This window comes from Dermochelys coriacea, chromosome 8, assembly GCF_009764565.3.
Source record: "Dermochelys coriacea isolate rDerCor1 chromosome 8, rDerCor1.pri.v4, whole genome shotgun sequence".
Lineage (NCBI taxonomy): Eukaryota > Metazoa > Chordata > Testudines > Dermochelyidae > Dermochelys > Dermochelys coriacea.
This window is the reverse complement of record NC_050075.1, coordinates 86,352,366-87,453,061: the sequence shown is the minus strand read 5'-3', so window position 1 is coordinate 87,453,061 and position 1,100,696 is coordinate 86,352,366. Positions and strand designations below refer to the sequence as shown.

Below are 1,100,696 nucleotides of genomic sequence, written 5' to 3'. Positions count from 1 at the left end.
GTTCAAGCTAAGCAAGTCCTTGAAACAAATAACTTGTATATAAAACCAACATATCACTGAGACATGAGCTTTTATCTTCTGTTGGAAACATAAGGTCCTTTCCGAGAGATGACTTTGAATAAAGATTATCTTTCATGCCTCCACTCTGTCTGTCTGCAGCGGGGTTATGTATTGAGTTAATGAGAGAATATAGAGCTTGTTATGGTATGGAGTTAACCTGAAACTGCTTGGCTCATCACTGCTGCATATACACTTTCTTCAAGACCGTTGTGTTCTGTCTCATATTGTTACACAGCAGAGCTTTATAGAGTCTGCAGATAATTTTAATAAGTATGTAAAAGAGCCATCAGATAAAATCCAAACATTGGTGATTTGGGGGAAAGCAGAACTACAGGGGGATTATTTCAATTACATCCTCCATTGTAAGGGCTCAGTTCTGACTCTCACAAGAAGTTGTTAGGTTATGGAGAGGACAATGTGCACCAGCCAAACATCTTTGGAAGGTGTCAAGGAAAAGAACTTGGAAAGAAGCTCCCATGGATGCACATGTAGAACAGATGTTGCCAGTGCCCTTTGCAGCACAACCAACCTGGTGTGCAAGAGGGAAGGAAGCCATGGTCTCATAATCAAGATAATCTGAAAATGATTTTTTCCTCAAAAAAGTTTTGATGAAAATGAAGATTTTTTTTGTTGTTTTTGTCAATTTTTTTTTTTAGGTTTTTGTCAAAAAGAAGAAGAAAAGAGTTTGGTTTTGTTGCTAAAAATATAATATTTACAGTTTCCTGTTTTTCAGTGAAAACGTGTATTTTCACAAAAATGGATATTTTCTCAGACTTCCATTTTTGTCCAAATGCCATTTTTGGTTCCTCCTTTTGTCCCCCCCCCCACAAAAAAGGTTTTTCTAAAAAGTTCTCATGTTCCTGCTTATGCGGTTTCTCTCTAAATTAAACAGTCCTGTTCTTTTCAGTCTCTCCTCATGGGCAGTATCACTATTCTGTTAATCCTTTGCATGCCATCTGTGGACCCATCCGTTTCTGTGATCTTGTGAAGGTAGGGTGACTAGAACTGAATGACTAGTGACTAACCGTGAGCACTCAGGAAAAGACTAGAACCCAGGAAAATGTATGAATAGTTTGTATTATTCCTTCCAATATGTATTATTTTGGTTTTATTGATTTCAGCTGCTAGAGTGTTGACTATTCATCTGACTTTACTATGTCCTTCTGACGTCCTTCACATTCTAATGCTTACTAACAAATAATCTTGTGTCATTTGCAAGCATGGTGTCTCATATCCTCAGAACTATGTAACTTTCTTATCTCTTTTGTATAAACCCTTCTCTAGTCTGGATCTGGAGAAAATTCTTCTTAAACCTGCAGCAACTGTTTGAAGCTTTAAATAATCTTTCTTTACTGCATTGCAGTCATGAGTTTAGTCAATACTCAGTAATCCCACATCCTGACTCCTGCTGACTCTCTACTTTTCCTTTGAAAAGCATATATAAGCCCTGCAAGGGCACAATGACATTAATTACATGAGTTTCTAATTTTTTATTATTGAATCCATTGTTGTATAATTATAAAATATTCAATTCCATTTTATTAGTCTTTTCACCACATGAGGCCATATTGAGCCACTGATCATTATTCATTACTCCAAGGGAGAGAAACTGATGATACAATATGACCCATATTACTTATGACACCGATAACCACACAAGTTCTAAGAGATGACTGAACTCCATGATTTTCTCATTCATATTTTCTGAGTCCAACTAAACAAAAAACCCAACCAAAACCTATCTCAGTAACAAAGGGATAATATTCATATTTTATTGTGTAAGCAGATCTACTGTATATTAGAGGCCAGTACAATCCAATTCATTTAGAAAATTGGCTGTCTGCCATGCCATTAGAAGTGCTACTGCTATTTTTCAAAGTGCATTATGTTTGTCATTAGGCTTATTCACAAGAGAGGAAAACAAATTACATTATAAAATGAAGCATTACTGAATATAATTGTTCTGTCTCATGATGGCTCAATAGAAGTACAGTATTTCATACATTTATAATCATCATAATACAGAAGGACATCAAGTGTTAGGCCATTGGCATACCATTGCATGCATTTCCTTTGCCTTAATTACCTGAGGGCTTGATTCTAATTTACACTGTATATTACAGTTACCCCACTTTAAAGTTCCATCTATCTACTCTGCTAGAACAATGTAAAGGGGCCTCAGGGTAAAAGAGACTCAGACCCGCACTCTTTAAAAATCAAACTCAGAAAATAATAAATATACATTGTGTGTGTGTGCACACAATATGGAGGAGTCATCAAATGATGCAGGTTTCAGAGTAGCAGCCGTGTTAGTCTGTATTCGCAAAAAGAAAAGGAGTACTTGTGGCACCTTAGAGACTAACCAATTTATTAGAGCATAAGCTTTCATGAGCTACAGCTCACTTCATCGGATGCATTTGGTGGAAAAAACAAAGGAGAGATTTATATACACAGAGAACATGAAACAATGGGTTTATCATACACACTGTAAGGAGAGTGATCACTTAAGATACGCCATCACTAGCAGCAGGGGGGGGGAAGGAGGAAAACCTTTCATGGTGACAAGCAAGGTAGGCTAATTCCAGCAGTTAACAAGAATATCAGAGGAACAGTGGGGGTTGGGGTGGGGGGGGAGAAATACCATGGAGAAATAGTTTTACTTTGTGTAATGACTCATCCATTCCCAGTCTCTATTCAAGCCTAAGTTAATTGTATCCAGTTTGCAAATTAATTCCAATTCAGCAGTCTCTCCTTGGAATCTGTTTTTGAAGCTTTTTTGTTGAAGGATAGCCACTCTTAGGTCTGTAATCGAGTGACCAGAGAGATTGAAGTGTTCTCCAACTGGTTTTTGAATGTTATAATTCTTGACATCTGATTTGTGTCCATTCATTCTTTTACGTAGAGACTGTCCAGTTTGGCCAATGTACATGGCAGAGGGGCATTGCTGGCACATGATGGCATATATATCACATTGGTAGATGCGCAGGTGAAGGAGCCTCTGATAGTGTGGCTGATGTGATTAGGCCCTATGATGGTATCCCCTGAATAGATATGTGGACAGAGTTGGCAACGGGCTTTGTTGCAAGGATAGGTTCCTGGGTTAGTGGTTCTGTTGTGTGGTGTGTGGTTGCTGGTGAGTATTTGCTTCAGATTGGGGGGCTGTCTGTAAGCAAGGACTGGCCTGTCTCCCAAGATCTGTGAGAGTGATGGGTCGTCCTTCAGGATAGGTTGTAGATCCTTGATGATGCGTTGTCAGAGGTTTTAGTTGGGGGCTGAAGGTGATGGCTAGTGGCGTTCTGTTATTTTCTTTGTTGTTGGGCCTGTCCTGTAGTAGGTGACTTCTGGGTACTCTTCTGGCTCTGTCAATCTGTTTCTTCACTTCAGCAGGTGGGTATTGTAGTTGTAGGAATGCATGATAGAGATCTTGTAGGTGTTTGTCTCTGTCTGAGGGGTTGGAGCAAATGCAGTTATATCGTAGAGCTTGGCTGTAGACAATGGATCGAGTGGTATGATCTGGATGAAAGCTAGAGGCATGTAGGTAGGAATAGCGGTCAGTAGGTTTCCGATATAGGGTGGTGTTTATGTGACCATCCCTTATTAGCACCGTAGTGTCCAGGAAGTGGATCTCTTGTGTGGACTGGTCCAGGCTGAGGTTGATGGTGGGATGGAAATTGTTGAAATCATGGTGGAATTCCTCAAGAGCTTCTTTTCCTTGGGTCCAGATGATGAAGATGTCATCAATGTAGCACAAGTAGAGTAGGGGCATTAGGGGACGAGAGCTGAGGAAGCGTTGTTCTAAGTCAGCCATAAAAATGTTGGCATACTGTGGGGCCATGCGGGTACCCATCGCAGTGCCGCTGATTTGAAGGTATACATTGTCCCCAAATGTGCTCACCCATAACTATTTCACAAAGTCACAAAGTTCAGCCACCAGGTTAGCCGTGACAGCATTGGGGATACTGTTCCTGACGGCTTGTAGCCCATCTTTGTGTGGAATGTTGGTGCAGAGGGCTTCTACATCCATAGTGGCTAGGATAGTGTTTTTAGGAAGATCACCAATGGACTGTAGTTTCCTCAGGAAGTCAGTGGTATCTCGAAGATAGCTGGGAGTGCTGGTAACGAAGGGCCTGAGGAGGGAGTCTACATAGCCAGACAGGCCAGTCCTTGCTTACAGACAGCCCCCCAATCTGAAGCAAATACTCACCAGCAACCACACACCACACAACAGAACCACTAACCCAGGAACCTATCCTTGCAGCAAAGCCCGTTGCCAACTCTGTCCACATATCTATTCAGGGGATACCATCATAGGGCCTAATCACTTCAGCCACACTATCAGAGGCTCCTTCACCTGCGCATCTATCATTGTGATATATGCCATCATGTGCCAGCAATGCCCCTCTGCCATGTACATTGGCCCAACTGGACAGTCTCTACGTAAAAGAATGAATGGACACAAATCAGATGTCAAGAATTATAACATTCAAAAACCAGTTGGAGAACACTTCAATCTTTCTGGTCACTCGATTACAGACCTAAGAGTGGCTATCCTTCAACAAAAAAGCTTCAAAAACAGACTCTCCAATGAGAGACTGCTGAATTTGGAATTAATTTGCAAACTGGATACAATTAACTTAGGCTTGAATAGAGACTGGGAATGGATGAGTCATTACACAAAGTAAAACCATTTCCCCATGGTATTTCTCCCTCCCACCCCCCCCCCCACTGTTCCTCTGATATTCTTGTTAACTGCTGGAATTAGCCTACCTTGCTTGTCACCATGAAAGGTTTTCCTCCTTTCCCCCTCCCCTGCTGCTGGTGATGGCTTATCTTAAGTGATCACTCTCCTTACAGTGTGTATGATAAACCCATTGTTTCATGTTCTCTGTGTGTGTATATAAATCTCTCCTCTGTTTTTTCCACCAAATGCATCCAATGAAGTGAGCTGTAGCTCACGAAAGCTTATGCTCTAATAAATTGGTTAGTCTCTAAGGTGCCACAAGTACTCCTTTTCTTTTTGCAAATGATGCAGTTACACACAGTCTGACAAGCTGTTTTCCTTAATATGTGAACAAGTTTTAGTTTTGAAACAAATCATGTATTGTTGTTTTTTTCTGTTGAGGTTTCTTTGGGGGAACTGTGACCAGCAGCAAGAGAGTTTGATCTGCCTTAATCTTTCTGACTAGAATCAATTCTTGAAGTCCAGTTGCACCCTCAGAGCCAGCTATTAGTGTTTGGACTGAGATCCCTGAATGAAGGGATTGTTTTTGTGCCATTTGTGAGCACCTCTGTTCTAGGATTAAAACAAGTTACACAAATAATATTTTCAGGCGCTCTCACTGATTTCTCTTCTAACAGCAAACCTACCTGCAAGTACCTGACAACTTCTATTTGTTGGCAGAGGGGTAACAATATTAAAGGAACACCACTCGCAGTTCCATATTTTAAGGTTGCGATGAATTTTGCATGTAAGGCAGGAATTCAATGACTATATTGGAAGTACATATGTAAGCACTTCCTCTGAGCAATTAACTGAAATTTACAAGTAAATTTACAAGTTTACAAGTTTATTAGTTTCAGTTATAATTAGGGTAACAATAGATGGTTTGAGAAATGTAGTACCTGGTGTCATACTATTTGTTGTGCTGAATGATCTCATGAACAAAATAACACACAGACTTTCAAATTTCCCATATAGTAAAAAGAAAAGGAGTACTTGTGGCACCTTAGAGACTAACAAATTTATTTGAGCATAAGCTTTCGTTAGCTACAGCTCACTTCATCGGATGCATTTGGTGGAAAATACAGTGGGGAGATTTATATACACACACACAGAGAACATGAAACAATGGGTTTATCATACACACTGTAAGGAGAGTGATCACTTAAGATGAGCCATCACCAGCAGCAGGGGGGGAAAAGGAGGAAAACCTTTCATGGTGACAAGCAAGGTAGGCCATTTCCAGCAGTTAACAAGAACATCTGAGGAACAGTGGGGGGTGGGGTGGGGTGGGGGGGAGAAATACCATGGGGAAATAGTTTTACTTTGTGTAATGACCCATCCACTCCCAGTCTCTATTCAAGCCTAAGTTAATTGTATCCAGTTTGCAAATTAATTCCAATTCAGCAGTCTCTCGTTGGAGTCTGTTTTTGAAGCTTTTTTGTTGAAGGATAGCCACCCTCAGGTCCGTAATAGAGGTCTCTCAGGTGCCACAAGTACTCCTTTTCTTTTTGCGAATACAGACTAACACGGCTGCTACTTTGAAACCCATATAGTAACTAATTGAAAATCTATCTGTATGCTACGTGTTTTGTGTATTTTTAAGAACTAATGTTTCATTTTTTGACATTTGATTAGTAATTCTTTTCAATAGCGAATATAATATAAAATCTGCCATCTTTCAAAATGGCTGCATTCTCCCATTGTTTTGAACACGACTGAAGCCACAACAGCTTTCAGCAAAGGTGCCCTCTTTCAAAATGGCTGCTGCAGCCAATTGTTCAAATAGGAGTGAAGCCAAACCGTTAGTTCCCTGTGTTGTTAGGATCTACTATCAACTCAGCTAGGGGGAGTTTGACTTAATTCCTAGCGTGCTGTTGACGTAGGCCCTAAAAATTAAAATAACACAATAGTCTAAAGTTTGCTACTATGTATCTTCAAATCAGAAATATCACATAGTGACATTCTCTTTAAGTTTCTTGTCAAGTGTTCATCTGTGAAATTTTTAATATGTAGAAAAACAAGGAAACTCCCAGATAAAAACAACATAAAACTGCCATTAATGTTGAGAGTAACTGAAGAGGTAAAAATATTATACAGAGGTTCAGAAGGGTAGCCGTGTTAGTCTGGAAATTGAAAAGCGGCAAAGTGTCCTGTGGCACCTTATAGACTAACAGACATATTGGAGCATAAGCTTTCGTGGGTAAATACCCACTTCATTGCATGCATGTAGTGGAAATTTCCAGAGGCAGGTATAAATATGGAAGCAAGAATCAGGCTAGGGATAATGAGGTTAGTTCAATCAGGGAGGATGAGGCCCTCTTCTAGCAGTTGAACACCAAGGAAGGAGAAACTGCTTTTCATCCTCCCTGACTGAAATAACCTATGCTCCAATATGTCTGTTAGTCTATAAGGTTCCACAGGACTCTCTGCTGCTTATAGGGAGGTTGTAATTATCCCTAAACAAGCATTACTATCAGAAAATTCAGAACTAAGGTTAAGCTTAAAAGAAATTCAAACATGTTAAGTTATGGAAATGCAATTAGGGCACACAAACCAACTTAACTCATCCTGTAGTGATGCCAGGAAGAAAAAAAACAACTGAAAAAACCCCTTAATGTGTCTTGAAAAATCCATTTAATTTATAACTGCAAACACCATTATGTACTTATCAAAATTGTACGTTTATTACATGTTGTCATTATAGGCAGGATTGTTAAGGTTGTTCATTTGGGTGTTTTCACTGTTCATTTCCATTCTTTAACATGTTTGGATTTCTTTTAGTGAAGTAAGCCTCCCAAGACCCCTATAAAGCAGGTATCCTCATTTTTACAATTAGGAAAACTGAGGCACAGAGCTGTTAAGTAGAGCTCAGTGGAAAACTGTTTTCCTGTCCTGCAAAAATTTGAGATTTTGAAATTATCCCTGTTCCACATTGGACTGAAATGGAGGCCTGTCAACATTTTTCATGAAAAATGAGAGCCAGCACAAGACAGAGCAGCCACATGATTAGGGCACTCTTGTGGGAAGTGGGAGATCCAGGTTCAACTCTTTGGGTCTGCTATATCCCAGGTAAGTGCCCAACCACCAGGATATAGAATCTTTCCCCCCATCCTAATGAGTATTTAATTATATATAGAAAGGACAGAAATTGAGAGATCCCCACCCCAGAATAATCAGATGGCTAGGGCACTTTGCTGGGATGTAGGAGGCACAGGTTCAGGTACCTAATTCAACTTGGGCAGAGCAGAGATTTGAACCTGGGTTTCTCACTTCTCCAATGAGTGCCCTACTAGTGACTGGGCTAGTGACTTTCTGGATTCTTTTTTTCATGAAAAGTGTTGAAAGGGTTCAGTTTCATCCCAATGTGAAACGGGACTATTCCCTGTTCTGGGGTGAGGGTCTTTTTCTTTCACTGTCTGACCAGAAATGCCATCCTGGACCTGAAAAAAACCCTTTCCCAACTGAAGTTTTGCTGAAACTCGTATGTTCTCATTCCAACAACAAAACTTCATCCAAAAATTTGCAAGCACCTGTACTGTTAAGTGATGTACGGCTCCAAAAACACTGCGTACAAGGTCACATAGGAAGCCTGTGGAAGGGTTAGGAATACAGTTTGGCTCTCCTATCTACCTGTCTGTGAGACCATCCTTTCTCACCTACCTGTGTGTGCATACACAGTGAATTGAAAAAGAGATGGCTGCTTGAGATGGATATAATGTACCCATTGTCAAACAGTCCCCAGTAATACCCGTTACTTGCTGAGTGCTCCCTGTAAGGTGATGAGCAACAGATTTCAGAGGGGCGCCTGTGTTAGTCTGTATTCACAAAAAGAATGAGGAGTGCTTGTGGCACCTTAGAGTCTCTAAGTTAGTCTCTAAGGTGCCACAAGTACTCTTCATTCTTTCAGCAACAGAGAGCATCATGTGAGATCATTCTGCCCTTAATAAGGGAACAGAGCAGCACATCACCTTTTGCTGTAAAAACTAAAAGTACATTAATATTTTTCCCTGCATCCACTGCTGAATATTCTGTAAATTAAGACAAACAAAAGACAATGAAGTTTTAAGGAAAGGTAGTAGGGGAAACAGCCAAAATGAGAGAGACTCAGGAAAAGCATAGAGTACTGATTCTAGTCAGCTTATCTCTAACATCTTACAGTTATTGGCATGGTTCTCTACCAGCAATTTAGTGCAGTGTTGAGTCCATTTAGTATATTAGTTCAATATTTCATTGACTTCTCTCCATCCCTGCTTCCCTTACATTGATAAGAACATTCCTTTCCGCACTATGCAATAAATGAATGAATGCACTTAAATAAAGTGGAGAGAAGTACATTTTGTAAGGATACTACTTGCTTTATTGCCATGCTTGAAATGAGGTATTTAAAACATTTCATCGTCTTATTCCTTGTCTTCAACAGTGGTTTCTTGCTTCCTAGAATCTTGATTTATATGCATGTTTATTTAATGAACATATGCAACAAAACAAACAGTCTATTTTGGAGTTTTTTTTCTTTGGTCTTGTTAGTGGTTTTGCCTTGGTAAATGTGCCAGTCTCATTCTTTAAGCAGTAGAAAGAATTTCTTATAGGACTGACTTGATGGCCTCAATTCAATAGTTTAAAATAGAGCAAATAACTAATTTTTTTTTGGTTTGGTGGCTGAACTGAAATAAATTTAGTTTTGGATTGAACTGAAATTGAAACTTTTTGGTATTTCTTGCTGAAACGAAAAACGGAGAAATTTAAGCTAAACCAAATGTTTGTTCGATCTGAAACTTTTTTTTCTTTTGTTTCATTACATTTTTTTTTACCCTTAACATATGTAGTTACATTTCTAAATGAAATGTTCTTTTTTTAACGAAAAGGAGAAATATCTCAGTAGAAAAATGTCAAAATAAATAAATTGTTTTGATTCATTTTTTTATTTGGACAAAACTGTTCAAACTCGCATCCATTAATTTGGGTTGAATAGCTTCATGCAGAAATATATTTTTTCTGTGAATCAATGCTTTGCCAAAAAATAAAAAAAATGCCCAGCTGTAGTTTCATGGTTTGCTCCATCCCCTATGTATACTGCTCTTTGACCATATTAGATTAGCCTCAAGGCTTTTTTGTGTATGAGAAGTTCTATAGTTTACATTATTAAAGGTTTCAGAGTAGTAGCCGTGTTAGTCTGTATTCGCAAAAAGAAAAGGAGTACTTGTGGCACCTTAGAGACTAACAAATTTATTAGAGCATAAGCTTTCGTGAACTACAGCTCACTTCATCGGATGCATTTGGTGGAAAAAACAGAGGAGAGATTTATATACACACACACAGAGAACATGAAACAATGGGTTTATCATACACACTGTAAGGAGAGTGATCACTTAAGATAAGCCATCACCAGCAGCAGGGGGGGGGAAGGAGGAAAACCTTTCATGGTGACAAGCAAGGTAGGCTAATTCCAGCAGTTAACAAGAATATCAGAGGAACAGTGGGGGGTGGGGAGAAATACCATGGGGAAATAGTCTTACTTTGTGTAATGACTCATCCATTCCCAGTCTCTATTCAAGCCTAAGTTAATTGTATCCAGTTTGCAAATTAATTCCAATTCAGCAGTCTCTCATTGGAGTCTGTTTTTGAAGCTTTTTTGTTGAAGGATAGCCACTCTTAGGTCTGTGATCAAGTGACCAGAGAGATTGAAGTGTTCTCCAACTGGTTTTTGAATGTTATAATTCTTGACGTCTGATTTGTGCCCATTCATTCTTTTACATAGAGACTGTCCAGTCTGGCCAATGTACATGGCAGAGGGGCATTGCTGGCACATGATGGCGTATATCACATTGGTAGATGCGCAGGTGAAGGAGCCTCTGATAGTGTGGCCCTATGATGGTATCCCCTGAATAGATATGTGGACAGAGTTGGCAACGGGCTTTGTTGCAAGGATAGGTTCCTGGGTTAGTGGTTCTGTTGTGTGGTGTGTGGTTGCTGGTGAGTATGTGCTTCAGATTGGGGGGCTGTCTGTAAGCAAGGACTGGCCTGTCGATGAAGCGAGCTGTAGCTCACGAAAGCTTATGCTCAAATAAATTTGTTAGTCTCTATGGTGCCACAAGTACTCCTTTTCTTTATTGTTAATTAAATCAATTGGAACCTCTTTGCCCACCCTCGGCCTATTGGGCACTGTGGGTGTTAGAAGCAACAGGAAGGGCAGGATTTCAGAAATCCCTGCAAAGGGAACACAGCATGGGTTTCACCTCCACAGGAGGTGTCTGCACCACTGCACACAGTGTCTTTTTGGCTATGGGGAGAAAGTGGGACTGGGGGCTCAGCAGCTACACCAATTCTCCCTGCAGAGCATGCATACCTGGACTAGGAGAGCTTACTTCTTTCCTTAGGCTGAAATAGTGACTTCAGGGTATATTTGTTGTTGCTCTGGGGCCTAGGATTCCTTCCTCTTGGACCACTCCTGCCCAGTTACTGGCACCAGGTGCTGAGTACAGGATTTGGTGACTGTTCAGAATTGTGAAATACTCTGCATTTTTGCAGCATAGATGGTCATTCTGGTATGACTGTGGATTTAATACCATTGGTCCCATCCTTCACTATTTTAAAGCACCTATTGCTCCATTGACTCTGAAGAAACTATGTTGGTGTACACCTGCTGAAGATCCAGCCCGATCCATGTATCTAATACCATGTCTGAAAGAAAACTTTATCCTAAACCTGAAGCTACTTTCCCCTCTTCCATTAGTTGTATAGGTTTGGTTCTTTAAGGTGGAACAGCTGCAGAATTTTCATGAATGAAGGTTTGTTTTTCTTATATTGATGCAGTTTATATTAAAAAAGCTAGAATTAAAAAAAGTAGTACCAGGCTGGAACATCCGCTGGACATCCTAAATTGTCAGACTATCTGCTGATTTAAAATTGAATTTGCCCAGATACCAAATGGAATGATTGGCTCACTATTTTGACAGGTTTCAGAGTAGCAGCCGTGTTAGTCTGTATTCGCAAAAAGAAAAGGAGTACTTGTGGCACCTTAGAGACTAACAAATTTGTTAGAGCATAAGCTTTCGTGAGCTACAGCTCACTTCATCAGATGCATTTGTTGGAAAATACAGAGGGGAGTTTGATATATACACACACAGAGAACATGAAACAATGGGTTTTTATCATACACACTGTAAGGAGAGTGATCACTTAAGATAAAGCATCACAGCAGTGGGGGCGGGAAAGGAGGAAAACCTTTCATGGTGACAAGCAAGGTAGGCTATTTCCAGCAGTTAACAAGAATATCTGAGGAATGGTGGGGGGTGGGGTGGGAGGGAGAAATAACATGGGGAAATAGTTTTACTTTGTGTAATGACCCATCCACTCCCAGTCTCTATTCAAGCCTAAGTTAATTGTATCCAGTTTGCAAATTAATTCCAATTCAGCAGTCTCTCGTTGGAGTCTGTTTCTGAAGTTTTTTTGTTGAGGGATAGCCACCCTCAGGTCTGTAATCGAGTGACCGGAGAGATTGAACATTCAATTATAACATTCAAAAACCAGTTGGAGAACACTTCAATCTCTCCGGTCACTCGGAGAGATGCTCCACAATGGGATGTAAGGGGTTAATAGAGCCCTAGGGAGGCTGCGTGGGGGGTGGCCAATGGGGGGGGGCTGTGGGAAGCAGCCAATCAGGGCTCAGCAGGCTCCTATAAGAAGAGCTTCAGGGTAAAGCAGGGTCAGTTACTCCCAGAAGCTCAAGAAGGGAGAACTCGGTGCCTTGCAGGTGGAGGGAAGATAGCACCCTGGACAGAGCAGTGCTGGGCAGGAACAGGGGAGTGAGAGGGAGCTCCTGGCTGGTTGGTAGGACTGACATCCTGAGGCCCTTAAGTAAGGGTGAAGAAGGTGCTGGGGCCTTGGGGAAGTGGCCCAGAGAAATATACTGAGGACTTGGAGGGGATGCAGCACATGGCTGCCATCTACAGGGTCCTTGGTCTGGGACCCAGAGTAGTGGGTGATCCAGGTTCCCCCTCGCCCCCCTAATTTAGAAGTCTTTCACTGGCTATGCTTTGGTATACTCAGGACACAGAGTGTGTAGGCAGGGGAGAGTCCCTAAGTGGTGGTGGTTGGACAAACTGCATCCAGACTGCTCCCTCAATGTCAGACTCCCACTGCTGACACCAAAAGGCAACAAGACACTCCCTGCAGATGTTCATAATGTGATCGTTTCTCTTACTTATGTTTTTTTCATTGGGTGATATTGGCAGATTGTCAATATCCATCTCAAGCAATTATAGGAGATATTTTCCTGGGTCAGCCTGCTTAATGCCCAGCAAGGTTCACAAGCTTCATTTAGTAATCATCAAAAGCCTAGAATGACCAGCATGCATAATAGTGCTCATTGTACTCATTACCCATATTTACTTGTGGAAATGGGAATCACTGCCAATGCAGTTCTCATTCTTATGAGGTGCACGGGCAATTCAGTGCCTTCACAATCCTCTAATTCCTCATAATGATTCCATTTCAATTACATTAAATTTCCTTCTTGCTGTTCCCTTAGATTACACCTATGTTGCTAAGCCAGTTATCCAGGAGTGGGTATCTCACAGGTATACACAAAAAGAAAAGGAGTACTTGTGGCACCTTAGAGACTAACAAATTTATTAGAGCATAAGCTTTCGTGAGCTACAGCTCACTTCATCGGATGCATCCAATGAAGTGAGCTGTAGCTCACGAAAGCTTATGCTCTAATAAATTTGTTAGTCTCTAAGGTGCCACAAGTACTCCTTTTCTTTTTGCAAATACAGACTAACACAGCTGCTACTCTGAAACCTGTCACAGGTATACAGTGAATAGTGTGCTGCATAGCCTCTTCTTGTGCCTACATTGTAAAATCTTTGAAGCAAGGATTTTGTTTGGTATCTTTTACCTACTCAACCATGCCCTGCACAATTAAGGTGCTATGTAAATTATCATTATTTTGATAATTCTACAACATCTTCCTTTGCTCATTTGTTGGTCTGTTGCTGCTTTAGACAGGCATGTATGTGCTCCATAGGGCAGCCACTGATATTTTCAAAAAGTGAAGTTTGTACTTAAATAAGCAGAATATGGACGCATTTGTAATGTCATTAGGTAATGAGTTCCATAATGTTTAACCCTTAAAAAAACTGGCTAATCATTGAGGGTGTTCTGGGTCCACTGGGCAAAAGTCTACTTTTTGGTTACTTGTATGCAACCCTCCCATTGGCCTCAGTGGGAGAGTAGAATTTGGCCCCTTTAATTTTGAAGTGAGAGTGAGACATTCAAAGGGAGATGAGAGTGGATATAGGATGAAAAATTGAGGTTAAAGAGGTAGATATGGAAGTCTAAGAACAGCAGTGAAATGGTTAAAACATCTATCCTTTCAGGGGTTCTAAATGATAAGAATTATTAATTGAACAGAATGGGTGACCATTTAATTTTAGTGGAACTCTGCAACATCTTAAAATCCCTCAGCATAAGGTGCTATTGAAATAATTTGTATTGCTTTGATTTACTGAACTGAAATGACATCCATGCTCAGTGTCCCTAGACTGTACAGACAATGCCAGTATGCTCTACAAGTGTGGCTAGTGACCCTTGGGAAACACACAGGCAGAACAAGTCAGAACAGCTAAAACATCTGCTTTATTTGGACATATATATTTTTTTACTGTGTGAAGCAGATATGTGACTTTGGTGTCAGCACAGTTTATGATATGGCAGTGTAATGAAATCAGTACTTAATGTACCAAGGTACCACAGAACCTTCAGGTAATAAAACAGAAAACAGCACTACATATTTCTTCTTTTCTTTATTTTCCATCTGTGCAAGGCAATGAAAATAAAATGCAGGCCCAGAGCACTTGAACCAGACCTTGCAAAACTTTTCAATAAAAGCACTACAATGTATAATATATTTGTATTAGTGAACCAATAAATTTTGGAAAAGTTTGATTGTTTCTGAACATAGAGGTGTTCAGAGATTCAAATATATTATTTGCTTGTTTTTATACCAATGGCTATGTGTAGACACCTTCAGTTCTACCATTCCTGAAGTACCACTCATAAAAGTGGCAAATGTTCCTGTGAATGAATTCACATTATTGGTTAAAGCAGATTGTCATGTTGGGAGTGAGAGCTCACCAATAAACAATACTGGTTCTTAAGCAGCCACACTGCCTTTTGTTGTGATCCTGAAGTTCTTAGTAACTAAACAGAATCACGTTGGTTCAGTAGGTGGATGAGAGACCTTCCCGGTGTTTGTGAAAGTGCTGTCAGTGGGTAGTACTTTTCCTCTGAGTCACTACTGAAACCAAAAGCCTGGCATGATGATAAGACATGGCCAGTCAGTCGAAAGGGCTGCCTTTCAGATGAAATGTATTTTGGAGTCCATGCATTGACAAGGAACATGAGGCCCAGACACAGAATTTTTGAAATTAGGGGTGACAAAGGGGCATCACTTTTGCAAAGAGAATGCATCAGTCAGATCTTTTGAAAGGAGTGGGAGTTTGGGGGGTGGCAATGCTCCAATTAACTTTTTGGCTTTCTATTTTTCTGATGGTCAGAGAACTTCCCCTGATTTCCCCTCCCCCCAACTCCTGCCTTTTATAGCTCTGATAAATCTTGCAGTGAGGGCCGACCCATGGAAAGTGTGGCTTCCTTCAAAAATTCCCTTTATAAAAAGCAAATAAAAATATTTTCCACAAAATACTGCCTTCATATCACAGGTTTCAGAGTAGCAGCCGTGTTAGTCTGTATTCGCAAAAAGAAAAGGAGTACTTGTGGCACCTTAGAGACTAACAAATTTATTAGAGCATAAGCTTTCGTGAGCTACAGCTCACTTCATCGGATGCATTTGGTGGAAAAAACAGAGGAGAGATTTATATACACACACACAGAGAACATGAAACAATGGGTTTATCATACACACTGTAAGGAGAGTGATCACTTAAGATAAGCCATCACCAACAGCAGGGGGGGGGAAGGAGGAAAACCTTTCATGGTGACAAGCAGGTAGGCTAATTCCAGCAGTTAACAAGAACACCATACAAAGCAAAGCTGCAGCGATTAGCAAAAGATCTTCTAAAGCAGTTCCAAGTAAAGAATATCAGAGGAACAGTGGGGGGTGGGGTGGGAGGGAGAAATACCATGGGGAAATAGTTTTACTTTGTGTAATGACTCATCCATTCCCAGTCTCTATTCAAGCCTAAGTTAATTGTATCCAGTTTGCAAATTAATTCCAATTCAGCAGTCTCTCGTTGGAGTCTGTTTTTGAAGCTTTTTTGTTGAAGGATAGCCACTCTTAGGTCTGTGATCGAGTGACCAGAGAGATTGAAGTGTTCTCCAACTGGTTTTTGAATGTTATAATTCTTGACGTCTGATTTGTGTCCATTCATTCTTTTACGTAGAGACTGTCCAGTTTGGCCAATGTACATGGCAGAGGGGCATTGCTGGCACATGATGGCATATATCACATTGGTAGATGCGCAGGTGAACGAGCCTCTGATAGCGTGGCTGATGTGATTAGGTCCTATGATGGTATCCCCTGAATAGATATGTGGACAGAGTTGGCAACGGGCTTTGTTGCAAGGATAGGTTCCTGGGTTAGTGGTTCTGTTGTGTGGTGTGTGGTTGCTGGTGAGTATTTGCTTCAGATTGGGGGGCTGTCTGTAAGCAAGGACTGGTCTGTCTCCCAAGATCTGAGAGAGCGATGGCTCGTCCTTCAGGATAGGTTGTAGATCCTTCACTTCAATCTCTCTGGTCACTCGATCACAGACCTAAGAGTGGCTATCCTTCAACAAAAAAGCTTCAAAAACAGACTCCAACGAGAGACTGCTGAATTGAAATTAATTTGCAAACTGGATACAATTAACTTAGGCTTGAATAGAGACTGGGAATGGATGAGTCATTACACAAAGTAAAACTATTTCCCCATGGTATTTCTCCCTCCCACCCCACCCCCCACTGTTCCTCTGATATTCTTTACTTGGAACTGCTTTAGAAGATCTTTTGCTAATCGCTGCAGCTTTGCTTTGTATGGTGTTCTTGTTAACTGCTGGAATTAGCCTACCTGCTTGTCACCATGAAAGGTTTTCCTCCTTCCCCCCCCCTGCTGTTGGTGATGGCTTATCTTAAGTGATCACTCTCCTTACAGTGTGTATGATAAACCCATTGTTTCATGTTCTCTGTGTGTGTGTATATAAATCTCTCCTCTGTTTTTTCCACCAAATGCATCCGATGAAGTGAGCTGTAGCTCACGAAAGCTTATGCTCTAATAAATTTGTTAGTCTCTAAGGTGCCACAAGTACTCCTTTTCTTTTTGCCTTCATATCAGAAAACTTCAAACTTATACATATGATTCACTGACTAGAAAGAAATTGATGGTCTTTTAATACTGGCTATAGTCCTGGTTGTGGTCTCTTAGAGCTACAGTAATAGAAATGTTAATAATACATCTTTTTGTCCTGCTGTTGTTGGAGGCTGAGATGCAGTTCTGTTGTTCAAGCACCACAACTGTTCTGAAATCTTCAGGGACAAGAGGCATTAATTACTGATTTCCTATTTAGCACTAGGGGTTGGACAAATTAAATGTATATTAATGTTGCGAGTTCATTTTATTCCCTCACGGCCCATTCTGTGTGTGATGCCAAGACAAAGAATCTAAACACGTGCTCTAACGCTAGGTATATTTAGATGCTTTCTTCCAAGACACAGATCTTTAAGTATATCAGGTACAATTCCCCTATTTGTTAAACTTCTGAAAGCCACTTATAACAAAGCTCTTGCAATAATATTGATGGAGAAGACCTGGTGACTTGGAATTGTGAGTCATTGTTTTTTATAGCTTGTAGTATGTTCCTGGCTGTGATGTCTGGGTGCATCATATGTAGGAATAAAAACATCAACATATTATTGAAAAGTGAAAGAAGAAAAAAGGCAATAACTTAAGTTAGCCAAAGGTCACAAAGAACCTTGCATTGTTCTCTGAAGATTAACAAGCTTGAGCTTTGTACCAAGAGAAGGAGCAAATTCCTCACTTGGGAACTTCACAGTGAGTACTTATTACCTGCATTAGGAGCTGAAAACTATCTTTGGTTTGAGGGAGAGGAGTTACACAACTGTCAGTCTGTAGGACCTTGACATAGTTTTGAGAATCGTATGTTTTGTTACAATAGTTTATAACTTTGGTTAAAGACATGATGGTAAAACAGAGCCTGCTGTATTGGGTAGCATGCGATTTTGGATTGTGAGCCCTTCTGTGAAAGACTTAGATTCATAGATACTAAGGACAGAAGGGACCATTCTGATCATCTAGTCCGACCTCCTGCACAGTGCAGGCCACAGAATCTCACCCACCCACTCCTACGAAAAACCTCACCTATGTCTGAGCTATTGAAGTCCTCAAATCATGGTTTAAAGACTTCAAGGAGCAGAGAAGCCTCCCTCAAGTCACCTATGCCCCATGCTACAGAGGAAGACGAAAAACCTCCAGGGCCTCTCCAATCTGCCCTGGAGGAAAATTCCTTCCCGACCCCAAATATGGCAATCAGCTAAACCCTGAGCATATGGGCAAGATTCACCAGCCAGATACTACAGAAAATTCTTTCCTGGCTAACTCAGATCCCATCCATCTAATATCCCATCTCAGGCGATTAGTCCTATTTACCCTGAATATTTAAAGATCAATTACTTACCAAAATCACATTATCCCATCATACCATCTTCTCCATAAACTTATCGAGTAGAATCTTAAAACCAGATAGCTCTTTTGCCCCCACTGCTTCCCTTGGAAGGCTATTCCAAAACTTCACTCTTCTGATGGTTAGAAACCTTCGTCTGATTTCAAGTCTAAACTTCCTGGTGGCCAGTTTATACCCATTTGTTCTTGTGTCCACATTGGTGCTGAGCTTAAATAATTCCTCTCCCTCTCCTGTATTTATCCCTCTGATATATTTATAGACAGCAATAATATCTCCCCTCAACCTTCTTTTAGTTAGGCTAAACAAGCCAAGCTCCTTAAGTCTCCTTTCAAAAGACAAGTTTTCCATTCCTCGGATCATCCTAGTAGCCCTTCTCTGTACCTGCTCCAGTTTGAATTCATCCTTTTTAAACATGGGAGACCAGAACTGCACACGGTATTCTAGGTGAGGTCTCACCAGTGCCTTGTATAATGGTACTAAAACCTCCTTATCCCTACTGGAAATGCCTCTCCTGATGCATCCCAAAACCGCATTAGCTTTTTTCACAGCCATATCACATTGGCAGCTCATAGTCATCCTATGATCAACCAATACTCCAAGGTCCTTCTCCTCTTCCGTTACTTCGAATTGATGCGTCCCCAACTTATAACTAAAATTCTTGTTATTAATCCCTAAATGCATAACCCTACACTTCTCACTATTAAATTTCATCCTATTACTATTACTCCAGTTTACAAGGTCATCCAGATCTTCCTGTATAATATCCCGATCCTTCTCCGAATTGGCAATACCTCCCAGCTTTGTATCATCTGCAAACTTTATTAGCACACTCCCACTTTTTGTGCCAAGGTCAGTAATAAAAAAATTAAATAAGATTGGTCCCAAAACTGATCTCTGAGGAACTCCACTGGTAACCTCCCTCCAGCCTGACAGTTCGCCTATCAGTAGGACCCGTTGCAGTCTCCCCTTTAACCAATTCCTTATCCACCTTTTGATGTTCATATTGATCCCCATCTTTTCCAATTTAACTAATAATTCCTCATGTGGCACGGTATCAAATGCCTTTTGAAATCAAAAACTCTAGTTGCAGATTTATTTTTGTTAATCCTTCCATTTAGTTTGAACTGAATTAGCTCATGATCACTTGAGCCAAGATTGTCCATACAACCATTTCTTCTGTAAGGTCCTCGCTACTTACCAAAATTAAATCTAAAATGGCATCCCCTCTAGTCGGTTCAGCAACTACTTGATGAAGGAATCCATCAGCTATCACATCTAGGAAAATCTGAGCCCTATTATTATTGCTAGCACTGGTCCTCCAGTCTATATCTGGGAAGTTAGTCTCCCATGATCACGCAGTTTCCATTAGTATTTACTTGATTAAAAACATTAAAAAGGGCTCTATCCATATCCAAATTAGATCCCGGAGGTCTATAGCACACCCCAAGCACTATCGTAGGAGAGGCTCTACTAGTTATCTTCCCCAATGTAATTTTTGCCCAGACGGACTCTGTCTTATCCATTGCATCGCTTCTTATTTCTTTACATTCTACCTTCTCATTGATATACAATGCTACTCCACCACCTTTACCTTTATTTCTGTCTTTCCTAAACAGCACATACCCTTCAATACTTGTAGTCCAGTCATGACTACTATTCCACCATGTTTCTCTTATCCCTACAATATCTGGTTTCACTTCCTGCACCAGTAGCTCTAGTTCCTCCATTTTGTTACTTAGGCTCCTCGCATTGGTGTACAAGCATCTTAATTTTTGCTGTTTGGCCTCGCTCACATTTTGTACCCTATTAGGCACAGTCATTCTACAGCCAGTATAACCTATTAGACTAGTATCCACACCACCCTCGCTCCTTATATACATTCTCCTACCCACGGCTGTATCCTTTCTTACTTCGTCTTCTTCCCTCTCAATGCTAAAATCTGGCATGGAGATTACCTGGACATCTCCCAACCATCTCCCTCTAATTCCTAGTTTAAAGCTCTCTTTATCAGTTGTGCCAGCCTTGATCCTAGAAGTCTCTTTCCTTCCCTACTCAGATGAAGTCCATCCTGAGAGAACTGTCCTCTGTCTGTGAACGCCTCCCAGTGGCCATACATCCCAAAGCCCTCCTTATAGCACCACTGCCTAAGCCATCTGTTGACAGTCATAATCTTGTCACAAGATTTAACTCTTCACTCTGCACCTCAATATCTTATCCCACTAAATGTTCCACTACTGGAGGAAGAGTTAGAGATGTAAGAGACCAAGATCTTAAAAACATTCATGCTGTAAGGGCAGAATGTGTAGTCGGAGAAAACAATAGCTGCAATTTAAGTTACCATGAAGAAATAGATGTTAAAAACAATTCCAGAAAGATTTTTATATAATAAGTACTTATAAAGCAGCTGAATTCGTTTCAAGTAGCCTGACTGAAAGGAATGCAATTATAACTTTGCTAGTGTCAGACACAATAAACAGGAGATAGTTGAATTATTCCAGGCCAGTGGCTTACTGTTAATTACAAACATCCCACCATCAATTCCTTCTGCACCAAAGGTAAAGGCAATCTACTCCCAAGCTTCTGCTTGAGTTCCAGAGACAGTGTACTAAAGGCAAGAGAGTGATTCATAGCAAATACTTTACTCATTGAATTTAGCCTAGCTTTCTGCTCACGGAATATCTGCTATCAGTTTGCTATTTCCTTACCTGCAATTTGAATTTACTCTACCTTTTCCCCCCTCTGTTGAAAAGCCATTTTGCTGTAAGTATTTAATTATCTATATTTAACATTTGAATTGTTTTGGCTAGATGTGATTGGTCACATAAGTCATGATATTGTTTTTGCTTCCTGATTGGCTTAATGTAACTGTTACAATCAGGAGGAGAGCTGGAAGGATGTATAGTTTATGGGATGTAGTAGATAAGGATTAAAGAATTTTACAAAAATGTCAATATTGTCCTTTGTGGGTCTCACAGTCCTTGCCGGAAGCATCCTTGCTAGAGAAATCAGGCTACAATACAATTTATTGCTGGGTTTCCAAAATGAAATCAATTGTTTGCTGATTCCTTTTATTGCATTGTCTGCAATACAAATCAGGGAGCTTAGCAACCAGCATGTAGGAAAGGTTGTTACTTTAAGACTAAAAGAATTGTGGGAAAGGAGTGAACTTGTTTTAACTTTTAATTTTAAGAAGTGAATTTAGATTTAATTTTCTGTTATCACTTTCACAAAAATAACCGCATGATCATGGGCACTATCGGTTGTGAAAGATCTCATCTCATTTGATCATTGCCTGGCTTGTTTAATTGGGAAACCTCTTATATTAAGCAATGCCTGAGGAGCCATGCTGTGCAATCTCGGGACAATCACAAAGTGTTAGAAGGCTACAGATTATTTTGATACTATAATAACAATAAGAAAATATTAAAATCTTGATTTAGTTCACATGAATTGTTGAAAGCAGATTCCCCTTTGCACTGTGATTCCCAACCTGCAGTATATTCTTTTACTTAAAGGTGAACATCTGAGCTTTTTTTTTCTTGCAGGTTTAAAGCTTATTTGTAAGATTCCAATGGAGGAAAGGAGTCGGGGGCTGCTGACAAATTGCCTTTCAGAGATCTTAAGAAAACTGTGCTGCAAATTGTGGCTTCTCTGTAGCAACCCAGCTACCCAGAAGGTGTAGAAAGATGATGTTTAGAATGGACTAATACTTTCAAATGTATGTTAATAATCATGCGATGCCACTTATTTTGGCAGGGAAATAGTGTTTACATGAGAGAGTGCCTTCAATACAGATAGATAAGAAGTCAAGAATACTGATCCAAGTCCTGCTCACTAAAGGAGTCCTTTGGATATTTAGTTTTCCTGAGGCCTGAAAAATCTAAAGCCGAATGGAATTGCTCAGAAAAGTTCTCGGAACTTTTTAAAGAAAAAATTGGAATTCACCTTTTAAGAAAGTTTTGAAAAAAAAAAATTAGAAAAGACTACTTCAACATCAAGAACAAAAGTCTTGACCCTAATAGAGAGCTCTTGAAAGAAGCTGCAAGTTTCTTCTCCACAGATAAGATTATAAAACAAATCACACCCAGACAATGTTATAAAACCCAGGTATTAACTGGTAGCAAACACTGCAATTCCCTGGGTTCAGCCCTTTCCAACTCCTCTGCTAATCTTAAAGTGACAAGTTTTTTGAAGTGTTAGTTGCTAGTTCTCTGACTTCTCTTGTAGATAATACAATATAATAAAAATCAGCAAAAGATGTATCTTGTCTCTGTCTAAAATGCGAAGAGATATAAAAGCGGTTGACAAAAGGCCATCTGCTAAAGACTGAGGAAACTTTAGGAACAACTAGTTAAATTAAATGAGCTTGGGGGATTCACTGATAAGAAGATAAATAAATTCTGAACATTTGGGTACTTTGGCATGTTGCCAAGCCCTATGGATAAACAAATTCAAATGCTTTTACGCTTCTGATTCAATGAGAACCATTTTAATATACTATAAAGGTTGCAGTGGTGTGTTCAGAATGGCTATCCAGCTAACAAATCTGAATGCTGAATTAAATATATTTAACAGTATCTTCAAATGTGTCCATAGAAGCACCTCATGAATGGGCATGATGCCCTCTGAATAGCAATGTATGTGTGGTGATTGTAAGCTCTTTAGGGAAGGGGCCATTTTTTAATTCTGTTTGTGAGGTACCTAGTGCAATGGGTCCATGTCTAGAGCTCTTGGCACTAGGATAATACAAATAATAAACTAATAATAATAAAACCAAACAGATAATACAGAAGTGGTGAATTATCTACTAAAGTGTTAAGGCCAGAATTTCCAGCTGGTAACATCAGAACAGATGACCTTTCAGAATCTGATCATATTGTTAATCAAATGCACTCTTATTAATCCAGCAATTAAATCACTCTGTAAATTGCTTTGGGATCCTTTTGGATGAAAGCTGCTATATAATGTAAGCCATTATCATTATAATATCTGATGCATTAATGTTAAAAATGCATAAGGAGTTTCCATGGCTACTTAAAACCGATTGAGATGTGCAAAAGAAAGAAATTAGCCTTAGGCCATGGGCATGAAGATTTATCCAGGAGCTTTCAGATTAGAGAGAGAAAAGATATCCTAGAGGGAGACTGCAAAAGGACTCTAAAATTAGGATGGGGTTGGGGAAAGAAAGAGAAGCTGGGTCCCTGGAACACTTGGCAGAGGAGAGGGATGTGGATTTGGAATTGAAAAATAGAAGTTAGAGTCACACAAAGCCAAAGAATATTATTGAAGAAAACCTCTAAAAGACCTTGCTAAGCAAACCTGAGTTTCTGTGTATTTTTTTTAATGAATTCATTTTTTCATCATATAAGGTGAAAAATAATCTGCACTAGAACATTTGTATTGCCTTCTGGAAATAAATAAAAATGTGGGACTTTACAGAGGAGGAAATGTAGCTCTTCTAACCCACACCTCTTTCATTTTACTTCATCCTTTTTTATTTCTTCTTTGTTGATTATAGAGACCGTTCCTTGTAGTATATTATCTGGTCTCATTAAAGGGATGGGGCTATCACCACTCTTCTTGGGAGCTTTACTGTAAGGAATCTTCTCTTAGATTCAGCTTAAATTTTCTCAAGCTCACATGCCTCCCATTATTCCTAGTTGTTCTCCATTTTCCAGACCCTAATTAACACCTCCCTTCCTGGGCCCGCACTGTGGTATTTAGTCACTAGCCATTAGACAGTGCTGTAGAGCCTCATCACCACAGGTGGAACTCAAGGGTTATTGTTAAAAAAAAAAAAAAAATCTCGTGGCACTCTGTGCCAGTATTCCTGTTTCTGCTCCACTGCCCCATGTTTTGCAAGCAAATATGGCACAATCCATGCATCCCATATAAAATAGAATTTCAGTCCCAGGTAGTAGAAAGCAAACAACTCTGACCATGTGTATTTAGTGTAATGGGAACTGGTAAGACTGTTTTTATTATACACTTTGAAATAGTGGAATTATGTACCTTACAGAGAGCCAGCTGGTCTGTTTGTCTCAGTAAACTTGAAGACAGTAGTAATAAAAAATCCCTACCATACATATACCCCCCTCCACTCTTAGCAGTCTAAATTGATTCAGCCAGAGGTATGGGAAGAAATAAAAAAGAGGGACTCTTAACATAGGGATCAGTTTTTCATTAAAAAAAACAAGGAGTACTTGTGGCACCTTATAGACTAACAAATTAAACAAACCAACAGTCAGCTGCGAACCAGCTGAGCAGTGAACAGCAGAGAGGCTAACAGAGGGCGTTTGCCTGGGAGTTCGCCTGGGGAGAGCCCACTGAGGCTTACATCTTGCCGGCTTCTCTGAGTATTTACTACAACTCCTGAGGAAGCTCATAGAAGGAAGGTAATATGGATGGGGAGTGTTCATCTGTTGTGACCTGCAGTGGTTGTGCCATGTTTGTCTTTCTTCCACAGGACAGAAGAAACTTTGTCTGTACAAAGTGCAAGCTGGTCTCCATATTGGAAGAGAAGGTTCAAGGTCTGGAGCAACAGGTATCGACCCTGTGTTGCATAAGAGAAACTGAAGATTTCCTGGATAGATGTCAGGATATGCTTCTATAGACACAACATTGTGAAGATTCAAAGCAGGCTGCACTGCGGGGACAGGAGGATGGTGAAGAAATTTGGCAGCATGTGACCTCCAGAAGAAGAAAGGGGAGCATCCATGTACCAGCAACGCAGATACAGGTAAGTAATCGTTTTGATGTTCTTTCCACAGGTACTAATGCAGAGAGTGAACTAGATGACACATCTGAGGGAAGAGAACAGAAGGAGACTCTGCTGATTGGAAGGCATGAGATGCACTGTCCTAGGGTTGGGGGTTCCATGACCACCGCTCCCAAGAGAAGGAGGCGGGGGGTGGTGGTCGGGGACTCTCTCCTCAGGGGGACTTAGTCATCCATCTGCCACCCTGACTGGGAAAACCAAGAAGTCTGCTGCTTGCCAGGAGCTAGGATTCACGATGTGATGGAGAGACTGCCGAGACTCATCAAGCCCTCAGATTGCTACCCCTTCCTGTTTCTCCACGTGTGCACCAATGATACTGCCAAGAATGACCTTGAGTGGATCACTGCAGACTACGTGACTCTGGGAAGAAGGATAAAGGAGTTTGAGGTGCAAGTGGTCGTCTCGTCTATCCTCCCCGTGGAAGGAAAAGGCCTGGGTATAGACTGTTGAATCGTGGAAGTCAACGAATGGCTACGCAGGTGGTGTCGGAGAGAAGGCTTTGGATTCTTTGACTATGGGATGGTGTTCCAAGAAGGAGGAGTTCTAGGCAGAGACAGGCTCCACCTAATGAAGAGAGAGAAGAGCATCTTCGCAAGCAGGCTGGCTAACCTAGCGAGGAGGTTAGGTTCACTAGGTTCACCGAGGGGGAAGGAGACCAAAGCCCTGAGGTAAGTGGGACACCGGGAGGAAGCACGAGCAGGAGTGTGCGAGAGGGCAGGGCTCCTGCCTCATACTGAGAAAGAGGGACGATCAGCAAGTTATCTCAAGTGCCTATACACAAATGCAAGGAGCCTGGGAAACAAGCAGGGAGAACTGGAAGTCCTGGCACAGTCAAGGAATTATGATGTGATTGGAATAACAGAGACTTGGTGGGATAACTGGAGTACTGTCATGGATGGATATAAACTACCAGCAACACAGATACAGGTAAATAATCGTTTTGATGTTCTTTCCACAGGTAGGAGGGCAGGCAGGGCAGAAAAGGTGGGGGAGTTGCATTGTATATAAGGGAGCAGTATGACTGCTCAGAGCTCAAGTATGAAACTGCAGAAAAACTTGAGAGTCTCTGGATTAAGTTTAGAAGTGTGAGCAACAAGGGTGATGTCGTGGTGGGAGTCTGCTATAGACCACCGGACCAGGGGGATGAGGTGGACGAGGCTTTCTTCCAGCAACTCACGGAAGTTACTAGATCGCAGGCCCTTGTTCTCATGGGAGACTTCAATCACCCTGATATCTGCTGGGAGAGCAATACAGAGGTGCACAGACAATCCAGGAAGTTTTTGGAAAGTGTAGGGGACAATTTCCTGGTGCAAATGATGGAGGAACCAACTAGGAGCAGAGCTCTTCTTAACCTGCTGCTCACAAACCAGGAAGAATTAGTAGGGGAAACAAAAGTGGATGGGAACCTGGGAGGCAGTGACCATGAGATGGTCGAGGTCAGGATCCTGACACAGGGAAGAAAGGAGAGCAGCAGAATACGGACCCTGGTCTTTGGAAAAGCAGACTTTGACTCCGTCAGGGAACTGATGGGCAGGATTCCCTGGGAGAATAACATGAGGGGGAAAGGAGTCCAGAAGAGTTGGCTGTATTTTAATGAATCCTTATTGAGGTTACAGGGACAAACCATCCCAATGTGTAGAAAGAATAGCAAATATGGCAGGCGACCAGCTTGGCTTAACAGTGAAATCCTTGTTCATCTTAAACACAAAAAAGAAGCTTACAAGAAGTGGAAGACTGGACAAATGACCAGGGAAAAGTATAAAAATATTGCTCGGGCATGCAGGAGTGAAATCAGGAAGGCCAAATCTCACCTGCAGCTAGCAAGAGATGTTAAGAGTAACAAGAAGGGTTTCTTTAGATATGTTAGCAACAAGAACAAAGTCGAGGAAAGCATGGGCCCCTTACTGAATGAGGGAGGCAACATAGTGACAGAGGATGTGGAAAAAGCTAATGTACTCAATGCTTTTTTTAAAAAAAGAAAAGGAGTACTTGTGGCACCTTAGAGACTAACAAATTTATTTGAGCATAAGCTTTCGTGAGCTACAGCTCACTTCATCAGATGCATTTGGTGTAAAATACAGAGGGGAGTTTGATATACACACACAGAGAACGTGAAACAATGGGTTTTATCATACACACTGTAAAGAGTGATCACTTAAGATAAGCCATCACCAGCAGCGGGGGTGGGGGGGAACGGAGGAAAGCCTTTCATGGTGAGAAGCAAGGTAGGCTATTTCCAGCAGTTAACAAGAACATCTGAGGAACAGTGGGGGGTGGGGTGGGGGGAGAAATAACATGGAGAAATAGTTTTACTTTGTGTAATGACTCATCCATTCCCAGTCTCTATTCAAGAATAAGTTAATTGTATCCAGTTTGCAAATTAATTCCAATTCAGCAGTCTCTCGTTGGAGTCTGTTTTTGAAGTTTTTTTGTTGAAGGATAGCCACCCTCAGGTCTGTAATTGAGTGACCGGAGAGATTGAAGTGTTCTCCAACTGGTTTTTGAATGTTATAATTCTTGACGTCTGATGTGTCCATTTATTCTTCAAAAACTTTAATTTCAAAAAAATTTAACTTCAAAAACAGATTCCAATGAGAGACTGCTGCCATATACCAGCAGCAGGTGGATGTGCAGCTGGTATATGGCAAACAGGGAAAAGATGGGGAAGTATTTTGTTTGTTTTTGGATTTAACTCTGATTTTTATAAACTGCTTTGGAGGGATTATTTTACCAAATTTTTTTTTAAAACTGTAATGGACATACTGCACTTGATCTTAGCTGGGAGAATGAATCCTGAAAACACCCATGGTAGGAGAGGATGGACCAATTTTGGATGCTCATTGGAGGACAGGAATTGTTTTGTTTTAATGTTTGGATAATTACGTCTTTTATTACCTCTTCCTTCACCTCATTAAAAACACATCATTGACAGTCCTGCTCTGCTGTGTGAGAGCTGTTATGAGAGCACTGAGGCATTGCGATATATTTCACACAGAGCCTGTGGAAATTGCTTAGATGTTAGCCAGCCAATTACAGGAAGTAATTGTGTAAATGCTTACAGACAACATGCATGTTGCTGCTAATATAGGTGAATGTGGCCACTGTTGTTTGTCATAATTTTTGGAGGGGCATCTTTCAGGAAGTACCTGAGAATTTATTTCATACAAGCAAGATGAGCAATGAAGAAAAAGTACCTAGTGATTTATGAGAGAGATTTTCAAAGGTACAGGAAAGGAGTTAGGCATTGAGTTTCCATAAGTGCTGGGCACCAGTTTGGCCACCAGTTTGCCTTTGGAGAAACTCTCCCTGTCACTAGAGCTCCTCATTACAAATATAAGTTTGGGTAAACCTCTTTGAAATTGGTGGGTGTAACAGCCACCTTTCATTAGGGATAAATGTAAGAAACAATTAAGTCCCTTTAATGGAACCAGATAGCTGGAACAATAGGAAGCTCCATTCAAAACACAGGCATATGTCACTGCTCAAAACAAAGGCATGTGTTTTGCTGTACAGAAAGCTGAAGTATGTGTATGGAGGGGTTTCACTGGATATTGTTTGATGTGGTGGTGTGTGTCTGTGTGAGTAAGAGAAGGAGGAGAAACAGCAAAGAAACAAAGAAGGCAGCAGAAAGTCAAGGCCACAGCCAGAACAAGCACTGGAAATGTGACCCTGGGAAAAGTCTGGAAACAAAGCTTTAGGTCTGTGTGCTGGCTGCAGAGGGGTATAGAACTATGAGCAAAGCAACTATCTTCTGCTGTTTGATTCCTGCTGTGTTCAGGGAAACAGGACTTTACACATTTTTTGTAAATAAATAGGATTGCACCAAAGAAATACCTGAGTCAATCATCAATTTTTTCTCCTAACCAAAACAACCCAATGCACCCTGAATTCTGGCTAATCGCTGAACTCAAAAAGTGGTAACAATCTATCCCATGCAACGACTCATTTCAGAGCAGCACTGTCTCAAAGAAGCCAATGCTACATTTTCATATTGACAAGTCCCTGTGTAAGAAATGTTATAGGTGAGAAAAGATTTGTGGGAGTCTGGAATCACTCATAAAAGAAAAAAGAATTTCTGTTACCCAAAGTATATGAATACCCTCATGCTCTATGTAGTGCCTGGGGCAAGATGTGGTAGATGGTGTACATATTATACCCAGGTAACAGTGATTCATGATAGTACATATGAAATGCGGACAAAGGCTAGTCCTCAAGACACCAAATAACGGCAGCAGATTTTGCCAGTTGGTGTTTCACTCAGATATGTGCATCCTTTCACACAGTGGCTGAACAAATGAAATGATCAGTAGGGGTCTTAATGGTTCAGAAATTGTGAAAAAATTAAAAATCCTCTGGTTGCATGAAATAGAGGCAATTTTCGTGCGTCTTTTGGCTCCATATGTCACTAAGCTGCTCTTATGGCACTAGAAGGAGCTTTTTCTAGATGCGGAACAGGACTCTGATAATTTATCAAAGTAGTAGGGAAATGTTTCCAGACAGGGTTGTGAGACTTTAAAGCAAATCTGGCAAGAAAGGGATCATTCATTAGTATGTTCTTCTGTCAGGCATGAAGTGGTCTTGTTGTGCAGATAATTCCTAGGGGAGTGATAGAAAAATCATTCTGTTAACAGGTTTCTCAGAAGTGCAACAAACATCTTATTCCTATAAACAACCTACCCACACATACCTCATGCCAGTGCCAAGTCTCCGTACCACAGTTTGATTTATTATGATGCGGAAGGGTAGGTTTTATGACATTACCAGTTTTTGATGGCTGCCAACCTCACTGCTGTGTTAAAAAACTGCTCTGAATGTTCTTCTGGTTGAGTAGACGGATCTGCTTTGTCATGTGCCAATGCATGTCATGTGCCAATGCATCCCCTTTGTCAGTCCCTTCTGCCAGTGATTCTGCTGAGATGTGAGCCAGCTCAAAAATGTTTCACTCCATCCATTGGCATAGCTGAATATTGCTACAATACTCTGATGTGGAACTCTGAGAAAAATAATGTGGACAATGAGGAACACTCTTTGATAACTTCTGGAAGTTCATCTTCCAGATCTTTTACCAGCCAACTAAATAAAGGGAAAGAATAAAGTACTGTAATAGGGTTTTCCAGTGATGACTAAAATCCACATTTTTTACTATGGAAAGTAAATCTGACCTTTCAAAGGTTTCAAAGGATGCAAAGATAAAGTCAACTGCAAGGCAAAGGGATGTTCTTGGTTTCGTAGAGAAGCTTTGGACAGGCACAAAAGGAATGCATTTAATGATCTCTTAGTTTCCACCTTTTATAGGACTCTCTTTTTGCGTTTCCGATCATTGAAGATCTCCTGGTTAAGCCATGGTGGTCTCTTGCCATACGTCTCATTTTTCCTATGCAGTGAGATGGTTTACTCTTGTGCCCTTAATAATGTCTATATCTGGATTTTAGTAAGGCTTTTGAGACTCTCGCATGACCTTCTCATAAACAAACTAGGGAAATGTAACCTAGATGGAGCTACTATAAGGTGGGTGCATAACTGGTTGGAAAACTGTTCCCAGAGAGGTTTCAGAGTAGCAGCCGTGTTAGTCTGTATTCGCAAAAAGAAAAGGAGTACTTGTGGCACCTTAGAGACTAACAAATTTATTAGAGCATAAGCTTTCGTGAGCTACAGCTCACTTCATCGGGTTCACAGTCAAGCTGGAAGGGTCTATCAAGTGGGATCCCCATCAATTTTGTGTCCGGTTCAATTCAATATCTTCAATGATTTAGATAATGGCATAGAGAGTACACTTATACAATTTGTGAATAATACCAAGCTGGGAGGGGTTGCAAGTGTTTTTGAGGATAGGATTAAAATTCAAAATGATCTGGACAAATTGGAGAAATGGTCTGAAGAAAACAGGAGGAAATTCAATAAGGACAAATGCAAAGTACTCCACTTAGGAAGGAACAATCAGTTGCCCACATACAGCTTTGTTTAGTCTGGAGAAGAGAAGATGGAGGGAGGACATAACAGTTTTCAAGTACATAAAAAGTTGTTGCAGGAAAAGGGAGAAAAATTCTTCTCTTTAACCTCTCAGGATAGGACAAGAAGCAATGGGCTTAAATAGCAGCAAGGACAGGTTAGGTTGGACATCAGGAAAAACTTCCTGTCAGGGTGCTTAAGCACTGCAGTAAATTGCCTAGTGAGGTTGTGGAATCTCTGTCATTGGAGATTTTTAAGAGCAGGATAGACAAACACCTGTCAGGGATGGTCTAGATAATACTGAGTCCTATCTTGAGTGCAGAGGATGGACAAGAATACCTCTTGAGGTCCCTTCCAGTCCTACAATACTAGGATTCTATCTCTGAGGTTTGTTTCCATCTTTAATTTTCATGGGACTTTGACTATGGAAATGATTTAACTTCTCAATCACAAATTACTATACTTCATATCACTTCAGAGTTGTTATTCAGTGGCATCCGGTGGCATGTGAAACTGCACATTAGAGCAGACATGGATTAGCTGTAAACTGAATATGATAGACAAATTTGTGCCAATCAACACAATATCTAAATGCTAAGGTTTGTCAATTAGCTGAAGTTAGTTCATCTAATTAACTGAGTTGGATGACTAACCATATATTTACAGAATGGAAGATTTGTGCTGCCCACCAAAGACATTTTAATACACAACCTAGCTCTTACAATAAAGTTGTAATGAAAAGTGATGATAGATTTTTTTTTTCTCTCTGGCATTTTAAATTAAGCTTAATCTTCAGTGTGTCTCCTAGTACATCATGGGCCAGTGTGTCTCCTAGTACATCATTAATTTCCACATTAATTGTGGACAATAGAAAAGCAGCTTAGTAACATCTCTTTAAACTATGGCAACATGTAAGTAGAACAAATTAATAATTTCTGATTCCCTTTTTTGAAAGCTCTTCTTGGTTTCCAGTGGGTTTAGGAAATGGAGTCAAAATTGGAGAAGGCACAGCTTCATCTTGTAATTCACGTTGAAATGGTTTAGCTAAAAGAAGTAATGGAGAGTAGCAATAAGTAAGTTAAAAAAAATAACAAGCAATGATTGAGTGAGTAAAATATTAACAAAATTATTACATTACATTAGTACATTACCATAATCCAACCAATACACTGACATAAATGCAATACTTTTTTTTTAAATTTATGATGAATTACATTGATATTGGCAAAGCAGGTTACCTGAGAGTAAAGATCCAAAATACTACATTTAATTATTTGTTTAGTCTTCATGTGAAAGCATCAGAGACAAAGGGGAAGAAAGATCCAGCATAGCACTTTGGTTTTAAGTGATGTGTTTCTTCTTCAAATATATCCCAGAGAATAAGGAAGAGAGAGAGAGAGAGAGAGAGAGAGAGAGAGAGAGAGAGAGAGTGTGTGTGTGTGTGTGTGTGTGTGTGTGTAAGAAAAAAAAAGCAGGAGACAGAGATCAACCCAAAATAGCAGTTTAAAGTGGTGGTTTAGTTAGTACACTAGTCTTAACATAAAACATGTTAGAAAACTGGCTGGCTCAAGATCTGCTAAACTGTTTACAGCACAGTCTACATTTCCTCATTTAGCATTTCTTTGTTTTGGGAATACAGAACATACCAGGTAAGAGCCCCATGCTTTTCTCCAAGTCTGTGCATGGCAAGGTGCCTGCACTTTTGGAAGTGGGGATTCCACCTTTGTGGGATTGCTGAGGAAGCAGTTCTTCAAGGGCAGTTTGGAGTTGGGTTCAGCAAGGTTGGAGAGGGCAGACTCCTTGCTCATTCCCACCAGAAACTGGCAAGGATCTTATGAATACTCTCCTTATCCCTAAATCTAAACCAGTACCTCTTAATACAACCTGATGCTGTATTAACTTGAACTGCTTTTCTCTCCATATTATGGGCCCCTCTCCCCATTTTACACACACACTTGGCAGTTTTCAGTGGCAGCTGTGAAGAAAAAAATCCCTCAAAGCTCCTGTAGTTCTCTTTGGGAACAGGGGAGCTGTACAGGCCCTAAAAGAAAGCAGGGTGTTCTCTCTTGTGTGGTGTTGGGGTGGGGCTGAGGGAACTGAATACAGATTCAGAACAGGATGTTTGCCAATTTCAGACATCTCTCATGAACGTCATAGTTGCAGAAAGTTTGCCCCCCCCCCGCCCACACACAATGATGTTGGTGAATTGTCGTGCACTCAAAAATCCTAGCTTAATCTATATATACACTTACAAATCTCCTAATAAAAAATTAGGCCATGATCTTATGAAGGCCTGAGAACCCTCAGTCCCCATTGACTTCAGTGGGAGTTGGCACCTCACTGGAAGCCTTCAGCACCTTGTAGGATAAGGCATGAAAAGCATTTGTGCTTCTATTTTCCTTGATATTTGGAAAATAGATTGTGGCAGTGCAGACCACCAAACCCAGGCTATTACAGAGCAGTTAGAGAAGAATAGCAGTCTTGAGTTCTGGCTTGCTAGAATAATTAGTCTCCAAGGGCCTTAGAAAAATGGAGACTGGCTGTTGACAGGGCTAAAGGCAGCATCTGGCCAAGCTGCGCTTTGGGATCCGTGTGTTATATGCCTGATATATGCCGGTATAGAGCCTACTTGGATGAGTAACCATTACAGTGTTACTTCCTTGAGGTACTTTTAAAGCTTTATTGTGTTGTCCTGGAAAATTCAAACTGTTTCACTGTGTGGGTGCCATGGTATGTGTGTGTGTATGTAATTTTGTGTTTGTATTACATAAACACAATAACTGACGAGAAATTCAGTTTTTGAAAACATTTTCAAACACCACATTTCCTGGGCATTCAGCCATCATAACAAAAATAAAAGCTCCTCCAATAATTGACTATATTTATTACAAACCCGAAAGTCTGCTGTCTAATTGATTATTTCTCCACAGTGACCTCCTCTAAACTTATTTAGAGGGAACTCTTTTGCTCGAGGAGTCGATTGTGTAAAAAGTACCTTCCCAAGACCACACGAGTCACCATATATGAAATGTTTCATTTTATTTTTTAGTTTCTTATATCTTAAAAGATGATTTCCAGATGAAAATTGGACATATTTATGTCCCTCTAACTGAAGATAAGAAACAGAGGCTGTATTCATATTCCCTATCAAAAATGCACATGAGGGTGCCATGTAAATAATAAAAATAAACCAAACAAGGTCATTCATATTTAAGGCTGAGTCTCTTTCCTGGCCAAAAAGGTTTGTATTAAAGGAGAAAGCTAAACGCACTGTGTATTTGGAGATTAGTTTTATCTATTTATTGGTTTTATAAATTTCTCTTTCAGCCCAAATATTCTTTTCACGTATTTGGTGGCCAGTTTGTTTTCAGTTTCTTGTATGTTTATATATTTTTAAAAGGAATATGAAAACTAAATGATTTACAGTAAAATAGTCTCTAGGAGTCTGGACAATTTCCTAAACAGGTGTAATCACTGATTTCAATGGCTGATTTAGATCAGCTGAGTATCTAGTCCTGTATCTGAGGGACCGCATGGCTCAGAGATTGGTGAGGAATAGGCTATGAAGCATTTCACCTCTGCTGCAAGATATTGTTTCAATTCTGGTCCTGACTGCTAGCGAAGAAAGTTTTACCTAAAGGATTGTAGGTTTCCTATGGGAAGTGAGATGATGGTCTCAATCCAGATCCTAGTGGGCAAATTTTCATACATAAAAAATTCTATTAACTGACTCTCTTCCTGGCACTCTCAGAAAATAGTCTAATGCTTGAATAATCAAAGAGACAAAGCTATGATCTGATTCCTGGAAGGGTTTCCTCCTAAACACTCTTGTCCCTTTCTGATAAGTCAAAGGTGTTGGAAGAGTATTGATGAACTACTGATTTAATGCATCCTGGGATACACATATCGAGGATGCCTGACAAGTGAAGGGCTTCCCAAGTTATACAGAGAGCAAACTGCTTTCCTAGTTCATTAGCTTAGGGCCAGATTGTTCCTAGAGCTAGTATGGGGGCACAGAGGGGAAGGAGAATGCAAGGTGTCTTCCCCCTGACTCCTCTCTGTCCTATGCAAAAAGATCAAGGACAATCAGTCCTTGCAGTCGGGTAGTACAGGAACAATTCTCTTTATGCGTCTGCAAGTAGACAAATTTTCTCAAATGAAGGAAGGAGTAGGAACTAACTAGGGCTGACACCCCCCACCAAAGCCAACACTGGCTATCTGCAGAGAGGGGTGCATGCTGCACCATCCCAAGATACAATGCAGTGTGTATACTCCTCCTGTATTCCTTGGGCAGAATCCCTCCTGCTTGGCTCTGGGGCTAAGAGCTACAATCTAGTCCTTAAAATGTAAGGCATGCCATTTTCCCGGCAGAGCTGGTATTCGTAGTAATAATGACCGATACCTTCAAGGTGAAAGGTAGATTTGTCAAATTTCAGAGCCGTAAAGCAGGGTATTCTGTACCACCCAGCAATGACATTAGTGATGCAATTTTTGAATGAACGGAGGGTAGCTTTTGTCTTTAGCCTTTTAGGTACTTTCTGAGAATATTCCATTCTTCTTTGCTTTATACTACCTGTGCATGAATCATTGGTCTTTTGAACAAATGATGCTTTTTCCTGCACTTTAAACAATCTTGGTCCCTTTACCTTTATACCAAGGCTACCTCACCTGTCAGACAGTATGCTGTGTTAAAGGACATAGTCTAAAGTCCATGGGAGCGTCTGGTTCTTCAGCACTTTTGAAAATTAGGCCATTTATTTGGACAGCTAAACACAGAACCTTAACTTTAGGGACCCATTTTACCAAAATCTCAACCACAGATCACTTTTCTCTATTCCATAGGTGACATCAGAGTTGCTTTGCCTATTGGCTGCTGGTAACAAGATGTCATCTCACCAGATACATCAACATTATACATCATGTCACCACTGGCTAATGGGCTAGGATGTTCTAAAGTCCATTAAGCAGTAGAATAGCTAGCAGTGAACAAATGATGGTGAAATAAGGTGGTTCTGACAAGGGTGTTGTAGATTGTATGGTATGTGTTTCGGCAGTTAATGACAGAAATTCAGATGAGTGGTAAACTAGCTCAGTCAGCTGATCATCTAAACATCCATTTTTAATAAACACTTTTTACTTGAATAAAAACTGCAAGCTCACAAATAAAGTTCAGTAGCAAGTCTAAAATAATGACAAGATTTGAATCAGTCACAAAAGGAAGTATTAGTCAATAGCAAATCATTAAATACATTATAATCCTATAAATCAGTGGTTCTCAGACTTTTGTACTGGTGACCCCTTTCATACAGCAAGCTTCTGAGTGTGACCCCCCGCCCCTTATAAATTAACACTTTTAAATATATTTTAACACCATTGTAAATGCTGGATGCAAAGCAGGGGTTGGGGTGGAGGCAGACAGCTTGCAACCCCCATATAATAACCTTGTGATCCCCTGAGGGGTCCCGGCCCCCAGTTTGAGAACTCCTGTATAAATGATAATGATACTTGATACTTGTATAGTGCTTTCATTTTCAAAGCACGTTACAAAAAGCAAGTCAATGCCTGCACTGTTAAGCCCTGATATGTTGAAAATGGCCATTCATTTTCAGATTTTGAATAGTAAGGCCCAGTTTTTTAAAGGCATTTGTGTTGCTGCACTTGGTGTGGCAAAGCACTTGGTGTTGCAAAGCCTAGATTTAGGAGCCTACAATCTCATTTTCAGTAGGGATTTAGGCACTTAGTTTAAATCCCATTGACTGTTGTTGGAATTTAGACTCAAGTGCCTAAATTCCTTTGGAAAATGAGATTTAGGCTCCTAAATCAGTTTGCTGTGCTCAGCATCACAACATCTATGTCTAAATACCTTTTAAAAATCTGGGCCTAAATACTTAATGAGGCTCATCCGGAAAGGCATGATTTAGTTCACACGCATTATCCAATGCATCTGTAATATGTTCATCACCATAGTATCTAAGCACCATTACAGCAATTAAAAAAAAGATTGCTTGTGAACAGACCATTTTCTCTCCTGTGTGTGTGTGTGTGTGTGTGTGTGTGTAAGTAACATGAATTCCAGAGTTCAGATACGTTGCATGCTTGTGTTACTGTGGACGTGCTGCAAGAAGTCACTACTCCTTTGAGTCGCAGTGATTACAATAAAATGACTTGCTTAAGGATTCATAGGATTGGGCTCTTAATTATATGAGTCAAAGCAATTCATTAGATCACATCAAGAATTTGAAATAACTCTGGTGTGTTTTGCTCCTTCACAAGTAGATCCAGACAGCAGATATTCTTGCCCATCCAATCATGTTTTCTACATATTACTTTTGGGAGGTTTTCCTTTGCTGCACAGACCAGTCTCACATTTACTCTAACTGAAATTACAGATCTATTGCTAAAGGAGAAAATATCCTGAGACATCTACTGAACTGAGTTCTGGGTGATTCTTTTAACAGAAAACAACTGAAGGACAGCTATAACCTCAATGGATGTGATGGGAGAGGATTGTGTGTGCAGTATGAGGATATTGGGAATGGATGTTGCACAAGCGTGGTCTCAGAATCAAAGTTAAGGCTGTGCTTTGGAAAGAAGGGAAGGACGCTTTTTGGACAGAAAGAAATATTGTTTAGCGAGTGTAAGGTATTAACAAAGAAGCTTATCTGCACATGTGTTTTCTGATACAGTGAATGCGATACAGAACTGATTGTGAAAAATTCCATCGTGCTTTCCGGTATTTAGAAACAGAATGTGTCAGGCTTAGTTATTTATTTAACCAGAAAAAATTCTTCCTTAAAGCCATCGGTCATATGAAGGTGAACCAGAATCCCTGAGCTACTTGGAAAGTCACAGTAGATTTGAATGCAGCTTTAAAGAAAAGGGTATGGAATGAAAGAATATCATTAGGAGGTAGAGAGGATAGATACCCCATTTCTGATACTTATAATTTCTTAGGGAAAGTGTTGGTTCTCAGTTACTCTGGTATAAATCTAGGGTAATTTCTTGGTCTTCATTGGCATTCATGTGGGTTTATGCTGCTGTAAATGAGATCTAAATTTGGACCATAGCTTCCTTTGTTTTACCTTGAGCCATACCCACAGAGATTGAGGGAAATATTCTCTCTAGATAAATATTGAGTCAGTCACATTCAATATGATTAGACTATATTGATATAAAACTAAATACATATTTTAGTTTTACAGTAGTAGCTAAATATATTTCACAGAAACCGTTCCTGTATATATTCAGTAAGAAAAATAATGAAACAATAAACCTGAATTTGGGAAAACATCTTTGATGCCTGTAGTTTAAATTCCTTGATTAAACTTCTGAAAAGGTAAAGGGTCACTCTTGTAAAATGAATAACATTTATTCTGAGAAACAAAGATCTGTGATGCTTTTAACATGGTCATCACTGAGAGGTTGCTGCTGGCTGGAAGAAAAAAGGCAGAAGTAGCTTGTCTTGTTCTAGATCTCAGAGATTGGCATTACCTTTTGAATGTTAAGGTTGAGGTTTGTGGACTCTTTTTTTTTTTTTATCCTGTCTACGTCAAAAGCAAGCTGTTTTAAGATGCCTTAAAAAGGTATCTATAAGATTCTTTTGTAATATCCTTAGGGCTAGATCGTCAGATGGTGTAAATTGTCATAGCTCCAGTGACTTCAATGCAACTATAACAGTTTACACCCAGGGAGGTTTTGCCCCATTCTGGCTACAAAGAATTTCCTTGTACTGGAATTTAATTTCACTAAAATTCTTGTTTACAGCTGAGCTGTAAGATAATTTTTAATAACGTAGTTTATTTATTTGAAGAATTCCATTCTATGTGAAATGATAGGGGGTTGGGCTTGCCCCTTAGTCTTGTATTCCCATCATCCTGCATTTACAAAAGCTTCTCCTGGAAAAACCCTTTAAGTCCAGTAACTTGAAAGAACATCTGTTGCTTTCTGAGAGAATTCTGAGCCTGCTGTGATCAGGAATCAAGGCTCATCTTATGTACTGAGAGGAGATTTCCCACAGAGTTGAGGTCTAGTGTGATGCTGCAGAAAGAAACAGTCCCTCTTGCCCCGACTTACAGTGCTTGAACCTCACGATGGCCTTCTGCATAGGATAGCATGACTTAGAGGGGGAACACGGCACTCACCCCATTCTGGTGTCTACCAGATTTGGTTAATCTTATTCAAATTAGCTAATATATGTATTTTAGGGAAGAACCTCTGTCCAACAGGCCGTTTTGGAAAGGAGGAGTTCAGAAGAGTTGTAAAAGGAAACCTGTCACTGCCCAAAGCTTGAGTTTCAGCTATCATTATTTTTAATTTCTGAAATTGAGCAAAATCAACATTTTAAGCGTGTTTTTTTTCTATTTGACAATGGTAAGTAGACCCTCTTTGGTCCCATCCCTCACTACTGCAGGACCAGCTTGGAGAGTTACCACAGCCATAGGGCTGCAAATTCTACAGCTCGAGCACAGGGGAGAGAAGGGCGGGACTGATGTATTGTTGCTCAGAGGCAGCTTGTTTTAACAAGCGTACCTCCCCTTCTCCTCTCCAGACAGCACATCCAAACCACTGACTCATGTCTGCTGAACATTAGCACCAGATCTGACCCCCTCAGTGCTGGGCAGCACAGGGTGGATACAGCATGGAACTAGGCTCAGAATATGGCCCTTGGTTTTCAGTGGAAATTCCCAACGTACCTAATGCAATGAGTTAGCAAGACACCATATATGTTTTCAGTAATTCACAGAACAGTTTGTCCAGTATAGGATTCAGTATTTTTGACAAAGGACAAAAGGAAATGAGAGGACTATGCCTTACAAAATGAATTTTTTTAGGTGATAGGATCCACAGGACTATTTTATCAGCCATCCTGTTGTTATCACAATGTCCGATTACATTCCAAATGCATCTGAAGAAGTGAGGTTTTTACCCACAAAAGCTACCAGTTGGAGAACACTTCAATCTCTCTGGTCACTCGATTACAGACCTAAGAGTGGCTATCCTTCAACAAAAAAGCTTCAAAAACAGACTCCAATGAGAGACTGCTGAATTGGAATTAATTTGCAAACTGGATACAATTAACTTAGGCTTGAATAGAGACTGGAAGTGGATGAGTCATTACACAAAGTAAATCTATTTTCCCATGTTATTTCTTCCCCCCACCCCACCCCACTCCCCACTGTTCCTCAGATATTCTTGTTAACTGCTGGAAATAGCCTACCTTGCTTGTCACCATGAAAGGTTTTCCTCCTTTCCGCCCCCTGCTGCTGGTGATGGCTTATCTTAAGTGATCACTCTCCTTACAGTGTGTATGATAAACCCATTGTTTCATGTTCTCTGTGTGTGTGTATATCAATCTCTCCTCTGTTTTTTCCATCAAATGTATCCGATGAAGTGAGTTGTAGCTACGAAAGCTTATGCTCTAATAAATTTGTTAGTCTCTAAGGTGCCACAAGTCCTCCTTTTTTTTTTGCGAATACAGACTAACACGGCTGCTACTCTGAAACCTTAAATAAAACTGTTAGTCTTTAAGGTGCCACCAGACTTCTTGTTGTTTTTATTCCAAATGATACTGACTGTTGGTACAATCAGCAGTGAAAGAATACAAAGGACATACCTAAATGAAGCAGGGATTTTTACTCTGAATAAAACTTTCATTAAAGCCCTTTGCTCAGGCTGAGATTTGTTACTCTCTGGTTTGAAGTAACCAGGTATTCCCCCTCCCCCCTTATTCAATAGATCAATTTTAGGAATATTAAATAATGACGTATTCCACTTCCACTGCAGAATGCAGGCATTTAAAGTGGCTCTAGTCCAATGCCTTTATCAAGTAACCTTGGGGGAAGGGAACAAAAACAGATGCTGTGAGAAAGGAGAGACTTCATTTTAAGGAGTCTGGTAAAGTCATGTATTTCTGTAGCGAGTATTACAACACATACGAGTCCCTGTAAATTGCAGGCTCTCTTATTGTTAAATAGATGCAAACTAATCAAATTTATGACAGGTTTCAGAGTAACAGCCATGTTAGTCTGTATTCGCAAAAAGAAAAGGAGTACTTGTGGCACCTTAGAGATTAACAAATTTATTTGAGCATAAGCTTTCGTGAGCTACAGCTCACTGCATCCGATGAAGTGAGCTGTAGCTCACGAAAGCTTATGCTTAAATAAATTTGTTAGTCTCTAAGGTGCCACAAGTACTCCTTTTCTTTTTAATCAAATTTATGAATCTGTTTCTTTTATCTCTGTTAAGGCCAGAAGAGACCACTGGATCATCTAGTCTTACCTGCATAAAGCAGGCCATAGCATTTCACCCAGTTAACCCTGCACTGAACCCAAAAACTTGTTTGACTAAAGCATATCTTCCAGAAAGGCATCCGGTCACGATTTGAAGAGAGATGGGGAATATACCACTTTCCTTGGTAGTTTGTTCCATCCTCATTGCTAAACATTTGTGCCTTATTTCTAATTTAAAATAATTTGGCTTCAGCTTCCAGACATTGGTTCTTGTCATGCGTTTCTCCACTAGGTTAAAGAGCCCTCATGTGACCAGTATTTCCTCCAGCAAACCAGCCTTACATGTTTATGATTCTATAATCAATGCAAAATGATCAAAATTAGAATTAACCTGAAACTTTGCTGAAAAGATCTGGTTTTTCCCTCCAAAACAAAAGAATTTTTAAATTTTAATGACATGCTTTAGTGAAAAGTGAATTATAATGGCTCATTATTCTTACAGTAGCTCCTAGAGGTCCTAACTAAGTTTTGTGCACAGTTGTGCCAGGCACTGTACAACTCTGTAATCCCTGCATTGAAGAGCTTCTAAATAGACAAGACAGTGAAAGAATGGGAGGGGAAGCAGTCAAGTAATGAAATGAAACATGAGGAACGGTACTAATAGCCTGCTGGGGGGAAAGGGAATGTACTTAACTGAGCATGGCACATTAAATAAGAAAACTGTGGAAAGGTCTGTGAGATTGCACCTGCACTACTGTGAGACTAACACACTGTGGGACCCCTGCAGTCTTTACTAAGACCTTGCAAGGTAACAGTCCCATTAAACTATGTGGGAATTTTGCCTGAATAACACCTGTTCCTTCAATCCCGTGCAACAGGAGTTGTGAGGTGCTCAGCTCCTCTTGACAGAGCCCTTAAGATTGTGGTCCCATCTAATTTGGCACTGCAAATGATGGCAGCCTTGAAGTCATTATGGCTCCATTGATGCTACATCCTATGTGTGGAAGGCCTCCCTGCTTTGGTCCACCAAGCAACCACCCTCTTCTCATTTGAAATCCTCCTGAAAACTCAGCTCTTCTGTGATACTTTATAAGTGAGTAAACTATATTCAGTCTTTGAGCTTTTATCTTCATGTTTACAGACATTTTAAAGACAAGCCCAAACCTTAACCACCACGATGTGTTACACTTGCACAAGTTGAGTAACCTTGTGATCATATTGCAGTAAGCATTGCCCTTTCTTACCCCTTCTCTTCCCTTCGAACTCATGTTTAGATAGGGGCTTGGACCTGTATCTGCTGTGAAACATCTAGCACATGTCTAGGTTCTATAAAATAATAACATGCAACAGTTTGGTGTATACCACCTGAAGTCAATGGGAGTTTTCACTCTGTAATGGTTGCAGGATTGGGGTCCTTAATTTGTCAAGAAATGGTGATGTTGGAAAAAGGGAAAAGATTGGGACTTCAGAAGAAGAGTTATCAGGAGGGGTAGGAAAAACTGTTGCCAGAACCTGGACAAAGGGACTCTAGGGATATTTCATGTCAGCTGTTTTTAAGTGTTATTCATACACATAGTCATTGAACTGTAAATGCAAAAGACACAATCAGCTCCAATTTTATGTGTTCTTACATGAACTCCAGTATTCTGAAAGTTGTAGTTCACTGTACTATAAAGCAAATAATCTATATATATTTTTCAGTCACAGGCTTAAAAGCCTTTTAACCCATGAATTTATTTTCTTCAATGGATACACCTAGGCCTTGTCTATGCTCCTGAAGTACATCGACCTAAGTTACACTACTCCAGCTACATGAATAACTTAGCTGGAGTTCATGTAGATTAGGTAGACTTAATGCGTGTCTACACCACGTTGCATCAACGGGAGACTCCTCTCATTTTGGTGGAGTACAGGAGTTGACCGGAGAGCACTCTGCAGTTGATTTAGCAGGTCAGACCCACTAAATCGACCCCCGCTGCATCGATAGCAGCAGCATCGATCCCCAGTAAGAGTAGCCATGGCCCTAGTAACTGTGATTCCTTCCCTTGGAAACAACCTATATAGAGGAGGGTTGGGTGAAGATATAGTAAATTTAGTCAATATCTTTACAAAAAAGTCACAATAACTTATATTTCCTTCATTGATTTCCTCTATTAAAACAAAAATTCCCAAAATGTAAATACATTGTCATTAATAAAATGTTTATTAATAAAAATACTACTCAACATTTATATACTGTTTTATATTTTTCAAAGCACCTTCACTAATTAGGGCTGAATTTTGCATGGTTCTGAGCACTCTCAAATAGCACTGACTTCAGTGGAAATTGAGAGCACTCAACACCTAGTAATTTTGCCTTACAACACCTTATTCCTTCATATCCTGTCAAGTAGAGATAGAGAACAGAAAAGAGCCTACTTGTGGGTACATTGAAATCAGTAGCAAAACTACTCTTGCCTTCAACAGGGCAGGACTTAAGCCCTAAGGGCATGACCCAAAGCCTACTGAAATAAATCATGCAATGAGCTCTGGATCAGACCCTGAATGACTTTCCCAATTCTACACAATGAATCAATAATATAGTTTGGACTCTGACATTTCTGGTTCAGCCCTACCAATCCAAGCCATGTTGCCTGTCAATATGCTAGCTAACATTGCCATTTTTGTCATGATGTGCCCTGTGTTGGACTTTTATAGCTTGCTATAATATATGCTTGATGTGAGTCCCTTCTAAGAAAAGGGAGTAAATGTATAATGCTCATGCAAGTGAGGGATATAGTGCAGACAAGAACCAGATGTAGCATGAATAGGCTCTTGCAACTTTGCCAATGCATTTTATTTATGACCTACACTTCCCTATGCTATTTCACTGTGGGACCCCTTTGGTGCAGAAACTAGCAATCATGCCAAATCATTTATTAAACTTAGTAACTTGTAATGCTCCCATGGGTGCATCCATTCATAATTGCCCACAGTAGGATGCAATTCTAACAAGGAAATGCTCTCCTTTCCACCAGGAAGGAAACTGGAAACATAGGGAAAGAAGGCTCAGCTGATACTGTCTTGGCCAAAAAGTGCAGAGCAGTGGTTTTGTGAGGTGCACAGATATAGACTGTTCATTTTGTGCATTTTCACTTTTGACCTGAGATGAAGTCTGAGCCAATGGGCCAAATGCTGCCATCACAAATGGTCACAAATCTGACTGCCTCCAAATGGGAGTTGTGTGCACCCATGTGCAGGACAAATTTACCCCAAAGTGAGAGACTGTTTTTGCCTAGTACTCTGGAGCAATGGCTGTTGCAATAAGTAAATCAATCTTGCGTGCTGCAGTTTTAAAAATTAATGATCCGTTATAACCTCAGAGCAAACTTTCCAGTAAATAAAAATGTGGTAGAAAATAGCTGGTTAGCCTGCGTAGCTCCCACACTTCAAGATAGAAAATCATGGTAAAAAATAAAAATAATATTATGCATCTCATTAACTTTTAACCCTTCTACACTCAAAACAAATCAAATGGCAGCAGATTAATAATGCACAAAGCATGCTTTATATGGGACTCAGCAGCCTCACAATAAATATTAATAAGGACATTAGTTCCAACTAGCTGAATCTTGAATTGCAAGGTCTTAGACTAGTTATGATCTGCAAATTTTATCTTGTAAATACTTTTCCTGCCCCTGAGCTGTTGCCAGCACTTCCCAGAGAAGATCCAACAGACCCAAAATAGCTGGCCAAAGGCATCTGATCCCTATGGGTTACCTATGAGTTGCAAATAGCCAATTCAAGGGTAAATTGTGATCTGGTTACTGCTGACAGGCAAGTTGCCAAGGAATGTTTTTAGGCCAACAGGCACAACAAAGGTGAATCCTTTTTCTCTTTGCATTTTTGGTGTAGGATATTCTTTGCTCACCTCCTAATGAATGGTGGATGGAAGCTAATGGAGTTTTTGCTTTGTCAAAGCTCCTTGTTTGTGCAGCTGTTTCAGGTGTTGGTTTTGTAAAATTCATATATTCCATTGTCACAGGAAATCCTTGCTGGACATAGAGGGGCTAATTCACTGATACCTGATGTAATGGGCAATTTAACCTTTGAAATCTGGCTGGACATAGGGTTAGGATTTAGTGAGGACAAGTATAATCCACTGAGCAATAGATAAATTTGAGTATTAAGCACAGATGGCCAGCTTTCTAGGTACACCTAAATGTACATTGAGGGTGCTCAACACTATCCAGGATCAGACCCAGTGTTTATTGATATCTAACTGTGTTAAATGAGTAAAAGATTTTCAGTAAAATTTTCAAAAGTGTCTAATTGATTAGGAGCCTAAGTCCTATTTTTAAAAGTGATGTAGGCATTTAAGAGCCTGACTGTCATTGAAAATCTGTGGGGCTTAACTCCTAAGGGTATATCTACACAGCATTTTGGAGCATGTGGCAGCTTTGGGCTACCAGGGCTCATGCTAGCACTCTAAAAATAGCTGTATCGACAGCACTCTGAAGTTGCAGCTTGGGCTCTGAAGCCCACCCCCTTCCCTAGGCTTCAGAGCTTGAGTTGTACCCTGAGGCCAAATTTCAGAGCACCGTCTATACAGCTATTTGTAGAGTGCTAGTGAGAGCCCCACTAGGCCGAGTCTGTTGACCTGGTTTGGGAAGAGTGGGATGTTATATAGACATGCCTAAGTTGCATTTGAAAATAGGACTTAGGTTCCTAAGTAACTTAGGAGCTTTTGAAAATTGTACCCCTTGACAAAATTTCTTTGTTGTCAGAGTATTAATCTTCAATAGCACTGCAGTTCTACTGCAGTTCAAAGTTACTGGGCCTATTCAATGGTAAGTGATGCCAATAAGTGGAAGTTAGGAATATAATGAGTGAATGCTCAACATATATAAAGTCTATCTGCTCTATTTACCACAGCTACTTGTGTACTGTACTTTGAAGTGACTCTCCCTTCAGCAGCATGCAAAGTACTCTCTCTTCAGCAGAGATGTTATTAAATGGCTTAACTTCCCTTTTATTTATAGGCAATTTCTCTTTCTCCTTTGCATACAAACAATATGTGTGGAAGATCCATCCTGATACCAAAATGATAAACTAAAGCTGTTTAGAATTGGTACCAAGAAGATGTGAATCTATATTTTCAGATTTTTATAATGACAGAATTTTCTATGTAAAAATAAAATTTCCAACAGTTTGCTTTGAAAGGCAAGACAGTGATTCAATTATAGTTGTACACATGACCGTGTAAGAGCCAAATTGCGCATTGTCTTATGCGGGCAAAACTCCCATTGCCTTCAACAAAAACTTTGCCTGACTAAAAAATGCAGGATTTGGCTGTAAATAAGGCCAAATTGTGCAAAATGCTGGTTTGCACCTTTAGGGTACTAATGTCTTTAATGTCTATTGCCTTACTTGGGTTATATAACAAATATCCTGCAACAAAAGTTGACCCTCTTCTGTGCCTCCAGCTATAGATTGCTGCCAGATCCATTATTCCCATCCAATCGTGGAAGTCTATCAACTCTCTTTTGGGTTTGGCAAAGTGTGAGAGATTGTTGTCATAGAAAAAAAACTTACTAATGTAAATACAGAAAAAATATTTTATCTTTTGGTCTTCTTAAATATGATGGTTCTAATATATAAGCAGCCAAATGACCTAGTTTATTGCATATAGAAAACTAGAATTATAGGACAGGAAGGGACCATTAGAGGTCATCTAGTCCAGTCCCCTGTACTCATGGCAGGATGAAATATTATCTAGAACCTTCCTGGCAGGTGTTTGTCTTAACCTGCTCTTAAAAATCTCCAATGATGGAGATTCCACAATCTTCCTAGGCAATTTATTCTAGTGCTTAACCATCCGGACAGTTAGGAAGTTTTTCCTAATGTCCAACCTAAACCTCCCTTTGCTTCAATTTAAGCCCATTGCTTCTTGTCCTAGCCTCAGAGGTTAAGCAGAACAATGTTTCTCCCTCCTCCTTATAACAACCTTTTATGTACTTGAAAACTATTATCATGTCCCTGTAGTGGGGTGAGCACCCGCTCCAGCCCTGAAGGGGTTGGAAAAGCCCTGCAGAGGACTATGGCTGGGGAAGGGAGTGAAACCCTGACTGATTGGGAGAAGTGGCGGCAGCTGAGGGCCGTGCCCCAATCAGGGCCCAGCTGGCTCTATAAAGGCTTTGAGCCAGAAGTTCCAGGACAGTCTCCTCTGCTTGTAGAGGGAGAAGGGCCTGGCTGCAAGGTGCTGAGCAGGACACCTAGATTGGAGCAGGGCTGGGGGAGGGCCAGAGAAGCTGGGTCTCCGGCCTGGAAAGGCCTATTAGGTATGGGGGTTGTAGGGGCAGCCACAGATAGGCAAAGGCAGCAGGTCCAAACCCCCTCACCTGTGATTAGTGGCTTATACTGCAGTCTGCCCCAGGGAGTGGGGGCTAGTTGGTGACTGACAGTAGCCTAAGACTGAGGTGAGGTGGGGATAGTGGGTGGGGGTTCCCTGGGAGCAGGAGACCCAGAACTATGCGGGTACTGGTAGGGGGCAGCACCCAAGACAAGGGCACCAGGGTCTGGGAGGGACATGGGGACCAGGGGTGGTGAGACACCTGCCTGAAGGAGGCGCTCCAGAGGCTGGATGCTAATTCCCCGATGGCAACCAGCAGGAGGCGCTGCTGGGTGATTCTGTGCCCCATGACAGTCCCCCCTCAGTCGTCTCTTCTCCAGACTAAACAAACCCAATTTTTTCCATCTTCCCTCAGCAGTCATGTTTTCTAGACCTATAATAATTTTTGTTGCTCTTCTCTGGATTTTCTCCAATTTGTCCACATATTTCCTGAAATGTCAAGGAGTCTGGTGGCACCTTAAAGACTAACAGATTTATTTGGGCATAAGCTTTCGTGGGTTAGAACCCACTTAATCGGATGCATGGAGTGAAAATTAAAGATGCAGACATAAATATACTGACACATGAAGAGAAGGTAGTTACCTCACAAGTGGAGAACCAGTGTTGACAGGGCCAATTTGATCAGGGTGGATGTAGTCCACTCCCAATAATAGAGGAGGAGGTGTCAATTCCAGGAGAGGCAAAGCTGCTTTTGTAATGAGCCAGCCACTCTCAGTCCCTATTCAGGCCCAAATTAATGGTATTAAATTTGCAAATGAATTTTAGTTCTGCTGTTTCTCTCTGAAGTCTGTTTCTGAAGTGTTTTTTTGTTCAAAGTTTTTTGTTAGCTACTTTTAAATCTGTTATAGAATGTCCAGGAAGATTGAAGGGTTCTCCTACTGGCTTTTGTATGTTACCGTTCCTGATGTCCAATTTGTGGTCATTTATTCTTTTACATAGGGACTGTCCAATTTGGCCAATGTACATGGCAGAGGGGCATTGCTGGCACATGATGGCATATATAACATTAGTAGACATGCAGGTGAATGAGCCTCTGCTGGTGTGGCTGTTGTGGTTGGGTCCTCTGATGGTGTCGCTAGAGTAGATATGGGGACAGAATAGGCAACAAGGTTTGCTACAGGGATTGGTTCCTGGGTTAGTGTTTCTGTGGTGTGGTGTGTAGTTGCTGGTGAGTATTTGCTTCGGGTTGGGGGGCTGTCTGTGAGTGAGGACTGGCCTGCCTCCCAAGGGTGGTGATAGTGAGGGATTGTTTTCCGGGATAGGTTGTAGATCATTGATGATATGCTGGAGAGGTTTTAGCTGGGGGCTGTATGTGATGACCACCGGTGTTCTGTTATTTTCCTTGTTGGGCCTGTCCTGTAGTAGGTGATTTCTGGGTACCTGTCTTGCTCTGTCCATCATGAAAGCTTATGCCCAAATAAATCTGTTAGTCTTTAAGGTGCCACCTGACTCCTTGTTGTTTTTGTGGATACAGACTTACACAGCTACCCCCGATACTTTCCTGAAATGTGGCACTCGGAACTGGAAATAATACTCCAATTGAACTCTTATAGTATGAAGTAGAGCGGAAGAATTACTTCTTGAGTCTTGCTTACAACACTCCTGCTAATGCTGCTAATCCCACAATGCTGTTTGCTTTTTTTGCAACAGTGTTACACTGTTGACTCATTTTTAGCTTTAGCTCATTTTTAGTGATCCACTATGACCCCCAGATCCCTTTCTGCAGTACTCCCTCTTAGACAGTCATTTCCCATTTTGTAATTGTGTCACTGATTGTTCCTTCCTAAATGGAGTACTTTGCATTTGTCCTTGTTGAATTTCATCCTATTTACTTCAGACCATTTCTCTAGTTTATCCAGATCATTTTGAATTTTAATCCTATACTCCAAGGCCTTTGCAATCCCTCCCAGCTTGGTATCATCTGCCAATTTTGTAAGTGTACTCTCTGTCTTTATCTAAATCACTGAAGATATTGAACAGAACCAGACAAAAAATTGATCCCGACTTAATATGCCCTTCCAGCTTGACTGTGACCACTGATTACTCTCTGAGACCAGTTTTCCAACCAATTATGCTCCTACCTTATAGCAGCTCCATTTAGGTTGTTTATACCCATTTACCTTATGCTTCTTGCAATCAATGCTCCCACTGAGTTCTCTGATTGTAACTGCAAATGTTTATTATTTGTTACTTTGCATCAAAAATATTTTAAAAAATAAAATTAAATACTGCTAATTTGTTATCCACATTAATATAAAAACATAGATACTCTCTGCATGATCTCTGTGTGTTCATCTTGTGTCAGGGAACTTCACAGATATCAGTCAAATATTAACCCATTTATTTACTGGAGTTAATTTATGCCCAAATCCAGCTAATTTTGAGTTGAAGTGAATGGCATTTATTTGCTTGGGCAAGGTGAGCAGAATCCAGTCTATTCACAGTTTATAATATCTGCACCGATTACTAGATTTGTGTAAAGTTTATTGTAACAAAACCTGAAACCACATAAAAATCTTGCTTCGTTTCATATTTTGTTGCAAACTCTGCTCAGGTTCAGTGAAAGCTTTGCAAACCTTTCTAGCAAACTTGACCCCAATTTAAATCCAGAGCCAGGTGAAATTTAGGGATTTCTATTCAGGTTTCAATTAATGTTTTCAAAAACCCTGCATCTGCTAAACTTTGAGTATAAACTGACATGAGCCCCAGCTGAGAAACAAGTTCATCCAAGCCCCTGGAAATTGTCTGTGCTACTTTTGCACAGCCTGCTGGGACTGATTCACGAAGCACTTAAGTACTTGTCTAATTTTAAGCGCAGAAGTAGTTTCATTGATGTCAGTGGGATTACACTTATGCTTATGTATCTTGCTGAATCAGGACTTCACCAGGGGCTAAAACCTGCTTACTTACTTCACGTGATTAATCCCACTGGAGTAAATGAAGCAGGATTTTTCCCAATAATAAACTTTTTCATTCTCGCTTTAGTTTTGACAAAGATATATAAATGTAATAAAATATTATGTTCTCGTACCCCACATTTCCTCTGAATTTCTTGCTCCTCCTGGCCTCTAAATCCATCAGCTCTTGCTTTTCCTGCAGTTTCCTCCAAATTCCATTAGACAGCTTTTGTTAGTTGGGTCCTTCTTACTTTCCTCACTTCAGCACCCTGATTTTGTTCATTTATCAAACCAGCTTTTTAAAACTGAGGTTAAATCTAATTTTTTCTAATTTGTGTTAGTTTTGGGTTAGACATTTGGGATGGGATTTTCATGAGTACTCAGTTGTTTCCACTGAAATCAGTGGAAGTTTTGACATTTATCAGAGGGAGCAGAGTTGGGTCAGTGCTAAGAGCTTTAGCAAATCCCACCCTTGAGCTCTGTTTAATTTCTATGTGTGTAGAATGCTTTAGAACATTTACATGAAAGATGCTTTATCTACATGTCATTATGAGAAACTGAACTGTGGTCAGGTTTCTTGGTAGGAAGTTTAAAAATAAACACACACCTCCTAGGTTAAAAGGTTTTTAAAATTCTGTTATGTGGTGGAGAGTCTCTCTAAAAATGTTTTGCCAAATTCTGATATCCACTATACTAGTGCAAACCCTTGAATAACTCCATTAGAATCAATTCTCATCCTACACCAGTACAAATTCACTCTATTGACTTCTATTGACTTACTTTGAATGTGTACTGAAGTAAGTAAATCCATTTATTCATGTCTGAGCATCAGTGACATCATAGCACCAGATGATGAGGTCACTGAATGTGTACTAGTGTAAGTGTAAAGTCTATGTCTGCAGCCGATCAAGGACTCAAGGTCTGCAAGATTTGAATTTTTATAGGGGTTTTCTACCACATCAGAGAGAGAGATGGAAGTCAGGACTTGTCCCAAAGTATGCATTTTCCACAGCATCTGCATTTTCACTTTAAAAAAGAATCAGAAGGTCTGATTCTGTTTTCCTACCGTTTTTATACCAATGTAACTTCATGGATTTCAAACAAGTTACTCCTGGTTTATTGTGCTTTGAAATCAGAATCAAGCGCTAAGTTTTAGCCTTTCTATTGCAACCAATACTTATGCAGATAGTCTTTATTCACATAAATATTCCCATTCATGTAAATGGGGCTATCTGCATGAATAAAGGTTGTAAGGTTGGAATTATATCCTGCATCAACTAGGTAAACTGCTGCTTTGTTAAGCTTGTAGAAATCTGTCTTCAATTAAGTATAGTGGGAGCAAAGATGTAAATTGATCCCCACCTCCATTCACCACAAGGCCTGAGGGTAACATCTCTTGGCATAGGTAACCAAGGAAGCAAATACTCAACTTCACTCACTTTATGCAAATAGTGTATTTTTAGAAGGGACGAACAGACCGAACAGACCGTTACCTGTCATGTGTGTTCCTGTCATATCATTGTTTCCTTGTATTCCCTCATCTGTCTCTCTGTATCCACTGATTATCTTTTGTCTTATATTTAGATTGTAAGCTGTTTGAGGCAGTGACCCCATTTTTTTTCCTGTCTGTCACAATGGTGTCCTGCCCCATGATTAGGGGGTCCTAGGTGTACAGTACTAATAATAAAGCAAACACAGACACTGAATATATCAAACCCTAATGTTAGCTGATGTAATACATAAGGCTTTACAATCATAACTAATTCCAAAATAACCACAGAACAATACATTTTAAAAAATTACAACCACCCACCTTCCCCAGAACAGGATGATGTGTGGAAAGACAGGACAGTCCTCAGGAAACTAGCATTAGTACATGCAGTGATTGAATCTCACTGCTTCCAGAGGGTCTGAGCTGTATGTAAGGGGCATCATCGAAATGGATGATATTGGGGAAATAATCTGAATAATATAATCTGGAGGAGAAGGTATTTGTACTTGGTTTTGTATTTTTAGTATTTGTGTGTGTGTAGAGGCTTGTAGGGGCTTTGTGCTGGGAGAGAAGCTGAGCCCTGATTAGGGGGCGGGGCCTTTCTGACTAGGGGTCCTATAAAGGTAGCCAGCCAATCAGGCAGCGGCACAGGAGCTGTAAACAGGGGAGTTTGAGTGGGAGTTTGTATTGTGGAGATTGTTTGGGGTTTGTTTTTGCTGGGGGAGGGTGTCTTTTTTGGTGTGGCTTGTGTTTCCCGGATTAACATGACTTAGGTGGGAAAGCGATGACGGATACGGAAGCAGCTGTGGGAGTGACTCCTGTAGTGGAAGACACAATGAGGATGACTGGATGTGGAAGCTGTGGTATGTACATGATCCTGCAGGGGGAACCTGGTAAGAGTTTTTTCTGCATGAAATGCCGTCTGATAGAGCTGATGGAGGAAAAGATCTGAGGTCTGGAGATGCAAATGGAAAGTCTGGTTGAGTTTAGGAAGGGGTTTGAGCAGATGATGGAGCAAAGACATGAGGTATCTGAAGGGAAAAGCTCAGACTTACAGATGGAAGCAGGGCTGGGGAATTTTGAGGGGAGACTGGGTGAGGAAAGTGGTCAGTGGAAGCATGTGACTAAAAGAACCAGGCAGAGGAAAAGATGGGCTAGTGAAGGAGAAATAGAGCTTAGGAACAGGTTTGCAGAGTTGGAAAATGAAGAAGTGGCTCAGCAGGTAGTCGCTGAAGGTGGAAGGGCAAGGAGGAAGAGAAGAGAGGCTAGTCCTATAGGAAAAGGGGAAGAGTCAAGGGAGACTACACCAAATATGAGCCCCAGGAGGATACAGGATGGGTTGAAGAGGATTATAAGGGAAAATAGGAATGGAAAGAACTTGCAGCCAGAGGGAACAGGGGAGAGACTGGAGAATAGCACTGTCACCAGGAAAAGGCAGGTCTATGTGATTGGGGACTCTTTATTGAGAAGAATAGACAGGCCTGTAACTAGAGCTGATCCAGAGAATAGAAGGGTGTGCTGTCTTCCGGGTGCTAAGATACGGGATGTAGACCTGAGGTTGAAAAGGATCCTAAAGGGAGCAGGAAAGAATCCCCTAATTATCCTTCATGTGGGAACAAATGATACAGCTAGATTCTCGCTGGAAAGTACTAATGGAGACTATGCTAGGCTGGGGAAGACGCTTAAGGAAATTGAGGCTCAGGTGATCTTTAGCGGGATCCTTCCTGTTCCTAGAGAAGGGCAACAAAGGTCTGACAAGATTATGACTGTCAACAGATGGCTTAGGCAGTGGTGCTATAAGGAGGGCTTTGGGATGTATGGCCACTGGGAGGCATTCATGGACAGAGGACAGTTCTCTCGGGATGGACTTCATCTGAGTAGGGAAGGAAATAGACTTCTAGGATGGAGTCTGGCACAACTGATAAAGAGAGCTTTAAACTAGGAATTTGGGGGAGATGGCTGGGAGATGTCCAGGTAATCTCCACACCAGATTTTAGCATTGAGAGGGAAGAAGATGAAGTAAGAAAGGATACAGCCGTGGGTAGGAGAATGTATATAAGGAGCGAGGGCAGTGTGTATACCAGTCTAATGGGTTATACTGGCTGTAGAATGACTGTGCCTAATACGGTACAAAATGTGAGCGAGGTCAAACAGCAAAAATTAAGATGCTTGTACACCAATGCGAGGAGCCTAGGTAACAAAATGGAGGAACTAGAGCTACTGGTGCAGGAAGTGAAACCAGATATTATAGGGATAACAGAAACATGGTGGAATAGTAGTCATGAATGGACTACAGGTATTGAAGGGTATGTGCTGTTTAGGAAAGACAGAAATAAAGGTAAAGGTGGTGGAGTAGCATTGTATATCAATGAGGAGGTAGAATGTAAAGAAATAAGAAACTATGCAATGGATAAGACAGAGTCCGTCTGGGCAAAAATTACATTGGGGAAGATAACTAGTAGAGCCTCTCCTACGATAGTGCTTGGGGTGTGCTATAGACCTCTGGGATCTAATTTGGATATGGATAGAGCCCTTTTTAATGTTTTTAATCAAGTAAATACTAATGGAAACTGCGTGATCATGGGAGACTGTAACTTCCCAGATATAGACTGGAGGACCAGTGCTAGTAATAATAATAGGGCTCAGTTTTTCCTAGATGCGATAGCTGATGGATTCCTTCATCAAGTAGTTGCTGAACTGACTAGAGGGGATGCCATTTTAGATTTAATTTTGGTGAGTAGCGAGGACCTCTTAGAAGAAGTGGTTGTACAGGATAATCTTGGTTCAAGTGATCATGAGCTAATTCAGTTCAAACTGAACGGAAGGATTAACAAAAATAAACTAGAATTTTTTATTTCAAAAGGGCTGACTTTCAAAAATTAAGGAAATTAGTTAGGGAAGTGGATTGGACTGAAGAATTTATGGATCTAAAGGTAGAGGAGGCCTGGGATTACTTTAAATCAAAGCTGCAGAAGCTATCGGAAGCCTGTATACCAAGAAAGGGGAAAAAATTCATAGGCAGGAGTTGTAGACCAAGCTGGATGAGCAAGCATCTTAGAGAGGTGATTAAGAAGAAGCAGAAAGCATACAGGGAGTGGAAGATGGGAGGGATCAGCAAGGAAAGCTACCTTATTGAGGTCAGAACATGTAGGGATAGAGTGAGACAGGCTAAAAGTCGAGTAGAGTTGGACCTTGCAAAGGGAATTAAAACCAATAGTAAAAGATTCTATAGCCATATATATAAGAAGAAAACTAAGAAAGAAGAAGTGGGGCCGCTAAACACTGAGGATGGAGTGGAGATTAAAGATAATCTAGGCATGGCCCAATATCTAAACAAATACTTTGCCTCAGTCTTTAATAAGGCTAAAGAGGATTTTGGGGATAATGGTAGCATGACAAATGGGAATGAGGATATGGAGGTAGATATTACCATATCTGAGGTAGAAGCGAAACTGAAACAGCTTAATGGGACTAAATCGGGGGGCCCAGATAATCTTCATCCAAGAATATTAAAGGAATTGGCACCTGAAATTGCAAGCCCATTAGCAAGAATTTTTAATGAATCTGTAAACTCAGGAGTTGTACCTAATGATTGGAGAATTGCTAATATAGTTCCTATTTTTAAGAAAGGAAAAAAAAGTGATCCGGGTAACTACAGGCCAGTTAGTTTGACATCTGTAGTATGCAAGGTCCTGGAAAAAATTTTGAAGGAGAAATTAGTTAAGGACATTGAAGTCAATGGTAAATGGGACAAAATACAACATGGTTTTACAAAAGGTAAATCGTGCCAAACCAACCTGATCTCCTTCTTTGAGAAAGTAACAGATTTTTTTAGATAAAGGAAATGCAGTGGATCTAATTTACCTAGATTTCAGTAAGGCATTTGAAACCGTGTCACATGGGGAATTATTAGTTAAATTGGAAAAGATGAGGATCAATATGAACATCAAAAGGTGGATAAGGAATTGATTAAAGGGGAGACTACAACGGGTCCTACTAATAGGCGAACTGTCAGGCTGGAGGGAGGTTACCAGTGGAGTTCCTCAGAGATCAGTTTTGGGACCAATCTTATTTAATCTTTTTATTACTGACCTTGGCACAAAAAGTGGGAGTGTGCTAATAAAGTTTGCAGATGATACAAAGCTGGGAGGTATTGCCAATTCAGAGAAGGATCGGGATATTATACAGGAGGATCTGGATGACCTTGTAAACTGGAGTAATAGTAATAGGATGAAATTTAATAGTGAGAAGTGAAAGGGATGCATTTAGGGATTAATAAGAATTTTAATTATAAGCTGGGGACGCATCAATTAGAAGTAATGGAAGAGGAGAAGGACCTTGGAGTATTGATTGATCATAGGATGACTATGAGCTGCCAATGTGATATGGCTGTGAAAAAAGCTAATGCGGTTTTGGGATGCATCAGGAGAGGCATTTCCAGTAGGGATAAGGAGCTTTTAATACCATTATACAAGGCACTGGTGAGACCTCACCTGGAATACTGTGTGCAGTTCTGGTCTCCCATGTTTAAAAAGGATGAATTCAAACTGGAGCAGGTACAGAGCAGGGCTACTAGGATGATCCGAGGAATGGAAAACTTGTCTTATGAAAGGAGACTTAAGGAGCTTGGCTTGTTTAGCCTAACTAAAAGAAGGTTGAGGGAAGATATGATTGCTCTCTATAAATATATCAGAGGGATAAATACAGGAGAGGGAGAGGAATTATTTAAGCTCAGCACCAATGTGGACACAAGAACAAGTGGGTATAAACTGGCCACCAGGAAGTTTAGACTTGAAATTAGACGAAGGTTTCTAACCATCAGAGGAGTGAAGTTTTGGAATAGCCTTCCAAGGGAAGCAGTGGGGGCAAAAGATCTATCTGGCTTTAAGATTCTACTCGACAAGTTTATGGAGATCGTATGATGGGATAATGTGATTTTGGTAATTAATTGATCTTTAAATATTCAGGGTAAATAGGGTCGAATCCCCTGAGATGGGATATTAGATGGATGGGATCTGAGTTAGCCAGGAAAGAATTTTCTGTAGCATCTGGCTGGTGAATCTTGCCCATATGCTCAGGGTTTAGCTGATTGCCATATTTGGGGTCGGGAAGGAATTTTCTTCCAGGGCAGATTGGAAGAGGCCCTGGAGGTTTTTTGCCTTCCTCTGTAGCATGGGGCATGGGTCACTTGATGGAGGATTCTCTGCTCCTTGAAGTCTTTGAACCATGATTTGAGGACTTCAGTAGCTCAGACATAGGTGATGAGTGGGTGGATGAGATTCTGTGTCCTGCGTTGTGCAGGAGGTCGGACTAGATGATCAGAATGGTCCCTTCTGACCTTAGTATCTATGAATCTATGAATAAAATGTAAAGCAGTAGTAATCCTAAGAGAGTAGTGAGGATTCCTGTCTGATTTCTCCCCAGGGAGTTCACCAAATGGTAGCATGCTCTCTTGATCCAGGCTCTGATCCTGCAGGTCCCTGCATGGTGAGGAGCAGGTTGTGCAAAGCTGCTGTGCTCCCATAGAAGAGTGAGGGGAAGTGGCAGGCTGGCATGCTCCTGCCTGCTGATGGCAAGTCTCAAACTGGCTACATGTCATGCCCCTCTTAATGCAGTTTACCAAAAGGTTAAAATGGAGAAATATGGATAGAAATGGCCGTCTGAGGAGATGTGGGTGAAGTGCAGACCTCTGCATGCTAATGAGACACTTAGCTATCATGACTCCATAACAGTGCTCTTATTAATACAGGATTGAGTTCCCCTGTACTCCTTGGCCAGCTCACCACTTTTTTACCTTGTGTTCGTAAGCAGGACACTTTACACCAACCTTGAGCACTGTCATGCTTTTAACATACTTGGCTGTTTCCAATGATCGACCTATCGCCCAGTCACCATAGTATCTGGTCACTGTTACCCCAGTGATGCACATATGAAAAAGAGAGAGCTCCAGTCCATTAAAATTATTTAAGTACCAGATTAGTTCCTAGAAACCCTTAACCCTGTGCCAAAACTTACATATCTGGATGCCTAAAGTTAGGCTCCTACCTCCATAGTTATGCACTAAAACAACAGTAGTCTCATTTGCAGAGATGCTAATTGCTCTCAAATTCCACTGCAATCAATGGGAGCTGCATGTGGTCTGGTTTTCAGAGGTGCTGAGCACATGTTTTGGTTCCTATATGTGGATTTAGAAGCCTAAGTACAGGCTCACCTAGGTTTGAACTTTTCATCCTAGGTTATTGTACTGATTTGTCAGAATAAATTCAGAGGTATTATGTAGAATGGTCAATAGTTGAATTTCTTTTAGATATCCTTAATTAAAACCAAATCAATTGCAAACAGAATATCTGACCAAACTGACTGAACTCTTGGGCAATGTTGAAATATGAGTTTGCATAGTTATTACACTATTGTAGTGTATCAAGGACTGTGTTGGAATTGCAAGTTATCATTTTAATGGTGAGGGTGTTTCCTGGTCCTGCTTGTTTTTTAGAGGGCTCTCAGTGAAGTGTGTGATCTGGGGTCAGCAGACAGCCATCCTAGAGTAAGATAAGGTTGGTCGTCCCTCTCTGCTTTAAGCAACAGCCTGTCTCTCTCTGTTTTGGGGTTCTTGTGTATTATTGCTCAGAATTCTAAAAAATAAAATAGTGTTATGTTTCAACCTTTCAGTAAGAATATTCTTTTTGTTTGTATCATGTGAAACATAACTGTCAGTAGTTATCTGAAGTTATAAACTTTTTGGTCAAATATATCCTGCATGTTTCCTTAAATAGGATTCCCTAGGTCTTTAGAATCATAAAACCATTTAAAATATTGCTTTGAATGGTATTCCTGTCAATCTTCAAAACTAATTTTCAACCTATCTTTGGGCTCACAGTTTTAACTTAGGCTGGTATCATTTTTAGAGATTTTTCTCTCTAGCCTAATCTCTATTAGGTCCTGAACTAAAGTAATTGGGAATCTTTCCAATGGCTTTGGATCAGGGCCTTAGAAAAATGCAGTTAAAACTCACAGTAGTTCATACATACCTAATGGATACTCCTCAGAAGTACATTTTACAATAGAATCTCTGTTGTACACTCCTTTGGAGAGGAGTAATTCTTATTCTTGTTGGTTGTTCCATTTATGACCTCAAGTGTTCAGGAGGTATTTTAAACTTTCAGAAGCTCTTTTTGGAAGATGTTCCATGACCTACTGTGGCGTTTAGATGTTGCTTGTAATTATTAGAATTGGGAGCACTGACTCTCTTGGGAGTCTGAAAGGACAGGAAACAGGAAGGAGGGGGAGGCACTGAGAGTCTGAAAGAAAGCTACAGAGGGTGCAGCAGCAGCTTGGTATAGAGGTTTCCACTCTGAAAATAAAGTCCTGTTGAAGCTTGTTAGTACCTTGCCTGGTTGATACAACACCTACTTCTTTCCTTGAGCATTGGAGTCATGTAATCACATTAAAAATATTTTACCTATATTCAGTGATGAGCTGCCAAAATCTTAACAACTGGTTCCCTCCTCACCCCACGAGGGGGTCATTGCCCACACCTGCCCCCCGGGACTCCTGCCCCATCCAACCCCCCATGTTCCTTGATGCCCCCCCAAGACCCCTGCCCCATCCACCGCCCCCTCCCCTGACTGCCCCCAGAACTGGGCAGGAGGGTCTCGTGGGCCACCGTAGTGGATGCCACCCCACCCCTTACAGCCAGAGGGACCTGCCCGGGGGGGTGAGGTGGAGAGTCCTGGCGGTGCTTACCTGGGGCAGCTCCCAGGAAGCATCCGGCAGGTCCCTTTGGCTCCTAGGGGCAGGGGAGCGTAGCTAGAGGGGGAGCAGGGGGAGCGGCCGCTCCCAACACTGATGACCTCAAAAGTGGTGCCTTAGACGCCGACTCCGTGGATGCTCTAGGCCTGGAGCACCTGCTTCTCAGCCCACCCCGGCTTCCTGCACAAACAGCTGATTTGTGGGAAGCCTGCAGGGCCAGAAAAGCAGAGTGGGGTGGCACGTTCTGGGGAGGAGGCGGAGCGGAGGTGAGCTAGGGCCGGGGGCGGGGCGGGGAGCTGCCGGTGGGTGCTCTGCACACACCAAATTTTCCCCGTTGGTGCTCTAGCCCCAGAGCACCCATGGAGTCGGCGCGTAAGATGCCACTTTGGGCTGGTTAAATTTAGAAGCCCTTTTAGAACCGGTTGTCCCTCATGGAACAACCAGTTCTAAAAGGGCTTCTAAATTTAACAACCGGCTCCAGCTCACCACTGCCTATATTTAAATCTAACTCTGTGTGTGTGTGTGTGTGTGTGTGTGTGTGTGTGTGTGTGTGTGTGTGTGTGTGTGTGTGTGTGTGTGTGTGTGTGTGTGTGGGGATAGCAGTGTAGAAAAACCATACTAAGCAGCCACAGCTCTTAAGGAAGTGAAGGAGTTGTGAATGCTCAACACCTTTATTATCATGTGATTCATGGTGTATAAATAATACAGAACATCTCTCTAATCCTTTAGAGCTACAGTCAGATTAGTTTCTTTTCTCTTATGATGATTTCATCTCCCAGGATGGATTACCTGCCAATTTTTCTCTTTCTTGGTGTTCATTCAAAATACTCTCTGCTCTTGGGTGATATCATCAAGATTTGAAAGCAAGAATTAATGAAAAAACCCCTTTCTCTATCCTAGGAGTTCTGCTGTTGTCATCTATCTCTGTAGTGAAATACCAGAGGTGACAGCCAGTGTACGTTTCTACAGAAATACCATGGTCATTTGATGTTTTCCTTTTACTGCTTATCTGATTCTCTGGTAGGATGTTCTGATTACAAAGAAATATTTACATTTTCAGCACTGTTTAGTTCTGGTCCTGCTATATTTTCATATTTTGATGCTTAGAATTTTCCTAACTTGAATTTTCCTAATTTGTAATTCTTATACCAAAAATGGCAGTTTCTCATTTTCCTTTTCAACAAATGCTACAGTTCAAGTCTCCTCCTCAAAGTAATTATGATTAACCCTCCAATTTTGGGGGGAGACCCTCAAAACACACTGGCCCCATTGAAGAGAATGAGAGTTTTGCCATTGACTTCACTGGGGCCAGGATTTCACTCCAAATCTTACTGTTGTGCGATCTCATCTTCCTTTCTTCTAACACTTGGTTGTCCATCTAAGGATTGCAAAAAGGTGTCTGGTGGTCTTTATTACCCTACTCTTCCCATATTATTAAATGGGGTCCTGGCTAGATGGAAGATAAGTCCTTGGAAGGAAAAGGTTGGTAAAAAGATGGTGCTTTTTACCATCTTTCATTAAATCAGTCTTAACAGTAGACCCAGTTCTGCTTTCACCTGAAGCCAATGGCAAAGTCCCTTTAATTTCAATGGTTATGCACAGTTATAATCACTAAGAGAATGCAGGATCAGAACTTCAAATTGTAAAATCATTGGGTCAGACTCATCCCTGGCGTAACACCGTTGAAGCAATGTCTTGTGTCTAAAATGTCATGCTGTAGTGATGAGCAACACAGAGAAACCTATAAATTAATAATAAATATGTAAATAAAATGGTGTATATAATATGATTGCTAATATCAGAAAGCTCTATGAGGCAGGTCTGAGGCTATTCAGAAAGCAAGTATATAACATTTACCAATGTACTAGGAAGTATTTTTCTAACTAATTAAAACTAAACTATAACAGTCGAGTGAACAAAGTACCTTTTTAGTATGCATTATCCTTGCTTTTTAAATTCTTTCTTTTGCATTAATTCACAAAATTCAGCAGTTAGTCACCTAGTCATTTGTTTGAGGTTCTTTCCTAATGAATGCATCAGGATCAGTCTAAGCGAGTAACACACAGTCTGATTTCATTTTCCTCACTAATGCAGATTGGCCTCCACACTTCCCCACTCATTGTGCTCCAGTTTCCATAGTCTTAAACTGATTTCTCATCCTTTTTATATTCCTGCCAAAAGCATATTCAGTGAAGAGTAAACACTGTGCACAGCAGACTGAGAGTCCAGAAACACATTCTCCATGGCTGTGATTCTGATTGCAAGCATGATGAAAACCCTCAAATCCTAGCCGAGCAGCAGAATCTATCTGAACAGGCCCCCATGCATGATTAAACCTCTACAAACAATATAGCCTGGATATTATAGGCAAATTATCCTCATGTAGCTAAAGAGGCCAAAGGTATTTGTTTCTGATAAAACATTGCTGAGTGGCAAACACATCCCTCCACTGGAACTACTTTATCATATAGAGATTTTAAAATAAAGCATATTGGGCTGTGATATGCTCCACATGTACACCCTTAGCCTGTGTTCAAGTCTGTGTCCTATTAGTGCGTGTGCTGACAAAGAGAAGGGATCAGAGACTGGGCAATCTATTGATTTATTTTCCCATTTCAACAAAAATTCTTTCCCATGTGTCTAAGGAAAGAAGCAGCATTACTGGGTAAATAACTCTTCTATACAGAAAAGGAGTACTTGTGGCACCTTAGAGACTAACAAATTTATTAGAGCATAAGCTTTCGTGAGCTACAGCTCACTTCATCGGATGCATTTGGTGGAAAAAACAGAGGAGAGATTTATATACACACACACAGAGAACATGAAACAATGGGTTTATCATACACACTGTAAGGAGAGTGATCACTTAAGATAAGCCATCACCAACAGCAGGGGGGGGAAAGGAGGAAAACCTTTCATGGTGACAAGCAGGTAGGCTAATTCCAGCAGTTAACAAGAATATCAGAGGAACAGTGGGGGGTGGGGTGGGAGGGAAAAATACCATGGGGAAATAGTTTTACTTTGTGTAATGACTCATCCATTCCCAGTCTCTATTCAAGCCTAAGTTAATTGTATCCAGTTTGCAAATTAATTCCAATTCAGCAGTCTCTCATTGGAGTCTGTTTTTGAAGCTTTTTTGTTGAAGTATAGCCACTCTTAGGTCTGTGATCGAGTGACCAGAGAGATTGAAGAAAAAGGACACTAAGCTATCTAAACTACTATATGCCACAAGGGGCCACAACAATGGTTCCCGTAACCCACCCAGCAATATTGTTAATCTATCCAACTATACTCTTAGCCCAGCAGAAGAATCTGTCCTATCTCGGGGCCTCTCCTTTTGCCCCTCCACCCCCACGAACATGATACAGTTCTGTGGTGACCTAGAATCCTATTTTCGACGTCTCAGACTCAAGGAATATTTCCAACACACCTCTGACCAACATATTAACCCACAGAGACCTTCCTGCCAACACTACAAAAAGAAGGATTCTGGGTGGACTCCTCCTGAAGGTCGAAACAGCAGCCTGGATTTCTACATAGACTGCTTCCGCCGACGTGCACGAGCTGAAATTGTGGAAAAGCAGCATCGCTTACCCCATAACCTCAGCCATGCAGAACACAGTGCCATCCACAGCCTCAGAAACAACTCTGACATCATAATCAAAAAGGCTGACAAAGGAGGTGCTGTCGTCATCATGAATAGGTCGGAGTATGAACAAGAGGCTACTAGGCAGCTCTCCAACACCACTTTCTACAAGCCATTACCCTCTGATCCCACTGAGAGTTACCAAAAGAAACTACAGCATTTGCTCAAGAAACTCCCTGAAAAAGCACAAGAACAAATCCGCACAGACACACCCCTGGAGCCCCGACCTGGGGTATTCTATCTGCTACCCAAGATCCATAAACCTGGAAATCCTGGACGCCCCATCATCTCAGGCATTGGCACCCTGACAGCAGGATTGTCTGGCTATGTAGACTCCCTCCTCAGGCCCTTCGTTACCAGCACTCCCAGCTATCTTCGAGACACCACCGATTTCCTGAGGAACTACAGTCCATTGGTGATCTTCCTAAAAACACCATCCTAGCCACTATGGATGTAGAAGCCCTCTACACCAACATTCCACACAAAGATGGACTACAAGCCGTCAGGAACAGTATCCCCGATACTGTCACGGCTAACCTGGTGGCAGAACTTTGTGACTTTGTCCTGACCCATAACTATTTCACAATTGGTGACAATGTATACCTTCAAATCAGCGGCACTGCGATGGGTACCCGCATGGCCCCACAGTATGCCAACATTTTTATGGCTGACTTAGAACAACGCTTCCTCAGCTCTCATCCCCTAATGCCCCTACTCTACTTGCGCTACATTGATGACATCTTCATCATCTGGACCCATGGAAAAGAAGCTCTTGAGGAATTCCACCATGCTTTCAACAATTTCCATCCCACCATCAACCTCAGCCTAGACCAGTCCACACAAGAGATCCAGTTCCTGGACACTACGGTGCTAATAAGCGATGGTCACATAAACACCACCCTATATCGGAAACCTACTGACCGCTATTCCTACCTACATGCCTCTAACTTTCATCCAGATCATACCACTCGATCCATTGTCTACAGTCAAGTGCTACGATATAACCGCATTTGCTCCAACCCCTCAGACAGAGACAAACACCTACAAGATCTCTATCATGCATTCCTACAACTACAATACCCACCTGCTGAAGTGAAGAAACAGATTGACAGAGCCAGAAGAGTACCCAGAAGTCACCTACTACAGGACAGGCCCAACAAAGAAAACAACAGAACGCCACTAGCCATCACCTTCAGCCCCCAACTAAAACCTCTCCAACGCATCATCAAGGATCTACAACCTATCCTGAAGGACGAGCCATCACTCTCTCAGATCTTGGGAGACAGACCAGTCCTTGCTTACAGACAGCCCCCCAATCTGAAGCAAATACTCACCAGCAACCACACACCACACAACAGAGCCACTAACCCAGGAACCTATCCTTGCAACAAAGCCCGTTGCCAACTCTGTCCACATATCTATTCAGGGGATACCATCATAGGGCCTAATCACATCAGCCACACTATCAGAGGCTCGTTCACCTGCGCATCTACCAATGTGATATATGCCATCATGTGCCAGCAATGCCCCTCTGCCATGTACATTGGCCAAACTGGACAGTCTCTACGTAAAAGAATGAATGGACACAAATCAGACGTCAAGAATTATAACATTCAAAAACCAGTTGGAGAACACTTCAATCTTTCTGGTCACTCGATCACAGACCTAAGAGTGGCTATACTTCAACAAAAAAGCTTCAAAAACAGATTCCAACGAGAGACTGCTGAATTGGAATTAATTTGCAAACTGGATACAATTAACTTAGGCTTGAATAGAGACTGGGAATGGATGAGTCATTACACAAAGTAAAACTATTTCCCCATGGTATTTCTCCCTCCCACCCCACCCCCCACTGTTCCTCTGATATTCTTGTTAACTGCTGGAATTAGCCTACCTGCTTGTCACCATGAAAGGTTTTCCTCCTTTCCCCCCCCTGCTGTTGGTGATGGCTTATCTTAAGTGATCACTCTCCTTACAGTGTGTATGATAAACCCATTGTTTCATGTTCTCTGTGTGTGTGTATATAAATCTCTCCTCTGTTTTTTCCACCAAATGCATCCGATGAAGTGAGCTGTAGCTCACGAAAGCTTATGCTCTAATAAATTTGTTAGTCTCTAAGGTGCCACAAGTACTCCTTTTCTTTTTGCGAATACAGACTAACACGGCTGCTACTCTGAAATCTTCTATATAGGTTCTTATACTACGCTCATCACTGTAGTATCTGAGTGCTTTCCTGTAGTGTGGTAAGCAATGTGACTAACATCTGTCATGTGTTACTTCTCTCATCCTCTCCTCAGGGGAAGAAGTTTGTGCAATGGAGTGTCTTGTTTTGAATTTTTTTTAAAATATATCTATATGCACACCTGTTGGTAAATGTTAGAGAAGGCAAGGTCAAAGAAATATTCCTTGCACTTAAAGCAGAAAGTGCTGAGATTTGTGATGGTCCTTAGTTCCTGTGAGAGTTCATTCTATAGTCTTAAGCTGGCCTCCGAGAAAGCCCCGTCTCCTACATAAACAATTTGATGAGGTTCAATAAGGAAATCTGAAGTGCAGAGTCCTGTACTTAGGAAGGAAGAATCCCATGCACTGCAACAGACTAGGGACCGAGTGGCTAGGCAGCAGTTCTGCAGAAAAGGACCTAGGAGTTACAGTGGACGAGAAGCTGGATATGAGTCAGTGTGCCCTTGTTGCCAAGAAGGCTAACGGCATTTGGGGCTGTATATATAGGGGCACTGCCAGCAGATCATGAGACATGATCATTCCCCTCTATTTGGCATTGGTGAGGCCTCATCTAGAGTACTGTGTCCAGTTTTGGGCCCCACACTACAAGAACGATGTGGAAAAAATGGAAAGAGTCCAGCAGAGGGCAACAAATGATTAGGGGGCTGGAGCACATGACTTATGAGGAGAGGCTGAGGGAAATGAGATTATTTAGTCTGAAGAAGAGAAGAATGAGAGGGGATTTGATAGCTATTTTCAACTGCCTGAAAGGGGGTTCCAAAGAAGATGGATCTAGACTATTCTCAGTGGTAGCAGATGACAGAACAAGGAGTAATGGTCTCAAGTTGCAGTGGGGGAGGTTTAGGTTGGATATTAGGAAAAAACTTTTTCACTAGGAGGGTGGTGAAGCACTAGAATGGGTTATCTAGGGAGGTGGTGGAATCTTCTTCTTCCTTAGAGGTTTTTAAGGCCCAGCTTGACATCCCTGGCTGGGATAATTTAGTTGGGATTGCTCCTGCTTTGAGCAAGGGGTTGGACTCGATGACTCCTAAGGTCCCTTCCAACCCTGATATTCTATGATTCTAAGCTTTACTTTTATTGATGAATGTTCCACTGAGCCATGGGAGCAAAGTTGTCAACCATGGTCTTCATCCTGGGGCTTTAGTCAATCTGGGTCAGGCTGTGGAGCTCCAGGAAGAGAACTTGAACTAGATTTGATAGTTTATGGGAAGATAGCATAGGGAGCAGACGACAGGTTTGATGTGCTCATGGTATCCTGTGTTGCTGAGGAGATGTGCTGCAGCATTCTGATCTAGTTGGAGTTTCCTAAGTGCTGAAAGCTTAATGCTCAGGTATATTGTATTGCTGTAGTCTAGCCAAGACGTGATGAAGGCATTTTATAACTGATGCCAGGTCAAAGTCTGACAGCTGGGACTGAGCCTTCTAGCCAGCCATAGATGGTAGAAAGCATTACTTATGGATAGTGCTGTATGGGACCTTAGGATCAGCGAAGAATCCAGAAGCCCTCCTACACATAGACTTAACTGACCAGTTGTGGAAATGTATCTTTAATGAAAGGAGACTGCTCTGTGGTTGCAAACTCCTTAAAATGCTTTCTTCCTTCCACCAGCATTACCTCGATCTTGCTTGGGCTCAGCTTCAACTAGCCATTCTTCATCCATAATCTGATCACATCCAAGCACTGGGCCATCTTGGTGCAGGGTGTCAGAAAACCAAGAGATCTATGTGAGTGATAGGGAGGAAGTGGTCTGCTTCAGGGCCTGTGTGTCAATGACTGAGTGTACAATGCTGATTCACCAGCTCCTCAATTCCTCATCCTGTGGATGTCCTTTAGCAAACTTTGGAAATTGGTGGACTTAAATATTTTTGCTGGAAATGTGTGTTTGTTCCTAAAGATTATGACAAAGTTCCTGCTCTACGTTGGTGGGTCTTGCACTTATTGGCAAATTTGCTGGCCTTGGAGCTTCACGACAGTCCTCAGCTTGGCCGTTTTTCTGAACCCATAGTCCAGGTCAACTCCTCCTGTGTCTTACCAGGAGTTTGGAGGATTTGGGGGGAACCCGGGCCTGCCCTCTACTCCAGGTTCCAGCCCAGGGCCCTGTGGAATGCAGCTGTCTAGAGTGCCTCCTGGAACAGCTGTGCAATAGCTACAATTCCCTGGGCTACCTCCCCATGGCCTCCTCCCAAAACCTTATTTATCCTCACCATAGGGCCTTCCTCCTGGTGTCTGATGATGCTTGTACACCTCAGTCCTCCAACAGTCCACGTTCTCACTCTCAGCTCCTAATGCCTCTTGCTCCCAGCTCCTCACATGCACACCACACACTGAAGTGAGCTCCTTTTTAAAACCCAGGTGCCCTGATTAGCCTTCCTTAATTGATTCTAGCAGCTTCTTGGTTGGCTGCAGGTGTTCTAATCAGCCTGTCTTAATTGTCTCCAGAAGGTTCCTGATTGTTCTGGAACCTTCCCTGTTACCTTACCCAGGGAAACAGGACCTACTTAGTCTGGGGCTAATATATCTCCCTTCTCTTACTCTCCTATAGCCATCTGGCCCAACCCTGTCACAAGATCTATAAAGTGTAATGGGAGTACAGCAGAGTATTCATCTAATTTAATTTGAAATGGACAGGAAGTGATAAGAATATTTTCAGGAAGTCAGTGGAGGTTTACATCTTCAGAACATTTTTTTTTTTTTGAAAATATCTGCAATTCAAGCCCTGAGACAGATAACCCAACTAGGCTGGGTTACAGTAACAACAATGATGTGTTTACTGTAGTCCTTGTGTTTCGTTGTTCATTAAGTAAATAAGTTATTCTGAGACCAGCCTCAGTCAGAATTGAAACAGTACATTATTGCGCTGGTTAATGAGATCTGTCTGACTGGTCCCAATAGTGCAAGAAAAGAAAGGAACATTGCAACTTCGATAGTTTTAACTTGCCTGCTGTACCTTGTGCACTGGCTGCTGCTTGAGAAAAGTGTCTCAGTGGTGTGCTGTTGGGAGAAAATCCGCCAATGAGCGCAGAACCCACCAAGGTAGAGGAGGAACTTTGTCACACCCATACAGAGACGATAGTATCAAATTTAGAGCAATATCCTGTTTTCTGTATGTAAAACTCCCACTGATATTCATGAGTGTTTTGGATGCTGATCAGTGATGAGATAAAACCCTAATACTGTGCACAATAAAGGACAGATTTCAGAGTAGCAGCCATGTTAGTCTGTATTCGCAAAAAGAAAAGGAGGACTTGTGGCACATTAGAGACTAACAAATGTATTGGAGCATAAGCTTTCGTGAGCTAAAGGATGACTCACTGGCTACTTTGCACCCTGCTGAAATTTTCTTAGAAGCAACTTTGTTGGCAAAAATGTAAAATATGGAAATAATAGATGAGGGAGACATAAAATATTTGCTTAATTTAGTCTTTGACAAACAGACCTCTCAGTTGTTGAAAGCTCCAGTTTTTACCACTGATGAAGCTGTTATTAGAAGAACTGTTCATGTAGGAAAATCAAATATATGAAGTACCTCTGTAACAGGCCTTTTGGGGAAACAGTGTTGGTTTTGTGCTGACACTAAATTAGGTCACGGGCGATATCTTCCTGAAACAAAGGACACACACTGCTCTAATAACATTGGCCTGGCTCACACTGGACAGAAAATTGCCATCAGACTTCTATAGAGTTAGTTTTATGATGAAGCTGATTCCTTTTCTCCTGCGGTACTAGTGATTGTTGCAAGGTGTTTTCGAATGGAAGTAACATTGGCTAATGTGCCCATTTGACATAGCAGGCTGCAATTTGAGAATGGCAGATAGGACCCTCCCTGATCAACAAGAAGAAGATTATCACGTGCAAAAAGTCTGCATTCTGCTACCAGTAGCTACAGATCTGTTTTTACGGCACTCCGTACCCTCCTGGTAAAGCTGGTGTTGTCAGAAACATAGGTAAAATGATTTTGTTTGCCTCCCTAATGAAGGAAAAATCACAGTGAAATTGTAAGGAGCTTTTTCTGTTTTTTAAATATCAAAACAATATAAAGGTGAAAAACAGAAAGATGTGAAACCAGGTGAACAGAAAGAAAAGGAGTACTTGTGGCACCTTAGAGACTAACAAATTTATTAGAGCATAAGCTTTCGTGAGCTACAGCTCACTTCATCGGATGCATTACTGTATCTCACGAAAGCTTATGCTCTAATAAATTTGTTAGTCTCTAAGGTGCCACAAGTACTCCTTTTCTTTTTGCGAATACAGACTAACACGGCTGCTACTCTGAAACCAGGTGAACAGAGGATCTAGCAAATGACATAATTGTCAAAATTCTGCTCTCATACCAATGTGACTCGGGGGTAATATTCTGGCATGGCTCACTTCTCATTTATGGTTGGTTTGAATGAGATCAGAAACTGGCCCATTGTGGCTGCAGTCTACAGTCCCTCACAATCTTCAGACACAATGTGTATGTGTGTGTGTGTATATATATATATATATATATATGTATATATATTTATATAGTGGCATCCTGAGCATTTCTGGAAGGGATCAGTCTGCAATCTCTCACTGATTGATGGAGATCAGAGAGATTCTAACTATTAGCCCGATTACTAATTATGTTCATACCAGTTACATTGATTAAAATGCCAATTGCATACTTAATTTCCAGTCATCCCATAATAACCTACATAGATAAAAGAGATTACTTTGTCCTGATCAAACTCTCTATTGGCATTAGTGCTTGTGGAAAAATCTGATGTGCTAAGCCACTTTCATTAAAAATGAACTAATATGGTATCACTAAATAGCTGAACTTCCTATGAGATTCCAAATAAATCAAAAACTTAATTTTTCTAAATAACTCCCTCCATCAGCTGGTGAGTTTCAGAACCCCTCCCCCATTCCAAATCAAGAGGTTCTATTTAACTATCAAGCTTCAAGGCTATTATTTAGTATCTTCAGAGGAGGCTGCTCTGCTATAGCAATCAGATTAGAGCATGGTTTCAATGTTACTGTCTTAAATATTAGCTGAACAGAAACTGTCATCTAGTCATGTTTCTCAAGGCCTGTCTAAACACAGTTTTTGCATGGATTTAAACTAAATCTGTGGAAGAATTGATTGAGTTAAATCAGGGCAACCTGCTAGTGTGGGCACAACTTGGTGTGGAGGTAGAAGTTTTATTACAGGTGTGGTTTTCTTCAATAACATTCTGTAACAAGAAAAGGAGTACTGGTGGCACCTTAGAGACTAACAAATTTATTAGAGCATAAGCTTTCGTGAGCTACAGCTCACTTCATCGGATGAAGTGAGCTGTAGCTCACGAAAGCTTATGCTCTAATAAATTTGTTAGTCTCTAAGGTGCCACCAGTACTCCTTTTCTTTTTGCGAATACAGACTAACACGGCTGCTACTCTGAATTCTGTAACACTGTCAGTAACTCAAGCAAGCTGGTAGAACTGTGTCCACCCTAGGTAGGCACTTATTTTAACTAATAGTTTTTTTCTGTTGAATTAATTACATTGGTTCAAAACTGTGTGTAGACAAGTCCTCAGATATCTCTAAGGTCATGTTTACGGGGGGTGATTGCATCAGGAAAAATCTTTTGTTAGTGTCCTTTCTAATGTACTTTTGTCAAATGAGATGCCAGGATGCATGGTCAGCTGGGCTGGCAGACTCCTCTACCTGCTCTTGTCTCATTCATGGTGCTCATTGTCTGGTCAGGCATGTCACCACACACCACTTCTTGTCTGTGGCAGGGAAGCCATCTCAGGAATCAGGGAACACTCTGATCACCAAGTTCAAGGGGAGCTTCCCTGAAACTCCAGAGCTGCTCACTAGTACCCATGTAGACTCTGCAATGACCCCCAAAAACCTACGCACACGCACCTCTGTTCTTCTTCTCCACTTCTCTCCATCACTGGAAACAATCTATTCTGTTCTATTCTATCCTCCGTTACCACTCTCATCACTAAAGTATCTGAGCACTTTCCAGTGGGATTCATCAACTGGTGTGATTAACACCTGTCATATGTGGTTCAGTCTGTTATCATCATCATCATCATTATTTTATCAGCTGTATTACCGTAGCACCTAGGAGCCCTAGTCATGGACCATTATAATAGATGCTGTACAAGCAAGAACAAATCCTTTCCCCATCATTTTTAACCAGGTTGGCTGAGATCCCCCCACTTTGTAAGATAAAGACAGCTGGTGCTTATCCTCAGATTGAAGCATGCCAAGGTGTCTTATGCATCCCCCAAAATATACCAGAACAGACTTTTGATGCTCACCTGAAAATAGTTCCCCCTCCACGCTGTTTACCTCTTCCTGTTAATTTCCTTCTAAAGTCTCTGCCAGCTTTTCATTAGTGTTTGACTTAGACAATACAGAATGGTCCTCCTGGGAGTTAAGTTTCTCCAACCCCCTGTTTGGAGAAGTTTGTCTCAAAACAAACTAAGGCTTCTACTTTAACTTTTTTTTTAAGCTGGAGAGAGTTTTAGAAGGCAGACTTTCCTTGTTTGTCAGTTTTTAGATGGTATTAAAGATGGTAACTGCTTTTTGAGGGAAAGAGAAGAGGCTAATTGAGAGAAGCTGGAGCTGTTGCTGCTGCTGTTAAAGTTCACTTTTGTTTTATTTTAGGTGGTGTTTGGGATTTAGCTGGAGCTGGAAGGAGTAGCAATGTAATTTGGATTTCTTTTTTGTCTGATTTGGTTAGGACTTTTTTTTTTTTTTAAAGGATTAAGATACAGAAGGTCCAGGGTCCCAGGAGATGGGGGTGAGGGTGGCAGCATTTTGGTGAAGCTTGCTTCAGTCCCTCTGTCTGTGGTTTTTCCCCCAAAATCTTTTTTTTTAAAGGACCCAAAAAGACAGTGATGGGTAGAATAGTCCATCCCCTTATTATTGTCTACCAATTAGGCTGAATATTTGACACACACCAATTTTGGTTTATTAATTTCTGATTTTACATCTGTTTTTAACATAGTCCTTGAATCATACCAGTTTGGCCTTTTTGTCTGGACTAATTTTTCAGAGGTCCATTCCTCAGAGGTCCAGTTTTCTAAATCTTCTTTATCATATTCATTGCTGTCCTCTGGACTCTCTCCAATTTGTCCACATCTTTCAAAAAGTGTGGCACCCAGAACTGGACACAATACTCTGCTGAAACCTCACCAGTGCTGAGTAGAGCATGACAATTGACTCCCATGTCTTACATATGACATTCCTGTTAATATTCCCCAAAATTATAACCTTTTTCGAACTGCATCACATTTTATCCCAGAGCCTTAGTTGATCTTTTAACTATGCTTGAGCCTTGAAGATAAGTATTGAGACCTCGAACCTGACTCCTTATTCTATGGGAAACCAATGTAGAGAGTGGAGGACAGGTTTGATGTACTTGCGGCAGCCTGTGCGGCTGAGAAGTATCCCGCACTGCCCTGCATGTCACATGCCCTGCATCCCCCACTGCCCTGCATGTCACAAGGAAGCATACAACAACCTATCCAAACCCTTATTTAATATTTAAACATTTACTATTATAGCAATCAGGGAATCTCTACAAATGACTAACTGCTGTTAGTACATGTTCCTCCAGAGACTTTCCCCTTTCACTTTGGACTAAAAATCACTCCAGATGATCCAATCCTTTTAAGAAGAACATGTTTTTAAGAAAGGACTGAATCCAATGTTTGAACCACAATTATATTTTGTTCCAGTCTACATTTTACTCTGTCTCCAGGATAAGTAAAGGGAAGTAAAAATTTAGTCGCCAACAATGCAGTCATTTGTGACCTGCAGTACAAATATGTCAATATAATAAACAAACTTATTTAAGTACTATAATGTTTCTTTGCTAACAAGGTATGTTATTCCTGGCTTAGATAATAATAAGGCATAGAGCTGTCAAGTTAGTATACAGATCAATCCTCTGCATTACCTAACAGCTTTAGGGAAGAAAATACATTTTAAAAATAACTCCCCTCGTTGGGTAGCACTTGCTTGCATAATACATTCAAATAAATCAATAAAACATATTTGAGCTAACTGGGTATCTATTCCATCAAAACTGATCAAAATATATCCTGTTCAGTTCCGAATACAGTCTACATAGTAGCAGTCCAACAGCAGCCTAATCTATTTTAGTATAACATGAAATGCCAAAGGCAGCTCAGACCTAGAATTTGGAAGATAATCGTGTTTCTGATAGTTCATGTAATGAGTCCTGGCTGTTGTATGCTTCATTATGACATGCAGCTTATTCCAGAGCTTCATAGGAAAACCTTGTAGAATTGAATGGGTACACAGTTCTGTGGAAATTACTCCAAGAACTCATCAAACTGTTGACTGTAGCATGTAGGACAAACCTTCCCTCTCCAGAAATTAGTCCAGGAAAACTTCACAATGGGATCCTCACAGAATTCTTCTTCCTCCTGACCAAAACCTCTTCCTGCAGGTATTTCTGTGCCATGACTAATCTATGCCTTTTGTAGCAGGCAAAATAGGAAAAAATAGATTTTATAGCTAGTGGGCCATATCCTCAGCTGTTGCTGGGGAGGGTACAAAGATGCCCTTTGCCATATCCCAGTCCTGTTTTGTGCTAGGCCAGTTGCATAGCACACATTAGAGTAGCCCAGGGATCAGCAACCTTTGGCATGCAGCCTGTCGGGGAAAGCCCCTGGCGGGCCGGGCCAGTTTGTTGACCTGCAGCGTCCGCAGGTTCAGCCGATCACAGCTCCTGCTGGCCGTTCCAGGCCAATGGGGGCTGCGGGAAGGGCAGCCAGCACATCCCTCGGCCCACGCCGCTTCCCGCAGCCCCCATTGGCCTGGAACGGCCAGCAGGAGCTGTGATCGGCCGAACCTGTGGAGGAGGATTAAAAGGGCTCCACTTTAAAAAAGGGTTAGTTAGTTACTTTTTCTATTAAAAGACACAACATTCCCCCACCCCCGTTAATTTGTCCTTTGTTACATTCATCAGGTTCATGTTGTTTCTAGTGAAGTTAGTTCTGCTTCTCTGTGCCTTCACTGGGAACTGCACCTTGACACTGTGGGGAGGCTTGTGTTTTCGAGTCAGAAATGGTCTATTCTGGGTCAAAAAAAGGTCAAAACGTTTCATGTAGACCCCAACTGTTTCAAAATGAGTGAAACTTTTTGTTTTGACATTTTCAACTTAAACATGTCAAAGTCATCAAAACAGAACATTCTGATGTTTTAGAAATGGAAGGGTTTTTTTGGGCATTTTGTTCCAAAGAATTTGAAGAATTTTGAAAATTTGCCTTTTCAGGCTAATTTGGAAGAAAAAAAATTGCACAACTTTTCATTGCATTTCCTAGCCAACTCTAACTACAAGCACAAGCTGAAGCATTCTAGGCCACTCTTAAACCAAAATCAGAATGTCTATAAAGGATTTTGCACCAGTTTAACTAAATCAGTTTAAAGATTAATTTAAACATGTGCAACTTCTGGGCTTCTCAGTGCCAAGTCCCTCCCACCCCAATGAACACCTCCAGCTCTGCATCTGGGCCATCCCTTCTCTCTTGGCCGTCTCTGGGGCTTTTATAGCCCTTGTATGGTACCAGAGTAGTGTACAGGGGCCACAGCAGAGGGAAGGATCCCTCTCTTTATATTTGTTCTTTGCCTATTTGCTGTTTTCCTTAATCTGATATAAAAGTCCTCTTGCCAGAAAAACAAAAGTTTTGCTCATTATGTCTGTGTATTTGTGTGTACAGTGCCTAGTTTGATGAGGCCCCAGTCCTAATTGGTGTTGGATGCTGCCACAAAATAAATAAATAAGACTGTGGATAAGGATAAGGGAACAGGCAGGACCTTTGAAATAGGCAGACCACATGTCTCTATCTGCTATTTCTGTTCTGAAAATCTTTTAATTTAAACCCAAAGGAATTCATGCTGATTTCTCTGAACCATCAATAAAGCATATTAATATTGACTCTGGCGGAAGTTTGGGATTTGCTTTTGTCTGACAATTTTTTCATACATTGTAGTGGATTCCTTTTGCCACAATTCATCAACACAAATTTAATGTAATTCAGAAGCTATGCTAAAGACAAGAAATGTAACCCATTTGTGGAACAGATATTTGAGTGAACAAATAACATTTTTCATATTGGTCTGGAAGGACAAAAGTTCCCAAACAAAGGAGTCATTAAATCTCACTGGATCAGAATCTGATCTCCCATTTGCTGGCTTGACACCAATGTATATTTATGGACTTCAGTGGAGTTACTCCTGATTTACACTGTGTAGGTGAGATCAGAATCAAACCCATTGATTTTAGTCAAGCTAGTACTACCTATGTGTCTGATTATGACTGAATTCATAAGTGAAGAGAACATAATTGCTAGAGCTGCCAAATGCCACACGTACTCATAATGTTTGTGTCCATCCTAATCTTCTGATCTTAGCAAAAACGATAGATCTGGCATTCCCTATGACCAAGTCCTGCTCTTGTATGCTGCACTATACATGACATCACTATAGTTTCTGAATTAACTAATATTTTGGGGAAAAAATCCTTTGTGATTAAAACATTCCAGTCTGCAATTCTGTTTGTAATTAGCTCTGTATTTTGAGATTCCTTGTTCTGTTCTCCCTATAATAACTCCCTAAACTATTTTTGAAATATTTGTCTCTATAATTGTACCAGTAGGTAAAAGTAGAGACAGTCTAGAAAAATGTCTACTAGACAGTCAGCAGAATTTCTAGCAGATCCCTGTAAGTTTTTGATTTGTTTTCACATTCTTCTGTATTTCATACAGGGTATCAGATGCTGTAATAACAATCAGGGAATGGCTGATGCTTGCCACTTCTTGTCTCTTGTTAGTAAAATTATGACTCTATCTATTTTCTGAAATAAAGATTCCTTCGCTGACAGAGTGGAAAAAGGCATTTTAAATTTGTAATGTTCCAAATGAAACTAAGTATCTAGGGTTTTTTAAAAATGGAACTGAAGCCAATACTGACAAGTAGAAATGGAATAGAGGCAGGATTCAAATGCTGTGATATGTTATCTAGTTCTGAAAAATGCTCCTTTTGCCTGGTAGTGCCAAAATACTGAAGCATTTTTTAAGACTGATCCACCCTCCCTGGTTACACTTTACTGAGCCATATGAGGCCCTAACCTCAGGTTCAATGCTTCACTCCTTTACTTATATGACTGGTCTTGCTTGAATAGGATTACATGCCTGAGGTAGGGTTTGCCAAATTAGACCCTTATTTATCAAATCTCACCTCAAGAATCCTCTAGCTGAACTATGTGAGTGTACATGAAATCACTTCGAGGCTCAGACTGTGTTTGGGGTTTTATGAGCAGAGGAGGAGTGGGGGAAGTCAGTTACATTCTCTACAGCATTCCCTCCTTTTCCCAGATCTCTCAGGGTGCTCCAAGGGGTTGAGATTTGCTGGGAGAGAGGGTGAGGCATGGGTAGGATGGGGGTCACAGAGTGGGTGGTCCCACGCTGGTTGGTGTTTGGGCTGGGGACACCACCCCTTGTGCCATGAAGAGATTACCTGGGAAAAATCCAATGTTCTGTTTTGAAAAATGTTGAAATGAAACATTTTGATTGGGTGGGGAGAGGTATTTTTGTTATATATATTTTTATATATATTGTATATATGAAAGAAGTTGGTGAATTTGATATGAATTTGTAGAATATTGTGGTTGACCTTAATCTGCATATTTCCCCTCAAAAATGTTTCATCCAAAAAAGTTTGCCTAGCTCAAATCAGGGGCATAAGAGCCAGTGCAGAAGTGCAGGGATTCTGCTTGGATGGTTCTGCCTTCCTGCAGATAAACTGGGATCCCATGGGTTTGTGGGATGGTTCTGCAGTGCATTCCATGGGGAGTCTGGCAGGAAGAAAGGGGAAACGCTCCCCTTTCCCTCAGGGAGAAACTAGGCTAACCTGCTCTTTAGTTGCCTGGCAGGGAGCCTACTGAAAGAGGGGGTAAATGTTAATCAGGAACTGCTGATTTGCTTCCAAAGGTTGGACACAAATTTTGGCTCTGATATTCTTGTTAACTGCTGAAATTAGCCTACCTTGCTTGTCACCATGGAAGGTTTTCCTCCTTTCCCCCCCCCTGCTGTGGGTGATGGCTTATCTTAAGTGATCACTCTCCTTACAGTGTGTATGATAAACCCATTGTTTCATGTTCTCTGTGTGTGTGTATATAAATCTCTCCTCTGTTTTTTCCACCAAATGCATCCGATGAAGTGAGCTGTAGCTCACGAAAGCTTATGCTCTAATAAATTTGTTAGTCTCTAAGGTGCCACAAGTACTCCTTTTCTTTTTGCGAATACAGACTAACACGGCTGCTACTCTGAAACCGGAGTTTTTAAACATGTTTTTCAGTTTATTTTTTCTGTGATGTGTGATGTTTATGGATTATCTAACATTCTTACAGTTCCATGGACTATAGCTAAAGCCAGAGTGATTCTTCTACTACACAGCTTCCTGTTTGTGAAGTTTGTTTGGGTTTTTCCTCCTCCAATTCCATGTGCTCCTTCAACAAAACATGCAGTTAGTTGGATTCTCAGATTCTGTATTTGTTGAGTAACATTTTCCACAAGGTCTGGACATTGCTGTATAAATCAGACCTGGAGAAAGTGCTGGTCCAAGGGTATTACTGTATGTTGAGGGGAAGCTGATGGATAGATAAATGTCAGATGTGCTCTACGCTAGTTTTCCCTAGAAACAGAAACAGGTGCTCTGGAGCTGCAGCCAGGGAACTCCTCCCTCTTGCTTTAAGAATGCTGCAGTAGTGTGAACTTGGATCCTGTCTTGCAATGCTCATCTGTAACAAACTTCAGAAATTAGGTTGTCTGTGGCTGGACAAGAAGAAAAAAACCCAGTGATTATTTTTTTTAGTGTTAACAGGACACATGCTCCCATCTAGCTATTTGTATAATACTCTGGTGGAACAGTAGGAAAAGCTCTCATTGTTAGCTTTTCACATCAGAATTGCTCATTTACTTCTGCAGGTGTGAGGGAAAGTATGAAAACCTCTGAGAACTGGAAGAAATGTCTTTACATAGTGGTAATGGTAATCTCAGGCTTGGCAAGCTCCATCTGCAATCACAGATGGCCCTATGTGTGGCTCTCAGAGCTGGTCCCAGGCACTTATTAGGATTCTGCCGTATGTAAATCCAGGACCATTTACATTATCAGCGAGAAGGCAATACATACAAATATTGCAGTTCTGCTTAGAATCTCCTGGCTCAGCAGCCAAAGGGCTGGGCAAGGAGTGGCCACCTGTAATAAAGTATTCTTTTCTTTATGTAGGAAGGGTGAAGGTGGCAAATGTTCATAGTGTCAAAGAGGAATCCTGGGACCCTCGTTAAGGCTGTATGGGAGGGTAGAAGTTTTATTGTGGGTGGGATGAAAAGAAATAGGTGCTATCTCCTGCCATGCATGATTCTTCCTCTCCTTCTGAGAACATCTAAAACTGGCAATGGTGGGCATGGGGATAATGCTGTCTGCAGCAGTTATAGATAAACAGCATGTAAAAATTCTATGCTACTAGTCTACTAATGGCTGGGAATAAAACTAGGCTAAGTTACCATATCTATATCTCTGTAGCTGTGAACAAAATATTGTGTACACCTTTCTCTGTTATGCAACTCAGACAGGGACTCTGGTCCAGAGGACTGTTAGACTGATGGTGCAAGCATGTGATGCTTAAAATGTGCTAAAAATGCAAAGTATTTATCCCAGGTTCTCATCTTCAGAAATGGAGGCTTTCATCTCTCCTTCATTCTTTCTCATGTTCCATGCAAATGAGTGATAACAAAAGATGCTGCTAGGATAAATGCTTTGATCTGCCATAGGACCACGTTTATTGTTAGGGAATTACACCAAATTGCCCCGGAGCCCCACTAAACATGACAACAAGACTATCATTGTTGTGACCTTATTTTAAAAGTGTTTAAAGTTCACTCTAAAGAGGAGTGCATAGGGTACTATATACATTGCTTGCTGTACAGTATTTGGTTTCAACCACTATAAAATCATTGGGTTTGGAAGGATCCCCTAGGAATTCATTTAGGCGCTGATCCTGCAGTCTTTACTGATGTGAGTAGTTCCCACCCTACTAAATGAGGATTTCTCATGTGAATAAGAGTTGCAGGACTAAGTCTTTAGTCAGTCCCTCTATGTGACGCCATGACCATTTAAATCTATTAGTACTTCTCTGAGTAATGAGAAGAATTGCCTTCTCGCTGATAATGTAAATGGTCCTGGATTTACATATGGCAGAATCCTAATAAGTGCCGTAACACAGATACTAACCAACTCCATTAGGAGTGTAGTACAAACCATTAGATAATTTTTTTTCCACCAAATGCATCTGATGAAGTAAGCTGTAGCTCACGAAAGCTTATGCTTTAATAAATTTGTTAGTCTTTAAGGTGCCACAAGTACTCCTTTTCTTTTTGTGAATACAGACTAACATGGCTGCTACTCTGAAATCTGTCATTAGATAATGTTTTCTATCTGCCAGAAAAAGACCATTCATATTAAGTCTTATCTAGACTCAATCAATAAAAGCTAAACAAGCTTATAATTTACTCTAATAGTTCTTTTCTTAAACTGATGTTGGTAAATGAGTACACAGTGGTGATAATTATAATGATTAAAGGGATACACACACTAGAATCTAAAATATAATATGTATGCTAAATTAGCAGATCTAAGACTGATTATGTATGTATACAAGTGTTAGCCATATGTGTTTTCATTTACCAATATCTTTTTAAATGGAAAAATACATAACTATAACATGTATACAATACTGTGGTATTGTAAAGTAATTTCCCCTAGTAAAATGTAGGGATTTAACACCATTTCTGTAAATTACTATTACACACACACACACACACACACACACACACAGAAGATAGGCCACATAAATTTGTAAAAAATCTTCACCACATGTGCAGCAATGGTTGTTTCAGCCCTGACTGACTTTTCATTGTAGATGGTCACCAGTCTGTTGTAACAGGACCCAATCTTTGGATCCCACATGCTTCCAAGCCAACTGGGTCTGGTAGTGACTGATCACTGTTCCAACTCTCTGGGTCTCTCCAATACACTCCCAGATGAAGACTCTGTGTCTGCACCCTTCTTAGGCAGTGAGACCATGAAGTCTAACCTTCTAGACCTGGGAGCCAGTGTCTCAGTCCTTCCAAGCCCCCTGTGCATGTCCCCCCCCACCCACAGTCCACCCCTGCACATACTCCAGATTAACTATTTGGGGACCATGTGACAGTTAAAGCAAGGAACGCAGCCTCTGCAAAGGAACTTAACCTCACTCACACTTTACTCTTAGTGCATTAAAGATCTAGGGAAAACAACAAACTCCTCAATGCAATCCCTCCCCTTAGTCTGGTCTCACCCCATTTTGTCAATCTTGGGATTTGGCCCAAGTCCTTCAGGGAGTCCAGATCCCTCCTGCCTCCACTGCTCCTGCTAAGTGGTCTGGTTCTGGTGTTGAAATGGCTTCTCTTGTCAGAGAGCATGTCACTTTTTTAAAAGCAGCCGGTGAGATCTTTTCTGTATTCCTTTTCCTTCCACTAGGAGTTTCCACACTACAGCCTCCAAGTAGGATTGCTGGCAGAGTGTTGCTAAACGTCAGTGGCTCTGCCTGTAGCAACCCCATAGGTCTAGCTGGGTAGAGTTGTTCAATGTTGATGGCCCATTGATGGCTCTGTTTCAGTTCCTCAGGCCCAGCTACGGATTAGTCACATAGTCCATGCCTTCCAGAGTGCATTACCTCCAGTTAGGGGGTCCTAATTCATGCCCTACATCTGGTACAAGGCTATGTGCCTGCTGAAGGTTCACACATGTCTTTCCTTTGTCACTGGACTGAAGTCCTGGGATCTGACAAGCGAAACCATGGGGGGTTGAAATTGGTTCCCTGCTTCTATTTAAACCAAGGAGAGGACCAGGAAGCTGTCAGTAAAGCTGGGTTTTTCCTTGCTTTGGACTGCTTCTCTGGATTGCCTGATCCTGCTGCCTGACTCTGACCTCCCAATACGTGCCCTACTTCTTGACCCGACTCCCAGTCTGCCATCTGGCCTGTCTCAGACTCTGATTGCCTGGTAACCTGACTCAGCTTAGTTGTGGCTCCCAGAGCTACCAGCCTCCCTGCTGCTGGAGTTAGCTGCATGGTAGCTTTGGACGCATTACAGCTGTGGAATCATTAATAATTAATTTCACTTAGCAGTTGCCAGGAATCCAGGGAGCATATTTCATTTGTGTTTTTGAAACACAAATTTTCAGAATCCCTGGGCCACAGGAAACTTTTGAAAAATTTGGTCTCAGTCCATATTTATTGCAACCAAATTTCAAAATGTGGCACTTCCCTGCTAACCAGAAATTCTGAATGTCAGCTAGGTCTAATCACACAGTGCATGCTACAGTATGTATATTGCAGATATATGTGAGAGGTTTATGTAGAGAGCCTGATCATGTATTCTTTGCATATCCAGTGATCTGAGTGAGTTTAGGATGTGAACAAAATCAGGATCAGGGCCCAAAATAGCAGCATATAATGATGCAGTAAAATCCACAAATTAATTTCCTGTAACAATGCAGCAACAGCGCTATAGAAACACCAGTATCATAATGGGCAGGTGGGTGGAACATCTGCTTATGAAAATAGAATGAAGTTGTCAACATAAAAGTTTGCTTTCTGGAATCAGTAGGTATTATCTTCAAGTGTCACTAATTTTGTTTATTGAAAAGGTTTTTTTTTCATTTTTAAGGGTTTAACTTAATAGGATCACTCTTTGCTCTGCATACTAAAAAAGTGCTGTAGAGAACTATTTTAACTCTCTGAATATGAAGGGGTAAATAAAAACCTTGTAAATATCCCACTTGGATTAGTAATATTCTGGCAAGTTAAGGTGTAAAAGAAAATGAAGAGAGTGGAAATTTTCATTATCTAAGTACTTACTCTTCACCAGGATATTTTGTCACCTTACCATGGTTAGAAGTCACTTTAGCCAAGTTAATTTTTCCTGTGACCACTTAAATTTCACTCTATCTTCTCTAGCAGTTTGTTCAGGTTCCTACAGCAATCTTTCTTTTAAAAATTGCCATTTTCTTCTCCAGTATATTTATTCAAACTTTGCTGTATAACTGAATGTATTTATTCTTGGTAAAATTAATAAAAAGCCTTGTCAAAGATTTAAGTCCAGAATAAGAATGGACCTAAATCTTTAAATCCCCCTTAAGATATGAGTGAAGTTATTGCTCATGCGCCTCAACCAAAGCCCACTGAAATCAAGGGGATTTTTTCCACTGACGTTCGAACTGGCTCCTATGAAAGGTTCCAGAATGACAACACAGGAACCTGAAGTCCTGAAGCCAAAGGTAAGTTACAGCACTTTGTTCCTCCAATGTGCCTCAGACCTGCTTTGGGGATCCCAACTAGTAGGTGGATGAACAAATCAGCACGAAGATGTATTTCTATTAATAAAGGCTTACTTATGCTTTTTCTATCCCACCATCATCCTCAGCCTGGACCAGTCCACACAAGAGATCCACTTTCTGGATACTACGGTGCTAATAAGCGATGGTCACATAAACACCCCTATACCGGAAACCTACTGACCGCTATTCCTACCTACATGCCTCCAGCTTTCATCCAGACCACACCACACGATCCATTGTCTACAGCCAAGCTCTATGATAGAACCGCATTTGCTCCAATCCCTCACAGAGACAAACACCTACAAGATCTCTATCATGCATTCTTACAACTACAATACCCACCAGCTGAAGTGAAGTAACACACTGACAGAGCCAGAAGAGTACCCAGAAGTCACCTAATATAGAACAGGCCCAACAAAGAAAATAACAGAACGCCACTAGCCATCACCTTCAGCCCCCAACTAAAACCTCTCCAATGCATCATCAAGGATCTACAACCTATCCTGAAGAACGACCCATCACTCTCACAGATCTTGGGAGACAAGCCAGTCCTTGCTTACAGACAGCCCCCCCAACCTGAAGCAAATACTCACCAGCAACCACACACCACACAACAGAACCACTAACTCAGGAACCTATCCTTGCAACAAAGCCCGTTGCCAACTGTGTCCACATATCTATTCAGGGGACATCATCATAGGGCCTAATCACATCAGCCACACTATCAGAGGCTCGTTCACCTGCACATCTACCAATGTGATATATGCCATCATGTGCCAGCAATGCCCCTCTGCCATGTACATTGGCCAAACTGGACAGTCTCTACGTAAAAGAATCAATGGACACAAATCAGACGTCAAAAATTATAACATTCAAAAACCAGTCGGAGAACACTTCAATCTCTTTGGTCACTCGATTATAGACCTATATAAAATATAAAATATATTATATAAAAGTTGCAATTCTTCAACAAAAAAACTTCAAAAACAGACTCCAACGAGAGACTGCTGAATTGGAATTAATTTGCAAACTGGATACAATTAACTAAGGCATGAATAAAGACTGGGAGTGATGGGTCATTACACAAAGTAAAACTATTTCCCCATGTTTATTCTCCCCCACCCCAACTGTTCCTCAGATGTTCTTGTCAACTGCTGGGTATGGCCCACCTTGATTATCACTACAAAAGGCTTTTTCCCCCCCGCTCTCATGCTGGTAATAGGAGAGTGATCACTTACGTGATCACTCTCGTTACAGTGTGTATAGTAACACCCATTGTTTCATGTTCTCTATGTATATAAATCTCCCCATTGTATTTTCCACTGAATGCATCTGATGAAGTGAGCTGAAGCTCACGAAAGCTTATGCTCAAATAAATTTGTTAATCTCTAAGGTGCCACAAGTACTCCTTTTCTTTTCACCTTCAAAGTAAGGCTTACACAGGATTTAAATAGATCTAGTCGGAAAATTTTTATTGAAACGGTTTTTCACTGACAAGTGTCAAACTGATTTATTACAACACAAACCGGAGACACTTTGAGCTGAAAGATGATGTTTCAATCAGGATTAAATAGCAGCTGCCCTTAATGATTTTAAAAATAAAATTAAAAAAATAAAAGAATAGAATACTTCACTTATTTTAAGTCATATTACAGTAGATCAGTAGTAATAGTGCATAATCATGAACTCATTTAAAAATAATTAACATAACATTCAAAATTCCCAGAAGAAACATTTCTGAAATGAAAATTTTTTGGCATTTCCATTTCACAGGAAACTCTGAAAAATATGTGTTGACATAAGAACAGCTATACTGCTTCAGATCAATTGTCCATCTAGCCCAATATCCTGTCTTCCAACAGTGGCCCATGCTTCAGAGGGAATGAACAGAACAGGGCAATTATCTAGTGACCCATCCCGTTGTCTGGACCCAGTATTCCATTCAATCTGAAACAAAAACAAATGTCAAAATATCAAGAAGTCCCTGAAATGGAAATTCCAACATCCAACCAGCTCTTGATGGAATTGGTGCATCAGCCTTAGGCTGGTCTTCTGTACCAAGGAGAAATCCCCATCAAAGCACAACCCTGAATGATGGGCAATGCACCACCGTGAGATCTCTGAGGGCATTATGACTCAGACAGGCACAGAGAACAGGAACAGCATAGCTGCTCTTGCATCTTCTTATAGATTGCAACCTCATTCCTCCTGTAACCAGTCAGCTCGGCTCCACTGTCGGAGCTCTGCACCAGCTTACTACTGCCCCTCAGAAAAATGGTGCACAAGGACTGCACTTGTGCCCAACCCTTGCACAGGAGTATGAGCAGGAAGGGTGGTTCCTTGGGCCCTTTCCCTGCATCTGAATAGGGCTGGGCCAAAGAGAGTGAGAATGACTCTGTAGCCCAGTGATTAGGGCAGTCACCTGGGAGATGGCAGACCTAAGTTTCAGTCCCTGCTCCATTGCCAAGTTTTTATATAAAGTAGAAGAGCTTCATCAGGAGAGACTGAGATACCCACCCCCAAAATATCACACAGTCTAGTGGTGAGGTCCCTCTCTTGCTTGATAGTGGAGGAAGATGAAGAATGGGCCTATTACATACATATTACATACATATCTTGGGTTTTACAAAATTCAGCCCATTTTGGTCAATTTCATGGTCATTGGATTTTAAAAATCGTAAATTTCATGAGTTCAGCTATTTAAATCGGAAATTTCACAGCCTTCAGAGCCGAGGAGCCGCTGCTGGCTGGGAGCCCAACTCTGAAGGCAGTGCTGCCACCAGCAGCAGCGCAGAAGTAAGGATGGCATGGTATGGTATTGCCGCCCTTACTTCTGCACTGCTGCCTTCAGAGTTTGATGCTCTGGCCAGCAGCCACTGCTCTTCAGTCACCCAACTCTGAAGGCAGTGCAGAAGTAAGGGTGGCAATACCGCAACCCCCCTACAATAACCTTGTGCCCCCCCCACCTCCTCCTTTTTGGTCGGGACCCCAAGTTTTAGAAATGTTGGTCTCCCCCATGAAATCTATACAGTATAGGGGAAAAGTACACAAAAGACCAGATTTCACTGTCCGGGACATGTTTTTCACAGCCATGAATTGGGTAGGGCCTTCCACATATCCAGTCATACTAGCATTAATCAAGGGGTGTAAGATCTGAAGGCAGACAGCTGCTCAGACATGTCCATCTGGGACTCTTGCCCATTGCTACCCATTGGAAACTCCTACCTGACATTGAGAAGACAGGGAACGCTTTATGTGAGACAGAGAGGGAATTTTTTCTACCTGCCAGCTGCTCAAATTGTTAATCACAAAGTTTAAAGATTGCTCTTCTGTACAAATGGGTGTCTTAGATACACTATTCATCTGTTATTCAGACTCTGTGGGCTATAGACTCTGATCTGTTGGTGCTCCTCTTACCTTTAACAAGGAAGTGCAGGTGCAGAGTCATACCAATATCATCAGCTGTTCTTAGCCCACAGCAGGGTGAAAGCCTCTTCGGGACTGCTAATAAAAATACATATGATGAGCCGTTCTGCATGCAATTATCAATGTCACCATAGCTGTCTAAATATGCTACAGTGATCCGCAAAAGTGGTAAGGTGAACAACCCAGATAGTTATGTACAACAGCAAACACAAATGCTATAAATCAGGTATCTTGTTTTATCAAGATATACAAATGTGCTGCTAACCTGGTGATAGAGTGTTAGATTCTGCCACCCTTACTCATACAGTAATACCTTATTCTGCAAATGGTTTCAGAGTAGCAGCCGTGTTAGTCTGTATTCGCAAAAAAGAAAAGGAGGACTTGTGGCACCTTAGAGACTAAAATTTATTTGAGCAAATAAATATATGCTCAAATAAATTTGTTAGTCTCAAAGGTGCCATAAGTCCTCCTTTTCTATTCTGCAAATGGTGATACTGATTTCAGAGGGCATGAAGTACTACTTGGTGTGCATAAGGATGGCAGAATCTGGCCCACAAAAAAAGGCCAGATTCTGTACTTAGACCCTCTGCAGTCAGTCCTAATGAAATCAGTACAGAATTTGGCTCAAGATGTTTACCAGCAGATAGTGCTCACATTGAAGCCAATTCCAGAAGGTTATTTGAAATTATTGTAGCAAAACATTGCAGGCAAAAGCTGGCATCAAGAAATAAAGACCAGTTATTCTGCTGAACTTTTAAATGTTTATTTTGCATTGACAAATACAACACACACACATTCAATACACCAACAGCCTGTGTATTGAATGCCAACAAAATTATAGCAAAAGAATTCTACCGAACACCACAGTTTCTACAATGTCTCTGACAGAAGTACATCATTTTATCAAAATAGATCTTTGAAATACTACTGTAGTGAAATTTACATATATTTAGAATAATATGGAAGGCATCTGCAAAAAGGTATAGCAAAAATATCTTTTTTTCCCCTCAGAACCAGATAAATGTGAAAACAAAACAAATCCTTACATTTCTGATAAAGATCTTTGAATTCATTTAAGAAAGTGCTTCAGTTGCCAGCCATGTCACATCGCCATGCCTGCAAATAGTGCTTAAATTATTTTGCTATAAACAAATAAGATGCAAATAATCTATCCCATTTTCTTGTTTTATAAAATGGTCTTCTTCATATTTCTGCACCCAAAGACAGATATGATCCCCTTTTCTCTACATTAAAAAAAAATAAAGTAACTGTTTTAATAACAGGAGTTCAAGACAGATGAGATTATTCTGAGCATTATAATGCCCATATCTGGATATCTGGTTCCCTTCAACAATTAGTTTAAACTATCTTTACATTTCAGCAGTTCTTATATTGCCATTGCATAGCTCATTGTTAGTCTATATGAAAAACTAATGTTTTCCCAGTGGCCCCTTCAGCAGAAGTGGTGATATTAGGACAAAAATTACTCAATTTCATAGACTTTTTGTACCCTTGCTACACTACACTAGAGAAAATTGAATCCTATTGTACCATGCTGCTGTTCAGCTATTGACAGAAAAGTCCAGCAGAGCACAATTCACTCAAATAATTGAGGTCACTCTGATTCATTGTACAAGGGACAGATTTCTGAAAAACGGCTAATGTGCATAAACTGAATGAGGCTAAGCTCTTGAACAGAAAAACAGGCTTTTAACATACCATTCTTTTGGCACGAAATGGCACATGGCACTTTTTCAAAGAGAGTAAGGGATAATTTGGTTTTATACAGCATCTTTCTCACTCAGTATTTCCCAAAGCACTTACCATTAATGAGCTCGACACTAGTAGGACAGATGCTGTGTAGGCACGTGGTCATTTTACTCAACGTTATCTCCTTGTTAGACAGTAGACCTTGTTTTTTTCAGATTGAAAATGTTGGCCAGGACATTGTATTTCTAGTTTATTGTATTCTGTTCCATTACCTAGAAGGCACTGAATGCAAAATTCTGATCTCAGTTACACTAGTGTAAACCTACTGTAGCTGAAGGGTATGTTTCAGATTTTCAGAATATCAGCCAAATTCCGCTCCTTTTTGCACCAGTGCAAACCTACTGAGCTGTGCCTGTCCAAGCAGAATTAAGCTCTATGTCTTCTTAGACATATTGTATGGATGTGCATAACTAACTATCCTAATATGCCTTGAAGAATAATGGATCTGCTTTTAAAAGGTGTGTCCGTCTTAGGTATGACACTAAATTATTAAGATAGTGCTCTGATTGGATCACATTAGTCTAAGTAGTGTCCTAAGAGCAGCTTTCATTTATAAATGATCTATTTATATAACTATTCCTGAATCAGCCTTCTTTTTAATGATAGGCACATTAATATGAATATAACACATAACTTTCGCAAGAGGGACATCACAGAAATGGGCTAAGACAGAAATACCCAGACAAAAAGCATGCAAACCAGAAGGGAGACTTGCTAACTGGAAAAAAAAATGCTTTCGATGTCACAACATGCTGCCTTCCTCACTTAGACTGCTGTTAGATGTGTCCTCTGCCCTGTTACTGGAGAACATCATAGATCTTGGGTTAATTAGTCTCATTGGATGGGTTTTGTACATCTGTTACATATTCAGGAGTTGTTTTATTTTTCCGAGTAGCTATCTAGCTTTAGAGATACATGAGTTGGTGAACAGCTGTTCCTAAGAGACTATGAATGAAAACAAGAAAATCACAGTGAGCCACAGAAGGCCACAAAACATTTGATGGAGTTGCACTTTCTACAGGTGTATGTGATGAGGATTTAGGAACTATACAGGAGTTTTTCTAAATGATATTTTAATAGCTGAAAGCCTTTTTAAATGTTAGCAAGGCATTTCCCTTTTTTCACTAGCCCCAATTGTTATTACCATTCATTTCAAGGGAAGTTATAAGTGTGTAAAGTAGTTTGAATTAACCTCCTGGTCAGGTACCTAAACCTCAAAGGAACTAGAACCTGTCTAAACCTGTTTGGCCCAGCTCTAATGTAACTCTTTGAAGTACAAGATGAACACAAAGAAACAACTCTACCAATAACCAAGTCTACACTTAACTAAAAAATAAGTTTAAAACAGGCACATTAATTCAGGGCAAAAATTACAAAACAAAAACAGCAGAAGACTGTAAAAGGTGACTTCACAAGGTGGCAAACTAGAGCCAAACTATTAAGACTGATTACCATGAACGTAGGCTAATCAAAATCTTATTTACAGACTGCTGCTCTCCTACCTTTTACATTCAAAGTGGGAATCTATTTGTTGTGATTATTTCTCTCTGGTGTCCTTGCAGGCTGACTGGTTTGTTTTCCATTGACGCAAGCAATATGCTGCTTAAATTGGGTTTACATCTTGCTTTATTATCATAAAGTCATTATCCTCTCTCCTACCACTACACTATGTAGAAGAAACATTACTTTTAGGAGTCTCAATGTCCTGTTTCCAAGCTAATGGCAAATTTCCCATTGATCTCAATAAGAGGAGGATCAGACCCTTAGCATTAGATTCATAAGGAGGCCATAGGCATTGTAATGCTGAGTGTTACCACACCTAACTTTTTGGTGCCCCGCCGCCTAGTGGAATTCACAAACCCACGTTAAGCACAATGCAGGGAGAGAGTAAGGTGCCTAAAAGGGATTCTCAGAAGCCAGTACCCTGATTAGCAGGGAGTTGCATAAACAAGCCAATAGGAAATGCTGAGGACAGGGGTGCGGCCTAAGTCCCACCCTTCAAAGGGATTTAAGCACTGGCCAGAGAGAGATGCCTTCCTCCACACAGGGCTCAAGCCATGAACTCCTCTCCTGGAGTTAGGCACCCAAGTCAGCTCAGCCCTTTCTTGCACAAAAAAAAAAAAAAAAATTTTTTTTTTTTTGAGGAAGGTGGAAGAAAAGGTGGTGGTGCCCACATTATACCCAATAGCCCAGCAGGTTGAGCAGTCCCCCAGCTCCCCTATAGGCCTTCACTTGACCTGCTAACCGGAGCTAAAAGATGAGTTGCCTTGTGTTGACTGCTAGTTTAACCCGAGTTAATAGCATATCTCTTTTTTTTGCAGTGTAGACCTACCCTTAGTGATTGATCCAAAGGCCATTGGCTTCAATGGGCTTTGGATGCAGTCCTTGATTTCTTCCTTATTCAGTCAGATATGGGCTGAATAAGCATGTTTATTTTGTGTCACTGTGAAACTGAACAAGAAGGCAAGTAGATTTAAAGTAAAACCAGTGGATTACAAAATGTCAAAGTACCTGAGTGTAATTTACACTATTTCTTGAATTATCGTTGAGATGTCGGAGTCCTGATGTCACACTAAAAGTAATCACCTCTGAGGCTTTGATATACAATAGTAACTGCCAGTCTAACTCCAGTTAGTTTTCTTTCTTGTCTGTCATGATGGTGAAGATTAGACACAAGGACATGAAAAGTGATTAGCCAAATGCTTTCTGGCTGCCACCTCAGATTTTCATATTTCATGCTATTTCAATGTGTACCTACAGACACGGGAAGATTAGTTGTCATGAATGTTATCCTTACCTACAAGAATATTTATAGTAGCACATTCCTAATATTGCCCATTACCAAACCACAGACTAGTGTGATACCAAAAAATATATTTGAATTTGATTTTAATTTAATTTGAATCTAATTTTTCCAGTAGATTATACAGTGCTGTTAAGTACAATTATGACATTTTAAAGGCCTTATCTGCCCAATGGTTTTTCATACTCTAACATATGAATGCAGTTATTGTACCAATCCCATGTACAAACCTCCTTTAACTCCAATAGAAATTCCATGGCTGAATTTAGACATGGTATAAGAAAATGTATCTCCACTAATCTCAGCAAGCTTGCATTTATGTGTAACAGACCAGAATTTGGCATGTATATTCTTGCAAACAATTTCATAGAGATCTAATCCAGCAAGGAGGCCATTAAATGGGACAGGTTAGAGGTTATGGGACCATGAAAAACTGGAGGAAAAAAGGGGAGTTAGTAAAAGATGGTCAGACAATTCAGCAGAAACGTGAGTCCTTATAATCCAACCTGAAAATTATTCCAGGAAAGATCTGACTAATGAGATCCTCCAGTTGAAATCTGACAATGGGGCTTGATTTAAAAAAAGAAAAAAATTCCAAGGTTGTCATGTTTCTGAAAGCTGTATTTTAGGAAAAAGCTATTGTTTCTTGGCTGACATTTCATATTGTGAGTGACCCACCCTTTGGGAGCTTAAGTAAATAAGTGGTGCTGTGTATGTGGTGTGCCCACCACCAGAGGGTAGCTGAAAGGTCTTTCTGTTCCCAGAATCATGACCTTCACAAATAAAACTGCTCTTTGAAGGTGTTGGGTGAGTTTTTTGCTATGTGAAAGGGGTATCTACTGTGAATAGTTAAGGTAGACTACATCACCATAGTGATGGGTGCTTGCTGGGTGTTCCACAGGTATTACTTGTAAAAAAAAAAAAAAAAAAAAAGTGCTAAGTTTATCTTTTTTTTTTTAAAGCAGATTGTACATTTCTGCTGTTCCCCAAAGCCCCCTCTCCTTTGCAGCAGGTGAGTTTATTCTTGCATTCACTAAAAATCAGTAACTACCATGTTAAACCCATGTAGCACATAAGACTCTTGCTGCCTTTCCGCACTTGAAAGAGAACACTATTATTCTACACAAAGGCATTGGCAATTCTTCTAACAAATCACTGAAATCTAAAGACAGGGAAGGACTCCTATTATTTTCCCCCTCAAGTCTCTTGCATTTTCCCCAGAAAAGGAGGTAGGAATGATATCTGGATCTAGCCGATAATCTTAGAGTCAAAATTAAGTACAGGAATGAGTCTTTTCAATAACTTAAGCTGTTGAATCTGTGCCTCAAATGTTACCTGACATAAAAATTATTGATTCTTCTCCTTCAAAGAAAGAAAAATCCCCAGAAAACATGATGTATACAGCGGAAAAAAAGTCATATTCTTTAGCTTGAATGGTTTTAGCTGTGGATCAAAAAGCGACCAGAATTTTAGGTAACTGTTAATAATAGACCATATTCCTTTGTTTATATTTATGTATTGTTGGCACACCGGATACATAATTATCTGGCATTCTAAGTCCATTCAAAAGTACTACTATGCTGTAGTTAGTTATGCAGAGACCGGTATGCCACAGATGCCCAAATTCACAGTAAGGCTTAAAGAAAAGGAGTACTTGTGGCACCTTAGAGACTAACAAATTTATTAGAGCATAAGCTTTCGTGAGCTACAGCTCACTTCATTGGATGCTTAAGACTACTTGTCAAAAGTAGTTTGCATGCAAGGTGTATCAATATTCTTTCACGCTGCTGTCTGTCTGATTTCATCTGTTAACGTACTAGGTCGCCCTGTCCATCCATTATTAGAACAACTGGAGATAGCATTTGCTACCTGACAAAACTTTCGGAGGAGAATTTTTCTTAATAGCAGATAAACCCAGGGGTCCAAGATCTGGTTTAGTGAGGCCAAGCGGACAGCCGTCAAGAAGAAATTACATTCTTTCTGCAGTTCTATGCTTTGAACTGTGTTGTCAGATGGCTTGCAGTGTTCAACCGATGTGTGACTGAAGATCATTTTCAACATCATAATCTAAGAAAAGGTGAGATAAATGTGTATCATTAAAAATAAACCACATCCATACTTCTTCAGGCAGGTATGTCTTATGAGAGAGGGGCCCATCAGATTAGAATCTTCTGATCCCCTCGTGCTACTTCCCTCAAATCAAACCATGATCATGGAAAATAAAGAATGTCCCCAGCGAACTTCATTCAAAGAGGCCTTACATTCAGTACTCTCTCTCTCTCTGTGTGTGTGTATTTACGTTGAGGATGTGCTTCAGGTCACAGCAGTAATGGGGGGAGCGAAAGATCTTACCCTCCACCTTGTCCACTGGTTTGATCTAATATATCTGGCACTGATATCAGCCAGGAGCCTGTTATCTCCCATCTTTAGGACATGGCAGAAGGCTAGATGAAGTTGTACTGGTGGGAGATGTACTGATCTAGATTAGGAAGTTGCAGATCTTGGGAAATCAATTAAAAGAGCTCATTCTGCCACCTCCACCCTTACCCATGTTGCTAAATCTAGCTGGATAATTCATATTGAGAGAAGAAACTTCAATATAATACGAGTTAATAAGGTACAAAGAATGATAAGAGTGGCCATTTGACCCCTAAGTATTTTAGATGGTGTGGTTGAGAAAAGGTAGGCAAATTGTAAAATCATGGGCATTTAAACATACTTTATGCAAGCGTTTCCATGACCAACATATCCCATATGTTACAGTACCTACCACCCAAAATGGGGCCAGAGTGGCCATGCCTCTGGCTACTATAACATGTCTGGCAGCTGTCAAAAGAAATTTCAGCAGTAGACTGGCTTTTCTTGATGTGTTACCACTAACTACCCTAGGTAAAACAATAGCTATTAATTTGTAGAAAGCAGCCTAGGAGCTGAAGATCTTCAATCACACTATCTCCCAGAAAATCTGTACTCCAGGGCAGTCCTAACACTTGTATTTCAAACTGCCAGCTGCTAAACTAATAGCACCATCATAGAGAAGTGTCAGTGATCCCCTTAGACCTTGGGGGTGTTAGATAAGATCTGTGCATTACTTGGTATTGCTTATTGAGATGGTTGGCACAGATAGACATTTGCCCTCGGCAGATCAATTTTCCCTGTTGGTTTATCAATTGCCACAAGGCTTGTGGCTTTTAAAGACTTATCAATCGAAGGCTGTAATATAATAATTCAATCAATCAAAATAATGCTTAGCACTTCAAGAGCCCTTTGCATCTCAGAGTGCTTTATAGACATTAATGAAATAAATCTTGTGACACAGAAGCATCATTAGCCCCATGTTACTGAGAGGGAAATGAAGGTGAATAAGAGTTTAGTTCATTTGCCCAAGGTTATACAGGAAAGAGGTAGAGCTAGACATAGACTCCAGCTTCCCAGTCCTTTGATTAATCCACAAGACCACAGTTTCTCTCTCTCTATTGTTTTCCCAGGATATATATATTAATTACCAGAAAAAAGATGATGAGAGGCTCTCTATATGGTGATATATCATCCCTCGGCCCACGTCACTTCCTGCAGCCCCCAGGCCTGGAACGACAAACTGCGGCTAGTGGGAGCTGTGATCGGCCGAACCTGCGGACACTGCAGGTGAATAAACTGTCCCAGCCTGCCAGCAGATTTTCCTGATGGGCCACATGCCAAAGGTTGCCGATTCCTGCTTTATATAATTCTGAGAACTAGTAGGCACATTTTGAAGGATGTCAAATATGTATTTATTTTTCCATGGTTTAGTTGGTATCTACTTTCTGATTTTTTTTCCACTGAGATTAGCTGCTTTTATATTTAGTACCATTTCAGAGACACTTATTATAGCTCCATTATAGCTAAGGTCCAACATATTACGAACTGTTTTCTAGGGGCTATAAATACAAGACAAAAATTCTTTGAGTATAAATTTGGCATATAAGTTTCTGCAAGGGCGTTTGGATTACATTTGCATAATGGAGCAATGCCTACACTCCAGTACTTGTTTGTAATTAAAAACTAAGATACTCAACCCTTTAAAGCAGACACATAATGAAAGACAATCTTTTCCCTGAAGAAAGTGCATTCTAAATAGGTCACACTGGCAGAGGGAGAAGGGGAGACAGAGACAGAGATGATGCAAGCTCCTTGGGGCAGGGATTGTCTTTTTGTTATGTAGTTTCACAGCACCTAGCTCAGAGGGGGCCTAATCCATAATTATGTCCCCTAGGCACTTCTGCACATCAGATAATAAGTGTAGCAACTTGCCAAAATCACACAGAAGGTAGGGGTGAAGCAAGGAATCGAATACAGGTTTCCTGACACCCAGGCTGTTTCCCAAATACTCAAATACATATTTCAATTCTAAATGGAAATCTGTACTTTATGCATGGCTATCCCTGTGCAAAAGACAGAATCAGCTTCTTCCATGGCATCATCTGTCCCAGTCCTGGAATTTACAGAGGATCAACTGTGTATCTAGGGAACAAAGTGGAGGCAGGAGAAGAGACCAGAGAGGGGGCACAATTCGCCCCCTGAGAAGTCCTGCAGGGAAACTTCCAAAACTTAAAGAAGCTTGAGGCTACATTGCAGTTTGTATGCCTCATTCCCTATTCTTGCACTATGGAGCTCCCCATTAGAAGAGTCCCAGTCTAGAGCTGTGGAGTTCAGAACAGCACTGTTCCATTGGAGCCATGCTGCCTGTGAGCTGGAGCTGGTGCAGAGGCATGATGCCAACACATGGATGGGTCAAGAACCAACTCCAACATCCCAGAATTTCACAATTGGCCCCCCATCACTATAATGGGCCAAACCCCTGCCCTGGACATTCCTTAACTTTGGGGAACTTTGGACCTCAATATAGCAAGTCACGCTCAAGGGTGTCAGATGAGAAATATTTCACAAATTACTGCATATCTCAAATCTCCCCAGACTCAAAGTCCAGTGTCTTTCACAAGGAGAAGCAGACATAGCTTGACTTCAAGGACAGCAGCATCAGGTCCAGCATAGTAAGGAAAAATATGCAAACCAGTATCAGCAAGATAACTATAATTCTTGAGTTTTCCAGTCTCAAAATGATTGAATCAAGTTAGATTTAATAACAGAAAACTTTAATACAGCCTAATTTAATAACTGAAAACTAGGGTCCAATCCTACAAACTCTCCAGTGGGACATCCCAATTTCTACCTATCCCCTTGATTTATGTTGTATGTATAGGAAGAGGACTGCATTCCTGATGAAAAACATCAGTTCTCCCTTGTATTTATTTTACTGTCTGGCTATTGAATTGTAGTAATCAAGATAAATTAACAACAGAATGAAAGCTCTATTTCAGGACAAGAGATAAAAGAGAGGAAGTCATTCTCCAGTTGTACAGAAACACAGGTGTAATTGGAGTTAAAATTTCCATAATAATTTTATCAAAACACCGCTCTGTATTAACATGGTGGTTTCAAGTCTGTTTGAATTAGTCAGGAACGATTTTGTATTATGTTGCTTGGCCTATTAAAAAATATACCCATCTTCCCCAATCAGACTGAAATCAAATACATTCAAAATATGATAGTGTGTAACACTTTAGGTTTGTGAAATACCCTCATTGTAACACTAGCACCATATTCAGCTTCAGACACGAGGCTTCTGCTTACAGAAAATAACAATGTACTAAATGAACTGTAAGAAAAGCTCGTAAATTCTTTGCTGTGAATCAGTGGGTCATATCCTATTTAGGCCTCACTCCCCTGCCAGCTTGGAACAGCAGCATGCATCTCCAAGTTCCCAGAACTGCCCCAGTATGTGCCTGATATTGTATGGTACGGGTACTGTGGCCATCTAAATCTGGCCAAGTTTGACACTCAGCACCACAGAGAAGGTCTGCTAATTTTCAGCAGCTGGGGGGAGGGAGTGTTGCAGGGATATATCTGTGGCCAAGTAAGGGAGGAACCAGATAGGGGACAGAAGACTGACTTCAGCTACACCTTGGAAAAACAATTAAAGAAATGACTGAGCAGGTAGAGGCATCTCTTGCCTTCTTGTACCAGTATACTGCACTCCTGCTCAGGTGCTGGCATTTTAGAGACATAGACGGTAGACAAAGTGGGGCAGAGGGACAACCGCTTGTATTATGTCAACACATTGCAGTGTTCAGTGCTTTTGGGACTGATGTACAACTGGCTTTAAGAAGCTGCTATTACCAGGACAAAGTGCCCTTGTTAGAGTTTTAAGCCACACACACTTTTGTATTTCCAGGGGCCAGTGAATTGTTGTGCTGCCATGAGAAGTTTATACACCACAGAAAGCGTTGCCAGCTGCCCTAGAAACTGCATTTCTGAAGGTCCAGTATTAAACTGAGACCACAGGGTCCAACCAGGCTAAAGCTAGGAGGTAGATCTTCATACTGGCCCTTGACAGCCCAAGTGGCATGGGTGGCCATCCCCAGGCCAACCACCTTGGGGTCCTTTCAAGTATAGCTATTGCCCAAGAGCAAAGCAAATAGGGTACTGTCTTGGGATCCGATAAGCTGAGAGAGTTTGCAATGATAATTAGCATAATATAATTATCAGGCTTAATTCTGCCTCAGTTACACAGGTGCAGTTCCTGTGGGGCTTGATGGGAGTAGCATCTATGTAACTGGGTGCAGAAATGAGCCCAAAGGATTTACTGGTAGGTTATGATCCTTGTTTTAAGGTGATAAGGTGAGAGGTAGCTATGTATGTTAGTCATAGGATACTGCTGGACATTATAGGGCAAATCCAACCCCCCATCTTCATGTTGTAGAGGGACACATGGAAGCAGACCTGATTCCCCTGCAAAAGGGTTGGTGGCAATGGACACTCGGGGCTGGTAGGGGGAAGTGTGCATGAGAGCATGGATGGAGCAACTCCCTTGTTCCTCACAGAGCTCTTCTTCCATCTCTGTGAAGGCTGCCTGAACATGAGGAGACAGGACAGAGGAGTGGGAAGGGCTGGAGGATATGCTGCTACATCCTGCAAGGAAGCCATGTATGGGTTCGCAGAGGCTACTCCATGGAGACAGGACTCCCCTCCCTCTGCTCTCTTCCCAGCTACTCCTGCCTAAAGACTGATCCCTCTATGCACAGATGCCATCAGCTTCTCCCCATGCCCCAATATGGCTCCTAAGAGCAAGGGCATGGTTTTGTCTAAAGAATCCTCGCAAATAATTAAAAATTACAATTCTGGAGGATGGCTGGATAAAACTAGTTAAGTGGAGCCTCCAGAAGTCAAGAAAGGTCGCCAGTAGTTTTGTCCTCAATGATCACCAATCACATAGGTTTCCAGAAGCTGAGTTCTCAAGCTGAAACATTAGACTTAGCACAAGTTTGAATTTGTCTGTTTTTAAATAGAATGAATGCTCTTTTAAATTGCTTTATTTTATAAAGTTGTTGGGAGTCTTTGAGCTTTCATATATACAACATGTTGTGAGTACATATTTAAAATTAGACTGGACAGATCATTAGTAAATGTATAATACACAATATGTAATCTTGTGCTACCAGGAAGATGTACTTGATGACGTAATAGCTTTTCATTATCTCTAGTGTCCATGATTCTATGTGAATTGCCCCGTCGCTTTATATAGTTTATAAAACCGGGTGATTAATTTACATTATTATACAAAGTGTGGGCTAGATCCCCTGTTGATATAAATCTCCGTGGCTCCAGTGACTTCAGTGATTTACACCAGTTGAGGATTTAGCCCTGTAACTTTTACAGACTTCAGTTAAAATTATTTTAATAGGCCAACACAGAATTCATGGAATTATAACCTTATATGTTGTTTAAAGTGAAATTTCCAGCAAAGCAATTTAACATTCCATGGAACAGTGGAGTATTATGTAATATAAACAAAACAGATAGCAACTGGCACATGAAAGCAGATTCTTTATAAATACAGTATTTTATCTGCCAATTTATATTGCAATTTCATGAATTCTGAGATCACAGAACAAGATTAAAAGATCAAATACTGATCCTGAAGAAAATAACCTGAATGCTGGGAATGTTAATTAATTACCGTTTGGTTTCCATTTGCTGTAATGTATGCACAGAGACATATTTAAATCTCATAATTATTATTTGTGTTATGGTGCAGTGTACCCGTTGTGTGTACACATTTGCTGTAATGTACACAGAGACATATTTACATCTCATAATTATTATTTGTATTATGCAATGCCTAATGACCCAATCAGAACAAGGCCCCATTGTGCTAGACTCTGAAGATGCTCAATCTAAACTGTAGACAACTAATGATAAGCGGCTTTAAATAAAGAGTTGGAGAAAGTAGATGGGCGGGAAGAAGAGGGTCACAGTGGTAAGGTCATGTGGTCATACAGTGTAACCCATGTGCTTAATAGGGAGATATCTCTTTAGGACGGGGAGGGCAAACCATGCCCTTGCGACCCCTTAGGAAGGGGGAGGGGAGAGGGCTCCATGTGCTGCCCTTGCCTGCAGGCACTGCCCCCCTGCAGCTCCTATTGGCTGGGAATGGGGAACCATGGCCAATGGGAGCTTTGGGGGTGGTACCCTCAGGCAAGGACAGAGTGAGGCGGAGCTACTGGCCCCACCCCAGCCCCTAGAGCCACTGCCGGACATGCTGGCCACTTCTGGGAGTGGCATGGGGCAAGGGCAGGCAGAGAGCCTGCCTTAGGCCTGCTGCAGCCACTTGAGGTAAGTGGCGCCAGGCTGGAGCCAGCACCCAGGCCCCCTAACCGTCTGCCTTGAGCCCCCTTATTAGGATATAGATATTCAGGCCTGTCTGTAAAGGCCTATACTTTAAGAATTTAGGTGGATTCTTATCACTTAACTAGTTATAGAAGTATAAAAGAAAGAATCAAAATCACTGTCTGCCGTGTAAGGTCCTTCTCTCACTGTGACAGTCTGAGGCCCTGTTCTAAGGCTAAGGCCTTTTGCTAAACAACAGAGGCAGCCATAAGCTGGGATGTGAGCGGTCAGCTCCTCACATTCCAACCTAGTCGCATTGAAATAAGGTGCTATTGGGCTGTTAGGAATACAATCCTCTCCTGATAGTGCCTATCGCCTCCAGAGACAGGGAAGTGCCTAGAAGATGTAAAAGGAAACTTAGTTTGATAGCATCCTGTCTGGCAAGAACTCACCTATCAATAGCTGGGATGTGAAATCCTCACTTCTGTATTGTTTTGTCATTATAGTTCCCACTTTGCCATTGTTTGTCTGTATAATCTCTGTCTGCTTCGGTGATTGTTACTGTCTGCTGTATAATTAATTTTGCTGGGTGTAAACTAATTAAGGTGGTGGGATATAATTGGTTACATAATCATGTGACAATATGTTAGGATTGGGTAGATACATTTCAGGAAAATGATTGGTTAAGGTATAGCTAAGCAGAACTCAAGTTTTACTAAATAGTCTGCAGTCAATCAGGAAGGGAGTGGGAAATGGGAACAGGGAATGGGGGTGGGGAAATTGGAATCATGTTTAGCTAAATGGGAACAGGGACACAGGTAAGGCTCTGTGGTGTCAGAGCTGGGAAGGGGGATGCTAAGGAAGGAAACTGGAATCATTGCTTGCTGGAAGTTCACCCGAATAAACGTTGAATTGTTTGCACCTTTGGACTTTGGGTATTGTTGCTCTCTGTTCATGCGAGAAGGACTAGGGAAGTAAGTGGGTGAAGGAATAAGCCCCCTAACACCCCTCCCACACGCCGCATCCCAACCCCTTGCCCTAAGCCCCTTCTTGCACCCAACCCCTTGCCCTGAGCCCCTTCCTGCACACCACACCCCCTCCCACACCCATGCTCCCTCCTGCACCCCAACCTCCTGCCCCAGCCCTACATTCATGGCCCTGCATACAATTTCCTCACCCACATGTGGCGCTCGGGCCAAAAAGTTTGCCCACCCCTGCTTTAGGAAATCTACTGGGTGGGGTAGGAACGAGTTGTGTGTGGTTCACTGTTGCTAGGCAGATGCACAATTAGCCTTCCACACTCAGAAGTTTCTGGAATTGGGTTTGGTAGTTTTGGGTATGCTCTGTTGCTGGGCAAGTAGTCAGGGCAGTGGCTTTGCAAAAGGCTATCTGTGGGTTGGGAGAAGCTAAGCCACAGGAGCAGAAAGCAGGCTGTTTTCCCCTAACCCTGAAGCATTTTGCAGCAGGTTAGTGATAATGTTAAGCCTCCAACAGGGAAGCCCTGGCCGTGTTAATTATAGAAAGGGAAACCTTTTTTTTATTTTAATTGTATACTTGGAATGTTGTTTGATTTTAACCAAATTATTTTAAATTGTCTCAACTAGAATGATTCACCAACTTTTATCTTATTTAAATGTGATGATGGGGAAAGAGTCACTTATTTTGCTATTTTCAGTTTTTTAAAAACTTTTTTTTTAAAATCTAGATACTTAACTGAGGGGTTGGTTAATTGGTTAACTGACTAGCTAACTGAGTGATTGTAGCACAGGTAGATGATTCCAGCTGGAGATTTCTATAAGCAGGTGAAGGGAAGATGTTGTTGCAATGCTTTTGACTCAGCAGATTGTATAGATTTTGGTGAGCAAAGACTGTAACTGAGATTCAGGTGAACTCAATCTTAGCTTTTGGGAACTCCAAGTTACATCTCACTGTTTTTCTGTGTTTATATTTAATTTGTTTTCTTTCAGTTTATGTATAACTGAAGATAATGTATGTGGATTATAAAGTGGCCATGTTATGTTGTAGAAATTGTAATGTTTCTTTCTTTATAAAGTTGGTTCTTAAGAATTACATTTCATTCCTTTTTGTTCTCTTTGGATTTGAATGTGGGAAGGTTGACCCTGTGCAATCCTTAGTGACTGAATTCTGGGTGTCCAGGTGCTTTTCCATGGAAGCTGGGGGGTTTTAGGCAGTGGAGAAGGACAATGAAGTAAACTTCTAGCCCACCCAAAGGTTACAATAGCCTGTTTCATGGACAACTTACTGACTGCAGCTTCCATTAATTTAGTTTTATTTTTTTAAAGACTTCTGCCCATGATTATTTCCAGTTTTATTTAAAATTATATAAAATAGACTTAAGCCTCTACTGCTGTCTAATTTTAAGCGATAACAATACAACAACACTTCCCCTATATCCTCCTTTTTTAACTAAGCCTTCCCCGGGGTCTAGGCACTGTCATCTACCTGACAATTCCTCTACATTTCCCATCATAAAGGACTGATGTCCAGGGCTTCTGAGGACCTTGCTGTTCCTTGCCTGTCCCTCACCATAGTAACCTCTGACTAACCCCATTTAGGGTTGCCAGGCATCTGGTTTTCGACTGGAACACTGTCAAAAAGGGACCCTGGCGGCTCTGGTCAGCACAACTGATTGCGCTGCTAAAATTCCGGTTGGCTGCAGCGGCCAGCTCTGCACGGCTACCAGAAGCGGCCAGCATGTCCTTCTGGTTCCTAGGTGCAGGGATGGCCAGGAGCACTCCACTCCCTAACCATGCCTGCGATGCAGGTGCTGCCCTGAGTGCCGGCTTCGCAGCTCCCATTAGCCGGGAACTGCAGCCAATGAGAGTTGTGGGGGCAGCACCTGTGGATAGGGGTAGCGTGCAGAGCCTCCTGGCCACACTTTCGCCTACGAGCCAGAGGGACATGTCGTCGCTTCCCAGGAGCTGCCTGAGGTAAGCGCCGCCTGGAGCCCACACCCCTCACCCCCTTTCAAATCCCAACCCCCTGCCCCAGCCCTGAGCCCCCTCCCACACCCAAACTCCCTCCCAGAGCCTGCACCCCCTCCCACATTCCAACCCCTTGCCCTAGCCATGAGCCCCCTCCCACACTCTGAACCCTTCAGCCCCAACCTGGAGCCCCTGCCTGTATCCCAAACCCCTCAGACCCAGTCTCACCCCAGAGCTCGCACCCCCCAGCTGAAGCCCTCGTCCCCCCATGCCCCAGCCCAGAGCTCCCTCTTGCACCCTGAACCACTCATTTCTGACCCCATCCTGGAGCCCGCACCCAGTCCATACCCCCTCCCACAGCCCAACACCCTGCTCCAGCCTGAACCCCCTCCCACACTCCAAACCCCTCATCCCTTGCCTCACTCCAGAGCCTGCACCCCCAACCAGAGCCCGCACCCCATCTTGCAGCTCAACCGCCTGCCCCAGCCCAGTGAAAATGAGGGAGTGAGTGCAGGTGGGGAGAGCAAGCGACAGAGGGGAGGAGGATGGAGTGAGCAGGGGGCAGGGTCTCGGAGAAGGGGCAGGGCCTTGGGGCACGGGTGTTCAGTTTTCTGCAATCAGAAAGTTGGCAACCCTAACCCTGTTTCCAAGAGAGAGGCCTAAAATATAGCAGTGTGCATGTAAGGGTTTTCATTTTATAAATATAATGAGTTGTTAATAAGGGTTTTCAAAACTCATTAACAACTGCGGTTTACTCAAAAAACCCCAAAACAACAATAACAAAAAACCATTAAGCCACAGACTACAAATATTTTGCCAAAGTCTCTACAGCATAAACACATGATTCTGGGAGAAACTGACTTTTTAAGCTGGAAAGTACTCACAAAATGTTCAGAATAGTTGTTTCAATGCAATTATAGATAAAAACGAGTAATGTAACTGGGGTTTCAATGAAAGCCACTCCTTTGGGCCTATGTTTATGCAGGATGTCAGACTAGATGATCATAACAATCCCTTCTGGCCTGAAAAAAAATCTTTTTTTGAGTTAACCCTTTAAGGCTAATTGCTTTGTATTCCAAAGTATTGTATGCACTAATTAAAAGTGTAATCATGACAAATATATTCCAGCAGATAATTTTTTTAAAAATTAAGAATTGTTCTTTAATGATTACTCATAATGTTAAAACTATTTATGCACCAAATTTAAGTCTATCTATGCTAGGAAAAGAGGGACAAGGCAATTAAAAGGCAATTCTCCTTTTAGTGCACATAGAAGAAATTCCATGGGAGTTAAACACAAACATCAAGGGAAAAAATGTTCTTTTGATTTCCTATCTATGGGCTATGTTGGGCCTGATTCTGATCTTCTTTATGATGGTTTTACTCTGACATGCTACTGACTACATAGAGTTACTCACAATTCATTCTGAGAGACGTGAGATCAGAATCAGGCCCACTGGCTCACACTAGGAACAATCTTTTTAATTATTTATTACAAAAAACCCACAAATTGTTCTGTAATGCCTGCTCTGAACTTTGGGACTATGAATCCAAGAGGGATACATGTTGGCATAGAGGCTAAACACTGGAGAGAAGATTTATGGAACCGGGCCCCTGGAAAATTCATGAAAAGTTTTGAAGTGAAAAACCAATACAACTCATTAATTCACTCTGCGTATCAGCAGAGTCCCAAGCAGACACGCAGAAGAAATAAGATAAAACAAATTCAAAGGTCTGCTGGCCAGTATGTTTTTAATTGGCCCTGCCTTTGATTTGTAAAGGTTGGGTTGGCTGCCAGTTCAGCATTCAGTGCTGACCATTTTATAGCAAAATGTTAGAGGATCTCTTTGCCTTCTCTCTACAGCTCCCTGAATATTTTCTCATAATATCAATGATGTTTAAAAGCCTTAGATGGTCTGTCCAACTTCTGCTGTGATTGTCCCATTTTTCTCCTCGCTGCATGTGTGTCTTTTGCTCTTGACATAGATGCATTAAGTAAAGTGGAGGGCACCCTTACAGTATAAGTCAAGTAGTTTTGTCTTTCTGCTTTTAATTTGCAAAAATGTTATTTAAAATAAATCAGCAGGAAGCATAGAGGAGGGGATATTTTTTGTTGTGTGTGTAAGAAAGAGAAAAGGCCATTTTGCTTAAAAACGTATGGCTTGGTGAAATAGACTTGCGAGATCTTCTACCTTTTAAAGAGAGGATTGTGTGTTCCTCTGCATTTGGAAAACACCTATCACATTTTAGGCACTAGCTACATAATAAGAGTAAAAGAAAAATATGACAAATAAAATGGAAGTAATTTGAAATTGCTTTAGCTCTGTATTCAATATACGGTACTAGTGAACAAGGAAGAAGTAATTAAATGTAGTCTTTGGCTTACTTAGTTTCACAGTCTTTAATGACAGAAAACTCCCATGTTTCAAAAGATGGATCTGTTCTTGTCTCTTATAGCTTTAATATTACACTAGAAAAGGTAATAAAGCGGCAAGAAAAATAAGCTATCAAGATACACACAATAGGGCTTTAATAGTATTGATAGTGGAAGGAGACATCTGGTATCTGGGTGAGCATAGAGATTCTGGCTGTATAAACACTCATTAGTGGCCAGATACCAGAAACACTTATGCACATGACTAAATTTTCAGTTTATGGCCCTATATTAACTGGTCAGGTTAAGAATCAACTAGTTTATTGACCCTCAAATAATTAAGGGTAAGGACAAATATTATTTTACATACTGGGAGTGAAATCCTGGCCTATTGAAGTCAGCTGCAAAATTCCCCTTAACTTCAAAAGGCCAGGAATTCAAGCTTGTTAATGCGGGTGTTGGGGCAGAGTTAAGACTCCACAGAGTTTTGTAGCCTGCTGTATATCCTAGTCTGTTTCATGGCAGCAAAAAATGACAGCCACCTTGAATGTCCTTAAGGGAGAAGTTTCTGTGGCTGTTTCTAAAGCATTTAAATCTTAAATTTTAACTAGAAAAAGCCTATTCAAATCGGCTTTGAGAACAGCTGCATGAACTCCGGCTACTGAAAGAACAATAGTGAGTATGGATGGCCCTATGGGAAAATGCATGAAGCCAAAGTGCGGAGTATCCTGCATAGCTCTCCTGCCTTCAGGCCCCATACACCTTGTGCAGTGGAACCACATCCACAATCCACATTCTACAAGGCTGAATAGGCTTCTGAATGGAAATATTCAACAAGGAAGCAGTGACAGCGGGTGATAGTGCACCTCTTCGGTCAATTCTAGCAACTATCATTCGGCTCTAATTCACTATCATGTACTAATGTGCTGCATTAAATCCCGTGAATGTAAAGATACCTTACTGCTTTGAGGGCTCACTACAGCATTTGTTCTTAAATTGCTGCTGAGATGTGAGGTAAGATAGTTGGTTTTGGTATGAATTAGAAAAGGTGCAGATTTGTAGAGAGCAGGATAATCAGGATGCTCTGCAAATACTGGGTTTAATCTTTAAATATAACATTTACTGTTCTGTGAAGTGACTTGAGATCCTATTTTATTATTCATATTAGGACAAAGCCTGCTTTCCTTATTGAGGCCATGATTCAAGAAAGCATTCAACTTTAAGCACACGCTTTCTCATTGACTTCAATTTAGGATTTAGGTACCTGCTTAATTTAAACATGTACTTCAGTGCTTTCCTGAATAAGGATCCTTTCCTGAATCAGGACCTAAGAGTTTGAATCCAAAGCCCAATGACATCAATGTGGATTTTTCCATGAGCTTCAGTGAGTTTTGGATAAGGCCATAAGTTTCTACTTAGTTTCCCAGGCAAACTCTTGATGATGCAATTGTTTTTGAGCAAAGGCTTAGTAAGGATATTGGGGTTTGTTCCATCATGTATATAAACTCACACTATGCCTCTGAGATATGATATTGTAAGAAAGCAATAGTTTAGTCTGCAGAAGAGAAGAGTGAGGGGGATTTGATAACAGCCTTCGACTACCTGAAGGGGGGTTCCAAAGAGGATGGAGCTGGGCTGTTCTCAGTGGTAGCAGATGACAGAAAAAGGAGTAATGGTCTCAAGTTGCAGTGGGGGAGGTCTATGTTGGATATTAGGAAACACTATTTCACTAGGAGGATGGTGAAGCACTGGAAGGGGTTACCTAGGGAGGTGGTGGAATCTCTATCCTTAGAGGTTTTTAAGGCCTGGCTTGACAAAGCCTTGGCTGGGATGATTTAGTTGATGATGTTTCTGATTAGAGCAAGGGGTTGGACTAGATGACCTCCTGAGGTCTCTTCCAACCCTAATATTCTATGATAGCCAGCTCAATGCTGAATACTGAAGTATGAGACTCTCTGAGGCTATCATGCACTTAGACGGAATCTTTCATCCCAGGATCCCAAAGCACTTTGCAGACATTAAGTAATGAAGCTTATGTGTATTGTTTATCAATGTCCTTCACAAACCCATTCCAAACATTATGTAAAAAGAGGATGGCCAATCAAATAAGGAGGAGACATTGGGCTTGACTGGCACCTTTCTCTCTTCGGTGAGAAAGGGAAAGCAGATAGTTGTGCTGTCCCAGGACCAAAGCAGAGATGAAACGGTGAGAGTCCCACTCTGATCCCTGGATACCCCTTGGAAGGTGCAAGTTACATCCGCCCTTTCCCGGGCAGTGTATGGTCTCTTTGGTGCCAGCTCAGCTGTGCTGGCCTACATGTTGGGGGGTAGAGCCAAGGCTCTGTCCCCTCCGAGCCCCTGCCTGCCTACTCCTTGTCCACCTGCGGTGGGAAGGGGAAGTAATTCATCATCAGCCATGATGCAGGGAATCAACTGAGAGGGAGTATCTTATGCCCCCTTATTCTCCTGCATGACCATATAGGCTAACTTCTGAATGAGTCCACTGGGAGTACTGGGGGCAATACACAGCATAACATATCTATTTTAGCTTGCCAAGAGGTGCATTTACATTAGAGGCAGAGCTGTCCACCAGCAGTTCTTTTCTGGGGTCAATTGGCTTATTCAGCTCCTCTGGCGTGGCAGCAGGAGGCTATGTAGCTTTTAGAGGAGCTGATTCAATATAGTGGAAAAGACAGTTAATCACTAACTGCTGATATCAGACACTGAACACATGATGGGGGGAGGGGCAATGTTAAAAAAAGCAATCATATCTAAATTGGGCATCCTGCATGCCTGTATGGTCAAATCCAGGCTACCCTGGTGCTGTTAAGAGTAAAACATTGTCCTGTCTGTCATTTAGAAAACAATTTCTAGGTTTGCAATATGTTTACTGATTTCACAAGCCATTAATGATCTCTGTACAGCTAACATGCAGAAGTTGCAGGGGGAAGCAGGGTTGTTTTAAAATTTTCCTGGAATGTTATTAATTTACAAAAAATAAAGTCATTGGGCAGAACTAGCTCATTTCTAATGCTAGCTTATTTACACTGAATATTCCAGTAGCACTACTAGCTATTCTTCCCATGGTAGCTGCACTAGTCAATGGTAAGGGCCAAATCCTCAACATTAGTACATGAGCCATGTACTAGCATGTGGAGATCTGCAGGGCTCTCTGTGGGGTAGGAATTCTCCCTACCAGACCATGGAACAGCAAAGGAGTCAGTGAGGCCCACAGGTTCTGGAACTAGCTGCACCGCCTGGCTCCAAGTGGTTTCCATTATATACAGGGTTTACAGTTTGATTCAATGGCTCTCAGCATCCCCACTATAAAAATTGTTCCTGGACCCCTGCTGTAGGCAGCCCAAGGTGGTAGTAGGTCCCATAGCTAGTTACACCTCTTCCCTTCAGAGACGCGTGCATGCATACACATCGGAACATGTCTGGTGGGTCTAGGTGCTGGATGCTCTAGCACCATTCACAATTCTATCCTGTGGGGGCAAAGTCCCCGCCATTCTTCATAGTGTACAGTGCTACAGATATCATCCCCTCCCCCATCCCTTGGACAAGTGCAGCAGAAACACACACATTCTACATTCAGGGCCCTCTGCTTCTCAAAAGGGGTTTGTACCAGATCAGCAAGGAAGGACTGAGCAAGAAAAGAACAGAAGAAGAAGAATGGGTAAAAGTTGTGTGATTAGCCTCTTTAAAAAAAAGAATGCTAAAATGTTGCAGTGGTTACTGTCATCACTACTTCTCTGAAAACAGCCAAAAATATGGAACAGCAAACAACCCTTGAATGAAATAACTAGTGTAACAAGTGAGAGGTAGCTAACGGCCCAGTTCAGATCATCTTTCTCAAAGCAGTGGAGTATGTGTGCCTACAAGGTTGGTGCAGAAAAAAGACATTTTTCCCCCTTCAACATGAAGCCCCCATCACAATAAGGCTTCCAGCAGTACACACTTCCTCCCAAGATCCTGAAGATAATTGATAGCCTCAGTACTTAGTGCTAGGTGCCTATTTCACCATCTCTAGGCTTCTCAGTGCTCCAGGAGCTAGATCCCTTGCTGTGGTTGGATGAGCAAAAACATCCCTGCCACATTTCATAGTGCAGAGAATACAGAACTGCTCAACCTGCTCTCTGCTATCCAGGCAGCAGAACCACACCAGTCCTGGTGTGTGTTGACTCTGCTAACACCAGTCTTTGGACGATGTTTTGAATTTTCAAATCCCCCATCAATCTCCCTCTTCTTTCCTTTCACTCACTCATTACCTGCCTGCCAAATACATTAGTGTCTCTAATCTTTTCCAAGACCCACATTCTTCCTTCATGTTCCCAGTTTCTTTTCTTCCTTCTTTGCAAAGCCCTCATCTCCCTAAACATCCCCACCTATCTTGTCCCAAACCTTCATTCTGCCATCCCCCCGGAATGTTTCGCAAATGGCCACAGCCTATGACAGCCCCCATTCTACACAATCACAGAAGTATGATAGGTTTCAGAGTAGCAGCCATGTTAGTCTGTATTCACAAAAAGAAAAGGAATACTTGTGGCACCTTAGAGACTATAAATTTGCTAGTCTCTAAGGTGCCACAAGTACTCCTTTTCTTTTTGAGAAATATGATAGCTCATCTAGTCCAGTCCCCTGCACTGAAGCAGGACTATGTAAACCAGGGTTCTCAAACTGGGGGGCAGGACCTCTCAGAGGTCGCGAGATTATTACATGGGGGGTTGTGAGTTGTCAGCCTCCACTCCAAACCCCGCTTTGCCTCCTGCATTTATAATGGTGTTTGTTTTTAATTTATAAAGAGGGGAGGTCGTACTCAGAGGCTTGCTATGTGAAAGGGGTCACCAGTACAAAAGTTTGAGAACCACTGATGTAGACCATCCCTGACATGCATTTGTCTAAACTGTTCTTAAAAACCTCCCATGACCAAGACTCCATAACCATCCTGAGTAATTTAGTTCAGTGCTTAACTACTCAAGAAAGTTTTTGCTAACATCTAAGCTAAATCTCCCTTGCTGTAATTTAAGCCTATAACTTCTTGTGCTGTACTCAGTGGGTAAGGAGAACAATTTATCTCCCTCTGCCTTATAACAACCTTTTATGTACTTGAAGACGGTTATCAAGTCCCCTTTGGTCTTCTCTTTTCCAGACTAAAAACCCCAATTTTTTTTTCTTTCCTTGTAGGTCATGTTTTCTAGGCCTTGAATCATTTTTGCTGTTCTCCTCTGGACTTTCTCCAATTTCTGCATATCTTTCCTGAATTGTGGTGCCCAGAACTGGACACAATACTCCAATGGAGGCCTTATCAGCTTCTCATCAAGATTTTTCTGAACCTCCATTCCCCCCTTAGCCTTCTCTTGGGGAGGGGGGAGGACTGTCCCATATATCACACTCACCCCTGCTCAGTTCCTCAAGAGGACCCTCACACAGGTCACCCCAGCTCTACTAGCTCTCCACAGTGAGTTCCCTTGTATGTCTACCTCCCATCCTCAGCTCCCCTTCCCAAGGGGTCCTCCCATACTTACTGTGCCCTGCACCTGCTCCTATCCCCAGTACGTCTCACCAAGGGATCCCCTTATATCTGTATCCTCCTACTCAATTCCCTTCAACAGGGTGCACCACCCTCCACTTGTTTATCTCCCCTACAAAGCAGGCTGAAAGTTGGGGGACACAATGACAATGTTTTAGGGAGTTGGATGTAACAGGTTTGCCCTCACCCCCGCCCTCACTGTACTGTAACCATCACCCCCCATTCTCTGTGAAAGAATGCTGTGGGGTTAGCAATATCACACAGCAAATTAAAAGATAACCTACCAACAGCGGTGACCAACAAGCAAAGAGAACACACATGATCCCCAACAGCTGGACCAGTGTTTCCATGGTGATTCTCCCCCACTGCCTGCTGGACTGAGATGCTGAGGGTTTGGTCCTGCACCGAGCCACTAAAGCTTTGATCGTGGCCAAGTTACACGCCATGGTGACGATCAGAGAGCAAAGTCCCAGAAAGGCAAAGGCTGAAGCGAAGAAGGTGTTGCCCGCAACGGGGTTGTCCCCGGCCTGGATGAAACACCAGGTGCCCGGCCACTGCAGGGAGTACTGCCCTAAGCCAGCTATGGGCAGGAGGGCAAAGACGAACGCTGCCAGCCAGATGCAGAGCAAGACAGTCTTGGTCACCCGGGTCCGCATGTGGCTGGCGTACCAGTGAGGCGCTCTGATGGCCAGGGTCCTTTCCACGGCCATGGCACTGGCGATGAAGAGGGGGCAGAGGCCGAAGACGGTCATGCAGAACCCGAAGAAAGCGCACAGGTTGCCCGAGGGGTCCAACTCCTGCCAGTTCCTGTTGGCCTGATACACGGCGATGACCACGGGGCTGGTGAGCAGCTGGCCGGTGAGGTCGGTCAGCGCCAGGGAGCCGATGCACAGCAGGAAGGACTTCTTCCGCGTGTTCTCCGTCTTCTGGCAGGCGCGGTACACCAGCAGCATGGCCAGGGCATTGCCCACCGTGCCCGTCAGCATCATGCTCAAGGGGAACGCCACCGAGACCGAGCCGCACCCTTCCGCGGGGCGCGCCGTGCCGTTGCCGGCCCCCCGCGTGGCGCCGCCCCACAGGCTGGGCGCGGTGTGGTTGGAGCGGCCCCCCCCACACAGCTGGGGGCGCGTCATGCCGCCGGCTTAGCGCGGGAGCGGAGCCGCCGCCGCCGCCGCCGCCCAGCCCCGGCCGCGCTGCCCCAGCCCATGGCGGGGAGCTCCGGCTCAGTGGGCAGGAGGGACCAGCCGCCGAGCTATAAGGCAGAGGAGGCGGGGCCCCGGGGCTTCATTCATCCAGTTCTGCTGGGGGGGGGGGGCGCCCCTCCCCTGAGAGGCTGGCAATCGGGGCGGCTTGAGTCCGGCAAACCGGCGCGACGGGGGACTGCTGCTGGCCGCGTCCTGCGCGCGAGCCGCCGCGCCCCGCGCGGCCCGAGGAGACTGAGCGAGGCGCCCGGTTTCCAGGTAACAGCGGTACCCGAGCCCCCGGGGCAGGGCGGGCGGTGCCTGGGGCTGCGGTACCGCTCCGTGCAAGGCGGGGCGAAGTTGCCACAGACCGTTCTGCTGCTGGTCACATTTTTCCGCCTACAGGGAGCGCGTGTGCGTGTGGCCCGGGCAGACTCGGCACCGTTATGGCGCAGCGCGAGGGTTCCCTTTTAGGTATTTGTAACTTGGGACGAGAGGAAAAGGAACAACCGAGTACTTAGAAGCGTACAGAGCTATTGGCGCCATCTCGCTAGACATTACAAAAGGAAAGGGGGACTTGTGGCACCTTAGAGACTAACAAATTTATTTGAGCATCAGCTTTCCTGAGCTACAGCTCGCTTCACTGGATGCAGTCAGTGGAAAATACAGGGAGCCCACTACAGACTAACGCGGCTGCTACTCCGAAACTAGCTAGCCATTAACACGCACACAAAAAGCCATTCGGACAGCTGCTCTGTTACCTTAAACAGGCGCTAGCTCCGCGGTTTGAAAAGGTTTTCTGTTTCTATGCCTTCTTACTTCTGTGCCAACAAAGCGAGAACCCAACCGTTTCCTTTGGTAAACCCTAAACACTTGTAAATAACGTCAAACTTTATTTGCAAGTGCCTGTACAGACCTGGCACTATGGCTGGTGATTATAAGAATAAAAGGAAGTATAAAAGGGGCTTTATCCTTCCCTGGTTTTCCACTGTTTTCTCGATTTAAAAATCAGCTACACTGGAATGGAATTTACACCGTCACCATTGGCTTCAGGAGAGGAAATCGCTTTTTAAAAATGTAATTATTAATTAAAATTTTAGGTGCTTTTTATTCTCTTCTTGCCGCTTATCTTCAACTTAAATTCACACCACAGCTGTTTTCGCTTCTTCCCGTGGAGCTTTATCCTTGGATCCTTACTTATGTATAAATTGCACTGAGTCCAGCCCTTAATTTCTTTTATCCAGTACAATAGCATCATTGCTAGTGAAACCCAAGTTGTTATCCTGACATAAACATCACCTCTCTGGGTATCTATGAATATTACTGGATCATAAACACCAATTGTTGTCATTAACATCAAGCATCAGCATATAACAGACCTGGGTGGCCAACCTGAGTCTAAGAAGGAGCCAGAATTTATCAATGTACGTTGCCAAAGAGCCACAGTAACAAGTCAGCAACCCCCAATCAGCTCCTCCCCTGCTCCTAGCACCTTCTGCCCACAGGCAGCTCCACCACTTAATACCTCCCCCTCCCCCCGTGGAGTGCAGTAGGCTGGGGGAGGGGCAAGGAGCAAGGGCATGGCAGGCTCAGGGGAGGGCATAGGAAGGGTTGGAGTGGGGGCAGGCGTGTAGCAGAGCCAGAGGTTGAGCAGCGAGCACCCCCCCCCTCCCCGGCACATTGGAAAGTTGGCACCTGTAGCTCCAGCCCCAGAGTTAGAGCCTATACAAGTAGCAGCATATTAACTTCTGAGGAGCCACAGGCTGGCCCCCCCTGTAATAGACTAGTGAAGTTGTTTTGGCACAGGACAAACAAAATGAGCCATCATCTTTCTCTTTAGAAATCAAAATTTGCCAGATATTAATTCATAATAGTCATGCTGCTCCTTTCATACCAGGTTAAGGAGGAATAGAGCAAACCTAAAAACAGGGTGTGGCACAGTTTTTAAAATGTGTGGTAGAAGAGGAAAAAACATTTTGGTGGGGGAACTTCATCCCCCTCCCCAGCCTTTGCGGCCACGCTATCGTTTCTTCAGGTAAAAATCCATTTTAGTCAAGTCTTAGTTATAAGTAACTAACATTGCAGGATATTGTTTTGTTACTGGAGTTATTTTATTCAGGTGTGGCACTTTTGAATAGACGAATAATAAATCTGGGGGAAAAGTAGTCATACAGAGTGAGTATAAGGTAGCTATTCTGCCATCTTAGGGAAGTTTTTCACTTTTGTATAAATGAAAACCTGCCATCAGGATCCAGCTTACAGATTTAGTGCACCATCTTAGGGGACATAATTGCTAAGTTCAGGTATCCTCACTGGCAGATAATACAAATACCAATAACCACAGTATCTGAGTCTCACCATTTTTGATGTACATTCCCCACATCATCTGTGTGAGGTAGGGTAGAGCTATTCTTCTCATGTAGAGATAGGGTATTGTGGCTCAGAGAGATTAAGGCCAAGACCCAAATCCTCAAAGGTATTTAGGGGCCTTACTCCCATGACTTTCAATGGAAATTAGGAGCCTAACTACCTTTGAGGAGCTAGGCCTATGTGACTGGCCCAAGGTCACAGAGGAAAGTCTGTGGTAGAGCTGGGACTTGAACTAAGTAAGTGTCCTAAGGCTTAGCTTGTGTCCTAACCACTGGACCATCTGTCCTCTCTTGTATTAGCTCCCTTTTACAAGTGAAAACAACGAGGAGTACTTGTGGCACTTTAGAGACTAACAAATTTATTTGAGCATAAAAATTTATTTGGCTAAAACCCACTTCATCAGATGCATGGAATGGAAAATGCAGTAGGCAAGTATACATACCCAGTACATGAAAAGATGGGAGTTGCCTTACCTAGCTGGGGGGGTCAGTGCTAATGAGATAATTCAATTAAAGTGGAAGTGGGCTATGCTCAACTGAGTTCAGAGAGGTCAGGGAACTTGCCCATGGTCGCAGACACGTCTGTTACAGCAACAGGATTACTGCACAACATGTGTCTCCTGTTTCCCAGTCCTCTTCTTGATCTAAGTTGTGAGAAAGAGGCTGAAATCAACTTGATTATTTTCATTGTTGTAGCTGATAAGTACAAAAGATAGAAAACAGCCTAAATGGAGGTTTCAGAGTAGCAGCCGTGTTAGTCTGTATTCGCAAAAAGAAAAGGAGTACTTGTGGCACCTTAGAGACTAACAAATTTATTAGAGCATAAGCTTTCGTGAGCTACAGCTCACTTCATCGGATGCATTTGGTGGAAAAAACAGAGGAGAGATTTATATACACACACACAGAGAACATGAAACAATGGGTTTATCATACACACTGTAAGGAGAGTGATCACTTAAGATAAGCCATCACCCACAGCAGGGGGGGGAAAGGAGGAAAACCTTCCATGGTGACAAGCAAGGTAGGCTAATTTCAGCAGTTAACAAGAATATCAGAGGTTTCAGAGTAGCAGCCGTGTTAGTCTGTATTCGCAAAAAGAAAAGGAGTACCTGCGGCACCCCAGAGACCAACAAATCCGATGAAGTGAGCTGTAGCTCACGAAAGCTTATGCTCTAATAAATTTGTTAGTCTCTAAGGTGCCACAAGTACTCCCCTTCTCCCTAAGAATATCAGAGGAACAGTGGGGGGTGGGGTGGGGGGGAGAAATACCATGGGGAAATAGTTTTACTTTGTGTAATGACTCATCCATTCCCAGTCTCTATTCAAGCCTAAGTTAATTGTATCCAGTTTGCAAATTAATTCCAATTCAGCAGTCTCTCGTTGGAGTCTGTTTTTGAAGATTTTTTGTTGAAGTATAGCCACTCTTAGGTCTGTGATCGAGTGACCAGAGAGATTGAAGTGTTCTCCAACTGGTTTTTGAATGTTCTAATTCTTGACGTCTGATTTGTGTCCATTCATTCTTTTACGTAGAGACTGTCCAGTTTGGCCAATGTACATGGCAGAGGGGCATTGCTGGCACATGATGGCATATATCACATTGGTAGATGCGCAGGTGAACGAGCCTCTGATAGTGTGGCTGATGTGATTAGGCCCTATGATGGTATCCCCTGAATAGATATGTGGACAGAGTTGGCAACGGGCTTTGTTGCAAGGATAGGTTCCTGGGTTAGTGGTTCTGTTGTGTGGTGTGTGGTTGCTGGTGAGTATTTGCTTCAGATTGGGGGTCTGTCTGTAAGCAAGGACTGGTCTATCTCCCAAGATCTGAGAGAGCGATGGCTCGTCCTTCAGGATAGGTTGTAGATCCTTGATGATGCGTTGGAGAGGTTTTAGTTGGGGGCTGAAGGTGATGGCTAGTGGCGTTCTGTTGTTTTCTTTGTTGGGCCTGTCCTGTACTAGGTGACTTCTGGGTACTCTTCTGGCTCTGTCAATCTGTTTCTTCACTTCAGCAGGTGGGTATTGTAGTTGTAGGAATGCATGATAGAGATCTTGTAGGTGTTTGTCTCTGTCTGAGGGGTTGGAGCAAATGCGGTTATATAGCCATCACCTTCAGCCCCCAACTAAAACCTCTCCAACGCATCATCAAGGATCTACAACCTATCCTGAAGGACGAGCCATCGCTTTCTCAGATCTTGGGAGATAGACCAGTCCTTGCTTACAGACTCCAACGAGAGACTGCTGAATTGGAATTAATTTGCAAACTGGATACAATTAACTTAGGCTTGAATAGAGACTGGGAATGGATGAGTCATTACACAAAGTAAAACTATTTCCCCATGGTATTTCTCCCCCCCACCCCACCCCCCACTGTTCCTCTGATATTCTTAGGGAGAAGGGGAGTACTTGTGGCACCTTAGAGACTAACAAATTTATTAGAGCATAAGCTTTCGTGAGCTACAGCTCACTTCATCGGATTTGTTGGTCTCTGGGGTGCCGCAGGTACTCCTTTTCTTTTTGCGAATACAGACTAACACGGCTGCTACTCTGAAACCTCTGATATTCTTGTTAACTGCTGAAATTAGCCTACCTTGCTTGTCACCATGGAAGGTTTTCCTCCTTTCCCCCCCTCCTGTGGGTGATGGCTTATCTTAAGTGATCACTCTCCTTACAGTGTGTATGATAAACCCATTGTTTCATGTTCTCTGTGTGTGTGTATATAAATCTCTCCTCTGTTTTTTCCACCAAATGCATCCGATGAAGTGAGCTGTAGCTCACGAAAGCTTATGCTCTAATAAATTTGTTAGTCTCTAAGGTGCCACAAGTACTCCTTTTCTTTTAGCCTAAATGGAGAACACTAAATTAGCTCAACTCAGCCACTTGCAGCACAATCCCTGTGGAAGGGGTGGGGGTGGTCATCAGCACTGAGTGCTGCTATTTGGCCAAACATTTTGGTATAGAGAATTCCATGGTGTATGCGATTGTGTTAGATGTCTGCACAGTAATACAGCAACTCCTACTGCCCTGCATAAATATTGCAGCAAATGTGCATGAGCTCATGGAAGCCTAAGGTGGGAAAGGGTGCATGACTGCACCATAATTCAGATTCTAAGACCAGGAGTGACAGTTCTGCTCATCTTAGTGACAAGTCTGATCTCCTACATGACACAGGTCATAATAATGAATCCCCCATTTCCTTTCCCAAGCCCTCACCGCCCTGCAATCTCATTTCTGCTGAGTTCAAATGCTGACTGCTTTTTTATTTTACTTTGTTGCCAAAGTACAGGGAATTGCATTTGTCCGAAACAACAGCACCATCCAGTGATTTGTCGTGTTAATAACTTGGTATTTTTCACTCATACAGTATTTCAGACATTATTTAAATCAGCTTCCTTCATGAAAGGTGCCAGCTGATATTTGGCTGTCCTCTCTTCCCCGGGGGCTGCAGGGACGTGATGCCAGCCGCTTCTGGGAGCAGCTCGGGGCCAGAGAGCCTACCTTAGCCCCGCTGCGCCACATGGCTGGATTGAAAGCCCTGATGGGCTGGATCCAGCCTGTGGGCCGTAGTTTGCCCTCCCCTGCCTTAGATTTTATTCTAATGGACCTCTACTGACCATTTCTCTGAGTTTGGGGTGGTTGGTTGTTTTTTTTTTTTTTTTTAAACAAAGTCTTGTGTCAAAGGCTGACTTTCAATAGCTCGCAGCCAGGTAGTTGCTCTGCTACGCACAAAACCCTGACCCAGAATCAAGTCGTCTACGAATGATTTAGCACCAGGTTCTACAGGAACATGCGGTACGCAACGGGTAAGAGGCAGCTCCCTTCTGTCCGCACTCTGGTCCCGACACGAATGGCTCTCCTCACTGAGAGGAGGGGGGGGGCAGCTATCCGGGGCCAACCGAGGGTCCATGGTGCTGCCGTATCATTACGTTTAAGGGGGAATTGTGATTTAGAGGCGTTCAGTCATCCCACAGAAGGTAGCTTCACCCCACTGGCTCCTCAGCCAAGCACATACACCAAAAGTCTGACCTTGCGGTTCCTCTCCTACTGAGCAAGATTACTAGTGCAACACTGAAGTCTGTTTATTCCAATTCCATTATCCTTATTTTACTGCTCTCATTCCTTCCTTTCTTCTACTTGTGGCACCTTAGAGACTAACAAATTTATTTGAGCATAAGCTTTCGTGAGCTACAGCTCACTTCGAGCACTTCAATCTCTCCGGTCACTCGATTACAGACCTGAGGGTGGCTATCCTTCAACAAAAAAACCTTCAAAAACAGACTCCAACGAGAGACTGCTGAACTGGAATTAATTTGCAAACTGGATACAATTAAGTTTATGGAGGAGATGATATGATGGGATAATGTGATTTTGGTAATTAATTGATCTTTAAATATTCAGGGTAAATAGGCCTAATCCCCTGAGATGGGATATTAGATGGATGGGGTTTTTTGTAGGAGTGGGTGGGTGAGATTCTGTGGCCTGTGTTGTGCAAGAGGTCGGACTAGATGATCAGAATGGTCCCTTCTGACCTTAGTATCTATGAATGTATTTGCATAAGAAATGTACTAAATGCTAATTTTTGGCACTACATGCTATTTGTGCTTCACAGATTTATCTGTACATGGGTATTCAGCTCTGCCTTTATTTTTAGTGGAATGACTATTTTATGCACATTAATCAATCTTAATGGTGTTGGAGATTTGACTCAACAGTTCTAGTCATGAGAGTGTAAGCAAGATTTCTGTATTTATTGAACCCTGGCACAGGTGGTTAATTACATAATGCAGTAGATAGAAATTGTCTTGGGCTTTTCTTGTTTTTTTCTTGGGTGACTTAAAGGCTCACAAAAAAGGTGGGTACCGGCACCAAAGAGATTACAGCCCTCTTTGTAAATTTCTCCATGGGTTGTATTTAGCCTCCTTGCACATTTAGTCCCTTGGCACTGTACTGAGAGCACCAGCAAGCCTGGTTACTAACATGGTAGTTTTCAGATGGGGATGCTTACCCCTTAGCAATTGAACCCTCATCTAACTCATTTCTCATAGGTCAACCAACCATCAGATGTCAATTACTTCAACTTTCTCCTGACCTAGACTAGATTCATTCTGTTATTGACAGGCACAAAGATCTGTGCCTGTTGCCAGTTCCTGAGATACTCTGCTGCCACCATCGGTTGCAAGGCTCTTTTCTCCCAGACTGCTACATGGTTAGGTCAGATCTCCTCTACTATGCCAACACTCCTAAATGCCTGCAATCTCCCTCACCTCACACCAGCTACTTTGCTGTTCTCAGTTACTTTCCTTTGGCTAATCCTAGCACCCTTAATGTAGCAGTTTCCAATAAATAAATGGAACATACAGGGTGATATGTCAAAGCCTGTCCTCTTTAGTTTAGCAACAAGACATTAGAGATGCCCTGGGTCGGACCTCCTATTTCATGTTAATATGAATGGGTGTTTCACAACCAAATTAACATATATACATTATATCTGAGAACGTTCTCTCTGCTTTCTCAAGCCCTAGCACACTGCTGCTAGAAGAGCAATGTTGAGTCCACTCTTTTGTTCTCAAGAATAAGGCCCTGCACTAATTCTGAAGACCCAAATCAAATCAATGATTACATATTGCATGTGTTACGGGACTGCTAGGCAGGGCTTAGAAAAATCTTTAGAAAATTATACCAAGCTAGGATTTTTGCCCAAATTCAGCTAGGAATCTACAAGAATCCTCTGTCGGCTATTGTTTAAGGTAATCTAAAAGGGGAGGGAGGGATGGGCTCGTATCTTGTAAATGTGGTTTTGGTTTTTTTAAATTCTTCATTTTGTACATTATCAAGAGTCTCAAGTATTTTTTTTTTTCTTATTTTGCTGGAGATTTCTGGTGAAGGAACTAGAGATGAGGATTTGAAGCTCCCTTGTCTCTTAAATGAAGGGGCAGAGGTGTTCAATCTTTACAGCTCGTGTTCTCACTGTTTAGAAGGTATTTGAATTAAATGGTTTTTAATACCCAATAGCTGAAAATGCTTCAGATAACAGCCACTTCTTTCCTCAATCAGCCTCGGTGATATCACAAGTTCTCCAAAATAGTTCAAAAAGTGTACCAAAGACATTAAAATTCTCTTCTTTTACAATGCTATCACTGACAGTAAAAAGATAATAGATACAAACAATTCACTTCAGGGATTCCAAAGCTCTTAAGTGACAGAGCACTGTAGACCAATTTTATGAAAATAGTTTTTTTTTTTAAATTAAAAGTTTTAGATCAATAAAAAAAAATGTCCTGCTCTCAACCTCCCTCCCTCTGTTGCTTTCTTTTAAAACCAGAAACTCAGATTTCGGACAGACTAATATTTTAAAATCTCTAGGAGAGAAGAAGGGGATCAAGATTGTGACAAATGGTAGAGACGCTGATGTACTGTCATTATCCACTGTTGACACTGAAGTGGATGACAGACAGGCCCAAGATGGCTAACTGAGCAACATACCAAACAGATGGCCTAGTCTGTAACTGCTGATGAGGCACAGATTGAACTTTTGCTGTGGGGATGACAACTGAGCTCTTCAATCAATCATATTGTGTGGCAGGATATAGGTCTATTCATTCTGTAGAAAAGGGGAGAGGAATGATAGTAGAACTATGAGAAGACACTCCACTTCCTAGATCAACAGGAAATTGAAGTGTTTTACAAAATGTAACATGTACCATTTCATAAGTTTGCATTCAGAGCTTTCCCTTCACATGGTAGAATTTCCCTACAGCAGTAGGTGCAATATGGATTTAAAAACCTTTTCAGTAGTTTTGCATATGTTGTGATTACACATTTCACATATTCCTCCCATGACATAAACATGCACGTGGTCAGTGTATATTACATGGCATCCTCTGTGCCTGATCCACAGAGGATATGTCTGTAATAGCCTGGCTATTTACCTCAAAATGTAAAAAATCATGTTTATTTGGTGTAAGTTTCACACACAATGCAGGGATGGAAATGTGTCCCAAATTATTAGACACACTAATGCTAATCCTGCCTGCTCCAAGTTAGTACAATGCTAATTATTTAAGTTGAATGACTTAAGTTGTTTTTCCTAAAAGATAAAGACAAATACCTAACATAAGCAATTCCTTGATCTTTTGTCACCCTCACCTCTTTCAGAAGAAACAAATCACTGAATTTAGGTCTGGGGCAAGTAAATCTATTTACTTTTAAAATGTACTACTTTGCAATTTGAAGGCTACATATGTATTCTATTAATGATTTAGGATTTCAACCCATCCTCCTCTCTCCCAACTATTTATTTAAAAGGAAATTCAGCTGATCTTAAAACAAAACAAAAAAATCAGTTACTCTTCATCTTTTACATTCATGGTTTGCATTTTTCATTTTCACTCAGTTTGGATAATGAAACTAGACTGGTCTGTTTTTATTCAGTTTTACTTTACGGTTTTGAAAGACAGCTTCATGTATTTCCATGAAGACATTTCTTTTATTCCTAACCAGACCAATTTCCCTTCATCTGGGCTAATATAAGGGCTTGGCTACACTTGCAAGTTAGAGCGCATTAAAGCATCCCCAAGTGCCCTAACTCACGACCTGTCCACACTGGCAAGGCACTTAAAGTGCCTGGACTCTGCAGCAGGAGCACTCCTGGTAATCCACCTCTATGCTGTGCCTCGGCTGAAACACCCCAGCGGCAGTGTGAACCAGGTGTTGCATTACTGCGCAATGATGGGCCTCCGGAAACGTCCATAATCCCCTTAAGTCAAGCGGCCACTCTTGTCATTGTTTTGGAATCGGCTGTAGAATGCGGCTATGTCCTTTCAGAGCTCCGTTTTTGACAGCCAGCATGCTTATCTGCTCCAGGACAAAGCAACCATTAGTGTGGAATGTTGCTTGCTTGTGAGAGAGAGACGGGTCTGTCTGAACTTACAAGACAGCATGCTGACACACTCTCAGTTCTCCAAAACCCCACTCTCTCTCCCCCCACATACACTCAACACACTCCATCACACTCCACCCCAACCCCCCATTTGAAAAGCACATTGCAACCACTTGCACGTTGGGATAGCTACCACAATGCACTGCTCTTTGTGGCGTTGCAAGAGCTGCTAATGTGACCACACCAGTGTGTTTGCAGCTGACAGAGTAAACACATGGCATTTTCCCTGCTGCGGTATACAAAGGCTGATTTAACTCCCAGCGCTCTACATCTGCAAGTGTAGCCATGCCCTAAGTTTTTCAGTTTTAAAAGAGGCCTGTAGGAACTCCAACATTTACTCTATAGCTGTTATTTATAATCCAATTATAAAGGTCTTTTCTTAGGAAGTGTGCAAGGCAAGCAGAAGGCCATGGAACAATATTTTACTGTAGTCAAATTACAACATTAGGTTATGGAAGTTGATTTCTTTTTCCTGAAACAAGCCCTAAGATTAATCTATATTTTACACAAAGCGGGCCTGATTCTGATCTACAGCCAAGGTTGTTGTTTTTTTATTTAATAAGAATGGATACTGCTTGTAATTTATGAGACATGCTGGGATTGGATTAACTGCTTTTGTCTTTAAGTTGCTAGTTCTTATTAGATCACAGATATTTTAAACAGAGTAAAAAGGCTTAGAGTTGTGGAAAGTTTAAAGAGAGCCAACAGATAGAAAGATTTTCTACCAGTCTAAACAGAAACACTCATTGTATAATTGACTCACAGGCTTTATTTACATTTGTCCTCAGAATCATTTCTTCATGAAATGACCTAGTACATTTTATCTAAGCCAAATGAAACCATAATTTTCCTCAGAGTTGTCTGTAGCTTACCATTTGCTAAATTTAAAAACTTTTATCTAAGTACAGCAACAATTTTAATACACAGCACAAGAATAAACCAAAAGGTAACATATAGCTTCTAATAGATCTGATTTTTACAATTTAGTAGGTAGACTTTCCTGAAGTCAGAGGCACAGTTAAAAGAGACTAACTGTTCTTGTGCAATCTAAACTACATTTAGCAAGGAAATATAAAAGAAAACAATAAAGTAGTAGTTGCAGGGAAATTTTTTCTGCAAAAAGATCATCAAAATATTTCTACAACAAAAACATTTTGCTCTGTCAAATCAGTCCAAAAGAAACTTAAAAAGTCATTTTTTAAAAAAGGAAAGCAGAATGTAATTTTGCTCCGTTTGTCTTTGTGAAGTTCATTTTACAAAAGCAACTGTCAAAGATGTTGAAAGTTTTACTACTCAAATAATTACAGATATATTGCTTTTTTGTTTAAAAAAAACACATTATTTTCCCTTAACATACTTACCTTGTGATGCCACTGAAGATAACTGTTAACAAAAATCTTTCTTAACCAAACGGAGCTCAAGAGTGACCAGGCTTTAATGTGATATTGCTAGTAAAACAAATTTCATAAAGCATTTTAAGCCATAAATTTTATAAAGTTTAGGGGGACAGTGATGATCTTTGATCACATTTATTTAGAAGCACAGATTTATCTCTATTTCAGGAGAACATCTTATGCAGTTTATCTACCAAAGTAAAATTTAGTGTGGAAAAATATAGCTCTCTCTAGCCCAAATTCATCTTTGACTGGTGGCTTGCAGAGGCTACAACCTTGTACTGTAATTCCAAAGAAACTAGTTTCATAAAGTCCCCCATCACTTCAAAAGTAGCTAAATAATGTTGATTTCAGCATTATAAGTCCATACAAGACTGTCCCCTTTCTAAGAGAGGATCATAGATTTCATACACATGGAAATTAAATTGCACCCAGCAACCTACTGCAGAAAGCAAGCTTTTCCTTGGCTGAGACAGGATCAAGAAGGCTGAATCTCCACAGAGACTTACAGTTTTGAGACAGACCTCAGCTATGGAGAAGAGAGTGCTTAATGATCCAAAAAGCCTTCAAGCTGGGAGAGGGAAGTCTCACGCACCCATTACAGAACCTAGTACTGGGTGTGGGAATCGGGCGTCTGCACTAAATGTGAGTGAGAGAACTGCCACTCATCACAACTTTTGTTTAAATACAGAAAAATTGGAAGCCTGGCCTAAAACTTCCCCCTATGGGATACTTTAGCCTTAGAACTGTAGTAATTTCCTCTGGTCCTATCAAAAGTGCATCAAAGAAGCTCAGGAGCTGTTATATGCAGGGAACTCTCTTTTGTAGGGTGGGACTACACAGATCAATTCACAGCGGTAAATAATGTAATGGATTGGAACCATAAAAATGAAAAAAAGCCATTTGGTAGCACTAAAGTAAGTGGGCACAATTATACATTGTTTAACAATACAAATATGCAACATCTGAGGAGATAAATGGAATAATGAAAAGTACACACCTACCCTGGAGAATTTATGGCTTAAAATGCTACCTTACTTTTTGTTTAATGAATGAACAAAGCTGCAGTTTCCCAGAAAGCAAGGACGAACATGCACTTCTACTAGCAGATTTAGCACTTCTGACCAAATAAGACACCAAGTTCTTAAAAATGCGCCTCATGCACTGGACTGGATTTTTTTTTTTTAAAATGTGAACTTTAATACATTATTTCTTTTTAGAACTTGTACGGGAACCGGAATGGGAAGATCCAGATGACGACCTGCGGCGTCTGTAAGATACAAACAGAGAAAGCATGCAAAGAAATAAGTGCAAATTACTTTTATCACTCACACCCACAGTAGTAAGAAGACTAATTTATTTGATGGGGTAGTATATAAACTGAACATGTAAATAATCTGAAACATTCTGTTTAGGCTCACTAACATATTACACTTTTTAGTATTAAATTTGCCACACTTCATATTAAATTTACAATTCCTTGATGTCACAGTATTCATTTATGAAAGTTAATCAAGCAACAGAGTACATTAGCCCTTTCAAACACTGAAAGAATGGTAATCTAGGTCTTTTTCTATGGAACATGGTCCTAACAGGAGATTTTGCAAAAAAATTTTTTTTGATGGTTTTAAAACATTACGTTTTACAAAGCAGCATGGTAATTGGGAGAGGGAGGGCAGAAAACCTATTTTTAAATACCAAAATGAGTAACTGATAAAATTCAATCCTTTCCCAGTTCATTTTATTTCTTCAGAAAGTGTATTACACACACATTTTAAATGCACCCATTCTTATTCTACATAAACCCAAACCTTTCGGGTGACCGTGATCTCGATCGTCTTTTTTTGCGATCACCGGGCGAAGAAGATCTAGAGCGACTCCGCTTCTTGCCTCTCTCAGGGGAAGATGATGAACGAGAGCTTGAGTAAGATCTTTTTCTTGGGGTTGAAGACCCCCTGTGGGACCTGGAGCTGGATCTTTATTGATTAAGAAATAAATTTGATTTAATTTGTGCATAATACAAAGAAGTCAGCAAAAGTCTACTACAGAGTTCAGATCCAAGAACATTCAATACAAGATTTGCCACAACATTTTACAAAATGTATTTGTAGGTATTTTAATACTTACTTCTTAGTTAATAGCCAATAAGAACTTCTATCTTAACAATGAAAATACTTATTTTTAAAGTAATGCTTTTGAAATAGTATTGTGGACCAGTGTGTTGGGAGCCTTTTCCCAGTGTTCTCCAGAATTAAGCTTTTTGTTAAACATACTGCAGGAGTCTGGGATGAGAGATAGCCTACAAGAAGACTATACTCGTGCTAAGTAGTACAGTCCATAAAGTGAGAGGCTGGAGAACTACAGATTTAACAAGCTATTTAAAATCATGTTTCATTTTACCATTAGTACACATATTCCATTATGAATCATTAAACCAAGGCTACTTCAAAAATAAACTGCCTAAAAAAAATTACTAAAATTGGAAAAAAAATCTCAAAAAATGGCCATTCCCCCCACCCAAATTCACCTATTTGAGTTTGCAAGACTTTTGCTAAACTGAAGCAATTTTAATAAACTAAAAATGTTAGCAAAATATCTTGCATGGCATATTGTCATCTATGTTTACAAAAATCAGCTGCTTTCTCATGAAAAAAAATCATATTTGTGGATTTGAAAAAGCTGCCAGACAAGGTGATGGAAATAGGATTTAGTACCTTCTGACTTCAAGCCCAATGCTAAATCCACCAGACAAAGAGGACTTGGTGACAGTACTTTTTCAGATATCAAACACGCATATTTTTCTGCAGAAATGTTTCACAATCTTTTGTAAATAATACTCACAAATGCTACTCTGAAACCTGTCACAAATGTTAAGCAATTTAATAGACAGGAAGGTCTGAAATCCAGTTTTTAAACCAATTTTGTATCCTAAAAATAACGTGTTCTGAACTTGTTGCTTCAGTATCAATGGGGTGTCAAATAATAATTTGCTTTGTCTTTTATTACTTAACTTTATAGCAGTTGCAATTCTTACTACGCTAAAATTCAGACCAAGTCCCAGGACAAATATAGCCAATATGGACAATGGGCAAATGCAGGATGAATGAGGGAGTAATCCTTCCCTCAGAGCAGCGAAACAACCATTTCATAAGATGCATCCACACTGCACATCACTGGCATGTAGGGTAAGTGTAGCTCCATGCCACAGTGAAAAGCAGGATGCGTGCACACTTCAGTATGTAGCAAATGCGGCAATGAAAGGCTTTGGCAGGGGGGAGGGAGTGGGACCCTTTTCCCACTGCCTCTCCCCTGCCAGAGCCTTCCCCTCCTCCCAAAGTCTTTCACTGTGGTGGGGCAAGGCTCCAGGAAGTTGCTGGAGCCTCTCTGTCCACTATTGGAGTCTTCCCCAGCAGGGGAGGAAACCTACAGCAGCAGAGCCTTTCCCCACTGCCAAAGTCTTTCCCTACACTACACTGCTAAAAGCAACAGTGTGGACAGAGAGGCACTACTTGGGTGTGTACAGAGCCGTGCAGAGTATATACCGTAAGTGTCAGGTGTATCTTTATTTATCCAAACATTCACTATCTACACCATTTATACTGTGGTCAGAGAGGTGGGAAGGGGAGTTCACATGCTGCCATGAGGAGTGTGCAATGTAGACATACCCATAGTGGCTGTATGGAGCACTTCCACAGTTTTCTCTTTAGGAGATAATGGAATCCCTGCTTATACTCCACCCCTTAAATGAGGACACTCAAGAAGTCAGTGCCATACAAGGGATGCAAGATTATTTTTAGATGCCCTGCCCCACTTGTTTCACACCATAGGGGACATCTCCAGGAATGGAAAAAAGAGGTGGATTTGCATTCTACTGCAAAAACTTCTGTCAACAGGAAGCCTCAGTGAACTCATCACGAAGACTAATTGCTAGCTTTGGCTGCCATGCACAGTTCAATAATTGCTATACAAAAAGACCAGCTAAATCACACTCTAATGAGTATATCCAGAAAATCTGGACCAAGTTTTGCTTGCCTTGACCACATGTGAGTAATCTCACTGACTTCAGTGGGTTACCTACATGAGTAATTGATCAGTGATTTAGCATATTTCCCTCACATTCACAATAATGTTTCAACAGTTTTCTCTAATGGGGGGTTCATATACATTACCAACATATACAAAATAAGAATAACACATCTTCTAATATTTCACACTTAATCGCCAGAGGAAACAGTAAATAAAGTTGCAAGAATTATTTTAAGCAAAAATATGCATTCAGATTCTCTTGCTTTGATGTATTGCAGACATTGGGTTATTCACTTGCCTAGCTTTAGACCAGACTTTTAAAAATATTCTCATAAAAAAAAACAAACTTGCATTTTCAAGAATAATTATTTCATTTAATACTGGTAACTCCTTGGACTGGACCTGGGAGCAACTGATTTCCATGCTGAAAATGAGTTAAGTCAAAATAGTTTTTTAGAGAAACAAGCAATCAGTTCTGCTACCCTTTTAATTTCTCTCTGCAAAGCAGAGAGAAAGCTACCTCATTCACCTTGATTTCGACCCACGAGATCTAGAATGTTCTCTGGAAGTGGAACGAGATCTTGATCTGGAACTGGAAGAGCTTCTTGAATGGGACCTGAAACAACATGGAGGATTTTTTCCAATACTTAAACAGCCTTATGAGACATGATTATTGTAAAATTACTTCTAGAATTTTGCTCAATGCATACGAGCATCTGAAATACTAGTTCTTAATATCTGAAACTTTTCAAAAATGAATATTCATTTTCTTTCATAAATTGTTTTTAACAATATGCAGATGCAGCTATTTATCATACATTAAAGTACTTGAGCCCAGATTCATGAAAGAGATAAAAATATTTGCTCTTTAAAGTTTTGCCAGATTGTACATTGGAGTTATTTATCTACTTTCAACTGTTAATGGATAATTCTAGGCAGTAGTTCGACTATATAAGGAATGGCATAAAGAAGTTAAGCAAAAAGAAAAGGAGTACTTGTGGCACCTTAGAGACTAACAAATTTATTTGAGCATAAGCTTTCGTGAGCTACAGCTCACTTCATCGGATGCATTTGGTGGAAAATACAGTGGAGAGATTTATATACACACACAGAGAACATGAAACAATGGGTTTTATCATACACACTGTAAGGAGAGTGATCACTTAAGATGAGCCATCACCAGCAGCAGTGGGGGGGGGAAAGGAGGAAAACCTTTCATGGTGACAAGCAAGATAGGCCATTTCCAGCAGGTAACAAGAACATCTGAGGAACTGGGTGGGGTGGGGTGGGGTCGGGGGGAGAAATAACATGGTGAAAACAGTGTGTGGGGGGGTTATTTCTCCCCCCCACTGTTCCTCAGATGTTCTTGTTAACTGGAAGATGGAAATGGCCTACCTTGCTTGTCACCATGAAAGGTTTTCCTCCTTTCCCCCCACTGCTGCTGGTGATGGCTCATCTTAAGTGATCACTCTCCTTACAGTGTGTATGATAAAAACCCATTGTTTCATGTTCTCTGTGTGTGTATATAAATCTCCCCACTGTATTTTCCACCAAATGCATCCGATGAAGTGAGCTGTAGCTCACGAAAGCTTATGCTCAAATAAATTTGTTAGTCTCTAAGGTGCCACAAGTACTCCTTTTCTTTTTTGTGAATACAGACTAACACGGCTGCTACTCTGAAAGAAGTTAAGGTTTTTATTAATGGCTTCCTATTAAGATATTGAAAGTTGTCATTAGAACTATTAGTTAAATTGTGAAAGCAGACAAAGTAAGAAGGGTAGCAGTTATTTGGTAAAGTTAATAAAATGATTGCTTCCCATTAACTATTTCATGAATCCAACCCAAATCTTGAATTTGCACCTTAATGGGACACTGTCACCTTGGATTTTTAGAAGTGTATTAAATTAGGAGTCCTAGTATCTTAAATAGTACTCCAAATACACTATCATGAACATTTCTTAAACAAATTATTTAAAAAGTGTCAAGATTTGTTATTCATTTGTTGATATTTAGAAGGCTCTTTTCAGCAAGTGTGAAACTGCCTATAATCAGTCTCATTGTTTTCTCTGTATAAAAAAGCAAAATGCATACACAAGAGTAAATTTTTTTTTGCATTAAAAACATTGTAAAGTTACAAGTAAACTAATTTTGGAGTAGCAGCCGTGTTAGTCTGTATCCGCAAACAGAACAGAAGTACTTGTGGCACCTTAAAGACTAACAAATTTATTTGAGCATAAACTTTCGTGGGCTACAGCCCACTTCATCAGATGCATGCAGTGGAAAATACAGCAGGATGATTTTATATACACAAAGAACATGAAACAATGGGTGTTACCATACACACTATAACGAGAGTGATCAATTAAGGTGAGCTATTACCAGCAGGAGAGGCTACAAAACCTTTTGTAGTGATAATCAAGATGGGCCATTTTCCTACTGTATTTTCCACTGCCTGCATCTGATGAAGTGGGCTGTAGCTCACGAAAGCTTATGCTCAAATAAATTTGTTAGTCTTTAAGGTGCCATAAGTACTCCTGTTCTTTTAAAGCAAACTAATGCAATTTTCAAATTGATGGTGTCTCCTTAAAATGCAAGCCGCAAGAGTACAGTACTATAAGTCTGGTATAATTGTAATTATTTTGAAGAGAAGACATGTCAAATCAAATTTTAATAATCTTTTCAGGCACTATTTGGTCAATTAATTCCATAACTCCCAATAAATATTGTTACCATTGTCTCTATTTCATCATATTATGCAGAACAAGAATAGCCTGCACTTTTATTTCTAGCACAATAAGATTTATGTTTCTAAAAAACAAAAAAAATCCTTCAAGGAGAACTCAAAATCCTTTGAACACACATTTATGTTTGATTAAATGAAGACAATGTTGCGAATATGTATTGAAGTACCCAGGACACGATTACACCCAACACTGGGAGATCCCAGGAGAAACAAAATAAATTAAACTACTTTTGGTTGACTTTGAGGGTTGTGAATTTATGTTTGATCCTTCATCTGAGCTGATAGTAGCTTATACTTTAAAAAAAAAAAAAAAAAAAAAGACAATCTTATTTGCATTCCAATAGTTCCCATGCAGTAGGTGTAGTTCACACAGGATGACACAGTCCATGCGTCACGGAGCTCAGACTCTAAGATGAAGGGTGGAAGAGGAGAAATGAAACGTACTATCAAAATGTGTTTTTTGATAAACAAATTGGCAAGTGTCAATCAGCTCTGCCAATAATATTTGGTTAGCTTCTTGTAGGCACTATAGCCTATGTGGGCCTTATGGAGGCATTTCAAGGAAAGGATAGTGATCTATGGATCTGTTCATGGACAGCATTCTGTATAGAAGAAACTTTATGCAGTGAAAAAGGGGAATTCAGTAGAGGGTTCAAAAAAGTCAGGCAAGGATGGTGCACTTAGCAAATGAGTTTTGAATGGACAGTGCAGGGGCAATGTGCTGTCACGTAGGCCAAGTAAAACATTTAATATACACATTCTGACAAAAATGAAAAAGGAAAGCTGATTTTCACATATTTGAAATCCTGGCCACTTCAGAGACAAAAGCAAAGTGTACCTCACTTACCTTAAAGTCTGGCAAAACAATAGCTGATATTTTAGAGAGAGAAGCAGTTTAAGTGTTGAGACCATCCTAATGGATTTTTCTGCAGGTGCAAATTCTCCTAAACCAAGAGGCTATTCACCAAGTTTCAACTTGGGCAATTTATTATGGTTAAATTATAAGCTCTCTCCTACAATAACTAATTCTTAGCTATACTACTACTAGTTAGATATCTGTGGGTTAATCTTGCATGCGTTAGTATTAAGGAGCTTAAGAAATAAAGATATTTTGCAACCAATTAGTAAAATGATGTGTTTATTAAATGGTTGGTTCACTACTGATTTGAGAATAAGCTTTTCTGTGTTCTCTTTAAATGTGCAAATTAGAGCTTTTTCTGGCTTCACTGAGACCCATGTAGACCCTGCAAACTCAGTTAAGATCATCTTCCTTGCCTGATGCTCTAACCCAGTGGTTCCCAAACTTGTTCCACCACTTGTGCAGGGAAAGCCCCTGGCAGGCCGCGCTGGTTTGTTTACCTGCCGCATCCGCAGGTTTGGCCGATCACGGCTCCCAGTATGTCCCTCGGCCTGCGCCACTTCCAGCAGTTCCCGTTGACCTGGAGCAGCGAACCGCAGCCACTGGGAGCCTCGATCGGCCAAACCTGCGGACGCAGCAGGTAAACAAACCGGCCCGCCAGGGGCTTTCCCCGCACAAGTGGAGGAACAAGTTTGAGAACCACTGCTCTAACTATATCATAATCATCTTAATCAATCATTCCACTGACTTCCCCTTTTCTACCACATGAAACTCAAGTTTCTTATCTTCACCTTCAAGGCATTTTCCAACAGTGGCCTTCTACTTTATCTGCTCTGATTGCATTACCTCCTACTTTACCATCCCCGCCTCCCAGTTTGTCTACTTTTCTCCCAACATCCTCAGTACTTCCAAAAAAGCATCTATGTAACATTAAATGTGACTACTCAATAGCAAGGCAAAAGGACTACAATTAGTTTTGAAAACATGCTAGCTTTCCTGTTTTTAAAAGCCATATTTGTTACAGATACAGCTGAAATATTAACTCACTGAAAGCAAAGTGACAAACTAAAAGAAGTCCTCACTTTTAAAACTGTGGAGCTACAAAAGGCCATTATAAAAATGTAATCTACCTGCGTAAACTGAATATATAAAACTGTCACATTAACAACTGAAACTACAAGTCAATCAAGAAAAAAAGATGTAAATAAAGAAGTTAGATACTGACATTTTGCCTGGCGTTACCCTTGACCTGTACCCGTTTACCTTGACCTAGACCTTGAGCTTGAGTGGGAGGATGAGCGCGATGAAGATTGTGAGTGGGAAGAGCGAGACTTAGAGCGACTGCGCCTGTTGGATTTCTTTTTCTTATTAGCATCTTCTTCCTCACTGGCATCAAGATTATATTTTGAGAGATCAGCCTCATCTTCATCCTCATCCTGAAAAAATGCAGACTGTTAGTTAGGTTTGGAGACTTAAATACGAAGAAAATATGCAGAAAGCAGGATTACATTTTAGACTATTTTCATTTGGAGTAGTAGTTTTTACTTGCTCTTGTCCGTAGTTTATTTGGAGCATACTGCCAATCTTTTCAAATCCGTTTTTTTAGTTCTCTTTTGTTAAGATAACAAAAAACCCTCAAGCATTGAGTGCAGCTTATTAAAAATCAAATAGCTACATAAAAACAATTTCAGAAACAGTAATAAAATAGGACTGAAAAAAGTGATCCTCAAAAACCTGCATAACGACTAAATAATTAAAAAGTTAGGAAGTGAATTATAATGCCAGCATTTGTATTACAGTTCAGTGACTGTCTTAAAAAAATGAGACAAAGCTTTATTTTGGGAAGATGTCTAGCAGAAGTCTCAGGCTCAGAGGAAGTCTATCCCATTACCAAACTTAGGTTCCAATTCTGCAAATTGCTCACTGATTTTGGTCAGTGTGTAAAAGTAAACATGTGCACAAGTCTTTTCATGATCATGGCCTAAAAGGAACAACTAATATTTACTAATTACTAATACTAATTTAACAATCACTATGTATTAAAAACAAAACTGAAGATCAGTAGGATATTTCTTTCAATTGTATAGCTAAAAATTAAGCCAGCGTTATTTAACAGAAGATATCTGGAACATGTCTAGTCCATGTTGACATTTATTTTAGATATTTTGAAAACATCAGAAATAGTGCAGCAGTCAAGATTTTAGTGTGCATTTTCACCATACTGTACTGGATCTACCTATTAAGACATCCTATATAAACATATATTTCTCACAATGATTAATTCTGTTCCCAAAGTTAAAATATAAAATGTAAGTTTAAGTGATAAGATTCTGACAGCAGTCATTCAAAGCAACTCTTCAGAGTTCAGGCTGACAAACTCTCCTCAGCTCATGCATTCTTCCAATACACACATATCCCACTCCAATATGTATACAGAGGTTAGGAAAGCTTATCATCCTTACTTATAACTTATGTATTGTATAACAATACTGATTTACAAGCAGCTAAGAATTAAGGCCAATCTCACTTAGTAAGAACACAGTATGTTAGCAGAAATAAAGAACAAGGATTATTTTACCTCATCCAGTTTATACTTGGAAAGATCTTCATCCTCATCCTCTTCTTCTTCCCCTTCAGATTCCTTATCTTCTACTTCCTTCAGGATAGATGCAGGCCCAACTGGCTTTCCTCTGTATTTTTTCTTTTTACGACCAAACTAATTGCAAATAAATAATGTGAGTGACACACGCTTTGTTTCTGCCCACTCCGTAAGTAATTACCGTAAGTAATACTAACTACAGTATATTAAACAAGCAGCCTCCTACGAGCCAATATGAAAAGACTATAATGAACTAAAAGAAAAGGAGTACTTGTGGCACCTTAGAGACTAACAAATTTATTTGAGCATAAGCTTTCATGAGCTACAGCTCACTTCATTGGATGCATTATTACATTGGAGGAACATAAGTTAAAATGAAGAGATTTGTGTATCCGATGAATGCATCCGATGAAGTGAGCTGTAGCTCACGAAAGCTTATGCTCAAATAAATTTGTTAGTCTCTAAGGCGCCACAAGTACTCCTTTTCTTTTTGCGAATACAGACTAACACGGCTGCTACTCTGAAACCTATAATGAACTAAGACTTTTGTAAGACTCGTGGGAAAAAGTGAAAAATAGTAAAGACAACTTTAATTACAAATAAAAAAAAAAATATTGCTGTGTGGAGACGGAGAAGGCAAATTTCGACCATGAAATCTTAGTTGAATGACCCAAAAGTACTCAGCAAAAACCTACTGTAGATCTAAAATAAAGACACATCACAATGTCTATATTCTGATAAATTCATCAATAATCTGGATGTAATCAAACAGCATGTGCTTTACAAGACTGCTTTATAACAGACTTCAGTATATTTGGGAAGCAGTATGAGCACCTTAAAGTAAACAGCATTGGAAATCTAAAGCAGATCTTGCAAGCAGTTAAACTAATGAAACATGAACCATAGTTAAACTTAATTTTTAACTGATTTTTAGACGTTTACCCCCCATGCTTTTCCAGATTCAACATGAATTCTGCTTCACATATGAATCGGCAAGAGACGTAATTCAAAAGATTTGTACAGCTAGCTTCTCTCACCCTGAGCCAGGATGGCTGAGGCTTGGTCTACGCCTAAAACTTAGGTCAACGTAGCTGTATCACTCAGGCTGTGAAAAATTTCATGCACAGAGGGATGTGGTTAGGTCAACCTAAGGTAGCTGCAGCTAGGTCAAAGCTTGAACCCCACTATTGACGGCAGCTAGATCAATGGAACAATTCTTCTGTTGCCCTTGCATATCAAGGGGGTGGATTTACTACAGCAACAGAAAACCTCCTTCCATCGCTGCAAGAGGTGTCTACACTACAATGCCATAACTGCAGCTGCGTCCATTGCAGTGCTTGCTGTGTAGACATACCATGAGTTAGTTTCACAAGCCAGGCTTCCCTGCCAGATATGTGCTCATAAACACAAATCTCTTCATTTTAACTTATGTTCCTCCAATGTAATAATTATACATAATCTTACCTCATCATATTCCCCATCTGATTCTTCACGTTCTATATACTCAACATTCTCTCTTTCATTAAAACCTCCTCCATATCCTGCAAATTAGAAATGTAAAATAAGAATGCACTACATAATCTCTTATAGTGTGTAAATTCAAAGTCTTTGGTAAATACTTTTATTATGCCACATAATTTTGATTAAAATTGATTAAAATCCAATAGAAGATGTTTCTAGATGTATAAATTATCATGAAATCTATACCAAGAATGTTATGCAATCTGAAAAGAAGCAGACATTGAACTGTTCTCACACAAGTGTATCAAAAATAGTTTTTACATATTTAATTGAGAAGCTGACGTAACCTTTGAGGTAAATGAAAGAAATTCATTTCACTGCAACTGTTTAGGTAATTAAGGGCCAAGTGCCACAAAGGAGCCATAATCAGGCTGCAAATGCCCAGCAAAGAATCACTCTTGTGTAGGAGAACACCCTGCTGAAGCATCTGTGCTGTAGCCAGACCCTGCCTCTCCTTCTAACCCACAGGGCATGTCAGGGCAGATTGGGCTCTGCTCTACCACTGCCATGCTTCCATGATGTAGGGTCCATTATAGCCCATAACTCAGAAGTGGAATTTAATACTTCTTGCTAGCAGTTTTAAGTTGAATACAATCAAGAGTGGGCCTGAGAATCAAGAAAGCTGAAACACACTCCCTGACATCCTATAGATTTGCCAGGCAAATTTGGCTCAGGAGATAATGTAGTCCCCCCAAAATATTTTTTGCACGTTTTGTTTAACCCTACATTTATAGGGCGATTTCAGAAGGAAAGCAGAGGAAAAGGGAATATCACTGAGTTGACATTTCTGCTTAAAGCACAATTTCTGCTACAAGCACATTTCTGCTTAAAGAACAATCAGTTCCAGTTACAACATGGTTGCAACCCTGACCTAGTTATAATATGGTTCCATTTTGTAATGCAGATGGGACTTTATTATATCCAAAACATGACCAAGGCTATCACTTGATTATGAAATAGTTATGGTCCATTCTGCATTACAAACTGGAAATGTGTTGTAACCTACTACTGACTTACAAGTCTAGTGTAGTTAGTCTCTATGGCTTCATATCAGAAATTCAAAATTAATATCTCCTGGGCTTAAAAATAATCTGTTGGAAATTTATTTAAGAATTTGTTTTAATACTGTATCCTCATGAAAACTGAGAATGTGGTTTAAACTGTATGACCTTATGGGATCTCTTGAGGTGAACCATCCATCACACTTGTATTTTACATACTAGTAATACTTAGCACGTATATAGACTTACAAGAATGGGATATGCAAGAGGAAGACTAGTTAGCATTGCTATGCCTATTAAAAATGACCACTTGATTTAGGTTATATTATGATTTCTAAAGTTATAAAGTTTATGAAGAGAACTGAATATTTAAAAATGCAAATTCATCTTACCTGTCCTTTCCTCCAGTTTTGCATACTTTGGAGTATTACACATATTACATTCTGATCTCCTGGCCCAGTTCACATTGCCACAACTTTATGGGGGCGGGAGGGGGGAGGGAAAAGAAAGTAAGTGTAAAAATGCAACATTTTATTTCAAGTTAAAGAGCTTGGGAATAAGGCAACATGCTCCAGAAAATAATGAAATCAATTTATATTGATTAGCTGCAATTTAAGTTCACTACTAAACAAACAGGCAATTGTAACATCACCAGGGCCTACTCTTGCAATAGTTATGTACGCGCAACTCCCAGTGAAGTTTATAGGAATTTAGCCAGCATAAGGATCACAGGCATGAGTCAAGTAGTCAACCCAAACAGCCCCAAGAGAGGCACAGCTATGATCAAGCTTAAAATGCATATACATGCACATATCTAGACCAAATCACATTATAGTAATAAAATGGCATATATTCGAGCATAAAAGGAATTTTCACATCATAACTGCACAGAAGTCATTTTTACCTGTAACATTTTTTCAAGGATTATTTTTCAAGGAAAGGTGCTTGAATTATTACAAAAAGGCAGCAGAGGTGGAAGAAAACAGAGCAAGAATGGAAAATAGTAGAAAAAAGGACAAGAATTGGGAGGGGGGAAGGGACAGGAAAGCATGGATGCAATGTGTAGGAACACAGGTGCAAGTGCAAGTTGTAAAGTTGAAATTTGACATAAACGTCAACTAGAATTCAATTAGCATTTTCTAGAGATGGAAAAATATTCTAATAAGTACAGGTTTCAGAGATTGGAAATTTTATGTAGAATTAACAAAGACGGAATAGATAAATCAAAACTCAGAGGGTCTCAGGAAATATGAAGCTCTTCGTAAAATCAGGATATCAGAAAAAAATCTGTTTCCATAAAAGTTTCAAACAATACAAGTATTCATATGTACGAAGTTTGTGAAAAAACAATTTCTCTGTACTTTTCCCTTCTTTCGCACCTTCCGAAACTTCACAAAGTCACTACGAAGTAAGTTTTATTTTCCCACTCGCATCTCTTTTTAAAAAAAATCCACACACACAGTAGCCTCTGAAGTGAAGTAACTTGTCTATAGTCACACAGGAAGTTTTTCAGTCAGATCAGGAACAGAACACATACTTCCAATCCTGTGCTATAATCAAAAGACCATCCTGTCTGTCCAAAGTTACATTGATTAAATATTTGTTGTCCAGAAAAAACTAATCTAATGTGAAACCATACAAAACTTATTTTAAAAAGCACTTAAAAAAAAAAAGGAGGTCCCAATTTCTCTTGCCTACTCACTGAAAGCTACATTGATTTTGACTGAGTTAAGTATCCAAGATACATGACCTTTTAGTCAATTAAAAATGTTTGCGGCAAGGATAATATTTAAGTTTCAAAACCAACATACGTTTTACATTGCCAATCATTAGCACTGAACAGGCCACGGCTCTTTTCAGCAAGCGTCTTCCCTATTTCAGTCCCTCCAGCTTTCATCATTTTGGCTTCAGTTGTTTTTTCTGAAAATAGATTCAACAAAATAATTTTCAAGACATTTCTTATAGATTGAACATTTCATTCTTTTTGGGGGATGAGAAAGAAGGGAAATCTTAACAGGAAAGATAGTCACCTCGACCACATCTGTTACAGCTGGTTCTTCTAGCAAAATTAACATTTCCACACCTGAAAAAAGAAATATATTCTTATGAAGGGCAATTAACAGTTTTTTTAAAAAGGGGAGAGGATAAAGATGATAGCAATTAGTATTTGGAAAATATTTTAAAGATGAAAATTCCTATAAAGTTTTCTTTGTTTTGCATAATGAATCATGACATTTTCCCACCTTAAATGATTTTAATGTTGGCAACTTAATTTTTGTAGCTAAAATAAAACTACTACAGAAACTCAAAGGACCTTTTAAAAATGACTTTTTGTTTTCTAATCTCTGAAATAAATAAGCTGTTCGTAACAGGGTGGCTAGTTTTCCTTTTGTTGTACGAATGCACATTTCAGACCAGCAAAAAACAAACAAAAAAGGCCGCTGGCAATTTTTATTTTATTTATCTACTGCTTCACAATAACAGCAGTAGGATCTTCATTAACTGTAAACATCTGGCAAAAGTTGGCAAATATTTTGCATTTAAAAAAAAAAAAAGCACTCTGGGTAAATACCTAACTTTCTTTACTAAATGTTTTCTCAACGATACGGGAACCCAACTGAAGAATTATAAAGACGACGGGAAGGACTGTTGGGTTTCACTGCAGATTTTGAAGTACCCGGTACTCCTGTAGCCATGACGTTTTCCAGTTTATGGTCCCGATTCTGCAATGTGTCTGCTCAGACACAGCCCTGCACCTACAGACCCCAACGACTGCGATCGGGCTCTGGGGAGGCACACGGGATCAGGGCCCGTTCACTTTCCGTGCGGCGTGTGGTGCAGAGACGCTGAGTTGCAGGGCGCTGATCTAAAAGGCGTTACTCAGATCTCGGGCCCCACTGAGCCAGCCTGAGGCAGCAGAGATGCCCGAGGCAGCAGGGGGAGAAGGGGCTAAGGGGCAGGGGCGCGTCTGAGCAGCAGCCCCCCCCACCCCCCGTCCGTTCAACAGCCCCGCAAACGGCGCCTCCTGTGCCCCGTAGGAAGAAGACTCGAGGACGTGGAGCTCCCCTGAGCCCCGCTTCCCTCCCCACACCGGGAGCCCTGGGACCCCGCCCCTGGCGCCCCCGGGCCCCCCTCACTTCTTGTCCGGGCAGATCCAGTCCCCGTCGCTGACTCGGAAATTCTTCGTCGACATCTTGGCCCACCGCGTCCGGAGCCGAGCGTCGCGGCAGGGCCGGGGTCCTGCGTCTGACGGGGCTGCCTCGTAGCGCCTGTTTCCCAAGATCAGCCGCCAGGTGTCGGAGCGCCCGGCCCTGCCCGAGGAAACACGCCGAAGGGCAGCCGTGCGGCGCGGGTTGTAATCAGGCATTGGGGTAGACACCCTGCCCGGCCGGGAAGGGGAGGTGGCGCGGAGAGTTCCCCCTAGGGGCCGGAGGACCCCATGGGTGGGAGCGCGGGCGGGGCTGAGGGGGAGAAGGAGAAGTGGCGGAGGGGGGGGGGGGGGAGAGTGGGGTGGGAGCGGGAGAGGTAGGGGCGACCATATTTCCCAAAGAGAAAATGGGACATCCCAGGTGCCCCCGTCCCCCACACGTGAGGCTGTTGCTGGAACCCATCCCGCCCTGCTGGCACGCTGCCTCCCCTGCCCAGCTCGGCCTTCCCCCCCTGCGGGAGGGGGCTGGCAGCTCTGACTGCTCGTGCCCTCCACCCCCAGCCCACCGCACATTCCTGGGCACCACACCCCGCTGTTTTGACAAAAATGAGCATTTGTCCCATTTGCTCTGTGTTTTCCCCGGGAATTGAAATGGGCGAGGGGGGGGTGTGAAACTGTGACGGTGAAGGTGGGCTGTATGGCACCATAGTAAAAACTACAAAATGTTTCATGAACATTTTATTAGGTTTTAAAATCATCACACAAATTAAAGTTGGCTACTCGAGTCTTCTGTGAAGCACTACAACTACATCCCTCTTGGTTTCTTGTTATAATTTTGTTAATGAACTTCTTGAATGCAGTGCGTTCCTCTTGGGTGGCTTCCCATGTGTCCGGTACTTCCATTCCTTCAACTGATATGCTCATTAGTTCATTCACAGGATCAGGCAGAAGGTGACTTCTTTCAAAACACAAAATTCTATTTAGTGATGAAAAAGAACACTCAACTGTAGCTGTTGTGACTGGGAGTAGCAAGAGATGAATTCCTACTTCTTTCAGCCCCGGAAACATAGCACAAAGATCAGGTCAAGCCACTAGTGATGATAAAAAAGAAGTTGAAGTCAAATCTTCATTCATTCATCATATGATGTTCCACTCTGTCTTCAAATTCTCTATTCTGTCCTGAGCACATGGCAGCCCCATTGCTGGTAGTGCCTCACTCCACTCAACTGTCGGTGTTTTATAAGACAGGGATCTGTAAAAGCTACGTAGAGGTTGAGTAGAATCTAGAAGTCGCTGTTGTAGATTTTTAAGAATCAAATCTGTGTACTTTTTCTGTTGTCTTAACAAACATTCTTGTCCTCTTCACTTAAGGATTCAATATAAATGCCTTCTGGACTGAAGTCTTTGCTTCTTCCAGTACTTTTTCAATGGATAGCTCTATGATTGATCCAAATGTAGCTTCTATTTTGGGACAAAGATCTACTACTGTTGTAGCAGATGCCTGGATGGCATTGTTTAACAACCCAAGTGGTTTCAACAGTAAATGAGAATGGCAATAGTCTTCTCTGAACATAGTAGCAAAAGAAATCCACCAGCCTCACTACTTAGATCCATCCCATCTTGGTAGATACTTTACAAAGCCTGTAATAATGGCTGGAGTAATTTTAAGACAACAGCCAAGGATCGCTCATGAGAAAGCCAGAGGGTTTTCCCAGGTTGGACTAATTTGAACTTCAGTCGCAGTGTATCTTCTATATTTTTCAAGTTTCAGAGTAGCAGCTGTGTTAGTCTGTGTTAGTCGCAAAAAGAAAAGGAGTACTTGTGGCACCTTAGAGACTAACAAATTTATTAGAGCATAAGCTTTCGTGAGCCACAGCTCACTTCATCGGATGCATTTGGTGGAAAAAACAGAGGGGAGATTTAATCTTGTCTTACCATGTCTTACCTTGTCTTACCATGATTTAACCATGTCTTCCAGAGAAGTTTGCAGCTCCATCAAATGCACAAGCAGCCATCTGTCTGCCATTGACAAGCATTTAACTCTTCTAAGATGTGGGTTGTCACAGATGCAGCCTTCTATAACTTGAACATCTAGAAATGCATGTACTCGCCTATCAAGATAACGTACACAGTGACTTAATACTTGATGACCATTTGCATTGGTGCATTCATCAGCCATGTATGCAAATTTTTTGAATGTGGTGAGAGAGTTCTTCACTTTTTCAACTGTTGAGTCTTTCACTGTTGTACCACATGAGTCCAGCCCGTCAGTTGAGTTTCTTGCAGAAAGGTTGTGAGCATTTGCTGGTCTTGTTCGGAACCAGTGTTCAACTTCAGGACGAACAAGTGACGATGCACTTAACATTGGCATCCAGTTTGTAGTGTGTGATATCTCTTGCCTAAATAGAAAGTATGACGCCACAGCCATGTTTCTTCGCATGAACTGTGTTGTGTAAAAGCCTCATTAACACTCATCGGTGTTGTCCTTGGTCAGTGGAGACTCAGAGTTCAGAGGTGCTTTCACATGATTTCACCTCCCAGGTGGGGGACAAGAAGGCACCTTGCTTGTTCCTCCAGCTGCTCACTGTTCGCTCTGGCCACTGTTGTTCGTTGTGCCACCATTCACTCCATCGCTCTGTTGCCAATGGCCCTGCACCGTCACCTTTTGCTGCCACCGTGACCTCCGTGAGTTGGTCTCTTGAGGTTCCACCCAGCTCTCAGTGATTTCAGCTGAGCTCTCAGTGTGGGAACCTCGCTGCTAGTGCAGACTGGGCCGTCTCTTCCACTGAAACACTGTCCCCAGCAGATCTAAGCACTTAGACCTGATTATCAGTGGTTTCAGCTGTAGTGGTCACCTAACAGAACAAAAGACTATCTATGGAGCCTAATCAGCTCCGTCTTTAAACAGTGGAAAGGGGCAGGTCAAATAGTACTTGTGACTCAGGCAGACCATCAAGCAAAACACCTGTCCCCACCCTCTCTCTTCATGTCTGCAATCAGCACAGGCTAAGTACAGTTCTACTGCCCGTTACTCCTACAATAAGAACAATAACATTTCATTTCCCCCCTCCCCCCATGATTTGTAACCCAACCCCAGCCAAAATCTATCACTTGGGCAACGCAGCTCTGTTTGCTGGATACCTAGCTAGATTAGGCGTGAATGTAAATACAATCTGGTCCTGAAGCCTTTCCCCCAAACCCCCAGCTCATCACTAGCTGTCAGGGAGAGCTCATTTAGACTTTGCTTACAAATCATAATTTGAAATTATTAGGTTGGCCAACACCATCGAAATGAATGCACTGACATGGTCATAAAAGCAACAGTTGTATAAGGAAGCTAGTCTATGTTCATACTTTTCAAATCTATTATACTTTTTCAGATACATGTATTTTATGATAGACTTTATATGCTTTTAAAGTGTGTATTAATGTTTCAATTTCAATTCACATTTCCAAACAATAACTAAATTGGCAACACTGCATGTAACTAGTTCACAAAACTGGGGGGGTGTTGGGGAAATTCAGGGGGTGTAAACACCCCCATGGGGGGTTAGGGAAATCCCTGCTCTTGCCAACTGTCAGCAAGAGCAAACTGGACAAATGCCTCCTTTTGAAAAAAAAAAAAAAAGTCAAGAGAGCTGGGACGAGGCTTAAAAAAAGGAACTGTCCTGGCCAAAACTGGATATATGGTCACCCTAGTGAGAGGAAGAGAAAGGGGCTGGGCGGAGATCAGACACGCTGGCTGGAATAGGGAGCAGTGCTACATGGTATGGAGATGCGTATAGCAACCATGGCCACAGCCAGCCTAGCCCAGGGATCCCAGCACTGCTAACAGTGCTGTAACTGGACTGGGGTGACAGCAACAGTAGACATTTTTATGAAAGTTTCTGTAGTGTGACCAGAACCAAAGTTTCTGGGCCAGATCCTCAGGTAGCACAAACTGGTGTCATTGGAGCTTCGCTGCTGCTTGGCTGATTTACACAAGCTGACGATCCTGCTCTCTGATTTTTTCCGTCGCTGTCCTGTTCCCTACACAGAACCAAGTCAAAACAGCCTATCCCAGGCTTGCTAGCTCCTTCCCTGTCTGTATCCGCTCTACCTCTTTGTTCATGATGCAGTGTGAGAAAGTTTCACTGTCCACCCTCAACTTACAGGAATTTGTTGCAGCCCATCAACACGTCCTGCGAAGCCATCTTTTGGGTCCCAGCAACTGAAGCCAGCAACACAGAGAAGTCACCACCATTTGAAGAACTCTTGGGCTTTCACTCCTGTCTCAAAAAACTTGCAGAGCATCCAGGAGACACTGGTGGACGGTTCAACTGTGTTTTCTCACCTACTGAAGGCACCTATCAGAAGAGGAGGATGATACAGGAATCTCAGACTCATGCTTCTCTTTATAGACTCAAAGACTCAGACTTTAATTCCAGAAGGGACCATCGTGATCATCTAGTCTAATCTCCTGCACAAAACTTCACCCATTCACTGTTGTAAGAGACCCATAATCTTAGTCTGAAGTCCTCAGATCATGATTTAAAAACTCCAAGTTACAGAGAATCCACCATTTACTCTAGTTTAAACCAGCAGGTGAGCCAGGCCCCATCCTGCAGGGGCAGCAAATTATACGGGCCCGTGGTGCCCATGCTGCAGGAATATTCAGGGCCCAGGGGCCCAGCTCCACCAATGTTTGGGGCCGGATCTCTTCCCCCAGCCCCACCTGCCACCCCCGTGTGTCTCCCCCGAAGTGTCCGCTGGCCCCACCTGCTGCCTCTGGGCAATTTAAAAGGGCACAGGAGCCCCCGGTCACCGCTGCCACTACCAGCAGCGCAGTGGGGCTAAGGTGGCTTCCTGCCTATCCTGGCTCTGCGCCACTCCTGGAAGCGGCCAGCACATCCCTGCGGCTCTGGGGTTTGGGGGGTGGGTTGTGTCTCTGTGCGCTGCCTGAGCCCCGAGCACTGACTCCGCAGCTCCCATTGGCCAGGAAATGCGGTGAATGGGAGCTGTGGGGACGGTGCCTGCGTACAGCGGCATGTGGAGGCCCTTGTCCCCCTGCCTAGGAGCTGCTGCCACAGGGATGTGCGGGTCGCTTTTGGGAGCCGCCCGAGGTAAGCGCCACACCCCTCACCCTCTCCCAATCCCCTGCCCCAGCCCAGAGCCCGAACCCCACACCCAAACTCCTTCCCAGAGCCCACACCCCCTCCTGCACCCCAACCCCCGCCCCAGCCCAGAGCCTGCACCCAGTACCCAAACTCCCTCCCAGATCCTGCACCCGTCCTGCACCCAAACTCCCTCCCAAAGCCTTACGCAGATGGGGCAGGGGTGGGACTTGGACCCGTTTTGGGCACCACCAAAAATTATATAAACCTGCTGCCCCTGCCGTGCTGCAGAGGAAGGCAGACCGCCCCCCTCCCCCCCACAGGGTCTCTGCTAATCTGACCTTGGGGAAAATTCCCTCCTGACCCTAAATATGGGATCAGTTAGACTGTGAGCATTCGGCAAGACCCACCAGAAGACATCTGGGAAAGAATTCATTGTAGTAACTCAGAGCGCTCCCCATCTAGTGTCTCATCTTCAGCCATTGGGGATATTTCCTACTAGCAGTTGCCGATGGTCCACAAGCCATTGTGGGCAATCACATCATACCACTCTCTATAAATTTATCAAGCTCAGTCTGGAAACCAGTTAGGTTTTTTTGCCCACACTGCTCCCCTTGAAATGCTGTTCCAGAATTTCAGTCCTCTGATGGTTAGAAATCTTCATCCAATTTCAAGCCTAAACTTGCAGATGGCACTTCTGAAGTAGGACCACAAGCACAGACGGGGGGGGGGGGGTCACATTGTTATCCAGACCTGGGATGACTAGCAGTGGGTCCAGAACTTTCCAATGGAGAAACCTACATTTCTAGAGCTTTGTGAGCAGCTTGCCCTAACCTCCAGCATTACAACACATGCATGAGGGTGGCCTTGCCGATCCAGAAGTGGGTTGCTCTAACCATCTGGAAGCTGGCTATTCCAGAGGACTCCAGGTCTATTGCTAACCAGTTTGGTGTTGGAAAGCCAACTGTGGGTAAAGTGGTGCCAGAGGTTTCTGAGGCAATCAGGTGTGTGATTTACCCAAAGGTAGTGGGCATAAACAATATTCCTGAAGTAACTGCTGGTTTTGAGAGAACAAGGTTTGCAAACTATGGTGGGACTCATGTGGCCTCAGTGTCCCCCCCTCAAGGAACATATGAGTACATAAACCACAAAGGGTACCACTCCATTGTTATGCAGGCCCTTGTGGACTTCAGAGGCCGATTTATGGATGCCAGCATGGGCAGTACTAGAAAAGTTCATGATGGTAGGGTTTTCTGTCAGTCAGGAGTCAATTTTTATAATCATTCTGAGACATTATTCCCACCAAATGATATTGTCATAAATAGAGTTACTGTCCCCACTGTTAGTCTAGGGACCCCACATAACCCCCTTTGCCTTTGTTTATGAAGCTGTATCCTGATCTTGGAGGGCCTGGCAAAAGGTTTCTTTATATTTGTGATGACAGTTCTGGGTGCAGTCCAGTCCAGTGACGGGTTGTGTCACCACCTGCCCTGTAACTCTTGAGTGCCTCACAATGTCTTGCTGCTGTAGCTCACAGCCTACGATGCTCCCAGCCAGCCTAAAATCATGTAGTCACACCCTGAGTGTCTATGTGCTTAGATTGCTCTGATTCAACAGCTCTGACCCGAGCAGCCTGTGTACAGTCCTGCTCTGGCTTCCACCAGTGTTGATTACAACAAGCAAGGTGACCCCAACACACTCCCAGTCCCTAATTTTTCCAAAATTGTGTGCTTTGAAATGTGCAGCCTCTCATGGAGTGTTCAGAGAAATAAAAAGGTTCGTTTGTTCCTCTAAAGACCCAAAAACAAATCAAAGCTTATTAAATGGGGGTAAATACACCTTTCATTTAAACACAGCACTGAGCTGGTTTATAGTAATAGTAAAACAAGTTTATTAACAAAAACAAATAGGTTAAGAGATGCCAAGTAAAAGGAATAAAGTTAGAAAGGGTTACAAGCAAATACAAATGAAAATATGTATCTAAAAGTCTAAAAATGTATATAGGAAGATACAGGCTTTGTTCAAGATGATTTGTTACCTATATTCAGTTTCCAGAAGCTTCAACCTCCATTGGTTGAAGAACCCATCTTTCTCAACTTGCAAGAGCTCTGTTCCCTTGTGTCTGTCTAGTGATGGATACCAAAGATGGCTTCTGTCTTTGCTTATATTGTCCAAAGTTCAATTATTTCGTTTCAAGAGGCAGGATGACCTCATGCTGTTCTTACCTTCCTGGGGCCTTCCCAGTCCTTTGCATAAGGCTTCCATATTTTTGGTTCCCCCAGGCTTAATTTACATAGGAGACAGATGAATAGCTGCCTTCCCCCCTGTCTGGGAGGGAACCTGCATTTTAAAACATAATATAATTAAGTACCCATATTTTCTCATATAATGTTTGTTCATACATTTCACAAAGATATTAATCACCAGCGCGTCATTAGCTTCCAGAAAAGACCTCACATATGTTGCAGGCACAGAGTGCCCGAGGCAAGCAACAGCTGGATTCGTTGCCCGGTGTGCGTCACCCAATAATCACAACGAGGTGGAGAAGTAGAAAAGTTTATTTGAAGCTTCAAGCAGTACAGGGAGACAACAACCTCAAATCCTGCACACCAGTGCAAGCAGTTACACATATTTTATACATTCATTCTTTAACATACTTATCCAATAGCAAGCTGCCCTGAGTATCCATATAGCCAATCCGGTATACCAGCCAGTTCCCCTTTTTCCTCTTATCATCTATTCCCCCATATATGGAGTTGTTTGTTCAGCATTATCTAACATTCCTGTCCTGCTTGACCTAATCTTGCTTCAGCCAGTCTGCGCCTGCAATACACTTTGCAAACTTCTCAGCGTGACTGCTGTGAGTATCTCCGGGCAGAAAAGGGAAGGGGGGCCATCTGGGCCTAGAGCGAGGGGGCTTCATCGACACTCTTGGTCTTCCATCCCCTTGAGTTACCTAGTGGCCATGCCTGGTGTCCCCAACACACTCTTATAATACAGTAATATTGTATATAATCAGTTGATTCAATTGCTTATCACTTGAAGTTCAGCCACCCCCAAATCTTTATAGGTCATAAAAACCTTTGCAATGAATTCTTTGAAAAGTAAAACCCAGACCAAGCTTCTCTGTCCTGTTGGGTGTAGATGCCATGCTGTCTTCTCCCTAACTTATTCCTGTGAGATTTGCCTTTGCTTCTTGATGGCTTTGTTTCCACAATATGTAAATACACTCTCATTGTCTTTCAAAGTACTTTGGAAGTACCTCTGAGATGGGGAAAATACATTCCTTTGTCTAGTACAGACCTTTTTAACAACTGCTGCGGACATCCCTGGGTTAAGCACACTTTAGTCGTAATTCTAGCATATATCCATAACTCTTAATGCCCACTGCATACATACATCACACAAGTATATTAATGATCAGTGGTGATACTTCACAAGGCATATTTTGTACGAAAATCATTACAATAGTGTATAGGTTATGAATATAAGGATGCTAAGTGTCATAACACGCTCAGTAGGTGTAGGTTTCAGAGTAGCAGCCGTGTTAGTCTGTATTCGCAAAAAGAAAAGGAGTACTTGTGGCACCTTAGAGACTAACAAATTTATTAGAGCATAAGCTTTCGTGAGCTACAGCTCACTTCATCGGATGCATTTGGTGGAAAAAACAGAGGAGAGATTTATATACACACACACAGAGAACATGAAACAATGGGTTTATCATACACACTGTAAGGAGAGTGATCACTTAAGATAAGCCATCACCAGCAGCAGGGGGGGGGAAGGAGGAAAACCTTTCATGGTGACAAGCAAGGTAGGCTAATTCCAGCAGTTAACAAGAATATCAGAGGAACAGTGGGGGGTGGGGTGGGAGGGAGAAATACCATGGGGAAATAGAAAAGGAGTACTGGTGGCACCTTAGAGACTAACAAATTTATTAGAGCATAAGCTTTCGTGAGCATCCGATGAAGTGAGCTGTAGCTCACGAAAGCTTATGCTCTAATAAATTTGTTAGTCTCTAAGGTGCCACCAGTACTCCTTTTCTTTTTGCGAATACAGACTAACATGGCTGCTACTCTGAAACATGGGGAAATAGTTTTACTTTGTGTAATGACTCATCCATTCCCAGTCTCTATTCAAGCCTAAGTTAATTGTATCCAGTTTGCAAATTAATTCCAATTCAGCAGTCTCTCGTTGGAGTCTGTTTTTGAAGCTTTTTTGTTGAAGTATAGCCACTCTTAGGTCTGTGATCGAGTGACCAGAGAGATTGAAGTGCTCTCCAACTGGTTTTTGAATGTTCTAATTCTTGACGTCTGATTTGTGTCCATTCATTCTTTTACGTAGAGACTGTCCAGTTTGGCCAATGTACATGGCAGAGGGGCATTGCTGGCACATGATGGCATATATCACATTGGTAGATGCGCAGGTGAAGGAGCCTCTGATAGTGTGGCTGATGTGATTAGGCCCTATGATGGTATCCCCTGAATAGATATGTGGACAGAGTTGGCAACGGGCTTTGTTGCAAGTATAGGTTCCTGGGTTAGTGGTTCTGTTGTGTGGTGTGTGGTTGCTGGTGAGTATTTGCTTCAGACTGGGGGGCTGTCTGTAAGCAAGGACTGGTCTGTCTCCCAAGATCTGTGAGAGTGATGGGTCGTCCTTCAGGATAGGTTGTAGATCCTTGATGATGCGTTGGAAAGGTTTTAGTTGGGGGCTGAAGGTGATGGCTAGTGGCGTTCTGTTGTTTTCTTTGTTGGGCCTGTCCTGTAGTAGGTGACTTCTGGGTACTCTTCTGGCTCTGTCAATCTGTTTCTTCACTTCAGCAGGTGGGTATTGTAGTTGTAGGAATGCATGATAGAGATCTTGTAGGTGTTTGTCTCTGTCTGAGGGGTTGGAGCAGGTGTAGAATGTGCATTTGTCACACTGAAATCCCACCAGCACAATTTACAGAACTCTTTGGATTCCAGTGTCATCAATGCTGCCTGTAATACTGTGGCTTGCTGTGCTCTTCAGAGTCTTTGTGAAGGCAAAGGTGAACCATTTGCCCCTGGATGGAACTATGGCAGCAATGGATTGCTGAACTCTACAATCAGCCAGAAAGTGCCCCTGTCACAGCTGGAGCAGGATGCAATAGAAATCAGGGATGCTCTGTGCTCCCACAGTATACACCTGCGTGGACCAGAGAGGAACTAGGGAGAATAGTATGTTTATGAATGTGTTTGTACAGCAGTGCTAACAATAAATGAGGTACTGTCACTGTATGCAATGAATAGGGCTGTGTGATGATTGGCGCTTGAGGTAAGTGTCACCTACTGGTTATAAGGTCAGTTCCTTCTTAGTGCAGGGGGGGTTGGCAGAAGAGCCCAGGCACTCCCATTACCCTAGGCCAGCCCAGGACCCTGAGAGAGTAGCCAAAGGCCAGGCACTCCTGAGCACCTTGCAACTGCCCTCCCTGGGACACTTTCTACCCCATAGTCCAAGCTTTGCAGTCTGTAGCAAAAGTCACTGAAGAAAATGTATCAAATGCACCTTTAGTCTATCTGGGTCTAGCAGGTAAGTTCCTCATTTCCCAGAGGAGCTGCTGCAGCATCCCTTTTCAGGACCTCCCAGGGCAGCTCCTTTTCCCTGCCTTCTCAGCGCCCTTCTGAACTCTCTGGCTTCCTTTTAAAGCCTGCCTCTATCCCGGGCATGCTCTTTAGGTGTGGCTGTGCAAGGTTGTCTGGGCCCAAAGTTGTTCTTTAACTCCTTCAGTCCTAGTGTGGGGTCTATACATCCTGTCACAGGGGGATTGATTGTCATGATTTTAATTATGGATGAGAGATTACTAATGAAATGGGTAGGTGGTGCACTGTGTAGCAAGAAATGTGGATTTTCATTATGTATTGAGGTATATAGATCCATTGAGAAATTGTGTTTGCCATATCATGGTTTATCTTTATTATTTGAAATACACATTATATGATGTGATGCAGTGATGATAATGAACTTAATAATATAAAAACCTTTATTTATGAACATGGCTGTCTTACAAAAACACAGTATTAAAGCATTGCCAGGCAGGTCAGCAGCAAAATACCAATAATAAACTATAACAAAACCAATAGTAAAAGAAAGTTCATAAAACAAAAATTGAACAGTGCAAACAGTGACTAGTGCCAACAAATAAATCCTCTGTTTTTGTGTGTCCCTTGCAACACCATTCTTCTTTTCCTTTCTTGTATGTGGAGGATGCACTTGGTGCTGCTCCATGGTCCGGGGAGGCCTGCATGGAGTATATTTACCCTGTGTTAAGGAGTGCATTGGCCACCTAACCATGGAATCGTCCAATGCGTTCCTGGTCTGTAGCACTTGGTACCATGGAGGGGATTCAGGACGTGAGAAGCCTGCACTCTTATGGCCCATACCACAAGCAGCCTCTCAAATAGGTCTTTCCACTGTACTCTTACTCCTTCCACCAATGTTCCTGCCATAGAAACCGTACTGCCAGTCTCTCCTCATGTGCTGCAGTTCTGTCATCACATTCTGCAGCCTGTCTGTGCCTTTCCACTTGCTGCGAGTTCTCTTCTCTTTGGTAGTGCACCTGCTTGTTGGCCCTGTCCAGAAAGTCCAACTGGAAATGCTTCCACTTGGACTGGTCTGCGACAGTTCAAAATCCCAGGCTCCTATTGGAGTGTGGCTGAGCTGCCAAAGTACGGAGGCCTACAGAGGTAGAAGGACCTGAAAGCAGTTATCAAACATTGTCTCAGTATTTCAAAAAAGGTACAGAGCACCCACAGAGAAAAGTGCCTGCCGAGTCTTAAGGCCAAAAAAAAAAAAAGATACAAGATATTAAAACACAGTTTTACAAAGTAAGAGAATGCTTCAGTTCCCAGGAGCTCTGTGGACAATATTAAGTTAATCAGAGTGAAAAGAAACACAAATAATGGTCACTTAAAATATGCACGTGCTTGATTTTTTAAAATTGTTGACTGCTTTACTAGAGGGGTGAAGTGTGTGTGGGTTTGCAGGGCCGGCTCCAGGCACCAGCAAACCAAGCACAGACAGTGATGAGCTGCCAAAATCTTAACAACTGGTTCCCTATAAAAAGTTCTGATTTAAGGGATGTGCCCCAGTATGTATTTTTTGTACCAACAGGGTTACCATAAGTCCATATTTTCCCGGGAGGAATTTTTAAATTTTAAAATTCCTCCCAAACAGCGATTTCAGAACCAAAAAGCCTGACCTGTCTGGGAAAATACCGATGTATGTTAACCCTGCCTAAAGTTCTTTTTTAAAAAGATGGGCCTCAACTAGAAATGAGCTCCATTTCACATGTGTGGGTCCCCGCCACTCCCTGGGGTGTGCTAGGGTGACCAGATATCCCAATTTTATAGGGACAGTCCCAATTTCGGGGTCTTTGTCTTATATAGGCTCCTATTACCCCCCACCCCCTGTCCTGATTTTTCACACTTGCTGTCTGGTCACCCTAGGGTGTGCACATGTGTGGGTCCCAGCTGCTCCCTGCCCCCCTCATTGAAGCAGGTGTGCAGGGTTACTGCCCTGGGTACTGCAGGGCACCAGTGGACATGGGGCCAGCTGCAGACAGGGGCATGGGGCAGGGCTAGCTGGAGGCAGGGGCTGCAGGGCTGGCTGCGGACAGGGCAGGGGGTGGAGCTGGCTGGAGACAGGAAGGTATGGGGTTGGCTGGAGGCAAGGGGGTGCGGGGCTGGCTACAGGCAGGGCAGGGGGTGTGGAGCTGGCTGGAGACAGGAAGGTATGGGGTTGGCTGGAGGCAAGGGGGTGCGGGGCTGGCTACAGGCAGGGCATAGAATCATAGAATCATAGAATATCAGGGTTGGAAGGGACCCCAGAAGGTCATCTAGTCCAACCCCCTGCTCAAAGCAGGACCAAGTCCCAGTTAAATCATCCCAGCTAGGGCTTTGTCAAGCCTGACCTTAAAAACCTCTAAGGAAGGAGATTCTACCACCTCCCTAGGTAACGCATTCCAGTGTTTCACCACCCTCTTAGTGAAAAAGTTTTTCCTAATATCCAATCTAAACCTCCCCCATTGCAACTTGAGACCATTACTCCTCGTTCTGTCATCTGCTACCATTGAGAACAGTCTAGAGCCATCCTCTTTGAAACCCCCTTTCAGGTAGTTGAAAGCAGCTATCAAATCCCCCCTCATTCTTCTCTTCTGCAGACTAAACAATCCCAGCTCCCTCAGCCTCTCCTCATAAGTCATGTGCTCTAGACCCCTAATCATTTTCGTTGCCCTTCGTTGTACTCTTTCCAATTTATCCACATCCTTCCTGTAGTGTGGGGCCCAAAACTGGACACAGTACTCCAGATGAGGCCTCACCAGTGTCGAATAGAGGGGAACGATCACGTCCCTCGATCTGCTCGCTATGCCCCTACTTATACAACCCAAAATGCCATTGGCCTTCTTGGCAACAAGGGCACACTGCTGACTCATATCCAGCTTCTCGTCCACTGTCACCCCTAGGTCCTTTTCCGCAGAACTGCTGCCGAGCCATTCGGTCCCTAGTCTGTAGCGGTGCATTGGATTCTTCCATCCTAAGTGCAGGACCCTGCATTTATCCTTATTGAACCTCATTAGATTTCTTTTGGCCCAATCCTCCAATTTGTCTAGGTCCTTCTGTATCCTATCCCTCCCCTCCAGCGTATCTACCACTCCTCCCAGTTTAGTATCATCTGCAAATTTGCTGAGAGTGCAATCCACACCATCCTCCAGATCATTTATGAAGATATTGAACAAAACGGGCCCCAGGACCGACCCCTGGGGCACTCCACTTGACACCGGCTGCCAACTAGACATGGAGCCATTGATCACTACCCGTTGAGCCCGACAATCTAGCCAGCTTTCTACCCACCTTATAGTGCATTCATCCAGCCCATACTTCCTTAACTTGCTGACAAGAATGCTGTGGGAGACCGTGTCAAAAGCTTTGCTAAAGTCAAGAAACAATACATCCACTGCTTTCCCTTCATCCACAGAACCAGTAATCTCATCATAAAAGGCGATTAGATTAGTCAGGCATGACCTTCCCTTGGTGAATCCATGCTGACTGTTCCTGATCACTTTCCTCTCCTCTAAGTGCTTCAGGATTGATTCTTTGAGGACCTGCTCCATGATTTTTCCAGGCAGGGGGTGTGGAGCTGGCTGGAGACAGGAGGGTGTGGGGCTGGCTGGAGGCAAAGGGGTGTGGGGCTAGCTGGAAGTAGGGGCTGGCTGCAGGCAGGACAGGAGGGTGCGGGGGTGGCTGGAGACAGGGGCTGGCTGCAGGCAGGGGGTGCAGGGGTGGCTGGAGACAGGGGCTGGCTGCGGACAGGGGGTGGCTGGAGATGGGGGCTGGCCGAAGGCACGGGGTGCGGGGGATGGCTGGAGGCAGGGCAGGGGGTGCGACAGGGCTGGCTGCCAGTACGGGGTTCTGGGGTGGCTGGAGGCAGGGCAGGGGGTGCGGCAGGGGCTGGATGCAGGCAGGGGCTGCGGGGGTAGCTGGAGGCAGGGCAGGGGGTGGCTGAAAACGGGGCTGGCTGCAGGCAGGGAATGCGGGGGTGGCTGGAGGCAGGGCAGGGGGTGGCTGGAGACGGGGCTGGCTGCGGGCAGGGGGTGCGGCTGGGGCTGGAGGCAGGGCGGGGGTGGCTGCAGGCAAGGGGTGTGGGGGTGGCTGGAGGGAGGGCAGGGGGTGCTGCAGGGGCTGGCTGCAGGCAGGGGTGGCTGTGGGCAGGGTGGTGGGTACTCACGGGGAGAGCAGCAGGACGCAGCCCAGACCCAGCAGAGCAGCAGCAGGAGCCCCAGGGCCAGGGGAGCAGCAGTAGCAATAGGGCTCGTGCCCAGGGCCAGGTGGCAGCCCACATGGCTCCCACAGCACAGTGCCCCCGGCGGCTGGAGGAGGAATTACATCTCTTCCCGGCTGGAGCCCATCAAAGCCTCAGCGCCCCCTGCAGGGAAGCGGGTTAACAACTGGTTCTAAAACTGCTTCAAAATTTAACAACCAGTTCGAGCGAACTGGCTCCAGCTCACCACTGGGCACATGCTTGGGGCAGCACTTTTCAAGGGGCGGCATTCTGGCCTTTTTTTTTTTTTTTGTGCGTGGGGCGGCAAAAAACCTAGAGCCGGCCCCGCAGGGGTGGGGGGCAACGAGCTTACTACCTAAGCCTTCTCTTTCCTTTCATGCATTCCATGTTTTGGAGGGCATAACAATTCTGCAGGTTCCTAAATGGCAAAGGGACATTTTATAATTTATACAGAGCGACATACTAAATGGGACAACAATATAAGGGTCTTACTTATAACACCTCTGCACATCTGTGTAATAATGTGCAACTATCAAGTGTACATTTACATTTAAATGCTTGTTTAACTGTTGTTTGCGCTTCCTGGGATCTATTTTGAATTTCACATGGTGGGGTGGAGACGCTCATGTGCTAGCATACATTCCACCATTAGTGGATAAATGCTGCTACCCACGGCTTGTACTAAAAATTGCATTGGTTCAAAAACCAGAAATTCCTCCATATTCATATATTAATAGAAAGAAATATGGACCCAAACACTAGGTTCCAGGCCTACTTCCACCTCTTCTGCTTTTGCTGCTGGTTCTGAAGCTGGCTGCTCCTCGCTGGGGTGGTATGTGTCATCAAATAGCTTCTTTGAGTACAGACCCAGGACATGCTGGAGCTGATCCTGCAGTAATGTCTCCTTGAGGACTGGTGTGAACACCAGAGTCACCTTGCTAGCCTGATCTGGCATCTGCTGGCTCCCATCTGGTCTGAAACTAAATTCTGGGGTCAGAAGGCCACCATCACAGCTGACCAACTCTGCCAGCTTCTTCACCATTTTCTGATACAAAAGGTCATTTCTGGTACTCTCACTGAAGTTGAACATTTTGCTTGTCTTGCTCCAGACATTTACCAAAATCTAGCAGTGATTCCCATGACCACGTATCAGCACGTTTGGCAAAGGTCTTGTGGTTGGAGGCCATTACAAATGCACGAGAAGGTCCACTGTGTTTGCAGTTCAGTGGTCAGAATAAAATGGAAGGGTTAAATACTGAGCAGCTGTACTTGCACCAGGAGGATTGCTTCTGTTTTCTGGGAGTCAATTGGCTAGTCTTGGGATTGACAGGACAAGGAACACCAGCCCATGGGATTGTGGGTTAGAGTTGTTGGACTCTCAGGACCTGAGTCTGAGGAACCCTGGCCCGAGATTTGTCCACACTGTGAAATGATAGAGTTTCGACCCAAGTCCCAGTGTGACTCGGGCTTGAACCCACCCCTTTTGCCAGCTCTTGGTACCTGGGCCTGGAGGGCTTGCTGGCCTGAGTTGGACAGAATTGTGTGTTGGCAAAAGCAGGGTTTGGTCTCAAGCTAGGATTGCCCCAGGTGTTCGCTTTTTGAACAGAACACCCAGTTGGAAAGGACCCTGGCGGTTCCGGACGGCACCACCGACCGGGTTGTTAAAAGTTTTGTTGGCGGTGCTGCAGGGCTAAAGCAGGCTAGTCCCTACCCGTCCTGCACCGCCCTGTGCCCCGGATGTGGCCAATAGGTCCGGCTGCTAGGTGGGGGGCGGGCCTTGGGGCTCGGCGCACTGCCCCCACCCTGAGCACTGGCTCCGCACTCTCATTGTCTGGGAACCATGTCCAATGGGAGCTGGAAGGATGGTGCCTGCGGGCGAGAGCAGCACACGGAGCGTCCTGGCCCCGCTGGCTGCCTCCAGGGTGCAGTGTGGAGCCAGGACAGTCAGGGAGCCTGCCTTAGCTCTTCTGCGCCACTGACCAGGAGCTGCCTGAGGTAAGCCCATGCCCCAACCCCCAGCCCCAGCCCTCAACCCCCCCAAAAAAATCCAGAGCTCCCTTCTGCACCCCAAATCTCTCATCCCCCCCAGAGCCTGCACCCACACCCAACCCTCTGCCTCAACCAGCAGCCCTGTCCCACACTCTGAATCCCTCAGACCCACCCCTCCGCCTGGAGCCCCCAAATGCACTCCAAACCCCTCATCCCCAGCCCCACCCCAGAGCCTGCACCCCCCCCAGTTAGAGCCCTCACCCTCTCCTACACCCCAACCTGCTTCCCCAGCCCAATGAAAGTGAGTGAGGGTGGGAGAGAGCGAGCCACCGAGAGAGGGGGAATATAGTGAGCAGGGGCGGGGCTCATGGGAAGGGGCGGGGCTCATGGGAAGGGGCGGGGCTAGGTTGTTTGATTTTGTACGATTAGAAAGTTGTCAACCTTAGCTCAAGCCTGAGTCTGAGGCCAGGCTTACACTGCAGTGCAGACATACCCAGTGTCTTCCCAACATGTAAAATCTTGTGATATGAAAGATATCACAAAACCCAGCTGGCACACAAAACCAAACTAATGGGAGTATGAATGAAGACGTGCATCAAGAAAGGGTTGCCACTTATCTTCCAATGAAATAAAAGAGAACTATCTGACATACTAAACATTGTTGAGTGTAAGGAACACCATTCTACAGGGTTTTATTTATTGCTAATTGTTATTGCTATGTTATACCACTCATAGGCGCTGGCTTTCTTCAGGCCTGGGGAGTGCTCAACCCCCTGCTCTGCCCCCCTGCCCTTCCCTCACCCATCCCCTTCCTCCAAGCCCCCACCTCCATCCCACTTCTTCCTGCCCCACTCTGCCCCAGGCCCTGCCCCCACCTCCCTCTTCTCCCAAGTCCCCATCCCTGCCCCACGTCTTCCTGCCCAGTTCCATCCCCTCCCCTGAGTGTGCTCTCTCCTGGCTTCACCCCCTTCCTCCCAGAGTCTCCTGGACACTGATTGCGGTGAACAGGAGACACTGGGAAAGAGGAGGAGGAGTTGATCAGTGGGGCTGCTGGCAGGCGGGAGGCGCTGTGGGGGGGAGGAGCTTGGCTGCCATTGTGTGCTATGCACCCACGGAGTTGGTGCCTATGACACCACCTTCAATCCTTTGAGCATTTCAAATGAAACACATTAAAGACTGGTAGGATAGTACAGTAATTTGGGGCCTTCAACCAATTCCTACCCAAGTTAGTACTTACTATCGTGAATAGGAGTACTGCATAGGAAGTGTTTAGTAGGATTGGGCCCTTGATGCTGAATTTATAGACAAATGAGGATAAAATGTGCAGAAGGGCACTTTTACAGAAATATGATTAAGGGGTCACTCAGTTATGGCATATACATTTCTAAGTAGTTCCATTTTGTTATTTTTAATTAAAGTGCAAATTCTTATTTTTGCAGGCAATACTGCTGTATATTTCTTGTATAATTGTTTCAAAACGTATTTTTTAATCTGTTTGGAAGCTTCTTGGTGGGTTTTATAGTACTAGTATAGTAGATTCTTAGTAGACTGAAATCCTGCTATTTGCAATGCATAGCCAGACACATGTACCCATATGAAGCAAGTCAGTGGGGCTCCATGCAGGCACTCAGATCTGTTCACATGTAAATTATAGGATTGGAGTCTTAGGCTTTGTCTACACTGGCAACTGAACAACAAAACATTTGTCGTTCAGAGGTGTTAACGCCCCTCGCCCGCAAAAGAGAAAAGTTTTGTAGACAAAAAGCTCTGGTGTGAACAGTGCTTTGTTGGCAGGAGCACTCTCCTGCTGACAAAGCTACCACCTCTTGTTGGGAGTGGAAGTTTTTTGTTGGCAGGAGAGCTCTCTGTTGGTGGCAGGGGGCAGTCAGGGGACAGGGAGAAGGGATGGTTGGATGAGGCAAGGGTCCCGGGGGGGCAGTCAGGAATGAGAGGAGGGGTGGCGGGGGGCAGTTAGGGGCGGGAGTCTGGGGGCGGTCAGGGGACAGACAGCGAGGGTGTGTGGATGTGTCCGGAGTCCGTGTGTGTGTGGGGGGGGTGGATAGGAGGTGGGGGCTGGGCCATGACCCGCTCCCCTAACTGGCCCTCCGTACAATTTCCAAAACCTGATGTGGCCCTCAGGCCAAAAAGTTTGTCCGCCTCAGTCTACTTTGTGCACACACTGTCGGACATGAATGTGTAAATCAAGTATTTATGCATGTCTGGGTAGAGAAGTACCTGGCTAGCAATGTACATGGGCAAACTACTCAATTTGCCTTTGCCCAGCTGATAGTATGCATACGCATCCCACTGCATGTGCGTAAAACATATGCTGGCATGCATTTTGAAAAATCTGCTTCTGTGTAGTAAAGGCTGGAACATGGTCACTTGGTCCTGAAAGGCTTGTAATACAGTAAAACCTTCCTTAGAGACCACCTCTGAAGAGAGACCACCTGTCATGAGATACTAGCTTGTAGAGGTCGTGGAACACCATTGCTCTCTGGTGTGCAAACCTTTGAAGAGAGGTGGCCTTACAGGAGACCACTTTTGCTAACTCCCATGAGTGGTTGCTCTTGGCAGGTTTTACTGTATATAGTTCAGTGGGGCATGGGAAGCACTCATTCTAGTGTCTTTCCTCAGTCTTGCATACAGTGGAAGAGAATGCGAATGGAGAGCAGAAAACAGATTTGCTGAACCTCCCTAATGAAAGAGACAAGGTGGATGAGGTAATATCTTTTACGGGACCAACTTCTGTTGGAGCAAGAGACAAGTTTTCGAGCTGCCAACTCTTGCAAATTGATTGTGAAAGTTGCGATTTCTGAGCAAAATTAACCCGCATGCATGATCTCATGATAGAACTCTTAAATATCAGGATTTTTTTCTTCAACTGCAGCACATTCTTAAAATGTGTTTCCAGTCAAACAGAAGTTACTCACCTTAAAGAACGAGGAGTACTTGTGGCACCTTAGAGACTAACAAATTTATTTGGGCATAAGCTTTTGTGGGTTAAAACCACACTTCATCAGATGCATGGAGTGGAAAATACAGTAGGAATCTATCTATCTATCTATACACACACACACACACACACACACACACACACACACACACACACCATGAAAAGATGGGGGTTGCCATACCCACTCTAACGAGACAAATAAATTAAAGTGGGCTATTTTCAGCAGGAGGGAAAAAAAACTTTTGTAGTGGTAATCAGGATGGTCCATTTCAAACAGTTGACAAGAAGGTATGAGTAACAGTAGGGGGAAAAATTAGCATGGGGAAATAGTTTTTAGTTTGTGTAATGACTCATCCACTCCCAGTCTTTATTCAGGCCTAATAGCCCACTTTAATTGATTTATCTTATTAGAGTTGGTATGGCAACCCCCATCTTTTCATGTTCTCATATCTATCTATATATCTTCCCACTGTATTTTCTACTCTATGCATCTGATGAAGTGGGTTTTAGCCCACGAAAGCTTATGCCCAAATACATTTGTTAGTCTCTCAGGTGCCACAAGTACTCCTCGTTCTTTTTGCTGATACAGACTAAAACAACTACCACTCTGAAACCTGCCACCTTAAAGAAGTACTTCCAAAGTACTTTGAAAGACAATGAGCATTCATTTCCATATCAGATAAAGTTATCAAGCTAACAAGTTTGTGTGGGGGGTGAGGGTGGGAAGGGTATGGGTGTGGGGAAGACAGCATGGCTGCGCCCCAGCAGGGAAGAGAAACTTCATCTGAGATATAAAGAAGGGGGAAGCCCAAACTTCAAATACGCAGTTGAATCAACTGGAAACAATTGAGTGTTCTAAAAGTGAGGCTTAATTTTACTTAGAAATCCTGTCAGCCACCTGACATGAGCAGGGGCCCCAGCTGTCAGTCCTGGGTGTCTGCTCCCCTACCAGCTTAGGAAGTGGGAGAGGGCACCCCACTTCAGCCCTCCCAGGCCTGGGGTAGGTAAAGAATGCTAAGGAGCAGAGGTGAGGCTGGAGGCTGCAGAGGGACTGAAGTGAGGAGGGTGAGGGATGATTGGGTCAGGGGCCTGTACTGATCATGCGTTCTGAGCAGATGGGGTGTACTGGGAGCGTGAACTGAGGGTGGTGGGAGTTCATGGGGTAAGGGGGCTGAACTGCAGAGGGCTGAATTGAGAGGGGTTGAGTGGGGACAGAACTGATGGGGACCTGGGGGACAGGATTCATTGTTGGGCAGGAGACAGGCAGATGTGGCGGTGAGAGCTCCTGCAGCAGGAGCTAAAATCCCCGTATCCAGTACATGTGGGAGAGTGGGCAGCACTATTTGTCACATGCACACACGCTGGGGATGGGTAGCAGCAGTTCAAACATCAAGAGATTGACCTAAAACTACAATATAATCTTTTTAAAAAATGTCATGGGCCAGTCTCATGACTTTTGATCTCTTGAAGTTGACAATACTGTGAGCCACACAGAACTCTTCTTCTGATCTGGGAAAGGAAAGCCCAGCTTCACAGCAAAATGCAAGATGGAACAGATTGTTTAGCATAAGTACTTAGCACGTATTCTAAGGGACCATTCAAGGTAGATTTCAGAGTAGCAGCCGTGTTAGTCTGTATCTGCAAAAAGAAAAGGAGTACTTGTGGCACCTTAGAGACTAACAAATTTATTTCAGCATAAGCTTTCATGAGCTACAGCTCACTTCTTGAGCTGTAGCTCACGATAAGGTGCCACAAGTACTCCCATTCAAGGTAGAGTGACCTGTTAACTCCTCTGCAGTCCTGGGGGTTAGTGGGTTACAGATTATTATACTAAGCCATAAATCCCTCTCTGGTCAGTCCATGATTTTTAGTGTCTAGCAGAAAAATGAATTTAAGCTCCCAGGCTCATCTTTTGAAAGTGTTGTGCAGGATCCCTTTGGGGATGAGGGCTGATAGGTCAGATGTAGAATGATCACTTTGTGAAAAGTGTTCACCTGCAGGTGATGGAATATTTTTGTCTTTTATCATTATCCTGTGTGAGTTCATTTGAGAGCACAGTAATTGTCTTCTCCTTTGAATGGTTCCTTACAATACTTGCTAACTATTTATACTAAACATTCTGTTCCATCTTGCATTTTGCTGTCATACTGGGAGTAATTTTCCCAGACCTGAAGAAGAGCTCTGTGTGGCTTGAAAGTTTGTCTCTTTCAGCAACAGACATTGGTCCAATAAAAGATATTACCTCACCAATCTTGTCTCTCTAATATCCTGGGACTGACATGGCTACAACTCCACTGCATATCCCTAATGAATCCAAGATAAAATATATTTTTGAAAACTAATATGGTTTAAAGCAAATGTAAACAATCTGGATAAATTCTGTGCTACAGCTGAGGTGCACATGGCCCAGCTCAGAGGTGAAGTAGTATTGTGCTCCAAAATCTTGGGACTACCTAATCTCTGATGTAAATTAGAGCAGCTTCAGGGCTGCTCTATTTTATGCTGACTGCCAATGGTCCCCAAGAATTGCCCCATTGGCCATGGAACACTGGGGCATAGGGATTTTACAGCCATTTTCCCAGCATGGACCCCTGCATCAGGGACTGTGACTGGTGGCAATTGGTGATATGAGAGCTGCAACATCCAACCAGGGTTTCTTTTAGTCAGGGGTAATCCTCCACTGACCTTTATGGATGCTTTGCATAGTTGAAGCAGTAAAGCCAAATAATTCATAATGATCTTGGCAGTTCTCAACAGAAACGGTGTGAGGCAGAGCTACAAATCCAGACTCAGACAACAGTCTTCTTGAAGTCTGGGAGTTTTGACTGCATCATGACTTCAGGATTGAACCTGTAGATGATAGAACAAAGGGAAAATGAATTCCAGGCAATAAAAGTTGCTCTTGAACCTTAAAAAAAAAAAAGAGCTAGGAAGTGTTCAGAAATGATCTTTCTCCCAGATTCCAAGCACAAACTTTCTAGAGCAGCAGTACTCAGCCTGATTGATCTCTGGAGTTGTGTGTGACTATTCATGGCCCTTATGTGCCTCTCTTTCCCAATTTGAGTAAAGCGGGGCAGGGCATCCTTCAAACAAAATGGCAGTTACAAGGGGTAAAATGGCCCACTGGGGAAATTATGAGAATACCGAAACAAATGTTCGCACAGGGAGGTACACAGATATGTGGGTGGAGATGAGAAGATACTGTTCTTTTCTCATTTGTGACTGGGCGGGCACAACAGGAGATGCACCATATGCCATCTTTCTTCTAACTCTTTCTGTTTTTTCTTCCTTCTTTATATACATCTTTCTCTTTCCACCCATCCTCTTCTTTCTTTCCGTCCCTCCCTCCCTCCTTTCAAATGAAGTAGTGAACTGAAGAAACCCAGACCGCTCTCCTTAGTCAAAGCCAATTTGCTTGTATATATTTCATGTGCTTATTTATAACCTTTTTGACTGCCCTAGTAATGTTTATTCACTTTCACTAGCATGCTGTAACTACATTTTGTAATAAAAATCACACAAACACTCTGTTTTGGAGTCTGGCTACAGGATTGTTATTTACCACCGTCCACTACCCAGTACACAAGGCAATGTGACAGCGTTATTATTAATAAAAGAGATAAAATAGTAAGAGATTGCTGGAGAAGGTGTGTTATGAATGGACCGTCTGGATTTGTCTGCCACAAGAAATTCTATTCAGTTATTAAAATGGCCTGAGTAATCAGGAAAAGGGCTAATCCTGCCTTCTATCAGTGCAGTCCACTGTGCTGGGCACTGGGGCAGGATTTGTGGCAGCTTCCCTGTTTTCCCATGCAGATAGATTTTAAGGGCAAGGGGTAGACATGGGGGACCACAGTTACCTGAATCTGCCATTGCCCCCTGTAAAACAGCAAGAGCTACTGGACTGCAGCAGTGGCTATGGAGCAGCTCCACTGCTACCTTGTGGTCTGGGCAGGGGTGCGGGAGTATGGGGGGAGCAGTCCCTAGAAAAACAAACAAACAATCTCCTCTGTCTAGGCTTGGTGCAGAGTGGAGGATTTAGGACAAACTAAACAGCCAAAAGACTATGATGCTATTTGGTGTACAGCCAGTTTTAATGAGCTGCACTTCAGAGACAGGCAGCATAATCTGGAAAGTTTAAAACCTCTATTAACAAACACTTGTTTCCAACTGACACGCTTTCATGGCACTGAATAATCAATCTAAACTTAAAAAGATGTCAGAGACTTTGATAGCACTATAATGGATAGAAACAAATTGTCTTTGGTCAACTTTGTCAGCATAGATCTTTAGAACAAGGTAAATAAAAATAAGGCATGAGAACAAGCAAGAGGTCATAGTTGTTCACCAAAATGTTTAGAAAGATTTGCTTCTGCAGTGACATTATGCACTACTTTATTCAGTACACTAGGTGGCACTTTAACATACACTTCCAGTGTATTATTCTGGGAAATTAATTTTAGCTGTTATCTTTTATTAAATATGGGAGAAATATTTTAAAAATATACTTTATCTAAAAATCTATTTGCAAAAAGACAAAATTATTTGTCCCCATGTGCGACCCTACTGGGTTTTGAAAGGCAAAAGTACTTAAAACATATACCTGCTATAAAACATAAGATTGGCAAGATGTATCAGAACCATGCAGTGTGTCCCTCCTTTACATTGTTTACATCTAAACAACATGCGTTTTGCTCCATATACCATTGCTTTGATTTCAGTTACAGGTAAAGAACTTGGGAAGGTCTCCCCAAAATAACATGAGTAGAGCAATGGTAAACAATTAATGTCTCAGCAGAATATTTAAATATAAAATGTTTATTCAGATTTGTTTTCTACAGCAGGCAGGATATTTAAACACTGGAGTGAGAGAGAGGCCAAATCAGGCCTTTCACTGGTAGAGTATACCAACAAAACCAAAAGATAGCCTTGTTGCCACTGGTCAAACTTTAAGGGACCTACCCTGTGAGGTCTCCCCCTGAGAGACAATGTAAAGTCAATCAAAGCCACTCCAGGAGTGATCAGCACCTTCCAGGATTGGGCTCTAAATCCCTGATGTCTTGCACTATCAATTGCACTTCCCTTTGTGAAATGGGCATTTTGTGTACTATGATTCAGTTATGTATGTGACACTAATTTATAAAGGGCATTTGTTCTTAATTACACTGATGCAACCCCGTTAATGTCAGTGGTGTTGCATCGTGTAATCAAGAACAGAATTTGGCCCCCGAGGCTTAATTCATGCCTGTGTACCCTCAAAGGGATATTTGTGTCCAAATTGCAGTAGCACTCAGTAGAATATAAAAAAGTTACTTTCAGGGATTAAAACAATAGGACAAAAATTCATTGTTATTGAAGCTTTCCCTCCAATCTGGTATTCTGTCACTTACTACAGGGCATTGATTTATTGTCTGGAGACCAGTCCAGATCTCACTGAAGACATGGGTGCTTTCCATGTACTTTAACAAGAACTAGATTGGACTCCCAGGTCATCAGGAAAGGCAGCGCTATGGAATCTCTGATTAATATTGAAATGATTATTGATGTTATTGTAGCCTCAAGAGGCCTCAGGATTTAGAGCCCCATTGTGCTAGTTGATGTATGAACATACAGAAAGGGACAGTCCCTGCCTTTATTCCATATCTGGCTCCACGCAGGTGCAGTGGTCCATCTACACAGAGCCATCTGCAGAATTAGGGCAGAAGAGTCCTCTCTGTATCATATAGGATAAAATCCTGATCCCATTAAAGTCAATGGCAAAACTCTGATTGACTTTAATGGGTCCAGGATTTGATCCATAATCTCTAGACTGCCCTTCAGGAAATGTTCATAATACAATTAACAAACTGCCCTCACCCCTCGCTAACATTTTGGAACCAATAAGATGTGTACCATTTTTGATTGCTCTTTCATGCTTTTACTATTGCCTTCTTTACTTATAGTATTTATATGCCATCCACTTATACTAAGGTCTTTGAGGCAGGATCCATTTTTTTATCATGTCTTTAAAACACTTTGTTGGTCCTCTACAAATGCATTATACTAACAATTTAAAATTGATGAATTATCAATTCAGAGTGGAATGTGCTTCCATTAGATGACATCAGATTATCACAACATTGTATTGTTGTAACTGAGCATACATTAATCTTTCTTTTCTTTTCTTTTTTTTTTTTAAAAGAGCACCAGGGCTTGACCGATTTCTTGTTGAAACAAGAAATAGAGAGTATAGCAGTACCAATGTGAAAATAGGCAAATTCCTTAAACCATTAAAATAAGACTTATTTGTTTACAATTTGCTAAAAAAATGTCTTCTGTGACTGTAATGGAAATGGAAGTTTTAAAAATGCTTCATAACATTTTAATTGCATTGGTCTTGCAATGTTTTTTCCAATTTTCAAGTGTGCCAGACATTCAGTAATAGAATTTCTCTAGCAGATGCTTAGTGAGGAGTACTCACATGTCACTCAATCTGACATGGTTTTGGAGAAAAAATATGTTCTTCAGCATGTGATCATTATAAAAGATCATCAATTGCATGAGAGTTTATAATTATATTAGAAGAATGGTTCAAGCCTTCTGAGAGCACATAAAACACAATTAAAAATAGATATACTATAGTTAAGAGTGTAAACATCTGTTTATTTTAACAGTTTAGTGTGCAAATAATCTATGCACAGATTGGGTATTTTCACATAAAATATCTTTATTTTTTGGAGTCAGATATTTTCATTGCTCAAAAATGTATTTGATTTTGTCCCATTGATGACACATTTCTTTATTTTCTAAAATGTTGACTGGGAGCCTTTTTGTCTAAACAGTGTGTGAAATTGTGTTATCCATTGAAGGAAAAAATTGCATCCATTTCACAGACACCCGTGCATACACCATTTACACATTACACCCAAAGTACATAGAACTTCAGCAGAAAATGCACGTCACATGAAAATGGTCTGCTTTTTGTCGTTATATTTCGTGTTTCTCTAGGACAATAACTTCATATTCTCTAATTGAGCTCTCTGCTGCTTTGACTGACAGCCTCTCACCCAGTCTGTATGGTGATACACATGCATCATTTTCTCCAGCAAATTTCACCTGTCAAACTACTGTCTTAGCTGTACTATTCCTGCTCAAAAATAAATAAGAACTCATGATGCACTTGAGCCTACCATTCTGCCAGCAAAATCTAGATATTTATTTGCCCACTATTTAGCTGACATTTACAATACAGATTAGGATTTGCTTTTACAGCCACTAGAGACCTAGCCTAGCTTGGCTTTTAAAATTATTCCCCCAAAAAGATGCAAGGCAAAATAACATCATGATACAAGAGAAATATCATATCCAACAAACAAATAGCCCCCAAATATCCCGGAGAACAGTTAAGACATGGACCATCACCAAGAATTGTATTAATCGTACACCTTCAAAACATTAAGCCAAATCTCCTTAAAATGTATGAGTTATTTAATATTTAAATATTTAAAAATATTTGTGGTTACTTAAATCACACAAGTGTGTGTGCCAGCCAACCATATTCAGGGATGCAGAGGTTTACAATTTTTAAAAATTGGGGGGATTTCACATTAAAAATGGTTATACATTTTATTATTATTTTAAATAAAGAAGAGCTAGTTTGGAAAATCACCATCTATACCAGTTATATAGGTCCTAACCCTGAATAGTGTCCACAAACTTATGAACTACAGCAAGGATACCTAGTTAATGTTACTAGATACTGGTACAGTAAGGTGCATCTTCTAGACCTGACTTCTAGTTCATTTTCTATTGCGTTTGTCACAGACATATTTGCTTGTTCATTTTGGGCAGTATAGCTATTCTGCAGAATTTGATGGTTTCCATGCTATTTTTGTATCAAAAACATGCAAAAATTCAAACTCTTAATTTCAAAGTTGCCTTTTCCTTATAATGGGCTCATCTCCATTGGAAAAGTGGCCCATCTTCAGACAACATTCACAAACCTTGCAAATTTCTCAGCAAAACAGTTTCATTTTTGTGTGTGTAATCAAATGCAAACACTCTCACATTTTCAGTAACCTAGACGTTCCTCAAATATTCTGCACATCTCTAGTCTAAAAGAATTAAGAGAACTGTGGTCTAGGCATCCCAGGTTCTACCACAAAATGCACACTGTGACTTTTCCTTTCTGTTTATACAGCACATTTATTGTGTAAAGGTCCTGGCTGTTGTTATGTGACTAAGTTACACCAGTCCCATTAAACTGTTCTACAGATATTCATTGTTTGCTTTCTCTTATTATTACTCTTATTTTCTAACCCCCACATCTCTCAAGGAATGGACTGAAGAATTTTTCAGAAGTGTAGTGGATTTCTCAGGAAAAAAAAAAAGACTTGCCATTAGGAATGAACCATGAACTCTGCAAATTATATGGGGATACTTAGTCCTCTTTCCTCTTGGTAACTTGGTGTCTCTAGCAAACACAAAAGGCTTTTCTAGAATTCAGATCTGACAGTTTAGGTGAGCAGGTGGCAGCAGTTCTAACGATGACATGTCTGAGATTTCAGAGAAATATAAGACTGAAGAGGTTGTACGGAAGTAGCTGTTCTGTGCTTTCATGTCACTGAAAGAATAATAAAACTCACAATAGGGAAAGCAGAAGACATACTTTAACCTCTGAAAGGCGTTATGATGAAGAGTAGCTGGGCGTTCTTTAAAAGTGCAAATAATGGTTTTTCAAACTGTAATATTCAAACAACTTCTAATTTCAAGATCTGTGTAATGTAAAAAAGTTCTTTATCTAACACAATGGATATAATCACAAAGATTCATGAAACAGTTACTTCAGGAATAAATTTGTCTGATCAGAAATATTTAATGTGCCAGTTCAGCTAACCTAGAAAAAGAAACTGTGAGACTTAGAGAGATCTTATATCTCATTTTAAAAAGCCTGGTTGGAAAAGGAATTACCATTTAAATGGCCAACTTAAACAAGACACAATTAGCCCTTTCCATGCTAACCCTCCACTGCACTTGTTATGCTACATGGTATCTTCATCAATTAACATACCGTAGAAACCAGTGGAATGCTAGGTCATGTTATATTCTATCTAATCTCTCTCTCTAGGTATGTTTGTCACCCTGGTATCAGACCACCTAGATCCTGGAAAAGCTTAGATATCCAACAGCACAGCTGTGGCATTCTACTTGGCTACATCAGGAATGTTTAAGAAGCATTTAAACATTTATGGTTACATTTCTGTTCTCAGTCAAGATCTCTCATTTGTCAATTCATCAGAACAAATTCTGCCCTGAAAATAATGGTGTTACCTGGGACGTACAGAAGAATTCAGCCTGTTAATCCTAGAAAGGGGAAAATCAAGTTAGTACTAACTGTGTCAATTTGTAACTTGCTCATTGAAATAGCTCACCCTTCTCTAACTAATCTATTTCAATCGGTGATTTCTTTTTTTTTACTATGTCTGCTTGCATATAAATTAAAATGTCTTTGACTAAATATTTATTTTTTTGCATTCCATCTAGAAACATAAATGAGGACAATGTATTCACCCACATTACAGTAGGAAAAATACATTAATAGATTTCAAAGAAATGAAAACAATTCCAAAAGGGTTTGAGCCTAAAACTTTCTATACTGACCTTAACTACAAGGCTACAAATTCAGACCATAGTTTTGCCCATATGCAAAACTAAGGAAACATATACCAGACCTAGGCCTGATTCTGATTTCACTCACACTGGCATAAAATTAGGAGTAATTCCACTGAAGTGAATTGAGCTATGCCACTGTAAAACTGGTGTGCTGTGAAAAATCAGACCTCACTGCATTTTCAGTGCTGTTCTGGCACCGCACCCAGGAGGCACTTGGGGCACCTTCAAAACTAAAACCATGAGCTGGTATAGCTTGAGCTAAAGCTGGGGGCTGTAACAGAAAGGGACCTGTACCATACATTCAGCAGAGGGTTATTAAAGCACTCTATATGCCTCAAATGCTCACCACCAGTGCCTCACCAAATAGCTACACTGAGGCAATGCATGAGGAGAAGGAGAATCCTGTTTCATACCTATTACCTCAGCCCTAAGATTAAAATAGCCTTCTCAGCCTGGAGATGTCTCCACTGCAAGGGGAGTCCAGGAGGACCAAGGGGGCAAGTGCATCCACACCCTGCAAGCTGGTGCACCTGAACAACTCCCAAATCCTACACCCCCAAAAGCAAAACTGTGCAGTGTCGCTGCCAGTCTTTGGAAGTGTAGGCTCAATTTGTCCTTAAGCGTATCTCATATTATTCATTATGGTTTTTATTAATGATGGAAGCTTTGTAGATCCATCCTGCACCACAGCCTTTCCTATATTTTTCTTCAGGGACCCAGAAACCAAAAAAACTTCAAACAATTATGTATTATTCAATCAGTTAATTGCAACATTTTACAGTGCTGTTGGGGTTTAAAACAAAGGTAGTCTGAAATGAGATTATTTTTCAATTTTCTACGATATCAGGGAAGTGCAGAGTGGTGGAGGTGGGAGTTTGTCTTGGATATGATTTTTTTTTTAAAGGCCCAATTTTCCTGGCAAACTGGGTTAGTGTCAATCATATTAAGCCTAAATAATTTAGGATTCACTTACAGCTGATATCCCTTCAACTGAAGTGATACCCAAGAGCCACTCTAGCCTAAAGATTCAGGGCTAATTTATGCAAATGTCAGTGCAATTAGAAAGATTTCTTTTATACAACTGCCCACCTACTCTCTGACCTCCCCCTGCACCTCTCCCACCATTTCCTTCACTTTTTTTTAAAACCTGCATGTACATGGCCTTATCTGGCACTTCCCCTGCTATTTCTAGCAACAGCTATTTCTAGAGTCATTATTTTACTGACAAATCTTTAAAGAATCTTTCTGCATGGGGCTAAGTTACTCCCTTGCTCCCCAAGACTAAGTATCCGTAGCCTGACTCTGCATGTCTACAGGGCCTAGGAACCTGGATCTCTTGGCCCAGCACTGCAGGCCACCAGAAGATAATTGCTTATGCAAGGTAATGGTGACTGACAATTTCATCTTTAAGCTATTTATCAGTTTGCTCTCTGCATGGCAGGTGTCACAAGAACATGACAACTCTTGTCAGTGAAACAAAAGAATCTTGTGACAGCATTTCAATTGAATTTTTTCACCCAGCACTCACCACATTAACACTATGCTAAAGCAACTTCATTCATTAGTCAGAAAAATCCCAATGAAATCCTGATAAATTATATGACATTTTTGTTTTTACACCCTAAAATGCACCTGATCCCCCTTCTTCAGCACCTTCAGAATAACCTGACTTGGTTAATTAAGAATCCTTTTATTTGTTGCAGACAAATAAGCTAACCATGGGTCATTCTGTTAACACAGGTGAGTCATTCTCATGCTACAAATGATTCATAACGCAGAAGGTTTTTTAATACAATGCCAAAGTTAAAATGACACATGCCAAAATGAAGAAGTCACAAGTCCTCTCTATATTTTCATTATTTATAATCAGTGACAAACCACATACATGCACGCACTTACATGTACAGTCTGCACTGCTCATGCACCTTGCCTACCCATGGTGACTTCATTCTCCTGCCCTACAACCTTAAGAGTGCTCTACTTATATTGTTTCTGTATAAAGAACACCCATAGATGTCCAGTTACTTTTGGCCTTTATTTTATGTTAAGAAAAAAATACAACAAGGAACAAACGTAAGGACTCTAGGAGGGAGCATAGTGTGTATGCTTCCTGTCTCTGAACACAAAATGGCCTCTGTAGCATGAAGTGTGACATAGCTCCATCTAAAATTGCATAGAAAACATGACATAACAGATAGAAGCTGCATACCCTGCAACTTGTAGCATATTTTTAATAGCTTCAGAACATGGCATAATGTCATGGCTCTAGTGGTTGAGTCGGGGAGAAAAAAAACCCACAAAAACAAAAAAAAACAAAAAAAAACCCACGCAGTTGTGCTCTTATAAATTCCTTTTACAAACCAAGATAGTCCACTCTTGATGCTGCTGCATGTGGAGAAAGCTTCTCTCAGGATTTGCAGCCTTGTGAGGCTGCCCTTGTCCCCTAAAATCCTCAATGGGCCCACTTTCCGCAAGCAAATGATTTGGGGGAAACAATAAGTCAACTTCTTGGACTTTCCTGCATTTCCTTTGCCTCTCCTATAGGCATCTCCACAAGGGGAGGTCGTTTGGCCCTCAAAAAACATAAATTTAGAGCCTTTTAAAGAAGAGAATCTTTCGTCAAAATTGCTAATTAACGGAACACTGGAGATATATGGTGTAAGATAGGCAGATTGTATAAAATTATGTTATTAAAGAGCAGAAACTGAATATAAAAGCCTTTTAAAGAGCAGGCATTTTCTCTCTATTAGCAGGGTTTTCTACATTCTGTTTTCAGGTAGGCATGTTCATCATCCACTGAAGTCAAGCATATGTATCTGAGAGCGAAGTCTGGTCAATTTGTGTTTTATATCACTAGACTAGTGTGTCTGTTGCTCCTATTGATTCCTTTGTCCTTTGCCTCAGTACTGTTCTCTCTTGAGTTTTACTCTTTCCCCCTCTTTCCCTTCTACTTCAATGCTTCCCTCTTTCTCAATCTGTACCTTTTCTTTTTTGTTTCTCTCTTCTTTTTCAAACTATTGGCATACCGAGCACATTGACTTCCGTCTAGTCAGATTTGCCCTGCAGCACTTACTGCCGTGGTAGTTTGCCTGTACAGGTCATGTACTTCTGTAAGATTGAAGGAATGCAACGAAAGTCACATTAGAAAAATTGGATGGGGACACACATTGCTCTTTAGAGTCCACTATGTATCCTTAGGCACATTAATTCTCTATACCATGCTCTGGTCATTCTGTTTTCTGATAACATGTATCTTCACAGTGTGATAATACTAGACATTTTCACAGAAGTCTTCCTTCTGAAATGGCAAAATTAGGAATTAGTGTTTAGTAGCTTTTTCCTGTACTCTTTGAACACCCCCTAAGCCTCTCATTGAAGTCAATGCAATTCCTATGCCCTTTTAGCATTCCTTATATTTTTGCATACAAGAGTGAGATCTAGCTTTTTTAAGGTAGCAATGTTACCATTTAACATATTGTGCTTAGTCAAGCTCTATGACTATTTTCCATTTTATTATTATGCATCATCTCTTACACATGCACTCCTGCCAGGCAGTTAACAGCTGCAAAAAGGGTTGGGTTTAATATATCTAGGTTCCTTCTTGACAATTAACTAAACTATCTCTAGTCCCACCCAGAAGACTGGGTGCCCTGAACAGCAGAATTTCCCCACTCACAAGCACTCAGAATATGTGTGCAAATGAGGGAATCCTTATTATGAGAAAGGAATCACAGTCATAAATTTGGAAAACAAAGCAACAGACCGTACATGCAAATAAAGAGTAAAGTATGCCCCTTTCTAATAACTTTGATAGTAATCTGTAACTCTCTTCCCATCCACTGGTAAGAATGTCCCATACAGCCCCTTGACTGTACCACTTCACTTACCCATCAAACCTCACTCTTGGTTGGGATCAGCAAGTAGCAATAATCCAAGTGTTTTTTTGCAGGTCTGTCTCCAGGCCTTTGGGAGCTGCTTGCCCATCTAAGTCATCTTAGTGATTCAGCTTTATTAAAGCACTGGATAGACAGGCTCTCACCACAATTCGTCCATCTCTGCTGCTGTCCTCTGTGTTGTCTCTCACTGTGAAGTCCTCAGTCTGTGTCAACTCTCACAGCAAAGTCCTTAATCTGCATTGTCTTTTGCAGCAAAGACCCCATATGAGGAGAGACAAGAGAATTTAGAAAAATGAGAAGTCCGGTGGCATTTTAAAAACTACCAGATTTGGGCATAAGCTTTTTTGGGTAAAAACCCCACTTCAGATGCATTGAGTGAAATTTACAGATGCAGGCATAAATATATTGGCACATGAAGAGAAGGGAGTTAACTCACAAGTGGAGAGCTAGTGTTGACAGGGCCAATTTGATCAGGGTGGATTCAGTCCACTTTATAAGTGGAGAACCAGTGTCAATAATTTAGGACCTTTGAGCAGAGTCCTGGCTGCTTGGAAATAAACTTTTTATCACAGGGTCAGAACCCTTTCCCCTCTCTGAACTTCTCTGGGAGCCCGCTAACTCATGTATGGTTATGGTTACTACCCAAGTGCCATTAGAGAAATTATGGATGGATAGTCTATAGAAATTAAGTGCTCTATGGTAGCACTATTCCCTTGTCGCCAATAGAGGAAGTAAATACCTCTTTCCTCAGTGGCTTCTTGTCAAGACCAGAGTTTGGGTAGTCAGGACAAATAGTTGAAGAAGTGGTGGTGAGAAGCCAGGAACCAAAGCCAAGGGTTAGAGCCAGGTTCAAGAATCCCTGTTGAAGTGGTAGAGATTAAATGTACTACATAACAGGAGTGTACATCAGCTACAGTGGTGAGGTTAATGCACTGCAGTTTGCCCCTTGAGCAACAAGGTTTACCAATAATTATTTCTCCCCCTTCTTCCCTACCCCCACTTTTTTAACCTTTAAGAAAAATATTTCCCTGCGGTTAATATTTTGTTCGTGGAAACTTTAATATTATCTATTAAAGACTATTTTTGGCCACTTAATATGATTTGATATTATCAGAGATGGGTCATGGGCCAGTCCCCTGGATCTGACCCCTCTCCTCCCCAAGCTTGGGAGCATAGATTTAATAGATTAAGGCCAGACGAGACCACTATGCTCATTCAGTCTGAGCCCCTGTGTAACACATGCCATAGAATTTCCCTGTGATTCGTATATCAAATCCAACAATTTTGTGGTTGAGTGAGCATATCTTTTAGAATGACTAAGTCTTGATTTAAAGATCCCCAAGTGACAGAAAAATATACCACAACCCCTGGTAATCTGGTCCAATGGTTAATTGCCATCACTGTTAGAACAGTGCACCTTTTTTCAAACTTGAATTTTGCTGACTTCAACTTCCAAGCTATTGGATTTTGTTGTACCTTTGTTCTTCACTGGATTCAAATGTGCCTTCAAACTGATACTCTGGATTGAAAGATCCTTGATCTTTGGATCTGATTCAGACTTTGCAGCTGTGCTGTTTCTGTTTTACGTGGGTGTTTCCATGGAGGAAAGGCAATGTTTTATAGTTAAAGTAAAACTAAAGAGTACTCCTAAGGATTAATATCTACCCTTAATACCAGTCCCAGTCCATACCCACTGACTTCAATGAGTTTGCTCAGGTGTCAGTGAGAACAGAATCTGGCAACAACTGAAATCACAAGGTATTATGGTTTGGTTGTCTAGCATGGACAGAGACCGAAGAATAAAACAGAAACTAGAAGGGCACTAAAGCTGTTGGATCAGAAAACCATCTAGTGAATTCAGATTTTGGTGGCAGTCATTACAGGAGAATTGATGCCTTTTTAAGTTGCCTGGTAACACACCCAAGCATGAAAAGAACCTCCACACATATGGGGAAAGATTCTTATTGACTCACCATGTATGGAGCCCTTTTCAGGCCACGGCATCATGGAAAATGAGCTGGGTACCACTGGTAGCAGTGGAGAGAGGGCTAGTAGAGAAAACACTGGTTTAAGGAAGCTGGAATGGAGAAACAGCTGATATTGAATTTAAAAAAAAATTGAAGAAAAAAGGTAACAGAGATTGTAGTGCTCACATTCTTCCATCCCATCTGTTCCTTTCTTAGCTGTTCTGCATCAGCTTGCTCACTTTCCCCCTCCTGTCTCTGTCTGCCCTTGCTCCTTTCCTTTTTTCAGCTACTCTTCCCATTCCTAGTTTCTTGTCTCCATTTTTCCTCCCAATTGCTTTAAATTATGAAAATTAGGTCCTCAAATCATTCCTCATTGGAATGGAATCTCTGGGCATTGAACTTTCCCAATAAAACAGAACACTGATTGCAGCTGTGCCAATCACTTATGGCACCGAAATATTTGTGTTACTGCGTATTTTGCTGCTCAGTCTTGGAAGAGGGAAGGCAATATGAGAAGCCAGAAATGGCCCCTCTCAGACTTGCATGGAGCTTTGTTAGAGCTGATGACCAGGGATCCTAGTTTTCTGGGATGAAAAAAACCCAAAATTCTCTGATTAAGAATAATAAAAATCTGCATTTTCTGTAATTAAAATAAAATTAAAATGTCCCTAGCCACAAAATATATATGGGTATCACTTGAACACAATGTGTTATTGATAGATTTACAATTTAAGCAAGTTTGAAGCTTACCACAGCCATCAATCATTATAATAAAATAAAATCATAGAATCATAGAATATCAGGGTTGGAAGGGACCCCAGAAGGTCATCTAGTCCAACCCCCTGCTCAAAGCAGGACCAAGTCCCAGTTAAATCATCCTAGCCAGGGCTTTGTCAAGCCTGACCTTAAAAACCTCTAAGGAAGGAGATTCTACCACCTCCCTAGGTAACGCATTCCAGTGTTTCACCACCCTCTTAGTGAAAAAGTTTTTCCTAATATCCAATCTAAACCTCCCCCATTGCAACTTGAGACCATTACTCCTCGTTCTGTCATCTGCTACCATTGAGAACAGTCTAGAGCCATCCTCTTTGAAACCCCCTTTCAGGTAGTTGAAAGCAGCTATCAAATCCCCCCTCATTCTTCTCTTCTGCAGACTAAACAATCCCAGCTCCCTCAGCCTCTCTTCATAAGTCATGTGCTCTAGACCCCTAATCATTTTTGTTGCCCTTCGCTGTACTCTTTCCAATTTATCCACATCCTTCTTGTAGTGTGGGGCCCAAAACTGGACACAGTACTCCAGATGAGGCCTCACCGGTGTCGAATAGAGGGGAACGATCACGTCCCTCGATCTGCTCGCTATGCCCCTACTTATACATCCCAAAATGCCATTGGCCTTCTTGGCAACAAGGGCACACTGCTGACTCATATCCAGCTTCTCGTCCACTGTCACCCCTAGGTCCTTTTCCGCAGAACTGCTGCCGAGCCATTCGGTCCCTAGTCTGTAGCGGTGCATTGGATTCTTCCATCCTAAGTGCAGGACCCTGCACTTATCCTTATTGAACCTCATTAGATTTCTTTTGGCCCAATCTTCCAATTTGTCTAGGTCCTTCTGTATCCTATCCCTCCCCTCCAGCATATCTACCACTCCTCCCAGTTTAGTATCATCCGCAAATTTGCTGAGAGTGCAATCCACACCATCCTCCAGATCATTTATGAAGATATTGAACAAAACGGGCCCCAGGACCGACCCCTGGGGCACTCCACTTGACACCGGCTGCCAACTAGACATGGAGCCATTGATCACTACCCGTTGAGCCCGACAATCTAGCCAGCTTTCTACCCACCTTATAGTGCATTCATCCAGCCCATACTTCCTTAACTTGCTGACAAGAATGCTGTGGGAGACCGTGTCAAAAGCTTTGCTAAAGTCAAGAAACAATACATCCACTGCTTTCCCTTCATCCACAGAACCAGTAATCTCATCATAAAAGGCGATTAGATTAGTCAGGCATGACCTTCCCTTGGTGAATCCATGCTGACTGTTCCTGATCACTTTCCTCTCCTCTAAGTGCTTCAGGATTGATTCTTTGAGGACCTGCTCCATGATTTTTCCAGGGACTGAGGTGAGGCTGACCGGCCTGTAGTTCCCAGGATCCTCCTTCTTCCCTTTTTTAAAGATGGGCACTACATTAGCCTTTTTCCAGTCATCCGGGACTTCCCCCGTTCGCCACGAGTTTTCAAAGATAATGGCCAAGGGCTCTGCAATCACAGCCGCCAATTCCCTCAGCACTCTCGGATGCAATTCGTCCGGCCCCATGGACTTGTGCACGTCCAGCTTTTCTAAATAGTCCCTAACCACCTCTATCTCTACAGAGGGCTGGCCATCTCTTCCCCATTTTGTGATGCCCAGCACAGCAGTCTGGGAGCTGACCTTGTTAGTGAAAACAGAGGCAAAAAAAGCATTGAGTACATTAGCTTTTTCCACATCCTCTGTCACTAGCTTGCCTCCCTCATTCAGTAAGGGGCCCACACTTTCCTTGGCTTTCTTCTTGTTGCCAACATACCTGAAGAAACCCTTCTTGTTACTCTTGACATCTCTTGCTAGCTGCAGCTCCAGGTGCGATTTGGCCCTCCTGATATCTTTCCTACATGCCCGAGCAATATTTTTATACTCTTCCCTGGTCATATGTCCAACCTTCCACTTCTTGTAAGCTTCTTTTTTATGTTTAAGATCCGCTAGGATTTCACCATTAAGCCAAGCTGGTCGCCTGCCATATTTACTATTCTTTCGACTCAGATCAATAGAATGATCCAGTCACAGTGCATTGTTTCTTTACTGTTGTTGATGGCTTGGCTGTTTCGGCCTCTTGTTTTCATTTCTTTTCATTCAGTTTACATTTAGTTCTTTCCATGTGTTCTACAATCGTCTGCCATCGAATGTAATCTATGGCCTTACTCCATACGGTACACAACAGCATATTACCATCAACATGAAATGTGTCTTTGCCAAACTCAGCGACACGGTCTTTGGGGGGATTTTAAAGTTTTCGGCAGCTTTTCATACTTCAATTACTCACGTCTGGAGGCTGAAGTGAAATCTGAGAGGTGTTAAAAAATGAATCCCTATATGCCGTTTAGTAACCTGTATACACTGGAATCAGTTTATCGGAGTATGTTTAGCTATGTAACTTTAAAGCGCATTCAAAAATCAACCACAAGAGGGGGAAGTTGTGCATGTTAAATAAGTGACAATGGTATTTTCAGTAAAATGTAGTTAGTTAATACATGTTTTTCTTTTTTCATAAAAAGTAAAAACTAAAGATTCTCTGTAAAAACACAAATTCCGCATTTTTATGTGCAAATGGATTTCTAGGCTCCCTGCTGGTGATTCATGCAGCCTTTGGCATTATGTATTCCTGGCATGACCCCAGGCATTATTAACTTCCTTTATCACTGCACACACTGATAGAATCCTGGGGAATATTACCTCTGGCAACACTATTCTGTCCATCTCTAACACAATTCAGCTAGACCCATTCATGGCAAAAAAGAGGCACTGTCTAGATCAAAGCAAGGAAGAGAAAAAGTGGTGGGGCAATGGGAGGGGTCGGGAGGTCAAATCAAGTCACTGGGACTAGGATTTAGCCCACTCTATTGGTGTGCTCATGTTTTGTCCATTGGTGCACACAAACACTTTATCATGAATATAGTTGGCCAATTTTAAGTCAAGATTGGATGTTTTTCTAAAAGATCTGCTCTAGGAATTATTTGGGGAAGTATTCTGGCCTATATTATACAGGAGTTCAGCCTACATGATCACAATGCTCCTTATGACCTTGGAATCTATGAAACTGGAGTGTGATTCAGCAGGTCCAAGAGGGAGAAGTCTTGTCCTGTGTAATGCCAGCTAATGTCTATGAGGGAATTAGCAGTCTTATTGGATGCTAATTCCAAATAGGGACTGCTGAACTCTCCATGCTCAGAGAACTGGTATATCAGATATCCAGTGTATTATGCAGGCCAGAGTAGTGCTTTTTGTGGACTGCATGGCACAGTACCATTCATTGCTATTTATCTACACAACTGCATTTTTATTGTTCACGGGGAAACCTTAAAAGATTTTGAGATTTGTGGCAGCTCCTGAACTCAGGTGTGGCTGTAAAGCCGCTTCAAAAATGGACTTAGTTTGATACACGAGGAGTGGAATCTGGGTAGTGTAAGGCTGACCTTTTTATGGGGACTGCACTGGTCAGGTGTGAATCCCACTGTGGGGCAAGGATTGAAAGCAATTTAGGATGTTGCAACTCCTATCAGGGCAGATTTTTCTACCACCTACTGTCCTTTGCATGGACTTTGGTGACAGAAGGCAGCATAACCTAGGTCTATAGAGCCCTTTGGCCATCAGAGCACTTTTCCAAGTTCTGCAGGAGGATTTTGTGTAGCCTTAGTAACAAAACAAAGTGATTATTTAGTAAGTGAATAAAGAAAGGCCTATTAAAAGAGTTATAAAATGCCTGCAATACGTCTTGTTTTATGTCCATTATCCCTTACACATGTTAAAGTTGTATGAACTTCTTTGTTTTGTATAATTTGATAGTGCAAAGCCGTGAATGCAGATAACTCTGACCAGTAGATGTCACCGTTGTGCTATTTAAAGCTATTTACAGAGACTCTCTACATTTCATTTTGAATGGACCATAAATAAATAGTCACTATGAAATATACTGAGATGTAAAATAGCAGGTGCAGCAAATCTGTGGTGAGGATACATTTAATGGGTGAAGGATTCAGTATTCCATCTACTGAGAAAACTGTATTGAAAACTCCATCTGTAGCTTTTTTGTGTATTACAGGCTTTTTTATATTTAAAAACAGAAGAATTTATTTAAAAATACCAATATCCTTGTGGAAGATGGTTTTATACAATTAAGTGGCAAAATGGATTAAAGACATTGACAAATAAAGTAAATATTTGAGTAATTTTAGGTTCCATCTGCATACATTCAGATTGGGGTAACAAGCGCTTTATAGTTCTCCTAGTTCCAGTCCCTATTATAAAATTCCAACCAATAATGACATGTTTTTTTAAATTATGCTTCTATTTCCCCCTTTTTTCTTCCCCAGGTGCCCCTACATTTCTTCCATTCAAGATCTCCCCTGGAGCTCATCAGTCAAGTGGCATGATACTGACACCCATCACTGCCGAATCTGAGCACCTGTTCAGCATCCATCAATACAGCTCTCTGCGTTGGCCACAATGGTTTGCACAAGAACAATGCAATGCACTCCATTTCCTTCAGTGGATAATCAGTCTGCTTTACAATGTTCCTGTCTTTTCTTAACTATGAAAGCTGGGACTGGGTTCTGCCTCAGTTGTATACTATGGATTTGCAAAAATTAGATTAATCTATGAATTGAAGATCTGATCCAACTCCCACTGAAGTCAACGGGCATCCCAGCAGCTTTCATACTAAAGTTTTGATCTGCTCAGATTATCCCATATCCCAGAAGCACAGATCTCCATATTCCATTCATGTTTTTTGATAGCAGTACTCCATAAAAGAATGTGATTTGAGCATAAATAGGTGGATATAGCCAAATTCATATTCTACCATTTGAAATAAGTGGATCTCAAGCCAATATTTTGGCCAAATTCGCAGCTAGCATAAGTAGGCACAACTCTGTTGAACTCAATGGTGAATTTACCCCATTTATCTTAAATTCAGCATAATGCGATAGGAAATGAATTGGGCACTGAAGGCTGCTTAGATGTGAAGCCAACAGGGAGCTGTTTGGCTATAATGACTGGTAAATCCTTAGGCCTTCACTTGTCTAAAATGGTAAGTGTCTGCATCAGTTTATATGGTAATTACTATAAAATTTGTAAAAAGAAAAGGAGTACTTGTGGCACCTTAGAGACTAACAAATTTATTAGAGCATAAGCTTTCGTGAGCTACAGCTCACTTCATCGGATATACTCTAATAAATTTGTTAGTCTCTAAGGTGCCACAAGTACTCCTTTTCTTTTTGCGAATACAGACTAACACGACTGCTACTCTGAAACCTATAAAATTTGTAGCTCGCTTTTCTCATCTCTTTGTGACTGCTGGAAAAGAGATCAGATAATGGCTCATTTCTGTTGCAGAATCCTGATGATGAGCCTCAGTTGTTCAAAACTCCTATCAAAATGCCATGTGCAATCACAGCTTGTGAAGTAGAAAATAATATTTCAGTTCTCTGTACAGCACAAGAAAACGTATCCTGTAGTTAACCCCATGTGTCATCTAAGGACTGGCTAATGGCCATTAGGGAGTATTACTATGTGGACACTGGAAGGTCTGTTGCTGCTCGATTATACTCCTGTTCTATTCTGTTGGGAATCTCCATACCCTCCTTGGCTCACCTTCTCCCTGAAACTGATCCAGCTCCACTGAAGTCAACAGGGAATAGTGTTAGATTAGACCTACTGTGAGCTGCCTCCCTCTGCTGCCAGATTCTGCACTTTCCTTTGTCCAGAAAACAAAATAGAGACTATGTATGGAGCTCAAAGCAGCTCCATGCCAAGGAGCAGGGTGGCTGGAGAATATAGCACTCTGTTCACTCAAAAGAGCATCGTGTGGTAGAGGGGAATCTTTTGGAAGCCACAGGGGAATTTAGGGAGGACTAGGGAGATCATGATGGGATCTCATTTCAGAGACAGGAGAGAAGTTGGAGATGGGCCATGGGTTTGAGTGTGTGTGTGTAGGGTGGGTGGGGAGAGCAGTGAAATACCCAGAATGAGCATACTCGTTCTCCACACAACTTACAGAGGCACCATTCTTGAACTAAAGGATAACCAAATTGGTGCCGAGATAAGTATGAGAAGAATGAATTAACTTCAGATACTATAATTCCATGTCCATGTCTTGGTCTGTTATGTCAAGTAAAGAATTAACTAGTGTGGTGCTATCTGGTGCCTAGCAGTCAAAATGAGGCACATTGCAGGAAACTTTCATACAGAAGTATACACTTCTTCACGGGGGAATTTATGATTTAAGCACTGCACATATGTCTGGCAGAAGTGTGGACCTAATAACCCCTCTCACACAGCCAGACATGCATGTAGCAATCTTTGAAAATCAAAAGGCAAAATCTGAGATGAGCTTTGGTGTTCTGACCACAAAAAGCGATCTGCCAACATTTGGAGGTTACACATGTAGCTCTTCAGAAGGCCAGTGTTGCCACTGTACGGACAAGTATGCATCTGAACACATCTCCCCCTACTTAGCAATCAGTTTTGGGCTCTGATTACCCATCATAAAAGGGTTTACGGAGCTTAACTTCAGATGATCCCAACCTAAATATTTGGGGTTTCACATGTTACTGTAAGTCAAGCTCCTCTCGCCATTTGGCCAATTTTTGATGATGGCCATTTGGACAGGGGAACTAATGTTTAGAAAGTATACTCTAAAGCTGGAACAATACCAACTGGACAACATGGTTGGTTCCTGGAAGTATGAATCCTTCCATCTTGCCACTCTGCAATATAGTTTGTTACTTTAGCAAGACACCTAACCGCAGCCAATCTAAGAAGTGACAGACCCAAAGTACTTCCATACCTGGGTATTCCTCCTGTCAGGGATTTCTGCAAAGCTGATGGACTGCTCCAGAATATTTATTATATTTTCTCTTATTTACTGAGGTGGTCAGGGTGTGGGTGGGGAGCGGGTTGGGTGTAGTTTTAGTTTTATTCATCATTAAAATGAGAGTAATCTGCATACCTTTTAATCCAGGATTAGCCCTTTTTACTTTATTTTCTCTGGAAACTGACTGTCAGTACTTCAAAAACCATCAACTGCTGATGGATTTCTATACAGCTGCCCAGGCATCTGTGGTGATAAAATGTGAATGTGCTTTAAACAATATCTGAAGACTTCTGCTTGGGGTTTTAAGCAAAAAGAACAGCTTTTTCAGAAAACATTTGCATAGTCTTCAAATGTAGCTTCAAAAATTATGAAATTTAAAATCATTAATCTCTGGGAGACTATTTTAGATATGGTGAAGCTTTTGAATCTGATTATGACAAAATCCTCCCATTAAATTTTCTTTTTCCCCCCACAAGTTTCATTATCACTGAAGTCAGAAGATTCAAATGCTCAAAAATGGCACAGTAATAAGCAACAAGTGGTTATTTTCAAAGGAAGGAGATTTCAGTACAGTCTGTGCAAGAATGTGAGCTGGGAGGAAAGAAAAGAAAAGATATTTTGGTGTGTGTTTTGAGCATAGAAGGGTATGATCCATTCTGGAGTATGTTTGATGTAGATACACAGAGGTCATAGAGTCTGCATGGGTATTGCAAGAGATTAATTTTCACATCAGGCTAATATGGGCATGAGAAGCCATTTCTTTTTACATAGAAGAGATAGAAGCTGCAATCCTAGGTGAGTCAAGTGACAAACAATGTCTAGAGGTACAAAATCAACATTCTGACCCTGTAGTGAGGCAGGAGGCAGCTCTGTACCTGTAGAACTATCACAGCTTGGCCAAGAAACAAATCAGAAACCCAAATGTCATTGCTGTAAAAGCACAATATATTCCAAAGTCAGTCTTCAGGGTGCTGCAGCTGCCAAGAACTTTCCATGAGTGACTGTCTGTTGGCTCTCACAACACTAAAGCATAGATGAGGTGAAGGGAAGCACAGCTCAGCACCACAGGCTACAGAAGGAGAGAATTAGTATTGAAATTTTATACAGGTTTGAGTCACTATTACTGTGAAGTCCACTTAAACAGCTATCAATTAAAGAGCTAGGCCTGTTAAGGATGAATTCCTCCTCCCACAGGAAAAAATACAGTGGGGTCTTTTTAAGAGAACACCACATAATAGGAAAATAATAAACTCCCAATGCATTTAAATGTAAAGTACAATTGAAAATTGACGATAGATGAACAAGTCAGATGGATGAATACATTCCTTGTACATCAAACCAAGATGTAGCTCATGCTGCCTCTCCCACATCCTTGGGCAGAGGGAAACTTCTGCCTGTAGATCCACCCCGTTGTGTGGAACCAGGGTTAAAGTTGCCTACCTGGTAGCTGTACTGGTCCAGTGTGTGAGGGTGGAGGAGCTGGGTGCAGTGCAAGGCTGGAGAGCTCATACATCTACCAGCCCAGCAGAGTTTGCAAGGAAAAGTTAATCCTCCCATTAAGCACCATGGTTGTATTTCCTTTTCTGGGGAAATTTTTCCACAGTGAGGAACTCCTCTTAAAGGGGTGGGAAAGTAGCTCCTAGAGCAGCAGTGGCCAAGGGAAGTGACTGGTAGCTGCAGTGAAACTATGCTGCCAGGAATCTGGGGAGAGAGGGACAGCATGAGGTACACAGAACCAGCATGGAGTCATATGGTCTCCATGTAGATGGTCCTGACCTATCACTGATCTCCCAGGAACTGTGCAGATCCCAAGGATCCCAAGGTTGGAGGGCAGATCCCTAGCCTATTCAACATGGAAGGCAAACCCTGACTCCAAAGGACCAATGAGGCGGACCCAGTCTTATAGCAATTTCCTTCCTTTGAATGAATCCTGTGGGTTTTAGCATGGGAGAGATAATGTAATTCCAAAATGGGAAGGAGCATATTTAGTAGTTAGAGCAGGAGAATGAAAGTCAGGAGACCTGAATTCTATTTCAGACTGGGTCATTTAATCACTCTGTGCCTCAGTTTCCACATCTGTAAAATGGGGATAAGAAGGCTGACTCATCTTTGCCAAAGATCTTTGACAGCTTTGACATAAGGACATTATATAAATACAAGACATGATTAGTAATGAAATTGTTTCATTAAACAGAAGAGCCCCTTTCAATGAGGAGGTGTTAAAAGAATACAACTATGGTGCAACAAAGATTTTGTCCCATATTGTTAATTGCAGCTATAATCACTAGATTTGTATTCAAGATGTTGTGAACTAACCCAGGTCTTTTATGTCATTATTGTACAAGGTCAGACAGTGGTATGGCTGATGGGGAGTTCGGGCTTTTCAGCTGTGCACTGAAATTTCACCTGTAGACATAATGTTTCTTTATCTTTAACTTGCTTTTCTCATCAGGTGCAATGATGATGAATTATGTTGCCATGTAAGGTAACCAGACAAGATGCAATACACAAAGCTCACACAGCATTTTCCCAGGGATAATAATACTTAGCATGTTGCATTTTCAGCAGGAGATCTCAGAGTGATTTGCAGAGGAGGGTTAATTTGAGCAGCTCCGTTTTTACAGCAGGGGAAACTGGGGCTCACTGCACACTAAGCCTGAGCTCTGAGTCAGGTTTGAAGTCCCCTTCCATCCACACACAGATCACTCTGACTTAAGTCAGCAAGCACTCAGGACCCAGTTCCTGTGACCCTGCTAGGAGGAGTAGATGAAAGCCCAAGTCCCACTGTGAGTGGGAGACGCAGGTCAAGCTGCAGACCCAGGTCAGATGGTCTGTGTAGCACAGTACAGACATGTTAGCAAAGCTGTGAGTCCTGGGTCCGGCAATTATAAATCCAGCTTTACAATGCAGTGTTTGAATGCTCAGGCCCGGGCTTGGAAACACTGAGTCCACAGACTCTGGCTTAGTGTGCTGTGCAGACAGACCCAGAACCATTTGTTCAGTGTTGAATGGAAAATTAGTGCATAGCTGAGAATAGACACTAGGGAAGGGATTCTTCATCCCATTGGCAGTTCCCGTACACTGGTGTACCAGTAAAAGCCCTAGGCCAGCTATGGCATAAGGCAGACCTATACTGTCCAATGAGTCCTCTTCCCTTCCTCCCCTCCCCCACAAGGACCAGAGTAGAGGGTATGCTATGAGTAGTAGGAAGTGGACTTATAGCACATAGTGCTATGGGGATTTTCTGTGGTATTACTTCCTATAGGGCAACCTGGGGATGCTGCTATGACTGGGAATGACCTCCTGAGCTGCCTAAATTATGCTAAGGCTGCACCTACCCTTGCAGGAGCCCAGAATAGGAGGACAAGATGACTTAACATCATCTTTGCCCTCCGTGCCGCAAGGCAGTGAGTTCTGCACTGTGCCTCCCTTCGGCACAGCACAGGATCTCAGCCCACATCTCTTGACTCCCAGTCACATGCTGTAAGATAGCTACTAAAATACCCTCCATGCTCTGCTGTCATGCGCTCTGATTTACAGGCACAGTGATTTCAGCAGGGCTACGTGGGTGTAAGTTAAGAGAGAACTGGGACTCAAGTTTTTACAGTTACCCATATGTGCTCAGAGGCACTATGGTGCAATGCCATTTTGAAGGACCCCATCCATCCAGAGCTCTGAAATTCTGTTGGAAGAGGCCTGGAATCCCCCTGGGGGACTGAGTCGACCTGTCAGTTGACACCTGGTTAGCTGCAAACCACTTGTAAATTCATCATCCAACTCATTTTACAAGAATGCTATCAGAGAGCAGCTGTTTTTAATGTTTAATGAAAGATATTTATAAATTGCTGTAATAACATTGTTTACAGTTTGAATTACCTCTCTCAGTCTGGTTCATTAGCTGTCATTAGAAGCTTCTCACAACATGTATTCTGCATATAGAAATAGTGTAATAATTCAGGGTCAATCCCAAATGAACTTTTTCCCCCGTAGAAGGGTTCACAATGTATAATGGGAATGGAAGAAGTAATTAAAGAGTACTTGCTATTCTTAATGTAATTGTCTCTCCAGCATGCCAACATTCTCCAACTTCCCTTATGGAAGTCTTAAAGATTTTACTAGGGATATAATTCTTTACTATTTCTAAAGCACTGTGGTTCTCAACCATATCCGTATTGTGACCAACCTAGGATACTTGTCCTGTCTAGTCAGGATCTAGTTGACACCCCTGCCCTTTTAACAATACCCTCCAGGCTGAGAAACCCAGCGAGAGGATGGCTCAAATAAATCTGCCAACACCCACTGAGTCTTTAACATTTGCTTTTTTGCCCCCTTGAAATTAGGAAAAGGTGACATTTTTGGCATGGTGTGATTGAGGTGGAGGGGTTATTTCATGATGACTGAGTAAGTAACTGAGCTTAGCCCCATTAGAATGGCCTAGAAGGAAAGGATTGGGCAACAGGGCACTCTGGGAGGCAGCAGGGGATCCTGCTCAACATCTAGCCAACAGAGAGCTCTGTGTTGCCTAGAATGACCAGGAAAAGCAAGGGGCATCAAAGGATCAGGCACAAGGAGAGAGCATGTGGGCCAGTGCATGTGCAGCAGGCTAAAGGTAGAAGCCTGGGTGCTGGCTGCAGAGGGACGGTCAGATTAAGAGATCTGATTGGAAAGAACCCAGGGAAACTGAGGCAGGAGGCTATGGAAAGAGGTCATCTTAGAGCTGGGATGAAAGATGGAGACCAGCTTACTATCTGTGTAGTCACGTGATGGACCTGGGAGAGGCGGGGCAGCTGCTGAGGAGCAGGCCAGGGGCTGTGACCAGCTCAACTAGTGTTGTGGGAAAGAACAACCTGAGCAGAAGACTAGCAGTAGAAAAACCTCAAACAGCAGTGAGGTGGGTTGTGGTGTAGTCTGTCACTCTTGGGAGAAAAATCCGGTTCAGTAACAGAAGAATGGACAAACAGTGCAGCAGGGAGACAACTTGGAGCGATGTCTCCAACATGACCACTAGGTGTCTGTGAGAGCACCAGAGACTGCAAGACCAGGCTTATGAGATCAAAGGTCTAAATCTGTCAGAAAGAGGTAGACTTAAAGATTTAACTTGGGTGGAGGCCCAAGGAACCCTGAAAGGCTAGCCTTGTACCTTTGTGACCTTAAGTACCCTGTATTCAAACCCTATGCACTACTGTAATAATAGTTGCTGGGGGTGGGGGGGACATTAGGGGGGATGGGGGCTCCCAGGGCCAGCAGCATCAGCTGCCAGGGTCCACAGATCAGGGCTGCTCCGGCCAGCCATCCAGGGACCACTGCCAGAAGCCGCCGGAGCAGCAGCTGGTGTGGCTGTGCCTGGAGCTACCTGAGCAGCTGGCCCTAGAGCCAGCTGCTTGGGCAGCCCTGGGGTCAGTCACACTGGCCTCTGTAGAAGTCACAAAAGTCACGGAATCCATGACTTCCACAACCTCTGTGACAGACATGGAGCCCTACCTATTAAGAAATTTGTTCTATTTTTACTATAAACTGACTCAGTGTTGTGTTTAAATGAAAGAGTATTTACCCAGTTAATAAGTTGTCATGTGTTTTTGGGCCTTTAGAAGAACAAACAAATGTTATTTCTCTTAACCGCCCAGGAGAAAGTAAATAAGGAAGTGTTATTTACTCCTTCTCACATCACAAGAACTAGGGATCACCAAATGAAATTAATAGGCACCAGATTTAAAACAAACAAAATGAAGTATTTCTTCACACAACGCACAGTCAACCGGTGGAAGGCCAAGACTATAACAGGGTTCAAAAAAAGAACTAAATAAATTCATGGAGGATAGGTCCATCAATGGCTATTAGCCAGGATGGACAGGGATGGTGTCCTAGCCTCTCTTTGCCAGAAGCTGGGAATGGGTGATAGGGGATGGAGCTCTTGATAATCATGTTTTCTGTTCAGTCCCCCTGAAGCACCTGGCATTGACCACTGTTGGAAGACAGGATACTAGGCTAGATGGACCATTGATCTGACTCAGTATGGCCATTCTTACATTCTTTCTTTGACACAATATGCCCTAATACAGTAAATCTAAAACATATACTTGAGCTGCATTCCTGATCTGTTCCCGGCAAAAGCATCTCACACACATCACACACTCTACGTGTGATGGCCGGTCACATATAGGATGCTAGCAACAAACTACTTATTTAAAACATTAAAACTATATACATAATAACAAATATACACAGACATCCATCTTTGTTATTCCAAACTTACTCAATTTATTTCTTATCATTGAAATCACTAAGCTTAGTTTTCCTGTAGTCTTCCTTCCCTCTGAATGGTCCTTCTGTTCTGTCTATTCAGCTGTTGTCTGCTGCTCTGCTACTACTACTTCAGCCGCAACTGTCTTCTTCTATGATATTAGCTCTTAACTCTTCTATCATGCTTTCTACTCAGGCTGACTAAAGCCAGCCAGCTCTCTGCCTTATAAAGATCCTAGCTTTCTCTGATTGGTCCTTCCCTTCTTATGGACCAATCATGGTTGCTAACCTATCTGTCAATCAAAGCCAGACCTGTTTGAAGACATGTACTATTAAAGCTGGACCTTTTTGAGACCTTGTGCTATGCCTAGCTGACCCCTCCCTTCAGGTTTTGCAGTGACTTTTGACTCACCTCGGTCTGATTGCTTGCTAATTGCTCCAAGACAGCCATTTTGTTTTCTCAGGCTATGATTGCTTGCAACTACCACCTTGTTTTCCCTAGCTGTAATCACTTAAAACCATCCTTCTTAACTTTGAAATCCTTATAACTGTAAAGCAAATTATGCACTTATGTAGATCTTAACTTTATGATTCACTGTCACCAATCTATTTTGTTTGTTTGATTAGGCCTAAATTTTGGTCTTTTCCTCTGTTTCATCTAATGGTGGCAGGACAGAGCTTTTAATGCTATATTCCTCTCATAGAATAGAGCAGCCAGAAAATCTCTTGTTTCAGCTGTGAGCATTCCAGGTTAGGAGCTACGGCAACAAAGCATTGTGAGGCACTCTGTGACAGGGTAAGTGATAACAAAACCCCTTTCTAGTCTGGATTGCCCCCTGAATCCCTTTCAGACTGATCTCCAGGGGGCGCTGCTTGGAAAGCTCTGCTTTTCTTTTTAAACTAATTTCTGATATTTGCATCATTTCTTGACCATCAACCCTAGTAAAGAATCTTCTTATACTTAAGAAGTGTGAGCTTGTTTACTGAGAACATTAAGTATTAAGGGCTGAGCCTGTAAAAATCTAGTGTTCAGAGAATCTTCAGCACTTGCCTCTGAGGTCAACATAAGGCATTGCCAAATATCTAAAAGGGACTAGTGTGCTACATTCCTTACAGAGCAATGGGGTGAGTTCTGATGTTTTATTTCCGTACCCCACCTGTCACTCAAAGGGACCCTAAAGCACTTCACTAAGTCTATATATACACAACACCACAAAACTTCAGCCACCTTGGGGGCAGGACCCTAAGCCGCAAATGCATATGGTAGATTATGCAAGGATCAGGGATTAACACAATGACCATGTGTCAAGGTTCCTTCCCCACTCTGAACTCTAGGGTACAGATGTGGGGACTGCATGAAAGACCCCCTAAGCTTATTCTTACCAGCTTAGATTAAAAATTTCCTCAAGGTACAAACTTTGCCTTGTCCTTTAACCCTATGCTGCCACCACCAAGCGTGTTAAACAAAGAACAGGGAAAGAGCCCACTTGGAGATGTCTTCCCCCCAAAATATCCCCCCAAGCCCTACACCCCCTTTCCTGGGGAAGGCTTGATAAAAATCATCACCAATTTGTACAGGTGAACACAGACCCAAACCCTTGGATCTTAAGAACAATGAAAAAACAATCAGGTTCTTAAAAGAAGAATTTTAATTAAAGAAAAGGTAAAAGAATCACCTCTGTAAAATCAGGATGGTAAATACCTTACAGGGTAATCAGATTCAAAACATAGAGAATCCCTCTAGGCAAAACCTTAAGTTACAAAAAGTCACAAAAACAGGAATATACATTCCATTCAGCACAGCCTATTTTACCAGCCATTAAACAAAAGAAAATCTAACGCATTTCTAGCTAGATTGCTTACTAACTTTTTACAGGAGTTCTGAGCTGCATTCCTGATCTGTTCCCAGCAAAAGCATCACACACACAAACAGGCCCTTTGTTCCCCCCCACCCCCTCCAGCTTTGAAAGTATCTTGTCTCCTCATTAGTCATTTTGGTCAGGTGCCAGCTAGGTTACTGTAGCTTCTTAACCCTTTACAGGTGAAAGGATTTTGCCTCTGGCCAGGAGGGATTTAAAGGTGGTTACCCTTCCCTTTATATTTATGACACCATGCAACATCATGCCTAGCCAAGGACACCCTTGCATGATCTTTGCATCAAGTATTTGTGATCCATGATTTTTTATCAGTATGGGAGGGCAGCAACCAATGGGAGCACAACACACAGAAAGCTGCTTGGTTAGGAATTGGTTTATGTTTTAAAAGTGTGTATGTAAATGGTGTTAAACAACCTGGGGTTCCCCGGTAAGGCTCAAAATCCATAGTGCTGAGTAACACAAGGATAAAATACTCCAAGAAATGCAGCTCATTTCTCAAAGAGACATTATGAAACTTTTCACAGCTGAGCGATTAAACTGAGGCTATGTCTATGCTACATACCACTGGCCGTGAAAGCAGGCTGTGTCCACAATGTGGTGAGTAGCTAAAAGTTATGAATGGAAACGGCTTCAACAGCTCCGCACTGCCCTTCAAGTGTGTCTTTACTCCACTCGCCTAAGCCATGGCTCATGGTCTACACCATTATTTATACCCGTGTTAGGGGGCTACACGGGCATGCACTCTAGACGCTGCTGAAAGAAGTGTGCAGTGTAAACATTCCCTCATATTCCTTGTCTCTGCTCCAAATGGCCAGAGACAAACATGACAACTTAATACCCACTCCACCAATTTTCAAGAAAGCCAATTTGTATCTCCCGGTTAGTCCAGCTGTGTGAGAAACTGCTTCCTGTTCTACTACAAGAATGTTAATAATTCAGATCAGCATTTTCATTGTTCCTTTGTGCCGGTTGCTGGTGCTGCCAGCCAATGCCTGATCTGCAGGGTAGGACTTTGGATTTCAAACCAAACCAAACAGGCCATTCTCTTTACTTCCTTCCCCTCACCTCATTTATCCACATAGTGATTCTAATGATGCTCCTGAGCCTGGTTTGCATTAGGCAAATATGATACAACTTGGTCAGATGCCAAGGTGATGGGCACAATATAAATACTTAGAAACTACATCTACCTCATGTCACATACCGCAGAAAAAAGCATTTTACGGATCTGTTTTTCCTAAGGTAGTTGTCAGCTCCTACCTACTCTTTCTTCCCCATAATACATATACCATTAGAACAAGACCTCATTTGCAGGGTATCAGGATAGCTCAATTAATAATGCTAACTCTGTCCTCTAAGGCAGAATGACATGGAGTCAAGTCCCACACCAGGACTTAGGCTGGGTCTGTGCTGATACGTCAATGCACTTTAATCCAGTTGCTAAAGGTGATGGGCCAGATTTAGATCAACAATCCCAAGAGCATAACTGAGATCAGAATCTGTCCTCTTTCCTTCACAGGAGTCACTGAACTGACTGAGGGGTATTGAAAGCTATGTTAAAATTACAAGCTATCACTGTCATTTGTAAGATGTGTGTCAGAATTGTGCCTCTCTGCCTTAGGAAGCAGTCTGCTTTATCTCTCTGGGTATGTCTACACTGCAATTAAAAATCCACAGCTGGTCTATTCCAGCTGATTTGGGCTTGCAGGGCTCGGGCTGTGGGGCGATTTAATAACAGTGTAGACATCCAGGCTCAGTCTGGAGCATGGCTCTAGGACCCTGCAGGGTGGGAGAGTCCCAGCTCTCAGGCTGCAGCCTGAGCTGGAACATCTACATTGCAATTAAAGAGCCCCACAGCCCAAGCCCTGTGATTCCATGTCAGCTGGCTTGGCCTAGATGTCTAATTGCAATGTAGACATACCCTTTCTGGTTTTGGTTCTTATGTATTAGGGTTCTGGATTCTAAGAAATAAAACTCTTATGTTCCAGTCTTCCAGAAAAAGTATTTTTTCTATCTGACTCTTCTGTGTTTCTATCTAACTCTTCTATCTAACTCTTCAATATAACACTGAAGTCAGCCTCTCAATGGCAGTCTTAGGGTTTGACCCTGGAATCCCTTGCTCACATTGGTAAAAGCAACTTGTGGGAGTTAATGTTTGCAGGATTGATCTTGGAACATTTAAAGTGATAACTCTGATGTCCTCACTAGCATTTTCTCTCTCCCTCTCTCTCAGAAAAGTGCTTTAATGTTTATTTTTTGATTTTTTAAAAAAGATTTCCAAGCCTATGCATGAGGTGTAGCTGAGTGCATAATAATTCTGACTGTCACTGTTTGCCTACACTACTGCATTACCAGTTTCTGACATAACTAAAGCACTGAACTTGGGAACAACTTGAGTATGAAAGGCACTATATAAATCCAAATTCTATTAGCCATTTCATGCTGTACATGTACATTGTACAGTACACCTTAGCTCTTTATCTTGAAAAAAGAACAGAACACAAGACTTATAAAAATGGTTTGCTTACAATCAGCAAAGAATTATTATTCCAGGGCAGCACTAATATATTGTCATATAAATGCCAAGGCAGCCAGATAAGACTTCCACTGTTTAAGCTGAATAGTTCCGCTCTGTTTTTATATGTTCAAGCTAAACTAGTACTCTTCATACTTTTTATTTATAAATCCAGTGAGTGAAATTGTACAGAAGACGATGCTGGGCTATATATTTTTTTCCTATTCAGTCTTAACTACTCAAAGCCATTCTCCATTATTTAATTAATTTATTTATTCTGAATGCCTGGCATTTTGCAGAATCCAAATCCAATATTGCAGTGGATTCCAGTAAATCATCCCTGAAAGCTCTGCCTTTCTTATAAACCGTTCTGTGCAGAGCATCAATCATTTTACTGTTTCACAGGAATAAAAAAAAAATGTTTTCTAAATCTGTCTTGCTTTATCGTCCACCATTACAGAAACAAGATGATTTATGGAACATGAAAATGAAACAAAGGAGGAGGAGGAGATGTCTGATCTTTTTAGATTTTTTTTTCTTTATCCTGGGATTTACACAATCTGTTTTATTTTTCTAGAAGTGCTCTTGTACTGAGTCAGCCTTTTTACCTTTTTTGGTGGCCTCTGCTCCTTATCTTCCATGCTGTGCCCCTAAGATGGATAAAATGCCTGAATACTGCTTTGTGCTGGGCTAAATAGTGCAGGGGATCTAAATGACTCTCATCAGCCTGACTGGTAGTGTGCTGATTTATCTGCCTTGGAACCCTGGAGTCCACTTACCTCAGCGCAGCTGAGTGGATGAACAGCACCATGGTGTGGCACTTTCCATTGCTCTAACATGCTGTGACTTCGCCATGGAAACCAGAATACCGAACATACACACACGCGCAAATCAAAATGATTTGGTTGCCATGGTGATGCAAGACAAGTGATCTTTTTCACAGGTTCATTGGTGGCACAAAGTCAGGTAATCAAGTATCATGGGGCTACAGGAACTCCTTAATAGGTTCCACTTCCAGGAGTGTGTAGTTATAAGTGAGCCAAGGACAGCAAGACAAAAATCACTTTGGTCTAAATTGTGGCTTTAAGTTACTGCCGACAGGAGGAGAGTGTGAGCGTACAGCATCCTGGCTATAGCTCTTGCAGATGTTGCTTTTCAGGCAGGCACATTACTTTCAAGTTAGCTGAAGGAAGCTGCTGCTACAACTTTTAATGGATTGTAAATTGTGTTATTCCTGCGCTGGCCCAGCTCTGCTGGCTGGTGTTGAAATGGGGTTGGGGTGGGGGTGTGCGGGAGGGAGATGAGGCCTTGCCCTTGCTGAATGTCTCCTTCCATAGGGTTTCTGCTACCATAGGGAGCAGACTGAGATTGAGCCTGAATCCAACACTGGGGCAGAAGGAGAGGGAAGGGGTTCTGGTATCTTCTAATCGCCATCCTATGCACAAGGCTAGGTACAGTCTAGCCACTAAATCTTGAACCGGTTTACCCAGTCATAACCGGCATTATGGGCCACCTTCTGTTCTCAGGTACAGCAACCCAACCTCATGGACTCAAAGCACAAAGACAGACAGGATTTTAACCCTTTCCCTGCATAGACTGGTCTTCAACTTGTTTGAGTTGAGAAACATGCGCACCATTTTGCAAGGTTATACTCCTCTAGTTATGCTATTAAATAATACGGGTTGAAGATATTTCCTAATGAATGTGGGCATCATACAATACTGCAGCCTGGCACATATGAAATACTAATTCCACAGTGCAGCTGTGGACAGACTTGGGCCCCATCTAACAGAAAGTGTCTCTCTCTTCCTTTTCAAAATTTTTTTGTTATTGATACATTTTGAATTAACATGCAATTGAAAAACCATCATACCAAAGTCCCTGTGTCTTTGCAAAGAACAGAATAGAGAGAGAAACATTCCAAGCCACTAGCAGCACCTTCCAGCAAAATGCATTTAGAAAATAGCCTTGGCTGAACAAAAGCCTTGGCACTATCATAATTGGCCTTGGTACATCATTCTTCCGGAGCAAACAGGGCTAGGGAAGAACAATTTGTCAAAGATACACATTTGTAATGTTCAAAGAAACAACTTTCCAGCACTGTGTTATCTCTTGCCTCCCCCTTTATACATCTATTGTTTACTGTAAGTTTTTGTTCAAGAGAAAAATTAGGTATACTCCTGAGTGTCTGGCTGCCTCAGTAATTTAGACGTGCCAGGCTCCAATAATTTTATTATGCCCCTGCATGTTAGGGAGTATCTTCAAACAATATTATCTTGTAGGCTTACTAGAATATAATGAATCCACTATCATCAGGCATAAGTACATGCATGTGATTTAACACAAGGAGGTAGAATCCAGAATAAATGTGGATAGGCTAGAAGGCTGAACTATTGTATAACAGAAAGTCTGATGAGAGGTGTTGAATATTTTGACCTTTATGTCATAATGGTTTTGAAATAAAGTCCAATATTTAGCAGCAAATATAGTCAAAGGAACTTTTTATTCAAGCTCTGTCTATTGTTTAATCCGATTCTATATGAGAGTTCCTGGGGTAGAAGATTCAAGAATTCCTCTTTGGAGTGTAGGCAAGGGTAAATAAAGGATGGAACCCAAACCTCTTTGTTTAATAGATAGGCAGCTGGCCCAGTGGACAGTACTTCAGATTAGGACTCAGAAGACCTGGGTTCTATTTCCCAGCTCTGCTACTGACCGGCTGGTGTGACCCTAAGCAAGTCATTTACTTTACCTTGCTGTGCTTCTGTTTCCCTTCCACCCCTTGTCTATCATGTCTGTTTAGACTGCAATCTCTTTATGTATATATAGAGACTAACATAAGGAGGCCCCTCCCTTGGTTGGGGCTTATGACAAAGGATCTGGGATCTGTTGATAATTTATATCAAGGAAAAATTGATAAGAAGGTTTAAAAGGAGGCCTGATAACGGGATATAGCGAGAGAAAAAGGTCTGTGATAGGCTGTACTTGACCTAGGTAGTTAAGCATTTGAAAGGTGGCCATTAATAATTCTTGCTAAAGGATCTCCTTCTCCTCCCTTGGCAGTCTCCCGGAGGCTGAGGGAATGCAAAGATTCACCAGTTCTATTTATCTTCAGAAAACTGTTTGGGAAAATGTGAGGAGGAATCTTTGTTGCCTTGGATCAAGGGGCAGGTCTCGAGGGGGAGAAAGAAGTCTCTGGACATAGCAGTGAGAGGCTATCAGGAGAAGGATCAGAGAAGGAATTTACTTTCTTAGTATGGCAGGTTGGGAATTTTCTGTCACAATGATTTTCCAACAGAAAATGCAGCTTTAGCAAAACTCAAAATTTTCCGTGGAAACCTCTTGATTTTGTAGAAAATGTTTGATTTGCGGTTGGGAAAAATTGAAATGAATTATTTCATTTCAGGTTTGTTTGACTTGAATCAGAACATTTCATTTTGTTGAACTGACTGGAAACATTTTGTTTCAATTTAGTTCAATAAAACAAGAAACTGCACATTCCTATCATTCCTGATCCATAAAGGAGAACAAGAAGCATATGGCGCTCAAACTACAGTGCCCATGAGGCAATACACCACAATGAGAAAATGAAGTTAATATTGAACTGACTTGAAAGAAAGCATTTTGGGTCATTTCAATAAAGCCAAATGAACCATTTACATTTGAGAATGTCAAAATGTTTCATTTCACTCAACAATGTTTAAATGAAACTTTTTAAAATGTCCAAAATTAAAATGTTTGGAACTGTTCTTCTCTGAAAGTTTGTGAAATTTCAGCATTTTGCCCAATTTGGAATGAAAAAAATGCTGAATGACTAGAATTTCCTGCAGGACAGAAATTCTAAATTTTGCTCAGCTCTGCTTTCTAGAGAGTATTATGAGGATAAAACCATTAAAGATTGAGATACACTTAGATATTCTGGTAATGGGAGCTGTATAAGTAACTAAGTTAGATAGACATGTCCGTTGTTTTAAACTATCTGACCTACCTGGGCCTGATTCTGCTCTCATTTAAACTAATATGAGTCAGGAGCAAAGCTGGATGGAACTGTTTAATAAAATACATAAAAGGAAAACATTGTCCTACACTTTTTTGTGTCATTTTCCTACCACGCCCCTGTCTCTTTCCCCTGAGCTCTAGTCAGGAGAAAGTCAGTGGAGTTGCACTGGTATAAAAAAAATAAGGGAGATCACTATCAGTGTCCTTGTTTCTCCAAAATGAGGATGGAAATATTACAAGGACAGGATTTCTAATAAGATTCCTGGAACTTACATCTTCTGGTCATTCCAGAACAGTCTCCCTTATGGTATATCAGGACACAGCTTCTGGACTTGGGCTGAACTACAAAGCACAGAGGTGTGCAGAAATGAAAATGAAGGAGAGCTACACACACATTTTCAAACCTCCACAAATGTATCATTCCATTTCAGTTTGAGTCTTTTTGTGAAAGTTCTCATTTTGTATGAGCCAACTGATCCAGTCTTAGTAACAGTACCTTGTAAATCATTATGTTGTAAGCTTCCTCCCTTCAGGTTGTTTTATTGCTGGTTCATTTCTAGCAGCCTCCCGCCAACAATGCTCTCTTCGCCTATCTTCTGCTTCATGAAACTCTTGAGGGGTTTCTTGAGTCCTAGAAAAGGTCATGTTGAAGTGGCTTGTTTTTACTAGGAGGCATCATGTTGGCCCATCCTCCACTTAATGTGCAGACACGAGTCAGGGATTCGATAAGAAAAACTGTAGAAAAACAAAGAACCTATTGGGACAATGTAAAAAGCATATGTTTTTGATGGAACTGCTCTGGAATATGCCCTGCCTGGTCACAGTCAAGCCCTCTCTGTAATGGTGATGTAGGTCAATGTAGCTGACTGTAGCCAAATACTTAATACTAACTTCTGCACTTCCTGTCTAGCTGTCTACCTAAAGCAATCTATAAAGCTCTTGTCACCATGGCTTTAAATATATAACAGTTATTATATACAAAGAAAAAACATTTATTTAGGACCTAGTTTTGCCTCTCTGACTCCCACTGAAGAGTGGCTTACTTAGCAAGTAGCCCCCTTGGGTTAGATTGTGACGAGCCCTCATGTGAATGTACTGTGTGTGAAGCAGTAAGAAGAATTTTGCCCTTGTTGTTCCCAGTTCAGGGCCAAGCAGAATTTCAGTCTCTGGACTCAGGGGAGCCCAGAGACTACTTCCCTGGCCCTTGAAGGAAATAGGGGATTATTCCCAGTGTTTCTCTACAGGGCTCCTGTCTCAGGAACACAAACCAAGTTAAAATTTATTTTATTGACTCTAAAGTCTTCATTTTTGTTTGAATCCAGGAACTTAATGGTTGTATATCAATTAATCTCCAGCCTGTTATTCCATGATAATACTGTGAATCAACTCAAATCACATAAAACAGCACAGAGGACATACTATGGGCTGAACAATAACCTACCAACCCAGTCTGATAAAGAGGCAGTGTATTGCTGTTCTGCCCCAGGACGGAGCAGGGTAGGGTCCAGATTGTGACTCTGCAAATCACAATCTGGTCTCTGCTTCCCCTTTGATCCAGGGGAGGAGGGGTGGGAGAGATCTTTGCTACAGAGCCCTTCTGCTGGTGTAGTGTGCTGGCTGGCATTTTGTGTGGGGTGGCACCAAGGCTCCACCCAGTTCCCACCCACCTACATGGGAAGTGGAATAACAGCATGTTGGTGGCCACCCTCTAACACCCCACCACCCTGTTCATGCTCTGGTGATACAGATAGCTCACAAGAGGGAGTTAAGAACCTTACACCTCCTTAATCCCCTGGACAGGTGCACAGCTAGGCTCACGATTGAGACTTACGACTTTATAAGCTTGTGTTCTTACTGATCTTACAGAACTTCTCAAATCCTGTGTCACACTGAGTTCTTAATAAAGAGAGTACACAAACATGCAGCATCACTAAAGAAAGAAAAGTAGCTCTTTAGCTTCACTGTGCTGCAACTTCTCAAGCCAGTCCTTGCTAACTAGCACACAAAACCAAAATCTGCATTGGAAAAATATTTGCTGGCCCACCTGAAGTAGGAGAAAGTATTTCCTGGTGAATGATGCACTCTCCTGTGATTTTGTTGGGGAATAAGTAACCTGCACTCCAGGCGTTCCTGTCTGAAAAAAAAAATCCATCTCTTGTCTTTGTGAGGGTGAGAAGAAAACCCTTGATGGATAGAAAGAACAGCAAAATTCACAGTAACAACTAAACACAATACACACACACACACACAAAGCTCAATACTCATCAAGCAGCCATTCAACTACAGCAACAAGATCAAAACAATTGTCCCTGACCCAATTCTATTAGCATTCTAGAAGTGCAGAGCTTATACTATATATGTACTTGGAGGAAGAAAGGACAAGAGGACCTTTAGGTCAATATAAAACATGCAAGAAAGAAGACAAAAGCTAAGCTTAAGTACACTGTCAGGATTGTTGCTCTTAATCTGATATTTAGGAACACAACCTAAAAACAATTGCTCAGTGACCTAGGCAGGTCACCCACTGGAGCAGGGGTGGCCAATCTGTGGCTCCAGAGCCACATGTGGCTCTTCAGAAGTTAATATGCCGCTCCTTGTACAGGTGCTGACTCCGGGGCTGGAACTATAGGTGCCAACTTTCCACTATTCAACCCCAGGCCCCACCCCCACTCCACGCCTTACCCCAAGGCTCCCGCTCCTTCCCCCGCCCTCCCCTGAGCCTGCTGCACCCTTGCTCCTTCCCCCTCCATTCCAGAGCCTCCTGTACACTGCAAAACAGCTGATCGTGGTGGGCAGGAGGCACAGGGAGAGAGGGAGAGGTGCTGATCGGCAAGGCTGCCAGCGGGCAGGAGGTGCTGGGGGTGGCGGGGGAGGGGGAGCTGATAGGGGCTGCTGATGTATTACTGTGGCTTTTAGGCAATGTACATTGGTAAATTCTGGTTCCTTCTCAGGCTCAGGTTGGCCACCCCTGCACTGGAGCATTGGTTGCAGCATGGTTGTCTGCAATGCAGGCCATGGTGAGTGCTGCAGCCACCAAGCCATACAAGGTCTGCATGTTGGTGGTTTGCTTTCCCAGGATATTTTTATAAACAATAGATGAGGCCTTTTCTATTTAATGGCACCAAACTTTTCATGGAACATTATAAAAAGTTCAGGCCACACTCTCCAGGCTAAGTAGGCAGCTTTGTGTCAGTCTGCTGTCACAAAGCTGCCCTAAAGTCAGCGGGAGTGGCCAGAGGATGAATTCCTCCAGTGCAGGGTGATCCATGGGTGGCACAGAGCACTCCATGTACGGCAGTGCAGTAGCATGACCGGAGAAAATGGGGCATGGCTGGAGTGTCCCTGGGCCTGGGGATGCCTGGCTCCTGGAATGGACCATTTAGATCAAGGGCAAACAGGGCAGGCCTCAGCATGGGTCTGAGCCAGTAGAGGATTGGGGTGGGGACCACTAAAGAGGCATAAAACCACCTTTGGCTCCCCATGCCCCCCGCTATCCCTACATACCAATTGCTCAGTGAGACTGGAGGTTGTGGCCCTTTATTTTATTTCTATTTCAAATCTAAAAATATAGCACCAGCTTCTCCTCTCACTTACATGGTGTAAAACTGGTAACACTGGGAGGAGACCCAAGATCACCATGTAGAATCTACACTGACTTCACCCCTCCTCGTGCTGGGAGGTTCTTATGTGGATGAGGAACTGATCATGTGAGGGAAGATTCACTTCGGGGTGTAGGTCAGGCAGTCCTGGAGTTCTCTTGTTTGGGGACAGGTTTAAATTCTAACCAGGTAAAACAGCAGTAGATATACACTGAGTTAGCTCATCCAACTGTCTCCATTACCACCCCACCACCTTCATAGAATCATAGAATATCAGGGTTGGAAGGGACCTCAGGAGGTCATCTAGTCCAACCCCCTGCTCAAAGCAGGACCAATCCCCAACTAAATCATCCCAGCCAGAGGCACTCATCCTTGGTCAGAGGCACTCACTTTTTTGGTACTGCTGGCCACCTGTGGTCCCTCTAACAGAGGGATGAGTGCATCTTGTCTCTGGTGCTATAGCCTCCTTCTGGTCAACTTTCTACTGTTAGGACTTCCCTCTGAAGATGGTGCAGGCCCTGTGGGGTTCTACCCCACAATGATCCCTGATCAAATGCAAGATTGTCAGGTTCTTGTAGTCTTAAGAAGTGAATGAGTGTGAGGAGATGTAACAAGACTTTCATTTTTCTTTCCTGAGTTTGTCCTTTGTTAAAGGTTTTGAGAGTGAAATGCTTCAGAGTCCAAAATACTGCTGTAACCCTCCACAATGTTATTCCCTTGTTGACTGTATTGGAGGTTTCTCTGTGTTTTTGGAATATTTTCTTTAGCTCAGCAGTTTTCTGCAGTCCCATCTCTTCCCTGTATTGCACCAAAATTAAACAGTACGCAGGACTCAAAGAGGGATAAAGTAGCTTGAAACATCTCTGATTTTGAAAGAGAATGACTTCCTGACAATAGGAGCAGCCTGTCATGAAAGAGGTACAAGGTGGATGAGGTAATATCTTTTATTGGACCCACTTCTGTGGATGAGAGAGACAAGTTTTCAAGCCACAAAGACCTCTTCTTCAGGTCTGGTGGATTGTTCTCAACACCTTTTTTGACACCTTCACTCCCACCTTGTCTTTTTAATATCCAGGGATCGACATGGCTGAAACTATACTGCATACAACAAGGAAAGAGATAAATAGGTAGGAAGACAGGGCCAAATAAAATGGAATCTGTTCTGCCACTTGTGAGCCAGTGAGTCTATCTTGAAAAAAAAATAAGTGATTTCTTTCACTTGATCTTTAATCCTTAGGAAGTTGGAATCTTTAGAGTAATTGCTGATGGAATTTTCCACAGACTGGTGTCTGAAAAACATTGCTAGGCATAAATATGAAAACAATTTGGAATTTATTAATGCTGCATATTAAAATAATTCATGGGAGAAAGTGCTGGTTAGAAGCTGGACTCTTTAGATAAATGTCACATACTGAACATTTGCATTAATTTGCTGCACAGATTGTTTTGACATGTCACATCCTGAATAAAATGTAAGAACAGTGTCTCCTGTGGCATTTCAGAGCTATAGACACATGGGCTGAACCTGGAATCCTTACCGCCTTGTTTTGCACTTATGAGATTTCTTACTGGAAACCGCATGAGTTTATCTTTAAACACTACACTGTGCAGATTCCCATAATTTACATTTTTAACTTGGCAGAGAAAGAAGGAACAAAAAAATATCTCAGAAGAATTCTAACAGTATATCTGAATTTCTTGGAGTTTATGAAGTTCAATAAGAATCCAACATTATTTTATTATGTTTTTCTTTTTTTTAATTGCCAAACCATAGAAATTGGAATTTCAGGTCTCTTAACTTAAAACAAAATTAAGCTGTATAGAATAAAATAGAATAGAATAGAAGAGGATTGCAAATAAAAGCATGCACTCAGGCATTACAGTGAAAGCAGCACTAGGCAGGCATAAAGCCTGCATTCCCAAATATGGAAATATCCCTTACAACAAGAAATAACCACATTTCTCAATGTCAGCTTAACAGACTGCCTCTTGTAGCTGTCTCATTTTGGGGCATTCAAGTTAATCTTGGTCTAGATTGTACAAATCTTGACCCCTATGAGTAGTCCTTCCTAATGGCACTGGGCCAACTGTTGTGTATAGATTTGAATATCATATCCCAATTTCTCTCCTTCTTCACTCTCTCTAGTATCAGTGACATAGGGCCCAATCCTGCAATCCCTTAAGCATGTGCTTAACTCTACTTCTGTGGCACTGCTACTGTTTGCAGGGTTGGTGCCATTGTTATCTTTCCCTTTGGAGATGTGGTGAAGCAGTTACTGGAGCTGGTTTAGAATATTTGAATTTTCAAAATGTCTATGAAATTTGTTTGTAAAAAACTTTCAAAACTATACACAAAATAGTGTTGCTGTTTTTCAGCTGGTTTTCAGAGTGAGCTAAATTTTTTTGAAAACTTGAGAAAAATGTAACAATGTTTAAAAACTTTGTCTGGATAATTTCCTCTATATTTTTTGATCAGCTCGAGTGGTTATCCATCTCCACACACCATTACTTGAAACAAAGCATAGGGTTCCGTGGGTCCTCCAGTCAGCTTCCCCCCGATACCCCACCAGTGCCTCCCGCCTGCTGGCATCCCCACCAATCAGCACCTCCCCCTCCCTCCCAGTGCACAGATCAGCTGTTCCACATTATGCAGGAGGCACTGGGGGGGGGGAGGAGCAAGGGTGGGGCACACTCGGAGGAGGGGGCAGAATGGGGCAGGAAGAGACAGGGTGAGGGTGGACCAGAGGCAGAAAGAGACAGGGTCGGAGCTTAGGGGAAGGGGTGGAGTGGGAGCAGGAAAAGGTGGGGGTAGGGGTGGGAGTGGGGGCTTGGGGAAGGGGTGGAGTGAGGGCAGGGCCTGGGACAGAGTTGGGGGATTGAGCCCCCCCTGGCACATTAGATGATTTTAGGGGTCTTAATTTTGGGGTGCCCAATGTGAGCTACCCTAAAAGAGTCTGATTTTCAGAGCAGCTCTTGGGCATCCATTGGATACATTCATCTCTGAAAGTCAGGCTCCTTTGGAGTGTCTCAAACTGGAAATTTAGACCTGCATTTCTTGATGCATAAGCAAGGTTCCTAAACCTGCAAACACTTATACTTTGCCTCAGTTTTTAGAAGGCTAATGAAGAGCTCAGGGATAGTGGCAAGGTGGCCAATGGGAACAAGGATATGAAGGTAGAAATTACCACATCCAAGGTGGAGGTCAAACTCAAACAGCTTAATGGGACTAAAACTGGGAGGGGGGGGCAGGATAATCTACATCCAAGAATATTAAAGGAATTGGCACATGAAATTAGAAGTCCAATAGTAAGGATTTCTAATAAATCTGTAAACTTGGGGGTTGTACTCTCTGACTGCAGAATTGCAAATATAGTCCCTATTTTTATAAAAGGGGAAAAAAGTGATCTGGGAAACTACAGGCCTGTTAGTTTGACCTCAACTGTATGCAAGGTCTTGGAACAAATTGTGAAAGAGAAAGTAGTTAAGGACATAGAGGTTAGGGTAATTGGGATAAAATACAACATGGTTTTACAAAAGGGAGATCATGCCAGACCAACCTGACCGCCTTTGAGAACATAACAGATTATTTGGACAAAGGAAATGCAACAGATCTAATCTACCTGGATTTCAGTAAAGCATTTGATGCAGTTCCACATGGGAAATTATTAGTTAAATTGGAGAAAATAGAGATGAATATGAGTATTGAAAGGTGGTTAAGGAACTGGTTAAAGGGGAGACTACAATGGGTCATACTGAAAGCTGAACTGTCAGGCTGGAGGGAGGTTACTAGTGGAGTTCCTCAGGGATTGGTCTTGAGACCAATCTTATTTAACATTTTTAATTACTGACCTTGGCACAAAAAATGGGAGTGTGCTAATAAAATTTGTAGATGGCACAAAGTTGGGAGGTATTGCCAATATGGAGAAGGACTGGAATATCATACAAGAAGATCTGGATGACCTTGTGAACAGGAGTAATAGAAATGAGATGACATTTAATAGTACAAAGTGTAAGAGCATACATTTAGGAACTAACTAAGCTGGGGACTTGGAAATGACAGAGGAGGAGAAAAATCGGGGTGTGTTGGTTGATCACAGGATGACTATGAGCCGCCAATGTGATGTGGCCATGAAAAAGACTAATGCAGTCCTAGGATGCATCAGGCAAGGTATTTCCAGTAGAAACAGGGAAGTGTTAGTACCATTATACAAGGCACTGGAGAGACTTCATCTGGAATACTAGGATTTTGGTGTCCCATGTTTAAGAAAGATGAATTCAAATTGGAACTGGTGCAGGGAAGGTCTATTGGGATAATCCGAGGAATGGAAAACCTACCTATGAGAGGAGACTCAAAGAGCTTGGCTTGTTTAGACAAACCAAAAGAAGGCTGAGGAGAGATATGATGACTGTCTATAAATACATCAGAGGGATAAATACCAGGGAGGGAGAGGAGTTATTTAAGTTAAGCATGAATGTTGACACAAGAACAAATAGATATAAACTGGCTATCAACAAGTTTAGGTCTGAAATTGGACAAAGGTTTCTAACCATCAGGACTGAAGTTCTGGAACAGCCTTTCAAGGGGAGCAATGGAGGCAAAAAACCTAACTGATTTCAAGACTGAGCTTGATAAATTTATAGAGGGGATGGTCTGATGAGATTGCCCACAATGGCAGGTGGCTCATCTGCAACTGCTAGGAGGAAAAATCCACAATGGCTGGAGATGGGACACTAGATGGGGAGGGCTCCGAGTTACTACAGAGAATTCTTTCCCAGGTGTCTGCTGGTGAGGTTTACCAATGTGCTCAGAGTCTAACTGATCACTATATTGGGGTCAAGAGACCCTGAGGGATGGGGGGAGGGATTGCCTTTTTCTGCAGCATGGGGCGCAGGTCACTTGCAGGTTTAAACTAGTGTAAATGGTGGATTCTCTGTAACTTGAAGTCTTTAAATCACGATTTGAGAACTTCAATAACTCAGTGACAGTTTAGGGGTCTATTACAGGAATGGGTGGGTGAGATTCTGTGGCCTGTAATGTGCAGAAGGTCAGACTAGATGATCATGATGGTCCCTATTAACCTTAAAGTATATGAGCACTAAAGGTAAGCATGTGCCTAAGTGTTTGCAGCACCAGGGCCAAATAGAGTCAATCATACAAGAGGGGTGCTCCTCTCACATTGCCTTAGATTAGCTTTTTGTTTCTTTTCCTGTGTCAGAGCTACTTTCTGCTGTCATTTATACTAGTTTAAATTAAGAGTAACTCCACTAAAGTCAGGTATAAATCCGGAGTAAGTGAGAGTAGAATTTGGCACTCTATTTACAAGAATTCACATTTAATAAAAGTTTCTTTCCCCAATTCCATTGACTAAAAAGGATGAGATCTGTAAGTTTAGGTAGTTCCCATAAAGCATTAGAAGCCCTGGATTGTCCTCCACACCTTTTTGGACACATTCATTTCTAAACAATGAGAAATAATTCTTGTTCCTATGCTGCCTAATTCCTATATAAATTTATAGAACACAAAATTAAATTCATATTAGGCAGGGAAAGAACCAAATGTTAGTGTTATCTAGTCTCTCCCCCTGCAACTCAAGATTTTTCCTAAGTTTTCTCTCCAGCAGGACCGGCTCTAGGAACCACCAAAGCAAGCACGTGCTTGGGGCGGCACAATTGCAGGGGCGGCATTCCGGCCATTTTTTTTTTGGTTTGGGTAGTTGCGCTCTTGGAGCTTGGGGTGGCAAAAAATCTAGAGCCGGCCCTGCTCTCCAGTCCACTTCTAAATGATTCAGGTGACAGAGGTGGGGAAAGGGAGATAGTTTCCCTGAACTGCTTCTGTAGCATGGAGTGATACTCCATACTAGAACCTAGGTACCCCAGCTAAGGAAGTACAACATTCAACATGCCGCTCTGTAGGTGCATTGAAAGGAATGTAATCATTCAAGGGGAGGCTTAAAACCATCTAAGAGACAAGCAGCAGGGTAGATTGCAAAGGGTTAATTAAGTGCATAGTGGGAGAGCTCTTTACCCTCTCTCTTTTTGTAGCTAATGGCAATTTCACACTCTAATTGGACAAGTTAGAAGTTCCAGGGAGTTACAAGTGGAACAGGTGAAAATGTAACTAATGGTAATTGAAAGTTAATTATATTCATCCTAGAAGTAGCCATCAGGTATTCTGAAACACATAAAAGGAGAACCCGGACAGCAACATGCATCTTAATGAGACTCTTGGCAAGAGTCTGATCATTTTGGCTACCCTTTAAAATCTCGGCAAACACTCTCAGTTTGTTGGGTTATATTTTTTCACTTCACCTACAAGCTTTCCAACTTCACCTAAGGAAAGCCAAATGCTCATGATTTGATTGCGAGAAATCCTTTTGATTTGGGTTTGCTGTGAGTTTTTCCTCATGATGGCTAACTGGAAATTCTGTACGTGGAGTAGCTACTGATTCAGGCCCTCAGAGTGAAAACAAAAGCACTGTGATTTACTGTTCCAAACTGTACGTTTGATGAAAGCCATCATTAGATGAGCTAATGTGCATCCTTATTGCTTAAATAGGAAATATAAACACCTCCAAATGGGAACGGAGCACTTTGTTCTCCTGCATTACAAATGTTAAGTGATTCAATAAAACAGAGCACCGTAGCTGCATACATCTGTGTAAAATGGGTGGCTTTGTTTATACATCCTGTTTAATATCTACATTGCATTTGCACTGAGGCATTAAAAAGAAATAATGTAAGCAGCACAACTGAAAGCATCAATCTCTTCCTTCTGTTCTTTGCTTCCATAAGGGCAACTTTAAGGCCAGGCTCAGAGAGTGAATTAGACGAAAAGGAGGCAATGTGGGAGTTAGTTACTCTTCCCTCCACCGACTCATTGCTGTCAAACCCTGGCTCCTCCCCATATACTTTCCTCTCTGATTTCACAGTGTGGCTCTCCCTTTTCCTCTCTTCTCAGTCTCATCCTTGAGGACTTCAGTTTCCATGTCAGGTCCCCCTCCAACCATTAGCTGCCCAAATCCTTGGCCTCATCTCCTATGATCTTCAAGGTTAGCTCTATCCTCTCACTTACAAACATGGTCACTCAACCTTGTTTTCACTAAAAACTATCCATTCTGTTTTCTCTCTGAATTCCTTCTCTCCTGCACCACCTAGTCTTATTCAGCATCTTATCAGTGAGGTTTCTACCCCAGGAACCTCTGGGCTAGGCCCCAGTAGTCACCTGGGCCTCTGTTCTGCGGCATTCAGGTGTGCCATCACACCAGTCTAGTCATAAGAAACTCAGCCCTCCAGCTGAGCCACGGATAGACGCAGAATGGGGTGGACAGTCAATAAACACAAACACCAATGAAATGTCCCACAGGTGTGGTAAAGCTCTCTTACCACTTTCCTCTCTCTTCAGAGGAACTTCTGGTAAGCTGTGGCTCCAGCGAGGCTCACTGACTAATGTAAAATAATAGTGCCCTCTCAAGTGGATGAGCATCAGGCCCTCCCTTCCTTCGGGGAGGGCCCTTAGGCAGCAGTCATCTGAGGAGTTCTTGCCTTTAGCCAGCCTTGCTCCAAGAACTGAGGACTGGAAACCTATTCTCTTCTCTGATCTTCCACCAACTGTGCTGGGATTATTCCATTTAAGATCCTCTGACCAAGTCCGATGTCTCTCACAGGTGTGGTACATTATCTTATTAACCCTGTGTTGCCCTGTGTGGGGTTTCCCATCACGTGCACACTAACTCTATCCCATTCTGCAACCTCCAGTCTGTCAATGTACATGAGATCTCTTCCACCTCAGCTCTCTCATTCATCCTCTCAGCTCTCTCATTCCTCACTTCAGTAGTTTACTTCCTCCATTCCATGCTTTTCTCTGTACCCTTGACTCTCTCTCACCATTAAGTCTGTCCTATTAACCCCAGCTCTGACTTACTCTCCGTGTCTGCTTCCTCCACTCCTGTCCTGTTGCTGCTTCCAATAACCTTGAAACATTGCAGGTGTGTTCTGTCCTACTTCAGCTCTGCCATTGCTCTGGCCAAACTGCAATACCATTCTCCTCTCACTGAGTGCAATGCCCACAGTCCCTGTCACTTATTTTTAACCATTGACTCTTCCTAAATCTCTCTCCCCTTACTTTCTCTTGGCACACCAGCATCTTGAAGATGTTTTCAGAGAGGAAATCAAATGAAAAGCCAGTGTCAGGGGCTGGATACCACAGGGAAACGATTCAAAGAGACTCAGGGATTCAGGATATGTGCATTGATAATTGATATTGATAATCTGCAAGGTGAAGTTAGGGCTGGCATAGCCCAAAGGAAAGTGCTTGAGTGGCTGAAAGGTTGGTGTTGTTAGGGAGCTGACACCCAGCTACCACAAGAAAGACTCCCACTTAATGGAGGCAGAGGATAAGATGGTGACTCACAGTCCTGTGTGCCTTGAGAACTGTTATATCCACCAAGGTCTTCCGTGTCTCACATCCTCACCCATCTCCTTATCCCCCCACCTGCCAAACACCATGTCCTCCTTTTTTCCTGTTACTTTGAGCTCTATTGTCTTCTCTCCATCTCTAACCCCTCACAACCATTCCTTCCTGCTTTCTTATTTCCATTGCCCTGGTGTTTGCCCTTCCCTCACCACCTCTCATTGGCCTCATTCCTCCCTCACCTTATGTAAGCAAATCCTGGTTTCTCCTATGTTTTATACCACTTGTTTTTCCAATCACATTTCCATTTCTATTTCCCTTAATCTCAAAAATTACTGAATGCACAGTTTACAACTGATTCATTGATCTTCCCTCCTCCACCTCTGTCTTGGAATCATTCAAATGTGACTTTCAACATTTCCACTAAACTGAAACCACTCTGCCTAGGGTCTGCCTAGGATCTCTTCATGGATAAATCTCAGGGCTTCTATCCATCCTCATCTTCCTTGGCCTCTCTGTTGCTTTTGTTATTGTTGATCATTTTCTCCTTCTTGATCTCTTATATTCACTGGGATTTTGAGATACTGTTCTCTCCTGCTTCCCCTCCTACTTCTCCCACTTTTCTCTTACCTCTCTGACCATTCTTTCAGCATCTCTTTCAGTGGATTCTCCTCCTCTCCTCTCCCACTCTCTGTGGGGCTTCCTCAAAGCTCTGTCCTTGACCTTTTGCTCTTTTCACTGTGCATCCTGTTTTTAGGTGATCTCATCAACTCACCTTGCGTCAGCGATCATCTGTGTGCTTATGACTCACATATCTCTTTCTCCACCACTGAATTGTCTCATTCCAGCTACTGTTGCTTCTCACCTTCTCTCTCTGTCAGCTCCTCCTGGATGTCTTGTCATCATCATAAACTAAACATGGCCCAAACTCAGCTCCTCATCATTCCTGCCAAAACTCCTCCGCTTCTCTCCCTTTCTAGCACTGTTGACAGCATCACCATCTTCCCATCACTGAGGCCAGCAGTCTCTGAGTTATTTTGACTCCTTTTCCGTTACTCCACACTTTTCCAAATTCTGACACTTTTCTCTCCTCAGAAGGCAATCTCATGACTATCTCCCACAGTGCCTGTGCAAAGGGAATTCTCCTTCAGCTGAAACTGGGGCTTTTATGGTTCCCTTCATGCCACTCTGGTCCTTTTATCTGGTGTAAAGGATCTGGAAGTGGAGATAAAGCTCTCAGCCCATGTCTTTGGTGAATTGTGTATGAACAATGGTTTAAGATTACTAGATGAGTAAAGGTAGTATATGAAAAGCAGAGCATAATACATCACTGGCCTCAGTATGTGCAGGAAAGCTGCTGCCAGAGTTTTATTTAATATTCACTACACTGATTCCTAAAACTTCCACAAATATTTTTAACATGTCTATGCATTGTGGGAGGATTTGGCAGGGCCTAATATCAAGCTCCAGATAGTGCTTGACTCTAGCCCAGCTGCACTGAGTCAGAAGGGAAGAATGCAAGGAGCCATCACTCCTTGGTGATCTAAATACAAGAACTAGGTGAATGCTGCTCTGGGCTAGTACCTCAATGTGCACGGGCCAGCTCAAAAGGGGCAAGGACATGAGCCTACCATCCATGCCAGTCAGGGAAGGAAGAAGCATGCAGCATCCTGGTATGAGGTAGTTCAGTGGGTGTGCTTCACCCGCACACCAGGGAGCTTCCAGAGGCTTTGAGCACAATGTGGTCCACAGGACTATCAAATTGGTCTGGGCATCTGTGGTATGATCTAGCCCTAAATAATGGATTACGAATCACCAGGCGCTGTGTTTGGGTTCCACGGGAGCATTTCATCCCTCTCACTCAGCAGAGACAGAGGTTATGCTGAAGATCTGGAGGTAACATTAATAAATATGTGGTTGAGATTTGTTTCTCTCTTATTAAGGGCAATAGCTGTAGTTTCAGTGGAAATTAACCTGTAAGAGCAATGAAAGATTTTTATTTTTCTTATTGCACCAGTTGCGGTTTTGTTACTCCCAATTGCTGATGAAGTTATGTAGAATAATAACGTAAAGGAAAGCTGCAGATTTTGATTTCCAAGTAATGCTGTGAAAGTGGTTTAATAGAATTCAGACAGAGAGGGTGTGGCAGCTTGCCAATGTTAAACCTAAGTAAACGGCAATAGAAATTGAAATGATTGTTACTGGCTGAACTTGTGCCCCTGGATTAAACTGAAATCTTGCTGGCACCATGCTGGGAATATTGAAGGAAATTGTAATTCTGTTGGCTTGAACTAGCAGTAGAACTAGCGTTCCATTCATATAATAAGGAGCAGAACGGGATGTCCTCAAAAAATTATTAACAAATGAGTAGAAACTGCCTAACACCTCAATAGTAAATAATACGAACAGTGAAATTGCTTGATATCGTGAAGGCTGCCATTATGAAATTACTGAACCAGAATAATAGCAACATTGTTCCAATTCCCTTCACTGCTCCTGTGGATTAACTGACTTTACATTATTTCCCAGTGATACATTCTGTATTATTTATTGCTGTAATCAGTAAGATTCCAATGCCATAAATAACTTTTCTCACACTATGTGACTTTGTTTTATGGATCCACATTAATGTATGAAATTAGATTTCATAGGAGATAGCTATTGCTACAGTCCTTTCAGAGAGCACATTTATAAAAGGACAGCTGCTTGGCTGACCTTGTGTCTGAACTTTGGTCCTCCACCTAGAAAAATACTTTTATATGGAAGCTGGAAATGGACAAGAAAAGTAGATAAATTGAGGATACGCCACAAGTGGACCTTACTTTAGCATGCATTTTATTTCCAAATGCTTCTTCCGTTAAGGACCTGTTTGTTATTGCACTTATTCCTGCAAGTAGTTCCACTGACTTCAGCTGAACAGTTTGCATGAGTGCTCACTAAAGTTGCACAGTTGGGGACACCTTCAGGAAAGCAGATATGAGTGAACAATGTGGAGAGGACCATTCTTCTGAGGAACTCAGGCAGACTTCTCACACAGGTGTGATTCCTTAAAGGTCAAATCTGCTTTGAATCCTGATCTACCAGAGAAGACATTTTCCAAACTTTAGTGCCTCAAGTTAGCTGCATACATGGTCTGGGAGACTGGAGGTCTTTGTTCTGTTCCCAGCTGTGCCACAGATTTACTTTATGGGTATGAGCAGGTCATGCCACTTCTCAGCATCTCAGTTGCTCCATTTTGAAAGTGGAAATAAAACTTACGCATTGTGCCTCCTGGGGTGTTGGGAAGCTTAATTCATTAGTGCTTGCAAGTAGTTTTGAGATCCTAGGACAGAAGGAACTATAACAATGCAGAGTTGTTATTGTGGATTATTTACCAAAAATAATGTAATTTTCAAATGTGTTTTGTACGATCACGTTCAGTATGAGGTATGGCGTACAAGCACCCCTGAGGGGGCTACCTTGTTCTCTGGAAGTTCAGCTTTCATTTTATTAAGAAATGTAAATCTCTAGTTGTTATGGTTTGGGCTCCATACAGGGGTAACTGTGAAATTTAATGCCTGTGTTGTACAGAAGTCAAACTAGATGATCTAATGGTCTTTTTTTTACCTTAAACTATATGAATCTATGAATGGTTGCAAGAAAAGTCTCAAAAATGTGAGCTAAATGTAATTTATGGGGAAATGTCTATGGACTTGTCTTCACTAACTTTTGTGAATTGATTGCCAGTTAACACATTTGTATGGGCTAATGTGGTCAGTCCCTACACATTTCATGCAGGCTACAAACTTTTATTCTTCACCCTTGGTTGAGCCATAGAGCAAAGAACAAACACATGTAGTCAGTGTGAAATCTGTGGGGAAGGTCCACACCAACCCTTGAAAACACGTTAACTACCTGGAATTAATTGGCAATTAACTCAAGGTGTAAATGTCTACTGAAGACATATCCTTTGTCTTCACTGCAAAGGTAACATGAGCTGTTGACTTGGGTTCAGAGGTGTGTTAAGCCTGTTTACCCATTCGGGGGTGTGGGTTTACAACCCTGGCTCCGGTTTAACTTGGGCTGGAATCTGTCCATTTTGGATGATGATATTGGCTAAATCACTTGAGTGCTAATAATCCTCCAATACTTTCCCACAATTTTCCCTGAGGACAGAGATATTTTCCTGCAATTGACACAGCTGTTTGGGAAAGAATCCTAGAGCATCTGTCAGCACACAGAGTCATGGGATGTGTCCCCAAACACATGGGTGACTGCTGTAACTTTGCTGTGGGGAAACTCACACCCAGGACAGGCTATCCTGGGTGCCAGTCACTCATGAAACAATAGCTCTGGGAGGTATGAACTGCCCCATTTAATCTCACTGAGGTGAGGCTAATCTAAAAGTCAACATCAGAAACTGTTTCATTCCTAATGTAAGAGGGCAGAGGGAGGGCCCAGATCTGCTCAATTTACTGAGGGTGATGTCTCATTTTGGTGCCACCAAGTGGGCACCATTTGGGAGACATCATCACTTCCCCTCCAATCAAGGAGTCACGTCAAAGTTTCCTCACCCACTTTCCAATTCCACCACAATTTACTATCTTCTGTTTGGGGGGAGGATGAAAATGAATGACGTGTATAACATATACGTATTCATATTCAACAAAAACTATCACCCCTAACCCCCTTTCTTTTTTCCCCTGGAAATCTGAGTTGTGTGAACATTTTTAAATGGCTGTTCTAAAGCCCTTCTGCAGTGTGAGGGGAAAAGGCATTTTTTCATCCCGGTGTGAAGCTGTATAATATTGTGGTAGGCCTGCTTGCCCTCTAGTACTCTCCCAGTGTGTATCAGTCTACGAAAATATAGAGCACTTCAGAAAAAAGAACTTGCCTGGAAATGACAATGTCAGGCATTAGATGGTAGATGGGAATCATCAGTATCTTCAACCCTGCAGCATCTAAAAAGATATAATGATCCACGGACACTGCAAGCTTGCACTTTATGCCTATTGTGTTGATAGTAGGTTTCTGGGCTACACCAGAATTACAGAAAGTTACTGCCATTACAATGTCCTAGGAAACCCAGTTGTCTAATAAAGACAAAAGAATTTTTTTAAGTGTAGGCAGTGACGTCTGCTTCAAGTTCAGATTCCAGAGAAAAATGAGCCCTTTCAGATAGGCAAGGGAAGCATAAGACATTCGCAGATATTTCTTTTCAGGGAATAAAAAGGAAGCTCCTGTACCAGTAAGCTCTGTCAGCACCAGTGCTGAAGGCAGCATTCACCACAGATAGTCACAAAAGTCCAGTGTGGGATTTATCACTGGAGAAAAGCATTAGCTAACCAAGCCTGCATTTGTTCAAACAAGTCAAATACCCTTAAATGCCCCCTAACTGGCCTCCCCAGGTAGAGAGAGCAGGAAAAGACCTGTTCAATAGGCTGTCCCTTAGAAAGCCCTGCAGGGGAATCTTGTGGTCAGTAATAGTGCCTAATTGCTTTGGCCTGCCCAGACCTGCCACTGGCCAGTCCCAATTAGCCGCTGCCTGACTGATAGTCATGGGTCCAGCCAGGGGATGTGACCTGGCCCAGAACCACCCCCACACTCTGAAGGCATTGACAGTGGGACCCAGCCCCCATCGGGACCCTGCAATTCTTCCCAGTTAGCAAATCATATTTTTCTGCAGTTGTGGCAAAAATAACAGAGCTTCTCCAAGACAGCTTTGGTCAGGACCCACAGCTAGGAAGCCATAGAGAGTATTTCTGCACTGCAGCTAGGAACAAGCCTCCCAGCCCAGACAGACAGACTTGTTTGAGTAGGCTTGAGCTAGCATGCTAAAGAGCGCAGCGTGGAGAGTGTGGCACTGGCAGGGGCTCAGGCTAGCCACCCAATCTCAGACCCAGTGGATCAGGTGGGTCCCAGCTCGGGTTACTAGCCTGAGCTTCCATTGGTGCCTCAACGTGTTTGTGTGCTCTTGAGAGTATGTGCCAGGCAGGGAAGCTCGCTCCCAGCTGCAGCATAGACATACCCTGGTATCTGACTGAGCCAGCATCAGCATGCCTGGGATCATGTTACATTGCTGAGGGGTCCACAAACCACAGTTAGCTCTGTGGGGCAGGCCCATGAAGAGCTGGCCTGGCAAAGCTTGGCTACCATTTGGGGCATCAGGCCCCACTGACTCACTTGGAGGTCAAAGAATACTATGGCCTGGATTTTGTATTTACACCTCCTGAAGTCTGTCTCCCTCCCTGGCCAGCATCCTTTAGGCACCTGTAGCTGGGAGGATGCTGTTTTGTTTCTGAATGCACCTAACCAAAACTCCAAGTGGAGAAGTGGCAGGAAAAGCTTCAGGTCAAATGCCCATTTGAATCACTATCTTCCAGAAGCAAAAGGCAAGTGATGGCATCTGGCAGCTAAACTCTCCATTATATTTTGGAGGCATATAATCATCAATTAACTTCTACTTATTATGAACCAAAATCTGCCATATGTATTCGAACTATTATCTTTCAGTTAGTAGCCCACTAACCTCCCCAGATCATCTGAACACATCATCACAGCATATTTCCCCCCCTTTGTAAGTATCCCTGGAGAGAGAATGAATGAAATATTTTACATGCATTAGTGGAGACTGTTATCAGAAAGGAATATTTAGTAAAGGAAAATATGATTTTAAAAGGTTTTTTTTGTCCATTTTTATTGCCACAGGAATTAGCCATAAACAAATTCCTTGTCTCTTTTTTAACAAACACAATCCTCACGCTCAAAGTTAAGGTTTCTATGAGGAGCACAAACGTCTAAACGTGGAGAAAAAAGGATGTGTATATTAAGCTATTCTTTAATCTGATGGAAATTTCCATTTTGTAAAGCAGCAGTCTGTGCTTCATATGCATTAATTAAGAAAAACTGACTCCTAAGCTTATCTTTACAAAGTTAGGACTATAAAAGTTCTCCATTTTAATGTTTCTTTTAATTGGTTGTTCATTGAAAGCACAGAAACACCAGCCGAATCAATTAGCTATCTCAGATATAAAACTTATTACTGACACTGTAAAAACTGGAATTTTTTCACATACAGCAATGAGGCACCTTAAAAATGCAAGCGAGTGGGCAGGTACAAACAACCAAAATCAGTTCAGCAGTGACACACTGTTTAGCATTTTATTGATAACTACAAAGTCTGGTTAGAGCAACAGTGATCAGAATAGAAACCCTGTGATTAAAATTCAATTTGTTTTTCCTTACTGTTATGGAGATGACTCTATTCAGCAGATAAGAGTCAATACTCTCTGGGAACAACAAACAAAGGTTAAATAAAGACATTATCTGAGTCAGATCCAGAAATACAGACCTTGTACTTCGTCCTGAAATCAGAAAGCCCAACATCACAAATTGGCATAGTTAAAAGAGTAAAATAAATCTAGCAATTGGAAAGCTGGTATGTTTCAGCTAAGTAGTTTTGTCATTGTTGCCTGAGACCATACATTTTTGTTCTTGATTCATTAATTTGAAGACAGAATGGAATTAATTCTTGGGAATCCTATAATATTATTGCTTGAGATATTCTAAGGTTTGGTACTCAGTGCAATTCATTTCCCCAACATTTAAGAGTAATGTACAGTTTAATTGTATAACATACAAATACAAATTGTACTATAGAAATAAGCATAATGGTGCTTTTATACTTTTAGGCATCTTTGTTATCTTTTCAGATTGCAAATCATTAAATACTAGAGGGTCTCGTGCTTTTGAGGCAAGGTGAGTTGAATCACTGTAGGCACAAGTCAACAGGAGAGCTAAGCGAGTATGTTTTCAAAAGTGATGTGTCAAGTTATAACTATAGAATTCCCGTTAAAATCAATGGAAATGAAATGACTAACACTCTGTGCACTGCTTTGAAAAATTTATCCCTGCCATTTTTTCCACCTACATATAAAGGCAGATAGCTGTTGGGGCTTGGCTCATGCAAGGTACTGAGCACACTAAATGGACTCAACTTTCATTGCCTTCAGTTGTGGGTCCGATTCAACAAGGCAACTAAACATGTTCCAAACTTTAAGCTGCGTAGTCCTGTTAAAGACTGGTTAAGGCTAAAGTTAGGCACGTGCTTAAATACCTTGCTGAACTGGGGCCTTAGTGCCTTCCAGGGTAGGATCCGTGGAGGCCTGGAATTAGGCATCTAAGGAAGTGGCCTAATTTTTAAAGGTGCTGAGTGCCTACTGCTCCCATTAACTTCATTGGTAGTTGTGGGGTTTGCTTGGGATTGCTGAACATCAGGCCACTTCCATCTAGAGGCTTAAATGTGGATTTGGAAGGCTAACATTAGGCACCCAAGTTTGAACATTTTTGGCCTCCACCTCCCATTCCCACCCTCACTCCCTGTTCTCCGGCACTCAGGAAGCCCTGGTCCACCATTGCCCTTACGGCCTGATGACCCAGGTGTGATGGGAAAACCCTTTCCACAAAACTCACAGCCAATCAGATACCAAAGGATCCAACATTGCCCCCCTTAGTCCATAGCTTGTATAGTGTCTCCTCCTGTGGCTTGAGGGTGTTCTTTCTTTGCCTGGGGCAGGGCTTGTGCTCAGAGGCCCACATGGCGTCATTTGTCCAGTAGAGCTTTGGATCCCTGGGCACCCCTGTGCTCACCCCCTACACACACTACTGCAATGATATTGGCACAAAATATGCCTTGTGTGGCACCCTTTGAAAACTAAGTACACATTGGTCAGTAATCAGAGTAGCAGCCGTGTTAGTCTGTATTCGCAAAAAGAAAAGGAGTACTTGTGGCACCTTAGAGACTAACAAATTTATTTGAGCATAAGCTTTCGGAAAGCTTATGCTCAAATAAATTTGTTAGTCTCTAAGGTGCCATAAGTACTCCTTTTCTTATTGGTCAGTAATATCATTGTCAAATGTATGACAACGCTGTGTGTGTAATTGCTGATATTCTACTTTACAGTCTGTGTCTAAAAGATGTTTAAACCAGGCACATTTGGGTATGGGGTTAGGGGGAGGGGACATATGTTGATAAACAGCTTATCTCCAGACAAGTGAAAGAGACCAACTCTTAAATCAGGTGTGGGCAAATTCAGTGGGCTATTCACTGGTATCGGAGGTTGCAGGAAGAGAACATTTATAGTGTAAAATTGCAGAAGGAAGCATCACATAGTTGCTCATCAGGGAACACTTAAAGCAAGATGAAGTCACCTCACCCCCCCCTCTGGAGGAGAAACAACCCCAGGGGATCAGTTTGAGCCTGGAAACAAAGGTAGACTTTCAGAAGGACACACAAAAAGCTATCCTTCTCCTGAGGAGACAAGGAAAACCAGCGTCTTGGACTCCGGGGATTTTTACTATTTCTACATTAATTCCTGGTATTTGGCATCACTTAACTTATGCCTTGTGTTAATCAACTTGTTTTATTTTTTTTTACACTATAAACCAACTCTGTGCTGTGTTTACAGAGAAATGTGTGTTTACCTCAGTTAAATTAGTAAGCTGCAATGTATTGACTCTTTAAAAGAGCAGCAAAGTTAGTATCTTCTATGTGTGTAATGTGCATTGCACAGAGACATCTCTGAGGCACTTGGAATTCACTGGTTGTTGCCTGCTAGGCAAGACTAAACACTGGTAGAGTCTTGAGGAGTTTGCTGGTGAGGAAGACAGACTGGTGTGGAAGGGAGCTGACACACAGTTTAATCTCCAGCAATGCTCACTCTTGCTGAGACAGCAAGGTAACATAGTGATTCAGAGCTCTGGGTTTCCCCAGCAGTGTATTACAAGCTCCCAGCCACTTGTCTCCCATATTATCAGTTCCCATCTATAGGCTTTAGGCTATAGATGTGTGCCTGGTATGAATTCTGTGGCTGAAAACATCCACAAATTAAAGACACATGACTGCATCATGGGATGCTCATGTTACAGAATGGCAGTTTTAGGCTAGTGTGGTCACCTTGGGTTCCACTGTGCCAGGAACCCTGTATTATATACACCCTGACCTGCCGGTCAGAGCACGATCTCTGGGCTCTATTGGTTCTCACAGATTCTGTCCAACTCCAGTGGTAGCCAGCAGGAATGGCTCCTCCTATCTTTCACTCTACAAATGGGGTAAGGACACTAGAGGCCACAGAGCCCATGGTATGAGGGTCAGCATAGCCAGAGGGCAATTACATGTAGGCAGGAGTTGGGCAGTTTGTGTGCGGATGCAGAAGTGGTGGAGGACACTACCATAGGTGAGAAGGCAGCGAGGTGGATCTACTCACAGGTTTGTTCACATGGGGCCCTGCAAAACCTACAGCTGGCTTTATACATACCCAACCAGCACTACACCTCTGTCAGTCATATGTGTTTAGTCTTTCACATGGCTTGCACCTGGGAGTTGCTTGCAACAAAGATGGACCAGGAGAGAACTACCTGGAATTTATTGTTCTTAGAAGGTGTTCACAAAACATCCAACCTACCTGCTGGCAGGTCAAACTGATGAGGATCTCCAGGCTTGGTTCAATTCTCCTCCCCTAAACTGGAGGCCTGGGAATGATTTCAAAGATTCGGCACATCATTTCCCTGTGCTTTGATCTCACTGTCTGAACCACTTTGCTTCTAAGGATGACATAACCAGCAGCTATCAAAGACTTTAGAAGAGGGAGGGGATGGTATAGGTTTCCAGCTGTGACATCCCCATGCCAGTATATCCACTGTGGCAACATTGCTACCGCATATGTTAGAGTACACCTGTCCTATCTCTAAATCTGTAGTAGGAAGGCAGACAGGATGGCACGGTGGAAGTTCTAAGCAGACCGTCTCCAGTTAGCACTAAGGAGTGGGAGAAGGAAAGAGCTTTAGGGCTAAGGTGGGTCTTTCTTATTATAATACATTGCCTTCTTTGATGTTAAGAGAAAATGACTCTGGTTCTTTACTAGTCACATGACAGCTGTAGTGTGTTTTCCAGACAGTAGTACTCCTGGTAGTTACATTTGAGTGAACAGCAGTGAGTTGCTATTGTTGGGAACCATGTCAAGTTGAATGAATCTGGTGGTCCAATCTTTATTTATGGACTCTGCTTTTTAGTATCCACATATTGCATTTTAGGTCTCTCTTCATCCCTATTGGCTGAGTCTTCACTTAGTTCATTTTTAGATGATGCAAAGGTCTGTCTGCCCTGTGTGTTGACAGCTAAGAGCAGCCCACATTCAGTTAGGTATAGCGCTGAGACAGGCAGTGTGGGATTTTAAAGGTGTTGCTCATTGTTGGCCTAACTCTACTTCCCTTGAAGTCAATCAGAGTTAGGCCAATGTTGAGTATTTTTGAATTTCCCACCCTCAGCCTTGGATGAAAGCACGGAAATGTGATCAAATTAAACACTAATACACATAAGGTCTAGCCCATTGAATAGTCCTGGTTTAACTATTTCAAGTGCTAACACTCTTGGTGTAAAATGGAACCTTATTCACTTCTTGGCAGATATTTCTGTTCAGTACCCAAGATAACAGAGCAACCATACAATCCAAAGCTGTAATCTTGTCATACTTGATACACAAACATGGGTGTGCCAAGCTACTGCTTACATGGGCACCAGCATCAAAAGGAAAACCGAAAATTTTGCAGGAAATAATATTGATCTTCTTGGGACTTTGCTAAAGTGTTTTTGGATCCTTTGGGATGAAAAGCACCATACAAAGAAGAGCTCTGTGTAAGCTTGAAAGCTTGTCTCTCTCACCAACAGCAGTTGGTCCAATAAAACATATTACCTCATCCATATTGTCTCTCTATTTAAATATAAGGCATTATTATTACTATTATCATTCGACCAGCATAGGAATATTTAAAGGATAAGTTCATTTCTTGGCAGGAAAGACTAGGAAATATTAGCTGATGCTTTTTTTTTAAAAAAAAATATTTCCATTAGACAATTGTAATTCATTATTTGCTGGGTTACTGGAGGGTACACTTCATCAGCTCCGTTTCATTTAGAATACAGCTGCTCCAAGTCTCATGGGGTCTCGTCTGTCTCAGCATGCTACCCCTTCATTCCTAAATCTCCCCACTGGCTCCCAGCATTGGCATGATATTATGATTTGACTGATAAACCAGTAACCTAAGTGTATCCTATTTTTCTGAACTTCTATCAACTTACCTTTGTCTGCTCACTCATAGCTGTCATTGACGGCAATCTGGTTTGCCTCCTAGTAAAACTCTAATGCAATTTAGTTCTCAAGAAATTGAGGAATGGATAGCACTGGTTGGAATCAAATAGAATACAGGCGCAAAGTACTGTGCACGATTCTCCACACAGCCCTGCCCATGCATCTTGATCCTCTTCAGCAATAGCTCTGCTGTTCCAGTTCACAGCCTGTCTGTCCAGGATGCCAAAACTGTATAGCAGCATTAGGATGTGTCCAAAAATCCATCACTCGCTTTTAAAAGGTCTAGTTTATTTCACTTTTTTCTCCAATCAAGTTTGCAGGCAGATGAGCAGACAAGATACCGCAGTGCCTAAATACTCCCCCCCCCAGGCACTTTGGATAGACAATGCATCACACTTTTGTTTACTTGCTAACATTTAGTATATATGAAAAAGTGACTTGGCTGTCATAGATCCCATGAAATAATGTGAACATCAATCTCCTTTTGCCTGCCATCGGAGCTTTGCGTATTTTAGGTTCAGGTACTGCTGGCTCCAGATTAAGAGAACGCAACTTGAACTCTTTTATTCAAGGAACCCTTTTTCCCACTGAAAAACTTCCGTAGAAGCAGAGAGTTATGAGGGGGCAGAGTCTGCCACCTTTACTTATGCTGCATATTGCCTTAAATTCTGATCCTGTCTGGGTCCTTCCACAGAGCTCACTGGAGGAACAGGACCTCCAGAGTAGTTCTACTGAAATCAACAGGACTTCTTACAGAAGAAGATTTTAGTCAGTGTAGCAGAATCTGACCCTAGATTTGGAAATTCAATTTGCACGCTGCAATACATTGAAACAACATGGGGCTTTCACTCACCTCCACTGTACAGTACTTCTAGCTTATCTCTCTTCTGAACATTTGCTTTCTGAGGAGCATGAAAAATACGTGTGGAACAAAATTGCATGAATGGGTTATAAATGCATTTTTTTCTTTTCTGTTTTTTCAAAAAAGCAAGAGTTAGGAACAATACAGCCAAAATGTTTTATTTGGGCAATACAAATACAATCAAATCAAAAATATCACAGATTTTCATACATTAGTAAGAAGTTACTGTACACTTGAACAGTTGCCATTTTTACAGCTAACGAAGCTTTACCTTTATTAAAATGTATTTTCCTCTCACATAAAATATACACTTTTCACTGACGTATTTTACATCATACACCTCTCTGGGATAAGAAACATTTCACAAACAATGCACAACAGAGGCCATCTTCTCTAAACCCATACAAAATATTACATAGAAGCGAGAAACACTGTAATATCCTACTAGGCTGAAGCCCTCAAATGTCATAGTCTGTTGCTACTAAAAATACTACATGCATCATAAAATGCTGTACATTGTTTAGAGTTTGGACTTGTAAGATTTGTTCATAGTTCCACACGGTACTTTATAGTAAGTGTTAAACATCACTTTGTACTAATGGCACACTGACTCCTCCTTTAAGTCCCTATGTGCAATTAAAAATAATGGCCCAAATATTAGAATAAATACAGTACTTTTGGCCATATAACGCCAAGGTTGATCATTTGATACTTTGTGTGTCTTGCAGACATGCGGTTTGCTGTAACCTAATGGCATGTTAAAGCTCTTGGATGAAATTCTAGTTGCATCAAAGTCAATGGGAGTCTTCCCATTGATTTCAATGGGGCCAGGACTTCATCCTTGCAGTAGTGTTATATTTTCCTTACAATTAGTACAATATAAAAGGAGGAAAAAGGTTCCTTGGGGATTCCAACCGTGCTGTAATACAAAGATCACTAGCAGCAAGCATGTCTGTAATGTAAGGTTTCTATAAGAACGTCCCTGGGGACTATCAAGACATCATTTTTATAAACAGTTTCTTATTTAATTTAGAGAGCAGATGAAGGAAATAAATACAGTGATCCCTACAGGGTGTTGCTAGGATTTGGAAAGAATTAGTGACTCAATCAACTTAAGGTCAAACTATTGAAATAAAGCATTTCACAATCTTCTAATCCTGGGAGAGATTCTTCTGTTAACCAAAGTAATTTGTCTGGCAAGTTATAAAAAAGTGATTTTCTTCCTATCCATTGTACAGTAGTAAGGTTACATGGAAAATTACCGAGTGGCTTTAGAAACATTTTTCTGAACATATCAAGTACCATTAATTCTTTTTTCAGAGGCTTTAATTTTTTTTAAATAGCAATGTCTGTCTGATTAATGAGCCAGATGCAATATGTACTGTAGCATTGTCTATACACTATCCTTTCTATGCTTGTAACCCTCCTGAAAGGAACCAGCTGTTTCCTACAGCAATCCTGTGGGGTGCTGAGCACCACAACTCCCACAGGGAGATGAAGATGCAAAGTAACTCACAGGGCCAGAACCAGTGTTTGTGTGTCTGATGTTTACCATGAGTCTAGCTAGCCCTAGGTTCCCATAAAAGTTAACCCTGGCTTGAAATTTCAAGGCTCCTTTCAGACCTCAGCTTCTCATTTTGCACAGGTTGTTACTATCTTGCTGTCAGACTGGCTTTACATAAAAATGTCCTACACACCTCTCACTCTTCTCTAGGGAGAATATCCCGAGTTAAGATTTCTGCAGTTACCTTTGGAATAGGGGATTGTCTCCATTCAGAAAATCCTTCAATCCTCATAAATAAGGCATCCGTTTAATGTATTTACTGTAAACCACGTTTTGAAACTAAAATTCCCAACCATTTCTCTATCATCTTGAGATGATTTATTTAGAATTGAATAAAAAAGAGAAACATATATATATATATATATTTATAAAAAGCATTGTTTTCTAATTGTGACACAATGTACAATGCATGAGCTGATTCTGGAATACAATGCAGTCCCTGCAGGAAGGAATATGAACATAATGTAAAGAATTTAATCGTCTTCCTTTATACAAGTGATGTGTTTACTGTGTAATAATGGCTTTATCATCTCAGTGACTAATGGCTGCTCAGACAGAGGAAATGCAGTCTGCAGTGGTTTCATTTTACTTATAGCTTCACATTGTAATGCTGCTATGCTGCTTTGAAATTAAATCCCTATTTTACCCTAAGATCAACATAGTGACTTTGACAAAGTCACTATGTTGATATTAGGGTAAAATATATGTGCAATAGAAATGAGTCACTAGTGTAGGTATGCTGCCTGAAAATGCACTGACCTAGTCACTGCTTTAGCCAGTATATACAATTTGGTTCCATTCAATCCTATCCCTCCATGAGCTTTGGGGCAATGCTTTCCACACTGCTGATTGATTAAATTTAAGTAATATTTCATGCAATTGGGTTCATATTAGTCATGGGAATATTTTTTTTTTTGCAACTGTGTTAGGGGGACCAGTGTATTGTGATGAATTATTTTCCTTGGATTCACTTGGCCCACACTGTTATCAGCTAAAAGCAAGCTAGAAAACAAACAAATACAATATCTGATCTTTTGACAGATACTGTACATTAGATTCAAAGCAGAAATTCCATCAGCTGAAGAGAGAAAGGTGTGATAGGTCTCATCTATGACAGGAAATCTGCTTCTGAAACTAGGTGAGAGGCACATTATATTGGAACACTATCAAGAATTCTGCTCCTTGAGTACAAGTTAGATTTTTTTTGTATACAACCATCTATTTGCAAGAAAGATACATGTAGAATGTAGGGTAGAATCTGGCCTAGAGTCTATGAACCAGGCATTTACTTAGTCTGGAACAAAATAAATTATTCTACTCATTACCTGAAATTGGTTAATCTCTCAAATGGATGTTCTAGAGTTCTGAAATTCATTACAAAAATGGATAGCATCATGATTAATCTTTCTTCTCTCTCATCTTGAATTTCAACTGACCAAATGTATCTCATTTTAATTAAACTACATTCAATTAAAATACACTTTTGGGCACCCTCTAAAGAGAACATCTCTTTCTTACAATCCTAGTTAAAACTAATTTGCTATCATTTGTGTCCCACATATCATATAGCATATGATATCATATGTATCATTTTTTATACTTGGCTCTACCAAATATATTTCATTTTTTAATATCTGATGTTTGATATCTGATCTTATTCTGATAATGTAGACATGAAATGTGTGTTTCCTGTAACACATTTCATTGGAGAAAAAGGAACAGGAGTACCTGTTGCACCTTAGAGACTAACAAATTTATTAGAGCATTACTTTTGTGGGCTACAGCCCACTTCATTGGATGCAAAGAATGGAACATATAGTAAGAAGATATATATACATACACATACAAAGAAGGTGGAAGTTGCCATACAAACTGTAAGAGGCTAATTAATTAAGATAAGCTATTATCAGCAAGAGAAAAAATCTTAATTAATTAGCCTCTTACAGTTTGTATGGCAACTTCCACCATCTCTGTATGTATATATATATCTTCTTACTATATGTTCCATTCTATGCATCCGATGAAGTGGGCTGTAGCCCACGAAAGCTGATGCTCTAATAAATTTGTTAGTCTCTAAGGTGCCATGAGTACTCCAGTTCTTTTTGCGGATACAGACTAACACGGCTGCTACTCTGAAACCTTTCATTGGAGTAGTAAAAGTAGTTCATTCAGTAAGGCCAGTTCTAGCAAATCCAAACTGTAGACCTAATTTGATGATCTTGTATATTTCAACCATATAATTGCATCAAAACCCTCTGTTCATCATTTGGTTTTCTTACTGTTCTGTGATATTTTAATGTAAACACTAACACAATGCCTATGCTTTTCTTCCTTCTGCACAGAAATGAAAAAAAAATCAATATTTACCATGGCTGTATCATGGGGATACTTAAGTAAATATATAGGGACTGATTCTGCTTTCACTTACATCATTGTCCACTAGATTTATTCCACTTAAATCAATGGAGTTACACCAGTGTAAAACTGGGGTGATAGCAGGATCAGGGACATAGTGTTAATCTGCAGCAAATATAATCTTCGGTACATGTAAATCTGTCTATACAGAAGCCCTGCAGAATTACCCAGCTGGGTATCAGGAAAGGACTACTAGCAAAAAACTGCTGCACAGAGATACATAGCTAGTCTCCAAATCAAAGATGAAGACATGATTTTTCATCATAAAAGTCTACAATGATACAAAGCTAACAAAACCTGCTTCCTCACTGAAAGTCCAGAATCTATGTACACTATATACAGATCTATAGAACAAGAACTCTGCTAGTGACTAGAATGGCAGCACTTTCCAGCATGCCTCTGTTATGTGCTCCATAATATCAAAAAGTAAATTAGCAACTGTCTGCTCTTCTGCCCCTTTCAGTCTCAGGAGAAAGGATATTAGACTTTCATTAAATCCTGCTCCCTTTTCTTATTCTATTTGCTGTAATAAAATAAAGGTTGTTTTTCATTATGGGTCATTACTCGTTATACATGTCAAATCTGGCAAGTTTCAAGAAAAAGAACAAAGTTCCTTGTGGAAGGAATGGTGTTCTATCTGGGGAATAGCACTGGGGCTATATGATTTTTTTTGTAATAACAGAAATACTGGCTTTTTGCAAAAGGAAAGTGTTTGAAGATGTACAGTACTACGAGTGGAAAAGCATTTTTTCTATCACATGTCCACATTATTTAAAAAGAGAAAAAATAACACCAGTTTCAAAGGTAGTTTTATGTAAGCCCCCTTTTTGCAAAGCAAAAGGCTCAGTCAGACCCAAGCTATCCTGGTATTTATTGATTTTTTTAGGCTCATTTAATAAAATACTGAGAAACAGAAATTTTCTCTGATTCTTTCCCATGGGATTCTCAAGGTGGATGCTGCACAACTACAAAATTTAAAAAACTTATTCCTATACAGTATACCTATAAATGTCACTAAAAATGTGACTCAGTTAAATCTGAGCCCTGGGAAACACTGTTGTGGTGTTTTGGTAAAGGATGTAATGCACAATCTGTGCATCTTTTAGGAAATGAAATAACAGTAACCACTTGTTTTTCTGCATCTCCGCCCCCCCCCCACATGAAAGCAATATAACAGTGCTGCACATGAGAGTCGAAGCCTTACACACCACCTCTCCTTACATCTTTCATTGTTCACAGAGATATCATCACACTACAGCACAGAAATGATTCTCAAGCATTGATTTGATTTACGTAAACGAACTGTTATGCAAATGTTTACTTTAACTGTTAGCAGTTAGCACAGACGCTTTATGTTCTGAACTGATGAATAATACTAGGCTTTCCCTTCATTCTCCTTTATGCTTTTTTGACCTTAGTTGCTCTTAAGTTGCTTTGCCATCAAAAGCTGTAATTCTGCTGAATGATTTCCCAAATGCGAGAGGAGTCCTACTGTGTAATACTTGCCAAATCTAATGGTCTGCGTTGCATGCAGATTTTACTGCGATGTGATTCCATTTTGCAGTCCAGCTAGTACCATCCTATAATTAAATAGCAAACTCATGCAGTTTAAAGGTCAAATGATTTAAGTGACCGACACAAATGCGGGCACTCAGACTGGAGACCAAAGTCAGCACATATAATAAACACTTCTGTTCAGTTAAAATGATGACTTGTATCAATTATTAAAAATAATTTGCTTCTACATATATTGCATGAAAATGTACTCAAATGATGGAATTGGCACACATGGCTTAGAAATATATAAAAGGATAATGGCAGATTGATGTTTACTTTAGCTTTATAATCAGGCAAGAAGTAATGTTGATTTTCATATCAATTGTCTTCGGTTTTGATGAGGGCCCCTACAATAGAAAGCATGACAATGCAGCAGAAATGAAACAGTTTCATTGGTCCCGTACAGATTTTTTTTAAGTCAGTGAGTCAGATCTTTGAAGGGTGTAAATCAGCATACTTCCATTGCCTTCTACTGAAATCAATGGAGTGACACCAATGTATTTCATTTGAGCATCTGGCCTGATATTTAACAAAAGAAATTTATGATGCTTAAATGGATTTTATATAGCTAATGTATGTTTTAGCTCTCTTCCAATGTAACAGGCAGGGATCAGCCCAAAATAAGGATCAAGAACAATGGAATTTTATTTTGTCAACTGTTGTGTAAAACTCATACATTTAATGTAATAGGTACTATTAATTTACCATCTCATTCATCAGTGAAGTGCTCCAAGCCTAAAATGCCAGGATATTTCCATTCTGGGCCAGTGGAATGGCCCCTAGGGTTCCATTCTAGCTGACGTGAGCTGGAGCAGCCCTAAGGCAGGCCCATGATTGAGGATGGAAAGAGGACCTGTCCTGAGATTCCACCAGATTTGTAACACAAGATTTACTGAATCTTTTTTTTTTTAACAGAAAAATGCAAACCCCACTCCTGTTTATAGCTGTATTGTGCCTGATGTGTGTTCGCAGGATCAGTCTCTACTTCTTGCTTTTTCTTACATCTTTATCCCAAATAAATATTACAGATTCAAGATACAAAAATCTGCATAAAATTAGACCTAGATCCTGCAATACTTTGTGTATTTAATACAACTAGATACAATTTTAGAACTGAATATTGCTATACCAAGATCGTTTTACTTACTGCTAAGTTTCCCTGTTCATGGCTCAAAATAGTTTCTAAACACATCCCCTTAAACACTCACCTGCGTTAAAAATTGTTTAAAAATTGCTTCAGTTTCCTAACCTATTATTAGCTCAAATATCATTCAGATCATATTGTCACATTGCCTTCTTAATTCTAAGCTTCATGGCACAGGTATTATTTATTGTTTTAATAGGTCTTATTATCATCTGATAATGTACTAAGCCTTCTGCTGAGGATCACTAATGAAAATATATTTCTGGAATGAGGAACAGAAGGCTCAGAACCAAGATTTTTTTCAGGGCAATGCTGTTTACTGCTCTTTAAAATCCCCAATATATGACTAGTAATATATAGTAATTAAAATATAAGCTAGCAGGATTAACACAGCAAGCACTTTACAGGCGCTCTTTTCAGGAGACTGTATTTCCGTCTCATCCTTCCCAATTACTTCCTAATTACTTCAGTCTTAGAAAAAGGAAAAAGGTTTTTTAAAGTCAAGCTTATATTAGACAAGAGGAATAATCACTAGTGATAAGATACTAAAGATCAATGTCAATGCAATACAAGTTAGAATCAAGGGGCCAATTCAATATAAAAAACCTCCCTGTTATGCAGTGCAGCAACCTGCACAAAGCTATTCACATTTGCATCCTTGCAAGGGATTTTACAGAAACTAATCTAAACTGTTGGCTGAACCAAGCTCAAAGCACTAATGTTTTGTTTCAAACGGAAGAGAATTTGACAGCATGGAACTGGTATATTCCCAAATTGCCATGTTAATACAAGTTGGGTTTTGTGTGCAGGTGCGGTGGTGGCCTGTGATACACAGGAGGTCAAACTAGATGATCTAGTGGTCCCTTCTGGCTTTAAACTCTACGACTCTCTGAATTTAATTGAACATGCTGCATGTGTAATGAGAAGCAATCCATCTCACTCCTGTTGATCTAATAGTACTGTATAAACATTCAAGACAATCAGTCCACTGAGTGCGTAATATGAATGTCAATCCTAAGAATCTACATTCATTTGGCTGGCTAGAAAATGACAGTGCTGGAAGAAATATCATTAGCGCAGCTGAATTTTTTCTTTTTCCCTAGGAGACACAATAAAACCTTACTTCTGCCCTGGCTGAGGAAAGCAGGCATAGTGCAGATGCCGCATACTGTCGCTGCCCATCCAGCACAAAGAGCTTTTTACCATCGCAGTGTGAGATAGCATACCATGGGCCACTGCAATGGGCTGCAAGGCAGAGGTTGCGGATTCTCTGGGCAGAAACAAAGTGCATGTCGTGTCTGATCTGCTCCTGGTCAGCACTGGTCCAGGGCTTAGCCATACTCCTTTTCCTCCAAACCAGGGCTCAGACCGTCAAGACATACATCCTATTATATTATAGCACCAGAGCTGTCATGCAGCCTTTTGTGTTACAGGGACAGAGCTGGCAGTCTGTCCCTTGTGCAGTGTGCAAGGGTGCCATATGTCCCTTACATTTAACACAACGGGGCTCTCCTGTTTTACTGGCTATCTATCAGAGCCATTACTATGCCTTTTAGTGCCTGGAGTGAGTAAGCATATTTGCACCCCCTACCATTTTTCCCCCCATCATTTTTCTGCCCTGTTTTCCCACCTCTGCAGCTTTGCCCTGGTTACGGCCCTGCTAGCTGTAAATTGGCCTAAATTTCAGAGGTGATGAGTAGCCTCAACTCCAAGAAAAGTCAATGTGATCCGTGCATACTCAGTTCCACTGAAATCAAGCCCACAGGGTGTGAACTTACAAAATACCTTCCAACCTCAGAGAGATGACTGGTTCCACCATTATCCCCCAATTTTCATACCACGAATCACTCTCAAGGTGGTAAAATCTTTCAAAACAGAAGACACTTTTTATTAAGGCAATCAATGTATATTGTTTGTAGAGACACAGTGTATACCTATCTCATCATTTTGGGCAACCAGAATTTTATGTTTCCATAAAAAAGAAACATGCTCTTTAATTTAGTATTTGGCAGGACCGATTCAATGGCAGTTTTCCAGTAAAGAGTCATTCTGTTTATGGCAACAAATGTACAAATGGTGCTTCTCTTACTACACAGATTAAATTATTTTTGTGTTTTGGTTTCACAAATCATCCATTGCTAACTTAAAATCACTCACACTTAGGTGGCTGGGATTTTTATTTTGAAATATGTTCTCATTTTAGGTACTATAATAGCAAACCATTGTGTATTTTGCACAGCAAATTTTTAATTTTCACTAGGATTATCTGCTAGGATAACACAGAATTCATGAAAAGTAATGTTTTACTTTAAATACTCTGGTATGTTTACTCACAGTGATTAGAATCCAGCTATGGGAGGGTCAGAGCATTCCCTCTAGAGGGGACCTTTTATAGACACAATTTTCTCTATCTGATCAAAAGGAAGGAAAACCTCCTCTTCTTTCCTTGATCACAGAGCAAGTCTCTTTGTTGGGTACCCCTGAGTTTATGGGATGGGTGAGGGAGGATCAGAGCATGGCCACTCCCATTCAGCCTGCAGATATCCAAGTCTATATACTAACTCAGCTGGAGATAAAGCTGTTTGAAGCAGCCTTCACCCAGCAAAGCTTCCTTTGATGAAAATAGATACATAATGAGGCACTCTGCTGCTGAAATATGTTGTTGTTCAGATTCTAAGTATCTTCCAAGTAGCTGCAGGGGGATTCAGCCATTTGTGGTCAGCCATTATTGCCAGGGTGAGGGAGGACCAGCCTGTCATTTGAGACAGCTCCAGCTGTTGCAGAGCTTAGGGTATCACTCCCTGTAGGTTCCTAGAATCTATGGGGTTAGGAATTCTCATTCCCTGCCAGTTCTCTCAGTCCCCAATCCTCTCCTACTTTAGAGGCTGTCTACTAGTAATTTCCATGAGATGAATCTTGTGAAGTTCTTTCAGCTCCCTGATCTGTGCATGTTGGGCTTTACACTACTGTGGCTTGATGCTGTAAAGTGCTGGGTGCTCCCACTGGAAGTTAAGAGCAGCTTTGCTCAATAGAGGACTGCAGAACTCTACCCTTAGTTATGACTGGCAAGGCTAACAAATGCTCAAATCAGGTACCTCTGCTTTTTCTTCCATCGGTGATATGTAGGCGACTATAATAACTACAAGAAGGATGTGGAAAAATTGGAAAGAGTCCAGCGGAGGGCAACAAAAATGATTAGGGGACTGGAACACATGATTTATGAGGAGAGGGAACTGGGATTGTTTAGTCTGCAGAAGAGAAGAATGAGGGGGGATTTGATAGCTGCTTTCAACTTCCTGAAAGGAGGTTCCAAAGAGGATGGCTCTAGACTGTTCTCAGTGGTAGCAGATGACAGAACAAGGAGTAATGTTTCAAGTTGCAGTGGGGGAGGTTTAGGTTGGATATCAGGAAAAACTTTTTCACTAGGAGGATGGTGAAAATCTGGAATGCGTTATGTAGGGAGGTGGTAGAAGTTTTTAAGGTCAGGCTTGACAAAGCCCTGGCTGGGATGATTTAGTTGGAGATTGGTCCTGCTTTGAGCAGGGGGTTGGACTAGATGACCTCCTGAGGTCCCTTCCAACCCTGATATTCTATGATTCTACCATGTTATTGCAAGCACTGATCTTGTCATGTGGTCTAATGACAGAAGAAAGCCAGCAAATTTAAAAAAATATGCCCTGGCAACTAACTGGGTTAATTATTACACCCACAGCTCTCTACAGCTCTAGTTTGGTTCATCAGCATTTTTAAGGTAATCCTTGAAAGAGAAGTGCTGCGGCTGAAATATATGGTAGTTGAAAGTGTAAGTACATCTGCTGGAATTTTTATTTAAGCTGTTTTGTTCCATGTGTAATTTTTCATAAAAAATCTTCAAAATGGAATATTTATATAAATTTTTGGTAGCAGCAGCGCAGCCAGCTGTAGCAAAGTTCATTTTAAAAAGAATAAATCAGTTACAATTGAGATTTCATGCCACTTGTGTCCTAACTGGTGTACCACATTTAAGGTGAAAGTGATATTACTATCATGAAGGTATTTTCATGCAAATCAATTTTTTTGTGCCAATGAGTAAGCAACATGGCTACATAAAAACACTGGTTCTTAAACTTGCATATATAAGATGATAGTCATTATATTATTCAGATCACCTTTTCATTATGCTGTGTTTTATAAATGTGTTTATGGAAAAGTGCTCACAGAATGTATTGGCATTTGACCAGAATAGGGTCTTTAATTCAGCATGCATGCATTGACAATAGAGCATATATTATCCCTCCCACACAGCATTTACTGTCATTATAGTCGCCTACATATATTAAGTTATTTTGTTGATGATTATGGATGAACACTAGTGAGAGAACTTTGTGAAAAATAAAGCTACAATGCCAACAATCTGAAAATGAAGAAAATATGAGGCATAAACAAATGGCTTGACTTGCACATGATAGTCTCAAGACAATGAGTTTATCATAGGAAAATTAAAAATTATATCCCGTCAGCTTTAACTTGCAGCACAGTGACATCAAATCTTATGCCTTCAAGATTTTCTCCACTCTGATTCCTGACTGTAACTCCTTTGAGTGTAAATGGAAGCAACACACTCACAAAGCAAGGGAAATGCAGCTATGTTTGTGTGTGGTATGGCTTTATATCTGCCAATTGATGTCTCTTCTGGGAGAGCCAACATGCCAGGGGTTCATGTAATTTTCCATTACCATCGCCTCTATCAGTGGAATGATTATTATCATGAGGCAAAAACTGTGTGTAAATGATAAAGTAATTCACTGCAATTTGTAAACAACACATCAAGTATTATAATAATACTCACTCCTTATGCAGTGCTTTGCACCTTCAAAGTTCTGTTCAAACTTTAACAGTTTAGTTAACATTAGTAGAATTCATATTATACCAGTTAAGTCAATTTCTCTAGTGTCAATTAGCTGGTGTTGATAGTGGTGGCAATGAGGAACAGAAAATTGGTCCAGATGATTGCAACAATCACCTGTCAGATCATTAGTTTAACTTGTTCTGCTAGGGTACCATACTTGGGTGGCCGTTTGACTTTCAGGCTTGTAAACCACAGTATGTGATGATGTAGCAAAGCTTTCTGTATAATACAGAGTGCCAGGTATTTTCTAATGTTGTTGTGCAGCAATTAGGTGTTATCAGATGGCTCTTTCTCTTATATGGTTATAGCTCCATCATATGTCTCTGTCTTATGTTGGGATTCGACAACAGGGGATGGATCACTTGATAGTTGCCCTGTTCTGTTCATTCTCTTTGAGGTATCTGGTATTGGCCACTATTGAAGACAGGATACTGGGCTAAGTGGACCACTGGTCTCACTCAGTATGGCCATTCTTATGATACCTGACTCTGTGATCCTTTAGGAGCCTCTCCTCTTTGAGAGCCTCCTATGTGAGGCTTATACTTGTCTCCCATGAGTGTGTCTGACTTTGGTTTTCAGTGGCTGACGACACAAAACCTGGATTGATTGAGCACAGATGGCATATAATAAAAAGGCATATGGAGAGGTTTAATAACCTTGGCTAATGTTTCCTGGCAGGTGCCACTGGCCAGTCTCTCTGGACTAGGAGGTTGTGGCTGAGGAGAAACACAAATTGTGGAGGGATGCAAGGGCTTTACTAAAACTCACCCGTGCACTCCTGCAATCCTGGGGCTGCAGGACTGCTTCCCTACCACTGCTGTAAACTGCAGCAAATCTAAGCAGCTCTAATTTACACTTGCTGTTAACAGCCCTAAGGCATTAAAATGGCTGGTGGGCATTGGCACATCGTTCCATGTCCCTTTTTCTCTATCCACAACCTCTGTGCCAGCAGCAAGGGATGGTTTGGGTTCAGGAACCTGCCAAAAGCTCTGTGCAACACTAGGATACCCTGACATTGCAGTGACCCTCCTGGGGCTGGATGTTCTAATTGTATGGTCAGAATCTTTGTGGTGCAGGTGTGAAGCTCAATGGAGGATCTGATCTTTTATTGCTAACCTTTATTGAGAGTTACCTTCAAATTCTGTGCTTTCATATTTTTCTGTTGGCCTTGATGTTGGTGGTTGAGAGGGAGGGGAAGTGTGGAATGGGACCTAAGGATCCTGTTTCAGTGTCAGATAGAGGGAGGAGGGGGCCTGGAGCAAAGGACACACATTCATCTACAATCTTGATATGGGACAATCTATTGGCTGAACACAGCCATGTTCAGGGAGAGTGTAAAGCCTTCACACAGTTCAATCTGTAACATTCAGATCCAAGGGGCAGGCAGAACACTCAAAGAAAGGTTCACAGACTTGGTAGTGTGCCAGAATCCACAGGTAGTGTCTTCCTGAGCGGGGTTTCATCCTAAGAGACCATTTTTAAAGCAGCAAGTGTTAGGAACTTTGCTGAAATATGTAATTGTACTAATTTCTTTATTCATCCTACTTTTACCTCATCATTAGGAAAATAAACCTGCCACAGTACTGTCATAGCTCCCTACGGTAAGATGTAGAAATGTACAGTAGTTGGTATTCTAACTCACCTGATTTCATTTATAAATGATTCAGACTAAGATATAAGTGAAAGGACAAGCCAAATGCTTTCTTAGTTGATAAAATATAATCCTTAATGGGCTATTCCCTATGTTGGAAGCAGACCAAAAGAAAAACAGCATTTCAAACTTATTGTGTTCCTTATTCAGTGAAAAAGTCCAAAATCATGTCCCGTTAATAAAATGCAATTATGCTTTATGCTTTCTCTAGGCCTGTCAATTATGCTGAGTCAAACTAACAGCTGAGGTTTACTAGTTTACAAAAGCTTGTTTTGTAATTATCACAAAGGAGGATTTTCCTAAAGTCTAATTTCAGTAGATATTGGCTTAATTCATCAGAATTTCCCATTACTGTATTTCAGATAAAGCATTAAGTTATAACATACACCACACAATATTGTCTGAATTCTTATATATTAGAAACAAAGTGAACAGAGTGAAACAAAATTATATTTCATTCTAATAAAAATGACAAACATTTTTTCTCTAAAAGCATCCTATGGGAAGCAGAAACTGATTTGCACTCTCATCTCTGCTTGTGTATTTAATCACCCTGAAGGATGCATTTATTAACTTTAATTCCTTAAAACACTGTCTGTACTCGATCTATTTAATATGGTTTGTGCAGTGAAACATGAAAATTGAACATTGGAACCAATCATATACCTATTTAATGTATAATTGTACACAGATCACATCTGTGGTGGCAAGCTTCATGTTATAAATTGGAGAATCATGTGATAAACTGCATTTATCATGCATATTTGACCACCTCAATTGAACTCTGCTCACTAATTCATGTCCACTGGGGCTATTTCTAACATTCCAAACCTCTGGAGAACATCAAACAGTTGAACTTTAAAAAAAACAACAAAGATGTGCAAGAGAGCATTTTTTCTTTTCCTCCCAAATCCCGAATTCTCCCTCACCCAAAGTTACACCAGCCTAAAGCCCTACACCTACACTATTCACTCCTGCACCATGGTTAAGCTCTGACAACTTGCAACACTGTAGAGATAGAAATGGGAGTATTATACCACTGGAGAAAAGAGACTTTCAGATCTCCAGTGACACGCACAAAGAAATTGCTTCTAGTCCTGAAAGATCCTGAGATATCAGGCCTTAAAATTGCAACATCACTAAACTCAAAAACGCTGTTTTAGGTAATCTTTTCAGGTTTCTAAAATGTATTATTTACAATTTTCTTTTTTTCCCATGTCCTGCATTGTTTGGCTCATCGAGATGGATTCTGCTCTCATTTAAATCAGTGGAAATAAATAAAAAACGCAGTAGAGGTCAGTAGAGTTTCACTGGTGTTACACCTCCATGGAGCTCCTCTTGATTTACAGGTGTAAGATTGATTGGTATGGGTTCTGTAGTTATTAAAAATATTGGCTTTATAGGTTGTGGATTATAGAAGTAATACCAATAATATTTCAAAAAATTTCTCTAAAACATTTCTGTAACATTTTTCTATAGCATGTGTGGCATATTCAGAATACACAACAGTGCTGTACAAACATTTTATCACATTTTTGTAATGACCCACATAACTTGCTTATGGACTCACCCCTTTCGTGCACTACAGTCATCCCAAACTCAGGTCGATAAAACCTTTACATCATACAATTATAGCTTCTTTCAATGGACTGGTATATCTACAAGATTAGGTTTACCCATCATAAACTTATGTGAACCACTTTTACTGAGTCTCAACTCTTTGGCATCTTAATTAGGATTTGCCAACTCTTCCAGCACTGTGTAACGTGTAAAGGCAGACTGATATGACTCTTCTAGAGCTTGAGCCAATGCCCATTAAAGGCAACAGAAAGACTCCCATTGACTTCAATGGACATTGGATCAGGCCCTTAGGGAGCTCTCACTTTTAGATTTGTGGCTCAAAGAGTACAGGATATGGGAATATACTGATCTGTACATTGGCTATATTCAGTATTTTCCAGAAAAGTAGTGTTTTGTATCTGAATTTTCAGCATATGGACATGTCCAATTATATGCTCTAGTCCCACTTTTGGTCACCTCTATTTTCTCGTTGTTATCTAAATGGATCCTTAGCTGGTAAGTCAGGATTTCTAAGTGCTTAACTTACAAAGTTCTCTTTCTATAATGGGAGCTGCAAAGCTTGTTTTGCTGGTAATGAGGGAAACTAAGCTTGTCCATCTCAGGTGGCAATTTTTTAAAATCTACAAATAAACAAACTTACTTAGACACTTATAATGTTTCTTCCCTACTGGTATGACAATTTTTTTCATTATGGAAATTTGGCTGGCTTTTGAAAAAGTAGAGCATTCTTTAAAATCAAGTGATTTACAGCAGCATTAAGAATTCTAAAGGTGATCTATTGTTAGAGATAGCTCTTAGAGAGGCTTCTTCCAGAGTTCCTTTCAATTAAAAACCCATGTAAAGACTATGAAATCTAGTCTCCACTAACACATACACCCCTCTCTCATTAGCTTCCTGGCAGTTAGACACACATACTGCACAGAAGAGAGGAAACAATTATGGGCCTAATTTTCCCTCATCTGGCACATATATGCAAAGATCATGAAGCAAAGGACATTCATTTGAGGGCAGAATTGGATGGTCCAATATGCATGTAAGAACAGCTCTAGTGCCTCAGAGCCTGCAATACTCTAGAAATTCTCTAACTAGAAGTATATTAATTAGTTTCAAAGTAGCAGCCGTGTTAGTCTGTATTCGTAAAAAGAAAAGGAGTACTTGTGGCATCTTAGAGACTAACAAATTTATTTGAGCTCACGAAAGCTTATGCTCAAACAAATTTGTTAGTCTCTCAGGTGCCACAAGTACTCCTTATATTAATTAGTGTTAGGAAAAAACAACATCCTATTAGTCTCATTGAATTCACAAGAATTTGCAGCCAGCCAAAAGTATATCATTTGTGACAGTGAATGTTGTGTGAAATGCCTTGCTCAGATTCATTCCAGTGGAAGGAGTATGAGCTCACAGGGTTAAATGGGTGATAAGGAAGTTGAAAAGGATTTAGTGGAAAAGAGGGTTAGGTACAGAGCATTAATATCATAACAAAAATATACAGCTAGCGATTCACCAGATATTGTTGAAAACACATCTATTTCTAAACTGTAAAACCTGATTCTTTGAAAATTGAATGTGAACAAAAACACTGGACATCTAGTTATTATGTGAAGATAATTACATAACAGTTTATAAGTTTCTAAAGAATTGACATTCCCTTTTTACACTTCATAGACAACTTAATGTTAGCTACAGTGCTCTGAGAAGAAACTTCTGAATATAGATCTGACTTCTTGTGTAACAGTAAGGTCTTTTGTAACTACTGGGCCAACGTTTTAAAGAGGATATCTTCCTTTTGTGGGGCAAATTTGCACCCTACTTGATTTGTGAATGCAAATCACAGGTACAATAATCTACACCCCAAATGTCACTTGGGAGCAAAATGACTTTTAGAAAACTTGTTTTGCAACTTAATATTATTACTGTTAGATGTAATGCTGTAGAGCACAAAGTCGCTAGTCAAGCTCAGGGCCCCATTGTATTAATTCTGTACATATTGATATACTTGCCCGGAGGAGTTTACAGTCTGCTTTAGTTTTACTTTCCACTACTTTTTTTTCCATTCATGACAATATTTATTTTCTTAAACTTTTTTAGAAAGAGCCTCCACAATGTTTTGGAAACAGTGGAGGGTCAATCCCACCTGCACCCAGGGGCATGGGTTGGCCCACTGTCTTCATTAGAGGGGAATGAAGCCATTTACTTCAGAAATAGCATGTTAGAAAATGGCAGATTTAGTTGGGTTAAATGAAAACCCAGGGTATGTCAGGTCCCAAAGAGGTTCTGCAAACTTCTGAAAGGCAGGGCTGATGAATAAGTATTAAGACTATGGACTATCCTTGATCTTTGTGTAACATTCCTGTTAATATCAATAGTAGTTCAGGTCACAGAAAATGGCCTCTAATCTTGATCCTAAAGACATCTATTAGCTTCATATGATATTAGCTCAGAATATAATTAGGTGAAATGCTATTCTGGAAAAGATTGTATCATGATGTGGTATTGTTGGAGAATGATGATTATTAAGGCCCTAACATTAAGACATCTCTCAAAATGCAACACAAGGAAAATTATCAACAAGGGGTTTTTTTGTAATGATTCGCAAATGTAAGGCTGGACTTGACTGAAAAAATCTCTGAAAACCCATGTTAAAAAAGATAAAGAAAATATTGATATTTTGAGATTGTGGCAGTGTTTAGCCCTCCAAATAGGTTAAAGGTGTAATAATGTACATGTACTGAATTATGATATTGAAACATAAAAACAAAGAATTGCTAAATGGTAAGATTAACGGCTTTTTTAGTTACACTTCAATAATCTATAATTATGGATGAATAAGTTAGATGAGGTAACCTCTAGGCTAAGGCCTTGCTGGCATGAGTGTTGTTTTGCCAATTCTCTTTTTAAATAGAATTTCTGATTTGGTTAACCTGATGTTATTGTTGATAGGACAAAGGTAACAGGCTATGCTGGAAGATTTTTTTAAAAAGCACACAAACCTATAATGACAAAAAGGTCCCTTTACTGGGAAAGCCCAGGAGCAGGTTGACCCAGAAACAAAATAACAAACTGCCAAAATTGTGTAAATGGAATCTTGCACATGCATATTGTATAGGTTACCCAGAATAAATGCTTAATGGGTTTCATGCTGATTGGAGAAAGGTTAATAAACGTGTGATGAGGAAATATATAAAAAGACAAACCTGTGTTGCAGAAACACCGGAACAGGGAAACTGAATGAATGGGATGGAAGGACAAGACCAGACATCAAAGGCAGCAATGACCATCATGAAGTATAGGAGAACTTCCAGTGCCCCGGAATGCAGTAAATTTGGTTCCCTACCAATTTCATCTTACCTGTTTATCTTCTAGCATAAATATATGTTCAGACACTATACGTGACAATAATTCTGTCTGAAGTAGTATAAATAAAGGCAAAAATTGATTAAGCCTAAATTCGATTGACTTGTGACTCAGTTTCCTACCTTATACTCCCAACAGTATGGAAAACTATTTATTGCTATTTCAGTGCTAACGTCAAAAGTTTTCAATTACTCATAGAAATAACAATGCAGCCAAATAATAACAACATCATCATGCTCAGTTTTATCAAAACTATTGGGTAAGTAAGAGTTCCACACAAATAACAGCTTCCCATTCTGACTCAGGGAAAAGATCTAAAACTGTATCTCAAGCTATCATCACCAAACTGCCCTCTTAGAATATCTGATTCTTAATGACAGATGACTGCCCTTTCAGCTATATTTGTGCAGGATAACATTAACATCCATTTTCCAGTCAGAGAAGGTATACCTAATGAAACTCTCGCTATTGCAAATGTACAGTATATAAATGTATCTGAGCCCTCTGTACCCATCTAACAGTTTGAGTCTGAAAGAGAGATCACCTAAAGCACTGACCTGCCACACACCTATTTAGAGCTAGACAAAACATATGAATGCCATAAATAAAGACATTTTACTATACATTGCATGACATAGTGAGAATAATAACTTTGTTTTACTGAGTCATGATTTTCTATTGATGGACTGATTGGCCTGTCTGCCTTCACCAAATGTCTACCACAAAAGCTAGCAGTGGAATCTCCTACGAGATAGAGAAGCATCCTTACAGGAAGTCAGCGAAGGTTCTGAGGTGAAATCCTGGCTGTATTAATGGGAATTTGGGGCCAGGATTTCTGCAGTGAAATGGATTGTCACTATTACAGAAGCTGCATTTTCATAATTGAGGTTTGAAAAAATGATCAGACACATACTAGGCAGATGACCAAACATACTAGCTAAAGGTAGATACAGAAGATATGAGTGGAATGGTTTAAACTGTGAATTCTCTGGGCAAGTCCTGGTAGGAAACCCAGCCTTTCTGCTGTTCTAGCTGCTGGAAAAGGGAACAAGATAGCTGCTCTTTGGATCTTGTTTGCAGGCTCTGTCTTTAATAGCAGCTTCTAACCCCACCCCCCACTGGTCCTCAGATATTCTTGTTAACTGCTGGAAATAGCCTACCTTGCTTGTCACCATGAAAGGTTTTCCTCCTTTCCTCCCCTGCTGCTGGTGATGGCTTATCTTAAGTGATCACTCTCCTTACAAATGTACAGTATATAAATGTATCTGAGCCCTCTGTACCCATCTAACAGTTTGAGTCTGAAAGAGAGATCACCTAAAGCATTGACCTGCCACACACCTATTTAGAGCTAGACAAAACATATGAATGCCATAAATAAAGACATTTTACTATACATTGCATGACATAGTGAGACTAATACCTTTGTTTTATTGAGTCATGATTTTCTATTGATGGACTGATTGGCCTTTCTGCCTTCACCAAATGTCTACCACAAAAGCTAGCAGTGCAATCTCCTTCGAGATAGAGAAGCATCCTTACAGGAAGTCAGCGAAGGTGTGTGTATGATAAACTCATTGTTTCATGTTCTCTGTGTGTGTATATCAATCTCCCCTCTGTTTTTTCCACCAAATGCATCCGATGAAGTGAGCTGTAAAACCTAAAGCTCATGAAAGCTTATGCTCTAATAAATTTGTTCGTCTCTAAGGTGCCACAAGTACTCCTTTTCTTTCTAACCAGAAGGTGTCTGTTAAATTTGAAGCTCCACTCACCTCTAGCTCATGGACAAAGAGGAAACTTTACGGCTAAAATCCTGGCAAAGCTTCATTGACTTCAGTGGGGCCAGCATTTCAACCAACCTAATGGTTGCTGTGAGGGAGGAGGGACTTCACCCTCCAAGGTAGGATCTCTCTTGCAGGAGAGGAGAGATTTTAAAAAGAAGTGGGTGGTTCCTCCACGAGCATAAAATGGCAATTTATACCAGCTGAGGATCTGGCCCCAGGACTCTAACTTGTGCAGATTAGAAGTCCCAAAGCAATTTAAAGAGGGTTTAGCTTTGTTGTTTTAAAGTATAAATTAAAATATAGAAGCTATTAAACTAAAGGAGCAGTCTTTTTAAATTCTAATTGACTAATCATTTTGCTTGCATATAAGGCATACCGTAAAGCTGAGCAAAATTAATAGGGCCAATAATTTAATTTCCAGAAGCTCATTTTTAGAGCAGATCAGCTCTTCATTTTTATTCTGACTGCAGGTCTAAATACCTAAGAGCACAGAAGCAGAAGAATGTAACATATTGCATCTTTCACTGGGGCTGCCCTTTATCTTGAACAATTTGCCAAGTGCGTGTTCTGTGCCAACTGATCGCATCAAAAAAGCATAAGGCTTGAGGAGTTCAGAAGCTCAGTGAAAGGAGACCTGCGCCAATACAGATTCAGAACTAAGATGTGTGCACTTCAGCCATGCACTTCAACAGAATGAGCTGAAAGATTTGTTCAGAAATAAGGAAACAGATCATGCTCATGTGATTGTGTTCCCATCTATGGAATAATGTTGCCTAGATACCACTCCCTACAACCTATGAATCTCTTTGTGTCTTTCTGATTACACTGTAAATCTCACTCTCTCATCTGTCATAAAGATTGATTTTTCTTTTATTGTTTTGTCAGTATATGGTTTTATCTCTTCAAGCCCCCTCCCCATAATGTGACATTTTGTTGAAAGTAAATGTTATTAGCTCTACTGCGTGTTATTGAGTGAAGAGCTAAAAACAAGTCCGGCAAATTAACAAACACAGTCACAAGATAATAACCCATAAAGAGAGTGGAACACAGTGTACATGTGGGAGGTCTGCCCAGTGTTTATTACTTTTAGCACTCCAAAGCCATACTGTGCCACACTTCAAACTCTGGCTGAGTCTAATACATAGGAATCACTAATGATTTTGTGAAACTCAGACAGGAAGAAAGGGAAAATCTCTGGGACAGAAGCTACAATATTGTGCTTATTGATATTAAAGCCTTTCTACCAAAGTGGCAGTAGGCTAGATAAAGAGGAGATATGAGTTTATTACTGTCTCCTCTGGAGATCTCGCATGGTTCTCTGTGAGGTTTCCCAATGGGCTGCAGTAGCACAAGTCATTATTTCCTTTGGAAATTATTTGAAGCTATAGCAATTCGCAGTGTTAAAGTCATGTTATCTTATCTTCTGAAGGATGGTACTGTAATTACTTTTTGTCACCATTGACTATAGGCTGATGACTTTCTTTTTGTCTCCCACATTATTGCAATGAGTTTTTATGTGCACAGAAAGGAAATGTTTACTTTTATTGGACAGAAATTTGTGAATGTTTATATAAATATTTGTACTGTTGGGTCATAGCAGTTTCCCGCCCTCTGTCCATTATCAGGGCCTGCTGCTCTATTGCTTTGCATCTTGTGCAAAGTGAGTGTAAGCTGCTAGCAAATCAGAATGCCACATTCATTACATTCTGTTTACACTGACCTTGCACTCATTTTACCTGGGTGTAAATGACTTCACAAAGTGTAAGACCGCACTTCAATGCAGTGGTTCAAAATGTACCAGGTTGTAGGTTTGTAATATGACTAAATACAGAGCATTGTTTCCATTGAAGAGGAAGAAGCAGCCCAGAACAGTATTGTTCATAATATTGTGTTAGTTATACAGGTGAAAATGCACATACAGTAGCTTAGTTTTATTAGTCTGATAGCAGTCTTGTTACAGCTAGCTTATAAACAGGCTATTGGATATGATACTGTGTGAAGGATTCCTGGTTATGTATAAAGAACTGGAGTACTTGTGGCACCGTAGGGACTAGCAAATTTATTTGAGCATAAGCTTTCGTGGGCTACAGCTCACTTCATCGGATGCATGCAGTGGCATCTGATGAAGTGGGCTGTAGCCCACAAAAGCTTATGCTCAAATAAATTTGTTAGTCTCTAAGGTGCCTCAAGTACTCCTGTTCTTTTTGTGGATACAGACAAACACAGCTACTATTCTGAAACCTGGTTATGTACAGTAAATGCTGTAAGTCACTGGCTTTGTTTGCTCTCTTTAGCTTGATGCTAAATTTTTTTGGAAAGTATTTGAATCCCAACTGTAGCTCCTCCTATTTGTTGACTGCATCCTGGAGTAAATAATGGTAATAATAGTTCTTATATTGCACTTTTCATCTCTACCTCTCAAACAGCTTCACAAAGGAGATGAGTATCATTTGCCCCATTTTATTGATCACAACCTGGAGGCTCAGGGACGTGAAGTGACTTGCCCAAGGTCACAGAGAAGCAGAGATGAAAATAGATCATAGGTCTTATGACTCCTAGTCCTTTATCTAACTACTGGATTAAACTAACCCACAATATCACTGCATTGCACAAAATGAGGCAGAAATATACTTTAGGTGCCTGCCAGGTTTTAATATTGTTAAAAAAAAGAGACATGCTGTAAAAATAACATATTTTGGCACATAGGCACCTCAGTGTTAGGCCACTTCTACAAATGAAGATAGATAATATTTTACTGTCATATGTATTCTTCAAATAAATCAAGATATTCTGCTACCAGGTAGCATGAGTTATACAGCACCATTTCATATCTTACTTAAAATGGAATTATGTTATACATCTCAGAAAGCTAGATAAAAATCAAGGGAAGCAGATGTACACAACCAACATGTTCTCTTTTTCATCTATCCAAAGGTGAACAAATTCCTTCACATCTCACATGTCTGTGGGAGCTGTCTCAAAGCAGCACATTGCAGGAAATTAATAACCTTGAAACTTAAAAATTTGGGACTTTTATAATATTTTACTTTGATTGTATTAATGAATGATAACTGGGTACTAAAAACCTTCAGTAGGTACTTCAGGGAGGGACAGTGATCTCTTGTGTTTGTACAGCAATCAGCACAATGATCCTGATTAGTTTTTGGGTGCAATTGGAATACAAATAATAAATAAATACTACTAACAATACACTATCCAAAAATATGTGCCAGATTCTCAGGTGGTGTAAACAGGAATTGATTCAGTGACTTCAATGGAAATTATGTTGCTTTACACCGGCTGAGGATCTCGCCTTTGATCCATAATGGAAATGAGGCGTCCAATGACTACATAATAGTGACGATTCTTCAAAGTGTACCAGTTTTACCTTGGATACATAGATCAGGTTACTGCAGTATACACAGTGCTCCCTTGCACTTCCCATTATTCTATTTACGATATGAAATACTTTGAATACTACAAAGGCTGACTGTATACAATACTGACAAATACTTAATTGGCTATCTAAGGCGACTGGCAAGTGTTTCGGCGCCAGTATACGATACTGTGCCAGATTCTGATCTCATTTGCTCTGGTATTAAATCTAGAGTAACTATTCCAACTTCCTTAGCATTTCTCTGGAGTTACACCAGTGTAACTAAGATCAGAATTTTTCACACCCTCAGTGATGTAGTTATATCAAAATAAGTGTGTTTTTGCAGAAATATACATACCTACTCAGGTACTGAAGTCTGGGTATTATATTATGGCATATGCTTAATTATACCTCTTTTAGAGACCAATCCTGTAAACAGTTATAACCAAATGTATCTTTAATCCTGTACATAATCCTATTGATTTCAAATGTAGGAGGGAGTATTATCACTCTATATAGCATTAGTGAGACCACTACTGGAATATTGTGTCCAATTCTGCTGTTCTGACGTGAAAAAAGCTGTGAGAAATTGGAAAGGATTCCAAAGATAGCTACAAAAATGATTTGAAGTCTGGAAAACTCCCTTACAGTGAGAGACTAAAGAAACTCAATCTGTTTAGTTTATCCAAGAGAAGGTTAAGAGGTGACTTTGTTACAGTCTTTAAGTAATTACATGAGAGAAAAATTTCTGACAGCTGAGGGCTCTTTAATTTAACAGACAAAGGAATAACAGGAACCAATTGAAGGAAACTGAAGATAGATGAAAACTAGAAATAAGGCACACATTTTTAACTGTCAGGGTAGTTAGCGAATGGAACAACTTACCTAGGGACGTGGATGATTCTCCATCACTTGAAATCTTCAAATGAACAATGGCTATCTTCTAAAAGCCCAACCATAACCATGCGCATGATGCAGGACTCGGAGAAATTCTACGATGTGGGTTATGCAGGAAGTCAGACTAACTGATCATAATGATCCCTTTTGGCCCTAACATCTATTAATTACTCAGCAAAGATATACATAATAGCAATTATTTGTAGAATATCATTAAGTTGACTCCCTCATTGGACAAATAAAGAGAAGGACAACAAGCAGAGAAGGTGCACTTCTCAGTGGTTTAGCACACATGCCACATCAATGCAAAGATCATGATTGTGACCAGTATTTAAAAAAATCCCTCTTTTTTTAGCTTGAGAGTTTTCTGGAACTAATTATGAAATCCTTAATATTAAATATTCAGGAATACTTATTTTTGAATACTTTTGGTTTAATTCAGTTTCTTTGAAATTTTAATATCTTGTTTTAATATTTAATGTCAGCCTTGACATGCATATGGAAATGCAAAATCTATTCTTTGAACAAAACAAATCACAGAGGTAGGTTCCTATAAAGAAGAGACTTCTTCCCCCCCCACTATCTTGAAATTATTAGTAGACATGTGCAGGTCTTTTGATGTTTTTTTTCCCCTAAGGATGTTTAAAGGTATAGGTCATAACAATAATTTCAAGTAACCCCATTCTGTCTGCTCTGTAATGTATCTATGCTGCAGTTCCAGGAATATATTGTAGTCTCATATCCTCAGGTATGCCAAATGATTTTCTCTCTATAAGCTAATCTCTTTTCCCCCTAATTAACAAAGAATATGATCTTTTAAAAATTAGCTGATTCTATTTTGGAACTTGTGAATCATTCTCATCTATCAAGTTGTACCTGAACTGCATTTTTCAATTAGGTCTGATACTTCAGGAGACACGGTTTTTTCTTAAGGGCTACACAGAATACAAAAGACAGATAGATCCAGACAGTAAATTAAATGGAAAGGTAAATTATCCAGTGTCTTTGTGGAGAAAGAGCAAACACATTACCTTGTGCCTTTTGTTTACTGATCTGATGCCAAACAGGTTACTATTGTGAAACATTACCTAGTTAGCAAGCTGCAGTGAGAATGCATAGGGAACCTACTGAGAATAAAGTCTGCATTAGTATTCACTTGGCACCAAAAAGATGCCATTCATATCTGTTCATTTATAACATTAATTACACATAATAATTCTAGGTTTTACTTAAAACAACCCTTCATATATATAATTTGTTGGGGACGCATCAATTAGAAGTAACGGAAGAGGAGAAGGACCTTGGAGTATTGGTTGATCATAGGATGACTATGAGCTGCCAATGTGATATGGCTGTGAAAAAAGCTAATGCGGTTTTGGGATGCATCAGGAGAGGCATTTCCAGTAGGGATAAGGAGGTTTTAGTACCGTTATACAAGGCACTGGTGAGACCTCACCTAGAATACTGTGTGCAGTTCTGGTCTCCCATGTTTAAAAAGGATGAATTCAAACTGGAGCAGGTACAGAGAAGGGCTACTAGGATGATCCGAGGAATGGAAAACTTGTCTTATGAAAGGAGACTTAAGGAGCTGGGCTTGTTTAGCCTAACTAAAAGAAGGTTGAGGGGAGATATGATTGCTCTCTATAAATATATCAGAGGGATAAATATAGGAGAGGGAGAGGAATTATTTAAGCTCAGCACCAATGTGGACACAAGAACAAATGGGTATAAACTGGCCACCAGGAAGTTTAGACTTGAAATCAGACGAAGGTTTTTAACCATCAGAGGAGTGAAGTTTTGGAATAACCTTCCAAGGGAAGCAGTGGGGGCAAAAGATCTATCTGGTTTTAAGATTCTACTCGATAAGTTTATGGAGAAGATGGTATGATGGGATAATGGGATTTTGGTAAGTAATTGATCTTTAAATATTCAGGGTAAATAGGCCAAATCCCCTGAGATGGGATATTAGATGGATGGGATCTGATTTACTATAGAAAACTCTTTCCTGGGTATCTGGCTGGTGAATCTTGCCCGTGTGCTCAGGGTTTGGCTGATTGCCATGTTTGGGGTCGGGAGGGAGTTTTCCTCCAGGGCAGATTGGAGAGGCCCTGGAGGTTTTTTTGCCTTCCTCTGTAGCATGGGGCATGGTTGACTGGAGGGAGGCTTCTCTGCTCCTTGAAGTTTTGAACCATGATTTGAGGACTTCAATAGCTCAGACATGGGTGAGGTTTTTCATAGGAGTGGGTGGGAGACATTATGTGGCCTGCGCTGTGCAGGAGGTCGGACTAGATGATCAGAGTGGTCCCTTCTGACCTTAGTATCTATGAATCTATGAATCTATATATATAATGTACTGTAAGATTGCTCAGTTCATGTGTCAGCCCTAATTAAAACCTCTCTTAGCATTTGTTAAAATCTGGCTCAACTGTTTAACATCTTTTAGAGCATGGTACCTTCAAATGAAAAACACCATGCACTCTTTTTTTTTTCCTTTTTGCAGTTTCAGTTGTCTAATTAATAGGACCATTAATTTGTGAGTAGCATTCAAACTGAAATGAGTAATACAAGCTTTGTTTAATTTTCTAAGAATCTACATTAGAGTCAAGATCCATAAGAAGTACTTAGAAAAAATTCACAAATTGACTTTGCCTTGTACTTAACAGGTATAGGCAATACTGTAGTTACATGAAAACTGAATGTACGTTGGGAAAAAGGGTTCTTTTTAAGGATACAGTGTGAAACTGACATAGATCCTCTAGAGGATTTTTCATACTGTCTTATTCAGAAAGCTAAAGGTGAATGAGCCAAATCGCTAGATGTTAAGTGTGAAAAGGGAAGAAAATGTGTGTGAAAATGCAAATTAGCAGGAAGATTATTAATACTAAGGCTCTCTGGCTAGGACATCATGATTTGGAAAAATGACCTCTAGTTTTGCATCTGCAATTTCGCATGTACACGTAACATTAGTGCATCTTTACAGACACATTTTATGCACTTAGATGAATGGCTGCTTAGCTTTCACTGCCAATCAAGTGTTTACATTTTGAAAGAGCAGACACTGCAACCCTTATTCACAGTGAGTAGTAATTTACACACATATTCTCATTGGGTTCTGCTGGACTCCCTTTGTGAGTAAGTATAACTTGGCATGAATAAAGATTGCAGAATTAGGATGCAAGCGGCATATAGTTTATGCCAGCAGCAGAGGATGAGGCGTGTATGGGTTTTTATACACACCTCCACACAACTCAGTAGCAATTATATATATATTGTAGTTCAGCAAGAGCTACTGCCACTACTGAGAACCAATGATGAGGAGCCATTGCAGAATATCTGCTATCTGGCTCAGCGAGGCGAGCCCTTCAGGAGGTGAGCCCTTTTGGTCTTTTGAGGGGAAGCTACAATTGGTGTTGCACTGGAACTATAAATGAACCTGAGCAGTGGCATTCAGATCCTGAATCAAGCTTTCCCACAGTGCAGGGGTGTTCAGATTCTGTATTCTGATTTGAGCCTATTATAAAGACTGGCCGGACCCATCAAGTTTGGAGTTGGAAGACTTGGTGGTTTGATATCCACTCTCTCAGTTCAGCCACAACTCTAACTGCAATATGCTCTAGCAACTTGCACCACAGCTTTCAGAGATAGAAGAGATTTTGGACCCCTAGTAATAAAATGTATACTATAAACCAACCTGGATACTGGGACATATTCCATAAGGAATATCCTTATGGTGGAAGGGGTGTCCCCCTGTGGAGAGCTGCAAAGAACTAGCTGGGGGCCCAGACAGACTCCTCAATAGTTCTACAGAGTCTGAGCTTTGATTTTCAAAAAAAATGTAAGTCTCTAGGTGTTACATTCTCAAAGAAAATCTTTGAAACTAAAACATAAAGAAAGTGCAACCTATGTGCAGAAGTCTGCCTAAGCTTGAAACAACAGTTTTGAGGATTGGACTATCATATTCATTTTAATGGATACTATCTAAGACACCAGTGATGTTACTTGCAATGTCAACATAGTTAGCTATTTCACTGCTGATCAAAGCATTTAAGAAAGAAGAGGAAGCATCAGATTCTAAATAACTGCACCATTGTTTCCCAAATAAAGAACATATTTGTGTAGATGAGACACAAATGACTAGCCAGGTTGTGTGTGTGTAAGTTAAGAGGTGTTGTAACAAACACATGGTGGGGTTGCAGTGGAGCAAGGGAAGGAGGGGATCAGTTGGGTTTATAGGATAAGACAACCATCAGATCTTACTGTCTTGGGCCAAATTCCACCCTTATTTAAGCATGAGCAATTTGCCCTGAGACCAATCTGAGAGCAGATTTTGTCTCTTGGGGAGGTTAAATCTATCTGAAAGTGGGTCCAGGTGGGTGTGGAATAATTCAGGGCTTCAAGTGATCTCAAAAATATCAAGATTGTCATGACCTGATGATGGAAATTCATTAGCTCCTAACTTGGAAGTGCATAGCCATGATTCTCTTTTCCTGTAAAACCTCTGTCTGTCTGCAAAGGAACAGGAGAATATGTAGGATGGACATTATGGATGATACACTCTGCTTGCTTGCTTTCCTGTTTTCCCTAATCTAAAGCAATCTCACTAAATTATACATAGTTTGGAAAACAAAATCATATTTAAGGGCTGAGAGAGCTTATTTAAATATATTTAGGGATGGAACAGCTAATTTACCCTTATTATATAGATATTGCAGCATTCTACAGTAATGATTCAAAACCACTACAGTTTACAGTAGTGATACTGTTTGTGGCTATTTTTATTTTTAATATTATTAAATATTATTATTTTTAACAGTAAATAAATGTAGACTGCAATTTCTTGTTTAAGTATATTTGCATGTATTATTTATATACGTGTCATCAAATCCTGGAAAGGGAAGCACTTTTTTAATACCAGAGAGCAGTCGCAAAGTGGATAAAAAGTGAAATAAATTTGCAAGTGACAGCGGTGAACGACTAGAGGAGCCCCAGGAGGGGCCGCCCAGGATGGGCCCAGAGCCATCGTGTGGTAGTCTGATGTGCAAATGGAACAAGTATTGCCAGAGTGAAGAGTTCAAAAATCAGGAGACAAACCAAAGAAAGCCCCTGAGACTTACTTCCAGCCTGCAATGCCACACAAAATGTGTTTTCAGCATGTACACCTCGGTGTCTCACATCACTGCAAGTGGCATAATGTCCTGGAAAGAGCAGGAAACACACAGGAAAAACCTGGCATTGGGATGAACGATGCTGCATCGGAGCTGCCTTAGCAGCCCCTCTCACTAGCAGGCAACAGCCTTTCCCCCTCAGAGCTCTCTTAATTGGAGAAGATGTGGGGTCGCTAAGTTTGTGTCACTGGCTAGCCTAGCCTAGTTTGAGGCTTGGTATTTTCCAGTCTCATTATTTGGTCCCCAGTCAGAGACCAAAATGAATTAGTTTAAATCCAAACAAGTGTTGCAAAAAAGATTTTTTTGTGCAGAAAAATTCTGCGTGCCACCCTTACAGTGAGTGGATCTTACTTGAGTAGCCTCATTGAAAACAATGGGGCTTCTCATGGAGCTAGGTACAACTCATATGAAGTAAGGAGATCAGAATTGAGCCCTTAGACCCACTAACAGCAATCTCAGTAAGACTTTTCTCAACATCAAAAAGAAAATAATGCTCATTTTACTAATCACAAATAGAATGTAAAACAGATTAAATAAACATGCTTTATATTTGTCATCATATTAAATCAAGTGTGAATTCCAGACAGTAAGCTGAGTCTGGAATTATTTTGATAATTTGCAGAGTAGTAAAATGATAATTACACACAAATTCCATTTGTCACCAACACAAGGTTTGTTTTTTGCATTAGTCTGTATATTCCCCCCTCCCCCGCCAACTAGGGTGACAAGATAGCAAGTGTGAAAAATTGGGATGGGAATGGGGGGTAATAGATGCCTATTTAAGAAAAAACCCCAAAATATAGGGACTATCCCTATAAAATTGGGACATCTGGTCACCCTACCCCTGTTTATTCCTTCTAGACATTCTGCCCTTAGAATCTGTTTCAAGGATTGTGAAGACCAGAGACTGCTAACTCTGTATGACAGAAATGGGCCTGAAACCGTGCAAGGGCCCAATCCTGAGCCCTTGTTTAAACTGGCTTTAAGCAGAGGAGTCTCTCCTTGGGTTGGGAGCTAAGATGGAATTCTCCACCCCTTGTGCCAGGAGCCAGGAGTTCTAGTGCAGCTGCTAACAGAGCCTCTGGGTTATAGTAGCTGCTGCTGTGCCCCCCTTCAGTGCGTGATCCTCTGGCTACAGCCAGTGCTCTGTGTAGTGCAAAGGATAAAGCATTTTCTTGGCCTATTTGCTGCCTGCTCTGTGCAATAGAATTGTGGTCATGCGTTTCAGTTTAGGGCCTTCTGCATTTGTGGAATGTGGAAAGGCGTTTTGCCCCCAAAATAGTACATTTAAGTTGTTAGAACATTCAAAACTTTTCATTAGTCATATGGTCTGTTAACAGTGGGAATATTAAATATAAGCAAGTGTCTTTAAGTTAAGACAAGTGAATTATTAAACTGTTGATTACATGGCCTATAGTAATAGCCTAGACAACTAACTTTTGCAATGCTATTTTGGAATTGGTCCAGTAGCACATAATGGTGGTCTGATTTGTGTGTGTGAGGATGAAAGAAGGAAAGGAAAAGAGAAGCTTTTCTCTTTTTAAATACAATGATGTAGTTTCCTCTTCTCACTGATTATGACAGAGGTTATGCCATTGCAGTGGGTATTTTCCCAGAAATGGCTTGGGGATAACAGTGATACATTTCACAGCAGTGCTGAAGTAGTTTCTTTCACTCTCAGCTAGATAAGGAAACAAAAGAACAATTGCAATTTTTAATTGCAAACCACCTGAAAAATAAATACAGGATTAAAGAGTTCAAAGGAAAATCCTGTATACCTCTTTCCTTGGTCTTAGTTTGGGAGGAAAATAAAGAAAATGGCAGGGAAAGCTTGCACGAGGACTTGCACTGGCTTGGATGATTTAGTTGGGGATTGGTCCTGCTTTGATCAGGGGATTGGACTAGATGACCTCCTGAGGTCCCTTCCAACCCTGATATTCTATGATTCTATGATTAGACAGTTTCTGTTAAACTGCTAATAATCCAAAACTAGGTGGCACAATGGATGAATACACCCGTCTTTCATCTTTGGTGTTCTGGGTGTAAATTCCTTTTCAATCACATATACAAGTGAGTTTGGTCATTTCACCCTAGTTCCTCTATAGTGTAGTACGGTCCATGAAATTTAGTATAACTGTTTTGAGAGAACAGGACCAAATAAATAAGAGTAAGGTCTGGGGACCAGACCAAGACTGAAGTGTATTAGCAGTGCTATGTAGGGAAGGTTGTACAATGCCTGCCTATGCTATGCCTGAAATCTAGTTGGTGCCATTAGTCACTTTTATGGGATCCATATTCAACTACAAAAGAAAAAAAAAGTGTATTTGTCTAATGGAAAATCATCTCTGTGCTTTCCTATACCACATGCTTCTAGGGCCTAATCCTCCTTTCACAAATGTCAATGTAAATCTTCTCATTAAATCTAGTCCCTATAGATGACAGCATAGGAACAGGTACCTTTTGCAAAAAATATATGATCAGTGATCTTTACATTTTAAAATTATTTCTTTAAATAATTTATTTTGGGGTATAATTCTCAACTCTCTCAATCTGTGCATTAACCTTTCCCAGAGTGTTTAATTCTGTACTCAGATATAAGGTCAAAGCCCTTAGCTGAACTTTTTATTTCAGAAGAACTGAGTATCTTGTCTGCAAACTTACTGAGAGAAATATCTTGAAGGGAGAAGTGCTCATCAGTGCCTCTTGACTAACATTATTAACAATCTCAATTTAAAAGGAGCGGATGTTAAATCTGATGTAGCTCACAACTGTTCTAGGAAGCTGAGTTACTAAGGGTAATTAACTTTTGAAATTAATTTTTAATATGTACCCTTTTACATTATATTCACATGCAAGATGGTGTTTAACACATTGAAATAAGGAGCTCAAAACACAATGAAATGAAAACTGCAATGTCAAAAATAACTATACTGTAAATGCTCTGGAACTGGTCCACTAAGTAAATCATCTACAGGGAAGGCAAACCTGTAATCAACTATCTCCTCCATGTTGTATGAATATAAATAACATAAAAGATAGTATTTTAACTCCACACCTCTTGCTGAAAGCACAGACTACATAAGAATAATATGCACTTATAGCATCTTTCATCCCAGGACCTCAAAGGACTATCCAGACATTAAGGACTTGAGACTGAAAGGTATTGAGTACACACAGCTCTCACTGAATTTCACTGGCAATTGTGGGTCCACAGCATATCTTAGGAGGAGCTCCTATTTAATTAAGTCTCACAACATATGTGGGAGGGAAGTATTATTATAGCTTAGAATGGAACCCAGGAGGGTCCGTGCTCCCAACCTTCTGCTCTTGTCAGGAGAGATTATCTTGTACCCCACTGTACTATCTCTTAACAACAACAATTCAGAACATAGAAGCTTAGCTTAGCAGCTTTGTAATGAAATTAATGTGTAACCCCCCCCCCATGATTTGAATAAAGAACTGCACCAGAGCAGCTTGCTACTTGTTGATTAAAAATATTCTGGGTGCAACTTGCAAACTTGGGTGCCTAATGTTAAAAAGTTAAGTCCATATGTAAGTCTCTGAACACACTGCCTGATGATTAGCGATGCTAAGCACTCAAAATTCTTGCTGTTTTCAAAATCAATTGAGAGCACACATAGTACCTAAGGAAAAAAAATCAGAATATTTTTATTCAGGTGCATAATTTTTGATACCCAATTTTGGAAATGGTGACACATTTTTCACCTATAATAGTGGCACCTGATGGATATTAACATTGTAGGCCAAACCCTCCTCCCATGAATGGAACCTGATTCATTGAGGTCAGTCAGGACCTAATCTCGCTCCCATTAAAATCAATGCCAAACTTGCATTGACTTCAATGGGAGCCGGGGCAGGCCATGAGTGAGTCAGGTGCACTGGATTTGGCTCTCTATGTATGTTATCACCACTAGAATTGGTCAGAAAACAAAGGGGGGAAGAACCGTGAAAAAATTCAGTTCTAATTTTTTGCCAAAATTGTGCCTTCATTAACATTTTCCGACCTGCTTTATCACCACAAAGACCTGAATACTTGAAATACACCACAACGCTGATTTATAGCTAAACAACGCCTTATGGATAAAAAAGCTTCTCTGGGATTCTCCTGTTTTCATGCCGACAGGATGGGTTCATTAAATCTTAAAAATAATAATCAAGCTTTTTGCTCACCTGTGGTTTAAGCATGTCTGCTTGATTAACTGTGGCATAAGATACTATTTATGGAAATGTCTCAGAATAAAACTTCAGAAGAATGTGTCAACTATGCCGTGTGATTTTTTTTATTATTTTAAATTATCCTAAACTCCACATGGCTGGCTTTCAAGCTTATTTGCCAGATCACCGAAACCAATGAGAGAATTTTTGACAGACACCAGCTAAAGCAGCTTAAAATCAAAGGTATCGCTTTCTAAAGGAGTATCTATAGAAGAGCCATTGACCACATTTTCCTTAGGTCACTGCTCAAGTGTGTTTTAGGCAGGATGTCAGGTCATAGAACTAGCATAATCCAGTTTGTTTTTCTACTCCCTGAGCAAAAGGGTAAAAAGACCCAACAGATTTATACAGCGTGGTTAAAGGTAATTTAAACATGTTCAAATGCAATTTACATTCTTTAATTTTTAGCACATTATCTTCATTTATAGGCAGAATATATTGGAAAACAAGTCCTGTTGCTTTACTATATTAAACTCATAGTCTCTTCAGTTTTAAAGACATTTCCAGTCATTGGGGGAAGGGAATTTACAGTGGCTTACCGTAAAGTTAACTTTTTTCTAAATGTAAAAAGATCAAAATTAATGAAGGGAAGAGTGAATTCAAAGTTCCATAGTGGAACATCCCAGTGCTTTTAGCAAATCACTTGAAATGAGGGAGGAAAACCAGTCCTTTTAACATTTTAAAGCTTTTGTAGCCTAATGAACCATGCTACCTCCTGTAGTTTCTATCAAGTTGGAATTTTTACAAGAAACTGTCTCATTAGCATTAAGTGGAAGCAGACTGGCCAACTTTTACTGTAGCTTCCCGGAATGTTTTACCTATCTCATTTATATTTAGTTGATAAAGTATCACTACCTCAAAGTGATACCTCAAAAATGTTAAACACATCTAAATGACTAGTATCTTGGAAATTAAATTAATCTTCCAGAAGATGAGAAAAGGGTGCTTTTTATACTGGGGGGTGGAGGGGCAAGACATAATCACAAAATTGGAAAAGGGATGGGTCCCTCCCTTTCCACAATTGGAAATATACAAAAAAGCAAGATCAGTGTTATCTAAAGTCCCTACAGTTTATTCTCACTTCAGAGTCGCATTTAAGTAGATGCCTTTAAGGTTAATGGGAGCTGTGCACTTATGACTGTAATGGGTTTGTTAAGTGGAAAGCTTATGTTATTGTACATATTTCACATCTTGTAATGTGTAAATTGTGTTTTGCTTTTGGTTGGAAAGTAATAAAGAGGATAGATGTTCATTGGGGAAAACAGACTGCTTAGCCCTCCGGACGCTGAATATAATGTATACATCATTACAGGCATTTATTTAGCTGGCGGTCTGCAAAAAGCAGTGACAGGATAATGAATATTCACATATTTAAAACATTTCGGGGGAGAGTCATGTGGTCTTATTGGCATTAACTTTACAATATTGTCTTCTTTCCTGTCTTTAAATTCTGTGTTTTGCTGCAGAAATGTAATCTATTTGACTTCGGGTGGTTTCAGTTTTACCAGGTTTCATAGTTCCCAAAGAAGGTGAATAAAAAAAAAGTGAATAAATGAACATTGATTGCAAGTAGAATTACAGTCTCTACATTATTTTTCATTTTTGTTTACATTTCTATTTAAAGTTCTTCAAGATTAAGGGCCAAATTCTCTGGTTGGGCAGAGCAGTGCTCAGAGCAAGATCAAAGTGAAAAGCGACCTTATGTCACCTTTACATTTACCCAATCATGGTGATGGTTCCTGGCATACATTAGAGCAGTCCCTAATAGGCCATTCCAGCAGCCAAGGACTGCTGGGGTATCAGAATGCTCCTGTACCAGGGAGGTGATAGTGGATGCTGCAGAGCCGCTCAAAAGTATACTACGTCACCCTTCCAATGGGAATCCTCAAAGGGCTGGAGCCAACAGCTTTATGGTTTCTTTGTGCCATTGGAGAGGTATAAAATAGTCATAGGAGGGCTGAGAATTTGGCCTCAAATCCTGTTTTAAAATACAGGTTTATATGTGGTCAGACCAAAACATGGAAGAGCTGAGCTTCTAATATATTTTTAAATTTAATTTATGGCATCTTGAGTTTAGTTGTGATTCATCTCTGGTTTATCAGAAGTGTAAAATGAATATGTTGATATATAAATTTTAGAGCAGAAGTTCACAAAGTGGAGAAGCCTTCAAACTCTAGAAATTAGGCATATGGTTAACAGAAAATCGACGTGTTAGGATAAGAACAAATATGCATATAGTAATTAGTGCTCAGCAGTGATGGTGACCTGGGGAAATCTCATACACCCAAACTTATATTAATTTTGAGAACAGAGTCAGGTATTGGACAGAACATGGATCTCATTTGGAATCCCTTCAGCATTTTCCTGCTATTCTTATGACGGTTGTTTTTTACTTGGCTATTTTCAATTATAATGTAAGAGTCCATTCTGAAGGTAGACTAAAATTGCTCCCCTTCCTCTAAATATATAATAGATAAAAGCAAGATATGATTGAATTGTTAGCAGATCCAACCCATTTTAAGTGCATTTAATGTTTCAGTTCATGTGTAATGAACATAGTTAAGTTGACTCAAACTGAAACTGAAGTCTTCACTTCATAACTTCTGCCCTCCCTAGCTGAACAAAAAATGTGACATAAATTTTGGCACAGCCAGAAAAGTTAAGGTTATACTGGCTCTGGATCAGCAGATCTCAAATATACTTATTCAGAAGATAAGTTGTGCTGTGCAAAGGCCAAAACCTGCATAAACTAAAAAGCTCAGGGATAGTTATGTAGCTTGGAGGAGGGAACAATTGCACAATTCTCCACCAGCAATAATCCATCTATCCACTTCCAGCTAAGGCACACTGTCTGAGAAATTACAACCATCCTAGAGCATTGTACAGCCTCACAAAAGACTAAGAGAAGCCAGCTCTGTCCTAAGAACCATTTTTTTGAATAATTAAAAATATTTCTCTTTGTAAAATGAGCCATATCTCCCCCCACCCCAGATGCTGGTGAGGTATAGTTTGGGATGTCCTGTCATCCCTCCCTCCCAGGCACTGTTTTATTATGGGGGAAAGGAGTAATCTTTAGGCAATGTGCTCACTCTTGTTGTCAGAATTCAGTCATGTTGATCTACTGTCATCAGACCACACTTCCTCTCTACGGATCTTCCCAGCAGGCTCAATGTCCATCAACAAAGGGAATGTCTCTCTGATATAAGGTCATCTGAGGGTGCACTGAGCGTGCGCAGTACATTTTCAACACCTCTGAATGCCACATGAATGGAGATAGAAGGGCTAAGTTAGCTGCTTGCATATTATCTCACTTAGCATCATGAGGCTGTAACCTGGGAGGGAGTTCTCCCTCAGAACAGAAAGCAGCTTTAATGAGGTCTTTAGAGCGTCTTTAGGTCAGCAGCCAAGCCGGTGCTTTTGCTGCATAGGCCTTTAGGAAATGTAGTGCTGTATTTAACACTGTGCCCTGTTCTGAGACCGTTATAATAGCTTCAGTAGGCTCAGTACTAGGTACAACAATATGATGAGTTAATTAATCAGTTCTCTAAGGGCTTCAGGACAAAGTGTTTTCTCAAGTTTAAATTCTGCTCTCACATATTCATGCATTTAGGCCAATGTCAGCTGCATGTGGCCCTAAGGATTTTGGAAAGCCATTGTCAATGGTGGTACGATGCTGTGAATGAGTGAAGGCTTCCAGATGCTGGGAAATAGGGCCAGCTAGGACTTCTGCATACAGTATGTATAGTCCTGCCTTATCTCCCTAAAGCCAGACACCTTCCTTCTGCCTGGCTGCACTCCTGATATGACTGTCTTTCCTCACAACTGTCAGAAACTCCTGGAATAATTTGTGTTCCCAGCTATTTTTTCTTGACCCAACTCTCAGGCCAGCAATCAGAAGGAAGTGATCAGTGTGTATCTGAGAGAATAGGGAATGGAGCTGAGCAAGAAGGCAGGAAGAGAATAGGAGGTACTCTATCCCAGAAGGCTCGGGAGGTGGAAGAAATGTTATTGTGTTGTGTTAAAGACAGGGAAATAGGGCCAGTGGAGGGGGCTCCTGTGAGAGGGAGAGAGAGAAGAAAAATTCAAAATGAGCATTCAGTGATACCTATAAAAATCTTTACATATGTCCTTGCATTAATGTACCCTACCACCTATTCACAGCATTTCCTTTAGTAAGTACAGGGAATTCTGTAATATCTACTTGCAAATGTACAAGTTTCAGTGGCAACCACCAAACTCCTTGTAATTTTCTCAGGGCAAAAATTGTTGAGAACAAGTTGATTTGTCTGCAATTCAGAAGATCAGAGTGTCAGGATAGAGTTTCATCCTAACTTTTCCTTTCCTCACATATGTTAGTTTGTACAAGAACTTTAAAATTATTTCATACTTTAAAAAAAAGAACTGATCATGTTTGTTTTTTAAGAAACAAAATCTTCCATGGCAGATTGTGAAATATGGATTATTTACCTCCAAACTGGAAGAGCAAGATCCAGTCTCAGAAGTAAATGCATATTTAGGCTTTAAGGCATATTGTTTTTCCAGGTAAATACATATTTTGGTATACACATTCTTTAATACACAGATATGTGGGGTAAGCAGATATTTTGGTAGGCATAACATTTATCATTATTTTGCTAGAGTGCTAACTCTGAAAATGTGCAAAAGAGCAGCTTTCACTGGTAATGTCTTCAATACTCCTGTCTCTTAGAAACAGCATATTTTTTTAAATATATATAGAAAAGTTAAAAAAGCTGTCTAGTTATGAAGAATATATTTTCCTGCCAAGTTATAAACCCTTGAGAAACTGCGTATGTATTAGAAATTCAGAGACGTCCTTAAATTCAATATTAGTAAAGAATCATGGTCAAGAACACTATAATTACAGCACCATTGCCCATATATGTCATCAGTGCAATGGTAGTTAATAGACCTGAGTTATTGCACATTCAGGAACTTATGGAATTACAAACTTTAGTAATTAAAGTGCGGGACAACAGTTTTAGCATAAGAAATGTTGTACTGCTTGGAGCAAATCCATTTATCTTCTATATCTTTTCATGGTTGGGATAAATATAATAATAATTGATTAAAAATCTGAACAGTAAGGGGTATCCACTGGATGAACATAGACTATATCATGAAAGTATCAGCTAGAAAGTAAATATGCCAGAAATTAAATATCAATTTTGTAAAATGCTACTGTATTTAATTTTCAACAGTCCGCACAGTCCATGTTGAAAGAATGTCCCAATAAGTCCCAAACTGTACAATTATCAGGTTATTATATGGAACAGATTAACGTAAGATGCAAGTAACTTCATTTGACCAAAATTGAGTTGGGCCCCAACCCTGCAAAAACTTAGGAATTTGCTTAACTTTATGTACCGTGAGGAGTTTCTTTAGGACTACTCAGTGCATGAAGTTACGCATATGCATAATCCTTTGCACAATTGGAGCCTTAGATAGTCAGGTGTTCATAAACACCTTGTGAGAGACCAATCCTACAAACACTTAATGACCGACATAGTGTTAATGTGAGTGGCCCCAATAATTATGTGCAGAATTGGTCTCTTAAATTTGCACACACAAACTATCACTTTTGAACAGAGTTGCAGAGTTGATAGATGTTTAGGTATCTAGTTTGCAGAAGCAAATGTTGTGCCTAGAAACATGGATTTTTGCATGCTACAAACTGTCTCACAAAAATTGCAAGTGCAAATTCAAAGGCTGGGTTGAAAATTTGGCCTATGGCAACAGTGGCTTTATTGGCAAGAATATTCTCATGATGCAAAAAAGTAAATACTTCATTTTTTCATATCTAATAAAAATGTTTCCATACTCTAGTCTGCTGCCAGAATCCTCACATTCCATGTGTCAGTAATCATGACAAAAAACAATTAGCCTAAATATAGAATTTGGTCCAGCTACAGTATAGAAACAATTCTTAATTCATGTGAGAAGAGGCATATGAGTTATACATCTTTTCGTTCTGTTTCTTTCTTCATGAAATTGTACTGACGTAATACTTTCTGCAGCACTATTTTTTTCTATTGAATGGATTCTAGAGCTTAGCACTTTAAAGCTGCAATACAAGAGTGATCAGAATGTCAGGACAGTGTATAATATGGTTTGTATTGTTATATACACTGCTTCCTCAACTAATAAAATTTCATCATGTTATTCAAGGTTTTTAAAAAAACGCCATATTTATGAAAATAGAACCTGCTTAGCGCACAAGCTTAAGAGAATAATAGAAATATTCTAATCTATTACTGAATACAAACAGCATGATTCAATACATTTTATTGCCCTGTTATGGAGTCAGTGTATTCTTTTTATGCTCCTTATCTAAACGTCATTTAATAATTACAACATATTTGCTGCATATTTTGTTTATATATTAGTAATGGGGCAGTTGATCAAGGAAGAAAGAAATTCATAATTTGAGTTTTAAAAAATAGGATATTTGCAAAATGAACTTGAAAGTACTGAATATGTACAGTACCCAGCTAGCTAGTTACAGAGCTTAACACAGTAGCAAAAAATGACTGAGTAGGAGCAGGTCTCAGTGAAATTTCTGTGGCAGTGATACTAAAAAAGTCGCTAAATTAGCAATATGGTGTTCAGTGACAATCTTCTTTTGATATAAAGAACTCCAACTTTCACATGGCAACAGGCTTTTTATTATTTACTGTGGTTTTATATACTGAACAAGTGACCGGATAATTTTATATCGTAATTAATGTTTTAATCAGAAATTCTAATCACCAGTAGCTCTTTCTGTATGGGCCCAATCCAATTCCATTGAAATTGGTGGTATCTTTGTACTGACTACAATGGGTGAGGGACTGGACCATCTATGGTCAACTTTCATAATGAGTCAAATTTTTAAAGGGTCATTGCTTCAGCCTCTAGCTTTTTTACAAATGCAACTGAGTGTTCACAATTAATTTACAGCATGATTGTTCAATAAATTGGGAGCAAAATTAGAGGCTGTTTTAAAAAACAACAACTCTGTTATATTCATAGAAATAAAATTTGCTATTTTAGGATCTAATCTGTTACTCACGCAAAACTTCTCTTGAACTCAATGCAATATGTGGGGATTGCAAGGGTCATTTATGAAAGGTGAAATTAATTGTTATGGTAAGATATTCATACAATCTTAGCAGTGCATTAATGAAATTCTGGCAATTAAGATGCAATGTGTCAGCTTTTGTTAGGTGGACCAAAATATAGTTATTGGAGCCACTTGTTTTAAAATATATCTATATTAAGTTTATGTTCAATGCTTCCTATGTTCTCAGCTATCTGAGATTTAAAAACATTTGCAATGAAAGTATCATTGCTAAGTTAGCTGATCAGTACAACTCCAGTACAAGAATATCAATTCATGTAGTATTGGCCAATAATAAAAAAGGGACTGTCACAATGTCACATATACAACCTTTTAAGAGTTCTGACTTAGAGCAATGAAAGGGATAAGTGCTACATTCACAGGAAGTCTCTTAAGAGAGTTGTGCTGTATTTTATACTGGGAAAACTTGTTTTACAAACAAAATCTACAGATTAACTACACTAGAGGGAAAAATAAGGGAAATATACCTGTGCTATTCTTGATTGACTGGTTAAAAAAAAAGTAGTCTAGTTGTGGGCAGAGTTTGGAACAGTTCCATTACCCCACTGCAGGTGGAAGAGAAGGTATTCTTTTTAGCCAATAGCATCATTGTCCTCAACTGGAGATTAGGTACGCTTGAATTTACGTGTTGTCATTTACCAATACACATTCCAGAATTGTTGGAGAGGAAGAGAAAAGTAATATTTTATGAAAGCACACCCATGCTGAATTTACAGGGGGTGGGGAAGCAGAACTGCTTTATGCAGTCTTATTACAAGGCTCATTCTTGAAACCTGAATATCATGCTAGAAGAAAATCTAGATATCTGTTATATTTTGAAGAAATGTTTTGAAGGCAATATTATTTGATTTCTTAAAATAAAAATGCTTCTGAATAAATGTGGATAGAATCGTATTTAAAGAGGGAACTGAATACTTGTATTGCAGCCTTAAAGAATCACATTTTCACTGCAATATTTTTTTTTGTAAACTAGAGTCTGCAACCCAGCAGACCATGACTGAATGCTTTTGAAAACTTGTAGATTACAAACATGAAATCACAATTAATATCCTCTAAAAGTAATTTCAGAGCTTTCACATCTTAAAAAAGGACAATGTGTACTGCTTCACAAGGTAATGCAGCTAATCAAAAAAAAAAGGAGTAGAATTAAAGTATTTACATAATGAGCAATTCTACAGAAGGCGATCATCCCCATGTAAGCACTGCTGATTATATCCCACGCTGCTTTTAACAAACTCTACCAGATTGGCTCCAGTCATCAGCGCTTTCAGAGAATCCTTAAAAGCCTTTCATGGTTCTTTATATTTATTGTAGAATGATGTTCTTCAGGTAGAATATGCTGGTGCAAGAGGATAGTGTCAACACAAGGTACCAGCAGGAGAACAGAACTTCAGCACCACCGGTAATCCCATATTGGGCTGTACTTGGAGCTGGAAAGAAAAGAATAAATATTAAGTAAATATTTCTATTCCTCATCTCCAATTCTTTTATTTTACAGCAATCTGGAAATCTTTACATTTTTCTTTCTTTCTTTCTCAGGAGTGCTCAATATGAAACTAGAAGATAACTGGAAAATGCAGCAGAAAGATAGAAAGACACACTACAAAATAAGACTGATAATGTCTATTCTTTCATCTTACCTAGAACAATAAATAATTATTATCATTAACATTTTCAAATGTGGATGCCTAAAATTAGGCAATTACATCCCTGTTTAGACATCTGAATCAATGACCTAATGTTCTGATGCGCTAAGCATCAGTTTCCCATTGAAGTCAATGGAAATTGTGGGAGCTCAGCACTGCTGAAGATCAGATCATTGACTCAGACGCCTAAATATGGATTTAGGTACCTGACTTTAGACACCAAAGTTTGACAATTTTGTCTGGCTAGGAGGTCCATGCTTATTTTCATTCTCTTTAAAAAGGGATTTGCTTTATCTTTTCTTAATGCAAATATATATTGCAATCTTCCATTTTAACGTCTCAGTGAATATTATAGTTATAATTAATACATATAAATAGAATAAAGAAATACAACAGTATATTAAAAGGAACAACAACTGAAATAAAAACCAAATTTTGACACAGCAGTGTTCAGATTGCTTGCTGGCTATTTTGATTGGAACTTTAACAGATGACTAACAGAAAGACAAAAGCGGAAAGTGTTAATTTTGTTTTCACAAAATCATAGATATTAGAAATGAAAAAGAACAATTAAGTCATCCTGGACATCCTCTGAGAATGCACAATTATTTCCACTGTTCATTCATATTTTCTGTACAGTTCTAAATGATACAAAGAGGTGGGGCTTTTATTTTTCAGATAACACAATATCAAAATTAATCACCGAATATTATTATTTTAATCTTAATACAGCAAAAAGAAAAACAACCCCTAAGGAACAAATAAGATGAAAATTGTGTTGAGAACCACTGGAAGGTCTGATTTAATAATCAATATGGGCTGAATTCTGCCCTCAGATTTGCACCTACATCTGTTACTGAAAATAACTGAAAATGCACGTGTGAATCTCAATGCAGAATCTGGGCCTTTCAATAGGTTCCCCTTTTTAAGACTGTGCAAACACTGACAACTTGATTTCTCATAGCTTCAACAGTGCCAAAGTGCAGACCAGAATTTTATGAAATGGGCTTTTACTAGCTTCTAACACAATACTGACTATGATCTTGATTCTGCATTCTGAATGTAACCAAAACTCCCAGTCCAGTCAAAGGCAGTTTATATGCACAAGAAGTGAAGGACTGAGCCTTTGGACATATCTGTAACATGCAAAGCTGAAAAGGAAATTACAGTTTACTAAAAGACTTGTGTTATCTTATATCACATCTTAGTACAGTCTCTCATACAGGAAAAAGAAAAGGAGTACTTGTGGCAACTAAGAGACTAACAAATTTATTTGAGCATAAGCTTTCGTGAGCTACAACTAGCCATACAGTTACCATACAGCCACTGTATCTTATTTTTAATCAAAGCAATGCTAAATTATCCCTTGTTTCAATCAGATGGTATTTCTTTTAAAGGAGAGTAGCAATCTAAGTATGAAATCTTGCAAATTGTTATGTCTACCACTAATTATTCTCTTAGATAAAACCCAAGAAACTCAAAATTTGAACTAAAATTAAAAAAAAAAGCAGTGATACAACGTTCCTACAGCTGTGCTTGGAGCACTGAAGTGAATTTTCCTCCAGATGTCCACATACTCAGATTTGTTTTCTGATTTTAAAAGTACAGTTTATTTTAAACTGAATACAATAAAGTGAAACAAACAAACAAAAAGAATATGGAACTGTATTAAAACTGAGAAAAGATCAGGTTATTAGGAAATACAAGAGAGTTTTTTTTTCTGAAGAATATTTGGAGGTAAGGGCCTGATCCTACATTATTAGACACTAGATGGTCTTACAAATTACTATTATACAAATCAAGGCTCTCTGAGTCCCCCGAGCCTGAAACTTCATGTTGTCATTTAATTTTTTTTTTGCTTTTTTTCAAGGTGTGCCCACTTTCACTGACTCAATCTCTCTTTTAACTTATTTACTCCTTATTTATAAAAAAGAGCAAGTCATTTTCATATAGGGGAAAGTAAATAATTACTAGTTTACTCAAACATTTCCAGTGCTTTATGTGGGGCAGACAGAAAATCTACATTTTTGGCTTTATGGTCTTAACTATGGATCATGCCACTCCAACCAAGAAATGCCAAGAATTATTGGGAAGAATGGAGAGTGGATTGCAACAAAAATCTATTATTTCTTGTTGTTCTTCCACTATGGTCACTGGTACTGACAATAGGAGCAACCCATCAATTGTTTGTACTGGGTCTGCTGTGGGTTTTGGTCAGAGAGGGATCTGGAGGGTTTGGATTGCCTTAGCATCTATAAAGTTTTTCTATTTATATATAAATATTTTTTCTATTTATCTACCAGCTTACATTTTAGACCATTTAGTTTCTGCTACATTTGTTTTTAATGGAGTGTCTTGGAAATGCAGACTTAGCAGAAAACTGATTTGGCTCTTGACACTACTATTGCTTCAGATATTATTCTTCAGGACTATATCTTGCCAATTTTACTGAACAGTATGTCCTTGGATATCCTGGACCTACTCTTGCAATCTGTTGCAGGCATTTTTGCAACATTCCCAGTAAAAGTACTCCCTCATCACGGTACTATCTGAATGTCAGCGTTAGTATTAGCATATGGTGTCTAATATCACTTGGTAAACTGTACAAAAGTATTTACTGGTAACTGGGAATACAAATTGCTAATGGAAACGTGAGTACCAAAACAGTATAATCTTTTCAACAGGAAGAGAAAGAATGCACACACACACACACACAAAAACAAACAACCCCAAAGCCCAGGGTTGATTAAAGGCTTTGAAAAAAAAATGCAGTAAATGACTTAATCTCTATATTTTCTAGCTTCATCTGCATGATTTCAAAATTAACAAAATTTCTAATTCCAAATCTAAGAATGAACTCTGAATTTTGATCTGTGTGCTGTTATATTGATTGTATTAGAACATCCTAGATGTTCTGTAAGAATGTGTTCCTCTACCTTTAATTTTACTTCTTCCCATATAGATTACATGGAAAGATTCTGTGCTTTCACTACTGTGGTTTGGCCTCAGTTTCCAGTCATGGCAGTGCTTTGTTTATTAGAATAAATTTTCTGATGTTAAGAATAGCCAGATAGTGGAACAATGGCTCTTATAGCTATGACAAACATATACAAAGTGTTTAAATTTTCGATTAGGTAAGTAAATTGAGAGTACCGTATAGTGTGCAGTAGGGATTGAATTAAAAAAGAATCCCACTGAACTTTCTCCCATTGCAGGACTGAACTTATTCAACTCTTTTCTTTATTTTATATAGAATATTTTATTAATTTTTATGACCTTTTAATGACAATGATGAACCGAATGGCATTGCTATACTATTCCAAATGTAGGAGGTTCAAACTTTTTCAAACTGGAGCTTCTGAAATGTTTAGTAAGTGTTCATTTCCCTTCTTACCATTCAGGTTCTTGTCAACACCTATTTTTGTCATATGTCTAGCCTATTTTGAAGACACAAGAGCTTAACAATAAATGCCAACTTTTTGGATGCTTCCCTGAACAGTGCCTTAAACATTTGAATTTACATGTATATCTAGTAAAGGGTTCTACCTGCTCGAAGCACAGAATTACATAAAACCCCCCCATAATTCTAAGATCTCTACTATTCAAATATCAGGAAAAGAATCTTTGAATAAAAAGGAGATGACATAAGGCACTACTGTACTTCTCTGCACCTTAATCAGAAGTTACTTTCCATAATATTTTAACTTTCAGTTGTGTTGTAGCATTGATAAATAACAATATTAATGAACACCTAGGGCTAGATTATGCTGCTTCATGCTGGTGTAAACCTTCACATAGGGCTCCAGCTACAGAAATTCTACCAAGAGAGGAGGCTGCAACAGAGAAATGGCTACAACTCCTTCTCTGCTGGGGTGGGGTGTGCTTTATGTGACAGAACAGCCTAAAATCACACGCAGCAATGGCTGACAAGAGGCATAGCTGAGATAGCTAAGGAATGCCATTTTTATCCGTGCATCTTCTTAGCAGCTTTCACCTGCAGAGCACCTTGTGGCAAATGAAGGTTGTCTCATTGCTTGCATGTCCCTGGGATGTAATTTGCACATTCCTGCACCACCTTCAGTGAATCTGGCCCATAATCCTAAATGATGTTCAGTCACATTTCAAGATTTTTCTTGGTATATCTGACAGGTTTCACAGTGGTTGAATGCCAAAAGCACACACTGAAAATAAACTACACAACACTTAATATTCAATGGTCTTCACTGAAAGATTCTATTTAAAAATATCACTCCAATATATGAAACGATACATTCCCAGTCCCCTATGATTACATATGGACCTGGTGCTCTTTGATTTATTTGATTTTTCTGCATTTATTAACAGTTATTCTAAAATGTAGAACCAGATCGTGTAACCATTTTGTTGATTAGCACTTATTCATGTGAGCAATCCCTGCTCATGTGAGTGCTATTTTAGCTAATGGTTGCAGAATTAGGCTCTTAAATTGTAGATCTTAATTAGTGTGCATTTCTTCAGAAACCTGCTGTCAAGCAAAGAGGGTACTATCTAGAATAGCCCTATAAAGGGGTTCAGGGGAATGAATACAGGGATACCCCCAAACAGTCATGGGAAACTACACCTCCATCACTAGACCTAATTTGAGGAGTTCTATCACCAATCCTATTCAACATCTACATGCAACCACTAGGACAACTAATAAGAAGACATGGCTCATGTGGCAACAACACACTGATAACGAGCAGCTAGTTCAAGCTGAACCCAAGCAAGATGAAGGTTACACTAGTTGGTAAAGGGAAATGCTTGGTGGAGTTTCTGGCCATGGTGCACTCTCCTTTGGTTGAAGATACATATTCACTACTGGTTAAGTTAGTCCATAGTTTAGGAGTACTCCTGCATTCCTCATTGACACTGAGCTCTCACACAAAGTCTGTGAGTTACACTTTCTATCATCTCTGGTTGGCTAGGAGACTCCATCCCATCTGACAAATGATGACCTGGCCTCAATAATTTAAGCCTTCACCATCTCCTGGCTGGATTACAGCAGCACTGCAATATAAGTAGGCATGAAGTCATAAGTCCTTAGGAAACTCCAGCTAGTACAGTCTAGGCAGCAGCACATCTCTTCAGCAACACAGTCTAACACAAGCACATTAAACCTTGTCCTCCTCTCTGTATACTGGCTACCACAAAAAAAGAATCATATTCAAAGTTTTGATCCTTATCTTCAAAGCACTCAGTGATCTGTGCCCAGAATACCTAAAAGATCTCCTGTAGCTCTGGGGTGAAGACTATGATCAACAACTCTGCTTTTGAGACACAACAGAGCTGTACACAGCAAGGGTAAATTTCATTTGTACAGGAGACAGAAATTTCTTGGGGCCACTCCAAAGCTATAGAAGAAACTCTATGTGATCTAAGAACTGCCTTAAACACTAACACTTTCCATTACAAGTGTGAGAAGCACTGCTTTGGCCTTGCTTTCAATAACAAAGGCACATAGCACAGCAGACATCAACTAAGAAAATAAAAAATATATTTAAAAATCCTTATGTAATTTTGGAGAGAAAAAAGGGAGAAAAAGAATTACATGACAAATGCTAGTCCTATTGCTTAACAGATTTCTAGAAGATACTTAGCGTATGGACAACATATCACAGGTAGCACATGACCAGGATTCATCACCGGATTTGGTCCACTGGTTGGATCATTAGCTTCCCCGGCCCAGGCTGGGTAATGATGGGGAGCGCAAATCAGATGATATAGTATGAGACCCTGAACAGACAAGAACAGAATGGAATGGGACCATTCATGAGAGTGAGCACTGCACTTGATAGTAAGTGTTTGCAGGAACAGATTCACAGATTGAAAACTCACTGGGGGTTGGATCTGTCATTTATTTGTCTGTAAAGCACCATTATTACTAATCATGTTTAATACAATAGTGCCTAAGAACCAGTGAAGAAGGTTTTAGGCCCTGTACAAACACAGGGTTTCAAAGAGCTTTCAATCTAAATAGACAAGACAAACACGGAGTAGGGGAAAGGGTTAGGGTGACCATAACTCCCATTTTGGCTGGGATAGTCCCTATTTTAAGACCTGTCTTGGCCGTCCTGACTTTTTGGGCAAAAGTGGGTATTTGTTCCATTTGCTCTTGCCAACTTGATCAGGTGGTAAGAGCAAACGGAACAAATGCCCACTTTTGTCAAAAAATGGGGTGCAAAGGAACATGGGGGGGTCAGTGGCGATGCCAGCCCCACATGGGAATGGGGCAGAGGTGGTGGGAGGAGGAAGGGCTCCAGCAGAGGGCAGGCAGGGCTCGGGTGAGCAGCGATGCCAGCCCCAGCCTTTGGTATATATGGTCACCCTAGAAAGGGTAGAACACACCAGCAGAGTGAACAATGTGATGGCAGCAAATGGCATGTTAGTGCCAAGATTTTGTTTTGGTTTTGAAGTGAGGTCAATTAGGAGGGGATATGACAAATGGAAAGAACAGTGAAGGGAGAGGTGACTTTGAAGTGAAGGTTATTGAGGAGGACAGGGCAAGGAAGAAGGTAAGCGCAAGAGGGGCAGGTGTGGGTGTTGTTAGGGTAGGAGAGGGAGATGGTTAGAACAAACTGCCAATTAACATAGGGCAGAAAAAGTCCAGTCAAATCTGTAAAAAGTTTTCTGAATGTCCTGAGGTCCCTGCTTTGGCTACTTCTAGGGTTGCCAACTGTCTAATAGCACAAACCCAAACACCCTTGTCTCACTCTCTACTCTGCCCCTTCCCCAAGGCCCTGCCCCTTCACTGAGGCCCCAACCCTGTTCACTCCAGCCCCCATTCCTCCGTCACTTGCTTTCCCCCACCCTACCTCACTTTCACTAGGCTGGGGCAGAGGGTTGAGGTGCAGGATGTGCTGCAAGTTCTGGGGTGGAGGGTGGGGCCGAAGGGCTCGGGGGTAGGAGGTGGCTCCAGGCTGAGTCTGGGGCAGGGGGTTGGGGTGTAGGAGGGGGTGCGGGCTCTGGGAGGGAGTTTGGGTGCTGGAGGGGGTGTGGACTCAGGGCTGGGTCAGAGATTTGGGGTGCAGGAAGGAGAGAGGGGGGTGGCACTTACCTTGGGTAGCTCCTGAACATGACGAGCACATCCCTCTGGCAGCCACTCCTATGTGCAGGGGCCAGGGAGCTCCATGCGCTGCCCGTGCCCACAGGCACCACCCCTGCTGTTCCCATTGGCCACAATTCCCAGCCAATGGGAGCTATGGAGTCGGCGCTCTGGGCGGGGACAGTGAGTGGAGACTCTCTGCTCCCCACCTAGGAGCCTCAGGGATGGTGCCGACTGCTTCTGGGAGCAGTGCGGAGAGAGGGCAGGCAGGAAGCTGCCATAGTCCCGCTACACTGCTGGACTGTTAGAACCCAAAATCTCCCGGTTTGGCTGCAGTAGCCTCTGGGAGATAGGGCCTGATTCCAGGAGTCTCCTAGCAAAACTGGGAGGGTTAGCAACCCTAGCTACTTCTGTAGCTGCTCTTATCAGCTGGAGTCTCTGGCTGGTTTCTCCCTGCAGTGCCACATGTAGGGAGGGATAGGGGAAAGGTTGCATAACCTATGTCCTAGTCTCCCAGACTGTGTGTGAATAGGGTCTTCCCCAAATAGTTCTGGGCCCAGAGAGGATGCTGGGGGGAGCGGTGGCCCCAGCTGGCCCCTTTCACGTCCTCCGTCCAGTGCATCAGTCCCTGCTCTGGCCGCTGCTGGAGTTGATCCTACCATATACACCTATGGTACTAAATAATAATAACAATTTATAGTAACATTCATTCTTTCACTAAAAATCACTAAAAACGACAAGAGTAAGGAATATCTGAGACCAGAGGAGAAGAAATAAAATAAATGAAGAAATAAAGAAAGACTGAAGGGTTCACCACATTTAGTTTGCTTTCTACTCCAGTCCCAAGAGTTTGGAATTTACGTGAGTTTTGAATAGCAATAACTAAAAATTTCACTAGTTTCCTTGTAAAGAAATCTGAGCTACAGTTGCCATGTTCTTGCCAATTTTCAACATAGGTCAATCTTATTATGTGGAGAACAAGAGACATGAACAAAACAACACTTTTATTTCTCAAGCATAAGTTTCAGCTAATAAAATAAATACATAAAAAGACAACATTAGGTCCCGATTCAGAAACCTTTACTTGCTCAAGAAGTCCTTTTGTGGCTAGTAGTTTATTCGCATGAGTAAGAACTGCAAGATTGGGCCCTCTCTAGAGGAATCTGAATTATTTCTCAGCCAGAAGTGAAAGGGGTTTCTCTTTTACTTTAGCTTCCTTTGATTACAATGGCAGTTTATATTAAAAGTCAGTATGACAAACCAACCTTTAATTTATTACAAAAGTCAAGCTAGCAGGATCAAGCATACTGTAGGTGGTATTTTATCTTATCATATTAAAACCATCTCCCCAATGTAAAAGACAATCTGAACTGCTGTGGCTCTATAAGCAAGTGGAAAATTATGTAAATCTGATTTCCTTGGTATGAACCAGCACTATCTTTTTAAAGCTTATTAAATCATATTCAGATTGTATAAATACAAAGACACTAGAATATTTGGAATTAAAAAAAGATGATATATCCAGGTAAGTAACTGAAAAAGTAATGTTTTCTGAAGTTGACAAATCAGACCAATTCAATACTGAAAAACAAAACAAAAAACAAACTAACCCCCCGGCCCCTTTAGCTGCTAATTAGCAGCTCACTAATGATTAAATTGCTTGTTCGTATTAGACTAAAACAAGATATGGTTTCTATAACTCCTTTCATATCGAGGATATTCCCAAAGCACTTTACAGATCAATGAGTTAGGAACTGGTAGTGCAGTGACGGTGTAGCCAAACATAGAAGCAATAATATGCCCAGAAATAATCGCTCATACAAAGCTTTGGAAACTAAGACGTGTTCTACTGAGGGAGAGAAAAGCTGTGCAAGTTTAGGATCTTGAATTAATTTAGGTTCAGTTGTAGTTTTGAGTTCACATCTGGTAAAATGAGAATCTGAAAGAGAGTTGAATGAAGGGAAATGAAGACTCAAAAGTAACATACAGGATACAGAACCAATGAATTTTTTATGGATATAATGGATTTTTTATGGATATAACATCTCAATTTCTGTTATTTGCAACAACTGCTGAAAATCCAACAGAAGGAGCAAAACCAAAGTGGACCCAGTTCACGCTCAGGATTGCTTTTGCAGACCCAACCCATGCCGCTGACTAGGACGCAGTAGCTCAAACTGTCTGGCAACCTCTATTTTGTCATAGGCCCGCAGCCTCCTGTTATGGTCCCAAGTGAGAAGTCAAGCCAGCCAGGAGAAGCAATGATTCAGTGCCTCTCCAGGGCAGTTTTTGTAGGCAGGGCTCCTATGAAACTCCAGACAGAACTTAAAGCTGCTCCCCATCCCGAAACATGTCAAATACCTTCTCTAGCACCTCAGCTTCCTTACAGACAGGGGACTGGGATGAATCTTTTATCTTTAAGATCTACAGACTAATAATTACTGGGTATGTTTGACAGTGTCACATTCCGGGTGGAACAACAAGATAAAACAAAACACATAACTATTCAGAATCAAATAACCTGCAATCCGATTCTTCCTGGGCAAAGAAGTTGCTTTTATTGCAGAAAAGAAAATGTTGACAATTTTCAATGTAATAAAACTACTTTCCTAATTTTGCAGAAAGTTGAAAATATCTTTTCTTCATCTATGAATGTTCATTTCCCAAACATCATAGTATATTAATAAGCAAGTTTTCAGAAAACTGGCTGTGTAGTTTAAAATGAAAACTAGGTCATCTGGGCAATTTTGAAGAAAATTGCCATTTTTCTTCACAAATCACTCTGATTAGAACTGGAATTGGAAATATTATTAAAATATAATTTTTTTAAAGGATAAAAAATTAGAGAAGACATACACATTATCATATTATTCTTCAAATACATAATGGATCTCTCCGTAAATGCGTCTATTTCACTAAAACAACCTTATTGCCATATGATATGCTGGATAAATCTCCTGCTTGTGTTTTCAGTCTGGGTATAACCTTCAGGATAAAGTATCCTCAGTAATGTCTGGCTAGTAGAAACAGGAATGGAAATAACCAGGTGCCCAGCTGCTGGATCATCTTGGAACAAGCAAGATCTCTTGAGGCATAATGTATACTAAGTTATCTACTTGAATGTGCTACCATCTGGTAAGTCTATTCTGCATCAGTGCATCCTCTCGTCGCCTTGAAACTTATGGAAATCTCCAGGTGTTCTGAGATCATCTGTAATCTTCAAAGCACACTTATAAGCAGTGGCACATCCCTTAGTCTTAGTACCAAATAAATAGCACCAATTATAGTGATGCGGCAGTGACATTCTTCTGCAGTGATTATTTTGGAGGCACTTTCATTCTAGGCACATTGTAAAACACTCACAATTTTTTGAAAATTTTTTGAAGTTTCTCAGACTTGTGCTAACCCCAAGATGAATTTTTTGGTAAAATTCTTTTTGGCTGTTTGAGTTCTTTGAGTATGGAAAAAATACTTTTTTCTGTGAATTAATATAATATTTTAGAGGTTTTTTTGGGGGGGGGGAGTTGTCCTTTGCTAACTTAGTTTTAAAATTCAAATGTGCTATGAACTTAATATATCCTCAGTACTACTAGGCCACTAATTGGGTACGAGAAACTGTTTTGAAAGAATAACTGAAATATCTGTCACCTCCACCATTATTGTCTTGGTAAGCATGGGAAAGCAGGGTTTTGTGCCCAAGTTATTAAATTTTTCATTACAATTTTTAAGGCTGCCTTTGACATGTGAGGCAATTTAGTTTAGAAATAACATGCTAAATGTTTGAAAATATCGTGGAATTAACAATACTTAAGAGAGTGTCCACCAAATGTTTAACAATGAACTAAGTTGCTACATACAGATACACATATACGTACGCACCTCTGCACAGTGAAATAATCATAGGTGCATATAGCATCAGACATTCAAATAGATGCATGAATCTATCTATCTATTAGGGCTGTCAATTAATTGCAGTTAATTCATGTGATTAACTTAAAAAATTAATCGCCATTAATCATAGTTTTAATTGCACTGTTAAACAGTAGAATACCAATTGAAATGTATTTAATATTTTGGATTTTTTTTACATTTTCATATATATTGTATTCTGTGTTGTAACTGAAATCAAAGCATATATTATTTTTTATTACAAATATTTGCACTGTAAAAATGATAAACAAAAGAAATAGTAGTTTTCAATTCACCTCAAGTACTGTAGTTCAATCTCTTGTCATGAAAGTGCAACTTACAAATGTAGATTTTTTTTGTTACACAAAAACAAAACAATGTAAAACTTCAGAGCCTACAAGTCCACTCAGTCCTACTTTTTAATCAGCCAATCGCTAAGACAAACAAATTTGTTTACATTTACAGGAGATAATGCTGCCCTCTTCTTATTAACAATGTCAACTGAAAGTGAGAACAGGCATTCACATGGCACTTTTGTAGCTGGCAATGCAAGGTTTTTACATGCCAGACATGTAAATGTGTTTACATGGTAAACATTCGTATGCCTCTTTATGCTTCGGCAACCATTCCAGAGGACATACTTCCATGCTGATGATACTCGTTAAAAAATAATACGTTCATTAAATTTGTGACTGAACTCCTTAGGGGGAGAATTGTATGCCCCCTCTTCTGTTTTACCCACATTCTCCCATATATTTCATGTTATAGCAGTCTCAGACGATGACCCAGCGCATGCTGTTCCTTTTAAGAACACTTTCACTACAGAATTGACAAAATGCAAAGAAGATACCAATGTCAGATTTCTAAGGGTAGATATAGCACTCCAACCAAGGTTTAAGAATCTGAAGTGCCTTCCAACATCTGAGAGGGACGGGGTGTTGAACATGCTTTCAGAAGTCTTAAAAGAGCAACACTCCGATGCAGAAACTATATAACCCAAACCACCAAAAAAGAAAATCACCCTGCTGCTGGTGGCATCTGACTCAGAGGATGAAAATGAACATGCGTTGGTCTGCATTACTTTGGATTGATATTGAGCAGAACCTGCCATCAGCATGGATGCATCAGCACAGACGCATCAGCCCTGCCCACACTCTGCCTCTTCCCATCCCTGCTCCGCCCATATGGGGGCCTTGGGGAGGGAGCAAAGAGACATAAGTGGCAGGCAGATGAGGACCTCAGCAGAGGGAACAAAGAGGTCCAACAGGTGGGGAGGCCTTGGGGAAAGAGGCCTGAGAGGTTGGTGGGGAGGCCTCAGGGGCAGGGGATCTCAGGGGAGGGGGCAGAGCAGGGCCGGAGTGTGGGCAGGGTTTCAGAGGGAGGAGGCCGAGTGGGAGTGGGTCTCGGGGTGGGGCTATGCTCCAGGAACACCCAGGTTCCCCAGATGGAGGAGTCACATGCCGCTCCTGAGGGTGTGTACAGCATTGGCCTTAAAAGCATTATTTCTGTCTATCTGCAGATTCAGCACTGAATTGTGTCACATGCAGAATGGTATCTTTGGAATAGAAACTCAGGGCCAGATAATCTGGTCTATTCTGCTGTGTGTGCTGTGTGCTTGCTCTCCAGGGACTCCAGTGGCTATCAAGTTGCAGCTGGCTTCCCTGACTGCACTCACAGACTCCTCCGCTGACACACCCTCGACCCCCTCTGCTCCATGGGAATCTGGCTCTCAATTCTTTAAAATAAAGCTTAGATTCTACAAAACTGGCTTAACCCACCAGAGAAGTGCTAGAAAACCACTAGAAATTGGCTCAGTCAACCTCTACACAGAGACAAGCTCTAAATCAAATACATTTTAATTTCCTGACTTTAGGGCATATTATGTTGAATTCAAAGGTTTGGGTTTTTTTGGTCTACTTTTAATATGTTGATAATTTCTCTGCCTCTATGGACTATGTTTTTCAGAATCAATTGTCATCCATGAAAGGAAAGATTATTATTCCTTGTAGTAATAATAAAAATATGATAACACATTACTCTTATAAGAATTCTCAGGTTTGGGTGTAACAGGGTACTGAGAAAGCCACCTATCAGTTATTATCTGCAGCTTTTACCATAATATTAGTGAATAGAGAAACATCAAAGTCAAACTGCTACAGAAGTACAGTAAAGCAAGCCAGCTCCTCCTCCTCTGCTTTGGAGAAGAGTCGTAAGAAATAACTATCCTATCCATCAAATAAAATGGTGCCATTTACAGTTACTCTTACTATTTCTTTAAGCTGAAGAGTTTTCCCTGTTTGTGTGTTAAAACTGGAGTTCTATAATACAATATAAGCTCTTTGAGGCAGGGACTGTCTTTTGTTATATTTCTCTAGCATGTCCAGCATGTGTGATGCCTTTGGGTGCTAATGTAAGACAAATAATAAATTATATTAATAAGCATGTAGACATGTTTTGCTGATAAAAGTGGCACCCAAAAATCTTAAAGGTGACTCAGACAGTTGTAGAACTGTAATGCCAAGTGACAATGTTGAAGTAGTGCTCATATGATCAGTCCACCAAAACTGTTAGAATTATTTAGCAGAAATATAAAGATGGCATAAAAGTTCTACTGTACAAAATCTGTCCAGAGTGTTAATGATTTCAGTAATGGAACAATTAAAAGACTGAAGAAAATACTGATCTTCATAAATGTATCATTTCCCTTCCTACCCCCACCTCTGAATGGGCTCCCTGTTATTGTGAATTCAGTTATCAGATGTATGGAGGTAGATGCTGTTACCATAAATGAAGATGAATCATTAACTGGCAGAAAATGAAGATAGCTTTTAGACTGAAATTAAGAGATTTGGTAGTATAGTATGTTGTTAGAAGAATGTGATGATGTTTTTCCACAGTCAGTGGAATCGCCTACCAAATACCAATGGATGTAACTCGGTCATATTCAGGAAAATGTATCAATTTTAGTCATTGGGGATACTGTCTTTTATTATAGAATTAAGATAAAATTAGCTTTCATGGTTCCTGGCAAGTGCAGTTATTATTGTCCAGGGACTTAATTGTTGATGAGCATATTTAACCATATCTGGCATGTAGGCTCCTCTTTATTCAACAAGCAAATAAGAACATTTTGTTTCCTGCATGGAATGACCTACCTTGAGCTCTATACTATGTTTGATATTTGTGTAGCTGGGAGGGGCACAATTCATAGTGAATACACTTTAGATTAAGAAAGATTTACTGGCCCATATATTTGCATGCATTGTCAATTTCCCATCGCCTTGATAAGTCAATAAGCACTAACATCTGCAAGGTTGTGGGTCCTTTGTGTGGTATGCTGGGCACCTTCAACTGTTGTTAGTTTCAATGGAAATTGAGGATGCTCACCATCTCACAGGCCCAACTCAGTTACTCGTTTATGCACAACATTTTAATTTTATAGATGCTACAATGTCTACTTCATTGACTCTATCAAATTTCACTCCTAAAGTATTGTGGCTGGAGTCCAGCCTTAAAATGGAAATAGTAAATGATGCAATATCTGAAACATTCCAGCAGTTCTATTTCTGTGAGTCTTTATTTGATTGGAATATGTAGGCTGTGGTAGATCTTCCTATAGAACTCTGACTAAAAATATTCTGTAATTTGTTAAGTGTAATTTGTTAAGGTGAAACCTAGAGGTAAAAACTGGGGATCTATTATGTATCTGATCAGCAAAGAGGAAATCTTGCCATTTTACTGGTGACTATTACAAACTAGTCTGTAAAAGCTTTCTTTGCTTGACTTTCTCAGTTCAGAAAGGTTCCTGACTAGTTCATACCATTATGGTATGCAACAAAGCCACCAGTCCCACTTTTGTTAACAATTCAGATCAGAGTCCCTTTCCCTGATTTCTTCCTGTACCCCTTTTCTCTATTTTAATTTGTTCCCAAAGCAGACAAAGTTAGGTTATATGTGCCATTTTCTTAAAAGCCGCACTCTTACTAAGTAATCAATACAAGCAACTTATAGAAGAACTAAAAAATAACCAGTACCCAGGAAAACATCAGAAATAATAGATAGAGTAAAAGTAATCATAATCAGAACATGAAATATCTGGTTGTAGAAGAGTTAAATATTTGCCTTTCACTGGTGCTGACAGACTGATGGATCATCAGTAACTTGGATGCCATCAGTTATTGACTAATGAGCCTCCAAACTGAGTTTTCTTCAGCAGATTCACACTAATGAGACTCTTACAGTACCTTCCAATCTTCATCTAAGTTGAAGGTAAATACTTACCCACTGCCTATCTCAACAAATCTTCTTCACTCATTCTCCCCATACTAGAATACTAGAAATCCCAAATGTACATAGAATATTCCCTTGAAATCCTTATGCTACCTTCTCTACGTCAGGCTGCTTTAAAGTGCAGCTCTTTCACAAGCCATAGTTTAAACCATTGAGTTGTAGTTATTAAGGAAGCCAGTGGACATTTAGGCTTTCTACAATTCTAAATAATTAATAAACCTATATAGGATAATTTCCACAGAATAGTTTTATTTCAAGGCTCTCATTTTAAAACTAGGTCCCATGCAAATGCCTTTGTAAGAATAGTGATTTTAACACATGGGTGCTCTTCAATCTTAGAGAACCGTTTTGTTAATAGGTGCTATATTGTTAGTAAAATGCTAGTTATAGCTATCATCACTCGTGAGGAAAAGTAATTATTTTACTTGGACCTCTCTATAGATCACCACATCTAGGCTATGGCTTGGGAGGAGCTCCCAATAAACATCGGCAAAGTTACCTCATTATCTTCTTTTAGATTGTTCTTTAAAACTTTTCTGTGATGCCTACAACCAATTTGACAATGATTAGGCTGTTGAAACTCCTGCCGGTCAGGATGACCAAAACTGTGTCAAGCTCTTTGCCTTACAATCTAAGTATCTTTTGTTCTGTGCTTGTACAAAACATAGCATAGGGGAGTCCTGGTCCATGGCTAGGGCTTCTAAGCACTCTGGTAATACAAATAATAAATAATAATATATGGGTGTCAGTATATATAACTCATGCACCGATGATAATATGGCAAAAAGTTATGAAGCTTTTGGATTTCTAAAAGTTGAAAAGTTCTTATTTGGAAAGTAACCAAAGCAGGTGGTAACAGAGACATAGCAGACAAAGTGGCATTTTTTATCCATATGAAATCACACAGCAGTTTTTTTATATCTTTGTCACAGCTCTCTTATCCCAGAAGGCATTTCTCTCTCCTTTGCTTCACAACACATAGCTAATGCTCATTGATTCTTGCATCCAGCAGCCTTGCAACATGAGAAAACTATTTAAATTTACACTCAGCAATGCGAGTTAGAAATTGGTTTTGTGTGCATGCATTACACTGTGCCTTTATTATACATTATCAGGCTTGAGTAATCTCCCATAGTACATTAAAATAATATCACAGATTTGTATGAGAAGTTCCTTTTAGTTACAGTAGAAGCAGATATGAATAAATTGAAGAATGGAAAGAACTTTGGTGCACTTGGTCCACCCACTTACAAGGAAAGCTTTGAAATTCAGTGGGTCTACCCAATATTATTGGACACCAAGTAAAAGTCTGTCCTTTTCTTACTTTTGTCCATTATATCTGCTCCTTGCATCTTTTCCAGGAGTCATTTATAAAATGTAATGATCCCCTTGGAGAAGAAAGTCCCTCTTGTATCAGTACTAAAACTGTTCTATATCACCTTCAAATCATCTGACCATACCTCTGCAAGCTAAGCTCACCTTTCCCAAAGTCCCAGTGTGAACCTTTTAAGCATATGTACATGTATCAAGCTATCCTTTCACTCTTCTTTAGTAGTTTTTCTAAATCATCTTAACATTTTATAAATCTATGTAGTTGTGAAAATATTTAAGTGTGCACTCAGCACAGATGGGATTACATTCAATCCTCTCTCTTGGTAGTAAACAAAGGGGAACAAAGTCATATTATATCACTGTCCCTAATTAATACAAGAGATTAGGAAAACTACAATACTGTCTCTGCTAACAAACATTTTAAAACTCCAACTACTGCATTAGCCATTTGTTGAAAATAATTATAAATTATAATACTGACACCCTACAGATAAAAACATTGACTTCTTCAGGGTGCCTGAATAAGCACGAATGAATCTGTTAAATGGATTATGTATGGAATATGGTAATAGGCATCACATTTTATTATATTTAGGTTAATGATTTATTGGGGGGGAGCCTTAAGAAATAGTTTATATGCAGAAAGTAAAACAAACTAAGGAGGAAGGGAGAAACCAACTCAAGGTCAGGCTTAGTGGTAAAAGAAAGATGATGAAAAAGTCTAGCTCTTAAAAAATTTTTTTTAAAGAAAAGATTGTAGGATAATGGGACTCTGAAGTCTCGATAGAGTCCTACAGATAAAAATCTCTAAATATCGTTATACTTGAAGTTAGTTGAGGATTTATGACTTTAGAGGAGCAGTTTGACAGTCTATAAAAAGACTGAATTAGAAAGCGATGACTTGAGACAGGAGAGGTAATCAGCTTTGAGGGCACTACAATACATTTATGAGTGTTTTGACCAGAGAAAAGTTTGTCAAAAAGAGAAACTGCAATCCCTGTCTTGAAGGCCAGAGTAGGATTGTTCAAACAACAACCTTGAAAAACTTACACAAATCTGAATCAATGAAACCACCAATTTGTTTAGTCTTATGGAAATACAGTCATTCTCCAGGCTAAGCACTGAAGATATGAATCTCACAATAATGAAAATTCACGATTCAATTTAAATACAGAGAGACAAGATAGATAACGAGTCCTTTCAAATGGGAAAGCTGAATGGAGATTTTGATTAAACAGAGACAAGCCTCTTGGACCACGACAACATTTGACCAAGTGATACTCTGGATATTTTAAGTATGCCAAGAACCATTTAAAGCTGACCACACCACTGTTATTCCCATGTTTCTCCACTGTGAATCATTCCTATAAAAAAAATTAAATACAAAGAAAGAGGTCCATGTCACACAGTATGATCATGTCATTATGCTTAATCACAGTGTAGGAAGAAGTCAACAGTGAAGTGATACTTGGTCTCATCTTACAGGACAGTCAAAACTCTTAAGTAAATATTGAATCAAACGATGTGGACATGATTGTGGCGTTCAGCCATGACACAAGGTATTGGAAGGAATTGGACCAGAGAGGCTCTGCACTAGTGGCCTATACTGGAATTATTGTGCCTAAGGTAGACACAATGGCCCATAGGGTACTGTGGAAAACTAGGCCTGAATAACATTTGCATCCCCACCCTTTTATAGAGTGTAATGTTCACTCTTAGTCATGCCAGCCCAGCTCCAATGGGCCCTTCCTTGCTTACCTACTGTGGGGAGTCTAAAACTAGCTTTTTGTGCTAGTCTTTCCATTCTCTCCCACTCTCTGGGAGTGCAAGGATCAGGATTGCACCCAACACAAGGCAGGAGGGAAGGCTATTTGTGCTCTCCTCTCCATTTGTGCTCCATGCAGGGCCAGGCAAAATCCATACCCACATAGTTTAATCTAAATCACTCACTATAATCTGCCTGCATTTTAGAGCACCCCGACTCTAATATCTAGTTGCTGGATTCATTCTATCCTAGGTTACATCCCAGAAGTCCCATTTTCTACTGTGGGCCAAATTCTGCTCTCACTTATGCCCATGTAACCACACTGAAGTTAATATGGTTGCATGGGTATAACTAGCTAAAACTTGGCCCTGTATGTTTTCCAACCAGGAAGCACTTTGCTCTGTTGAGGCAAATGCATTGGAAATCATTTCAAGACAAAAGATGAGAGGTACAGAAAATAAAAATGATTACAAAAGTGGTCCATCTACTATTCTACTTTGGTAAAATGAGATAAATGCTACTTTCGTATATTCTGAGATAACAGTCTGAGGAAATATAGCTGAAAAGCTTTGGTGGCTTAAAAAATGGGTTTGGTCACTCTCCAAAAGTGAGCAGTTGCAGAGGAAGTCAGAAGGTGAACCACTAAAGGAGCAACAGCATTTATAGTAAAAAGGAAGCGAGGTGGACATCAGCAAGTCTTACTCATCTCTATTTCACGCAAAACCACCGTTTTTGAGATTCAACACTAATGTATTTACACTGATTAAGTTCCTATTTTCAATATAAGCAAATTAAGGCTTGTCATGGCATGTTTTGGGTTTCAATCTATCATGAGTGCTTAGAATAGCATCCGAGTATGACTGGACAGGAGTAATTGCTAAGATTCCAGAACAGGAAATGGCTATTCTTTGTACTCAGTGTTAGCACAATCATTAACATTAGCATAAATTTGCAGTATAGCCATTAGTCCAATCTGCTGCACTAATAAATTCTGAAGAAATCTTTAATTTGAAGGAAAACAGGTAACCTTAGCTAAATTCTACTATTCTACTACTGCCCAGAATGAGTTTGCCACTGAACAATACACAAAAATAAAAACAGCCCCTGCTTTAGAACTTTTAGTCAGGTATCATTACTGAGATGATTACACTAGTATTCAGAGTTTTGGAGGAGAATCACTAGACACATAAGCTCATTGCTAATTCTCATTACAGTATTCTGCATTCTTCAGATCATTTTGCAACCAGTAACTAGCATTATATATGTATAAACATTTCTACTACATATTGTAATAGCTAAGTCTCATATTGATTTTAAGGTATCCTAAAATGTCTGTGTAAAAAAGTTGTCACTGAGTTCAGATTTAAAACATAATGAAATACCTGAGGGATTTGGGGAGGGGTAATAAAAACACTTGAGACAATCGAAATATGACAGCTATTAGTTGCACCAGAACAGAGTATAGATTTGGGAGTCTTTTGTCCTTTAGCTGTGTGTAGAGAGGCCTGAGAGTTCAGAAAGACAATAGAGATTGTCCATACTAATTCAAAATGTCAAGTACCTCCGAAGATAGAGTTTTCAAATAGCGTGTGGGTGGGATGCGCAACATTCTTTCCATTCACCACTATTCACTGCACATTGCTAGCTTTGTCTATCTTCTAGATTTAATCATCCCCACCATTTCACTCCACACACACTTCAAATGTCTACCCATGAGGTCCTGAATCTATTCCTATTCTCTTGACTGGAGTCAGACCATTACCAAAGATAAATTCTGAATGTAACCTTTAAGCCTAAGTTTTTCTGTTATGTCCACACTCCAAGTGAAGAGGCTGTGTGGTGGCCACATCTGGACCCCTTAGGGAGACACCTGTCATTGAGAGTGAGAAGTGAGAACCTGATGGGTTGGCTGGATTGCTAGTGTGGTGCTTCTTGCTGCAAGAGCACATATTTTATACTGCCATTTCAAGCTGTCTAGAACAAATAATACTGCAGTCAGGTAAACAGAGACTAATATTTAAAGAAATAGGAATAAATACATACAACCTGACACTACGAATGTCAGACTTGCTGATTTTACTTCATTCTCTGGCTCTCATTAAGTTTGACCTTGAAATAACATCAAATGATTTAATCATTAAGTATTCACTAAAGACTTTCTTCTATTTTGCGCCTATGTGGACCAAGTTCCACAGTTCTTACACAGGTAAACTTAGGTCAGTGTTCACAAGTTATGGGCAAAGAGTCTATTGTCCCTTTACCATTTCAGTCATCTCCAGAACAAAAAATGTGTTAAAGATGTACTGAGTATAAAATCGCAAAACCAAACACTGGAAAGCATGAAAACACAAAATTAAGCTATCTTTAAAAATGCCATTGTATTCACATCCACTTATACATTCTCCAAGCTACAAAAATTATGATTATTTAAAAATACAGTATTTGATTTCTACTGATATTCTACAGTTATTTTTTAAACATACAAGCAATTATTCTTTATAGCAAGCCCAGCACTCTAATTTCCTTATGGCAGACACAAATTCAGCATGGGATGATTACACAATTATCATGCCCACATTCAACTACATACAGGGCTTCTGAGGTTCATATTAATCTAATCTAATATCTCCCAAAATCTAACTAACTTTCCAAAACTGTCCAGCATACTAGTCCTTGACAAGGCCAACAAAGTAAAGCCAATTTGAGTGTGTACAATAAAACACTGAGGACTATTTTGGATAAGTCAAAATCCTTCATTTTTCAAATTTACAAACGATGAACTATTTGTCCAACATACCACACACTTAGGAAAAAAATAGTACTGAGTCAAATGACCATGTGTGAAACCTCAAGCAGACTGGTTACATTTTGGTAAATTAGTTGGGAAACCTTCATAATGAAGAGGATGATGTGCATGTTGTGGAAGAGTAGATGTTGTCACTTGTCTGACATGAATGATCCTTGCTAAGCAGTGGGTATGTGGAAAATATTCTAACAACTAATCACAATAGCTTGAGAATGAGAACCCTTATTTTGGCTTTCTTTGCTTCTGAAGAGTTAAATCAGAACCTTCACATTCTTTTAATGTTATTTTTATGCTCAATTTACTTAGTTTATAAAAAAAAACCCAAGTGTTTAATTGAGATGGTATATGACACAATGTGACAGAAACCTCATCAGGTCTACATATAATGGAATCATTACAGCTCTTTCATTGAAATTCCAATGAGTTCTTTAGAAATATTACAAACTGCATGTAAGTTTGTGAGACATAGAACTCGAGGGTGGTTTGATGATGCTTTGAAGTGCATCTAATTGCACTGAACCTTTATATACCTTGATGCATTTTCCAGGCATTGCAGCATAGTAGATTAAAAGCAACAGTTCAAAGAGCTCCTAGTGACCCATTAGCCATGGATCCTGAAAAAGAAATTGTTATGGTCTTCAGTGTCAGTCTGTATACTATTTAAGATGTTCAAAATCTGCAGCTCATTGACACAATAGTTAGTAATGGCTCCAAAGGAGATGTCAATGCATACTATTAAGGACCCTTATTCAGTGGATTATTGACTCATTGAACCCATATGATAGACCATGGTAGCTTTGAAGGAATCATGTCAACGTGTATTTGCGTATAAATATATGATATGCTTCTGCTTTCACAGTGAAAAAGTATAGTACAAGTTTTATTTAATAGCAGTTACTTGTTTATGAACTTTAGTTACATTTTAAATCTTAACACAGTGGCTTCCATTAAAAAGTCAACATTTACCAACAATTACCACATTGTGATTTCTAAGGTACTCCAGTCATTGTTTAGTCCAAATCTAGGGACTTACTGTAATGTCTCAGATACAACAGTTGGTGAATGTTGACTTTTTGATGGAGACCACAATGTGTGTACACATTTTTAATTATTCTTTTTATAACTGTCAGAAACCTCATGAAAAATTAAAATAATGATGATTTAGATAGACTTTTAACAGCCCTAGCAGGAACTGATGCAATTTAGATAATCACTATAAATAATGGATTCCTCACCTGTTGCTGTCTATCATGTATTCCTACTCAAGCAAATGGCTTTAGATATCATAAAATCTTCGTAGAGAGGTGTTAAAACAATGTAGTGTCCTCTAACTTTTCAGATGTTACAGATACCTTTTGTTAAAACAAAAAGTATTTAAAATATCTCTCCTATACTATCTGTCATGGGGCATACCTATAAAGCAACTTGGAAATGCAGAGCATCATTGAGGCACAGATAAATTTGATCATATTGAACATGAACATTTTTATTGAACAATAAAAAATGAATCATGATTATGCATTTAATAGGATAAATGAAGCAGTACTAGAAGACAGATGCTCTTGATGTCTAACAGGATAAAATAGTGCAGTCCTAACATCACTTGAGTTTAATTTCTACCGCTAAACAATATTTCATAATCACGGGAAGTATTTATGAGGCAAATTACTGAGAAAGAATAGAATAAAATTGGGTTTTAGATAGCATCTTTCATATTCAAGGGATCTCAGAACTCCTTGCACAGATAGCAGTGCAGTGATCATAGGAATATGAAACAGCCATCATGCACTTCAGAATAGCTGACATAAAATTGCCTTTGATATTAGAACCTGTTTTTATGAAAAGAGGCAATATTGGCCATAGCCCTCTGAATAACCCCATATTATACTGATAAGCACCATGTAATCCTTTTTAACGATGATAACTGTCAAGGAACCACAGATAAGTAGCTTGTCCAAAGGAAGGTTCCTTTAACAATGTAGCAGCCTTATAATATTCAACTGCACTGTCAGTACTGAGTGTTGGAGTGGGACTTGAACTCATGAACTTAGATATATAAGTGCTACTATGTGTGACATGTTGACATAATGTACACAATTTTCAATTAGAGTTGGTCAGAACATTTCATTTTAACGAAATATGCTATTTCATTAAAGCTGAAATGTACCATTTTCCACAAAACTTTCATCAGGAAGTGGATGGAAAGAGACAATAGCTGGGTGGCTATGGTATTAGGCTGCAAAGTGGGAATGACCTAGAATGAAAAACTCTGCTCTACTCAGGCAGAGTAGCAGGGACTTGAACCTGATTCTCATTCACTGCACTAGCCTATAGACTGTGATGTACATTCACTCTCTCTCGCTAGTTGCCTGCATGTGACATGTTTATGATAAACATTTATTTAGGCAGAAACAGAGAACTGTCCAAATGCAGATTCTTTGGGAGTCAATAGGAATTATTTCTATGGGGTCAGGATTTCACCCCTACAATTTACAGTCTTAACCAGTTTTAGAACGGGCCACCAAGGTATCATCTGCTTAGGGTTCCTATAGCACATGGCCCTAGTGGCTCACTTTTGGCTCTGGGAGCACAATCTGTTTCTCCCAGGATTGAGGACAAAACCCGAGAGGCAGGGCAGGACAGGATGTCAGTCTGGTTGCGGCTGAAGCTGCTGTAGTGGTGCAGGCAGGGGAAGAACAGAGTTTGCACTTTCAGAGATCTTTGATTTTGACTAGGAAAGAGGGCTATGTCTCTAGGTAAAAGAGGTTTGGATCAGCAGTTGAGGTGCAGGTGGACTGGGGCATGTGTTTAGAAGGAAGAAGGAGTGAGGGTAGGGCAATAGATTGGGGGGAAAGTAGCAAACAAAAAATTAATAACTACCATATTTTGTATCTTCCATCACTGTTTCCTGTACTGTTTATTTAGAATATAAGCCAATCAGGGCAGGGACTGTCCCTTACCCTGTAGATGCAGAATGCCTAGCACAACACGGAACCAATCTCTTATTATTATCCCTAATAATAATAATAATATAGGGCTTGCGGCCTAATACGGACCTGGAGGTGTGCTACCCTCATCTGCACTCTGTCACAGGGCTCCTCAAAAACTCCACCCAGTCCTCAGCACTTTAAAACACTCCCCTTCTGCATTAGGATTCACTTTATTTAGTTCATACACACATTGACCCTCCAGACCCCAACCCCAGTTCACTGTCTCCCTCTCCTTGAATCTGGAAACCCCAGCCCTCCTTCCTGGACCTGAGTTCAATTCAGTCCCTTTATTCCTTGCAGGAACCAGTCTTGTTCCCTGCAGCTTACTAGGCAGGGGTGTGTCCTGCCTGACACTCCCAGCCCTACATAGCTGGAGTGCTACTGGCTATATCCTTCCCCCTTCTGTCTGGTTCCCCAGGGCCTGCCTCAGCCTCTTCCTTCTCTCCAGCTGCCCTTTCTCTTCTGAGTCAGTCACAAAAGACACCCTCTCTCTGGCCGCTCTCCTGAGCTCTCTTCAGCCTTTTAAAGAAATCACCCAGATGATCAGGATGAGGTGTGGGTGAGCCCAACCACCCTGAACGGGCCAGCTATTACACTCATCTAGATGACAATCAAGTTTGAGCACAATACTCAAAGGGTGAAGAAACCAAGACTAGAGAGGAATTATTAAGAGTTTTACAAGGAAGTTTAAAATGATGGTATGAAATTAAGCAAAAATGTAGGATTAATATGAAAACAGTTATTCAAAATGAAGGCATTAGAAAAAACACTAGAAAATACATTCTTGCAAACAATCCTGAATTTGGCATGGGAATGGACATCATGCCCTTACAGTTTTTTCCCCCATATCTGATTTCTATGGCTCTAGAGTACAAGTCTACAGGAACTGAATTCTCATCATTGGCCCAACAGTACCTAAAGTTTAGCAAGTCTCTTCAATAAAGTCCAGTAACAGTGCCATTGCTCTATTCAACATTCAACAACAGGAAAAATAATCCATGATCAATATCCCCATTCACATATTTTCATTAGGAATTGTGTGACTTTGAGCCATCTACTAGAGTTCTTTCCTCATAGATTTGCCTAATGCAAAAGTGTCAGGTTGCAAAGATAGCTATTAGGTGTATTTCAAGTATCATATGCATTGCACATGCAATTAGATATTTATGCATATGCTTATGACAGAATACAGTAGTGCTTCTACCACCGTACTTTAATGACAATGATTCCTTCATTTGTTAGTGTCATGTTGGAGAAAAGAAAAAGCATTTTAATGTGAGATTAAATTTAAATTTGGGAACTAATCATTCCAATTTGATAGAATTTTTGTTTCGTGTGCATCCCTGACAATTATTTATGACATTACTATAGATAATTAGGGGTTGAGTGTTACTCTATAATATTGTAAATAGCTTTACAGACATTAGCTGAACTGCTAATTTTTACAAGAGATGAATTTATTAGTAGTTAAAATGTAAAATGTTTGTGCTTTTGACCTTTAAAAACATTCTTTCTATATTTTAAAAGATTGGTTTGAATCAGTTCTCAAAATGAAGTGTGACATTGTAAAACAGCTCTTGAATTAAACAGCATATTAAATCTATGTATTCAGTGGCAACCTTTGATAGTTCTCCCATATATCAAGAACATTTTGTTAATTCTACAGCATTCAAGCAGAGTGATATAGTATACTGTGAATGATAATCTTTTACATTAAACTTTGCAGTTCCTGGACTGTTCAAACATTACTCTTCTGATTTCAACAAAGGATACTAAGTTAAACAGATTTCTTGTTTTTTTGGCGATTCTGCATATAAAAGCAACTTTCATACAGAATTTTGCTAATGCAGAATACAATCTTAAAACAATTCTTCCAATATGACAGCAGACAGGTGCTTTCTATAGATCTAAGTTTCATTCATCTTGTTCAAGGATAAATTTAGCTGATGTTCTTAAATATTTGATTACTCACTTTTTCTATGTTACTTTCAAATACAACATAAGTTGCTAAAAATGTTTTCAGATACAACTATTAAAATGCTGTAATTTGTGAAAGTACTGTGGGCACTGCTGGTGAATCACATTTATATTAAATAAATTCATCATTGTTAGTGCTCACATTACAAAAAAAGCAGTGAATGAAATAAATAGCAAAATCAAAATGATGGGACATTTAAAGCATAGTGCAGCCTTGAAATGTAACTGACTAGATCTGCATTACTTCACCAGCTTGTTTTGTATGTCAATACTGTTTAATCATGCAATTGTTATGGAGAACAACTAAAATAGAAGGACATTGGATAAGTCACACACATAAAACAGATCTACAGCTTGCTGGCATGTGAAATTCCTCTAATATATATTTTTATGAAACTACCAGCACATTATGTGCTTGGCAGCATAAATAATAAAGCATGTTACCCTGGCAATTTTACATTTACTATATTAGTTAGTTAATGCAATGGCTACCCTTATTCTCCTATAATAAAAACTACCCAGCCTTTTCATGAAAGATGATTTTAATTTCCACTGGCCTGTATATGCAATAAAAACATAGCTCATCAAAATTTGAGCTATCTGCTCTTAAGATACAAGAGCATTTTTCTTGAACACTCTACATGACATTAAATATTCATGAAACTAGAGAGAGTTCAAACACTGCCTAAGTAGAATTGTTACTACTTTTCAACTTGATTGAAATCATTTCTAAATTAGACTATACTACAAACAGCTGAGGACTCTTAAAAAAATAGACTGTGAAATATGCAGAGTGTGTCCAGGTACTGTAGCTACTAGCGATCGATTTTTCTGAAAAGCGTTGTTCCTCCTCTGAAATTGATTCATGATAACTGCCTCCATTTGGGTCAAACAGTTATTAACCGCTTGTAAATTTTAATTAAATGATTTGTCACTTTGAACATATAGTTTGTCATCTTGCAGCTAAGCGATGTCTCTTTATCAGAAAATGACTCAGGGGGAAGGCATTCATCTTGTCTGTCATTTAAACACTCATTAAGATAATTTGGTTGTTGCATAGAAGCAAAGTTGAGGTGTTGTAAAATATACTGCACCACTTTACATGAGCAGGACCACAATGTAAACTGTAAACATATAATTTGGCTTTAATTACACCCTAATAATTTTAGTCTGGTCATTTTTCATTTACAGACATCCAACTTTCTGAGTACAGCAAACCTTCCTCCAGCTGCATTTAGCAGGCAAGAGTTTCCCTTTTCAGTTCCCCTTTCCTTATTTTATTTGAAGGTACAAACTGCACCTGTGATTATTGGTCTGTTAAGTACCTGATTTACACCTACAGTTGTTAGTCCACACAATTTTGCTAGTGCAAAAAGCAAGGCCCAGTGAAGACTGGGTTAAAAACTAGGCTAGTGTATTTGTTTGACTGAATATAGAAAAAATAATCTTTTCAATGATGTGATAGGGTGCTCAAAGGGCTGGGTGGCCTAGCTTAGTGGAGATGGATCAGCTGCTAAAATGGACGGCTGAACACAACATGCAAAATGAGCAGCAGCAACTCTTTCAACAAATGGCCAAGCAGCCACAGCAGTTGATTCACGATTTAGCAGCAGGTACAGTAGGTGTTTGCAATACTACAGCTATCTGCCACAGTAAAGACAGCGACCAGCAGTGGCCCCCACCCCTATCAGACTTACTAAGCTGGGGCCTTACAATGATCCTGAGGCCTTCCTTGAAACCTTTGAGTGAGTTGCCACAGTAGCTCACTGGCCCCTAGACTAGTGGGCTATTTTGCTGGCCCCATACCTAACCGGGGTGGTGCAACTTTAGATCCTACTGTGGTCCAAAAGTATATGCCGGTCAAGGCAGCCATTCTCAACGCCTTACAGATCTCAAAAGAGACATTCTGGCAATGCTTCCCCATTGCCCAGAAGCTATAAGACTCATGCTGGATATGACTCAGACTAGAGATGAGGACAGGAGTTCAGGTGGCTGAGTGTGTCCTATTTGAAAAGTTCACCCTGATACTGCTCCCAGGGGGGAAGACTGGGTATTACGGACCATCCTGAAACCATGACTGATGCCATGGCTGCCAACACGCTCGTGATGACACCCCACGAGGGACCTTCTGTGACCAAGGGCCCCACATCACTGAATAAGAAAGTGGGCTGTGGAAGCCAACATCTTGAGGGCTTCAACCCAGACTCAGGGGGGCCCGAGGATTGAGAGGCCCATGGATACCCTGAACCAAAAGTCCAGAGCCATTGACCCACAGCCCAGTCTGAGAGACTGCCAGCCCACTGGAGTTTAAAAGGGAATATCACCAGTTCCCAAACTAGAGGGATGCCATGCAGAAGGGACCTTCTGAGTACCGAGGGACTGGTGGCAACCGTAAAGACCAAGATGCATATTTTGCATGTGGACGCCCTGGGCACTAGTCCTGAGACTGCTCTTATATGGAGAGCAGCTTTGAGAAAATCTGGACCCGAGGGGCCAAGCTCAATAAAGAAAATCTGAAATGCTAGACATCTCCCTAAGGGTGCATGGGACGGAAGTGGCTATGTCTACACAGGGATAAAAACCCTGCAGCTGACTTAGGCTTGTGGGACTCAGGCTCTGGGGCTGAAAAATTGCTGCAATTTCTACACAGACAGACCCTACCTATTTAAGTCAATGAACCTTTTGCTTGTATAGGGATTGCAGGATTAGACCCTTAGTACTTTATTCAAATTATTTGGTTATGCTGTTCAACAATTTGTGAAGACATCACAAACTTTATTTAAATCTAATCTGCAAAATATGTAGAAGAATTCAGTGTTTTTACAAGCTAATCAAACATTCTCCAACACTAAATTGTGACTTTTTATTGTACTGGTATCTGTAAATAGAAAATTGTGCCTTTGCTACAAAACAACTTGTTTAATAATAAATGGTCTTTCGCTGAAAAAAACAAACATATGTACTACAAGGGAATAAGGATTAAATCTCATGCAATCAAGACAAGTGCATTTGCTTATTTTTCCTATTTTCTGAGTATCACAATATGATGCTGGAAACAAGTGAGTAATATTTACTGTCATATATATAAAGTAAAGTGTAAAAGCAATTAGTTGGATCTGCACTTGATTCATAAATTATAAACATGCTGAATTCTTCTGAATCATTAACTTCACTATCTAAGTTGTGTGAGGGAGTGCCTCACTTGTGCCTGCGAACATCCAGAGGTGAAAGAAAGTGAGTTTACCTCAGAAATCAGAGCTGCATGCCCTACAAGCATGACTACTAATTTAGTTGGGGGTTTGGAGATCATTGTGATAAAGCATACAGTTTCAACTAAATGAAGATGGATGAGTGAAGAGAACCTTGGATTTGAGAGGAAGCTGTGGAAGGAGGTTGAATTTCTTAGTTTCAGTAATCCTTTATGACAGTGGCTCTCAACCTCTCCAGACTTCTGTACTTCTTTTAGGACTCTGATTTGTTTGTGTACCCCAAGTTTCACCTCACTTAAAAACTACTTGCTTACAAAATCAGACATAAAAATACAAAAGTGACACAGGACACTATTACTGAAAAATTGCTTATTTTCTCATTTTTACCATATAATTATAAAAATAAATCAATTGGAATGTCAATATTATACTTACATTTCATACTATACTGTATATAGTACACAGAGCACTGCTTTATGAGACTACAGCAAGGAACAGTGTCCTAATTTACAGGATAATTTGGAAAACAGTAAAACTGTGAGAAAAAAGATTTTCTGAGTACACCCTTTTAAAGAGGACACAAGTGTGGGCTGCTGGAATAAAGTCTATCTATTATCATTCCATTTAATAATTTGGCTAGAGTTTTTACTTGTATAATTTCCTAAGGGTGATTCCTTGAATAATACACTAGGTAATGTTCCTGCTTATTTTCATACAAAATTTTAATTGTTTTAATAGTTTAAACCAGAAATGCAGGCATAGCATCTCCAATACTGAGGCATTTAGAGTGACACATATCCAGATATCTGTTGGAAAAGTAATACGGCAAACCCCACAAAATATCCAATAATGGAATAAGTAGAGGGCAACTTCTTGTTTCAGAAGATGGAGAAAGTATATACGCGGAAGCCATTTTACATATCATTTTGACCATCAGGGAAGAATTGGTTGTGAATCTGAAAGTGGCAGGCAACTTGGGTGAAAGGAAGTGGACACGTGGAAAAATGGCTAAGGATGAGTAAAAAGAATAGCATTAGCATGAAGGGACAAAATCAGAAAGGCTAAGATACAAAATATAAGTTACACCTAGTAAGGAAACAAAAGGTAATAAGAAGAGATTCTGTAAATACATTAGGAGAAAGAGAAAGATGAAGGAAAATGTAGGTACACTACTTAGTGTGGAATGAGAGCTAATAATGGCTGATGTAAAGAAGGCTGAGGTGTTAAATACCTATTTTGTCTCAGACTTCACTAAAATATTTAATTTTGACAGATACTTAACTCAGTATTAATGACAAGGAGAAAGAACAGAAGCCAGCATAGGAATAGAATGGGTAAAAAATATGTATACAAGTTAGATGTAGTCAAGACAGTAGGACCTGACAAAATTCTCCCTAGGGTACTAAAGGAACTACCTGAAGCAACCTTGGAATCATTAGCAACTGTCACCAAGAATTCATGAAGGACAGGTGAGGTCCCAGAGGACTGAAGAAAGGGCAAACATAGTACCTATCTTTAACACAAGGAGCAAAGAGGACCCTGAAAAATAATAGATCAATCAGTCTAACTTAACCCCTAGAAAGTGTGACAGGGTCGGGCCAGATGGCTATAGGAGAGTAATAGAAGGCAGATATATTATCCCCATGCTAAGTAGGGTCTCTTTTCCCTGGGTAAGGTAACAGGAAAGGTTCCAGAACAATCAGGAACGTTCTGGAGACAATTAAGACAGACAAGCTGATTAGAACACCTGCAGCCAATCACTATTTCACCCATAACTATTTCACATTTGGTGACAATGTATACCTTCAAATCAGCGGCACTGCGATGGGTACCCGCATGGCCCCACAGTATGCCAACATTTTTATGGCTGACTTAGAACAACGCTTCCTCAGCTCTCGTCCCCCAATGCCCCTACTCTACTTGCGCTACATTGATGACAGCTTCATCATCTGGACCCATGGAAAAGAAGCTCTTGAGGAATTCCACCATGATTTCAACAATTTCCATCCCACCATCAACCTCAGCCTGGACCAGTCCACACAAGAGATCCACTTCCTGGACACTACGGTGCTAATAAGCGATGGTCACATAAACACCACCCTATATCGGAAACCTACTAACCGCTATTCCTACCTACATGCCTTTAGCTTTCATCCAGATCATACCACTCGATCCATTGTCTACAGCCAAGCTCTACGATATAACCGCATTTGCTCCAACCCCTCAGACAGAGACAACCACCTACAAGATCTCTATCATGCATTCCTACAACTACAATACCCACCTGCTGAAGTGAAGAAACAGATTGACAGAGCCAGAAGAGTACCTAGAAGTCACCTACTACAGGACAGGCCCAACAAAGAAAATAACAGAACGCCACTAGCCATCACCTTCAGCCCCCAACTAAAACCTCTCCAACGCATCATCAAGGATCTACAACCTATCCTGAAGGACGACCCATCACTCTCACAGATCTTGGGAGACAGGCCAGTCCTTGCTTACAGACAGCCCCCCAATCTGAAGCAAATACTCACCAGCAACCACACACCACACAACAGAACCACTAACCCAGGAACCTATCCTTGCAACAAAGCCCGTTGCCAACTCTGTCCACATATCTATTCAGGGGATACCATCATAGGGCCTAATCACATCAGCCACACTATCAGAGGCTCCTTCACCTGCGCATCTACCAATGTGATATATGCCATCATGTGCCAGCAATGCCCCTCTGCCATGTACATTGGCCAAACTGGACAGTCTCTATGTAAAAGAATGAATGGACACAAATCAGACGTCAAAAATTAGAACATTCAAAAACCAGTTGGAGAACACTTCAATCTCTCTGGTCACTCGATTACAGACCTAAGAGTGGCTATCCTTCAACAAAAAAGCTTCAAAAACAGACTCCAACGAGAGACTGCTGAATTGGAATTAATTTGCAAACTGGATACAATTAACTTAGGTTTGAATAGAGACTGGGAATGGATGAGTCATTACACAAAGTAAAACTATTTCCCCATGGTATTTCTCCCCCCCACCCCACGCCCCACTGTTCCTCTGATATTCTTGTTAACTGCTGGAATTAGCCTACCTTGCTTGTCACCATGAAAGGTTTTCCTCCTTTCCCCCCCCCCTGCTGCTGGTGATGGCTTATCTTAAGTGATCACTCTCCTTACAGTGTGTATGATAAACCCATTGTTTCATGTTCTCTGTGTGTGTATATAAATCTCTCCTCTGGTTTTTCCACCAAATGCATCCGATGAAGTGAGCTGTAGCTCACGAAAGCTTATGCTCTAATAAATTTGTTAGTCTCTAAGGTGCCACAAGTACTCCTTTTCTTTTTGCGAATACAGACTAACACGGCTGCTACTCTGAAACCTGCAGCCAATCAAGAAGCTGCTAGAATCAATTAAGGAAGGCTAATCAGGGCACCTGGGTTTTGAAAAGGAGCTCACTTCAGTTTGTGGTGTGCATGTGAGGAGCTGGGAGCAAGAGGCACTAGGAGTGAGAGTGAGAACGCGGACTGTTGGAGGACTGAGGTGTACAAGCATTATCAGACACCAGGAGGAAGGTCCTGTGGTGAGGATAAAGAAGGTGTTGGGAGGAGGCCATGGGAAAGTAGTCCAGGGAGTTGTAGCTGTCGCACAGCTGTTCCAGGAGGCACTCTAGACAGCTGCATTCCACAGGGCCCTGGGCTGGAACCCGGAGTAGAGGGCGGGCCCGGGTTCCCCCCAAATCTTCCCAACTCCTGGTCAGACACAGGAGGAGTTGACCTGGACTGTGGGTTCAGAAAAACGACCAAGCTGAAGGCTGCCGTGAAACTCCAAGGTGAGCAAATCTGCCAATAAGCGCAAGACCCACCAAGGTAGAGCAGAAACTTTGTCACAAAAGATATTGGAACAAATTAAACAATCAGTTGTAGGTGCCTACAAGATAATAGGGTTATAAGGAATATCCAGCATGGATTTGTCAAGACCATATCATTCGAAACCAACCTAATTTCCTTCTTTGACATGGCTACTGGCCTAGTGGATAGGGGAGAATCAGCAGATGTGATTTATCTTGATTTTAGTAAAGTTTCTGACACAGTCCAGCATAACATTCTCATGCACAAACTAGGGAAATGTTGTCTAGATTAAATTACTATAAAGTGCATAAACAAATGATTGAAAAATCATACTCAAAGAGTAGTTATCAATGGTTCCCTATCAAAGCGGGAGGAGGTATCTAGTGAGGTTCCACAGAGGTCTGTCCTGGGTCCGGTCAATATTTTCATTAATGAGTTACATAATGGAATGACAAGTATGCTTATAAAATTTGCACATGACACCAAGCTTAAAGGGGTTTGGTAGAACTTTGGAGGACAGAATTAGTATTCAAAATGACCTTGACATACTGGAGAACTGTTCTGAAATCAACAAGATGAAATTCAGTAAAGACAAGCATAAAGTGCTACACTTAGGAAAGTAAAAATCAAATAGGGCCTGGGGGTTACAGTGGATCACAAACTGGATATGAGCCAACAAAAGGCTAACACCATTCTGGGATATACTAATTGGAGTGTCATATACAAGACATGGGAGATAATTGTTTAGCCTCTGCTGGAGTATTATGTCCTGATTTGAGTGCCATGTATAAAGAAAGATGTACACAAGTTAGAGAGGGTCCAGAGGAGAGCAACAAAAATGATAAAAGGTTTAGAAAACTGGGCATGTTTAGTCTTGAGAAAAAATGAGTGAGGGGGGATCTGATAACAGTCTGCAAATATGTTAAGGACTAGTGTTAGCATATAAGCCTGTTTGTCACCCTGAGATAGAATTTTGGGTTTGACCTTTTGATACTCTTATATCTTATACTAAGATGTTTGAACAAAGAACAAAAGACTCTGTGTGTGTTTTTCTCCCTAGCCAGATGGGTTTGTTAGTACAATGCGAACCTATAAGAGCAGTTAAAGTGTTTCAGGGCATCATGGGAGTGTAATATATGAGCACACTTTAAGATTGGTTTCAGAGTAGCAGTCGTGTTAGTCTGTATTAGCAAAAAGAAAAGGATACTTTTCATCTAGTCTCTAAGGTGCCACAAGTACTCCTTTTCTTTTTTCACTTTAAGATTGCCTCGATAAGGTCAAGCAACCAGTTGGGAGGGGCAAAGAGGGATTAGGAGGGAAGGTATAAAACACTAAAAGACCAAAGAAATGCCTGTCCCTGACCATAGCAGGACCTCATTCCTCACCCCTCCCATGGGATACAAAAGGGGTGGGACTGTGGGCATGCATTGCAGGTATATTTGGGCCTGCTAAGAAGGAGGAGGTGAGAATAGGGAATGGCGACACAGGCAAGACTCTGAGGCATCAGAGCTGGGAAGGGGGGAAGGGTTAAATGCCCTGCAGAATCAGAGCTGGGAAAGGAACACTGGGAAACAGACTCTGCTGGCGTGTAGAGCTATGGATATGCTTGTTTGGAACTAACCCCAAGTCTGCACTTCAGACTTCTGGTCTTCTGCTTTTTGTTTGTGTGACAAGAACCAGGGGAGGAGGTGAAGGGAAAGCCCTCTAACAACCGTTATAAAGAGGGTTGTTACCAATTGTTCTCCATGTCTACTGAAGTTAGGTCAAGAATCAATTGGCTTAATATGCAGCAAGGGACAATTAGGTTAGATATTAGGAAAAACTTTCTAATTATAAAGATAGTTAAGTACTGGAATAGATTTTCAAGGGAGGTTGTGAAATTGCATCATTGGAGGTTTTTAAGACCAGGTTAGACAAACATCTGTCAATGATGCCCTACATACACTTGGACCTGCCTAAGCACAGGGGTGGGGGTGTGAATTAGATGACCTCTTGAGATCCCTTTCATCCCTACATTTCTATGATTCAATACCCCAGGAATAAAGAAAAGGAGTATGCATCCGAATGCATCCGATGAAGTGAGCTGTAGCTCACGAAAGCTTATGCTCAAATAAATTTGTTAGTCTCTAAAGTGCCACAAATACTCCTTTTCTTTTTTGCGAATACAGACTAACTCGGCTGCTACTCTGATACCCCAGGAATGATGGCCAAGCACATGTTCTTAGAAAAGGTTTTAATGTGTTTGACAAGGGGTTAAACACACAGGGTCAAATTCACACCTGGTGTAAGCAGCTGTAACTCTCATGTCGCTCGTTGGCCATTTTCAACAGTGATAGAAAGGTGCTGGCTCATATGCTTTTCTTATTTGTTCTGTTTTAGAGTTTCAGTACATTTTTTCTCTATATGGCCAAGTTTTAGGTTATGGAATTGCAAGATCATTTTTCTGAAAGAATGTTCTTTTCTTTTTGCTGGTGATATTTTCTTCCTGTAAACTGCTCTATATTTCTTTAGGGTAATGAACTAAGGTGGTAAGGTATATTTTGTTCAGCAGGTTTCTTGACATGTATGCATGAAAAGCTTTTTTCACCCTTAACAACAAACACTAAAAAGATCAGGTCTGCTTTCTGCAACATTGTACTAATTGCCTCCCCAGTGGCAGCTACAGTTCTGCAAGTGTACTCCTCGGTTCTGTCTTTTCACCTCCAGCCTGTGCTGCTTGAGTTCTAATAGTTCTATTTCTGCCTCCAGCTGTGCTATATGCTGCAGTTTCTGCTCTGCAGCCACTTAATATTACCTCATCCTCTTCACCTTTTCCCAAGGAATGGCTATTGATATTGTTGGAAGGAGGTGCAAAGTACCTTCTGGTGTCTGTTCAGCTGCAGGATATATGCCATGTACAGTGAGTTGAAGGGGTAAGTAATGTTATTGGACCCCTAGATTCCAGGCACTAGCTGTGCCTCTCTTTCAGTCCTCTGATGTATTTGTTTTGTTTATTTATTTCAGCAATGATATATTGCTTTTTTTGTTTTACCCTTATTGGTTTATTCTTTAATTGTTTGATTGTCAATAGGGAATCAATGACTGATAGCATCTTTTCTGTATCTGTGATCTTTAATAGGAAAGATTGCTTTCTCCCTAAAGAGAAACTGCTGATAGAGGTACTCAGGGCAGGTGTTGCAGATGTTGCTGAAACCAGAGCCCCGTGCATCCAAATATTGGCAGGTTGTGTGGCTGCTCTTGTGGCCTGTGTGTGTGCACACGCATATGCAATGATCTCGATCTCTGCTTCTCCTTTATGATGAAGAGGTCAGGCATCTGGCTATGTAAAGAAAAATAATTCCTACTTCTTTTCAATAACCTTTGCCTCCAGCCTCCGAAGACCAGGAGTCATGTTCAGTTCCTCGAGCATAGGGTGCTGTACTTTGCTGTCCCAGCTTGTGCCTCAAGGGGAATTCATCCAAGGGAGGATTGGCAATGGTACTACAGCCTGTGCTCATGCATGGGAACTTTAATCTCCCCCAAAGTCTCCACATGTATTAAGCCAGCTCCAAACACTACCATTAATGCTGTCCACTTTTGAGTAGCGCTGAGTGGCTGTTAGCCCCTGGTGGAGGTGAGGTTGTGTGTTCCAGTGTGTACGCCTGAAGAATTTGGCTCCAAGATTAGTCCTACACACTTATCAATTTAGGCAAAAAGGTAAGTGTAAATGTATGCTACATATAGGATCAGATCCTTTTTCATACTATGGTTATGTGGGGAAATGCCCAGGAGTCAGATAGCTAGCAAAGTTGACTCTGTGCTACCCCTGTCTGCCCCTGGTGTGTTGAAAGTGGGACAATAACATCTGGAACATGCTGTGTTTCTCCAGTGTCTGCAGGTGTAATGGCTCCAAGAAGGCAATTACAAACCAGTAGCCATGAAGCTGCTCCTAGGATTGGGATTAGAAGGGTGGCATAAAGTCAATTTTGCATACAGCCCTGCCCTCCTTAGGTGCACTGAGCACTGTCCCGGCCCTTGCAAATCCAGCCCTTGCAGTACAAATACACTTTAATAGAAAGGAGATTTCCCTCCTTCTGGAAAGTTACATTTGAAAAGGATTTTGTCATTCAGACCAGCTCTAGTCTAGGTGAATTATAGCTCAACTCTCTTTAGTGTTGTGTTATATTTATATGTTCCAGTCAGATCAACTTTAAATCATTCATATTCCCTAGTTCATGAGAGAACAGCAGACTTCAGCTGATAGACAATTTTCTTAGGCTTCTAATACTCAATTATTTTTTGCCTTTGATTTTGCCATCTATTTGGCACTCACAATTTTCTCAGTGCCCTGGACTGTTCAGTGCATTTTTTTCATGTAAATGAAGAGTAACCGTTGTGCTGATGTGTCCATGGCTCATGAGAAAATATGTAGGTATCCTCATATAAAGGATTTGCATTTTGTGCAGACTACATATTTATCTTGCAGTCAGTCTATTGCACCAGAGGAGGTAAAATCAACTCTAATTCACCACAACTTAATCTAGGCCAGCAGATCATGGCTGTTAAGCTTTGGCCCTCTGTTGCCTGACTTCTTTAACTGATTACACTGACTCTGTCTGCTGTTTGCTCTCTCCAATATGTTTTAGTTTAGAAAAACTACTCTAACCTTGTCACCCCCTCCTTGACTCTTCTTGGAATCCCTGTTGCTCTGTGCTTCAAGTTCAAACTCCACATCTGCAGCCTCAATTTTAAGGCACTGCATAAGTCTCACCCTGTCAGCGCCTCACTCCTTGTTTCTCTCCACTCAGCAAATAGCTGCCACTCTCCTTGCTCCCTTTTAGCCTTAAACCTGCAAAGTGCCCTTAAATCCTTCCTGGTTCATTTTATTAATTCAGTGCTAAGGCTACAACAACTCTATATTGTTTACGATGGGTACATCACATGTATGTATGTACATCCTGAAATTTGGCACCTGGAATCAAGTTAGGATATAGGAAGATAAGGCAAGAGACTGTTAAAGTAGATTTAATTAGTTGTCGGAAACTTTAGAAATATTTAGGGTTGTCACACTCTACCCAAAACTATCACAAAAGAAGAAATACTATATAATCCTGCTTAGGTAATACAGAAAGGGCACAATTCTGCAAGGTGCTGGGTGCCTTCAACTTTCTCTCCCATTAACCTCAGTTGGAGCTGATGGTACTCAACACCTTGTAGGTTTGGGTTCTAAGTCATGCTCAATACCTATTAAAGAGGGGTATACTCTATATTTTTTGCACAAGTGGAAAAAGGCATATTTTGCTATATGGGCAAATGGTTTTTGCTAATTTCTATTGCATATAACCTTTGACCTGCTAAAACCTTCATGTATCTTTATACAAAAGAAGGTTTCTTTCTAATTCTAGAATATGTGAATAGTGACCATTTGAATTTAGCTGGCTGAGGATTTCTTCCCCTTTGTAAAAGGCTGCTGCTTCTTCATTTAAAATGAACCATTCTAAATAAGATTCCTCGGGGGTGGGCGGGGGGAAGCATTAGAAGATTCTAGATACAGACATCTTACATATAGCATTGCAGGCATTAGTTATTACTGGAATGCGTGTATAACTGAAGTGCTTTGCTTTGACAATTTACCACTAACTATTCAAATTACTTGCTGTTTTCCTATTATAAAATCCATACTCTGTTAAATCAAATAATTCTTGTTTTTTCAAAGTGAGTTGTTCTCTGAATCAGCTTAGTATGGCAGAGAACTCTTTCAATGTGGCTCCATATACTGTCAGTTGAATGAGACCTTTATTCTCAATGGTAGGTTATAATTTTTTCACCATCAGAAATATTAAGAAGAGTGAGTCTCATAATACATTTTAAAAAGTTAGTTAATTAAAAGGATAAGTCCCTGCCATTGTGGGCATTACTGAGAGATAATTGACTGCAACTTGAGTGTGTATTCTGAAAGGTGAAAGCAAGGGCACAGAAAAGAAGTCAAGGTCAATTATCTAGCTCTAGTGCCTACAACAAAAGGCATTGTTGCAAACATAATATCATAGATATTATTCATTACAAATAATACATAAATAAACTACTGGGACTTTGCCCTGGGTACTGGCATGAGTCCAACACTGACTGCTTCTATGTCCTAGATGGTTACTAAATTTGAAAGTGCTGAGAGGCACATTTACAAGCTATCTTCTCTGAATTGAAAACTAGTTAACGAACAATCTATTTCACATGCCATATCCCTATAATATTACTCTGCGGAAATTTTAGTAATATATTCTATTTCTTAGACTGTAAGATGTTCAGGTTCAGGACTTGCATTACCACCCCCCACATGGTTGTGTCACACCTAACACAATGGGTTCTTTGCAATAACAGTATAAATATTAAATAATAAATTGAGAACTCACATTTATTTCAGTGGGCTTTGGATCAGACCCAAAGTGCTTAACATTGAAAGCTTCTACTTTAAGTTGTTACCTTACTCTGTTACATATGAATAATAGTAATAGACAAAAATGTCTGACTTGATGCAGTAGGCAAAATATTTTGCTCATAAAACAAAAACCTTTGATGTGAAAGAACACTTTCTTTAACAAAGGTTTCAGTGTAGTCCCATAGTTTGTAGGGATCCCTAATATCCAGTGGGATAATTATGGGTAGCAGAAAATGAACAGGAATCAGAGCAAAAGAATCTATGAGAACATTTTCCATGCTACTCTTACTGGACCACTGGGACAGTTTTTGGCAAACTGGGGCCAGGCACTTAAGATTTTTCATCATGATTACATGTTCTGAATCATAGCTGACTGATCTGAATAGCATTTGTACAGGATTTTTAAAAAGTCCTCAAACTCAAGAGTGTAATATTCTAATCCTGTTGCAGACACACAGAGGTGCACCATACCCCAAAAAGAGTTTGCATTTTTTTTAATATTAATAAGATTCTATAGTTTTCAGCCATCTGAGTAGCTGGGTCTAGGAGGAGGAAAATTCTTAGGAGTTTCAAACCACTGTGCCTGAGGTTTTAGAGTGTAATGTATAATAAATTACCTTGAATATCTGGCCCACATTTTGCTTGATCTAAGTCATCACACTGAATTCTATGAGTAAATTACCTCTAAGTCTCTTCAAGCCATTTGGAGTATTCATAGCCTATTCCACTTTCTTTGCCGGCATACTTGGGACATTTGCAAAATTTACTACTCTGAACAAATTCACTTGCATATATGGTATACTATTGTGCAAAACGAGGCCAAATATAATGAGCCAGCACTCTCATGAGCAGCAAAGAGTTCTGATAAATGAATAAACATTTCTGAACTGAGAACATTTTAAGCTCTCTTGGGTAACTTATATGACCAGCAGCTGTGAAGCTCATACAGTAGATAACCTTTATGCACATTGACCTTGGTTTCAGGTAATAGGACCTTGGCCTACTCTCACTCACAGGATTTTTACCTCCATTGGTGTGCTGCCATTGACTTCAACTGAATTACTTCTGAGTTACACCACTATGGGAGGGGAATCAAGCCCACTATTGTGTTTTAATGTATGGAAACACACACTCCTATAAAATCAGCGATACATATAATATATTTTATATTAAACAGACTATTATAGGGAGAAAAAAATCACATTCACTTGTGAACTCCCTTGTGGCATATCCATTTTACATTATCCCTAATGAAATACAGGATCCTATAATCATTTGCATCTTTTATGTCTGATGCTGTCCTTAAGATATCAGAAGTGTAGAAGAAAAGGGTACTGAACTCTTTATGAAACAGTTCAGTCATTTGAACGTTGTAATACTTATTTAACTGGAACAAAAAAGGATATGAAGGCAGTAAGGTTTTAAACATTAGGCACAACAGAAGTAAATAGTTGACCCCATACTACATAACCAAACATTTCCTGGGCCCTATATGTGTAATAGGTAGACAGGTTGTTGCTAATTATATCCAAATGTTCATACTGTAAGGAGGTTAAAAGTAAAGCAGGCTGGAAACTGGAATCCCCATTTTGCAGGAAATTAAGAAATTAAAAAAAATATTCTGAGGAATTGGATGGCCAAGCTGGCAGGAAACCAGACAGGTTTGTATCAGAAACCTGCCTGGATTCCAGCTTAATTTTGTCAAAATCCACACGTTCCCAGGGAAGTTTTGTTTTCAACAAATCAGCATTTTCCAATGAAAATTTCTGACCATTTCTAGTTCTAAGTTCTTTTGTATGGTAAAAGGAAGAGGAACCTTCCATTTTCTGTCCATATATTTGAGTTTGGCACATGTACAACTTAGTCAAAATACCTATTGGCCATGTAGAACACTCACATAAAATATGTTCATAATACAATAAATATTAAATACTGCTCTGGTCTTCTCAAACACAACTTTGATGCAGATGCAGGCTCCTTCAAGATAGTTTTTCTATCTTTTGTCCTGTCAAAGTTACAAATTGGAAAGTTTATCTTTAACATTTTTCTTATTTTAATGCTTTCGAAGGACTGCAGATTGGCAGCACTGAAAACCTAGAACAGCACATTCTTTGGGCTAAATTTACAGCCTAACCTCAATGTGGGACATGGTCACTTCAGTCTAAGAGCAATTAGATGTGTAAGAATCTGATTCACCAGCACAACCCAGGTACACAGTCATCTAAATGACCTAGACTACACCCACAAATAGAGTCATATTTAAAAATCTGGGTCACTACTCCAGAACAGTTACAGAGCAGGCATTTTCAGTCTTTGTGCCTTAGAGTTCATCTGGATGAATCATCTCTAAGGGGTGGGGTTCTGTAGTTAACTCTCCATATCTATTCAGCCCTTAACTCTGTATTGAGACTGTCAACATATATTAATTGAGATGGGGACACCTGCCACTAGGAAATGGATGGAGACCATCACACATTTTATCTGCATTAATATTTAATAAAAAGTTGTTGGAACTATAAGGAAAAATATCTATCTGTAAAACTTTTCCAAAAATACATTACATCTGCAACCTTAGCTTTTCGCTTTACTGCTTTTCATCTGCAGTTCTAATATATCCAATCTTATTTGCTATGTGCTTACATTGGTAAACAATGGCACCGAATACAAACACATAATCACCTAAACATATCAGGTTTCAGAATAGCAGCCGTGTTAGTCTGTATTCGCAAAAAAGAAAAGGAGTACTTGTGGCACCTTAGAGACTAACAAATTTATTTGAGCATAAGCTTTCGTGAGCTACTGAATGCATCTGATAAAGTGAGCTGTAGCTCACGAAAGCTTATGCTCAAATAAATTTGTTAGTCTCTAAGGTGCCACAAGTACTCCTTTTCTTTTTTTTAAACATATCAGGTTACCTTTTATACTGATTCCAGAACTATCATATTTGCCAGTATTAAAATACTTGTCCATGGACAATTCTTCAAATCAGACGATGTTTTAAAGGCTTCTGGGCCCAAAGCTGATAAGAGAATTGTGTGCATATTCCATTGAATTTTAGGATGTTTTTAAATATGAATATCTTAATTATAGGACAGCAAAACTGATATAGTTATCAAGCTGTTCTTGAAAATCTGCTCACAAAACACAACATGCAAAAAATCGATAAGATTCTGCGTGGTCTGTTCCATATAATTTCATTCACTTATGGCATTAATGCTGATTTTTTGTTTTGTATTTTGTTACAACAATAAAACATGCACGAGGGAGTTCAGAGGAGAGCAACAAAACCCCTGCACAGTGACCAGTGCAAAATACATAGACAGGCAATATTAGAGAATTTTCCACACTACAAGTGTGGTACTGGTTTTGAATCCTTATCTGAACCAATACTGCCCCCACCCCCGCGACCTTCTGAACCTCACGCCCTTCCTGATTACATATTCTGGCTCCTCTTGCCACTTGGTGTTGTTTGGATGGAAGTCTACTGGTCTGCTACCTCTATCTGTTATGATTTGAGGTGGCTCATAGGCCACCCATCTTCTTCAAGGAAGTGGAAGAAAGAACTACTTTTCCAATATTTTTATGGACTCCATTCTCCCCTCCTTGATCTGGGAGGGTGTGATGTGTTCCTTGTCAAGGCATAAAGAATTTGTATTTAACACATACATTATTTTTATTAAACTATTACACAGTTTAAGCATAACAGTACTCAGCGCCTGGCACGGTCTGCAGCCAGCAGCTCCCTTCAGTCCAGAGCCAGTCCTTCCAAAATGGAAGATGAACTTTGATCTCTGCAGCATTCTTACATAACAATAAGCTTTTAACAGAGGTGTAGTGTTTTCCCTGGGGTATGTTACAATAAGCATCGAGTTATTGATGTGGAAATGACTTATTGCAATGAGATGTACTGTTACTATGGGAGTGACTACATTAATCCCGGTGCTAAGTCTTTGAGCCTTCCCAGTGGGTTCTAAAGTCTCCAAAAGACTAAGCCTTGGCTTTGTTCAGGAATTTCAAGTGTGGTGCCTTCTCTCCAACTAATTTGCCTCTTACTTGCTTCAATGTTAACAGGTGCTCTCCCCCAGATTGTCTCCCCCCTTGGCATCCTCACTCCTGTCACTGCATTGTGAGCAGTGGGTACCCCCCTCTATTTCTCTCTCATCCCTGCGCTAGTATAGGTCTATGTGCATATTTTGTCCTGTCTTGTGCCCAGCTTCTCACTTGCGCAGTACTTCCCCTCTCTTCCTCCTTCTCTATGGGTTTTGAAACTGCTCTTACTGGTTAGGGCCAGTAGAGGTCCAAGTGTTGATGAGGGCCGTGTTTCTCTCTCTCTACTCATCCTCCAGTTGCAGAAGCAGAGCCAAGGCTAGGAGCATGCATCCTCATGAAGGTAGGAGGAACAGAAGCAACATCTGCAGGCACCACAGTAGCCAATAGCAGCTGGTATGATGAGCTACTGGGAAAAAAAATGGTTTGTGCTAACTGCTCCAGACTTAAATGCCATCATACAAAGTCCATCTCCCTCTTGTGTAATGCAGATTAGAAACATATTGGCCCTCAATTTATCGCTATTCTGTTTAGCTGTCCCTTGAAACTGCTTGACAGATATTGGGCACTACCCTGCAATGCATTACTGAGGTGAGTGATTCCACTGACCTCACTGAAATTACTCACACAAGTAAGGAATTCTCACAAATAAGGAAGCTTTGCAGAATTAGACCACTGATTTTGTGAGCAACCACTGTGTCAGCTTCAATGGAAACTTGAACAGTGGAAAGGTATTCTATAGTAGCAGCTACAACTACCAGTTTAATACTGATCTCGCTCTCGCTGCTTCTCCCATCCTCTATCCTTGCCTGTCACACACAAAAAAAGAATTTCAAAGATGGCCACTGTACCATTCTGCCTGGCATTTCTTGAGTGTAATTTTTTGCTGAAATATGATTTCAGAGACACACAATCACCACAACCAAAATAGTGAGACATTTCAAGCAAAATTTCACACACATACAGATTCACCTCTTTCCATATGTCTAGTTAGAACAGAGGTCCCCAAACTGTGGGATGCGCCCGGCCCTCCCGGGGGGAATGCGGACAGGAGTAAGGGAAGGCATGACCCTGAAAAGTTTGGGGACCACTGAGTTGGAACTTTCCAAAATTTTGGATTACCTTAGCGTAAAGATCTTCTACCTTTTACTAACAACACTATGGAACTATACAGATCAAGAAAATATATTCTAGACTAAATAAAGGCCAGCATTCATTTTTAGCATGCTATATTCTGATAACTCTTTAAATAAAAAAAAATACAAATCTCCACCCTGTTATAGACATAAGAGTTGCCATACTGGGTCAAGATCATGGTGCATTTTGCCCAGTATCCTGTGTCTTACTGGTCCATACCAGAGTTTCTGGAGTGTACAGAACAGATTAATTATGGAGGATCCACCCATTTTCCACTCCTGGCTTCTGGTAGTCAGAGGTTAAGGGTGTGCCAAGCATGGAGTTGCATCCCTGACCATCTTGGCCAATAGCCATTGATGGACCTATCCTTCATGAATTTATCCAATTTTTGTGAATGCAGTTATATGTTTGGCCATCAAAACATCCCATGGCAATGAGTTCTACATGTTAGTTGTGTGAAAAAGTACTTTCTCTTGTTTGCATTAAACCTGCTGCCTATTAATTTAATTGGGTGACCCTGGGTTTTTATATTGTGTAAATAACACTTCTCTAGTCACTTTTTCCATACTAGTCATGATTTTATAGACTTCTATCATATTCCCTCTTAGTTGTCTCTTTTCTAAGCTGGACAGCCCAGATTTTCTCTCTTCATATGGAAACTGTTCCACTCTCTTGATCTTGTTTGTTGCCATTTTCTGAACCGTTTCAAGTTCCACTGTATTTTTTTTTGAGATGGGGCAACCAGAATAGGACACAGTATCCAAGAGGTGGGTTCACCATGGATATATACAGTTGTATTATGATATTTTGACAGACTCCAAATTCCATTGGAACCTTTTGCATCATGAAAAAACACTTGCATCTTTACCAAAATCAACAGTCAAAGAGAGTAAACTGATTAATCAAAATAATGCATTAGGTTTTGAAAAACTTGGAAATTCTCATTTCTATTTGAAACAGTGGCTAAGCAAAGTACAGGTAGAGTCTCAGAGCAGCTATTTGACTCAGAAAGGCTACTCATATTTGTTGGAAAGCTTATTAATATTTAAATTCCCAATGAAGAGCATGTCTGTAGTCAATATTATATCAGCAGAAAGTATTCTTACATTTTGCATACAGATCTACAGAGTATGGATCAATGGACTGAAGATGACCTACTTCTGTCCTGTTTTTTAGCTGACAGACAATAGTTTTTCTTGTTGTATGTGATGCATTTATTCAGCAAGCAATGAATAATATCCTTATGATTTGCTGTGATCAAGAGTCTTCTGAAATAATATAGTCTTTAAATATTAGAGACTGTCACTGAGTTCACACAGTGAGTTTTTTGAAACATGTACTTCTTTTAAACAAACATTTACCTAATTCCACAGTTTTTATTTTCAAAATGTACTTTTTCTCAGGACGATTTAGGAACATCTCTGAAACAAAGTTTCCATTTATTTTGTAAGTGCAGATGAATACCTTACTTCAAAGGCAGTTCATTTTCTAGAGTTCTACTAGTTTATCATTCGTCTAAATGTCACAGGTTTGAGAACTGATATTGCTTTAATATTCCACAGTTCTTATAATAGCAACTGCTACACTAAATAATCTAAAGATGAATAGCCATATTAGTTGAATTTATAACCAAACCTTCACACCCCCACAATGTGGTGCAACAATTCACATTAATATAGCATTCTAAAATACAATAAAAATAATAAACCTACCCGCATAAATGTACAAAAAGGAAAAATATAAGGCATCCAACATAGGAAAAGTGGTAAGGTTTTAGATAAATATTGGGCCAACTGTAGCCAAAACACTTTAGAAAAAAAAGACTTTAGATTTAGTTTCCATCTACCTAAAAATTACATATCTGTCTGAAAACATTATACCTACCTGTAATTACAAAAATACTTAAGATTAGCATAACTGAAAAAAGTTATTGAAAAAAGTATTTCTCTTTGTGCAGTTTGTTTACTTACTTCACTAGACGGCAAGTTCTGTAGAGGCAGACTCTATTGCCCTCATATAAACTATTACACATATCAATGGGGGCATAGAAAGAAACCTCTATAGTGTTCTGAAATTTTTTTTTTTAAATCAGGGCATATTATATTGTATCATATTATGTGTGCAAAGGATACTTTAACAAGAAAATTGATTTTTTTAAATTAGCCAATTAAAAAAAATTAAGGTCCCTAGATGATTGCAAAGGTATGATGTTATGAAGAAGCAGAAAGCAGAAGCAGAACCAGATCCATCAAAATTTCAGAACAACCCAACCCAGTACTGAAAACATTTGTTTTATATTTACTGTTATTATTTTCAATGTGCCTACTTACTCTAACACATACTATAACAGGGAGAGGGCTTAGTGGCCCTTGCTTCTGAGAAAGCAGGGGAAGAACCCAGAGATGCAAAGACATTTAAAAATCCTGAGGGGAAACTTTGATTTAATTTGCTATAGTAATTCTTCTAACAACAGTGAATACAACATTCCCAACACAAAAGCAATACCAGTCAGATGATTTATTTTACTACAAACTGGCATTGACCGGAAGGCTCAATAATGTTGTAAAGTCTAAGGTTCATAGGGTCCAATCCTACAGTTCTTATTCAAGCAAAATGGCCTCTGATTAAAAAGGAACATTGACTTTGTAGGATCTGAAAGATAGGGCTTAATGGATTTTCCCTGTGACTAATAGGGCCTGCTTGAAAATTTAGATTGTTTTAGTATCTATGTATATTAAAATATACTAGATAAGTTACAATGGCAGGATAGAGGGAAATAATTGGGGACTCAATGAATTGTCCAAACTACCCACAGTATTAAAACAGATACAGTATGCACTTTTCCTCTGAATTATATAAAGTAAGTGCCCTCATCACTGCATGTCTTTAATTTTCATAAGTCCTTTAATAATGTGTGAGATCATGAGTTAAGAAGGGTCCCCAATTATTTCCCTATGTCCTGTCATTATTACTTATTTAGTCATCTTCAAGAATTCAGTAGCCTCATAAAAGATTCTTCAATACATTGTCTTCAGAATAATTATTATTATGGTAAGGGACTAAAGAATTGCATGAGACTATAGTTCAAGAAAATGACTGACCAAGTAAATATCAACAATGCACCTGATTTTCAAATGCGAGCAACTAACTTGTCATCCATGTGCTAGGATCAGCATAGAGGAACTTAAAATTGGTTTCAGTGCTTGACTGCTAATTTGAACTTTCCAAATGTGAATATGGGCACCCAAAGCTAAGCACAAAAATTTGTAACTAGGCTCCCTGTTTGTAATCTTTTTTCTTTAATTAACCAAGCATTTTTTAAAGTGCTCTCCAGATCATTGCTGCAGAAGAGACAAAAAGCAGTTTAGTAGTGGTTTAATATATTCAAATGAGAAGTTCTGTGTTAAAGAATATGATCATTTAAAATCCATTTGGATTCAGTAAAAATGCTAAAAATATTTGAAACCTCTGTTTACTAATATGGATGATAATCTTTTTGAGTGAATATAGAATTTTGGGACTACTTTGTTAATGAAATGTTTCACCTATTCATATTCTTCTTGAATTACAATTGCTTGGTTTTGGCATCTCAAAGATAGAAAGTAGAATTTTACGACTAGGACTCTATTAAAATTAGTCTTTGTAGATTTGTAGTACATTTTCTGCTTGGAATCACAAATGAAAACACATTTCATCTGAGCTTGTTGGAATAAAACTTTACAAAGCATACCAGCAGAGTAACCATATGTGTTTTATAGACAATTTTTAACATTGAAAATTCAAAGTAGCAGATTAGCATAGCTTGACTGAACTTGATCATGGCAAATTGGTGAAATGAATGTTCTTTTGTGTTATGGTATTTGTCTAGCAGATTCAATGTTATGGTGTCTTGATAGTGTTTACACAGTATGGAAGCGTTAAAAGTCAATGGAGCCTCATCAGTTCAGAATTTCACCTATTGAGATAGAGACTATTAATGATATTTCCCAGCTAAATAGTTCTAAGGGAAAGCTAGAAAAATACTGATAAGGAAAAAAGAAAAAAAACCTATAGTAATGAGATCCAGCAGAGTTTGAGTATTTATTTTAGCACCTTAGCATGTAATTGACTTTTTTCTTTGCCAGCATGTAGATCAAGTAATGAAAATGAGTCATATTTTCCAAAGATGCTTGGATACATATAGAGGGGAATTTACTAGACTTTATATTCCATGCTGGACTCTGGGACCCACAAATCTTGTGGTTGCAACCTCCCACCAACACCATATACTCAGGAGTTGGCACACCTGAAAAAGGTATAGGAGAACTTCAGCTTTTTACTTAAAAAGTAAAGTGTTTTTTTCATTAAAAAAGTGTTAATTGCCCACTTCATATTGACACCTTATGCTTAACAGTTTACCTGTGACACTCTCATTACCTTTCCCAGATCTGAAGAAGAGCTCTGTTGAGCTCAAAAGCTTGTCTCTTTCACCAATGGATGTTGGTCCAATAAGCTATTACCTCACCCATCCTGTGTCTTTCTTTAGAAAAGTAACTTTCCCCCTTTTATTAAGATATAGCCTGAAAATCAAAACCAGTGATAATGATTGATAGAGTTAAAATTGTACCACTCTGATTTTTTTTAAAAAGTCCAACTCCCTATAGTTGCCAATAGCTGGCTTTTGACACCTGTAAAACTCATAGGCCCTGTGATATTTTTTGGGGGGTGGGGGAGGAGACAAATTGGTCCAGACCAGTTTGTGGTTATGAAGGCAGTACTACCTTGGGTGCTGCTGCTGAGTGGCTACCAAAGCCACACTCTCCATTTTAGTTATTTCTTGCTGGACTGACTTCTCGGCAGAGCACTAATGTAGTTGTGGCCACAAAAATAAGTGGCCTAGCATGAGATGTAGCATGATCTAGTGGACTAACCACAGGAAAGAGAGCACTTTAATTCTAATCCAGTCTCTGATATTCAGTCCTTCTGTGGCCTTATGCAAGTTACAGAGAATTTTGCTGTAGGTGTGTGTGTGTTCCATGTGCACAAACTTAGAATATTTTAGCCAACAGTGACACTGGGGCTGCACTTGTACCCTTCCCACCTCTACATTGCCTACAATGACGGCATAAAGGGCAGAGCAGCTCCAACTACATTCAGTTCCTTCACTAATACAGAAATTCAGACTCTATTGGTGCAGAAGGAGGGCAGGTAATGAGATCTGTGTGGACAAAAGCACTCCACACAGACTCGAGAAGAACACCAGTTACCGTAAGGTAAGTAACCTCTTTCTTCTTTGAGCATTTTATCCACATGGATCCCACCTTTGTTGCCTGACTAATGGCTGCCAAACTGGGCATCTGATCTAGAAGCTGGAGTAGCGATTGGTAAACACACAAACTGAACTCCAAGTAACCACCCTACAGATCTCAAAAATAGAGACTCCCTAAAAGCAGCTGTATATATCTACTGAGACCTAGTATAGTGTGCTCTAAACTAGAAAGGGAAGAATGTATTTAGAGTGTTTTGGAGAGCAAACAGCCTGCTCTTTAAAAACTGATTACCAAAAGATACAAAGATTCTGAAAGATTTACAAAATGTCTTTGTTCTGGAAAGGTAAAAGGACATAGCCCTAAGAACGTCTAGTGTGTGGAGTTCAGCCTCTGCAGGGAGTCAGGTGCTTTAGGAAAAAATACTGGTAAAAGGTATACATTGATTTATATGAAAATCCTTTTGGTAAACATTGTGGATGTGGGAATGAGGGTAACCTCTCTTTATGATAAATGGTTTATGAAGGGATTGTCATCAAACCCTGAATTTCATTCACTCTGCGAGTCGAAGTGATGGCTACCAAAAATGCTCTTTTAAGAGAGAGGTGATATAGTGAGCATGATGACATGGGTTCAATGGAGAGGACTCTCTGTTCCTGGAATACTTAATCTATAACCGAGACTTTCAGCTCCCACTTATGAGTTACAGATCTTTTCCTCCTCAGCTTATCCAACACACTGTTCCATATACTTAGAAGATGAAAGCCAATGAGGCTGATCTGATGTAGGGATGCACCAGATATGTCTCTTCTCAACATAAGGGGGATGATCTTGACCCTCCTTGTGTGTTAAAAAATGCATCAATCTTCTATTGTCTGTCAATATCTGAGTAGTAGTACCCTGAAGGAGAGGCAGAAACACCTTGTAGGCTAGCCAAACAGCTTTCAGCTCTGGAACATTTATGTGTAAAGATATTAAGCTCAGGACCACATGTCCTGTGTCTGAAGAGAGTCCAGATGAGCCCCTCAGCCTTGTCTGAATGCATCGGTCACCAGAGTCTTTGAAGAAGGTGGTGGTTGAAGCAAAATATGCTGGCAGGTCTTTCCACCAAAGGAGAGATGACAGTATTTTCAGGGGAACTTTTATACTGGTAAGTCCATGGTGTGTTTGATTGGCTGATAAATCCTCCTCAACCAGCCCTGAAGAGGCCAGAGGTATAGTCTTGCATGTAGAGTCATGTAAATACAAGCTGCCATATGATCCAGAAAACTGAGGCTGATTCTCAGTGAGGTTTTTGGATGAGACTGAATGAAAGAGATCAAGTGATCCTTTGCAGAGACTATGCTCTCATTAATCTAGTGTCCAACATTGCCCCTATACATTTTATAGATTGAGTAGGGGTGAAAGCTGGCTTGTCCCAATTGATCTTGTGGCCTGGTTTGGGAAATAAATGAAGAACGGAATGAAAATTCCTTGTGATCTACTGCTATGAATGACTTCCAATCAGCCAACAATTGAGATACACATGGAAGTCTTTTCTCCTTACATGAGCTGCCATCTCTGCCAGATATTTGGTAAAACCCTTGGAGCTATTCAGAGGCTAAAGAGTGGGACTCTGAACTGACAGTGAAATCCATTGACCATGAAATACAGAAACTTCCTGTGAGCTGAAAGGATTGACATATAGAAGCAAATATCCTGCAAGTCAGCAGTTGTGAACCAATTAATAGAATCCAAGGAAGGAATTATAGAAGAAAGGAAAATCTTTTGAAGCAACAGATGAACTAGTTGAGATGCCTGAGATCTAAAATTGAATGTTATCCTCCTTTCTTTTTTGGAATGAGTAAGTAAATTGGGGATAGAAACTCTTTGTAGCAGAGCCTGGCACGGTCCCCTTTGTTCCTGCCTCTGGTAGGTCTACAAAGTTACTCTGAGACCCTGGGGGTTAGTATCCACTGGTGCAGTTTATTCACAGGCTTGTTCCCACCACCGTTTCACCATATACAGTTGGCCCTTCACTGTCTGCAGGCAGGAGGGAGGGAGAGAAGAGCTACCTCCCTGCTTCCACTCCCTACCTTTTCCCTTTCTTTCTGCTCTTCCTGGCTTCCTTCTTCTGAGGCTTTTATACAGTCCCAGGCACCTCTTCTACTGTACTCGGTTGAAGAAGAGAGCCTGTCTCCAAAAGCAGCAGTGTGTCATGAAACAAGTCCCTGAAGATGGATAAGTTGGGGAAGGGGGATATGGAATATATTTGCTAGATAATTTCTAAGAAACACTGGTCAGTAAAAATTGCAGACTATGTATCTGCAAACAAAAAGGAAAGGTGACTTCCAAAGGGAGGAGAGAAATTGTAAAGATGCTCTACAACTGGGTTAAGGACTCTCCACCAGTGCATCAAACCTGCACCCTCATGCCCATGAAGAATTTGCTGTCACAAAAAAAGACGGCAGGCCTCTCATCTTCTAGAAGGGAACCCTCTTTATAGAAAAAATCAGGAGCCCTGTTGTACTGATACAAAGAAGATGGAGGTCTTTGCCTGAAGAAGGATTTCAATCTACTTGCTCTTTCTTCTGCGATGGGGTGTAAAGACCGAGAGACCAAACAGAGTCATTTAGAGAATGAAGTGCTTCATCAATTCTTGAATTAAAAAGGTCATGGCCCTCAAAAGGAAGGTCCTCAATTGTGGCCTGAACCACTTTTGGAATGTCCAATGTCTGGAACCATGATGTTCTTTGCATAGTGATCATAATGGCCTTTGAACTCATTGCAGTGTCAGAGGCATCCAACGAGGCTTCTAGAGTTGTCTTCGCCACCAACTGGCCTTCTTTAACCACTGACTTCAATTTGTCTCTAGTCTTCTGAGGAGAAGATTTTCAGTTTAATTAAAAACTTTCCCCATTGAATAAAATTGTACTTAGCCAAGAAAGCCTGTTAGTTCGCTACATGAATCTTCAAACTAGCATATTAGTAAACTTTTCTTCCTATAAGATGTGTCTTCTTGGGTGCCTTGTCTCTGGATGTAGAGTAGGGGACCCAGGCAGCTTAGACTTTTTGTGAGCTGTTGTAACAATCAAAGACAGAGGAATTGGGTTGGTAAAAATGTACTTGAATGTCCTTTAGGAGGAAACTGGTTCAGCAATCTGTTCTCTTAGATGTGGCACAGGTAGATGCTGGGGTCTGCAACAGATTTTTGGCAGGGTCAAGAATGTTCTCTTTAACAGTCATGGCTGAATGACCTTGGATACCAGGTGCAAAATGTCAAATAATTTATAAGACGTCTTCTGGACATTCTCTAGGGTGAGTCTCAAAGAAAGAAAAGTCTTTTTAAAAAAAAAAATAAAGCCAACCAGCTTAAATTAAGATTTATCAAAACCCACATTAATACTAATCAAACTAACCAGCTATAAACCCTAAACTATCTAAGAGCTACATGAAAGCAAGAGGACACTGTGAGCTCTGACTCACTACCATGGGCAGTGAGCAGGAACTACATGGCAGTTGGATCGGTTCTGCCCTTTATACCCTTGTTGTAGGAAGCATGAGGGTGCACAGAGCACATGTGCATATGCCCCAGTGAACATTGCTGGCTAACAGATTCTAGGTTTGCATGCATGGGATGCACACACCTACAGTGGGATCAGTGTGAAAAATGATTAAAGAAGAACCTTTCATCCTTTGGTTCCTCCATTTGTTTGCTTTTTATAATATTATTTCCCTTTCTCACAGGGACTGAGGGAATGGTTAATTATTTTAGCTTTTAAAGTACTATGTAAATACTACAACCCCCCTGAACCAAATGGCTGGTTAGCTCGCAGCCACTAAGTTATTTGTAGAATTGTCCTCCAAAACATGTTTTATAATTATAGAAGTGCACAGATTCTATCATAAGTAGATGGTTTTCCCTCCTCCTGAAGCAGAAGACTGAGTGGAGCAAGAGGACTTCCTCCAAATTTTTGTACAGTTTCAGGGTCTGTCTACAGTGGAATTGGAAATGTAATTGCCAGCTCGAGTAGACATACCCACACTTGAGCTCTGCTCAAGCTAGTGCACTAAAAACAGAAATGTAGCTGTGGCAGTGCAAGCATCAGAAGAGCGTAGTTACTTAGGGTCTTAGACCCTCCTGCCCCTTGTGCAGCGTGGCCACACTTCTATTTTTAGTGTGCTATCTTGATCAAATTACACATCCCCACTCCAGTGTAGATGTATCTTCAGTCAGCTAAATTTGGAGATGCTCTGAAGAATAATTTCATTGGCCCTACCAAAAATCCTGTGTATACTGATATGACCACGGTGGATGGGAGTTGGTTATGTTGGGGATGGAGGACCTAAAAAATAGCTTTGTAAGTCTATCCCAGCCACCTGAGTCTGGCTCTGAGATCACTGAAACGTTTCTGGAAACAGACATTTGAACCACTGTTTTCCATGAAAACATTTTGTAAAACAATATATAATCTTCTGGTTTTGTTGAATTAATTTTAGAAAGTTTCCATAAATTAAACCAGAAGCATGACTGCATAAAATAGAGCCTGACTGACTTCAACTGGGAAAAGCTAGTAAATTGAACATCAAAACTGACCCATATTTAACTCATTGTATATAAGAATCTCAACATTATGAAAGAACGACTTCAGATCATGCATATGTTAATGTAAGGACTTGATGGTAAAACATCAATAGACCTTTGGTTATTTTATGATTGATCTTTTATGTCAAGATTTACTTGAACTCATTGCACGATAGTCTCTTATGGGTATTTTAGAGCAGCATTATCACAAGAGCCCCTGTTTACTTCATTGAGACACAGATTTCAAAAGGCTTATCATACCAATGATATACTGTTGTGCTTGTGCACTCAGTCATAAGGACAAAGAGAATTGTTAAACACAGAGAAAGAACTTGGCTTAGCACTCATTTCCCATTCTAAGTTAACTTCAAATATTCCTAGAAGTTCCTTTTTACTTGGAAGTAAATTCTCAGTACAACACGAAAAAAGTATTGCATTACTCTCACTAACTTGAATGAGAGTCACATGCTTAAATCCCCATGCATTACAGTGAAAACTTACCTCTGTATTCCCTAATCTTTAGATAATATTCCATTGTTCATGATTAGTTTTTCACTAATGCAGCTTTTCCCTGAGTATCAAACCCTGTCATCATTCAAAATATTTTTATCTGAACTTTTTTAAATTTAAATTTAAAATGAAAAAGAACACAATACAACATGCAGTTGAATACCAATGACATCAAAGAGACATAAAATACCTGTAAGTCTATCTGTGCCTGTAATAATTAAATAACAAAATAAACACATAATATCTGTTCAAAATTATTGGTTATTTATAAAAATGTTAATGAACTCATGAACCATTATTACACCTGGTTGGAGCCTCTGGACAGTTGTCCATGGGGGCTGGAGAGAAGGGAAGAAAAATATTTAAGTGATGTTGAAAGGATCCCATGGATGGAAGACAGAATCCCATGCACCGCTACAGGCTGGGGACCGAATGGCTAAGCAGCAGTTCTTCAGGAAAGGATATGGGGATTATAGTGGATGAGAAGTTGATATGAGTCAATAGTGTGCCCTTGTTGCCAAGAAGGCTAACAGTTGCATTAGTAGGAGCATTGCCAGCAGATTGAGGGAAATGATTATTCCCCCTCTATTCAGCACCGGTGAGGCCACATCGGGAGTATTGTGTCCAGTTTTGGGCCCCCCACTACAGAAGGGATGTGGACAAATTGAAGAGAGTCTAGCAGAGGTCAATGAAAATGATTTAGGGGACTGGGGCAGATGACTTATGAGGAGAGGCTGAGGGAACTGGGCTTATATAGTCTTCAGAAGACAAGAGTGAGCAGGGATTTGATAACAGCCTTCAACTACCTGAAGAGGGGTTCCAAAGAGGATGGAACTAGGCTGTTCTCAGTCGTGGCACATGACAGAATAAGGAGCAATGATCTCAAGTTGCAGTGGGGAGGTCTAGGTTGGATATTAGGAAATACTATTTCACTAGGAGGGTGGTGAAGCACTGTAATGGGTTACACAGTGTGACGGGGCAAGGCCAGATGGCTATAGAAAAGTAGTGGGAGATAGATATATTAGCTCCAGGCTAAACAAATCCCTGGTACCAGGATAAGTGAAATGGCAGCTGCTCCAGGTCAATTAAGATACCTAGGGCCAATTAAGAACTTTCCAGAAGGCAGGGAGAATACTAGGTTGATTGGGACACCTGAAGCCAATCAGGGGCTGGCTGAAACTAGTTAAAAGCCTCCCAGTTAGACAGGTGGGTGTGCATATCAGGAGCTGTGGGAGGAAGTTGCGCTGTTGGAGAGGCTGAGTAGTACACACCATATCAGGCACAAGGAAGAAGGCCCTGAGGTAAGGGTGAAGTGGAGCTTGAGGAAGTGAGAGCTGTTGTGGGGGAAGTAGCCCAGGGAATTGTACATGTCATGTTTCTAAAAGGTCAACTACTATAGCTGATACTATTAGGGGGTCCCTGGGCTGGAGCCTGGAGTAGAGGATGGGCCTGGGCTCCCCCCTTGACCTTTGCCTCCTGATTAATCACTGAGACTAGGAGACAACAGAGACTGTGCAAGGAAGGATAACTTCTCCTCACCTCCCTTGCTGGATTATGATGAAAATGGCTCGGTAGACTGTGACCATTTTCTCTGGAGAAAGAAGGGTTACGTGGAGGGTCACAGTGAGCCTCTGAGGCTAGCGAAATCCGCCAGGAAACGCGGGACCCATGGAGGCAAGGACAGAGCTTTGTCACAATAGGGAAGTGGTGGAATCTCCATCCTTAGAGGATTTTAAGGCCTGGCTTGACAAAGTCCTGGCTGGGATGATTTAGTTAGGGTTGGTCCTGCTTTGAGCAGGGGGTTAGACTAGATTACCTCCTGAGGTCTCTTCCAACTCTAAACTTCTATGATACTTCTATGATTCTATGTCCTATTCTGAGAGGTAATGATGGCCCAATCCTGCCAGGTGCAGAGAAACTGCTAAGATGTGCTGGTGGCCCTGACTACATAGCACTTCATCAACTAAAAAGCCTGAAGTTGCTTTGCAAAGCAAATACTTCACATGGATTCTACACACTTTTTTCTGGAAAAACCTTATGGTTATAACAGTGAAACAACAAATAAAAGGTCCCACATTTAGGTTTCCCAAATCTTTTTGTACGGGTTTATCAAAAGACACAACAGACCAAGAGAACAAAATCAACTTGTGTTTAGCTACTTTAGATTTAAGAGTCCCCAGGTCTCTCATTGAGCATGGCCTTGCCTCACTTTCTTTCCCAAATGTTTTGCTATAAACAGTTTGCATAAATCACTCTCTCAGAACATGTCTCTTCTCATCATGAGTAACATTCATCTTTGAAAGCAACATGATAGTAGACTTCACATCCACCTTCCAAATAAACCTCCTTTATCTGCAACACTTCTTGTTGACTAACATACCCTAGCGGGACTGATGTAGGGAAGAACAAGAACTGATACCTCTCATTCTGTTTCAACTACTGTGCTGCCCAAATAATTCTCTCTGTCTCAGTGACAATCTCACTGTTCTTTTTAGGGGATCCTGGGGATCCTGTTTGCCTACGACTTAGGCTGTCTTTTAGTTTCAGTTTCAGGACTTCAGGTAATTAAGTAATTTTCTGTACTATCCATTGGCATCTCCAGAATCCTCATGTTCAGAACCTTTAGATTTTTTTAGGCGCTCACTGTCACAGTCAGCAGTAATCTACCCCTTCACAAAATGCTAAAATACTAGATTTTGTGCTGCATTGTGCCCCCAAATTATTTGCAGTCTAATTTCCAGTTCTTCCACTTTGCTGACATCGTTTCCAGATGGTTTTCAAGTATTTTTACCAGACAATCCCATGGTACTATCAACTTCATTTGGTAAAGTACTTCCTGTCTCAAATTGGTGGCAGTGTAGGAGACTGAAGAGAATTCAGACTTCAGTCTGTAGATGGCTTAAAAAAATCCCAGTAGAAACATTTGTTTCTGCTTCTTCATTTGAATAACTTTTACTATAGAAGTAAAAAACTAGACAGTGGTATAATGTTGTTAAGTTTCTTTGATCTATTATGGGTTATTCAAAGGGAAGAGAAGAAATTTTAACAGGTAGGTCCTAGAAACCTAAAAACATGTAGCTATTTCAAAGGCATCGATTAAGTTACCTAAACGTCTTTTTTTCTTCTTTGATAAGACTAAATTTAACATCTTTAATTTCCTCCTATTGCATGATGGTCAACTCAATGGAACTTTACCTTATTCCAAAAGTTTATACTCAGCCTGGCTGGAAATACTGTTATGGAACTTTGATACATGTATAAGTGCAGCCATGTTCAACGTTTATGATTTGAAACAGCATGGATTAATTGTTAACCAATGGGGTGAATCCCAGCTGAGGAATAACACATAAAAGTAAACTGTATTTAAAGAATCAAAAAATGTTTAAGAGCCCAGTAAAAACTAGGTAAGGAATGGAAGCATGGAAAAAATCAGAAAGACAATGAAAGGAAGGTTACTTTTTCTTTTAATAAAGAATGTATGATGTACCTTTCTGCTGTTAAAGCAATTCAGTAATTATGGAGAACTATCATATGAATTTGGGCCACTTGAGTGAACAGTTCCACACACACTGCTAAATTATTTCATTATGTGTGCATCTCTGTATAGTCTGACAGCCAGGTGAAAATGCTTCTCTGCCATATTTGTAAATAAATTAGAAACATATTTTTAACATATTTAAGTGAAACTGATTATAGTTTAACAAGACATCATGAATAAGTTCACAGAACTGGTTTTGGCTCAAGCAGTGATTCTATGAAAAGGTGACAATGTTGAAGAATGTATTTGCGATGAATCGTGACCCTTGTTCCTTGTAAAGAAACATTTCTTTTGAGGTTTACCTTCTCTCTCTTGATATTTCCTAGCATTTTAATGCTTTTTTAAAATACAGATGTGGAATAGAATAGTGATTTCAAACATTTTGCTGCAATAATGTTGAATTCCCTCTTGGTCTGTACAGTAGGCAGCTATTATATTTTTTGTATATTCCTGCTTCTAATTCAATAATCTTTTGCTACTACAGCTATCACTTTACTTTGTCTACACAAGTCCAAAAAAATTTCCAACTGCAGAAATTGTCACTCATTTTTATATCGCTCCTGAGCCAATTTTCTATAAAACAAGGTATTTTTATCTTCACATCATGAATTCTGCTGGCTAGTCAATAGTTTTTCACATGGAATTCCTAATGAATGCTTTGATTAAATTTCAGGATATAATCACCACTTTATTTACTTTCTCTGTAATGATGGCAATATCTCTGAAAACCAGTGACAGCCAGTTAGTTAAAAAACCCCTGCCTCTCAAAAATCTACTTTGTTAGTAGTTTTTCAAATTATGTTTATTAAATCCTTCCCAAAATTGTCTCAGATGATGCCTGAAATTATACTGTTTATTTAGCACTCTATATTTTGACTCTATGAATAAACAATCTTAATGTAGCAGCAAACTTACAGCATGAAGAAAGTTTTGCCATTGTCTTCAGTAAGAAAAAGACTGGACCTACATTTTTAAAACTTCATTTGTCATGTCTAAAGCCTGATAATCTCAGTGTACCATCTCACTAAAAAAGCTATGCATAAAACTTGGAGAAGACTGTAAACCTGCTACAATGCTAATATGATCAAAATGTAGATAGAAAAGGAATTTCTGTGTTTAATATTTATATTAAGTTTAATATTTAAAATAGTTTTTTGATCAACCAGTGGTAAAGCAGATGGAAATATGCATACAGTCTTTTTTATTTGCTTTAGCATTTATGGGGTCACATGACTGTTTTTAACAAAATGGCTACCAATAAGCTCAGAAATGCCATTTGCAATAAAAATACATTAGTTTTTTAAATGCACTGTACAATTTATCATAGTGGAAAACACCCCTTACCTTTTATACCTTCACCTTGCAGGGCTGATCACAGTATAGTTTTCTTTTAATCTTATCACTTGCTACATTTCATAGACCTTATTTTTGTGAATAATGGTGTTAATAATTCAATTTTCCAGTCCTGTTAGTTGAATCAGAAACTGATATGGCAAAGACTTTATAAAATATTAAGTAGACTTCACTACTCTCATTTTGAAAAAAAGAATGGATGTTTCTTATGTTAATCTAAGTTTCAGAATAGCAGCCGTGTTAGTTTGTATTCGCAAAAAGAAAAGGAGTATTTGGGGCACCTTAGAGACTAACAAATTTATTTCAGCATAAGCTTTCGTGAGCTACAGCTCACTTCATCTGATGCGCAAGTACTCCTTTTCTTTTTATGTTAATCTATTAATCTTTAATTTCTACCAAAATCTTTATTCTGGTCATTCCCCCCTATAAACAAAGTCCTCAGCAACAGTACTATCCTAGTCCACGTTGTTGTCCTCCTCTGTTGAGACTGAGGCATACTAAGGGCTCAGATCTTGGCTGCCATGGAAAACTTTTAATTGACTTTGAAATTACATGATATTATAGTAATAGTAACAGCATACGCTAGATATTTAACATATTCAGAATAGAGAAGTGTAAGTAATACACAGGAACACTGTCTAGTTATGCAAGGCAAATTTAGAACAATTCAACTGCTATGTTGATTTCAGTGGGACTAATTTTCATGAGGAAGGATTCTGACTGAACCCTTATTCTTTAACCAGTTTGATTTTGTTGCAACTTTTAAATCTGTACTGTTAACAGATCAACTCTCTCTTAGGTTTTTCATTTTGCAAATGTATTTTAAACTCATCTTTGAAATTATTTAAAGTTGGAATATATCATACAGTTAGCTACTCATTATCTTTTGCTTCTCTTAATTTTCTTCTCTTTGGCTTTAAAGGTGTTCCATTCCTATTTTGCAGACTGTACCTCAAACAAATGCCTTTTGTTTATTTTTAGCTCCTTTTTTACATCCCTGCTTAACCACAGTGATCTCTTGTATCCAATTTCAGTATTAAGAGAAATATATCACATTGGGATGCTGGTCTCTCAGTTCATTAGTATCTAAACTATATATTTTTGTCTGTAGTAGATTTTCCCATTTACTAAGAATTCCATAAAAAAGTCTTTGTGACCTTTTATGTTAATTCAAAGTCAGCTTTCCTAAACTAGAAATGTCTGTGATCCTTGCTGCAGTACTTACCCTCATAAGTCTCTCAAACTGAATAATATTAGATGCCATCTAACTTTAACCATATAATATTTATCATTCTTGCCTCATTTCCTTGAATTAGGTCCAGAATAGCATCAGACCATGTAGACTGTTCAACACACTGTATAACAAAGCAATTCTGCAATACATATATAAAGAATAATTCAGTGTGAAGTTTGTGCACAGTTGACATGCCATTCAATATCTGAGTTATATCAAAGTTCTGGACTCCTTAAAGGCTTCTATTATCTATAAAAACATTTCTCGATCTACCTATATTTCACTCCCTAGAGGTCTATAACAACAGTGAAAAATCGCCTGACTAGCTTGGTTTAACTTCAGTACAATCTGTGTCTGTTCTTTGCAGGTCAAGTTCATCCTTCCCTTTCACCCCTGTCTTGGCTTTATTTTGTCTTTCCTTTTTATGAGAGCCATATTCTGGTCTTAAATAAATCCATGTTACTGATCTTTCTTGGTAGTTTAGTTGAAATGCTTTGCATTGCCGGTGGAGGAGGTCCTGGGGTGGATAAAGGCAGCACAGTTTCTTGAGGGAAGGAAGATACAAATGGTAGCATGGACGTGCAGCCCCTCTGTGAAACTGGAGCCTCTGTACCTGTGGACTTTGGAAAGTACACTCCTTCACAGTCTGCCCAGCCTCTATCTTAATAGAACCTTCTCAAGGTTAACCTTGGAGCTTGATGGGAAGCTTCAATATGCTTCTTAGTTTTTCTTTTGTAACTCCTCCTTATTGCCTCTCCCTGACTTCTACATCATTAGCCAGTGAACACTTTACTTTGGGTTATATTGTACTCTCCTTTAGTAAATCCTGTGGGGGAGGGGAAGCAGAAAGCCCATGAGTCATTTTGTGGAATTACCGGTGACTATTACCCTGATGGAAAAAGGAGATAGGGCAGCGGTGGGAAAACTTTTTGGCCCAAGGGCCACATCTGGGAAAAGAAATTGTATGGCGGGCCATGAATGCTCAGAAAATTGGGTTGGAGTGCGGGAGGGAGTGAAGGCTCTGGCTGCGGCGGGTGGGCTCCAGGATGAGGAGTTTGGGGTGTAGGAAGGTGCTCTGATATGGGAGGAGGATCACAGCTTGGGCAGGGGGTTAGGTGCGGGAAGGGGTGCAGGCTCCGGTTGAGGGTGTGGGCTCTGGGATGGGGCTGGGGATGAAGGGTTTGGAGTGCAGGAAGGTTCTCCGGGCTGGGATTGAGGGGTTTTGAGGGCAGGAGGGGGATCAGGGCTGGGGCAGGGGGTTAGGGCTTGGGAAGAGGCTCAGGGGTGCAAGCTCCAGACAGCACTTGCCTCAAGCGGCTCCTGGAAGCAGCAGCATGTCCCTTCTCTGGCTCCTACGCAGAGCCACAGCCAGGCAGCTCTGCACGCTGCCCGTCCACAGGCACCTCCCCTGGAGCTCCCATTGGAGTGAATGAGGGGGCCATTGGAGCATGTAGGAGCCAGAGAGGGGCCAAGCTGCAGCTTCCGGGAGCCATATGGAGCCGTGCCCAACCCTGCTCCTCGGCTAGAGCGCCGGAGTGGGAAAAGCCCCTGACACTGCTCCCCAGTGGGAGCTCAAGGGCCAGCTTAAAATGGCTGGTGGGCCGGATTTGGCCCGTGGGCCGTAGTTTGCTCACCCCTGAGATAGGGCCACAGAGGATGCAATGGGTTTGGTCTCCAGTCCCTTTAGGGAAAGGAGCCAGACTACATTGAGTCCACCCCCCATTTCTGCTCCTGTAGAGGGTTAACTGAGGGTTAAATTTTACTTTTATTTTTTTCCTTACCATGTCTCACAGCAGAGAGAAGAACAGAGGCCCAAACCCTGCTTCTCTCAAGAGAAGTTTTGTGCCAATTCTTTCCCTTTTTCCTGCCAATTTGTGCCAATTCTTTCCCTTTACTGCATCTGACTCTCCTTCAGATACTTTTGCTAAGAAACAGTACATGTTTGTGAAACGCAGCTCAGTATATTAACTGCTTTCAGTTTCCTCCTAAAAGCCACATTTGACTACACTGCAGTTTAGTAATCTGATGACATAAAAAACTCTTAGTATATTATAATAACCATTGTCTTAAAAAATAATTGTGTGAAAGGAGTTTTCTTTTCACACATCATATGTGTGCAGTCAGTTTTTCTAACCAGTTGAGAAAATATGGTTTTATAAAAATCCTTAAATTTAACTGTGCAAAAGACAACCACTGTTATATGCAAAAATGAAACCAAAATTTGTATAACTGTTGATCCAGATTGTGCCTCCTAGGTTTCTGTTTGGAAGGACCTCTCAGGATGCAGATCTCACTCCTTGTGTGTAAAGGGAGATTTAGCCACCTTTGTGCCACCCATGGTACCATCATCAGACCCTGTGGAGAATTCTTTACATGGACTGGGGAAAGAGAGTTCAACCGGGAAGGTCTGGAAGGGGACACATAATTTCCCCCTGCCCTGTCCCTGTGGACATTAGTTAAAAAAATACAGACAGGGACTATATTATCTTTTCCACAGAGCTCCTCCCACTGCATTATGGGGACACTCATGGCTGAGGCAGTCCCTGTTAGAGTGATTCCAATGGAGACACATTGTTAGGGAACCAATAATGGGAAATCTCCCAGGGGTCAAGGCCTCTGTATGGATGATCCTCACCTCTCACAGATCATGGGGGCCAAGTATAGGGCCAGGCTCTGCAACATTTTTTACATGGAGGCAAACTCCTCCTCCTTCAACAAGATGACTTCTAGGAGGAGAACCTGACTTCCCTGAGATCCTTCTCTTGAGTTTTTCAGAAGTAGTGATGATCTGGAATGTTTCCTTCAGAAAAGCTAAATACATTCCTTCATTTTGGTAGATATTACAGAAAAAAAGTTTTACAAAAGCCAAAGCAAATGCCTTGTTTATAGTAACACACACCAACTGTCAGTTTTCTACAGCTAACACCACAAAGAGTACTAAAAGTAAAGGCAATGTACAACTAAGCCCCCTTGTATCCATTTATTGCATAATCTTTGGACAGAGAGAGAGGGGAGGCAGGAGAGATACAAACCAGAACAGTTTTCTCAAAGAAAGAAACTAATAAAAGAGCAGAGTATACAGCTCAAGGAAGGACAGACTAATGAATACACAAAGACAGGAAAGAGACAATCCAGCAGTACCAGAAACAATACTGCCCAATATCAATTCAACTTATTGATATGACAATGTAAAAGTCATGATTCCTGAAGAGAGAGAGAGAGAGAGTACCCAAACATACGTTGTGAATGTATGTGGATACTGACCTGGGCTTGAGACAGGACTAGAGGTAGTAGGCTCAATAATTTCTACAAAAAGGGAAAAGGAAAAAAAAAAGAACATTTGGATATTAATTACACATGGAACACAGATACAAAATGAGACAACAAACAGTCATGCAAGAGACACGCATAAGATCTTTTATTGAAAGATTCAACTGACCACCAGAGATTCTGTGAAAAACATGCAATAAATCAAACCTATGTCATGAGATTCACATCACTGTCTTTCTTTTTAGAACTATTTTATTCATGCATCACCAATACACAGTACACAGGATACCACATTCCAATTTGCAAATTTCCATTCTGCCAACTTTCTAAACCTACCATTAAAGTTTTCAAGCCAAAATTCACAAGGAATTCTTCTTGTGAAATACTGAAACCTGTGTACAAAAAGGCTTTCTTTCACACTAAGTATTTTTGCAAACATAAGCAGTGACAAAGACTGTGAACATAAGAAATATGATTAAGACAATTCTGGTATTTTCTTAGGTGAACTTGAGGAAATAATTGCTTATTATCCTCGTTTAAACTGTTTCTAGAAAACATACACTGAAAACACCAATATCAAACCACATTTTGAAGAAGTTTAATTTATTTGGTGCAATACAAGGAATAATAAAAAGAAGCTATATACAATTCCAAAATTCTCCACATGTAGTATAACAAATCATTAATTTTGTGATATCTCACTATCTCGCTATGGTAGTACCTTATACTCCACTTTTTCCATTTCTTTTTATTGGATTTAATAGTGCTACACAAACCAAACATACCAATCTTAATAAATATTGCACAGGTGCAAATAACTAGTAACATTTCCAAGCGGCAACTTAATGCTCTTAATTAAAAAAGATTTAACAGTAGCATTACCTAAATCCAAAGGATCCTGGGCCATACAATGAAATACCATGAAAACATAATGCAACAGCTGAAAAAATATGAAATAACTAGTAAGACAACAGTAGACATGCAAATCATAGCAAAAGAGCTTCTCTCTGTCGTCTCCATTTCAATTTTCCATATTAGCTGCCATATTCGATTTAATGCTGTGAATGTAAGATTTATTCAAAATGAAACAACACCCAACATTTGCTGAAAGAGAGACATTTAATTATAAATATGGTTTCTTTAAGAAATGTTGCTTCATTTAAAACAACAAAATGAATTTTAAAATCATGCATTATTTTGAATGCAAGTTAAGTGTTACAGGTCCTTAAAATGTATCAAGTGACAACTCAATAATCACATGAATTTATTGTGGTATTTAAAATAAATCTGTTCTGAATTGGCACTTCCATGACACTGTACATTGTATTTTATTATTATATGCTGATCCGGAAATTCACAACTGCACTGTATTAACTTTACAATTCATTTTGAAACCTAAAACCCATGCAGTGTGAAAGACTGACATTTTGTGCCATAAAGAGTGGTTTATATAAATGGATTTGAAGCTCCAGTTTCCTACATATTGATTAGAGATGGTTTACACAATTACCGACATTTATCAGTTCAGTTGGTGGAGGAAACCCACCTGATATCGAGACAGCTTTAAATCACTTCAGGGATGGGTAAACCATAACTGCTTTGTGGCATGATGGGTACAACTCACCCTAATGCAGGATCTGCAAAGATTCTCTGCACCTTTTAATTCCCATGAACCCTCAGAACTGGGGTGAATTTCACCCTCTGAGAGTGGAGCTGCCTTCGTCTCCAAGGCCCCAATCAAACAAAACATGGAAACCCATATGTGACATTATATATGTGAGTATTAGAGGTTAGTGGGACTATCACATGCATAAAGTCATACACATACATAAGTGCGCTGCTGAACCAGAGCACAAGTGAGCTCTTACCAGGGGATCTGCCTGGGAAGAGTATTCAAGAAAGATGGGAAGGCCCTTGAATGTTTGCAGTGCAGTGTTCTGCTAAGATCCATTAGGTAGTTCTGGGTTGAAAATAAGTTCCGTTATTTTGGGACATCCATAGTACAGGTATATATACCCCAAGAAACTAATCCCAAAACCTTTCTAGCCAAATGGATCAGTATGGAAGGAATGAATGAAAATCATCCTCTGTCTGTAGAACATGGACTCAGAATCTATTTAATCATTATGAGGATGGAAAGCTCAAGCCACATGCTTTAACACTTATGATCCTAGAGACTTAGAATGTCTTGCAGGAAGGGAGACTCCTTCCTTTCTCAAACTCACTGTTACTTATTCAATGAAAATTCCCTGGTGGGGTAGGAAATTTCTTGCACGACAGGTGACATTCCAAGGCTATAGCCCTATACACTCTTATTGCCTGCTCGTTTCAGTAAGTCTGATGCAAATTCAATATAGAAAAAAATAATTTCAGTGGATTCTTCTGGGACCAGAATTGGTGTTCTGCAAATGAAGGTTTCTGCTTAAATGATTGCTATACATACACACTTTCCCCCAATATATTCTATAGATACATCACTTATTGAAACCAAATTATATGACCCTAAAGAAATAATGCTCTCTCGGTGAGGTACCTGTTCTGTTAACTAAATTGACTGACCAGCAATGTCTGACCTTTAAAAAACCATGGGCTTTATTATGTTGATGTGAATTGGGAAGTTATTCAATTGTCTTAGTAATCTATTTGTAGGGCCCTACCAAATTCATGGCCATTAAAAACTCTTCACAAACTGTGAAATCTGGTTTCCCCCTGTGAAATCTGTTTGTTTGTGTGTGTGCTTTCACCTTATACTATACAGATTTCATAGGGGAGACCAGTGTTTCTCAAACTGGGGGTCCTGACCCAAAAGGGAGTTGAAGGGGGGTCACAAGGTTATTTTAGGCGGGCGTGGTATTGCCACCCTTTCTTCTGCACTACCTTCAGAGCTGGGCAACCAGAAAGTGGTGGCTGCTGACTGAAGGCCCAGCTCTGCTGGCAGCAGAGCAGAAGTAAGGGTGGCAATACCATACCACGCCGCCCTTACTTCTGTGCTGCTGCTGGCGGCGGCTCTGCCTTCAGAGCTGGGCTCCCGGACAGCAGCCACTGCTCTCCAGCTGCCCAGCTCTGAAGGCAGAGCTACCACCAACAACAGTGCAGAAGTAAAGGCAGCAGTACTGCAACCCCCCTTACAATAACCTTACAACCCTCCCACCTCCTTTTTGGGTCAGGACCCCTACAATTGCAACATCACGAAATTTCAGATCTAAAAAGCTGAAATCGTGAAATTTATGATTTTTAAAATTCTATGGCCGTGAAATTAACCAAAATGAACCAAGAATTTGGTAGGGTCCTATCTAAAACAATCTGCTTATGACACCAACTCTGCTTTCTTAGATGAGTGACAGTATATGGCCTCACTGACAAGCACTATGTGCCTCATTTTGTGGAGAATCAGTGAGAGTCTGTGAAGGTTAGAGGCTGAATATATCATAGAGCAGCATTGCATTGTTGTTAGGGACGGCCTAAGTAGAAGGAACATTTTAATAGTACATAGAACGGGGGTGAAGAAAAGTTCATTTTCTGTTGTCTGGAAGAAGTGTCTTGTGAAACAAGCTTGTATTCATATAGAGCAACTAGCAGAGGAAAAAGGAAATTAGATTAAAATTAGGTATCCCTGCAAACCAAGTATACTGTAGGCAGGAACTATTGATAAGCATACTTCAAATGCTATCTATTAATTTTTGGTTTACTATTTTTGATCATTTGATTTGGTGGATATCAGCCCTTGCCATGTCTATATGCTTTGGAAAATCATATCTGGTTTTCCAGGTGTTATTGTTATCTTCACTTCAAAAGCATTATACAGTGGTGATATGAGTCATCTTCCTGGTTGTCCTGAGATAACATGATCTTATTCTTATGCTATTGTAGGAGTTAATCCTCCTTATTGCTGTGGTTTCCTGTAGAAGTCCTGGGTTCCATTTACTGCAGACTAGTAGCAAAGTTATCTTTGCTATCGTCAGCAAGGTAACTCATGTTTTTCTGTAATTTGCCATTAAAAAGAAAACCACCATTTCCATCACATCAATATTAATAAGGATTTTATTACTATTGGGCCAAGTTCTGTAGTCGTGACTCAGGGCCAGATTCTCCCATCTTTACTGAAGTTTAGTAGTACCTCACTTTGAAAGTAGTCCCATTCAGTACAATTACTTGCTGAGCAAAGTAGTACTCAGCATCAGAAAGGAGGCAGAATCTGGCTGTAACTCCTTGGACAAAACTCCCATTGACTTTACACATTACTAGAATCATAGATCAAGCTATTTGGGGCTGGAATATCTTCCCCAGCTTCAAGTATCAAAACTCTTTTTGGACATGTTTATTCATGAAGCATCTTTAGAGAGAAATAAAAACAGCTGGTTTCCTCATGAACACACTAGGCTATTTTATTAAAAATAAAAACACATTAAAGATTCATTAGCAACATTCTGCTTTTTTTTCGTATTTATTTTCCATTTCCTTTGGGCCCAAGTCTAGAATTCTTACAATATCAAGGTCTCACACAGATCACAGATATTCAGGGACAGTTCTGCTAGCCATATTTTACACTGGCATATGATATGCAACTGAAAAATACATAAAAACATGATATTTTTTACTTCTATGACTTCAATGGGAATTTTTGCCAATGAGCATTAGGTCATAAAGAAGTAGAACAGTTGAGCTGTTCACATGTCCTTTCAGAATTTTGACATTTATAAATTTGGTCTAATGTGAACTTTTGCATCCATGAAACCTGCACCTCACTCCCACAAGAGAACACAACTGTGGTGTTTTACCTCTCAGCCCAGACTTAAAGAAAAATGAATTTTCTATGGGATCATGCTTCCTAGTGGTAGCATTCTGAGTCACATCTTGCTTCTGGGGAGACCACTAAATCTCTAGTTGACTAATAATTTATATAGTTTTAACAATAACATGTTGAGAAAGTTCATAGAATCAGAGTTTAAGGCCAGAAGTGACCACAAGATCATCGAGTCAGATGTGTGTACCCTGTGTATCACAGGCCACCAACATCACTCGCACACTAAACCCAACAAATAACATTCCTATTAAAACGTTACTAATGATGCACTAATGTGTTTTTATTTTTATTAAAATAGCCCAGTGTGTTCATGAGGAAACCAGCTGTTCTGTTTTTCTCTCTGAAGATCCAAACAGCATCATGAATAAACAACATATCCAAAATGTTTTGAAACAGGATAAGTTTTAAGACAGGGTGAAATATTCTAACCTAAACACCTCTGCTCTAGACTCTTAATTCTGAGCAAACATAACAAAAAAATCAAGCCATAAAGCACAACAAGTGAATTCCTGAGAGATTAATGAATGCGTCTTTGATATATGAGGCCAACTGTGTGACATTAACCACTAGACATATACAAAAGCACTGATTGCAGTGTCAAATTTTAAAATAAAATTTTAATTAATGCTAGGATAAAGAAGTATAGACATACGAATTTACTGGGCATATTGACATTGGCATGACATCACTGGCATCCAATCAGGTACAGAAAGCAATTCAGATGTATCCTGAATTTGACCTCTATTTCAGTAGAGTAATATCCACATAAGCAGTATATAATTATAGCCCTGTATAAATCTTCTCCCACACTGAAAAAGTGTTTGGAGAACAATGCAAGGGATTTGGACAATTTTTATCCATCCAAGCATTAAGGGAAAATCCTCATGCAGACCTGCTGCTGGTACTGGTTTCCCTCTACACATTTCCAAGATTTATTCTTCAGTAGGGCTTCAGTTCTTTCCTTCTCTCATGCCCTACTGTATTCATGGGGGCAGTTTGCTTTATTTATTTATTTATTTAAATATTTTACACAAGCACACAGAGGAATTTGTCTAGGACCTGAGCCTACAGTGCACTGCCCAGCATGCAGAGATGGTTGGAATTGCTGAACGTTGTTGCTCAGCATTCAGCAGAGTTCGGCTGCTCCCCACAGTGTGCTGCTCTAGCTGAACCGCACTGAGCTGAGTTTGCTGTATCTTATTTTCTGACAAAAATCCACATGCGTTAAGTATCAGGTTTCTTATTGTGCCTTAAGTGTGATCCCACGCATTTATTTCAGGTGTGCAGCAGCTGCCATGTGGCTCCGCAAAAGCTACTGTAAGTCCCATGTTGTCGTAATTGATTCTGGGAGTGTATGTAGAAGCAGATCTTAGGCATCCTGGAACTGAAAGAGCAAAACCCAGCACAGGCTTTTTTGGAGAGCACGGCCCAAGGCAGGTACAGCCACAGTCTAAAACACATCAGTAAAAGCCGATAAAGCAAGAAAGAGCAATTTCTTTGAAAGCATGCATATGTGTCTTTTAAGGTTCATCTTGCTTTAAATATACCTCAGCAATGACAGTATGAATGGGTGATGATCATCAAAGTGCTTCCAGGAGTCATGTGACTGTGGAAAATGGACCCATGAAGATCAGTATTTCTGAATAAGCACATCTTGAATGAGAGTTCCTATCACTTTAAAGGTTCTGCCATAAATTGCAGACCTACAGAGTTGCTGAGCAAGCTGGAATACCCTTACTGAAGTTTGTGGAAATATGTAAGTAGCAAGATCAGTGTATTGGATAGCTGTTTAATTTGTGCTGATCTATAGCCATTTTTGCATTTCTGCAGGATTGAGTCCATAGTGAAGACATTTCCCCCTAAAATAAGTTCATTATAAGCCGATGTTTACTATAGCTGGAACTGAAATTTGCACAATGTGATACAGAGACACAATCTGAGATTTTCAATCCAGTTCACTAGAAGTGGGTTTCTACTGTATGCATCTTTTTAGTTAGACCACTTGTAGCTGTTCACTCTGGACACCTGTTGCCTGTTGGTTAGGCTGCCAGAGCTGGGATATTATTATCTGCCCAATTTTCTAAGGAAGGAGGAGGACTCTATTCCAAACTATGCATTTTATTAAAACACAAAGAGCAAATTTGTTGTTGCATCCATTGGCAACATTATGATCATTTAAGTGAGTGGAACTTGACAAACGTTCTACACTGCAGAAATCTCCCCTCTGTTGTTTCAGTCTGCTCTTCTTTATCTAGTATTGTTAAAATTCCTGACAGCCATCGATTACCAGCAACTCATTTATCCTCCATACATCAGAGTTTGCTTCCACAACTTCGTTTCCTATGCATTAATGTATATACTAATCAGATTTATCAATGTAAAGACGTACGGAAAAAAACAAAAACAAAAAAAGAACCAAGCCCACCACTACCTAATATACAAGTCAGTCACACCAATCAAGAGTCCAGACATATTCTGGTGTATTACACTGAGACCACATTATCTCCCTTTTGTATTGATAATCTTTACTAACCAACCATTCAGGACATAAAGAGAATCAATAAATCAATACCTTCTGGAAACAAATATTGTTTCTGTCAATAAACTGGATTTGACACATAAATCATACATGATACTGGATATGCTTATACTGTAAGTATAAATGTGCCCTAAATGAGGTTACAGGAAAAACATTTTTTTTTTTTTTTTTTTACTAGTGTTATATCGTGAAAGGAGATGCAGGCCAACAGGTCAGAAAAATGAGTCATTTACCAACAGTACAGTGAAAAAACTTGCTTGTTTTCTCAAATATATCATTGACTACCCTAGATTAATCACACCACACTATATGAGTAAAGTTTACCAAATCAGAGGACTGAAAAAACTGTTAATCATTATGGCAATCAACTGAACCAATTGTGACATGCTGTACTCAAAGCAGCACCTGGAACCCCATATTCTACAAAGTTATATAATTATGATGTGTTTTGTACAAAGTATGCCTTGTGAGGTATCATTTTAAAATACTTGATCTGTTGAACATTAATACCCTGTTGGACTGTATGTGCTATCATTATAGGTGAGGTTATGAAGTATTGATGTATATGTTACTGATATATGTTGTGAGGTTGGAACACCCAGAACCAGCCTTTCTGGTACAACAGTGGATTAACCAGTTGTTCTGATGGTCCATTAAAGGGAATCCACTCTCCCAATGGCCAGCCATCCTAGAAGACTTCTCAGAGAGAGCACGCAGAAAATGGAGACTGCTTGACCAATCGGGGTGGACCTTCACATCACAGCATAGATCTTTCTTTCAAGCTGGAAGAAACTATAAAAGAGGGGAAGTAACATCATCACTTATCCTCTTTCGGCTCCCTGCCCCAACTCAACACCTGGAAGAAATGTCTGGAGGACAAAGACTTTGAATGGGGAGGGTGGTCCCAGGCAGGAAAAGAGTCCGAGACTGTGTATTGAGGATCTGTGACCTGTTTTTACCCTCTGTCTGGGTGAGACACTGTTTGATTCAAATCCTGTTTAGTCTGTAGAACACAAACTGAAAATGTATTTTTATTTCGTAAGTAACCAACTTTGATCTCTGTGCTTGCTACTTATAATCAATTAAATCTATCTGTAGTTAATAAATCTGTTTAATATTTTATCCAGAACAGTGTGTTTTGGTTGAAGCGCTTGGAAAATCTCAGCTTGGTTTACTAAGGCTAGTGTGTGTCCTCTCCACATTGAGGAAGGGGCAGATCGGGTAATGAACTTTCATTGGCTTCTGAACAGTGCAAGACAGTACAGTTCTGGGATGCAAGGCTGGGAAGCTAGGGGAAATTGGCTGGAGCCTCGCTCTTGATGGTGACTGGGAGATCATTCATGTAACTGAGCTGGGTGTGTCCCTGCCTATGGATGTTTGTACAACTGCTAGAGGTTTGTGGCTTGATACAGCATCACAGTATGAGAGGGATACACCAGGTTGGTGGGACAGAGGCCTCAGCCCACAGTCCAGGTTGCACCCCAAGGAACCTATCACACCAAATCTCCCCAAATGTTTTAAAACCCTATCTCTGCCATCTTGAATTCTAGCTTAGGGCACGAACATCTAGCCTCCAAAACTTTAAATACTTTTAAAATGACTTCATCTTATAAAAAAATACAAAACCTACTCTCTGGGTTGCAGAACTATAAGCTAGCTTCTTTCCCAAATGAAAGAAACAGAAATGACAGCAGAAATAAACCCTGCATTTTTCAACCTGTCACCTACTGAAAAGAGACAATTGCAGCAAAGCCCAGTATATAAGTGTAAGTGTCAGGCATTTTTTCCACAAACATTTTATTAATGAAAAATGTCTTTAGTATAGGGATGCTCAGATATTATGGTGACTGATGCAAGCATAAATATTTTGACATATGTTGTGGTATGCATTGGAATACTTATATCTTCATAATCCACTCAATATTTCATCTTTAATCAGTTAAGGCTCTTCCTCTATTCTGCACTAAGGATAAAACCAATGTTTACTGCCTACCATATAGAATTTATATATAAAGTAAAGAGATAGCTGGGAGAACCCTACTAGTGCCGTTCATAATTGGGATTTATAACTGACACATGCAGTGTAGTTTGGAAGGAAGTGAAAGCAAACCAACTCCAGCAAGGGTACATTTTAGCTGGAAGTTCTAGTGAGGTACACGGCCTCTCTCTCCTCTCACCCCTTCCTCCCTCTATCACAGCAAAAATCACAGGATCCACCAAATTTAGACCTTGTCTTTAGCAAAGGCATTTATTGTGTCTGTATTAAGGTGGAAAAGCAATAGAGGTGGACTAAGAAGAAAGATTGAAGTTTGTACACCTGGGAGACAATTTATTCAGACTTTCATGTACATGAGCTGAGGTTGACCAGCTACATATATTTTGCACAACACAATGTAATTATAATACTGTGGGACAAAGAGTGATACCAGTGTTCTTCAGGATACCATTTCGGTACTGTGTAGAATACAACTATTTCAGTAGCAGGTTATCCCAATGGTAAACAATTTGTAGAAATATGATTTTTATAAGAAATAATATTTCTTAATACAGAAAACGTCAGTTCCCAGTTACAAAAATGTTGTACTCTGTATTTCTGCAGGTAAATTTTTACCTATAGAAGAGAAAAATCCTACAATCTAAGTTTGTACTTCTAATTCTTGCAAATATTTTTGCCCAATTTATCAACAGTGGTACCAGTTTCTTAATATGGTGCATCAAAAGGGGGTGGAACTTATACAAAAAGAAGAATCTGCTTTTAAAAGCAAGATAAAGTCATTTATATTATTTAATGAACTTCTCTATTGCTGTAAGACAATTATTTATTCAGCACCAGAGATACGCATATTCATGTGTGAAATGAGACAGTCCTGGTGTGATCTAAAGGTTTTATTGCCACTCATTTAGAATGACTTCCCATACCAGACTGTGGTGGGGCAGTGCCCCCCCCATGCCAGATTGGGCTACAACAGGCCAGAGCAGCTGCACAAGGTGGCAGCCAATCCGGGAGGGCCTGTTAGAGAGCCAATGGGGCCAGTGTTACAGCCAGCCAATCAGGGCTAGGCTAGGTTCTATATAAAGGCTGCCCAGGAAGGGAGCAGGCAGTCTCTCTCAGACCTTCAGGGAAGAAGGTCTGTCTCCTGAGCGCAGCGCAGCTCTGGGCAGGCTTGGGGGAGCTGAGGAGAGCTCCAGCCCAATACCCACCAGGCTGCAGGCCCTGATAGAAGGGCCCACAAGGGGCAAGCGGGCTGAAGGGGAAGCAGCCCAGGGAGGAGAGGTGAACAAGGGGAGCGAAGGAGGGCACGGAGGCTGCCACCAGAGGTCTCCTGGGCTGGGACCCAGAGTAGAGAGTGGGCCTGCGTCCCCCCCTTTCCCCTTGTACTACACCCGGCCGTTAGGAGTGACCATAGCAGACTGCACCCGACCCCTGACAGAAGGGGTTAGACTTTGAGGATGTGGTTGGCCACTGCGGCTGGGGTGAAGCGAAAAGACTGCTATTAACCCCCGCTCCCCATAGAAGGGGGAAGAGTATGGACTTGAGGGCACTGCAGGAGGGCAGTGTCCTGAAGAGGACACCGTGAGCTGGGAGCAACATGGGTCGAGAAGCCAATCAAGGGCAAGACACCGACGGGATACCACTGGCAGAGGGCGCTCTGCATGAACTGAGCTAATTCCCAGGAGTTACCAATAGGAGGCGCTGCAGTGGTGAGTCCCAACCCCATCACACGGACACATGCTGTTGGAACATTTAACCACCATACACTATCATGTATTCCCTAAATGAGTTCTCCAGCTTTTTTCCCCATCTTCAAATGTTATTGATGAAAGAAGAGAGAGAACAATGCAGATCCAAGAAATTTAAGATTTGGGTCATGATCTACCAGGAGAAACTAGAGAAGTCTGACATACAGAGGAGGATCAGCTCAATCTTCCAGCACTAATCGGATTGCTTTCTTGTTTCTCCGTGTTCTTGAAGAGGAAGTGCTGGTTCTTTTTCAGTGTTTATTCTGGCATAAAAATAAAGCAAAACAGAAGCATAAGAAATAGTGATATAATTATGTTTTTTCTGCTTGAACTCCTTGCATATTGTGTAATAATGAACATAGAGAACTTTTAATCACACAAGGCCCCATGCATACAACTTATGCTTTCCCTCCTATCCGTGTGGTAACTTGCATTTTAGGCACAGTATTCAGCAATTTTTCTATAACAAACTGGAAATGACATAATACTTACTTTAAGGGACTGGCCTCTTTAGCTCTTGGCACTCATGGTCCATTTGCCTGTTTTTTCTTCATTGGAAAAATCACCTGTTTCTTAGAACCAGGGAAAAGATGACCAAATATCTTTGTTGAAGACTTTTCTAAATGCAGTTCTCCTCCAAATGCACCGATCATTTACAACTACATAATTTTAACTTCACATTGACAACATATGGAAAAAATATATCCTATTCACCCATGAGTATAAAGAAGTTAAGGATATCTTCTGCTAATCATGGCCTTTAAAAACACAAAACAGAAAATACCTTTTTTATATTGAACAATATTAAACAATGAAATACACTGTTCCGTATTAAGAATAAAGAATACACAGTGAAGCTTACCATAAATATCTTTCTACTTACCAATTTGCATAGTCCCAGCAGGGACAGAAAAAACTATGCATCCAAAACACATTGATGTGAAAGATTTTACTTTACTGGGCTCCATGAATGCAAAGATGGGCTTCAAAGTAATATGTTGTATGTTGTTCATCAGCTGACAATGGTGTTGATAAGGCCATTTCAAACACATTATGCAAGTATAATTGTTAAGCAATACCAAAATCATGATGTTCTCTTCTATTTTGTGGATTTTGCATTCAATATTGCTTCAGAAATAAACTAGACCATTAAAAAGGGGCTTTGCAAAAGAAGAGCCCTCAGTAATATAAACAGCTCTTTGAGCCACATGAGGCTTGTATAGCCTACCACAGGTTTGCAAGTCTCCATTATTTGCAAGGTTCATAGAACTGACTTTTGTGATTAACTCAAACCTCTGTGATAGAAAAGACAAGTTCTATGTATGGAACTGCAATTAACTGAAAGGACTGCTGGTGTCAGAAGAATCCCTCCAAAAGTGAAAACTTATTTAAAGTCCATTTTCACATAGCAGCAGCTGAAAAAGAATGTGATGTAGAGAAACTGAAGAACTTATAAATTGCTTTTTTAAGCCTTTAATTTTCAAATACTGTAACTTAAAACTCCCCATTACTGAAACAATTGCAACTACTCTGTATATAAAAGCTTGTATTTCTTGAAATGCTGGTTTTGTAATGTGTTATGTGGAAGAGTATAAAACTTAATAGCATTTTCTCAGGAGAGCCCAGGAATGAAAAGCGTACAGTGAATTAGCATTGTCAGGGAAAGATGTTCACTGCATTTGACCTAAGTATAGTTCCAGCATATCCCTGCTTTAGTCTTAACGTTTTGCATCATAGATACTAATCAATGTTCCTCCTACAACAATCTCCTCAGTTATATTAATTTTAGGTTAATATTACATGAAATAGTTTTCACTATAGTAACAGTAAGGGATTGAAACAGTTATGATTAGATATTTATATATAGCATACAGTGACACTTACATGTTCTATATATTTGTAAGGCATATTATGGAGAAATGCACTCTTTATTATAGGCCAGATTCTTATATCCTTACTCAAACTGAGTAGCTCCCTGTTCCATAAGCACTATTTACACTATTAATTGGAAGAACGGTATCTATATTGGTACTACAAGATTAATTATTCTTCATCTGCTTAGCAAAACATAATGGTCCTATCAAAACATCCATTTTACCTCAATCTGTATCAATGGTATCTGTTCTTGATCTGTAAACAATGGTTAGGTTTCTCATATTTTACGGTAATAAATTGACAGGTCCAGAATAAAATTAGCATTAGTGTATAGATACGAGTTGAAAATTAATTGCATAACTATTTTCAATTAAGATCATTGGTACTTAACTATATTAATTTCATTTAATCTCCTTCAATCTGCACCTTATGTTAATGAATAATGATTTTTTTTAAATAAAAAGGCTCGTTAAGCCAAAGTAAGCCAGGGACTATTTGAATGTGATGGTAAGTGGAAAAACTTACTCAAATATGAGCCTTCCAGATGAAAAGGTTTAAGTGGATTGGTACATGGGAGATGCCCTTAATTAATTCTGTATCCTATAATCATTAATATATTGCAATAACAAGTCAAGCTCTTTTCCAGGTATGAGTTATCACACCTTAGTTGCCAAATAATAGCTTATTTTACTCGAGTGGTTTGTTCTTTTATTACAGTAAGATAAATATTCACATTTCAATTTGTACAAGATGCTTAACAATTAATTTAATAGCTATGAGTCTGATACTGGAAAGGATCAAGTAGGTCATTCATTCCATCTTTCTGACCACGAAGAACTGTTCACTGCTGTACATTTGCTATTGTCTGTCTGCCCTTAATCACACCCTATTTTTGAAAAGCTAAGTATATTTTAAATCTTGCCAAATGGTGTTACGCATTTTAATGTATGCCTAAAATGATAATTCATTACTTTAATACTTAGGTCTTTAAGACACTACATTACACACTATGGGTGAAATTCACCCCTCTGCAGAAGTCTAGGACAAGACCTACATACCATTTAAACCCACAAGATATGGATTCAATTTTGTAGCCTTTAGGCTAAACCCTTATGTCTCATCAGGCCCTGTGGTCTGAAGGATTAGGTCCAACAGTTGTTAATGTTGCAAATTTTGCTAATCCTTCAATCTGCTATGGATATATGTTTTTTTCTGTTTTGTTTTTTGGGTTTTTTTTAATACTGGATTTCTTGATAGGGTGATTTCCAGTCTGTAACCTATTTAATGCAGGATGAATTATTTTTCACAGCTTGAAAAGGAAAAAAAGGGAGTACAAAAGTCTGTCAAGTGTTCTAAATAAGTACATTTCTGGTTAATTCAGTATCTTGTAAATGTGGGGTGTTTTTAAATGGAAAGTTATTTTTCCATTGGAACATTCAAAAGAATATTTTAAAAAATGACAGGATCACACAGTGATATTACTCTATACTACTGACAAAAAACAAACAAAAAACCCCAGCTACTTCATTTAACTATCCATACCACATTTGTTCATGTTTAGGCTTTGCCTTTTACAAGATTCTTGGTGTATTCATGGATAGTGACCAAATGAGAAAATTTTAGCACTATGCATAGGGAACTTTTCACAAGTTCACCTTCATATTACAACCTTCTTTTTGAGTGTCCTATAAAAATTTACACCACTAGTTTCTGACTCCATGGTATTTCATTGCAGTACAGATGGTATAAATCCAACAAAATTCAAGGGTGAGAAAGTGAAGCACATACAAGTTTCAAGCAATGTAAATAAATCTGAAGAGTGAAATCTTTACTCTGCTTATGTAGACTCAAAAATTTAAACTTGACACCTTCCAATTATACATAATCAGATTAAAAATGAAGATAAATATTGTATCACAAATACAGAAAATATGACTCTGCACCTTCTCTCCTCCAGTGTGTGTAATGCAGGATCCTCAGATATCCTCTTCCCGATTCATATATTGCTAGAACATAATGGCTATGGATTTCTGGACAGTCATGTAATGTAACAAAGTGGCTTCATTCAAGATAACCCTTCACATAGCCATTATGTCCTCTTCACATAGCCATTATGGAGCTCCCCATTACAAAGTCAGCGTTTACCAACAGTTACCACATAAAGAAAAGGATTATTTGTGGCACTTTAGAGACTAACACATTTATTTAAGCATAAGCTTTTGTGAGCTACAGCTCACTTCATCGGAGCTGTAGCTCACGAAAGCTTATGCTCAAATAAATTTGTTAGTCTCTAAGGTGCCACAAGTACTCCTTTTCTTTTTCTGAAACCTAAGTTACCACATAGTGGCATCTGAGATCTGTGCTCTACTCAACCACCCCTTTTTCTCCAGAACCTTCCCTCAATTCTGTTTCTCTGTTCAACTCCTTCTCCTTCCTTGCCCCAAGGCAATTTAATGGTTTGCTCCAGTCCTATTCAGGCAACCCTGACAGCCACTGGTAGGGGGTTGCCAACCCTCCCAGTTTCACTGGGAGTCTACTGGAATCACGCTCTATCTCCCAGAGGCTACTGCAGCCAAACAGGGAGATTTTAGGCACTGACAGACTGGTGGCACAGTCTATCATGCATTCCTACAACTACAATACCCACCTGCTGAAGTGAAGAAACAGATTGACAGAGCCAGAAGAGTACCCAGAAGTCACCTACTACAGGACAGGCCCAACAAAGAAAATAACAGAACGCCACTAGCCATCACCTTCAGCCCCCAACTAAAACCTCTCCAACGCATCATCAAGGATCTACAACCTATCCTGAAGGACGACCCATCACTCTCACAGATCTTGGGAAACAGGCCAGTCCTTGCTTACAGACAGTCCCCCAATCTGAAGCAAATACTCACCAGCAACCACACACCACACAACAGAACCACTAACCCAGGAACCTATCCTTGCAACAAAGCCCGTTGCCAACTCTGTCCACATATCTATTCAGGGGATACCATCATAGGGCCTAATCACATCAGCCACACTATCAGAGGCTCGTTCACCTGCGCATCTACCAATGTGATATATGCCATCATGTGCCAGCAATGCCCCTCTGCCACGTACATTGGCCAAACTGGACAGTCTCTACGTAAAACAATGAACGGACACAAATCAGACGTCAAGAATTATAACATTCAAAAACCAGTTGGAGAACACTTCAATCTCTCTGGTCACTTGATTACAGACCTAAGAGTTGCTATCCTTCAACAAAAAAGCTTCAAAAACAGACTCCAACGAGAGACTGCTGAATTGGAATTAATTTGCAAACTGGATACAATTAACTTAGGCTTGAATAGAGACTGGGAATGGATGAGTCATTACACAAAGTAAAACTATTTCCCCATGTTATTTCTCCCCCCCACCCCACCCCACCCCCCACTGTTCCTCTGATATTCTTGTTAACTGCTGGAATTAGCCTACCTTGCTTGTCACTATGAAAGGTTTTCCTCCTTTCCCCCCCCCCCCCCGCTGCTGGTGATGGCTTATCTTAAGTGATCACTCTCCTTACAGTGTGTATGATAAACCCATTGTTTCATGTTCTCTATGTGTGTATATAAATCTCCCCTCTGTTTTTTCCACCAAATGCATCCGATGAAGTGAGCTGTAGCTCACGAAAGCTTATGCTCTAATAAATTTGTTAGTCTCTAAGGTGCCACAAGTACTCCTTTTCTTTTTGGTGGCACAGTGGCTCCCTACCTGCCAAGGCTCTGTGCCACTCCTGGAGGTGGCCAGCACATCCCTCTGGCTCCTGGGGAGGAGCAAGAGGAGTCTCTATGTGCTGACATGCCTCGAGTGCCGATTCTGCAGCTCCCATTGGCAGGGAACTCTGGCCAATGGGAGCTGCAGGGACAGTGCCTGTGTGTGGGCAGGGTCAGTGGCATATGGGGACCCCCTTGGCTCCTCACCTAGGAACCGCTGCCAGAGGGGTGTGCTGGTTGCTTTCTGGAGCTGCCTGAGGTAAGCGCTGCTTCCCTTACCCCCTCCTACACCCCAACCCCCTGTTCAAGCCCAGAGCCCACACCCAAACTCTCTCCTAGAGCCCACGTAACCCACACACTTCTTGGTTGTGGTGATCTGTCCCCTTGAGTGGCACCAAAACCACTTAGAGAGAGATTAATGAGCTTGCTCTACAGCCTTAGCTAAGGGCCATATGGCTTTTGGCCAATGGGGACTGTGGGAAGCGGTGCGGCCCGAGGGACATACCGGCCACCACTTCCCGCAGCCCCCATTGGCCTGCAGCGGCAAACTGCAGCCAGTGGGAGCCGCGATCGGCCGAACCTGCGGATGCGGCAGGTAAACAAACTGGCCCGGCCCACCAGGGACTTTCCCTGAACAAGAGGCATCCCAAGTTTCGGAAACACTGCAGTAGAGGATCATGCATTTAGCACCAGAGGTCTCAGGTTTGATCCTGCCTGCCGACGGCCAGGGTTTGTTGGCATTCCTCCTGCACCCCAAATTCCCTCCCAGAACCCACACCCCATCCCACACCCAAACTTGCTCCCAGAGCCTGCACCTCACATGCACTCCAACCCTCTGTCCCAGTCCATACCCCATGCTCTCAGATTCCCTCCCAGAGCCCATGCCCAAATTTGCTTCCAGAGCCTGCAACCCCCCCCCACCGCCCATACCCCAACTCCCTGCCCCTGCCTGGTGAAAGTGAGGGTGGGGGAGAGCAAGGGAGAGCAGATGGAGTGGGGGGCGGGGTGTCAGAGAAGGGGCAGGATAGAGGCGTGGCCTCAGGGAAGGGGCAGGGCAAGCGTGTTTGGGTTTGTGCGATTAGGTAGTTGGCAACCCTAGCCACTGCTGCTGTGCCTGACATTACTCAGCCTGCTCTGTTGTCTTGGTTTGTTGAGCAAGACACTTAAATACTTATTTGCCCAGATAGCACTCCTACTTGTTCCAGGTTTCTGGACAACAGAATTTCCCCAGCCTATGAACACTGCATTCACAATCTCTAAATCTCATTCCTTTTGTTGTTGAGAGAGTGAACATCCCTGTTCTGAGGATGCAACTCTTCCATCAGCAACTAGAATTTACATAAATACCACTACAACCTCTCTAAACACCTTGTCTCCTAACCAGAAATTTGTATTATATATACACACACATACAAACTAGTTGGCATGAGGAGCTAGAGACCTGTCTGATTCCTCTTCAGCTTGTTTTCTGGTCTCTGAACTACCAGCTTATAAACATTCCAGCTCAGTGTAACTGATGTACCACAAAAGTTGCAGCCTGCCCCGGTCATCCTTCACCACAGCTGAAAGAGGCAGTAAGCCTGCAGGAAGTCAGCCAGGTCTCTCTGCAGTGCCTCCTCTCAGCTACAAGTGTTTTACTTATTTTTGCAGTTGCTGAGCAGGCAGGCAAGATTACTTTCTCTCTTCACCTCTCACAGCTCTCTCTGTCAACTCCTTCACTTCCACTGCTCAGTGGAGCAGACAGTGGTAGATGATGTCAGAAGCTAGCACCAACTGCCTTACACACATTCACCCACTCATCTCCTGGCCCTCAGGAGCAGAAGCAGTGCTAATAGTGGGAAATAAATTTAAGGAGAGGGAGACAAAGTGAGTTGGTCAAATTCTGGCTAGGGCGACAGGAGAAGTGGGGTGACAGAAATGAAAGGGAAGGAAAGAGTTAAGAGAAGACCAACCCGCTGTGGGGGAGAGGGGCAATGGGGGAGAAAGGAGCAGGTAGTGGGCAAAGAGAAAGACAGCAGTAGAGGAAAAAAAACAGAAAAGAAAAGAAAAAAACAGTAGATTCATAGATACTAAGGTCAGAAGGGACCATTCTGATCATCTAGTCCGACCTCCTGCGCACAGCGCAGGCCACAGAATCTCACCCACCCACTCCTATGAAAAACCTCACCATGTCTGAGGTATTGAAGTCCTTAAATCATGGTTCAAAGACTTCAAGGAGCAGAGAAGCCTCCCTCAAGTCAACCATGCCCCATGCTACAGAGGAAGGCGAAAAACCTCCAGGGCCTCTCCAATCTGCCCTGGAGGAAAATTCCTTCCCGACCCCAAATATGGCAATCAGCTAAACCCTGAGCATATGGGCAAGATTCACCAGCCAGATACTACAGAAAATTCTTTCCTGGCTAACTCAGATCCCATCCATCTAATATCCCATCTAAGGGGATTTGGCCTATTTACCCTGAATATTTAAAGATCAATTACTTACCAAAATCCCATTATCCCATCATACCATCTCCTCCATAAACTTATCAATTAGATCTTAAAACCAGATAGATCTTTTGCCCCCACTGCTTCCCTTGGAAGGCTATTCCAAAACTTCACTCCTCTGATGGTTAAAAACCTTCATCTGATTTCAAGTCTAAACTTCCTGGTGGCCAGTTTATACCCATTTGTTCTTGTGTCCGCATTGGTGCTGAGCTTAAATAATTCCTCTCACTCTCCTGTATTTATCTCTCTGATATATTTATAGAGAGCAATCATATTTCCCCTCAACCTTCTTTTAGTTAGGCTAAACAAGCCAAGCTCCTTAAGTCTCCTTTCATGAGACAAGTTTTCCATTCCTCGGATCATCCTAGTAGCTCTTCTCTGTACCTGCTCCAATTTGAATTCATCCTTTTTAAACATGGGAGACCAGAACTACACACAGTATTCTAGGTGAGGTCTCACCAGTGCCTTGTATAACGGTACTAAAACCTCCTTATCTCTACTGGAAATGCCTCTCCTGATGCATCCCAAAACTGCATTAGCTTTTTTCACAGCCATATCACATTGGCAGCTCATAGTCATCCTATGATCAACCAATACTCCAAGGTCCTTCTCCTCTTCAGTTACTTCTAATTGATGCGTCCCCAATTTATAACTAAAATTCTTGTTATTAATCCCTAAATGCATAACCTTACACTTTTCACTATTAAATTTTATCCTATTACTATTACTCCAGTTTACAAGGTCATCCAGATCCTCCTGTATAATATCCCGATCCTTCTCCGAATTGGCAATACCTCCCAGCTTTGTATCATCTGCAAACTTTATTAGCACACTCCCACTTTTTGTGCCAAGGTCAGTAATAAAAAGATTAAATAAGATTGGTCCCAAAACCGATCCCTGAGAAACTCCACTGGTAACCTCCCTCCAACCTGACAGTTCGCCTTTCAGTAGGACCCGTTGCAGTCTCCCCTTTAACCAATTCCTTATCCACCTTTTGATGTTCATATTGATCCCCATCTTCTCCAATTTAACTAATAATTCCCCATGTGGCACGGTATCAAATGCCTTACTGAAATCTAGGTAAATTAGATCCACTGCATTTCCTTTATCTAAAAAATCTGTTACCTTTTCAAAAAAGGAGATTAGGTTGGTTTGGCACGATCTACCTTTTGTAAAACCATGTTGTATTTTGTCCCATTTACCATTGACTTCAATGTCCTTAACTAATTTCTCCTTCAAAATTTTTTCCAGGACCTTGCATACTACAGATGTCAAACTAACTGGCCCGTAGTTACCCGGATCACTTTTTTTCCCTTTCTTAAAAATAGGAACTATATTAGCAATTCTCCAATCATTCGGTACTACTCCTGAGTTTACAGATTCATTAAAAATTCTTGCTAATGGGCTTGCAATTTCAGGTGCCAATTCCTTTAATATTCTTGGATGAAGATTATCTGGGCCCCGCAATTTAGTCCCATTAAGCTGTTTCAGTTTTGCTTCTACCTCAGATATGGTAATATCTACCTCTATATCCTCATTCCCATTTGTCATGCTACCATTATCCCCAAGATCCTCTTTAGCCTTATTAAAGACTGAGGCAAAGTATTTGTTTAGATATTGGGCCATGCCTAGATTATCTTTAACCTCCACTCCATCCTCAGTGTTAAGCGGCCCCACTTCTTCTTTCTTAGTTTTCTTCTTATTTATATGGCTATAGAACCTTTTACTATTGGTTTTAATTCCCTTTGCAAGGTCCAACTCCACTCGACTTTTAGCCTGTCTCACTTTATCCCTACATGTTCTGACCTCAATTAGGTAGCTTTCCTTGCTGATCCCTCCCGTCTTCCACTCCCTGTATGCTTTCTGCTTCTTCTTAATCACCTCTCTGAGATGATTGCTCATCCAGCTTGGTCTACAATTCCTTTCTATGAATTTTTTCCCCTTTCTTGGGATACAGGCTTCCGATAGCTTCTGCAGTTTTGATTTAAAGTAATCCCAGGCCTCCTCTACCTTTAGATCCATAAGGTCTTCAGTCCAATCCACTTCCCTAACTAATTTCCTTAATTTTTGAAAGTCAGCCCTTTTGAAATCAAAAACCCTAGTTGCAGATTTATTTTTGTTAATCCTTCCATTTAATTTGAACTGAATTAACTCATGATCACTTGAGCCAAGATTGTCCCCTACAACCATTTCTTCTATGAGATCCTCGCTACTCACCAAAATTAAATCTAAAATGGCATCCCGTCTAGTCGGTTCAGCAACTACTTGATGAAGGAATCCATCAGCTATCGCATCTAGGAAAATCTGAGCCCTATTATTATTACTAGCACTGGTCCTCCAGTCTATATCTGGGAAATTAAAATCTGCCATGATCACGCAGTTTCCATTAGTATTTACTTTATTAAAGACATTAAAAAGGGCTCTATCCATATCCAAATTAGATCCCGGAGGTCTATAGCACACCCCAAGCACTATCGTAGGAGAGGCTTTACTAGTTTTCTTCCCCAATGTAATTTTTGCCCAGACGGACTCTGTCTTATCCATTGCATCGCTTCTTATTTCTTTACATTCTACCTCATCTTTGATATACAATGCTACTCCACCACCTTTACCTTTGTTTCTGTCTTTCCTAAACAGCACATACCCTTCAATACCTGTAGTCCAGTCATGACTAGTATTCCACCATGTTTCTGTTATCCCTATAATATCTGGTTTCACTTCCTGCACCAGTAGCTCTAGTTCCTCCATTTTGTTACCTAGGCTCCTCGCATTGGTGTATAAACAGCTTAATTTTTGCTGTTTGGCCTTGCTCACATTTTGTACCCTATTAGGCACAGTCATTCTTCAGCCAGTATAACCTATTAGACTAGTATCCACACCGCCCTCGCTCCTTATATACATTCTCCTACCCACGGCTGTATCCTTTCTTACTTCGTCTTCTTCCCTCTCAATGCTAAAATCTGGCGTGGAGATTTCCTGGACATCTCCCCCTAATTCCTAGTTTAAAGCTCTCTTTATCAGTTGTGCCAGCCTCAATCCTAGAAGTCTATTTCCTTCCCTACTCAGATGAAGTCCATCCCGAGAGAACTGTCCTCTGTCCGTGAATGCCTCCCAGTGGCCATACATCCCAAAGCCCTCCTTATAGCACCACTGCCTAAGCCATCTGTTGACAGTCATAATCTTGTCACACCTTTGTTGCCCTTCTCGAGGAATAGGAAGGATCCCGCTAAAGATCACCTGAGCCTCAATTTCCTTAAGTGTCTTCCCCAGCCTAGCATAGTCTCCCTTAATACTTTCCAGCGAGAATCTAGCCGTATCATTTGTTCCCACATGAAGGATAATTAGGGGATTCTTTCCCGCTCCCTTTAGGATCCTTTTCAACCTCAGGTCTACATCCTGTATCTTAGCACCCGGAAGACAGCACGCCCTTCTATTCTCAGGATCAGCTCTAGTTACAGGCCTGTCTATTCTTCTCAATAAAGAGTCCCCGATCACATAGACCTGCCTTTTCCTGGTGACGGTGCTATTCTCCAGTCTCTCCCGTTTCCTCTGGCTGCAAGTTCTTTCCATTCCTATTTTCCCTGATAATCTTCTTCAACCCATCCTGTATCCTCCTGGGGCTCATATTTGAGCGGCAGCGAACCAGCGGAGCAGCGGGGACAGCAGAGCAGCTCACAGCAGGAGTTTGCCTGGGACTGGTAAGTATCCGAGTGTGTGTGTTTGCTTGCTGAGGAAGTATCCGAGCGTGTGTTTGCTGGGAGGGCAGGGAGAGAGCCTGAGTGAGTGTCCGATTGGCTGCTAGCCTGCAGGGGGCGGGCATTAGGGTGTCTGTGTGTTTGCGTCAGGGAAGCCTGGCTGTTTAAAAATAGCCAGAGCCTCGCGAACCCGCTGAGCAGCGGGGACAGCAGAGCAGCTCACAGCAGGAGTTTGCCTGGGAGTTCGCCTGGAGTGAGCCCAGTGAGGCTTACATCTTGCCAACGTCTCTGAGGAAGCTCATAGTAGGTAGGTGATATGGAAGGGGGGGGTTCAGCTGTTGTGACCTGCACTGGATGTGCCATGTTTGTCTTTCTTCCACAGGACAGAAGCGACTTTGTCTGTACAAAGTGCAAGCTGGTCTCCATATTGGAAGAGAAGATTGAAGGTCTGGAGCAACAGGTAACGACCCTGCGTTGTATACGAGAGACTGAGGATTTTCTGGACCAAACTCAGGATAGCCTTCTAGGGGCACAAAGCTCTAAAGATATAGAGCAGGTTGCACAGAGGAGCCAAGAGGCCAGTGAAGAAGCTTGGCAACATGTGACCTCCAGAAGAGGTAAGCGGAATGTCCGGGTTCCAGTAACACAGACACAGGTAACTAACCGCTTTCATGTTCTCTCCACAGGTACCGTTGCGGAGAGTGGACCAGATGATATGTCTGGGGGGAGAAAGCAGAAGGAGACTCCGCTGGTTGGGAGGCATGAGATGCGATGTCCTGAGGTTGGGGGTTCCACGACCACCACTCCCAAGAGGAGAAGGCGGGTGGTGGTGGTCGGGGACTCTCTCCTCCGGGGGACTGAGTCATCTATCTGCCGCCCTGACCGGGAAAACCGAGAAGTCTGCTGCTTGCCAGGGGCTAAGATTCGTGATGTGACGGAGAGACTGCCGAGACTCATCAAGCCCTCGGATCGCTACCCCTTCCTGCTTCTCCACGTGGGCACCAATGATACTGCCAAGAATGACCTTGAGCGGATCACTGCGGACTACGTGGCTCTGGGAAGAAGGATAAAGGAGTTGGAGGCGCAAGTGGTGTTCTCGTCCATCCTCCCCGTGGAAGGAAAAGGCCTGGGTAGGGACCGTCGAATCGTGGAGGTCAACGAATGGCTACGCAGGTGGTGTCGGAGAGAAGGCTTTGGATTCTTTGACCATGGGATGGTGTTCCATGAAGGAGGAGTGCTGGGCAGAGACGGGCTCCATCTTACGAAGAGAGGGAAGAACATCTTTGCCAGCAGGCTGGCTAACCTAGTGAGGAGGGCTTTAAACTAGGTTCACCGGGGGAAGGAGACCAAAGCCCTGAGGTAAGTGGGAAAGCGGGATACCGGGAGGAAGCACAGGCAGGAATGTCTGTGAGGGGAGGGCTCCTGCCTCATACTGGGAATGAGGGGCGATCAACAAGTTATCTCAAGTGCTTATATACAAATGCACAAAGCCTTGGAAACAAGCAGGGAGAACTGGAGGTCCTGGTGATGTCAAGGAATTATGACGTGATTGGAATAACAGAGACTTGGTGGGATAACTCACATGACTGGAGTACAGTCATGGATGGTTATAAACTGTTCAGGAAGGACAGGCAGGGCAGAAAAGGTGGGGGAGTAGCACTGTATGTAAGGGAGCAGTATGACTGCTCAGAGCTCCGGTACGAAACTGTGGAAAAACCTGAGTGTCTCTGGATTAAGTTTAGAAGTGTGTGCAACAAGAGTGATGTCATGGTGGGAGTCTGCTATAGACCACCGGACCAGGGGGATGAGGTGGATGAGGCTTTCTTCCGGCAACTCACGGAAGCTACTAGATCGCATGCCCTGATTCTCATGGGTGACTTTAATTTTCCTGATATCTGCTGGGAGAGCAATACAGCGGTGCATAGACAATCCAGGAAGTTTTTGGAAAGCGTAGGGGACAATTTCCTGGTGCAAGTGCTAGGGGAGCCAACTAGGGGGAGCGCTTTTCTTGACCTGCTGCTCACAAACCGGGTAGAATTAGTGGGGGAAGCAAAAGTGGATGGGAATCTGGGAGGCAGTGACCATGAGTTGGTTGAGTTCAGGATCCTGACGCAGGGAAGAAAGGTAAGCAGCAGGATACGGACCCTGGACTTCAGGAAAGCAGACTTTGACTCCCTCAGGGAACAGATGGCCAGGATCCCCTGGGGGACTAACATGAAAGGGAAGGGAGTCCAGGAGAGCTGGCTGTATTTCAAGGAATCCCTGTTGAGGTTACAGGGACAAACCATCCCGATGAGTCGAAAGAATAGTAAATATGGCAGGCGACCAGCTTGGCTTAATGGTGAAATCCTAGCGGATCTTAAACATAAAAAAGAAGCTTACAAGAAGTGGAAGGTTGGACATATGACCAGGGAAGAGTATAAAAATATTGCTCGGGCATGTAGGAAAGATATCAGGAGGGCCAAATCGCACCTGGAGCTGCAGCTAGCAAGAGATGTCAAGAGTAACAAGAAGGGTTTCTTCAGGTATGTTGGCAACAAGAAGAAAGCCAAGGAAAGTGTGGGCCCCTTACTGAATGAGGGAGGCAAGCTAGTGACAGAGGATGTGGAAAAAGCTAATGTACTCAATGCTTTTTTTGCCTCTGTTTTCACTAACAAGGTCAGCTCCCAGACTGCTGTGCTGGGCATCACAAAATGGGGAAGAGATGGCCAGCCCTCTGTAGAGATAGAGGTGGTTAGGGACTATTTAGAAAAGCTGGACGTGCACAAGTCCATGGGGCCGGACGAATTGCATCCGAGAGTGCTGAGGGAATTGGCGGCTGTGATTGCAGAGCCCTCGGCCATTATCTTTGAAAACTCGTGGCGAACGGGGGAAGTCCCGGATGACTGGAAAAAGGCTAATGTAGTGCCCATCTTTAAAAAAGGGAAGAAGGAGGATCCTGGGAACTACAGGCCGGTCAGCCTCACCTCAGTCCCTGGAAAAATCATGGAGCAGGTCCTCAAAGAATCAATCCTGAAGCACTTAGAGGAGAGGAAAGTGATCAGGAACGGTCAGCATGGATTCACCAAGGGAAGGTCATGCCTGACTAATCTAATCGCCTTTTATGATGAGATTACTGGTTCTGTGGATGAAGGGAAAGCAGTGGATGTATTGTTTCTTGACTTTAGCAAAGCTTTTGACACGGTCTCCCACAGCATTCTTGTCAGCAAGTTAAGGAAGTATGGGCTGGATGAATGCACTATAAGGTGGGTAGAAAGCTGGCTAGATTGTCGGGCTCAACGGGTAGTGATCAATGGCTCCATGTCTAGTTGGCAGCCGGTGTCAAGTGGAGTGCCCCAGGGGTCGGTCCTGGGGCCCGTTTTGTTCAATATCTTCATAAATGATCTGGAGGATGGTGTGGATTGCACTCTCAGCAAATTTGCGGATGATACTAAACTGGGAGGAGTGGTAGATACGCTGGAGGGGAGGGATAGGATACAGAAGGACCTAGACAAATTGGAAGATTGGGCCAAAAGAAATCTAATGAGGTTCAATAAGGATAAGTGCAGGGTCCTGCACTTAGGATGGAAGAATCCAATGCACCGCTACAGCCTAGGGACCGAATGGCTCGGCAGCAGTTCTGCGGAAAAGGACCTAGGGGTGACAGTGGACGAGAAGCTGGATATGAGTCAGCAATGTGCCCTTGTTGCCAAGAAGGCCAATGGCATTTTGGGATGTATAAGTAGGGGCATAGCGAGCAGATCGAGGGACGTGATCGTTCCCCTCTATTCGACACTGGTGAGGCCTCATCTGGAGTACTGTGTCCAGTTTTGGGCCCCACACTACAAGAAGGATGTGGATAAATTGGAAAGAGTACAGCGAAGGGCAACAAAAATGATTAGGGGTCTAGAGCACATGACTTATGAGGAGAGGCTGAGGGAGCTGGGATTGTTTAGTCTGCAGAAGAGAAGAATGAGGGGGGATTAGATAGCTGCTTTCAACTACCTGAAAGGGGGTTTCAAAGAGGATGGCTCTAGACTGTTCTCAATGGTAGCAGATGACAGAACAAGGAGTAATGGTCTCAAGTTGCAATGGGGGAGGTTTAGATTGGATATTAGGAAAAACTTTTTCACTAAGAGGGTGGTGAAACACTGGAATGCGTTACCTAGGGAGGTGGTAGAATCTCCTTCCTTAGAGGTTTTTAAGGTCAGGCTTGACAAAGCCCTGGCTAGGATGATTTAACTGGGACTTGGTCCTGCTTTGAGCAGGGGGTTGGACTAGATGACCTTCTGGGGTCCCTTCCAACCCTGATATTCTATGATTCTATGATTCTAGTCTCCCTTGACTCTTCCGCTCTTCCTATAGAACTAGCCTCTCTTCTCTTCTTCCTTACCCTTCCACCTTCAACAAGTACCTCCTGAGCCCCTTCTTCATTTTCCAACTCTGCAAACCTATTCCTAAGCTCTATTTCTCCTTCACTAGCCCGTCTTTTCCTCTGCCTGGTTCTTTTAGTCACATGTTTCCACTGACCACTTTCCTCACCCAGTCTCCCCTCAAAATTCCCCAGCCCTGCTTCCATCTGTGAGTCTGAGCTTTTCCCTTCAGATACCTCATATCTTTGCTCCATCATCTGCTCAAACCCCTTCCTAAACTCAACCAGACTTTCCACCTGCATCTCCAAACCTCGGATCTTTTCCTCCATCAGCTCTATCAGATGACATTTCATGCAGAAAAAACTCTTACCGGTTCCCCCCTCCAGGATCATGTACATACCACAGCTTCCACATCCAGTCATCCTCAATGTGTCTTCCACTACAGGAGTCACTTCCACAGCTGCCTCTGTATCTGTCATCGCCTTCCCACCTAAATCTGGGAAACACAAGGCACACCGAAAAGACCACCCCCCCAGCAAAAGCAAACCCCAAACAAGCACCACAATCCAAACTCCCCTTGCAAACTCCCACTCAAACTCCCCTGTTTAGAGCTCTGTTTGCTAGCTCCTGTGCCGCTGCAGCTGTCTGTGAGCGAGTAGAGCGAGAGAGAGTGATTGTAACTAGCCAGGAGGGGAGATAAGGACAAATCTTTGGAATTTGTGAATGGAAAGTTGCTCCTGACCTAGGGCCTTTATTATGACTTGTCCAAAAAAAAAAACCCAACCCCAAAACAACTCTCCCCCCCATCAAACATGCCCACAATCTCACAAATTGTTTTAGACACTCACCACAAGTGTTTATCCCAAAGTCACTTCAAAGCTAGTGTTGCAGGGTTGCCAGGTCAGTCAGCTAGTAGTGCCTAGACTGCCTGGTCTCTCTTTTCACTCTGTGTGTCCGGGATCCCCAGATGGGGTTCAGCTGGGTCAGCTTCCTTGCCATTCCAGGGGTCTCTGGGCTGAGAAGGGAAACCCAGGAACTCCCATCTCACTGGGCTCAGGGCCCTGAAAGTGTGATAGCACGGGTTGGCCTATGCTTGGCTCACTTCCTGATCATCTTCCCCTATGTCACTTACTATCCTGCCCAATGTCTCAACTTGGGGCGTGACTGCTGTTATATAGTCCTTTGCTCCAAACCCCCAAAGTTCCAGGGCTGATGCATACAATCCTCTGGTGCCCCCACATGTGGTTCTCCCTATCTCTGGGGTGATGTTTCAAAGAAGGAGGGAAAGACAAACAGCTAGACCTCCTCAGTAAGATCTCCTTCTCCTCCTATCTCAGGAATGTGATCTTCCTGGAAATGGTGTCTCTCCTCTGCCCTGTCTGGGCTGCTGGAACTCTTTTTATACTGCTGTCTTCCACAGGAGCATGCTCAGCAGTGCCTGAAGGGTAGAGTTTCCTGGCCCAGCACTGCTCCAGCCTTTCCCCTGCCTTGCCCTTGTTTTTGTAAACTCCATCACACTACAGGGTTTTGTAAACTCCATCACACTACAGACTGAAAAAAAAAATAGAGTGGTTTACTTGCCCACACCCTTCAGGAGAGGCCATCACCGTTACCAGGCTTCTCCAGATCTCACCCCATCTTGTTTATCTACTCTCCTTATGTCCTATAATGCCTTGCCAGAAGCTAGGAATAATATGGGTAAACTATGTTTTCCAGGTTTCAGAGTAGCAACCGTGTTAGTCTGTATTCACAAAAAGAAAAGGAGTACTTGTGGCACCTTAGTTAGTCTCTAAGGTGCCACAAGTACTCCTTATGTTTTCCAGTTTGTCCTGCTCTCTGATTCTCAGAAAGTTACATGATGGAACAATCAAGAGCCAGCGTCATGCCTTGTCGCTGAGGGAGTTTCAGCCTATGTTGCTCATCAAACTACAATTTCAGCTCCTAAAGCCAGGATCAGCAACATGGTCTGTTTCCCTGAGATCACTTCCTCTCACACAGAGACTGACTTATCCTCTGCACCACAGACATTTTACATGCTCACCATGCTTAGAGCTCAAAGGGCTTATCCATCATGTTAGAGGGACCAGGAGGAGAGATTTCAGAGTAGCAGCCGTGTTAGTTTGTATTCACAAAAAGAAAAGGAGTACTTGTGGCACCTTAGAGACTAATAAATTTATTTGAGCATAAGCTTTTGTGAGCTACTGAATGCATCCGATGAAGTGAGCTGTAGTTCATGAAAGCTTATGCTCAAATAAATTTGGTAGTCTCTAAGGTGCCACAAATACTCCTTTTCTTTCAGGAGGACAGAAAGTATTCAATGTAAAGACTAATGCAAGGGATTGTGAATCAGGGCTGTTAGATTAACATCCAAGATGTGCCACCAACACACTGTATGATCTTGTACAAGTCAAATCTCTTCTTTGTCTCAGTTTCCTCATCTGCAAAATGGAGATAATTATACTTTCCTACTACACTGGTAACGTGAAAGAACCTTAAAATGCTAGGACACAAGGTCATATATATGTGCCAAGTATTATCATTACAACTTCTTTATTATTACCAGAGATGCTGAATTAGAGAAAGCTTGCTCACTTCTCTCACATATTCAAAATTCCACTCAAATAGCGACCCAGAATTTCACCACTATGGGGCTCCTTATGTGCAATACATGTGTGCACTGTGCCTATTACAATGTGGCTCTGGTCTCTGTTGGGGTCCCTAGGTGCTACCATAATACAAATAATGTAATAACAAAATAAACATGACAAAGACAACCGTATGTACTGGTAGCACATGGCTTTGCACTGGATGAGCAAACGATTTTAATAATTCACCTTAATTATAGGAGGGCACCAGACTTTTTTTCCCTTACTGTGTTCTGTATAGCACAAAATCATAAAAAAAACTTTATTGCTGATCTGCAGGTATTTTGTTGTATTTATTTGAGTCTGTCTGTCTGTACCTATTATTCATGTTCAAAAGTTAACAATGGTGACAAGGGACATGTCTTGGCAATCCACTGAGAAAAGGACCACAGGACTGTTCCCACCAATATTCAGAAAAAAACAAACCTATAATGGAACCAAACATATGTTACTTAACTACATATGCTTGCAAAGCCTCCCAGAATCTGAAGTGACATAGATAAGCTCTAGAGGAAAGAAAGAAGGGGAAGGGGAAGAAATGTGCCAAACACACTTCTGTGTAATTCAAAGATAATAAATAGTAAGTGTGGCAGTTGTAAACAGGCAAAGAGAGAGCAGCTTACTAAGAAAGTAAGGTATAGCTACCAGTGACTGTAGGAAAACTCCATTTGGACATAACTTAATAGTTCATAGGAAAAACAGGAATTGTTGTACATAAGTTAGTGCTTTTGGGCACCACTGAAAATAATGATTTAAACAAAATTCATAATGGCAACCACTGTTTACAAGAGACATGAGGATTTTTGATAGTGTAGAACACAGAGAACATTTGGAAGTCACAAATAGTATAACAAAGCCCCAAACTGTACCCAGTTTTCTCTCCTGAGCATGGCAGCAGGTAAAACTTTTGGCCTGTTGCACACAGATTGTGCAAGTACTACATACACATTGTCTTCTGAAGCCACTAGTAATCACCAAGAGATTTCATTTTAACAAAAGAAAACAAGAAGAGGGGGAAAAAATTCGAGTCTTAAAAAAATTGCACTGAAGTTGAGACACACTGGATGCAACAGGGTAATAAACTGCACTATTATTTGAATGTCCTGCAACTTATTCATCTTCCTCTGCAAAGCTGGAGACAGTGACTCTGCTATGGTCTATGGATAGACTGTCACTCTTGGCAGGGAAGAGGACTTCCACAATCTATCCCAATCATAGTTTGAAAGGGTTTAGGTGAATGGGCCAGAAACTCGCATTGTGGCAAAAAATGAAAGAATTCTATCACTCCTGTTGCAGACACATACTTCATTTTCATAGGAGAACTGGGTAGTATCAATTATATCCTCTTAAAGCTAACTTATATTTTGAATTTAGAGACTAACACAAATTAAAGAAAAAAGCAGCTGCAGGGCCACAACAAAAGCTTTATTTTTCTACTGAAAAATACAGAGAAAAATGGTGCCGCCATCCCATAATATTAAGGTAGATTTAAGGTGGACTGTTCATTCTATGCGAAGCCACATAGGGCCAGATTTTCCAATGTATTTAGCTGCCTAAAGATGCAGATAGCCAGCTAGAGGGATTTTCAAAAACACCCAGGTGCTTCTGAAAAATCCCATTGCATCTTTAGGTATTTAAATACATTGGAAAATCTGGCCAATAAATACAAATACACAGGAAAAACTACAAGTCCAAATGATTATTAACCTTCTAAAAGTATTTATTCTTTTTGCACTATGCAAAAATACAAAAAGAAAACACCACATTTGATATGTAAATCAAAGAGAGAGAGAGATTGTGGGTCTGAAATTACAAAACACTGCCTGGCATTCTCAAAAATGAAAGGTAATAAAAAGCACAGCCAATTTTCAAATGAGACCCCATATTCCTCAAAGTTTTGTATGATGTTTATATCTTTTCCCTCCTGAACTGTCACCAGGAAAATCACAAAATTAACCTTTGAGTGTATAATCTTTGTAATATTATCTTTCTTTGCATGCCTGAAACAACTCAATTAGTCTTCCATGAAAAAATGTACCAGACATAAAGTGGACTGTCAGCCAAAGAGAAGAGAGCGGAATAAATAGGGATTTTAATCTCAATCAGTAAACACAAAAGGGAAATTTTCCTGAAAGACTGGAGCATTAACCTAACTTGCCCCTGACAAGCCTGGCCATTTCTGTCAACTTTTATGCTATGGTTTACTTATCAAGTCTGTAGAAGTAAGCATTTACCACGATTACCCCTGAAATACAGGATATTCTAACTTCTAAAAAGAAATTCATCACTGTGTAGCAATCGGTAATGGAGATTGTAGTAAAGACATTGCTTTAAAGCTCATCTTGTATACTTTATAATTAAAATAAAAAAAAGAGGGAAAAGTGAGTAGTTGTATTCCACCGAGAGATAAAAGCGAGCTTTCTATGCCCTCTTTTTAATGTAATCCATAAATGCTTGCTTAACCTGTCCCTGGCCTTTTGCTATTATGAAGCCCAACTGTGGAAATATTTCCTACAGAACAAGGTTGCAGAACCACCTCAGTCTAAAATGATTAAAGGAAACCACACAATGCACAATGATTTTCAGAGGTGCTGAGTATCAACTCCCACTAACATCAATGGGAACACTGGGTGATGGTGCTCATCATCACTTTTAAAAATCAGACCTCTCCTGTGTACTTTATGTTTTATGTAATGAAATCAAGGAAAAGCAAATAGAGAAAGCCTATTAGTTACCACATTTAGGCGAACATCTAATAAACTCTCCCCCCCCACAAAATTCTACCAAAATAAAATCATGTTATTCAGTTTTACAAAGTAAAAATATTTTACTATCAAAGAGGAATAATATTGGCATATAAATCTTTATTTCTAATCTTAGATTTTTCCAGAGGAAACAACTGGTTTAGGTGTAATTTTTACAGCTGTTCAGCCTACAACAAAAAGAAGAAAAAGTGACAAAATATTCTTAGTACTCTTTTTAATTTGTGCTTTCGTTAATATGTATAAATAGGAAGTTCATGAATAATGTAGAAGCAGTAAACTGTTAGAATTTTTTTGCCATTAAAAAACATATGATTAGAACTACTACCGCTCCCACTAATTATACATCATTGTCCTCAGAGGTCATTCTTTGAATCTGCACGATTGTTAACTCTCACTTCCAGCCATAAAGTAAATTTTACAAAGTAAACAATACATTAGAGATATGATAGAACTGAAGTATATACAACAGTGACACCTCTTTCCTGCTATATAATGGCATGCCTTCAACAGACAATGCTATCAACCAAAGTTCTATTCAGATTGGATTTTAGTCAATTACATACTTTCTGGTTTCTGTAAATACCACACATCTGACAAAGAGCCTGTTAATTTTCCTCCTTTTACTGACTATGCAGATCTGCAACCTGAAGAAGAATCAGGAGCCAGAGGGATCATGCAGATAATCTTTTTGCCTCCTACAAAATTCTGCACTTGAGTTAGAAGTTTGTCTCCTACAGTATCTGCTATCATGTTCTGTATTTCTCAGTCCTGTGTTAATCTTGCATAAAATTGCACTGTTATGAGCCAATCATACAACTAGGGTTGCCACTTTCTGATTGCAGAAAACTGAACACCCTTGCGCTGCCCCGCCCCTTCCCTGAGCTCCCACCCCTACCCCACCCCTTCTCCAAGCTTTGTGCGCTGTCCCTGCCTACAGACGCTGCCCCCACAGCTCCCATTGGCCAATGGGAGCTGCGGAGCTGGCGCCTGGGGTGGGGGTAGCACATCGAGCCTCCCTGGCTGTCCCTGCACCTAGGAGTTGGACATGCCATCCGCTTTCGGGAGCCCCTTGGAGCTAGGGAAGGCAGGGAGACTTCCTTAGCCACACTGTGCCGCCGACTGGACTTTTAACAGCCCGGTCAGCATCACTGACTGAAGCCGCCAGAGTCCCTTTTCAACAGGGCATTCCGGTAGAAAACCAGATGTCTGGCAACCCTAGATACAACTACCTTGAAAGATCCTTTTAAAATATCCTCCCCTTTCTGATTGACTGATCTGTTTCTATCTTTACATCCAAAAGATGTTCCTTTCCTTTTTTTCTGGTATGCTAGTTAAGGATATGCACCTCTCATCAAATATCAGGAAAAGACTTAGTATGATATGAAACAGCTTACCCCAATATTGAAGACCTTAGTGCAATATGCCCAGTACAGCTCTCTGTGTCATCAGAAATGTCATTCACCCATTACATATCCAGAGAAAGCAACAGATTTTCTGCAGGGGTTGAATGCTTTATATTTTAATGCTATTGCCTGCAGCCAATTAAAGTGATTAGATTTTACCCGTATTTTTTCAATGAACGGTGCTCAGGGTTTCTTGCCAGCATAAAGGATTTCCAAGAGCATTTTTGAGAAAGAAAGTTCTTAAAATGTTCACTAAATTAAACCAGCAGAAACTAGGCTTAGTGAAAAAGGACAGTTCAAAATCTATTCCAAAGGACTGTCTGGGAGAAGAGTAGTACGTTATCCTTTTATTATCCTAAGAAGAGGGTGGATATATAATAGGTATCCACAATCCTTTTGCTAACTCAAGCAGAAGTGGACAAACAACAAAAAATAGGGAAACAGATGAAATCATTCTTTGTGTCCTTATTAATTCTGGATTTAAGACTGTTATTGGTATCTTTAAAAGTCATTTGATCAATAGAAGTGTGTGTGTGGTTATAAGTAATATCTCATTTCACAACTATATCCAAATTATATTACATTTTCCGTGATGCTTTAGCTAATCCATAGATAGTACACTGTATTATTGTCTCCATGGATATGTCCAAAAAGCCACATTATCTGTGTAACAAATGACTTAAAGATTTACTTGCTGTAAAGTAGTTGCCTATCTTACTCCAATACTAGCTCCTACTGATATATATTCCTAATTTGTGAATAAGTTCTTTAATCATTACTGTGTAATTACAGTATTACTGATCCATAATGAATTGAAATCCACAGTCAATGTCTATCAAATGAATAGTTACAAATTTGTAGAAATTACATATTGAGATATGCTGGCTTCATGGTGAAATTCTAAACCATATAAAATTCCTGAAAAAACTTCATTAAGCTTGAATTATGGTTGTTTAAAATTTATATTAGTAGTTTACGGAAACACATTATAAAATTAGCCTCAAATTTCCCAGAAAAAAATCTATTCCTGCATAACATCACACACATGAAATTATGGACGGTTTGGTTTATATAAAGTTACAGAAGATGGAAGGATCAAAATTAGGCTTAGATATAGCAATTTTTAGGTTCAGCACAAACTATGGAAAGATTATGGTCTTTGTCAATAATAAAATGGTAAAAGAAAGGAGATAGGCAGCAGAGTAATTCTGGACATGTGTCTGGCACTGGAACCACCTTTCACATACAGAGCAGGGTAATGAGAGGAAAGACATTGCTGTTCACAAAAAGAAGTGTATACTCCAATTTGCATGTGCTACTGATCCTGGCCAGGGTCACAGGATGTGGGCTGGCACTGAAGTTATTTCTCCTTCATAGCACTCTGAAGCACTAGGGAGAGATTACTTTTGCTCACTAGTGTGGAAAAAACAAAAAATCAATGAAGATATTGTTGCCTATTACAATATATCCTTGCAGTGAAACTCCTACTGCCCCTGCTCCAAAGAGTCTAGAGTCACATAACATATGAAGATAGGAGAAGGCAATGAATGTAAAAATTATATGAATGTGGACTGCTGAAATTAGATATGAGCTATAGATAGGCAAGAGACAATAGTTAGCGGTGTAAGACTAGTCAAAGAAGTGTCTCACTATTCCATATAATAAGTGGTACTGCAAACAGCAAACACATATATGTAGAAGAAGGAAATAGATTCACTGGCTGGGGAGCTATGGAATGTTCAGAGCCAGGAAAGAAATTAAGTGTATTTCTGTAAGGTACTGGTTTGAATTCTCCTCTTACTGATAAGTCCATAGGACCAACTAAATCATAAATTCATTTCTCTTGTGTGTGGCCTCATCCCAACCACACAAAAGAATTGGTTATCCCATTTAAAGGATATGAATTGTGATTCCAAGGGGATTTTCTAGTGGTCAGAGTGATATACTGCAAAAAGATATTAGCTGCTTGTCCCTCTCCTCAAAATTAAGATCTGACTATAAACCACTAGCCATTATATCCCAAACAAAGACCAGTACAACTGAGGGACAGAGAGAGTACTTTAGGCTTCATTCTCTTTTTCTTACAGGGCAGAGATTGGACAGAGGTTCGAGTACTATACTATACACTACAGAATCATAAGTTATAAGTGCAAATAAATGTGGTGAGTATATAAGCATATATAAACTGTATGTGCTATTTTGTGTAAAATAAATGAATGATTACTTACAATATTAGGTTCTCCACCTTTTCCATACTGGGATGACACTGAGACCCCAGAACCTGCTTCTCATTTAGCAGCATGGGAAGGGCAGAGTGGTCATGACCATCAGGTTGAGAACCCCGGCCCTAAGGTAGCTCAGTTCTCCACCTTTTCCATACTGGGATAACACTGAGACCCCAGAACCTGCTTCTCATTTAGCAGCATGGGAAGGGCAGAGTGGTCATGACCATCAGGTTGAGAACCCCGGCCCTAAGGTAGCTCAGTCTTCCTTTCATTTTATTCTATGGTATGAGACAAACAGACTACACTTTTATATACACAAGAATATATAGCCCTTAGCCTACTGAAGACCAAATGCAGAACATTTATTTTTTATGTGTAGAATGGTCAGCATAAAACCAAACTAATAATTAAAAAATCCCAGGAAATTAAAGTACATAGAAACAATTTCTTCGGTACGTCAAGAACATCTTTAACTATCTTTTCATCAATGTAAAGCAAAAACAATGTTGCTGACCCCAATCTCCACTCAGTAAACAGGATAATAAAACTGAACCACCAATAAACCCCTAGGTGAGCATGGGTTTTATTTAGCTCAGCAGCAAGTTATTCATTAGAGTTTCGACTATCACAGAGTTCCTCTAAGCTCTTGTGACCTTAGTGCCTTTCATCTCTTACTCTTAATCACATGTACTGAAAGAGCCTGTTAGGCTTCCTCTGCATCATATGCTTAAACAAAGGCAAAAAACTCCACCACCGTGATGCTGGGAAATTCTAATTGCTCCCAGTGAAGAAAATAAGGGAGCTGCTGAAACTTAAGGTTACATTCAAAGCAAAAACAATCTCTCTGAAAGCAATTCTGAGTGTAAAATGAACACAGGGCTTGCTTGGTAAAAGCTTGCAAGAGGGAAAAGAGCACAGATGCAGCACTAGTCATATCACATACAAAGCTAGATCTTGTTCCCTGATTTTATTTGAGTGCTGCAGGATTTGGTCCTTAGATATAATTCTCCAATGTTGAACACAAGAAGACAAAGCTTCAAGGCGGAATGCACAGAGCACCAATATATTATTTAAGGGGTTTCCTACAGTGCCATTATTTAAAGAATGAGGCATTCCTGTGGAGTAAGCGTCTGATTTTTGTAGCAACCATAAAACCCCACCAAGCAGGGATTCCAAAATGGAGCACCATGCTAATTTGAGATTTTAAAAAGATTTTATTTTGTTAAAAAATATGTGAACCTACTGGCATGACTGTTAAAAGAGAAAATGACAGTAGGCACTCTCAAAAGGGACATTTTCAAGGGTACTGTCAATGGCAAAACTAATTAATTATTAATATAAATCCAAATGAACTTTACTCCATTTATGTAGCTCAGAAGGATGAAGGAATGAGTATACTCTCCTGAAATTTCAATCTGTGCTTCCAAGGAGTCTACAGGTTGCAGACTTAGAACACTAGAGCTTTGACTAGCCACTCCCTTTTCTTTTTTGTCTAAATCTAATAATGAAATAATAGTAATGCTTTGATTCTGTAACAGAAAATGTGCAGATGCACCGTATACCCAAGCAGAGTCCCACTGACTTCGGAGATACTCTATGCAAATAGAAAAGGAGCACTTGTGGCACCTTAGAGACTAACAAATTTATTTGAGCATAAACTTTCGTGAGCTACAGCTGAGCTGAGCTGTAGCTCACGAAAGCTTATGCTCAAATAAATTTGTTAGTCTCTAAGGTGCCACAAGTACTCCTTTTCTTTTTGCGAATACAGACTAACACGTCTGCTACTCTGAAACCTGTCTATGCAAATAGGATGTATGCAGGAGGATTCTTCTATCTGTGGACTGGGACCGAAGCCATGTCTGTCATGCAGGGAATTCTCACATGCTCAGAAGATCTGCTACACATTTTTAGGTTCAGCTATTTTGCTGTATCACAGCTCTGCATCCCCAGTTCTGTGGGCTGCCAGAAATTGATCTAGCCAATAGCATAATCAAGAGCAGCCTCGGGGTTGTTTTAAATTACACTCAGCTTCAATGGCCCCAGCCTGGCTCCAACACTGTCGGAATATCCAGCTGGCTATTTAGGGCCAGTTTAAGGTGACTTTGCAACACTGGAGTGGCCCAGATCAGCTGTGTTAGGGGCCAGGATCTGGCCCTCAGTTTGATGACAGACAGTCCATTTTGTTTTATATTATATTGTGTGATCTCTGAATAGACAGGGAAAGAATTTTGGGGAATGTGAAAGAACAGTGAGACAGATTTTTGGTACCTGTGTGGGCTATCTCCACTGGTTTTAATCTTATGCTGTTCTCAAGACTCATGAATAGGTCATCTGATTTTCTGGATTAGTTTTTTTTATGTTCGGGTTTGAAAATAGGGTAAAAAAAGGAAAAAAGCACTTTCTATTTGTTAGAAGCAATGAAAGGAAATTTTACTTGTATTATTACAATTTCCAGGGGTTTTTGGTTTATATAAAAATCAATAATTGTATGTAGAAGTAGATAATTTCTCTAAGGATCAAAAGAATTAAAAATAAATTTCTCACTCAAATGAATGGTCATGCACCAAGAATTGCATTTTCAGTTCACATTCTATCATGTTAGCTCATTCAGGTTTGAGACTAATTTTTAAATATTTACACAGAGCAGCAGCACTTTTAGTATCTAGGAGTTAGTGGTGAATGCTCAATGACCAGTAGAAGTATTCTTATTTTCAAACTGCCTGACAGATATCCTTACAAGTTAAAGTCACTAGCCTTCTGACTGACTAATGGCACATCATCATTACCAAACAACATAGGTTGGATGATGACTGGAAATGTGAGGAAGATTTAATGTTTTCCTCCTGTTTTAATCCTAATTTTAAAGCTTGGATTGACAGAAAGCAGGGTTTTGATGTATCTGAATTTTAAAACTTTAAGAAATTATATTTTGAAATTTGCTTGTTGATACTGTAGATCTTTCTGAGTTTACCAAGTCTAATTTTCAACTCATGTCTAGGAAAAGAAGAGGGTAACATTCCTTTAATGCAAAAATAAATAATGAAATAAAATTCCAAATGAACAGATTTAGCAAATATTGCCTCAGAACATAAATGCAGCAGCTGCTGGTGATGTAGAAGTCTGCAGCACCTCTATCAGCTGTAGTTTTAAAAGCCACGAAAGGCTAATAGGTCAAATATTATAAGTTCCTAACCCAAACCCAGGTTTACCATTTTGTTATTTTCTTCTTGAACTGTGTTACTTTGGAATTTTTAGTCCTTATATTCTCAAAGAGCTGTTAAAGATTTAAATGTTACAGCCCAAAGAGTTCAAAATAATGCATGATTATTTACTATATTGCATGTTTTAGCTTGTAAAGACAATAAGATTTTCTACCTCCTCTTTCCCTCTCCAGGACAATTTTGAAAATGAATACTTAAAACATTTTGTCCTAAGAAAGTATTTTAATTACAGGTGTTAATATAATTTCAATCATCAAGTTCCCAGCTTTACCTTTTATCTTAGAATAAAGTTTATGAAATTAAAATATTACAAAGATTAAAAACTTGAAAATGCAGAGTAATAATAAATTTGGGAGGGAAGTACATTTCTGAAAAATAAATTATATGCCTTTACCTCTAACTGTCTCAAATGTTACAAGCAGTACCCAGACATCAATTGCTAGCATTTTTCAGCTGCTCTGTTTTTTTTTAAACCTGAAGCTTTTATAAATCCTTAGTTTATTACAGAATACTGTCAAAAGCTTGTGAGATTCCTGTGGGTTTTAAGTTTGTTGGCTTGACATGATAAAACTGTAGGTAGATTTAAGAAAAAATCTGCTTGAATCTCCTCCTTTAAAGACTTGGTTAAACCCCTCAGCATCTTGTTTCCTAGATGATCCAATGCAGAAGTTAATGAATGTTTATACAGGGAGGTGACTGAAAAAAAGCTCTCTTACAGTTTTAAATCTGTGAATCTATTTTTGGTATTGTTGCATTAAAGTACAGAAAATTTTCCCCTCCCTAATTTTCTGTGATTTCCAATTTGCTGCTGAAATGTGTATGAATTTCACAGCACGTTTCAGCAAGATGAATGATACATTTTTTTGGGGTAGTATGCCACCCACCACAATTTCTTCTGAATCATTTTTCACATTTTAACTCATTACACTAGAAGATTGCTCACAAGGTAGAAACAAACAAGTGCCTTTCAGGAAATTATGGTTTGGAGAGAAGCTGCTGTTTTCTAAATAGCAAGAGAAAGCAACATATATTTTTGGGGGGTAATTATATCTCTGAATATGGGCCAAATCCTGTTTGGCTTACTAGTTGCTTCAATGTGATTTCTTAGTGAGTAAAGTGAAGAAAATTTGGACATCATGTACATCTAGTCAAGCACTTATTTATAAACTTCACCTACAGTTCCATTTTTTAAATAGAAGAATAGTTGGCATGACTGCACTTAGCAATAAGCAAATTCCATAGATGTCCCAATATTACACTATTTCATTGGGAATCATTCGGTATACAGACTGAGAACGAGCTCTCAGAACTGGTTATAAATATGCAATTTAAGAAAACACATAAGAAAAGGTAAATGCCCCAGGATCTTACAGCCTTTATGAAATCTAAATACAATATTTTCATACAGGTACAATCCTGGGATCTTAAAATTCCATCTGACCTAAAGGAAGAAATGGAGGAATAACCATATTGATTAGACCAATGGTCAATCTCGCCCTGTCTCTGACACTAGCCAGTGCCATATACTCCAGAATAAAGTGAAAATCCCAGTTATAGAATAAACTGGGCATAGGGGGAATTACTTCTGAACTCTCATTAGTCAGTGGCTGACTAATTACCTGAGCAATGAGGGTTCATATGCCTTCTGAAAGTTCTGAGCCAGATCCCTATAGATCTACATTATTTACGCATGCAGAAGAGATGGCCATTTGTTTTACCCTATTCAATGAAACTGCGCATGCTGCGATATGGATATAAATCCCTACATCTCTTTTGATCCTACTAGGCTGTAATATCTTGTGACAATGTATTCCACATATTATATGGGTTTTTTTAAGGAAAAAATTCCTTTTATCAGTTTAACATTTGTTGCCTTACAATTTTATTGATCATCTGCTTGTTGCTGCATCATGAGAAAGGTGAAATAGGAAACCCAATTAACTTTTCTATAACATTAGTATGCACACTAGAGCCAGTCAGAAATTTTCCAGTGCAACGTTATTCCACCAGAAAATGCAGATTCATGAAAAATTGAAATATTCCATGAAAATGTGTCAGTTCTGATGAAATGCTAACAGAAATCATCTTCCCCATCTTCTGGAGAGCTCACCCGGTGGGCTGCTGGGGACTGGGATTGCAAGCTCCCAACTCCTCGGCAGTCTGCTTGGCTGACTGAAGGGAAGCAGGGACTGGAAAGCCTGGGAGCAGTGAGAGTCCGGCTTCCCAGGGCTTCTAGCATCCTCAGATCCAGGGCATCCCTCCTGGCAGGCCGACAGGGAGTCTGGAAACCTTGGCTCCCAAGCTCGTTGCTCTTCAGCAGCCCGGGCTTCCTGAATTTGGGGCAGCCTGCCGGATGTATTGCCTCAAAGCCAAGGCTCCCAGGGTATCCAAATCTCTTGGTGGCTTTGAACATTTCAGTCACAATCTACACATTTAAGTAACCTCCTGTCCTTAGTTTTGTAACCTTTGCCTCTTCTCCCCGCTATGTTTTTTTGTTGCTCTCACCGGTTGTGCTTGTCAACTCTAAGCTCTTTGGGTACAAAAAGGATCTTATCTTTTCTATTTGTTTGTGAAGTGCCTAGCACAGTTTAGGGGGATATAATAAAATAATGAACTGCAACCATCTTCACTAACTATCTCAGAACCTGAAAGCACTAACCCTTATTCCGATAAGCAATGCTTACTCTCATGCATAGTCTACATTGTGATCAACATTAATTCATGCAGGGATAAGTGCAGGATGGGGCCTTACTTTTTGTGCAGTGCTGTACACTCTAAGGGCATGATCCAAAGCCCACTGAAATAAATGAAAATATTCCCATTCACTTCAATGGGCTCTGAAGAGGCCCTTAATCAGTTGGGACATTCAATCCCACAAATGACTGAATTTCACTGGCATCAGAAGGGATTCATGTGTAGAATTTTTAAAGCAGTCAGTTAAGTTTACAAAGTACTTTGTGTTCTTTTGAAATGAAAGGCTCTATATAAACATAAGACACAGTATTATTATTATTAGCCTCAAAGATAAAGTGCTTTGGTCAACTCTTCAGGGTTTCATGACATTCAGCATTCAACTGAATTGGACCTGCACCCAGCTTACAATATCAAGGGGTGTGCAAAGTGATGTGCTACAAGCAGTTGGCAATCAAAAGCAGAAGTGTCACAAATTATTTAAAAACATTTAGGGGTTCACAAAGTGTGTCTGCATACATCACATGCTGTGAAAGAAATTCCACACCCCATTACTAGACTTTCCACCACCTACTTCCCACAAGGAGAAGAGAAGATTCCCTGGCCTGCCTTCTCACAGGAACCAGAACAACAGGACTTGACAGGAAAATCTCTAGACGGAGTATGTGTACCCCATGGGATTTTCTTTGGAAAAAACAAGGCAGCAGCAGTAGGGGTATATTTCAAATGAAAGATTTAGCTCCATCATACTGGTTTGCAATCCAGTGCTCTGTCTCTGCAGGAGCCTATGTACCTCGTAGTTTTTTGGGCCTTACCCAAAGCCTACTGAAATCAATAGGAGTCTTTCCACTGACCTCATTGGGCTTTGCACTGAACTCCTAATGCCTGCAGGAACTTGAAAACAAATTTCACAGACCCTCCAACTCAGATCCAACATAACATAGACGAGCAGTCAGATTTCAGTCTGATTTGTTTTTAGGGTTAGTACTTTGTGAAATGAAAGAGTAAAACAAGAAGGTATAATGCCTCTGTAAGTTATTAGGCAACAGAACTGAAACTCTGAACATGAAGATTTCCCTGGAGAGCACATTTCTTTGCACAAATGACAAAATGGTTAGGGTATTGGTGATATTCAGCTAAAACTTAGTGGGAACCTGCCACAAAGCCAAACACATTAAAATACAATTTATCAGTCCATAAAGAAAAAAACTTAGAGTTTAATGATAAAACAGCCTGTAAAAATTCTCACTGCATTTCTATGCAGCCTGTGACACACTGCGCATAATTTCAAACAACAATATTTTAAATTATTGAAACCTATTAATAGTAGCTACCCATGGTATTGCTATGTTCCTGGATGGTATAGCAGTTGGCTGCATACACAATAAACTTAATAGCGAGAAATCCTAATAGGGACTCAGATTTTACTGTCAGATTAGACAGGCAAATATAGTTACCAGGTGACTTAATACAGCTTTCATTATATCAATAAAATAGTATAGTATCAAATTATTATCCTGGGCAGAAAAAAAGAGCAAAAAGCTGTCATGGATCAAACCCAAATCTCTGCACAACTAGACTAACAAAGCTTTATTCAGAGGTTGAAAGACATGATGTGATCTTCAAGAGCGCGTGCCTTTACTCATTGCTTATACATATGGAGTGTTAGCCACAGGTGAGTGGGTGGTGACAGCATCTTTTAAGCCATTAGCAGTGACAGTATTGTCAGCACCGGCATGCGTACACATCATGAAGTGAAGCTAACTTGTTCCTGCCTTTTACGTGCTGGTGGGTAGTGTCTAAGCTATGAGCATGAATAATGCATAAGGTGCTAAATGTTCAGTCTGTATATGTTTTTGTGCAGCTCAAATACACATTCAAATTAAGGAATTTCTCTCAGACTATACTCAAAATCCAATTTGCAGTCAGTCATTCCAAGGACAGTATAGAGGTAAGGGATGTGTTAAGTGGATCATTATTTGATGAATGCCACACAATCTGCTGCAGAGATTAATTATATAGCAATACAACAATTATGATTACATCTCTGTAGCACAGGTGTGTCATACTCTGTCTTTATAGATAGCTATAGCCATAAGCAGATCTAGCTATAGATTTACAGATATATAATCTCATATATAATGTATCATAACAAATTCAAGGTTACTAATGATGAATTGAAAACTAAAGTGCATATATGGCATTAGGGTAAGATTTTTGGGATTAAAACAGTATTATATCCATTATCTGTAGTAGTGTTAGGTCTTTAAAAATGGCTGGAGGTGAATATGCAATTTGCACTGTGTAAATTACAAAATGTGATGAAAATGTACCAGACCAAAGAGAAAATCTGCGCTCCTATTCTTACCATAATATTGACAATTATGGTACAAATAAAGGTATTTTACTCACGTATCAAATTACTCACTTTGGAGAGTAAAATTTTCCCAATGCTGCATAAAAAATTAAAGAATAACATAGCCCAGTATTTTCTATTTAGAAGATGTTGCATAGTGCCATAAATATCTACTGTTTAATGATGCCCACTATACACATCTATAAATGTTTGACATTCCAGTAGAGGTCAGTGATATACAAATCGTGCATAGTAAATGTGACTGAGCAATACACATATTACTACATGTTATGTGGAGATCACAAAGACTTAATTTAAAACTTAAATATATATAATATTCTTTTTTTACATTGCAGGCACGGAGCTCAATTTATTAAAAATATTGTTTGGGTGTGAATCTTTACGTGGGAATCGGGGCACAATCTAATCAACAAACATAAATTAAGGGCATGGGCTGGTGCTTAATGGCACTTAGGAAAGTTTAAGACAAGATCATAAGCATGTCGCAGTAACCGTAAGTTCACAATTGGATGCTTATTCAACAGAGTAGTTTTGCTGCAGAAATTAAATTAGCACAGAATATACTGTCACATCGCACACACATCCTGCTATCCAGTACCTCCTCTTCCAAATGTAACCACTAACATTTTTCCTGCAGCTGTTCAGGATGATTTATATTTTATAATCGTTATTACTATTACTTCAAGGATTTCTCTCTGATGCCAAAAGACCTGAAAGCAAATAAGAAGTATGCATGGATCATTTAATCCACCACTAACAGGAAGTAATATCTGGGTAGTTACGTGTAGTGTTGAGCTGCCAAAATCTTAACAACGGCTCCCTATAAAAAGTTCTGATTTAAGGGATGTGCCCCAGTATGTATTTTTTGTACCAACAGGTTTACCATAGTCCATATTTTCCCATATTTAAATTTTAAAATTTAAAAATTCCTCCTGGATGGTGATTTAAGAACCCAAAATCCTGACCTGTCTGGGAAAATACGGATGTATGTTAACCCTTCTTTTTTTAAAAGATGGGCCTCAACTAGAAATGAGCTCAATTTCACATGTGTGGATCCCCACCACTCGCTGGGGGTGTGCTAGGGTGACCAGATGTCCCGATTTGATAGGGACAGTCCCAATTGTGGAGTCTTTTTCTTATATAGGCTCCTATTACCCCCCACCCCCTGTCCTGATTTTTCACACTTGCTGTCTGGTCACCCTAGGGTGTGCACATGTGTGGGTCCCAGCTGCTCCCTCCCCCCCTCATTGAAGTAGGTGTGCAGGGTTATTTCCCTGAGAATGGCAGAGCACCAGTGGACGTGGGGCCAGCTGCAGACAGGGGCGTGGGGAGGGCTAGCTGGAGGCGGGGGTACAGGGCTGGCTGCGGGCAGGGCAGGGGGTGCGGAGTTGGCTGGAGACAGGAGGGTGCGGGGTTGGCTGGAGGCAAGGGGGTGCGGGGCTGGCTGCGGGCAGGGCAGGGGGTGCGGAGCTGGTTGGAGACAGGAGGGTGCAGGGTTGGGTGGAGGCAAGGGGGTGTGGGGCTGGATGTGGGCAGGGCAGGGGGTGCGGAGCTGGCTGGAGACAGGAGGGTGCGGGGCTGGCTGGAGGCAAAGGGGTGTGGGGCTGGCTGGAGACAGGGCAGGGGCTGACTGGAGGCAAAGGGGTGTGGGGCTGGCTGGAGACAGGGCAGGGGCTGACTGGAGGTAGAGGCTGGCTGCAGGCAGGGCAGGGGGGTGCAGGGCTGGCTGGAGACAGGGGCTGGCTGCGGGCAGGGCAGGGGGTGCGGAGCTGGCTGGAGACAGGAGGGTGCGGGGCTGGCTGGAGGCAAAGGGGTGTGGGGCTGGCTGGAGACAGGGCAGGGGCTGACTGGAGGTAGAGGCTGGCTGCGGGCAGGGCAGGGGGGTGCAGGGCTGGCTGGAGACAGGGGCTGGCTGTGGGCAGGGCAGGGGGTGCAGAGGTGGCTGGAGACAGGAGGGTGCGGGGCTGGCTGGAGGCAAAGGGGTGTGGGGCTGGCTGGAGACAGGGCAGGGGCTGACTGGAGGTAGAGGCTGGCTGCGGGCAGGGCAGGGGGGTGCAGGGCTGGCTGGAGACAGGGGCTGGCTGTGGGCAGGGCAGGGGGTGCAGAGGTGGCTGGAGACAGGGGCTGGCTGCAGGCAGTGGGTGTGGGGGTGGCTGGAGGGAGGGCAGGGGTTGGCTGGAGGCAGGGGGTGCGGGGGTGGCTGGAGGCAGGGCAGGGGTTGGCTGGAGGCAGGGGGTGCGGGGGTGGCTGGAGGCAGGGCAGGGGTTGGCTGAAGATGGGAGCTGGCTGGAGGCAGGGCAGGGTGTGTGTGCAGCAGGGGCTGGCTGCAGGCAGGGGGTGCAGGGGTGGCTGGAGATGCGGGCTGGCTGTAGGCAGGGGGTGTGGGGGAGGCTGGAGGGAGGGCAGGGGGTGCCGCTGGGGCTGGCTGCAGGCAGGGGTGGCTGTGGGCAGGGTGGTGGGTGCTCACGGGGAGAGCAGCAGGACACAGCCAGGCCCAGCAGAGCAGCCGGGGACCCACCAGGCAGCAGCGGGAGCCCCAGGGCCAGGGGAGCAGCAGCAGCAATAGGGCTCGTGCTGAGGGCCAGGCGGCAGCCCACATGGCTCCCACAGCACAGCGCCCCTGGTGGCTGGAAAAGGAATTACATCACTTCCCAGTGGGAGCCCATCAAAGCCTCAGCGCCCCCTGCAGGGAAGCGGGTTAACAACCGGTTCTAAAACTGCTTCAAAATTTAACAATCGGTTTACGTGAACTGGTGTGAACCAGCTCCAGCTCACCACTGGTTACGTGGCAGCTGTTTAATAGGGCACAGCAACAGACAGTTTCTCCTCTACAGTGAAGCTCTTAAAAAGGTACCATTTATATTTTTGCATTTGGCTAAAGTATTGGCAGTATTCCCCATTCTATGCATAGATGATACATAGAATGGGGATTACTACAAATACCTTGCACAATAGTAAACTGATACAATTATGGTTACTTAGCTCAGTAACTATGGTTCAAGATGATTGCCTGAATGAGCTGCCTGTTGCTCATTAAAAATGAAGGTGGAGGAGAGCAAATCCAAAGGCCACTTAATTCCCCCCACTAATTCAAGAATCTGTGATAAAACTCAAATAGTGGAAAAGGTGGCAGGAGGCCATACATCTCAAAGAAAATCACAATTATTGTTGTACTATCCATTTTTCCTTGAGCACTGTTTACATGGATCCATGCTGCAGGAGACTGACAAATAGTCTCAGACCTAAAGAGATGGATCTAAGGAGTTTCTTAAAGAAATGTTACAGAACTATTCTCACAAAGTGAGTGTCTGCTCTACAGGCTAAGTCCAGGGAGTAATGCTGCATGAAGATGAAGGTATGAACAGAAATCCAGAGTCTTGCTTACCTCTATCACAGAGACATTTCTGAGATATACTTGGAGGCTGCCTTAGAGCTGGTGGAACGAGCCCTTAATATAATGGAATCTATATTATATCATAACAAGAGTCTGATCTACTTTGATACCTTGAATAGAAATGGATTGACCTGTACTATACAAATAATCTGTCTGACCTGTGGAATAGCATAGTTCTATTCAGATAGCAACTCAAATCCCCCCTATCATTGTAAACTAACCTCTCTGGGTAGGCCTGAGGGGGAAAAACAGGCAAACTGACAGATTGATTTAACTGAAAATCAGAATCATTTTAGAGAGAATGTAGGGCGAGAATTAAAGATCAGTGTATCTACAGTAACAGCACATAATGTAGATCACCTGTTAGTACTGGTATCTCACTGAATCTCTGAGCCAATGTGGTCTATGCCAGGAATGCTGTTTCTCAGGAGAGAAGGCAGGGTCTTTGGCTAGAGCATGGAGGCTCCTTTGCCAGTACTGTATAAAGGGCCAATCATTTGAGGATGGTTTTATGGTCTTTTAGAGTGTGCAAATGTAATGCTGAAAAACCCTGGTCATCAACAGGTGGGATTGAACCTGGGACCTCTAAAGCTAAATGCATGAGCCTCTACTGCATAAGCTAAAAGCCACACAGCTTTTAGTCAAGCCTGTAGCAAATTCATTAACCTCTAGGTGATCTATGTGTCACTAGAGGGGGACAGAGCACCACACCCAGCAGGCATGGGTTACAGAAGGAGTTCTCTGTTCTGCTTCTAAACAAAATGGGATTTCCAAAGGACAAGTATTCTTTTGCAATCTAATCTCCCCTGCCAATCCAGAAGAGTGTAGCCACAAGGACTGGCACACAGTGATGGGTGTTGAGATGGACCAGGTTGCATTGGCACTTGAATCGTAAGTCACAAGTCATGTTTTGCTACCCAATGTCCTTCAGCAATGTGAGCAGTAGCTTCTTTTTAGTTTTCCTCAGGAAACTGGCCCAGAAGAGGGGACAAACTGTTTCTGATGAGGGAATACTTCTTATTAGTGCATTTGGTAATTAGCTATCCTCATTTGCAGCATAGCTGATACATATGAATTCTACCCTTGAACGTCTAATCTCTTGTATACTCTTTTTCTGGCTGTCAAACAAGTCAATCCAAACTATCAAGACCTCTCCAAGGCAGCTGAATTGGCTCTCAAATCTCTTCTATAAGACTTGATACCTATAGGACAGTTCTCCTGGATGCAGCTGACATGGAGGCTAGATTTAACTACAGACCCCTTCTAACTCAAAAATCCTCTTATTTTCTAAGGGGGCCATTAGGCTAGGTTGCCTCATCTGAACAATGTAGAACAAACAATAAAACTTTTCTTGGGGCAAATAAAATTTGAAGTCCAACATCTAAGCCAGCCTCTCCAAGAGTTCTTGATAACTTTTAAGGTCATCCGTATGGTGGGACTACCAGTGGTGCAAAAGAATTGTTTGCTGAAGAAGAGTATCAGTGTGCCCTTCATCCTCTCAATCCTCTGAGGAGGAGAATGGTTGAGAAGTCAGCTGCTGGCATTAAGCCTGTGAGGTTTTCTTTTGATGAATGAGATCTCAGCTTTTTCTTCTTAAGTGCCACCAAAACATTAATGGGTGGGAGGTATACTGGTATAGGCAGTAAAATGAATGTCCTGCATTACAGGCTTACTGAACGTTCTTCTGTTGGAAATACCCAAACTTTTCCATACTCTTTCTCCCATTACTAATTAAAAACAGAAAAAAATATACCTGACTATATTAACCATAAAATACATGACTCCCTTATTTGTAAAATGAACCAAGCAACCATTTTATAATCTGTATATATTATGTCACACATACAGATATCTCACCTGACATTTCCAGTCAGTGAACTGCAGAGCATAATACTGTATGAGATACATGTTTTAGCAGTAAATATTGTGACTACTTTTTTTTTTCTGGAACAGCAGAGTAAGTATTTGTGCAAAACCTGTGTTAGTGGCTAGTGTTAAAGTTAGACCCAAAGGGCAGTTTCACAAATTCCTTTTCAGGAAAATGCTTTCTGCTTTTATTTATTTAAAACTGTGTTAATTTAGAGGAAGACTCTGCATATTTAATCGAGGACTATTCCTTTCTCCACCAACTCCCTGCCTTGTTCCTCTGTAAATGGAACCTTTTTTTCTGGGTACATATCATAACAATACTTGTTCCCTTGAGAAAATGGGTTTAATGAATCATAAAATCTGTGCTTCGACTCACAGAAAAACCTGCATTCTTCCTCTTTTTAAGTGCTGCAAACTGTGGAAAATCTGCTTAAATGGTGCAAAATATTTGATGAATAGGACCCATAGATGGCAGGATGGGACCATCCAATCAGCCCACACACTAAAATGGTGCCTTGGGAGGATCATCCAGTTCATATACTCGTACAAAGAAAACACAGGAATACATCTGGAAAAGAATATCTGGAATATACCATGGATTTAGCCATGAATAATTAGCAAACTGCCATTCATTATTAATTTATGGGAACCACTGGATCTCTGTTTCTTCCTGCAAAGTTCACTTTATTGCTGATCGATTTTTAATAGCTAGATCTTACACTTTCAAAACCCATCATGTTCTTCAATTAGTGATGTGGCAAAGCTCAAAATATCCACACAAGCTGAAATGTCTGGAAGAGCCCCCAAAAATTCAGATTCACCTACAAATCTGTTCTGATTTATTTCCCAGTTTCCCATAGAAATGATCCTGACCAGTTTCTTCTGCTCACAACAGTATCTGAGGTTACTTTTCCGCTACTTTGAAAACAACTGCCTCAGGCAGGTTTCCCCTCTACTCCTCCCACCCAGCTGGCATTACTATTCCATAGTTATGTCACTCCCTTAACCCAGACAACCACTTGTGGCCTGGTCACTTTCCTCCCAAACCAGCTGCCTAGGCCACATGAAAAGATTCTGTACCTTATAATTCAGCTGTCCCCATTCCCACTTCCTGCCTCTCTGCTGGCTTAAGCCTGAATGTACACATCGCTGATACTCATGCTCCCCTTGCTAGTAATCCTATGTAAAGTATTCTTGTATTTCTTAATAGCCTTAATTTGAACCCTTTTAAAGAATACTTTTCTGTCGAGATACTACTACAAGAGAATACAGCAAAGGTGTGACCACCCCTCCCCTAACAAAGGGATAGTGGTTCTTGATAGCTGAGATGTCATGTACCTACTATATATGAACTTGCAGATGAAGAAAATGCAGGCTTTCTACTGCTATATTTAAAGAAGTTCCTTTTAAAGATGCATACATAGAAGCATCCAATTAGCAATTTCTCAGAGACATTGGGCAATTTGCCAATACCTAATAGCAGAGGTGTGTAGTCTTTTGCACTCAATATTTGCTGATTTTGTAATACAGAAGGGCTTTGTGACAGAATCCTGATAAAATCATTTGTCTTCGTACACTGATTGTGGTTCTGCAGAAGAACTCAGAAGTACACCCAACAGGGGCTCTGCAATCTCAGTAACTATTGGCAGCTTTTCTAATGACACTACTCTAACCACTCAATGGCTCATTTTGTAACATACACTCTTCATTTTTATTAATATACATTTAAATAAGACATCAAAGACCAATTTGTAAAATATTTTAGGCAATGTTACCATCAGATCATGTTTATCCCTGCAACTGATATGTTTCATCATCAAATAACTCATTATTGTTAACTGAAAAAAACCCTCCACAACAATAGTTTGTAGATTATGGTGTTATACATTGCAATATCTTTGACTTTCACCAAACTAAACCGTATCTTTTGGAGAGAAAATTCTCTCTGTCATATAAGCATAGAACCAAATACTTAATAGAATCGCTACTCAAGGAGTTTTGCATGAGAATCTCTCTTCCTGTTTCTGGGACTATGCAAATCATGTCACAGGAACAATCTCAAAAATCCTGAATTCCTTATTCTTGTGCAGTTCATTAAATCATGACAAGCCATAATTTGATTTGCGCAATGCTAATATAATAAAACAAAATATTATAAAGTACCCCATCCTGTATTACTTGCACACTCAAAACTCTCAGTGACGTTCACAGTGCTACTATGACTATCATATTCTACAACATTGAATGCAGGATCAGACCCATGTTCCATTATTTTCTGTCATTCTGTTCCACTTTAGATCTGCCACTATCTTTTATGATGCAAAATTTCTATTAACAACAATACTAATACTTTGAATTTTATATATCCTTTTCAATCCTTACATCTCTGAGTGCTTCACAAAGATGCTCAGCCTGTATCTATCATCATCATAATAGAGCCATGATAGTATTTTCCAGCTCTCAGCTCTATTCCGTTGCTGCTGGCACACAGACTTTGGCCGACCTCTGAGCTGCCTCCCAAACCAGCTGTTACTTCAAGTGAACTGGTTTTAAAGCATAGGAAGGGTGCAAACTGCATCTCCAAGAACAGGCTTCCACACATGATGTGATACAGCTCTCTTCCCTCATTACGCCTCCACCCATCTGAATTGACTTCTGCAGCACTTGAACTTGCTCCTGCACATAAACTGGGGAGTGAAGGAAACTATACAGTACTGTTTCATTCCCTGAACTGACTCTGGCTTCTCCCTGAACTAGAGGTTATCAAGAGGGCAGAATTTCTTTACAGATACAAATTTCATAAAAACTTTTAACACTTTTTCATTTGCCTATTTTCACTTTTTTGTCTTTCACTTGCCCAATTTCTGGCTCCGTACAAATTTTGAATACATCCAAACAGTATGGAATGCACTATGGATCTGATCTTTGCTGGATTCTTCTTTTGTTTGTGCTGCTCCAGCAGTGCAAATCAGGTGGAAAGATGGTTTAACAGCTGGAGATTCCTTGATGTGGTGGACATCTCCATGTGGCACAGAGCTGTTGTTGTTGGCTTTACAACACCCTCTTCCCACCAACCCAGGCTTAAGGGACATAGCCAGAGTGCGTCTGTACACTAGTAATCCTTGGCCCACAGGACAACCCTTTTGCTAATAACAGCCAATGCAACTTAGAGTAACTCAAAGGCTAAATTTCACCAGAAAGTGAGCTGGGTGTGTAAAGGTGGCCTCTAGTTATCTTTGCTACTCACTTGTACTGAGCAGAGATTAAACACATGTTAGGATTCAGCCATAAGTCTTTAATAGACACAATAACAACAGCTATACAGGTAAATGAGCTTTCTCCCTAAATTCAGGTATGTTCGTATCAATAAAAGTATGCCACATTTTATCCAATTTGTTTGGAAATTTAGGGGAAGGTCTACTACTCACATTTACTCTAAACTCTCATGTGGAATATTGTTTTGGGAGGATGGTGTGTGCTATGTCTTGTATTTTAGGTTAAAAACATTTGTAACATTTTTTCATTTGGGTAATGACATCTCAAACATTAAATACATTCTCCCTGTTGAAGCAATATAAATAGGCTTCCGACTACTCTATGATGATTCAGACTCTTTTCGTCTGCTTTAAATAATACAAGTAAAATATCAGGGCTTAAATTCTAAAGGGATTATTTCCTGGAGCCCCTGTGCCGCCCGCGCCCCCATTCGGGGCTCCAAGCTTGAGCTGCAGGCTGGGAGGTCTTGTGGCTTTAGACCTGGGGGAGTTGCCTAGTCTTGGGGCTTTAGCCCTGGGGTAGGGGGCTGGGGCTTCTACCCAGCAGGAGGCACTGGGGATCCCGTGGGTTTGGAAATATTTACCAGAGCTCTGCTCTGGATGGCTCCAGCTGAATATAAGCCCTGGAAGAGATAGGAAATAACTGGACTATTAAGAAACTTCAAGGTTATAAGTTAGGAGTCTCAGGATTTAAGTATTTATTTCCACTGAACCACTGGACTCATGGTTTCTTTAAAAATAAAAAATGTACCAAATTTTGCAAATAGTTCACATATTTTCTGAATTCTTTTTCACCATTAAATGTGTTATATTAAAATACTGTAAATTAACACACATAATTCACCTGATAGACAATACATATCTCCAGATATCACTATCACAGATGTCACGATTATCAGATCAACTACAGAAGTGCTGCAACCACAGATATGCCTTAACTCTAAAAGTAGAAGATAATTGAAATAGGATATTTGAGATTCATTCTATGCAAAAGAAATTGGGTGTTAATCACCAAGCTACTCTGCTTTGTCCATCACAACCACCCTTGGCTTTTCAGAAAGATTCAATCTTAAATTCAGACAGGTTTTCTGAGGGATTTATGAGAATTGGTCTGTAGATTGGGAAAAATGTGTTAGAATAAAATCTGTAGGGTAGAGTTATGAGAGAGTTAACCTCCATGAGTGTAATCCCTGGTTTGTACATGTTCAGGTATTACTTTCTTGAAGAGACTGGAAGGTTTTCTTGTTTTGTTTACAGTAAAATCTTAGGCATGCATTATTCAGTCATGCTAATTTCACGCTTGCAATAAGGCCTTGGATTTTTGTATCTCCAACATGTAAAGTTTTGAATCTTTCTTGGACATCTCAAGGAGAGAGCATCAGAAAACAACAGATTCTAGTTACAACTCCATCAGAATAGTGAAAAAGAGACAGAAACCAAATTCAGCATCATGTGTAGTAGCAATCCCCACTGCCAAAGATGTGGTACTTTTGGATTCACTTAAAGCTTCTCTCCATCCCCCAAATAAGGATCTTTCTAAAGGTCAATGTATTATTTTCAGGAAGTGAGTAGTTAGATTTGTGTATTTGCAGTTATTAAGGAATGTATGCTATGGTATTCATACTCCCTGTGAAAAAAACCAAAACAATCGTGCTGAATTCTTATGCTTTTCCATCTACAACTGTAGAAAAACAATTATGAACATTTTGCCATAAATTCATGTTACTTACGGTTGAGAGGGAGGCTGGCATTGGTCACCCCCAGCTTGTTGGCAGCGACACATGTGTAGTTGCCGAAATGCTCCTCTGTTACATTGGTGACAGTGAGAAGTGATCTTGTACTATAGTTTTTAATAGTAATTCCATGTTTACCATTGATCAGTCTAGAAGGCAAAAGGAAAATCTTCTGTAAACCACATGACTCAATCAATCATGTTTGCATTTTCTTTATTTGCTTATGATGCCTGACTGCAAACACAGTAGCTAACAGTGGGGAATTATCCAGTGGTATAAAGCTAATACGATGGCAGAACTGGGGAGCACTGGCAAAGCAATAACTGGATAGTATTACATTGGTACAGTTTCCTGCCAATTTGTTCTATAGTCTAAGGACAATAATTCGATGTAATGTTCACTTTCATCTAACTATCACTACCCTATATCACCGAGCATATAGTATTACAATAGTAAGATAGAAAGCCCAGATTTTAAATCTTGGCACCTTAATAGGAAGGTGAAATCCTGTATTTGGATATTCAAATTGGCACATAACTGTGTAAAACATATAGCTGAGTGTCCAAGTAAAGTAGTGTTGTGATACATTTAAGTGCCAAGTCTGAAAATTGAGCCATTAGTGCTAACAAACAAAGTATAAAGCAAAGTCATCCAATTATCATAGTGTGGGCACACTGACATCTACACAGCCTGTAGAAGCAAGCTTCCCAGATCAGATTGATGGCCTTGGCTTGTAGGGCTCACGCTACCACACTACAATAAGATGCATAGACATGGCTCAAGTTGGAGATTTGGCTCTGAAGCCTAAGAAGAGGAGCCCTCCAGTCTGAGAGGCAACTTTGAAGTGCTGAACACTGCTCTACTTTCCTTTGTCCTGCAGCACAAAGAAAACAGAAAGCAGTTTGCATCTTTCCAGGTGAGGATTCGCCTGGTTTGAGGAAGTTTCCAGCTCCTGAGATGAAGGACAAGATGCCCCCTATAATGAGCCGATATAAGACCCAAGATATTTGGCACAAAATAAGGCTCAAAATAAGGTGTACTTCTCCCGCATTTTTTTGTTTTGGCTTTGCTGGAGAGTCCCACGCTTCCATATAGTCCCTGTCATGCAAAAATGGTAAAGAGGCGCAGAAAGGGTTACTTATTCCTAATGCCAAACAAGGGACTTTATTAGGAAAAGTTTCAGAGTAGCAGCCGTGTTAGTCTGTATTCGCAAAAAGAAAAGGAGTACTTGTGGCACCTTAGAGACTAACAAATTTATTAGAGCATAAGCTTTCGTGATGAAGTGAGCTGTAGCTCACGAAAGCTTATGCTCTAATAAATTTGTTAGTCTCTAAGGTGCCACAAGTACTCCTTTTCTATTAGGAAAAGGAAAGAGTATTATTCCTAAAATTACTCTGCATCTCTCTTTGCTTTACAGGAAAGCTTTTGCATTGAACTTTTTCAATCCTCCTCATTGGTTGTGTAGTTGTTTCTCTAAACAAAAACCAGGTGTCTAGAGGAGCAACTACTCAGATTTATGGTCATTCCACAACCATGGCTACCACATTGGAGAAAGGGATAATGACCAAGTTAGAAGGGGAACAGTGTGTCCAGGCAAATGAACATCAATTTTTGAGTCCTCTCACTGTCTAGATTCACCAAAGATAAGGGATACCTAATTCATCCTATGTAAAAAGCAGGCACTGTAATGATAAGCATCTTATAAATATCTAAAAGAGATAGCAAATCTGATTTAATATCAAGGTTTTTTAAATGGCTCAGAAAAATTTGGGTAGAGGGGCAGCCATGGGACTTTACCTGAGCTGATAGGAAAATCTAAGTCTTTATAATTTGTCATGGTAGAGAAGAATGCACAAGTTGCGTCATACCAAGTCAAACACAAGAGAAATATAGTTAGATTATATGATGAAAATCACCAGCTATGCTTGATTACTCAGAGAATTGCTTATATTTCATATTAAGAGCAGAATTTTGGCTTATATAAACATGTTACTCTTTAATTTTGGTATATGGAAGCAGAGAATCATAAATCCAGGAGAGGGATGCAATCATTTAATATTCTGCCTCAAAATGCAAATTATCATTATTAATGGTACATCTGCATATTGATTATTGAATATTTTACTGCATTTCATTAATGCTTCTATTTTTCATTTAATCACTATACTTTCCTGCATATAAATTAGATTTTCATTGCAGTGTGTACTTTATATTCTCAGTGTAAGTCAACACACTAAGAGTGTACTGTACTGTTTTTATACCTGTTGGCTGAGTGTATTGGCTAAACCATACACTGAAAAAGAATACATCAAATTCCAGTGGCTACGTACTACCCAGTGGACACTTCAATTTCAGGAACAAACTAGGATAACTTACTGGAAGAAAAAACAGAGGATTGAAAATTTGGTTTTGTGGGTAAGAAGAATAGTAAGAAAATCCATGTTTTCCTCCAGACTTGTGAAAGGCAAAAAAAGTGGCCCTTCATTTTAAAAGTATATATTACTGTAAATGGCTATTTGCCTTCTGAAATAACTTTCTTTTCCTCCAACACCCACAGAAAAACTGTGAAGCTCCTGCTTTGCAGTTCTGGGCTCCTCAAAAACTTACCACTTAGCTGTTGAACAGCATACCATGTACATAATACCAAACTTACATGCAGCATTGCATCATATATCTAGCACTGAAATTTTGAAAGACATACTAAATAGTACTTTGGTGCTGCAAAGCCATTTTCACTGCTCTAATGATCAGCAGCAAAGAAGCTAATAGAAAGCTTTGCGGGAAGGGCCTTTCATTGGGTTTTACATTGCCCATTCCAGTGGTCAGACCTGCCAAATGTAAGTGTTAAAGTCTTTTATGCTTTCATATAAACCCAACAGATGCCAGTGAACATGGCAGCTACAATAGAAGGATGTGAAGACAATACTGAACATCCTACCCCCCCACAAAAACCAAAAAAGTCAAATGAGAAAATCTTTGATCCACAAAGTTTGGGTCAGAGGAGAGAAAGATCCTCCAACACAGAGCCATGAGGTTCTACTCTTATGAGGTTCCAAGCAGTACAAGTTCTTTTCTATCACACAAAGCCCACCTGCATTACAACTACTGACTTTGGTGCTGCGAGCTGATTTGGCCTCTCTCAAGCTCTCCAGATTTCTGGCCACATTGACTTTGTGCTTCCCAGGCTTTGCCACAGCATATTTTGATTAGAGCTTTTAGTCTACCTATTAAGATAGTCAAAACTTTCCCTTTATTCTGTCCTCCTTCCCCACAAAATCCCTCTTACTTTGTACTCCCACATTCTTCATTCCATCTCTGAATATCTCCTCCGTTCCTTATCCTTCCCTCTTATCTGCTTCCACCATGTTCTCTCCCTCATGCCACTAGCCCTTGTAGATGCTGGTCTTTGCCTGCGTCCACCTTCATGCTTCCTAGCTTCACTCTCCATGCTCACAGCCTTTGCAATGCCCCAGGTCTTTCTCTTTGTCCTCCTGGGTTTCTACCACCCCAGCTTTCACTCATCCTCCTCATTCTTCCTCCACATCATCATCCCTCCTCCTGCCTCTGCTTCCCCCTACTCCTCCTCATTTCTATTGCTCCATCATCCTTTCTAATGTCTTGCCTCCCATTGTTCTCCTCATCTCCCACTCCATGTTTCCTCCAGTTTGGTCCACCAGGTCCCATTTCTGTGTATTCAGCCTCTGCCACCTTCAGCTTCCCTATCACACCTAGTTTCTATTAGGTTCTTTTCCCAGCTGTTTCTCCAGCTTCTGTGCCCCAGAACTCACCCGTCCCTGTCATTTCCCCACCCCCCTGAATTTCTGTGACCTCCAACCCATCCCCCGGGCTATTCCCACCTCCAAATTCCTCTCCGTCTATCACAGCTCCCTCAGCTATCACAGCTGCCCTCAGTTCCCGTGTCCTCTAAGGGTGGTTTTTCCCATCTGTACTCTTAACTCTGTTTACCGTTCGATGCGCCTCTGTGCTCCCAAGTTCATCTTTCACTTTTCATCCCACTGTACCAGTCCCTTGGATGTGAAGCGGGAACTAGCTGCTCTTGCTATTGGGCAGAGTGTGCCTCTTTAGGCCCTGGGAGTCATTTAGGGTGCATCATGGAATTTCACCAATAATTTCTGTATCAAGCCCATAACTTCTGTATGAGATAGTGAATTTATTTTAGGATGATATCCAGCTGACTATAAGCCCAGCTCTCCTGTTCCCGGGAAAGGGATGGAGACCTGGGATTCCTACCAGAGTGCTGCCTCTAGGCTCTGTTGGGGTCTACATCATTTGTATCCAGCAAATAAAGGAGCCTGAGAATCTGAAGTTTCATTCCCCTTAAGCTGCTGGAATGAAACATGAGCTTTCTATCTCTATCTCCAAAGTCCTCCCACTCAAGAGTCTCGTCCTACTCTACTCTCATCCTCCTTTTCATGTCATTCTCTTCAACGAATAACTCCAGTGCTTGTATCTGTTGGTGGTTCATAACTTTCTCAAGCAGCAGCACATTCAACTGACAGGGACAGTTTCACTACTTTTCTCCAGATTTCTGAACAGCAACACTAAAATTGATCACTCTGCCACGGTTTGAGAAAGCTTTGAGCAGCAATAAAGGCACAGAAGCTGTCTGTCTGCAGACCAGGAAAACAGCACTGTACTGGTTAACATGGTGCAAATTTAGAAGGCTTTCTTTGCAACTATAAGACTAGAAACATTTATTTTTAAATAAATAATAATAATACTACCTAGCTTTTATATAACACTTTTCCCTTTCAAAGGGCTTGACAAGAAAAGGTCATTATCATTATATCCACTTTAAAGATGGGGAAATTGATGTATAGAGAGGTCAAAGTGACTTGCACAAGGTCATCCAGCAGGCCAGAGGTAGAGCCAGGAACAGAACCCATGTCTCCTGGGTTCAGTCCAGGACTCTACTATATCACACTGCCTCCCATGGAAATGAAAATTTATATTCTTCTGCCTTCGTTTTTAGGATCCTCACTTCTCAGTGTTGTGTGGTGTTTACAAGACCTGTTCATTGTCATTTTTGCTTACAACAATGTATCTTAGTCAATAAAATAACTCTAGCCATTTTTACCAAGTCACTTTTCAGAGAGCGACTGCACTTTAAGAGAATGCAGCTACATAATCTTTTCGTTCATCTTGCTATATTGCACTTGAGGCCTTCCAGTACAATAAGATCTCACTTTTATTCCAGATATTATACCTAGAAACAGACTACAGAAGATCATGCATTAGTATTAGCCCCAAGGAGTATTTATCTTTAATCTCAAATTTGAATCAATTAATGTTACTATAATCTATAGACCATTATAATGATTTTAGTCTTTATTAGATTATTTGAAATGTATATTTTGTTTTCTTTATCAATTTTAATGGAATTAATATTTTTAGATTAAATATTTTGGGCTAAATATTTTTAGATTTAGATTAAATATTTTGGGCTGCCTCTCTCGTAATACTGTAGGCAAAGTGAAAAATGTGTCAATGTGGATCAGTAGGATAAAATAAAATACCACTCCACATCTCTTGCTAAAAAATCTTTGTCCTGTTCCAGAGCCCAGCTCAAACCAAACCTTATTTTGAGATTTTGAAATATAGTGATAAATCCTCCATAAATCCCTTGAATCTCTATTTTTATGCAATTTTGTCATCTGGGTTTTTAGACAGGGTTTAAAGTACAAATACAGGAAATCTCATGAAAAACTCATTATCAAATAGAGCTGTGTGAATAGCTGATTTTCAGTTAGGTGGCCAAAATGAAAAATCAGAAGAATATTTAGTTTTGGGTCAACCTGAAATGAAAAAAAAAAATGGAATTTTTTGATAAATTGAAAAAGTAAAATAAATATTGTTTCTGGCGAAATGAAACATTTTGTTCAACCTAAAACACTAAATTTCATTATCAATTTTTTTAACTTACAAAAATTAAATAAAGTTGAAGTAAAATTTGTAAAATTGAAGTAAAAATTCAAAATTGTTCTGAATCTAAGTCTAAACATTTCATTTAGAAGATGTTGAGACAAAACATTTTCAACTTTTTTTGTTTTTTCCCCCAACTGAAACAATTAGCAAATTTGCAAAATATTTCAATTTGGCCACAATCTGCATTTTTCTTTAAAAAAAAAGTTTTGTCTGAAAAATTTCATCCAGCTGTATTCTCCAGGCGGTTCCAGCCCAATTAAATTAATTCATGAGTTGAATGTTACTGCAGAATGTGCTGTCCTGTATATTAAATGGAATCTCATATTTTATGATACACACATTCATCAGTGCTCTGAGATCTGCAGTAGCTGACTACTGGCTTCCAGGTGGAGTTTAAGGTATTGGTATTGACAGATGAAGCTCTAAATGGTCTAAGACCTGACTAACTGAGAGATTACTTTTCTCCTTGTCCCACATACTACAGCTGAGATTAATATGGTGCTTGAACTGGAGATCATAGAATATCAGGGTTGGAAGGGACCTCAGGAGGTCATCTAGTCAAACCCTCTGCTCAAAGCAGGACCAATCCCCAACTAAATCATCCCTGCCAGGGATTTGTCATGACCTTAAAAATCACAGGTTTCAGAATAGCAGCCGTGTTAGTCTGTATTCGCAAAAAGAAAAGGAGTACTTGTGGCACCTTAGAGACTAACAAATTTATTAGAGTGATCTAATAAATCTTAAGTGATCACTCTCCTTACAGTGTGTATGATAAACCCATTGTTTCATGTTCTCTGTGTGTGTATATAAATCTCTCCTCTGTTTTTTCCACCAAATGCATCCGATGAAGTGAGCTGTAGCTCACGAAAGCTTATGCTCTAATAAATTTGTTAGTCTCTAAGGTGCCACAAGTACTCCTTTTCTTTTTAAAAATCACAAAGGAAGGAGATTCCACCACCTCCCTAGGTAACGCATTCCAGTGCTTCACTAGCCTCCTAGTGAAAAAGAGATCCCTTAGCCTACAAAAGATGAAACTTCCCATGAAATGTTTTGTGTGAAGGTTATTTTATATTGGGATTTACTCCTCACCTTGATCCAAACTAGCTTGAATTTGTTGACCACCAGAGCAAGAAGCATCTTTCTGAAAAGACGCTTGTAAAAGGTGGATGGGTTGGGGTTTGAGTGGAACTTATTGATAGGGACTTATTGACAATTTGTTTTGCAACTTTTTAATTTTTGCTGACTAGTTGTTTTATGCAGCGGGGGTTTGTGACTATTTCCTCCCCCTTATTTTATGGACTGTATTTTGAATGGATGCCAGGGTGCCTAGTGCCTTGAAAGGCAACTTTTTATTGTGTTTAGATCCAAGTAAATGAAACAGTTTGTAAATTCAACAGTCATAGCTATTTCAGATACAGATATTCTTGGGTCTTTTTCAAACTAACTCATCACTCAATTTTATTTTTAAATTCACACAGCACTAAATTTAGGGTCCAATCCAGTTCTCATTATAGGGAATGGAAGTGTTTCCATTGACTTCAGAAGCAAGTGAATTGGGCCCTAACATTTCCTGCAAGTGACTTCAGCCACACCTATAAATAATCTGCTCACCGCTCTGCATAGTCTTTTCCTGAACTGCCTTTGAAAATTGACATTTCTCAGTTGTGCATTACAGCAGAGAATTGGCTTTACCAGCATAGTACTGTATAGATTTTTCATCTTCCGGAGATGACACTTGCAGGGGTAGTATTGGGAAACACAGCAATGTATGAGTAAAAAAAAAAAAAGTGGCTTTCTTGAAAATGGGAAGGTTCTGCAATGTTCAGAAATACTAGAATCTTTGCAAATGTTCAGTATCTGCAGTGTGTCTATAAAAATCATTTTAACAAAAATACTATTTACCATTAGACTTAACATAAGCATGTACTAAAAAATATTTAAGCAATAAGAGACAATAGAGTAGTGCATTTCTGGGTGATTAAAATAAGCCTCAGGTGATATAATAACTGAAGCAAGAGGCAGATGGCAATGACTTTATTGTCCTGAAATGCATTGCCTGTTGTGTCTTACTGCTCTCATGAAATTTGAGTTCAGACATAAAAATAAGGGAATCAGTCAGATCCATGAATTTAATGGATATTACTGACATCAAATCAGGAGTCTCCAGTTGAGTTCAGACTCTATAAAGTATGCAAACAGTACCGCAACATTGCTTGTAAAAAAACAAACAAAATACCTTCTCATACATAATGGTCGTTTTTTGGTATAATAAACGGGGAGAGACAAAGTGTGGACCTTTGGGAGCAGGATTTATGGGGTTCCCTCAAAAGAAGATAATCTTCTGCTACTATTAGTGCTAATATTGAAAAAATACTTTGCAACTCATCTGAATATAGTATTCATGACCATTCTGTGAAGTTGTGGAGCAAAGGGAGCAGGTAATACTCCTATAGGGGAACAAATCTAAAGAAGAGCAGCTGGCCAGTCAGAAATGTTCTGACTAATTGTTTTCGATGAAGAATGCCCATTAATATTCTGTGTTAAAAACTAGCATTAATGGGAAGTTAATGTTGAGAAAGCAAGCACTTAACAGGCCGGAAATTCCAAAAGCTAAGGTAAACATTCACTTTGTCCCCCTGTGCATATGCCTTAAACAAACCCTACCAATATTTAAATTTTGTAAAAATAAACTTTTATATAAACCTAAGAGCTGTAGAACAGTTTTCACATTAAAAATCTCAATGAAAGCAGTTGTTTTTAAATAAATAAAGATGTCCTGGAGGAGAGGGATACTCAAACTAGGTAGCATTAAGGATCTAAAAATGAAACTGACTAAAAACAAATATGAAAAACACTTTGATTTTCAGCATGCAAGATGAGAGAAAGTAAACCCTGGGCCAGATTCTCAGCTAGTATAAAACATCTTAGCTCCACTGAGTTCAGTGGAGTGATGGCAATTCACACAAGTTGAGGATCTGTTCCTCAGACCACAAATGGCAGAACTTGTTTCCCCCCGCCCAGTCTTTTGGTTGAACAGCCTTTTTTTCAAACGGAAGTTGTCTGTAACTACTGTTATGATAGTAAAAATTTCCCATTTTTTGTGATTTTTTTCTATCCATCTTAGTTACTTATATAGCCTCCGTTACCATAGTATCTGACAATATGGCATAATCTTTTCCTTCTGATTGCTGGATGGAATTTTGGGCTTTTTCTCATCTCATCCTAATGCTGGGAGAGGGCTCTTCCAATGTTTCACTTGATTTCTGCGAGAGAGAGAGGAGGCTTTCATCCTTTCTCCAGAGAGGTTGTGATGATGTCTCGTCCCAGTAGCACCTTCCTTCTCACCTTCTGAGTAGGGGGGAAGGATTCTCAGGGCTCCCATGCTGCTGGGATTGTTTCTTTCAGTGACTTTGATTTGCACACACAACTTGGTTCCTGCACTATGTCTGACACCCAGGCATTGGGTTTAGTAGGGAGCACTCCAATGTTCAATGCAGTGTTATTAAGATATATCAGTTATTCCTCAGATGTGCTGAAACAAATGATCTGTTTGCATGTGAGTACAGGTCCACTGGAAAAACTGAAAAGACTTTGGAGACTGGATTGGGAATCAAATATTAGGCCCACAATCTAAAATCAGGCCCATGATAACCAAAGCTATCCACAAGATACACTGACTGCATCTTTTAAATGCTTCTTTACACATTAATGGACCCAATCTTAGAAGTTAAGCCCTGTCAGTATTTTGTTTTTTCATTATAATTTTTCTACTGTAAATCAACTGAACATTAGTACTACACCAAACTCCACTGATGCCTCTCTTTGTAAGACAAGGCTTATAATACGCAGAACAGCATTAGACTGGTATCAGTGTATAACATATACAATAAATACATTCAGGCTACTTACTTTCTCTCTCCTTTGTACCACTCAAAGACTGGAGCAGGAACTCCTGCACTTTCACATCTTATCAGTCCATTACCTCCTAGCATCCCACCACTGGATTTAAGTTCCTGAATTGTGGGGGCGACTGGAAAAAAATTGAAGCGCAAATTTTAAAAGAAAAATCATTACAGATTTTTTTTGTCATTTCTTCTACAAGATGCTTGAAGTTACTTTCATGTCTGATGGATCAACATTTTCCTATTTGATTTTTGTGACAGGACTACTCACATTTAACCACATTTCTCAAATTGGATATGAAAGAAATTATCCCTGAAAGTAGAATATAATATACAGCTTTTATTTAGCTGTGTGTCTCAGGCAACAAACATATAATCCTGTGTTATGAACAAACAGTGCCCACTGCATGTTGCACTAAGAATTATTCAAAAATATTTAAATTTCTTACCAAAGACAGTATGTACCCTATAAATATACTTAATCCTTAAGGGACTTCTACAAACCCCATTGAAAACTGGAAAGACTCTGGCAGGCCCCTGAATGCCTGACAACACAATGCCCAAAGACTCTGCTAAGATTTTCACCCATCTAAGGAATTCAGGATTAAACCAAAAGAGTGTAAAATGTGGACTGTACATATTAAAGGTAGAACTCACTTTCACAACTATATAATAAGTCTGATTTTTCCCATAATTCACTATACACATAAATGTTGCATCCTAATCTAATCCTAATAGTCTGCTCTCTTTTGCAGCTATCTTTTTGTACAAAATTAATTTTAAAAAATAATATTTTAATTTACAACAGATAAAAGATAGATAAGTGATTGCCAATTTCTCCATTTTTCAGGAAAATCCAACCTTAAACACCCCAAAATTTCACAGGAAATAGTTTAACAAAGGGAAAACACGAACAGATAAGCAATTGCCGCCTTCTTAGATTTTTTTAATATTTTCATAGCATTTTATGATGAATATAAATTATATTTAAAAACAGAAAAAAACCCATACAACTTATAAATAAAACTCCATTCATGTTTTTCAAGCAATTTTCCAGTTGTCGCTTTAAACTAGTTATATATATATATATATATATAGGTGAAATGACTCCTCCCTCCATTCTTTTTCATAACAACACTAATCTTTAAGCTTGTCATTTTAAGAGGCCATAATCTTTTATGATAGCCGACTACTGCAAAAAAAGGAACATCTATATTAAACAGAAGGTTCATGAGGAAGTTCTTTACATAGGCTGGTCAGTTTCATAATGCTATTTTATGTGCCAATAGGGACATGACTCAGTACAAACAAAAATATGTGAATCTCGTTAAAAGTACATGAAGTAGAATTATGATGTACTAAAATAAAATGTTTGGAAACAAGCATTCATATGCAGTATCCACTTCTATAGACCCTTAAAATAGACTATACAGCGACTAATGCAGAAATTACCCCTAAGTATATTCACAAATATTTAAAAGGACACTTTATCTGTCAAGAATTATTGCCAGTGAAGGGCATGATCCAGCTATTATTTAATCACTGGGAGTCTGTCTCTCCATTGACTTCAATGACAATTGGACTGAGTCCCTGTCACAGGGTTGTGGGGGGGGTGCAATCAAGACCTGCAAGGGGTTGTGTCACTGCCCTGTAACCCAATGCTTTGCTGCTGTAGCATCCAGCCTGGGATGCTCTGAGCTAGTGTAGCATGCAGTTCACACCTTGAGTGTTTTTGTTCTGGACAGCCCTGGTTCATCAGCTCTGACCCCAGTAGCCTTTCTACAGCCCTACTCTGACTTCCACCAGCTTCAATTACAAACAGCAAGGTGACTCCAACACACTCCCAGCCCCACATTTCTCCCAAACCATGTGCTCTGCATTGTCCAGCCCTCTCCTGGACAGCTCAGAGAAATAATATGGTTCATTGTGCCTTTAAAGAGACAAAAGCACAATACAGTGTATTAATTTAACTGAGGTAAATACACCCTTCCTTTGAAACAGAGCACTGAGTTGGTTTATAGTAAAAATAAAACAAATGTATTAAAAATAGCACATAGCTTAAGTGATACCAAGTAAGAGGAGTAACATTAGAAAGGATTACAAGCAAACAAAAGTGAAAACATGCATCTAAAAGTCTAAAATGTAATCTAGCAAGGTACAGGCTTTGGTCAAGATAATTTCTCTCACCAGTCTACCTTCTTTCCAGCCATGGCTGACTTTCTCTCAGTCAGGAACTTCTGTGGAAGTACAAGGTGCTGGCTTCCCTTGTCTTCCTAGGTGAAATATCTTTTCCTAAGCAGGTTTCTCACCTAGACAGAGACTTCAACCGCTGCCTCCCCCCCCGCTTGGGGAGCCAGCTTTCTCAGCTTTCAAGAGCTCTGTTCCCTTGTGTCGCTCTAGTGATGGATGCTAAAATGGCTTTCTGGCTCTGCTTATATGTTCCAAAGTTCAATGACCTTATTTCAAGCAGCAGGGTGACCTCATGCTATTTTTTCCCCTTCCTGGGGGCTTCTCATCCCTCTATAAGTAAATGGAGATTCCATTGTTTTGATTTCACCATGCTTAATTTACATAGGAGACAGGTAAACACCTGTGACATTCCCTCCTCCCTGGGAAAAACTTGTTTTCCCTTGGTTTGGACACAGACTGGAAAGCCTAATGTCAATGCAATCCATAATTCCTCATATAGTGCTAATACATACATTTTACAAAGATATTAATCACCAGTGTATCATAGGCTATCATACAACATCCCACTCGATAAAACTTTGATAATACAGTAATACTGTACACAATCAGTTGAATCAATTGCATATCACTTGAGGTTCAGACCCCCCCCCCCCAGTCTTTATAGCCCCGATAAAGTTTCTCTTTGCTGCTGGAAACAGTCTCCTCCACTCTTGATAGCTTTGTTTACCTAAAATGTAAACGGGCCTTCCTTGTCTCTGCCTGAAGACCGGAATAACCAGAGAAGCAAAAGCACATTCCTTTGTCTAGGGCAAACCCACTTACTCACTCCCTTGACATATCTGGTTTAAATATGTTTACATATATCACATAAGAATATTAATGATCAGTGAGTTATTCGATTTCAAACCATATATTCCATGTCACCTTTTATATAAATATCATGACACAGTGTGTGAAGTATAGTGAGCATGTCAGGCCTGAGAGGAGCTGCTGACACAAAGCAGTGAACCAGAAATGAGCCTCTGTGTCACAATCCCATACATTGTCCCAGATCTTTGGACTTTAAAGGCAGTTAGACACTGTAGTTTGACAGAATGGTGTGTTTAAAGTACAGGACTGGGAAGACTGGGTTCTGTTAATGAGTCTGTCACTGACTTCCTGTGTGACTTTGGACACAATCTTGCTGGGCTTCCATTTAATAAAATATTAACTATTAATTAGTATTCCAGAGATGTGAGAGAGCTCATCCAATTTTATATTAATTTGGAGTCTGGGAAGAGAAAACATGGATGCTAGAAATATAAGGATGTAGCCCTGCATCTAATGAAAACACACAGGAGAGTAAAATTTTAGATGGGATTGAACAGAATGTATGATTTTCCATACCAATACATAGCTCACTGTGAACTGGTTTCAGAAGGCCACCAAAAGATCTTTTCTCTCCTTTAATTTCAGCAGCTATAACCACTCTCTCCAATTGTCTCTTCCCCGTGATAACATAAAGAGAATGGACTGATTCATTCACTCTAATTGGTAGTGACAAGATTTTCAACTGTGCAAAAAAAAGGCGTTCTCAATTTACATGCACTATTACCCTGATTTAAAATCAGCACCACATTTTTACAGAAAAGCATACTGATATGTGTAGTGAAAACTAATAACCCTCATGGGACTAGAATCTGTACTGTCTCTGCTGAGAGATGCAGCACAGAAGGTGCACTCTGAGACTGGGGGAAAATGCCACCTTTGTGCTGCCCCAATTCTGGGCTACCAGGGAAACTGAAATAGCTCCTGGCATAAGTTAAAGCAGCTTTCAGGATGACTCTATTTTTTGGAAGCTGTATCTGGTTTCTCTGGGTTGTCCTGCAGCTTAGAATTGCAGTAGCACAAAACACTATGAGCATAACCTCTCCTACCTCTAATTCACCCACTCCCACCACCACACCAAGGCATGTAAGGTGAGGCAGCATAGTGCTTACATAAGTCCGACACTGCTACTGTGCAGAGGGATTTCCCCTGGGCCTGTTGCATCCCCTGTAAGGACCATATATGCCATCACAGCAGTGCAAAAGGGCTGGAGTTGGGGTCAGAATCCAGACCAAATTCCAGATTGATGACAATAAACAAACTCCCAACTTCTTTTCCATTGTACTCAACCAAATGAAAACAGTTTAAATACGAAGTCTGTTTGTTATCCCTAGACCTCCTTGCCTAACTTCCCTCAGTTACACAAAAAGCAGACATCTGTTTCCTCAGCTGAGCACCACCAACTGCTTCTGCATATTTCTCCTTTTTAATCAGTTTGTATTTAAGTCAACTGTGGATGCCTTTCTTATAATTCTGATTCTCTGAAGATACCACCTTACAGGATTCTCACACCTCTCAATGGCACATTCAGAGTCCAACATTCATAAGTGGTCCGGGTGGCTTGTGATCGCAGGGGGTTTGATCATACTCTATGCGGCTACCACCTCTGTCAAGACTAAAAACAAAAAACCTTTAGCAACTGGGGTGTTCCACCAGGCTCATGCTGAGGAGTTAAAATCAGGAGTTAAAATCCTGCTAGTATTTTTAGAGAAATATTTCCTATCTTTCTCGTTTAACTGACTTTCCTTCTCAAGCACTTTTCCTGCTGCCTATTAACTTTTCTCAGAGAGTGATCCCTCTTTCTCTCTCTGTTAGGAAAGTCCAGTTGCCCTCAGTAACACTTTGCTGTGTTCCCTCTCTTACTAACTGCTGAAATTTTATATAGCCACAGGTTAGGAAATTGAAAATAAATAAATACATCCCAGTGGTCACTCCCAAATGGCAGGTACCCTATTGCAATATGTGCAATTATTATAAATTGTGTTAAACATCTAGTTACAATTACCTTTTTTAGTGAAGACTGAAGCAAAATAAGCATTATACATTTCAGCTTTCTTGATGTTGTCCATTAGCTCTCCTTCTTTGTTATGTAGAGGGCCTAACACTTTCCTTTGTCTTTCTCTTTGTCTTTATAGAACCTCTTCTTATTGCCTTTTACGTTTCTTGCTAGGTGAAACTCAGTTTGTGCCTTAGCCTTTCTGATTTTGTCCTTACATGTCTGTACTATTCTTTTGTACTCATCCTTAGCAATTTGTCCAGATTTTTTTTTTTTTTGATTTTCAGGTCATTAAAGAGCTCCTGATGCAGCCATATTGATTTCTTGCTATTTTTCCGATCTTTCGTTTGCATCAGGATAGTTTGCTGTTGTGCCTTTAATATTTCCTCTTTGAGAAACTGCCAGCTCTCCTGAACACATTTTCCCCTTAGATTGTCTTCCAATGGGACCTTAGCTACTAGTTCTCTGAGTTTATTAAAGTCTGAGCTTTTTGAAGTCGATAGTCCTAGACATTGCTCATTGTCCTGAAACATTCTGTTGCTGACTCCTGTGACAAGAAAAAACACTAACTGAATAGCTAAGACTTTCCTTACAGTAAATGAAAATAAAAATAGTGATATTCCACAAGAATTTTTAATCACTCATGTGTTATAATAATGAAATTAGTTTATTTCCTGCTAAAATATATATACTGTAAAATAATATGATTAACATTTAGATGAAGTAACAATATGAAGAAAAAGGAGATTCTATATCACTGGTATATGCACCAGTACTAGCATATAGCTTTTGTGCCTCAACTTACAGACTTACCCTCCCTCCCTTAGATCATGATTCAGGTACATCCTTACTCAGCAAAGCATGTGAATACATGTTCAGCTTTTACCCTGTACATAAGTGAATGGAATTTCAAAGAAACTTACATATATGATTAGTTTCCAGAAAAAAAAAATCTAGAGCCTTATTGATGAGCTTTTAAGTTTATCACTAAAGCAGAGTGGATAAGAGCAGTAAAACTATTCAGCCCTGATTGACCCTTGAGAAATCCCAACACATAGCTGCCTGACTAGAAGGAGGTAGCTGGAGACAGTCAGAACTCACTGGTACAACCATCATCAAGCATTCAAATAGTAAAACAAAAAATATATCAATGACAGTTTTACATGACTGGCCTCTTGGTAGGCTGAACTTATGAAGTGAGTAAATAAGGATGAGGGGTGCTGTAAAGTTTTTATTGCCATGAGTTTTACAACTGCATGATGAATTGTGCAGGTCTTGCTAAATAAGAGATAAAACTTTCCAGTAACCAATACCATCACATATTCTGGTGATGTCAGTTATTTTGAGGAGGGGTTTGAGGAATGTGTACTTTTTTAGTCTGCATTGGCTATTTCAATTATATTCTATAGGAATAATTATATTACTGGTAGAAATAAAATTCAGTAACTTCCACTAATTGAGAATGAAGTCATTTTTAAAACTGCATATCATATTTTGGGAAAAATGCAATGATGTGCCCATTTTTATGATCACATGTAGTGAGGCCAAATTCCGTACTGACCCCCTGCTGTGTAATCATCTTGAAAATTAATCACTGACAGTGGTAGTGCATGGGGTTGAAGGCAGGCAGAATTCGACTATGTGCCTGTCTTATCCTGTACTGCACAAGACAGATGTGGTATTGCACAAATAAGCATAAAAGTGACAAACAGGATAGGACCCTGATCCTGTATCAATGACAGTGCTGATGTATGGCTTTGAAGTTATTGCCTAGTTGCCAAATTAAGACCTGTGATGAGAATTAGTCATTTAGTGCTTGCATAAACCCATATGGTCTCCCATTCACCACTCACTTCCTACCCATTTTTTGCCATGCACTCTTGCAAGGAAGAGGGCAGGCATGCAGAGGGCCTGAGATTTACTAGTAGTCAGTGTGGAAAACTACACCTAGCACTAAACGTTACTTTGGATGATGTGTGCACCTGGGCTGGAGCACAATCAGATTGCACATTGTGCTACACAAAGACTCCCAACATCACAATCACAATTGAGCATGAACATCACATGTGCTTAGTAGTAGAGGCTCATGGATCTATTGTCTCCTTTATGTGTATGTATAACTCCTACAACACTTAAAGTTAGATATGTGCAGCATGGGCAGAGTATATCCCTTAATGAACAGTAAAGTAGAAAAAATCCTTTATGAAAAGCATGTGTCACAGACCTGTTTGGTTTCATTTTAGTAAAATGATTGGATGGATCATAATTCTCTTGACCTGGAAAGTCTCTTCTTACAATAATGCTGCCTGTTCATTGCACATTGTGGTCTTCTCTAGTGCTTAAATAACAAATAAATTAAACAAAGAGTGGAGATGAAATTTTTGCTATTTATGTTGATATTTCTTTGTTCCATAATTTGTTACTGCTCAGATTACATGCATCTGAAGTGCACTATCCCATTTTTGATAAATCAGGCCTTTATGCTGGTCTGTGGGATATCATTAGAAATGAGATTCTGCAGCTCATGTTCCAACTGGAAACCGGATAAGGTAATACTGAATCTGCTCTACCAAAGATTTTCAGTATGTTTTTTAATGCATAATTTATAAAAGAACAGGAAGAACAATGCACAAGGTACACAGGCATTCAAACAGCTACAGAAAATATGCAAAAATTCTAGATAGAACAGGTTTTGTCTTTTAACATTTTAATGAGCTCTGGGACTTTTATGCATATTAGTTATGTTGCCCTAATTACTCATTATAATTCTAATGTGCATTTTATATTTAATTACAATGCTTATAAAGATTTGGTATGGACAGTAAATTATTATAACTACCACGAGCATAACGATTATGAGCTGAATTTATTAACTTTTACACTATCATTCAATGGTAGTAAGTTTCAATTTCACCTGTGTGATTAACCACACTGTCTGATTAAACAAACATTTTTGTGAAATTGTAAATATCAAAAAAGTATCTTTTACTTTGCCAGTTTTCATTAACATTTAAGTTTTCATTTCTTTCACTTTTTCTTTTGTTAAGCAAATTGCTCTCCAATGTTTCAAAATAAACATACTTTTCTTACAAGGGACCAGGTTTTTTATAGTTCATTGAAACAGGAAGTCAAACATCAGCAGTTTTCAAATCTTTGAGATGTCTTAATATGAAAATCACCAAAGTCTTTACAGCAGTAAGAAATGTCATTTATACCCTATACTCAGCCAGACACAGTAAAAATAGGTCTCTTTATGGAGATATATAAATCTTTACAAAATATTTCAATTTGTTTAGGGAAAAATGCATGCTTTTTCATCAGTTGTAAAATGTCGTGTTTGCCAAAATATAATACATTCATCTTAATCTATATTATTAATATTAGAGAAAAATTAGTTCATGTTACCACAGCATATTTGCAATTCATAAATGTATTCTTGTAAAGATTTACTAAGTCTTAAAAGGGTCCTATTCCTGATGTTCTTGCATTGGGCCAGAAACAGCAACCCTAATTCATACTGAGTAGCACTTACATAGTCTTTTTTAATTTCCATATCAGCATGAGAAATTGTCCTTTAATCATTAAACAGATAAAGTCCCTGCAAAATCAAAAGCAGTTTGCCTGAGTAAAGAAAGAAGGAAGGACATAAAACTGAAGACCTGAGGATTTCCAAGAAATCCTCCTTCTTTTATTCCAAGAAAAAAAAGTCTTATCTTCCATGTGTGAATATTTGAGAGAGCCAAATACCATAGAAGTCAGAATGCTAAACAGCTACAAATACTTATTAGGTAGATTATCAGGAAGAAATTAAACAGCTTAAAATGGCATTAAATACCATGGGAGGTGTGCGTGTCTCAGGTCAGAATTTGCTTTCTAACCACTGCATGCATGTGATATAAACCTTTCATAATGATGGCACAAGACCTTTTCTGTCATAAATATAAAGAGAAGGGTAACCACCTTTCTGTATACAGAACTATAAAATCCCTCCTGACCTGAGGCAAAACCCTTTCACCTGTAAAGGCTTAAGAAGCTAAGATAACCTCGCTGGCACCTGACCAAAATGACCAATGAGGAGACAAGATATTTTCAAAGGTGGAAGGGGGGAGGGGGAACAAAGGTTCTGTCTGTCTGTGTAATGCTTTTGCTGGGAACAGATCAGGAATGCTCTTCAGAACTCCTGTAAAAAGTTAGGAAGCAATCTAGCTAGAAATGCATTAGATTTTCTTTTGTTTAATGGCTGGCAAAATAGCTATGCTGAATGGAATGTATATTCTTGTTTTTGTGTCTTTTTGTAATTTAAGGTTTTGCCTAAAGGGATTCTCTATGTTTTGAATCTGATTACCCTGTAAGGTATTTACCATCCTGATTTTACAGAGGTGATTCTTTTACTTTTTCTTTAATTAAAATTCTTCTTTTAAGAACCAGATTGCTTTTTTCATGTACACTTTGGGACAGGGACTATGTGCTATTCTGTGTTTGTACTGGTCCTAGCTCAATAGGCCCTCATTCTTGATTGGCCCCTAGGCATTACTGTAATAAACATGATTAGTAATAATAATGAGGCGGATGCAGCCAGGTGCTCTGCAAATTTCCTCAAACAACTTGGACAATGTACAAAACATTATGATTTGGAACATGGCCACTATTACAATCTGGAATCCCTTCAAACACATGTATAGCAAAAATGTGGGGATACATTTAGGACTTTCACTACCTGAATTGTGATAATGGTGCCATTTAACTGAAGCATACAGAGCGCAACAGTCTTTTTTGGCTCTTGTTTACAAGATTTTCTGGATAAACAGTTTCTATTTTCTCTCAGTGCTGCAGAACTTAACTGATAAAAATCCAATTGTTTGGATGCTAGGAAGCAGAGTGCGTTAAATATATTGTCTTACACCTTTATAGGCCAATGTTCAAAACAAGGATTAGATCACAACTTATTTTCTGAAAAAAAATTTTTTTTAATTCTTTATGAGAAGGATACAGCTGTAACTTTCTAGTTTGACATTTGGTATGAATATTTTGCACACCGTTAGTCAGAAACACTGAGCAATATTATTACGAGTATTCATTAGCAAGGGAATGTTCAGAGGTGGTGATGACAGCAATAATCAGGATGTTGCACATCAGGACAGGTGAATTGGCAGAACTACTTGGGAAAGCTGGAATACCTGCCCATATTTTCCTTCATTTAAGCCAATTTTACATCTAAATCCAGCAGTCTTTAGTTTAGGTGTTAATATAATATCAAGCTAAACTATTTAGATACTGAAACTATGCTACTTAGGGCTTGTCTACACAGGGAGTTAGCGTGGTGTAAATCAACAGCGTGCACTAACTTGCCATGTAGACAAGCCCTTTGACATTAGCAATATTGTCAAATATAGCACTCAGAAAGGTAGTGAGCAAATAAGTGTTTCAAGTCAACTATGTATGCATTGTGAACTGACATATGTGCCATGCAGCATGTGGTAAATTACATTTTAATAATAATTTACAATCCAGAAATGGATGTTATCTTCTTACTCACTCAGATACAGTAAGTGTTTAATATAAGCTAAAGTAGCATGGGCCAAAATGGTGTTTGTAGACTCATAGAATTTAAGGCCTGAAGGGATCATTATGATCATCTAGTTTAACCTCCTGGACACTGCAGGCCAAAGAGCCTCACCCACCCACTCCTGTAGTACACCCTAACATCTGTCAGAAGTCCTCAAATCATGATTTAAAGACTTCTTGCTCTCATCGTAAAGAAGTATCATTGTTCTGCTTTCTTATGAAGTAGTGTTAGCTGCTCCAAAGTAAGGTTACAACTGAGTTTCTATTATAAGCCTAATTTTTGCTCCACACTATAAAAAAAAAAATCACACTGGCCTCAAAATTAGCAGGTTAGATTTGAGGCAGAAAATAGAAAATATGTAGAGAATCAGTTAAGTGCTTCATGAGCAAAACCATTAATATTGATTTTCAAGAAATCTTGGAACACTGATGAAGTTCCAGAAGACTGGAAGAAAGCTAGTGTTGTGCCAATATACAGAAAGGTTAAACAGGACAACCAGAGTAATTATAGGCTTGTCAGCTGACATTGATCCCTGGAAAAATAATGGAACTGCTGATACAGGACTTGATGAATAAATAATTAAAGGAGAATAATATAATTAATGCCAATCAACATGGTTTATGAAAACTATCCCATCAAACTATCTCAATATTTTTTCAGATTACAAATTTACTGGATAAAGATAATACTGGTGATATAAAATACTTAGACTTCTGCAATGCATTTGATATGGTACCACACAACATTTTGAATAAAAGCCTAGAACAATATAAAATGAACACAGCACATGTTAAGTGGATTGAAAACTGGCTAATTGTAAATAGGGACACACCATTGAGCAGGTGTATTTCTAATGGGGTTCTGCAGGGATCAGTTCTTTCTGATGCTATTAAACATTTTATGTTTTCTTCCAGTTCATTTATAAGAATCATCACTGATAAAGTTTGCAGGAGACACAAAGATTGGGAGCATGGAACAAGAATGAAGAGGACAGGTCACTGATACAGAGTAATCTGGATCGATTTGAAAACTGAGCACAAGCAAAAAATATGATTTTTAATACAGCTAAATGTAAAGTTATGCATCTAAAACCAAGAATGTAGGACATACTTAGAGGATGAGGAACTCTATCCTCGGAAGTGATGACTCTAAAAAAGACTTGTTGGATCACGGTGGATAATCAGTTGAACATGAGCATCCAGTATGTTGTTATAGCCAAAGAACTAATGCAATCCTTATATGTATAAACAGGGGAATCTTGAGAAGGAGTAAGGAGGTTATATATCCTCTATACTGGTAGAACTGCTGCAGGAATACTGTTTCCAGTTCTGGTCCATAATTCAAGAAGGATTTAATACATTGGAGATAGTTCAGAGAAGAGCCATGAAAATGATCCAAGAATGGAAAACATGCCTTAAAATGATAGACTCAAGAAGCTCAATCTATTTAGCTAAACAAAGAGAAGGTAAGGGGTGACTTGATCACAGTCTATAAGAACCTAACATGGGGACAAAAATTTGATAACAGGCTTTTCAATCTAGCAAACAGGAGCCAATGGCTGGAAGTTGAAGCAAGACATACTCAGACTGGAAAAAAGGTGCATTTTTCCGTAAGGGTAATTAACCATTGTAACAACTTACTAAAGTTTGTGTGTGTCAAGGTTCCTTCCCCACTCTGAACTTTGAACTCTTGGACTTCCACTGCCACCACCAAACGTTTGACTGGGTTTATTTTTGAGAAAGCGTTGTTTGGAAACGTCTTTCCCCCCCAAAATCCTCACCAAAACCTTGCACCCCCCTTCCTGGGGAAGGTTTGATCTAAGCTGGTAAAAGTAAGCTTAGGAGGTTTTCATGCAGGTCGCCACATCTGTACCCTAGAGTTCAGAGTGGGGAAGGAACCTTGACATGGTGGCAGAGTAGTGGGATTAACTTGACATCATTTTGAGATCAATTTGAGATTTTTTTGAACCAGAAACACAGATTTTAAAAGGGAATTTTTTTTTCCTTTGGGCTGTTGGAAAGCAGGTTTCCAACTGGAAATAGTTGGAGTCTTTCTCTCTGCTTTGGGGCCAGGGCAGAGACAAAAGGGAATTGTCTTTTGTGAGCTGGAGTTTTCTCTACATAAAGGCAGGATAGTTAACCTCCTGCAGGGAAATTCACCAGTCTTCACAGACCTGAAGTTTTTTTTTCATAAGAAAAAAAACTAGAGGTGTTTTCTGCCTATTTGCCTGGAGCAAAAGGCATTAGGTTTTTTGTTTGTTTGTTTGTTTTTTTGGATTTTTCTGTAGGCTGACAATCACTATCAGAGAATATAGGTATCCTATTAAAGCACAGCAAAATTTTACAAGCCAAGTTTTGTTTGTTTTATTTCTAACCCTCGGGTGTAAAATTAGTTAAAAACAGAGAGGCAAAGATGACAGAAACCAAGACACTACACAAATTGGAGTTAGCCAGAATGGAGGCAGCGAAAGAGGCAGAACAACACGGAGAGGCTGCTCACAGGAGAGAAATGGAGGCAAAGGACAAAGAAAGGGAGGCAGCGAAAGAGGCAGAACAACACCAAGCGGCTGCCCACAGGAGAACAATGGAGGCCAAGGACAAAGAAATGGAGGCAAGGGCCAAAGAACTGGAGGAGAAGGAAAAAGAGAGGAAGCATGTGGAGGAGGAGAAGAAAAAGAGAGGAAGCATGCACTGGAGATGGAGAAGGCAAAGGCTCAGCAGAATATACCAACAAACCCTAGCAATCCTTCTCCAGATACCACTTCCCATCCCAGAAAGTTCCACACCTACAAGGCAAGCAATGATACCGAGGCCTTCTTAGAAAACGTCGAAAGTGCCTGCCTTGGGTACGGCATCTCTACAGACCAATACATGGTAGAGCTGAGGCCACAGCTCAGTGGACCCTTAGCTGAGGTGGCGGCTGAAATGCCTAAGGAACACATGAACAAGTATGAACTGTTTAAAACCAAGGCGAGAGTCAGAATGGGTCTAACCCCCGAGCATTCCCGTCAGCAGTTCAGAGCTCTAAGGTGGAAACCAGACATGTCATTTACCCGACATGCCTACCACATTGTGAAACATTAGGATGCCTGGATATCAGGAGCAAGTGTTAAATCTCCAGCAGATTTGCCCTTCCTAATGCAAATGGAACAGTTCTTAGAGGGTGTTCCTGAGGAAACAGAAAGATACATCCTGGATGGGAAGTTCAAAACTGTAATCGAGGCAGGGGAGATTGGAGCCAAATGGGTGGAGGTGGCAGAAAAGAAAAAAAACTGGTTGCAGTTGGACTGGATACCAGAAGGTACAACCTCAGACCACCCCCTATTACCGGGGGCTGCCCAAGGCCCCATCTATCCCCAAGAAACCCTCCAGCTACCTTATCGTCCCGCCACACCGTTCTCCAGAAACCCACCTCGCCCCAGTGACCCGTCAGCTGGACGATGTTTTAAATGAAACGAGCCGGGACATGTGAAGGCCAACTGCCCCAAGAACCCCAACCGCTTACAGTTCATTGCACCGGAATCACACCAGAGGTCCTCAGGCCCAGATACCTCCCAGATACCCTTGGAGCGGAGGGAAACTGTGAGTTTGGATGGGAAGAAGGTCATCGCATGGAGGGACACCGGAGCACAGGTGACGGCTATCCATGCTTCCTTAGTGGACCACAATTTAATCAACCCAGAGATCCAAGTGACCCTTCAAACCTTCAATTCCAACTCTTTCAATTTGCCTACAGCCAAGTTGCCTGTCCAGTACAAGGGCTGGTCAGGAACGCGGAATTTTGCAGTCTATGATGATTATCCCATCCCCATGCTGTTGGGGGAAGACTTGGCCAATCGTGTGAAGTCAGCCAACAGGGTGGGAATGGTCATCCGCAGCCAGGCTAAACAAGCCATCACTTCCAGCTCTGTTCCGGAAACTTCTACCAGGACAGGTCAGAGGTGATGGACCCAGACACCAGGCCAATGTCTGCAACAGCAGTAGTGGATCCAGTCCCAGAGATCCAGAGAGAGTCAGTCCCAAAAACGGAACCGGCGGAACAACCAGCACCAGGCCCATTGCCAGCACTGAATCCAGTACTTGCAACCCCAACACCAGAGGGCCCCACTGAACCTGAACTGGCAGCAGCCAATAATCCTACACAAGAGGCTCAGCCGGAGCCTGAACCCCAACATAGTGCACCATAGAGAGCGGTTCACAGTCAACGGAAACAGCTCCATCCCCTACATTGTTTCCAGAGGGACCAAGCATAGATCCACAATCCAATGAGGAACCGATGTCTCCAGCATCAAGGGAACAGTTCCAGACTGAACAGGAAGTAGATGAAAGCCTCCAGAGGGCTTGGACGGTGACACGGAGCAACCCACCGCCTCTCAGCTCTTCTAATCGATCCAGGTTTGTTGTAGAAAGAGGACTCTTATACAAGGAAACTCTTTCTGGTGGACACCAGGAAGACTGGCATCCTCAGAGATAGTTGGTAGTTCCAACTAAGTACTGGGTCAAGCTCTTGAGCTTAGCCCACAATCATCCTAGTGACCATGCTGGAGTGAACAGGACCAAAGACTGGTTGGGGAGGTCATTCCACTGGGAGGGAATGGGCAAGGATGTTTCTACCTATGTCCGGTCTTGTGAGGTATGCCAAAAAGTGGGAAAACCCCAAGATGAGGTCAAAGCCCCTCTCCAGCCACTCCCCATCACTGAAGTTCCATTTCAGCAAGTAGCTGCGGATATTCTGGGTCCTTTTCCGAAAAAGACACCCAGAGGAAAGCAGTACATCCTGACTTTCATGGATTTTGCCACCCGATGGCCGGAAGCAGTAGCTCTAAGCAACACCAGGGCTAAAAGTGTGTGCCAGGCACTAGCAGACATTTTTGCCAGGGTAGATTGGCCCTCTGACATCCTCACAGAGGCAGGAACTAACTTCCTGGCAGGAACTATGGAAAGCCTTTGGGAAGCTCATGGGGTAAATCACTTTGTTGCCACTCCTTACCACCATCAAACAAATGGCATGATGGAGAAGTTTAATGGAACTTTGGGGGCCATGATAAGTAAATTCGTAAATGAGCACTCCAATGATTGGGACCTAGTGTTGCAGCAGTTGCTCTTTGCCTACAGAGCTGTACCACATCCCAGTTTAGGGTTTTCACCATTTAAACTTGTATATGGCCGCGAGGTTAAGGGGCTGTTACAGTTGGTGAAGCAGCAATGGGAGGGATTTACACCTTCTACCGGAACTAACATTCTGGACTTTGTAACCAACCTACAAAACACCCTCCGAACCTCTCTAGCCCTTGCTAAAGAAAACCTATAGGATGCTCAAAAAGAGCAAACAGCCTGGCATGATAAACATGCCAGAGTGCGTTCCTTCAAATTAGGAGACCAGGTCATGATCTTAAAGGCGCTCCAGGCCCATTAAATGGAAGCATCATGGGAAGGGCCATTCATGGTCCAGGAGCGCCTGGGAGCTGTTAATTACCTCATAGCATTCCCCACCTCTAACTGAAAGCCTAAGGTATGCCATCTTAATTCTTTAAAGCCCTTTTATTCTAGAGAATTAAAAATTTGTCAGTTTACAGCCCAGGGAGGAGATAACTCTGAGTGGCCTGAAGGTGTCTACTACGAAGGGAAAAGTGCTGGTGGCATGGAAGAGGTGAACCTCTCCATGACCCTCGGGCTTATGCAGCGATAGCAGATCCAGGGGCTGTGCACTAGCTACGTGCCGACGTTCACAGCCACCCCAGGACTGACTGAACAGGCATCCCACTCCATTGACACAGGTAATGCTCACCCAATTAAAGTCCAACCTTACCTGGTGTCTCCTCAAGCTAAAACTGCTATAGAACGGGAGATCCAGGATATGTTACAGATGGGTGTAATCCGCCCCTCTGGCAGTGCATGGGCATCTCCAATGGTTCTAGTTCCCAAACCAGATGGGGAGATATGTTTTTGCGTGGACTACCATAAGCTAAATGCTGTAACTCGCCCAGACAACTATCCAATGCCACGCACAGATGAACTATTAGAGAAACTGGGATGGGCCCAGTTCATCTCTACCTTGGACTTAACCAAGGGGTACTGGCAGGTACCGCTAGATGAATCCACCAAGGAAAGGTCAGCCTTCACCACACATGTCAGGCTGTATGAATTTAATGTGCTCCCTTTCGGGCTGCGGAATGCAACCGCCACCTTCCAAAGACTTGTAGATGGTCTCCTAGTGGAATTAGGAGAATATGCAGTCGCCTACCTTGACGATGTGGCCATATTTTCGGATTCCTGGGCAGAATACCTGGAACATCTACAAAAAGTCTTCGAGCGCATAAGGGAGGCAGGACTAATTGTTAAGGCTAAGAAGTGTCAAATAGGCCTAAACAGAGTGACTTACCTTGGACACGAGGTGGGTCAAGGAACTATCAACTCCCTACAGGCCAAAGTGGATGCTATCCAAAAGTGGCCTGTCCCAAAGTCAAAGAAACAGGTTCAATCCTTCTTAGGCTTGGCAGGTTATTACAGACGATTTGTACTGCAATACAGCCAAATCGCCGCCCCACTGACAGACCTAACCAAAAAAGAAACAGCCAAATGCCGTTCAGTGGACAGAAGAGTGTCAGAAGGCCTTTAACCAGCTTAAAGCGACACTCATGTCTGACTCTGTGCTAAGGGCCCCAGACTTTGACAAACCGTTCCTTGTAACCACAGATGCGTCCGAGTGTGGTGTGGGAGCAGTTTTAATGCAGGAAGAACCGGATCAAGAATTCCACCCTGTAGTGTTTCTCAGCAAAAAACTGTCTGAGAGGGAAAGCAACTGGTCAGTCAGTGAAAAAGAATGTTACACCATTGTCTATGCTCTGGAAAATCTACGCCCATATGTTTGGGGACGGCGTTTCCACCTGCAAACCGACCATGCTGCGCTACAGTGGCTTCGTACTGCCACAGGAAATAACAAAAAACTTGTCGGTGGAGTTTAGCTCTCCAAGATTTTGATTTCGACACATCTCAGGAGCTTCTAACAAAGTGGCTGATGCACTCTCCCGTGAAAGTTTCCCAGAATCAACTGGTTAAAATCGTCCTTGAGATGTGGAAAATATTGTTAGTCTTTATATACTTGGTAGTATATTTAGAGGTGCATGTGTCTTATTAACTCTGTTTTTTCCTAGAGCTCCAGGAGGAAATCCCAGCCAGCGTTTCACCCTAGCTGTGATTTGGGGGGCGTGTCATAAAAATAAAGGGAAGGTTAAACACCTTTAAAATCCCTCCTGGCCAGAGGAAAAACCCTTTCACCTGTAAAGGGTTAAGAAGCTAAGATAATCTCGCTGGCACCTGACCACAATGACCAATGAGGAGACAAGATACTTTCAAAGCTGGAGGGAGGGAGAAAGGAAGGGTCTGTGTCTGTCTGTGTGATGCTTTTGCCGGGGACAGAACAGGAATGGAGTCTTAGAACTTAGTAGGTAATCTAGCTAGATATGCGTTAGATTATGATTTATTTAAATGGCTGAGGAAATAAGCTGTGCTGAATGGAATGGATATTCCTGTCTTTGTGTCTTTTTGTAATTTAATGTTTTGCCTAGAGGGATTCTCTATGTTTTGAATCTAATTACCCTGTAAGGTATTTACCATCCTGATTTTACAGAGGTGATTCTTTTTACTGTTTCTTCTATTAAAATTCTTCTGGTAAGAAACTGAATGCTTTTTTCATTGTTCTCAAGATCCAAGGGTTTGGGTCTGTGATCACCTATGCAAATTAGTGAGGATTTTTATCAAACCTTCCCCAGGAAGGGGGGTGCAAGGTTTTGGTGAGGATTTTGGGGGGAAAGACTTTCCAAACAACGCTTTCTCAAAAATAAACCCGGTGAGACATTTGGTGGTAGCAGTGGAAGTCCAAGGGCAAAAGGTAAAATAGTTTGTACCTTGGGGAAGTTTTAACCTAAGCTGCTAAAAGTAAGCTTAGGAAGTTTTCATGCAGGTCCCCACATCTGTACCCTAGAGTTCAGAGTGGGGAAGGAACCTTGACAATGTGGATTTTCCATCACTGGGAATTTTAAAATAACAATTGTATGTTTTTCTAAAAGATATTTTCTAGTTCAAAAAGGAAGTAATTCAGCTAAGTCCTATGGCCTATGTTATACAGGAAATTAGACTTTGATCACAGTGTGGTCCTTTCTGGCTTTATAATTTATGAATACTGAAACAGAGAATTCACCTATGTTCCAAAACCATTTTGTTGTTGTTGGCACTTTGCAGCATAAAAACAGAATGTAGGAAAGAAATAATACATAGTTTATAATGCTCTCCGAACTCAAATCTAGGCCCAAACATTTGGGTTATTCCAGTCCAATTATAGAAGTTATTAAAAATCTGATTTAATAACTTCACCAGGGAACCAGTGCTGTAATCAGCAAGCTTTAACAATATAATTGAAATCTACACCTACAATCAGAGATTGGGTGGAGTTCAAATGATTAACAGAGTCAAGGGGACAAGAGTACGGGGTCTGTGAATACATGCCACACAGGAGCATAGCTTTGCAGATAAAAGGTGCACAATACAGACTGCCATCACAAAACTAACTTGGACATTAAGGGTGAAATCCTGTCTCCACTGAAATCAATGTCAAAACTCCCACTGACTTCAATGGGGCAAGATTCCATCCACCTAGGAAGTTGATAGGCAGGCACCACATTCCTGTGTATCTCCCAGGGTCTTGCAAGAGTAAAATCTTATATCTGAGGACCTACAGAGAGTCAACGAAGACACACAGTCACACTGCATATGTGCCTGGACTCTTATTTTCACCTTCACAATTTTGTGTGTGTGTGTGTGTGTGTGTGTGTGTGTGTATATAATACTAGCATGAACTGAAAAGTGTGGGATATTTATCTGAACCATGCCTGTCCATGCCAACAGAGTAGAAAAATCTCTTCATAACTGTAGAAAAAACCCCTAAATCCTATTAAAAAAAATTTTGCACCCTCAAAATCCAGCATGGCAGTTGAACAGACTGCAATGTATTCTATATTTATGCATTAGGATTCAATTTTATGATTATTATATATACACAAGGCATTAAGTATATTTTTCTATTAATTGTGAAAAAGTGAATGTTAGTATGATATTCTGCTAATCCTCTAAAAAAGGAAAAGATTGTTGGTGACACAAAACATTGCTTGCAAAAAATATAGTTCCATAGTGTCTTTCACTTTTTCCAAACTGTTAGTGATTTATTGATTTATTAGAGCCAGGTTTAGAAGAGAGCTGAATTGATTTGGGAAAGTGTGTGCACTTGTATTTAAAACCCTGCAGGTGGATCTACTGTTTTGGTGCCTGCAATTGATGAGTCATAGATAATAGGCAAGGAAGCTCCAGGAAGGTAGTCAATGCCTTTGCAATGAGTGTCAGCATATTGTTTTTCATCATTATCAGAAGGGCTGCCTTGTGTGTTAAGATTATTCATTGTGGTCTGAATTCCTAAAATAAGATAAATTTAATCTCTAAGTGACATGCATTTCCTGGTTAGTTATATTAATTTTCTGACATTCATATAATTTTTATTTTATTTGAAGTGTTTCCTTTTTGGGGGGAACAGATTTTCTTGTTCAAAGAAAATTTTACATCACGTCAAGATTTTCCGGTTTAAAATTTTTATGGTATTGAATGCTCTGGAAGGACACAACCAACTGCAGAGGCCTTTGGACATTTCAAATGACTGCCAAATGCTACTGGCAAAAGTTTACTTGGCTCTACCACCACCTGCAGTTCCTTCATGAATTATCTGAAGAAGAAAAAGGAAACCTACAGCAATCTCCAGAGTTAGCCATCGAGGAAATGACCAGAGTGGAGAAGCCAAGAGGTACTTAATACTCAACTCTCTCTTTTATAATCATTTGATGAAGTCTTTTATTGCCTGTATCAAGATCATATTGATGTTTTCTGTCTGAAGCATAATTTTGGGGAAGGCAATGACATAAATTTATTTAAAAATATTTTAAATCTCTATTATTACACATCTTACTGCTGGTGTTGAAAAGAGTCTTATCTTCACCTGGAGGAGACAAAGCACAGTGTGTATTGCTGACATCCTGATCAACTTGTGCTGCTTGACACCTGAACTGAAAACTATCCTGTCTCAATGACAATGCTAGTGTTATGACAAACAGCTTCTCATCTTCCAGTGAAGGAGCAAAACTGCATCTTTGTCCTATTTGCATTATGCAACTGATCAACTCAATATCTCTGAGGAGCGTAACAAAGATCCTCCTCTGCCTTGGTGGGTCCTGCGCTTTTTGGCGGATTTGCTCACCTCAGAGTGCAGCTCTCAGTTTGGCCGCTTCTGCTAGAGGCTCAAACCTGCCGTTCACTCAGCTAACCTCATCACTAGCCAGCATGGGGGAAATGGAGAACAATCTCCGCAGTCTCTGTTGTCCCACCTAGTGGGTCGGGGACAGGCCAGATCCCTTTCCAAATTAGACCTTCCCTTCTGGTGTTGCTCACAAACCAGGTCAACTCCTCCTGTGTCCGATCAGAAGTTGTGGGGTTGGGAGGAACCTGGGCCGGCCCTCTACAACGGGTTCTAGCCGAGGGCCCTATGGATAGCAGCTGTCTACGTCTCCTGTTTCAGCTGCATGACAGCTACAGCTACAACTCCCTGGGCTACTTCCCCATGGCCTCCCCCCTGCACCTTCTTTATCCTCACCACAGGATCTTCCTCCTGAAGCCTGATCACACTGGTACTTCTCAGTCCTCTAGCAACAGAACTTCTCACTCCTTGCATGCCTTCTACTAACTGATGGGAAGTCCTTTTTAAACCAGGTGTCCTGATTAGGCTGTCTGCCATAATTGATTCTAGTATGTTCTTACTTGGCTCCAGGTGTCTTAATTAGCTTGCCTGTCTTAATTGGTTCTAGCAGGTTCCTGATTGCTCTAGTGCAGCCCCTGCTCTGGTCACTCAGGGAACAGAAAACAATTCATCCAGTGGCCAGTATATTTGCCTTCTACCAGACTCCTGTACCCCACTGGTCTGGGTCTGTCACAGGAGGCAGAAGATGGCTCATTTGATGGGCTGATGTCAAAATTTTAGTTACACTGTACCACTGGCATAGAACTCAGTAGGTGTAACCAAGGTAGAGGTTTTAAAAGAGATAGAGCTTTATCATCTTTTCCCTGTTCATGGATTATCTTGAATACTAATATGCTGTAACATCTTAGATATAGCACCCTGCTCTATGTGGCCAGCGTAAACTGATGCTGTGCTATGGGAGCTTAATACTATCTACATAAAGAAAACAATTTCTAATTGACTTTGTTGTGCCTTACCAGGAGCAACATCCTTTAAAAAGAAGCTGCAAATATCCAGGAGTTTGCAGAATTCAGAACAACAGAACATCAATGTAAATTTAGGACCAGGACTGATATTCAATCAGAGCCTTGTGCCACATTGTTTCCGTCTGTCTTCTCAAATTTTAAACACATATCTGAAGGACATAATTGATGAGCACTGTACTTGTAAACAAAATCTCTCTCTCATCTATGGGAATAAATATGTTTTCTCAAATCAACACATTACAACACCTGTTTATTTTTCAGATTTTAGTATACATGGATACTTAAGTCATGGATATAGGCAGTCTTTCTTAGTCTAAACTTATTCATGATGGAAAACATGTTGGACAACTATATAACTACGTGACATAACAACATCATGGTTCAAATCCTATTCACCCAGCTCACACAAGTAGTCTCATCAATGACATCACCTTTGCAAGTGAAATTATCAGGATTTGGTCCCATATCTCTGCTAACAGGGAGTTTCAAGAGGGAGTTCTCCAGGTGAAGGAGGAGCAAATATGGGACTCTTGGGGTAAGTGGCTGACTGTAGTGTGTGATTGTGTTTGGTGGTTACTGTGCTGAGCTTGTGTTTGTCTGTCTGTCTGTTTGTTTGTTCGAAGGACTGTGTGCTGTTGGAAGCTGTGAGCTTCTAAACAAGGTTTGAAATCTAGAAGCCTCTGTTCACTGGCTGAGCCTTAGTCGGGGGCGGGGCTATCAATAAGGCCAGGGCTTTATAAAGCAGTGAGCAAGCAACCAGGGATTGCTAAAAGGGAGTTTTGAGAGGGAGTGTGGGAAGGGGGCGATTGCCATTCTTTAAAACCTTTAAACTAACCTATAATCAAAACTTCTTGATTTAAACAAAAACCCTATCTTTAACCTAGGTAGCTGTCGGAGAAAATGCAGGCAGATGCCCAGCAGCAGAGTGGGGGCTATCCTGTTTATTGCACTCAGCGTACCATGATTACCTGCCCTGTGGGCAGGTGGCGTATGTGTGCATTCGGTGCAAGGAGCTCCTGGCCCTCAGAGACCGTGTACAGGCTTTGGAAGCTAGGGTTGTGGAACTGGAGGAGCTAAGGGAGGCAGAGAGGTTTGTTGATGAGACTTTCCAGGACACTAGATTTGTCCCACCTCTGGTCAGACAATCCCTACGCTGTTAAGGAGGATGAAAGGCCCAGAGAAGGAGAGCAGATGGTGGGAACAGAGGGAAACCTTCCCATAGTTGGGACCCTCCTTCCAGATGATGTTGTGGTATCCTTTCACACTGAGGTTACCTCTCTGGGGGAGGGAACTCCAGTCATTAGGAAAAAGTAGGTATTAGTAAAGGAAGATTCGATCATTGGGTTTGTGATGATTGGGAAAACCATATGGTGACTTGTCTGCCTGGTGCGAAGGTTGTGAATCTCTCGAGCATCTAGATAGACTTATGTGTAGTGCTGGGGAGGAGCCGGTGGTCGTGATACATGTAGGTACCAGTGATATAGGGAAGGGTAGGAGAGACGTCCTGGAGGCCAAATTTAGGCTGCTAGGAAAGAGACTGAAATCCAGGACCTCTATGGTGGCATTCTCAGAAATGCTACCAGTTCCACACGCAGGGCCAGGTAGGCAGGCAGAGCTTCAGAGTCTCAATGCATGGATGAGACGATAGTCTAGAGAGGAGGGGTTTAGATTTATTAGGAACTGGAGAAACTTTTGGGATGGGGGAGCCTATACAGGAAGGATGGGCTCCTCCTAACCAAGTGGATCCAGACAGCTGGCATTTAACATTAAAAAGGTTGCAGAGCAGTTTTTTAAACTAAGAGATGGGAAAAGCCGATGGCTGCAGAGGCGCACATGGATCGGAGAGAGCACTTCTCTTAGAGGAGAGTCTGTTGCTAGAGATTCTCTAGCGTTTTAGTGAGGAGGAGAGGATGCGGATGAGAGGATTAAAGTATGGGCCAGATCAGACGAGATAAAGAATCCGACACATCAGAAAAAGGCAGACAAATATAACAGTGACAAGTTTTAAAGTGCCTGCTAGAAGTCTAAATAATAAGATGGGTGAACTAGCGTGCCTCATGTTAAAGGAGGATATTGATATAATAGGCATCACAGAAACCTGGTGGATTGAGGACAATCATTCTGGGGTACAAAATATATCAGAAGGACAGAACAGGTTGTCTGGGGGGTGGGGGGGAGAGTGGCACTATATGGGAAAGAAAATGTAGAATCAAATGAAATAAAAATCTTAAATGAATCCACATGTTCCACAGAATATCTATGGAGAGTAATTCCATGCTCTAATAAGAATATAACAGTAGGGATCTATTACTGACCACCTGACCAGGACCATGAAGTGACAATGAAATGCCTAAGGGAGATTAGAGACACTATCAAATAAAAAACTCAATAATAGTGGGGGATTTCAATTATCCCCATATTGACTGGGTATATGTCATCTCAGGCACACAAATGCAGAGACGAAATTTCTTGATACTTCTAAATGACTGCTTCTTGGAGCAAGCTGTACAGGAACCCACAAGGGAGAGGCAACTCTCGATCTAGTCATGAGTGGAGCGCAGGATCTGGTCCAAGAGGAACTGTAACAGACCGCCTTGAAAATAGTGACCATAATATAATAACAGTTAACATTCCTGTGGTGGGAAGAACACCTCAACAGTTCAACACTGTGGCATTTAATTTCAGAAAGGAGAACTATGCAAAAATGAGGAAGTTAGTTAAACAGAAATTAAAAGTTACAGTACGAGTGAAATCCCTGCAAGCTGCATAGACGCTTTCCAAAGACACCATAATAGGGGCTCAACTTAAATGTATACCCCAAATTAAAAAACACAGTAAAAGAACTAAAAAAGAGTCACCCTGGCTTAACAACTATGTAAAAGAAGCAGTGAGAGATAAAAAGGCATCTTTTAAAAAGTGGAAGTCAAATCCAAGTGAGGTAAATAGAAAAGAGCATAAACACTGCCAAATTAAATGTAAAAATGTAGTAAGAAAAGCCAAAAAGGAGTTTCAAGAACAGCTAGCCAAAAACTCAAAAGGTAATAACAAAACATTTTTTTAAGTACATCAGAAGCAGGAAGCCTGCTAAACAACCAGCGGGGCCCCTGGACAATCGAGATACAAAAGGAGCACTTAAAGACGATAAAGTCATAGCAGAGAAACTAAATGAATTCTTTGCTTCAGTCTTCACGGCTGAGGATGTTAGGGAGATTCCCAAACCTGAACCGTCTTTTGTAGGTGACAAATCTGAGGAATTGTCACAGATTGAAGCGTCACTAGAGGAGGTTTTGGAATTAATTGAGAAACTTAACAGTAACAAGTCACTGGGACCAGATGGCATTCACCCAAGAATTCTGAAAGAACTCAAATGTGAAATTGCGGAACTACTAACTATGGTTTGTAACCTGTTCTTTAAATCAGCTACTGTACCCAATGTCTGGAAGATAGCTAACGTAATGCCAATATTTAAGAAGGGCTCTAGAGATGATCCTGGCAATTACAGACCGGTAAGTCTAACATCAGTACCGGGCAAATTAGTTGAAACAATAGTAAAGAATAAAATTGTCAGACACAGAAGAACATAAATTGTTGTGCAAAAGTCAACCTGGTTTCTGCAAAGGGAGATCATGTCTTACTAATCTCTTATAGTTCTTTGAGGGGGTCAACAAACATGTGAACAAGGGGGATCCAGTGGACATAGTGTACTTAGATTTCCAGAAAGCCTTTGACAAGGTCCTTCACCAAAGGCTCTTACGTAAATTAAGTTGTCATGGGATAAGAGGCAAGATCCTTTCATGGATTGAGAACTGGTTAAAAGACAGGGAACAAATGGTAGGAATAAATGGTAAATTTTCAGAATGGAGAGGGGTAACTAGTAATGTTCCCCAAGGGTCAGTCCTAGGACAATCCTATTCAACTTATTCATGAATGATCTGGAGAAAGAGGTAAACAGTGAGTTGGCAAAGTTTGCAGATGATACTAAACTGCTCTAGATAGTTAAGACCAGAGCAGACTATGAAGAACTTCAAAAAGATCTCACAAAACTAAGTGATTGGGCAACAAAATGGCAAATTAAATTTAATGGGGATAAATGTAAAGTAATGCACATTGGAAAAAATAACCCCAACTATACATACAACATGGGGGCAAATTTAGCTACAACTAATCAGGAAAAAGTTCTTGGAGTCATTGTGGATGGTTGTCTGAAGACATCCATGCAGTGTGCAGCGGCAGTCAAAAAAGCAAACAGGATGTTAGAATCATTAAAAAGGGGATAGAGAATAAGATGAAGAATATCTTATTGCCCTTATATAAATCCATGTTACGCCCACATCTTGAATACTACGTACAGATGTGGTCCCCTCATCTCAAAAAAGATATACAGGCATTAGAAAAGGTTCAGAAAAGGGAACGAAAATGATTAGGGGTTTGGAACGGATCCCATATGAGGAGAGATTAAAGAGGCTAGGACTTTTCAGCTTGGAAAAGAGGAGACCAAGGGGGGATATGATAGATGTATATAAATCATGAGTAGTGTGGAGAAAGTGAATAAGGAAAAGTTATTTACTTGTTCCCATAATATAAGAACAAATGAAATTAATGGGCAGCAGGTTTAAAACAAAATGAAGTTCTTCCTCACTCGGCACATAGTCAACCTATGGAACTCCTTGCCTGAGAAGGTTGTTAAGGCTAGGAATATAACAGGGTTTAAAAGAGAACTGGATAAATTCATGGAGGTTAAGTCCATTAATGGCTATTAGCCAGGATGGTGTCCCTAGCCTCTGTTTTGTCAGAGGGTGGAGATGGATGGCAGGAGAGAGATCACTAGATCATTACCTGTTAGATTCACTCCCGCTGGGGCACCTCGTATTGGCCACTATCGGTAGACAGGATACTGGGCTGGATGGGCCTTTAGTCTGACCCAGTATGGCCTTTCTTTTGTTCTTATCTAACACAGAGGAAACTCTTTCCTCTGATTGTAGGGTGCATAACTGAAGTACCTTCCAGCTTTAAGAACACGGGAAATTTTTAGATTAAAGCAAAGCAGGAAACCTTCCAAGACCCATCCCCTACTTTGAGATCATGGTTCTGTCCTACCTATTTTTACTGATGAGTAGTTAACTATATTCTTCTAACTGCCCTGTCTGTATTTATTAGCTTCAATGTGAAGCCAAAATTCGGTCTCAGTTGCTTTAGTGCTCTGGTCCCTTTTAGCTGAAATGTATAATATTTTTGTATATTTGACATTACAAGTTAATCAACCATTATTTCTCTGTTCCCTTCCGCAGAGTGTGTGTATGCTGCAGAAGAACTCTGTGTAATGTCCTTTTCATCCTTGCAGTACAGATCTGGCTTCCTACATCCTTCTGAACAACCAAAAATTTCTAATCCTCTTATTCTGTAAAGTATTTTCTGTATCTTTTATATCAAGGCAGTGCATGGTGGCTAATTTTCAAAATGTAGCTATATCTCTTTAATAAAAATATCAGCCATTTGTAAGTTCTACCATTACACAGATCAAAAGATTAAAAAAAAAAAAGAGGTTTCCTTGACTCCAGATGAGATTTAAACAAATAAAAGCACGTTGACAAACCATCTAAATGTATAACCGTGGATTAAATAGAAAATTTTACTCCCTGGACAAAATTGTGAATTTGCCTCAGATGTAAATTTACTGTTTGCTATTTGCTAAAGCTGCCACTGGTTCTGCCAATAAATTTAAGGTGAAGTATCCTTTCCCTACCATTCAAAATGCAAGTGCAAAAAATCTGAGCACCACATTTCAGCATGTTTCTGAAGTTAGGGAAATATACTGTTCACGCTCTGAATGATATTTTTAAACATCTTTAACTTCATTAATTCAAAATTAGATTTCTGTAAACAAAGCAAAACATATTCCTTATTCAGGAATTATCAAATATGGAGTTTTAAAACAAAATAGTTTCTAACTCATGTGCAAGACAGAATCTGCTAAATTTTTCACAACTGAAATCTGCTTTCTGTCCATGTCAAGATTACTCAGAAATGAAAAACAGACTTTTACTATGGTTTAAAAGAGCCCATACACACCACTGGACAGACCCATACACTTCATCCTGAGAAGTAAAAATCTGAGAAAGTTGTAAACAACTGAAAAGAGAAGTTTTGGATGTAGTACCAATTGAACCACAAATACAAGCTTTTAAATATTTTCTGTAGTGCAGACACCAGTTCTTAATGCTTATTTTCCCCCTTTCCTTACTAACATATTAGGTGGTAGTGCCAATCACTGCTCAACATTTTTGATTCTTTTTTCCTGCCAAGTAAGCTCTCTCTGAAATTTTTGCAAATTTTTCAAAAAACACTAACCATGAATATTTTGAAAAGTTAGTATTAAGGAATAATTGTATTAGGCTATGTAAAAAGTTTGAAAGCCAAAAGAAAATCTTAAAATTTCTACAAAAAGCAAAGGAATACTTGTGGCACCTTAGAGACTAACAAATTTATTTGAGCATAAGCTTTCGTGAGCTACAGCTCACTTCATCAAATAAATTTATTAATCTCTAAGGTGCCACAAGTCCTCCTTTTCTTTTTGCAGATACAGACTAACACGGCTGCTACTCTGAAACTTAAATTTTTTAGTACTCCTTCTCTATCCCCTGGACTGAGTGCCATGCATCTGCATCTGGGCTGTGATGTCAAAGTGTTTTAAGACTATACTTCCTTCCATTTAAATCAGGAGATTGCCCTCCCCAGATTTCAGTCTAAACCCTACTGTATGGAATTTGCATTCCTTCGCATTTATAAGAAATTAAGTTTTTGCTGAGCAGATCCTAAGTTATAGAAAGTTGGATTGCCTCTGAAGATGCAGAGCAAGTTTATAAAAAATGATGGCTGAACTTTCTGAGCATGACACTATACTACTGAGTTTATTATCTTTGTTTTTACTATCAGTGGAACGACACCAGTGGTGATTTACAGGTCCCATTTTTGCCAGAGCAGACAAGGCCTACGTTTAGACCAAAGCCCAAAATAGGGTTGCCCTGCTTTGAAATCCAATATCTCTAAATGGAGTAGGCTATTCTTAATTTAAGGCCTAGTCCCTAACTTAAATCGCCTTACCCAAGTACTTCAGAGGTACTAAGAGCATGGCCATCCTTCCAGGGGTAATGCAAATTAAGTCAACAGATATGCCATGGTAGAAATGGTGTAAGTGATGGGTGTGACTTGCTATGGAACAGTCCAGACCAGTGGGAGACTGTGTTACTCCTGCCCTGTAAGGCCTTGGGTGCCTTACAATGCCTCAGTGAAGTAGCTCCCCAAAACAGCCTTCCAAAATGTAAGCTATGATTTAATGTGTAGAAGGAGATTTTGATTGATTTCAAGGCTGAATGCAAACTGACTCAACTATGGAAAGCACTGATATTTGCAGTGTGACAACACCAGTTGAAAGTTCAGAGGCGTTGTCTGTGCTGCAAGAACACAAAGAAGCATTTTCTAATAAACCAGGGAAGACATACTTGCTAACTCATAAAATTATTATAGAAGGACCACAGCACCTCCCAGCAGACCCTACAGGGTCAATAGCAAGGTGCAGGAACAAATTCTTACAAAAATACAAAGAATGTTAGACCTAGGAGAATAAAAGTGTAACAGCTCTTGTGCATCACCTGTGGTCTTAGTCCCTAAGAAACACAACACTGTAAGGTTCTGTGTTGATTATAGAAAACTCAATGCTGTCATAGTACCTGATGTGTATTCCGTACCTAGAACTGATGAAATGCTGGATATTTTAAGCAAAGCTAAATATCTCGGCTCTTTTGATTTAACTAGAGGTTACTGGTAAATTCCTTTAAATAAGGATGCACAGAAAAAATCTGCTTTCATCACTGATATTGACTGCTATGAGTTCACAATGTTACCATTTGAGTTAATGAATGCAGGAGCCACCTTTCAGAGGCTGGTCAACCAAATGTTAAATGGTTTGCAGAGCTTTGCAAAGGCGAATGTGATGACATCCCAGCATTTAGCAACACTTGGGCTGATCACAAAAAAACACTTAAAATTGTGCTGTCAAAGCTCAAAAAAGCAAGCCTAACCATAAACCTCTCTAAGTGTAAAACTGGAGCAGCCAAAGTTCTTTATTTGGGACACTGGATAGGGGGTGTTTAAATATTCCCATATCCCTTAAAAGTAGAAGCCCTTATAAATTAGCCTGTACCCCAAACCAAAAAACAGGTCCACATCTTTCATAGGTCTGGTACACTTTTACAGAAGGTTTGTGCCTGGGTTCAGTGACATTGTATCTGCAATCACAGATCTATGGAAAAAGATAAAGCCTGACCTGTTGCCTACAGGTTAGTCGGTGGCTAACCTTACTGTAGCTTTGTAAGGGGGGGGAAGGTGTGACAGAATATATCCCTATATTCACAACCTACACATTACTGTAACAATACTTGTATTACATATATCTTGTAAGGCATCATTTGAAAACTCATTATTTGCTGGTCATTATTTCCCTGGTAAAATATGCATGGCAACATTGTATGTGAAGTTATAAGATTTTCCTGGATGATGTTATTAACACATGTTCCAAACCTCATAGTCCTGTGATTGACAGAGAGATTAGTAGGTTAAGAGATAGTGGACCTATACCGTTTACAGGTAGCCATCCAGTGGAGACATCTACCCCTGCGATGCAATGCTGGCTGTTAGGCAGGTTTTAAAATCTGTTAGTGAGATAAAGACTGTGACAGATATAAAGTTAAAAATGAAATGGTTTTTGGGCAGTTCACCCAGACCCAGTGGAGACGTTGATTATTCCACTTGGTGACCTCATGCCATATAATTATGGAAAACAGTTAAGTCTCTGACAAGGTCAAGAGAAGGAAGATCATTGAGATTATGAATGAAGGCACCCCTGTATTCACACCCTATACATCACTGTATAAAATATGCCAGGTGAGGTATCATTTGAAAACTAATAATTTACTGGTCAGTAATATCATGATGAAAAGTTGATGGGCACTCAGCTGTTAAGTGGCCAGTCTGACAACAAAAGGGGGCAGAGCAAAGTGATCAGCATTTTAGCAAACAACCACACAGAACCTCTTTCACCAGGAGACTCCATGTCTACTTCCTCACAACAGGAAGTAACTTTATCTAGGGATAACTGTCAGGAAAATGCATTTCAAAGGATGACTGGAGTATAAAAGTGAGGGGCAAAAACACCCAATCACCTCTCTTTCTCTCTGTCTCTTTTACCTAAGAAAACAAAGGACCTAGCTATGTGGTGATGTGAGAGATCCTGACCTGAAAATTTGGTCATCAATGTTGCTGGGAACCTGTGGTAAGAATTTTATCTTAAACCATGTCTAGTTTTTTTTAAGTTGCAGCTACTGGAAAGTGTTGTATCTTTATTTCTCTTGTAACCATTTCTGACTTTAATACCTTAAACCTATACTCACAATAAATAAACTTGTTTTAGTTATTTGTTTATTTATTTTTAACTCAAAACTAATCCCATGTTGTATTAAAACTGAACTGTTTGGGTAACTCCAGTTAAAGTAGTATATTGACTCCTTACAGGGACAACAAACTTTTAATATCTGAACTGCCAGGAGAGAGCTGGACAGTGCAAAACACATTTTTGAGGGGAAAATTCAGGACTGGGAATGTGTTGAGGTCACCCTGAAGGTAGTAACCAAGGCTGCTGGAAGCCAGCCTGGGGCTGGTGTGTTGCCGACAGGCTGCTGGGATAAGAGTTGCTAGACCAGAGTTGTAACTATACACAGACACTCACACTGTGACCTGCAAGCTATTTGGCTGTTTGTGAGCAGTCCATATTGGGAGCTACAACAGCAAACCATTGAGAGGCACCCAAAATTGCAGGGCAAGTGATGACACCACCTCGCACTGGTCTAGATTGCAACCTGGAATCTGAGAGTTTACTGCCCCTTGCACTACAGGTACACTTATAAGCTGGTACCAAGGCAAGTGCTAGAAACTGTTTTAGGATTCTAGAAAAGGTCCATGGGAGTTTAGTGAGTGTATCAGAGTTTAAGACTCAGTTTTCTGAAACTCATCACATATAATAGAACAACCTTCTGTGTACCTGAGCAGATTACATCCATTAGCCCACGATATTCTTGAGTTTAAGGGAGTAAAAAAATACAGAATTAGATTCACATACAAGATCAGTTTTTACGAAGTTGTTGGCAAGTAACATTGCTAATCATGCTCAAGATCAAGGATGTTAATTCAGATGGCCAACAGAGAAACATTTTCTGTACAGAATTCTTTTTGAAGTTAGCTCTATCAAGAAGGAGCATTCTAAATCAGAAAAGAAATGGGATATGTAGCAGATATGCATGGATTTGCAGGGCACTACAAATGGAAAGCCAAGAACCAGAGCTGCCTGCTGGAGTATGTGGGTGAAGAGGCCAACCAGAAAATAATCATGCAGGCCAATGGAGTACAAATTAAATTTTAGAATGATAATCCTGTAGAATAATCAGCAGCATGAGCTACAAGATTTACAAAGGTTCTGCCTTGTGATGAGGACAGCATGCTGCAAAAGTTTCAAACTCTCCAAGTCCATGGCCCAGAAAATCAAGCACCCAAGATTCTATTCCCATTGACAGAAAAGTTTTACAGTGATGTGGTAAGTATATAGCACATGTGATTCTGGCATCAGGTCATAGACCAAGTCAGGATGAGGAGATGGATGAGAAATGAGAGACCCATCTATATTTGCAAGAATGATTTCTCCTGTCAGATGGGGTTTTGTACAGGAAGGTCCAGAGGAAAAGAGAAGAGTTGGGACAGCTAGTGATTCCCTACAGTCAGAGACTGAGAATTAGAAGGAATCCATGATGAGATGTACCACATGGTAGTAGCAAGAACCTTAGAGCTGGCTAGCGATTAATTTTGTTGTCCTGTAATGCCCTGAACCATAGACGGGAAAAATGTGAAATTGTGTTTTGTGAAAATACTTTACATACACATGTTTTTGGTTTGAATATCTTTTTCTGAACAGTTATTTCAAATCATAACTGCAATTCTCTGTGGTTGGGGGAAGGAAACCATAAAAATGTTGTATATATTGATCTCATTCAAAAAAAAAAGTACAATACACTGAGAATATCAGCAACTCCTTTTCACTTCTGTCGGACTTATAGATATGTGGTTTCATGTCTATATGTGCTCATGATCAGGGTTATTTATCACACATATAACACATACTGGCTAAACTGGACTCCATTGCTTTTCCTGTAGGTTGTATTAGAAGTTACAGGAAACAGAAAAAGTTGGTACATTGTTGTGACTAATATTCTAATGTGCACCAGTGTCTAATAAAGTCCGCAGAACATCAGAGACAGATCTGTGAAGTAGCCTTTTGGAAGCTTTTATATATATTGTTCACTTTTGAGAAATTATTTTTTGTTGCATCCAAATTAAGCATTTAGTTTATGAAATCCAAGTAGGTGCTTTGTAATTCTTTAATATGAAATGTGAATAGACTTGGAAATGTGAAAGATTAGATTTTTATTGGCAAATGTTAGCAAATGTCGATTTCATTGTACACACACACACAAAATATTTTCATAGATAACAGAAACTTACAAATAGGCAAAGTAAGAAAAATGCTGCTTGAGCGTTTCATTTAAGGATATTTACTTTAGTATATTTTGACATGTGATACTGACAATTTGTGTTAATAGTTATAAAGCTTTAACTTTTTCAATCTCTGCATTTATGGGCATTAAATAATGACTGTCTAGCGTCCCTATTGCCTGCCACTTCACCCCATAATTTTGCACAAGTATGAACATTTAAATTGCTAAAAATGTTTAAAAATCAATATCGATTTTATAAAGGATAAAAATTTAATTTTGCCAAGTGTCAATATGAACAACAGTTCTAAAGTAACACACCTTCTAAAAGAGTAAGGACAGTGAGAAATGTCTAGACAGTAAGAGGAACAACAAACACTACAGTATAATTTCTTCCACAGTAGTTTTAAGGTTACAGATATAATTAGGTTTCAGAGTAGCAGCCGTGTTAGTCTGTATTCGCAAAAGGATCTTCATCGATGAAGTGAGCTGTAGCTCACGAAAGCTTATGCTCTAATAAATTTGTTAGTCTCTAAGGTGCCACAAGTACTCCTTTTCTTTTTTAGATATAATTAGGTTAGAGTGACTTGTACAGTTTGTCTGATTTCAAAGTAAAATCAGAGCATTATGGATAATATTATGCAAACTGCCATAGCAACAGTGAGGCAGACTTCTAAGACATGCTAATGAGTTAAACTGTTCTGCAAAACCTAAACTATCTAAGAAAAAACAAACATTTAAAACAAAATTCACACAAGCGATTAAGGACCCTATCCTGTTCCTATGCAAAACAATGCAAATCTCTCATTGACTTAAAAAAAGTGGCAGCAGAATCAAATCCTTAGTGAACCATTATATCAGAAATAAAACAGAAAATTAAATGACAGTGTCTACATAGTTTTGTTTTCTTTAATTAACTTCTTAGCATTAGGGAAGCAAAACATTACATTGGATTTTACTGTGGTAAGAATCACAGCAGAGATGGAAAAGATTAATAGGTTGATGAAGTCCATCCCCTGGACATAATATTGTCTATTCATTTCAATTTGCCTTTAAAAATAGTACAAAATGTACATAAGCAACAAATCAAATTGGAAATTATACATGTAGAAATCAACCAAAACAGTCACTATTACAGCAGATTGAATATTAGAATAATATTTATGTAAATTCTTGATCAAATCTCTAAATGCATTCACTTTTGTTGTGTCCCGTGTTTGTTTTTCTATGAATATTTAGCAAATCTCCTACTTGTCATGAAAAGGAAATGTTAAGCTTAAATATTCTAATATTTGGCAAGAGTGAATTCTGAATGACTTAAGTGAAAATTCCAGCTGCTGATTAGTTGTGTAAGTCATCCAATCAGAGAAGAGAAACAATACCACATTACTTATGCAACTAACAAACAGCACCAATTTGCTTAGCTTAGGCTGTGCAGGCTCCTCACATTGGAAAGCCCAACAGAGGACGAGGTTGCAGGACTGAAAAGTAGTTGCAAACTCCCCTCTCTTATTAATGGGGAACGACAATGGTAGACAGTTGCTGGCTGGGAAGGGGACATTGTCTGAAGATGTGCTAACTCAGAACATCCCCTTAAGCAATCAGTACCAGCAGAACTCCTTTGGAGCACTGGTCAAAAACTAAAGATATCTATTCTCCCCCCAACCTTTGGGCGAAAGCTAGAGGGAAAGAGTAGGTAACAGGTCCATAAGTTCCCTCCCTTATGTTAAATACCTTCCAGGGATCAGGAGGCTAAATTGGTGCAGGGAAATGTAATTTACACCACCCTGCCCCAGCACCAGTGAATCTAGCACTTGGTCTGTAGCACAAGACCAATAAGAGCTACATTTAAATTAACAATCTTATCCTTTATTTTCAGTTTAATAGCTGCATTTTCTTTTAGAAGGCTAGTGGACTCTTACTTGGTGAAATCCACATGGTCTAGCTTGAAGCAAACTGTTTATTTTACAGCTACAGAAGAACAGACCTTTAGTATAATTTACAAGAGGCAGCTAAAAACAGAAATTCTGCAATGCAAGTCCATTTAAAAGTTCAAATTTGTTAAAGTTAAATTCATTAATTTAGGGAATTGACAATTTTACATAAATTAAAATAAAAGCTTGCTTCATGGTGCATGTGTCTCATTCTTCATCTTCTCAGCATGACCTCAGTGCTTCTAGGGATTCCAGCATTTAACAACTGCTTCTATTTTTTTTTAAAGTATTTCATTTATAAAACAGACAAGAGTTAGTGAAGCTGCAGTAATGTATGTATAACTACAGACCAGCTTTCAGAATACATATTAAAATCTTGTTAATCCAAGATTCTAATTGTTCCAAAGGGGGCTCAAGATTATCATCTGTAAATCAGTATTTGCCTTATAAAACATAATGGAAAATGCTAATAAGATTTACTTGTAAAGTAAAATTGGATTATATCGTATCTATTTTAGCTCAATTTGGAAATGTATTCCTTACTTGGAAACTACCATCACCACACTACGTGATGCTAAGATTTCATTACCACTTTCTGCACTGAGCACAAGCAAAAAAGTCATGAATTCTGTGACCATCATTTCTAAAGAGAGTACGAGAGACACACATATATTAAAGAGAAAAATAATTTATGCAATACAGCACTGCAAAGAAAAAAAGGTTACAAAGTTATAATATTTACGGTACAAGGACAGACTGCAAACTGCTGTTTATGTCTGGTTGTATGTAATCCAGCCTGGAAACTTTAGAATCAAAAACTAATTGAAACCACATAATTTTCTTGTACATATTTGGAAGACTGAGCAGCTATTATATGCAGTGAATATCCATATTCAAAAATATGCCTGTTTCCTATGCAGCATCGTTGTCAGGGTTCACTGCAACCATATATTACAGGGCATAGTAAAAACCTGATTTATTCAACAACTACTGGATCTGCAGTAAATAGTGTAAACTTTTAATTAATAGGAAAATATTAACTACTTCTTTTGACTATATATTTTTTACATTAAACTGTTCATGAGAATCGTGATACTATATGGCCAAAGGTCTATATGTGTAGTGTTTTGGAAAAAACACACTAAAGTTGTGATGCAAGAGGATACACAAGGAGAATACAGAGATGGAATAAAGATCACTTGAACCTTAAATCAATCCAGTGTACATCAGCAGATCAGAAGAGCTTAGAAGGGAAAATGCAAAGCCAAACAGAGGATGCAAGAGGGTGCGTTACTTCTAAAAAGAGCATGCACCTATTACCTATTGTATACCTTGTCCCAGAGAAAGCAAGTAAAAATCTTGTGAGATATAAAGGCTAAAATTGAGTACTATTTGGTATTCTGACCACACCCACACAGTAAAAATCTGTTGAGGAGCTGAATTAGAAGGTAAATAATGCAGCCAAATTAAAAACCCATGAGAATTAGGTAGAAGATTGGCAGAACACATCATGTACCAGAAACACAGCCACAGCAAAGTATTAGGATGGGCAGATGAGCAGAATAGAAGTGGAGGTACCAGTTAGCCAACAAAGGATGAATTTTATCAATAGGGTTAACAGAACCAGACATCCTCCAATACCAAACGTAGATTAGGAAAATTATTGTGGTTTTTTCCAAACACAAACCCTTCCTTTACTGATAACTGCAGTATGCTGCCCTCTCAAATATTTCCCTCTACTCCATCCTGCCCTTCCACCCCAGCTGTGCTCTTAATGCTCATCTGGTTTTTAAAGACCTAAGCGATGCTAAACCACCTTGAGTGACACTTTCATCAGATAATCATCGCTTTGTACGGTATGGAGTTCACTATGTGTCTTGCTAGAGTCGCTGTTGGTTGCATTTTCCTGACTGAAAAATATATCCTTGCCCATCTATCCACAGTTATACCTACTTTAATTACAGTTGTAGAATCAAGGCCATTGGAACAGAGTGCATACTGTTATGCTTCTGCTAATCTGAAGTAATGCCTCTGAAGCCAATGGAGTTACTCCCAAATTACTACAGTGTAACTGACATCAGAATTCAAGTCCAAAGGCACTTGAGTGGTAAATGATAATATAATTTCCAGATCACTGAGCCAAGTGACTATGATATTTTTGCCAGTTGGTCTCTCTCCTCTTGTTAATACAGCAGTTTACTCCAAAAAATTCTTTTCATCTAGTGGAAGAGGCAATAAAGTTTATTCTCCAATATCAGACAGAACTTGGGTGCACAAGTGACACTACACTGGAATCTAAGGGGCAGGATTTGACAGACAATATATTGTACTATATGCAGCTCTCTTGCCATACTGTATATGAGAATTTTTCAATAGTAGAAAGGATACAAAGAAGAGGAAGGAAGGCTTTTATCTTCATTTGTTCACTTTTCTAACAAAAGTGAATATTTTATTCAGTGTATATTTGGAAAAAAGAAAAGAAAAAAGGAGACTGAAGTACATACCATTAAGAACAATCCTACACTGGCCTGGGGTGGGCAAGGTGATCAGAAGGCTTTTCCATCTTTAATTTCTACGATTCTTTTGTTAAAAATCTTAAACATATTTAATTTTTAATACACATTTAATGTAATTATTTTTCACATAAAAATAAGAAACAGGTCTTAATATAGTGGTATTCAATCTCTAAGAGCTGAAGAGCCATTATTACATCATTAAATGACTGCAGAAATCCAAAAACCGATTACAGAAATGAAGACCTGACATTCCACTGTTTTGACCATGCAACTGAAACTCCATTCAGGGCTAGACTATAAACCAGGCTACCCAGCTAGTACTAATGCCTAGAGAGGGAATCCATGTGGCCAGGTGTAGTAAACCTCCCTGGGCAAGCATTGCATACTCAAAGGAATTGTGATATTCTGCTTCCAGCTGCAGGCATCTCTGAGGCCAGTATGAGAGTCTAGGGAACAGTATGCAAATAAAGGCAAATAAATGTCTTGCACAGATTGTGATGCAGCTCTGAGTAGTGTGGGATGTGCAGGTCTGAGCATTCTCTATACAGCCAACCTAGCTGATGTACCTTATCCATCAGGCAGCCTTTTAAGCTGGGGTAAGGAGCAGACAGTGTTGGACATCATCTTTTTGCTATTAGCTGTATCCATTCATGTCTCAGTTCAGCATCTGATACTGCTGACAGAACTGATGGTGTCAACTAGAATGAGGTGGAATGGTGATGCCCTTGCAACAGACAGCGTGACCCAACTGGAACGCCACCAGTGGCATTATATTACAAATCATCTCAGCATGCTGTTGTGGGTGGCTATTCAGCAATGCTCTGAGAATGTAAAAACATAGTTCGAAACTCTGCACTACTTCACAGGAATGTGACTGGCCATTCCCACATTTCTTGTAGGGAATGTGCTATGAAATGTCATGTGCAAAGACTACTCTGCTCTCTGGCTGGAACCACGTGTACACTGACCTACACAGTGCAATGACAAACATGTTATTGTAATTTCACAATCTAGCCCTCAACGGTTAAGTGGCTCTTCACTTACTCCCTTCCATGACTGCTAGCAGGCATGGTGTGCAATCCCTGTGTAAACCCTCCTGGTTGCTGAGACAGTGAGAAGGCCTCTCTTTGTGAGAGGGGAAAGGGTGGTTTTTCTAGCTGCTGGTGTGTGGGGCATGGTTTTGTAACATGTTTATACAGTGTGCCTGGGCCACAGAAGATTACTATCATCAGCTTGTGGAGTTACTCTTTTCTATTCAGTACTAGAAGTCTGTGCTTTATGGTTGTAAAATATCTAAGGTTAAGTCCATATGGGGGTGTTGGACAATGCTGCCCAAGCATAGGGCTTTAAATCCTGTGGACTTCAAGAGAAGTTTCCCCAGAGAGGAGAAATATGTAATATGTTTTCACAGTATGTGTTGTGTCCCTAGCTAGTGGTTAGTTCATAGAGAGACTAACAATCTATTACCGCTACCAGGTTACTGCTTTAGTTCAAGAGGCACAGAGATCTGTGCTTTGTAGATGTACGTGCTAGATTCAAACCCCACTGTCAACCCATGCCAGGGTTGTCGCACTATCTCCCATGTATCTAGCAGTTTAGGGAATATTCTTAAACTCTGTGCTTTCCTCACTTCATGGACCTCATGCAGTGAACAGAACACAGATTAGGCCCATATAGTCAATGAGAGCCTGATGGAAGGCACCTCACTGCGAAGTATTTTTTACTCTGAGTGGTAATTAGGCTGATTACGGGCCAGATTCTCAGCCCTGGTTAAGTCAGCGCACAAAGGGAATTTAAAGCTGCTATAAATGGGCAGCTGGAGAGTCCTCTCTGTAGTGGAATCCACCAGTCGTGTAAAGCTTGCACACCACTTTCCCCTGCTGTGTATGAAGAATTCAGGAGCAGACATGGGAGCTGAGAGAAGACCAAATGGAGGAGTAAAAGGTGGGCTTAGAGGATTTTATACTCTAATGCCCTTGAGCTGCTGGAACAATCCCTTATGCTATAGCTAGCATGATCCCCAGGCAGCCCCAGGACTCAGCTCACACTGAGAACAATTGAGAATTAAGTGCTTAGTATTTCAGTACTCTCTACCCAACTGTAATTTTACATTTAAAATTCAATGTGAATGAAATATACACAGCAGTTTGATCACTACAGGGTGCTTATGCTTTTCTAATGTAAGTGAGTTTTATCTTGAAATGCTCCTGAATATAATAAGTCATTCTTCTGCCTAGTCAGACTGAATAAGTGTTTGTGGTATGGAACAGATGTTGGGAGTGTTTCTGCATTTAATTCAGCTGGCTAGTGGACAAGTTACATACTGAGACCAACAAAAATGTATAACAATTAGCTGACTTTTACAAATTTTTCATATGCACAAGCTGTTTCACCTTGTACCTGAATCTTGGTTTTGCCATTTCTTCAGAAAAAATTATCGAAGGGATAACATACTCAGCATGGGCCCTATGCAGACCTAAGAAGCCTATAGCAAATTTAAGGGGAAGCAGAGTCTGAAGATTCCCTTTCCCCTGTAATAAAAGTTGTATTTTGTTATACAGAGACTCAGGTCATGTCTACACTACAAAGTTAAGTAGACTTCATGTAAATCAACATTGAGCCTCCAATTTAAGCAAGTTGATCTTGTATGTCCACACTACACTCTTTGTGTCAGTGTAGTGCATCCTCACCAGCAGGGTTTGCATTGACACACGGAGCATTGCACTGTGGGTAGCTATCCCACAGTGCACAAACTTGAGTGGAATTTTGGGTTGGGCTTGCAATGTCTTATGGGACCAAAACATTGGTATGGTGGTTATGGGACTATGGCATTACCCTCCTATGCACTTATGTCCCTCCCTCCCTGAAATCAACGGCAAACAAATCAAGCCTTTCTCGCAAGCCTGGATTATCTGCGGAGACACCATAGCACAATAAGCCTGGACCCCGCTGTACGGTGTTGTTGTGAGCATTACAAACACCTCATGCCTTATCGTGAAGTATTTACACAGCCAATACAGGAGCCGCTGCACAGAACAATGTGATGCCATGCAAGCAGCCCTGCTGGAGGACATAGAGCAGAGTAATTCGCAATTGTTGGCGACAGTCACGCATCACCTTGACATGGTTGAGTGCTGTTTCTGGGCCCAGGAACCAAGCACTGACTGGGACTGCATTGTTATGCAGCTATGGATGATGAGCAGTGGCTGCAGAACTTTCAAATGCATAAGGACGCTTTCCAGGAACTGTGTAAAGAGCTTTCCTAAGCCCTGAAGCGCAACAATACTAAAATGAGAGCTGCTCTGACAGTTGAGAAGTGAGTGGTGATAGCTCTGTGGAAGCTTGCGACGTCAGACTGCTACCTGTCAGTGGGGCATCAATTTGGAGTGGGTAAATCTATCATGGGATCTGTTGTGATCCAAATTTGCAGGGCCATTAACAGACTTCTTCTAAGAAGGGTAGTGACTCTGGGCAACATGAAAATGTAGTAGATGGTTTTTGCCGCGATGGAGTTCCCTAACTGCGGTGGGGCGATAGACAGAATGCACATCCCTATCTTGGTACCAGACTACCTTGCCAAAGAGTACACAAAATGAAGGGGGTACCCGTCAATGGTGTTGCAAGTGCTGGTGGCTCAGAGGGGCCATTTTACCAACCATCAATGTGGGATGGTCAGGAAAGGTGCATGATGTGCACATCTTTAGGAACACAGGTCTGTTCAGAAAGTTGCAAGCAGGGACTTTCTTCCCAGACTGAAAAAAAAACACTGGTGATGTTGAAATGCCATTTATGATCCTGGGAGACCCAGCCTACCCCTTGCTCCCATGGCTCATGAAGCAGTACACAGGCAGCCTGGACAGCAATAAGGACTGGTTCAACCATAGGCTGAACAAGTGCAGAATGGTGGTGGACTGTGCCTTTGGATGTTTAAAGGGACGTTGTTTTCTTACTAGGTTAGACCTCAGTGAAAGCAATATCCCCACTGTTATTGCTGCCTGCTGTGTGCTCCATAATATCTGTGAAACAAAGGGAGAAAAGTTTCTGCTGGGGTGGGAGGCTGAAGCAAATCACCTGGCAGCCAATTTTGAGCAGCCGGACACCAGGGCAAAACGAAGAGCACATAGATAGGCTTTGCATCTCCGTGAGACTTTGAGACCCAGTTTCAGCAATGAGCCAGAGTAATGTGACACTTATCCATTGTTCCTTACCAAACTGTCCCTCCATTGCATTTTATCCCCTGTAAATTCCACCCGTACTAACCACCGGGTGTTGAATGAATAAAGAGCCTTTCTCCTCAATCCATTAAGTTTTATTATGCATACAAACACACAGAGACAGCAAAGAAAAGTAAGATAACCTGGGGCAAAAGGGCTTATAACACTGTGGGGGGAGAAACAAGGAAAGTTGGCTTACAGATGCATTCCAATAACAATCAAAGGTGTGGGAGTGGACACCTTCTAGCCCTTGTATCCTCTCCTTGTGGTGAGTAAAAGGGATATCAAACTCTCCCCGCACACACACACTTCATAGGATGTTTGGGGGAGGAAAATGTAGAACTGGGTGATGATGGAAGCAGGTTCAGCATAAGCTACAGAGGGACTCTAGCATCCAGCTGCCTTTCTTGAACCTCAACCAGATGCCTCAACATATCTGATTGCTCCTTCATAATCCGCAGCATCTCTTCCTGCCTGGCACGCTCTTGTTCCCTGCTTGCTCTCCTGTCCAAGTCCAGGTTCTCAGTCAGTGTAATCCTCCATATTCTGAGCTCCGTCTTGTCACTCTCAGAGGTGTGCATTAACACATTGACCATGTCCTCCCGAGTCTTTTTTCCCCATCTTCTTATCTGGGAAAGTCGCTGTCCTGGTGTGGAGGATGCACCAGCTGACAAGGTTTCAGCTGCAAGGAATGCAAAGCACAAGGGTAGCACTGACAGTGCATACATTGTTTCTGGTGCAAGGTTAATTTCTTTTAAATAAAAAGACACCCCTCAATACACTTCACTGCAAGTCACAATGTAATCACAACTGCTGGCTGTTGCAAGAGTCAGTTTGCTGCTCCAGCCATGATGAGTAAGGCTCCAGGGCCTGGGCAAGAGGTCTAGTGGAGGTTGGCAATCCTTGGGATCACAGGTTGGAACTTGAGAAAAGCCCCCTTACCCCTAGCAACCTGGATAGTACTTGAGGACAGGCACCAGTGTAAAGCCCCCCAAATTTTTTTTTTACAAAAGCAGCACCGGCTTGTGGAGGAAGGGAGACAAACAGGAAGTCGCCACCCTCCCACTTTTTCCCCCCAGTGCTGCTTGCAATACATGATCCCTTCCAACCACAACCATGGCACATTTGGGAAAGCGTGGTTGTGAGACCCAGATTTCATCAAACGGTGGGCAGATTACTTGTTGGTGTTTTAAGAGTGAGCATTGAAAACTTCCTCTGTTTCCCCTAGGTGACCCTATGCGATATCACTCTCCTGAGGTGGCAAAAGAGCAGATGCTACAAGCATCTGGGTACCGACCTGGTTGTTATGCTACAATGCTGTGTGCTGCAATGATGCCAGCAGAGTTAATCCATGGTGGGCAAAATAAGGCAGCCCTTCCCAGAAACCTGCTGCAAAGGATTGCAGAGTACCTACATGAAAGCTTCCTAGAGATCTCCATGGAGGATTCCTGGGCCCATTGCACATAAACAGTCTTTTACTGAGAGCACCCACTGTGTAGCTGGAGTGGCCATCAATACCCACTACACCTACTTTTTTGTTCAGATTAAACATAAAAAATAATAGCATGTAACCCCTAGAGTTTGATTGGAAATGTGTACTCTCCAGAGGTGCCTTCCCCAGCATCATGCTCCACCACCAACTGGTCCTCTGAAGGGATGGGCTGCAGGGTTAAAAACAGTTCTTGGCTGTTGGGGAGAATGGATCCTCCGCTTGCTGACTCACATTCTCCTCCTCTTCCTCATCAACAATGTCCTCCTTGTTGTTGCTTGAGGGCGCCAAGGGTTCCTGGGAGGTATCCATGGAGCTTTCAGGGGAAGTGGTAGGGTCACCACTGAGAATCACATGCAGCTCCTCATAAAAGCGGCATGTCTGTGGGGCAGAACAGAACAACTGTTTGCTTTCCTTGTCTTCTGGTATGCTTGTCTTCTGGTAGTAGCCCTTTTCCCCCATGCCCTGCGCAATCTTGGCATAGATGTCAGCATTTCTTCTGATGGATTGGAGCTCTGCCTGCACAGACTCTTTTCCCCACACACCAATAAGAGCTACCACCTCCTGCGTACACCATGCTGGAGCACATTTGCGGCCTTGAGTCTCCATGATCAGCTGTGCTGGCGAGCTCTCCACTCTGATCAAACAGGAAATGAACATTCAAAAGTTTCCAAGGCTTTAACAGGGGAGGGGCTGTTTCCTGTGTACCTGGCTGACATGCAGTGGATTTGAAAGTGCTCTCCAGAGTGGTCACAGTGGAGCACTGGAGGACACCTCCTGGAGGCAAATTCATTAAAATTACACAACGCAATGTCTACACTATCCCCATGTCGACCTGTGGATGTCGAAGCAAGAGCTATGCCTCTCACAGAGTACAGAAGTCAACTTTATAGGGCACTTAGGTCAGCAGAAGGGATGCAGTAGTGTAGACACATACATTATTAGATCAACTTAACGTGGCTTATGTCAACCTAAGTTTGTAGCACAGACAAGGCCTCAGTTCTTGCAAGGGGGAAGTATTGTCTCTTAGAAGTGCCTAGGGGTGTTGATTAGTTTTCTGAGATCACTAGGTGGGGGCGCCAGCCAGTTCTGTTTGTACTGTTAAGAGAAATCCCTAGATATTGAACCCAGCCCTTGTTGTTGCTGTCTCCATGTGGCGGAAGGGTTACATTCTGGGGCGCTCCTCCAGGTATCTGGGTGAGTGCCCTTGCAAGCACATCTTGAGCAAACCATTGATTTCGGAAAACACAATCATGATTCAAAAGAAGGTAACCGTAGGCAAACAGCCACCCCAGAGTACGTTGGGCAGTGTCCTCTGCCTCAGTTTCTGACTAGCAAATGTACCTTTAACACGACACTCTCCTTTTCCTCTGCAGCACCTCACTCATGGTTGGTTATCTTGGGTCAGCAAAGACCCAGAGTTCATTGGTGTGTTACATAGGCTCACCTCGCACCGCAAAAAGGGATGGGCACATTGAGCAATGCTTCCACTGCTATTCCTATCTCTGCTACTGGCTCACTGCTGCTGCTATCTCTGCTGCCACTTGCTGCTGCTGCCACTGGCTGCTCGCTGCCACCTCTGCTGCTTTCTCTGCCACCATTCAGCTGTGCCACTGCCATTACCGCTGCTTCCACTTTACTGACCCTGTGTTTTGAGGTTCCAGCACTTAGCACAGCTCTTAGTGATTTCAGCTCTTAGTTATGAGAACCTCTCTGCTGCTGCCTCAGTCTTTCACTGAAATACTGACCCCACCCCAGGTCTAAGGTTTAACTCCTGGACCTGCTCCCCACTGATTTCAGCTCCACTAATCCCTGAACAGAAATAAGGAATCTCTATGGAGTCCAATCAACTGTGTCTTTAAACATGGGAAAGAGGACAACCAAATACTGTCTAGGATTCTTTAGGCACAGTGCAGAGCATCAGGTAAGAACACCTGTCCCCACCCTCTGTCATTTTCACTGTGATTTGGCCTCCCCTCCCACTGTTTAGCAAGTAAGGTTCAGTTTAGGATGACCCCCTCCATCAGGGCATGCTAAGTACAGTTCTGCTGCCCTTTAGTCATACAATAAGGATAACAATATTTCATTACCCCTGTATTCAATACCAAAGTGAATTGTAACACAAAATCAGCCAAAATTGATCACTTTGGCAATGCAGTTCTATCTGCTGAACACCTAGGCAGACTAGGTGTGTCCACGCAAATACAGTCTGCTCCTGAAGTCTTTTCCCCCAGTTCGTTACTAGATGTCAGGGGCGAGCTCATTCAGACCCTGCTTACATAAGCAAACACCGTCTAAAGAAGAGAGACAAGGTCCAACTGGCATGCCAACCCAGCCCTTGTTGTTGCTGTCTCCACGTGGCAGAAGGGTTACATTCTGGGTGCTCCTCCAGGAAACTGGGTGAGTGCCCCTCTTGAGCAAACCATTGATTTCGGAAAACACAATCACGATTCAAAAGAATGTGACCTCCAGAAGAGGTAAGCGGACTGTCCGGGTTCCAGTAACACAGACACAGGTAACTAACCGCTTTCATGTTCTCTCCACAGGTACCAATGCAGAGAGTGGACCAGATGATATGTCTGGGGGGAGAAAGCAGAAGGAGACTCCGCTGGTTGGGAGGCATGAGATGCGATGTCCTGAGGTTGGGGGTTCCACGACCACCACTCCCAAGAGGAGAAGGCGGGTGGTGGTGGTCGGGGACTCTCTCCTCCGGGGGACTGAGTCATCTATCTGCCGCCCTGACCGGGAAAACCGAGAAGTCTGCTGCTTGCCAGGGGCTAAGATTCGTGATGTGACGGAGAGACTGCCGAGACTCATCAAGCCCTCGGATCGCTACCCCTTTCTGCTTCTCCACGTGGGCACCAATGATACTGCCAAGAATGACCTTGAGCGGATCACTGCGGACTACGTGGCTCTGGGAAGAAGGATAAAGGAGTTGGAGGCGCAAGTGGTGTTCTCGTCCATCCTCCCCGTGGAAGGAAAAGGCCTGGGTAGGGACCGTCGAATCGTGGAGGTCAACGAATGGCTACGCAGGTGGTGTCGGAGAGAAGGCTTTGGATTCTTTGACCATGGGATGGTGTTCCATGAAGGAGGAGTGCTGGGCAGAGACGGGCTCCATCTTACGAAGAGAGGGAAGAACATCTTTGCCAGCAGGCTGGCTAACCTAGTGAGGAGGGCTTTAAACTAGGTTCACCGGGGGAAGGAGACCAAAGCCCTGAGGTAAGTGGGAAAGCGGGATACCGGGAGGAAGCACAGGCAGGAATGTCTGTGAGGGGAGGGCTCCTGCCTCATACTGGGAATGAGGGGCGATCAACAGGTTATCTCAAGTGCTTATATACAAATGCACAAAGCCTTGGAAACAAGCAGGGAGAACTGGAGGTCCTGGTGATGTCAAGGAATTATGACGTGATTGGAATAACAGAGACTTGGTGGGATAACTCACATGACTGGAGTACAGTCATGGATGGTTATAAACTGTTCAGGAAGGACAGGCAGGGCAGAAAAGGTGGGGGAGTAGCACTGTATGTAAGGGAGCAGTATGACTGCTCAGAGCTCCGGTACGAAACTGTGGAAAAACCTGAGTGTCTCTGGATTAAGTTTAGAAGTGTGTGCAACAAGAGTGATGTCATGGTGGGAGTCTGCTATAGACCACCGGACCAGGGGGATGAGGTGGATGAGGCTTTCTTCCGGCAACTCACGGAAGCTACTAGATCGCATGCCCTGATTCTCATGGGTGACTTTAATTTTCCTGATATCTGCTGGGAGAGCAATACAGCGGTGCATAGACAATCCAGGAAGTTTTTGGAAAGCGTAGGGGACAATTTCCTGGTGCAAGTGCTAGGGGAGCCAACTAGGGGAGCGCTTTTCTTGACCTGCTGCTCACAAACCGGGTAGAATTAGTGGGGGAAGCAAAAGTGGATGGGAATCTGGGAGGCAGTGACCATGAGTTGGTTGAGTTCAGGATCCTGACGCAGGGAAGAAAGGTAAGCAGCAGGATACGGACCCTGGACTTCAGGAAAGCAGACTTTGACTCCCTCAGGGAACAGATGGCCAGGATCCCCTGGGGGACTAACATGAAAGGGAAGGGAGTCCAGGAGAGCTGGCTGTATTTCAAGGAATCCCTGTTGAGGTTACAGGGACAAACCATCCCGATGAGTCGAAAGAATAGTAAATATGGCAGGCGACCAGCTTGGCTTAATGGTGAAATCCTAGCGGATCTTAAACATAAAAAAGAAGCTTACAAGAAGTGGAAGGTTGGACATATGACCAGGGAAGAGTATAAAAATACTGCTCGGGCATGTAGGAAAGATATCAGGAGGGCCAAATCGCACCTGGAGCTGCAGCTAGCAAGAGATGTCAAGAGTAACAAGAAGGGTTTCTTCAGGTATGTTGGCAACAAGAAGAAAGCCAAGGAAAGTGTGGGCCCCTTACTGAATGAGGGAGGCAAGCTAGTGACAGAGGATGTGGAAAAAGCTAATGTACTCAATGCTTTTTTTGCCTCTGTTTTCACTAACAAGGTCAGCTCCCAGACTGCTGTGCTGGGCATCACAAAATGGGGAAGAGATGGCCAGCCCTCTGTAGAGATAGAGGTGGTTAGGGACTATTTAGAAAAGCTGGACGTGCACAAGTCCATGGGGCCGGACGAATTGCATCCGAGAGTGCTGAGGGAATTGGCGGCTGTGATTGCAGAGCCCTTGGCCATTATCTTTGAAAACTCGTGGCGAACGGGGGAAGTCCCGGATGACTGGAAAAAGGCTAATGTAGTGCCCATCTTTAAAAAAGGGAAGAAGGAGGATCCTGGGAACTACAGGCCGGTCAGCCTCACCTCAGTCCCTGGAAAAATCATGGAGCAGGTCCTCAAAGAATCAATCCTGAAGCACTTAGAGGAGAGGAAAGTGATCAGGAACAGTCAGCATGGATTCACCAAGGGAAGGTCATGCCTGACTAATCTAATCGCCTTTTATGATGAGATTACTGGTTCTGTGGATGAAGGGAAAGCAGTGGATGTATTGTTTCTTGACTTTAGCAAAGCTTTTGACACGGTCTCCCACAGCATTCTTGTCAGCAAGTTAAGGAAGTATGGGCTGGATGAATGCACTATAAGGTGGGTAGAAAGCTGGCTAGATTGTCGGGCTCAACGGGTAGTGATCAATGGCTCCATGTCTAGTTGGCAGCCGGTGTCAAGTGGAGTGCCCCAGGGGTCGGTCCTGGGGCCCGTTTTGTTCAATATCTTCATAAATGATCTGGAGGATGGTGTGGATTGCACTCTCAGCAAATTTGCGGATGATACTAAACTGGGAGGAGTGGTAGATACGCTGGAGGGGAGGGATAGGATACAGAAGGACCTAGACAAATTGGAAGATTGGGCCAAAAGAAATCTAATGAGGTTCAATAAGGATAAGTGCAGGGTCCTGCACTTAGGATGGAAGAATCCAATGCACCGCTACAGACTAGGGACCGAATGGCTCGGCAGCAGTTCTGCGGAAAAGGACCTAGGGGTGACAGTGGACGAGAAGCTGGATATGAGTCAGCAGTGTGCCCTTGTTGCCAAGAAGGCCAATGGCATTTTGGGATGTATAAGTAGGGGCATAGCGAGCAGATCGAGGGACGTGATCGTTCCCCTCTATTCGACACTGGTGAGGCCTCATCTGGAGTACTGTGTCCAGTTTTGGGCCCCACACTACAAGAAGAATGTGGATAAATTGGAAAGAGTACAGCGAAGGGCAACAAAAATGATTAGGGGTCTAGAGCACATGACTTATGAGGAGAGGCTGAGGGAGCTGGGATTGTTTAGTCTGCAGAAGAGAAGAATGAGGGGGGATTTGATAGCTGCTTTCAACTACCTGAAAGGGGGTTTCAAAGAGGATGGCTCTAGACTGTTCTCAATGGTAGCAGATGACAGAACGAGGAGTAATGGTCTCAAGTTGCAATGGGGGAGGTTTAGATTGGATATTAGGAAAAACTTTTTCACTAAGAGGGTGGTGAAACACTGGAATGCGTTACCTAGGGAGGTGGTAGAATCTCCTTCCTTAGAGGTTTTTAAGGTCAGGCTTGACAAAGCCCTGGCTAGGATGATTTAACTGGGACTTGGTCCTGCTTTGAGCAGGGGGTTGGACTAGATGACCTTCTGGGGTCCCTTCCAACCCTGATATTCTATGATTCTATGATTCTAACCATAAGCAAACAGCCACCCCAGAGTTAGTCATATGGCTAACGTTCTGTAACTGCAAAATATCTTTATACCTCAGAATCTTTCCATCACATTAAAAAACAAAAACAAAATAAATCAAAACACACACTCACAGTTCACTGGAAGCATATGTAAAAAAAATGACAAAACTTCATTAGCAAAATTAAATGACAGAGTCCCTTCTCTAACTAGCATTGTACCCTTCCAAACAAAAACTCTCATGTACACAAACATCCTACACACTCAGACAAAAAACATGAGTGATTAGATTAGTCATACACTGTGTTCTGTACATCAGCAGTCTTGGACTTGTATTAGGGCTGCCAATTTGGGTTGGACATATTCCTGGAAGTTTCATCACATGACATAATCTTTAATTAAAAATTAATCTTTAATTCCTTGGATAGCTCAGCAGGGACAGAGTTCCTGACTGAAGAATACCCTCCCTCAACCTGGGGAGCCAGATGTTTCCCTCATACCTGTCCCCATCTTCTCCAGTACAACAATAGCAGGAGGGATAGCAAAGATTCCCCTGCACTTTCCATTTCTTCATCCTAGAGAATCACAAGAGGCCAGGTAGCTCTGAAGATCACTGTCTTTCCCCTCTAACTGAGAAAGGGGGTCAGATAATAGGAGAAGAAAGGAGAAATAATAGGCTGCTAGGAGAGGAAGACATGGGGAGTCCTGAGGTAAGGGAGACAGATGTGGCTGCGTGGTTCAGAGGGAAAGGGGGAGAAAGATAGGGAGGGGGCCACAGGAGACTGAGAAATTCTGATTCCTGTGAGGAGAATAGAAAGACTGTCTTAGAACCAGGGAAGACAGGCTCACAATGTAATTTGCACTTAGTGGTCCAAAGACTCTTTTACTGGAAGGTTCCCAAAATCCTATTATCTAGCTGTGGAAGGGGGCTAAGAATGAATTTGCTGTCTCTCTTTCAAGTCCTATGTTCCAGATTTGCCTTCAGTATATGTGCCTTTGGTAATGTCAGAGGGCTGCCTTGAAGTAAAAGGCTGTTTGGAGGCATGACAAGGGCATGCCTAGTAGAACCGCAGGTCAAAATCCTCTGCAGAGGGGCACACGGGCACTCTGGATGCAACTGCAGTGTGAAGGTTGAAACAACAGACGTGGAGTGACTCTAGTGGTGCTCCGCAGCTGGGGTCAATCTAACTGTCAAACTTCTACAGAGACCACTTGTATAAAGCTGAGCACAGAGATCAGGATCTAGCCCTAAAATCTTTGCTCCTGATTATGTAAATATCCCAACTGAAGTTTGGCACATATTGCAGGTTCTCAGTGCTGAAGTTAATTTTCTTCTAAATTACTTGAAACAGGAGAAAATCAATTTGGCTGCTTTGTGGGAAAAATAAAAAGACAGATAGTTCTAGATGTTTTATTTAATTTTTCTCTAGCAGAAAAAAAGGTTCATACAGAAATAAAAATGGCCAGCACTTAATCCTGGACATAATTAGTTTGTAGCTCTAAATAAAAATTATATTTATATTTTTAAACATTTATATTTAAAAGTAGCCAAAGTGTAAAATAATATTTGAAATATTCATTATTAATGGAAGTGTATAAGTGACTAGAAATTAGACTGGAGAAGCTATTAGGGCTCTCAGTATAAGGAATGATGTACTTAACAAGGCTATAATCCCCATCAAGGGGCAAAGTCAAACTGGAGGCATTTGTGTCACTAAGATCCATGACAGAATAACAGCTTACAGGGATTAAAGTATTTATTATTGAGCACCTTGCTAAAACAACTCTTTCAGGCTCACCAATCCCCTCTTCTATACCTCAGTTCCCTCCTTCCCTCTAGGTGCAAAATTCTGTCTTTACCTGAGTGGCTCTTGAAAAGGAGGTGGAAGAAAGAAGAGCGCTGTGAGGAACCAAAGTTTATTTGGCAAAAATGCCACCCTGAAGCTGCCAGCAAGGACGGCTGAGAGGGCACTGCTACAATGCTGCCAGGTACTGTTAACAAGGAGAAAGTGTGAATGTGACTAACAGTGACAAGGGGCATAGGCACAAGGGGTCTTGGGGCTGGAGATGCCTCTTAACCAGCAGAATATGTCCCCTGGGGTACATGGGATGTAGGGCAGTGTACCTGCTGAGTATACACCTTGGTGCTCACTTAGCTCTGTAAAAGATTCTGGGACACAGGTTGCATGAAAGTCACTCCACAAAATAAGGGCCCCACTCTACAAACCTTTAGTGATGTGAAGCCAATTAGACTACTGTAATGATAAAGGACCAATATTGTAAGGATTTGCAGTTGTACTGTAATACACTATATTATAACAAAACATTGAAGAATAACAATGCTGTACACTTACATGTTGTATAAAACTATTATAGTTATCCATAAAAATAACACTAATTTTAGATTTTTAAAACAATTATTTTTACTTTCCAAACTTTGGGGGTCTATTCAGCAAAATGTTCATAGAAACAAGGGACACAGGAAATAATGAGTACAGTGTGAGAGACTCAGTGTTAGCTTCCTGAAACAGTTCTGCTCATATTATCATTTTATCAACATAAACCTGATCTATGTACCAACGTTTCTATGTATTTCAACCCTGGACCTCTCCAAGGCAGAGAGTTTGCCAATTATGGTCAATTGTACCAAACCCTCTGGTGGTTTAGGGACATGTAAAAAATAACCTACTAAGGCACTGATTCTGCTTCCCTTACTCTCTCACATCATTATAAGTACTACTCCATGTGATTAAGGGAGGTAGTATCTTGCCTGTAATGATAAGAATAAAACAATCAACTAAACCTCTATGGGTAAAAGGCAACTGCATTGATCTACTACATCCCAGCACATAATAGCCTACAGCCATACCATTTCATAAAGCAAACAAGTTCAGGCCCGGTCAGTGTTCTGATAGGATATCTCCAGGGAAAAACCAGGTAATGCAGTTAGTAGCGTAAGCAATTCTGCCAGCCATACTCCTCTCTCTGAATCATTACAGAACTAATTTCATAGCACGGTGCTAAAAAGCACTGTGCTGTTACCGACACTAACTTTTGAAGAAGACACAAACCAAAGTCCTTGCAACTTGTAATTATTTAAGATCCCAAGGCAATTTTCAAGAGAAGAGGAGTGTTAATCCTGGTGACCTGGCCAAATTACAATCTGAGTAATTGCATTTAGCCTACCTAAAATTTCCCTTATAGTTTCACCTGAAGAATTTATTCTTATTTTCTCCCCTTAAAAGTTATATAGTTTTACTAGCATATAATTAGTGTAATATTTCAAATCAAAAGGGTAGTGTAACTGTTCTAAATTGACAGGAGAGAGCTATCCTGTCGCTTAATTACTCCAGCTCCCACAAGCAGTAGTAGGTATGCCAGCAGGAAAAGCTCTCTCTCTCTGACATAGCACTATCCACACTGCTGCTCAAGGGGGTGGCTAATTCACATCCCTGAGCGACATAATTTATGTTGATTTAAACTGTAGAGTAGCCTTAATCTGAAAGCAAACCACTGACAAAAAAGCCCATGTAAGAATAGACTTGACAGACTATAAAGAAATCTAACAGCCAGTCTTATGTACTTCCATTGATATCAGTCATCTCCACTAAGATGTTAATGAAATAATTGCATTCTAGCAGAGCTTCTCATGTATTTGTACTGGGGTTATATCATAATAAAACCTGCTATTTAATATACGTCCACTGAGATAGACCAGTCTAAATGATCTCTTCTTCCCACATTACTATACAACTGCACAAAATTAAACCACAGAACACTGTGGCAAAGGAACTCTGAGAAAAGAATATAGCCTTCAATGTCCAAATAAAGGGATTCCAGTCCCATTAGTAATAATGAGAATTATACAGTTCAATCGCCAGTATGAAAAAACAACACCACCCCAGAGTCTGACTTATGTCCACAAAATCAACAAATGTGAAATGTCAACCATTACCATCCTCCATTTTGCAGAAGGGTTGGAGGACACATAGATAATTTCAACCTTTATTCCACAATGTCTCCCTTTTGTGGGATTAACTCGGACCGTGACTGTCCAGGATGTTTCACTACTTTAACAGAAAAGGGCTACTATTTCACCAGCTTGTTGCCACTTTACTACAGTAGTCTGTTTTCTTCTCAGCTGTGTTTTCCTCTCCATTGGATTTAGTGATTAAAACAGTAACAGGACTTACAGTTTACTGTGACTTTTACTTTTTTCACATCTGGGACTGAGACATCATTTTCTGCACTGCATTCATATTCCCCAGCCTGGTCTCTTGTAATTCCATAGATGTCCAGATATTGTCCATTTTCAAATGGTTTTGCTGAAATGAAAAGAGAACGAGAGAGAATAAATTAGAGAAAGTTTAACTGGAGGTGCATGAAGCATCATTCAGGTATAATAACTAACTCATGATTTTCTTCTGGATATTCCTGACAAAATTATTCCAAATGATACTGGGCAATTATTACAGCCTTTGTTCTCCCACCTACAGAAAACAATTTTAAGGAAAAGAGAGAAAGTTTAACAAGTGATACTTTAACAACTACTTCCCAGGAAGGGGTATACATATGTTCTTTATCATTTTTTCTTGTATACACATGTTCTTTATAATCTCAACATACATCAGATAAACAACTGCAAAATGGGCATATATCTATCAATCTTCTACCACTGTAGATGAAATTCACCAATATGGTTCCGTATATATTGACTTTTACAAAATAAATGTGCTGCTTTGACTGGGAAACTGACACATTTTATATATATTTTATTGGGAAAAAACATTTTGACTAAAGCTTCTGAATAAAAATATTTTATTAACATAGACATCCACTATATTCTAGCTCATCCAGAAATTTGTATACATTGTTATAGATGCCTGCTTTCAAAAATCAAGAACTAAAACAAATAAAAAGATAACTAAACAATGGAATAGCTAATCTCTCTCTACTAAGGAGTGTTTATATTGTACTAAATTCTTTATTCAATCTTCCTTCAGGCAAACTGCCAGTGAAAAATGGATTTAGTAAGAGCTAAGTCAAAACTGAGCAAAGATATCTGGGTCGGCCCATCCATAATAAGCAAAAATGGTATCATAATTAACAGTGATGGCCAGATATTTATTTGATATAAAACAACTTGAGAAAACAAATCTGGTGCGTGTATATATCACTTGTTGTGGACGCAGTTATGAATGTGTTATTTATTCTGAAGAAGGACAGTTTATGACTCAAAGGACAAACTAGCTGTCAGGATGCATGGGCCGAGCTGACAGTACTGCTGCAGACTTAAGCTGTGACCTTGAGCAAGTTGCCACAACAATTTCCCCAACGCTGCAGAGAAGTGTTGCCAGGTTAATTGTAAGCACTTTGAGATCCTTAAGGAAAGTTCATTTTTCTGTCCTTTGAGCAGTTCTCAATACATTAAAGAACAAACAAAATACCTTTAAATTCTGCACAAAGTTATAAACATTCACAACAAAATATAAAATAAATTGAAAAATATTAATTAAATCTTACTAAAATGCACAACAGTGGTTATAATAAATCACATGTTGGAATATACATGCTTAAAAAGGGGGAGGAATTGCTGGAAATTGCTATCCACACTGTGACAACATAGATAAGATTTGGTCAACTGTTAAGAACCCTGCAAACAATGTACAGAGCAATGGTAAAATTTTGAAACAGTTGTACCAGAAATTCACTCCATGCAGAGGATGAGTACAAGGCCTGTTCATTGCTTAAGTTCCTCTTAACCCTTATTTTGAGGATTTAATTGGTATATAGGCCTCCTGCAAGTTCTCTACACAGGAGTTTCTATACTTATCAAGATGTCACTCACTAACAGGTCCCAGATACTCCAGCTCATTCACAGGAAAAAAATACCACAGAAAATACCAGTTCCAAAAAAGTAGGAATGATAAAACTGCAATGGAAAAAATATGAATTGAACTTAACTGTGATAAAATCTAGTGAAATAATTTACAGGATACAGTAAATTGCACCATGATGGTTTTTCCCCATGTTGTTCATAAGAGATAAATTATGAAAAGCAATCTTCCACAAAAGAACCAGCTGTTACTTTTCATATGGTTGGCTGCTGTTATATGCCACTGTTGCCAGGTTGAATCAATTTATTGGAAAATTTTATTTAATATCACTCTGAACAGAAACATATGTTGTTGTTCTGTGCTTCATAAAACATATTTGCTTGTATGTACAATCATCTTCTTGAATGTGCTGTACAGTGTATGCTGTTGAGGCACTGTATGAGAACACTGTATCACAGACACTAATTTTGGCTTAAGAAAACTATTTCACTGCATAAACCAAGGAACACTTTGCTGATTAATCTTTCAAAGTGCATACATTTGGCATATAAGGTTGCATTTCAGAAATTGATTGTAAAATGTCATTGTGGCTTGTGGTGGAGTACGAAAACCACAGGTGATAGGGCTGCATCAGACTCTCTATGGATTCCAATACAGTTTAGTGGCTGGAGGAGCAGCCACTCTTTTACTCCCTCTCTGTGGGCTCTGGGGTAATTGGATCTAGATAATTAAGTATATATTAGTTTATCTTCCCACAAGGGATATACTGGCTCTCTGTAAAAAGGGTGATGTGAGTGTTTTATGCAGATTCTCTGTGTTTAGAAGAATTTTATTCTATATTAGAGAAATGAAAGTAGATGACATGTCATATGGGAGAACGTCAGACAACCCAAACAATCAATAATCCATATAGAAACAGCAGGATATCAATAATCAACACCACACTGTGAACAGACTCCCGCTTCAGCGCCTCCAAACCCAGGTTGATAAGCACTCTTGGTAAATCATACAGCACACAGATTTCACTGGAGTAACATATAAAAATATGTTTACTATTGTTTTTTCCTTTATTTCCAGTGCAACACAGTGTAACGGCAGCTAGATGGAGGCCCACCTCTGCTCCCTGGTCAGCTTTTTATACAGCTTTTTTTTTTTCCCCTGGGTTCTCCAGTTGGAGAGCTAATTACCTCCTGAGTTCACCGGGCTCTCTATAGATGTAAGTGATTCATTCTACCCTTCCAAACCCAATCAAGCTACCTAACTCCTTCCTACTCTAACCACACTCAGTGTTCTGGGTTATCTAAGGGTATGTCTACACAGTGTTAAAAGACCTGAGGCACAGCCGCAGTTGGCCTGGGTCAACTGACTCAGGCTCACAGGGGTTGGGCTGAGGGGCTAAAAATTACTGTGTAGACATTCAGACTCAGGCTGGAACCCAAGCTTTCGGACCCTCTACCCTTGCATGATAGCCACTTTCAGCAATTTCTCTCCACTTTTAAGCAAATTTTGAGCTCCAGAGACTGAATCAGCTGACCCAGGCCAAAAATAAATTTGTAATCCCTGTGTAGACAGGTCCTAAGTGACCGGGGTGCTGGCCTCCAACAGGTTCTATTTGTAGCTGCTTACAGCTCTCTGGCACACTCACAAAAAGAGCAGGATACACAATCCACCCTACTCCTCTCTGCGGAAAATTACATCATAAAAGATTAAAACTGTGATAGTGTATCTCCTACAGAGAATTGTTAACAAAAGTAATATAAGAATATTCTAATCCTTACCTCTAGGAGCACTTAAAACTAGAACTGAGTTACAGGGAAGAAAAAAGTTCCAATGGGATCAGAGGTGTACTTTACAAAATATTATGGAAAGCACTGGGTACAAAGTCCAAAAAGGGTTCAGTGAAAGGCTACCAAATCTCCATGAACTTATTTAGCTACACAGAGGAAACCCTATCAAATTTCACATCCCAGAGGGCAATGCTCCAGTGAATCATATATGAAATGTTAGTATTTTTTTTTATTTATCCAAAAGGATCTACTCCAGTTTGTGAAAGACTCTTTAGTTTCCCCAGTTTGTATGATAACCCTGCATCTAAAAGCACATTGTATAGAGGCCACTCGCTTTTTTGTTTAAAGATCATATTGCAACATGAAGGAAATCAACTGACAAAAACTGGGTGAGTATTATTCCAATTTTACAAAGGAAACTAAGATACAGAGAAGTTAAATGACTTGCTCACAGCTACACAGCAAGTAAGTGGTGGATATGGGAACAAAAATCGAAGCTGAAATCCTTGTCTCCCTGACATTAGTGGAGTTTTTCTAATGAAGTCAGTGGGATCAGGATTTCAGCCTAAGTGTTTTGATGGTCTACTCTACCCACTAGACCACACTGCTTCCCTGGAAAGAACTTTCCATACACTCTAACTGTGCATACTAAAAATAATCACAATACTCAGTTTGGATAAGTCAATAATTACCACTTTGTAATTATCCACACAAACGTAGGCTAAGTCTGTGATAGCTAAATTTATGAGATAACAATTACATGGGAGGCTGTCAATAGGAAAGCACACTATTTGTTTATAACACTGAAAACAATGCATAAAACACTACAAAAGTATACACTACTGTATGTTAAAAATCCTTTTAAAATTATGAGATTAAAAACTCTCCAAACTAAAATTCTTTGGGGATTGGATCAATTATGAAAATGTGGAGACAGTGTATGTCTAATCTTGGGGGTAATTAATGCCTTTTTCAATTCTGATTACCAACATGAATTTGGAAAGAAGACAATAAGTGAAGTGTAGTGTCTTGCAAATCCATAAAATAGATATTCAGGATTAGACTCACTGGCCACTAACTAACACTCCTCATTAGAAACCCAAGGTTATTTTTTTTAATGCATAAACATAAGGAAATTCCCCAACTTTCTCTCTCCTATCTCTAGCCTTCTTAACCATTCCTTGATTGTAACTGCGCTTGTGGCATTTACTTTGCAGTCTGAATGAGATAATACTCAGCCTCAGCAAAGATCAATATCACTGCCATTCCATATTGACAGAAGTGACAGGTTTATGTATTCGGCACAACTCTGCTACCACACAAATAGCATTAGTTCCCAGATCTGGTAAGCAGTCATCAGTCCTATTGAAAATTATCAACAGAAACAATATCTGCAGGGAAAGTGAATGTGTAAATAAGTATTGACAAAAGACTGCTTCTTGACACTGTTAGGGAGAAAGGGTGCTGAATAACAAATTGCTACTGCTCTAACTCATCACAACTACTACGTAGAAAACTTGGGTTAGGGTCGCATGGTACCCATGTAGAAGATGGCTGCCTAGTCCCAGACCTCCTCACTCCCACATATTAATTCATCTCTGATAATTACTTTCCTAACAAACTGGCAATACATTTCTGACATAAAAGTTTAAATTAAACCCTTGGATAAAGTTCAAACTGTTGAATATGAATTCCAATGAAAAAATGAGAGGCAACAAAAGACCTACATTTGAATCAACTAAGCAGCTTAAGGGAGAGGTTGCAAGGCTACAGTAAAACCTAGCCCAGACATTACAGCACTGAAAGAATTCCTCACAGACTGACTAGATTCAATCTCAAAAGATATTCATGGACTCTCTAAACATGTAAAATCTCGAATGTGGCACTTGGAAAATAAGCTACAAAAAACTGCCATTGAAACCAGTGAAATTAAAGAAGAAACTGCCTCCTTCACGTTTAGATTAGACAAACGGGAAGAAAAACAAGATGACTTAGAAAACAGATCTTGAAGAAAGAACCTTCATCTTTAGGGCATTGCTGAGGGGCTAAAGGAGAAGGATATTATCAGCTTTCTTCAAAAGCTGATCTCTGACAAACTTAAATTGGACTCCCAAGTTTCCCCCATTAGACATTGAAAGGGCTCATTGAATGCCTGGTAATAGAAGGCAGGAGTCTAAGCCCAGACCCATCATCTTCAAACTGCTGAAGTTCAATGTTAAAGTAATGTTAATGAATGCTGCAAGAAAAATTGAAAGCCTTATGTACAAAGGTCACAAAATTTCTCCTTTTCCTCACTTCCCAGCTGAACTTAACAAAAAGAGGGCTGCATTCAATGGCATAAAGAAAATTCTGAGGGGGACCAAAGTCAGATATAGCATCAAGTACCCATTCACCTTCACTATGAATTTAGAAGACTCCAGAGGGCATTGGGCAAAATCTCCTCTGAAGCTTGACAGATACTTCAAAGGCTGAGACTAAGGCCAGATTTGAGAATCATAAAAGCATACCTCAACAAGTTTAAAAATCAGTTTGTTTTCCTATGTTTTCTATGTAGATATGGTAATATTCACTTTATATAATCTTCTAACTCCTAGAAGATAACCAGCTAGGTTGAACTTTTCTTTGATCTCCTTTGGGACTGAGCAATAGCAACAACTGAATAGCACTGTGATGCATAAAGCAACAGTTTAACACTAAGCTGGGATTTACAGCGCCACTGCTAGACAGAATCTCTTGAAGAGCTCTGCCTCTGATAGGTCATGTTATGGTAAGCACACGTCCCTTGGAACAGTAAATATTCCTGACATGTAAAGTAGATTATAACCTAAACCTTAAATAGCATTAGTTATTCAAATTGTGCAGGGCATTTGACATACTATGAACATGATTTTTTTATATTGTTGTATTTTTCATATTTGGTACTAGTTTATATTGATTTACCAAATCAACTATAAATTTATAAGTGATGAGTCTGTGTATATATACATATGTTTATGAATGTATACATAAAAACTTCTGTAGGTAGAAGTATATTATACATGTTTTTGAATACCCAATGGTATTTACAGGGTAATATTTGATTTCAAATATATTTGCATGTAGAAATGTTTAGACTATTAGTAGATAATACAGGAAGGAGAAAAGCAGATGAAATTGAAGCCATCAGGGATCTGAACATGCCCACCCTGGCTTGTTTTAGGTCTGTTAATTTTTTGTTTTCTGTTACAAATATATTTTGGAAGACACATGATATTATTTAACTATAGATCTTTTTGTATACCTAACTCCCTTAGAGGCTCAACTGAAGGCCTCAAAACTAACCAATATCTAATATGTATAATACAGACCATATCCTAGAGATTTTACAATATCAGTGGGGAAATATGTATCTTTAGAATAAGGTTATATGTCTTAATATAGAATTTAAAACTTTGCATGAATTTTCTTGGAATATGTTCCTGGAATATGAGGGGACTTAATCAACCTTCTAAAAGAATTAAAATCCTGAGACACCTCAGGTCAAAAAAGTTCCAAGTAGCTTTATTGCAGGAAACTCATATAGCATAAATAGATGCCAAAGGAATCAAGAAGATGTGGGTAGGTATTGAGTTTCATCCATCATTAAATTCTAAGAGCAGAGACACAAACATCTTATTTCATAAAAGAATAACTTCTCAATATATACAGTCTTGGTCTGATCCTGAGGGAAGATACATTCTTTTTGAAGGCTGTTTCAACTCAAAAAAGTTAATTCTAGGAAGCATTTACAAACCAAGTGGATTCTGAATTTTTCAAAGACATTGCAGACATTCTTTCTAATAAAAAAAGACATTTCTGCATTACCGAGAGGCTACTGGAATACTATGGTAAACAGACATCTGGACAAATCCAGTCTCTCAAAGTACAAGGGGCCAACCCTCATTACAGTAGAACCTCAGAGTTACTAATGCCTTGGGAATGGAGGTTGTTCGTAACTCTGAACAAAACGTTTTGGTTATTCTTTCAAAAGCTTACAATTGAGCATAGACTGAAAACAGCTTTACTATGCAGAAGAAAATGTTGCTTTTAACCATCTTACTTTAAATGAAACAATCACAGAAACAGTTTCCTTACCATGTCAATTTGTTTTTAAACTTTCCCTTTATTTTTTTTAGTAGTTTACATTTAACACAGTACTGTAGTCTATTTGCTTTTCTTTCCCCCCTGCTGGCATCTGATTGTGTACTTCCAGTTCCAAATGAACTGTGTGGTTGACTGGTCAGTTCGTAACTCTGAGGTTCTACTATATTAATGAATGAATTGGATTTAAAATATATATCGAGACCGAAACACCCCAAGAAGCATGACTATACATATTTCTCTACAGTACTTATCTTACTCCAGAACTGACTTTTCTTGTGTCTTCAAAACAAATTCCAGCATACCCAGAAGCAGCTACTGATAATATATCAATTTCAGATCATGCTCCCATTATACTTACCTTAAACACTGTTTACACATCATTAAAATCTTCCAGGTGGAAGCGGAACACACTGCTACTAAAAGATGTAAAGTTTTGTCCCATAGTCGATTTAGTCATCTCTAACTCCACACACACAAAAAAACACTCAGTTACCTCAGATTTCTTCTTCTGGAAAGCTCTGAGAGCTACCATGGAGTTGAATGCATAAAGCATGCCTCCCAAAAGAAGAATGAAAAAGACTCAATCCTAGACTCTTTGAACAAGGAAATAGATGAGTTGCAGAGATTGCACTTAACTGACCAAAATAATGAAAAAGTTCTATGTTCTCTATTCAATGACAAATATAAATATAATGAACGCTTATCCAGCCAAGTCAAATTTGCACTCAACAGTGTCTAAGACAGATATTATGAATGGGGAGATTAAGCAGGTAAACTTCTTGCCCAGAGACTTAAGATGGAATAGGCCCATGACAGCGTTTCTTCCTTATCACAAGAAGATGGGGATTGGGGGAGGCAAGGAGCCATCCTTAAACCAGTAGCTCTAAATAATCAATTTAAACAATTCTATAAAGATTGATATAAATCAGACAACCAATTTGACTCTAATAAATTTGACCTTTTCATTGAATACCCTAACTTCAGAACAGAAGTGTTGTTTTTATACCCTAATTTCAGAAGGGGAAGTTACTCACCTTGCAGTAACTAAAGTTCTTTGAGATGTGTGTCCTTGTGGGTGTCGGTGTGTCTCAGCACCATTGATCAGAGATTTTCGGTAGCAGTGCCTGGTTGGGATGCAGGCACCCAGTTAGTATCTCCCGTCTAGTTGGAATCTTCCTGAGCACCTGAGTCCCGCACACCCTCAGTTCATTCTCTACTGTGGAGCGATTATACTAGTACTCCAAAGTAGAGAGGAGGAAGGTGGGGAGTGGAGCACCCACAGGGACATACATCTCGAAGAACTTCAGTTACTGCAAGGTGAGTAACTTCCCTTTCTTCTTCAAGAGCTGTCCCTGTGGGTGCTCCACTCTAGGTGAATGCGTAGCAGTTCCCACTATGGTTGGCAGGACTTTGGAGATGGGGCAGTCAGTACTGTAGAGAGTACTGTATGGCCTACTATGGTGTCTGCCGTGGTATACTGCGTGATAGCATAGTGTTTGGCAAACGTGTTCAGATGACCATGTAGCAGCTTTATAGGTGTCAGAAATGGGTACATTATGTAGGAAGGCAATGGATGTCAACATAGCTCGACTGGAATGAGTTCCAATGCCTTCGGGCGGTTGAATATTTTGAATACAGTATTTTGAATATTTTGAATACAGTAAGAGGATCTGATGCAGTCAGAGATCCACTTGGACAGACTTGTCTAGAGATACTGTACCTTTCGATCTTTCGGTGATGGAGACAAAGAGTCGTGGAGATTTATGAAACGGCTTAGTCCTGTCTAAGTAAAAGGCGATTGCTCGCCTGATGTCGAGAGTATACAGGGATGCCCCATGTGAAGTCTTGTGAGGTTTGGGATAAAAAGTAAGCAAGTATATCAGTTGGTTAAGGTGGAAGGTGATACCACCTTAGGGAGAAATGATGTGGTCTCAGAGTGACTTTGTCTTTGGAGAAGATTGTGTAGGGAGGATGGGCCATCAGGGTGCTTATTTCACCCTACTCTCCTTGCTGATGTTATTGCAACTAAGAAAGCTGCCTTCGTGGACATATGGAGAAGAGAGGAGGTAGCCAAAGGCTCGAATGGAGGTTTCATGAGAGCGTGAAGAACAAGGTTAAGATTCCATGTAGCTGCCACTGGGTAAATTTCAGGGTAGAAATTTTGCAGGCCCGTGAGAATTCGTTTTATGGTGGGGGGGGGGGTAAAGAGTGAAAAACCTTCTAATAGGTCATGGAAGGTGGTAAGCGCTGCCAGGTGTACTTTGATGGAGTTGAGCGAAAGTCCATCCTGTTTTAGTTTCAGGAGGTAGTCTAGAATGTTAGGGAGGGTCACCGTATTGGGCATTAAGTGATTATGTGAGCACCAGAGGGTGAAACGCTTCCACTTCTGCAGGTAAGTTTTACAAGTGGAGTCTTTTCTACTGTGCAGGAGGATGTATCGGACGTGCTCTGAACAGGCTAGTTCATGGGTTTGGAACCATGAAGGATCCAGGCTGTCAGGTGGAGTTTTTGGAGATGGGGGTGAAGAACCTGTCTGTTGTCCTGGGAAAGGAGATCTGGCCTGTTGGGGAGAGCCCGCGGATGATGGGAGGACATGCGGAGTAAGTAAGGATACTTCTGTCTCGGCCAAGCCAGGGCAATAAGGATGACCTAGGCCTTGTCATCTACGATCTTCTGAAGAACCTCATGTAGCAGAGGGATTGGTGGGAGTTGTTCCACGGGATGAGGAACGCGTCTCCTAGGGATGCAGTCCCTAGTCCTGCTCTGGAGCAAAACAGCCCACGTTTTTGATTCTGGGTTGTGGCAAAGAGGTCTATTGATGAGGTGCCCCAGAGGGAGAAGAGCTGTTGAAATCTTGCGGGATGCAGTTCCCTTTCGTATTCTGTTGAGAAGTGTCTGCTGAGTGTGTCAGCAGTAGTGTTGTGGTAGCATCAGCAGCCTGGTAAGTAGGAAGCGATGATTTGTATTTGATGTTGTATGCACCAATTCCATAGTCAGATGGCTTCCATGCAAAGGGAATGTGATCGGGCTCCCCCTTATCTGTTGATGTAGTTTGAAGGGATTGGTTTTTCTTCTTGAACACAGTGTTTGGCTGCTGTCAAATCTAAAGGAAAACAAAGTCATTTATTTAAAAAAGAGCTCTTCACAGATTCTTCTTGTGTCCTCTGGTGATGTAACACTGTGGCCTACTGTTCGGGAGTCTGTGTAGATTTCATAATCATTTCCACCTGGCATGGTCTTATCTCCAAAGAAATAGATAGTCTTGTATCCATCGTTGCCAGCAATTCCTAAGCAGTATCTCTTATTCCAATCATTTGGAAATACATCAAAGCTTATCTGCCCCCCTATAGAAAATGTGAGGCCTTTTCGTGCAAAATTCTCTTTGTAAATCAGATACAAATTTCTCTCTTATATGTTCCCTTTTATCAAATTCATAGAACTCAATTCGCTCTTCCTGGCTTTAGTACATACATGCTTTGCTGTCTGTTAAGACCCAAATAGATTTGTTCTTTATAAGGGGAAGAAAGTGAAGGCATGCTCACCTCACTGCTCTGAGCTCTAAGAGATTTATGTGTAGGTACGTCTCTGATGCAGACCACCGGCCTTGTGCCCTGTGTCCCCCTAGATGCGCTTCCCAACCGATTAGGGAATCATCCATAATGAGCACGGGTGTTGAGGATCGTTGCTGGAAGGAAACTCCCGTGCAGAGGTTTTCTGGTCTTGTCCACCAATGTAGGGAAGCTAGAACATTGGGAGGAGGAGTTAGCAGTGTCCCTAAGGTATGTCTGTTGGGTTTGAAATTGGAATTGAGCCAGCCCTGAAGACATCATGTGTAGTCTGGCATACTGGACCATAAAGGTGGTGGCTGCCATATGACCAAGGAGCTGTAGACAGATTCTTGCCTGTGTCCTGAGATGAATAGAGAGCGTGCGTAAGAGCTGCGTAATAGCGAGGAATCTGTGATATGGGAGCGAGGCTCTGCTCTGGATTGAGTCGAGATGAGCTCCGATGAACTCGATCGGTTGTGTGGGTGTCAGGGTGGATTTTTGGATGTTTATTTGGAGGCCTAGGCTGTGAAAGAGGGAGGTGGCAAAACGGGTAGCTTGAAGTGTCTTGCCATTGGAGTTGCCCTTGATGAGGCAATTATTCAGGTAGGGGAAAAGCGTGATCCCATGTTTGTGGAGGTGAGCCATGACCATGGCTAGAGTTTTGGAAAAGACTGTGCTGTGGAGAGGCCAAAAGGAAATTGGTAATGTATTGAAAATGGTCGTGACCGATTGAGAATCGTAGGAAGTGTCTGTGAGCTGGATGAATTGATATATGAAAATATGCGACCTGTAGGTTGAGGGCTGTGAACCAGTCCCCTTGATCAAGTGCAGGAATTATTGTGCCCAGTGAGACCATCTTGAATTTTTGTATCCTCACTAATTTATACAGTCAGCGTAGATCTGGTATAGGCCTCCATCCCCTGGTCTTTTTCTGGGTCAGGAAGTAATGGGAGTAGAACTCTTTCCCTTGATGTTGGGTCAGCACAGATTCCACTGCGCCTAGCTGGAGAAGGTGAGCCACTTTTACGCGAAGTAGGTGCTCGTGAGAGGGGTCCCTGAAGAGGGACAGGGAAGGGGGAAGGTAGGAGGATAGGATATGAATGGGATAGAGTAATCGGACTGAACTATTTTGAGGACCCAGTGATCCTGTGTAATACGCTGCCAGGCATCTTGAAAACTCTAGAGGCGGTGGCCAAATGAGCAAGTGGAATCAAGGAGTGCTTGCGCAGACCCTTGACCAATGTTTCAAAATTGTTGTTTATTCCCGGATAGGTGGGAGGTGGTTGCTTGAGCTTGATTTTGTCTGTGCTTAGGGGGTCTAGAGCGATTCCTATTTACGTCATATGGTTTGGGTTGGGACCGATAATATTGTTGCGTGTACAGTCTTTGGTAAGGTTGGTATCATTGTCTCCTGGGAAGAGATGGGTGAATACCCAGGATGCGCAGTGTCACTCTAAAATCTTTCATGGTGTGAAGTAGTTCATCTTTTTTTTTTTTTTTTTGGAAAACAGTGTCTTTATCAAAGGGGAGGTTCTCCACTTTGGTCTGCAGTTCTTTAGGGATGCCAGATGCAGAAAGCCATGAAGATCTGCGCATAACTACAGCAGCTGCAATAGTACAGGCTGCTGTGTCCACCGTGTCTAAAGAGGCTTGTAGGGCCATTCTGGAAATCAATTGGCCCTCGCTCAGAATTGATTTAAAGTCCGCTTTCCTATCCTCTGAAATGTAGGAGGCAAATTCAAAAAGTTTATTGTAGTTATCAAAGTCATAGCTGGCAAGAAGTGCAGAGTAGTTTGCAACCCTGAATTGTAGAGTGGAGGACGTGTAAATCTTGCGACCCAAGACATCAAGGCATTTAAGGTCCTTGTCTTGTGGGGTGGGCCGATATTGTGGCTGTTTCGTCCTTTGTGCGACTGCATCCATGACAAGAGAGTTCGGTTGTGGGTGAGAAAATAGGAAGTCAGCAGGAACATAGTATTTATGTTCAGCCTTTCTGCAGGTTGGTAATAAAGAAGCTGGAGTTTGCCAGAGAGGGTCAGCTGGTTCCAAGAGTGCTTCATTTATAGGAAGCGCGATTTTTGAGGGTGCAGAGGTTTGAAGGATTCTGAGAAGTTTGTGTTGTGTCTCCTGAACCTCTTCTAGGGGGATGTCTTAACTGAGTGCCAACTTCAGTGGCTGAGGCTTTAGAAAGAGCTGAGGCACCTGTCAGCACAGAGGGTAAGGATCTCGCGGGAGACCCTTTACCCTTGTCAGAGTCTCGCCTATGAGACTGCTGTGCCTCTTGCCTCTACTCCAAAGAGGTTGAAGCAATGCTCCCCACTGGTTCAGATCTGGTTGGGGAGCGTTTAGGAGCGGGTTTAACTTTCCCCATCTCCGAAAGCGGCTGCAGGGATTTTTCCATCAGAGGCATTTTAAGCCACAGGTCCCTGTAGCATCGAGCCCTTGACTTGAGGCTCATACAGTGGAGGCACCTTGTAGGAATGTGGGTTTTCCTGAGGCACTTCACACAATGTGAGTGCCCATCCAACCTTGGCATGGAGTCCTGACAGGAAACACACTTTTTGAATCCTGAAGCCCCTGGCATTGTGAACTAGAAATGGCAGGGGAGAGTGTCTCAGCAGGAGACAAGCCTGAAGCGAAAAGTTTTTTTTTTTTTTTTTTTAACTAAGTAACTAACTATGTAACTAAACTAAAGGAAGGGAAACAACTGGGATATAACTAATAACTATTTCTATATTCTTTGTTACTTTTTTCCCTATAGAAACCAGGGAAGAGAAGTAGCTTCTCTTCAAGAAGACCCATCTTCAGCCAGGGACGGTTGAAAAGGAACTAAAGGGGGGTCTAGGACGCAGGTGCTCAGGAAGATTCCAACGAGATGGGAGATACCAACTGAGCGCCTGCGTCCCGACCAGGCACTGCTACCGAAAATCTCCAATCAACGGCGCCGGGACGCTCTGACACCTAATGTGGAGCACCCACAGGGACAGCACTCAAAGAAAAATAAGTGTTGCTTATTGACAAAGCTATCACAACACAAGAGATCGAACAGACTATAAAAATATGAATTCTGGCAAGGTCCCTAGGATGGATGGCTTTCCAGCAGATTTCTACAGAACGTTTTATAATCAGTTATCTAATATTCTTTCAAAGGTCTTCACTGAAACATTCCAAAAAGGAACCATGTTTCATCATATGAGAACTGATTTAATTACTTTAATATTAAAGAAGAATAAAGGTTGTTGCAACTGTGGCAACTTTCATCCACTATCGATATTGAACACAGATTGCAAAAATTTTAGTGACATGACTGAACACCATTATCCCATCAATTATACACACAGATCAGGTTGGTTTTATTAAAGGAACATCGGATTCTGAAAATCACTCACTTGATCCAGCAAACTCAGATGTCAGATGTTCCCTCAATAGCTTCATCTTTAGATTCAGAGAAAGCCTTTGATAGGGTTGAATAGCCTTATCTAATGGCTGTCCTAAAAAATGGATTTGGACCAATATTCCTGAATGGGGTCAGTGTATTATACAACTCTCACATTGTTTATTATCAACTAAAACAATTATTTCTCCATTTCAGCTAGAAAGAGGGATACAACGGAGTTGTCCCCTCTTGCCCCTCCTTTTTAATGTTTCTCTTGCACCACTGGCAACGTACATTTATCAGCACTTAGCCACTGCAGGTTTGACTTTAAAAAGGAAAGAATTCAAAATCAGTTTACATGCTAATGACATTTTTATGCTATTGAAGAATCCATCCTCATGAATCACATCATTATTGAATGCAGTTGATATTTTTGGAAAGATCTCGGGGTTTCAATTTAACTGGCATAAGTCACAAGCAATAGATATATCCAAAAGACCAGATCTTTCTCAGGTTCAGCATTTTCCATTTCAAATATGCAAGGAAATAACTTATTTAGGAAATTTATCCCAATATTCTCAATATTGTTTCTATAAATATGGGTTATATATTAAAAGAAATTTCCAGGGATGTAGATAGATGACATCTCCTCTCTCTAGCCATAGTGGGGAGAATAGAAATAGCCAAAACAAATCTGCCCCAGATTGATTTATATTATTAGCCTATTGCCTTCCCAGGTGTCTTTCTTGTTTTTTGCTCTAATAAATAGGCTTATCATGCAATTCATGTGGGATAAAGAATAGCCTCGCTTGTCACACATGACTCTTAAAAAATCTGGAGCAACTAGAGGTTATATGGGGTTGCCAGATTTGCATTTATATTAATCTAGCATCCCAAATGTGTCCCCTCCAGTAGCTCTGTATACACACCAGCCTGGTTTGATATTGAAAAAATCTTAACTATGCCGTATTTGATTCTCTTTATTCTTTTAACAACTTAAAAGGCTCCCCCACCCTTATGAGAAAATTTAATATTTGCGTTTTCATGGGGCATCCTGTAAAACATTAAGATGATTACAGCATCTGATCTTACTAATTCTCTTCTTGTAGGACAATCAAATAACCCGTGCCTCACAATCAAGGCCAAATCCACATTAAAGACAATTTGGATAGAAAAAGGATTAACAAAAATAAAGATATATTACAGGATGAAAGACTGGCCTTCTTTGATTACACATTGAACAAATATCAGCTACCACGGTCTCACAGTTCCTTCTTTCAGCAGCTATGCTCAAGGATTCATCTAAGAATAGGGGACAACTGTTCTGTTTCAATGTTCTCACCTCGAGAAGAGCATGTTAAGAAATATGGAAACAAAAGTCTCTTTGTAAGAATTACTTATCAGCAGCTTTATGCTTTGTATTGCCCCCTAAATCTCAGTCTTAACCAAAAAAAAAGGCAGGGAAGGAAGACATACTTAGCCTAATTATCACAAGAGAAAGCTGGGAGGATATCTGGCTTAATGTGAAAGATACTTCAAGTTCCTTATCCTTGTGATTCTTCCAGAACAAGATACTAAACAGGTAATACTGGACTCCAGAACATTTGTTTTTAAGGCTAGATTGGCAATTCACAGGGAGATCCAAACAACCATGTGACAATCTTTCACACATCCTCATTACCTGTCAAAAATGCATATATTCTGGAACGTCATATTCAGTACCCTCTCAAAAACTTTAAGTGTTACTTTCTTTCCGTCTCCAAGCTTGTGTATTTTAGGGGTGCTGAGTAAGTTGGCACTAGGAAATGGATTGCATTAAGTATGCTGGTGGCCAAAAGAGTTATTTGAGAAAATGGAAATCTACAATTTGTCCCTCATATACAGATTGGTTTAGGAAGCTTTCTACTACTGCTTTAATGGAAAAAAATCACTCTGTGTAATAGAAATGCTTGGAAAAAATATGAGGATGCCTGGTCACATGTGAAACTATTGGCTACTTTTACAATTTAGCATACATTAGTCCCTGATGCTCAAAGGTTATATTCTCACTTATTTATCTATGTAGTCACTTTAATAATTAATGCCCTACATGATGTTTACAGATTTAGGGGTGTTTTTTTGTTTTTGTTTGTTTTGCATGTTTTATAAATGATGAATGTTGAATTTTGTTATTTATATGATATTTCCATCTTGTGCATGTATTTTATGCTTTGTTTTGTTGTGTTTATATTTACATAAAACAAAACAAGTTTTTTTTTAAAAGAAAACGTAGGAGTGCTTATATATTCTTATTAGAGGGGTGTACCAGTGGTGCCATTATTAAGTGCCTCTCAGCACTTCTTTGTAAGTCTATTCTGTACATGTGGGGATGCTATTCTGACCTATTAAAATTCACTGGTACAACTATTTTTTCAGAACATTAACAATCATGTAACAGCAGATTTTTGTAACTGAAAATAATTGGAGAAAAAGATCAGAGCTAGACAGGCTATACCACTAATCCTTAAAAAATAGATTACAGGTCCTAAATCATAGATTCTTATTATCTTTTATACAGCATAAAGGAGTTGTCTGAATGAGGATTCACTGAAAGATAGTATCTGCTTTAGGTGGACACACCATAAAAGGAAAGCTGCTTCAGTGTCTAAAGCAGAGGATTAGGGATCAGGAAATCTGCACTGTATTCCTGGTTTGGCCACAATCTTCCTGTGTGACAGACACCATCATAGGGCCTAATCACATCAACCACACTATCAGAGGCTCGTTCACCTGTGCATCTACCAATGTGATATATGCCATCATGTGCCAGCAATGCCCCTCTGCCATGTACTTTGGTCAAACTGGACAGTCTCTATGTAAAAGAATCAATGGACACAAATCGGACGTCAAGAATTATAACATTCAAAAACCAGTCAGAGAACACTTCAGTCTCTCCGTTCACTTGATTACAGACCTGAGAGTGGCTATCCTTCAACAAAAAAAACTTCAAAAACAGACTCCAAGGAGAAACTGCTGAATTGGAATTAATTTGCAAAGTGGATACAATTAACTTAGGCTTGAATAGAGACTGGGAGTGGATGGGTCATTACACAAAGTAGAACTATTTCCCCATGTTATTTCTTCCCCCACCCCACCCCCCACTGTTCCTCAGACGTTCTTGTTAAATGCTGGAAATGGCCCACCTTGATCACCATAAAAGGTTTTCCTCCTCCCCTCCCCCATCCTGCTGGTAATAGCTCATCTTAAGTGATCACTCTCCTTACAGTGTGCATGATAAAACCCATTGTTTCATGTTCTCTCTGTGTGTATATAAATCTCCCCATTGTATTTTCCACCAAACGCATCCAATGAAGTGAGCTGTAGCTCATGAAAGCTTATGCTCAAATAAATTTGTTAGTCTCTAAGGTGCCACAAGTCCTACTTTTCTTTTTGCGAATACAGACTAACACGGCTGCTACTCAAACCTGTGACAGACTAAATCACTTAATCCTAAATTTTAAAAAATCATCTCTAATTTTGTGTGCTCAATTTTGCGCATTGATGGTGTGACAAAGCTTTATCCGTGCCTCCGTGGGTCCCGCATTTCCTGGCGGATTTCGCTAGCCTCAGAGGCTCACTGTGACCCTCCACGTAACCCTTCTTTCTCTAAAGATAAGGGTCACAGTCTACTGAGCCATTTTCATCATAAGCCAGCGAGGGAGGTGAGGAGAAGTTATTCTTCCTTGCACAGTCTCTGTTGTCTCCCAGTCTCAGTGATTAATCAGGGGGCAAAGGTGGGGAGGGAGCCCGGGGCCCCCCTCTACTCCAGGCTCCAGTCCAGGGACCCTAATAGTATCAGCTATGGTAGCTGACCTTTTAGAAACATGACATGTACAATTCCCTGGGCTACTTCCCCTACAGCAGCCTCACTTCTTCAAGCTCCACTTAACCCTTACCTCAGGGCCTGCTTCCTTGTGCCTGATATGGTGTGTACTACTCAGCCTCTCCAACCGCGCAACTTCTTCCCACAGCTCCTGACATGCACACCTACCTGACTAACTGGGAGACTTTTAACTAGTTTCAGCCAGTCCCTGATTGGCTTCAGGTGTCCCAATCAACCTAGCTTTCTCCCTGCCTTCTGGAAAGTTTTTAATTGGCCCCAGGTGTCTTAATTGATCTGGAGCAGCTGCCATTTCACTTATCCTGGTACCAGGGATTTGTTTAGCCTGGATCTAATATATTTATCTCCCACTACTCTTCCATAGCATCTGGTCTTGCCACGTCACAATGGCTTTATTTTCAAATGTGATGGGTGTCTAGTGTTTGCCAACCAAAGTTAGACAGCACTTTTGAAAATATGCCTCTTAGCCTCTCTGTGCCTAGTTTAATCACCTGTAAAATGGCAATGTAATCTGAGGAGTTGCAAGGTATAATTAACGTATGCAAAATCCTCTGAACTCCTTGGATGGAAGGTGCTATAGAAGTGCAAAATATTATCACACATAATTGCAGAAAATATTAGAGGAATTACATATGCTTTGTCAAAGAGGAAAACGACAACTTTAAGCCCTAACTTCATTATGTCCCATCATTTTCTTCCAAGAATACAAGAGTCAGTTGCTACAAGGATAGAGTCCAGAAGAGGGCAACAAAATTATTAGGGGGCTGGGGCACATGACTTAGGAGGAGAGGCTGAGGGAACTGGGCTTGTTTAGTCTGCAGAAGAGAAGAGTGAGAGCAGATTAGATAGCAGCCTTCAACTACATGAAGTGGGGTTCCAAAGAGGATGGAGCTACGCTTTTCTCAGTGGTGGCAGATAACAGAACAAGGAGCAATGGTTGCAGTGGGGGAGGTCTAGGTTGGATATTAAGAAAAACTATTTCACTAGGAGTGTGGTGAAGCCTTGTAATGGGTTAGCTAGGGAAGTGGTGGAATCTCCATCCTTAGAGGTTTTTAAGGCCTGGCTTGACAAAGCCCTGGGTGGGATGATTTAGTTGGTGTTGGTCCTGATTTGAGCAGGGGGTTGGATTAAATGACCTCCTGAGGTCTCTTCCAAGCCTAATCTTTTATGATTCTATGTCACATATGAAGTTTGTGGTAATATATATCGTTATCATATATAACATTTGTGGTAATATATCATTATAACACATTTGCTTACACATTTTGAAAATAGGAAAATGAATTTCATAATTATTTTAAAAGTTAGATCTATAGGCATGTATATACAACATTTTAAATCCATGGATTTTTGTTAATTTTGTCACTAATGTCTATTACATTTTATCTTCAATATCAAAAACATCTTGTTTTACATCTGGAGAATTCCAACAACCACCCACTAGAAGAAAAGATTTTATATATATATACACACATCTACCAGTGAGCAGAGACAATGAGTTAAGATATACTGTGATTTCTGTATACCCAGTTAAATAAAGGCATAGCCATAGGAAAAAGAGAAGAAATTGAATTACTAGTCTGTGAAAAAAGAGTTTCAGAAGACAATTTAATTTTCTCACTATTAGGCTCTGTAGTGTCTCAGAGATGAACTGGAGACAGAAAGTGGGAATTAAAGTTCTGAGATGAAATCCTGGTCCTACTAAGTCAATGGCGAAACTCCGACTGACTTCAGATAGGCCCAGAATTTCACCTCTAGACTCTTACAATGAACTATTTATTATTTTCAATTAGTTCACGAATAGAACAATCAAGATAGGTCTTTACCAATGTAATGACTGTTTTTGTTCGAAAAAAAATCAAGGAAGATCGTATACATTGTATAGGCTAGCATGGATTTTCTAGCCTTTTAGTGTTTATTACTTTCTCTCAAAAATATTCCTTTTTAGCTATGTTTTTACACAGTTCATGGGATAAAATGTACAGAGCACATCTGAGTGTTCATATTAAAGGTCTGTATTTCAGAGTAGCATTATAACATATAATAGCAATACATCATTACACAAATGTAACATTAGAGCGACAAATCTTTTGAAGATATTAAATTGCTGTATTACTGTCAATCATCAAAGCAATATAGCTGTGATGACGTGAGAGCACTAAGTAACGTTAATGCCAGCATAAACCTGTCAGTTACCATGTAGCATTTTTAGACTAAACAACACTGGAGTGTTCCTTTAATATGAATATGTAATCCTCAAACATCACCTTATTGGGAAGAAAATCTTTTTTTTCCGTTTGATGCTGTGTTCAACAGAGAGAGAGAGGGAGATAAATTTACTCTTAGGAATCATTTATATTTTTCTACATGCACAACCTTCCCATTTGCTGCATCTTATTAATGGTTAGTTTTGACTCATCAAGGTACAGATTGGTTTTAAAAGTGAAGATGTCAAGTTTAATTCCCCCCCTCCACCCCACTTTCTGAAGTTACACTACACTACCTTTTAATCACTGAGCAGAACTATCTGTCATGCATTCCATTTTTGGAAGTAACTTTGAATTTCCCCTTTACACTCATTGCAACAAAGAAAACATTACTGTCTCATATGCTAAAATGCATTAGTGTATTGATTTTCCTGCCTTAGAGGTAGAATCTTGATAAAAGGACAACTATCTACATTTTAATACTTACAGTGAAGATGATATGGATCCATTGCTACCTTTTGGAGGGAAAAAAAGCATTTAAGCCAAAAGATTTGATGGATATCTATGTACTAGAAGGGCAGCATGTCTACCAGATTATGCGCTTTGACTTTTGGGGATCTGTTTCTGGAAATCTTTGTATTGCATGGAAGAGATTGGTATATTGACAGTGCAGACACAAAAACCAGTGTTCAATCGACAGATAGATTATCTGAGATAGAATTACGTTCTTCATTCAGGGTTCTTTATTCAGAATATGTTCTCACAGATTTAGTCAAAGCACTAGCTTTTAACAGGGAGACATTCTTGTTACTTTGTGAAATTCAGAATTCTGTTTGGCAGAGCTGAAATATATGAAACATTTCATTGTGGAAAACTTTCCATCTCTAGTCTTCAGGGTCAAATAGTCAAATAAGAAAATTTATACTTCTCAGCTTGGAGAAGTAAAGAATTTATAAAACAACAACAACATAATTAGGGCTAACTTCAACATAGTTCAGAGCTCTTATGTGGGGATTTATGGACTCTTAGCAGGGAGCTAATTATCTGTGACTCATGCTAATACAATTTCTTCATTTCAATGAAGAAAAGGAGTACTTGTGGCACCTTAGAGACTAACAAATTTATTAGAGCATAAGCTTTCGTGAGCTACAGCTCACTTCATCGGATGCATTTGGTGGAAAAAACAGAGGAGAGATTTATATACACACACACAGAGAACATGAAACAATGGGTTTATCATACACACTGTAAGGAGAGTGATCACTTAAGATAAGCCATCACCAGCAGCAGGGGGGGGAAGGAGGAAAACCTTTCATGGTGACAAGCAGGTAGGCTAATTCCAGCAGTTAACAAGAATATCAGAGGAACAGTGGGGGGTGGGGTGGGAGGGAGAAATACCATGGGGAAATAGTTTTACTTTGTGTAATGACTCATCCATTCCCAGTCTCTATTCAAGCCTAAGTTAATTGTATCCAGTTTGCAAATTAATTCCAATTCAGCAGTCTCTCGTTGGAGTCTGTTTTTGAAGCTTTTTTGTTGAAGTATAGCCACTCTTAGGTCTGTGATCGAGTGACCAGACAGATTGAAGTGTTCTCCAACTGGTTTTTGAATGTTATAATTCTTGACGTCTGATTTGTGTCCATTCATTCTTTTACGTAGAGACTGTCCAGTTTGGCCAATGTACATGGCAGAGGGGCTTTGCTGGCACATGATGGCATATATCACATTGGTAGATGCGCAGGTGAACGAGCCTCTGATAGTGTGGCTGATGTGATTAGGCCCTATGATGGTATCCCCTGAATAGATATGTGGACAGAGTTGGCAACGGGCTTTGTTGCAAGGATAGGTTCCTGGGTTAGTGGTTCTGTTGTGTGGTGTGTGGTTGCTGGTAAGTATTTGCTTCAGATTGGGGGGCTGTCTGTAAGCAAGGACTGGTCTGTCTCCCAAGATCTGAGAGAGCGATGGCTCGTCCTTCAGGATAGGTTGTAGATCCTTGATGATGCGTTGGAGGGGTTTTAGTTGGGGGCTGAAGGTGATGGCTAGTGGCGTTCTGTTGTTTTCCTTGTTTGGCCTGTCCTGTAGTAGGTGACTTCTGGGTACTCTTCTGGCTCTGTCAATCTGTTTCTTCACTTCAGCAGGTGGGTATTGTAGTTGTAGGAATGCATGATAGAGATCTTGTAGGTGTTTGTCTCTGTCTGAGGGGTTGGAGCAAATGCGGTTATATCGTAGCGCTTGGCTGTAGACAATGGATCGGGTGGTATGATCTGGATGAAAGCTAGAGGCATGTAGGTAGGAATAGCGGTCAGTAGGTTTCCGATATAGGGTGGTGTTTATGTGACCATCGCTTATTAGCACCGTAGTGTCCAGGAAGTGGATCTCTTGTGTGGACTGGTCCAGGCTGAGGTTGATGGTGGGATGGAAATTGTTGAAATCATGGTGGAATTCCTCAAGAGCTTCTTTTCCATGGGTCCAGATGATGAAGATGTCATCAATGTAGCGCAAGTAGAGTAGGGGCATTAGGGGACGAGAGCTGAGGAAGCGTTGTTCTAAGTCAGCCATAAAAATGTTGGCATACTGTGGGGCCATGCGGGTACCCATCGCAGTGCCGCTGATTTGAAGGTATACATTGTCACCAAATGTGAAATAGTTATGGGTCAGGACAAAGTCACAAAGTTCTGCCACCAGGTTAGCCGTGACAGTATCGGGGATACTGTTCCTGACGGCTTGTAGTCCATCTTTGTGTGGAATGTTGGTGTAGAGGGCTTCTACATCCATAGTGGCTAGGATGGTGTTTTTAGGAAGATCACCAATGGACTGTAGTTTCCTCAGGAAATCGGTGGTGTCTCGAAGATAGCTGGGAGTGCTGGTAACGAAGGGCCTGAGGAGGGAGTCTACATAGCCAGACAATCCTGCTGTCAGGGTGCCAATGCCTGAGATGATGGGGCGTCCAGGATTTCCAGGTTTATGGATCTTGGGTAGCAGATAGAATACCCCAGGTCGGGGCTCCAGGGGTGTGTCTGTGCGGATTTGTTCTTGTGCTTTTTCAGGGAGTTTCTTGAGCAAATGCTGTAGTTTTTTTTGGTAACTCTCAGTGGGATCAGAGGGTAATGGCTTGTAGAAAGTGGTGTTGGAGAGCTGCCTAGTAGCCTCTTGTTCATACTCCGACCTATTCATGATGACGACAGCACCTCCTTTGTCAGCCTTTTTGATTATGATGTCAGAGTTGTTTCTGAGGCTGTGGATGGCACTGTGTTCTGCATGGCTGAGGTTATGGGGTAAGCGATGCTGCTTTTCCACAATTTCAGCTCGTGCACGTCGGCGGAAGCAGTCTATGTAGAAATCCAGGCTGCTGTTTCGACCTTCAGGAGGAGTCCACCCAGAATCCTTCTTTTTGTAGTGTTGGCAGGAAGGTCTCTGTGGGTTAATATGTTGGTCAGAGGTGTGTTGGAAATATTCCTTGAGTCTGAGACGTCGAAAATAGGATTCTAGGTCACCACAGAACTGTATCATGTTCGTGGGGGTGGAGGGGCAAAAGGAGAGGCCCCGAGATAGGACAGATTCTTCCGCTGGGCTAAGAGTATAGTTGGATAGATTAACAATATTGCTGGGTGGGTTACGGGAACCATTGTTGTGGCCCCTTGTGGCATATAGTAGTTTAGATAGCTTAGTGTCCTTTTTCTTTTGTAGAGAATCAAAGTGTGTTTTGTAAATGGCTTGTCTAGTTTTTGTAAATACTCACCAGCAACCACACACCACACAACAGAACCACTAACCCAGGAACCTATCCTTGCAACGAAGCCCGTTGCCAACTCTGTCCACATATCTATTCAGGGGATACCATCATAGGGCCTAATCACATCAGCCACACTATCAGAGGCTCGTTCACCTGCGCATCTACCAATGTGATATATGCCATCATGTGCCAGCAATGCCCCTCTGCCATGTACATTGGCCAAACTGGACAGTCTCTACGTAAAAGAATGAATGGACACAAATCAGACGTCAAGAATTATAACATTCAAAAACCAGTTGGAGAACACTTCAATCTCTCTGGTCACTCGATCACAGACCTAAGAGTGGCTATACTTCAACAAAAAAGCTTCAAAAACAGACTCCAACGAGAGACTGCTGAATTGGAATTAATTTGCAAACTGGATACAATTAACTTAGGCTTGAATAGAGACTGGGAATGGATGAGTCATTACACAAAGTAAAACTATTTCCCCATGGTATTTCTCCCTCCCACCCCACCCCCCACTGTTCCTCTGATATTCTTGTTAACTGCTGGAATTAGCCTACCTGCTTGTCACCATGAAAGGTTTTCCTCCTTCCCCCCCCTGCTGTTGGTGATGGCTTATCTTAAGTGATCACTCTCCTTACAGTGTGTATGATAAACCCATTGTTTCATGTTCTCTGTGTGTGTGTATATAAATCTCTCCTCTGTTTTTTCCACCAAATGCATCCGATGAAGTGAGCTGTAGCTCACGAAAGCTTATGCTCTAATAAATTTGTTAGTCTCTAAGGTGCCACAAGTACTCCTTTTCTTTTTGCGAATACAGACTAACACGGCTGCTACTCTGAAACCTGTTCATTTCAATGGTTAACCCTTTGTTAACATGTGCATTTGTATCTCTTTTAAGTCTGTATAGTTTTATTTTTTTGCATTCCTGTGTGTTTGAACATTTAAATCCCGCAATTCTGATTCTGGCTACATCTGTTTACTTTTCCTCCTTTTGGGTAGCTTTTGGTATACAAAAGTGATATCCTCCTCCATCCTGCCATTCATGGCTATTGTTTTATTTTATCCACAATAAAAACATCCGACTTCAATAAACCCACTGATTCCTCCAGTTTTCTCTCCCAAGATTTTTGTATGTAGCCTATTAAGACAAGGCATTTACTGCATTCTAAAGTTGAGGATATGTTTACCAACAGAGAGTACTCAAGCACTTAACCACAATCGCATTAACTGTTTTTGCACAAAACTCACCTCATCCCTCTGTGAGAAATAAAGTCCCCCCTCAGTGTACTCATTTATTTTCCTTTTCTACACTGATATCAGGCACTTAAAATAAAAGGGGAGGAGGTTAATAGATGGCTACATTATACTCTCCAGTTCTTACTACCGGGGGAAAAAGATAAAAGAATTTAAGCAAAGAAAAAGTTGAAGCATCACATTATATTTTGGAGATCATCCACCACTACACTCCTACCCTCCAAATCAGGCACTGCTCTCCAGAAGATCACATTGCTCAGAGCTAGACATGTCAAGAACATACACAAATAAATGCAAAGCTATTTGTAGTTTGTACTTGCTTTGTGTTTGGTTATGAACTAGGCATTTCATTGAAAAATCCACCATACTTCAAAAACTTTCACTAAAATCAGGTGATAATTAGTCCATCTCTGAGGAGACAAAGCCTAATCTGAATGAAAGATGGTTTTAAAATTCTAATTTTCATGTGATTTTTATGTAAAGATAATCATTTTGCCCATTTTTGCTAAAAGGGGATACAAAATCACTTGAAACAAAAAATGAAATATTCTTATACACATTTTCTAAAAAAATGATCACCAAATTTGTACAGCTTTCCTCAGAATATCCATGTTTTACTAAGACTATCACCGTGTCCTCACTACATAACAGACCAAAGTATTTCAATATCTTAGTCCAAATCTCCCTCACTTCTCATAACAACTCCACATTAACAGGCAGAATTTTTCATTGGGTTTCAAAATTTACAGATGACATGAACATTTCCAGAATTACTGTTAATTGTTCCTAAAGGGATTCTAAAACATTTGGACAGTTCTCATAATGATGACATTTTTATAAGACCATTTAATGGGCAGCCCATTAATCACAGAGTTTAATATCAGTGACTCCATATGCAAAGGACTGTTTGATACTGAAAGTGATTTTCAGTCCTGAATCCTCAGATTTAGTCTATTTTGCAGTGGATTTCATCCATTGCAGGGTAAAGTCCATTGAATAACATTATTTTAAAACTGAAATCAAAAGACATTTCCTGTCTGCAGGATAGATGAATTTTTGAGGATTCAGTACTATACAATTTCTTTCCTTAAATCCAAAAATAAAGGGAAGGTTGAAAGACAGTAACCACTGGAAGCTATTAATTGCACTGCTGCCTTTAAATCAGGGCTCTTAAACTCAAATGACCACGAGAGCCACATGAGGACTAGTGCATTGGCCCGAGGGCCACATCACAGACATCCCACCCTTGCTGCCCCCGGCCCCCCCACTCCACCCCTTCCATAAGGCCCCGCCCCCACCCCGCCTCTTCCCACCTCTTCCCCGCCTCCACCCCAACCCCGCCCCCTCCCTGCCCCCAGGGGGAGCAGGAGGGGTGTGGTGTGGCTCAGGGCAGGGAATTGAGGTGCAGGAGGTGTGCACGGTATGGCAGGGGGCTCAGGGCAGGGAGTTGGGGTGTGGGGTGCAGGAGGGGTGCGGGCTCCGGCCCGGCGCCGCTTACCGAGAGTGGCTCCGGGGTGGCAGCGGCGCTCACCGGGGCCAGGGCAGGCTCGCTGCCTGCCTGCCTGTCCCGGCCCTGCACCCCTCTGCTCTGCTCCAGGAAGCAGCCGGAACCACATCCCGGGGGGGGGGGGGGGGCACACGGCTCCGTGTGCTGCTTTTGCTGCTCCTCCAGGTGCCTCCCCTGAAGCTCCCATTGGCCGCGGTTCCCCGTTCCCGGCCAATGGGAGCTGTGGGGGCGGTGCCTGGAAGCGAGAGTAAAGCATGGAGCCCCCGCCCCCGGGGGCCACAGGGGTATGGTTCCAGCTGCTTCAGGGAGTGGCGCGGGGTTCGCGGTGCCACGGGGTAGGCAGAGGGGCGCGTGGGAGCTTGGCGGGCTGCACGAAAGAACCCTGTGGGCCGCATCGCGCCGCGTGTTTGAGATCCCTGCTTTAAATTGATAAATAAAACTATGTGTAGGAGGAAGTCTATTTCCTTTATTAGGTTCATAGCTCCTTTTTTCTCTTGAGTTGGTGGGAAACTGCTACAGATGTGTTTCATATTAAACATTGCCACTGCTTATTAAATTAAATCACTGAACTGTTTTAAATTATTTTTCCTAAGCAAGTAAAATAAACTAGTTTATGCTACAGAATAATACAGTAAATACATTGATTCAGTGATGTGCTGACTTTACAGATTGCTAAACTTGACTCCAGAATAGTAATTTTACAATAAGATGGACTAGAGCATGAAGCCTTTGGCACTTAGGAAACTCCAATTAGTAAAGATGCCTCAGTGTGTCTCCTCAACAACCCAGGCTATTGTGATCAGATCTAACCTGTTCTCTGCTCTCTACACTAGCTTCCTATAGACTATCAAATCACACATTCTTGTCAACTGCTGGAAATGGCCCACCTTGATTATCACTACAAAAGGTTTTTTTTCTCTCCTGCTGGTAATAGCTCACCTTACCTGATCACTCTCATTACAGTGTGTATGGTAACACCCATTGTTTCACGTTCTCTGTGTATATAAAATCTCCACACTATATTTTCCACTGCATGCATCCGATGAAGTGAGCTGTAGCTCACAAAAGCTTATGCTCAAATAAATTTGTTAGTCTCTAAGGAGCCACAAGCACTCCGGTCCTTAATTTGGTGCTTCAGGGCCTGAACCCAGGGTATCTAAAAGTCTGTCTAAAGCTCTGTGATGAACACTGTAGTTGACAGATATGCTCCTCTGGCACAATGGAACTCTCTGTAATAAGGGTAAAGCACATCTGTGCATGATACAGACCTTTCTCGGTGGCCAGTCTGAGACTCTGGGATAAACTCCCCCAGGAACTAAGGACAATCACAAAACACACTGTCACAGTTGCAGGGTAACTGAATCTGTATCCCCACTCTGTATTCCACTACAGGAGTGTCCAGTCATATCTCAGGCCTCTAACCATCACCTGTCTCTGGGGAGGGGGCCATGTGCCTTCTGACACAGGGTTTTAAGGCTGCATGCAGCCCCGTGCCATACATACACTGTGATATCCCCAGCAAGCCAGTCTGCCTAACAGCCAACAGATGTGTTTGGCTTTCTCTCTAAGGACAATTAGTGTTTTACCAGTGACCACATAGCTCTTCCAAAGCAAAGTACATTTATTATGAGAGCAAAAGCATCACAGAGAAAAAACGTAAAAACAATAAATGGATCTAAACCCTCACTAAACATACCAGGAATTTCTCATCTTCTGCATGGGGAGTCTGGTAGGACAAAAGTCTTTCCAACCCTTCTGCAGAGGTTAGGGCCACCCTAGGACCTAAGGTCCTATCTGTTTGCTGAATCAGAAGAATTAGAGTCTGTTTAAACTCAGCTTTTTATACCAGAAATCTTGCTTTGTCTCCCAGGCTCTTGAAAACAGATAAACAGATAAAACCAGTCTCCCTCACTCCCCCGCAAGGTCAAGCTTGAAAGGCTGGGCTTTTACATAACTAGTGTTGGAGGATGTAGTGAGGTGGAGTGGTCTCTCACTGAGCCAGAGTGGGAGGGGCTACTCTCGGATCCCTAGTGGGCAGAGCCAGGCCAGGCCCACCCCTCCTGCCGAAAGCTAAGGGATGGGACAGGAAATTTAAGAGGTGGGGTTTCTAGCTCAGTTGAGCCTGAGCCAGGGAAGGAGATGGATGTCCTAAGCCTGCTGCAGGCCCCAGGCCCTGCTATCAAGCAACGAACACCTTGACTCCAGAGGAAACTGAGAGCGGAGAGGAGCAACCAGGATTGCCAACGGCCGAATACCCCAATGAGACCCCTGAACTACGGACCCCCTTGCCCAGCCTAGGGTAGGAAGTAGCCGAGGGAAACCAGACATTGGTCCAGTTTTGCAGTCAGAACCCAAATTAGCATGTTGCGGTGGGATGCCTGCTGACCTAGTGGTAGAGTCCTCCACTGCTGTCAGGGCCCTGGGCTGGGACCCAGTGGAGTAGGGTGGGCCCAGTTCCCCCTATCCCTGTGGCTGCCCCACCTTTGTGGTGGCTGCCTACCCACCTTAGGCCAAGAGCCCTGTGTTTGTTTGCCATCTGCCTGAATCAGGACATCAGGTGAAAGACTGCATATAGCCCTGCCCCGTCTAAGGACCCAAGCTCCCTAGACTATTTGATGCTCTGTCCTGTTCGAGAGCCTGGGCTCCCTAGACTGTTTGTTGCTCTGCTTGAGGGTCAGAGCTACCCGAGCTACCTAGGCTGCTTTGCTGCTCTGCCGTGCCTAAGGGTCAGAGCTACCTAGACTCTTTTGCTGCTCTGGCCTACCCTGCCAAAAGGGCCTCAGGCCCTGGGACTTGATTCACTAATTCCCTAATAGTTGGTGGTGCCCCAATGACATAGTGAGGCAAAGTGGCCTCCCACTGAGCCAGAAGGGGAGGGGCAACCACTAACCCATCTACAGAGGATCTGCATTAACCCTCCCCCCCGGGATTTCCCAGGAAACCCATTTAGCAAGCCAGGAACACACAAATACAAATCATCATTTGTATGGGTGCAAATATGGGCTATAAATATTCTATAGCTCATGCTGTCTGGCCCATCTGAATATAAGGGCTTTTTGAGATTTTCATGCTTTAAATATAAAGTACAATATAATCCTCAAAGATGCTGCATGTGGTTGCAATATCTGTCACACTCACCACTTCTACTTCAAGTGCAAGAAACATGTCTTTGACCTTGACTTCTCTAACATAAATACATAGTTGTTTTCAGTGTTGTTATAGCTCCTTTGGTCCAATAAACAAACAGAAGTTGGTCTAATAAATTATATTACTTCACCTACCTTGTCTCTCTTAGAAATACATAGTGACATGTATATTTAAAAAAATGAACAACTAAAACCCTATCAAAGCAAGACATTCCACTGCACATACTTCTCCCCTGGGGACAGGATGAGAGACCTAAACATGTGACAGATGTGACATGTGACTTAATGCACTACTGGAAGGCATTCAGATACCATAGTGTAATAACCTATATAGAGTGGAATAAAGTCTCTATAAAATATTAATGTCATAAATATTTAAAGTACAGTAGCATGTAGGTTTTATGTACATAAATTTGTCAAGTATAATTGTCTGCAAAAAGATCTAAGCTCTCAGCTTCCCCATTCTAACATTGACTTTCACAAAGGGGTCATGAAAGTGGTTGTCTTCCAGGAAGCCATCAATTGACCATGCAGGTCCAGCACCTTGCAGTAGATTTGAAACTGAAGATTGAGACATTTACATGCTCAAAGTGCCAGCATGATGTGCTTCCTTCAGACTACCTATTCATTGTTGATCCTTCCTGGCATGATTTGCTACTGAAACTTTTGTGGGTAGGCCTTTCCAATTTAGTTGCAAGGAACAGATGTTTCACCTGAAAGTTGAGTACAGCGCTAATGTCGCAGTCAAACAATTGCCCACAAGAAGAAAAATGATGGCATAAGGGAGGCATGTCATTGCCACTGCTTATCAAATTAAATCACTGAACTGTTTTACTATTGGCAGAGTTATTCTTGACTAGCAGTAAGGCTTTAAAAAGAAGCAAGGGAAGTGCCTTGTGATCACTTGGAGTACTAGACAGATGATTTGCAGCTCCAGGCTGGCAGTAGTCACTGGCCTCAGGAATTCAGACTGATGAACCAGGAAACAAATAATCCCAAAATCTAAGATACCTATGACAAAGCAATTCAAGTGGCACCTTAACAACTATCCAACAGAGAGGCCTTTCAGATGGGACCATTTCCAAAGTACTTGAAATATCCTTGACTTGACTTTGAATTATAAAGCTAGGAAAAGCTCGGTCTATGTCTAGATATTTTACACAGCTGAGACTAGTATTACTATTAGCTCTGTAGTGTTAATGACAGCCACTGTAGAGTAGTGTGGAAGTTATCAGCTTGTTATAGACTAAGAAATTGCTGTATTGAGTATATTCTTTGGAATTGTGATTATATTAATTGAAGTTTAGGTAAACTAACACCTATTGTATTGGTCTGTACATGCACGTGCTCTATCGACTCTTGGTATATATAATTCACTAGGTATGAGTACTACAACTGCAAAGTATAGTTTAAAAATAAAGCCACTTTTGAGTTAAAGGAAAAGAGTTGAGCATCTTAAAACATAAATTCACACATTATACAAGTCCTTGGAAATCTGATCCCCTAATTGACTTAAAGTTAAAAAAAATCCATTTTCATTTTAAAAAAATCCATCGCACATAGTTCTTACTTTTTAAACAGGATTTTTACTGTTTCTGTATTGTGCGGAAATATTCATTAAACTTTGGAAAAAAATTATTACCCTTTAATAACTAAATACATATGGAACAAGGTATTTTAACATTTTCACATAGTTAATGCTAATTTTAAGCCTTCTTGTTATTTTTTCAAGGTAGTTATTTTTAGCTGAAACTAAAAGCAAACAAGCTGACTTTTTTCCATAAAATATCAAGATTTTTGTAGTAATCTGCTCTAGTGAGATTTTTGCAGGAAACATTCTCTCTTTCTGTGTTCAGTGACTACCAAAGCCTTTTGTCCTGTAATTGAATTGAATCAACTCCTAGACTCATTCGTCCTAGACAGTTCCATCATTTGAGCGCTCTGAAGATATATTACACTAATATATCGTCAGAACGATCAGTGTTATGATGATACATTAGTGTAATACATCTTCAGAGCTTTAGCACTGTCCAGAAACAATAGGGCTAGTATTGGATTCAGTTCAATCATGGTGTGCACACCCACACACACAAGAGGAGAAGGCGGGGGCGGGGGGAGGGATGACGAGAGACTGGAGTTTGCTAATAAGGGGAGGGGAATCACAGCATGAAAATGGAAAAAAAAAACATCCAAAAACATCAAACTCCAAAACATCAGACTGCCAATATTATTGAACTGCAAATACTTAATGTATTACAGACAATGGAGAGTGAACTGGCTGTGAATATTCTGCTTTGCAGGTGTTTATTATTCTGCTGTTATCATGAGCTATACCCTAGATGGCTCAGGCAGTGGTGCCTGTTGTTAAGGATGCCCAATACTTTCCAATGTAAGACTCTGTTTTCTGGTGCTTATAACTTCGACAGACTTTAAGCCTTTGAGCATAAATTTCCCATGCTGTTTGTCTGTCAATGACTGATTTATTTTATTTTTATATTTTATTTTATTTTTTTAAACTTCAGCGAAAATGGTTCATTTGTTTCTCAGAACAAGTTATTTTGCCGACATTAACATTTTTTTACAATCATTTCTTTCTCTTTAGTGCTGCCTTGCTTTGGCACAGGGACTTGAAATTTGGCAAGGGGATCATCTTTGGTGATCAGGGATGTGCCTTTTGTTCTTTCCATGAAAATCTATCAAAATTTGGGCAAGTTATGAGCATCTGAAAAATCTCAGTTTCAGTTTGTGCACAGTTTGTGCACACTCAGCAGAGACTTGTTAAAATTTGGCAGCTAAATTCTCTGAAGATTTCATCTACACAGAGAATGTGCCATTAACTCTCAGCTCCTGTGTCTCAATGGATTGTTCATGAGCCATGCCCACACAGCAACTGAGTGAGACCACCTTGTGACAGGAGACTCAAAGAGATTGGCTTGTTTAGCCTAACCAAAAGAAGGCTGGGGGATATATGATTTCTCTCTATAAATACATAGAGGGATAAATACCGGGGGGAGAGAGGAGTTATTTAAGTTAAATGCCAATGTGGACACAAGAACAGATGGCTTGTAAACTGGCCATCAACAAGTTTAGGACTGAAATTAGATGAAGGTTTCTAACTATCAGAGCAGTGATGTTCTGGAACAGCCTTCCAAAGGGAACAATGGGGGCAAAAAACCTAAGTGGCTTCAAGACTGAGCTTGATAAGTTTATGGAGGGGATGGTGTGATGGGACTGCCTATGACGGTATATGGCCCATCGGCGAATGCCAGTAGCAAACATCCCTAACTGCTGGAGACAGGATACGGGATGGAGAGGGCTCTGAGTTACTACAGAAAATTCTTTCTAAGGTGTCTGCCTAGTGGGTCTTACCCACATGATCAAGGTCTAACTGATCACCATATTTGGGGTCAGGAAGTAATTTTCCCCTGGGTAAGATTGGCTGAGACCCTGGAGGTTTTCACCTTCCTCTAAAGCATGGGGCACAGATCACTTGCAGGTTTAAACTAATGTAAATGGTGAATTCTCTGTAACTTAAAAGTCTTTAAATCATGATTTGAGGACTTCAGTAACTCAGCCAGAGGTTAGGGGTCTATTTCAGGAGTGGGTGAGGTTGCGTGGCTTGCAATGTGCAGGATGTCAGACTAGATCAGTGGCTTTCCAGACTATTGTACTCCTTTCAGGAGTCTCATTTATCTTGCATACCCCCAAGTTTCACCTAATTTAAAAACTACCTGCTTATAAATAAATTGAACTACAAAGAGTGTACTTACATGTCAGTATATAGTATATAAAGCACTATAAACAAGACATTGTACTGACTTCACTTGTGCTTTTTATGTAGCTTGTTGTAAAACTAGGCCAATATCTAGATGTACCCCCTGGAAGACCTCTGTGTATCTCCAGGGGTACACATACCCCTGGTTGAGAACCACTGGACTAGATGATCATGGTGGTCTCTTCTGACCTTAATATCTATCAGTTTGTGAGGATTTCTCCTACAATTTCTTTCCTGTTAGACAGGAGTTGCTGTGTTTCCAGGCTTTAGGACTGGGAGGAGGGATGCTGTTTTTCCTGTTCTCTCAATGCTCACTCCTGCAGGCAGCAAGGAGAAAGAGGAAGTAGCCTGACCTGAGTGCAGAAGGCTGAGGAGCAGGGCTGAAGGGGATGGGGAGAAGAGAGACTGTGACAAGGTTCTGTTGAAACTGTGAGAAAGAGCTGGGGAACAAAGAGTCAGAGGGAAGTGGGGTGACTGAGATGAGAAGGGGCAGAAGGGAGACTGGGACTGAGACAAACACAAGCTGGAGGGGCCAGAGGCCAAAGGGTGGGTAACCACTAGAGAAAACTCAAATAGCTGTGAAACCCACTGGCAAATGTGTGCCTCATCTCCTTCTAGTGGATGGGTTACATAGAGGATGACAACCTACTACTACTAATCAGTTCAAGTGGCAGATGACTGTGCTATGCATCTAAACGTTTTAATTCTGCTGATGAACTATGAGGGTGTGAATATGTTTCCAAAATGGTCTACTCTGTTTTTTCAATTGCTTTTTAAAAACCTATGAAGTACATCCAAAAAGTACATTAAAAAACATTCCATTTGAGAAATCAAGCACTCAAAAGTTAGGAAATGCCAGAATTAAGGGTGCTTGTATAAACTTTACTAGCGTCTTTAATAACATGATCACAAACTATGTTTTCCGTAGGACCCTGATCACTCAGCGCAGCATGCATTTTTGAGTAACAGCAGGGGATCTAGACAAATTTGCAACTGCCAGCTTCATCCATCTCTTTTTGTCTCACCACCAGTCACAATCGTCTTGTTTTACTTTCTCCATCCCCCACACACCAAAAGAGTGAGAAAAGAGAAGCATATCTGAAGACCTCGTGCATGTGTAAAAGAAATAGCTGCCAAAGCAACTTTTTGAAAGAAGAGGAGGAACTGCAGGTCATCTCCTTCCCTTGCTCACTTGGGGCATGAACCTAATCAATGGAGTGGATCAGGCCCTTTCAAAGTTACTGCCTCATGGTATTTAGATAGGAGTCCACTTTCCGATTACAACTCCTCTTAGTAACATTTGTAGTGCTTGCTTTCCAAAGATGGTAATATAACAAGTATGGTGTGAAAACAAGTGTTTAAAACTAGCATTATGTTTCAGACATACCTTAATTCTTTAAGATTTTGGTTTCATTCTTAAACTATGGATGTTAAACTTTGCTCTTAAATGTCAGAACAAAATAAATATCTACAATTTAATCAAATGACATTTCAACAATATGAGAATTTCAGATTACAAACTACAGTTTCACATTCCTTTTGGCGTTACACTGTTTGTGTAGATTGTGGATTTACATAATGGGTTTGTATAATGAATATTTATATAATGAATTCATTTACATAATGACTAAGTTAAACATTCACCATAAAGATTACAGGCCAATAATTTATGTACTAAGTTAAAAAACATCTTTAAATATATTTTATTTTCATTCACATTAACATTTTATTTTATCTCTTGTTCAAAATATTGTATAAGACCTCATCTAAGTAGAGGCTGCATTGATGCAAACCATGATAACTTTTCTGAATTAGGCTACATTGAATCATTTGCATACAAAGATTTCAGTATCTTACTTTTTAGTAGTAGCTTTGACAAACAATTCCAGAATCTTTTAAATATAATTCTTTATTATCTAGTGCTGTATTCTTGTTCTGATATATGCAAGCCTCACTATTGTCAGTGGGAGTTCTAGGAGAGAACTGATGAAAAATATGAAGGGCAAATGAACCTTAGCTCTAGATAAACTCAATTTGCAGAAATTAGGATGCAAACACTGTAGAGAAAACTAGTGTTTGCAAGTATCCTATACTTTTTTTCCTAATAAATCGGGCATCTCTTTTACTTTTTAATTGATTTTTAGTGCTGTTTGTAACTGTTTATATTCCAAAATATGTGCTCCAATACAATACAGCTACATTGTTACCTCAAAAGAAAATTACTTCAACAATTTATACGACAGACTAGCAGACAGAATATAATTTGTTGGGTTTCCAGGGCTGCTTGTTTCTATATTGTCATGGAGTTATTTCACAGAGTTTCTGGGCCTTCCTCCTCTCCCACAGACCAGTCCTAAATCCTCTATCCTTATCCCAGAGAAAACAGAGCCATGACAATAGTAAATCAGCTACAATACATTCAAACTCTATTTCAGTTCTCTGCCAAGAGAGATTTATCAGTATTTGCTCCTTGTAAGAAGTGGGGTTAAATGCAGCTGGAAGTCAAAGTAAATTAGCTATATTATGATTAAGCTTCTTTCTTTATTATCCTAGACAATATTCACATAAATGCAAGTTAATTAAGATCAGTTACTTACTCTAGAGTAAGTGTGGTTTTTTTGAGATACTCTGTCCACACAGATTTCACTCTTGGTTTACATATGCCCCAGGTGCCTGAGATTAGATTCTTTTGAAAAGCAGTGTCCCGGCCATCCTCTCGCTTCCCATGGCTACAGTTATAAAGGACAGGGTGAAACCTGAAGTCAGTTTCTTCGTTAATTAGGATCCCATAAGAATAGGACTCTGGCTAACGAGGATGGAGGGTGGGTTGTGGAATCTTTGGAAAGCACATGTCAAAGAACCATACTTACTGTTGGGTAAGTAACTTTTCTTTCTCTCAGTGATTATCCACATAGAGTCCACTGCTGATGTCCAACAATCACATGCCGATTCACCTGGACATGGGCAAGAGGAGTCCTATTTGAATAGAGATTGCAGGACCATCTTACTGACACTAGCATCTGAGCTGGATGCTGGAACTAGGAAATAGAGAGCGGTAAATGTGTGTCTAGAACTCCATGTTGCTGCCTTACACATTTCTGATGTGAGGATGCTAGCCAGACGTGCTGCAGAAGCTGCTGCAGTCTTAGTGGAATGAGCCCTAATTTGTCCAGGGACAGCCTTTTTAGCAATATCATAATACAACAATCTGAGACCCACTTGGACAGCCTCTGAGATGATTGCCTCTCCAAGGGTTGTCCCTTAACCTGCTCAGCAAAAGCACAAAAAGATGTACACCTGGGCAGCTTGGTCCTCTCTAAATAAAAATACCAGGCTCTCATGGCTTCAGTGTGGGGAGTTTCATTTTGCCTGTGGCAGAATCAGTTTAGGGAGAAAAAACAGGAGCAAACTGACTGATTGATGTGAAAGTCAATGGTTACCTTAGGCAGAAACCTCAGATGACATCTAAGGGTGACTCTGTCCTTACAAAAGAACATGTAAGGGGGCCTGAATCTCCCCTATTTTCCTAGTTGATGTGATGTCTACCAGCAAGGCAGTTTTCATAGACAGGTGATAAGGAGAGCACGTAGTCATAAGCTTAAATAGGAAATCCAGCAGTCCAGTCAAAACCAGGTTAAGATTGCAAGAAGGAAGGAGTTCCCTGACCGGTGGGAAAACATGGGTGAGCCCTTTTAGAAATGTCACCAGAGCTGGATAAGTGAAGATCATATGGCCTTGAATGGGAAGGTGACTAGTAGAGATTGCTTCCAAGTGCACTCTTATAAAACTGAGAGACAATCCCAATTGTTTCAGGGAAAGTAGTTATTCCAGAATTGCAGAAAATGAAGTTGTCAATGGTGAAAATTTTTGCTGAACTATGCAGACAGAAAAATCTCTTCCATTTGGCCTTGTATGTCAGTCTGATTAAAGGTTTCCTGTTGTTAGCAAATGAACCAGACTCTCCATGATTCTTTGTATTCCCATAATTCTTTGTATATAAAACTCCATGATTCTTTGAACAAAGTGTGTTGTAGCTATAATTCTAGTTTTTGTGCTTCTAGGGACTTTGTACTTAGGTTAAATATAGGGTGTGACTAAGTGGTGGAATGTATATAATATTTTTACCCTGACCCTGTTGACCCATGGAGAATTGTCCAGATATCCAGAAAAAGACTACTTGTGTTTTATAAGGGATACGTGTTATTAAAAATGTCTTTGATGATTGATAAAAATGGCCCATTGAGGGATGTTTCAGCTTATTAGGAATTACCTGTTGCCACATATGTTTTCTACAATAAGAACAGAAAGAGGTTTAAGGTTTTCTGAAGGGAGTTGTACATGCTGAGAGGATTTTCTCCATATCATCCAATCATCAAGTTAGGGGTACACCTGTATTCCTTGTATCCTCAGTTACTCAGCAATGACTGCCAGAACTTTGGTGAAGACTTATGGGGCTAAAGTGTAGGACTTTGTACTGACAGTGAGATTTGCGAGCTAAGAATCTCTGTACTTCCTGTGAACTGGGTATACTGAAAGGTGGCAGTATGTGTTTTGTAAACTGAGAGCCACAAACTAACCACAAGATCCAAGGAAAGGATTATGGAGACTAGGGTAATTATCTGGAATTTGAAACAATGGATGAAGGCCTTGAGATATCTACGGGCCCCATTTTCTTCTTTGGGACTAGGAAATAGTGAGAACAATATCCTTTGCTCCTAAACTCTGGGGACACTTATTCCACTGCTCCCAGCTGTATAAGGGAATCTACCAGATGCTTCAAGAATGTCTCATGACAAGGATCCTTGAAAAGGGATGGAGAAGTTTGAAACTGGGGTGGGGTACCCTATGCTGACTATTTTGAGGACCTACCAGTCCGAGGTTATCCTAATCCATGTCTCCTGGAGGAGGAAAGCAGTTGCCAGTGGATGGGTTGAATGGAAGAGGATCCAAAGGTTCTCCAGTCAGGCTCCAAACATGCACTTCAAAACAGGTTCTTGCTAGAAGCCCCAGAATGTGTGGCAGCGAAGACAACAGAAAGGGCTACCACCAATGATATTGCTGTCTCCTGCTTGGGGGCTTGGAGGTCCACTGTTGCTGATAATAGGGATGTTGTCATCTCTGTCTGTAGAAAGACTCTTGTCTCTGGCATTTTCTCTTTGGGACTTAGGCATACAGGCTCAAGGATCTTAGAGTTGTCCTAGAGTCTTTGAGCATATGGAGGTATTAAATAGCTTGTTGCCTTCAACTGGAACTTGGACCTCTTTAGGGAATCCTAATGCCTGCAGCTAGAAAGATCTCTTCATAGCTACAGCAATAGCCATTGTCCTACCCAAATATCAGAGGCACCTAGTGCAGCTCATGATGCTACTTGAGCAGTCAGCCTGGCTTCAGCCATGAGAGATCTTTATTTCTTATGCTGTTGCTTCTGCTTCAGAAGCCTGACTAAAAAGTCTGTCCCAAGGAGGAAGTTGTATTTTGAGAGTAGCACTTGATAGTTCATTACTCTCATCTGGAGGCTCACTGAAGAATATATTTTCCTCCCAAAAATTCTTTGGATCTTTCTCCTAAAGGATAGATTTATGCTGACCTTGTTGCCTTGATTTTTTTCCTGAGCTGCTTGAATAATCAGGGTATCAGGTATTGATAAAAATATTCAAAACCCATAGTGGATACTTGGCATCTTCTTGGTATCTTCTGTTAGCTCTTTTAGAAATTGCTAGAATTGAGCCAGAAGTATGCCAGATCACTTTGGCAGGTTCAAGCAGTCCATAACTGAAGGCCACAGCTAGACACTAAAAGTAGAATATCTACTAGCTAGACATTAAAAGTAGGTTGCAGAATATCCTGAGCTTCTCTTGTATGGGCTCTAGTGGGATATCCAGTATCTCCACCATTCTTTTTAGCAAGTCCTGAAAGACTTTTGTTTTATCCATAAGCCCTGAAGGAGGAATGACTACAACTGGGGAGGTAGATGAGATGGTGGCAGATAGCTGATGCTGTGGATCAGAAGAGCAAACATCACCATTATATTCCTCCTCATCCTCCATTAGTAGAGGATGGGACAGGAGAGGAGCTTAAGAAAATGGGACCTCTGTATTCATTGTGTGTGGGGGGGAATCTGGCTCTGGATGCAATTGAAAATGCAGGTTTAATACCACATGGATTGATCACCCAGGGAAATCAGTATGACCATGGTGAATTAGGATAGTGAGAACAGGGACATATGGATGGGCAGCAGGTAGGGGGTTCTCTATGGCTCCTGGATGGTCTGGTATCCTTCAAGGATTCCTCTCTCAAATCTCTGCAAGACTCACACTGAGCTACCCAAGACAGTGAAAGGGCATATTTTTTTGTGAGGAATGTCTGCTTTATTCCTCATCTTCTGGGGAGACAGATAAATACACCTCTTCTAGCAGAGTCACAGTTCTATCCAGTGTTCTCTGTGTGGCATCAGTGTCAGGAATGGTTTAGAGATAACTTCCTGCAGCCTTTTAGTGAGCGATGAGTCCAGAAATGGTCAGAATGGAAGGTCTCAGGTTGCTGCGGAGTGCATTGGTGCCACTGAAGAGAACTCTCAAACTAGCTTGGGTAAGAATTTGGTCAGTACCATGGCAGTGGTGGGAGTTGAAGCAGTGGTTCTTGGTACAGGAAAACTGTGCTGGAGCTTTCGGTGCAGAGACAGACAGTGCTTGAGGCTTTGATACAGTAGTCAGCACCTATTATCGTTAATGGAGGCAGCACAGTCCTTGTTGTGTGTAGAGACCATTTTGCCAGTTTGGGTTTTGGTGCAGACACATCAGAGCAGGACTCCTTATGACCCCGGTCTGAAGTCATCACTTAGATGCCTGATGAGTGGGGCTCATGAGAGGTCTTCTGGGAACCCAGAGTCATGTCACCAGGGCACTTGATGCTTGAGGTGGACCTATAGCTGGAGCTCCTTGGAGAGTCTGCCAAGGTTTGGTATTGCTTGCATGGACTTTTCTAGGAGAAAAAGTTTCAGTTTTGCCTCCATTACTTTCTGGGTTCTTTCAGAGAAGGACTTGCAAATCTAACCATGCTCTGCAGCATGCCCCTTTCCCAGGCACAATAGGCATTGAGCACAGACATCATTCACAGGTATTGCCTCATCACAAGAGGGGCAAACTTAAACCACAGTGATTTGGTGCTGGCCATTTTGAATTACTGTATAGAGCAGATCCTTCTACAAGGTGTTCCATGCACTGGGGGTGGGGAGGGGAAGGGTTAAACAGGAAAACCTATCAATAATCTAAGTCTAAGAGGTTTTGTTTTGAATATATGCAAATGGGCAAAGAAAACTGTAGATCAGCATCAGCCATTTTATGCAGAGCAAGGAACGCAGACACTACAGGGTTCTGTCTCAGCCATCTGCTGAATGGAACAGAATGGAGGTTACAACTGATCCACCCCTTATACTCTTGACTATGGGAAGAGTAAGTTGGAAGGGCACAGGTATTGCCCTAATAGACATTATTATTCAAAAAACATCCCGTCTTGCACACATAGGGCACATGCACTTCAACATTGGAAAATCATTTGAAGAAGTATTCTAGTTTTCATTTAGCTCCAAGGGAGCTTAAGGGACATATGGTGACAGGAATATGTGGAATTCTGGCAGAACTGTTAAAATGCACTGGACCACCTATTCTTTTGTGGTAGACATTGTTCAATGTAATCTGGAGAACCTGTCCAAATGACAAAAAGGCATTACTGGCAGCACAAAGACTGATTTTACTATCACAGCACTACTCTTCTATCCATCCTAGGGAAAGTTTTTGCTTCCATCTAGTTGGCCTGAGCTACTGATCTCTTAAGGAGAAAGAGAAGATCAGTTCAAGCTGGATTCACTCCTGGTCATTCCATGATGAAGCAAATTTTCACAGTGCCACCAGCTTATCAAGAAGGTATGAGAATTCAAGTGCCCCCCCAGCTTTGAAAGTATCTTGTCTCCTCATTGGTCATTCTGGTCAGGTGCCAGCGAGGTTATCCTAGCTTCTTAACCCTTTACAGGTGAAAGGGTTTTGCCTCTGGCCAAGAGAGATTTTATAGTTCTGTATACAGAAAGGTGGTTACCCTTCCCTTTATATTTATGACACCAAGTAAATGCATTTTAGATATATACCTTGATGTTAAGAACCGTATTGACTTCAATTTTGCCAATGATGTAGTGCTGGTTGCTGAATCAATGGATGAGCTGGTTATGACACTTAAAGCTCAGGAAAGCTCAGTGGAAAAGTCAGCCCAAAATTTAGTTGATGTAAAACCAAAATTCTTCCAGGTAGCAGTTTCAAACACACTCAGGACTCTAGCATCTTTGTGGGTAATCATCCAGTCATGACTATTGGTGATTTCACCTACCTCGGCTCTGTTGTCAATAACATGAGTAGCAGCAAGTAAGAACCTGAAGCCTGCACTGCATATGTTATCAGTACCTCAATCAGGAATGTCTTTCACAAATTGAACACATTGCTAAATAGCAATATGACGCTTCGGTGCTAAAGAGCTTTAATGTTTCAGTGATAAGTATTCTAACCTATGGGACAAGCACCACACTGTCAAGATTGAAAAGAAGTTGGACACTATCTCAAAATGACTGAAATCATCAATTGGCACAAAATTGAAGCTGAAAGACAAGATACCCCTCCTAACTAAACTGGTATTGCTTTCTCAAATGATCAGTCTACGCTTCCTAAGGTTCTAAAGTCATCTGCTCCAAACATGTTCCAACTTCCCTGAGAGAATCATCTTTGACTTTGACCCAATGAAAGCAGAATGGAAAAAACCCCTTGGAAGACCTAAAACATGATGGCTTGACAGCGTTAACAGACACCTGTGCCTTACAGGTATCCTATCCCGTAACATACCAAATTTGGCTCAGGACAGAACATCATAGAGGCACATAATGCATTTGGTGTCCTCTATGCTGTCCAAGCAACAGCATGAGAACTAACCTAACCTCACAAGGGAGCAATACCTTGTGGATAATATGCAATGAACAAGAATAGTCTGGATGCTTCTCCTTCCAGAAACCATTAACACTACTTGGCTAAAAGACTTCTAGATTGTGTGGCCAAAAGGGACTATAATGATCTCTAGGATGACCTTCTGTGTCACACGAGCCATAAAATTTCATCCAGTCCATATGTTCTAGCTCATGTAGAAGTTATCTTTTAGAAAGACAAGCAAGAGTCTTTCACAAGCCATCCAATGTATTCTCTCCCTCATGGACTGAGTGCACCGGATCTGCTGCCCTCCAAGTCTCTGGCTGCACACAAGCTCATGATCCAAATTTTGATTTCAAACACAAATAAGCTATAACTTGAGGGAGGTAGCTCTAACAATAATATTTACTGATATATATTTTAGTACTATTATACTGTATATACTACATAGTTACATATTTTTTATTATTTTTTCAGAGCTTTTGTCTGTATTTGACTATTGGTAGTTTAGAAAATACATTTTATCCTGTTAAATAAATTACAGAGAGCATGCAAGTTACATTGCAGTAAGTAGTAATTAGTCAACTTCTTTATTGCCATTTGAGGCTTGGTTAATCTTGCCTATTCTGAGGAATTCTTTTTTCTGAACATTGTTCACCCCTGATTCCTCTTAAACAGGCAAGGTTAACCAAAACTCAAAAGCCAATAAAGAAGTTGACCTAGAATGTAAAATTAAAATCTATGTGACAAGTTTTAATTAAAACACAACCAAAGCACTGCTCCTCTCTTGAAAAGATAAATAGCTGAGCCAATGGGGTTGCAAGGGATTGCATCTAAAATAAAAAATACCAATTAGAAGCACTTATAAGACATTAGCAAGATGGCAGTAGGGTTCAGCTAATGTAATTCATTTTTTCTGGGAACTCTAGGGAGTTCATATTTAAAGCAACTTCATATATAAAGTCTCCCCAAGGTTTCTGATACTATTTTGATTAACATTTAGTTATAAACCATCTTTATGATGCAAATGATATTTTCTAGTTTATTAGTGGTCACTTGAAATAGTTTTCATTGTCATTGTTTTAAAGGCCAATAGTAACTTTTTCAAATCTTGTTTTGTAAAGCAAACTACTGCTGACACTCACTTTTAGGCACACTATGCTATGTTCCACCACATACAGTAATTAATTGCCATTACTCTGGTCAGTGTAGGAACACATTCATTTATCCATTCTAAATGAAAGGTATCCAAACATTTGACTAAGCAATCAGATGTAATGTCAAGTAATGTGATCTCTCCAGCAACCTTTCAAACTAAATAATTAATGTGTAAGTAAATAAAGGGAAACATAATATTTTAGTTACAGAACAATCATTACATCAGTCTTATACTCCAGTAATGACAGGTTTCAGAGTAGCAGCCGTATTAGTCTGTATCCACAAAAAGAAAAGGAGTACTTGTGTCACCTTAGAGACTAACAAATTTATTTGAGCATAAGCTTTCATGAGCTACAGTTCCGATGAAGTGAGCTATAGCTTACGAAAGCTTATGCTCAAATAAATTTGTTAGTCTCTAAGGTGCCACAAGTACTCCTTTTCTTTTTATATTCCAGTAATACGACATTCAGTGACAGCATACTCCCAAACAACTCAATGGTTTTCAGGAAAGTTCTTTGAAATGAGTGAGAGAATAGAACTGACCCTTTATGTTTAAAATAAATAAAAATATCCACATAAAAACATTCCAGATCCAGCACCAATGCTGTGTACCACTTTCATCTGGCAGTGGAGGGCAATCCTGCTAGACATAAAACAGAGGATTGTCAGAGCCAAAGCTCTGCAACACGGAAGTGAAGTTCCTTCAGCAGTCAGGAGCAGAGAGAGAGACAGGAATTGAAACAGCAGAGGAAATCCCTTATACAGCCTCAGGCACTGAAAGCATGAAGGAGTTAGTGTACTTGAGCATTCCTCAATGAACACAACTTGCAATAAGGTGCTCTTGCCATCAGTGGGAATATAGAGAGGCCCCCAAAGAATATTTTTTCTATCATACTTAAAACAGTTTAACTCTGTTAGTCACATACAAAAAATTACTTTAAAAATATAAAAAGAATTCTTTTCATAGTGGTAGCTGTGTTAGTCTGTATCAGCAAAAAGAATGAGGAGTCCTTGTGGCACCTTAGAGACTAACAAATTGATTTGCGCATAAGCTTTAGTGGGCTAAAACCCACTTCATCGGATGCATGTAGTGGAAAATACAGTAGGAAGATATATATATATACACACCAAGAACATGAAAAAATGGGTGTTGCCATACACACTATAATGAGAGTGATCAATTATGTGAGCTATTATCAGCAGGAGGAAAAAAACCTTTTGTAGTGATAATCAGGATGGCCCATTTCCAACAGTTGACAAGAAGGTGATAATAACAGTGTGTGTGTGTGTCTGTGTGTGGCGGGGGGGAAAATAAGCATGGGGAAATAGTTTTACTTTTTGTAATGACCCATCCACTCCCAGTCTTTAGTCAAGCCTAATTTAATGTTTAATGTTTTAATGAGTCTGTTTTTGAAGTTTTTTTGTTGTAATATTGCGACTTTTAGGTCTGTAATCAAGTAATCAGGGAGACTGAAGTGTTCTCCAACTGGTTTTTGAATGTTATAATTCTTGATGTCTGATTTGTGTCCATTTATTCTTTTATGTAGAGACTGTCTTGTTTGGCCAATGTACAAGAACTCTATGTGTGGAATCAGAATCACAATTATTTCTTTAGATATGATGTCTGCTTGCAATTTTTCATGTATACTTTAATTTAAAACTATTTTGATAAACTATTCTGCATAACAGCATAATCACAAGGCTCAGTGGTAGTGAAATATTAAAAAATATTAAATCAGCATGGTGTAAATTTCATCTTTCTTTTTTAGATATAGAGAACTGTGTCTGAAAGATCCCTTTGTTTTTTGAGATGTTTGATAGATTACTATGGTCAGTTGAAATGAGCATAATCTGCGAGCCAGGAACTCTTATCTTGTCTCTGACACTGACTCTCTCCTGTATCCTTAGGCAAGTCACTTAGGCCCAGATTTTAAAAAGTAAAGTTGATTTTTTGGTATCTCAAATTGTGTGTTTAATGCTATGTCTAAGGGCTGAGTTTAACAGGTGCTGAGCACCCACAACCCTCACTGACTTCAGCTAGAGCTTGTGGGTGCTCACCTTCTCTGAAAATCTGGTCCAATTGTCCTAAACTGGGCACACAAAACTAGTGGTGTGACTTCCTAATCTATAAAGGCATGAATGGCGACAGGATTCCTGAAAGAGAGAAACTCTGGGTTAAAAATGGTTTTGTGCTTACCTGATGGAGATATATGTCTCCAAGAAATGGAAGGCTCTGGTTTCCCACTGGCCAAGCAAGTAAGTGTAACATTGCTTCCTTCATTCACAACAATGTCAGTTGAAATACGAGATATCTTTGGAGAAACTGAAATGGAACAATGAGAAACTTTAAAAAAAGATTTTTGCATTAGATTGAAAAAGAGCGATTCATTTCCTCCAATGTCAGACATATATCTTGAAGTCCAAACTGTTGGGATTTTTTTAAATATAATTTTTATCTACATTGGTGTTCATGGTATTTTGCAAAGAAATGCTTGTTCAGAATTGCTTACTTCTAACCACAACGATTCCATCATTTATACAAAGGTACCGCCCATGGATCAGGATGCTCCATATTAAACATAGGACAACTGCAATCTGCTCCAATTTATGAAAATGTGGAATAGCTCTCAGGTTCCTAGCAATCTACTAGTGTAGCTCTTGTTTAGGCAAAATTTGGACATGCTCATATTAGTCCATAATGGACATTAAATTAAAATGCTATTGTTCTCTGAAAAATGATTATGCAAAAATAGTACTTTCCTATTCATTCCATCTGCTGCCTGTGTGTATCTAGAGTTATATCTCCTCACATTAGTAAGTAAAGTAAGTTTTTATTGCTTTTTACGGTTGTTGGTCCTGCAATGCCAATATAGCCAAGAGAGAGTGAGCAGGATTTCGTTTTCCTTTCTGTATATCTTAAGCAGAATTGTTCAATAAATTCCATTTATAGGACTAATTAGAATATAATAAGGCTTCTGCTGTGTAACTGAAAGCATCAGTGAGGGCATAACTTCAAGACAATGGAGTTTTGCAAGGGTAAATGGGAGGGTAACATTTGGCCTGCAGAAACTTTATTACTGGTAATGATGCACAGTAAGACAAGAACCAAAGTTGACTTTTGGAATCCAGGCTGAGCTTTCACTTGTGAAGTGCCTTTTTATGTATTAACTAAGCACTTTTAGTATGGAAATCATTGAAAGATAACAACAGGGAACAAACAACACATTGCTATTTCTGCAAACACTTTTTAGAGTACAGACATATTCTCAATGTCAAACATGCAAAAAGTGATATATTCTGTAGCTTGGTATAATGGTATCTTCCAGTAAACTTGATGAAACTCTAGTAATCGCTACATTTTTGTACCAAAAATGCAGTTTTCAAACAAAACTGTTCCATAATGCACACATATGCTTGTATTACAGGGGAAAAATATGATTATGAGATTTCAGTTTTTTGAACAAAAATATTTATGAAGAAAAACAGATTTCTTCTCTCTTGGGGACAAAATCTATTGTCTTTACTGGGCACCTCCTTTATTAAAATTGTAATAGCAACAACCTTCATAATGACAAAAAAATACTGAAAATGTTCAGAAGATCTTGAGTATTTAGTTTATTCCCTAAATATTATTAAAGTACAGAAATACTCAAAATAGTTTGATCATATTAGTCAAAAATCCCTGATATTTCAACCCTTACTTCTGAAGCAGAAGAGCAAAGGAAACCTTAAATTACATTAGAATCTCATTAATTATTACACCCTTTATTAAACAGAGCGTGAATAAACAATTGTTAAAGAGCAAGAATACACTATCCAAAAATGCTTTAAGTTCCTTTTCTGATAACTGCAGTTTAAAGTATTTCACATGGTTGTATACAGTACTGTTAAATATACCAGTAGTGTTCTATATAAGTTATTAAGTATGGAACCTCACCACATTATTTAATATTTGCTAAGAAGGGAGACTCATTCTTTTACATATGGATTATTGGGTTTGGCAACTAGTGAAGTCCAGGTTATTAACACTCTTCTATATGTATTATGGGACAGATTGTGATTGGACCTCTGTAGGTGCATAATACTTGAGGTGGATGTAAGGAGTCTTTTAAATTCAGTGTAGGTGTCAGCCACAACTGTAGTCCCTTGCATTCCCTGTGCTAGAGCAAGCAGCATCCCCAAAAGGGTTCAGGGGGTGGGTGGGCCTATGGCTCTGATCTGCACACTTGAAAGTAAGGGTTGTTGGTTCTCAAAGGTCATGATGCAGCTCACCAATCCCTCTTCCCAAATCACACACAAGGGTCTTAGTTAAAACTAAACTAAAATCTGACCTGATGTGCACAGTGGTAAAATAGCTATAAACATATGGGGTCAAACGCTGTCACCTTCACATTTCCTTCCAAAAAGGATGGAAGTAGATTAGGGGAGCAGGTATTTAGGCTAAAACAATGGACCACACCTCTGGTCTTAAACATGGCCTTTAATTTTATTCCGCTGCTCAGTACAGAGAGGACCCATATAAATTCTCTACTAGTGGGTTTCAAGAGAGCCAAACTGGAATGCCACAGTACCCCATAGTTCCCCTTCTGCTTGTGACTACATGCACCACAAATTCATGATCTGGCCCACAAATTCTTCTCAGCCATTTACCCAGTTCAACCAAGAATAGCCAATTAAAGAATAGTTTATGATTAACCCATCAAAATGGCTTGGACAGTGCCACCCCACAAACTGCATACATCAGAGACAATGAAACCAAGTTGCATTTTAGTGGGTAAGCTCTATGTTTCCTTGAGAGGAGAGGGCCACAAAAAAAACATGAAAATGAGCAGTTTTACATTTCTAGTTGTAAACAGTGGTATCCATAATAGCATCAGCTGGGGCTGTGTTGTACAATTAGATTTGGTAAACATTCTTTTATCACAATCATTTACTCACTGAAAAGTTGCTTGAATGACTCAGCATCTGCTATATACTGTGTACCATTCTTTGCAGATGTTGAATTCTGCATCAGCTAGAGACTATAAGTATTAAGAATTCAGACAGAATGTGTGTCGGGCTATCTAAGACCATAATTTACCATGAAAGAGCTAAATAAATAAGTAAAGAAATAATAAAAATAAATTACTACAGATATAGGGATTTACATTTCAAATTACTGTACAATTATTAACCATTTAATCCTAAAAGAAGCTGTATGGGAAAGGTAAGTAGAATTCCTAAAAAAGGTAATGTTCAAATCCCCAGGCATCTGCCCTCTCTGTAGTGTTTGGAGTAAGGCATGCTAAAACAATAAAAGCAACTGATTAGGGCAGGCAATCGTGAGGGAACCTGTTTCTGGGTGGAAAGAGGAAAACAAAGGCTGAAGAGAAGCAAAGGTCAGGGAAGCCATGTAACATTGCTAGCAGCAGCTCCGTAGGAAAACAGAGCCTGATAATTCTTCATAGCTGTTGCTAGGCGTAGTGTGAACTGAACATAAAAACCTGAACTACCCCATAAACAATGGAGAAAGGAAGTAATGTAATGAATCCTGGAGTATGTTACCTCAAGACAATACAATGTTTCTTTTACTCAAGACCTGGGGTCCAAATATCCTTGGTTTATAGAAACATGTGCGTAAGCTAGTTGGGCTACAAATACCCTATGAGCCTCATTTAATACAAACGTAGGGTAAGATTAACTATTACATTTTGAATAGTAACCAGCATTTGATTTTGGTGTTTTGAATTGCACCATTCAAAATTATTTTAACGATATGTACCAGGGTAAGTTTGGTCAAATAGATCTATAAAAATTGCACAGGACAAGAATCAATAAAAATAACACAGTCCAGTTTCTTTGCCACAAGAGCCTGTGTAAGGCTGCAAAAATGCAAACAAGTCAATCTTGCAGCCTTGTACAGGCTTCCAGAATAGAGAGAGTGGATGGAGCATTTATTGAATCTGGCCTTCAAATACCACATACAAAATAACATCTTTGAAAAAATACGCTTCAGCACTTTTCAAAACTGTACTGCACACAAAAAGCACTACTTCTCAGTCTATACAACTCCAGAAATAAGATAGAAGTTTAATAGACATTTCTAGTTAAGAGAGACAAGGTGGGTGAGGTAATATATTTTATTGGACCAACTTTTCCTGCTGAGAGAGACAAGCTTACACAGAGCTCTTCTTCAGGTCTGGGAAATGTCCTCAGACAATCTGTTCCACCTCATATTTAGCTATGACACTCAGAGCACATTTTCCAGACTTGAAGAAAGAGCTCTATGTAAGCTCAGAAGCTTGTCTCTATCACAAACAGAAATTGGTCCAATAGAAGATATTATCTCACCCACCTTGTCTCTCTAATATCCTGGGACCAGCACAGCTACAACAACACTGCATACATTTCTAGTTTATTAATTACTTACATCACTGGGATTATTTCAGTAGCTGATTTTATCTGTGGAGACTATGCCAATCTCACTGATGGCCCACTTTGTTTATACTCTTCCACAATCTGGAGGGCTTCACAGTAGGTCTCTCTGAGCCTAGGACCCACGTGTCCAACTTCCACCAAGCATTCTGATTGATAGCCCCAGTTATTTTGCCATGTGCATATGGACATAGTCAACAAAAAGCTGCCCCTATGTGTGCACAACATAGTACTAGTAGAATATAAAGAAATAAAACCCCACAAACAGCACAGTGCGCCCTGAGTGAATACAAATGAGTTTGGGCAGATAAAATGGTCTTAGTGGTGATGATGGGAGTGGGGAGGAATCCATGAAGTAATACAGGTTGTAACTACATTTGAAATACTTTAAATTGTTCTGCATGTATAACTTTTGTTCATTAAACAAGTTGCATGTCATCAAAATGTATTTATGCTAAATGATGTGATGGGGCTGGGGTTTATTGGTAGTATTGCCTAGTGGTTAGGTCCCTGTGTCACAACTCTTCCCTGTCCCCAGAGTTCCCTGCCATTGGTCACTCAGACATGGTGGCTGTCTCTCTTCCAATAGACAGTAACTCGGCCTCTCGCCAGGTCACCAATGAAGTCCACCCCTTTCCAGGGTAACAATGCCCAACAAAGCACAGAAGTCCAAAGTCCTCCCAAAAGGAGCTTTCTGCCCAATTCTGGGTTCCCAAAGGCCTAACACTCTTACTTCAGGATTTATAATGTCTTATCTCAAGGTGCGGGAGGTTATGCCACACTTGCGGCTGGCTGGTATGGGAGCTCAGGTCCTTTCTCTTTATCAGGCTTCAACCCAGGGCCCTATGAGTGGCAGCAATATTAAGCCCCTAGGAGTGCTCCAGAGCTGCCTCCCTCAACCGTTTCCTACCATTTACTTTCCAACTCCAGGCTGTGGTCACAGTCTCATAAACAATCAAAGAAAAGATAAAGTAAATGGTTCCTTAACCCTTAAAGACAAGCTAGTCCCTCCTCCAAATCCTAGGGGAGCTACCACTTGCAGCCCCACTCCATGCAGCAAGGACTCCTGATGTACCCTTACTCAGGAACTTCCAGGATAGGTCCATTCTTCTACCCTATCAGCTATCCCCTCCTTTCTGAGCTATCTGGTTCTCTTCTAAATTCCTCCTCCAGCTGGAGCTGGCTCTACAGGTGCGATGGGTCAGGGGCACTTGGGCCTAAAACTGCTCCTTAACTCCTTCTATCCCACTTTGGGGTTCACATACCCCATCACAAATGGAAAGAGGAAGAAATTTTCCATTCAGTTTTACGGGAACAGAATTTTATACCTGCAAATATTTTAAAAATAAATATTGTAGGTAGATTAGTTTTCGGTATTAAAAAAACCATATGTCACTGTGAATAAATGCAGATCCAAGTCGATTCAGCTTCAAGTTCTGATTTCATCATCTCTCTGACAAGCCAAGCAAAATTGCATTAGTAGGAGCATTGCCAGCAGATCAAGGGAAGTGATTATTTCCCTCTATTCAGCACTGGTGAGGCCACATGTGGAGTATTGCATCCAGTTTGGGACCCCGCACTACAGAAAGAATGTGGACAAATTGAAGATAGTCCAGCAATGAAAATGATCAGGGGGCTGGGGCACATGACTTACAAGGAGAGGCTGAGGGAACTGGGCTTGTTTCATCTGCAGAAGAGAAGAGTGAGGGGAGATTAGATCGTAGCCTTCAACTACCTGAAGTGGGGTTCCAAAAAGGATGCAGCTAAGCTGTTTTCAGTGGTGGCAAATGATAAAACAAGGATCAATGGTCTCAAATTGCGGTGGAGGAGGTCTAGGTTGGATATTAGGAAACACTATTTCACTAGGAGGGTGGTGAAGCACTGGAATGGGTTACCTAAGGAGGTGGTAGGCCCTCCATCCTTAGAGGTTTTTAAGGCCCGGCTTGACAAAGCCCTAGCTGGGATGATTTAGTCAATGTTGGTCCTGCTTTGAGCAGGGGGTTGGACTAGATGACCTCCTGAGGTCTCTTCCAACCCTAATCTTCTTTGATTCTATGGAACTGGGCACTGGCCACTGTTTGGAGAGGAGACTGCAAAGGCAAACCCTACAGTACTAAAATAAATATTAGCATAGGTGTCCAGTTTGGGAAACAGCTAGAGTAGAGATTTGTATAAGTGGCAAAATTTTGATCCTGTCTTGGATTTCAAATATTCCTAAATTCAGTGATATTTGGATTTGAATTTTTTGTTCTGTCAATTATAAAGATATGAGCAATTTGCAAAATTTAGATCTCGGATCTGGAGTTTGAACAGCCCTCAAAATTCAGGATGTATGTGTTCAGGTATGGTTGAAGCCTATCTAAACTTCCCCTGCAGTTTTAATTGGATATAGTATTACTCTTCAGTTGACATCCTAAACTACTGTGCTGAGTTGATATGCACTGTTAAGAGGCAACGAGTTTCCCACAACTAGTTGGCTGAGTTTTCATAGAGGGAGCTGTGGAATTGACTTATGAAAATTTAATGTAAAAGTCCTACACATAGGGCTGCCAACTTTCTACTCTCACAAAACTGAACACCCATGCCCCTGGCCCACCCCCCTCCAAGGCCCACCCTTGGCTCACCCCTTCTGAGGCCCCACCCCCTGCTCACTCTGTCCCCACTTCCCTCTGTTGCTCACTCTCCCCACCCTCACTCATTCACTCATTTTCACTCAGGGGATTGGGGTGGAGGAGGGGGTGAGAGCTCCGGCTGGTGGTGCAGGCTCTGGGGTGGGGCCAGAAATGAGAAGATCAGGGTGCAGGAGGGGGCTTTGGGCTGAAGCAGTGAGTTGGGATACAAGAGGGGTGAGGGTTCCAGCTGGGGGTGCAGGCTTTGTGATGGGGCCAGGGATGAGGGGTTTGAAGTGCAGGAGGGGGCTCCAGGCTGAAGGGTGGAGCTGAGGGGTTCAGAATATGGGAGGGGGTTGAGGTGTGGGAGAGGATATAGGCTCTGGGCTGGGGATGTGGGGTCTGGGGTGGGGCCAGAAATGAGGGGTTCCCAGGGTGTGGGAGGGGGCTCTGGGCTGGGACAGGGGGTTGGAGGGTGAGAGCTCCAGCTGGGGCTGTGGGGTGGGGCTGGGGATGAGAGGATTGGGATGTAGTAGCGGGGGCTGGGCTGGGATTGAGGGATTCGGAGGGCAGGAGAGGGATCAGGGCTGGGGAAGAGGGTTGGGGCTTGGGAGGGGGACAGGCAGAGGTGAAAGTAAGCTGATCCGGTCTGGAGCACTGCTGCCGGAGCCCCGGGTAGCAGTGGCAGCCGGAAGCCCCCAGGGCTCCGTTGGCAATTTAAAGGGCCCAGGGCTCCCCACCAGAGACCCCAGCCGTTGCCACTACCCCAGGTGCTCTGGCAGCATGGCTTCAGTGGTGATTTAAAGGGCCCGGGGAAGTAGCAGCGGCCAGAGCCCCGGGCCCTTTAAATCGCTGCCCGAGCCTGGGATAGTGGCGGCGGCAGTTTCCGGCCAATGGGAGCTGCAGAGCTGGGGTTAGGGGTGGGGGCAGCATGCTCCCCCACTGCCCCTATGTGGAGGAGCTGGAGGGGGGCATGCCACTGCTTCTGGGAGCTGCGCGAAGCCACAGTAGGCAGGAAGCCTGCCTTAGCCCCACTGCACTGATGACTGGACTTTTAATCAGTGCACTGATGACTAGACTTTTAACGGTGCTGACCGTAGCCACTGTGGTTCCTTTTTGACCAGGCTTTCTGGTAAAAAACTGGACACCTGGAAACCCTACCTACACAGCACCCTATGCTGAGCCTGTCTCTCTCCTTTGTCTTCCTGCTGTAGCTGACCCACCTATGGCAAACTGGCCATAAGATGGACAAGGACAGGAATTGGCCAAAGTGTGGAGGGTAACCTCATGCATCTGTGAACACCAAAGTGGGGTGGATAGGAGCCTTCTGCCCCAGATCACTACACAGTGGTAGCTGAAGTTTTCCTTTTTCTTTTCACAATTTGTTTGTAGGCCATGAGGGTGGAGTCTTCAACACAATGGATCATTTCTCTCTCTCATTAGCTGAGAAAAACGAAACTATTAGCCATTCTTCTCTGCTCCTTCAAACATTTCCCAGTCAACCAAGCGAGTACCCAATCACCAAGTTAGGTTGTCCCATAACCTTATTACTCAGCATTTATATTGGATAGAATTTGATTGTCTGATCCAAGGAAAGGATGATGAAAGGCTGCAGTGCAGTACTCATGACACACATGGTCTCTATTACAGGTGGAGGTGGCTGAGGGAGGGAAGGACTCTCTCTTTTAAATCAGAAGCTCAGTGTTTGTGGCCACATAGCAAAGAAGTGCTCTACAGTTTCTATGATTCACCCATCACAAAGGCTAATTTTGATGAGATACAGTCCTAAAAGCATTTTAAAAACTGGAATAAGTCAAGGTGCAGATGGGGAGTATTTACAGGTACCTTGTCATAGATCACCTAAACATTTATAAACCTGATCCCATTTGTAAAAAAGAGCCCTTATAAAATAATATTTTTATTCCTATTGAAATGCATAGTATATAACTTATTCCAAGACTGTGGAGATGGGTATCTTTTCCCTTGTACAATTCCAAGCAAATGCTCTCTCTTGAATTATGATATTATGCTATATCACCCAATTAACATCTTTAGTAAATTTCAAGCATCCCTCACCAAAAGTACAATTCGTACCTTCACACCTATTCATAGAGATTACTGGTGAGTCTCTATTAGCTATACAAACTTGATATTACTCAAAACTGATCAAGTTTAGACCCCAGGAAGACCATGAGCCCTCAGGACAATCTCTGAGACTTTCACAGCCATAGGTACTACAATCATAAAAGCAAGGAAAGCTAAGAAATCGTTCCAAGCCAGAGAGACTGCAAAGAAGAAAGAGCTTTTGAATTCTTGGACTTCCTCATCATCTAAATTCACTTAAAGTGAGGGATACACATTTTGTCACTAAAGCAAATTAACTATATTTGCAGTACATTATTTTGAATTGGCAGAGAGAAACACTGCCAATGTGTGGGATGGCAGGGCAGACAGGAGTCAGTTGAAAGGAAAATCTCAGGCTTTTCAATTTCCCATTACAAGTAAGTACATTACTCTTCTTTGCTGTTTGGAATAGGTTTGTACATTTCCACAGAAATAAAAACATATTTCAGAATGTGCCATAACCTAACTTTCAAAAATAATCCATGCTTTTCCCAGTTCATTTAATGACCCCCCAAAAACCACACATTCATTACCAAGCATTTTCAAGATTAGAAACATACAAAAGAATTATTTCCACATAAAAGAATAATTTTATTAATCAGATTCGCCATGTAGATTCCTGAAATTAATCCATTATTCTAATTCACTCTGCAAAAGACAGTTCTATATGAAAGAAAAACTGGACAGCTGTGACCTACATAGCCTAAAATGAGATAAAATATGCCCATTTGTCATGAAAAAAGCCCAAAGGATCATTATTAAATACAAACTCCACCAAAGTTAGATATCATTCACATTATAAAATGAATTGGCAAAAGACAAAATATTCAAAGGCATACTCTTAATTCCTGCCATGATACATATACTCTCATGTACATGGAATGTATAATAAGCCAGTTCCCAAGGCCCTAAGGTAGGGGACCATAATACCTTAAGTATATAGGTACAACTGACAGAAGAATACCATGAGTAATTTAGCAAATGTTCTGGCTTTAGTCACCCTAAAGCTATTTATGAATAGCTTTCTACATTTAAGTTCCTTGTTTCTATCTTTAAAATAAAACAGAACAAGAATATATTCATAGAAAGTTACTTGGAAGAGTGGAATAAATTCAAATGAAACAGTTATTCTCTCAAGTAAATGTATATAGCTGACTGTTGTAAATATATACTTTGCACAGTTGAATATTTTCCAGGTTAAATAACTATTACTATTTACAGTAGCCTTAACCCATGTGACTTCCTTCAAAGCTGTTCTCATTTTTCTGGTACATGCACATATAAACATTTTTTGGAGGGGAGGACTTGACTAATGGCTATTTGTGTGGCATTATTAGCTGCCACAGAATTCTCCGATGAAGTGAGCTGTAGCTCACGAAAGCTTATGCTCAAATAAATTTGTTAGTCTCTAAGGTGCCACAAGTACGCCTTTTCTTTTTGTGAATACAGACCAACACAGCTGCTACTCTGAAACAGAATTCTTGGTTGCTCCAGGGGTACTTGGATGGCATAAAGATGTCACCGACCCACTTCCCTGTAGCTATCATAGGGGACATAGCTAGAGCTTTACTTATCATAGGGGACTGTCCTCTAGCTTTTCTGTGTTGGCATAAATCAACCTGGGGCTGTTACAAACCAGTGCAATTGATAGCTTCTCTGGTGCTGTTCCAAATTACATTGAGAATCAGGGCCAGAATTAGGGACATGCAAAAATAGACCTTATAGACACCTTGTCTTACCCTCCCCAACCTTTCCTTTGTTCATTGCTGGAAAGGAAGAATGGAAAATCTGGCCCATCCACAAGATCTGCTGTTAAGTATAGTGATTCATTTTACTTTGACTGAGAGATACAAACACAAGTACAAATATGGGAGAGGGAAATATGCTAACATTGATCTCAATGGGAATTGAGGACACTAAACATCTTGGAGTATTCATCCCAGAACATACCCTTCTAAAGATATATCTGCAGATCTCCATCTGGTGAAAGATGGCACAGCTTCCATTACTTCAATGTAGTGATACTCATTTACACTAGCAAAAAATCTGGCCCATGAAACATTTTCAAAAATGGCTTCCAAAATTGCAGCAACAATTTTTCCCCTAGACATAGGAACATTGACTTTATCAAGGAAACTTTGTCTGTATAGAAAAATCAGGTAACTACCCAATCAAATAACTATTCAATTTTCAAGCAAAAGAACACAATTATGACTGAAAACAAAATTGAGCACACAGAATCGCATCTGCAATTTGAGATGCTGAGTTGAAAATTTGACCTTTGAAGGCTTAAATCACTTCACAATGTCCCTTCAATATTTTAACAAAACTATTGAAAATAATTTCTATTTGGCACCATTATATATGAATAGGAAAAACTAAATGGTAGAACTCAGCCGCTTTTTGTGCTACATAAATCACTGCATAGGAGCAATTGCAATTCAAACTTTACCTATATTTATCCAATAGGATACAAGAACTCCCTTAGTCACACAATACAACCGTATTGGGTAAACAGAATTTTCTTTATGAAGAAAATGATGTGATCTCCCACCTCCTATCTCCTTCCAACACCATCTCCTCCTGTTCTCGTCTCCCCTGCTACGGTTTTCATCCGTTCTCTTCTTGTATCGTATTCACATGATCCCATTTTCCTCACTGCTACTAAGCTACTTCACCCCCAAAATTTCACTCCCTCCATTTTACTCCCCTTAAGTTCACTCTCTTCTGGCCTGTTCCTCTCAAAATAAAATCATATCATGTTCTCTGCCATGCTCAAACACCCCACTTTTGACCCCACCTGCTCCTACAGCTATTTCCCATCTCTCTTCTTTTATCTCTAAACTCATATACATCATTTACAACTACTGCCACAAGTTCCTCTCCTCTAACTCCAACTTGCTTTTGCATGCTCTATTCCACCAAAGCTCTCACAAAGTTTTCTGATGGCCAAATCCCATACTCATCCTCCTTGACCTCTCTGCTGCTCTCACTCATCCTTGAATTCTTGTCTTTCCTTGGCTTTTGTTATTCCATCCTCTCTTGATTCTCTTTCCCCCGGTCTATTCACCCTTTCAGTTATGCTTTCCTTCTTTCCTTCCCACTGTTGGCACCTCTGCTCCCCGTCTTCCTTTATATCCTTTTTCTAGGTGATCATATCTTCTCATAGGCCTATGATACTGTCTAATATCAACAAGGGAACACAGGTGAGTAGAGATGTGGGGAGGATAGAAACACTGTTTCATGAAGAATTTGGAGATTTTGAAATTTGGTTTAGTTTAGATCCCAACATTCTGAACCTCCCTAAGAAGAAAAAATTCCCAATTTTTTTTGTTTCGGATTTAAATGATTTGTTTCAACAAAATATTTGACTTGAACTTTTTCTATTTCGTATTATATTATATTATATAATATGAAATAAAAAATTCTAAATGAAAAGTTATTTCAAAATGAAATATCAAAACTTTTTTTTCCTCCAAAACAAAATTTTGGCAAAATTTACACAATTTCATGAAGCAGTTTGATTTCAACAGAACTGCATTTTCTGATGGAAAATTATTGGTAGACGTTTTTCCAACCAATTGTATTTAAAGCCAAAACAATGAAGCATAAACTTTGAAGAAAAATACAATTTTGTACAGCAATGGTATAAAACATTACAGCTTACAATTGTGCTGTTAGAGTGTTCTATGAAATTCCTGTAGACTATTATAGGTTTTTTGATTTTTTAATATGAGAAAGCATGTCTATTTTCATCATAATGTAGAATTGTCAGTACCCGATAAGATTTCTTTTGTGAATACAGTTTCATAATTAAGCAATAATGAGTGGGTTCAGTGTAACTGGTTTAAATAGCTCAACTGACTCCCTTTAGATTGCCAAACATTTTTCTGGCAGTTTAGGTGCACAAATGTTTGTTGCACTCTTCTCTGCAAACAGCAGTGATCACGAGAGCTTGCAAACATTTGTTCACCAAAATTCAAAGCTCTGCTGCACAGCTTGATGCAACTCTACTTAATTTTTCTGTTCAAAAGATGTAAAATATTGTTTAAAATCAGAGCTGTAACAGCTGAGGTCCCTTTAGGCAGCAATAGCAGGAAGTGCACTACATACTAATAGTAAAGCAACACATCACAGAAAGACCAGGTCTCTGCTGTGATTTAGCCTTCACTTTGGTAGAAACGAGCGTAAGAATGTGTGTATTCCTAAAAAACAAGTCTGAGAGGACAGCAAGAGAATACCCGAATACTCTCAGTATTGGTGGTGTCAGTAGACCACTTTCTTCAGCTGAGGACAGAAACCAACCTCCCTTCAGGTATCTGCTTTCTACCTAAATTAGAGAGTAAGCATCACTATGGTGCAGTGAAACACTACACAAACCCTGGCACAGACCTTGTTTTATTTTCTGAGAGCTAGTCTGAGCCTGCACATAGTGTATAGCAAACAGCACAGCAACCTTACAGATTTCCTGGGATAGCTACCACAAAAAAGGGACTTATCCTGGGAAAACCTGGACAGGAGGCAAACCTAACCTGTATTATAGTTTGATTTGATAAGACTGTAAAAAGTATGAACATAGTTTTCACTTTCTATAGTAAGTTGCTGTGTACATTACAGATAGCCTGTACATTGTCCCAAATGATTTGACAATAATAAAACTAATGCATCTTTAAGATGTATGTTCATAATAAAAATTCCAGTCATTTATAAAGCAGCTTTCATTTTGGACCACTCTGCAGAGGTCATCATTAGCTAATTTATTAAGTTTTAGTATATTTCTAAAGGTTATATTTCTGCTTTCTATTCAGTTCATGAATCCATGTACTGTACCTGACATGTTAGTTCTTGGTCTCTTCTTTTTTCAACCCTTTTTTTAAACTTTGAGTATTTCAACAGCTGTTTGGCAGAATGGAAGAAATTTTGACCCTAATTGAAGTCATGGGAGTTTTGCAACTGGATTTCACCCAATTAAATGTGTTAAAAGTGTTTAAATCTGCTTGCAGATCAGATGGGTACAATATACCAAGGGAAATATTTATGCAGAAATAACAGGTCTTAAAAATCTCCTATTAGTACGTTAACTGCCCATTGTGATTAGACACAGAGAATTAGGGCCTTTAGTTATAATTAATACATTTAAGAACATAGGAACATAAGAATGGCCATACTGTGTCAGACCAAGGTCCATCCAGCCCAGTATCCTGTCTACCGACAGTGGCCAATGCCAGGTGCCCCAGAGGGAGTGAACCTAACAGGTAATGATCAAATGATCTCTCTCCTGCCATCCATCTCCACTCTCTGACAAAACAGAGGCTAGGGACAAGATTCCTTACCCATCCTGGCTAATAGCCATTAATGGACTTTACCTCCATGAATTTATCCAGTTCTCTTTTAAACCCAGTTATAGTAGTAGCCTTCACAACCTCCTCAGGCAAGGAGTTCCACAGGTTGACTGTGCGCTGAGTGAAGAAGAACTTCATTTTGTTTTAAATCTGCTGCCCATTAATTTCATTTGTTCTTATATTATGGGAACAAGTAAATAACTTTTCCTTATTCACTTTCTCCATACTACTCATGATTTTATATACGTCTATCATATCCCCCTTTGGTCTCCTCTTTTCCAAGCAGAAAAATCCTAGCCTCTTTAATCTCTCCTCATCTGGGATCCATTCCAAACCCATAATCATTTTAGTTGCCCTTTTCTGAACCTTTTCTAATGACAGTATATCTTTTTTTGAGATGAGAGGACCATCTCTGTATGCAGTATTCAAGATGTGGGCGTACCATGGATTTATATCAGGGCAATAAGATAGTCTCTGTCTTATTCTCTATCCCTTTTTTAATGATTCCTAACATCCTGTTTGCTTTTTTGTCTGCCGCTGCACATTACGTGGACGTCTTCAGAGAACTATCCACAATGACTCCAAGATCTTTCTCCTGACTAGTTGTAGCTAAATTAGCCCCCATCATATTGTATGTATAGTTGGGGTTATTTTTTCCAATGTGCATTACTTTACTGGGATAATTAAATTAAATTAAATTTCATTTGCCATTTTGTTGCCCAATCACTTAGTTTTGTGCGATCTTTTTGAAGTTCTTCATAGTCTGCTTTGGTCTTAACTATCTTGAGCAGTTTAGTATCATCTGCAAACTCTGCCACCTTACTGTTTAACCCTTTCTCCAGATCATTTATGAATAAGTTGAATAGAATTGGTCCTAGGACTGACCCATGGGGAACACCAATAGTTACTCCTCTCCATTCTAAAAATTTACCAATGACACACTTTTGACATACTTCAGTGATCTGACTAGAATGATCCTAAGACTGGATAAAAAGCAGCAAAAGTATACGTATCTAAAACTTCTAGAAATTGTTTTTGTAATTCATGTTCTGCTCCTTTCACCACTGCGGCTCCCGGGAGAGTCCCATGGTTTATATCCGCAGATATCCACATCCATGGGTAAAAATTTGTATCCACGCAGGCCTCTACTTAAATAATTAATTAAACATCTTTTTTCCTGGGGACTGTCTTATTCCATGACAAGAGCATTTTGATATCATTTATCTAATTCTAGAATTACAATAGCTAGCTTGCACTATAAGTAACATCCATCATTAATTTTTAATTATAACACCTATTTGTGCCATTTTAGTTAGTGTATTTACATTTTGTGTTGGTTTTGCAGAAATACAGAAATAGGAAACCATTTTAATTTTATGGGAATAAGGCTTGCCTACATTTTTTACTAAATTTGATTTATGTATCCTAAAGAAAGAGAAATCTAATCACAATTATAAATAAGAGTAAATCACTAAAACATTGTATCAGAGAGAGCAGTCTGAGCCATTGTAATGGATGGAGGCTGGTTGCTCACTCTGTGTATAACTGGAATATTATATCAAGTTCTGGTGTCCACATTTTAGAAAGGATGCTGACAAATTTCAAAGGGTAAAAAAAGAGAGACAAATTACTCAAAACATTGAAAACTTGTCCTGCAGTCAGAGACTGAAGAAGTTCAATCTATTTAGTTTATCTAAGAGAAGGTTAAGAGGTGGTGACATCTCCTTTGTAAATCTCTGTGGTCACTCGTGGAATCTATGGGCTAGTGTGTTCTCCTCTATAGGAGAAAAGGGCCATGGATTTTTTTAATCCAAGTTCCACGGGCATTGTTCCCACTTTGCAACCTTACTCTGCCCTGCTTCCTAGATCTCTTATGCACCTGGGACAAAAAAGCAAAACAAAAAGCCCAATTCTCTCCCTAGCTTCCCTTTCCTAACTGCCCCCAAACTCACTGATACAATCATTATTTCTCCTCAAGTTTTCATAACTCTATGTTCTCTGTTTTTCTATACTCCCTCTCCTGTTGTTCATTTAGTGGCGGTTTCAGTGGTTCCGTCTCTCCCTTTTTGCTTTCTGTTCTTCCCTCCTATTTTTCCTTTACATTTTATCCAACGATTACCTTATCTATCCTCACAGCTTCTCTACCTAGGCAACTGCCAAATCTGTCTCTTACTATGCTGAGTCTTGAATCTCCAACTGACTCTCTGATATCTCATCTTAAATGTTACCTCAGCCATCTCAAACTCAATGTAGTGAAAACTGAACTCTCATTTCCCTTATCTTCCTCCCTTCCCCAGGGCTCTTAATAATTCCATTGTCCTCTCCATCCTCCAGGCTTGAAAACTCACTTCACATTTGATACCTCTCTGCTCCCTCATATTGAGTCTGTCACCTCATCCTGATGTTTCTTTATTATGTTTATTATGTTTCTTTATCCTTCACTATTGCCAAAACCTTTGTATATTCCCTGGTTATTTCTCACTTTGTCTGCTTTAACCTCCTATTTGGCCATCTCAATTCTCTTCCATCCAAAATACAGCTGCTGAAATGATATTCCTTCCTTGCTACTTGGATCATGTCACTCCCTATTCAAATGTCTTCCCTTTCTTTCCTCCTCCTTGTTATGTTCAAGGTTCTCTTTGACAGCTGCACAGCTCCTCTCTTGCCTTTACTATGCCTTCACTCCCATTTTGTCCTATTACCCCTTCTGCTGTCTTCATTCAACCCAATCATCTGTCTTATTAACTCCCCTTGTATCTGTCCACTCTAATCTTTTTGGTTCTTCTGTGTTGGAAGATTTTTCATCTTCTACCCTGTCTTCAGTCAAATATCTCCTGAAAGTATTTGTCTTCTGCAAAATCTTTCAATGATAATCTTCCAAAAGAAACATTTAAAAACATAACTAGACTACTTTGAAATTGGACCTTCCAATACTTAGTCATCTGGTATATTCTGTGTCTGAACTGTATTCTTTGTCCCAGTTAGATTTTGTGTCCCTTGGATCAAAGACAATGTCTTCTATGTTTTGAATAACAGTTCGCACACAAATGGCATTCAGTAAATAATAACAGGGCTCATAGTCAGAGAGTTCCCCTTTTGGGATTTCTCCTTTTCATTATGTTTAAGGATCAGATGTATCTTTGACGGCTAGGGGGAAAAGAGTTCACCGAGATATAAACACAAATAACAAAATCAGACAGAAAAGTGCTGTTGGACAATATGTGATAGTAGCATTAATAATCTTTATAACGTTGTAATAAAATGAAATGCCCTTCTATTGGGCTTACTGTGCCCATGTCAGAGAGGCAAAATAGTAATAGAATGTTACATTAGACATGAGGCTTTGTTGAGCCAAAAGAGAAACCTAGCTCCTAATTAAAAATAAAAAATATATTTTAGAAATTTATCATAAATGCTCTCATACACTGAAGAAATATTATTACAAAATCTAGTATTTTGGAACATTACTTTAGCAAGTTTTGCATATATTTTTGTAATAAAGTTTGGAAAAATTGAACATTAACATCAAGGACCAGATGCACTTGTGTCTTCTAGTTCCCACATAGCTTCTTTACAGGTATAAATTATGAATTTAAATGGCAAGTGTTTGCTTTCACTCTAGTGTATAGTTATGTGACTTTTTTGGAATCACTGGGCAAGCAATAAATATTGTACGAAGCTGGAAAATCCTTGGGAATGCTGAAAGTGTTGTGATGTCACAGGTCAGTACACACTGCCAACTATCCAGTTTTTTGGACTCAGGATCATCCCAGATATTTTGGTACATAAGAGGTGGCAACCATAGTATGTGTTAGAACTGGGAGTTGACAAACCTTTAAAAATTCCCCAGCACCTTACATTTGTGTTGATTTGAACTTCAGTTAAATTCATCCCTATGCAGAGAAGCACAAATAAAGCTGAAGTTAGAATTAAGTGGTGCATAGATGTGGTCTGGCCCTCTGCAATAGGATTAATCCATATAACCCATAGAAAATATCCTTTAAACATTTTAAAAGTAACTAAAGATTATATACTGTACTATTGGTGCATTAATAAAACATTTGAAAAGATTGTGGGCTTGATTACAGAGTGGTACTTGGGTGCTGCAATGCTGTGTATTGCGGTGCCTAACTAAAATTCACAACCCCAAGTTAGGCACTCAAGCTCCCTGTACAATGCATGTGCAGAGTTAGGAGCACAAAATAGGGATTCACAAAAGCCAGCATACCGGGGGAGCTACCTAAACTAGCTAGTAGGAAATGTCAAGGAGACAGGTATGGCATAAGCCATGCTTCTCAAAGGAATTTAGGTCTAGAATCCAGGTCTCCACCTTCCCGGGGAGGGCCCTAAGCACCAGACTATAGAGTAATTCTGGCCAAATGAATACTTTATAAAAAGTGGAATACTTTCAGCAGGAGAGATGGAGTGAGGCTCACCTGTGAATACCCTATTGCCAAGCGATTATGGCACTCTACCTCAAGGTAGGAGACCTTGGTTCAAATCTCTGCTCCACATCAGCCAGAGGGGGAATTTAAACCTGAGTGCTTTGGCTATTGGGTTTTAGGGGGCACCCCTTGTCTTCTGGGGGGGGGTGGTTAGAAGTGCACAGAGAACACCTACTGGATCAGGTACCTCAGGTAAAATAGACAGGGGAACGCACCTTTGTGACTCCCACCAGGGCTAGGGAATGAATTGGGCACCAAGCTGCTCAGGGATGTCAGAACTCAGGCAGTTTTGCCAACTGGCAAAAATTTAAGCACCTAGAGGACTTTACCAGCAGAAATGTAGGCACTTGGGGCTTATCCATACAACCTGTAAGTTGTTGTAACTTACGCCATTCAGGGGTGTGAAAAAGTCACCCCCTGAGTGATGGAAGTTAGACTGACTTAAAGAGACGTCCACACCGCCATCGGCGGGAGATGCTCTCCTATGAACATAGTTTCCACCTCTCATTGAGGTGGAGTAATTATGGCAACAAGAGAGCGCTCTACTGTCATCATAGCGTGCACGACCAGATGCACGACATTGGCACAGCTGCACCAATGTAGCACGGCAGTGAAACAAGCCCTTGGAAACTTTAGGGATGTGCAGGGTTTGGAGGTGGTTGAACGGTGGTTCTGTGAATGCCAGTGGTGCCTAAATATTGGCTATATGGGCCTAAAGGGCCAGTCAGGTATCTGAGTCTCTCATATGAATCTAGCCCTGCGTATATGTCTAATCATTCAGCAATGCAAATAATTACATTACTATTATTGTAATTAAAAGGATGCTGTCAAGATTTTTAGGTCAAAAATTGATGTATTTTGATAGAATTGGTCCATATGGGAAGACTTGCCTTCTGGAATCCAATAAATTTGTTTAATTTTATAACGGATGCTCCATCTGAAAATTTTAATAAAGAAATGTCTAGTACAATTTGCTGTCAGAGTAACAGCAAACAAAGCAGCACATGCCTGGTATAACAAAAATGTATATTTAACTGCATATATTATTTTTGAACTCACATAACTTGCCTTAGTATGAATGGGAATTAATCACATTCCTTGGTGAAATAATGAAGATGAATTTCTTAGATGATGTGACTTTTAAGTCACTATAGCTATCTTACTGAAACAAGATAAACCCTAAAACAAAGCTTGACAATATCCTTTTGGGCTTTCAAAGATGGCTGACCAGTTTGCAGAAAGAATAGTCATTGAACTAAAGATCAGAAACCTGGAAGCTAATCCTTCTAAAAAACTTACCAGCATTTTCTCTGTCGTTTGGGATTACGGACTCAACATGTGGACTTTACAAAGCAGGCTGGCATTCTCTTGACCGTGATTTGGAGAGCACAACAATGAGATTTTGAAAGGTAACTGTTCAAATGATATGTTTATCTAGAAGTTTTGGATGACCCCTGAAAACTTTAGGTATCTGGGCTAACACATATAAAATATATTATTATATCAAATAATATACTACTTAAAATAAATGTTTAAATATGCTATACCATACTGATTCTGTACATTCATAGTATTTTGATATTTGGAATATATATGAGTACTCTAGTATACAGTATTTTCATTATACATGATTTTACATTTCTAATTAAAATTAATTTGCTATTAAATATGGTTAGATTATAATATTGGTAAAATTATTCTATGTATTTATATAGTCCATATTTAATACACGCTTAGTGCACATATTTAAGGAAATCCTTATTCCCTTTACTGCAAATTGATGCTCTAATAATTACTCAGAAATGAATACAAGTAACTTATATAAGGATATATCTAGCCAAGTTTAGAGTTAAGTTTATTTTCATTTAACAGAGTGATTTTGTACTATTAATATAAACTTAGTACATTGCTCTGTACTGCTTTTATGTAATTTTATTATTATTAACAGCAGAACTGTAGCACCTAGAGGCCTCAACCCAGATCAGGTGCTGCAGCTACGTGCTATAAATATAATAATAATAGAAAATCTGAGCAGGAGCATCATTTACTATGGGGCAAGGGGAGCAGTTGCCCACTCCCTCAAGATTTTCATTGATCTGTATGCTCCATTGTCTTTTCCACTTTTTTGATGCTCTGCCCCACATCTTTGCAGGGTATAAAATATCACACATGTTCTATATACTGACACAATTTAAGCTGTGCCTGCCCCTCAAATTTTTCTGAAATGACACCCCTGCTGAGGAGCTTAGAATCTAATTCAGCAATGATTTCAATTGTACCTAGCACAATAGGGCCTTGATGTCGGTTGGGACCTCCAGACTCTATCGTAGTACAAAATATTATCACTTTAATTCTACAGATGCAGAAATGAGGGACAGACACACTAAGGCTCCATCCCTGCAACTGGCTCCACATGGAGCCCCACTGACTTCACAAGCAGTAACAGGACTAAGTCACACCAGAAGTCTGCAGCAGAGATTGGAACTGAACCCAGATCTCCCAGTGCCGTAAGCACAAGACTAACTTGCTTCTCTAGAATGCACTGTGTTTATCAGATTAAGAGATATTTTAGAAAACAACTAGACTGTTAGAATTTTATTATTAAAAATCCAGTTTTTAACAACATTATTGTCCTAAAATTCTATTCCTATTCTTTTTAGATATTATTTATATGCAAGAGAAAAATTATAGGTATTTATATACAAATTCAGTAAGATGACACAAATACTATTATTGACCACTGCGTGCCCCCAGTTCCCCATGCTCTACTTAAAAATTGCAAAGTAAGGTCCTGATACTTCAAAAGGAATATTCTTGTATGGAATCCCATTGATGTCAATAGGATGACCCAATAACACAAGGGTCTGTGCAGGCAGATCTCTTGAAGGATTGGTGCTTAAATTCATGCTGCAGCAAAACAGATGCTTTCTCATTCTATACATGGTTTTGCATTTATCAATGCATTTGTTTTAACCTTTACAGATTGGATGATCTTCTGCTATATAAATTGGTCAAAAAATGGTAATGGTTGATCAGTGCCAATCACCTAGTATTTCACTTAATAAAGCTTATATAATAAATTATAGTGACTTTCCCAGTTTCAGAGTTACTGTGTATTGGGGATGATGTTAGGTGTCTGATAGGGAGCTACTAGAATTGTGCTGTGACAGTAATATCATCCTGTCTTTGCCAGTGGTTAGACATGTAACAGTTATCTGAGTGCAATAGCCATAACTTCCTTTCCAGGATGATGCTGGAGGGTATGACAAAGGGGGAATTTTTTGTAATATTTTTTATGAATTCTAGGCATGCCTCAGTTTCCCTCTGTCTGTTGCATTGCTACCTAGTGGGTGTGAAAGGATTAAAATTGCTCCTGGAACAGTGCACGAGACAGGAGGTGTGTGTGTGTGTATGTGTGCATCACCTCCCTGTCTAGGCAGATGAATAGTCTCATTAAAGGACTGGTTCAAATTGACCAAAATCAACAGAGGGTCCAGCAAGACAAAGATGCCCTAAGGACTGAACAGTCAACATCTAACTGCAGAAACCCCAGCAAGCAGGACTTGATATGATAAAACCCATTGTTTCATGTTCTCTGTGTGTGTGTATATAAATCTCCCCACTGTATTTTCCACCAAATGCATCTGATGAAGTGAGCTGTAGCTCATGAAAGCTTATGCTCAAATAAAATTGTTAGTCTTTAAGGTACCATAAGTACTCCTTTTGTTTTTAACTAAAAGAAGGGTTGCCTTTTTGGGAGGACTCAGGAGCCCAGACCAAGGGAGACAAGAAGGGGCTAGGGGAAGGGGTCCATTATGCTTGGCTGACTCATCATGGCATTGGGTTGGCCGTGATGGACTATGGCTTGACGTCTGCTTTTCTGTGCTGACCTAAGGACTTTCAGATTCTGTATGCCAGTTAACTAACAAATGGTTACCCTGTTTGGAAAAGGCTGCTTTGTGTTGCCACAAATACTCAGTGAGAGCATTGCACCTTGATCAAGCCTCCTGCAGGAGTCTGGCTTGGCTAGATTTGTTGCAGGGAGCCGTGGACAGAGACAGTTTGTTGGTTCCGAAGGGCCAGTCTCACTGTATTGGAGGCCCTGGACCTGCCCCTGCAGATCTGTGTGGGTCCTTGGAGCCCGGCGCACTAAAGGGGTCACTCCCAAAGAGACTGGTTACAGGCTGGAGCATACACCAAGCCCTGTGATCCTGTGAGAAAGGGTATTTGGAAATCTGACATTCCAGTTTATATTATTTTAAAAAGGCAGTTCCACTGGAAAATCAGGGCATTTAAATGGCATTTTCAGCATGCAGAAGTGTTTTGAATTTTCTGGAGTTAACACCAGTACCTAGGAAATTTACCAAGATAAAGACTGAAAATCTTTTCAGCCAGCTCTAGTTAATAATGCTCTCAAGAAAGACAGGATGTAGGCATGGCGGGGAGCCAATGACATGACAGCTTTTCACAACAGCTATGCTGGCAACAAGAGGCTGGCTCTATGTATAGATACCCAAGACGCTACAGGGTTGGAATATGATTTTTCACAAGGAAACAAAAGTTCGGTAAGTCTCCGCCTTCTCCTGCCCCACATGTCTGAGAGTTCGTTTCTTCCAGATTATTGGTGGTAAATCAGTGAGTAAACTTCAAAAATTTCTGACAACTATTTCCCCCTATTCGCTATACACTTTTTTTCATAGGAGAGATTGATTTGACTCAAAGTAATCAGAGAGGTTACTGTGAACTGCTATTCAGTACTCCTAAGAAACATATTAAAATTGCACAATAACTGTGTTTCAATAACTGGAACAAAGTGTGCACATTAAGAAAAATCAAGTTAATCTAAGCTTCTCTATTTAGTTTGTTTGCACTATGGTATGTTTTAAATATTTGCTAAAGCTTGCAGGCATTATATATACACCATTAAATAAATTAATACATCATTCCCAGAACTGCACATCAATATACAGTAGCACGAGGGACATTATTTTCCGCAGGGCTCTTTAATAAGGAATGGAATTTCCTTTTGTCTCCAAAAGCAATTTTTTTAAAACAGTGAAAATGAAGACCTATAGAATTCAAGCAAGTCCTGACAGTAATTTATTTTAAATGTGAGTAAACCCACAATACTAATTATAGCCCTAAATTTTGATTTCATTCTGGTGCTAGTAAGGAGTAATTCACTGCAATCATTGGAGTTACAATGAAGAGAGATCAGAGTATTTTTCACAAATAATTCACAATTCAAATAAGAGTTTGGAAGCGACAAAGCTGAGGTCATTATTATTTGTTGTTATTAAAGATCCTATGGCATTATTGCATAAACAGTTGTACAAACGTTAGAGTCTTGGCCAGATTCCAAGTTAGGTATTTACATTCTGCCTTCTGTACCTAAATTCCCCCTTACACTATTCCTTAATAGTTTCAATTGCATAAAATATTCTTTACCTATTATATTCTTAGCCTCTTGCCCTGGACTGTTATAGTATATAGCGTTACTGTGAGCTTTTGAATTGTTGCCACATTTCAGGAGTGGGTGAAATAATTATTTAAATTTACAAATCAGTTTGTAAAGTACTTGATGCTCCTTTGTGACAAAAGATGCTATCTAAATGTAATTTTTACCATCAATAGGCAGGACCCCTTGTGAATTACATTTGGAGCCAGAGTCCACCAATAGTTTTAAAGAGTAAATCTACTATAAATTTAGACTACTTACATTATATATATATATATATATATATATATATATATATATATATATATATATATACATGGTATATATACACTTGATTTTTATGCCTGGTTTGCTACAGTCCTGGCATTTGAGAAGAGACTACACTCAGATCTCAGAAATCCCATGACCACTGTCCCCCATCCATGCTATTTATTTAAAGCTGAACCAGAAATATATATGAAATATCACAACTTTTTCCTTTTTTAAAGTAGCCATTTTTCTAGCCATTTTCCTGGCAATGAAAGCATTGAATACTGATCTAAACCAACATAAAACATCCTTATAACTGAGAATTAACAAAAAAGCTGGGCACCACTTCTTCAGCAGGAAGATGGGAAAGACCTAAAGATCCTCCCATCATTGATACAAATACACCCACACTTTTAAGCAAAGCAAAATGGGTCAGTCTGATTAATTAACCTATCTTACAGTTTTCTGTAGTGCCCATCACTGTAGCTTCTAAAACCCTTTCCAGATATACTCAATCTGTGTCGAGGTACCTTCTGTACTTCCTGGATTCTTCTGCACTTCCTGGGGTTGAGGTTTTTTCTTTGTTCTTCACTTTTTATGTGTAAATCCTTTTGGTTATGCTGAGAAAGTTTTATCAAAGAGAATTGTCTTGGAGCATATCCTAAAACTGGTCAGATCCTGGATTAGGCTAATCATCCCTATAACTTTATTTTTGACTCTCACGTGTTTTATCCTGGAATTTGTAAGATGCACTGTCCCAGAGGAGTACAGCTGTCTCAATAATTCCTGGAAAGAGGTCTTGAACTGGCAACAGCACATTGGAAGACCACAGAAGAATTGTAGTACAGGGGGATGCATTCACAGTAGCCTGTCTATTGAAGAGACTAGCAGCGATATTCTAAAAAAGCTGGGACCTTCTGAATTGTTTCCATTTCAGCTTCTAATAAAGTGAGTTATAGTGAGCCTGGAAATGATTAATGTATCAGTGTGGGCAGATTCCTGGCTTAAAGGAAGGGTGAAATTTCCCAGAAAGTTAAAGATAGAATAGGGCATTATTTACTTCTGATGCTTCCATTTTATCAAGGGATAATAAGTTAAATGGGACCCCAAAGCTTTTCACCACTATGCATACGGGAGAGGATGCTTTCACTGGGAGTAAGGGGGGCACAGTGTTTCAGATAGTTCTTTGCTATCATCTTCCTTCTGACTAGCATCACTTCAGTTTTCTTCAGTCTGAACCTCACACTCCTGTATGCAACAGATGATCTATTATAGGCATTGAGACATCTTTGTGATGGCACTGTTTTGAGATTGATATGTACATCTGGGTGCTGTATATTGTTGGCAATGAAGCCCATAACATCTCATGACCTCTCCAAGAGGTCTCATGTAGTTACTGAAGAGGGTATGTGCAAGGATACTTCTTTCTTTGATTTTTCTCTGCAAAGTTTATTGTTTTGTCTTCCTAACATGCCCACTGATTGTACTAAACTTGCATAGTTTCTAGACATATTAATCACCAAAATGACAAGAAATTGCTGATTATGTTTCCTTTTATGGCTTGAACCAGTTAATTACAGCTGAGTGACCAGCATAAACAGTGATTTGTAAATATTTTTATGGGAGAGAAAAAAGTGCTCTAAATTCTGTTTGCTATTATTTGTCAATTTATAAACCATATACCTCTCAGTTTGCTATTGTTCAGACAGCATCCAGGGAGTCTTGAAAATGTTCATGTTCCTAAACATTTCACAAAATTTAGCATAGTAAGCATTTGTATGAAAATTTGTACCAGGAATGTATGATGTCCTTATTTTCCTATTTTCATAGACTCCAAGGCCTGAAGGGATGGATCACTGTGATCATCGAGTCTGACCTCCTGTATAACACAGGTCATAGAACTTCCTCAAAATAATTCCTAGAGCAGATCTAAAAGAAAAAGCATCCAATCTTGATTCAAAAATTGCCAGTGATGGAGACTCCACCACAATGCTTGGTAAATCATGCCAATCGTCATTTACTCAATGTTAAAAGTTATATGTTATTTCCAATCGGAATTTGTCTAGCATCAACTTCCTGCCATTGAGTGGTGTTACACCTTTCTCTGCTCGATTGAAGAGCCCATTATCAAATATTTGTTCCCCATGTAGGTATTTATGGACTGTAATCAAGTCTTCCCTTAACCTTTTCTTTGTTAAGCAAAATACACTGAGCTTCTTTAGTTTATTAATATAAGGCAAGTTTTCTAAGAACATAAGAATGGCCATACTGGTCAGACCAATGGTCTATTTAGCTCAGTATCCTGTCATCCAACAATGACCAATACCAGGTGCTTCAGAGGGAATGAACAGAACAGGTAATAATCAAGTGATGCATCCCCTGTTGCCAATTCCGAGCTTCTGGCAAACAGAGGCTAGGGACACCATCCCTGCCCATCCTGGCTAATAGCCATTGATGGACCTATTCTCCATGGACTTATCTAGTTCTTTTTTGAACCCTGTTTAACCTTTAATCATTCCTGTGGCTCTTCCTTGAACTGTCTCCAATTATCAACATCCTTTTTGAATTGTGGTTACCAGAACTGGACATAATATTCCAGCAGCTGTCACACCAGCACCATATATAAAATAACACCTCTACTCCTACTCAAGAATCCCGTTTATGCATGCAAGGATGGCATTAGCCCTTTTAGCCACAGTGTTGCTCTAGGAGCTCAAGTTTAGCTTATTATCCACCATGACCCCCAAATCTATTTCAGAGTCACTGCTTCTCAGGATAGAGTTCACCAACTTGAAAGTATGGCCTTCATTGTTTTTCCTAGATGTACAGATTTACATATATCCGCATGACAATGCTTATGGTCTCCTTGTGGCAAACTTACCAAGTGATCCAGATCATGCTATATCAGTGACCTGTCCTCTTTATTACTAAACACCACTCTCCCAATTTTGGGATCATTTTCATACTGTATTAGTGAGGATTTTATGTTTTCTTCCAGGTCAAGGATAAAAATATTCAACAGCATAGTGCCAAAAACTGATCCCTGCAGGACCCACTAGAAACACACCTGGTCAATGATTCCCTGTTTACAATTACACACTGAGACCTACGACTTAGCCAGCTTTTAATCCATTTAATGTGTGCCATGTACATTTTATATTGCTCTATTTTTTAATCAAAATGTCATTCGGTACCAAGTCAAATGCCTTACAGAAGACTAAGTATATTATATAAACACTATTACCTTTATCAGCCAAGCTTGTAATATCAACATGTGACAATCACACACCAAAATTTAAGGAATAATGGATAGTCCACGTGAACAGCTTGAAATGTCAACCATAGATAATCTATGGTTGGCATTTCAATTTACTTGTGAATAATGAATACATTCACAGACAAACAATTGTTGAACAGAACTAAGGGGCTAAAATTCGCAAAGAATATTATTTGTTATGGGCATTCCATCAGTGGTTAATTATTCTACATAAAATAAAGCCTAAATCCCTCTTAGCTCTGAGCATTAAATCCCCCTCCCCCCGCATTTACACATTCCCATGCCATTTTCCCCGAGGTGAACCACAGTGTATTCAGTGTCTGCTCATTGGGTACTACTGTGTACACAAGGGGCATCAGTTGGTTCCATAACATGTCCCTCCTCCCAGGCCAGCTAAGGGCTGTTTCACAACTGAGGTGCAACTGTGAACCTCCAGACAACCTGGAAGCCCATGTATGTTCATAGGAAACAATACTGTGCCTGCAGATCACCATCAGCATCACCATCATACCACCATCAGCCTGGCCTATCTGAAAGCACCTGGAATGCAAACACAGAGGAAAATAAACACTGATTCTTCACCAGTGGTCTCACAGGTATTCTGTATGCTTCAGAATGCCTGTGTCCAATTACCTGAATTGCCTCGGCCCCCAGATCCAGCTGTGTTTCTGCTGTTGCTGCACCAATCTTGAATGAGTGGGAACCTAGTTCCTGCACTGGAAGCCCCAACCTTTTCAGTCCCCATTTGTAATAGATTGGTATATTGTAAGGGGATTCCCACCACTGTGAGTAAAGAGGAGCCCATCCCTCTCTGGTCTTATTGCCATGTATGCCCTCATGGCCTTGATAAGGCAGATCCTGCACTTGTCACCCTCCCTATAAAATAATGGGATTTCACCCTGGCCTCTTTGCTCTGGTTTTGACCTCCTTAAGATTAATATCATCAATTGCCCCTTCCAATCTATATCCCTCAATTCCAAAGCCCTTCCAGAAGGATTCCCAACAGGTACTAGTCCACTGATCCTAAGAGTGTCAAAAAATGCTACCAGGAATCCAGCCCTGAACAAGGCGACCTCTTGTCCACAATGTCGTATGGACTTTGGGATCCACATCAAATCCCTAAACATATTGACAGTGATAGGACAAAGTGTATCCACCCTATGGTCAGTGCTTCCAGACAACCCTCCTAGAAACCTCCAAACTAAAAACTCACTACTAGGATCTGGGTACCACTCAGCCTACTGACAAATGTAATGCCCAACAGGCGAGTGGAGATGGTTGATGATGCCAGTTGCCAGGTGGTTAACGACCCCATGTACTGCAGCACCCAGTCCTCTGTAATAGGTCATATTGGTGACAGGCCTTCTCACTCCTGAAATTGCATAAAATCATTAAAACTTCTTTTATAGCTCCACATTATTTGCAGAGCCACTGAACTCTTTGCTACACTGACTGCCACCGTATGCCTAGGTTCCATAGAACTAGTTGCATCCATTCATGTTCCTTGCTGGCTCCTGGTGCCAGCTCTTGAAATCTGTCCATCTGAAAATAAAACAGTGCATCTGCTATGCCATTAGTAAACCCAGGCATATGTGTGGAAGGGGAACAGATGTTAGGTCTTAAACACTGTAGTACAAATGCTCTTACCAACCTCATAGCTCTGTGTGATCTGGAGGTCTGGTGAATGATAATATGTACCACCACCATCTTGCTGCACAAGAGAAAAACATCTTTTTATTAGTAAACTCTATTCCTCAAATGATCACTGCAAGTCTGCAACCAAAATGCGGGAAAAATCCAGAAATGTTACATCCTGCACGATACCATTTGTATCCAGGTATCCATTTCTGGGCACACCACTTGTCCTGGTAAAACACCCCAAAACCTGTACCTCCCAAAGCATCCAAGTGAATCTTTAAATCAGCTTCAAGTATCCATTCCTCCCTCCACTATGACACTCCATTAAAATGGCTGAGAAACTGTTCCCACATCCCAATCTCCCTTCATCTCTCTAGTAACTCTTACAAAGAGGTGATATGCCTATGCAGCTGCAATATATCTACCCAGTAGGCAAAGATGCCCAATAATAGATTGCAGCTCACAGACTGTAATTTTCTTGCTCTACCTCTCCTAATCAAGCCCAGTAGCTTCTGAAGGTTATCCTGAGGGAGGTGAGATATATGTTGCCAGTGTGTTTAGCACAATCTCCAGTTAGGTCAGGGTACTGAAAGGCCCCTCCTTTTTTTCCTGTTAGAGTTATCCCCAGTTTTTCAGACCAGGCCTCGGGCTACCACACTTGTCCAGATTCGCCCTGCCTGCAAACAAAAAGTCATCTAATACTAAATACACTGCTTTCATGTTGTAATTTACTCACTAGCTCTCTAGCCACCCTTAAATGGGCAACACATCTTCTGTTCTCCAGCCACCCCTAAAGGGGTAAGACACCTTCTCTTCCAAGCCCAGCAAAGTTCCCCACTGCCTAATGTGAAGTGAGGTCAATCTCAGAACCTGCCATGGACTGCAAAAGTTGTGTGTGAACTCCACCAGTTTTAAATAAAATCTATGTGAGTACAAGAGTTGCCACCTTTTTGGTCTCATTTTCCCTAGTTATGTATACAGAATAGAGGCTGAATTTGGCCCACGGTGTTTTATTTTTATAAAAAAGAAGAAAAAAAGAAAGTGCTACATACTGACCCTCGCTGAGATTTACAGGACTACAATGAAGCTACTTTGTTATTCATTCGTTTACCGTTTTATCCTATGTAACACTGTTTTCTTTTTTATGTGGTGGTAAGACTCCATTTTACTGAGTATAAATAAAAAATACTTTACAAAAAAAAGGGGCAACAATTTAAATTATTTTCCTTTTACAAGTATTTCTTGCTCCAGTGAAAAAAATCTATTGCATCCAAAACAAAAAGTAAATTTTACATAATTGCATCCACAACTTCCCCCCATAGCACTGTGAGAAGAAGAGAATAAGTGAAATTGAAATATTTAGCACAGTGCAAAAAAAAATAAAAATATATATCAATTTTCACAGTAAATTTTATAAAACTTTTAAATGAGTATGCACTACATTTACTTAGATAAAACTAAAACTACAATCGGCTACACTTTGTACTAATGTAGAACTGATCTTTTACTTATGTGGCAATCAGTCACCAACTTGGAAAATGTGGTTTGGGGTAGGGAGCTTGTTTTGTTTTGTTTTTTAGATTTACATTGTTAGATCCTTAACAGCATTTTGATTGAAGAGCATTGCTTTAAAGGTCCCCACCAAAGCTTATTAAATATGCTTTGCCTTGTGTGCAAAGGAAGCATCAGCACTGGGTCTGACAAAGTAAGTGATGGGTATATTGGAAAGAAAAATGGCTATGTCTTGACACATCATTTGTTTCCAATTTATTGCTGAACAAAAATATGAAAACCTCATAAAAAGTCGTACTTTTCTGAGATTTTGATTAACCGGTATCCCATACTTCTCTCAAACCATCAGAATTACATAAAGCATTTAACAAGCCTCTGTATTTTCACTGGAAATATACTGTCATGTAAATGTAGTTATCCATCACTGATGGATTTCTTTTTGACTGATTTAAACATCAGCCTCATAGTACAGCAACAATGAACTATGTTGCCATAAAAATAGATCATAATGAAAAAATGGAGAAAAAAACTCTTAAAAAAATAGTGTGCTATTAACTATTAATAGTGTGTGTGTTAACAAGGGCGTTGTTAACCAGATGGTTCTATCAACCACTGTTAGAGTCAAACTGGTATAAAGATTTATGAGAAGACAAGAACTAATGGCTAATAGCCTATCATCAATTAAAGCATTGCCATAAATTGAGTTAAATGTAAAAGACCTCTTCTGAGCTAATTGTTTCATGGACTTCTTGTTAACCATCATCAAGCACCTCCTTTATATCTACTCAAATCAGGGATGAATTGTTGCTCCTATTTAGTAAATCTTTATTATCCCAGCAAACTACATGATTACTTATTGTACATTTTGGGCTTAACTCATAATGGTCTATTGATAATTTAGATATACGATTGACCTAAAGTAAGTACTTTAGGTAGATTTTTAGATAAGCTCATCTTCCTCTTGGGGCAATGCCGCTTTCATCCCATTTTCCTTTGCATACAGGAAATAGGTCAACACCATGGCTTTCTGGAGCTATGTCCGCACATGAAAACAGTATAAGAACATAAGAATGGCCATAGCTGGTCAGACTAATGGTTCATCTAGCCTAGTATAGTATCTTTTGGGAGTTGCCAGTGCCAGATGTTTCAGACAAAATTAACAGAACGGGACAATTTATCGAGTGATCCATCCCCTGTCATCCAGTCCCACTTCTGGCAATCAGGGACACCCAGACCAAGGGTTTGCTTCCCTTGACCACCGGGGCTAATAGTAAATTTTGGACCTATCCTCCATGAACTTATCTAATTCTTTTTTTAATCCAGTTATGCTTTTGGCCTTCACGACATCTCCTGGCAACAAGTACCACAGGTTGACTGTGTGTTGTGTAAAGAATTACTTCCATGTGCTGTTGCCTATTAATTTCATTGAGTGTCCTATGATTTTTGTGTTATGTGAAGGGGTAAATAACACTTCCTTATTCACTTTCTCCACATCAGTCATGATTTTATAGACCTCTATCATATCCTCATATTAGTTGTCTCTTTTCTGAGGTGAACAGTCTCAGTCCTTTTAATCTCTCTTCATATGGAAGCTGTTCCATACCCCAGGTCATTCTTGTTGCCCTTCTCTGTACTTTTTCCAATTCTAATGTATCTTTTTGTTGTTGTAGTTGTTGCTGAGATGGGGAGACTCATGCAGCATGCAAAGTGGGGCATACAATGAATGTATATAGTGGCATTATTGATATTTTCTGTTTTATTATATATCTCTTTCCCAATGGTTCCTTGCATTCTGTCAGCTTTTTTGAATGCCACTGCACATTGAACAGATGTTTTCAGAGAACTATCCACAATGACTCTAAATCTCTCTTGAGTGGTAACAGCTAATTCAGAACCCATCATTTTGTATATATAGTTGGGATGTTTTCCAATGTGCATTACTTTGCATTTATCAACACTGAATTTCATCTTCCATTTTATTGCTTAGTCATCCAGTTTACTGAGATCCCTTTGTAACACTTCACAGTCAGCTTTGGACTTAACTATCTTGAGTAATTGTTTGCAAATTTTCCCATGTCAGTGTTTACCCATTTTTGTTTATCCAGATCATTTATGAATATGTAGAACAGCACTGGTCCTTGGGGGACCCCGTTATTTATATCGCTTCACTGTGAAAACTGACAATTTATTCCTACCTTCTGTTTCCTGTCTTTTAAGCAATTACTGATCCACAAGAGGACCTTCTCTCTTATTCCATGACTGCCTACTTTGTTTAAGAGCCTTTGTTAATAGACTTTGTCAAAGGCTTTATAAAAGTTCAAGTGCACTATATCCATTGGATCATCCTTGTCCACATGTTTGTTGCCCCCACCCCAAAGAGTTCTAATAGATTGGTGGGACCTGATTTCTTTTAATAAAAGCCATGTTGACTGTTCCCAGACATATTGTGTTCATCTAATTGTCTGACAATTCTGTGCTTTACTATAGTTTCATCTAATTTATCTGAAGTTAGGCTTACTGGCCTTTAATTGCCAGGATTGCCTCTGGAGCTTTTATTTTTTAAATTGGCATCACATTAGCTCTCTGCCAGTCATCTGGTACAGAGGCTGATTTAAGTGATAAGTCACATACCACAGTTAGCAGTTCTGCAATCTCTTATTTGAGTTCCTTCAGAACTCTTGGATGAATACCACCTGGTCTTAGTGACTAATTACAGTTTAATTTATCAATTGGTTCCAAAACCTCCTCTACTGACACCTCAATCTGGGGCAGTACCACAGGTTCATCACCTAAAAAGAATGGCTCAGTTGTGGGAATCTCCCTCACATCCTCTGCAATGTAGACCAATGCAAACAATTTATTTCATTTCTCAGCAATGACTGCACCATACCTGAAGCAGGGGGATGTTGTCCAGGCTTGCTGGAGGAAGGTAGCAGAGCTTTATGGTGGGGGGAGGAAGTAGGTCAGAAACTACTGCAAAAAGGTGGATGGTGGGCAGGGCAAGGCTGACTCATCCCCTGGAACATAAGGGCAGAAGGCTTTATAAGGTGCAAGCCCTGGCATTAGAAGCCCTTTCTCCACACAACCGGCAAGGCAGCACCCACCCTCTTTCCCCTCGAGGTGAGAATATCAGGTTGGGTTAGGACACCACCATGTTGGCTTCAGTGGAGTGTGTTTTTTTTTTTTTGGCCTTCCCCACAGGAATGTTAGGCAGGACCTATCACGGTGAGAAGGAAAAGGGGTTTGTAAGTGTGGAGCAGATGTCCAGTGCAGGTACTCCATAGGGAAGGCATACAGTGAGCAGATAAATGTCCTGATAAAGGACCTAAAAAGGAGATGCTGGTTAAAGGAATGGAATGGGGGGGGGAAGGTTGGGAGCTCCTATGATTGGTATGGCAGGGAGCTATCCCCCCTTTCTTATAGCCCACCTGAACCCTCTTATGACGGGGAGGAGAGTGAATGGCAAGGTCCAAGCCATGGGTTGGCTAGGGAACCTGGATGGAAAATGAAGGTGAGCTGATGGAAGCCATAGGTAGTTATCTGCACGAACATGGAGTTGCCTGCACAGTACACTTTTATCTGCCAAGTAGTCCTAGACATCTAAGAATAAAGTTGCAGCCTTATTAAATCCATATCAAGTGTCTCCTGACCTTCCTTTGGTATAGCTGGACAATGGCCTTATCTTCCTTGAGTGGTCCTTTGGCACCTTGATCGTCCTGTTGCCCCACTGATTGTTTGGCAAGCTTCCTGTTTCTTATCTGTTTTTTTATAAATTGCAGTTTGTTTTTGTTTCATTTGCTCTTCAAATTCTTTTTTTGGCTGGACAAATTATACTAGTGTGGGGTTTGGGAGGGGGTGCAGTGTGCAGGAAGGGGCTCAGGCAAGGGGTTGGGGTGCAGGAGGAGGCTCATGGCAGGGGGTTGGAGTGCAGGAGGGGCGTAGGGTGTGGCAGGGGGCTTAGAACAGGGGATTGGGGTGCAGGAGGGGTGTGGAGTGTGGGAGGGGGCTCAGGGCAGGGGGTTAGGGAGCTCAGGGCTGGGCACTGTGGTGCGGGGTGCAGGAGGGAGTCAGGGTGCGGGCTTTTGCCCAGCATTGCTTACCTCGAGCAGCTCTGAGGTGGCAGCAGCATGCAGCGGGGCTAAGGCAGGCTCTCTACCTGCCCTGGCCCTGCAACACTCCTGAAGTGGCCAGCATGTCCGGCGGTGGCTCCTGGGGGTGGGGTGGGGCTGGCAGCTCCACCACATGTTGCCCTTGCCTGTGGGTACCACCCCTGAAGCGCCAGTTGGCCGCGGTTCCCTGTTCCCAGCCAATGGGAGCTGTGTGGGCAGTGCCTGCAGGCAAGGGCAGCACACTGAGCCCTCTGTCCCCCCACCGCCAGGGGCCGCAGGGATGTGGTGTCGGTCGCTTTCAGGAGCGGCACGGGGCCAGGGCAGGCAGGGAGCCTGTCTTAGATCTGCTGCACCACAGGGCTGGCAATCCTGCAGGCTGGACTGAAAGCCCTGACAGGCCGGATCCAGCCCGCGGGCCGTAGTTTGCCTCCCCTGGTATAGATAATACTTAGTTCTGCCTTGAGTGCAGGGGACTAGACTAGATGACCTCTCGAGGTCCCTTCCAGTTCTATGGTTCTATGATTCTAGTACTTGTTCTTTCTGTAGCCCTTTCATCACTCTCCAAATTTTTTCATTACTGTACTCAATTTATTACTCAGAAAATACAAAAGTAGAAAAGCTAAACTATGTGGCTTGAAGATGTACTTGTTGCCACTGACTTGATGCTAGAAAAGAAGGAGAAATGGAACAAAATAAAACTGGCATATCTGTTAATTTGTTTGCAAAAATTTTGATTCAAATCAGAACATTTACTGAAACACAGATCTAGTAATATAATATTTCTAACTAAGTATACCACTTTCCATCATTCTGCTCTAAAGTAGAAAATTTAACAGCCATTAATTGTTATAGGAACATAGGGTTTTGCCATACCAGATCAGCTCATTGGTCCATCAGTTACAGTATCCTGCCTCTGATAGGATACTGTAATTGATGGACCAATGAGCTGATCTGCTTCAGAGGAAAGCCAAAACAAAACAACAAACAAACAAACAAAACCTTCCAATGGCCAATCGTTAAATGTACAGTGCTGTACTTGAGGGGGGAAATACCTTCCTGATCTGAAAATATTAGCATATTCCTGGAAGAGATATAATTTCCCCTTACCTTTGTACCCATAATCACCAATATGTAAGTCACAAAATTATCTAGAAAAAAGAAAAGGAGTACTTGTGGCACCTTAGAGACTAACAAATTTATTAGAGCATAAGCTTTCGTGAGCTACAGCTCACTTCATCGGATGCATTTGGTGGAAAAAACAGAATAGAGATTTATATACACACACACAGAGAACATGAAACAATGGGTTTATCATACACACTGTAAGGAGAGTGATCACTTAAGATAAGCCATCACCAACAGCAGGGGGGGGAAAGGAGGAAAACCTTTCATGGTGACAAGCAGGTAGGCTAATTCCAGCAGTTAACAAGAATATCAGAGGAACAGTGGGGGGTGGGGTGGGAGGGAGAAATACCATGGGGAAATAGTTTTACTTTGTGTAATGACTCATCCATTCCCAGTCTCTATTCAAGCCTAAGTTAATTGTATCCAGTTTGCAAATTAATTCCAATTCAGCAGTCTCTCGTTGGAGTCTGTTTTTTGAAGCTTTTTGTTGAAGTATAGCCACTCTTAGGTCTGTGATCGAGTGACCAGAGAGATTGAAGTGTTCTCCAACTGGTTTTTGAATGTTATAATTCTTGACGTCTGATTTGTGTCCATTCATTCTTTTACGTAGAGACTGTCCAGTTTGGCCAATGTACATGGCAGAGGGGCATTGCTGGCACATGATGGCATATATCACATTGGTAGATGCGCAGGTGAACGAGCCTCTGATAGTGTGGCTGATGTGATTAGGCCCTATGATGGTATCCCCTGAATAGATATGTGGACAGAGTTGGCAACGGGCTTTGTTGCAAGGATAGGTTCCTGGGTTAGTGGTTCTGTTGTGTGGTGTGTGGTTGCTGGTGAGTATTTGCTTCAGATTGGGGGGCTGTCTGTAAGCAAGGACTGGTCTGTCTCCCAAGATCTGAGAGAGCGATGGCTCGTCCTTCAGGATAGGTTGTAGATCCTTGATGATACGTTGGAGAGGTTTTAGTTGGGGGCTGAAGGTGATGGCTAGTGGCGTTCTGTTGTTTTCTTTGTTGGGCCTGTCCTGTAGTAGGTGACTTCTGGGTACTCTTCTGGCTCTGTCAATCTGTTTCTTCACTTCAGCAGGTGGGTAGTGTAGTTGTAGGAATGCATGATAGAGATCTTGTAGGTGTTTGTCTCTGTCTGAGGGGTTGGAGCAAATGCGGTTATATCGTAGCGCTTGGCTGTAGACAATGGATCGAGTGGTATGATCTGGATGAAAGCTAGAGGCATGTAGGTAGGAATAGCGGTCAGTAGGTTTCCGATATAGGGTGGTGTTTATGTGACCATCGCTTATTAGCACCGTAGTGTCCAGGAAGTGGATCTCTTGTGTGGACTGGTCCAGGCTGAGGTTGATGGTGGGATGGAAATTGTTGAAATCATGGTGGAATTCCTCAAGAGCTTCTTTTCCATGGGTCCAGATGATTCCACCATGATTTCAACAATAACCGCATTTGCTCCAACCCCTCAGACAGAGACAAACACCTACAAGATCTCTATCATGCATTCCTACAACTACACTACCCACCTGCTGAAGTGAAGAAACAGATTGACAGAGCCAGAAGAGTACCCAGAAGTCACCTACTACAGGACAGGCCCAACAAAGAAAACAACAGAACGCCACTAGCCATCACCTTCAGCCCCCAACTAAAACCTCTCCAACGTATCATCAAGGATCTACAACCTATCCTGAAGGACGAGCCATCGCTCTCTCAGATCTTGGGAGACAGACCAGTCCTTGCTTACAGACAGCCCCCCAATCTGAAGCAAATACTCACCAGCAACCACACACCACACAACAGAACCACTAACCCAGGAACCTATCCTTGCAACAAAGCCCGTTGCCAACTCTGTCCACATATCTATTCAGGGGATACCATCATAGGGCCTAATCACATCAGCCACACTATCAGAGGCTCGTTCACCTGCGCATCTACCAATGTGATATATGCCATCATGTGCCAGCAATGCCCCTCTGCCATGTACATTGGCCAAACTGGACAGTCTCTACGTAAAAGAATGAATGGACACAAATCAGACGTCAAGAATTATAACATTCAAAAACCAGTTGGAGAACACTTCAATCTCTCTGGTCACTCGATCACAGACCTAAGAGTGGCTATACTTCAACAAAAAAGCTTCAAAAACAGACTCCAACGAGAGACTGCTGAATTGGAATTAATTTGCAAACTGGATACAATTAACTTAGGCTTGAATAGAGACTGGGAATGGATGAGTCATTACACAAAGTAAAACTATTTCCCCATGGTATTTCTCCCTCCCACCCCACCCCCCACTGTTCCTCTGATATTCTTGTTAACTGCTGGAATTAGCCTACCTGCTTGTCACCATGAAAGGTTTTCCTCCTTTCCCCCCCCTGCTGTTGGTGATGGCTTATCTTAAGTGATCACTCTCCTTACAGTGTGTATGATAAACCCATTGTTTCATGTTCTCTGTGTGTGTGTATATAAATCTCTATTCTGTTTTTTCCACCAAATGCATCCGATGAAGTGAGCTGTAGCTCACGAAAGCTTATGCTCTAATAAATTTGTTAGTCTCTAAGGTGCCACAAGTACTCCTTTTCTTTTTGCGAATACAGACTAACACGGCTGCTACTCTGAAACCTAAAATTATCTAGCTCCTTTGAAAAATTATGGATGTTATTTATTTCTATGGTCACCTGCAATGCAGAGTGATAAAATATTTCCATTTAACTTTAGTGTATTTGATTTATTGGTACTTCTTGGTCAACTGTTTCTTTTTCTCTTAAACTTGTAGCAGCTCTGTTTTGTGGCTTACCCTCTCCTTTTATTTCTGGAAAACCTATTTCATTCTGCTTCAGCTCTGCTTAAAGAAGGTCATAGTAAGAGGGAGAGTTAACTAATTTTGTTGCTTCCTATCACAGATGCCACTGCCATGTGTTGATGAAGGCTTCTTGGGGCAATCAGATGGAGTAAGAAACACCTCCAAAAGGTATTTATGTCCCAGAGCTAGCCATACAAAAATGTGTGTGTGTGCACACTGTGCAGAGCTAGGTGTCGTCACATACTTGCTGCTCCCCACCCAACTTCTAACTAGATGGAGAGCCTGTACTAATGTAAAAACAAAACTGAGTAATGCCCGGGTGGAGTTAGGGGAAGGACTGGCTTTTTCCCTGAAAACTCATTTGAAAATAAAGATAGATGTATATCTTTTTGGAATACTTCCTTCTCCTGTCCCCTTGGAGGGAAGCCTAGGTACTGGATAGGGCAGATCTTCCTTTAGAGGGGGGATTGTAGGTAGGGGACTCCCACCTGAGACATCATCATCTTCTCCTATTCAGTTTGTTGCTGCTCCTCCCACTGACTGGAAAAGCTGTGAGCCCCAAAAATTCCTCACCTAGATACCCATTCCTTCTGCTGCTCCCACTTCAGCATCCCCCTGCTTCTGAGTCTTCAGTGCACCAAGAAGGAGAAGGGGACGGGGAGATGAGGTGGAGCTCATACTCATTTTTCAGCAGAAGGGAAGTTATGCTCCACTGCACTCCCTGTTAATCTAACCTACAGTCCTTTCATCTCAAGCTTGCATCTACAATCTCTTTATGGAGTGTGAACGTGACACATGAGTAGATTACTTTAATAGAAGTGCTAAATATTGTTTCAGAGAGATTTTTTGAAGGATTTTTTTTAAGGCCCAGCTTGATAAAGCCCTGGCTGGGATGATTTAGTTGGTGCTGGTCCTGCCTTGAGCAGGGGATTGGACTAGATAACCTCCTGAGATCTCTTCCAACCCTAATCTTCTATGATTCTATGATTATCCCTCCAAGATAATGAACACTGTGGCAGTACCTGCAATGTTTCACACTCTTAAGTACTACTGGCAGTAGTGTATGTGTGGTTAATAAGAATAAATTAGCATAATCAGACTAAGAATTCCTATTACACTGATTCACTTGAAATAATATTTATATAAAGTTTTGAATGAGGGTCCTTTCTACCTCAGTGATTCCCGAGCTTACAAGCAAAGGCTCTAACCGTGCAAGTTGTTCAGCAGGGTCCAACTCGTCTGCTCTTACAGACCCCTGTTGACTTTAATAGGGGTCCATATGGGTTCAGGAAGAACACAGAACAAATTGTAGGATCAGGACCTTAAAACAAAAAACAGACAAAGCCAAAACATGATGCACTCAGAAACTGGAGAAGGAAGCTCAGCAGGATGAAAAAAAAGTATTGTTTAAATGTATATGTTTTAAAATGTATTTTCCTTGAGTTTGCAAGTCTCGCTGAAGAATTGAGCATCGAGGAGAGGCACTGATACATATATGCTTCTCTAATATCTCCAGAAATTATTTAGAAATGGCAGAGAAAACAACTGAATTACATTCATAGATATAAAGCTAGGAAGTCTTGCAAAGGGAGAACAGAGCAAAAATACACGCAGATCCAAACAGACAGTAAAACAACAGAAATTAAGTAAAACAGACTTAATATGTTTACGAATACCATAACAAATCCATAGCCATCTACATCTTCACAGATGTTACTGGGAACTTCATGGCAAGGCAGCAGCAGGGACAGAATCTAGTCCTCCTACTACAAAAGATTGGCTCTCCCAGCAAAGCTTAAGTAGAATTTGCATTAGTTGTTATCAGAACAGGGCAACAAGAGTATTGTTACAAGACACACAATTAACTAGTTCTGATTACACCCAGTAGCTAGTTCATCACAATACGTTGGGTCAAAATAATCAAAACACAGGCATATATGAAGAAAAGATAGTTAAAAACAATAAATATGAGGAAGACCTAGAGTTGCCAGGTGTCCAGTTTTTGACTGGAACACCCAGTCAAAAAGGGACCCTGGCAGCTCCGGTTAAAAACCTGGTCAGCAGCACAGTGGGGCTAAGGCAGGCTCCCAGCTTGCCCTGGCTCCATGCAGCTCCCAGAAGCAGCAGCATGTCCCCCGTCTGTCTCCTATGCATAGGGACAGCCAGGAGGCTCCAGACACTGACCCTGCCCCAAGTGCCAGCTATGCAGCTCCCATTGGCTGGGAACCATGGCCAATGGGAGCTGCGGGGGCAGTGTGCAGAGCCACCTGGCCGTGCCTGCACGTAGGAGCTGGAGAGGGGACATGCCACTGCTTCCAGGAGCTGCCTGAGGTAAGCACTGCCCAGAGCCTGCACCCCTCACCCCTTCCCATGCCCCAACCCCTTGCCCCTGCCCTAATTACCCTCTCACTCTCTGAACCCCTGGGTCCCAGCCTGGAGCACCCTCCTACATGCTAAATCACTCATCCCAGCTCCACATCAGAGACCAAACCCCCAGCTGGAGCCCTCACACATCCCCACACCCCAACTTCCTGCCCAAGCCCTGATGCCCCCTCCTGCCCTCCGAACACCTCGGTCCCAGTGCGGAGTATGCTCCTACACCCCAAACCCCTCATTACCAGCCCCACCCCAGAGTCTGCATCCCCAGCCGGAGCCCTCACCCCCCCCGCACCCAACTCCCTATCCTAGCTTAGAGCTCCCTCCTGCACCCCAAATCCCTCATCCCGTGCCCCACACCAGAGCCCACATCCCCAGCTGGAACCCTCTCCCACCCTGCGCCGCAACTTCCTGCCCCAGCCCAGAGCCCCCTCCTGTACTCCAAACCTCTCATCCCTGGCCCTACCCCAGAGCCCGCACTCCCAGCCAGAGCCCTCACCCCCTCCTGCATACCAACCCACTGCCTCAGCCCAGAACCCCCTCCAGCACCCTGAATTCCTCATTTCTGGTCCCACCCCAGAGCCCGCACCCCAACTCTCTGCCCCAGGCCAGTGAAAATGAGCAATGGAGTGAGCAAGGGGTGGGGCCTCAGAGAAGGGGTGGTGCAGGGTGGGGCCTCGGAGGAGAAGTGGTGTAGGGGGCAGGGCCAGGGTGTTCAGTTTTGTGTGAGTAGAAAGTTGGCAACCCTAGGAAGACCTCAGCCTGATAATAAATGACATAGGGCCTAAGTATGCAGCCATTCTGTACCTGGAACTGAAATGACAGTAGAATCAGGCCCTCAGAAATTAACTGCAGTGGTGATGTGGTGGCTAAAAGGCTAATGTTATATGGAGCTGTATTCAACATATAAAAGGCATAATGTCAGGCACAGAAGTAACAAATTCTCTTTATACAGCATTAGAGAAGTCACACTGTGATGTGTGCATTTGGAGGTGTATCAGTATAGCAAACAGACACCCTGGCAATGAAGGGGGAAAATAATAAAAAGCATGCAGAAAATGACCAAAATAAGGAAACTTTAAAAGAAAAAAATACCTACAACTAGGTAACAAAAGTGACTAGAAAAGAAATATTGTAACTATCTACTGTTCCAACATTAATAATAGACAGGAAGAAAATTCCTTGCAGTGGATATGTGAGGAATAACTAGAAATAGCATCATAAAATGTTGTCAGTAAAATTAGCTGAACAATACAATTTTTTTCCAATAGCAAGTTCAATTATTTATTGTTTGAGCAATTTACTTTACAACATGAAAAAAGTTAATTCACATTTCTTGTGACTGGTTTAAGTGAACTGGCAAACACTGCAGATTGACATTCCAAAAAATACTGTTCAATCACACATCTCAGTTCAGTTCCCTGCAATTAAGGTGCTTTGATTACTTAACATGGAAGGAATAGCCAACAAGTTTTTTCCATCTTTATATTCTGCAATAAATATTCTAAACTTTCCTTTCTTCCCATGTCATTAGACATAAGACAGCAAATAATTATCTTCATATTTTCCATAGCAATTGATTGACATCCTCAAAAAGGGATCAATAGGCTGCTAATAATTATACTAGGGCATACATACATCCTCTCTCTTAAAACCCCCAAACACTACTTTCCTCTAAACCATTAACTAACACATCACTGAATTTGGTGTAAAACCAATTGGGAAAGATTCATACATTTGATGGTCAAACAAGCCACACTTTTGTACAGTATCAAACTTCTGTAATTTTATACCTGCTGTTTCAAACTACTGTAGATAAAGGAATAAAAGACGTAACAATTCTATGTTCTGTTAATTCTAAGAAAAAACGAGAGGCCAGTTCTCTAGTGTGACTAATAGAATCAACATGATTTTCTATTGCAAAAAATTAGGCTCTCCTATATATATAACATAGATAATTGACAAACATGTACAATGTAGGGTTGACAGATTTTCAAGTTGGAGTACAATAATATTAGTAGGTATGGAAGTTTTCACTGAAATCTATTATTCTTACTGCATGTGAGCTGAAATAAAATTAAAAACCAGACATTAGAGATTAATATTGTCAATTATCCCTCTTAGCAAGGTGAGAATATTAACAGGTTTTATCAGAAAAAACATAAATAGGACTGAAGTGCCATTAAATATCAGCTTTCACATAGTATGATCTGGTTGCCAGTGTGACAGCTAAGACACAATTTATATTTAGTCCTGTGATAAGTATATATTTCTTTTTTTTGAAATCTTGTGTGCTTTGATTTTGCCTAGTATTCAAAATATAGCCATTAAAATGATCTTCCTTGCCAGTGAATGGGTACTTATTCAATATTTCTTTTTATCCTTTTTATTCCATGTGTGGTCCCAGAACTTCTTAGGTTGTAAACTTTTTAGGGTACAGACTTTGTATGCATTTGGACAAAGTCTAGAACAATGGGTCCCATTTTGGCTTTGCCTATGGTTGCTACTGCAATATAAACACTAAATAATGACAAAACAATATTTTACATGTTTCAGTAATAATATTAGTAAGCATCCATCTACATGGGCTATTCCCCTGTCAACATCGGTGCATAAATTTCCACTGATGGGAACAGAAGTTATATGTACACCTGAGAAAATATATCCATTTGCCTTATTTTTCATGAGAGCTCACTATGTTAATATTTAAAGTATGTGAACTTAGATTCTACACTGATAAATGCTAGAAAACAGATAGAATGATCAGATAGGTGGAATCTTTACAGTTAAAGCATAACTACAAAAATAAGTAATAACTTATCACCTGAAGTGTTTTAATATTAAATGGTCATAAACGGTTTAGATTAAAAAATAGTGTTTTGTTAGTAGGATAGGTACTATCTTTTTTCCATCTAAGCTACAGCACATTAGCAAAACTTTTAATGCAATTTCAAGTGAGTTAATTTTTATTTGCAAGAAAGTTTGCAGAACTAGAAATGTTCTGAAAATATATGCAGAGGATTATTTCCACTGGAAATGTTAATGCAGCTGACTTTTTGTGAGGTAGAGCATTCCCCAATTTGGGATCAGAAACAATGGTATGTGATTTAGGTGACCAATCATACATGAAGTGAATCAAAAATACAATGAGCAGGTTGCAAATAATCCATAGGCAAAAATTCATTTGTATAATTAATTGAGCAACAGAAAAAAACAACAAAGCTAATAAAATAAAAATTACAGTCTATTGAAGGATAGTTTTCAAACACAAGGACATTGAATTTACTGTATACACTTTTGTTTGTGTGAAATAATTACTCGGTCCTAGTCTCTGACCACTTCCTCCATTCTATTGCATCCCTTGGTATACTCCTAAGGAACAGGTTTCTGAGGGAATACAAGATGTGGGATTTTGTTTGTTTGTTTGTTAAAATAATTTCTCTAACCCTATTAATAACAACATAATATGTGAACAGTAAATCCTGAATCTTAAATCTTATCCTATTACTGAGTCTGTTGACTTTCACTGTACTAGCCAGCAAATAGTAAGTCCAGCCAGCAAACTGATAACATTTCTTCTAAGTAAAATGAAATTATCAATATGTTCACACAAGATCATACCATCTTCTACTCTTGCCTGTTCATTAACAAAATCACCCTTTCAAGGGACTTCTGTCCTTATAATAATATTTATAAAGTTTTAAGGAAAAGCAATCATCAAGTCCCACAGTATTGCCTCAAGTAAAGGGCCAGTGACTATTTGAGAGCTGAAAGAATGCTATTAAACTCCCCATTAGAGGATTCAATTTGATTAAAGAAGGTATCCATGCCAGGCAGAGACAAATTCAGCCTCTAGTTACCTCTCTGAGAGACAGTCTCTTGAGGGCTAAGTATAACAATAGTGGATCTTCTTCAGTGGGGGTGAGACTAAAATTAGACATTGCGGTGGAACACAAACAAATAAATCAATCCTGTGATATGACTAGTGGAGGGAGAAGAAGTGAAATCCCGCTTCTGAGCGTGCACTTTCTACCAGATACTGACCCACATGTACGAGAGTAGAAGCAATATGGGAGTGTGACTAGATTAATATACTACAAGATTCAAGCTGCCAATTATTGTTGGGACCATTCCCAAATTGGGCTAGAGCTTTTATATTTCATCACCAAGGCTCCACATTCCTTTTAGTTAATTTGTTTACCACAGTAATAATTAACACCTCCACCCTCTTTCTAATGCTTTTAATCCAGTTTAAAATATTTTTCACTTGACCAGAGAAGCATGGTTCAACATGCTGCACTATGGATGGGTCCAAGTATTACTGCGGCAGGGGCCTGGTAGCAACCATGACTGTATGCGAGGGAGCATAGTGGAAACACATGGGGGAATAATGTTAAGGAGTTGCAGAGTACAGTGGAGCTCTGCTGTAACAAACCTCCTCTACTTTGCCAGCACACAGTTCTTATGTTGAGAGTCACAGGGGATGCAGCAGACGGCAACTCCACACAGACATATACTGGAAAGTTAAATACAATGGAGCTTCTCTGTAGCCTGCTTCACTCCTTCCAAAGCCATGGTAATGTGAGAGGATGGAAGTAAAGGGGAGCTCTGGGTTATGGGAAGTAAGGGAGAAGGGTTTGTGTGGCATTCACAATGAAGTGCATGGGCAGGAGGGGAGAAATGAGGAGCCTACCATGTCCTCTCTTTCATTTTTTTGATTTCTGACACATGATTAATGGATTACTGCTCTCTCTATTTTGTGGGGTTCTACTGATTTATTGTGTTTTTAATCACCTAGAGTTTGGGATATAGGCCACTTATTAGACTCAACTATTGACTGATCAATGCCTCTTGTTGCTACTTTTTAAAATCCAAATAAATAAATCTATGTTCCCCTACTCATGGCCACAAGACTCTCTAGGAAGTCCTAGCCCTCTCCAGTAGGAATTCCAGTCCAACTGACCTGTTCTGGTTCTTTACACTTGAAAACCCCTTGGCTGAGCCCCAGATGGCTCACCAGAAGGGGAAGCTGTCTCCAGAGAGGAGTTCATAGCTCTATGTGTGAGGCATCTATGGTTGCAAGACCTCCACCCCTTACCTATATCCCATCCTCCATAGTTGTTAACCCCTTAATGGAGTCCCAGTCTGATAAACTTGCCCTAGGTTTCTGTCTGCACTGCCTACACCTTCAATGGCCCACAGATAATAAGTCTCCTCCCTCTTCCAGGCATCTTTATGGTCTCTTGTTAATAAGCGAGATCAAGACAGCATGATAGGGGGCAGGTAAAAGGAAAAGTCCAACCTATCAGCAACCATGACCCTGAAGATCCACTACAGAGCCAGCTGCCTCTATATTATCAGAAAAGAAAGTAGTAGATAGATCTCAGCAGTTGAGCTGGTTTTTTCTTAGTGGAGATCAATTCAATTATGGTGAAAAAGGATAACTTTTTTGTATTTGACTTTTAAATTCTAAGAAGTCCTGTGGGGCGGGGTAGGGTGAGAAAATGAATTTTGGAGTTTGTTGAGATACAGGAACCACCGAAAGTGACACTGTTGGGGCAGAATTTGAAAAAGGGAAGATTTTAAATGTTTCCCATACAAAAATTAGTATATATTTTTTATTTTAAAATGACAGGGAAACTTGTATCATCCTCTGAAGAGTTATTGTGACAAATTTATAGATTTCATTTAATAATTAAAGTGTGAAAGAGTTTATTCTTATTTTAAGTGCAATTTTTCAACATAACCTCAACTTTGTTGTCAACTAACAATGGCCCCATAATATATGCCAAATTTTACAATATCATATATACTTGTGTTATTATGTGTGTGTGTAATTTTCATTATTATTTTGGATTTGTGTTTTCAGGAAATTCAATAAAAAATTAATTTTAAAAAGAAACTATGAAATTATACCATGAAATACAATGATAATTAAAGTCTCTTCTAATAATGAATAAATCAAATCTGTGATACTATTCAAAAGTATTACAAGGATTAAAAACATTTAAAATAGCCAGCTTACTTCAATTAATGTTGACTTCCACAGCTGAATATTCAAAATCCTTTTTAATTAGGATTTCAACATCTAGCTAATGACTTTGCTCGGATAATACAGAGGACCACTTTCCATCTTTAGTTTAAAAATTACAACAGCAGCCTCTCAATGCTGTGTGAGTTCATAGTATCTTGGCTCCATAAATAAGTGAGCAGAAACATCTAGATTAATTTATCATGTTTTAAGATTAAAAGCTGATAAAGCTATTCAATTTGGTTTGTTCAGGAACAAAAATCATTGATGGCCTCCATTTAGGGAAAGAGAGATATTGCAGAAACATCAGTAAAAGCTATCAAATCTCCTCTGATGTTCTTTGCTATTCTAATTGGCAAGAACTTCTCCCACGAGAAACTTAGCTTGGATCTATAAAAATGGAGCCAAAGTGTTGTTGGAACCAGTTAGAAATGGAAGTAACGTTTTCAGAAAGTTGCATCTCCTTACAATTATATATAGAAAGCAGTTTAACAAGAAAAGATGCATCTAAATTTGAAAACAGAGGAATCATAGATTCATAGATTCATAGATACTAAGGTCAGAAGGGACCATTCTGATCATCTAGTCTGACCTCCTGCACAGAGCAGGCCAAAGAATCTCACCCACCCACTCCTACGAAAAACCTCACCTATGTCTGAGCTATTGAAGTCCTTAAATCATGTTTTAAAGACTTCAAGGAGCAGAGAAGCATCCCTCAAGTCACCCATGCCCCATGCTACAGAGGAAGGCGAAAAACCTCCAGGGCCTCTCCAATCTGCCCTGGAGGAAAATTCCTTCCCGACCCCAAATATGGCAATCAGCTAAACCCTGAGCATATGGGCAAGATTCACCAGCCAGATACTACAGAAAATTCTTTCCTGGGTAACTCAGATCCCATCCATCTAATATCCCATCTCAGGGAATTAGTCTTATTTACCCTGAATATTTAAAGATCAATTACTTACCAAAATCACATTATCGCATCATACCATCTCCTCCATAAACTTATCGAGTAGAATCTTAAAACCAGATAGATCTTTTGCCCCCACTGCTTCCCTTGGAAGGCTATTCCAAAACTTCACTCCTCTGATGATTAGAAACCTTCGTCTGATTTCAAGTCTAAACTTCCTGGTGGCCAGTTTATACCATTTGTTCTTGTGTCCACATTGGTGCTGAGAAGAAGTTCATAGGATGCCAAAAATCTTACTGTCACAGTTCAGGGGTAGACTGGAGCTGCTCAGTCTGGCACTAAAACATCCAAGTGAAATTTGCAACACCTGCAAATGGTGATTAAGGGCAGCTGAACTATCTAGAGAATTTGACACAGATCCAGTTGTAACTGCCATTAAATCAGTCTCATTTGAATGCTACACTTCACCATTTCTTAGAAAATAACCTCCCAAGGCCTAGAATTATTGTAGCTTTGTAGATCTGAAAAAATGGAAAAGGGATTTGATACTCTGTAGGAAAATGTATCAGAGATGCAAGGAAGATCATATAGCCTACACAGATAGAGCCTTCCATCATGAAATACCTGTCTCACATAATGACAGGTTTCAGAGTAGCAGCCGTGTTAGTCTGTATTCGCAAAAAGAAAAGGAGTACTTGTGTCACCTTAGAGACTAACAAATTTATTAGAGCATAAGCTTTCGTGAGCTACAGCTCACTTCATCGGATGCATCCGATGAAGTGAGCTGTAGCTCACGAAAGCTTATGCTCTAATAAATTTGTTAGTCTCTAAGGTGCCACAAGTACTCCTTTTCTTTCTGTCTCACATAGGCTCAGAAGCACTTGGCACAGCTCAGAAGCAGGGGGATGAAAGACATCTTTAAGCCACTTTTACACAACTCCTATTCTGGGCTGATCTGCTTTGGTCCAGTTCCTCTCTCTGGACTTCTCTAAGTTGCATTGGCTGTTAACAGCTTGAAAAGACCATTACAGGTGCCCTGCTGATTCTAGCTTTTCACTGAAGGGAGGGGTGTGATAAGGAAGTCATTATGATAGCTGTGTGCTGGCAAAGAACCCACAACACTAGGGGAGCCCCATTGTCTAATAACTGAAAATGGCTAAGGTTGGATATGTCAACCTACATTGATGCTGGCCTGGAACTAAAGAATTTAATATAGTTACACAATGGCACTTTCTAACATACTCTGCCATTGGCCCCTTATGTTTCTATGCAAAGAAAAGCTTGGAGTACATTTGTATATTTCTGGAGGCCTGCCCAAGGTTGTATTGGCAGCTTTGAAAATTAGACTTGGCATTTGAACACAATGAGATATTAAAAGGAAAGCTTTCCTGCCATACTGTATGTTGACTTAGTTAATGGTAATTTTGTGATAGCGTTCATAAGTAATTTTATATTCCTACATGGAAAGATGATTTTTGGTTATTACAGTGTTAATAATTTAAATCTGCAATAATATTTCAAAGAAACAGCTCAAGATGTGGTTGGGTGGAAAGAAATACTGTACTCTTCACAAAGTGTTATAAAGAAAGATGTTTATGTTTCCAGTTACACAGCTACACAGCTTCCAAACATGAGTGTTACTTATTAGTTAAAGTTATATGACCACAACTTGGAAACTTCCACTTGCCAGTTTGAAAGACTCATATTTTGGTGCTTTGTACTAATTTTCAGATGATACTCTGGACAAAATAGCTCAGATCATATATCACATATGTATAGTCTTTTATAGGTGGAGGGTTTACAGGAAGTGAGGCATTCAAAACAAAAACAATGTAACAGGAGTAATGGATATTAAAAACACACAGGTACTGTGTAATCAGATAAACATTTGCTAACAGCATATACATCTTTGAATGTAGTGTATGGCCTACAAAGAGCAAGAAACCAAAATCTGATTATTTCCAATTGAAGTGATGCATTTGTACAAAATGAAGTCTCATAAATGTATAGCCATTCTACATTATTCAGTTTAAAAATGCTTCTTACTTTGTACTTCTTTACTATACTTGTCTCTTCCTTCAAGATGTCAGAAGGGGGAGCTGCCTACTCACATAAAATGAGGGGAGCAGATGACCTGGCTCCAGGCTTCCTCCACTCCCCTCCCATGAAAGTAACACTGGTAGTGGGGATATCTGTTGAAATACAGGGTGGGGGTGGGAAGGTTCCTATTAAGAGGGTTTCAGAATCTATTGGAGCTCCACTGGTTCAGGTTGGCATCCAAATTGTAGGGTGCTTATCCAAATTGATCTCAAACTCCAAAACTTTAGGAGTTTTGCTACCATCAATGTTTTTATAATTAATTTGCAAATAATTGACTTTCAGTGACACTTAGGCTCCTAAATGAGTTAGACATTGCAACACTGGGCAGAACATCACCTAAATACCTTTAAAAATCTGGGTGTAAATAACTTTAAAAATAATAATTTATAACAAAGGAACAATGCTGGCTCATGGTTTTTTTGACAGGTGAGGTGCAAATCACAAAATAGTTATTTCCACCTCATCCCACCCCCAATGTACAATTTAATAGATATTAAAAATTTGCCTTATTTATAGGTTTCAGAGTAGCAGCCGTGTTAGTCTGTATTCGCAAAAAGAAAAGGAGTACTTGTGGCACCGATGAAGTGGGCTGTAGCTCACAAAAGCTTATGCTCAAATAAATTTGTTAGTCTCTAAGGTGTCACAAGTACTCCTTTTCTTTTTCCTTATTTATAGCGGACCCAGGAGTTAGATCTTCTCCCCCTCTCCCCGGCCAATGCTACCCAGAAGAGTGAGGGGCAAGGGTGCAGGGTACAAGGCAGGCCTGGTGGCTCCTTGCTCACATGCACAGGGCCTCCCACGGGGGAGAAGACTGGGGAGGTAGAGGGTGCAGGCCCCATCCCCGCCCTCTGCAGCCTGGTTTTATCTGCTACAATCCTGCTGTGGCCTCACCAAGCAGTGGTTACCACAGCAATGCCTTTATAAAGTGACTGCTGGGCATGTAAATTGCCATGGTAACAAGGCAGCTTTTTTGACACATTATTAGCTATATCAAGTTTTGAGCCTCATGCAGAAGTACCTTCTTAGAACTTTCTGGCAAGCATTTCACTACTGGAGACAGTGAGTAGTGATATTTAAATCAAATCACAATTTGCCCTTAAATCTGTATATACTTATGAATTAAATAAAAAGGTATTTTGTAGCTTTTGGGAATTCTTGATTTGGCTGTGCCTCCCTAGCCTGGGCTGACAAGCTGTCCTTGCAAAGGGGAGATTTTTTCCCTTTATAAAACTATTGGCTAATGGCTTGCTTACATAAACTGATAGAGATTTCAAGCATGATATTAATTTATGTTCAGAACAGTCTGTATGTGTCTATTCTAAAGAGAATTATGAAAGAAATAATTTACTGTAGGTCACGTACCGTAGCTAGAATTGGATATTAAGGAGTTTGGAAAATTAAGCAATAAAACACTACAGGCAGTGTATTTCTGGGGGATTGTTCCAAGAGCTTTCAACTGCCAGTGAAGTGCAGTAGTCTTCCTGACACACACTTCCTGGAGTGTCTCACTGCAATTATGAAATGGAAATTATAAAAAGAAATCAGAGGGGGAATCAAACAGGTGCATTTTAGAGAGATTGTTGAAAATGGTGTGACATCAATGACAATCAAAACCTCCATTTATGTCCGAAGTTCTAGAAACATTTGAAATATGAAGTAGAGCAAGTGTGAAGATATAATACCCAACGACCCACCCTTCATTTCAAATAACATTTGAAATACACCAAAAATAGCATATTCAGAGTTGAAGCTATTGTTCCTCCCTTTTGTTTTTTGGTCTTGTAGCAATAAAGCATTGATCACTTGTTTGCTGATCCCTACAAATGAGTTTATCACAGAGTTTCTGTCTTAAAGTTGAATGCCATTTCACTTATGTTTTGAGTCAGACTTCCATAGTCAAATTTGCACAGTGCCTGCATAATTACAACCTACAAAAAAAATACTTGCATGGGCAAGTGAAGAGTTGCAATAATTAGTTCAATCACCCATTTTGCACTCGGAAATTGGATGTGCTTGCAGATTCTGCAGGTGCAAAGCTAAGGAGTTGTGGTGAAAATTTCAATCTAATGTTATCTTAAATGCACTTAAGATGCACATTTAATTTACTACTTTTAAATATTTTTTAAAAGTGAAACCACACAAAATAGAAGTGTTTTGAGAATTTACATGAATTTCCACTATACACACCCATTTTGCCTCATTTGAACCCAATTTGAACATCACACTGTAGGTTTGAAAGGGCTTTAGGCATAAACTGTCAGAAAACCCTTGATTTATCTTCTCAAGCCTGCTTCTTTTCACTGCCTGAGTACAATTTCCCTTCATTCACTGACATTTTAAATACACTCATAAGACTGAAGCCTCAGATGTGACAAGAGTTTGGCTCTGATGAGCAGAGGACTATACCACTTTTCTGTTTCCCTGATCTTAAAATGGCTGGGGGCCAAAAAAGCCCTTCACATATTTTAGAGCAACTCCAGAGCTTCAGTGACCAACCACCTGGCAGAGCACTATCCACTCCTCTATGCCCCTTTCACCCTCTTCACATCCAACAATCCTCATACTCCAATGGGTGGGTAGCATAGATTTCTCTGTAAGAATGGGAATTTTTGTTTTGACCCTTTAGGGCAACTTTCCAAACGCAGTGAGCTGCCTCAGCAGTGCCAGGACCCAGAACTGAACCTACAGATATCAGTTTGGGACCAAAGTGAATATCTTCAATGATCACACATGCCCCATATAGGCCACATATTTTGTACCAGTGGAACATTTCTGGATTTCTACTCTCCTTCATGTAGATTTAGCTAAAGGGACACCATGTTAAAGAACCCATATGGGATCCTGGCCTCACTGACATCAATGGGAGTTGTGCCAGTGACTTCAATTTGCACTTTATTTTTAACTTGAAACATCCATCAAAAAAACAAACAAACCCACCATGGGTTTAAATTGCAGAAAAATTGCACCTCCCTCCCAAAATACTATAGATGATGGCAATTTAATTAATTGATTGTATGAACCCAAACCTTAATTCTGAAGTTTGTATTCCTCACACTACACAAGGCTCACCATTCCTAATTTAGGCTACATCAAATGTGCATTTAATATACTGAAATATTCTCTGAAGTGTGTCATGCTGATAGGTATTCATACAATCTTTAAAAGTGTTTATTTGGAGTTGTTTTGACATGATCATTTGTTACATATTAGATCAATCCATTTAAATGTCAGTCAGAATATATGCTTCCATACTATCAAAAAACATGCAATTTTCCAATTATAATCTTTGATTATAATAGATATTGCTAACAAAAATTCTGAAAGGGATATTCAACTTTGTGCTTCAAATTTTAAAACAATATCTATTAGAGATTAGGATTATAATTAATCTAGGGGACAAATTATGCCACATCTGCCTACTACTTCTTACATGTACTTCTGAAGCATCAGGCAGTGGCCACTATTGGACACAGGACAGTAGACCAGGTAGACCTTGGGTTTGATCCAGTCTATCAATTCCTATGTTCATTTGCTTCTCTGAATCCAAGACATTATTGACTAATGTTCTGCAAAACTTTATTTTAATAAATGCATCCCACACGTTAGAGTTGGGAAAGATCTATTAGATAACATATTTCATTCTGCTGCTCATGCAAGATTGTTTCCTATAGTATGTAACCTAGTACTTTTTCAAGTCTCATTTTACTTTAAATGAAGTGCCTTATACCACTTGCCTTGAGAGATTATTTCACAGTCTACCAGACCCCATAACCAAGATGTGTTTCCTGATACTCAGCCTAAATTTTCCTGTACTTTATCCCATTACTCCGATTTACACCCCTTTGTGTCACCTTAAATAATTTCTTCCTTGATGAACCTTTAAAATACACCAATTTATGTCCCCACTTTTGTCATTGTTTAGTCATGTTATACAGATTGTTTCCATGTTGTCTATTTCCATAAGGAAAATCTTCCAGTCTTAAATGTGAAGGGCAACAAGATGATTAATCTAAATGATTCTGTTATGAATATGTCCAGAATTGAACACAGTATTTTGTCATATTAAATAAATGCTTTTGAGTTACAGTGACATGCAAGTACATATGAAACTATTACATTTCTAACTATTTTCAACTTAACCATGGCTAGTCCTGATTATTAAAAAAATTACAGGTGGAATGCTGGCCCCACTGAAGTCAATGATAGTTATGCCACTGATTTCAGTGGAGCCAAGATTTCCTTCTCCAACCAAAAGTTAGTCCATGAGATGAAGATATCTTGAGAATTATTTTCTTCATGTGTATTAGAGCTGTTACTATTAAATTGTCACTCTCTCTCTACCATTACCACACACTGATATCTGATATGTAGAATACATCTGTGTGGGTTTTTAATGGCAACCATGGTATGTAACTACCAATAGTTTTACTGTGTTAATGTAGCCATGTTGATCCCAGGATATGAGAGAGACAAGGTAGGTGAGGTAGTCTCTTTTATTCGATCAACTTCAACATTTAGGGTACGTCTACACTGCAGTTAGACATCCATAGCAAACCTGTGCAAGCTGATTCAGGCTTGCAGGGTTTGGGCTGCAGGGCTGTTTCATTACAGTGTAGATATTTGGACTTGGGCTGGAGCCCAGGTTCAGGACACTATGAAGGCCCTAGAGCTCGTCTACACTGCAATTAAACCGCCTCGCAATCCGAGTCCCGTGAACCCAATTCAGGTGGCACAGGCCAGCAGCGAGTGTCTAACTGCAGTGTAGACAGACGATTACTGAAAGTTACTCACTCACACTGAAAGAAGAATACACATCCTACATATAGGCTGCACAGCCTGCAGGAATTTTTATGCACAGGTTATAAAGGCTTAGAAATGTGTACAACAAATAAACTATAGTGGCACTTTCAGATGCTGCTATACATATATATGTTTTAAAACTTGTGACATGGAAAAAGGGGATTAGTATAAAAATGGGAATTATAGAAAGCTTTTTTTTCTTTTGGCTAAAATATGTCTTTCCTTATTGGAAAATACTGATTCAAACAGATTCAAACTGTCTAATCAGAATTCTGGAAGACAGAAAAGGAGTCCTTTAGGGAAATACAATTAGTGCCACACTATTTAATGTCATGATTAATGATTTACCAGATGACATTGACAGATGTATAAATTCCCCTATTTGCAGAAAATGGGATATTTTGAAAGAGAAGTTATAATCTGAGCAGTGAGACAAGACAGCTTTGGCATGTGTAAGGCGTGAATACAGGGTCAGTTATTGAGGGTGATCAGGAGTCAAGTACAGAGTAATTATTTTTAATCAAATTCTTTTAACCAAACAGTAATACAATGGTGCTTAGAGTACACAATAGCAGATATGTATGAAGAGGCTTATGTTAAATGTTTCCTTTTAAATACAAAAATTATTGGCATTTATTTTGGAATCTGAATAGTAATTTCACTCCTAATATATGCTAACATAATCTACAAACTTTCTGAAATAGTTGCAGATAATAATTTTTAACGGAACAAGGATAATAAACCAATGAACAATGCCAAATAAATTATTTGTTTTGAAACACTGCAAACACAAAAAAGGATACTAATATAAAAGAGCTGTTACCATATAATGCCTTGACTATGCTAAAAATTGATTTTTTATATGCCCATGACTCACTAAGGTCACCAAGGCCTAAATTGGATACTATACTTTCAACAGTTTAAGAAATGTATCTTTGTACCTCCTCTAGCAGGTGAGTTTAATGGTAGTAATAGAGGAAATAATGTTAAAATTAAGATGCAAACTGCAGATTATTAAAATTCAAAGCTAAATAAAATTAGTCCATCATTTGTATAGCTGGTTTTTTTTGTATTTAGTATTTAGTGTCACAAGGTCTCAAAGATGAGGTAATAATGTAACTATGCCATCTGTTGCACTGTGTAATAATGGCTTTGAGCTAGGTTTAAAATCACAGACCTATGGCTGAGACTGTATTATCTGACTCCTTAAGTCCTTTTTATCCATTCAAATTAGAGCACTTGAATTCAAATTCACATCTCTCGCATTGGATTTTTTTTAAAAAGGAACGTGTTTACCTGGAGAGAGAAATATTTGAAACAGTGCAAGGAAGAGGAACACCAAAAATGCAGGAAATGAACAGATTTTGTATGTACATCTTCTTAGGCATGATTTTCAAAAATTTACTTTCAGGGCTTGAATATTTTGTTTGTAGGATTCCCAAGTTTTTATACCGATACCCGAGAATAAAAGATCTGTGAGAAGCATGTATAATAGAAGTTAGAATCATATTGTAGCATTAAGAAGCAGTGTCTTGTCAGAGTTTTCCTTTATTATAGAGTTTTTCCACTATCATACCATTTATTATCCCTATTATTGCCTCAGGAATTACAGCATACATCTGATGAAGTGAGCTGTAGCTCACGAAAGCTTATGCTCAAATAAATTTATTAGTCTCTAAGGTGCCACAAGTACTCCCTTTCTTTTTGCGAATACAGACTAACACGGCTGCTACTCTGAAACCTAGCATACATCTAGTCACACATCCTTCATGGTTTTATTGATGCACATTTTTCTTTATATAGCTCTTTTAAGAGATATGGCCTAGAAGCTCCTTTCAGGGATGTGTCCATACAAGAGGGTAACACATCTTATGGTCAGGCAGAATTAAAAGGAAGAGGAAATTTTGTGGGCATCCCATTCTTAGCCTATACACAATGAAGGGGCAACAGAGTAAAAGACAAGAAGAAGCCCGTTAAAACTTAAGAAGTGGTTCTAAAGTTTTCATGAAGTCAATGAGAAGCACCAGATTTCAAAAGGAAATCACTGGTTGAATTATCTGTCTTACACAGCTGTTGTTATAACAGAAGTATGTCTGGAATCTTTTAAATGAATATTAGTAGATGGAAATGGGGAAGCAGAGGTTGCTACCAACACTATTTACCATCATGCTTCCGCAGCATAGTCACATTCACATTTGAATGCAGTCATTTTTTACCCAATCTACCAAATCTTTGTTTGCTTAACCTTTTTCCGCACAGTAACTCCCACCTCTCAGTGGTGTGATATAAGTATAATATAATTTTCAATTAAGAAAACTAAGGAAATTCCAAGGAAAAAAATCTATCTTAAAATAGAATTCAAGTTTGAGAGTATAAATCAGTAATTTAAGGTAAAAGAACCTTCCAGCATTGCTGTAATTATTCCTTAACCATTATTAGCCCAGGAAATTGAGTTACGGTTATACTTAAAAGAAATCGAAACATATTAAGGAACCCAAACAACCTTAGCTGTGCCCTGTAGTAACACCATGAGAGGAAAAATATATTTTAAGAAAATCTTTAAAAATCAGTTTAGTCTAATCTGGAACCACAAACACTAAAATGCTTTAATAATAAATTAATAGTTATTACATGGTATCCCTAAAGGGCAGAGTTAAAGTTGTTTGGGAGACAACACCCCTGTAATATATTTAATACTTAAATCACTAATACACACTTTCAACTTTAACTCCATTTTAATGTAGGGTTTTGGGGTTTTTTTGTCTTGGAATTAAAGAGGAAAGTGGCAACAATCTGCTCATTTATGCAAATTAGATGCCATCCTGCAGTTCTTGGTGAGTTAAAAAAGGTCCATGGTTGGGCAATGTCAGTATGCCTCCCAGAAAGGGGTCTACTCATTTTTCAATTAGCAAATACTAATGCATATGATTAAAGGCTGACACATTATTTTCTTATTTTTAGTAGACTGAAAGTAGTTCAGAGTAATGCTTAGTCCAGGTCACAAGAAAGACCTCTTTTTATTGTTTTCCTTTTATTGAATAAGAAATAAAATATTTATGTGATCGCTAATATTAAATCAATAAATTTGAAGGTATATTTAACTGTAATATAACATCATACCAATTCTCCACTAAATACATTGAAGAAGCACAACACTTTAGTTCCTTTACTATTTTAAAAGATACAAATAAAATTGCATCGTTTTCCAGTGAAATAAAAGTCTTGTAAACTTTATATTGTACAAGTAAATTCTTTAAATATGGAAAGTGGAAGTTTTCACCAAAAGTGGCAAGTGCTAGCATTTGGTTTGTTTCTGGTATTTCAAGCTCTTTGTAATAAAGTGAAATAAGACAATTATTTTCTAACAAAACTCATGATCCTTTAACATTAGTTAAAATACATATTACTAATCGGCTAGTAATGCAGTATTTAATGAATATATTTAAATCTCCTTTATGCTCCTAAAATAGGTCATTATGCTATGATGGCATGTCTCCCTTTTTTTTAAAAGAATCACAGCATGCCAGAACTTGGATCCTCAGCTGGTATAAATCAGCATAGCTGTTTGTTTTTAGTGGTTTTAAATTACACCAGCTGAAAATCTGGCCCATTATGTAGCAGCACTACATTTTGGTCAGCAGCATCAAGAGTAACAGTTATTTGTTTATTATTCAGTGTTTATATTTCTATAAAGTGAGTGTATGTTTGGAAAATTTTACTGCATATCTTTGTCTCACTGAACTGGCTATGCATGGCTCAACAAAAACATTCCATTCTTATTTTGAGAAAATTCACTTAAGTTTCAATGGAAAATAAAAAGGTAATAATTAACCTATCATATGTCAGCATGTGCTAAGCGGAGAGGGTTAAAAGTTTCAGCTAAATCTATTTTTAACCTTTTTGAAGAAAACAAATTTTCATGAAAGCTGTGTTTTATCTGAAATTTTCAGCTAAAAGAGTTGGAAAATTTAGAGGAAATTTTTTAGCAAAACACAAATATTTTTATTTTATATACATATACATATACACACATACAGAATTCTTACCTGTTTATCATTCTCATGGATCTAAAGTTCAGGAAATGTAGAGTAGTTTAAAAAAATCACTAAAAAGATGTAAAGCCTGAAAAATTTGTTTAAACACTTGAAGGTAATATTATGAAAATGAGTAAATTGTATACTGTGTAGTTCAATTATTGTTCAACTATGTTGTGCTGTTTCAAACCACTTATGGAAATAATTTTTTAGCAACTTTATAATCATTTATTTTAGGGGAAACAGCAACACAAGCTTTTTTTTTCTGGAATGGGAGCTCCTGGGTGCAATGAAGTTAAAATGCTATTAAGAGGCCCTTCCTGCATGCCTAGATTTTCGTGGGCGTCCTCTGTATACAAGGCATCCCAGATCTAGCCCCAAATGCACTGGATGTACAATAACCTGGCAGATTATCCCAGATATGTGGACATTTCTATTTATTGTCTCCCAATGAGGCACAGTCTGTAATATTTAATAATTGTTTGAAGTGTTGTTGTAGCCACATTGGTCCCAGGATATGAAAGAGACAAGGTAGGTGATGTAATATCTTTTATTGGACCAACTTCTATTGGTGGAGGAGACAAGTTTTAGAGCTTTGTAGTGCTTTTCTTCAGGTCTGGAAAGGCACTCAGATTATAAGAACTAAATTCAAGGGTGGAAAGATAAGGAATTAACAGTAGAATTAGGCAGGCCAAAAAAATAATTTGAAAAGCAACTAGCAAAGGGCTGAAAAACTAACAGAAAAAAAATGTTGAAGTACTCAGAAGCCTGCCAAACAATCAGTGGGACCACTAGACGATCAAGGTGTTAAAGGAGCACTCAAGGAAGATAAGATCATTGTAGAAAAATTAAATTAATTCTTTGCATCGGTTTTCACTGTAGAGGATGTGAAGGCGATTCCCACACTTGAGCCATTCTTTTAAGGCGGGGTTCTCAAACTTGGTTCACGGCTTGTTCAGGATAAGCCCCTGGCAGGCCGCGAAGCACTTTGTTTACCTGAGTGTCTGCAGATACGGCCGCTCGCAGCTCCCAGTGACCACGGTTCCCCATTCCCGGCCAATGGTCTCTTGCAATATGTGTTAACTCCTTCTCTGTTCCCTCTTGTATTTAGCTCTGACACTATGAGTGCCTTCCTAAAAACACCATCCTAGCCACTATGGATGTAGAAGCCCTCTACACCAACATTCCACACAAAGATGGACTACAAGCCATCAGGAACAGTATCCCCAATAATGTCACGGCTAACCTGGTGGCTGAACTTTGTGACTTTGTCCTCACCCATAACTATTTCACATTTGGGGACAATGTATACCTTCAAATCAGCGGCACTGCGATGGGTACCCGCATGGCCCCACAGTATGCCAACATTTTTAGGGCTGACTTAGAACAACGCTTCCTCAGCTCTTGTCCCCTAATGCCCCTACTCTACTTGCGCTACATTGATGACATCTTCATCATCTGGACCCATGGAAAAGAAGCCCTTGAGGAATTCCACCATGCTTTCAACAATTTCCATCCCACCATCAACCTCAGCCTGGACCAGTCCACACAAGAGATCCACTTCCTGGACATTACGGTGCTAATAACCGATGGTCACATAAACACCACCCTATATCGGAAACCTACTGACCGCTATTCCTACCTACATGACTCTAGCTTTCATCCAGATCATACCACACGATCCATTGTCTACAGCCAAGCTCTACGATATAACCACATTTGCTCCAACCCCTCAGACAGAGACAAACACCTACAAGATCTCTATCATGCATTCCTACAACTACAATACCCACCTGCTGAAGTGAAGAAACAGATTGACAGAGCCAGAAGAGTACCCAGAAGTCACCTACTACAGGACAGGCCCAACAAAGAAAATAACAGAACGCCACTAGCCATCACCTTCAGCCCCCAACTAAAACCTCTCCAACGCATCATCAAGGATCTACAACCTATCCTGAAGGACGAGCCATCGCTCTCTCAGATCTTGGGAGACAGACCAGTCCTTGCTTACAGACAGCCCCCCAATCTGAAGCAAATACTCACCAGCAACCACACACCACACAACAGAACCACTAACCCAGGAACCTATCCTTGCAACAAAGCCCGTTGCCAACTCTGTCCACATATCTATTCAGGGGATACCATCATAGTGCCTAATCACATCAGCCACACTATCAGAGGCTCCTTCACCTGCGCATCTACCAATGTGATATATGCCATTATGTGCCAGCAATGCTCCTCTGCCATGTACATTGGCCAAACTGGACAGTCTCTACGTAAAAGAATGAATGGACACAAATCAGACGTCAAGAATTATAACATTCAAAAACCAGTTGGAGAACACTTCAATCTCTCTGGTCACTTGATTACAGACCTGAGGGTGGCTATCCTTCAACAAAAAAGCTTCAAAAACAGACTCCAATGAGAGACTGCTGAATTGGAATTAATTTGCAAACTGGATACAATTAACTTAGGCTTGAATAGAAACTGGGAATGGATGAGTCATTACACAAAATAAAACTATTTCCCCATGTTATTTCTCCCCCCACCCCACCCCCCACTGTTCCTCAGATATTCTTGTTAACTGCTGGAAATGGCCTACCTTGCTTGTCACCATGAAAGGTTTTCCTCCCCCCCCCCCCCCCCGCTGCTGGTGATGGCTTATATTAAATGATCACTCTCCTTACAGTGTGTATGATAAACCCATTGTTTCATGTTCTCTGTGTGTGTATATCAATCTCCCCTCTGTTTTTTCCACCAAATGCATCCGATGAAGTGAGCTGTAGCTCACGAAAGCTTATGCTCTAATAAATTTGTTAGTCTCTAAGGTGCCACAAGTACTCCTTTTCTTTTTGCGAATACAGACTAACACGGCTGCTACTCTGAAACTTTTCCAGACCTGATGAAGAACTTTGAAAGCTCAAAAGCTTGTCTCTTACATCAACAGAAGTTGGTCCAATAAAAGATATTACTACCTCACCCACTTGTGTCTCTCATGTTTGATAACGTCTTTTTTTTGCTGGCACAGGACAAAATATTGCAGTCATAAATGTTACCTAGTTTTCAATACCATAAGAGTCTTCGACTCACTCTGTTCATATTAGATGACTTTCATATAAATTTGTGCCAGTCATGCAGATAATCAGATCAAGTATGAGTGAATTAGTAAATCATATTCTACAATAAAATATGACATTTATTAAACCAGAAGCTTTTCTTAAGGAGCAGGTAAGGGCTCCACACTCTCTCACAGTTCAAGAGTTTTAACAAATATATTTAATTTATTTTTATTAAATATATTTATATGGGGGGAAAAGGTAAATCCAACAGCAAATCCCAATCTAATTATAAAGTAATAGCCAAAAAAAAAAGCTTACATCTCATTTATTTCCCTAGATTGCCCAACCTCTCTGCAATACATCTCAGCCCTACTTAAGGTGCGACCCAAATAAATGGAGCTTGTGCACCCTGAAGATCAACAGATTTTGTTTATTTCAGACCAAGTGGGGGAGGGGGAGGGTGTTGGTTTCTCTGCACAGTTATGCATCCAGGGAGGGTGCTGAGAAGTCGATGAGGGAGAAAGAGACTGAACGACTGGGAGATGCTCCTGACTTTGCCCCCACAAGCTCTTTGGCATGATATGTACTGTTCTGCTTCCCTCCCCTTCTATGGGAGCAATTAGTCCCATATCTGAGACTGGAATTTTAACCTCCTTTTAAAAATTGGATTCTGACAACCCTCTGGACCTATTCAAAATTAGTGACTGTACTATACTCTTAAACTTTGAAAAAATAACGTGAAAAAAGTCCCTTAGTCCCTTCTACATCTCATGTTTTGACTTTTTTCTCTATCTTTTGAAAGATCAGTTAGAAACAATATTTAAAAGACTTAAAAGTTCCAAGCTTTTCTCTTGAGAATGTCCCAATAACATTTCTGAAAGACATATTATCATTCCCTCTGCTAGATCATTTCCTTTACCTGTGTGCAGGTTAACTTTATTGTACAAACCTTCAGGGGGAAAAAAAGTTGAAAATCCTCCCCTAGCTTCAGTCAATTAGAGAGTGAAAAAGCAGAAACTTCCTTTTTTGAAGGCCCAATTTAGAAACCCTAAACCTCCTGAATTAAATCTCACTATGAAGGTATTTCAAACACTAGGATCAGAAATAACAATGGCTTTAATTTCTCTGTAGAGGATGTACCCTTCCTAGATTGCTCAGGTTAGTTAAGCTCAGTATTTGCTGTCCTGAAATCTTTTGAAGATTATAAAGTCACTCTAAATCTAAAACCTGTAAACATTTTCCTTACAGGGAAATCTTTTTAAAAAATGGACAATGAAAGACTAACTTTTACAAAAGGGGATTTTATGATCAGGAAGATTTAAGCCATGCCTTTTAAAGTTTTCTCACAAATTCCTTACATTCAAATATCAGAGGGAAAGCCTGTGAGTTTTTCAACTGTTCCAAGAACTATTCAGCTTGGTGTTTTTATCTTTGGTAATAAAATAAGTTTATTTCTTGTGGGTAGTGAGTGTGCTTCTGCTTGTTATTTGGATTTGTTCCCTTTCTTTAAAGATGCATGGTATGTGTCTCCCCCCCCCCTTAAATTAGTAAAATAAATATTCAGATACCCATTTAAAAATTTTCTCAGCAGGGAATTGACCACAGTGAAAAGGATTCACACAAGGTCCTTTTACTAGTTAATCTCTGCATAATGAACTAAATATTTCCTTCTATGGAAAGCACAGAGTGCACTGGGAAGTTTTCTCTGCTTTCAGGGAAGGAATGCTCCTCCAAGAGAGAGAGCAGTAGCCGATTGGCTCCTCAGAACTGGATTAGCTTCTGAGTTACATATGCCTCTCCCCGGGAAGAGGTGGCTTTCATAGTTATACTAGCATATCCACCAACTCCACCCCTGCCCCTATTATCCTCATATGTAGCACTGTACACATAGCCCTCCACTGAAGCTAAGCTCAGTGACACAGAGAGGATGGTTTCTTTCTGAATCCTGTACTTTACCCCCGGCAAAATGGAACTACACTTGATCAGTTGCAAGAGAATTCTTCACGCCTGCTCAGAAAAAGAGGTGACATTTTCCTGAGGATTTAGATTGTTGCCTAGGGCTTTATCTAGTGTGAATTTTATCCCAAGAGAACGAAGTATGTAAGGTTCACAGTAGATCTGGGTCCTGATTTTTAAAGGTGCCTAAGGGAACTAGATGTGTAAATCCCATCAAATTTCAGCAAGATTTTGATGCCTAATTCTTTTCAATTATTATGAAAAATCCCAGCCATAGCTTCCAAGATTTTACAGACCTTCCATTGCTATATTCTTATATGATAAGAACAAAGGGGGTCTTGCACTATATTTCAGTATTACTTTGCATTTATTAATAAATACTCTGGATACCCAGTAGGTGTTTTTATACAGAACTGATTACTGTTCCAAGCTTTTTGCCCTCAGTTCCTACCTTCGTAAGTGCAAGAAATCACTATTATTACCCTTTCTGGCAAAATGTTCTGAAAAGGCTCATTGCCATTGTGAAAATGCTTACTACTCAAAACTTAGCACTGCGTGGCACTTCAGATCAGCTGTATGTGCCAAACAATGGAAACTTCCTTAAAATTGTGGAGCTGATGGCTGCTATTGATGCTGTACTCCAGAAGCATCTAAGAAGAGTCACCACCCAAGAAATCTACACACACAACTACCTTGGAAAAACAATTCAAAATGAGATCATACAGTTACTGGCAACAAAAGTCAAACAGAAGATTGTGGCAGATCTGAAGTCAGCAAGACATTACTCTGTTATTCCGGACTGCACATCTGACATCAGCCATATGGAACAAATGACTTTAATGGTGTGTTTTGTAACAACAACAGAACCTAGTGAAAATGTCCCTGCAATGATGACTGTCAGAGAGCATTTTCTAGAATTTATTGACATTGATGATACTACAGGAGCTGGTATGACAAATGTGCTTCTTAAAAAGCTGGAAGATACAGGAATTGTGATAGCTGACATGAGAGGTCAGGGCTATGATAATGGTGCCAACATGAGAGGAAAGAACCGAAGAGTGCAGACATGGATCCAACAGTTAAACCCTCAAGCTTTTTTTGTCCCATGCAGTTCTCATTCATTGAATTTGGTGGTCAGTGATGCAGCATCAGCTTCTAGTGTGGCTGCTGAATTTTTAAATGTAATTCAAAGCACCTATGCATTTTTCTCTGCATCAACTCATCAATGGCAAATTTTGAAGCAACATCTGGGAGCATCCTCTCTGACACTGAAACCACTGAGTGCCACACGATGGGAAAGTCGAGTGGCGGTGATAAAGCCTATCAAACACCAAATTGGGAAGATAGATGATGCCATAATTGCCATTATGGAGGATAATGCTATGACAGGAACTGTTTGTGGGAGAACAGTGGCAGAGGGAAATGGAATCACCAGAAACATACATAACTTCAAATTTCCATGTGGCTTAGCGTTGTGGCATGACATACTGTTTGAAATAAATGTTGTAAGCAAGAGACTCCAACGTCTTGACCCTGATATATCTGGAGCAATGGAACAACTGACAAAGCAAAGTCAAACTTACAGTCTTACGGGTCAGATGAAGGATTTCAAAACGTTCTGAAGAGTGCACTGAAGTTGGCAGAAGAACTTCACACTGAAGCTATTTTCCAACCCATTCAAGAATACAAGAGTCACTGAAGAAGAAGACATTTTGATTACGAGGCATGGGATAATTCCATAAGAGACCCCAAAGAATTCAAAGTTGAATTCTTTAACCAGGTGCTAGATTGTGCAATACAGTCAGTTGAAGAACGTTTCATGCAGCTCAAGGAACACAGCAGTATATTTGGGATGTTGTATGATATTCCAAAACTCCTCACTATACCTGAAGAAGACCTACACCAGCAATGCAGGGCACTAGAGACAGTGTTGACATATGATGACATTGATGCAAGTGATTTAGGTGAATTGAAAGCCTTTACAAGATACATTTCAGCAGGATCAACTCCAAAGGCTGTTCTGGAATATATGTGCACAAATAAGATGAGCACCCTCTTTCCAAATGCTTTTGATCCTCTGCACATACTTCTAACACTTCCTGTAACAGTTGCCAGTGGAGAACGCAGCTACTCCAAGCTGAAGTTAATAAAATCACATCTACACATCCACAATGACACAGGAGAGGCTGGTCAGCCTTGCAATCATCTCAATAGAACATGAGCTGGCCCAGACTGTTGACCTTCAGCAGGAAGCAATTCAAATCTTTGCAACCAAGAAGGCACCGAAAGCACCACTTTGATTATTCAAACAGATAAAAATGCTAGTGTTTACTATGCAGACAAGAAAAGTTACATTTGCTGTTCAGGCGTTTGAAAGTTAAATGTTACTCAAAATGTTTGAACAAGGCATTTTAAGTTATTAGTTCTCCTTTATTGGGGTAGTAGCAGAGCAGTACCATGAGAGGAGTAGAAGAGAAAGAAGGCAGAATTGAGACCTTTCAAAGTTTTGGCCCAAGTGAGGGGGCATGGGGGTGTCATAAATATAAAGGGAAGGGTAAACACCTTTAAATCCCTCCTGGCCAGAGGAAAAACCCTTTCACCTGTAAAGGGTTAAGAAGCTAAGATAACCTCACTGGCACTTGACCAAAATGACCAATGAGGAGACAAGATACTTTCAAAACTGGAGGGGGGGAAACAAGGGGTCCTCTCTGTCTGTGTGATGCTTTTGCCAGGACCAGAGCAGGAATGCAGGTCAGAACTCCTGTAAAGAGTTAGTAAGCAATCTAGTTAGATATGCGTTTGTCAAGGTTCCTTCCCCACTCTGAACTCTAGGATACAGATGTGGGGACCTGCATGAAAAACCCCCTAAGCTTATTTTTACCAGCTTAGGTTAAAACTTCCCCAAGGTACAAACTATTTTACCTTTTGTCCCTGGACTTTATTGCTGACACCACCAAGCATCTAACAAATATAGCAGGGAAAGAGCCCACTTGGAATCGTCTTTCCCTGCAAGATCTCCCCAAGCCCTACACCCCCTTTCATGGGGAAGGCTTGACAAAAATCCTCACCAATTTGCATAGGTGAACACAGACCCAAACCCTTGGATCTTAAGAACAATGACAAGCAATCAGGTTCTTAAAAGAAGAATTTTAATTGAAGAAAAAGTAAAAGAATCATCTCTGTAAAATCAGGATGGTAAATACCTTACAGGGTAATCAGATTCAAAACATAGAGAATCCCTCTAGGCAAAACCTTAAGTTACAAAAAGACACAAAAACAGGAATATACATTCCATTCAGCACAATGTATTTTATCAGCCATTTAAACAAACCAGAATCTAACATAAACTAACTAGATTGCTTATTAACCCTTTACAGGAGTTCTGTCCTGCTCTGGTCCCGGCAAAAGCAACACACAGACGGAGAGAACCCTTTGTTCATCCCCCACACCCATTCAGCTTTGAAAGTATCTTGTCTCCTCATTGGTCATTTTGGTCAGGTGCCAGCGAGGTTATCTTTAGCTTCTTAACCCTTTACAGATGAAAGGATTTTTCCTCTGGCCAGGAGGGATTTAAAGGTGGTTAGCCTTCCCTTTATATTTATGACAGCGTTAGATTCTGTTTTGTTTAAATGGCTGATAAAATAAATTGTGCTGAATGGGGTGTATATTCCTATTTTTGTGTCTTTTTGTAACTTAAGGTTTTGCCTAGAGGGATTCTCTATGTTTTGAATTTGACTACTCTGTAAGGTATTTCCCTTCCTGATTTTACAGAGGTTTTTCTTTTACTTTTTCTTTAATTAAAATTCTCTTTTAAGAACCTGATTGCTTTTTCATTGTTCTTAAGATCCAAGGGTTTGGGTCTGTGTTCACCTATGCAAATTGGTAAGGATTTTTATCAAGCCTTTCCCAGAAAAGGGGGTGTAGGGCTTGGGGGATATTTTGGGGGAAGACGTCTCCAAGTGGGCTCTTCCCTTGTTATTTTTGTTAGTCTCTTGGTGATGGCAGCAAAAAGGTTCAAGGACAAAAGGTAAAAGTTTGTACCTTGGGGAAGTTTTAACCTAAGCTGGTAAGAATAAGCTTAGGGGGTCTTTCATGCAGGTCCCCACATCTGTACCCTAGAGTTCAGAGTGGGAAAGGAACCTTGATAGGGGGCATTATTTGAGCTCCCCACCTCAGGTGCCAAAATGTTGTGGGCCGGCCCTGTACAGAAAGATGCGTGTCTGTATATCACAGTACACATGGAAATCCGTTATAGATTATTTTTTGCCTGAAATATTTTTACAAAAATTTACAACACTGCTTTTGACATGCAGCCAAAAATAAAGTAGATGTTTGGTAACAGCTAATTAATCTCTACAACTTTAAAATTTCAGATTTACACTGATGAAAGATTAACCTTTCTATTCTCACAGAATTCCTTATTTTGGCATGTTTTCTCCATATTTTAGGAAGATATATTCTTTTAGTATTGGTGTAATAATTTAGAATAAATTATATGACTAAACTGATCTCAGGTCTCAATCAAAAATCAACTGGAGCTCTTAATTGTTTGGCTAATTTAATCTCAACTAGATAACGTCACAAATGTCATCAATTATATTTACTCTTATAAAATTGTTTAAGATTAACAATTCTGTTTTATATTTTTGAACTTGCTACAGTTACAAGTAAACCTCAGGGCCTCATCCTGCAAAGATTTTACACACCTGTTTAACTTAAGCACTGCAAGAATTAAAAAAAAATCCAATTGATTCTCTCTCAAAGAGAAACTAAGAGGGACCTAATAGGTAAGGGATACCTATATCAAAATTAGAAGTGGACGCAAACAGAAAATACCATAATTGGATCGGAAAATGAACTCCCACACATTTCAGGACTGGAATCATTTCAGTCCATCGGTGCTAAAAGACTAAAATGTGGGAAATTCCATTGCTCTGCTTTCATTTAACTTTCAGTTATTCAGTTTTTAGTATTTTTTAATTTGAAATCAGTTTTCAGACATGGCATCTGGGTGGAGGAGGTGTAATGTGTATACTGAGTGGGTTTGTTTATTTATCTGTCTGGAGTATCATGGCTTTTTGTGGAGCTAGCATTGCCTGCTTTACTGTTATTTCCAGTATTTCTAGATGCCGTTGGATATAGTGGGCATCATTACAAATAGATGTTTACCATATCCCAATGTGTACCTTTCTGCTCAATTAATTAAATGGGGAACAATGTGCATACTCTACCAAATGTAAGTTTAGCAGGGGGCTAATGGTTCAGTTTTGGTACTACTCACTGTACATTCTATGTCAGTGAACCCAGTTGAATTATTTTAGAATTATGACCACCCCCTTTGTCATAGATGTTTACTCTCTCTCTCTCTCTCTCTCTGTTTTCCCTTTGGATTAGTTTTCAAGATGTTCATTTGATTTTGTTCTATTCAGTTTGACATACTATGTGGGAATAACCATTTAGCTAAAAAATATCAAATATCCAAGTCATCTTCTCTAATCCATCTCCTAAAAGAAGAAATTCAGCTGCAGGCGATCCCAAGGGAAGAAAATATACAGGGAGAAACTAATCCAAAACAAAAGATGATTTCTCCCTGCAGTTGATTCCCAGATCATGAAACATGATACGGAGATGCATCATATCTAAATTAAAAGGGTAGAATCGGGCCTTGTGCTTTGGAGGTGGAATTTAAATTAACTGATTTACATGCTTCCTCTTTTTCAGTTAATCCAATCACCTGTGCAACTGCTGATAAATTTTGCTTTAGCCCTCTGTGAGGTACATCAAGTAATTTACAGCAGAACACTGAGACAGTAGAATCATTGGCAACAGATTGTATCCTCTTTGTGAGTTTTATAGTGTCTTGGGGAATTTCTCTTTTTCCAAGGACATTCATTATTAATGAGAATTACCCATGTGCATCGAGGATAGAATAGACTTCCTCAATTAGAAGATCGTAGAGAGAAGCATATACTGTGTTTTCTTAAGTAAGAGGAAACTTCCAATAAGAACAATGAAACATTCAAGATTAAAAGGAGTACTTGTGGCACCATAGAGACTAACAAATTTATTTGAGCATAAGCTTTCATGAGCTACAGCTCACTTCATCAGATGCATTCAGTGGAAAATACAGTGGGGAGATTTATATACTTAGAGAACATGAAACAATGGTTGTTACCATACACACTGTAATGAGAGTGATCACTTAAGGTGAGCTATTACCAGCAGGAGAGCGGGGGGGGGGGAAACCTTTTGTAGTGATAATCAAGGTGGGCCATTTCCAGCAGTTGACAAGAACGTCTGAGGAACATTGGGGGGGTGGGGGGAATAAACATGGGAAAATATTTTTACTTTGTGTAGTGACCCATCCACTCCCAGTCTTTATTCAAGCCTAAGTTAATTGTATCCAGTTTGCAAATTAATTCCAATTCAGCAGTCTCTCGCTGGAGTCTGTTTTTGAAGTTTTTTTGTTGAAGGATTGCAACTTTTAGGTCTGTAATTGAGTGACCAAAGAGATTGAAGTGTTCTCCAGCTGGCTTTTGAATGTTATAATTCTTGACGTTTGATTTGTGTCCATTGATTCTTTTATGTAAAGACTGTCCAGTTTGACCAATGTACATGGCAGAGGGGCATTGCTGGCACATGATGGCATATATCACATTGGTAGATGTGCAGGTGAACGAGCCTCTGATAGTGTGGTTGATGTGATTAGGCCCTATGATGGTATCCCCTGAATAAATATGTGGACACAGTTGGCAATATGCTTTGTTGCAAGGATAGGTTCCTGGGTTAGTGGTTCTGTTGTGTGGTGTGTGGTTGCTGGTGAGTATTTGCTTCAGGTTGGGGGGCTGTCTGTAAGCAAGGACTGGCCTCTCTCCCAAGATCTGTAAGAGTGATGGGTTGTCCTTCAGGATAGGTTGTAAATCCTTGATGATGCGCTGGAGAGGTTTTATTGGGGGCTGAAGGTGATGGCTAGTGGCATTCTATAAAACCTTTACAACGCATCATCAAAGATCTACAACCTATCCTGAAGGAGGACCCATCACACTCACAGATCTTGGGAGACAGGCCAGTCCTTGCAAATTGGAATTAATTTGCAAACTGGATACAATTAATTTAGGCTTGAATAAAGACTGGGAGTGGATGGGTCATTACACAAAGTAAAACTACTTCCCCATGTTTATTCCCCCCCTTCCGCCTCCCCTGCCCATTCCTCAGAGGTTCTTGTCAACTGCTGAAAATGGCCCACCTTGATTATCACTACAAAAGGTTTTTTCTGCCCCGCTCTCCTGCTGGTAATAGCTCACCTTAAGTGATCACTCTTGTTATAGTGTATATGGTAACACCCATTGTTTCATGTTCTCTATGTATATAAATCTCCCCACTGTATTTTCCACTGAATGCATCCAATTAAGTGAGCTGTAGCTCACGAAAGCTTATGCTCAAAATTTGTTAGTCTCTAAGGTGCCACAAGTACTCCTTTTCTTTTTGTGAAAACAGACTAACAAGGCTGCTACTCTGAAACCTATCAACATTCAAGATTGATTCTCTTGCAAATACAGTGGGATACAGTCTTTGTTCCTTGAAAATTAGAGAGGCACTACACTGTGAAATAAGACTTATCTCCAGTATCTTTTTTTGTTTTTAAGATTATGAAATGAGCTCAACTGAGGGCTCTATGGAGTGCTCTATTCACCAAATGTTTGCAGCAAATCATTGCATGCTTCCCAGAATAACTCTATCGGGGCATCTGATCTGGAGGACCATCTCTACTTCAGTTTCCATGCCCAATCAATCCTTTCATAAGGCCCCCTAGGTTTAGGGGATGATTGTTGTAAATCAAGCTCAACTGAATACATTTCACTTTTTTCTTCTGTTTCCCATATTGAGATGTTTCTGTCCCTTTCTGCTTATAGATTTATATTCATGGACTGGTCACTGGAGGTGAAATATTTTTGCTTGTATATATATATCTCATTTATGAAATCATGCATCAACTTTGCTAAAGCAGAGTCAGCTAAAAAGATATAAATGACATTCTATTTGACTATCCCAGCTAAGAATGCCATCTCTCAAGGATTTATTAATTTCAAGGCAGGTATACAGGCTTATTTTACACTGTGAACCTTTCAGATCAGACTGTATGAAAGGAAACAGAACAGTGCCACACAAACAGATACTTAAATATTATGTGTCATGTAACTCCATAAAAGACAAAGAAAATTATCTGTGCAATAGGTTTCTCCACACTTAAAAATGGAACCATGGCAAGAAGCATAGAGCCTATTTTACTGAAAGTATTCTATCAAAGAAGTCCAAAGTTTACTACCCAGGTACTGTCTATAAAAGTCAACTACACTTCCACTGGTGTTTGACTTAATTCTAATTATGCAGCTGATTCTGCTTAAAAAGTATTTGAGAAGAGAAAGACAAAGGAAGATGAATATTGTATGAAGATGTATTCAAAACTTTAAAAGATGGATAATTGTATAAAAGTTTATAAGTTTAAGAATAAATAACATTTAGTTACTTTACTGCTTTGGCCATTTCTTCCTGGTGAAAGGATTATCAGGACCATTTTATTTGTATTTCCCTTCCCATTTAGCAGTTTTATTGCTTCGCTTTTTTGCTTGGTTTTACTTTGTCCCATTTCTATATATCTCCCATCTTCCTTCTCGTCAATGGACCAAATCACCAATGACAAAGCTGGATACAGCATCAGTGAAGTTGTGTCCATTGATGCCAACAGTGAAGATATCCCATCTTTTCTAGTTTATGTATTTAGAACGTTATATTGGTGCACACTACCAACTACCAGACTGAATTAAATTTATTTAAAAAATACATCAAGCCCAACAGCAGTTGAGATCCATCATGCAGATCTGAATTTTGCCCTCAGTTTTCAAAGGTCCAATATATAAAATACTGGTTCTGTGTAATATTCTTTCTCCTTAGCACTGACTAGAGACTTCCCTCTTCCTCTTAAATTCTTTGACCCAGGAATAAAGTATAGTCAACGTCAGTGTTTGGCATTAAGGTAGTAAAGACACTAGAATCATGCTGGGCTTCATCTAATTCCCACTGAAAAAAAACAAGAATCTTTCCACTGATGGGAATTGGATCATCCCTCCAGAAGCTCCTATATAGCCTCTCATCTCCCAAGCTCTCTCTCATTTCCCGGTAAGTACTGGAATGATCCCACCCTAGATTCCAAGAACTTTACATTTCCTGATCACCTCCTCTCAGCTGCTGGTTTTGCTTTCATCCATGGCATTAGTCCCTCCTTGCCCCAACACTAGATACCTTCTTGTTGGTTCTTAATGTGTGGGAAGTATCAGGAACTAGCAGTGGGGGATACAAGGCACATAATTGAGCAGCTAGCATAAAAGGAAACTTCTAGAGAGGATGGGAAGAATGATGGGCTGCAATTTGCTCCACATTTCCCCAAAATAAGAACATCCCCTTTCTCTTGGCTCAGCACTCCCTCGCAGCTTCCAAAACCATTGAAAATGTTCCCAGGTGATAGCTATCATTAGCTAGTTTCCAGTGTGCCTGCTCACCAATAAAGAGTGGGAGGGTTGGGGCATATATTGCCATTGATATTCTAATGGAACTCACATTAGTATCAGTGATCAGGGTTGTGGTAGGGACCCTGCAAATAATTAGCAACGCTGTAGCAGGGGTACCTACTTGCAAGGGTTGTTTTCCTCTGATGCATTCCAAGCTCAAGAGTTATTAAAAGCAGATAAGGAAAATCATAATCCCTCCTCCCTATGCTCCATAGGGGGTCAAGAACTGTAGGTGCAGCAAGCTGGACAGTGCAGCCTACACATTTTTCACTTCTTGTTCATGCACAGGAGCTTAGAAAGAGACTGTGCCTAGCTAAGAACAATCCCTCCCACCCCCCAGTTTCCATCTAAGGCAGGGTAGCAGCGCACTTCTCCTTACTTAGGGATGTGCTTATCATGCATAATTTAGCCCAAAGGTAGCAGTGGGAAGGAATATTTTTCTGGTGTGTTCTTGCCTAACAAACTGTGACATTTCTTGCATTTGGATTGTATGATCCATTTATTGATATGATAAGCATGATTGATATGATAACTGTAGACTAGATCAAATAAAATCTGGCACAAGTGGGCAGAATGCCAGTGTGGGTGGCTTCAAATAGCTCTTACTTACACAGCAACATTTTGCAGAATTTTCTAATCATTCTTAATTTCTAATTTAGGGTTTTTTCCTGCAATATGCAAAGTTTGCTCATTAGCTCATTTTCAACTTGTGTGCTAAAACAACAAATTAGCAATGTAAGCACTGGTAAGAGAATTTGGTTGAATATGAAACACATGTTTGCTAATTTTATCGCATCCTTCCGTTTTTGTGTGTGAAGTTTCTTGTAAATGATGTATAACTGATTAACGAATCAAGCATCCGATGAAGTGAGCTGTAGCTCACGAAAGCTTATGCTCTAATAAATTTGTTAGTCTCTAAGGTGCCACAAGTACTCCTTTTCTTTTTGCGAATCAAGCATAAAAATACATCCCTGTATACATCTGAGTCAGAAGAAAAGTGATATATTTTCCCTTGATGCTTGCAAGAAATGCACAATAAAATTAATATAGTTTGTATATGCACATCCAGGAGATAGCATACCTGCACAGGGCTCATTGCATGGCCAAGGGCTTAGTTTTGTTTATGCCTGTGTTACAGTCTTTTTAGAGTGAGGTTCTACTCTGAAATTGACTTACAAAAACAATACAGATCTTCCCCTATGTATGTTCAGAGTCATACTGACCAAGCAAAATGGGTCAGAATTCACTGACAAAGTGCGATTTTTCTAATTTTTACTCTCTTTAACCCTGCAGAGTCAACCCAGCTATGGATTCAATTCTGTCTCTTGTATCATCATCAAAATTGATAACCAAGTTCCAACAGCGAAGGTTAATTCTATCACTAATTACACCTGTGCAACCTCTCTGAAGATAATGGGGTCACACAGGTTGAACTGACATAATTTGGTATGCAGAATCTTTATTACTTTATTACTATATGATGCTGTACAAATCAGAAATAGTTCAGTCCAACTTTCCCATTTAGAGATTGTAGGTCTGCAAGTTGGAAAAAAACCAAGATGACTTTTAAACTGAGCAAAACTGAGCTTGAGTTATTGAAACACAGTGAGAAGAGAGCCCCACAATGGCTTTTTTTAAAGACTACAACAACCCTTTAAAATGCTCCATTGGGGATGAAAATCTAGCTTACAAAACATGGATGCACTGACAATGTAACCAAAACTGTATTATAGCTTCCATGAAGACCTGGTATCCTGGACATTCCAGAAAGATATAAAATGACTTGCACATAGTTTTGCACTAACACGTTGAGCTGGCAAATCCCTTCTTTCCAGGTTGTCCTGGTGATCCAAACCTTTCCAACAAATTGAAGAAGTGGATTTTCTCCTCCTACACACCCCCTACCCAGGTTTCATACAGAGCCCAGGATTTTTCTGTGAGACCTAATACTGTGTCATGTGAAGGAGAGTGGTAGTTATACAACATTGTACAAATCTTCAATGCTCAAAAACCATAACATATTTTCCTAACAATCTATGGTTTGATACAATTTATTAAAGTTAATCCACCAGTTTAAACTGACTGCTGGGGAACCCTTAGAATCTATTTATGCATTGACATGAATGAGGGAATTTGACCCTTGTCCTGTCCTTTCCAAAAGCAAATGGATACAGATTCCTACAGAAATAGAATTATACATATTCGTATTTTAGCTGGCCTTAAAACAAAGGCATGTATGTAAAATATGTAAGAGAAAATTGTGGACACAAGAATGAAATTATAGTGTGTTGGAGGTCTTGAAGGCTAATTAGCTAATGCAATATTACCAAAAGAAGACAGCTTTATAGTTTAAGTGTCATAGAAAGGAATTTTCTTTCTATGAAAGAGCCATCAACAGATTTTATGAAGAGCCCAAACCACATCCCATTTCAAGGCTTCATAGAAATTACTATCTAATTATCCAGCTAAGGATTATGCTTAAATTATGAGTTTAAAATTCCAGCCACGGATCTGAAACTTTTTGGTATTGTAAGAAATTAAAATCCATTTTTATAGTTGCTTGGGATTATGGCAGAAAAGATTTCTAAGCAAGTCAGGCTAGGTAAAGCAGCAAGGTATCCGCATAAATTCTTTAAAAAAAACCCTTAAGAATTTTAACAAACTGAACACAGATCAAGGCCATACACTTGTAATTAATGAATGGAGCTTCAATTAATAAATACATTATGGTATAGTTAGCAGTTCCAAAATGGTACTATAGATGGGGCTAAATTAATGAAATCTGGGACTCTAAGGCACAACTAATAGCGTGCCTCCAAGGCCCTGACCCCTTGCCCATGCCCCAGCGCCACACAGTGGGCTTACTCCTCTGGGTGGTAGCAGCAGGTTTCAGAGTTATGATGTATGGGTCAGATTACATCTCTTGGAATTACTGTTTCAGGCAGTTTGAAGACTGCCAGACAGGCACAAATCAGTTACATTCAGCTCACATTTCCAAGTTTTCCTTTGCATACATAAGGGCTAGAAACATTATGTAAATGAAAGCTGAAAGTCTGACCTTATGCTGTGACATGGGAGATAAGGACTAAAGCATGGGCTCAAAAATCCCTATTCCTTACTCCAGCCCAGACTACATATACCTCTAATATAATACAGCAAGACTACTTTCTTTTAATATATTCTTCTTATATTCTCCTTGAACAACACCTGTACACCTGCTACTGACGGAGTATGGTACTGGAAGGCAAGAGGTCTAGACTCTCTTCCTGTCTTTGCCACAGACTTTCTCTTTGTCCTTGGACAAGTCACTTTAAGAAAAATTGGGTACGAGTCCACTAATTTTGTGCTTCAGTTTCTGAGTGCCCAACTTGAGACACCTAAGGACTGATTTTCAGAGAGCTGAACACCCCAAACTGCAACTTAAGTCACTTGGAGCTGAAGATTTTAGCACATGTGAAAATCAAGCTCAGTGTTTCTCAGACGGGTACCCTAACATTGAAGCATCCAAAATTATTGGACATTTTTTATAAGTTTGGTTTAATTCTCTCCGTGCTTCAAGTACCCCTATCTGTAAAATGGAGATAATAATTCTCCCTACCTAACAGGGATTCTAGTAATAAATTCGTTCATGATTATAGACTGTAAAGTCCTTAGGGCATTGAGTGTATTTTGTGGTCTGTTTGTACAGCGTCTAGCACCATGGGGTCCTTGGTCCCTGACTAAGAACCCTAAGTACTACAATAATAGAAATAAATAATAAAATAATAATAATAATAATAACAATAATAATAATAAAATGCTTTGAGATCTTTGAGAAATAGAGCTATAATAGGGCAAATAATCATTATTATGTACTTAATGATGATGGACACATTGTTGCAAAATCTACTGTTGATGTAACAGTGCTCAGTGCTTAAAATACATATAATGAAACATTCCCTGTACCAAGGAGCATATAAGTTTGATACCAGCTGTAAAATAGACACAGTTTAGACAGCTACAAGCAAACTCAAAATGTCAATGTCCAGGAGACATAATCATCTGAAGATATCAGCACAGAAGTGTGATTAAAATCAGGATCTGAAGGAAAAGAGGACATTTTAATCTGTTTCACTACTAAAATCTAAATTAAAATATCTAAGAATTCACACAGTTGAGTTGTTACAATTAGAGTACCAGATATTGTTCAGCATGTTATTTACAAAATAGTCTAGTTATGTACAGTCTATCATCCTAACCCAAACAATTAATATTTACACTGGTGTGAGACACAGTATATACCAACACAATAATACAGTCCAATTGTTTCCTCATTTTGCACAGCAAAACATCACCAGAACAGAAGACACTCTGCTTCCAAGTATTGAAAGTAATACCTTCCATAAGGTGAAGTGGCAAAAAATTTCTGATACCACTACGGTCATATTTGAATGTCCTTGCAATGGACCAACAACTGTTTTCACAGCAATCTGATATAGAGCTACTGGAGAGAGAAAAAAGGATTTATTAAAAAGGGACAAAAAGCTGTCATACTTTACCACAAGTTAAATGGTTTAACCTTTAGGACACCAAAGAGTGCACATGCTTAGCACTCTCTACAGAAAGAATAAACCACAGAGAGCTCATTCAATCTCAGCCACTTTTCTTCTCTCTGGCTCAACCAATCAGAGCCTTGGATTTAATCAAATAAGACCTATTTCATCTGACTAGGCTCCACACAGAGCATCAGAAGAAAGCCCTCTGAGGGTGTGAAGAGTCTTTCACTTCCCTGCTCACTTCACTTCAGCTGCTAACTCAAGCTCCCTGCAAAATGTTGTTGCTCACTCTTTGCCAGTTCCTCCCCACCTACAGACTAAGCTCATGTTTGAAACCTTGTCTCCGTCAGCTGGTTTCCAACTTGAAATAATAATCAGGAAAGGTCAGGTCAGGTTCCAAGTGCAAACCAGGGACAGGGATGGTTCTCTGGTAGAAGGCCTCAAGGATGGCAGTCCAGAAGGAAAAATAGTTCTACCCTAGGGTCCCAATGAAGCCCTGATTTCCAGGATCCAGAAACCCAGTACTCACTAGTGGCCACTTTCAAAACTTAGAAGCTAGCCACTTCCCAAGTTGTTAAACAGCAGGGGCCACCAAATGATCTAAGAATAACACATCTTATTGCAAAGCTCCTGAAATGTATTATATCACTAGAATTTCTAATCAGCTATTTCCTTTCATCACTGGTTTACTTCACCTTATAATCAAGGATTTCAAAAGTGCCTTACATATATTAATGAATGAAGACTCAGAATATGCCCTGAGAGGTAGATAAATATTACTGTCCTCATGTTATAGATACCTGTGAGGAAACTGAATCATTGGGATGTCAGGGACTGGCCCAAGTTCACACTGTCAGAGACAAAGCCAGGAACAGAACCTAAGTCTAGTGACTACCAGTCCAGTGGTTTAATTGGGAAATAATCCTTCTTCTCCTCAATTCTGTTTTGAATTAATATTGTTTACTGCATTCATGGAATCGTCCATTTATTTACATAATAATTTCAAAATGTAAATAATATTCTAAGAATATTTATTTAGTTTTTAAAATAATAATTATAATTCTTTTCCTTTTAATTATAATCAAGTCATGCTAATTGCCTTTATTGATACATGTAATGTTCTGAATGCTTATAATTAGAATTATTTAGCTTGCAAGGTAGCCAGCTAAGTACTGTAAAATGGGAACCAGGTTCTAATTACTGTAGAAAAGGACTGAGTAACATTCAACAATAAATTAATCACATCTGAGGAAAGATGGACTAGAGTTAGAGATGGAAAAGATGTCAGCTAGATTGCTCCAACATTATAGTCTATAATACTTTGTCCAGCCTAATTTTAAGACTCACAAGCAAAGGTTATTGAAAGGTTATTCTACAATCTAACACTGCAGATATAATCTCAAAAAGCAGTTTTTTAGTATTTTTTCTTTCCTGCTGTACCATATATATTCACATTTGCCTTCTAAGTTCTGCTCTTTTCCCCCTTGAATAACCACAATCAGTAACTATTCACATATGAGCAGCTAGCTTCACTTTCACTGATTTGCCCAAGTCAGATATCACTGTCAATTTATCACACTCCAGAGAGTGAATGCATCTTAGCATATGCAGCATTTGTTAGTGCATTTTTTGAGATTCACCAGTTACCTTGTTATTCAATTAGCTCTCTTTTTAATAATTAATAGATATAAATATTTCAAATATTTTCCCAGAATATTCCATTCTACTGTAAAATCACATTTTTGTTATGGCAGAGCTATAGGAGTCACCATAGTTTGAAGAAACCTTTAATTATAAAATGTTTCATAGATGAGCATTATCACTTCTAGAGTAACAAGAACTGAACTACTCTATAGTACTTTGTTCCAAAGTAGAACACAAATCAAAGTGAACATAAATTACCATTGAGTAACTGGCAAGACTCTAGAACTTGGTTCCCCACTCGGTGGCCTAACCTTGATGATTTCTGTGCACACTGCAAAAGACTTCTGTTTGACAGGGTCGCTGGAGAAGGCTGACAGTGTGCTTTCCAGGAGCTGGAGGGGATAGGTGGCTATCCTGTTGAACATATTTTAATGTCTCTTAGATTGAAATAAGTATTTACAGTATAATTATTTATATCAGGGCACCTCTATTATTTTATATCTAAATAAATAAACTCTAAACAAGAAAAATATAATTTGATACTGGGCCAAATTCTCTTCTTTATTACAAGGCCTTAAAAGGGGATGCACGGATGTAACCCAGCACAGAATTGGTCACATACTCTATATCCTTTAATTATATACTTCAAATATATAATTATCCTTCATAATAATGGCAAAAAAAGATTTCAGACAAGAAATGGGAGACCAGCTTACTTCACTTAGGGCATTCCGTTAAAATGTCTACTGGGAATTGGTCTGGGTGTTAGGTATTGTTTTTAGTCTGTGTTGCACGATATGTTTCTTTTGGGACAATGTGTCAGTGTTATTGCTGAGTACCTCATCCCTTTAGTTCTTGGTCTTTCCATTGTAAATATGCAATGTGAATCTTTTTGCCCTCAGGTTTCAGAGTAGCAGCCGTGTTAGTCTGTATTCGCAAAAAGAAAAGGAGTACCCGTGGCACCTTAGAGACTAACAAATTTATTAGAGCATAAGCTTTCGTGAGCTACAGCTCACTTCATCGGATGCATTTAATGCATCCGATGAAGTGAGCTGTAGCTCACGAAAGCTTATGCTCTAATAAATTTGTTAGTCTCTAAGGTGCCATGGGTACTCCTTTTCTTTTTGCCCTCAGATACACTTTTGCAACTCCACTGATACCTATGGGGCTGCACAACTGTAATGAGAGGAAGAATTTTGCCCAGTGAGTTAAAAAAATTTGTATAAAAATATTTGTACAAAAATAAACATGAATAAAAATAGAATTAGAAAACAGATTTCTTAAAGGCAAATCCGTCCCTTTCATGCAGAACAACATATGGGCTACTGTATGTATATTACACTGCATATCCATCAGATACTCTTCTTAAATGATAATACTGTTCAAGTACGTTTACATGTTTCCTTGTAAAGTAGCTATTCTTACATGCACATTCAGCTTGCTAAAGCCAGTGTGATTTCTCATGTAAGGGGAGGAGAATTTGGCCCACAGTAACTGAGGGAATACCCTAACATGCCTGCAAGTGGTGCAAACTTTAACCTTTGACAATAAAGAAGTTGACCCCAGGACTAGATTTTTCTGTGTGGTAAAATGGGTTCTAGTAATACTTCTGTCTGATCTCATCTTTTGTGCTGTTACAGGATAGCTAAGATTTCCCTGAAACCTTCACAGTTTTTAGGAGAAACGATGGTAGGAATTGTACTTTCAGTGCAATTCAGACTTCACTTTTTAAACCATTAACCAAACTTGACAAAAGGTTTTTATCCGATGATAACATTTCAACTAAGGTATTTAATGTGTCAGACATTATGAGTTTTAAATCAGTCTAACAGCAAAATTCTGACCTCAATCTTTCATCTAGAAAATCTCACAGGAGCCATATACCTAACAATGTCTTCAGTCACATGACAAAGGCGATATACCCATGTCACTATTCTTTAGCTATCAGTTCAGTATGCTCTGTATTATGTTAATGTCTGTTATAGTATTGGTAAATTTTTTTACCCATGATATGCTTTCCTTATTTCAGAATGGTTAATGTCTTTTTTTATTATTTGCCTGGTTTTCTTTATTTTTTATATCATAAGCATTTTGACAAAAGTTGCATACACAGTATTTTACTACACATTTTCATTTTTGTCATTTTTGATGTTTATTCTGCTTCATTTCAAAAATGTGTTAGCCTCTTGATATATACACACACATTTTTATATATATAAAAATATATATATAAACTATATATATATACTGCAACGATTAGCACAGTATGCTGATGTACAGCATAGCATTGTGATGTATTTTACTCATTAAAGGTCTCCTGCAAAGCCCAGTGAAGTCAATGGAGATCAATATCTTCTGACTAAAATAGGATTTGAATAGGCTTTAATATAGTATATATTTTTCACAGTGCATACTCACAGTGCTAAGTAGAAAAATTTAAGAAAGAAAAAACAAAACCTCAGAAAACAGGCGAAAAAGAACAAGAGGTGAATATAGCTGAACTGCTGGTAATAGTGAGCATAATGTAATTAAATATAACATCCTTGTAGGGGAAGAAATATCAAGGAAATCTACCACAGTAGCATTTAACTTCAATAAAGGGAGTTAGTGAGGAAGTTAGTTAAATGAAAATAAAAAGGAATAGCCACAAGAGTGAAATGCCTGCAAGTTCAGGGAAACTCTTTAAAAGCACAACAGAAGTTCAAACAAAATATATACCGCAAATGCAAAAAAGAATAAGAGGACCTAAAAATGCCACCAGAGCTAAACAACACAATAAAAGAGGCAGCTAGAGACAAAAAGACATCCTTTAGAAAATGGAAGACAAATCCTACTAAGGAAAGCAGAAAGAAGCATAAACTCAGTCAAGACAAGTGTAAAAGTATAATTAGGCAGGCCAAAAAAGAGTTTGAAGAACTAGCAAAAAATACTGTTAGTTTTTGGGTCATATCCACCAGAAACAGGAAGCCTGCCAAATAATCAGCTCCTTTAGCACCTGGACAAACGAAGTGCTAAAGGAGCACTGGAAGAAGACAAGGTTGTTGCAGAGAAACTAAATGAATTCTTTGCATTGGTCTTGGCTAAAGGGGATGTGAGGGAGATTCCCACACCTGAGCTGTTCTTTTTAGGTGACAAATCTGAGGAACTGTCCCAGATTGAGGTGTCAATAGAGGAAGTTTTGAAACAAATTGATACATTAAATAGTAATAAGTCACCAGGACTATTCACCCATTCAGAACGAAGCCAAATATGAAGTTGCAAACCTAATAACTAGGGTATGTAACCTATCACTTAAAACAGCTTCTGTGCCAGATGACTAGTGCACAGGTAATGTAACAACATTTTTAAAAAGAGGCTCCACAGGTGATCCTGTCAATTACAGACTGGTAAACCTAACTTCAGTACCTGGCAAACTGGTTGAAACTATAATAAAGAACAGAATTATCAGACACATAGATGAACATACTATTTTTGGGAAGAATAAACATGGCTTTTGTAAAGGGAAATCATGCCTCACCAACCTATCAGAATTCTTGGAGGGTGTCAAGAAAGCATGTGGACAGGGGTGATCCAGTGGATACAATATACTTGAATTTTCAGAAAGCCTTTGACATAGTCTCTCACCAAAGGCTTTTAAGGAAAGTAAGCAGTCATGGGATGAGAGGGAAAATCTCTCATGGATCTGTAACTGATTAAAAGTTAGGAAACAAAGGGTAGGAATAAATGGTGATTTTTCACAGTGGAGGGAGGTAAATAGTGGGTTCCCCCAAGGATGTGTACTGGGACCAGCGTTGTTCAACATATTCATAAATGGTTTGGAAAAAAGGATAAATGATGAGGTGGCAAAGCTTGCAGACAATACAAAATTACTCAAGATAGTTAAGACTAAGTCTGACTGAGAAGTGTTACAAAGGGATCTCACTAAACTTGGTGACTAGGCAACAAAATGGCAGATGAAATTCGAAGTTGATAAATGCAAAGTAATGCACATTGGAAAATATAATCCCAACTATATGTACAAAATGACAGGGTCTATATTAGTTGTTACAACTCAAGAAAGATCTTGGAGTCATTGTGGATAGTTCTCTGAAAACATCTGCTCAATCTACAGTCAAAAAAGCTAATAGAATGTTAGAAACCATTAAGAAAGGGATAAATAAGACAGAAATATCAATGCCACTATATAAACCATGATGCACTCACACTTTGAATGCTGCGTGCAGTTCTGGTTGCCCTCATTTAAAAAAAGATATATTAGAATTGGAAAAAGTACAGAGAGGGGTAACAAAAATGATCGGACATATGGATTAGAAACAGGAGATTAAAAAGATAGACTGTTCATCTTAGAAAAGAGACAACTAAGGGAGGATAAGATAAGAGGTCTATAAAATCATGACTGGTGTGGAGAAAGTGAATAAGGAAGTATTATTTCCCCTTTCACACAACACCAGAACCAAGGGTCACCCAATGAAATTAATAGGCAGCAGATTCAAAGCAAATATAAAAATATTATTCTTCAAACAATGCACAGGAACATGTGGAACATGTTGCCAGGACATGTTGTGAAATCCAAAAGTATAACTGGGTTCCAAAAAGAATTAGATGTGGAGGATAGAGCCATCAATCACTATTAGCCAAGATTGTCAGGGATGCAGTAGCGTACTCTGGGTGTCCCTAAACTGACAGGAGCTAGGGCTGGATGATGTGATGGATCATTCAATAATTGCCCTGTTCTGTTCTTTCCCTCTGAAGCATCTGGCACCAGACATTGTTGGAAGACAGTATAGGGCTCATAGACCATTGGTCTGACCAATATGGACATTTTTATATAACATTCTTAACAGTTTGGGAGGTTTGTCTCTACATTTCCCTCTTTGGTTTTGCAAAAACAAAAGATATTGTTCTCTGAAAATGTTCAGGGTTCACTCTATAGCAAATTCAGGAAAATTCATGATTCTTTATACTCCATTAGCAAGATTTGCCATTATATATTTGGAATGAAAATCCTGTTGCAGGATGGAAGCAGAATAGTACAAATTCATCCTGGACCAAAAGGGCCAGTTTTCACCACTCTTTCTTAAGGACTACTCTTTTAGCAAGGTATACTCAGCCTAAATAAGAGTAGCAGAACCCAGCTCCATCAGAACTCTACCACTGTTCAACTTTCTAAGCCTGTTGATGTTTCCCTGAACAATATTATGTAATTTAAAATGAGGGAACACTTTTTTTCTGCTAGGTGGGCAGTCTCAAGATTCAGCAGCAGAAATAATTGGAAAGCCAGTGGAGATATCAAAAGAAATAGGTAGCGGTCATCTCATTATAATATTATACTGGACACTTATGACACTAAAATATTGATATTAATCTTGGCATAGTCAGGGTTTTAGAAATAATGAGTCAGCTACTGCCTTCAGTTAGAGTAGCTCAGCTCCATTGCCTTCATTTAAGTCAGTGGGGTTGCATGAATGTAACTGAGGGTAGAATATGGCCCAATATTCTTATACATGATATAGTAATGTACAAAAATAAATAAGTGCTTATAGTAAATCATGTACAGGTAAATCTGTATGTATTTTCATATACCAAAGGAATCACAGTCAGCCTTACAGACGTTTTGTATGTGAATATTATATTCAGAAGGTTTATGTTCACTGCAGCTGGGAGCATGCCTCCCAATCTGGGAAGAAAGACTTGTGGTAGCAGGGCTTGAGCCAGTGCACTAAAAATAGCAATGTGGACATTGCGGCATGGATGGCAGCTTGAGCTAGCTGTCCAAACCCTTCTGACCCTCTGGGGGCCAAGCTCGAGTCACTAGCTCAAGCTGCCACCCATGCCTCAATGTCCACACTACTATTTTTTGTGCGCTGGCTCGAGCCTTGCTAGCACAATTCTGTCTATCCAGATTGGGAGGCTCACTCCCAGCCACAATGTAGACATACCCAGAGTATCCTTCAAAATGAAACTCTTGCTCATTGTTTAATTACACTAATAAGGTTATGCATGATTGGAAGAGTAAATCACATACTTCATTGTTAAACTTTATTTTCTTATTACTGAACATCTGTATGAGTTGACACAGCAGGTTGAAACAATAGCCTTTCAGTTCCAGAAGCTTTAGAACAAGTCTTATCTTGGGCCTGAATCGGCTCCTGATTTGGAGTTCTGCCATTGACTTCAGTAGGATCAGCATCAGGCATAATAAGTCTCAAGTACAATCCTAAAAGAAGAATCTTTTTTCCACAATACATGATACAATCACTTGGGGGAAAATTCCCATATGTATGGAGCACTCCAATAGCGATGTCAACATGACAGCAGAATGTGGCCCAGGATTTAGCAGCGGTTGTCACTCTCCTCACTGGTATTTACTAGAATAATTTTAGTGTTGAAAAACAGGTCTGGCACACTGCAGAGCTCTGTAAAACCTTCTACAGTGCAATCTACATTGGAGTACTCCTAGTCAACAGGGTACCAAGTAATGAATTCTATCCACTTTTTAAGTCAAATCATTTTGACTGCAAATGCATTTACAAAATATCTATTTAATGTTCTCCATATATAACTTTCAGAATTTAAAGAAGGGTTGAATGGCAATTATTGAATTAATTTTAAAGAAGGAATTCTGCACTTATTAGGATTTAAATAAAAACAATTAGTTTGTCCTGAGATTTACTAAAGTATTCAAATTTTCAAAGAGATTATTTTCATGCAAAACAACACTCTGATTTTCAGATCAGGATGATGAACACTTGCTGTAGTCTTACTCACAAGTTAATAAAATATTACTATGCTTTTGGATATGCTCAATTTTTAAATATAAAACTAGAAGTTCGATTCTATTCAGCCAAAAATTTGCCACTATCTCTGATAGTTCAGCAAATTTCCTCAGTGCTTTAAATAGTTTGAGTTTCATATGGCTCCACTGACCAGCTGGTTCCTAAGGTCTGCAGGAAGGGGTTCCTAAGGTCTGCAGGAAGGGATTCCTAAGGAAGGGGGAACTTACTCCATCCAACCTTGAGAAGTCTGCAGGAGGAAGGAGAAAAGGGACATTGTGACTAGTTAGAAACCTCAGGCCACTTAGGAGCCCCTTAGGCTTGAAGGAGAGGGTGCTAAGACGACTCCTAAGAATTACTGGGAGTTGTTCACTTCTGACAGACCACAGCATCCTCATAGAAATGGAGGTTAGGTGAGAATACCTCCAATCTTCTTTTCCACAAGCCCTTCAAAGTCTCGCAACCCCTCTTTTCCCATATATGCTTATTAAAAGTCACTTTATAGACTTTTCCCATCAATAGATCTCAAAATGCTTCAAGACAGAGGTATGCAAGACAACAGAGAGCTTAGGAGAAATATGTGAGTAGCAGAACAGGGAGTCATTCCCCTCTCCCCTCCCGCTACCTTTGCCTCAGGCTCTTTCAAGAAGACCCACTGAGGGAATCCACTCCCTCCGTCCCTGCCTGCTCATGTTATTCAAGCTCATCTCTGACTCCTTTAGAAATTACTCCTCAAACTACTATCTAATTTTAAAATTAGAATTTAATCACCTTAACTCTGGTCCTTTGCATTAGATCTTAAGAAGATATGTCCACTCCCATTTTTTGTTACCAAAAAAAACATCAAAAGACATTTTGGACTCTAGTGAATACAACCATTGTAAAGGTTTTATAGGTCAGAAACAACTTGTCCAATTTACGTAAAATCAGGTAGAAAAAAAACTACTTTTGAAAAAGAGTCCAAGCTATCAATTTTGAGGTAGATATTCCTTTGTGGATTTGAGATGGAACAAAATACAGGCTTATAAAGAGAATTCAGTTGCAATCTTAACTGTGGAGTGGCTATCACCACTCCAGAGTTACTCTGGTTCCACACTAGGATTACTTCAGTGGAATTATTTCTGACTTATACCAATGCAAGTGAGATCACTATCAGGTCAGGTAAGATGAGAGTTTTCATGATTTATCAGAGGATATTAAAGAAGAAACGATTTAATAGGTACAGGACTTGTCTACATGGTAGGGTAATTACTACAGGGGTGTGATTTCTAAAGCACATTAACGTGTTGTTCATTAATTGGTTCATGTAGATCTTGCTGGTGTGGACTAAATGTTCCCTAGTATGCTTTGATAAAGTGATGTCACTATGTTAAAGTGCACTGGGGAACATTTAGTGAGCACCAGCAGGGTCTACATGGACCAAGTAGCATGTAGTATGCTAGTGCATTTTAGAAATCACACCCCCATAGTGCAAATTGCCCTACTGTACAGACAAGCCCACAGGTAGAGTCCATTTTGAATTGCCAGGAATTGTAAGAGCTTGTAAATCATTTCATCAATCCACGGAAACAAAAACAGTGGGAGAACATTCTGACTGGTCATTACTCACAGCTTTCATGGATATGGCCCATAATAATAAAGATCCTAAATAAAATTACAGAACTGGGCTGCTTTTCTATTGTTTAGTAAATCTAACCAAACTACTTTTAAATCTGGAACAAATTTGCTAATTCTTTCTCTTTTTGTTCTGAGAAGGGACAAGATGATAACAGTGGCTGGCACTAGCAAGTTAATTTTATAACTAAAACTGACATCCCACTCAAGTACCAGCAATTTAAAAAAGTAATATGTTGTCAGTTTTAACTGGAAAGTGGTGGTGATATGAGTTTAGAAGTATTTTGCATATTTATTTTGTTCCACTTTAAATAAATTTGTGCAAGGTTTATCTTGTTAGTTCCAAATGCAAGTCCTTCTTGGCCAGATTTAGAAAATAAATTAGACTTCACAAACATTTCAAAGACTGAATCAATACATTAATATTTAGGAGGCATTAAGGAGGCTTATTAAACAGAGAAAAGGACTGGAATGTTACACTGGAAATATGAAACATTTAAATCGAAAACACCGATCATCATTATGGACTGAATCTATATATACACAAAAATTATTTCCAATTCATTATATGCAAAGTGTATCAAATGTTTTAATAAACCAAAACATAGATAATTCACAGAAAAAAATATGAGAGAGAAGTAAGAAAAGGAATTTATGTAAGTCTCTCACACATGTGGACCCGATTCTGCATGCCTTATTTACACTAGTCCCAAAGGTGACCTGGGATGTGGCCCAGTATGGAATGAATCAAAATTTCCTCACAGGTTTAGTCTTTGCCTTCCAATCTGCAGCCCTCATCAGGTTCATGGGATAAGGAGCATACTAACCAAATCATTCCATGTACTCATCCTCCTTTAAAAAGCCTGAGAAACTCCATCAAGAACATGGAATTGAAAAAAATGACAGTCACATGCTAAGCACTTGATAAAACACACATGGCTATCTTAACTCTGTCCCACTGTATTTATGTAAGATAATAGTAGTTTTCAAACTGTGGTCAACAGATAGCAATAAGAACTCTAACTTACTGAACTCTTTCTTAAATATCAGTCTTAACTTTGTCCAGTAAAAGGTGAAGAATTAAGAAACCAAGCTGTTGCTCCTAAATACTACAAGGCTTAATTTCTTTCCTCTATCTTCTTTATTTTTAAGAACAGCTTCAAAATGCACCTTACTCAAACTCTTCCAGAGCCAGAGCATTAGAATATGGCTTGCATTTTCCTAGGATAGTTCAATGGTATCTTGACCCAAGGTGCTTGGGGTAGCCCTCACTGAAAATGCCAAGGTTAGGGCAGGCTGCAAAAGGGAGAACAGATATTCCCAAAACTGGGGGTTAACACTGAAGTTAAACTCACCAACCAGTCACAGACTGTACTTCTGATCTCCCACACTGGTTATCAAGAAATAATAATAAAAAAAGAAATCACACAGCCCCCTTATTGCATTCCACTTCTCTCGCTCCCAATCAGCAACTAGGTCCAGTACAGTGAGAAGTTATTTAAAAAACTCTGCTCACTATGCAAAATGATCTTCTGCACCCCAAAGGGCCAGCCACATTGCCAGGCCAGTATTAGGTTGGATCTTACCAAAAATACCATACTGCCAGCCAATCCTTTCATGTCTAAAAGGAAAGGTTTATTATAAAGAAAAAAGAAAGAACAAGAAGAGAGTTGTTAAATGGTAAAGCAGTCAGATACATATAGAGACTCCAAAGTCTATATATCAGGTTCTTAGAAGTACTGGTAAGTCTGCTGGCTTGAAAGTCCCTCAGGAACACATCCTCAGCTTGGATGGATCATTCAGTCCTTTGTTCAAAGCTTTGTTTGTAGAATACAAGATGGTAGGAGGTATTTCGGTGCTGAATTGGGGCTATGTCTGCACAGCTAATGAATTCTGATGGATATTGTGAAGATGTATTATGAAAAACTGCTGTTTTATGAGTGCCCACATGTATGTGGATCCACTATTGCAGCCAGGGCCTGTAGCATGTACACTCCAGACAGACACAATGGGAAGCACTTAAGATTAAAAATGGTACTTAAACTTCACACAGAGGTTATGCAAAAAGTAGCTGCATCCTTAGAAAAAAACAGTTTAGCTGATTCGTGTGGAGGAAAGGGGAAAGGTAGGAGTAGTTGAAAGTCACTAGGAGGAGAACAAAAACAGGACAGGTTAAAATAAACACACAGGAACAGGGGCCAGACAGGAAGAAGCAGTATGGGGCAAGAGAGAGAAAAGTCACAGAAGGTGGGATGGGGCTTGTCATAAATATAAACGAAAATATACACCTTTCTGTATACAGTGCTATAAAATCCCTCCTGTTGACCTGTAAAAGGTTAAGAAGCTCAGTTAACCTGGCTGGCACCTGACCGAAAGGACTAATAAGGGAACAAGATACTTTCAAATCTTGGGGAGAGGGAAGCTTTTGTTTGTGCTCTTTGTTTCCATGTTTGTTCTCTCTTGGGATGGAGAGAGGCCAGACAGAAATCCATCTTCTCCAACCCATCCTAATCCAAGTCTCCAATATTGTAACCAGTATAGGTAAGCCAGGCAAGGCGGATTAGTTTATCTTTTGTTTTATGGGAATTTTCCCTGTGTTAAGAGGGAGGTTTATTCCTGTTTTCTGTAACTTTAAGGTTTTGCCCAGAGGGGGATCCTCTGTGTTTTGAATCTGAATACCCTGTAAAGTATTTTCCATCCTGATTTTACAGAGGTGATTCTTTTGCCTTTTGTTTCATTAAAATTCTTCTTTTAAGAACCTGATTGATTTTTCATTGTTCTTAAGATCCAAGGATTTGGGTCTGTGTTCACCTGTACAAATTGGTGAGGAATATTATCAAGCCTTTCCCAGGAAAGGGGGTGTAGGGCTTGGAGGGATATTTTGGGGAAAGACATCTCCAAGTGGTCTCTTTCCCTGTTCTTTGTTTAAAACGCTTGGTGGTGGCAGCATACTGTTTAAGGACAAGGCAAAGTTTGTACCTTGGGGAAGTTTTTAACCTAAGCAGGTAAGAATAAGCTTAGGGGGTCTTTCATGAGGGTCCCCACATCTGTACCCTAGAGTTCAGAGTGGGGAAGGAACCCTGACAGGGCTCCAAGAGGGTAAGGACCAGCTAGCATGCAACAGCCTGCGTGAAGACAGGATATCTTGCATGTCTGCCATCCCGGACCCAGATGGTTCCAAAGGGCTCGCAGGGGATGGGTGAGATACGAAACGAGGGACATTGCAGTTTATTATTTTGTATGACCTCTACTCCCCTGTGCTTTACATGAAGAAGTATAAAAGAGCAAAAAGTTGTTAGGCTATGTTTGAGTAAAGTGTCTCTCTGTATACTGACTGCTTCAAAACTCCTGCATGCCCCTGAGTGAGCTAAACTGTAAAACGAGAAGCTTCTGAGCTCTGGGGTGGAGTTCTGGGACAAGGTGTGTTTAAGAAAAAGGTGTATCTCAGGTGTCAGCACTAGTCCGGGGGTCCAAGACAGGTGGGCCAAGGAGCTCAATTTCTGAGAAAGGGTAGCAGACTGAGAGTCAGTGCTCAGGAAATGTGCCAGAGGCCAAAGGAAGAACCAGTGCTTTAGCTTGTTGACAGTCTAGAAGCTGAACATGCTTTAGGGGCTCTGGAGCACAGAGGCTTGGATTTCCCTCACAGTAGTTCTACTGGTTGGCCAGGAAGATGCACTCGCTAGGATCTGTGACAATTTCATTTTCTGATTTTGATATCTGAAAATCTAACACTTAAATCATCAGTTCATGAGTTAGCATCTAGCTCTGATTAAGACTGAGTTGACTAAGAACTCCTTCTAAACTTGTAATTAATTACTGATAATTCTCACTTCCCTTTAATAAGGTAATTGAAATAACGTTAACTGAAGATTGCCCTCTTTATACATCCAAGGAACGCATTAGTCCTTTTTGTCCATAACATCACATTGGGAGATCGTGTTTAACTGATTATCCATCCACCATGAACCAAGTCTTTTTCAAAGTCACTACTTCCCAGGATAGAGTCCATCATTCTATAAATATGACCCGCATTCTTGGTTTCTAGATCCATATTGTGTGCATGTACCTAATTTATAAAGCAATCTGGATCGTTTGATATCAGTGACCTGTTCTACTGTCCTCTTTACTACATCCTCAACCTGTATGTCTTCTGAAAACTTTATCAATGATTATTTCATGTTTTCTTCTAGGTCACTGATATCTTGGCATAGTTATCAATGAACCGGACCTCACTAGAATCACATCCACTCAATGACATTTCCCTATTTACAATTACATTTTGAGACGTCTTGGTTAGTCAGTTTTTAATCCATTTAATGTGTATCATCTGAATTTTGTATTTCTTAATCAAAATTTTGTGCAGTACGAAGTCAAATGGTATGAGGACAACCTTATCCCATTAAAAATCTATTTTTTCCTCACTGAGACAGATCAAGAACATCAGGCAAAAATGGCACACAAAAGAAGAGTCAAAATGAGTTTGGAATGATTGTACAGAAAGATCTCAGTGCAACAGAGAGATTCACCCAGGGAACTCTTTTGGAGAGTAGGGTTTCATCATAAATGATTTTGCAATCTTGGGACCTGTTCCTGCTCCCGGTGAAGTCACTGAGAGTTTGGGATAAGGCTTGAGTCTTTATTTTCTTTCATTTGTAATGTTTAGCATATAATCCTTGGCCTTCAAATTCTTCCTGCCCTGAAGGAAGGGAAAGCCCTTTTTTTCCTATACAAGAACTCATTGTTATTCAACAGAATTCACCATGTAACAAAGGAGGCATTTTAATGGACTGGAACTTTGCTTTAAAAAATCTCCTGTTTCTAATATTTTATGTGCTGTTGTAAACTCTGCTGCCAATTATCCATATGCAACATAAAGGGAGAACTAGCACTTTGGTTAAGTGATTTTGCTTTCACTTTGTATCTCCGTTTTGCTTTTTATTTTCATTTATTTTTTTCCCAACAGCACACGTTGTTTCTAGTCTTTCAGAACAAAAGAATGAACAATACTAAAAGGGAACATAGAAGCTGCTTTTGTAGAATTTAGTTATGCCATCCCTATGAACTCCATTCAGCAGAGATGATATATAGCTCTATAGCACCAATTAGCGACTTGAGGTTCATAAGAGTCTCCATTATTTCAAACAGATCTATCCCCAGATCAAAATCATTCCTTATAAATGTATAAGTCTCATATCTTTGCCTTTTTTACCAGAGAATATGGAGGGTGAGTTTATTCTCAGTGCAAATATGAGACGTCCTTTCAAAAAACGTTTACATACTTGAAGGTAGGCACTAGCCAAACTGAACCCTGAAGCCCACACTGCTCTGAAGGGAGACTACATAGATAAAGGTTAGTCCACCTTTTATCTCTAAGTTGCTGCTTCAAAGCCAGCCCAAGCAATGATGACTACAATCTGATGACTATGCAGAGACCTGTACATAATGAGTGGTTGATCTCATTTTGAACCTGACAGTCATAGACAGCAGAAAACCACCTTTGTACAATTAATAATTGTTACTGTTTGCAAGCCTCTGCAGAGACCAAGAATTGAATTGGAATGGAGATAGAACCGATAGATAGACTCTTGCCCAAGATCAGGGCTGGGATGCTGTGGGGAAGCTTTGAGTGCTGCTGTTCCTTCTGTGCCAGTTCAGCGCATAAATAGGGGATGTTTTTTCTTTACAGAGCTGTCAGTCTGGCAGCTTTCCGCAGGGCTAAATTTACTAAAATTAAAAGGGAAACACAGAGGATAATTGGACTTTAATTGCATCTTTAAGATGGTTTTATATCCTTTTCAATATGTTTTTTAGGCTTGCCCAGACGTAGTCCCTCAAATACAACTTAAAAAAAATGAAAATAAGCCCAGATTTTACACTGAGTACAACACCCTGTAACCGCTAATACTAGTACCTGGCTGCTGTCCTTCTAGTATGCTACGAGTATGTCTACACTGCAATTGAAAACCTGCATCTGGCCTGTGCCAGCTGTCCCAGGCTAAGGAGCTGTTTAATTGTGGTGGTGATGTTCAGGTTATGGCTGGAGCCCAGACTCTAAGACCCTGAGAGGTGAGAGAGTCCCCTGCAATCTATGCACCTCAATTAAACAGCCTCTTAGCCTGAGACCCGTGAGCCTGAGCCAACTGGCTCAGGTCACCTGTGGGTGTCTAACTGCAGTATAGATATACCTAAATCAGCATTTGAGGAAGATCTTCTCTGGGAAACAGTGAGGTTTCTGGGAAATACACTCTCCCAACATAATGATATTATATATTATACATCATTATATAAAAATATTTTTTCCAAAGACCCCTGCCTTTTAAGTTCACATTTTCCAAGTGATGTGACTTAGTTAAGATTCTTTTTGGTGGAACTTTTGCTCCACATTATCCATACTACAAGCAAAAATAAAAAAGAAGTAAAGAAAGAGGAAGAAAGCACAAGGAGAACTCCATGTACAAAAGTGATTAAAAAAGTCATAAGACACCTGAAAGTGTAAATGGGTTGACTGTAACAGAGCAGAAATACATGAGGTTGGATCAAGTGCCTTGTGTAGCTAATCAGCTGGAACACACACATCTTGCAGAAGATATATTTGATCTGGTGTGCAATTTTTTAAAAAAATGTGGATTTTGCATGCTAGTATAATACACAGCATATAAGAGGGCATGCAGCTGATAGCCCAAATGAAAAAAAAATTGAAGGGGGTTAAATATTGGTTAGCATTATGAGTTCTGTACGATTAATACTGCAAAATTTGGAAAGTCTGAATATCAAGTGCTAAGCTTCAGAATGTTGATGGCCAAAACCTAGAAACTCTGATTTTGACTAAATAGAGCTCCTTGCAGCCACCTGATTGAGCAGGTCCAGATCTACCTTACTTATACTAATTACCTTATTAATTGCAATTATAAAGATTATTTGCTGTCTTCTTATATCTGTGTTGATCTCAAAATATTTGAGAGACTAGGTGGACGACATAATATCTTTTATTGGACCAAGTTCTGTTAGTGAAAGAGAGAATTTTTCGAGCTTACAGATCTTTTCTTCAGGTCTACCTTCTTCTAAGGTACTCAACTGTGAAGTCTGATATAAAGGCTGTTATTTAGGATATAAAATGCTCCTGGTTCCAATTGCTGTTGAATTTTTGTTGAGGTTACTTTAATTGACATTGAAAGTTTTCCCAATATTTCTGCAATTAGTCTGTCATTACATGGGATAAAACCCATGCAATAAAAAAAGGACAAAGAAAATAATTGCTGCTGTTACTATATGTCAGGTTTGCAGTGAGTTTGTTTAAAGTTAAAAGATTTCCAAATCTAATTTGTTCTAATGAATAGAGAGGCTGAGTGGCATGTTAATGCAGTCAGACTTGACAGGAGGTTTTTTTGGCATCACAAAATTGAAAAATGGCTTGACATGCATTTCTTTTCTTCTGGGCTGTCATAACTGAAAAGAGAACAAGTAGGGGGAAAAAGGAAAAGCAGGAAAATAATATCTATCACTAATGCCAGATATATTAAAGCTAATAAATAAACTTTCAGATATGGACTGGACTGGCCTGACTCCAGATCATGTACCAAGGCTCTTTGAGTATAGAAATTCTACTCCTTATGCTATCTGAAAAAAAATAAGGTCCTTCAACCAAAACTCACATCGTCCCTTCAAATAGTACTGTAGAGCTTTCCCATTGTGTTTACCCTGCTTCTCAGGAACTTTAACAGGATCTAATTATCTTCAGTGTCATAGACTTCACTGTGTTGAGCAGATCATTCAAAACTGTTACAAGGTGATGGCTGGGATTTCCAAAGGATCCTATGGAATGAGCCTATGGATTTCAATGGGATTTGGGGGCCTAACTACTTTTCATATAGAATAAGGTGTAGAGTCTTTGTACTGAAAAGATCTTGGGTACATATTCTGGAGTCAGGCCATCCATATCTGAAATCTATTTATTAGAGGTAACATACATATCATTAATTTAAGATATTATTTCCCTGCTTTTCCTTCTTTGAAAACTCCACGCAATTTGACCACACCTATTGTGTAGACAGTTTATCATATATATCCTTTCTATTCCGAAGTTACTGCATCTATACTGCCTCACGTTCCTCAGAAGCTTGGCCACATATGGTAAGTTAGATAAAGTGGACAGTTAACAAACATATTTACATAAAGCAAGGTCTCCTCTTACAAAGACTTCACTACTACTTTCCTTAAAGCCAAAAGAAAAACTCTCAATTTTAGATGATTGTCAAACAGCTCACCAATGCTGAATAAGAAAAACAACACAAGCTCCCAACATTCAAAAAGGAATTGTCCTGGCCACAGATGCAAGCTACTGATATGGAAAGCTGACAATTGTGGAAATGAGATAGAAGAGCAACGGCTTTTCTCCTTCAAAATGACCATTTAGATGCTCTATAAGCCTTTTAAATAAAGAAATATAATAGAGACAGCAAGTTTAAACCAGTGAGTAGTGCATTGCTGGTAAGCATGGGAAAGTTCTTGGAAAAGTCAGCAGCTATGAGAGAAGGGCATGATTTAACAAAAACTATCTTTTCATAGTAAACTCTCTTTAAAAATCTACTATGCATGTTTAATAGATTTACAGTAACATACAAATAGTTTACTCTAATAAAATTACGTGGATTATTTGAATAGGCCTTTTATTTTTTTAAGCAATTAATTCATTATTAAAGCCATCCTTTGTGCACTCTTCCATTGTTCACTGTGATTTCTAGATGCACAAACAGAGTTCTCTGAAGTTCCACTAAGATCTTCATAACTGTGGGGAAAACAAGAAGGAAATAGACCCTTCAGAAAGCCCATGAATATGGTAGATCCCTACTCATTTGGCACTTGCCTTCTGCCACACAAGTTGATGTCTGAGGAAAAAGCAGGACTGGGAAGCTGCAGGCCAAACAGGTCTAATGCGGTCTTGCCATAGTCAAGCCATCAAAGGGAGACTGAGAGTAGAATAAAAAATTCCTGGGGCAGAAAAACACCTCTCAAGATACTCCCTTGTTGCATGGCATGTCCCTGCAGGTGCATTGCCCTCTACTCCAGTGGTGGGTAACCTGCAGCCAGCTCCCAGTGGCCTCAGTTCACTGTTCCAGGCCAATAGGAGCTGCGGGAAGCGTCCCCTAGGCCCACGCTGCTTCCTGCAGCTCCCATTGGCTGGGAATGGCAAACCGCGGCCACAGAGAGATGCAGGCAGCTGTGCAAATGTAAACAAATGGTCTGGCGGCTCACCAGTGGATTACCCTGATGGTTGCCCACCACTACTCTATTCCCTGTTTGGCTTTTGTAGGAAGTCACTTCCAGCCCAGAATACTTTAAACTGAGATACTCCCTGCAAGGGGTTTCATTTATTAAGTCTCTTACAGCATATTAATTAGTCTTTAGCAATTAGTCAGGTCTGACTCTTGTTCCCTCCTTAAGCCAGGAGTCTCACACTGTCCTTCTAGGGCCTCCTTTGACAACTCAGGCCAGCTGCAGAACTCAATCAGGTTCTGGCTAATAGCTGGCCTCTATTAATTCTGTCCTTTCCATGTACACAGACTTCTTTAAAGCTATCCACTCACTATGCCCTCTTTTGGCTCACTGGAGACTTCTCTTTTATCATGCGACCTACCTATCACCTACCTCTCACGTGGCTGTGATAAAAGATGGTTACTTATCTATATTGTAACTGTTGCTTCTTGAGCTGTGGGTGCAGATCTGTAATTCACTCAGATGTTCTCATGCCCAGCACACCAAATCTGGACAATTTTGCTTAGCAATATCTATAGATGCAGAGGTATTGTTGCTGCTGATCCCCAAAGTGGCTCTTGTGGCTGAGGCATTGTGATACAGAGGCCCACTGAGGGTTCATTAACTCTGCGTCTGCAACTCTTTTCAGGCCTGATATACTCACTATGCCTAATACATGGTTGTCACGATATATATCCCAAAAGTGGTATGTAATATATAATTGGATAACTAATGACTCATTGATCATTAATATTCTTGAGTGATGTATGTATGGGGAGTGTACAAAGAGTTATGGATATGTGCTAGAATTGTGGTCTTAAAATGTGTTTGGTAAAAAATGCATAAGCCCAGTCAACACTGGACAAAGGAATGTGTATTTGTTTGTCTGACCAGCACATTTCCAGGCCAATGGGAGCTGCGGAGCTCGGGGCAGGATGGGGGCAGTATGCAGAGTTGCCTTTTGCATCTCCACCTAGGAGCTGCCAGTACAGGTTGCAGCTTGCAGAGAGCTGCCCAAGGTGAGCACTGGCCCCCCAGATACAGCACCCCGAGGCCCCTCCTGCACCCCAACCCCCTACCCCAAGCCCCCTCCTACACCCAAACTCCCTCCCAGAGCCTGCATCCTGCACCATCTCCCACACCCCAGCCCTGCACCCCCCTCCTGTACCCAAACTCCCTCCCTCTTAGTTAACTGGGATGTTTCACTTACTGGCACCCTCCATTCCCCCAACATGCTGGATAAAACAGTTTTTACTATATATTTACATACAAGATAAACACTCTACTACCTTTGTCTGCATGGTTGCTGGACTTCAGTATTAGGGTTTCCCTCTCCTAGATGCTGAGTCTTATGAAGGCAACTTGTGGTGTTTCTTCCCTGGTTCTTGGGAAGACAACTGCTGCCAGGAGTCAGCCAACATAGCAGGAGTGCACATAAACAAAGCAGCTATTCTGAGTGGGAAGACTCCAAGTGTGAACACAGAGCTGCCTCCATCAGTAGAAATGTAAGTCTGGCCACGCTGTCATTTTTGGTCACTGATTTCAAGTCCCTACAAATCCCTGTTGTACAACTCCCTGAGACACTCAAGCAACTGAAGTGCAGGTCACTTACTGCTATTGGCTTTTTGCAGGAATGATGGAGGTAAAGCCCGGTAACTGAGGCATGCTCTAGCCCCACTACCAGAACCTAACAAAAGGAACTGGAATGTGAAACACCACTGTAGAAGAAAACAATATTAAAAACTACCTAACACCAAAACTATGGCTAAATGAGTATCAACTATGTACAAAATAGATACATTTTGAAAACTGTGTGAAGGCAAGACTAGACAACATGACAGCCGTCACAGGTGGTAAGAAGGAACTGAAGGAGGCTGGGGCGGCTCGGCCTTGTATACCATCATGAGGCCACGGAGTGAGCACGTGCTGCCTCGACTAGCACTGCTGAGGAGAAATCCTCCAAGAACTGGGCACTGGGCACACAGGCACGTGAGGTGAAATGGATGTGTGCAATCGCACGAAGAAGAATTGATGCATTTGGCTGAAGAGATCCTTTGTTCTCTACTGTATTTCAATGTAGACGTTAACCCACTAGTTACCATTGCTAATCCAATTGTATGCAAATAATATGGCATGATTCCCAGTATAAAAATCCCATAAAAGTTTTAGTTGAACTCAGATGACTGCAGTTATAGGAATATTTTCATTACAACTGCATACAACAAATATTATAAAAGAACGATCTTAGCTACAAATTCAGAGGATTCAAAGGTTTTTGTCCCTACTAATAAAATAAGGTTCTTTATGTAATAAATACACTTGGTTCTTTTAAAGCTATAACATGACATTGTTGGGTTCAAAGATGCATTGGTTAAAAGTAATTAGTGTGACAAAGATTTCATATACAGTATTTGTAAAGGATTTGAGTATGCTATCTGGAGTATTAAAGATTGCCATTTTAAATTCTGTTTTATATTAGTAGCTTTATTACTCATTAAAGATTCAACTGAAAATGTTAATGATGATTACACCAAACACTAATAAATTGAAGCCTTAGGTTACACTTTGCATTTTTGAAGATATAAATGCCATTGCTTAATAATTAGGCATATTTTTCACTATTGATTCATTATTTCTGATCATTAGCTTAATTAATTTAAAGCTTTCATTTATATGTTTTATATGCAATCAGTTTTCAACTTTGTTTTTCAGTTCCTTGTTTGAGGGCATTAACTATTATAAAAATAATCAAAGCAGGGGATTCTTTACTTTGGAACAGTACAATACATATTAACTCTTGTAGCGGGGTGAGCACCTCGCTTTGGAGAAAAAGGGGTTAAAACCAGCTCTGGGAAAGGGTTACCCTGAGGAGCCAATCAGGCAAAGGCAAGTAGCAGGCAATCTGGGCCCAGTAGGGCTGGTATAAAGAGGGCTGTGAGCTAGGAGGCAGGCTGTCTCACTCCAGCCTTGAAGTGGGAAGGACCTGGCTGCCTGGGAGCACAGGGTACCTTCAAAAGAGCAGTGCTGGGGTAGGGGCAGGCTAAGCTGGGGAGCTCAGGCCTGGCAACCTCCCAGGCTGAGGCCTGACAGGAAGGCCTAAGGAGGTACTGGGGCTGCAGGGAAAGGCAGCAGGTCCAACCCCTAACAAATGATAATTGCCCATTCCAGACTGCAGTTTGCCCCTAAGTAAAGGGGCTAGATGAAGACCAGCAATGGGTCACTAAAGCGAGGTGGGCTCAGGGGACTGGGGTTCCCTGGGTGAGGGGCAGTACCCCAAGGTAAGGGGACTGTGATCCGGGAAGGATGTGGGGCCTACACATGGTGGCGATAAAGGGACTGCAGAGGGGCAGGTAACAGAGGGCGAGACACCGGCCTATAGAGGGCACACAAGGGCTGAGAGAGTTAATTCCCAGGATAGCCAGCAGGAGGCGCTGCTGTGGTGAGTCAGCGCTCTGCTACACCTCCACAGACTAACACAAATCACATCCTAGTCCTGCAGTGGTAATACAGGAAAAGGCTCCAATTGCAGGATTAGGCCAGGCCTCTTAACTATTATTTTTTGTGAGAATGCAGATTAAAGAAAACAGTGTGGATTATTATATTTAAAAAAGAAAAAGCCTTGTTTTTTGCCTTCACTGTTGGTGTGTCCTTTCAACAATGGTTCATTTCTATATTTGACAAATGTTTCTTTCAGTCTAGTTTAGTTACTTTAAGCTGGACATTTAATTCTTGTTTGTGTGGCTTTGCATTACAATGGCATACACCACAATTGAGGTGCTGTAATGAAATATTGGAATTCTTTTAAATTCACTGAGAGCATCATGGAGCCAGGTCACATATACACTTGTTGTTTAGATGAATGCCGAGAGAACAATAGAGGAAACCAGGGTCTGCTGTCTAGGCATGTAGCAACATTAGTAATTACTTCCTCTTCTCAGGTTTCAGAGTAGCAGCCGTGTTAGTCTGTATTCGCAAAAAGAAAAGGAGTACTTGTGGCACCTTAGAGACTAACAAATTTATTAGAGCATAAGCTTTCGTGAGCTACAGCTCACTTCATCGGATGCATTTGGTGGAAAAAACCACCATTTTTCCACCAAATGCATCCGATGAAGTGAGCTGTAGCTCACGAAAGCTTATGCTCTAATAAATTTGTTAGTCTCTAAGGTGCCACAAGTACTCCTTTTCTTTTCCCTCTTCTCAGTCTCATTAGGGGCTTCTGTGGGAGCAGAGATGTAAAGCAAATGAATTTCAATGAGCTGCTTGCTGTTTTACCTACCACCTCAGAAGCACTGGGGAGGGGTGTTACCTAGGGCCACACAACTTTGTTATTGTCCTCTGTCTCCTTTCCCCATACAGGCTCATTGTGAAATATTGCCACAGAGGTACAGGTAAGTCCAGTCATTTCCATAATAACGTTAAAACAAAAACCCCAAAACTAACCTACAAAAGTCTTGATTTTATACCATAGAAGTTTTAAATAAAAATCTTTTTACCTATGAATTTCAAGAGCAATATTCATTTTCATGCCCAGTTTGTGATAAAGACTATGTGGCTTCTTCTTATTCCCATACCATTTGAAGAGATTACATTTAACACTTGTGCCTTCTTGTATTGCAGAATGCACCTTGCTAGCATTAGGGAAATGAGCATATTTCCCCCCAACTATATTTGGCATCAGTGTTAAAATGCAAAGGCAATAAACCCTCCCTGAACTTAGCACATGATTATGTATTTTAAAATGATGACAAGATAGAATACTTGGAGCCACCTAGAAGATCTACAGCAAATTGACAGATATACACATATTACCTCTGCTGGAGACAATAGACATGGTCACTTCAAATATACAAAGTTTTTGGTATTTCTATTTGTGTACACACACACACACACACACACACACACTATTTTGTTGATGTTTTTATTTGTTCTATTTTCAACTGTCAACACAGTAAAGAAATTTGTCAAGTTTTTTTAATGTTGTACTGACATTGTCTGAAATTTTACCAGATATATCTCATACTAGATACATACTTTCTTCCTTTGCTTTTGCATCCTCAGAGAGAACAATACACAAATGTTAGAAATAATTTTCACTCAGGCTTCTTTTTTTTAAATCATACATAATTCCTGTGCTCTCAGACATTTGGGGCTACATTCTATGCTGCGGTAAATGGGGTAGTATATCAGAGAGCTGATTAGAGTTAGGATTCTCTGACTCATTCCACCCTAGCATAGGTTAATACAGCCTGGGAGTTCCTCTAGCCCATGCCAGCAGGCAGTAGTCTCCAAGAGACTGTCTACCAACTTGAGATGTCTGAAGTGATCTCCTGCCATGCACTCTCCCTGCCCCAATATAGCCCTATACTAGAGATGGAGGCAAGGTGACACAGGAGGCTAGTATGCCAATTCTACACTTACTGGGGAGTCAGGACTTGATCCCTCAAAGGGAATACCAAGCATAATAGATTCTTCTCTCTGTGCTGTCTGGACAGTGCAATGGGTGCAGAGCAGGGCTGGGAATCTATGTACAGGTTCTTAAAGAAGCAGAAAACCAAACTAGTAGCATACATGAGGTTAAATGACTGTGTAGCTATAGCTAATGGTTATTTAAGTTTCTTATTGTCAGAAATAACTGTTTAATTAAACCTGAAAAAGAGTAATACTGGGCCAAATTCTGTTCTCATTTGATATTCCCCATTCAAGTCAATGGGTACTGCACTAATGTAACAAAGCAGCATTTGACTTGTGGTATACAATTTCTTTCTTCTTCTTACCCTAACCCCTCAACTACCACCCTCCACTCCCATTGTTGTTTCTAACTCCAGAACAGCAGCAACCTCTGGATACTTAGCTTTCTAGCACAGAGGTAACCTTTTTTCCTTATTAAAGGAATTTAACTGTTTTGGAATTTGTGAAATGAACTGAGTTGACATTCCTGGAGACTGAGGTTCTCTATCCATGTGCTAATAAGCGAAGAGGCCATCTCCATAGCCATTTAATCCTTGCCTCTCTTTAAGACTCCCATTAAAAATGCCAGTGTTATGATTATGTTTTGTTTGTGTAGTGGGGAGCTAGCCACAAAGCACTGTACTGACATCACTAAAGTTATATCAGCTGTCTTCACATTCCACCTGAGCAACCAACATGCAAAGCAGCATCTGAAAGCCATCTTCTGCAACATAAAACTCAGGCACAAGGATTTCCTGAAATATCTTGGAATGGTTCTGGATTGCAGCATCCGATATGGCCAACATCTGATGAAGACCACTGCTATGATAAAGACTAGGAACAATATAATCCACAAATGAGCTGTGACCAGTTGGGAAACAGACATTCTCATCTTATGGATAGCCTCTTTGGCTCTCATTTTCTCACCAGCTGAATATTGTGCAACAATATGGGCAGGTAACACAAACAAAACTTGTCGATGTGCAATTGAACACTCAAATTGTTTCAGGAGTGCTGAAGTCAACATCAAGTCTGGTTTCCTTCCTTATTTATGCATATATTATCACCATCACTCTGAAGAGAAGCAGCAGGAATACAAACATAGATTTGCCCATCTATGAAGATCTCCAAACTCCCCTCCAACCCAACATGGTGCCTTAAGTTTAGGAGCTCTTTCTGGTTAATGGCCAAAGCTCTTAAAATCTTGGGAGTCTCACCAAAAGACAAATGGTGGAAGTTGTGTAAAGATAACAGAATCAAGATCTGATTATGGTCCTACAGACCAACCACCTGGCTTCACCATCCAATGTAAGATATGGATCACAGTGAACCATATCAGAACCTCATATGGGCGTTGCAATTACCTACTATAAAAATGTAAAAAGGAAGCATAGCCTGGGATGTGAATGTGGAGAACACATCCAAACCATAGACCAACTAATGAACTGCAGCCCTCTAAAATCCTTCTGTAGGAGGGATAGTTTTGATTCATTCCACCAGAAGCCATCGAGTGAATGACAAATTTGGACATTGACCTTTAAGGTTGCTTTTACAGTTGCCATATGAAAGAAAGCTAGAGTTATTTCATGCTGGCCACTGGACAACAATCAAATAGTAAAATCTTTTGATCACTGCCAGTCCAAGGGTGGATTTGAATGGTTGATCAAAAGATGAAAGGCTCAACATCTCATTGCTCATTTCTAAACCACCTGTCTCCTAGAACTTTTTAATTAGGCTATAGGAGTGTTTAAAAAATAGATGATTACTGGACTGCTTATTCAAAGAAAGCCAAACCCTTAAAAAAAGGCTTTTGGATGCCCTCAATCCTTAATCTGGAGAATTGTGTACTCTTTCAATAATTTACTTTATCTTGTCTTGAAAATTTATCATTCAAACAATATTTTTAAAATATGTATCTAAGCGTGCATTGACGGGACCTACTAAAATTTGAAGAATAAAAATGCGTGAGACATCTTGTTTTAGCATACAGATAATCATCTCTCCTTAAGGACAATTGTTTCTCTGACATTTACTTACTGCTTGAATTGACCCCCATTTGACTTATTGATGTTTGTCCCTCTTGAACTTATATTCATATAACTGAAAAACTGTTTAAATGCCAATCAATTTCAAATGAATAATTACATTTACAAACAGCATCATATGATTAAGGTTTTTACTTTACCTACTATATGCATTTCTGAGATCTGGAAAACAAAGTAACTGCAGTAATCCCACATCAGCTACTGGAGTACAAACTTTCTGTGTCTGAGTGTTATCTGTTTGGCTTGTTGATGAGGCAATTATTAACTTAAAAATATAGTATAAAGATGTTTATCATATTTTTAAAACAAACTATTTGACACTGCAAATACTGCAGACATATCCTCTCTAATAACAGAAAAAATAAAACAGTATCCAAAAATAAATGAATCCTTGCAAGTAATCAAGAATAACTACATTTTGAGGAGACTAATACCTCATTTAAAGGCCACAAAAGAATAACCACAGAGCTCACTTTTGCAGGACAATGGCTTTACATAAGTGCCACTTATGCAGGAATGAAATCAAGGTAATTTTGGCATCAATATGGTGATATTCTGTCCATAAGAATGAGTTGTGTTTGAACAACTCCAGCCTATACTGCATAAGTCTCTATCTAACACAATAGCTTCTTGAAAAGAAAGGGAGTACTTGTGGCACCTTAGAGACTAACAAATTTATTAGAGCATAAGCTTTCGTGAGCTACAGTTCACTTCTTTCGTGAACTACAGCTCATTTCATCAGATGAAGTGAGCTGTAGCTCACGAAAGCTTATGCTCTAATAAATTTGTTAGTCTCTAAGGTGCCACAAATATTCCTTTTCTTTTTGCGAGTACAGGCTAACACGGCTGCTGCTCTGAAACCTGTCAATAGCTTCTTGATCCACCTTACTTTCTAAATGCACAGGTACTGAGAAAAAAAGAGGATTGTTCAGTTAGCATTAAAATTCTTATATCTTGTACAAAAAGCTGTGCACAATAATTAATAAATGTAAAAAAAAAACTTACCACAAGTCTCTTACATGGTTGAAAAGGTCACAGAATTTTTTCCTCCCGATATACGAGGTCTACGCAATATGTCATGAGGGGCTGGCTAAAACATGCTCAGATGCCTATCATCTAGGTCACATACACTTTCATGATCATGGCTTGAATTTAAAAGGGAACTGAATAGAGAAGTAGGTAATTCACTATCTACCCATACAAGGCAATAGAGCTGAGGATTTTGCCTGAGCTGTGCTGAAAAGTTCATAGATTATAAGGCCAGAAGGGACCACTGTGATCATCCAGTCTGATCGCCTGTATAATACAGGCGATAGGATTTCCCTGAATTAACTCCTGTTATAACTACAGCATATATCTTATAGAAAAAAATTCAGTGTTGATTTTATGAACTTAGTGTAATCATTATGGTGCCAAAATCCATGGGAGAGGTTATGGAACAAAAATATAATAAAATTAGACTGACATTCTAGATGCATTCTGATCACAAGGTTACTGTGCATTAAGAAGAAAACATATTTTTTAAAAAATAATTTAATAAAGGACTGTTTTACTTTAAATGCTGATTTTTTCAATACATTCCTAATAATGCTGTGCAACTGGTTAAAACACATACCTTGTACAGTTAAGTGCACCTGCATTGTTCTCGGAGTGTGTTGGGTCTGCACAGAACAAGTGTATGGACCGTCATCTGTCACATCTACATCCTGTATCTGTAGGCTGTATTCCCTTTTATTTGCTGTTGCAATTGAAACTCGAGGATCTACTGACCACTTATCACCTCCTGCAAAAATAATACTTGACCGGTTCAGCCAGGCACCTTTTGAAGCTCCATCTTCCAAATAACACCTGTGAATTACCAAAGGGAGAAAAAGATTAATAATCAGAATGAAAATAAAGAGAGCTTTGTAAGTTTGTTAGTTATTTGTTTTCACACTAAGAGTGAATATTTCATATAACTACAACTTATTAGACATGGCTTAAAAAGCTGCAAGTAATTTAGAAATTCAGAAACCAAGTTTACTTTGGCTCCAAATACAGAGGAATTTTCCTTATAGCTTGCAATGAAAAGGTTTACACATAGGGAACTTCATTATCATCTCCTCCCTCTCTAAGTCTGCATTTTCGAATTGTTGCTGATGTGTGGCTACTGAGGACTTCAGTAATTTCTGAACTAAACCCCATGACCTTCTGATGACAATAGGCCTAGAACTCAGTTCATTCTGCTCCAGAAATCACAGTTCCCTACCACTTAACTCCCTTAACTATTAGATTATTAAGAAATTTTAGTAATTCAAATTCCATCCAGTAGTGATTGGGATAGAGGTACATGCTATCTAATATGAAAATTACTCTTCTTTTTCTTCCAAAATGAGTTTCTCCTCATTTGGTAAAATATTTGAAAAATTATTTTCCCTTAGCTATTTTTCATGCCATTTCACAAGACTGACAATTAAGTTAAATATTTAACTGTACTATTTCTTTTTATGCTCATCTTATTTATCATTTATAAGTTTTATGTTGTACAGTATTCTCCATTTATGTAAGCATAGCTCCTATTAGATTGCCATTCCTAGACAACAAGCAAATATGAAGTATATTTCAACTACATTAAAATAAATGGAAGTGGATCAGTGGTATGTTAATGATTCAAACTAGTGTAATTAGTTTATAGTACACGACTGTACTTTTGTACAATTATTGTTTATTAAAGAATCAATTACAAAAAAAATAACATGCAATAGGGCATACTAAGCGATTTAATTGGAGCTCTGCAAGTAACTCCCTGCACGTTAAGATGTAGATAATACCCCCAATGAATGTGACAAACTGCTGTCTTTCTAAACTTCATTTTGAAAGTCTTTCTCTACAAATTAAAGACTAATTATTTTAAATGAGTACAAAGCAGAGCTACAGAATGAAAATTTACATTGAAAGTGTTGGACATCATCTTTACACATTACACTAGGGATTTGAACACAGTGCTTGAGATTGCTACAAAATTGCAAGCTGAATGCAACAGGGTACGTTACTGATAACTGTATGAAATTAATCAGTTGAAAAATATTATGAACAATATATATTGCAGAATCTAATTTGCAGTCAGTTTTACCATGTGCAGAATCAGAACTAGTAAAAGCCAAAGTTCAGTGTTAACCGAAAGTCTTTTCTGTATGTATTCCAAAAAAATATAGCCCTCCATGAAGATAATTAAGCCACTGCATTGAATTACTATTGTTAATATATGGCATTACATATTAAAAAAACATTTGTAACATTTCTCTAATATAGTTTTTCATCAAAGTAAATTGCTCATTGTTGCACACTGAGCTAAGAGAAATGACCGCACCACATCTTGAGGGTATTTGGCTGGCTGGCTGAATGAAGGAAATGGCACTTTATAGCTGGGGCGGGAGGGGAGTGAAAACTGTTGCAAAAGGGTCAGTGTGGTTGGTGACTCATCCCTTGGGAATGCAGGGTTTAAAAGGGATAGCCCTGCACCTCAAGCCTCCCTTTTACATTGCGGGGGGGGGGGGAAGGGGAGGTGGTTGGGGACTCTTATGATTGGTATGGCAGGCAGCCAACCCCCACATTCTTATAGCCCATCCTAACCCTCCTATGGGGGGTGGGGGAAATAGATGGTAAGATCCTGGCAATGGATTTGCTGGAGGGACCTGGATGGAAAAAGAGGGGGAGTGGTGGAAGCCCCCCAGGTAATTATGGAATAAACATGGGGTTACCTCCACTGTACACTTTTATCTGCCAGGTAGTGCCAGACATCTAATAATAAAGTTGCGGACTGATTAATCCCATGTCAGCGGCACAGGAGCTAGCAAACAGAGCTCTAAACAGGGGAGTTTGAGTGGGAGTTCTATTGGAGGAGAAGGTAGTTGTACTTGGTTTTGTATTTTTAGTATTTGTGTGTGTGTAGGGGTTTTGTGCTGGGAGAGCAGCTGAGCCCGGCTTAGGGGGTGGGGCTTCTGACTAGGGGTCCTATAAAGTTAGCCAGCCAGTCAGGCAGTGGCACAGGAGCTAGCAAACAGAGCTCTAAACAGGGGAGTTTGACTGGGAGTTTGGATTGTGGTGCTTGTTTGGGGTTTCTTTTGCTGGGGGGGGTGGTCTTTTTGGTGTGTCTTGTGTTTCCCAGATTAACAGGACTTAGATGGGAAGGAGATGACAGATACAGAGGCAGCTGTGGGAATGACTCCTGTAGAGGAAGACACATTGAGGATGACTGGATGTGGAAGCTATGGTATGTACATGATCCTGGAGGGGGGAACCGGTAAGAGTTTTTTCTGCATGAAATGCCGTCTGATAGAGCTGATGAAGGAAAAGATCCGAGGTTTGGAGATGCAGGTGGAAAGTCTGGTTGAGTTTAGGAAGGGGTTTGAGCAGATGATGGAGCAAAGATATGAGGTATCTGAAGGGAAAAGCTCAGACTCACAGATGGAAGCAGGGCTGGGGAATTTTGAGGGGAGACTGGGTGAGGAAAGTGGTCAGTGGAAACATGTGACTAAAAGAACCAGGCAGAGGAAAAGACGGGCTAGTGAAGGAGAAATAGAGCTTAGGAATAGGTTTGCAGAGTTGGAAAATGAAGAAGGGGCTCAGCAGGTACTTGTTGAAGGTGGAAGGGTAAGGAAGAAGAGAAGAGAGGCTAGTCCTATAGGAAAAGCGGAAGAGTCAAGGGAGACTAGACCAAATATGAGCCCCAGGAGGATACAAGATGGGTTGAAGAAGATTATAAGGGAAAATAGGAATGGAAAGAACTTGCAGCCAGAGGGAACAGGGGAGAGACTGGAGAATAGCACCGTCACCAGGAAAAGGCAGGTCTATGTGATCAGGGACTCTTTATTGAGAAGAATAGACAGGCCCGTAACTAGAGCTGATCCTGAGAATAGAAGGGTGTGCTGTCTTCCGGGTGGTAAGATACGGGATGTAGACCTGAGGTTGAAAAGGATCCTAAAGGGAGCGGGAAAGAATCCCCTAATTATCCTTCATGTGGGAACAAATGATACGGCGAGATTCTCGCTGGAAAGTATTAAGGGAGATTATGCTAGGCTGGGGAAGACGCTTAAGGAAATTGAGGCTCAGGTGATCTTTAGAGGGATCCTTCCTCTTCCTAGAGAAGGGCAACAAAGGTATGACAAGATTATGACTGTCAACAGATGGCTTAGGCAGTGGTGCTATAAGGAGGGCTTTGGGATGTATGGCCACTGGGAGGCATTCACGGACAGAGGACAGTTCTCTCGGGATGGACTTCATCAGAGAAGGGAAGGAAATAGACTTCTAGGATCGAGGCTGGTACAACTGATAAAGAGAGCTTTAAACTAGGAATTAGGGGGAGATGGATGGGAGATGTCCAGGAAATCTCTACGCCAGATTTTAGCATTGAGAGGGAAGAAGACAAAGTAAGAAAGGATACAGCCGTGGGTAGGAGAATGTATATAAGGAACGAGGGCGGTGTGGATACTAGTCTAATAGGTTATACTGGCTGTAGAATGACTGTGCCTAATAGGGTACAAAATGTGAGCGAGGCCAAACAGCAAAAATTAAGATGTTTGTACAACAATGCGAGGAGCCTAGGTAACAAAATGGAGGAACTAGAGCTACTGGTGCAGGAAGTGAAACCAGATATTATAGGGATAACAGAAACATGGTGGAATAGTAGTCATGACTGTACTACAGGTTTTGAAGGGTATGTGCTCTTTAGGAAAGACAGAAACAAAGGTAAAGGGGGTGGAGTAGCATTGTATATCAATGATGAGGTAGAATGTAAAGAAATAAGAAGCGATGCAATGGATAAGACAGAATCCGTCTGGGAAAAATTACATTGGGGAAGAAAACTAGTAAAGCCTCTCCTACGATAGTGCTTGGGGTGTGCTATAGACCTCCGGGATCTAATTTTGATATGGATAGAGCCCTTTTTAATGTCTTTAATAAAGTAAATACTAATGGAAACTGCATGATCATGGGAGACTTTAACTTCCCAGATATAGACTGGAGGACCAGTGCTAGTAATAATAATAGGGCTCAGATTTTCCTAGCTGCAATAGCTGATGGATTCCTTCATCAAGTAGTTGCTGAACCGACTAGAGGGGATGCCATTTTAGATTTAATTTTGGTGAGTAGCGAGGACCTCATAGAAGAAATGGTTGTAGGGGACAATCTTGGCTCAAGTGATCATGAGCTAATTCAGTTCAAATTAAATGGAAGGATTAACAAAAATAAATCTGCAACTAGGGTTTTTGATTTCAAAAGGGCTGACTTTCAAAAATTAAGGAAATTAGTTAGGGAAGTGGATTGGACTGAAGAACTTATGGATCTAAAGTTAGAGGAGGCCTGGGATTACTTTAAATCAAAACTGCAGAAGCTATCAGAAGCCTGTATCCCAAGAAAAGGGGAAAAAATTCATAGGAAGGAGTTGTAGATCAAGCTGGATGAGCAAGCATCTTAGAGAGATGCTTAAAAAATCTTAAGAAGAAGCAGAAAGCATACAGGGAGTGGAAGATGGGAGGGATCAGCAAGGAAAGCTACCTAATTGAGGTCAGAACATGTAGGGATAAAGTGAGACAGGCTAAAAGTCGAGTAGAGTTGGACCTTGGAAAGGGAATTAAAACCAATAGTAAAAGGTTCTATAGCCATATAAATAAGAAGAAAACTAAGAAAGAAGAAGTGGGGCCGCTTAACACTGAGGATGGAGTGGAGGTTAAAGATAATCTAGGCATGGCCCAATATCTAAACAAATACTTTGCCTCAGTCTTTAATAAGGCTAAAGAGGATCTTGGGGACAATGGTAGCATGACAAATGGGAATGAGGATATGGAGGTAGATATTACCATATCTGAGGTAGAAGCGAAACTGAAACAGCTTAATGGGACTAAATCGGGGGGCCCAGATAATCTTCATCCAAGAATATTAAAGGAATTGGCACCTGAAATTGCAAGCCCATTAGCAAGAATTTTTAATGAATCTGAAACTCAGGAGTAGTACCGAATGATTGGAGAATTGCTAATATAGTTCCTATTTTTAAGAAAGGGAAAAAAAGTGATCCGGGTAACTACAGGCCAGTCAGTTTGACATCTGTAGTATGCAAGGTCCTGGAAAAAATTTTGAAGGAGAAATTAGTTAAGGACATTGAAGTCAATGGTAAATGGGACAAAATACAACATGGTTTTACAAAAGGTAGATTGTGCCAAACCAACCTAATCTCCTTTTTTGAAAAGGTAACAGATTTTTTAGATAAAGGAAATGCAGTGGATCTAATTTACCTAGATTTCAGTAAGGCATTTGATACAGTGCCACATGGGGAATTATTAGTTAAATTGGAGAAGATGGGGATCAATATGAACATAAAAAGGTGGATAAGGAATTGGTTAAAGGGGAGACTGCAACGGGTCCTACTGAAAGGCGAACTGTCAGGTTGGAGGGAGGTTACCAGTGGAGTTCCTCAGGGATCAGTTTTGGGACCAATCTTATTTAATCTTTTTATTACTGACCTTGGCACAAACAGTGGGAGTGTGCTAATAAAGTTTGCAGATGATAGAAAGCTGGGAGGTATTGCCAATTCGGAGAAGGATCGGGATATTATACAGGAGGATCTGGATTACCTTGTAAACTGGAGTAATAGTAATAGGATGAAATTTAATAGTGAGAAGTGTAAGGTTATGCATTTAGGGATTAATAACAAGAATTTTAGTTATAAGTTGGGGACGCATCAATTAGAAGTAACTGAAGAGGAGAAGGACCTTGGAGTACTGGTTGATCATAGGATGACTATGAGCTGCCAATGTGATATGGCTGTGAAAAAAGCTAATGCAGTTTTGGGATGCATCAGGAGAGGCATTTCCAGTAGGGATAAGGAGGTTTTAGTACCGTTATACAAGGCACTAGTGAGACCTCACCTAGAATACAGTGTGCAGTTCTGGTCTCCCATGTTTAAAAAGGATGAATTCAAACTGGAGCAGGTACAGAGAAGAGCTACTAGGATGATCCGAGGAATGGAAAACTTGTCTTATGAAAGGAGACTTAAGGAGCTTGGCTTGTTTAGCCTAACTAAAAGAAGGTTGAGGGGAGATCTTATTGCTCTCTATAAATATATCAGAGGGATAAATACAGGAGAGGGAGAGGAATTATTTAAACTCAGTACCAATGTGGACAAAAGAACAAATGGGTATAAACTGGCCACTAGGAAGTTTAGATTTGAAATCAGACGAAGGTTTTTAACCATCAGAGGAGTGAAGTTTTGGAATAGCCTTCCAAGGGAAGCAGTGGGGGCAAAAGATCTATCTGGTTTTAAGATTCTACTTGATAAGTTTATGGAAGAGATGGTATGATGGGATAATGGGATTTTGGTAAGTAATTTATCTTTAAATATTCAGGGTAAATAGGCCAAATCCCCTGAGATGGGATATTAGATGGATGGGATCTGAGTTACTATAGAAAATTCTTTCCTGGGTATCTGGCTGGTGAATCTTGCCCATATGCTCAGGGTTTAGCTGATTGCCATATTTGGGGTCGGGAAGGAATTTTCCTCCAGGGCAGATCGGAGAGGCCCTGGAGGTTTTTCGCCTTCCTCTGTAGCATGGGGCATGGTTGACTTGAGGGAGGCTTCTCTGCTCCTTGAAGTCTTTGAACCATGCTTTAAGGACTTCAATAGCTCAGACTGGGTGAGGTTTTTCATAGGAGTGGGTGGGTGAGATTCTGTGGCCTGCGCTGTGCAGGGGGTCGGACTAGATGATCAGAATGGTCCCTTCTGACCTTAGTATCTATGAATCTATGTCAAATGTCTCCTGTCCTTCTTTCAGTATAGCCAGACAATCTATTTAACAGTATACTGTTAAATGTTAACAAGTAATAAAAACAGATTGTTTATTTGTTAGCACAAAATCAAGAAGGGATTATTAGATTGTTGGACCAGACTATGATGTGAGGCCACAAATTTATGTGAAAATCTGCACATGGCACTTGATCAAGTGGCTATAAAATACTATTTCTAAAACAGTTTTAAAACAGAATGAAAAATACTGACTTAAGTATATACTTCTCATAGCTGAATTGAAATTAACTCTACAATATCAATGATAATAATTTTCCTAACAAGCCTTTCTTTAATCCACAAATACTAATATGCACAAAGATAGGCCAAACAAGCATCAAAACTATCTATTAGGGTCGTATTTTATTAATTGTGAACTCCTCTCAGCAGTGTTGGGCTCTGGGTTGTGAATACCATTGCTAGAATTACTACCCAGAAAAGTAATTCTGTGCTCAGGAAAAAAATCTGTAGAAATTTTGTCAGATGTCTACTGTTGTCTGATGATTCTTAGAAGTAATTCCCATCTGGAAGTTGGCAAAACCAGTCTTGTGGGGGATTCATGAAGCCCAAGATCATGGCTTGCCTGCCACTGTCCCTGACAATGGGATGCAATGAGTGTAAAAGCTAATGCCAAATTTCATTCTAAAAAAGAAATAAATAAATGAAAAATCTAGCCCTTTTTGTTGCTTAGAAAGCCTTAAAAATTTAACTTGATGATGTATTACCATGATGATTCATAAAACTCACATATTATCTACAGCCCGAAAGGCCGCTGTTTGTGGCCTGAGAACCTGATTTTTGGACAGACCAGTGTGCAGCAGTGAGGGAGTCAGGGCCTCCTGAGCTGCCACAGATTGTGTTACAGTTGACACAAGCTCCCTCCCATCTGCCAACCAGCTGAGAAACCAAGGTAGCAACTGGTTGTCATGGGAGCGAGCAACTCAATGGTGCATTGTGCACCACACCAAGCATGAGTTTGGAAGCAAATTGTTCCTGTGTTCTAATCCTTCACATACATACTCCTTTTGATGCCTAAGGCTTTGTTGCCATCTGAAAATGAGGGAAACCGTTCTTTCTCACCTACATCACACAGCAGCATTTTGACTGATCATTAATTGATGTTTGTACAATGCTATATAAAGTCTAAATATTAGACATTGATTGATAGGGAAGGGAATCTTGCTGAGACAATAGAATACAGATGGGAACAAGAGAGAGAAACCTTAATTCAGAAAAGCACTTAAGCACATGCTTAAGACCACCCATATGCAAGAGAAAACATAAGTAGGTGTTTAATTACAGCTATATGCTTAACTCTGATTTTATGGGGGCTTATAATGGGCTCTTAATTGCTACCCTAAATGGGAATGATCTCCTGAACTGTAATCAGAGAGGGGATATCTGTCGGAAGCAAAGAGAATACATGAAGGCTCGGCAAGGGAGAAGAGAAAATATAATCCAGGAGAGAGCAATGGGATGGACATTGGATCAGGTGAGGATGAAAGAGAATATGAGTGAGAAAGGAGATGTGGCTTGTCAATGAAAGAAGAGAAAATTAGATTAAAAAATACACAGAACTGAGACAAAAGGAAGAAAATGTTAGGAAGATGGATAGAGAACACCAGAAGAAGGAAGGAAGGAAAAGGGAATAAGGAAATTGGAGAAGGGAACAGGTAAGAAAAGGCATAACATTTAGACAAGTGAATGTTACTTATTTATGCTCCTTTTATTTTATTGTACTCCCCTGAAGATGTCTGGTTCTATATGTTTGGGACACCAAGACAGAGATTGAAAGCTCGTCTATGGAGAGATGTTTCAGATTTTTCTTCCTTATTCACACCAGTATGAGCGGACCTCAGTAGAAAGCTTTGGGTTCCTAAAGGAAGAGTTTGGAGGTCTGGAGAGATTTGGGGGATGTAAACAATAATCTTGAAGACCTTCCCTGAAATCCGAAAGATGAAACTGTGTATAGTGGACTGGGGAGGGGCAAGGACAAAAAACACACTTTGCGGGCACACTCCAAAATCCTTACACTGCTCTCTGGAACTTAGTATTTTTTTCTCTAATACCACTCTACAGCAGTTTGATGTGAGGTGTATCTGAGTATTTATGAAAGTAGCCTTTGGGTCCAGGTGAATATTTAGATTTTTCTTTCTCTCTAATTCTGCCCAGATACATGGGTACGTGTACACACACACACACACACACACACACACACACACACACCACTAGCAAAACTGCTTCACTCTCCCCACAAAAATAAAGGGTTTATTTAGATTGTAAGAAAATAAACCACTTTTGCTCACAAATGTTGAATAATGAAAGTAGCAATTTTAAGGGTACCATCTAAAGATAAAAGTGGATTTTTCCTCAGATTCAAAATTAAATCACATGAAAATGATGTTCAAAAGGATAGGTTAGCCATTTACTGTCACAGCTGCCTCAGCACCCTAACGGGCAGTTCTGAAGCTGTCAAAAGCCTGCAAAGAAGCCAGATGCTGTGACATGTGTTCTGAAAGTTGCAAAGTTTCCTCAATGCTCCTCATTTAAACATAGCTCTTTCAAAATCAAGGCTTTCGTGCTGAGAAAAGGTGAGATAAATCAGTTATTAAAAGGGATATTATAAACATTAGGTTGTGTCCAGCTGTTTTATTTGGTCTGGTGACAGTTTCTGACTCCTTTTGAACAATGTTCCAAAGACTAAGTTGTTCTTGCTTGGCCAATTCCCTTTACCATCCAAAGTGAACATCACAAATAGATAGGAGGAATCTGCCAAAAAACAACTTTAAAGTTGATTAACAAAGAGAATATTGTACATTGACTATAATTTACTCACTACAACAAGGGAATCAATTTTCAAGGTTGAGCAAGCAAGGTCATAGACAGGACTTTTCCTGATGTAAAACCAAAAATCATACTTCCCCAGTTTAGGTTCAGTGGCTCTCCTTGAAAACAAGAACTTTTCTGGAACACAGAGACATAACTCAAAGAAAAATGATATTCCAAATCAGGTTCCTGTTCTGCGTGTACCTTTAGAAAGTAGAATTTTAGGAGTGATGAAATATGTGTAGAAAGAAAGATTATTTTCCCTGAAGCAATCTTCTCCAAAAGAAAAAAAAAAAGGGCCATATTCTGTGTTGACTCACAATCCGTGCAAATCCACTGAGGCAATAAGATTGAAATAAATGTAAGCCAGGGCAGAATTTGGCCCAAAGATTTCATGTAGGATAGACTTAACATTAGTAAGAACACAGCACTTTGCTGCATTGTCCCAATCCAGCAACAAAAAGATGGCAAAAAAAGCAATGGAGAAAGTGCCTACAGTATTTAGTGCAGTGGTTCTCAAATTTTTGTACTGGTGACCCCCTTTCACACAGCAAGCCTCTGAGTGCGACTTCCCCTTATAAATTAAAAACACTTTTTTATATTTAACACTATTATAAATGCTGGAGATGAAGCGGGGTTTCGGGTGGAGGCTGACAGTTGGCAACCCCCCATGTAATAACCTCGTGACCCCTGAGGGGTCCTGACCACCAGTTTGAGAACCTCTGATTTAGTGTGTACTACAACCAGTCAATTTTATTTGCTGCAGATACATTGTCCTATGAATTCATATTTTTTCTGTTTGTAAATTTCTCCTGATTTTTGAATATATTAATTAATCGTATGTTCAAAAATACATTTTTGGCAGTATTGTGCTAGTTCTTCCTTGCCATTTATCCCTTAAACCACAATTTCTGCATACACTCATCTCTGTTGACTACCCCACTTTTTCAGTGAGCAAAAATACTTTAAGGTTTTAATATTTTACGCATTTCACAGTGTGTGATAATTCTGTGCTAATAAAATTAACTACCAAAGATTGTAAAGGGTTTTCCCTTTTTCTTTTGGTTTACAGCCCATTAACATTATTTAAATAATGATGAGGGTCAGACAGACAACTTAGCTTGTATCCCACCTACTGCCACACAAGAATTAAATTTGGCCTTGAAACTCACTTCTCAGATTGATAGGAACATCAGTGAACTGGTACCTTCAGTGCCTGTGTGAAGTCTACAGACTGCACAACTCTCATAGCATTATTGCAACCTCAAAGAGGTAATTTGCCCTCAGCTGTAAGGGTGAGTGAAATATTCTCAGAACATGTGCATCTTGATCTCTGAGGGGGCAGAAAAAGCCTAGATGAAGGGGGAAAGTGTCCCAGAATGAAAGTGAATGAATGTTACATGATATCCCTCTGAATAGGACCAATTTCCTTGATTTCCACTCATGATGATGAGAGCTCCCTTGGTACATGCCTTGTTTGAGGTCAGGTCGGGTTATAGATTCCCTACACTGAGGTGCCTAAGGCTGTTCTACTGTCAAAATAAAAGGACAGACACTGAAGAGAGTGCACTACTAAAATGTCTCTTTCCTTATAAGAAAGTAGCAAAGCAAATTGGATACAAACACCACGACAAAATAATGATCAGGTTTAGAATCTTGTTACAAACTTGAAACTTGGCCTAAGAAGCTGACAGGTTCCTTAAGATTTGCAACCATTTCAGGAAAATTTGGGCACAGTTTAACCTGAGAATATATTCAAGGGACCCTGATCTGAGTTATTGTTTTCATGCAGAATAATTCAGAGCTTTCTACTGAGTTTCATTTTGGGGTTAGTTTGATCCTGAAACTCAGAACCTGATTCCAATTCAATTTATACCAGTTTTAAATAGTGTGAATCTATTAGTTGAGTTACTCCTGATTGACTCCAATGTAAGTAAGATCAGGCCCAAAGCTGCAGATCAGTGCAGAAAATCTTGTGAATTGAAACTACTGACTTTTCTATGGGTCTCTGTCACAGGGTCTGATACTTGAATCACTTACAACAAGATGCAGGGTTTATGAACTACTCGTGGTAGTAAGCACAATCATAAGAGCATTTGCAGGTTTAAGCCTGTAGCCCCCTACATCCAAATTATTTGAAGCATTTATTGATCATTCATGAATGATAAAACAAAAACCAAAATTGAATTAGGCACCATAAACACCAATAACATAATCTGTCATGTTAATTAAGGCCAAATTATTTATTATAATTAATGGATACTGATTGATAATGAATGTATTATGGGCCCCATTTTTTTTCTTCTTTAGCTTCTGCTTATCTTTAAACATCATGCTAGTCACCATAAGATTTCACTTAATGCAATTAATTTTAAAACAATCTCCAAGAAGCACCAGTTATGTTTTATGAACAAAGAACAAACATATAACAAAATTAATTGAATCAAGTATTACAATAATTAAATAAATGAAATATTAATCCTTATTTATCTTATGTCTCTTGAGAAAATTTTGACTAAACCATAGTACAGTCAGGAGATTGTCTCTGTCTTAAAATGTGACTGAGTGTGCAGGAAAAAGTAATTCCTTTTTTTTTGATGGAAGGCTGTAATCAAAAATGTTTTACACAACAAGATTTAAAACATCATTTCCAGTGTTAACTGACATAACTGCATGGGGATATTTCAATATTTCTTCCAACAGTTATCAGAGAATGACTTGCTGCAATTTGCAAGTATTGGATATCATCCTGTCCAATTTCCTTAAAAATCTCTAACCACATCTTCCCTATTCCTTGCCTTCTATGCTATTCTTTTTCCAGGAATAAATCTATGTGTTTCTTGAACTCATTGCAACAGTCACCTTCCCCACAATTAAAACATAGATTTATTACTAATTATACAAAATAGTTCTGCTTGGATTTCTTAACTTGGGATTTTTTTTTTTACTTATAGGGGTTCGGAGGGTAGGAGGGAGATCAGGGCTGGGGAAGGGGTTTGGGGTGCAGGAGGGGTCTGGGGTGCAGGCTCCGGGCGGCACTTACCTCAAGCAGCTCCGGGAAGCAGCGGCATGTCTCCCCTCCAGCTCCTAGGCGGAGCTGCAGTTCCCGGCCAATGGGAGCTGTGGGAGCAGGGGGGACATGCTGCTGCTTCCAGGAGCCACGCAGAGCAGGGCAAAGCCCCCGACCCCGCTGCCCAGCTGGAGTGCAAGAGTGGGGCAAGCCCTGGATCCCGCTGCCCAGCAGGAGCTTGAGGACTAGATTAAAACGTCTGGAGGGCCGGATGCAGCCCCGGGCTGTCGTTTGCCCACCCCTGCCCCAGACACATACTCAGGGTGGCTTGCCCTTCTCACTGCTTGTGCTGCTGCATCTTTTTTATTTTTTTTAAAATGTGCTAGCTCCACGAGAAACTGTCTGGCTCCTCAGACTGGGAATTGCACCCCCATCTTGAAATGTAGGCATATGCTAAGAATGGAATCCCACAAGGTGTGCATGTGGAAAGGGATGGGAGGGTGGAAAAAGAGAAAGTGGGAATCCAGCTGTAAAGGTGTTAGTCATTTTACACAAGAGCTACAGAGTTAAAAACACAGAACATTTCCTATTTACACCTGGCTTTAATGAAAACAATGTTATATGTTATGAATTGCTTCTTTAACTGAATATGTCCTTAGAATGTGTAAGACAGAGCTGTACAGAAAATGTTTATAAAACAAATACAAGTATTGACTTTTTTCAATGAAAATTTTGATTTGTCCATGAAAAACTGAAATCCATTTTTTGGGTCATCTAAACCTCCCGCAAAATTGGTTTTGCAATTCTGTTGCTGTGCCTCATGCCCCCATTGTCTTTGGTGGGTTAGGCTCCCTAGATGTATCATGGGAGATGTAATTCACCAAAACCTCCCCTCTGGTTGAGATGCTTTGGTGCATCATAGGAGATGTAGTTCAGCCAGATTGCATAGACCATCAAGGGGAAGGAGAGTATGAAGGACCCAAACTACAACTCCCATGGGGCACTACAGTATCATTTCAGAATCACTTTTTTATTTTTAGACAAAACTATTTTGATTTCTGTGTGTTCAGTTTTTCAAATAAAAAAATCAAAATTTTCTATGGAAAGCAGACACTTTTTGCTAAATGTTTTATATAAAAACCCAATATTCTATTAAAAACAGTTTTCACGGAATATTTTTGACCATCCCCAAGGATAGAATGGATTTAAATCAAATGGTAAGTGAAGATGGAACATCAGAAGGTTCAGAGGTTAATTTTGGATAAGCATCCAAAAGTTCAGAGCCTTATCTGAGTGATCCAATCCTCAAGGGTCTGATAATTGGGCCAATTATCTATTCTATCTGGAAACAGTGAGTTGAGATGAACACCGCAAAGGAAAACAAAACATAGCTAATTGAACTTGTCTGAACCATAAAGAAGATTTACTTCCAGCTCTAAGTGAAAGTTCACTAGGTACTTTTTTTTTAAGCTAAACCAATTTGTCCATGCTTAATAATTAGAGACCAAAACCTGGCCCTGGTAATTCTGTGGCACAGAGCTGCACACCTCAGAGGCACTTGGGTATGGAGGGCAGAGAGCAAATAGCCCCCCTCACTGCCAAGTAATTCTTATCCTTACCAAGGCAAATATATCCATATATTTAGCATTCCCGCCACTCTCCCCTACTGTATATGCAGTTTACATATGTATGCTGCTTCATGGCTGCAGAAACCCCTATGGTAACAGGATGGCTCAAAAGCCTACTGGGAGTTGCTTGGGGTAGCGAGCTTATATATATATATGAGCTCTATACTTCCCAGATACAGAGATCTTCTACCCTCTAGATGCAGCAAGAGATACTGACCTCTCTACAGATGTAAGTAATTATACTGCACAATCACCATTGTGCCTGAGCAACTGGAACCGTGAAGACCCAGGAACAACCCTTTCTGCAGTGGAAAAGAGGCCGAGGATTGGGGTCTAAGTGTCTGGGGATCCTCCTGAATAAATGTCTCTCTATAAATGTCTCGGCATTTCATATCAGAGTGGAATCACACCCATATCACAGAGGAAGCCAGAATGGAGAAAAAAAAGCCTAAGCATCATTGGAATTCATAACCTTAGATAGACAATTTTCTTCAAGAAGCAACACACTTGATTTACAGTTAAGGGAATTTGTAGATGTCAAATTAGCCACCAGAGGGAGACTACATAGTTCAAAGAATGGAATTGAAATCCGCACAGCCAATTCCCAGGAAGCCAAATAAAACAGGAGCTTAAGATCTATGAACAGTATTTTTAAACTAGAGTTTAAGGTTGTAGATACAGAACTTTCTCTCTCTGGCATTTTCATTCACTTGATAGGGATGGTTTTGCACAACACATCTGCCTTTTATAATACTACGTACAGTTTACACTGTCCACAGATTAGGGAGGGATACAAAGAAACATACACAAGGAAAGCCCTGTTTTTCTCTACTTTGCATTTGGACAATGCAGTTTGGGAGAAGTTCATTTTGGTTGGAATATTGTCTGAATAGGTTTAAAAAGTGTAAGATACTATATCTTGGTTGGCATCTTCATCATACCATTTGCTGTACCCTGAAAACCTAATTTCAATTCCTGTTGATTTTTCAGTTCATCCTACATCTGATTGACTTTTGACTACCTCAAAACTACATTTTTTTAAGAAAAGCCTTCCAGCAGCACTCAACTGAAATATGATGGGTTTTTCTCACATGCAGTGCTACCTTTCCAGAGTAAAAAGGTTTACAAATATTGAATTGTCTGCCTTTCCCAGCAGGCAGAAACCACATTGTACATTTTAAACTGCGCACTCCATTTTAGGAGCAACTCAAGATGACACACTGTTAAAGAAGAGAAGTGCTTATTATCCTAATTATGAATAGATTTTAGTCCCTTCCAGAGTATGACAAATCTTGGTGGATGCTGCAGGGTGTGTCTTAGAGCAGAGGAAACAAACTAACCCTAGTAAGTTCACTTCATTGTTAGAATTCAGGTTAGGAAATCCATAGCAAGACAGTCCATCATTCCCAGCATCTTCCTCTTCTTTACAACAAGCCATCTAGCCAGTTTTACAACTCAGCATACAGTTCAGTTCCTCTTCCTATTCCAGTCATCTGCTCCAAGTGCCAAATCCTGACCCCCTCTTCTGGCTCAGCAATCTCTCACTATCCTCCTTATGCACAATCAGAAAGAGTCCAATCTCTTTGCCACCCTCACCTTAATTGAGGTTGGAGAAGGCATTGGCACCTAGGTATTTTAAACATGCTCACATGAGCTCTCTTGTCCTTTGGCTTTTTCTATGCAGAGATTCTACTTTTTAAGCCACTTAAATTCTACTCAATAATATCATACATATTATAATAAAGCTTATCATCTTTTTTTTCATTTTCAAAAGTTCCAGTCCATCTCCCTTGAATGGCATATATGTTCTCCAAAGGCCTATATATTACCCATCACTGTGTGGTATAGAAAGGAGCTAAATAGTGGATAATTGGCCAGATGGAAGGCATTTATGTGGCATACTTCATCCCTCATAGCATACAATTTATTCACAACACCAATGTGCCTTCACTATTGTGCAGGGACAGCAGGCAGTACAAAGAAGGATTTGGGGACCATGATACTATCCATGAGACGGTACTCTTATAAAACTTTACATAAAAATGGCCATTCTGGATCAGACCACTGGTCCAGCTAGTCCAGGATTTTGTCTTCTGACAGTGGCTGGTGCCAAATGCTTCAGAGGGACTGAAAAGAACAAGGCAATTGTCGAGTGCTTCAACCCCTGCCATTCAGACCCAGCTTCTGGCAGTCAGAGGTTTAGGGATACCTAAAGCATGATGGGCTGCATCCCTGGACATTGTGGCTAATAGTCATTGATGGATCTATCCTCCATCAACTAATCTAATTCTTATTTGAGATTTTTACCCAGTGTTTTCATTCAAATAACTAATTTAATATAGTAGCAATATACTTATTCATAATTAGCTCATTTTAAAAGTTTGCTTTCAAACTTATTAGTTTCTACTTTTTTGGGGTGTTGTCCAGCAATATTTTATATTCCTTCATGAAGCAATAGATTTGAACTAGAGAAATGTAAATGTTTTGGGAGAAATCAAGGAAACTGTCCAGAGATACCTGATGATCCATGGATTTTTCAAAAGAAACAGCTAATACTATGTGCTTTTTAACTGGAAAACTGCCTGAAATAAATGGATCAAGTGGCTACTTGCTACCTGAATTTTCAGGAGTAATTAGCATAATTACCATCCACATGTGTCTCATAGCTCACCTTTAGTACTTTTGAGATTTTGTGTATGGTTTATTATATGTAAGGGCTGCACAAACCACATTATTATGCTCTATGGCTGGGCTTGACAAATTTGCCAGACACCTACCAGTGAGTTGCTGATATGAAAGATGGGAAGGCCGGGGAACACAAGAAAGGTCAAATGCAAAAGTTCCAGTGCTTTATCTGCTGCTTCTTCAAGATTTCCCAAGCACCTGCAAAGGGAAAGATTCTTGACATTGTCACTGGTGCTCAAAGAGTTCTGAATAATGTTTGATGGATCCCCAAAGGGATTCCCCCAGGTTCATGGGGACCAAATAAACAAAGGGATCTAAATAACAGCAGTGAAACTGAAAAGTGTTTTATTTGGGCATAAGCTTTTGTGGGTAAAAAAACACTTCTTTGGATGCATCTGAAGAAGTGGTTTTTTACCCACGAAAGCTTATGCCCCAAAAAAATATGTTAGTCATTACGGTGCCACCAGACTCCTTGTTGTTTTTGTGGATACAGACTAACACGGCTACCCCCTGATACTTGAAAAGTGTTGTATTAGTTTCACTTGCTGTTGCAACAGACATACTGGAACTGTTTTTCTGAAGACTCAGAAAAAAGCACTGTATCATTTTACCTTATGGTCACGTTTAGAATGTAATCTTTGCGATCCCATAGGCTAGGCACTTCTTTTTTAAATTAAAGCTTAAATACTATAGCAACTGATACTTCAGCCTCCTTCATTCACTAGGGAATGTCTCTTATTCACTAGCAGCAAATGGAATTTTCCAAGCCCTGCTCTGTAGTATAAAGAAATGGCAGAACCTCATGGAATTCACCCCATCTACTACAATAATTCTACTTCCATCCACATATCCTCATTGCAGACTGCTACTCTATTATGGATCTTTATAGTCTCTTAGAATATTAACTTAAATGCCTTCTCTATCAAGAGAAACAATTCATAGGAAAAACTAAGCACAAACATTTTTTCTTTTTAGTATGACCTTTAACTGTGATTAGCCGAATTGTATTTAAGGCCATATAGTATGTTTCTCATTATCATGATTTGTATGTAAAGTTGGAATTTTAATTGTAGATCAATGGGAGTTGGGTATCTAGACAGTTTTGACCATCTGACTAGATGCCTATCTGCATCTTTAGCAATTAAATACTTTTTAAAATCTGGCCCTAAATGTACAAAAATCTCCAGTAAATTAGATTTTTTTCAACTTTTTCTATGAGAGTATCCTAATGAACTAAGATTTCAGTAGGAAAGTGGCTGAACGAAAGGGTGCCTCAGCATTTTTCTTGTCTGTTTTCATCCTGGATTGCTGCTTGCAAAGCAGAGTTTCAAAAGCTAGAGTACATACTGTGTACAGTAGTTTGTAACAACTGTACTTACACAAATAGCATTACACTAAAGGTCTTATCCAATTTTCTTGCACTGCCTCAGAACAATTTAGACACATCAGCTGCCTGACAAAAAAAATCGACAAAAAATGTAAATGGAAAGAGATTTTATTTTTATACCTCTGCAAGTTTACTAATATAATTTGTCCTGTATTCAGTGCTATCTGGATTTAAATCTGTGTGGGTTTCAACCTTAATATCTAAATCATCCAAGCCAATCAAAAGTTTGTTCTCATGAACTAGGTTTCCAGCCTCCACCATTCTGAACAGATAGCAATGAACTGAGATAACAATTACATGTATTTTTCAAATATCAAATATAGTTTCTTCATTTCATAGGCCAAATCCACCAGATGGAATAACAAGGCACAACTCTAATGAATTAGAATTATCTATAGAATTTTTATATGAAAAAACTTCTCTCTTTCTCTGCCTCCTCTCCGCCCCCGCACTCCCTCTCATATGCTGTTGATGGATTGATTTTGCAGACCTAAAGTGAACAAAATAAGCATAATAGAAAAACAACAATAATACAGTGGAGACACTTTAAAACTATAATCTGTTTGATATTATTGGTCTACTAATATTCTCCACTCTATATGTAGGGATTATCTCCCACACTAGTAGAATCATTCTAAACAGGAGGAATTTTAATTTGCAATCACTACAAAAATAAGTACCATATACTGGCTGCTACATTTTGCATCTATTTATTTAATTCCCAAAGCTTATATGATTCTACATTCTTATTAGCCTACACTGGCTTCTAAACTTTATGCAAAAATTGGTCACTATAGCAAAATAATATATAAAAATATAAACAAGGACTGCATATTTTTGGTTAACCATTCAGTGGGAAAAAGTCTTCTTGACAAACTTAAAGTCAGGTATGTTTGTATTATATAAAAACATGAGTCAACCATTTCTGCAGATGACAGCCAAACCAGATGGTACAATTATTCCCCTTGGTTTTCTGCCATGTGACACTGAAACACAAATTAAAGGAATAAAAAGCAACATAAGCTCTGAGACCACAGTAAAGCAGTTAATCAGGCCTTTGAAAATGTTGTCAGTTATATCTGAAATATTCAATAACATGGGCTTTGGTGGAAGAGTTTTAACACACATACATATATATATTTTCATTTTGTATATATAAAATGAAAATTGGTATGTTTGTGAACATACATGTGTCTGAAAGCAACCAGCTAGGTTACTGATAGAGATCAAGGAATAAATTAGCTGCTGCATTTGTTTCAGTTTAGAACACTTATGATGATCCTTATTATTTTCAAGGCTAAAAATGAAAAAAGATTTTATCACTGATATAATAAGTTCTGACAAAAACATGAGGACTGAGAACAGAAGATTATTACAGTAAGATACATTCATGAAAAAATAATGAATGTAGGTTTGCCATTATACTTGCAAAATTCAAATAAATGCCACATCTTACTAATGAATGCATTATGATGTCCATGGAACATCCATACTGGACTTTTAATTCTCACAGTGCAAACAAAAAAACAAAAACAAAAAAAGGAATACAGGTCATTTTAGTCCAGGCATATTCTGTTGGTTAGACTGACTTGTATTTTAGGGTATAATTTAAAAAATAGTCACATGAATGTTTAATATTATCTTGGGTCTCAGAGAGCAGGGATAATCTAAAAGAGTTTGATCTAAAAGAAAAATGAAAAGCTATTGAACTGTATGCAGATATAAATACATCAGTTGGCTGGAATATGTGAGCAAATACGAGTTGCACAATAAAATCATTTGTGAGGAAGAAGGAGCCATAGTTTTTGGACATAGAAGAAAGAATCAAATACTCGCAGCTGTAATTTGTGGGGGACTCCCATAACAGTATCACAGTGCTGACCTAACATGGAACTAGGGTATTCCAAGGACACTCTTCTAATTTGTCTGATGCATACTTTTTCTCATGCTCTTTTTGGAGATGTATGCCTCTTTACAGGACTAAACAAAGTCAGAGACCAAACACCCCCGCAAAAGAAATGAGAATAGACTATAAACAAAACCAAGTGCTCCTCCCCTTTATGGGGTATGAACAGAACATCATAATCTCCTAGACCAGGGATCGGCAATCTTTGGCACGCGGCCCATCAGGGAAATCCGCTGGCAGGGCCGTTTGTTTACCTGCAGCATCCACATATTCAGCCAATCGCAACTCCCACTGGCCACAGTTCACCGTTCCAGGCCAAGGGGCGTTCAGGAAGCAGCCCGGGATGTGCTGGCTGCCACTTCCCGCAGCCCCCATTGGCCTGGAACAGCGAACCAAGGCCAATGGGAGCTACATTTGGCCAAACCTGTGGATGTTGCAGGTAAACAAATCATCCTGGCCTGCCAGCAGATTTCCCTGACAGGCCACATGCCAAAGGTTGCCGATCCCTGTCCTAGACTGAGTCAGCCTTTTCCCTCCAACTAAGAGCCACTCTTTTTGACTTTCTCCTTTTATAACTATCACTAGCAGAATAACAAGGCTCAGCTGCACGTATTCTCAAAAAAAGAAAAGGATTACTTGTGGCACCTTAGAGACTAACAAATGTATTTGAGCATAAGCTTTCGTAAGCTACAGTTCACTTCATCGGATGCATTCAGTGGCTACTCTGAAACCTGCATGTATTCTGTTATCTAACTCCTCCCTGTCTGATTCCCTGCTCCTGCACAACCAGGTTAGGCTCCACCTGTATGGCTTTGGACAAAGTGCCTGGGTCTCCTGGAGCATACTGGCTTTAGTGTTACTGTTTTTCAAAAACATGTTATGTTACATAAAATAATAGAGAAAAAGCAACACAGATTTCCCCTTCTCATTCAAAGGTTCATATTACTGTCACACTTGTATGTTACTGAAAAACAAGATATTCTGCTCTCTCCAGGATAAACTGTATTGATAATCTTTCTATAACACACATTGCATATCTCTGAATCCAGCTCTGTTTCTAGTGACAGGTACACATACCACTGACATTGAATTAACTATGAAACTGAAATTTGAACTACATAGCATGATTTGCATTAAACAGAAAAAAATATGATAAAATATGCATGACAAACAGACACAAGTAAAGTTGGGACAAGCACACACACATACTATGAGCCTGATTATCTGCGGTACTAAGTGTCCCCATCTCTCAGATGCTCTCAGTGGGAGGTGAGGATGTTCATCACCTCCCAAGAGGAGCCTCACAGGATCAACCTCATAAGGTATTTAAATACGGAGGTGATAATCTCAGAAACAACACAGAATCCAAGCACAGAACTCACAAACTAGAGTATAGCTCCAGGACCTGGAGCAGCCCGTGAGTGGAAGGACTAGAGAGGCCTTACACAGCCTCCATGGGCAGTCCTATAGGTGGCAGCACTGCACAGAATCTCCACTGCTGCCCACTCATGACATATGCCTATCACCCTCAGCCTGGCTCCCAACATGGTCTCAACAGCAGGGCTTGGAAGGGGGTCCTCAAAAGGGAGCCATACAGCTGCTTTCCTCAGTTCCTGCACTAGAGGAATCATCACCCCACTAGAATCAGGGCTCTTAGAGACTCTTTGCACCACCTTCATTGGCATCAGTGGGAGTTCCACACATGAAGCAATTGTAGGACCTGGGCCTATGATGAGAATACTTAGCCCTTGCTGATTAGCTTCACACTTAGGGGCCTAATCCTGTAAGTAACAGCTCTTTGCAATGCAAAACTCCAAGTACTTCAGTTAAGTTTTGCTTCTAAGGATTGCAGGATTGGACCCCTAAAGTTTTCTGCAACAGCAGAAAGACAAACCTTTGCAATAGAAAGCTAGAGGTTCCCAATGATATCACTAATATAATTATCTCAAGTGCATACATTGTAGCATGAGGCTTAACAACCTATGGAGTATGAGAAGAAATCTGGAAAAAGTGTGGTTTAATAACATTAGCTTTTCTTTTTACTCTACCTTCTGTGATTTGACGTGGCTGATTTAGGCCCTGATCCTGTCTGTTCAAGCCCAACATGACTAAGATAAAGCTCCTACTCTCCCAGCCCCCTCCCAATCCTCCACCTACCTCCTTTCCCAATCACCGTGAACAACACCACCATCCTGCCTGCCACTCAGGCTCAGAACCGCAGAATCATCTTCAACTCTACCACTCTCTACGGTGAACGTGAGCTGTCAGCTCAAACCCAAACCCTGCTTTGCCTCCAGCATTTATAATGGTGTTAAATATATTAAAAAGTGTTTTTAAATTATAAAGGGGGGGTTTGCACTCAGAGCCTTGCTATGTGAAAGAGGTCACCAGTATAAAAGTTTGAGAACCACTGGGCTATATCTAAATCTTGCCAATTCTTGTCATAATGTCTCTAAGTGTCAGCCTTCCTTATCCACCCAAACAATTAAAACTCTTATCCAGTCTTGCATCATATTATGTATCAATTATTCCAACATCCCCCTCTCTGGCCTTGACAAATACTGTTTTTCTCCGCTCACATCCATTTAGAATGTTGCTGCAGAGATCATTCTCCTAGCTCGTTACTTTGACCAGACCTTCCCTTTCTTTCCATCCATCAAGTGGGCTCCTCCTTCTCTATCACATCAAACATAAGCTACTTGTCTTCACTTTCAAGGCCCTTCATACTCTATCCATTATCTCTCATTCACTAATGAGATACCAACTCCTTGCCTCCATTTGGCCCACAATAGCTGTTGACCACTTGTTAAATTTTCAAACAACACTTTGTGCTCTCCCCTAGGCTGTCTCTAACCCTTGGGAGGTGCACAAATCTACCTCATTATTCACTTTCCACTCCCTCCTCAAAACTCTCATTTGTTGTGATGCCTACCAAAAATCTGACAATAGTTAGGCTGCTGATGAGCTGAGACTACTGCCTGTCATGCTGAGTCCTTGTACTCTCCCTGTATCTCTATTCATCTGCTGTCTCTTGTCTTATACTTAGATTGTAAGCCCCTTGGAGCAGGAACCATCTTTTTTGTTCTGTTTGTACAGCCTCTACCACAGTGGGGTCCTCATCCATGACTATGACTCCAATGCATACAAATAAAATAAAAAAATTTGACTTACATACAAACCCACCAAATAGAGTAAAGCTTTCAGTGTCTGTTCAGAAAAAGACAAATGGTTGGGTGTCTTACAGATTAATATGGCAGAGCACTTACAGAGCTATGTGAAAAGAAAAGGAGTACTTGTGACACCTTAGAGACTAACAAATTTATTTGAGCATAAGCTTTCATGAGCTACAGCTCACTTCATCGGATGCATTTGGAGGAAGCCTGTACAGTTCCTGCTTAAATCATGCCTGGCTTGAGCCAATGTTCTTTGTCCTTCAGTTATATAAGTACTGAAATCACAGAATCAAAAAAATGAAACAAATGGTAGGCCTGATTCATCACTGTATTACTTCAGCTTAATGAGGCCCAGTAAAGAAATGTCATTTTATTTATGATATCTGAACCCTTTGTGACAGGGTCGGGCCAGATGGCTACAGGAGAGTAATAGAAGGCAGATATATTAGCTCCAGGTTAAGTAGGTCCCTTTTCCCTGGGTAAGGTAACAGGGAAGGTTCCAAAACAATCAGGAACATTCTGGAGACAATTAAGACAGACAAGCTGATTAGAACACCTGCAGCCAATCAAGAAGCTCTTAGAATCAATTAAGGCAGGCTAATCAGGGCACCTGGGTTTAAAAACGAGCTCACTTCAGTTTGTGGTGTGTGTGGCGCTGGGAGCAAGAGGCACTAGGAGCTGAGAATGAGGATGTGGACTGTTGGAGGACTGAAGTGTACAAGCATTATCAGACACCAGGAGGCAGGTCCTATGGTGAGGATAAAGAAGGTGTTGGGAGGAGACCATGGGGAAGTAGCTCAGGGAGTTGTAGCTGTCACACAGCTGTTCCAGGAGGCACTCTAGACAGCTGCATTCCACAGGGTCCTGGGCTGCAACCCCAGAGTAGAGGGCAGGCCCGGGTTCCCCCCAAACCTCTCAACTCCTGGTCAGACACAGGAGGAGTTGAGTTGGATTGTGGGTTCATGAAAATGGCCAAACTGAGGGCTGCTGTGAAGCTCCAAGGTGAGCAAATCCGCCAATAAGCGCAAGACCCACCAAGGGTAGAGGAGGAACTTTGTCACACCTTATAAAGTATCTTTCTGTCTCATGCACATACACATGTATATACACAATATGTATAATATTATGTTATCGTGTGGCTTGTCCTGTTCTTTATTGGATCAACATGGCCTGGAGTTCTTACTTTAAGCAGACACTGCTATCCTTGTAACATAATTCTCTCTAGGTTGGTTTTCAGAAAAATAATAGAGCTAAAGGAGGAATTGAAGCTACCCATAGAGGCATAATTCATTATGGAGTGTTGCATGCCATTATCTCAGAAACATACAGTGTAGTAATCACTTGAAGTACTGATAACACATAATTGTATGCTTCTCATAAATTATAGGTGAATGGGAGTTTCAGTTAATGAGTGCCAAATAGTAGCTCAGGAACTGTAGTGATTACAGAAGATGTGGTTATGAATGCATTTATTATTGAGATATTACAAAGCCTTTTTATAGTAGAGATGGTAGACATATAGATAACCAACCAACCCATGGAGGTACCTGTATACACAACTAAACTAACTAAAGGTAACCAGTTAACTTATCCTGCCTGCTACCATCCCTTCACATAAAAGCAGGACTTTAACAGAGGCTGTTTAAATATAAACATATATTTATTTTGTCCAACATTTACCAAACAAAAGCTAAAACTAAGACAACACCATTTTCATCTTTTATTTTAATGAAATAAGAGAAAGAGGAGGAAAAACCAGTTCTCATTGACATTGTAAAAATAAGGACATGCGTGTTGCCTAAAGGAAAGCCACCATCACTGGATAATGATAAGAATTATGCAGCAGTGAAAAGCCTGTGACATAACATGAAACTGGATAGGCAAGACTAGAAGGTCCCACTGTGATCCTGACACTTAAAGCAGTGGTTTAGAGTTGTATGCTATTGGATACAAAATACATCCGATAATGCCCATCCTAAATGAACTCCTCCATTGCACCCCCTTGTTGGGGATACCGGGCATGGCCATTAGGTAACTCAGGGGGATGGAAGACCACGAGCGTCGATGAAGCCCCCTTGCTCTAAACCCAAGTGGCCCCCCCTTCCCTTTTCTGCCCGGAGATACTCACAGCAGTCATGGTGAGGAGTTTGCAACAGTTTGTTGCAGGCGCAAACTGGCTGAAGCGAGATTAGGCCTAACAGGACAGGAATGTTAGATAATGCTAAACAAACAACTCCATATATGGTGAAATATATGATAAGAGGAAAAAGGGGAACTGGCTGGTATACCGGTTTGGCTATATAGATACTCAGGGCAGCTTGCTATTGGATAAGTATGCTAAAGAAAGAATGTATAAAAATATGTGTAACTGCTTGCACTTGTGTGCAAGATTTGAGATTGTTGTCTCCCTGTACCGCTTGAAGCTTCAAATAAACTTTTCTACTTCTCCATCCCGTTGTGGTTATTGGCAACGCACACTGGGCAACGAATCCAGCTGTTGCTTGCCTCGGGCACTCTGAGCCAGCAACACCCTGAAAACTCAAAAGGTTCCAATACAGAACAAAAACAAATTTAGAAACCTCAAAAGTTGCCATGAAATGGAATTGTCATCCACCAGATAGATCTCCTAGTGATACATCTATGGAATTTAATACTTTGCTGTGGTCTGTGCACATAAGGGTTCCATAGTCCCAGCCAGCCAAGAATTTCTCTAGTTGCTCAGACTACTTCCTGTTTTATATAGTACTCCTTAGCCAATCAGAGGGCTGGATGTTCCCCCCAATCAGAAGCTTTCGAGGCGGGGCCCTCTGCAAGCTAGGCCTTTTCTGGACTCTTCGATAGTTACTCAGGGGAGCTGCTGGGTGGCAGTCATAGCCTGAGCATTGCCTGGGGATATGTAGGCCTGTGAACCCTGACAGGTACGCACCAAAATGCTGGAAATGTTCATTTCAGCTGAATAACTGTAAAGCTGGTTCAGAAAATGCCAAACGTAAGTTGTGAATAGAAAGCTGCCCATTCTGAAGATCCAACTGATTTGCTCCATAATTTCCCATTTTAAATGATCATTCAAACATCTCTGAGAGTACAAAAACTGACACAGAATGTTGAACAAGGAGCACTCAGATTTTCTTTGCAAAAGCATGGAGATTGTTACTGTCAATGAATGCTCACAAATGACAATTAAATAGAACTGTCACTCCTTTGTTAGTTTTGGATGATGTTACATTATTCTAGGAATTGCTATCTGAGTAGCTCACAATGACAATATTCTTTCAAAGTTTTCTGCTAATTTCCAATAACTTCATTTATAATAAGTATAAGCAGCAATATATATATAAAGATCTAGGTTGAGCTTCTGGATTGCACCTCTTAGGTAAGAGGGTGCTGTAAATCACCTTTGTGCCTGTCAGATTCTGAACAGTTCCAGGGGCCACTGAGGCCCTCCGTACCAAGTAGAGCAGCCAGCTGGGAGCCGCTCTAATTTATGGATCATCTTTCTTTCTGGGCTGTTTGTGAGCTGGTCCACAGTCTAAACCAGCCAAAATTTCCCATAGTTGTGTATACTATGGGGATTCGCCTCCTACCCACAACACAAGTCAATCCTTCCCCAGTCCCACCCCAGCATATTCTCATGCACTGGGTTTATGAAAGAGCCAACACAGGACAGCCTAAGGCCTTGTCTACACGACAAAGTTTTGTCAGCAAAAGTTATGCTGCTTTAATTAAAGCACTTTAATTAAAACTGCTTTTGCATGTCCACACTAGCTTCTTGTGTCAGCAGAGTCCATCCACACTAACAGCTCTTGCATTGACACAAAGTAGTGCACTGTCGTAGTTATCCCACCATGCAACTGGACGCAGGGTGGTTTGGGAAGGGTTTACAATGCCTCATGGGGCAGGTTCAGCATCACATGATGGAAGTTTCTCAACCTTATCATTCCTGGGGCATCCTAGTAGATTGTCAGCTGCTTTTCAACTGAAGTGTGTGGGGAGGGAGAGGAGAGTGGTATGTCTGGGGCGGGGTAGACAGTAGGCTGACCGACCTATCCTGAGGCAGGGAGAAGGGGACACCCCTCCATGTCAGCCCCCAACTCTGGTTGGCACAGCAGTCTCTCTGGAAGTAACCCACTCTGCGTGCCTGCCTATAGTTCTGTGCCGCTCTGTGAGCTTTCTGTGCTGATGAACGTCAAAGCAGCACAGCAGTTCCCCCCACTCCTCCGCCCCGCTTCCTACAGCAGCAGTGTAGACGCCTGCTGCTGTGTTCCTAGTGCAGGGCAGAACAGGAGCATTCCAGTTAATGATTTGTTCTTCGTTCCCCAAAGGGGGCAGCACGGAGCTGTAAGATATACCAGGAGCTTTGAAATGGGAGGGGCATATGCATGCAGAGCAGCAGAGATCAAAACAGTGAGCAGAGCGGTCATGGTAGGCATTGTGGGATATTGGCGAAGGCCAGTTATGACAACAAAACAAACAACAGTGTTTACACTGACGCTCTGTCGCTTTAACTTTGCTGCAAAAGGCTTTATGCGTCTCAATGAGGTGGTTTTGTTTTGTCGGCAAAACAGCACAGTTTTGCAGCCAAAAGTAGATTTGTAGTGTGTATACCTTCCCTGTTTTGTCAGCAAAAAGCTGCTTTTGCCGACAAAACTTTGTAGTGAAGACAAGGCCTATGTATCTTCTATGCAGTGCCTGACCTGGTGGAATTCTTCTCCACCCAGTTATGGCATTTCTATGGCCACTGCATGCTGCAGAAGTAACAAGGGCTGCAGGGAGAGGAAGAATTTCTCCCTTGATCTTTTAAATAAATGTAACCTGATCATTGCATTTCTTATTTAAGTTTTGATAAATCCATGTATCTTGTGTATCACATTTATGTTTCAGTTATTTTGTAATAACAAAGTGGAATTTTTCTTAGATAGTCTACAAGTGCCTTTCACAGTTGCTAGAAGCCCACAAATCTTCAAGAGATGGAGAGAAGCCCTAGCACCACTGCTGTGATAAAATGGAGGGGATCTTAAGTAAGTAGGCCCTCCCATACCCATAGTGAAATTTCAGGGGATAGAGGGAGATGGAGTAGTGGGGACACTTCACTATAAGAGGGTTCAACTGTATTGCATATATTCTTTAGTCTTGCGTCTAATCTGGGTCCTCAGTCTATAGGAAGAAACACACCAGATACACTCCATCTGATGAAGTGAGTTGTAGCTCACGAAAGCTTATGCTCAAATAAATTTGTTAGTCTCTAAGGTGCCACAAGTACTCCTTTTCTTTTTGCGAATACAAACTAACACGGCTGCTACTCTGAAAACTCCCTTCAATATTACTCATCTACAATGTTTAAAAAGGGAGAACAAAAGATTGTGCAAGGAATTAAAAAAAGACTTGGAAAAATATTTTTTTAAATGACAAACTACAACAAAAGGGTTTGAAATCACTGGAAAATAAACAAGCAAGCTGTGATTTGAGCTATTTCATCCAGGGGTTAGTTTTGTAGCTTTGATAGAGGTAAAAAATGCTTAAAACGATATACAATGCATTCTTTCAGCTCTGGGGAACACAGACCAGGGAGGATAATAGGCATTTTAATTAGCATAGGTAAGGCAACATTTGCTATATCTTTGTGTTCAGATTGAAACCTGCTGCACTCTACACAGAATGATAAAAGATCGGGACTATTCCAGGCCTAAAACAACACGAATAGCAAAGGAAGACTAACGCAATGTGTTATTTTCTAAACTGTTGTAATAATCATAATAAAACAATAGGAAATAGCCTCTCTGCCATTATTTTGAATGGGATGGAAGGTTTAAGGTATGAATAGATATTATAAATGAAAGAGGATACATTAAAGATTTGTACAGCTTCAAATGTTGGTACCTAGCTTTGTGATTTCATGTGCCTGTACTGCTAATAGGATGAACTTTTTTTTTTTTGAGTACCTCAGAAGCCTATTCTCATTTTTCATGCTGTATTTCTATTTGATTCATTCATTGTGAAAAGAAATTTTACCAGAGGAATTTAGCTTTTTACAAGATGCAGTCAAGAAAGTAGATTACTTAGCAAAACCATCATCTCCACTCAACTGGTGCTCTTTGTCTTCTTGCAGCAGATACTCACATGGTTGCCTCAGTAATCCAGTCTAAAGAACATGGCCCATGAACATTAAACAAAGTTACCACAGGATAATCACAGCTATTGATTCTGACATGCTGATTTTCCCTGAAAAATCTCTTACTATTTTCTGCTACATTAAGGAGCTAGTCCTAGAACACATTCCCTCAATATGTGTTTAGCCATGCTGTTTTTCAATCCTAATTATTAATGTGAATTCTTATTTATATGATAGAAAGAAACAAATAGAAACTACCTTCTGTCTAACATTTAAAGAAAATGGCGCAGAAACAGGCAGGTATTAGTATGAATACAGTTCATAGCTCTAGTTTTCTATTAAAGGTGTTTATGCTATAACAGGTATACTTGATAGAAAACTACACCACATTGTGTTAATGACCATATCTGATTGTACTCAAATACTATCCATTAAATAATTATGTAATTTATATGAAAAAATTTCAATATATATGACTCTCAATTAATTTTAAATATTTCACTGCTCTCCTGATCAGCTGTAAACAAAAAAAGGAAAAAATATCAGGGCAATCCTCAACTTAAGTCATCTAATTTTAATAAGAATTCCCATTTTTACACTTCATGAAATTGAGTGAGCCTATGTAATTTATAAGAATGTACTTCATAAACTCTGACCACTGAATCCACTTTGAGAAACGTCTCTTCCACTTCAGAATATCTGTTCCAGCGGATTACATATTGTAATGCAGATCACCTGATACTTCATACTTCAATCATTTCTGCACTGAGGCATATGTTTCTCCCTCATTCTGTATGAACTAGGGATAGATTCAGGGGAGATTATGGGGGAAAAAGGCCTAGAAATAACAGGGAGCTAGCAAGTTAGTGGAAAAACTCCGATGAACTTTAATGGTGTAGTATAAAGTCCTTGGGGAGCAGGAAGTGGTGTTGCACACAGCGGAAAGTTGTCAACTCAGGACCTTTAGGAAAGGAGCTACAATGCAGATCCAGGAAACCTCTATAGCATCATGGAATTTGATACATCTGCGACCAGTGTACCATAAATGCACCCCTTTGTGGGGCTCTCACTGACAAAACTGAAGTTGACAATATCTAATTGATATCAGTGGGAGTTCTTGCACCAGGCAAAAATACAGTAGTCATTTGCTAGGGGGAACATAAGGAAAATGGCATTTTTTCTTTATGTCTTGCTAGTGAAATACTTAATTTAATGGATTCTAGCCTTTGCTTTCAGTACTTCCAGAAAATGGGGGCCTGATTCTGTGCCCTGGTCTGTTGGCATAAAGAGGCTGAAACACAGACAGATTCCTTCAGCCAAGAGTTCTCCTGATTCCTTACTCAGGGAGGTCTTTAGAAGAGGTAGGACTGATGAAATAGTCCTTTATTACACCCCACCAACCTCTCGTATAGGGACATGTAAGGGGCTGGCCACGGCTTATGAAGATCATATTTGTACTGCAAACCTTTAGTACATATCACAAAGTGCACTGCAAATAGTATTTACAAATAGTCCCACCGAAGACCACCCATGGTAATAAACACTATTCCAGTGGTTTACAACTCTGGTCCACTGCTTGTTCAGGGAAAGCCCCTGGCAGGCCGGACCTGTTTGTTTACCTGTCGCGTCTGCAGGTTAGGCCGATCGTGGCTCCCACTGGCTGCGGTTTGCCACTTTCGAGTGGTGAACTGCAGCCAGTGGGAGCCGCAATCGACCGAATCTGCAGAAGCGGCAGGTAAACAAACTGGCCCGGCATGCCAGGGGCTTTTCCTGAACGAGTGGTGGACCAGAGTTGAGAACCACTGCATTATGCCCTGTAGTAAGTGTTTGTAGAATCAGGCCCTAAGTCTGTTTCCTGTACATCTGAACCAGGGCACTGTCCAATATAATTGTGAAAATTGTTTAGCTTAACACAGTCATGCTGTAATGTAAGATAAATTATTTTTGGAAATGGTTTAAGTTTTGAGAAACTGAGTGCTTTGAAGGATTCTGAAAGGACATTTGTATTGAGAATCAATAATTTGTCTATGATAAAAGAAAAAACTCCAGTACCTGGCTATGCCTTGTAACGTGTAGGAAATCAGCATTACTAAATACATATTAATTATTGCCCATGTGGCCACCTTATTGATACACACACAGGGAGTGAGGGATGGACAATCCAGGCAAATATATAATAAATGCCAATTTGTGTATGGATAGTGCTAATAATTATTTGGAAAGTCAGTTGTGCAAGTTGAATCTGCTCACAATCAGCTCTAAGTTACCTGACTGTCTCTTATACAGTAGATAACCTAAGGTCTGAAAGATCCTGGCAACAACACACGGCTAATCTTTACATTAGGATTAGTTGTTCTTGAATAATTTCCTCAGTGCACTAGTTACAATCAGGATTTCTATTAATATCTAACACGGATGCCTTTTTCCCCCTCACATATTTCCCCACACATCCTTGGGAAAAAAATCTGCTTTTTCTCTTCACGTTCAAAGTTCTCTGTATGTTCATCTTACATCATCCCCCTGGCTTGATAATGAGACCACACCTTTTGGTAATTTACACTTTCTTATCTCCAGTGCCACAGAACAAAAACAGGTTTGTTTGTTTTTTAATCTATTTCATCTATGAGCACAAAAATTAAGAGGTGCCACTAATCACTCCTGCGTAGAGGTTCTTGTGAGCATGCCTACTACTCTGCTGCAAACACTGCACCAACCTGGAGAAATTATTTTTTAAATCATTGATGCAATGCGGTACTTATAAAATATACACATGAAGAGGGAGAGACAGAGGGAGCAATGAAGAGGTTCCTTTGACAATTCTCTGAAAGTTTGCAGTTGTATTATTTATGAGATTTATTGAGAGAGCTCTTTCTTTGAATACTTTCTGTACTATTGGATCTGGCTGGAAGCTCTTCCTTGATTATTTTCAGTGGGGGATAAGGGAATTTGATTGAGAGATGCTGGCTAGCAACTACTGCAACCTGGGGGAGTGATAAAATTAACCTAAAGCAGTGACTGACATATTCCTTTAAGTGCCTCACAATGTAAGGGAAAGCTACTTACAAAAAATTAACATTATAATTTTGTGGCATGTATATAGGGATTTTGATTCAGTAAGTAGAAGAGCTGGGCAAAAAATGTCTCCTGTCCCATGAGAAATTTTGCTATTTCAAAAAATGTTCCATTCTGCATCAGGACAAAACTGAGACCTTTCAACATATTTCATGAAAAATTGGAGAGTGAGCCACAGAACAGCCAATTGGGATGTAGGAGAGAGCCACATCCAAATCCCTGCTCTCTCTGAGTTAGTCTTCCAGATCACAGCCATGCCCCTTACCACCAAGCTACTGGCTATTCTAGTTGTGGTCTCTCAATTGGATTATTGACAGCATGGTCAGAATCATCTGCAACCAAATAGGACAGATCAGGTCACTTGTCTCATAAAGAGAGATGCACTCCTTCCTTTTAACTGGATCATGGTCCGTCTAGTACCAAGATGTAAATTCCATTTCTCCAATTTCTAATCCCAATCCAGAAAATATGATGTAGAGTGTGGCCAGCATTATACATTGAGTCAGAAACCACCTGGCATAGCTCCATGGTTGTAAGGGAAACCATGAGATCTTGAGCTGTCATAGATGGATTGTCTTCCACCTAGACAATGAAATCCCCCCAAAACATCAGACTCCAAGACTCCAAACACCATCAGAGAAGAGAACTTGTCCATCTCAACTACAGCCTTTGCAGTACTATGGGGAAACGTATACACTAGCACTAGTCTCATCTTAAATCCGTCCCAGAATTCACCCTTTATATGGACACACAGTATTAAATCTAGGTTAAAGGGGGAGACATCCTGCCATTTGAAATAGGATGCACATAGCGTAGCCATACTGCCTGTCTGACCCTTCCTCATTGTAATGCTGAACTGAGTACCTGGTATACAACATTGAGGCTAGCAAAGTAATATTTCTACCAAGCTTACGGAGTTTCAGTTTTGGAATTCATCTCCTGGTGGCAGGGTTCAGTGCAGCACCCGTCGAGCTGGCAGAGTCTGAACTTAAACAACAGTAAAAAGATTCAGACTAAATTGTCTTCATTGCTGTAAAAACAGGAGGGTTTAGTTTATCAGTATTGTCCAAATGAATGGATGCCTTCATATGAGAATCAAAAATCACAAGCAAGGAAACAAATTTTCCCTGTAAACCTTTCTGAAATTAAGCAGTCTTAGTTTTAAGTACTCTTGGCTTGGTCTGTTTGAATCACTATCTTAACATTACTTCCTGTATGTGCCAGTCTGTGTCTGCATCTGTGTTCCAAAACAACAGTGCCTGCTGCAAAAAGAAACTGTGTGTTATAATTTATCAAAGACAAAATTAAATATTCCTTATTTTAATGCAATTTCAAGTTCTGGAGATGTATTGAGTCAGAATGGGTATATCATGGAAATGTCATTTTCTTTTTAAACTCATCATCTGTATTCTTAGTGTAGCTATCTTAACTGAAGAAAATATCAAAAGATTAGCCAAGGATGGGACACGGGACAGACTCATGAGACTGTGGAACAAAGTCACCTCTGTAGTTTTGGTCCTTGGGCTTGAGGTCCCCTGAAAATCTGGCAGAGATCTTTAATAAGACTCTTGCCAAGGCACTTTAGACAGATGGAATGCAGGGTCACTTACCGGCATAGATTTCCTACAGCTGGCACAAAGCTTGAATCCTGCAGACAAAGGCATATCTTGGTACCAGGTACACCAATAATAAGAGGGACTGAAGCTCCAAAACAAACAAGAAAAACAACAAAGAAAACCTACACTCATCTAACTGTTTACAGTAAGGAAGATAATTTCTCTTTTAAGAGAGAGAGAACTTAAGTAGCAAGTCAGTGTACTCTGTCTATCAACCAGTAAAAAGGAACTGAGAGGGATCTGCCCTCTATACTATCATGCAGCAGGGTACCTGTGCTGCCCTGATGAGTACCAAAAAAGGAAAAGTCTCTGACTCTGCTGCACTGGGCCTGCACACACATGAAGTGGAGTGGATGAGGGTAATGACTCGAAGAGGAAGAGAAATACTTCACAACTGATATGTAGTAATAAAGGAACAACTATTCTTAGATACAAATAAAAGAGCAGTCCAAACACTAACATCTTTACCTAGTTATTACACAATTCTTACTACCATTGACTTCATTGTTTTCCCTGCGTAAGTCTGGTCTGAGTAAGGACTGAGGTCTTCAAGATGTAGCCTAATATTAAGCAATATTTTATAAGCAATTATTATGCAGGAATTAACTTCAAACAGATGGTTCTTCTTGACATGGTGCAGTGATAACATGACACTGAAAACAAAAATGTTCTTCCTAGTTGAGACAATTTTTTGCTTAAATTTTTGTAGGCCATTTTTTTTAACTAGAGGGTGAAAAATGTTTAGCCTATTTAACTCCAAGCAATATTCATTGGGATGTTTGTTATACAGCAAAGTACAACACTATTTAGGGTTTACTCATTTGCAACCCAAGCTGCATGTGACTGGATTGGACTAGTCTACTCTGAAAAACTTATCCTATATCTTTTTAAGTAATGAGTTTTAATATTTTAGCCATATTGTGAACAGCATGAATCACAAAAAGAATATTAATCTTTGAGAACCTTGGACAATTGAGATTAATCAGCTTGTCTCTAGCAGGCAATATCTGCAACTGCAGAACAAAAAAAGGACTAATTCATAAAAGCACACCTAGTAATTAGCCTCTTTCCTATATTTTAAAACCAAATGTGTATCAGAAATAAGCTAAAATATAGATATTTCATTAAGATATCTTGACAAATGTATCAATATTCAGTCTGATTTATAATGTAAGAAAAACAATTAACTAAAGTTTATGGTGTCATTCAGAAAGAATATATAAAAAGGAAAAGGATATAAAATTATGACTTAGTATTTTTCACTTCATCACCAAAGAGGATGATAAAATTTAATGAAAATTAATTTAAAAACATAATGATTTAATACCCTATTTGGAGGATCCATTTTTGAATGCAATAACATGAATAGAAATAGACAATTCAGATTAATTGGTTATAGAGTTAGAGCAGTATAAAGGAAGTTGTTGGAATATGTAGGCCATTTTTTTTTAACTAGAGGGTGAAAAATGTTTAGCCTATCTAACTCCAAGTAACAGTAACCCCTAGGGAAGTCCTTACACTACAGCTGTTATTTCTATTGGGAAAAAAAAAAGACATAGTTCTACTTTTGTTCCTCTCCCACTGAAATCAATGGCAAATGCGCTCATCTCTAAAGGAAACATTTGACTCAATATTTTAACATTTATTTTTGATTTTTCAATCCAGGTGTGTGTGTGTGTGTGTGATTTGACAGTTTAAGTTTGTGCATATCACTGCATTATCACTGGCATCTGATTATGCATTTGGCTACATGACGCACTTCCAGAGAATGCTGGCCATGATCACTCCAAATTACATGTTCTCTAACCTGTGTGAACTGAAACCAGATTGAAAAACAGGATTCAAGAGGACAGCAAGCAGGGAAGGGGACATCTGAGACATTCTTTCATGCTCCAATGTTAGCTGCATGTTTGACTCAATAGGAAAGGAAGATAAGCAGGAGTGAGAAGCATTAGCAGTTTGGAGGAAGGAGAACTTCTCTGGGCTGCAGTAGTATGTTGAAGGATAGAGCAGTGGACTAATAAAACAAAATAATTGTAAAGTAGTGCACTACTGAGAGAACGAAAAGAGGGTAAAGAAAGAAATCACCATTGTTGGAGCATATTTGTGTCCAGCAGTTATCAATGATACTGTTTACTTGACTGGAAAGCCACAATTTATCAGGAACAATGCAACAGACTGGAGGGATATGTTTCCACATGAATGTGATCTTTCATTGCAGTGATGAGGTTAAATACCCCTATGGTGGAGCAGGAAGAAAGGCAGTTGTAAAGGGAGTATGTGTGAGTGAGGGAGAGGGATGGCCATTTTTCCTTTACTTTATCTAAAAAAGCTGATTTCCTCAGACCTTAGCAGAGCTGTGGTGTGATCTAAGCCCTAATTAAGAAGTCTTCCCTCCTGAATTAATGAACACAAAAAAAATCTATAGGAATGCAGGATTTACTGTACCAGATCAGAGCACTGGTCACATCTAGTCTGCTAGGCTTCCTCTTGGTGATTGATACCAGATATTTCAAAAGAAGGGAAAACTTCCCATTATACAGCTAGCAGACTACCATCAACCCATCCCACCATCAACCTCAGCCTAGACCAATCCACACAAGTGGTCCATTTCCTGGACACTAGTGTGCTAATAAGCGATAGTCACATAAACACCACCCTATACCGGAAACCTACTGACCGCTATACTTACCTACATGCCTCCAGCTTCCATTCAGGACACACCACATGATCCATTGTCTACAGCCAAGCTCTAAGATACAACAGTATTTGCTCCAATCCCTCAGACAGAGACAAACACCTACAAGAGCTCTATCAAGCATTCACAGAAAAAATAATAATTCCACATCAGGACAAAAACATGAAACCTTAACATTGATGGAATTGATGTTTTTTAGACAGGCCTAATCTAGATCCTCCCAATCATAGCCATTCTATTGGGCTCCTCAGCTGCATGGCATAAGGTTCAATGTACCGCCTTCCCCCGCCATCTGCCCCAGACTACTCTAACAGTCAAGGGATTCAATTCCCTGAGAATGGAGATATGTGGGAATAGACACAATGGGAAAGTGTTGTGGAGAGATTTAGGGAACCATAGATGCAGTTTTCAATGTTAAATGGTGAAGTGGGAAACTTATGATATGCAAAGATCACAACAGATGGGGAGAAATCCTGATTTTTCAGAAGGCTTGAATTATCACCGTAGAACTAATGAAGCATAGAATAGTTTGTGCACCGCACTGCACAACAGTAGAGCATGAGCAGTAAACATCAGACTAGTGTGAGGTGGCATGGAATCCCTGTCACCTGGAGGTCTCCTGTGGCTGCAAGCTTGTCAGGACTCTGAACTGGCACAGCATAAAGCATTCTGTATAACCAAGTGAATGAGGTCCACCAGGTCAACTATATCTACTGTTTCAGTAGAACTGTCCAATATAATAATACTGTTTCACCATGGAATATGCCTAGCCATTTAATAAGCAACATGGCTTTAGTGAGACACCCATACACACAGTTTATTTTTTGGTACTGAAAGTATTGATCAGCATTTTAATATGATCACTGCAATCATATTTTTATCACCAGTCCTTTTCACTCAAGCATGCACACTTTTTTCCTGAAACAATAGTAATTTAAATTGCCTTTCAGACTCAATGGTTTTCATTACATGGTATCCTACATGATTTATAATAAACCTGATGTTCAGCGAACAACTTTGTATCATAATAATTCATAGATTATAAGGCCAGAAGAGCCAGTTGTGATTATCAAGACTGACTTTCTGAGTAACACAGGCTATAGGACTTTCCTGAATTAATTTCTATTTGAACTAAAGCATATGTTTTAGAAAAAAATCCAATCTTTATTTTAAAATTGCCAATGACAAAGAATCCACCACAATATTTGACAAGTTGTTCCAATGGTTAATTGCCATCACCATTAAAAACCTGTGCCTTATTTCCAATCTGAATTTGTCTAGCTTCAATGTCCAGCCATTGTACTATGTCTTTGTCTGCTAAATTGAAGAGCCCATTATCAATATTTGTTCCCCTTGTAGGTACTTCTAGACTGTGATCAAGTCACCCTTTAACCTTTGCTTTGTTAAGCTAAATAAACTGAGCTCCTTGAAGTGAGTTGTAGCTCACAAAAGCTTATGCTCAAATAAATTTGTTAGTCTCTAAGGTGCCACAAGTACTCCTTTTCTTTTTGCGAATACAGACTAACACGGCTGCTACTCTGAAACTTGAATCTATCAGTCGCAGGAATGTTTTCCAATTATTTAATCATTCTCATGGCTCTTTTCTGAACCCTCTCCAGTTTATCAACATCCTTCTTGAATTGGGGGCACCAGAACTGGACAGTATGCCAGCACCAGTTACACCAGTGCCAAATAAAAAAGTAATATAAACTCCTTACTCCTACTCAAGATTATCCTGTTTATAGATCGAAGGATTACATTTGTATGTTTTAGCCACAGCGTTGCATGGGGAACTCATGTTAGGTGATTATCTACCATGACCAATGTTCCCTCTAATTTTTGACAGGCCATGTGCGCAAAAAATTTCTTCTGTGCAAATTTTTGACAGACTGTGTGTGCAAAAAATTTCTTCTGTGAAAATTTGTGTGTGTGCGGTGTTTTGCCATGTGCGCGGCATTTAGGATCTGTGTGCGTGTGCACGCAGGCACAGCTTAGGGGGAACAGTGACCATGACGCCCTAATCTTTTTAAGTGTCACTGTTTCCCAAGATAGAGTCCCTCAGTCTGTAAGTATGGCCAACATCTTTTGTTCTTAAATGGATAACTTTATATTTGGCCATATTAAAACACATATTATTTGCTTGTGATTGTTTGCAAGGGATTCAGATCGCTCTCTGTCAGTGACTTGTCCTCTTCATTATTTACCACTCCCCCAGTTTCTGTGTTATCTGTAAACTTTATCAGTGATCATTTTAAGTCTTCTTCCAGGTCACTGATAAAAATATTAAATACCACAGGACCAAGAACAGATCCCTGTGGGACCCTACTAGAAATACACTCAATGATGATGTTGATGATGAAGCACTCTGTGTAAGATCAAAAGCGTGTCTCTCTCATCAACAGAAGTTGGTACAATAAAAGATATTATCTCACCCGCCTTGTCTTTTTAATATCCTGGGACAAACACAGTTACAACAACACTGCATATTTTGATATCTGTCAGTTTTTAATCCATTCAATGTGTGCCATGTATATTTTGTATCATTCTAGTTTTGTTTTGTTTTTTAAATCAAAGTGTTGTGTGGTACCAAGCCAAATAACGTACAGAAATCTACTTCAGTAACTCATACTGCTGAATATTTGGCAGAGAGTCTCAAATACTGAACAAAATCCAAACAGCAGAGGAGAGCACCAGGAAAATTAAAATGCTAAGATCATACTAAAGTTTCTATTACTTTAAAGGCCTGATTTCTAAGGGAATTCTTCCACATAAGTCAGATCTTCACATAACGTAGACTGAAAAGTGGAAAGAGCTCATTCCTTTTATTCCCTAGTGTCAACAGGTGAAAACATAACTTCTTTCAATTCTCCTTCATTATATCTTTTATATATATATATACACACACATTGTATATATTTCTTTTATTATCTGCATTTTATGGTTCCCAGAAATATGAGCTGTAACATAAGCCATAACATGATGATTTCATGGTAATCCTATTTCTTACTTAAATGTAAAGAGCTAAATAATACCAGGTCAATAACATTCTAGATATCACAAGACGAGTGACCTACATTAGCTAAGATAGAGCTATCTGCATTAAGGGACTTCTATACATGGGATAGTATTTTTATACATTAACATTTTTGTAAAATATTTTAATTTTAGTATAAGTGAATTCAGTCCTTTTAAAAGGTACCAGATTTACAGCTCCGAGCACCAAAGTTATCTGGACCCAGAATATAAATAGCTGGGTGGGGCTACAACAGCAGCAGCAATTTCCATATTCTGATACACCAGTGAGCCTCAACCCTGATCTGGTTGGACTGATCTTCCAGGTGAGAAAGCAGAGCAGTTTCCACAGCCATTCAGTTCTTTGCTTATCTGCTGAGCCTGCCAAAATGGGGGCAGTTGTAATGGTGTGTTTTATCATGTGAACACCTGTCCACTAGTAAATGGATTTATACTATGAAACTCATTTAACATTCAGCAACCATTAAGGTATAAATGAAAAAACGTCAATTTCTGATTACCTTTGAAAAATGGCCAAAATTCAGTCCTTTAAATATCTAATTAAAGTACAAATATTTGTACTATTCAGTTACAAACCTCACTTATTGTTACATTGCCCTGTAATTTACTTATCAACCATGCAATGCTTGCAGCACTTTTGAGCTAGAAAGGATCTACTGTTACCATTTAGTCTCTGAGGCCTACCTAGGGAGATAATGAATCTTACTTTTAAGTACCAAACTCAGAATTTACAGTCACTAATGCTCAAGCCATCTATTGTGTCCCTTAAAGAGATAGAAATTAATCAGACTTAAAACATTCATATTGCTTTGGGATTCCAACCTCCATTTTATTCTTCACAGAGAATAAAGAAGCACATACTGGTAAATATTTCAGGTTCTTAAAGTGCCCACAATTTACAATAAATGTCTGACTCTTCAATACAAGCATGACTGAGATTAATCCAGTGCATAATATGCCAGAAAGCCTCAAATGCTGAACAAAATCCAAACTGCAAAGGGGGGTGTGTCAAGAAAAGTAAAACGCTAAGATCAGACTGAAAGTTTCTATTACTTTAAAGGCCTGATTCCTAAGGGAAGTCCTCCACATAAGCCAGGTTTTCACATAATGTAGACTGAAAAGTGTGGAAAGAACTCTCCTGTTTAATTTTCATAAACTGTCTCGAATGAACAAGATGCACCTATCCCAGAACACAGATTTAAGAGAAAATTAAGAAAAGTTTGATGTCTCAGTTAAAGCTACCCATAGGCAACTTCAGCTGAAGCAACATACATTTATGTAGCAAATTACCTAACCTGAATTTGATCTAGGCTGCAGTGCAGATAATTGTTAGTGTTTTGCTGAGAGGCCAGTTTTCAAGTTTTTTTCCATTTGAAATTTTTAACCCCAATTTTGAAGGAAAATTATCATGTTTCACCCACAATTAATCCTTTGCCCACTTAGTTGAAAATTTAATGAGTCCTTGTACAAGTAGATTAACCTGGAAAATAAACCTTCCTAAACCTGTGAAAGTTAACTAGAAGAGCCTTACTCTTGCTGCTGTACGGTTAATGGTTTTCAGTCTCTCTACCTAGGGTTTCAGAGAGTGAGGCGAAGAAGAAAATACTTCAAAATACCTGCCATTAAGATTCAAGGTCCAGGCTCTGCCCATGAAGTGCTTGATTACAAAATACCAGGTGAAATCCTAGTAAGTGGAAGTCAATAGCAAAACTCCCATTGACTTCAATGGGGGCAGGATTTCTCCCATTGTTAATACTGGTTGCTAGAGTTAATAACTTCATCATTTAATTATGAAATATACAGTGTTGACTTTTACCCCCAAGATTTAAATTTTTCAAATAAAATACTAGTTATAAATTATAACTAGTTATAAAATATAAAGCCAAAACGATTAAAAGATCTCTTGATCAATATTATTCAACCTCATTTTCAATCTAGTCAAAATTCCCTGACTTGTTTTGACCACTTGAGGTATTCTATTATTAATTATGGCTGCCATAACATTGTTCAAACTGCAACAGCATGGTACAAAAAGTATTTTCCTCTAGCTCGCATTTCTCTTGGAAATGAAGTTGGCTATAGTTACAGTTAGTGAACATGGCATTAGTGTTTAGAAAAATAAACATGAGATATTGGCTAGAACAACAAATATAATCACAATCAAGAAGTTTCCAAAAGCTTTCAAGAAGTTCATGTATGGGGGTGGGTGGGGGTGTCTGGGTCTTTACAGTGTTAAAAAATGGCTTTAAAATAGTATTTAGGAAAAGCAAGGGTGGCAAAAATTTAAGTTTGACCTACAAAAATTTGCAATATTCTCAGTTTCATTATTAATAATAAATAGGCCACATTTCAGCAGGGTACATAAGCAGGTATTTCACTAAGCATGTGATTTATCTCAGAGACTACTCATGTGTCTAGAGCTAGGCACGTGTTTAAATACCTTGTTGAATTGAGCCATAATACTTGTAAATTTGTAAATACTTGTGAATTTCATTTGTCAAGACTAAAAAAAAATTGGACATCACAGAGTAGTCAGTAAACTTGTGCCTTTTTCTAAAATTACTACCACTAACTTTTCTAAAGTTACTTCTCCATGATTTTTGATAAAAAATGGTGTGACACATATGCAGCCCTATTTATAGCCAATGTAATTCAATTTGGAATAAAAAATCCTAAACACACTGCCAAGAGAAATTCTTAGAAATAATTCAGAAATAATGTGTCACATAAGAATTTCTAATCATGTGATATAATTGCTTATTTTAAATCACATTGCTTAACACTTATAATATCATAGGTTGCCTTAAAAGATGGAGAGGTGTTTAAAAAATGTTTGGCTATGTTTATGTACTAAAGTTGCATTAGTGTTATATTTAATACAGTGTTGTTTCAACATAATGGAATTCTGCACACTCAAGTATTCGTTATACTTTTAAATGTTAACAAGTGTTCATATTGCTAACAAATGGCCACAGATTATTAACAACTATGACTAGAATCAGTCCTCTATAGGACACCTTGGAAGTGTCACTTTGGGATGAGTCACTTAATCCCAAACTCCACAGTTGGAGTGTTTCATGCATGCCTCCTGTGGAGAGATCAAGCGGGTGAAAAATTCAGTTCACCCTCTTTGATTCAGGAGGTCAGAGAGAACATGCTTTACAAACATAGAACACAATTTCTTGAGTCAAAACTTAGTGCAACAAAAAGATAGATTAGCTGCTTTTGGTCTCCTAGGTGGTTGTCTTTCTGGTTGGCAAACCTCCTTCTCCTGCCCACGCCTGCACAAAATAAAATCAGGTTATTTTCTTACAATTTAACTAGCTGTTTTCAATTAGAAGGACCTTCCCTACACTTGAACATGTGTAGCTTGCCCTCAGTCCAGCATTTTTTAAACTTTGCTGTTATATTTTCCTCTATAATGTTCTTCAATGCTCACCTGATAGAGAGTTGAACCCAGATCTTCAGGTGTTGAATGACTATTTAATTAACACACTGTCCCACTTAATCCCCAGGAAAGAAGATGTATTTCAGATAAAATCCCTCTCTTTAATATAAATTCATGAGCCCATTTATGGATTTTGGCACTACCAGCTATGGTCCTGGTCCTGGAACAGGTCATACAGGCACTACAACATTGTGTTCGGTAGTAAGTGTTTGGAGGATATGCCCATATGGTTGAAAAAAGAAACATCTGCAGGTAAACAGGAAATAAACAAGCAATGCTTTGCACTTAAATAATGCCTTGTATCCCAATATTATAAACTACTTTACAAACTTAAATTAGTGAAATAATATGTAGTATTTGAAAGAATTGATTTATACATGAGGACAATATGAGAAGTCCACAGTTAGCTCCTATATCACTTAACAGTGGATAATCTATGTGGTAACACTGATAACTACAGATCAGTTCCAAAACAGAACAGAGCAATTCAGCAACTAGGCAACTGTTCAATTGTTGAGACTCTTGCCAGGCATGATCACCGCAACCTCTATTCAACTTTGCAGTGTTTACAGAGAAAGGTGGCAACAGCTTGTCCAGTAAAGTCAGGATGTCAGCATCAGCCAGATTCTGCAGGATCAGTTGCATTGATGGGAAGATCATTTCAAGACACTCCTCAATTGTCTATCACCTGCTGTCCCTCTTCCATTTGAATAGGGGCAGGAAGTTCAGGTAGAGATGAAGAGACCCGGATCACAGTCCATAAGGTGAAGTCTGGGAATGCATCAAAGGTTAAGTAACATTACCTGAGTTGCTGAAGACAATGGAGAGTATTGTTGTACCATGGCCGCATAGGCTCCTCCAGACGATTTGGTGTACTAATATCATCCCTGATGACTGGATGAAGGAGATTATTCTTCCGCTGTTCAAAAAGGGTGATAAAGCTCAATGTAGCAACTATAGAGGTATTAATGTTGTTGGTTCCGAGGAAAGTTTGTGCTTCAGTGATAATGGCTCGAATCAATGATACATTTCATGGCAAAGGTCAGGAGATTCAATGAGGCTTTAGACCTCTTGACTAGATCTTTACCGTGAGACAATTTTTTGAGAAGATGATTGAATTTAATAAGTCATGAGCAGCATTTTTATAGACTTCCATTAGCCCTTTGATTCAGTGTATTGGCCAAATCTGTGGGATCTGATAAGGCATCTCAGCATCACTGAGAAGACAGTGTCATTGAAGAGCTCTATAATGAAAGGGAAAATCGTAGCTGAGTCAATGGAAGATATATAGGATATGTAGGATGGTTTCCTTTCTCTATAAGAATTCAGCAACGCTGTGACTGTCACCATCATTGTTTAACATGAGCATTGACTGGTTGATGGATAAACTTGAGTAGGCAGCTGTCAGTGGTATTGAGTTGAGCACTATTCTACTTCAAGACCTTGAATACAACAAAAATATTGTCTTGGTGGTTCAGTTTGATGAATCGCTGCAGCTCATGACCTATATGAAGCAGTATGCATTGGCCTTGTTATTAATCTGTATAAAACTGAATCCAGGGCCATTACCATCAACCAGCTCCAGATTACAGCAAGCTCAATATTAACCTATCTGGACAGCACATCACACAGATGGCATCTGTCAAATATTTGAACAACATCAGAGACAATGCTGGGGGATTCTTGAAACATGTAGAGACTCATAGAAGCAGCAGCTACTACCATGTTTGGGGCCTTGAAGTGGCCTCTGTAGAGATGTTGTGACATCAGGCTGGCTACAAAGCTACAGTTCTATAGAATCTCAGTTATATCAACTCTGTTGTATGGAAATGAAACACGGGCATTGAGGAAGGCTGAAGCACTTCCCATCAAACTGACTTTTTTATTCTTGATATCTCCATCAGGAGCTCCATATCAAGTGGCAGGACAAGATCAGAAACAAGGCTATTCAAACCCAGACCCAGCAACCACCTTCAGCAACGATGGTTTGGTTTTAGTGGATTTCTTGATATGGAGACAGTATAAGAGTGGAAGACCAACAAGGTGTGTACCAAAGATTGCTGCTACATGGCCAATGGTCATGGGGGCGCCAAAAGCTTTGGTAGCATGACAAGATTGCCAGTAATGGACAGAAACTGAATATACAATCAAACCACCCTAAGCAACTTGCCACAGATTGAATTTAAAAGATGGAGAGGTTTTTGAGTGATTTGAAAGGAGGCCATCTCCCTTTGGCATTTGTCATGATGATGATGATTTGTGACTCTATTTAAAAACTTCCTTGACTACAATACAATGGCAGAGACATTTCCTGCCTAGCAAGAAAAGAATGCCCAACTGTAAAAACAGTCCAAATGAGAAATAGTTGTGTATTCAAGATTTAGTATTCTCTCATTTCTTAATAGTAAAAACGATAAAGCTGATTCTCTGAAACTGCCAAGCTACCACTACCTGGAATTGTCATTGTGTAAACTGCTTACATTCATAATATTATTCTCAAAAAGAGCTATTTCCAAGGGCAACATCCACAGTTTCCAACAAAGTATCTTAAGGAATTTTGAAAAACTGAAGGTGTTTTGGCCAAAAATGTTGTTTTGAGAATGCTTTATTCATGGCATAGTGCTTTCTTTGCCATTGTGGGCATCTATATTGATGCTTTAAGATTGAACTATATATGATAAATATAGGTTCTCTCTTGTCATGATTTCTTGAGACCTATCTGTGTTTTGGACCATCCAGGTTGTCTTTACTACATAAGAGCTTTGTTCTGCTGTGCCTAGTGCAATATTGATTTTTACAATATCAATATTTTTGTACTTGGAGCAGATTAGAAGCAACATAGTGAAATCCAGCCTGGCAACCAAACATTCAGAATAGAGAGATCCAAGACAGGCTTAATGAGAAAGTAAAACAGACAAGAGAGGAAAACAACTGTGGATAGAGATTGAGCTGCAGAAGACGAGATGAGAACTCAAGTATAAGAGGAGAAAGGTATAAGGAGAAATGAAAAACACAAGTTTACGGGATTCCAAATTTGAACCTGCTAAGGAAATAATTTAAAAAGGGAGAAGAATTTTAAAAGGGTAGACATCAGGGTTACAGATGTAGACAACATATATTGAAAATATACCCTTTTTATCTGACATTTTTAAAAGTAGCATTTTTGTCTTATTGTGACTACGTTCATATTTATGTTCATTAACAAGTTGCTTTAGTAGAAAAACTCATTACACAATTTACACTGTGTTTTATTTCATGACTGTTCGCTACCAGATAATCCAGATGATGTGGAGTTAGTGCCCTCCTAGCATCTGGCCAAGCTACAGATTTGAATGAAAGCAAACTGGCTAAGGGCTAATGGTTTAAGCTGGAGAAAAAAGTTATGCTGCTGGGTATTTAAGGACAGCAGCCAGAGCACATTGTGGGTTGGTTTTTCCCCTACAAATGAAGGGATTTGCCCACCCTTTCCTAATAGGGTTTAAGAGATCCCCAGTTGTTCCTGGAGTTGTTAATGGCCAGGAGCAGTCTTCAAATCTATACTTATCTTGAGTTTTGTCCTGTTTTTATTACATATGAACCTTGCCCACTTTAATCCATGCCTTTGTCAGATCCAGAATGGATTACTGCAATGTATTCTACACATGTCTATCCTTGGAGACCACGATGAAGCCACAGTTGGTACAGAAACAATTTTACTAGGCACATTTTTTATGAGAGAAAACAAAGTTAAATAAATACATTGTGACAACTTTGCCTATCTCTAATGGCACTAAAGAACAAGGATGGAAAAGCAGTAATTGACAAAACAGGAATGAAAGTAGTCTGTAAAGATTTCTACACCAAACTGTTCGCGTCTCAAATGAATGTCTCACTACAAACACTTCAACAGTCCAACGAGTGCGTACTCCTGGTCCTCGTTGGTGAAGTTCGACATGCAGTCTACCAAATGAAGGAAGGAAAAGCTCCAGGAAAAGACGGACTGATAACCAAAATTATAAGAGCTAGAGGCCAAGACCTCTGGAAAAACCTTGCTCAGAGGTTTAGACATTACTTGGAAATGCAGAAGATACCATCCAGCTGGAAGGAATCCAACACCATTTTGCTGTACAAGAAGGGAGATTGTGAAGATCTTAAGAACTACTGTCCAATATGCCTTCTCTCACATGTCTACAAGCTATTCACCAAAATAACAACAAACTGACTCTCACAGAGTCTAGACAAGCAATAGCTGAGAGAGAAGGCAGATTTTCAGAGGAATTTCAGCACATTGGACCATATCTTCACTATAAACCAGCTATTAGAGCACTCAAGGGAATACAAATTCCCTTTATGAATTGCATTAATTGATTATGAAAAAGCGTTCGACAGCACAGAAATCAATGCAGTGCTGAAAGCTCTTGCAGAGCAGGGCATCTACAAAAAGTACATCAAACTACTAAAGGAAGCAAATTCTGACTGCACTACAGATATAACTGTGTTCTACACTCCCCTTCACATCCCAGTCAAAAAAGGTGTGAAGTACGGAGACCCGGTTTCACCGATACTCTTCTCAGTCTGTCTCGAAATGGTAATGAGGTGGATGAACTAGAAAGGTGGAATAAGCATCAATGGAGAGCAGTTAAACCACCTCAGATTTGCAAATGATACCATGTTCATTGCTGAAAACACTATCAAACTACAGAAAATGATGCGAGAACTCGACACAAAAAGCAGTTAAGTCAGACTGAAAATGAACCACTCTAAAATGAAATTTATGTGGTCTGATGCCTTGCCACAAGCCCAAATAATAGCCAAGGGAGAACAAAGAGAAGAAGTTGAAAAATATGTCTATTTGGGCCAAGAAATTAACATGCGCCATGATTGGGAAGGTGAAATCTCGCAAAGTAAGAAAGCTGGTTGGCACGCATTCCATTGTATCAAGGATGTCCTCCAAGGAAAAATCAACAAGACAACATATGCCAACCTCTTCAACTCAACAGTAGTGCTGGCAATGTTGTACGGCAGCAAAACCTGAGTGCCGATGAAGTCAGAGGAGCAACATCTATCTGTCACAGAGAGGGCGATGAAAAGAATTCTGGGGATTTCAACCCACGACTGAGTCCTCAATGTAATGATCAGACAGCATAGAGGAGTGCAGGGCATCATTGTTGAAAGCAGATTCAGTGAAATGTGATGGGTGAGGCATATAGCTGAGCTCACTGACAATCAATGGACCACAGCTGTCACCGAGTGGTACCCACAGGAACTGAAACGACCACTCGGCCGACTTCCAAAGAAATAGGAAGACTTTATCTGAAAAGGCATGGTCGCATGTGGAGGAGGAAAGCCATGATAAGAGAATAATTGAAGACGTGTTGTAATCGGCGCAATCTATATGGGGGCTGAAGGACCGATCAATCATGGTGATCAATCTGACTAGAAAACATGTGTATGATAGGCAACCAGGTGTACCATTCCTATGTCTGTCATTTAATTATGGCATTTATTTAATTTTAACCTTCTTCTGTGTAACTCACAAAGATTTGAAATATGCAAATAAATTCTGTCTCTGGAAAAGGGTAAATTCAAGCATGAAATAGAATGGATTTCTATTCTATTAATGCACTGTGGCACTTCTCTGTGTCCAGTTATCTTAGCCTATGAAAGTATTTCCAGCTTTGTTCGCCCCCAAAAATGTGTTAAAATGACATGGTGAATTTAGAATCTGAGTAAATAAAGACCCCCAAAACCAAATACATATAATAGGAGCTCTTCATGCATTTTAAATGCCTATAACTCTATATCCAAAAGATGTAATATTTGTTCTATCAGAATAATTAATTTTTAGGTAAATATCTGGCATGATACATATTCTCATACCCTCTGAGCTGATATATAGTGCCATATATGATTTTGTGAGTGAAAAATAGTTCAAGACATTTCAGACACATTATGTATTTTGACATTAAGCAACCAGCAATTAGCCAAAGTATATAATTGCATCTTAATGCACTGAAGGTGAAAATGACAAAGGAGTCTGAAGAAAAATGTTACAAAAATGAGGCTTTGACAACAGAAAAAACACATTAAAACAATTAATACATAGATTATCAACAGAAAATAAGGGAAGGTGAATGCTATTTTAAATAACCTGCTGAAATTGCAAGTAGAGTAGACTGCCAAAACCTGCAGTCCTTATTCAGGCAAAATGGCTGTTAACTTATATGGTGATTCTCACAGGTGGCTCACTGTGTATGCACAGAGATCCAGTGCTAGCAATATGCAACTGCCATACATAAAATTACTTTCTTAAGAAACATGGCAATACCACTGGCTGTTCGTCTTTTATTATTTTGCTGTGTGTTTCTCTGTCATACTGTTGCACAGTAGTGCTTCAGAAGAAGGAGAAAGTACTTGTTGTCAGTGATGAGCTAACAAAATCTTAACAGCTGGTTCCCTCCTTACTCCACGTGGGGGTCGTTGCCCACCCCCCCCCCCCCCGGGGCCTCCTGCCTCATCCAACCCCCCCCGGGTTCCTTGATGCCCCCCCAGGACCCTTGCCCCATCCAACCCCATCCCCGTCCCCTGACTGCCCCCAGAACCGGGCAGGAGGGTCTCGTTGGCCACCGTAGTGGGTGCCCACCCCACCCCTAAGAGCCAGAGGCACTTGCCGGGGAGCGAGGTGGGGAGTCCTGGAGGTGCTTACCTGGGGCAGCTCCCAGGAAGCATTCGGCAGGTCCCTCTGGCTCCTGGGGCGGGGGAGCGTAGCTGGGAGGGAGCAGGGGGAGCGGCCACTCCCCCACTGATCACACCAAAAGTGGTGCCTTAGGTGCCGACTCCCTGGGTGCTGCGGGGCTGGAACACCCACGGGGAAAACTGGTGGGTGCAGAACCCCCACTGGTAGCTCTCCATCCCGCGCCCAGCCCCAGCTCACCTCCGTTCCGCCTCCGCCTTCTTCCCTGAATGTGCCGCCCCGCTCTGCTTCTCCGTGCCCTGCCCCCCCCAGCTTCCTGTGAATCAGCTGTTCGGCAGGAAGCCAGGGAGGGTTGAGAAGCAGGCTGCGGCTTCCCGCTGAGGCCGAGGGAGGCAGAGGTAAGCTGGGGCGGGGAGCGGTTCCTCTGCGCGCCCCCCCCAGGTTACCTGCTGCAGCGTGGGCGGCCCTCCTCGTGCCCCCCCGCCCCAGCTCACCTCCGCTCTGCCCCCCTGGGCCTGAGCGGAAAGCAGACGCTTGCTTCTCAGCCTGCCCCGGCTTCCTGCGCGAACAGCTGATTCGCAGGACGGGGGGGGGGGGCGGAGCAGAGAAGCAGAGCAGGGCAGCGCATTCAGGGGAGGAGGCTGAGTGGAGGTGAGGTGAGCTGGGGCCGGGGTGGGGAGCTGCCTGTGGGTGCTCTGCACCCACCAAATTTTCCCCTTGGGAGCTCCAGAGCTGGAGAACCCATGGAGTCAGTGCCTAAGGCGCCACTTTGGGCCGGTTAAATTTAGAAGCCCTTTTAGAACCGGTTGTTCCTCGCGGAACAACCAGTTCTAAAAGGGCTTCTAAATTTAACAACCGGTTCTAGCAAACCGGCTCCAGCTCACCACTGCTTGTTGTTTTGGGGAAGAGAATAATTTAATGACCTAAGCCTCAGTTTTGGCTTGCCTAGTCCACCTAGGACCCCAGGTTCAAATTTAGCAAGACTGACTTCATTATTACAAAATAGATCAAATAAGTACAATGAAATTTACTATCTATCTATTCATGGTTTGAGGGGAGATTTATTTACTCTTCTTGGCAATGTAGGCCTATGAAACTTTTCTATGTTCTGTTGTTCTGTACCTTGCTGCTTGTCAGTTGGCTGTTGTCCTCTTCCCCAGAGAGGGTGATACAACAAAATATATAAATATGTATATGAAATATACATTAAAAATATAATTTGTGACTATAGGATCCTATGCGATTAAGCTCTGCCCCTGGAATTACATATAGCAGTAGTAGCTAGAAGTGTCTTTTGCCATCTTCAAAAGATGATTGTGTGCCTTACTCTGACATAAAGAAAAGGAGTACTTGTGGCACCTTAGAGACTAACAAATTTATTTGAGCATAAGCTTTTGTGAGATACAGCTCACTTCATCGGATGCATTCAGTGGAAAATACGGTGGGGAGATTTATATACACAGATACACAGAGAACATGAAACAATGGGTGTTACCATATACACTGTAAGGAGAGTGATCGCTTAAGATGAGCTATTACCAGCAGGAGAGCGGGGTGTTGGGGGAGAAAACCTTTTGTGGTGATAATCAAGGTGGGCCATTTCCAGCAGTTAACAAGAATGTCTGAGGAACAGTGGGAGGTGGGGGGTGGGAATAAAGATGGGGAAATAGTTTTACTTTGTGTAATGTCCCATCCACTCCCAATCTCTATTCAAGCCTAAATTAATTGTATCCAGTTTGCAAATTAATTCCAATTCAGCAGTCTCTCATTGGAGTCTGTTTTTGAAGTTTTTTTGTTGAAGAATAGCCACTCTTAGGTCTGTAATCGAGTGACCAGAGAGATTGAAGTGTTCTCCGACTGTTTTTTGAATGTTATAATTCTTGACGTCTGATTTGTGTCCATTCATTCTTTTACGTAGAGACTGTCCAGTTTGACCAATGTACATGGCAGAGGGGCATTGCTGGCACATGATGGCATATATCACATTGGTAGATGTGCAGGTGAATGAGCCTCTGATAGTGTGGCTGATGTGATTAGGCCCTATGATGGTATCCCCTGAATAGATATGTGGACACAGTTGGCAACGGGCTTTGTTGCAAGGATAGGCTTCTGGATTAGTGGTTCTGGTGCGTGGTGTATGGTTGCTGGTGAGTATTTGCTTCAGGGTGGGGGGCTGTCTTGGCTTGTCTCCCAAGATCTGTGAGAGTGATGGGTGGTCTTTCAGGATAGGTTGTAGATCCTTGATGATGCGTTGGAGAGGTTTTAGTTGGGGGCTGAAGGTGATGGCTAGTGGTGTTCTGTTATTTTCTTTGTTGGGCCTGTACTGTAGTAGGTGACTTCTGGGTAATCTTCTGGCTCTGTCAATCTGTTTCTTCACTTCAGCAGGTGGTTGTAAGAATGCTTGATAGAGATCTTGTAGGTGTTTGTCTCTGTCTGAGGTGTTGGAGCAAATGCGGTTGTATCATAGAGCTTGGCTGTAGACAATGGATCGTGTGGTGTGATCTGGGTGAAAGCTGGAGGCATGTAGGTAGGAATAGCGTTCAGTAGGTTTCCAGTATAGGGTGGTGTTTATGTGACCATCGCTTATTAGCACCGTAGTATCTAGGAAGTGGATCTCTTGTGTGGACTGGTCCAGGCTGAGGTTGATGGTGGGATGGAAATTGTTGAAATCATGGTGGAATTAGAACGTTGTTCTAAGTCAGCCATAAAAATGTTGGCATACTGTGGGGCCATGTGGGTACCCATCGCAGTGCCGCTGATTTGAAGGTATACATTGTCCCCAAATATGAAATAGTTATGGGTGAGGACAAAGTCACAAAGTTCAGCCACCAGGTACAGGACAGGCCCAACAAAGAAGATAACAGAACACCACTAGCCATCACCTTCAGCCCCCAACTAAAACCTCTCCAATGCATCATCAAGGATCTACAACTTATCCTGAAGGATGACCCATCACTCTCACAGATCTTGGGAGACAGGCCAGTCTGTGTATATAAATCTCCCCACTGTATTTTCCACTGAATGCATTCAATGAAGTGAGCTGTAGCTCATGAAAGCTTATGCTCAAATAAATTTGTTAGTCTCTAAGGTGCCACAAGTACTCCTTTTCTTTTTGCGAATACAGACTAACACGGCTGCTACTCTGAAACCTGTTACTCTGACATGGATTTGCCCAGTCATCAATAACCTTCTCACTTTCAAGATAGACTATTGTAATGTGTTCTTCTATCCCTGAAGACCCACTAATGCAGAGTATGCCTTTCTGTCTTTTAGATAGAGTAGACAGACAAGGGAACATTACACTAATCCTTGATTGATTGCCATTTCACTTGTGGTTGAAGGGCATTTCTATGTACCTAAAAATCCTTTTATAAAGGGGCCAAGAATCGTGTTATCTCAGAGTTTACCCTTATCCCCTTCAGTATATGCCATCATGGCAGTTTTACTTGTCTGGAAACTTCCAGTATTAGTCTCCAGAAAGGCACTCACAGGTGTTGGTCCTGGGGTCTTCTCAGCAATAGGTTCTTCACTCTGGAATCTACTGGCAATGGCATTCTATCAGGGTGCAATTTGTGTCTTTTTCATCAAGTTTTTCCCTGACAATGGTTGCTTGGATCCCTTAGGGGAATATTTTCTATACTGTGAGTTATGAGAGGAAGCTGTAGTAGAGGTGGATTTGGCAAAATAAGTTTGCTTTCTAGTTTAAGAGAATAACATTACATTGTTTGTTTTAACTACATAAATGGCTTCTTGGTAGAACAAGGAAGGGTGTCTTACACATTTTGTAAGTATCAGAGTAGCAGCTGTGTTAGTCTGTATCCGCAAAAAGAAAAGGAGTATCTGTGGCACCTTAGAGACTAACAAATTTATTTGAGCTCAAATAAATTTGTTAGTCTCTAAGGTGCCACAAGTACTCCTTTTCATTTTGTAAGTAATAATATAAACTGAAAATCAATCTACAAGAGGAAAATAAAGGTTATTAAGAGACTCAATTTTTTTTATTATTTCATAAAGTCCCTTCCAGGTGATTATGGGCATCTCAATGAATATCAATCTTTGCACAGCAGGTGCTGATGAGCACTTCGACTCCACACAGAAGAAGGGGACAAGAAATAATATAAGCACTCAGGAAATATTAGTGTGCTCAGCATGTCTGAGAATATTGCTCGTGAACCCTGAATAAAATGCAAGATAGAAAGAGAGAGGAAAGTCAGTGGGTGTGCTGATATTCACTGTAAAAGCGATGGTACAAAAGTGCTGAGATTATAGAAAATATCTGTGTGTGTAGTTTGTGTGCTTCAGACAGGAATAAGGCTCACTAGGCAAAAGTGTGATGGCACTATAGTTGCAGCATTTCTTTGGAGCATCTAGGAAGATTAGCATAGAGCTAAGGAAGATAAAAAAGGAAATGTCAGAAAGATTTGAACTGAAAGCAGGAGTCCAGCAGGGAAGCATCTTTTGCATCTTGTCTTCCACTTATTTAACTATTAAATAGTGATGTGATACAAGTTGCATCTATCAAGAGAAAAATGTTGATAAGGGCCAAGATTTAATGGGTTCTGCAACTTCTCCTCTTGGATGTTCTTGTGGATGCTCTATCCTGGAAGAGGGCATTCAGTTCTGGCTACCATTTCTTAAGACATAAGTAACAAAAATGGAGGGAGAGGAGTAGAGGTTGGCAATGAAAATTATTAGAGACACTGAAAGAGGAAAGACTGAAAATACTTGGACTATTTAGCTTGCAGGGGATAGAAAAGGGGGATATGATCAAGTATGCAGAATAATCAATAGTCTAGAAAAGGTAAATTATGTTCTCCTATTTACCTTTTCTTATAATAAAGTAATAATAATAAAATTCCTAGCTCTTATCTAGCACTTTTCATCTACAGCTCTCAAAGCAGTTTATAGTGCAGGTCAGTATCATTATTTCCATTTTACAGGTGGATAAACTGAGGCACAGAGAGGGCATGTGACTTGCGCAAGGTCACCCATCGGGCCAGCAACGAAACTAGACATGGAACCCTGGTTTCGGGAGTCACAGCACAATCCACGAGGCAACATGCCTCCCAATACAAGAATAAGAAACCCATAAATTATAAAAGTATAAAGGCAAATAAATTTTGTATAGTTCTTTTCCATAGCTAGCCTGAGGCACTCACTTCCAATAGATAGCACAGGGCCAACAGCACAGTAGCATCAAAAGAAGGATTAGATTATTATATGGATAATGAAGCCATGCAAAATTACATTAAAATAAAAGAGCTATAATCTCTCAAGTTTCAGAGTGTAACCCACCTCTAACTGACAAGGGTTAAAAAGAAACTTATCTCTTATTTGGTTAGAGCATAATTGTCCATTATGGAATTTCCTGGGACTTTCAGTGAAGCACACAGTACAAATCAGTACCCGAGACATGATTCTGTATTTGAGGAATCATTGATAATTTGGTATGGCAGTTGCTATATTCCTGTATGTGATTTACCTAAATTCACACAGTGAGTCAGTAAAAGAACAGGCAATAGGGCCAGGGTTCCGATTCCTAGTTTATTCTGTATCCTTGCCTGGACCATACAGCAGAGTTGACACTAAGTAAACTGAACAACCAGATAATAGTTTAAATAGCTGGCAAACCTAAGCTCGCCACAATGTGAGTACTATAGGTTTGTACCAACTGGGTTTGCCACAGAACTACATTTTATCTCTATTGATAATAGGGTCAGAAGATGAAAATGATTTCCTTTTACTACTTTTGCTATCATATAGCCTTAAATTTCTCAGAATAAGGAATACTATAGTTACACTGTGCTGATTTACATAAATCATCAGCCAGTATTAACAGCTGCTGTACAACTCAACCTGCTCTGAAAATATGTGCGAGACTAAATATGCACAATGCTTACAACACAAATACTATGGTCATGGGTGCCTTCTCTCATAAAAAGTAACATTTAAACATGTCTGTGGTTCTTCAGAAGACAAGAAACTTAGGGAAACTATTTGCAAATCACATCATCACCTTGCTTCCATAATTTTCAACTCAAGACTCATTGGAGCTTTATTATGTATATGCTACACATATATGTGCTAGATGCTTTGCACGCATAAATAGGACAGGTTTTTGTCCCAAGAAGTGTACAATCCAATTTCAATGGAACTTTAGTTCATGCTTAAATTTAAGCATGTGCTTAAGTGCTTTCCTGTAAAGAGATGATCTAATTAATCAAGCCTCATAGAAGGTAGTAGGGTGGCTTTCAATATAACTAGTTGAATTATGAGTAATCGACAGAATATGGAACTATCACTTTCATACACAAAACTTAAACAGTGGGGGCTAAGGAGGTGTCCCATCTTCCCTTTGAAGATGCAAAGTCCTACAGGTATTATGTGCAATAATATCAACCCTCTATTTTATATTCCTAAAAATGTCTTCTTTAAAGATACACAACTGTACAGTTATATACTATAAAACTTATAAATGGACAAATGACTTCTTAAAAACATATATCACTATGCTAAATACTAAACAGACACTGAGCCTATAGGTGAGCCTATACACAATCTGAGATGCGACTGCCACTCTGGTAGACATACCTCTGCTAGCTCTACCTGCACTAGCTTGGCTAAAAATAGCAGTGTAGACACAGGCTGTACAAGCATGTTGGGGACCCTGGGGACCTACTTGCATTGCTAGTTCACACTGAAGCCTGCATCTACACTGTTTTTACATTCTATCATGGAAAAAGTTAACATGGGTATGTCTATCCAAGATGCAATAACACCTCAGATTGTAGTGTAGACTTACACTTAGTGCAGCTGAGGAGGCTGTAGGGAGAAGATAGCTCTAATCCAGCTTTCCGTTTCCCCAATTATGGGGCAGCTGAAAGTTGTAAAAGCTTTTGACACCATTTAGACCAGTCTAAGGGCTGTTATAGGTTATACAAGCTGAAGCAGTCCCACAGAGACTTCTCCCTCCCACCATGGCACATCCTTATGGTCCCTGAGCTATCTTCTGCAAAGTGTGCATAAAAATAAACAACAGTAGAGTGCTGTCATAACCATAAGAGTAGCCTAAAATTCCTCCTTACCTGGTTGGATCAAATAGATCAAATAACCTGGTTGGCACCTGACCAAAGGAACCAATGGGGACAAAAGATGCTTTCAAATCTGGGGTGGGGTTGGGGGAGAGAGGCTTTGTTTTGGGTTCTTTGTTTCTGTGTTTTTTCACTCTTGGGACTAAAATTCTTCTTTTAAGAACTGATTGATCTTTTTTTCAGTGTCCAAAGATCCAGGATTTGGGTCTGTGTTCACTTTGTAACCAGTTGGTTAGGATATTATTCTCAAGCCTCCCCAGGAAAGGGGTGTAAGGGCTTGGGGGGATATTTTGGGGGAACAGGAACTCCAAGTGGTTCTTTCCCTGATTCTTTGTCTAAATCACTTAATGGTTGCAGCATACTATTCAAGGACAAGGTGGAATTTGTGCCTTGGAAAAGTTTTTAACCTAAGCTGGTAAAAATAAGCTTAGGGAGTCTTGCATGCGGGTCCCCACATCTGTACCCCAGAGTTCAGAGTGGAGAAGGAACCCTGACAAGTGCGATAACAACACCTTGTTCTTAAATAGCACCTCCCATCTGAGGACTTCAAAGCAATTTACAAACATTAATTAAACCTTACATTCTCCCTGTGAGGAAAATATTACCCTCCTTTTACCCATGGAGAAACAGAGGTAAAGTAACTTGTCCAAGACCAGAGAGGAAATCAGTGGCATTGCCAGGAATAAAAGGCAGATCTTCTGACACACAGTCCTGAGTTTCAATCAATTAACTTATTTCAACTGTAGTCTCCCTCTCCAAACTTAATGAGCCAAAAATAATGTGGTGTGCTAATACTGATTTCTTGTTTAAACAATAGGAATCTTTCAAATTTGTAGTAAACGGATTTTTTTTCAATGTGCGATTAGGACTTTAACACATGCAAAGGACAATAAATGGATGTTGTCACATATTTTTTAAAAATAAAACTGATAAACAGCTGAAGTAATCTATTGCCCTATGCAGATTTCCAGTTGTTTACTCAATTTTAAGAACAAATCTTCATATCAAATAGATTATTGTGACATAAAATAGCATCTTCCAGTAATTTGTGCCATAAAGCTACTAGAACATTTTAAGCTGTAAAATACACACTCCAGGAAAAAAATTATGTATCTACTGGCCCATTTTATTAGGCAATGCAAACAAAATGTTTTTTATATTGAGCTCTTAATGAGCAAATTTTCAAATAATTTCCCCCAGATTGTTATGAATTCTACATTAAGATGCAAAACCTAATTTTCTGGAATGTTTCCACAGCCATGTTATACTCAATCAAGGTTATCACTATATTCAGCACTGTATTTATTGTCAAATGAAACGTTTTATCACTATTATGAAACTTATGAATGTTACTAGCTTGCTAAAGCTGACAATTACAAATCTGTCAACCTTCACTTTTTAACATGAAACCTGACGGCTTTAAGACTGGTTCTTTAAAGAGACAATATACACTTATGTTTTGGAATGGTGAGTTCAGATTTCTGAACATCATATGCATATTAGCATAATTAAATTGGTTCTGCCTTTAGGGTAGCCAATCAGATTGTGTAAATGTGACTGTTCATCGAGCTCTTGAAACAATTTGCCACTTGAGAGCTATAGTGTAACAATTCAATTGCGGTTTGCTACAAAATGAATTATAGTCCAGAAAACCTGAATTCTATTAAACTTCTAACGAATATTCTAAAGTCTAGAAACCATAAGTGATGTTACATTTTCCCTTCTGGGCATCTTGCATACTTAACATTAAATTGCATGATAAATAATTTCAAAGTAATTCAAATTAGCATAATCTAAACGATGTGAGCAAGCTTTATTTACAAGTGATCCCATAGTGTTTGGTAAGATTTACTTGAGTGAGTAAAAATTATTCAGATGAACAATACAGACATTTTAAGTGAGAGAAATGTTTCTATAGTGGAGTGATTTTGAAATTAAAAACTCTCTAGATCACACATCACATTTTTATTCTGATTTTCACACTATGGTTCTTACACAAAAATCAGAAAAATATCTTTTATAGCATTTGTATTGTCTGTATGACAAAAATATTCTGATGATATTCTGAATATATTGCAGTTTGCCTTGCACTGTCGTCACAGAACTTTGTTTTGTGATGTTTGTAAAGATATACAAAATTAGGCAGCTCAACAGCCAGCTGAACAGCAGCATAAGCCATCATGTTAAAGACTTGTGCTCATGAGTGAAATTGGGATATTCTTTCCTCAGGATGTGGATAATATGGAGTATTGTGCAGATAATGACTCTCCTAGAGTCTTGTTGCAAAATTATGCTGTGGGCCTTAATGAGTTTGTCTTCTTTCCCGCTAGCAACATAAGTATCAATTGCAGCATATAGACAAGCTGTTTCATATGGGTATTACTACTCCCTAGTCATGGCAATTTCAGACTTGCTCAGGTATTTATTGTTTTGTAAGGGTTTCATCCTCTAATTGCTAGAGGGTTTAAAAGACAATGTGTCAAATTATCTGCTGGGCTATGTCTTTTTGTGCTTGTTAAGTCCCATGGAGGACCTGTAGATAAATAAGACTCTGCTAGCTAAGGATTTTGCTAGTGTGGGGAAATCCTCAAGTGTTATAGATCCAGCTGTACTAGCTCCACATCATCCCTTCCATCCTCAAGGGGATGTGGCTGGAATATCCTTGTATGATAGCAATCCCTTGCTGCTGAAATGGATCCCAGGGACACTGGCTGGTGATGTATCTAGACCTACTTTGAAGTTTCTTTAAAGTACACTGAGAGGACTAAGCCAATGAAGAATCAGTCCCATGATTGGGGAGCCACAAATGAATTCTTCGCACCACCTCCTACCCTTTTCTCTGGTGTACCTGACACTTACTGGGTGCAGCTGAGAATCTGACCCATAACGTATAAAAAAAGAGAATATACATGGCCATGGACCATTAAAGCTACTGTGCCGAGAAAAGGAGATATTTATTATATAGGAGAAATGTTGGCACAGAATGAAAATTGATTAAAAAGCATGCTGATGTCATAATAGCAAATATTCTCAAGATTAACCATGAGAAAGAAAGGGACCTCTTTTAATGTCTTTTGTGGGTTACGTGGCAAATGCAATCTCATGCTTTGGTGGCCCAGGCCTCTTTTCTGAAGAAGAGGATTGTTGAGGGAGCACAGCAGGAGATGCTCAGCTCCTTGCAGGATTAGGCCTATAATCTGCAATCACTTAAATTATGCATAGGAGCTATTCTATGATGGAATGGGCTGTACTATTTCTGTAATCACATATTTTATTGAATAGTCCATAGGCTATTTTAATATTCAAATCAATTGAACATTTAGTACAGTAATAATGTAAGATTAATATTTGTACTGCTTGAAAGAATCTTGATCCTTTAGCAGTAGTAAAGCTAGCAGGCTGTGGGTAGATAAAGACTTGTTAAAATCTCAAATTACTTGAAATCTGAAAGGAAGTTGAATGATTTGTTCAAAAGTGGAGAGCCTTTGTGCACAGGTGCTGGGGTAGGGAGGGAGCACACACAATGAGCCTCTATGTATCATAATAGCTCACATGAGGGTTGGCACTTAGCGGAATACAGCAACTGCTTCCTTGGCATGCTCTTGGAGGTGTGAAGTGCTCCAGCGGGCAGCAGAGGTGAAGGGGGGAAGTGTCAGAGACCTGTTACACTAGGGGGCCAGCAGGTTATGCTATTGTAAAGGATGGCGCAGTCTGAGATTCCCCCAGCACACAGTAGTCTTCCTTCTTTCCACGAGTCACAATCCCTCCCCAGGGGGTAGTGTGGCTGTATGCTGCCCATATTAGAGTGAGTGGCTGACTGCCACAATTTGTCCCTTAATTTCACTCAAAAGCAGATGGAACTACTGACTTCTCTAGCTCAACCTGAACCTATGGTACTGGTGCAGGAATCATAGGTGAAGTTCTATGCCTTGCATTACTAATTATTATTATTAGTATTAGTATTACTGAAGTACCTTTGCACCCTAGTGTATAACATTTTGGCCTTAAAATATAGCCATGTATGAATAAGCATCTAGTTTTCTACATCACAGCATAGACAACTTGAAGGAATCTTCCTACCAGTTATTATTTAAGTGAACTATATTCTTTTTTGTACTGTAGCTTCCTTGATTATCACATTACATTAGGTGTATAATTGATTATTCAACTGTAACAAAACAGGGCCCAATCCTGCCAGTGTCTATGAGTAACATCTGCTCTTATTGAAGTCCTTAAGAATTGGGGATGCTCCTCACCGGACATGATGAAATGTCCTCAGAACTGTAGATGCAATTGGAGCTTTCTGTGACATGTGAATGTCGTCATGCTCAAGTCAAGACTACATTTTCCTACTTCTATTCATATGTTTCATTGCATACTATAAGTAAGACATTGCAGACAGTGCATTTTTAGGGGATTATTATACTTCTTAGAAGCAGATAAAGCCAATCAGCCTTGTGCTTCTAATACTACCCAAGCATGCTAGAATAATCCAGAAACATATGCCTATCATAACTTATTGCTTCATTTTTACTTTGAGCAATTTGTATTGTACTCTCTTCTGCCAGAGTATGAGCACTTTTCAAAAAACAATTGCAGCCACAAAACACATATGATTTATATATACACACTGAGGTAAGTGAATGTTATTTTTTTCCTAACCATTACATTTAGGTGTGGATAAATATCAGACACCAAAGTATCCACTAATCTGTATAGCTGTATTCACAGACAGACACACACAATAATGGTAGCTACTGAACACCTGAAATCTGACCGTGAATTTCAATATAAGAAACAGGTGGGGTAATATAGAAGTTTTCATTTCCTTGACTCTATAAACATTTTTTATTGTGTGATGTTTGATAAACATTTGGAATTTGGAGTATTTGCATTACATTAAAAAGCAAAACTTATTTTTGTACATACAAATATAACCATTTGCAGCAAATGTTATGGTTACTTTAACTGATCAGAGCAGGAAATATTAAGAATTATAAATGTATTTGTTCTCCTTACTGCTGAATGATGGAAAATGAGTGGTATCTGAGATCCTTAGCAAAATAAGTAAATGTGTAAGCAAAATAAGACATGATTTAAACCCCTCCTACATAGTTTTACTGGTTGAAAGACCAGAATAATTGGTACAAATAAATACCCTGAGATCTACACAGCACACACAAGACTTACTGAGATATGCATAAATATATTCGAAAATAAGCTTGATTATGGCTGTCACAAATAAATTCTACACCAAAATTTTTTTCCCTAGTTCCACACGATGGGCTCTAGCAAACCATTTGAAGAAATTTTCCCTCGGTCAAATCTTAATTTAAATAAAGTAAATTAAAAAGAATGGAATAATCTACTTAGTAGTTGTCAAAGGCCTCAACTCAAACAAAGATGTTTGTGCATCTTTTATCTCTCTTTCACATAATTTTCAACCTTTGGTAGTCAGGATTCTGGTTGTCTGAACAGATTCAGTTTAGCAGGGGGCCTATAGATGACAATTGGCAATACTTACCAGATGTTGAAATATCATATAGCTCTAATGTGAATGATAATTGTGCTAAATAGTCTCAGTTTTCCCTTTACAAAACAATTGTTAAAAATACAGGATGCTTAATACAGTTGATGCAGTATTAATTGTGCAGCTAACCAAATGCATATCCATACTAGATACAATACCATTTCTCATCACTTCTCAGAATGGTATCTAGTCAGAAATTATTATTGCTTTCAGAAAAAGCAGACATCTGAAATTATACACTAAATAAATTCCTTGCTCTGGAAAACATTAGCCTCCCACTGCAGCATGATGGCTGATGGCTTTAACCAATCTACTTCATATAGTAGTAATGAGAAGAATTAGTGAGGTCAGGGATGCTGCCTTCTATAGAGAGACTTTTGTTGAGTCACTGACAATTCCAGAAGTGCGCAATGTGGAGAGAGAAGGAAAATGTTGAGATGAGGTGAAAAAAGGACTTGGTTTTTTTAATGTCTTTTTAATTCTGCTTGGAGATTCTTGCTGGTCCTGGTGTGGATTTGCAGAGACTGTCACCTGCCTTTCCCATTGCAGAAAGCCAGACTGGTGAGACCATCCAGTGTGATAGGTGTCTACCAGTAGATTCTCTCAGGAAGCAGGTAGGAGAGCTACTACTTAACCGGGAAGAAGAGGAAGATGAGGCTTTCTTTAAATAAAGAACAAACTCGTCCAAAGCACTGGACTTGGTGATGATGGGGGACTTCAACTAGCCAGATATGTTTTGGGAAAATAATACAGCAGAGCACAGATTATTCAAGAAGTTCTTGGAATGCATGGGGGACAACTTTTTATTACAGAAGGTGGAGAAAGCAACTAGGGGGAAGGCTGTTCTAGATTTGATCCTGACAAATAGGGAAAAGCTATTTGAGAATTTGAAGGTGGAAGGCAACTGGGGAGAAAGTAATCATGAAATGATAGCATTCATTATTCTAAGATTGGTAGAAGGAAAAACAGCAGTATAAAGACAATGGACTTCAAGAGGGAAAACTTTAGCAAACTCAGAAAACTGGTACGTAAGATCCCATGGGAAGCAACTCTAAGGGAAAAAGGAGTTTAGGAGAGTTGGCACTTTTTAAAAGAGATGTTATTAAGGACACAAGAGCAAATTTTCTCAATGCATAGGAAAGATAGGAAGTATAAGAGACCACTCTGGCTTAGCAGAAGGTCTTCAATCACCTGGAACTCAAAAGAGGATCACATGAAAAGTAGAAACTAGGTCAAATTAAAAAGAATGAATATATAAGAATATTATATATATATATATATATATATATATATATATATATATATATATATATATATATATAAAACCCACAATAAGGTAGAGACAAAATTAGAAAGGCCAAGGCACAAAACAAGATTAAACTAGCTATTGACATAAAAGATAACAAGAAAACATTTTACAAACACATTAGACCCAAGAGGAAGACCAAGGATGGCGTAGGCCTATTAATCAATGAGAAGGGAAAGACAATAACAGAAAACGCAGCAATGGCTGAAGTGTTAAATGCCTTTTTTGTTTCAGTTTTCATAAAAAGTTTAGCTGTGATCTGATGACTAACAAAGTGACCATCAGTATAAATGGGGTAGGATCTGAGACTAAAATAGGGAAGAACAAGTTAAGAATTACTTAGATAAGTTAGATGTCTTCAAGTCAGTAGGGTGTGAAGAAATACATCCTAGAACACTTAAAGAACTGGCTGAAGAGATCTCTGAACCATTAATGATTATCTCTGAGAATACATGGAGGAAGGGAGAGATACCTGAGGATTGCAAAAGGGAAAAATATATTACCTCTCTGTAAAAAAGGGGAATAAGGACAACCTTGGGAATTATAGATCAGTCAACTAAATTTTGCTACCCAGAAAGATAATGAAGCAAATAAGTAATCAATTTGTAAGCACCTAGAGATAATAAAGTGATATGTAACAGTCAACATGGATTCGTCAAAAACAAATCATGTCAAACCAACCTAATATCCTTCTTTGACAGGGTAAGAAACTTTGTGAATACAAGTAAGCAGCAAATGTGATATATCTTGACTTTTGACAACATCTCACATGACCGTCTCATATGCAAACTAGGGAAATATATCCTAGATGAACCTACTATAAGGTAGGTGCACAACTGACTGGAAAACCATTCTCACAGAGTAGTTATCAAAGGTTCACAGTCAAGTGGGAAGGGCATATCAAGCAGGGTCCAAGAGGGATCTGTCCTGGGTCTGGTTCTATTCAATGGCTTCATAAATTATTTGGATAATGGCATAGAGAGTATACTCAATGTTTGTGGATGATACCAAACTGCGTGGGGTTGCAAGCACTGTGGAGGACAGGGTAAGAATTCAAAATGATCTTGACAAACTGGAGAAATGGTCTGAAATAAACAGGATGAAATTCAATAAGGATACACTCAAAGTACTAGACTTAGAATGGAAAAATCAATAGCACAAATACAAAATGGGAAAATGACTGCCTAGGAATGAGTACTGTAGAAAACGATCTGGCATTTTAGAGGATTGCAAACTAAATAGGAGTTAACAATGTAATATTGTTGCAAAAAAAGTCATTCTGGGATGTATTAGTAAGAGTGTTGTAAGACACATATATGAAGTAATTCTACTCTACTCAGCATTGATAAGGCCTCAACTGGAGTATTGTGTCCAGTTCTTGGCACCACACTTTAGGAAAGATGTGGACATATTGGAGAATGTCCATAGGAGAGTAACAAAAATGATTAAAGGTCTAGAAATATGACCTATGAAGCAAGATTGAAAAAAATGTGGTTTGTTTAGTCTGGAGAAGAGAAGACTGAGGGGGGACATAACAACAGTCTTCAAGTATGTAAAAGGCTGTTATAAAGAGAAGGATGATAAATTGTTCTCCTTGTCCACTGAGGACAGGACAACTAATGCAGCAGTAAATTGAAGCAAAGGAAATTTAGGTGAGACTTTACGAAAAACTTCCTAAACCCAAGGGTAGTTAAGCACTGGAACATATTACGTAGGAAAGTTGTGAATTCACCATCATTAGAGGGTTTAAGAACAAAGTTAGACAAAACATCTGTCAGGGATGGTCTAGATAATATTTGGTGCTGCCCCTATGCAGGGTTCCTTCCAGTCCTACATTTGTATGATTCTATGGCCATTGGAAGACAAAATATAGTAACTTTTTAACTGTACAAAGGATAAAATCAATAAATTATAAATGCTTTTTAAATGAATAAATTAATGAGTGCAGTACATTAAGTGAAATTTAATGAAAATTTTAAAGTTAAGCCTTTAAACAATGAAGTGAATTAACTGCTAAGGCTTTATAAATGAATTAATTAACACAATACATGAACTGAACTTGAATTATGTTTTTAAAGATTTTATATTTTATGTAAAAAAAGGAGCTATACATATGATTGTAACTTTTTAATCGGGTTTAATCAGTGGGATCCAAGAACACTTGCCAGCTCTGTATGTAATTTTAGTTATATGTAGTTATTCTCTTTGGTCCTTATGCTAACAGTATCATATAAATTAGACATGGAAACAAACAATTAGGTAATCTAAACCATCCCCTTACATGGAAAAGTGTTCCCTATAGCATGTGTGTACACTACAGTTTTTCAAGTCCTATTGCAAATGTCTCTGTCACTGGGGTTATCCCCGTTTCCTTTAGGAAACTAATCCATAGTCACTAGTTCTTTATAGTCACCACCCTATGTTGTCTCTTACTGTATCTCATTGCTGTTAGTTATAATCCCGTGGACTCCCTTGTTTCGAGTGCATTCTGTAAAGAGTTTAGCACAACTTTGGGAGTGGCACAAATAATAAACAACACAGATAGGAAAATCCTATTTGGTTCTCCATACCAATCAACCAGTACAAGATTATTCCCTAATGCAGTGGTCCCAAATGTGGTCCACAGCCAATTAGTAGTCTGCAGAGAGGTGGCAGGTTCAAGTTGCTAAAATACATTAAAAGAAGCTACAATGTATCATATACGGTCTAGTACTAGTTTTCCATGTAAGCAACTGCTGTAGTTATTACAGGGATGTCATTTGATCAACAGTGGGTAGGGTGGAGGTCCATGCTATTAGTATTGTGAGAAAAGATGGTGTATTAGATATTTATTCTATTATGAAAGATAAAACTTGAGAAGCCTCCTCCTTGAGTAATTCCTTCCCCTTTTTGGTGTCTTTGCCCTTCAGATACTTGTAGACAGCTATATCCTTCACCCATAGTTGTTTAGCCAAGCTATACATTTAGTTCTTTTATCCAACAGTAGCTGGTGAGCTTGGTAAATGAGTAGGTGAAACTAATGCACAGGGTGAGATTCTGTCACACTGGTGCAAATCTGGAATAATTCTTTTAAAATAATTTGAACCTTACCTGATGTAATAAACTATATATGATTCAAAACACATAAGTGAGGCCTACATTTTAGGAGGTTCCTCTGCTTTAAATCTTCTAGCCCATTAATCATTTGTGTTGCTTTATACTGTTTTTCACTAATGTATCCATGTTTCTGGGATTGATGCCCCCAGAATGGAACATGATGCACACAAATGGTATCCATTGTATCAAAGTGGAACATGAATCACTTAAATGAAGTTGTACATTTTTGATGAAATATTAATCAAAGGTTCTATCTAAAATACTACATGATCAAAATGTACTCACAAATAATTTATGCAAAATAAAAAGTATATTCTCTTCTGCCATGGTTAGAGTGATCTGATATTCCAGTTTACATGGACTGACCAATTTTAATGACTCTTGTTCAATTTTAGGGAATGGATAACATAGTAATATGTGGATTTTTGAAAAACATGCACAGCTTTTAGAAAAGGCATACAGTAAATGTTCTTTAAAGTATTTTACAAAAAGTTAGAAATATTGTGAAAAAGGCACCCAAAAGCCAGCTAGCTACTCAGGTTTAAATACAAATACTTTTCCTAGATTATGCTCCTCAATGAAGAAACAAACACTTCATTTAAAGATTCACAAGCCAATGGGAGTTGTATACACTGAGAACTTCTGACATCGGGTCATTATCCTCCAAGCACAAGGACTTGTGAGCTAAGGAATGACACCTGACTTCAAAATCCTTATGACAGGGAGAAATAACCTTAAGCAAAAGGTAGTATCTAACCACAGAAGGACAACATAGGGTCAGAAAAATGGAACCTTTAGTAAAGGCATTCAGCTCCCTATACTGTCCTGGCTGAGGATATAACCACAAGAATGTGGTCTTCTAGAATGAAAATGGACAGTATTGTAATGCCGAGGCTCAAAGGAAGGACATACAAGACCTTTAGGAAAGAAAGTGCCAAGAGGAATTATGCAGCCAGATGACAGAATTCATCATATGCAAAATGAGGGTATGAGTTAAATAAAGATTTAAGATTAAACTGAAAGGAAGATTATGGACAATCCCTAGAGGACTGGCCCAATTCAGAACAAAGAATCAAATTCTACATAGATTTAAACCCTGTGCAAGATCATTGACTTCAAAGCACTATTTTCAAAGGGATTGCACAGGATGCACACAATTTGGTAGAAACTATCTTTCCTACTTCCCCAGTATAACTTATTAGTCACCTCTTTCTGGCAGAAAGAACCTAGTGGTGAAGAAAGCAGTGCTTCAATTTGCCTCTCTCAAAAGCCAAGCAACGAGAGGGAACAGATGATACCGAGGCACTGGGGATGCTCAAACAGAGCAGATGAAAGGAAAAGGAATGACACCCTTATTCTCATCTTCAGAGGTTGATTTTGTGCTTCCAACTGTGCAGTAGGAAAGGTTGCTATGGTTTCATATGGAGCTGACTAGAAAGGATGAAATGAATAAGGAATGACATGCCAGAGTAAACTGAGATGGGTTCTTGCTGAGACAACACCCAACCCTGACCAGAGGAGGAGGAGGAGTTATTGTTTTAAGAGTCTGAAGGATGAGTACTTTACTTTCCATGAAAAATCCTGGTCCTGATCTGTATTAATATTGTTATCCAGGTACGTTAGGCTCTATATGGATTTTAAGAGAAACTTTTTTACAATGATGGCAAAAAAACAGGGATTCTAGTATTGCATAGTTTTACACCCCTTCTCTTGGGTGCCAGCTCTGGATTTCCCCATTGTCAACATTTATTTGGATGAAGGTGTCCTGAAGATATCTGGCTTATTGAAAAGGCAAACTCTACAAGATTAAAAACAAGCGATTTCAATGGAATGCTAAGCAAGACTATAACCACGGAGCTACAGTTTTGGTTAAAATGCATGGCAGTTTACAAGTAATATTTTGTCCACTAGAAGGAACACAATGTTTTGCAAAGATTATAAAAGAATTTATTTTTAAACAAAGCCCTGATGTTGTAAAGATCTCAGGGGATGCTGGAAATGTTTGTAAAATCAGTGGTTTAAATATAAATTTTGGTTTGGCTAGGAAGTACAGAAATAGGAAACAAGAATTTTGGATATCACAGAGATTTGATAGTCATTGTTTGGAACACAGGATTTACAGGTTGTTCAATCTGCAGCACATATTTTCTTCCAAGAGCTACATGAATATAAAACTGAAATCAGATATACTATTGTGCATTTTGTTTCTTCAACAAAAAAAAAATGAAGGCGAACTAGAGATAGAGATCTGTTAAAATTACTTTTCAGCATATTAAAGTGAATATGTCTAGTACAAAAATACCCCTAAATTCCAATGCTCAGTATCGTCAGCAAATTAGCCCAAACTCCTCATTGAATCTGAATGAATAAAAAGTGCCACTAGTGTTTTTTGTAACTTGACATCCATTTACAACTATGACTCACAAATGTATACATACCACTGAAATACATCCACTTCTGAGACAGAGTGATGTACCAGAACAAACAACACTAAACATTAGTACAAGAGGTGAACAATGTTAACTCACCCAATTGAAACTACAGAGGACATTTACAATAAAAGAACATCATCAGAACTAAGTGCTGGAATTTAAACCAATCAATTTATCTAACACCCCTTAATTTTAAAATGCACCATGAGATTTTAATGAGCACAGGTTACTTACCTAGTTTAGATACTATGGTGATAAGCATGCTAGAGAGATGATAGATAGATTGGGACCTTAAGTTTATATTTCATCTGAAAAATGGCATCTCTATCAGCGCAGTGCACCATAGTACTATGCTGGGACATTGGTTCAAAATTGACTTAGAGGGTAGAAGGTCACATACTCAGTTGTCAATTCCTTTTCCCTCAGTACTTTGGTGTCCTTTGGGGATCTCTCATTCCAGTGCCATTTCTTAACATTTGTTGAGATCGCAGCTCTAGATGCCACAACAAATGATTCTGTTCAGTAATCAGTTAAATTTGCTTTGATCTTTTCAAATTATAAAATATATGGTCATTTTATTGAGTTTTGCATTAGCATATTTCTTCCATTAATGGATGTATGGAGTGGATTCTAATGGCCCAATCCAATTCCCATTGAAATCAGTTGAAAAACTCGCATGCATTTCAATGGAATTTGCTCAAAGTTTGGATCAGGCCCTATCTAATGTCAGTGGATTTGAAAGCCCAAAGTCTCATGAACATTGAGGCAGACATCCAGATTTGTGTTAGAGCTCTGTAAACAACCACTGGGCAGCTATTGCCAAAGATTACTTCAATAGTCCAGGGTGTTATTTTTTGTTCAGTAAAGAGGTCTTTGGTAGCTCAGTTATAAAGTGAAACCAAATTAAATAAGCACTTGAATATTATATATAATTGTCTTTTGGGGTCTACATTTGAAATAAGCTGATTAGGATCATAGCATTCGAGAGCTGGGTTACAAAGCCCAACAGCCAGGGAGCTTTTGCTCATCTTTGTCTTTGCTGAATTGTATACAGCTGTTCAGGTCCCAACCATATTCACTTAAGACTTTGCCAACGGCACTATCTTTGTCCTTAATAAATTTAGCTAAGATTTTACAAGCACATGGCAATTTCTGCTTGTTTCACATAATCTGATCGGATGAAATTCTTTTACCTGTACTAGAAAATAATTGCTTGCCTATCTTCTGCAATGTTCTTTTATCTTTTCCCATGTGGTTAAAATTGTTTCTTCTGCTTGCTGGTCTGAACTCTAAAAGTTGACTGCGTCTCAGCCCTCCCTCTCTCTTGCCAACCAAGATAGAAATAGGATATTACATTATGTTATAAAGCTAACACATAAACATAATATCTACAAAGTAATAACAAGCATATTTTCAGTATGCCCTAATTTTAAATTTAGAATGGACAGCAATCACGCAGGTATTTTTCCCATATGTAATAGTGTCATAAAATTTTAAAAAGAAAAGGAGTACTTGTGGCACCTTAGAGACTAACAAATTTATTAGAGCATAAGCTTTCGTGAGCTACAGCTCACTTCATCGGATCTGTGCGAGTTTTTTCATGAAGTTGACAGATTTCCACTCTATACGGCTAAATTCAGTGCCTTGCATAATGACAGATTTCAGAGTAGCAGCCGTGTTAGTCTGTATTCGCAAAAAGAAAAGGAGTACTTGTGGCACCTTAGAGACTAACAAATTTATTAGAGCATAAGCTTTCGTGAGCTACAGCTCACTTCATCGTATCTGTGCGAGTTTTTTCATGAAGATGACAGATTTCCACTCTATACGGCTAAATTCAGTGCCTTGCATAATGACAGGTTTCAGAGTAGCAGCCGTGTCAGTCTGTATTCGCAAAAAGAAAAGGAGTACTTGTGGCACCTTAGAGACTAACAAATTTATTGTAGCTCACGAAAGCTTATGCTGTAATAAATTTGTTAGTCTCTAAGGTAAATCAGATTCTGGCCCTATGAGAGCTAGATCACAAATTTATTTACCTCCATTGCAAACAAAGCTTGTATTTTTCTACAATCTCAATTGCAAATTATCTATAGTCTACATGCAGACTAATGAAACCATGGTTACAGAAGATGTTAAGTATGTACTACTAAATCATTTTAAGTTTCCTCTCTTATTAGGGTTAGATAGTAGCACTGAGTCACCAGTCTAGATAGGAGTGGTGCAAATTATTTTACCCTACATTTAGCTAGATTGTGAAGTATGTTTGCAATGATTTGAAGAATTTACCTTACTAATTATTTTTCCACTGTATCTGTTCCTTTATAACCTCCTCTTTTAAGATTTTCACCTTGAAAAGTTCCCCCCCCCCCCCACGGAATAACTGGTGAACAGCTCTCTTGCTGTGTAACTATTTATTTTATAAATGTTAAGGTCATGAGTCAATTTTAAAACAAACATTCTGATATAGAACATCTGTATTATAGTTTGGAAATCATTAACCAATTAACTGAATGTCTAAGGGCCTGATTCTGATATCACTTTCAGCATATGTATAGCAGCGTACCACATTCGCTTCCTTTGAGGTAGCACTAATGTACATCAATGCAAGTGAAATCAGAAGTAGGCCCTACATTTGAAAATCTGATTCTGTAATTATGTTTTGGAAACAAGGTACAATATCTGAGCTTAACTCATTTAGGAAAAGAAAGGAAATTAATGGTTGGGGACATTTATTGTGAAACTTTAGAGGCAATACAGTCATCTCCATGGAACATAACCGTAATCCAGGTACAAAAATGTGATTTATGTAAAAAACGGAAATCCCCATTTATCTTTTCAGAATGTGGATGTGTCTGTTCTGTTCTTTTTACACAAACAAATAAGCATGTTGGTCTTATTTCATATATCCTAGGTTTAATTTATAAACTCAGATTATATCGTATCCCTTAGGTGTGGATAATTTATTCATGAAACTCAACAGGTATAAAGGTTGAGTTCCCAAATTATCATCCATTGAAGGGGGAGGGAGAAAGATGTTTGTATACTTGTAGAGGGAACAGGATGCTTGGCTCTCCATCACACAAGTTTTCTGATATCCTCACAGATGTTGGTCAATGTTTGTGTAAGTCAGAGGCATCTCCACAAAGGTTAGTCCCTCCATACTACTTTCCCGGCCTCCCCTCTCTCTATAGCATGGTTTCTGCATCCTGATCCCATGTAAGCAGGAAACAGAGAATAGATTGAGTAAACTGGGAGATGCTGACATTAATGCTGCAAGGACTTTCCCAGGGTAATCCAATTTCAGAAGGGATAATGGTGCATAGAGTGCCCATCTTTGGCTCTATCCTGCCTTCATTCATTCATGCCCTTCTAGAGCAGTGAAGCTCCATTTCTTTTCAGTTTTATATCAAAGGATGCCTACAACATAGGGAGATGAGACAGATGCTTGTCATCCTCTGTGTATATCAGAGTGGGGAGAAAGGAATGATCCTGACTTTATTTACCATTGCCTGTCTTGTATTTAATCTTTAAAACTTTGCTATGTAGGATTTAACTTGAATCGAAATAATTAACTAAGTAAAACAGACAACCAGTTTCCTAACCATTTGTTCTTGAATTTAAAAAAAAAAGACCAAATAAAAGGAGCTTTTGCATGGTGTTGGGTGAAAGAGCTCAATATTTTCTAATTTATATATATTAGTACTTAAGTAAAATACTGTTCAGCCATTTGTCATTTTCTATGGTATCTGGTTAGTAGCAAGATAAAATGCGTAGAGCTATTTATGTTACTATGGGTATCTGATGACTCAGTATGATCTATAAATATGCACAGGAGCATCTCAGTCAGGGCAGAAGGGAGATAAAGATGCATTCAAATGAATATTAATTACAACATGGATTGATTTAAAATTATTTTTTGGTTCTTAATCAGAAGCGTTGACTGTATTAAGTAACATTTAATTATGAATGCCATGTGGAAGTGTCTTTTAAAAACAACTGTTCAAAGTCAATTAACTGCTGGATCTGGATCTTCATCAAACCAGAAGCCACAATGCAGAGTAGAGATGGGTGACACCTCAGCATCATTTCCTGTGTGGATTCACTGGAAAAAGAAATGGGATTTGCTTTGGCTCTGTTTACACCTTTGTTTTGGCTTTCTCCAAACATTCTCACAAATAATTTTCCTGTAGCCCTAAAGAGTCCCTCCAGAGTGGGAGAAAGAGGAGGACAGAGGATCCACACTACAGAAAATCCTCTTGCCCCATCCCACCCTCTGCTTGACCCCGTTCTGACCCCACCCTTTTATGCAAAAACTGCTACTGCAGAACTGAGCTCTACACTGCACAAGGGATGCACACAATCTATGCACTTCCCACTTAATGAGCTGGAAGCCTTCTGCTTTTGGCCTATTATGCAATTTTTTTACAGCAGCACAGGATCACTTCACCCCAGTGAAGTGTTTTAATCCATACCCTGCCAACTGGGTGTGGGGTAAATAATTCCTGTCAGACTGTGTCTCGCATGCAGGAGAATTGCAGGACCAAATGCAGGAAAAATTTTGTCTGCATTAGGGTCCTAATCCAGTATCATTAAATGGGAATTTTGCCATTGACCCCAATGAGCATAGGATCAAGCCCTAGCACTAGAACTGAGCCATCAGCTTGCAAAAGTGGAATGGCAAGTTCTTCCAATTTTCTTAAAATATGCCTTTTTCCACCTCAAGAAATAATGACCAAACTTACTCAAACAAAAAAACACAACCCCAAGAAAAGATGGCATTCACTATAACTTCCTAAAAAAATGGGACCCTAGTTGCCTGGTATTAACTGCCATTTTCAATGAATACTAACAGTTCTGCCATACTCCCAGTTCCTGGAAGAAGTCTATGACGGTGCTCATCTACACAAAAGGTGAGCAAGATCACCCCAGCAACTGGAAATCCATCTCTCTCTGCTCCACCATGTACAAACTTTATGCTAGCTGCATCATGGCTAGGATCACAGACTGGTCGGTGAACGAAGGAGCCATCAGCTCCATCCAGAAGGGCTTCGTGTCATGCGAAGGCTGTTACAAACATAATTTTGTCCTTCAAACTGCCATCCACATGGCCAGGAGGGCTGTCATAAATATAAAGGGAAGGGTAAACACCTTTACATCCCTCTTGGCCAGAGGAAAAACCCTTTCACCTGTAAAGGGTTAAGAAGCTAGGATAACCTCGCTGGCACCTGACCAAAATGACCAATGAGGAGACAAGATACTTTCAAAGCTGAAGGGGGAGGGGGGAGGAACAAAGGTTCTCTCTGTTTGTGTGATGCTTTTGCCAGGAAAAGAAAAAGAATGGAGTCTTAGAACTTAGTAAGTAATCTAGCTAGATATGCGTTAGATTCTGTTTTGTTGAAATGTCTGATAAAATAAGTTGTGCTGAATGGAATGTATATTCCTGTTTTTGTGTCTTTTTGTAACTTAAGGTTTTGCCTAGAGGGATTCTCTATGTTTTGAATCTGATTACCCTGTAAGGTATTTACCATCCTGATTTTACAGAGGTGATTCTTTTACTTTTTCTTCAAATTAAAATTTAAAATTAAATTTCTTCAAATTAAAATTCTTCTTTTAAGAACCTGATTGCTTTTTCATTGTTCTTGGATCCAAGGGTTTGGGTCTGTGTTCACCTATGCAAATTGGTGAGGATTTTTATCAAGCCTTCCCCAGGAAAGGGGGTGTAGGGTTTGGGAGGATTGGGGGAGGGGGAAGACATTTCCAAGCAGGCTCTTTCCCTGTTATGTATTTGTTAGATGCTTGGTGGTGGCAGCAATAAAGTCCAAGGGCAAAAGGTAAAATATTTTGTACCTTGGGGAAGTTTTAACCTAAGCTGGTAAAAATAATCTTAGGGTTTTTCACGCAGGTCCCCACATCTGTACCCTAGAGTTCAGAGTGGGGAAGGAACCTTGACGAGGGCACAGAAGCAATGTGCCATAGCATGGCTTGACCTGGCTAATGCTTTCGGATCCATGTCCCACCACATTTTTACCATTCTCAAGAGTTCGGGATGCCTGAAAACTTTTTCCAACTGGTCCACGAACTTTATGATGGCTGCACCACCACCATCCACTATATGGAGGAGAGATGCCTGAAATTCCTATCTGTAATGGTGTGAAGCAAGGCTGTCCCCTTGGCCCCATTGTTTTCAACTTAGCCATGGAGCCATGGATCTCATTTGTGGGATCTCCAGTGGTTTAGGCGGTTTTGACCTATATGGCAATAGAATGAATATCCTGGCCTACTCAGACAATCTGGTCCTGATCGCAGACAATCCTGAGAGTCTCTAACAAATGCTCGATGTGACCAGCCAGGCTGCCAACAGGATGGGTCTCTGCTTCAAAGCCAGAAAGTGTGCATCCCTGCATATCGATGGCAGTAGAAGGAATTGGTCCAGACACCGCCATTCCAGATCCTGGATTAACCCATGATCTTCCTTGAAGATGGGCAAGTGCACCAACATCTCAGCATGCCCATGGGTTTCTGTGTGCATCAGACACCCAAGGATACCATCGCGGAGATCCTACGAGACATTGCCAAGATCGACTTCTTCCCTACTGGCACCATGGCAAAAGACCAATGTCTTGAACACCTTTCTGATCCCCCATATTTCATTCATCCTGAGGGGATCTGCCATGGCGAAGGTACCTCATAACAAGAAGGACAGTACCATCAGGCAACTAGTGAAGAAGTGGGTGTTTCTTCCCCAAAGAGCCAGCAATGAACTGGTGTACATCTCGCACAGGCAGGGCGGCACCAATGTCCCTTGAATGGGCGATCTCTGCGATGTTGCAGTGATCCCTCATGCCTTCTGACGCACCTGGACGTCAGAGGTGAGGAACATTGTGGAGAGTACTATGCACAATGTCATGAGGAAGTGATTTGCCAGGAGTCCCTCCCACCAAGATGTCACCGCCTACCTGAGCGTCTCCTTGCAAGGCAAATTTGGCAAAGGTGGGAAGACTTTGCTTCACTCTGGACTCGTGCCCACAATGCTACGCAACTACTGGAGAAACATATCTGCTGCTACTGGACATGGTGTGAGGAACACCAGGAGCTGGGAGTCCTGGTGCCAGAGGTGAAGAATACAGAGCACATAATCATCACTCCAAGAGCTAGAACCACGCTGGAGAAGACCCTGAAGGATGCCATCCACTGCCAGTATGTGGAAAACCTGAAATAGAAGCCGGACCAGGGCAAAGCTTTTGAGGTGACTTGCAAATAGGATGCAAGCAACCACTTCCTCCCTGGGGGAAGCTTCACCCGATTTGCTGACTGGAAGTTCATTGATAGAGCACAGCTCAACTGTGTCCCACTGAATGGAGCTGTCCACCACAAGAATCGGGAGAAGTGATGCAGGACATGTGGCTATGCCAACAAGACACTACCCCTCTTCTTCTGTAGCTGCAAACCCCATTCCAGAGCCTGGCATCTGCACCACAATGCCATCCACGATTACCTAATCAAAGCCATCCCGTCACCCATGGGAAAGGTTGCAGTGAACTCTGCCATCCCCGGAACCGACAGCCAACTGCAACCGGACATTGTCATCACCAATGAGGACCAGAAGAAGATCATCTTGGTGGATGTCAGTGTCTTTGGAGAAAGGGACCTCGGCCTTCTGTGCCGCCCAAGCTTGAAAGGTAGAAAAATATGCTCCTCTGGCCGATTGAGAGCAAGGGGTTACCAGGTTCAAACAAATGTGGTGATCGTCAGAGCCCTACTGCATGGGACCCCAGTAATGAGCAAGTGATGCTGGAATATGGAATTGGTCAGCACAATGCTTGGCTGATGTGGCAACTCATAGTATTGGATATCATCATGTGGTCGAGGGACATCTATTTAGAACACCTCACTGGACATCAGCAATACCTAGAGAAATGAGCTGGAATGATGTTGAGTCAGGAAAGTAACTGGAATAGTTCTCTGATAGACTGTATTTACTGAGGGTCCACCTATCCTACATGCTCAGTTACTGAAGGACAATCTCCACTCATTGCTATATTTGCTTTCTACAAACAACTCTTTGTATAACTTTTCATGAGTGATGTACCTGAACACTTGGATGCTAACACTTAAACTATATAGTAAAATTTATTAATCTAAATTTGGGTTATTGCGGATTATGTACTGTATGTATTTTATGATTTTAAAACAAACGTTCTACTTTTGAATAATTTAAGCACTATACCTAGATGTACCAACGCTATTCTCTTAACCTGTGATTTATATAATTTTAACATTAGCTTTAATAAAAAATTTTAGGCTGGATATGAATGGAATACGGGCACACATGCCAACTAGCATTTTTTTTTTTTTTTACTAAGCACAATCATCTCTCCCCATTCACCTTGGTGTTTAGATATGGTCCTCACAGTGCTTTGCAGCTTTCTAAGCAACCCTGATGGTACTGATGTTTCTTGTAAAGTTGCAAGCACCCACATCTATATAAAATCAGCTGCCTATGTTTCATGCAAATAGGATTTTGGCCACTCCCATCAGCACTAGTCCAACTCCGCTGCTATACTAACTTTTCCCTGACAAGAGATAAGGCTGTATGTATGATTTGGTCCTACTTCCCAATTCCTTTGTATCTGGAGTACAAATTAGGCCTCTAATCACATTTATTTATTTATTTGTGTTAGGGTGGTCAATAATGTGCTAAATTCTTTACTAAACATTTAGAAGACATTTCCCTGTCCAGAAGAACTGAAAAAGTAAATAAAATCCTAACATATGAGTAAAAGAACCAACTGTGGCAAAAGAGTTAAAAGACAGAACTGGGTTACAAGAACATGATTCTGTGGTTGCTTAGAAATTAATGTATGTTTTTTGGTTAATGTTAAGTTGTGATTGTTTTGTTTTCTTTCTTTGTAGTCATAGAATGTTTTGGGTATTAAAACATAGTTGTTATAGATATTACCAGTAAGTCATATACTCTAAATTTTGTTCTTTGCTTAATGAAAGGATCTTCAAACCCACTTTTATCCAGCAAAGAAGTGAACTGTCTTTTGTTTCATTAAGAACCTCATTATCATAATTTCAGTATTTATTGATCTTTAAATACAAATATTTCTGCACTTCTCTCCTCTTATCACTTTATTTCTATAGGGCTATATATACTGCCCCTGCATGCAGATTTAAAGCATGTATTCCACTTAAAGGGGTGCTCTCTGTACAAAAAACCTTGATAATTTTCAGTCACATGTTTTTAATTTTTTTCTGATCTCAAAAGGTTTTATTTCTTAAAACAATTGGGCTACTCATATTTACTACAAATATTTATAATAATTAAAATATATTCTTTTTTGTTGGCAAATCATCATTTTCATAATTTGTTTCCTTGTGATATCAGGTTCAATTTCCAAAACACACAAGATGAGATACTTAAAAGAGTGCATGTTTAAGAACATCATAGCCTAATGAGGAATTACATTATTATTAAACAAAGATGTCTGTTAGAATAATTCCCTTCATTTCATAAGGGGGAAAATCCAACAGTAGACACTGCCTCTGCTAAAGGACTAAACTGCAACTTTACCACAAGCCTCAGATATAGGAAAATGTGTTATTGCACTGCCCAAGGAACAGCTCAGGAAGCTAAAGGGGATATATCTTGCTCAATGCCCTGGAGGGGATGTAATTTGTGCCAACCCTATACCTGGCATATAATCTAGCATGCCAGCACAGATGTGATGCCTAGCGTGCTGTGTGTGTGTGGGGAGGGAATAAACCTCCACTCCCAGGCCCTAGTCCCACCCACCTAGATGGGACAGAGAATAGCAGCTCTCTAAAGGGTGATTCCCTCCAAGATACAGGTAGCCAGCAAAGGGGAATGAGGGGCCATACTGAGAATATTAGATGCCAACACTGATCACCAGCTTGTCTGCCTCTTTCACAGCTGTCTTTGTACCTTCTTCCACATTGTCTCTACTTATGAAACCTTCTTCCCTCAACTGATATGTAAGACTCCTAACTATTGTCTTCTCAAGAGCTGCCTCCGATACTTACAAGAAACTAGTCACCTAATAAAGCAGGGGCGAGCAAACTTTTTGGCCTAAGGGCCACATCTGGGTATGGAAATTGTAGGGTGGGCCACGAATGAGGGCTCCGGCTGGGGGTGCGGGCTCTGGGGTTGGGCTAGAAATCGGAGTTCAGGGTGTGGGAGGGGGCTCCGGGCTGGGGCAGCTAGCATATTGTGTGTGCTACAAAAATACAAATAACATGTTAATAATATTGGGATATCTTCAACTGAATAGATTTTGAAAAATTCTTAAATCCATATTATCCATTTGTTCTTTCCCTCCAGCATATAGATATACATACAACTGTCATAAAGTGAAATATTTAAACAAAGACAATTTTTTAAAAATTTATAAAATAATGATTCTGTTTCCCACTTTAAGTCCAAAACAAAGTTATATGTCGAAAGCCAAAAGTAGACATCAAAATAAACAAATTCATACGTTACAAGTTTACAACTGGGGGACATCATCTTGTGGCTTGCAAATTCACCATGAGACAATTATTTGAAAATGGCTCTCTTCTTTTTCAGAAATGCACTGTTAACTGCACTGTTAACAGTAAAATTAGTTATCTTTTCTGGTACCATTTCTGCACTTGACAGTTACAATAAAATCACTCCAAATGATGAGTAAATATACCTAACACATCTGCTAAGCCAGCCTAACAGACTATCAGCTGCTATGTTTTCTTTCAGTCTGAGTTCAGTGCTATCCATGACGTAAACTGTAGCTTAATTCAAGAAAATGATTGTAAAATAAATTATATAAGCCAAATTACTGTGGTATATTGGTTTCACTCAACTGTTGGAACTACATTCACAAAGTATGTCGAAATAACTTGTGATACTTTTAAATATTAAAAGACATTCATTTTTAGTTTACTATTGATGAGAAGTTCTCAGATCCAAAATCTTGAATTAAATGGGGGGAAAAAAGCTGTGACTGAGAGGGCCCAAAAATCAATCCAATTTACACTAGAAAAGAAAGACTCCGTTTCCTTACAGTCCTACTTTGTTTTCAAATGATCTTCCAGACTGTTTTAAATAAGAGAGCAGCAACCTTTCTAAACAAGAGCTGTGTCATTGTAAACATCTTGCATGTGTGCACACAAAAGACTCAGTACTGCAAGATGCTCAGCACCTTCAATTGCCAGTGAAGTCATGTGGATGATGTTGGCCCATACTGAAAGCGTGAGTAGTCATTCCTCTATGCTAGCAAATAATGTTTCAATATTCTTTAAATTCCAGGCAAAAAAAAAAAAGTTAAAAGAAAACTAAAGGTTGCAAAATCTAGCACTTAACAATTAAGAAACACCCATATTAAGTTTGCCTTTACAAGTACAATTTAGGCCACTTGAGTGTATGCGTTATGGCAGTCTTGTCCAACATTGCATCAGAAGTCTCTGGAAAAGCCAGAAATAGAACCCAGTACTGCTATGTCCCAGTCCAGTGCCTTAAACACAAGAGACTGCTCTTTCATGTTCATGCTCTTTCTCTTCTTGAAACTTTCTGCCTCATTCAGTGTGCATCTTATGCATTGAATGAGACAGGGATCCCATTGAACAAATAGTATGTGATCATATTCATGTATAAATAATGCCAGATGTATAATTCATATACACAAGGGGGTCAAAGAAGGTAGTGAGGTGTCAGACCAGGAGCAGATTGCCTTGGGTCAGAACGGAAATGTACCAAATTACAATTCTCTGCTCCCAGAAAGGAGAACAAGTCCAGAAAAACAAACAAACAACAAAATAGAATATAAAGGCAGCAGTGCTCATATGCTTTTAGAGCAGTAAATGAATAGGACAGTTTCACCATGTTTGAATATATGAACAAGGACACAGAGAAACGTTATTCATTATGACAAGACAAATACACAAACTAGCAGCAACACACAGTTCCATGAATGGAAGATGGCTAGTTTATATTGTAGACCAAATTAAGTGTCTTCTAGTTTAGAGAACAAAACTCTATTTTCCCTATATGCAATCTTTCATGACTGATAATGGTGGAATACACTTTATGTTAAGAATATTAAATTTCATCATGAAGACAGTTTCATAATAGCAATAGCACTTATTTAGCAGTTTCCATTTTCAGAGCACTGTGTAAAACATTAACTAGTCCTCATATCACCTGAGTTAGGTATGTATTATCAACATTTTATAGATAGGAAAACTGGCCCACATAGAGCCAGGTGGTCTTCCTTGAAAGACTTGCATGCACTATTTTTCTTGTCTATCAAAGTTTTGCTCATACCATACTATGTTTACCTTGGAAATGTCATTTACAAGCTTCCCTGATATAAAGGCAATATAGCAATTACAGTCATAGGAATCTTAAGACACTGTAGACATAACATATTGTGATAGACCCAGGCCAGTTGGGTGCAGCAGAGTAGCCTTATTGGGATCCGGGAAGTGCTGCTAAAGGATCCCCCCCAGCCTAAGGAGGGGTCCACAGGACCTGGAAAACCAAATAATTATGGGAGACAACAACAGTACAGGAGTGCGGTCAAAGGGTCAAACGAAGGGAACCGGACAGGGACACCAAGCAGAGAACCCCGGACAGCGCCCACTGCTCCTCGAAGGTGTCAAGGGAGTCAGTGGACACCGCCCAGAGAAACTGTGCCCAGATACGTGAACGGATGGAGGATCAGAAATAGGCCCCATAGCCACAGGAGACTCCATCGGCCAACCTCCTCACCCTGGTTTTATAGATGGCCACTTTAGCCAGGGCCAGGAGGAAGTTGACCAGGAGGTCCCGTGACTTGGTGGGGCCACAGACAGGGAGTCCATAGATAAGAAGGTAAGGGGAAAAGTGTAACCAAAATCTTAACAAAATATTCGTGAGGAGCCGGAATAGGGGCTGCAGCCTGGCGCACTCCAGGTAGATGTGCGCCAGGGTTTCCCTCATGCAGCAAAAGGGGCAGGTGTCCGGGATTGGGGTGAACTGCACCAAGTACACGCCCGTGCTCACGGCCCCATGAAGGAGCCGCCAACTGATATCCCCGGCGGGCCTCGGGTACAGCAGAGTAGCAGAAGGCAGATATACTAGCCACTAGATTAACAGTTTTCTGTTCCCTGACTCACCAGAGCAGGGGCTGCTCTAGGCTAATGAGAACACCTGACTCCAATTAACCTGCAGAGAGTCAGGTGAGGCCATTAAGCTAATGTGACCACCTGACTCTAATTAAGGCCCCTCTGATAATATAAAAGGGCTCACTCCAGTCAGGCAGAGAGGAGAGGAAAAGTGTGGCTGAAGGGCTGGTTAATAAAGACACCCTCAAGTCCTTGGTATGGGAGAAGCAGGAGAGAGGTGGGAAAGTGGCCCAGAGAAATGTAGCAAATCTGGCAGTAAAGGTTGGCTGTCAACAGCTGCTACCATTAGGGTCCCTGGGCCGGAACCTGGAGTAGAGGGTGGGCCTGGATTCCCCCAACCCACCACTACGAAACACCTCCTGGGAAGGGAAAACAGGCCCCTGTCAGGCCAGGAGGTGAAACTATTTTGGCATAAGGCCGTAGGAGCAACAGAGACTGTGGGAATTCTCTCACCAACCTCCATTGCTGGCTTATGATGAAAAGGGCTCAATAGACAGTATCCCTGGCCCTAGAAAGAGAAGGGCTATGTGGAGGGTTGCAGTGAGCCTCTGAAGTTAGCATAAACCGCCTGGAGGGGCAGGACCCATGGGGATAAGGTCGGAGCTCTGCCACAATATATATGAAGATAAATGAGTGTAATTGGTGTTTCTTGTTTTCTCTTGTGTTTTTGAGTTGCCACATGTAAGTTTGTGCCCTCCTTGAGCTTGGTAATATAGCAAGAGATAATATTACAAAAACACAAGTGCAATGCTATAAAACAACAAGAAGATTTGGTAATTAAAATACCATACATGTGAGATTTAAAGAGGATACCATCTGGTTTTTTCCTTTATTGTTTGCTTATGCACCAATGTAGCCAAATAAAGCATGTTTCTGGTCTGAGATGGTCTTTCTGCAACTGGAGAATCTGATACAGAGAAGACCATATCAGGAATCTGGGGCTTTGTACTTTAAGAGTGTTGATTTGATCTCTGCTAGTAGTACGTTGAGAAATGTAGTCTGGTGGCTGTGTTTATTGCTGTTTTTTGATGCAGTAATTATAAATATTGAGTGTGTTCAGTTATTAACCAGAGAATGGTATTTCTCTCATGTGTATTGCAATAATGGCACAATAGTGAGTTGTTTTATCTATGGCACTTTCTGGAGCTTAAGTTCAATTTACTTTGGTAATAAGAAATGTATCACTTGTCCTTCAAGATTGAATATTGTGGGTAATTCTTGAGAACGGAAAAGGAAGGCTGTTTTGGTTCTTCTTCATTGGAGTGCTGATTGTGCAAGGAGTGGGAATGAGACTGCCTGAGCAGTGAGCTCAAGAGGAAAGTTAATGTTCTGTCTCTTCTAGTATATAAGCAGATGTTACCTTATGATTATATTAACCCCAAAATGTAGAGTATCTTGCATCCTTTCCTGATCACACTGATGAGTTTAACCAACATTTCACACCCAGTGGAGCCGGAAAATTTTGTATTATTCTGTTTGCAATCTTTTATGAAAAATAATACATGGTATTTTTTTCAAAAAAGTCAACATGTCTTAGTTTCTTGGCTACAGCTTCATTTTACAAGATTTTTTTGTAATCTACCTCTATGCTGACTCCTTATTTTTATTTGAGTTTAAACACTACATTGATACAAGATTCTCAATAGACAGATAATGACAGCCAGAATTAGCAGTCTCAAGTTAATTTCACCTTGTATAGTGTCCAAGTTCACGTTGTATAGTATCCAAGGTTTAAAAATATTTCCTGAAAACACACTATTCTAAAAGTAAGATTTAAAATCCTAAAGGAAGAAGTAGACTAAATGCCTATAGTTACAGGATATTTCTCTCGGTTAAAGGGTAGAAGAATATTTTCCATCAAAACTATGTAAATCTTGTATCTTTGTACCTGGAATTTACAAGTTTCAGCTCTAAGCTGTGAATGTGAGATGTAAATCCCTCAAAATTACTGATTTTTATAGAGTGAAGTCAAAAACATGTACTTCACATGCAAATCTATCACTAGCAGATGCTCTACCTTTTTTGTAAATTTCAATCATAACTTTAGTTTCATAGCTTGAAAACACCTACTAGATGGAAGAAATTTTAGGCTGGTCCCATGTCCTCTCTTTTTAAAAAACACAGTATTTCAACACAAATAGGAAGAAACATGAACTCTAGAGGGGTTTTGTTTATACTAATTAAACACCTTTCTGTGCTTTTCAGTTTTCTTGTCATCGATATGGTATAGAGATTTTCAATGCAAGCTGCAGTAAACATACATTACAATGTTGCATGTATGTATTTCATAGCTCCAATGAATCTGTTCATAGATTTGGCATACAAGGATTACCCCTAGTTGCCTCTGGCCCTGATCCAATACCCATTAAAAGTCAATGAAAAGGCACCCATAAATTCAATGGGTATTGGATCATATTTGTTAATATGGTCAAATTTTAGAGTCATGATAAGCATGAGAGTATATCCATTTGATTAATTTCCTGGTCTTGAGTGAAATTGTGATGTGCTTAAACAATTGCTCCAAAATTTGACTTTCAGTACATTGTATCCCACTGAACATGTTTCTAATTATTGAAATCATCAGCCATCATTGAAATACATATGTTATTTATTATAGAAAATTAATGGAAGAGTGGCTATTACAATTAAAGTTAATGTCATATAATTTAAATTTATTTCAATTTCAGTTCTAAAAGTAACAGTCAACTAGTTTAGGACCCAGTGCTGATAACCTTAAAATTGTTATCTAGAAGAATTCATTAGTCAAATTCTTTGCCAGAAGAATTAAAATATCAGTTGTAAAACACAAACACCCCTTCTGGCCTTCTTACGGTAGTTAACAAACTATTGCCATAGTTATGCCAACATCATAATATTCAGAAAGTCCTATTTACAGAGCATTCATTTAATCTGCTCTATAGGAAGGATCATGAAAAAAGCAGTCAGAGAAAGAGGAAAAACAGTGTTCTTCATATTTCAGAACTTCTCAGAAACTCTCATACAATGCAGTTTAGCCCTCTTCAAAAATAGTTGTCTATGTCTTTTTAAAATTCAGTTAGCAACATGCTAATATGTTTGATTCAGGGCCAAAGACTGGTTCCTGTGTAAAGCTTAAGGAAAAGGATCTTGAAATTTGAGTTTAGGGGAGATACAGCCCTTACTCTTCAATCCAAAGGTAGTGCAAAGAGTGCCAGTACACCCAGGCCGTGACTATTAAGGCATTTAGTTTATAGTAACTAATAATATCACTTCCCTGACCCCCACTGCAGTTCCATGGAAAATGCTGTCATAGCTCATTGCTTAATAGAGAACTGAGGATCTTGGAATTACCTTATGTGGACTCTTTGTGGCCTTGCCACCCATAAGGGAGGGAACATGGCATAGCTATTGAAAACATATACATAAAACTACAGTGGGCAACATTAAAGAAGCACTGTTGCCATCTCCAGAAATGTTAGCAACCATATTGTTATGTTGTCAGGAATTAAAACAAATACACTCAAACCAGAATAGGACAAACAAGTCTTTTACCCTGCTCTAAACGTCATTTGATCTGATTTCTGGCAGATTGCCAAAGGGAGTGAATTCAAAGGGTGGGAGCGCTCAGATGAGAGAATCTTGCCACCAGTCCTGAAGAGTTCAACTCCAAAGCAGAGAGCAAGAAGCTTGTGGAGGATCTTAATGCTGAGGTGGGGGATGTGTGAGAAGCAGCCCCACACTATTCAAAGCTTTACAAGAGTATCATCATTGTCTTGACTTACATCTGGAGATGAACAGGAAACTAGAGTGAAGACTCTAAAAGAAATTCTTACAGGGGCTTGCAAGAGGCACATAGCTATATTCGGACCAGCTTGACCTTCCAAGTGGACTTCAGGAATAAGGGCCTAGAGTTTTTGAAGATGTGAATGACCATTATGAGAGGAACAACAAGCATTTGGCTTGTGATTGAAAATAAAAGTGTTTTTTCTGCCTTCCCTTCCAATTTGCCATAATAGAGGTTTAAGGGTCAAACCTCTGAACTAGTATCTTCCTAACACATCACAGCCGGAACAATTGGCAGTGGTGCTCCACCATCTTGTTTACATGATCAAAGCAATGTAGCTACTGAAGCTGAAGACCTGAGTAGCAGACCACAGAGCATGATAGAGGGTAATCACCAAACTACTCCACAACTTCCCCTATATGGTGGATGAGATATACTCCATGTACACAGTAATACTTTGCACTTACTATATGCATGGCATCTGTCAGTCAAACATATCAGAACATTTTATAAAGATTGATTTATTAAGCCTTTCGACATCCCTGTGAAGTAGCACTAAGGACTATTATGCCCATTTCATACAAGTGAATACTGAGGTATAAACAGATTAGAGGTCATATAGTGTGGCAATGCTTCATTACTCTAAGCACCACACAAACTCCCTTTCTGTGGTCTCACCAGTGGTTTTCCAGAATCCATGTAACCTTAAAGAAGATGTTATGTTTCCTTCTTTTTGTAATCACGAAACTCATTGCTTTTACATTTAGAAGATGAAGGTATTTTAAAATGTGCTCCTATATTTAACAAACAGAACTGCAGTTTTATTTCTGCATAAGGAGTTATTACTTATATGCAGTTTTATCACCATTATAAATGATACTTTATTATTATTGTGTTAGTTTGAAGTGTCTCAATAAGGATCAGGGTTTCAATAGAAAGTGTTATATAAATACCTAGGAAAAGTCCTACCACGAAGAACTCAAAATCTTAAGTCACTGATCCTACAGATTTACACAAGTATAAAGCTACTGACCTTCATAAATCAGTGTAAAATCAAATGTGTGTTCTTCTTTGTGTAAATATGATACAAATTCACTGGTTTGTTTTTCTTTTTTTTCCAGAAGAAGTACAGTCCCTGTGCTCCCTAAAGGCATACAGCCCAGAATTTTGTTGTTGTAACGCATATACTGTCAATGAAAATGTTTATTTCTTTGTATAGTGTTATATCACTGTTTAAAAATCATAAAAGAAACCTAAAAGTTTATACATATACTAACTATATATAAACTAGTATATATTATAACTATATTAACGAATGCCATGTAATATGAGAATCACAATGCCTCTCTTTATATCCATTTTTAATGCACCTTTCAAAACTCTTATTTTTATTAACCAAATTATCCCATGTCTATCTGAAAGTTTCCAAAGTAAGGGCAACTGGCAGAAATAACACACACTGATTGGTAATCATAGAGACAATCAACAGTAGTTTCTCCTTCCTGGCTTCAGCAGGTTGTTTTCCCCTTTTTACTAATATCCAGACTAATAAAATTTGTATAGACTCCTTTTTCCTCACACAGGAGCTATTGCATCCAATGGTCCAAACTGTTTTTCTCAGTAACACTAGAACACTGCAGAAATGAACAACAGTAGATCCCATGGTAAACTTACCTTTGGCAGGATTTTTACTCCCAAGAAGTAAAAAGGAATAGGATATGAGAAAATTTATAATTATGTTTAGCATTCACTATAAGTGAAATTCAGACCTCTGTAACCTTTGAAATACCACTGTACTGATTGCTGCTTTTCTGTTGGTGGGAGTGAAGAAATAGGTTGGACTGCATTAATTAAATTGGCTTGGAGCTTTCTGGAGGTCTCCAATAACTTTTTTAATTATAACTTAATACTTCAATCTAGAAATCTAGGCATTTGGAGAGAAATTTGAAATTTCTCTCCAAATACCTATGCTTCATACTTATTCTTTCCCTTTTCCCAAAATATTTATAAAGGCTCATCTAGGTTGTGAGGTTACTACACATCAGCAGTGCCTCAGCCAGGAAAAGTGTTTCATATATATAACATCAACATTTTTTGTACTTCATTTCTATAATGCAGACTAGTGCATTACAAAATGTATTACATCAAGGGCCAAAATTTCAGCAGCCAGCATCTGAAATCACTGTATTAAAAAGGCAGGCACATAAATTCATAGGAGAATTCTGTCTCCAGTCAATGGAAGTTTTGCCATTGATTTCAATGAAGCCAGGGTTTCACTCCAGGTATCTAGGACCAATACAAGCTTTTCTGCACCACTTAAAGCCATGTAGTTGGTTGCATGGCTGACTGAAGAGGAAGCAAAGTAGCAGCATAAGGGCCGTACACAGCAGCCTTACCTAGGCTATCATGTTAGCAGGGTTGGAACAGGGTCAAGTGATCTGTGATTGTTTGGATCCACTGGCCTAACACCCTAATGTAAAAATAGCACAATGTGACTGCAGCCACTATTCTTATAAATTAGAATAGCACAAGAGTGTAATTCATCTTATGTACTTCCTCTCACCTCATAAAACATCATACAAAAGCTTCCTTTAAACTAATGGAATTGTTGCACTTATAGAAGCAAAACAGTAATCCACAACAAGCTGGTAACTAGAAAACTGGTTTGGCATAACACAACTTCCTAGTTTCTGTAAACCTGCCACAGTATATAGTGAAATTTATAGTGAACATGCCAATGAAATTAACATTTATTTTGGAATGATGGTTATATGTAGTTCAGGCATCTCTACTTCTTGTCTCCATACTAAACAGTAATTAATTTTACATCCATACTGGAATCCTTTGCAATGTTATAAATGACTACTTTCATTTTCATAGTTGTATTTTAACATAATTGTACATTCATACATTAATAATTTAGAATTAATTCCTGTACTATTGCATAGTATTCACTCTACTGGTCAATTAACTAATCCTGATTATGATTCCTATGAACACTAAATAAAATATTGATTAGCAGACACCCTTATGAAAGTTAACTTTTTTACTTTCACTCCATAGTTTCCTGCAAGAATACAATAAAGAATGACATTTACAGAAGACAATATACAATATTCTGTGCTAAAACTTGAATTTGAGAAACTCTATCTAAAGGTTTTACTGACTGTAATATATTCTCAGAATACAAGGATTTAAGAGCTAAAAAAGAGGACATTTCATTTTTGTTCTTTGCAAATGTTTCTATTTGAATGAAATTCTTTTCTGAAGCAAATATCAAAAAGAGTTAGAATGACATTTCCTAGTACTGAACAACTTCAATTTTAAATGTACAAATTCCTGTATATGAGCTTTAATTGATGGTTTCAGCAGTCAATCTAAATCTTCATACCAAGAAGGGAGAGAGGGTGAATCATTCTTCTCTGTACAAATAACCTTTGAATAATTTCATCTTTCTTTCAACAGGTCATATAGAGCACTAACAATTTGCTATGGGGACAGTTAGTTTAAAAAGATTGACAAGTATCTTGATATGATGAAACCTGAAACAAGAAATTTGAAATATTAGCGCGCTGAAGATCTCACAACATATATTCATCTGAATCCTTGTACAAATGAAATAATTAGGAAAGCCTTTATAAATTATTTTTAATTTTATTATGGAATTGCAATAGTGGAAATGGACAATGACTTCAAAAAGTGGAATGATTTACTCTACACTTAAGATTTATATTGAAGTTTACACCCTTTTGTCTCTCTTGGAGGAAGCCTCTGTAGAATAAGTTGAAGTCAGGATTCAGCATTAGGATGGGTTTAACAAGACTTGGCAATGCATATGCAACAATTTGATTATTGACAACCCACAGGCTTCTGGACATGGGAATTCACTGAAATTTTGGAAAAAAATACAGAACTCTAGCGGCTTAAATGATATCTAGTGAGCTTTGATCTTCATAATATCCCTTGATCTTCAATCTTTAGAATAGTCAAAGTAATAGATTTTAAATATGACTAAACCATTTCAACTATGGGAATCATAACCTCACATGTTGTCTCTGAACTATTTTACCATTTGGAAGTACAATGGAATTACAAAAAGATTACTGAAAAATGAATCAACAGCCCTAGGCACTGTCTTTTTTCCCCGTGCTGCCAATTTAGAATAATTAGTATAACACCTGTGGATTTTTACAGGTATTATGTAAATAATTTACATTATTTACCTGTAAATAATTCTGATAAATAATCATAATTATTTGTGAAAATGTCCAACAATAATAAATATAATGCAGAAAAAATATACTTTGTGTTCATTGGAACTAACAATGCAATGGTTCTTGGGAGGATTATTCTGACAATTCTGTCCATTAAATCAGCTTCTCCTCACTTCTGAGATCAAACATGAAAATTAATTTATTATTCCTTGATTTAAATAAAAGAATTTTCCAAAAATCACATATTAAACAGTTGTCAAGTGAAGAGGTTTTTGGTAGACAGATACTAGAATAAGGGAAAGCAGCAATAGAATCTTACCATAGAAATAGCTTAGTCTTCTTAACAGTCTGATAACATGAGCCATTAAATTTCATGTTGAAGTATGGTCTTAAACCTCACACACACACTTTTGACATTGCACATTAAGGCAAGAGAGCCAAATTAATCCTTAATTTCATCAGGTCTGAGTTTGTCCACTATTCTGGTCACATAAAGTAACATCACTAAATGAGAAAATGAAATTATTTCACACCATAAGGTAATTAATTGCAGGCTTGCAATTCTTTGCACTGGAATAACAACTATATAATAATGTAATACAAGCATTACTGTTACATAAAACAAGAAGATGCAGATTATAAACTCTATACATTCAAACAGAATCTTTCCCTTATCAGTAAATTTTAACAAACATTTTATCTCTTTTTTTTTTGTAGAAAATATTGTACTTTTGTATTATACAGAATACCACAAGTTGAATTCATTGTTAACACTATTTCTTCAATTACTTTTAGTCTAGTCCAAACTGTGTATTACCCAAGCAGGAAAATCGTAGATTTTGTAATTTCACTGTCCCAAAATATGGGACCTATGTTCCTGTTTAGTAAATTAGCAGCAACTATAGGCAATCATGAAGAACCAGAAACAGCAACACATTTCTAACACTTCAGAATAACAAAGTGGAGTGTCTGGGTATGACAAAATGAATGCTAACAATCCTAACTGTTACTGTAAGAAATTACACTTAGGCTATGAGCTCTTTGGAGTAGGGACCATCCCTTTCTTGTCTATCTGGAAAGAAACTAGCATATACTATTATTCTCATCAGAGAAAAGGAAGAGAAACTTCCAAGCTCACAGTGAACAAACTAAAGGTTTTAATTTAATCAAAAACCTTCAAAACAGCAAAAAACTCTAAGGCTGTGAGATAACCATGTCTCGACCTATTAGAGAGAAGCAAGTCTGGTGAATGGTAGCTCTATAGAAGGACAATGATATTCCTGCAGTTTTAAGTCCTCAGCACTAGAAGGAAGGGAGATTTTCTAACCCAGACTAAAAGTAATCAAGAGAAGACACTTTTTTAAAGAACTGATGTAAAGAAGGGTCTAGTTTATTAAAGAAGACATTTTGCCCTGATTTCTGAACCTATATTGGTTCAGAATGTACTATAGTAACACTTCTCATCTGAGCGATTAGTGCTGCATATGAAAAGAATAAATGTGTACATTACACAAATTATTTTCATACTTTAAAGATTTTAAATAATTTGAATTTATGAAATTATACAACAAATATTAAAAGTGTGATCAAATAAATTTGACAATTTTTAAGCTGTACTACACTTTATGAAAATTGTTAAGAGAACTATATGTTTATTATACAAAACATGTTAATTATGTAGGTTGCAAAATCACGCACTCAGACATTAGGAAATGCCAGATTTAAGATTGCCCATGATCCTTAGTTCGGCCCAGTTTTGCATCCATTCTACGCTTGACTGAGACGGGTCCTTTGCAAACAAATAATATGTGATCATATAATTACAGAGTTTACCATAATGCATATGCACCAGCGGGACAGAATGAAGTTTGCATGTGCAACTTTAAATCTGGCATTTCCTAACTTTAGAGTGCTGGACTTCACAACTTAACTGATGTTCTTTCAATGTAGGTTTGTTTATTTTAATGTAATCTCCTACTTTTTTAAAAAAGAAAAAAATGTAAAAACTAATTTTATTACATGTAACAACACCCTTATCAGCATAGTTTGAACCCCAGATCTTCAGCTTTACATCACAGACTTCTACAATTTAAGCTACATTATGGAGAAATTACAACTTTTTGGCAGCAGGAGAAAGGAAAGTTTCTTATCTGACTTTTCTCCATGTTGTACAGTCTGTATTGCAGGGAGATGGAGCACACCCCACAGAGAAGACTGTTAGACAGGGTGTGTCTATGAGAATTCTTATCCCAGAAGGTGGAGAATGGGTTACTGCCGCTGTGTGTTGGGTTTCGGGGATGGGTTTGGCGGAGCCAGGCCCAGCTCAACTTTCTCTTTTCCTGTCTCCAGAAGGTACGGCTCCTACCCCAAATGGTGTCCTGAGATGCAGAGATCATCTGTTAGGGCCATATGTTCATGTTCATTAATTATATTTGTATGCTGCTAAAAATTTCCTGAACAATGTAAATGAAAAAAGGGAAACAACAGTTTATATCTCACCCAAACCAGAATTGTAATTTCACAGGACAAGTGAAAGACATGTCTCTCGCCCCAGGCTGAGTCCCTACTGAATTTCACAGGTTGGTTGCAAACCACAGAGATGTTAGAGCCTCTGATGAGAGGAATTTCTTTGCATGCCTCCACTTTGTGGACAGGGGAGAGCAACCAGCAAGTCTTTTGTCCTCTGATGTTCTACAGTAGTTCTTCTGGTGTCAATGGGCCTTGTGTGTTGGAACAGGACCTAAATCTTCTGTTGGAAGCCAGCATTTCACATTTTCCTGTCTGGTAATTTATACAGTTACAGAGAATTACAATGCAAACACTCAAATATTATCTTTCAATGGGGGATACAGATGTTATAAGTGAGATTAATGCAGGCAACAACTTACAAGCATTCAGTAGTCTAAACACTCACCACATTTTCATAACTCTACTAGCTATTTTAAAAATACTGTCACACAGGTAAGCCAGACTAATTTCATCATGTATTTGTCAGTATCCAAGTGAAGCATGGTAATCTTAGCATAAACTGACACCTGATTTGCCAGCATCATAGATATAATAGAAAATAAGATCATTTGTAGAGAATGATTAGCTCAGACAATATAATCTAATGGAGAACTATCTCTCTGCTATAAAATTTTATAAATTTTAGATTTTCTATAGAAAGGTTATAATCCTCTATTAAATTCTATGGAATTTGTAGAAGCACCACTCAGGAGATATAAGGTGTATATCAGATATAACATTCAGGAGTGTTCATCACATTACCAGCATGGATCCATTGTGTGTTGAAACTCCACATCATTCTCCATTAAGGTATGTAAGGGTGCTGTACTTTAAACATCGGGACCCTGATTCATTTCTGCTGGTAGAACCCAGGGATCCCAGACATGGAAAATATCCTGAGATTGGGGATAAAATGCAGTGCAGCAAGCAACAAAATCTCCGCTTGATTGGGGGCCAGTTTGTCAGTACAGCTCAGAACAGGAAAGAGAACATTTCCTAGAAAGCATCCAGTGTCAGAGCTTTTATGATGCCCCATACATAGTTTAAAATTGCCTTCTCTCCTGCAGTGAAATACAACTGGCCTCCTCCAGGGATGAATGGCTCTGCTGGCACAGTTCTCACTGAAGGAGAAGGGATTACAATAAATATTCCCCTGCAACCTTCAGGGTGAGTCAAACAGATACAAGAGAAACAAGGGGCCTAGTGAAGGAGAAGAGCCTCAGAGATGGATATGTGTAAGTGTATATACACTTTGCCATTTGCAATAATCAGAATAAACAGAATAATAACCCTGGCTTCTCTTTGTTACTATGAAAGCTAACAAAGCTTTCAGTTTTATGATAGTTCTCCATGCCTGGACTCAGTAAAAATATCAAATTTCAGAGTTAGACAGGATTAGAAACTGATTTTAAAAAACAATAATAATGTCATTTGTGTGGTTAAAAAGTTTTGGTGCTTAGTTTTTAGTGAATAGAAATCGTAGATTACACTGTGAACAGAAGAAATCACTATATGAATGTTAAGAGTTATCCAAACCCTGAACTGAAATTGGAAAGAATATCTACATGGGATTGTAGACAAAACCAAAATAATATTTCATTATTTGATTTAACAGATGTAATAAATCTGGCACAATGCATTGAAAAGCAGATGGACAGTTCTTCATAATAATGATAGGGCTTACATGTTTAATTCTTTGTACACTTCTCTGAAAGTTTCATCCAGGATAAAACGGTTACTAATCGTTTGTAACTGTTGTTCTTTGAGATGTGTTGCAGATGTATGTTCCATTCTTGGTGTACATGTGCCCTGTGCACAGTAGTTGGACATTTTTCTCTCATTGGTACCCATCATGGTGGCTTGAGTGCCCTCTGCTGCTGGGCACCATTGGCTGCCAGTATAAAGAGTCCAGCCACTCCCAACTATCTCAGTTCCTCCTTGCTGGATACCTCTGATGCAGAGGGATAGCATGACTGGTTGTGGAGCAGACATGTGTAACACATCTCAATCAACAAGTTACAAAACCTTAGTAATTGTTTTTTCTTCAAGTGAGTGCACATGCATTCTACCATGGGTGACTCACGAGCAGTAAAATAGTAAGAGGAATTAAAGTTCATCTGTACGCAGACTGGAATACAACTCATCCAAATTTAGCATAGTCTCTGGAGTATGGATTAATGGCATAATGGAATGAGAATGGTGTGAACCGAAGACTAGGTTGCCGCTCTACAAATCTCCTGGATAAGGACTTGCACAAGGAATGCCGCTGAGGCCACTTGCAGTCCTGTGGAATGTGCTGTCACTTTGCTTGACAGGGAAATGCCTGCTAGATCATAACAAACACAAATGCAGGAAGTTATCCAAGCTGAAATTCTTTGCGAAGAGAGACTGGGAAACTCTTAATTATGGCTGTGAATAGTTGGGTTAACAAACAAAACTGTTTAGTCCTGTCTATGTAGAATTCCAGTGCCCTTTTAACATTTAAGATGTGCAGACATTTCTCCTCTCTATCGTGGTTTTGGATAAAATATAGGTAAGTAAATTGACTGTGTAATCTGAAAATTGGATACAACTTTAGAGAGACATCTCAGATGAGGGTGCAAGCACACTTCATTCTTCAAAAAGATTGAAGAGGTTGGTTAGTCAGAGCACACAGTTCAGCCACTCTCCTGGCTCAAGTGATAGCTACTGGGAAAGCCACCTTCAGAGACAGGTGCAGTAAGGAGCACATTGCTAGAGACTCAAATGGTGGCCACATGAGCTTCCACAAAACCAGGTTCAAGTCCCAGAATGGGCATAGGTTACCCTATTTGAAGGTAAAACCTTTCCAGGCCCTTCACAAATCTGACTGTCATATCATATAGAATGGTTACCTACATGATGATGGAAATCTGATATTGCTACCAGATAGGCCTTGACAAAAGAAATTGAACCTGTGCTGCTTTAGGTGTAATAGATTATCCAGGATATGCTGGACACAGAGGCCTGTATTGGCTAGACCCCAGATTGACAATACCAAACAGAAAAGGGTAAGGGTAAGCAGCTCTGGTATAGCATTTTCTACTATTAAATAAGATATGGTGAACTTGCTCCAAGCAAGAATCATCCCTAGGATTTAGCCATGGAGCCTCCAGGCCCATAGGTGCAGGAACTAAGGGTGCAGGGGGTCCCGACCTCAGCTTGGGGGGGGATCGGGTAAGGGGGCTGGCTTTCAGCATCCACTCTATTAAAAATGTTCCAGCGCCACTGTCCAGGCCATTAAATGAAGGACCAGCTGGTTTGGGTGGAGCAGTTGACCATGATCTTTTAGAGGTACACCACATGTAGTGATAGGTATGTGTAGGATCCACATTGCTTCTGATGATGAGCTTGAAGAGGTCGAGGGGTTTTTTGAAGGTCAGAAGAGGGGGTTCAGGAAAGATTTGTTTCAGGATGAGGTCCCCATTGAGTATGGATTGTAGTTGTTTTATGATATTCTACAAGCTCCCTGCAGAGCAGGACATACCAACTCAAACCAGCACCAGACTCTGTCAGAACAACAGATGCAAAACCTCCACTGCTACAATGATCAACACGCTGACAACACAGCTTCCAAGATCCATAGGTCCTACATGTGACTATCACAACATGTGGTGTACCTCATCCAGTGCACTAAATGCCCGAACAAGAACTATGTGAGTGAAATCAGACAATCACTACGCTCTTGGATGAACTCACACAGGAAAATGATAAAAAAAACCAACCTGTGGGTGAACACTTTTCACAAAGCAATCACTCTGTATCTGACCTTTCGGTCCCCATTCTCAAAGGAAATCTGCACAACACTTTCAAAAGATAAGCCTGAGAACTTAAATTCATAACTTTGCTGGACACTAAAAATCATGGTCTTAATGAAGACACTGGACTTATAGCTTAATACAACAATCTGTAACTCACTAAGCCCTCCCATCCCCTTTTGTCCTATGACTACAGGAGTGTTAATGGGCCACTTAGAATGGTCCATTAAAATATGTGCTAACAACTTATACTAAACTATCTGTTCTATCTTGTATTTAGCTGTGACACTCCAAGTACCTTTCCTAGACCTGAAGAAGAGCTCTGTGTAGCTCAAAAGCCTGTCTCTCTCACCAACAAAAGCTGGTCCAATAAAAGATTTTACCTCACCCAGCTTGTCTCGCTAATATCCTGGGACCAACATGGCTACATCAACACTGCATACAATCCTGAAGACTGGCATGACATCTCCGAGTGTTCCATCAAAATGCCTGGTGACACCGCAGTCTAGATGGTGTCTAGATGGCATGAGCATTGATACAGAGGCAGAAGGAGGAGGAGCTCTACATCTATAACCCCTACTCTTTTTCTTCAGGTCCTGCCAAGGAGTAGGGGCAGAACAACAGTGGGTATGCTGTGGGCAGAAATGCTTTCTGGATGGGAAAGGAGTGTACAACCCCAAAGACTTTAGAGTTGCCCACCTCTGCCTGAGAGTCCCTCAAGCCATGCATCATAGAGTCAATTTACTTTGGAAACAGCAAAGACCCTTCAAAGGGCAGGTCCTGTGAAGGCTGTTGCAACTCTTGTGAAGGTCCCAACGATTGCAGCCAAGAGCTCATGTGCATTGCCACTGCAGAAGCCATGGACCCAGCCACTGAGTCCACTATATCCAGCACAGCCTGCAGTGAAGACATCACTACAGATTCCCAACCACTGACTTTTGGATTCAGTAAAACAAATGATTCTCAAAAAAAACACTGATAGAATCATTTATGTTGAGAGAAAGTCTAGTGGGACAGCTATCTGATATGGCTCTTCACATTCACCAGGGAAGATTTGGTTTCATGATCCTGAAACCAGTTTTACTAGATGGATATTGCATCTAACCTTGGCATATTGTTTGCTTGCACTCAGTTTGATTGATATGTATCAGTGACATGTCCTCTTCTTTAGTTACCTTTCCCCCATTTTTGTGTAGTCTGAAAACTGTCAGTGATTTTGTTTTCTTCCAGGCCATGATAAAAATGTTAAATAGCATAGGGCTGAGAACTGAACCCTGCAAGACCCCCTAGAAACATGCCCACTTGATGACCATTTCCCATTTACAATCACATTTTGAGAACTATTAGTCAGCCATCTTTTAATCCATGTAACGTGTGACGTGTTAATTGTATACAGTTATAATATTTTAATCAAAATGTCATGTGGTATCAAGTCAAATGCCTTACAGAATTTTAAGTATCTTACATCAACAATATTATCTTTATCAACCAAACCTGTAGTCTCAAAAAAGATATCAAATGTTATCATTATCATATATCGACTACATCATGTTTTTCCCCAAATACAGAACAGAAATATGTATTAATCTCTTCAGTCTTTTCTGCATTATTATTGATAATTTTATACTTAATTTTAAGCATGTGAGTAATTTCATAGATTTCAGATTACTGACATGCACACAAATGTTTGCAGAATTGGAGGTACAGTTTCTAAATACATTATGGCCAAAATGTTCAAAAATGGAAACTGAACTCAGGCTCCTAAAACAATACTTTCGCAACCAACCAAGTGGCCAGATTTTCAAATATCATTAGTAGGCAACAGCTCCCTCTGAGGTACTTTTAAAAAAGCTGACCACTTGCTTAGATGCAGGAGGAGTCTTACTTTAGGAGTCCAGATTTTGAAAAATTAGCATATATATGTGTGAATATATATTATGTATGTATTACACATGTGAATACAAATACACACATTTGTTTTCTGCTCTGGACTTCATGTGTCCTGATTTCTCGGTCTGTAGATGGCACTCTCTTTGGAAAATAAAATATCTCAAGTTTTGTATTTTACACAGAACTAAGCACATTGCCAATGATTAATAAATATTAAAAAATATTATCACTTTGCAGAGTGAGTCATTTTTGTTACAAAAGGTCCTGTTTATCTAATACTAAAAGGTCTAATCATAAAAAGCAAGTATTTTAGTGCAATAAATGCAATAGATTTATTTCTATTTTCATATTTTTTTAAAATCAGCAACACTGCATATTCCTGATACGGTTCAATTTTTACATGGGAATCTGGAGCTTTATTTGCTTAGATTTTTAGTAATACAGTTTCAGTAATCCCTTGAGACTCTGTACTCCATTTACAGACAACAGTAGAGTACCTACTCATACATTTCATACTGTGCAACTTACTATATATCTTAATTAAAATAGAAACAACAACAAAGCCCTTTGAATACTCTATTTTTAAAGACTCACAAGGGTTCGTGATGAGGTTTTTTTTATCCCTTTATATTCTGGCCTTTTCCTCTTATGAAGAATTATTTCCAATTTGAGTTTATATATATAATTAGTTGTACCTGCTAGAGGGGAAATCACATTTCTATAGGAGTTATGTATCAGCACAATTAACCTGAAATTCCTAATGCCCTCCAAAAAAAATCAAAACATTTAATTTCAGTTATTTTTGAGCCTTCAGATCTATTTAAAGAACAGAACTGCAGTAATGTACCAGATCAAGAAAAAAGCAAGCTCAGATGCATTACAGTAGTAACACTTCAGACTCTAATGCTGCTGTCATGCCTTTGCTTATGCATCCCAAGCAGTCTAACCTACACAAATCATTCATTAGAAGCCCAGGTTTGAGATCCAGCGGCAGTAACTCTAATTAGTGTTAAGATCTGCAGACTGTCAGATAGGGGCTAGTCTCCTGTCACAGTCATTGTCAAAGAAATAATAATAGTAAGGCAAGAGGCTTTGGTACCACAATGTGATGGCTTACATATTACTGATGATAGAGATGATGCTTAAAGTCCAGAACTGTAGATTGAATATAATAGAGAAAATAATTCCCAATCATATCCAGAGCATTATCAGAAGCAAGCTAAACTGACTGGTTACAGACACTAGGCGTTACAGACACGTTAGGCACAACAAGCCTCATAGATATATTAGGATATATTGGGTTATGTATATTTATTAGAACTGGGTGAATCATCTCTAACCAGCAATCTGATGAGTGACATCTATTTTTATGTTCTTGGATAATCTGTGAACAGACTGTAATTTTCTCAAATTTATTTATTATGGGTGAAATTCACCCCAGGTCAGAAGCACAGCATAAATACTATGCACCATTTAAGTATTATTTAAGCCCTATCTGGAGCTTAAGTGGGACTTAAGTGGCATGAATAGGCTTTGAGCTGACCCTCTTCATAGGGATGGATTTCATTCTATTTGACATCAGTTCCAAAAATGTGGGTACACTTTTGGCAATTAATTCTGTAGTTCATCTGCAAGCCATTTGCTCTGATCATGATATCTCCAACTTGTTTTTATTGGCACTCTGGTCATGTGGATGTTTTTGTTCCCTGGTTTGAAAACCATAACATTATAATTAGAATTCCAGTGTAATACCAATGATGAATCCCAAATATACTCTCAGTGAATTATATTTGCTGACAAGCTTGCTGTTTCAGTGAACAGATCTGCCAGTAAACTTGTCTGCTAAAATGTTCATCAAAAACTAACACTCCCACTCAGCACAACCTTGTTTTAAAGTGTGAATGAAGCTTTTGGAAAATTCAGTGCAGTATTTGCCCATCTGCAATACTTACATTAATTTTAATAAAGAAAGTTAAACAACTTAATCTGGCCTCCTAAAGATGGCCTCTTATTTTGCTTTTGAACTGGGAACTAATTCCTCACTGTAATTTATTCTGAATTCTAGATCCAGTTATGTGGATTGCTGGGCAAACAATTTGCTTCAAATAATTTTATTCAACAATTTTTTTCTGGTCCTGAATGATATGTGAAGATGTTGTGATGTCTAAAAATTTGGTTCCTGTTCATATTTGCTCAAACCTTTAGCATGAATAATTTTCAACCTTTGGATTGCATATGAACTGTTCAAGGTAAGTGTTTGTTGCACCTTATTAGAGCTGGTTGGAAATTTTCCATTGGAATGATTTTTCTGGTGGACAAAACTCTTTTTTGCAAAATCAAAATTTTCCATTGGAAAATTTCAATTTTACCAATTAAAAGAATTGATTTTCGATGAGGAAATCAAAGTGATGGCTCCCAGGCTATCTTCCTGGAAGGTGCTTGTCAGTTTCACTTTTTGCCTGCAGGAAGAAAGCAAAATAAATAAGAGCATTAAAGGTAGGAAGCCAGGTAACCACTGCCAACTGGGTAGTAAGCAGGGAGGATGAGCATCCCAGTTCTCTGCCTCCCCTCACTGGCCAGCTGCCTCTTTGGCAGCAAAGCTGTGGGGAGGTGGAGATCCAGGGTAGTGATGAACCTAGGGTAGGTGCTCTTCTTCTTGCAGCCTTTCTGGAAAGCTCTTGTTGATTTCACTTTATCTGCTGGGAGAAAGTGAAATTGGTGGGAGCCTGCCAGGCGGTCAGCCAGCAAGCTCAAAAAACATTTTGGAATTTTTCTGGCAATTTCTTCCTGAACATTTTTTTGCAGTTTTGACTTTTCATTCTGATTTGGGATTTAAAAAAATGCAAAAATGCTTTTATTTGGTGAGGAGGGGGAGAGAGATCCATTTTCTGGTCAGCTCTAGATATTATTCACTATTCATGCTGTGTATTTCTTCATCTAAGTCATATGATATTGTATCTGTCCCCAGCTGGATCACCTAACCCATAAATATCTTTCAAAATATGCAGGTGAATAAATATGTGGCTTATGAATATGCATTTGCATTAGTATTCAGAATGCTTTTACTTTCTGTGAAAGATAAAATCACACCCTTAAACATTAACAAACAGGTGGATAAAAGGGAGTCACAATTACCAGCAAAGTCAATCAGCAGATTTTATCCACAATTGGCAAATTTTGTTGTTGCTGTTTTCACCTAGTTAACTGTGTATCTTCACTAATAGCACATTATTTTTCAGTGATTCCAAAGACACAAACCTTCCTGATTTAATATCCTTGCCCACTCTAGGTTACCCCAAGTCCCATGTGAAAATATGTTTTTGTTTATTTTTCTGCCCATGTAGAGAGGAGAAAACCAAAGTTATATAAGCACGGCCTCTAGGCCTTGGCTTCTTCAGGAAGCATGACGTGCAGGAATAGCAAGGAGCTGAGGGTGCCAGGCATGCAATGCACATAAGTGGCATTCAAGCTGATGCCACCTGTCTCTGATTCTTGACATTTTTTGAAGAGGAACAGGGGGAGAAAGGGTGCAAGGGGAGAAGCAGAGGGGAGAGCCTCTTGTAGCTCCCATCATTCCCCAAATCTTGCAGTTGGATGAGGACTTATCCAGCCCCCAGAATAAGTTAGAGAAAGATGAATTTATGCCTAGCTTCCCATGATCCCAAGGGGCCATTCCAGCAGCTGTGCAGGGCTTCTCTGGCCATGCCTCCTACCCAGAGGCTCTAAGAAGCCCAGTGTGAAATCACAATGGTACCTCTTTATCGTTTGGAGATTCCACCAATGAATGGGAATCTTTTGAGGACCAAATTCTTTGGGTTTATGGCTGTTTTGCTACCCCATGCATCCCCTATTAAACACCATAAATTCTTCTCTAATCCACACCAGATTTTTATGGCTGTCTGTGAATGTAAACCCTCCCCCCCAACCCAAAACAAAACTCCCAAACAAACAAAAAACACAGAAAAAACTCAGGCAATCAGAAAAATGGCATTTTTATACTCCAAGTGTTCCTGGGGGTTGGTGGTGGGGGTCTTCTAGTGGGCAGAGGACCTATGTCTAGCATCTGTGCTACTGCTTGTCATAAGGATTGCATAACAGATCGCGGACTCAAACCTACGTTCATTAATGTCAATGGGAGTACAGGCAGCTCCATGACTCTTTCTTTGAGTATTGGCATTGCCCTTGCCCTCTTGTCTAGAATACTGAGCACAGAGTCTTTTCCCTATCAACATGATTAAACACTTAGTTTTCTTTGTGGATCCATATAATCCTGTCAGACTCGATGCTATCAGTGCTTACGCTACAAAAATGTTATTGTTAGCAGGTAGCGATGTATCCTTTTCAAATTGCTTAGTTTCTTTTATAGTTGTGGTTGCTCAAGTGGATTGGATAGTTTCTTGATTCTTGTAAACGCTCATGGTCTATTTCCAGAACTTTTCAAAATTTTACCAGAGACTTTCTATGTTAGATAAACTGCTTTTTATTATGAAAATAGTCAAATATTTAAATTGTTATTCTGTATCTTATCATTTTTCATTTCCTCTAATCTGTACCAATCACTCATCTTACAATACTGATGTTATGTTCATTTTTATTTACACATAACTTTATTCTAAAAGTACTCTTCTTTGTAATAGAGTAATTTAAAAACCATGTACAGCAATGCAAATTTCTCATTACCCATAAAGACGGGACTTGCTAAAGAAATCCAGAACTATCACACAACAGCAATCTTAACTCACTGACTACATATCGGTAACCCCATAAGCTTTTTCAAAACGTGTAGGCATTTCTTTAAAATTGATAACAGAAACCAAAGAAAAAATTCTACCATAAACCAGAGTTCAGTGAATAAATAATAATGATGATTACTAATAATTTATTCAGTTTAGCAAAGCACCTCAAAGTCTTTTACCAGCCTCTTAATGGGTTAAGGCTCACCACACCTCTGAACGACAGGAAGTATTACTTCAGTATTTCAAAGTGGCCTCTCATTTTGGGTGCTTCATTATCTAGGTGACTAACGTGAACTACTACTTGAACTCCAACTGAAGCGGTGCCTAAATGACGTGGTCAGGGTAGCACAGGATTTTTGCACCACAATGTGGAATAAAAGCCAATCTGCTGTCAGACCTATGTGTTAACCATTACCATTAATGGACACTCCCCAGATACATAAGCCAGTAAAGGCCTTTGTCCAATAAGCAACTGAATGCTATAATGGGAGTTGAGGTCACTCAGAACCCCACAGGATGAAGTCATTAGTGACTGTCTTTATTAGCACAAGAATACATTGTGCTTGTGGAAACATTTTTATTTAATGATTTGCTTTTAAATAAGCATAGTAGAAAGCAATAAACTCCATAATAGAGCAGGAAAGACTCTAAAGAAATGCAAAGGCCATTCATTGGGAAGCTAATACCAACAAACTAGAATTCACATGTATTCACTACTGAGTTAAGTCCACCATGGATGGGTGTAACAGACAGCAAGATTCAGTGCACTGAATGTATAAATATAAACTGTACAATATAATCTTGCAGTTTTGTATAATAGAAAATGTTCTCTTTTTTGGCAGGAGGAGGATAAATCATGCCTGATCTTAAAAGCAAATTTTACAGAAAAATCAGTAAACTAAATGTAGTTTATTCGAGCAAGCAACTATCCATTGTTGCTAATGCAAGATGAGACACCTTGGGTTTTTTATTATTTGTTTAAGACTTGGTAGGAAATTGGTAGTAGCATAAAACTGCAATACCTTAAAAATTATAATACTAAAGTTGGAATTAACACAAAAAATAAACAGACTTAACAGTGGCATTGCATGTTCACAGACAAGATAGCCACAAACGGCTCATATTTCTGACCTGATGGATGAAATCAGGATTTTTTCTTTTTCAATGAAAGTTTAATACCTGCTGGAAAAAAAAGTCAATAAAATGAGGGCAGCATAGTTTGGCTTAAAAGAAAAGCAGATTAGTAGGCCTGGTGTTAACACAGAAAAGCAGACAAAATACCCTCAGAATGAACTCTTAAGTGACCTTGGCTGTAATCCACCTCTCAGATAAAAAACTTTACAAATCATTAAAGAAGCACATCAATCATTTTCTGCTATGAACTGAACTATGAAAAGCCATCCTGGGTAGACCAAAAAATGACTCATGAGAATCCGTATGAGAAGGTGTATGTATCAATCCAATGACAGTGTCAAAAGGACAGTATGAAATTATTGTTTACAATCCTAGAGTCAACTAATACAACAATGGAAGATAAATCAAAGTCTGACATTCAGAGCAAAACAGCAATGACCTTTACGTGGACAGTCTCTTTGGTGGGTTGAATTACAGAATCATAGAAATTAAAGATTCGGCACTGAAATGACATCAGTTTTCACACTCACTTTCTTTCTCACAAACATCTCCACTCCTCCTTCCATGCTGATGCCTATGCCTGGAAGAAACACTCTAAACATATTGTCTATCCCACCATTCTCATTCACATCCCTTCTAGAAACCCACTTCTGATGCAAAGCCTATAAGACATGAACCAAAAAAATTCAAAGAATAAAATAAAATAGTTCAAATCAAAGTACAAGACATAATCTGTTCTTGCATAATCATGTCCACCCATAACCCCTTTGTTCTCTGTCTCTCTCTTTGGGTACAGTATAAAATTTAGATTTTTGTGACAAGGTCTTTCTCCAATTAGGAGGTGCATAGCAAACCTTTTGTGATAATACAAAAATATATAAGACTTTTATATTACAAGAGATGATGAAACTCTGGTCATCCTGTACAACTTTCACCAGTACTAAAGTTATGGTTCCCAGGATCATTACTGGTCACATAGTGCTAGCTCTTCTCCTTGTTTCCAGATGATAAACTACATTAAAAGACAGATAAAAATACAAGGGATACATCTCCATTATTAATTTTCCATACAAGTACCTGCTGAATTTGCATTAGGATGTTATATGACTATAAAACAAAGTGGCACCAATGAGCTTATAGTTAGGAGATTTCACTAAAGGATGTGTTAAGCTTTAACTACTGAATTAGCTAACACAGGGAGTGCCATGAAAAAGTCAGCCTTTCGCAAAAGTTTGCACATCATATCTAAGATTACCCAGTTTTCCCAATACTTAGAACAGAAGATATTGGTGGCAATGCTGGCAAATATTGACTTAATACGGCTCCTTTTGTAATATCACTGCATATTGGTTTAATCAAAGACTTTTAAAAATTCTAACAGAATAAATTAATGTAATTTGATGGAAACATACTACATCTCTTCTTCAAGAAGGCCCTGCTTGTTTCAAAGATGTATGACAACTCTCCCCCCTATAAATTACAGTACATCATAACTAAAACATATTACACATGGAATCCATTTGGGCAATAAGGGCCTAATCCAAAGTCAATTGAATTTAGTGAGAGTGTCTCCATGTTCTATGAGCTTTGGATCAAGCTCTAAGTCTTCTCAGAAATATACAAGCATATGGAATCAGACAGGAAAAGTATCGGAGATATAATATGCTCCACCTCTTGTGGTGTTTAGATGTTGCCTGTAATTATTAGAATTGGGAGCACTGGCTGTTGGGAGTCTGAAAGGACAGGAAACAGGAAGGAGGGGGAGGAGTTGAGAGGCTGGGAGAATGCAACAGAGGGTGCAGGAGCAGCTTAGTAAAGACTTTGAAAATAAAGTCCTGTTAGTACCTTGCCTGGCTGATATAACATCTCTATAGAGTTAATTATATTATAATGAATTTACTGAGCAGTAATATATCAGCAGAGGGCAATGTGATGAAACTGCAAAGGATAAATCTGCTGCTGCTTGCCTGGCTTCTGGCTTGAGGTTGATAGGGCAGCCAGGAGGGGATGGTCCTAATAGCAGCTGGGAACCGAGAGTGATGAAGGCATCTGTTCCTGTTGGCTCCTTGGGGCTGCTGAGGGGGGATTTTGTGACTAGCTGTTTGCAGTTGGAGCTATCATGGTTTAAAAATAACACGACTCAGGTCTAAATAAACAAATGACTCCATGACAGCCATTTTTTTTCAACAATGGATAGAGGCCTGCCACTAGGCCCTGAAGTCAGCCTCTGCTTAGCTGAGGGGTAATGATATTACACTATACATCAAAATGTAACCTCGTGCCATGGAAAAATTAGGGAGATGTAAAATTCACCAAAGAGTTGCAGAGAATACAGAAATTCTGTGGGTTTATCCCACACTAGTGCTAATGGGAATTACCTGTGAAAATCTCTTATTTCTCAATAAAATAAATATTTTTAGAGTTCTAAAACTGTACCTTTTTCACTAAATAATGCTAGGCTAAACTATTAGGCAATTTATGGAGTATTTTTTATTTTTTAATAAAAACAAGTCTATTTTAAGTACCTACATGGAGCCCATTACCATAGAATCTTTTAAAATGCATTTATCCTTACAACAAACTTGTGTTAGGAAAATACTACTGGCCCCAGTTTACATATGAGGAACTGGGTCATAGATACGAAGGAACAGATTTTTAAAGGTATTTATGTGCCTAAAGATGCAATTAGGCACCTAGCAGTGTTTTCAAAAGCACTAGGTGCCTAACTCACATTGATTTCTAGGGGAGTTAGTCACTTAGGTGCTTTTGAAAATTCCAATAGGCACGTATCTGCACCTGGCCCTCAGGGATTATCCAAGGCTATGGCAGAGCTGGAAATAGAACCCAGATCTCCAGACTCCTAGGCTAGTGTCCCCTAATCACTGGACTTTCTTTCCTCCCCAAGTGTGTTCACTGAACATGTTTCCTGAGATCACCCAGCTATAGGTGCAAACAGGTGAGTTGCACAATAAAGGTATCACAGATTCAGGGAAGAAGATGAGAGTTGTAAATATGCCCCTTAGTTGTCACTTATCTAAGATATATATTTGTAGTAGTTTGTCTTTTCTGAAAAATTAGTTCCTCCGTTTCTTTATTATTTTTAGTTGCTTTTCTCCAAATTGACTCAAATACATGCCTAGTTTTCTATAAGCAAGTTTCTCTAAATGGAATGCCACGTTGTTATTCACATCCATGTTCACATTCACCAGATATAATTGTGGTGCACCTTGGGGGAAACGATTTGGGAATGTGTAAAGGGATGGACTTAATGCTCCAAGCAAAGAGGGACCTGTAACTTTTTTGTGTAGTAAAAATTGTGTTGTCAGCCACGCTTCAACATAGGGCCCACCCCAGGGTAGATAAGGCAAGGAAGTATGTGAAAAAGGAGGTGGCCAAATGCTTTGGGGCATAGGAGGGTCGGTAATTTTGCATCCTGGCGTAGCATACAGGCAACCAGAGTTATTTTGGGAGGATGGGGTTCACGCTCACCTGTCAAACTTGGGTGCACACACATTTTTGGCTGATATTAAAGGGGGCATTTGGAGATGTCTGGGAACCTGACTTAGGTTTGGGGAGGAGACAGCCAAGCTAATTGCTGGTGCTTCCTTGTGGCAAATGTTCAGTGCAGGCACTCCATAGGGAAGGTGTACAGTAAGGACTTAAAAAGGAGTTATTGGTTAAAGGAGCAGAATGGGTAGGCATGATGTTCAGGGCTCCTATGTCTGGTATGGTGGGGAGCCAACTCCCCTTTCCATAACCCTCATTTGGGGCCGGTGGTGGTAAGGTGCCAGCAATGGGTTGGCTGGGGACCTGGATGGGAAAAGAGGGAGGCTGGTGGAAGCCCCCAGGGTAGATATTTAATGAACATGGAGTTATCTGCACTGTACACTTTTACCTACTGGGTAGTCCCAGACATCTAATAATCAAGTTGTGGCCTGATTAAAACTATATCAGGTGTCTCCTGTCCTTCTTTTGGTATACCCGAACAATGAGTGCCCCATACGTTTAAGTGCAGGGCGGGGGGGACATTCTCATTCCAATCTCAGAGCTATATGGGAAGGAACCAACTCACTGATCTGACTTATACCTCTTCATACTCAGTCCAAAATCACTTTGGCCAGCACCATGGATAGCCCTACACCTCTGTGCTGGGGAGCCTATCTGGGCTATCCTCATTCCATGACACAGCACAATGAGCTATGCACTTCCCTTGTTATTGGATGAGAGCAATCTTTCAGTCGAGGCCTTTGACTGTTTTTTGCTCCAACAGGGATAGATCCAACTTTCATTAAAGTCAGTGAAAAGCCTCCAATTGACTGATTGCTGTCCACTAATGTTCAGAAGTCTCTTTTAATAGATTTCAAGGCCAGAATAAATGATTGTGGTCATCTACTCTAACCTCTTGCATAACACAGGCCAAAACATTTCCTCTAGTAATACATACATCAAGTCCATAACTTCTGATTTAAGTTTTTTAAATGCACATCCAGTCTTCATTGAAAAAATTCAACGTTCAACATATCCATCACTAAAAATGTTGGGTGGGAAAACAGAGGCATAGAGAAGTGGAGAAAACTGCACAAGGTCACCTAACAGGTCAGAGGCAGAGCCAGAAATAAAACCCATGTCTCCTGAGTCCTAGTCCTGTGCCTTATCTACTGCATGACACTTAGCTGACTCAACTACTTCCAAATTTTCCCGTCACACTGATTATTTTATTTCAGGGTTTTTTTTCCTCCAGGAACATCAGCATACATTTTTGCCAAGTGGAACTTTTATTACTGACACACATTTCTAACTTCACTAGAATCCTTTGTCTCATATCCCTGTACCCAAAGGTGTTTGAAATACCTTACAATTTAGCATCAGCGACACATTTAATTAACTTTTTATTCTCTCTTCCACAGCATTAGTAAAGATTCTTGCCCTAATATTCATTATTGCTTCATTCCACTGTTCACTTCCTCCAACTCAGAACATTGTCATTTGTAGCAATACCCTTTGAGATGAATGCTGAAAAGTTTGTAATACACTCCTTTCTTGGAATGCTTATGAGGACAGATGTAATTCAAACAGAACCCAATTTTATGAAACTCTTTTTGCCAGACTTCAATGTTCCCAACCTAATAGTTAGGCTATAGTATGTTTCTCCCAATTTCCAATGTCTTCCAAGAATGTTGTGAAATTTAAATCCATCAAATAATTCTTGCACATTTAGTTTATTTACGTGTTGAAAAGACATTTCCTCATGTAAGAATTGCTCTTTGTTACTTTTTAGAGGAGTTGTACTGTCCTGAACTTGGGCTTTGTTTGATTTTCTATACAAATACATATACATTTTCTATTCAAGTACTTACAATACAGTACCTTTGCTCCTGCTGGAATTCTGCACCACTGCACAATGCAGAATTTGCACAGAATTAATGTTCCCCACATAATTTTATTTTTTCATGCAGAATTTGTGATTTCCACCAAAATACTTCCTTTTTCTGGTTTTGCGTGTTTCACATGTATTAGTTACATATATACATAACACCTTTGCATGCACATTAGCATTCCTGCTGTGTGAGCAGTGAGACTCAATGTAAACACCTCATGGTATACTATTAAATTAAGTTGCTCATGACATGTTTATAAAGCAGTCCATAAAATGTCAGGACAAATATCTTCCCAAAGTAGCCAGCTGGGTCCAGATGAAGTTACTAAAGGGCAAAGGGATATTCATTCTTTTATACGGGCTGGAACCATAGGCCTTCTTGATGGGTGCAGCAGTCTCACTTGTACCATACAGTAGCACTTCACCCTGAACTCTGCTCTGCGCTTGTCTGATCCTAGAGGCACCATCCTCCCTTATCTATTACCTACCTTATCTAAACCCACCCCCCTCCACTCCCACCTGTCACTGCACTCCTGCCCATGCCTGGCACATACTGAAGGAGGGTTGGCTGGTGAACCACGTACACAAACACACACACACACACCCAATACCCCCCTCCACACACACTCACCTGATACACAAACACACATACTACCTTGGTCTCCTTTCCCCATGCTAACCACCCAGTATCCTACAACTAAATTACTGCTAACTCACTAACCCCATCTTCCACTACAGTGGTATGACCCATAAGCCTTACAATACACATAGAAACTTTAACTTGGACAAGACATGACAGACAGACACAAAACATTCCTGAAGGACACCACCACTCTCTTAGGCCAGGTCATTACAATACTTTTATATAATGACTCTGTTTAAATGAAATATTTAATTTCACTGAAACAGAAAACTGTCAACAAAGATACATCAAGTTCTGTATTAATCTGCCTAGTAAGAAATCTATTTGTCAAAAAATATTTCCTGACTCTTTTTTGTTGTCTGTATTGTTACAGACATACTTGCTGACAGGTATCTTTAAATAAATTACCAAAATACTTGAAACTGGCATGATTATACTGTTTTATTTTGGCATATAAAATATGAAAAATTGTAAAATATTATATGCAAAATTTTTAATGTTTTGGCACAAAATTTCCCCAGGAGTAATCCTTATTTTATGAAAATGAGATCAGATTTTTTCTTGTGCTAATACTATGTTCAATATACTTGTTCAATATATTTCTCTCTATGTAGTCATCTACTTCTGATTCATTTTAAATTAATACATTTCAAATGATTATTAAATGATAGTTTCTGTCATTCTCTATTATTTCAATTAAATTCCCACATCTAGGAGCTTTGAAGATGCAGTTTTGGTTCATAACTTGTACTGTTTATCAGTATCTAAAATGATCACATTTATAACTTTGTATAATAGTATAGGAAATCCACCTGGAGCATGATTCTGCATCTTTACACCCCAAAACATCCATGGATGTACTGTAATAACGTTTTGCATCTTCTTCACCTACTATTAATTTTAGGTTTAATATTTAGCAATAAAAGGCCCTACAAAAACAGTAGTTGATAAACAGCTCAGAAATGGCAAAAAATGCAGTGTGCACACAAATCTTCAGCTTTACACCTCTTTTAAGGCCTGATCAAACACCAGTGAAGTCAATGGGAGTGCCAGTAATTACAGTCAGAGCAGGATCAAGCCCTTAGTTCATTTTAGATCTCCTGACTGCCAGGTTGGGAGATAGAGACCATCTCCCCACAATATATGTTCCATGTTGGTTGGCAATTTGCCCTTCTAGAACTATCCTGCAAGAACTCAACGTTTTGAACATGAATAAATAATAAAATTATCACTTGACCACAATATCTCCTGCCTGATACAGAAGGGAAAAATACACAATACATTAGTATCATTACAAGTCACACAACTAATCATAGCAACCAGTCTGCTCCAGCAAATTGGTAGGTTGATAGGAATCACACTGTGGACAGAGACAGGCAACACCTTCACCCTTCCTAAAGAAGGATGGCTGCCCTGCCCTGCCAGCCAATCTCGGGCCCTCTTAGAAGCCAGAAAACGATTGATCAAGTGGCCTAACAGAATGTGGGCACATGGATCCCTGGGGTGCTCTGCAGACAGCTCCTGAAAGGAGGATAGTGTGAGCAGTGATCATTTATAAATTAATTATAAAGTGAATGATTTTTAGTTAAAAATAATGCATCAGTGAGAGAAAGCAAAAGCAAAAGGATGAAGTTTGCTTGAGAGGTTTAGAATGAGCATTGACAGGACAAAAGACACCCTATTCGCTCTCAGGTTATGATGAAGAGTTGATATTAATGATTCCCGTCTGTCACAGAAGGTTGTGTGTGAATGTACATATCTAACGAAAGATACATAAACACACCACTGATTCCTTCCTATTATTTGATCGGCAGTATATACATATACACAAATAATAAAGAAAAAATTAAAAAACAGAAAATAAATAAAACTCATATCAGAAAACTATACTTTTGATTGTTTTCCATCTTTATATACCTGTGGCTGGGCATATAAAGCACACCTTCAGATGACAAATAGTGGTTTGGAACCAATTGGAGCAATCAAATTCCATGCTCAGGTTTAAGAAGTGCAACCATCACAGCTACTTTTCAATAATTAGATTCTTGTTTCACTGTACGAGTATTGAGCAAAAGAAAGAAATAGCTTAATGTAACTTGCAAGGAAGTCTTCTAAAGGATTTTGGGACTTGACCTCATATTACTGAAGCTGTGGCTATCTTCAACAATACCAAAAAAGCAAAAGTAGCTGAAAGACAAGAGAAGTCACTATGCCACTGCCATTATGGAAACGTGACATTTAAATAAATCCCCCAAGGAAAAGAGAGCTGCCTTTCATATCAAGATTGAAATAACCCTCAGATTAGGACAAAATTCCTGGGAGAACTGTCAAATCAATTAGCTATTTTAAAGAAATTGAAGTAACAGATAATGTATGGAGGATCATAAACTTAAGTTTTGATATGCCATCAGCAAACAAAGAAAAAATAACACCTGAGTCCAAAAAATCTCAAAGAAATAAGTTTAGATCAAGCATATTTGAATGAATTAAATGAGCAATTTTGGTATGACTGACAAAGCATTATGAAATACTACATTAGGCAGCATATTAGCTCAGTCTTTACTCATTGATTTTTATCTCTGTTTAAATTAATTAATTAAATTAACTGGAAGAACAATTTAGAAAAATACTTGCTACAAGACAAGTTAACTAATAAACAGCTTTATAGTGGAAAAGAAAAGAGGATATGCTACCCAGTGAACTGTGTACATAACTAGGGAAACAGTTGTTCACTATAACTAATGCCAAAGATGGAAAGGATATAGAACAGATAAAATGATAGCATAGAGAATAATTTTTCAGAACTGAAACCAACTAGTTATGCAAATTACTTTCACAAATTACTTGCATCCGATGAAGTGGGTATTCATCCATGAAAGCTTATGTTCCAATACGTCTGTTAGTTTATAAGGTGCCATAGGACTCTTTGCTGCTTTTACAAATCTAGACTGACACGGCTACCCCTCTGATACTTTCACAAAGTAAGGAGAATGCAAATCAAACTTGGAAGATTTCATAAATAACCTGTCATTTCCTGGAAATCCATGTGTTAAGTGGTGCTGATTAATATACAGAAACTCATACACAATTTACAATAGGACCAATATGCTAGCTCTTAAAAACTGTATTTGTATACTGAACAAATTATCGTGCTATGAAAAATGCAAGAGATATAGCTAGCATTCCTGTCCTCAACATAATCAGTCTGTGTTCTTAAAAAAATAAAAAAGATTTGCTCTGAAATGTTCTCAAGGACTTTGAAGAAGAAAATTTCAAATTTAACGTAGCAAACAGAAAAATGTACTAATTTTCAGAAATACTTCCATTTTCCTATAAAATTAGCTGCACATCAATGGTTATCATCTCTAGTTGCAACTCAGATCCTGAATGTTGTGGAAGAATGAAAAAAGGGAAAGTCAGTAAACAAACAGGGTAACTAGATACAATGAGCAAATGCACCCACTTGAGAGAAAAACAAAGCAAGAAAACAAAAACAAAAGAAAGAAAGAAAAACAAACCTGTAACTAAGCAGAAAATGGGGCTCCTCCTGCTTTCATTCAAGTCAATGGAAGTGGAACTAGTCCTTATTTGGGTCTGATCCTGCAAACATACTACATCCTGTTGGCTTTAATGGGAGTTGCATGCTTGGAGGTCTTGCAGGATCAAGTTGCTTACATGGAATAATTAATTTAGAAACATGCACATTTGTGGTGTCCAACAATTTGGGGGGGCATATATGTACTTAAATAAAGAGAATATTTTCTGTAAAATACAAATATCAACAATCTTATGTAAAAGTTCTGGCTCTAATCTTTAGCTGTGCAAGAGCAACTTTGCACTTCTCCATCTGCAAAGCAGCCATGCAGCCAGCCATGGAGGATCATCCCCATGTAGAGGGATCCTCCAGTAACACAGACCTGCATAAGGGCACTCTTCACCTTCCAAATGCTTCAGTAAGGAACATTACTGCGGAAAAGAGGCTTGATCCTTCCCTCAGCCCGGCTGATCCTCTGCTGCCATACAGCTCCTTTGGAGCATCAGCAGACAGCATAATTTAAAGCAACCACAAGAGTGATCTTCTAAATTAAACCAGAGAACTAGATAGGCACACAGGATAGTCCATATTAGAGGAACATAAATATGACTTAAAGCCAGCTTTGCAAACACACTTCTTAAGATACAGTGTGTGTTCCTCGGCTGCACCTAAGGATCAACATCTTTCTTTTGTACACAGTTATTTTAAGTATTTTCCCATTATTCTAAGAAAAATACTATTAATAAGTTTTAAACATGCTGTTTTAATTATAGAATGGAAGAAAAAGCTGGCTAGCATTGGAAGAGATGATTGTTTGATATGTAATCATTACAATCATAGACACTAAAGTATAGCAACACGGGTCTTCATGATTTTTTGCACTACATCTTTGTTTGCATTTGAATGACAGCTACCTGCTGTAATTGCACATTAAATGGAAACTACCTGCAAAATGTCATGACATATAAATTGGTTTTCTCCCATTGCCATATCTTTTTCATGAGTATAAAGTATCCAGTGAACATTCTTAAGCCATTTTTAATGAGACAAGCCTAGAAAATGTCAGATGGAGGTCATCTCTGGAGTTTCATACACAGAAAATTGTGCTTAAATGGACTGTGACTTTGCTAATGATATTCAACTCAAGGCATTATAAGGACAAACATCAGCTGAAACAATGAGTTCAACTAGCAAAATACAAGTTATAAATTAATGCAAGAAAACCCCAAAAGTAATAATAAATGGAAAGGCAATGAGTAGAGCCCTGCAAATCTGCAGATATCTTGCTTTATATCTGTGGATATCTGCATCTGTGGATGTGGATATCTGGAGACTATGTTTGTGGATAATGGATCGGAAGTGGATACAAATTTTGTATCTCCGCAGGGCCCTAGCAATGAGGAATGAAAGGTGGTCTGGCATGGGAGAAAAAAGTGAATCTTTTCACCTATTGTACCAGGTTATCATCGGCCAGTATAGGGAAAGAGAGACAGAGAAGAATTTTTATCGTGAAGATTTTTATAGTGCACTTTTTCTGCAGACACTGTTCCATATCAGAATAAAAAGCAGAGATGTGCTCAAGCACTCAGATTCAATTTCAGGAAGCAACGATCCTGACACATACAATGTGAAAATTTCACTGTCCACTTCTCCATAATGTTTTGTTTATACGTATGGCTCATAATGATGAAGAAAATTCAGGAGATATAGCCAGATATACTGGTTTAATATGCTCATGCTGACTTTTAGATCTCTTTTCTCGTGAACAACTATGAAACAATGAGTTAAGAGAAAGAAAAAGATTACTCTAAATGTTAAAGATCAGAGTTTACAGAAGGGTTGAGTATACCTTTGGAAAGAAAAATTATGATTTTTTCCCCCAACGACTTGAATGTAAAACAGAAAAAGGGACTTGGGAAGAAAGTGAAGCTGCTAGAACAAGAAGCCTATCAAGAGCTTCTGTGTGATGAAAGACTGGAATACCCTGGAGCTGAATATTGAATAAGGAAAATGAATTTACCTCTTGAGGTTGTGTGTGTGGAAAATGTGTATACATCCATTTAAGTAAAGGATATTCATGATTTTTGGTTGTCACATACTATCAGAGGCAGAAGATTCTTCAGAACATGCATGCTCAAATCTATATCCTGCCAATATGTGTTGGTTTACAACTGTATAATTAAGAGATTTTCAATGACTCAGTGACAAACACCATAAGGAAATAAGAATGCAAGACTTTCAAGTATGATTTATACAGACTATAGAAAACAGGTTTTTTATTTTATTTTTTGAGTTAAGAAGATTTTCTTTTTCATTAAGTCTGTATATGCTTACAGAATGCATTGTCATTAGGAAAGAGATGAGCAGTCAAGGTGGGGCACTATGAATCATCAGTGTGAAAAATGAATACTGCCAGTGGAAACAATCTGAAGCAAAGATATTTCAGCCAATAGGGCTGATGAGCAGCATATGGACAGAACTCTATCTCTCCATTTCGTAAACTAGATTAACAGTCTAGAGATTCATGAGAGACAGAGAAAGACCTCTAGTAGAATGACCCTGGATGTTTTTACACCCTGAACTATTTCCTGGCTGTACTTGTATGCAGAATAACATCAAATACAGCAATGAAACAAGATTTGCAAGCTACCAGGCCTCTCTATTAAGAGTGAAAACATTTTTAAAACATCTCTTTTACTAAAATTCCCTGTCCTGGCTAAGTTAAAACATAACTGTTTTTCCTTTTTCTCTCAAGTGCAAACATTTCACTAGATGTTTTAGGAGAGAGAAACAGAGAAGTCCATGTTATGAAATATAAACATATTTATTGAAGAAAATGTATTTTTAGAAATAATGCTAAATGTTTCAGATCTTTTGTATCTATTTTTCATTCTCCAGTGCAATGTAAGGTTTGTAGACTAGCTTTCATACACTTTAAAATAAAGAAACAATGTTCATAGAAACAATGCTTCTAACAGACAATAATAATAATTTATGATGATGGCTATGGGGTGAGATTTTCAGTCACTGGTCTCCATTTTTTTCAGGTATAATTTAATACTGGCACAATTTTGGTGCACAGATTAGGTCATTTGGATGGTTAAAATCCTAATTTGCAGATGCAGTTAAAGACTAAAGGGCTTGTCTACACGTCACAGCAAAGCACACCAAAGGGGCATGATTTGTAAAGCCCACTAACATGTTACGCTGTAATTGTCCGGTGTAAACACCGCTGGCATGCTCTAAAAGGAACCTACTTTGCCTTGATGTAGTCTTGTTTCAAACAGGACTACGTTAACGTGAACTAGCTATCTTTAGAACATGCCAGCAGGATCTACAAAGGACTATTACAGCGTAACATGTTAGTGGGCTTTACAAATCACACCCCTCTAGTGTGCTGTGCTGCACGGGATAGAGAAGCGCTTAGACATCATAACAATCTAAAATTTGAATACAACTAATTGTAAAACAAAACTGAACCTGAATCTATTTGCACTCATAATTGTACTACCACAAAATCAGAGGCCCAGATAAGGCTAAGTTTGAAAATACAGTCCATAAGAACTAAAAAGAAAAGGAGTACTTGTGGCACCTTAGACACTAACAAATTTATTTGAGCATAAGCTTTCGTGAGCTACAGCTCACTTCATCGGATGCATTTGGTGGAAAATACCTTATAGAGATGTTGTAGGTGTTTGTTTCTGTCTGAGGGGTTGGAGCAAATGCAGTTATATTGTAGAGCTTGGCTGTAGACAATGGATTGTGTGGTATGATCTGGATGAAAGATAGAGGCATGTAGGTAGGAATAGCGGTCAGCAAGTTTCCGATATAGGGTGGTGTTTATGTGACCATCGTGTATGAGCACCGTAGTGTCCAGGAAGTGGATCTCTTGAGTGGACTGGTCCAGGCTGAGGTTGATGGTGGGATGGAAATTGTTGAAATCCTGGTGGAATTCCTCAAGGGCTTCTTTTCCATGGGTCCAGATGATGAAGATGTCATCAATGTAGCGCAAGTAGAGTTGGGGCGTTAGGAGACGAGAGCTGAGGAAGCGTTGTTCTAAGTCAGCCATAAAAATGTTGGCATACTGTGGGGCCATGCGGGTACCCATTGCAGTGCCGCTGATTTGAAGGTATACATTGTCCCCAAACGTGAAATAGTTATGGGTGAGGACAAAGTCACAAAGTTCAGCAATCCGATGAAGTGAGCTGTAGCTCACAAAAGCTTATGCTCAAATAAATTTGTTAGTCTCTAAGGTGCCACAAGTACTCCTTTTCTTTTTGTGAATACAGACTAACACGGCTGCTACTCTGAAACCTGTCCATAAGAACTATAGTTCAAGACTAAATATCAAGTTAAAAGAGACGGTGGCGGAATTGTGATACCTGAGGTAAACCAATGAATCTTTTTTATTTTGTTGTATGAATTCTGGATTGATCAGTTTGTGTTTTATTTTTCGAGTAGGGGTTGGGTCAAGTTGTGTATACAGATCTGAACTTTTGCATGAGCAGAAATACAGTTGTGAAAAACAGAGCATTCAGAAATTTTACAGACTGGATAAAGGCATGTCTGAAAATATGGCCCTGATTTATACAGCAAAAAGTAACATACAGTCACATCTTATGCAGTTTTAATATGCTGAATTATACCTAACAAAAACGACATGTCCTTCCCCCCACCTCCCCCAAAAAAGGTGCCTCAGAAGAATTTTAGAATGGCAGAAATGGTGCACTACTGACATATCCTGGCCTCTGAGATCCTTTGTCCACAGGCAAGAATATTTTTAACTAATCAAACAATAAAATATAAAATAATTTAATCACATTGTCTGGATAGATTCTTAATATCACAGTGAAGGGTCTAGAATAACAAGCTTACATTAACGCAGAAGTGATATTAAATATTAAAATAGAATTAAATATTAAAACACAACCTCTAAAAGATAAAAGGAAGTAAAAGTCACAAGCTAGTCTATTATTTCACTCAGTTTTGTCTCCAAATTCTTTGTAAAAGAAAAGATGTGGCTACTCATGGGAAAGCAGCTAGCAGACTATTACAGTGTTAACCCTCAACTTTCTTCTGATTAAAAATTCATAACTATTTTGACTACCATGATGAAGTCATTATCCATCTTTTTCTTTTTTTCCTTATCAATAATACGTTCAAGACAAATGTTTCTTTGGTGAGTCAGACTGGCAACTTATCTACACTTCCAGAACCAATGTAGTCCATGAACAAGTGCACTGAAAAAATCTTTTTAAAAAAAAAACTCTAATCTTCAGAGTATTTCAGCTGCTCCAGGTCATGCTCACAAATTTTCCACTGTAGTGTTGCAAAACAATCAAAACAATTTCTTATTTTATGGAAACAGTGACTATAGTGATAATGTCAAAGTGGCTACACACTTGCTGAGGCCTCTCAGGGTACGTCTACACTGCAATTAGACACTCGCATGGCTGGCCTGTGTCAGCTGACTTGGGCTCAGGCTAAAGGGCTGCTTAATTGCGTTGTAGACTTTCAGGATTGAGGTGGAGCCTGGGTTCTCGGACCCTCCCATCTCACAGGGTCCTAGATCCCATACTTCAGCCTGACCCTGAACATCTACCCCTCAGTTAAACAGCTCCTTAGCCTGAGCCTTATGAGCCAAGTCAGCTGGCACAGGCCAGCTGCAGGGGTCTAATTGTAGACATGCCCTCAAAGATTAGATTGACAGCCGGTATCTGAAGTCAATTTGGTCATATTCTTCACAAGACTGAGGGCACCTAGTATCTGAAACATATAGATCTCAGGAGGTCCACATGTGGCAGCAGAGTGTATGGCCAGCATTTTAAAAGGAGAGCAAAGGCCTAGGAAGGCCTCAGACAAAATAGGACCAGCCAAATATCACCAAGGACACAAGAGTCACCTGATAGCTGATGTCCAGGAACTGCATGAAGCAAAAGAAAGCTTTTTTCCTTTATGATCTGCTTCTCTCCCAGCAGATCTCAGCATCCCATGGTTGATTCTACTCTTTATCAGAAGTAACAATTGTGTCTCAGCAGACCTGGATCTCGCTTCTTCTGACAGAGAGAGAGAGAGAGGCAGCTAGCAGGGAGAAAAAACACTAAGGTGTTGCACAAGGATCCTGAAAGGAATGAAAGGTCAGTTTATTCGAAGGAAGAGGGAGAAAGGAAGCTGCCAAGAATGAGGACTTGCAGCTGTGCCAGCCCAGTCTCCCAGCAGCCTGTGAGAACAGCCTAAGCCCAACAGCAACCACTGATCTCTGACTGCTCTGAGAGGGTTGCCAACTTTGGCTGGACGAATTCCTAGAGATTTCATCACATGATAATCTTTAATTAAAGATTAATTTTTAATTCCTAGAGACTCCAGGACAATCTTGGAGGGTTGACAACTCTATGCTCTACACCCCCACCCCCATACCCCTGTGGCTGTGATCTCTCCTCTGTTGCCCTGCTTCTAGCCTTGCTCCAGCCCTGATCCTACTTTGTTTCCAGCCTTGCTCCCCTGCTGTCCAGGTCACTCCAATCATGTTCTCGTGCTTGGTTCCTGACTCCAGCTCTGACTCGATGTTGTTCCTGGCCTGGCTGACCCTCCTCCAACCACTAGGCTTGATCGCCCACGCACCAGTTCATGACAGAAGTAGCCATGTGGTAGAGGAGAGGACGGTTGGAAGCATCAATGAGGGAGAAGAGCAGGGGTAGTAGAAGAGAAGACGGAGGCCCTGGACCTAGAACATTTTTGAAAAATTGTCCCTGGCAAAAATATGTTTGAATGTTACCAACTATTGAAGTGCCCGGCTGTGGATTTAATTATGTTCTTTATTGAGTTTAATGTTATGACCTATATCCTTCTAAACAAGATGAATATAGCTTGCTGAAATGTTTCATGTGGTTGCGTGGAATAACCTACACAAACCCTAAAAAGAATAAACACAGTTAAATATTGTCAGGATAGGACAACACTTACCCTCTTCCTCAATTTAATGCAGAGTTCAGAAAGAAAATACTATTGTAAATACCAGAAGGGTAATTTTCAGAACAGTGTGTAGGGATTTCCACATACAACTCCTGTTAAGAATAACAGGAGCTGTGAGTACAAGCTGTAAAATGTGTGGAAAATTTACCTCCTGACAGCTAAAAGATTTAATACAAGTTTCTTCTGATACTCTGTAGTCTGGAGTAATTCTTTCAATTTTAGAAGCATATTTCTCAAAATTGGTTAAACATTTTCTATTTTTTGTTTGTTTGTCTGAAGAACAACGTAAGAAAAGATACATTAGAAAAATGGTGAGAATGAAAAGCAAACAGGATCTACAGTACCTCCCAAGTAATTGTACCTTTCTTAATTTACCAATGTAACCATGGTAAATAACTACTGCATACTCAGAAAAGCAATTCACTAGCATTAGTCATTCTTGATGTTAGTTTAATTGTTCACAAACTGGTTGTGAAAAGACAATTTATCATAAAAACAGTAAATATTTTTTCTTATAAAGCTTTGAAATATGGTCTGTGAGTTATATTGTCCAAACTTCAAAAGGAGTCTTCCATTTATTGGTGCAGCAGATATTAATGTTCCAAATTACTGACACAAAATGTTCTTAAAATAATTCAGTCCAAAACCAGAAGGAAAACCATCCCTGGAATTAATGCTTACTTGGCCACTCAACCACTCTGATCTATGATTCCGCCTCATTCATAAATTATTACAATTTTCACATGTTCCTGAGACACTGAATTTTAAGCCTCATAGATAATGTTTCTTTATCATGTTAATAAAGCTGTACAACAAAAGATCAGCTATAATAGTGCTATTTACAATTGTTGGGGACAATTAAGTTTCATTTCAAATAAGAAAAAATGACTGCAGGAACTATCTGCATGGAAAAAATCTGCATTAGAAACAAACATCTTCCAGTGAGGTTGGGGATAGCACAAGTGTGTGGAATCCAACTTTGTGGCCCGTAGATCAGGAGACCAACCCAGATAAAAACTCTGTCTCAGTTTTCAGAAGAGTTTTTTATCAGTGTAGTTCTCTCAAAACTGTCTTGCTACTCTCTAGATCGCGGTGGGCAAAATATTTGGCCTAAGGGCCACATCGGGGAATAGAAGTTGTATGGTGGCCATGAATGCTCACAAAATTTGTGTTGGGGTGCGGGAGGGGGTGTGGGCTCTGGGGATGAGGAGTTTAGGGTGCAGAGGGGTGCTCTGGGCTGGGACCGAGGGGTTTGGAGGATGGGAGGAGGATCAGGACTAGGGCAGGGGTGCGGGAAGGGGTGCAGGTTCCGGCTGGGGGTGCGAGCTCTGGGGTGGGCCTGGAGATGAGAGGTTTGGGGTGCAGAAGGATGCACTAGGCTATGATCAAGGGGTTTGGAGAGCGGGAGGGGGATCAGGGCTGGGGCAGGGGGTTAGGGCATGGGGAGAGGCTCGGGGGTGCAGGCGCCAAGCGGCGGTTACCTCAAGCAGCTCCCGGAAGCAGTGTCATGTCCCTTCTCTGGGTCCTATGCGGAGGCGCGGCCAGGCAGCTCTGCACCCTGCCCCATCCGCAGGCAGCGCCCCTGCAGCTCCCACTGAAGCATGTAGGAGCCGCAGTGGGACCATGCTGCGGCTTCTGGGAACTGCGTAGTGCAGCCCCTGACCCAGCACCCCGGCCAGAGCGGGGCCGAGCTGCATAGTCTGGCCCCTGACCCAGCGCCCCAGCCAGAGTGCTGGAGGGGGCCGAGGTTAAAATGGCCTGCAGGCCGGATGCACCCCGCAGGCCGTAGTTTGCCCACCCCTTCTCTAGATGCAAAATCTCCCAGCTCTGAAGGCACATAACTTTTGGCTGCTGAACATCACACAAAGAAGCCCAACTGAATTCATGTAACAACAATACTCTCTCCCCTTCACAAAATGGCTCACAAGTCTGTTGATAACAGCCACCAGGACATATACTGTCCAGGTAAAATTAAGAGGCACGTAGTGTCCTCACCAATTAATGCTACTCATTGAATTGCATCAGTTTGTAGTAGTTTTTAAGGTGGGAAACTGGAGCCATCTGAAATGTAGCCTATTTCAACTGATCTTTGTTTTTTTAGCACTTTTGCTAGAAAGAAATGTTATATATAACCTAACATAAATGTTTTCCTTCCTCATTCAAATTAGTAGTGTCAGACTCCTAAATGCAGAGGTGGACCAGAGCTTAAAAGTTCAGATCTGAAGTGTCCCAAATTCAGGTGTGTTCAATTTTGCAATTCATATTTAGACCCATCTCTTATTAAAATTTACATTTCTTCTGCAAGCCATTAGTTGCAATGCTTAACTGAAAAAGGCACACCTCCCTTTCCTTGGTGTAAGTATTCTTTGGGATAAAACCGTTTTCTAACAGGATTTTAAATATATGTATTGAAAACAGCTTGCTGATCACGCCTGGAAGTATGTAGGAGACATTTTATTGATCAAGAGTAACAAATGTTATGAGAAGTAAACATATTATTCAGTTCCCCCCAACACACACCCAAATTGGAAAACAGTATGTATGTATGTATGCATGCATCTGACCAAGAAATCAAGTGGATGAGCATCATTCTGAGGATTATAACATTGTTTTCAAGGCATAAAATTCAGGTGTAAGTCTTACCACTTCAACACAAGTAGGAGTTTGTGTTCTATAGAAGTTATAGTTACAAATAAAACTTTTTGTATTGTTTAGGGCTTATTTCATATAGCTCAATTCCAATTGCTTCAATATCCACACAGAATCAGATACCCTGTATGTCACTTCTCTCAAAATCACCTGAGTCTTCTTGACTTTTGGTCCTAATGCAGTTTCCTTTATCATTCCACTTAAATGACTGTCACTAACTTAGCAAAACTTGCAAATCAGAAATGAAATCTGCTTTCTTCACAGTCAAACATCTAGATTGTGCAGTTTGTTGTGTAAACAAAAACCTTAATGTAAAATAATAAGTAATATTTAGGCCATTTACTACTGAGTAGTAAAATAATTATAATTAGTATTTACGTGTTCAAAGCCCTTTCCATTATGTAATTAATCCTCACAACATCTCTGTGAGGTAAGAAGGTCAGAATTATTGTTCCTGTTTAATAAATGAGGCAAACTGAGATGCAGAGATGGTAAAGCATTTATTGAAGGCCATACTGCAAGGCAATGGAAGAAGGATGACTAGAACCCTCCCCCCAGCTCCAGATTCCATACTGTAACCACACTACGATTCTGTCTGTCATTTATTAAATACATTCAGAAGTTAATTAAAGTGGCAGGCCCTGATGATATTGTACAGTAATTTATTAGCATGCAGTGTACAACCACATAAACTATGGCTGATTAACAATAGATTATGATAATCAGAATGCCCAGGTGGGACATGAAGTTCCATGATGAATTCTGTTTCCATGCACACTGTCAGATTTCTGCACAAAGCTAAATAAATTTATGTTAAAAAGGGTAAATTCTGCAGTGGGGAATGAACATTTAGACTTATCATACCTATTCTTTGTTGCTTGATTCTTCCTATTTGCCCTCGTTGTCTATCACTATTGGTTTCAAATTTCAACTTAGTATCCTTTGAACCTATATGAACTGTTTGCTTCTAATAGCCAATACTTTTTCGTTCTGTGATATATTCCATAGGATAGATTCAGAAGCTTGTCAGAAACTGTAATTTCCATTTTGCAGGAAATACTGACATTAAAAAATATGTTCCATATCAAAATTTTCCCTGGAACAAATATTCCATACAATTAAGATGTAAGATCATATTTTATTTAGATAACATGGAAATACTTCATTTTGATAAGGTAAAACCTTTCCATTTTGATGTTTCCGTTTTGATTCATTTCATTTTGACATTTATATTACATGAAAATTTTCAACTTTGATGAAACAGCATTTTTCAATGAAAAACATTCCAACTGAAATGTTTTGACTAGCTCTAATTATTTAGTCCTTTAGGGCCAAGATCCTAGTTTCAATGGAGCTAAACGAATTTACATCAGGCCATTTCTCTTACAGAGTATTGAATATTAGAGAAGAGTATCTGTGTTTTCATTACATATTATTTAAATACGTTATGGAGATGAAAATGCACATAGAGAGGGATAATTATTTTTTGCATGGTGCTACTTCTACCTGCAGTTGGAGCCATGTACAACGGTTGGTATAGTTGCAGTACACGCAACAAGTAAATAAGTATGTTCTAATTTACAATAGTCATTTGGTTGTGTTAAGATTAAATATAAATAAGTAAATAAAGCTGTACATATATATTGTACCATAAAACTCTTTAATTAAGAGATTATTTTGATATAATTTGAGTATAATGCTAATAAACCTACTAATTTTCATAACTCATAAAACAGTCATTGAGCTTGACAAATAAAATATTGATTTGATACGAGTTTTAACATATGGTACATTAACAGTTTGGCCATAAGACGTGTAATATATTTTGACCATTCATGTGTTTTTTGATGGTATAACAATGTAAACAATGTAAATGGTTCCATGTGAACTTTCAGCACTCCAAAATCTATAGCACTGTCTGTGATAAAATGTGCCCAAGTAAAATGATCTTTTTTCATGGTTTTATATTTTGCTTCTTACTTTTATCACAAACTCAGATGCAAAAGCATAAGGAAGCACTCTAGAACCATTTTAGAAGGGGTACATTCCTTAATCTACCACAGAAAACAACTCTTCTGAATCCTTGTGTGGAGTTTTCAAGAATATGTATTTTATAGTGCACTACTTATTATTTCTTTATTTTTGCATTTTTATTAGCTCAGCAAAAGTTATTAGACTAAATTTCCTTCCAACCTGTCTTGAGACAAGAGAATTAATGGTTGTTTTGCTCTTAGATAGAGTACTGTCATGGCTCCCTATATTCAGGCAGTAGATTTATATATTAAACAATCTTCTAAGGACAATACTGGTCAGATGGAGAAAGTGGAGTTCCTGATAAGCATTTTCAAAGTGGGTGCTCAAAAAAGAATATTGCAAATACAGACTAGGTCTTTTTCTTACTTCTCATGCTTACAGTGCACTTGCTTATGTCTCCTTTGCACCCTAAGAGTGTCACTATCTCTTTAAAAAGAAAAGGAGGACTTGCGGCACCTTAGAGACTAACAAATGTATTTGAGCATAAGCTTTCGTGACCGACAGCTCACTTCATCAGATGAAGTGAGCTACAGCTCACAAAAGCTTGTGCTCGAATAAATTTGTTAGTCTCTAAGGTGCCACAAGTCCTCCATTTCTTTTTGCGGATACAGACTAACATGGCTGCTACTCTAAAAACTGTCTCTTTAGGTTATTTTTCCTCGTTCATCACCATGGTATCCAAATACAGTTGTCTGGGAACCTCACATGTTGACCAGACAGGGCATGCACCAGCTATCTGTAGATATTGCCAGTGCTGATATAGCACCTAATACAAACTTAATACAAACACTGCTGACATATATGAACCCAGAGATTCAAAGGGGGTACAGGAATTTGCAGATGAGCAAGCCCGGTAGAGGGATTCCATCAGCCATGCCTAGTGAATATATGAGTGAGAGCTCTATCCACTCAATGAGGATTTATTTAGGCTGCACTGCATGCTGGCAACGAGGCCATTTATTGCCATGTTAATACTGAATGCAACAGATAAGAAACAGCACTGGGGCTATAGTGGACATGTATTCCTCATTGCAAAGTACAAAGGAAATGCCACTACTGGCATGGTTAGACATGTCACTCATAGGCAGGGCCATACACCAATCTCACATAGCAAGAGAAAAGGTCCAAGCTGGGATGGGAGAATGCATGAAAATATTCCACCCAGAGATGGTTGAAAAGTGAAAATACCACATCCTTGAAAAATCTTTGCAAGACTGTCTTCCCCTGTTACAGGTCAACATTTTAATTTTATGAAAAATGCAGCAGGACTATAGGACAAGGCAACAACTTAAATTAGGCTGGATGTTCTTGTTGAGGTAATGGACACCATACTGCTGATGGCTCTTTGCAGGACTGGTTTTGTTTGTTTTCCTACAAGACTTCCATGTTCTATTTATAGCTGACAACCTGTCACCAGTTTGTGGATATACTTGAGGTGGTCAGCCTCAAGAGAGGAAGCTTGGTAGAGAAGCACTTTCTCATACCTGATGTCTACCCAAAAAAAAAAAAAAAACTTCTGAAGAATTCAGTTCTCTCATAGCAAGGAGTCAACTGGTCAAAAAATGTAACTGCTCTCAGTGCTGTACTAGCTCTTCCACAAACTCCTCACTTAAGTACAGTGAGTTGACACAAATGGGTGGATATGACATAAATTGTTGCTACTTCAGTTACATCCAGGTAATTTTAAATTGCAGGATTCCTCAGTCAAGGACCAATTTCATTTTCATGGAGTTATTCCACTGGATAAAGGAGAGCTTTCCAAAGTTCATTTGTGAAGGTAAAGACTATAACAGAGTTCAAAATAGAATTAGATAAATTCATGGAGGATAGGTCCATCAATGACTTTTAGCCAGGATGGGCAGGGATGGTGTCCCTAGCCTCTGTTTGCCAGAAGCTGGGAATGAACGACAGGGAATGGATCACTTGATGATTACCAGTTTATTCCCTCTGGGGCACCTGGCATTGGCCACTGTCGGAAGACAGAATACTTGGCTAGATGGACCTTTGGTCTGACCCAGTATGGCCATTCTTATGTTCCTCTAATGTACCCTAGGAAACTTCCTGGAATCAAGGCCTGCAACAGAGCCAGTCTGTGGGCAACGTAATGAAGGTAGATGGCTTGTAGTAGGCTGCCTGATTAGTTGGAGATGTCAGCAGACTGGTCTTCAGCCCAGAAGCAGCAGCAGTTCAGCAACTACTCAAAGCATTTGCCCATGGTTATGATAGCTCCTGCTTATTCCTAATACTGCTCCCACCTTGTTCCCAGTCCTCCTACTGCTTTGGACCCAACTCAATCCTGCCCCTGCTTTGCCTCATTCTGGGTAAGCAAGTTCTGACCCTCAGCTACGATTCTGGACTTTTGACTTTGTCTCTGACCCTTGGCTCTGATATCTAGCCTCTGACGCCAGATCCGCTCTACTATGATTCCTGATTACTGAGTCCTGCCACCAGGTTGACCATCAGTGTCCCAGTCACTGACAATTTGAGCAGCCCCAACAAAAGCAGTAAGAGAACTAGAACTGATAAAATGAGCATGCATTCTACAAAGGCCAATATATCTCTGACAGAGATAATTGGAGCCCTACAGACTTTGCTGCCCTAGATTGCTGCCCAGCAGGTGCAGAATGAAATCCTGCCAGCTCAAGCCACACCATCTTCAACTCCCAACCCCCCTCTCCCTGCGAGCCCAAGATTCCCCTACCTAAAAAGTTTAATGGTGATCACGACAAATTTTGTGGATTCCTAAATTAGCGTTGGCCCCTATTTCTGCTACACCCACAGTTGTACCCTACCAACCAAGTCTAAGTGGGACTGAGTGTCAGCCTGTGTACCAGGGAGGCTGGCTGGAATATCTCTGCTCCTGAAAAAAATCAAGCCCGTTTCTGGAACAATTTGAGGACCTATGGTGGTGATCTTTGATGATCAAAGTCACAGGGGTATTGCAAACCTCCTGAGCCTGTACCAAGATCCCACAATCAAACCCCTAGGTCTCCTCCAACCTCTGTGCATACTTCTGCAGCATTGGTCTATGATATCAATTGACTTTATTGTAGAACTGCCACACACTACCAGGGACACTTGGTAATCCTGGTGGTTGTCAACCTCCTAACAAATATGGCACACTGTTCCACATGGGAGACCGCTTGGCTATTCCCAGAAAATATCTTCCATTACCATGGGTTACTGATGGGCCCAGCATTAGACAAGCATCTTCAGTTCATCTCCTGGTTCCGGTGGGAATCTGTGAGACTCCTTGGCTTCGAGCCCTCATCTTTTCCTTCTATCATGCACAGACTAATAGGCAAACAGAAAGGGTCCATCAAATCTTAGAGTAATATCTTTGCTGCTTTTTGAGTTACCACAAGGACAACTGGCTTCTCTTGCTGTGCTATGCTGAATTTGCATATAACAATGCAATCCACACCTCAACCCAACATAGCCCATTCTTTGGGAACTATGGCTTTCACCCCCACTGCCACTCAGACATACCCATGAGTTCCCCAGTACCAGACACCACAGATTTAGCCTCCCACCTACATCGGGTGCACCCAGAGCTCAAGGAACACTTGCAGTCCTCTGAAGAAGCCTAAAAACACCATGAAGACTGAGACTGTCAGGCTATTCCCAACTGGCAATAGAGGCCAAGATGTGTCTCTCTACCCAGAACCTTAAATAAAAGTTGCCTGCCAAACTACACTATCAATACCTGAACCCCTTCAACAGAACAGGTTTCAGAGTAGCAGCCGTGTTAGTCTGTATTCGCAAAAAGAAAAGGAGTACTTGTGGCACCTTAGAGACTAACAAATTTATTAGAGCATAAGCTTTCGTGAGCTACAGCTCACTTCATCGGATGCATTTGGTGGAAAAAACAGAGGAGAGATTTATATACACACACACAGAGAACATGAAACAATGGGTTTATCATACACACTGTAAGGAGAGTGATCACTTAAGATAAGCCATCACCAACAGCAGGGGGGGGAAGGAGGAAAACCTTTCATGGTGACAAGCAGGTAGGCTAATTCCAGCAGTTAACAAGAATATCAGAGGAACAGTGGGGGGTGGGGTGGGAGGGAGAAATTCCATGGGGAAATAGTTTTACTTTGTGTAATGACTCATCCATTCCCAGTCTCTATTCAAGCCTAAGTTAATTGTATCCAGTTTGCAAATTAATTCCAATTCAGCAGTCTCTCGTTGGAGTCTGTTTTTGAAGCTTTTTTGTTGAAGGATAGCCACTCTTAGGTCTGTGATCGAGTGACCAGAGAGATTGAAGTGTTCTCCAACTGGTTTTTGAATGTTATAATTCTTGACGTCTGATTTGTGTCCATTCATTCTTTTACGTAGAGACTGTCCAGTTTGGCCAATGTACATGGCAGAGGGGCATTGCTGGCACATGATGGCATATATCACATTGGTAGATGCGCAGGTGAAGGAGCCTCTGATAGTGTGGCTGATGTGATTAGGCCCTATGATGGTATCCCCTGAATAGATATGTGGACAGAGTTGGCAACGGGCTTTGTTGCAAGGATAGGTTCCTGGGTTAGTGGTTCTGTTGTGTGGTGTGTGGTTGCTGGTGAGTATTTGCTTCAGATTGGGGGGCTGTCTGTAAGCAAGGACTGGTCTGTCTCCCAAGATCTGAGAGAGCGATGGCTCGTCCTTCAGGATAGGTTGTAGATCCTTGATGATGCGTTGGAGGGGTTTTAGTTGGGGGCTGAAGGTGATGGCTAGTGGCGTTCTGTTGTTTTCTTTGTTTGGCCTGTCCTGTAGTAGGTGACTTCTGGGTACTCTTCTGGCTCTGTCAATCTGTTTCTTCACTTCAGCAGGTGGGTACTGTAGTTGTAGGAATGCATGATAGAGATCTTGTAGGTGATTGTCTCTGTCTGAGGGGTTGGAGCAAATGCGGTTATATCGTAGCGCTTGGCTGTAGACAATGGATCGGGTGGTATGATCTGGATGAAAGCTAGAGGCATGTAGGTAGGAATAGCGGTCAGTAGGTTTCCGATATAGGGTGGTGTTTATGTGACCATCGCTTATTAGCACCGTAGTGTCCAGGAAGTGGATCTCTTGTGTGGACTGGTCCAGGCTGAGGTTGATGGTGGGATGGAAATTGTTGAAATCCTGGTGGAATTCCTCAAGAGTTTCTTTTCCATGGGTCCAGATGATGAAGATGTCATCAATGTAGCGCAAGTAGAGTAGGGGCATTAGGGGACGAGAGCTGAGGAATCGTTGTTCTAAGTCAGCCATAAAAATGTTGGCATACTGTGGGGCCATGAGGGTACCCATCGCAGTGCCGCTGATTTGAAGGTATACATTGTCACCAAATGTGAAATAGTTATGGGTCAGGACAAAGTCACAAAGTTCTGCCACCAGGTTAGCCGTGACAGTATCGGTGACAATGTATACCTTCAAATCAGCGGCACTGCGATGGGTACCCACCTGCGCATCTACCAATGTGATATATGCCATCATGTGCCAGCAATGCCCCTCTGCCATGTACATTGGCCAAACTGGACAGTCTCTACGTAAAAGAATGAATGGACACAAATCAGACGTCAAGAATTATAACATTCAAAAACCAGTTGGAGAACACTTCAATCTCTCTGGTCACTCGATCACAGACCTAAGAGTGGCTATACTTCAACAAAAAAGCTTCAAAAACAGACTCCAACGAGAGACTGCTGAATTGGAATTAATTTGCAAACTGGATACAATTAACTTAGGCTTGAATAGAGACTGGGAATGGATGAGTCATTACACAAAGTAAAACTATTTCCCCATGGTATTTCTCCCTCCCACCCCACCCCCCACTGTTCCTCTGATATTCTTGTTAACTGCTGGAATTAGCCTACCTGCTTGTCACCATGAAAGGTTTTCCTCCTTCCCCCCCCTGCTGTTGGTGATGGCTTATCTTAAGTGATCACTCTCCTTACAGTGTGTATGATAAACCCATTGTTTCATGTTCTCTGTGTGTGTGTATATAAATCTCTCCTCTGTTTTTTCCACCAAATGCATCCGATGAAGTGAGCTGTAGCTCACGAAAGCTTATGCTCTAATAAATTTGTTAGTCTCTAAGGTGCCACAAGTACTCCTTTTCTTTTTTCAACAGAACAGAATGGGTAAATTACAACTGTCTGGATGCTTGTCATAGTTGCTATTACTTTAAGTGAGCTTTTATTAAGATCGGAATTATACTATTTTAACATTGACCTTAAAGGTACTAAACTTTTTTATAGTGTGGTACACGTTTTAATGCGAAGAATATCTTGGAGACAGCTCCTTTTACTCATGATCGTACAGCTTCTTTCTCTTCTCTCATATATTATCCCTGAGGTAACTACAGGCATTGCCTATATAAACCAGGAAAGTATTCACCGTATTTTAGCCAGCTTTTAATGCAGTTTAGCAGCTGGAAATATAGAGGAGGAAACAGCAGCCACAACTGAAAACCTCTGACCTAAATGATACAACATACTATTGTTATGCCTCTGGGTCCAAACCCTAAGGTCTTTACTCAGGCAAATTCTCATTGAAAGGAAATAAAAAAGTTTAATCATATCCAACTTAATGTTGCTTTCTGTAATTAGACAGCCTGCAGGATGGCCTGATATTTTTAATTTTTATAAAAATATCTTGGGTGGTTATCTTTTAAAATACCATCTTTTGTGCAAAACATGCATTTTTAAGATAGTCTTTTATTTAAGAGGACAGCAGCACCTTATAATAGTTTGTAAGAGTATATTGGAAAATAAAAGATATTTACAGATTTAGTGTATTTCTTTAACAGGTGACCTCTGAATATTATTTTACCTTTAAATGCATGGGTGTTTTATTCTTATCACAGTTTTATTACTTTATCATTGACAGTAAAATCCTCTTAACTTGTATCCAGATTAAAGGATGGCTGATTTAATTGATGGGACAAGGACACACCTAAACAGAATGTTTAGTGCTGTCTACACGTACCCTGGTGTTGTCATTTAAATGACATGCTTAGTGTTGTCTGAAAGCCTTTTCAGAGCAGTGAATTACAGATTCCAGTGTCCCTGATTTATTAGAGCTGAACAATTTCTCTTATCCTAGGGCTCCATGTGCCAAAATTATTCTGCTGGGGAGTGCAATGAAGGTGCATGACACCAATGTCAGTTCCCTTTGTCAGAGAACAGAAACAAGCAGAAGGCCCCTGTAAGTGTGGGGTGGGAGCAGCACATTTAGCAGCACCTCCTACTACATGTCTTTTTTTGAGGATGTAGCACACGCTTTCCCCTAATAATGGACTGCCAGTCAGTGCCCTATAGCAGCGTTTTTTTTTTTGTTTGTTTGTTTTTAGGTGCTCATATCACTGGCAGTGCTATGACTTCCCAGGGCCTGCACTAAAGGAGTGCAAAAATGCATTTTTATTTAATCCATTCAAAAGTGGTGGTTTTTTTAACTTTATAAAAATATAGAAATTGGTGTTGCTATTTGCTAAATCAACTTCCATTCCTTTAAATATTGCCCCCTCTAAATATACACAAATATACATTTTGAAATTCTGTCTAGACAGTCTATTACTTATTGCAAAGACGTTCAGAAGAATATATTTACAAATCCTTCATTTCCAAAATAATTTTTTTTCTTATGTATGGAGGAAGCAAACTGTATAATCACCAACTCTTGAATTTTGCTACAAATTTATCAGAATATGTTGTCTTCATCTCTTTCCAGACAACATTAAACCACAGCTCTCAGCAAGCTGTTCTCATTTATAATACAATGTTCTTGTAGTGTTGGCAAATAGGAAATCCCAGAGCTAGTGAATAAAGAGAAAGCTTCATCTACTGTTAACAATCCTTAGGACACTGTTTGTAAAGAAACGGCCTTAGATGCACATGCAAAAATATGCAGTTTCAATACTTGGCAGAAAGGTTATGGAGAGTAGTACCAATCCTTTTAGAAAACTTTATCCTTATTTTCACTCTCTCTCATACACTGCATATGTTTTACTGCAATGGACAAACCCTGTTCAATTACTTTCAGTTTACTAAAACAGGATCCCATTAAAGCATCTTCAGTGTTTGAACAACAACACTATTTTGAGAAACAAAGTTCTTTTTCATAATTAAAGCATAAGAAATATGCTTATAAGTCTGCTGTTATAAGTCTGCTTTTCACACCTCTCTTAAATTTAGTTAATAAACAACAAGTTTCTTGCAGTTTGGTATGTCCCAGGCTGCCTCTACATAACATTTCTTACATAATTTGAGATAAAGCAGAAACTTGGATTTTGAAATCCAGGGCCAGATCGTCAGGTGCTGTAATATATCACAGAGCCATGCCAACTTACATCAGCTAAAGATTTGGCCCCCATTGTGCCCAACACTTTAAAGAGCCCAGTAGTTTTAAAACTCTTTCCAATATTGCTTTGGATTCATACATTTCACTTATTCTTTCATCTAAAATTACAGATGATTTTATTTACTTTGTCTCCGTGAGGAGTTGTGCCTTTCACTGTAATTTTTTTTCTAGATTTATTGGTTACCTGACTAGATATTCAGAACCTTTATCATGTACATACAGAACTCTCTATACTACATGCTTACTAACTTTCTATCTATTATTTTCATATGCATATTTTCATCTTTATTCAGAACACTGTGCTATTCATTACTCCGGATATGTATATAGGCATACAAAAATATATTTTAAATGTATATTGGAAACCAAGACCAGCTCAACTATGAGTACATGTATTTGTGTATTAAAATAAAAGGTCATATATAAGTACACCAAAAATAAATATAAACAAAAATATAAAAGAAAATAAATATAAATGCCCTGCAAGCAGAGGGAGCTCTAACCCTTCTCTGAACAGTATCTACAGACATTGGATCAAGCCCTCAGCAGGTGTAAATGAGCATAAATCCATTGATTAAGACTGTACTCAATACAAAAACACCCGTTCCCTGGGGTTTGGCCTTACTGGTAACTTGAACAACAAAAGCGTGATGGTGAAAATTGGTTGTGGTAAGACAGAATGGTCAATTATTATTAAACAGCAGTGGGAGATTGACTTCACACCTTAACTGTGCATTTCCAGACCTTCTAATGGTTAGGGAAATTTTTTCTATACATGAATGATTGGGAGGTCTATAAACATTTGACTAGACGCTACCTATAGAAAGTTTTAAACCTATTCAACCTTAACAATATTTTATCAAATATTTAATAAATATTTTGGGTGGTTGACATAGGATAGGGTCATTTACATAGAATGCCTATGTTTAAATATAAAGTATATTGTATGGCACGGAGAAATGAACATGAGTTTCACTTAATGCCTAGTAGAAAATGTAACAAATTTGCATCTGACCTTATTTCCAAAAATATAAATGTAGCAATTATGCACAGCTCAAAGACAAATGTCACTAAGAAGGGCAAGGTAGTCAAGTATCAGGCTGACACAGCACTAGCCTCACAGTCAGTTTCACTACCAACTCAATAATCAGCAATGGTTTTATCTTAGGGTGACAGGCTATGGCTACACTTGGGCACACAGTATACATGAGAATGTCAAAGCTGCACAAATGACAAGAATCAGACTACCTACTGCATTTTCTTTATGCCATATTTAAAAGACTTAACGGACTGAAGCATAATCAGCACGGTTATAGTTCCCCATAACAGTCTGAAAATGAAAAGAAACATTATTTTAGAGAAGCTCCTTTCTTATCATAAGCCATTAAATACAAAAATCAACACCATTAAGAGACATTTCAGTAAACATATACCCTGAATTTTTGTAATTTTTTTTTATTTTATGAAATGTGCCTAGCATGGTCTCTAAGAGGGCTAAGCTAAAACCAACAGAATGAACCATGACTAAACTAACATAAATTTGGTACAGGAGAACTAAAAAAACCTCCCCAACCACAAATAACTAACTCCTGCTGCTCTCAAGCCAGCCCTTGAGACAAAACAGTGGCCACAGACGTAAGACTTGTTACATTATCAGGGCTGCAAACTCAAATTCTCTCAGACCATTGGGGGAAGTCAATTCCATAGCTGAGGGCTCTCAGTGAGAACACCTTGCCCCCAAGTCTTCCAGCCATGCAAGTTAAAGGGGGAACACTCCTGATGACTTCTCTGGAGCCAGGATTTCACCCAAATGAGAGCATCTGATCTGATCTTAACTCTTTGTAAATAGAATGAGGAGCGATGCAGACTCTAAGGAGGCCAGACTCATATAGAGTTATCTAAATTAAAAACAAGCATCTGGAGTTGGAATATTGGTGGTGGTGGGGGTTGGTATGTGAATCATTAACAGATTATCATCATTTATGTGAATGTGCTTGGCATTCATAACTCTTTTGGTGTACCTTTTGGATGAATAATTGCCAGACTATGACTCATTTGTGAACTGTTCACTACAGCTGTTCACGAACGAAAATCTGTGGTCACATAGTATTGTTTCTGCTCTCTAATTGGTTGACTGAACATTCTTAACAGAAAACTGAAACAACAAGTGATGTACTTCTGGTTTGAACTGTGAAATTCCAAGGAATCTCAAATATTTTCAGATACAGGTGGCTGGAAGTTATGCCCATGTACAACTTCCTTAAAATGTGTGCCAAAGTAACACCAGAAATGTTTTCATAGCAATACAGCTCTCTAAATGACTTTTGATTCTGTTGAATCTGAATTATATTTGATTTACAAATTCTCCGATCTTAAAATGATAGGGATTGGATGATTGCACAAATAAATTAGTTACAATCATTAAATGATATTTTTTTAAAAAACAACCACTGATATTATCCCTGAAACCATCATAAAATTGAGGTAACGGGAAAGAACCAGTAAATTTTTAGTATTCATATCTGAAGTTTACTCAAGTAAAACATTGCATATATTTTTGTAATTTATATTTAAAAATAAATGTAGGCAATCTCTCTCTTTGAATCCTTAAATGTCTGAGAATACCACTTGAGAGCATGCCTCCAACTCCCTTGCTTAGCTTGTGTTGTCAATAGAACTATAACTGTAACTTTATACTCACTGATATGAAATTCTATAAATCTGCTTGCATAATTCTAATGATCAGAAATTCAAATAAACAAATTGTCAAGGTTCCTTCCCCACTCTGAACTCAAGGGTACAGATGTGGGGACCTGCATGAAAACCTCTAAGCTTACTTTTACCAACTTAAGTTAAAACTTCCCCAAGGTAAAACTATTTTACCTTTTGCCCTTGGACTTTCGCTGCCACCACCAAATGTCTAACCGGTTTTATTTTATTAGTAAAGAGCCCGTTTGGAACGTCTTTCCTCCCAAAATCCTCACCAAAACCTTGCACCCCCCTTCCTGGGGAAGGTTTGATAAAAATCCTCACTAATTTGCATAGGTGATAACAGACCCAAACCCTTGGATCTTAAGAACAATGAAAAAAGCATTCAGTTTCTTACCAGAAGAATTTTAATAGAAGAAACAGTAAAAAGAATCACCTCTGTAAAATCAGGATGGTAAATACCTTACAGGGTAATCAGATTCAAACATAGAGAATCCCTCTAGGCAAAACCTTAAGTTACAAAAAGACACAAACACAGGAATCTCCATTCCCTCCAGCACAGCGTATTTTACCAGCCATTTAAACCAAACAGAATCTAACGCATCTCTAGCTAGATTACTTACTAAGTTCTAAGACTCCCTTCCTGTTCTATCCCCCGCAAAAGCATCACACAGACAGACCCAGACCCTTTGTTTCTCCCCCGCTCCATCTTTGAAAGTATCTTGTCTCCTCGTTGGTCATTGTGGTCAGGTGCCAGTGAGGTTATTCTAGCTTCTTAACCCTTTACTGGTGAAAGGGTTTTTCCTCTGGCCAGGAGGGATTTTAGAGGTGTTTACCCTTCCCTTTATATTTATGACACAAATGCTTATATGTTTTCATGTACAAACCATCAGGGAGGGGGTGAAGGTGGAGAGAGAAATCTGTGTAAAATGTTGAGAAGCGAAACAATGTTTCTGAGGAAACCATATCATTTTTCCAGAGGAAATAGGGCATTTATGAGGAAAGATATCAAAACTAGACAGAACCAAATTAGCTTTTGCATCATATTAACATGGTTTGAGGCAATTATAAATTATTTTATCAAAAGCATAAATTATGCAAAATGTGATGAGGTACAAAATAACATAAAAAGAACGGGTAAAAATTTCCCCGTGGTAGGGATGGGTAGGGGGGGACACAACCGCCCACTGTTATGGAAGAACATCTGTGAATATTTCACAGGTTTAATATAGATGTCCTGTTGAGGATACTACTCATATTTAAAAATGGTTCCCAAATAAGGTTGGTAGTGTATTATCCATTGCATTAAACATTACATTTATAATGTAAAAATAAGTTAAAATTCATTGCCTTTTTTTGAAGAATCATTTTAAGCAAACTGTATCAAGCTTTCAAAGTCACTATAAGAACTCCCAAATATACACCACAAAAGTGATATCTGCCTCAGACAAGAGAATCTAACATTCTCACAAACAGACCCAAATGCAGCCAACAAATATCCACTTATGATATTATACTGTTATAAGTACAGTTAGCAACAGGCATCATTGACAGATTTCTCTAGTCCATTTTATAAATATGTAGATCTGAAATATGGTATGTAACAGAGATCAAAAATTGCATCAAAACAAGCAAGGAACAACAAGGAAATTGTTTGCATTATCACTGGCATAACTGTTTCCCATAACTATAAGAATTATTTGTCTTGACCTCAAAATTATCTGGATTAAAATCTGAGATTCTGTTGATGTTTAAACTAACTAAGTAAAACAAGAAATAGTTCTCATTTGCTATAGGATGTAGGGTACTTAAAAGCTCAAGGAGAACAAGAAGATAAGCAGCTAAGATTACATTACATAACATAATCACACTGGATCATGGCAATACATTGCATTAAAGGGTTTTCAGTAGAGTTATATTCCTTTAAAAGGAAGACACATTTTCAAACAGCAGCTGTGGAACAGACACTCAAGACAAGTACTATTCAAGTGCAGCAATAAATCATGAAACCTGTATGTCTGACACAGGGAGTTGATCAGGAAAATGAATTGCTGTGTCTTGACTGCAAAGTATAATAAACAGAGGTGCCAAGAAATAGTCATATCTGCCAGTAATAATTTGGAGTTGAAATATAATCACACACAATATACAGGATAAATAACATGAAACTAGATCTCCAATGATACAGGTAAATTATACATTTACGTGGAAGTGAACATTTGTGCTGAAGCTATGAAAAGATTTTAAAGAGCTACTATGAATGCTGTGCATTAAGAACACAAAACTTCTAAAAATCTCCTTGTAAATTTTCAAGATCCTAAAGCTACATTTCTTCTATACATCATGCCCTCAGTTTCAAAGACGTAAACAGTTTCAGCCAACAGAATCCAAAATCCAAAATCCTCCTACATATATTTTAAAGGGACCTACAGAGTTAACACTGAAACAATGCATGGGAGTTACTTAGAAATATCTGAAATATCCCTTGGATTGCCTCCTCCCATGTTAAACCCATTGGAGAAAGCTAGGAGGATGAAATCTGCATAAGGAGTCCTTCCCTGAAAATCTCCCCCCTTCTCCCCCCCCCACAGAACAGTCTGTGGGGCTACCCAAATTCCTGGCAGGCAGATCCAGGGAGCACTGGAAGGCTTTGGCCAACTACACAAAGTATTGTGCCTCCATGAGCCCAAAAGTGTACCTCTAGCATCTCTCCCCTCCTACTCCACAGTTCCTACTGATGCCATGCTACCTCAAAATCCTTCTGAAGATGTCCCAGACCTTGCTTTAGAGAAGTAGCTTAGCATAGAAGAGACTCTGTGGAGAAGCTAATAAATCCCAGTCTATATTACCTTTTCTGCCTAACATCCATAGGCCATGTGTGGGAATGATGTCTATACCTCCAATGCTGTCCCACATGGGACCACCCCGCCTCTACCACCAGTCTTTTCCTTTTCCTAAATGGATCTCAACATCATGGAGAGCCTTCTGTGAGGACTTGGGAAGGGAGGAGGGAATCCTGTCGTTCTGGTGGTTGACTCTCTCTATCCTCATAGACAAGATACCTTCTTGCAGACAATCCTCTGTGAGCAGTGGGTTTTTTGGGGGGGAGGGAAAGGGGGAAAACACAATCCTTCAGCCCTTCAAAATTAGTTGTTCCCTCTAAAGCAAAGAATAGGAAATAAGAAGTAATTATTTCTCTATATTTACTAACATTTTGCAAAGCTGATATTGCTACCATGCAAAATAGGGCAAATTTAAATGCAATATGTTTAAAAAGCATGTTCTGCTTCATCTGAAGTCAATAGTGTCTTAAAATGAAGTCAATGGTAGTTTTGCATTGGACTTCAATGAGAACAGGCTGAAAACTAAGATCATGAAGTTTATAAAGTTTTGTCTCCAGCTGCTGCCAAACCACAGTTGCAAAGAAACAAAACAACATCATCAGTTTAATATGTCCTGCTTTTTAATCTCATTTATATATTTCCATGTGGTGATTTCCTTAGGACTCATGTTCCATTAATTTATTTCCTGATTATTGTTACTTATTCTTTTGTGTCATTACCTCGGTTATAAATACCCAAATATTGCTCTGTGACAAAACATGATTGTCTTTTCACAAAACAGGAATACATGATGCATATCTTGAATGTGCATGTAGGTGACCTTTCATTTTAATAGTCTGTTACTTAGTTGGATAATCAAGATGTTTGTTATCGTTCTTAAAGGTCAGGATAAAATTAAACATCATATGCTAAAATAAATTAAAATTACATTCAGCAAGGAAGCAGAAGAGTAAATGACATCAACCCCATGGGCCAGGGCCTGATCCAACGCCCACTCAAGTCAGTGGGAGCGTTTCTAATGGCTGCAGTGAGAGGCAGGCCAAACCACGGATGGGCAAGGCATTGCAACAGTGATTATGTGATTTTTTTTTCAACAAAGTGCAGTGGAAGGTGCAACATAAATGGGAGGGAAAAGGTGTTGGATAGGACTGATGGATGCATAACTGAGAGGAAGGAACATGAGCCACAACGGATGTGATAACAAAATGCTACTTACATGTGGAATGTTTGCAAGTTAGGACCCTGACTGGCACAGATGTGAAACATGAGAGAACTTCACATAAAAAACTCCTGTCAATTCTAATCAACAGCTGCTTCAATTTCAATATTTCAAAATTAGTCAGTGGCTCTTACTTCACCTCATGAAGGCTGCCATTTTGTGCAGAAAGTTTCCTTCATCTCTGTCCTACTTTCTGTTGACAATGAACGGGGAAATTTTCTGCATTGCCAGGGTTCTTCATCTTAACAAGAGTTTAGCTTAAGTATAATTTTTTAAAGTTTTAGTTAGCTGAAGTAATCTTGATGTGAAAATAATAGCTCTCCCTTTTTATGCTCTGGACAATACATTATCTTGGAATCTTATCTGAATATAAAATTAGAAGTTTTCTAATGATATAAATTTGTGAATAAAATATTTCATATTTCAATTTTTTTTCAGCTCTAGCCATATTTCTTTCACATTTTCTGTAAATTCCTGCTGGAAGAGGAAGTTTATTTCTATGAATTTAAAGGATATAATATGATGAGTTCAAAGCTACAGGTGCAATCAGTCACTTTCAAAGGTGGTGGCTGAGCATACACAGTGCTACAAATACCCCAGGTGAAAGAAGGGGCCACGGAGATAGGAATGCATAATTTATAGTATAGAAGCCATCCAGACTAACTATAGGTATAACCAGTGATGAGCTGCCAAAATCTTAACAACCAGTTCCCTCCTCACCCCCATGAGGTTTGCAGGGGAAACCTGGGAGGGCTGAGAAGCAAGCGGCGGCTTTGCGCTCAGGCCCAGGGAGGTGGAGGTGAGCTGGGGCGGGGAGCGGTTCCCCTGTGCGCCTCCCCCCGCCGGTTACCTGCTGTGGCACGGGCACCCCCCCTCCCCAGCTCACCTCTGCTCCGGCTCCAGCTCCCTGGGCCTGAACACGAAGCTACCGCCTGCTTCTCAGCCCTCCCCGGCTTCCCGTGCAAACAGCTGATTTGTGGGAAACCGGGGGGGGGTGGAGAAGCACAGGGGGGGCAGTGTGTTCAGGGGAGGAGGCAGAGCGGAGGTGACCTGGGGCCAGGCACGGGGTGGGGAGCTGCCGGTGGGTGCTCTGCACCCACCCACCATGTTTTCCCCTTGGGTGCTCCAGCCCCAGAACAACTGGTTCTAAAAGGGCTTCTAAATTTAACAACCTGTTCCAGACACAGGCTGTTAGAGAGCCTGTTCTGTGGAGAGTCTTCTTGTTGTTGTTGTTGTGATAACTGTACACAAAATCTAAAGTCGGTGACCCTAGCCCAGGCCTTAAAACAGATTAAATATTATTCTTCTCCAAAACTATAATTCAGTTCCTAGAACTGGTAGTTAGAAATGAGGAATCATAAGCAGGGTTACTCCTCAAGTTCCAGGAAAATCAGGAACTATTAATTTGCTCAACTGCAAAAACGGAGCTCCTGCCAAAGGGTAGCCAAGTAAACCAGATAGTTTGAGGTGCTAATTCTTTCAATATGTTAGTTATGTTGACATAATATGGAACATGATAAGGAGCAGCGATCATACTTCTTTTTCTTTTTTGAAAAAATGTCATATCTTGTTTTGAAGACACTAAGTTACAGTTTGTTTTTAAGCATAATGTTGTCATAATGTATGTCAAGATGAGAAAGTTACTTACCTGCAATTCTGCTTCTTTGGAGGAATTGATTCCTGCCTTGAGTCTCAGCATCCAATTATCAGGAACTCTTCTAGCTCTCAGATCTTTGGCACCCCGATGCCATGGCAGCTGTGTTTTTGCCTAATTGCTTCATGTTCCACCCCAACTGCCACTGCCTCAGCTCCTTCTAGAACGTTCTGAGCCAATCCCTGAATGAGCAGGAAACGAGACTCCCTTAAACACATCTATATCTGAAGGGGGGGGGTGGTTGGGTAAGGAGAAATCCTTTCAGATGTGTTCAAAGAAGCAGAATTAAAGGTAAGTACATTTCTCTTCTTTAGTTATATTGTACCCATAGGATTCCCACTGCTACAGCGTGCAAAGCTCAAGCAATGTTTCATAATACACTGGTAAAAAGTACTGCCAGCATCAGCAAGAAGAGTGGTGAGAGATACAGAAGTAAAGTAAGGCCAGTCAGGAAAGAATCATCACAAACGGAGACTCTAGAAGGGGGATACTTTGCATATTCTTCATCCAAGTTATAGGAAACCTAGCAGCTGGTGTGCTTTAGCTCTCTGTCACCTATGTGCTAAGGATGAGCCACTAGTTTGCTCTGGACACAACATCTACAACAGGGGTCTCAAACTCAATTTACCTCCAGTCTTCAAATCCTCCAAGCGGGTCAATAATGTCACTGAAGATGGTGTTCAGAAAAGAAAACATTTATATTGTATTTTTATTTTGAATTTAGAAATGATAAAACTGTCATACAACTTTATATTATTCTTCGCCTGCCAGAGAGTTTTTAGTGTTTGCCAGACATCTGGCTACGCTTCAGTTCTGTCAGTTTGTTGATGTTTGGCCTTTGTGATTGAGCAGTTGAAACCTTCAAGATTGCAGCAAGGTGGGCATCAGATAGTTGTGTTCGGTAATTTGACTTGTTTACATTCATTGTGGGAAAAAGTGATGCTACCTCCATGGCTGACGCTGCCCGGCAACTAACGATGCTGCCGCCATGGCTGACTACGCCTGGCAACTAATGATGCTGACTCTGTCCGGCAACTAGTGATGGTATGTCTGTTCCTCTCCCCCAGCCAATGGGAACTGTGAGGGGGCGGGGCCTGCAGCAGACATTACCAGCAGTGTGGCTGCATGCGTCTCTCCTCTGCCGCCGCAGTGGGGAGGTTTTCAGGCCGCAGATGGCCTGCGGGCCAGGACTTTGAGACCCCTGATCTACAGGGTGTTGATCAAGGTGCCAGAATGGCATTTAACCTCCAGGTGGAATCCCATGGAGAACAAGCATGTCTTCACCTCCAAGGTGCTCACACAAATGAGTTTGAGGTACCAGTATGTCAATATATCTTAAGCATAGATGGTTGGGGTGACTGAATGGGGCTTTCCTGTATGGCAACCCTCCAAGTATCCATGATCCTGGCCTCAAGTGCCCACACATGACAACATAATGCCCTACCCTGGCAGTCAGATAAATGAGGAGTCTAGCCTCTAGAGCCCTGCCCTGCTCTTCCCTTAATCAAGTGTATCAACAAGTATGGCTAAAAGGCCAGAATATTCTTTCCAGGAATCTGGTGTCATGGATGTCTGGGCACCTAGCAGTCTGCCAACCAGAAAGCACTGCAAGGAATGAAAACCTTGAGTACTCTGTGGTGAGGGGAAAGTAGACTTTACACAGACAAATCCCTGAAAAGGGACAAACAAAATCAAGGGAAACATTAAAAACTGGCAACACAAATCTAACCCAAGAATTAGACAAACTAGCTATTCTCAGCTATGATAGTCTGAGAGATGCAGTGAACACAAAATCATTTCCCTTAGCCATTACAGACAAACACCAAAACAAAAAAACTCTCATACAAAGCAATTATTTTGAACTTTCACAGCCAGACTAGAGAGAGCAGCTGCCTCTGTCCTCAGATTTAATGCCTTAAAAAACAGCCCAAACTTCAAAGACAGCCACTACTAAAACTTGAGACCAGAGGCTCTGCACCATGAGCTGTTGGTATGGCAACTTCCACCTTTTCATGTTTGCTGTATGTATATATATATCTTCTTACTATATGTTCCATTCTATACATCCGATGAAGTGGACTGTAACCCACAAAAGCTTATAGATTCATAGATACTAAGGTCAGAAGGGACCACTCTGATCATCTAGTCCGACCTCCTGCACAGCGCAGGCCACAGAATGTCACCCACCACTCCTATGAAAAACCTCACCCATGTCTGAGCTATTGAAGTCCTCAAATCATGGTTCAAAACTTCAAGGAGCAGAGAAGCCTCCCTCCAGTCAACCATGCCCCGTGCTACAGAGGAAGGCAAAAAAACCTCCAGGGCCTCTCCAATCTGCCCTGGAGGAAAACTCCCTCCCGACCCCAAACATGGCAATCAGCCAAACCCTGAGCACATGGGCAAGATTCACCAGCCAGATACCCAGAAAAGAGTTCTCTATAGTAAATCAGATCCCATCCATCTAATATCCCATCTCAGGGGATTTGGCCTATTTACCCTGAATATTTAAAGATCAATTACTTACCAAAATCCCATTATCCCATCATACCATCTCCTCCATAAACTTATCGAGTAGAATCTTAAAACCAGATAGATCTTTTGCCCCCACTGCTTCCCTTGGAAGGTTATTCCAAAACTTCACTCCTCTGATGGTTAAAAACCTTCGTCTGATTTCAAGTCTAAACTTCCTGGTGGCCAGTTTATACCCATTTGTTCTTGTGTCCACATTGGTGCTGAGCTTAAATAATTCCTCTCCCTCTCCTATATTTATCCCTCTGATATATTTATAGAGAGCAATCATATCTCCCCTCAACCTTCTTTTAGTTAGGCTAAACAAGCCAAGCTCCTTAAGTCTCCTTTCATAAGACAAGTTTTCCATTCCTCGGATAATCCTAGTAGCCCTTCTCTTATGCTCAAATAAATTTGTTAGTCTCTAAGGTGCCACAAGTACTCCTTTTCTTTTTGCAGATACAGACTAACATGGCTGCTACTCTGAAACCTGTTCATATTATATGGCTCTTTGCCAATTTTTGTAACATTTTACCATGATATAATATAATCTAGTGCAAAGGTACATGTGTTCCATTGTATTAAATTGTTTTTCTTTATTTATTTATTTAAGTGGTAATAATAGACTCCTCTCTGCTGTGAAACTATAGACCCTTCTGAGAGTTGGATCATGCCTGTTCCTAAAGAAACTTGATATAGTGAAGTGCTGAATGCCTGTGCTCTGAGATCCCTGGATGAAATGTTGTTTTAAGGTGTTTTCCAGTGGTTTTAAGAGGCTGTTCCAGTGCAAAAGATGCAGAAAAAACAATATCCATGAGATAAGAAGGGAAAGAACTATATGAGGGAATGATTACATCTGACAGAACCCATAATTATCTTTCAATGTTTTGCTTTTTCTACAAAGAATAAAAATTTAAACCTGTTTTGAAGGTTAAACTTGCACATAAAGGTCAATAACCTATGTTAGTTGGAAGTGTACAAACCTAGAAAATTGGTTACCACCAATATATAACTACCACATCAGAGCTTGAAGAGATGACTTTTACATCACTATGCTACTATTTATATTGCATTTTAATATGTTTAAGGGATTTATTATGTTGAAGGGATTATCTCTACTGCTTTGCACTATCCAAAACAATAAATGGCTGCCAAGTTTGATTAATGGCCGAAGCAAAGCTAAGGCATTTAATCAATCTCAAAGCTTTTTATTGCTATTATTCTACAAAGCAAGAGATTATTCCTATTATGCAACAAACGACAGCACGAAAAAGAAAATGAAATAGGAAACTACTATTTTTCCCTTTATGGGGGATTGAAATTGTTGGCTAACACATTCTTGAACTTTCAGTTGGCATTATTGCCAATTATGGCAAGGCATATATATGTATACACACAACAGGACTTTAAAATTAAAAGCTGAGTGAGTGGCATGTGTGAAAAAAGAGTAACATTAGACACCTGCGGCCTGATTTTCAGAATTACCCATGCAAAAATGTGCATGCAATTGCATACCACCAGGTAATTATCTGATTTGCACGTGTAATCAAAAATCAGGCCATCATTTCAGTAAGAGTTGCAGTGTCTTTTGGTTAGGAGATATTGTCCATTACAGGCTGGCAGTGATTCTGATTCTCATGTGTTTAAATTTGAATATGAATTTAATGCTCATGAGAGATTCCAGAATTAAAGCCATGGAGACCAATCTCCTTTACTTATCTAAAAGCTCAGCAACTAGCAATTCAAGCTTCTCAACACTTTTTACACTGCTGTGCCTTAGCTATGTGAAATGTGGACCAACTACAGGGATGAGAATTTCCATGCCAAGTCTACAAAGCTTTCAAATGTGCCTTTTGGAATTTTTTTTTGGGGGGGGAGGTAAACACCCATCTTTTTTTCTTTTTGCTTGTGCATATAGCAATACAAAAAACTAACCAAACAAATACACTGCTATCTCCTATATAACACTAATTTGGATATAACGCGGTAAAGCAGCGCTTGGGGGGGGCGAGCGCTGCGCGCTCCAGCGGATCAGCATGTCAGGCTCTGACACTGCTCTGAGCGGCGTGTTAAGGATGCCGGGCTGGGACCGAGGGGTTGGATAAGGGGTAGAGGGTCTTGGGGGCAATCAGGGGACAGGGAGAGGGGGGTTGGATGTTTTGGAGGTTCTAGGGGCGGGGTGGTCAGGGGACAGGGAACGGGGGCATTGGATAGGCATGGGAGTCCCGGGGGACCTGTCAGGGGGCGGGGGTATGGATAGGCATTAGGGCAGTCAGGGGATAGGGAGCAAGAGGGTTGGGTAGGGGGTGGGGTCCTGGGAGGGGGTGATTAGGAATGGGGGCTCTCTGGAGGGGGCAGTCAGGGGACAAGGAGCAGGGGGACTTAGATAGGAGTGGGGTCTTGGGAGGGGTGGTTGGGGCGGGGGGTCTCTGGAGGGGGTAGTCAGGGGACAAGGAGCAGGGGGGTTTGGATGGGTCGTGGTTCTGAGGAGTCAGTCAGGGAGCAGGAAGTGACTATTAATAACGGAAAGGCTCAAGGCCTAAGCAAGTTCGATATAACGCGGTAAGATTTTTTGACTCTCGAAGACCATGTTATATCGGGTTAGAGGTGTAAAGCTGTTTATAAGCAGCTACTGTTGCTATGCAAACCCACAACAGCAAGGAAATGAAATGTTAAACCACGCAGCAGTAGATACATTCTATTCCATAGATGCACACTTTACCATTACCACACCTAAAGTTCATCATGGACCCCATGCACTGCAATCTTAATGCCCTTTTGCTCTTCAGTACGCATCCCTTTCAAATATTATTTTCCCCCAACACTAGTAGTTGTATATATTTTATTGAAGAAGTTAATTGTGCAGAGAAGGATGGTTAAAGGGGGTGGTGCAAGGCTGGCATCCTTAACAGGGCAGAGTTAAAAGTGATGGTGTGTGTTTGGCAGTTGTGGTAATGGTGTTTTTAATGCTTAAGCTTGGATTTGTGCATGTGTAGGTTGGGGAAGGGGATTAAATAAATTCAAGGATTTTTTAAAATTATCCATTGCACCTAATCTACTGATAATCCACCTCTATACTAATTTCTACAGATACACAAAGTTTTTAAAAAGATATGCCAACAATGAAAAGTAGAATTCCCAAGGACAAATTTCAGCTAGAGCACAATTTCAAAGAAATCCTAATAAAAATGTGGGAAGAGAAAACAAAATCCAGAGCAAAGAAACAAAGTATACGCTGTGTGAAATTTTATACCGATTGCTCACCTATTTTCAGAGAAAACCAGGAATTAATGTCTCATTTCATACCCATTTTATTATGCACCCCTAACTCTGGTGCTACCAGGCACCTTCATAATTCTACCAGAAGTGTAATGGTCACAAGTAGTCCAGGGAGTACAAGCTAAAAAGACAAAAAGCACAATCCTTGATTCCCAAATGCTGCCTTAATGTCAAGAGCAGGAGGTGGGAGGTACTAACAGTCTGTGGAATATCAGCTTTGCATGTTTTGGGGAATTAGGACCAGGATGCAAGAGTTGTTTCTTGTCATTTCCCTTCTGACAACCCCTTTTCCTGTGAATGTGTAAGGACCAGACAGAATTTGGTCCCAGATTTTGTACACCATTTGCTTTTATCTCCTTAGTTCTAAAAGCTGAGATTTCAATTTATATGACAAGCTAATATCGTTCATGCCATTAAGTATTTAACGCCAAATTTTTCAATAGTGACTAGGAATGTGGAGTACTTGAATTCTGGGGTTCCCTACTTGAGATTCCTTACACTGGCCTGATTTTCAGAGAGAGGTATTCAGCATGCTCTGAAAACAGGTCCCTTTAAGATGTCTCAAGTTGGGTATTGAAAAACGCAGTCTCCCCTCCTGCACAAATCACTATTCACTTTTGGAAATCTTGGCCTAAACTTCTCTGATGCATATTAGATCAAGACTTATTGATACAGTAGAATATGCACAGTGTTAAAAAATTACTATGGGCTTGATCTTGTATCGCTCATTAAAAACAATCCCTGCAGGATCTAGCAAATTGATATAACATCTCTCTATTCAGGGCGATTTCTTTTTGAAATAGTATAGTAAAATTTGCACACAAGAGAATTGCACTTTAATCAATACAAAGATGGTATGTCAATAAATGTATTTTTCTAAACAACAACAGTACAGCAACAGTAATGAGAACTGAGATATTAGAGTTCCGTGGATATAAGTTATGGAAATCTCTGCTTAAATGATGAATATGGTACTTAAGAGTCCAATTCCACAAAACCTTAAACAAGCAACTTATTTGTAGCTGCTGTCATGGATATATTCCATAATTTTGAAAAACAACTAGACAGAAACTGTACTATCCTATTTTATAACATATAATATGCTGTATTTAATAACAACAGAGTACTGGAGGACTCTGACAAAGGTAAATCTCTATAACCAGTACTCAGACTATGACAGTTAATAGAAGTTTTTCCTAACGCCTTTAAGGTAATAATTAACAATTTATAGCAAAATGGGAGAATGAGATAATAAAAAAACCAGTAACAAATAAAAATGGATGAACTAACTCCAGAATTACTATATAAGAACAATCTTCATAAATAAGCATGCAGTACAGCCATCCTTTCAAGAAAGTATCATTTTATCAAAGAGTAGAACTGTTAAGTCTAGAAAGGAACCATAGTAGGTAATTAAATACAAGCCCCTCTTTTTTCCCCTTCCAGACTATTCTGATGCTTTTGTAGTGGCACATTAAAGGTTATTCACATAGACACAACTAGTAGTTTCTCATCAATATGATAAAAGCAGTGGGTGTCAGAGAGGACTGGTGAGATGAGGGAAATATCTCTTGGCTGTGTTTGCAGGAAACAAGAAGGCTGTTGAAAGAGTTGGGTTTTCTTGGGGGTCCCTGAGATGGAGAGATCCTGTCAAGGATGGTAATGGGAGCTCTCTTTACCTTTAGAGTCTTACACCCCCTTGGGGAGGGAGGCAGAAGATGTTACAGGTATCCATCCACGTCAGATCAAAGGAATTTCTTATTTAAAAATGATTTCCCAATGCCGATATACCTGATTAAATACTGTTCCAATTCTTTCTCTTCCTACTATGCTATATTCAGGGTCATATAAATGTATTAGCAGATACTTATTCAACTCCCATTGAAGTCAAATGGAGTCTTTCCATTGACTTTAATGGGAACTGGATTAGACTCTTAGGGTATGTCGACACTGCAGCTAGGAGTGTGATTCCCAGTGTGCATGGACAGACTTACACAAGCGCTACTCAAAAGTTTGCATGCTAAAAATAGCAGTGTGGCTGTTGCAGCACAGCTTGAGCTAGTCGCTGGAGTCCAAGCCTACCCAACCCACTGAATCTGAACGTGGGTTACTAGCCTGAGCTACCACTTCTTACACAACTTCTACACAGCTATTTTCAGCATGCTAGCTCAAACAGAGCTAGCGGAAGTCTGTCTACCCATCCTGGAAATCACACTTCCCTACTGCAATGCATATGGTTTACTGACTTTCTGTAAGAATTTCATAGAAACTCACACCACTGCTACGTAGCTCTCTCTCTCTCATATATATAAAGCATAATCCAGTACATTACTCTCTACTGTGCTTTTATTCTCTCTTTTTACTTCTCTTCCCTGGACCTTGTAGTCCTTGGTCTAGTGATATAATCCAAGGATAATTAATTGTACAGACATTTTAACAGTAATGATCGAGTCAGTGGATCATGATTCCGTCCATATAACAAGGGTGACACTGGGGAAGTAGGACATTTAGTGGATATGCCGCTGGATTGGGAATCAGAGACCTGTGCTCTATTCCTGGTTCTGACTATTGTGTGAGCAAGTCATTTTGCCTCTCTGTGCCTCTCTTTCCTTTCACAGTGTTTGTTTGTAAAATCATCAGTGCCGTAACTGTCTCTCTTACTATATGTTGGCTGGTACAGTGCCTACCACAATACACTCTTAATTGTAGCAGAGGCCTGTAGGCTTCAGAATAGTTGGCAGCCGATATCAATCGGAGTACCCCAAGGGTCGGTCCTGGGGCTGGTTTTGTTCAATATCTTCATTAATGATCTGGAGGATGGCATAGATTGCACCCTTAGCAAGTTTGCAGATGACACTAAACTGGGAGGAGAGGTAGATACACTGGAGGGTAGGGATAGGATACAGAGGGACCTAAACAAGGATTGGGCGAAAAGAAATCTGATGTGGTTCAACAAGGGCAAGTTGCACCACTACAGACTTGGGACAGAATGGCTAGGCAGCAGTTCTGCAGAAAAGGACGTAGGGGTTACAGTGAAGGAGAAGCTGGATATGAGTCAACAGTGTGCCCTTCTTGCCAAGAAGGCCAATGGCATTTTAGTCTGTATAAGTAGGGGCATTGCCAGCAGATTGAGGGACATGATTGTTCCCCTCTATTCGACATTGGTGAGGCCTCATCTGGAGTACTGTGTCCAGTTTTGGGCCCCACACTACAAGGAGGATGTGAAAAAAATGGAAAGTGTCCAGCAGAGGGCAACAAAAATTATTAGAGGACTAGAACACATGATTTATGAGGAGAGGCTGAGGGAACTGGGATTGTTTAGTCTGCGGAAGAGAAGAATGAGGGGGGATTTGATAGCTGTTTTCAACTTCCTGAAAGGGGGTTCCAAAGAGGATGGATCTAGACTGTTCTCAGTGGAGCAGATGACAGAATGAGGAGTAGTGGTCGCAAGTTACATAAAACCTTCAGAATGTTTTCTGCAGAGGAAATAAAGAAAAGGAGTACTTGTGGCACCTTAGAGACTAACAAATTTATTGGATGCATCTGATGAAGTGAGCTGTAGCTCACGAAAGCTTATGCTCAAATAAATTTGTTAGTCTCTAAGGTGCCACAAGTACTCCTTTTCTTTTTTGCGAATTCAGACTAACATGGCTGCTACTCTGAAACCTGCAGAGGAAATGGAAGTTTTCCTAAGTTATAAGACAGAGGAGAAGATCCTGCAAAATGAAAACAGATTTTGTTTGAGCTATTCATCAAATCAAAGAGAGCAACAAGAAAAGACCAATTGGCCAGTAAATTAAGTAGAGGAACAAGTAGATGGTGTTGACTATGTTTAATGTATGTTGAAATCAGTATTAAAGCTTCTCAGTATTACCTACAAAGCTTTGTGCATATGGAGTTTTAGAAGAGCTTTCATCTTGGGAGATATGAAATATTACATATGGGTCATATCTAAATGAATAGATTTTTTTAAGTCTACAAGAGACAATTACATCATCTAGGCTGATCTTCTGTGTAACACAGGCCACAGAACTTTAATCAGTCACCCTTGTATGGAGCGTAGTAACTTGTTTTTGACAAAAACATTTTTTCCAGAAAGTCATGCAATCTTGATCTGAAGACATCAAAAGAGAATCCGCCAAATCTCTTGGTTTTCGGTTCCAATGCTAGTTAACCTCACTGTTAAAAAGCATGTTCCTTATTTCTAATTTGAATTTGTACAGTTTTAACTTGCAGACATTGTTTCTTCTATTCCCTTCTGCTAGAGACGAGTACCTGGTATTTTTTCCCCAGGAAGGAACTTATACACTGTATTCAAGACACCTCTCAATCTTCTTTTTCATAAAGAGCTCCATCTGTTTAGTTTAAAGAAAAGGAGTACTTGTGGCACCTTAGAGACTAACAAATTTATTTGAGCATAAGCTTTCGTGAGCTACAGCTCACTTCATCGGATGCATTTGGTGGAAAATACAGTGCGGAGATTTATATACACAGACAGAGAATATGAAACAATGGGTTTTATCATACACACTGTAAGGAGAGTGATCACTTAAGATGAGCCATCACCAGCAGCGGGGGGGGGGGGGGGAAGGAGGAAAACCTTTCATGGTGACAAGCAAGATAGGCTATTTCCAGCAGTTAACAAGAACATCTGAGGAACAGTGGGGGGTGGTGTGTGGGGGAGAAATAACATAGGGAAATAGTTTTACTTGTGTAATGACTCATCCATTCCCAGTCTCTATTCAAGAATAAGTTAATTGTATCCAGTTTGCAAATTAATTCCAATTCAGCAGTCTCTCGTTGGAGTCTGTTTTTGAAGTTTTTTTTGTTGAAGGATAGCCACCCTCAGGTCTGTAATCGAGTGACCAGAGAGATTGAAGTGTTCTCCGACTGGTTTTTGAATGTTATAATTCTTGACGTCTGATTTGTGTCCATTGATTCTTTTACGTAGAGACTGTCCAGTTTGACCAATGTACATGGCAGAGGGGCATTGCTGGCACATGATGGCATATATCACATTGGTAGATGCGCAGGTGAACGAGCCTCTAATAGTATGGCTGATGTGATTAGGCCCTATGATGGTGTCCCCTGAATAGATATGTGGACACAGCTGGCAACGGGCTTTGTTGCAAGGATAGGTTCCTGGGTTAGTGGTTCTGTTGTGTGGTGTGTGGTTGCTGGTGAGTATTTGCTTCAGGTTGGGGTGCTGTCTGTAAGCAAGGACTGGCTTGTCTCCCAAGATCTGTGAGAGTGATGGTTCATCCTTCAGGATAGGTTGTAGATCCTTGATGATGCGTTGGAGAGGTTTTAGTTGGGGGCTGAAGATGATGGCTAGTGGCGTTCTGTTATTTTCTTTGTTGGGCCTGTCCTGTAGTAGGTGACTTCTGGCTCTGTCAATCTGTTTCTTCACTTCAGGAGGTAGGTATTGTAGTTGTAAGAATGCTTGATTGAGATCTTGTAGGTGGTTGTCTCTGTCTGAGGGGTTGGAGCAAATGCGGTTACATCGTAGAGCTTGGCTGTAGACAATGGATCGTGTGGTATGATCTGGATGAAAGCTAGACGCATGTAGGTAGGAATAGCGGTCAGTAGGTTTCCGATATAGGGTGGTGTTTATGTGACCATCACGTATTAGCACCGTAGTGTCCAGGAAGTGGATCTCTTGTGTGGACTGGTCCAGGCTGAGGTTGATGGTGGGATGGAAATTGTTGAAATCATGGTGGAATTCCTCAAGGGCTTCTTTTCCATGGGTCCAGATGATGAAGATGTCGTCAGTGTAGTGCAAGTAGAGTAGGGGCATTAGGGGACGAGAGCTGAGGACGCGTTGTTCTAAGTCAGCCATAAAAATGTTGGCATACTGTGGGGCCATGCGGGTACCCATCGCAGTGCCGCTGATTTGACCTGAGGGTGGCTATCCTTCAACAAAAAAACTTCAAAAACAGACTCCAACGAGAGACTGCTGAATTGGAATTAATTTGCAAACTGGATACAATTAACTTAGGCTTGAATAGAGACTGGGAATGGATGAGTCATTACACAAAGTAAAACTATTTCCCCATGTTATTTCTTCCCCCCACCCCACCACCCACTGTTCCTCAGATGTTCTTGTTAACTGCTGGAAATGGCCTACCTTGCTTGTCACCATGAAAGGTTTTCCTCCTTTCCCCCCCCCCCCGCTGCTGGTGATGGCTCATCTTAAGTGATCACTCTCCTTACAGTGTGTATGATAAAACCCATTGTTTCATGTTCTCTGTGTGTATATATAAATCTCCCCACTGTATTTTCCACCAAATGCATCCGATGAAGTGAGCTGTAGCTCACGAAAGCTTATGCTCAAATAAATTTGTTTATCTCTAAGGTGCCACAAGTATTCCTTTTCTTTTTGCGAATACAGACTAACATGGCTGCTACTCTGAAATCTGTTTAGTTTAAGTCTCTTACTGTAAGATATTTTCTCCAGTCCTCAAATAATTTGTTCCTTTTTCTGCACCCTCTCTAATTTTTCAACATCCTTTTAAAAATGTGAACACCAATAACCGTACATGGTATTCCAGTATTGGTCTCATTAGTGCTGTAAACTGAGTTAAAGTCACCTCCCTGTTCCTATTCACTGCTCCCTTTTTATACATCCAAGGATTGTGTTAGCTCTAAGGAGTTTGTCACCCCATGGGTTTACCATGAGGACAAGTGGGATTCGTATATACAGTATTTATGCAATATGCCAAGCAGCAAGGAGATTACACAGATTTTTTTTTATTTACTAAATCTGCTATTTGAAACAAGGCCATTACTGAATATTGGAAATTCCATCAATTATCCTTAACTTAGCCACATCTCCTATGCCTTTCAGATATTTGAAAATGTACCATATTAATAAACATTCCTACTAAAATTCACGTGGTTGCTTTAGTGCGGTCCCACAACCTTAAAATCTCTGCTATCCTGCATGGAAATTCCTTTCTCGACGGGAGGAATTCCATTGAATACTGCTGAATTTCTGTGAAAGAAACATTTCCTTCCTGCAAGACAATTAGGATATTATTGCTCCAAGGTGGCAATAAATATAAAGGTTGAGTCAAACTATATGTACTATGCAGATTTTGAGTGTGATGGTACAAGCTCTCCACAGTAACGGAGAGATAACATTGGGTAAAAAAGTGTTCATTATTGCCAGATACTGTCCACTTGGACTTGTCAAGCTTTTATTTGTATTTCTATTAAATGGCTTCAAAAAGCAGATTTCCAAAGTCAGAGATAAATGTAAAAAAGCAGTCTCTAATGAAACGTAACTGCAAGCTTCCTCAATTAACCCATCTTCAGCAACAGGCCTTTTCTTATAGGGTGTACAGGTTTCCTATATAGAGCCTGATCCTTTAAAGGGATCAAAAAAGGCAGAACTTGATATTGGCCATAGTATGAGAAGATTAAATAACAATACCTTGTAGTCAGTTTTACATAGTAATGTTCGTAATAACTGACGGATAATTGAACTTGTATGGCAGCTTAGACAGCAATGGCAAATTATCTTGTAAGATATTGTTGGTTATAATATTTTTAATTTTGTATGAATGCCTACAGTCAAGATAGGCATATTAAAAATTTACATAAATAAATTATAAAACTTTTGCCGTATAATACTCTTCCCAACAGCAATAAACTCATTAGAGTTTTTGGCATCCTTAGGCACTAAGGTATATAACAACATATTTAAAATGGCAAAAACAATCCATATAAAAACATATGAGGGTATACCAGAACATTGTTTAATACTTGACTATAATGCTTCATGAATAAGGTAATCAATAGAATATGGCATTTTGTACATAATTGAGTAAACTGATATTATAGTAATAGTTATTATATGGTATGACCAGATCCTTGACAAATAGTATGATAGAAATCCTCAAAAACTCAGGTATAAGTATTTCAAAAGATCACTATCGTCCAATATTTAACCTTTACCTGCAACACCCACACTCCTACCATGTTATTACTGTCCATTCAACATAACTTGCATAATTGCTTCAAAGTCCAAAAGGAACTCTCACAACCCAGTGAACCCAAAGTCCCTTTGATCATCTCATGTGCAACAGACAGTCCATCTGACCATTAACCTAAGATCAGGGAGGGTGCGATACTCATATTGGCAAGGACAAAGCAAGAAGAGACCATCTACTTCTCTGGTTTATACAGTTCCTAGTGCAATGAGGTGCTCATCTTAGTTGGCCCTTAGCACTGCCATAATAAACATGATTAATAATAATAAGAGGTCTCTTTTGTTCTTTCTTTTATGGACTGCATTCCACATCTACTCAGCAACCCGCAATGCATTGTAGAAGTACCAGGATTGATCAATAATAGATGTAAGACGACAAGGCTACCATTGGCTGGCAGATGCTGGAGTGCGCCCGCGCCCTGAGGGCTGTGGTGTGCTCTCCCAGTCCCACAATCAGTATCAGCTCAGATAGCTGGCATCCCTTATACGTTTCTTCCCTCCATCTTTGAAAAAAACCTGGGGGTAAACTGTCACAGGAGGTCTGGATTAGAAGCAGCCTTTGACTTTTTTCTTTTTGGAATATATTCCTAAATGTGTAACATCTTGACTCCACCCTGTTCCAATGATAACATTTAGTTATATGGCCAGTGAGCTGCTCATTTAGTAGATGATATTTTATGGGGCCCCAGAGTCAAATACAGTGCCATAGCACTCAAACCCTGCAGGTTCAGGGAGCCTCAGATACACTACATAGTTTCCATGCTATTTTGATTGATGTAGAGCAGATTAAATGTATTGCAATTATGGGAAACATAACATTTATATGGCCCTTTGCACACTCATAAAAACATAAGAATGTCCATATTGAGTCAGACCAAAGGTCCATCTAGCCCAGTATCCTGTCTTCTGACAGTGGCCAATGCCAGGTGCCACAAAAAGAATGAACAGAACAGATAATAAAGTGACCCATCCCTTGTCACCCATTCCCAGCTTCTGGCAAACAGAGGTTAGGGACTCCATCCTTGCCCATCCTGGCTAATAGTCATTGATGGACCTATCCTCCAGGAACTTATCTAGTTGTTGCAGAGTAGTAGATGTGTTAGTCTGTATTCACAAAAAGAAAAGGAGTACTTGTGGCACCTTAGAGACTAACAAATTTATTTGAGCATAAGCTTTCGTGAGCTACAGCTCACTTCATCGGATGCATTTGGTGGAAAAAACAGAGGAGAGATTTATATACACACAGAGAGAACATGAAACAATGGGCGTTATCATACACACTGTAAGGAGAGTGATCACTTAAGATGAGCTATTACCAGCAGGAGGGCGTGGGGTAGGAGGAAGAAAACCTTTTGTAGTGATAACCAAGGTGGGCCATTTCCAGCAGTTGACAAGAACATCTGAGGAACAGTGGGGGGGGGGGAGGGAATAACATGGGGAAATAGTTTTACTTTGTGTAATGACCCATCCACTCCCAGTCTCTATTCAAGCCTAAGTTAATTGTATCCAGTTTGCAAATTAATTCCAATTCAGCAGTCTCTCATTGGAGTCTGTTTTTGAAGTTTTTTTGTTGAAGGATAGCCACCCTCAGGTCTGTAATCGAGTGACCAGAGAGACTGAAGTGTTCTCCGACTGGTTTTTGAATGCATCCGATGAAGTGAGCTGTAGCTCACGAAAGCTTATGCTCTAATAAATTTGTTAGTCTCTAAGGTGCCACAAGTACTTCTTTTCTTTTTGCGAATACAGACTAACACGGCTGCTACTCTGAAATTTTTGAATGTTATAATTCTTGACGTCTGATTTGTGTCCATTGATTCTTTTACGTAGAGACTGTCCAGTTTGACCAATGTACACGGCAGAGGGGCATTGCTGGCACATGATGGCATATATCACATTGATAGATGTGCAGGTGAATGAGCCTCTGATAGTGTGGCTGATGTGCAGGCCCTATGATGGTGTCCCCTGAATAGATATGTAGACACAGTTAGCAACGGGCTTTGTTGCAAGGACAGGTTGCATTAGTGGTTCTGGAGTGTGGTGTGTGGTTGCTGGTGAGTATTTGATTCAGGTTGGGGAGCTGGCCTGTCTCTCAAGGACTGGCCTGTCTCCCAAGATCTGTGAGAGTGATAGGTCGTCCTTCAGGATAGGTTGTAGATCCTTGATGATGCGTTGGAGAGGTTTTAGTTGGGGGCTGAAGATGATGGCTAGTGGTGTACTGTTATTTTCTTTGTTGGGCCTGTCCTGTAGTAGGTGACTTCTGGGTACTCTTCTGGCTCTGTCAATCCGTTTCTTCACTTCAGCAGGTGGGTATTGTAGTTGTAAGAATGCTTGATAGAGATCTTGTAGGTGTTTGTCTCTGTCTGAGGGGTTGGAGCAAATGCGGTTATATTGTAGAGCTTGGTGAAAGCTGGAGGCATGTAGGTAGGAATAGCGTTCAGTAGGTTTCTGGTATAGGATGGTGTTTATATGATCATCACTTATTAGCACCGTAGTGTCCAGGAAGTGGATATCTTGTGTGGACTGGTCCAGGCTGAGGTTGATGGTGGGATGGAAATTGTTGAAATCATGGTGGAATTCCTCAAGGGCTTCTTTTCCATGGGTCCAGATGATGAAGATATCATCAATGTAGCGCAAGTAGAGTAGGGGCATTAGGAGACAAGAGCTGAGGAAGCGTTGTTCTAAGTCAGCCATGAAAACGGTGGCATACTGTGGGGCCATGCGGGTACCCATCGCAGTGCCGCTGATTTGAAGGTATACATTGTCCCCAAATGTGAAATAGTTATGGATGAGGACAAAGTCACAAAGTTCAGCCACCAAGTTAGCCATGACGTTATCGGGAATACTGTTCCTGAGAGCTTGTAGTCCATCTTTGTGTGGAATGTTGGTGTAGAGGGCTTCTACATCCATAGTGGCCAGGATGGTGTTTTCAGGAAGATCACCAATGGATTGTAGTTTCCTCAGGAAGTCAGTGGTGTCTTAAAGACAGCTGGGAGTGCTGGTAGTGTCGGGCCTGAGGAGGGAGTCTACATAGCCAGACAATCCTGCTGTCAGGGTGCCAATGCTCGAGATGATGGGGCATCCAGGATTTCCAAGTTTATGGATCTTGGGTAGCAGATAAAATACCTCAGGTTGGGGTTCCAGGGGTATGTCTGTGCGGATTTGTTTTTGTGCTTTTTCAGGGAGTTTTTTGAGCAAATGCTGTAGTTTATTTTGGTAACCCTCAGTGGGATCAGAGGGTAATGGCTTGTAGAAAATGGTGTTGGAGAGCTGCCTAGCAGCCTCTTGTTCATATTCCGACCTATTCATGATGATGACAGCACCTTCTTTGTCAGCCTTTTTGATTATGATGTCAGAGTTGTTTCTGAGGCTGTGGATGGCATTGTGTTCTGCACGGCTGAGGTTATAGGGCACGTGATGCTGCTTTTCCACAATTTCAGCCCGTGCACATTGGCGGAAGCACTCTATGTAGAAGTCCAGTCTGTTGTTTCGACCTTCAGGAGGAGTCCACCCAGAATCCTTCTTTTTGTAGTGTTGGTAGGAAGGTCTCTGTGGGTTAGTATGTTGTTCAGAGGGGCGTTGGAAATATTCCTTGAGTCGGAGACGTCGAAAATGAGATTCTAGGTCACCACAGAACTGTATCATGTTCGTGGAGGTGGAGGGGGAGAAGGAGAGGCCCCGAGATAGGACAGATTCTTCTGCTGGGCTAAGAGTATAATTGCTGGGTGGATTAAGGGAACCACTGTTGTGGCCTCTTGTGGCATGAAGTAGTTTAGATAGTTTAGTGTCCTTTTTCCTTTGTAGAGAAACAAAGTGTGTATTGTAAATGGCTTGTCTAGTTTTTGTAAAGTCCAGCCATGAGGAGGTTTGTGTGGAAGGTTGTTTTTTTATGAGAGTATCCAGTTTTGAGAGCTCATTCTTAATCTTTCCCTGTTTGCTGTAGAGGATGTTGATCAGGTGGTTCCGCAGTTTCTTTGAGAGTGTGTGGCACAAGCTGTCAGCATAGTCTGTGTGGTATGTAGATAATAGTTGTGTATAAATAGTTGTGGGGTTTTTTTAAAACACTGTTATAGTCTTGGCCTTCACAACATCCTCTGGCAAAGAGTTTCACAGGTTGACTGTGCATTGTGTGAAAATATACTTTCTTTTGTTTGTTTTAAACCTTTCATTTGGTGACCCCTAATTCTTGTGTTACGAGAAGGAGTAAATAATATTTCCTTATTTGCTTTCTCCAAACCAGTCACAATTTTATATACCTCTATCATATCCCCCCTTAGTCATCTCTTTTCCAAGTGGAAAAGTCCCAATCTTATTAATCTCTCCTCATACAGAAGCCAGTCCATACCCCAAATAATTTTTGTTGCTCTTTTCGGAACCTTTTCCAATTCCAATATATCTATTTTTGAGATGGGGAAACCACATCCACATGCAGTATTCAAGATGTGGGCATACCATGGATTTATATAGAGGCAATATGATTTCTGTCTTTTTATCTATCCCTTTCTTAATGATTCCCAACATTCTGTTTGTTTTTTGACTGCCACTGCACATGAGTGGATGTTTTTAAAGAACTATCCATGACTCCAAGATCTCTTTCTTGAGTGGTAACAGCTAATGTAGACCCCATCATTTTATATGTATAGTTGGGATAATGTTTTCCAATGTGCATTACTTTGCATTTATCAACATTGAATTTCATCTGCCATTTTGTTGCCCAGTCATCCAGTTTTGTGAGATCCTTTTGTAGGTCTTTGTAGTCTGCTTTAGACTTCGCTATCTTGAGTAATTTTTTTTAGTTCAAATTTTGCCACCTCATTGTTTACCCCTTTTTTCAGATTATTTATGACTATATTGAATAGGACTAGTCCCAGTATGGACTCCTGGGGGACACCACTATTTATCTCTCTCCATTCTGACCATTTATTGCTATCCATTGTTTCCTATCTTTTAACCAGTTAGCAATCAATGAAAGGACTTTCCCTCTTATCCCATGAGAGCTTACCTTGCTTCAGAGCCTTTGCTGAGGGGCCTTGTCAAAGGCTTTCTGAAAAGCTAACTACACTATATCCACTGGTTCCCCCTTGTCCACATGCTTGTTGATCCCCTCGGAGAACTCTAGTAGATTAGTGAGGCATGATTTCCCTTTACAAAAACCATGTTGACTCTCTCCCAACAAATTATGATCATCTACATGTCTGACAATTTTGTTCTTTATTATGGTTTTAACCAGTTTTCCCAGTACTGAAGTCAGGCTTAATGGCCTATAATTGCCAGGATCACCTCTGGAGCTTTATTTAAAAATTGGCATCACATTAGCTATCCTCCAGTCATTTGGTACAGAAGCTGATTTAAATGATAGGTTATAAACTACAATTAGTAGTTCTGCAATTTAACATTTGAGTTCCTTCATAACTCTTGGGTGAATACTATCTGATCCTTTTGACTTATTACTGTTTAGTTTATCAATTTGTTCCGAAACTGCCTCTAATGACACCTCAATCTGGGACAATTCCTCAGATTTGTCTCCTGAAAAGAATGGCTCAGGATTTGGACTCTCCCTCACATAGTCAGCTGTGAAGATGGATTCAAAGAATTCATTTAGTTTCTCCACAATGGCCTTATTGTCTTTGAATGCTCCGTTAGCATCTTGATCGTCCAGTGGCTCTACTGGTTGTTTAGCAGGCTTTCTGCTTCTGATGTACTTAAACATTGTTTTGTATTAGTTTTTGAGTCTTTAGCTAGCTATTCTCCAAAGCTGTTCTTTTTTGGCCTTCCTAATTATATTTTTATACTTCATTTGCCAGAGTTTATGCTCCTTTCTATTTTCCTAAGATTTAACTTCCACTTTTTAAAGGATGCCTTTTTGTCTCTCACTGCTTCTTTTACTTTGTTGTTTACCCAATATATTTAAGCTTCTATTATGCATCGGTGCAGCTGCGCCAATGTAGCATGATAGTGTAGACACGTGCTTAGACACACACACAGTGTTCCCTCTCCTAACTCTGTTCCTTACAGATGGTATATTCCCTACTGGTATTCTGCTATATTCTGCTTTACAGTTGCAAGTCCCAATACCTGTTGCATTGCTGTTTAAAATTAGGTGCACAATGCTTATGAATGCTCATTGATTGTGAGGACTCGCAAACTCAATAAGGATTTTCGTTATTTATGGAATGACTGCAATGCTCAGAGTCCTCAGTCAAGATCATTAGATTAGGAAAGGCAAGGGCCTCAGAGCCCTTGCTCCATGGGGGGAACATAAAAAGTTGCCTTTCAATTCGATATATGTATTGCCTTTCAATTAAGTTGAATGATCTCTTGTCATGGTAAACATGAGAAAGAACAAACAAGAGGGGAAGGGAGGGGGCTGGATGTGGCCCTCTATGCATCACCCACTCCCATTTTTGCCTTCTAGCTCTAAATGTTCCACAGCCAAGCCCTGCTCCACAAGATGTCAGGAAGTTTTAGAAAATTCACTTCAGGTACAGTAAAAAGAAAGGGAAAAAAGAAAAATAGAGGAGCAGATTACACTAGCATGTCAGAACAGCCATACTGGGTCAGACCAATGGTCCATCTAGCCCAGTATTCTGTCTCCCAACAGAAGCCAAAGCCAGGTGCTTAGGAAAGAATCAAAAGAACCGGTAATCAAGTGATCCATCCCCTGTCGTCCATTACCAGCTTTTGGCAGTCAGAAGCTAGGGATACCCAGAGCATGGGGTTACATACCTGACCATCTTGAATAATAGTCATTGGTGGACCTGTCCTCAATGAATTTATCTAATTCTTTTTTGAACCCTGTTATAGTTTTGGCCTTCACAACATCACCTGGCAATGAGTTCCACAGGTTGACTGTGCATTGTGTGAAGATTAAAAGGCAAATGCCTTGAAAGGATTTTGACTCCTGTTACCTCTTCAAACGTAGAATCAGCGCAGGAAACTGATCAAGAAAAAAAGTTTAGAGGTGCATGAAGAAACAGGGAGCAAGAAACACAGACTAACTGTTATACTATTATACCACAACAAATGGATAATAGTAGCCACAACTCAGAAGACATTCCATTAATTCTAGTATCCCTTTTTAAAGTCAGTGATTCTTCAAGATTGCCCAGATTCATCGATGACAAAACAAGAATACCCATAGTGAAACATGGGCCTTTGCAAGTTAAAGGTAAAAGTTTTCCAAGTCACAATGGAAGCAAGTTACTGAAGAAAATTAAAAAAGAAAATTGAAACATGGAGAAAATGTACGACACTGGTGCATTTAGTCCAGTAAAGTGGATGTAGTGTTCTGCTTCTGTTGTAAATTATCTGGTGTTCATAAGTAAAGGCTCATTGATGGTGATTTTCGGTAATGGCAATAATCCACAAAGTTCTCAAAATCATGGGAAAAGTCATGTTTGCATTGGAAATACAGTGAAATGGAAAGAATTGGAAATACAAATGAAAACTGCATCTGCAATTGACCACACTTCACAATAATTGCTTGAAACTCAGGCACAACACTTGCAAAGTGTATTTGAAGGAATTGTGGCTATTGTTCTTCACTTAGCTTAATGGAACCTAGCATTTTGTGGATCCATGAAGAAACTTAACCAGAGTGGAAATGAAAACTTCTTAAGCCAAGTTGAGTTAATGGATAAATTATAGCCTGTGAAGAAGAAAATATAACATAGTTCTTCGCAAAAGGAGAAAGACACCATTACTTAAACCCTACAAGACAAAATGATATCATTGTGAAGTCCTCAAAAGGCAACAGGTACAATTATTAACAACATAAACAAGATGAAATATTATTCCATTATTTTCTACTGAACATGTGATATCAGTCAGATATCAGTCTGTCATTCTGAGGCATGTTAAGATGTCAGAAACAGAAGTCAACATTGAAGAGCAGCTCCTATCATTTCTGAATGTTCAGGAAACTAACAAAAAGGCTTTGTCAGATGAGATACTTCAGGAGTTATCCATACATGATATGACATTTGATAATTACAGGGGACAGGGATATGGTAATGGAGCTAACATAAGAGGACAGCATGAATGTGTGCTAGCTCGTTTAATTCAAAAGAACAAAAATGTATTTTTTGTTCTTTGCAGATGCCATTCCAAAGCTAGTGCTGAGTGATGCAGCACCTTCCTCAAACTCATTGACATTTTTTTTGCTCTTCTTCAATTTTCTGTAGTATCTGGCTGGTGAATCTTGCCCATATGCTCAGGGTTTAGCTGATTGCCATATTTGGGGGCGGGAAGGAATTTTCCTCCAGGGCAGATTGGAGAGGCCCTGGAGGTTTTTCGCCTTCCTCTGTAGCATGGGGCATGGTTGACTTGAGGGAGGCTTCTCTGCTCCTTGAAGTCTTTAAACCATGATTTAAGGACTTCAATAGCTCAGACATAGGTGAGGTTTTTCATAGGAGTGGGTGGGTGAGATTCTGTGGCCTGCGCTGTGCAGGAGGTCGAACTAGATGATCAGAATGGTCCCTTCTGACCTTAGTATCTATGAATCTATGTACACTATATTTGCAGCTTCAAGCAGTAGGTGGACAGTTTTGAAATCCTATGTGAAAACAACATTAAAGTCTGTGTCCATCATAAGACGGAAGAGCAAAATTGAAAGTTCAAAGCTATGCGGTTTCAGACACAAAGTGTGCAATTGGTGCTGTGGAAATTGAGAAAAACAATAAAAGATACTGTGGTAGATGCAGAAGCTGGATCATTGGCGGATAAATATTCCTCATTTTGGTTCATCATCTGACTTGTGGTTTGGCACAACTTAGTGTTTAAAATTAATATTGTAAGCAAACAACTGCAGAACTCAACGACTGATCTTGATGATGTCATCAAATTTAATTGAATTAATCAGACAGAAATACAAAATTATCATGAAAATGCATTTGAAGAGTCATTGTTAATTACTATACAGACAGCAGAAGAAACGTCAGTGTCTGCGGAACAAGCTGAAGTCCGCAGAAAGAAGTTGTTCAGCTACAAAGCAAAGGGTCAAGTCATCGGTGATGAAGAAAAGAGATTTAAATTTGACTTCTTCAGTATTGCTATAGATGCTCCTCTGGTGAAGCTGGAAGAACATTTTGAATTACTGCGAGAGCGTATGAGCGTGATGTGAAAAATATTGTGAACTTTTTTTTCCCCAACAAAGTGCATTTAAAAAATGTTGCTGTCACCTGGAATCTGTTCTGATGGCAGCACTGTAGATGGATATGACCTGGTACATAAACTCCAGAGTCTTTCTGGTGTTTTGCCGAAGCCTGCACTTGAGATATTTGAATTCATTTTTAGGAGGGGTTTATCCCTGATGTATCGAAACACATCTATTGCTCTACACTGTCTCTCACAGCTCCAATCTCTGGGGCATCTGCAGAAATAAGTTTTTCAAAGCTTAAGTTAATAAAAACTTATCTGATGTCTATCATGTCTCAAGAATGTTTGGTGGGACTAGTTACTTTGTCCATAGAAAGCAATATTTGCAAGACCCTGGACTTCAAGAACACGACAGAAGAATTTGTCAATAGAGCACTTCATTACCCAGGATAAACAAGGTAAGAAAAACATTCATTATACTCTTTTTCAGTAGTTATCCACTGACAAGAGTAAAATGTGACAGACAATTTTAGGCTCTATTTACAGCCCATTACTAGTTGTAGATTTCTATAGGTCATTATTTTCATAGTTTGATTCAATTGATAATGGATTATTATTAATGGAAAGGGATCCCCTCGGTTCCCTCTCAGGGAGCCTCTAAATTGCTTGCTGTTCAAATGTCACTAGTCAAATATCCTTTTTTGTCCATACATTTTCCAACATTTGCAATGCTTGTTTTCTTTCCAGTATATTTTTAATTTCCAGCCACTGAACTTTTGTGGTCTCAAAGCCTAGCTACTGACTTCAAGCTATGTGTACAGTGATTGCAGAAATTGGCCCTCAGAGTATTGAGTATAGGGACAGATTCTCAACTGGTGTAAATTGTCTTAGCTCAGATGAGGAACTGCCCTTCGATGCATCAGTTGTGCCTATCTCACATTACAATAAATCATCAGAAGGTTGGTCTGCGCTTTATCACACCTTGAACACAGCATACTGGCAAATACAAGGAATTGATTTCTAAAGCCTCAGGACAGTGAAGGAGACTACACAGAAAGAGTAAGAAGTGAAATGAAAATGTTCAAGTTTAAAAATAATACCAAAGAACATATCTGGGCAACGGAAAGGCTCTTGAAGGGCCAGATTTTCATCATTAGTGAAATTTTCTCCTCTTTGTTTCAGTCCTTAGTATGCTGACAGGTTCTTTCTGCTAACGTATAAACTGTTGGAACATTGTTGTAAAAAGTCATATTTTCAAATTCCACTAGCACATATTTAGGAATACCTATTTGTAAAACAATACATCTGTGTATTAACAGTGAAAAATAATAAATGAAATTCTGAACAGATGCCAATAAATCTACACAAAATTTATACTAGATTCTCTAAGTACCTTTCTTGTATGGAAGCTATTTTTATGTCCAGATGGTATCTAAAATATTTGCGTCTGCATTCTAAAAGCCTGTCAGCTCTATCTTGTTGTGTTCTTCACATATCACTGCTCTGAATCCTTCAGTAATTTGCCTAGAAGCAATTCATAAAGGTCCAAAGCTGAGTGTCTTAAACTGAGAAGATTTGCAGATTTCCTCTGACATTCATTTATTGTCCTTTAATATTAATTTGAATCACCAGTGATCCTGACATCTATCATGAAGAACAAGCCTTTCAACCTGAAAGATACCATGAATTTGTAACTGACACATTTTGACTTGGGAAGAAAAAGCAATTTATCATTTTTTTAAAAATAATATATAATGAAAAAAAGAATTCTGGCTGAGCTTTCCCCATTAAAAGTGTGAGCTTTAAGTGCTAGTGCAAAGATTTTCTATCATAAATCATGGTTAAAAATAACTGGGGAGAAAGGAACTGGATCAAAAGACAGAATTTTCTGAGAATACATTTGAGAGAAATTCTAGTTCTCATTTGACTCAACTGCTTGATCACTGCAAAGCCCAAAAATCTCAGAGTTCCTTTTCTGTACTTTTTCTAATGATATAAAAATAATGTATCAGTATACAGAAGTTCATTTTTAAAGTCTTATGTGAGAAATTCAGTGGTCCTTTGCTACTATTCAGATGAAATAATGAATAGTTCTGAACTCATTTTGATTAGAGCATGTCGCAAATAGGGCATTTCTGAAATGGAACAGCATGCAGCATGAAGCTGCTATGGACTAAAAGTTGGCACTAATACAATGCTGTAGTTGTTACATTCAGACCATGTTTGCAATGTGCCTAAAGAGCAAAAGTGGCAGTAAGGCTCTTAGCACAAGACCAGTATCTGAATTTGAATTTCACTGTTGCCTCAATATTGAGATTATTATTAAAAACAAAAAATCCACCCAATATATCCTAAAATACACTCATGAAGTAGCTTTTAGAATTAGTACAGTCACGCTAGTTACTGGAAATAGCTTGAATACCCTGTTTCAGGTATTTGTAATTTATTGTAGCTTTTATATTTCTATAATGTATTACATTATAGAAATCTTTAAATATAATTTGGATTACAATATATTCCTCTATGCTTTAATCAAACAGATTCTGGGCCAGATCCTCAACATAAATAAGCACAATTCTGAAGTCAATAAAGCTGTGCCAGTTTACAGCAGCTGCAGAGCCAGCCCTGAGTGTAAAGCAGTGATGTAACATTTCATGTTGCATTATATTTTCCATCTTTTTTTAAATATAGTCACATTTCTGTACTGATGCTCATGTAGTCTCTCTCTATACTCACCTAGTAATGGTACTAGGTGTTTTTCACAAAATAAAGAAAAATACAGATATACTAGTTAATTAATATTTTACATGATCGGGAACAGTGTACCCAGGATTAAGCACATATCTGTTTACTTCCTTTGACAAGCAACAAGTAAATTTAAGATAGCCATTTGGTCTATAAACATTGTACAAAATCTGGACAGGACCCAATCCCAGTCTGTATTGGGCTCAGGACATTATAGCTCCTACTTACCTAATTTATTACCAGGTCAAGTTTCTTTTTCAGAAGGGCACAGTTAACTTCATTCACAGTTGTAGTCCCTATTGCTACCTTTAATGACCTGTTTCACAATTAAATATCCTCTATGTACTAAAATCTCTTTGAAGGAGTGGCCCGTTTGGGTCCTCATTTTAAATCCCCCTCTTTTACTTGCAGATAATCCCATGGTACCCTTGTGATCTTGTAGGGATTTTTCTTTTTTTATCTGTTTTGGTTCACTGTACAGGTTTCTGTGCTTTAAAAATGCATTTGATTAGACCTTTAAATTTAAACACTAAAATGCACAGAGACACAGAAACATGTCCAGTGTACGGCATATATACAATCATAGGCACTTGTTCTTTTGTGGTCAGTGCTATAAAAAAAATCTTATAAATCAATAAAATAAGTACCTACAACAGAAAGCCCAGCTTTAAGGTTCAGCTAAGTGAATAAAATCTTAAATTTGGAATGAGCAATTCTTGCTATTAAATATTTAAATGTTGATGAGAAATTAATCATACTTTCCAATGAGCAACCATATTTTATTGAATGTTTCCAAATAACAGTTTAAATTAAAGGACATTCTTTCAAGAGCAGCCAAATTACTCATTTCAGTAGCCCTGTCAATTATCTAAAGACAGTCAGATTTCCATTTTTTGAATAATTAACATTTGGCAAGCACTGTAGCTCTGAAGAGCCATTTGCCTTTGTTGCAATCCAAATTCCTCAAAAGTAGAAAATTATCTAGAAGGTATCAGTTTTTAAAATAATTTTCCCCTTTTACAGTTCGTCTCTTTAATATCTCATAGGGTATGTCTACACTATGAAATTAGGTCGAATTTATAGAGTCGGTTTTTTAGAAATAATTTTTATATAGTCAATTGTGTGTGTCCCCACACAAAATGCTGTAAGTGCATTAAGTGCATTAACTCGGTGGCATGCTTCCACTGTACCAAGGCTAGCGTCGACTTCCGGAGTGTGCACTGTGGGTATCTATCCCACAGTTCCCACAGACTCCGCTGCCCATTGGAAGTCCTATGCACTGTCTGCTACCAGCCAAAGATGTAAAAGATAGATGGAGTGGATCAAAACAAGAAATACACCAGATTTGTTTTGTATTCATTTGCTCCCCCATCCCTCCCTCCCTCTGTGAAATCAATGGCCAACAATCGTTTCGGTGAGGTCTATCAGGGGCACCTTGAAAAGTTTAATGGAGATTCAGTTCTGCCTGAAATACTGGGGGATAGCTCAGTGGGTTGAGCATTGGCCTGCTAAACCCAGGGTTTTGAGTTCAATCCTTGAGGGGGCCATTCTGTGTGACAGTTGTTTTTGTTTCTCCTTGATGTAAAGCCACCCCCTTTGTTGATTTTAATTCCCTATAAGTCAATCCTGTAAGCCATGTCGTCAGTCACCCCTCCCTCCATCAGAGCAACGGCAGACAATCATTCCACGCCTTTTTTCTGTGTAGATGCCATACCATGGCAAGCATGGAGCCTGCTCAGATCACTTTGGCAATTAGAAGCACATTAAACACCACGCGCATTATCCAGCAGTATATGCAACACCAGAACCTGGCAAAGCAAAACTGGGCGAGTAGGCAACATTAGCGCGGTGACGAGAGTGATGAGGACATGGACACAGACTTCTCTCAAAGCACGGGCCCTGGCAATGTGGGCATCATGGTGCTAATGGGACAGGTTCATGTTGGAAAGCGGATTCTGGGCCAGGGAAACAAACACAGACTAGTAGGACCACATAGTGTTGCAGGTCTGGGACGATTCCCAGTGGCTGCGAAACTTTCGCATGTGTAGGGGCACTTTCATGGAACTTTGTGACTTGCTTTCCCCTGCCCTGAGGTGCAAGAATACCAAGATGAGAGCAGCCCTCACAGTTGAGAAGCGAGTGGCAATAGCCCTGTGGAAGCTTGCAACGCCAGACGGCTACCAGTCAGTCGGGAATCAATTTGGAGTGGACAAATCTACTATGGGGGCTGCTGTGATGCAAGTAGCCAATGCAATCAAAGATCTGCTGATATCAAGGGTAGTGACCCTGGGAAATGTGCAGGTCATAGTGGATGGCTTTGTTGCAATGAGATTCCCTAACTTTGGTGGAGGAATCCATATATAATCCATATATAATCCATAGACGGAACCCATATCCCTATCTTGGCACTGGAGCACCAAGCCAGTGAGTACATAAACCGCAAGGGGTACTTTTCAATAGTGCTGCAAGCACTGGTGGATCACAAGGGATGTTTCACCAGCATCAACGTGGGATGGCCGGGCAAGGTACATGATGTTCACCTCTTCAGGAACTCTGGTCTATTTCAAAAGCTGCAGGAAGGGACTTTATTCCCAGACCAGAAAATAACCACTGGGGATATTGAAGTGCCTATAGTTATCCTTGGGGACCCAGCCTACCTCTTAATGCCATGGCTCATGGAGCTGTACACACGCACCCTGGACAGTAGTCAGGAGCTGTTCAACTACAGGCTGAGCAAGTGCAGAATGGTGGTAGAATGTGCATTTGGACATTTAAAAGCACGCTGGCGCAGTTTACTGACTCACTTAAACCTCAGCGAAACCAATATTCCCACAGTTATTACTGCTTGCTGTGCACTCCACAATATGAGAGAAAGGGGGAGACGTTTATGGCGGGGTGGGAGGTTGAGGCAAATCGCCTGGCTGCTGGTTATGTGCAGCCAGACACCAGGGCAGTTAGAAGAGCACAGGAGGGCGCGGTGCACATCAGAGAAGCTTTGAAAACCAGTTTCATGACTGGACAGGCTACGGTGTGAAAGTTCTGTTTGTTTCTCCTTGATGAACCCCCCGCCCCTTGGTTCACTCTACTTCCCTGTAAGCTAACCAACCTCCCCTCCCCCCTTCGATCACCGCTTGCAGAGGCAATAAAGTCATTGTTGCTTCACATTCATGCATTCTTTATTAATTCATCACACAAATAGGGGGAGAACTACCAAAGTAGCCCGGGAGGGGTGGTGGAGGAGGGAAGGACAAGGCCACACAGCACTTTAAAAGTTTAAAAGTTTAAAACTTATTGAATGCCAGCCTTAGGTTGCTTGAGCAATCCTCTGGGGTGGAGTGGCTGGAGGCCCCCCCACCATGGTCTTGGGCATCTGGGTGAGGAGGCTATGGAACTTGGGGAGGAGGGCGGTTGGTTACACAGGGGCTGTAGCGGTGGTCTGTGCTCCAGCTGCCTTTCCTGCAGCTCAACCATACGCTGGAGCATATGAGTTTGATCCTCCAGCAGCCTCAGCATTGAATCCTGCCTCCTCTCATCACGCTGCCGCCACCTATCGGCTTCAGCCCTCTCTTCAGCCCGCCACCTCTCCTGGTCATTTTGTGCTTTCCTGCACTCTGTCATTGTCTGCCTCCACACAGTCGTCTGTGCTCTGTCAGTGTGGGAGGACAACATGAGCTCAGAGAACATTTCATCGTGAGTGCGTTTTTTTCGCCTTCTAATCTTCACTAGCCTCTGGGAAGGAGAAGATCCTGTGATCCTTACAACACATGCAGCTAGTGGAGAAAAAAAGGGACAGTGGTATTTGAAAAGACACATTTTATAGAACAATGGGTACACTCTTTCACGGTAAACCTTGCTGTTAACATTACATACATAGCACATGTGCTTTCATTACAAGGTCGCATTTTGCCTCCCCACCACCACGTGGCTAACCCCTCACCCCGGCTAACAGCAGGGAACATTTCTGTTCAGCCATAGGCAAACAGCCCAGCAGGAACAGGCACCTCTGAATGTCCCCTTAAGAAAAGCACCCTATTTCAACCAGGTGACTATGAATGATATCACTCTCCTCAGGATAACAAAGAGAGATAAAGAACGGATGTTGTTTGAACGCTAGCAAACATACACTGCAATGCTTTGTTCTGCAATGATTCCTGACTACGTGCTACTGGCCTGGCGTGGTAAAGTGTCCTACCATGGTGGACGGAATAAGGCTGCCCTCCCCAGAAACCTTTTGCAAAAGCTTTGGGAGTACATGCAGGAGAGCTTTATGGAGATGTCCCTGAAAGATTTCCGCTCCATCCCCAGACACGTTAACAGACTTTTCCAGTAGCTGTACTGGCTGCGAATGCCAGGGCAAATGAATCATTAAACACGCTTGCTTTTAAACCATGTATACTATTTAAAAAGGTACACTCACCAGAGGTCCCTTCTCCACCTGGCGGGTTTGGGAGGCAGCCATGGGTGGGTTCAGGGGGTACTGGCTCCAGGTCCAGGGTAAGAAATGGTTCCTGGCTGTCGGGAAAACCTGTTTCTCTGCTTGCTTGCTGTGAGCTATCTACAACCTCATCATCATCATCTTCCTCGTTCCCCAAACCTGCTTCCATGTTGCCTCCCTCTCCATTGAAGAAGCACACAGTTGGGGTAGTGGTGGCTGAACCCCCTAAAATGGCATGCAGCTCATCAAAGTGGCGGCATGTTTGGAGCTTTGACCCGGAGTAGCCATTTGCCTCTCTGGTTTTCTGGTAAGCTTGCTTCAGCTCCTTAAGTTTCACGTGGCACTGCTTTGGGTCCCTGTTATGGTCTCTGTCCTTCATCCCCTGGGAGATTTTGACAAATGTTCTGGCATTTCGAAAACTGGAACGGAGTTCTGATAGCATGGATTCCTCTCCCCATACAGCGATCAGATTCCATTTCGGTCCACGCTGGAGCTCTTTTGTGATTCTGGGACTCCATCATGGTCACCTCTGCTGATGAGCTCTGCACTTACCTGCAGCTTGTCACGCTGGCCAAACAGGAAATGAAATTCAAAAGTTTGCAGGCCTTTTCCTATCTACCTGGCCAGTGCATCTGAGTTGAGTGTGCTGTCCAAAACGGTCACAATGGAGCACTCTGGGATAGCTCCTGGAGGCCAATACCATCTAACTGCATCCACAGTACCCCAAATTCAACCCAGCAAGGCCGAATTCAGCGCTAATCCCCTTGTTGGGGGATTGTTATAAGAGACTACATGAAATTGTATATTATGTTGTCTCAGCTATTATAAGACTAAAGTAATAGTTGCTTTACAAGTGTAGAAAAAAAATCTCTACTTTTATAATTTCTTAACAATCCTATGCATGTGCCTAACATTATGCACTTTAAGTGGTCCCATTGACTCCAACCATTCATTTTGTTGTGGGCTATTCACAGTATATAAAGTTATCCATATGCATGCATCTTTGCAGAACCCATTTCAAATAGCATCCATTCATTTCAACTTGAATTGCCATCTCTAACATATTTTGTATTTTTGGAAACAAACAGTTGTTTGAAAACAACCACTTTTCAATTTTTTGCAATGGTGAAGTGATGCTGTAACATCCTTCTTAATGTGTGTATGGTATAGTAAACTATGTTAAAATGAGGCATTATTGTTAAACATGGTAGATTTTTCATTTTTTTTAAACTCCAGATATTATTAGAGTTTTATTTGCTCAGTCTCTTACTTCAGTACTAGATAAACAAAATAGTAAATACACAAGTGAAGGAAAATCTATAAACCTATACGTAGGTTAAAGTTGTTGTCTTTGGTGGGAGGCTAATATGTCATTTCTTGAGAGGAAAACTTAGCTTATCCATGTATTACACTAGTCGAACCAGGATTCTCGGGTCTCTCATGATTGTTATATACTCTCAATCCACCTTTTTTCATCATTACCATCCATAGTCTACATATCATTTTCTGAACTTTTCAGCTGTCCCTTACAAAACACATTTGTAAAATGAAACCAAATGGTTTCACAGCATTAAGTAGAGTTTCTTAGTCAATAAAGCTTCCAAGCAACACTAAATACCTTTTCAGAGAAAATAGGTGAGAGAAAGTACAGAAGCTACATTTTTCCCAGCAACAGTCTCCGGCACCTGCTTATTTCTTTGTACATAATACATTTCTCTTTGCAACATGTTTACGATTAAGGAAATATTCTTCCTCTTTTATACAGGCAAATAGACTTGGTTTTGATAGGATTGTTCTGCTTTCTACAGCAGATGCTATCCATAGATTTTATTTCAACAATAAAACACAAAACTAATATTTTTATTGCTTCTGAGTTTCTGGTTTCTGAGCCTTTATTTTTCAAACCAATATTTTGTTAACAAATTGCTCAGATACCATTTATTTAAAAAAAAACAACCCACCACTCTTCTCAATGAAAACTATCAGAGTTAACATGCAAGAATGACTGAGAGGGAATAAGGTTTACACACTAATGAAGAAAAATGTCTATTTATTCTAAAACATGCAGACAACTTGAAAACCATCGTTTGCTAGTTTACTGTAGCAATATTTTCTGTACTTTCAAATTAGCTATAGATCTACTTCAGCAAAAGGTACAGCTAACCGTCACATGACAGTTATTGTTTCATAGCATCGATTTTAATGGTATCTAGACTAGATAATCTTAATTGGTAGAATAATCTTAGACTACTGTACACAGTTAAGAATCATATATATTATGGTACACCTAGTTTAAGAATTGGTTACTTATATATTTACATAATGAAGGGCAATCATCAAAAGCTTTGGTTTGGAAACACCAAAAAATTTATTTACATAGCTACCTACTTAATGATTCCCCTCCCCCCCATGCCTACTCTCTTCTGAAAAGTTCCTGATATCATTCTGTCCTTCCCTGCAATACTTGCTTTCCCAAACTAATGAGAATTCATGGCCTTCCTCCCTGCTCTGTCTCTACAGTCTTTCATTAATAACTGTGACTGAGCAAGTCATCGAAATAGCACAACAGTACGAAACATTCACCTCAAACCTCGAATCCTCTTGTACATAGCTTGTGTCCAAGGTACAATACATTCCAAGAACAAGAGTGAGAGATGACTGTAGCACAACAAAACATGCAAATTCCGTATGAATACCCCAATCAAAAGGAGGGGCTACCTGGGCCAGGAGGAGCATTTAGGTAGGCAAGACTAGACCACCACTCAGAAAACAACTTTAAGTATTGCAGCCATGAGTCTTGTTAGGAGGCTAAGAGTGGACGTAAGCAGAATGGGGTTCCTTTTGGGGGTTCAGTTAAATTTATCTTAAATCTCCAAGAGATGCAGATGCCAGTTCATTTCTAACTGCATCAAACCAAACTGTAGAGTTCAGTTCCTGCAACCAATCTCAAACTGATTCCTGCAGGATTCAAAATTCTAGTTAGGTATTTTTGTTCTGATTCTTGTTTAACTCTATAGCAAACTCAGTTGTAAGACAATGGAATTCATTTATACTCTTATCTCACCCAAAAAGTTCTTTGTAGTGGTATCAAAGTGCAATTAAAGTCCATTTTGAACAGTTTGCGGCTTCATTATTCCGCCTAAAGGGTATGTGCATGACATCATTTATAGAAATATGCATATGTACATTCCAGTACATGCTGAGAATATATGAATTGTTTTAGAATAATATTCAGATCCTTTAGAAAATGAGGAAAAATGAGGCAAGAAAGCTGTTTAAAGTGAACTATAATTGTACTTTGATAATACTAAATAGAACTTATTAGGTGAGATGCAAGGGTATAATCATTTCTGAACTGCATTGCTGCTAAGGGATTTATGTGCATAACATCTTACACAGCAATGAAATAATACCACTGTATGCTTTCTGCACCGTGCTCCAGATATGTGATTGGCAGAACACCTGGAGTTTATCTGTGTTTCATATGATCTCATTATATCTAACCTCTGAGCCAGCTAATCAGCTGGTGTAAACCATTATAGTTCCACTGGAATCAGTGTTGCTATGCTGATGTACACCAGCTGAGGACCTGGCCTTATATCTCTATTATAGATTGCACTCCAAATCATATATACACACTTTAGAAGGAAAAGTTAAGTTGCAAACCTGTTCCAAATGGACTTTAAGTGCATTTCAGCAGCACTAAAAAGAGCTTTGTGGTTCAGATCACAGAGTATAATGAATTTTGAACTACACTGCTGGAAGCACTAACACATACAAAGACAGCAGCAGTCACATGCAGTGATGCTTGTGTGTGCCAAACCATAAATGCATGCACATTTGATATTACACAGGCAACTGACAGTATTGCTTGCACAAACATAGGCATGCTTGTAAAATTCGCACCTAGCCCTCAGTCACTACATTTTAAGGATTCCATTACACTGACATTGAGTCAGCGTATACAACAAGAAAAGGAGTACTTGTGGCACCTTAGAGACTAAGAAATTTATTTGAGCATAAGCTTTTGTGAGCTACAGCTCACTTCATCGGATTGTGAGCTGTAGCTCACGAAAGCTTATGCTCAAATAAATTTGTTCCCTTTCTTTTTGCGAATACAGACTAACACGGCTGCTACTCTGAAGCATATACAACGTTCATCTTTTGTAAAATCATAAAAGGATTGATTTTAAAAGGTACTTGTTATAGTTTCTGAGGTAATTGCACCTCTGACTCCTTTGTGGTCTTTGAGATTATCTCACTTTTGTCTCAGGCCTCTAGCTGTCACTTTCTTGGGGCAGAATCATGCAATCCACTCCCCCCAGATTGGGGATTTAGGCTGCAGTATCCTGTAATTTACTGTGTTCATTTTAGCAGGTCTGACTTTAGTTCAGCCCTACAGGGCCTGTGCTCTCTAGGGCAATGACAAGATTAACCAATGACCAGCCAGCCTTCATAAAGCAAAGTATTATTTACTGAGAACAAATGCATTACACAGAAAATATAGCTTCAAAACACTTTAAACAGTTTTCAGTTCTTTGTTTGCCAGGCCTCTTGAACCAGGTCAAACTAGTATATGCAATTCCCCCTCCCCCCAGCCAGGAAATGAGACTTCTTCAGACTTGTTACCTGCCCAGGAATTTGCATTAATTTACCTCCCAGGCATTTTCATTCCTGCAGGAAACCTAAGGCCTCTCGATTTTGGTTTTAATTTTATTTCAAATTTCCCAGGAATTTATCAGTGTTTATAGAAAAAAAATTAAAAAAGTGTGAAAAATCAGTAAAACCCAAAAATGAAGGCCTAGGAGGTGGGTGGGGCTGTGTGTGAAGGGAGCCTTCAGCTTCCTTTGGGCCTTTCACGGCAGTGGTCAGTCTCAGCTGCCAAGACCTGGCTCCCTGCCTATTTTGCTCCTCCAGTGGGCAGGAGAAGTAGATGGGGCCATGTTGCAGGTCCGGGGTCAGAAGGCGGTTCTGTCCAGCCAGGAAAGCAGACGGGGTCTATCACAAGCTCCCTGCCCACTCATGGATAGTCAGAGAATGAGATGGGCAGGGAGCCAGGTTATAGGGCAGCAAGATGGGCAGGGCGCCCTTCTTGACTGCCAGTACTCGGCTCCCTTCATCTCACTCCCACAAAGCTCAGCAGCAGCCATCAGCCAGCAGTTAACTTCCTCTGTGCAGGCAGGGGTCGGGGGGAGAGCCAGGTCAGGGGCGTTCCAGCACTTGCAAAATTCAGGTTAAAAAAAAAATCAGTAAAACTTGAGTAGTTGCTTTTGCAAAAGGCAAGAATTTTGGGTGGTGGTGGGGGGTGGGGAAGAATTCAGTAAAAAATGTAGGGTTTTAAGAATAGCACACAACTCCCCATTGATCAGGAATACAATCACTAGCTCATGAAGATACACATAACATTTATAAAGCTGATACAATAGTCTTTGAATATTCCATGTGTTCACGGCATTCTGACATAGTGCTGAGCACCTTCTGTGAGGTGCTGAATGCCCACAACTCCTCCTGAAGCTGAAGGCTGATCATGGCACAGTCCAGAAGGTACTCAGCACTTTGCAGAACTAGACCCAAAACAGCCATTTTTCTAGAGAAGAAATTATTTTCCCTAGAATGAAACTCAGCTATTTTTAAATAGAGTACTTATTTAAGAAAATTACAATTCTCAGACACCAGATTCAGAGCGTGTCATTACTTTGTGTTGTTTTTGACATAAAATGACATTTCAAAGCTATTGCACGTGCCTTAGTTCTGGATTAACTAGCAACTGGATTTACTGCACAGTGATTCCGGCTAACATACAACTAGTACATATCAATAATTGGAGCAAATTGATTACTAACAATTCTCCATATTTACCGTGATACAGCTGTGGGCTCACCATACACATTTTATCTCTTCCAATAATACTTAGATAAATCCTGACCTGTGCACAAAATTCAATTACACTGGCTTTGTGAACGAGAAATGTGTAGTAGCTAGATGGATGAAATGCTCCCCGCCCAAACTAGCACACGACAGGTAGCACCAGTGCTATAATGCTGCAGCTTTTGTTACAGCCCACTGGCTACTCTCTCCTGACTTGGGGATTTGGTAAACCGTCATGTAATCGCAGACCCAGAGGCCATGTTCCTGCTACTCTCCCACAGTCTAACCTACTCCCAAATTCCTCTTACATCCTGCTGTGGAGGAAACCAGAATGGAGCTGTTCTTCACAGTGTACAGACAAAGTGGAGTACACTAGCATGTTCTCTCCATGGCCATGACCTTTACACAGTAGAATGATGATTCCACTACTTTTTAAGAATATTCATGCTCACAAAAGGAGGTCCAAAACTTGACTAAAATTTACTAGATTTTCCTTCGTTTAAAATAATAATAAATAATAATAATGAAATCGAGGACCAGACTTTCATCTGGAGTAAATTGGTTTACCTTCATTGAAAGCAATGGAGCTTCACTGATTTGCATCAGCTAAGGATCTGGTCCCAAATATGCAGTATAAATATTTATAACATTATGATAATTATCCTTATTTATTTATAGCTTTTGAATCAATACCATTTGAAAAAATGGTACAGAATATTCATGTAGATCATTGCTTTTTGCATTTTATGCTCTGAACACCTAACATATTTTACATTTACTCTAGTAAGATGATCACCAGCTATGCCAAGATTTAAATGATTAACCTTGCTGTAGAATGATCTAGAAGAAAGAATTATTCTGTCTGCCAAAAGCAGTTCCTGTACTTTCAAACACTAATAGACTCTGGCACTACAGTGCAAGACATAATGAATCCAGAATTGAATTTTTCATGCATTTTATTGAAATTCTATGCTGAAACCATAAGATAAAGTAGTTTTTTTGTTTGTTTTCTAAGGAAAAGGTGCCCAAAGTTCTCACAAATATATATCAGATATTTAGAAAGGCACCTAGAACTAGAAGCTTCCTCCAAGATTTGTCAGGTTTACAGTAGCTGCTTTAACTTATTATACAATAGTGTAGAGTATGAAACTATCAAGGTCTCATTCCTTTTTTTCAACTCAAACAGCTGCTACCATCGATGAAGAAGCAGGTGCTGAAGCATGAATGATATTACTGCTAAAAAGAACAGACTATTTGCTTATAACTTTCCTCAGTAGAATATTATGTCAAAATACTTTTAAATTCCCTAAAGTGTTCAGGTGGGATAGGAAATTAAATGGCAAAAAGGCTTTTAAATAAAGATTTGTTTTATTATTCACCTCAAATTCCACTATTTTCCCTAAAAATGTTAATTAATTTGGGGCACCCGAAATAACAAGAGATCTATTCGTTTAATAATAGGATGTATGACTACTGCATGGAAGCTGTGTTAGATTTTTTTTTTTTTGGCTCCACAGCTTGAAAGCCTGCTCCCAACTCAGTGGACCAAAAATGAAAGAAGCTGCAGCCTCCTAATGACAGCTTGAATCTTCTGAGCATTATTATGCACAAAATCTATCTGCTGAAATTTTCATATATTGCAGTTCAACACTGGACAATGATGCCACTGACAGTGTTTAGAGAGCTAGACCATTGCTCTGGGAAGACCTTTCTGAATAGCTGTTAAGTCTGCTGTTTGCAATACACTGTAGAGAACTGTCCTGTGCATAAAAGTTACCCCTAATGTGCAAGACATTTTAAAATCATTCCAGCATCATACTGCACTAATAGAACATTTTGGGAATAAAGCTTACAGGAAGTTACCAGTTTCATTTTGGAAGCCAAAAGGGAGTAAGGGTTGGAAGGCTTCTTGTATTTCATTGTTATTTAACTCAATAATAGAGCTGGAAGTGTTTTTACAGATAAGGCAGACCAATACTATGACCCCAGGGGGTTGTGGTTTAACTGCAAAACATAAAAGCAATTGTGTGTAATAAAAGATTCAGAAATGACTAAGTAGAAAGTAAGTGTTGTAATGCTTTGTCACTTAATGGGCCTCTTGCATATACGTGCAGAACGCAGCGTGTGTATGAAAGATAGATTTAACACTATTCCGAGGACTTGACAGAAAGAAAGAAATGTTTTCAGGACATAAGAAACACCTGGCCAAGCTTTTATATTTGGTATGGAGAGGAGAAAGAATTATGAGCCTGCTTGGGTCCCACAGTATTGTATCTTTTACAAAAAGAAAAGCAGTACTTGTGGCACCTTAGAGACTAACAAATTTATTAGAGCATAAGCTTTCGTGAGCTATAGCTCACTTCATCGGATGCATTTGGTGGAAAAAATGAAGTGAGCTGTAGCTCACGAAAGCTTATGCTCTAATAAATATATTATTCTCTAAGGTGCCACAAGTACTGCTTTTCTTTTTGCGAATACAGACTAACACGGCTGCTACTCTGAAATGTATCTTTTACTGTATCCTATAAGCAACAGGAAACTGTTACTAAAACTCAGCATCCTTCCCCACTCTGAACTCTAGTGTACAGATGTGGGGGCCTGCACAAAAGACCCCCTAAGCTTATTCTTACCAGCTTAGGTTAAAAACTTCCTCAAGGTACAAACTTTGCCTTGTCCTTGAACCTTATGCTGCCACCACCAAGCGTGTTAAACAAAGAACAGAGAAAGAGCCCACTTGGAGATGTCTTTCCCTCAAAATATCCCCCCAAGCCCCACACCCCCTTTCCTGGGGAAGGCTTGATAAAAATCCTCACCAATTTGTACAGGTGAACACAGATCCAAACCCTTGGATCTTAAGAACAATGGAAAAGGCAATCTGGTTCTTAAAAGAAGATTTTTAATTAAGAAAAAGTAAAAGAATCACCTCTGTAAAAATCAGGATGGTAAATACCTCACAAGGTAATCAGATTCAAAACATAGAGAATCCCTCTAGGCAAAACCTTAAGTTACAAAAAGACACAAAAACAGGAATATACATTGCAGTCAGCACAGCTATTTTACCAGTCATTAAACAAAAGAAATCTAATGCATTTCTAGCTAGATTACTTATTAACTTTTTACAGGAGTTCTGAGCTACATTCCTGATCTGTTCCTGGCAAAAGCATCACACAGACAGACAAACGCTTTGAGGAGCAAATGGCTGGGTTAATTGTGAAACTACAGAAAGTCAGAGGGAACCTTACAGGATCATATCAAAATCAAAATGCCAATTATGTAAGTGTGATGTGTGTGTGATGGAGTTAAATCAATAAGACTCATATAGAGAAAATAACTGCTTGCAGAAGCTTTCAAGTTTCATTTCTTAGGTAATTATGTGCTGTAATCCCACTTGCATTGACTTCAATAACAGTAGGCGTCCTTGGAACTGCAGGTACAACTAAGGGTAGATCTAAGAGTCTGTTTCCACAAGTGCCTGTAATTCTCATTGTTTTCAGTGAGAATTATAAGTGCTCAGCACTTTTCAGAATCAGGCCCAAAGAATCTCTTTGGCTTTGTTTTTTCTTCATGGAGATATCCGTTGGTTTCAATTTGCATGGTGTTCACATCATTCACAATTTTCAAACAGATACACATTCAATCAAATCCTCTAAAACACAACATGAAACTGACATTACACCATCTTTGATGAAAAAACATAAATTTGCCTTTAGTCATTGGAAACTAATGACAAGTTTCATGGATCTAGGTTTCCTAGAAGAGTTCAAAACTTTTGATGTCTGAGCTGTAAATTCGTAACTAAACCCCAAACCAGCAGAGATCTGAGAGTTTTGGGTCTAGTTAAAAACATTTTTTCTCAAAATGATAGCAACATATAATGAAAAAAGGATATATTTGGGGTATTAAGTTATGGTTGCCTCCATGGGCTGGACAGCCCACGGCTAGAGAACAAAAAAAACATCAGGAGCTGAATAGAAAGTCAGGAGAATTTCAAGAGACTGAACTTCTGAAGTTTTCTTCCAATCATCTTCTTAAGAGGGATGGGTCTTGGGGATCTAGGAAGTTCAGAGGGGATGTACAGTCTGTGGGAGGAACACTCATAGTTCAGGAAGACAACAGGAGGGGGCAGAACCTGATCTGCTAACTAAAGATAATTGAACATATCTGTCATAAACACCACAGAGCAAAGTCTGGGATATTTTTGGTTTCATGAGTCCTGTTTTTTGGAACTGATTTGATATTGAAAAATAATTTGACAAATATTACAAAGTATCAATAAAAAGAAAAGGAGTACTTGTGGCACCTTAGAGACTAACAAATTTATTAGAGCATAAGCTTTCGTGAGCTACAGCTCACTTCATCGGATGCAGTGAGCTGTAGCTCACGAAAGCTTATGCTCTAATAATTTTGTTAGTCTCTAAGGTGCCACAAGTACTCCTTTTCTTTTTGCGAATACAGACTAACACGGCTGCTACTCTGAAAAGTATCAATAGGTAGCATACTGATTATTCATGAAGTATTGAGCGATAGTGTCTCATTAATTCAGTTGCTGTGCCTAGGCTCCAACCAGACAGCCCCATTGTCCTGATACCCCATTAACCCCGTCACACAGCATTGGTCCACAGATGACGGATAGTCCAGTGTTGACGATGCTAGCTTGACACTCAGATGACCCAGATTCAATTCCTTACTTCAGCTAGACCACTGGACAAGACTGTGCCTCATTTTCCTCTCTGTAAAATAGGAATAATAAATAGCACCTCCCTGTCTCAGAGGGGTGTTATGAGTATAAATGTGTTAAAGATTGTGAAGCACTCAGAGACTATGGTAATATGGTAGAGCTAGTCAGAAATTCTCTGACTGAAAGTTTTTCTGCTCCAAAATACCAATTGATCACAAGCAAAACGTTTTGCAGAAACTGGTCACCTTTGATGAAAATTCATTTTGAAACAAATTTAAAGCAAAACATTTCAATTTTTTGGGAATGGAATTTTTTATTTTCTATTTTGAAACAACTTTCAATTTTAATTATTAAAATTTTATATCATATGAAATAAAGTTGAAATCTAAACAAAACATTTTGATTGTCAAAATTAAATGTTTTGATTGTCCTGAAATGCAATTTTTTTCAGAATTTTGGATTGTGGGAATTGTATTTATTTATTTAATTTTCTTCCATTCTGGAACAGAAGAAATTTCAAAATCACAAAACTTCACTCAAAACAAAAAAAAATCCAGTTTGTGCACAGCACTATAATGGGTGCCAGATAAGTAGCATAGAATCAGGGACCTTCACTTGCTCAGGGAGTGAGGGGACAATGGTTTTACCGTTTTAAGAGGCTTTCCATTGGAAATTCCACTCCATCCAAGCCAGGCAACAGAGAAGCTGAGTGTGCTTTCACTGCTCTTTGAAATACTTTTTTTTTTTTTTGGTGCTGTCTGGAATTGTTATGTTTCTAACATTTTTGTAAAATTTATATTTACAATGTTTTAGAAATTAATCCTATTTTCTTCTTGAAACCTCACATTAGAAGGAAACCTATATAGGAATATTCAGACCAAAAAGAAAGAGGAGACTATAATATGCCTTATGACTATAGAAATCAGTGTACAAAAAGGGAAAACCAGAAAATGTTTGTAAAATACACGGAGTGTCGTACCAATTATTTGCTAGGGATGCTGGTATCTTCTCATTATGTATATTTTTTCATGTCTCATACTGGAGACTAGAAAAACAACCTTCAGCTGCATCAATGGATAAAGATGAGGAAATGGCTTAATTTTCATCAGCCACAACAATAAACTGGGTACACATTCAAAGAAATGCAGCAGGACACTCTGGTGTAGAAATTCTCTCTCAGATCCATTTTACAGCGTGCAATGCCATCCTCACCATCTACAGAGATTCTACCTAAATAGACATGGAAAATCAAGCTAAATATCCATTAGTAAACTATGCAGATAGCATACCTTAATAGCTAAAATTAACAGTTAAATGTTGGTATAACATTGGGGAGATTCAGGATAGTTCTGAAACTGCAGTTTCTGCTATGCTTTTCTATGATGTACTATAGTTTTCTTTCTATCTACCTTAAAAAAAAAAGTAAAATAATTAAAAGTTAGACAACATGCTTAAGTACCTTGCTGAAACAGGGCTTTAGTTAATCATGCACATTTACTCTGCACTTCACTTTCCTTAATAATTAAAGCTAAAATACATCTCAAACATTCTTTCTTCTCATGAATCTTTTATGAAAATTAATTTTACTGTACTACTAAAACAAGAAACAGTTACATTTTGTATAAAACCTTCTACTTTCACTTCAGGAAAAAATGAATGAATACAATATGGAGGAAAGATAGTTTTCAATCTGTTTTTACAAAAAGAGTATCAAAAGGTATGTTGCTTTAAAAAAAATCACAGAAATCTGGACTCCACAAGCATCCTTTAATCCTGCATTTTAGTACCTTAAAATACAACAAAGCAAACACACCTTTTCAGCCAGGTGGTTGGAGACTTTCTTTCTTGGACCATTAATTTCAGAGAAAAGCTTTTTAACTGTGAGCTGAAAACAAAATGAAGCTAATATAGGAAAGCTTGAGATGTTTGGGAGCTATCGCCAAAAAACAGATTACCTGAATGTAATTATGGAAGAGGTTCCATAATATACAACTATTTGTGCTTCTTTATTATGGAAATAAGGAACATTTCTTCAATAAATACTACAACATAGCAATCATATTATGTAGGTACATACCTTATTCTACAACCAGGTTCATGATTGAGTATCTATGAAATACAGAAAGGACTCTGAAGAAATTTCGAGTCAGCTTCAAATCTTTTCAACCAAGCTAACAAACTGTAAGTGCAACCACCTTATTCTGTGTTAGAACAGCAGTGACACATGTTAATGGAGCTGTTATCACACAATAACCAAACAGCATTAATATGTCTAAGTCCAAGTTCTCAGGAGCAAAAGTCACTGTTCCCCATGGAAACAATGGCTCACAGTAACGAGACTAGTCACAGTGTCTCACAGGCAATTACAAGCAGTCCAACACCAATTTGCAAAATTTAAGTACATACTGGTGGGCTACAATTTACACCTAACCTATTCACTATCTGGGAAACTGCATTATAAGGTTATTTGTCCCTATGGAGAGCGTGTTTCTGCTGCTGCTGTCCCCACAGATTCCATCAGGGAAGGACAGCTTTAAATTGTGGCCAGGGGCCCATAGGATTCCCAGCTGCTAAATCAGCATATCCCTGACTGTTCAAGTCATGGCCCCTGCATGTCCTGTTCTGCCCTCTGGACACGAAGAGGTGGGTTACAGGTGGAGGCACTTCAACTACTACCATTCCCTCCAGGAAGACTTTCTGCCAAGAAGCACCTAGTGCCCGGTTTATAAATCAAATAAATAAATAAATATGCTTATCAAACTACAAACTTAGACACTCAGCATCATCTGTTTGAACGGAAGAGCATGGTGGTAAAAAATGAACCACAGTCATGATAGTTACTATTTCTCTAAGTATGACATCATCCCACAAAATATCCACCCACAAGTAGGTATCCCAAGCTGTATGTTATCAGAACGAAACATTCAATCCAGCATTTTCTAACCAAACTAATTACTTAAAAATGACCCATCATCTTTTGACCCATATGCATTCAGTGCCACCTTCTCATGAGGTTACCTCCTTCATTATTTTAGAGTGCTCCATAGTTTGTCAACAGATTTGTTAAGGATTGAAAGGACTCATATCAGTTTATCTGTCTATCTCAGGCTTGGGCAAACTACAGCCCGCAGGCCAAATCCAGCCCGTCAGGGCTTTGGATCCGGCCCACAGAACTGCCTCCCGTGGTGCCACAGGCCCCGCACCACTCTCAGATCGGCCAGCACCACGTCCCTGGGGCCCCCTGGGAAGGGGGTCGAGGGCTCCGTGCATTGCCCTTGCCTCCAGGCACTGTCCACTGCAGCTCCCATTGGCCGGGAACAGGGAACTGCGGCCAATGGGAGCTTCGGGGAAGGTACCTGGAGGCGCAGCAAGGGCAGCGCACAAAGCGCTGTGCCCTCCTCTCCCCCAGGGGCTGCGCAGGGACATGCTTCCGGCTGCTTCCTGGAGTGGGGCGGCGTGGGGCCAGGGCAGGCCCTGGTGTGCGCTGCTGCCACCCCAGAGCCACTCTAGGTAAGCGGCGCTGGGCTGGAGCCCGAACCCCTCCTGCACCCCGCCCCCAACTCCCTGCCTGCACCTCGCACTCCTCCTGCACCCCAATCGTCTGCCCTGAGCCTCCTCCTGCAGTCCGCACCCCTCCTGCACTCCGTACCCTCCTGCACCCCAACTCCCTGCCCTGAGCCCCCTCATACACTCTGCACTCCTCCAATCCCTTGCTCTGAGCCCGTTCCTGCACCCCACACTCCCTCCTGCACCCCAACCCCCTGCCCCGTCCCTAAATACAATTTCCCCACCCAGATGTAGCCCTCAGCCCAAAAAGTTTGCCCACCCCGGTCTATCTGGATTCTAGTCCCAGCTCTGATCTGCTGTATGGAACTTTGGCAAGTCAATTCACCCGTTTGTCTCTCTATTCCCTCTCCCACCTGTATCTGTCTTGTCTATTTAGACTGCAAACTCTTTGAGGAAGAACACCCTTGTTACATGTTTATACAATGACTTGCATGAAGGGGCCCTAATCTTGGTTGGAGCATCTCAGTGCATCTTAGTTACTTCTATAGTGTCCATCACAGCAGTATCTGAACACTGATTATTTAGTATATTTGCTCCATTAAGCAATAATGGGATTTTTCAGTTTTCTAATATTTCTCATGTAACACTAGAATATCTCCAAAAGGTATCTGTCAAGCTCCAAGTGGAAGATTTCAAGTGATTTTGATTCCATTGACTTTTGTGGAAGTGTTTATAGTCCCGAGACCTAATATAGTACTGACAGGACTTCAGGGAGAGAAGGAACTTCAGATATGAAAAGTGTTAATCTCCATAGGTTGTAAGCAAATGAATTTAATTTCCTGCCCCCTATCTCAGACCATACTGGTAGAGCAATGATCCTAAATAAAGCAGCCACATTTGGTACCACAGAGATCACCATCAATTCAGCTAGAGAAACTCATCAATCATTAAACTTGGAGTAAGTGTTGTTCACAAAATAAATCATCCAGTGTCCTAGGCCACATTTCAATACATAACTACATCTAGGTTCTGATCACAAACAACATAACACAATATCAGTGATAATTACTTCCTGTGAAGCAAACATATCCAATACAGATTTATCTTATCCACATGTCTGGAGGTAATAGTTCAATGCTAAGTAGCTTGAGTTGCTAAAGCTAAAGTACTGAAAAGCTAGCTTAACACAAAGTTTTTGATATTACTTCCTAATAGTGCAGTACTACTTACTAGACAATATGAAAACCTGGACCAAAGTGGGAGGTATGAAATAGCAACACTGACTGAATCAGAAAGGAAAGCAGATCCAAATGGTTTCAATAATCTGACAAAATACAGTACTGTCATAGCCATGTTGGTCCAGGAAATTAGAGAGACAAGGTGAGTAAGATAATATATCTTTTATTGTACCAGCTTCTCAAAAGCTTGTCTCTCTCACCAACAGAAGTTGGTCCAATCGAAGATATTGCTTCACCAACCTTGTCTCTCCAAGGCTTTGCAAGATAAATTCATTTTGCATTTGTGACTGTGGCACAAAGGAAAAATGAAACTATATAGTGAAAAAAGTTCAAAAATATTGTGCCAAACCACAAAATATATCTGAAGGGCACTGTCAATTTTACAGCCCAAAGTTCCTAAACCCTAGGCAAGCAAAAGTAGCCTAGGTGGTATCAAAAGAGTCCAACATAAATTCTCTCAACCCTTCAGGACCTAGAGAGTTTACAGAGGAGTCTATCATCCATCCACTCCTCACAGCAAATTTTCTGCACCCAATATATCACACCGACTCTTTGTTTCTCAGACCCTCTAATTAACTCTTCTCTCTATGGCTTCTTCTCACAGCAGTGGCCTTGTGCACTCATTCTCTCACCCGATATTGCTTGGCAGCTCACAATGAACAAGGCGGCTATACCAGCATGCAAGTGACTCAGACTATTTAGGCCTCTTGCTGATTTTCCTCACTATGTTGCATTTAACAACTGTTCTCTAAGTCTCATTCTCTCCCTCGTGAGAGGAGGCTCCCTCCCTCACACTAAAATGCTCTCTATTTATTAGACCTGCTGGCTGCATTCTGTTTTCTAGCTGGCAACTTTCCTTGTCTCTTCTCTCAAAGTTTCCTGGTTGGCACACTCTTCATCTCCACATTCTGTTATTCTGCCAACAGCATACAATATTTCCCAGCCAACATCCCTCTGCAACAGTGCTAACAGGCTTCCCTGGATGTCATTCAGCCACTCAAAACAGGCACAGACACAAATTCAAAAGAATCTGATGGATGCAAAATCTTCTGAAAAAAAAATTAAAAATTCAACAAGACTCCTTACACCAATAGTTCTCAAATCCAGCTGCATATTCCAACTAGCTGAAAAAGACAGAAGCTATATTACCATCTAATATAATATATTTTGCCACCTAAATGCTTCCTTTCTGAAAATAGCATGTGGGGAGTGGAAAGACAAAAATCCCAAGGATGAAGAGGAGACTAAAGTGGGGGAAGCAAGAGCAATATCTTCTAGAAGCACTGATATAGCACATTAAACAGGAGATGTTCCTATCTTTAAAATGGGCATTGGCTATGTATTGGACCCCCCAGGAGTCTGGACGAATGAGTTAATCCTTTCCTTGGAGAGACATGCTGGAAAAGCTGTAGATTCATGCCCAGGCATGGGATTGCTCTGCTCTTGTTATGGAATATGCCAGTTCCTGTTTTGTCTCAACAGAGTTCAATTACATGGCCAAAATACTGCCCTTACATTAATGCAATTTCATTGACTTCAGTACAATTTAGTGTAGAATTTGTCCTATTTTACATTTAGAGACTTTGTGCACTTGCAAGCAATTAATGGTTGAAAAGAGAAAAAGACCATAAAATACCTGGATTGAAATTCAGTACTGTCAAGTTTTCTTTTTTCCTCCCTGTCAGGAGTCATACAAAGAAATTTTATTTACTCTGACAGTCTTGCCATCAGTTAGCTCCCCCTCCCTTTTGCAGTTATGAGCATAAGACCTCTGACTGAAAAAGAACAGCTGCAAGACCACACAAGGTACCTAAAGTAAGCACTGCTACAGTTATTGTTACCAATCAGCAAATCCCTTCTAAACTAATCCAGTGATTACTAATTTATTGAGGACACTATTTTCAGAAGCAGTCACACTGCTAGGCACCCAAAAAATTGAATCACCCAAAGTAATGAACTCTGGGATTTTTTTGATCTAACCTTTGCAGAAGAGTTGGGCCAACACTGTGTTGGGAGTGTCACACCCAACATTCTTGCCATATTAGCTGGCAATGAAATATAATTGTCTGCCTGTCTATCAGTGGCCAAACTAGAGGAACTTGCAGTTCCATAGCATTGCTTCACAAGAAGGGTTTGGTGGCAGGTAAATACATTATGATTTCTAAATGTTGGGTATTAGCTGATTTTAGCAGAAACATTAAATATTATAAAGGACAATACAGCAAACAAAATTGATCTCACTAAGGAGATACAAAATGTTTTAAACAATAAGAAAAAATATCAACAACAATCCATGATTTATCACTGCCACAAGATTATTCTATATGTTCAGCAATATCTCTCTTGCAAAACAAGAATACTGGTTTTCACTTCAAAGTAATGGTATTTACATTCACAAAAACAGATCAAATTTGGGAATGTTTATGAAAGTTATAGTTTTGCTAAACTTCTCCAAAGTGGTAAGGTAATGATTTATATTAATGCAACAAAATAATTAAGATGTGGTGCTGGAAATTTAGGATATTGTAAGTTAATACAAGCTAAAAATTAGTATTGATTTATTTTCTTTAAAGTTGTGAAGGAGTCTGATAATAGAAGGATGATATATATGTTTCCAATAAAGATTTTGCAACACTAGAGCTAATTTGAAAATATTATTCAAAAATATTGACTTAAGTAAAACAAGAACACTGTCTATTCATAATCAACTCATGGATTCTGTTAATTTATGAAAAGGCCAGAATCAGATGACAACTTTAAATCTTGAAGAACCCATTCGTTCCTTTATTGGCCCGATGTCATTCTCTGAATGTCATTTTGCATCTCACTTAGGATTAATCCTGGAAATACTTTTTCATACACAGTCCCATTGATTTTAACTGTTAAAGATGATGCTGTGACCATGGCCACTAGGAGGTCTATATTGAGAATGCTCCATCAGGCAAACTGCAAAGTGATGGTTTAATCAATAATTAGATTTACCAAGTCAGTAACAAAACACAACAATTTGGTAAAAGTGGGATTGGAGGATTGTGCCACTGGAATTTAAGCTCCTTGGGAGCAGAAGCAGAGGCTAAATTCTGTATTACTTTAGTTTTCTCATACAAGCCCACCCACACATATAGTACTATATTACCATTATTAAGATCAAATACAACACTTCAGGAATAAGGCCTAATTATATCCCTCCACACATAGAGCTTGCCCCCTTCCACCACAATATCTTCCTCCCCTTCTCTGCCACTCACAGAAGGCTCAGTTTAATGCAGAAGAAACATACAAGGGAGCTGGTGACACAGAGCTAGTACAGTGACACAGGGCCTCCACATAGATGGATGTCCCTGATCTCCTACATAGCCTTAGGGGAACATGGGATGGTTGTGAACAAACAACTTGTTCCACGGGATGGGAGTGCTCAGCTCGCTCCCTTATTGGAACAATCAGAGAGAAATCTCCAATCTGCCTTTGAACATTATCCTCTTTCACCTCTTCCTTTGTGGTTTCTGGGGAAAGAGGTGACTTAGACACGATAACTCACAACCATCATCATACAGTTGTTTAAAACAAAACAAAAAAAAAGAGTTAGCTGCAAATAGACTGCAGCTATGCTGCATGCTTTTCTTTAAGTTTTAGAGAGGGTCTGTAAAAAGAAACAGCTCTGCAAAATTCAACTTGAAACAAAAAGGATTAACTCTTAAGAGATAAAGTGACAATTTATCCCCAGCTGTAAAAGAGGGAAGTTTTAAGATACTAAAAGTATGTTCTGGTATAATGTACCCTAGCCAACACATCAAAGTATACATTTCTCCAATTTTAAGAGGAAGTTAGTAAATATAGGTTGATATAGTAACAGATAAAAGCAGCCATTAATTGTAATCCACAAATATTATGGGTGTGAGTAATATTTTACTGATATGATTAGAGAAATAGATTTCCTCAAGTCAGTGGACTCAATTCTGCTCTAAGATGCACGCAGTGCTGTCAAAAGGAGGTGTGCACATATACCTGATTGCAACATCTGTCCCAAACAAATGATAATATTGAATCAAATGAATTTGAGCAAACACATAGTGCTTGTTTCTTACCCATATCTAAAATGTCTCAGACAATGATAACATATTTCTTCTTTTTCACCAAATTTGCCAACATACGAGCGTGCCCACAAAAATGTGCACATTACCATTTTAGCTTCACAATCTCTCATTTCATCATGCAAATTGGGTTCTTGCACTCAGTGGACTTGACCCTCTACAATTTCACACTTTGTCTGGGTATTTACAGTTGGGCAAAATGGTACCAGCTCAGAATGGCAGCATTTTGCACCACTTTGCAGAGGTGCAAGTGATCAGCACAGAAAACCAGGTCTGTCAAAGTAGGTCTCTAATTAGCCAAGCTGCATATACAGGTGCAGGTTTTTTGAGAGTGGAAAAGTGTGCTTGTTCGTTTTTGTGGGCACCCACCTTTAATTGTTTTATCTTTTAAACGTGTTCCTCTGTCTGCCTTCCCCGGTGCAGATCCTCAGCTGCTGCAAATTTTCATAGCTCCACCAAAGTCAATGGAGCTATGACAATTTACACCACCTGAGGGTCTGTCCCAAATATTTTTATTTCATTTATTATTTTCTCAAATGTTCCCAGCCCATTTCAGTCATGCTTACATTGATTAGTACCTTACTCTGTGAACAATCTTATCATAAAGCCATTAACCTCAATAAGTGCAGTATCAGGTTATATACTTTTAAATATTATTTTAGATATTAGCCCAGGAGTATACAAATTATTGATTAAATACAGCTACAACATACTAACAAAGTCTGCCTTTGAACTGGGATATGGTGACCAGTTGAAGCTATTTTCCCAAATTTTAACAAAAGTCAAAGCTACCATTGTCTTCTCCACAATACATCATGATTACAAGAGACACAACAATCAAAAATGAAAAATAATTCTGGATTTTAATACTGAGAAGACAAGGACTGAAAATTTGGATAAGCTACAGAGAATCTTATTTTTTTTATAAAAGAATTATCAAGAGATTGCTCATGGCCTCTCAAATTAAAACTGCGCCCCATATATAGTTATATTTTTAAATATGCCTAAGTATCAAGTGGGAGGAAAAGTTAGACAGAATATTCTCTGTTAGACTAAAAACAATTAAGTGCCTAAAGACACAGATAGGCGGCAAGTGTTATTTTCAAAAGTGCCGAGGCACCTAACTCCCATTGATTTCAATGGCAGATAGGTGTCTAAGTATTCTGCAAATTCCACTAGGTGCCTATCTTCATCTTAGGCACTTATATGTATCTTTGGAGGACCTGGCTGTTTGTAGAATCTGCGGCAATACCACATTACTGACACACTAGAAAAATACTGCTGTGTATCATCCTGAAGAGAATTGAGCCCAAGATAGGGAACTGTCTGGCTGAAGAATAAGCCAGGTTTAGACAAAAAAGAAATACAGTGGATAATTCAATCAGCATGTGCTATACGAGAAAGTGCTGGAAAACAACAGGAAAGTGCTCCATGTCTTAGTGGATTTTGCTAAGGCATTTGATAGCATATGACACAAACCTCTTTTGGGAATCCTACATCTGGTCAACTTTGGTGAAAATGTAATAAGGCTAAAATAAAATCTCCACAGAAGCGTGATAGCTTTGGTGTTTGTGGGGCATGATCAGAGTAGTGGTTTGACATGAGGACAGGTGTCAGACAGGGCTACACATTATTACCCACCCTCTTGAACAGTTGGCTTGAAGTCTTAAAAAGAGCCACTGGTAGAAACCTACAGGAGAGTGTATCTGTCGATGGATGACAAAGTAGTCATCTCTGCTTCACTGATAATACTGACCTGATTGGATCATCACAAGAAAAGGTGCGAGTTGGATGACTGGAGAAAGATTGCCTAAGCCAATGTTGCAGGGACTGATGGCGGGGGCACCCATGGTGAGGGTAGTTCAATGATGTAGTTGACTAGACAGAATGGTGCTTTGAACTATGAAAATAACAATACCACCTTTAAAAAAACCTGTCCCTAAATAACTGATGCAAAACCACTGAAAACTTATCCAACTACTGAAAGGAACACTAGTAAGAGTTAATGATTCAATGGTTCAACAGTTTAGCTAAACACCTGTCAAGATAGAAACACATAGACAAAGATGTGGGTGCACAATATATGCCATTTCTAAATTAAATGAATGAGTGGCAATGAGACCATTTATTTGTGATGCATAAATCACAGATAGCATATTGCTAATTTTAAAAAATACACAAGTCACATACCTTATAGATGAGATTACACACATCGACCTCATTGAATATAAAGCAGTATTATAGTTCATAAGCAGCAAACTGAATATGATGCTAAAGCATACCGCTCTTTAAGATATTGCAAAGTGAATCACTGTTTATAGGAGACCTGAGGTTTGCTACAGATCAAAATTCATATGGACATATTGAACAGATAGCTCACAGTAGCTCAATGAGAGTTAGGTCAAATATAACTGGTAGCGTAGCTGTTGTATCATAGGCAGCGGTGGCATGGCTTAGCCAGATCAAGTAAAAATCTGCCTGAAACTGGCAGCTAGATACTCAGCACGGCTAAGCCATGCTGTCACTGTCTGTGCTACCGTGACTAAACTGCTATTTATACTTAAGCTACCACAAGTCTGTATTTAGCACACTAGGGAATCATATCCCTCACTCTTAATGTAGACATAGCCTTAGGGGCAGATTCAACCACCTTTACTGACAATGATAGTACATTTCTCAACAAGTAGTATCTCTGAAGTCAATAGGCCTACTTTGCGGAGTAAAGTACTACTCAATGTCAGTAGGGAAGACAAAATCTGGGCCTCAGTCTATCTCAGACCCAGAGAACCATGTGATAATGCTGAAAAAAGACACTCCTAAACAATGATTTTGAAAATTAAACCAATATTTAAATTGATGTTAAAGTTTCTGCCACTTCCCTGCGTGTTTATTTTGAGCACTTTATGTTACTCCTTGCTAACCATAGCATTCATCTGAATACAGGCATGGACATGAGCTACATAGTCTCCAGTCTCTTTAGGCTTCTCTTCATTGCAATAATTAACTTCAGTTAGTACACTTGGGTTACTCCACTCAAGCTAGTCTACCTCTAGTGACAGTGGCCACACTGCAAAGTAACATTCCAGCTACACAGAGTGATTTGATTAGCAGAGTGAGTGGGTTATCAGTGGAATTGTGATAACTCAAACTATAGCCTGTAGATGCTTCTCACTGCATTATTAGCTTGAGCACCAGCAGCACTTGAGCTACAACCCAAATCTCCTGATGGGACAGCTACTTGAATTTAATGCACCACTTAACCTGCCCTGGCGATTGTTGTGTGTGCGTGAGAGTCAGGTTAGGGACAACACTAAAATTATACCTCAAACTAACACTGAAGTGAAGACAAGTCCTTTGGCTCCTCGGAAATGCATGTCACCTATGTGAGATTAAATATCAGATGGAGACAAAGACCACATATGTTTGCTCCTTAGGCCTCAGGCCTCATGGAAATTAGTTTACAAATATGGAAAAAGCTTATTAAAAATTGGGTCAGTCAGTTTTGCCATTTTTAGGGTTCATTTTTTACTTGGATTACAGAAGAACACTGCTGCAGCAGTTGTAGTTTTAAACCTCTTATTCTAGTTTCTGATGTCAGTGAAAGATATTTATAGGATCTCTCAGTCTCTAGCTTTCTTTTTCATGGCTTGAAGACCTCAGGAAATATTTTATTAACAGTATTTTCTGAACATGTACCATACCATCCCTCCTTCCAATTTCATTGGAGAGAGGGGTGATGTAAAATAGTATAAAATGGCCACCAATTAATGTAAACAAATACATTATGTTATTTATTTTTTGTGGTATTTCCTATATTTAAAATGTAAACAGCAGCCAGGCATTAATATTGCACCTCATTTAATGTTTAGCAGTAACCACTATATGCTCCTCAGGCAAGAAACAGCATGAAGTGGGCAAGGAAGTCAAAATGAAACATATTGTAAATAAACAAATGTATTTCTCTTGAACTCTGGTGTTTCAAATGATAATAGTAACCTATGCCTGGGATGAAATCTTGGCTCTACTGACATCAGTGGAAGTTGGCTACTGACGTCAGTGTAATATTTCACCAATAATATGGTACGATCCTGGAAAGAGCATAGCTAGAGATTTCTAGTACAACTACTGAATATTTTAAATACATATAGTATATTAAATCACAGCTAGTACTACAGGATGGTAAAGCAACAGAGGTAGGGGTGCATCATATTTACAATTTTACTTCAATGTAATTCCATTGATTTAAATAGAGTTACTCAGAATTACACTGGCATGAGAGAAGAATCAGAGCCTAGGCCTTTACTCTCTCTCTAAATATCTATGGCACTAAATACAAAAGTTTAATAATAAATACTTGTAATAAATAATAATAATATGCTAGTGGAGATTGAAGAAAATCATGTAGAATAAACCAAAGTACAAAGTACATATATAGCAAAGTTGGAGGTAGACGAGAGGGAAAAAAGGACAAGGAAAACTGGAAATGAGCCTTCAGACATATCTTACATATCTGGGATAAGTGTAAGAAATTAAATTGCTATAATAAGGCAGAGGTACAGCTAAGTAAGCTCAAAAACTAGTAACCAAGACAATACACACCAGACCAGATTCTGCCATCAGATACACAAGCATGTGCAACTTTAATTGAAGTCAAAATAAGTTACACACAAGTGTATTTAGCCTATGGTTAGTAAGTAAAGAAGAAGTGGGACCGCTTAACACTGAGGATGGAGTGGAAGTTAAGGATAATCTAGGCATGGCCCAATATCTAAACAAGTACTTTGCCTTGGTCTTTAATTAGGCTAATGAGGAGTTTAGGGATAATGGTAGGATGGCAAATGGGAATGAGGATATGGAGGTAGATATTACCACATCCAAGGTAGAAGCCAAACTCGAACAGCTTAATGGGACTAAATCGGGGAGCCAGGATAATCTTCATCCAGGAATATTAAAGGAACTGGCACATGAAATTGAAAGCCCGTTAGCAAGAATTTTAAATGAATCTGTAAACTTAGGGGTTGTACTGTATGACTGGAGAACTGCTAACATAGTTCCTATTTTTAAGAAAGTTAAAAAAGAGATCCGGGTAACTAAAGGCCTGTTAGTTTGACATCTGTAGTATGTAAAGACTTGGAAAAAAATTTTGCGTGCAGACTTTAGTGTCAGGATCCCAACAGAAGCAGTCAGTACCAAGAGTCAGAGCAGGGGCAAACTGGAAGCAGGGAGTAGCAGAGGAGTGCATAATCAGGTTCCAGACCAGTGTTGATACTAAGGGTCAGAATCTAAATCAGGTGGCAAAGTCCAAAGCAAGCCAAGGTCCAAAGCAAGGAGCAGTCATGGCAGTCTTGGGGGCAGTGGAAAGTTCTGCCACTGACTGGGCTGCATCTATTGTCATGGGCATACATGTATTAGTGGTCTGGAAGAGTTTGTGAGATACAGGTACCATACTTTTTTGACGATAAACCTGGCTGGGTGCCTTTGTACCTTAACGGATTTTGTGGTTTTTGGATAGTTTGCTCGAGGTTTGCTGTGCCAACTCTTTGCTCATTGATGGGACAGCACACAGGAAAAACACACACACAGAGCCGAACATCTAACCACAGTAATATTCAAACAAAAACAAGATAAGGTTTTGTGTTCTACTTCCAAAACATGTATATACTCTGGATTTTTATATTGCTGAATTTGTTAATAATGCATTATGTTTCCATTGCCATTATAATAATAAAATGGTCATTGAAATTATACTATGAATTCTATAGCTATTCTTCCTACATTACATTAAGCAAATCAACTGCTTTTTGTCTAACGAATTGGAAATGAGGATTATTGTAGCTTTGCGTAAGTGAGGTTCACCTTATACATGCTCATGATACACTGTACTGTTGCCAGGCTGTGTGTCTTTGGTGAGAAGGCACAGCATGTTACATCTAGGAAGCTGAAAATACACTTTTTTCTGCTGATAAGAATTCTGTGCATCAGCACTTGGTTTTCTAGAATACAATTTATGATATGGTTTCTTTACAAAGATGAAATGGTGAGACTTTTTGACATGACAAAAGTGCTATAATGAAGTGAAAATCTCTGTTTATAAAACAAAAATCTCTAAGAGCTTTTAATGATTAAGATTAGAAAAGTCATTTTCAATTCACTAAAGAGAAAAAATATTTTAGTGTCTCAGTCGTTAAAAGAACAACCTTGAAGAAAGCAAGAAATGTTTCCAAATGTAGAAAGAAAGACAAATTATACAGGAGTGCTTTGAAGATGTATTACATTTAGTGTGGCTTATTATAATTACTAACACCAATCATTCCTTTTAATAAAAGGTCAGTTGCTTTATTTGTCAAGAATACTGCCATAGATCATTTTAAAAGTAAACTGCAATAATCATTTTCTACTAATGATTTCTTGTCAGCATTATTTGTCATTTGTTTTTAATGGAAAGTCTTTAAATCAAACATTTGTTAAGGTATTGCAAAAATACACAATTTTTACTGTAATAGGAAGGTTCTTGCTCAGAATTAGTAGGTTGCATGCTGCGCTAATAATCAAACAGCAGATATTTGCAAGTCAATATCACCTTACTTGTCAAAAGTGAGGGAGCATATAACACTCTCATTTAGACTGTGCACCCCGCAGGGTTGCATGTTTGCATAAAAGGGCAAGACTTGGTTCAGTTTGAGTTCACTCAGTTAATTACAAAGTTTAGGCTCGATTCGGCACATTTTACAGATGCAAAATTCCTACTGATGGCAACAGGAGATGCCTGAGAAGGGAATGCAGGTTTGGGGCCTCCTTTGCTCCTTAGTTCATTTTGTAATTAACTTGTAACAGTTAGGAGCCTGATCTCGCAAACCCTCCATGCATGGAACTCCTATTGATTTCGGTGGGAGTTTGGCTCAAAGAAGGTTCTGCAAGAATACGCTCCAGTTTGAGGCATGTTGTGGGTGCACTGAATTCATTTCCAATTGCTTTTACAGGCTAGAAGTGTGGGAGGCTTTTCCTAATTTCAGCTTTCATACCTTTATTCAGTGTGAGTGACAACTACTATAAAACAGCATGAGGGATTGTTTTTTTTATATGCACCAATATGCAACCTTCCCCCCCCCACCCTTGACGTCTATGCATATTGTGAAAAAGCTAATAAATCTTGCTTCAGTTCATTTTTCTAAACCTATTAGAATGCACTATAATCTTCTTTCAATACTCTGTGGTATGAGGAACACTGAGTTATGTTTACATATGTACTTTAAAACTTGATTACTGAATAAATAGGAAATCTTGACATACTGTATACATTTTAAACATTCTTCAAAGGGAATGAATGAAGAGTTCTCATTTTCTAACTTTTACCATTTGAAATAATACTTTATTAGTAACATGCGCTGTAAATTAACAAAATGTCCTGGGTACCATTAATTCTTGCAAACCAATTTAGAACTCTAGAGCAAAATAATTGATTAAAGTTTTTTTTTTAAAAGACCCTGAAGTCTTAGGCTTCAAGGATTAATTTAAAAAGACTGTGGAATGTAGATTTAAGTTCCAGACATATGTTTATTCATTTAGCAAAGTATTGAACAAAAATATTTATATTCCTTTTATGGTACTAGTAAAATGGAGTGATGTGAACATCTTCATATTTAGATAATATGAATTAACAATAAAAAATTCCCATTAGGAGTAAGAACAGAACAAAAGGAGAATTATTTTTATTTTATGAACTGTTTAAAGCATTAGGAAGGAATACAGTATTACATAGGAAGTTGCTCTTTGACCCTCCTTCCTCAATGTAACATTGAACCTCAACATGCATAATGGTCCTAAATTGCCCAAACCCACTGTGTTCTAACAGATTCTTAATTATAGACTTTGAGTTCTTTATTTTCAATGCAACATCACATATAACACGGTGTTCTTACTCGGAAATGCTTGACATAACGGGGTTAGGGAGCCATATTATTTTTGCTCTAATGTAAATGCAATGGGAGAGGAGGATGAAGTGGTGAATGTAGGGAGCCCTTCCTCCAAAATACATCTGGAAAAAAGGGGAGCCATGATTTGGATACATGCTTGAGGGCATCTTCAGGACTTCATTTACTTTTGGCTGGCCTAGCCAAGTGCATGAAGAAGAACCCACATTCAGTTGCACAGAAAAGCATAGAGGGGAGGAGTTAGGAGAAGAAAGGAAGAAAGAGAAGTATCACCACAGAAAACAAAGATAGCAAATATACCTTGAGATTTGATTATAGTGACTTAGATATACCTGCTTCTAATGAGAGACAAATTATTGTGAGCCCTTTCTGAGCTCTATATCAAATATTAATTAACTACAGCACACATGGACAAATATATTGTTTCCCTCAATAATAATTAAAATAAAATAACAATAATAATAGACACACAAAATCTTGAATTAAAGAAGAAAAAGAAGGATTTCTAGAATGGACTATTTAACCGCATCATGAAAAACAGTCTTGTGTGTGAATTTAGATTTTCTCTTCTTTAGAGACAATAATTTGTGTAACTAAAAATGCAATTAAAACATTTTAAAAATCCAATGATTAAATAGAGGTTTGCACTGAAATCACTGAGGATTTCTGCATAATAATTGGTGGCATAAATATGGCCTGAATAATTTATAACCTACTACTACACAGAAAAGCCCCTGTTCCAAAGCTTTTACAAAAGCCTAGTAATATTTTTCAAACAGATCTTTAAAGTCCCTTTAAGAATTTCAGCATTGTAAGAAATGCAATGTCCAAGATTCTCTATACAAAGGGTTCAAATTTTAAATTTTTATTTTTAAGATCTATTCCATGCCCAGAGGGTAATTATCAGAACTTCAGAGGCAACTTGTGCTCACAGATAAGACTCTGTCCCCTTATGTGCTCATGGACAACTACATATGGAGGTTGCAAAGAGTGACACGTACAGAGCTGATGGATCTCCAGGATCAGAATAGCATTCACAGACCCGGGGATCTGAATTCTGGAAATTGCAAGGCCATAAAAAGACCAGGACAAAAACTCCTAGACAATCTGAACCTTTACCAAGCATTTAGTTGTCCGAAAAAGAATACTCTAGCTACACCAACGTAAATGTTTTCAATTTAGAAAAAATATATTCCACCAACTCAAAATCAAATAAAAATTATAATAAAAATATTACTTAAGAGAAATACACATGCTAGTCATGATATATTCTGAGGCCAGCAAGTCACTGTCTGATTGCATATACAGTTTTGGACAGTGATGATGATTTTTGTTTTTACCTAAATGTACCTGGACTTGAAGAAATATGTAACAAAATGAAAGCTGAAACAAAATCCTTGTTTTTTTAAGTCCTAGCAGACAGGATAGAGATTTTTGTGATCTTTCAACCCACTAATGAGGCAAGCACAGCCTACCACCCAGCAAAGCAGTACAATGCATTTGTGTCTTCTGTCACCAGCTTCACTCTATGTTGTCCACTGTGAAGACTGGCATCATGGCACCTCCATCAAATGCGGTTTTCTACCTTCATTCTTATAAAATTTCAAAGTGTAGCTGGAATGTTTAGAATACTTACCTGTAAATGATTTTAACGGGAGCTGCACAATTGAGGGCAGTGTTTGCCACGGATATTAGCTAACTACTAAAAAGAAAAGGAGTACTTGTGGCACCTTAGAGACTAACAAATTCTTTTTGCGAATACAGACTAACACGGCTGCTACTCTGAAACCTGTAGCTAACTACTGAAACATACTGGTAGAAAACCTTTTGCAAAGGGCTTTTTGTAGAAAATAAAGAGCTCTGATGTCTTGGCACCAACACCAAAACTTCTCTAGATTCTACAGCAAATGATAGGAGACTGAATTGATGGGGCAGAAAAAGCCCCAGGCTTGAAGTGTTAACCTTTCATGTGCCAGCACATGAGCAGCACAGACAGCTGCAGCGGCACATGAGCTAGCAAACAGAGCTCTAAACAGGGGAGTTTGAGTGGGAGTTTGCAAGGGGAGTTTGTATTGTGGTGCTTGTTTGGGTTTGCTTTTGCTGGGAGGTGGTCTTTTTGGTGTGGCTTGTGTTTCCCAGATTAACAGGATTTAGGTGGGAAGGCGATGACAGATGACAGATACAGAGGCAGCTGTGGGAGTGACTCCTGTAGTGGAAGACACATTGAGGATGACTGGATGTGGAAGCTGTGGTATGTACATGATCCTGGAGGGGGGGAACCGGTAAGAGTTTTTTTCTGCATGAAATGCCGTCTGATAGAGCTGATGGAGGAAAAGATCCGAGGTTTGGAGATGCAGGTGGAAAGTCTCGTTGAGTTTAGGAAGGGGTTTGAGCAGATGATGGAGCAAAGATATGAGGTATCTGAAGGGAAAAGCTCAGACTCACGGATGGAAGCAGGGCTGGGGAATTTTGAGGGGAGACTGGGTGAGGAAAGTGGTCAGTGGAAACATGTGACTAAAAGAACCAGGCAGAGGAAAAGACGGGCTAGTGAAGGAGAAATAGAGCTTAGGAATAGGTTTGCAGAGTTGGAAAATGAAGAAGGGGCTCAGCAGGTACTTGTTGAAGGTGGAAGGGTAAGGAAGAAGAGAAGAGAGGCTAGTCCTATAGGAAAAGCGGAAGAGTCAAGGGAGACTAGACCAAATATGAGCCCCAGGAGGATACAGGATGGGTTGAAGAGGATTATAAGGGAAAATAGGAGTGGAAAGAACTTGCAGCCAGAGGGAACAGGGGAGAGAATGGAGAATAGCACCGTCACCAGGAAAAGGCAGGTCTATGTGATCGGGGACTCTTTATTGAGAAGAATAGACAGGCCTGTAACTAGAGCTGATCCTGAGAATAGAAGGGTGTGCTGTCTTCCGGGTGCTAAGATACGGGATGTAGACCTGAGGTTGAAAAGGATCCTAAAGGAAGCGGGAAAGAATCTCCTAATTATCCTTCATGTGGGAACAAATGATATGGCTAGATTCTCGCTGGAAAGTATTAAGGGAGATTATGCTAGGCTGGGGAAGACACTTAAGGAAATTGAGGCTCAGGTGATCTTTAGCGGGATCCTTCCTGTTCCTAGAGAAGGGCAACAAAGGTGTGACAAGATTATGACTGTCAACAGATGGCTTAGGCAGTGGTGCTATAAGGAGGGCTTTGGGATGTATGGCCACTGGGAGGCATTCACGGACAGAGGACAGTTCTCTCGGGATAGACTTCATTTGAGTAGGGAAGGAAATAGACTTCTAGGATTGAGGCTGGCACAACTGATAAAGAGAGCTTTGAACTGGGAATTAGGGGGAGATGGATGGGAGATGTCCAGGAAATCTCCACGCCAGATTTTAGCATTGAGAGGGAAGAAGAAGAAGTAAGAAAGGATACAGCCGTGGGTAGGAGAATGTATATAAGGAGCGAGGGCGGTGAAAATACTAGTCTAATAGGTTATACTGGCTGTAGAATGACTGTGCCTAATAGGGTACAAAATGTGAGCAAGGCCAAACAGCAAAAATTAAGCTGTTTATACACCAATGCGAGGAGCCTAGGTAACAAAATGGAGGAACTAGAGCTACTGGTGCAGGAAGTGAAACCAGATATTATAGGGATAACAGAAACATGGTGGAATAGTAGTCATGACTGGACTACAGGTATTGAAGGGTATGTGCTGTTTAGGAAAGACAGAAACAAAGGTAAAGGTGGTTGAGTAGCATTGTATATCAATGATGAGGTAGAATGTAAAGAAATAAGAAGCGAAGCAATGGATAAGACAGAGTCCGTCTGGGCAAAAATTACATTGGGGAAGATAACTAGTAAAGCCTCTCCTACGATAGTGCTTGGGGTGTGCTATAGACCTCCGGGATCTAATTTGGATATGGTAGAGCCCTTTTTAATGTTTTTAATAAAGTAAATACTAATGGAAACTGCGTGATCATGGGAGACTGTAACTTCCCAGATATAGACTGGAGGACCAGTGGTAGTAATAATAATAGGACTCAGATTTTCCTAGATGCGATAGCTGATGGATTCCTTCATCAAGTAGTTGCTGAACCGACTAGAGGGGATGCCATTTTAGATTTAATTTTGGTAAGTAGCGAGGACCTCATAGAAGAAATGGTTGTAGGGGACAATCTTGGCTCAAGTGATCATGAGCTAATTCAGTTCAAACTAAATGGAAGGACTAACAAAAATAAATCTGCAACTAGAGTTTTTGATTTCAAAAGGGCTGACTTTCAAAAATTAAGGAAATTAGTTAGGGAAGTGGATTGGACTGAAGAATTTATGGATCTAAAGGTAGAGGAGGCCTGGGATTACTTTAAATCAAAGCTGCAGAAGCTATTGGAAGCCTGTATCCCAAGAAAGGGGAAAAAATTCATAGGCAGGAGTTGTAGACCAAGCTGGATGAGCAGGCATCTTAGAGAGGTGATTAAGAAGAAGCAGAAAGCATACAGGGAGTAGAAGATGGGAGGAATCAGCAAGGAAAGCTACCTTATTGAGGTCAGAACATGTAGGGATAAACTGAGACAGGCTAAAAGTCGAATAGAGTTGGACCTTGCAAAGGGAATTAAAACCAATAGTAAAACGTTCTATAGCCATATAAATAAGAAGAAAACTAAGAAAGAAGAAGTGGGGCCGCTAAATACTGAGGATGGAGTGGAGGTTAAAGATAATCTAGGCATGGCCCAATGTCTAAACAAATACTTTGCCTCAGTCTTTAATAAGGCTAAAGAGGATCTTAGGGATAATGGTAGCATGACAAATGGGAATAAGGATATAGAGGTAGATATTACCATATCTGAGGTAGATGCAAAACTGAAACAGCTTAATGGGACTAAATTGGGGGGCCCAGATAATCTTCATCCAAGAATATTAAAGGAATTGGCACCTGAAATTGAAAGCCCATTAGCAAGAATTTTTAATGAATCTGTAAACTCAGGAGTAGTACCGAATGATTGGAGAATTGCTAATATAGTTCCTATTTTTAAGAAAGGAAAAAAAAGTGATCCGGGTAACTACAGGCCAGTTAGTTTGACATCTGTAGTATGCAAGGTCCTGGAAAAAATTTTGAAGGAGAAATTAGTTAAGGACATTGAAGTCAATGGTAAATGGTACAAAACACAACATGGTTTTACAAAAGGTAGATCGTGCCAAACCAACCTAATCTCCTTTTTTGAAAAGGTAACAGATTTTTTAGATAAAGGAAATGCAGTGGATCTAATTTACCTAGATTTCAGTAAGGCATTTGATACCGTGCCACATGGGGAATTATTAGTTAAACTGGAGAAGATGGGGATCAATATGAACATCAAAAGGTGGATAAGGAATTGGTTAAAGGGGAGACTGCAACGGGTCCTACTGAAAGGCGAACTGTCAGGTTGGAGGGAGGTTACCAGTGGAGTTCCTCAGGGATCGGTTTAGGGACCAATCTTATTTAATCTTTTTATTACTGACCTTGGCACAAAAAGTGGGAGTGTGCTAATAAAGTTTGCAGATGATACAAAGCTGGGAGGTATTGCCAATTCGGAGAAGGATTGGGATATTATACAGGAGGATCTGGATGACCTTGTAAACTGGAGTAATAGTAATAGGATGAAATTTAATAGTGAGAAGTGTAAGGTTATGCATTTAGGGATTAATAACAAGAATTTTAGTTATAAGTTGGGAACACATCAATTAGAAGTAATGGAAGAGGAGAAGGACCTTGGAGTATTGGTTGATCATAGGATGACTATGAGCTGCCAGTGTGATATGGCTGTGAAAAAAGCTAATGCGGTTTTGGGATGCATCAGGAGAGGCATTTCCAATAGGGATAAGGAGGTTTTAGTACCGTTATACAAGGCACTGGTGAGACCTCACCTAGAATACTGTGTGCAGTTCTGGTCTCCCATGTTGAAAAAGGATGAATTCAAACTGGAGCAGGTACAGAGAAGGGCTACTAGGATGATCTGAGGAATGGAAAACTTGTCTTATGAAAGGAGACTCAAGGAGCTTGGCTTGTTTAGCCTAACTAAAAGAAGGTTGAGGGGAGATCTGATTGCTCTCTATAAATATATCAGAGGGATAAATACAGGAGAGGGAGAGAAATTATTTAAGCTCAGCAACAATGTGGACACAAGAACAAATGAGTATAAACTGGCCACCAGGAAGTTTAGACTTGAAATCAGATAAAGGTTTTTAACCATCAGAGGAGTGAAGTTTTGGAATAGCCTTCCAAGGGAAGCAGTGGGGGCAAAAGATCTATCTGGTTTTAAGATTCTACTTGATAAGTTTATGGAAGAGATGGTATGATGGGATAATGGGATTTTGGTAAGTAATTGATCTTTAAATATTCAGGGTAAATAGGCCAAATCCCCTGAGATGGGATATTAGGTGAATGGGATCTGAGTTACCCAGGAAAGAATTTTCTGTAGTATCTGGCTGGTGAATCTTGCCCATATGCTCAGGGTTTAGCTGATTGCCATATGTGGGGTCGGGAAGGAATTTTCCTCCAGGGCAGATTGGAGAGGCCCTGGAGGTTTTTCGCCTTCCTCTGTTGCATGGGGCATGGTTGACTTGAGGGAGGCTTTTCTGCTCCTTGAAGTCTTTAAACCATGCTTTAAGGACTTCAATAGCTCAGACTGGGTGAGGTTTTTCATAGGAGTGGGTGGGTGAGATTCTGTGGCCTGCGCTGTGCAGGAGGTTGGACTAGATGATCAGAATGGTCCCTTCTGACCTTAGTATCTATGAATCTATGAATCTTCAGATCACGATATACAGCTGCCCCTTGGGGAGGAGATCAGGTACCTAGGCGAGAAGCCAGTGCCTGGTATGTGCATTAATATCAGATCCATGTACCAGGCCAATCTGAGCAAGACAGAAGTAAGCATTATGGCAATGGCTTTCTTCAACCATTTTTCCAGATGACTACTTAGAGAATTGGTTTGGGGAAAATAAGTAATCATGTTTCCACAAGATTGCAAAAGACATCCCCATAAATTGCCTATAGATCACAGTATTTTCTGTATTAATGGGTCATCTTGGCACTCTAAGAGAACAAACAAGTTTGATGAGGCACCCACTACTCACCCCTCCATCCTAGACATTAGATTCAGAACACCGAAGGGAGGTTCTTTTCTCCAATAAGAACTTCACATTCAGTTTAGATACTCACTAAATCAGGGGTTCTCAAACTAGCGGTAGGGAGGTTATTAATAACGAGATTATTACATGGCGGGGTCGCAAGCCGTCAGCCTCCACCCCAAACCCCCTTTGCCTCCAGCATTTATAATAGTGTTAAATATATAAAAAAAATTAATTTATAGGGGCAGGAGTTGCACTCAGAAGCTTGCTATGTGAAAGGGATCACCAGCACAAAAGTTTGAGAACCACTGCACTAGATAAATCAGTTTCCAGCAGGTCCAGATTAATGCAGGAGCTTTAGGGGCTGCAGCCCTGGGCCTTGGGCTAAGGGGGGCCCCGCAGGCCCTTGGGCCAGATCCGTCCTACAGCAAGTCTCCGCGTCATGGGCCGGACCCCAGTCCCCGAGCCTCAGCACCTCCCACCCCGCGGGGCTGGAGCTGCGAGTGCCAGCTCACCGGCATGCCCCTGTGCCCCAGACGAGGGGCGTTCAGGGAATCTCTGCACGCTGCCCCTGCCCCCAGCGCCAACTCCATAGCTCCCACTGGCCGGGAACCATGGCCAATGGGAATTGTGAGGGCAGCACTCGCGGGCACAGGCAGTGTGCACTTTGCAGAGCTGCCTGGCCCCTCCGCCGAGGGGTTGGACATGCCACCCATCTCGGGGAGCAGAGCAGGGGATAAGGAACGGGGAGGTTGGCTGGATCAGGAGTTCTGAGGGGGGCAGTCAGGGGGCGGGAAGTGAGAGAGAGCAGATGGGGGCGGGGGCCAGGCTGTTTGGGGAGGCACAGCCTTCCCTACCCAGCCCGCCATACAGTTTCACAACCCCGATGTGGCCCTCAGGCCAAAAAGTTTGCCCAGCCCTGCCCTGCCGTACCCCCATCCTGGAGCCCTTACTGCACCCAAACTCCCTCCCAGACCCCACACCCCACCTGCACCCCAACTCCCACTCAGAGCCTGAATCCCGAACCTCCTGCCGCACCCCAATCCCCTGTCCCATCCCTGCCCCGCCCCCCCAGCCTGAGCTTCACCGCCTCCCGCATCCCAAACACCTGCCCCAGCCCTGAGCCCACTCCTGCACTCCAAACCCCCAGGGGCTCCACAAAATCTGATAGCCCTGGGTCCACAGGAGAGGTAATCCAGCCCTGGTTGCCAGGAGAGATGTAGAATCTCAGTAAAATGAGAATTTTGGAACTCTTGCTTACCCAACCACATGAACTGGCCACACCAACTCTGGCTATCAGAACCATTTTCACAGTCCTGAGTTCTAGTACTCTGAGGTAATTTTTACAGGAAAGGATAATTTTTTATTGTCCTTTGCTCCATTACCTCCCCCCTCCTTCTCCACATCCATTCATGTTCCAGTAGACTGAAATACAAGCACTGTGATTGAGGCTGGTCCCTGTGCAGGGATGCAAGGTTGGGAGAGATGAACAGATGGGAATCCCTGTGCTGTCTCCTCATTTGCTCACTTGCACATGAACAGACACTTTCTATTTAGTTTCTTACTCTCCCATATATCTCTGTGAAGCTGAAAGTGGATGATTAGAACTGGGGAGGTTAAAAGGGGTTACAGAGTTTAATTGACTAATATTTGCAAAGAACCATGAGATCTTCAGATGGAAATTGCTGTAGAAGCTCTAAGCATTATCATCATAGCCATCTTCATCATCAGGCTGGAGTTAGAAAATTTCTCATTCCCAAGTGTTGGAAGCAAGGAGAGATATACAGAGAGAATGCATGGATTTTGTTTTATATTTCATTGTGTGGGAGACTTTCAAACAAGATGCATTTAGTTCAAATGTGAATATTATGTTCCAATCATAAGTTTATCAGATTTCATAAATTTGTTAGTCTCTAAGGTGCCAGAAGTTTATCAGAGTAGCACAAGTATAATTGTGTATGCAATCAAGCTGTAACTGGCAGAAATCAGAATGTATGACTACTACGAATATTTTTCTCTAGGAATAATTTTTATTATTTTTATTCTGATTTTTATATCTAGCACTGATTTACAAAATTTTTTGCATTTTAAATTGCAAATATGCATTTTTTATTTTAGAATTCAGATATCGTACCGGTATTATAGTACAACATCGATCCAATTTTGTTGTTTCAGCAGAAAGAAAATATAGCACTAAACCTTTTCAAGGTTTCTTAGCCATGGATTTAGCATTTTACAGGAAGCTATGTATTAAACTGGAAACTTTATAATGGACATTTTAAATAATATGAAGTTGGATAAAGTAGCTTTACAGCAAATTAAGATTAATCTTAGATTATAACAGTATACCATACCGAAAAGAATCACTGAACTGAAAAATTAGATTTTTAAGAGATTTCAGTGTTTAAATAATATAAGTTCTGCAACCGAAAGGCATGGTTTAAAAGTAATAACTCCAGCATCCAAAGAAGTATGTTTCCAGCTAAAAATAGATCAAAGACTTTTTCAAGCCTTTTATAAACCAACTGCCTTCATTTCTCCCTCTTGTTTTACTATGAGTCACAAAAACATGTTGAAGCAACATTAACACTAGGCATAAAGGCATAAAATAAAATTTAAAAAGGAAAGGCATTCTGAGGTAGGCTTTCCACAGCACCCTTAGTCAACTCAGTTGTGTTTAGACATTGTGATGTCTGGCAAGACAGAATAATTTTACACACCCTGAAGAGATTCTTTACAAGTAGATTGCCATTCAGTAGTACAAATGATGCAAACACAGACATACCTAACTACATACAGTAAAAGCTGTGTTATCTGGCACTTTAACTGCCGGAAAGCTCTATAAACCAAAATTTCTGATCTTCATTAGAAGTCCAGTTTATAGTCCGGTTGGCGCGGGACCGGCAGGCTCCCTACCTGGCTCTACGTGGCTCCCTGGAAGCGGTGACATGTCCCTGACGCTTCTAGACGGAGGAATGGCCACGAAGATTCGGAGTGCGGGAGGGGTTGTGGGCTCTGGGAGGGAATTTGGGTGGGAGAGGGGTCTTGGGCAGGGGTTGGGGCATGGGAGGGGTTGGGAGGTGCCAGATCCAGATAGCGCTCACCTCAGATGGATCCCCACAAGCAGCAACATGTTCCTGCTGCTCCTAGGTGGAACTCTGTGCACTGCCTCTACTTGCAGGCGCCACCACCGCATCTCCCATTGGCCCCAGTTCCTGGTCAATGGGAGCTGTGGAGCCAGAGCTCAGGGCGGGGACAGCGCACAGACCCGCCTAGCTAGGTGCCTCCACCTAGGAACAGCAGATACAGGTTGCTGCTTGCGGGGAGCCACCTGTGGTGAGGAACCCCCAGATCAGGTACTCCCTCCCGCACCCTAACCCCCTGCCCTGAGCCCTCTCCCACAACCAAACTCCCTCCCTCTTAGTTAATTGGAATTTTTTTTTACTTACTGACACTCCACATCCCCCCAACATGCCGGATACCAAGGTTTTTACTGTATTACATTTAGCCCATATTTGACAAATAAAATAAGTTCTTTGGTGTTGACTTCATGGGTGCTCTGGAGATCAAGCACCCACAGAAAAAAATGGGGTGGGCTCAGCTGTTTGGCGGCTGGCTCTTCGGGAAGGGCAGAAAGAAGTGAGCGAGGGGCAGTTGGGAGCTTTTGAGGAGGGGGCAGAGCAGGGGCGGAGCACCCACCAGGAAAAATAAGTCAGTGCTTGTTCTTTGTAGCAACAAGCTGCACAACCCCTCTGAAGACTGAAGTTTCTGACATTTGATTAAGATGACCCTGGGTTCTGGTTAGATGACAAGACCACTCTGCCTCTTCTCAGACTGAGACAACCCCTAAACTCTCTTTGCTTTGCTCCTTCCTTTGCAGGTACTTTCCCAAACAAAGGTGGTGGTTATTCTCACTGCCTTCACTGCAGGCTCATCTCAGTCAGCTCTAGGCACAGCAACTCTCTGCCCTGGCTCCACTGAAGCCACCAAGCATCTCTGAGGCTCTCTGCTTGATCAAAGCCCCAGCAGGATCTCAGCAGCAGCTTCTGGTATGTACAGAGCTCCACGAAAGGAAGCTCAGCTTCTTTTCCAAAATGGAGCCCCTCCGCACCCTCATGCTTGCACTCTCTGGAAGAGGAAGTCTCTCTCTTCCCCCCCAAAGGCATCATGGGAGTTATGGTCTCCAAGGCTGGATTACAGCACACAGGATCTTCCCAACTGGAACACTCCCAATTAAGTTCAGAGACCCCTTTAGTAAAAGGTGCCTACATAATGTATTACTGGAAAGTGCTGTCTACTATCACACCGGAAGAGGTCACTCTAACAAGTCCTTTTCAAATTAACATGTTTTTTTTTCCTGAAGTTCAACATGCCATTCCAAGAGGTGTGATAGTTCTCTGAAAACATCCACTCAATATGCAGTGGCAGTCAAAAAAGCTAACAGAATGCTGGGAATCATTAGGAAAGGGATAGATAAGTGAGAAAATGGGAATCTTCCCACCTGGAAATCTAACACAGTGTCCCAAGTGGGAATATGTCCTATTCCCTGTGATCTCTGGCCCAAGACTGATTGATTTATTTTAATTGAGGTTTTTATCAATGCCTGCAGTGCATAAAAAGAAACCCATGCAAACTGCACTCTACATGAGCAAGAATACTGCTAAATGAAGGAATTTCAGGATCTGGCCCTTAAGGAACTAAATTGAACCTTTTGTGTAAGTAGGTGTATCTCTATCGCAACGAAATTGACTTCCATGGGACTCCATTCCTCAGTGTTAGCTTCAAATATGGCAAAATAAGTGAGGACAGACAGTGATTTACCTCATAAGAACATAAGACCAGCCATACTGGGTTAGACCAAAGGTCCATCTAGCCCAGTATCCTGTCTTCCAACAGTGGCAATGCTATGTGTTTCAGAAGGAATGAACAGAACAGGTAATCATTAAGTGATCATCCCTGTCCTAATCATCTATTTGGAAAGATTAGGGTGCCTTGTTTGCATAATGAGGATGAATCTACCATACTTCCCACAAGGGAGAGGCCTTCATCCCTCTACTTAGACATAGCAGAGAAATGAATCTGCTCCAAGAAAGGGAAGACTTGTTTTACTAGGTGCAGCATAATGTAAATACTCAGTGAAATCTTCCAAGACAAAGCCCTTTTCATTCTGCTATCGAGATGGCAATCCTTAAGGTAGTGGGGTATGTCTTGTAAATGCCAGTATATGGAGATACGGATTTGTCAGCTGTTTTAACAGTTAGAACAAATATATGAAGAATTCTCTGGCTGCTACAACTGGGATGACAGGATAATATTCGGGTAGCAAATAATCTGTGTTGATTTTACTGAAGGCTATTTTACCTAGAAAGACCAAAAAAAAAAAAAGCATCAGAAATAACTTGCAGTTCAGATACACTCTACAAACCTGAAGAGGAGGAACGTGGATGTTTGAAAGCCATGAGAGTTCAGTTAGTAAATCCCAAAGCAGAATAAGAGTTTTGATATTGGTGTCAGTAACATGAGAAACAACTCAAATAGGAAGTATTGCTACAGCATGCAAAACTCTGCAAGCACAATGACTTTAGCAGGCTTCTAGAGAATACATCTGTATTGATGTTTTTTTGGAACACAGTGTGATATAGATGAATGTACACAGGGTTGGGAATTATAGTGGGGAGGGATATTAGAGGGAAAAAGTGGTAGTGGTGGTGGGGTGGGGGTTGGGGCCACAGAGAGGGCAAGGAACGTTATGGAGAGAGAGATAAATGGGGATGGGTGCTAGAGGACGGAAGACAAGTTGGGACCTCAGGTCAGGGACACCTGGCACCCCTCAGTTCTACCAGTGTGCATCAACCCTCTCTTCATCCCCAGTTCTGCCAATGCACCCCAATCACACTGCACCCCACCTTGATACACTTCACAGTTCTGCCAGTGCAATCCAAACACCCAGCAACCCATAATTTGGCCAATCCTTCCCAATCACACTACATCCCATAACCCTGCAAGTGAACACCAACAACCCTGAACCTCAACCTTCCAGCACCCCAATGTCCCTGCAGCCCCAACTCTACCAGTATACCCAGTCACCCTACACCTCAGATGTCCTGCACCCACCAGCTCTGCCAATGCACCCCAATCCAGGAACAAACCCTGAACATATCCACTAATGGAGTAAGATTGTGGGCTTCATGGCAGGGACTGTCTCTATTATAGCAGTGGAGCACCACTACAGTTAAGGTTGTGACCTCACTTCTGTTTAAAGGTTGACCTTTCTAAATGCTCTAAAATAGAAAGGTTCAGTTGGATTTCTTTGAAGTTGGGTTTGCCTCACAGGGTAGGGTTAGTGACCCAAATCTGGAGTTTTTTTAGATCAGTATTGCAGAAATATAAGCCCTGAAAAAATAGCCATTTTCAAAAAGTTTTTAGGTTTTTGTTGGGTCTTTCCATTTATGTTTGTTTGTTTTTTACATAGAACTAGAGATCAAACTATTGATGTGATTTTGGTAGGGCACGTGCGTGCGTGCGCACACACACACACACAGAGCAGAGCAGGTTAAATTAGGTTAATTAACTTGAAAGACTGTGCCTGGGAGAGAGCCAGGGACTGACAGGCTGATGGATGATGAAGCCCAGCTGAGAAGCAATAGGTGGGGCTGGTATAAATCCAGGGAGTTGGCAGCAGAAAGGGGCTGCAAGGGGAACTAATCTGCAGTCATTCCCTAGGAGCAGGGCAGTGTGTTTGGGGCTACAGTGTTAAGAAGTCTGCAGTTAAGAAGTCTGGGAGGAGGAAGTTTGGGCTGGTATACCTAGAAAGGGAGGAGCCAGAAGATGTAGGAAGGAGTCCAGGGAAATGGCATCAGGATCTGGGAACAAGTAGACCACAGTTGCGGCCTGGCTTCCCCATGAGCCACTGGGGAAGTGGCGTAGACTAGGTAGTGAATGGAAGACTGCTATTTTGGATGAAGAGATTTTGATACCTCAGAAGGGGAAGATTATAGTGATCTATATATAGTGACCATATCTATCTATATTGGGCCAATGCATGAAGAGACAGAACCCTGAGTCACGAAGAGAGAGAGAGAGTGAGAGAGATGCAGCAGGGGTGCGAGTGAGTGACAGAAAGTGGTGTCAGGCCTGTAAAAGTTAATCCTCAGAGTAGACAGGAGGAGGCACCCCAGTGCTGAGAGGACCCCATGACAGTGATGTGGATAAAAATATTCTCAGTCTGCCAATTTTACCCAGGGTTCTGCATGGCTCCAGCTAATCTTTAGAGGACCCAAATTGAGAGGAGTGTTTCAAGAAATTTACATTTTTTTTTTTACAGCATGCATGCACCAATATGGACAAACAGCTTAGGATTTCCATTCCACTGTTTTATATGCTTTAAAGGTCAACTTTAAGTGCTCTAAAATCCAAATAGTTACCTAAATTGTTTTGAAATACGTTGTGCCTCACGGGAGTGCAGGGTAGTATTAATGATCCAAATTTGACCAATGGATTCTTGAGTTACAGTCCCCCACCACCACCAGTGGCTTCATTCTGCTATCTTATATTGTTAATCTGAGAGGTACTAATAATTGGATAAATCACAGACCTCATTGAGATTGATGGCTCACCATTCAATTAATGTTAATTGAATGACTAAGCAGAAAATTGGAGGATTTATGGCTGACCAGAAAATATGTACTGTATAGGATAGAAATATTACAGACTCTGATACCTCACTGTTTTTCAGAAATGTGATATATAGATATATATATTGGGCAGGGGGTCAAAGGATCTTTTTCTCCAACATAAAACTATCAGTACTGTAGAACAGAAACCCTGTCTGTGATTCCTCTTGCTGGTCCTGTCACAAACTCTGCCCTCCAACCATTCTGAAACACAAACACAAATACAATTTCACCATAACGTAGCTGTTCTTTGCTCCAGCCACAGCATGAGAGTCAAGTTATTGGGGTTGGGGGAGAGAATAATGGCAATAAAAACATTTGTATACCTGAGAGTGAGGACTTGAGAGAGATGTGTTCCCTGCTTGCAATGGTGGGTCCTGGTACAATAAACATGAGGGGGCCATGTTGGAGGGAAGATGCAGTGAATGGGTCAGGGGCATGGCTAGGGAGGTGTGCCAGAGCAAGGCTGATGGGACACAGCTAATGTGGGAGGTGGCGATTGGCTAGACTGGCATGCAAATTGTGGGGCAATGTGCCTCAATATCTAACTCCTGCCAACAACATGTCTTTTCCTACTTAAAAACAAAACACCACCTTGGAAATTCAATGGCAAAGTAACACATTAATGCAGAGTTAAGGTTCCATGATGGTATGTTGTCCCCATACATAACACCGAGCTGAGCAAAACTTAAACTTCTGAAAACATGATGGGCATGATTGCATGATTCAGGGTGCCCTTGCAACCTTAACTCTGCCCTCTTTCAGCAATGCCTCCATACACCCCATTAAAACCAATCTCTCAACCCCACAGTACCATAAGCTTTTCACCTCCTTTTACAACCCGTTCACAGGATGTCATCCAACTTTATTAAGGACAAAAGAAAACAGAAGAAAAGGCTGCCCAGCTTCCCATCTGTAAAATAGAGAACACTCCATCTACCTCGGGGGATGCTGTAAGGATTCATTAATTATTGTCTGTAGCATTTATTTGCTTTGGACATATAAAGTGCTATATAACAAATGCTACATACCATTATGTCATCCATTTGGGCCTGGTGGACTTGTATGGGTATAGCTCTCAAAACCACACCCTAGTCAAGCAGGCAACCACTTTACAATAGAGAAAATATGCAGATATACTGGGTATCCATTACTTTTGAAGAGGAGTAAGGAAGTAGACCTGGGCATAGGCATCATCATCCAAAGCCCAGGGAAATCTAACAGTTTCTTTCTTCACCTCCACCTGACTACTCTTTTCACTGAGAATGGATGATGAGATGGGGAATCCTTCTGAAAGTCCTTTCCATTAGCTAGCATGACGTACAGTCTTAGCTCAGTGTGCTGCATAAAATAAATCACTAATCATGGCATTTTCAATGTTTCCTTTCCTCCCTCCCATGTATCAGAGAGAGTATTTACAAAGAAAACAGCATGATTATTATTCTAAACAGCATCCTCAGTAAAGTAAGCACAGCTGCATCTATTCCTCCACAAAGGTAGAGGAAGGTGGAAGTGTGTGTGAGAGAGCACACTCCAGGACCTGTCTGGTGGCCCAAGAAAAGTATAAACTTCCTATACAAAGTCTGTACCTCAACTGAAAAATCTCAGTAACAGCAGGAATTTGAGAATCCAAGAGTTGGAGACTGATTCTGAAAAGATTAGGGAGTGATTTTATTTTTAATAATTTGGCAGGTTTGAATATGTCCCAGATTTATTTTGAAACTATAAAACCTAACGCTCTTCCTATGACTTCAGGCTTCTCTTTTTTGCAACTATCCCATCATTTAGTATAATTCCAGTGGAACGCTTCTCCTCTACCCCACCTTTTTTTTAAACCATGGACTGGATTCTTTACTGCCTAACACTTTATGTACTTATTAAAACCTATGCAAAGTGCATATAGAAGGCTTCCACATCATAATTCTCCACCGTCTCTCATGGTAGCACTTTGCACAGGTATAAATGCTTATCCAAAATACCAGCCGGTGGACACTCTGATTCCATGTCTGCAGTCTACATGTGCTCTAGTCACTTGTGTGACTGTTTAGGAAGTATTGTGTTGCATTTTAAATTTTTCTAAAAGCTTCTTATGTAGAGATATAAAAATAAACTACAGAAGATTTTTCACCAGGTATATTTCGAGCTCTGGGCATGGCCAAATCATCTGAACCTGATGAAAACCCCAAAACATCTTAAAACCTGAATTTTCTGTAGAGAGCACCAACAGTAGAGACTGTGGGCTGGTAGTGTGATTGTGTGCCATTCAGAAGCTTTATGGTAGTTTCAAAAGTTCTCCATGAAAGGGCAGAGGATGTAGGTGATTAATATCATGGCCAATACATGTGTCAGAATCTGGTGACTTTCTCTAGTCTTCCTGGCTTAGTGGCTGTAGTGTCGATGCACAGGCAGTCTGGCTAGTTGGAATGTAGAATGTTGTCCTGCACCCCACATTTTTCCCACGTGGAGTACAGCTCTGCTAAACAGGCTTAGTTCTATTCCCAAGAATAGGCCACTACCTTCCACAAGCGTGAATGCAATCTTCTCTAAATTTTAAACTTTTTCCATTGAAGGCTTAACTGCCAACTAAGCCTCTTTTTACACATTGTGCAGTTAAAGTTGAAGCATAATCTATACAATAAGATCATTCCAATCATGATTAACAATGCCATTAAATATACAAGACTTTTTGCTTCAATATATTTCGGCTCCTATACGCTTTGCTGTGTTCTATATATTCTAATTATTCATCAAAAGTGGAATGCCTAACCCCTCTTTCCTATGTAAAGCATATTTTAACATACTGAAATATCAGATATGTTTATGTTCCTAGCCAGGCAGAAGCAATACCAGTGCATAGTACATTCTCCTTTAACAGAGCATTAATTTTCAAATCTTGACCTTCGAAATCATAGCACAACCCAGAAAAAAGGAAATTCTATTATCTAAAATGTTTCCATGTGTTTAAATTCTTTGAAACCTACTAGTTAAAATTGAATGCATTCATATCAAATGATTCTATTACAGACAATGCCAATAAGGATTTTTTATTTAGTATTTACACAGATTTGTTCATTCTTTTCATTAAAGAACGGAATGTGAAGTATTCAACAGCATTTAATAAGAATAGGATGGATAATCCCTAAAGATTTCAAAATTTTCCACATATTGTTTTGACTCTAGGGATGCTGTACTGTAAGTAGAAATACTTTCACATCCCAGATCCACGTTAATGTTCATTTCCAATTTATTTATTACTACAAATTTCTCCATCCATCTGTGAAAACAAATGAACAATATCATTTTATGTATTTAAGATTACACTTGCATTGTTCAAGGATTTATCTAGTATTTCATTAGATGCTCCTCTTCATCTCACAACTTTAATTAGCAATTGCAGTCTGGGATTACCTGTGACTGTCATGGGGTGAAAAGTTCTAGCTAATGAATTATTCAAAGTAAATTAAGAGACCTAGGGAGTTCTTTACTTGTCTAGGACTAATACACACTTTATTAGTGAACACTTTCACCTGTGATAGTCATAGTTATATCATAGACTGGATGTTTATACTCCCCTGAAATGGATTGTGTGCCTGTTAGTGTCAAATTTGGAGTTTTACTGCTGTAGAGATTACATTAGCACTGACAGTTAGTAAATTAGATTCTTAACATTATAGCATATCTTTATTAAACCTCGATACTTCTAGCCACAGTTAAGCATTTTGTATTACTCATAAAATTACCAGTTTGTATTATTCATAAAATTCCACATTGTTAACTGTCACTATTCTGCAATTACAGTGTAATTCCTCTCTAATACCCACAATTTTCTTACTATATTAGTTGAAACTTTGAATAAAACTTGAGTAATAATCTTAAACACAAAACAAGGAAAGCTTCAGTTGATTTAATATTTTAGGGCTTCTTTCATCCAAATGTATCCGACATGCTGATTGTCATTGCTATAGGAAAATCTGCTCAGCATCAGCTCAGTTGGTTCACCTTCATGGCAGAAAACAGTAAGGATATGAAAGTCATTTCCTAACCAACAGTTGAAATGGAGATCAGTTTACAAAGACAAGACTTTGTACAAATCAGTTTCTCTGCATACCTAAGCCCCAAAGACACTCTTCCAAAAAAATACACTGTTTGCATCACAGAAAGAGTTTTTAATCATAGTGAATTTTACATGAGGGTGAGTTTTTCTGCAATGTAGTCCTCAGATCACTAGTTGGGTGCTTCTATACAAAAAGTGCTATTTTTACCCATTGCATAGCATGACCAACTGGAACAGGTTTGTAACAATGGACTATAGTAACATAGTAACAGATAATTCTACAGGAAGTCAGCAGAAACAAATGCCAGTTGAGCTAACTACTCATAATGAAATCAAAAACATACACTCACACAAAAGGAGGGAAGAAAGATCCATTTTTAAAAGGCAAAATATTTGTAAAACCATAAGCTCCTACATCTGGGTCCACATGAAGACTATTGGATGGAATTTTCTGTTTGCTTTCTGTTAGCTTAAATCTCTGAACCTCTGTTCATTGTTCATCCTTAACTGAACATATCTGGTTGAATCCCCTTGTATCACAAGAAGTAGCCAAACACCTTGTATTGGTATCTGGCGAAGGAATTATTTGAGCTGTGGAGAGAGAATAGTCAGCTGCATGCATTCTGAGTCTCCTGGGGTTGCTCCCATAGATTTCAGCAAACCTAAGCCATAGTGGTGCCAGACTCCAGTCTACTACAGCTTGGAGCAAAAAGGCCTGTTCCTGCTCCCACTGATATCAATGAGAGATTTCCACTGGCTTAAATGGGGGAAAGGAGAGGTCATGTCTAAAATCAGTAAGAAAAAGAATCTGAGGCATTTGTCTTCTTTGATATGTCCAGCCAAATCTATCATACCACCATACTATAACAATATGTGAACAGCCTTGCGAGCTGGTACTCCTGTCAACCAGTTTGTAAAACAGGAAGATAATTGCTTCACTTTATAACACTGCTTATCCTTAAAACTAAAAAAAACAGACATATAATCCCCTTCATTATAATTATAACACTAAACAGTAAGTGAAGCATATAATTGCTAAACATTTACAGCAGGAGAATATTATAATGCATAATCGAATTTTGAAACTATGTTAGCAGCTTATCTATCAAAATTAAGACTTGAAGCTTTAATGCAATTTATTAAATTAAATATCTTTTGATACTTGATGTATTAGGTATATAAGGTAAAGGCACCACTAAATAAATTACCAACACTAATCAAGGATACTCTAATCTCCTTGCAACATGACAGCTCTGTTATGGTGTAGACTCCCAAAGGACAAAGAACCTCTTTTCAAAGATATTGATTTACTCCACTGCTCTTTCTTCTACTTACTAATTATTACCAGTGCAGTTCCTCCAATTAATCAGCTTAACTAAACAGTAACAGTAGTCCACGGTCTTTACATTCATTATGCAGATAAGTGGCAAAGTCAATGCTTCCTGCACAATTGCTCTAATTACAAACCTTTTTTGGTCATAGATTTCAAGAGTGTAAACAGTACTTCCAGCCATTGGTTCTTGTTATACCTTTCTTCAGTAGATTAAAGAGCCCTTTAGTACCATGTATTTTCTCCTTGTGAAGGTACTTATACACTAAGAAAGTTACCTCTCAATATTTTTGATGAAGGGCTTGATTGTTTTGCTTAAGACTCTCACTGTAAGCATTTTGTCCAGCCCTTGAATAATTTTTGTTCAAACGTGAAGCCTTATTGTACAAATTTGGAGAATTGCCTTCCCAATGACACATGGCATGACCTTCAACTCCTAAGAGCTGAGGAAGAATTTGCACTCAACCATTCATACATATATTCATATATTCAGAATCCTTATATTATGTTATAAGATTGATATGGTTTTTGTGGATACTGAACGCTATCCTTCACTTATGCACATCTATCACAAATAAATATTTACTAGCACACCCATAGTATTTTCTTCAATAGTTTATTTATCTCCTGATGAAATGTAGGTGTTTTTCATCCATAACTATCATTGAAATTCAGGAGTGAAAGTGATTTAGAAACTAAATCATCTTACAGAAATGTATTTAGTGTCACATATCTGAACCCATTTAAGTGGTAAAATGCACTCCTTACTATTTATCACAGTTTTCCATTCTACAATTAGAGTATACAGTTTAAGAACATAAGAATTACCATATATACCAGTAGGCCATCTATTTCACCGTCATGTCGCAGACAGTAACCCAAGTTATATGAGCCAGAGAAAGGTATAAAAATAATATTGCACTTAACTGGCAATATTTACATTTCAGGAAAGTTTCTTTTTCCTCCCAACTTGATTAATGTATGCCTTAAAGCCAAGAAGCTAGATAGTCCTTGAAATTTTCATCCTTGCTTCTGTAAGTGAAAGTTATCATATTATTTGTTATTTATATTAGCATAGTATCTAAGAGCCCTAGTTATGGATGAGCCCTAGTCATAGCATACTCTATTGTGCTAAAAGAAAAGGAGTACTTGTGGCACCTTAGAGACTAACAAATTTATTTGAGCATAAGCCTTCGTGAGCTACAGCTCACTTCATTGGATGCATTCAGTGGAAAATACAGTGGGGAGATTTATATACATAGAGAACATGAAACAATGGGTGTTACCATACACACTGTAACAAGAGAGTGATCACTTAAGCTGAGCTATTATCAGCAGCAGAGCGGGGGGGAAGGGGACCTTTTGTAGTGATAATCAAGGTGGGCCATTTCCAGCAGTTGACAAGAACATCTGAGGAACAGTGGGAAGTGGAGGGAGGTTGCTGGTGAGGTTCCTGGGTTAGTGGTTCTGTTGTGTGGTTGCTGGTGAGTATTTGCTTCAGGTTGGAGGGCTGTCTGTAAGCAAGGACTGGCCTGTCTCTCAAGATCTGTGAGAGTGATGGGTGGTCCTTCAGGATAGGTTGTAGATCCTTGATGATGCGTTGGAGAGGTTTTAGTTGGTTTTAGTTTAGTTTAATACAAACTGGTAATTTTATGAGTAATACAAAATGCTTAACTGTGGTAATAGCTCACCTTAAGTGATCACTCTCTTGTTACAGTGTGTATGGTAACACCCATTGTTTCATGTTCTCTATGTATATAAATCTCCCCACTGTATTTTCCACTGAATGCATCCAATGAAGTGAGCTGTAGCTCACGAAAGCTTATACTCAAATAAATGTGTTAGTCTTCTAAGGTGCCACAAGTACTCCTTTTCTTTTTGCAAATACAGACTAACAAGGCTGCTACTCTGAAATCTATTGTGCTAGCTACTGTACAAACAAAGAACAAAATAACCAGTCCCTGGCCCAGAGACCTTACAATCTAAGTATAAAATAAGAGACAAAAGATGGAGACACAGACCAATGAGAGAGCATAAGGAAACAATGAGACAAAGCTGGTCAAAATGATAGGCAGTAGTCTTACACCACCAAACATCTAACTGTTATCATGATCTTATTTGCAGTTATCAAAGAAAAGGAGAGATTTAAGGAGGATTTTGAAGGAGCATAATGAGTTAGTTTTTCAGATGTTTATGGGGAGTTCCTTCCAAATCTGATGAGCAGCATAGGAGAAAGCACAGAGGTGTTTCTTTGAAAATTAAACAAGTGGGCTATGGAGGCTGCCATCATTGGCTGATGAGATGTGGGAGTTGACATCTCGATAATGAATAAGGGAAGATAGATCAGCTGAGGATAGGCCATGAAGGACCTTGAAAGTAAACATAAGCAGCTTTTGTTTGATGCGACAAAGAAATGGGAGTAGAACAGTAGAGGGATGCAAAGAGAGGGGTGATATGGTCAAAATGAGAAGCAACAAAAACAATATTTGAGCAGCAATCTGAATTAATATGAACAGGGCAAAATTACATTTGTTGTGAGATTATGAATTTTAGTGTGTGAATGGATGGGAAAGGCCATGTCTAACGGTAAGATTACACTGCAGCTGGGAGCATGCCGTATACCCACCGTAACATAGGCAGCAGTTCAAATAGTACGTCACCAGGACCAGATGGTAGTCACCCAAGAGTTCTCAAGGAACTCAAATATGAAATTGCGTAACTACTAACTGTGGTATGTAACCTATTGCTTAAATCAATCCCTGTACCAGATGACTGGAAGACAGCAAATGTAATGGCAATTTTCAAAAAAAATGCTCCAGTGGCAATCCTGGAAATTACAGTCCAGTGAGCCTAACTTCAGCACCAGGCAAATTGGTTGAAATTATAATAAGGAATAGAATTATCAGACCCACAGATTAGCACAATATGTTGGGGAAGAGCCAACACATGGTTCTGTAAAGGGAAATCATGCCTGACCAATCAATTAGAATATTTGAGGGGTGGAGGTGGGGGAGGGGTCAAACAAACATGTAGACAAAGGTAATCCAGTTGATATAGTGTACTTGGACTTTCAGAAAGCCTTTGTCAAGGACCCTCACACCAAAGGCTCCTACAAAAGTTAGCAGTCATGGAGAAGAGGAAGGTCCTCTCATGGATCAGTAACTAGTTAAAAAAATAGGAAACAAAGGGTAGGAATAAATGGTCAATTTTCACAATGGAGAGAGGTAAAGAGCAGGGCCACCCCAGGATCTGTACTAGGATCTGTACTGTTCAACATATTCATAAACAATCTGAAAAAGGGGTAAACAATGAGGTGGCAAAGTTTGCAGAAGATATAAAATTACTCGAGATAATTAAGTCCAAAGCTACAGTGAAGATACATAAAGATCTCTCACAAAACTGGGTGACTAGGCAACAAAATGGCAGATTAAATTCAATTTTGATAAATGTAAAGTAATGCATACCGGAAAACAAAATCCCAACTATACGTACAAAACAATGAGGTCAAAATTAGATGTTACTGCTCAAGAAAGAGTCACTATGGACAGTTCTCTGAAAACATGTCCTCAATGTATAGCAGCAGTCAAAAAATCTAACAGAATCTTAGTAACAGTTAGGAAAGGGATAGATAAGACAAAAAATATAATGACACTAAATTGAACCATGGTTCACCAACACCTCAAATACTGCATGTAGTTCTGGTCACCCCATCTTAAAACGATATATTAGAATTGGAAACAGTACAGAAAAGGGCAACAAAAGTGATTGGGGTGTGGAACAGCTTCCATATGAAAAACCTGAGATTGCTGAGCTTAGAAAAGTAACAACTAAGGGAGACTAGAGGTCTATAAAATCATGAATGGTGTGGAGAAAGTGAGTAAGGAAATATTATTTACCTCTACATAACAAAAGAACCAAGGGTCTCAAAGAAAATTAATAGGCAGCGGATTTAAAACAAATACAAGGAAGTAAAAAAAAAGAATTAGATAAGTTCATGGAAGATAGGTTCCATCAATGACTATTAGCCAAAATGTTCCGGGACATAACTCAATGCTCTGGGTGTCCTTAAGCCTCTGACTTCCAGAAGCTGGGACTGGATGACAGGGGATGGATCACTCAATAAATTGCCCTGTTCTTTTAATTCCCTCTGAAGCACATGGCACCAGCCACTGCTGGAAGACAGGATGCAGTGGGACCACTGGTCTGACCCAGTATGGTCATTCTTATGAGCTAGGCACCCAAGTATGTACCACGGGGGCTGGGCATGTTTGTACTCAGATAGCTAGCTTAAACTGTTACCCAGACATGCCTTTAGAGTTATTATGCATGGAGAATCTGCAAGATTTAAACTTATGAGGACTCCTGGCTATGAGGACCTAGAGAGAGGTCTGAGTGAAAGATGACCCCCCATTACGGGTTTGAATGACAAACAGGCAGGGCCGGTGTAACCACTAGGCAAACTAGGCAGCCGCCTAGAGTGCAAAGATTTGGGGGTGTCAAAAAGCAGTGCTCCCCCATATATTTTTTTACACTATTGCTTAGGGGCAGGTACCTGTCAGTCTCCATCGCTTGGGCCGCGCCAGGGCCAGCAGCATCTTCACCTCAGAGTCTCCCCTCCTTGCCGGGGGCAACTCCTCCTTTCAGGCTCCCCAGCCACTGCCGCCGTGGCAGCCTGGGAGGACGCGGGCAGGGGGCACCATCGTGGAGAAGACACAAGGGGCCGGACTCGGCTGAGGCCCCACAGCTGCCAGCCAAGAGCAGCAGAAACCGGGCACCACTCAGGAGGAGCCGGGCAGCCCGAGCCCAGGTCGCTTACACTCTGCACCTGCCCCTAAGGCTGCAGAGGCTGCCACTGGAGACTGACAAGTACCTGCCCCTGCCCCATCTCAGCACCATCTGCCTCCCAGCCCAGTGAGTGTTATCTGCTCCACCAGCCTCAGTGTCCTGCCCCATACCATCAGCCACCCCAAGCTCACTGTGACACCAGCACCCTGATCTTCACAAGAGCCCCCTGATTTTCACAAACAGCTGTCACTGCAGGCCTGACAAACTCTCTGCATCCCACACATGTTTTACAGGGCACTTACCCACAAAGAGGAACATGGAAGGGATCTATACAAGGCTGTTCATAATGCTAATTTTACTAGTTTTTGGAGGTTGTCGGGGAGAGGGGTGGGGAAGGGAGAGCGCAAGGTGGAAGTTTCATCTAGGGCGCAAAATATCCTTGCACCAGCCCTGGAAACAGGATGGTCTATCATATTGCCACAGTAATCAAAGAGGTGGGGAGGGAGGATTTGTTTGCAGCATGATTAAGAGCTTTATTTTAGCCATGTTGACTTGACTTTAGCAAAGCTTTTGACACGGTCTCCCACAGCATTCTTGTCAGCAAGTTAAGGAAGTATGGGCTGGATGAATGCACTATAAGGTGGGTAGAAAGCTGGCTAGATTGTCGGGCTCAACGGGTAGTGATCAATGGCTCCATGTCTAGTTGGCAGCCGGTGTCAAGTGGAGTGCCCCAGGGGTCGGTCCTGGGGCCCGTTTTGTTCAATATCTTCATAAATGATCTGGAGGATGGTGTGGATTGCACTCTCAGCAAATTTGCGGATGATACTAAACTGGGAGGAGTGGTAGATACGCTGGAGGGGAGGGATAGGATACAGAAGGACCTAGACAAATTGGAGGATTGGGCCAAAAGAAATCTAATGAGGTTCAATAAGGATAAATGCAGGGTCCTGCACTTAGGATGGAAGAATCCAATGCACCGCTACAGACTAGGGACCGAATGGCTCGGCAGCAGTTCTGCGGAAAAGGACCTAGGGGTGACAGTGGACGAGAAGCTGGATATGAGTCAGCAGTGTGCCCTTGTTGCCAAGAAGGCCAATGGCATTTTGGGATGTATAAGTAGGGGCATAGCGAGCAGATCGAGGGACGTGATCGTTCCCCTCTATTCGACACTGGTGAGGCCTCATCTGGAGTACTGTGTCCAGTTTTGGGCCCCACACTACAGGAAGGATGTGGATAAATTGGAAAGAGTACAGCGAAGGGCAACAAAAATGATTAGGGGTCTAGAGCACATGACTTATGAGGAGAGGCTGAGGGAGCTGGGATTGTTTAGTCTGCAGAAGAGAAGAATGAGGGGGGATTTGATAGCTGCTTTCAACTACCTGAAAGGGGGTTTCAAAGAGGATGGCTCTAGACTGTTCTCAATGGTAGCAGATGACAGAACGAGGAGTAATGGTCTCAAGTTGCAATGGGGGAGGTTTAGATTGGATATTAGGAAAAACTTTTTCACTAAGAGGGTGGTGAAACACTGGAATGCGTTACCTAGGGAGGTGGTAGAATCTCCTTCCTTTGAGGTTTTTAAGGTCAGGCTTGACAAAGCCCTGGCTGGGATGATTTAACTGGGACTTGGTCCTGCTTTGAGCAGGGGGTTGGACTAGATGACCTTCTGGGGTCCCTTCCAACCCTGATATTCTATGATTCTATGATTCTATGTTGAGCTTGAGCTGACAATTAGATATTCATGAGGAGATCTCAAAAAGGCTGAGATTTTAGTTTGGACAGAAGGAGACAGATCTGGAGCAGAGGTAGATCAGTGAGTCATTAGCACAGAGGTGGTAGTTGAATTTTTGTTTGCAGATGACATTTCCCAGATATAAGATGAAGAGAGAAGTGAAGAAGACCAAAGACAGAGCCCTGTGGACCAGCACTGAAAGCTGGAGGTAGGATGAGGAGGATCCTCTGAAGGACACATTCATGGAGTAATTAGAAAGATGGAAGGAAAACAAGTAGAGGACAGTATCATGGAAGCTAAAAGAGAATAAGATTTTAAGATGATGATCATGGTCAATGCCAAAGGCAGTTGACAGGTCAAGGAGGATAAGAATGGAGTATGGTTAGGAGCTTTTCCTAGCAAGTGGTTTAGAGACTTTGTTGAGAGCCTATATTGTTCCTACTCATATAATGCTCCAATCTCTTTGTGAATGTTAGTAATCTCTTTTCCTCAATAACATCCTGCAGCAGTGAGTTCCTCAGGTTCATCACACAGTGCTCAAGTACTGTTCCTTCCTAATATATTTTCATGAGTTCAGATTTCCTGCTTTAGGATCCTAGCCCACGGTCCAGACTTCAGGAAGAGAATTATGCTGATTTAAGTGTCATTTTTCCATTAAAGCTGCATGATTGTGTCCTTCGTATAACACAGTAACATAATTGTAAACTGAATTTCACAAAGCATTCTGTTAAATTATTCTGTTAAGCAGAGGACTGAGTCTATTTTAAATTTATTGTTGAGCAAAATACTGCCTTTAATTATACTGTGCAACTCACTGACCCACACTTTGGTAGTATAGGTATTTGAAAACAGAATTTTCCCATAGATCTCTACCTATATTACATACTACAAGGGGGAACAAATCTAAATTTACAATTTGCTAACAGCCTAAATTATTGTGACGTATACAGTACCAATCGTTAGTAAACATTTGTTTTGCTCTTACTGTGTGACAAAACTTCAGAGTTTTACACTTCATTCCAAATTATAGCTCTGTAAAACAATGCAGTGTTTATATGATGGGATAATGTATAGCATCTGAGCAGTAGGGAGACCCACCTGCCACTGCCTCTTCCCAAAGAAGGTGCAATAAAATATCCCTGTGACCCTGCTTCAGCTACTTTCATCATAGATAGAAGAATGGGAGGGAAAGCAAGCTCTGTCACTATGTGTCCCTCTTGTGCAGGTGGGCAGGAGAGGATGGAACAAGCTTGAAGCTTTCATTCCATCCCTCAACACTGAAGCTAGTGAGGCTGTGGCTGCAAAAAAGGAAATATGCGCCATGCTGGGTATAGAACCAGTGCAGTTTACCCCTTTCCTAGAGTAGCATTCAAAGCTGAGAGTGATGAGGAAGAGATGGAGAGACATAGTCCCATTCTCCTTCCCATTGGCAGCACAACAGTGTGCTTCCCCCAGAGGTGAAAGTAAGCAGGTACGGTCTAGTATGGTGTACCAGCAAGAGCCGGTACATAGCTGACTGTACTGGCAGGGGGCAGCTTCCCCAGGTCCTTTAAATCACCACCAGAGCCCTGTGGCGACTGGCTGTTGCCGGATGGGGCTCCAGCAGTTATTTAAAGGACCGGGGCTCCCAGCCGCCTCTACCGCAGCTGGATTCAAAGGGCCTGGGGATTTAAAGGCCCAGCCCCTTCCGGATGAGGCCCTGCCCCTCTGCTCAGGACTCCAGCGTACCAGTAAGTCCTTTAAGTTACTTCACCCCTGGCTTCCCCTTACTCTGGGTTTGAACCCAGAGTGATTGCAGGATTCAGTTCTATCCAGAACTCCTTGCTCAGGTGAAATTCTCATTGACTTTGGTAGGAGTTTTGCTCAGGTATCAGTAATTCAGGATTGGACTCATTGGACCAAATTCATCCTTGGCATAAACAAATTTAGCCCCAGTTTGATACTGCCTGCAAATGCACCACACCTTAGGGGAAAAAATCCTAAAACACAACCTCCTACTTTTGAAAACCTATTCACTACTTTTTACAGATGAGTCTAAAAACACCAAGATGTAAAATTCTCCAATAACCAACATTTGTCTCTCTCTCGTTCTCTATATATGTATGCCCTCTTTGTAGTTCTCAGCATTCTTCTCTACTTCTATCACTCTCCTCAATCTTCTTAATATCCTTTCACCTTCCACTGGTATCCTTCTCCAAAATCCTGAGTATTGTACTTAACGTTGCTGAGTATTATATTCCAGTTTCTTGTACTTATTCTGAGATTTTCAGATAAAGCTGTCTACAGATGTGCTTTTTCTATTGCACAGTAATTTAACAGTAGTTTGATATGTCAGTTTATTTTAACAATTCAAAAAAAATTCTTTGTTGCTTTGGACAACTGCAAAAGCCTTTCAGCTGCTTTATATAACTAAAAATCTCCAAGAACAATTTTGAAAAGAAATGCCATATGCACAAATGAATAATTGCTTTATGCATCATTTTCAGGAAATATCAAGTGCAAATCAGAAAGCAAATCTGTTGCAGTTATGGATGGGAACTAAGTGAGAATAGAATGAACGTAAGACTATAGATTTACTCCTAAAATATATATGAATATAACAGCAACTTTTCACTGAAAGAGATGCAGTGAAAAAATTGCACAACAGGAAAACAAGGAATAAGAAACTGAAAATTCCAATACAAGACAGCCAACAGAAAAAGATGTTTTGGTTACTAATAAAATAAAAGTTAAAAATAAATAAAAATCCTGCATTGCTTGAATACATGTGGTGAAATCCTGAAGTCAATGGCAAAATATCCATTTATTTAATTTGCAAAGGCTTTCACCCACGAAATTTAACAGTAAATCAAATGCTCTCAAAGCTAATCTAAATTTCTCTTGCATTATCATCACTGGTCATTGTGGCTTGCAAGAGATACAGCATAAAGGAAAAGGGTTTAAGAGCGAATGGAAGTGCCTAAGTGACTTAGGAGCCCAAGTCCCATATTTCAGAAGTGATAGGCATTTTAAATTCTCAGTGTCTTTTCAAGTCCATAGGATTTGGGCTCCTATATGCCCAGGTCATTTTTGAAATTAGGACTTAGGCTCCTAACTCACACACACACTTCTGAAAATGTTATCCAATGTTGATCCAAACCTTTTCAGTAAATAATCAGAGCAAGTGTAGGATAGGTTTACATGAAGAAAAGGGGAACATATAGGACTACAAACTCCTTAACAGACCTTATCTTTGTCTAGGTGAATTACCTAGTTATTTTTTCTAGTGCTAAGAAGCCTTTAATAATACTATTGCATTGATCAGTAATAAGAGTTTGATCAGCGATCCAGTGAAAGCAAATTTTTTTAATGTAGGCCCAACAGCTCTGCAGCTAGAAAAGTTATTTACTTTAAATTTATACTCAGCAGACATACTTTTAGAGTTGGTATAATTATCTGAAATATTGTTTCAGTTTTTGTACAGATCTGAATCTGGGAACACAGGCTCTTCTGACAAATCCAAAAGGATTGAAAAAAGAGATTACTGCCTGGAACGTTTCCTACAGAATTAGCAATTAACATAATGCTTTGTCCATGGAATGTTAAAATGCTATTGTAACTTCGAAGATCATTACAATGGATGATGTCTTTCTCCATCATTCAAAACACTGTTAACCCCTTTAATCTGAGTAGCTAGCCAGTTCGGGGGGTCTTGCTGGTTGATTCCATTAGGAGGAGAAATTGATGGAGTACTTTGATGCAATCCTGTTTACTTACAAAGAATGTGCATAAAATCCTATTTCCTTGACACCATAGGAACCAAACAGCTGGAGAGTGTTTCTCTGCTCCAAGCCTCTTTCTGGCCAACACTCTACCCAAAAGCTTTGTGTCTTGGCTTTTCTCAGAGTCATACTGCTGTTTCTCTGGCTATCGTAGCTTCCTTGCTGCCTTCTCTGTGTGATTGTCTGGGGTTTTTGCTGCTTCTCTCCAATACACATTGCATTGTTCCCTCATTTAGCCTGCAAAGAAAGTGGTTGTCATGCCCATCAGCTTTAATAAGGTGGCTTGGTTGCCCAACCCCCAACATACAGGGTTACTTATTCTCCTTGGAAAATGAAGATCACTACCCAAGGACATGATCCTGCCTTGTTTAGCATATAAATTGATGCTATAGGGCTCGGCACAGTTGCAGAAGTTCCCCCCTCCCCACACACACACACAAACTCAACACAATGCAGTTAGTAAGTAATGAATTAGTCAGCAAGATCTTACTTTTTTTGCATAAGGATATTCCATAGCATTACATTACAATGGGATTAGGGCCATTGTATAATACTTTACCACACCAACAGTCCCATTGTGCTCACTAGGATTACTCAGAAGCAAGGGGTTACTCAACATGAATAAAAAGTGACAGACTCAGGCCCTTACTGTGTATAATGTACGAAGTTTAAAAGTAATTTGGGCTGTTAGAAAATGTTTATCTGTACCATGCTAAAGATATTTTTACTGAAATAACTCATTTGGTCTCCATCAGTTGGAAAAGGGTACCTTAAGCAAGATGTTGAGAATTCCATCTACAATGCCCATTAACAGTGCTGAAGATTTAGAATATTGAGACCACCTTCATTTTTATGATTCCATAAGGTTTCAGAGGGGTCTGATAGTTTTTCTAGTCCTCCAGGGTTAGGTCTAGAAAAGGCAGCACTGAAATGAGGTCTCTCTGGCTCACTGAAGTCCTAGAAGCTCATGGGAAACTTTGACCTACAACCTGCAATTTGTATCCACATTCTTACTGACAAAAAATATAGCAAAGAGAGTAGGCCTATTATTGGAAGAAATTGTCAGCATCTCCATTCAGGATGTCTGAATATCAACATCTTTTTTAAAAAAATCATTGGTAGGCTAAAACACCTGAAACCATTTTTTTATTACCCTGTCTTTAAATTCCTTTATGGAATATTGATATACCGGGAAGGATATATTGAGAATGGAGTTCTCAGACTTCCTTGATCTCTGCTAATCTGTCTTAGAATAGATGGCCAATAAACTCTTTGGACAAAAATCAAGCATCCATGCTAATCCTTACAGATCAGCTGATTTTGACTTCAGGAAGACAAAGGATGTCTCATGGCAAAATAAATTGAATGCCACTCTGGAGAACTGGATTCAAATCGTGCCTCTTCCTATGTTTCTATGTGGTGCAGGACAAGTCACTTAAATTATTTACACACTACTAAAAATCTTATTAGTAATTGTCATTGGAATTCTTGTTCACTTGAAATATTTAAACAAAACTATTGCACTCAGATGAATCACAAGCAGTTTATCATAGAAAGTGCTCTTTAAACTTCTACAACCAAGATTCAATTTAAATCCATCATCCATTCTTTAGTCATAACTATTCTTTTTTAGTGTGATACACTGCGTAATATACTGACGCAGAAACTAAATCCAGATTGAGCATTTAGATTTAACACAAAATAAATACATAGACTAAGGCCCTGCTCCTGCGATTTGATCTACCTGGGTAGGCCCACTAACCCAAAAAGAGTCCCACTCAAGTCATTGGGTTCCACACATGTACAAGGGTGTATCCATTGTGAACATTGCTGTAAAGATAATTTCCCAAGCTGTTGCTTTAACCATGTCACCCCTCTCTTTGCATTTCTCCACTGGCTCCCCCTTCTCTATCATATCAAACATAAGCTGCTTGTTTTCACTTTTAAGGCCCTTCACATCCTGTCCCCACCCAACCCCATTCACTACTGAGCTGTCAGCTCCCATTTCCAATCTGTCGATGATGCCAGCCTCCATCATCCACCTGTTAAATTTTCAAACAAGCATCTTTGTGCTTTCTCTCATGCTGTCCCTCACGCTTGGGAGGCTCTCCTCAATAAACAACCACAAAACTACCTCATTATTCCTTTTCAAAATCCTCCTTAAAACTCTCCTTTGTAGTTTTGCCTAAAATATCTACACAATGATTAGTCCATTGGTTTGCCAAGATCACTACCTATCAGACTGACCAATAATGTCTTATTATTTCCTTGTACCCCTCAATTATAAGTAAACTACAATAAAAAACATGATAATGCATGGGAGCTAATAGACAGCAAAAATGTACCCGAATTTGACAAAGGATACATTTAACTCATTGATACACCACTGCTCGAAATATCTGAGGGGATACATTTGCTGACATTGAAGTCATGCTGCTGTTTGGTACCCTTTCAATAACTTCTGCTTCACTATAAAAAGAGACCACTGTTGTTCTGAGCAAAACCAGTCTTTAATGAAAGCTGCAGTATCTAAATCTGCCTTCATATGCAGAACATGTGTATCTTTATTGTTTCTGAGGGCAGACTTAGACCTATGCATGCTTTATTTTGTAGATAGATACATACACGTACACACACACCCCAGCAAGGGCCTAATTTTCTGCTCTGCAAACCAGTGCAATTCCATGGATTTCAATAGAACTGCCTCCATTTAAAACAGAATAGAATTTAGCCCACTACATATTTAAACTAAAGATTTAAATACAACTCATTGGGTAGTATTTATTACAAAGAATGTCAAAAAGTTTAGCTTAATGAATCATATTTCAAACCATGAGGTAGCACTAAGGTGAACAACTGGAATGAGTTGTAATAGACAAGTGGTCCCCAAACTTTTCACAGTCACGTCCACTCAACCCTGTCGGCACCCTCCCCGCAGGGAGCTGTGGGAAGGAGCTCTGGGTAGACGTGGATGGAACAAAGGGGCCGCAGCTGGGGATGTAGCCGGGGTGGAGGCTGGGGGTGGGGCTGGGAGTGGAAGCCATGGCTGGGCCGCGATCAGGGGCTAAGGCTGGAGGTGGGATTGTGCCTAGGGACAGGGCCAGAGTAGGGCTGATGGTGCTGCCTTCCTGCCCCCTGGGGGGGCTGGCCCAGGCCTTGCTATGCCCACCTGAATGTTCCTCCTTGTCCCCTTGGGAGGGCACACCCCACAGTTTGGGGACCATTGTAATAGACTATGCTCTGTTAATTTAATTTGCAGACTTTTTCTAAAAACTTTAAACATCAACACCTCTGTATGACTAGGAGAGTATCATACATAGAATTTATATAAGTGCAAAAAGTCACAGAATTAAATGTAAATAGGTTAATTTAAAATAAAATTGTGGCAATGTGTAAGACTATATTACAAAATTGTGACAAATGATATCTTTGTTTCTTCAATCCTCTGCCCATTAATGGTCTTCAGAATGAAGAGTCTAGGATAATTTTCTAGCTCAGTTTTTCCACAGAAGGGAAAAAATCTACCATAATTGGGCTATTTTCATAATTTATTTATTCATCATCAAATCTACTTTGATGTGACTAGAGCTCTGCACCTAAGAATTGATAACATACATCTTAATGTTCACTATGATTGACTCTGTCTTTCCATAATCTCTTCTCCATGCAGCCGAGTCTGACTTAACCCAGTATTGGGTCATGGCCCAGAGCAAAATCAAACAAGAGCAATATTCAGCAATAATACACAGAATATTTTTAGAAATAAAATCTTGTCTTTTTCATGTTGATTTCCTCTAGCTGAGTGTTTTATTAGAGTCCACTGGTTGTCTCTCTGATTTACTGAACCCCAAAAGGTAGGAACAAGTTTTGTTCGTTTTTACTTCCTGTTCTTAGACAGTCCAAACCTATGGGCAACATTTTTAGTCTGAGTACAGGGCAATAAATGGTTTAATCTGTCTCTGACATGACTCCTTCATATTTCTCAAAAAGAAAGCAGCCATCAAAGTTTAGAGTAAGGAAGGGATTCCACCCTCTTTCCCCCCTCCCTCCTCCTCCTCCCCCCCCCACCCCCCGTCACAATGTCTTCTTTGGCCTTTTTTTGTTTTGTTTTAAATTTCCTTCCTCTGAAGCATCAGCAACTGTCACAGCTGGAGACAGCACATTGGACAGGGAGGGCCAGAGCTCTGAGATGACACTGAGCATTCGCTCAAAAGAGAAAAAAATATTCCCTGCCATTCTCGTGGGCTTGGGCATTGATGCACCTCAGTCCGGCCTATTGTCTGCCTGTGCACATAAAATGGACTCATCTCCTTTGGGCTGTAATACTTTGTTCTAATTTTAGTTGTTGGGCTTATTATGTTGGTACTGAGTGGTATTGGTGGTCTGTGATATACAGAAGGTCAGACTAAATGATCTGGTGGTCCCTTCTGGCCTGAGGCTCTATGACTATGATTCAATTGCTTAGTATAATTAATGCTTTCAGTATTTATTGTTATTTGAAATACAATAGGGACTAAAGCCCCTAACCCAGATCTGAGACCCACCATTCTGTTATGCATTGTATGAATATATTTGTGCGTGTGTATAAAAGTACACAGATGACACTATTATATATAATTTTTGTGTGCATTTTTATACATACAAATACATATACATGAGAGATATTATTTATATAACTTATATAGATAGAAAGGGAAACATTCCCTTCCCTTGAAGAGCTTGCAGTCTAAACAGACACACAGCAAAGAAGCGACGTGCTATGAGGATAAGCCTGGGTATAAAAACTGAACCCCCAAATTGTGATATTTAAGTGGAAAAGCCTTTTTTCCCCCCGAGTTAAAATCTAACCTTTCTCACAAATTTTGTGCAACAAAAAATGTTGTTGAAAGATAAGTTGCTGAATACCAAACTAGAAAAAGGGAAGTTATTCACCTGTCCATATAAAAGGAAGAGTTCAAAAGGAATCGAAAGGAATTGTGTCTGTGTGCATGGATAAGAAAATATTTGATTATTTTTCCTAGTATTTCAATTTCAACATTTTGCAAGCTTTGTATTTTTTAAATTGTTTTTGATTGGGGACTTTTGTAGGATGATTGATCCATTAACCAAATTGTCTCTGTAACGAGGAACCCCTGCTTACTCAATGGTGAGTTGAACCAAGACACCTACACTCAGAAGGAGAGGGGTGGAACAGGAAGTTTAAAAGGCAGGCCCTGCAGTTCTGTTGGGTTTTAGATACCACTAATTCCCAAATAACCTGCCCCTGAAAGGGACCTGAGAGTGAAGGGGTGTGGCCTCCCTCGAAGATTGACTGGGAGGGATGGCCACACACTCTTACGGTCTCAGAATACCTACAGATCTGCTGACGGGATATACTTTTGGATCTGTGGGCTTTCCAACTCAAGAATTAATTAAATGGGGAAGTTCTTTGTATGCATAAAGGTAGTCTTCTCAAACATAGGGTTGCCAACTTTCTACTCACACAAAACCCAACACCCTTTCCCCGCCCCCTTGTCCTGCCCCTCTCTGAGGCCCTGCCCCTTCTCAGAGGCCCCATCCCCTCATTCCATCCCCACCCTCACTCACTCATTTTCACTGGATTGTCTCAGGGGATTGGGGTGCGGGAGGGGTGAGGGCTCCAGGGTAAGGCCAGGGATGAGGAGTTTGGGATGCAGGAGGGAGCTGCAGGCTGGGAGGTGATACAAGGGATTTGGAGTACGGGAAAGGGCTCTGGGCTGAGGCAGGGAGTTGCTCTGGGCTGGAGCAGGGGATTGAGGAATGGGGGGGGGTGAGAGCTCCTGCGTGGGGCTGATGATTAGGGGTTTGGGGTGCAGGAGGGTGCTCCAGGCTGGGACCGAGGGGCTGCAAGGGCAGGAGGAGGATCAGTAATGGGTCAGGGGGTTGGGGCATGGGAGGGGGTCAGGAGTGCAGTCTCTAGGTGGCACTTACCTCAAGCAGCTCCCAGAAGCAGCGGCATGTACCCCTCTGTTTCCTATGCACAGGTGTGGCCAGGCAGCTCTGCACACTGCTCCATCAGCAGGTGCTGCCCCCGCAGCTCCCATTGGCCACAGTTCCAGGCCAATGGGAGCTGCAGGGGGTGGTGCTTGGGATGCGGGCAGTGCTGACCCTAGGAGTTGCTGGAATCCCTTTTTGAGCTGATGTTCCAGTCTAAATCTGGATGCCAGGTCACCCTACTCAAACACCACTGGTGATGCCAGTGATTTCAGGACAGTGCCCCCTTCTGATTCACCAAATGAGTCCTCAAGAGGATTTCAATGACGTGGAACCAGATTGTCCTAAATAGGCACTTGGCCACAAAAGCTGTGAAGAACCTATGCCTTGGTCGAGTTGGCAGTTACAATAATTGGGGGTGGCACCTTCATCTGATCATAGCAGTAGCAAATGCTGGCAGTGATCCAGGAAGAAATTCTTTGAGCAGACACTGGGCGATCTTTCATTCTGTCGGCCACCACGACGAACAATTGCGTCGACTTACGGAATGGCTTGGTGACCAAAGGTGCTCCACTGCCCCATTAGGCAGTCACATGATCGGCTTGCCCTTAGATGTAGGGGTCTTAGCCGAGCCTGGCACCTGGTGCAGCGCCTGTGGTGCTAGTCGGCCTACTTGTTCTTTAGCCGCCGGGGCCACTTCGGGCAATGAGGGCCCTGGGAGAGACCTGGGTCCTCTGCTGCTCCCTGGAGTCAAAGGCAGATCCCTGGTTGGGCTGGGGGGTCCCACCTCAACCATGCCCCATGAAGCCCCGGGGCAGCCACATGGCCTGACATCAATCCTTTGCCTAAAGCCTCTTTGCCTTCTGGCACTAGGGAGCTTCTTAGGCACTGGAGAGGGGGAACGGTGCTGGGTGGAGTCCACTGCACCAAAGCCAAAGTGCTCGGTTTAGAGTCCGAGTGGGAGGGCTCTGATGCAGAACGAAGCACAGCCTCCAAGAGGAGGGCCCTCAAGCTGATATCCCACTCCTTTTGGGTTCTAGGTCAAAAGTTTTAACAGATCCTGAACTTGTCCTTTCTATGGGATTCCCCCAAACACTTCAAACAGCTGTCGGCAGGGTCACTGATAGGCATTGGCCTGCTGCATGATGAATATGGTTTGAAGCTGGGAGAGCGGGGCATGCCCCGCTTCGGGGCGAAGTCCCGGCCGGGGCACTAACTACCAACTAACCTAACACTTAACTTAATGGCTAACTAAGTACCTACAAACTATATACATACAAAGAAGATAAAACAAAAGGTGTAAAGAACCGCTAATACTCTTGCGAGCTGCAAGACAAGGCACTCCAATGTCACAGGTGGTAAGAAGGAACTGAGAGGCCTTAGGGTCAGCGGCACCTAATATACCAGTGCATGAGCTCAGCACTCAAGGAGGCACCACAGCTGAACATACGGATACCGCTAAGGCAAAAGTCTCCGACAACTGGGCTCATGGACGCGCATACAACTAGAATGGAATCAAGATGAGCAAGCAATTGAAGAAAAAACAGAGTTCTGTGTAAAAACAGAAGTGACAGTCAAGTCTTGGGTATTGTAACAGGGTAGTTTGCCCAAGCCAGACCTGATTAGAAGATGAGCCTCACCTGTGGCAAATCCAGTCATCTAATATAAAAGACAGTAGGTAGCTGCGGGGGGGTGTCTGGTCAAAAACACGTGCAAGCCAGCCAACACACACGCTGTACACTGGTGGTTCCAGATGAGCAGACTGACAGAGAAAGAGCTCCAGCTGTGGCTTAAGAACTGAAGCTAAATTTGAACTGGTGAATTATGATTTTGGACTAATATTAGGAATTCATGGAGGATTGTTTGGATTATTTTGTGATTATGGACTCTGACGGTTGTGTGGACTTTATCCGATACTAAACCAGCACCGGAAAGGGGTATTATGAGCCACAAAACAGATGTCTGGAGTGCTTAAGTGGCCCTGGCCTAGAAGGTCTGTCTACATAGGGTCAGGCTCCAGTCAGAGCCTGAACATTTACAGAGCAACTTTACAGCTCGGAGCCATAGTCCTGCAAGGCATAAGATCAAAACACTTTAGCATAAGCAGGAGTAACCCTAGATCATAAAATATCACAAGATAGAATACGGTAGTGACTCAACTGCTGACAGAAAATCACAAAATGGTCATTTATACCAGCTTGCAATATTTTAAGTTTGGAACATCAGCAGATATTGGACCACAAGAGTAACTGATATACATGGTAACTAACTGACATACATGCCAATGAGCTTGAGGTTAACAGACTAGTAAACGATGGGCACCCCAACATTAGTAGGGTAAGGAAATACAAATAAGGGGATGAAACCCCTACTGAATATGCATAAGGCATAGTGGCCTCAGCATAACACATTATACCAGTTGTATCCGAGCCTGATTGTCTTGGGGAGATGCAACTCTTGGGAGATGACAGGATGACAATCACTGATGAAGAGAATAATTTACACTTTCAGGTCTTTTTGCAAGGGATGGTGAGAGTATATGGATAATCAGACTCATGTTCTGTATCATCTTTATCTACCTGGCTGGGTTGGCGTGTTTGTAACTTTGCCAACTGTGCTAATAAAATTACAAATGCAGAAGGTTTTTCTTAAGTGTGAGTGTTGCAACTGTGCACATCAGGGTTTCCAACTGAACACTAATTTTAACACTAGGCCTGATCTTGGGACAGGAAAGCACCAAACTTAAAGAGTATTAATTGGGAATTCTTAAGAATCAATAAAACATACAATCAATAGATCAGGCAACAAATCTTGTCTCGGGGAGTATGGCTTATCTCCACAGAGAGAATGAATGGTGCAATTCATAGACAGAATTTTACTCTGGATTTGAGGCCTGATCACGCAAGTGAGGAACAGCTGCCTCCACCCAGGAATTATTTCCCAAGTGAGCGAGCATGTGATAGTCAGGAATTGTTACCCCAACATCCAAAGTGGCAATTGGAAGGTTAAGTCTCCTAGGTCCAGAAAGGGATCAGGAAAAGCAATACAAGGAACAAGACCTGAGATGAAACAGTATATTATAGTGTTAGGTCTTGTCCCTGTTTCATGAAGCCACAATTAGTGTGCTCATCAAGGTTGGGCAAGAGAGTTTTACATTACTCTCCTCTGAAACTGCCCCACCAAACAGTTGAAGAAGGAACTGTCCCTCCATGTGCATAGCTAATTGAATGTAATTAGTGTTTTCCTACAACTTGAGTTTCTTACTGTGACAGACAAATTTTCTGTGACATCCTGAACAAAACTTATGGAATTAACATAATTCAATAAAGTTTAAATTAAATCTTATTGAATTAGGTTAGTACCTTTGAGGTAGATGCTATTAAAAATGCAACTGTGTATGTGTTACTGTGGCATTGCATGTATATTCTCAGTACAAGAGGGATGGTAATGTACTTAATCCATTATCAGCTCTTTAAAGCCAAGTCCCTGGAGAGGTCTGCATATATCTAGTTCAGACTGGATTTTCCAGGGACCAACAGACAAAGAAAAAGTTTTTGGTCAAATAGCCTGGTATTAAACTGGCTCAGGGCCTTTCTCCTGTTCCAGCAAATGGACAGGATGCCTGATTCACAGAGGGTCCCAATCCTTAGGGAAGGGCTGGAAGGACTGGGCCCACTGATGTCCCATAATACTGAGTGCTATTCTAAGCTGAAGCTGTGATGAACCTGTAATCACAAGAAAGTCTGTGGGTGGGGTGTTGAAGGTCTGATTTTGCCAGAATCCATGTTAGGGTTAGGGTGATCACTGGTAAGTTTATTAGCATGTGTATAGGTTCTTTTATTGTTCTAAGATGTTTGTCTGCAGAGCTTTTACCTTAAGAGTAAAATAGGCTTTGCATAAAGAGAACTGTGTGGTAGCTTATCACTGTCAGCCAACCCCAAAGGTTGCCGACCCCTGCACAAACACCTCTCGGAATAGCCTTAAAACCATTAAGGCCTTGTCTAAACTAACGGTGTAAGACTATGTAAATTATGTTAGTTAAGTTACATAAGTTATGTAACCTAAGTCGACGTAACTTGCATCGACTTAAAGCATTGTCTACACCACGCTATGTCAGCGGGAGATGCTTTCTCATCTTCAGCAGACCCAATGTCACTGCATCGATTGCAGTGGTGCCAATTTAGCAACGTAGTGTAGACAAAGCCAAAGAAAACTATGCACTGGTGGGACCTGTATTATAGAATTTCTCAAAATATAGGCTGCTAGAGCACTGAAAAGTCTCAAAAGAAATTAAAATCTAGCTGCATGAAAGCAAACAGGCTAGTACAGTAATGAATGGATGCGAGTGGGAGGCTTTGAAGGAGTTTGCAGTGGAGGAAGTGAAATACAAAAGTTTACTTTGCAATAATACTGCAGACCATCTTAAGGAAATTTGGAATTAAGGGAGTCTGCCTACAGAAACTCACTCCATCATGCCCGACATGCAATGCCTTGATAGAAAATATTATTCTGTAAAATGAGTCCTCCTTTATACCTGGAACAAAACGTAAAAAAGTGATAACCTTAATTCTCCATTTCCTGGGTTATTTTTGTGTGGTTGGTTTTGGTATTTTTCTCGTTTATAATCAGATCTTCAACAACAGTTGAATGTGTTACCATGGATTTACTTAATTAATATCTTGAGAGAGAATTGGAAGGGTAGGGGATTTCTGAAGTGAGAGTGGGATTAGAGTTTTTTAAATTGCCCAATGAGTTCAATCTTAAATTGTACTGATGTATTTAGGATGTATTTTTAAGTTATATCAATAGCACATAGAGAATATGGATTGGTCACCTTTGTAGCATTTCCATAAATCAAATAAATAAGTGATTTGGGTATCCTGAATAATTTGATTAATCAGTCACACAATATTCAAAATAGACGTTACAGGGTGGATGAAAACTCATATCATATAGATGTTCAGGTGTGTACATACTTCTTGTAAACACTTCTATTAATAAAATTTAATTTGTATTTCTTACTACAAAGGGCATGAGAACTGTTAATTTATGGCCAATTTTTGCTCTCACTTGTACCAGATTTTGCACTAGTATATTTTGCCATGGACTCCAATGGATTTATTCCTGGTTTATAATAACATAAAAGATCAATCCTATGAGTTGCTGATCATCTCCTTAGAGAAGCTAAGTATCAACAGCTCATTACCTTATAGGATCAGGCCCTTAAATGAGACTCAGGACCAATATGTTAATAAAAATATTATAATTTAACAACCTACAGCAATGTTAAAAATAAAATACAGAAGTTGAAACAAAGCCATGTGAAATGCAAACTCCAAAATTGCTACTATTGGTGGTAAAGATAATGCAACATTTTCTTAAATTACATACCTATATTTTCATCATCAAGTTTGTTTCTGTAGCATTTTATAAAATTGAAAAAAAATCAAGTAAATAGCTAATTAATGCAATTAAGTAGCTACAAATGCACACATCTTTGTGATCATGAAACAAAGTAGTTAATCAGTTTGCCTTGGGTCTTGTCTATGCACAGAAATTGCACTGTTTTTTAAAGTGTTTTAGTTAACTGAAAACCCATGTGTGGACACTTTTATTTCAGTTTACAAGTCACTTATTTCAATTTAGTTTAAACCAGTTACTAATGGACTTAAGCTAAACTGAAAGAAACTTTGCAAGTGTCCCTTACAACCTCTTTAACGTATTTAACGAAATCTGTTTAAAATCATACCTTAAATTAAACTGGTACAATTTTTTTGTATGTAGAAAAGACCTTAGCCATTGCTGCTAAAGTGATATCGCACTGGAGAAACAGTCTTTATTTTTTTTATTTACAGAATAAAATAACTTGATGATGCCTTTAATTTTAAATATTTGAAGAATTCAGAAGAATCTACTAATCCACACAGGTTAAGATAGTGGGTCATAATTTTTCTCCAGTTAACTGGAAGGAGCAATTTTATTGAAAGTAAGTGGCACTATTGATTTGTGTAGTTTAACAAAGGTTATTTTCCACATCTGTCCTTTTTTGCCTGCACTGAAAACTTGTTCCTCACTAATTCAGTCTGAGAAATCAAATTATTTAGGGGTTTTAGTCAGAGTAGCATGCAATCCCTTAAAGACTTTAAGAGCTTGATAATGTGAAGCTGGAGCTCCCTGAATTGCAATTGATGTGAAAGAAAAAACTGAGGTGCTCATCACCTTTTAGGTTGGGCCCAATTTTTTTAAACAAAATGTTTACATTTGTTAAAATTAAATGTCTGATCTTGCAACTTTTGCTTACGTAAGTAATCTTTACTTATGGGAGGGGACCACTCAAATAAATAAGTAAGGGTTGCAGGGCTAGCTCCTAAATGAGTCAATGCAATTTCTGAAGTCAGGGGAGGGTGGGAGTGGGGGTGGGAGTGGGAGATAAGGTGACCAAATAGCAAGTGTGAAAAATTGGGAGGGAGTGTGTGTGTGGTGGGGGGTAATAGGTGCCTATATAAGACAAAGCCCCAAATATCGGGACTGTCCCTATAAAATTGGGACATCTGGTCACCCTATGGTCCCCTATCCCCTATCCCACCATATGGTCAGGGATGCCATATTCTGAAATTCAATTTCACCTAAAAGTTATATTTCCTAGTGGCTTATCTTTGGTCACGCTTTGACAAGGTCCTTCACCAAAGGCTCTTAGGCAAAGTAAGGTGCCATGGGATAAGAGGGAAGGTGCTCTCATGGATTGGTAACTGGTTAAAAGATAGGAAACAAAGGGTAGGTATAAATGGTCAGTTTTCAGAATGGAGAGAGGTAAATAGTGGTGTCCCCCGGGGGTCTGTTCTGGGACCAGTCCTATTCAACATATTTATAAATTATCTGGAAAAAAGGTAAAAAACAGTGAGGTGGCAAAATTAGCAGATAATACAAAACTACTCAAGATAGTTAAGATCCAGGCAGACTACAAAGAGCTACAAAAGGAGCTCTCAAAACTGGGTGACTGGACAACAAAATGGTAGATGAAATTTAAAGTTGATAAATGCAAAGTGATGCACATTGGAAAGCATAATCCCAACTATACATATAAAATAATGAGGTCAAAATTAGCTGTTACCACTCAAGAAAGATCTTGGAGTCATTGTGGTTAGTTCTTTGAAAACATCCACTCAACGTGCAGTCAAAAAAGCAAACAGAATGTTGGGAATCATTAAGAAAGGGACAGATAATAGGACAGAAAATATGTTGCCTCTATATAAATCCATAGTACGCCCACATCTTGAATACTGTGTGCAGATGTGGTCACCCCATCTCAAAAAAGACATATTGGAATTGGAAAAGGTTCAGAAAAGAGCAACAAAAATTATTAGGGGTATGGAATGGCTTCCGTAGGAGAGATTAATAAGACTGGGACTTTTCAGCTTGGAAAAGAGACAGCGAAGGGAAATATGATTGAGGTCTATAAAATCATGACTGGTGTAGAGAAAGTAGATAAGGAAGTGTTGTTTATTACTTCTCATAACACAAGAACTAGGGTTCACCAAGTGAAATTAATAGGCAGCAGGTATAAAACAAATAAAAGGAAGTATTTCTTCACACAGCACACAGTCAACCTGTGGAACTCCTTGCTGGAGGATATTGTGAAGGCCAAGACCATAACAGGGTTTAAAATAGAACTAGATACATTCATGGAGGATAGGTCCCTCAATGGCTATTAGCCAGGATGGGCAGGAATGGTGTCTCTCGCCTCTGTTTGCCAGAAACTGGGAATGAGCAACAGGGGATGGATCGCTTCATGAGTAAATGTTCTGTTCATTCCCTCTGTGGCACCTGGTACTGGTCACTGTCAGAAGACAGGATACTGGGCTAGATGGACCTTTGTTCTGACCCAGTAAGACCATACTTATGTTCTTATGTCAAGCTCTCTCTTTCACAGTGTTGTTATCTGTTCCATGTACCAACCATACAACAATTTAGGGCCAAACATTATTTCAAAATGGTCAGGAGATCACAATCAGTACTTGGCAGCTAGGGGTGGGGGCACATTCTATGCCCTGTTCTTCTGCCTTTACATACTGGGATTTCCCTAGACTGTAGAAATCCCCATGTTTAGAGCCAGGCTAGCTAATTCCTACTCTTCTTTCCTGCAGTCCTTAGCTGGAAACAGGAAGGTGGAGTGGCAGGAGTGCACTGTATTCCAGGTATCCTTAGCTAGCACATAGTTCCTAGGGGACTGTTGGGAGCTGCAGAAAACCAGAGCCACCCAAGTTACTCCAGACTTTGCTGGGGAAGAGATCACTGAGTTGTAGCTGGTTGTGATGATGTTTCTCAGCTTCTGCTTCTTGTCTGTCTTGGAGTGCCCAGGGAGACTTCAACAGATGCTTCCCTAGGCTCAGACAGAACCTATTGAGCTCCCATCCTGCTCTATGTGGGGCTCCCACAGCGCAGTCAGGAAGAAAGAAATTGATCAGACAAAACTATTCTCTCCTCCCTTCCCTGATGTGGCAGCCAGCCAGCTGTAGCATAGTTCAGCCTCTCAAATTGTTCCCAGCACACAGTAGCTAGTCTACTACATGGGCTGCAGGAGAAATGGTGGAAAGCCCTTGGAGAGAGAACATCTCCTACCGCCTCCCCATAGAGATGAGGCTGATTCAGACACTTTGATCTAAAATTGCAGGGCACAGCTCAGAGAGCACATATTCAATTCATAATCACATGCACATTACTTCTTAACTGGTCTCAACAGATGCTGTTCAGAGCTTCAAAATATGCAAATGACCTTCAAGCCACTAAATGGACACCACTGTATTATAGTATATCTCTAGTATCCCGTAGGACAAGTTATTTGATAGAGAAGTGATTTGCAATATTAGATTTGGTTTCAGTTGTACAGGGACTGATTTCTTATGTGAAATATCCGATTTGATAGATGATGCAGTTTATGAATGGTAATAGCCTATATTTTAGTGTGAACCATGTCACATTCAACATAAGATGTGTTTATTTCAAGAATATAATGTACAACTCATCAGGAATATAGACTTCAATGGTTAACATTTTCATTTAAATATGACAGGCATTCACAGCTATGTTTTTTTTTAAACAAATGACAATGTAATTATCCAAAGCTAAGGTTATGCTGGGAGTTCCTGTGTCAAGCTGAACATTTTAATGGGTAGCATCAGAGCCAGAGAGGAACAAATAAACATTGAGTGTTAAGCTCCCTGTCAAACTCCTTTTAGATAATTAAAAAACAGTAAATTGACATTTTGAAGTTTGAATACCAAATCGCTGCAGCTATAATTTCTCCGTACACTACATTATAACTATTTGCTCACACCTAGACTCCCAATAGTACATCTCAGTAGCTAGTAATTGCATTTAATAATTACACTGAGCATTCTCTTCACATTTTTAAAAGATTTTCACCTTTCAGGCAGAGGAGTGCCCACCAGTTGATAATTAATAACTTAAGAGCCCTTCAGGCTAGTATGATATCATCAAGAAATACCACAAAGTGTTGACACAACAGTCATCCAGCTGAATGTCTCAAACAAGACTGCATTTCCCCACACCCCTCACGTAAAGCCAATGTACTACAGTGCCAGCTGGCCAGCATGTCTCTTCTTTTGGAAACAGAAGTTGCCTTGTTTTTTTATTTCTTTGTTTGATACAGAAGGGGAAGCAGGAAAAAGAGGCAGAGGAAAAAATAGTAGTAAAATTAAAACCTTATGAATTACTGTAATATAGACAACTTCTTCAGTAAATACAGAAGGCTGATGAACATTTGGATTAATCATTTACCATTCTGGACATTAACTGTTAGAAGTAAAGGCTTTCCCACTCCCCAAATTAAACATGAAACCCCCAATATTCATGTTCCCTACATCCAATCCAAACTTCAACACTAAGACTAAATCTATGGTGAACAAAATCCACACATCATCAGAACCATTTTACCTGGGCACTTTGATGATGATGTTTCACTGACTAGCTCATACTTTTAGTGCTGTCTCCCAGCCTTCTGACAGATTAAAGACCTTCAAAATAGACATTATCAAAGGTTACTCTATGGTTTTGTCTCTGAGAAATATTGCACCAGTTTAACTCAACTGTTTTTAAATATATCTAGTTCAGTGGTTTCCAAACTTGTTCCGCCGCTTGTGCAGGGAAAGCCCCTGGCAGGCCGGGCCAGTTTATTTACCTGCCGTGTCCACAGGTTCGGCCGATCACAGCTCCCATTGGCCTGGAGCAGTGAACTGTGGCCATTGGGAGCTGCGATCAGCCGAACCTGTGGATGCGGCAGGTAAGCAAACCTGCACGCCCCACCAGGGGCTTTCCCTGCACAAGCGGCGGAACAAGTTGGGAACCACTGATCTAGTTAAATTGATTCCAACCCATTCTGCAAATGCATCCGATGAAGTGAGCTGTAGCTCACGAAAGCTTATGCTCTAATAAATTTGTTAGTCTCTAAGGTGCCACAAGTACTCCTTTTCTTTTTGCAAATACAGACTAACACGGCTGCTACTCTGAAACCCATTCTGTAGTTAAGAATATAAAAAGGCCACCGGAGCCTGGGTCAGCCAATGGTCCATCTAGTATTCTGTGTTCAGAATTCAGTATTCTGTGTTCCAACAGTGGCCAGCACCAGATGTTTCAAAGGGAATGAACAGAACGGGGCAGTTATCAAGTGATCCATCCCGTGTCATCCAGCCCCAGCTTCTGGCAGTCAGAGTTTTAGGGACACCCAGAGCATGGGGTATGTCCCTGACCATCTTGGCTAATAGCCACTGATGGACTATCTAATTCTTTTTGAACTTAGTTGTAATTTTGTCTTTCACAACATCTGCTGGCAATAAGTTCCAGAGATTGACTGTGCATTGTGTGAAAAAGTACTTCCATATGTTTGTTTTAAAACTGCTGCCTATTAATTTCATTGGGTGACCCCTAGTTCTAGTGTTATGTAAAGGGGAAAACAACACTTCCTTATTCACTTTCTCCACACAAATCATGATTTTATAGACCTCCATCATATCCCCCTTAGTTATCTCTTTTCTAAGATGAACAGTCTCAGTCTTATTAATCTCTCCTTACATAGGAGAAGTTCCTTACCCTAATCATTTTTGTTGCCCTTCTCTGTACTTTTTCCAAATTTTAATACATCATTTTTGAGATGGGGAAAAGCAGTGTGGACCTTTCCCCAACATATCATGCTAATCTATGTAACTGATAATTCTGTTCTTTATGATAGGTACCAGGCAAATGGATTGAAACTAAGTTAGGTATATTAGTCTGTAATTGCCATGATTGCCTCTGGAGCTTTTTTTTTTTTTTTTAAATGTGTTACATTAGCTCTCCTCCTGTCATCTGGTACCAAGGCTAATTTAAGTAATAGGTTACATACCACAATTAGAAGTTCTGCAATTTCAGATCTGAGTTTCTTCAGAATGGGTGAATATTATCTGGTCCTGGTGACTTATTACTGTTAATTTTATCAATTTGTTCTAAAACCTCCCTCTATTGACATAAGAGCAGCCATACTAGGTCAGACCAAGGTTCCATCTAGACCAGTATCCTGTCTTCTGACAGTGGCCAATACCAGGTACCCCAGACAGAATGCACAGAACAGGTAATCAAGTGATTCCCATTCCCAGCTTCTGAAAAACAGAAGCGAGGGACACCATCCCATTGGTTCCTCAATGTGGGATGGTTTAGTCCTTATTTGGTCAATTTACTGACAGAAGCTTAAGCAAGCGTGTGACCGGGATCCTATTGGGGAGCCAGCTGTGGTCACTCAATTAGGGTGAACTGCAAAGAATGGGGAAGACAATCCCCATAAATCTGGTGGATATTCCAATACTTAGATTCACCAGACCAGCAACAAACAGCTTCTTTTATTACCTTAATGGTTACTCAGAAGTCCAAACAACACAGTTCCCTTAAAGTGATCCAACCTCAGGTCTCCATCCAGGTACCCATGGCTAATATGATGAAAATTTCTGTAAACTTTATTTCATCGTTTAAAAGAAAAGGTTCTACCAATCCCAAAGGATCGGACACATTACCTTCCAGGTTAATAATTGTTTCAGATCTTACCCAAATACATGCCACAGCCAATTCTTATTAACTAAACAACGAGAGAGAGAGAGAATGGATAAAATATCAATATACATACAGATATGAGTTCAATTCATTGAGGTGCAGATTCAGAGCAGAGATAGTGAGCTTCGTAGTTGCAAAGAGTTCCTTTAGAATTCAGTTAGAGGTGATAGTCCAATGTCCAAATCTCATATGCAGGGCGTATCAGCATAACTGGGACCTCAGTCTTGTGACTCAAACTTCCCCTGATGAAGTCTAAGCAGATCTGAGATGACAGAATCAGGACCCAAAGATCTTTTATACAATTTCATGTCTTCATGACAAGTTGAAATTCCTCAGGCAACACAAGGTAATTAGAAAAAAGAAAAGAAGTACTTGTTGCACCTTAGAGACTAACAAATGTATTTGAGAATAAGCTTTCATGAGCTACAGCTCACTTCATCGGATGCAAGCTGTAGCTCACGAAAGCTTATGCTCAAATAAATTTGTTAGTCTTTAAGGTGCCACAAGTACTCCTTTTCTTTTTGCGAATACAGACTAACAGGGCTGCTAGTCTGAAAAAAGGTAATTAGAATGACTTTGAAGGAGGTTCATCACTGGTACTTAGCTATAGTCATAAGATGATTTGCTTGTTCCTCCACCATTCACAGTCCATTTCAAAGAGAGATGAATACTGAGATACCCCATGTTTACTATTCATTTACATTACAGGATGTTCTTTTGGCCTCTGAATTATCAGATTACAGCATAGAGAGGGGCTGTTGATTACATTGTCCACCATACTCATACATATGTAAATACAGAAAAACACAAACATTATCTCCCTACATGTCTTTTGAGGGTTACTTATTTTCCAGGATGTTTAACCCCTTCTTGCCATGCATCACAAAGTGTTACTCCAATGACAGGTTTCAGAGTAGCAGCCCTGTTAGTCTGCATTCACAAAAAGAAAAGGAGTACTTGTGGCACCTTAGAGACAAAATGCATCCGATGAAGTGAGCTTTAGCTCACGAAAACTTATGCTCAAATAAATTTGTTACTCCAATGTAAGTGTGGTTTGCACTGGTTTAACTAGGTTGATTTTAAAATAGATTTAGCTAAACCAGTGAAACTTTTCTTGTATAGATAAGGCCTAAGGGAATGTGTACCACTTCTTTAGAACAGGGTAGGAAGCCAGGCAAGTGGGAGGGAAGGTTCTAGGGAAATCGCTACAGTAAAGCGGGAAGAGAGTAGGAATAGGGAGATTATTGTTTCACTTCTTCTAATGATTTTCCATGTTCAGTATTAATAGAAAGTGACATCTTCTGTGATTCTTTCGCATTGCCATAAGCAAGCCATCACTATCACAGCTACTGCCACCAGAATTACCTTCCCCATGTAATATACAAACGCTGTTTAAAAATGACTAACAACTTTCTAGAACATGCACTGAAGATGCAACTGATGATGCGTGTCAATTGATTCAAGTATTTTAATTTACCTCTTTGCAGAAATTATCAACTTCTACATAAAATTAACAGCTTTGGCATAAAAGCCAGCACTTTAATTCTAAAAATAATTATTATGGACTTCCAAACCCTGACACGGCTTTTGTATTTCACCTAATTTAACAAATAAATATGAAAAAACAAAGTATAAAAAGAGCTCCGAGTTAGAACAGTATCTTGGTGATCTAATATTTCCTAAATGTCTCCAAATTATTCCTAGTAATGCTCATGTGTACTCATTTTTATAATATCGACCATTGTCCACCGAGGAATACTGTAAAAGTAACTAAAGTCACGTCAGACCACTAGATGAAGAACCATCAACTTAACAGTGATTGTCTAAAGTTTGTTTATATTACATTATTTGATTTTCACTGCCCTAACATGGTTTTCATTCTTCATTATTCAAGGAAGTAAAAGCATAAGTCAAGTAGGAGACCAAATATTTCGTGTAGCCAGTTGTTTCATTTAATCATTTACTAGAGGATTTATGTTTGTGGTTAAGTATAATCAATGCACGATGGATAGGTTTCAGTAGGATCGGATCATAGTAGTATAAATGTTGATGAACATTTATGAATGATGTGTGTGTATTAGGTATATACACACAAACAAAGTAAGGCTGTAATGCAAGGCCTATAGGCTGAGGTCTGCAAGATTTCAACTTATCCGTACTAGGCCTCAGGACTGTTGACATAAATGTGTGACCTAGGAATAACCCTATATCAGTAAATTACAAGATTACTGTAAAAAATATGCCAATGGATGATGTTTGGGAAAATATACCACAATGTATCTGTCTAGACCACAAGAAGCCTGATTGTACCATCATAGATGGACAGTGAGAATAAAAATTAACGAGGAGTCCTTGTGGCACCTTGCGGCTTATGCCCAAATAAATTTGTTAGTCTCTAAGGTGCCCTAAGGACTCCTCGTTATTTTTGCTGACACAGACTAACACGGCTACCACTCTAAAACCTGTCACCATGCAGGTGAGAATAAAGGGAACTAACAGGATAGCCAAAGAGAAATCGGGCACCATAAATCAGTGAGGGATGGAAGTATGGATAAGGAAAAAGGGGTTGGAGCCCTTATGCATATGTATGATACGTAGTGGGTATAAACATGACCCAGGTTAAAAGGTGTTGGCACACCTGTGTGTGGAGGAAAGAAACCCACAGAGAGATGCCAGGATGACATTTATAACAATGATTAGCGCTCCAGAGTCCCTCAGAAGGAGATGTGTGATATGCCGGTTATAGTAAAATGTTTAGTCCGATCTAGCTGTTATTACATTTTACTATTTGAGAGACTGTTTATCTGTTTAGTGATTTTTTTAATAAAGGAACTTGTAATAAACTGGAATTATTTCTCATGTGCTCCTAGAGTCTCTAAATACTACTAATATTCCTGATGCTGTAGCCGTCAGGAGACTGAATCATTAACCAGTGCAGTTTAAGATTAATCAGTAGTCAATGCACTCATCCATAAATACAGCTACATTTGAAACATTTAGATAATTCAAATGACAGAAACTGAAGAATAGCACCAATTGATATTTTTTTAAAAAGTTTAAATTCATTGTGGACAAAGTATGTTCTCCCTTGGAATTATTACTTCAAACATAAAATATTATAGAGAATAACAAACAAGGAGCATTTCAGAGTAGCAGCCGTGTTGGTCTGTATCCGTAAAAAGAAAAGCAGTACTTGTGACACCTTAGAGACTAACAAATTTATCTGAGCATAAACTTTCATGAGCTGTTCCCTGTCAGTCAAGTATCAGGTGGACAAATTGGGAGCCCAGAGAGAAGTTAAGGACACTTGTTCAATGACTGATAGAAAAAACAAAGATACATTTCGTATTGCCTTGAACATGTGGCTATATGTAGAGAGAGAGAAGGTGTATGAGGTAATATCTTTTATCCGACGAGACACACTGTGTAAGTGCAAGAAACTCGTCTTTCACCAACAGAAGTTGGTCCAATAAAAGATATTACCTCTTTATCTTTCTAATATCCTGGGACTAAAATAGCTACCATAATGCTATATTTACATGGCTATAGGAATGGTTTATGGTAAGACAAGCCCTAATATATGCTGAACTGCTTTAAACTGGCAACTGAAACAACTGCTGGGGATAGTTGCCACAGATGCTTCCCCTCCCCCCGGAATCTAGCCATCATCTCTTCCTCTGTTTAATCAGTGAGGCCCTGGCCAGCACCATTAAGGTCAAAGGGAGCTTTGCAATTAACTTTAGTGAGCTTATGTTTGAACTTTTAGCTTTTACTTGTTCATTCATATATTGACTGCCTCTTTCTTTCCAGAATGGTGAAAACTGTTTTACGTGTGCAAGTTCCAGATAACCACATTAAGTCTGCATTGGCAGAAAAGGTGTCTGGTAGATTCCCTTGACCATAGTACTGCAAGCCTGCAGACATCCCATCCCCTACAAATAAGAAACTGGAACTTTCCGCAGCTGTTCTGAAAGAACGACTCCCTCTGTTGGCCAGTCTCTCTAACAGCTCTTTCCTGTTTCTGCCTCCCACTGGCTTTCTCCAGCACCCTAAAAACAAAAACTCCTTCCAGTTCTGCACACACTGCTGCATCATCCCCATAGACACCATCAGATCATAAACTAGCTTTTTTCAGGATAGTGGGACTATCTTCTAAAGAAATGTATCCCCTGATAAGAGAACATCCAAACCAAGGCTGATGTTCAGATTGGTCTGTAAAACATGTGACATGACAAAATTATTAATCGTTCCCAAGAAGTTAAAAGCCAGAGGCCTTGTTTTCTTTTATAACAGAAGTACCTCCACTTACATTCATCTGAGAGGAAAATGAGTCCCCAGTACAGTAGCCAACTAAGAAGAAAGTCTTCATTCTCAGTATCTATTATAAATATAAAGTGCATTCTACTTTGACAATAGTTTAAACAATAAAATATGCACTTTCCACGTACATAGTGAAAGATCAGTAAAGATACAATGGTAAAATAGATTACGTATGACAAGGATGTTTTCTCAAGGGAATAAATTATTTCGCATATTATTGACTATATAATGAGATTACTTTTATGTAAATTTAACTACTACATCATAGATGTTATACTAAATCAGACAGCTCTTATTCCTATCAGTTTGTTTATTCAAATATTGAAAAATTCCCAGAATATTGTACACAAATACATTATATATTTACTTTGTATTTACATAACTACAAAACTATTGGCAATTTCTGCAAGAGATATTGTATGTTAGATTTTTCCTAGACAAAACTGTTACTACTAACAGCTGACTTATCTTAAGTGATCACTCTCCTTACAGTGTGTATGATAAACCCATTGTTTCATGTTCTCTGTGTGTGTATATAAATCTCTCCTCTGTTTTTTCCACCAAATGCATCCGATGAAGTGAGCTGTAGCTCACGAAAGCTTATGCTCTAATAAATTTGTTAGTCTCTAAGGTGCCACAAGTACTCCTTTTCTTTTTACTAACAGCTGGATACTCTTTGTTTTAATTATGCACGACTAATGATAGCTGTTTGCCTGTTTGACCATGAGATCATATGCTGTTGCCAAGGGAAAATCTTTTTTAAGAGAGATTGACTGTTTTTCCTCTTATAAAAGAATCTTATCTTTTTATTTCTAACTCAGCTTTGCAGTTTCAAAATCCAAACTGAATCCAGTCATGATGCCATACATCTGAAACATTGGCCACATATGATATGTGACGTGTCCCCAAAATTTACCTCTCCAAGCTAAATATATAGGAGATGAAAATGCAACAGCTTCATTAACAATTAAACCTTGCCTAATTGCATATCTTATTTGTTGTGGTGTATACACAGAACTTGTTAATGGGCAGCACTCACCATCACAGAAATCTCTCTCTCTACCAGTTGAACAACTGAAAATAGCCTACCACCCCAATCAGGAGTACAGGTCATGTCAAATACAGCTGCCTGCCCCACAGGTACTTTTCTCCATATGCTGTAAATAAATATGACACATGTTAAGGCAAGACCTTTTTGAGAATTTTAAAGTGATGTTTAAACATTTTATCTGAACTATTTTACATATACCTCCTCGCGTAAATCCAGGTGCCTCAATTAATTTTGCCTGTTCTGTGGACTCAGTTGTAAATTTTAGTACGAAATCAAACTTTTGCCAAGAGGATGAGGAAATATTTTTCTGCTTGATTCTTAAAAAGTGGCAGCTACCCAGGGTTCTGCACTGTTAGATTAACAGGCAGAGAGCTGGTGTGTGACTGTCTCAAGTGTTCATAAAATCAACTCATTCAGCTGGCCACATTCTTGATTTGATGTTTGGATTGGGATTGGAGGAATGGAAATTTTGCCTCTGTGATGAGTTATCTCCTGTGGTTTAAATGAGGGTTTGCCTTTCCAATCAGGACAAAGAACTTGTTTTGAGGGTCTATTCTCAAAAGCTAATAGAATCAGAGTTTTTAAGAGAACTATGAAGAACTTCTCTGTACTTTCAACAGGCTACCATTAATGGCTTAGTATAGGACTGTGTAACAATATTTTGTTCTCTATTCTCTTCTAGAGCCAAGAGCATTCTGTTTGCCAATTTTATCTTTTCAAATCTTGGTTTACAGATTAAGCAAGAAGAAATATGACTAGAGAGCCATTGGTGGAAGTCTTTATGTGAATCTGGTCAATTGCGTCATATTTTTTTTCCTAATCTTAATTATGTGATGGCTAAACAGGAGACAAATATGAAGGTTAGCAGCAAAATTTCAGTCAATGGATGGGTCTCCAATTGTGGATATCTTGATTAATCCAGGCTCTCTTCTCTTGATTGCTAAGTTAAATCCCACCAGTTGTGTGTACATCTTAAAGTATTTTTCTGAAAAAAATCATTCAGAATCAGGCCAAACTATCTCCTCCTTCAACTGTTGAAGAGCACTCTCTCAAGGGGACAAATGCAAGGTCTTCACTGTTTGAGTTATGGCATGCATTGCTCCCTGAGTCACTGGAGACTGGAAGGAGGACATGCCCCTCTTGGCTGTGACAATCAGTGGCTTTAATTATTGGTGAAGGTGGTCAGTGCACCTATTCAGGAGGGAAGAATGCCATCTTTAAAAGGAAATGGTCAACTCAAGATTAAAATATTGTAATCTACTCTACATAGTTACATCTTAAGTCTACCCCTGGGATGTACTGTAAACTGAACGGAAGGATTAACAAAAATAAATCTGCAACTAGAGTTTTTGATTTCAAAAGGGCTGATTTTCAAAAATTAAGGAAATTAGTTAGGGAAGTGGATTGGACTGAAGAATTTATGGATCTAAAAGGTAGAGGAGGCCTGGGATTACTTTAAATCAAAGCTGCAGAAGCTATTGGAAGCCTGTATCCCAAGAAAGGGGAAAAAATTCATAGGCAGGAGTTGTAGACCAAGCTGGATGAGCAGGCATCTTAGAGAGGTGATTAAGAAGAAGCAGAAAGCATACAGGGAGTAGAAGATGGGAGGAATCAGCAAGGAAAGCTACCTTATTGAGGTCAGAACATGTAGGGATAAACTGAGACAGGCTAAAAGTCGAATAGAGTTGGACCTTGCAAAGGGAATTAAAACCAATAGTAAAACGTTCTATAGCCATATAAATAAGAAGAAAACTAAGAAAGAAGAAGTGGGGCCGCTAAACACTGAGGATGGAGTGGAGGTTAAAGACAATCTGGGCATGGCCCAAATCTAAACAAATACTTTGCCTCAGTCTTTAATAAGGCTAAAGAGGATCTTAGGGATAATGGTAGCATGACAAATGGGAATGAGGATATGGAGATAGATATTACCATATCTGAGGTAGAAGCAAAACTGAAACAGCTTAATGGGACTAAATCGGGGGGCCCAGATAATCTTCATCCAAGAATATTAAAGGAATTGGCACCTGAAATTGCAAGCCCATTAGCAAGAATTTTTAATGAATCTGTAAACTCAGCAGTTGTACCGAATGATTGGAGAATTGCTAATATAGTTGCTATTTTTAAGAAAGGAAAAAAAAGTGATCCGGGTAACTACAGGCCAGTTAGTTTGACATCTGTAGTATGCAAGGTCCTGGAAAAAATTTTGAAGGAGAAATTAGTTAAGGACATTGAAGTCAATGGTAAATGGGACAAAATACAACATGATTTTACAAAAGGTAGATCGTGCCAAACCAACCTGATCTTCTTTGAAAAAGTAACAGATTTTTTAGATAAAGGAAACACAGTGGATCTAATTTACCTAGATTTCAGTAAGGTATTTGATACCGTGCCACATGGGGAATTATTAGTTTAAATTGGAGAAGATGGGGATCAATATGAACATCAAAAGGTGGATAAGAAATTGGTTAAAGGGGAGACTGCAACAGGTCCTACTGAAAGGCGAACTGTCAGGCTGGAGGGAGGTTACCAGTGGAGTTCCTCAGGGATCGGTTTTGGGACCAATCTTATTTAATCTTTTTATTACTGATCTTGGCACAAAAAGTGGGAGTGTGCTAATAAAGTTTGCAGATGATACAAAGCTGGGAGGTATTGCCAATTCAGAGAAGGATCGGGATATTATACAGGAGGATCTGGGTGACCTTGTAAACTGGAGTAATAGTAATGGGATGAAATTTAATAGTGAGAAGTATAAGGTTATGCATTTAGGGATTAATAACAAAAATTTTAGTTATAAGTTGGGGACGCATCAATTCGAAGTAACGGAAGAGGAGAAGGACCTTGGAGTATTGGTTGATCATAGGATGACCATGAGCTGCCAATGTGATATGGCTGTGAAAAAAGCTAATGCAGTTTTGGGATGCATCAGGAGAGGCATTTCCAGTAGGAATAAGGAGGTTTAAGTACCACTATACAAGCACTGGTGAGACCTCACCTGGAATACTGTGTGCAGTTCTGGTCTCCCATGTCTAAAAAGGATGAATTCAAACTGGAGCAGGTACAGAGAATGGCTACTAGGATGATCCGAGGAATTGAAAACTTGTCTTATGAAAGGAGACTTAAGGAGCTTGGCTTGTTTAACCTAACTAAAAGAAAGTTGAGGGGAGATATGATTGCTCTCTATAAATATATCAGAGGGATAAATACAGGAGAGGGAGAGGAATTATTTCAGCTCAGCACCAATGTGGACACAAGAACAAATGGGTATAAACTGGCCACTAGGAAGTTTAGACTTGAAATTAGACGAAGGTTTCTAACCATCAGAGGAGTGAAGTTTTGGAATAGCCTTCCAAGGGAAGCAGTGGGGGCAAAAGATCTATCTGGCTTTAAGATTCTACTCAATAAGTTTATGGAGGAGATGGTATGATGGGATAATGGGATTTTGGTAAGTAATTGATCTTTAAATATTCGGGGTAAATAGGCCTAATCCCCTGAGATGGGATATTAGATGGATGGGATCTGAGTTACCCAGGAAAGAATTTTCTGTAGTATCTGGCTGGTGAATCTTGCCCATATGCTCAGGGTTTAGCTGATCGCCATATTTGGGGTCGGGAAGGAATTTTCCTCCAGGGCAGATTGGAGAGGCCCTGGAGGTTTTTCACCTTCCTTGTAGCATGGGGCACGGGTCACTTGAGGGAGGATTCTCTGCTCCTTGAAGTCTTTAAACCACGATTTGAGGACTTCAATAGCTCAGACATAGGTGAGGTTTTTCGTAGGAGTGGGTGGGTGAGATTCTGTGGCCTGCGTTATGCAGGAGGTCGGACTAGATGATCAGAATGGTCCCTTCTGACCTTAGGTTTCAGAGTAGCAGCCGTGTTAGTCTGTATTCGCAAAAAGAAAAGGAGTACTTGTGGCACCTTAGAGACTAACAAATTTATTAGAGCATAAGCTTTCGTGAGCTACAGCTCACTTCATCGGATGCATTTGGTGGAAAAAACAGAGGAGAGATTTATATACACACACACAGAGAACATGAAACAATGGGTTTATCATACACACTGTAAGGAGAGTGATCACTTAAGATAAGCCATCACCAACAGCAGGGGGGGGAAGGAGGAAAACCTTTCATGGTGACAAGCAGGTAGGCTAATTCCAGCAGTTAACAAGAATATCAGAGGAACAGTGGGGGGTGGGGTGGGAGGGAGAAATACCATGGGGAAATAGTTTTACTTTGTGTAATGACTCATCCATTCCCAGTCTCTATTCAAGCCTAAGTTAATTGTATCCAGTTTGCAAATTAATTCCAATTCAGCAGTCTCTCATTGGAGTCTGTTTTTGAAGCTTTTTTGTTGAAGTATAGCCACTCTTAGGTCTGTGATCGAGTGACCAGAGAGATTGAAGTGTTCTCCAACTGGTTTTTGAATGTTATAATTCTTGACGTCTGATTTGTGTCCATTCATTCTTTTACGTAGAGACTGTCCAGTTTGGCCAATGTACATGGCAGAGGGGCATTGCTGGCACATGATGGCATATATCACATTGGTAGATGCGCAGGTGAACGAGCCTCTGATAGTGTGGCTGATGTGATTAGGCCCTATGATGGTATCCCCTGAATAGATATGTGGACAGAGTTGGCAACGGGCTTTGTTGCAAGGATAGGTTCCTGGGTTAGTGGTTCTGTTGTGTGGTGTGTGGTTGCCGGTGAGTATTTGCTTCAGATTGGGGGGCTGTCTGTAAGCAAGGACTGGTCTGTCTCCCAAGATCTGAGAGAGCGATGGCTCGTCCTTCAGGATAGGTTGTAGATCCTTGATGATGCGTTGTAGGGGTTTTAGTTGGGGGCTGAAGGTGATGGCTAGTGGCGTTCTGTTGTTTTCTTTGTTGGGCCTGTCCTGTAGTAGGTGACTTCTGGGTACTCTTCTGGCTCTGTCAATCTGTTTCTTCACTTCAGCAGGTGGGTACTGTAGTTGTAGGAATGCATGATAGAGATCTTGTAGGTGTTTGTCTCTGTCTGAGGGGTTGGAGCAAATGCGGTTATATCGTAGCGCTTGGCTGTAGACAATGGATCGAGTGGTATGATCTGGATGAAAGCTAGAGGCATGTAGGTAGGAATAGCGGTCAGTAGGTTTCCGATATAGGGTGGTGTTTATGTGACCATCGCTTATTAGCACCGTAGTGTCCAGGAAGTGGATCTCTTGTGTGGACTGGTCCAGGCTGAGGTTGATGGTGGGATGGAAATTGTTGAAATCATGGTGGAATTCCTCAAGAGCTTCTTTTCCATGGGTCCAGATGATGAAGATGTCATCAATGTAGCGCAAGTAGAGTAGGGGCATTAGGGAACGAGAGCTGAGGAAGCGTTGTTCTAAGTCAGCCATAAAAATGTTGGCATACTGTGGGGCCACAGTATCCCCGATACTGTCACGGCTAACCTGGTGGCAGAACTTTGTGACTTTGTCCTGACCCATAACTATTTCACATTTGGTGACAATGTATACCTTCAAATCAGCGGCACTGCGATGGGTACCCGCATGGCCCCACAGTATGCCAACATTTTTATGGCTGACTTAGAACAACGCTTCCTCAGCTCTCGTTCCCTAATGCCCCTACTCTACTTGCGCTACATTGATGACATCTTCATCATCTGGACCCATGGAAAAGAAGCTCTTGAGGAATTCCACCATGATTTCAACAATTTCCATCCCACCATCAACCTCAGCCTGGACCAGTCCACACAAGAGATCCACTTCCTGGACACTACGGTGCTAATAAGCGATGGTCACATAAACACCACCCTATATCGGAAACCTACTGACCGCTATTCCTACCTACATGCCTCTAGCTTTCATCCAGATCATACCACTCGATCCATTGTCTACAGCCAAGCGCTACGATATAACCGCATTTGCTCCAACCCCTCAGACAGAGACAAACACCTACAAGATCTCTATCATGCATTCCTACAACTACAGTACCCACCTGCTGAAGTGAAGAAACAGATTGACAGAGCCAGAAGAGTACCCAGAAGTCACCTACTACAGGACAGGCCCAACAAAGAAAACAACAGAACGCCACTAGCCATCACCTTCAGCCCCCAACTAAAACCCCTCCAACGCATCATCAAGGATCTACAACCTATCCTGAAGGACGAGCCATCGCTCTCTCAGATCTTGGGAGACAGACCAGTCCTTGCTTACAGACAGCCCCCCAATCTGAAGCAAATACTCACCGGCAACCACACACCACACAACAGAACCACTAACCCAGGAACCTATCCTTGCAACAAAGCCTGTTGCCAACTCTGTCCACATATCTATTCAGGGGATACCATCATAGGGCCTAATCACATCAGCCACACTATCAGAGGCTCCTTCACCTGCGCATCTACCAATGTGATATATGCCATCATGTGCCAGCAATGCCCCTCTGCCATGTACATTGGCCAAACTGGACAGTCTCTACGTAAAAGAATGAATGGACACAAATCAGACGTCAAGAATTATAACATTCAAAAACCAGTTGGAGAACACTTCAATCTCTCTGGTCACTCGATCACAGACCTAAGAGTGGCTATACTTCAACAAAAAAGCTTCAAAAACAGACTCCAATGAGAGACTGCTGAATTGGAATTAATTTGCAAACTGGATACAATTAACTTAGGCTTGAATAGAGACTGGGAATGGATGAGTCATTACACAAAGTAAAACTATTTCCCCATGGTATTTCTCCCTCCCACCCCACCCCCCACTGTTCCTCTGATATTCTTGTTAACTGCTGGAATTAGCCTACCTGCTTGTCACCATGAAAGGTTTTCCTCCTTCCCCCCCCTGCTGTTGGTGATGGCTTATCTTAAGTGATCACTCTCCTTACAGTGTGTATGATAAACCCATTGTTTCATGTTCTCTGTGTGTGTGTATATAAATCTCTCCTCTGTTTTTTCCACCAAATGCATCCGATGAAGTGAGCTGTAGCTCACGAAAGCTTAAGCTCTAATAAATTTGTTAGTCTCTAAGGTGCCACAAGTACTCCTTTTCCTTCTGACCTTAGTATCTATGAATCTATGAATTTGGCCATGTAGAGACTAACCCTGGGACATCCCTTGTACTCCATTCAAGGCTCAGAATCATGGGGCTCCAGGAGTCCCTGTGTAGGGAGATTTTGCACACTCTGCCTAGTGGCAGGTTTCCACAGCTCACTGTATATGTGAATTGTTGGTGTGCTAGAGGTGTGGCCAAGGTATCCATGTAATGTATGGATCCACTGAATCACATCCCTGTTCGGAGTGAAAGCTGCAGGCCAATCCAATACTCCTCTCCATAGCCTGTAATGGAGGCCATGGCCCAGATGGACAAATAGCCTGAATCCCTGGAATTGATTCTTCCATCTCCTATTCTCCAAGGTTTGGATTATAGTCCACTCTTGTGCACAATGACAAGAAGAAAGTAATTACAAATGTTAAAGCCCTTTCTTTTTGATATAAAACAGCACATCTTAAATGGATCAAATTCCACCATTTATGTCTTACTGATTCCTTAATCTGTGATAAAATTTAGAGGAACTATCTGAAACATTTATGATAGACACAGTAAATAATTGTGGAGCAAATTAAGAATAGTTTAACTACTTGTACAATTTTCAAGTGCCATAAGGTGCTCATCTGATAATTGGCAGAGATTTGGAATGTGAAAACTTGCTTAAGCATCCTCTTAGTTTTACAAATCTAACTATGGCAATATATTTTATATTTTCTGAAAGATCCAAGAAAACATTCAAGCAGTAGATTAATGTATGAGCCTAAAATGTAGAAGGATACCAAATAGGGGCACAGAAGTCAAACAAATTCCTTATTAATAAATGTGAAGCAACTAGGAAAGATAAAGTAGCAAAGAATTTAAATATATACAGCAGCTGTGTGGACATGCATCAAGGGGACTCTAATGATAATACATGTAATCTCATCTAAAATATGCTAGGCCAGTTATTTAGAGGCATATTCTGCTATCAAAACTCTCATTTACTTCACTAGGAATTCAGCATTTGGAATGATGGTGGAGTAATGACATTGGTGGATATGTCAGGGGCTTTCCACCTGTATGTGTATTGCTGCTCCTTTGCTGAACACTACCAGATTTATAGGCCAGTTTCTTTTTGGAAAACAAACTGGTGCCAGAGATCAAAAGTGATTAAGTGACTTGGGAACCTAGTCTCATTGACTATCAATAGGATTTAGAGTCCTATGAAGATTATATACCTTTTTAAATTTTTATCTAAAACCTTAGGATGTTTCCTAGTGAAAAATGTACATTATATACACAGTACCTTCAGAAAAGATGGTGAGAACAGCAGCAAGACTACATATATTAATGTGCCCCCAATACTTTTCTGTAGTCAGAAAAACAGCTCCCTCTTGAATAATCCTTGGTGTCTGTCATGTAACACAACTGTCCTCTGCACTATCACCTCAGCCAAAAGTTACAAGGCACAACCACTTGGAGACTATTATTGCAAACACTGAGATGAGCTAATACAGATTTGGGCTAGGTGTTAACTCTGAACTCCTCAGCCAGGTTAGACCATAACTGACATCTACTTGAGTTAGCTTTTCTACAAATCTCCATCCAGACAAAAGAATGCCTAACCCATGTGACAACCTTTAACAACTGCCTATGTGTGGTGGCTGCAGCCAGCTGTTTTGCAGTCCATTGGGCAAAGCTTACCAGATAGATCTACACCAGGATTTTTCAGACTCATAATTCCGAGGGAGGTACAACTCCTCCAGTGTTAGCACTGGTAGGAATTGCAATATAGACAAGGTTTATGCATTTTTAACCATTTTCCTGTATAACCATGGTAAAACACACACCTGAGTCCACTTAAACATCATCTGTGTTATAGCTTCCACCAATGCTCCTTCCAATTAAGATGGAATCATGCATCTAAAAATTTTTAGTTTAGACAAGAACTCTATATTTAACTCTCTGCATGGAAAGCATCAAATTATTTTATAGTACTCCAACAATTTAACGACATGAATTTTATTACAAGTTTTCCCACATTGGTATAAAGGAAAACAAACACTTCTACCTACTTTCTAAAATAGGGTGACTTGTAAATTTCAAAAAAATAAAAGGAGTACTTGTGGCACCTTACAGACTAACAAATTTATTTGAGCATAAGCTTTCATGAGCTCACGAAAGCTTATGCTCAAATACATTTTTAGTCTCTAAGGTGCCACAGGTACTCCTTTTCTTTTTGCGAATACAGACTAACACAGCTGCTACTCTGAAACTTGTAAATTTCATTCTCTCATTACATTGAAAAGGATCCACTTCTGGATTTGAAAAAAAAATGAGCAAAATTATCTTTACTTTTTCTAACCCCTGACATAAGTGTACGAAAGTAGGTCTAATATTTTTGGCTATCACAGGTTTAGATTTTAGATAATAAGAAAAGAAACACTGAATGGCACTTTAAACTTGTTTGAAAGTAAATAAGTTATTTGGAGCAAATTTTGCCCTAACTCACATTGATGTAAATCCAGGATAGTTGCCCTGAAGTAAAAATCTGGGTTTAAATTTACATCATCAAAATAGCATAATTGGACCCTATTGTTGTTTCTATTAATGAACTAATAAGAAAGATCAGGTCTGAAGAAATATATTGTCATCTAGATAAGGATGGTCACAACTAGACTTTGAGTTACATATCTGTAGGGCGTCAAACTCATACATGTAGATATTTTAAAGGGATTGTTTGCTATGTCCAGCAATGGGCAATTTAAGGACTCTTCTTTCCAAAATGTATAAGACTTTCTGCGACATGTAAAATCTAGATGGCCACATACATAATCCAGCTGCATACTAGGCTATTGTAGTCAGGTGCATATAAGAGTAAAATCCTCTCTCCATTTTTTCCCCGAAGTGATAACAGCAGGGCAGTAAGTCCAGTAGAATGGTCTTTGGCTACAATACACAACATTCACCCTCCAGTAGTTCCTAGAGCTTCACCCAGCAGTTTTATTGGCAGGAAGCAGGTACAGCAACAAGGAGACTAGTAGAGGGAGGCTCTGACAGTAACAAATACATAAGCAAGAGTCATTCGATCGTTGGAGAAAAAGAGAAAAAACATATTCAAGGCAGCTCTTCATCTTCATTGTAATCTCAGTTTAGCCTTAATTTGTCCCTTCCCAAAGTGTGTGGTTTCTAAAATTGCAGTTTCTGTTATTAAGATGTTGCAGACATATTCAAAACCTTTGCTGCTCAATTCTTTTTACAATGGCTTTAAAGGAGTCATTAGATAAATACAATTTGCATATATTTCTAAATGAATCATGATTGTTTGCAGTATTTTTAGCAATTTAAAATACTTGGATAACACTTTTCTCTCATGCAATGCTCGATCCTGGGATGCTTGTATCAAAATCTTGCCGACTTCATCAATGGAAGCAGTGCACAAATATTGCAAGGTAGAATTTGGACCTCTGGAATGAGGTGGCTTTTCTTTGTAAATGACATTATACTAAATCATTAGAAGTTATTTTGAATTATTACAGGAGGGAGTAATAGCAATACTATTTTAATCTTTTTTTAAAATCATCTTCCTTTTCAATTAGACTTGGATAAATAGTGGTCCAGTGAGTCTTTGCTTGGGTACAAGGGTCTGTCTGTGTGCTGCAGGATTACAGACAATCTTGGGGGGGAAAAAGACAGAGCCAAATTTAAAGTATGTAGATATTAGGCATCACTCCCTCCTGCTCAGACATGATACTTACTGAAGTTAAAAGGGACTTGCTCTGTGTAAGGAATTCTTAAGACTTCTGAAGCAAAAAGTCATATTAGCCAACAAACAAAACCTCTTAAATTGGAGAATTGGTCTGAAATCGAGAAGAAGAAATTCAATAAAGACAAGTGCAAGGTACTACACTTGGAAGAAAAAAAAAATGGAACGAACAATTGCAAAATGGGAAACAACTGACTAGGAAGTAATACTGCTGGAAAAGATCTGGGAGTTATAGTGGATCACAGATTGAACAAATCAACAATGTGATGCAGTTGCAAAAAGGTTAATATTCTGGCTTTTTTTTTTTTTTTTTTTTTTTTTTTAAAAACACAGCGGTGTCATATGTCAGACATGGGAGACAATTGTCCTGCTATACTCAACACTGGTCAGGCTTCAATTGGAGTACCTCTCTTCAGTTCTGGGCATCACACTTTCAGAGAGATGTGGACAAACTGGAGAGAGTCCAAAGGAGAATAACAGAAAAGATAAAAGTTTCAGAAAACTTGACTTATGAGGAGACGTTAAAAATCTGGGTATGTTTAGTCCTGAGAAAAGGTGACTGAGGGGGGACCAGAGAAGTCTTCAAATATGTTAAGGACAGTTAAAAAGAGGACAGCAATCAGTTGTTCTCCAGGCCACTGTTAAGAAGCAATAGCTTAATCTGCAGCAAGGCGGTTTAGATTAGATATTAGGAAAAGCTTTCTAGCTATAAGAAGAGTTAAGCACTAGAATAGGCTTCCAAGGGAGGTTGTGGAATGCCCGTCACTGGAGATTTTCAAGAACAGGTTAGACAAATGCCTGTCAGGGATGGTCTAGGTATTCTTGGTTATACCTTAGAGCAGGGGGTTGAACTAAATGACCTCTTGAGGTCCCTTCTAACCTTACATTAGAATAATTTAGGTTGTTTGACCTCAGATACTTTGTTTCAGGGTGTTTTTAAAGGGTATGCTCACAGAGGAGAAAGCAGTGCCTTCCTTACAACTTTTAGCCCAGTGTGGAAGACCCAGGTTCAATTCTCCCCTCTGCCTAATATCTTGAGTAAGCATTGGGCCAGAGAGGAAAAACTCCATAATCTGGTGGTAGGAGCACTCGCTTGTGATGCCAGAGTCTGAAGTTCAAGTCCCCGTTCCTATGAATATTTAGTTATTTATACAAAATAGAATAGCTTCAACAAGAGACACTGAGAGCAACTCTGCCCAGCACTCAGCTATCACAAGGTGAAGAAGAGAACCAAGTTCAAGTCCTTTCTCCCCCCCCCCCATTGAATAGTAAGACTGCATTTTCTAGCAAAAAGCCACCCATGCATAAATAAAGCTATTTATGTGAAAAAATTTCACCTAGTTCTAGATCCAGTTAGGACTGGGCCTAGCCATATTGTGCTAAGTGCTGTAGGAACAGAGGAATACATAATCCCTACCTCAAAAATCTTAAAATCAATGCAATTACAAAATGAAAGAGGCCTACCTGTGGGAGCATGTAACTCACCCCGTCAGTTCAGGATTGTTCCCCATGGTATGTTTGTCTAATGCTTCGTTTCATGGCATTCCATTAGCCATTAGAAAACATTACAAACTTGTGCTTGTTGTTCTTTAATACACATCCACACTTATAAAATGAAAGGACAAACTAGTTATTTTACTTATGATACTTAGTGGTATTCTTCATCTCTAAATCTCCATGCACTTAAAACATTTATTTTGCATTTTACATTTATTTTGCATGAGGAAACTTAGAAGCAGAGAGGTCCAGAACAAATTCATAGCAGTTCATAGAATCTGGTACCCACCTTATCTATTGAAATATGTCACCTGCTTACTACAACAGGACACCCTAAATAGCATTTTCAGCTCCTAGGGATAACTTTGTAACAACAGTGAGGGGCAAAATTCTGCCCTCAGTTACTCAGGTGCAACTCCATTTGCTTCAGTGGGAAAGCACACATATAAACTGAATGCAGAATCTATTCCTAGCTCTCATGTGCAATTAAGTTAAATGGCACAGGCAAAATCACTTAAAAATGTTATAATCTTGAAAACCTGAACAAGAATGTATTCAGAGCAAGAGTATTAAAAATGCTTTGACTCTCAGATAATCAAGACACCTGTAAATCAAATGAATTAGCATAATCTCTCTCATCACCTAGTAAAATGCTGACTCAAAAAGTGAGGAAAATGACTTGTAGAATCTAACTCCTTTAAAAGGCTTTTTATGCTTGACGCCAGCAGTCATATTGGGTGTTTTAAATACATTAAATTAGAGGCTTTCTGATTTTAACATGCAAAGTACAAAGGTAACTCCCTGGAGATCCCACTCCTGCAAAGAAAGGAATAACGAATGCAGATACAATCAGAGAGCAATATGACACTAAGTGAGGAGCCAATACACACACACACACACACACCACAACCAATGGTCAGCACTAACAGAGCTCCACTACAGAAAAAAAGATGCATAGTGCCAACTTGGAATCACACTCATACAGCTACCTTTGAGTACTGCAGTGTACATTTATCCAGAAAATCTAAATACAGTGGTCTGGGGGAGCTGGAAGAAGCTCCTTTTTCTTTGCACAAATTAATTGCTTCATTGAACAAACTGGACTATGTATACTGTTTCCAGTGCTAAGACCTAATAAAAAACAAATTCCTTATTTTCATTAATTAAAAAAGTTTGTGTATTTATGATATGAATATCCTCTGGGGAAAATTTCAGGAGGAGCAAAGGTCTACATCAAAAGTCTCATTAAATGCTCTATGCACTCCTTTAGTGATGGTGCATTGTCCCTCTAAAGTTATCTCATTAACTTGTAATATTGTAAACGTCAATCAGCAAGAAACCCTACTAAAGATATGAAAGATGTGAACATATGGGTTCCATTAATAAGTCATCTATGTCTTTAAAGGGAGGTAAGACATATATTTATATAACTTTATATTGAGATGAAGGGATTATGAATACCCCATATATTATTTCAGCACAAATTTGCTTTTGGCTTCCGAGTGCTACAGGTAAGTAGTGATGTGTACTCCATCTTTAATAGTATTCTCTTCCAAAACAGATATTCTCTCACTTATGAGATAAAAATGATTGTTTGACCTTAAAACTCCATTTATGTAATCCATCCAGCTGCATAGGTACTGAGTTGCAAACTCACAGTTTTAGGCCTCACAGAGTTTAATATACTGTAGTGCTACACTCTAGCAGTAAGCAACCAATAGATAACCCTTAGAGTCACACAAATATTTGTATTAATTTTTATTTTTTAATCTTGGAATTTTTTTTATTTTCTAGAACCAGCAATGACACTCAGTATTTGTTTGAGTTCTGTCCTGAGCTAAGAACTGCAACTCCTCAACTCTTGTTCACTGCAACCTTTAAATCTGAAACTCTGAAAATAAAGATAGGAAATGTAGCAGCAAAATATGTCTGTTGACAAAGATAGAGAAACCAAAGCAAGTGAATTTATGGTTTTAGAATGCCCTAAGAGTCTAACTACAAGTATATTCCTATAAATAAAAAAATATGTCAATTGCACTGCATAGACACTGGTTGCATTTTCAGAAGATACTACATCAGAACACTCAAGGAAATCTTATGCAATATTTTCCAAGAAAAATCTATGACAGCTGTATCTGGCTAAGTCACTTTTTAATCTGGAAGCCTAAATCAGCCACTTTGAAAGGGAAAATAAAATGGTCTATAGCCAAATAGTTTGTGGTTTAAAATTATTCAGATTAAAGTCTAGATTTACAAAACACAAGAAGATTCAGCCTATTCATATCAAATCTGAAGTACTGAGAAAATGATTTTTTAAATTACTACAAAGTAATGTGACAAAGTAAAATGTATCAAAAAGTTAAATTTGAATGTTTGTAGTTTTAAATTGAAGATTAATGAACTTGAGTCAAATAGAAGGATTCAGCTACATTAGGTAAAGTGCACTACTACTGGTAAACAAATTTTGCACTAGCCAACTGGACTGGAAAAAAATATTGTTACCATATGGAATGCAAGCTTCATTAAGGGATGCAATAACTGAGTTACCATAAGCATGCAGTCTCTTAATGGCGTAAAACTAGAACTCACAGTTGTCATTGCATGATGGCTCTTTTCATGTTAATCATTAGGAAACAAAAAAGCTAAAATCATAATGGATTTGCACTTATAATACTGTGCAAGCTTTAATGCCCCTTTACAACTGAGCAATATACTGGCAAGGAATGTTTGAATACCGGATTCTATAACAGTCATTAAAAACCATTAGGTAGAATTTTTATCCAGCACTAGCAATTTCCAAACTTCCACAGACAAACTTACTGTTCAAAAGGCAGGTATATATTATTTGCATCCATCTAATGTTTAGTGAAAAGTCTTATAAATTCTTCTGTAATAAGGTGTTTGCTGTCTATAGTTGTCTCAAAACATAAATTCACGGAGTAGGGATTCTGAATTTATAACCCAAGGGCTAATCTGTGTTCTTAGACTAGGTTTGGTTAAAATCTAAATATTTAAAGTAGGACATGATTTCCATAACAGATCAGGATTTAAGAGTTTCCTAATATAATTACATACCACACCCATAGAATTAATCTACTGATCCACTGGTCATTGATTATTAAACAAAAACACCCAATGCTAATATTTAAAGATACACATCTGCAAATGTATTTTGAGACCATACAACTCGCACATACAGACTTGCACAGTGAATGAGGATACAGCAATTGTCTGAATAATGTGTGTTCAAACATCTGAGGAGGGCAGTTATGAAGAATTGCTGAGATCTGTACACTGCCAATTTACATTTTAAAAGCAGAATACGCTTCTGCGAATATCTCCTTCTGCAATTGCTTCGGTTTAGGGAGGTAACTGGGCTATAGCTGATCTCTGATGAGGCATTACATCTTTCAGAGGCTTAGCAAGGAGTGAGAGAAACGAGCCTTAGGAAGAAGTAGCAAACTTATTCCAGAGGGAAAAAATTTAAAACAAAACTTCCCAAACTGAACAGAGTAGAAGAGTACACCGCGTAGCAAAGGGAAGCCCCGCTTGAGAACTTCGACTAGATCTAGAAATAGGGCTATCGGGGAGGAAGAATAAGAGGGACACGCCTTTTAAGTCCACGGAAATACTGGGATGGCTCTGGAAAGGGACAAATGAGAAATACACTTTCCGAGAAGCCGAGGGACTAGCCCTCCTGACTAGGAAGAGTTGGCATCAATGACTGAGCACTAGTTTCAACGTGGCACCGCCTCTCCCGGACCTCTTACTCTTACCAGGGCTGCTTGGACTTGGAGGTGGGTTTTTTATTTATTTATTTTTAAAGAAGAAGCCGCCGGCGCGCGTTACAAAACGCCCATCTTTCTAATGCTCAGAGTGAAAATAAAACCTCCTCTTCTAAGGGAAGCGAAACCAACACGCCTATTCGAAATGCCGGCGGTGGCTTGGCAATGGCTTTTGCACAACGCTCTCACTCACTTGCGCAGAGAAGTAAAGAAGACCCTCGGTTTCCTACCTAAGCACGGCCGTGTCCCCTTTTCGGACCACCAGGTTGTCCACAGCTGCCCCAGGGAAGTCCATACTCTGTCCGGCTGGGAGGCAGGAGGGCAACAAGCAGCACAGGCTGAGGAGCACAGCGGCCAGCCACTGGTTTGAGCAACAAGCACCCTGCACCAACAGCATCATGTCCATCCCTGCTCCGGGCCGCTCTCGCTCCGCTTCCAGCTCCTCTCACTCCCCAGCCCCCGGTACGCGTGACGAGCCTTCGCTCCAGCCAGGCAGCCAAGGCACTGGCGGGCTTCTGCCTCGCCTGGGTGCTTTTGGCCGAGCCCGGAACGCGTCTATCCCCGGGTGGCTCGCGCACCATCTAGCGAGGAGAGACGCGCGCTGGAGACTGAGAGCGGCCGCCGCGTCAGGCTCAGCCGCGGCAGACGGCCCCCAGGCTCCGAGCCGGTTGCCATGCAGCCGTTTCCTTAGCAACTTGTCCTGGTGACTGGTGATGGAGCTGGGGGGCGAGAAATAGCTGAAAGCAAAGCGGCAGTGGGAGGAGGCGTGCTACAGCCACCGGCATGGCACTACGGAAATAAACGGCATGCAATTAAAGGCGCTGATTGCACAGTGACCCCCGTTTGCAGGCAGGAGGGAGACAGCCGAGTTTGCTAGTCAGCGGCTTTTTAAAATCACCCGCTCACTCCTTCCAGCTGGAAGGCCCCGCACGGCGGCTCGTAGCCACGCCCGACACTGCTATCCAGGCCGGTGCCGGCCCAGCGCGGCTGGGAGCGGGGCCTCGCGCTCACGCCTCGCCGGGCCCGGGCCCGGGCCAGCCGCCGGACCGAGCGAGCAGGCTGCGGAGCTGGGCTTCTCCCGCGAAGGCTTCACGCAAGCGGGGAGAACTCTGCTCCGGCCCCCCCTGGGCTGTGCGTGAAGAGCCCCAAAGCCTCCTCAGGCAGGAGACACCCGCCGCCCCCAGTGAATCCACCCGGGAAAGGGGCCCCCAGCGCATGAGTGAAGTGGAAGGGGGGCTCGGGAACCCACCCGGGGGGTGGGAAAGGGGCCCCTAGCGCATGAGTGAAGTGGAAGGGGGCTCGGGAACCCCCCCTTAGCCTTCATCTACCGAGAAGAGCGCTGAGGCTCCCGTAAATGCCTAGCTAAATTAGATAAGGGGCTTGCTTTGCCCTAAGCTGGAGAGAATGCACACCCGCCTCTCTCCTCTGAGCTAGGGAGAGAAAGAAACCAACGCCCAGGAAACACATTGCATCCCCAAGGGACCAGCGACTCCCATCTCCCAGAGGGACAAGTCGAGAAGAAGAGAGTCCCCTTAACAACGGGGCACGTCCCCTTAGTGGAATAGCCCAGCCTCGGCCTATGGGAGAAATCCTCCAAAGAGGGTTCCCGTTCTTAGACCTATGGGCACCTACGAGCACCTATGGACCTCGGCTATCAAACAATTCTGTTGCCCAACCAGACTGCATCATAGGCCTCTCAACCCCTCAGAAAAGCATCCATTAAATTGTGAAACCTAGCAACTCTTATTCCAAAAGGAAGGGCCATAAACTGGTACACAGGTCCAGGAACTTGAAATGCAGTTTATTTCATTGACTCCTAGGATAAAGTTATTTGCCACTAACTCTTCTTTACATCAAGGGTGCACATATATTTAGCCAAAAGTATATGCTTGATTATCAGTGGCAAGTATTAGATTCAAGTCAAACTTTGATACCACATTATGTTTTCAGACGTCTATTCAGAATTGTATAATTTTAGCCCCAGAACTACTGGCCTAATCCACATCTAGCATAACCACACTTCCTGGTGTCATTCTCCTTGATAAATGGTTGTGGCACTGATACATCCTAATGGAATCTTTGAAGGTGATCGTATGATGCATCAAGGTAGTTCTCCCTGGTCTCACCCCAAATGTCAATACAAACCTTCAAGACTTTTCAATGTAGTTCTTTCTGAAATTCTGTTAAGATGCACATTTAGGAAACAAGACTCCTTTTTGTCTATCTGTTTCCATATCCTGTCTCCCAGAACTTTCTGTAGCCTCTCTGAACATATGCATGAGCAATTCCTGATATGAGGTGGTGAGATCCTATCATCACTGATCCAGCTTTCCTTAAGATTTCATAGGAGCTTTGTCATTTTGCCAAAAGCATGCAAGCAAACTTTTGCTTGAATATAAATTCTAACATTTCTGCCTTAACAGTTACATATTAGGCCTTCTGCTTTCCTTGAAAGTCTTTGAGATGTCCAAAGCAGTAAATCTCTAATTTCTGCCAACTGGCCTAATCTAGACTGTATAATTAGCCATGCCCTTCAATGTTTTGGCTTCAGTTGCCCAGCTCTTTACCAGGGTATCTAGGGGGTTTTCACTTTTGGTGAGAAAGGAGCTCAAACAGTGGAAAAACAAAACAAAACCATTTACTCCTATAGGAAAATGAAAATAGTAGCCACTACTACTAGTCTGGCCCTGTGCTATTAATAAACTTTTATAAAATCCAGCTCAACACCTGCTCAACTCTTTCTTTGAGATCATCTGGTTGTAGATGACAGATCGGTTTTGTCCTGCTGACATGTATTTTCCAATGTAGTTGTTGCATAACTGAAGATATAAAATTGGACCGCTGATCAGTTATAATCTCTTCAGAAAAGTGGTCCAGTATATTTTTGGCTATTTGAGAGGAATGGTATCTCAGTTATTGTTAACAGCATAAGAAGTGCATAGTACCTTTTCATACCATAGGTTACATTCTGGCATTTAGGACAGATTTTGAAACATTTAAGTTGCAAAAGGTAATAGAAGCTTGTATAGTAGGCAAGCTCTGTGTGTCCCTTAGGGCTAACCCAGGCTAAACACCGGGGATCTTTTGCTTATGCCTTGAAAACCTTTCCCACGAGTGTCCAAATAGCATAGAGATAGCTTTTCCTTGTTAGGAATTTTTATTCCCTTTCCCTTCATTCTGCTTCCAGTTGCAAACTTAGCAGATGGGAGGAATTCATTTGTGTGTCTACTCTTCATGTGGGTGCGGAAAGAGGTGAAGAGAAGAGCAATCCAAGTCTTTTGGCCTCTGATGATCCACAATAGTTTGTCTAGTATTGCCCAGTATTGATGGGCCTTCTCTGTTAGGCAGGAGGACCTAATACCTTCTGCTGGGAGCCAGCATTTTACATTAATCTGTCTCTTTCCTGTCTGGTGATTTATACAGTTATGGTAGCTTACAATGCAAATGCTCAAATATCTTACAATATAGGGCACAGGTGTTACAAATGACATTCATACCTGGAGCAATTTACAATAAAGTCTAAACACTAAGCATTTTTTTTATAACCAATACCTATTTGAACAATACTAACAGATGAGCCAGACTAATTCCAATTATGTATTTCTCTGCATTCAATTGAGACATGGAGGCCTTGGCATGAACTAGCACCTCGTTTGCCAGAGCCAAACAGTCCATAAACCTGTGACTTCCAACTCCCCTTCCCTTGGCAGTCTTAATCTCCTTTTCTTTTGTGCTTCACCCTCTTTTATTACATCCCACTTTTATACGTCTTTTCCAGTTACCACAAAAGATCCTGGTCTAATTCAATGAAGGGCATCCTTCCTCACAAGCCTCAAACCAAGTCATATAGAAGGCTTGGCACCAGGATATAAATGCTCACCTGTATATATTAAGTAGGGGAAATTCTCCAGTCCCTGTATACACAATTTTTTTTAGATCATCTTAGATGGTTTAGATCCTTTACAGAGAGCCAACAACTATACACAAGAGAATGTGGGAACATTCTGTACCCAAGAGTACTCTTACCAGCTGGACTTTCAGCATCACAAAGCATTTCTGGGTGAAATTCTCAAACGGTTGGTTTCAGGCTTCTCCTGGGAGCACAAAATATAAGTTTCCAAAATGTTTGATTTCCGAGTACAACAAGCCCCAGCCTCATTTGATCACAGTAAAAAGTCACATGGAGCTTTCCCTTCTCTTCCCCCCTGTATTCACACACACACACACACACACACACACACACACACACACACACTGACCACTTTTCCCTTTGGACAATTCCAATCCCATATTCTCACCACTCTTGGTGCCTTAAGTTTCAGAGGGATTCTAAACAGTCTCTGGTGACAACAAAACTTGGTATTCTAAATATGTCTCCCGCAGACTTCCCACTTCCGTGCTGTTTTTTTAATAGTCATTCTCACATTGAGGTATGAACATACCTCCCCAGTACAGTCAAGAACTGTTCTCTAATCACCATATTGAGAATTTCATCTTTCATCTTGCTAAGCTAGTAAGATACACCAGGGTCTAGGTGGGTGCTTTGCCTGTTAGTATGCTCAGACTGCCCAAAACTATTGGCACTGTTTCTTCACTAATATAATCGTCTTTACAGGATAGCTATTTTCTCCTCTGTATAATTATTCACCAAATATGTGCCCATAGGCTTTTGAAGCCTTCTCTGCCATCTGGGATACTAGATAAACAGCCCATACATCCTGCAGCCATTCACATGATAGTGCCCTGCACTCAAACCTGGTGAAGATTTGTTCATTATTCTCCTTTTCCACTTACTGAAGTAACTTTCTTTAACTTTTTTTCTACCATCCTCTCAGTAGGCTCCCTTTGCCTTTCAAACTGCTCTCCTATCTAGAGGTGTTGTCTGGAGCCTGATGCTGCTGTATCCCTGGGCCTGGAGGGGAGGAGAGTGTCTAGTATAGTTCTTTTCTTCGGGACTCTAGCAAATCTAGCCAAACCTAGGAATATTCCCCACTCCTTACCTGCAGTCCCCAAACCTCAATCCTTTCTGCTACCAATTCAAGAAATGCTGGACACCTAGAACAGGAGTGGACACCTATTCTGCCATGGAAATATTTTTCTGAGCAGTCCCCATTCCATTCCAGACACAGGAGTGGGATGAATTTGGGCATCCACCTCTACGCCAATGTTTAGAGTCTTCCTTTCCTCCTCTAGAAATAGGAGCTCTTCAATCTCTTGTACCCTCAATCATTTATGTTGTCTTGTCTCCAAGTTCCCCACAGAGACATCCCACTCTGACAATCACTTGTGACATGGCCCCAGTGGAGCATCAGGATGCCCCTGTCCACCTCAGAAGTGTAGGACAAAAGGTATTCAATACAGAAGGGTTTATTAAAGCTAATGTGTTTACCACAAAAAACAAGACACAAAAATGATAAGCGAACACATCAGTCCTCAAAATACCAGATTCCATGAGTATCTACTATTTAGCAGTTGCTTGACATCAAAGAGCTATCTTAGAAAGTGAGCCTTTCTGCCTTTAACCACTTGTCCCACGAGTTCTCCCCCTTCCCCCAGACCATATTCAAACAACTGCCTTCCTCATGTGTCTTTCATTTAACTGCAGTTCAGAGGGAGAAGAGTCTGTATATCAAGGTCCTCAGGCTCCTCTTTTCCCAGCTTGCTTTGCGATTTGCCATAGCAGTATAGCTCAGCCAACTTCAGAAGTAGTTCATTCCTTCCTCTCTGCTGCAGAAATAGCCAACTTTTCACTTCTCCCTGAATTTACCCTTCATATAAGATGGCCCTCCATCTCCACCTTCATCCCTTCCCCAAATGAAGTACTCTCATTCATTCTATCACAGGAGAAAAGGGTTGCTCTGACCCATCCTTACCTCAAAGGGCTAGTCTTGGGACCACAGTAACACACAAATGGAGAAAACAGGTCTTACCTTGTTCTTAAGCCATGATTTGCTCAACCCTAAGTCCTCTTTTTATTTCCTTCTGATTGCATGCCCTCTCAAATGATATCGAACCAAAGGTCTGTTTTCAGTTAGTTACTTTGATCAGGCTCCGGTGTAAGAGAGAGTGGAATTTAGCTGTTGTTGTCATAGGTTTGTGCAATATTGTTATTAGAGCTGGTCAGATAATATCTATAGAATCAAAAAAATATTAGGAAATGTAAATGAACAAAATATTACCACCATATGGAATGCAAGTTTCATTAAGGGAAACAATAACTGAGCTGCAGTAAGCATGTAATCCCTTAATGGCATGAAACTAAGTCATCCAGCACTAATTGTTAGACAAGTTGCCATTCATAGTGGTAAATAAAGGCATTTCTTAGCCTACTGTTGACATCAAGAGAAAGACTAGTGAACAGCTGGAAATCAACTGTTTTAATTGGGAGGGAGGCAGTTGTGTTATGTAAGAAGCCATTTAAACGTTTTGAGCTCTTTATGCAAAATAGTCAATATTGCACACTCATATTGTGGTGATGGGCATGATATAAGAGCACAGGTAGATGTAATTTTAGGAAGAGCCATTTACCATTTATTAAGTCACATAATACTGTTTTTACTTGACCTCAAGAATTCAAAATAATTTTTGCTCCTTGAATAAAGTGACATTTCCACAATAACATCCTTTTACTTTAAACATAAGATCATTTAAGATCTCAGTTAATGATAGTATGGAGGTCAATATGAAAGTTTTTATTGTATTTTCATTTTCAGATTTAAATCCCCTGGTTTCAGGCCATTTGCAGATCAATGAAAAACCAGGTCAGGAGTCAATAGAGTTTTGTTGTTCTTGAGACTAAATTCTTTCATCTGGATCAGTTTTCTGAGACTGTGCAGCACCTGCCACTAAATGTGTGCACATGCACAGTGCACTTTCATGGGAGAAAAACAGAAACTTTCACATTCACTGGTTTTCCAGGAAAACAACTCACTTGGAATGTCTTCAATGGCACGGGGAAAATGTTCACTACAGAGATCTGTAAGTGGGTTTCTCTAAAAAATTAGATAATTTATAAATAGGTCAAGGCATATGATAGAATATTTGTGCTGAATTTAACTTTTTTTGGTTAGCAAATCAGTATCCATTCAGGGACTATTATCTTGGAATGTATTTGTTATTTGTAAGTATTCATTTAATAGTCTGGACAAAGTGTTCAGACTGACAAGCTCTTCACTCATTTTTTGTGTTGTGTGTTTAACTCACCTGGAAGCCCTACTAAAAGAACGTGTGAATGAAATGATAACTAGGACATGCAGTGAGTAGGAAACTGCACTTTTGATCTCCAATAGATTAATGTACCACACAAGAAAGGATGACAAGTGATTCAAGTAGGATGTCTCTGAAATGGTGGCCACTTGAGATCCAATGTGCAGTACATAGTGACATGGATAACTGAAGCAATGAAACTAGGTCCAGCAATCCCTCCGAATATGTCCTTTTCAAATATACATGTGGAGTGTATGGTTCTTTTGCAACAGGCTCTTTTGATCGACTTAAATTCTTTGGAGATTCTTGTTTGTGTTGATTTTTTATTAATATTCTTCTTCCTATACACTTGGGACAATGATTATCAGTGGTATCAGCCCAAATTGTCCCTCAATGGGAGCTGCTATATGCTCTGTTTCTGGGCACTTTAAACATGGCCTGGGCATGCTTGGGAAATGGATATTAGACTCCAAGCTCCCAGCACTTCTGGTGTCACTGGCAGATTCAACCAACTGTTTGGGTTTAGAGCCTATAGTCTTGTTTTTAAACTTTTTAGAGAAGGAAGTCCGTTGTTGCTGTAATTCAGATATTTGTTCAACTAATTTCTCAGTTCCTTTCCAATGACTCCTTGTCACAGCACAACTTGAGGATTCCGTATCACAGTCCAAGGAAGAAATCGTTGACATGCGTTTGCCTCGGATATATTGTCAAAACTGTCCAGATGTCTCTTTGTCGAGTCTAAGTCAGCTGCATGCTTCTCTTCCTCCATTCTGAGCAACATAGCAAACTGGAGAATGGCCACGTTCATTTTCTTTTGTTCCAGTTGGAGGGTAAGAATCAGATCCTGATCCCAATGCCATCTGGAGAACTGTTTAAGTAGTAGTTCATCTCATTCTTTAGAGGGAATACTCCCTCTTGCGATAACTTTATTAAGACCTGCAAATCTCTCTACCTTTGAGCACAGGATCCTGGTAGACGTTATCCAGCTCAGCATAGTGAGAACCTAAACTAGTTAGAAGTCTTATCTCTCTGGGGTGCATCAGTGCTACAGTCCACATCTTGCACAGGATTCCAGACAACACTGTGCAGATTGCTATTAGGCTGTTTTCAGCTGGATTCTGTGTATGAAGATCCAAATTCTCAAAAGTGCCCACTCAGTGCTCAGCACTTCAAACAGATTGTTTCAAGGTGGGCTCCCAAAATTGGGAGATACTTGAAAATTTGATCCCAAATATTTTCCCAGTGTTATTTTCCCCCCCATCAAATTGTTGCACTTGCCACAGGGTTGCTAGATGATAGAATGGTTGGGAAAACTTCTTCAGAACCATTTTCCTTTAGAGAATGTAGTTCTGTCAAAATCTCAATGTGTTGTGAAATCACATCAATTTTATGAAATGTCATTTTGGAGAAAAAGAGATCCAATCATTTTGACATTTTCTGAACAAAGACTTTTAGAAAAAACCTGTTCATTTCCATTTTTAATTTTGTACTATGTATTTTAACAAAATAAAATTGCAATCCAAACAAAATGTTTTTGTCAAACTGTAGCAGCAGGAGCATCTTGAGAACCATCCCCAGCTCTATGGTTTGTGGCAGTGACCGTGAAAGGCACCATTGGAGGACAGCTTTTGTGCTGACTGTCAATTAGAACATAAGCCTGTGTTAATCATATTGTCTACTTTAATTAAAAATGTGATGTACACAAAAAAAATTATGTTGTGGGGGAGAATTTTATTTTGCAGAGAATTTCAAAAATGTTCAGATTTTGTTCATAATTAGGGCCCTACCAAATACACGGCTGTGAAAAAATGTCACGGACTGGGAAATCTGGTCTCTACCATGAAATCTGGTCTTGTGTGTGCACTTTTACCCTTTACTATACAGATTTCACAGGGGAAACCAGCATTTCTCCCACTGGGGGTCCCAACCCAAAAAGGAGTTGCAGCGGGGTTACAAAGTTATTGTGGGGGGGTCGTATTATTGCCACCCTTACTTCTGCACTGCCTTGAGAGCTGGAGTGTGGCTGGAGAGTGGTGGCTGCTGGCTGAGGGTCCATCTCTCAAGGCAGCAGCACAGAAGTAAGGGTAGCAATACCATCCCATCCCATCCTTACTTCTGTGCTGCTGCTGGCAGTGGCACTGCCTTCTGAACTGAGCTCCTGGCCAGCACCTGCCGCTCTCTGGCTGCCCAGCTCTGAAGGCAGGGTCCCCGCCAACAGCAGCACAGAAGTAAGGGTGGCAATTTCACGACCACCCTACAAAAAGTTTGCAACCCCCTGCAACTACCCCAATGCTGCAGAGTAGCCTCTTAAATCAGTTATCTTAAACCAGAAGACGTGCCAAGCTGCTATGCAGCGTCTCATCCACGATATTCTTTTGAAATCTGGGCTCTGTTCCTTGTCACTTAGAAGAGCACAGGTAAATTTAGGTTCTTGATTTTCAAGCCTACTATCTACAACAATTATGGGGTAGGTTTGCACAGCATGCTGTTATCAATAAAATGTTAGTCATGTGTGGGTGCATGAAAACATTTTCTTTACCATATGGTATACTAAGGAAATAATTGTCAAATGACAGACGCTCACTAATATTGATGCCAAATACATTTATAATACCGTCAACTTGTTAACGGCCTACATTTTCCTATTTTTAAGATACACAAATTAATATAATTTGAAAACAGGAGGCTTTTAGGAAGAAAATATATTCCAAATACAAGAATAAATTATTTTCTTCCATCACAACCAGTAGTGATTTGGATCACACTGAAAACAGGCAAAGGGCATAGGTTCATACCTGCATAAACCCATCATTTATCTATTTAAAGTTAAATGGTAACATACAGGAGTTTTCAGTTACCAATATCTCTTCTTGGGGCTGCTGTTTCCTTAGGAACTGACATCTTCAGTATCCAGAGCAGAAATGGAATTTTGGTTTTGTGGAGAAGCAATTCTAATGAGTACTACAACTCTTCAAGCTTGAAGACTAAAAAGTGAAGCCACTTCTCTTAGAAGGGATACAATATACTTTAGAAATAAACAACACTAAAAAAAAACTTAACTGCAAGAATATTTTGTCTTTCAAATTTTCTTGCTGATTGGTAGAAGGTAGCTCTATCAAAAGTTACATCTGAAGTGAAGATAGTTTCAGAATGAATACTGAAAATGATTATGGTACTTTAGAATGCCATTAACCAGATTTTACATCTGTAACTTTCATATACTTTGAGAAGCTGTGGTTTATGCTCAAGCACTATGTTAAGTATAACAGCAGCAGCAAGTAGTTGCTTCCGGATATTTTTTAGTCAGTAGATGCACAATTATTATTACTAAATAGATCAGAATTTAAAAACTCACATTTGGTGTTTGATACATTCATACTTTACAATTATTTGAATCTGAACCCAGACCCATATTATTTTATTGCAGAAGGTTTTATGAGTAACTTGGGCAAGATGGGACCTGTTATCTCACAAGCACCTCATGAGAGCTCATCCCTTCTAGATCCTTGAACGGAAAGGGCCCCCTCTATGTAAGGATCTTCCCACACAGGTGCCTGTACAGCATCATCCCAACCTCGTTGAGATCCTGTGGAGAGAGGCCCCACAGGGTGATGAAATGAAGACTGGCTGAGCTAAGCAGGAGGAACCAGAACCAAGGAGGAGAGGGCACACATCCCCGCTCCAGGCCTGATAATCGAAGCCCATGTCAAGGAGCTGGTGTCAAGGCAAGAGGCCTCCGATGGGGTTGTTCTGGTCCCCCACAAATCCCTGGAGGTCTGTGAGGTTTGGGAGTGGAGCTTATTTTCTAGGAGAGGAAGAACCACTGCCCCACAGAGGAGAACTCGGTGGTGTGACACTTTTATTGATTAAAAGGTAATAGTGGAGTTCCATTAATTATATTAGGAAAAGAAAATGTACTTGGGACCCAAGTCTCCCAAATTTAAATCAGAGAGGATATGTGGATAATTACATATTCTGGGTATTTGGGTGCCTACACATGTAATTCTAGAGATGGGACCAAATCATAGGATTTGAATGTTCAAGTTCAAGACAGTTCAGATCTGGGGTTCTAATTCAGATCCATCTCTAATGATTATTAAGGGCCCAAATTGGAAGACACGTCACCCATTGTACCACTTAATACCATGAGTAGTCTTATTGATTTGTAGCCTCAACGTAAGAGAGTGAGCTAGCCCAGAATCAGAGGATGTTGAATATTTACTTTGTGAAAAGTACATAAAATCAGTAGCAACATTATCCTTTTGTTGCCTTGGAATGAGTTGGATAGCTTAAAACATTTTGTTCACCTCAGAAAACATATAGATATATTTTTGTTTCTAAATAAATTTGGATATATAGATATATATTTGGATATATCCTGCCCATTTATGAACATATATTTTTGTACATTGTGCTATAGCTTTGTTCATACTAGTTATTTTTTCATTAAACTCGTTGCAGATTTCTTGTCTAAAATAGTTGACTTCCTGCTGAGTACTCTTTAAAAATCACATTAAAAATTATTGCAAACAATTTAAAGAAACATTCATGTTCCTGTTCAAAAAAAGAAATAATCCATCATAAAAACTGAATATCTTCCTTTTTCTACCTCACAGCTCACTTCCATACAGAGTAGTTGCCATTATAACATCAATATCTGCCAATGCCTGGCTCCTCAATCGGGGGATCCTGACACCCCCAATGGGGTTGCAAGCAGGCTTCAGGGGGTCAGAACCACCATCTATTTCTTTACGACTAGCTGGAAGGGAAGTTCCAAAACTATTTTCTGTTGTAATATGGAGTCACAGTATTGAAAGGTTGAAAAACATTGTTCTAACAGTTATCACCATTATTTCCTGTTTTAAGCATCAGAAGGAAATTAGTATTTCATATTATTTACCTACAACATTCACACTGTGTACTGATTAAAATGGTAGTCAATACAGCGTCAGCAATATGTGACCTATGTATCATAAAATATTATGGTGGGAGTCACCAGATGGTGCTGTCATACATAGTCTTACAATTATTATTATTCACATGCGAGCAGCGTAAGGTCTTGGAAGAAATACTTGTATTGTTGTTACTTTTGTAATGCTTGTTCTTTCTAAGGTAGCATTGGAAAAAAGGAGAAGTTTGTTGTGAGAATTAATGCTAATTAGAGAGATTAAGGCAAACAGCAGAATTTCTCCCTGGGAATCAGGCATTGGTATTTTGACTGAGATTCCTGAAAAAGGGGACTGCCAGTGTCCCTGTTAGAGCACTTCTACACTTCTCAAGAACTGTTGTATATAATATAAATTTAAAAAGTGACTAAGAAGATATCAGTGACACAGAATGCTGGTTTCTAGAGCTGATTATGAATTTTCTTAAACATTTTTTTTGTCAGAAAACAGATTCAGATGATGACATGACAAAACTGACCCTTCTCTCTCAAAATTGAAATTCTTTTGAAAAAAAATTGTCTAAACATCCTGTTTTGACATTTTTGCTTTTTTTTTTCTCAATTCAAAACAGGTTTTTGTTTTGAAGTTTTAGTACATTTATACTAAACAAAAAAGTTAAAATAAGAAAGTCAAAAATCAAAACGAAACATTAGGAAATTACTGAAATAAAACATTTTGACCTACCTGATCCAAATAAAATATTCAGATTGTTGGTTTGCAAAAAAATAAGATTTTGATTTTTAATCCCAGTTCAGAATGGGGAAAAAAAATCTGAACTCTCAAAAGCTCTTGTGGAATGGGAAATCCATTTTCCACCCAGCTCTACTGTTATTGCCCCAATGAGAAACCAACGTGCAAGGCCATGAAAAAGCTGCTACCTCTCAGCTGTGAGGCAACAATATATATTCTATTCAGGTAATAGAAGCTGCATAATAGATGATAAATCCCCAAGGCAGAAACCTTGGTTTAATTCATAGCAGTAAATTGCCATGCACAACTGTGCCACGTCATCTGTAATAAACAAACAAACAAGCATTAAAGCAATACATGTGTTCTTTTCTGGGTTTAAACAAGGAAAATCAGTTGTAATTTGGTCCTGAGGAAGCTGGGCAACGTTCATGGTGGGGGTCCATTTTTGTTGAACAGTGGAGGCTTGAGTCTAACTTTCTTTCTTTTGAAATGTTCAGGTGAATAATATTTTAAAATGTACATTTTAATTTAAATAGTTTAATTCAACAGAACTGGAGTTAAAACTGCAGTCACCCTTTCAAAATAGATTATGGCTGCTCTATTGCCACCCAATATTGAAAGTAAAAAAAAACCAAACAAAAAAAAATCCAGGAGTGAAATAAAAACGACTGAAATAACAGAAGCTGTGTTCTTATTGTAAACATCTCATTGTGCGTTTAAAAAATGATTTCACTTCTGACATACAAAATTGGATGCAGTTAACCAACCATAGCAGTTAAAACTTTAGAGGGAATGGATGAGAAAACTGGAGAAGGAAGAGAAAACACTTAAATATATGCAGACCTATGAAGTCAGTAAGAGACAAGAAATCAGAAAAGCTTCAATACTAAGATCTGCTGCATTCTGAAAGAATACAAGTACAGGAGATTTACAGCAGGCAGATGTGGAGACAGAGAAGGGGACAATATTCATGTTGTGATCAAAATGTTTGAGTAGTCTCGTACTCTGCAGAAAAATATGTTTGAGTGCCACACGTTCAACATTTACAAAAGGTCATGTACAGTCCTTGATCTGCACCCATAACTCCTGTTGACATAAATGGGAGTTGTACCATATATCCAAGGTACTATATGACCACAAAAGCACATAAAACATTTGACAAATTTATAAGAGATCTGATATCTTCCCAAAAAACTAATATGAAAACCCCATGGAGAGTATAATTCTGTGATGATAAAAAAAGAAAATTGATTAAAAATGCTGAGACAAGACACTGATTTTTGTAGATGCTTGAAGTCTAATTCAGCAACAGAGTTTAAACGGAAAAAAAGATTATCAAGTACACTGTGTATGATAACAGGGACAGTATAAACACCACAGAGCATGGGAGCGCTAGTCAAAGATTAAATAGTGTGCTGTGTTAAAGAGAATTCCATTTCTGACCACATAAACAAGTCTTTGAATACAGATTGTAAGGCAGATAGGCCTGCATATAAAATTTGAATCCTGTAATAGGAAGGCTTGTCCTTAAGGGCCGAGGATTGGTCAGCCCTGAGTAGAAAGGAGCCACACCTGGATTGGATCAGGTGGTTCACTATACGAGCAGCAGGAAGCTGCAGTGAAGAAGGGTTGTGAGAGTTGTCGAGACTTCCAGAGAGACAAGGCCTGGCAGTGAGTTGTGGAAAAGAGACCCCTGAGGACAGTGCCTAAGATCAGCAGGGGAATTGTTATGTTGTTTTTTTCAGTTTTGCTTTGCTGTATTGGGAAAATAAAAGAGAAAGCCTGGTCAGGAAGGCCTTTGAGACTTTTTGGTAGAAAAGTTATCATCAAGGCACTGCAGAGGCATCCCTGACCACAAGTGGGTGCACAGAAGGTGACTGATCCTACTATAAACCCCCAAAGTTGTGTGTGTTTAAAAAACAAATTCTGATCAAAGTTGAACTGCTGAATACTAAAATATAAAGGGAAAGTTAAAAGCATCTCTCTCTAAAATATGAACTGCCCCTCTATATATATATGGCTGAGTGAATATGATTTGTGGGATTTTTCCTACTTCCAGTTTCTTGCTAGAGTTGCATTTTATTGCAAAGTACATTTGAGTCAGGACTTTACCATGGTTGAGATAATGTCTATGGCCTGACTCTTGACCTCAACTATATAAAAATACCTATGGAGCTGCTGACTGACCAGATATATTTTTGAATAAATGGATTTTCTAAAAATCAAAATTACTGGAATAAGGAGGTTCTTTGTTTGCATGAAGGTGACCTATCAAGACCCTGTTGGGTGATGCCAGTGACCTCTAAAGGAGAGTACTCCATTTTAATTCACCAAAAAGCTCCTTAGAGGAGCTCAGAAGGGGAAGAACCAGTTAGGCCACCATCTTCAAAACCTGAAGCAAGGGAAGAAGCCTTGCTGCTCATTTCAGGTTTGCTTGCCTGCAATAACTGCTGCTGTGGCTGTTGGCCTCTGCATGAGCAATATCACCATGGATGACAAAGAGGCCTATTTTTCCTCTGCCCTCCTACTTGAGGAATAGGAATCCAGCAGCATGCAACATCTAAGGTTCAATATATACCAGCAAGTCCATCATTGTTAAATATCAGCATCAACAAGACCACTCACTTATCTTTACAACCACATGCCAGCTTCATGAAACCACAAGAGTTGTGACAAATATCCTGCTTAAGTATTAACCTTTTGAGTTTTGTTTTCCAATTTTTCTTATTAATGGGATAACTCTTCCTGAGCATTCTTGCATTTGTTTTAACTTCAGAAGAGGGCTGGTATTAAGAGTGTGTTGTTAGAACCCACAGAATCTATTTGAGAAATGCACCTATGGAATAGTTCCTCTAATACCCTGCTTCCTAAAAGAAAAGATGAATGTATTTCCTAGATTAGGAGTTGCATGTTTAATCTTGAGAAATCATGTTATTTTCACCTCCATTTGTCATTTGAATGTTAAATGTAACAAACTGCATCCTCCTGAATTGTATTGGAATATTTCATGGTAATCCTGTGTTTAGGATAGGGAGAAGGGATTGGGTGATAGGCAGCCTGCCCAAATTATGTTTTAAATGGCATCAGAGCTTCAGTCTCAACAGTAGCTTCAATTGTGGAGTGATTTGACTCTCCCTGTATCAGCTATTTAGCTGGGACTGAAATATATTGATTGGCATATACCCTACTACTTTTGGTCTGATGTCTAAATAGACTGCTGCATTCCCAAATTACTACATAGAATTTAAGGAGTTGTTGGTTTATTTGATAGGACAAGCAGCCTGAACCTTGTTTTATTATTTAATAGTAACCCACCTTGTTTTAATTTTAAGCTTTTTCTAAGTTATGTAGTTAATAAAAATATACAAAATTGAAAATTATGTGGCCCGTGCATTTCCTCCCCAGATGTCCAAGTCTCAGCCCTGGTCTACACTTGCGGGGGGGGGAGAGGGAGAGGGGAGGAATCAATCTACATTACGCAACTTCAGCTATGTGAATAACATAGCTGAAGTCAACGTACTTAGATGGACTTACCATGGGGTCTTCACCGTGGTGAGTCGACTGCTGCCGCTTTGCCATCGACTCCGCCTGCGCTTCTCGCGGAGCTGGAGTAAAGGAGTCGATGGAAGAGTGCTTGGGAATCGATTTATTGCATCTAGACTGCACGTGATAAATCAATCCCCACTGGATCGATTGCTGCCCGCCGATCTGGCAGGTAGCATAGACATGCCCTCAAATATGAGAATCACCAGAGTAAGTGAGAGGCAGCTGTGTGACTCATGGGGTGAGGATATATAGACCTTCACTATAGTCTTCCTGTAACTGGTGCCTGAACTGGAACACTGTTGGTTTTTGAGGGGAAGTTGACTTTTATGTAACCATTATTTCTTTTGATAAGCAACATAGGTTCCAGCACCTTTGACGGGCTGGTGTGGTGGATGCGAGTTGGTCAACCTAAAGGCTGACCAGTTCCCCATAATCAGTTTATATGCCTCAAATAAAAATGTATGTGCTCAGTTTGGACTCAGATGCAAATATTACAAGAAAAAAATCACATGAATGAATTGCTGTGGAAATGAACTCGCTTTGGATGTGCTCAATTCCATTTTGTGGTTGTGTACCACAGGCATTTGAGCAATCGAGTTTTACAAGATACACATTCCTTGGTGGAAAATGAATTAAAAAAAAGCCAGATGTTCCATGTGCGAAAACCATATCTTAATCTGGATATTGAAGTATTTGCATTAGAAATGCTTGAACATCATAATTCAGTAGGGAAAGGAAATACATATAATGTATTTAACCAATCACAACTAAGCAACATAACTCATTTTGAATATTCATACTCCATCCACAGTGTAACAATTTTTAAAAGACACTATTTGTCAAATTCAAATAATTAATAAAAAGAGGAGGAAACTGCAATCTGTGTGTGGATATTAGGCAAGTAAAATAAGTTGAATTCATCACATACATTTATGTTGCCAAAGTCATTTAACTGTAATTTCCAGTACATAAATTTGATACACACATTCATAATTCTGTTCTAGTGTAAAAGGGAGAAACACCATGAAGTTAATGTAGTTGCACCAATTTAGCACAGAGGTTGAATTTTATACAGAAACACTCCACATAAATTTGTAGATAATCATTTCTAAGTAATTCAACAAAATGCACAGATCAGTATGATAAAGCCAACCAATAAAACTTCTTAATATGCAAGAGCAAGAAACACCACATTTATATAAACAGGAAATCAGAACAAAGATTAAAAAGTTTTGGGCAAAATCCTATAATTCTATATAGTGCAAATCCCCACTGGTTCAATGGGAATTTATAGATTCCTAGATTAAGGTCAGAAAGTCAGTATGATAATCCAGTCCGGCCACAGAATCTCACCCAGCAATTTCTGCATCAAGAACATTAGTTCTATGGCCTGTGTTATACAGGAGGTCAGACTAGCTAATTACAATGGTCCTTTCTGGTCTTGGAATCTGTGAAACTTCTGTTTGAATTATAGCATTTTTAAAAATGCCCAGTCGTGGTTTTAAGTAATGGAAAATCCACTACATCTAGAGGTAAGTTGTTCCAATATGAAAATTATTCGCTGTCTAAAACTGGCAACTTTTCTAGTCTGAATTCCTCTAGCTGCAGCTTTCCACCACTAGATTTTGTTATGCCTTTGTCGGCTAGATTAAAGAGCTCTTGACTATCAGAATCTCTTTCCCCAAGTTGGTGCTCATAGACCATGATGAAGTCACCTATTAACCTATTCTTCTGTAAATCTCTAATTATAAAGCATGTTTAAGATTTCAAATCATTCTTATAGTTCACTTCTAGACCCTTTCCAACGTTTCTACTTTTTTTTTTTAAATAAAGTGGAGACACCAGGACTAAAACACAATATTTCAGTAATAGTCTCAATAATACCATATACGGAGGTAATACAACTTCCCTTCTCTTACTTCATCTTCACCTGCTAATACAGTCAAGGATTGGATTAACCCTTGTAGAGCTGCAGCATCACATGGGGCTACATTTTCAGTTGGTTATCTTCCATGATCCCTAAATCCTTTTCAGTGTCACTATATTTCCTCCAACTTGCGTGGCCAACATTCTTTGTTCCTAGATTTATGAACTTTACTGTATTAAAATGCATCTTGTACTGATGAACCCACTTTACCAAGCAATCCACATCAATCTGTACAACTGACCCTGTTTCCATCATTATTTACCACTCCACCAATTTGTGTCACCTGCAGAATTTACCAGCAGTTTAGTCTGCATAAAAAAGTGTCCCAAATCATGATGAACTGAATGCATTAGCACACATTTTTGTTAATCTGAGAATAAGTGACCCAAAGCTGGCCAAAATTAAATCAGAGACAAAAATGAAACATTTAAAGCCTGAAATGGTAATGTGAAACATTTGGCACTTTCTACAGGAATAAGCATGAACTGGATAGATTGAATGTTTGAGACTGAAAGAAGATAATAAAGCATGAAAAACTGTGTCATTTAACCATCATCAATTTTAGAATAAAGGACAAATTAAAACACTTGAATGAGAGATGATGTTATGGTCATATGCACAGAATCTGGAGAGGTAGAAATAATTATATTTAAATTTGACAAAAAGAAAAGGAGTACTTGTGGCACCTTAGAGACTAAAATTTATTTGAGCATAAGCTTTCGTGAGCTAGAGCCCACTTCATCGGATGCATTCGAATGCATCCGATGAAGTGAGCTGTAGCTCACGAAAGCTTATGCTCAAATAAATTTGTTAGTCTCTAAGGTGCCACAAGTCCTCCTTTTCTTTTTGCGAATACAGACTAACATGGCTGCTACTCTGAAACCTAAATTTGACAAGTGTCAGCTGCATTGAAGTCTTCAACAGAACTAGATACTCATAACTTATGAAATTCCACATTGCCCATGGCGAAATCTGGGGACAGACTTGCTCATTTTCATTTGTGAGCATTTACTCATAGTAGTTTGAAATAACACCTCTACACCAAAAGTAATACTGTGATCATTCACACACAGAAGAGTCATTCCCAGTAGCCATGGTGTACCTGAAATAATGAAATCAGCCAATGGATCGTAACGTATTAGTGAGGGACTCTAAAGATGCTTGTAAGTGGGAATTCAGATGTGAAGCAGTGTATTGCTAAGAAATCCACAAGCAAATAGACTGTCTGAGAATACAGTTCAAATAAATCAACGTCGGCTGGAAAAGGCAAGAGCCAAAGGAGGTGGTGATTCCTACCTAGTTTCTTAGACTATAAAATAATTCCTATAGGCATATGCATTTTACCACATTATGTGCTGATAAACAAGCAATTTAAATCTAAACTAACTCACTCTTTCTAAGCAGATGCCAAAAGACCTCCTTCCACTTAAAAAAAATCAGATCAAATGAAATCAAGAGAAAACAAAACCAAGTACAGCCTTGTAGCAAATCTGCAGAAGTTATATATAGCTGAGTCTGTTCATGAACCAAGTCAGTCAGATGACAAAAAGAAATCTATTACTCTTAATTACATAAAACATTCTGCATTAATGCGTAATTGAAACACCCAAAAGGTAAAATACTCAGCTGCAATAATCAGCTGGTAAAACAGGATACAAGACTTTTGGGACAAAGGATGTTAGATGCAAAAATATCTACAAGTAGCAACAAGTAACTACATCCAAGCTACTGAATATTGTTAACATAAAGACTACTTAACTGATCAAACCAAAGAATCAGCCACAGGTTTTGACAACATACACAGTATCCAAAGGAAGCGCTAACTATAAATCTGTGGTACGAAGGCTAAGGAAAAGAATAAATACAATAACCTCAGAGTAGGTGAAATAAAAAGCCACAATAATCCTCTCCCCTGCTAAGAGAATTTAGTAATCTAACTTGAACTCCCAAGGAAAAGAAAAAATCTGTTTGTTATAATATCTGACAGATCTATCGGTGGTACATTTATATAGCAAAGGACTTATGACTGGGATTTCTTTTCATACTACAGTTTTAATTAAAACATGCTCTGATTTTGCATTTCCAGTACTTGATTAAGAAGAAAAAATTGCTATACATATATTCTTGGGGTTTATTTATTTAAAAAAAATAAATAAAAATTGAATGTAGTGTTATGAAATGTGCTAGACTGACAGCTGAGGAATGGACCCCTCCATTTCCGTGCAAAAAAGGTCCAATACATGATCCCCATCACCATGCCTTTGCTCTGCTGGGAACAGACCACCACTCTTGGGAGTCTTCAGTCTACATACCACATACTGAATATATAATCGGAGGGAAAAAGTTTGTAATGTAGCAAAGGGTAAAATATTTCCTTCAGAAAAATTATTAGCAAAACAGGTTATTGTATGATGAACATCTTCTCTTTGTTAGAACAATGTTCCAGAATATTAATTAATAATGTACTATAGGGTCTAATCCTAAACTGGTATAAATTGGTACTGCTCATTGACGCCAGTGAAGTTCCAGTATTTTAAATGGAGCTATGCTAATTTACACCAGATGAGGAACTAGCCCATAATCTTTTAAGGTTTCCTCAGGGCTAGTATACGTATACACTATTTTTCTAAACCAGTGGTTCCCAAACTTGTCCCGCCGCTTGTGTGGGGAAAGCCCCTGGCTGGCCGGGCCGGTTTGTTTACCTGCCGCGTCCGCAGGTTTGGCCGATTGCGGCTCCCAGTGGCCGTGGTTCGCTGCTCCAGGCCAATGGGAGCTGCTGGAAGTGGCAGCCAGTACGTCCCTCAGCTTGCGCTGCTTTCAGCAGCTCCCATTGGCCTGGAGCAGTGAACTGTGGCCACTGGAAGCCATGATCGGCCGAACCTGTGGGTGCAGCAGGTCAACAAACGGGCCTGGCCTGCCAGGGGCTTTCCCTGCACAAGCAGCGAGACAAGTTTGGGAACCACTGTTCTAAACCTATTATTATTCTTTTCTGCCTTGGAAAGGCAATAAAAAAGTTAATATTTTACTTTGTAAGCCAGTAACAGAATACTTACCCTAGCAGCATTCTCTGGTAGCAGTGTCCTCCTTTAAGACAGCATGTGAAATGGAGGATAGAGGTCACACTGGATCCAGAAACTGATCTTTTACTCTTTCCTTCTTGTCTTGGGGTTGACCATTCCCTGCCATCGATTTTGAGATGCTATTTAATTTCTTAACCTCCTCAGTGTAACTTTGGCCAAGGAGGTGAGAGCTGAACAATCTGAAGAGAAGAAATGTAGGGGTGTGGAGATAACTTTATAAATCCTACCAATCTGAGTTATCTGATCTGCTCAGGCAATGGTCATCCAGCAAAAGGTTTGACATTCTTGCACACTTTGTGCAAGATAATTCCCTCCCTCCCCGCCCCCGCACAGAGATCTAGAAAGACTAGCCCATTCATTTGTTTTTCTTTTCAAGTCCTATATAATCAACATGCCCAGAAAGGGGACCACTGCTTGCTATCTTCCCCTGGACTACAAGCAGTACACAGTCCTGCTCCTCACAGTCTTGGAGTTTTCTGTCTTTCTGTTAGGTATTGTTCATTTTCTAATATCCAGAAAAACAAATGCTTCTTCCAAATTAGGTGTATGAGATAGTTGTGTGTCTGCTGGCCATAATGTTCCTCAGTCACTTGTCAGAGTATGCATCAAGTTGTGAAAAATGGCAACTGAAAGTCTTCATTCAGTGGCTCCTCTCCACTGTAGTGGTGTCTAGAAGTTGCACTCCAAGTGCTAGTGATCCAGCTATGACATTCCATATATCCAAGCTGATGGGCATGGTCTTGTGTACTCAGACTTCTGACAATAGTAGAGACTGGAAGCAACGCGGGATTGATGGGAGAAAGCCTAGGAGAGAAAGTGTGGATCAGATCCTTCCTCAGGCCAGATAGCTTAGGAAGGTTGAAAGATGGTTTGTCAGATTCACTCCCAAAGCCCTTCATACTAGGTGAAGGAATCTTCCCACAAAGGGAAGATACCATTTACAGAGTCAGCAGTACAGTACTGCCTACCCACCTGATGTAATCTCCTCCATGGCCTGGAACTGGACAACAGCACATGGAAGAAGAATTTGGTGGACTGAGTTCTATTTGGTGCTGAGATGGTTTTTGCCTCAATAAAGTACTCCAGGCCCAAACTGTAGACTTCCTCCTTATAGCCATACATTGAAAGGCATTAGGTGGATATATCTTCCATTAATTAAAAGTAGAGCGAGTACAGAATGTCATGTCAGACATCACCTGATATTATCGTAAAGGGCAAGCAGATCATATCTGGAAAACAAATGGAATCACTGTCCTGTGAATAAACTGCCAACACAACAATTCAGTCACCTAGGAAATAAAAGAAAGTTCTAATCTTCTGTATTTTCTTAATAGTAGTATAGGGCATATTTTCTTTAATCATGGTAACACTAGTATGACATTTTGTATCAGCATAATCTAATTTTTAATAAAGTAAGAAAATCATGCAAGTAGCCAAACAATTGATTTAATCAGTTTTTGGATATATTTTATTAAAAACTGAAGAATTAGTTTGGAATATCATCACAGGTTGATACAGAGTATCTTATCTATGAAGAAATAAGAGATCTTTTGTGCTTTAACAACTTCCCCCCCATCTTTTTGTCCTTTGTTTTTTTTTCCAATTTTTCCAATTTTTGAAAATACCACTATTTAGTGAGATGACCAATATTAAATATAATATAATTAGTAGGGAAATAGTTGCAATATTTCTTTTTGGAAATTAGAAAATAAGTTAATAGTCAAGTTATCTTTAAGAAATCCTTTTCTGTTAAACACTGAAATATTATTTTTTCAGAGCAATTGGTATGACGAGCACTGAATTGAAAACCTGAATTCTAATTGCTCACTTTGGTTAATCTGAATTTGTGTGGCTTAGAAACACAGCCAGTTTTTCCCTTCTGGAACTCAGTTCCAGCCTATTCTGAAATCCTTAATGAATGAATTCAGTCTGACTGAAGACAAAGTAAATTTGGAACTGCACAAACATAATGAACTGGAGTCCTTGTGGCATCTTAGAGACTCACAAATTTATTAGAGCATAAGCTTTCGTGGGCTACAGCCCACTTCATCGGCTGTATAGAATAGAACATATAGTAAGAAGATATATATTGTGATGAAGTTCCTCATCCACCTTTTTGTGATTATTGTGTCTTGTGATTATTGACAGATTTGCTCACCTTGGAGCTTCACGGCAGTCCTCAGCTTGGCCGTTTTTCTGAACCCACAGTCCAGGTCAACTCCTCCTGTGTCTGACCAGAAGTTGGGAAGATTTGGGGGGAACCCGGGCCCGCCCTCTACTCCGGGTTCCAGCCCAGGGCCCTGTGGAATGCAGCTGTCTAGAGTGCCTCCTGGAACAGTTGTGCGACAGCTACAACTCACTGGGCTACTTCCCCACGGCCTCCTCCCAACACCTTCTTTAGCCTCACCACAGGACCTTCTTCCTGGTGTCTGATAATGCTTGTACACCTCAGTCCTCCAACAGTCCGTATTCTCACTCTCAGCTCCTAGTGGCTCTTGCTCCCAACTCCTCACACTACAAACTGAAGTGAGCTCCTTTTTAAAACCCAGGTGCCCTGATTAGTCTGCCTTAATTGATTCTAGCAGTTTCTTGATTGGCTGCAGATGTTCTAATTAACCTGTCTTAATGGTCTCCAGAAGGTTCCTGATTGTTCTGGAACCTTCCCTGTTACCGTACCCAGGGAAAAGGGACCTATTTAGCCTGGGGCTAATATATCTGCCTTCTATTACTCTCCTGTAGCCATCTGGCCCGATCCTGTCAAAATATATACATACAGAGAAGTTGGATACTTAAGTATCCTCACACCTTCTTGTCAACTGTCTAAATGGGCCATCTTGATCATCACTACAAATGTTTTTTTCTCCTGCTGATAGTAGCTCATCTTAACTAATTAGCCTCTTACAGTTTGTATGGCAACTTACATACATACATACATACATACAAGTTGGATGTATGTTGTATCTATCTTCTTACTATATGTTCCATTCTATGCATCCGATGAAGTGGGCTGTAGCCCACAAAAGCTTATGCTCAAATAAATTTGTTAGTCTCTAAGGTGCCACAAGTACTCCTGTTCTTTTGGCGGTTACAGACTAGCATGGCTGCTACTCTGAAACCTATAAACAAACATTATGGTTGATTTACAATATCAGCAAGCACTAACATTCAACCTGAGCACTACATGTACCGGTAAGTGAACACTATTTAACATGTAATTCTTATATCTGGAGAAGTTTAAAATAGTTCTATTTTTGTTGTAAGACTGAGAAAAGAAAAGAGGTGGGATGGAAGGATCTATGGGCCAGCAAAGTGTTAATTAAATGGAGAAAATGTTTATGCATTGAATGAAGCAAGAGAAATATTTTACTATTACATAAGTGCAGTTATCAATAATGATGTCAAATGAACATACTTCTTCCTGAACATCTCTCCTAAGGCCTGCAAGTAGGAGTTTTGTCATTGACTTCAGGCAGAATAGGTTGAAGTCCTTGTACAACATGTTCTAATGTTGCCACATGGTTGGCAGTAGAGCTGGTCAGAATTTTTTTTTTTTTTCACATGAAAAATTTTAACTTTTCACCAGAAACACAAAATGATTTCAATTGAAAACTGAAAATGTTTGACCAAAAGTTTAAGTCGTGAGACAAAAAGTTAATTTTTTCTGAGGAAAGCAGGCACTTTCTCCAAAAAATGTTTAGTTGAAAATCCAGTATTCTCTAAAAAAAACTTCAATGGTAAATGTTAGGGGGCTTATTCCTTCACACACTTACTTCCCTGAACAGAGAGCAACAGAAAGCATGAACAGAGAGCAACAATACCCGAAGTCCAAAGGTGCAAACAATTCAATGTTTATTGGGGTGAACTTCCAGCAAGCATGATTCCAGTTTCCTTCCTTAGCGTCCCCCTTCCGAACTCCCACCACAGAGCCTTACACTTGTGTCCCTGTTCCCATTCCTGCCCTTAGACAAACATGATTCCAATTCCCCACCCCCATTCCCATTTCCCCCCACACACACCCACCCACCCACTTCCTGATTGACTGCAGACTATATAGTAAAACTTGAGTTCTGCTTAGCTATACCTTAACCAATCATTTTACTGAAATTTAACTAACCAATCCTAACATATTGTAACATGATTATTTAACTAATTATATCACATCACTTTAATTAGTTTACATCCAGCAAAATTAATTATACAGCAGACAGAAAAATCACAGAACCAGACAGAGATTATACAGACAGACAATGGGGACTACAGTGATAGAACAAAAAGAAAAGGAGTACTTGTGGCACCTTAGAGACTAACAAATTTATTAGAGCATAAGCTTTCGTGAGCTACAGCTCACTTCATCAGATGCATTTGGTGGAAAAAACAGAGGAGAGATTTATATACACACACACACACACACACACACACACAGAGAACATGAAACAATGGGTTTATCATACACACTGTAAGGAGAGTGATCACTTAAGATGAGCCATCACCAGCAGCAGTGGGGAAAGGAGGAAAACCTTTCATGGTGACAAGCAGGTAGGCTAATTCCAGCAGTTAACAAGAATATCAGAGGAACAGTGGGGGGTGGGGTGGGAGGGAGAAATACCATGGGGAAATAGTTTTACTTTGTGTAATGACTCATCCATTCCCAGTCTCTATTCAAGCCTAAGTTAATTGTATCCAGTTTGCAAATTAATTCCAATTCAGCAGTCTCTCGTTGGAGTCTGTTTTTGAAGCTTTTTTGTTGAAGTATAGACACTCGTAGGTCTGTGATCGAGTGACCAAAGAGATTGAAGTGTTCTCCAACTGGTTTTTGAATGTTATAATTCTTGACGTCTGATTTGTGTCCATTCATTCTTTTACGTAGAGACTGTCCAGTTTGGCCAATGTGTCTTAGAATCATAGAATATCAGGGTTGGAAGGGACCTCAGGAGATCATCTAGTCCAACCCCCTGCTCAAAGCAGGACCAATCCCCAATTTTTGCCCCAGATCCCTAAACGGCCCCCTCAAGGATTGAACTCACAACCCTGAGTTTAGCAGGCCAATACTCAAACCACACATGGCAGAGGGGCATTGCTGGCACATGATGGCATATATCACATTGGTAGATGCACAGGTGAACGAGCCTCTGATAGTGTGGCTGATGTGATTAGGCCCTATGATGGTATCCCCTGAATAGATATGTGGACAGAGTTGGCAACGGGCTTTGTTGCAAGGAAAGGTTCCTGGGTTAGTGGTTCTGTTGTGTGGTGTGTGGTTGCTGGTGAGTATTTGCTTCAGATTGGGGGGCTGTCTGTAAGCAAGGACTGGCCTGTCTCCCAAGATCTGAGAGAGTGATGGGTCGTCCTTCAGGATAGGTTGTAGATCCTTGATGATGCGTTGGAGAGGTTTTAGTTGGGGGCTGAAGGTGATGGCTAGTGGCGTTCTGTTGTTTTCTTTGTTGGGCCTTTCCTGTAGTAGGTGACTTCTGGGTACTCTTCTGGCTCTGTCAATCTGTTTCTTCACTTCAGCAGGTGGGTATTGTAGTTGTAGGAATGCATGATAGAGATCTTGTAGGTGTTTGTCTCTGTCTGAGGGGTTGGAGCAAATGCGGTTATATCGTAGCGCTTGGCTGTAGACAATGGATCGAGTGGTATGATCTGGATGAAAGCTAGAGGCATGTAGGTAGGAATAGCGGTCAGTAGGTTTCCGATATAGGGTGGTGTTTATGTGACCATCGCTTATTAGCACCGTAGTGTCCAGGAAGTGGATCTCTTGTGAGGACTGGTCCAGGCTGAGGTTGATGGTGGGATGGAAATTGTTGAAATCATGGTGGAATTCCTCAAGAGCTTCTTTTCCATGGGTCCAGATGATGAAGATGTCATCAATGTAGCGCAAGTAGAGTAGGGGTATTAGGGGACGAGAGCTGAGGAAGCGTTGTTCTAAGTCAGCCATAAAAATGTTAGCATACTGTGGGGCCATGCGGGTACCCATCGCAGTGCCGCTGATTTGAAGGTATACATTGTCACCAAATGTGAAATAGTTATGGGTCAGGACAAAGTCACAAAGTTCAGCCATTATGCAAGGCACTGAATTTAGCCGTATAGAGTGGAAATCTGTCAACTTCATGAAAAAACTCGCACAGATACAGACAGACATCATCTTCCTCTCCAAATGCAAACAGATGGACATCATACCGAAAGGACTGAAGGTAAAAAATCCATTACAATCTACATACCACACAGACTATGCTGACAGCTTGTGCCACACACTCTCAAAGAAACTGCGGAACCACCTGATCAACTTCCTCTACAGCAAACAGGGAAAGATTAAGAATGAGCTCTCAAAACTGGATACTCTCATAAAGAACCAACCTTCCACACAAACTTCCTCGTGGCTGGACTTTACAAAAACTAGACATGCCATTTACAAAACACACTTTGCTTCTCTACAAAAGAAAAAGGACACTAAGCTATCTAAACTACTATATGCCACAAGGGGCCACAACAATGGTTCCCGTAACCCACCCAGCAATATTGTTAATCTATCCAACTATACTCTTTGCCCAGCAGAAGAATCTGTCCCATCTTGGGGCCTCTCCTTTTGCCCCTCCACCCCCACGAACATGATACAGTTCTGTGGTGACCTAGAATCCTATTTTCGACGTCTCAGACTCAAGGAATATTTCCAAAACACCTCTGACCAACATATTAACCCACAGAGACCTTCCTGCCAACACTACAAAAAGAAGGATTCTGGGTGGACTCCTCCTGAAGGTCGAAACAGCAGCCTGGATTTCTACATAGACTGCTTCCACTGACGTGCACGAGCTGAAATTGTGGAAAAGCAGCATCACTTACCCCATAACCTCAGCCATGCAGAACACAGTGCCATCCACAGCCTCAGAAACAACTCTGACATCATAATCAAAAAGGCTGACAAAGGAGGTGCTGTCGTCATCATGAATAGGTTGGAGTATGAACAAGAGGCTACTAGGCGGCTCTCCAAGTTTCTACAAGCCATTACCCTCTGATCCCACTGAGAGTTACCAAAAGAAACTACAGCATTTGCTCAAGAAACTCCCTGAAAAAGCACAAGAACAAATCCGCACAGACACACCCCTAGAGCCCCACCTGGGGTATTCTATCTGCTACCCAAGATCCATAAACCTGGAAATCCTGGACACCCCATCATCTCAGGCATTGGCACCCTGACAGCAGGATTGTCTGGCTATGTAGACTCCCTCCTCAGGCCCTTCGTTACCAGCACTCCCAGCTATCTTCAAGACACCACTGACTTCCTGAGGAAACTACAGTCCATTGGTGATCTTCCTAAAAACACCATCCTAGCCACTATGGATGTAGAAGCCCTCTACACCAACATTCCACACAAAGATGGACTACAAGCCGTCAGGAACAGTATCCCCGATACTGTCACGGCTAACCTGGTGGCTGAACTTTGTGACTTTGTCCTGACCCATAACTATTTCACATTTGGTGACAATGTATACCTTCAAATCAGCGGCACTGCGATGGGTACCCGCATGGCCCCACAGTATGCTAACATTTTTATGGCTGACTTAGAACAACGCTTCCTCAGCTCTCGTCCCCTAATGCCCCTACTCTACTTGCGCTACATTGATGACATCTTCATCATCTGGACCCATGGAAAAGAAGCTCTTGAGGAATTCCACCATGATTTCAACAATTTCCATCCCACCATCAACCTCAGCCTGGACCAGTCCACACAAGAGATCCACTTCCTGGACACTACGGTGCTAATAAGCGATGGTCACATAAACACCACCCTATATCGGAAACCTACTGACCGCTATTCCTACCTACATGCCTCTAGCTTTCATCCAGATCATACCACTCGATCCATTGTCTACAGCCAAGCGCTACGATATAACCGCATTTGCTCCAACCCCTCAGACAGAGACAAACACCTACAAGATCTCTATCATGCATTCCTACAACTACAATACCCACCTGCTGAAGTGAAGAAACAGATTGACAGAGCCAGAAGAGTACCCAGAAGTCACCTACTACAGGAAAGGCCCAACAAAGAAAACAACAGAACGCCACTAGCCATCACCTTCAGCCCCCAACTAAAACCTCTCCAACGCATCATCAAGGATCTACAACCTATCCTGAAGGACGACCCATCACTCTCACAGATCTTGGGAGACAGACCAGTCCTTGCTTACAGACAGCCCCCCAATCTGAAGCAAATACTCACCAGCAACCACACACCACACAACAGAACCACTAACCCAGGAACCTATCCTTGTAACAAAGCCCGTTGCCAACTCTGTCCACATATCTATTCAGGGGATACCATCATAGGGGCTAATCACATCAGCCACACTATCAGAGGCTCATTCACCTGCGCATCTACCAATGTGATATATGCCATCATGTGCCAGCAATGCCCCTCTGCCATGTATATTGGCCAAACTGGACAGTCTCTACGTAAAAGAATGAATGGACACAAATCAGACGTCAAGAATTATAACATTCAAAAACCAGTTGGAGAACACTTCAATCTCTCTGGTCACTCGATCACAGACCTAAGAGTGGCTATACTTCAACAAAAAAGCTTCAAAAACAGACTCCAACGAGAGACTGCTGAATTGGAATTAATTTGCAAACTGGATACAATTAACTTAGGCTTGAATAGAGACTGGGAATGGATGAGTCATTACACAAAGTAAAACTATTTCCCCATGGTATTTCTCCCTCCCACCCCACCCCCCCACTGTTCCTCTGATATTCTTGTTAACTGCTGGAATTAGCCTACCTTGCTTGTCACCATGAAAGGTTTTCTTCCTTTCCCCCCCCCTGCTGCTGGTGATGGCTTATCTTAAGTGATCACTCTCCTTACAGTGTGTATGATAAACCCATTGTTTCATGTTCTCTTTGTGTGTATATAAATCTCTCCTCTGTTTTTTCCACCAAATGCATCTGATGAAGTGAGCTGTAGCTCACGAAAGCTTATGCTCTAATAAATTTGTTAGTCTCTAAGGTGCCACAAGTATTCCTTTTCTTTTTGCGAATACAGACTAACACGGCTGCTACTCTGAAACCAGTGATAGAACACACACAGAAATGAGGATTTAACATCCCAGCTATTGATAGGCGAGTTCTTGCCAGAGAGGATGCTATCAAACTAAGTTTCCTTTTACATCTTCTAGGCACTTCCCTTTCTCTGGAGGTGATAGGCATTATCAGGGCAGGATTGTATTCCTAATAGCCCAATAGCACCTTATTTCAGTGTTACTGGTTTGGAATGTGAGGAGGTGACCGGTCGCTTCCCAGCTTATGGTGCCTTGCCAAAGGCCTTAGCCTAAGAACAGGGCCTCAGACTGTCACAGTAAGAGAAGGACCTTACACCTGTAGACAGTGATTTTGATTTTTTCTTTTATACCTCTAGCTAGCCGAGTGATAAGAATACACTTAAATTCTTAGAGTATAGGCCTTTACAGACAAGCCTGAATATCTATATCCTAACAGTAAGTTTTCAACCAGCCCTATTTGTTAATCTTGTTGCCTTTTGTAGTAATGGACTACTTTAATACATTTGCTTCAGCCACTTGTACATAATGAATAGTCTCAAAGACTGTTGTATAGTAGCAGTGTTAGAAATGGTCATCTTCGAAGCAGAGTGAAATTCATTGAACACTTGTGTACATCAATAGCCACAAAGTGTGTTTCTAGGCTATGTTACTGGCATATGGCTGTGATGCACTTGTTACAGAGAAAGATATGTATTTCAGCCTTCAGCATGTAGTGGCTAGAAGGATGCTCATCTGGAAATATCAAGCATTTCTGTGCCTTTTACCAGATATTTATATGCACCAGACATGTAAAATGTTCAAGTCCTCCCAAATTATGAACATCCAATACATTTTCATAGTTGCTTACTTTTTTTCTTTTGCACTTACAGCTACGAATGGTGTTTTTAGCAGCTCGCTGCCAAGCTACCTCGAGAATACAAAAATTAAACCCATGTATCAATGAATACAAACTTGTGACATTAGGTGAATAAGGGCTGAACTATCTTTGCTCCTCATTGAAAGTCAATAGAACTTAGGAACCCATATGTTTAAGTCACTTCCGAAAATGACTGGGGCATCTAAATCAGTTTTGTGTTGCAATACTTGATATTTCTAAAAATCTAGACTGAAGGGATTAGACATATCATCCATTAATTTTAAATTAGAGGTAACTGATATTAAATGTGTTTAGTTGAGTATTATAAGAAAAAAAATCACAAATCTTATTGTCCAGTCTCCAAGAGTGTGTTAGACCTTTAAAGACATAGCCAGAAGAACTTCAATACAATACAAACATGTTACAAATATTATCTACAACTCTTTTCCTGTCACATCTTAGAACTGCATGTTAGAGACTTAAACAATGTCTAATTATTATTTATGTAGCACCAAAATTGTGTCAGATGTGTGACAGGCAACATAATGGGACGATCTCCATCTGTGAACTTAGTCTAAACAAAGTTTAGATTGGGGATGGGTGCAAACAAACTGCAAATGACTGAACGGTGATATTTAACACACAAGGTTCCCCCTTAGGGTGATCAGATGTCCTGATATGAGGAACTTTGTCTTATATAGGACCCTATTACCCACCCCCCCATCCCAATTTTTCACACTTGCTATCTGGTCACCCTATCCCCACTCTATCACAGGTCCCAAAGATAAGTGTCTCTGATCCCTGATGGAGCTCTGTTTTGCAGCCTTTCACTTGGCTCAATCTTAAATCTAAATTATCATTAGGCATTAAGTCATGCTCCTGAAGCCAGATCAGATCAGATCATTAATTCTGTCTGAATCCAGTTCCGATGAATTATGCTTCCCAGTATCCCTGAGATGGTAATGTCCATTCTGGAAAGTCCTCACAGACTGAGCAACAATTTGAAATACAATGCAACATACAAAAGTGAAGGTAAGCATAAACTGTTGTTCTGATTATGGACATCTATAAATATGTAAACCATATTCTCCCTTAATAGGCCCAATCAAAACATCATTAAAGTCAAATGGAAATACAAGGGAGTATAGGGACCCGAGTTAGCAGCAGACAAGGAATGAGACAACAGGAATGAGGGAGGAGTTGAGTGGGAATACTGGTGAGAGGAAAGGGGAGACTGAAAGAACAAAGAGGAAGGGATATGACAGTCAACAACAGCACTATGTAGTAGCCAATATGATCTTAAAATCTTACCACCACGTTTCCCCCCCTTCACTGAATGTTTCCACACACCCCACCCTCTCTACTGTACTACTCCCACCCCATTAAGTTGTAACAGCACACGCGCGCGCGCGCACACACACACACACACCACAAAACTGCCTGCCTGCTGATTTCATTCCTCCTTGACTTCTCCATGGACCAGCGCAAAGATCCTGGTGACTGATGGGCTGGGCACTTATGTGGTGTGTAGTATGTGCCACTTCTATAAGAAAGCAAGAAGAAAGTCTACCTGCTGTGACAGAGCTAATGCTGGTTGGGTGAATAGGAGGAGGTAATTGATGCCGATGCCACCTTACTGCTATATGAGATATTGTAAGCAATAACAACTGGAGAAGCTAACAGGTTTTACTGCCTGAACCCGCCAACTGCTCCAGTATAGTGCTGCCTAGCTTATGACAGCTGACAAATCCTAGAGGCAAGATGTGCAACTGCATAGTTTACATCAGGGGTGGCCAACCTGAGCCTGAGAAGGAACCAGAATTTACCAATGTATATTGCCAAAGAGCCACAGTAATATGTCAGCAGCTCTCCCTCCCCCCGCATCAGCTTCCCCCTCCACGCCTACTGGCGTCCGCACTGACCCTCCCCGCAACTCCCGATCAGCTGTTTCATGGTGCATGGGAGGCTGGGAGGAGCGAGGGCATGACAGGCTCAGAGAAAGGGGTAGAGTGAGGGCAGGACCTGTGGCAGAGCCAGGGGTGGGGCAGTGAGCACCCCCCAGCATATTGGAAAGTTGGCGCCTCTGCTCCAGCCCTAGAGTTGGTGCCTATACAGGGAGCTGCATATTAACTTCTGAAGAGCCACGTGTCATTGGAGACACAGGTTGGCCACCCCGGTTTACATGTTCTCTTGGCCTGGTAAAATTAAGACCTCAGACTGTACTCTTCAGCAGAATAGGGTGGGTGTAACCAGGTCCTTGCTTATGTCAAGTCATGCACTTGTGAGGGACATTTGGCAGACAGACTTAATTTGTTTATGGAAGTTAGGATCTGAATTTGTTTAACAGGACTGAATATGTTGAATTTGGGGGTGTTTTCAGCTTTTTCAGTTTGACATACCGGTCAGATTCACTCCTAACAGTGCTTTGTTAAAATGCTAAACCCACTCATGATAGCTAGGTTTGAAGCAGCAGTAAATAGCTGTCTGTGTGTGGGGAAGTAGCACCCAGTACTTACAAGGAGAATTTTGCCTTCTCTTTCCACCCAAACTTAATCCCATGGGGCTCGGAGGAAAGGGGCATTGATTTGCACCTCTGCATCTTGTCTGCACCTAGGGGGTGGGGGAGAGAATAGCAGTGATTTGACAGAAGTATTAAACAGGGACTTGTACAAGCTTGGGGGCTCTGCACTGAATGGTAAAGCTTCCAAGTAGGCCACTTCATAAATGACTTTTCTGATTCATTTTCAAGGAGGTTCTGACTAGAACTGAATAAATAATTGATTTTTCACTTTAGAAGCCAATTTTTTTTTTAAGTGTGGTTCATTTTGAACCAAAATGATTATTTTTATTCTTGCTGAAACCAAACAAAATTTGTGTTCAGGTCAATCAAACAAATTGCCTTTTCTAAATGAAATGTTGATTTAAAACCTAAAATGTTAAAATGGTTCATTTTGAAAATGTCAAAAAAATTCACATTTCTAAAAAGTCCTAGCTTCTTTTTTTTCCCCCCGAAACTATTAGCTAATAGCAATCCACATTTGTGAATGTATTTTTTGATGAATTTACTATTCTCTGAAAAAAATGCACCCAGTTCTAGTTCTGCCTTTTGTTTCTGCTCCTGGAATCCAACTGCCATTTTCTCTGAAATTCTTTACTTGTAAAGCTAGGTAAATACTAGTAAGAATAATGTTTATATTTTACAGTCTGGTAGTGGCTCACCCAAAATAAGCATATCAATCACACATAATTAAGCTGTCAGCTCTTAAATTAGGAAGAATATTGCACTATAAAAAAGCAAACAAATATCAAAAACAGTGTGACAATGAAAAAGCCATGCAGCTGTCATCCATGCCCATATTCAGAGAAAACCTAAGTTTGCCGCTTTTCTCCTCATTCCAGGTTGTTTTTTAAACTTAATTTTAAAGTTATTTATCTTTTTCTAATTAATGCAAATTTAATTGTCTAGCATTTCAGCTGAAGTAATCACAGGAGAATTTGAGACTGGATGTTTGATATTTAAACCTACCTGAAAACGGATTCAGATAATACCTATGCTTGCAAATAGGAAGCTGACCTTTAACACCATTAATCTATGCTATATTTTTATGCTGTCCCCTATTATGATGATTCAGATTCAGTTCCAACAACATAATCAGCACTAGACAGATAAAATAGCAAGTCCTGCTCTGAAAAACTTGCAAGTTAAATCAACAGAAGTGAACTAAGCAAAAGACAGACAAGTAGATACATAATGTATCAAATATACAGATGGTGAAAAATTTCTGTCAAAACATTTTTCCCCCATGTGTAAAATTGCTTTTTAATTAAATGGAAAGTTTTGTGGAAGAAAAATCTGTTTTTGTCAAATATATGGGGGTTCTCATTAAAAATCACAAAAGAATTCTAGGAAAAAAGTTGTTTGAACTAACTCATAAAATCTAGATGTTCCACTGGCTGGATAGTATAGTTTATATGCATTGCAGTCCATATGAGACCACTTGGTTTGGACACAAAAGGTCACATCTCCAGTTACTGGCAGAGTTTCAACAGCCTATTTTATGTGGTGGTTTTAGGGTGGTTAAGCAGTGGAATAAATTGCCTAGGGAGGTTGTGGAATCTCCATCATTGGAGATTTTTTAAGATCAGGTTAGACAAATACCCTGTCAGGAATGGTCTAGATAATACTTAGTCCTGCCATGAGTGCAGGGGACTGGACTAGATGACCTTTCGAGGTCCCTTCCAGTCCTATGATTCTATGTAATATGATCTGGGTTGTCCCGTTTCACCTTCTGTATGTTAATGGCTTGCACGATGAGTAATGCTTGATTTACAGCTTTCCATTCAGATCCTGATTGATGTACCAAAGCTGTGATTTAATTACCTAAGACACATTATTAACCTGTGAACAGGCCTCCCATTTCCACATCTATTATATATATATTGTGGGCAATATATATATATTATATATATATATCCAGCCAACCTGCTTTCTCACCTCCCTAGAGGCCCTTGCCGTAGAGGTTTAAATAGAAAAATGTGCTAGTGAGGAGCCACTATGGTAATGATCTGCCCACTTCCATTAATTGGGGATTCCCACTGAGGAAAAAAAAGTGTTATGATTCCACAGCAGATAGAAGAGTGGTTCTCAAAAGTATTTAATCATGCTCCCTCTTGGTGTCGTAGTAGTTTAAACCCCACACCACACAAGTACATATACAGATACAAAAAACATGCAAGTCTCACTAAACATTAAAAACAGTAAGGTATTGATTCAAGCAGAGCCAACGATCCATCGTAAGAGCAAAAACAAAACTGGGATTGTGGTTGATGCTTACAATTAAATGTGCACACTGTGTTGTAGCAAACAGATTAATGTATAGATGCATATATATATATATATATATATATATATATACACACACACACACACACACACGTACGTTTTTATATATATATATTTTTACACACACACGTTTTTATATATATATACACACACACACACACACACAGTATATTTGACCCATATATTTGACAAAACCAGATTTTACATTATGCATCTTCGTACAAGGTTATACAAGATTAATAGACACATGTCAAAATGCACATCATCGTCTGAAGACCTGATATGCCTGGAAGAATCAGCTTTGCTAGTTATTCATTGCTGTGGGTAAAGTTTTTCCCCCCCCCTAAAACATCTCATGCCCTTCCAGAATACATTCTGCACCCCCAGCTTGAGATCCTTTAAGACGCATACTTATTGTCTGATTGTTCAGCATGTGTCTTATTAATTCTTTGTAAATCACTTTGAACATCAAAATCGTGATGTGTGCGCTAAGAACTACATCTGGGATTCTCAAATGGGCCTGACTGAATTAAGGGCCCAAATCCTATTAGGATTCAGTGGAAGTTGAGCACCTAACTCCTCTAGGTAGCCTATATGATCAATAAAAGACAATCTTCAGTTGCCATGTTGGTGGTGCAAATACGGAGATGAAAAATCTTCATAATTCTACAAGCCATAAACTTTTTGGAACTAAATTTTAATGTTCATCTTTCCTTTCCTTTCCAGTTTCCAAAAAAAATATAAATCAATTCTTAAAAATAAAAACCACAACACCATGCATCTTAAAATGTCAGCAATACCCATTTGGACATCTCTAACATAAATTAATTAAGGATAAAATGATGCAATTTCTTTACAGGACCTCCAAAGGCTTATCATCTATCAAACCATGGACCTGATATTCACTCACTTATACCACTATAACTTAGAAGTAACTATTCTAATTCCATTGGCCTAAATAGAGTATGTAGCTCAGACTCCGATCCTATGACAACATTTTTTTTTGTTCAAATGTTCAGAAAGGGCCTTGAGCCACCTTTAGTAATGCAGATTACCTTATTCTGCAAGTACACAATAGAGGACTAAGGTTGTCAGACTTTGGCCCAATAATATATTCAATAAAGCACTTGTGATTGATTATATTTTCATTGCAGTGACATCCAATAAATAAAATGTGAAATCAATATAACATTGCAATTAGGGTTTTTATTTTTTGTTTAGTGCCTCTGAATATGGAGATACCCTCCGTTTCATTGTTGGAGTTAGACAGATATTTGGATGCATGCTACATTACATGCCTGCCTGATGACAACACACTGGATCAAAGTTTCTTTAAAACTTTCTTCTTTAAAAGATTAGTGTGGATAGGTAAACATGGATAATCTCAAATTAGAATGGATTAGATCCTACATCATCTTAATTGCTATGCATTTCCCTGGTTTGCCTGTCAAGAAAGGAAAACATTAATCCAACACTTTAAGGATATAGTACAGTACCCAATACAGGGAACTTAAACATGCATATGTCTCAAGGCTATACTTCTTGGAGATTCTGAGATATCCACAATGGCTGCGATAACATACAATTATTCTCTGAGAGGAAAGAAAGGTGTTCTAGTACCCTGGATTATTTTTATGCTGAGTGGAGCTGTCTCAGTCACACTGTACAGTGAACAATTCTTTGAACATTCTATCTTGCTGCATTATGAATTTATTGATAGACTTATTGCAGTAACAGTGAATGAACACTGCAATAACCAAGTACTTTTGTATCAAAAGTATGAAGAGAAGTCTTTGCATCAGTCATAGAAAGGAAACATCTTCTCGATAAATCCTCCTTCTGGAATGAAGAGTTCAGGGTGGAGAGAAGCTGCTCATCAAGACTGAAGTAATTTCAATGCAGTTAGACCAAGAAATTTGGAGTCTGAGCTGACCATATACTTAATATTAGCAGTTTAGCAATTAATTCCACCATAACGCAATTGAAGACATCTAATGTATTGTCTTTTAATTGATCAACAATTCAGTTTTAGGTTAAGTGTGGCAAAACTAACTCTTTGCTACTAACATTCTCTTTCAGGCTAGTAAGTAGAGAACAAAGATTGCCTTATCAATTCTAAATGTACAGAAAGCTGTGTGTATTGCTATCCACATAATAAAAAGGGCTCAAATTTATATTGCCCAATAGTATCTCTAAATAGTAATGACTGATAATTTAATGATCTAGCTTACACTAAATAGATCTGATATCAGAGAGGCAAGGACAAAATGATTAGTGAAATATATTTGACAATGGCACATATTTCCAACATCACTTAAACATCTAGAGACATCCTGATTGAAAGTGTTTTTTGGCAGAAAGACAGACTCATTTCACCTCTCAATTAAGTGGATGTTTTATAGTACTATGCATTTAATCTGTAAATCATATTATATTCAATCAGTAGTGCACATCAGGATGGTTGGGCATGTAATGCTAACTATTTATGTTTCGATCTATGTTCTGGGAACATCCACCCTAAAATTCTATGGGCCAGATTATGCCCCCACACACCAGCATCACAAAACATATGGAAAGCCAGTCTTAAAAGGTTACCCCTGCATGGTGCACAGCTTTATGTCACACTTCCTTCTGGTTCATGGCACAGGGGGCTTTCCTAAAGGTAAGAAAGTATGTCCTGGGGAGCCTGTGTTTCAGTCTTGTCATACCTTGCTGCCAGAACTGTCCTTTATAGCCTTTTGGCAGCTCTGCTCTATGTCAAAGATTGGACTGGACCCCAACCAGCACAAGGATCGAAGGAATGCAAAGCAAAGCATAAAGCTATCTTTGTCACTCCTCCCACCATCAGTGCACTGAGCACAGCTTGGCAAGATCAGCGTATCTGGCCGTGCATAGGGCCATTTATCATTCAGAAGAAACACACTGCACTTTGAACCTCTCATGTATGAGAGTGAGACCCATTGTACTAACTTCTAGAGTCCAGGTGTTTTCAATTAAGGTATATGCCAATGATATTCAAAATAGTAAAGTGTAATTTGAACCAGATTAAGCATACCTCCACGTTTCTACTTTGTTTCATTTCTGTGTTTTACGAAAGAGTCATAAGCCTGCCATCCCAGTTTTCCCTTTTCGATGCCAGAAATAAATTTAGGGAAGAACTTCTGCAGGATGACTTCATTGTTGTGCAGTAATACAAAGCCCATTAATAAATCTATGCATTTTATCAATAAGATAAACTATACTCTCTCTTGCAAGCGGAGTTGATTGCTAGCTTTGACACTGCTGGTATTTAAACAGAGTGCTAACAAATGAAGAAGACAGAGCATTATGAAATAGATTATATATAGGGTGTTAGTGAGGGCAAAAGCAAGAAAGCCCTTATACTTAGAATAATAAATTAAAGGTGCTTTTAACATCTACCCACCCAAACACTGAAGCCACGTCAAGTAAAATTAAAAAGTTATAGGGATGGCTTCAATGTACAGTACAATAAGTTACAGCTTAATCTATCATTCTGTATCTGTTCTGAGCATTTTAATATATATTAAAATGGACTGGCACATAGACATTTTTCATTTGCATTAATGCAATGACCCCCTTTCTTCTCCATATCGGAATCAAATGATGTAGCCAGGGCTGTTCTGAGTGTCTTTTAAAATACATTCATTACTATGGATGATATGGTGACCTTTGTTGTGCTTATTAGCTTTATTATTTTTATGCACTAGCATATGCAAAAGAAATACAGCAGTCAAAAAGAAGACAGATATAGGAAGTATAAGACCTTTGGCATAGCTTTGAAGTTATCTGTCTATACTTTCTTACTAATGCATTGAGCAATGGAGAATGTTCAACTATTGTCTTGTTCAAAGAGAATGAGAATCACAAAGGTAGACCTGTTTTTGAATACTTGAGATGAAACCCCACATAGGCTGAAAGCAGGTAGAGAAGACAAAGAAAGGTATGAGACTACAAGAAAAAAGCAGAGAAAGAGGAGGGGAGGAAATTTAAGGAATAAAAATAGTGAAATAAAATGATAAAAGGTGGGAATGAAAATTGAGAGTAGAAGGTAGCAGATCCATATCTTTAGCTCTAGATGTCCCCTTTAATACTGAACAATTGCCTCATGCTGTAACTAGGCCATTTTGCTTAGAGGTGCAGAGTCCCCATTCTTCTGCTACTTAAAGAGATTTGACTGTGTATTCCCAAATACATGATCTATGCAGAGAGATGTAGTCACATGACTTCTCTAGCTGATGCTATGAGAGCATACGTATCACAGACATACAGATGCAAACCTGGTCAGCAGCCTTATGAAAATAAGCTAACCAAGACCACATCCAGTATAATATCCCATATAACCTCTCCCTGTGGGAAGGGCATAAGGACAAATCATCTAGTATCGAGCTACTATAAAGGTCTTACTACATACTCTTAAGAAAGATCAAAAACACACTCTGCCAGATCAAGTGAGAGATGAATGCAAATTCCAGAGATGAAAACTGAAAACGCTTTGCTACTAGCCCCTTCCTATTTAATTCAGAATGGCTCAACCCGTCATCCCCAATTCAATTGCACTAGATGAGTTTTCAAGCCCCATGTAGAGTACACTGTAGTAATCTAGTCTGGAGACAATCAGTAAAGGCAGAGGCACTGGAAGTCCAGGAAAAAAAAAGGTCACATCCCTCGTATCTGTCAAGCATGTAAGGGGTGGGGGGGGGGGAAGGGAGGAAGAGAGAACACTCTTGGCCACTGCTGCTACATGAACATCTAAGGACAAAAGGATCCAACATGCTTTTCAAGACTGAACAACAAGGAGTGGAGAGGCTCCTTCCAGTGGAGATAATAATTCCCCACCATTTCTCCTAGTTGCATTCTTTAACATACACAATCACCTCACATGCCTCTGGGTTACTGCTTAGTACTAGGACTGTTAATCACTTTTAGATCACAGGCACTGAAGACAGAGGGTGCATTCTGGAATGACAGGGTTTTTGCACTGCTGTTACAGAGTGTAGCCAGATGATTCACTAAGAGGCAGTGATTAGTGACAATTGATGAAGCCTTGTTTTGCAGCTCCCAGTAAATTGTATGGCACCACAACAAGGTATGCCTATTATGTTTTTTGGTTGGCAGGAAGTGTCAGGACACAAGACCTTGCAGAAAAGATACATCCTACAATGTTTGTATGTACTTCTTATAAATGTGAAGTATTCCTTAGCACTTTGCATTTGAAGACCTCAAAGCTCTTCACAAGGGTGAGTACTTATCACTAAACCCATTTCATGGACGGGTAAACTGAGGCATAGTATTTAACTTGTCCAAAATCATACGAGGAATCTGTAGCTCAAGTGGAATTAGAAACCTAGTTTCATAAATCTCAGTTTGATGGCCAAACCCGTACTCAGTCTATGGCCAAATTTAAATCCTACCTAAGTGATAGCTTTCTTAATACAAAATGGACGTGGCCCAGAGTTTCTTAATAAACTCATTTTGATTTATTAACAGTGATGCTGTCAATGTCTCACTTTTGTAACAAAAGGAAATGTTACATATAGCTTGTGACTGACAGGTGCTTCTTTTTCAGCTTCTTGCTCTAGAAGTATGTAATGAATACTTTATTAGTTGTAGACAGATTGGCTTGTAGACTTGTTCCTGTGTTTCCTGTTTAAAACATTATGTATCCCAGAAATATATTTGCTAGCCAGAGGCAATTTGACATGTGCAGATCTCATGCTGCCTTCAATAATAAGCAGCACCAAATGTAGACAGCTAAAAAATGTGTCATCTTTTAGGAACAAGAAAAAAATCAAATAAACTGTAGTATTTGTACCTTCTAGACTCTGCTAATAAATCATGCCCAAAGCAAGCTTGATGATTTTGTTCATAGCAACAGCATACAGTGGTACAAAATATTTTTTGGAGCAAGATTGACAGGGAGAAAAATGAAAAGGAGTATTTGTGGCACCTTAGAGACTAACAAATTTATTTGAGCATAAGCTTTCGTGAGCTACAGCTCACTTCATCGGATGCATTTGGTGGAAAAAACAGAGGAGAGATTTATATACATACACACAGAGAACATGAAACAATGGGTTTATCATACACACTGTAAGGAGAGTGATCACTTAAGATAAGCCATCACCAGCAGCGGGGGGGGGGGGGGGGGGGGAGGGGGAAGGAGGAAAACCTTTCATGGTGACAAGCAAGGTAGGCTAATTCCAGCAGTTAACAAGAATATCAGAGGAACAGTGGGGGGTGGGGTGGGAGGGAGAAATACCATGGGGAAATAGTTTTACTTTGTGTAATGACTCATCCATTCCCAGTCTCTATTCAAGCCTAAGTTAATTGTATCCAGTTTGCAAATTAATTCCAATTCAGCAGTCTCTCGTTGGAGTCTGTTTTTGAAGCTTTTTTGTTGAAGTATAGCCACTCTTAGGTCTGTGATCGAGTGACCAGAGAGATTGAAGTGTTCTCCAACTGGTTTTTGAATGTTATAATTCTTGACGTCTGATTTGTGTCCATTCATTCTTTTACGCAGAGACTGTCCAGTTTGGCCAATGTACATGGCAGAGGGGCATTGCTGGCACATGATGGCATATATTACATTGGTAGATGCGCAGGTGAATGAGCCTCTGATAGTGTGGCTGATGTGATTAGGGCCTATGATGGTAACCCCTGAATAGATATGTGGACAGAGTTGGCAACGGGCTTTGTTGCAAGGATAGGTTCCTGGGTTAGTGGTTCTGTTGTGTGGTGTGTGGTTGCTGGTGAGTATTTGCTTCAGACTGGGGGGCTGTCTGTAAGCAAGGACTGGTCTGTCTCCCAAGATCTGTGAGAGTGATAGGTCGTCCTTCAGGATAGGTTGTAGATCCTTGATGATGCGTTGGAGAGGTTTTAGTTGGGGGCTGAAGGTGATGGCTAGTGGCGTTCTGTTGTTTTCTTTGTTGGGCCTTTCCTGTAGTAGGTGACTTCTGGGTGCTCTTCTGGCTCTGTCAATCTGTTTCTTCACTTCAGCAGGTGGGTATTGTAGTTGTAGGAATGCATGATAGAGATCTTGTAGGTGTTTGTCTGTGTCTGAAGGGTTGGAGCAAATGCGGTTATATCGTAGCGCTTGGCTGTAGACAATGGATCGAGTGGTATGATCTGGATGAAAGCTAGAGGCATGTAGGTAGGAATAGCGGTCAGTAGGTTTCCGATATAGGGTGGTGTTTATGTGACCATCGCTTATTAGCACTGTGAGAAAAATGTTCTGAATTAGTGGGCACAACACAGTGTCAAATTTTGACACCACTTTTTTCCCAATATGTTGATAGGAAAATATAGAAATTCAGATTTTAAAAATGATCCAATGTCATTTAACTCTCTCAGCAGCTTTTCTGTTTTTACAAACTCTGATCAAGTTAGAGATCATGACAAAAAAATCAAAACCATCTAGACATTCTGCCAGTATTCATTTGTTAACTATAGACCAAGGATTTTCAAACTGACTACTATTTCTCAGATAAAGTACAAATTATATATATTCAAGCCTCCTCTAATGTAAAATTTTGAAAGAGGATTTCAGAGCACTCTTCCTAGGAGAAGATTATACTAATAATGTACATTTTTAAAACAGATAATCAGGGACAGCCAATTATTTTTTTATTTTTTTGCTAAATCATTTCAAGTTAGAATAGAGGAGATAAATACACATTGTCTATAGAATGCATATTAAGAGAGGATTCTTCCTTTACTGAATAAGTGAAGTATAATCAAATTTCAGATATTAAGACTTTTGTAGACCACTTAGAAACATAAACATCAATGTTATGATAAATTTTGGTAACTATTACCCAGATAATCCATATTTTGGACCACAGTACTATCTTGTTTTGTTAAAAAAAGAAACCAGAAAACAAAACCCAAAAACCCCCTACGCAATGCGTAGGACAACAAAGGGATGTTGTATTCTGTAATATTCTTTGAACAGAAACGTAATTGGTTTTTCAATCTCTAAACAAAACTGAGTAAAAAGGTCTGTATTTCCACACTAACTCCCAAGTCAGGTCATCTCTAGCTAACAGGAACACTTGTGGATTTGATCCGTCTGCAGTACTTGTACAGTGACCTCTGTCTTCCTTGACTTTATCCATGTAATAAGGAAGCCCGTCTGATTAGAAGACGCACTCGGTCTACGTGGGGAACAGTAGCATAGCATTTTTTTACATCTGTAAAAAGAAAAGGAGTACTTGTAGCACCTTAGAGACTAACAAATTTATATGAGCATTAGCTTTCGTGAGCTATAGCTCACTTCATCAGATGAATTCAGTTTCCACTAAGGTGCCACAAGTACTCCTTTTCTTTTTATGAATACAGACTAACACGGCTGCTACTCTGAAACCGGTCATTTTACATCTGTGTGCTTCCAACATGGGAGTAGGAAAAAAATAGCCTCCCGCTGTACTGTCTGTGATGGTCATTAAACACAATAAGAACAAAGCTGCTTCTCATTGGAGGACACTTCAGAATATGATACTTCAAGCCTTATCCAAATCATGTATACAAAAGAGATACCCTTTTTATTTACCATAACGAGAATGACATCAGCAGAGCCACAGGATAGATCTGACTCAGACCCAATGCTGAAATAATGGCTGGGTTTCAGTCTACCTCAACACTTTGAATTTGTATTTAAATTGGCTGCATACTCAATCTAAATCAGGGAAAAAATTTCTTTGAAAGGCTGTGATTCATTCCAAACAGGGCATTTTGCCTCCAAAAACCCTAATCTCAAATGGAAGTCATCAGATCAGGAACAAGAGATAGTCCACTTCGAAAGAAGAATAAATGGTGTGTAAAGTAAAGTACAGTTAGTGTTCTGCTAATCGTAATGGAGAGGCCAAAAGCAAATTAGTTATTTTCAGTTGGACACACACGCTGGAGAATATGTCCTCATGCACCTCTCCCCCTCAAATTCAGCTTAACATGTGACAGGCATAATATGGCTCCCATATAGCTCAAACAAAACTAAAAGAAAATGTACACCACACTCCTCATTAAGTTAAATGTTTATCGAATGATCACTCACCATGAAGACATTCAGACTCTAAAGGGAAAGTATGCGGCATCATCACTTGACAAGGCACATCTGCCTGAGAGTCAAATAGGGAGAGTGATGTGTTAATCAGACCTCCTGAGGTCCCTTCCAACCCTGATATTCTAGTATTCTGGGATTATTGATAGCCATGGATAAGACTCAGATTTAAAGGCACATTCCTCCACATTCTACTCTATTTGACTGCCTGGTTAATTCAGTGAAAGTTGGAGGAACTATGGTCCTGATTTCAATGACAGCCCACCATCAGACCATCATTGTGGATCTGTGACAGCTGCTCCATAGTTTCTGCTGCAATAGAGTTTCTACTGCAAGCTTGATTTTGCACTGCCTGCCCATAAAATTCACACTGAAATATCAGCCTTACAATTGGTAACGGTCTGTGGCAGAGGTAGAATTTTTTCTACTCGATTTTATGCCTAGTGGATGAAGGATTCATTAAATAGGACATCCCTTCCTTCCCTTCCCCCTCAAGAGGTGTCTAGTGTTCACAAATTTCAGTGTTTTTATTCACTTTGCTGCAAAAGAGACCCCAAGAAGTAGAGGTAAAATGATAGAAATGTAGTGCACATAACCAAAGATTAGGTGATTAGACTCTTATTTTAAAAGTTATGAATATTTTAAGTAGTAAGCATGGGTCATGGGAAACTGATAAGCTACAGTAATTTCAGCTCATTGGCAGCTCAAGTGACAGTGCGGGGAAGCAGGAGCAGCCAGCTAGGCAGGAGGGCACTGGGGTTGGGGAGAAAAGAGTGAAACCTTCTGTTGCTACACTACACCTCTCTCAAGGCCCCTATTCTCCTAGACCCTTAGGAGAATATTTGGCTTCCCTTCATATGTCCTGAGCCTAAGGAGGCTTTTTAAAGATCCATAATTCCTCATGAGCCATTGCCAAGCACAAGGTGCACTTCTTCAGTCTTGCCTTCTCTAACACATATGTACCAGTGCGTCTATATATAAAAAAAAACCCCAAACACAAAACCCTGCCAAATCAAAACATTACATTGCACGCACACAATTCTCTTCTCTAGGAGAGAAAATGAGCCACCCATGGCAGGTATTAGTCACAGTACTTAAAGCACAACTGGTGATGAGAGCACTATAACAGAATAGAGGCTCCTGGGCTTTTGCAGTTTAAATGACTAGAGCAGACTGGAAAAATGTATCTTTTCCCCACCCCCCAAAAAAGAAAAATTTAGACTTCAATTGAAGAACTCAAAACTATAAGCTTTTGGGTACAGCCCAGAATTTTTGGTTTTCAGCCAAAAATATTTCAGTTTTTTCTTCATTTAAAAAGATTTCAACAAAAACTCATTTCCACAGAAAGCAGATACTTTTTCATGAAAAGTTTGCTGTGTCAAAACTCCCATTTTCTGTCGAAAAACACTTTTGAAAGAACCTTTTTGACCTGCACTGTAAGATCCATAGCAATCTTGTTAGTCCCAGGAAGCCCATTTTGGAGGTGATGAGCCAATTTGGGCTCTTCATAAAGCTTAATGATCTAAGAGACAAAACAAAACACGCACAGAGTTCCGGTGTAGAAAATTCACTAGTATTTATCAAATAAACTGTTTTTTAAGTCAAGATTTGAGTAAAAAGATGGAGGATGGATGTTAGAAAAAAGGGAAGACACCATTACAGCTTAGCAAACAGCATGAAACGTCAAAAAAATAAATCAACCCTATGATTCTTATGCAAAACTCCTATAAAATTTAATGTGCATGAAACCCAGAAGGTGCTATACAAATTGTTTTATAAAACCTGTAGAATGTATTCAAGAATGATGTAGGTTTTGCAAGCTTTTTGACCCATTCTGTACAATTGTAGCTAGCGGGATTCTTTCCATTGACGTCAATGGGCTCTGGATGAGGTCTCCAGAAATTAGAGTGATGGACATTTTTCATTTGTTTAAGATAAATGGGTATTTTGATCCAGTTCTTAATCTCATTTATCTCAGTTCCATAGCATTATTCTATAAGAGTAGAGTTAGAAAAAACTTCATAGGGCCAGTTCTGATTCAGGTAAAACTGCTGTTGATTTCAAATGAAATTTTGCTTAATTAAAAGGTGAAGCCCAAAGATAACAGAGGGAACAAGATAGGGACACGAAGGAAAGACTGACTAAGTGTAGTCTGGAGTATAATTATGTAAGACTTTGCAGGTGAAGGCTGATCTAAATATTTTGAAGGGGGAGAGGGTTGCAAAATATTTTGAAAATATAAATCATGATGTTTCCAGTTTGAAGTTTCTGGGGGAAGAAATTAAACCAAAAATGTTTTGGTTATTGAACTAAACTGGAAGAGGACATTCTTTGTCAGCTATCATGCCTGCACTCCTGGAGAGGAGAAGAAATGGGGCTCCAGGGGAGGGTAATATGAAGGAATAATATCTATGGGAGAAGAGGAAAGGGAATGGGGAAACTTCTGTCAGTCACAGTAAGGGAGTACAGGATGGCAGATTCTGCTCCCTGGCAGAGAGGTGTCAGGGAAACCTTCCTTCACAGGCAACCTGCCTTCTCCACATATAGGGAGGTGGTGACGAGCCAGTACCTTCTAGATCCACCTCTCACAGAGATCTTTCAGGCCATAGTAGGACAATTACAGGCACTTCTATCTTTTCGCAGGAATTCTCAGGCAGCAAGACTCAGGTAATGGGCAAGGCAAGGAGTGTGTGAAATTCTACCACCGTGCACTGCCTTCATAACATTGACCCAGTTATCTGTAACCTCAAAGCCAGGTGATAAGTCAGGGTCTTTAATCACACCACAGTGACAACTGTCAGTTTCTACACAATGTGGTGCACAGTATGTGATTCTCAAAGCTGCACAGAGGGTGGCACGTGATCAATTGAGGTTGGTACTGACAATGATGCTGCCACACTTGTGAGAAGTGATACTGCCATTGGTATTTGAAGTTCTGTGGACCCAGTGGGTGTGACTGCTCTGGAACTCAGCCACTAACAGTTCCAGTGTTCCTATTTTGTGTAGTCATTCCTGATATTCATAAGCATTTCTTGTTGCCTAGACAGACGTTGTGAGCCTACTGTTGAGTCACTGCCCTTGTACAGTCCAACTGGTCAGTTTAAAAAAAAAAAACCCTCCAAAGCCAGGAGGATGGTTTTGTTGATTTACTGGGCCTGACATCTGGGATCTAAATTGCTGTTTGCTGCTGAAAGTGACATATTGCGAGCAATGGCCTCCTACCAATGCATACAAAGCCTGTTTGTACTGCTAGTGGCTGCAGTCACATTTCATCCCAATTGAGAGCTAAGAAAAATGTCCATGCCAGTACTGAAAAAGGCTTTCAGCATTGATAGAGGGATAGTTCCCTGGCCACTAGTATGCCCTGGAGTAATCTCCGGCACAGCTTCACCCTCATGCTGGTAGGAGTATACGAAGGATGGACTAACTGGAGCTGCACTTTGAAGGAAAACCTCCTCAGCATCATTGATGTCATTACAAGTTATCAGAACCTTCAACATCAATGTTTCTCAGGGGAATATTCCTCTCCTGAAGCTTCTAGGTCACTAGTGAGTCCTCTTCCCTTCCCGGAACTGTTTAAGGAATTCAGCAATGCCCTTCCCAGTGAGCAATCCCAAACTGGAGGTGAAAGTTGTCCCTTTAATTGTATCTGAAAGGACTGCTGCTTCTTTGCAACCTCGCTTTGTGGTCTGCCATGCTCAGAGAAACTCATAGGATGGGACAATGGTCTATGCCAAAGCCTGTCACCAGACTTCTTTCAAAAACTAAGAATTAGCCATAGGCCTTTTTGAGATGTTTTTACCACACTGCCAATCCCTCTGAACCTCTCAGAAGTAGGGAAATATTTTCCCCACCACCCAACAGGTGAACAAGCAGTGCTGAAAAGCAAACACTAATGAAAACCTCACACCAAGAGGGTGACAGTAGTACTGCTTATGAAATCAAAGTACCTGACCTGCTTCAGTGACCCCAATGTGCCCACACTATCAGCCTGCTTCTCCAAGCACAAAAGGAGGCCAGAGCGAGACGCTGCTCGAGTCAGCATATCACACACATTCTCCAAGAATTTATCTGCACACTCATCCAACCAAGTCAGAAAGATACCACCTAACATGAGAGCCTGTACTCAACCTAAGGTTTCCCAGTGAGACACCAAAAATGAAAAATTACTCTAGAACAAAAATAATTCAGTACAACAAACAAAACCCATCAAGTATTTCAGAAGAACTAAAAGTTTGTGAAATTTTTTCCATTTTGAAAATGTGCCCTTTTCCATTGGAAAAAAAGGTTTGTTTGACAGATGTTGACTAGTTCTAGTGAAGAGCTTGAATATGATACAGCAGAAGACAGGATGCCTGTTAGGAAGGTGGGGAGGAGAAGAACATGGTCAGAACAGTGAGAGAGATGACACTCATAAATGATGGTGGAATTGCTAATGAATAAAATTATTTTAAACATCACTGCAGACCTGTTGGCACTTGCCAAGTGTAAGGCTCACAGCAGTGAGCATGGAACATTTCTGCAGACTTAAAACCGGCAAGCATGTTAATTCACTAAATTGTCTGGGAAGAAACATTGATAGCTCTTTCAACACTGAAGAAAAGTCCAGTCACAATATGTAAAGAAATTAAAATGTGTAAATGTAAATATTTAAGTTTTAAAACATAAGGAGGCTTGTAGAATATATTAAAGCTATTCATAGTTAAAGCAAAATGGAAGGTACAAAAAGTAATTGGCACATACATGTGGCAAATTACATAATAGCTACAGATCTCAGTTTATTATTGCGTTCACCAGCTAACTAATGTTTGCTCATCAGCTACTTGGTGTGTGGTAAACAGCTGTATAGAGCATATTAAGATTCACCAATCAAGTCAACTTCCACTATACATGATATAAACAGAAACAATATGTGATAACCCCAATGAGCCCATTAAAATGATTCAGCAAAGACCACTTAGGAAAAGTGTTTTAATTACATGCCACTTAATTATAATTAGATACTAAACTTCATCGGAAGGAAGTCACTGAATTGTCTTATTTTTGATCAATGTCTGAAACAGTGTTAAGGTTACAGTAGAAAAGAGATTAAGCTAGCCATGCAATGCTAATATTATTGTTCTGTGATTAACACTAGCCTTCAGAATTCTGAGGTTGCTTTGCTTAGCATCGTTTTGTTAAATTATATTAGCACTTAAATAATCACAAGGGCTCTCACTGACTTATGGCAGATGTGGAGTGGAATATCAAAATGCATATTTTACAAGAATTTTAAAAAATAAAGTCAAGCCAACTGACTACTGATGTAAGCTGAAAGTGTTTCATCAGATAAGGTGGCTCAGAAAACGGTCTGCACACAGACAGGCTTGGAAACAATGTGTCCACAGCTGCTGTGAAAATGAAAGTGCTATACAGAATCCAAACATTTAAATATTAAAGATCTGAACTGTCTTCCACTGCAGAAAGTCTGCTTTTCTATAATTTATATAAAATAACCCTGCTGAAACATGATTCTGCCATCTAACTTACATGAATCGGATATTCACGAGCCAGGATTATTCGTTGCCCCAAGAAATAATCTCTAGGTATATATGGAACGGGATGAGACAGGAGAGATAAAGGTGAGGAATGGAAGGTACATTTCTACAAAATGGGTGAGGAAAAATAATCAGAGCAATCTATATGAACTGAATGCAACACAGATTCAGAGCAAGGCAGGATTGTTATTTTTATTAAAGCGGAGCCTGCACAAAGCATGTAGAGGAAAGGAAAACCTCTTCCTAACTACATTATTTCTGCCTTCTAAGAAGTAGAAGATGATTAATGGTGTCCACAGTTTCTAGAGTCTCTCCTGGGATTGGGATAGTGAGGATCACTGGAAGGAATGGGGATTTGCGTTTAGTAGATATGGGTAGTAGTTATTTAGTAGATATTTTTTCTGTATTCTTTGAGAGTTGCAGGCACTGATTCTCAGCTGCAGCTGAGGAACACTCAGAGCAAGTGAGATGGGTGAAGCTTGAAGGCACTTTTACTATCCTCTAATTGTGGAGTATTTCAGGCCCAGATCTGAAGGCTGTTCTCATCTGCTCTGGTTACTAGTGACCTCCGAGGCCATGCTGCAGCCAGGGATTACTAAAGCATAGCACACTCCAGTTATGCCCTGTATACCAGCAGCTTGGAGAGGGGTTGACATAGGAGCCATTATGGCTGCCAATCTAGGATTTCTTTAGCTGGGGGAAATATCGCTATAACCAGCTATGCCAACTTTAGGGCTGCTTTAAATTTACCAGAGCGGTACAAAATAGCTACAACATGATGAAAGATTGAGGCCTCATTGTTTTAGGGGCAGCGAGGGAAGCAGTGTACAATGGCAGCCTCCACAGATGGATTTAATAGTCTTACTGTACAGAACAAGTAACTGTAGGCACATACTGTATCCCTATGTCTGAGAGTTAGTTTCACTTACTGGAGGTGAGTGTAAAACTTTGGTAAATGATCTAGGTATGGGAAAAAATTGTGTCTGCTGTTCAACTGTTCCCTTTGGCCTGCAAGAGCTCAGAGGGGAAACGTGACTGCTCTGATGGCAGGATTATATTATTTTAACTGGTCAGAATATTTGTTAAACCTGATCCTGATTTATCATGTGGAAGGCATTGATTGCATACCTGGATTCCATGATACGATTTTGTGAACAAGGTCATCTGAGAGAGGCTTGCCCAGATGAACCTCTATGTTCTGGAAGGATTATGGGATCACAGAAGAGAGGACTGGGAGCTCGAGCTCCTCAAAAGCAGCATGGGACAAAGTTAGTGTCTTTTCCACTAAGAAGTGCATCACCCCTTTGTCCTCTATGCCATTTAAAGCTATTGACAGGGTCTGAAGCTATTGATGAAGTGGAGTTACAGGCTGGTCTCATGACATGTCAGAGTCAGTGCCTGAGAACCCAGATGTTGTCTTGCCTCCTGAAAATACTCCTTTGAATTCCGAGTCTTAGAGCTGCCATGACTCTGTACTCCAAGATCAAGAATACCGCTGGCGCTATGGAAGTTCCTTCGACAGCTGTCTCCCAAGGAAGGTTGTAGAAGAATTCTGGTATCACTTTGAGTCTTTGGATTCTGAAGGTGACAGAGGATGAAGGCAGCTACTCTGACTTGCTCCTGAGTCCTCAGCTGGATGCTGCAAAAGGAGGGGTTAAGGCACTGTAGAAATTAGCAACTGTTTGACTAACACTAAAGTGATGCAGGGAGTTGAGCCTTATTTCCCAGACTTATAACATTTTACGAATTCTACAGTTTTCATTTTGAGATGGAGGCTCATGGACCGTTTTGATCCCAGAAAGCATTTTCTTTTCAAGAAGCTGGTTTGCAAGGTTAAATAATGTTAAAAGCACACAGGCACTTTAGTGGCTTGCCTGCCTTTGAACTCTCTTGCTTTCCTACATCCCCTCATTTGTTGTTCTAACTCTTGCCTTCCTTGGTCTCTCCATGTTGGCTACTTAATCAATGGGTGCAGAGATAGGCATAAAAAGGGCATAGCATATGAATTTTAGAAACAAAAGTGGTCTTTTCTTGCAAGAAGTGCAGATTCTGAAAGCTATGTAATTGGTTAAGCAGCAGCAATTTTGATCCATAGGTTCAATGTAGAAGTGGCTTTTCTAGTCTTCCTTTAGCTAAAGGGACAACTTTTTTTCCTTACAGGACATTGTTCAGGAGCTGGTGTTGTGTGTGGAAGGAAACATTAGTAATATTAACTATTTTCAATGATAAATGTTACTCTTGATTAAGCCTTAACTTAGCTATGAATTTGAGAGTACGATTATCCTAAGAGGAAACTAAAATTTCACAACTGGTCATGTTTTAGATAGAAACTATGAAAAACGACACCTACAGTGTGCCATTCTACAGACTTTACATTTGTTTGGAACTGGACCACACTATTATATCACTGTCATAATTAGTTTTGGTAGAATTAGATTTTATACAATTTCAATAGATATCAATATTTAAGCATTGTTTCCAATTTTATAAATTTAAATGTTCACAGTTACAAGAAATTAGGGGGCTCAGACAGTAATTATTGAATGCCAGCAGACATTGAAATTCAAAGACTTAAAGCTTTATAACTTTTAAAACAAACTACCAAAATCACATGTGAAAATATAGAAAGTAAGTATCCTTAAATTAAATCCCACTAAATGCTCAAGCAACATTCCTTTTACTTTGCCTATCTGTACATTTTGATTATTAATCAATGGAAGTATATTTTTTATCTGCTTGTGTGGTACAGTGACATCAACATTTACCGATCAAAATCTAATCCTTCCAAGCCTACTCATAACGTAGCATGTGTTTCAAAGGTGGTCTTAGCGAGATTTTCTTGTCAAGAGAAATTCACCAGGGATTCCCCCCTCCTCTTGTACATTACATTCTTAAAGAATTGGACCATTTCTGCATCTCTTGAGAAATCTTGCCTTGCCGGCTTGTGTCTAACTCTTACTCCTTGTACAGTGTTTGTACAGTGCCTGAGCTACCACAATACTATTACTACCACTAATAACAGCAGCCCTTTCAGTTATCAGTGTATGATGTTGTCATGGTTTTATTTCAATAGGGAGAGATGTGCAGTCTCTTGGCCTGTTGCAATAATTGTAAAGGGGCCTCTTCTGCCTATATAAGCTTGGCTTTTTAGGTGATTCTTGGTAGGACAATGACCATCCACTTCTCCCCCCTTGCAATTGTACGGGGTGCAATTAGAATTTAGATGTTGGGGTGGTTCTTTAGGTGTGATTGTTTCATGATAACATACTGAGAAGGGACACTCATTTTATTTAAATATATATAGAGAGCAAAGATTTTTGTTTCTTTTACAGCCTGGCATAAGGTTAAGGTTGCATTTTCAAAAGAGCTCAGCCTTGACCTATTCTGCTCCCATTAAAGTCAATGGTAAAACTCCCACTGAGTGTGATGGGAACAGAGTTAGGCCAGAACTTTAGAATGCTTTTAGAAAATCCCACTCCGTTTCCTGCACTTCCTTCTTGATTTGCCTCTCCTTTGCCACTCCCACACCATCATCTCTATCTCTGCCTCTTGCATCGCCGCTGCTCGTGTCAGTCAAGTCTACCTCTGCAACCCCTCCAACCAGACATAGCCACAGACCTATACCTCTCACCTCCTCCTCTGCTGAGGCCCAAGCCACCCTTAGCTCATCTGCCTGCATCACCTGCTCTTCTCCAAAATCTTCCCTTCAGTTCCCTGCTCTGCCTTCTCTACTCTTGCCTAGCATTCATGTTCTTATGCTGCAGTCATACTAAACAATAGTGGCAGCACTCCACCTACTCTTCATTCTCGCCTCCCTTCTGCTAGCTAACTTTATGTTGTGTTGATTTCTGCTGGCAGAAAAAGCTGGCTGTCACATGAAAATACATGTGGCAAATAAATATGCAGCCAGCCTTTCCATATGGAATAAAACTGATGAAGTTAACTGGTTCTGCAGAAAACATGAAAAATCATTGATACTGGAAGTGGTAAAACCTACTAAAGCAATGTACTGGGTTGCACAAGCACTATAAAATGGAGTGACGGCAAACAGAAGTACATGCTGGCAAATATAAGGCCTTGCAGTTAAACATTATCATAAGTTCTCTGAACAAACTACATCATTACAAGTTGGGGTTCAGAAATGCCGCTTACTATACATACACTCTGTTTAATGCAGCAAAATACTGGAAACACAGTACACTTTCATGCTTTGTACTTTGAATGGGGGAAGCTGTTCCAGGCATAAGGGCAGCAAGGAAGCACAGTACAGAATTGCAAGTGGGAAAAGGTGGTGAAGGGCATGTTAAGACAAGAGTTGGTAGAGCATATGGTACTGTGAGGGGGGAGGGCACAGCGGAGGCAAGTACTGAATTGTAGGGTGAGCAATGCTATACAGAACCTTGAAAGTGAGGATGAGGAGTCTGATCTATTTTATCAGCTGAAGACTAGATACAGTGTTGTGACAGCCCTACTGGATTTACTGCCCTCTTCCACTGCAAGAAACAGGCTGTTCTCCATAGCTGAGCAGATAAGAGATAGATGCTTTGACCCAATCAAACCATGAACACAGAATAGATTGAGTCTGGATCCTGGTTTAATTGTCTGCAATAGTTTCAACACTTTCTCTATCACAGACAGAGTGAAAGAAAATAAATAAATACAGCATAATTTGCCTTTTATCCGAGAACCTGAAAACAGTTTGTATACATTTAAGTAAGCCTCATAATATCTTTGTGAGGAAAACGTATTTTCCAACTGCATAACCTCAGACAGAGAAGTTTAGTGATTTGTCAAGGTCAAACAGCATGTCAGTTGCATAGAACCTGGGAATTCTGAATCCCAATCCCTATTCTATCTACTAGAATGCACATTTGAAGAAGAAGTGAGGTGAAGGGGTGGGGTAAGAGGAGAAACAGGCTGGAATTTTCAAAGAAGCCAAAGGGAGAAGGGTGCCCAATTGATTTGGGTGTCTAGTTCTCTTACATCTTTTTTAAAAAATGTCACCAATACTTTTCATACTCCATTTTCAGAGACTAGACATATTTCAGTATAAAATAAATTAAAAAAGAAGAAAAACCACTTCCTTTCTTGTATTTTCAGTTGCATAAGGCATATTGAGCAGATGCATTACAGCAAACCAGAACCCAAAAAATTTGCATTATAAACACCTTCAGTGAAATCTTAGCACCATCTAGAATTTCAAATAAGAGAAAACACTTTAAAAAAAGCATGCAATTGCCACATCTCTCTTTAAGAAACATTGATTCACAGCAAAGGATAAGATGACTAAGAGGTTTTCCCAAATGCACTTATTTTATCTCTAACAATATAAATGTATAACTTTTAATTGGTTCACTGTATGCATTTTGACATGCTCTGAAGTGCTAACTAATGTTTGTAATACTTAAGGATCTTTTCCTTCTAAAATTGATCTTATCTGCCCACTTCCAGAAACAGATCTGAAGGAGAAACACACAAATGTACAACATGCAAAGAGGGAATGCCAATTACCACTCAAGGAACCAAACAAAAATACTCCAAAACAACTAGGGTACTAGATAAAACTTGTGATTGCATTGTAGTGTAAGAATTTGAGTCTTCTTGCATTTACACATAATGATGGGGGAAAATGCAGTTAAATGACCACAACAGATGAGGCAGTCTGCACACTAAATTGATGATTATTTTTGGAAGCATTTTGATGGTCTGCTCCATTCCTCCTTTTAATGAGCCACACAAAATATTTTTATCTAAACAATGTAATGAATTGAAGGGGCCAAATTCAGCTCCAGGGATATGCACCTGCATACTCCATGACAGAATTTGGCACAAAGAATCCAGATTGAGGTCCCTATTTGGCTCACTTGCTTCTGTGAATTAATCATTGCAACAGGCATGACAGACTCCATCTGGAATGCTGTGTGGTGTAGCGGCTCTGTATTGTCCTCCTGAAGGACACCTTTGCCTTCAAGAGGGCACAATTTAAGGCATCAAATATGATATGAGGTCTGAAGGATCCAGTTTTAATACTATGGTGATGAGTGCCTCGACAGATTAGACTAGACAGCAAAGGATAAGGGAGTTAGATATATTCTGACAAGAAAGGAGAAGGCTTGACTGAGAATGTAAAAGTGGTAGGGAAGGTTGGTGCTAGGGCCCATGAGCTACTTGAATTCAATATACTGTTGCTCTGCCTTCTGACACCAGTATCCCCATTTTGATCATCTGTGTGGCCAGTCTGCTGAATAGTAGCTGAAGTATGGGGCCTTGCAATGGAGAAAAAAAAATCAGTGATTTAGGCTCAGGGTATGTTCTACAAAACTTGCTTTATTTACATATATGCAGCAGTCCTGGAACAGAGGCACTCAAGCAGCATGCACATCTCCCCTCTTCCACAAATCCCAGTCCATATACCAATGCTGGTCTCCTAGGAAGCAGTGTTGTTACAAGGATTGATTTTATTTGAGCAGAGAGATTAAGACAGAGAACACTCTTTTACTGATCAGGATTTCTCCCAAAGGCCCTTTGGTTTACCAAACGATCAACCATACAAGTATTTCTTCCAAGACTAAAAACTTGCTCACACAACTAAAAATAGAAGAAAAAAAAAGAACCCAGAAGACTATATGCAACAATGCCACTTGGTGACATTTGGCCTAGCAATACTAAGGAAAGGGTTGAAAGGCATTAGATTTTAAGAAATCTAGTGAGCATGATGCGGTTGGACAAAGTATAAACTCCATGTGCAAGATGCACTCCCTGCATTGTACACTGGCAGAAACTGTCCCACGGAAGTCTGTGGGCCTCTTACATCAGCCTGAAGCAGAACAACAATGCAAATTGACTGCAACCCCACTCCATAATTGTGTTAAGAGTCATTTGGCACAGTCCCTGAAGTAGGTGGGATTGTCCAAAAGAGGGAAGTAGATTCAACACATCTCCCTGTCAGCTTCCACCAGTGGGACTTATATAGAAGCCTGAACAAATTGTAAAGCTGCCTCTCCTCAGACTGCACTTTGGGAGAAAAGCAGCTGTAGCACCACCATCTCCTTTCCCCAAGATTAACTTCTGATGTAGCTGTCCCCACGAGTTCTAGGGGATGAAAACACCATTCACTGACAAGGGGTGAATCTAGCTGCATTGATATGAAAGGAGCCTGAAATATTTTCAGTGACATCTTAATTAAGGGGCAATAAATAATTCCTTCAGTACATAAAAATACAAGGAAAAAGCAGACATCGTGGCTTTGTGATAGACTGCTCAAATATCGGATGGTAAAAGAGGAGCCTGTACTGCAGAGAGGAGGGACAGGAGGAGATAATCAGACAAGCCACAGTGAGAAAAAGGTGAGAACAACAAATAAAATATTGAAAAAGAGTTAAGCAGATCAGTAGGGACTTTGAGGAATATGAAGTATGTTTGGGTTTGTCAGGAGAAAGAAAACTGAAGATGAAGTAGGTGCCTCAGTATACGCGGCTGGTGCTGGAAGTGACTAGATCTTTGCAAACCAGCTGCAGTGACTAATGTGATTGGGTTTGGGCTCCCCAGTTCTCATGGTCAGTCCCAGCACTGATGCAAAGTGCAGGACGGCCATAGTGGAGGGGAGCTGTGACACCCCACTCCATCCCTCACTAGACTATTAGGTCATGAAGAGGCGTTAGATGTACAGGCCAGCATTTAGCACACAAGCTCTACCAAGGACTCTGTCCCCGCCGAGGAAATTCTCTTATATATGTATATAGTTGTAGCCAGTTTCATGTCCCCTTTGCACCTTGGCCCAAAGAGGCCAGATCATATGAGAGAATGCAGCCCTATGACTTCCATGAATTCAGCATTTTTCTGCCCACAGAACGCCTCCAAGCCGACCACAATTATACTCATTATTTGAAATTACTCCATTAAAACACTAATGGTTTCCCTCTAGGGATTGATCACAAATAGTATAGCGAGTTCATTTGCTGGTTTTTGAAATTCTACCTGTGTTCTCAATGATTTTAGCACTCACTTGAGTGAGTGCAATGAAATCTGCAGGAGGCGGCGTTTGGGATGGGTGACATGTCTTCTGTTACCCCTTTGGAGAAGCACATCCTGAACCAGAGTGTGCAATCAGGTTTTTAGGGTTGAATCCTTGTAGAGGGTTTCAGGGTGCCTTCCTGAATTGAAAAAAAACAGGTGAAGCTTAGCCTAGTAAGGCTCAGAACACTAGAAAGGGTCTTGTCTGTCTGAGGTACCAGGTTGATGGGCACCATTGAAAACCTCAAGTGCTTTTTTGTGGGAAGGAAGAAGTATTGCACAGGGAGCTGGAGACATAAAAGCTGCTCTCTGAATACTGTTGGGTGTTTCTACATAGTTTATTTTTGAGCTTAAGGATTTATGCTGTATGAAGGGAATGTGAACAGACTTGGATGTCTTATGTATTTTATACAGACCTACCCATGCACATATGCAAAAATATACCTCAAATCCCAGAGAGGAGTTTTAATAGGATGGCAGACTCTAGGACCTTTCATATGGCTGCAAGACTTCTCTCAAGACACCCTGCTCTCAAGTGCTTGAGCTCTACATAAAGATTGAGCTTGGCATGTATTAACTCGAATCTGAATATTAAAAACTTTCAAGGAACTTCACACGGACAGTCAGAGAATCCTGTCATGGTTACAGGGCTAGCTGCACCCATGGCCCCTTTCTGGTCTCTGAGCTCATCCCCTCAGGTCTGAGATGTCATGCCTTGACCTGACTTGGGATGGAATTTCATAGTTCTCCCACTCGTAGGCTGGGGCCTGGGCTACAATACCCGGCGTATCAACTATTCTGGCTGAGTTTAACACCTGCCACTCTTCCATTCAGGACCAATGGCCACAGGTCTACGATGATCAGACAGTGTTCTAAAAGAAAAAAGTATTGTTTATTTTAACACTGGTATTGTTCCTTAACTCAGGTGTTTGCTGAGAAATGGGCTATCTTGAACCATTCTTTTGTTTGCTACTTGCTTTTCCAGACAGCACCCTGTTGAGCTACACCTTTATATTCATGTAGTAAACACCCTAATAACTAGTACAACATACAGAGATCATAAATCAGAGGGCAGCTCCAAATCCATCAATTATTTGATGAATAAATGTCAAATAGCAACTATATTCAAAAAAAATCAAAAGCTTCTTTTGGACAAATTGTAAAAGGGTTAAAATCTACCATGAATGTTTTTATTCATCTTTAATAAGAAAGCCAATTTGGACCTTCTGGATCAGTAGAATAAGAGAATTCCTTATTGCCAAGAGTATTTTTTCTTTCCTGTCTAAAGAGAAAAGAAATTAAACCTCTGATGAGTTGACCTTAAGCAAGAAGTTTTTCCACAGGTCTCTGAGACTACTCTAGATTTTATAATTCATTCACTGAGCTTCCTACACAGCCCCATCAGAAAAAGAAAATCAGAAGTTTAATGCAATGGCTGCATTCCTGTAAGTATTATAAGTGATTAGCTGTATTCATGAATCTATAATTGCACCTGCATACAACGAAGAAATCTATAGAAATATGAAGTGTTTTTAAAAACAGGAATATGCATGTAGTTTGGGAAGCCAAAAATATCATAATGAAAATTTGAAATTCTTGAGGACCTCATATTACTATATTTTCCAGATGTCAGAACTCAGCCAGCTATATAAAGCATAGTTACCTTGTAAAAGTTAAATATGCAATTAGGCTTGAGCAGGATTTTATATAGCATCTTTGTCTTAGAGTGGTCCCTGCCTAGAGTGCCCTCCTGCAGCAGGCCACAGCTTGATAGGCACACCTGTCTCAGTTTCCCCTTAGGAGTCCCCAGTAACTCTATGCATGCTCTCCTGACAACAGTACTCTCCTTGGTCTAAAATCGGTCCTCAAAGACATAGTTCATTTCTCATCCCTGTGCTAAGAGTTATCATCCAACACCCCATCCCACAATGCCCCACATAATCACACACCGGCACCTTTGATGAGGGCCAGATTCTCTGGCGGTCCTTCCCCTCTTGTATCAGCACAGTTCCCCCTCCCTAACCTAGGGAAAAAAACAGAGGAACAACCCTCACTCCCCGGCCATCATAATTCTTAGAGTCATAGAAGATTAGAGTTGGAAGAAACCTCAGGTAGTCATCTAGTCAAATCCCCTGCTGAAAGCAGGGCCAACCCCAACAAAATCATCCCAGGCAGGGCTTTGTCAAGCCAGGCCTTAAAAACTTCTAAGGATGGAGATTCCACCACCTCTCTAGGTAACCCATTCCAGTGCTTCACCACCCTCCTAGTGAAATAGTGTTTCCTAATATCCAACCTAGACCTCCCCCCACTGCAACTTGAGACCATTGCTCCTTGTTTGGTCATCTACCACCACTGATAATAGCCTAGCTCCATTCTCTTTGGGAATCTCCCCTCTCCTTCAGGTAGTTGAAGGCTGCTATCAAATCCCCCATCACTCTTCTGCAGACTAAATAAGCCCAGTTCCCTCAGCTTCTCCTCATAAGTAATGTGCCCCAGCCCTCTAATCATTTTCATTGCACTCTGCTGGTCTCTTTCAAATTTGTCCACATTATTTCTGTAGTGGGGGGTCCAAAACTGGATGCAATACTCCAGATGTGGCCTCACCAGTGCCAAATAGAGGGGATTAATCATTTCCCTTGATCTGCTGGCAGTGCTCCTACTAATGCAGCCCAGTATGCCATTAGCCTTCTTGGCAACAAGGGCACACTGTTGACTCATATCCAGCTTCTCATCCACTGTAATCCTCAGGTCCTTTTCTGCAGAACCCCAATTTGGGTTCAAATCTCTGGTCTTGGAGAGGTCAGCACATAAGCCCCTCCACTGCTCCCCAGCCTTCAGCCCCCTTTGACCCTTAGAGCCAGTGAGCATCTCCTCTGCAGTTCCTCCTACTTTCAGCTCCCTTCATCCCTAGCTTTTTGGCTTAGGAATGCCAACAAGCGAACCCCTTACTGATTCCCTGACTTCAGTTTTCTCCCAAGTCCCAAATATACAGTCTCTGGCAGATTTTACCTTTCCCTGACTTCCATTCAGGCAGTTCTGATGCACCAGGGATCTCTGTGTCCAATTTCCAGAGAGAATCCCAGAGTCAAAATGTATTCTAAAGAGATCTAAAAATCAGCTCATGATTGAAAAAATCAGGGTTTAAAGCAGTTCACATCAGGCCACAGGCTCATCCACAATGGAAACACAACCATGCACCTTTGCTCTACTGGATATAACCAGTTCCCCAAGTCAGCAGAGATCTTTATTTCCTTCCAACATAGAGACTCCAAAATATCCATTTTATTTCTTCTGACTCCTCAGAGGTCTTTGAGGAAGTACTGCTCACATACCATACCTGCTGTATATGCTGATAATTACTTATCTGTCCCTAGAGAGGTCCTTCTGCAGCTGTGCATAATTGCTATCTAATGATCTGAACAAGCCTTTTCCCAATAATGTCATACTGCTGTGTGCCTCTCCTCCAAACCATAGTGACCATGGTATTTCCAGAATTTCTGGCATGAAGAGTCTCACTTTCCCAACCTTTCTGGTCATAACTCCTCATCAGTAGCAGCCATAAATGCAGTCAAGGCTTAATCTGAGTGCTGAAGTCTGACATGGAAAACCTACATTAATTTCTTCTCAATTCTGTTGAGCAGTGCTTGCTTCTTTTCTTCATAGAGAACCTGAGTGCTACAGTTCTTGGAGGAGTTATATGGAGAAGTCAATTATCTGAGAAGGATGGATAGCATTCTGTATCTTCTGAAGGCAGAACAGTTGATTCTGATTTAAAAGCAAAGTGTGTTCCTAAACTGTTGGCTCCAGAAACAAAATGAGTGTCTAGTAGAGGAAGATCTTTGAAACTTGTGTTCTGATCTAGCAGAAAACCCTACTTTGTTGTTCATTGAGGCACTCTTATCTAAAATGTACACATTAAATAACTGTATTCATTAGCTTGGATCAGTATGGGGTCTGCCTGCAAAGCATTTTGTTTAACTAGAATTTGCTTGATTCTATGTAACTTAGATAAAAGTTAAACAAAACAGCAATATATGCCACATAAGATTACTGTTTGACCTTCCAGAATATGTGAGCCCCTTGGGATTTGCTTTGTGTCAGCTCTCACCTTCTACTATTTCACTCGGAAGTGAGCCTGATGCTTGTTTCATTGCTGAAATGACAAAGCACAGAGTGATTCTCCTTGAGATGCACATACCGAATGATGGACAAGAGATTGGGTCAGATGACTGGCAATGGAATAGTCAGAGCCTTTTATTGCTTGGTCACTGGCTCCAGTCTGACCCAAGTAGGATGTGAATGCAACAGAAAACCATTACCATCCAGTGGCTCTTTAGTAGATTATTTTATGAAATAGTCAGTAGTATAATTCTAATTCCTATGTAGGAAGGTGTCTACCACCATCATAGAACTACAATAGAAATACTAATTCTAAGACCCCACAGAGCCTCAGTGAATATGCTAGTGATTGTTAAATTACTTTATCACCAGTTGGGTTGGTTGCTGTAGATCAAGGTTCAGCAAACTTCATCCTAGTTCTCCTCTAAGATACAAAAACATTCAGGACTCCCACTTTTTTAATAGACAAGGAAATCTCTTTCCAAGGGAAAATAGCACGTTTTCGTAGGATATTTTGAACATATAGATGGTACAATCAATTTCTTTGTTTTCAGGTCATTCCCAATCAAGCAAAAAATAAATAAAAAGAGTGCAGAAGCAGCTATAAAACATTCAGTACACAATAAATGGTTCTTTTACCTCTTTTAATCTAGAACTAGGTAAAGAGTTTCCATTTATCATTTTTCTCATCTTGCCCGAGCCTTTGCTTAGAGCATTTGGCACCTAGCCAAAGAGACCAGCCTCACAGTTTGAGAAATACTGCCTTAGACCACAGTTCAGTCACAATGGCAAGACAACTTCAAGAAGCTTGCACTCCCTGCGGCCCATTCTCTACTTATTTGTGGACAAGCAGATGATCTTCAGTCTTGAGCTCAACAAAGGTTATAAATACTAAATTCCAGCCCTGTCTCTCTCCCCAAAATGGAGGCCCAAATAATCCCCTCCAATGGAAAACACCATGGGATGACATCTTCATGATGATCCTATCACACATGGTCCTATTCAACAGGGCCATAGGGCATATTCCTAGTCCTAGCAGCTCCTTCAGGAGATCAGGGCCTTACCTGTGAAAGCTCTGTATCTCTATACCTCGAGCCCTGGGGAGGGAGAGGGCAGTGAAGAAGAGAACGTAGCACTATCTTTCTTCGCTGATTTCTGTGGAGCTGGAAGGGGGACAGTTTACATCCCTGATCTGTCCATTTCCGTTCCTATCCCAGCCAGGTTCCACCCCCTCCCACAACTGCAGACCCCAGGCAACAAGGAAAGGCCTCTGCAAGGTCTGAGGTTCAGTGGGACACTGCTTCAGAAGCAGATGATTCTCCTCCAAATATGGAAATGAGAATATGCATGAACAGCATCCCCGCTCAGCACTCATGGAAGATGGATAGTCTGGCCCAAACTCTGATGTTTCATTTAACACCGTCAACTTGGATTGTGTTGACATTTGTCAAAGTAACTCTCAGTCAAGCTTATTTAAAAATAATGTTCACTTTGAATTTCCTTTTTTAAATGATGATACTTTAGAAGGATCGAAAATGAATATGTTTTAACTGAAATAATGGAACAATTCCCATCTCTTGGGTTAACATTCATTTGGCCTCAAGTAAATGACCGAGTACAACTATTATTTTATAGATTATCACCTGCCATACTTAATTGGTTAAATAGCACAGTGCATTTTCTATATATTCTTATGTGCCTATCATCAGTTTTGTTAGGCATATTTTTTATTATTGAACACTGAACTGCATTTGGCTAATCATGAATAAGCAGTACATGCTTCGAATAAAGTGACTTCCAAACTGCTAGTCAGACAGCTGCTGATTTCACAAGATCAAAATGGATTCATCCCTACATATCAGTTGATATAGCATGTAAAGATCTGACTAAATCTGAACACCAGATCCAAACAGTCCTGAGCTATGGAATTGCTAGGTGCTGATGCTAGAGCTTCAAAGTTCAAATGATCTTTTATTTTTGGGCTTGCTTCTGCACAGTCAGTGGATACTCAGAAGAGGAGGTGGGGGCATCTACATGAAGTCAGATCCAGGAGGGAGCAGGAAGGGAGATCACCCGCCCCCACAACAAGAGACTGGGAACAGAAAACAGAGGGATAGGAGCAGCTGGGAGGTATCAGGTAGTTTGGCAAAGTTTGATGTGAAGTGGTTCCCTTTGAAATGGCATCTAGGTAAACCTACAGAGATGATGCAGTACCAACCGCTATGAAGAGAAATGGCAGCACACAGGGTTCATCTCCCCACTTTTGTGAGGTCACAAACCATTGCTTCATTCCCCTACTCTATTTGCTAGCAATCAGTCTGGACTGGCACAGAGGGACACTGGAGAATGTAGAATTATTATAGGCGCCGACTCTGGAGCCCCCATGGAAAAAAAAAAATAGTGGGTGCTCAGCACCCACCAGCAGCCCCACAGATCAGCCCCTCCCCGGTCCCTCCCAGCACCTCCCACCTGCCGCCATGAGCTGTTGAACGCTGTGGAGGTGCGAGGGAGCAGCGGGGGTGAAATGGGGTAGAGCAGGAGTTGAACACCCCCCTGGGAACTGGGGAAGTTGCCTCTGAGAGTTGCTATGCAAACACAACAAGTAGAGGTAACTGATCTTTTTTTATTCTAGTCTTTGATTGGAATATTTTTTTGCCATAATCATGGAACAATGAATGAAACTCAAATCTATTTTAATTGCTGAAGATTTGTTTTCCCTTGATTTAGAAAATGTGCTACATCTAACATTGAATAGGGACAGCAGACCAGATCCTCAGATAATAAAACTATGCTGCTTTATACTTTAGTGGAGCTCTATCAGTTTACAGCAGCTCAGAATCAGAGCTGTGTTTCATTTGCTCTGAGGAACCTTGATACACAACACTTCAAATCATAAGACCTGATTCTCCTTACCGACACTAGTGTAAATCAGGAGTAACTCCATTTAAGTCAGTGGCATTATTCCAGTGTCAGAGTTAAGAGAATCAGGACCACATTGGTTAGCATCTAAATTTTGAAGTGTCCAACTTTCTTTCCAAATAACTACTATACATTGCCAAGGTGCTATTCGCAGAGTAGGATTTCCCGGGCCCTTTATGAAACAGTAGTATTATTTATTCACTGTGTACATCTGACTAGAGGTTATGTGGATTTGTTACTGAAGTTCTTTGCCTTGTCAGTTTTAGAATTAAAGATGGAAAATATAGTGCAGTTAAGAGTTTTTTTACACTGTACTGAATTTGGGATAACATCACAGCTAATGAACATATTTTTGGCTACATTTCTTAACAAATGTTCTGCTATGTAATCTCTCTGTTAAAACCTAACAGACTCATGGGGATATGAGGAATACTAACTGCAGTGACACCATTCACAAAGTGTTACTTTGAAACATGGTATTATTGTGAAAAATTGCTTGCATTTCTGAATAGGTAAAGTATGTTTACATTGTATTTACAATTTATAGCATAAAGTCTTGATGGTGACTTCACATAGTAGTTTTACACTGGGTAACTCCACTAACGTCAATGGAGTTTCTGCTGATTTGTGTGTGATTGTAACCCAGAAAGAAGCCCACTCAGTTTAAAAACAGCCATTCTATTCAGCATGAATTAATTATTCCTTTTAGTGACTAATATTTTCATTTTCAATAGCATGCTACTCTATAAATTCACTTTAAAGTAGCATTAAATGTAAAAAAATCCTAATTTGGCTAGTCTATTGAGTAATAGGGAAACCATGCAGTTACAAATAAACTTAAGCCATAAATGTATATGCCTGTATATTTTTTCCTAAAACTAATTGTTGTTAATGAGGCATCAGTTCAAGTCACAAGAGCAACACTCATAGACAACAATCTTTGATTAATAAAAAGTCCCCATTTATTGTGGTACTAGCAGTTGATTATATAATCATGCACAGTGCAGAATAGCTGGGTATACAAGTGCAACAAATGTTTTATTTGTTAAGAATTTTAGATGCAATTTTTTTATTATCTATTGGCAAACATACTAAACTAAATATATATATTTTTAAATCTACTATGGTAGGATACTTAAATGCAGTGCTCTCTTAGGTTAACACTTGAATTTAGAGTCTGATCTGCTTCTGTTGAATGCTTAGTCATCCTCAACTTTATCTGGATGACAGACTCCTGTCAAACATAAACCAAGTATGTGCTAGGGGAGCCAACTAGGGGGAGCGCTTTTCTTGACCTGCTGCTCACAAACCGGGTAGAATTAGTGGGGGAAGCAAAAGTGGATGGGAATCTGGGAGGCAGTGACCATGAGTTGGTTGAGTTCAGGATCCTGACGCAGGAAAGAAAGGTAAGCAGCAGGATACGGACCCTGGACTTCAGGAAAGCAGACTTTGACTCCCTCAGGGAACAGATGGCCAGGATCCCCTGGGGGACTAACATGAAAGGGAAGGGAGTCCAGGAGAGCTGGCTGTATTTCAAGGAATCCCTGTTGAGGTTACAGGGACAAACCATCCCGATGAGTCGAAAGAATAGTAAATATGGCAGGCGACCAGCTTGGCTTAATGGTGAAATCCTAGCGGATCTTAAACATAAAAAAGAAGCTTACAAGAAGTGGAAGGTTGGACATATGACCAGGGAAGAGTATAAAAATATTGCTCGGGCATGTAGGAAAGATATCAGGAGGGCCAAATCGCACCTGGAGCTGCAGCTAGCAAGAGATGTCAAGAGTAACAAGAAGGGTTTCTTCAGGTATGTTGGCAACAAGAAGAAAGCCAAGGAAAGTGTGGGCCCCTTACTGAATGAGGGAGGCAAGCTAGTGACAGAAGATGTGGAAAAAGCTAATGTACTCAATGCTTTTTTTGCCTCTGTTTTCACTAACAAGGTCAGCTCCCAGACTGCTGTGCTGGGCATCACAAAATGGGGAAGAGATGGCCAGCCCTCTGTAGAGATAGAGGTGGTTAGGGACTATTTAGAAAAGCTGGACGTGCACAAGTCCATGGGGCCGGACGAATTGCATCCGAGAGTGCTGAGGGAATTGGCGGCTGTGATTGCAGAGCCCTTGGCCATTATCTTTGAAAACTCGTGGCGAACGGGGGAAGTCCCGGATGACTGGAAAAAGGCTAATGTAGTGCCCATCTTTAAAAAAGGGAAGAAGGAGGATCCTGGGAACTACAGGCCGGTCAGCCTCACCTCAGTCCCTGGAAAAATCATGGAGCAGGTCCTCAAAGAATCAATCCTGAAGCACTTAGAGGAGAGGAAAGTGATCAGGAACAGTCAGCATGGATTCACCAAGGGAAGGTCATGCCTGACTAATCTAATCGCCTTTTATGATGAGATTACTGGTTCTGTGGATGAAGGGAAAGCAGTGGATGTATTGTTTCTTGACTTTAGCAAAGCTTTTGACACGGTCTCCCACAGCATTCTTGTCAGCAAGTTAAGGAAGTATGGGCTGGATGAATGCACTATAAGGTGGGTAGAAAGCTGGCTAGATTGTCGGGCTCAACGGGTAGTGATCAATGGCTCCATGTCTAGTTGGCAGCCGGTGTCAAGTGGAGTGCCCCAGGGGTCGGTCCTGGGGCCCGTTTTGTTCAATATCTTCATAAATGATCTGGAGGATGGTGTGGATTGCACTCTCAGCAAATTTGCGGATGATACTAAACTGGGAGGAGTGGTAGATACGCTGGAGGGGAGGGATAGGATACAGAAGGACCTAGACAAATTGGAAGATTGGGCCAAAAGAAATCTAATGAGGTTCAATAAGGATAAGTGCAGGGTCCTGCACTTAGGATGGAAGAATCCAATGCACCGCTACAGACTAGGGACCGAATGGCTCGGCAGCACTTCTGCGGAAAAGGACCTAGGGGTGACAGTGGACGAGAAGCTGGATATGAGTCAGCAGTGTGCCCTTGTTGCCAAGAAGGCCAATGGCATTTTGGGATGTATAAGTAGGGGCATAGCGAGCAGATCGAGGGACGTGATCGTTCCCCTCTATTCGACACTGGTGAGGCCTCATCTGGAGTACTGTGTCCAGTTTTGGGCCCCACACTACAAGAAGGATGTGGATAAATTGGAAAGAGTACAGCGAAGGGCAACAAAGACATTTTAAAATCAGCAGGTCCAGATAACTTGCATCCAAGTGTTTTTAAAGAGCTGGTTGAGGAATACATTGGACCATTAACATTGACTTTCGTTTCTTGGAACAATGGGGAGATTCCAGAATACTGGAAGAAAGCTAATGTTGTGCCAATATTTAAAAAGGGTAAAACAGAATTACCCAGATAGTTATAAGGCTGTCAGGCAAGATAATGGAGCAGCTGATATGGGACCTGATTAGTACAGAATTAAAGAAGTGTAATATAATTAATACCAGTCAACATGTGTTTACAGAAAGTAGATTGCGTCCAACTAACTTTTTTTAAAAATGAGATTACAAGTTTGGTTGATAATGGGTAATAATGTTGATGTAATAGACATCAGTAAGATGTTAGATATGGTACCACATGACATTTTGATGTAAAAGAAAACAAAAATGAACTATAAAGTTAATATGGCACACACTGAATGGATTAAAAACTGGCTAGCTGATAGTCCTCAAAATGTAATAGTAAATGGGGAGGTTTAAGAGTAGCAGCCGTGTTAGTCTGTATTCGCAAAAAGAAAAGGAGTACTTGTGGCACCTTAGAGACTAACAAATTTATTAGAGCATAAGCTTTCATGAGCTACAGCTCACTTCATCGGATGCTTATGATCTAATAAATTTGTTAGTCTCTAAGGTGCCACAAGTACTCCTTTTCTTTTTAGTAAATGGGGAATCACCATCATCAAGCAGGTGCGTTTCTAGTGGGGTTCCAGAGGGATCAGTTCTTGATCCTATGCTATTAACATTTTTATCAACAACCTGGAAGAAAACAGTCACTGAAAATTTTCAGAGACACAAAAATGGGAGAATGGAAAATGGTGACAAGGACAGGTCACTCATTCAGCATGATGTGGATTGCTTGGTAAGTTAGGTACAAGCAAAGTGATATTTTAATATGGCTAAATGTAAATGTATATATCTAGAAACAAAGACTTGCAAGAAGAGGAACTCTATCCTGGGAAGCAGTGAACCTGAAAAGTATCTGAGGGTTGCAGCAGATAATCAGTTGAACCTGAGCTCCCAGTGCAATGATGTTGCTAAAAGAGATAATATGGATCCCTGGATGCATAAATAAAGTGAATCTCCAGTACAAGTAGAGAGATGATTTTACCTCTGCACTGGGCAGTGGTGCCATCACTGCTTGAATACTGCGGCCAGTCCATAGTTCATGTAGGATATTGATAAACTGGAGACGGTTCAGAGGAGAGCCATGAAAATGATTAAATGATTAGAAAAAACGTTCCTTACGGTGATTGTTAAGCTAAATAGGTACACTCAAACTCTCCAATTGCCCCTCACAAGCAAAGGTGCTTAAAGCATTGCAGGAAGCTGATGTGAACCTAAATAGCATGGACCTTTGATCCCCTATTGACAGCAAAGGTTATACCTGTAGGCACTACTGCTTTCTTTTGAGAGGCATAATCCCAGAAACCCTTAAACAAGAATCGCCAGTGAATATGAACAGCCCTTCCAGTTACCACAGATCAAGAGCACCAGGAAGGTGGTAGCTAACCAGCTTCACCAAACACTCCCAGATCCTACAAAATGACCCTTGAATTTTTCTTCACACTAGGGTTAGGTTTAGAGTCAGAGATTAATCTTCTTGGAGTATGGGACCAAACATACATTCTACTGCTGTTAACTCTCGGCAGCCTTAAATCCAATCTTCACAAGGTGCTGCTGACTTGTCTGTAGGCCCCAGCAGGCATGGATGAGGTTGCGGTAAGCCGACATTGCACTTTCCCAACCTCAAAGCTCTCTCTGTTGAGGATCCTCAGCCACCATCTCACTATTATGAGAGTCAAGCAGAACCCTGATCTTACAATTTTCATATCGTTTAGCTGGCATTCCATGATGAGTGAAGGTGTGGGCCATTCCCAGCAATGTGCTCCTGGAATCTAACTGTTCATAAATAAGTACCTTCAAATTTATGGAGGAGAAAAGATGAAATGGTTCCTTCTCCTGAAGGATCAGTGACATCAATTTTCAATTTATTTAATGATCCTTGCATACTTTTGAGATTTGAGCCTTAGAAACATAACCAAAGAATAATTATCTAGCACTTTTCACTCAGTTTGCCAAGCGCGTCAATCCAAACTCCTGTGAGGTAGGCATGGATTGTTGCATCCATTTTATTCATAATATAATAGTCATGAGGGAAACTAAAAAAAAAAAAAAAAAAAAAAGACAAGTTAAATCACTTTCTCATAGTCACCCAGAATTGGGGTGACTAATCTATAACACAGGAGTCTTGGCTTCCTGATCTTCTCCCATCACTAGACTCTACTCCTCTGCAGACCCGGATACAGAATATTCTTTCAGCAGCATCTGATATGCTAACTTGACTATGACAACAACAGTGTTGGGTATAATTAACCAAAGATGCTAATAATTTTTATGCTACCAATGGTCATTCATCGCATATATAAAGTGGATATAAATGTTTTTTGCAATGCAATTAGAATGATATATTTTCAACAAAACTAGGATATGTGCTTCACCTTTTCTGTAAATGTTTCTTTAGCAAAAGAGATGAACTTCTTCATTATGACAGGTAAAGAGCTCCAATACAGAGACATTTCACCTTTTTTCACCCTCTCTGGCAGTTGTTGCAGGCTGTTAAACAGCTTTAATAGTCACTGAACCCAGCCTCCTGCTCTAAGGGCATGGAAACTTTATTTTTATTGTCCTAACTATCTTCACGGTTCATTGAATGCAACGTACAACCATTTTTCAATGGCTACTGGACCCCAGAAGGACCCAACAGTTAAATGAAAGTTGTCCATCTTCCTCATGCTCTAGCTAGATTGGGTCATAAAAGAGGAGAACCTAGAAGCAAGGCCTAAAACTTGGATCACTGGACCAAACAAATAAAGTTAAATGAGTTCTTCAAAGACAACAGGGAAGAGTAGTTTCCCCCTTCCCCTGCCCAATTTCTAGACTAATGGTGGCCAGTAGTAATACATTTATAATGAAAGGCTATTAAAAATTACCATTGTGCCTTAAAGAGTGGCTAACTAGGAAATTTGTACTCTAATATTTACAGAAAAGGATCTAACAGGTAACAGAAGCATTTGAATGCTTTGAGATGTTTTTACAATTACAGTTGGTTTAATGCAAGATAGATGAAGCTTTGGAGACACTTTCATAGAAAAAGGAGAGTACAAAACTATTTAACTGCGTTTGCATTTTAAAGATGTAAGTTACAGTGATTAATCACTCTGCTGAACATAGACATGGAAATGTCCTGGTGTTTCCAAGTGCTTTAGCTTGCTATTCAATGGGGGAAGTCACACATTTTTATTAGAATGAGATTATTGTGGGACCTCAAATTTATGTTTTAAACAGCCAGAAAGGAGGGGCAGAATTTGTTTTGTTCTAAGTAAGGGATCAGGGGATCCCCTGAATACAGGATGCATACGAAATTGCAAGGAAAACACACTCAGAGGAAGCAGCAGCGTTCATCTATAGATAGGATCGCAATACTTCATTAATCTGCACTTTATGCCAACCCTCATGCTTTACAATCCCCAGAGAAAACTCCTAGTCCTTCTCCATGTCAGAAGATTTCATAGCAGGGTGCTGCAAAAAGAACTTACATGACCAAGTCTTAACAAATTATAGCACAGTTGACAGCTGTAGTTTACTTTTATTTCCAGTACGCCCTGCAGTACATTTACAAGTAATTTATGAAGATGATCATAACAAAACTACATTACATTGTCATGACCATTTAGTACTGTGATACCTCAGATGAGCTTTCCTTGCTTTTTAAAAGTGTCTTCCGCCCGAGGCTGACCACATGTCCTGCTTTTATAGGGACAGTCCCGATATTTAGGCTTTTTTCTTTTATAGGTGCCTATTACTCTCCATCCAGATTTACCACACTTGCTACTTGGTCACCCTAACCCCACCACACAGCCACTCATTTGCAAAATGCAGAGATTCATATGTCTCCTAGTTGTTAGCATGAATTAGTGAGAGTCTACACATGGGAGGCAGGTATCATAGGCACAGGAAGGCTCTGCCTTCCCAAACAGCCTTTCATCCCACTGCCCATGCTCCACCTCCATGCCCCATCCTGCCTGCTGTTCCCTTTGTGCCAGAGGCTGGGGCCACACCACCTGCCCTGGGCCACTCTGGCCACACTGCCTTCCCAGGGCTGGGGCCGCCTTCAGGGTCCAGGGCCGCTCTGCCGGGGGGGCGACTTCAGGGGCCTAGGGGCCAGCTGGCTGTTGCGCTGGGCAGTGCTGCCCATAGAGACTGGGGCTGCATTGCTTAGCTCTCTGGGGGGGCTGGGGGCACTAGCTTGAGGCAGGGGTCAGCAGCCACATGTGGGGGGGGTTAGGGGCCCTGGGTAGGGGCCAAACCTCGGGTGGAAGGGACAGGGGAGCTACCCTCCCTAAGCCAGGGATTCACCCACCGCCATCAGTCTCCATTATTTGTGTAATTGAGACCATTTCTATACCTAGCCAGGAGTCACCACAAGGTCATCATCAACATAAAGGGAGGAGAGGAGGATTTCTCCCTCATGTGGAAAAATCCAAGAGAGTGGTACGAGACATTTCCACTGGTTAATTTCTATTTTTGCCTCTCACCACAGAGCAAGCAAAGAGCGCAGCTCCCAGAACTCAGCTTTGGCTTCCTGGTGGATTTGCTGCTGATTCCTAGAGCAGAGTGGGAGCCATTAATTTGTCTTTTCCTCTAGCCCCACCCCATCTCACATAGTGAGTCCACCATGTGGGTCTGGATGGGTGCTGTAGGCAGCCATTTTCACCCTCATGGGGGAAGGTAGATATTAAATCACGGAGAAAGTACACAGAAATCCTGGGGAAATGATCACATAAGTGATTAAACAACAGCTTCATATGTGCACTGGACATTTCAGGCATGTGATGGAAACTCCTATAAACAAATAATAGTATTCTTCACTAATGGTCCAACCACTTCATTCAGCAATACTGTGGTTTTGGCCATTATTGCAGCATTCTCTCAGAAGGACATGTTCTTGCCACCCCTCAAAAATGAACATCTCCTGTAAGATTTATAAATTTGGGGGGAAAATTCTTGAGGAGACATTCCTTCCTGAAGACTATTTTTACTGAGAATTTATAATAGCATTTCCCATTTCTCTCACTGTACCTCTTAATTATCCCTCATTATCTGGGTATGCAAGTCATTCTAGATCTCTGGTCTACCTCTGCCCCACACAGAAGTATTCTGAGTTGGGTATAATTCTCCGCTGTCCTGAAGGCCAGTACAAGACCCTCTGCGCCACACAGCCTCACTTCAGCCCTTAAGTTGCACATAGGCTTTTCGCCGGCCCTCTGCCTAGGGGTGAATTTCACCCATCACACCTTTGATTTTTGTAAGTTATTTGCATCAGAAACTCGGAGGCATGAAGCCTGAGAGATAATACATTTATTTTAGGATACTGATCCTACATTGTTTAATGTGTTCTTCAATATGTTGTTCTCTCTCACCCCTCCCCCAAACTGTCTCTCAGACTTTGCAACGTGAAAAGCAATGCTCGTCAGCTATGCTGATTAATTCCACTCTCCCCCGCTCTTCTGATATGACAGCCCTGGTCTACGCTACAGGGTTAGGTCACAGTTAGCCCCGTTAGGTCGATTTTAAAATGAATGCGTCTACACAACCAACTCCATTCCATCGATCTAAAGGGCTCTTAAAATCGACTTCTGTACTCCTCCCCGGTGAGGGGAGTAGCACTAAAATCAACCTTGCTAGGTTCAATTTGGGGTAGTGCAGACGCAATTCAACGGTATTGGCCTCTGGGAGCTATCCCAGAGTGCTCCAATGTGACTGCTCTGGACAACGCTTTGAACTCTGATGCACTAGCCAGGTACACAGGAAAAGCCCTAGAACTTTTGAATTTCATATCCTGTTTGGTCAGCGTGGTGAGCTCAGCAGCACAGGTGACCATGCAGTCCCCCCAGAATCGCAAACGAGTTCCAGCTTGGACCGAAAGGGGGACACTAGATCTGATTGCTGTATGGGAAGAAGAATCTGTGCAGGCTGAACTCCGATCAAAAAAGAAGAAATGCTAATATATATGCCAAAATCGCACGGGGCATGGTGGAGAGAGGCTACAACAGGGACACACAGCAGTGCGCATGAAACTTAAGGAGCTCAGGCAAACCTACCAAAAGACTAAGGAGGCAAACAGTCACTCCAGGTCAGAGCTCCAGACACGGCCCTTCTCTGATCAGCAGCATGGCATTCTAGGGGGAGACCCTACCACTGTCTGTGGACACCTGCAACGGGGGAGTCTCACGCAACAAAGACAAGGATTTTGTGGATGAGGAAGAGGAGGAGGAGGAGAATGCGCAGCAGGCAAGCGGTGAATCTGTTCTCCCCAGCAGCGAAGACCTTTTCATCACCCTGCAGCCAATCCCTTCCTAAGGCTGGATCCTCGACCCTGAAGCCAGAGAAGGCACCTCTGGTGAGTGCACTGTCTGCTGTGAATTGCTTGATTCACTGTGAAAGAGTCTCCCTTTTGTTCTCAGAAATATATCATCTTAAATTTTACTCTCCCTTTTTATCTCCCCCCAGGTGCAAATGTTTCTATGCTCCCCCTATCATCTCCATCCCTGAAGTTACTGCAGAATAGAAGGCGGGGAAAAAAATGCACTCGTGAGGACATGTTTTCTGAGCTTATGCAGTCCTCCTGCACAGATAGGGCACAGCTTAATGCATGGAGGCAATTAGTGACAGAGGCCAGGAAAGCATTAAGTGACCACGAAGAGCAGAGTCGATGCTGAGGGTAATGGGGGAACAAATGGAGGCGACTGGTGGAGCTGCAAGAAAGGCAACAAGAGCACAGATCGCAGCTGCATCCATTGTATAACTGCCTGCTCTCCTCCCCAGGTTCCATATCCTCCTCACCCAGATGCCCAAGAATGTGAAGGCGGGGAGGGGGAGGCTCTGGGCACCCAGCCACTCCACTCCAGAGGATGGCCCAAGCAACAGAAAGCTGTCATTCAAACAGTTTTGATTTGTAGTGTGGCTACAATAAGCAATGTGGCCTTGTCCTTCCCTCCTCCCCCCACCCCACCTGGGCTACCTTGCAGCACCATTGAGAAGTACCCCTTGAGGTGAATGTACTGGTTGGCAAGGTGGTCTGGTGCCAAGATAGGGATGTGTCTTTTCCAGGCTTTCCAGCCCCACACAATCCTCCCATACACACATTCTAGCCCCCCCTGCTTTTTTTGCCATCCTATTGTACTCCACCAATTAACTCTAGTCTCAAATACCTACCTAATAGGATTTCCTTCATTCATGTCCTTACCTTCTCAGCCTACTCCCTGATACTGCATACATGGGTCTCATTCCTGCTAGCACTATTCCACATATAATCCAGCAACACTGAAGCTATTGAAACAAGAGGGATAATGTAGCTGAGTACCTCTTTGGTTGCCCATGTCTCTAATCTGTACAGAACAGCTGGTCTTACCATGGTTTTGTATAGTCGTCCCCTAAGTAGTCTGAGCTTCTGTATATCAAATCACTTCACTTATCTTGGGCCAGACTTCCCCATGCTCAACACCCTCACTGTCAGGTCTCTGTGGACTTCTCCATTTGCCACTAATCAGTCCTCAAAGTTCTTAAAAAAACCCCAGAAACCTGATTTAGGCACTGGCCCAAACACTGATTTTCTTTGGTGTTTAGTTCTGCATGAGTCAGCCACATGATTTCAGGCTTTTCTTTACTCATTTAGAGGCCACAGTTTGTTAGGTCACTCTTCTAGGCATCAGCCACCTAGACCAAGCCTACCTTACTGTCAGCCATTAGTGCAATATGGTCTGCATAGACCAAACTTCATACCATCTTCCATTTGGATTTGCTTACTTATGAATTCCATCACAATTATGAATAATAATGGATTAAGCACTGCTCCCTGGTGGAGCCCCAACCTCAAAATACTGAAGGGTGTCCCCCATTTTTATCATAGAACTGTCACCCAAACCTGTCACCATCTGGACAAAGTCCTTCAGTAGCCTGATAGAATTCTATCGGAGGTACCAGCAGTCGCCAATGTACTTTGAAATCAAGGAAAACCCAACTGTTGTCAGCATTTCCATTCAGCTTCTTTTCCACCATCTAGCAATGAACATGCCATGTCATCCCTTTTCCCTTTCCAGAAAGGAACTGTTCCTTTCCTAAAATGGGTTCTGCTATTTGATGAATGTGACTATGGTTCTCTGACAATTTCACCCAGTTGGGCAGCAGGTCAATTCCTTGGAACTGTTGAATGTCATCTTTTTTTGGGTATATTAGTACCAGTATAGCCTCTTTCCAATCTTTTAGATTTGTCTTTTCTTTCCAAATTGCATGCAGGACTCCCATGAGTCAGCATACAATCTGTCTCAAGGGTTTGCTTATTTCATCCATGACTTCATCTAGACTTGCTGCTTTTTCAGGTGCCATCTTCAGGAGTTCAACCTTGACCTGTACCTCTGACAGGTCATTGTCATAGCACAAAGGGTTCTCATTAAGTAGACCCTCATAGTATTCTTACCATTGATTATGTACCATGTCTCCTGTCACAAGCAGTCTGCCTCCTGCACCCTTTAAGAATGGTGTGTTCACTCCATCTTTCATTTGTCTGTACAATTACATATATTTTCTTTTGGCAAATAGAGAGCAGTTGTTCAACTCATAATACAGCAGGTCTAAAGCTAGGATTTTTGCCTTTCTGATTGCTTGTTTTGCTACTTGCTTGGAGACTAGAGGCAGAAACTGCTTTTTCTAAAGAGTTAATTTTCCATAACCTTTTTGGCTTCTCTTATTTCTTAATGCTTTCTGCCCCTCTCCACTTCACCACCATTGTTCATAAGAAGATGGTGCCCCCAGCTTAGTGTGTCCCCATAGCATCTCAGATCAATATGTTCTTGAACATCCGCCACTCTTCTGCTGTTCCAATTTGCATATCTCTTGGCTCAAAACTTGTGACGGTCTCTCTAAAGTTGTCTGCAGTCACACTGCACAGTTTTCACATCCTGATGCAGTCTCATTGTCACAAAGCTCACACTGGGTACATCTGCCAGTCATGTGTTTTGCCACCAATGGTTTGTGTTGTGGTGCAACAGTTTCAATCCTCATCCATCTTCCTTTGGTTCATTCAGGTTAGCAAGAAGTCTATGTGCATCTTCACTCTGCTGCTTTGTGTTAGCAATCAGTGGGTGATTGTCAAAACACATCAAGGACTGCAGCACTCCCTGTATTCTGTGATCCCAATATCTACCATCTCAGTATGTGCTCATAGGCTGAATGACATGAGCTCATATGGAGGAGTAGTAGTTCCTCTGGTTCAGCCATATTTGCTAGGTTTGGTCTAACTTCTTCCTTCTCTTTCTCAGGACAACCTTGTTGTGGGGTGTATATGGATACTAAAAACAACCCACACTCCTTTACTTGTACTTAGCCAACCATTAGAGCACCATTTCCCAAACAGTTTTACAAAGTTCATCCGATGAAGTGAGCTGTAGCTCACGAAAGCTTATGCTCTAATAAATTTGTTAGTCTCTAAGGTGCCACAAGTACTCCTTTTCTTTTTACCTTTCTCAGCGTTTGTATATATTTTGTTGTTCTTAAAACTTAATAGTGGAAGATCTCTCTCCAGTAAGCATTTTATAGTTATAATAGAAAAGGTATAAAGCAAAGCACTGGATATTGTCAGAGGTTACTGAACAATGGAATATATTTTATCCTGAGGAGAACAAAAGCCTAATATCATCATGTTATTTTTATGCATCAGGAGTGTTTTAAAATAGCAAATCTGAAGTGAGAGACATTCCTTTTTACCAGTATATAATCAAGTGACATTTTATGACAGATATTTTCAGAGCCTGTAGTACTTTGTATTAATATTAGCCTAGTTCATATAGATCATAGACACATTTAAAAGCAGGACTGGAAGTACGTAAGATAAGATTATTTGTATTAAATTATTAGATCAGAGGCTGAAGCAGCTGTTACGGATGGCAAACTAATTTACAGAACTAGAGCCAGTATAAGAAGTTAAAGCTCAATAGAGCCACAGAAAGCTTGGCAGTGACTGTCAGTTTCTGCAGCAGTAAAGGAGGTGACTTCATGGCAGGAGTCAAAACCAGATGAAGTAGTGCTTGCTAAGGATCCCTGGACTTCAGGCAATGATTGTAAGTCTTCCCCAGGGAATGTGGGTCACTTAGCAAATATGACCTCAGCTAAAAGTAAACATCTGGCTCCCATTTTACCACAGCCTAAATAAGACCTGAAAGACAAAAAGTCAATGGATACTTTGCTTAAGGAGGCTAGTTTAGAGGCAATTTTATATATATTTAAATATTGCAACTCTTACGGTATCTTAAATTAAAAAATATATGCCCAGTTTTTAAAAAAAACAAAACAAAAACAGGTTCTAATAAAAATCAAGCTATTTTGATAAATAGGGTGTGTAAAACATTGATATGTTTCAATTAAGTTAAATTTCAATTAAGTTAAAATGATAAACAGATTGAGGAGAATGTCTAGGTTTATTAATCTAAGACCTACATATTTACCTTATGGGACAATCTCTGTTTTCGTGAAATGAAGTGCACATTCAGATATGTATTCAATGCCAGATTTTTGGAATTGTGCAAAGATCAATATGCACACATTGGTATGCCTAATTTTTGTGTACATGTATTATGATTACATTTTTATTACAAGAAATAATGGTAACTACATGCTCAAATGACTAGTTTGTTGCACTGCTGCAGGCATTGAATGCACAATTGTGATGTTTCTGTGTGAATGTAGCTGGCCTTAGTTTTAGAACTATGTACAAAAATGTAATTCCTCCTCCTTTTCACAACTAATAAAAAGTGGATAGAAATTAGTTTAACTACATCATCTCCCAGAAGGCTTTTCCTTTCAATTAATATTCTAAGTTAAGGGTCCCAAGCTAAATAATAGCTTAGATGGAACTCATGGTAACCAATTAGGATGAAGTATTTTTGATTTATTTATTAACATTGTTTTGTTTATTATTGAGCTACTCAGAGGTTAATGAGATAGTCATGTTTTTTAGTAAATATGTTTTTTCAGCCAAACCTGAACCAGGAATAAAATACATTCTAATTATCTATACAGCATATATAAAAGTATCAGTTTAGACTCTGAAGTGTCAGTCACTTGTGAAAATGGGAAATCATTTTGGCACTTTTGAAAAATACTGTCCCTAGTTTAAATTTGAACCGGACAGGGATCCAGATTTGAACACTGCCTTCTTAGCTGATCTCCATTTACAATGGGCCTGATACCAATCTGACAACAATGTAAATTGGAAGTCATTTCACTCAAGCCAATAGATCCCTGAAGTCAGTGTAAATGAGATAAGACTCAGGCCTAGCAAGTGAGTGCAATTTCAAGATGCTTTCCACTGAGTAAACCAAGTAAAACTCCATGAAAAAATACATTCAAAGTTGAGTTATTTGCCAGTAAAAAAAAAAAAAAAAAGTTAGTATACGTTCAGGCTTGCTATTATTTTGCTTTCCAATAAAAAAAAAGCCTGTCAACTCCTCTAATGTATACGTTTCTTATCTGTCATGGACCAAAAGTTTGTGGGAAATGTGTCCCTTTACAATGCTTAAAGTGACACAAAACTAATTTTTCCCCTTTACTTAATCCTCCTTTTGTGTATTTCCCCTCCAAGTTTCCTTACATCTTTCATTATAAAAGCATAAGCAGCAAAATGCAAGGAAAAAGGTCATTATATACACCTGGCTATGATGATTTCAAGTTCTGACTAAGATAACACTTGCACATAGAGTAAAAACAAAAGACAATACTTAAAAGATATTTTGCATATGGTCAGGTATTATAGAAAGCTTTTATTTTGTGCTCTAATAATTTAAAATAATATATCTGGCTGGTAGAATATGAATGGTTTTAATCACAGAGGCCTTGTAATCACATACACTCTTTGTATCCTTTTCCATTTCATTTCTGCTTACGTGAAAATGAACAACATACAAAATAGAGTGTCATTTTAACGTTGATATTAGCAAGAGAACAATGGCTAGCAGCTTTGACCTGCTTTTCCATCTGGCACTTTAACAGCTGTTTAGATTAATACTGGTAGGTACAATAGGAGCTGAAATTTTTCTAGGCCAAAGTTTAATGGTGTTCAGTGCTGCTCCTCACGGAAAGATTCCATCCACCTGTGGACAAAGCCTCCTGTCTGTTACCATGGCCCTAAATAAAGTGACTGATGAGCATGTGAATCTGTTTAAAGTAGCAAGAAGGAAGCACTTATGTTCCAGTTAACTATGCTGTCTTGATATGAATTATACAAGCTGTGATAATCAACAACATATCAGACTGCTGAGAACCCTATTAGCATGTGGTTAACATGCTAGTGGTCACAGTAGCATTCTGCTGTGTAGAAAGTGGCCTCTGGTATATCACACTTCAGTGGTTTAAGTTCAATAACAATAACTCTCCTTTAACAAGATACAAGATTGACTCTTATAAATTAGAAGATAGATCATGAAAACAATCTTAACTGCTCTATTAATAAAAATAGACCAAAGCCTTTTGGCACAATTCATTTCTCATGTCCACTTTCAAGTGGGCTCTAAATATAAGAAATCATGCCTGCCCAATTAATCACATTACTGAAGATCTTGAATAGCTGTGGAGAATGAAAAAAACATTGCTATTAGAAAGTTTTATTTTAACACTTGAGCTAAATTAAGGAGCATTTTAAATACAGTGACTGTTGTCCAGTAGCAGCTAAGAACTAATCTCTTTGGCTCATTCCCTTTTATTTTTTCCCCTTGGAATTATCTAATAAATCATTTGCTAGTTCCCTTTAGGGCTTTTTGAGTTTGCCTGATGCCATTTGTGTAAAGAAGAAAACAGCAAGAGAACAGAGTTTGACAGTAAACATTTAAATTCCAAATTATTTTAATTTACATGCTAGTGACAAAAAACAAGGTTTCACATATGGTGTCAATGTGTTACCCAACTTTATCTACTTTCTACTATTTGAACACAACATAGACACTACAGTCTTAAGACAAAACAGATAAATGCAAATTATGTACATTGTACACTTTGGGATTGTCACATTGCATCTGTGGGATTAAATGTTTTAAGGAGCTGTCAGGTTTAATTGGAGAGTTTGCACAGTTCTGGCTTATGGTTCAAAAGAAAAAACATTTTGGTAGTGTGATGTATCACTTTATGTGAATGTGTAGATCTAAATAAAATTATCTACGAACAAAACCTGTAGAATTAAGTAAATAACTATCGTAAATTGACTTAACTATTGCTTAATTTGTACATTTCATCATTTTTTGCTGGATGTTTGATTGCAATTATTTTAAAATTGTATACATTTAGTACATGAGTGACATTGATAGTGGGAGCTCAAGCCAGGCATAGCAGTGACATATGTACAAGCCTCATCACAAACACAACTCTACATAGGACATCTCAGTTTGATCTGCAGCAATCCTGTTCTCAAGGGTTTCCCAAAGTTTTTCCTGTCACAGCTCTAGGCTTCTTTGAGATTCCTGGCAGAGTGTCTTTATGTTCCTTTTTAAAAACCTTTCCCATCAAGTTCATAGCTTGACTTTTTGGGGGAGAGGCTTCCAAGGAAGCTTAGTATCACCAACCAGCAGCAAAGAAAGGAAGTGTACGCTTATCACAGCAACAGTCAAGTTTGACAAATGTCCATTAGAAACGGGTGGATAGCCCATTAATCAGCCAGAGTAAACTCTCAAATTCATATAAAATTAATTTTGGAATCAATCTTAGATATTTCAGACTTCTGGGTTGAGCAAAATGGGCACCAGTTTTAATCATATTTGAATATCAGGTGAGAAAACAGAACAAAAATTATTTATTCAGCACAGAAAAGGAGTTATAGCATTGCATCTTAATAAAGTGAGACAACACCACATTCATTTTTCAATGTCCAATGCAAACTACAGCAGCCGTAAGAAAATTAATGAAAAGCAATAAGCTTTATAGATTCATAGATACTAAGGTCAGAAGGGACCATTCTGATCATCTAGTCTGACCTCCTGCACAGAGCAGGCCACAGAATATCACCCATCCACTCCTATGAAAAACCTCACCCATGTCTGAGCTATTGAAGTCCTTAAATCATGGTTCAAAACTTCAAGAAGCAGAGAAGCCTCCCTCCAGTCAACCATGCCCCATGCTACAGAGGAAGGCAAAAAAACCTCCAGGGCCTCTCCAATCTGCCCTGGAGGAAAATTCCTTCCCGCCCCCAAATATGGCAATCAGCTAAACCCTGAGCACATGGGCAAGATTCACCAGCCAGATACCCAGGAAAGAGTTTTCTATAGTAAATCAGATCCCATCCATCTAATATCCCATCTCAGGGGATTTGGCCTATTTACCCTGAATATTTAAAGATCAATTACTTACCAAAATCCCATTATCCCATCATACCATCTCCTCCATAAACTTATCGAGTAGAATCTTAAAGCCAGATAGATCTTTTGCCCCCACTGCTTCCCTTGGAAGGTTATTCCAAAACTTCACTCCTCTGATGGTTAAAAACCTTCGTCTGATTTCAAGTCTAAACTTCCTGGTGGCCAGTTTATACCCATTTGTTCTTGTGTCCACATTGGTGCTGAGCTTAAATAATTCCTCTCCCTCTCCTATATTTGTCCCTCTGATATATTTATAGAGAGCAATCATATCTCCCCTCAACCTTCTTTTAGGTAGGCTAAACAAGCCCAGCTCCTTAAGTCTCCTTTCATAAGACAAGTTTTCCATTCCTCGGATCATCCTAGTAGCCCTTCTCTGTACCTGCTCCAGTTTGAATTCATCCTTTTTAAACATGGGAGACCAGAACTGCACACAGTATTCTAGGTGAGGTCTCACCAGTGCCTTGTATAATGGTACTAAAACCTCCTTATCCCTACTGGAAATGCCTCTCCTGATGCATCCCAAAACCGCATTAGCTTTTTTCACAGCCATATCACATTGGCAGCTCATAGTCATCCTATGATCAACCAATACTCCAAGGTCCTTCTCCTCTTCCGTTACTTCTAATTGATGCGTCCCCAACTTATAACTAAAATTCTTGTTATTAATCCCTAAATGCATAACCTTACACTTCTCACTATTAAATTTCATCCTATTACTATTACTCCAGTTTACAAGGTCATCCAGATCCTCCTGTATAATATCCCGATCCTTCTCCGAATTGGCAATACCTCCCAGCTTTGTATCATCGGCAAACTTTATTAGCACACTCCCACTTTTTGTGCCAAGGTCAGTAATAAAAAGATTAAATAAGATTGGTCCCAAAACCTATCCCTGAGGAACTCCACTGGTAACCTACCTCCAACCTGACAGTTCGCCTTTCCGTAGGACCCATTGCAGTCTCCCCTTTAACCAATTCCTTATCCACCTTTTGATGTTCATATTGATCCCCATCTTCTCCAGTTTAACTAATAATTCCCCATGTGGCACGGTATCAAATGCCTTACTGAAATCTAGGTAAATTAGATCCACTGCATTTCCTTTATCTAAAAAATCTGTTACCTTTTCAAAAAAGGAGATTAGGTTGGTTTGGCACGATCTACCTTTTGTAAAACCATGTTGTGTTTTGTCCCATTTACCATTGACTTCAATGTCCTTAACTAATTTCTCCTTCAAAATTTTTTCCAGGACCTTGCATACTACAGATGTCAAACTAACTGTCCTGTAGTTACCCGGATCACTTTTTTTTTCCTTTCTTAAAAATAGGAACTATATTAGCAATTCTCCAATCATTCGGTACTATTCCTGACTCTACAGATTCATTAAAAATTCTTGCTAATGGGCTTGCAATTTCAGGTGCCAATTCCTTTAATATTCTTGGATGAAGATTATCTGGGCCCCCCGATTTAGTCCCATTAAGCTGTTTCAGTTTCGCTTCTACCTCTGATATGGTAATATCTACCTCTATATCCTCCTTCCCATTTGTCATGCTACCATTATCCCCAAGATCCTCTTTAGCCTTATTAAAGACTGAGGCAAAGTATTTGTTTAGATATTGGGCCATGCCCAGATTATCTTTAACCTCCACTCCATCCTCAGTGTTTAGCGGCCCCACTTCTTCCTTCTTAGTTTTCTTCTTATTTATATGGCTATAGAACCTTTTACTATTGGCTTTAATTCCCTTTGCAAGGTCCAACTCTACTCGACTTTTAGCCTCTCTCACTTTATCCCTACATCTTCTGACCTCAATTAGGTAGCTTTCCTTGCTGATCCCTCCCATTTTCCACTCCCTGTATGCTTTCTGCTTCTTCATAATCACCTCTCTAAGATGCTTGCTCATCCAGCTTGGTCTACAACTCCTTCCTATGAATTTTTTCCCCTATCTTGGGATACAGGCTTCCGATATCTTCTGCAGTTTTGATTTAAAGTAATCCCAGGCTTCCTCTACCTTTAGATCCATAAGTTCTTCAGTCCAATCCACTTCCCTAACTAATTTCCTTAATTTTTGAAAGTCAGCCCTTTTGAAATCAAAAACCCTAGTTGCAGATTTATTTTTGTTAATCCTTCCATTTAGTTTGAACTGAATTAGCTCCTGATCACTTGAGCCAAGATTGTCCCCTACAACCATTTCTTCTATGAGGTCCTCGCTACTCACCAAAATTAAATCTAAAATGGCATCCCCTCTAGTCGGTTCAGCAACTACTTGATGAAGGAATCTATCAGCTATCGCATCTAGGAAAATCTGAGCCCTATTATTATTACTAGCACTGGTCCTCCAGTCTATATCTGGGAAGTTAAAGTCTCCCATGATCACGCAGTTTCCATTAGTATTTACTTGATTCAAGACATTAAAAAGGGCTCTATCCATATCCAAATTAGATCCCGGAGGTCTATAGCACACCCCAAGCACTATCGTAGGAGAGGCTTTACTAGTTTTCTTCCCCAGTGTAATTTTTGCCCAGACGGACTGTCTTATCCATTGCATCGCTTCTTATTTCTTTACATTCTACCTCATCATTGATATACAATGCTACTCCACCACCTTTACCTTTGTTTCTGTCTTTCCTAAACAGCACATACCCTTCAATACCTGTAGTCCAGTCATGACTACTATTCCACCATGTTTCTGTTATCCCTATAATATCTAGTTTTACTTCCTGCACCAGTAGCTCTAGTTCCTCCATTTTGTTACCTAGACTCCTCGCATTGGTGTACAAACATCTTAATTTTTGCTGTTTGGACTCGCTCACATTTTGTACCCTATTAGGCACAGTCATTCTACAGCCAGTATAACCTATTAGACTAGTATCCACACCGCCCTCGCTCCTTATATACATTCTCCTACCCATGGCATTAAGAAAGGATACAGCCATGGGTAGGAGAATGTATGTAAGGAGCGAGGGCGGTGTGGATACTAGTCTAATAGGTTATACTGGCTGTAGAATGACTGTGCCTAATAGGGTACAAAATGTACCCTTGCTTTCACCAAGCTAGAGGGACAATGGCAAAAAACTTAGGTGACATATCAGATCTGAAAAGCAGGTGTTACAAGTTGACTGAGTATAGTAACACACAGTCACATAATACAGCCTCTTCCTTTTTTGATTCTGGAATCTAACCTTTGATATCCATAAATATGACTCAACCAAGGGCTCAGCACAGGTGATATATGAGCAGACTTTTTTTTCTTTTTTGGGTATGGGACTATTTAAAAAACAAAACACCACCACCACACGCTGTCAGGGATAATCCATCATGTAACAGTCTTTTGACATGACCCTGGCCTTCGGGAGCAAACAAATATACCTCAGATAACTTTCGTCCCATTTAGGATATTCTCTGTAAATTCATGATAGCCAAGAAACCTTTTGGCAATGGGGAAAAGATTCCTTGAACTAATTCTGCACACACAAATTTAACCTCACATAAAAGAGTCTAGTTAATGGCTGAACATTGGCCACTTGCCTGAACAGAGGGTATTGGGAAACTCCTCACACAGTAACATCTGCATTTTGAGGAGGAAGGGACCAGATTACTTTCCATGGACCATCTATATACAGAGACCCACTGACAATTGGTAAGCCACCTGTGGGTCACTGTAATAGGAGAATTTTGCTCTGGGTTGTCAAGCTTTTGCTAAAGGAAATATTGTAATTTCAATAGAGCTGGGTAAATAATTGATTTTTCAGTTCAATAGTAGAGTTGGAAAATAAAAACCTTCATTTTGGGTTTACCCAGAGTTTATTTTGTTTTTCCCTCCATCACCAAAAGAAAAGCCCAAAATTAATTTGTTTCAGGTTGAATGAACCCTTTTGTTTGACTCAAAATTAAACATTTTGTTTTTGGGCGCTTAGCTATATTTCACTTTCCAAACTAAAAAGTAATTGTTTAACAAGATGTCACTTCAAAATGAAGTGCTGAAATGTTTTGTGCCAAAAAAGGGTTGAAATGAAACACTGGACTTTTTTGAAAATCCCCCCTCCCCTCCATTTTTTTTTTGGCTGCCGCTATTTGCCAAATTCACTCAGAATCATCAACAGTGTCAGCCAACCAGAAACTGAATTTTTCAGTGAATAAACTACTCAGATGGGCGGGTTTTTTTGGGAACAGATCTAAAATGCATAGTTAGTAAGTAATTACTTTAGGTCATATGCCTGGAAATGTATGTATCATCCCCTTATCCTGATGATTGGACCAATTGGTATCTAGCTGAAGCATCAAGGGAAGAGAAAAGTCATTTCCTTAGATACCAGCTTATCTTTCAGTTACTATGAATATAAATCAAAATGCTTCAGAATCAAACTTGGAATCAAAGAAATTTCTGGTCATGTCATGGCAGCAACTCCTTCTGTGGATGGAGGAGACAACATTTTTTTCAATAGGGCTTTCATATTGAAAATCAGAAGGACAGTACTCTCCAAATTTATCATCGATTTCCATACTCAGCATATGGGCGTTATCCAGTTTAATGCTAGTTTTGGAGCCTCTTATGATTTTAAGATAGCATTTGCCTGATGGCTGGTCAGCAGATGTTTCAGCTCAAGCCTCCCACCATGAGTTTTTCATGCAGTCCCTATTTGTTTTCCCTCTGGCATTTACTTAAATATTAGCTTACAAGTTGTACATATTAAGTGCACATCAAGATTGCTGAGTTAGAGATGAAGTCCTACAGCCTTTCACATGGCTTACGGTAGCGGCAGCAGACTTAACATACATTTTTCAAGTTGCATTATGGAACTAGCTTTCTAGTGTATTAACCTCTTTTTGTATACAAATTCAGATCTCCCTATTTTGCAGACAGGCAAAAAACACTGAGTGAACAAAACAAATAAACAATGTTCTGAGAAAAGCCTGGGTTCAGGGACAGCTCTTACAATTGTTTATTTTAGAAATCTCATTTATGCCTATTTATTCTGTTTATAAGACGACCAACTGTGCAGAAGGGACATACTTAGAAATTCACCCTATTACCAGTAAGCAAGTAAACATGAATGGGTGCATCATGCTTATTACAATGGTGAGGGAAATTGCTACATGATAAACAGATAGTTTATTTGTGGCATTCACCAGTACTTGTATGTAGGTTATTTCCCTGTTATGAAAATAAAGGCATTTTTGGAAACATTTAATGGACAGAATGTTTACACACAGTTGAAAAAAAATTACCAACTCTAGAGATACAGTACCCTACTCTTTTTATTTACAGCAGAGTAAAAATAAAAGAGGTAGTTCTTATGGACTTAATGGAATTATGATGGTGTAAAACGAGTGTGAGGAGAATCTCGGACAGTCCTTTTCTCCCACTGAACCATAGGTGGAGTTGGGAGGACGATGTTATGTTAAACTCCCGAATTCACAAAAAAGATAGCATACAACAGTTCATCTAAAAATACCCAATAAATCCAATTAAAATGTACAGAGACTGACTCAGACTAACCCCTACCCCATCCCAATACCTCTAAAGCTTGTGGGAATTCAAGAGCGCTCTGGATCCAGTATTCAGCCCATCTGCATCTTCACTGTTATCCTAGTGTCCCAATCAAGGATCAGGGTCCCATTTTGCTAGATGATGAAAAACATGTAGCCTCTACCCTGAAGAGTTTACAACTGAGGCAAGAATTTATTTGGAAAATAAATACTTCATCGCTGTTTAAGCAGGCTGGCCTACAATAGTCACATTCACAAATACATGAAAAATATTAGGAAGTAGTTTAGTTTTCCCATTCAATAATTTAGAACATAGAGTATGCCATCTTGCTGGGTTATTACAGCAAGGAAAGCCTGTGCATGAACTGATAGCAGCTTTCCATGTTAAGAATATTTATACAGCACTGTTTTGTTTTGTTTTTTTGATAGTGAGCTATTCTCCCCCCCCCCCCCCGAAGTGTGCCACTATTGCAAATATTTTCAGCTAACAAAGATGCTATTGGTTCATATGGAGCATTTTTAATAGAATAGTGTAAATATTAATGGAAGAAGTTGATCATATTCTGGATGAATGGAAAAAAGTCACTCAAATTCACTTGTATCTAAGTTACCAGTACCCAATAGGTTTCAGAGTAGCAGCCGTGTTAGTCTGTATTCGCAAAAAGAAAAGGAGTACTTGTGGCACCTTAGAGACTAACAAATTTATTTGAGCATAAGCTTTCGTGAGCTACAGCTCACTTCATCGGATGCATTTGGTGGAAAAAAACAGAGGAGAGATTTATATACACACACACAGAGAACATGAAACAATGGGTTTATCATACACACTGTAAGGAGAGTGATCACTTAAGATAAGCCATCACCTTATGGCAGGGGGGGGAAAGGAGGAAAACCTTCCATGGTGACAAGCAGGTAGGCTAATTCCAGCAGTTAACAAGAATATCAGAGGAACAGTGGGGGGTGGGGTGGGGGGGGAGAAATACCATGGGGAAATAGTTTTACTTTGTGTAATGACTTTGTGTCATTTCCCCATGGTATTTCTCCCCCCCACCCCCCCCCCCACTGTTCCTCTGATATTCTTGTTAACTGCTGGAATTAGCCTACCTGCTTGTCACCATGGAAGGTTTTCCTCCTTTCCCCCCCCTGCTGTGGGTGATGGCTTATCTTAAGTGATCACTCTCCTTACAGTGTGTATGATAAACCCATTGTTTCATGTTCTCTGTGTGTGTGTATATAAATCTCTCCTCTGTTTTTTCCACCAAATGCATCCGATGAAGTGAGCTGTAGCTCACGAAAGCTTATGCTCTAATAAATTTGTTAGTCTCTAAGGTGCCACAAGTACTCCTTTTCTTTTTGCCAGTACCCAATAGTATACTTATACATGAAAGCTGTGTTGCTCAGAACCATTTGGACCACTTCCTGTTTTATTTCACTTGTAAACTGTGGTTATTACATACTGGACAGATCTCATATTAGTAAGGAAAAGGTAACGTTCAAGTTCATGAAAAAAACACAGTACCAAATTCTGCAGTCTTTCAGGGAAAAATATCCAGGAGTATTTTACATCAGTGGGAGTTTTGCCTATGTAAGGAAGGCAGAATATGTTTCAGGGCATTTATCGTCATAAATGCCATTTCCTGCTTAGATTATAGCTTTATATCAAATAGCTATGTAGAAATATTTAAAGTTTTTCCAATTGTTTTCAACAAATACTGTTCCAGTCCTGAAGCCTCAGCATACTAATTGTCCTATGGTGAATTTCCTGCCATGCAGAAGGATTTCCATCAAACCCCATTGAATTTCCATAAACCAAATAAAACTAAAATATTCCTCCTTTTTTGGAGAGTAAGTGGTATTTTAATGGATACAAACTACAGAGACATGCTTTTCAGCATTTATATTGATATAAAGTGGGGCTGGTAGTAGGGTGACCAGACAGCAAGTATGAAAAAATCGGGACAGGGGGTGTGTGTGTGGGGGGGGGGGGGGTAATAGGAGCCTATATAAGAAAAAGACCCAAAAATCAGGACTGTCCCTATAAAATCGGGACATCTGGTCACCCTAGCTGGTAGGTGAGGGTTACACAATTTGTAACAAAATTGATAAAGATGCAGATCATGGAACAAAGACCTCTGATGCACCACTTAGTATGTGGACTGCCATGTTCTTCTCCCAGATTCAGCTTCACTTATGGGGCCACATCCTCAGCTACCATAAACTAGAATAACTTCATTGAAGTCAACAAAGCTAAGCTCTTTTCCACCAGTGACCATATGGTGAAAGACATAGCTCCATTTCAATAGTGTAATCTTGAAGTGACACAGGCAAAGACGATTGTAGCAATGGACACAATCTCCTGACCCTCCTAGTAACTGGCATATTAATGTCTGACAGCAGTTAGAGATCCAGGAATTAATACAAATACCCTCCAGAGTACAAACTGTACCAACAAAAGGCAGTCAGATGTCCTCAATCAGAAGGGTAGATTTAAACCTCATCATATCTTCCACTGGCTTCCCTCAATTTATTAGAATCACCTCAGTCTTTTACAGATTGGGCTACTGATATGAGCTAGGTCAACCTCCTCCAAATACCAACGCATGGCTCCAGGAATCAAGAAAACAAAAGTACTTTCTACTTCAGACTTTTTGCATCTTCAGTTCTGGAAGGATGGAGGGCAGGATCATGTCTTAACTTTTGAATTCTTCCCTGGCTATTTTTCCTTTCATCTGCAAGCTAGAAGTTAAAACAAAAACCCACAAAACAAAACACACATTATGGAAAAGAAGTTAGCCAATGAACCCTAGCTTAAAACAGTTTGTTAGCTGAGAATACTAATGAAACTCAATGTAGGTTATTAACCATACAAGAAAATCAGAGAACTATGCTCTGTATGGGTAATTAGATGTATTGGAGTGTAAGAATGCCCATTCTGGGCATGTTTTGTTACCCTAAGAGCATTAGTTGACCCACCTCCCAACAGACAGTCAGGGAAAGCATGCCGTTCGGATTCCTAGATGCTTATGTAGAGGCTGGGGCTTCCTTTGGTGGCTGAAATCTCACAAGACAATCACAAAGCATACTCAAGAGTGATTTTTAAATCCCCTTAACACAAGCACTCTGGCATATAGGAGATGATCCACATCTCATATCAGAGGTCAGATTCTGCATTGCACAGTGATGTAAGGGAACCTGAGCCGGGGACAGAATCTGTCCCTTGGAATATTTTTATTCAGCCAATTCTGAGTCTTTACATTTCTATCTATAAAGTGTGTACATAGGTTTTTACCTTCCTGCCCAGTTCTCCCATAACTCAAAATCAGTCTAGATTTTTAGATTTTCCATCAAGTTTTCCCACACACAAACAGATTTCAGCCCTAAAGGTAAATTACTGAAGAACTCATGAGCACATGTAGCAAAGGTCATAATGGATGGTTAACTATGGCCTTAATTTAACTTATTGGAAAGAGCAAATACATTACATTTTTGAACCTCTATTTTCCCACAAAATGGGAATTTGTAGTGGATGTGGAGTTTGGGATTTTTTTTTCTTTAAAAGTATTAGTTTGCAGATTTCTTGTGGATGATTGTCCTGACATTCCATGCACGACAGCAATCAACATACATGTTCAAAGCTATTACAAAATATTGTTTTGTATTCAAAGATTAAAATAAAAAGAAGTCCACAAAGTGAGATTTACATGAGTAAAAATATTTTGAGCAGCATAGTGATGTTTTGAAAGAGCCTTTTTTAAAAGAAGTGGTCATTCTATTTGATCTTCATTATCAGTCCAATACCTTTCTGTCTGAAATGGTTCTTCATATCGGCCTTGTGAGAGCCATTTGCACAAGAATGAATTTCATTTACTCTTTGCCTTATTGCCCGATTTCTTTTTATTGATGCCAATTTTAAGTCTTCAAATTTCAACTCATTTCATTTCAATGCAGAGTTTTCCCCTCAGCTGGAAACTCTAATAGTCATCTCTTTTGACCACAATTGTGACATATAGGAACAATACCTCCTCTTTGTACAAAGTAATGTAAATTATTTCCCTGTGTTACTTATCTTATTAGAATAACTGCTAGTCTCATTCCTGTTTGCAAAACATTCTGATGAGTAAATGCTAAGATTATAATTAGTTCAACATTGTTTGTGCTAGATTTTTAGTCCCAAAATGGTAAGAAACAAATTAAACAGCTGGGCTGGTAAAAGAAAGGTGCAGAGACTTTTTAAATGTCTCACAAGGCTACTGGCTACACAGGAAATCTAAAACAAAACAAATCTTCACAGAACAGGAATTCAGAATTCATTCTGAATTAACACAGTGACAGTGATGGGTTCCATTTGTGTATACCTTTGAATGTTCAGTTTCAAAAACTTGTCATACTAGCATAACAGAATTCTAAAATGCAGAACCCTGTATTGTTACAAACCAGATGATTCAATAGCTCCAAGAAATAGAATATTACAGCTAATACAGGTATCTTCAAACCTAATAACGGAAAGTGGGCATTGATGCTCCTATTCAAAGTATTTACATTCATGCTGAATTCCATCCCCTTTTCAGAAAAAAGCATTTAAGCATGTGCTTAACTGAATCCTGCTGAAGACAGTGGGACTTACACATAGGCCTAAAATTAGCGTATACTTAAATCACATTATTTTAATTTTAAAGTTTTCACTATTTCTCCCCCATCAGCAAATTCAATTTTTTTCTAGCCAAAGGCAGTTATTTGAAACGACAGAGCATTTGCTTTACTGTTGCAGGAATTTCTATATGCTAATTATGTGAACAATTCCTTGATTGAGCTATTCAAATATATAGAGAGACAAGGTGCATTAGGTAATATTTTATTGGACCAATTTCTGTTGGAGACAGACAGACAGACAGACAGACAAGCTTTTGAGTCAACAGAAGTTGGTCCAATAAAAGATATTGACTCACCCACTTTGTCTCTCCAGTATCCTGGAACCAACACAGCTACAGTACCACTACATACAACCATTCAAATGTAAGCATACCTGGCTGATCCAGTGGCTCATAATATTCATTGTTTACTGAATATTTATGCTCATAACTTTATGATGCATGTTATACAGATTGTTTTAGTGAAATACCCGTCAGAGCCAGGAGATATTTTGAAAAGAGTTTGGGAAAGAAGATGGCAAAGCTGCCATTGGCTTGTCTCTGCTGAATATGCATGGTCTCAGGTAGGGTGTTTGTGGGGCCTATTTCAATCCCTTTAGAAAACTCAGACATTTGGTTTTCAAAGCATTCATTGCATTGCATGATGGACTATTCAAGTCTCCAGGCTTTTGATTCAAGTTAACTTACATCTAAATTGCTTTTTCATTAAGCTCAAACTTCAATTTTCAATATATTAAATTTGTGTTGTTCAAAGCAACAAAAAGTTCTTTTTACAGGCTTTGTTCCTACATTTATTAAATTAAGGCAGTCATTAAAAAGTAGTTTATGAAGATTTCTTGTATATAGTTTGACTTTTGTACTATGAAATCAAATAAAGCAAATCTGATCGCAGTTTAAAAAGAGAAAAATACACTCTGCAGAGTTAGATTCCTCCAATTCCTCTTTGCTATACTCTATTAGGAATTATTCATTATGGTGAAATTCACTCCTTGTGCTTAGCCCAGACAAGACTTATGTTCTGGTTAGGACCCACTTGAATCTTCAAAAATTGGGCTAAGTGGGCCTCAAGTGGTGGACAGGCCTTAATGGGGCCCTCTGCACAGTAGTGGATCTCACATAATAAGCTCATGTTTTTCCTCCATCACAAACTCTGCTCCTCTTCATGTTTGTTACTGTACATTAATATAAAGTGGTCAATCTTGAAACTATTTATTATAAAAGTATTAACCCTACTTCCCTTCAGGCTTCCTACTCTGTTTTCCTCCTCCTTAATAAATCATCAGGAGTCTGTGTCAAACATTTAAGAGGCCAGTTAAAAACTATAGTTGTTCCTTTAAACGATTTTTGGGCAGTGCATGCAAACATGTTGAATCAGAGTCTCACTGCAGCAAGAGTTAATTTTGGCTGAACAAATACTGGGTGTGTCTAAATCCATAACTAATGGCTGATTCATTTCACAACATTAAGAATTGTGACATGATACAAATTTAACATTTAAAAGAAAATCGTACTAAAATATTCTCGGTGTAGGGAAGAGAGAATCAGAATAGTAACTAACTTCTGCCCTCCCGGTGGGTACAAAAGAAAGGAATGCTTACTTCTTGAAAGCTGAACAACAGTCTGTAGCTCTCCAAGTGCTACATTGCTAATACAATACTTTGCTTATGGGAATCTTGCAGCATCTCTGATACCACTGTATTCTTTCCACAACTACACTGAGCCAAAGCTTTTAGTTGGAGGAGAGGAGGAAGCAGATTCAGTAACTAAGTGTTCTGTGAATTCATATCAGTTTCACTAAATTGTTAATGAAAAAAAATTCCAAAACGTCAAAATATTTTGTTTTCGCATTTCCTAAACAAAATATTTCAATTTTTTTGGTCTGAAATGACTTCATTTAGAAATTTCCTTCAATGATTAAAAACAGTCAACAACCTTTAAAAATGATTGAAATTGAAATGAAATGTTTCAGGTTGAACAAAATGTTGTTACATCTCAAAACAAAGTTTGGATTGCCTTTATTTATTTAAACTTTTTGATTTGCCAAAAATTCCAAAGAATTGGTTTTTTGTTTTTTGGTTTGGCTTAAGACTGTATTTTCTGTTTTTTTTCCCAGAATTGCCAGTGAAACCGAAAAAAAATCCATTTGCACAACTTTACTTACAACATTTGTGGGGTGTCCTGATAGAATTAGATCAGTCTCAGCACTACCAGCAATAAGTTAGATACACAGACAAGCTGATAAGCGATGGATCTTTAATTCTTGGCCTCAGTTATTTAACATGAATCAGGATTACAAAAGGTGTGGCTCAGTGTCTAGGACTCCTGTGGCTAGTGTTACACTAGTGTTATTCATATGGTACAGGAGTCTCATAAGGGTTCTATTTAATTATAGGTGGAGCAGTACCACTGTCAAAGGTTAAGGTGGGTGAACACTTTCCTTGTGCCTCTTAAAATGAGTTCGGATGACTGTTTGCAGTGTGGTTGTAGCAGTGATGGTCCTAGGAGAGACAAGGTGGGTGAAGGAATACTTTTTTATTGGACCAACTAATAATTGTAACATTTAGCAAGGAAGGCAGAACTCTAAGTGTATTACCAAATTGCACCATTGAAAGAGCAATTTTTTTGCATTACTGTCTGCATCATTCACTCATAATGGAAGCTAGACTCTCACTATCCAGATGATAAAAATGGAGACAGAGTTGGGAATTTGGCTATTTTAGCGTTAGATGACTGTAAAATCTGGTTTCCTAAAGCTAATATTAATTTTTCCAAAGACTCATTTTTGTGCAAACATGCCTTTCGATCCATCCCTCTTTCCACTACAAAGTAGCAGACCGCTTCTGTCTACCTCCCTCCATGGGAACCAATATTTCTACCAAACCCCTACATACAAAAACCTCTGACCTCAAAACTGATCCTTTTTCTCTATTATTTTCAGAGACAGCTGAACAGAGTACCCAGCCATTAGAGCGGGCCCCAATGTAGAACTCGTTATGTGGTATGGAACTAAAAAAGGGAATAAGAATCTGGGGGTCTTCAGCCCCTACCCTAACCAGGCAACAGGAAAAAAAATCCATGAGTTGGGGTATGTGAATAAATCAACAGTTTGGGCTGTACAAAGCAGCTGAGCACCTACATGTCAAAGAACGAGAAGAATGTGTGAATGAGACAAGGCAAAGTGTTTTGAAAGGCATGATCCCTTAGTATTTCAGTCATATTGTAATAGAGGGAACTGAGAAATTTGTATTTTTTATAAATATATGCACCTTAATGTATCTGTGGGATACTACCCTGCCTAGCTGCAGTTAGATCAAAAACGGGCTGTTAAAGAAACCAGGCAGAAAAGGTAAAACCATGGCCTAAATGAGGAGCATCCTTTCAGGCCCAATAGCCATGTCAGTAGCCATGAAGAGGGTCTCCTCAGCCCCAACTCTGATGACAGGGCTGTTTGCCAAGGCTGAGAATGTGAAGATAAGAAAAAGACACCAGTCTGAGAAAAGGAGGGGGGGGAAATCATTGGCTCCCAGAGGATGCCAGATTAACTTGAGAGCCAAGAGAACTGGGGGAAAAAGGTGAAGTCATGTCTACCTAAGGGTTTGAAGGTAATGCCAAACATATGACAGACAGTATGCACATAACTTATTTTAAGACCATTTCTCATGGTGTTGTATGCCTTTCCGCAAAATACATCACACTCTCTTTTGAAGAAGCTTCTTCTGTGTCACTGCATACTGTTACTGTCCACAAGATCCTGATGGGAAACTCTTGCAGGTGCCAACGGTATTGGATCTACCAGTTATGACAGTTGGCAATCAGGGGAGATGCAACCTGGAGGCCCAGTCAGAGGGTGGTTGGATTGCGGGATTGTACCCAAAAGGGAAGCAGAGGCATGGGCCTGCTACTTGAAAGGGTTGTATTTGGGGGACTGGTAGAGGGTCTCATGTGGTGCAGTATACCCAGGGACCATGACATGTAATACTTGAGAACACTCCTGTTCTGACAAAAATCCTTCTTGGGTTAAATCTACAGTACAAGCTAGGGGTGTGATTCCCCAGCTCATGTACATGTACTCACGTAAGCTCTCATTGAGAGAGAATGCAAATATACATAGCAGTGTAGGTATAGTAGCTCAGTTAGTGGTAGTCAAGGCATGGCTTTGCTAGGCCACGTACATACCCACCAGTTTCAGGTGGATATATACTTGGCCTAGCTGAGCTATTGCTCTGTTGCCTCTAGCCATGCCTCTGCATTGCTATTTATATTTTCTCTAGCTAAACAAGAGGAAATGCTAGTATGTGTATATGAGCAGGGGAAATAAGACCTAGATAATAGTGTAGATGTAACTTAAGAAGCTCCTTAGGGAATACTGGCTGTGGATCACTGGACACTAAGGTCCCAGTCCTTCAGGGCTTCCCAGAAAGCTCTGAAGTCAAAGGAGGCCTACCTGTATGGTGTTTGGTGCAGGTTCAGGATACAAATAAGTTGTCTTTAGCATGCCAGTCAGATAGTTAATGTCAATGCTTTGTACTAGGATGACTAAGTTACTGCAATGAGACACTTACAATTTTACATGCATAAATGTTGGGAAATTCAAAATGACCCACAAGTTATTAGAATAAAGGACAAGTTTCAGAGCCGTGTTAGTCTGTACCCGCAAAAAGAAAAAGGAGAACTCTTGGCACCTTAGAGACTAACAAGTTTATTTGAGCATAAGCTTTCGTGAGCTACAGCTCACTTCATTGAATGCGTGCAGTGGGGAAAGAAAAAAAAAAAAAAAAAAAGGTCAAAGGAGATGCTGTTGTCATCATGAATAGGTTGGAATATGAACAAGAGGCAGCTAGGCAGCTCTCCAACACCACATTCTACAAGCCTCTGATACCACTGAGGATTACTAAAAGAAACTACACCATCTGCTCAAAAAACTCCCTGAAAAAGCACAGGAACAAATCTGCACAGACACACCCTCTAGAATCCCGACCAGGTGTATTCTATCTGCTACCCAAGTTCCAGAAACCTGGAAATCCTGGACGCCCCATCATCTCAAGCATTGGCACCCTGACAGCAGGATTGTCTGGCTACGTGGACTCCCTCCTCAGGCCCTATGCTACCAGCACCCCTAGCTATCTTTGAGACACCACCGACTTCCTGAGGAAACTACAATCCATCAGTGATCTTCCTGATAACACCATCCAAGCCACAATGGATGTAGAAGCCCTCTACACCAATATTCCATATAAAGATGGATTACAAGCCATCAGGAACAGTATCCCCGATAACGTCACGGCAAACCTGGTGGCTGAACTTTGTGACTTTGTCCTCATCTATAAACTATTTCACATTTGGGGACAATGTATACCTTCAAATCAGCGGCACTGGCATGGGTACCTGCATGGCCCCACAGTATGCCAACATTTTTATGGCTGACTTAGAACAACGCTTCCTCAGCTCTCGTCCCCTAATGCCCCTACTCTACTTGCGCTACATTGATGACATCTTCATCATCTGGACCCATGGAAAAGAAGCCCTTGAGGAATTCCACCATGATTTCAACAATTTCCATCTCGCCATCAACCTCAGCCTGGACCAGTCCACACAAGAGATCCACTTCCTGGACACTACGGTGCTAATAAATGATGGAAACAAACACCACCCTATACCGGAAACCTACTGACCACTATACTTACCTACATGCCTCCAGCTTCCATCCAGGACACACCACACAATCCTTTGTCTACAGCCAAACTCTAAGATACAACAGCATTTGCTCCAACCCCTCAGACAGAGACAAACACCTACAAGATCTCTATCAAGCCTTCTTACAACTACAATACCCACTTGCTGAAGTGAAGAAACAGATTGACAGAGCCAGAAGAGTACCGAGAAGTCACCTACTACAGGACAGGCCCAACAAAGAAAGTAACAGAACGCCACTAGCCATCACCTTCAGCCCCCAACTAAAACCTCTCCAATGCATGATCAAGGATCTACAACCCATCCTGAAGGATGACCCATCACTCTCACAGATCTTGGGAGACGGGTCAGTCCTTGCTTAAAGACAGCCCTCCAACCTGAAGCAAATACTCACCAGCAACTACACAGCACACGACAAAAACACTAACCCAGGAACCTATCCTTGTAACAAAGCCCGTTGCCAACTCTGTCCAAATATCTATTCAGGGGATACCATCATAGGGCCTAATCACATCAGCCACACTATCAGAGGCTCGTTCACCTGCACATCTACCAATGTGATACATGCCATCATGTGCCAGCAATGCCCCTCTGCCATGTACATTGGTCAAACTGGACAGTCTCTACACAAAAGAATAAATGGACACAAATCAGACATCAAGAATTATAACATTCAAAAACTAGTCAGAATACACTGAAATCTCTCTGGTCACTCAAGCAATTACAGACCTAAAAGTTGCAATATTATAACAAAAAAAAACTTCAAAAACAGACTCCAACGAGAGACTGCTGAATTGGAATTAATTTTCAAACTGGAAACCATTAAATTAGGTTTGAATAAAGACTGGGAGTGGATGTGTCGTTATACAAAGTAAAACTATTTTCCCATGTTTAATTTTTCCCCCCCTACTGCTCCTCACATGTTCTTGTCCGCTGCTGGAAATTGCCCATCTTGATCATCACTACAAAAGGTTCTCTCTCTCCTGCTGGTAATAGCTCACCTTAACTGATCACTCTTGTTATAGTGTGTATGGCAATACCCATTGTTTCATGTTCTCTGTGTATATAAAATTGTCCTACTGTATTTTCCACTACATGCATCCGATGAAGTGAGCTGTAGCTCACGAAAGCTTATGCTCAAATAAATGTGTTAGTTTCTAAGGTGCCACAAGTACTCCTCTTCTTTTTACAGATAGAGACTAACACGGCTGCAACTCTGAAACCTGCCACAAATTACTGTAATTTGTCCACTTTGCATGCACTGTGGTAAAATATGAATAAATATCTACATTACGAGAAGGATACCTTCATAGAATCCACTGATTACTCACAAGACAAAAGGGATGGAACCAAATCTAAGATGATCAACCCACCCGATATATTTCCTCACAGTCCAATCTTTTGGCCTGAGTTTGCACTGTAGGGCCCTAACCGTGGAGCATGATGAAGTGACCACAGAGGAAACATTCAGAGAAAGCAGAAAAATTGTTGTTTCTTTGACTTCCATGCCAATATGACTAAAGTAAACTCTTAAGCATGGACGTTTAACATTAAACAGTAATGCGACAGGTGATTGAAGAGTCTGAGATATGATTGCTGTGGACACGTTTTTATTTGCTGGATTTTCACCATGTATTTAGAGTGTTAATCATAATGGTGTGTTTGAGATTGTGGGGAAGAGGTTATGCATGTGACATGCATTGGGGTGGACAATGCATTCTATCTATGTATGAATATATTACAGGTAAAATCACAGTTATGGAGCTCTGCACCCTTTTTGTATTTTATAGTAACATTTTACCAGTGATAAGAATTTTAATAGTCTGATGTCAATGTAAAATTATTTACATAAACAAACAAACTATGTTGGAGAGTTTACTGAAGAAGTAAGCTCAGCTAGCCTGTGCATTGAAGAGGATCTTCATTTTCCTCAAATCATATAACTAAAAATGAGGCTGTAATGTAAAGGATGAATAGTTTGACATGCAGCTATGAATAAATGTTATGGATTTGAGGGAGATTATCTTTACAAAACTGAAACATTTGCCTCTACTGTAGTTACTGTGTGGAATTTAAAAAAATATAATCCATTTACATGAGGCACTGGAGTCATAAATGTGGCGAGGCGAAGCAGTACCACCAAGGCTACTTTTACTGCTCTTTGAAAAAGAATTGTGCATGTCAGTCTAAGGCATGCTGCACATCGAAGTATACAGACTAGCCAGTTGTGGACTTGGCCACAACCCCTAGATGGTATGCCACATCAGCTTATTAGCCCTCAGACTGTTGCCATGTCAGTATTTGAGACACAAACAGGGAGGGAAGCTCTCACCATACTAGCCAGAGCTGCTAAGGCTATGTGTATGTAACCCACACACCTCCTGGTGTGGTGTGCCGTCTCATCTAGTGGCAGACAGGGGGAGGGGGAGAGGAAAAAAAAATATACGAGTCTGCTCTACAGTCTTAGCTAACAGCCAGTTGGCTTTTAGCTCATGCACTATGCTCCAGAGGTTCCCGGTTTGATCCTGCTTGCCGACGACCGGGGTCTGTCAGTGTTGCATCTACCCTGCAATTAAACACCCACGGCGGGCCTATATTAGCTAATCAGGATCAGGCTGTGGGACTGTAAAATTGCAGTGTAGACATTTGGGCTCAGGCTGGAGCCTAGATTCTGGGACCTCATGAGACAGCATGGTCCCTGAGCCCAAATGTCTACACTACAATTTTACAGCCCTGCATCCAGAGCCCAAGTCAACTGACACAGGTGAGCAATGGGTGTTTAATTGCAGGATAAACATACCCTAAGAAGAGGGGAGCTATCCCTTTGTTTTTAGTAGTGCAAAGGGAGCTGCCCTCTGGCTGGTGTGCAATCTGGGATCTAAACAGACCATTCTCCTGAAGGCAAGGAAGAGATCCTGCTCTGCTGCCTTCATGGGGTGAGGAGTCAGACAATCCACATCCCCAGCGTGTACACACAGCGCATTGCAGGATGTGGCTCTCATTTAACAAAGTAACCTTGGTGCAGTAACCTTTTTGTTTTATTTGTACAGTGTCTTGCTCAACGCGGCCCAGGTTCTTGACTAGAGTTCCTAAATGCTATGCTAATACAAATGAATAATAAAATAAGGCAGTTTTATCTAACTGTTTTTAATTGCCACTCATCACCATTGCACCTAAACATGTTCCATGTAAAACAAATTGCAAAGTTCCTGGCAGATTTTGTGGAGTGTCTGGCTTATCTTCCCCCTTATCAGTTATAGAAAGCTGGCTTGGGATTAGGATATTGGTCATTTGGCACTGGCAGACATTTCTCTACAAACATACAAAACACTTTCAAATGAAATATTGAGATCCAATACTTGAATCTCATTTATCTAAAGCATTAGCAAAGTGTCCATCACTAATATATAAAAGCCTGATCCAAAGCCCACAGAAGTCAACAGAAAGAGTCGTATGACTTCACTGGGTTTGGACCAGGCCCTAGGCATGTCAGCATACATCTGGCTTTCCAGTATGCAACCGCAACCTGTTGAAGTGTCTTTTTCTGCTCAGCAAAGATTCATAAAGGAAATTGGTTAAAATAACCATATTACATATAAAAATAAAAAAAGTTTCCATCGCTGAAAAGAAGGGCATTTGCAAGTGCTGGAAATTAAAGCCATACATTCACCTTCCATTTCTATGCACCACAGATGAGCACTTTCATAGCCTACTACACTTGAACCTTCATCAGGAAAAACAGCTCTCTTTTAAGTTAGGAATCACACACTACTGTCTGTATTCTGATTACATTACAATTTCTGATTAAGAATGGCTATCCACACAGAGTTATGTGTAAATCTAATGTCTTACTGTACTCACTTTTAATCACCTTTGTTTTACACTAGATTAAATTCCAAGTGTCTGAAGATGAAAGGTCAGTGATACAAACATGTTTTTATATTGTCACATTCTTGGAAAGTTCAGTAAAAATAATACATCATTCAAAAAGGAAGGACTAATATTCAAAAGCTGAAGTTTGTTTCACATATATTTCTATCCTTTTTTTAAAAAAGTACTTTTTTGCCTAAGTGACAGAGTGACTTGCAATACTGCCACTCATCTGATGTAGATAACATTTAAAAGGCTTTTAAAAGAGTTTTGTTAGAGCATATTTTAAAACCAATCATTAACTTGTGACCTTTCATGACAATATAGGTAGGAACCACAAGAAAACAAACAATTAGAAATGGAGTGTTCTCTAGCCTATTTTAAATCCAGTTTCAGCAATAACTCACTCATGGTTACTTTTAAGGCGATTAAAACATCCTTTTTATGAGCGTTTTCTTATTTGCAAAGAACTGATATTTATCTGGAAATTCTAGAGTTTTATAGTCATATACTTTATTAGCAGCCAACGATTTCCATTCTACATGCTTCTAACCTACCAATAGTCCTCAAAATGTGGAAGGCAGCGTTGTGTATGAGACTGAGCCAGGAATTCCCAAATTCTAATAGTTATTAATGGTTTTTTAAGGCCAGAAGAGGCCATTGCAATCACCCAGTCTGACCTCTTCCATAACACAGGCTACAGACTTTCATACAGCAATTCTCTGCATCAATCCCAGTATTAAACTTGTGTTCCCTGGAGAAAGCCCTTAAAAAAAAAAGGCTGTTTATTGATCTGTAAAATGTGAATAGCAGTAGTCTAAAGTGTGTGTTAAGTATTGATGTTTGTACAATATTTTGTAAATGCTATTAATGGTCTTTTCAAAAATGTATTTACTGTAATTTTTTACCCAGCCCCATGAATATTCTACCCAATCCCCAGTAAGTTAAAATATGTCAGTTACACACAGAGTTTATTGTAAGCTTTTTATAGATTCAGATGACACCTTTTTCATTGCAATGAAACTGAACAGATGAGGAGGTAGCCTGTATGAGAAGCCTACCTGCTTAAGAAGTTCAGATTCCTGAATGATGATAGTAGTATTTTGGTGGGTTCTTTTTTCCCCACATTTTGGTTTATAGATATCCAGCACAAGGGCTTATAGATGCAAGTGAGAAAACTTGAGTAGCTTTTTTGCATTAATTCTGATCATTAAGTGTATCCAGATACCATGCAGACACTCACTTTTGAGCACCTATAAAGAGCACTGCACAAGTATAACAAGTTAGCGTTGCCATACGCTGTGGAATAGCAACACAATGCTTTTCTGACCATGCTCATGTGTAACAAATCTCATTAGCTGTTAAAGCACAGTTGTTAGAGACACATGCTGCACCTTTACTTTCATTGTCTTCAATCACTAAGGTGTGTGGCATTTCAAAAAGTCAAGTGGGGAGGATTAGACTCAGCTGGGAAAAAAAAAATCTTGACAGAGCAGATGAACACCAATCTGAATGGAAAGCACATTTATAAAGAAAGGAATGGTAGAAACCACTCTCCTTTTCTCATTTTAGGAAGCAAGAGTACAGGGACAGGTTATTCTCATCTTAAGTCAAAACACAAGAACCTACCAAAACAACTGGAACTTAATCAGTCACAGTCTACAAATGGCTTGTTAAAGTGGAAATCATATTTTTAAGTGATAACTCAGCATTAAGTAGTATTCAGATTTTAACGTTCTGCATGCTGCAGCTGCAGAATACCCAACTGGTAGCAAATTATAATCTGAACAGGTAGAAAAGGGCACTGCATTCCCCACTCCAAAGGGCATGGAATTGGAGAAAGCCACAGGTGTCTGACTTGCACAGCACAGAAACAGAGAACAGAGACACAGCAGCTACTTTTATTATAAGTAAAAGTACATGCATAGAAATCCTCCTAGAATAGAGTCTACAATTCAGCCTAGGTTATGTCTAGACCTCATCCTTCGTCATGCTGAACTCTGCCACTTCAGTCTACACAAGCCCCTTGGTACTGGAAAGTCCATGTGAATAAAGTTATGTCAGTGAAAAGAACTTGCAAGAGTCATTTTGAAGGAGGTACAAAGTATAACAGCACAAACCAGAAGTGGCTAGGAATAGGACATAGCTGGGGCTGGTAAGGAACACTCACTTCAGCACCTCCCCGAGACAGCCTCCATTAGCGACGCCCAATAGCTTTCTTCCCATGGTAAGACTTGCAAAGGGTAGCAGAACACACACAGCTTGCCATCATCAAGGTCTGCTGGTGTTCAGGGCTGGTTTAACAAGGTGAAAAGCGTACCTCTGTCTTGGGTGGGGGGGGGGGGTCGAAACTGAGTTCACCTAGGATAATTTAGCCAGTAGACAGAGGAGAGATTTGAGGCTGGGCTACTTGCAGCTATAGTAAAATCAAAGTACTACTCTGATGAACCAGGTTTCAGAGTAGCAGCCATGTTAGTCTGTATTCGCAAAAAAGAAAAGGAGTACTTGTGGCACCTTAGAGACTAACAAATTTATCTGAGCATAAGCTTTCGTGAGCTACAGCTCACTTCATCGACCGAATGCACCCGATGAAGTGAGCTGTAGCTCATGAAAGCTTATGCTCAAATAAATTTGTTAGTCTCTAAGGTGCCACAAGTACTCCTTTTCTTTTTTTCTGATGAACCAGTTTCTTCTCCTTGCCATATAGAGACCAGCAAAAGGGATAAAGTATCAGTTCCTTACTTATTAGCAAATACTAGGTTATTCAAGCCATAATCAATTCCCAGCAGGCCTTTCTTGCACAACTAAGGGAAACAGAATGAAAATGTTCTACCAAGTAAATAGTTGCCTGCCTGTTCAAAAGCTTATCTGCTCCAGCAGTAGGTATGGGGTATCTACTATGCCCACTCTCCTAGCAGTAAACCAGACACCGCTGTGTCTCTACTGATTTTTTGCTAAAGCTGTACAGTATTTCAAGAGACGGTCATGTTAGAGAGCATGAGAGAAGTATTTAGCTCAGTTCAATGCTTACTTAAACATTTAGAGACAGACAGAGACAGGCACCTGCATTTTATACACACTAATAAAGATACACAAAAATAATGTAATAATGAAAGCCAAATCTCATACCAATATCTTTGTCCTCCTCCATACTGAAATTTAACAGTAGCTAGGAATAGAAGACCAAGAGAAATTTGTTACACATTCTCAAATTCATTATTAATGTCTTCTTGACAGTCATTTATACTTCATAACACCTTCACAGTAATTACTATAGAGAGTATAGCACAAGCACATAGCATGTTTCCTACACATCTCAGAATATGTATGGGGCAGATTCAAATCATTGTAGCCCCATGCCTTCCATGGAGTTATACTGATTTACACCAGTTGAAGATCTGGTCCTTTTTGTGGTCTTAACAAAATGAAATAAAAAAAATTAAAGAGTAAATAATTTTCAACCACCACATAGGTCATCTCACATTATCACAAAGTTCTCTTTGTTCTAAAAAGTCCCCGAGATTTTATATCCTATTACAATGGGAGGAACTAAGGTATAGCTCCACAAAGGGACTTGGGCATGGAAACTGAGTATCACAATGCATAACTTTTAAATGCCTTGGGGAAAAAAAAATCCATGGAATCCAGAAAGCTGGAGTTAGGCACTGAGACTCCCTATACAATACATGGGGAGAGCTAGGTGCCAAAGAACAGGATCCACAAGAGCCAGCATGCTAAGCTACCAAATAGATGCCAACAAGAAGGGTTTTTCTTAACTTCCCATCCCTGCCCAATCTCGTAAGGACCCAAGGGAAGTACCTGTCTCCTGGGATCCACAGCCATGAACCCTCTACTGGAGTTAGGTGCCTAAGCTGTTTCTTGCAAGAGACATAAAAGAGGAGGAGGTGCCTTCCTTATAATTTTGAACCCAGTGGTTAGGACACCCCCCTGGAATGTGAGAGATCCAGGTTTAATTCCCCCTTCTACCTGATTGGACAAAGGATTTATATATGCATCTCCTACCGCTCAGGGACTAGGCTAACCAGTGAGCTATGGGGACCCTCTTAAAGCTGTTCCACTTCAGATAAACACTTCAATGGGATTTGAGGCAGAGAGAAAATGAATGATTGTATAGCCTGGCAATTAGGGCAATCACAAGGGAGACCCAGCATCCAGTCTCCCTGCTCCAGTGATTGACTATTTATCCCTAAATGAAACAGATTCTGGGAGCCTAGCTCAGAATATCTGATAGCCCTGTGATAAGAGCACACTGCTGAGAGGTGGCTGATCTCCGTTTAAATCTTTTCTCCCCCTCAAGCAGAGGAAATAATTGAACCCAGGTCTCCTACATCCCAGGTGTATACTCTGAGCACTGAGCTAAAAGTGAGGCTCCTCCTCCTTTGGCTGGATTTTGTATGGGGCCTGATCCAGTAGGCTTACTCTGAGCACAACTACGGGGCTGGGCATCACATCACCTGGTTTGATGTTCCAGGTGCACAAAGCAAGGCTTTGTGCACATACGCAGCAGAAACGTAGGAGACTTATGGCAAAAATTTAGATATTGAGGGATTTTAGATGCCTATAGGGTTAGGCTGCAGCCTAGCAGGGCTTCTGAGGATCTCTGAGGTGCCTAAGCTTTGGGCTTGAGTGCATAAAGTGGGGAGTTAGGAGTCTAAGTCCTTTTCAGGATCTGGGCCTGAGATCATATTGTTCATTCAATTAATGCGCTTCATTTCATACACATTGAGAAAGTTTCCTTTGTGTGAATTTATAATAATAAAGTTTTATTGTAAAATTACTATTTTGAACTAGATTGAGCCGTTAAGCCAGCCCTGTACATAAGGCTGGTATGCAGTGTCACAGGCCAAGGAGAAACTCTGATAAGGTTTCCTTGCTCTCCTCCACTTGCTCCACTAGGAAAATAGTTTGCCGCAGCCCTTTACCGGTACTGCTTGCTTCCCCTGGTGCCTGCTCCCCATTGGTGGCTGGTGTATTGGGATGCTGGAGCCAAGGATCTACCCACCTGCTTAGAAGGGTAATATCAGGCATGCAGCCCTGATCTCTACCTTACATGCAGAGCTGCAGAGCTCCAGGTACAGATTAAAGCAACTTCAAGTGCTACTCTAATTTGCACCTGGATCCTTACAGTCTCATGAGCTGTTGCAGCAAAAAGGAATAATCACAGCACAGGAACTCACCCCAGCATAAAGGAGCCTTAGGATACCAGTGAATCAGGCCAAGGGGAGAGGGATAAAAGAATAGCAAAGTCTGGGAAAAGGCAGCATGGATTGCAGATCAGTTGCTCCAAGACTAAAAGCATAGCTCAATTAGCCAGCATTATTCCCATCTCTAGAAGAGATTTGGCTAGGTCACCGATTTTCCTTTAGCCAGTAGATGGGAGGTACAGTTCATTTCATACCATATTGTAGAAACTAGATTTAAGCAACTTGCTTAAAGCAAAACTCTCAGCAATGGTTGTGTTTTAACATAGCCCGCCCTCTTTTTTGAGATGACTTAATTGTCCATGAAACCAAACAGTGGAGATGGGTGTTTAATATTATGTAAATTGATGTATCACTGGTGAAGTCTTGTCAGTTCCATTTGCAGCAATGTGTACTCTGTAAGCTTCACTTTAGAAGGTTTATCTTGTACAAAACAATATGTTAAACAAAATTAGAGGTATTCTATTGTGAATTAACCTGCATATTATCAAGAGTTGTTTACTTGTGAGTGGGTGAGAAAGTTTCCTTTTATACTAGAAAGACAATGAGAGCAAGGTGCACAAGGAAATGAATTGACAAGAGATTACTGGGAATGCGCCAATCATACATGTAGGTGTTCAAAAATTACTCCTCATGCCTCCAGTTGAGTACCCAAAACTGTGTTAGAGATCAGACACAGAGCCTGCATTTCCAATTCAGACAGGACACAAAAAGTGGGTTCCATAAACAGACCACCGAGAGATTGGGGGGTTGGGGAGGCCCAGAGGAGAGAGATGGACAAGAGTAACAAAGATCAGGCAGCTACTTAGTAAGGCATGTACACATCTTAATAATACCACTGAATTTATGTTTATAAGCTCCTTTTTTACATGCCAGAAGTGACTTTTTAGGAAGGATTGGAATAAGGAGGTGGTGGCCTGGTAAATAGGTTTAGGGAGGGGAAGCATGGATGCAGGAGCAGAAAGAAAATGAGTGAGTGAGAGAGACCCATGAAAGGGTTAGCCAGAAACTCTTGGTAGGTGCCAAAAGAAAAGGAGTACTTGTAGCACCTTAGAGACTAACAAATTTATTAGAGCATAAGCTTTTGTGAGCTACAGCTCACTTCATCGGATGCATTTGGTGGAAAAAACAGAGGAGAGATTTATACACACACACACACACACACACACACACACACAGAGAGAGAGAACATGAAACAATGGGTTTATCATACACACTGTAAGGAGAGTGATCCTTAAGATGAGCCATCACCAGCAGCAGGGGGGAAAGGAGGAAAACCTTTCATGGTGACAAGCAAGGTAGGCTAATTCCAGCAGTTAACAAGAATATCAGAGGAACAGTGGGGGGTGGGGTGGGAGGGAGAAATACCAGGGGGAAATAGTTTTACTTTGTGTAATGACTCATCCATTCCCAGTCTCTATTCAAGCCTAAGTTAATTGTATCCAGTTTGCAAATTAATTCCAATTCAGCAGTCTCTTGTTGGAGTCTGTTTTTGAAGCTTTTTTGTTGAAGGATAGCCACTCTTAGGTCTGTGATCGAGTGACCAGAGAGATTGAAGTGTTCTCCAACTGGTTTTTGAATGTTATAATTCTTGACGTCTGATTTGTGTCCATTCATTCTTTTACATAGAGACTGTCCAGTTTGGCCAATGTACATGGTAGAGGGGCATTGCTGGCACATGATGGCATATATCACATTGGTAGATGCTCAGGTGAACGAGCCTCTGATAGTGTGGCTGATGTGATTAGGCCCTATGATGGTATCCCCTGAATAGATATGTGGACAGAGTTGGCAACGGGCTTTGTTGCAAGGATAGGTTCCTGGGTTAGTGGTTGTGTTGTGTGGTGTGTGGTTGCTGGTGAGTATTTGCTTCAGATTGGGGGGCTGTCTGTAAGCAAGGACTGGTCTGTCTCCCAAGATCTGTGAGAGTGATGGGTCGTCCTTCAGGATAGGTTGTCGATCCTTGATGATGCGTTGGAGAGGTTTTAGTTGGGGGCTGAAGGTGATGGCTAGTGGCGTTCTGTTATTTTCTTTGTTGGGCCTGTCCTGTAGTAGGTGACTTCTGGGTACTCTTCTGGCTCTGTCAATCTGTTTCTTCACTTCAGCAGGTGGATATTGTAGTTGTAGGAATGCATGATAGAGATCTTGTAGGTGTTTGTCTCTGTCTGAGGGGTTGGAGAAAATGTGGTTATATCGTAGCGCTTGGCTGTAGACAATGGATCGAGTGGTATGATCTGGATGAAAGCTAGAGGCATGTAGGTAGGAATAGCGGTCAGTAGGTTTCCGATATAGGGTGGTGTTTATGTGACCATCGCTTATTAGCACTGTAGTGTCCAGGAAGTGGATCTCTTGTGTGGACTGGTCCAGGCTGAGGTTGATGGTGGGATGGAAACTGTTGAAATCATGGTGGAATTCCTCAAGAGCTTCTTTTCCATGGGTCCAGATGATGAAGATGTCATCAATGTAGCGCAAGTAGAGTAGGGGCATTAGGGGACAAGAGCTGAGGAAGCGTTGTTCTAAGTCAGCCATAAAAATGTTGGCATACTGTGGGGCCATGCAGGTACCCATCGCAGTGCCGCTGATTTGAAGGTATACATTGTCACCAAATGTGAAATAGTTATGGGTGAGAACAAAGTCACAAATTTCAGCCACCAGGTTAGCCGTGACAGTATCGGGGATACTGTTCCTGATGGCTTGTAGTCCATCTTTGTGTGGAATGTTGCTTGCAACAAAGCCCGTTGCCAACTCTGTCCACATATCTATTCAGGGGATACCATCATAGGGCCTAATCACATCAGCCATACTATCAGAGGCTCGTTCACCTGCGCATCTACCAATGTGATATATGCCATCATGTGCCAGCAATGCCCCTCTGCCATGTACATTGGCCAAACTGGACAGTCTCTATGTAAAAGAATGAATGGACACAAATCAGACGTCAAGAATTATAACATTCAAAAACCAGTTGGAGAACACTTCAATCTCTCTGGTCACTCGATCACAGACCTAAGAGTGGCTATACTTCAACAAAAAAGCTTCAAAAACAGACTCCAACGAGAGACTGCTGAATTGGAATTAATTTGCAAACTGGATACAATTAACTTAGGCTTGAATAGAGACTGGGAATGGATGAGTCATTACACAAAGTAAAACTATTTCCCCATGGTATTTCTCCCTCCCACCCCACCCCCCACTGTTCCTCTGATATTCTTGTTAACTGCTGGAATTAGCCTACCTTGCTTGTCACCATGAAAGGTTTTCCTCCTCCCCCCCCCCCCGCTGCTGGTGATGGCTTATCTTAAGTGATCACTCTCCTTACAGTGTGTATGATAAACCCATTGTTTCGTGTTCTCTGTGTGTGTGTGTGTATATATAAATCTCTCCTCTGTTTTTTCCACCAAATGCATCCAATGAAGTGAGCTGTAGCTCACGAAAGCTTATGCTCTAATAAATTTGTTAGTCTCTAAGGTGCCACAAGTACTCCTTTTCTTTTTGCGAATACAGACTAACATGGCTGCTACTCTGAAACTTGGTAGGTGCCAGTACACTTAAGAGCCATTTTCTCAGGATATGTACAGACAATGAGGGTGTAGTCCTATTTTGTCTCTGTTTAGCTGATGTGATGTTACATAGATGTATTTCAGAAATTGACCAAAATGATACTGTTCTCTCAGCTTGCTTGTGTGGTTGAATTAAGCTTCCTGGTAATGCCATTATTAAAATCCATCTCCAGATTTTAAAATGCTGTCGCTCCAAACAACAACAACTCTGAATAGGTCTGCTCCCTAGGTGCATTACTACATCATTAATGTGATTTACACCCTTATGTGTAGCACAATAGCTTATGTTGCTAGTGATTTGCAATTTGAAAGGTTGTTACTTAAAGGGCTCATGTGGTTAAAATCATGACTGAGTTGCTGCATGTGTGTCTTAGATGATGAAATATAAAACTGAAGTCTTAGCCACTTGTGGTAAATGTTCATATACCCTTTCACTTAATATTAGTGACGTTTGCGTATATCCTGGCCAAATACACATTTGTCTCACTAAGAACTAGACTGATACCATCAACTCACTTCAACAAACAGTAATAACTTTTGGTCACCCCCTCCCAAGGCTGGATTTGAAGAGGCACTGTATCACATTTCCACTCCCCAAGGCCATTACCTCCAAGAATGGCAATTTTTCCAATCCTCTGTCTGGGGTTTGAACCTATGTCCTGTATTTGGTTAATTGCAACTGAAATAGCAAAATTTCTTTCTGTGGTTTCATTTGACTAATGTTATTCTTCACTCCCCATCCCAGTATGCTGCATAGATTGCAGTGAACAGTTAACAAGCTGTCATGTTATGGACATGTCATGGGACTGGTAAGTATCCGAGTGTGTGTGTTTGTGTGTGTGTGTTTGCTTGCTGAGGAAGTATCCGAGCGTGTGTTTGCTGGGAGGGAGCCTGAGTGAGTGTCTGATTGGCTGCTAGCCTGCAGGGGGCGGGCATTAGGGTGTCTGTGTGTTTGCGTCAGGGAAGCCTGGCTGTTTAAAAATAGCCAGAGCCTCGCGAACCAGCTGAGCGGCAGCGAACCCGCTGAGCAGCGGGGACAGCAGAGCAGCTCACAGCAGGAGTTTGCCTGGGAGTTCGCCTGGAGTGAGCCCAGTGAGGCTTACATCTTGCCAACGTCTCTGAGGAAGCTCCGTAGTAGGTAGGTGATATGGAAGGGGGGGATTCAGCTGTTGTGACCTGCACTGGATGTGCCATGTTTGTCTTTCTTCCACAGGACAGAAGCGACTTTGTCTGTACAAAGTGCAAGCTGGTCTCCATATTGGAAGAGAAGATTGAAGGTCTGGAGCAACAGGTAACGACCCTGCGTTGTATACGAGAGACTGAGGATTTTCTGGACCAAACTCAGGATAGCCTTCTAGGGGCACAAAGCTCTAAAGATGTAGAGCAGGTTGCACAGAGGAGCCAAGAGGCCAGTGAAGAAGCTTGGCAACGTGTGACCTCCAGAAGAGGTAAGCGGAATGTCCGGGTTCCAGTAACACAGACACAGGTAACTAACCGCTTTCATGTTCTCTCCACAGGTACCAATGCGGAGAGTGGACCAGATGATATGTCTGGGGGGAGAAAGCGGAAGGAGACTCCGCTGGTTGGGAGGCATGAGATGCGATGTCCTGAGGTTGGGGGTTCCACGACCACCACTCCCAAGAGGAGAAGGCGGGTGGTGGTGGTCGGGGACTCTCTCCTCCGGGGGACTGAGTCATCTATCTGCCGCCCTGACCGGGAAAACCGAGAAGTCTGCTGCTTGCCAGGGGCTAAGATTCGTGATGTGACGGAGAGACTGCCGAGACTCATCAAGCCCTCGGATCGCTACCCCTTCCTGCTTCTCCACATGGGCACCAATGATACTGCCAAGAATGACCTTGAGCGGATCACTGCGGACTACGTGGCTCTGGGAAGAAGGATAAAGGAGTTGGAGGCGCAAGTGGTGTTCTCGTCCATCCTCCCCGTGGAAGGAAAAGGCCTGGGTAGGGACCGTCGAATCGTGGAGGTCAACGAATGGCTACGCAGGTGGTGTCGGAGAGAAGGCTTTGGATTCTTTGACCATGGGATGGTGTTCCATGAAGGAGGAGTGCTGGGCAGAGACGGGCTCCATCTTACGAAGAGAGGGAAGAACATCTTTGCCAGCAGGCTGGCTAACCTAGTGAGGAGGGCTTTAAACTAGGTTCACCGGGGGAAGGAGACCAAAGCCCTGAGGTAAGTGGGAAAGCGGGATACCGGGAGGAAGCACAGGCAGGAAGGTCTGTGAGGGGAGGGCTCCTGCCTCATACTGGGAATGAGGGGCGATCAACAGGTTATCTCAAGTGCTTATATACAAATGCACAAAGCCTTGGAAACAAGCAGGGAGAACTGGAGGTCCTGGTGATGTCAAGGAATTATGACGTGATTGGAATAACAGAGACTTGGTGGGATAACTCACATGACTGGAGTACAGTCATGGATGGTTATAAACTGTTCAGGAAGGACAGGCAGGGCAGAAAAGGTGGGGGAGTAGCACTGTATGTAAGGGAGCAGTATGACTGCTCAGAGCTCCGGTACGAAACTGTGGAAAAACCTGAGTGTCTCTGGATTAAGTTTAGAAGTGTGTGCAACAAGAGTGATGTCATGGTGGGAGTCTGCTATAGACCACCGGACCAGGGGGATGAGGTGGATGAGGCTTTCTTCCGGCAACTCACGGAAGCTACTAGATCGCATGCCCTGATTCTCATGGGTGACTTTAATTTTCCTGATATCTGCTGGGAGAGCAATACAGCGGTGCATAGACAATCCAGGAAGTTTTTGGAAAGCGTAGGGGACAATTTCCTGGTGCAAGTGCTAGGGGAGCCAACTAGGGGGAGCGCTTTTCTTGACCTGCTGCTCACAAACCGGGTAGAATTAGTGGGGGAAGCAAAAGTGGATGGGAATCTGGGAGGCAGTGACCATGAGTTGGTTGAGTTCAGGATCCTGACGCAGGGAAGAAAGGTAAGCAGCAGGATACGGACCCTGGACTTCAGGAAAGCAGACTTTGACTCCCTCAGGGAACAGATGGCCAGGATCCCCTGGGGGACTAACATGAAAGGGAAGGGAGTCCAGGAGAGCTGGCTGTATTTCAAGGAATCCCTGTTGAGGTTACAGGGACAAACCATCCCGATGAGTCGAAAGAATAGTAAATATGGCAGGCGACCAGCTTGGCTTAATGGTGAAATCCTAGCGGATCTTAAACATAAAAAAGAAGCTTACAAGAAGAGGAAGGTTGGACATATGACCAGGGAAGAGTATAAAAATATTGCTCGGGCATGTAGGAAAGATATCAGGAGGGCCAAATCGCACCTGGAGCTGCAGCTAGCAAGAGATGTCAAGAGTAACAAGAAGGGTTTCTTCAGGTATGTTGGCAACAAGAAGAAAGCCAAGGAAAGTGTGGGCCCCTTACTGAATGAGGGAGGCAAGCTAGTGACAGAGGATGTGGAAAAAGCTAATGTACTCAATGCTTTTTTTGCCTCTGTTTTCACTAACAAGGTCAGCTCCCAGACTGCTGTGCTGGGCAACACAAAACGGGGAAGAGATGGCCAGCCCTCTGTAGAGATAGAGGTGGTTAGGGACTATTTAGAAAAGCTGGACGTGCACAAGTCCATGGGGCCGGACGAATTGCATCCGAGAGTGCTGAAGGAATTGGCGGCTGTGATTGCAGAGCCCTTGGCCATTATCTTTGAAAACTCGTGGCGAACGGGGGAAGTCCCGGATGACTGGAAAAAGGCTAATGTAGTGCCCATCTTTAAAAAAGGGAAGAAGGAGGATCCTGGGAACTACAGGCCGGTCAGCCTCACCTCAGTCCCTGGAAAAATCATGGAGCAGGTCCTCAAAGAATCAATCCTGAAGCACTTAGAGGAGAGGAAAGTGATCAGGAACAGTCAGCATGGATTCACCAAGGGAAGGTCATGTCTGACTAATCTAATCGCCTTTTATGATGAGATTACTGGTTCTGTGGATGAAGGGAAAGCAGTGGATGTATTGTTCCTTGACTTTAGCAAAGCTTTTGACACGGTCTCCCACAGCATTCTTGTCAGCAAGTTAAGGAAGTATGGGCTGGATGAATGCACTATAAGGTGGGTAGAAAGCTGGCTAGATTGTCGGGCTCAACGGGTAGTGATCAATGGCTCCATGTCTAGTTGGCAGCCGGTGTCAAGTGGAGTGCCCCAGGGGTCGGTCCTGGGGCCCGTTTTGTTCAATATCTTCATAAATGATCTGGAGGATGGTGTGGATTGCACTCTCAGCAAATTTGCGGATGATACTAAACTGGGAGGAGTGGTAGATACGCTGGAGGGGAGGGATAGGATACAGAAGGACCTAGACAAATTGGAGGATTGGGCCAAAAGAAATCTAATGAGGTTCAATAAGGATAAATGCAGGGTCCTGCACTTAGGATGGAAGAATCCAATGCACCGCTACAGACTAGGGACCGAATGGCTCGGCAGCAGTTCTGCGGAAAAGGACCTAGGGGTGACAGTGGACGAGAAGCTGGATATGAGTCAGCAGTGTGCCCTTGTTGCCAAGAAGGCCAATGGCATTTTGGGATGTATAAGTAGGGGCATAGCGAGCAGATCGAGGGACGTGATCGTTCCCCTCTATTCGACACTGGTGAGGCCTCATCTGGAGTACTGTGTCCAGTTTTGGGCCCCACACTACAGGAAGGATGTGGATAAATTGGAGAGAGTACAGCGAAGGGCAACAAAAATGATTAGGGGTCTAGAGCACATGACTTATGAGGAGAGGCTGAGGGAGCTGGGATTGTTTAGTCTGCAGAAGAGAAGAATGAGGGGGGATTTGATAGCTGCTTTCAACTACCTGAAAGGGGGTTTCAAAGAGGATGGCTCTAGACTGTTCTCAATGGTAGCAGATGACAGAACGAGGAGTAATGGTCTCAAGTTGCAATGGGGGAGGTTTAGATTGGATATTAGGAAAAACTTTTTCACTAAGAGGGTGGTGAAACACTGGAATGCGTTACCTAGGGAGGTGGTAGAATCTCCTTCCTTAGAGGTTTTTAAGGTCAGGCTTGACAAAGCCCTGGCTGGGATGATTTAACTGGGACTTGGTCCTGCTTTGAGCAGGGGGTTGGACTAGATGACCTTCTGGGGTCCCTTCCAACCCTGATATTCTATGATTCTATGTTGCACCCTATCAATTAATTTGCTTAGGACAGTTTTCCAGAGTTATTTCCCATTTATCAAATTTGCCTACTTAAAAAACCCCACACCCCTTAGTTTCAGATTTGGGTGCCCTAATAGACATAAATATGCCTCACAGGGTCATCCTTTAAGTTGCAGAACCCATGCACTTTGTCAATTACAAATTGCAATATGATGCATTACAGTTTTCTTACCTATAGGCCTTCCCAGCCAAATCAAGTGATTGTTCTCCAAAGCTAGTCAGCTGGGTAAATGTCAGGAGCTCAAAAAGTAAGTTATAGTGCAAATAGCTTTGATATTTTTATGAAATGAAAGTAAAGCATATTTATTTTTAAAATACAGAATTTTATTTAAAACAAGAGAAAACCTTCTATTGTGACCTTTACAAGATTCCAAACAGTGACGAATTTGGTCATTACAAATAACCTTTTCCCAGCAAGAGCTTTACCAACTGGGACTTCCTTGAAGTAATATATGTGAATTAATTTTCTTCCTACAAAAGTGTGCAATATAAAATCCTGTGTATAACAAAATTCTTTAAGATATTTAATCTGCAGTGATACATTTTTTAAATATGAAAACAAAAAAGAGGAATTTACAAACAAATTTAAAATGATGCGATAGCGGTAATGTAGTTTGTATTGAAGTCATATCCATAGATCTTATGCAATGAACTAAAAAAACTACTTATTTCCAAGATTAGACCCTAATTCAGCATGGTATTTAGAGATCTAGGATTACTCATGTGCTTAAAATTAGGCACATCTTAAGTATCTTACAGTATTAGGGCTTAATGCAAAATCTGAACGTCTTCTCATTTGTCTTGGGGTGTTGCATCCCTGATTTGCATTTGTTAAACAGAGCTAAAATTAAAAATCAAAATACCAAATGAAGCACAGACACTAAGGAATTAAACAATACACCAGTTCATACCTGATGTTATAATACTCCATACTGGTATTGTACATTATGAAATAAATATTATTCCATAGACATGTGCCACGGACAATTTCCTTCCTCTATTAATAATATTGAACAGTGAACACAGAATTGGCATTTAATCAATAATTCAGTGGGAATACAAGAATGGCAAACCCCCCAAATCTTGAGCAAGCGATTGAAGTGGCATCATGTAGGAATGAAGTACTCTGTAAAAGTAAAATTTTGATTATTTCTATTTTAAAAGGTCCAAGCCAATGAAAAGCTTGGAACTATTAACAGGAACTTAAGTGCCACAGTCATGCACTTTCTCCTGCAGCTAGACCCAGTTCAATGTGGCTTTAAGCTATATTGGTCACATGATTAGTGATGTGTGTCAGGCATGAGCAAGAAGTAAAAATTACTAAAGTAGTACCCCCTAAGTCCCAGTATTTTTAAAATGTACGCCAAGGGTTCCCAGGACTTTGGATGAATGCCCTGTGTGGTGAGTTTGCGTAAGCCTGTACATTAAATAAATGCATGTTTAAATAAAGTTGCGATTTGCCAATGTGCTTTAGGGAATTTAGCCACACAAGCTACATTACTTTCAATGGAGTCATGTGGCTCCTAGTTCACAAGGAAAAAAAAATTCTCATACTAACTACCTAGAGAGCCTGATTTAGCTTGCATGAGGTGACAAAAATTGTCATTGGCAAGCCCCATATTTTTCACCTAAAATTAATCCTGCTTGAAAAACAAGCCCTTGCAGGCCTTTGACAGGAGAGGAAGTCAATTTATTGTCATCTTATAAAGCTAGGCTTAATGTAAATTAAAAAGGGGCCTGTATTTAATAGAGCTGCCTTTTCTGGTGTTGAAATGCCACCTTTTCATGCTACAGTAATCTAAATATACATTATATATGGTGTCAAATTCAAGCAAACTAAAATCCATCACTTTCACCCACTGTTAGTTGACAAGTACAATTTCAGTATTAATCATTACATTCAAAATTACTTAGAACTTCACACTGTCATTAATTTAACTGTCATTGCTCCACTAAAAATTGAAGATAATAAATAGGAAATGAGATAACAGATTTGGGAGTGTAAACTTTGTCCTTCTATGCCACCTTTAAAGCATTAAAACAATTACACTACATAAAAATTTTATGTTGTATTTACTTGCAATCATTCATTAGAAAACTACAGGTAATTCAGAGGAGCACAGATCTATCTGATGAACCCCACTGGTGGTTCCTCATTCTCCCTTCCAGCACAAGCTATGCTTTTTCACCTATCTCCTCCTACACAACTGTAGGAGGACGGAGGTAAACAAAGTCTTGCTCACTGTGAATCCCTATGCCCCCATAAAGCACTATTCCTCCTTGAGATCTCCACCCCACAACACCGCTCCTTCCACTCCCTACTCCTCTCCATATCCTTCATCACCCTCATACTCCCTTTCTACACAGCCATTCAAACTGCTTCTTTGTTCTGCAGGAAGTTCCTAAATAGTGCACTGGGGGATGCTGGAGTAGCAGGAGGATGAATGGGAATACGGAGGAAGGATTGAGAGATCAGGGTTTTGGTTAGGGGGCCTGCGTGGAGGGAGCAGAGATGTGTGGATGACATGGGATGTGAAGATGCCTAATGTCTCTACTCTGAGGCATCAGTGTTTGAAACACTCCCATGGTGCTGTTAGCTACTACACCTTTGAGTTATTCTATTGTTCACTCAATTATGTCACTACACCAGGCTACAGGACCTTGGTCTGAGTCTATTAGTTGTTCACTTCATCATTTCCCACAGAATCAGGCATGTAAAAGGATTCACTCACCACAGGAGCACCTCCTTGTAGCCAGGTGTGACAGATATCTCCCCATTTGGCACTCCCTGCCAACAGTCACTCCATTGCTGGGGTAGTGTCTCTTTCAGAAACTTGGACTTCTAGACAGGTCGTGCATTAGTCCACCCCTTCCAGGTGGGCACAGAAATCAACCCAGCTATAGTCCAATTACCTTAAAACGGGTCTCCCATCTGTCTCTGAGCTCTGTGGGATTTTCACCTCACCGTTCTTTGTAGCTGGTATGGGAACCCAAGCTCTTCCTCTACACTGGATTTCATGCTAAGGACCCTGTAGCGAGCATTCAAGGTCTTGCTACCTCCCTGAACCACTTCTATCCCCCCCCAGAGAGCAAATACAGGCTCTACCTCCCTTCCTGCAGGCCCTGACTGCTCCAAACTTCCTGACTTTATAATCACCACCCAGCCCTCTCCCCATCTGGGCTCCATTATTAATTAAGTTTGGTTTTCTTGTTCTCTCTTCCAGGTGCTGCCAAGTATGTTAATTATCCTCTCAAGCCCACATTAACTCCTTCAGGGATTGTGTGGGGGTATACACTCTGTCACAAGACAGTTTTTACAGACACTATATACAAATATTGAAATGTACATTAGACATTTCTCTTCCCTGTTGCACAGTAACCGTCCCAAAGTCTATCCAACCCTTTCCTTAGATCTTTCCAGTTGCCTTCAGTAGCAGCAGTTTTTATGTCCGAATATATAGAGATCCTGCTACTGAAGTCAATGGAAATAAGATCAAGACCAAATAAATGGATAGAATTAAAGCAGCATTTATAACCAGTCCCAACAAGATGGATAAACCCATCATGTGAAAGGGTAGAAAGGGAGGGAGATAGAGAGTACAGAGAAGGAAGTATGTGAGAGGGGAGCTTTAGAAGACAGTGGCTTAACCCCAGATGTCTGACCTTCAACTTAAATTTCATCTGTAATACAAAAGACTTTTTCTGCCTTCCTAGAAAAGGCTTGTGTCAACCTTAGCAGCAGTATGAAGCTCTGCAATGAATTTAATTTATTCTCTTTTTCTTCTGTATTGAATACATTTTGTTTTATTTAACCCAAATAGGAGTAATTGGTTATTCTGAAGGTAATTATTGTAAGGTATAGTGAAGAGAGGCAACTGACCCTTCTACTACCAAGATGAGGGGGCTGAGGCTAAGGCCAGCTTGGGTTCTCGTTCAAAAGACACAAACCATGAGATCTCATATTGTAATAAGCTTTCTGACTGCAGCATAAGAAAACCCAAAATGCCAAGGAAGAGAGCTATGTTTAAAGGTGAAAGTATATTTGATTTTTTTCCCTACATGATCTTTAACTTTCACCTCTTAAACACATTTCTTATTGTCCCACAGCATTTTTGCCCTTCAGTGTTTCCTAAGCCTGTTAGAAATTTAGTAGGTTTTTTAAAATATAATTTTATTAGCTTGGCTCCAAATTAAAATCTACTTTAATGATCCAGTTTTACTAGAAACACTGAAAATTTTTACCATATAAACACAATAAAACTTTACACATTGATAGGATTCTTAGTAGGCTTGCTTTCTTACAAGGTTTTCAAGCACTGGGGTAAAGGTTGCTTTTACAAACCAATTATTCATAAAATAGAAATGTATAGAAGTTATTTTGTAAAGGAAGCCAAAGAAATATTAGAATGTAATTGGAAATATATTAAGGATTACTATTAATAATGATATTTAGCATTTGTATAGTACCTTACATCTTCGAGATGCTTTCTAAGCTGGTGGGAATTTTGCTCTGTCTTCCATTACCTCTGTTTCTTCTGTGAGTAGCATAGATAGAATGCATAGATCAAAGCACCAACTCTACATTGACCCAGCAGGGTGGTGCTTTTTTTTTTTGGCCCAAAATGTCAATTAGGACACAATAATTAGGTTTTGGAGCTGCTCTGAGTGAAAATAAATTATACAAAATGCTCAGACCGGTAGTCATCAGAAAATTTCAAAAATGTTGGAGTAAAGGGGGAAATGGCTTTGATACAACTTTTCATGGAAATATTTCCCCATGGTCTGATATGCCCCATCTCAGATTCCATTTTGCAGGAAGTGATGAGAGTTGGTAATTCTTCCTCAGGTGTGCTGAGGCAAGCTTTCAACCAGTTTGAGACTGATCTCATCCACATTTGTGCACTTAATTGATTGCAAATTAAGGACTTATTCCAATTGTCCACTGAGGTCAATTGAAGGACTCCCATTGACTGCAATGTGAGTTGGATCAGTCCCTAATGATACTATATCAGAGGAACTGACTTTACATAATACAGGTCATGTAGGCAAGAATCACAGGATCCAGACCCAAAATAGCAATTTAAATACAATACAAATTTGGGCACCAGCATGATAACTTCACAACTAGGGTAGTGTATATAAAGACTATGCCTGGTGATGATAAAGGACTCCGGAGCATTCAGCACAGCTTGTCCATGCAGCTCTGTCGGGAGGTCTGTAAAGTAAAATACTGTCATAGTAAAACAGATGAAGCAAACAATGCATAAATCTCCTCGCACCAAGACATCTGAGGCCAAATATTTATTAAATAGTAATACAATTTTCTAACTACAGATGATACATGTTGAACAAAAGACATAACTAAGATAAACACTACAGCAACATCTGTAAAAGCAATGTGATCACCATCAATCTGTATTTCAGAAGAATAAGCAATGCCTCTGTAACCAGGTGCTCCAGTTCATAAAAATTCTTCCTATGAGACATTAAATTTAAAAATAAATGTTGGGACATTTATGTCTGAGCTTCTGTCAGGCAGGATAAGCAGAATCAGAAAAAAAAAAAAGCCAGGTAGTGTTGAGTTTTATCAGCAAAGCTGTGAAAATTGAGCCCATACTGTTGGAAAACTGAAGCCATTGGGGTCATATAAATACTAAAAAGCATTGAGCAAAGAAGAAAGCCCTGGGGAAACTACATTAACTTGAGCTGAATACTTCAATGCATAAGATACAAATCGTGACCATTTAAGTAAATAAGAAGAAAACTAGGTAAACACTGAACTAGGCACTCCTACAAGGTGTTTCAATTGATCTGAAAGGACCTCATGATCTACAGTCAGTGGTGTTTAATAGAAGTCTAGGAGCTTGATTTTTATCACAAAAATGCAGTCACGCATCACTGCACATGCACTGAAATGGATTTTGGAAGACATTGGATCTTATCTGTAAGTGTATATAAATATCAAGGAATTCCTGGAATCAGCCTGTAACAAAAGAATACTCCACAGACTTTAACAAGAGTCTCTAAGGTGCCACAAGTACTCCTTTTCATCTTGGTTCAGTGACCCTGACTAAAATCTAGCTGAAACTTGCTGTAGTGTACACAGTTACTGGTGAAGAGGAGACTGCAGCTGCAACAACCCCCTTCCCAGAACTTCTCTCTGTCCTTTATTCAATGCTCAGAGTAAAATGAGTGCTCAGGAAAGGTGTTAGATTGACAGAAGCTTTCCAATTATCCACAAAACTGGTACACAATGGGCATTTATATTTATATATATTTATTTCAATATAAAGTAAAACACATACCAGACCTGGGGTTATTACAATTATTATTTTTATTGTACAATACATTTGCGTGACACAGAAAAAGAAAGAAAGAAAAAGAAACTCACCCTGCCTTGAAGCGTATGTAATCTGAGGGTGTATCTACACTGCAGTCAGTGGTGTAATTGTTGCTCAAGTAGATATACCCATGGGAGCATGGCTAAAAATACCAATGAAGCCCACAGCAGCACAGGTTCAGCACAAGCTGTACAAGCTCATCCAGTCCCCATGGGTATGTCCACATGTTGCTAGCCTGCATTGAAGCCTTTGCTATTGTTTCTTCACTGCTATTTTTAGCCTTGCTAGCTAGATTAAAGCTAGTGCAGGATGCCTACACGAGCCACAGTCACATTTCTAATTGCAGTATAGACATCCCCTAAGTCAGGGGTGGGCAAACTACTGCCCGTGGGCCGGATCCAGCCCACCAGCCATTTTAATCCGGCCCTTGAGCTCCCACTGGGGAGCAGGGTCTGGGGTTTACCCCACTCCGGTGCTCCAGCCGGGAAGCAGAGTTGGGGGCTGCTCCACACTGCTCCCAGAAGAAGCAGCATGTCCCCCCTCTGGCTCCTATGTGTAGGGGCACCCAGGGGGCTCCGCTCTGCATGCTGCCCCCACCACAAGCGCTGCTGTGTACAGGAGCCGCTTGAGGTAAGTGCCGCCCAGAGCCTGCAACCCTGAGCCACCCCCCCCGCACCCCAAACCCTGCCCCAGCCCTGATCCCCCTCCTGCCCTCTGAACCCCTCGATCCCAGCCCAGAGTACCCTCCTGCAACCCAAACCTCTCATCCCCAGCCCCACCCCAGAGCCTGCACCCCCAGGCAGAGCCCTCACCCCCTCCCACATTCCAACCCCAATTTCGTGAGCATTCATGGGCCGCCATACAATTTCCATACCCAGTTGTGGGCCTCAGGCCAAAAAGTTTGCCTAACCCTGCCCTAAGTTATACAAATATAGAACATGAAGGGATGCAGGTAGAGAATGGAAAAGCTTAAAACAATACCACTTAACTGACTCCATATAAAGCAAGCAAATCCTATGAGTTCTGAGGCTCATCAGCAGAGACAAAAGTAGGGATTGCAGGAAGGTGTAAACTAGATAATTGCTGCCAAATGAGCGAGGCTCAGAACATTATCTTTCTATGAAGTTCAAAATCACCTTTTCCCTCTTACTGCAGAATTTCAGGGCCTACCAGCTTCTCCAGCCCAACCAACTTGGCCTTCATTTAAACAATAATTATTTGATACAATGGCATTTTCAGGAACAGTGGAAGTTCTGCCTAACTTAGAAAAATGAGAGCATAAATCAGAGGAAAGTAAATTGACCTTCATCCCAATTCCATGCACCATTCACAGCTGTTAACATAATGGAATAATTCTCCAAATGAAGAATCTATTTGGGACTCCACAGACTGTATAGTGTTCACTCATGGTAGAATAGGCAGCAAAAAGTACCTGGTTGCATTACATGCCGGGCCGCAACAATACAGCTCTGAGGAGAACACTGAGAAGTGTACTTTAGTAACAAGCTCATGGACAACTAAGAGATTGACCACTGGAGCCAAAGCTCCTATACCAGAGGCCTGTGACACTCCACGCTGGGCAGGGGGACCAGGACCTGGGCTGCAGAAAATGAAAAAGGCCCCCACATTGCTCCACCTAAACTGTTGACCTAAAACTCATCCACCTTGTCTCACTATAAATAGTCAGACAAAGATGAGGCACAGAAACATACTGGGAGACCCAAAGAATTAAACCATTATTTTAGTTGTGTGTATTAATGTATTAATTGATACTTCATTTATTTTAGTTTTGGCAAAGGCTAGGGGAAAGCAGGTTTTGATAAATAAGTCACATGGAACAAAAGATCTGAATGAAGAAAGAATAATTCCCAGAATGTCAGGCTCAGTCATTATAGCCCATTTAGGGTTACTTTCACCCCACTACTCAGTTGTTTTTACTTTGCCCTAGCCATTTTACTACACCTTTCAGAAATAGGGGAGATGGTTTTCCTTCAGAACCCATTCCTTTTCCTCTTTATCGTTTCATCCTCCCTCAGCATCATCTTCTTCTCACCTTAGTTCTTATCATCATGCATATGCACAAGGGAGTCGAATTAAGTTTGCACTAATAACTTTTAATTCTGGCAATTCCTAACTTGAGAGTGCTTGACTTCGCAACATTAACAGTCTTTTAATATAGCAGAAAACAAAGTTTGCGTTTCCAACTCAGCATATGCCCATGTACTTCACAAAGTAGTTAGTTAAATATTGCTGATATAGTGCCTACGTAGGCAAACAAAGCAGCCATTATGGACTTAACAGCAGCCTTGGATGTCAGAATGTATTTTATTAAGAGAGGGAATAGTAAGCAAGATACTTTTTCAAGAACTACTCTGGGATACATGTATGTGATACACCCATAAATTCAGGGGAAGAGAGAAAAATGTAAATAGCCATATATATATATTTATTGTAGCTAAATAACAAACACTCAAAATATGTTTCTGTGGGCTTCATCCTGTCATCTCCTCCGCAGCTCAGGACAGCCCTGAGCCAATGGAACTGGTGTGTTCTACTGAGAAAGTTGGATCAAGTTTGGATACCACCACAGAGCCCCTACTCCACAGGAGATCCCAAGGTGCAAAAAACTTTGTGGAACAGAGGCAATGGATGCACTGAAACGTGGATCCACCAGCTATTTCCTCCCAGAGATGCAGAGCACACAGGCAATGGAGGCTACTACCTCTGTTGTCTGTGAGGAATATTCCTTCAGGCTGAAATTTCCAAAGGCACCACAAGGAGTTATATGCTTGACTTAATTGACTTTCAATGGGATTTGGATGCCTAACTTCCTTAGGTTCCTAGCCTTCCTTCATGTCTCTCCAGGAATCCCCAGATCATCAGTGTCTGGCCTGAGAGGCTGTGTGAGGAGTTAAAGATTTGGCCTCATATATTGAATATTCTCTCTGAGGACACAGATTCTATCTCTGAATTTCTGCATCCATACATCATAAAGAAAATATAAATCTAGCTTTACACATGTAACAAAGCCTGTTACAGAAACTGTTGATATCCATACATCTTTAATGCTCATAAAGATTGATATTTATGCCTCAAAGTGATGGAAGATAAAATAGTATCACTGACCTTGCTAGAAGTGCTTTAATGTAATATACCAGGAAAGCAGGTGTTTATATAGAGAGGAAATTGTCATTAAAGTTGATAATGTTCTTCCATTGTTTGACCAAATAGGTTCCTGAGGGCTTATGTGTCAGCAACAAAAATCATGTTCTGTACATAGAGTTAGGTAAGATATAGAAAAGTAGTGAATTATAAACAATTCAGTAAAAAAGTTATAGTGGCAGAAAATGAATTAAAATTACACCCTGCAGTTTTCTAGAAATGAAGTAGAATACTATATACAGTATATCTCTGCTCTTGAAGGTGGAAATGCATTTGCTATCATTATCCTAGTATGCTGCGTAGCATAAAACAAGATACACTAATGGCAAAGCTTTTGACAGTACCTAAAATAGCCTACAGCGGCTATCAATACCCTACCTGTTGATGTTATGTAAAATTAAAAGACCAGCTTGAGGAAATCATCTGCAACATCTCTTGGAAATTGTTACTATCAAATAGGAGAGAGACAGAAGAATTTCTCCCTCCATTTTAATTTGTTTCAAAAGAAACCAGCACAATGTCATATGTAAAGTAAAGGATGTTAATATGCAATTGCTAAGATATGTATTATCTTGGTTCTCTGAAAAAAATTGCCATATTCATATCAATATTTATTATCCATATATTTTAACACAGTAAATTATTTTTTGATTTCAATATTTCTTGCACTATTATATAGGTTAGAAGGGAGCATTAGTAGCAAAAAATGTAATGGTTTTTAATAATCAGATTTAGGCTATTAGAAAAGTATCCTTCAGCTAAGAAAAGGAAGATTGTGTAAAGAATGCCAGATGTACAGCTCTGTGGTAGTCTAAGCTGGGTATGACTTAAGAACAGCAAACTGTGTTCTTCAAACTCTAGCAATGCACTCAGGTGCCAAAATCCTTCCTTCCCCATAGTATGAGTATAGCTGGCCCCATGCATGGTGAGGTAAACTCATCTATGTTTATTTCAATGATAACATACTCAGTTGCAGTAAACGAGTGTGAAATTCACTTGTAGTTCCACCATGGGTCTCAACTGGTGTGCACTCTGGAACACATGGGGTGTATGTGTATTCACATGCCCTGAGTGTCACAGAGAGTCTTCTTACTGGCTCTGCATACAACACTACCCCTCTGAGTGGGACAGAGATGGTGTAGCAGCTATTCTAGGCCATAAGCTGTAGTAATAGCTGTGTGGAAGCGGTGCTGATGAGGGTGGCACGCAGCCTTCCACATTCTTCCTCCTTCATATGGTGAGACTCAGACACATCACCCTACAGATACACACAATATATCCAGTTTTACCCCCATCTACTCTATAAATTTTGGCTACAGACCCCAGAGTAGCCCATTCATTGAACAAGGCAAATACATTACTTTTTTTTACCAGGTAGTAGAGAGAGGAATCAACCTATGTGCAGAGTATGTTACCCTTGCCTACAAATGAAAATGTAAGTGGCTAGGGGCCTGGTTCTGCAGCTCTTACTCATTGTTGAAGCATTCACATATCCAAAGGCTGCATGACGGGGCCCTAAAATTTTAATTGTTATGATAGAAACCTGTTCCTGTTAGGTCAAATGTGGGTAGGAGTTATGGTTGTTTTTGAAAGCATAAAAGTTAACAATATGTACAGTCAAATAAAATACTGCATAGAGTATGCATAAGAGGACCAGTAACTGCTGGTGTGGGAACTATAACTTTGCATTTCCTGACATGTTTAAAACTGCAACATAACACTGCATAGCTTGTTTATTTGCAATAAACCATACATTAAAATACCAGTACATAACATTGTCTTAACAACTGCATATCTGAATATAAACTGGACAACTTTAAGGTACCCAGTTATGAATGTTGAAGCTAATGCCCAAGCTTTGTTCCTACTGCATAGTGGGGAGAGTATCTACACTGCAAAGGTAAAAACTTAAAGGAATCAATTGACCAAACTTACAGCGTCAATTTTATTCACCCCATCAGTACAAAAGGTCAAATATAAGAGGCTTTCCTTGCCATGAGAGAAATTGTGAAATGTATTTAAAGATAAAATGCCCAAATCTCCCCTGAGCCCTGGTCTACACTACGGGGTTAGGTCGAATTTAGCCGTGTTAGGTTGATTTAACTCTGCACCCGTCCACACGACCAAGCCAGTTTTGTCGACTTAAAGGGCTCTTAAAATTGATTTCTGTGCTCCTCCCCGGTGAGAGGATTAGCGTTAAAATCGACCTCGCTGGGTCGAATTTGGGGTAGCATAGATGCAATTTGACGGTATTGGCCTCTGGGAGGCATACCAGAGTGCTCCATCGTGACTGCTCTGGACAGCACTTTGAACTCCGATGCACTAGCCAGGTACACAGGAAAAGCCCGGGGAACTTTTTAATTTCATTTCCTGTTTGATCAGTGAGGCGAGCTCAGCAACACTTAGCACAGGTGACCATGCAGTCCCCCCAGAATCGTAGAATGTTTCTACGCTCCCCCTATCATCTCCGTCCCTGAGGTTATTGCAGATTAGAAGGCGAAAAAAAACGCACTCGCGATGACATGTTTTCTGAGCTCATGCAGTCCTCCCGCACTGGAGGCATTCAGTGGCAGAGGCCAGGAAAGAATTAAGTGAGCATGAAGAGCAGAGGCAGGAGGTGATGCTGAGGCTAATGGGGGAGCAAATGGACATGATGAAGCATCTGTTGGGGGACCAAATGGACATGATGAAGCATCTGTTGGAGCTGCAGGAAAGCCAACAAGAGCACAGACCCCCGCTGCATCCACTGTATAACTGCCTACCTTCCTCCCCATGTTCCATAGCCTCCTCACCCAGACGCCCAAGAATGTGGGCGTGGGGGGAGGCTCTGGGCACCCAGCCACTCCACAGGATGGCCCAAGCAACAGAAGGCTGTCATTCAAACAGTTTTGATTTGTAGTGTGGCTATAATAAGCAATGTGGCCTTGTCCTTCCCTCCTCCCCCACCCCACCTGGGCTACCTTGTCCATTATCTCATTTTTGTAATTAATAAAGAAAGAATGCATGGTTTCAAAACAATAGTTACTTTATTTCAAAGGGGGCAGGATGGTTGGCTTACAGGGAATTAAAATCAACAAAGGGGGTGGGTTTGCATCAAGGAAAAACACAGACAACTGTCACACCGTAGCCTGGCCAGTCATGAAACTGGTTTTCAAAGCTTCTCTGATGCGAAGCACGCCTTGCTGTGCTCTCCTAATCACCCTGGTGTCTGGCTGCTCAAAATTGGACACTAGGCGATTTGCCTCAACCTCTCACCCCAACATAAACATCTCCCCCTTACTCTCACAGATATTATGGAGCACACAGCAATCAGCAATAACAATGGGAATGTTGGTTGCGCTGAGGTTTGACCAACAGTGCCACCGAGCTTTTAAACATCCAAAGGCACATTCTACTACCATTCTACACTTGCTTAGCCTATAGTTGAACTGCTCCTTACTACTGTCCAGGCTTCATGAGCCATGGGAGCAAGGGGTAGGTGAGATCGCATGGTGCTGCCGGCTGGGAGAGCAGCCTGAGACAGAAAACTCCAGCTCGCAGGACAGCGGAGTTGCAGCGGAAGCGATGGAACCATATACCATGCCCTGGAGGTTGCTAGGAGCTGGGCAGGGAAGACGTTCCCAGAACCCCCGGCCAAGCTACACGTCCGACAAGGACAGTTCCAGTCCTACTGCACCGTCTGCTGCAAAGTTGCAGAAGAGCAGGAGAGCAGAGTTGCAACAGAAGCAGTGGAGCTGTACACCAGGGACGAGGATGGCTAGCTATCCTACTGCACTGTCTGCTGTGAAGGCACCCAAGAGCTGCTTCTGTGTAGCAATGCCAGCTGCTGCAGGTGCTTCTATGTTGAATGCTTGGAGGTCCTGGTAGGGCAAGGTACCTCAGCTAAAGCAAAAGAGCAAGAGCCCTGGAACTGTTACATGTGTCAACCACAGAAGTGCTATGGGGTGTTACAGCGCTGACCGGACTGGAATGTACGGCTGCAAGACTTTTTCACCAGCGATAAAGGACAGGAATATGATGCACCTAAAATTGAAAAAGGCCTGCACATTTCCCAGAGTCACCACCCTTGATAACAGAACATCAATGATTGCATTGACTACTTGGATCACAGCAGCCCCCGCAGTAGATTTGCCCACAACAGCAGTGGTGACAGTGAGCTGAGCGGGCTCCAGGCTTGCCATGGTATGGCATCTGCATGGGTAACCCAGGAAAAAAGGCACAAAATGATTGTCTGCCATTGCTTTTACAGAGGGAGGGGCGACTGATGACATGTACCCAAAATCCCCCGCGACAATGTTTTTGCCCCATCAGGCACTGGGAGCTTAACCCAGAATTCCAATGGGCAGCGGAGACTGCGGGAACTGTGGGATAGCTACCCAAAGTGCACCACTCTGTAAGTCGATGCTAGCCATGGAAGTGATGACGCACTCCACGACTTAATGTGTTTGGTGTGGACATACGCAATTGACTGTATAAAATCGAATTCTAAAAATTGACTTCTATAAAATCGACCTAATTTCTAGCAGATCTGACCACAGCTGTTTTTTTAGCAATGAAGTGCAAAAACAGGTCTGATTTGGTTTTCAAAACCATGCCAACCAACTTTTGGGTTTCCAAAACCAGGGACAGTTCACGCTCACACCCCACTTCAGCCAGACACCAGTGTTTGAAGGATTGGGATAAATACAGTTTTTGCCTATCTCTGATTTTAGCTCCTAGTGCTGGGATAGATCCTGAGTGGTATACATTAGGATAGCTCTATTTTGAAGCCAACACAATTGCACTTATGTACACTAGCTAAGGATGTGGCCTGCATACTTCCCATAAAATCATAGATTTTTAAGGCTAAACGGGATCATTATGGTCATCTAGTCTGACCTACAGCATAATACAATGTGGATAGAATAGAAATTCCATTCTTTCACTGTATACATTCCATTAATATTAAAATGTTAAATCCAGATTAAAATAAATTGAAAATGTGGTCAAATGCAAATTAGTGTCATATACTGTTGCTGATCTGTATATGTTACTCACACTCATGTCAACAGAATTTGTTCAAGAGGATCTGGCCCTAATGTCTAAACATGTCTAAAATGTCTTTACTTTTTTGACCATTAAGGTTATTTCTATCACACACATCAGATTGTGTGAGAGTTTTCAATCCCATACACTGCCAATACCATTCTTCGCAAGGTAATTTTTACCCACAGAAGGCTCAAACACCAGTACATTCAGTAAATTGTGGCTAGATTCTGAGCATAGCTTTATATGTTATTAGTCATGTTACTAGTCCTATATTATTCAGTGGGGCATTCTTGTTGATAGCAGTGGAGCTACTCATGTGTTTAAGGGCTACTTATTGATAAATTTTCAAGATCAGTCCCTTTGCTCTCAGAGACAGGACTGTCACATTCACTTAATTCAACAAGAGTTATATTCATTTATATATATATTCACTATTGTATGTAATTTCAAATGTAGTGCTTGCCATTAAAATAAACTATATTAATACTACAATGGAAAACTGTGACACACTTATGAATGACTGAAAACATCAGAGCTAGTTGACATCCACCACCTTTTTATTTTTCATTTTCTTCTGTCCCAGTTGTTTATGATTTAATAATGTGCATTGTCAAATTGCTTCTTTAAATTTTAATTGCTAAATTTTATCTTTGAAGAATATTTTTCAGTATCAAAAATATAAATAGAAATAGGGTTGAACAGGATTCATATGAATAATTCAGTCTTACAGTTTCACACTCAGAAATGAGTGATTCATTGTAAACATACAGCCATCACAGAGAAAGTACAGACATTGAAATATGGGAAAAATGTGAATAAACCATAATTATTTAATAGCATTCCAACATTATAATTTTTTTAGATTGTGCTTTAATTATAATGTACTTTACAGGATGAATTTTGCATCTCCAATTTATGAAAGAACTCGCTTTAAAAAATAAAAACATGTCTGGTGTCAGCTAGCTATGAGTGATATATTCTGTCAGTCATTCTTAAGTGGGTCACTGTTTTCTCAGAAATATGTATAGAATTTTTTTCTTGACAAGTAGGAAATTTTACATTGCATCTAATACAGGTGTTTTCTATTGGGAGTTACAAAGCTGATCTATTCATGACGTACAGGAAGCATACAAACATGATGTATAGATCCCTTTTAAATCCTTCTAGAGACATGCATTTTAGCAATTATAGATTGGGCTTTGAGGAACTATATCATATATAATGAGCATTAGCAAACATAATTGTCCTCTTATTTTCATCAGCATAAAACAGGAGTATCTGCATGGATATGACATTGGTGTAGAACCAGTGTAAGTTAAAGATGAATCACTCCCAACTTATTGCATCAGTGTAGCTGAGTCTTTTCACTTCTTTAGTGACCACAGGTCTGATTCTACTCCCTTTGAAGTCAATAACAGAAACACCATTGACTCTACTGAGAATAGAACCAGGATTCTGGTATTTATTTGGAGACACAACTTTTCACTGAATTATTATACCTTTTGGGAGACAATTTTATACAGCAATATTAAGCCTTCCATTGACTTCAATGGGGCCAGGATTTCACCCATGAAGACTAATTCTGATTATGTAGCCAAAAGCTTATCCACTGTAATTCCTAAACAACAGAATTTTCAGGCTTGGGCAAAAACCTCCTGTCTTCTGTGAAGCTTGAAGCTGCACCTCTATCCCACAGTGATATAATCCATGAAATTTACATGCTGAAAAAAGTACTGACATTAGCAGTAGGAAGGGCTCTCTGAAGCTGACCAAAAGACACTGACACATTTAATTTCTAAAGGAAAAGTTCTCTCCTGTGACTAAGGCTGTCTCCATCATTAAGCCCCAATTATTCCCTTAACAAGTGTTGGGCAGGGCCCTTGCATTAATTCTAGCACACAATCAAAAATAACTTATGTCTGCAACATCTACAGTTTCCAGGCTTTCCACTTTTTCTACAACCTCTCAAGGTGAAGAGCTGTCAAGGTAGTGGCTGCAGCCTGAAGAGAGAGAACATTTCTTACAAGATGTTATTAAAAGTGTGGTTTGAAATGTATTATGATGTGGCAGGGTGATCAGTAGCTATGGAAATCTATCCATTCATAGGTTTCAAAGTTTTAAGAATGGTCTATGCCAAGAAACACCCCCATATTTGAGGGCCGGCAGCTGCCTTGATTATATTCCACACAGCCTATGGAACTTAGAGCACATATGGTGGGACATTCAGTAAGATGTAAAAAAGCAGCTATCCTTCAACAGGAGTCCCCTAATTATCACAGTTTCATGGGGACCAAGCCAAGACATCTTTGTCACACCCTCAAAAGATTTGTAGGCCCCAAGCTAGCACTGGTAGAAAGAAAAAAAAAGCAGCAGTGCAGATCTAGGTATGCCCAAAGGATATGTCTTTTCTGACTAGAGAAATAATACATTGTGCTTGACACTACACCTACAATTTTACACCTCAATGATTTTAATATTATGAATAACAGATATCTAATATCAACTTCAACTTTCTGAGATGGAGGGCTTACAGTGCAGCAGTTTTGCCTGCAATTTAGATTCTTGTACAGCAATTCATTCTCTGTGGTATTTGGATTACAGCCATGTTACTGTCTGAATATTTGAATTTTATCCTATCATATAGTGTAACCCTTTTATATATAGTATAAGTTCAAATCACAGTAAACAAGTCAATGTAGTTCACCTCCACTTGTGGTAAAAAATGTCAGTATTTGAAGGGAAAACTTTTAGATGGCATTAGTAAATTTTTATGCCAAGTAGCATTTATAGAAGGTAAACAATACTGATCAGTAACTACAAATAAAATAAATAAAAAAATAATTGGTTGACTTACTGAAAGTAAGTTTCCTTTTTTGTTTCCTTGGAAACCCCTAATTCTCAACAACAGTCCTATTCAGCACTTTGATGGCATTTTTTAGTAGTCAAATGTCCTTAATATATTTTATGAGCATTAAGTCATTAAGCCTCACAACATATCTGTGCAGCATTATTATAATCATGTTAATTATTATCCCATGATGGGGAGTTCAAATCCACACTTGGCCCCAAAGGGGTTAAAAGACAGTACTGGGCCCAGGTAGTCCTGCCCTTCCTGACCTTCAGAATCTGCTCCAACTGGAGAGGTGACTTAAAAGGGAGCAACTCAGCTCAGAAGAAGGACAGTGGGAAGAAAGAAAAACCTACCCTCAGGGCTCCTGAGCAAGAGTGCTGAAGAAGCCTGTGAGGAATAGGACTGCATGCTGAGCTCGTTTGGGGCAAAAGGTTTAGTTGCCTTTTCTTTTTCTTTTGTTATCTTATATTGGATTTAGAGCTGTGGGGAGAGATGGATGATAGGGATAATAGATGGATTATTTAGATAAACAGACAGATTATCTATGGGGAGATATGGATGATAGACCCAGGGATAACTCTGAGAGCACTCCCAGGTGCCAGATACTTATTGGCTGTCATAAGACCCTGGGTCAAAGCCTGAGTCTACCAACAGTCCTTGTTGCAAGAGGGGAAGTAGCCTCATCCCCACCTCATTCCCCCTCTGATAAGAAGAGGGCAAGCACATTGAAAACCCCAGGTGAAGCTAAGCTCCTATACAATTGAGGAACTAGACTGAAAGGCCTTCTCACTGTGAGGAGAGTCTGGATACTGGGTGTGCTACCCATTAGACCATCATGATCTGGCCCTCTAAGGACTCTATTACATTTGGTGGAGAATGCGGGCAACATACTATCCCACCACTGATGGTAGGCCAGAGAAAGAGAGACAGAGAAAAGAGATGGATTTTGAGGAACTGCTGAAGTGGGTTCTCAAGAACCAGCAGCAATAGGCCACTCAGCAATAGCAGAGTCATCTGCTCCAGCAGCTTGCTGCCCAACAACAGCTGCCAGCATCACAGCAGCAGCTGATTAGGAAAATGGCAGTGCAGCAGCAAGAACAACAGGAGTGGCTCATCCAGCAGATGGCAATGTTCCTAATGCCACCTGGGGCGGCCTTGAGTCTAACCACAGGAGAGAGGAATGCTAACCCAATACCACCCATCCCTGTAAAGTTGACAAAAATGGGCCCTATGGACAACCCAGAGGCATCATGTCTGAGAGAGATGCCATTGCATCCAATGGTGCAAGAAAAGCTGGGTCACCCTATTGGCCCCCTACTTGACTGGACTGGCCCCAGCAGCATATCAGTGCCTTGATGTGAAGGCTGAGCAGGACTATACTCATGTCAAGGCAGCCATCCTAGACATCTCACCTGAAACCTACTGGCAGCGGTTTTGCCACTAGAAATCCCCACCCCCACCCCTGGAGCATGACCATGGACTGTTGCCCAGAACCTGAAGGAGAATTGCTGGAATTGGTTCCAGCAAGAGGGATGTATGGCAGTTCATGTGGCAGAGACGACTGTCATGGAACAGTTCATCCAAATTCTCCCTGGTGGAGGATGGGGAGGCATGAGTGGCTGCTAAGACATCAGCTGGAAACCTAGGCAGAGGATGTGTCTTTGATGGAGAATGACTTGGTGTCCCTTGGGCTGGAGGTGGAAACACCAAAAGTCAGCCCTGCATGCCCCCCTCCCGCTGTAACCCAGATACCTAAACTCCGCAAAGTGTACCTCAGGGAAGTTGGACACCCAACCCTAGTGTAGGGGGACACAAAGGCCAAGAGATGACCCTGGAAGCCAACTGTCAGTTAGCTAAGAGGGATCTTGATCAAACCGAGCAACCTTATCTGAAGAGGCCATCCCACTTGGGAGAATAACAGCAGAAACAGCTTCTCCCATGGGCAACTGTTTTGCATGTGGATAACAAGGACATTTCAGAAGATACTGCCAGTTCATGGACTGTAATTACAGGCAGGCCTGGACAGTTAATAACTGGGCTCAGAAGAGGGGCCCAGGGAAAATGTTAGTCCCTATGCAAGTGGATGGAGTAGCAGTACAGGACTGATAGACTCAGAATGTAGCCAGAGTTTAGACACGGAGAGGTTGGTGGGGTCCAGAGGTAAATCTGGAGGCATGTTCTAAATTCAGTGTATCCATGGAGACATATGACCCTATCCAATCAGAGAAGTACATCTGACTGTGCAAAAACACATTGAAACAGTATGGGCTGTCATGGCTAAAGACCTGGATTACCCAGTTATACCTTTTTTAGAAGTAGTGGTCAAAGGTTGTTGGAGCACATCTGGGGCTAAGCCAGAGCAGGAAGACCCAGGGGGGCTGGAGATGGCTGCAGTAGCTGAGAGCGGGTCTTGAAAGAGAGGGCTCTGAGGGAGGATGAAGATCCAGGAGAGAGACCATCCTCATAGGTAAAGGACCCATCCCCTGAACCCAACTGAGCAGTAAGGGTCTGCTGCCACCTCTCAGTCTGGACCTGCTGTACAGCAAGGTAGACTTCATGGAAGAACAAAAGAACTCAGACTCAACTCTGAGTAGTGTTTATGAGCAGTTCATCCAGGCAAATAAAGTATTAGATCCCCAGAAGCTGAAAAAGTGATCCCTATTCTACCCAGACTCCTCAAAGTCATTTATCCTGCATAGAGATGTGTCCGACGTTGAGCTCAGAACACTGCTATCTCAAAAATTTGGAGGAGAAGAACATCCTGTTTCCTATCTCAGCAGGAACTTGTTCCTGTGAGAGGTAACATACTTGGTCATCAAGAAGGAGGCCCTGGCAGTGAAATAGGCCATCAATACCCTACATTATTACTTGTGTGAGCAGCTCTTCTTCCTAATAGCTGAACATGTACAACTCCATTGGCTTGATGAACTTGATGAAAAACCACAACCCACATATTATGAAGTGCTACCTCTCAATGCTGCCGTATAGCTTCCAGATGACCCATTGTGCGGGCACAGAAAATAAAAATGTGGACTTCTTTTCACAGGATGGAGGGGACATGAACCAGACCTGCGACATCACAAAGGCCCAAAGGGGTTAAAGGATACTCGGGCGCAACCCACTATACTATAGGGCCCTCTGAGGACTGCAGAGGCTAAGTAACATTCCCTATGTAACTCCCTATTTCTTTTTCTTATTTCATGGTGTTTAGCCAAAAACACTGATTGCTGTAAATACAGCTGCTGTTTCTAATTGCTCTGAGTTGATAACAGAAACATTCCCAGACAAGTACAGAGCCCTGAGTGATTGCAAAGAAGGAGTTGCTATTTCAGCACACTAGAAGGAGTGCAGGAAGTTGTTAACCATGCTCAGTAGCAGTTTTGAAGCTGGTGTGGAAGGCTTCATTAAGGACAGACTTTCCTGCATGTACACACATACACCTCCCACACTCCGCCACCCACTTCGTTAGAAGCTAGAAGCTCCTGACCAGTCAGTAGTGAGTTGTATCAGGGTACAACACTGGTAGCCAGTGTGAGCTCTGTTCAGATCTAGCCCAGCCCTACAGGGAGAATATAGAGCTGCCTGGAGTAACCCATACTGAATCTGTGAGGCGGATCTCAATGCAGTTTCCTGTAATTTTATAGGTTATTTGGACATTATTGGTCTGCAGCAGTTGTATGTTAAAGTATCTGTACAATCCTTAGTTCCAAGAAGGAAAATAAGAATTTTTTTATATAGCAATGGATTATAGTTAAGAGGATAGGGAAGTTTGCTACTTGCCTAAGACACAATCTTAGAATTAAGTAAGTAGGGCAATTGTATTTGTGTGAATATATACATATTGAGACACAAGACATGGCCCTGAGCCCTGACTGGTAGAGCACCAGTCAGAAACAGCCAAGTCCTGCAAGGAGAAGATAGAGCTGCCAGGGGTAACCCAGATTGAATCTGTGGATTGGATCTCAATACAGTTTCCTCTAATTTTACAAGAGTCAGTGGGATTAAGACTGGGAAAACACCATAAAGGAGGAATCAGAGCCTGGAGGCCAAATGTCTTTGTGAGGCATATTACATCATTGGACTAAAGACAGTGTGTGAGCCTAACATCTACAGTAATTGTCAAGTTCTTTTTATTTGATATTCTGTATACGTTCAAGAGTGTAGATGCTGAAACAATTGGGTATGTTGTACAACTATATGTTTTATTTAATTGTCAATATAATATCCAGGGTAAACCTACATGAAAGCAGAAGATCGCCAATTGTCAGAAGTTCCAATCCTTGTATTTATTTTGTAAGGTATTACATATATTTGGGGAGGGGAAGTGATTAGGCCTGGTGTTATATTCTTTATTTTAAAGGAAAATAACAAATCTGTAGTTAGTGATGCTACAGGTGCATTGTGTAGCTAGGGTGCATTGTGTAACTGCTCTACTGTAATGATTTATCTTTTGAGTGTTATTCAGACAAAGGAAATTAATTTTGTATGTGCATAACTCTTTTACAGTAAAAACTGGTTCTGGATTCTTATGGAGGGAAAGAAAATAAATCCTATTATAATTTCAACCTTTAGTATACAGAAGGTTCATAGATTCATAGATACTAAGGTCAGAAGGGACCACTCTGATCATCTAGTCTGACCTCCTGCACAGAGCAGGCCACAGAATGTCACCCATCCACTCCTATGAAAAACCTCACCCATGTCTGAGCTATTGAAGTCCTTAAATCATGGTTCAAAACTTCAAGAAGCAGAGAAGACTCCCTCCAGTCAACCATGCCCCATGCTACAGAGGAAGGCAAAAAAACCTCCAGGGCCTCTCCAATCTGCCCTGGAGGAAAATTCCTTCCCGCCCCCAAATATGGCAATCAGCTAAACCCTGAGCACATGGGCAAGATTCACCAGCCAGATACCCAGGAAAGAGTTTTCTATAGTAAATCAGATCCCATCCATCTAATATCCCATCTCAGGGGATTTGGCCTATTTACCCTGAATATTTAAAGATCAATTACTTACCAAAATCCCATTATCCCATCATACCATCTCCTCCATAAACTTATCGAGTAGAATCTTAAAGCCAGATAGATCTTTTGCCCCCACTGCTTCCCTTGGAAGGTTATTCCAAAACTTCACTCCTCTGATGGTTAAAAACCTTCGTCTGATTTCAAGTCTAAACTTCCTGGTGGCCAGTTTATACCCATTTGTTCTTGTGTCCACATTGGTGCTGAGCTTAAATAATTCCTCTCCCTCTCCTATATTTATCCCTCTGATATATTTATAGAGAGCAATCATATCTCCCCTCAACCTTCTTTTAGTTAGGCTAAACAAGCCCAGCTCCTTAAGTCTCCTTTCATAAGACAAGTTTTCCATTCCTCGGATCATCCTAGTAGCCCTTCTCTGTACCTGCTCCAGTTTGAATTCATCCTTTTTAAACATGGGAGACCAGAACTGCACACAGTATTCTAGGTGAGGTCTCACCAGTGCCTTGTATAACGGTACTAAAACCTCCTTATCCCTACTGGAAATGTCTCTCCTGATGCATCCCAAAACCGCATTAGCAGCTCATAGTCATCCTATGATCAACCAATACTCCAAGGTCCTTCTCCTCTTCCGTTACTTCTAATTGATGCGTCCCCAACTTATAACTAAAATTCTTGTTATTAATCCCTAAATGCATAACCTTACACTTCTCACTATTAAATTTCATCCTATTACTATTACTCCAGTTTACAAGGTCATCCAGATCCTCCTGTATAATATCCTGATCCTTCTCCGAATTGGCAATACCTCCCAGCTTTGTATCATCTGCAAACTTTATTAGCACACTCCCACTTTTTGTGCCAAGATCAGTAATAAAAAGATTAAATAAGATTGGTCCCAAAACCGATCCCTGAGGAACTCCACTGGTAACCTCCCTCCAACCTGACAGTTCGCCTTTCAGTAGGACCCGTTGCAGTCTCCCCTTTAACCAATTCCTTATCCACCTTCTGATGTTCATATTGATCCCCATCTTCTCCAATTTAACTATTAATTCCCCATGTGGCACGGTATCAAATGCCTTACTGAAATCTAGGTAAATTAGATCCACTGCATTTCCTTTATCTAAAAAATCTGTCACTTTTTCAAAAAAGGAGATTAGATTGGTTTGGCACGATCTACCTTTTGTAAAACCATGTTGTGTTTTGTCCCATTTACCATTGACTTCAATGTCCTTAACTAATTTCTCCTTCAAAATTTTTTCCAGGACCTTGCATACTACAGATGTCAAACTAACTGGCCTGTAGTTACCCGGATCACTTTTTTTTCCTTTCTTAAAAATAGGAACTATATTAGCAATTCTCCAATCATTCGGTACTATTACTGAGTTTACAGATTCATTAAAAATTATTGCTAATGGGCTTGCAATTTCAGGTGCCAATTCCTTTAATATTCTTGGATGAAGATTATCTGAGCCCCCTGATTTAGTCCCATTAAGCTGTTTCAGTTTCGCTTCTACCTCTGATATGGTAATATCTACCTCTATATCCTCCTTCCCATTTGTCATGCTACCATTATCCCCAAGATCCTCTTTAGCCTTATTAAAGACTGAGGCAAAGTATTTGTTTAGATATTGGGCCATGCCTAGATTATCTTTAACCTCCGCTCCATCCTCAGTGTTAAGCGGCCCCACTTCTTCCTTCTTAGTTTTCTTCTTATTTATATGGCTATAGAACCTTTACTATTGGTTTTAATTCCCTTTGCAAGGTCCAACTCTACTCGACTTTTAGCCTCTCTCACTTTATCCCTACATCTTCTGACCTCAATTAGGTAGCTTTCCTTGCTGATCCCTCTCATCTTCCACTCCCTGTATGCTTTCTGCTTCTTCATAATCACCTCTCTAAGATGCTTGCTCATCCAGCTTGGTCTACAACTCCTTCCTATGAATTTTTTCCCCTTTCTTGAGATACAGGCTTCCGATAGCTTCTGCAGTTTTGATTTAAAGTAATCCCAGGCCTCCTCTACCTTTAGATCCATAAGTTTTTCAGTCCAATCCACTTCCCTAACTAATTTCCTTAATTTTTGAAAGTCAGCCCTTTTGAAATCAAAAACCCTAGTTGCAGATTTATTTTTGTTAATCCTTCCATTTAGTTTGAACTGAATTAGCTCATGATCACTTGAGCCAAGATTGTCCCCTACAACCATTTCTTCTATGAGGTCCTCGCTACTCACCAAAATTAAATCTAAAATGGCATCCCCTCTAGTCAGTTCAGCAACTACTTGATGAAGGAATCTATCAGCTATTGCATCTAGGAAAATCTGAGCCCTATTATTATTACTAGCACTGGTCCTCCAGTCTATATCTGGGAAGTTAAAGTCTCCCATGATCACGCAGTTTCCATTAGTATTTACTTGATTCAAGACATTAAAAAGGGCTCTATCCATATAGAAATTAGATCCCGGAGGTCTATAGCACACCCCAAGCACTATCGTAGGAGAGGCTTTACTAGTTTTCTTCCCCAATGTAATTTTTGCCCAGACGGACTCTGTCTTATCCATTGCATCGCTTCTTATTTTTTTACATTCTAACTCATCATTGATATACAATGCTACTCCACCCCCTTTACCTTTGTTTGTCTTTTCTAAACAGCACATACCCTTCAATACCTGTAGTCCAGTCATGACTACTATTCCACCATGTTTCTGTTATCCCTATAATATCTGGTTTCACTTCCTGCACCAGTAGCTCTAGTTCCTCCATTTTGTTACCTAGACTCCTCGCATTGGTGTACAAACATCTTAATTTTTGCTGTTTGGACTCGCTCACATTTTGTACCCTATTAGGCACAGTCATTCTACAGCCAGTATAACCTATTAGACTAGTATCCACACCGCCCTCGCTCCTTATATGCATTCTCCTACCCACGGCTGTATCCTTTCTTACTTCATCTTCTTCCCTCTCAATGCTAAAATCTGGCGTGGAGATTTTCTGGACATCTCCCATCCATCTCCCCCCAATTCCTAGTTTAAAGCTCTCTTTATCAGTTGTGCCAGCCTCGATCCTAGAAGTCTATTTCCTTCCCTACTCAGATGAAGTCCATCCCGAGAGAACTGACCTCTGTCCGTGAATGCCTTCCAGTGGCCATACATCCCAAAGCCCTCCTTATAGCACCACTGCCTAAGCCATCTGTTGACAGTCATAATCTTGTCAGACCTTTGTTGCCCTTCTCTAGGAACAGGAAGGATCCCGCTAAAGATCACCTGAGCCTCAATTTCCTTAAGCGTCTTCCCCAGCCTAGTATAGTCTCCCTTGATACTTTCCAGCAAGAATCTGGCTGTATCATTTGTTCCCACATGAAGGATAATTAGGGGATTCTTTCCCGCTCCCTTGAGGATCCTTTTCAACCTCAGGTCTACATCCCGTATCTTAGCACCCGGAAGACAGCACACCCTTCTATTCTCTGGATCAGCTCTAGTTACAGGCCTGTCTATTCTTCTCAATAAAGAGTCCCCGATCACATAGAACTGCCTTTTCCTGGTGACGGTGCTATTCTCCAGTCTCTCCCCTGTTCCCTCTGGCTGCAAGTTCTTTCCATTCCTATTTTCCCTTATAATCTTCTTCAACCCATCCTGTATCCTCCTGGGGCTCATATTTGGTGTAGTCTCCCTTGACTCTTTCCCTTTTCCTATAGGACTAGCCTCTCTTCTCTTCTTCCTTACCGTTCCACCTTCAACAAGTACCTGCTGAGCCCCTTCTTCATTTTCCAACTCTGCAAACCTGTTCCTAAGCTCTATTTCTCCTTCACTAGCCCGTCTTTTTCTCTGCCTGGTTCTTTGAGTCACATGTTTCCACTGACCACTTTCCTCACCCAGTCTCTCCTCAAAATTCCCCAGCCCTGCTTCCATCCGTGAGTCTGAGCTTTTCCCTTCAGATACCTCATGTCTTTGCTCCATCATCTGCTCAAACCCCTTCTTAAACTGAACCAGACTTTCCACCTGCATCTCCAAACCTCGGATCTTTTCCTCCATCAGCTCTATCAGATGACATATCATGCAGAAAAAACTCTTACCGGTTCCCCCCTCCAGGATCATGTACATACCACAGCTTCCACATCCAGTCATCCTCAATGTGTCTTTCACTACAGGAGTCACTCCCACAGCTGCCTCTGTATCTGTCATCTCCTTCCCACCTAAATCCTGTTAATCTGGGAAACACAAGCCACACCAAAAAGACCACCCCCCCAGCAAAAGCAAACCCCAAACAAGCACCACAATACAAACGCCCCTTACATACTCCCACTCAAACTTCTCTGTTTAGAGCTCTATTTGCTAGCTCATGTGCCGCTGCAGCTGTCTGTGCCACTGCCTGACTGGCTGGCTACCTTTATAGGCCCCTAGTCAGAAGCCCCGCCCCCTAGGCAGGGCTCAGCTTCTCTCTCAGCACAAAGCCCCACCCCCTAATCAGGCTCAGCTGCTCTCCCAGCACAAAACCCCTACACACACACAAATACAAATACTAAAAATACAAAACCAAGTACAACTACCTTCTTCTCCAACAGAACTCCCACTCAAACTCCCCTGTTTAGAGCTCTGTTTGCTAAATTAAAGGATTCCCTGTTTAGAGCTCTGGTTCCTAAATTAAAGGATATTTTAAGTCAGAGAGGAACTCTGTAGAAGAACTCTGGTAAGTATATTGATTTATGTCCCTATGTAGGGTACATAGAGTCTGTGGCAGAGCTAGGAAAAGAACCCAAGCATCAGACTTCAAGCTCCCCTTCTATTCCCCCCTCTATTCATTATGGAAGACAGTGTCCCTTGTTTCTACATATCTCTTCTTGGCATGCTGTTTCCTTCCAGAAGCTTAAAACATATCACATGATTCCAGCCTAGACCCAGTCAACCTTGGAAACACAATACCATCAGTAGGTGTCAGTGCTATTAACTATCTGCTGAAGACTGCCATTTTTACTGTCCTTCTAAAAACAGAACATAGCAGAGACAGATTAATGAGCATACCTCAGCCATTTATTTAAATTAGCAGAAGGGTAGTATAGTTTATACCATTTTTGTTTGAATAGTAAAGAAGCATAATTTGGTCATAAATACCAGTAACCTATAAGAAATGCAGTCAGTATTTTTCTTTCTTCTCAGTCCAATTAACTGGGAACTAGGTATTAAAAAACCAATCATCATTCCCTTAATTCTGTTTGTAGGAACTACAGCTGACTGGTCTCTTGGCATCAACTATCGCAACAAGTTCTAGGATTATCACATCAGTGAAGACCGGAAGCCATTTGTAAGGCACTAGTCAAAGCAGAACAGCCTTCATCTGTGACTTTGCCAAGGTGTGAAGCTAGCAATGAATGATACACAGAGAATGGCTATTGTTTTTTCAACAGTTCCTTGATGAGATCTCTCTATTTTCTTGTTCTTAAAAACGTACACCTGATTTCTTTAACAAATGTCAACAGTGAAAGGCAGAAAGGTGGCCACTTGATTTCAGTAGACGAGTGGTGGGCAACCTGCGGCCCACGGGCCGCATGTGGTCCATCAGGATAATCTGCTGGCAGGCCACACGACAGTTTGTTTACATTGATTGTCCGCAGGTACAGCCGCCCGCAGCTCCCAGTGACTGCAGTTCACCGTTCCCAGCCAATGGGAGCTGCGGGAAGTGGCATAGGCATTGTATAGCTCATCCCTGTAAAATGAAAGTTTTCTGATTTGTGAAAATAATTATGAAATATGGTGGTTTTCTCCAGTTCCATTGATAGTGGGGGATTTTTACATAGTTGTAGTACTGAAAGCAAGTCATTTATGTGGAGAGCTCTTAGATATGGCCTCAGTTAGACAGCATTCATTCTTATTTTCCTCAGCCAAGACAAGATCAGGTTTTATGCAAGTAATATACCCATCATCTCTGGTATATTTAGAAACAGTCTCCAGAAAATCACCATAGTGAATAATGAGCTCTGTGAAATGGTGGCAACTCTGAAAAGTATGTGGAACATAGACATTAACAATTTTAACTGGACTCTAGTGTAGAATAAATACATTGCACAGATAATGAGTAAAGAGGCATTTATTTCCTAGCTACATTTAACATCAGTCAATAGCAGAAAATTAAACTTATCTTTAAGAAACAAACTGATATCCTAAACATTTGGGTTTTGAGACTGCTTGAAAGAATAGCATGTCTATAACCTGTGATGCAGCAGAAAAGGGTCTTATCTATGGCAGAGGCATAATATATAATACAACTCATAATTTTTATGGAACCTAACAGCACATTAGCCTCTCTTTCAGCTAGAACAACAGCTAAACATGCCTATATTTTACAAGCAATCTGGGAGCTGTATAGAATCCAAAGAAGAAAGACTAATTTACAGATATGTACAACCACAGATGGGGTTTCTACACTAGCAAATACAGCTGTGGTGTGTGTGTGGGTCCTGATGTTTAGACACATGTATCTGACATTCAGAGCCATTTGTTTAATTTATTGATTTTTATTTAATTTTAAAGATAGAGAATAACAGAGCTGTTTAATGCTTGAAATATTATTAAACTAATCACAAGTTGGGGAAATGTCAACTTTCTGAGCTACAACAAATGGAAGCCTTAGTTTTTGTTTATGGATGTATGTAGTCACTAAGTGGGCAGGTGACATATTGACACAGGCCAACTTGAAAAGCATCCTTCCCCCTTCCCATTTCCTCCAGAAAACATAGGTACACCCTTAAAGAGCTTCTAATGGCTTTCCAAAAGCAATGTCTAAGCTGGCATCATAGCTGGCAAAATTCTGGAGTCCTTAAAATTCTCATTCAGTCCTTAAATGGGCAACTGTAAGTTTGGGTCCACACCCCCTTCTGGTTGAGTGTGAGCTTGCTGTTTCTTAGTTCTTAGAATAGGGTGGCAACTACATCTTATGAGCAGCCCCCCCACCCAGCCAATGGTTTCTTCAGCGGCTCTTCAGTGACTCAGCCCTCCAGCCAAGTCACACACATCATCTGTGAGTGGAACAGAACAAACCCCTTCTGGGGAATACAGTCTTTATCTTCCACCAACGCTTCCTTCCTGGAGACACTACTGTCTATACTAGTCCAAAAGGGCCCAGCGTGATACCCTCCATTCGGCAGTCCCCCCTCCCCCTCCTCCGGGTTTAGTCTTTATCCAGAGCAATAGGGACCATTGCAGTACCCTTGATTGGTCTGGCTAGGTTCTGAGCTCAGTCCTTGCTTGGTCCCTGCAGCCAGCCAGAAGCTCCTTCTTAGCTCCCCCAGCCTTTGGCAGTCACCCTCCCCAGGCTCAGCCCTCCTCACGCTGAACTGTCCATGGCCCTGCTGCTCTTCCACCCAGCTAGGAACCTAGTGCTATCTCTTCCAGCTCTATGCAGCAACTGACTGCTCTGTCTCTGCTTTTTCTTTTTATATGGCCCTCCTAGCCCCTGACCGGCTGCTCCAGCAGGCCCTCCGATTGGCTGCCCCCCTTCAGCCACACTAGGCCACCTGGAGGACTTATCCTCTGATCTTTCCTGGGGCAGGGTGAGACAGGGTCACGAGGCCTCCAGCAGGGGCCCCCAGATCTAGTCCACCCTACCCCATTTAAATGAATGGGAGCACTGCCTGAAGAAAAAGTGTGTGAAAAGACTAGGATTTGGCCCTATATTATCTGAAATAGGTAGATTAGCTGCATCCATACATCTTATGGTGTGCTGCTATCTGAAACACAGACACTCCACCAAATGTGGGATGTAGATTTCTGAGAACCAGTACTTCTCCCTTCATCCTTCTGTCAACATTCCTTTCTGCCGTCTTTGTCCCCTCCTTCTTCTCTCTTTTCTGTTACAGGGCGGCTGTTCTTGTGCTCACACACTGCAGTCCTATGGCTCCCCAACACACTGGGAGGAGTGTAGTATCAAGCGGTCAGGAGCAAAGTAGTCTTTGTGCTATCAGAGCACCATGGCTATCCTTAATAGACCACAGAGTAGGCAGTGGTGGGAGAGGCCATTCCATCTGAAATATTCCTTCCTTTTCAGTGGGCATTACCTCAGTCTTCTACAGGTGTAGTTTCAGCCGATGCTTTTAATCCAGTCACTGATCTCATTTATGGACTGGGGAACATGGGTGCAGGCGTTGTTAGAATGTGAAGTTAAGAAGATTTATCATCGGGTTTTGTCCACATACTGTTGGAATTTTACATATAGATTTGACAACGAAAAGAGGGAAGTCTACAAGTGAGAGCTGTGGGGACAGAACCGTAATCACCCATCACCAGCATTTGGGACAGGTTTTAGAAGAAGGGCCTGAGACAGTTCACTGCATTTTTCACAGTGCCAAGTCTATAAGGACCAGCAAGACTTTATGATTGACCATGCTGAATGCTGCTCAGATAGCCAATGTTATGAACATGGACATGGCTAAGAGGAAATATTCCACTAGTGCCACCAGCCCCATTTCTGATCTACTCTGGAAAACTGATTGCGATGGGTTCTTGACATTGGTGGAGATCAGCTGTAAATGGAGTTGGCTCATCACTAGCTTCTCATTTATCTTGCTCATGAACTTGGGTTAGGCATGTGGTATTAGATGGTAAGGTTAGTTATAACATTCATTATTTTGTGGGCACTGGAAGCCCTTTACCTTTTTTTTTTTTAGATAGGGTAGCACATTGCTTTCTCCAAATAAACATCAACAATTTCTATTTAGTTGCAAGTTAGATGCTCATGGGTGCCTTGCACCAGCCAGGCTTGGCATGGCTCATAGCCACAGATAGTGGTTTGGATTTCTGTTGATACTTCAAGTTCTTCCTCTTGACTTAATGGGCTTACTCCTTTGTTCAGAATATTCTCAGTGCTGGGATAGCAGAGGTATTTCAAATCAAGTCTGAGGTGTGCTGGCAGAAATATAGGTAGGGGCAAAGTTCACACAGTGCCTGGAAACACTATCTCTAGCATTAGCCAAAACGTTCATTGTCTATTTCACAGTATTTAAAATCCCCTCCAGTTACCACCAAATTGAAAAATAAGAGGCTACATACAATCCAGCTGTTGATTGTATAATTAGCCTTTCTGTGGGACAGAAGCATTACTCTTCATCAAATGCCTGTAGCTGCTTTGTTTGCACAAACATACTCAGCTAAAATCCACCCACCCACCAGTTCAGGCTCCTGTAAAACTGACATTTACTTGTTGAATCACTGAAACAAACTCATTAAAGAAGATCCAAAGAGACCTAAACCAGGTGGGTAATTTTTCTGCAAGTCTAACCCTTTAGCAGAACCAAAAATGTAGGCATTGCTGAAGGCTGAAAGGAAATGCATTTGTTTTCTCCTCTAACATTCTATCCCCCTACCAAAATACACTTTTTATTATAGATAAAGGAGAATTGTATAATTCTGTGACTCTCTTGTATAATGATTTTTTGTTAGATATGCTTGATACCACTGGATTCACTCAGTGAAAAACAATGGTAAAATCTAATCAAAGATATACAAAATAAATTATCATCCTCTTTTCTGTTCAACATAAAAATAATTGCTACTGTGATTCCCACAGTGATTTACTGTGTGTATATAAGTGAAAAGGCACCTGATAAGCAGATGTGTGATGGCAAGTGATGATAAATATTCATACATACAGATAATAGTAAAATATTTTCTTCTCTAATACTTATTCCACTTTACTTATTTCTAGTTGCTGGAGAGGTAGACATATTAAAATATTAATTTTCCGCTTTACTGGAATGATTTCAGAGTCAAGTGCCATTAAAACTCTGAATGTAAATATGAGAAAAGAGGATATGACTTGCACTAATCCTCTTCATTTAAAAAAAACCAAACTGTTTATTTGCACACTTGTTTTCCCCTCCCCCCAATTATTTCAGAGTTTCAGAATGTTTTTGGAAAGATGTAAGCCAGGCATCCATCAAAGATACATTGGGCAGCACAGTTCTGTGAAATACTAGGTTTCTATCTTTCAGGAGCTGCTGAAAAGGCTTGCACTTCTGCATCAACAGGAAAATATGCTGTAGGGTAGAAAATTCCAGCTCAGTCATGTCGGCTTTCCACACATACCTGTGTGCAGTACATTAAATATCTATATACTGTACCTTGCAGTTGAGGTAATATGTTGTGACTGCATTATCCTTCAAGATTTTCACTGTTATGTCTTTGATGTGTGAGAGGTAAACTCTCTATGCCAGACAAACTGTTCAAAGTGAAAAAGAGGCAGAAAATTAATTTTCACATTTTCCAGTGAAATTTTGTGTGTTTCATGGCAAATAATCAACTTCACATTTTCTGTGAAATCTATCCATCCAGTTCATCTTTGTTGCCCATCACTGTGTTATGTGAGTGCAATCCATGACAACTTGATGAGTGTAAAACAAACACATCCTCAAGACAGAGCTTGGGCCTAAATCTTTTCTCACACCAATTTTGCACTGGTTTCATTCCATTCGCTTCAATGGATTTACTATTACTAATTTACACCAGTGGAGGCAAGATGTAAACCTTATTAGTTTACAACATTATTCATAAACAATAACTTGAATAACTGAAATATATCCATCATTATGTATTATTGCAGGGGTTGGGGAGGCTCAGGTGAGGGGAGTGGCAGGGGGCTGGGGAAGAATAGGGTGTGGCACCTGTCAGCCTCACATTCTGCCATTCTGTATGTGCATGTGCCAGGATATGGACAGTCTGAGACCCATTCCCTATCCCCTGCCCCGCATGTTTGGTAGGATCTGGGAAATTCTGCCTGCCTCAGTGGTGTCTGAGTCCCCCTCCCTGCTCCAGTGCATGTGTGACAAGATCTGGGGGAGCTGCCCATCCATGGGGATCAACCATCCTCCCTGCCGCCGCTCATGGGACCCAAGTCCTGGGGAGGGGTTTGACTTATTGGGGGTGTCTGACCCCCCTCTCCTTACTCCCCTTTCCCATGTGAGTCAGAATCTGACGAAGCTCTGCCCCTCTGAGTGAATAGCTCAGAATAGGCATGCTCAGACCATGCGCCAAGAACACACTGGGGTGAGGAGCTGAGAACGGGCATGATTGACACATATCAGACACTCCCCAGCCTTGTAAAGGGAGGATGGGAACACCCACTGACACAAATGGAGGAGTTAACACATCTCAGAGCTATTGCTTCAGGCTTTATTCAACTCCTTGAGGTGTTTTGTTTTTAGGTGAGAGCATCACGTTGAGATGACTAGGCTACTTCTGAGCCTCCTGTGCTGCAGATGGATGTGTACACCCCTGTTCTGCACCTACTGACAAAACATTGGAGGATGTGAGAAGAAACCCAGACTGGCTAAGCTGTGCACAGAATACAACTCCTTTTTCTGAACATTTTGGTGGCATTTGAGATAGCCTTTTGGTTCTTGCCTCATTGATAGGAGAAAGTCAGATTGCAAGGGTGGATACAGGTGGAAACCTAAGTACATGGCCATGAAAACACATCAGGGACAGCCCATCCTCACCTGGAATGGATGGTAGCCTGGACAAAGAAGTGAGGGAACAGTGGCTGGACTGGAAGGGACAGGGCTGGTTGGTGGGGTGTGGAGCTGAGCAGTGGAGAGGAAAAGGATGTAGGGCTGGGATTGGTAATCCACTTGGCCTACATGCTATCTATGCCACAATGATAATTAATTCCTACCAACAAATTTTCTTTCTATTAAAAAACCTAGGAAATTAAATGGAAAGAAACTTGGTTACCACAGCAGTTTTCCAGTGACAAGGTTTCCCAGTGACAACTCAGCAAAATTCAAACTTAAGAAAACCAGGGAATACAGAGATAAGGTAACGTAAGTTTAATACTGTCCTGTTGGAGCTGTGCTCCCAAACGCTCATTATCACACACATACTCACATTCTGCCATTTTGCTATATTACTTTTTGCAGGTAGCTACTTGCATCTGCCCTACATGCAAACACTTAACCTACTCCCCTGACAGAATGCCACACTTGTGAAATGCAACAACCACTTCACTCTGACTCACACGATACCATCTAAACCTATATTTTTCCTTACCATTAAACCAACAGACTGCTCATATATCCCACCTCGCTACTGAGAATTCCCATGGCAAGCCTCATCCCCAGTGCCTTGCTACTGAGACAACCCCCCAGTTTTTAATAAAATGATGCAGACTAGCTCCACAGGGTACACGTGCTTCCTTTTCCTTTACTTGTATACATAGCGTGGGCCCAAAACCCTGATCTACTCATTTCAGAATCACAGCTCTGTGATGCTCATCAGAGTAATTCCCATCTCCTCAGATCCAACACACCTCTGCCAGCCTGTCCCACCTCCTGCCTCCACTATTCAAGCCATTCAATACAGCTACAAATCACACACTGAATGCACATGCTGCATGCGGATAAGTGCCCGTGGTGCTTGCCAGTTCCAGGGGGAAAGCATCAAGGTTATGTGAGCGCTTATCTTAACTCTGTATTTCCTGGTTTTCTGAAGTTTGAGCTTTGCGGAGTTCGACATCCTGGAAGGACATGAGCTGTCACTGGGAAACATTTACTCTGTTAACCAAGTTTCTTGCCATTGAATATGATTTATCATTTTAGATATCTAATATAACCAATGGACTCTAAATAGAAGCTCAATGGTTTTGTCAATATTATTTTGGTTCTATTTTTAATTACTTTCTGGCTTACTTGATTCAATACGCAGTCAAACTAACATTAGTTTTTTGAATTGCCAGATTTACCTAATGGATATGCAGCAATATGAAGAACAGCTACATCCTCTACTTGCATAGGACTCACAGTTGCATACAGCATCTACCCCACCTGTTCTGTCAGTGGTCATTTTTACCACTTAAGAGGTGGTGCTGAAATGCTTTGACATGCAAATTCCTCCTTCCTTCTGTAGAAAACTCAGTAATTCTATCATATGAAAACAAACTGCAAGTATAAAACTCTATCTGTCCAGAGTAGGAGCTCCTTGAGTACATATTATGGGAAAGATGGACTGCAGAAACAATGTGAGGATCCAGATCTAAATCAGATTTAGGCTAGAGTTCTGGTTCAGATATGACAGCGTCAAAATCAAGGTTTTGGTAAGGTTATGGCTGAAACGTCATAAGTTATTTTTCTGAGATTTCAGCCCAAGATGATGGGTATTTCAGAAGACCCCCTTCCTGTTGTGGACATGATCCAGATGGGTAACAAAACTGGAGAAGTGTTTGGAAGTCAGAAGTTGACTCAAATCTCTACCTCAAACTTCAAAAATGTGCAAATTCCAGGCTTTGGTTCATCTTTACTATAAAAATCTCATTGTGAAATTAAAACTGCAGTATTTTTTTGTTTAAAAAACTATGATGCCTAACAGGCAGATGGAAGAGCGTATCTTTTTGTTGAGCTAGAAAGAAAAAAAATGATGCGTTAATTCTAACGAAATTAGAATATTTTGGGGGGTTGGGCTATATTTTACTTAATTCATTGTCAAATAACCAGGTAATTTGCTCATTCTGGATACCTGATAGTCAAATAACCAGGTCTAGGGAGATGGGGGAGGGAGAAAGGGTCTCAAGTACTGGTAAAACAATGGCTCGCTCCCTTTGATCAATCGAATCCAATCATTATTAAATCTTTTTATGAATGTCTAGTAGAAATCAGGTCTCCTGGTATTTCTGCTTATCATTCAGGGAAAGATTGATGAAATCAGATAGTTTTTGGGTAAACAAATAGGTTTTTATTCTGTAAAATATATGGTGTGCCAGCAAAAGAACAAATAAAGGAACATAAACAGAAGCTAAAACACATATGCGCTATTGTAGGTACCACACTGAGGGTCTGTCTACACCAGGCCTCAGTGAGAAATTCTTTACACAGCCCTCAAGTTCATGAGCTAGCAGAAATACCTTATGCACAGTGAGAAAACACATGTGTCAAATGATAATTACAGGCAGACTCTCTGGACCAGAATCTGCTGCTGCAGCTCAGAAGGGCTTACTGTGGATGCAGAGGAGAGTACAGTGGTGGCTTTTAGCCAACTTTGCGCACCTCTGATCCTGGAGGTGCTCTTCACAAATTTGATCAGTTTGAGGGCTGTTTTCATTTGAACCAGCTGCCAGTGACCTTTTGGGACCATTATAGCATCCAGGGATCATTGGTAACTGCGGGTGCCCAAACCAGGCCCCTAGCAGCCACACCCCTTTCACCAGGCAGAGGGCTGGTGCAAGAGCAGCTATGGGGCTCTATGTAGGGGAGATCATCTGAGATCTGAAAAACTAGGCTTTCAGACAATTGTGCACTGGCTACATGATATGTAGTTTGTCTAATTTATTAAAGGATTTGACCCTCCGTATTTGACTGACAGCTCTTCACCTGCACTCCTGCAGAAAATGTTGGCTCATCTGAAACTCTCATTCAAAGGTTCTGAATCTAGCTCAACGTCTTGAGAGGGAGGCATGGTAGCTGGGTTTCTGAGGGGATGAGGCAGTGGTTGCTGAAAGTCTGAGCAAGCAGAACTATTGTTCTCAGAGGCAACAATTGGGAATAAGGTACCAGAAGACACCTTCTTCTAAGTGTCCCTGTGCTCTAACTATTAAGGTCAGAGATTCCCCCTTCGGGACAGTGAGATCTAATAGGGCCAGAGTAACAGAGTGACTTGCCCCTTAAGAGCTGGAGGGACTGGGGTTAGCCAGCCGTGATTATTAGAGGCATACCAGAGAGAGATAAGCTGTTTTCCCCATAAAAGGCAGCAGGAAAGGGAGAAGCTCAGGAAACTACCCTGAGTGAGAAAGGCTCCTGCAGTGAAGACCTGACATGAGGGGACTTTGGGGGCCAGGCCCCTGGGGGAGTTGCTGATCATGTTTGGGCCTGGAAAGCTAAAGTGAAAAGGCTGAACTCCAGCTAGGGAGACCTGGGAAGACAGGGCTCGGTCCTGGGGCCGGTTTTGTTCAACATCTTTATTAATGATCTGGATGATGGGATTAATTGCACCCTCAGCAAGTTTGCAGATGATACTAAACTGGGGGGAGAGGTAGATATGCTGGAGGGTAGGAATAAGGTCCAGAATGACCTAGACAAACTGGAGGATTGGGCCAAAAGAAATCTGATTAGGTTCAACATGGACAAATGCAGAGTCCTGCACTTAGGAAGGAAGAATCCCATGCACCACTACAGGGGACCGACTGGCTAAGCAGCAGTTCTGCAGAAAAGGACCTGGGGATTACAGCGGATGAGAGCTGGATATGAGTCAACAGTACGCTCTTGTTGCCAAGAAGGCCAATGGCATATTGGGCTGTATTAGTAGGAGCATTGCCAGCAGATCAAGGGAAGTGATTATTCCCCTCTATTCGGCAATGGTGAGGCCACACTTGGAGTATTGTGTCCAGTTTTGGTCCCCCCACTACAGAAGGGATGTGGACAAATTGGAGAGAGTCCAGCAGAGGGCAACAAAAATTATTAGGGGGCTGGGGCACATGACTTATGAGGAGAGGCTGAGGGAACTGGGGTTATTTAGTCTGCAGAAGAGTGATGGAGGATTTGACAGCAGCCTTCAACTACTTGAAGGGGGGTTCAAAAGAGGATAGAGCTAGGCTGTTCTCAGTGGTGGCAGATGACAGAACAAGAAGCAATGGTCTCAAGTTGCACTGGGGGAGGTCTAGGTTGGATATTAGGAAACACTATTACACTAGGAGGGTGGTGAAGCACTGGAATGGGTTACTTTGGAAGGTGGTAAAATCTCCATCCTTAGAGATTTTTAAGGCCTGGGTTGACAAAGCCCTGGCTGGGATGATTTAATTGGTGTTGGTTCTGCTTTGAGCTGGGGGTTGGACTAGATGACCTCCTGAGGTCTCTTCCAACCCTAATATTCTATGATTCTATGACTGGCTGTGAGAACAGTCTGGGACAGAAAAAGAGCTCTTGTGATGAGAGAAGACTACAGAGCCAAGTATGAGATTTTGTGTGGTGACAGACTTTATTTTGGACTCTGAGGATTATTAGGAAATGTTTCTGTTAAAAATCAGCCCCAGATAGGGGTGGCACTAACCCAGAGAAGAATTATTTCTGTTATTAATCCCATCCCAGCAGGGCTAAGGCCTGACCAGTGCTGAGAAGATGGGGACAATTACCTACTGTGTCTTACATATGACACTCCTGTTAAAACACCCCAGAATATTAGCCTTTTTTCCACAACTGCATAAGATTGTTGACTCACATTCAATTTGTGATCCACTATAACTCCCAGACCTTTTTCAGCAGTACTACCACCTAGCCAGTAATTCCCCATTTTGCAGTAGTGTACTGGATTTTTCCTTCTTTACTGAAGTACTTTGCACTTATCTTCATTGAAATTCATCTTGTTGATTTCAGACCAATTCTCCATTTTATCAAGATCATTTTGAATTTAAATCCTGTCCTCCAAAGTCCTTGCAACCCCTCCCAATCTGGTGTCATATGCAAATTTTATAAACACACTTAACTCCATTATTCAAGTCATCAGTGAAAATAATGACTAGGACTGGAGCTGACTGACCCCTGCGATACCCCACTAGATACATCCTCCCAGATTGACAGTGAACCATTGGTGATTACTTTGAATTGGGTCTTTCAACCAGTTTTGCTGCCACCTTATAATAATTTCATCTACACCATCTGTCCCTAATTTCCTTGTGAGAATGTCTTGTGGGACTGTGTCAAAAACCTTATTAAAATCAAGACTGATCAAATCTACTGCTTTCCCCTATCCAGGAGGCCACTAACTCTGTCAAAAGGGGAGTTAGGTTGGTTTGGCATGATTTGTTCTTGACAAATCCATGGTAGATATTCCTTATAACCCTATTATATTCTATATAGTTACAAATTGATTATTTAATAATTTGTTGCAATATCTTTCCAGGTATCAAAGTCAGGCTGACTGGTTTATAATTCCCTGAGTCGTCTTTGTTCCCCTTTTTAAAGATATGTTTGCCCTTCTCTAGTCCTCTGGGACCTCATCCATCCTCCTTAAGTTTTCAAAGATAATTGCTAATGGTTCTGAGATTGCTTCAGCTAGCTCCTTAAGTACCCTAGAGAGAATTTCATAAGGCCCTGCTGACTTGAATACATCTAATTTATCTAAATATTCTTTAACCTGTTCTTTCCCCTATATTGGCTTGTGTTCCTTCACCCTTGTTGTTCACATTAATTGTATTGAGCATCTGGTCACAATTTACCCTTTTAGTGAAGACTGAAGCAAAATAGGCACTAACCGCATCAGCCAAGGGCCAGACAACCTCCTCTGGCAGAAAATGTCAGGGGAGGGAGGGCCAGGGAGAGGAAAACACCACCAGGTTCCTCTCAGGGAGGTGACCTAGCACTGTCGCTCTGATGAAGGTGTTTGGGGGACTGTGGCATTTGGAAGTGATATCCTTCCAACCTGATAAATTTTGGGGATCTGTGGGGAAGGAATCATGTCTGGAGCAATGTTTCCCTTAGCTCCATTGCCACCCACCCTCCATCAAAAATAGGATCAGAACTGGAGAATGCTGTTTTCAACATTAGGCACCTAAATTAAATCCACATTTCCATTATTATAATACCAATTAAGTCTTCACTCAGTTATTCCTCGTTTAAGTAAAAGTAAAATAATATAGGTGGTGCTAGAGGAAATTTATCACCATTATAATATCACATTTAAAATTTTAAGATTTACTATACAAGAGCAAATCTTGCTGGTTTATCAACAATAAGAAGCATTTTGTATTCCACTCCACTGATATCCATTTTTCATGCTTTAGCAAGGTGAAGCTTTCTAATCAAGGGAAAGTAGCATGGTGCAAGTGTAGATAATATATTTCGATGGAGGTTTGTAATTAATATAGTATTTATTAAGACACAAGTCATTAAAAGCATGGTTGCCTGATTGTTTTATTGATTTTTTTAATGCATGAGTCAAGGCAAGGATTATAGTTTACAAGAAACATTTTCATTTCTAATCTTTAATTTGATAATGTGTCACCATATTTGTTTTGTGCTGTTTAGAATTTTTTGGCATACACAAGGTGTGCATCCTAAATTGAGTGCAAGGTTAGAAAGAGTAGGACTGAAGAAAAGAATAATGGCAAAAGTCTGGAAGATGTATTCAAGCCATTGATTTTATTAATCTTTTATTTGTCCCTAGTAGTGAGTAGGTTTTTTTTGTATGTTTGAATATAGCACCTACCCCTGCCTAAACTGAAGTTAATAATAAGATTTCCACTGATTTTAGTGGTGCAAGAAGAAGTTTGCAGTGCACATGAACAATATCAAATTTGGCAATTTCAGAGGATGAAGTCCTCTCTATCAACAGAACAAATATAGGATTTACACTGACAATGTAAATTTGCCCTCTCCCTTCCCCCCAGTCTCCTGCAAACATACCTCAACCATGATTTAGAGGCACTATCACTAAGGTTAAGCAGATATTCATTCTCTCTGCCAATTCAGTCCGTGGCCGCTCTGCTCAGAATGAAAAGGAGTACTTGTGGCATCTTAGAGACTAACAAATTTATTTGAGCATAAGCTTTCGTGAGCTACAGCTCACTTCATCAGATGCATTCGGTGGAAAATACAGTGGGGAGATTTATATACACACACAGAGAACATGAAACAATGGGTTTATCATACACATTGTAAGGAGAGTGATCACTTAAGATGAGCTATTACCAGCAGGAAAGGGGGGGGGAGGAAAACCTTTTATGGTGATAATCAAAGTGAGCCATTTCCAGCAGTTAACAAGAACGTCTGAGGAACGGTGGGGGTGGGGGTGGGGGGAGAAATAACATGGGGAAATAGTTTTACTTTGTGTAATGACTCATCCATTCCCAGTCTCTATTCAAGCCTAAGTTAATTGTATCCAGTTTGCAAATTAATTCCAATTCAGCAGTCTCTCTTTGGAGTCTGTTTTTGAAGTTTTTTTGTTGAAGAACAGCCACAGGTCTGTAATCGAGTGACCGGAGAGACTGAAGTGTTCTCTGACTGGTTTTTGAATGTTATAATTCTTGAAGTCTGATTTGAGTCCATTGATTCTTTTACGTAGAGACTGTCCAGTTTGACCAATGTACATGGCAGAGGGGCATTACTGGCACATGATGGCATATATCACATTGGTAGATGCGCAGGTGAACGAGCTTCTGATAGTGTGGCTGATGTGATTAGGCCCTATGATGGTGTCCCCTGAATTGATATGTGGACAGAGTTGGCAAAGGGCTTTGTTGCAAGGATAGGTTCCTGGGTTAGTGGTTCTGTTGTGTGGTGTGTGGTTGCTGGTGAGTATTTGCTTCAGGTTGAGGGGCTGTCTGTAAGCAAGGACTGGCCTGTCTCCCAAGATCTGTGAGAGTGATGAGTCATCCTTCAGGATAGGTTGTAGATCCTTAATGAAGTGTTGGAGAGGTTTTAGTTGGGGGCTGAAGGTGATGGCTAGTGGCGTTCTGTTATTTTCTTTGTTGGGCCTGTCATGTAGTAGGTGACTTCTGGGTACTCTTCCGACTCTGTCAATCTGTTTCTTCATGTCAGCAGGTGGGTATTATAGTTGCAAGAATGCATGACAGAGATCTTGTAGGTGTTTGTCTCTGTCTGAGGGGTTGGAGCAAATGCGGTTATATCGTAGAGCTTGGCTGTAGACAATGGATTGTGTGGTGTGATCTGGATGAAAGCTAGAGGCATATAGGTAGGAATAGCGGTCAGTAGGTTTCCGATATAGGGTGGTGTTTATGTGACCATCGCTTATTAGCACCGTAGCGTCCAGGAAGTGGATCTCTTGTGTGGACTGGTCCAGATTGAGATTGATGGTGGGATGGAAATTGTTGAAATCATGGTGGAATTCCTCAAGGGCTTCTTTTCCATGGGTCCAGATGATGAAGATGCCGAGAACACTTCAATCTCTCCGGTCACTTGATTACAGACCTGAGAGTGGCTATCCTTCAACAAAAAAACTTCAAAAACAGACTCCAATGAGAGACTGCTGAATTGGAATTAATTTGCAAAGTGGATACAATTAACTTAGGCTTGAATAGAGACTGGGAGTGGATGGGTCATTACACAAAGTAAAACTATTTCCCCATGTTATTTCTCCCCCCCCACCTCACCCCTCACTGTTCCTCCATGTTCTTGTTAACTGCTCGAAATGGCCTACCTTGATTATCACCATAAAAGGTTTTCCTCCTCCCCCCGCCCCTTCTTTCCGGTAATAGCTTATCTTAAGTGATCACTCTCCTTAGAGTGTGTATGATAAAACCCATTGTTTCATGTTCTCTGTGTGTGTATATAAATCTCCCCACTCTATTTTCCACCGAATGCATCCGATGAAGTGAGCTGTAGCTCACGAAAGCTTATGCTCAAATAAATTTGTTAGTCTCTAAGGTGCCACAAGTACTCCTTTTCTTTTTGCGAATACAGACTAACACGGCTGCTACTCTGAAATCTGCTCAGAATGTCACTCAGCTGACCACTTAGCAGTTTGAAGCCACTGTCTTTTTGAAATGTTGACACTTGGGAAGTGGCCAAATAGCCCTAGAATGGTAATAAGAATCACTTTCATCCACTGCAAATTTAAGCTGGACTTGAACTGTTGACCTAAAAATAAAGGGCCCTCTCCTCATTAACATTCCCTAATGCGCACCCTTCATGTTTGCTCTTCATTATATGCCAAAATATATTTAATGAGTCAAATAAATTGCACATTTTAAACCTATGCATAGTATATTTGATAATAACATCAAAGATGTTGATTTTGATATCAGAAGCATATGAAATAGAAGTCAAGATTAAGGCATGGTGCTGGTGCCTTCATTTACCAAAAACTACAGCTGAGTTCACTGGGTACCTGTAGCCATGGAGGGAGGGAGCCAAGTGAAGGAAACTGGAACAAAGAACTTTGAGTTGATAAAAAGACAACAGCTGAAGAACAGGGCACAGAGTAAGGCTGAACCCCAGTCCCAAAGGTTGGGGTATCTGGGATAAGCTCAGCATACCTAAGCCTATAAGTAGATATAGATATAGATAGATAAGTGCCAAGGCCTTTCATTGTACTTAAAACCCTTTTCTCTTGTTACGCTTTGTTCCTACTGTTAAAATTAAACAATAATTCATTTTGGAAAGTCTGTTTTGGGTCACTGTATTCATTGCTGGTCACAGCTCCCCAGCGGAAGACTTGTAAGCACCATACCTGGTTGGGCTTGCTGAAGAATCACATTTGGCACACAGGGCATTATAGCCCTGACCTTGGTCTAAGGGTGGGATAACCACAGATTCCACCCTCAGATAGATAAAACAGCACAGCAAATGTGATCCTTTTAGAGAGAGCTACTTGGGATATTCCTGCTCTCCCTCCCCAGCTGCTGCAGAATCCCACATAGTGCACCTCCCAGTTGCCAAGACCAAGTACTGGTGTAATGCTTTGCCTTCCATGCACAGTACAGACATGCTGACATTCCATAGAGATACATAATAAAAAGACACCATTTGCAAAAGTAAGGAAACAAGGGAACCTGATTTACCAACGACAGCCAATCTGTTGGCAGGTACAAGTGAGAACAACTAAGTTATGGACTGTGACTTTCCCAACCTGCAATGGATATGAAAAGGAAAGGAGAGAGCAAAAGACTATCCTGACATCATGCTAATCTCTGAGAATAAGTGACAGCCATTTTGAATGGCCTTCTCTTCCTTAGCTATGCAATTAATGTTTGTATTTCTTTTGATGAAAGAACAAAATTAATCATTAAGAGGAATATGACTGTTGCAAATGCAAGATTAAATGAAGCAATACAAAATAGATTATTGTCTTCTATATCTGATCAACAAAGTATGATATATAAAACAAATCTTCCTTGTGGAAGAAAAAGCAAAAAAAAAAGTTATCTTGAATTCCTTATTTTATTTTAAAATAAATTCTATCGTGATTAATAAGGTCCAGTAGTTTAGTATGTGTCTGCAGTTTGTGTCTGGGGCTTGTTTTTGGAATGAATAGGAAACTTCTCTTTCCCAGGATCAGCAGGGCTCACAAAGGGTTGAGATAAAAGAAGATAGTAAGTGGTTTTTGAATGACTTTGACCTTTACTACACTTATGCCTAGTGTGCAAGAAGTGATGATTTCTTTTCTTTCCTTTGAGAGATAGAAGGGTTAGATAGTACTGTTCTGTGCTGTGGGATGCTATGGGGTGAGAATGGTGCTAAAATGAGTGAGTGAAGTCTAGCTTTGTAAGTGACAGTTTGGCTATGGAATGATTGCAGAGGTGTATGTCATAGCATATATGTGGGGAAAGCAGGAGTGGAAAGTGTATTCATAATTATTCCTCTTTTAAACTAACACAGAGAAGGTGGAAGTAGTGATATGTTCTCTAGACTCTACAGCTAGTATATGAACTCCCATCATTCCTGCTGTTCTCAAAAATGCCATTTAAATTTAAAAATCATATATTTTATATCATTTTAATAAAATGTATAACTATACTTAGACCTTGTCAGGTACAAGCTACTTTATAAATATTAACTTGATGCTTAAAAAACTCTAATTGATCATAATTAATGATTCACATGTCATAATACCTTCTATTAACACTCTCTACTAATCATTTTGTGTTAAATTTACAGTCCCCATATTATAGTTAAATATCACCAGCTCTGCAATTACGTATACTGCATTATGTAGCATAACCACTTTTGCTAGACATTTTTATAGAATATTGGCTCCTGTAAACAGGCTGGCCACTTCCTGAGGTATTGCTGCATGTGTCCTGCCTCAGTTTCCCCTTTTCCTGGGGTCGTCAGTAACTCAAAAAAAGCTTTCAATAACAATGCCCCTTCTTGGGGTCTGGTTTATGAACATATACAATAAATAAAAAATAAAGTCTTTTTCACGCCACTCTTCCACCCCTGTCTGTCTTTTTAAAGTCCCTTTCTTTCACCCAATCCCAAGCCAGGCCCAGCCCTTCCTCCCTAAGGGTCTATCTTTCGGTTTCTCACCACTTTCTCCCTGGAGTTTTACTTCCTCATAATTTCACTCCCAACTCACAGGGCCACATTCTCCCAGCAGCTTCTGTATTCCACTTGGTCTCCTTAAGTATCCCCCTATCTCTGCAGCTTCGTGTTGCTCTTACAGGGGAATCACTTGACACCCTGCTCAGGTGTGCCTGCCTAGTAACTAGGATTGGCTGGCTCCCTAACCTGTGGCCACCCTCTCTATTCGGCCCTCTCTCCCGAATGTTGCCCACCACAAGGCAAGTTCTACTTAAGGGAATGCTGTATTTCTTTCTTGCCCCTTACAGGTTTGTTTCTCACTCTCTACCCTGTCCAGCTCTCCTTTTTTCTGACTATGTTCAAAGAGAAACTATTCTTTCTCCTAAGCTGCCCCCATCAGTACTGCCTGGAGGCAAAGCCTGTCTCTCTCATCCACTAGTATGCCAATCTGCCACCCCATGCCTAACTCATCACTTTCCTTCAAGGCCAGCTGCCTGGCTTCTTCCAAAGCAGATAGTTCCTTCTAATAGCTCTCCTTCAAGGAGAGTAAACCACTAATGTTCTCTCCCAACAGTGTTGTATGTAATCTTTCCACATCCAGCAGCCATGTCCTGCCACTCCTTAGGCATTTCCATGAACTGGTCCTGCATCTCCAGGACTGGTCCTGTCTCCAATTTAACATCCTTTATCTGAGCCTTCAGTGGTTCTATTTTCTCCTCATGACATCCTGCATTAATTATCCTTCTGTATAAGGTTGGAACAGCTGTGGCCGCCACTTCTGTCTCCCTCCTCAACTCTGCAGTGGTACTGGTCATCAGTTCTGAAAGTTCCTTTTCCTTCCTGAACTGGGAAAGGGCCTTTTTCAGTTCAAGCACCTAGAGATAGCCAAGTTTCTCTAACAGTCTGGGGGGCTATTTCCTCTGCAAGTCTGGGGGTCTATTTCCTCTGAGATTGCCTGGTTTTCCCTGTCTCAGACCCCATCTTTCTTTTCTCCAGGGTCCTGAACCATATCAGGACAAGTCTCTACCACATGTCCTTCTGTTCCACAGCAAAAGACATCTCAGAGGGAATCTTCTCCCACTCTTGTCCTAGCTGGATGCATCTCACATGCCACAGGGGACACTGTTAAGCTAGCCTGTTGCTCATCTTCTTTTGATTTTATATTGTTACAATGCTTAAAGAGGCAGACCTTTCCTCTTGACACTTAAAACACTGGGATGGGCCCTTCCTCCTCCAGACTGCCCCTAGAGGGTCTCTTCCCTGAGCCCACTTTGAGTGCACCCACTGCCCGCTGGGGCACTCCAGCTTGGGTGTAGGCTTCCCACATTTAAAGCATAGAGGGATCTTCCTTACCTGCTGGCAACAGTTCACCGCTGTGCCTTGAGCTGCACTCCCTGGGTTGCCTGCTGACTCTGCAGGAGCTGCAGAAGGAAGGCTTGAATCCTCAACAGCCGCTCGGCCAGTACGCAGACCACATCCTTCATTTTTCTCCCTCTTGACCATCAAAACTCTCTTCATGTTGGGAGAAGGGAGCAGTCTCTGAGCCTGCTGACTATGCCAGTGTCAATGAGTGTGCTGCCTCCCATCTGCCCTCTCATGGCTTGAGATCACTCTACAGGCAGCCTGCCTCAGTTCTCCCTTCAAGGGGCTTCCTAAATAAATTCTACACTGGCTTTTTTGTCCATAATGCCCCTTCTCCCTGGGTCTAATTTATTAACATAACAAAATATTCAAAATAAAAATTCTCAAATCCCCATCAAGTCCCTGTGCTCCTAGTCATCCCTCTGAGGGTCTCCCAGGCCTTCTTGCCTGGAGCCATTTCCCTGAAAATTCAGGGTTCCTTGCTCCCAAAAACCATTGATACTAATTTTCTCCCTGTACATCCCCTTTCTCTGCAGCGTCCTGCTGCTCCTATAGGGGGAAATCATCTGACCCCTGCTTAGGTGTGCCTACCTAGTAACTATAGCTGGCAGGCTCCAGGCTTTAGCTGTGAAAGTAGCAAGCTATCCTCTTCCAGCTCCTCAGTTATGTTTGTCATGCTAAAAGAATTGTCTTGAGACATAGGAAATATTCTCATTTCTGTCTTCCCCACCTCTATTCCTTTTGAACTATAAATTCTGGCTTGTAAAATAGGTGACTGTTGAACTTTCCAGAATACTGTAGGACTCCAAAGTAACTCACTGCCTGTTGCCATATTGGCTATCATCCTGAGGTTTCACAAGAAAAGTCTATTAATTTATTGGATTTATATTATTACTCTCTAGATTTCTGAGAGCAAGGTGGATTATCTTCACCCTTAGAACACAGAAAGCTTAATCTCTTATTGAGGTTGGCATATGGACTTCAAGATATCAAAAAGTGTCTGAATTTCTATTTGCTATATTTTTTTTTAGAATGACATCTGGCATTGGTTTTCCAGAGCAGCTCCCACATTCTAATTTTACATTTAATGATCAAATGTCCAATGGCTGCACAATAAATATGTGTACATAAAAGAGTACCTATAAATGCTTGTGTAATTTCCATGATTGCATAAGCTATCCAAATTGGATACCTGCATGGGCAAAATTTCCATCAGTGCTTCACTAGAAAAGCTGAAGGAAGATAGTGAACATTTTTTATTAAGTTCCATGTGATTCCCCCTCCCCACCCCCAATTCTCTCTGAAGTGATTTTTCATTAAGTTCTGAGGACCCAAACCATTTTCATAGATTAATTTGCAAAATCCGTCTTCAGGTGTGAAATGTTCTGAAATTTCACAATTGCAAGTTCAGACAGAAGTCCCATGGGCTTTGTATTCTTGGCAGTTTGAGCTTGTAAAGGAAAAACAGGAAGAGACAGAAGAGGCTGAGAGTCACACACTCATTTAGAATATATTATATAGACTAACTCCAGGTCAGGAAGAACAGTAGTGACTTGGGATAGATATGATATGGCTTTACTTGTATTAGAAAAAACACTCCCCATAAATATTAAACAAATCGAGTCTCTGGTGGTGTAAATCAGTGTTACTCCACTAAGTCAACAGAAGGATGCCAGTTTATATTAGCTAAGAATCTGTCCCATAATATTTACATGTAATGTAGGGTAATATGCATACTGAAAGTTTTGATAGAAAATACATTTCACTGTGTAACTATGCATATTATATTATAGTGTATAATAAAATTGAAAAAGTACATCCTTAAAGGCAAAGAAACAAGTAGCCATTAACATTTTGTGGGAGACAAAATTAAAGTAACCCAATCAATAGTAAGTTTCATTTATTGGTCTGAGATAATGAATTAAGAGTATTTTGATTTGTTGATACAAATCTGTTTCTTTTTTAGCATGTGGTTTGAAAAGCATTTGCAAGGAAAATATCTCATTAAAGAGATGAGTAAATGGGGTTTTTTCCCCCTTAAAGATAGAAGGCTACTTTTTCCCTAACTAATTTTAAAACATATGTCACACAAGATAGCTTTGTCATTTGCTTTCACTAACTGATCTTGGACAACAATGGTTACGTTTTTCACCTGTACTGTTACTTTAAAAGAAGATGTTGCTCTCCCTTTATGCAGTACACTAAGAACAGGGCCATGGGGATTGTACTGGCATGAGGGAACCCGTCTAGTGTTGCTAGCTTAGCTGATTGTGCACTACCTCTTCTCAGGCATATCCAGGCTTAGTGTCCCAAGGAGGATGAAGCATGCCCAGAGTGCATTGAGATTAGGTTATCCCCAGCTGCATAACGGCCCCTACAAATTCTGTTATTAACATGTCATTACCACTGGGGAGCAGTGGGGGGAATCTGTCTACCCAAGAACTGTTTTCACCCCTTTTTCACTGGGAATGTGCTCCTGTTCCTGTGCTTGCTACAGCTCAGTTGAACTGCAGATGTCAGCTGTTATTTAGCCATAAAAGAGGCAGGTAGCAAAATGACTAGATTTGGAGATGGGTGGTTTCCTGAGGATGAGTGAGGGAAGAATGCAGAGCTAAGTTGGGTTCTTAGAGGATGCGAGTTGGAATGCTGTTTTTTTAAGGCATGCATACAGTCAGATAGTGATGGGGACAGAACATGGGTTGAGGTGGTTGGAGTTCCCAGACACAAGATGGAAAGAGGCAGGAATGAGGCAGGTCCTGGAGAATCTGAGTCCAACATTGGCTTGGAGGAAATGAAGTTTGGTCCAGTGAGGTGGGAGCAGGAGCAGAGTTCGTAAGATGGGGAAATTGACATGGAGAGATATGAAAACGGAAGTCTTTGAATGGAATTTTGCAGCATGCCCTATGACCTCATTAACTGATTTATATATCTTTCGAAGATGTAAACAATATTTAAAATTGTGTTAACGCATTCTTGGATATTAGTGCCTGGTTTGTCATTTTTGAAAATAAGCCTGTCTTACTGTGACACCTATTCTTCTCAATTGATCCTTGCGAACTATAGATTTGAACTCAAAGTATTTAAGACTTTGGATTTTTTTAAATTCAAAACCTGTTTTTTAGTTCTTCCATTCCAGTTAGCTATGAATATTCACAATTTTTTTAAGATGCAGAAAACTTCAAATGCCCAAGAAAAGCTCCACAGATTCTGTTGGAGGATTTCAGGCAGAGACTATATAGAAAACCATGCCCTTCGAAATCAACTACACACCTTGATACTGAGAATATGTGATCTAGTTCCACCTATTAGTTCACAGATTGAAATGTGATCTCATTACTGTATAATAGAATCCATGCACCATTAATGATGTCAAGAGTAAGATGGGCCCAGATCAATTCACCATTTACTGCTTGTCCACTATTCACTACAGTTTTCTTACTCTTCCACTATGAAAGGAGCTCCATGTTGTTTTCTAGCCAAAAGTGACTTGAGACATCATCAGATATTTTTCCAAACACAAGACCTTCAATGAAGCAGCGAAGCATCACACAAAATCTGGATGCCTCCGAGTTGTTTATGAGCGTGCAACCCACTTGGCATACATCTTGCCCAAGAAGAAAGCATCCATGAGGAATAGCTAAATGAAGGATTCTCAGTGGTGTATATAATGAAAATTGCCAAAAGCTGCACCCAACTGTACCTGTCACTGTGCTTTGATTACACAGGACAGCACCATAGGGAATGTGCAAACACTATTTGAATTCTGCACTGAGCCAAGGCGAATATCTGGAAAGTGCTTCAGTTATAGTGCACTACACATTACCCTGAATGCAAAATGAATTGTCTGAAATTTGTGGTCAAATAGTGAGAAAGTATATTGTTGAGGCAGCAAATGCATCAGTAGTGTTTCTATTTTAGCTGATGAACCGACATACACTGCGGAGCGTGAACAAATGTCTCCAGGAATGAGGTTTGTTGAAATGAAGTGTGGAAGTGCCTGTATTCAAGAGGAATTCTTGGGTTTTGTCCCAGTATTTGCACTGAGTACAAAAACTGTAGCCAATAACAATTTTAACAAGTGCATCTGAGTTTGGGCTTGACCTTTCCAAATTAGATGTTCAAAGATATGACTGCCACCGCAGTAATGGAGGGCAAGAAAAGTAGAAGGTATTTATAAAAGAAATACACCAAAGCAATGACTGAGCATTGCTCATTGCATAGGTTAAATCAGGTTATTAATGACTGAAGCAGTATAAATGAAATCTGCACCATCACTGGAACTGTCAAGGCAATTATCTAGGTGTGGTTTTGGTTTGTTTTTTTTGGCGGGGAGGGGGTGTTTGTGTATGAGAGTACTCTAAGGAGATGGCTAATCCCTACCATACCTATTCTATGAGAGACATACTGGCTGGAGAACTATAAGAGTATTCATATTTTTATTGCAAATATACCCATTTTTATGCAACTGGGATACCTTGCCTATACAGAAACATAAAAACAACACAGTTTACACATTGGTTCTTGTTGTATATTGAGCACCTTGTACTTTACCATTAGCTGGATTATTATTGTGAAGTTTTCTTCAGTGGCTGAGCCAGTGTGACTCAAACACTACAAGCTGTGCCGTTAGAACTATTTCAAATGCACCCTGACATCAGAGAACTAACAGGACCACTTAAGCAACAGAGTTAAACTGCTGAGATCAGCCTAATCAAAATAGAAGAAGTTGCTCTGAAACTTGCAATTGAAGTAGGAGTAGAGGATCACCAAATAAGTCAAGCCACTGAGAAGAGTTCTAATGTCTCTCTTTCTGTACCTTACATGGGCTCTCCGCTTGCAGATTTGCACCACCCTTTCACCAAAAAACCCAAAGGCCATGTCTTCATTAGCAAACATACAGTGGCACAGCTGTACCAATGCAGCTCCGCCGCTGTAAGATCGCTCATGTAGCCGTACTACACTGACAGGAGAGAACACTCCCATCGACATAGTAAAACCACCTCAATGAGCAGTGGTAGCTATGTCGGCAGGGGAACTGTGCACACTACCACTTATGCTTGCAAAGCTTATGTCACTCATGGAGGTGTTTTTTCACAACCCTTAGCAACATAAGTTTTGCTGACATAAGTGGTAGTGTAGACATGGCCAAAGCAACACTCGGATTGTTAAAGCTCCATCATTCCTCAATGCTCAGAGTGAACGGTCTTTCCAAAAACTGTGACAACATTCAGTCCATATATACATTCAAAAACATTTTAAAAGAAGCAATATGGTCTGAAGAGTGAGCCAGTAAGAGGCAAAATGTACAGAGAACACAGGCTATGTGTATGTTTTGGAACATACCATTATTAGTGCTCAGCATTAGTATGGTTATCTTGACTGCTCTTGCCTTTCCACTCACAACTTGTACCATCAGATATTCCTTCAGCACTCTGTGCAGACATGGTTGATGTTAAGTGATGAGAGGTTGAATGGACTGTGTCTGATCAATGCCTGTCAGAAGAAGGTTAAGTAGTACAGTTGGTAGGAAAATTTCAACTTTTCAGTGAAAGATTAAAACCCCAAATATTTCAATTTGGGAATGCTGTCAAAATACCTCATGCTTTCATTCACCTCTATAGGCCTCACTGGTAGGACCACAGTCTCCCCTCTTATTGTGGCAAGACATTGATCATGGAAGTTCCCTGGCTGGGAGAAAGTCTCATTTGGGAGCCTGCCCCATAGAAAAGAATGGGACATGAAACAACTGAATTGCAGTTCCCTTGAGTTACCGGGGTTAGTAGTTTCGGGATGTTGACTTTTTCAATGAAATAATGCATTTTTCGAGGAAAACACATATTTTTTCAGAAAATGTTTTATTTAAGTCAAAAACCTCATTTTCTGTCAAAACAATTTTTTGAGAAGTCCTACTAAACTGTAGGACACAATTGTAGAGAGACTGCCTAACGGCTTTTGGATTTAAAATAAGCAACTTCAATTCCTCTATAAAGAATAAACTTAAAAATAAGTTAACTGTACTGCAGCTTGGTACGTCATTAGCCTAATGTTCTGTTTAACTACAACTATCAATCATTTCTTGATTAAAACCGTTTGTGCCTGGCAACAAGTAAATGTATGTGAAGCAGCAGCCTTACTTCAGAGTCCTGGAAAGATGAAAGGTATTGCTTTGGTAGAAAAACTAAAAAATAAAAGAGGATTTGATTGTGTCAATTACTAACCAAATCACTTAACTAAAACAGTTTTTCATTAATTGGGAATTATACAATAGATTTGTCAAATAAACTCACATAATGGATGAGATCCAGAACTCAAGTAAATCAATGTAGCTCCCCTGACTTCAATGGAAGGACACTGATTTATATGAGCTGTGGATTTAACCTTACATTCCTACAATATTTATTCATAAAGGGCCTGATCTCCATTCTGTTCTGCCAGTTTTATGATGGTGTAACTCCACTGAAACTAGTATAAAACTGGTATAATGGAGTGAAGAATCACTAATTAGTGTACATTTAACAATTTGCTCCCTGTACAGTATTTTTTTCAGCAGATACCCTTGAAACTAGCCTCACCTTAGCAACAGTGTTCATTAAAGCACATTGTAAATCAACTTTTCATAGCAAAACTGCACATATTATTCTAGGTCCCAAACCTGCAATCCAATCCACTCAGGCCCAGAAGCACAAGAAGCTGCCTGTATGGATCCAATTATAGAGGACTAGTGATGGATGCTTATTTAAAGTATACTAACATATGGAGAACTCCATCAAGCTGTGTGGCCCTATGTCTCCACCCAACAGACCTTGTAACTGCCTTCTAGCCAGGAAATTTCAGAGGTCAGCTAATGTGCTTGAGAAACATTATGCCGAACAACAGAGAAAGAAGCCAAATCCATCAACATGACATTCAGAAGCCTGAGCAAATGGTGGAAACTAGTCAACATCCTATACACCTGAGGATGTAGAGCATAAAGAAGAAAAATAAATGATGAAGATATATCTGTGGATCTATAAGTGCTTATAGAATCTGAGCTCTGGTGAGAGTACCATTAGAAATTATCTTTGCAACTCACTTTTGTTACTGTAATCATTACTTACAGCAAAATCTTGAATAGCTGCCATATGGCAACAATATACTTGACTTCATTTGAATTTGACATTTTCACCCTTTTTGTGTGAAATTGTCAAGAAAGAAGTCAGACGGAGGGGGAAAAGGCTCTCAAAGACATAAAACCATACATTAGAATGAAAAAGAGTGTTCCTTTTCGAAGTAAAATGTGTAAGAATCATACAGAAGATGTGACAAAGTTGTCAAATGGTAATCATTTGCAGAATCTAGACATCTGGTCAAAGAAACAGAGCAATGAAAATCCTAAAACGTTTTTGATAAATAGAAAATAGTTTCTGTATAAGATCCTATCCTGCAATGATTGAAATCCATGGCAATATTCCCATTGACTTCAATGGGAGCAGAATCAGGGTCTAAACCAATTCAGTTTAAACTTCAGAGGCAGCTTTTATCTGTGATGGTTTGCAAAGAATTTAAATATATTTTCAGCTTGAAAGCCAGTCTACACAATTATTTCTGAAGATCTATGTAACAAAAAGAGGTTCCTCAGTGTGAGGATTGTGACAACAGTAATTGGACCAAGGGTCAGAGCAGTGTAAAATCTGAAGCCAAGAGTAGCAGAGAAGTTTGCAGTCAAGTTCCAGGCCCAATACCAAGGATAAGTATCCAAATCAGGTTTCAGGATCTGGGTTAGAAGGTGAGGTCCAGATCAAGGCAAGGTTCAAGCCCAGAGTTCAAGAGCAGTTATGGTCATGACAACTACAGGAGATCCATACCATTACCTAGACACTTCTTGGAATGCCCTTTGGGTGTTTATAGGGCAGGAAGCCAATCAGGAGCCATGAGGCTGCTGCCTATCGCACCCCTTGAGGTGTGTCTGAAGTGGTGGTAGGTAGTGGAGTGCAAGCTGGTTACAGCTATGTGGAGGTGTTCATTGCCTGGCAACTCTGTAGGCCTACGTTTGAGACTTGCTGGGTCTTACACTTAGCCCAGTAGGCATTAAGAAATAGGTTAACTTGATTGCCTTTGTAACTTTCATTAAAATGTTCTTCTGAAATTTAATAAATCATTTGATAGACATTTTCAGCATCTATTTTACCACAGGATTTTTTTCCCCTTTAATCTTCCTTTAGGTGTGAGGAACAAAACCAAACACATATAGATTTAATTCATATGGATCTAAAAAGCAAAAGCAAGAAGCATATATTGCTTGACATTTCTCTGCCGGTTGTTCCTAACATACCCTATAATGCAATATATGACAGAATGCCACAAAGGATCAAATGCAAATAGTTAAGCAGCCCTCTATTATTATGACATAAACCCATAGACTAGACAACTGATTTGCTTTACTTACCTAAAAACTACAAATCATGATTTCAGCACATCACACCTCAATTATTCATGAGATTTGATTTTCATAATAAGGCATCATGAGAAGTAAGGTTTCAAGTAAGGAATATATATTTTGATTACCTCAAATTGGTGTACAGGGACTGACAAAGATGTAGGACTAATATGCAAGTATTATTATTTCCTACTGCTATTAGCAATTTAAATTTCTGTAAAATAATAAAAAAGGGATCCCAGTTTTGTGCTCAGTTACATGGGTGCAAGTCATATAACTGAGGACTTAATCCAGTCTTTAGTTCCATGGACTAAATTATGAACTAAATAGTCCCTGATTTTGTTGTTATCATTCCAATTGACAATCTTTCCATTTCTTCGTTTTGCTTAACATTCTTGGATTTGTTTCATTTCTAAAAGATGCAGTCTCCTTTAATTCACATTCAGTTGTGCTGAATTCCATTGTGGCACATGATCTTACCTGATGTCAGATGTTATTTGCAGTTTCCATTTTAATCTGGGGACTATTTTCACACCCTGGCATTTAGACCTTGAAGCCTCAAAGATGCTGGGTGCAGCTGCTTCCACCCTATAAACTGGCAGGGCATGAGGATTAATGATGGTGGATCACCGCTGCTATTTGAAAAGAATCCCATCCAGGTATTAAACAACCCAACACCACACCACTTGAGCAGAAACTTGAAGCTGAATTATGAACAGCACCAATTCATCACCTCCCTAGAACTATTTGTGGCTGTGTAACTTGTATCCTGTGATTATCCACTTTACATCTAATCTTTTTGTACAAAACAACCTGTTATCTAGCTTTGCGTCAGTCACAGTGGGCATTCTGACTGGCCTGTGAACAATGCTTTCATATACTATACATCTCAGGAAACTCTTGTTGTGTTCATCCATGTGATGACAGGAATTATTCTTGTATGTATTGGCAGAAAAATCTGTTTGACAGCCTATGCTGAGGCTAAACTAGACCAGGAATTGGCAACCTTTGGCACACAGCCCGTCAGGAAAATCCACTGGCAGGCTGGGATGGTTTGTTTACCTGCAGCGTCTGCAGGTTCATCCAATCGCAGCTCCCACTGGACGCGGTTCACCATTCCAGATCAATGGAGGCTGCGGGAAGGGCTGCCAGCACATCCCTCGGCCCACACTGCTTCCCGCAGCCCCTGTTGGCCTGGAACAGCGAATTGCGGCCAATGGGAGCTGCGATCAGCCAAACCTGCAGGCGCTGCAGGTAAACAAACCGTCCCGGCCCGTCAGCAGATTTCCCTGACGGGCTGCGTGCCAAAGGTTGCCGATGTCTAAACTAGACCCAGCTACTTCTTCCTACCTGTAAATCCTAGCATTTTCTTTCTCACAAAGCTTTCCACAAACTTATTTTCCAGTGAGCCTCTTCATATGTCAAAATTGTATAGTAAATAACAACATAATACTTATGGAATGACTTTCACTTGAGGATAATGAACATTTAATTATCTCTATGCAACCCTATGAAATAGTATTATCCCCATTTTACAGAAAGGTTAACTGAGGTGCAGGGCGATTAAGTGAGTTGTCAAAGCTTATACAGCAAGTCAATGTCAAAATGAGAAATACAACCTGGGAGTGAAATCCTGGGCCCATTGATGTCAATGGGTGTTTGCTGTTGACTTCAATGGGCCCAAGATTTCAGCCTTGGAGTTTTGCCTCCTAGTTCCCTGTGCTAACCACTGGACTATGCTGCCTTTTAATTTATGAATGAGTATATAGTTTATCAAAGACTCTATTTTATATGAAAAAGCAATGTTCAAATAAGGGTACCCAGTTTTCATGCTTACAATGTGGGCAATCCCAGAGGACCCTAATGTTTTTCTAGCCTTATTCCCTGAAATTGGGTTTGGGGATGGAACTTGCTATCAAGAAAATCCACACTATGTTCCATCCATTTTTCAGATATGATTTTGCAGCATAAAATATATCACCCTATGACATCAAATTCATTTGGAAAGAGGGGTGGGGGGTGGAGGAATACAATAGGCCTGATCCTCAGAGTATATTAACTCAACTCCATTGAAGTCCATGGAGCCTACAACTGGCTGAATGGTTTTATTCTTCAGAAATAGACCTGAACATCTAATAGCTAATTTGAAGCATTGGGACATGAAGGATATGTCTACTCTGTAATCAAAGCTGTCCTTGCACCTCAGGTAGGTGAACCCTGTAATAGCTTCATTCTCAGTAGCAGGGCTAAAAAATAGCAGTGAAGATGCAGCAGCATGGGCTTTAGTGTGGGTTATACAAGCCCACCTCAGTATGTACTCATGTTGCTAGCCTGCACTGAACCCTGTGCCACCATATTTTCATGGTTGTTTTTGGAGGAGGGTACTTTAGGATTTGCACTAGAGCTGCTCAGAAATTGGGAGCTTCTTCCATGAAAAACTTTGAACAAAAAATAATTAGTTTTTGTCAAAATTTTCTGCCAAAGAAAAACCAAAACCCACAAAACTGATTAATAGATTCCAAGGTCAGAAAGGATCACTGTGATCATCCACTTTGCACTCCTGTATAAAACAGGCCATAGAACTCCCCCAAAATAATTCCTAGAGCAAATCTTTTACAAAACATCCAATCTGGGTTTAAAAATTGCCTCTGATGGAGAATTCTCACCATGACCCTTGGTATATTGTTCCAATGGTTAATTACTCTCACTGTTAAAAAATTACACCTTATTTCCAGTCTGAATTTGTCTAGCTTCAACTTCCAGCCATTGGATTGTGTTATACCTTTCTCTGATAGATTGAAGAGTCCATAGTTAATTATTTGTTCCTCATGCAGTTATTTATAGACCACAATAAAGTCACCTTTAACCTTTTCTTTTTTAGACTCAGGGAGCTTAGTCTACGTAGTTTATCACCATAAGGCATATTTTCTAATCCTTTATCATTCTTATGGCTCTTCTCTGAACCCTCTCCATTTTATCAACATTCTTCTTGACTTGATAAAATGGAGAGGTGAACATCAGCCCCGGACACAATATTCCAGCAGCGGTTGCACCAGTGCTAAATATAGAGATAAAATATCTTCTTTACTCCTAAATGAGAGCCCCCTGTTTATGCATCCAATGATTGCATTAGTCCTTTTGGCTACCTCATAGAACTGGCAGCTCTTGTTTAGCTGATCATCCACCATGACCCCTAAATCTTTTTCAGAGTCACTACTTCTCAGGATAGCATTCCTCATCCTGTAAGGATAATCTACATATTTTGTTCCTAGATGCATACATTTACAATTTAGCCATATTAAAATGCATACTGTTTGCTTGTGCCCTGCATACCAAGCGATCTAGATTGCTCTGTATCAGTGATCTGCCTTCTTCATTATTTACCACTCCCCCAATTTTTGTGCCATGAAAATTTTATCAATGATGATTTTATGTTTTCTTCTGGTTCATTAAGAAAAATGTTAAATTGCATAGGACCAAAAACTGATCTTTGTGGAACCCCGTTAGAAACACATCTGTTCGATGATGATTCCCTGTTTATAATTACATTTTGACACCTATCAGTTAGCCAGCTTTAACCCATTTAATGTGTGTCATGTTAATTTTATATCTTTCAAGTCTTTTAATCAAAATGTCACATGGTACCAAGCCAAATGCCTGACAGAAGTCTAAGTATATTACATCAATACCATTAAATTTATCAACCAAACTTATAATTTCATCAAAAAAAGATAGCCAGTTTGACAGGATCTATTTTCCATTAACTCATGCTGATTGGCATTAATTATATTACCCTTTTAATTCTTTATTAATTAAGTTCTGTATCAGCCATTCTGTCATCTTGCCTTGTCACAAGGTCAATGTCAATGTCACATTGAGAGGCTTATGATTACCAGGTCATCCTGCTTATCCTTTTAAAATATTAGCAGAGCATTAGCTTTTATCCAGACTCCTGGAACTTTCCTGGTGTTCCAAGCTATATTTAAAAACTGTTCCGTCGTCATGGGAACTAAAGCCCGAAACAGGGATACCCTGAAAACAGATATATTGAATTATGTTAATAGAATTTTAAAAGTAATTAGATCGCAAAGATGTTTTGTCTTTTCTAGTTCAGGGCTTTGTGAAACTCTGCTTTAGAAATTATTGTGAAAATAATAACTTGTTTATGTTAATAAGATATTGTCCTCTGAATTCTTTATCAGTGGTCTTATAATCTTCAAATGTGTATACACTGAAGAATTGTTTAACTTGATTCTTATCAACTCTGATAAATCTAATTTTCTAGACTTTCACTTGATGCTTCTTTTTTGGCTTCTGATTGGTTGAAATTTTTGCTTCACTTTTATAACGTGGCACAATGAGAAATTCTAGCTTTGGAGGGTAATTGGAGTCACCTCAGTTGGATTACAAATACAGAATTCTCAGAAAGTTCCATTTGAGCCTGCTAAAAAGCAAAAAAATTTATTTCCTTTTTGAGAGTTGCCTTTTCTTCCCTTCCCTTTCCTTTTCTGTAGCTGTGAAGATTTCTGGTACTTATGCTGGTAAAGCAGTCATGTAACCTTCTAAAACTCTTGTTTGAGTTGTGCCTATATTTACATGGTTAGGAGGTCACCAGCAAATTCTTTTGGCTGGGTTGCTGCGAGATGTTTTGGCTGGGAAAACATGTCAAACGTTAAATATATGACTATCACCTGCAAAAAGAAAAGAAGTCACATATTTGCAAACCAATGTAAATGTGTCTCAGAAAAAATGTCTTCCTGTCCATATTTCCTTCAGGATTTTCAGGTTGCCTGGGTGATATACAGTGTGCTAATGGGCAAAGATATGCCGAGGTGGAAAATGGAAAGTAATTGGAAGAAGGTGTAAGGGAGAATGCTCCTACAGTGAGATAAAGAAGTTGGCCTAAAACTTAAATGGGAGAATTAACCTTCATGTGCCATCTAATCATAGGCGTCTCCCTTTCCAAGCAGCACAGGGGCTTAGCCCCTGCAATCCAGTAGAACCCCAAAGATCTGGGTGGAGTCTGGGGGATCTGCAGATGTCATGTGTCTATTTCTTTTGCTCTGCAACCAGCCCCCCAGCTCAATGGAAATGTGACTCCAGCAAGGGACATGATGCATCTGCCCCAAAAGCCCTACTGAGGGATCCAATTGTTGTCAATTTAATGCTGTCTGGGTAAGACTGTAATGAAAGCAAATATGTTTATGGTCTCTGTAGCGGGGTGGTCACCTGCTCCTGCCCTAAAGGGCTTAAAACAGCCCTTGAGAGGGCTGTGGCTGGGAGCAAGCAGTTCCCAGGCTGATTGGGGGAAGCAGGCTCAGCTGTAGCCACACCCCAATCAGGGCTCAGCTGGCCCTTATAAGAGGGAAGTGGGCCAGGAGCAGATGGAGTTTCTTTAGCTGTGGAGGGAGATGGGCCTGGCTTCTGGGGAAGCATACCAGAGGTGAAGCAGGGCTGGAGAAGGCCCAGACTGGAAAAGCCCCAGGCTGCAGGCCTGGCAGATGTCCTAAGATAGGTACTGTGGTTGCAGGGGGCAGCCCAAAGGTAGGCAGAGGCAGCAGGTCCAAACCTCCCTTGCCTCTGATGATTGGCTTATACACTGCAGTCTGCCCCAGTGTGTGGGGGCTCAATGGTGCAGTAGCCAAAGACTGAGGTGGGGATAGTGGGTGGGGGTTCCCTGGGGAGGGGAGACCCAGATCTGTGGGGGTATTGCCAGGGGGCAGTACCCCAGGGAAAGGGGCACTGGGGTCTGGGAGGGACATGAGCCAGAGGCAGCGAGACACTGGCCTGCAGGGGGTGCTCTGGAGACTGGAAGAGCTAATTCCCTGAGAGACCAGCCGGAGGTGTCACAGGGGTGAGTCTCTCGTCCTGTGACAGTCTCTGTACTCCCCTCCATGCAAGAGATCATAATCTGAGAAGGTCCCATGAGCTTCTATTAAACATACCTCTTTTGCTATGAGCATTGTTCTTCATGGTTTTTACTTTTCACCTTTGTTGCCTGCCATCAACAATCAACACTTATTCATTCTGTGAATTGTTATATACTGTGTGTGTATTTGGAGCTGGGATTTGATTTTCTTCCACAAATTATGTGGGGATGGACAAAGGGCAATATAATGAAAAAGTCTTTAGTGGATCTTTTCTCAAAGAATTTTACATTCCCAAAGTATTTAAATAAGTCCCTAGGACACTTGTGTATGATATATTTGGTATGCATGTAGCATAAATATGATTTACAGTAGACAAAAGGCATTTGAATGTAATTATTTTCCTATTTATATGAATACTAATATTTCACAATGGGCCTGATTCATCATTTCTCCATGGCTCCTTTGTGCTAGGTAGACTGCTGCAGAAGGATCACAGAAGATGTAAACTATCTTCCACCAGCCCCCCAGGAATACCCTTCTGTGCTGCCTCTGTAACAGCCCCCAGGCCAGGGAATATCCCATGTTGCACAATGAGTGGAGTGAGGGGCATGGGGCAAAGCATAGAGGGGATATGTCAGAGGCAGATCAGGACCTCTGCCCCATGATTCTCCACCCCCGAAAAGCCCCATAGTGCTCACTGAAGCATTGCTACACCTGTCTCCAGGAGACTGTGACTAGGGAGGCACTGCAAACTTCCTCTCCTTTATCTCTGGACAGGAGTCTGCTCCAGCACCATCCTCTTCTCTCTCCATCCTGTCTGCCTTTCATCAGCGCTCCCTTCTAGCGTGCCTGTCCTACAAAGCTTCGGGGGATATTTTGTTATTTTCACAACCACTTTGCAGACTCCAAAGAGCTGAAATTCAACCCTTCCTTTGGCATGAAAACATTGTAGCCTGGTCAGTTTCATGTGAGTAACTGTAACAGTGGTACCACTAGTTTCTAGAATAGGAGCATAAACTGCTGATGGACAGAAAACAGCAGGTTTCCTTCGGGATGCTGGTACTTTTATTTAATATCATACATGTAGTAATTGGAAATACAGTTCAACATCTGAAAGATTTCCTCCTCTCAGCTAACTGTCTGGCTGGGTTGCACAAGTCCTGGCTTCTGAAACTCAGATGTAGCTGAAATTAGCATGACTTCTCTGTACATGGAATGGGCTGGACTGATTCACAACTGCCTTCAATCTCGCACCATTTGGACTTTATTAGTGAATTAATTCCCTATATTTTTATATTAAACGTTGTATTCAGTTAAGGGACATAAAAGGTAGCACCACAGCTATACACCATGCTTTACAGCAAACAAGACCAAAACCCAAATCCCTGCAATACAGACCAGGAGCGTGTTCAAAGTGGTGTAGAATAAGGTACAATTTCAGGAGAGGGAAAAGGAGAATAAATAGTGAGGAAAGAGGAAGGATGTCGGAAAACATGAAGGCACAGAAGAAAGCAGGGGCCTCTGAACACAAGAACCCTGACTTACTATTGTCTGGGATAAGAGACAGTGGATTATGATTCTAGGACAGTGGTTCCCACACTTATTCTACCACTACTTCCAGCAGCTCCCATTGGCCTGGAGCAGCGAGCAGCAAACCGTGGCCATTGGGAGCCGCAATCAGCCGAACCTGTGGATGTGGCAGGTAAACAAACCAGCCCAGCCCGCCAGGGGCTTTCCATGCACAAGCAGCAGAACAAGTTTGGGAATCACTGTTCTAGGACACAATATAGACAATTCTGCTCCTTCTACCCTAAGCAGGGCCAGTTGGAAACCTTGCTGGATATCTAACAAAATCACATATATAAAAGGCCATATATTGTCCACTTTAGTTAAATATGTAGAAATCCATGTGTTCCACTTACACTTACTTATCGCAATATGCAATCACCTCTGTGCTGATTGCTTCTTTATGAAGCTGCTTCCATGCCTACACTTTGGGCTTGTCTTCACTATGCGGGTAAGTTGACCTAAGTTACACTACTGGTCAACTTCCCTTACTCTTCTTGGAGAACTGGAATACCGGGATCAATTGGAGAGCACTCTGCCATCAATTTAGCGGGTCTTCACTAGACCTGCTGAATTGATTGCAGCTAGGGTGACCAGACAGCAAGTGTGAAAAATTGGGACGGGGGTGGGGAGTAGTAGGCACCTATATAAGACTAAGCCCTAAATATTGGGACTGTCCCTACAAAATTGGGACATCTAGTCACCCTAATTGCAGCAGCATCGATCTCCCCCGTACTGGAGACCAGCCCTAAGGATTTTCAGCACAAAGGAAGTTCATGCACAGAGATTAAGAGACTAGAGCCCTTTAACAACAAATTAGATTTACATAGTGCCTTATCACACCCAACCATCCCAATGTGAAAAGCTAAAATCATCTTTTAAAAAAACAAACTGTTAAAATAAGATTTGGTTTTACTTTGGTTTTTAATAAGCAAAATAGCAACATTATTAAACACATATTTAAGGATTAGATTAGGCCTGTTAGCCACACACTTACTTTGGGGAATCCAGAGCAGCACCAACCCAAGCACCAATCACGGGAAGCATTGTGATTCAGGGACGGGAACTGCCTCCTAGAACTCCCTGGTGTACAGTGGAAGGGCACACCCTGCATCACAATTTAGGAGAGTGTCTAAATCCCCATGGGACAAAAGCAAAGAATAATCTTTGCGCCTGGTCCCTCTGAAGGGATGAATAGCTCCGTGCACCCTCCCCACAGTTGGTGCTTCTGTGCAAAGGCCAGGCAGAATTTGGTTCCCTCACTGGACTATAGCTCTCCTTAGGCACTATGGGGGCCCAGCCAAAGAAAATACTGTGTTGCATCATGGGAGATGTAGTCCAATGAAGAATCCCAGCCTGAAGGAGAGAATGGGAATATGAGACACCGAAACTATGGCTCCCATGAGGCACCGTGGCAGTTCGGGTGGATGCAGCTTGATATCAACCAGACCTAAAATGAAATGCTTTGATTTTCCATAAAACAATTGAAAATGTAGTCAAAAATTAACATTGTTTTCCTGGAAAATTTCAATTTTGCAAAAACTACATTTGCAATTTAAAAAAAAAATTTAATGGAAAATTCCCAGCCAGCTCTGGTTCTGGGAGCTAGCACAATTAAAAGACTACATAGATTATAAAAAAGTTAACTGTTAATCAAATGTTATAGTAGTTGCAGCTTTGTGTTTCTTTATCAACATATTGAGGAACTTGACTTTATTATTATATTATTTATTATTTGTATTACAGATGTACCCAAAGATACAAATCAGGATCATGGCTCTCTTTTCCTGTGCACTGCACCATCGTAACATAAAAGACAGTTGATAGTAGGTGGCTTGTAAGGGGAACACAAAGTTACCTATCTTAGCTGAGTTACAATTCAGAGGCTTATTTACTTGTGTTTATAGAGAAAATGACTGAAAGGGGGAGATAAATGAATCACTAGCAGATCATCTGTTTAGAACGATAACTAATACAGTGCTATTTATTTTCTTGCTATTTCTAAGATAGGTTAGTAAACTATTTTAGCGTCCATTTATAAACATACTGCTCATGACTAGAAGTGAGTTTCATAGAGCCATCTGATATCAGAAAAGACTAAAATTCTAATGCGTTTCACAATGTTTCACTTATGAGAGTCCATTCATCTATTGCTTCATGGAGAATTTATGCTGTTAACTCCTATTACTGCTAATGGGAGTTATGGATGTAAATGTGACACATCACTGGGAGAATGGATTGCATACATAAATGAAGCTAATTTTTCAGAGCATTTGGAACTAGTGATGATAATAATTTTGCTTTTTACATTCTAGTCACTGGACCAGCTCCTGAGAGGTAAGGAGCAGTTGTAACTCCCATTGAGGTTCATGGAACCTGCAGGTACTCAGCACCTCACTTTGATGGGATTCCTTGTGTGAACAGGCATTCCAGGATCATGCCATATATATGGCACATAATATACAATTATGGGTGGCCACAACTGGGGTGGAGGATGGCAAACAGCTGCCTCACTTAAAATTGCATGACAATGTGTGGAGTGAGGGTGTGGAGGGAACTCTGGCCAAAGACAAAATGACAAACCCCTACTCTGTTGATAGGCTCATTACATATTTAATAATAAATAACAGGAATTGGAAATGACCATGATCAGCTGCTGTATGGAGGGTCCTCTCCATGTGTGGCTCTTTCCCTATCCACATATAAAGACAAGCTCAGCTTCCTCCCTGGCAATATTTCTTTTCTTCTTTAGACCCAAAATAGGAGTAGGTTTTAGAGTGGTAGCCGTGATAGTCTGTATCAGCAAAAATAACAAGGAGTACTTGTGACACCTTAGAGACTAACACATTTATTTGGGCATAAGCTTTCATGGGCTAGAACCCACTTCATCAGATGCACGGAGTGAAAATACAGGAGCAGGTATAAATACATGAAAGGATGGGGGTTGCTTTACCAAGTGTAAGGTCAGTCTAATGAGATTAATCAATTAACAGCATGAGTAACCGTTCACTGCCTTCTGCACCTACAAGTGTGAGGACTGCTATTTGCATCATAATCGGTAGTTCCAACAATAGAGTCAATATACTGGGTTTCTTCTATCTAACGTATATAGAATCATAGAAGAATCATAGAAGATTAAGATTGGAAGAGACCTCAGGAGGTCATCTAGTCCAACCCGCTGATCAAAGCAGGCTCAACCCCAACCAAATCATATGTGTGTGTGTGTGTGTGTGTGGGTGAGAGAGGGGTCTTGCACCAGTGTAGCTATACCTGTGTTAACTGGTAGTGTAGATGTACTAGTATAAGATGGAGAACACACCTGTGCAAGTTACTGTGGTAACATACAAGGATAAATAGCATGGGTGCAGAGTAACTACAGTCAGGATTTGCAGTGGGGTAGTGACCTTGATGTTGTTACACAACTGCAGATTTCCTGAAACTAGACACGCCCTTACTGTTGACTGTACCTGGGATCAGTAAATTAACTGCAGAAAGGACTTTTCCAACAGGTGCATGAAGCTTTTCTGATCACAGGAAAGCTGATCACCTGGTAACTTGATCTCATGATACTTACACAAGTCAGAATGAAAGAGTCAAGCTTTATTATTATTTCAGGGTTCTTGACATCTTGTGCAATAGTGCAGTCAGTACTTGGGTGACTTGCTAGAACAAGGTATGTATTTGGAGTTAAATATATGAAAGCCATTGGGTAGTATGAAATGAACTGGGGGGTAAGATTGCCACCTATGCTCCCCTGTTTAATGACAGGAAGTCTCAGCAGAGTCTCTTGATGATCAGTGTGCACAATGACTCTGGGACAATAGCAAAAACAAACAAAAATCCCCTATCCATTTGGAGGTGAATTTCGAATTACATGCAGTAAATTTTCAGTTTTACTTTATTAACCACCCAAGATTTATAGAGAGACCTTAAGTACTGTTATTGTTTATAATGCTCCTATGCAGCATTAAGACAATATTGTAAATCCCTGATACAGTATAAATTGTAGATTATCACACTCAACATAAATCTGGGCTTGTTGCAATATGGTTGAAGGAGCTGATGATTTCTTTTTTCAGTAAAAAAGAAAACATTCTCTAATTGTCTTAATGGGACATTTAGCTTGTTGCTGCCTGTTCAGTATCTCTTAATTATAAACAGCTTTGAATATATATATATATATAGAGAGAGAGAGAGAGAGAGATTTTTTTTTTTACCTGGGGGAACTTAAATGTGTCTGTGATGAAGTGGTAGCATGGTGATTTAACCAGCCAAGGGGCCAGCTTGTTGTTCGTGCATTCTAGGGCCCACTGTCTTATTCTTGGCAAAAAAAATCTGGTCTTGAATTGCAGCCAGAATAATTAGTCCATGTTTTAGGAACTCAGCACATGAAGCAAGATGGCTAGTCCATTGAGAAGTTTTCTTGAGAGTGGAAGGAAAAATAACAGGGACATATGTGAGCCTTTAGTCAAAACACATCACTGAATCAATTGCTACCACATGCTGTGTTCTGCTTTGCCGAAAACCAGCAGTATCACCACAATTTCTTTTCTAACTGTACATGCTGAACTTGTTACTACCCCTCGTGCAAAGGAAGAGCTGAGAGAGAGAGAAAGAAAAGGCCAAGGATAAAGCCAAAATCTGGACTTCCCTAGAGACTGGCTCTCAACAGAGGAAACTTAAAGGCTTTACTAATAGTGACACAGCTGGGAATCTGCATAAAAGAACTCTCAAAACACTGAACTGTTGAGCTATCTTTAGATAAGGTTAGAGGCAAAGCTAACACTAGAGACTTTTTGACTCAGTTATTAAAAAGCATTAAGGTTCCTATGCCTCGATTTTGTACTGTTATATTGGAAACTCTACAGCTGGGATACGGTATTTTGAATTCTTCAGGGAACCAGGAGTGCTGTGATCAACATTCCAAGATGTAAGCTTCGTGGGGGGTGGGGGAAGCTCTGGAGAGCTGAATCAAACACTTCTCCATTTGCTTTCTCCAGCAGCGATTTGTGGTGCAGCTAAATCAAAGTCTGATATGCCACACTTTCTGAAAGTAATCACCTTTTAGCAGCACATTGCAAAATAAGAGTTTAAATTAATACTAACAAGAGCTAGGAAATTACTTCTTTTCAAATGACAAGACCCATACCTCATGTCATTTTCATTTGGCTACAGAAAAAAGACAGATGGTCATATTGTCTGCCTTATCAATAGCAAGATGCCTGTTTATGCAAACCTTTTAAGATTTAGCAATCTGTAAATACCATGGCTGCGGCAGCATGAATCCGCATTTGTGCAAAAGGCTCTGTGAAGTGAAAATATCCAACAAAATAGTACAAACTGTGCGTATTAACTGTCAACTTTTAAACAACCCCCCCAACCTTGGCACATATGTTGTGTATTTTGGAAGACAGGGTGGCTACATGCAGGAGACTCTAAAAATCAGTTTGTTTCAAGAAGAGAAAACCAGATCAAAGCTGTCACTGTTTTTAATTATTATTAATTTTCTTTAAAATTGCCATTAACCTAGCTGTTAAATTGTGAAGTTTATTGATAAAAATACCAGTACACACCATCCCTGTAATGACAGTACATCAGATGAGAAAAAAAATAAATGCTAATTTCCAGTGGAAGTGGTAACAGGTCAACATTATTTTATCCTGTTATAACTGTCACCTCCATATGTTTTTTCCCCTGTTTAGCTCTTTATGAAGAGAGGTGAAGACCCAGGGAATGCAGAAAGGCATGTTTAATTATTTGCACAGAAAACTACTTTAACTTTATGAATATTAAATGGAAAGAAAAGCCTTTTATGAAACCATGCAAAGATCTGGTGGAAGAAATAAAAGATGATAAACTCAGAGCAGCATCATTTTTATTATGTAAAATGTTTTATTCACCAAATACTGCATGAATCATCAACCGATGGGGAAAAAAAGAGTAAGTAGATTGTAGGATAGGTAAAGGGCAATATACTGCTAAGAAGGGTATCAAATGTACTGTACGTAGCACTCTCTAACAAGGTAAAGACCTGGTTCTGGGAAGTATTCAGCACCCTCAGCTACCATTGACATGAGTGGGAATTAAAGTCCCCAGCACCTCAAAGGATTATACACCTGGGACCAAAACAATTTCAATTCCATATATTTTATACTCAAACTGAAGCTTGAATTACTTCAATTGAATAATCACAGGTTTCAGAGTAGCAGCCGTGTTAGTCTGTATTCGCAAAAAGAAAAGGAGTACTTGTGGCACCTTAGAGACTAACAAATTTATTAGAGCATAAGCTTTCGTGAGCTACAGCATTCGATGAAGTGAGCTGTAGCTCATGAAAGCTTATGCTCTAATAAATTTGTTAGTCTCTAAGGTGCCACAAGTACTCCTTTTCTTTTTTTCAATTGAATAGAATTATTTGCCTTTAAGGGCCTTCATCGTATAACCCTTCCCTATCTTTCAGACCCACTTACTGATTGAGCTGTCATCTCCTGCTTTTACTTTGCCAGCCTTCATTGCAGGAATGTCTACTTTTTTGCCAAGCAGCTCTCAAGCCACCCACCATACGAGAAACCCACCCACCCCCTGTCCAAATTCATAAAAATGCCACTTTTAGCCTCTTTTAAATCCCTCCTGAGAATCAAACTCGGTTGTGATGCCTAAAACTCATGCATCCCCGGCATTGGTTAGGCAAATTGGCAAACTGTGACTTTTGCTTTTGTACCAGCTAGCTTAATATATTGCCACTTATTCTGTGTGAAATAACAATGAACTTTGCTACTTTCCTTTTAGGTCATTCCCCAAATGTGCTGCATAACCACTGGTTCTGGTCTTCTCCTTTCTTTTCTTGATATGTAAAAATGGTAGCCAACAGGCTTCTGTTTCTTTTCTTACCTAGTTCTATTTTGCCCCTTTTCAGCAATTCTGCAGAGATAAAAATAGGGGTAAATTCTGTCTGCAAAGAAGTGACCCCTTTACGGCAGGACATAATGGGAACCCTCTCCATGGTACCAGATGGGGTGTTTCCAGAAGGAACTCAACTAGTGCAGAAGGAATCCAGACACCTAGCTAGAAGCAAGCTCTTTTATTGTATGGGATGTGTTTGATTTGATTCTCTTGATTGATGCCATTTATTTTTATAGTGTTAATAAAGTGGGATTTTGGGGCAAATCTTAATCCATTTTCAAGGTTGGTTTGATCAGATCTGGGGACACAGGCATTCAACAGTTCTAAGGCCCAAGACTCAAAGGGTATGTCTACATTGGAATAGAAGATTGCAGCACAGCCGAAGTTGGCCTGGATCAGCTGACTCAGGCTTGCAGGCCTAAAAATTATAGTGTGGATGTTTGGGCAGTGGCTGGAGCACAGGCTCTGGGACCCTCCCACCCAGCAGGGTGGCAGAGCTCAGGCTCCAGTCCCAGCCAAAACATCTACACACCAATTCTATAGACCCACATCCCGGCCCCATGAGCCTCAGTCAGCTGACCTGGGCCAGCCATGGATGGTTATTGGTGTGCAAACGTACCCAGTACACTTGCATACTTATTTGTACAACCTGAGAGAGTCCATGCACTGGTCAATGCCATATCCATACTCACATACCCAAAGATTTCATAAATCTCTCAACAGGTGGTCATCGAGAAAGGGGTGGTTCCTGCTGGGGTCATCCCAATGAGATTTAATTGCCTTTAAGGGCCTTCATCTTATAACCCTGCCCTATTTATCAGACCCACTTGCTGATTGAGCTGTCATCTCCTGCTTTTACTTTGACACTGATGCCAGCCTTGATAGCAGGAATGTCTACTTTTTCACCAAACAGCTCTCAAGGGTCTTCCTCCCTCCTTAGCCTAACCAGAGAACCTCTTTTATGCTGTTATGACAACACCTACACTTTATGCACATGCATAGGGGTTTCAAGCCTCTTTCTTTATTTGTACTTCCACATCCCATGAATGTTCAGGTCCTCCATTATTCATAGGTTTTTTTTAGTTCTCCTTATTCTCATGAACATCTATGCACAACATGTATCCATGGTAACACAATAATAAATAGATGATCAAATGAACTAATTGGCTACAAGACAGAAGGTGGGCGAGGTAATATCTTTTATTGACCAACTTCTGATGTTGTAAGGTACAAGCTTTCCAGCTACACAGAACTCTTCTGCTTCCTTCCCCAGGCCCCAAGAAGAGTTCTGTGTAGCTCAAAAGCATTTACCTTTCACCAACAGAAGTTGGTCCGATAAAACCTCATCTCTTATATCCTGGGACCAACACAACTACACCACCACAGATGTATTGAGAGCAGATGGACAGCAGCAAAGGAAGGGCTTTGGTGTATGTGACACATTAGAGAGAGCTAATTTATTTTATGTATTTATTTAATTAGATTTAAAAATTTAAAAGGCTTTCCAAGGCTCTATATTGTAAATGCAATAAATGAAATCTCATCAGCATTAAAATCAGTTTCACAATAGTGACTGCCCTGCCCTTCCCAACCCCTGCTCTTCATCACCTAGAAAGCACACTCTTAGCCTTCTCCAGAAACCCTATCAGAAAGATCATCTTTTGCATCATGCCTGGAAAGTCACCATATTTGTGCTATTCTGGACCTGGGAGGAGGGGCAAGGACCAGAGTCCTGGAGCCCTCATAGAGAACACCCTGCCAGATACCCCCTCTAACATATAACAAGGGAAATTCAGCTAAGGTGCACCTGCTGACCACAGCTATGACAGTATGGCTGGTGAGAGTAGCAATCCTTCAGGCAGTCTGTTCCCAGGACATTTAGGGTTTCACTGATCATAACAAACATTTCAGTCTCCATCCAGAATCCAATGGGCAGCCAGGGCAGATCCTGTAAAGTGGTGTCATGTGCCCCCCAGCGAGCTGTCCTGCTCAATAAGTAGTAATAATTTGTGAAATTCAGATCTCAAGAGCCTGATAGGTGTTCACCCTACCCTCTGGATCAGCCAGAAACAAAAAAATTTCTCTAATGAGGCAATAGTTTGCAACATAACATCCTTGTGTAGGTGACATTCTGAACACGTCTTTCCTATCAGAGAACATCTCAGCTTCTTAGCCTACTCAAGCAGCTGAATTAATATCTGCTAATAAAATAATCTTTCTGATTTGCCTCTGGACTCAAGCAGAGATAGCTATAAGAGATGGCGTGTGTGTGTTGGGGGAAGGGGATAGGAGGGTATTGGCCAGAGAGATTCTAACCTTAAGACTGGGGTTTTCAGAATTGACTACAATCCAAATCTAAAACCTGCTGAAGTCACTGGGAATCTTTATGAATTAGATAAAGTTAATAGGAACTGGACATCCATATTCCATAGGCAACTTGAAAATTCTTTCTGACATGTCTGGAATTGTGTATGGGCTGAGGATCAGGAAGCTCCTTGCATTTTCTGTGCTGGTTCTTGTCATAGGGTGTGTCTTCCCTGTAGCAACCCTTTTTGGCTAATGGTGCTGCAGACACTCCCAGCCTCAATTTCCCTTCATCAGTATGTTCTGATTTTTCCTAGGGATTTGTGTGGCTCAGCCCTCTGATGTGTCACTCTCAGAGTTCAGTCCTCTTTCAGGGTAACAAAATCCAAACAAATAAAAGGTTCTTCTACCCTACTTGGGCTCCTCTTCAGCTCAGCATCCAGGCTCAATTCCCAGTCTCTTTTGGGTTTTTTTAATCTCTCTGCTCCAGGATAGAGCCCAGATTCCCACGTTGCTTCCCTGGGGTCCTTCCAGACCCTACTTCAGTGCTTGCCACAGGAGCCTCACTTCTCCCTCTGATTTCCCCCCTCACCCTAGCTGAGTTTTCTTAGGCTTTTTATGAAGCCCAGGTATTCCAGGCTGTCTCCTGACACCGCTTAGCCTGAGAGGCAGCTAATTATGGCATAGACAGGGCTGGTTGAAGAAGGCTGGCTAGTAACAGATCTCCTGGACAAGCTTCCCTTTTACATTCCCCCATTTTAAAATTTACAGGCAATTAGAAACTAGTGTCTTTCTATATTAGGCGCTCCAGTTCTTTTGATAGCACAACTTTTTAGGGCAGCATTGTAATTCATTGAAACCTGAGCACACATGGGGTTGCACATGGCTCCAGGGGCAAAGGCAATGAAGAGACAGCAAAAGCACATCCATCCCCTACACAGCAAATTTAAATATTTTAATTAGATCTGTACTTAACTAGTTTTCTGTCCTCAGCTGTTATTCCAGCTATGTGGAGGCATAAATGGTGATTGTAAGGTATTTATTTAGCTTAAAGATCAATGGAGATCTCCCTGAGTCCTGAGGTAAGCTCTGCTCAAAGCAAATGAATTCATTAATAAATGGAAGCAATACTTTCTTCAAAAAAAAAGATTCCATAAGAATTGTCCATTAGAACTGAAGTCATTTAAATAATGCTCTTCTCCCTGGGATCAAGAAGATGATCAGGATTTTCAAGGAGGGGGGTGCATTATAACTAAAAATCTACCCATGGGGACTCTAAAGAGTTGGGGAAGGCAGAAATGAGAACATCACCTTTCATTTATAGTCAGGGCAGGACTGGTGAGTGAATGTGCTCAGCTCCTTCTTGCAGGTCAACACAACCTACCTTTGTGGCAGGATGACTGTGGTCCCTCTAGTGCAGAGTGTATATAGGAGGGGGTATATGTAGGGCCTTACCAAATTCACAGTCCATTTTGGTCAATTTCATGGTCATAGGATTTTAAAAATTGTAAATTTCATGATTTCAGCTTTTTGAATCTGAAATTTCACGGTGTTATAATTGTAGGGATTCTGACCCAAAAAGGAGTTGTGGGGGAGTCAGAAGGTTATTGTAGGGGGGGTTGCAGTACTGCTTCTCTTACTTCTGCACTGCTGCTGGTGGTGGCGATGCCTTCAGAGTTGGGCAATTGAGGAGTGGCAGCTGCTGGCCAGTGCGACCAGCAGCAGCACAGAAGGAAGGATGGCATGGTATGGTATTGCCATCCTTACTTCTGCACTGCTGCCTGAAGAGCTGTGCCCTCAGTCAGCAGCCACCACTCTCCGGCTACCCAGCTCTGAAGGCAGCAGCGCAGAAGGAAGGATGGCCTTACTTCTGCATTGCTGCCTTCAGAGATGGGTGCCCGGCCAACAGCCACTCTCCGGCTACTCAGCTCTGAAGTCAGCGCAGAGAAAGGGTAGCAATTTCGTGAACCCCTAAATTAGACAGAGACAGACACCTACAAGATCTCTATCAAGTGTTCTTTCAACTACAATGTAACCACCTGCTGAAGTGAAGAAACAGATTGACAGAGCCAGAAGAGTTCCCAGAAGTCACCTACTACAGGACAGGCCCAACAAAGAAAGTAACAGAATGCCACTAGCTGTCACCTTCAGCCCCCAACTAAAACCTCTCCAGCGCATCATCAAGGATCTACAACCTATCCTGAAGGACGATCCCTCATTCTCACAGATCTTGGGAGACAGGCCAGTCCTTGCTTACAGACAGCCTCCCAACCTGAAGCAAATACTCACCAGCAACCACATAACAAAAACACTAACCCAGGAACCTATCCTTGCAACAAAACCCATTGCCAATGCTGTCCACATATCTATTCAGGGAACACCATCATAGGGCCTAATCCCATCAGCCATACTATCAGAGGCTCATTCACCTGCACATCTACCAATGTGATATATGCCATCATGTGCCAGCAATGCCCCCCTGCCATGTACTTTGGCCAAACCGGACAATCTCTATGCAAAAGAATAAATGGACACAAATCAGACGTCAAGAGTTATAACATTCAAAAACTAGGCAGAGAACACTTCAACCTCCCTGGACACTCCATTACAGACCTAAAAGTCGCAATTATTCAACAAAAAAACTTCAAGAACAGACTCCAACGAGAAACTGCAGAACTGGAATTAATTTGCAAACTGGACACCATTAAATTAGGTTTGAATAAAGACTGAGAGTGGATGAGTCATTACACAAACTAAAAACTATTTCCCCATGCTAATTTTCCCCCTACTGTTACTCATATCTTCTTGTCAACTGTTTGAAATGGGCTATCCTGATTATCACTACAAAAGTTTTTTTTTCTCCTGATGATAATAGCCCACCTTAATCCATTAGTCTCGTTAGAGTTGGTATGGCAACCCCCATTTTTTCAGCTTCTCTGTATCTATATATCTTCCTACTGTATTTTCCATTGCATGCATCTGATGAAGTGGGCTTTAGCCCATGAAAGCTAATGCTCAAATAAATTTGTTAGTCTCTAAGGTGCCACAGTACTCCTCATTCTTTTTGCTGATACAGACTAACACGGCTACCACTCTGAAAATAATTTTGGACTCCCCTGCAACTACCTGTTGGGTCAGGACCCTCAGTTTGGGAAATGCTGGTCTCCCCATGAAATCTGTATAGTATAGGATAGGTAGCAGGTAGTAGTAGGTATCCTTCAGTTTCGAGAGACCACGGATATGTGACCCTGAGAGGTAAAGGATTTACTCAGTTGGTTTTATGGTAGCAACAAACATGGCTGAAGAGACTCACTCGAGAGAGACAATCTCTGCAGCACCTGTCAAATTTAAAGGTGATATTTTGACCTTTTGGGCTCTGACTTTTGTGAGCTCTTTTCTCCTCTGCTAAGCTAGACGGCTTCCTCTTCGAACTCCAGAGACCTTTGTTAAGCTCTTGTTTCCAAATGCTGCAGTCTTGAGTGCAATCTTCCCATTTATCTATATCCTTTTCTTTCAGGTCTTGCTTGCACACATTGTTGAAATGCAATTTTGGACATCCTTTGGGTCTTTTCTCAGATGCCAATTCACTGTAGAGGATGTCCTTTGGGATGCACCCATCATTCATTTGGCATACATGCCCAAGCCAGCAGAGGCGTCTCTGTTTGAGGAGTGTTTGCATGCTGGGTATGCTGGCCTGTTTGAGCATCTGAGTATTTTGTCCTTCCAGGAGATTCCAAAGGTGATGCATATAAAAGCTGTTCAGCCTCTTTTCCTGATGAGAATATAAGATCCATGTCTCGCTCCCATACAAAAGTGTGCTGATAACACATGCACAATACACACAGATCTTGGTGTGTTCTTTCAGTTTGTTGTTTTGCCATACCTTCTTGTTCAGTCTAGGCACTGTTGTAGCAGCTTTTCCAATGCAGATGTTGAGTTCTGTTTCACGTGAAAGGTTGACTGCAATAGTGACCCCTGGTATGTGAACTTGTTCACTACTTCAAGTTCATAATTGTTGATCTTGATGGAGGGTGCTTCCTCAACTCCTTGGCACATTATGTTCATCTGTTTTAGGCTTATAGTAAGCCCGAAGTCTTGGCAGGTTTTGGAAAAACTATCCATTAGGCTTTGAAGATGAGCTTCTGTGTGGTTGTCACTGCTGCATCATCAAAGAGGAGTTGTTGGATAAGGGCCTCCCGAGTCTTGGTTTTTGATCTGAGTCTTGCAAGATTCAACAGCTTTCCATCAGATCTTGTGTGCAAGTAGACTCCCGCGGTTGAGGAACCAAAAGCTTGTTCCAGTAGCAGGGAGAAGAAGATCCCAAACAGAGTTGGGGCAAGTACATAACCTTGCTTAACTCTGCTGCAAATCTGGAAAACCTCAGACACTGAGCCATCATATTGGACTGTGCTGTATATGTTTTCATGGGAGGATCAAATCATCTTAATAGCTTGGGGGGGATGTCCAATCTTTTCTAGAAACATGAATAGTCCACTTCTACTGACAAAGTCAAAAGCCTTTGTGAGATCAATGAAGGCTATGTAGCGGGGCTTTTTTTGTTCTCTGCATTTCTCTTGTAGTTGTCTCAGTGAGAAAATCATGTTGATGATAGCAGACCTTTCAGCTCTGAAGCCACACTGTGATTCAGGATAGATTCTGTCTGCAAGGGTCTGAAGTCTCTTCAGACAACTCGGGCTTTTCCCATAAGACTAAGACGAGAAATGCCACAAGAGTTCATGCATCCGATGAAGTGAGCTGTAGCTCACGAAAGCTTATGCTGAAATAAATTTGTTAGTCTCTAAGGTGCCACAAGTACTCCTTTTCTTTTTTAAGAGTTGGTACAGACACTCCTGTCACCCTTGTTTTTATAGAGAGTGATGATATTGGCATCTCTCATTTCTTGTGGTTCTTCGTCTTCTTTCCAGCACAGGCAGAGCAACTCATGAAGATGTTGCAGTAGAATAGGTTTTCTGAGGTTTTATGACCTCAGACGGTATGCCGTCTTTTCTGGGGGTCTTTCCATTGGGGAGGCCATCTATGGCAAGGCTAAGCTCCTCGACATTCGGTTCATTATTGAGTTGGTTCATAACAGGCAGGCTTTTGATGGTGCTGATGGCTGCATATGTAACAATATATAGGATATATGGCACAAAAGACTAGATTTCACAGGGGGAAACCAGATTTCATGGTCCATGATGCATTTTTCATGGCCATGAATTTGGTAGGGCCCTAGTTATATGAGATCCTTATATTACTCCAGTACCTGCTCCTGCCTGACTTTCTCCTACTGAACCTAGCCCTATATCTCTTATGAGTATCCACGCATGCCTAGTAGGCAATTAATTGGAAGGAGTGAATATCCAGCATCAAGCCATATTTCTATGTTACACACATGGTTTTTGAGAAAAGTGAAAACATTCCTATTAAGCTGGTTTCCTTTTAATTTAGTTTATTACCCCCATCCACTCACGAGAGGATGAATGAATCTACTAGGATTATACTTCCTTTTAATTCTTGTCTTCCAGAAGCCTGGACTAACTCAAAACTGTTGATTAGGTATGTTGATCTTTGACTCCAGACATGTTTGTGAGAGGTCTATACCTAGAATCAAACTATAATCTACATGTAAGGAAAACCTAAGATACTACAGGAAGTGGTAATAAAAACAATTAAAGTTATAATGCAAATAGGGGAAAATAAGATGTAAAAGAATTTGAAATAGGCTTTGCAATAAGCTTGCCGCTTAATAGGGCCCAGCAATTAGTACAAGGTTTGCATAGTTAACCTATTGCTGGACCTAGGGTTGTAAGATTTAGCAATATGAATCTTATGATTAACATAAACTGCAAAATCCATTTTAATATAGGAGAGATACTTACCACATCACACTATGGTTATGTACAGTATTAGAATTAAAAGGAATTAAAGCTCAGCTGTTATCTGTATACAAGGGAAAAAACCAATATATTATGGCAAATAGGATCAGTTTATTCTTTGATAAGTGAAAATTCTTTGTATGGGAGAAATTATGCAAAATTCATCAACCTTAAATGTCTTTGGAGTATTATGAGGATCCAAGGAGCTTAAGTGAAATGCAATTACAGCAGGTAGTGTTCTCAAGACAATTTGCCCTAATCATTGCAATAAAAATCTATATGTACATGATCATTTGCAATTACAGTCTACAGTTATAAAGGATATAAATTCTCAAATTTCAGGGTTAATTACTTGCAAGGGTCAAGAAGGAATCCTCTTACACCTCTGCCCCCTCCTTTAAACCCTTCTTGATATTGCAATGTATAATTAGGTAGGTGCAGTCTTCTTATGAATTATCTCCTCATTGTCTATTGCTGAATACAGGAACCAGGATTTTCTACCACTCTTTGCTTGCCTTGTTTATTTAGACTGCAAGCTCTTTGGGGGCATGTATTATCTCTTAGTATGAGTTTGTACTGTGCTGAAGCACGGTGGGTGTCCTGATCTTAGTTGGGTATCTCTAGAATCAATAATAATGATATTAATAACTAATAAGTTTCTTGAACCAATAGTTTGCCCCAGTATGTGAACTCCTGTTTTGGAGGTAATATAATGACCTCAGAACTGTAAAGAATAGTTATTTCTAAATAATGTTCCTACTTTTATTTTTAAATAAATCTACTAAATCAACCATAAACATAGACTTGTACATTGTGGTGATATAAACAACGAATTTTAAATACATTAATACACTTCTCAAGGATCTGCACTGGAGGATATGATAGACGAATAGATATTATCTTTATTAAATAATTTTCTTTTTTGTCAGCCCTTGACCTCCATGCAGGAAAAGGGCTTCCCTGTAAGTGTATTTAGGATTTAGCAGTGTGACAACAGTACATTATGACCTTGGATAGATATCAGGCTTAGTGATGGTTGTATGAAGAAATTTCCACAAAGGTTCTAGTTAAATATGATTTGACCTCCTAGATAAGCACAGACTTCCTCAAGCTCCTAAACGTATAGGCTGTACCCAACATTTAGGATGGTACAGCCTCCCTCACACACTACATCTGGCCTAATATGGAGAGGGATGGGACCATCACTGCATCTCCTGCGTTTCCCTCCCCACCTGCTTATGCGTAGTGAGTGCAGAGGGAGCAGATCCTGTGCTCCTCTGAGTACAAGAATTGAGACTATCCTTGGCTCTTGAGTAGGGCAGTGAGACTTCTTGTACCCAATTATCCTCTGCACATCTGCCCAAGGGCCAATCACAAAGGCCAGTCACATCTGCCCAAGGGCCAGTCCTCTGAACATCTGCCCAAGGGCCTGAGTATTTAACTAATACAAAATCTGGCATGCCAACTGGCATATTGTCAAGACAAGTGCATTTGGAATTCCATGTTCAGTGATGTGCTTTGTATTGTTAGAAATATAAGGCTGTATTAAAAAGAGAAAAGAATACTGCCAAACATAAGAAACACAGTATCTTGGTGAATATGAATCAGTGTTTTATAGATTTCCTTCACCTTCTGCTCAGAAATTCAGTCAAGTATGACAGCCTTCAAGGAACCCCAGATTTTGAAAGTTACATGCCCTTCATTAATTCTTTGTCAAATCTATTGGGTCGATCTCAGTAACGGCAAGCCAAGCATTAAAAAAATCATGCATCAGACTCTAACAATGGCTTAAATTATTATTTTTTAAATATTAATATTTGGATACTTTTTTTGCCTTCTACCTTGGAGCCTTTGGGGTGCATGTTTTCAAGGTTTTCTCTGCTAGAAACTTTTCTTTTTAAGAAAAATGAAGGCTAAGATTCTCATGTTATCACCTGACTCCAGAAGCTGAGGCTTGAAAAGCACCAAATATTGCATGATTTTTGATAAAGTTGTCAGAGCTGGCAACACTGAGATCCACCTCCATTTGTCTGAGTGAACATTAACTTCAAAATTACAAACTCTGCTTCATGTGTGAACTGATGGGCCCACTCTAATTATAATTTACAAATCCAGCCTTTGAAAATCTTGCTTCCAACACGTCTCCCTTGTTTTAATTTCACACACAGTATGCTCTGTACAAAAGTACACCTCTTTCCTACCTGGGCCTAGGAGTTTTTCTCTATTGGATATAGTGGTACTCGATAAAATGCAGTGAAATTTTGCTGAATACAATGAGAACACCTTGTATCTTAATGAACATTACAGAGTTCTGTGATTGCCCTACAGAGTAGAGCTCATACATTACTAGGAGGACTTGCTGAAATTTCTAAAGATGAGCAGACACAGCATTCAATATGTAAGCTAACTTCATACTTATTTGGTCTCTTCCTTTCCATATCTTAGGCACATCAAGCACCATGGTTTAAAAATACAGACACAATAATATGACATTAGAACAACAGAATATATAGACTATGTCCTTATGGGCGCCATTTTGCTGAAGATTTGAACAACTGTCCAAGAGTGTCTGAGTTACATTATAGATTTACTTCAATAAAAAGTCCCTACTAACTGGAAGTTTATACATTAAATTTAAAATGTGTGTTTGCTCCAAGTGTGAGAACATTCATTCTGTATTTAAGGGGTATACTTCCATTTTTAAAATTCAGCTTAGTTGTCATAATAGGTATCAGACTGATGGGCTAGAACAATGTTTCTCAACTGGTGGTTGTGAACCCCCTGGTGGGGGTCACAAAAGACAATGAGGTGGTAGTGAGGCATCAAAATGTTGGTATAGAGATATTCAGCCTCTATCCTAATAATTCTAATTATACCAACCATGGCACCAATTGTGATGGTATTTTTTGTTAATCTACCCACTGAAAAATGACTTGAGAGTTATAACTAATTTGACATCCATATGGAATTCAGATGGTAATGATATAATTTGGTCATTACCTTTGAACCAATGATCCAGATGTGAAGGTATGTACATCCCCCTCAGTTATCCAGATCCCTGTCTAGTTCATTTTCTCTCTTAGAAAAAGTCAATTAAAAGTTTATTCAAAGGTAGAAATAAAATATTCTAAATGAAACATGGTTAAGCAGATCCTGATAAACCCCTGTCAAAATTAAACACAAGATGACCACAAGACAATGCCAGTGAAAACTGCTAATCCATATTGCTGGTGCCTAAAGAGGGAAGAAACTGTGATCCAATGTCAACTATGATGTTCTCCCATTAGAGGGAAGAGGGGTTGGTTCCAAACCCATTGAAATCAATCAGAATCTTTCAATTGACATTAATGGGATTTGGAACTAGCCCTGAGCCATAGGGTTCCATCTTCAAGAGAGAAGAACTAGGAATTCAGGAAACCTAGAAAAAATATAGGGATGTCTGCTTACAGCATATGATGTATGAATCTGATTTGGTTAGTTGATAAGGAAGATCTGTTTGTTAGGTGGTTCAAAGAAGAGTTCTATGTAGTATGAGACATTTGCATAATGCTGAAAAAAACTCATCTCCCTTGTGAGTAGAACTCTATTTGACATCAGTGGAAACTATGCACCTAAAAAGGAAGGGAGATAAGAACCTAAGTAAAATACAGTTGATTTCAAAGTGTTATGCTTGATTCATTAAATGACTGAAGAGATGTATGTACCATTAAATTGGATCATATCAAAGTGACCTGGGAACAGTGTATTTTTAAAGGTCCTTATAAAAAAAACTCCTATAGGTTTCTCACTGATTAAATACCACACTTTTTCCTTCCAAGCTGCCAGGTTTTTTTTCCCTTAAAAATAATGATAATCTACTTATAGAGCAAAGCATTGAAACAGTTACTTATGTAAAAAAAGTTTCATATTCTTTCCCAATGCTAATTGTAGGGTTTATTCCTTCAGCAGGCTGTGAGTACTATTAGACTTTGAGGTTACTACACTAATCATTCTTGTTCTTAAATAGTAGGATAATTACTGAAGCAATATTCTATTCAAAGTGGAAATTAGATCCACCCCCTGGCAGATTTAAATTAGGAACCATTTTTTTAAACAATGTTCTACTTTTCTCCTTCAAATATGCAAGGTTGATCTTCAAAAGGGACTGGACGCTCCATTCAATTTAGTGCTCAAAATTGGAAACAGATTGGCCAGAAGACTTAAATCCTCCACCACAAAACAAGTACAGCATGAGCAACTAGACCAGTTAACATTTATCGAGTTAGTATTTGCCAATATCTAGATTAACATTGCAATAAGTCCCAGTTACATTTCAAAATAACAGACAGAGTAGTGATGCCAAATGCATATGTGTGGTTAACAGGCAATTATACTGATTGGAGTCTATTTTTTTCACTGTAAACAGGCATGGGCCCTTTAACATAAATGCCAACTGCACATATGCAGCTAAGAAAAAATCGATTATTTCAGATGGATTTATTCCATACTAGAAACTGTAATTTACTGTTGTGACAGATCTCACCATTACCAATATAATATATACACATCTGTGTATGGATATAGTGATAGATAAAGGGATAATCTACATGAGAGCCAGCAGAGTGGTTTTATTCTCTTGAGAAAGGAGCAGGATGAGTACATAATTCATAAAAAGAAAAGGAGAAATTGTGGCACCTTAGAGACTAACAAATGAGCTGTAGCTCATGAAAATTTATGCTCAAATATATTTGTTAGTCTCTAAGATGCCACAAGTACTCCTTTTCTTTTTGCAAATACAGACTAACACGGCTGCTACTCTGAAACCATACATAATTCATGATTGCTAGTGTGAAGTGAAGAGACACTGTGTTGTGAATGGTTATTCCTCACTCAATAAAATAATCTGAGGTTTTTATCTAGGAATGGGAGTACGATAATCATCAGGAAAATGACGCAATGAACCTGACATGTTGGGGTGCTACATTTAGTCTCTCTCAAAGATTCATATCAAATTTGCTCAGTTTACAAGTCAGAAGACAATTATTCTAACCGTCAGCCCTGGAAATTCAACTGCAGATCTGAGAGTCCAAGATCTGCTGCTATAATTAATGGAAACAAAAATTCTGTAATGGAGCTTAGCTTGTAATTTATACTGATGATGCACCAGGTTGAACAGGATCAAACTTCCTCAGCTGTATTCTCATTAGACCAGGCTGAAAAAGAAGAATTCCATTTTGCATTTGAATTTTTTAATGAAGAGAGTGGGCTACCATAGAATAGCTAATAGGATGGGTTAGGGCACTCACAGGGGAAGGAGGAGAGCCAGACTCAAACCCTGCTCTGCCAGATTTAGAGCAGAGGCTTGAACCTGGATATGTCACATACTAGATGAGTGCCCTAACCACCAAGCTATAGAGTCAGTCCCAACTGCTCTTTGTAGAGCTGTTCCACTTTGTGTAAATAATTTAATATTCATTGCACCAGTGAGAGCAGCTAACTGCATAATCTACTGGTTAACCTTTGTGTGGGGATGCCAAGGACCCGGTTCAAATCTCTGCTCTGAATCAGGCAGAGCAGGGATTTGAACCTGAGTCTCCCACATCAGTGCCACAACCCCTTGGGGTCTGTTTCAGTTTCTCTCTCTTGCTGGTGTTTTTGAGCAGGAATTTCCATCCTGAGCCTGAGAAACCCTTTCAACAAATCAGTTTTTCTCTAATAAAAATATTTTCATTGACAAATTCCCAACCAGCTCTAATTCCCATGTTGGATCACGCAAGAGACCCATCTGGACCAGTACCCTGCCTCTGACAGTGGCCAGTTCCTAATGCCTCAGTTGAAGATGTAAGAAACCATGTAATGAACCATTATGGAAAAACCTGCCCATAGGGGTAGATTCTTCCCAACCCACATTAGTTAATGGTATATTTATGCCCTGAAGCATAAAAGTTTATATCCTTTCTAAAGCTACCCTTTAATATAATATAACTGAAAATGTTTTTATTATTCATATAAATACCTAATCCTTTTTTTTTAATCTATTGAGCTGTTGGTCTCAATTTTATCTTGTAATATTGAGTTCCATACATGTTCTTTTATCAATGTTAAATGTGTTGCCTTTCAACATCATTGAATCTACCCTTTCTCTTGTATCATAAAAAGGTAAATAGCAGCATCTGTTATGCCTTCTCTGTACATTCATTCATTTGTATACCTTGATCCCTTTCTAAGGGTCTGATGCAAAGCACACTGGTCTTCAGGGCAATCAGAGCATAAATTAAACATTCTTTTCAATCTCTCCTAATAGAAGTCAGTTCATACCGCTAATGATTTTCATTATCCTGATCTGAATCTCCCCTATATTTCTGCTATTCATGTTGTGAGATAGGTTAACCAGGACTGAACACATTATTCCATTCAAGTCAGAAGATATGAATCAGACATACAAGGAACAGAGCTGCTGAGTAAGAAGCGGGTAATTTTACATAGTAATTTTTCTGACTTTCCCTGAACTTTCAGCTGTTAAAAAACAAACAAAATAATAATGGGAATACAACCCCCTGGAAAGAAGTATCTTTTAACCAGTTCAGAGCCCTATGGGCCTATAGTGCACAGGCAACACCTGGTCTATGTCAAATACTGTAATGTTCCATTGTAATTTACCACATTGTACGTCCTTGTCACCCAAACCAACAGAGGACTTCACTGGAATTTAAAGGCATTTTAAACATTATTTTGAAAAAAAGAATGACATTGCCTTTCATCAAAATGTGCACGCTCCCCAGACAACAGCTGTCTGGTTTCTTTCTACTCCTTATATTTCATAACATGGCCCTTCTGAGAAGAAATATTTAGGTGTCAGGAAGCAGGGGAAATTCAACTCTTGGCTTCATAACAAACTATTCTTTCACTCTTCAAGTCCCTTTCTCCTCCCAAGAGCATTCCTATCCAAGAGGACACTATTCTCTCTTTGAGATCTAGAACAAATGTTTCAGTAATGTCTGCTATTGCGTCTTTCTGAGGCCAGGCACTAAGACCTCTCCAGAAAATCATCGCTTCCCATATATATTGTCCAAAACAGGCGACCACAAGAACAGTACAGCTATGTCGGCACTTGGAGCTAGGGGTGTGATTCCCAGCTTGAATAGACATACTCATGTTAGCACTCACAGAGCTAGTGCACCAAAAATAGTAGTGTAGCCAGGGCAACAGCAAGTGGTGGCATGGGCTAGCCACATAAAAATCTGCCCAGATCTTGAGGTTACATATTTGGGGCAGCCAGCCCATACCATCACTAACTGCTGCCCATGTTATCAGAGCTATATTACTACTTTTAACTGAGAGCTTGATGAGAGGTAGCGTGAGTATGTCTACTCAAGCTGGGAATCATACCCTCAGCTCCATGTGTAGTCACTTTTCCACTGCCATTAAGGGGATCACTTCCATGATGTGCCATCTCCTACCTCATGCCAGGCAATTAAATGAAAGAATGGACTCAAGAATTGCCCTCTAAGTCCTTAACAGCATGATATGTTACATGTAAGCCACAACATTGGCCTTTCCTATAGTTCTTTTATATTTTGAGTTCTCTGTATCTCTCGTGGAAATTCAAGTCCTCTTATCTTAGGTGGTAGCAGTGTTGCTCTTTACATTAAAACAAGAGAGCCTGTATTTTAACAATTCCATTCTTTCGTGTAAATGCTACTTAATTCTAACACAACAGAAATCAGAGCCTACTGTTCAGTGCATCCTCTTTGAATCTGGGTGTCACCATCCCAAAATGAAGAATGACCTTTGGCCTCTATGGCCTCACCCCACATCCTTCCATAATAATATTAGCTGCTCGACCCAGTGGGAGCAATCGCTTGGCCACTACTCAATCATAAGAGCTGTGATCAGTGGTATAAATTGGACTAGAAATCTCTTTTTGCTTGAGACAGCAGAAGAATCATATTACTCCAATAAATCCCAGAGGAAGCTATGCCTGTGTTTGTGAATTCTAGCTTATCTTTCCTTTAGGGGCAGTAGGCTTCTTAAATGTTCATGTTGATAAAGAGGGTCTGAGATGGAGACAGAGTCTTCAGTCTACCCACAAATTGTCCGAGTCTTCTAATTTCTTGAAACGGCAGCTCCTGAGTGATTTTTTTTTCTTTTTCTGCTGTTGGCCTTTGCATAGAGCAAATAAGATAACTGTTGAAGTAACTGTCTAAGTAATAGCAAGGCATGCAGAGTAGAAAGAGATTGAGTATGCTTAGGAAATCATCACCATACCAAGACTAGAAACATGCTCCCTAGATGCCTATGTCTTAAATATTTTGTTGCTGAATGTCTATGTTTCCCTTCCTCCCCACAGCAAATACAGTAATATGGAAAACTTCAAACAAATGCCTTGGTTTTTAAACCTCAGCTACAAATCAGAGCAGCTCAGTGCGTAATGATCGCACGCAACAGGTGGCCCCCAACGGAGTCTTTAAAAAACATTTTTAGGAAAGTTAAAAACAAATACTCTTTAAAATAATTGCTCAGCTGTGCTTTTCAGCAAACACAGAGCACAGCAGTTTAAACACAGCTTCTTGATACTTGTGCTTTTAAATTACTCACATTACTTACTCAGGTGCTTCACTTTGCATGGCACTAAAAATGACTGGTAGGTCAAAGCATGGCCCCAAAACAACACAATTAGTGAAATACACTTCTCTCGCCAGGAGTCAAGCCAAGCTAATCAATGTTTAGCTTCACCATTTCATGCTATTACATCAAAAATTAAAATGATAGATTTCAAAGAACCGAAGAAAAAAATCCTAGCCTTTGGGAGAGGAGGTGACTTTACTCAGCTTGAGGCGTTTTTAACTTTCAGTAAGATCATCCTGAGTCTTCTGCATGGTGGCACTGAAAACAGGGAGACAGTAGAAACCTGAACAAGAAACACCCTTATTAGGCCACTGCTGAACTTGTAAATTTCATTCTTGGACCGAGAGGCTTGTATTTTAGTAACATCTGTTCAGCTATATGAAGAAGTCTTGGAAATAGTTTATCTTTATTAAGGTTCTATGGTCTTCCAGAAATATGCAGGAAAATGGAACTTCTAAGACACACTGAGTACAATTTTGAAAAGTGACTCAGTGATTTAGGAGCTTAAGTCCCATTTTGAAAAGAGACTTTGGCACTTAGAAGTGGTATTTCAGATAGCAGTGTGAACTTGCCCTTGGCAAGCCCTGACTTCTTAATGACAATCCCTTCAATATATAATGAATAATGCAGTGGATAGACAGAGATAGAATGTGTCTCCTAGATCTGGGTACAGAGGACACCTGCTCTATGTGGATATGCTACTGGCTGCACTGTATGAGGTTGTCAGCTTTCCATCACGCACACTCTGCCTCCCCATCCTGCAGAGGGAGCCTCATGGATCTGGGGAGGATGGGAAGGGAGATTGGATTGTGGGAAATCTCGCTGTGAAAACTCTCACTGGGCTTTACTTCCTCTTGCAGGCATTTTTCCACAGGCGAGGGTGAGCTGCCCCACAGGGGTTCCCCTCTTGATCTTCCAGAAAAGCAAGTAGCATGAACTTTAAACTCCTTCACCTCCCTGTGTTTGTGATTGATAGGGGACACATTACACTACAGAGGCAATGATCGCAGTCCCTGCACTCTTAATACCCACAACGAAGGGACCATTTCGTTTTAATTGAAGTGAAGCAAATATACTTGTCACACTAATTCCAAAGTACTTCAGTCCATCTCCTGTCATAAGATATATTTAACTAACTTATAACTTTCACGCTAGGCTGACAAGTCACAATCACTGTGTGCTGCTGTCCCATATTTAATTAGCCACGGTAACCTTTCAATTGTGACTCAAAAATGGAGAAACTGAATAATTTAGAGGGGATCAATTTTCATCCACTACATTTATTAAGACCAGGAATTACACTGTATAAATAAAATAATCTCTAGAGACAAAGAAAGGGCCCTAATAATATTTGATCTAAATGATGCCATTTTCAAATAATCTGTTAAAGTTTATGTTTTAAACCCATCGCTGTTACTGAAAATGAGCAAATGTATTTTATTTTTTGGTAATATCTGTGTCTTAATATTTGGTTTCCATGATTAAAAAATATAAAGCTTGAGCAGTCACCTACTTTAGATAAGCAAAAAGCTTCATGATTGTGCATATAATACCGATGAAATAAAACCATATTCTCTTATGATTTGCTGTATTATTAATAGTGCTGCTGAGCTCATTATATCAAATTTAAAGACAGATCTAGCAACGAGACATATGAACGATGATCTGAGTTGAGGGCCTACAGCAAATTGCTTAAATCTTGATCTAATTACTCCTGAACATTCAGAGTTACAAGCTTTTCACATTTGGCAGGGAATTCATGAAAATTAGCTTGATCAGTGTCAGAAGATCTTGTGAAAAAAGAATTTTTAGATGTTTGCAGTTACATGTGCTCATCAAATTATCTATGTAATAATGAATGAGTTGGCTAATGATTTAATTCCCACTTGGACAACTATGTCGCTTATCTGTGTTTTAACTTTTTGATATCCAGTATCTCAGTTTTGCATTGAAATAAGTGGAGTAGTAAATCTTCAGTGTGGTTCTATGTCACACAAAATAATTCATCATGATTTACTGTTCATGTCAGAGGTGGGTTGTAACGGCCCCAATACAAGAGACACATATTACAGCCAGAACAATGGATGTTCAGTAAATTATAGCAGTGCTAGTAACTTGGAACACTTTTGTGTGAGGCAGCATTATGTACAATGTTATGTCACTGCATATTGAAGAGAGTAAATAGATTTCCCTGTGCTGGAAAAGTAATTAGAATGCTGTGGGGGAAAAAAACCTAACAACCCACACCACACTGGAATTTGAGAATTGGTTCGCTGAAGAGCAGATCAATGATTATTCATGCCTAAAGTTCAAGTACATTTTAAGGCAGCAATTGAACTTTTTAACCTCCACCAAATGCTTTGTGTGGCTGCAAATTGTAAACCAGAATATAAATTCACACATTTTAGCAGGCATTTGAGTCATACTCACTCTTGGACCCAATATATAACAGAATATTCATCTTAATTAATGCGACAATTATACTTTGATTATGACATGATAGTATGCATCATCATTTTTATCTCTCATGACCCTTTCCTAAAAAGCATATGTGTTTCCTTATGTGGTGCTGTATTTTTGTCTGAGCTAATTTTTTAAAAATAATTTATAAAATAGCATAGACTGGAGAAGCATTAAGATTCCCTGTTTTATAATCTGGTAGGCTGGAATAATAAGTAGTTGACACATTGTAGAACTGAATTACAGGCTTCAGTGATCACAAGGGAGTGCTATTCAGTTAAAAGTAGAGGTTCTTTTTAACATTTCTAATGCACTGTATCACACTGGGAAGTTCACAGATGACACCTCTGTCCATCTTCCCTGTAAACCCCCTTTCCTCTTGGATACTCTTGCAGTCTCACAGTCTAATATTCAATCTTGATAGCCTGGAAAATCTAGGTGCTGTAAATGTGCCACAGGCTGTGCTCCCATTTCCACCTCCACCCCACACCCCTGATTTAAGCAATCATCTCAGTCTCATTTCATCTTGCCCTAGGGCAAAATTTATCCCCTCTGTAAGGGTCAATAGTTAATAGTTACATCTGCTTCTTATGCCACTCTTTCTCTGACTTTGTCATTAGCAATTACTCCCCTCATTTCAGTCTCCGTCTATTCTGAAGGCAGCTTTGGGTCTTATATTAGAGTTGGTACTTCTTTTTTGCCTTGATGGTCCCCTCACATCTATTAAATATGCTGTGATAGCCCTCAGGCTAGCTTTTACTCAACCCTGTTCCAGCTAAAAGTTCCAGGAGATTCAGTGATTCAGGTCTTGATTCAGCAAAGAACTTCAGTACCTGCTTAAGTTCTACTGAAATTAAATAGGAATTAAATGCATACTTAAAGGTAAGCACATACTTAAGTACTTTGCTGAACAGGGATATTTAAAGTTAAGCATGTGCCTAAATTCGTGGCTGAACTGGGGCCATATGCCAGAGCTTACTGTCCATTAACCATATGGAATGCACAACTCACTCAATCTCTCCAGTGTATCATTGCTCAGGTTCCTGACTCCTTACCCCACTCCCCAAAATATCTTCCCCACTGACCTTGGGTCATTTGAGGGGCTTGTTAACTGGATGTGGAAACTCTGTACTCACACAAACATATGGAAAAGGGGAATTTAAGGGGACGTGTTAGACTAGGTTACCAACCAAAAAGGACTGGAGAAAGTTTATTATATACAGACACCATCTTACAGGAGAAACACTGGTTTAGCATGTGGATTAGGGACACGCTGAGCTGGGTGAGGAAGGAAGGTAATTAACATGCTCCAGGTATGCAGTCAACACAGGTGTACAAGTATTGTAAAGTATTTTTACTAGAGCTGTACCTGGAAATCTTTAAGTTAATCTGTTCCTTATGGTAGTTTGGGACCCAAAGGCCCCAAAGAGGATGGGGCTCTATTGCGTTAGACACAACAACTAAGAAGCAACACACGCACATGCACAAACACAAATCCTGTCCCAGTGTAATTAACAAAACCATGATAAATAATTGATGCATGTGATATGCCAACTGTGGGCAACCTATACTTCCCAAGAGCAGTATTCCCTTCCAACTATATTCTTTTATTCTGTTCCTGTAACTTGGAACATAACGTCCTTGGGTAAGAGACTGTGGCTGGGATTTTCAATCATCCTAAAGGGCTTAAGGCACCCAAACACCACCAAAATTCGCCGTGATGTGTCCTTTGAAAATGCCAGCCTATATCTTTTAAATTACTGTACAGCAGCATGCACAAATATAGTGCTACATAAATTATGTCATAGTCAGAACTTCATTATGTGACATGTGTGAATTAATTAGTTGACGGGGATGCTTTTTTCTGGAATAAACCACCAGATATGACTGCTAAGGTTCAATGATTACACAATATGGATTTCATGAGAAATATAATCATACATGTTATGAGGCCTACTTCTACCAGAGACCTATGCACCGGACTCTTGCAGATTTCAAATGGAGCACTGTTCCCTGTGGGAAGTGAAGCCAGAGTTTAGCTCATTGTGTTTGACAGCGTGACAAGTACCACAACATTGGAAGAGCAGTTATTCCTTCAGACATAATATCTGATCCCCATTATTGGGCTCTAATTTTTAATCATGATTTATAGATACTACATAATAGATTTTGGACTAGATAATGGACTAGATTTTCAAAATCCCAGGTAATGGTTTTACAGCAAAATGTCTGTACATCCATTGTACACTGATCATGCACTCTCCCAGTCACATGCACGTGCACATGACCATTCACCCCATTTACTCTGTAGAAACCTTTTCCTCTGTAGTCTGAATGGGGAAATCTCCGCTCCATTTCCCCACAGGCAATAGGAGCGGGAGCTAGGATCATCTTGTCCCCTTCAAGGATGGTCATTGGAGTAACATATTCTTTTCCTCCCCAGGGAAGACCATGCTGAGAGTTCTGATTTCCTATCTCCTCTTCTTGAACATGATGGAAAGACACCCCTACCATCCCCTGGGCCCTTTCCCTATTTGCTTGAATCTGGAGCAGGACCCAATGGGAGAGATGAAGACACAGATATTCGGTACTAAAAAGGAGTCAGTCCCATGCACTGTGCTCATGTTTGAATTGAATGGCAACTAGCAACCTTAAAAAGTGTCATTTACTCAGCTCTGCAGATGTCCCAGACGCATGATAATGCTAGGCTCAGGACAGCATTCACATCTGTCCCCGCAATGGTGGCCTTGCTTGTAGTGGTAGCATTGAGCTTTGTACTTTTTCCTTAGGATATTTGGCCTTCATTAGACTTACATGACTAAGCTTTGATCTGTGACGAAAGCATCAAATGGCTCTCTTTGTTGCTTTGTTCTACTGCTGAAGACACAGCTTTGCATATGCCTTGTTTTTCTATGGGGAGCAGCATACATCCAATATTTGCAAAAATCACCTCCATTTTAGTATGTTTTCTCCTTGCTTCTCCTTACAGAGAAGCTGAAAAATGTATGTAAATGTATTCAAGCTATCAATTGCTGGTGACCTTGCAGTTGTGAGAAGCAATGCCATTTTTCATTTGTCAGGCATTTCAGCCGCACTAACTGCTGTAGTGAGATAGAGCTGAAATCTCTGCTTAAAAGTTCCCCAATTACAGTCCATATGTCCAACCATTTGCAATGGAAATGGAAGCTTAATTTCATCCATCATAACATAAATGTCTTTCTTCTTGTGCTGTGCTTTTGTGGCTGCTTTTTCAAATTTGCTTTGAATTACAGTGGGCACTCAGTACCATGTAAAGATTAGCAATCACTTAGAGCAGTCGTGTCAGCAAAGGAAATTGGAAGAACCTTTGTTTGACCTTTATTTATCATAGAGAGACTCATTCTTGCTCCCACTGAAGTCAATGGCAAATCTCCCATTGACCTCAGTGGGAGCACAGTCCAGTTTGTAACCAAAATGGGATCATACTATAAAGCATTTTACTGCAGTAACATTCAGAGCATATTATTATTACATTTCTGGGCCTTCACAGTGTAGGTTGGGGTTGCTAAATTGAGAAGTAATTTTAACTTTGCAAGTTCCATGAGCATTGCCTATAAAGTTCATGTGCCATGTGGATAACACATACTCACAGGGTTTGAATTAGTTCATTTTTTTATTAAAACTATTTGCCCAACTATATGTTGTCTTTTATTATGTAAAATCCCATTGACATGCCCTATAGATTTTAAGGTTGGGACTGTAAATATTTGTCTCTTGTAGAATGATTAGCTCACTAAGACAAATCCTCACTAAGACGAATCCATTGACTTCAGCTGGGCCAGGATTGTATCCCATTTGCTTGTATCAAATAATAAGTAGTAAGAAGTGGGGCTGAGCTGTTAGAAAGTAGCAGGCCAATAAACTGGGACTGACATACTGGATTTGTGGCTCCTTGGCAGGGTTACTAGAACTAGAGTTCCTGGGGGTGTGGCACCAGGTTCAATGTAACAATAGCAGCTCAATTCATGGTTTCCATCATATTCAGGTTTTATAGTTTTGTTCAACGGTTTTCGGTACCCCCCTCTATATAAAATTGTTCCAGTGACCATGCTCCTCTCAATCAGATATCCAATGGGATTCGGAGTGCTAAGTCTGTTGATCTTCTTTAAAAACCCCTCCCTTGAAAATTGCTGAATTATAAGAGAATTTACAACTCACTTCTAATTAGAGCTGTGTCATGCACAGATTCAATACAACATTAACAGAAATATCCAATACTATGAGCCTAATTCACCACTTCAGTAGACCGGAGTTATGCAGATGTAACTTCTTTGAAATGAAGCTCCAGGCTGATGCCTAGCTATTTATGGTAGGATTTTTCAAAAGTAGTCATCTTTTCCTTAACTCTACTCCCTCTCAAGTCAGTGGGAGATTTTCCACCGACCTAGGTGAAAGCAGGGCTAGGCCAATGCTGAGTGCTTTTGATAATCCCACCCTTTTACTAAAATTATCCCTTGATTTCAATGGAAATTTGAAAAGAAAAAAAGGTTTCAGTTTATGTCAAACTGATCCAAAGGAGCTACATATTCAATAATATATCTGTGGCAGTTTATTGTCATACTAGTGTCTAACTTTGATGTTAAACATCAGTTTAAATAAATAAATAAAAAGATACTGACATAACACTCCAGGGGTTCGATGTGGAACAAACCAAAACCAGGCAATTAAAGTTATTACTTCATCCTTAGATTGCAGTTCCCTGAGGACCAGCTGAAATACTGTGGTGAAAAAGAAGGTAGCATGCCTGAATATGGAATTTCCTTGCTTCTCTCAGTTTCAGTCAAACAATTTCCTCAGAGTTTTTGTTTTTTTTTAAGTGCCATATGCATCACGTGTAGTTTGCATCAGCCACTGTATAATAAGTGGGATTTATACTGGGATTTATTTTGATGGGATGGGCCGGCCCCATCACTACGAGGAGCATAGCCATAACTCAGTGATGCAGGTCACTCCCCATTGACTGTAGAGACATTTTAAGAATTGTTATTACATACTGGATTTATATAACTCCCCATCTCTATAACTGTCTTTTTGATTTTCACTCCACTCATCCCACAGACACCTGACTGTGCAAAATTAGCTCTTCCGGAATGTGCATGGGATATGAGAGGAGAGGAGATCAGAGAGAAACTAAGGAAAGGCAAGGAAACGGGAAGGTGAAAAATCATAAAGCATAAAACAACTGAATGCTTAACTAAACTGTATGTTTATTAATTGATTACTTACAAGTATATACATTATATTATGTATGGTATATTTTAAATGAGTTTACTGAAATTTTCCCCTGGACACTATAGATTTCTGCATAAAATGTATTGAAACTGGAGTGATAAATCTCTGAAAATGATACATGCCATGAAATACAGGTGTTGCAATTCACATCTTTGCATAATGCAAGACTTTTTCTTCGGCTTTGACACCAATGGAAATGCAATGGCGTTAAGTGGGATTTTTAAAGCAGCTGATTCCAAATTTCTATTAATTTCTAGAGGAAACTTGATATCCAAATCCCTTATTTCAGAGTAGCAGCCGTGTTAGTCTGTATTCGCAAAAAGAAAAGGAGTACTTGTGGCACCTTAGAGACTAACAAATTTATTAGAGCATAAGCTTTCGTGAGCTACAGCAGTGAGCTGTAGCTCACGAAAGCTTATGCTCTAATAAATTTGTTAGTCTCTAAGGTGCCACAAGTACTCCTTTTCTTTTTTCCAAATCCCTTAGGCAGTTTTGAAAATTTCAGCCTTAACTGATTTTGTCCATGCTGTTTTATTTTTAAACACCTTGGGTCAGGTGGGCAAAAATTCCATTGACTTCAACATGGCCAGGATTCCACTGCAGGAGACTACATGAAATGTAGTTCATGTACTGACTCCAAATAAGTCTGATTTAAGTGGCAGGAAACCTTAATTTAATAGGTTTGGTATTGTAGCTGTGTACTGGAACTGTATTATACCAGTTGTATGTATGCAATAAAGTGGAGGTTATGTTTACACCACATTCTGCTGTCATATCTTTCTTCCACCTGGTCCAATTCCAACGTTATACAATATAACACCACACTATATATATATATATACACACACACACACACACACATAAATTATTTATATGTTAATAAAAACCAGTAAGTATGTGCATAGAGACTATTTAGCGCACATTGTACAAAATGCATTCTACTACTGGTAAATATTAACGAACTATATTTAATGGATATTCCACATACAGAATTGGCTTTAAAGATTAATTTATAAGCTTATGTAACATAGTTTTAAAAAATCCCACAATCGCATGAAAGGAAATAAAAGCATTTCTATTGATCTTTATTGTACAGCTCTGATTCTTATTCTTCCAACATTTTCTATTTGGAAGTCACTGAAGTGAAGTGAAAACCATTCACCCTATTAAACAACAGTTGCTTCCTAACAGGAAGTGATGGCTAATTTGTTACCCTTTGATCAGTCACTAATGCTAACTTCATATGCGGTCTCTCCATGTTTTTGGTGTTAAACTGTTATAGATTAAAGGATTTAACTGTATTCTATGGTATCAGAGAGACAAGGTGGGTGATGTAATATCTTTTATTGGACCAACATCTGTTGGTGAAACTGACAAGCTTTCAAACTACAGAGCTCATCTTTAGCTCTGGGAAAGGTACTCAGAGTGTCACAAATAAATACAAAGTGGAACAGATTGTTTATCTCAAGTAGTGAATGCATATTGTACTAGACCATACAAGGTGAATTGGGCTGTTAACATCTCTGCAGTCATAGGACAAAATGGGGGAGTGGGGGTTAGTGGATTACAGATTGTTGTAATAAGCCATAAATCCAATGTCTTTAGTAAGACCCTAATTTTGAGGGCCTACCAAGTTTGCTTAATTATTTGCTCCATTATCTTTCCAGGTACTTAAGTGAAGCTGACTGGTCTGTAATTCCCTGGGTTGTCCTTATTTCCTTTTTTATATATTGGCACTGTATTTGCCCTTTTCCAGTCCTCTGGAATCTCTCCTGTCTTCCATGACTTTTCAAAGATAACCACTAATGGCTCCGATCTCTCCTCAGTCAGCTCCTTGAGTATTCTAGGCTGCATTTCATTGGCCCTGGTGACACAAAGACATCTAACTTGTCCAAGTAATTTTTAACTTGTTCTTCCCCTATTTTTCCTGTGATTTTACCTCATTTTCACTGGCATTCACTATGTTAGACATCCGATCTCTAAGAACCTTTTTGGTGAAAACCAGAACAAAAAAGTCATTTAGCACTTCTGCCATTTCCAAATTTTCTGGTATTGTTCTCTCCCCTCTCCCGTTTCCTCCCACATTGAGTAATGGACCTACCCTGTCCTTGGTCTTGCTCTTGCTTCTCATATATTCGAAGAATGTTTTGTTCTTACCCTTTATGTCTCTTGCTAGTTTAATCTTGTTTTGTGCCTTGGCCTTTCTAATTTTTTCCCTACATACTTGTGTTATTTGTTTATATTCATCCTTTGTAATTTGACCTAGTTTCCACTTTTTGTAGGACACTTTTTTGAGTTTCAGATCATTGAAGATCTCCTAGTTAAGCTAGGGTGGTCTCTTGCATATTATGGATCTATGGCATCAACATTTCAGACAGTGATGAGTTGACACATTGCCCCTGAATGCCGAGTGCTCTTAGTTTGTTACCTAGGAACTTAAGAATGTACCTAAATTAAGCATATGAATTACAGTGACATTTTCAAAACTAAAACCTGAGATACTTTTGTGTGGGCAATATTTTCAGAGTCACCTAACACTCCTACAAAAGATAAAAAAGTGCCCATTTTCTAAAAGAAGTGTGTTCATGTTGCTGCTGTCAACTGCTGACTCAACAGCAACCTATTTATACATTTCTCAATAAAGGATTTTTTCCCACTAATTTAGCATTCTGAATGAATTTATTCTGAAGCACTGAACAACTGTCATTAGCATTCATTTTCAGAAAAGAAACAACTTTAATAATGCAATTTGATTTTTCTGTTTGCTCCAAACAATGTTCATCACACTAAACACTTATTCCACTGGACTGTCCTGCTAAATTCTACTGTGAATAGCAATACATCTTGAACCATTTGTGTTTATAAAACAACCATATGTTTTGATTGATTAAATGAAAAACAAGGATATTCCAGGTGCAAAAAGTTAATTTCAGGTCCTGAAAGAAGACACTGGGCTGTCCTATGAAAAATGCGGGACAATCCCAATAAAACAGGAATATATGGTCACTTTAACATAAATAGATCCATTGATATCAGTGGGACTACTTGCCTGTTTAAAGTTGAATAAATGCGTATCTGTTTGGCTAGTTTAATATCATACAGACAAGTCTATATTTGAAACTTTAAAAGGCAAGCAGTTTCCGTGAATGTGCTAGGTTATTCAACCTATAACAGTTTACCATCAACAGCCAAAAAAGGCCACATATAAAATGAAATTAAATGGATTGAAACAGCTAATAGTATTTATATTTGTATTTATTTAGTGACAGGAAAAAGAGCATTATTTTTATTGGATGCAGTTCTAAAACTGCATCTTACAGTATAAAGCAATTTTTGCAAATGAAACTTCTTTTTACTTAGTTAAACTCAAAGTAGAGCATCACAATCTAAAGAGGAGAGGGTCAAACCTAAATTTAGCTTGTTGCATCATTTACTCTTGGTCCAAGTCTAACCCATATTACCATCAATGACCTGTCTTCTGGATGAGATGTAAAACAGAGGCCCAGAGCAGCTGCGGTCATTAAAGATCCTATGTCACTTTTCATAAAAGCAAGGGTGTTAGGCTAATCTTGGTGTCCTGGCCAGATTCCAACTTGCATAATTACTTTCTGAGTACCTAAATTCCCGCTATAATGTTATTTGGAGAAGATATTCTTCTCTACATCTCCTGAAAAAATCCTGTTGTGAATAATGTTGTTGGGGCTGAATGGCAGCCACATTCCATGTTCCATTTCAGTGGCAAGGTGACCGATCCCTTTTAATGCATAAATCAGTTTGGGATCATTCAAGATAAAAAGCATTAATACATTCAGAATTATTATAGCAGTAACATCAGTGAGCCCACACCCAGAGGCGAACGGCAGAGATCAAGAAAAAAAAATCCAAAGAAAAGTAAATATTAAATATTTAATTAAAATAGGTGGATGTCATGGGCTAGACCCTTGGCTGGTGTAAATCAGCATGGCCTCATTGGCTTCAGTTCATACCAGCTGAGCATCTCTCCCTATTCATTTGTCTTTATGTTTCTTGTGTCTGTTTACTCTTCAAGAAAGAGTATATTTGCTTATTGATTTGTCCTAGCCATTAATTATAACTTTAGTAACTACTTTTACTCTTACATCTAGGAGAGACCTTTAGTTTGGAAATGAAAACAACACTGACAATATTTACAATGAAACATACTGAAAGTCAGCTAATTAACTTTACAGAAATATCTCAGCCTAGTTCTGCAATCTTTACTCATCTGAGCAGTCCCATTTTCTCAGCTATATGTTGTTTAGAAAATGAACATCCCATTTCTAACGTTAGCTTATTTTGTCTAGTTTAGTTCAAGCTTATAGTTCAAATCAAGATTTGCTGTGACTAACAGAAAAAAGAAGTGTGTGGGGGGGACTATTTAACTCACTCCTAGGAACTCCCCATGTACCAGTTCTTTGTTTTGGTTTATACTTACATGTTGTTTCTTTATGTACAATAACCAAAAACAAACAAACAAACCACTTCCAAAAAATAATTCCATTAGAGTCTGGAGATCATGTGTCTCTGACTTTGGCATAGCAAACTAATTTTAAATAAACAGAACATTTTTTTTGCAAAGAGCCATACAAATAAATATTGATTTATTAGCTCCCAGGGCTTCTTGTCTTCAGCGATATATTATCCAGGGGGTTATTTTTCCAGAAAATATAATGTTAAAAAACCTACTACTTTTTGAACACATGTAGGCATTTTTCCAGGCCACCTCATTAGCAACTAACCACCAGTTCTACAATGGGATTTACATGCGTCTTTATCCCAGCATGAAGTCCCACTGAAATCAGTGGGATTCCATGCAAGCATGAAGGTTTACCCACTGCAGGATCATGACTCTAATGTGAAATTGACCACAGGTTTTGCAAAGATAATAGTGAATGGGATTCAATACTTGGAGCTGTATGAAAAATGTGGTGTCCCCCACATTTAGACTATAAACTATTATTTTCCTGTATATCTATTTTTTCTGTCTTTGTTCAAAATGTGTTTTGAGCATAAATTCAAAAGCCTTCATAATGCTTTCATGGCAGGAAAGCCTCTTTTTGGTCAGAATCTTTTAATTAAATCTGATAATAATTGAAAGCACACACACAAAAGAATGCTAGCTTAATTTGCAAAAAGAAAATTCTCATTCCTAAATCAGAGTTATTAATTTTGAAATACATTATATCAGGTTTTAAAAATGCACCCAAATGTGCAGAAACCATGGGATGTTACATTCCATGTCACAATATTGTTATGTATTATTATCAGAACCTAAACAAGCCAGACAAAGCAATTCATGATCTAGGAGCTATATTATAAAAGGATCAAGATGTATAAGAGACATTAGAACTTATTCTCCTTTGACTTTCCTGTTATATCGCCATTTATACCTATACAAAGTCATAGTAAAAAACTAGCAGCAATGTGAATGAGTGGAGATTTCTGATTTAGTAGCATTTTGCATCCAGATTACACTGGTGTAAAGGAATTCATTTAGCACATGGCAGAGGAGAATCAGGCCCTTTGTAGTTCGTTTCTAAAATGGAAATGATTAGAGATTGTCCTATATGAGCATGCATGAGGTGGGAAATAGAACTGACTCCACTTCCAGAAGTGATAATGGGGATCTATGCTAGGTCTTCTGTTAAGTTACGTCAGCTACACTCAGACTCTCTTAATATAATGAGATAGGCGCAGGCAAGTCAGCTTGGCTTCTACATTTTGGGGTGAAATTTTGCCAAGAATGTGCAAAGAAACCCCGTAGCTAATAAATCAATATCTAGTTGTATGGCTCTTAGATACAAATGTTCTGTTTATTGAAAATTAGTTTGCTATGCCAAAGTCAGAGGCACATGATCTCCAGACTCTAATGGAATAATTTTGGGGGGTATTGTTGTGGTTATTGTATATTAACAAAGAATATGTAAGTATAAACCAAAACAAGAACACTAAGAACCAGTATATGGGGCTTTCCTAGGTGTCAGTATTGGTTTGCGAATATTTTTTATGTTTGTTTTTCCTTTTTTTTAAAATGACACAGGAAAATATTTATAGGGCATGAGATATGGAAACTGTCATGAGAAGATCAGATATGTTATTTTGACACCTTAAACAACTTCCTTGTGCATTCAAAAGTCAGGAAAACATATAAACATGTATAGAAACAGAGATAGTTGCAGCTTTGAATGTACAGCCTTAAAATGGAATAGCAATTTTAGAAGACATTCTTGGAAATTTGAGTTAAAAAGTGCCAGAGAAGCATTAAGGCTATTTGAGTCGCGGTACATACTGTCACACCTTCAGGTGATAGAAGACTGGGAATAACACTGTCACTATTAATGATTATTAAGGTATATGTAGAGGCCCCACATTGGTCAGGGGCCCATTGTGTTAGGCATTGTACAATCACTGCCCAGAAGAGACAAGAGGGGCACCCAACAACGAAATCATTTCAGCAATTTCCTGTCAAAAATTGTAAAAAAGAAAATCAATTTAAAAAAGTTTTGTTGATTGTACATTATCTATGTGGCCCCCATAAAGGCTGTTAAATTTAACCACTTCTTTTGGAGAGGTTGAAACCATTCTGCTGCTACGCTGTGTGTGAAATCAGACTGAGTAGTAGTCAAAAAAGCTAAAGCAGTGTGTGACCCCAGAGAGCTCATAAAACTGTACCCGTGGGTTGTAGTGCCCATTTGAAAAGCAGAGTTAAGTATATGCCTGTTCAATGCAGAAGGAATTCCTGTGAGAGACTGAACACGAGACTTGGCAGATATTTACTACTGTGATGACTGTTTAGACTTCATATCCAGATTGCATTTGAGCATGCAAGAATCAATTCCCTAATTTAAAATCATAGCAATACATATAGCCTTTGTAACTTAGCAAACTTAACATTTCTTAACTATAGAAAAGGGTTTTTTCAGACTCCTAGATATGGCCTGTCTAGTCCACACCCTCCACAAGGCCACATGTCATTTTGAATCCATCAGAACACATTGAAATAACTGGAATTATTCTTTATTACATATAATCTTGCAAAGTAAAACAAAAAGAGGTGAAATGTAACAAGAATACTAAGTGTAATTTACACATCTAGGATCAAAAAAAAGTTGTAAGTTAAAGCAGTTGGCGTTCATTATCTTACACCCTCCTTGTAGTTTCTTTTCATATTACTCCCTCTTTCTCAGACTCTCAGGATGTAAGTTATATCATCTTAGACTATCTCAGACTCAGTGGGCTAAATTCAGAGAGGTCAGAGGTAGGTGTAATTTACACTTTGGAAAATGAATACCAACCTAATCCAGTACAGCTTAGACACTGAGGAGGCCATATGAAGATGTAATTCATTCCAATTTACACTCCCAGACTCACCTCTGAATCTGGCTCACAGTTTCTTATTGTTATGGAGTAAAAGTTGTGGAAATACTGTTTGGGGGAATATCAGAGGTTCCCTACTGAATATTTCGAACTCTATGTTGCAGTGTGTATGCCGTTGGTCTCCTGTGGGTCTCCTCTTTTTGGTGCAATTTCCAGCTACAGTTGGAAGACGTATATTTCTCTGTGCTTGTATTTTAAATACTACAGTGAATATCTAACAAATGGCAATACTATGACTAGTTTTATGAGAGATTCTTCCTTTTAAGAGTTGAAATATGTACAATGCAATAGGTATGGTTTAAGAAATCTTAAGATTCAGGTGGTTGCTAATGATGGAATTCATATATGCTAAGTGCTTATTGTTTGGTTTAGGTTTAGCATTATATTGAGAGCTAACACTTAAGATCTTGATTCACAGACACGCAAAAAAAAATTCAGTCTCAGTTGTAACAACTCCTTTCTAGCCATAAGTCTGTGGGCTGTCCAGACTTCTTTGATCTTCAAAATTGGGCTGAATATAACACAAGAACAGAGTTTCTCTCACTACTTTTTGCTTTTTCTCAAAACATTTTTTTTAAATGTACAAGTTAACCTAGCTGTTGTTTGTTTCAAAGATATCTGAGCATTTGTTTTGGTTCTTATTATATCTGAACTGGCTGACTCAGGCCTACTTGTAAAGAGTCCTTTGACTTATTAGGACTCTAGGTAAGCATAGCACTTAAGCATATGCATAACTTTAAATACAAGTTTATGATTCCTGGAAATCAGCAAGAATTAAACACATACTTAAGTGCCTTGCTGAATTGGAACTTAAACGCATTCCCGTTGGGTAGTACTCTGCTCCAGCAGTAGCCCTATTCAATGGGACTACATTGAAATAAAGTACTTCTCAACAAGTGCAGACTCAAGCCCCAAATCAATTGGTTGATGAAAGAAAATAAATACATAAAAAGCTAAAAGAAACAGTTAAGCTTTTGAAATGTACTAAAACACCACATCCATTTATAGTAATGGATGTTTTTGTAAAATGACCAAAGATTTTTAATGACCTGTTGAAAAAAGCATTTCTCTTTCCTGTCTCTCTGATATAGCTTGGCATGAGGCGATATTGTAGTGACTGGTAAAATTGTTGGACAGCCCTGTGTAATTTGTGGAAATGCAATGTTTAATTTATAATTCCCCACAATCAGACCTTCTGGACCTTTAGCCCTTTCTAAAGCCTGACTTCATCCCTCTTTCCTCTTTTTTCAATTCATAATAAATAGCGATACTTCAAAAAGCCTAGTTATTAGTCCCCTCACTTCTAACTTGTCGAACAAACTGTTACAGGATTCTTACGCAAACATCTGCAGCTGCACCAGACATGGTGCTGTTGCTATGGTATAGTGTGGTACAAAATATTTGTAATCCTGATGCTGAAATTTGCAATGAAAATATTTCTCTTCAAACCATAATCGCCTCCATGCAAGAAGCTGGTCCTGGGGGAGGTCTAAAGATAGCAGACAAGTTTCTGTTGAACCTTTTAAACATGAAAAATGGAAACCAGATGTCTAGTCTAAATAATAGCAAAGGGGAAGTTTCTCTGGGTAAAATATAATGCTGTAACAGAAGACAGGTACTAAATAAAATACTCCACTGAGATGTCAAAAAGACATGAATAGGGTATTGTTTGGGAATTCTTTCTGCTGCCTACAACACAACAGGAAACCAAGAGCCAGTTAAATGTCCTATTAGGACTGGAACTGTACCTATTGTAGACCATCAGATTTACAGCAGACATTTTATTGGGCAGATATGGAAATCCTGCTTGCTTTTAGGGTTGCCAACTCTCTAATAACACAAACATCCTTGCCCCGCCCCTGCCCCATCCCTCTCCCAAGACCCCACCCCTTCTCATGTCAGCCCCACTCCCGCTGTCACTCACTCTCCCTCACCCTCACTCACTTTCACCGGGCTGGGGCAGGGGGTTGGGGTGCAGGAGGGGGTGCAGGCTCTGGGCTGGGACTGAGGAGTTCAGAGTGTGGGAGCGGGCTCTGGGCTGAGCCTGGGGTAGGGGTGCAGGAGGGGGTGAGAGATACAGGCTCCGGTAGAGAGTTTGGGTGTGAAAGGGGGCTCAGGGATGGACCAGGGGGTTGCGGTGCAGGAGGAGATTCGGGGTACGGGCTCTGGGAGGGAGTTTGGATGTGGGAGGAGGCTGGGGCAGGGGCTGAGGGTTCAGAGTGCAGGCTCCAGTGGGGCAGCACTTACCTCGGGTGGCTCCTGGAAGCAGTGGCATGTCCAGCAGCAGTTCCTATGCTCAGGGGCAGCCAGGTGGCTCTGCACACTCCCCCTGCCTGCAGGCACCGCCCCGCAGCTTCTCTTGACCACAGTTCCCCATTCCCAGCCAATAGGAGCTGTGGAGTCGGTGCTTGGGATTGGGGCAGTGTGCGGAGACCCCCTGGCTGCGCCTCTGCCTAGGAACTGCTCCAGACATGCTGGTCGCTTCTGGGTCGCGCGGAGCCAGGGCAGGTAAGGAGCCTGCCTTTGCCCCGCTGCGCCAACAGACTTTTAGCGGCCCAAAATCTCCTGGATTGGCTTCAGTAGCCTCTGGGAGATCAAGCCAGATTCTGGGGGACTCCCGGCCAAACCGGGAGGGTTTGCAATCCTACCTGCTTTTGATCTTTCCGTTTAAACATATTGCAGAAGTTGGGATACCAAATATTCATTATTCATCTCAAAATCTAGTTTTATCAGGGTTTGGCAGTTGCCAGAAGGTAGAGATCATACTTCCCCTAGACCTAATAAGCACCATTAAGCTAGATACTATGGTCCCCATGTAATCATCCTTTTTTTCTAAATTCAGCCAGGGCTACCCAGCTGATCACTTTTGATACAGCAAATGGCCATGTTTTCTCTGTTCTTATCTGCACAATTTGTATGATTGTAGAAGTTAAATGGGCTGCAATAGATGGGAGGTTATGTCTGAATCCCAAGTAAATACTGTAGAGCTGCAGAACCAGGACCAAGCAACATTGTTTCAGATGCTACGGGGCCAGATGCTAGCACTCTGGCTGTGGACAACTGAAGCCAGAGGTAAACCTGCCTTGTGTGCCCTAGTCCTACTCAAAGAATTCTGCTGATCCTTTGTGCTCCTGGAATAATAGTTCTTTTGCTGTTAACAATTAAAATTCATTGGATAGCATTCTCATAGGTAAAGGTGCTTCAGGTTTGTTTTTAATTTTACAACTTCTAATAATTATTTTACCAAACCTGATTTCCCTCCATTTTACCAGACCACATCATTGACACTTTCAAGGATTTTTTTTTGGAGGGGGGTCTTTTAATTGTCCTTTATTTCCTTAATTATTTTAATTCTTTCCAATCAAAGCACTTTCCCCCTTTTCAGATCAATGTAATTTGTTTAATCTCATTCCTAGTCCTTTACTTACCTAGCAAGTCTCTCTAGTCTATCCATCTGCAAGTTTTCGAGAATGGAAATATCTTCACACTTTACAATTCAAAGTCCACTGTCTGTTTCAGACTCTCAGTCCACACAGGATCACTAGAGTCTCTTGTCCTGTCTCTTTACAGCAGCTGCTCCTGGTTACCATTTATTTCTCCTGTCTTTCAGAAAGTCGGGTGTCTCTTAGCCCCTCACACTATACTTCATGTTCTCTACAGGCTTAGAGGCAAGATTTTTAAATGCAAGTAGTGATTTTGGATTATTCCGCTTTCTGTTGCCAAGTTTGAGATGACTCCAGGGGCCTGATTTTCAGAAAGTGGTGAGCACCCATTCTGGAGGAGTCTCAAGTTGGGCACCAAAACACTGAAGCAAAATTACCACTCACTTTTGAAAATCATGGGCTAAGTGTTTATTTCTATTACAACAAAAAATTGTTCCAGGATGTAAATTGTATGTTGGTAAAACATACTTATTGAATGCATTGTATAAGAATCCCCGTTCTACTTGCACAACCTTCCTAGCCCCACAGTACAGCACAGAGCTTTCCTTAAACAAGCTTGTTGCCGAGATCCATACGAGGCATTTGTCACAGAGATGAAGCATTACTGAGCTATTCCAAATATTCCTTACTTTTTCTTATGTTGGCCTTAGATGGAGCTGCTACAGGACCCAAGGCTCAATCCTGCAAACGCTTACATGTAAGTTTACTATTATGGAGTAGTCCCAAAGGGACTACTTCAAAGAGACTATTCATGGTAGTAAAGTTAAAGTGTGTGCATGAGTTTGCAGAATCAGGGACCAATATATAAACCCACAGAAATAGTTGACATAGAAACATAGATGAGATGAACAACATCTAATCAGTTGCCACACTAATTTAATCAGGTTCATATGCAAAATAAGGAAAATGTGTGGCATACTAGTGAAATAAATTAATATTAGCCAATTCCAAATGCAATGCAGTGCATCACTGTAGATGTTTTACTGATACATATTATGCATTATCAATTATAACAGCCTCTACAATATGAAAAGCACAGAAGATATACTGGATGTGGGCTGCATTTAGACTGGGTCATTGTGTAAAAGAATAACTGCCACACTGTAGCTTTCTCATGTACACAATTCTACATTACTGAATACACTTTTGCATTCTGTATTTCTTCACCTAGGAAAAAATCCCTTTCATGTGAATATCCCAATACAAGAAACAACTCACAATTTGCTCAATACCTGTTTTTATTTCGAATGTCTAAAGGAAGCTCTACAGTACCACTATTGCAATAGCCAATCTAACGTGATTTTTCCGTGTAAGTACAGATTTTGGTGGGAGGCAGTGAGTCTGCATGTGTGAATATAGGAAGGTATTTGGCCCAGACCCTAACATTTATACCAATGTGAATAACATCTGTTACACCATCACTGGTTCTAATACTCATGCATTGATGATAAAGGAGGCCCACAACCTACCAAGAGAAAATAAACTTCTATATTCTTGAGTCCAGGAGCAAATCAAAAATGTCAGAAACATGCTGGATGTGTTGGCCACCAGAGTGGATTCAAGAGTGGCAGGAATTCTTCCAAGCCTAGTGAGTCCAGACATAAAGGAAGATGGCAAGCTGACTGGAATGGAGAGTGCCTGGAAGGACAGCACTGGTGCCTTTGGAAGAGCAGGAAAATAACCATAGAAAAGGACTATTGTCATCCTCCATCACAGAGGACTCGGACCCAACTTTCCAGGGCCTCATTGCCACTTCTATGACTCCAACATGATGTCTTCAAAGTCTTGAGCAACATTCCTATTTTTAAGTGAGCACTATGGCACAGACTGAAGGCCAGATCCTACACCATTGAAATCAATGGGAGTTTTTGCCATTGACTTCAATGAGTGCAGGATCAAGTCTTTCAGCATTGGAGACAGGAGAAATAGAAAGAAAGAATGAATCTAAGTACAAGCAGTGATAGCTGAGCATGGGCAAGAGCAGAGTTCATTCTGAATCACTTTTATTCTTACATAAATCTGGATAATGAGTCCCATGTACTATGGTGATTGACCTCTTATAAATACCAGAGCCCCAATTCGTTCCTGCTTTCAATGTTGTGCGGTGATTTACACCTGTACAAAGTGAGTACAAATGTTACCAAATCACAATGGTGGCTGTTGGCATCCACCTTGCACTCATTTTGCATAGATGTAAATTAATCTGCAAGATCTGAGTTAGTGCAGAGTCAGAAGCTACAGCTAGATTATACTGACTTTTTAATAGCAACCATTGTATGTTGATTTTAAATACTTTGCACAGGTGAACATTATACAGCGAATACAGTTCCTCATTACAAATGTATAGAAGATCTCACTTTGACCAAATTTTAATTAAAAAGAGCAATCAATAAAATACAATACTGATGTTGAAAATAATAAACATGATACATTTATTATCCTTTAAATAACATCAGAAATATTAAAGAGTATGAAAGAAAACTTTGAAATAATCACCCAAAATAGTCTGGCAAGTTTCACCTAGAATACTTGACTTAGTACATGTTTCTTGATTTTAAAGAGAGACATTTAATTAAAACTGTTCTTGCTGGAGTAATTATTATTGCAGATAAAAAGATCTGCAAAACCCTGAGCTAGTGGTTTGGTAAAAGCAACACAAATTCTTTAATATTACTATATATCATTTTTAAAGTGTGATATACTATCTAGCTTTGTATAGTTTAAAAGCACATTGGGGTTTTTTGCTGGTTGAATTAGCACACAAGATGGTGTAAGAAGCATTTCAATTAAGCCCAAGTCAAACAGACATCAAGAAAATTCTACCTTTATTTGCAGCGCTGTGCATAAAATTATTCAAGCATCACATTAAAGAATTAGAATTCACAGAGTATGAAATCGGACAAAAGTTTCTTCCTTGAATAGATATCTCTTCCTCTTCGCAGTATGCAATTGTTTAACAAATGACATTTAGTAATGTATGTGAGTAATTGCCGTGTTTACTGCTCATTACCTCTTTAAAAACCCAAGGATATAGTAATAGCATTTTGATTTTTTTAATAAGAAAATAATTTTCATTATAAAGGTTAAAACAAAGGAAGTGATCTTTCTTTATAATTTAATAGTTTAGCTACTGTTTCTTTGTGGTATTTAAATTCTTAAGATTAGCATTTCAATTGCATTTGTGGAGACTATGTAAAAAGATGACTTTAAAAGGTGAACTATTAATTTTACTCACCAAAGTGATTTTTTTTTCATTCCTATTTACAATTTATATTGTAATAGCTACAAATCTCCTGAGACAAATGCATCAGCTGTATTCCCCCTGCTCCCCAAGAAGCACAAGATTTTGCTTCCTACCATGCGCCACTCCAAAATAAGACAGGTTTCAGAGTAGCAGCCGTGTTAATCACTTTGGATGAAGTGAGCTGTAGCTCACGAAAGCTTATGCTCAAATAAATTTGTTAGTCTCTAAGGTGCCCCAAGTACTCCTTTTCTTTTTCCAAAATAAGAGGTTTTATGGCAGATACACAGGATTTAGGACCCAGTATTTCAGCTGTTGCTCTCATTCGTAAAGATGAAAAAGGTTTTATAGGATCGGATTATGCAAATTCCATCCCACAATGCACGCTGAGTACATTGAACTCCATTGGAGACAGTGGGAGTTGAGGGTGCTCAGTACCTCACAAGAACGCTGAGCGCCTTATGGCATTGAGCTCTAAGTTTAGGGTGGCAAGGTGCTATGTGCTTTCATTTCACTGGGAGCTGAAAGCACTCAGCATCTCCCTGTAGGCACCATGCACTGTGTAGGTGGTGGATCTTAGACCATAAATTGCTTGAGGTCAGGACCCCATGACTCCGACTAGTTCAGTTCAGCATCAAGCACACTGTTGCAGTACAACAAATAAATAATGGCAGAACTTTAGACCCATGCCTTAGCTTAAATAAAATAGCTTATTGTGTTCTTTGGAAAGCACTGGTGGTGTACAAAAATATAGAACTGGAAATGGCTTTACACTTAGTCTCCAGCCTCCTTACAAAGCACAGACAAAAGAAATAGAAGCTATCAGGACCTGCTTAAGTATCTACAAAGTCACATAGGTAGAAACATTGCAACAAATATGCCGCTCTTAAAAGGTAATCCCGGAGGATCATGTATTAGGGTAATATTGTAGAACTACTCTAAATGTGCCTGGTGAGGCATATACAGTTGCTATTCACTCAACCTCTGCTTGGCCAAAAGGTTGGGGAAATTTGGATTTGTCATTTAAAATAAATCTGCCACGATATGCTGTAGTGTATAGTTTTAGTTCCTGGAGGAAACATTTCTTTCTAATATCAATGATTGCTTAATATTTACTCCATTAGCATTCTGGGTACTGAAGTTAAGCTGACTGGTATGTAATTCCCCAGGTTGTCCTCATTCCCCTTTCTATAGATTTGAACTATATTTGCCCTTTTCTAGTCCTCTGGAATTTCTCCTATCTTCCATGACTTTGTAAAGATAATTGCTAATGGGCTGCAAAGGCTCTGTGCTTTCCTTTATGAGAAGGCCTTACATGCCCAGTCCCCAGAAATATTAGATTGGTCTCTTTTATAAACTCAACTGCTGACATTTGGTGTCAAGAAAGGACACTTGTGTGGCACTGGTTTCCAGAAAGTTCCCAAGGCTCAGTGTCATCAAGGGAAACAGATCAGTCCATAATCGGGAACAGGCAGAGGCAGTTTTCATGAGGAACCGTATTGATACCATGGTAAGTAACTGTCGTCTTCTTATTTCTATTTTGCATGTATGTGGGAGATACTCAAATGCTGCCATGTTAGCGGCCATCTAGGTACCTAGGCAAAGAGAGCCACATCCAGTGCAGGTTTTCTAAAGTTATGTTTATTTTGCGTAGAATTCTATCCTTCCAAAGTTTAAATTCTATCCTTCCATAGTCATACAATGGTTTAGCTCTAGGTCATAAATTATAAAGTCCATAGGATTATAAATGGTTTTTCACCTAATAAAGGGCAAAGTACAAACATGTGTTTAATTAAAATGGGACTTTAATCTATACCATGTAACCATGTATGCACCATGTATGCATCAGCTACTAAGGGAATAATGGAACACTCTTAGGATGAATGAGGAAAGTCCTCTTCTGAAAGTCTGAAATTACTGATGGGATTCTGTTTTGTAAATCCCTTTGCAATTATCCCTCAGCTGAACTGGGGACTGGACTTCTGACACTCTGTGGCTCACCTGGCCTCAGTCACAATCTAGGGAAAATCCAAGAGCAAAGAGTCCATTCTGTGCCAAGCAGAAAGAAAATCAATTTTTAAACCAAAGAATAAGAAATATTGGTGCAGATAAATCTCACTAAATATTAAAATCTGCTGTAGCCAGGGTACAGCACTGACTTGGGATCTGTCAGGAAGAAAAACAAATATTATGAAACTACTATTCTCTAGAATGTGACAGGTCTGAGCTGAGTCAAAATACAAATAGAGAGGAATAAGAGCCAGTTTTATCAAAACTGTATATTTAATTCACGTATTTAAATAGACACAATCGCTATTCATAGGTTACCAAAACATCAATACACATGAATAATCAAACTCGTCTAAATACAATGGACAAGATCCTCAGCTGATGTACATTGGTGCAGCTCCACTGAGTGGAGTGCAACTATGCTGGCTTATACAAGGTGGGGATCTGGACCCTTGTAGTTATTTACCATTAATCAATTTTGAATTATTAAATACCTGTTCCACCTAAACACCTGTTACCAAACTTGTGGCTAGAAGGTGAGACCACTGAACCATCAAATACCTCTTTGCAAATAGAAAAGGAATACTGGACTTGAGATCATTTCTCCCCTTTTGCCCTCCACAGCAGGCAGGGAAAGTGTAGGATCCTCTTCCAAAAAATCACTCCACCACTTATTTACATTTTACAACCAAATTCACCACACACCTGATGCATACATATTTTTCAAATTAGCTTACACCTGGGGAAGAAAAACGCAGAATTGCAACTGGCCATGATTTACGGGATTGCCATATGGTGTCAATAAATACGCCTTCAGCTGATCTCTCATATTCCCTACAACATACATCAACACATAAAATTAACACTCATTAAATTACTGTTAGGAGCAAGCATTCTAGAAATGCATTTATCCACTAGACAGCTGGAGATGCCTGACTACATTTTCAGCACTTGACTGATTGGTGACAACTTGAAATATATTCAACACAAGGAGAGCTGAGATACTGTAGTTAGTGAAAACATTAGTAATCACTTTTTTAGTAGCACATACAACCTGCCTGCTAATCTCTTCCAGTTGCAGGTAAATCCACAATGGTTTAGAAGCCTCTTTTTATTTTCTGCTGGTGCCATGGTAGGAAAATGAATATGCTCCTGAATAGTGTCCAAGATTTAAGGTACTAATACAAGTAAAGCCAACATATTTCTTGAACGTGTGTTTTGGAGAGGTCTTTTTTCTTGTAATGGAAAGGGCACAGGTTACTTTGCATTGCAGAGGAATAGAAATAAGCAATAATTAGCCCTTCTCCCCTGGTGCCCAATGAGAAGGCAGCAAGCCCTAATTTGCCTCTCCAAGGCAGAACATGGAATGTTCATCTGTCACTCCCAGTTCAAACAATTCAGCTCTCAGATTGCTCTTCGACACTACCAAAAAATCTAAGATATATTACGAATCAATAGCTTATTCCTGCAAGGCCTTGTGGAATGGGCAGTAGAGAGGCAAGGCTGTTGCTCTGTAGTATAATTGGAAATTATGTGTGCGTGTAGGTATGACTAAGTGCTAAGCAGAGTTCTCCACCTCAAGCAGAAGTAAGTCTCAAGAGTTCAGGTTGTAAAAAAGGGTTGGTCAGTAGGTGGAGGAACTGTCATCCTCTACATGCAACTGCATCACTGTGATGCCAGCTGCTCTCCACTGGCCTTAGACAGGAATAAACTGACAGCCTTGCAGCAGTGCTTTCATTATGGAGGGTCCCAGTGCACTTCCTGTTCTGTTAATCACTTTTAAACTTGCATTTATAAGCACCACACTCCAAATCTGCACTAAGAAAACAGCCTGAAAAGATCCATTTTCTCCCCAGTCTGTCCTTCAGGCAGTTTACTAATGTCAATATACCTCTCTAGCCACTGGATTATTTGCACCTGAGAAATGAAAGAAAGTGAAACATGTAGTGGTATAAAAGATTTATGAGTGTGTATAATGATGTGTAAATAGCCATATACTTGTGTAGAAGTATATGATGTCTATAACCACACGTGCTTATGTTGGTGTAGTCAATGTGTCAAGCCCATCTAAACCCAAACTCATATTCTGTGTTGTGCATATGAAAAAGAGCTTTCACAAAAGAGTTTATGATCCTCAGAGATGTTCCCAGTAGAAGTTTGGGTGCTAAAAGCTTGTCAGGATCAGGCCCCCATTTCTTTAGGATTTCAATTATCTTTCATCTGTGTTAGTGGAATGTTTTGATGTTCTTGGCACATTTCTTTAAAAAAGGCATAAATAATTAATTTCTGACTGATGTAATCTCAAAATGGGAAAATATTGTCTGGTGGCTCCACAGGAAGTAGGGTTTTAATGTCTAGCCTGATGGAAAACATCGTGCTTGGTCCTTGCAAATTCTTGCTTTCATT

The 1,100,696-nt window shown here is 40.3% G+C and overlaps 3 protein-coding genes across 6 annotated transcripts; all 3 read right to left on the bottom strand.

The window, feature by feature from the left end:
• Window positions 1-87,454: 87,454 nt before the first annotated feature.
• PTGER3 (prostaglandin E receptor 3) lies at window positions 87,455-111,988 on the bottom strand. Its single transcript, XM_038413526.2, has 2 exons — window positions 111,129-111,988; window positions 87,455-93,353 (listed from the first exon to the last, which is right to left on the bottom strand). Exons 1-2 carry the CDS (start codon window positions 111,975-111,977, stop codon window positions 93,066-93,068), a joined length of 1,137 nt encoding a protein of 378 aa, XP_038269454.1. The 5' UTR covers window positions 111,978-111,988; the 3' UTR covers window positions 87,455-93,065.
• Window positions 111,989-124,910: 12,922 nt separating this feature from the next.
• Window positions 124,911-139,851, bottom strand: ZRANB2 (zinc finger RANBP2-type containing 2). The gene is made up of 10 exons (XM_038412990.2): window positions 139,608-139,851; window positions 138,501-138,553; window positions 138,282-138,390; window positions 136,863-136,945; window positions 135,413-135,489; window positions 133,928-134,065; window positions 132,613-132,785; window positions 128,277-128,363; window positions 125,533-125,697; window positions 124,911-124,991 (listed from the first exon to the last, which is right to left on the bottom strand). Exons 1-10 carry the CDS (start codon window positions 139,835-139,837, stop codon window positions 124,928-124,930), a joined length of 1,179 nt encoding a protein of 392 aa, XP_038268918.2. The 5' UTR covers window positions 139,838-139,851; the 3' UTR covers window positions 124,911-124,927.
• A 122,898-nt stretch (window positions 139,852-262,749) lies between these two features.
• Window positions 262,750-871,787, bottom strand: NEGR1 (neuronal growth regulator 1). 4 transcript variants are annotated; one of them, XM_038413602.2, is made up of 8 exons: window positions 871,376-871,787; window positions 600,812-601,044; window positions 494,141-494,266; window positions 447,838-447,969; window positions 393,799-393,919; window positions 383,941-384,092; window positions 329,110-329,151; window positions 262,750-264,394 (listed from the first exon to the last, which is right to left on the bottom strand). In XM_038413602.2, exons 1-8 carry the CDS (start codon window positions 871,549-871,551, stop codon window positions 264,270-264,272), a joined length of 1,107 nt encoding a protein of 368 aa, XP_038269530.1. In that variant the 5' UTR covers window positions 871,552-871,787; the 3' UTR covers window positions 262,750-264,269. The 4 variants fall into 4 exon arrangements, with proteins under 4 accessions (XP_038269530.1, XP_038269531.1, XP_038269532.1 ...); XM_038413603.2 differs by lacking the exon at window positions 329,110-329,151; XM_038413604.2 differs by lacking the exons at window positions 262,750-264,394; window positions 329,110-329,151 and adding an exon at window positions 338,772-340,462.
• Between the last annotated feature and the right edge of the window lie 228,909 nt (window positions 871,788-1,100,696).

What these genes read in the sequence shown, in the direction of transcription:
- PTGER3 (XM_038413526.2), bottom strand. Translation starts at nt 111,977, where the DNA reads ATGACGCGCCCCCAGCTGTGTGGGGGGGGCCGCTCCAACCACACCGCG. An exon ending in CTTGTTGGTCACCGCTGTTG is followed by an intron (nt 93,354 to 111,128) that starts GTAGGTTATCTT and finishes ACCTTTTCTTAG; the next exon opens with ATTATGATGTTGAAAATGAT.
- ZRANB2 (XM_038412990.2), bottom strand. Translation starts at nt 139,837, where the DNA reads ATGCCTGATTACAACCCGCGCCGCACGGCTGCCCTTCGGCGTGTTTCC. An exon ending in TCTCGTGGGTCGAAATCAAG is followed by an intron (nt 125,698 to 128,276) that starts GTGAATGAGGTA and finishes TAATCAATAAAG; the next exon opens with ATCCAGCTCCAGGTCCCACA. An exon ending in AGATCACGGTCACCCGAAAG is followed by an intron (nt 124,992 to 125,532) that starts GTTTGGGTTTAT and finishes TGTATCTTACAG; the next exon opens with ACGCCGCAGGTCGTCATCTG.
- NEGR1 (XM_038413602.2), bottom strand. Translation starts at nt 871,551, where the DNA reads ATGGACATGATGCTGTTGGTGCAGGGTGCTTGTTGCTCAAACCAGTGG. An exon ending in GGTGCACTTAACTGTACAAG is followed by an intron (nt 494,267 to 600,811) that starts GTATGTGTTTTA and finishes GTTCCATTTCAG; the next exon opens with TTTCTCCAAAGATATCTCGT. An exon ending in TGGTACAAAGGAGAGAGAAA is followed by an intron (nt 384,093 to 393,798) that starts GTAAGTAGCCTG and finishes TTTGCCTTCTAG; the next exon opens with ACTGATCAATGGTAAACATG.